The following is a 1,153,433-nucleotide window of genomic DNA, read 5'->3' on the forward strand; positions in this document are numbered from 1 at the left end:
GTAGAAAGTTACGTAAGCAATGCTACACTTATCTGACCAAAGTCCATATCCTTTTCACTAAACCACAACATTGCCCTCATAATAGTTTGAGGTAAATAACATTTCAAGTACTCCTACATGCTCCAAATCAACAATACATTTCTTGGCATTTTAACACTGTGGGGCTAAAGGTTAAGAAGTGACAGAAACAGCTGTATGATGCTGATGACGATGATGATGATAGCTAATAATTATTAAGTTTTTATATTGTGCTAGATGGATTTCTAAACATTTTATATATGTTAACCGATTTGATCCTTACAACAACCACCAGTGGAGGAGGGACTTTTATTATCCTTGTTTTCAATGTGGATATAATACAAAACAAATTGAAATAATTTGCCCATGTGCGCTTAGCTAGTAAGTAGCTTGAAACGCTGGCAGTCTGGACTCCTGTCAGTACACATAACTATGTGCTGCTGGCATCTCCAGAGGGAATAGAAATAAATCAAATTGGGTTGGTGCCTAATATATGTCTGATGCTCAGCTAGGTATATTCTCTATATATATTCTATGTACCTCATTTAATAGTCAGAAAAGCATGGTACTTAAAACAGTGCAGTGATTAGGTGGACAGGATCTGAAGTTAACAGGAAGTAGTATGTGCGTATGCTATTATAATTATCCTATTTTGTGCATTAAAGACAATATCTTAAAATTCAGAGAAGTATCTTGCACAAAGTCACATAGCTAATATATGCTATGGTCATGATTTGGGAAAAGACTCCATGCCATTTACCCATAAATTTTGAAGATGTGTTTATAGAGCCAAAGATAAAGTAAAACTTTGGCAGGCACACTTTCTTCTTATTGAGTATAGACAGAGTTTTGAAAAGCTAATATTAAAATAGGAAAAAAGGGACACCTGAAGAAAAGAATGTATTTCATTTTTAGAGATAGAAGAATAGTGTTCTTCTGATTAGAAAAAAAGTTCTTCAGTTCATATGTAAACTGTGATATGTGGAATCATTTTTATATCTCCATTTTCTAGCACAGTGCCTGCACTTGTAGGAACTCAAAATGCACATCAGATGGATAAATGATCAGCCAGGATGGACTAATGAATGGAAGAATGAACGGATAGCAGTGTCTCTTACAAGTTTAAGTGGAATGTGACTCAAGGAGTTACATAGCCCAATCTTGTTATCATAAAGATAAGAAAATAAGCAGGGATGTTCTTTCCTTTTATGCTTTCTAATATACTTTGAGTAAAATTCTTTTTCTATTCTCAGATCCCATGATTCCATTTTCCAGGAAATAAAGGAATCCATTAACTGATTTCTAGGAAAAGTATTTGGGCTTGGTTCAAGAATCATAGACCTTTGCTGTCCATACAGTGGCCATCAGCTTCTATTAAATAGTCACAGTAGCAATTAAATTAAGATTATTTTTTAGGGATGCCTGGGTGGATCAGTTGGTTAAGCCTCTGCCTTTGACTCAGGTCATGATCCCAGGGTCCTGCATAGGGTTCCTTGCTCAGCAGAAGCTTGCTTCTCCCACTGCCTGCCACCCCCTCTGCTTATGCTCTCTCTCTCTCTGATAAATAAATAAATAAATAAATAAATAAATAAATAAAATCTTAAAAAAATTATTAAAAATAAAATTATTTTTTAAATAAAAATCCAATTCCTTGATCACATTTCTAGGGCTCAATAGTCACATGTAACTATGGCCACCAAACTAGACAGGGTAGACAGAACATTTTCATCACTGAAAAACTTTCTATTGACAGCATTATGGTGCAGCAGGGCAGTGCAAATTCTTAAATAACAAGCAGGGGACATGGGCCTTGGGTCTAGGAAACTATTTCTTGGGGTGAGGTTGGACTGTGCCAAGTGGATACCTTGATAGGCAGTCTGAAAGGCTTAAGGAAGACAATAAAACTAGGTTAGAACACATAACTCAGAAAGACTGAATTTTAATTAATTAGCTACAGGGCTATGTTATAATGTGTTCATTGATTGACTCTAGGTTAGATACCTCCTTTGTCTGTGGGATATTAATGATTACTGTGCTATGGAGTCACAGAGGCACTACTCCACTGGGGTAATTAGGGAAGCTTCTTGGCGAAGTCAATGACTGGACTTTATTATGAAGGATGAGCAAGGAGATATTCAAATCAAGAACAAGAGCAAAAACCGCAGGAAAAGAAAATGACAATCTAAAGAGAGAGGGTAAATGTACAAAATCTTGGTAATTTCTTAAGAAAACTTCTCATATTGATAATGGCTGGATATGGGGTATTGGTGGAGGTTCATTAAGAGGCTGGTGTAAAGAGAGAAGTGTTCAGTTAATGAAGGACTCAAAAGAGAAATCAAGGAGGCAATGCAATGTCAATACTCTCTATAATCAACTTTAGATTTTAAAATCAGTGATTGATTACTCAATGTACACTGGTACACTGGTTGAGGTATAAGGTTTTTTTTTTTTTTTAAGATTTTATTTATTCATTTGACAGACAGAGACCACAAGTAGGCACAGAGGCAGGCAGATAGAGAGGAAGGGAAGCATGCTCCCTGCTGAGCGGAGAGTCAGAGGACTCCGGGCTCATTCCCAGGACGCTGAGATCATGACCTGAGCCAAAGACAGAGGCTTTAACAACTACTGAGTCATCCAGGTTCCGGGAGGTATAAGGGTTTTTTTTTTTTTTTTTTTTTTTATTTGACAGAGAGAAATCACAACTAGGCAGAGAGGCAGGCAGAGAGAGAGGAGGAAGCAGGCTCCCCGCGGAGCGCCCGATGTGGGGCTCGATCCCAGGACCCTGAGATCATGACCTGAGCCGAAGGCAGAGGCTGTAACCCACTGAGCCACCCAGGTGCCCCCCGGAGGTATAAGGTTTTGAGGAGGATCCTGAATGATACCTTTGACTTACGGTAATGGAAAATAAACTTAAGCTTACTGAATATAAACTAAAAAAAATAATTAAGCTCATACTATTCTCAAAAACAAATTGAAGAAAAAAAGATTAAAGAGAGTTGACAAAAAATGGATTCTATTCCATATATCATTCTCACTGAAATAAAATCTTATTGAAATCACACAATCGTAGATTTTTGTAGTTACTTCAAAGTTAGTTTTGTGATGCCATTACATATCATTGCATAATTACATCAATTGTTTAAACAATTTAGAGAAATTATATCTACACATATATTCATATATATAAGGCAAAAGTTGATGCCATTAAATGCCTTAAATAATAGCTTCAATCTTCAGTTTTCCTTTGCAATTTTTGATTTACGTACTCTTAACTTTTTTCTTCCTTTTTCTATCTTCCTATCCTTTTTGTCTGTGTCCTCCTCTCTATCAGAACTTTACTCTGTGCCCTTAGTATCATACAAAATCACCGTTTTGGCACTCATCAAGTGTCTGGATGATGTACAAGAATTATTTAAAAGAATTTAAATTATATTCGAGATTCTGGCTCTTTTCACATTGTGTGAAGTTGGCAATTTATGACTAGAGAAATAATGACAATATGCTCCTGATTCTTTTTAGATATAACTTCATTTTCCTCTTCATTTTTAATGGCTTAAACTAAAATTTTAAGGAGATGAAAAATTAAAAATAATTTTATTAACCTAAATGAATAAAGCATTTGCCTTATAATGAGCACAGTAATTTCTAATCTATTTTGTTAATGTAATACATATTATATCACATATAACATAATAACTATGTTTCTCTCCTTTTGGTAATAGAAGATTATGTTCTTAATATGTACCTTATTCTCGTCTCTGTTATAGCTAAATAATAAGTATGTTTTCTAAGAGCTGTACTTTATAGCAGTGGATAAGGTTAGTACTTGAATGCTTGGAAAAATTCCAGAAATTTTCTTTATAATAGAATAAGACTACACATATTGCGTTTTATTTTGGCAGGTGTATGAGGTTACCTGTAATAAATTAACACATTGAGGAATACTCACATATTTTTTTAGCAATTGGAAAGAACAATTTGTGACATCCTTTTCGAAACAAAGTGTAATCAACATGTGTCATTGAGGTAATTTTCTCTTAAAGATCTCTTACTAAGTTCCTTAAAGGAAAAAAAAAGCCCACAAAATATTAAAACTGCAATCCACATTATTGTGTCCAACCTCAATAGATCTCACAGAGGATGGTTAACGATGTTTACATTGCTATGTTAGATATCACAAACAATTTCTTTTTCAAGGAATGAGTCACTTTTTAATCATTTTTCAGGAATGAATCATCTTTCAGTTCCTACATATTTGTTCATCAGAAAATATCTTTAATGGGCATATGGGTGCAGTCAATTGTTTCTGTAACACTAAAAATTTAGCAACCCAAACAAATCATTTTCATATGTTGCAAGGGCTGTCTATTAGAAGGAAACACGTACTTTGATGTTCTTTTAATTAAAGTTTCAATTAAATTAGCATTCTGCAAAGAAATAATTCAGTTTCCTCTGGTTATCAACCTGTCAGTTTCAGGAAGTACCAATAGCCAGTTAGTTCTGTGCCTCCAGTATTTTTACTTGGCAAGCACAAAAGGAGCTAAGGAGTGCTGGTTTATTTTTTAATTCAAGCTTGCCTGCAATACTAAATTACACGTTATATGGCAGAGTTTAGAGAACTTATAAACACTGTAGATCTCACCATTGGTAGTTTCAGAATCCAGCTAAAGTATCTGTTCGGTATCCACTTACATTTTACAAGCAGTAAATAATCTCTTTATAATAAAAAAATCAAATATCATTACTTTATTGTATTATGATTTACCGAAATATGTTAACTTACGGTAGAAAATCATAATGAATTAATATTCCAAAACCTAGGAGCTGCTTCTGGCTTTTCTCCTCGCTGGTTACAAGGTCTCAGATAAGTAGCTTCTTTCTTTGGATCTCAATTTCCTCATTCACAAATTCAATAAAACTGCAATTTTTAGACCATCTGAGAGTCAGGCACTTAGCAGACATTGATCATAATGCAATGATGAATAAGATACAGCCTGTGTCCTGCAGCAGTTTAGATTGGTGAAATGGTGCCCATTGTCTCACTGAGCTCTGAAATTTTGTGGGCTTATGGAAGATTGTTCTTAATGAAAGCACACACACACACACACGAAGCAGAAGAAAATCCTTATATCTTTACAACAAAGTGAGAATTTCCCTTGATAAGACAGAATTATATCTTTTGATCTAAATTCAGTTGGCTCTATAATCAAATGAGAATGAAGATAAATCTGAAATAAGTTAATCTCCTGTCTTTTGTCCCTAGCAGTATTGAAGTGATTTTGCATATATGATGCGTTTTTGAACATAAATGGTTAATTACATTTGGAGAAAATAATCGTCTGAGGCACTGAATATGTTTTTGTCTCCCTCACCTTGTTTTTAAAATGGTACATTCTAGAATAGTGTCCGTCTTTAAAATTGTAATTATTGTTTTTGATAAAATTAGTCTGAAATCTGATAACCAAAAGGCCTAACTGAAATGATTATTTTCCTATAAGGGAATTTAAAGATATTCTTAAAAAAATCCATTTCCTGGCAATATTCAAAAAACACGGAAGAAATTCTAAGACATTTTGGGCTGCATCTGCCCATTATGCCAAACACTTTACACAGAGTCTATTAGAATGATCATTTAACACCTGTATCACTGCCTTCTCATAGTGTAACCTGTAATCAGAGTGTGAAGCAATCACCATAGCAGTTATAATTTAGATTATAGCTTAATAGCACTGGTTGTGAAGGACTAGATTTGAGTATTTGGAATTTCCCTAACCATTGATTGCAATAAGTGGGCACAATTGAGTCAGGAGCCAAAAGCTCTCCCTTCTCTTCTGAGACGGAAGTGATGGCTGAGCTTGACTGAGCTGACTTTTATGTGTGAGCTTTTTTGCACACTGGTGGTATCTGTTGTATGAAAAAATAAGCCCGCAGAGCTTTTGTTCTAGGGAAATTTTGACAAGCTCTCTTTTATTAGCTCTTTTTGTCTAGGGTCAGTTATACATTTTCAATCTCATTCATATTTTTGATAACAGTTTTAACAAAATGACTAGTATTTTTCAGCCTCTACTGAGTAAATCCCTGATGAATTTAGTATAGCTATTATGATTACATTTAGTTCGAACAATTACTGAGGATTTCAAATATATTACTCTTCGTTTTAAAAAAAATGTTTTTAATTGAGTACAGTTGACACACAATGTTACATTAATTTCAGATGTGTAAAACATAGTGATTAAACTTCTCTGTATGTTATCTATGCTCACCACAGGTGTACCTATCATCTGTCATCATACAATGCTATTACAATATCATTAACTATACAACCTATGCTGTACCTTCTGTTCCTGTGACTTATTCATTCCATAACTGAAAGCCTGTATTTCCCACACCCCTTCACCCATATTGGCCATCTTCCTACACCACTTCCCTCTGACAACCATCAGTTTGTTCTCTGTATTCTGTTTTTTTCTTTTTTATTTATTCATTTGTTTTGTTTTTAAGATTCCATATATGAGTGGAATCATATGGTATTTGTCTTTCTCCCTATGACTTTTTCTCTAAGTGTGATACCCTCTAGGCCCATCCATGTTGTCATAAATGGCATGATCTCATCTTTTTTATTGTTGTGGATTTTATGAATGAATCAAGATATGATCCAGTCACATCTAGGCTATTGTAAATAAAGCTGCAATAAATACAAGAATGCATATATCTTTTCAAATTAGTGTTTTGGGGTTTGGGGGGGATGGGGTAAATACCCAGTAGTGAAACATTTGTTCATATAGTATTTTTATTTTTAATGTTTTGAAGAACCTCCACAGTGGTGGCACAAATTTACATTCCCACCAACAGTGCAGAAGGGTACCTATTTCTCCATATCCTCGCCAATACTTGTTATGTCTTGTTTTCTTGATTTTAGTCACTCTGACAGTTGTATGGTGATCTCTTTATGGTTTTGATTTCATTTCCCTGGTGATTAGTGACACTGAGCAACTTGTCATGTGTCTGTTGGCAAGATGTTTTATTTGGAAATAAATATGTTTGTATGTATGTTTTATTTGGAAAAATGTATATTCAGGTCCCCTGTTCATTTTTTAATTAGATAGTTTGTTTTTTGATGTTGAGTTGTGAAACTGTATATATTTTAGATATTAATTCTTTATTGGCTATATCATTTGCAAATACCTTCTCCCATTTAGTAGGTTGATTTTTGTTTTGTTGATAGTTTCAAATAAATTACTCTTCTTGACTTCATGGAAGTTTTTATTATAATTTGAAAAATGGAGATTCCTAAGAAACCAAGACCCTAAAATTTATCCCTTTAACTTTCTACTAATCTTGAACTACCTGAGAGCCTAGGGAAAAGGAAATAAGGGATAAAAATTCACTAAGAAAATAAAATATATAAGAACACTCTTAATGCTTAATGTTTTGGGATATGTCAAAGTATACTCAATAACATATATTTAGGTAACTGAAGCAAGACGACTATTCCATTAACTAATATTTTGGGTGGGGAAATGTATATTTTCTCTTTATCTGAAAAATTACCTTTCTGAATTTGTGTCATTTATAGATCACACTTGTTGTGCTCTACTGTGTGTCATTTCAAAATGAAGTTTGGTGGAGGGATCAAATGGATATCATTACCAAATAGAATCAGATAAACCTTACTTAGAAGGTGTTCTTGTTAGAATTCTTGGGGCACCTGAGTGGCTCAGTGGGTTACAGCCTCTACCTTCGGCTTGGGTCATGATCCCAAGGTCCTGGGATCGAGCCCCGTGTTGGGCTCTCTACTCGGCGGGGAGCCTGCTTCTTCCTCTCTCTCTGCCTGCCTCTCTGCCTACTTGTGACCTCTGTATGTCAAATAAATAAATAAAATATTAAAAAAAAAGAATTTTTACACTACCACTTACATGGTCTTAAAAGACATTTTGCTTCTTTCATCCTCAGTTATCTTATCTGCAAAATAGGAATAATAGCATCCTCTGATTTTTATAAGGATTAAGGGGATAATGTAGGTACCATATTTAATGTAGTGACTGTAACAGAGTGTCAAATAAATGGTAGCTGTACCTATGATATGATTTTATTTATAGGTGTGCATCAAATTAGAAAACTTTGGTTTTGCTTATACTGCTACTTTCTCAATGTATTATTTATTTTCTTCAGCAAACTTTTTAGTTTTTAGGCTACTAATCATTCTGATATACTCAAACTCTTGCTGCTGCTCTACTGACATTTTACCTAGGAACAAGCATTCTGAACTGAAATACTATTGAGAAGACATCAAAATTCATGTCTTTTGGCTCATCTCTTCTAGAAAATTAAAAGTACTAGCATGTGCTGTGATATATAAATACATATAGACATAGATATATATATGATATATCTGATATGTATAATATATATGGAAATATTTTATTTTATTGTATTTGATTCTCCTTTGTATACCCATAAAGGTAGGAAGAGTTTCTAAAAAAAGTTCAGTGTACTTACTTTGACTTCAAACACTTAGAGAAACAAGGTTCAGTGTCTTTTCATATTCACCATAAAATACCCGCTCTAGTGAGTAAGCCTATAGAGCTTATTGAAAATATCTTTGGGAGACAGATCATTGCCCACAACAAAGAGAACTATTTAATTAATCCCCAATAGATTTTTCTATTCTGCCTAAAGTCTCTATTGCCACCATCAGTGGATCTTGCTCTAAGTCTGACCAGTCTTCTTTAGTATGCAAAACCACTTCCTATGAAATATAACACAGGCCCAGCCTCAGGCCAACTTCTACCCCCAGAGGCCTTTTCAAAGCTTTTTTGCAACAAAGTTGGTCTTCCACTTCAAGAAAATTCAAGTATGAACTGCTAAGAAGATAAACTTTTCTCCACATCTTATACTCCCTAAATTCTAGTAGTCATAATCTGTGATCCACATACAAACAGGGGACAGGGTCTATTTTTGAGGAGTTTTCAGTTTTGCAAGAATGATAGACTTGTGGAGAGATAATTATAACGTAACTTAATTCCATAAAATATAAATGTACAATTTACTGTGCTACCACAGCTTAAGAAGGTGGACCACTAACTTTAAATGATGAAGCAAGGAAATGCATTAGAATAGATGCTTCATGGAGGGTGAGTAGGATATATTTGAGTTAAACATGGGAATAGTCGGGGCGCCTGGGTGGCTCAGTGGATTAGGCTGCTGCCTTCGGCTCGGGTCATGATCTCAGGGTCCTGGGATCAAGCCCCGCATCAGGCTCTCTCCTCTGCAGGGAGCCTGCTTCCTCCTCTCTCTCTGCCTGCCTCTCTGCCTACTTGTGATCTCTCTCTGGCAAATAAATAAATAAAATCTTAAAAAAAAAAAAAAAAAGACTCGAGCACTCGTTCGCTCGCTCTTTCTTTAAAAAAAAAAAAAAAAAAAAAAAAAAAAAAAAAAAAAAAAAAAAACATGGGAATAGTCCAATAAAAATCAAACAAACATGGCTAGAATCTAGAATGACATTGAGGATCATGGTGTAAAATTAAATCAGGATAAGACATTGGGTCATTATCAAAGTGATGCCATGAAGCATAAGGTCAAATTAGAAAGAGATTAGAGGAAGGAGTGATAGTTAAAAAGGTTTTAAAATCAATACAATTGATAATATAAGGAAGTAAACATGTGTTTATGTCTCAGGTGCCACATGAGATATTATGATATTTAACTCTCCTACAGTAAATTCCCATTTTCCCCCAGAATAGCAGATTAATAGAAATATGAATTCCCTAAGTTAATATGAGCAACTTTAAGCAAGTAACAGTTTTAACAGCATTTCTGTTGCTCTCTAGTTATCCATCCTTTTAAAGTAAAATACAATAAAATGACCTAGAGCTAAAAAAAAAAAAAAATTTCTAAAATCATCTGGAAAATAGATTATAGTTATCTTGCCTGGGAATTTGACAAAAGGCATTTAAAAAGAGAGAAATTTGATTATAAATGTAAAATTGAGGGTTGTTTTGTTTTTTGTTTTTTTTTTTTTTGGATAAGAAAGTGCAGGGAAAAAAACAAAAACAGTGTGGGTCCTGAGGAGGATATGATAGTTAATTTTATGTGTTAATTTGACTTAACCAAGGGATAGCCAAATAGTAATTATTTCTAAGTGTATCTGTGAGGGTGTTTCTGAAAAAGCTTAGCATTTGAGTAAAAATCCCCTTACCAATGCAGGTGGGCATCATCTCATCTGTGGACATCCTCTCAGGAAACAAAAATGTAAAGGAAGGGCAAATTGTCCCTGGTTGACCTGAGACATCCATCTTCTGCTCTTGGACATCAATACTCCTGGGTCTTGGGTCTTTGAACTCTGACTGGGATTTACACCATCAGCTTTCCTGGTTCTCTAGTTCATAGACAGCAGATTATAGGACATTTCAATCTCCATTTTCATGTAAGGTAATTTTAAGAATACATATTTATATTTATACCTATATATATATAATATATATATTTATATATCTATATTATAGATATATATCTATATTATATATATATAAATATATATATAATCTATAATATAGATATATAAATATATATATTTTATATATATATATATAAATACCATCTCATATTTATATTTATACCTATATATAGATCCTATTAGCTCTGCTTCTCTGGAGAACCTTGATTAATACAGAAAGTAACTTAGGAGTGATCCTGCTGACAAGGGGATACAGATGGACAGTTTATGGAAGAAGCAGAGTTCAGTTTTGGGCATTTGAGGTGAATGTGTCTATTCAAGTGGAATTGTCAAGTAAACAGTCACACATGATGCTGAAGATGTTGATTTATATATAATATACAATGAGATTTGAAAGGTAAGTTTAGGTGCGCCTGGGTGGCTCAGTGGGTTAAAGCCTCTACCTTCGGCTCAGGTCATGATCCCAGAATCCTGGGATTGAGCCAGCATCAGGCTCTCTGCTCAGCAGGGAGCCTGCTTCCCCCTCTCTCTCTGCATGCCTCTCTGCCTGCTTGTGATCTCTGTCTGTCAAATAAATAAATAAAATCGTTAAAAAAAAAAAAAAGAAAGAAAGGTAAATTTATACCATTTGGAGGACTAGGGCTTACTCAAACATGATTATCAACTGAGAAGCAGTGCTTCCTCAGGGTAGCATAGCTAAAATAATGAAAGGATTATTTTTTTTTAAATACCTTTCCAAGAGTTTGGATACTTCTTCATGTCTATGTCACAGACCATCTAAGAACCATGATGTGTAACTCTGATGATGATACCTATTGGCCCCTTTAAGTACTAGGTTAGGAAAAGTTGGGAAAATTTTAGTGCAATTTAACAGAAATGGAATCCTGGGGCAAATTTTAATTACAAATGGAGTGTGTAATGGACATTTCCTAATTCTCTGCTTGCTTCATTTGTTACATTAGGATAAAATTATTACTTCCTCAAAGAGTTGCCATATGGATGAAGTAATTTATGTAAAAATTGGAACAGTGCCTATACTTAAAAATATTAAGTATTATTTTCATCACCTGGAGAAATTATCAAAGACTGGTATCAACATGGGTCAAACAAATTTACACGGAAAAGGTAAGAAGACCTATGAATGGATAAAGGGAGAAGTTGTATGTGAGAAGCAGCAATGAAGAATTTCTTAGTCTAAAGGAGAAGTCAAGAAGAGAAAATAGGGGGCAAGTTTATATAAAAGATAAGAACTGAAAATCCAGTATTGGATGGCCAAAACTAATTTCTTTGAATAATTTGTTTGAACATAGGGCAATTTTCATTACCTAACTCCTGGAGGTGTTGTTTACTTTTCCTTCACGGATGTTCTAAAGACAACAGAGGTGACTAATTAACCTGGAAGAATAAGCAAATGGTGGGTGAATCCTACTTGAATCCATAAATATAATGGATCTCAAATATTTAACTTAAAAACAAAGAACTTCCTAGAAATACCCCTACCCAATGGGTTGACTATGCTCATAGAGGTTTTGTAGGTGACACAGAATTTCCATAGAAGCTTCAGATTTCTTTTTGTCCAAGAGCACAAACAAGAAAAATTACTTCATTATTCAGAACCTTTCAGTTCTGTTCTTCCTACTGTGATTACAATGAACCAGTACCATAGATCAGCTGGGTGGGACATGTCAAAGCAAGGAAAATAGGATTTAAGTACAGATTTAAATCTACAGCAGAGCTGCCACTAGGATTCAAAATAAGTATGGACATCTAAAGCTTGAAAGCTCAAAAAAAATTAAAAAATCTAGAATCAAAAAGGAATCCGAGAGAATTACTGTCAACTCCAACTAAAAGTGAAATTAAAATTATCTGATGATTTCGGCTTTCAAATGCTGATGAGCAAATGTGATTTTCTCCCAGATAAATGTCATTTTTGCCTTTATAAAAGTTATATATCCCTGGCAGAAAAGTTTTTTATGAGTTTTCTCTTAGTTAAGGGAGAGTTTAAAGCTGTTTTCTTCCTGAATAGGAAAAACTATATAAATTACTCTAACAGAGTATTTTATCATTTCTCTTGCCCTTCCTGAAATAAGGCCTTAAATTACACTTTTCCAAAGTTAAACACTTTATTTTATTGAGTATAAATAAAAATACATTTCAGTAAGCTTATATCCCAAAATAATCAAGTTAATAGTGATTTTTAAAATTCCTAGATTTATAGAATTGGGAAGATTGAAATATGTCTATGCTGTTCTGATTACCAGATCATCCTTCAAGGAAACCACTACTTCATCTTCACATTGAAAGCTCTGGACTGAGATACAGATGGATTTGATTCCATGTCTTTGTCACTTGGAGCACCACACATGAAAGTCTTGGGCACCATTTTTTTCACCTTTAAAAGAAGTAAACTTGCTTTAAAATTAAATAGTGATAATTTTTTCTTCTTAGACTGTTGTGAATTCTATAGGTCCATAGTCAATGTTTCCTTCTATCATCCTTTCCTTTCCTCATCCCTGTTACACACACACACACACACACACACACACACACACACACACAAGTGCAATTGATTAGTACTCATTGAGGGGGTTCCCACATTCAAAGTATCTAACTTCAGAGAAAGGGTTTTCAATGAATCTGTTTTATCTTAAAGGTATTTTTATTAAGTATTGCAAGTATGCAGAAGTCTCTGGAAAAACTTAGCTGTTTTGAAGAGAACTCAGAAAAACGTTATCACTTCTTACACACAAAAGACGATGGTGAATGAAAGACATAAAATTTAATGCATTTGAAAGATTCAATATTTTCTCTTCTATGTAAAAAAATTCACACTTGTTTTTAAATACTGTACAATCTTTCAGCTGTCCTTGGATTTTGGCTAACTTTATCTACTGTGAAAACTGAATGCAAACCTTCTTCAAGTGGTTTGAACAACTGCTAATGCCATTGAAGTACCAGGCCTTAATGTTTAATAAATTGTGTTCTTCAGCATACATTTCTCCTCCTTTTTCTCCTGGCTCTTCCCTAATAAGATATAAAGTATGAGAGGATATGAGTAGGAAAACAAGTTGTGAAATATTCCTGTAGATTATATCCCAAAATGGTTTTTGATATTGACAGTCCCCAAAGAGTTATCATTATTTAAGAATAAATATCAAATTAGTCTTAAAGATAACACAGAAAATATTGATTTTGTATTGAATGAAAGAAGTCTAGACTGAGCCTTAGAAATATTTGACAATTTATTAATAAAAGCAAGTAGTAAACTGGATTTTTAGGAGTACTAGGTTCAATGAATCAATAATATTCAGTGCCAATTTGGGAGCTTGAGTCTGTATCTGAAAATAGAAGTGAAAAAAGATTAAATACATGAAGTAATTGGGAAAGTCATATGCTCAAAATCTCATATGTCAGACTTGCCTATCATTACAGAGTTTCATGTAAGACCCCATGATATTTAGAAAATAAAGCAACTGGAGTGGATTTATTTCAAAGCTAATTTGTTACAAGTCTCCTCAGTTGTAATGGTAAGAGACATTAGAGTCTTACGGAATTAAAATAAAGCTGCCCTTTGTTAAACACTGAAAAATCATTAAGTAGGGTTTAAGAACTGAAAGAAAGCTGGTATACTAGTTTAGTTCTAAATGCTGAGAAGATAAATGAAAGAGAGTTTATCTTAAATTTGGAACTTTATCAAACACCCTACTTTGAATTGAAGTAATATAAATACAACCTTAAACATAATGTGGTCATATTGGATCAAGCTCATCCTAAGCTAGGACTTCAGCTACATTATTTGCATTTAGCCTTACTAACAACTCTGCTTATATTCTTGTCAGAATATATAGGCAGTTATTATATTGCCTTTTGCAAAGAAAGACGATATCTGTATTCTCAACCTTCTAGAACATAATAAAGAGGCAAACACTTCTACACAAAGCTCCTTTGAGCTATTTAATTTACTTTTTGACAAAAGGAGAATGACACTGAGAACCCCACAAAGAACAAAAGCAATTTTTCATACCATGAAATGCAAATGATAATTTCATCATTACTAGAAATACCATTTCTGTATATTCAGGAAAATCTTATCTTTCTCTTATAGACCTAGTGTAGCTTAAACACACAATATCCTAAAAAAGTAACTTTCCATTTCTTAAAAAATCATTTTATAGTTTTTATTTTAGATGGAAATCAGTCAAAAAATCAATTAAAATTAAACCAGGAGTAAAGATTAATCCTTTATTTCCCTGATGAATTTCTTCATCATTAGATATTACCATTCATTCACCTAATTTTAGAAAGACATGAACATCTTTATTAAAGGAGATTTTTTTAATAATACTATATATATATTTAAATTTAGATATCTTATGAACTGCCTATATATATATGGATATATAGACAGTTCATAAAATCACTGGAGAGTTGGATGGGTGGTAATAATCACAAAAATAATACATGTACTTGTATTAATTGTTAAACTGATCATTGTTACTGGTGACAAAAATATAATGTATTTGAAATAAATAGTAGTGGGTAGAAAACCTGTATATTAGAAAAGATAAAATTATGACATTGTACTTACAATGGTTGGCATTTCATTTTCTCAGGATAATGCTTCAGCCAGAAACTCATAAAATATTACATGATGTCCTGGATCCTGGAAGAGCCAGAATTCCCCTACTTAAGAAAAGGCAACAGGAAGGAACCCTCTGACATTGATATCAGCTCCACATTTCAGGCCAGACTATCTTGCGCAATTCTAGAGTAAGAGGCCATGGGCTGTCAGGTTGATTCATGTAACAATGCAACCTTTGTCCTTCATAAACCCACAACTGGCACAGGCAATAGCCTTGACGTTTGCCACAATAAACACCTGGGATAGCCCATTCATACTGCCCTGTGTCTATTTTAATTTACCTCTGTGACCAATGAAACAATCTGGTTCTCAACTTAAAACATATCAGTGATGGATGGTTCACCTAAAGCCCTCTTCTCCCCTTAGTATTAGCCCATTCCACTTGCCTGTTGTGCTTATTCCTCATATTTAAAACACAGCTTATTGTCTTTCCAATTCAAAGTATTCCTTTTTGACTTCTCCATTTCTATAAAAGGCATTGACCAGGGTTGAAAATGAGAAATTTGCTTTCTTAGGATCTCAGAATAAGAGTCACCAAATCCTGCTTGTCCTTCCTGCACTGCATTTTAATTTTTTCCCCCCAGGGGATTTATTTATTTATTTTTTTCAGCGTAACAGTATTCATTGTTTTTGCACAACACCCAGTGCTCCATGCAATACGTGCCCTCCCTATTACCCACCGCCTGGATCCCCCAACCTCCCACCCCGCCCCTTCAAAACCCTCAGGTTGTTTTTCAGAGTCCATAGTCTCTTATGGTTCACCTCCCCTTCCAATTTCCCTCAACTTCCTTCTCCTCTCCATCTCCCAATGTCCTCCATGTCATTTGTAATGCTCCACAAATAACAAGTAACATAATAAATATGATACTTGACTCTCTCTGCTTGATTTATTTCACTCAGCATAATCACTTCCAGTCCCATCCATGTTGCTACAAAAGTTGGGTATTCATCCTTTCTTTCTTTTTTTTTTTTATAAACATATAATGTGTTTTTATCCCCAGGGGTACAGGTCTGTGAATCGCCAGGTTTACACACTTCACAGCACTCACGATAGCACATACCCTCCCCAATGTCCATAACCCCTCCCCCTCTCCAAACCCCACCTCCCGCCAGCAACCCCCAGTTTGTTTTGAGAGATTAAGAGTCATTTATGGTTTGTCTTCCTCCCAATCCCATCTTGTTTCATTTATTCTTTTCCTATACCCCTAACCCCCCATGTTGCATCTCCACGTCCTCATATCAGGGAGATCATATGATAGTTGTCTTTCTCTGATTGACTTATTTCACTAAGCATGATACCCTCTAGTTCCATACATGTTGTCGCAAATGGCAAGATTTCATTTCTTTTGATGGCTGTATAGTATTCCATTGTGTATATATACCACTTCTTCTTTATCCATTCATCTGTTGATGGACATCTAGGTTCTTTCCATAGTTTGGCTATTGTGGACATTGCTGCTATAAACATTCGGGTGCACGTGCCCCTTCGGATCACTATGTTTGTATCTTTAGGGTAAATACACAGTAGTGCAATCGCTGGGTCATAGGGTAGTTCTATTTTCAACATTTTGAGGAACCTCCATGCTCTTTTCCAGAGTGGTTGCAACAGCTTGCATTCCCACCAACAGTGGAGGAGGCTTCCCCTTTCTCTGCATCCTCGCCAGCATCTGTCATTTCCTGACTTGTTAATTTTAGCCATTCTGACTGGAGTGAGGTGATATCTCATGATATCTCATTGTGGTTTTGATTTGTATTTCCCTGATGCACTTTTTCATGTGTCTGTTGGCCATCTGGATGTCTTCTTTGCAGAAATGTCTGTTCATGTCCTCTGCCCATTTCTTGATTGGATTGTTTGTTCTTTGGATGTTGAGTTTGCTAAGTTCCTTATAGATTTTGGACACTAGCCCTTTATCTGATATGTCGTTGGAAAATAACTTCTCCCATTCTGTCAGTTGTCTTTTGGTTTTGTTAACTGTTTCCTTTGCTGTGCAAAAGCTTTTGATCTTGATGAAATCCCAATAGTTCATTTTTGCCCTTGCTTCCCTTGCCTTTGCCGATGTTCCTAGGAAGATGTTGCTGCGGCTGAGGTCGAAGAGGTTGCTGCCTGTGTTCTCCTCAAGGATTTGGATGGATTCCTTTCTCACATTGAGGTCCTTCATCCATTTGGAGTCTATTTTCGTGTGTGGTGTAAGGAAGAGATCCAATTTCATTTTTCTGCATGTGGCTGTCCAATTTTCCCAGCACCATTTATTGAAGAGGCTGCCTTTTTTCCATTGGACATTCTTTCCTGCTTTGTCGAAGATTAGTTGACCAAAGAGTTGAGGGTCTATTTCTGGGCTCTCTATTATGTTCCATTGATCTATGTGTCTGTTTTTGTGCCAGTACCATGCTGTCTTGATGATGACAGCTTTGTAATAGAGCTTGAAGTCTGGAATTGTGATGCCACCCACTTTGGCTTTCTTTTTCAATATTCCTTTGGCTATTTGAGGTCTTTTCTGGTTCCATATAAATTTTAGGATTATTTGTTCCATTTCTTTGAAAAACATGGATGGTATTTTGATAGGGATTGCATTAAATGTGTAGATTGCTTTAGGTAGCATAGCCATTTTCACAATATTTATTCTTCCAATCCAGGAGCATGGAATATTTTTCCATTTCTTTGTGTCTTCCTCAATTTCTTTCATGAGTACTTTATCGTTTTCTGCATATAGATTCTTAGCCACTTTGGTTAGGTTTATTCCTAGGTATCTTATAGTTTTGGGTGCAATTGTAAATGGGATTGAGTCCTTAATTTCTCTTTCTTCTGTCTTGTTGTTGGTGTACAGAAATGCAACTGATTTCTGTGCATTGATTTTATATCCTGACACTTTACTGAATTCCTGTACGAGTTCTAGCAGTTTTGGAGTGGAGTCTTTTGGGTTTTCCACATATAGTATCATATCATCTGTGACGAGTGATAGTTTGACTTCTTCTTTACCAATTTGGATGCCTTTAATTTCTTTTTGTTGTCTGATTGCTGAGGCTAGGACTTCTAGTACTATGTTGAATAGCAGTGGTGATAACGGATATCCCTGCCATGTTCCTGACCTTAACGGAAAAGCTTTCAGTTTTTCTCCATTGAGAATGATATTTGGGGTGGGTTTTTCATAGATGGCTTTGATAATATTGAGGTATGTGCCCTTTATCCCTACACTTTGAAGAGTTTTGATCAGGAAGGCATGCTGTACTTTGCCAAATGCTTTTTCAGCATCTATTGAGAGTATCATATGGTTCTTGTTCTTTCTTTTATTCATGTGTTGTATCACATTGATTGATTTGCGGATGTTGAACCAACCCTGCATCCCTGGAATAAATCCCACTTGGTCGTGGCGAATAATCCTTTTAATGTACTGTTGAATCCTATTGGCTAGTATTTTGGTGAGAATTTTTGCATCTGTGTTCATCAAGGATATTGATCTGTAGTCCTCTTTTTTGGTGGGATCCTTGTCTGGTTTTGGGATCAAGGTGATGCTGGCCTCATAAAATGAGTTTGGAAGATTTCCTTCCATTTCGATTTTTTGGAACAGTTTCAGGAGAATAGGAACTAGTTCTTCTTTAAATGTTTGGTAGAATTCCCCTGGGAAGCCGTCTGGCCCTGGGCTTTTGTTTGTTTGGAGATTTTTGATGACTGTTTCAATCTCCTTACTGGTTATGGGCCTGTTCAGGTTTTCTATTTCTTCCTGGTTCAGTTGTGGTAGTTTATATGTCTCTAGGAATGTATCCATTTCTTCCAGATTGTCAAATTTGTTGGCGTAGAGTTGCTCATAGTATGTTCTTATTATTATCTGTATTTCTTTGGTGTTAGTTGTGATCTCTCCTCTTTCATTCATGATTTTATTTATTTGAGTCCTTTCTCTTTTCTTTTTGATAAGTCTGGCCAGGGGTTTATCAATCTTATTGATTCTTTCAAAGAACCAGCTCCTAGTTTCATTGATTTGTTCTATTGTTTTTTTGGTTTCTATTTCATTGATTTCTGCTCTGATCTTTATGATTTCTCTTCTCCTGCTGGGTTTAGGGTTTCTTTCTTGTTCTTTCTCCAGCTCCTTTAGGTGTAGGGTTAGGTTGTATACTTGAGACCTTTCTTGTTTCTTGAGAAAGGCTTGTACCGCTATATATTTTCCTCTCGGGACTGCCTTTGCTGTGTCCCACAGATTTTGAATCATTGTGTTTTCATTATCATTTGTTTCCACGAATTTTTTCAATTCTTCTTAAATTTCCTGGTTGACCCATTCATTCTTTAGAAGGATGCTGTTTAGTCTCCATGTATTTGGGTTCTTTCCAGCTTTCCTCTTGTGATTGAGTTCTAGCTTCAGAGCATTGTGGTCTGAAAATATGCAGGGAATGATCCCAATCTTTTGATACTGGTTGAGACCTGATTTGTGACCCAGGATGTGATCCATTCTGGAGAATGTTCCATGTGCACTAGAGAAGAATGTGTATTCTGTTGCTTTGGGATGAAATGTTCTGAATATATCTGTGATGTCCATCTGGTCCAGTGTGTCATTTAAGGCCTTTATTTCCTTGTTAATCTTTTGCTTGGATGATCTGTCCATTTCAGTGAGGGGAGTGTTAGAGTCCCCTACTATTATTGTATTATTATCGATGTGTTTCTTTGATTTTGTTATTAATTGGTTTATATAGCTGGCTGCTCCCACGTTAGGGGCATAGATATTTAAAATGTTTAGATCTTCTTGTTGGACAGACCCTTGAGTAGGATATAGTGTCCTTCCTCACCTCTTATTATAGTCTTTGGCTTAAAATCTAATTGATCTGATATAAGGATTGCCACCCCAGCTTTCTTCTGATGCCCATTAGCATGGTAAATTGTTTTCCACCCCCTCACTTTAAATCTGGAGGTGTCTTTGCGTCTAAAATGAGTTTCTTGTAGACAACATATTGGTGGGTTTTGTTTTTTTATCCATTCTGATACCCCGTGTCTTTTGATTGGGGCATTTAGCCCATTAACATTCAGGGTAACTATTGAGAGATATGAATTTAGTGCCATTATTACCCTGTAAGGTGACTGTTACTGTATATTGTCTCTGTACCTTTCTGATCTACTACTTTTAGGCTCTTTCTTTGCTTAGAGGACCCCTTTCAATATTTCCTGTAGAGCTGGTTTGGTGTTTGCAAATTCTTTCAGTTTTTGTTTGTCCTGAAAGCTTTTTATCTCTCCTTCTATTTTCAAGGATAGCCTAGCTGGATAGAGTATTCTTGGCTGCATGTTTTTCTCATTGAGTGCTCTGAATATATCATGCCAGCTCTTTCTGGCCTGCCGGGTCTCTGTGGATAAGTCTGCTGCCAATCTAATATTTTTACCATTGATGTTACAGACTTCTTTTCCCGGGCTGCTTTCAGGATTTTCTCTTTGTCACTAAGGCTTGTAAATTTTACTGTTAGGTGACAGGGTGTGGACCTATTCTAGTTGACTTTGAGGGGGGTTCTCTGCACCTCCTGGATTTTGATGTGGTTCCCTTTGCCATATTAGGGAAATTCTCTCCAATAATTCTCTCTAATAGACCTTCTGCTCCCCTCTCTCTTTCATCTTCTTCTGGAATCCCAATTATTCTAATGTTGTTTCGTCTTATGGTGTCACTTATCTCTCGAATTCTCCCCTCTTGGTCCAGTAGCTGTTTTTCCCTCTTTTGCTCAGCTTCTTTATTCTCTGTCATTTGGTCTTCTATATCACTAATTCTTTCTTCTGCCTCATTCATCCTAGCAGTGAGAGCTTCCATTTTTTATTGCACCTCATTAATAGCTTTTTTGATTTCAACTTGGTTAGATTTTTTTCTTTAATTTCTCCAGAAAGGGCTTTTATCTCTTCAGAGAGGGTTTCTCTAATATCTTCCATGCCTTTTTCGAGCCAGGCTAGAACGTTCAGAATCGTCATTCTGAACTCTTGATCTGACATATTACCCATGTCTGTGTTGATTAGGTCCCTAGCCTTCGGTACTGTCTCTTGTTCTTTTGTTTGTGGTGATTTTTTCTGCCTTGTCATTTTGTCCAGATAAGAGGATATGAAGGATCAAATAAAATACTAAAAGGGTGGCAAAGACCCCAGAAAAATGCTCTGTAACCAAATCAGAATAGACCCCAAATTATGGGGGAGAGAAATGGGATAAAAAGAGGTTCAGAAAAAGAAAGAAAAAAATTTAAAAAATGAAACAAAGAAAAAATATAAAAAAGAAAGAAAAAATATATTTTAGATAAACTAGTCAAAACAACATTAAAAAAGAAAAGGGTAAAAGTTTTAAAAAATTTAGCAGAAGAAGAAAAAAGAAAGAAAAAAATTGAAAAAAAAATTGAATTAACCGCAAGACTAAAGAATCATGGGGAGAAAGCCATGAGTTCCGTGCTTTGCTTTCTACTCCTCTCAATTATGCTGCTGTCTTAGGTATTGAACCTGCTTTCCTTGATAGATGAACTTTGTCCTGGCTGGATATTTTGTTGATCTTCTGGGGGAGGGGCCTGTTGTAGTGACTCTCAAGTGTCTTTGCCCGAGGCGGGATTGCACCACCCTTACCGGGCCGGACTAAGTAATCCACTTGGGTTCGCTTTTGGGAGCTTCTGTTCCCTGAACGCTTTCCATAGAGTTCCGGAGGATGGGAATGAAAATGGCGGCCTCCTAGTCTCCGGTCCGGAGGAGCCGAGAGTTCAGGGCCTTACTCCTTAGTGCGCCCTCAGAGGACAGCACCCAATCACTCCCGTATCCCCAGCCTCCAGCCGCACTCCGAGCTCATCCAGCCCGTGACCAGTTCAAGGTAACCCCGAGCTGAGAGCTCAGTCCTCGGCTCTGTCTCTGTAGCCATCTTCTCCGTTCTAATACCTGCGCACTCTGCGACACTCCGACACCCCCGATCCTTCTGTGACCCTGCGGGACCTGGGGCCACGCTGACCCCTCGTGGGCTTCAGCCCAGTTTAGCCTCTGGAGCAATGTCCCTCAGTGGAACAGACTTTTAAAAGTCCTGATTTTGTGCTCTGTTGCTCTGCCGCTTGCCGGGAGCCGGCCCCGCCCCCCCGCGGTTTATCTTCCCGTTGTTTTAGATTCACTTCTCCGCCAGTCCTACCTTTCCGAAAGTGGTTGATTTTCTGTTTCTAGAATTGCTGTTCTTCTTCTCTTCGATCTCCCGTTGGATTTGTAGGTGTTTGCAATGTTTAGAGAAGCTATGGAGCTGATCTCCTGCTACCTGATGTAGTCTCAGCCTGTTACTTCTCCGCCTGCATTTTAATTTTTATTATTTATTGGTCTCTATGGCAGCAATCATTTTCAAGACCTCATAATTTTAGGGTTATTTGTGTCATTTTCCTTTTTTCTTGATTTGGTCATCTAGAAAAATGTATATTTTACTAGTATTTTCAAAAATGTCTATTTTATTAACATTTTGCTAGTATTTTATATTTGACTCTCGGCTACTTCTTTATTTTTATTTCTTATTGCATTTTTTTCATTTTTATCAATACATACTTCTAAATTTCATTTAATTTTTTTAAAAAATTTGAGTATAGTTGATCCACAATGTTACATTAGTTTCAGGTGTATAACATAGAGATGCAACAAGTTTATACATGATGCTAAATTATCAAGTTCAATATGCACTACTTACAAAATTTTCTTAAAATTTATCTTGAAAGGTGTTTAAAGTAACAGAACCTTCAGAGATTCTCAATTGATTACTGAATAAAATCTAAACACCCCAGGTAAATTCTTACCACATGTAAGAATTTTCAGTCTCACCTCAAACTATTTTCTAGCTTTAGTACCAAAGGGATTTCTTTGAAAACTTGACTCTCTCTTCTTTCAATGATGTCTTCTGCTCTGGTTAAAACCATCTTATTTTTCTTCTGTATTAGTGTACTCAAATCCCAACTAGCTTTCCTGCTTACACTCTTTTCTCTCCCTTTATTCCCAACATAGCCACCATTGATCCTGCTAAAACAAATCGGATTATTTCATTCTTCCAATCAAAATCCTCCAAAGGCTGTCATGTCGCTCAGAATAAAACCCAAGTCTTTGTAAGAGCCCACAAAGCTAGACATCTGCCCCTGTCTGCCATCTCTCTGGCTTCATCTCCTACCAGTCTCCCCAACTCACTCAGTCCTCAAACACTCTGTGGTCTCCTCTAGCAGAACATTTCCTTTCCCCTTTGTGCCCCATAGTAACTACCTTGCATTTCTCTGGTGATTGCTCATCCTTTTATACACTGTATTGTACTTGTGTCTCTCTGGCCTCTCCCTTGATAGTGTATAAGCTTTTAGAAGGTGGAGGCAATTCATTTTCCACCTTATTGCTGGAAAACTGTACCAATATCTAAAAACTCAGACATGGCAATAAAATGCATGTTGACTCATAATAAATGAAGTTAGGGTGTTTGCTTTATTGTGGGCACAACATGACGTTATATTAGAGTTCAATTTAAATTGGTATTTAAAAAAATTTAATTACACATAATTATGTTTTTCTTGTAAGATTTATATGAAATAAGTCATTTAAATATACACAGTCTACAAATGAGGGACTGCACACCCTAGACAAGGAAAATTCCACATATGTCTTCAGTCTTTAATAATTTCCTGAGTCTGTTGGTTTGAGGATGTATTTATATACTATATGCAGCATGCCAGAAACTACCAAGAATAACAGCCTATCTCGGATCATTCTGGTCAGATCTCAGAGTCTGGAAATGTAATGAACAGATACTTAGATCAGTCCTGCTTACACATTGTGTATAAGCCTGACATTGATCAGAGTGGCTAAAAAATAAATTTGGGCTGCTTTTATTACTGAACAGCAAAGCTCAAGTGTGTGAGTCTCTGCAAGTCATTAGTTTCCTACAGAATGTACTGAGCTATTCCTGCAAAGGAATATGCTTCCAACTGGAAGACAGACTCAGCTTTATCACACTGGGTAAGAGCTCCGTTACTTAACTGTGTGCTATTTTTGTATCTGTAGAAAATTAAATAAACTTTTTTTCCCCTAAATTGTGGGAATGTTTGGGGAAGTTGATACTTCTGAAAGAAACACACTGCAAAAACTCTTGTGTGTAGTTTTCTTTGATGAATCTTAACTATGTTATCATTTCCCTATTGGGTTCCAAAAGAATACAGATGGGAAGAAACGCATTTCTAGCTTTTGTTTGAGTTTTCAGAGCTTTACCTTTTAATAATGATAAGCACTTTCTGAAAAACTGAGAAGGCGTTTTCTTTGACATGTTTCTTAAAAAAAGGAGCAAACTTTTCTTTTAATGTGCTTCTCTCAAGGGAGAGAAAAGATTCCTCCCTTACATTTTGTGATTTTAGCCTTTCTGCAGAAATAAGTGATCAGGTGGGTACCAGATAGCCTTGGTGTCCTAATTCTGCAGCCAGAACTTAGCGAACTCTGTTAAAAAAATTCTGTCCTCAAATGCTTTTGTGCCAACGTCCAAAATGTCAGTGTGGTAAGGTTGAGAAACTCTGCCTTAATCTGTACCCTTCTCCCTATCTACCTACTTACCTGATTCTTATTCCTCTACTGCCATCTGCTTTTTCCTTGTATTTATTATTATATTTTCATCTCTATTCCTTCACAGCAATATTTAACATTCAAATTTGAATTTTATTTTTCTTTTATGTCTTTAGAATATTTCTATATGAGATGGCCCACGTTATTCTCATATTGGTATTGAGAGAGGCAGTCGCTATGGGTCTTGAGCATCAGTGAATTTCTGAGTTGAGAGTTGTGTATTTCAAGGCTTCTCCTCCCCAGACGCAGAGCAGTTTAATCAAAATGACCAGACCTGTTTACAGTGCAATTGCTTATTCCCTGAGGGAGGGGAACTGACTTGTTTGCTGCCTGCTACAGAAAATGGTGGACCCTTGGCCTTGGATTCCTCAGTTGTGGAATTGGGTGCAAAACCTCCCCATGAGCCATTATGTCACCCTGTGGACTTGAGGGCCCAAAGAGAACAGCATTACCATGGTAATACTCATACTGTTGGCTTAAGTGTGAGTAATCAGCTGTCCTGCTCTGATGTACCATCTTATTATTTTCTTTTGGCACTAGGGAGTTATGACATGTTACGTCTCTTCACCCTCTGTGAGGCTGAAATTTTCCCCTAATTGCACCACTGAATAATCCTGGCCATTCAGCCTGCCCCGTAGTGCTCAGTTTGTAACATTCCTTTTTTTCTCCTCAGTTATCATTTCTATTGCCATGCTATAGTAATTGATTATAATAGGTTTACTTCGTCATCACATCAGTCGTTCGTCATTATCCCTGGAAGGAACAAGACTGCAACACAGATCTCTATGGCTGCAAAATTCCCTGGGCTTCCCACCCCACTAGGTATGGTTACTTTGTTTTTATTCTAATCCCTTTTAATGCCCCTGCAGTAAACCTTTTCAAGTTTTAGATTTGCTAAAACCTCTGCCTTAACTTGTAGTGATTCTTTAAATATATAGTTGTATTTTTACTCTGCTAGACTGTGAAACCTTGAAAACTTAAGTCTTACTAATCTTTGGATTGTGTACCATAACTCAGAAAATACCACAAGCATAGTAGGCTCTCCATATTTAGTAAAACTGAGACAGCATTGTCTATTTTATTCTTAGGTATGATTTTTTTTAGTTCTAAATACAGTTTTGATATTGTGGGAATTTCTGAAAAATTAGTTTATGAATGCTCTTTTGAATATATCTCAGGATTACATGCTTCCATGAGGGCTCATCAGTATATAGCCTAAAAATCCCAGGCTGATCTCCTGTGTCAAGAGGGCTGGTGAAGGGTCTATCTGTTGACACATCATAGAAGAAAGGATATGATCCTTCAAAGATTGGTCCTGATGTTGAAATCATGGGAAGAATGTCACACTCAAATAATTAAGTGTTTCAACCATTTTGGGGAGACTATTTTTCTAGCTTTAGCCAGAATTTAGTTCATTGATTTCCTTTTCTTTATTTCACTATTTTCTTATTTCCCTCACTTTGATTTTAGTATATAGTTATGGGAAAATTTTTATCTATCTATCATCTATCTATCTACCTATCTAAAATCAGGGTTTTATAGCTCACTTGAACATTCAGCTACTTCATCAAGAGCTGAAAGAAAAAAAAAAGTTTCCACACAGACTGATAACAGATTTATTAACTTCTTGCTTGATGTTGAAATTCTTCATATTCTGGTGCTCAGTCTAACAAGGAAAAATGAAGCATGACTCTAGGCCTCATTTTGGTATTGATGCCATTCTCTAGGGTTGTTCATACATAAATTCTCTTCAAGAATAAATGTTTTACATTGTCGAGAGAAGGAACTTTTTTTAAAAAAGTCGGTGCTAGCTGACGTTTTCAACTTCATAGGGAAGACTCTGGGCAGGTCCCACAAATACCACTCTTCTATCACAACTGTCCACTCCGCACAGCTCCTCTGTCATAACAGATTACACACGGAAGTAAATGTGATTTTTAAAAGGCTTATAACGAATTCTGAATCAGTGAGCATAAAATAAATGATTTAAATAATGTTCTTATTGAAAATCAATATTTTCTAGTTTTTATGAACACCGCATGTAACATAATAAATGGAAAATAAAATTTGCATTGCACGTTCTTCAAGGAATCTTTCAGAAGCCACATATAGCATAGAACTGGTTGTCTTATACATTGTGTCCTTATGATAGATCAAAAAAAGAAAGAGTTTTCAAAGCTGGCTGTACATATTCTGCAAATACTGTGTTTGCCATTAATCATAAATACAGAGAATAGCATAATATTTAAGTTAAATAGGAAAATGAGTAAATAGAACAGGGAAGTAAATTTGTAAATGCTGCTTCTTAGTTTAATCTTCTATGGGATTATTTCTGAGTTTTGAAAGCTCTGTCAAACTCATAATCACCAAGAGCAAGCTGGTTCTTTTTTGTGTTTTGAGATCTGTGCCTTAGTTAAGCTTCTAGTTAAACTTCTCAACCATTGGGTCATGTTAGCTAGGTAACCCCATTAAAGGCAAACTAATAACACACTGGATTTCTCACAGGCATTTTTAAACCGTATTTTCCTTCCTCTCACTGGTATCTGGGTTCCAAATTCTATGTGTGTGCCATGCTTGTGTGACGGATTTTTAGACCATTGAATTGGCTCTGCCATGATTAGCACCTTATGGGATAAATCAGCTGGAGTTTTCCAGTGTGCAAATGACTTCCTGGAAATAAGTTAGCAAGTGGTGAACAGCACTCCCTTTTCCTGGTCACTAGAGTACCATTTAGCAAATTGCCATTGCAATGGGCTCGATGATACTCCAGTTTCTGAATAAGTTAATTGTAGATTCTAAGGTACCTAACTTACTCCATTAACCTAACTGAAAACAGGAATATGGGCAATTCAGTTTGCCTTGAGCATTGACTCAATGATGTATTAAGTACCCTGAACTTCTTAGAACTTCTACATAAATGAGCAAGGATTCTCAGTGTCACTTGCCCTTTTATTCTTTGGAATATCCCTCCCCTCCAGGTACATAGAAGATAAAACTGCTCCTCTGCGTGTTCCAACTTTTCGGGAATCTGCTGTTCAGCTGTTGGCAAAAAAAATTCCCCTTATCTTACCTTCATGACAGAAGCTGCGTCAGGTTTGGGAAAGCTATCAGAGTGCAACTGAATTTTGAGGGTGAAATGGGAGTACTATGCATTGCTTTGATTTTTCTAGGTTTTCTGAGACTGTTAAAAATACTCCAGTAAACAAACTAATGAAGCTTATATTTTAGTTAGAGGTGGAGGAAATCAGTGCACTCTGTAGCTTTTTCTAACATATTTCAATTAATAGAACATGTAATTGAAGACACATGAGGTCTGGGCACTTAAATCAACCATTATGAAGCATAAATTTTGGAAAGGAAGAAAGTCAAATGAGAAGGAGATAGACCAGGGCTAATGCCATCTTTCCTGAAAGGCATCTTGGCCTTTGAACAATGCTAATTAATATTTTATTTTTAACATAAAATTATTCAATTCATCATGAAACAACATTCTGACTATGGAACCACTTTGAATGATGACTTTGAGATGTTGAGGCCCATGGGAAAAAATGTGTAGACTTTTAGAACAACTCAATTAGGGAAAGGAGGTGCTCTTTGGAACCAGAGTGCTTGACTACTTCCCTAAAATTATAGAGGCTGGCTGGCATGGGGTGCTTCTGCTAGCCCTTTATGAAAAGTATTGTCTCCCATTCCATTTATGAGAATACTGCTGCTTTATGAGAAGTCCTAAGTAAAACAGTTAAATATGAATTTATCCTTAAATTTTAAAGGAAACATAATAATATGCATTATTTGGCAGGAATATTGGACTGTTTGCATTAATATTTGCCATGCCCCCAAGATATATAACTGGTTATCAAAATACAACTAAGAAAAAAATGATCTATCAAAGCATATGGAATTCTTAAATTGTCTAAATCAAAACAGCTTAAAAAACTATCTATATTCCTCCACACCTACCTATATTCAGAAATTATACTCAATACATACATATGTGTATATATATTCATATATATATTCCTATGAGTGCCTATGTGTGAATGTATGCACATATAATTATTGAAGCATGCAAATGGGGAAACAATTGCGCCACACAACAATAATATATACTTCTCAAAATTTTTTATTTCACCTAAAGATGGTGGTGGGATCTTATGATTTTTCAGAATTTATTCTTAGCTCTTCATTCCTTTAAAAACTAAGCTTTTTATATCCTGTTTAAAAAATATATATTTTGTATCCTGTTTTATATATATATATATATGTATAAATATATATGGCTACGTTTGGGAAAGAGTAGAATCTCTCACTGCATTTTCCTGGGACTGTCAAGGTCCTACATTTTCTCCTGTAAGATCAGTGTTTATAAATTACTTGCTTTCTAAGCAAGCACTTAACAGACATCATATCTCGAAACATCACAATATTCTGGTGAGGGTAAAAAGGAGCAAATAGCATTCTTCTCACCGATCAGAATCTGAGCCTTTTGATTGAGCTACAGAAACGCGGTGATGTCTGTCTGAAATCACACAGTGAACTTAGAACAATAATTATAACCCAGGGACAGTATCCTCATGGCTGTGATTGGCAACTGCTTTCTCAGTGCAGTTGAATGTCCTTTACCTTTTTCTGAGAGGGTATGAGAGATGGAACATTTATGATAAAAATAGGTACATATTTCTTCCAGCAATACCCTTACAGGTTAATGTGAATTTTATTTGCACGCTCGAATTCCTCAGTTAGATTTAAGCGGCCCACAGCTTAAACAAAAAAATAACATTCATCATATTTCTGCTTGCATTTTATTTTTCCAAAGCCCTTCTCCTTCTACCTGAGTCAAACTGTGTCAACCAAGATGACAAATTATTTTTTCTTTTGTTTGGCCACCCTCAATATATATCTGTAATCATGTACAGTTTTTTTCTGGGAACGTTATGACATTTCCATGTGATTGGTTTTCTGAGTAAAAGGACTCTTTTATTATGAAAAGGGTTACTACCAGGGTTAGCAATATTAATGCATAATGTCATACGTGGTTGTTTGGACATTACAGTGGAGGCTGCTTACAGCTGCCCTGAGTGTTGGCTGTGAATTAATCTGCTGTTCTAATATGACATATTCAGTAAAATGACACGGATCACCGGCTGGTTCAAGGTCCCAGCTATAACAATATGAGGTAAATAAAAAATAATTCTTCCCAGTCTAAAATGTTCCTAAACCTCATCCATATTTAAAAACACATGGAGTGGGGCGCCTGGGTGGCTCAGTGGGTTAAAGCCTCTGCCTTCGGCTCAGGTCATGATCCCAGGGTCCTGGGATTGAGCCCTGCATCGAGCTCTCTGCTCGGTAGGGAGCCTGCTTCCTCTTCTTTCTGTGCCTGCTTCTCTGCCTACTTCTACTCTCTGTCTGTCAAATAAATAAATAAAATCTTAAAAAAAATAAAATAAAAACATATAGAGCATGAAGTAAAATTCCTCTTACCAACATACTATAATGATATTTAATACTTGTTATAGCCAATTGCTAATAACCCCTCCCACACTGGGAAGAATACCACCTTCCTGAATTTCATAAAAATTCGATTTCCTGAGGAACACTCATCTGGCACTTTCTACTAAGGCTAATTTAAAATTTTATACCTTACCTAGAATTCCAGTGGTTTGATGAGAACGCATGTGGTTGTTCAAACTTGTTTCTATTTATCACCTTCACAAATTCAGTATATACGTGGGGTTCAACTTATATCTTAAACAAAGACATGGATTGTTAAATATTAAAATTATTTAAAGCATTGTTCTCAAAGTTTGAGGGGTTCCCTTAAAAACAGACAAAAGGGTCGAATGGGGGGCAAACAGAGTGAGCTTTACTGCAGGAGAAGCAACTCACCTCTTCTTTTTTATATGGAACTTTTGCTTAGGATTTCATTAGAACAGGTTTATGAAAGTGGGGAGCAAAACAGGTAAGTCCAGCTCCACTGGTCGACGACCTGGGCTGTTTTACCTTCTTGGAGGCACACTGAATAAATAGGATATGCATCAGAGATTTCTATTTTCATCTCCATATTTATAGTATGAGACTCATCATACCTTTCTCTCATGTTGCTAGGAGAGCTGAATGAAAAATTTTTGAAAGACCTCTGCAAAAGGTTATTCGTGATTACTTATGGTTTTATTAAATGTACATGATTGCTTACTAATAAACTCAGATTGTATGGAGACCATTCGTGGGAATTCTGAAATGCAGAAATTTGAATTTATGTTATTAGCAAAGTAAGATTAGTCCAATTGTTAAACTCATTTTCTTAGAGCATTTGACCATGTGGGTCCTTGAGCTAATTGCTTACCTTTCCTAAGGCCCTGTTTTCCCACGTGTCATGAAGGAAAAATCATAGTATTAATCTCAGGGGTGGTTTTGGTTGGAAATGAGATAATAGCTGTGGAGTAAGCACAGTGGCAGGCATAGCAAGTAAGCATAGTAATCAATATATGTTTATTGTTATCACTACTATTATTATTTACATTCCTTTTGTAAACCTGTCAGTAAATTCACCCCTGATTATTTATTATTTGTGTCAACTAAGGAAATGCTTTAAACAGAGGAGGGTAAAAATATGACTTTGGAAGAACCCGATCTTACTGCCTGTGTTGCTCTTTATTTTTTTTCACTTTTACTGAGATCATAACAAACTCATCTGAGTCATTATGATCTCATGAGAAGTATATGAGATGCTTCCATTGAAATTTCTCTGAAATCTTAATGCAACCATTATGGTTCTTCCATTGAAATCATAATCATACGTTCTGAAGCCATCATGGTGTATCGTGTCAATGCATACTAAGGGAGTCCTCGTGCACAGACCATTGACATGATAGACTATAATGGCTCTTTCAGAGCTGCTATGGTCCACTGTGTCAATGCATACTGAGGGAGCCTTTAAAGCACTGAGCGGAGCCTGCAGAGTACTTCTCCACTATGGGGAGGGAGAGTAGTCTTATGAATATGTTGATGAAAAGCTGGTCGCTGGATTTTCATTCATTTTTAATAAGCTTCACAGTGATACAGTGATTAGTGTTCATCATGCTAGTATAAGGTTCAGGTTTTATTTAAGAATATGTAATGGTTGTTATCTTCCCAAGAGGCAAGGCAACTTAGGTCAGAAAGCAGTTGCCTGTATCGAGGAGGAGAGCACCTTGTAGGGTTCACTGGTAACATGCCTCAGTGCAGTATCCCAACCTAATCACCCCGGAATCACTGCCAACCACTAATGAAAGCTGCAGAAAGTACTTCCTCATTATTTTTGAACAATATGTATCTGCTTGTGATTTATTTCTGAGAATTCTGGATCACACAAAATGAAGTGTTTTCTAAATGCATGTCTAAATGGAGAAGGGAAATTCAAACACATTCTCAGGAAACATTAAAAGTGTTAATTTAAGGAACAAAATGTAATCATTTTACGAAGTCTTAATTATCCATCCATGACCATATGAATCCTTTTTCTTCACTGTGGAGGAAACTAAGTGTTGGGTTGTACAGATGGGCACTCATATGGTCCTAATTTTTAAAATTTATTTGCTTGTATAAAAGCTATAGCCACCTTTAAGTATTTTGTAATTAACTAGAATTATTAAGCAATTAGGGAATACAATTTATAAGACAACTTCAAGACTAGAGGGCCAATAAAATTAGAAAACACTTTGCAGGTTTTAGGCCTTGTTTCTTCTCAAGGCTGGGCCTTGTCCAAGTTTGACATTGCCTTTTCCACTAATACATATTTCTTTTGCTTCTTTCTCTTTATATTACTTTTCCAAAAAATGTGGACTATTTGCTTCACCTATTTTTGCCCTCAGCTGATGTCAGATTGTTCTTTTTAAAGTGTTAACTTACAACTGCAATTACTTATATGTGATTTACGCTGTTATTACCCCTCAAGGAATATAGTACTAGCCTATGGAAATAAGGCTTCATAATCCGATTCCTGAAACATCCCAAAGAAATTAAAATAATCAAATGATAACTTTTTTGTCAAGAAAGCTCTTTGTTGTCACTCATGCCACAGAGTAAGTTTTGGTTTTGTTTGAAAAGCTATGACTAGATTCACCAGTGGCCCAGAAGGAGTAGAAATAAAGCTGAAGACAGGCTAATAATAATAATAAATAATCATAAAAAAATAAAGATAGAATAAAATAAAGTAACAAGCATAGGTAACACCTATATGCCACATATTCTCTATCCACCCAACCAGCTCCATTCTCCCCTTTCTATTCACTTCTCTGTGTCGTGATGAATTAAGCCTTAATGGTTTCATCGGTATGGCTTCCTTGGTCATTGGTATCCAGTTGGTTGCAATTGATGGGGGGCTGGAAGCAAGACCGTAAGAAGGAATAAGAAGGTAGTGTGCTGTTTCTCCCTCTGCTCCCTATGGCTTCAACTCAGCAGTCTGTCAGTGACTGAAAGTCACCTCTCCCACTCTGAGAACAGTATCACAACTATAGGTGGGAATTACTTTCTGCTATTGCTAGTTACCAGGTATCTTAACATGTATCGTTAGTGCCTTTCCACTGAAACACACGTATTTAGGGTTGTGTATTATAGATGTTTGTCTAGTAGTTGGCAGATCTCAGTGGTCTGTTACATGTGTAAACGGTATCATTAAATTTTCTCAGTTAAATCCTTTGAGTAGATATACAAGGAAAATCACTGAGGCACATCTTAATGATATACATCCAATAGTAATGATCAAAAGTAAACTGCAGCAATGGAGTGAGGACTAGATCATTAAGCTCTTGGACCTTACAGAAATGATAACTTGGGTCACTCCTTTGGATAAAGAACCCACACCAGTTGAAGTGCTGACAGAGGTTAAGGGAAACACAGAAGAGATGATGTAAGAAGGAATCAGCAGTTATCAATTTAGACTTTATAAGTTACTAGCATAGGTATTATCACAGCAGTATTTTGTTAAGTGTTCATTTCTTTGTCCTCTTCCCTGTCTTCATATATGAAAAGTCTTGGCTATGGTTCATGTTCTAATTTATGTTCTCAATGGCAATATGACTAAATTGACATCATCCCATGATGATCTTATGACTGATAAGAACTCTTGGGGATGAAATATATTTATCTAAGTAAAAAACAAAAATGGATGCTGAATGTCAAAAGAAGTAGAAGAACATTCTGGTTAAATTCATTCAATCTCTGCTCCTCTGTACTCTGAGCTCCAGGCAGCAGCCTGATAAGGGCTGAACACTTGACTCCTTGGTCTTCCTTGGGTTCAATTCTAGAATGCAAAGCCCAGGGAGGTGATGGTAGAAAGAAGTACAGAGCACTTCCTTTGTCTACACTACAGCTCCAGCTCTCATCGGGCACTGCTATTGTTGGTTCCTCTCTTTCCCCTTCAAGCTGAGATGTGGTAATGACTCCCTACTGCTGCAGTCCATGAATGTTTCAGATTCCTCATTTGCTCTCTAAACTTTCCACATATCTTTTAAAATAGATTCTCTATTAACTTCTCTTCACTTAAACATATTTGAGTGGCTTCTTGTTGTTGTTGTTGTCTATTTTTTTTTTTTTTGGCTTGTTTTGTTTTTTGCTTGTTGGGTCCATAATTAATATAATGTATTGGCCATTGATGAGTCAGGCAAAAAACTTTTCCAAATCCATTACATGCATTATCTTACTTAATCTCCACAACTTGATAGATTAAGAACTACTCCTCTCCTGTTTTACTTATGATGAAAATGAGCTACAGATGGCAAATATCTTGCCCAATATCACATAGAAAGTGAGTGGTTACAGTCAAGATTGAATCAGGATAATCTGACTGGAGCCCATAATTTGGGTGCTTATAAAAATATTTTAGGGGCACCTGGGTGGCTCAGTGGATTAAAGCCTCTGCCTTTGGCTCAGGTCATGATCTCAGGGTTCTGGGATCAAGCCCCGCATTGGGTGCTCTGCTCAGCAGGGAGCCTGCTTCCCCCACTCTCTCTGCCTGCCTCTCTGCCTACTTGTGATCTCTCTCTGTCAAATAAATAAATAAAAATCTTTAAAAATATTTTAGAAGAAGCTATATAGCTTTTATGTAGATTGAGTATCCATTAGCTATGGGAAAGTTTATTTATAAAACAAGTAGAAATAGGCAAAAAAAATATAGACTTTAGATTGGAATTTTTTCTACCAACAAATATGGACACTGAAAAAAACCTGTGTAGTATGTAAAATATAGGTACTTTAGCACATCAATTTTGTATCTTATAATACAATCCTTCTTGGTTAAATAAATTATATTCAAAATTTTAAAGTATTCAACATTGCAGTCAGAACTCCTCTTCTGAAAACTCATTTTTATTCTGAATTTGGTGACATTTTTCTTCACTCTTTCTTCCAGTTTCTCTGATTGTTCCTTATGTTCTGTCTCCTCCTTCCATATCATAATTCAAATTGCTGGAGTTCCTGACTTTATCTTGGAGTCTTTTCTGTTCTTTCTTCTGTTTTTCTCGCTTGTCCTCTCTTTCCTCCTCTGTCATTTTAATTATATATTTTGCATTAGTTTTTCTTGAAAGATATGTTTGGTTATAAGTCTATTCATCAAAGTAAATAGCTAGCGTGAGTTTATTTGACAGATTTGGCCTGAATGGGGTCTGCTTGGTTGATTTGTATATTCATAACCTGGAATTCTACAAATAAAACTTAATTAAAATGTCATCAATCACTAGAAAGAGTGATGATTTAAAAACAAAAATAGGAACTAGGGATTCAGACAACCCAGATCTGAAGTCTATTAGGCATGCACCTATAATGCACAATTTTCCTGTTGGCTTCCTCATCTATAAAATCCTATTTAGAGGTTAATCCTATATTTTTAAATGTCTTTCCATGAATCTGGATTTCTATTTTTCTACTGGTCAAGCTAAATAATAAATATCATCTTTTCATATTAGTCAGGATCCCAAGACAAAAGTATTACATGTCCAAATAATTTTCAACACTGCATAACATATTGTTATCCATATTGTTACTCTGAGCAAATTAATATCTGATGAAAACATTTCTAATCTGTGAAGTTTCTTAAACCAAAGAAGTGTGTTTACACTGAGGAGAAATGTGTTATAAGCAGTACATTTTCAATATGAAGAACCATATTTTTCTATGCTAAAATCTTATCATATCTAATACTGTGGGACTGTCTAAATACAATATGGACTTCAAAAATTTCAAGAGGAATTAGTCACCATCTGAATGTTTCTTTTCATATATAGATAATCCAACATAATATTATATTTATTCTTGAAGTAGATCCACAGGGGGGTAAAAAACTAGTCTCTGGATAATGATGAAAAGAAAATTTTTACTTTTCTTAAGAATGGAAAAAAAAATGATGCTATTCAAGAGGTCAGTCCTTTGGCAGGAACAAAAACTCTATTTTAAAATCATCTGAAAATGAATATCTATGTAGGGTTAGTGAGAGTCTGAAACTACTTCAGAGAAAATGAATGAGTGCACTAATGTGTCTTCCTTTATTGTGGAGGTGAAAATAGACCACTCAAGCTCATTCCTGGGTAGAGCTAAGGTCCTGCAGAAGAATTTTTGAAGCTGAATCCCGGCTAGGGAATAGTTCACATCCAACACTTCTGACACATCACACACAAACTAACCATTACCCATAGAGTTGCATGCATGGTTCTTATTAGAAGTAAAAATTTGATAAGTAAAGTTTGAGACGCAATGTGAAAATTCACAAAGCTAAAGGATGGCTCATTCAGGATGATCCCAGGATGGGCACCTGATTATAAGAACTGGACAGGAAGAGAAGGTAAAAATACGAGAATACCTTCAGTTCCAGAACATCTGTTCTCTTTTCTATACCACTCTCCTCCTTTCTTTGTTCTTTCTTTTTAATCTAGTTTTACATTTATCATCTTTTCTCTTTCCCTCTCTCTCTACTTTTTTCTCTTACTTCTTCCCTTAAACCTTGTTGGATCATTCTTATTCTATCTCCACTTTCTTTTCTAACCTTTTTTCTTTTGGTCTCTTTTGTCCCATTTCCCTTCCAAGTCCCAACTTTTATTTTGATTATACTTTGAAAAAGGAAAGAAAAAAGGGCTAAATTTAATGATGATATTATAACTGAGGAATGTATTTTTGAATGGCAAATTTAGGGCCATTATATTAACGTTATCATTTGGTTCAAATGTTATAAGTACTTAGTAAATTAAAGTAAAATCATTTTGAGATTTTTAACATGAGGCTTATCCTTGGAAATGATTGTCAGCCTGGCCAAAGAATAGGATTGAGTTTATGATGAGAGAGATGTGCCAAAGATCAAGCTGGCCTGCTTTTTAATGTTGCCCTGCCTGAGCAAATTGGCAACTCATAAATGCTCTGGTTGATGATGCACACAAAAATACATGCATGGGAGTCTGGTTGGCCTGCTGCTGTGTGTGGCCGAAGAGTTACTATTGCCAGCTGCTGAGTCCAGTCCCAGAGCTGTTCCTGGCCAACAGCAGCTTCCCTGAAGCAGGAGCTTCTGAAAGACTTTCCTATGCATATGGAAGGACATGTTGCTAGCTATCGCTCAGAGAAATAAAGAAGAGAATGTTTCTAATGAACTTCCTATTCAGAAACATCACTGTCTGGAGGGTGAAAAGCATTCAGATTCACATCAGGATTTCAAGCCTATCCCATTGAGCTCCATTCTATTAAAAAACTGACTTGCGGTGCTTAATAACAGATGCCTAAAAAAAGAAAGTGCATTTCAAAGATATGGGCTGGGAGAGGTGTATAATGTATACTAAGAAGTCTAAGAAACAATCCTACCCTGTTGGTACTGTTAGTGTGGATTAATGGCCTGAATTTATGTCTGTTAAGTAGAGATACTTTTTTGTCCTATGCAGCAATGAGCACTAGTCACTAACGTAACCCAAATTAAAGATAATCACTCAATTTTCTATATCCTGGGTGTATGTTTGTCTCTCTTCTCCACCCTCTGTCCTTCCCTTTACTGTCCCTTCTCTTCTCTGAAGGATTCAAAGCAATTAATTGTACTGAGCATACTGGAAAAGGATGAAGCAATTCACCTAAAAAATATGAACTAGAAAAAAAAATGTGAACTAGAGAAATAGCTTAAGAATTTTGAATTACTTGCCACATGTTACACACATTCTTTTACAATGACTTTGAAGTTTTCAAAAGAAGAAGAAATATATTGTTGTTTGGTAGATAATTAATTTACTCAAAAAAAGATTTAGGAGAAAATATAGAAATAATGCAAAAATATTTTAAGTTTTCAAAATAGTGTAACATAGAAGCAGAGAATAGAATGGTGGTTTCCGGGGATACGAGTGGGGAGGGAAGGGGTCTTTGCTATTAATAGGTGTGTATAAAGTTGAAGTTTGGTAAGATGATTAAGCTCTAGGGCTCTACTGCAAAACATTGTACCTGTAGTAAACACTACTATGTTGCACATGCAAAAATTTGTTAGGAGTGTAGATCTCATATTAAATGTTTTTACCATAATAATGACGCTGATAACTACAGTAGTAAATTCCCTAGGGCTTTTCACCTTTCTGATAAAGACCTTTAACCATTCAGACAACAATTATATTATTCCAAGAGAACTGGAATTACCTTCTCAATTAAATATAGTTCACTTACTCAGATAACTGAGGTTAAATATTGGCCAATATTTTAACTGATGCCTGATTTGATCCTGAGGGTACCCAAGGAAACTTTCCTCATGACCCACTTGCAATATTAAGCCATTTTATAGACTTAATGAATAAAGATGGCTATGTTCAAAACTTGAAAGCAACATCGTAAACTAAATGCTTAACTAATTAGTAATGTCCTTCAACTTTATTTAAATATCAGAGGGGACAAAATTTCTTAAACCCTGTGGAGGTTATTTTGCCAGGAGTTTGATTTCAACCAATCAATCTGTTTTCTTGTTTGTGATTAAATTCATCTCATAGTCTTTTCCCACTGGATGAAAATAACTTTGAGAGATACAGGAATGACATCTGGTTGGGTTTTGGTCATAATTTCATGATGTTATAAATGACCTCTTTTGCTTAAGTTCATTTGAATTGAGTTTCTATAACTTCAAACTGAAAGAGCCCTTCCCAGAAGAAGTTACTGAAGTAGCTTCATAAGGAGAGGGCTTAGTTATAAGATGAGAAACAGGAAATTATAGTATTTTTGGATCCATGGGAAGAATGACTCCTTTCTCAACATATGCTTTCCTTGCTTGTTCCCACACACAAATGTATCCTAAGAAGAATAAATTTGGGAGAAACTTAAAGATTTCACATTTTTATTTTTTTTAAAAATTTAGAGTTTATGATGAAATCTAGTCTTGTGATCCCAGAGTAATTTAGAAACCACAAATTATGTGTTAGATAAACTTTTATTACCAAGTATAAATTTCCATTGCCTGATTTGTATTTATATTTTTCAATAAAGAATCATTTTTAGTCCAGATTAATCATTTGCATCTTGGCTCAGAAGATTCAACTAATACTCATGATAAATTCTTAACGATTTATCAATATTTGGTATTACAAACATATAAATGTGTAATTAATTAAAGTTACAGATATAAACATGGAGACAGAATTTTCAGCCTCTTTCTTATAGTTCCACATTTTGACTTTGATTTATTTCATGGGAAGAAATAAAATTCTTATTGTGGATTTGAATAGCTTTCTATGAGAAGAATTTTAAAAAGTTTGTTTTCTTACCTTTAAAAATTTTTACTAGAAGAATATTGTGAGCTTATGAATATTTTAACAGAAAGAAGTGCCCCAGCTCCATCTTTTTCTTATAGCAAGTAACATCTTTGTCATTTTTCCTCACTCTGTAACTTCAAAATAGTTTTAAACAGTCCCCTGCCCATATTTCACAGAAAGATTTATACTCCACTTCTCACATCAATCCAGTGATCTCCTATTGATGAGGTATAAGAACTATTTTTTGTGCTTTTTGGAAAATTAGATGCTTTGTGATGATTTTATCTATTTTTAGCTTTTTCCATGACAATATAATTCATTACATATCATTTAACAAAAGGTTTACTTCAGACATTTTAATCATGGTAGAATCATATCACAACAACCATGATTATCAAAAGTGGTTTGCTGGCTAAATTATAAAATATGCTCTCACTGTTAAATAGTATGGAATAATTTTCTTGGTGATAACATTTGAAACCTCTATTCATATTCTCCTTTTTTTCTTCCAAGATTCCCATAAGAAAGATCTATTACTCTATGTAATACAATCTCCATATAGCACAAAAAAGACATTAAAATATTCACTCGGGGGCGCCTGGGTGGCTCAGTGGGTTAAAGCCTCTGCCTTCGACTCAGGTCATGATCTCAGGGTTCTGGGATCGAGCCCCACGTCCGGCTCTCTGCTCAGCAAGGAGCCTCCTTCCTCTCTCTCTCTGCCTGCCTCTCTGCCTACTTGTGATCTCTGTCTGTCAAATAAATTTAAAAAAAAAAATCTTAAAAAAAAAAGAAATTAAAAAAAATATTCACTCAGGATTGTTTAAAGTTTGTCAAAGGAATTTTTGAACTGGAATTATATCAAAGGGATATGGAAGAGTGTCAAAAAATTATGAACATTCACAGGCTTAGGGTAAAATCAGCAAAAATTGTGGAGTGAAGTTCAGAGGAACATTAATTGCAGTGGAATGGTTGGCCTCTCCATTTGACAAATTTAGTTAAAAAACCTTTATAATTAGGGACGCCTGGGTGGCTCAGTGGGTTAAGCCGCTGCCTTCGGCTCGGGTCATGATCCCAGGGTCCTGGGATCGAGTCCCGCATGGTCTCCTTGCTCAGCAGGGAGCCTGCTTCTCTCTCCACCTCTGCCTGCCTGTGTACTCTCTCTCTCCTTCTCTCTGACAAATAAATAAAAAAAAAAAATTAAAAAAAAAACCTTTATAATTAAATAATTAGATAAATAATATTTAAATAGCTCATTTTATTTTATTTTAAAGATTTTATTTATTTATTTGACAGAGAGAGATCACAAGTAGGCAGAGAGGCAGGCAGAAAGGGAGGGGGAAGCAGGCTCCCTGCTGAGCAGAGCGCCCGATGCGGGGCTGGATCCCAGAACCCTGAGATCATGACCCGAGCTGAAGGCAGAGCTTTTAATCCACTGAGCCACCCAGGCGCCCCTCATTTTATTTTTAATAACAAAATATATCATGACAAATATATATACATTTCTATTGTAATATCTGAAATTGCATTAATAAAATTATCTATAGCCACAGTAATAGTATCTTGGATCTCTAATTTAGAATTGAACACGTGAAGTATGATAACATGTGCACTGAAGTCTATATTTATTTATTGACATTTAGGTTAAATATATAGGGGTGTGTGTGTACATATAACAATAATGAAGTCAAATCAAATTACTATATTATAATTCATATTTGAAAGATGTTACTATAAACATTATTTTGAAAAAAACAGAAGGCCAAAATAGATCACTTTTATACAACTGTAGAAGAAGTTAATCTTTGTCTAGTTTGCCTGAAATTAGCATTAGGAGCATATTTACGTTATTAGTAAAATTCCTCTGTATGCAACCATTAAATCATTAATCATCTATTCTTGGTACTTTAGAAAAGTAATAAGTCACTTTAAATATAATATTATACCTCAAATATGTTTTAAAAAATCTGATTGTCCTAATTATTGATGATGTGAACTTGATATATTCTGACAATTTATTGGTTATTTTCACAAATATAAAAATCTGTGCAAGACTCCAGAAAATAAATGATTTTCTTTTCTTTTCTCAGAGAGAGATAGTGCCAGTGGGGGGTGGGGTTTGCAGAAAGAGAGGGAGAGAGAACAGTAAGAGATCACGACCTGAGCCAAAATGAAGAGTCGGTTGTTTAACCGACTGAGCCACCCAGGTGCCCTGAAATATATAATTTTCTATGTTCATAATAGCAGCATTTTTACCATAGATACAACTTTTTCTGAGATGATATATTTGGTGTTTCCTAGTCTTATTATCAACAATTACAATTAATCCCCTCGACAGATGTCCAGAATTTTTTTTGTCAAACACAATAACACAATTTTTGCTTTGCTCAATTTTTTAACAACTGATATTAACAAACAAATAACTAATTCTGGGGTGAAATATTAAAAGTGAAACTCAGACAATGCCACCTGATGCTCACATGTTAAGAACAAACTCTCTACATGAGTTGATGGGCAAAACATCTGGCACACATGAAGAATCATCAGTTGAGTGAAGATATGATTTTAATTTTTGATGTTAATAAAAATTTTGGACTTTGTTGTATTTCTGAATAGTTAGAGCTGTGACCCCATTTTTCAGCTTACATTGGTGATTTTATCAACTTTTCACATTTAGCATTTCTGTGTTACATTTTCCCCTTTATGGTCACCTGAGGAGAAAGGTATGAACTTGCAGGTACACCTGAGGGTCATTATTGAGGTAAGATACAACAGGTTTATTTTTAATTTGTTTCATCAACTCTTTCATATCACTGTTAAATTTGTAATTTTGAGTTTGCTCCTTCAAGAGTCAGAAACTACACCAGGTAAGTTGTCACACGAAGGAAACTTTATTTGCAGCAAATAAGAAGATCACAGGGAATAACTTCCAAAGCCATGATTCTCTGAGCAAGGGTGAGTGGGTTCCTTATTTAGAGTTAGGATGAATATTTAGATAGGGAACCCTTGACATCATATGTAGAGGCAGGCATAAACTCGCGCTAGTGCCTTATGGAAACATGCCTATACATATGTTGCATGTCATGTAAATGAGGTTTATGATCTTCCTTGTGTGGAGATTTTAGTATTCTAATGAGGTGAAGGTAATTGTTGGTCATTCTAGAGGTCACTCCATGGTCCATGCGTGCAGCTGTGAGTTGGGATTTATTTCAAACTGGCCTAGTGGTCTGGGCCTCCAGAGCTCTTCCTATGGGCAGTCATTATTACTTGAGGGGTAATTTCAGTTTCCATCATGGACGTAACTGATGTTATGCCCATACAGTATTTGCCCGAATTGAGAGATGAGCCAGAAAGAAAGGCTTAAGGGAAAATGTGGGCCAAATGTCAGAAGTACAAGCAAGTGAGCAGTAAATGTCAGGTCTTGGGGTCCAGCTGGTGATAAATGGGTGGATTGATTGATTGATTAACTGGTCAACGATCACTCTAGGTCAGCACTGTTTGCTTCTTAGGTGCCTTAATATGTTATAGGGCTAATTTTGAGAATTACCCTAGTTGTCGCTTAAACAATAACTGTTTTCCCCTGAATAGAAGTCTGACTTGGGAGGAGGGAAGGATGGCAACAATTTAAAGTTAAGAATTGCGGTTCATATCCTAGCCTCTTTTCTAAGCAAGTCTAGTTAAGACTGAGTGTGTTGCAGATGTCCTCTCAGATCAGAAAACCTGAGGGAGCAAGCGCTGGCTGGTGGAAGTGAGGGCAAGAATGGAGAGCAGCAAACAAGAAGAGGTCATGGGATCTGGGGCAACAAGAGCATTCCCTACCTTTTCTGTGTCTATATGCCAACTCTGACCTTCACCATCTTTCAGTAAGAATGATCACAAGTAGAAATTTGACTTTTCTGTAAGGTCAATTTTCTTCACATATGACATGGATGAAGGCTCATGACAAAGTGACCCACAAAAACAGATCCAGGAATATGTCCTATTTTTTTGTTTTAAGATTTTATTTATTTGAGATAGAGAGAACAAGTGGGGAGAAGGACAGAGGGAAAGAGAGAAACAGGCTTCCAACTGAGCAGGGAACCCGATGTGGGACTCAACGTGGGGCTTGATCCCAAGATGCTGGGATCATGACCTGAGCAGAAGGCAGACACTTAACTGACTGAGCCACCCAGGCACCCCAGCAATATGTCCTTTTTAAGGCTATAATTAGTAGAAAGTGACAACCATCAACCTCAATGATTGTTGTGTATACTCATTTCTCTCATTATGTAAAAGTCAATAAAAAATACATTATCCAGCAGAGTTTCTGCTAGTAGAGAATAAATAATGAACTATTAATTAAAAAAGAACAACCTTCAGAGACCTAAACAACCCACCCTTATAAAACTCAGACTTCAAGCTTCTTTTCTAAAATATGCTTTAGAAGATATTTTTCAATTTAAAAAATTGAGAAAATTGCCTGTGATGGAGAATCAACATTTCTCTTTCTGTTGTAATTTCACAAAGTCTAAGTAAGAAGCAATTCCTGGAAATACTCATGATGTGTTTGGAGAGTAAGGACAATTTCCTCCTACTATTTGGAACATTTAATGTGCAGCTTGAGTTGGGGGGGGGGGGTGGGATTCAGATATTTAATGAACAGGCTTAACATACAATATGCAATTTTTTTGTTTGTCTCATAACACCAATAAGGAGCTAACAGGGCTCACAAGCTCCTTTATAATGGGATGAATGACTGTTGTATTATAATTGCAAACAAAGCTGCAGATGTAATTCAAAATTCTTTTTATGCTTGCAAATACGCTGTTTATTGTTCCTAGTTTTAGAAGCAGCCTTAATTTGCACTGAAAATTCTGTTAGCATCTTATTTTCATAAGACCATGTATCTTTAACATGGATCTATTTTTTCCAACTGGTGAATACTTTCCTAGGAAAAATGTTTACAAAATGCATGAGACCAGCACTATCCCTGTTGCTATAATTAAAGTGCAGTCCTTATACCTTAGTCATAAAAATATTCACTCCAGAAACTCATTTTATGGGCCAATTTTTAGTGTATAGTTTTCCAAAAAAGCTTTTTATTTATATATCCATGTATACAGAAGTGTGTTCAACGTATTTCTTAAAACTTCTTGGGAGTCATAAGGCAGTTTTTTGACAAATATTTAAATGAACAGTATTAGAGACCTTATAAATGTATATTATTGATGGCTTATTTGAAATACTTTATATTATTTTTATTTCTAAAATGTCCTTGTATTTGTATGGATGGGATTTTTAGATAAAATTATAAATTATCATTAAAGATAATTTACAGGGGACTTTAGATATCTTTCTTTCCTTCTTATGTATACTTAAACTTTTTTCTGTTTTCCTAAATGTACTGGAGATAAGTGTGAATTAAACAAAATTATATTAGTTATAATAATCAAATATAAATGACCATTTACTATATTCCAGACATTATGGTTATCAGTTTAACAGGGTTAACAAGTATAGCTGTCACAAAAACTCTGTAATGCAGAAACAGTTCTTATTTCCATTTTACAGATGAGAAGAGTAAGGCACAGAGTTACTTACTTGTCAAAACAATAAAGCTAGTGAGTTGTAGAATTATTATTGGATTCTAGACTGTTCCAATCCATAAGCCATATTTCTATCAAAAAACCCAATCACTTTATTAATTCTGATCAGACAAATGAATTGTTTTTTTTTTTCCCACCATAAATTGCTTATTCTTGAAAAAAAAAAAAAAGGTATGATTTATGGCCACAGAATAGATAGACCATGGTCAATTTGTGTTTTCCAAATATATTTCTTGCTGTTGATTATAATATTGCTAACATTAACTTAAATTATTAAGTTAAGCCTCCTATCATTCTTATTTTAGATGCGGGTACAATATTAGAATAATATTATCTAATACAATATTAGAAAATGATTATGATGGATATCATAAGTGATGGATATCACTTGGGAGACTTGTATCTGTACAAGTATCATTTTAATTTGCCCCTGGGGAGATGATATTGGAGTCTACTATGAGATAAAAAAAATTAGAAATTATTTTATAAGCTTTGTTTCCAAATAAAATCAAGTTAGACACATTAAAGGGTTTGTTCGTAATGACCTTTGCTGTTCTGTTAGAGAGAAGAAAACAGCTTAAAATGACAATCAGCTCAGAAATAGTAAAAATTCCTTGGAAGAACACCCTAGGAGTTCCATTGTGTTTACAGCTTGAAATTTTTCAGTTTATTTCTATTGTGTGGGAATCCTTAATTAATGCTAAATCATGTACTTGTTGAAGTCAGAGACCATCTGTTGGATTGATGTTGCTCACCTATGATGCCCTAATTGGGACACTTTTAGGACAATCTTCATATCTAGTGCCCTCCTCCTTTCTTACAGCTTGCCTTCCTGATTCCCACAGCAAGAACTTGTTAAAGAGAGCAGGAGACCGCACTATTCTAGTCTTCTTGGAAATTTGCATGTAGGAATGCAAGTAAATGGATATTCACCATGTGCGTAGTTCATGGAGTGATGAGGACAATATGAGCCTCAGAGGGAATGATTGTTTCACAACAAGGAACTCATGCATTTCAAATTGCTCGACACCTGGGCTTGAAATAAGTCCATACTCCTGTTGGTAAATGCTACTGCTGTTGCACTGGCAAGAAGACTGGCAGCTTGAAGGGGCATTCACAAAGTCATACAGCACGTTAAATTTGGTAATGCGTCTTTTTTTTTTTTTCCTGATTGGCGAGATAACAAGAAAAATATTGGCCACTTTTTCCTAGGTCTGCATCTGGTTGCATAGCACAATAAGGACAGAGATTTTGCTTTGAGTTTATGGATTTTAATTCTCATTATTTCTGCTTGTACAAGTATATTTTACTGGGAGTGTATAAAGCACTGAATATTATCTGACATTCTATTTCTTTCATGTCCTTCATCAAATTATACTATTATTTATATCCTTTTACTCTTCTATTGTTTTCCTTCATCGTGTCTGGATTTTGCCTTGCATAAGATTATAAATTCTTGAATGAAAAGGATAAATATCTGATTACTCTTTGTTCTGTGCACAAACATGCTTTTCAATAGATTTGTTGGCTATACTAAGCACAAACTACTTAAAAATACATTGAGTATCTCTTCTTTGACATATATATATCAACATATATATGCATTTATATATGTATACATATGTGTGTGTGTGTGTGTGTGTGTGTGTGTGTATGTATATATATAAAATGTATGTGATGTGTGTATGTATAAACCTTGGTTCACACAGGTGCACCTGAAATGTGTAGGTCGGAGACTCTTAACTCCCATTTTCCATTTAATTCATTCATTTTTTTTATTTTTTATTTTATTTATCTGACAGAGAGAAATCACAACTAGGCAGACAGAGAGAGAGGAGGAAGCAGGCTCCCCGCGGCGCAGAGAGCCCAATGTGGGCTCGATCCCAGGACCCTGGGATCATGACCTGAGCCGAAGGCAGAGGCTTTAACCCACTGAGCCACCCAGGCGCCCCTAATTCATTCTTCTTAACTTATACTCCATATATTGTGTAGTTAAGTTTGTTTTGGACCTTTTCAATTGCAGCTACACACCTTATCTTCACACTTCTTGGAAAAAAATGGAATTGAACTGGCTAATCACAGATCAAAAGAAAAAAAAACCACATACACATAGTGATTGTTCTTCTGAAACCTTAGAGAAAATCTGACAGCATACTCTGTAGCTATTCATATTACTTTTTTTGAAAACAAGTCCTGTCTTTAATCTGTTATTTGGTTTCAAATCTGCTTTTGATCCATTATTCACTTTGAAATTCAAAGATTTGTTCAGACAATCATTTTAGCCATATATTCTAAAATTGCACCCACAATTCCCACAGTTTAAAAAGAGGAAGCCCTATAAAAACATTTTCTTAATTTCTCAGATCATAGAAACATAGAGGAGTTACCAAACCTTCAAACTTTTCTGAGCTGGCTTCAACTCGAAGAACCACAGTAACTGGGATTCAAGCAATTAGAAAATAATTTATTTTTGTATTGTTAGCTAAATACAGTAATAATGTAAATGAGTAACTAACCAAATATTGAAATGTTTCCCAGCATTTTTTTCAATAAGCGGGAAAATTCTGGATGATTATCATCTTATCTCTATGTGTCAGTTTGTTCTAGTCATTGTCCAATAAGTAGCATATTTCTTTACTGACTGAATAGTGATTAATTTGAAAAATAATATAAAACAATTGAAAGCCCAACAAAATAACATTTGTTATTTATGATGGCTAGAATAAAGCACAGCATGAGAGCCAAGTGGAGCTACTTGCTAACAACAGAATTACCCAGTGTTTGTGGGTGCTGGATGGGAATAGGCTTCCCTTTGCTGAGCTGTTGCCCCGAAGCAAGAGCAGCTGAGGTCATCCCGGGGATTGGCTTGCACTGATACATTCTTTTTCTCAAGTTTTATGATCAGTTTATTAGTTTGCCTCCTTAGAGATAATATGAGTAAAAAAGGACAAAAAGAAACCAAAAATACTGCTAAGAGAAAATTCCGCCTCATGGAAACTGGGGAGTAAGGAAAAGATACTTACTTCTCATAGCGTAAAAATGTTACATTATGATTTGAAAACACTGCTGCTTTCTGAAATGAAGTCCCTCCTAATAATCTTGCTTAAAGGATTAATTTGATTAGTGAGTTCTCTTTTCATAAAGCATTAAAAAGTTCAGTTAGTTTTTAAATCATAAGAATTATTTAAAAATTCCGAATGAATGTCTTCCAAATAATATGGTACTGATTTACAAAGTAGACAGCTGTGATAAATGCCCTCTTGTTCCCAAAAAGCCCTCAGTATTACTTTTGCTACAAAATGTTTTCAAAATGTGAATAGCAGTTTCCCACTGACAAGTGGTGGTTGATCCTGGGATGCCTACATTGTATCAGTGCATTTCAGTGAAAATTCCGTCGTCCTCACTCAGAAACTACAATATTAATCATTTTACTTTGAAACAAAAATTATAATTTTCATTGATTTGTGATCATTCTTTCTGATCAGCCCTCCAAGATTCTAAACCATTTGTAATGAAAGTTTCAAATTTCAATACAAATATTCAATTTAAATTAGGTTTATACGAGGGTGTTCATAAAGTTTTAAGCAAATGCCTGAGTCTAACAATTTTCGTAGTATATATTTTAAAAATATACCTTATCATTAGGTGGAATAGTTGGTAATACCCATACTCATTTAAAATATTTACTGTCTTGGGGTGCCTGGGTGGCTCAGTAGGTTAAGCATCTGACTCTTGACTTTGGTTCAGGTCATGATGTCAGGATTGAAAGATCAAGCCCTGCATTGGGCTAAGCACTCTGGCCGGAGTCTGCTAGAGATTCTTTCTCCCTCTCCCTTTGCTCCTCCCCCTGCTCACTCATACATGCCTTTATAAATACATAAATAAGTAAATAGGTAAATAAATACATAAATAAAATCTTAAAAATATAAAATATTTACTGTCTCTCTTTCTCTCTAATCTCTGTGTGGAGTATCCTGCTTTTTAAGTGTTTTCCTCATAGTTTTTTAAATGACTGCTTATAATGAATATAAAATTTAGTGTTTGGGGCATATTTCAGGAGCAGGATATGTGTCATCTGAAGACAATCCATGGGTGATAATTATCCTGTTAACCATCATTGTTGAGAAGCATGCCCTGGAATATAAACTCCCACCTGATTTCATACCCTTCTTTTCGCGTTCTACCAGAAGTCCAGTTTCCTCCTGCCAAAGATCTACTTCATTCATCCCGTCAACACAACTCTTGGATCAACTCCAGTATTGTTCTGGAGTTTCTAGATGCTGCTTAACCCTCAAGGCTGATTTGAAATATGTCTTCAACGAAGTCTTTTTCAACTACCAGGGTTAGACTTCGATGACAGATTGTCCACTTGCTGTACTCACTCTGCACCCAGATTGCTGCTTTCTTCCTTATGTTCTAACATTTCAACTTGGCTGCTTGCATAAAGGGACCACGCCTATTGGTAAATTGAATCCCATGCCATTGGAAGGCACTGATGTACAGGCCCTGCAATCTTGATTCTTGCAACCCAGTGGAATGAATTGGCTTCTGATCCCTCGCCTACTAGTAAAGTGTGGCTCTTTTTGGCTATTTCTCAGTTTCTACCCTGGGTGTTCATCTGTTTTCTCCATGTAATCTGCATGTTCTCCAAGATCAGCCCAAGATACGACTTCTGCTATCATGCATTATAACTTATAAATCTAAATTTGTAGCCCCAAATCATATGCTGCTTATGGTTGGCTCTTTATGAATTTTCTATCAGCACCTAAAATTAATATAAGAAATTCTGAATAAATTCCCTATCTCCTCCTCTCCCAACTTCCTTTCTTGCCTTATTTTGGTGAATGGCCCTAAAATCTAGGCAGAATTTCAAACTGTATCTTGGGAATTATCTATATATAATTGCTTCTCCCAAGACAATAGTGTTGTGTTAATACTTCCTTTTAATATCTCTCAGTTGTAGTCTTCCTTTTTAGCCCCTTTACTATTACTTTATTTCTGGTTTTTCATGTCTCCTGTTTATAATCTCTAGAGCACCCATCTCCTACTGGTCTCCCTAATTCCATTTTGCATTCTTCATTTCTACTGTATTTGTGGAATAATCTTTCTGAAACTAAAATCCGATCATGAATCTCTTTTGCCAGTCATTCTTTAGTAGTTTACCCATTTTCTAAGGAATAAATTTAATTTTCTTTTTATATAATATAAACTCTACAGACTTTGGCACATTCTTTCAACTTTATTGCATGTTCTGTCCTTTTTTCCTTTTTTCTCTCTTTTCCACCACACACACAACCTGTGATAAAAGCATATTATTTTTTTTTTCATTTTCTCAATAAGCAAACATGTGCTTACATTTCCCTAGGAACTTCTTTCTAACATTTCCTTGTTTATTTTTTTCCTCCAAAACACAGTCAAAGTTTTGTACCTCTTTGACGACTTCATTGTCATACCCAAACCTAAGTAATTTTCCTCTCTGTGTCTCCGTATTCTATGATATTTCCATAATTTCACTTATCATTCCATATAAAACATGTACACTTTTCCAGATAGACATAAATTATTGAGGAATGAAGCTGTATCTCATTTTCTTGTGTTTCCAGAACTTACTGTATTAATTTGATATATTGTAGGCATCCATAAATATGTGGAATATTTGAATGGTTCCATGTTTTGGGGTTCTCCTTCCTCTTATCATAAATGCCATCTCTACTTCACACTCACTCTCTGTCACCTAAATGTCCTCCATCTTATCTTAAACAGTGCAGCCTTGTCATCTCCTTGAGGACATATTTGCTGACCACTCCAGCTCTTCTTTTGTCATGTAGGTGAAGTATATCAATTATGATGACACTTACTTATCACTCTTGTGTTAGGATAGAAACAGATGATATTAATTTTCTCTCCACTCAATTTGTAGGTGTGTCCCTAAACCTTGGAAATAGATTCTAATGTAGGAAGTAGAAGCTATGCAAATAGACTCAACACTATTCTTATGCATTACACTTTTAATTTATGATTTCGTGTTTAATTCTTTCTTTCTCTCTTTTTTTTTTTAAGATTTATTTATTCATTCTAGAGTCCAGGAAGAGGCAGAGGGAGAGTATCTTTCGAACAGCTTCCCCACTGAGCACAGAGCCCTCCATGGGGCTCCCTCACAACCCTGAGATCATGACCTGAGCCAAAACCAAGCACAGACGCTTAACCGACAGAGCTACCCAGGTGCCCCTCACTCTTTCATCATCATACACAATCTCCAGTGTGCAAACAACTATGAGGATCATAGAATTTAATGCAATTCAAAAGTAATGATTTCTTTTCCCCGTTCAGTATTGTTTTCAGCAGAATTGGAATAATTCTGGGATGTCTCAGGCTTCCTTAGCATTTCTTCTCATAACATACTTTTCTACATTTCTTGTGATGTTTTCTATTAACTTATGTTATGTCATTGAAGTCACAGAAATATAGAATTCTGATGCCAACGGCTGTGTCTTTCTATTCTCTAATTACATTTCTGTGCTACGTAAGTGTTAATATACTGTACTATAGAAGATTGTACTATAGAAGACCAATAAGCTGGCACTTGAGTGGCAAAAAGGAAAATGCAGGAAATGTGGGATAATAAGAAAGTGCTCTCCAAGTGTACCAAAACTATACTTCATGAGCCTATCTATGGAGACAAGTGGCTTGAATGAATTACCTGAATGAACATAACTCCTTATAAAGAGCTAATGCAGATGTCACAAATAAAGAAATGATTTCAATAAATTAGAAAATAATGTCTCAAATCTTTATTCTTTATCCACATGGAAATAGTTTGGTAAAATGGTCATCGTCGTGAGTAGAGTCAGACAAACTGGATCCAAATACCAGTTTTCCTCCTTCCTGTAGGAGTGAACTTAGACAGTTTTACTGGTCTCTAAATCTCATTAGAAAGAATTGGAGGGGCACCTGAGTGGCTCAGTGGGTTAAACATCTGCCCTGGGATTGAGCCCTCCATCAGGCTCTCTGCTCAGCAGGGAGCCTGCTTCCCCCTCCCTGTCTGCCTGCTCCTCTGCCTACTTGTGATCTCTCTCTCTCTGTGTCTGCTAAATAAATAAAATCTTAAAAAAAAAAAGAAAGAATTGGAATAATAGAACAACTCATAGGGATATTGTAAGGACTGAATGTTGAGCATATATATTAAGTAAGCTAGAAGCATGTGAGATATGGACACAATACACAGAATATCTTTTAACTTATCTGTTAATACAGATAAGTAAGTAACCTGCATGTATGAGAGAGAACAGAATTATCGGGTGCATTAAGTAGAAGAAGTTAATAATCTATAAAATATACTAAAGTTAGAATAAATGGAAATGGGAGTGCTGCCTGTAGATAGAAAGTGCTAGAAAGACTGAATCATGATCCTACTTCTGCCAGGCAGCTCACATTTGGCACCCGCTTTGTGATACCCGACATCATGTTCTTCTGGCCGCACATATTCTCTGCCCCCAAAATACGCAAATAAAACTCATGGCTATTTAGTAGCTAAATTTGTAAGCCACAACTGTGGCTACATACTTGTCATGCTCTATGTTAGAGTACATGTGCATTAGACTCAGGCAACCTCTGTCTGATTAGGCTTCCTTGTGACTTGCTCCACTCCATTTTTCTAAATTACATTATCAGTAGGAAAAACTGATGTGGCAAAAAGAGAGACAGGACACACAGCTATTACGTACGTCAGGACCCAGTTGGTACACCCTTCAACCTTCTCTGCTTGCTATCTACCCTGAATATGTCAATTAATTTCATTGCTTTCTCCTTGCTTCTCACTGTGAGCTTTTCATTGATTTAATAAACTGTGCGACTTAAGCATTTTAATTTGATCAGTTCCATGACTCATAGCATAGCTTCTCTGGCTGTGACTTAGGGACTGTCATAATATCAGGGCAGTTTCTCATCCAACACACTCTAAAGAAATAAAGAGGGGAAAGGGAATCAGCAAGCACATCATAAGAAATATAAATGGATAAATATGTGAAACTAGTGTCCTAACCCATGAGAAATCAAAGAAATGCTAATAAAAACTAATAAAGTCATTTTTACATCTCCCATATGTAAATTTTAAAAAGAATAATAATGCTGAGTGTCAAAAAGTATGTGGCAAAATGAGCATTTGCTACAGATATATGTAAAGATATATAGATATACATATATACAGTTGGGACATAAATTAATAAAAACTTTTGGAGTGCAATTTGTTAATATTTATGGAAATACATAATATCGCATAATGCAAACACATGACAATTATACTAGTAATATATCATATGCTATATCCATTAAAATGTTGATATTGAATTACATGAATGTGCTAAATATTCATACTATACTCCTAATTCAGAGTACATACAATAGAATCTCTTTTTGAAATTCACATGCCTTTGTATTGTTTTTTTTTTTTTTTTTACTTTGTCTTTTTGAATTCTTAAACTTATTAGGTTCTACAGCAAATATGGATTACTTACATGAAATAAATATTAAAACTTACTTTATTTTTAACTTTCTTATTGCAAAACATAGTACACATATATAAAATAGAAATATTCAACCCAACAAAAAATTATAAAGCAAAAACACATGTAACCATCTTAACAAATAGAAAAGTGTCCATTACAGAAGCAATCATCCCTGATCTTGATTCCTCTCATTGCATCTGTTCCATTTAACAACTTTCTTTCTTTTATGGAAATTATTTTATTTCCTTTATTTTCTTCTTTAAAAGATTAAGGAAGTTCTCTCCTATTTCTAGTTTTCTGAGAGCTTTAATGATTTAATGATTTCATCAAATGCTTCTCTCAATTTATTAAACAACTAAATGATTTTTAAAGTCTGTCAATCTGTTAATACAATAAATTAAAATCATTTACTTTCTAATCTTAGACACATTTTGCATTCTTTCCATGGACCCATATTGTTCATATTATAATTATTTTACCAATATTTTGCTTATGGTATTTGCATGTTTTTATGGGTAAGATATTTCTGTAAAATTCATCTCTTTATAGTTCCTGTCAAATTCTCATATCAAGTTTAGGTTATCCTCATGAAAATAGTTGTAGAATAGTTGTAGAAAATAGTTGTAGAATAGTTGTAGAAAATAGTTGTAGAAAATAGTTGTATTTTTGCCTGGTCTTTGGAAAATTTTATCAAACATTAGGGAAATCCCTTAGGTAGTCAGAGCAATGAACTCCCAGAGATGCCAATTTACTAATCCTCTCCCAAACCCCAGTCCAAGAATACATTATTTTACAAGGCAGAAGGAATATTGCAGATATGATAAAAAATGAAGACTTTGAGATGGTGAGAATATCCCAGATTATCCAGATGAGCCCCTTCTGATCACATGAATTCAAATAGGGGAAAATTTCTCTTTGCTGTGGTCAGGGAAACACTTGTTTATGCCAAATCAGGCCAGAGAGATGCTATGTTGCTGGCACTGAAGATGCATTAAAGGAGTCAAAAGTTAAGGAATGAAAGCAGCCTCTAGAAACTAGAAATGAAAAGGAAACATTTCTCCCCTAAGAATGCAATCCTGCCATGATCTTGATGTTAGCCTAGTGAGATCAATGTTGCATTTTGAACATGTACTGTAAAATTACATATGTTGTTTTAAGTCACTGTGTTTGTGTCATTTTGTTACAGCAGCAATATGGAACTAATACAATTTATTTTATGAATTTTATTGGAATTGGTAGGGAAGCTATATTGCCTTGAGTCACACTGAGATAAGATATTTGAATACTGATTTAATTTGGTTTATGAGGTAATTTATGTTTTAATATTTAAATAATTTAAATGACATTTAATAATTTAATAATTCATTTGGAAGAATTCATTCATTTTTCCCAAATTTTAAACTCATTGCTCATAGTATTTTTATTATCTTTTTAAAATTATGTTTAAAACACATAAAATGATATCTACTGTCTTCAAATTTAGCTATATAATTCCGTGCTGTTAACTATAAGCACATCCTTGTACAGCAAATCTCTAGAACTTTTTATTCTTGCATGACTGAAACTCTATATCCGTTGACAAACCAACTCTTCATTTCCCCCTCCCCCAGTCCCCCGCAACCACCATTCTACTTTCTATTTCTTTGAGTTGGGTTACTTTGGATACCTCAAGGAATCAAGCAGTATTTGTTTTGTGACTAGCTTATCACACTTAGCATACTGTCCTTAACATTCACCCATGTTGTAGCACATAACAGGATTTCCTTTTTAAAGATGAAAAATATCCCATTGTATGTATACCACATGTTTTCTTTACACAGTCATTAGTTCATGGACATTTAGGTTGTTTCCACCTCTTGAATATTGTGAATAATGCCACAATTAACATGGGAGTGCAGATATATCTTTGTGATCCTAATTAAAAATCTTTTGAATTTGCATTTCCCTGGTGGTGTGACATGGAGCATCTTTTTATACACCCATCATTCACTTGTATGTCTTCCCTCAAGAAATGTCTATGAAAGTCCTTCATTTGTTTTTTAATTAGGTTATTTTGGTTTTGCTCAAGGTGAAGGAGCTCCTTATCTATTTTGAATATTAATCCATTGTAGTATATTAATAGTCGGCATTTGTCTACATATTTACCTTTATCAGTGAGCTTTATACTTTCATGTGCTTTTTTGTTGTTGCTGTTTAGCATCCCTTTGTTTTAACTTGAAGGACTCCTTTTAGCATTTCTGTAAGGCAGATCTAGGGTGGTAAACTCCCTGAATAGTCCTCCAAACAACCAGAACATTTGATGTGTCCTCCATTCTTTTTTCTTCCCTGAGAAAGAAGTCACAAGCCTGAGGTTCTCTTCTGGCACTGAGTTATGATGGCTTGGCAGAAGGAGCTGATGTCCCTAAAGTGAAATTACTCTTCCTACTCATTTCAGTGGGACTTTCCTCAGCTTTGTGCTTGGAAAGCACCTGAGGTATTGAAAGGCATTAACTGGATTTTAGAAACCTCGTAAAGGTACTTTGTTCCGTATATCATTGTTAAATCCTTATTTCTGTGGGAGAAGGAGTTCTAGGACTCCTTATTCTGCCATTTGGCTGAGGTAAGTCCTATTATCTTTAAATATCTATGTGGCTCTCATTCATGTTCCCGTTTAATCCACGTTATGGTTATTTTGCTTTTTCTCATTTCTTTTCCATGATTGACTTCACTAAAGACTTAGTAATTTTATTAATAATTTCAAAGAAACTACTTATTGATTCCTTGTATTTTGTATTTGTAGGGCTTTATTTTAGTTCATTAAATTCTTCCAGTTTCTAATTTTCTCTAAAAAGTGCCTCAGCAGATCCATATTTTGTGCTTATGAAATAATTTCATATGTCTATTTAATTTCTCTGTAATTTCCTTTTTATTTTTATTTCTTTTTTGGCACTTGATTTATGTAGAAGTATACTTGTAATTATCAAACATATAGTAACTGTTTTGTTATATTTTACCATTGTACTCTAGATTAATTCATTGTAGTCAGACACTACTATGCATGCTTTTGATTCTTTGAAACCTTTTTTTGAGAATTGCTGCATGTTTTAGTATGTGGTCATTAAAATAAAATATTGGTGTGCTTTATAATAATTTGTATTTTTCAGATGTTGGATATGCTATTTTACAATTCTTAGGCCAAATTTGCTCATCATATACTTACACATTAGATCTTTAATGATATTCTTTTATCTGCTTGTTCTGTCACTTACAAGGAGAGAAGTATTTAAAAATCTCCCAATATGAGGGCTTTCTATTTCATATGGTTTAGTCATTTTTTTTTTCTATATATTGTTAGGTGCATACATTATTCGGTATGTACAAAAATTAAATATTTCTATCTTCCTGAGGAAATGTAAACGATTATTGTTATGAGGTAATTCTGTTTAATTCCCTCCGATTTAAAGTTGATTTTTCTAAGTAATAATATAACTATACTATATATAAAGGTAATTTTCATGAAATTTTTCTCCATCATTTTATTTTTAACATTTTTATCTTCATAATCTATGTGGGTTTCCTATAAGACCCACAATATTGGGTTCTGACTATGGTTTCTTTTACTTGAGCTGTTCCAGAAAATCTGAAGCGACCAAGGAAACTCAAGCGGCACACAGAAATCTGGGAGAACACAGCTTTATTTTTGCCTGAGGGCTCAACGGGATCCTTTCCCAAAGGCTGAGCACCAGGCAGGGTTAGGGGTGAGTTTTTATGGTTACAGGTGATGGGGGATGGTAACAGGACGTTTTCACAGTCTCTCAGGGCCAATTGGCCCCCTTTATGCGGAAGTGTAATCTATATGGAAGCGTCTCAGGAGAGTGCTAAATCATCCCCTGGAACTTGTTTTCTTGTCTTAACCAAACCCGCCAACCATTTAGTCTTTTCTTCCGACTCAGCAGGAGCAATGGAGAGCCGAGCCTCAGTGCAGAGCCGCAGACAGGAAGGGGGTGAGGCCTGGGGGTCTCTATCTGCCTCAGAGCATTTTGTCTATTTGTAATGAGTGTAACAATTAAGATATTTGGTTTTAAATCTACCATCTTCTTTTGTGTTATCTATTTGTCTGGAGAAATAAAAATAAAAGAATCGGAAAACATAAATACTGACTTTAAATTCGTAACAATGTATGTGATGTTAAAGAAAAGGAAGACAATAAATGAAACAAAATGGGATTGGGAGGGAGACAAACCATAAATGACTCTTAAATCTCACAAAACAAACTGGGGGTTGCTGGGGGGAGGTGGGGTTGGGAGAGGGGGAGGGGGATTATGGACACTGGGGAGGGTATGTGCTATGGTGAGTGCTGTGAAGTGTGTTAACCTGGCGATTCACAGACCTGTACTCCTGGGGATAAAAATACATTATATGTTTATTAAAAAATAAGAAATAAATAAAAAAAATTTTAAAAAAAGAAAAGGAAGACAGATTATTGTCATGCATTTTGAATCTACCTTATTTTAACTTAACACCACACATTATTAATAGTATGGATTGATATAATCTTTATTTCTATTTTCCCACTTATCACTTTATTTGTGCTTTTTTGTTTGTTTTGTTTTGCCTCTCAGACCTTACATTTGAGATCAATTTTCTTTTGACTTCAATAGATTATTAAGAATTTTCTTTATTGTGACCACGCAGATGACAAATTTTCTTAGCTTTTGTTTGTGATGAAATGTCATTTTCTTGCCCTTATATTGAAGTTGCTTTCTAAAATATATTTTCATTTATTATGAAATTCTCGGCTGGCAGTTATTTTCTTTTAGCATAGTAAAGATATATTTCCATTGTTTCCTGGCTCTTATTTTTACTATTGAGAAGTTATCGATCCCTCTGTTCCTCTCTAAAATATACCATCTATTATTTTCTTGCAGCATTGAGGATGCTATCTTTTGCATATTTTTTAAATTGCAATGTTTCTATATGAAATATTTTTGTACATCATTGTTTTTTCATTACTCTAAAATAGTCATTTATTGTCTTTTAAAATAACACCACTACCATATTTTCACTTTCCTTTCATTTTGAAACTTATTAGCTATATGACAAATTTACTCTCTTACATATATATGGTCTATATGCAATTATATATATTATATGTGGTATCTCTTTTGTATTTTTTGTCAGTGCTCTAGACAATTTCTTCTCATCTATTATTCAGTTAACTAATTTTCTCTTTAGCTGAGTTTGTCTCCCAGTTATCAAATGTTTTCATTCCTATAACATCTACATTTCTTTTCCAAATTTGCTCTGATCCTCTGTAAAGTTTTATTTTCCTCGTAGATATCTTCAAGCTTGTTGTTTTAAACCAGAACTCATAAGCTCTAAATAATTTCTTTTTTTTTTAATATTTTATTTATTTGACAGAGAGAAATCACAACTAGGCAGAGAGGCAGCAGAGAGAGAGGAGGAAGCAGGCTCCCTGCAGAGCAGAAAGCCCAATGTGGGGCTCTATCCCAGGACCCTGGGATCATGACCTGAGCTGAAGGCAGAGGCTTTAACCCACTGAGCCACCCAGGCGCCCCTCAAGCTTGTTGTTTTAAATTTCTTTAACATAGTTGATTTACAGCCTATGTTTATTATTCCAATAGTGAATTTTCAATGATTTGTTTCTGTTTTCTTTTTACTTTCCTTGCAGTTCTCACTCATGGTGTCTTTATATTTCCCTCTGTGTCTGATTATCATTGACTATGTGATGGACATCAATCTTGAGATATTATTTATAACAATAATAGGAGAGCTGGGTTGACATTTGCTTTCCTCTAGAATGTATAGTGACTGGTTTTAGCCAAGAATTCACAAACAATATTGACCAACAACCAATTCAAACCAATTTCATGGCTTAAGATTTCCTAGACTGTCCAAACAAAATTCTGTGAGAAAGCAGTTTCTTCATTTCTCAGTTTCATCTTGAGGGTGTTGTTCTCTGAGATCCCAGTGCATCGTGGGAAAGGTAATTTTTGGCACTCACTGCTTTCAGTTTTTTATGCTTTGATTTAACCTAGTCTCACTTAACGGAAAGTTCAAATTTCTTAAAATCTACATATGTCCTTAGGCAAAGATAGATTTAGAATTCATTTATTTCTCTGAATTTCATTTTTTGTGGTATTTCTTCACTGTGCTGTTCTTTCTGATATTCTTATAAAATTTTTAATAATATATTTCATCCTGATGTTATTCCTCTCTTCAGAGAGAGATGTAGTCCAAATATTCTGGCTGTTATTGCTAGGAAGAGGAAAAAAAATCAGAAATGGTCCTTCAGCACATTTTACAGACTATAAAAGACAATTAATTTTAAAAAAGATTTTTATGTTCAGAAGGGTTACTATATTCCTTTTTTATATCTTGATCGAGGTATGACTGACAAAAATTATATACATTTAGATGGTAAAATGTGTTTTTTTAAAGATGTACAATGTGATGATTTGATATATGTATATTTCGTGAAATTCTTACTACAATCAACTTAACATATCCATCACCTTACATAGTTGGTTTGTGTGTGTGATGAGAACACTTAAGACTTACACTCTTGATGAATTTCAAATATACCATACAGTATTATTAACTATAATACTCTGTTGTACATTAGATCCCTGGGATTTATTCATCTTATAACTGAACATTTGTATCCTTCAACCAACATCTCCTCATTTCCCCCAACCCTCAGCCCTTGGGAATCATTGTTCTACTTTATGATTTACCAGTTTGACTATTTTAGATTATACAGATACATGAGATCATATAGTATTTGCCTTTTTGTATCTAGCTTATCTCACTTAAAATAATGCATTGTCTGATCCCATCAGTGGAGCACCTTAAAGAGTCAAGGAGCAGCAGCATATATTCTCCTACTGATATTAAAGGAGCAAACTGAAAGTGGTGGAAAGAGCCATATGATAGGAAGTGATGGTTGGTCTGTAAGAGCTGAAAATAGCCCTGGTTGACAACAGTAAGAAAGCAGGAGTCTCAGTCCTACAACCACAGGGAACTGAATTCTGTTTACAATCATAGAGCTTGGAAGAGGTTCTTGAGCCACAGGTGAGATCATAGCACTAATACCTTGATTTCAGATAGGTGACAAGCAAAAAAGTACCAGATTCCTTTCCTACAGAAACAGTGAGATAGTAAATCCATATTGTTTAAGCCACTAAAATTTTGGTAATTTGCTGCATAGCAATAGAAAATTAGTATAGCAAGTCAAAAGAAATATTGGAGATATAATTTCATAATTTCTCTGGTTCATTGTTCATCGGTGGCAAACATTTTACAATGGGTAAGTTAGTCTTGGGGAAAATTCACTATCAACTTAACAAATTTTAATTTGAAATTGTAAAAATATCAGTTATATTTTAGTTAAAAAATTTGGTTCACATCCCCCATGACTATTTCTCAAATATTAACATTGCCATTCAAGATGATTTTGGGATAAGAAAACAGATGAGCTCTTCCCTTTGGTGTCTTCCAGCACGATGATTCTGTGACCTTAGTGGTGAAGATTAAACAAAGTTACTTAAATTTTCCATGCCTCAGTTTCCTTATCTATAAAATTTAATTAGTTTATATTCCTTAAAGTCTATTTTATATCAAAGTTCTATAGAGGGGTGCCTAGGTAGCTCAGTTGGTTAAAGCCTCTGCCTTTGGCTCAGGTCATAATCCCAGGGTCCTGGGATCGAGTCCTGCATTGGGCTCTCTGCTCAGCAGGGAGCCTGCTTCCTCCTCTGTCTCTGCCTGTCTCTCTGCCTATTTGTGATCTCTGTCTGTCAAATAAATAAATAAAATCTTTTTTAAAAAATATTTTATTTATTTATTTGACAGAGAGAGGTCACAGTAGGCAGAGAGGCAGGCAGAGAGAGAGGGAGAAACAGGCTCCCCACTGAGCTGAGAGCCCAACGCGGGGCTCGATCCCAGGACCCTGAGATCCCAGGACCCTGAGATCATGACCTGAGCCGAAGGCAGAGGCTTAAACCGCTGAGCCACCCAGGCACCCCTAAATAAAATCTTTTAAAAAAAAGTTCTATAGTACTCTTCTCAGAGTACTGATAATATTGTACTCTTATCAGAGTACTGATAATATTTGTAAAATATTATTAATGTATTTTGAAGGAAAAATTCAGAGTTTACCAAACAAATAAATAAAAATGAGTAGCGGACAAACTTTCACTAGTGAGTAAATCAAATTTTCTAATGAGAACCAAGAGGTAGATTTTGTAATTCCCTTTTAGGGAAAAAGAAAGAAAGAAAGAAAAAAAGAAAACCTGTATGTAAACTTGTAGGAGTCGTGAAAACAAATTGGGCAAACACTGATCAAAGTTGAAAGAGTACTGAGATCTTTTCCTTTAATACTGGGTTTCTTTTTTTTCTCTGTTACAAGACCTATGAAAGCTCAAGAAACAAAGTGGAGATGAGGATAAATTCCATTCCAATTCAATTCTGTAAATATTCTATAATAAATAGACTAATGTGAACATGAAAGTAGAATGAAGTCAATACCATTAACTCATGGAAAGCATAATTATAATCAGGTCGATTCTCACACAGGAGTATCATTCATTTTACCATATAAAAGAAATGCAAGACAATTAACAGTTTCCAAATTAGCTTGATGGGAGAAAACCTACAATAGAGTAATCCATTACTTACTAATGAAGTTACATTCCATAAAGGAGTTCCTCCAAGGAATTTCCTTTTGAAATAATATTTATGTACAGTTTAGCAGAGGTGAGCATTGATTGCTTATCTCAATTGCAAATTTAGCAAGTTCCCCAGAGGAAAAAGCACACAGATTGTTAGACTGAATTGTTGTGGGTGGTTTAAAATTATGAGGAAAGGCAATGTAAAAATAGAAACCATGTGGGTTTCTTTATTATGTTTGAGGAGAATGTTACTAATTTATTTTTCCTATAAAAATTCAATGAAATTCGAATTTACGTTTTGCTTCCAAATTGGTAATAACAAAGGGGGTATTAAATTAACTAGTTTGTTATATTTATTAGATCTACATTGTTCATTTTAACCCAACCAGTGAAAATGGGTGCTGACTCTGTGGCAGAAAATCCTAGATAAAGAGAAATAAATGAGAAGACTTGGTATAAAATGTGTGAGTCGTTAACAATATGTATGAATGTGAATTTAAAACAGTCAATAATGATTTTGTTCTAATGTGTATAGCACAGCTAGATGCTTTGTAGAAGGGCAAAGAAATGTATGATATCATCTCTGACTTTAGACACTTACAAGGAAGTAAGTTGTTTGTAAACATGAGTTATTTCAAATCCATAATAGTGTATCATTCATTCATCTATACAATAAATAAATTCTAGAAGATACTTGGTGCTGAAGGGACAGAATTCTTGCCACCAGGAAATCTACTGTATAACGAGAACAAAAAATAAATATGTAAACACACAAATAACTTTGAAATTACAAATGTGTTCTCTGCAGAAATTGAAAGGAGTTCAGAGATAGAGAAAAACAGATAAGGGGGACAGCTGGTTACAAAGGAGGCAGGACAATATATGCCTTTTTCAAATCGGTGCCATTTAAGATGACACATGAAGTTTAAGAAAGGAACAACTATGTAATGAACCCAAACAATATTCCAGGCAATGCAAATGATCTCTGCTGGGATGGGAAACGACTTGGTGTATTTAAAAGACATACAGAGTCCAGTGTGATTGGAGCATAATAACCAGAATAAGGGCACCTGGGTGGCTCACTTGGTTAAGCCTCTGCCTTCGGCTCAGGTCATGATCCCGGAGTCCTGAGATTGAGTTCTGCATTGGGCTCCCAGCTCCACAGGAAGTCTGCTTCTCCCTCTGACCTTCTCCCCTCTCATGCTCTCTCTCACTCAAATAGATAAATAAAATCTTAAAAAAAAAAAAAAAAAAAGAACCAGAATAAGAGTTGCTTAAAATGTGGTTAAAGGGGAGTACATAATGCCTTTCTGCCTACTGGTGATCTCTCCGTCAAATAAATAATAAAAAAATAAAAATCTTTAGAAGGGGGGGTACATAAGGTTTCTAGGCCATATGCGTGATGTTAGATTGTATTCAAGTTTCCACAAGATGCTAATGGAAGAATTGTATGAGATATGACAAGGTCTGACTCATGGCTTTAAAAAAAAGATGAACCAGGTACAGATTATTCACAGTTTAGAGTGTGAAGGATAAGTGTAGAAATCTGCAGACCAGAAAGAGACTATGGCAAAAGTTCACCCAGATGTGTTCTGAATTCCAGTAGTGGGGCTGGATAGGAAGACAAGAATGCGAATATTAGATTTATTTTGATGGTGGCATTAACAACACTTCCCAATATTTTGGATAGGGGGGATACAGGAGAGGAACCAATAAAGAAAAAAAAACCCAGAGGTTTGTTTTTGTTTTGTTTTGTTTTGCTTGAGAAAGTGTATAAATGATTATGTTATTTACTGAGATAAGACACACATCCAGGTTTCATAAGGAGAGATTATCATGTCCACTGTGGACACGTTACTTTAAGATTCATAAATAAAACAAGAAAGTTGGCATTAAGAATAGGCAGCTGAGAGATCCAATGAGAAATTTAAGAGTCATCAGCAGCCATAGGAATAGAATGTCGACAAAAAAAGGGCAAAAGGACTGATGAATTAGCCCTGGATTCTCCAACATGAAGCTGTCAGGAAAGTTATTGGAAAGGTTATTAGAAAAACCAAAAGATCGATGTCCCTGAAGCTAAGAGAGGAGATGGTTTTCAGAAGAAGAGGACACTGAACTGTGATAAAGACAGTGGAGAAGTAAAATTAGGGCAAAAAAAACCAAAAATGATCACTGAATTTGGCAAAAGTTCTAGAGATCTTGACAAAAGATGTATAAGTGTAATAATGGATAAAGAAGCAAAATTGCAAGAGCACCGAGGAGTGAATGAAAAGTGAGAAAGTGGAGTCTGTACGTGTAGATAGTTCTTTCTGAAATTTCATCCATATAGATAAGCCTAGAAATGGAGCTGGAAAGAATTGTAGAAAAAGGATTTTTTTTTAAAGACTTCGAAGTTGTAAAACACATTTTTATGCTGATACGAATATTCTACTAGATAGGGAGAGAATGATGGTTTAGTAGACTAGAGGAATGAGTAACCAATGGGACACAGTCCTTAATTTCTTAAGATTGTCAAAGGAGATGGGATTAAGAGTTAATGTAATAGAACAAGAAGGAGAGATAAAATTTAAATGCAGCACAAGGGAAAATGAACAAAAAAAGATGAACATGCAAATAGGCTAGAAATTAAGTAGGAATACGGGGGAATTCTAAAGCAATGATTTCTGTATACCCAATATTAGAAGCAAGATCATTGCCTTAAAGTGAAAAGAAAACCATCCAACCCTGACCTAGCACTAATGCTGGTGTGTGGGTGCATTCGGATTGGTCTAACCAGCTGTAAAAGTGGACATATCATATAAATATTACTCCCGGTTATATCCTCTTCTAAGTTCCTTGACAGGTCCCTGTCTCAATATCAAAAGAACATATTTAAACTTCATTTCTTTATACCATCCATTATAAAAATATCTCCTGATTCTTCACTCCTAAGATTAGGCATGAGTGCCCTCCCTTTCCGTTCACTTGTTTTGCCTTGCCTTATGTCTTGTCATATATGGGCCTTACTTTATTAAGATTGATAATATCTACGTTATATTCTCCATACACAATTAAAGGATAGTAATAGAAAACCATTATCTGTAATTTCTGTGTGACACACTATCTCATATCACGGAATGATTGGAAAATTACCTGTAATTACTTTTTTTCACTTCTTTTGGGTAAACAAGAAAAGGGAATTTTGTTTGACTGACTAGTTCTCTGGAGAATGTTGTTCTCTAGCTGGCATTTGCAAATAGCTTGGTGAACTATTTATTACAGAGATAACTACTCACATTTTTGAAATTTCACACAGAGAGTAATTGAGTAAGTAAACAAAATTCAGCAAACAGTAGAAAGATAACCTAGTTTTCGTGAAGGCCTTTACTTCCTATTCAAGCATCATTTTTCCTTGATGGTAGTTGTATTCTGTTCTCAAGTAATGACATTCTGGTGCAGTTTCCCTCTTTACTCTGTTTTTTTCATCATTTCATCACATTTTTCTGCACTCTCAATAATACTACACAGCCTCTGGGGTCTCCTTCTTTCCCCAAGGACAACCCTCTGGAAGCATTATTTAAAATTATATGAACAATGATATAGAGAATAACAAGTTTCCACAAGCCAGTTTAAGAAATAAAATGTACAAAGAGAGTTGTATACTTCTGTGGATATCAATCCTCAAACTCCCCTTTGCCATCGGTCTGTACTAATTATGACTGTGAACTGGTGGTTTATTATTCCCTGAATTTCTGAAAGAAATAAATCACTACATATGCATATGTCCCTACAATCCAGAAAACTAGATAGCATACTTTTATGTACCTTAAATGTATTTAAATGCTAGTGTAAGTGCATACCATTCACTAGTTTGCCTTTCTGTTCATATTATGCTGTTGTTGTTGTTTTTGTTGTTGTTGTTGTTGTTGTTTTGAGAGAGAGAGAGAGAGACAGGGAAGAGAGACGGGGGTGGGAGGAGAATCTCCAGCAGACTTCCCACTGAGCATGGAGTCCGACACTGGGCTCCATCTCACAACCACAAGATCATGACTTGAACGGAAATCAAGAGTCAGAGGCTTAACCAACCAAACCACTAAGGTGCCCTCATTCATACTGTCTTGAGCATGCCCACAGTCATACCTCTGTTTATAGGTCATTTGTTAGCACAGTTGTATTACCGTACTTTACTTCATGAACTTCCCACAAGTTCATTATCTATTCTGAATTTGATAGATGTTGAAGATTTCTCTTTTTTTTCCTCTCATATTCTCCAATGAACACTTTTATACATGTATATTTGTGAGTTTCAAGAAGGATTCCCTCAGATGAGAATAATTGTTGGGTCATAGGCATCTGCATATATTTTCAATTTTACTAGATATTGCCAAGTTACCAAATTGTTTTTAACAATCTACAATCGTACCAACTGACTTATTGCTCCAAATTCATGCCATAAGCTGAAGCTTTTTTATATGAAGACATATAAAATCTTTTGAAACTATGGAGTTCTATTTTATTGTTGCTTAATAATTTGCATGTTGTTTATTGTCAGTGTTGACTGGGTTTCCTGTTCTACAAATGTCTTCTTTGTATATCTGGTCACTTTTCTAGTGAGGATAGATACCTTTTTTTTTTTTTTTACTGATTTGTTAAAAATATAACAAGGAATATATATGTATTTAATTTTTATACATTTTCAGTGTATGGCTTTTGTTTTCACTTATTTAAGACAGACTTTGACAGAATGTTTTAAATATAGGTTTCAAAATTTAATGCTATTTCTCTTAAGAGCTTTTACTCCTTTTTGTTTGTTTCTTGTTTAGGAAGTCTTCTCTATTTTGTGGATATAAAGCTATGTTTTTTCTATTTTCTTCTGAAAATTACATAATTTTTCATTTGACATTGAATCCACCCAAATAGACTTTTGTGTAGGAGTAAAGTTAAGACACTGCTTTATTTCGTTTCAAGAGAATAACAACTTAATTCAGCTGGCGTCATTTGTTGGTGCTTCTGCCGTGATTCACTGTCACCTCTCTGCTTCTGGTGCAAGCAGGACTTGTGGCTCTCTTGCTCTGTTACACAGTTGTGCTTATTCTCCTGAGTTACATACATATTGGCCAGATAGTCCAATAACTTCTAAGAAACCAAGTGCTGGCAGTAAAACATTGTATTCTTCATGTGGTCAAATCATATCATCAAGGCAGATCTTGAAACCTGTCCCTCAGGCAATAGAATATGGTGAAAAACTGGTCCTCAAGGCAGATTGCAAGGATTTGCGCCTTGACTTTTACACTTACTACCTGTGTGATTATCATGCCAATCTTCAAAATGGGTATAGGCACCCTTTGGGGGTATAGGAAGACCCCAGAAGAGGTAAAAGGATATAGATAGTTCAAAGGAATTGATTTCTATAACCTGAAACTACAAGTGTATATACTTTCCCCAAATTGAACCGATGGTGAAGGTACCTTGTTTGACTGAGGTTTGGTTTTCTTTTCCTATCTACATTTTCACAATCACCTTTCTATCATTTTACCAAAGAAATTCATATCTCCCACTTATCCTAAATCTTACTATACTCTACTATTTGAGAGTAAAATCCTGGGACAACTTAACAGAGAGACAATTCAAAATGTTTTTGTGAGTGATTCTAACTGTGTAGTAAGTACTTCTGAAAAACATGCAGTAAACATTTTGTATTTGTCAATTGAAAAATTTGCCTTAAACATAATTGAAAGATGACTTGATTCAGCAGTCAGCTGAAATACTAACCATAATCTTTGATGATAGATCAATCTGAAATATGTAACGTGTCATTTAGTGAAGAGTCTGCCTCCTGGTTAAAAAAGTATGTATGATCATTTCAGGCCTGACCATAAGCAGTTACAAAGGTTTTGCCTCACAGGCCTCATGCGGAACCCTCCTTCCCTCTGCACCACACCTGGTACATAGACACTGCATGGCAGGCAATGGAGAGAGTTGCAGTCAAGGACTCAGGCCCACTGATGGGTCATGCCCTTGGCATATTTTCATTCCCAGGCCCAGTACCTTCCTTCCTAGGTCACTTTTTCTGAGGCTTTGGGCTCAGGTCTTCTTCAAGCTTATCAAAATAATACAAAATCTTTGTCTGTCACACAGATAACAGGGGAAAAAATTAGACAGAAAACTCCTCAGGCATCTTTTAAGAACCTCTAAGAGCAAATGTCCAAACTCACACTTTAGAAGATTAATCCTCTTGGGGCTTCTCTCTAAATATGCTGAGTTCTTAGAAGAGTCCACTGTAGAAATAATGGATATAGCATAGATGGAATATTCTGCATCAGTCAAGACCCTGGTAGGAAATAGTTGGTGTATTCAAGCAAGTGACTAAAGAGAATTTAAGGCAGGGGCTCCATACAGAGATATACCCAAGGTTAAGAGATCAAAAAAAAAAAAAAAAAAAAATGAAGTACGAAAACAGAGGGGAAGCTTTCAACAGCCACAGACTTCACCAGATCCCACTGAGAGAACTGTACGTGTAATACAGGAGTTGTTTTTCAGTGCATGGTCTTAGACAGAGAAACACACCTGAGCTCAAATTGAGGTTGGCAGTGAGAGAAATAGGAAAATAAATGTCCAGAGTCTTTTCCTTTCTACTTTCTTGGTATTTTATTGGCCAAAGCATACTGGATCCAGGGGATAGGGGATTCTGGTGATGCAGTCTGGTAAAGATTAGAGTCTCATGGTTATTTTTTTTTATCATTACTACCTGTTTTTGGAAATTCAAATCTGCATATCAGTAGAGTAGTAATACTGCATTTATCTGTAGACCTCTGAAGAACTGGAATTTTTACTCTATGGCTGTCAATAATTAGAGATAGGTTATATTATTGACCTACAAATGAAACAGGTTCTCAAACCAAAGTGAAGAGATTTTACTTACATGTATTATTCTTCTCTAATTATATACAATTCTATGATTCCAGGTATCTCCTGGTTCTTATTTGGATAAAAATTACTCTGCAGTTGGTGTTGGCTCAAGATAATGCCACCTAGGAGGAGCAGTTAGGTTTAAACACTGCAAAGTCAAGTTAAGCCTAAAGTGTTAAGTTAATAAGAACCTGCAACTCAAAGATAAATTTAAAAGTTTTAATAAGTATAAGAAGGTTAAAAAAACATAACATTAATATTTCATGTTGAGAAAGGATCTCTACATTCTTGATATTTTATATTCTTACAATCTGAGGGAGAATTCAGCATATTGGAGTGACAGCATTATAACCATAAAAAAAAAAACTTTGAATGAATAATCAGATACTTGATCGATCTGTCTTTGTGATTTTAAATCTTACTAAGCACACACTTAGTATTGACATATCCCAGAGAAGTATTTATTGGATATATTTTCAAATTTTGCTATGGTTATAAGAATTATTTAGTACTGAGAGAAGTTTATGGTGTCTCTAAATAATGGCATGTATAAAAAAGACATTTATATCTGACATATAAAATCTTTTAAGGTAATATGTTGATTACTTTGTACACTGGTTGAAACTTCTTTTTTCAAAAGCTCCTTGAAAGTGATTGTAGGGGCACCGGGGTGGCTTAGTAGGTTAAGTGTCCGATTCTTGATCTCAGCTCAGGTTTTGATCTCAGGGTCATGAGTTCAAACCTCACACTGGGTTCTGCACTGGGCATGGACTCTACTTAAAAAAAAAAGAAGTGTAGAAAGTGGTAGAATTTTTAAAACATATTAAAGTTTTCTAGCTACACTTAAAAAAAGCAGAACTTGGGACCACTGGATTCTTACAGCTTGGTGGTAGCTTTAACGTACCACCTTTAACCCACAGTGGACTGTGGAAGAATCTTGAAAAACTCCATGGTGACTTAGAACAAATAACTTTAGGAATTGTAGCATGGACAAGAGAACCATTACTCTGATTTCCACCGTTGGAATATAATTTTATTTTATTTCTCAATAGGTTCCTTTCTCTTGCATATCTACTGAGTGATGATTAACAATTTCAACCTCTGGACCAGATAGTCAACAGCATACCTAAGTATAAACATTTGGATTGCATAGTGATTAGGAAGAAAATGATGGAAAATTAGCCCCTCTATAAGAAAATAACACTATTGTGAAAAAAAGAAAAAGAAAAAAAGTTGAGTAGAATGACAGATTCTTAATATCATACAGCAAACACCACGTGGCCCTCTTCAAATATGTTATCAGCATTCCTTACAAGCAGTCTTTTTGAAGTTTACTCTTTTGATCATGTTACTTCTAAGGAACATGAAGTTTCTTCTCCTATCTAAATGTCAAAAGGCCCCTCTCTTCTGATGACCACAAGACAATTTTTTGAGGAAGTCTGAAGTTTTACTAATGTATAAAATAAAACTTGTAGTTTTGGTGTGTTGAGGAATTGCATGGCACGGATCTTTCCTGTGTTGAGAAAGTCTGATTTTAAATTTGGGTCTTAAGTTTCTTCAGTTCTACATTTTAAGAGTAGGCAGGATGAAGTTCTATCTGAAGAAAACTGTTCATGCCAAAAAGAAGGGCTTAACTAAATTGCCAATACCCAAACTAACTGACCTCATTAAACCCCATTTACTCAATCTCTTTAAAGAAGAAATATCTACCCTTTTCTCCTGTAGGCAAGAACTGACTCCAAGCAATTCTGACAGCCAATGTTGTTAAAGAAGAATGGAGAGCTTTTACCTACCTGGATGCAGGAATTCCCATTTTCATCTCTACTTCTCTGCTGCCCTCAGTCTCACTTGCTGTCTTGGAAACCACCCTCTGCTGGCTTCTCCTGACCCAGCCAGTCCTGTCCTGGCTGTTAATGTCCCCTCATTGAGGCTGGACCTTCCTCACTGCTATTTCATCCATCAACGCTTCATCCAGTTCCAGTTTTTGAGAATTGTACCGCACCTTATGGGCCCCTGTTGCTTGCTTCCTGTTTACTTAATTGTTTGGGATTTATTCCCTCTTTTCTGTATGTATTATTGTTTGAAGGTCTTGGGAAAAGAAAATGGTAGCTCAGTCAACACTCTATTAAATTTTATTTAAATGCCACACTTTCTCAGGCATTGTGCTAAGCACATTGTTTATGCTTCCTCATATATTTTTTTTTCCCTCAGATCAGTCTTTCAAGGTGAGTAGTAGTTTTTTTTTACCTAGGAGTTTGAGCATCAGGGATGTAGAGCTACCTGTTTGAGGTCCCCCAAGAGTAACTATGGGAACTGGGTTTTTAGACCAAGTTTTCATAATTCAGAATCTTATTTATTTATTTATTTTAGGTAGAAGAGATAAAGAGAGAGGGAAGGAGGGAATCTTAAACAGGTTCCACACCCAGCACGGAGGGCTCGATCTCACAACCTAGAGATGATGACCTGAACTGAAATCAAGTCAGGTACTTACTTAATCGACTGAGCAAACCAAGTGCCCTTTATCTTTTTTTAGACTGACTTCCTTTTATTTTCAAATGGAGAAAAACTTCCTGCAATTTTGAAATTTTGATGCAACTTTGACGTAGCTCTTTTTCTATACTATCACCATGATTGAAAAGAACAAAGGTGTATTTGTTTATACAAAAGATTATTGAATAGCTATAAGGTATGACCATGATTAGTATTATTTAATACCTATTCTATTCTGCATAGTCAGTCTTTCCTGTCAGAGTGAATTTGATCTTGACCCTAGGAAACAAGCTGAAGAGAAGATAGCAGAATGGATAGGATAGTCCAAGTTTCTCCTAAAATAATACTAAAATGTTTTTTTTTAAATATTTTATTTATTCGACAGAGAGAAATCACAACTAGGCAGAGAGGCAGGCAGAGAGAGAGGAGGAAGCAGGCTCCCCGCGGAGCAGAGAGCCCAATGTGGGGCTCGATCGCAGGACCCTGGGATCATGACCTGAGCCGAAGGCAGAGGCTTTAACCCACTGAGCCACCCAGGTGCTCCCTAAAATGTTCTTTTAAAAAAAGGTTTCTAAGAGTTGTACAAATTAAACAAAAAGAGTTGCTGATAAAGTTTGCAGTGCTGATGTCAGAATTCACAAAGTACACCATAAAGATCTTTCTTTTTTTTTTTTTTTAAGATTTTATTTATTTATTTGACAGACAGAGATCAGATCACAAGTAGGCAGAGAGGCAGGCAGAGAGAGAGGAGGAAGCAGGCTCCCCACTGAGCAGAAAGCCTAATGCTGGGCTCCATCCCAGGACCCTGGGATCATGACCTAAGCCAAAGGCAGAGGCTTTAATCCACTGAGCCACCCAGGTGCCCCAAGATCTTTCTTTTTTTATAATCGAAATATAAGCTTAGTCATTATAGTAGTAGTAGTAATATTTTCTTCTGCTGCCTTTTTAAACTTCATTCAGTTGACAAAGCTTTTACTCTGTTGCTTACTGAAAATTCACAAAACTTTTCAAATTGCCCTCGTACTTTAACGCAATAAATTCCTATGGTCATTTTATTTCAAACAGCTCAGAGTTACCATCCAAAATTCTAAACAAAAATAGTAATTGATCTTTAAGAACCTTACAATTCTAAAATCAATGTGGAAGGGAAATTTAACGCAGTATTTCTAAACATTAGTCTTTGAAATTCTTTCTTTAAAATGTGGTAAACACAACAAAAAATGAAAAGATACTTCATCTTAATATATCCCTGAAGAAAGAATATATTTACTAATATCTCTATTAGAGAACTTTCAGAAACATTAGAATCCCCAGACTACTGAACTATCCCATATATTTTATTATAATAAAACTAAACAGTTCTTTTCCCAGCAGTTTCCAGGAGTTAGATTCTTGGATTTTCTTCTAATTCATAAGTATAAAGTATAGAATGAATATACTTTATTAGATGATCAGTTTGGATTATCATGTGCATGAAGACTGAAAGTGAATCCAGTTGAGTTGTTGTGAGATAGGTAGGTAGATGGTAGGTAGGTAGGTAGATAGGTAGATAGAGCGATGTGTGTGTGAGATTCCAAAATAAAATAAACAGACTTTGACTCAGTCATTCAGTTCTTAAATTTATGAGTAAAATTGGTGCTTATGAATGTAATATAACTTCAGAACAACTACTAAGTTTTTTAGGCCCTCTAACGTATCTTCATTAGTTTTTGTTGATACCTGGGATTCTGGCATTGGTGATTTATTCACTTGATTAGGATTCTATTTAGTTAAAAACAGCAGTAAGATAAATATTTTAAGCCATTTTAGTAGAGTGTTAAAATACTTTAGAGTACATTTTGCTTGTGATAGGACAGCAATAACGAGAAAATAAGTCAGTAGGTGGAACAGAAGAGGACCCTGACAATAGGTCAGAGAGAAGAGCGTGCAAAATGTGAGAATGTGAAATGAATGTTAATAGATGACAGATTTTTATCTATGAAACAGTTTTCTCCAGAATCAATTCTTGTTGGGGCAGTGAGTGAAATGGTGACACTTTGAAATCCATGAATTGACAAGTACTGTCAAGTGTATTATTACCACAAGTCTAATATCTGAGGATATTCACCCCTCGGCATCAACTAATCTTTGCTTAAATGTACCATAGTCAGTTCTGCCGGTATGCAAAAGAAGATGAAGAAACACAGGAAATGGTCTCACTAAATTAAACTGAATTGTCATCTACACGTAGCCTCTGCCATGGCGTCGTGATTCACATTGTCATGGCAACTAATATTTGAAAGAGAGCAAGGATCAAAACAGATACTCTTCTTTGGTTTGATTAACTGAGAGACAGTCTGGAGAAAGAAAAGGTGGATTTTGATAGAGCTTTTATAGTGAGCTTCGGTTCTAATAATTTATTTTCTAAGAGATTAGCATTTTAATGAGGTAAATACTGCTTGCATCTACCTACGAAAGACCTCAGAATTATTTTTCTTTTAATGAATATTTGCAATATGGTAACCATTTGCCCAGAATGTATGCAGGCTTCGGAGATACAAAGACTAGACAAAAATCAGATTTCCTGACCTCAAGAAACTCATTATTTAATGTGGACAACAGTTATACTCATGGTGTAGGCAATTATAATGAAATGCATATGCAATAGCATATAGACAAATATCTAAGAAACTGACGTATGAAGCAGGGAGAATAATTAATTTTGCTTGAGAAAGCAGACAAAATCTCAAAGAAGAGCTGAGATTTGAGCTGGAATTTTAAGAATAAACAGGGGAAATAATTTATCCATGCATTTGGTATGATCAGGAACTCTGTAGTGCTGATCATAGAATTGGGCAATATAATTATTTTTCGAAGGAAATAAACAGTACTTACTACCATTTCTACAACAGAGAATATGTTGCATAAGTTCTGGCTTAAGAAGAATGGCAAATTAGGCAGAAATAATAAAATACAAACTCTTAGATTTTCCTTTGTGGACCCACTCACCAGCATATTGAAATATGCTTTATAAAACATAATGTTGAAAAAAATTATCATTATCAGATACCACTTGGACCTAAATATAGTGTGGTAACCAAGTCTGATAACTTAGGTATGTACATTATAAAAGGTTTCTTGATATTTTATTGTAAAACATGAGAAAATGATTTTATCTTTGTTTTCAGATATTACATACTATAGAATAGTAAAAAGAGATCATTCAAATAAGGGATACAATGGCTTGGATCTTCTCTCTTGACAAGATATTGAAGACAGACAATATATGAATTTAATCAGTTTAATTAATACTGTTGAAAACATTCTGTTTGATCAAGTTGTGTATACTTCAGTAATTGTTTCAGATAAAAATGCTTCAGGTACAACTTGAAAAACTAATCAGCAGAGGAAAGCAAGAAAGAATGATCAGAAATGTGCCCTTAAGAATACCATATAACAAAAATCCTGAATGGCACATAAATTCTTTCCTATCAGAGCACACTAAAGAATCTGAAGACACGTACCAGTATATAAAAATAGCTCACATTTCTATATACTTTGCAAATTAATTTGACACCTCTTTTTACATTTACTTCTCTCAACAGCCTCATGTCATAAGAATGGATAGGAAATTTTGTATTTATTGTGTAAATGAGAAGACAAGAGTATTTGAGCATAGGTAGTTTGTGTTGTTAATGAGAAGCCCAGAAATACATAGTTTTGACAAGGCACATAGTCTTTACGCACCATAAGTAAATTATGTAGAGAAGTCTGTATCATCAGGTTCTCAAATTCAGAAATTAGCCACCGAATCTTCCTTTCCTCTATAACCAGACTTCAGAATTAATTACCTTGAACCAAAAGGGAAGATCCAATTTATACAATCATGGCTTCAATTTTTTTCCCCCTCATCTTAAAGAAATTAGAAGTATCTGAGCTCTGTAAAACCAAACAAAACTATTCTATCTGATCGACTATGTACAAAACACTGAACACATAATGGTAATAAATTCCATGAAAAAAATATACTTTTGGAGAAAAGATATAATAAGTAATGTAAGCTAACCAGTGATAAATTCTAATGAATGGCTGAGGCAGTCATTATAGGAGTTGCTTTTAGCAGCTGTAGTCAACCTAGGCTTCATAAATATTAGAGAATTCAAGTTGCACCTACACTATTAGATATGTGAGACAAATGTGAAACAAAGAGTAGGTACAAGCGAATTTATGATCAAAGAGTAAAGGTGTTTTGTCTACTGCACAATGTTTACAAGGTGAAAAAAATAGGTCGTACTGAGATTGTGTACAGATTTGAGGGGAACTACTTTAGATGATATTTGTAGATAGGGAATGTTAATCTAGTTTCTTCCATTGGCAGAATAGATTGGAAATAAGACAATGCTTGCAAGAATCCACATTGGAAAGCCTACATACTGGGCTGACAAGTGATGTGGAAAAGGATGACCAGATGCCAGAGATCTTGGTAAGCCAAAAAACAAGAATGCTGTCAAAGACAGTTTCTGAGACCTCAAGATTTTGTTGCAAAGAGAAGTACTTGAAGGGACTCTTCCTTCGAGCACATCTCTTCTAAAGGTCTTTTCTGGAAAATAGAAAGAACTCTGGGAAGCAAAGAGAGATGATTGCAAATCTGATGTTTCCCCACAGGTTTCTTCATGATCAATCGGTCTTTTGAAAAGGAGACTTTCCTACACGCAAACCTTTACAAATGGAAACAAACAAACAAACAAAAAGCCACTAAGACTTCAGGATATTATACAGGAGGTTAGTAAGAATTGATAGACTGCTTTCACTCCAGCATTTCAAAATGATTCTTTTTTCTATTCAGTGATCCGTCTCAAGGTCTTCCAGAACTTTTTTTCTCATTGCTGTTCTTTAAAAAAAAATTTTTTTTCCTGGCAGGATAAATAACCTTTTAGTTAGGAAACATTACACACTTCCTCTGTATAAAGCATATGTCTTACTTCTCCATGCCCATGGGGATTTCTGGAGTTGCTTTTCTCACTAAGTACCATAGAATATTACATGTGTTTCTCTCCCTTCTGCCTTCTTCAATAGAAAGTCATGCAGTGATTATTCATTTTTTTGAAAAATTTCCTTCCACAGATGTACCCTCCCATCCCTCACACCCACACAAATCACATTTTCATCTTGGCTATTAAAGTTCCTTGCCAGTTCCTTGATGAGTTCTGATGATAGTGTAAAAACTGTTGTTTGGCATATTGTTTCTTTTTGACACACATGAGCAAAGTTTATTGGGATGCTCAGAGTGCATAGAATTTGTTGTTAAGACAGATAAATTTCAGAAGTCAGTGTAGTGAGATGGTTGTACTTGATTTAATTCTAAAAGATACGTGAAGAGACGCTTTCTCAGTTTTATTGTGCTGAACCACCTCTTTCCATGCCACCAATTTTACAGTATATGCAGCCCTTGCTAAATTTTGCAGACACCACAAAAAACTGTGGAAAATTTCTGTAAATATAACATTCCAATAATTACTTCAAGTACAGTACACACGTCATCATATTCATCTGCCATTTTCATGGTGGCTTGTCCTTTCTACATTTTATTATTCATTTATGATAGCTATTATAGGCCTTTCAGATTCTATCTTGCTCTCCTGAGGAATATTTATGGCTATTATAGGGCTCTTATGAGAAGACCCAAAGATAGTTATTGCAGAAACCCTGTGAAATGCTGCATTAGTACAGGGATGGGCTGGCCGTAAAAGATTTCAAGTTGTTTCAGAGTCCCCCTTGATGAAGATAAAGAGGCCCGGTCACTCCTGGTGAGGTTTCCTTTTCACCCAAGAGAAACAAGTTATTTTTGACATAGAGGTTAGAATACATAAATTAACACAGTTCTGCAAATAAGAGCTGTTTTGAAAAGGTCATCAGGAGGAAAAGAAGAAAGGATTTAGGATGTATTTGCAAACAGATTTGTGAATGTAGTTCATAACTCTATTGCAGAAGTTTCTCACAGAATGTAGTAATGAGAAGATGTGAGTGGCATGAAAAAGAGATGGCACAGTCTTAGGCAGCGTAACGTATAGATTTATGTTACTAGCACTGTCGTAGGACTTAGAAGCTAAGCTCTTCAAGGGAAGGGCACCAGGATGCTTCATTCACCACCTATCCTAAGCAGCTAGAACAGTTCTGGCACATAATAGTTACTTAGTCAGCATTTGGTGAATGAATACATGAACTTCCACCATATTTGCTAAAGGTGTTCATTAATTTATCATTATTCCATGGAGAGTATTTTTATTTTATTTTATTTTTTGATTAAGAAAGTTGATTTGCCATAATAGAATGGCATTAAGTCCACAGTAAAATGCTGATGGGTTAAAATGCCTTCTGAGTTCTTAACTTGTCACGTGTTCTTTTATTCCAAAAAGCTGTTAATTTTTTTGAAAATGATGCATTCTTTCCATTGCTTTCTCAAAAGCCCTGTAACTGATCATCAGACCTAAACATTAAGAAATTAATTTAATTCTAGATTATTTGCCAAGTTATTGATCTTAAACATAATGTTTCACATTTTACCAAACAACTCCAATTTTACTCAAAGGAAAGCAGAAGGGACAAGAGGAAACAATTTTCACTTAAATGAAGATAGTTTTGCCAGAGGTTTTCTCATTTACCACTTTCTTTTGAGCAATTACAAAGGTGAGATAGAGTTAGATCTGGAGATCTGTTTAATTCTTACATATAATTTGATGTCAAATTGAAACAGGTGTCACATAACTGCCCAAATATATCAACAGTACTCCCTATTTAACTTTATTAAAAACAACTCATAAATTATTCATAAGGGGACTAAAAAGAAAAGCAAAAAAATGATTGCAGATTTTGAAAAAGATGCATTTTTGCTTGAAAGACAGCCCAGCTGGTAACTAGTTGTATAACCTTATGCTCTTAACTTTTCTAGTTTATTTTCCTCATGCATTAAAAGGAAATTTAAAACAATCCCTGTAACACATAAGGTTATTTTGAGAATTGAGTGAAATAAATACTATAGATACAAAGGAAGATCATAACATTTAGATTTTGTTCTAAGGCAGTTAGAAATACTGTGGATTCATAGATATTTATCACTTTTGACAGAAACATTTGGCAGACACCAACAGCAAAAACTGTGGTCTGTGAGCAAGTGAAGGGGAATAGGTCAGGAGATGAGGCTCGGGGACTCATTCTAGTCCTCTGCTTATTGATCATGGTATCCTAAACATGCCACTTCTTTTGGTTAAACTCCAACTTCTTTTTTTTTTTTCTTTTTAGATTTTATTCATTTATTTGAGAGAGAGAGAGAGAGTGTGTGCACCTATGGCAGGGAGGAACAGATGGAAAAGGAGACTCCCAGCTGAACATGGAGCCTGACAGAGGGCTTGATCCCAGGACTCTGGGATCATGACCTGAGCTGAAGGCAGCGCTTAACCCACTGAGCCACCCAGGCACCCCTCCTCTTAATTTACAAAATGTCGATACTAGTACACCTTACCAAATTCTTCATAAAGATACCATTAAATAGTTGATTTTAAAGACATTTTAACATTGTGTAATTTCTATACACATATAAAGCATTGTTGTAGCCAGTCAACCACTATGTCCTGATCCTTTTGTATAATAGAACATTTCCTTGTGACATTAAAAACTTAAAGTTTCATCTTGCATTATTCCTTATATCCTCATATATTTCTGTTTCTTGCTTTCCCAGTATTTTTAGCCATCTGATCACTGACACATTATAATGTCTTCTGTACCTATGAGGAAACACAGAGAACTGGCCCTTCAGGGATCTCATTATTGTGAATTTTAAAGAACAAAGCAAAAGTCCAAAATAGACCTAGAAATGTATTTTCTGGGTGATGGTGCTGGTACCTACCCAATGTATCACTTTGTCCTCTATCATGTTTCTATGTGTGTCTAGTCTCCTATTTGATTATTGTTGAACTATCAACAAAGTTGAATGTCATCTAGGTGCAAGAATATAGGGACTTCTTAATGTGCTTGGAATAGTTGAGTTTTCATTTTCTCCTATCTGTTCATGGATAGTACAAGACACAGTCCACTCTCTGGACTTCATTTTAGCTCAGCACAAAGCTCTTTAATGGACCATGCTTGTTCTGGTGATATGTTCATTGCCCAGGTATCCAACAGCTTGTGTCAGTCATCTTAGTTGTATTAGCTACCTGTAAATGCAGCTCCCTGCAAGAGGAAATGACCTGGGACCAATTAATTGAAAATGAGAAAACGAAATCTAGTAAATGCCGTTGGGAGCGATTAACAAAACTAGTTATGCATCAATTGCAGATGGCCAGAGACACTGCTTGCCAAATGGAGTTGGCTACATACAAAGGAGAACATATTGTTTAAGCAGCAGGACTTGTGAAGGATGTAGAAATTCCAGCAAAATGGGCACGAACAGATGCAACATTACCTAGATTCAACAAATGGGAAGTGTTCTCTTACTGCTTAGTTGTTGTTGGTTCAAGTAAGATGTATTTTATGAGGACAGATACATTAAACGTGAGAAGTGATTTCCTAAAGTCATTTAGCCGAGAGCCAGGCAGATCTCGTGGCTACTAATCACCCTAGAAAGTTACTCATCTGGGGCTTAGAGTTCAGTTTTCTCTGTATGTTTTAATTCAGTAAGAATTTTCCTACTTGGAGTCACATGACTAAAGTCTTCATTCTGTAGGTTGTGCCATTATAAACTACCATGCTCTGCAGTAATAAGCCTTGCTTAATCAAAGATAAACCAGAGTCCAGGCCTAAGAAAGCTGTTTTCCACCTTCTCTAATTTGAAGGTTCTAAATCAATCAATCAATCAATCAATCTCTAACCTTCCTCTTAAGTTCTGGATTTAAGAAGTAGAGAAATTCCTTCAATGGGAATACTTTCTAGTGCTTCTATAAAATACTTTCTAGTGCTTCTACTTTCCTATATACTGTAGGCCAAGATAATGTCCTTTCACCTGGCTCCATAATCATGTCTTCATCCAAGTAGTGCTCCAGTGATCACATTGAATCTGAACCTGAACGATCAATTTAGCAATAGCTTCTAAGAAGAGGAGTGGACTAGGCTGCAGGTAAATTTTTGAATAGCAAATAAAAACATTATACATTACTGTCCATTTGTTTTTACAACTTAGAACCTGACTATAATCTCCTAAGGCTAATTACTAATTAGATCTCAGCCACAAGTTCTACTGTTCATCACAGTTGCCAAATAGCTTCTATTACTCAGTGATCATATCATTTCAAGCCAGTGCTTCTTAATAAAATCAACTCCAATATTTTTTACAATAATTGTTACTGAGCTAGCTAGTATTATTACAGTGACAAATTGGAAAATGGCATTGGAGTTTGATTTCTCAGTTTGTTTGGGTCATACTTTTCTGAAACACATAAAGGATATCAACAGACAGTTTATGCCATTGCAAAATGATTTCTGGGGTAGTTCATTTAAAGTAGTGCTTAACCCTTTCAACCTGATGATGGGACATTCACCAGTTTGATTGAGGGTGGCAATCAGAAAGACTTTAGGGCCCACTGAAAATTGTCATTCATGACCCACTTTTCAGCATGGTACTGCAAACATCCCTTTAAAATCTTATTTAATGACACACACATACTAGACTATCAGCACAAAGGAATTCAGTTTTCTCTTTTGAGTTCCAAAACACAAGGAGAGTCAATACGATTCTCTCCAGACCCAGGAAGAATTCTTCCATTCTCCTTGAAAAGAATCTGCCTTTAATGGGCTTACATGAAAGAAAGGATGCACCTAAATCTTGTGCTAACTCAAAGAACATCACAACATATGCACGTAAAAAAAAAATTAAACTTTATTATCTGTAACTAGGTCTGATATCTCTTATAAGCTACTATTCTATTAAGTTGGTGGGAAAATTAATCTCAAATGCTTTCAGTGTTTTCCACCCCATCGAGCTTGTGTCATGTTTATAGGGCACTAAATTTTTTCAAAGGACTTGGGGAAAAACTCCTTGTCTTTGCTCATCTGTCCGGAGATATTTCTAGAGACATCTCTCACCCTCTTAATTCTAATATTTGCTATCCAGCAACTTTCTGTGTTTCTCTAGTACCCTTGGGGTTCAAGAATCTTCGCGAGAGTGAGAAGATGTGTCTAATAGCTATGCTGTCAAGGGTTCCTTTGCTCTGATTAGCTCACAGATTTCTGTGTGGTTTTATTGCCTCTAAGCACATTGAAGAAATGGAGACAGATCTCTCTCTTTTGGTCTTTTTTCTTTTCTACCAGGACTGGGAGATTGCCTTCTAATCTCTTTTGGGAGATTAAGAATTGGATTGATGCACAATTTTTCCTAATGCTTCTGGGCAGATATTTTTCCATCACATGCAAACTGTATTCCAGCTCTGGAATAGAATATTATTGTACCTTGACGTATTAATGGCAGTGGGATAACAGCAAGAACCTGGATCTTACAGCAAAGAATTAGAGATCCAAGCCTTCAGATTCAAAAACAATAAGCTTATTATAACATTGATGATAAAGTGTAGGGCACATGTGGCTACATAATCTTCCTTAAAAACAGTTTCTTCTCAGAGGAGTCAAGATGGCGGAGAAGTAGCAGGCTGAGACTACATCAGGTAGCAGGAGTTCAGCTCCATAGCTTATCTAAACATTGCAAACACCTACAAATCCAACGGGAGATCGAAGAGAAGAAGAACAGCAATTCTAGAAACAGAAAATCAACCACTTTCTGAAAGGTAGGACTGGCGGAGATGTGAATCTAAAACGACGGGAACATAGACCACGGGGGGAGGGGCCGGCTCCCGGCAAGCGGCGGAGCAACGGAGCACAAAATCAGGACTTTTAAAAGTCTGTTCCACTGAGGGACATTGCTCCAGAGGCTAAACCGGACTGATGCCCACACAGGGTCAGCGTGGCCCCAGGTTCCGCAGGGTCACAGAAGGATCAGGGGTTTTGGAGTGTCACAGAGCTCGCAGGTGTTTGAACGGAGAAGCGGGCTACAGAGACAGAGCCAAGGACTGAACTCTCAGCTCGGAGTTACCTTGAACTGGTCATGGGCTGGGTGAGCTTGGAGCGGGGCTGGAGGCTGGGGATATGGGAGTGATTGGGTGCTGTCCTCTGAGGGCGCACTGAGGAGTGGGGCCCTGGGCTCTTGGCTCCTCTGGGCCGGAGACTGGGAGGCCGCCATTTTCATTCCCGTCCTCCGGAACTCTACGGAAAGTGTTCAGGGAACAGACGCTCCCAAAAGCGAACCTGAGCCAATTACTTAGTCCGGCCGCCAGTAAGGGCGGTGCAATTCCGTCTCGGGCAAAGACACTTGAGAGTCACTACAACAGGCCCCTCCCCCAGAAGATCAACAAAATATCCAGCCAGGACGAAGTTCATCTATCAAGGAAAGCAGGTTCAATACCTAAGACAGCAGCGGAATTCCCAGAGGAGGAGAAAGCAAAGCACAGAACTCATGGCTTTCTCCCCATGATTCTTTAGTCTTGCAGTTAATTCAATTTTTTTTTTCAATTTATTTTCTTTCTTTTTTCTTCTTCTGCTAAATTTTTTAAAATTTTTACCCTTTTCTTTTTCAATGTTTTTTTGACTAGTTTATCTAAAATATATATTTTTCTTTCTTTTTTATATTTTTTCTTTATTTGTTTTATTTTTTAAATTTTTTTCTTTTTTTTTTCTGAACCTCTTTTTATCCCCTTTCTCCCCCCAACAATTTGGGGTCTCTTCTGATTTGATTACAGCGCATTTTTCTGGGATCTTTGCCACCCTTTTAGTATTTTATTTGATCCTTCATATCCTCTTATCTGGACAAAATGACACGGCAGAAAAAATCACCACAAACAAAAGAACAAGAGACAGTACCAAAGGCTAGGGACCTAATCAACACAGACATTGGTAATATGTCAGATCAAGAGTTCAGAATGACGATTCTGAACGTTCTAGCCCAGCTCGAAAAAGGCATGGAAGATATTAGAAAAACCATCTCTGGAGATATAAAAGCCCTTTCTGGAGAAATTAAAGAACTAAAATCTAACCAAGTTGAAATCAAAAAAGCTATTAATGAGGTGCAATAAAAAATGGAGGCTCTCACTGCTAGGATAAATGAGGCAGAAGAAAGAATTAGTGATATAGAAGACCAAAGACAATAAAGAGCCGAGCAAAAGAGGGACAAACAGCTACTGGACCACAAGGGGAGAATTCGAGAGATAAGTGACACCATAAGACAAAACAACATTAGAATAATTGGGATTCCAGAAGGAGAAGAAAGAGAGAGGGGAGCAGAAGGTCTATTGGAGAGAATTATTGGAGAGAATTTCCTTAATATGGCAAAGGGAACAAGCATCAAAATCCAGGAGATGCAGAGAACCCCCCTCAAAGTCAACAAGAATAGGTCCACACCCTGTCTTGTAAAATTTACTTGTAAAATTTACCAGTCTTAGTGACAAAGAGAAAATCCTGAAAAACAGTTTGTTCTCAGGTCCAAGTCAGAAGGCATAACAGGGAAAAACCTTCAAACATCTATGCATCAATTTCAATTTAAAGCTTTTGCAAATTCTCAGAGGCCACCTTGAAGACAACTAAGATCTAAAATTACCACAACTTTTTAGATGGGTTCAAACTATGGAAATATATTGGACACTATGTATCGAAGCTGTAAAGATATCTTGGGAAGTCAGAATCCCTCCAGCAAGTACATATTTAGAAATGTATACAGTGCTACCTGGTAACTCTTATGAGACTTCAGACAGTCTTTAAAGGACGAAAAGGAATGGAACTTTACAAAAGTATTTCTGAAACAGAAGGAAACAAGTTTTGGCCATAAAGAACTGAAAGTAATTTTTTGGCTCACCATTCTAAAATTAATCTGTACTTGACTGTGAAAAAGTCCACATCAATTTGTGGAAGGAATGGATGAAGTGGCAATGAGATTATTTCCTGGGAAACTGAAGAGAATAAAAATATCTACATATATCTACCAAAAAATGAACCCAACTTTTGCTATTATAGTTGCCAGTGATAGAAATATCTATTCAGATATTCTAGAAGTACACCCCTTATTTAAGGCATATGAATAATTTTCAATTGATTTTATATATAACCTGAGGTAGTTCAAGAACCAAAGGTACTGTTTTTCAGTTAGTGATGAATTTGCAGTCACTTTCTATTATGCCCCTTTTAAATAAAATATGCTGAAACCGTGTGTTTGAAAACACATGGAAAGATTTTGTGAACGTTTTTGATGTGTATTTTATGATAGACAAAATAGCACATGTCATGTAACAAACATATCATGTGCCCAGTATGTTGCCAGACAGAAAAATGCAGGCATGAATAAACCATGGACGGTGCTTTCAAGAAGCTTGCAACAGAGTGGGGAAAGAGAGAAGTCAAAAGAAAAGGACAAGCCAGTATTCCTGTTGAAATATAGGTGAAAACTCAGAGCAACAAACATCACTGGAAAATAAAATTAAAATTTCACCTGCAAATGGCATTGGAGATGTATCATAAAGGATGAATACCAGCTCTTTAGGTGAGCAAGTAATGAAATGGAAACCTAGGTTGAGGGAAAAGAATATGAAAAGGCAAATGTGTGAAAACAAAAGGCATGATGGAGTCTGGAGAAACTTCTTTGGATTGCATTATTGTCCATGCAGATTAAGAAGGAGCCCGGTATTAGGTAGAATAGGGAAATAGAAATCAAATCTTTCCACCGAACCAAATTATTTTCACTCCGTTTAAGATATAGTTGCAGTGCACTCATGAATATGGTAATAGCAATAGTATAGTAATAGTAATAATGATGATAATCTCGGCCATGCCTTCAGTAAATGGTTACTAAGAGTTCGCTATTTGAATCCTCATAACCATCCTTCATTTAGAGCTAAGGAAGTCTTGGCTCAAAGACGTTAAGTAACGTGCTCAATTGCTAGTAGTAAGTTGTAGAGAAAATATTTAAACCTGGGGCCTGTTTGCAGCTTCTTTGCTGAACTGAGTGTGAGCAAATGAATTATTTAGTCTTGCTGATTTTCTTTTAAGTTGACAATTACAGTAAAATCTAAAACCCAGGGTGATCAAATAAGAGAATGTGAAAGAAAGAGTTTTGTAAATAAGGATGTGTGGAATCACTATTAAATATACAAAGAAAGAATATTCTAGGGAGTCATGTTCTTCTAGATATTAAGGATGGTGTCATTGGGTAAATTCTCCACCAGACTAACTTTGTATTCTTAGAACAGTTTACTCACAACAGAGACAGTGTTTTTCAAGGATACATTTTCTAGAATACAATTTGTACACATTATGAATAGGTTTAATTGTGGGGAAAGTGTTACACATTTAGAAAATATTGAGCTAGGGGCGCCTGGGTGGCTCAGTGGGTTAAAGCCTCTGCCTTTGGCTTGGGTCATGATCTCAGGGTCATGGGATCAAGCCCCACATCAGGCTCTCTGCTAGGCAGGAAGCCTGCTTCCTCCTCTCTCTCTGCCTGCCTCTCTGCTTACTTGTGATCTCTGTCTGTCAAATAAATAAATAAAATCTTAAAAAAAAAAAAAAGAAAATACTGAGTTAAACTATTTAAACTATTTTTTTTTTAAATTTTAGGATTTCTCAGGACCTTCACTATATATTCAATGAATTTCTAAGGACTAATAGAGTCTGAAGGATTCACCAAATTTATTCGAGCTTAAAAAATTATTTTCTGGGGCGCCTGGGTGGCTCAGTGGGTTAAGCCTCTGCCTTCAGCTCGGGTCATGATCTCAGGGTCCTGGGATCGAGCCCTGTATCGGGCTCTCTGCTTGGCAGGGAGCCTGCTTCCTCCCCTCTCTGGCTGCTGCTCTGCCTACTTGTAATCTCTCTCTCTCTCTCTCTCTCATTCTGTTAAATAAATACATTAAATCTTAAAAAAAAAATTATTTTCTTGGAAATTCTTAAGGGACTAGGATTTTATGGAATACATTTTGGAAATCCTGATTATGAGACATGATATTAACCTTGGGGTCTATATTAACATTGGTGCAGAAATAAATTTTTAAAATAATTATTATAATGCTTTGGTAATACTTGAATTCACATTACTTCACAGTCACCTAGAAATATTAATTAAGAAAAGAGCCAAAGTCTCAGTAAAATGGGATTTTTAATATGTCACATTAAGCACTATGTCTGTCTTTGATTATCAAGTGTTACAAGTTCAGAGTACTGGCCTTTCAAACATTGTCTCCTGTGCCTGCCTCTCAGTATTTTTCTGTCTCACATACACCGCCCCCCCCCCCCCGAGCTTCCTTTGCAGCTGGAATTCAGTTCAGTTCTGGCTAATTAGATATTATGTGATGTTGGCTCAGGGATGTTTTGTTGAAGATTTTTGTCCTCGACGGAAGGAGAGAGGCAAGTGAGATGAATGCTCTTATCTCACAACCTTTGCTCTTTTTTCCTGTCTTTGAACACAGTGTGCTGGGACGTGATGATTTGGCCAAAGCAGTCAGTTTGCACCCATGAAAATGAAAGAAGACACACTGGGAATTCAGAGTAGAAGGTCAGGAAAAAGCCTGGGTCCTTGATGACATTGTTGTGCTATCAAAAACTCAGGACAGCTTACCTTTGACTTCTTGTTACTGACAATCACTTGCTATATGATTTAAACCACCGTTAATTTCAGTTTCCTCTTTATTTATAGTCTAATGCCTCCTGTTTGAATGAAGGACATTTTGTAGATAGGCTTCTCTATGTGTGCTCCAGAGAGTTTGGGATGATGGAGTATTTTTAATCACATATTTAATCATATATCCCAATCAACAAACATTTATGTCCCATATGTCATCTTCTCTTTCTTGTCTGTATTCTAACTTTATGCCACACATGATATAAGTGTGATGTTTGTGGAAAAGTTATTTTAGAACAGTGAGATAAAAAACAGGTTTTTGCTCTATCTACCCTCATGACAAAAAAGTGTTGTTGTTGTTGTTTTAAACAACATTTCTCTGCTACTGGGAAGTTGAAGTTGACATAGTGTTTCTTACTTCGGCTGCTAAGTAGCATTAAAAATCACAGATATTATTTATAATAAAAACAAAAGAGGTCTCTGGAAGTTGGAGAGAAGGAAGCGCATTGGCTTAATTTCATTGGATACAAAGTATGGCATGTTGATGAGTTTTTCCGGGTTTCTGTTTGCTTTATCCCCAGCATGGAGCTGAAGAAGCAGGGAGCATAGAATAAAAAAGAACCTAACTCTGGGCTGTCCACAAGAAGCTCACTTCAAATACAATGTTCTAGGCAGGTGGAAAGTAACCAGTATTTACTAAAATATTTTTCTAAGTAATTGTAATAGTGCTCATTATTAACTTTAAGAAATAACTTTAAGAAATAGCTTGTTGGCTCTGGCAGACATTTTCAAAAGTATAGTTGGCCACAACCTTACGTAGCAAGCATATTGGTTAGTAGTCTGGGGCTAACCATTGTGGTTATAATCCTGACAGGAGCACCAGGAAGACTCTCAAAGTAAAGCATTTTATAGGAGCTTTCCTAAGCCTTTTAATGACATGGTGGTAATACACAAGTGCAATATATTCCAAATTTTATTTCTCCCTTCAACTTTCATATTCAAATGTATATGTGCTCTTTCACAAAGCTTATAGTAGATCATAGATTGCTTGTAAGATTCATGCTGGTATCATAAATAAAGTTTCATAAAAAAAAGAAATCCTGATTCACCATAGTGTTCTCAAGGATTATATACACAACAGAAGAAAAGTGGGAATATTTGGAGCTTTAATAATACTTACTCCAATGCCTGACAGTTTGTAATTTATGACTGTAAATGCAAATTGAAGGGGACACTTAGATTCTATGTAGTGGGCCTTCTACTTATAAGCCTAAATCAAACCCGAAAATAGTGCATCAGTCCTTGAGAAGAGGGGAATGGCTGGATGCAATAGGGACCTTTTGTTCTGCTGTTATTCTAGACATAAGAATTGGAAAACTAGAATAAGGTGCCTCACCTGATCTCACAGGTTGTGATGTGCCTATGATTGATTCAGGGTGAGCAAAGGAGAGAGTTTCCTGGATTCCTTTTTTTTTTTTTAATATTTCAAGTTTTTATTTAAATTCTAGGTTAGTTAACACATAGTATAATATTAGTTTCAGGAGTAGAATTTAGTGATTCATCACTTACATATAACAGCAGTGCTCATCACAAATGCCCTCCTTAATTCCCATGACCCATTTAGCCCCTCCCCTTCAACCTCCCCTCCAGCAACCCTCAGTTTGTTCTCTGTAATTAAGAGTCTCTTTTTTGGTCTGCCTCAGTCCCCCCTCCCTTTTTTTCCCCTTATGTTCCTTTGGTTTGTTTCTCAAATTCCATATATGAATGAGATCATATGGTATTTGTCTTTCTCTGACAGATTTATTTCACTTAACATTATACTCTCTAGCTCTAGCACAAATGCCAAGATTTCATTCTTTTTGATGGCTGAGTAGTATTCCATAGTGCGTGTGTGTGTGTGTGTGTGTGTGTGTGTGTGTGTGTACTGCCTCTTCTTTAGCTATTCATCAGTCAGTGAACATTTGGGTTCTTTCCATAATTTGGCTATTGCTAATAATGTTGCTATAAATAGGGGTGCAAATAAATAAATAAATGAGCAAACACTGGAGTACATCTGCCCCTTCAAATCAGTGTTTTTATATCCTTTGGATTCCTGTCTTTCATGTATATCTTTCTCATTAATATACCATAACACTATAAATATATTTTACTTTGAAATACTAACATAGATGTTCCTCTTTCTTTTGGGATAAATTTGGAAGATTACAGAAATGACCCTTATAGTGAAAGAGGGGTAAAACAAAAACAAACTAACAAAACCCCCCGCCTTAATACTTTTTTTTGTGAGTTGCAGGTTTTGTTTGTTTTGTTTTATTAAGACTTAAATTTTTTAGAGCAGTTTTAAATTCACAACGGGGGTGGGGGGGCGCACCTGGGTGGCTCAGTGGGTTAAAGCCTCTGCCTTCAGCTCAGGTCATGTTCCCAGGGTCCTGGGATCGAGCCCCACATCCGGCTCTCTGCTCAGCAGGGAGCCTGTTCCTCCTCTCTCTCTTCACCTGCCTCTCCATCTACTTGTGATCTCTGTCAAATAAATAAATAAAATAAAATAAAAATTCACAACAAGGGGTGCCTATGTGGCTTAGCAGATTAAGTGTCTGCCTTTGGCTCAGGTGATGATCCTAGGGTCCTGGGATTGAGCCTCGAGTCTGAGTCCAGCTCCTTGCTCAGCAGGGGTCTGCTTTTCCCTCTGCCTGCCCCTCCCCCTGCTCATGTTCTCACTCTCTCTCAAATAAATAAATAAAATCTTTAAAAATAAATAAATTCACAATAACACTGAGGGAAAGGTACAGAAATTTCTCGTATACTCCCTCTCCCCCATGTATTACCCCCCCCAATTAAAAATACTCCTCCAGAATGGTACTTTTGTTTCAAGTGATGAACCTACATTGACACATTATTGTCACCTAAGGTCCATAGTCCACATTGCAATTCACTCTTGGTGTATATTCTGTTTGAATGAATGTTTAATGACATGCAACCATCAAAATGGTTAAGTATGGTGTTAAGTAGGTTTTTTGTGTATAGTCTTTAACAGGTAGAGGAAGTTCCCTTCCATTCCTAGTTTACTGAGAGTTATCATCAATGGACATTAGATTTTGTTAGATGTTAGATTAGATACTTTTTCTGTATCTCTTGATGACCATGTCCTTACTAATTTTCTGCCTGTTTTATCTGTCCATTTCTGGGAGAGAGGTGGCGACGTCTCCAATGAAGATTGTGGATTCAGCTATTTCTCTTCACAAGTCTATTAGTATTTGACTTACGAAGTTTGTTACTCTGTTGTTAGGAACATAACCATTAAGAATGTTTATGTCTTTTTGGATGATTGATCCCTTTATCACTATATAATGTTATTCTTTGTTCCAGATAACTTTTCTTACTTTGAAATCTGCTCTGTCTGAAATTAATATATCTGCTCCAACTTCCTTTTGATTAGTGCTAACATGGTATATTTTCTCTGTTCAGTTACTTTTAATTGGTATGTTTTATATTCAAGTGAGTTTCTTGTAGACAACATATACTTAGATTGTGTTTTCTGATTCCCTAGAATCCCTGCCTTTTAATTGATATATTTAGACCACAGAAGTTCAAAGTGATTACTGACTTAATTGGATTGTTGAATTAATATCTATCAAATGCATTATTGCTTTCTTTTTGTTGTTTTTGTTCATTGTTCCAATTTTTGCCTTTCACTTTTTTCTACCTTTTATAGCTTTAACTGAACATTTTATATGATCCATTTTTCTCTCCTTTCTTAGCATATCAATCATACATAATATATATTTTTTAATTTTTCTAGTGCTTGCCTTAGAGTTTGCAATTTACATTTAAAGCTAATCCTGGTCCTCTTTCAAACATTATATCACTTCACAGGTATTGTGATTACATACAATAACAAAATAATCCTATTTCCTCCATCCCCTCCCTTGTATCATTGCTGTCATTCATTTAATTTATGTATAAACACATTTAAGGACACATATATAATATATGATAAATACATTTACACACAAATACATTGTTGGTATTATTTTGAACAAACTGTTATCTGTTAGATCAACCAGCAGTAAGAAAAGATATGTTTTATTTCACTTTCACTTATTCCTTGTTCTACGCTCTTTCATATTTTAGGCAGATCGGAGTTTCTAACCTAATCATGTTCCTTTTCTCTAAAACTTCTCTTAACATTTCTTGTCAGGCAGGTCTACTGGCAACAGGTGCCCTCAATTTTTGTTTGAGAAGGTTATTATTTCTTCTTTACTTTTGAATGATAATTTCACAGGGGACAGGTTTAGTGGGTCTTTTCTTTATCTCTCAACCCTTGAGTTATTTTACTCCATTTTTCTTCTTGCTTGCAGAGTTTCTGAGGAGAAGTTGGATGTAATTCTTATCTTTCCTCTTCTATAGATAAGATGTTTCCTCTCTGGATTCTTTCAGGATTTTGTCTTTATTTTTGATAAAATTACATTTTCTGTAGTTGGAAAATGATATCTAGGATATAGTTTTTGACATGTATCCTGCTTGGTGATCTGTAAGCTTCCTGGATTTGTGTTTTGGTATTTGACATCAATTTAAGGGAAATTGTCAGTCTTTATTGTTTCAAGTATTTCTTCTGTTCCTTTTTTTTCTTTTTCTGGCATTTCTATTACACACACATTACACCTTTTATCATTGCCCCATAGTCCTTGGTTATTCTGGTCTGTATTTTTCAGTCTTTGTTATCTTTACTCTGATTTTCAAGGATTCTATGGATAAATCTCCTAGCTCAGCATTTCTTTCCTCAGCTCTGTCCAGTCTGCTAATGAGCACATCAAAGATATTCTTCATTTCCTTTAGTTTATTTTCTTATGTCTAGCATTTCTTTTGGTCCTTTGTAAGGATTTCTCTCTCTGCTTACACTGCTCATCTGTTCTTGCATGCTGTCTAGCCATAAGAGCCCTTAACATATTAATCAGATTTGTTTTAAATTCTTGTATGATAATTCCAATATTCTTGCCCTGTTTTGTTCTGTCTCTTCATACATGTTTCTTTTGCCTTTTGGTATGCCTTGTAATCTGGTCAAGCTCCTGGAGGCAAATCCCACAATACATGGGTGCTCCCCTATGTCTGGGTCCTCCTAGAATTTTTAACACTCAGAATTGTCCACAGCAAGTCTGTAGAAATCCCTCAACTACAGTTCAGGTTTTCCTACCCTAGCACCAGGTCTTATGGCAGTTTTGCTTGTGAATTTCTTCCCTGACAATCTGCAACTCCCTAGTCTGCTCAGCTTTGTATTTATTATGAATGGCAGAATGGCAAGTCTGAAGTTCTTAACATAAAAAGCTTGAAACTGGGGGTGCCTGTTGGCTCAGTTGGTAGGGCAAGTGACTCGAACTAGAGTTGTGAGTTTGAGGTCCTGTTGGATGTAGAGATTATTTAAAAATTATTTTTAAAAAAAACTTAAAAAAAAATCATGCAGACAAAAACCCAAACAACAAACAAACCAAAATTTAAAAAAAAAATCCCCAAGCCTAAAACTGGAAGTATTCTCAGTACTTATAACTGGGTAATCATATGATCTTTTTCTGAATAAATATAGGCTAAAAAAAAAGACATTTGAAAAGAAACGGATTTCAATCTTTTGATAACAAGTCAGAGGATATGTTTTGCCATATTATAAAAGAGATATTATAAAATTTTAAATTTATAAGTTTTGATATTGAAATTATTCAAGAAATTATTTCTTTGTAATTAGATCTGGCACGCATGGAGAGAAAACCAGTCCAGAAGATATTATAAGAAATTCTAGGTGATTGATTAGATACTTCAAAATTGCGCAAGAAAAAAACTGTGCTATGATAAAACAAATTATCACAGAAAAAGATAATTTTTTTGAGGAGGAAGACATATTTGAATATTTAAAACAGACTGGTTAATGGATTACCAAGAAAAAGTAATGGAAAATATAACACTTATATATTTGTTGATGATATTGAAGGATAAAGAAAAAGATTCCACAAATACAAAGAAAGAAAATTTATTTTCCTATAAATCAATTAAATTTTATATTGACTTACATATAGTCTTTTGTTTTTCGAAGGCTATAATTCCGTATCTAGCTGTTTATCTAATTTTGAGGGGGGAAATTACTACTTAAAAATTACTTATTTCACCAATTCATTCATAAACAAAAGCTCATGAGTTGTACCCCATAATACTTAAAAAAAGAAAACAAACAAAAAAGCTTTTCAGATGTATTTCAGTAGTCTGAAAGAGAAGTCTAAAAAATAATTACATGTTGGGAAGTGATACTTTCAAAGATGTTTAAGGAAACAATCTACAAAATTACATCCAGGTAAATTTTTTGTTAACATGGCTTAAGCAATGTATTTAACATACCAAAAGGAATTCTTGATATTTAAAAAGAACATCACGGAGCAAGATTTTTTTATTGCCTAAGAAAAATTTTTCAAAAGAAAAAAAGTCCCAAAAACTCGGAGTGCCTGGGTGGCTCAGTTGTTAAGTGTCTGCCTTCTGCTCAGACCATGATCCCAGGGTCCTGGAATCAAGCCCGCATGGGGCTCCCTGCTCAGCGGGAAGCCTTTCCTCCCTCTCCCACTTCCCCTGCTTGTGTTTCCTCTCTTGTGTCTCTCTCTGTCAAATAATTAATTAAAATCTTAAAAATGTATATATACAAAATTAAATAAAAAGCAAAAACACCCAAAGGCAGAATAAATCCTGCCATTGTGAGTTGGATTCTCTAGTATTAGTATGAACGCATATGTGTTTTCTTAAATGCATATGCAAATACATAAATGCATAAATACATATAGATATGTATGCATGGGTTAATATATACATATATATACATATTAACTTATTTAGTTTCATTAGACTCATTTAGTCAAGAAAGCCTAGAAATAGTGATACTCCTGTAGCAATAAGCACACTCAGCATCCAGATCTTGATTTATAAATATCATTCTCCAACAAATGAATTAGAGTTCCTTGAAGAAGTAAATGGTTGATTATAGAGCCAAAGCATGGAAAACAAATGATGAAACTCAAACACCTTCACAATCTGAGCAACAAAATTCATAGCAATAGTATTGGATTATAACTCAAAAAAATATCTATTTTTATATCTATAAATGTCTCTATAAAACATATATAGATATATATTGGAAACAGTAAGGTGAAGCAATTAACAACAAAATTTCTAGGCTTGTTTTCTTTCCTTTATTTTTCTCATAGTTTTCATGTTGTTTTAGACTTCTAAAAGACTGCCTTATAGAAGAGTACTTAAGGAGGTGCCTGGGTGGTTCAGTGGCTTATGCATCTGCCTTCAGCTCAGGTCATGATCCCAGGGTCCTGGGATGGAGCTCTGCATTAGGCTTCCTGCTCATGGGGGAACCTGCTTCTCTTTCTCCCTCTGCTTCTCCCCCAGCTGGCGTGCTCCCTCTCTCTCTCTCTCAGTCACTCTCTCTCTCTCAAATAAATAAAATAAAATCTTTTTTTTTTCTTAAAGAAGAGTTCTTAAAGTATATAAAGTAAAAATATAAAATTTCCAACAAGGATCTATGAGAAGTTTGAATTAAAAAATGCTCTCAATAGCCTTCATTTCACTGAATTTGACAACCCAAGTAAGTACAGAATAGCAGGAAAATATTACATTCATGCACAATTTAAATGAAGTGTCTCATATAATGATTTAATTTAAATTTAATAAGCCAGTTATTGCAGGTTAATTAAATGGCACTTGATGATTAAAAGCATATTTATTTAGATTAACAGCTATTAAATGATCTTATCACACCTTTTATGGTTAATTTTGTTTTAACTATATTTTAAATTATTTAAAATTTCATCTTGTGCCCACTTCTGTTTAAAATAGTACCTTTAGTTTAGATTAAAACCTTTACCGTTCTAAAAAAGTCTCTTCAATCATTTGCAAACTAATTTACTATTATTAAATAAATGGATAATTTGCAAACTAATTTATTATTATTAAATAAACAGAAAACACTATGAAACAAAAGAGCATGGGGACATTTAAAAAGATTAACAGACAATTAAAGTAAGGTGAAATGGAAGTAAGCAGTTGAGTTTTTCAAAGGAACATGTTCACAATTAATTAATACTTTTTAATTATAAAATTTCTCCCATAGGTCTTATATACTGACACATTTTGTTATTAATAATAATAGCAAACACTTATTAAACACATTTGTGTCAGGCAAATCATTTAGAGTACTGCTTTAGGCACATCTGAGTGGCTCAGTTAGTTAAACATTGGACTCGATTTGGACCGGGTTCATGATCTCAAGGTGATGATCTCAGGGTCCTGAGATCCAGACCCCACCTGGGCTCCACAGGTAATTCTTTCTTTCTCTCTCTCTGCTCCTCCCCCTAACTAATTTTTTCTCTCTCTCTCTCTCTCAAAAAAAAAAAAAAAGGATATTGCTTTAAACAAACACACACACAAACTCATTTGATCTTCAAAACAATTCAGTGTGGTAGGTGTTAGAATTATCTTCATTTTTCATATGGGACCTCAGGAATGGAGAGATTAAACTTTTCAGTGAGAAAGAACTAGGAATTGATGAACCCAAGCCAGTCTAGCTCCAACTTCTGCATTTTTAACCCCTACGGTATACTCCCACTCTGTGGTTAAAATGATCTTTCTGAGACCATTTGATTACACTAAGATACCAACTACCAGTGGGGAGCAATAGCCAAGAATGACAATGAGCAACAGCTTTCAGCTTCAGAGTTTGAGATCACACAGAAGAAAGATGTGCTTGACAGAGAAAATTCCAGAAGCAGTTGATAACTAATGAGAATAGGAAACGTGTTAAGGAACTTTAAGATGTTAAAAGAGAACATTGGGCTTTATATGTAAGAAAGATGTTATTAAGATCATGCTTGATTTTAACAAAGATTGGTTAAGAAAAATCAGTTTTATTCATTCTTTTATTTGTGATAGTTTAGAAAATGCTGAAAGTGTTATCAGAAAAGAAATTCTGAAAGATCTCAGGCTCTTTGATAACCACAAAATTGCTTTCCTCAAGTAAAAACATACAACCTAAGAGCTGGATGGAAACCTCACTGCTAAAGTGAAGGGAAGGGTGATTGTGAAATGGACGTATGAAAAGGGAGAAGGACATTCTGTGGAAGGTTTTTAGTAATGTTCTTCTCTGCTCTGTGTGCACAGGTAAATAGATATATGGCCATATAAACCTGTTTGTTCGCATTAAAATCTTGCTTTAGCTAGAAGACAGACGATACTGTCTCTTCAATTTCCTGACCTATCTAGATAATTGTGTTCAACCCAGATCACAGTTTGGTAGCTTAAAATCATGGATACCACCATTAGGTTGCCTAGATGCAATTGTAACTCTGCGATTTATCAGCTGCATAACTTTTTGCAATTTATACTCCCTGGTCTCAGTTTCCTTATTTGTAAATTGGGACGATTTTCTAAGGCTTAAAAAAGTTACAATTTTTTAAGCCTATTAAACCTTTTAAAAGTGGTTATTAAATAAATTTTCATATTTTTAAGTGATTTTAGCTTGATGGTTTTATGTATAACTGCTTGCTCCCTGTTTTTACATAAAAGCAAATTTATTGCACGTTTTATTAGCAGGACCATCACCTTCCACCACTTCACTCAAATCCTCATTAATGTCAAGAAATGTCATTGTAAATTCCTCACATTCAATAGTTACTTCTTTGATGTCCATTACTTACATCAAAGTAAGCCAGCCCCTAAATGTAGCCAATTATCCAGTCATCTTATAGGCCCACTTATAATCAACTTTTTTCACATGTACTATTATCGGGCCTAGACTTGCCTTTTGGATTATAGTGAATTATACTCTTTAGAGGGTGCCCTGGCCCTATCACATTCAAAGAATTCTCAATCATTTTTGTACGGGCTATCTACATCTTGGATTACTCTCACCAGGTTTTAATGCAACTGGCCTTTCCCGCCCTACTTTGTTTGCACCTACACAACTCAACATTTGTCCAAATAAGGTATAAATAATGTAGGCAAATAAGCCAACCAGTATATTTTAAAAACATTTTTCAAATGTAAACATTCAGTAATTGATGAAGGATAGTTAAAAGAAAGGCAGGCAGGACCAGGTGCCCTGCCCTAAGAGGAAACCACCCTTAAAAGGATTTTACACCATCCTGGAAGGAGCCCTCCACCCTTTCCCACCTAATAGATAGAAGAAAAAAACCTGATTGGATGACAGGTGCAGGGAGGGTTACTCAGATTAAAAAAGCTGCCAACAAGATCATAAAAACCCCTCACTCTTCAGGAGCTTTGTACTATCACTTTGCTCTTGCTCAATAAAACTTGCTTTGCTTCCCACCACTCTGGTCTACCTTTTCATTCTTCCAAGCAGCATGGCCAAGAACCACAGGCACTGAAGGAAAAGAAATCCTGCAGCATAATTCTGATAAAAATAAAACAAAAACATAGCATTTAAACTTGCATATTTTTTGGAAAGACCTGATAATAAGGGTTCAGTTATTAGTAACACTATAATGCAAGCTAATCATTTTTATTATGGCTTGGTCCAAAGTCAGGAACTTATTGCTAGTTCAGAGAACACCTAACATCCTGGTTCTTGCTTCTCCATCCTTGATCTACTTTCTGTCTTCTTCCCTCACCCCAACCTTTATTTGACTCTGGAGAACATCCTGCATGTAAAGAGTTTTCTCTCTATTTTAGAAATGCCAGTGAACTTGTTCATTGTAGTTTATACGTGTGTGTATGTTGTTTTCTGTGTTGTAAATAAAGTTCTGCCTGTAGGGGGAGGGAGGCTGGGAAGAAATAGAAGTAATTGGTTGTTGTTGTTGTATCTGGCTTATAAATAAATGCATGGAACAAAATTTGGTGAAATATTATTTGGTGTCTTTAGTATCTGAGTGAACAAATTCAATGGAATGTGCTCTTTATCTCCTGAGTTTAGTCTTATTTCCACACATCTCCTCCCTTCCCTTCTATTTTTTTCACCTAAATGACAGTATTGTTTAGCCCAAACATGTTTTTCTACTTTGGTATCATTGGTGCGCAGTTTTGATAGAAGGGTATTAAAGATAAGGTTGTGTGGGAATGTGATCTGTTGGCAGATTATCAGTAAACTTGGGCCTGTGAACCTGACTAGGAATGAATCACAGGAGCCATTTCAGCAAAACCATTCCAGATATTGTAGAAATCATTATTTTTAAGTATTACTGAAACAAAGAGAAATTTGTTCCCATGTTAAGCCAGTAATCACCTATACCCTCATTCCCTTGTAACATTTTATATTTGGTCAAAAATTTTGTTAGTAGAAATATTTTTTTAAGATTATTTATTTGAGAGAGAGGGAGAGAGAGAGAGAGAGAGAGAGAGAGACCATGCCAGCATGAGCGGTAGGGGGGCAGGGGAAGAGGAGATAGAAAATCCTTAAGCAGACTTACTGACTTCCTGCTGAGGGTGGGCCCAATATGGAACTCCACCCTGGGCTCAATCCCAGGACCCTGGGATCATGACCTGAGCCAAAGGGCCAACTAAACCACCCAGGCACCTCTAGTGGAAACAATCTCTCTTCATATAATAGTTTTTACGGTTTTAAAGAAACCAGAATTGATGCAATACTTCAATATTTATTTAATGGGACTTCAACAACTGTTTGAGCACACTTTAACAAACATGAATAACTTGATATTTAAATTATCCTTGCCCTAGCAATTATTTTCTCAACCTATATACAGATCACAGGACACAAGAATGTTCAAGGGCTTGTCACCAAGTAAACATGAGTTTGTAACTACATGTAGACATAACTAAAATGCTCTGGAAAGGTTAAACTAGCTTCTATAGGTATAATTGAATTCTTTTTTTTTTTTTTTTTTTTTTTTTAAAGATTTATTTATTTGACAGAGAGAAATCACAAGAGAGGCAGGAAGAGAGAGAGGAAGGAAAGCAGGCTCTCCGCTGAGCAGAGAACCCGATGTGGGACTTGATCCCAGGACCCCAAGACCATGACCTGAGCTGAAGGCAGCGGCTCAACCCACTGAGCCACCCAGGCGCCCCGGTATAATTGAATTCTTTTTCCTGAGCACTGAATCACAGTTTTATCTCTATTTTTAATTCTCTGTTTTAAAATAAGGACACAGGCGGGCTCTCTGCTCAGCAGGGAGCCTGCTTCCTCCTCTCTCTCTCTGCCTGCCTCTCTGCCTACTTGTGATCTCTGTCGGTCAAATAAATATAAAAAATCTTAAAAATAAATAAATAAATAAATAAATAATAAAATAAAATAAGGACACATGTACTCTGTTCTCTTCCATGTCATTAAAGAATAATTGATAGTGACTATTGGATTTAATGAGGAGAATTTGACCGAATAATGGAACTCCTAAAAAATATTAAGTCTTATTAGGTCATGTCCACTGTATCCTGGTGGCCCTTCCAAGTTTAGTTTTACATAATGTAATAATAAAACATTAAACTCAGATACAGAAGAGAACCAAGAGGAAATCTACTAAAAAATTATCTATTTATGATAACAAAATATGTAGAATATATAATAAAATATACACAAAATGGATAGAATGCTTAAGGATATTAAATGCAGGACTGTTTGTGGAGATGATGATTTGATTGTAATATTCTGTTTATGGTTGAGGAGGGTGGGGGAGAAAACCAAAAGTGGTTGAGAAGTCACTATGGAGTATAATTCAGTCATTTTAAGTAATGAAGGGGGTGTACATAAATCCAGATGGATGGCTCATTTGCATATGTAAATAAGTAAAAAAAATTAAAAAACAGAATGTAATATACAGCACAATACCACTATTTTCTACATATAAAACAAGATTATAAATTTTATAAGGATACATACAAAAAATAAATTATTAAATTCATAGGAATGGTTGCTATGGGTAGGGAGTGGGATAGGGATATGGAAATGAGAATAAATGGGACAAACAAATCAGTAGTTGTAACCTGAACTCCCCCTCCCCCAATGCAAAATAAAAACAATAAAAGTTGTAGAGAAATAAGAAAAGACTTAACTAAAAGGAAATATACAAAGAAAAGATTATTTATAAAGCTACTGATTCACCCACCTTACCTCACTGGAGTGAGGAATAAAGAAATAAAATGAGAGTAAAGTTCAAAAGAATAGGAGGAACTGGTAAAAATGTCAAAGAGTAATTTAAAATGAAGATTAATTGAAGTTCATTGGAAAACAAATTCATTCAGTAGTTATTTGCCAAGCTATTTTTTCTAGGCATGGGAAACAAAAATTAACCTAAAAAACAGAAACTTGCCTTCACAAGACTCATATTCAAGTAGAATTAAGTTCTGAATTATTCGTATGTATAGCACTAGTGAAGAAAAAATATCCTATAAAGCAAAATGTTAGGAAGATATACAAAATAATATTTTAGTGTTTATAATTCTGATAATTCCATTTTTCTCTTTAAGAGATTTTTATTGTCGGGGCACCTGGGTGGCTCAGTGGGTTAAGCCTCTGCCTTCAGCTCAGGTCATGATCTCAGGGTCCTGGGGTCCAACCCAGCATCAGGCTCTCTGCTCAGCTGGGAGCCTGCTTCCTCCTCTCTCTCTGCCTGCCTCTCTGCCTACTTGTGATCTCTCTGTCAAATAAATAAATAAAATCTTTTAAAAAAAAAGAGATTTTTATTGTCATATTTGAAAAATCAACATTTATTATTTGGAAAACAAAACAAAACAAAAAAACCATTAAATCCAAACAGAAAAAAAATTATAAGGATAAAGTGTAAACCTAAGAAAATAAATTTACTTGACTATAGTGCCCATTTTACAATGTTTATCAAGTATTTAAAAATAGCATTTTATATGTGTATAATGATTTACCATATGGTAAAACCAGTAGTTTAAAGCACATCTTATTTCATATTCATGGGAGAGATTAACATAGGCTCCCTGAGCTCAAAAAATTGGTTTTGTCACTGAGTAGCTTTGTAAATTTGGCAAACCACTTATCTATCCTTTCTGTACTTCCATTCAATCATTTGTGAAGCAGGAATTACAATGGTGCATATTTCATAGGGTGACTGAATAATCACTTTATTAAATCATCTTATTAATTATAAGATATATAAAATGCTTAAAATGACATTTCACACTAGTAAGTCCTCGGTAAGTGACAGTTAGCATTATCATGTCATAGAATCTTCTATAGGAAGTGATAGAATATATTTGAATAACTCATATAACAAAGTTGGGAATGTGACATATATCTACTCACAAATTTCTAAATCAAATATATTCTGAAACCTGGAGAAATATTTACCTTGTAATCTTAATTCAGTGTGAAAATTTTACTATATCGTCTTATTATGTGATTTATGTTAAATATAGTAACATTTGTTATTGTTTCTATCGAGGTGTTCAGCATCACAAAATGTAATTTTTTTGCTCCTTTCAAGGAATCTTTGCTTCTCCTTGCAAACATATGTTATGAAACCCTATTACTAGATTGTTATACAATTTATTTAGGTACATAAATTTCTTCCTCACTGCTAATTTGTGGATTGTTCCGGTTTTGTTTCATTTGTAGAAGATTTTTGTATTTTTATGAAGATGGTGGATGATATCTGCTCATGAAGTGATATTTCTGGGATAATGATGAAGTCAGCCTGGAGGATGGACACAGAATCAGGATTTCAGCTGCACCTGTGGTATGGGCTCTCTGGAGAGGCTTTGACTCCCCGGTGCAGATGTGGGTTTCAGAGATGAAGGGTATATCATGGAGTTTGGAGAAATGCTTCCTAACAGTAATTCCTACACCTTTGGTTGCATAACAGCTTTTATTTTGACACTTAGAAATTATTTCATAATTATTCAGGGATATATAAGTTGTGTGCTACTTTATCTTTTTATTTTTATTTATTTATTTATTTTAAAGATTTTATTTATTTGAGAGCGAGAGAGACAGCACACACAAGAGAGCACAAGCAGAGGGAGAGGCAGGCTCCCTGCTGGGCAGGGAACCCGATGAAGGACTGGATCCCAGGACCCCAGGTTTATCACCTGAGCAAAAGGCAGATATTTAACCAACTGAGCCACCCAGGTGCCCCTCTTATTATTTTTTTTAAGTGATGGGAGACTTTTTGAGGATTTTTTTCAAGATATCTGAAAGCTAGTGACAAAATTGGAGTCTGAATAAATATACAAATATGCAAGACTGAAAGGATTTCAATTTTCATAATCTGTTTGTTTACTGTGATTGCTAAAATAAATATTTGGAGGAAAGAACATGTGGCCCAAAGCCATTCATTTACTGTGGACAGTTCTTTTAGATCTGAGATAATCTAAATAATAGATCTGTTATCTTTGTTATAAATGTGGGTCATTCTACTTGCCTAAAAAGGAATCCATAGCTTCTTGAAGCCGTAGAAATTCTGATTTGTAAAATAGAGTAATGGCTGAGACTTTCAATATCTATTGTTGTTGTTGTTTGTTGTTAGCTGTTTCATCCATAACTGCCCAAACTCAGAAACAACTAAAATGTCTTCCAGTAGGTGAATGAATATATAAACTGTGGTACATCTAGACAACAAAACATTATTCATCCCCAAAATGAAATGAACTACCAAGCCTTGAAAAGACATGGAGTCGCCTGAAATTCCTATTACTAAGTGAAAAAAGCCAGTCAAAAAAGGTTATATACTATATGATTCCAGCTCTATGACATTCTTGACAAGGCAGAACCATGGAGACAGTAAAAAGATGAGCCGTTGTGGGGAGGAGGGTTGAAGAGCTGAAGCACAGAAGATTTTTAGGGCAGTGAAAATAATGATACTATATGGGAGGTATGATACTATGATACTATAAATCTATATGGTGATATATATGACACTATATATGGTGGATACATGTCATCATGTCTTTTTTCAAACCCACAAAGACTGGACGTTACTGTAAACTATGGACTTTGGGTGATAATGATGTGTCAGTGTAGGCCATCAATTGCAACAAATGTACTACTCTTATGGCAGGTGTTGATAATCGGGGAGGCTGTGCATGTTGGTGAGGGAGGAGGAGGGAGTACATAAGCTATCTCTATAACTTCCTTTCTTTTCTATAAAGAGGAAACAGCTTTAAGAAGTAGTCCTTTTGGGGGTTATGGACATTGGGGAGGGTATGTGCTATCGTGAGTGCTGTGAGGTGTGTAAACCTGGCGATTCACAGACCTGTACCCCTGGGGATAAAAATACATTATATGTTTATAAAAAAAAAAAAAATTGGAAGGGGAGGAGAACCATAAGAGACTACGGACTCTGAAAAACAACCTGAGGGTTTTGAAGGATCAGGGGTGGGAGGTTGGGGGAACAGGTGGTGGGTAATAGGGAGGGCACGTTTTGCATGGAGCACTGGGTGTTGTGAAAAAACAATGAATACTGTTACGCTGAAAAAATAAATAAATTAAAAATGTCAAAAAAAAAAAAAGAAGTAGTCCTTTTAAATTTTTCTTGGCAAATGTCTTTTACTTCTGTTTTTGTTCTTTGGATTTTGATTTTGTTGTTTCAAGAGTAGAATTTAGTGATTCATCACTTACATATAACACCCAGTGCTCACCATAACAGGTGCCCTTCTTAATACCAATAATCCATTTAGCCCATCCTCCATTCTCCTTCCATCTAGCATTCCTCAGGTTGTTCTCTATAGTTAAGAGTATCTTATGGTTTCTTCCCTCTCTTTTTTTCCCCCTCCTTCTCCTATATGGATCTGTTTTGTTTCTTAAATATCACATATGACTGAAATCATATGGTTATTTGTTTTTCTCTGACTGACTTATTTCACTTAGCATAATACACTCTAATTGCATCCACATTGTTACAAATGGCAAGATTTCATTCTTTTTGATGACTGAGTAATATTCCATTGTAGATACATACCCCCTCTTCTTTATCCATTTATCAGTCAACGGACACCTGGGCTTTTCCATACTTTGGCTGTTGTTGATAATGCTGCTATAAACATCACAGTGCATGTGCCCCTTTGAATAAATATTTTGTATCCTTTGGGTAAATATTTAGTCATACAATTGTTGGGTCTTAGGGTAGTTCTATTTTGTTATTTGTGTTTCCAGTGTTGTTAATTTTAACCATTTTGACAGGTGTAAGGTGGTATCTCATTATAGTTTTGATTTGTATTTCCTTATGATGAGTCATGTTGAGTATCTTTTCATGTGTCTGTTGGCCATCTGGATGTCTTCTTTGGAAAATATCTGATTATTTGTTTTATGTGTGTTGAGTTTGATAAGTTCTTTATAGATTTTGGTTACTAATTCTTTATCAGATATTACATTTCCAAATATCTGAATATCTATTATTATTAAATGAAATTGTAAGTGGATGAGATATATATATATATATATATATTTATTTATTTATTTTAGATTTTATTTATTTATTTGACAGACAGAGATCACAAGTAGGTGGAGAGGCAGTCAGAGAGAGAGGGGGAAGCAGGCTCCCTGCTGAGCAGCAGAGAGCCCGATGCAGGGTTCGATCACAGAACCCTGGGATCATGACCTGAGCAGAAGGCAGAGACTTTAACCCACTGAGCCACCCAGGCGCCCCTGTAAGTGGATGATATTGAAGAGGATTTGTACCTCTTACAAAATGAATTTGTAACTGGATGATAATGAAGAGAATTTGTCATTTAAAAGGAGTTAAATAACAAAAACAAACAAACAAAAACGAACCAGGCAAGATAAATGTGAAAAGACCTAAATATTGTGGGTCAGGAATTTTAACATTACTCTATTATAGTAACCATAAGATCAAAATTTTTAATATAGTCTTAAACTATTTAGGGATGAGAATTGTGAACAAACATCTTTGTTCCAAAACCTGGGACCTACAATTTCCTATCTGTCTGATCTTAATTGGACAAATTACTTTATCTATAATTCATTTTTCTCAAATGTAACATGTAATCCTCTAAGTTTTGGGGCATCAAATAAGCTAATATCTATAAAGAACTTAGAAAATGTCTGCCACAGGAATGCCTGGGTGGCTCAGTCAGTTAAGCATCTGCCTTTGGCTCAGGTCATGATCCCAGGGCCCTGGGATCAAGTTCTGCATTGGCCTCCTTGCTCAGTGGAGAGTCTGCTTCTACTGCTCTGCCATTCCCCCTGCTTGTGCTTTCTCTTTCACTCTGACAAATAAATAAATAAAATCTTTAAAAAAATAATGTCTGTTACATAGTAAATACTATGTCAATATTGGATATTTGCATTGTCATTCTTGTTCTACAGTTAGATACTGAGAATTCATTTGGAATCTGGGATCTTTTGGGCATTGGTACCCATGGGTCAACACCTGGACAGTCTTGTCTTTGTTGTTTGTTAGACTGCTGAATTACCTGTCTTCTTGACATTATCTATGAAGATCACATCTGCAGCCCTCTTTAGACAATTACAGAATAAGTTTTTCAGTTCCAGAAGTTATATGATGATTGCCATGTTTGGATATATAATCCATCTTATTTTTGTAGTGCTGTTTGTTTTATTTTCAGGTCATCCAAAAACTGCAGGGCTGCTGGTATGAGGAATGATATAGAATAAATTAATGGGTCTGTATGAAAAAATATCTATTAGAATTTATGAGAAAAGGAGTACAAAAATTTGTATTCAAAAACATTTGTATTTTTATTGGAAGTTAAGAAAAAGAGAGTGAAGTGACTGAATCCTAAGTTAAAATAAAAAAACCTGAATAAAAACCACAGAGCTTTAGGATTCCATTCCCAACCAACCAATGGAGGCTGGAGGTCTGGATGGGTAAGACACAGTTGATAGAGTTGAAGCCTTATGAAGGTCATGTTTTAAAAAAGAGTTAACCTTAGCCAAACTAATGCTCTGTGTCCTGTAAACAGAGAAATTCACTTGGAGGAGACCTGTACTAGGCTTTAGAAATTTTTCTTCAGTAAAGTCAAGACAGGATAACAAAAGATGACGTACACTTCTTAATCAAACCCCAGAACTCCTACAGAAAAATCCACATCCTTCTAATCTTGGTGAGACCACAGCTGTCCAGAGAGGTGATTTGAGTACCAACTAGAGGAAACTTAGAATTCCATTCATTCCCCTTTTCTTTCTCTGTTTCTGTCTCTCTCTGTCTCTTTTAAGTACATACATACACACACACACACACACACACACACACACACACACACATAAGCTCTAAGTCATTTTCTCCCTTTAAAGGTAGAAAACAATTAGTAAGAAAGCTGACATCCAGAGGTTTGCAGAACCAGAAACTCAGAGATCATTGTCTGGAATGCAACTCTGCAAATTTCCAGGTATCTTTGACTACACAAACTATGTGTTTTTTTTGCAATTCTTTTGTGTGACATTAAGCTAATATTTGTAAAGTATAATAGTAGCAAGTATAAATGCCATTTGCAAAGAATTAAATAATTTTAAATATAATTGCTCTGTTGATGAAGATAATAGTTTGGGGTGGAAATCATAATATGTCATTAAAAAAAAAACTCATTTCCATTGAACTGCGTATTTTAATTTAATTTGATTTTGTAGGATTTGTCCCCACAGCCCATAATGAAATCTTAATCAAAAGGGGAGTAAACATTATTAATTCAGTTTCTGCATTTATATGCCAAGGTAGTTAAAACCACTTTTTTCTTCCTCAACATGTGATGTTTTTCTGTCATGATTTGATTCCAATGGGCACAAAAATTTTGAGTATCATCTGTTGGGCAAATCCATCATCATTCATTTCTGAACAAAGCTGTCATTGATTCCATTAGATTTTCTATGACATAATGACGGTCTAATATGGTTATAGCATTGCTCTTGACATGATAAGTTGTCTGTTTTTGATTCTTACAACTTTATTTTAAGCCCAAAGTCCCACTTTAAAAAAGAGTCTAAAGCAAATTAAAAAATATTTATAATTTTGGAATCTAGATGGTGATTATATGGTTATTCACTCTATAATTCTTTCAACTTCATTGTATATTTGTAATATATGTAATAAAATGGAAAAAAAAAGTCTGATAGAGATCCATGATTAAAGTATATAGGATACTGAAGAATAGCCTTATGCAGACTGATTTTCATTGACTCCTGGAATGACTCTAACTGCATCCAAATCTATATCTTCACATCTTTGAAAATCATGGATGACATCAGAATCATTGATTAATGAGTAATATTGTCTTTTCTCTTAAACAATGCTAATTAACATTTAGAGTATAATAAGTGATGCATATAGTAAATTTAGATTCATGACTCTCAGTCTTTGTCACTGACTCTGAGTAAGCTTATTCAGCAGAATTTTCAACTCTTACTGCTTAGGTTTAGAGACCAAATTATATGAGGATAAGCTTACCAGTCTCCAAAGTTTAATGGAGACCCTGACATGACAGATTTGTATTCAGTATTTGTTGAATTTGAATTTGCAAATGTAAAACTGTCCTCTTACTGACCTAGTATCAAGATATTTAATACCTATTATATTACCTGGTACATAGTAGGTTTATCAATAAATGTTTTCTAAAGGAAGGAAAAAAGGAAGCAAGGGAAAAGGACGGAAGAAAGATGGAAGGAAAGTTAGAAAAAAGAAGAAATATTGTTCTTTGCTTTGATTGGTTCAGGGTCCAGTGGTGACACTAGTTACATCCCCTCTAAGTCCTCTCAATATAAACCAAATTTAAAGAAAAAAAGCTTTTTTCCTTAATTTCTCAATTTCATTCAACTGCCTCAACTTTCCTCATGCCCTGGATCTGAGAGAAAATGCAATGTCAGCATACGAATATTTATGCTCAGAGGTGGGAAGGTGAGAAGGACTTTAGTAGGACCCCTAGTTCTTTGTGGTGTGAATTGCCTCTTTAGTACACAAACAGTAAATTTCAGGGAAGTGTATTGTTTGAGAATTAAGTCCATTAAATGTTCTTTGTGATGTTTAAAAGTGTTTACAAAAGAAGGCCTCTACTTGTCTTTCTCTATAGGTGGTCTCTTAAACAATACAGCTTGTCTTAAACTGACCACATTTGAATTTAAACCACTGCAACTGATTGTACACATCAACTACTGTGGTCAAGGTGTTGCATTGGATGTTGCAAGAAAAATATAAAGTGAAGAAAAATCAAACTTCTGATCAGATTGCTGTTTCAGAGATCGTAGTAAATGGTTAAAGAATTAAAAAAAAAAAATTCAGCCTCAGTTGCCTGGGATCTTTTGTAGGAATTAAAGGAAGGAAAAGAAAGAGATGGGCATTGCATGCCTACCTTACTAATAGCCATCTGTGTCCTCAGGATTGACACTGACCTCTCCACTCCACTGCCCACACAGTTTCTTGTTTTACTTTTGTATAGTTTTAAAACAAATTAAAATCTTTAGCTCTGAATGCTGTGGTTGGCAGAGTTAGAGCAGTGATAGTTCAAAGACCCCCATTTGGCAAGCAAGTTCCAAAAACAAAAATAAAACCTTTTTCCAGCTCTCAAAAGTCCAGAGAGAAAGATTAATTAAAGTCAAAAGAGAACACACACACACCCCTTTTTACTACTGTCATGACAGTGATTTTTTTTCCTACTCTGCTTACAAAGTCTTTCTCCTTCAAGTACGTTCTGTGATAAAACAATAGTCTCTTCAAGTAAAATTCAAAACATTGCAGTATTTATGAATAAATCTCCTTCCTGTGCCCATATTTTAAGAATCTTAAAAGGTTTGCTAATATAAATTCTGTCACATTTACATATTATGTTCTTTCTCATCCAGGTTTAACTTGTGCACAACCATTAATCTTGGAAGTTAGGTTTATTTTTATGTAAGATTTACTATTTTTTCAGGTCTCTTGACACAGTGTACCATTTGCTTACCACGTTTTCCCCTTTGAGCTCCTCAAGTACGTATTTAAATGACAAGGATAAGGCTGGATTTCTTCCACACTCAGAGGTAATTTACATAAGCATCCTCAGGGGTCTCTGAAGTTCCTAGTGAACATAACATTGCCCAGGATAATAGGATGCCTAGACAATGGTTCGTCCTTTGAATCCTGACTTTCACTTATGGTTTCAGGATCCCTTTAGAAGAGCCTGAACTTCTTTAAGGTTTTTGTTTCTGTGAGGAGGAAAAATATGCTGAATCAAAGCTCTATAGTGTGCTTTCAATTTCTACATTTTAACCGACACTAAAAGCTAAAGAACCAAGCTGTCTCTGAAGTATTATTGGATATGATGGCTAGGGAGGAGGGAAAACCTGCTGCTCTGTGGTGGAGAAAGAAATCCAGGGCTTCTTTGTGCTGAGTGAGATAACACACCCTTTACATGTTCTCCTACCAGCTGGCAAAAATGACTTTCTTCCCTTATTTCTTTCCTCTTCCATCTCTTCTCTTACTTCACCTTATTGGCTCATTTGTTCACAGGTAAAAGAGTAGCTGTTATACAAACTGTATGATGAGCTGAGGAGGAAATCCTGAGGGTATATGCCTGTGTTTTGTAAGGTAATTTTATATCACCAAATGATGCACAACTGGGCAGTATACTTCCTGTCAGGGAAATGAGTTTCCCTTGCTAAGTTATAAGGTTTCAGAATGGAAATGCTACTTTAGCAGCATATGACTTAATATAATAATTTTATTTCTTGGCTTATGACATTTGCTTTGATTCAGGTTTTATTTTAATTTTAAAATATTAAGATATTGTCAAATGTGCTTTATGTTTTTATTCCTGGTATATTCAGTGTAAGTCTGCAATGACTATTACAAAGCTATGAAGATACTTCAAATCACAAAGGTATTTGGTATACCTCAAATTATTTACCAGTACCTCAGATCTTCCTGCCAGCACCACAATATGGATTAAAATCATGGATCAATTAAAGTTCAGTCTCCTGCCACAATATATCATATTAATACTACCAGATGCCTGTGGTTTTAGGAGAACTAGTAGTTCAGAGTATTGGGAAATGAAAATAAATCCCTTTGCTTTTTTCTTTCTTATTTTTCAGTTTGAAATTAAAGCAGATTGTTTTACAGAAGGGAACAAAGCTTAATATGTTTTGATAATTAGTGGAATATAACTGGATCTCTAATATCCAGTCTCTAATGAGATGCCAAGTTGGTGTAGCAGGAAGGACCTTGGATTGAAACCTAGAACAAGGTTTGGAAAGCTATAGAAGTCCTGCTGTTTAATTACTGTATGACTTTGATGAAGTCACTACCTCTTTAGTCATCAACTTCAATGTGTAGAATACATTATTATCACAGGTGCACTTCGGTGCCTCAGTCAGTTAAGCATCTGATTTGATTTCTGCTCAGCTCATGATCTCAAGGTTATGAGATGGAACCCCCCCCTTTTGGGCTCTGCACTGTGCAAGATGTCTCCTGGGGAGTCTCTCTCTCCTCTCTCTGCTCCTCCTCTGTTCTCTCTTGTATCTCAAATAAATAAATAAATAAATAAATAAATAAATAAATAAATCTTTTCTTTTTTTTTTTAAAGAAAACATTATTATCATAAATTTATATGGAAGAGCGAGAGAGCAATTAGAGTTCCACAAAATGAACTCTGGAAGGAGTTTCCATTCTACCCCCAACAGACACAAGCACACATGGACACACACACATCATGTAGATATTTTACCAGTTAGATCAATCTGCAGTGGTCTACAAAGGCTACTGAAGAGTCAGTTTTTCCCTTCTAGTCAATACATGTCAAGTATGAGTAGATTTATGTGAGTGAGAAATAAAGTTAAAAACAAAAATTCAGTCACCAAGAAACAATAGGCATACATGGAAATATAATTAACAATGTAAGGCCTTTTATAAATGTATCCCAACTAGTGGTGGTTTAGTTAGGGCTAAAGGACAGTATGTGTTTTGAACAATCTAACTTTAAAAGGGAAATATTTAAGGATGGAGGTGATCTCACTGTAAGGACCTATTTAACCAGAGACTTCATTAAGGTTAAACAACAACCTTTTTTAACCCTTAAACTGTCCCTGCTCCCCTTCCGCCTAGGGGATTTACTTGGAGACAAGTCCCAGAAACCAGCTCCAGGTAACAAATCTCAAATACAAGGGTGGGTCAGGCAAGGTGGAGACATCCCATCAGTGGGTGGTTGCATACTGTCTCCCTAGCTACCAAGGAGTATGGGCCCCTGCCCTTTGGGAGCCTTTTTGGCACCAGTTCTAACCAAGGTGTGATAGGCTAGTTCAAATGTCTACTAGGGTAAGTTGTAATTCAATTGGTCACCTAGCATCACTGTGCAGCTTTCTCTGTGTCTTACAATCTCATTGGCCACCTGTGTGTGGCCAGGCCCGACCGCATGGCCTTTGCCCTTAAAAGCTAGTCTGTGAAACAGAGAAGGGTCGCCCTCTCTTGTAAGAGGTGCGTCCCCGAACGTTTGGTTAGATTCTTGATGCTTGGCGCGAAATAAAGCTTTGCTTGACCTTTGCTTTATATCAGTCTCCCTCCTTTAATCATGGACCCATTTTGGCGGCGGGGGGCGGGGGGCATAACACTCACAACAGTGCAAAGAAAGCCTAGTTAACTAGGCTTGAAGAAGGGCCAACTCTAGGTGAAGTCTCATTCTTTCATTGTTTTATGACTTCACACTCTTAGACTGATCTTGCCATGTTTGGTTACTTCTTCACTGTCTATGCCTTCCTCAAGTTGCCAAGTATGGAGACTCAACCATCCATCCATCCATCCATCCATCCTCCCTTCCTCCATTCCTTCCTTCCTTCCTTTTGCCATTCATCGACTCATTCGGTTATTTCTTTTTATTGAGTTTCCACCACCTGTAAGACATAATCTAGGTTACCTATGCACATATAAAATTGAGTAAGACATACTTTTAGTTTATAAGGAAATTGAGGACTGCTGATAAGATAAAACAATACAATAGACACATTGAAGGGAAATGTGGCTCTTAAATAAAAGTAGTACATACATATTATTTTAAATGAATGCAGTTGCTAACAGGATAAAGAAAGTACTCAGAGAATACTCTCAGAGAGGAAGAATTATTTGAACTGGATTTAGAAGTATTAATAATATTTCATTTCACTGAGAAGGGAGATCATGTATTTCATGGAAAAAATCGGCACAATTAGTGCATAAAAGCAAGAAGATAAAGTATTTATTGGGAAGGCTATGTATTCTTATTTAAGGAGGACATAATGAGAAATAGAAGTAGGTCAAGTTCAAATGCAGGATGTGAAATATAAACATTAATCCATTTACAGTGAGATCCAGTGTAAGTTTTTATCAGTGCTGTGCTTGGTTAAAGGACCTATTTAGAAAAATGTATTATAATTTTGAGAAAGATGTAATAGAGAGTACAGAAATTAGAATATGGAACGACAGGACCACCATGAAGATCTGAACCAGAAGACTAGCATCAACATAAAAGGTGACTATGAAAGAAATTAATGAAGTATAATTACAAATTTTGGCTGTTGTTTGGATTTGAAGGCTAAGGAGGAAAAATGAATCTGAGATATTTAGCTTGAATGGATAAACAAATCATTTCACTAGTAACACATATACAAAAGCATAATTAAAATGAATATGGATGTAAGGAGAAGATTCAAGGGTGTTATATAAGGTAGGTTCAGTACTTAACATATTGAATATCAGAATAGCTATTCTCTTGGGTGAAATTATGCTTTAAGAAATGTTTCAAGTAGCAATCAAATATGTATCAATTAAACATATTGTTGTGCTGATAATGCAGAAGGAACACAGGATATAAATTAAAAGAATTGTGATCTAACTGGAGGAAAAGACATAGTAATAATTACTATAAAAACAAATTTGAAAACAGATGGAAACTGAATTGTGAAATGTTAACTTTAAAGATTAAAAGAGGCTTAGAAAACAGTAAGAAGAGGATTCATTGTCTTTTTCTATTATAACAGGCAGCTTCATCAAGTTAGGTGATGCGGCAGTGTTTTAAAGAGACAATAAAATAAAAAATGTAAATCTACCTCAGGGATAGGTTTCTAAGTTTTGAAAGAATCTGGTTATCAAGTTATAATTAGTTCAGTTATACGAATGTTTCAGGGCAAGATTTAAGGCCCCAATAACTGTTCGCATATTCTGTTTAATAATCTAAATGACCTGAGCAAGACCACGTGGAGAGCAAAAGAAGTTCTTCACATTAGGATATAATTTAAGATCACAAGACCACAATATGTAAGACTCTGAAGAAAGCCAATACATAAATATTGATGGCTGAAACATGAATTCTTTCCTCACTTGGAATAGTACTAAAACTAAAAGTTTCAGCTTATATTCTGGAAAAAGAGATACACTTATAATTTTCTTAGAAATTAAAGGTAGAGGGGCCCCTGGGTGGCTCAGGGGCTTAAGCCTCTGCCTTTGGCTCGGATCATGATCTCAGGGTTCTGGGATCGAGCCCCTCATCGGGCTTTCTGCTCAGTGGGGAGCCTATTTCTCCCTCTCTCTCTGCCTGCCTCTCTGCCTACTTGTGACCTCTCTCTCTGTCAAATAAATCAATAAAATATTTAAAAAAAAAGAAATTAAAGGTAGAATTGCCCCACTAACTTACATACACTGAGAATGTTAGCAATTGCTTCTGTTTTTCTGATGTAGGGAACTGCTGATTCTTTTGTAATTACTCTTCCCCTCAGGGACTATCTCAGTGCTCCCTGATCACATTAAGCTAGAGTTTAGCTAACTCCATTATTCACTTTCACATAAGGGCAAGTTTTCCTCTCACACCTACCTTGCAATGGTTTTCTAGAGCTGATTTTTTTCAGTGTTTTTTATCTTGTCACTTGAATTACATAGTGTAGTTATCAAGCACTACCAGACTATTAAAATTTAAAGCTTACACACACATATATGTAAACTTTTGATTGATTCATGAAACAATACCCAAGAACAGTTCTTTTTAACACTATTCTAAAAGTCTCAGATTATACACAAAAGTTACACATCATAAGAAAAAATTTTTGCACCCCAAATCTTAAAAACTGATGAAATATTAATGTTTTCTTATTGAAGTTTCAAAAACTATTTTTAAAGATTTATTTATTTATGTGTGTGTGTGTGAGAGAGAGAGAGAGAAAGAGAGAGAAGGTGAGTGAGAAAGAAAGCACAAGCCAGGAGGAAAGGCAGAGGGAGAAACAGAGTCCCCCTGAGCAGGGAGCCTGATGTGGGGCTGGATCCAGGACCCTGGGATCATGACCCGAGCCAAAGGCTGATGCTTAACTGACTGAGCCACCCAGGTGACCCTAAAGTTTCAAAAAAATTATTAACTGAATACTTGATTTGGATTGTATGTTTCTATTCTCCAATATGTAATGGGATGGTATTCACTCAGGAGGTAATTAGGTATTGAAGGTGGAGCACTCGTGATGGGATTAGTGTCCTTCTAAGAAGAGACACTAGACAACTTGGTCCACTTCTGACCTACCATGACCAGGAGACCAGGAAAAGTTGGTCTCACCAAAACCTGACCTTGCTGGCACTCTGAGCTGGGACTTTTCAGCCTCTAGAACTGTGAGAAATACATTTCTGTTTTTTAAAGAGGCTCGGCCTGTGTTATCTTGTAACAGGGGCCTACACTGATGAAGACAGTGCCTGTTTATTATGTTCAGGGCACTGTCCCCTACCCTGAGAATCTAACTTTGATAGAACAAAGTAGGTCTTCATGGAATTTATAATTTAGTATGAGAGATAGGCACCAAATGAACAATTAAGTACTATGTTTATACAACATAATTTCAAGTTGTCAAAGAGCTATTAAAGAGATAAAGGATCAGGGCACCTGGGTGGCTCAGTGGGTTAAGCCTTTGCCTTCGGCTCAAGTCATGATCCCAAGGTTCTGGGATCAAGTTCCGCATCGGGCTCTCTGCTCAGTGGAGAGCCTGCTTCCTCCTCTCTCTCTGCCTGCATCTCTGCTTCCTTGTGATCTCTGTCAAATAAATAAGTAAAATCTTAAAGAAAAAAAAAAGTGATAAAGGACCAAACTACAAAAAAATGGGTGTGTGGAGAATTTTATGCAGAATTATAAGGAAGTGCTACTTTGGGAGGTGGTGTCTGAGTAGAAACCCGAATAAAATGAGCAACTAACCCACAGCAAGCTCTTGTAGAGGAGTCTTCCAGATAATTAAGACAGAAGACACCAAGGCTTGGGGTATGGAGGGTGGGAAATAGGAGAGGGTGGTAGAATGAGCAAGGATGGGTGGAATGAACGAAGGGAGAGGTTTATGAAGCCAAATGTGGCCTGGTAGAGCAGTAAATGTTGATTATATAAATGAATGAATGGAAGTAAGGTTCTATGGAGCCCACATGATTGTGAATAAACAAAAGAAAATGAACAAATGATGGTGATAGAACTGAGGTCACTTCAAAGAAGAGATAAATTACACTGATAGGTTTAGCTAAAAGCATTGGCCACAGATATTTCCTTGCCAATTACATAACCCAGTGATTTCTAATGCTGGTTCTGAGACACTTGGTGTGGTTTTAATTATCCCAAGAGGTATCATTTTCCAAACAAGTGATTAAAACTTAGAAATGGAAGATATTTCAAAATCAAATTAGTCTGTCTATAATGCCAATAATCTAAGGTTATGGTCAGAAGAACAGGTAGTTTTTTGCAAATGAATTTTTCTTTACATTGACTTCTAAATGGTATTGCAGCACTGAAGACGCTGCGAAATGCCTTCTGACACTATTACCTTAGCCCCATATTTCATTTTAACTTACAACTTAAACCCTTTCTTGAAAATAAAGGTGTAATTATGTTCACCTATAGATTGACAGTAACCTAATAGGCATATCATTTGTGTCCTTCATTTACTTTACTTATTTGATTCCTATCCATTATAAGTATAGTGCCTGGGATGACATTGACAGAAGCATTTCCTGTGTAAATATCAAAAGAAAATGATGATAAAGAAGGATATATTCTTACTCCTGCTGAAAGATACCCTCCCATTTTGTAAGCAAAGCTTTTCCATTTCTTTTTTTTTTTCCTTACTCTATTACAGCCTATTGCAACTTTCCAGAAAGGCAAGTTTTTTTTTTTTTTAGTTTGTCCTCCAGCTAAGGAAACTATTTAGAAAATTGGTTTCTTTTAGTTTGGCCCCATGCAGGCTTGACCTATTTTACCTTGTTACAGTGATGGAGAGCTCCATTCCCGCGAAAATTTAGCTTCAAAGGGTTCTGTTAATGGAAGAGGTACAGACACCCCCTTACCAGCAGGTACAAACAAAAATTCTCTCTTTAAATCTTTTAAAATGGTTACCAAATTAATCTGTTAGATAAATATTTTTAATCAAATAAAGTGAAGATGATCTAACAATCTAGTATCCAGGTGTAAGTTATATATTATCTTACAAAGTACAATGAGCCATGAATTACATCCAGAAAAGTTTTTTTTTAATCCAAAAAAGTTTCACCATTTTCTTTATTAATAATGAAATGATGTGACTGACAAAAAAATGAATTCAGGTGATAATCTCGATAATTCTAACATATATCTTTAAGTAATGTCTTTCTCTCTTTCATGGCCTAAGGTAAAACAGATTTAGTCTCAATATCTAGTAACAATCTGCTATTCCCCTTACAGGATAGTGCAGGATAGCAAGACTGGTCAGCTCAGTAGGTTTTAACAAGATACTGTGAAGTATGAATACAGTTTGGTCCATAAGTGAGCTAACTGTTTATTCTTTTAATGGGAAAACAATTCTCTGCAATGACTAGAAGGCACATCACCAACCTGGGCGTTTCATTAATCCACCAGCCATTTTTTTATTTGCAAGTAAGGCAGTGAGTGAATCAGCATAACCCATCGCTACACCTGGGAACAAACACCAACTATGTATTCTATAGGAATATAATCTTATTATTTGAGGCAGGATCCCAATTATTTGAGCGTAATTACTAGATTTTGGCCAAAGTGTTTATTTCATTTTCTCAGTATATTAATGTTGCTTTGGTTGGCCTAACTCAAGGTAGCTGAGTTTGCAGTAAATGTGTTTCATAAAGTTGTCTTCCAGAAACAATACTGCATTATTAAACTCTTCTCTAAGTAAAAAGGGTTGGAATTTTTTCATGATGTTAACTAAGATTCGTTGCTCTCTATACTTTGGTCAGTCGAGGACACCAACTACTTCATCTGCTATTCCTACACCATTCAATCAATAATATTATAATGGTGGTATAGAAGTCTATAGGGACATATAATAACTGAATATCATGATTATATCTAAACAAATTACTTCTCTTAGGATATAGGAATTATTAGATTAAGAATGACTAAATTCTTAAAAAAAAAAAAAAGATTTATTTTAGAGAGAGAGAGAGAGCAGGGGGTGGAGCAGAGGGAGAGGGAGAGGGAAAGAATCTCATACAGGACTCCACACCAAGCAGGGAGCTCAATGCAGGGCTCCATCTCAGGACACTGAGGTCATGACCTGAGCCAAAATCAAGAGTCAGGTGCTTAACTGACTGAGCCATCCAGGAGCCTCAGTACTGACCAAATCATTGTTTTAAGTTTAGTAACTATAATAATAATTTGTAGTAATAAATTATTATTATTTATTATCATTTAATTCTTATTTTAGTTTATCCTGAAGAGCATGGGAAAATATATTCCTCAGACAGAGTCACAAATTTGTTTATATTGCCAGAGAAACACACTTTTCTAAGCACATGTTTGAAACATCTGTTTAATGTTTCTGATTGTTTTTCACTTACAGTAAGTTTGTCAATAAAAAGAATCATTCAGAGAAAATATAACAGAAATTCATGTTTGAGTACACTTGGAAAGAACTCAATATATCAGGTATAAAAAGCTTTCAAATAATGAAATGTTTGCATTTATCCTAGAAGTACATAAGAGCTAATAGGACAAACAACTGATATGGGGTGAAAGTTTCACATAAAGCGCTTCATTTTTATAGCTGGAATACTTTCTCAATGCACGTCTGTTATTACTAACTGTCCTGCAGTCCCCATCAGAATACCTACATACTGATAGTCTTGCTAGGGAAGCTCTCCCCTTTTCTGGTTTAATCTCCATCGATCCAAACCTCTAAATTTGTCTTGATAATCCTCCTTCACCCTCAGGTTTTGACCAGTCCTCCACATTTCAGTTTCTTGTCCTCTCATCTCTTATGTTGTAAGTCTTTTTAAAATATTAACAGTGATTAGAATAAATAACATAGGTATTTAAACCTCAACTATGAGATATACACCATTAACCTGGGTTCTTGAATTTGTATTTAATCTTCACAGAAATGCAGTTAGCATTTGTAAAACCAATAATTTTACAAATAAGGAAACAGAGGTCCAAAGAGAGTGACTTTTAAGTTAGAAGGGGCAGAACGAGATTTCAACATTGGTCCCTCTAAGTCCAAATATTCTATACTTTCTATTAAGCCACATGATTTCACTCACCATTGAGGGAATCAATCTTGCTCTCATGGAAAAAGTATCAGCTATATGACAGGATCAATTGTACCACAGATTGCCCTCTCTTTCAATCTCTCTCTTTCTGTTTCTTGGCAAAGTTTCTCAGTCATCTATGGTTGTTAGGTTAGAAGACAATATTCAAAATCCGAGAGGAGCAGGAAGAATGGATAAACCTGTCTGTAGTAAATTTCTTACGTGAAATTTCTCATTTTAATGAGACCAAATTGAATCTAAACACTCAAACTGCATTTCCAAACATTTTGACTTAATTGATAACATGATTACCCAAAACATTTATGGAAATTTAGAAATCAGTTTGTTCAAAATCTTCATTTGATAGTAATGAATGTAAGGCTTAAAAAAAATAAATGAGTTGCTGAAAGTCTATGTCAGCCATGTTTTATCATTAATGAGCTTTTAGATTTTTTATTAAATTCATATCCCTTGTGAACAAGGGATAATAAACAAAATTTATTCAGCTAAGGAGATAGTGAGAATGGACACTAAGAGGATTTCTGAGAAAAAAAATTTTTTTTGACAGAGTTATATGTATACTGGATTGTGCTCCCTACTATCTTATATTATGACCTAACATTTAATAAAACATATTTTTAAAGACTAATTTTAATATTGTTTTAGTCAATTTAATTTTCTCATTCATAACCTTAAATCGGATTGTAAAGTGGTGATAGTGTTTTATGGTGGAAGAATATGTTTCAGAGTCAGACAGTCCCTTCTTTTCTGATGTTATCTGTTGTATATTGTATCATATTTTTCACAAATTATTTCACCTCTCTGAACTTCATCTTATTAACACATAAAGAATAGTACCTCATGTAGAGTGAAGGTAAATCATTGTTTGAAAACCACTGAGGTGGTGAAAAACTTGTTGGTGTTGGTACTGCTGTAAAAGCAATACAATGTAGCGTTATTTTAGCCTATTTAGAAATAATGAACAAATATTGGTTCTTCCAGTAGACATTCGTGAGTTATTCCCAAGTATTCATTTCTCACTCCCTAATAGTGCTGGATTTCTTTCATGCCATTCAAGAGAATTGTATTCTACCCACTATAGAGAAAAAAAACTGAGGACTCTATCATCTATCTATCATCTATCCCATCTGTTTTGTTGGCCTTTTGATGATCTCCGTATCTTTAGATCTCCACAAATATAATTTTAGCAGGATGCTAAAACCAGAGTAGGCCACTGAAGCTTTGAATGTTCATCTCAGGTGTGTCAATGGAAAATAATGGACAGTGGGGATTCTCCCAGTGAACTGAAACATGGCAACTCTTAGAGAACTGGATTCTTAGAACCAAGACAGAATTTCGTCTTCCTTTGGGGTGGATGTAATTGCATTTTATATAAATGTGGCCATTTTTAATAGTTTGTTATATGTGCACAGTCATTGGTTAACAAGATGATAGAGTCTGTGAGACTTGTTATGTACTACCATAATCTTTTTTCTTTTATCGACCTTCAGTGATTTGGGGAGGGGAGGACAGGAGTGGAAGATTCACATCTTCCAAGAAAAGCTAAATTCAAAAACTATATACATGTCCTAGAGCCTTTCTTTTGGATACAGTAATTGACTAAGGAATGGACAAATGATAGAAACTGTATTATAGATTAAAGTCATTTCCTAGAAAATCTGGGTAAACAAAAAAAGCAGTTTCTTATTCCTCATGGTATTTTTTGCATGTGATGTCTTAAACAATTGCTGCCATTTTCCTGTCATTAGAGGGTATCATAGATATGAAAAACAAAAAGAAAGAAACAAAGTCTGATCAGATATGTCTGAACTCTTTCCTAGCTCTGAAATATTTATAATAGCCATGACTGGCCTTAACCCCCAAATTCCACTTTCATTAATGTTACTTGAAAACAAACAAAACATTTTTCAAGAAATTTTAAAGGACTTTATTTCTTAAAGCAGTTTCCTATTTATAGAAATTTGAGAGGAAGTTATAGAGATAACCTATATACTCCCTCTCCCTCCCCAAAATGCACAGCCTCCCCCATTATCAACAACTGCCATAAGAGTAGTACATTTGTTGCAACCGATGGTCCACACTGACACATCATTATCACCCAAAGTCCATAGTTTACAGTAACGTCCAGTCTTGGTGGGTTTGGAAAAAGACATGATGACATGTGTCCACCATATATAGCATCATATATATTACCATATAGAATTATAGTATCATATTTACCATATAGTATCATTATTTTCACTGTCCTAAAAATCTTCTGTGCTTCAGCTCTTCAACCCTCCTCCCCACAACAGCTCATCTTTTTACTGTCTCCATAGTTCTGCTTTGTCAAGAATGTCATATAGTTGGAATCATATAGTATATAACTTTTTCTGATTGGCTTTTTTCACTTAGTAATAGGAATTTCAGTCTTTTCATGGCGTAATAGTTCATTTCATTTCAGGGATGAATAATGTTTTGTTGCCTAGATGTACCACAGTTTATATATCCATTCACCTACTGCAAGACATTTTAGTTGTCTGAGTTTGGGCAATTACGAATAAAATAGGTATAAACATCTGTGGCAGATTTTGATGTAGATAAGTTTTTCTCTTTCCTATTTTTTAGTTGTTTCATCCCATCCTTTCCACATCCTCAAGGTAATCTATATAGTACATTGATAGCACCTTCCATGTTTACCCCATGAACATATCTTCATTGTTGTTTTGCAAAACAATGGAATCACATTTTAAACACATTTCTGCACCCTCAAAATTATCTCCTGGCAATCCATGTCAGTTAACTGGCAGAATTATGTAATTGCTTTAAAAGCTAGGTAATATTATTTGGTGTAGATATACTCATTCTGTACAGATGGGTATTTACTTAGGGTTTTTGTTTTTGTATGTACTTACATTTTTACTTCTGTCCATAAGAAATATTCTACTATTTATATCTTTGTACATGTTTTAATTTGCATTAGTACTCTTACTCATATGGAGCAATTTTTCTAGTAATATAATTACTGGGTCAACAGATAAATTTAAAAAGTTTTATTGGCTTTTATAGCATTTTTCCATAATGCTTAAAAATTCTCATTTTTCTCCAATAAGAACTGAAGATACTCTCTTCCTACAACCCTACAAAGAGTAGATATACCACTAATTTTTGCCAACCAAATAAATACAGATTGCTATTTGTCACTAATTTAATGACTACTATGCTTAGGTATCTTCTTTTGCAGTGTTGAGACAATTGGATGTACTCTTTTGTGAGTGTCCTAAGCACATTCTTTGTCAATTTTCACCAGGTTACATGCTATTTTACAGTTCATTTCTAAGAGGACTTGAAATTTGTTGTTATTACTATAAACATCTTTCCCTCAATTCCCAAGGTTTTATAGATTTTTTATGCTATTTTCTCAAATACAGTCTTTCAAAAAATTTTATACAACAAATGTCCCTTTATTTTTATTTTTATAGATTCTGACCTATAGTTTACCTCTAGATTTAAATGTTGCCTTCTTGATTTTGCTGTTATACTTTTTTTTTAAATCAATTTACCTAGTTTTGAGTCTGAAACCATTTGGATTTTCATTCACTGTGTAGTATGTGGTACAGAAATCCAACTTCAGTTTCATTAATCTCTTTGATTATTCCCAACTCAAGATGGACATATGTATGTTTTCCTAAACCAGTACTGATTTAATTGCAAAAACTGCATCATATTAGATATGTTAGAGCTATTATTAGAATTTCATCAGCCTTCCTCACTTCCATCTACCAAACAAACAAATCAAAACATTCTGTTGGAAATATAATTGGATTTGCGCTGATTATATATATATATTTTTTTAATTTTTTAATTTTAATTTTTTTTTCAGCAAAAACATAAAATTGTTTTTGCACGACACACAGTGCTCCATGTAATACGTGCCCTCCCTATTACCCACCACGTGGTTCCCCCAACCTCCCACCCCCGCCCCTTCAAAACCCTCAGGTTCTTTTTCAGAGTCCATAGTCTCTCATGGTTCACCTCCCCTTCCAATTTCCCTCAACTTCCTTCTTCTCTCCATCTCCCAATGTCCTCCATGTTATTTGTTATGCTCCACAAATAAGTGAAACCATATGATACTTGAATCTCTCTGCTTGACTTATTTCACTCAGCATAATCTCTTCCAGTCCCGTCCATGTTGCTACAAAAGTTGGGTATTCATCCTTTCTGATGGAGCGTAACACTCCATCGTGTATATGGACCACATCTTCCTTATCCATTCATCCATTGGAGGGCATCTTGGTTCTTTCCACAGTTTGGCGAGTGGCCATTGCTGCAATAAACATTGGGGTACAGATGGCCCTTCTTTTCACAACATCTGTATCTTTGGGGTAAATACTCAGCAGTGCAATTGCAGGGTCATAGGGAAACCCTATTTTTAATTTCTTGAGGAATCTCCACACTGTTCTCCAAAGTGGCTGCACCAACTTGCATTCCCACCAACAGTGTAAGAGGGTTCCCCTTTCTCCACAACCTCTCCAACACACGTTGTTTCCTGTCTTGATAATTTTGGCCATTCTAACTGGTGTAAGGTGATATCTCAATGAGGCTTTAATTTGAATCTCCCTGATGGCTAGTGATGATGAACATTTTTTCATGTGTCTGATAGCCATTTGTATGTCCTCATTGGGGAAGTGTCTGTTTATATCTTCTGCCCATTTTTTGATATGATTATCTGTTTTGTGTGTGTTGAGTTTGAGGAGTTCTTTATAGATCCTGGATATCAAACTTTTGTCTGTACTGTCATTTGCAAATATCTTCTCCCATTCCGTGGGTTGCGTTTTTGTTTTGTTGACTGTTTCCTTTGCTGTGAAGAAGCTTTTGATCTTGATGAAGTCCCAAAAGTTCATTTTTGCTTTTGTTTCCTTTGCCTTTGGAGACATATCTTGAAAGAAGTTGCTGTGGCTGATATCGAAGAGGTTACTGCCTATATTCTCCTCTATGATTCTGATGGGTTCCTGTCTCACATTGAGGTCTTTTATCCAGCAAAAGGCATTTTAATTGATACTGTTCCAGTTACCTTCCATCCATACAATGACAAAATTTATTAACACATTTAAATATAGTAGTATCAATTCCCAAAGCGTACACTGTATATATTTGATGTTTCAATTGTCTAGTTTTTAACTAGTAACTTTAAATAGATTCTTAACTGGAAATTCTCATTCATTCAGCTTTACCAGTGAATATAAAAGTTATAGCTTATTAGGAATCCTCTTTTTTTAACACTGTAATGCCATAGTGGCTTATTTTTATTTTTCAGATTTAATCTTTGGGAGCAGTTATGTATTGCCATTGGTAACAAAATGCAGGTGTCCTATTAATATAGCTGAATTTAATGAATTTGAAGATTTTTGGATTTTTTAAGAAATTCAAGATTATACCTTTAAAGACTAAAATTTGCAATGAATGAATTATAATCCATACCTTGCATAAATGCCATTATTTCATAAATGCAAGAAAACCTAACTCACCGTATATGGGATGTGGTTATTACTTTATTTCACAGTCAAAAAACACTAATATTTTACCCTTCTTTTGTTCCCAGTCAAATACATTTCTTTGATATCTTTACAATTAGTAATGCTTAATTTAAGTAACAGTACTAATTTTAATCAAAAATATTCATTTACTTTTTTCTTCCTCGAGATACATATACTTTTGACAACAATGTACAACTTAAAATAAAAAACCAATTGTGTAAAATAAGCTATAAGGATCAAACCCTTATTTCAGGTTCTAAATAATATCATATTTGCATATCTAAATAATATCATATTCACAAACCAACATTTTACTTTTATTCTGGATAAATTATATAAACATTCAATTTTGTAGTGTATGTGTGTGTGAGTGTGTATGTTTATGCTCTCTCTGTTTACATATTAGCCTGCAAGTTTAGTTTCTTCAATAAGTTTAAAACGTTAATGAACTTCTGGGGTGCCTGGGTGGCTCAGTTGGTTAAGCATCCAACTCTTAATTTTGGATCAGGTCATTATCTCAGAATTGTGAGTTGGAGGGCAAAGTCAGGCTCCTGGCTCAGTGGGGAAGCTGCTTCCTTCTTCTCCCTCTCCTTTTGCCCCATCCCCCCACCCCTCACACACAAACATTTTTTCTTCCTCTCTTTCTCTCTCTCTCTTTCTCACACACACATAAATAAATCAACCAACCAACCAACCTAAAAAAAGAGAAAACATTAATGAACTTCTATGGTAACTGACATCCTCTAAAATAATTTATGTAAGGGTAATAGGACTGATCATTTACCATGGATTTAAAGATTCTGTACATATAATTTTACATTGATACTTTCAGAGTTGATGAAGTAGGACCAGGCCCTTGACCATAAAGATGGGAGAAGCACTTAAATAGTGATAACATGATCTGATAAATCTTACTCGTAAATTAAGAGTGATAAATGTTAGAAGAGTACTGTGCTTGATTGATGTAATAAGCTTAATGGGCATGTGCCTCAGCTTTAATAGGAAAAGTTAAGTGTTAATATTTTACTCAACTTTCTTCTTGGCTTTATCATACTTAATTATATAAACAAAGATCCTATTCTTCTGAGAATGATGACTAAAATATTGATTCTCAAATGCGAGAAAAAATAGACAATTTCTTCCATGCATGTTAAACTTGTCAAAACCTTTAGTTAGCTATTTAAAAGAAGAACCTAACTCTAACCTACCTATTAAAGAATCATAGAAAATATAATATAAAATTTGTACTTGTAGTACAGGGTATATTTTTTGTGACTTTGTCATTTAAGTTTTCATAGAGATGCTGTGCATCAGGGAACAAATTGTGTCCATCATTAGTGCAGTAATTGCTACAGCCCAAGATAGCCAAATGCAGAAATGCTAAGTACTATATAATTAACCAACCATGAAATAATTTGGCTGGCATCATGCAAGTCTACTTTGCTGACAAGTGATAATGCCAATATTCAGCTTTGAAATGGAGAACCCTTGATTACATTTCCAACTCAAAAAAATTGTATTTCCTAAATCCCCATGGAAAGCAGCAGTCTAGAGTTGAAGGAACAATATTTGAGAATATCTGGAATTCCTAGGGTTTCCATATATAATGAACATTTATGACAAGGTTTTGAAGTGCCAATGAAAATACTTATGTGTGTATGATGTGTGTGTATACTAAATACTTCCTAGAGACACAGTACAAAAAAATACAAAACTTTGAGAAATAAAAAGCTATAATTATAGTAAATTGGCCAAATTTGACCCTAATTCCTTTAGGGGATTAAAATGATGTATCATTATTCCATGTTAGACAGATTTTTGAATATTATATTAATGTCTGAAGACCACACACCATCAATTATCCTAGAGTGGCACAGTTTTATATATATTTGTTATTTTCAATGTTGATTCATTATGTACATTACTTAATAAAGTTCCAATTATTTTATTTGAGGCTCTTCTTTTAAATATATTATAAAAATTAATAACTTTTTTGGATTTGTTTCTAAAAAAGGTTACTAATTATGGTGAATGCTCAATATGACTTACTGGATAAAAGATGGCTCTGGAAACCTTTCATTCAGACACACACAAAACACCCTCAATGAGACTTTATTAACTTAGCTACTTTCTATGAAGGAATTAATTCATTCGAAGGTTATTTCTACTTCAAATATCATTAAAATTTCAATTTAAGTATGGTTAACTTCACTGACTACTTTTAACTCCATGCTTTCCTTGACAACTGAAATATGTCATCATCGTATTTACCCTGCCATTTTATACTTCTAATTGCAATTTTAGAATATCTTAATGTGTTTTTTGCAATGGAACTTAAAAACTATAGAGATTATGTATATGTATAGACATATACAAAGATTATAGTTTAACTATATAACTCCTTTTATTATTTTGTTATATTAACTCCTTTTAATTTATTATGTTCACATATTTTTATAGCATGTATATGTTTTATAATTTTAAATAGACTTGAATAATGGGCCCTTAGATAATAAAGAATAAAAGTTACCTGAAAGTCCTACTAGCATTTAAAAAAATATCGTTCAAGATTTCTGTCTGTGCATGCAGTCACGTATGCTACGTGTACAGATACATACATAAACAAGTTTACAAGGGTCAAAGCCACACATTTTGTATATTTGTATTTGATATGTGCTTTTACTTATTATATCATAACACACTGTGGTATATAAATAAATGTACTTGTATCTTATACTTCTGATAGATAGGTTACATTCCATTGTATGATTCTGTGATGTTTTGGCCACTTATTGTAATAAGGCTTCAATAATAGACCTACAAGTACATCTTAGCATTGCTGTCTATTCCCTCCTCTTAGGTATATTCTGAAAGCGAAATTGTTATTTAAAAGAACTTATTTATGTTTACAAATAAGAAAACTGAATCCTGGAGGCAAAATCTTCCACAGCCCTACTTTCCTACCTTTAACTGAGAATGTATCTTATTCTAGTGAAGTCAAGGTTTATGTACCTGTCTCTCCAAATGAGCATTTAGGCTCCTTTTAGGTAGAGTCCTTGGGACCCCGACTTATTTCTTTTTTCTAGGAAGTCTTTCCTCATCTACATCACCCTTCCTACTATGGTTCCTTTACCCTCCAATTTACATTGCATATGTCTTTCTTTCTCACTAGACTGAAAAATCCTGAGAGCAGAGACGAACTTGTTTTTCTTGATTCCTTAGGATATCGCGCAATGCCATGCTTAGTAGATTGTTGATCGTCATTTCATAGGTGGATGAATGACTTCAGGTCAGGAATAACGTTATCACCTTTTTCTCTCAAACCTGATATGATAGGACAATTCTGTTAGAGTTTTTGATTTGTAGCATTTCTTTTTTGTTCTCTCTTAGAATTTTCATCTCTCTGTCTGTATTACCCTTCTGTTCTTCCATGTTATATACTTGTTCCATTATACTCTTTAGCATATTAATTATAGTTTTAAAAAATTTGTGGTCTGAAAATCCCAACACACCTGCCATAGCTAACTCTGGTTCTGATGTTTGCTCCGTCTCTTCAAACTGTGTTTTTTGTTGAGAGGTGGACTTGATGTATTGGATAAAAGGAACTGCAGTAAAGAGGCCTTATGTAATGTAGCAGGAAGGTGTTGGGAGAGAAGCATTCTATGGTTTTATGGTTGTTTCAGCCTTTGGGTGAGCCTGTGCCCCTGGACTGCAAACTTCAATAGTGCTTCCCAGTTTTTTCTCTCCCTTAGATGGACAGAATGGCTAGGGACTGGAGTTAGGTATTTCCCTTCTCCCACATGGAAGACTAGAGAAAGCTGGAGTTGTGTATTTCCCTGCCATCCCAGGCAGGTTAAGCCCTGATAAACCCCCATCAGGTTAGATTCTGGTAAAATAGTTAAGAATAAAATGTTGCGGTAGATTTCAAAACGGTTCCTAGTCCCCTGCCCTGCAGGCAGTGGGAGGGGATTTTCCTCTGGTATTTGCTGTGAGGACCTAGCAGAGCCCCTGGAGATAAACACAAAAATTCAAGGGCTTCTCCATAGCTGGGTTCTCCTGGATTTTTAAACACTTAGTGTTCTTCACATTGACCCTTTGGTGATTTGTGAATTAGAACTTCTTCCTACCTCAGCACTGGTCCTCAAGGGGCTTTCTAATCCTAGGTCTCTGCTTTGGTTAAGTTGTGCTTCTCTGAATCTGCCTTTCTAATTTTGGGAGCAATGATTTGCCCTGTGTCCTCACTTCCCTGACAGGTTTAAGAGTTGCTGATTTTTTCAGTTTGTTCAGCATTTTACTTATTGTTAGGACAGTGTGGTGACTTCCAAGGTCTTTACCTGCTGGACCGGAAAAACCCAGAGTGTTAGTATTTTTGTTTATTGGTTCGTTGGTTGATTGAAGATTTGCTTATTTATTTGAGGGGGGGAGGGGCAAGGGGAGAGGGAGAGAGAGAGTCTTAAGTAGACTCCACACCGAGTGTGGAGCCTGACAGGCGACTTGATCTCCTGACCCTGAAATCAGGGCCTGAGCTGAAACCAAGCCTACTTCACCACCAAGGCACCACCCACTCCCTCCTGCCACCCAGAATGTTAGTTTTTAACGAAGGACTACGTGAGTACTAGGAAAGCTCTGTGAGATGGAGGGGTAAGCAAACAAATGCTAGGACAACCTTGGGCTGCTCTACTCATTTGAAACAGTCCAGTCTTGCTGTGTACAACTATGTTACAACTATCTGACAGCTAAAGAGGTAGAATCTTGATAATATTTAGGAAAATTGGGGAGAAAAGGCGAAGAGACATCCTATATATATGAATTAATCATGTAAGAGGTCATCATGGGAGCCTCTCAGACAGCAATATTCTTATTAAATTCTGAAACATCTACAGGGATTTTTACCAGATTGATTGTTTGTCTCTTTTGCAGCCTTTGTAGAGAGCCATCCAGGAGGACAAGACCAGCTGTCGAGTCTGCATCACCCTGGTATTTCTCATATGCCAGAGGGTTTATATTGCCAGAGTCCGTATTGATCCACTTTATCTGGTTTACCTTTATAGAGCATTTCACATCTTAGTTGATAACACTAACTGAGTTGCTGCAGGAGTAAAGAATTGTTCACAATATATTGCAATGAAAGTTGTCAAGTGTCTTTAGAATGCAGTGAAATTGACAAGAAGAAGAGCTTATGATTCTGAATCCATTGACAATAGCCCCTTAAGATGATTATCTCAAATATACAGAGTATTTTTAGTCTGAATCTAATTTGTAAATTTCTCAACTACTGTCTCAGTCACACAGTACAGTGTGACATTTCAGAATGCATTCCTTTTAATAAAAGCATGCTGCTGTACCTTTTGTGTTGCTATGGTTAATAAAATTTAAAATTTCCCTTTGGGCAGTATTCTCCTGTTTTACTGTGTAGGTTGTATTCCCTTCCTCCCTGCCTCTGTCACTGGACTTCAAAATCTACATTTGTCAGCTTGGTTCAGTTCCTATTATCAAGTAGACACTTTTGCTTTGATTTTAACAACTCTTAATTATCAATCTGTTAACTTGCTTGTTGTTTTTTGTTTGTTTATTTGAGTTGCAGTCGATAGCACTGATCCTAGATATAAGCCAATCTCCAGTTATACTCTTTTATCACTGACATCTGGACGTGGGTATATCTAAAATTAACATGTGATTGCATTATTATCTGAATATCATGCATATAACTTAAGAGTCAAATGAATACACACAGTTCGTTCTTGCCTAGAGTACAGGAAACTTTAAATGCTTTCAGCTGGTCATGGTGAGACACCTAAGTATATTGCTAAGTAACATGCTTGTAATTAAATTATTTTCTATATTGGGCAAAGTCTCTGAAATTTTAGTCCAGGAAAATGAATAATTTTCTTTTATTTCACTTTCCTAAACCACTTGACAACTGGCACATAATTTTCATGTTTCCTTATCACCAAAACATAGCCATATTGGACACCTGGGTGGCTCAGTAGTTAAGTGTCTGCCTTCTACTCAGGTCATGATCCCAGAGTCCTGGGATGGAGCCCTGCATGGGGCTCCCTGCTCAGTGGGAAGCCTGCTTCTCCCTCTCCCAATCCCCCTGCTTGTGTTTCCTCTCTTGCTGTGTCTCTCTCTGTCAAATAAATAAATAAAATCTTAAAAAATAGCTATTAATTGATTTTGATTAAATTAAGAATTAGAACTATGACAACCCAAACACCATTTACATGTTTTGTATCAAAAGTATGTTTTTTCCCCTTCAGTTTGTTTTCCCTGAAAGTAACAGCCTGTCTGCTTGTTTAAGTCTGGGTACTTAAAGTACTTAAAGTCTGGGTACATAAATCTGGGTACTTAATGTTTATTCAGCCTCTCTTTCTCTACCCCTTAATCCCAACTCTTCCAGTTGCTTTCTTCTCACTTTCTCAGATACCTAAAAATCTTATAGCTTAGATATTATCCCTCTGAACTTGTCTTTAAACTGTTTCTTCATTCTCATTACTTATTCATTTCTCTGTTTTTCTATTTTCCTCAACATCTTTCATCACATCCATTGACTTTTCAATTTTATTTCCATTTTTAAACAGCTCCTTTTTGTTATTGTACAGTTCCATTTTTATAGCATTCTAGTCTTACTGATGCAAAAGGTCTTCATGCCCACTTTAGGGGAATATAATATTGCTACAGACTGAATGTATGTGTCCTCCTAGAATTCATATGTTGAAGCCTGATGCCCAGTGTAATGGTGTTAGAAGTTGTAGCCTTTGGGAAGTGAATAGGTCACTAAGACTTAATGAGGTCATGGAACCCTCATGAATGGGATTTGTGTCCTTGCAAAACAGGTCCCAAAGATCCAGCTTTCACCTTCTGGATGTGAGGCGGTAGCAGGATATCAGCCATTTCGGAAGGTGTAAGCTCTCACCAGCCACTGAATCTGCTGGCACCATGATCTCGGACCCACCTTCCTCTAAAACTTTGAAATCAAAATTTGTTGTTTATAAGCCACCCAGTCTGTGGTATTATGTTATAGAAACTGGAATTGCTGAAGACAATTTTTTTAAACTTTTTCTTTTCCAAAGCAATATATCAGTTTCCTCCAAATTATTGCTTCCTAGATGATTGCTTTGTCTTTGTTCTTTCATTTCAGATGTTTTCTTGTGTACATCTGGCAATCCTGACCTCTCTGTTAATATTTAAGAGTGGTCAGTAGAAAGTTGATTGGAATTTCCTCCAGGTGCATAAGCTTGTCAGTTGTGGCCTTTCTTTTAAGGCAACGTGGTTGGATTCTTTTCTTGGGAAACCCCCAGATTTACAGGCTTTTTATCTTTTCTGGTACTCTGCAGAAACCTCTTTCAGACTCCTAACTGCTGGGTATGAGGCCAGATGCCAGCTGTCTGAAGTTAGGTGAGGAAACAATGTTCATGCCATGTCAACCATCACGGGAGTGTTGTCTTAATCTCTGACTTCACATACACTCCCTCTTCAACAGTGCTTGCCATTTCCCCTCATTTACCCATTTTTCTTTTTACTTACCTTCTCTAAAGTTTAAATGTCTTTTCCCTGGAAGGAGAGTAGTCAGTGACATGCCTCATGGAGAAATGATTCAGGGATTCTTCAAAAGTCTTTAACTCAGTTCTCTCTTTTTTTTTTTTTTTTTTTTTTTTTTTTGACAGACAGAGATCACAAGTGGGCAGAGAGGCAGGCAGAGAGAGAGGAGTAAGCAGGCTCCCTGCCAAGCAGATAGCCCGATGCGGGGCTCGATCCCAGGACCCTGGGATCATGACCCGAGCCGAAGGCAGAGGCTTTAACCCACTGAGCCAACCAGCTGCCCCTAACTCAGTTCTCTTAACTTAGTCCCACACCTGTTTGCATAGGAATTAGTATTGTCCTTACTAAAATTTTTTTTTAATTGCTGGGGGCATTGTATGATATAATTTATATTATTTCATATCTTCTCTTACAGTAGGTTAAAGATTAAACACTCTTGGATCTCCTAAATCAGTTACACTTATTGTTGTTTCTTTTTCTATTATTTCTATTTCTATTATTATTTATTTATTTATTTATTTATTTATTTGACAGAGATTGAGAGAGAGCGAGAGAGCACAAGCAGGCAGAGTGGCAGGCAGAGGCAGAGACAGAAGCAGGCTCCCCGGTGATCAAAGAGCCAGATTCGGGACTCAATCCTAGGACTCTGGGATCATGACCTGAACAGAAGACAGCTGCTTAACCAGCTGAGCCACCCAGGCACCCCTTACTGTGGTTTCTATTTTCTCTTCCATTCTCAATCTCCTGATGGTATTACAGCTTTTAAAATATATTTACTATAATTTTAAGGAAGTTTTAGTAGGGGGAGAGATAAATATATTTGTTCAAAATTACATCACTGACAGCAAAACTTTTTCTAATTTTCTTTTATGTTTTGGGTATTTTTAAATATTTAATTTTTTCTTTTATTTGTAGAAAATTTGATAAAGGACATTTGATGTTTCAGAGATACCACAAGAGAAGAAATATAGTTTAGACACTGACTCTAACAATGTGTTTCTTTTAAGAGTATTGAAGTACTCAATGCTAATTATTTTAAAAGGTTAACCTCAAAAAATTTTTTGAGCAAAATAAATCAATAATTAATAAGTATGCATTATTCTGCAGTATTTATATACCACTAAACATAAGCATTTATCACGTATATAATGTTGGACATTTCAAAATGTTTCTAAAATTATACTGTGAAGCTCATTCTTGAATTCAAGAAATTTTATTGACCTCAGTTGACAATTGATACTAGAAATAAACTATTGCCAGAAAGGCTAATTTACAAAACCAATCAGATTATATCTGGCAATCAGTTTCCAAGTTGTATGTCTTTAGTCCTAATAACAACACATAACCATTAAATCAATGCAGTCATCTGTGAGTATGTTTTGTCATTAGTTTATGTCATTGTCTTGAGGAAGAAACTATTTTGCAGATAATCAGGGGCTCAAAGGGAGCATTATGTTTCTTTACAGCTCTGGTAGACAATTACTCCGAAAATTAAGGAGGCTTAAATCATTTTGATTTTCGATGTAACATTTTAAAGATATCATAGTAAATGTGTTGATGTGTTGCAGTAGATTCAGAACTGCTCTGTAAAGAAAATTTTGGATCTGCTTGTTCATACGGACTTCCTCTGAGTGTTTTAAGAGGTTGAATCTCCAAGTTAAAATTTGCAGTTTTCATTGGGAATGACTTCTGAATTTTTACCACCTGATCATCTTTTATCGTAAGCATACGAATCTATCCTCAAACAATAATACAATTATCATTAGAACCTCACTGACAGCATAACGTCAAATAGCCAAGCAAATCAGTCAAAAATCTGATTAATAGAAAGAGTATTTATGAAAGACTGACATATACGCAGTCTGTTTTTTGTAATCTAAGATATATTCCTTAAATATGATTAATTAAGCACATTAATTCACTAACATATTTGCCTTCTAGAGGATATGCATTATTATTCCTTTTTTGCACTAAAAGGCCACATGAGATCACATTTGGATTATAACATAAATGTTTTAATATGCCGGCCAATGTAGCATTTAGAATTTTCTCTATATAAACCACATATGAGAATTTTTTTAAAGAATTAAGTGTTATAAAGATCTATCATGAAAAGGTATCATGAATTCTATTTAATGCTCTATCTCCAATGCTTATCATTACATATATTTTATATATATTTAAGAACAATGAAAATCATTTTTATTTGATCATATGAATGTTTATTTGACAATAGCTTCATTCTTGATGTCAAATATACAGATATTGATAAATTGGGTTTAATGTTATTGAAGGAAAAGAGATTAGGAAAAGAGAAAGAGAGAGAGTAAAAAAAAAAGTTGCTTCCCTCTTGCAATGATGTTGGAAACAGATAATTACCTTCATTTGTTAATTCAAAAGTGTTTCTACCATTTAACTAATTAGTGATTCATTAAATGACCACCTGCATTATGGATGGATAGTTTATAACTGTTTTCATTCATTATTTTGTTTTGTGTCCCATTTTGAGATTCTCTAATTTTTAAGCATGTTAAGCTAGACAGGCTTTTTAAAATCATTTCTAAACCTGAATCTCTTTACAAAAATCAATTCAAAGAATAAAGAACAGTGAGGAAAGTAGTCACTAATGCACATTTTACTGTCAGTCCCCATTTGTAGATGGCATAAAAATTAGCTAAAGATATGCTAAATAATTGCACTGATGCTTCTTTAGTCAGTCAGCTATCTGTTTTTATTTAATATTACAGAAAAGTCAGATAGTCCTTCCAAGTATGTAAGTTAAACAAAATGAGAAATATTTTAGTTTATAAAGCCCATATCAGAGTAATTTCTGCTTCTTGCCATATATTTTTATTCAGGATGCATCATTGATTTGAATGGGCAATTCTGTATATGGATCGATGGTGAGATATGGTGAATAGCTATAAAAAGAACCTAACTACAATATAGCTTGTGGCTAAATGCCTTATCTAAAACATTAATCCATCTGTTCAAATTAAGCCAATATATGTCTGAGGCAAATAAACTACAAGTAAATAAAACTGAATGATGAAATGATGCCTATATTCTCTCTGGGACAAATGTATTCTGGATATAAAAAACATCATTGCTTTTTCTTTTTTTTTTTTCCCTGCCTATTCTGAAAGACTGTTTTAATGGTTTTCCACACTTAAAATGGTTATCTTGAGATAAACAAGTTAGTCTTCTGAAAAAACATGGCCTGAATTGTTTTAATTTTATATTATTCTATAAAGAGGTCCTAAATATATACAAATACATTCTTGCAACACATTCTGTGTGAATCTTATAGAAGTTATCAGCAGCACGCATTACTTGCTATTCTCCTCCCACATAAAGAGTGAGCAATTGGCACACACAAATAGAGCAGGTGGTAGTGAAAAGGAGTGCTATTCTTTTCTGCTAATCCAGGTCACAGATATGAAATAAATGAAATCATTCTCTAACTTTTGAAGACTTTTGTAAGTTGACATTTAAAAGCTGAAGATCATGTATATGGTACAACTCACAAACCTAAAATAATTTTGAGTGTTAATTATGCAATTATCCACTTCGGGATTTTTTTCTATATTTGGGAACAAATAATAAATGAATAAATGAAGTGGATAACTTGAAAAAGACATAACTGGAGAGAGGAAAGTTTGGAGGGTTTCACTGACATCTTGAAGGTATTCTCACAATGGGTTAACAGATAGAGGAAAAGTATAAGGTAACTTCTTAGAAAAACTTGTCTTCTTGTTATCTGGAACACGATCCCTTGGTTCTCAGATACCTAACACACTCCTCATTTGTAACAACTTATTTTCTTCAGCTAAACCCTAAAAGTTTCAGATTCTTCATAATTCCTTACTGCTCATTTTATTTTCTTGTTTCCCTGTTGAAAGGGGATTTCAGGTGCACCTGGGTAGCTCAGTAGGTTAAGAGTCTGCCTTTGACTCTGGTCATGATCTGGTGGTCCTGAGATCAAGTCCTGTCTGGGCTCCCTGCTCAGCGGGGTGTCTGCTTCTCCCTCCCCTTCTGCCCCTTCTCCTGCTCATGCTCTCTCTCTCTTTCAAATAAATAAATAAATACATTTTTTAAAGGGGGATTTCATCTTCTTTTGCACCAGTTCAATACTTTCCATGCTTATATAGGTACATCTAACTTCATTTCTGGTCTTGACCTTTCTCCCATCTTCAGTATATGGGATTAAGCAGAATGTAAATACCTGCGGTATTCACCAATTCAAAATGGCAAATTGTACTCAATTCCTTTCCCTGAATCCATCCCTAGCTTTGCCTTTCCTATCTTCAAAGCATTACTTAAGCTATTTACTGGTTTAAGAAAAAAATTTCCAAATAAATCAGTTCTCAAATTATGTTACTTGGGTATGTATTTTCTGCCCCAAATATCTTTTGCATAGATTATTTCTTCTTTCAGCTACTATCAACCTTTTAACAAATCCGTCTAATCTCACTCATTCTCACTAACAATCTCAACAGAACTGTCTTAAACCCTCTGATTTCACTGGCTCTTCTTTTTAATCCATCTGCCATATTGCTACTAGATATTTTGCCCCCAGATCGTCACTTTTCTGGTTCAAATCTATTTTTCTTAATTATTTTTGAATAAATTTAAAGGACTTCCCATAACATTGCCTATATCATTTTCCATTTCCTTGTCTATATTTTATTATCCTAATTATATTCACATTGAGTTAATGGCCATTTTCTCATAATGTGCCACGAAATATGTACCTTTTACATTTTGAGTTCTTTGTCTTTTCTTGATATCTCTTTAATTCTGGTAAATCAGTGGGAAAATGTGATAAACACCTACTTCAAACTCAAATTCAAGTTTCATATCTCCTCCACAGTTTTGTAAATAACATACCACCAATGTAGTCTGGTGTGTCTATTCTCTCATTAGGTTATGATAGTTTCTAATGTTCACTGCTGATTATGACTATACACTTATATAGCTGTCCAACTGATCAAATGGTGAGCATCTGTGGTGCAGTAACCATTTTTTATTCACGTTTGTGGATCCTGCATATAACTACCCCCTTGTAGACCCTTAAAACATCCTCATCATTTAAAAAACTGAGCCTGTGACTGAGTTTGTGACTTTTACAGTTGAAATGGAAAAAAAAATCAAGCATTTTTCTGGGAAATTATAAAGAATGTCCTTGGGGTGCTAGGCAACATTTTACCTATCAACAAAATGGGCTCTAATATCCCGAGACAAACGCTAATAGAACACTCACCTAACAGTTTCAGAATTACCCAGACTGATATTTACCTCCATCAGAGAGTACTTTAAGAGGGTGCCAGTGGGGGGCGCCTGGGTGGCTCAGTGGGTTAAGCCGCTGCCTTCGGCTCAGGTCATGATCTCAGGGTCCTGGGATCGGGTCCCACATCGGGCTCTCTGCTCAGCGGGGAGCCTGCTTCCCTCTCTCTCTCTCTGCCTGCCTCTCTGTCTACTTGTGATCTCTCTCTGTCAAATAAATAAATAAAAATCTAAAAAAAAAAAAAAAAAAAAAAAAGAGGGTGCCAGTGGCATGAAATATACACTAGAAAGTCATATTCTCATCTCTTCACTGTGTGCAACTCAGTGGTAACTGGACTGTTAAGAAGAAAACATTTTGTGTGGTTTCTGACTAACCCTTCTCAGTAGTTTCTGTGCTGTTTCAAAGTAATTTAACTCTGGGGAGGGAGCAGAAGCAACAATCATCAGGCTGGGATCAGAATTAATAGGGTCTGTATTGATCAGACATAGCTCTTCACTCGAGTTCTGCCCAGAGTTGAATGTAACATTTCTTCACTTCTACCTTTGATTGTCTTTGGGGACCAACACTGAAAGATGTACAAGTTGCAAAGTGGTAGTCGTCTCATTCAGACCATTAGAAAGGCAGAAGAGTGTTAGGTAATTGAAAACAGTGCGGACTCTCCATATTTAGATTCTGTTTTTAAAAATCGTAAGGAATAATAATAATAATAAATGAACTAAGTAGAAAAAAATAATGACAGACATAACAACTTAACCATCTATTATCCATGCTTACAATAGTTTTCACTATTTTATTTTTTATTTCTACATGCAGTAACAAAAGTAATAAATTGAGGCTCTTAGTTATATATCTGCAATACTAATAATTGTAGTTTTTTAAAAAAGTTTTTATTATTTTTTCCATGCTCTTCTCCTCACTCAACAGCAGATTTACACATACCATTTTATAACACTGTTTATACACATTTGTAAGATCAATTGTACTATGTATTTCACCTCATGGCTTATGGTTTAATTGAATGTTTATTTTCATGCCTGATAATACAGTTGTATAAGAAAAAAAGGTTTACTCATTGCTTTCATGTTTTCGCTCATGTGATTTTTTCCTCAATCTTTGAATAGGAATTCACTATTGGTAGTTAGATTTAAATCAATAATGTTAAGATAAAAATAAGAATTTGATAGTGTGGAGAAACAATCATGAGAAAAATGCAAGACAAGAAAGAATGTAAATATATGCAGAATAAAAAGCTCAGTGTGGGATTGAAAACAAAGATTTCATTCAAGACTTACTATACGTAGTAATGATTGTGATTTCCCCAGGTGTCAAATGCTAGAAACCCATCCCTACCTTCAATATCATACCATGATATTCTTTTGAACAAGTTTATAAATGCTTACATTTTCATTTCATTTATTTATTAATATGTTAATTTGTAATTTAAGATAGTTTAGTCTGTACCATGCCACGTTTGTTGGTTTAGAATAGTTATCTCTGTCATTAACATAAATATATAAATAAACCAATGAAAGTAAAAAGAATTTAGAATGCACTAAATCCATTGTTTAATCCATATAATACCAAGGACCTGACTTCACAAGTTTCTTTTATTTCTATTCCAATCAATTCACCTCAGTGAATTCATCTTTCTAAAATTTGATGATTTTACTAACCAGTGTGACATTTTTGTATGCAACCCTTGTCCCAGATTCTTAATGTATCTTGCTTTTTTTTTTACCTTCATATGTTTATGATTGACATTAGTAAGTGAATAAAATAATTGATTAAGAAATTCCAATATCAATTATATTGTGGGAGGATCAGGGAAGATCTCTCAGAGGAGGTGATCTGCAGAACACTAAGTCTTAGTGTGGCATTTCCCCCTTCTAGTAAGGTCCTTCTCTCCATGATAATTTCCACATTGTCCTCCTGGAAAGCTATTAGTATTTCCTGGAAGCAGCACTAAGCAAGAGATAGGCTATTTATTTATTTATTTAATTTTTTGGTATGTGTGTTCCAAAATCCATTGTTTATGTACCACACCCAATGCTCCATGCAATACGTGCCCTCCTTAATAGATAGATCTTTTAATTGCATTTTATTTTTTATTATTTATTTATTTATTTTAAAAGTGACTTTTGACAAGTAAAATGCACAAAACCTATGAAGGAACATGCCCCTTTCTGTGAAAACACACACACACATACACATATACACACACACGCACACACACACAAAGACAAATCTAACAATACTGGGTATGTATGACTCCCTGTGCACCTATAGAACTACATTGTATTTCAACTTGTTCGTAGACACACGCAGGAGTTATAAAATCATACAGGGACATATTTTGATTTGTAACTTACAACGTTGATATAATTATTGACATTATGTTAATAATGTTCATGTAATTCATAAAACAAAAAAAAGAGGATAGAACACACTGTATTTACTTAAAAGTATTGTTAAGTATCTCTATATGGTCACTTCTCTGGGAATTTAGTTTGTATTGTGAGAATTGCACAATTATCTCTATTTTTATTCATGTAAGGGCAAAACAGTTTCTCTCTGTTTTCATTTTTTAAGAAGTCAAAACAATGTTTTTATTTAAATCATATAGTCAGCACATGCTGAGGATAACTCTTCTGATATACTCTGTAATAAATCAATGAGTATACACTATAAATATTTATCACCATATGTAAACACACCGTATTTATAGATATAGTTTATTCTTCCTAGAGTTTTAAGAGATTTTTTCTTTTTCTTCAATAAAAAGATTGCTTATTACTCTTATTACTCTTAACTACTCTATATCTCTGATTGTTCCGTTCCCACTGGTGTTTACACTCGTGCTTCTTTTCTCACCAACTTAAATTCCCCTTCCAAGGATTACTTAGTTTCTGTTAGTTCAGTAACAATAAAACCCATAATCCAAAGAACTGGGGATGAAATAAGATTGGAGTGACAAATTGGAGCTAGGATATAAAGGCTGTTGGAAGACACATTTAGAAGTTTTTCTTTTTCTAAGCACAATGAGAAAAAAAAAAGACTTTTGGTGAGACATTTAACTTATAGTTTAAGGGGAATTATTTAAGCTATAATGTGGAGAATAAATATAAAGGCGCCAAAACTGATAAAAGGGACAAAGTTTGCTTTAGCAATTTAAGTCAAAATTGATTTTCACATGGTCTAATGATCTGGTAGTAGTTATAGAGCACAGGCATGGATTTATGAAATTTATGTGGGGAGAAGGGAGAGACGGAGAAGTAATTGATGACTAGGTAGGTTTCCATCTTGTTAACCGCATGGATGAAGATGGCGTACACAGGTTTGGAAGTGAAAGGAAAAAGGCTTATTTGGAGAACAATAATTTGAAGTGTTGCCTCTTAGTTTGGGTTCCTTGAGAAACAGATACTGAGGATATGATTCAAATTGAAGTAGTTTATTAGGAAGAAGATTTTAGAAAATAGTAGTAGGGGATGAGAAAGTAAAATAGGGAACAGAGTACAAAAATGCAGTAAGTTGACACTTGAATTACTAGATCCAGATGCCAGTGGAAAACTTGAGTTTGACTCACTGAGACATTTTGGTGTCCCTCACATGCAAAACATGCTCACTAGTGTTAACTTTAAGAAAAGGATATTTATAGACCATCTAGCTAGGATATTTATAGAAGAGGACTTTTCCTAAGGGATGTTAATTCCCTTTCACTCCTGGCCTATATGCCATGAAAAAATGGGCTCCAACCACCAGAGAAAGCTTTGTCCTCGTAGTTGGAACTGGAGCCAACATGTACTGAAGAGAACAGGGTAAAAAGATACATGTGGGGCAGCAAGGGCATCTGCACAGCACAACAAAGCAACTTCTATTTTGACTTTACCAAATGGAAAATACCAAGATTTCTTGAAGTTTTACATAATATACTTCACATTATTTCTTTGGCAAAATTGTAGTGGTTTTTGTATAAGTCATTGATCAAATTTTTTTCCAAATTAAATTATCAAGAAATAAGGGATTTCATAAGCTCCTGGGTTTAACAATGACCCTATGGCAACATTTTCTAATAAGGTTACATTAACTGTTAATACAAGCATGAGAAATCTTTTTTTTAGCAACTATTTGTTCAGGACTTACAATGTGCAAGTGGCCACTTTTTATCATGTCTATAATATTGCATGACACATAATAGGTACATAAGAAGCATTGGTGGGATGTATGATGAATGCATGTACTCAAATCGGTGATACAGAGAAAAATGTAAATAAAATAGCCAAAAAAAATGGCTTCTGCAGCAATTAATTCATTGATAAAGTCAATAAAAGTCAATAAAGTCAATGAACAAGTGTTTATTGAGCATCTACCATTTATCTTTTAAGAGCAGGGAAACCATGGTGAACGGATGAGTTTCTTTCTTTTTTTCTTTTTTTTAAAGATTTTATTTATGTATTTGACAGAGAGAGATCACAAGTAGGCAGAGAGGCAGACAGAGAGAGAGGAGGAAGCAGGCTCCCTGCTGAGCAGAGAGCCCAATGCGGAGCTTAATCCCAGGACTCTGGGATCATGACCTGAGCCAAAGGCAGAGGCTTTAACCCACTGAACCACCCAGGCCAGGCGCCCGAACAGGATGAATTTCTTATATTTATGAAGTTTATGTGTTAGTAAGGGGAGACAGAAAAGAACTAATGTAATTTTTTTAATGTTAGGTGCCATCGTTGTAAATAACAGTACTTTAATATTGAGAGACTGGTGTTATGGTCCACCGCCCCCCCCCCCCCACAAATTCCTATGTTGAGATCTTAGCCTACAGACTCCAGAGAGGTCCCTATCTCCTTCTGCCCTGTGAGAACATAGCAAGAAGCCTATAGCCCAGAAGAGAGTCCTCACCCTACCGTGCTAGCACCCTGATCTCAGACTTCCAGCCTCCACAGTTTGGGAGTCTGGGAGGCTGGAAGTCTGTTGTTCATAAGCCATCCCATGTGGTTTGTTGTAATAGCTTGAACAGACTAAAAGAATTAAGTTGGGTGATTAAATGGGCAGCGTCAGATTAGATCTAATTGAAAAGATGACATAAGGAAAACAGAAAAAGCCAGAAAACAAAACAAAGGGAATAAAAAGGAAACTGCCTTTTGGTAGCTAACAAAGTAGTTTTGGTTAAAGTATCACAGGCAATCCCAGGTATTCCAAGACCTAACAAACTGGTGGGACGTTAAAGGGAAAGGTTTAGTGGTGATAGAGTTGCCATAAAAGTGTATTAGGAGCAAATCTGAGAACTAATCACTTTTTTTTGAAGTCCAACTTTCTACCTCTTACCTTATACGATCTGGAGAAACACGATTTAAGTGTGCATATTCAAATCTTTATAAATCAATTTACATTATGTTTAATAAATAGTAGTGCTAACTCAACATTAGATATTAATTATTGTTACAATAAGGAAACTGAATGACTCCATAAAAACCTGATTTTTGCTCCTTTTCCTGTTTCTGTTATTGCTAGGAACTGCACCCCCACTTTACACATGCCTCAGAAGTGCAAATAATATTTGTCCTCCTTATAACAGAGGAGTTAATAATTTCTCTAGAACTGATAACATCTAAGGATGGACCAAGAACAATGACCCCACAAAACCTTCTACTTAGCATTCCAGACCACCAGAGCTAGACATCTTGACTCCATGACCCAGTGGCTCCAAGCAGTAACACCTGGGCCCTCCTCTTTGTTCTAGTTGGTTCCTGGATGCCTATGCCCGAGGGGATACGTACACCAGACCACCGTACTCTGTAAAAACCTCCAGACCCTGAGCAAAGACAAGTTTCCCTCCTTTCCTCTTGGAGTCTTCCTGGCACTGCATCTGTATCTTCTCTGTGTGTAGTGATTTAGTGAATTCTGCTTTCACCTCCCGCTGGCTCGTGTTTGATTTCTATCCTACACGCAGCCAGGGACTCTCCTGGCTGGTCCTGCTTGGGCCCCCCTCTGGGTCCCTGAACCAAGCCTGCTTGCATCATCATTATTAAATATTGTCCATACCTGCAATCTACTATTAAAAAAAACCCAAAACTTCCTGTTAAGATAGGAGGAAAATCAGGTATTATTTTATTCTTATTTTATGTCTCAAAGGATTCTTCAGGACAGAAAGAAGAAATGAGAAGGAAAATGCAAAGCCATGGGTACAGGTAAAATGCTGAGTCATTTAATAGGAACAGCTATTGGAGAGGAAATCTGGCTGCCCACCAGGAGCCACAGTGGAATGGGGAGCGCAGGGAGGAGGCAGTTAGGTGCTTCAGATGGAGAGTTGTGAAGAGAAGTGCATCCAGAACACTAAAATTAGAAAAGTAGTAAAATGAGTCATTGCAGCCAGAGGCTTCTGATTAATCTATACCGTGCAGCACTCGTGATCGTTTACTTGATTTGAGAGGTAAATTTGCACAGGCAGCTTTGCATGACCTTTCCGAAACAAGCATCCAGTGTCCTTTTGCAGGATCTCTGAAATGATTGTTCAGCAATAACTCTGGGGGCAGTATCCGATCCTAATTACTGGGACACATAACAAACAAATGTTACTGACTATATGGAATGTGAAAAATATCGCCCCTCCTTCCGTGAACTATGTGACAAGTTCCTGCCCACAGGCGATCAGAGCTCTTAACTGCCCAGGAAAACTCCGTGCCAAGCTATTTGAGGGAGTTTGTACAACAAAACATCTATCTGCCCTTTGACTGATTTAAGGTTGTGTGAGCATTCTGTTTACCTAATATATGAGAAAAAATATGTAAGGGAAACCTGTGTAAATTGAATTGGAGTTCAAACCAAGGTGTAGTTGTCAGTTATAATAAGAGTGAGTGCTATGTGACCTTAGCTTGCAGCAATGAGCGCGTTTAACAGTGATTCTAGGGGAGAGATGAAGAAACAAATCATTGTCTTTCACAAATATCAGCTTATAACATTAGTGCAGATCAAGATCTTTAAATAGCATAGGCAAAAGGTGCATTATAATAAATATCGTTCCACCGTGATCTTTGTAGGCATGGATGTTGACTGACAATTAAATAGCAAGCATATTATGTATCTCGCGCATTGCCTTATTTCACCGTATCTGGAAAAGATAGAAAGTGTGGCATTAAATTTGTTCGAAAACAGGAAAATAAAGGAGAAAAACATATCACTTAGAACTAAATTGCTGGTAATCCAAAGTTTATCATTTTTTCTGATTTCTTTTCTAAATTCCCAAAAGAAGACCTTGCTACTTTTTCATTCCCCACGATAATTTGTCATTATTTCCAATCCAAACATCAAATGAAGGACACCAAATTCTACCAGTCAGCAAAGCTACTGAGAAATTTAATGTAGTATTGGCAGAGCTGAGAGTAGAACTTCATTAGCTCCTATGGAAAACTGTGATTTCATTTTAAAAAACTCCTTGATTTGCATCGTGGTGACCAGGCACATCAAAAGCTCCCTTTCTACCAAAAAGAAGAGAGTTGATTAAGAATCTTAAAATAACAGTTTTTTGTGCCTTTTTTTTCTTTTTACTTAAGAGTTGAACATTTCGCCTGTAGATTAAAAAAAAAAAAAAAAAAAAAAAGCCCCTGAAAGCTACATTCATTCTTTGTTGAGTTTCAAAGAAATAACCAAAGGTTAAAATGTATACATTCAGCAATAAAATGCAACATGACTAAGCTTCTTCTATTTTAAACTACAATCTTCAAAATTAATTGATTTTTGTGGACAGCATAATGAATATGTAGAGGCTGAATTTTACAGAATGACTCAATGTTTCACAGGGGGTAGATTAAAAAAAAATAAGACAAGGCGTTGCATTTTATAGAGTCTTTGTTATTTTGGGTCAGTTTTTGCAAAACATTTCCCCAATAATGATGCTTTGCTTAGATGAAAATAGTTAATGTGATGTGGCCACATGTGTAGGAAGTTCACGGAATGGTTCAGATATCTTTACAATACCATATTTTAAAAATGATCAGCTTTTATTAAATTTATCACACTGCCAGTGCACTACCTGAATCTTTTCCAAGTAGATAAATCTACTTCACAAAATTCTTTCAAAGGAATTATTTTTGCTGTGGGGAATTAAGGAGTCTACATAAGAAACAGAGTTGATACCATCTATAAGCAATACAAGCAAGATAAAATCATACTTATTTCTATTTAGTATCTGATGAAGTGAAACATTCTTATTTCCTAAAGATGCTATATTCTGGAGTTCAGATATTTGAATGTATTCCATATTCTAGCAATTCCAACATTTATTATGAAACAGTTGTGGAAGTTAATTTTATGAATGCATAGTCTACACAGAATAGCATGCTGTTCTACGTAGTCTACACAGAATAATATTTTTTAAAAATATCAGTTCAATGAAATCTACACTGGGGAAAAAACTTTACTTCCTCAATGCTATTAAATTTATATTTAGTGTTGGAACCCTTGTCTGGGAAATTTTTCAGAGAATATGTGTTTGAATGTTTTAAATGGTTTTCATTGATGAATGCTGGGGATGAGTTTCCATGACAGGTGTTATACATCTGTTTCAGACAATAACCTTTCTCATCATTAGTGCAGCTTAGATTTCTGGAAAATTCTTAGATGTTGTATTGGTAGTTTCAGCTTTCTTCTGAGGCTTGATAGTATGTCTGTTCCTTGTCTTTCCATTCACAGATTTGTCATCATTTTTCTCGTCACCATTAACTGAACCTGGTCCAGTAACAATTTACTTGGCAATGATGTCACCACTGACTGCAACAGTCAGGAAATTGTAGATGTAAGACTGAGTCACTACTGTGGAACTTATCATTACAGGTAGGCTTCAAACCATTGGAGGTAGCATGTCAGTATGTTCGTAATAGATTTCCTCTATTATAGAGTGATTTGAATTCAGGAAAAATATTTCCTAAGAAATAATCACATTTCTCAGTACTTTTTGTTGTTGTTAAACGGGGCTTGGTTTACCTTTTTAATTTCCATTTTACTTTGTCATAAATGACTTCTTAAAACATTATTTATTTCTCTTAAAGAATGTTTACCTTTAAAAGCTGGCACACACCCATACACACACACAGCAGTCCCAGACTTGATTAGTAGGTTATTCTGCTAGAAAGAACAAGATAGGAAAAACCAAACTGAATGTTCTAATTTTCCCTCTTTACTTTCTTGATACTTATGGTTGCTCAGTGGTCCTATCAAGCAACTTTATAATTTAACAGTAGATAAATATGTATTTTCCAGTTTCTATGAAAGTGCTGTTTCGATTCATTGTTCATAATAGAGTTGACATTATTCTACAATTTTTAATTAAAATAAAAAATACTGTTCTCTATAATATCTCACTTGATTTTTACCACAATCACCCATCTCCCACCTTATTCCTACTTCAAGTAACATGTCAAGAGAAGAATTAGATTCACAATGATAAACCTGTATTAGGTCTAATGTCAATTGTGAGAAAAACTTGAGACAGAATTATAATTTTCTTCCTGGATTTCTCTCTCTCTTTTATTGTCTTTTAAGGCATCTTGTTTTGCATTTTGATTTTGCCTTATGAAAATTCTCTGTGTTGGAAAGTTACTTGGAACAAGAGTGAACATTAAGAAACATGATTCATGGTATTGTCTGAGAAGATCTATCCTTTGCCTTAACTTAGAAGGGAAGAGGAGGGAGTAAAGTAGTCAGTGTGAATTTATGTACAGGAGAGATATTGGGTGTTTGCTGTAGAAAGCAAGCCAGAATTCAGCACACATTTGACTGAAGTACTCTTGTGATAATCTCTCAGGAAGGAGAGCAAAGTGGTTGGCAGCTGGATGGGCAGCTGAAGGCAAGGAAACTATAACTTCTGGCAAAGCCCAGAGGATGTGAATACAGCATATAAAAAATCTATAATATCTTCATAGTTGGCAGGACAGACCCCCAAATCTGAATATTATCATCTTCAGTTTAGAGGAAAAAATGTCATATAGCTATAATAATATGAACTAGGGGCTATCTGGGACCCCAACTCAAATTTCTTTCCTATAAAATAAGCTTAAAAAGGAGGAATGAAGCACAGTTTTACACATACACACACCCAAACACACATACACACTGAGTAAAAAGAGGGGTATTCTATAACTCTGAGAAATAGTTTTTTTCTTTTAAAGGATCAAAGCAAGATAAGACAGTGTGATGGTGTTTTCAATAGGCATGAGTTTTGTTTTCTGTGCCTCATCAGAGATAGGTTGAATTATAATTAATATGTATAATTTGTATTTAAAAATACATTATTTTATATAATTTATTTATATTTTTATTATAAAATAATATTATTTAACTATTTAAATAATATTATTTTATAATTTATAAAATTATTTAATTATAGAATATTTATCAAGTCTTAGTTTGGTTATCATTATATAATATGCATCCAAATGGTAATTTTATAACAATCTTATTATTGAAGGTAATATTTATTATTGAAGGTAAAGTGATTCCTCACTCTTCATTCCCTTATGTCTTTCTCATAGATGTTAAAAATGATAAATTTTTCACCCTGTGCCTCATTATCTTCTAAACTGAACCCAACCTATGCTTTATATGTTTGAAATTTTTATATTTTACTGTAGGTTCAGAGAAATTTCAAGTGAGCCAACCATGGGAACAGTGAAGGATAGAATTTACTTATTTAGATTACTTTTAAAAGACTTAAAAGGATTACACTTTGAAATGGAATTTCACCTTTCTACATAATAATATTTCACTCACCCAGAACTAAAAAGATACAAATCACTAAATTTGTAAACAAAATTCTTTTATGTCTGGTGTACAGCTGGTCTTTAAGGGCAGAAACAAATAAAAATGTCATGCTCAACACTTGCAAAAGGCCTGTACAAATTTCATAAAGTGTATTTTTTTCTATATTGTCTTATATATATAGGATCATTGGACTATGTAGGATAAGCCATCAACAGTATGTCATTATATTTGCTATATGTAGACACACACACACACAGACACCCATGCATACAAATGTACTCATCCTTAGGAATAAACTGATCCAAAATAGTCATGTTATTTATTTTTCTGAAAACTTCCAGCCTAGACTTCTCCTTTTCTTTAAATATTAGTGACTGCCTGTGGTGTTCTCATTCTTATTCTCACCTCACACTACCCTATCTTCTTGACCCATCTTAATTATTGTCATTTAGAAGTACCGACTCTCTTTCCAGAACTACTGACTCAGAATTTCTGCATGAAGTGTTAAATTCTGCATTTTTAACAAGCACCATGGGTTGTTCTGATTCAGGACTTTCCAGGGCCATGTTTAGAAAATGTCTGTCATCAATGCTGGCGAGGATGAGGAGAAAGGGGAACCTTCCTACACTGTTGGTGGGAATGCAAGCTGGTGCAGCTACTCTGGAAAAGAGCATGGAGGTTCCTCAAAAAGTTGAAAGTAGAGCAACCCTAAGACCCAGCAATCGCAGTACTGGGTAGTTATCCTAAAGATACAAATGTAGTGATTTAAAGGGGCACGTGTACCCAAATGTTTATAGCAGCAATGCACAGAATAGCCAAAATATGGAAAGAACCCAGATGTCCATCAACAGATGAATGGATAAAGAAGATGTGATATATATATATATATATATATATATATATATATATATATATATAACACAGTCATCAAAAGAAATGCAATCTTGCCACTTGCAATGACCTGCATGGAACTAGAGGGTATTACGCTAAGCAAAATACGTCAATCAAAGAAAGAAAATTATCATATGATCTCCTTGATATGAGGAATTTGGGGGCAAATTGTGAGGTTTGGGGGGTAGGGAAGGAAAAAATGAAACAAGATGGGATAGGGAGGGAGACAAACCATAAGAGACTCTTAATCTCACAAAACAAACTGAGGGTTGCTGGGGGAGCGGGGTATGGATGGGGTGGTTGGATTATGGACATTGGGGAGGGTATGTGCTATGGTGAGGGCTGTGAAGTGTGTAAGCCTGACGATTCATAGACCTGTACCCCTGGGACAATTAATACATTATATGTTAATTAAAAAAAACATTAAAAAAAAAGAAAATATCTGTCATTGAAGCTGATGACACCACAGCCCAAAGTCCATACTTAACATACCTCACAAACTTTGGACTCGTGTAGGGAAGTGCTTTCTTGAATCCCTCTGGGTTTTCTAGAAGTATCAAACATCCTCTACCAGTACACATTCCATCATCCCTAAACATGGTCCTCCTTGATGATTATCTAAAGCAGTTGTCAATAATGCCATCTTCATGTTGCCATTCCCTGCTTTTTACTTCATTCCCCATCATACAAAATTGGCCTTGATTCTTTGCAAAAATCATACAGGTAAAATTTAAAATCACTCTCATCTCAATCTTTGTGCTTAGGCTACTTTGAAATGTTCATCTCTCCACATTGCTTCTCCTTGGTACATGATTCTTATTCTGTTTTCAGATTCAGTTTAAATGCATCCATCTCCAGGAAACCTTTCTTAAATTCAGCTCTTCCCCTAGGATTGTCAAGTACCTTTTTTCTCAGATATGCTGTTCTCTCTGTGGTCTAACAGATTTATTGCTCTACATGCTCATCTGCCTGTATGACTGTCTGTCCTGGTGTTTTAGTGATCTTGGACTTCAGTTAGCCTATTTCATATTCAACTTTCTGTTTCTGAAGACTCGCAGAACATCTCCATATAAGAGATCCTCAATAAATTAACTATTGAATGAATGGGTGTATGAATGAATGAACACATGAACCAACCGTGGGTTTAAATGCTATGAGAAAACATGTGACATTTTACCAACAAATCTGTGTTTAGAATTCATCAAGGAATTTGTAATTTATATAAAGGAAAAGAAAAATAATAATCAGAAAATAATAATCTAAAGGAAAATAATAATTAGAAATTGAGATGTGTGGATTCATTTCTGAAAAAAGCTAATTACATTCATTCCCCCTATAAATCATGTCTTTGCAGTTTAGGTACATTCAGAGTATTCTGGTAGATGAGGACCTGCATTTTCTTTTTCTTTCTCTCTCTCTCCATCTCTTTGCCTCTTTTTGGTGTATAAACTGTTTATTAGTTACAGATTTATTTCTTCTTAGACACACACACATTGTGGCCTCGGTGGCCTGTGGTCTTGGTGTGCTGGCCTCAGACATGAAGTCCCCAGCAGTGACTCAGCACCCAGTGGGCCCAAATCTTCTCCAGTCTGTTCAGGTCTTCATAGAATTAGTTGTCCAGACTATTGGCCAGGACCTAGCTGTATTTTCCATCCTTCACATCTTTATGTCTGTTCCAGAACCCCACTCTGGGATCTTACACTGGCATGGATTCTGCCTAATGGTGATCACACATTCCAGCTCATCTCCAGGGAGCTCTCCTGCCTTCTTGGTGATGTCAGTGTCTGCATTCCTCAACACCACCTAAGCATATCTTTGCCCCACACCCTTAACCTGCATTTTCGTTCTTATCTCTGTATTAAGGCTTTTAGATTCTTATATCTTTAAAAAAGGCAAATTCTTTAAGAGTATTTTATGCTACTTCCTCATAATCATTATGAATACATGTGTTTCAGCTTTTTATAAAACAAATCATTTTGTTTTAAATTCTTTAAATCATGTTATTTAAATGTATCCATTATCTCACAAAATAAAATTGAGTTATTGTGATATTGTGATCTCTTGCTCTCGCTCTCTTTCTCTTTCTCTCTCTCTTTTTTTTTAACTTCAGTGATCTACCCTACAGAAAATGGAATGTTTTTGGGAAATTATTATTAAAGAATTTATCACACAACTATTACTTTTTTTTGACTCATTTTGCTGTCTGTAAGATCTTATTGTAGCTACTTGTGTTGAGATCTTCTAGAACTACCAAATTTAAAGTTATTATCATATGGCTTAATCTTTAGAGTAATCTAAGTTTAGTATTTGTGATATTTAAAATGAATTATGATTTGGAGCACAGCTACCCAGAAATTAGGATTTCCATTTCATCTTTAAGTGCTGTCTCCGAAACATTTGATATAATTAAATGAATCCTATTATTTGGTGACAGGTGATTTGGGCTTCACATTTCACTGTCCCACATACTGGATTTGTGAACTTTAAAAAAATGAGGGCACCTCGTAGAATAATGAGCTCCAAATCCACACCCATTAAATGGTGTTAAAAGTTGCTGTCCTTGATAGTTTATAGGCTTATTTTTAAAATCAAGTGAAATGATGTATATGAAAGTACATATATCATTCAGTAAATGATAAAGTATTAAAAAATTCAGCACAATGGAATACTATGCAGCCATCAAAAGAAATGAAATCTTGCCATTTGCGACGACGTGGATGGAACTAGAGCGTATCATGCTTAGTGAAATAAGTCAATCGGAGAAAGACAACTATCATATGATCTCCCTGATATGAGGACATGGAGAAGCAACATGGGGGGGTAGGGGGATAGGAGAAGAATAAATGAAACAAGATGGGATTGGGAGGGAGACAAACCATAAATGACTCTTAATCTCACAAAACAAACTGGGGGTTGCTGGGGGGAGGTGGTATTGGGAGAGGGGGAGCGGGCTATGGACATTGGGGAGGGGAGGCGAACCATAAGAGACTATGGACTCTGAAAAACAACCTGAGGGTTTTGAAGGGTCAGGGGTGGGAGGTTGGGGGAACAGGTGGTGGGTGATGGGGAGGGCACGTTTTGCATGGAGCACTGGGTGTTGTGCAAAAAGAATGAATACTGTTACGCTGAAAAAAAAATAAATAAATAGAAAACATAAAAAAAAAAAAAAAAAAAAAAAAAAAAAAAAATAAATAAATACTACTCAACCAACAAAAAAAAAAAAAAATTCAGCACATAGTTTTTGTTACCACATTCTTTAATTTCAAGTGCATGGATTTTTTTTAATGTAAAAGAGATCCTTTTTAGCATGAATATATAAAAATTGCAGTTTTAAAAACCAAATCCAAGCAATTAAAATTTCAACAGGATCCTTAGAAAACACCGATGATGTGCTTCCAGCATGATAAACTCAGTGACAAGCAAAACTGCAAGTTGTTGTATAAAATTACAGACTATCTGCTTTTGCAGTAATCCTCTTTATGGCTTCAAAGAAAAACGATAACGTCAAGGTCTTGGGTGGCTCTAGGACATTGATTGCCAAACCAAACCATTCTTCCAAACATTAGAAAACTAATGACGGCAGACTGCTGCAAGCTATTTTTCAGCCAAAAGGATTAGATTTGTCTCATAGATGGGTCTGACATATGATATAGATTTCCAATGGGTTGAGGTTTTCCCAGTTACAGGGTGACTTTCTAAGAGTTGCTGCTTTCTGAGGGTGGAGAATGGCCCCTAGTGGGGAACGGAAATTCAATATTTTACATGTGGATGCTTTCCTCTGTAAGGAAGTCTCTGTTGAGCTCCCTCCATGTAACTGTATGCCTAGTGCGCTGCAATATTTCCATTTCTTCTGCAAAGAGCTGTTGCTTCAAGATTCTTGGTAACATTTTGGTAGCGGTTGCTATATGCCAAACCTCAGTCTGAGCACTTTTCAGATATTAATACTTCTCATTCTCACAGCGACCATGTGAGGTATGTATTATTATCATCTCATTACAAGTGAACAGACTGAGACATAGAAACACTATTAATTTGTCCAAGTTCTCACAGCGAGCAAATGATAAACTGAGAAAGAAACCCAGGCAGACTGTCTGAATCTGGAAACGGAGCCCAGTACTACCACCGGATACTGTTGTAAAAGGTTTAATACGATTTAAACAGCAGCAAAAAAAGTGGAGATTGCACAGCTTAAAAATTCCACTTTAATATGTGCATTTTCCCCACTTTTTTCCTTTTTTTTCCCCTGAACTGACAGGAAGAAGGACCACATTAAAGACTCCCTACCCACACATAACCCTCCGTTTTCAAGTACATATAATCTAGAAAAACCTGATGGGAAATATTTCTACATTTCAGTGCTCTTGAATATGAAGGGAACAGTCCCCAAATCTTCCTCATAGAGCCCAGTGACAGGCTGAGGCTCTAGAGAATCTAGCCTCCTTTATAATGATGGAGAAAGGATGTGAGGTATTTCCCCCCATAGGCTATCCTTCAAACTCAATACAAAGAAAATGAAATATTTATAATTAAGTAAAACCGGTGAAACCTACTTAGTTCAATTCCGTCTTGAAATCCAATTTTGACTTGTTTCTCTACAGATGCCAGCATTATTTATACAAATAGCATGAGAGTACATCTACAGTTTAGCTTTGTGTGGGGTTTCCCCTATCACTGAGATTTAGGGAACACCACTTCAGGGGAAAAGCAATTTTAAGGTTATCGTATTAGGGACAGAAACATTGATCTGAGAAAACATGCTCAAGAGACCCAAGATACAGCTGTAGGATTCCTTTTGGCTCTCTCACCCATAATTTCATGGAGCTTGGTATAATTAACACACTTCATGGGATTTAAGTAACATTTGTTGCTTCTCTATCAGAATGCAAATTTGAGAATGATATGGATCTGCTCAGGAGACGGGAACAACTGTTCTCGAGGTAATAACTTGTGCACAGAAAGAGGTGACAGATACAGCATCACTCAGGTTTTATTAGGGAGTTAACATATGTTTTATTGCAGCTACAAATGTTAAAACCAGATATGTCATAAAATTAACTAAAATTAAATGGTTGTTGTCATTTTGGAATTCTTAGTCTCCATTTTCTTAAAAGCTGTATTAAATAATAGGGCCTGCTGTTGTCAGACGAATACATATGTGTGGATAAATGGGAGTACGATCTTCTAAACAAACAAACAAAAAATTTACTGGGTCAGCAGTCACTGTTTAGGCAGGGAGAAATTATCTCAACAATAGGAAGTAATTATTGTCATGTGTGTATGTGTGTATGAAAGAGTGACGCTGCAGTCAAGCTTTCTAACCCTGGGACTCATTCTCTTCCGTACTAGGTTGGAGCATTTGATAAAAGAAGCAGCTAGAGAAAGGGTTTATTCCCCTGTCCTGTACTTATGTGAAATGAAAGAAACATAATGCAAACCACTCATTATATAAAGATGAGGGAGCCTGATTTATTTTTTTGCCTACGTCTGAAATCTGCCTGAAAGATAATCAGTCTAACAGAATACAGATAGGGAAAATCATGTCAATAATCCATTACAGTATAGGTCTTTTGAAATAACACTTTAATATAGGAATATAATGTAAAGTTGTGAATGTACTGCTTTTACTTAAGAAAAAATTGAATGCAAATATATTTTCTTATATGTGTATAATGCATCTGTGCACTTATGCACATATAATATGTATAATGAGAGAGGGAATTCTGCACATTTCATCTAGAGTTTCAAGTTTACATACGTATATATTACAAATTGCTTTAGGCACATTATCTGCACTAGTTCTACTGTTCAGGTTTGCTCACCTATGTTGCTCTCTCATCTAAGACAAGAAGAAATAAATACATAAATCTGGAAACATGCTACAAATCAAGCTTTCCTTAATGTGTTCAACTTTGGCAAGACCCTGATCCAAGAGAATGCTCCTATGCTTTTATACACATAAAACTGTATTGAAGACTCATTTATCCCATATGTCTCTTATTTTTATTTAACCACAGACAAATTATTTTAAGCTTTCAAGATCATTTTAGAGAGCTACAGCAGTATTTCTTTATATCAATAGTGGATTTCAAAAATAAATTATGAGAAATGTAGTGGCTAAGCTAGCATGAACGGCATACTGAATAAAATCAAAGTCTCATTATCACACCACATGAAAAGAAGCTATGAGCCCCTAAGTAGAAATGGTGCTTTTAAATTCTAAACTTTACTCTGTAGACCATATATCAAAGCTTATTGAAAAGGAGAAATCTACTAGAAAGAATAAGGAATGAAGTCTATGTAGAAGTTAAGTTTCTTGCAAGTTGTCAAAGGGAAGTATGCCACTACTGAAGTAAGTGGAGTAGAAAAAAAGTAAAGGGAACACATAGTTCTACTCAAAGTGTGGGTACATGGTGAGATAAGACACTTGAACTAGAATGTCAATCAATGCACTGTTTCCTTCATCGAGAATGTCTTCCTAAACAACATGATAGAAAGGTGGAGTAAACTAAACAGTGAGCTATGTGACTCAGTTGCTTTACATTTTGCCAAAACTTCCTAACAGCTAATATAGACCGGTTATAAAATCTGAGATGGATAGCCAATCCACAAACATACCTTGAGTAGCCCTGCAAAGATTTTCAAGATGCAACTTATTAAATTAGATCATTAAAACAAATATTTCTTGCAGTGATAGAACAGAGATAAGTTGCAGTATAGAATATTAGAATTGGGGGGTATAAATATTTGTTTTTACTGTATTTGATAAGTTTTATTTACTTTTTCTAAAGTTTTATTTATTTTTAAAGAGAGAGGTCATGTGTGCAAGAAGGGAGAGTAGCAGAGGAAGAGGGAAAGCGAGAATCCCAAGCAGATCCTCTGCTGAACATGGAGTCCGATGCAGGGTTCAGTCTCATGACAGTGAGATCATGACCTGAGCGGAAATCAAGGTCACTCAACTGATCAAGCCACCCAGACGCTCCATAAGTTTTATCTTTTAAATAAAAAAATTAGGTAATAATTGTTGATTTATAAGCAATTTAAAATTTTTTTTTTATTTTTTTTTTAAACGCAAGCAGACAGAGCAGCAGGCAGTAGGCTAATGTGGAACTCAATCTCAGGACCCTGGGACCTGAACTGAAGACAGACGCTCAGCCAACTGAGCCACCCAGGTGTCCCAAGCAATTCTTGTTTCTTGGGAGATAAATGGTGCATCTCATCTAATACTGAAATAGTATTGTTTCAAATGAATTTGTTATACATAAATAAGATTCGTGTAGCAAAAGCTGAATTCAGGAATTTTTAAAAGTGTGATATGAAATGTATTATTCCTATCATCTTTTAAGTCAACATTTGCTTCACATATATATTTTAGCTGTTAGTACTAGGTCATTTCCTATGAATTCACTCAATGCCAGGCATAAAGTGATGATAATTCTGAGGAAATGTATTTTAATTGTTCCACATTTTAAAAATTAGAAGTCAAATAAAATAAAATAAAATCACAGCTAAATTTTAAGTGTGTTCATAGTTTTATAACACTCTGAAAGTCATTCCTGAAACACTTAGCAGGTGTTACTATTCACATAATTATGTGGTTCCCAGACACTTCCCTCTGGATCACCAATATTATTCAGAAGTCTACAGTTTGCTGTGTGATACAAAGTCAAGCTTTTCTCTATCAACTTAATTTTAAAAATTGGAGAAAGGAAAAGATTTTTTTTTATTTGTATAAATTCACATATTACCTTCAGATTCATTTAATGATACATAAGCTAGATCATTTTTCAGACAATATGGTTTTAACACTGAGTAGGACTTACTCCATATTTATTCATCATTTACATATGAAATAAAAGAGATTTAATATTTTCACTATCAAAATATCTAATACTCAATATTTCACAAAGATATAATGTGTTTCTCATCTCCAGACTCATATGAGTTAGATCTTGGCTCAAGTCTTAAAAGTTTCCAGTTTACTTTGGGCCATAACCAAAAACACGGTCACATATGGGTATTTAAAAATTAAGCCAGATGGTCTGTTTAATCTAAGAAAGAAGGGTTAATTCATAATACATCATAATGTCAATGCCCAGATTTTCCTGTTGCAATCTCCTGAAGTCATGAATGAATATTAAATTGAGAAACCTGCAATACAAGAGTAAGAAAAAAAATTGTTTTTACACACCAGGACACACTGCAACTTTGAGAGAGAAAAGTGGGGTCAGAATTTTAAACAATTTCTCCAGCAGCAAGTGTTAGTGTTTTCAACAAAGCACCATGAGAAAACAGCTTCTTTGACATTGTTCAGCACTATTGACAACGAAATTAGTAGTCATCATCAGGACGAATGATAACTTGAACGGGCATCGGCTGCTGACCTGTTGCTTCTGCCACGGTCATTAGTAGGTCACAGAAAGAGTGAAGAATGTGATGATTTAGGGAGTTTCCAAAAGTACATAGGATGGAGTCAGAGGATACTGTTCTGATTTCTACTGTGTCTTAGACTTAATTGTTCTTCAACTCCCATCCTTTCACCTTCCAGAGTCCATGGCCAGGTAAATTAAGTAGTACATTATTACAACAGTGGTAGAAACGAACAGAAATGTTATTCTTTCTTGTTTCATTTTGATTCAACCTATATTTTATTGGCTTAAATCAAATCTAATTGCCTGAATAGTATTCTTCTAAAACATAAATAGTATAGATATTGTAATTTAGTTTATTATACCAATGAAAATAATTATAAATATGGTGAATATTTATAGACTAAAATTATGCACCCTTTTAATGGCAACATTACATAATCGGTCATTTCCTTCAAATATCTCTAAGATATACCTGGTACATCACAAGCAGTGTGGGAAATCTACTGACATGGATAAAATATAAAAATAAAACAAAACAAAACACAAAAAACACAGGCTTTCTCTATATGTCTAAACACTCAGTGAATGCAAGCTGCTGAAAAAAAATAAATTAAAAATGTTGCTTTAAAAAATGCAGATTCAATGGCAAATTCATTTAACACTTGGTTCATAGTATGCATTCAATAACCTATGCATTCAATAACCTTTTTTTTTAAGATTTTATTTATTTGACAGACAGAAATCACAAGTAGGCAGAGAGGCAGGCACAGAGAGAGGAGAGGCAGGCACAGAGAGAGGGGAGGCAGGCTCCCTGCCAAGCAGAGACCCCCCCCTCCACCATGCAGGGCTCTATCCCAGGACCCTGGGATCATGACCTGAGCCGAAGGCAGAGGCTTTAACCGACTGAGCCACCCAGGCGCCCCAATAACCTTTTTTAAATCATATCATGTTAATGGATAAACTATAGTCTTCCAGTCAGAAATAAGCATAATCCATAAATCTAGCTTTCACGTATTTTAATCAAGAGTTTTTCTGTCTTCTTTGTCAATCTGAATGGTAAATCTGACACACCATCATATAGTAACAGAAATGTCCAATGTGAGGACACATGACAATTTCTGTAGTTCTCCTCTCCAAACACTTCTGATTTCCAACATTCCTGAGTACTTCACATTAGAAGTACCCTCCCTCAAATATCGGTAATTATTGCCCAATTGCTTTATAATTTTAGGGAAAATTGTCTTTGAATTCTACTAAGCACACAATTTGGTAATTCTTAATCAGAATTTCAGGACTCAGGGCATTTAAATTAGTTTATTCTTTAGGAATGAAAACCAAGATTGCCCATCAGAGAAAAAAAAAATGTTTATGTGCACTTTTTACAAGAAGCTTAAAGTGTTGACAAAGCATTGGGATTAGGAAGGAAAAATAATCTTTTTTGATAAATTAAGTGTATATAACTCAAGTATAGCATTGTTTTTCTTTTGGTTACTTTTATATAACATCAAAAATTGTGAGTTTTTATTATACCCAGAATGATTGTGGTGGATTATCTCTGCTGATAATGCAGTCCTATAGTGATAAAAAAAGAAAGTACCCCTCCTTGCTTCGGTATCTTAATCTTTCATTTAAGCATCTGTGTTGCTCATTTAGAGGTATTTGAACTGCTTAGTCAAAAATCAAATTGTGGTGTCCTTTCATTTTTCTTTTTGGTATGTGTTTCCCTCCAGCACATGAAAATATTTTGATAATGAAGTTTCCTAACAAACAATTATAAGAAATGTGCTCACCAACAATATAATCATTAGATATACTTAACCTAACTAATTGGCAACTTGATAGTAATTTACATTTAATTTCAAAGCATATTAATAAGTGATGTCTTTCATTCTTTCTACTAATATCTAATAAGTTGTAAATATGATCCACTAGTTATTTTTATCCCTATTATTACTTATATCACATTTCCCCACTGAGAACCTTTGGTTCATCTCATATTCCGAGTTGGTTTAGTTGCCCAAATTGTAGCTCCTTTCTTTCTTTTTATTTTTTTTTAAGATTTTATTTATTTATTTGACAGACAGATCACAAGTGGGCAGAGAGGCAGGCAGAGAGAGAGGGCGGAAAGCAGGCTTCCTGCTGAGCAGAGAGTCCAATGTGGGGCTGGATCCAAGGACCCTGGAATCATAACCTGAGCTGAATGCAAAGGCTTAACCCACTGAGCCACCCAGGCACCCGTTGTAGCTCCTTTCAAAAATCCCCTGGCTAATATCTAGTTTCAATATGGAGGCAACATATATTTCTTGGCAAAGAGCTTTGATTATGTTAGGTATAATAAATGCGTATTTTTGAGATATACTAATATAATTTCAAGTAGCATGGTCCAATGATAAAAATCTGTGAATACTCTCAAGATGGTATAATAAAAATTGATCCTTGTAACAAAGGAGTAAAATAGAGATCTGATAGAAATATTATATTTATAAAGAATTTATAAATTTGTGAAGAATAAATAAGTGGAGACATGCAATTTCTTTAAATTACAAATGAAGACTTTCAAAAACATTGACTTGATTAGGTTTGCTTCAAGCAAGTGTGCTGTGGATTATTACTTATACTTCTTGACTATTCACCAGTGAAAGAAAGGAGGCTACACCGCTTACCTTGAGGAGTATTTTACAAGCTACCAACAATCCTGGAGACAACTTTTTGACTGTATCGATTATTTGTTTGAACTGCTTTTAAATAATTGTTATTATCAGAAAATTTGTTTGTATAACTTTTCACTCGAATTTGCATACAACTTGAATTTCTAAGCATAAAAGGGATAGCTACAAGACATTAAAAAGTCAACAGTGTGATATATTTTTCAAAAATGATCAATTTAATTTTATCAAAATTAAAAACTTCTGCTGTGCAAAAGACACTGTTGAAAGAATAAAAGACAAGCCATAGACTTAGGAAAATATTCCCATTATATTTATTTGACCAAACACTTGTATCTAGAATATATAAATAGCTTTTAAAAGTCAGTAATAAGAAAGTAAACAAACCAATTTAAAAAGTGAGCAAAGATTTGAAGTCACTTCACCAAAAAGGATATATGAGAGATGCAGGGATGGTTAGCGAACACATGAGAAGATGACATCATTAGTCTAAGAAAAAATTCGAATTAGAAGTATGATGAGATATCATATGTAGTAACTAAAATTTAAAAAGATTGTGCGTGAGTGCTGTGAAGTGTGTAAACCTGGCGATTCACAGACCTGTACCCCTGGGGATAAAAATACATTATATGTTTATTAAAAAAAAACATTTGGAAGGGGAGGCGAACCATAAGAGACTATGGACTCTGAAAAACAACCTGAGGGTTTTGAAGGGTCAGGGGTGGGAGGTTGGGGGAACAGGTGGTGGGTAATAAGGAGGGCACGTTTTGCATGGAGCACTGGGTGTTGTGCAAAAACAATGAATACTGTTATGCTGAAAAAATAAATAAAATGGAAAAAAAATGATTGATTGTATCAGGGTCTTTCAAGATCAGAGAAATGATAACTCTCATCCCATTGTTGGCAAGAATGCAATATATTAAAGTCATTTTAGAAAATATTTTGGCATTTGCTTACCAATTTAAACATATGCTTACTAAGTGAACTATCAATCCCAAACCAAGAGCAATGAAAAAAATGTTTATGCAAAAACTGTTCAGAAACATTTATAGTACCTTTATTTACAATCTCTCCAAACAGAAGGTAACCTAAATGTTCTTCAGTGGTGAACAGATGAACAAACTTCGTCCCATACAATGAAATACTACTCAGCACTGAAGATGAATAAACTGGTGATACACATAACAAGGATCGATTATGCTAAGTAGAAGAAGCCATACCGAAGAGGCAGAATCATGTGTTGCATGATTCCATTTATATAACATTCTGAACAAGATAAAATTATAGGGACAGAAAACAAATTAGTGGTTTCCAGTAGATGAGAATGGATTACAAAATGTCAAAAGGAATTTTTTATCATGATAGAACTCTCCTACATCATGATTGTGGTGGTGGTAACATAATTGTATATGTCAAAACTTTTAGAACACAGCATGGAAGGGGATGAGTCTTACTATATGTGGAGAAAGAATAGAAAAGGAATAATCATACTAAGGAGGTTAGCAGTGACCACATTTAGACTTCAGACCTGCATTCAGCAAAGGTGGGCTTCAATTTATGAAAACATTGCAAATTAAAGATACAGTTTAGGTCATTGCTTCTAAATTAGATCACATTATCAAATTGAAATAATGTTAGAATTGTAATTAGTTTCTCAGTCTGATTCACAATGTGTCTGAATTTTAGTAACCTTAGTCTTCAATGTATATATAATATCTAAGCATCATTCTTTCTACGGAGAAATGCATACAAAAATTTATCTTGGGATTCTTGAACTAATCATTGTACTGTTAACAGCAGTTCCCTACTGTGTGAAAGGGTCATAGACTCAGCTAGAAAAATAATTAAAAATGGCAAAAATGCATTAACATTTTTCATCTGTAGCTACATAAGAAAAGTTAATTTTCCAAGTCAGTCAAATTTCAAGTATTCACAATCATGGAACAAAGGGAACTAAAGCAGGTGATGGTAACAGATGAAGCCAGGATATAGAGGTGAAAGAGGGTGGAAGGTAGAAACAGTAGAATCTTGAAACTGAAACTCCCAAGAAGAGTCTACATGTATATGTGTGTGGATGAGAGAGAGAGAGAAAAGGCAGAGACATAGAACTGAATGCAGCTGTGAAAGTTTCCTGAAAAGCACTAGTGAGAAAAACCATCACTATATCCCCACATAGATGGTGGTCAATTTAGCAGAAGGTTTAAGAAGAAAAGGGAGCCTTTTAGGTATATTTTGTATTCATGAAGAAAAGGGAGCCTGGGGCGCCTGGGTGGCTCAGTGGGTTAAAGCCTCTGCCTTCAGCTCAGGTCATGAACCCAGGGTCCTAAGATCAAGCCCCGCATCAGGCTCTCTGCTCAGTAGGGAGCCTGCTTTCCCCCCTCTCTCTCTGCCTGCCTCTCTGCCTACTTGTGATCTCTCTCTGTCAAATAAATAAATAAAATCTTAAAAAAAAAAAGATAAGGGAGACTTTCAGGTATATTCTGTATTCGTGAAGAGATACTATTTCATAGTACACTTTTTTTTAGAAACTAAGAGAACAATCACAAAATTTAGAATTTTTTATGACATAACATTTTTATTTATTTTTAATTTTTTAAATTTAATTTAATTTTGTGTGTGTGTGTGTGTGTGAATTTTTGCAGAGTGGAAATGGAAATGGATTTTTTCTTTTCTTATTTTTTTTTTAGAAACAGATTTTCTGATCTTCCCTTGAATTAAAATAAGAAAAGTGAGCATCAAGGAGAAATAATGACTGTGATGTCTGCCAGATAGTAGGGTACCTGGTTCCCAATTCCATAGATTTATCAACTTATATTTCTTCACAGGGAAATTTTCTCATATGCCCAGGAGTTTGCTGCACAAGAAGCTGGGACCATTTCCTTACCTGGAAACACTACTATGTGGGGCCAAAATATGTGTGCGGAAGAAAAATGTGGCATCATATATCAGATAAGTTAAGCCAAAGATATTGCTTAGCTCCTTGTGAGATTGTAGGTGTCTGGATGGGATTCATGAGTGGGAGCTTACCTCATTGATTTGAGCAGTGCTGTGTTCTGTGACTAGAGTAATGGGTGACCAAAACACACTCCTCATGTAGTTCAAGTCCTATAAAATACACACACACACACACACACACACACACACACACATATATACCTCAGGGTAGTATACAATGTATCATATATATATGTCATATATATATACACATATATATCGTATATATATACATATACCATATATGTATATGTATATATGATATATATACATATTTATTGTGTACATATATACACAATATATATATCATATATATATATGAGACGTATCTATATATACGACACATTGTATACTACCCTGAGGATAATAATTTCAGTATGAGGTGATTTTATTTTGTTATTATATTTTCTTCCTTTTTGGTTTTCCTACCTGTGATACTTATTCAAATTAGATTTAAGTTGGAAAACTGGAAAATTAATTCTCTTTTTATAGACTTAATTTGACCTATTTGATTGCCTGCTTTCACTTTTAGTTTCCTAGGTAGACATGTGAAAGACACTGAGGATTGTTCAACCTTAAATTTACCACCTGATTTTCTGAAATAATCACAGCTACTGTTTTAGTATCATGGTGAAAATGGGGCAGGATTTCCCATTTCTAGACAGTTATTCATAGAATTATGGAATAGTAAAAGCCTTCAGAGGTCATCTGTTTTCTTAGTTTGCTAGAAAGTTTTTCTTTCCTCAGAGATTTCAAGACAAGAGAGTAACAAAAGCCAGACTTGCATCAATTCTGGACCACAAAATCATAAAAGTCAATTGTCCTTCTTTCATCATGATATATGGGGGGTATAGTACAACATATAGATGCTAAAAAGAAAATGCCAATACAAAAATAAATACAAAAACTAAAAAACTTGTGAGAACTTAATGGCATAGCATCTATAAGTAACACCATGTGAAAAATAATTTGGTAGTTAGTTAACTGAATACATTTTCTGGAAAAGTGATATTACTTGGTCAAGTAAGTTGAGCTAAAATAATTAAAAATAAGACTTACATTTATTTTCCTAACATTTAACAAACATATAGTCTATAACTTACTTTATTTCAGCCTTTCTTTTTCTTTTATCGAGTAGCCCTTGAGACAAAGTTCATAATTGACGAATAGAAATTAAATCACAGAAATCTAGAGCTGAAAGGAATGTTCATTTCTCTTTGGCTAACAGACAATAAAACTCAGAACTGAAATTGTTAGACAATTTAACCTATTTCTCTCAGATAACTAATGAGCCATACCATGACTCAGACATCACTAAGTAGCATGATATAGTTCAAAAAATGAACTAAAGTCAGAGAAGTAAGTAAGATGGTTCAGAGTTCTTGGCAAATGTACTCTTAAACTTGTTAACAAATAAAATAGTAATAGGAAATAAATAAAATAATAAAGGAAATAATTCATAAATGAATACTGGCTTGTTATTGACTGTGTTTTGTCGATCAGATTAATTTCTGACTCATTCACACGCTTTATAGTTGATCAGAAGGGATTATGGTTGCTCATCAAGTCAGCGTGTCATGGATAGATGAAAAGTAAAGATGGTCAGGTGGATATTTGGATTACTGCTAACAGGGATCTTTGAGTGTATCTTCATGGATTTGAATGCAGATTAGCCAAATGTTGAAACAAAACAAACAAACAGACCTGTACCCCTGGGGATAAAAATACATTATATGTTTATAAAAAAAAAAAAAAATGGAGGGGGAGGCGAACCATAAGAGACTATGGACTCTGAAAAACAACCTGAGGGTTTTGAAGGGTCAGGTGTGGGAGATTGGGGGAACAGGTGGTGGGTAATAGGGAGGGAACGTTTTGCATGGAGCACTGGGTGTTGTGCAAAAACAATGAATACTGTTACGCTGAAAAAATAAATTAAAAAAAAAGCAAAAAAAAGCACTCATTTACTAAATGCCAAGAAATATGTTCTTTATTAGTTTTTATTTGTCGTAATTTGATAAATATATCAACATATTTCTTGCCATACTTGATTTTTTTTAAAAGATTTTATTTATTTATTTGACAGACAGAGATCACAAGCAGGCAGAGAGGCAGGCAGAGAGAGGGGGAAGCAGGCTCCCCGCCGAGCAGAGAGCCCAATTCGGGGCCCGATCCCAGGACTCTGGAATCATGACCTGAGCCAAAGGCAGAGGCCTTAACCCACTGAGCTACCCAGGCACCCCCATGCTTGATATTTTTGATTCTTAATTAGATCATCTATTCTTTAGAGATCAGATTCAAAGGTCTTCTTGCCATTCCTTTTGCATATGGCTTATAATACTGTGTTCAAGAATTCAAAAATTTTAGAGTCAAGAGTTTAGATGTACTTTTCTTTTTTTAATATGTATATATATATATACATATAAGATGTGCTTTCTATATGTACATTATCTTAAAACATGGGTTTTAGCATTCAGGATGATAGAAATAATTTTGTTTGGTCAGCCTAATATTTTTCAGATATTTAACTTGTCTTTCATAGATTAATTTGTTATCTAAATCATATGAAAAAAGAATAAGATAGGAACAAATGCCTTATATATTCTATCTCTTACATTTATTTTAATTCATCCACTATTTGATTTGTTTTCCTCTTTATCAATTTATTCAGAAGACTGGATAAGACCTAAAAACATTGCTTCTCTGAAAAGTTTTTTTTTTTTTTTTTCCCCTTGTAGAAATGGCCATGGCTCATAGGATGTAATAAATCACACAGTCAAACTGTATTGAAAACATTTTGAGGCTGGTAGAAACTTAAGGATAATCTAAGATATGAATATAGAATATGAACAATAATACATAGTGGGTTTTTAGCTATCACTTTAGTTGGAAAGAAAAACTAGAAAAGTCACCAGTTCTTCACAGACTTGGAAAAACAAATCTATCAAGATAAGGAAATAGAAAATGATTAATGTTTCATAAGTAGATGATTCAAGTGAACCTTCTTACATTCACAAACATCAAATTTTTTTTTTATTTTTATTTTTTATTTTTTTTTTTGCACTGTTTCCCTTTTTATTTATTTTTTTTCCAGCGTAACAGTATTCATTCTTTTTGCACAACACCCAGTGCTCCATGCAAAACGTGCCCTCCCCATCACCCACCACCTGTTCCCCCAACCTCCCACCCCTGACCCTTCAAAACCCTCAGGTTGTTTTTCAGAGTCCATAGTCTCTTATGGTTCGCCTCCCCTCCCCAATGTCCATAGCCCAAACATCAAATTTTTAAAGAATGAAATGGAATATTTAATAAATATTTGTTGAGAAGTTACGATGCATGAGCTACTTTGCTATATGCTGTAAAACATAGAGAACAAAACAAGACACACTCCCATTTCAAATGTCATATTATAACCTGGGAGGCAGTGGGAGACTCATATAAATAAATATTGTTTCTAAAAAGGCAACATATGAAAAGTACCACATGAAAGATTGAGTAAAGTAGGATAGAGTTCAGGCTGTACACTTTTTTTTAACTCTTTGGAGAAGCATTAGTAAAATTAAAATATTTGTTTCTGCTGTGTGGCACCTGTTGCCTAGAGAACCTATTGTGTAGTGTGGAGAGTATAGTATGATGAGTTCGGGAATCGGAGAGGAGGTAGTCAAGAAGGAAGGAAGGAAGGCAGCTGAGAGCTAAATATTGGGAAAATTTAAGGGTAGTGATGAATGTAGTCAGAAAGACAAAAATAGGGGCTTGAAGAACCCAAGAAACAAAGAAGGAAGCATTGAGCTAGTAGCAGTGGGGAACATGAGAGGCACATGCAGCATGGTCACAAAAGACGATTAGAGGCATCTAGTTGAACAGTCTTGAACAAGTCTCTTTCTAAACTTTTGGGCTCGTCAAGGACAAAAGCCAAAATTCAGAAAGCATTTTTGAAATTCTACTATGTACCAGGCCTTCACAGAACCTTGAAGATCAAAATCTAATAATGCATAAAGTCCATCTTGAAGGAGGCCAAAAGGACAGGATAATATCAAAATGAAATTTTCTTTTCTGAAATTCAAAATAAAAAGCAAATAATTTTAATAAAAGGAATAAAAATTAGTTGAACTTCTACTGTATATGAAGTTTACGTAATGAGAAGTCATAAAGTGCGAGCTTTCAGGCCAAGATAGGCCTCAATTCAAACTCTACCTCACTCACTAATTCCTTGGTGGATGTCTAATCTCTGTTCGTTTATTTCTTCCTCTGAAGAATAAGACTAATAATGGCTCCTATGTAATAAATGAACTCTGGGAATTGTTTATTCTTTTTTCTTTGGTTGTTTATTCATCATTGTCTTAGGGTCCAAGACAGTACCTTGTCCAGTGAGCATTCAATGGATATTTGTTGAATAGTATTTTAAGAAAGATTAAATGATATGATGTATGTAAAGTGCTTAGGCAGAGGAAACAGCACATAGAAATGCTAATGAATGCTAACTATTATTTTAAAAATAAATATGCAGCTTAAAAGTGATGAAATATTGCAGGCTTTCAGCTGTGATATCTGTGGTTTGTGATGAGAGAAGTGTTTCAAGGAAATACAGATTTAGACACGTTCACATGAGAAAAATTTAAAAATCATTTTATTTTTTAAATGTTGAAATGTTGGGGCACCTGGGTGGCTCAGTGGGTTAAGCCTCTGCCTTCCGCTCAGGTCATGTTCCCAGGATCCTGGGATCGAGCTCCGCATGGGGCTCTCTGCTCAGCAGGGAGCCTGCTTCCTCCTCTCTCTCCGCCCAGTTGTGATCTCTCTCTCTCTGTCAAGTAAATAAATAAAAATCTTTTTAAAAAAATGTTGAATTGTTAATAACTTGCCCATTGATTGGGAGCGATTCTTCTTAGCAACTTAGCAAAGCTAATAATATAGAAGTTTGCTGGGAATAATAACAAAATTAATTTTAAAAGAGCATTTAATGAACTCTTAAGAAAACACTTGTCTTTTCCTTTACACCTTTCTTCTGAGAATAGATGTGGAGTCACATTTACTATTCTATGGGACAATGTCTTTATTAGTATCTTTCCATTTCCAGGGAAATTATATAAAGAATTCAAAGATTGGAGAACTTAGATGAAGCTCATAAACTTTGCATGTTGCCCTGCCAAGTTTAAATGTAAAACACTAAACATGAAATAGTAATTATTCACAAGGTCAGACTAAGCTTTATACAGAAAGAACAATAATAAGTGTACTTCTCATATAGCCGAAGGATAAGAATGAATTAAAAATAGTATCAGACATTAGTGATGGATTTACTAGCTTTAGACACTATATATTGAAAGTGTTTATCACCCACATTTTATAAGTGACTAGACTGAGATCTAGATTATTACTTTCTTTTTTTTAAAGATTTTATTCATTTATTTGACAGAGAGAGATCACAAGTAGACAGAGAGACAGGCAGAGGGAGAAGGGTAAGCAGGCTTCCTGCTGAGCAGAGAGCCCGATGTGAGGCTCAATCCCAGGACCCCAAGACCATGACCTGAGCTGAAGGCAGAGGCTTCACCCACTTAGCCACCCAGGCACCCCGAGATCTAGATTATTTAAGCGACTGAGCAAACATAGAGTTATTGAGGGTAGTAGTTGTATTAAAACAAATCTTCACATTTGTACTGCTTTGTGCTCCTTAAGATAATCATTGTATTTATCTTAGAGTGGACAATGTTGCTTATGTCCTCAAAGCTTTCCACCATGCCATGCCACCTCCCCCAAAACAAGATATTCTTATCTATTCTGAGACACTTAATTTTTGTTTTCAAAGATAATAATTCATAATAAATACCTTTGTTGATGGAAAGCATTTCTTCTTTGTTCATTTTGTGGAAAAAATAGATAGCATAGTATTATCTTTTCTTATATAATAAATTATTAATTCCTATTCTCAGTTTATCACCATCAGTCCAATTACTAGTTATTGATATAATTACCTGAGGCTTATCAAATGCTATTTTTTAATGATTAGCTACCAAAAGAAAACAAAGAGAATGAGGAAAAATTTTCTCAAAATCTTTTGTTGGTACCTGGTTCATTTATTTTGACAAGTGCAGTTTAATTTTAACAACTGGCTTAATCAGACTTAATGCTGACTCACTCCAGGGAACACTGAAGAGATCACATCAGCTTGAGGGCAGAAAAGGTCTTTGCTGTGTTGTGATGAAAGACAGAATGTTTATTGCTTCTGTGTCTTTGTTGATAGACTGTTTGAGATGAACAATCAAAACATTTACTGAGCACATTCTATGTCTGTAGTGCTATGAGAATTAACACTAGAAATATTTTTGTGGTATTTCTTTTCCATGACCCAAATAAAATGTGAGATAATGAAAATTTATTTTTTCCCCTTTCTTTCCAAGTCTGGACAATTCCCTAGTCTATTTCTGAAATTTACCTTACTATTCTGAGTTTGACAAAGGCTCCAAGTCCTTACTGATTTGAAGATATTTACTCACTGTCTTCTATGGATGACAAAATAGAGTGTAATGCAGTACTAAGGGGACCACCACTCAAGATACAGAAAAACAAGATGATCTGCATTATTTCAAATTACAGATGGTCAACTAATATTGAAAACTAAATTTATAGGAAACATTATTATAAAAGGACTCCAAGTGTCAAAAACTTTGTTACTGGGGGCGCCTGGGTGGCTCAATTGGTTAAGCGAGACTGGCTTCGGCTCAGGTCATGATCCTGAAGTACTGGGATCGAGTCCCACGTCAGGCTCCCTGCTCTGCACAGAGTCTGCTTCTCTCTCTCTGACCCTCCCTCTTCTCATGCTCTTTTTCTCTATCATTCTCTCTCTTTCAAATAAATAAATAAAATATTTAAAAATATATTAAAAATATATTTTAAAAAACTTTGTTACTGAATGCTGTCATGTCTCTAGAAATAAAGGGACAGAGAAGCAGGCTGAGGTTAATGTGTAAACAAATAGTAATATTATGAATGAAGTTAAAAAGACTTTTTTTTTTCCTCTCAAGTTGGAGACAGAACATGCCCAGAAGATTTACTAATATGGCATGAAATACCACAGAGCACAGAGCAATTCTTAAGCTTAAGGGAACCAATAAACCCTTATCTAAGGCCCTGGGGAAGGTGAGAGGGTGGATCTAGCAATACAGCCACATGATCACATGTTTACGGAACATCTGTGCTTTAATCAGTGAAGTCCTCTGTATTGTCCCACTTCAGCTTCACATCATCGTACTTTCCCCAGTATTAGTGTCCTTGGAGTGGCTGTAGACCTCACTAAAGTCTAAGGAAGTTGAGTTGGAAATACACTTAGTTCAGCTTTAAAAAGGTATTTGTGTGGGGGTTCCTGGGTGGCTCAGTGCGTTAAGCCTCTGCTTTCAGCTCAGGTCATGATCCCAGGGTCGTGGGATTGAGCCCCGCATGGAGCCCAGCATCAGGCTCTCTGCTCAGCAGGGAGCCTGCTCCCTGCACCTCCCATCTCTGCCAGCCTCTCTGCCTACTTATGATTTCTGTCAAATAAATAAATAAATTCTTCTAAAAAAAAAGGTATTTGTGTGGTTCACTGTTGTTTTTTTACAGCTAAGTTATGGTCAGCTACCCTAAGGTATGACAGTTTTTCCAGGAAAAGTTCTCCTCACTGTATCAATTTATGTGACATGCTTATCAACTCAGGACTTCTGGTACAAGCCAGAAATCATAGAATCACATATAGAGCTATGTGGGAATGAAGTAAAAACAAGGTTTGACATGTGTGAGGCAAGAAGCTAGTCTGTGGAAAATTCTTCCAATAATCAGACCAACAAAATTATAAGCAGACAGTTTTAATGCCCAGTGAAAACGGAAATTCTCTCTTGTCATAAATATGCTCAATAGTGTGCCATGTACAATTATAAATGTACTACACAATAAAATTACATTATTTTTTTCTGTATGAAATTATTCTGTAAGAATTATGCTGACACCAAGAAGTAAACTGTAGCAAAGTTTCAAAGCATAACAATATCATTAATTCAAATATTTTGAAATAGAAATAATGACTAAGCTCTTGAATTATTTGAAAACAAGTTAATAAAGACTACAGCATATAAACATTGAAAAATATTTTTTAAAATTTACATATTTCAATTCCTTTCTAAATTTTAAAGTTAATGAATATATCATAAAGCTCATAATATGTTACTAAATATAAATAACAACAAAAAATTAGTGAGTTGTATCAATTAAAAGTCTGTTGTTTGTCACTATACAAGACAATGTTAAAAGTCTCAAAATTTTATACAGAAAATTGATATGTACTTGATGCATACTGTTACATATCAGTAGTCCTAAAGGTAATAATAATAATTTAAAAACACTAGAGATTTAGAAAAAATAAAGTTAGCCTCTAACTCTTATATTTAGGAATGAAATTTGAACTAGGTTTTCATAAATGAGTAGAATTTGTGTTTGTAAAAAAAAAAAAATGTTACCAAGAAGTAAAATAAGTCAGACTGAGAAAGACAAATATCATGTGATTTCATTTATATGTGGAATCTGAAAAACAAATGGATAAACAAACAAAAAACAGTATTAGAACTATGAATACAGAGAACAAATTGTTGTCAGAAGGAAGGCTTAGGAAGATGGACAAAATGGGTGAAGGGGGTGGGAGGTACACGCTTTCAATTATGGAATGAATAAGTCATGGGAATAAGAGGCACAGCATAGGGAACATAATCAATGATACTGTAATAGCATTGTATGGTGACAGATGGTAGCTATACTTGTGAGCATAGCATAATGTATTGAGATGTTGAATCACTATGTTGTATGCCTGAAACTAATGTAACATGGTGTGTTAGTATACTCAAATTAAAAAAAAAATGCTAGCAAAGAAAATGTAGGCAAAGGTAAAATATTAATAAAGATCAAAGTTGCTTCTGAAGGGGAAGTAATTTGGCTAAAGGAGATGACTTGTTGATAAGGTATACTATATAAAGTAGTTAGATCTTAAATAGTATATATTATACTGTTTAGATGGTGGGGAGCCACTGAATGTCACTGACAAAGATAATCACATAACTGATGTTAATTTTATGTTCTTTTTATACTAATGGACAGTACACATGGCTGAATGACAATCTGATATGAATATGAAGGACAAGATTAATGTATTGGATGACTGAGTACAAAGGATTGATTTCAAGGCCACTTTCCTCATTTATAGTATATGATTAAAATTTACTTATGTAAATAACATTAAACTATATAAAATATGTTAATTTTTCTTATTATCATTTAAAGGGAAATTGTTGGTTCAATAATATATTTACAAAAACTGAAATTTCTCTTTTGTAGTTTAAGCACCATACACCCTACAAATATTATTTAAAATATGTTAAGAATTGAAACTAAACACATTTTTTATATGTATGTGTATACATATATACATATATATGTTGTAAAACAGCAAAACCACCATTTGTATGTTCATTGATAAATTTTTAGATTTGAAAAGAAACCCTGAACTATTTTTCTTATAATTATAAATTATTAAATAAACCACCATTGGAACATATCAGGTGTGTTTCAGTCATTATTGATTCTTCACGATGTTCCTTCTGCAAGGAATCATAAAAAGGAAGGAAAGGATGGGCCCTTTAGAAATAGGACTCTAACTGTTTCCTTTGCTGTGCAAAAGCTTTTGATCTTGATGAAATCCCAATAGTTCATTTTTGCCCTTGCTTCCCTTGCCTTTGCCGTTGTTCCTAGGAAGATGTTGCTACGGCTGAGGTCGAAGAGGTTGCTGCCTGCATTCTCCTCAAGGATTTGGATGGATTCCTTTCTCACATTGAGGTCCTTCATCCATTTGGAGTCTATTTTCGTGTGTGGTGTAAGGAAGTGGTCCAATTTCATTTTTCTGCATGTGGCTGTCCAATTTTCCCAGCACCATTTATTGAAGAGGCTGTCTTTTTTCCATTGGACATTCTTTCCTGCTTTGTCGAAGATTAGTTGACCATAGAGTTGAGGGTCGATTTCTGGGCTCTCTATTCTGTTCCACTGATCTATGTGTCTGTTTTTGTGCCAGTACCATGCTGTCTTGATGATGACAGCTTTGTAATAGAGCTTGAAGTCCGGAATTGTGATGCCACCAACTTTGGCTTTGTTCTTCAATATTCCTTTGGCTATTCGAGGTCTTTTCTGGTTCCATATAAATTTTAGGATTATTTGTTCCATTTCTTTGAAAAAAATGGATGGTATTTTGATAGGGATTGCATTAAATGTGTAGATTGCTTTAGGTAGCATAGACATTTTCACAATATTTATTCTTCCAATCCAGGAGCATGGAACATTTTTCCATTTCTTTGTGTCTTCCTCAATTTCTTTCATGAGTACTTTATAATTTTCTGTGTATAGATTCTTAGTCTCTTTGGTTAGGTTTATTCCTAGGTATCTTATAGTTTTGGGTACAATTGTAAATGGGATTGACTCCTTAATTTCTCTTTCTTCTGTCTTGTTGTTGGTGTACAGAAATGCAACTGATTTCTGTGCATTGATTTTATATCCTGACACTTTACTGAATTCCTGTACAAGTTCTAGCAGTTTTGGAGTGGAGTCTTTTGGGTTTTCCACATATAGTATCATATCATCTGCGAAGAGTGATAGTTTGACTTCTTCTTTACCAATTTGGATGCCTTTAATTTCTTTTTGTTGTCTGATTGCTGAGGCTAGGACTTCTAGTACTATGTTGAATAGCAGTGGTGATAATGGACATCCCTGCCGTGTTCCTGACCTTAACGGAAAAGCTTTCAGTTTTTCTCCATTGAGAATGATATTTGCGGTGGGTTTTTCATAGATGGCTTTGATAATATTGAGGTATGTGCCCTCTATCCCCACACTTTGAAGAGTTTTGATCAGGAAGGGATGCTGTACTTTGTCAAATGCTTTTTCAGCATCTATTGAGAGTATCATATGGTTCTTGTTCTTTCTTTTATTAATGTGTTCTATCACATTGATTGATTTGCGGATGTTGAACCAACCCTGCAGCCCTGGAATAAATCCCACTTGATCGTGGTGAATAATCCTTTTAATGTACTGTTGAATCCTATTGGCTAGTATTTTGGCGAGAATTTTTGCGTCTGTGTTCATCAAGGATATTGGTCTGTAGTTCTCTTTTTTGGTGGGATCCTTGTCTGGTTTTGGGATCAAGGTGATGCTGGCCTCATAAAATGAGTTTGGAAGTTTTCCTTCCGTTTCTATTTTTTGGAACAGTTTCAAGAGAATAGGAATTAGTTCTTCTTTAAATGTTTGGTAGAATTCCCCTGGGAAGCCGTCTGGCCCTGGGCTTTTGTTTGTTTGGAGATTTTTGATGACTGTTTCAATCTCCTTACTGGTTATGGGCCTGTTCAGGTTTTCTATTTCTTCCTGGTTCAGTTGTGGTAGTTTATATGTCTCTAGGAATGCATCCATTTCTTCCAGATTGTCCAATTTGTTGGCGTAGAGTTGCTCATAGTATGTTCTTATAATTGTCTGTATTTCTTTGGTGTTAGTTGTGATCTCTCCTCTTTCATTCATGATTTTATTGATTTGGGTCCTTTCTCTTTTCTTTTTGATGAGTCTGGCCAGGGGTTTATCAATCTTATTGATTCTTTCAAAGAACCAGCTCCTAGTTTCATTGATTTTTTCTATTGTTTTTTTGGTTTCTATTTCATTGATTTCTGCTCTGATCTTTATGATTTCTCTTCTCCTGCTGGGTTTAGGGTTTCTTTCTTGTTCTTTCTCCAGCTCCTTTACGTGTAGGGTTAGGTTGTGTACTCGAGACCTTTCTTGTTTCTTGAGAAAGGCTTGTACTGCTATATATTTTCCTTTCAGGACTGCCTTTGCTGTATCACCTCACACCAGTCAGAATGGCCTAAATGAACAAGTCAGGAAATGACAGATGCTGGCGAGGATGTGGAGAAAGGGGAACCCTCCTCCACTGTTGGTGGGAATGCAAGCTGGTGCAACCACTCTGGAAAACAGCATGGAGGTTCCTCAAAATGTTGAAAATAGAACTACCCTATGACCCAGCAATTGCACTACTGGGTATTTACCCTAAAGATACAAACATAGTGATCCGAAGGGGCACGTGTACCCGAATGTTTATAGCAGCAATGTCTACAATAGCCAGACTATGGAAAGAACCTAGATGTCCATCAACAGATGAATGGATCAAGAAGATGTGGTATATATACACAATGGAATACTATGCAGCCATCAAAAGAAATGAAATCATGCCATTTGCGACGACGTGGATGGAACTAGAGCGTATCATGCTTAGTGAAATAAGTCAATCGGAGAAAGACAACTATCATATGATCTCCCTGATATGAGGACATGGAGAAGCAACATGGGGGGGTAGGGGGATAGGAGAAGAGTAAATGAAACAAGATGGGATTGGGAGGGAGACAAACCATAAATGACTCTTAATCTCACAAAACAAACTGGGGGTTGCTGGGGGGAGGTGGGATTGGGAGAGGGGGAGCAGGCTATGGACATTGGGGAGGGGAGGCGAACCATAAGAGACTATGTACTCTGAAAAACAACCTGAGGGTTTTGAAGGGTCAGGGGTGGGAGGTTGGGGCAACCTGAGGGTTTTGAAGGGTCAGGGGTGGGAGGTTGGGGGAACAGGTGGTGGGTAATGGGGAGGGCACGTTTTGCATGGAGCACTGGGTGTTGTGCAAAAAGAATGAATACTGTTACACTGAAAAAATAAATAAAATGAAAAAAAAGAAAAAAAAAAGAAATAGGACTCTACATCGATCCATTTAAAGATATAATTTCCAATTAATTATTAAAACAGAACTTAAGCAAAAATGAACCAATAATTGAGTAATTGAATTTCTAGTCCTATAATGGCTCATGTGCCCAATAAAACGGAGTACCATTTTATGGGCTGTATTTATTCTTATCCCCTATAAAATTTGAAAAATTTCCATCAGTATTCCCCTTTCTAATTTTTCTAACTTTTGTTGCTAAGATTACCTAATGATTCTTATTAGAATTAAATATATACAATATCATTTTGCTTTCTTAATATATAGTTAAGATTGCATGACTAATGTATATTCAAAATATATATTTACAAATATTCACTAGATCTTGTAAAGTAGGTTAGTTTTCTCATAGCCTCCCATTATGTATACTTCTACATATTTGTTTTGTTTACTTTATTTCATTTCATTGCTCAAAGCCAGGAATCACCACCTCTACTTACATAAACCAAGAAGTTTTATTTAACCCTTAGTTCTTTGTTATAGCTACTTTTATTCTCTCCCTCATATAATACAGGGTTAATACTATACTCTCTTAATAAATGCCATTTTCTACAGTTATTTACATATAACATTAACTTAACAAGTATGTTTAAAAGTTGAAAAAGCAGTAATTTGTGTAAGATCACCATTTTAACCCTTTCTTTCTTTTTATTACAATAGTGTCTGAGTGACAAAACTCAAACGAAATGTCAAAATCACACACATTGGATGTGTGTTTATTTAGACTATGTATCAGAAGGAAAAAGTGACAGCCATAAATAAATTTGACAAAAAGCCACCTACTCAGTAAAAAGAAAAAGTTTGATTTCTTCTAGTGACCATGTAGCTTATTTTTAGACAACACACTAAAGGGAAGGAACCATGATAATATAAATGTAATTCTAAAAAAAAAATCTTGTGGCACCTGGGTGGCTCAGAGGGTTAAAGCCTCCGCCTTTGGTTCAGGTCATGATCCCAGGGTCCTGGGATCGAGCCCCGCATGGGGCTCTCTCCTTGGTGGGGAGCCTGCTTCCTCCTCTCTCTCTCTCTGCCTGCCTCTCTGCCTACTTGTGATCTCTCTCTGTCGAATAAATAGAGAAAATCTTAAAAAAAAATTTTTTTTTTTAAATCTTCACATATTCAATTGTGATCATCTATACAACTTAACTGGAAACAGTAAACACACAATGGAGATTTATTTATTTATTTACTTACTTATTTAAGAGTTTATGTACTATGTGATAGAAAGAGAGAGAGCGAGCACGGGGGGAGGATCAGAGAGAGAGGGAAAAGCAGACTCCACGCTGAGCACAGAACCTGACATGGAGCTTGATCCCATGACCCTGATATCATGACCTGAGCCAGTTCAAGACCTGGATGCTTAATCCACTGAGCCTTCCAAATGCCACTCACACAATGGCATTTATATAGTTTAATTACCTCATTTCTAAGTGGTAAATTGTTTTTTTTTTTAATTGATCAATATTTTGAGACAATTTGTAGCAAATTCTCTACTCTCTATTTTCTCTCTTTTTAGGAAATATTAATAAATATAATATTTGATCTGTGGTTCTGCTACATGTGAAGTTTAATATCAATTAAAATTTTTAATTCATACACAATAAGTAGTATTGATTTCCCTTCTGTGACTCTATCACACTCTGTCATATCTACAAGTCTTTCATCCCTGTTCAAATCTTCCTCATTCCTCTTAACCTCCAATCACATGCACTGAAGAAGTCAGGAATAAAACAACATATTGACATGAGAACTGTTTTCTGTGACACATCTTTACAAACTATGTCCACTGTGTACTCATACAGATTTTATTACTATGAAGAGTGCATATCATTAAATGAAATTTCTGACTTCAAGGAACATGCAGTCTTGACTTAACATGGAGATAGAAGAGCTATTGCTTCTGAAAGCTGTAGTGCAAATATCTAGACAAGAATACATTAAATCTGGTTGAGAAGGATTTCTAATCTACTATGGACACATTTCAAATGTGAGTGTTCATAGTATTTAATATAAAACTCACATGGATTATCAATAAACTTTTGTTTCTTATCCAAGACAGAATTTGCATGTTGATTTCCCTAAAAGGAGTACAGAAACATTCAGATAATGCAAAATATTGAAAGTGAGACATATTAAATTCATGCCAAAATGTTATTTGAGTAAATTTGTTCTACCTGATCCAATATATTGGGATTGTTTGAAGTAAACTCACAATAAATTAAACCATTTGAAAAAAAAATCAAATAAATTAGGTCATACATATGGAGAATATGATCTTGTAAACAATTCATATTTACAGCAGTGTGCATTGCCTGATTGCCAATCTGCTGGTGAGATTTATGTATCCTCTTCGCACTTATTTGTTGTTTGTGAGTGTATAGATTTTGTTTTTTTTTTAAATTATTTTATTTATTTATTTGACAGACAGAGCACAAGTAGGCAGAGAGGCAGGCAGAGAGAGAGGGGGAAGCAGGCTCCCCACTGAGCAGAAAGCCCGATGGGGGGCTTGATCCCAGGACTCTGGGATCATGACCTGAGCCAAAGGTAGAGGCTTTAACCCACTGAGCCATCCATATGCCCCATGTGAGTGTATAGATTTTGAAAGTAATCTTTCTTCCTTCTTTTCATCAAATAAAGAGAGTTTTGATGGTTCAGTATCACATCAATAAATACCACTTTCCTAATGGCAAATCAAGACTCTTATTTCTGAGTCTATGAAATAATGAAAAGTGAAAAATATGCTTTATAATCTATTTCATAAATGGGCAAGTTATGTTATTTTAAGATCTTTAATATAGAGTTAATTTAATATTTTAATTAGAATATAAATGTGTATAGAGCTGTGACTCATTTATTTAAAAATTGTGGTTTTATTGATTATTTTCTTGCAAAGTGTGTTGCTTAGGTCGAAATCAAATGGCAGATTTCTATAATTCTCTATTCATGTTGTATAAGTAAAGAACACTATTGCCCCATTGTGTAATAAGGAATTCGGCCTTGCCCAAAGAAAGATCTGGGCTTTCTCCCTGGCTAACCTAAAAATCCTTGATATTTCCCGAGATGAGAATGTCATCTCATCTTTTATTCATGATGGGCATCTAGAACTATACCTGATGGTTTATGCTAACAAGGCAATTCATGATTGGCTCCTGAGGCCACACGTTATCAGTCAGCCTCTGGAAGTGGTCGGGAGGGCACTGGAGAGAGTCAAGGGTGTAATCACTCAATCAATCATGTCTATGAAAGAGAGCCTCAATAAAACTGGTCACCGGGGCTCAGGTGAGCTTTCCTGGCTGGCAGCACTCTCTGTGTATAGTTTCATAATGTAGATGGGGAAAAAGTAACATAGTCTGTGTCTACACAGAGAGAAAGTGACCAGAAGCTCTATTGGTCTTCTCTGAGACTGTGTCTTTTCCTTTGTTTGCTTCTAATTTGTATCCTTTTCCTGTAACAAACATAACTATGAATATAATAGGTTTCTATGAGTTTTATGAGTCTTTCTAGTGAATTATCAAACCTGAGGGTCATTTGGGGAAAACCCAAAATTTGCAGTTATTAGAAGTCTTGAACAGACTTGGCGCCTTGTAGTTTAATTAACTCTGGGTACCCACCAAACTAAACTATTAGAGGGCAATTCATTTTTTTTTTTAATTTTAAATATAGTATAATCGAATGAGTATTCAGTGTATGAATACAACTCTGTATTTACATTTGTAAAGAACCAACTGTTAGCTCCTGTAAAAATTCAGCATCTTCAACTGATTGATTTCTAAAATAATGTACTTAATTTTTTAAAAATTATTTATTTATTTGACTGACAGCACAAGTAGGCAGATTGGCAGGCAGAGGGAGAGGGAGAAGCAGGCACTCTGCTGAGCAGGGAGCCTGATGTGGGGCTCATCCCTGGGATCATGACCTGTGCCCAAGGCAGACACTTAACTGAGTCACCCAGGCGCCCCTACTTGATTTTCTTTTATGAAAATACTTTCACACATTAACGATTCTGACTGTTGTATAATATGCATAAGGACATAATTTACAATAGAATTGTTTAAAAATCATATGTATATAATAATCTTAATGAAGGAAACATCTAAAATTTTAAAACCTTATTTGTGTAGCCAAGGCAAGTTTGTTTGTTTTATGTTTGGTCCACTAGTTTCTCATAACGATGTACTGGTATTTTTACTAATACTCCCATGAGATTGCCTAACTAATTCTTAGAAGTGTTCTGATGGTGACTAGGGACTAATAATTTCCAATAACATCAAAGTAATTATATTTACCTCAAACAGATGACATGTTAATAAGATAATATTTAAAACAATGAGTTGTTAGATGAAATGTGAATATTTCATAAGTGTAGAGTGATATCCTAACTTTGGTGAAATACCAGACCCTGGCATGAAGACGGTCTTTCTATAAGCTGCTAGGAAGAATAGCACCATAAATTTAGGTTCTAATGGCTACCATTTTAGGAAATTTAAGAGCATTAGAATTAGAAAATACTAGAAAGGAAGAAAATCCTTCATTCTTTTTTATTTTACTTTTGAACTCGAAGCTGGCATACTTTTTCAGTAGTCAAAGCAAAATATTTATATTTTTGAACAATCAAAATTTCCAGCCCCTAGTGGTTTTTTTCAGTCCAGATAGTGATCTTTGAATCTTTGTAGTGAGAGAAAGACAAATTGCTTAGATGGGAAGAGTTCCAGAAAATAAGCTGCAGTACTTGACCCAGTGTCAAGCTGGAGTCTGGCTGCTTTTTTCCTTACTTTAATGATGCTAACCTTCAGTCATGATAGGGAAATAGAATATACTTCTTTACAGAGATCCGTTCTCAGAATCACAAATCCCAAATGTTATGCAAAAGTAGTAATGCCTTAGCAGGGAAAAGATTTTAACCCTGCTGGCTTCTAGCCAAAAAATGATCTATTCCATTACCATAAACAATTTGTGAGTTTTGATTTCTAAAATAAGAAGACAAAAGGCTTGAAAGAAATATTTTGAGAACTAACTCCTTTTCTAAAGTGACAAGAAATTACTAGAAGGCAAAGTAAGTTGGCTTTTGAATATGTGAAATAAAATGTTTCCTTTTTAAGCTAGATTTTCCAAAATATCAATGGTATGGTGAAGGATCATGATTTTCTGTTAGTTAAAATTCGTATTTTAAAAATCTTGCCAAACATGGCAAGAACAAGAGCAGATGGAGATAAGATGATGCAGAAACTTCTGCCTAAGCTCTTGGATACATTAGCAAATAATCAAACATTTTAGAAAAATTGAAATATGTTCTGGTAAGAGGTGTGGAAGAACGCCAGTTTCTAGAGAACAACTAGGTTCTTTTCAGAGAAAGAAAACATATGAAAGAATTATTATGGTATTTTCCCTGGCACATTTAGTTTAAAAATGTACTTACATTTACTATGATAAAACAGAGCATATTAAAATAAAAAAAGAGCAGGCTAATAAAAATAGAAAATATATCATAATACTTGTGGAGACAAGTTTTAAAAATTATATTTAATTTATAATTTTGCTATTACCAATTCTGCTTTTCTTATTACATGTACCAGTTTTCTGCTCACTAATGAAGGTAGCATATTTTTAAGTAATGATTTCTGTGCATATTTTTATTGTTTCCTGGTTACTTTTAATTTGGTGTTTTGCTTTGCTGTTACTTTTTTAAGCTGGTGACATGTCATCAATTATTTCTTGTTTTGCTTCCCAGACAAATAATGCAGTTATTTCCCAGTCCACAAAAATTATTCTCATAACACAGAACAAAGTATCTTTACTCCATGAGTTTTTATGGAAGAATAACATGATAAATGAGTATTCCTGTAAACACTAATAACAGATAAACTTTCCATACAATGCAATATGTAATATATGAAGAAATTACTGTATTTAACATTGAAATATTTTAAAAGCATCTTGAAATTTTCTATAAGACCAGACTAAAAATGGTATGAATGAGATCCTTTCCTAATTAACACATTAATGTTTCATATTATAAATTATCTTCAGCAACCTAAGAATCTGCTGGCACCATTGGAAAAAAATAGCAACCTTACTTCATAAACACATTACTTGAAGAACCAAACACTCTTTTGGTTTAAAAGATTTGAAAAGCAGCCCTAAGAACAGATTTGAAAACAGGAAGCCAAAGAAGGGGGGACTTGTTTTTTCCAAATTCTCAGAATGTTTGCAAAATGGCACTAACAACTTCCAAATGAATTTTTGGATCTTATTTCTTATTGGGAAATGGCTTGCAGTTTGGAGAATACCAGTCATCTCATGAAATCAATAATTTTCATTATTGCTGAATTGGAAAATGTGTAATGTTTGGGCTTTGAAACACTTCTAAACCACACTGTGTCTTATCTGTCTGGACATGGATTGACACACAAAATTTTAGTTCTCAAAGACCCACTTTAACACCCCTGATATCTCAGGTTCCTGAGTCATTTCCCCCGGACACACTGTCACTGCTAGCATTTTACTTCATCAGAAATTTGGACAATACCTGTATTTTCTATAAAATAGACAGTTTCTATAAAAACCACTGTTAGTGTAATGAAAAACAACAGTTTTTCTTGTTATTCATTATCCTATTTATTTAATAAGTAAATCTTGAAAATAACAAGATTTTTTCAACCGTTATTGACCATTGTTGTCTCTCACTCCATCTCCACCCAACAGAAAAAGGAAATATGTTCAATATTTACTTTTAGAAATCTGATTACTTAAATGTATAAAGGAATAATAAAAGTTTAAAAAAAAAACCACACACCTGAATATACCAAGAAGCTAATAATGTTTTCATGAGAGAAAAATAAGGGGAAATAGTACAAATGATTTTGAAACCATTAGATAATATTTGCTGTAAGTAAGTAGAATACAGGTACTAACACACTATTTTTTAGAAATTTCTAAAGTTTCTTGCACATTTTCCAGAACCTGCTTTTAGCTGATAAACAGTAGACAAGCTATTCATCTTTTAGATGAGAAAATGTTTAGTTTATTCTTAATAATGAATTATTGTAGCTTAGAGGGGGGAAGAACCATACACAAAGAGTAAATGAAACTCCAAGTCATCATTATAGCTACAATAGTGACATAAATTTCTTATTAATGACTTTCAAGCTTACAACTTCCCTTAAATAGAAAGTTTATTCCCACATGCAGGCTGGAGAAAATAGTGATGGTCTAAAGGGGACTTTCATTAGCCTTGGGCTTCCTGGCTCTAATCTTCCTTTTTCTAATATTATCTGATTATCCTTAAAAGGAATTTCCTTCTTTTGCTGCCTATAATCTTGATGGAACGGTACTTTCTAGTCCCCTACTGTCACTGCCCACCTTTCACCTTAGAAGCCAGAGGTGCATGTCCTTATCCCACTAACCACTAGGGACAGCCCACAGCAGGCATGTGACCGGCTGACAATGGAGCCCCTCTCAGTGGGGACCACTGCATGGGAGGAGGTATGCCAGGAACTAACCAGGCAAGGCAAGCTGATTAGTCATTCCTCCCAGAGATGACTGTTTTCCCCTGTGTTCTCTGCTTCTTAGCTCTCAGGCACTTTCTTAATTTCAATAGTTCACAAGATTGGATTCCCAGACTTGAATTCTGCCAGCCTCTCAAATATTTCTCCCATTTCTTATCAAAATACCTGTTTTGCTTAAGTCATAGAGAGTTGATTCCAATCTCTAGGAACACTAATTACGGACACTAATATTAGTTTATCTTTAGGGATTTATTATTCTATTAAGATTTTTTTTTAAGGGGTGCCTGTGCCTGGGTGGCTCAGTCATTTAACCATCAGACTATTGATTTCAGCTTAGGTCATGATCTCAGGGTTGTGAGATCAAGTCCTGCTTCCATTTTCATGCTGAGTGTGGAGCCTGTTCAGAATTCAGTCTCTCCTCTACCCCTCCCACTCCTCTCTCTTAAAAAAAAAAAAAAAAAGATTTTTTTTTAAAGTGATTCATATCAGTTTATTTTATTTTATTTTATGATACCTATACTGTTTGGCCTGTAATTGTACACCTCTGTTATATTCAAATTCCTATTCCAAGATATTAGTGATTAAGCATAATATGAATAAGAGTTCCTTACATTTAGACACAACTTTTACATTTTAAATATAGTAGTACATATCAGCCATAAAAAGGGATAAGATCTTGCCATTTGTCACATGGGTGAACCTAAACGATATTATGCTAAGTAACATAAGATGAACAGAGAAAGACAAAGACCATATCATTTCACTTATATGTGGAATCTGAAAAACAAAATGGATAAACAAACAAAGGGCATAATCAGACCTACAAATACAGAGAACAAACTGACAATTGACAGAGGGAAGGGGGCAGGGAGGATGGGCAAGATGGGTGAAGAAGGGTGGGAGTTACAGGCTCGTAGTTATGGAATGAATAAGTCACAGGAATAAAAGAAATAGCATAAGCAATACAGTCAATGATATTACAATAGTGTTGTCTGGTGACAGACAGTAGCTATACCTGTCCTGAGCATAGCAAATATTTAGAGAAGTTGATCACTATGTTGTAGTCCTGAAACTAATGTAACATTGTGTGCCAACTATATGCAAATAAAAATAAATAACAAACTTACACACAAATTGTTTTATCTTATCTGATCATCATAAAAGCCAAGTTTTCAACAGAACAAATGTACTTCTACCTTATAGATGGCCCACCATTTATTGAGGATAAGCAGATTTCTAAATGTAAACAATGCCAGAACTTTAAGACAAGCTCTAAACTCCATTTTTGTTATTTATCATATAACACACTGCCTCCCATCATTGTAGGAGGGCTAACTAAAGAGCAAGAGGGTGGAACATGTCACTATTTATTAGTGGTGTGGTCACTAATTCCCGTGTGTGGGTGTGTGTGTGGTGGGGGGATCCCCCCACACCACCAAGCATGCTTAGGATATCAGCTGGATGTCCTACAGTTCAACTCAGTTCTGACACAATCTACCATGATATAGCATCAGATTCCACCAATCTCAGGTGCAGGTTATTGCCTGTGCTTCGTAAGCAGAAAGAGTTTGGAATCCCCAGAAAAATAAAGACAGACGCCGCTTTCTTGATATAAGGAAAGTCTTTTGGCCCCTGGCCATCTTGTGACAGAATATAAGACGAGTCAATATCAGGCCCGGAGTTAGCGTAATCATATTCATAAATGAAGAATGACCTCACTCACACTCTTGAGTTATCTTTGCAGAATCTAAACCCTTTTGAGCACTTGGTTACCAGATCAACTAGAGCCAGAGAATTGATGATGCTAACTCTTGTAAGTCCTCATGACTTTGACCTGGACTCAGTCATCTTAAGATGACTTTTCCTCCAATTCCATGCTGTATTCCCCATTGTTCAAGTCCCTTCATGACTAAGTATATACACACTCAGTCTAAAACTTCTCCAGTTTTGTTGTTGGGGAGACCCTACCTAGGGAAATATCCCTGGTTTTCTCCTTTACTTGTCACAAGTAAAATCCTTCCTTTTCCTATTCTTTGGCTTGGCTGTGTCTTTTGGCTCAAAACCCACCAAGAGGTGAGCCCAGTTTTGGGTAACACTTCCAACCTACTGGCTCCAAATTGGAGGTTCCAATAACCTTCTCCAACCCAGAATGCCAGCTGTATGTCCAGGTTGTTACCTGTACTTCTGACCAACTGGTTGTAAATCAAAAATTTCCACAAACCCCCCTTTGGGTTCAATTAATTTGCTAGAGCAGCTCACAGAACTCAGAAACCATGTACTCACTAGATTACTGATTTATTATAGATATTAAAGGATATGAATCAATAGCCAGATAAAAAGGACAATGTCTCGAATAAAAGAACTTCTGTTCTTGTGGAGTTTAGGAACTGGCACAGTGCCACATGGAAGTATTCTGGTTCTTCCTCCTGGAAGCTCTCAGAACCTTCTCTGTTTTTTGTGGAGACTTCATTACATAGTTATGAATGATGTAATTATTGGTCACTGGTGATTGATTCAATCTCTAGCCTCTTTCTCCTCTTGGGAAATCAGGGGGTGAGACTGAAAGTTCTACCCCTCTATGCTTGGTTGTTTTCCCTGGAAAACAGCCCCCATCCTTAGTTGCTTTCTGAAAGTTACACATAAACTTAAAACCTGTTGTGGAAAGGGGCTTGTTATGAAAAAAAAAAAAAAAATACCCATTTCAACTTTATGGTTTTGAGTGATTTTAGGAACAGCAGACAAGAGACCAAATATGACAAAAGATAATCCTGTTGTTCTTATCCATCAAGAAATTACAAGGGTTTTGGGAGCTGTAAGCCAGGAATCATACAAAAACCATCTGAATGACCAAATATTATGTCTTATAATATTTAATACTGTACTATGAAACAAAGAAATAGGAGAAAATAGGGGGGAAATCCATAGATATTGTTTTTGGGTAACTGGTTTAAAATTGTGTAGAACAATATCAAGGATTAATCAAGATTAAGTGTCAAGAAGAAATCTACAATGGTATTATTTCACATTTTAAGGGAACTAACAGAAACCTCACTAGAGTCTGGGAATCTCCTGCCACCAGTGTCTTCTGCTGGGACATCCCTCTGGATAAATATAGGAAGAGTTCTAAGGATTCTGGCCACCCAAGTCTGAAACCTCCTTTCCTTAGTTAACTTTCTCGCTAAACCCTACTCACTGTGTTAAGGGTGGGCTATCTGAGGGGATATTAATGGACGGTTACTAACACAAAGAAGTATTTTAACTGAATTTATTGATTTTAATAATTTCCTTTTATTTGTAAGTTCTCAGATACTATTCAAATAAAAAAAACATAACCTATATCTTCAAGGAGCCTCCTTTCTAAACAATTGCCAAAAGACACAAGGAGAAATGAAGGGTGTGATGTTATCTTTGTGAATCAGAATTATATTTGGATTTATGAGGTCACATTATTCACCTGCTATTTCTATTTGAATGAGCTTACACAGGAAAATGTAGGAATAAGTTGAACTTTATGGTGATGAGCAGAGGAGAAGATAGGGTCAGAAGGAGCACAGCGATCCATGTGGTGAAGTGTCTACAGGTCCCAAAAGCTAATGGCTCTAAAGCAGCTGGTAACATTATGTATCCGGCACCATGCTCTGAAGACCTTGCACACTGTGAAAGGTGACTGCATCGATGGACAAAATTCCAAGTGGAGCAGTGTACACTGACGCTCCTAAGGGTACATTTGAACTCTTGGTCAAAGGACAGACTGGTCAATTCTGGAGGAAAAGAGCACTAAAGCATAAGAATATTTTTGTTCTAAAGAGTATACAGTCTAGTCATATTGTATTGTGTCTAGTCATATTGTATTTCTCATAATATTTTTCTAGTATGATTTTCTATTTGAGTGCTGTTTTTCTCTCTGAAATATGGAAAATTTGGATCCTTCTTGACCGAATTACTGTAAACAATGACAGACTTATTGGACCTTACATAATGACATTCGAACACAACAAAATTCAGCTCTGAGTGAGGAAGATGAACACTTACAGCAGACAAAACCTACATTAATTTTCCTCCTGCCTGAATTGTACATGCCCACAATTCTCACACCACTTATTTTTTTTTTTTTCTCTCCAGAGTTGAACTTAGCCTCTCATTCTATGCTTGCTTACTGCTATCATGATGTTCAAACAGCAGGCCACTGGGAAGAAGCAGGAAAATGGTCAAAGAGTAACCACATCACATCGATTTATAGTAGTGCTGGAGTAACATAAAACAGTTCCACAGAGCTGTGTAATTTTTGACCTGGATTTATTCTTAAATGCTACATGATGCTGACCTCTTTGCTTTTACCTTCCAGTGAACTCTAGTGCCTAGAAAGGATTTTTCTGTTTCCCTTTGGTGTTAACTTTTGTTTATCTAAATAGCACAAGCATAAAATTACTAAAAAGCATTATATTGTTAGAGATGAGGTTTTGAGCCTTTGCTATTCATGATTTCATAGCTGTGTCTACAGGGAATTAAGGAACAACCTTTTAGGTGTTCAGTTTTGTTTGTTACTATAAGACCCAGTTTATAGGCCTAATCTTGATTAATAATTAGAATAGTTGAATATTATTTGTCACAAGAAAACTTACTAGGAAGGATAGCTATACTAGTTTAGGACACTTTTGCTTCTCACTCATTGTCCTTCTCTATTTTACTTCAATCCAAGAATCTGTGTCATATTTCACCATTGCGGTATGGATATATTGTGTCCTTTTGGTTTGTGACACTATTAGATGATATTTTTATTAGTGGATAAGAGATAATTGAATAATTCTTTGTTCAGCCACTCCTTGACATATTGAAATTATGAAGAAAACATGTACTCATGTGCCATAGCTTAAAAAAAAATGTACATCCCATTTGATTAGTAGCTATGATTGGGTTCCAAATCCTCACAGATTGATTTCTGTTCATAAGTTGTATGTGTCCTAATCCCAAGGTTCTGAATGACTGACTTTTTTCTTTACCCTGACCTCAAATCAAATATTAAGATCTCACCACCTTGCTACCAGCTCTAGAATAAAGGAGACCACAGTGCTGAGAAAACAAGTTGACATGAAAGATAATGAAAAATGAGTGAAATTACGTTTGAGTTTTTTGAGTGTTATTTTATAATTATTATATTTGAAGAGTATACCATAAGTAACTTATGGCACCTCACATGTTAATGTGAAAGAATGAGGAAGAAGAAGGACAGAGGAGAAACACCTTGAGAACACAATGACCATCCCTACAAAAGCATGTTCAGATCAAGGTCAAAGAATGAGATCAATATTATTAGTGATTCCTTCTCCAAAGACTTAGTCAATTAAGCAGATACTACATTAGAGTTTTTTTTATTGAGCTAGCATTGATTTTTTTAGGTCTAATAATTCTAGCCCTAAATTCTTTTTATGTTAGTTTTTTTTAAGTTGTTTATTTTTTTTTATTTTTTAAAAGATTTTATTTATTTAAGAGATCACAAGTAGGCAGAGAGGCAGGCAGAGAGAAAGGGGGAAGCAGGCTCCCTGCTGAGCAGAGAGCCCGATGTGGGTCTCGATCCCAGGACCCTGAGACCATGACCTGAGCCGAAGGCAGAGGCTTAACCCGCTGAGCCACCCAGGCGTCCCTTAAGTTGTTTATTTTAAGAGCAACAATAATGGAAAAAAGTGTAAAATCTATGTGTGCAGTCTGATAACTTTCTACAAAGTTACTACATTCACATTAACCACCACCAAGATTACAAAAATAGGATAATACATAGACTCAGGAATCCTTCCTTGTGTCTCTGTACCATCAAAACCCTTCCTACTGTTAAGTAACCACTATTCTGCTTTCTAATGTAATAAGTTAAGTTGGTCTGTTATTGACATTTATAAATCAAATTGAACATATACTATCTTTTGCCTGATATCTTTTCACTAAGCATGCATGTGATCTTCTTGCAAAGTATTTGTTGTTGTTGCAAAACAATAGTTCATTCATTTTCATTGCCATATAGCATTCCATTTTGTAAATGTACTACAATTGCTTTGTTTTTTCCACAGGTGATGGACATGGGTAGAATACAATTTAGAGCTATTATATATATTGCTGTTAGGAACACACTTGTCCATGTCTTTGGAGGCTCATATATAATCATTTCTATTATATGAATACACAGAAGCAGAATTCCTAGGGCAAATATTATATACATGTTTAGCTTTAATATTGGTGACCAGGAGCACAAGGGTGGCTCAGTTGGTTAAGTGTCTGACTCTTGATTTTGGCTCAGGGCATGACCTCATGGTCCTGAGACTGAGCCCTGAGTGAGGCCCCACATTCAGTGAGATCTTCTTGAAGATTATCTCTCTCCCTCTCTCTCTGCCCCTCCCCACCTCCTCTACAATAAGTAAAACCTTAAAAAAATTTCATAACCAGTTTTCCAAAGTGACTGTTGCAGTTTGCACACCCACCAGCAGAGTATGAGAGTTTCAGTTGCTCTACATTAACCCACTTGTTATTATCTTTTACTAATGTTAGTCTTTCTGGTGGGTGTGTATCGGTAACTTGCAGTTTTAATATTAAGAAAACCTTGCCAATCCCACCTCCCCCCAGCAACCCCCAGTTTGTTTTGTGAGATTAAGAGTCATTTATGGTTTGTCTCCCTCCCAATCCCATCTTGTTTCATTTACTCTTCTCCTATCCCCCTACCCCCCCATGTTGCTTCTCCATGTCCTCATATCAGGGAGATCATATGATAGTTGTCTTTCTCCGATTGACTTATTTCACTAAGCATGATACGCTCTAGTTCCATCCACGTCATCGCAAATGGCATGATTTCATTTCTTTTGATGGCTGCATAGTATTCCATTGTGGGAGAGGGGGAGCAGGCTATGGACATTGGGGAGGGGAGGCGAACCATAAGAGACTATGTACTCTGAAAAACAACCTGAGGGTTTTGAAGGGTCAGGGGTGGGAGGTTGGGGCAACCTGAGGGTTTTGAAGGGTCAGGGGTGGGAGGTTGGGGGAACAGGTGGTGGGTAATGGGGAGGGCACGTTTTGCATGGAGCACTGGGTGTTGTGCAAAAAGAATGAATACTGTTACACTGAAAAAATAAATAAAATGAAAAAAAAAAAAAAAAGAAAACCTTGCCAATGCCCAAGTCAAAAATATCTTTCTATGTCTTCTTTTTGAAGAGTTATTATTTTACATTTCAACTTTAGATCCTTAATCTATGTGAAATTGGTATTCATATAGTTGGAGAGTTAAAGGTCAACGTTATTTTTTCCCACATTGATATCAACTTTACCTAGCACCATTAATTTGAAAAACAATTATTTTGTCACTATATTTGAAGTATTAGATATATTATAAATCTAGTTACAAATATATAGAGGATTACTTATTGTAGGCTTATTTTGTTATATCACTCTATTTTCCTTAAATTGCTACTTTACTGTTTTTCTTACATTGCAATGTAAGAAGTCATGATAGTTGATACAAATTCTCTAAATTTGTTTCTCTCCTCTAAGACAAGAGTATTTTTTGGCATTTGCAATTCCATATAAATTTTAGAGTTATTTTGCTGATGAAAAACAATACTCACATTTTAATTGGTTTTGCATTGAAAATATATATGAATTTAAAAGGATTTAACAACTTAATGTTATTGTGGATATTGATTAATAGAGGTCTGGAAATCTGCTGTCATGTTAACTCTGAGGTTTCTGATATCTGTTAGATTAATCTCTAGATATTTGGTGCATATTATTTATTAAATATTCTGTTTGTTGCTCATATGTAGAAATAAAATTGGTATTTAGATGTTGCTCTTGTATATAATTAAATTATGAAGTACAGCTATTTTTTCTATCAGTATGTCTGAAGATTATTTTGAATTTTTTTCTTAAATCATATAGTGTCCAATAATAATTTTTAAAATTCCTTCTTATCCAATCATTATGCTATTTATTTTATGCTCTCCTTAATACATTAGCAAGGTCCCACTAGTATAGTGATAAATAAAACTGTTAATAATGGTCATTCTGTTTCATTTCTAAAGATGTGAGGAGAGGAGATGACAGTGAGTCATCACTTCACCATTAAAATATGTATTCCATATTTTTCTTGTAGATGACCTTTATCAAATAAAGAAATTGTCTTAGCTTTTTTTTTTTTTAAGATTTTATTTATTTATTTGACAGAGCGAGATCACAAATAGACAGAGAGGCAGGCAGAGAGAGAGAGAAGGAAGCAGGCTCCCGCTGAGCAAAGAGCCCGACGTGGGACTCGATCTCAGGACCCTGAGATCATGACCTGAGCCGAAGGCAGCGGCTTAACCCACTGAGCCACCCAGGTGCCCGTGTCTTAGCTTTTTTGCATTGTTGGTTAATTTTCATAGATCAAACCAATTTATTCTTCATGCTAATATAAGATATTGTGATATTTTATCTGAACATATTGCTATATTTTATTTGCTAATATTTTATTTTTTGCATCTTTATGTTTTTTTTGCATCTTTGTTTCATCATTCTTCATATTATTTTTGCTAAGACCTGAATTTTGTCTTTGTTTTAATGTCCTTATCAGGTTTGGAATGAAGATTAGTCTATTTTATAACTGTTGTGGATCAATCCCATTTTACATTTTCTGGAAGATAATATAAGTTTGATATTATCCCTTCCAAATATTTAGAAGAATCTTCTGGTGAAACTAGCTGGAGTTTTTTCTGTGGGACTTTTAAGTTATTGATTATATCTGTTTAAGGGACACAGCGCTATTCAAATTTTATATTTCTTCCTGAGTCAATTTTAGGAAGTAATATTTTATAAGGAATTTGTTCATTTCCTTTAACCTTTCAATTTTGCTAGGTAAAGAGGGATTGAACTCAATGTGAGTTCAATATCTGTAGTCTTCATGGTGGTGTTCCTTTTTCATTACCATATTGACATTGCGTTTTTTCTTTTTTTTTTTTTAACATTTTCTAAGTTGGTTATCCAACCAACTTTTGTCTCTGTGATTTAATCTGTTATGTTTGTTTTCTATTTCATTAACTTTTGTTCCTAATTTTTGTTCCTAATTAACAATCACATTTGGTAAGGCCAAGTGGAAGTCATCAATGTTAAATAAGCCCAAAACAATATCATATTCTGCAATGAGTGGTGGAGATAAATGCTATCCTTAAGGATTTAGGTAGGAATAGTGGACTCATGATGTCTTCATTTAATTCACCTTCTGACTCATATAGAACCAGATGGATACTGGCAACTGGCTATAGACTATCTCAAACTCATCTAATAGGGCCCCCAGTCACAGTCATTGTGACAGATGTGGTATGTTTTGTAGAGAAGGTTAGTAAGCTCTCAGATGCCTAATATGTAACCACTGATTTGATGAATGTGTTCTTTTCCATCCTAATCACAAGTGTCTTGGTAGTTGTCATTAACCAAAGAAGGACAACAGTACACACTGAAAATTTTGCTTCAGGTTTATGTAAATTCTCCCACCCTCTTTCATAATATAGTCTAAAGAAATCTGGACTACCTGACAGTCTCAGAATATCACATTGATTCATTATATAAATAAAGTTGATATGATTATCACGGTTAAGTTGGATGGAAAAGAGGTGATGAGTAGCCCAGAGAATTTGGTAAGACCCATGAATTCCTTTTTTTTTTTTTTTTTTTTAAGATTTACTTATTTGACACAGAAAGAGATCAGAAATAGGCAGAAAGGCAGAGGGAGAGGGGGAAGCAGGCTCCCTGCTGAGCAGAGACCCTTGATTTGGGGCTCGATCCCAGGACCCTGAGATCATGACCTGAGCTGAAGGCAGAGGCTTAACTCACTGAGCCACCCAGGCACCCAGACCCATTCATTCTTAAGGGCAAGAAATAAACTTAGTGAAGATTCAAGAGACTGTCACATTCATAAAAATTTATATGTCTGGTATTCTTGAGAATGCAAAGACATAGCCTTCACAGTAAAATGTAAATTATTGAATCATGCCGTTTCTAAACCAAAGAACAAAACACAACACCAGGTGTGCTTCATTACTTTTTTGGAACCAGTATGTTCTTTATATAGGGAAGCTTATCTGCCTGATATGCTGGGTGACACAAAAATCATTCAGGTCTGGGGGAAGTGTTACAGAAGGTCTAAAAGATGGTCTAAGCTGCTTTGCAACTTCAGCCATATAATTCTGCAGACCCTAAGATTTTTGAAGTATCAGTCATGAGAAAAGTTGCTGTGTAGAGCTTGTGCCAACCTCCAGTGGGAGAATCATAATGCCAGGCTTTTGTGGAAGACCATGCCATCTGTAGTGGAAAATCATATATCTTTTGAAAAAATACCTTTGTGCTACCAAGCCCTGAAAGAGAAAAAGCCTTTAATTATGGGATACCAGGTAACCACGCAAAGAATTGTCTATCATGAGTGGGGTCCTGTCAGACTGGCAGAGATACAAGCTTGAGCAGGTCCACATACAATCCATCTTATAATAGAAGTAGTGTACCTAGAATCAAGCAGTAGCTGGATCAGGGATCATGAGCAAGCTGTGTAAGCAGCTAGCCTAAACACACTGTTATATCAGCATCCTTCTATCCATTCAGGCCTGTGAACAGATGAAAAAGACCTATGACCAGAGGATAGAGGACAGAAATGTTCAATCTTGGTTTACATATCTGTCTACTCAATATACAGGTTTATATCAATAATGTATGCCCATTTCACAAATAAGTACCATTTTACATAGTTATGAGGGAAAATTCTCTGAATAATCAGAGCTTCAAGTAGTACACCAATTCACTTTTTTCTTTTTTTGAGAAAAAAGTCTAAAATTAAAATATATAGATACTTCTGAGCAGTGGCAAAGTGGTTTGGCTGGCTAGTCAGAGACCCAAGTGATTGGAAAGTAAGCACAAAGAGATCTAAAGTAGTGGCTTATGGCTCTACCCATGAAATTAAGCAAGAAATGTAAAGATATTTACCAACCTCCCAGAGAGCATCTACTAAAGGAGAAGAACTAAACAACAGCATATAGCCAATGACCCAGCCAGTTGGTGTCAGCCAGTTTTTATCTTTGTCCACCACTGGGGCATAATGCGCACATAAATGATGGGGTCATGGTGGCAGAAACAGAGATGGAACTCAGACCTAAACAGATCTAGCTGGTGTCATCACAGAATTTCAAACTTGCTAGCAATAGAGAATTATATTGAGCTCTCGATAATGCACTCTTTCTTAAGGGGACCACACAGCCATTTACCAGCAAGTTGGTTACTTTGGACCTCTAACATCCTGGAAGGACCAGTCGATCCTCTCCACAGGAATAGATACATTTTCCATACACAGGTTTGCTTTTCCTGATATCAAGGCCTCAATCAGCACCACTATCTAATGTTTTATTAAGGATTTGATCTATCAGCACAAGATCCCACAAAATTTCGTTAAGGACTAGGTGATCTACTCCTCAATAAAAGGAAATGCAAGCATAGGCCCATGACCTTAGGATCTGGTGGTTAGATCACCCATTGCACCACTTTTTTTTTTTTTTTTTTGAGACTTGATAAAATGTTGGGAAACTTTGTGAAGGCACAACTGTTAAGAGCCAAATTGGAAGTACTAGTTTATGAGGATATGGTATCACCCTATGGATATAGTTTAAGTATTGAATCAAAAGTCTAAGTGGCTCTGTGTCTCTAACAAGACTACATGATCTGGGAACAGTCTAAGGAGGAACAGTCACACTTCTTCTCACTCCCAATGATCCATTTTTAGTTCCACAATGTTGGAGGTCTTATTCCAGGAGATACAACAGGAATATCATTCAATCATAAATTCTTGCTGCCACCCAGGTACTTTGAACTCCTTGCTGTTCATGGATCATCAGTCAATAAGGGGAGTCACTTTCTTGGCAATGGTATTAACCCTGATCATCAGGAGGAGGAAGGTACCAAAGAGGAATATGTGTGCAACACAGATGATCCAGTTGGGTAACTCTTTGTACCTCCTTATTCGATTGTGCTATAAGTGGATGGGTACAGCCACTCCATCTTGAAAAGGACATTGTGATCAGGAGGAGGTCTGACGTCTCCAAGATGCCTGTCTGGGTCACACTACCAGTTAAACTACTAGGAAGAAACCTAGAATAGATAGTGGAGTAGGAATATAATGAGTTTTAATTGAGAATCCCAGACAGTGGTAGTAGGAACTTTGGTTCTTCTGATTAAACGCCTATTTCTAAATCTCCCTTGAAGAATACATGTCTATAGGAGGAATTGTTTGCTCTATGTTTACGACAAAGTAGACCTAAACTCCATACATTCTGGACTATGAAAGAAAAGGAGATGCACTTCCCAGCCTTCTTCAATGAAGGACTTAGTTGGTTTACCAACTAAGCTCATGGTACCGTCAGCAAATATCTCCTATTTGACAGCTGTCAGTGGCTACCTTACCTTCCTAGAATCAGCAAACCTAATGTTATACCCTTCCCAAAGCAGCTTGCTTCCAGTGACTAACAAACATGGGGTAGAGATCAGATAATTTTGGCTTCAGACTGAACACTAACGGTCATTTCTTATCCTCGAAATTCCTGCTGGTTTAGCTAATGCTTTGTCCAGGCGACATTGCAGTTTGACTATTTCTTCTGACATAACCCTGATTCTACCACTTTCTTCACAAGACAGGGAAAGATCAAAAGCTCTGTAGTGTCTCTTATAGGGGCAGTAATCTAATCATAAGTGTCCCACCCTCCTGACCTCATCTAAACCTAATTTCTTCCCAAAGGCCCTACCTCCAAATACTATCACATTAGGGGTTAAGGCTTCAACATGTGAAATTGGTGGAGATGGGGGGGTTACAGTTTAGTTCACAGCATGTGTCATAACCATAAGTCAATTACAAGTATTTCATTTATTTAACAAATATACACAAATATTTTTTAAAAGGTAATAATGTTTAAAAGTTCCCAAAGCTCTCCCACCCTAACTCATTTTTAAAAGAAAACAGTATTTTAGTTGTTTCACCTGTTATTTATTTCTACACTTTTATATTAAATGTCAGGCTATTTTTTTTTAAGATTTTATTTATTTATTTGACAGAGAGAGACCACAAGTAGATGGAGAGGCAGGCAGAGAGAGAGAGAGAGAGAGAGAGAGGGAAACAGGCTCCCTGCCGAGCAGAGAGCCCGATGCGGGACTCGATACCAGGACCCTGAGATCATGACCTGAGCCGAAGGCAGCGGCCCAACCCACTGAGCCACCCAGGCTCCCTTAAATGCCAGGCTATTATAACTTGTTATGAGCTCTTATATTTACATTTATCAATTTTGTCCTTGTCTATTGACTCTCTGATGGTAAATAAGAATACAAGTCTACTCATATGTAGACTCTTTCATCCTGCCAATGTAATTATCTCTCAAATTGTACTAAATTTGTATTTAATATTTTAATTACTATGTTTGTAAATATTGTTTATGGTTGAGCCAAGCACTAAACTATCAGTTTATCCCTTCTCAAATCACTTTTTTATTTTAATTTAATATCATCTTCCTTATGTTTGTTCATTATTATTTCACATCTGAATATTTTTCCAATACTCTCCAAAAATTCATCTCCCATTTCAACATGTGATGAAAGCAATTTTGATAATTTATCAGTTCTTTTTATTTTTTCTAGGAAACAGCCCTCCATGAGCCCTCTGACTTCCTACTCTTTTTTGCCTCTGTTCAACAGACCTTTCACTCTCATCCTGTGCTTGCATTCCTATCAACCTGTTGTTGGATCTCTTAAAATCTTTTTTTTTTTTAATATTTTATTTATCTGACAGACAGAAATCACAAGTAGGCAGAGAGGCAGGCAGAGAGAGAGGAGGAAGCAGGATCCCTGCAGAGCAGAGAGCCTGATGCGGGGCTCAATCCCAGGACCCTGGGATCACGACCTGCGCAGAAGGCAGAGGCTTTAACCCACTGAGCCATCCAGGCGCCCCTGTTGTTGGATCTCTTGTTTCACACCTTCACTCATACCTTCCCACGATTTTTCTAGCTTTTGGCAGCCATCCAGTCACAAAGTCAATGCTACATATTTTAGGTTTTTGTTATGGCATTATCCCATTTCTGGCTACGAATTCTTCTGTACGTTAGCTTTTTATATAACAAATTGCCTCAAAACTCAGCGGCCTAGCTCATATTCTTTGGAGAATTTTAAGAGTAGGGAGGTTCGGGTCTGGGCACACTCTATAATATCTTCTTGGCTGTCTCATACGTTTTGATTAGCTGGTTCACTGGCTAATGGCTGGTGCTCTCAGATAGCCTTAATCACTTGTCTGTTGGGTTGCAAATTGTCAGCCAGGTGGCGTTTGTTCTACTCTGTTTAGTTTCTCTTGTTTTAGAAGGAAAACTCAGGTTTCTTCACCTGGTGGTTCCAGAGTCGTAAGTGTAGCACAAGAGGAAGTACCAGTGAGCATAAACTTCTGAGACCTCTGCTTCTCATATTTGTCAAAATCAGATTACCCAAAACAAATTGTATGGTCATCCCAGAATCAAGGGGTCATAGAAAGAGAAGAATTTGGAGTCCTATTTGCAATCAATCACTCTATCTTCTATAACAACACAGTTTGGTAACTAATCAAAATTCCCAGCCTCAAAACTTATAAATCATCTCTAGTACTATCCACCTATTTATTGTTTCTTTGTTTATGTTTTATATGTAATTCTAAATAGCTTATAATGTGGCAAGCACTGTTCTAAGTCTTCTAGAATTATTTACCCTTTAATTTAACATATTTAAAATGTAGTTCTATCAATATTTCCAAACAACAGATGAGCCCGTGCCCAAAATTAAGCAGCATGCCCAATATCTAAAGTGTAATTTAAAGGCAGGCTATCTGGGTCTCAAGTCCATGTTGTTCATTATGACCCCAGAGTTTAAGCTTTTGACACCCCACCATGCTGCTTGTCAAAACTATATTTAGTCTCTCACTGATTATTTTGTTTGAGAATTCTTTTATCTTTGAAATATATTTATCACCCTTTCTTTTCTCTATCACTTCTCTCATTTTCCTATAAAAATACTTATTAAAAAACACTTATGAACTCATGGTGAGCTATAATAATGATCCCCTAATAATCTGGTATATTCCCTTCATCCAAAACTACATGACTTTTCTGTTTCTTCACACTGGGGGCTTAATCATAATTCAACCCTTTCTCCAGGGACTTAACAACTAAAATACTTTGCATGGTATTCTTTACCCCTCTATAAATCTTTTCCATATTTCAAGCCTCAAAATCCTTTTTTTAAAATATGTTCACCTCAGATATTTTCAGTCCTTATATATTTCCACCTCTCTTGAAGTAAGCTGAATCTATATTAATCAATACTCCTCTTGACAAATAATTTATAGTCCTGTAAATTACTTTCTTACTTTAAGGATAGATTATTTTTTCAAAATGAAATTTAAATTTATATCACCATCAGAATTGTTTTTTTTTTAGTTGAGTATTTTTTTGTTCACTGAATATTACAAAAGAGAAATTATATTGTGAGTACCAGGGTAAGCTAAAAGCATAAACTTTATGGAAAAAATTACCCTTAGTAACTTGACATGGAAAGAATTGATTTTCAAGTCTGGGTCTTGCTACTAAAATTACTAAAAATATATTTTTAATATGTCTAAAGATAAAGAAAAATGTGTGATTTATTTAAAGGAACAATATCATTCATAGTAAGAAAAGTTCCAAAGCTGTGGTTAGGTAAATTTTAAGCAGAATGGTGAACAGAGAAATAGATAGTAAGAGCGTAAGAAGGGGTCATATGTAGGCATTTACAGTACGTAGCCCCAGGTCTAAAGATAGTTCAAATGAAAAAGTGTAGTTACCACCATTTGTTAATGTGTAGTTACTTTTGGATCCCCAACTGAATCCTTTCTGTTACAAGTAGGAGAGACAGATACCGAGCTGATATATTTTATTTAAGGAGACTCCAAAAACTGATCTGATAAAACAAGCTTCATTTAAACTTCATAAGGAATGTATTGCCCCAATTTTCAGGTTTGTTTCTGTGAGAAATAAAGAAATTATTTATCCATTCAGGAAACTTTCCTTTTTTTGTGAATCTGTCTTAGAAAATTCTGCTTAACCTCTAATTTGCCAGTTTTAATACCCCATAGCTTTCTTTCTCAGTGTAGATTTATAGCTGAATAATCACAATATGCACCACAGTAGCAGTACAATCAACCAGTCCCAATTGCACAGCAACAAGACTTACCAACTAGGCACATGACTGAGTGAGATCTGATGTTGTAACATAGCCTTCCTAATTAAGAGGTCAGGGATCTGGGACACCTGGGTGCTCAGTCCATTAAGCCAGTGCCTTTGGCTCAGGTCATGATCCCAGTGTCTGAACTGAGTCATGCATCCAGCTCCTTGCTCAATGTGGAGCCTGCTTCTCCCTCTGCCACTCTGCCTGCTTGTGCTCTCTCTCTCTGACAAATAAATACATTAAATATTTTAAAAAGAGATCCAGAAATCCTACAGATATATCATAGCAGACATAGACTATATTAGACTTCATAATAAAGTAGAACAAATGTTGGGAAGGTAGTTATAGTCTTGGATTATCCAAATTTATAGTCTATTTCCTTTTACTTAGTTATGAAAGCTCAGATAAAGTACACTTTAATTCTCTAATCCTAAATGTTCTTCTGTGAAAAATTTGGAGGTGATGATATGGACATAGAGAGATACTACAATTGTTAAGAGCTATAAAATATGAAAATAGCTAAATGAATAAGGCATAATAGTCACTGCGTTATGTGCCCAAATTCTTCCTCAGGAATTAAAGATAAATGTTCCCAGCTACAATCCTCAGCTGTTATCCTTCGCCAGGAATTTCCCTAAGCTAAAGAGAGCCACATCAGCCTTGTCTGAAGTATCACACTTCTAGGGCAGCTGGCATCTAATGGCTGGCAATTATAGCGTATAAACTCCAGAAAAATGGCAATTGTTAGGTAGTGGCAAAATATTTGGTTAACACGTATCTCAGAGTATTTGGAAAATAGATGATTTAACACATAAATCTGCATCTCTAGAGGAAGAAAATATAAAAGAGAATGTTCATAACATCCATTGATTGCTGTGGGCAAGATATTAGAGAAAGCATTGTCACTGGAGTCCTGTGGATACAGAACTGTTTCAAGTCTACTTCTACCATAGTTCCAGCCATTCTTTCTAGGCCAGCATGAGAGACTTTAAGTCCATTTAACTTCAAATATTTGATTCCCTCCGCCTAATCCATTACCATATTCTGCTTTTCATCTTCTGAAATTTCTTATTGTTCCTTTTGCATTGAGAAATCAGTCATTAATTGAGAATAATGGTAAGAGTGTAGCTTTGAAGTCAAGGAAAAGTGGGTTAAAATCCCAGGTCTGCCTTATGGGGTCTTAGTAAAATCCTCAAATCTTTCTAACACTTGGTTTGTTTATTTTTTTAAATGGGGATACCTTTCTATTTTTCATCTCCACCTTTCTGAATTTTAGAAAATACTAAAAAATAATATATTTTGCATATACATGTGCTCAATCACTGCTTAATACTAAATCAATGATAGTTATAAATAACAACATAATGAATTTATTTATTCCTACTTCTCATTCAAATTTTTGTCAGACAGAAGCTCCTACCTGGCCATCCTGTTTCCATTCCCTTTCCATCCACTTCATTCACCCTGTTTCCATTCCCTTTCCATCCACTTCATTTCCATCCACTCTATTCCATTTCCATTTTATAGCAATCAGTATCACTTTATTCAAAATTTATATGTATGTATATAAATACTAGCTGAATTTCGTTTTATTTTTAATATTAGCTGATTTTTGTTGTTTTATTTTTCATCTTTTAAAACTGAACAGTTTGAAGGAAAAAGTTTATTATTTAAATAATTAGGATACAAAGCCACAATGATTTTCTTTCATATAAGTTATTCTGCTAATTACAGAACTTCCTCATTTTCTATGAGGAAAAATAAAGAATCTTATACTTTGCTTATGGAACTAATTTTGATTTTGGTTAGTATTTTTGCTTCCATTGACAGATCAAAGTGAATAAAATGTGTTTTATTTCATCTTCAGGGAAGCTCCTCCAAGTAAGAGAAATATTTGAAATTTCCACTTAGCTTCAGTTATATCAAAATATTCCATTTATTTTTGTCCTTCCTTAGCACACAATTTAAACTGAAATGAAATATTTATAATGATTTTTTTATACTAGTAAGTGCTTTGCAATTTATTGTGTCTTCACCTCTATTGCATTTTTCAAATCTTTACAATAACACTAGAAGTCATTCGAAAAAATGTGACCCCAAAGAAATTAAAATACTAGCAGAGATCATACAATTAGTGATAGAATCTTAAAATTAAAATGAAATAATCTGACTTCAGATTATTATAGCAATAGTGCTATATTTTGTAATGGTCCGTGGATTCAATGATGTTGTCTTAGATGGAAAATTTACCCATTTCTATTTGTATTTCAAAATCACTAACAAGAAATTGGGCCAATTGATTCACTCTACCTAAAAATGAGTAAGAATTGGCCTGCCTTTTTTCCTAAGCTGCTTTAAACTAATAGATGTTGAATATTGTAAATCTGGATAGACTTATTTAACAGACATAACATCACCTTAATTTTGATCATTTAGAATTCTTTTTTTTAAAGATTTTATTTCTTTATTTGACAGAGAGAGATCACAAGTAGGCAGAGAGGCAGGCAGAGAGGGGCGGGGGGGAAGCAGGTTCCCCGCTGAGCAGAAAGCCGGTTGCGAGACCCTGAAATCATGACCAGAGCCGAAGGCAGAGGCTTAACCCACTGAGCCACCCAGGTGCTCCAAGAATTCTATTTTAATATGCAAGAAGATAATTAAATATTCAACAAATAAAAAAAATAATGAATGAATATAATCATGGCAAAATATCTACTTTTCTGTTTTTCCTATGGTTCTTAAGTTTTATCCAGTTTATTTAGTTGGACACCCAGGTTAATAAGACTTCTCGACAGTTCTTTTGCATTCTACATCCTTGTTAATAAGCTATTCACTTTTCAGCTAAAGCTTTGAAAAGAAGTCTTGCCACACCAGGGTTGTTTTTTTTTTTTTTTGCTATACTTATACTTTTATACTTACCCCCTGTAAGCTGTGAAAAATTAATGGAATCACATCACTGTATTGTCTCAATATCCAGCAAATTGTTCTTTCTCAAGAAAAGAATATCTAGAAAACTAGACTTAATAAAGGAAACAATAAACTTATTTTACTAATAGGGTGAAAGAATAATCTGGGTAATTAGATGTTGATAAGTGCAAATTTACTTGGTGGTTCACCAAATCAATTCTTGTTTCATGTTTTATAGTGAATACTTCCCTAACTGTCCTGCCTTTATTGGTAATGTAACTGCAGCATAATAATTTACTACTAGTTTTAAATTTAGAAAAAAATAATTGGACAAAAAGCAATGCTAGGACAAAATTCTATTATGTGATATCTTTGGATGAACATGTTTGATTCAAGCTTATTACTTTCTGACACAGAGTCAGTAAATATACTACATTGGACTCCTTATTTTGCGCCAGTGACAAATATGACCAATAAATCATGATCCTTTTCCTCACTGAAGTCAAAAGTGGATTCTTAATCCTTTCCAATAAAGAACACCTGGCAGAAATACCAGTAGTTTGGTGCTTTTATGTAGGTTGAAAACTATTATTTGTGTATTTAGGGTTTTATTTTATTTTTATTTTATTTTTTTAATATTTTATTTATTTGACAGAGAGAAATCACAACTAGGCAGAGAGGCAGGCAGAGAGAGAGGAGGAAGCAGGCTCCCTGCGGAGCAGGGAGCCCTATATGGGGCTCGATTCCAGGACTCTGGGATCATGACCTGAGCCGAAAGCAGAGACTTTAAGCCACTGAGCCACCCAGGCACCCCTTAGGGTTTTATTTTATTTTATTTTTCAGTGAGTCCACATTAAATGACCTGACCAGATCGGTATATACAACTAGGAAACATTTAGAGTAACAGATGTATTTTCTGAATAAAATACATGTAACTTCTGAAAAAAAAAAAAGGAGGGAAAATTTGAAGTTGTCCTCTCTGTCTTCTTTATAAGAGCCTTTTGAGAACCAAATATCTGTAATTTGCTTATAATATTCACACACCTAGAAGTTACTGAGTGAAGAAAAAATAAGCTCCCTAGTTTTTGTGTCTTATGGTTATTTTAAAATCTACATATCTTGTACGCACATCATCACTTTATCCAGTTTGTTGATAATTTTTTGCCACTTTTTAAATGTTTTGTATGAACTGGGTTTCAGATTCTGCATATCAATGTAGTATTTGAAGGTAGTGAAAGGTATTTACAAAATTCCAAATGAGAAGAGTATGATCCACAGATTATATACTGTCTAGATATCATTATGGGTAAAGGCAGTGAATAGATATTCTCAAATTAAAGACAAAATTAAACAACAAGAAAAAATGAGCTGTTTTTTGAAAATAAAATGATCATGAATACAGCATCAATTATGAAAGTAAATTTTAAAGTAATAGAATCTGTAGTAGAATTATGGTGAGCAATTCATATCCATCCATCCATCCATGGATGAGCAACTAACAGTCTTATAAACACAAAGGCAATTATAGGTATTAGAGATTTTCACAGAAGATAAAAAGTTGTTGAGTGGAGGGAAACTAAAAATATAAGTATTTTTCCATTTCATATGCTTCCTGTTATTGAAAAATGTCTAATACAGAAAACATAATTTGTAAATCATAGTGACTCAAGCTGCTTTTTTTTCTTAGAGAGTTTTAGGAATTAATGTACCTAGTTGTGATGAGATGTTTATATTTTAACAAGTCATTCAATTTCCATTCAGTGTATTGCTGTTTATTTGTTTATATCCAAGCTGAATTAAATTAAAAAATTCTCACTAAATGAAAATAAAAATATAAACAAAAATATATTTTGTATCCTTTTCTCCCTCTTTTCTCTTTTTATCTTTTTCTATTTAAAAGTCTCATCTGGGGCACCTGGGTGGCTCAGTGGGTTAAAGCCTCTGCCTTCGGCTCGGATCATGATCCCAGGGTCCTGGGATCGAGCCCCACATCTGGCTCTCTGCTCCGCGGAGAGCCTGCTTCTTCCTCTCTCTCAGCCTGCCTCCCTGCCTACCTGTGATCTCTCTGTCAAATAAATAAATAAAATCTTTTAAAAAATAAATAAAAGTCTCATCTGTATGTCCACATAATCTAATGATTTTTATATGCTCATTTCTTAATGTGGGCTTTTCGGTGATAAATAAAAAAATGTTTTTTTCTTGATTTTTAACATAATTTATTTTTAATAAGCATACAGTCTATAGTACAAACAATTAAATATGCTAAATTATTATCTGAAATTATTTGGAGAAACAATTATAGTTCAAATAAATGTCGGCAGGAGAAAAGTGTCCTTAAGGGCTATAACATAAAAAGTTATTGCGGTTTATTTGGACTTCCAGTTTTCATCTTGTATGTTGGATTAAATTTTTCCATGTAGAAGATTTTGGGAGGGCATTCTTATAAAAAGAAATAAAATGGTAAAGAGAATTACTTAAAGAAAAACGATGTGTGATGTGAATGCTTTGAAGAGACTAGTTTTGGTACAGAATAAGTTGTGAAGTTGCAAGACAAAAGATAAGGAGATCATTCTATTTATAATTCATCCATACATTCTTCCATTCCTTTCACAGGTATGTATTTAGACTCTGTTGTGATCCAGGCATTACCCTCGTATCTTCATATTAGTGAACACATAGCTTGCTCTCTTAGATCTTGCATTCTGGGGAGGGTAGAGACTATAACTCGCATATGTGATGCTTAGTAGGTCTCAACTATGGTAGTGATATTAGCAATGGAGAGAAATAAAATATAAGAAAGTCTAATCAGATATATGAACAGCATTGCATATCAACTAATGAGCTTTTTAGAAAAAATGTTATTCCTAGTAAAAGTGTCTGACAGGCTCATACCATCATCTATATATGAATTACCATGGCTTGCATCTGAATGTAATAATGCCACATTCCTGATCTTGTCTTCACTTATTTACACAGAGTTAAAAAGGACTTAAAGCACCTTACAGAAATATATATATCGTAAAATGGGATAAATCTCTGTACTCTTTGTTTCCAAACTCTGTGGAGATTTAGTTTTTCTAACAAAAATAATCCCTTTATCAAGATCACATAACTATTCATAAAACAGAGGGGGCCTCTAGAAAACTGTCTTTCTTGGATCACTAAATAATTATTTTGAGGATTACGTGCTTCTATAATGCTTACTTCATTGGAATTTAAGGACTGATGAGCTCAGAATCTGCTAAGGATTTAAGAGCTTTTCAAGGAAATGATCTATATAAATACAGGGTTTTACATGACAATATTCTCCTTTTTCACTGCCATGTCAAGGTGGAGCTCACTCAGAGAGCAGCTTATGTGGCATTTACTCCATAAGCTGCCGATTATGTTCTTTAGTGTCCGCGAGCCACAGCTTCTCACAGATGGTACCTGCTATGCTCACAACTTCTTAGCATGGCATGTCAGTCATCACAGACTCTACATGTCCATAATTCTTTTTAGATTCTTGGGTGACATTTGAAGTACATCATATTTGACAGCTGTTACACTTACTTGATAGACAGTGTTGATGACAAAGTTTTTGCAATTTTTGTTTCACTGACTCCATTTACAACTTAAAGTAGAGTTAATTTGTGTTTACCCAAGAAAAATGAATTTGCAAATGAATTGGCAAATTACAATAATTTTCTAATTAACTAAAGAAAATTAAAAACAAAAATTACCCTCAATTACCAGCAAATTTCAAGGGGGAAAAAACCCTGCAAATTCCTTAATTTACTTGATTATAATTATTTTCCTACTTTCTTCTGTTGTTTCCCCCTCCCCCAATATGGCTTTGAGGTAGCCTATATTAAAAAATAATAAACTATATTATTCACACGTTTTTCTTTCTTCCTTATAATACTATGGTCCAAAGTTGCTGGAGTTCTCACCAATGTCCTTTAGTGGGAATAAAGAACATTACTGAGGTACCTGGATGGTGCAGTCAGTTAAGAATCTGACTCTCGGTTTCAGCTCAAGTTGAGATCTCAGGATTGTGAGATTAGGCCCTACATCTCCGTCCCTGCTCCTCTCACCCCTGGCTCTCTCTCTAAATAAATAAGTAAATAAATACTTTTTTAAAAAGACATTACTATGAAACTACAACATTAGCACTAATACATGTTTTAAATATTTAGCATATATTCATGCTATATGTGTTTTCTGACATCTAGAGTGCACACTCTTAAGTAGAGAGTTTACAGTGAAGAGTCTAATGAAGAAACAAATTTGCTGAAATTGTGTGTGCGTGTGTGTGCGTGTGTGAAGGGGGAGATAAGAACGAGGAGTCAAATCAGTTAAAAAATAAATTAAAAATTCATTTTGTGAGATAAGTTTGCAGTTTGCTCTTTGATACTCAATTTATTTTAGTCTTTCCAGATATTACCTATGCTATGGTTAGAACCACTACCTCTGCCAAAGCAGCAACACTACCTTTCAATATGTACTGGAAATCCTTTTGATTTTGATGTAGACTCTCAGCCAAGTGAACTTCATGAGATTGTTATCTTATGCACACATCAGTGACTAGGAAGACCTTAACTTCCCCTTGCTTGACTAAACTTTAGAAGTTTCTTCTTGACTGTCGGCTGTGGACATGCCTTTTGTTAGAGCATTTACTTTAGAACACTTTTAATTGTAAATTCTTAGCTCCTTTGAGATATAAATCTTCTCCCAGCTTCTTGCTTGTTTTAAACCCAGGAATGTCCTTCTCAAGGACCTGGGAGCCATCCCCTTGAAATGCACTAATCTGGAGACACAAGATACCTATCTCCTAGTCTCTGGGGGCAGGGGTGGGGGTAGGAGTCTAACTTTAATAAGCTCCAATTAGCAAACATAGATGACCTCATAACACTACCAACTTCCCTCCTAACTCCTTTCAATACTTTTCTATGAACACACCCCAGCCCTTAAAATCTGTTGCCATTTTTTTTTCACAGAAGTTATATTCAATCTCTCTTCCTTATCAATAGTCTTGAGTAAAGTCTGCCTTATCAGTGAATTTTTCTTCAACACCAATTTGAGAGAAATGGTGACTCCTATGTATTTTTTGAATCTCTAATTATGAGCTATATTTGAATTGAGTGTGAGCATTGTAGACAGTTACTAATGTGATTGTATTTAAAAGTGTAATAATAATGATCACATTAAGAAATGATGAAGAGGGCTCACCTTCCCTAATCACACATCTTCCTTTCTTAAGATTTATTTATTTATTTTAGAAAGTGGGGTGGGGGCAGATGGAAACTGCCATGGGGCTGGATCCCATGACCCTGAGATCCTCACCCAAGCTGAAATCAAGAATCAGATGCCCAACTAACTGGCCACCCGAGCACCCTAATGACACATTTTTTCACAAGGAACTCTGTTCTCCTTGTTTCTGGGAACAGGAAAAAAAAGCTGTCAAATTTATAGAGAGTCAGCCCATGATTTTATGTGGGATGGTAGAATTCCCCACTTTTTCGTTTTATATGGCTTTTGTGTTCAGTTATTGTACTTCGGCATAGGATTGGCTAGAAAGATCTTTAGAAAAAGAGGTGCACCTAAGTGGGCAGGAACCCTGAATAAGGGTGATCATTCCGGAGCCATCTTCAGAGTCTCCTGTTGTGTTATCTTGGAAACTCAATCCTACTCTAATGATCTCATTCCAATAGCACATGATAGTCCTTCTCCCCTCCAAAAAGTTTGTTCTGCTCAAAGAAATTGTTACTTGAGAAGCACAAAAAAGATATTTTCTTTCTTTTGGCTATTATTTATTTTTTCTTTATTTTTTTTTCTCCAAACTTGAAAGGACTTCTGTTACTTTTCATAAAAAACTTAAATGGAGAAAATGCATTCTCCATATTTACCCACATTAGTTCAAGTGAAGTGAAGAATTCCAAAAAATAGCCAAATCATGTTTATATTTCTATTTATATTTAATATATGTTTATATTAAACTTAGATTTTGTATATATGTGTGCACAGTTGTACATATATTCCCTAATGTTTGCACAGATGTTTTCTGAAAATAATATTTAACATTAATATTTGTCTGCAGCACTAACATTAATGTATGCTGTATTTAGATCTAGATTCAATGCTATGAGATATACTTGTATTTTGATCTCTGAAAGGTGAACTCTTTTTAAGTAGAGAGTTAAAAAGTTAAGAGGCTACAGATTATGACTCTTTATATATTATATACATATGTGTGTGTATCTACACACATTTAAAACACATGTATATGTATGTAACATATACATGTATGTATATGTGACATGTATGTATGTAACATATACATGTATTTTTAAATGCATTTTACATTTATGGTATACATACATGGTAGACAAAGTTTGTCAGAGGAATGCATTTTGTACATACTGCAGTATCACACTGACTTGAAAAAATGCTAGAACGCATACTGCAAGAAGTTTATTAGATAGAATTTTATGCATCTACTTAAATTTCCTTAAATATAAGACAAAGTTTTAAAAAAATATTTTGTTTTGCCTTTAATTGCATTTTGATCCACTTCTCTGATAGGATCAAAACATCCTACTGGGGACTCTGATGGTCTTTGAGCTTCCAAGCCCCTTCTAGAATCAATGGGAGCACTATAAAGATTTCCTTTATTTGACTCTCAGTTTGTCATTGATTTTTCAGGATGTTTGTTTGAGTGTAGTCTAAAGAAAGATTGTAGAACTGCTTAATCAATATGCCATTACTCTTCATGAATTTGGTTGATTATCCACTTACTTTATTGGATATTGGGTAATACTTCAACAGTGCTGTCCCTGACTAGTAACATTTTGTTAAAGTCAAAAATCTGGCTAATCTTGAGTAGTGACCTTCTTCCATATGACTCCTGTTCTCTCACTGTATCTAATGTTGCAATTTAAGTTCAATTAACATGAAACTACTTGGTTTTAGAGAAACTTAGCCTTCCTTCTTGAGTAAATATGATTCAAAGAACCATCAAATGAAGTGGCAACAGGATTTAATGAGGATTAAATTTTCTCTATGTAATGAAAGGTAACTAAAAAAATATTTTATTACTACAGAAATATTTAGTTTTGAATAGATTAAGAGCACAGTAATTTGAGCCTCACTGAAGTAATAAAGGGCACCTCAATATATGAATAGTTTTGGAATCATCTTATAAAGGATAGTATTAGCCTGTTTTCCTCCACATGTACAATAATTTGCAGCGATTGATTGTATTTACCCAATTAAAAATACTTCACCTTAATTTCACCTGATAGATTTCTATTAACTTAAAAACATAAAATAACGAAAGTAAATAGTTGCAAATATCTGAATTCACCTCATGGAATGAATTGTAAATATACATTAGCATACAGTTAGTTTACAATGTTAAAAACAAGACAATGGACCCAAAATGGAATCACTTAATGCTAAGTACTCACATCACCAAGCTGAGACATAATTACAGTTTTAGCCTCTCCCAGAAATTGAATCTTAAATCAGTCAATGAAAAATTACCTGGCCATCACCAGTGAGGTTTCTTCTTAACTTTCCCCTACCATAATGAATGTGATCTTGCCACAACCAATTGAGTTTTCACTAGTATAACTTCTTTGTCCTGCTGCCTTCTCCTACAAAACCTGTCATTTTGTATAGCTCCTTTGAGCTCCTTTTTATCCACTAAATGAGAAGCTCTCTGATTCGTGAATCACTGAATAGAGCCAATAAGACCTGTAAAATTTACTCAGTGGAATTTTGTTTTTTAACAACACTAAACAACTAGGAATTGTACTGGCACAATTTCTATAAGACAAAAAGAGACCTGGAATGTTGAGATATCTTAACAAATACAGAATTCAAAAGCAGGTAGAGCTAACCCTATGGGCTATGCTTTTTTTCCACTATCCTATACACTTAATGTACCTTTAGACAGCAAATTTTCCAAGAATTGTTTCAGTATTGATTCTGGTCAAGATCCTCTTTTATGGAGGTTACTTTCTTGTTCCTATATTAATTCCATGGTGACAGGTCATTTCCTTTCACTACACATGTTAATGACCCTGCGAAGTTCTTAGTTCCCATTTATCAATTATTGCAAATTTATCAATCATTGCAAAACTGCAGTAGAGAGCAATGACCCACTCTCCGCTTTGTTGCACAATGCAGAGTTGCATTCTTGCACATGCACAGTCATGCTTTTTTGTGACCTGGCGTACTGTTCCTTGTTCTAATACTCCTTGATTCTCAAGTCCTCCAGTGGCTTTGCATTTTGGATCCCAAAACTTGCTTCAAGTTTGTTGTCATCAGGGTCCCATTGGCATGCAGTTTGAAATAACCCTATAGTTCTTGCTCTCAGATAGTCCTCTGGTATTCACATTTCTTGACCTATAAAACTTTACTGAAAGGAAGAGATCCAACTGCCTTTCTTTCTGACACCTTGAAAAAAAAATGACCTTGGTCACCCCACTCAACAGCTTCTGACTGAGAAATAAATCAAATACTATCTGTATATATGCACTCAGTCCATTTAGAGTCTCTGAGGCATAGAGTCTCCATTACATGTAAGCGTCTTGTTCCTGTTGTCTTCTTTACAGATGTGCTGCAGACATGATGGAGTTGAGGCTCTTGTTCAGATTTTACGGTATGTCTGTCAACATTTCCGGTGGTTGCCCATAAATGTCATCCGTGGATTCAATGGAATAGGACTTAAAAGCTCGCTGGCTTTGGCAAAAGATAACTTAGCCCATCTGAATGACTTTTTCCTACCTATAATATTAAAGTCTAGCATACTTTGATTATTTTGTATTTTCAGAACAACCACCCCTCCTACTCCATAGCACTTATAGTATCCCAGCCATTTGAACAAACTGAAATTAGAAATTTATTGTGATTTGAAGCATCTTTTCAATTCTTTATTTCCTAATTCTAAGTAATACAATAAACTAAGATAGAATGATAATAAGAAACATAAATAATAGATAATATCATTTTAAACTTATCAATAAAGTTAGAAATTGTGTCTTTTAGGCCACAGACAGAGAATACTGAATACAGAATAATTATTATGTGCTGGGCAGGAGCTACTCAGAAATATTCAGAGACAACAAAGCTAATAAAGTGCAATCTTTTTTTCCTCAAGAAATTTGAAATTTTAATATAGGGAAAGAATTTTAAGTAAGCAATGACAGCACTAGATGGATAGATGCTATATGGGTGTGTACAAACAATCATGAGAACATCAAAGAACTAATGGTACTCTCTAGGAAGGCTTCACAAAAGAAATGTTTATTTTAAGAGTGAGAACATAATTTCCATATGGTAAAGAGAGATATTGTGGCAGTTAAAATGGTGTGTGTTAAAACTTGAGCCATGAAATAATATTGTATTGTTGGAAAAATCTAGTAGTTAAACCAGAGGGAGTAGGTGAAGACAGAATTCAATTTGGAGATGAAGAGATGAGGTTAGGGTAAGAAATATTATACATGTTAGGCATTTAAAGAGAGAGGATCTAATATAGGAAAGTAGAAGTCCACAAATTCATTGAAGTGGCTGGAGAAGTAAATGTATGGAGCTGCCTCAGGGGTTGCTGATGTCTAGAGCAAACGATGTTATTGAAGCTGTGTTTCAGAAATGAAGGAGCCACTGCTTTGGCCATGGCCTTTCAACACGCACAAAGCAGTTACCAGATAGGGGAATGCTGAACCCAACTGCTGATGTTCCCTCTCAACAGAAACCTCCCTGTGACTTAGATTGTAAGCTGAAAGAGTAGCAGGAAGATGGACTCTACTTTATCCACCAAATTTCACCAAAATTTACTTAATTTGTGGAATATGATTTATGGACAATGTCTTTTCAGAATGGGAAGACTCTCTAGGAAAAACAAAAAAACAGACTGCACACTCTACAGACCATTTCTTTGAATACTCGATATCCATTTATGTACTTCCATCTATACTTTACTTCTAAAATGTACCAGTAGTAACAACATATTTGCAGCATTATAAAACCACCTACTTTAGAAAGAAAGATTTACTCACCCTCCCCATAAAAGGAAAGACTCAAAGTTTTACAGTCACCACATAAACTCTATATGATATTTACTTATTCGCTCCGTCAGTCAAATTCCTATTTGTTATCCTATGATATAACAAAATTATAAAACCAATATTTGAAATACATCTTGTATTAAATAATAGGTAATAGTAAAAGTAAAATGACAAAGCTTTGCATATATCTCAAAATAATTACATATATACAAATATATATAGTATACTATACTTATGAGCTCTACAAATGCTTACTATTATTGATAACTTCCTGTTTTTCCTAAATAGAAGCCATTTTAAATGTTATTGTTCTGTAGCATAGAAGGACTGGCCTTCTCTTGCTTTGGTACCTTATGAGTCACTCAGTAAATGAGTCAGAGGGAAATATATCGTCTCCAGTATCCAGAATCTTAGAAATCACTTTATCTCTAAATGTCAAGAAGATCAAAGGGCTGAAACTTTTGTTTTTCTTTGGTGGGTTATTTGAACCTTCACCAGATTATAATATACCTAGAAAATTCACTGAAGTACAAGCTCCCTAAATATCTATTTATACCTTTTACTCTCCTGTGCCTGTATCTTGTCATGGCATTTAGCATACCCCATTCTTCTTACTCAAAGACTAAATGGGCATAAGATAAACTAGGTGATATAACCCTAAAGTAACATAGTTAATGTGTACTTTAGTTGCTGCTTGGTGAAACAAACCATTTCTAGTGTTTGTCTTCTTGATATAGTGGCATAGTAGGTAACCAATCATTAGGAAGATAAACATATATTTGGTACCACTGGCAATGTCAAATTGCTCCAGTTTAAGAATCGTATCTGGAACATCATCTGTGAGAAGAGTCATCATTTGAATAATTTCAACATATTCCATTGTCATTTTCCAAGTATTATCTCTCTTTGGCACAAACCAGGTAAGAGAGTTGTCTAGAGATCTGTTAGAAATTTCACTTTGAATCTTTCAAATCTTTGGCACTAATCTCTGTGATTTTCCATTTTGTGCTTCTATTTTGATGGGGAAATATAACCTAAGAGATTCCTACGTTACCCTTCGCATCACAATAGCATCACTCTCTGAGCCCAGAATTAATGTGAAGTATTCTAATTCGTTGCTTAGAGACTGGGACATAACTACGGAATGGACTTTTGTCTTATAGTAAGACAAAGTCTGTCTCAAACCACATTTTGACTTTATTCCCAGGAGTAGACCCCAATGATGTTTGGTTCCTCCTGGAATTTGCTTACAAAATGCCTTTAAAAATCCCTCTAAATTTTGTTCTCTTTCTTCAGTATACAGCTATCCTAGTGAATATGTGTACATCATTTTGGAAAAAGCTAACAGATATAGCAGTGTCACAGGGCTCTTCTTCAAAAGTCCTCAGTTTCTCTTCATTAGTGAGTTATTGATCTACGATCCAGATTGTATCTGAAAATTCAATGTAATTGACTGGAGGACCGTAACTCTACATAATGTTAAACTTGGGTAAGTTTCTTGCTCACCAGACAGAGATTTTCCAGATATATAAATCAATAAGGATCAATATTTTTCAGTGCTAGAATATCATGATCAATTAGACATCATCAAATTCCACAAGGATACAATTTCGGTTTTGGTCCTGCTGTCTGGTAATTCTGCCAATGGCTTAGGGACTAAATCTGGTACGAGAGATCTACTATTTTCAGATTCCTTCATCAACTTTACCTTAGGGAACTGATTTCAATGCCAGCACCTCTCACCTTCTTCACTCACCTTTAAGAAGAACCAGTACAGCCTATGTTCTCCTCCAGGATTTCGATATTTTCCTGTCTCACGTTGAGATCTTTCATCCATTTCAAGTTCATCTTTGTGTATTGTGTAAGAAAATGGTTGAGTTTCATTCTTCTGTATGTAGATGTCCAATTTTCCCAGCACCATTTATTGAAGAGACTGTCTTTTTTCCACTGAATGTTTTTTCTTGCTTTGTCAAAGATTATTTGACCATAGAATTGAGGGTTCATATCTGAACTCTCTACTCTATTCCATTGGTCTTTGTGTTTGTTTTTGTGCCAGTACTATGCTGTCTTGATGATCACAGCTTTGTAATAAAGCCTGAAATCAGGCAACGTGATGCCCACAGCTTTGTTTTTCTCTTTGACCAGTTCCTTGATGATTCGGGGTCTTTTCTGGTTCCATACAAATTTTAGGATTGTTTGTTCCAGTACTTTGAAGAGTAATGGTGGAATTTTGATTGGGATGGCTCAAAGAATTAAAATTGAGCTACCCTATGACCCTGCAATTGCGCTACTTGGGTATTTACCCAAAGATACAGATGTAGTGAAAAGAAGGGCCATCTGAAAGAAGAAGAACCAGTACAGTTCTTTAGAGAGATATTTATCCTCCTGCCACCCCTGTATTCCTCCATGTTTTTCTTGAGAAATTATCCTCTTAACCTTTTTGGAAAATGTGGCAGCAGAAGAGTAATAAATTCAGTTTGATAAGTATGCACAAACATTCTTATCTCCCTCAGATTTAGGATTCCTTTCTCTACATTATAATGACTTACTTCTGATATTTTTGCTTCATTCAATATAGGCCAAATTTTAATCTAGTTTTAGTCAACCAGTTGAGCTAAAGCTTAATGCCTCCTTCATTTACTTATGTTCAGATGTTAAGTCCTTAGTTTGGGATCAAATATTTTATATAAATTTGGAGTTATATTTCTTCCTCCTCTAGAATCTTTGGAGTTCATTACCTGGTTTATGTCAATGCAAATTGATAAAATCTTGTAACTTTTTTGATTGATTGATCGATTTAAAGACCCAGTATAGTTAATATACAGTGTTACATTAATTTCAGGTGTACAATATAGTAATTTGGTAACTCTATACAGTATACTATGCTCACCACAAGTATAGCTACCATCTCTCAGCATACAACACTATTATAATACCATTGACTATATTCCCTATGCTTTATCTTTCATCCTTGTGACTTACTCATTCTTTATGTGGAGGCCTGTACCTCCCACTCCCCAATTTATCAGACGTTATACTTGTCTCCCTGGGTAATGATTTTGCTTTTAACTCTAGCTATGTTTAGACATGTGGAAGGGTTTAGGGTGCAATGTGAGAAAAATATGTAGCTTTTTTAAAAGAAAGCTACTTCAAGCTGGTTCAGAATTTCTAAGTAAGGCAGATCTGGTCAAATCAGAAAGAAGTTTAGGGACTGTCTTTTCTGACAAGGAATGTTCAGTGGTGTTGGGAGTTCAGAGCCCTCACCACAAACAAAATTCTTAAAAAGATTATCTTTTCAACACATGACTAAATTTTACAGGAAGGAAGGGCTAAGAGAGAAAGAGAAAAATCCAGCAAGATTTCCATTAACATGGGAATTCAGCAATTTGTAAACTCAATACTTCACACCTGATTTTTAGACCTATAAGATGGGCGGAGTGAGAAGATTTTCTGGGGCAGTCACAGAAGCTACTTTGATCTTGTCTTCAGTCAAAATTGTAAAACCCTGAGCTTGCCATTTTTTTCTTGAAACGCTCCTGTGCAGTCAGAAGACAAGACTAAAAGTATTTGCATTCCTTATTCCTCCTAATGAACTGTTGAAGCAGTTATCAGGTATGCCAAATTTTATCTTTAACAGGCATTTTATGCCAAGTGGACACAGTTGATTAATTTCATAATGTTTTGCCACTGTGTGTCATAGACTACCAGTAGCTCATTTTCTAGTAGTATCAGGATTGTTCTTCACTGCCCACACATTCAATCAGGAGAGATAATCAGTGCCTGCCCCTACTTCTGATACAAAATAGCTGAAGTAAATAAAGGTTTTCTGAGGTGTTTTAAAGAAAATGAACTTATTATACAGAATTATTGCAAGCAAAATGTTGGAAAGATGAGGAAAGTGAGTTGAGTCTAGTTTTAAAGGGCTTGACAATAAAAACCACCACTTTTAGTTTGTAATGTAGAGATCAAGAAACTGTCACTATCCTTCATTGCACAAGCTCCCATTATCACCCCAACAATGCTTGATAGTCTACATGAAATGATCTCTGACTAAAACAATCAGTGCAGATGCCCTAGTCATAAAGCAAGTGGCTAGACCCTGCAAGATTATTGAGTTCAGGCATTATCACAACTGCCTCTTGACCAGCATTCCTCTAAGACTTGTAATGCCAACATAAAAAGCAGCAAGGGAATGGTATCCACCTCACTTTCATCTTTCAAGTATCAAATAGATGCATATACATGGAAAATCTGAAATATAACCTGCAATCCAGATTCTCAGGATTTTTTTTAACAGTCCAGACTTTTCAACAATGAAGGTTATTCTAAAAATAGGAATGCATGTGAAATATGTCAATCCACAATATCCCCTTTCAGAGAGAAATAAAACTTTTTAGAGGTTTTGTATTTAATACTTGAAGGTTCTATTTAAGATTTTAAGCAATCTGAGTGGAGGAGGGCAGTTTTTAGGTGGAAGGATTATACCAGATTTGCTTTAAGCAAGGTGTTTTTATTGAAGAGTTGGAGTTTGGTTTGGTAGTATGTGAGGTTTGCTTGATTAGAGTCATGATAGGGGCAAAAATGTTATCAGTTAAGAAGAGAATGGTATTAGAATGGCTAAGAGATTCTAGAGATATTAAGGAGGTTGAATCATAGGATTTGCTATAAAAATGGAAGCTTTTCCTATGAATGTGTTTACCTGTAAAATTAAATCCCACAGGAAAAAAAAGATGGAAAAATTTTAGAGATTTCATGATTAACTATGCTATAAATGGAGATATGACAACAAAAGCAAGAACTTTAAAAATAAGTGAATTAGTTGGGTTTCATCAAATTTAAGAGCTATTATTCTTTAAAAGATCTCATCAAAAGAATTAAAGGATAAACTACAGACTCAGAGAAATGATTTATAAATCACCTAAAACTCTCTGAAAAACAACCTGAGGGTTTTGAAGGGTCAGGGGTGGGAGGTTGGGGGAACAGGTGGTGGGTAATGGGGAGGGCACGTTTCGCATGGAGCACTGGGTGTTGTGCAAAAAGAATGAATACTGTTACGCTGAAAAAATTAATAAAAAGGGAAAAAAAAAGAATGAATACTGTTACGCTGAAAAAATAAATAAAATGGGAAAAAAAATAATAATAATTAAAAAAAAAAAAAGAAAAGGGCAAAGATTTGAATAGACATCTCACCAAAAAATATGTTGATGGCAAATAAGCACATGAAAAAAGGGAGAGAAGGGGACACTTCCCACATCATGTTATTAGTCATTAGGAAAATACAAAGTAAATCAAGCCTGATCCTGTTATACTTTAATTAGAATGTTTAAAATTCATAAGACTGATCATACTAAATGTTGGTGAAAATGTGGAGTGACCATAAATCTCATATCATGCTGGTGGGAATGAAAGATGGTAAGCCACTTTGGAAATTACTCAAAAAGTCAGAATTACTTAAAAATTACTTAAATTCCTGAAATTACTTAAAAGTCAACCATGCTTCTATGACCCCGTAATTTCTGTCCTAGTGCTTACCTAAGATAAAGAATGCTATATACCAATAAAACTTACATGAATGTTCATAGCAATTCATTGGTAATAGTTAAAAGCTGGCACAACCAACTGTCCATCAACAGGTGCATTAAAATTATGGTATATACATATATAAAATGGATCACTACTCAGCAAGAAATTGAAGGAACTAAAACACAACCCTATGAATGAACCTCTAAATAACTATATTGAGTGGAAGAAGTCAGACCAAACAAACAAACACAAAGGGGAACATATACTCTATTTGTCTGTCTGTGTAAAATTCTGGGCAAAGCAAACAAATCTGTAGTGTGTGGATGGTGGTTTCCTGGAGATGTGAAGATGTGAGAGCGGAATGGTGCAAGACTGAGGGATTACTGTAGGACACAAAACATTCTAGGAGTGATGGGGATGCTCGTTATTTTGATTGTGGTGAAGGTTTCACAGGTGTATACATATGTCAAATCTTATGTAATTCTATATGTTAATTATATGCTGTTTATATCAATTATCCCTCAATAAAGTTGTTTTTAAAATAATCAGCTTTTGATTTCATTAATTTTCTCCATTGTTCTTCTGTTTTAATTCACTGAGTTCTGCTTTTATCTTCATTATTTCCTTTCTTCTGCTTGCTTTGGGTATACTTTGCTCTCCTATTTCTAGCTTCTAGGGGTAGAAAATTAGGTCATTAAGACCTCTCTTTTTTATATATATTTAATGCCATAAATTTTGAGTATTGTTTCAGCTCTATTCCACAAAATTTGCTATATTGTATTTCTTTTTTTTTTCATTTCAAAAAGTACTTTCTCACTGTGTGACTTTTTTGGCCTTTGATTTTTACGACTATATTATTCAATATTTCCAAATATTTGGAGATATTCCAGATACCTGTTAGTATTCTACTCAGTAGAAGTTCTGTAACTCACATGCTTACCCACACATTACTTCCTCATTTAAAAAGCTGATTTAATTATTTTTTGCTTATTTGTATTATTTCCCAGGGCCTCTTCCTCTTATGCTCTGCCACTGGAAGCCAGTGTTCACATCATATCTATCTGAAGATGTCAATTTCTCCTTCTATTTCAGGCTATTTGGCTGTCCTGCAGATTCAGTTCTTTTGTAGTTCCAAGAAAAGTTATGATTTTTGCCCCATCATCTGGCTTTGTTTGTTTCCAGAGTAGGAGTGATACTCTTTGCAGCTTCCTACAGCCTAGCCAAAATCAAATAAATTATAATGAAAGAAAATGTGGGGTTAGAAAATAGGGCAAAAGGCAATGTAATTCAAAGAATTCTAATTGTCAATTAAAAAATGAATTTTGGGGCACCTGGATGGCTCAGTTGGTTAGGCGACGGCCTTCACCTCAGGTCATGATCCCAGAGTCCTGGGATTGAGGCCTGCATCAGGCTCCCAACTCTATGGGGAGTCTGCTTCCCCCTTGACTTCTCCCTCTCATACTCTTTTTTACTCTCTCTCTCAAATGAATAAATAAAATCTTTAAAAAATGAATTTTGTCTGTAACAACAAAAGAGTTGTCATTCTCCCTGTCAATATTAGAAGATACAAGTGACAGAAAACCTAAAATAAAGTGACTTAGGGGAAAAAAAAGCAATTTATTTCTATCTCCAGATAGGAGTTGGTCCATAGCTGATATGGGGTGTAACATCAGGGACCGAGGACATTATCTCCTGCTGATCCTCTACAGTCAGCATGCAGTACAGGACGGATGCTCCAGCTCCAGTCCTCCATTCTACACTACAAGAAAGAGAAAAGGAGGAGGAAAATCTACTATCCTTCTCATTATAAAAACACTGTACTGATACCCTTTCAACATATCTGCTCAAATCAAATCCCATAACTATTTGTCCATACCTCGCTACAAAGGAGACTGGGACATATTGTCTTCATGCAATAGGTGCATAAGCCCAGCTGAAAAAAAAAAGGGTTCAATCAGCAAAGAAGAAACAGATAATGGGAACCTGGAGATATTTGGTTTCTGTCAATCATAAATAGTTCACTTCTGCATTTGAAAAGGGATATTTAGAATATATATTTTAATAACAATCTCTGTGGAGTATCCATTCTAAAACTATAAAGATTCCGACTTTTATTTATTTATGTGAATACTTTAGCAAAGTGTATATGTTGTGTATTTTTTTTTATTTGTATGTGTGTTAATACAGTTTACCATGGTTATAGCTAGAGTTTGAGTCTGATAATACTAGCAAATATTATCCTAATTAGGTAATTTATTCTTCTCACAGAACTTTATCAGGCTGAAACCATTACACTTTTTTTAATAGAAAACTGTCATTATTTCTTTAAATATATAAATATGAAGTAATCAAAAATTTTAATAATTGCAGTAGAAGCTAACATTTTTATCATGGTAGCTGCAAAGATATTTTTGTTGCTGTTAGTACAGAGATCATACTATTGCATATATGTATTATTCTGCAGAATTTTGTTTTCAATATATAATTGTGTTGTTCACTTTCTACAATTAGAGGAGAAGAGACAGAAATAAAAAGTAAAAAATAGAAGGAGATGATTAAGAATTGACCAATGGCATGAAAGTGTCTAAGCAAATATAAAATGCAGGATCAGTAAAAGCAAATCCAGATATTATTTTTGGCAACTAAGGTTATTCTAAAGGAACCAGAGATCTATCTTGTTTTATTGCTAATTCAAAAAGTGCTATGTTTAGACATTTCATATATTACAAAAAAAGATTTTTATCCCTGATATGAGGACATGGAGAAGCAACATGGGGGGTTAGGGGGATAGGAGAAGAATAAATGAAACAAGATGGGATTGGGAGGGAGACAAACCATAAATGACTCTTAATCTCACAAAACAAACTGGGGGTTGCTGGGGGGAGGTGGGATTGGGAGAGGGGGAGGGGGCTATGGACATTGGGGAGGGGAGGCGAACCATAAGAGACTATGGACTCTGAAAAACAACCTGAAGGTTTTGAAGGGTCAGGGGTGGGAGGTTGGGGGAACAGGTGGTGGGTAATAGGGAGGGCACGTTTTGCATGGAGCACTGGGTGTTGTGCAAAAACAATGAATACTGTTACGCTGAAAAAAATAAATAAAATGGAAAAAAAAGATTTTTAAAACAAAAGTAATTTATTATAATGTAGGTAGGTCTTTCAGTCTATGCTGTTACAATGAGTTAAAAGCTATTTGATTTATAAAACTAGACAACTGCAATAAACACTTCACAAAATTATATATAGTGAGTTGTTCTTTTATTTAGATGCTGACTGATTTTCGAAAATGCATTTATCTAGAAAATATGCATGTGATCATCAAAATAAGATTGCGTCCCACAACTAAATCTTGAAAGTGTTTGACAAATATGATAGACGGCTAGAAGTAGAAATGACAAGCAAGAATTGAGAGTGTAAGCATGGATGATCTATTTAAACATGCACGCACGTTTCAACATAATGAATAAACTTGTACATCAAACTAAGCCAGACACTTTTGGATTGCAAACCTATTTAGAGAATGTTTTCATTTTAGTCATTTTTTACTTCCCTTTATTGTTAAGTCAAAAGCATACAGTTGAATTTTGAAACCAAATGAAATGAATCGAGAAGGACAAAAGAAATTAAATGATCAAAACCAAAAATGATTATACCAGTGCTTGCAGTACTCTGTTATAAAGACAGCTTTTGAAAATATATGATATAGAACAAGAAAAACAAACAAGCAAATAAAAAAAAACAAACACTTAAATGGGTCGTATGTATTTTGTTTCCTACTTATTTTAAAGATAGTATAGATTTCCAGATTTTTGTGTTGCTAATATAATTGAGCTCTGATATCTCAGGCTTCTGTTAAGCATTGTGAATTATCTCATTTAATTTTCACAATAGCCCATTCTATTTCATCAGTTATAACTCAGTTATTTTTCTCTTTTTTTTAAATTTTTTTTTATTTTAACCACTTTATTTTTTTTTTTTTGTGGTTTTAAATTTTTTTTTTCTTTTAAAGATTTATTTATTTGTTTATTTTTTTTTTTTCCATTTTATTTATTTACCACTTTAGCTGTGAATCAGGATTCATGTTATCATTGATAGAATGCCATAGGGTAACTATTGAGGGTTTTTTTTTTCTTTGTTAATGGTGTATAAAATAATGATATGTCTTAAACTGTATGGCACTTTAGAGTCCTTGAAACAGAGCAATGCCAATTTTCCATGTATCAAAAAATGATAGAGAAGCTTAAATAAGCCTGATCAAAGTGAAATAACAAGTTTTAGAACTAAGTTTCCAACTCAGGTTTTGATATCCATACACATACACTTCATAAATGTACTATAATACTTCCCCCCATATTGTTTGTACATGATATTTCCAACATTAATATTCATTTAATTATTACAAGCACTATTTTTTAATTTTTAATTATTTATTTTTTATTATTATGTTTAATTAGCCAACATATGTTACATCATTAGTTTTTGATGTAGTGTTCAATGATTCATTAGTGGCATATAACACCAGTGTTCATCTATTTTATCATTATTTCAGCTGTAGTTAAGTAATTAATTCTAATAATAGTTACTACTGAAATGAAAATAAATTAACATTTTTATTCTTTTGTTTTAAATAGGTAATACATATTATGTTACTTCTATTCTTTGAATTTGAAAGAGTCCCAACAATGACCTTTCATACAGATTAAAAAACAAAATTTTTTTTTTCCCTTTTTATTTATTTTTTTTTTCAGCGTAACAGTATTCATTCTTTTTGCACAACACCCAGTGCTCCATGCAAAACGTGCCCTCCCCATCACCCACCACCTGTTCCCCCAACCTCCCACCCCTGACCCTTCAAAACCCTCAGGTTGTTTTTCAGAGTCCATAGTCTCTTATGGTTCGCCTCCCCTCCCCAATGTCCATAGCCCGCTCCCCCTCTCCCAATCCCACCTCCCCCCAGCAACCCCCAGTTTGTTTTGTGAGATTAAGAGTCATTTATGGTTTGTCTCCCTCCCAATCCCATCTTGTTTCATTTATTCTTCTCCTATCCCCCTACCCCCCCATGTTGCTTCTCCATGTCCTCATATCAGGGAGATCATATGATAGTTGTCTTTCTCCGATTGACTTATTTCACTAAGCATGATACGCTCTAGTTCCATCCACGTCGTCGCAAATGGCAAGATTTCATTTCTTTTGATGGCTGCATAGTATTCCATTGTGTATATATACCACATCTTCTTGATCCATTCATCTGTTGATGGACATCTAGGTTCTTTCCATAGTCTGGCTATTGTAGACATTGCTGCTATAAACATTCGGGTACACGTGCCCCTTCGGATCACTATGTTTGTATCTTTAGGGTAAATACCCAGTAGTGCAATTGCTGGGTCATAGGGTAGTTCTATTTTCAACATTTTGAGGAACCTCCATGCTGTTTTCCAGAGTGGTTGGACCAGCTTGCATTCCCACCAACAGACCTCAGCCGCAGCAACATTTTCCTAGGAACAACGGCAAAGGCAAGGGAAGCAAGGGCGAAAATGAACTATTGGGATTTCATCAAGATCAAAAGCTTTTGCACAGCAAAGGAAACAGTTAACAAAACCAAAAGACAGCTGACAGAATGGGAGAAGATATTTGCAAACGACATATCAGATAAAGGGCTAGTATCCAAAATCTATAAGGAACTTAGCAAACTCAACACCCAAAGAACAAACAATCCAATCAAGAAATGGGCAGAGGACATGAACAGACATTTCTGCAAAGAAGACATCCAGATGGCCAACAGACACATGAAAAAGTGCTCCACGTCACTCGCCATCAGGGAAATACAAATCAAAACCACAATGAGATATCACCTCACACCAGTCAGAATGGCTAAAATTAACAAGTCAGGAAATGACAGATGCTGGAGAGGATGTGGAGAAAGGGGAACCCTCCTCCACTGTTGGTGGGAAAAAACAAAATTTTTTTTTGCTACCGTAATGTCCATACTGATAGTTTGGATACTTGTGTAGAAACTTCTTTTCATAATATAAGAAAAAGTGCTATGTATCAGAATTGACCTATAAACAATGAATCTGTTCAGCCATGCTTTAACTTTATGGCAAATCATCCTGAAACTGTACATGGAGTGAATATACCCAATTTATCTCACATAAACATGTTTTATACCTATCTTTTCTCCTCTTTATGAAGACTGATATAAAAATGAGGTCATTGTAAAAATAATTCACTTATTAATTTAACAAATATTCATTAAATGTATCTATTAAATTCTATACATAGTTTTTAGCATGGAGGATGTATTATTATTGAAGAAAATGATCTCTACAAGAATAATTAGAGAAAGAAATAAATATTAAGTATTTTTACAAATGCACATATTAATAAAAATTCTGTTATGTGCTCAATAGAGGAGAGGACATAATGGTCTGATAAGCAATTATAGCAGTTGGACCTCCCCAGAGAGGAAGAGGGTAGAGTCATAAAGGCTCTGTAAAAAGGCGACATTTAAGATGAATCCCAAAGCATGCATAGAAATTGGCAAAATTGAAGGGAAGTATTTATTATAAAATGGACAACTATGTAAGTCACCATGACAAGAGTGTCTCTTACATACCACTTCAACTTCTCTTAGCTTCATCTGTTTCTTGCACCATCCCCTCCTGTGTGGGTGTTTTGTTTTTTTTTTTTTTAATATTTTATTTATTTGACAGAGAGAAATCACAACTAAGCAGAGAGGCAGGCAGAGAGAGAGGAGGAAGCAGGCTCCCCGCGGAGCAGAGAGCCCGATGTGGGGCTCAATCCCAGGACCCTGAGTTCATGACCTGAGCCGAAGGCAGAGGCTTTAACCCACTGAGCCACCGAGGAGCCCCGTGTGGGTGATTTTGACTACCTCATGATCTAAGCGGTTTTGACTGACCTCATGCAGACATAACCTGATTGTGCCTCATCTCAGAGTTCTGCCATGTGTTTTGCTTCCAACCTGTGGCTTCTCGTTTGCTGCTACCCTACTCTACTCAAGGTTCACATATGTACAACTTTTAACTACAGCAAATTTAACACTTTTTGGGTCAAAGCTTTCACCATAGCTTTCACCATTGAAAAGAAGAAGCTCATGATTAAATTTCTCATTTTTTCCCTTGTCATGGATTGTAAAAAACTCAGTTTATATTCCTTCTTTTAAAATCCTTCTGTCATAGATTGTACTAAAACTTAGTTTAAATGCCTTCATATATATATACACCTCACTCTCTTGTATGTGTAATATATATAAATATATATTAGAAGTTTCAAAATATACTGAACAGTTTATGCTATCTAACATAACCCACTCTCTTTGCTAGTCAAAATTATATAGTAGCCTCTTTCAAAGAAAATTAAAAGCCAGTTTCTCTAGGCATTTACCCCAGTGAATGCCATGGTATCCTTTGGGGCAGGGTAGAAGGTAGAAGGAAGACTGTAGTTCTTTTGGTGTCTACATGGTCTTTTCTCAAAAGTTTATGCCTCTCCTTTCTTCAAGGAGCTCTAAGCTTATAAACTGACTCAAACTTGGGATTTGGGGGAAGGTTATGAATTATCATTTGACTCCCCTTACCATAGACTATTTCCTTCATTCCTTCCTTCTTTACTAACAGATCTAAGAGGACTTTATTAAGTTTTCCAATGTCGGTCTTACATAATCTTATGAGGAATTGGACCATGAAGATATTCTTCCTTATTAAAACTTTTTAAGCAATATAATGACCTGTTGTACAGAGAAATGGCCCTGTCTAACATCTCTTTTGTTAAGAAGTCAATTGTCCTCACTCAAACCATTCTTTCAAAAATAGCATCTCCCTTGCCTATAAAGACCGGCGACATTTCTACTTAGAGATAAGGGTGTTTTTTTATCCAATATTTTGCACAGTGTTGGTGGATGCAGTTTCTAAATCTTTTGAGGGATCAAAATGTGGAAGGTATGTGGAAGAATGAGTAGGCTGAACATGATAAATATATTTTATATTCCAGTCTATGAATTTTTTGGATTAATTTTTTATTTATAAGAAATGTCTAATGTCTTAAAATCATTTAGCAAAGTAATTATGTGATCTTGGCTTCAGTTAACTAACTTAACAAACAATTAAGCCCACTGAAGACAGCCTTTGTTAAGTGTAACTGTTATCTATGACTCAATCTGTATTATATTTTTTCCTTTTTAAAAAGGCTTTATTTATTTATTTGACAGAGAGAGAGAGCACAAGCAGGGGCAGCAGGAGGGGGAGAAACAGGTTCCCCACTGAGGAAGGAGCCTGATATGAGACTCAATTCCAGGACCATGGGATCATGACCTGAGCCAAAGGCAGTTGCTTAACTGACTGAGCCACCCAGGTATCCCTATTTTAGTGTCTTGAAAACCATTGTTTTTCATATATTTTGTATGAGGGTTTTTTTTTGTTTTTTTGTTTTTTTGTTTTTTTTTTTGTGGGGAGGGTGGAATTTTTTCAAACAGAAGGGGTAAATCCATTTCTTGTTTCACCATTTTAAATGGAAGTGGAATGACCTCATGAATCAAATTTTTAATTTCTAAAGAGTAACCTACATGTTTTATAACATGTGGATCGATGTGCTATAGGAAGAAAAACAGAAAGATCAGTTTGGAGCCTATTCTAGAAGAAAAGGGAATAGTAAATGCTGGTTGGACTAGAAAGGTGGCTGAGTTAATGGAGACAAATATGATATATATTTTAAAGGAGGTCATCATGATGATTATGCAAAGTAGTTTTCATCTATTAAATTTTCTCATATTACTAGAAAGTAGTATAAAGAGCATATTAAAAAATTATAGGCCAGGGGCACCTGGGTGGCTCAGTGGATTGGGCCGCTGCCTTCGGCTCGGGTCATGATCTCGGGGTTCTGGGATCGAGTCCCGCATCGGGCTCTCTGCTCTGCAGGGAACCTGCTTCCTCCTCTCTCTCTGCCTGCCTCTCTGCCTACTTGTGATCTCTCTCTCTGTCAAATAAATAAATAAAATCTTTAAAAAAAAAAAAAAAAAAAAAAAAAAAAAAAAATTATAGGCCAATCATTGTATACCATAACTAGTAATGAGAATGTATTAAGTACTAATGGACTAAAAGTTTTTTTTTCATTAGATAGTAAGATTCTGCATTACTAAACTTGAAAACTTGAGCATTTATTATAATGGAAGATGGGCCCTGTTTTCAAAAATATTAAATGGAAAAGTTAGAAATAATGGATTTCTAAAAAATTCTCTTAGTATCTGTAAACTGATTTATTAAATTTAGAGACATACCTAAATGAGTTAAATTTCTATCATTTCTATCAAATAATAATGTATATATATTTGAATTTATTGGTATCTCCATTTTATAAATACAATTTTTAGGATTTTTGTTTGTCTTACCATAAAACTGAACTTGGAGGTAGATGATGAGGACAATGATAGCAATTTATTTGACTGCAGAGCCTCCAAGCCACACTATTAAGCAATAGATGAGAATATCTAAAAAAAATTTATAATTCAACACTATATAAATTATATAAAATAATTGAAAAAAGGCAAATTCTACATAATTGGAAAAATGTTATATTTTGAAGAAACTTAATGGGTAGTTAGATCTATTTGTAGACATAAGAATGTATGTTTTCTAATAAATATAACTATGCAGTTGACTTTTGGTACTATTAGTTTATAATTTAATCATTGATTTTTTTTTAACCACACTTAAATAACCTTTCTCTCTAAAGCATTCATGACAGTTTTTGGTCAGAATTTCTGTTAGGCTGAGCAATAACAATTCTATCCTTCCTTCTAATTTTTGTTATATGTTGCTTATCAAAAGTTCTTTGTCCTTCTTTAGACACTTTCTTAAGCAAATATTGTTTCTGCCTTATAGCTATTTCAGCCCCTATGTTTGATCTAGAACAAGGAAGATATTCTCACACTGCTTTAAGTATCCTCTTAAGTTCTTGCTTTATTTTAAAACAAACTGTGTAACAGTAGGTGAGAAGTGAATTTCTATTGACTGGGAAGATGAGATATAAGATAAAAATGTAAAATACATATGATCCAGAATATGAATATTAAGCATTATTTCCAATGTGATGCACTCAATTATAAATGGCTTAAACATGGCACACAGAATTTCCAGTCTCTTTTCGCTTTTACTTCTGCTAATGTCTTAAGATATTAAGAAGTCAATTACTTAAATAACCCTTGATTATTCAAAATGATAAATTGAAAGTTTAACATATATTTTAAAATGTGCATGTTCTCATTTCTAATGATAACTTGTAATAATTATTTCTGAACATTAAATAAAGATATTAAGTAGTCTCCCTTTTAAGTTGAATTAAATTTAAAGTTGATTTGGATTTAAATTTAAGTTGAATTGGATTTAGATTCTGTAAGAAAAAAATGTCCCAAAAGAATCAACATAACATAAAATTTAAATGTCCTTAACAGCATACAATCTATCAAGTCTTTCAATGGGTCTCAGCTATTAACTTGGCTCATCCCAATTTGTTCTGCATGGATATGTACATCTCAATCTACGCAATAAGGAGAGCAACTAAATGTATTTCAATGTACATGACAAGTCCACTCAACCAAAATTATGTCCTTCATCCTCCACAATTTCTAAATGTCCTGTTACACATTGCTGAGAATGAGAATTTGTGTCTATGATCTGAATTTAGATTCTGACTTCATTTAATGTGTAAACATTAATAGGTTTGTACGTTTTACTGCTTACTGACATTTACCAGGGTTATCTACTATAATACATTGAGGAAACACTGTTTATTTGGAAACTTTGCTGAAGTTCTTGTCAAGATATGTTCCAATCATACATTTAACCTGAAATGTATTCCTGTTGCATTTTCCCTCATTTCACTGTCAAGTACATTCGGTGGGGAAAAAATAAAATTGTACCAAAATTGCACCATACATGAATGAGAGAATGACACAGAGATTTGATTACATTTTTAGAACACAGATAACAGATTGCTACTTGTGGATGAACTAGAGTGGTGGAAGCTGCAGATTGCTGAAGAGATGGAATAGGGCTTCCAACTTGACATAATGATGGTGAGAAGACTGCGTAGCAACGTTATAAGGAATCTCTGAAGACAACCATATTAGATTAAAGAAATGTGAGCATGACAAAAACAAATAAACAAAAAATAAAACCCAGCATGAACAGAATACATGGATAGACAATAAATTATAAAAAAAAATTTGTAATGCTTTGGATAGAGTTATTATCTCTAATTTTAATAGTACTTGACAAATGACAAGAAGACTGTTAAATATTAGGAAATCTACAAGTATGTGAAGAGGCAATTCATAGAAGAACAAATTCTAATGAAAAGATGCTTAAACTCATTAGTTTTCAGAGTAATGCAAAGTAACAATGAGCTATCACATAGGAATCAGACTAGCAAAAATGAAAAACTCTTTTAACGTATTTTTAGAGGAAGAGTACTAATGTACAAAGGTGCTGTTGTATATTGCTCATGTAAATGTAAATTTCTACAGCATTTTAGCAAATAATTTGGGAAATAAATATATGTATTTATGCTTGGTTGTGTATGTGTGTGTGTGTGTATATATATATATCTCAACGCCATTCTTGTTAACCTATCCCACATATAAAATGACACCAGTCTATTAGGACACAGGAGCAATTACATTATGGTGACATTGTTTGTAGTTACACAGAATTACGGAATGAAGTGGATTTCTGTTGATAAAAGAATAAATGTATAATTATAATTTTATGGTGTAATCACATATTAGAATATCACACATCAATCAAAACAGTGAATTGGACTTATACCAAGTGATTTGAAATAATAGCATAAGTTATACTTGAATTAAAAAATGAATGAAGACAAAGATGTTGACTATAATCTCATTTTTATACACTTATAATAAATCCTTAGTGTAATACATGTGTTTATAATTATATAATACAATATTATAATATGCATATCATATAATATATAATAACACTAGCATAGAGAATGGTATGGAATATTATATACCCCTATATGGATTGTGTTTCTGTATATGTGTTGAGTATGGGTGTGAATGATCTGTGAGGAGGGTAAGGAAAATGTAAGAAAAGAGGCATGGAAATTTAAAACCATAAAAATGACACAAAAAAATAAACAACAATATGTATGATATTATGACTTGCATGGTTTTATGTGAGGAAATAACTGTGCAAGAAAGGTTTTTTAAAAGGAAATAGGAGAGAATGAGCCCTTCAAGCTGAGGAGTTGAAGAAAGTGGACTAAACACAATTACCTTCTGATAATCCCTTAAATATCATCCATAATATCACAACTACATGAAGAATGGGAGAAAGATGTAAACAGACTAGAGATCTGGTCAGATCTCTAGAAGACAGGTAACTGAATGCTATTGGTGAATGAAGCAGAGTGGTGGAAGCTTCAGGCCTCTGTAGGAATGAATTAGGCTTCCAACCTGCCACAAATAGTGGTGAGAAGACATGAATATGTAACTCTAAGGAGGAATGATTGAAGGATCTGAAGGTGCTTAGGAAAATAGCTCCTGGAAACCACAATGAGTCTCTGTCTATTTGAACTACTGTCCAATAGACTAATTATTTGGCTTTTAATAACCACATACTGATTCAACAAAAATAAGATGTTAATCAAATAGAACAAGCCTAAACAAAAAATTATGTGTCAGAGCCAATGGTTCTATAGAAGCATAAAGTTAAGTAAGCATTTGTCCTTGGAACCAGGATGCATTTGATTTCCCATTACATTGCCTTCTGTATCCTATGACTATTGTAATTCCAACCTTTTCCTTCACTTAATTAAACTTAGAGATGAAATCAACTGCCTGTATATTCTTAAAATATTCACATAATTTTGTGAAGATGCTAAATAAAACTTTTTATTATGAAGATGTTTGGAAAGCAACTATTATATTGACATACTCAAAATTTGTATATACAGAAATTATGCATAATATTTTAAAATCATGGTCTGTCTTGCATAACTGATGCACTGAAAGTTAATGAAAGGGTTAATAGATGCCATTGCCACCAGGAAGAAAGTGAACATTAAGATAGTACTTCCACATATGTTTTAGGCTCTTCAGGATCTGATTGGGAACCTTATATGATTAAAAGGGAGAAATTTTTGTTTTCAGTAGGGAGAGGGAAGTGGATGAAAAACAGAATAAGAAATATGTAAATTAACATGCATGTCTTCATTCTTGTACCTTAATAATTATTAATCAATAATGTACTTAGCAATGTATACATCATAACACTTAAAATAGATGAGTTTAAATCACTACATTGTTGCAAATCTCATTTAAAGTCGTGATTTCTTACTCCAAAAAATGTCTAACTACACCCCAGGTTAATTCAGGAAAGAGTAGTGTTTTTTTTTTCCCCCTGGTATACTGAAAAAAGAATTTTAGAAAGACAGATCAGTCTTTCAAATTTAATAGAGATTATCCAGTAATTTATAAAGTGATTACTGAAAAATGAAGGTTTCATGAAGAACATTTTCTCAGGGTGTACGATGGGTATGAAAATGTACTAGAAAAAGAAGAATTTGTGGTCCTGCTTAGCAGATTCAGTTGAGACAATATTTACAAGTATGTATTTATTTGCTTTTGCTTTTAGATTAACTTTTATCTCCTCTAATAATCCGTGAGCTCAATGAAAATAAACCCTGTATATAATCTGCTCAGCATTATATTCCCCCTACCCAGCACATTGAATAACCTTTAGCAGAAACCCAGTTCTTAAATAGTAAAAGATTTAATAAAGAAACTGCAATATAACTGGTTGCCCAATGGGATGATGTGAATCATTATTGAAATAAATGACCAGCACTGTGTTGTGGTTACTCATTTGAAGTTATTTAAATAGCCCCACCAAGAGTAAAGGATCAAATACCCAAACTAAATTAAAGCTATGTTTAAATTGACTATACATATATACAGAAGGCTAAAGCAAGATATTAAGGAGGGAGGGAGCCACAAAAGCTAATGAAGTCAACTTTTGAAGTTTGCAAAAATGTAATAACATGATAGTGAGTAGAAAGCTCAGGTGACAGCTTTGTAATAGAGCTTGAAGTCCGGAATTGTGATGCCACCAACTTTGGCTTTGTTCTTCAATATTCCTTTGGCTATTCGAGGTCTTTTCTGGTTCCATATAAATTTTAGGATTATTTGTTCCATTTCTTTGAAAAAAATGGATGGTATTTTGATAGGGATTGCATTAAATGTGTAGATTGCTTTAGGTAGCATAGACATTTTCACAATATTTATTCTTCCAATCCAGGAGCATGGAACATTTTTCCATTTTTTTGTGTCTTCCTCAATTTCTTTCATGAGTACTTTATAATTTTCTGTGTATAGATTTTTAGTCTCTTTGGTTAGGTTTATTCCTAGGTATCTTATAGTTTTGGGTACAATTGTAAATGGGATTGACTCCTTAATTTCTCTTTCTTCAGTCTTGTTGTTGGTGTACAGAAATGCAACTGATTTCTGTGCATTGATTTTATATCCTGACACTTTACTGAATTCCTGTACAAGTTCTAGCAGTTTTGGAGTGGAGTCTTTGGGTTTTCCACATATAGTATCATATCATCTGCGAAGAGTGATAGTTTGACTTCTTCTTTACCAATTTGGATGCCTTTAATTTCTTTTTGTTGTCTGATTGCTGAGGCTAGGACTTCTAGTACTATGTTGAATAGCAGTGGTGATAATGGACATCCCTGCCGTGTTCCTGACCTTAACGGAAAAGCTTTCAGTTTTTCTCCATTGAGAATGATATTTGCGGTGGGTTTTTCATAGATGGCTTTGATAATATTGAGGTATGTGCCCTCTATCCCCACACTTTGAAGAGTTTTGATCAGGAAGGGATGCTGTACTTTGTCAAATGCTTTTTCAGCATCTATTGAGAGTATCATATGGTTCTTGTTCTTTCTTTTATTAATGTGTTCTATCACATTGATTGATTTGCGGATGTTGAACCAACGCTGCAGCCCTGGAATAAATCCCACTTGATCGTGGTGAATAATCCTTTTAATGTACCGTTGAATCCTATTGGCTAGTATTTTGGTGAGAATTTTTGCATCTGTGTTCATCAAGGATATTGGTCTGTAGTTCTCTTTTTTGGTGGGATCCTTGTCTGGTTTTGGGATCAAGGTGATGCTGGCCTCATAAAATGAGTTTGGAAGTTTTCCTTCCGTTTCTATTTTTTGGAACAGTTTCAAGAGAATAGGAATTAGTTCTTCTTTAAATGTTTGGTAGAATTCCCCTGGGAAGCACAGCATGGTACTGGCACAAAAACAGACACATAGATCAGTGGAACAGAATAGAGAGCCCAGAAATCGACCCTCAACTCTATGGTCAACTAATCTTCGACAAAGCAGGAAAGAATGTCCAATGGAAAAAAGACAGCCTCTTCAATAAATGGTGCTGGGAAAATTGGACAGCCACATGCAGAAAAATGAAATTGGACCACTTCCTTACACCACACACGAAAATAGACTCCAAATGGATGAAGGACCTCAATGTGAGAAAGGAATCCATCCAAATCCTTGAGGAGAATGCAGGCAGCAACCTCTTCGACCTCAGCCGTAGCAACATCTTCCTAGGAACAACGGCAAAGGCAAGGGAAGCAAGGGCAAAAATGAACTATTGGGATTTCATCAAGATCAAAAGCTTTTGCACAGCAAAGGAAACAGTTCACAAAACCAAAAGACAACTGACAGAATGGGAGAAGATATTTGCAAACGACATATCAGATAAAGGGCTAGTATCCAAAATCTATAAGGAACTTAGCAAACTCAACACCCAAAGAACAAACAATCCAATCAAGAAATGGGCAGAGGACATGAACAGACATTTCTGCAAAGAAGACATCCAGATGGCCAACAGACACATGAAAAAGTGCTCCACGTCACTCGGCATCAGGGAAATACAAATCAAAACCACAATGAGATATCACCTCACACCAGTCAGAATGGCTAAAATTAACAAGTCAGGAAATGACAGAAGCTGGCGAGGATGCGGAGAAAGGGGAACCCTCCTCCACTGTTGGTGGGAATGCAAACTGGTGCAACCACTCTGGAAAACAGCATGGAGGTTCCTCAAAATGTTGAAAATAGAACTACCCTATGACCCAGCAATTGCACTACTGGGTATTTACCCTAAAGATACAAACATAGTGATCCGAAGGGGCACATGTACCGGAATGTTTATAGCAGCAATGTCTACAATAGCCAGACTATGGAAAGAACCTAGATGTCCATCAACAGATGAATGGATAAAGAAGATGTGGTATATATACACAATGGAATACTATGCAGCCATCAAAAGAAATGAAATCATGCCATTTGCGACGACGTGGATGGAACTAGAGCGTATCATGCTTAGTGAAATAAGTCAATCAGAGAAAGACAACTATCATATGATCTCCCTGATATGAGGACATGGAGAAGCAACATGGGGGGGTAGGGGGATAGGAGAAGAGTAAATGAAACAAGATGGGATTGGGAGGGAGACAAACCACAAATGACTCTTAATCTCACAAAACAAACTGGGGGTTGCTGGGGGGAGGTGGGATTGGGAGAGGGGGAGCGGGCTATGGACATTGGGGAGGGGAGGCGAACCATAAGAGACTATGTACTCTGAAAAACAACCTGAGGGTTTTGAAGGGTCAGGGGTGGGAGGTTGGGGCAACCTGAGGGTTTTGAAGGGTCAGGGGTGGGAGGTTGGGGGAACAGGTGGTGGGTAATGGGGAGGGCACGTTTTGCATGGAGCACTGGGTGTTGTGCAAAAAGAATGAATACTGTTACACTGAAAAAATAAATAAAATACACTCAGGTCCTGATCTCAGGGTCAGGAAATGGAGCCCTGAGTCAGGGTCCATGCTCAAAAAAAAAAAAAAAAAAAAAAAAAAAAAATAGAAAGCTCAGGTGAAGGGTACAAAGTTTGAGAGAGATAGCTGGTAATATTTCCAGCTATAATAAAAGGATTTGGCTACATGATTATAAGTAGTTTATTAGAATTTAAGCTATGTAAATTCAGGGACAACATACATCCTGATTTTCATTTCTGCAGAAACTGGAAGGAAATCTGACAGGTATTAGATGCAGAATAAATATTTGTTGAGTCAATTAATTAAATTGCTCTGCCTTGCACACTCCTTTAGTTGGATATCCTCAATTTAGAAAAGAAGCTTAACTATATATGTATGTTTTATAGGTGTATATTAGATAATTAAGTGTATATGGCTTTGTATATAAATATATAGCTTAAATTATAGCATATGACTCATTTTAATGATAATATTAAATATTAATACACCGAAATTTTATTTATTTATTTCTTGTTACACTAATTTCATCATTTTAGTGTTGCTGATTTTGTTTATTACTCTATGGGTAAACCATATGAATCAATTAATACCTTTTCCCACATATATTTTTACTCTGTTGGGCAATGAAAGGGGTTAATGATTTGAAGAATATTTCAAGACATGAATTCCAATGCATTACACATTAAGAAACAAATATTAAAATGTGATTATTATGAAATACAATATTTTATTCTACAAATACTTCCATACATATGTATTTAAAGCAAACACTTCTCCAGGTAAGTCAATAATTATAAACTTCTTTACAGACACAGTGTTCCTATGGCCAACTCATCTCACAATTTTTAACAATATTCAATCTCTATTCTCCGTAGGTGAAGAATTCTATCATCTTACTAAATCTGGAAAGTAAACGAAGGATGTTTAAAATAAAGAATTTAAAGAACAGAGTACTATTCCTAATATTAAATTTAGATTTTATAAACATTTGAGAAATTAGATAAAAGTCTTCCTTATTTAAGCAAATTTACATCTTCTGAACCAAAATAGATGATGGAATTAAACTTATTCTAAAAGTGTGGGTTATTTTCTCTTGTTTTCCTTTTTTTTCTTTTAAATATTTCTTGCTACAGGTAATTTCTTTTGGAGGAGGACTGAGTGGTGAGATTACATTCTTAGGGGAATCCAGAAGCCCTCAATAGCTGCTGGATACTGGATAACTGCTGTTGAGATGCCTGCAGTGATGACTCAAGCTGTCAACAGGTGCTGTTAAGCACTAATGCCTAGATCTCCTACACTGAATCCAGGTTCCCAAATTCAAATCAGTGGCCGTTCCTTGCTTGCTTCATTTTGTTTTAGGAACCTCTCCAGCTTGAGGTATTTTTATTCATTAAATTAATCTTGCTGGCTACTCTAGATATACTAGATTCTGTGTTCACTGTTAACTCACCAAGATGAAATAAACAGTCCTTAAAGATAAGAAACTAATAGATTTGTAGGAAGCAGACAGGAAAATACACAACTATAAAATGATATATAGGTTAGTATAGAGTTAGTTACAGGGTTTTTAAGGAAGTTAATGCAAAGTGATGCATTTCAGGTTGGTTGGTAGTGGGAGAACCAAGGAAGACAAGGATGAGTAAGATATCCTACAACCTAAGCTGAGTCTGAAATTTAAGAAATGAATAATAATGAACATGCATAAGAGAAAGTAGGAAAGGTTTCTAGAAAGAGTAGAGAGCATGAAAGAAAAAAACAAAGAGAAAGAGAAAGAGAAAGAATAAACTTTATTTTTTGCAATTCTAAGAGAATATAGGTATTTCATTTCAATTGAAGATGAATGTCAAATAATTTGGTAGGTTTTATAAAAGCATCAACTGATTAAATGACTATTTACAGATTCTCACAGTGAATGCATTAATCTTAAACACATTTATGGAGTGCCCACTCTGTGAATTAGACATTATGCTAGTGACGTGATTAGAGTTCTAAATAAGACTGACAAGCCCCTGACATACTGGAGCTTGCATTTGAAAGAGTGACAGATAATACAATAAACAAACAATGCAATCATATTTAATGGGAGTGTATGGTTCTTTAGATACAGCAACACATGCTGGACCTTGAGAAACATGCCAAGCTAAGAGCCAGGGGAGGAATATTTCAGTCATGGAAAAGGACAAACAAAACCCCGGAGACATAACTATCATGTTGTATTAAAAGTAATGCTCAGATTTTAGCATGCATCAAATCACATGTATTGTATAATTGAAATGTTCTAAGAGAGTAGAATTAAATGCTTTAGCTTTATCTCACACACACAAACATATGAGGTTAAGGAGTGTTCATTAATTCAATGAGGGAAACCCTTTCACAATGTATATGCATATCAGATCATCATGTTGTACACTTTATTTTGTAATGTTATCAATTATAATTTTTCTAAATAAAGCTGAGAAAATAATCATATGGAAGACATATTAAGCCCCGCTGCTCGGCCCCCCACCTAGGGTTTCTGAGTCAATAGACTTGGGAAAGATTAAAGAATTTGCATTTCTGTAATAGTCCTGACTATACTGGGAGAACCACTGAAAGAGGTCTGTGTGGCTCATGTGTTGAGGATAATTTTATAAGCTGAAAAGGATGAGACTAATTCTATAAACTGAAAGTGGCACAGTAGTCAGATCGCATAGACTCACAATGACCACAATAATTTGAGTTTATTCTAAGTGCCATGAGAAGACATTGAAGGGTTTTCAGCAGGGTAGTATGATGATTCGATTTACATTTTAAAAGTATCACTCTGGTTTCTATTAATAAAATGTGTCATAGTGTTGAAAGAGATAAAATAGAGAGACTTATTGAAAATCACTGTAGTACTCTAGATGAGAGAGAATAGCTTTTTGTACAAGGAACATGTCAGTAGAAATGAATTTGCTAAAAGAACAAATGTGGGGATTGACCAAAAGGAAGAATTTAAGAATGACTCTTAAGTTTGGGGGTTGAACATCTAGTGGCTCTATTAATGGGGAGAGAATAATAATAGAAGATTTCAGTAAAAGTTTCTCTTACATTTTTAATGTGGTGGGACCATTACCTCATTTTAAGAAGCACTGATTTAGAAGTTGTGTAAAGAAATATAAAGATGATCAATTACCTGACAAGGGGAGATTTAGTTCAGAGATGTTGATAAAATACTGCTTTTTGTTGTCTAAAGAAAAAATGAGATAAGGAAGTAAGTGAAAATAGTACATGTTGGTAAAACTTTCAAGATGATTTCTAAGGCAAAAAAAAAAAAAGACTAGTAACTAGAGGAAATTGTGGGTTCATTACAGATTTTTAAGTTGAGAGATACCAGAATTAATTTATGTATTTGTGGAAATAGTCAGAAGAACAGGAAAGACTGGTTTATGATATAAAAGAAATACTGAAATCCCTGGAGAATGTTTTAGAGAATGAAATCCAAACATAAGTGGAGACTAGCCTTTGATAGAATGAAGGTCATTATTTTTCTTGAAACTGGGATCCAGATAGAGAATATGCCACAGGATGATACTAGGTTTGTTAGTAGAATTAAGATAAAAGATCATCCATTTGGTTTCCATTTTCTCAGTAGAATATGATGCAAAATTATCAGTTGAGAAAAGATGAAAGAGATGAAGTTTATGATGATTATTGAGGATGTTGAGTGAAATTATTTTGGAATTTTCATAGGATTTCATAACAGCATTGAGCATTTGATGTAGAGTCATGAATTTAAATTGAACACATGGAGCCAGTATTCAATTTACCCAACAATTTCAAATGTTGAAATGAGGACCCAGAGAGGAAGATAATTGGTTTAAATCAGAATAAGGATTTTGCTTATAGTAGAACAGTGGAAATGAAAGGAAAAGTAATTGAAATATATGGAAGGGGATAATTGTACTATTATACCATGGAATATAAGCTGGCAAGGTGAGAAATGATGACTAGAATAAATAGTTAATAGGAACTGACCAGTGAATGGATCAGGAGGTCTATGAACAACTGAAAAACAGTCATAGTGTAAGCATAGAGTCAGGGACCTGGAATATCAAATACACATTTGATAAAAATGTCCAAACAATAATATGGTTGTGGTTTGTTGTTTTTGTGTGTGTCTGTGTGTGTGTATGTGTGTGTGTGTGAAATACATTTTACTCTCTTCCAAAGTTCTACTAAGATATGCCTAACTGCATTTCAAGTGTAGCATATAAACCATGATGTGGGGACATAGATACTGAGGATTAGTACTGAAGAGAAAAACAGAGAAGGATAAAAAACAGAGAAATAGGAAAAGAAACATAATGATTCATTTCTTTTTTAACATTATTTAGTCATAGAAGTTTACTTTATAAATTTGTATTCATCATATTTACTATTTTAAATACCCTCAGATAAATATTTTACCATTTCCCTTAGTAGAGCAGGACAGGAAATAAACACAGATTATGAATATATATGTATATTATTTATCATTCAATATGTATGTAATTAAGCATAAAATTTAACTGTGCTCATTCATTAAAGAGTGCAAGTTACAATCACCTTGATTAACTCATTTCTTGCCTTTTTAACATTTCTAACTAGAAGGTCCTCTTGGGTTTTATTAACTATAGTTTCTGAAAAGGCTTAAATACTAATAATACAAGATTGATACGTAAATGCTGTTAAATGCTTATTGTTAAGTGCTTTGAGCCATGACAAATGATAATGTAGAAGTACAATTATTTACATGGAAATATTGTCATGATGTATTGTTACAAGACAAAAAATATCTGCTTGAAAAAGAGTATCTAAGGTATAATTTCAATTTTTAAAGTGTTTGACTATATTACTGTGTATGAATGTACATATATATGTGAGGAATAATTTGAATACACATTTATATAATTAACAGTTATCTCTAGGTAATGTAAAATTAATTTAGTACTTTTTCTTCTGTATTTTCTATTTTCTCCTATGTACATGTGTTACCTAAAAATTTTGCAGGTTTACTTTTAAATCTTAAAAATAAGGTATTCAAAAATCAACTCTTCTCAAAAGATACTATATTCTAGCAACTGCACTACTAAGTATTTACCCAGAGGACACAAAGATACTAATTCAAAGGGATATATGCAACCCAAGGTTTATAGCAGCATTATCAACAATAGCCAAATTGTGGAAAGAGCCCAAGTGTCTGTCAACTAATAAATGGATAAGGAAGAGGTGATATATATACACACAATGGAATATTACTCAGCCACAAAAAAGAATGAAATCTTGCCATTTGCAATGATGAGAATAGAGCTGGAGAGTATTTTGATAAGCAAGATAAGTCAGTCAGAGAAAGATAAATATCATATGATTTCACTCATATGTGGAATTTAAGAACAAAACTAGATCCTAGCCGGGGAAAGAGAGAGGCAAACCAAGAGAACAAACTGATGGTTACCAGAGGGGAGGTGGTAGGGGGAATGGCTAAAATAGGTGATGGGGATTAAGGAATGTACTTGTGAGGTGTACCGGATGTTGTACTTAAGTGTTGAATCACTAAATTTTATACTGAAACTAATGTTACATGGTATGTTAATTAAATGGGATTTAAATAAAAACTAAAAAAAAAAAAAAAAGACACCATATTCCTTACTTCACTTTGATCTCCATATGTCACATTGGATGCTTTGTACCCCAAGCCATGCTAATCAACAAATTTTATATCCACATTGAGAAATAGTATTCAATTAAAACGTACTAAATATATGTGAATATTTTTCTATTAGAACAGAAGTGGTTTCTCATGGAAACATTCCTGAGTTTGAATCCTTTCCATTCTGTATTTCTTGTTCAGTTTCTAGATTTATCTTTTCTGCTACCTTTTCTGGAAGATTTAAGGAAATTACAATCACTGAAAAAAAAAGAGTTGCTTGAAAGGATTCCCTCATATATAGAAAAAGAAAACAAAAAATTAACACAGAGCATCCTGTTAAATTCTACTGTATAAATGAAATGTTCTTTTATTTGTTATTTTTTCTCACCTAACTGAATATTTTCTGTTCTGTCTCTTTCCTTTTGTCTGATTGTATCCTGTTGTCATCTCAGTTTATCACTAGACTGGTACCCTAAAATTATTCCATAAAAATCTATGATCATCCTATATCTTAATTGCTTATTATCAAATTAATCTTATGTGATTTATTTTAGTCGTAACATTTCAATGTCTGCTTTTAATCATTTTCTCTTCTACCTTGGATCACAGGATAAGCTAAAAGTCTTTGATTTCCCAAAACTAAGCTTGTGGTAATATTTTTAATTAAAAATTACAGCACTTGATCATAAAGATTTTATTTTAAAAGTAATGTAATCCTTTTTGTTTTCTCAAATCAACTGTATGGGAATTGCAAATATACCAAAAAAGCACGATGTTATTCATAAAAGTTTATTTTATGCATTCATCTTCACTGTGCATTTATTATTTCAACTCAGATTTGCTTTGTCTAGCATGACTTTGACCCAAACAAAACATTGCTCTCCTTACCCACAATGTTCTTTATCACCCACAATTTCATCACTCCAAGAAGCTTAACAGTGTTTTAAAACACAAAATGATTTCAATGATAATAAAACATAATGTTACTTATCACTACTTATCAATCAATGATAGTAAGAGTAAATGAGCTGGCTGACTTTAATGTTTTAAAACTGGTATATCACACCATTCTCACACACACACACACACACACACACACACGCACGCACACAGAGAGATGTTACTACCAATAATAGGCAGCCTTGGAAAGTGGCTTCTGACCCTGAAAGAGGCATCAGGAGGGTTTGAGCAGGAGTCTCAGTAGCAACAGAAGAATGAAGCAGGACAGAATATTATTTCAAGAGTTCTGAAAACTAGTCAATGGAAATACAGTCCATGAAACTTTACCAGAATCCACTAACTTTGCATAGAACAGAATAAAATATTTCCTAACATAATAATCAAAATGTTCAGAATGAAATAAAAAGTCATTTATCATATTAAGAAACAGGAAAACCACAATTTCAATGAGGAGAGAAAATCAATTGATGACAATACTGAGATGAACCAGATGTTACAATCATCTGATCATAATTTAGAATGGCATCACAAAAATATACTTTTATAAATGTTTGAAACAAGTGAAAAAAAACAGAAAACTTCAGCAAAGATGTAGAAGTTTAGAAATGACTAAAAGAAAATTATAGAAATAAAAAAATATGATAACTGAAACAATTGCACCAGATGGATATTGAGATGACTACAAGCTACAGATTGGAAGAAAATATTTGAAAATTGTGTATCTAATAGAGATTTTGTATCCAGAATAATTTGTTTTAAAAACACTTTCAAACCTCAATAGGAAGAAAGAAAAAAATCCAGTTGTAAAACAGGCCAAAAATATTAGCAGACATTTCATCAAAGAGGATATACAGATGCCAAATAAGTACACGAAAATGTTTAACATAGTTAGTGACTAAAAGAATGTACATGAATACCACAATATACCTATAGGAATAACTAAAAATAAAAAGTAGGTACAACACTGAAAGTTGGTGAGAATGAAGAGAAAGTCATTCATTGCTGGTGGGAATATAAAATGGTACAACTGCACTTCAAAACAGTTTGGTAGTTTCTCAAAAAATTACACAAGTAATTCTAGTCAGTTAATATGCAGTGTAATATTAGTTTCAGTTGTACAATATAGTGATTCAGCCCTTCCATACAACACTGGTGTATAGCAGCTTTTTTTAAAAAAATAAAATTATTTGCAACGTTATCATATGTGATTTTGTCACTACTCAGAAGAAATAAGGAGCATGTTTCTATTACCATTTTAATGATGCGTAAGCCAAGGCTCAGGAGTCAAAGTCTCGTAGCTGAATAAGGTTAGTAATGGAGACTAGAAGACATGTCAATGCTCTTTGCAATTATATCTCACATGTACCCATCCCCCAAAGAGGCTACTATAATATAAACAAGAGAAATAGCAGCAAACTTTAGCTACTTCTTTCAGGATTTAATTTCAATAGTTAGTATGTTATTTTAAAAAACTGGCAAATTTTGGACGTTCAAAGGCATTTTTTTGCTTATTGTAGGAACATGGATATAAAAGGTCAAATCACCACATGACTGGAAACATTCAATAAAAATCTAGTTGCTCTGTTAAAGTAAGCAAATATGGTACAGCAAGAAAAAGCAGAAGGAATCGTTCAGAGCCATGCCAAAATATTATCCAGGTGATCTCATGTCATTCTATTTAAGGTAGCCCTGAAATGACTCATATGTAATTGGCCAGTTGGTGATGACTGTCTTGTGTTTATGTAGCTCTTTTTCAAAGGCGGTCAATCAGAGCTGTTAAGACTTCAATTAAATCAGTCATGAGGGTCAGCCTATATTTACATGTGCTCTAATAGAACCATGTGCCTTCTATAAAATAATGTTATTAAAACCATCATTCTTCTACTGTCTGATAAATCTGGTAGTCACTGTGATTCATGGAAAAAAGTAGATATGGTTTCCTTGCCAGGTATTGCTTTTCATTACAAGTTGGGGCAAAACCATTCTAAAAGGTCTGATCAAATTAACTGATGTGTTTTTAAAAAATGGAAAAAAATTAGGAAAGACATATTTATTAATCTTTACAAGGCACCTATCATTTAGCCTCAAAAAACTTTGCAGCTAATTAGTATAACTCAGCCAGAGAAACCAGTAAACAAGTCAGATGTTTCATTCTCTTGCAGAATCACAAAACCATTATAGATCTTTATAAACATACAGTGTTCCTCAGGTGATTTTTTTTTTAAAGCATGCATTCAGTGTGGTCACATAATATACTATGAGCTCTTAGGAAGAACTGTGGTAAAATTTAATAGCAACACATTCTTATTGTGATTATTATACTTATTCTGAAGTTCTTAAATAGGGGATTGGAGAAAGCACATCTGATGGAACATTTACTGTTCTAACAATTTTACTGGAACACTGAGGTCTTTTTTTTAAAGGCCCTTAAAAACAGAACTTATGAAAAGATGAGTTCAAGGAAATGTCATTCTTTCAAAATACATTTCCTCAAGTTACCATTTTATAAGTAAATTAGTTTTACTCACTTGCTCTTTCCCCTTTTATTGTACATGAAATACTGTAAACCTGTATGCTAATGATCACCAGTTACAGAAATGACAAAATGAGAAACCATTCTGAAACAAATAAATAGCAGGAGTAGTAGCTGGTAAATAATGTTAGCCATTATACTCTATTTGCTGTTCCCAAAGTGTGACCTCCTAAGACAACCTTTGGAAATACGTTATCGTTTGGAAGGTTAATCACATACTAATAGCAATCCTTGGCAGAAAACACGATTTTGACACTACAGCTTTTTATGTTGCAAAAATCTCAGAAGTATTACAAATTCAACTTGAAATCACACGGGGATATGACTTATCTTTATCATTGGATCTATTGAATTCTAAAAGCTGGTCTATTTTCAACATGGCAGAGGCAACAATTTTTACATTTCCTGCAACATTTTCTTGTCTATCACTTTGCCATTAATGGTTAATACTTAAATATAGCAATTGACCAAAGAAACATTGCTTTTTTCCTGACTATGCATTCATAAACTTCCTTTACAATGAGTATATTTACCTTCTCATATATACAACTCTTCTGTGCTATTACAAAGGAATTTTAAGCTTAGCAAGCTATATGTGAAACAAAAGAACACATTCATGATCTTTTAATACTAATAGATTCAGTGATCAGTGGGAAAGAAAGAGAAAGATGTTAAGTTTTGCTGCAGAAAAAAAGCAGATGAACTAAACAGATATTTATTTTTTATTACTATTAGGGAGGAGGAGTTAAACATTTTAAAAGACTGTAAACAAGAGATCAGGATGAGGACATGATGACTTAAAAATCATTGACTTCAATTTCTGCTCTGCTGTCAGGTCAAGACTAGTGGAGCTAAATAGCTCTATCAGTATTGGATACAAAATTGGATACAGTTATTCAAGATGCTTTGGGAAAAGAGTGCTGTTTATCTTTGAAAAAAGTTATCTGGGTCCTTACTTTGCTAATTGAGAATAAGATAAACCCAAGATCTTAGCAAGTCTCAAAATTTATCACTTCAAATGTGCATGCTTTAGGCATAGAAACTAAAACATCAAAGTTCAAAGGACAAATATTTCACAGATTTACTAACAGACAAAAGAGAATTAAGGAAACCAAAGCAGCAATCATTTCTTTATTTGTTATGGAGATATCGTTTTGTTATCATCTGGTGTAGAGAAACAACAGAATCAGAATCCCAGCCTTTCTAAATGTTCAGGTCTCAATCTACCAGGAACAACAGAAATTTTATTTATGTCATGATGCCCGGAGAGAATGCATATGGCTCATAAAGTCTGTAAATATTACATAGAATATTATGTGGGTATGCATTATATACAATAGTAAAATGAATTGCAAATCTCTCTTATATATATATAACAAAGGCAAGTATTGACTTAATCATATTTAGTAATCTCAAAACTGAAGTTCAACTTCTGGAAGAGGGAAAGGAAAGATCCACATGTAGAAATTAAATCCAAATATTGAATTTAACCATATTCTAAGACAAATCTAGCTAAAGAGCTAATGGGGTTATTTATACCCTAAAATATTAAAGTAAAATAAAAATACCAAGGTTAAATTGATCCAGAAAGCCTTAGCTGATAAACAGATCTCCACATCAGACATATTTGGTCAATCTTTAACATGGATTTCTTAAAATAAGCCATTAAGGATATTATTATCAGGTAAGCTGAGATTTCTGAGAAGCCAACTTGGATTTGAAATGAAAAAGCCCTGACAATGTGGCTTATTGGGTTATTTCATCCAAACTGTTAGTAATGTAAAAATGAATTTTCTCTTTTTCTTTTTTTTTTCTTTCTTACAATAAACTTATTTAGTGCCTTCCCCGTGCATAATGCTGCACTGGACACTGGTTACAAAATTTCTTCCCCATTTGAGTATACAGTATGATAAGTAATACAGAAAAGTTAGCAAGAGATTAAGCACAAAGTGATAGGTGTTATAACAAGGACAGTGCAGATTTTAGGGGTCATGGATAGATACACAAGATGACATCTAAGTTTCAATCTGAAAGATGAGTAGGTGTCACACAAGTGATAAGTGGTTTTAGTTTTTCAGTGAGAGGAAAGGTAATGTATAGTGGACTGTTGGAAACAGAAAGAGTACCTAAATAAACAAATTCTTAAAAAGAAGAGACATAGAGAAGTGGGCCAATCTAAGAAGATAAGGACACAAAACCATTTAATCCATAACAGGGAGTTTAGATATTTTACCAAAAGCAATGAGGAACCACTGAAATTTTTAAACAGTGGGGTAGCATGAAGAGATTTTGTTGTTGCTGTTGTTGTTGTTGTTGAAGATAATTCCTTATGCTCTGTAATAAATGGACAGGAGAGTGAAAAATCAAAGCATATATATGAGTAATTTTTTTTTTAAAGGGAGAGAGAGAAACTTTTTTTTTTAAGATTTTCTTTATTTATTTGACAGAAAGAGCGAGAGATCACAAGTAGGCAGAGGGGCAGGTAGAGAGAGAGAGAGAGGAAAGCAGACTACCTGCCAAGCAGAGAGCCGGATGTGGGGCTCAATCCCAGGACCCTGGGATCATGACCTGAGCTGAAGGCAGAGGCTTAACCCACTGAGTACCCAGGCGCCCCTATATGTTAGTAATATTAAAGTAGTATGGGAGAGAGGTAAATAATGTGTGTCTTTGGGAAAGGACAGTAAAGAATAGGGAAAAAGAGTGGATTTGAGCCGTACTTTTTTTTTTAAGATTTATTTATTTATATTATAGAGAGATAGCAAAGGCAAGGTGGGAGGAGGAGAGAGATATTTAAGCAGACTCTGAGCTAAACACAGAGCCCGATGTGGGGCTAGATCCCAGAACCCCTTGATCATGACCTGAGCTGAAAGCAGACACAAACAAACTGAACCACCCAGGCATCCCTAAGTCATTCTTAGAGAAAAACATGGAATGAGTCTGTGATCAACTGAATGCAGGTAGAGAGTGAGATAATTCAAGAGTAATCCCTAGGTTTATGGTCTAAGAGATATGATAGATATAAGCTAGCTACTGTCAATTATTCTTAGTAACTATAAATACATTGTAAAGAGGTAAAAGATCAGCTAAGCATTAAAATACAGAAGTTTATATCAATTAGATTCAAATATTCCTCAAAAATATCGTATTAGAGAAATAATAGATGTCTTTCTTTACCATCTAACACAAATTGCCTATAAAACAAGCACACACATACACTGGACACACACACACACACACACACAGAGTCATCTCTAAAAGGACAACAGGAAACTATCCTTCTCAATTTCTAGAAAAGAAAAAAAATATTTTCTCCAAGGAAATTTCAAAATCAAGTAAGTTGTCCAGATGAGATAGATCTGCATGTGTAAATACAGTCAAAGTTTGGTTTTAACTTTGAATTCATTCTTAGAATTTTTTTTTCTAAGATTTTTTCCAAGTATAAATAAGTAGAATATCTATTCTCAATAATAAATTCAATACCAACCTCCCTTCTTTTTTTCCATTTGACTTTATTTTTTAGAGCAGTTTTTGGATTTTCTACATTGATGGCTATGTTATCTGAGAATATAATCAATGCATCTTTTATTTCTTTTTCCTATCTTATTCCTATCTTAAGCTAGGATTTCAAGTGTGATGTTAAAAAGTAGTAGTGAGAGGTGGCACCTTTGCCTTGTACCTGTTGTTAGTGAGTAGAGGTGTCTCACTATGTTGTACGATATTAGCTATAGGGTTTTTATAGATATTATTTTATTCTTTATCAAATTAAGAATGTTAACCTCTATTCCCTAGTTTATACTGAGTGAATATTGGATTTTGTCAAATGTTTTTTCTGTTTCTATTTATATGATCATATAATTGTTCTTCATTAGCCTTTTGATGTGATGGGTTACATTAATTTATTTTTGAATTTTGAACCAGCCTTGTATCAACTGGGACTGATTCCACCTGGTCATAATGTTTAATTCTTTTTATGCATTGTTGGATTTAATTTGCTATTTTGTTGAGGACTTTTGCATCTGTATTTATGAGGCCTGCTGATATATAGTTTTCTTGTGATGTCTTTGTCTCATTTGGATATTGGACAATACTGGTCTCAGAGAATAAGTAAGGAAGTATTTCTTCTACTAACTTCTGAAGGAGATTATAGAAAATTAGTGTGATTCCTTCCCATAGGTGTTTGATAAAATTTACCGAAGAACCCATCTGAACCTGGTGCTGTTTTAGAAGTTTATTGATTATTGATTGAATTTATTTAATAGACATATATCTATTTATAACACCTCTCTCTTCTTGTGTGTTTTGGCAGATTATATATTTCAAAGAATTGGTTTGTTTCATCTAGGTTATCAAATTTGTGGGCAGAGTTGTTTATAGTATACCTTATTTATCCTTTAAACATACATGGGACCTACAGTAATGTCCACTTTTTAAATTTCTGACATTAGTAATTTATGGTTATCTCTTTTGTTCTTAGTTAGCCTGGTAGAGGCTTATTGATTTCATTGATCCTTTGGTTTTGTTGATTTTCTCTGTATACTTCTTATTTTTAATTTCATTGATTTCTGCCCTAATTTTATTTCTTTTCTTCTGCTTATTTTGATTATAATTTACTATTCTTCCTATAGTTTACTAAGGTAGAAGCCTAGAAAATTGATTATAGAATATTTTTTTCCTAGTATATGCATTCTTTGCTTTAAATTTCCCTCTAAGCACTGCTTTCATGGCATCCTCTTTTGTTTTTACATGATATCCCATTGCATTTACCACATCATATAAGCACATGTAGTGATCAGATCACGTGGTTGTGTTCTTCATTATATTATAAACTGCATGAGGGCAGAACTTGCCTCATTTACCTTTGCATTTTCAGTATCAAACATAGCTCCTGGTACTAATTGGTATTCAACATAGAAATGTTGTACTAAATGTAATTGGATAAAATATAGTATACTTTTATATTTATCAGAGTCATATGTGTACTTAGAAATTCCAGGTAATAGAGAAAAAACTTTTAGATCCTAGCAATAAATTAGTAGAAAATATAATAATAAAATCTTACAAAAGAAACAAAATTTAGAAATCATCTATCCCAAGCAGTACTCAATACACAAATCTCTCTTATCATCTTGACCTATGCTCTTTGAGCACTCAACCTTCTCTATTGTTCTACTAACAATGCATAGAACAATATGGACAGCTTTATACAATGCTGGAAAGTTCCATTACTTGAACTTCTTTTTTAATATTGTGCCCAAATCTTCCAAATTCTACTCAGCAGCATGATTTAATCTTCTACTCTCTTTCACACTAGAGCCCTTTCTACCATCAACTCTTCACATTTTAATGGCTTACTGACATTTAACCAACTAAAACTCCCATGTTCTTCTTTTATGTTTGCTATAGTCAAAACAAGTACATTATATTTTAAACTAAACAAGTGTGTATATCTGTGTGTGTGTGCTTTCAGTGAATTTGCATATTTGCTTATTAAACATTTTACTATCTTACAACATAAATTATGTCTCTCTTTTTTGTAGAATTTTAAAATTTGCTAGCCACTCTTGGTTTCCTTAATTCTACATTTCCTTCATTCAAGTTATAGATAATACTGATTAACAGAACAGGATAAACTCAGAGTTCTTCCAGGTTAAAGGTAACCTATTGTGTTTTGGCATAAGTTGCATACCCAACTGTTTTGTTCCACTTCATAATCCTTTCTTCTTTGTCTTAGAAAGAGTAACAGATATTGTCTTTCTTGTCCACTTTTTAAAAATTCTATTTTGTCCTGCCCTTTTTAAGTATTTTGAAATTCCCAATTTTAAGGCAAAATCTAAGTAGTCTGTTTTCCTAAATCAGCATTAGAGTTGTACCAGTTTCTTTAGTCACTCGGAACTTTTCTATACCCTTTCAGTGTAAGGCTGTAGGACAAACTTGCTAGGAAAACATGAATAAGCAAGCCAATATTATAAAAGTATAGTAAGACTTTAGTATCATCAGGTACATTCTTTCAGTATATCCATCATCTGTTTTTTTTGTAAGGGGAAAATTTAAAAAAAATGTTTTTTGTAGAAATGTCAGAGATTATTGGAAAAATTATTATATCTTCTGTGTATGGGCAAAAGCCTTCAAACAAAGGAACAAAAAATTAAGACATTTAAGGTATCATTCTCAAAGAATGTGAAAGAAAAGCACACACAACTTCATAGCATTATAAGTTCTAATAGGGCTAAGAGAACAAAATTTCAGTTTTCACATTACATAAGAAACCGATGATCATAGAGATAAAATTTCACAGTAATTATTAGTGTCAATCCTTCAAACTAGCCTTCTTATTATAACACGATTCTTTGTTATTTTTGTGTATAGTCAACATATATAAACGTGAAACAAGAGTATGTTGAAAATGATGTGAAAAAATAAGCACAAATGCCAAAGTAATGATTGATAAAACCCTATCACTTCTGCGTTTATACATAGATGATTTTCCTTTTATGTAACTGTTTAGTGGTAATATCACCTTGGAAAGGATTTATCACAGGCCATCAGCAATAAAACAGGCTTGATGTAGCATGAGTAAACATGGATTAATATTAAACATATTATTGTTAATACTGTTATGCTTCAGAGTGTAAGTGAAATCTTCCTTCTACATTTTAAGTGCCTTTATTTAATCTCTTTACTGTTTAATTTTGCATTTAGATTCTTTCAGACCTAATTTTATGACTTAAAGTGTTTTGTAACTTAATATTCTACTTGTCATTATGAAGAATAGTAAGGAGCCAATTGAAGTAATGCTAAAAATAAGAAGAAAATAAAAAGAAAAAAGACGAGTGCAAAAGTCCCACCTGCTGAAGAAAAATGTTATCTTTATGTGAGTTCAGATGCTTAGCAAGTTTATATGTGTAAAAAAAATCACATAATATATAATTTATGTTTCAAATTTTCATCCCATGTGATTTGCTACTAACTGCAGATGAGAAGAATCTAGATAGATAGAAAACATGTTATTTAAGAAATAAGAGGGACAGACAGTTCATGAATTATTATCATGTTTGTTCATTAGCAATTATAGATTCTGCATATTAGCTGCAGATAGCAAGAAAATGATGATTATAAACATTCTGAGAAAATCAAGGTGATGCATAAATGCTGAATAACAATAAGTACAAAGGTTATGATAATAACAAAATGATGGCTGGTGACTTCAGCATTTTTAGTTTGTTATTGTAATCTGTTTAAAAGCTTTTATTAGATAATTTGATGTGCTTCTGAGATGAAAAATTAAGGTAGGAGACAGGGAGGCCATTAAGAGAATATTCTCCAGAGAGAAAGGAACATTGACAACCTTTGAAGAACTAGAAAAATATAATCTTAAAAAAATAATGATGACACTAGAATTACTTAGCCTTGAATGAAAACACTAAAAATGACTATAACTTTCTTCAGATATAGGAGAGTTTTCCATAAAGAGGACTTCAATAAGCACTTCAAATAAATCTAAATCTCTTGCTTGAGTAAATTTTTGCTGGTCAGAGATGTGATAAAATGACAGTAGCAAAGGCCTTATCAGAACAGAAGAATAAAGGAGTATTTGTTCATGAGCAATTGAGAACAAAGAGTATTTGTTATCTTAATTATTCCATACATGAACTTGGGTAAAATATTAGTTTCCTTACCAAAAAATTTACCAATAAATTGACTAGATGTTGCTTATGGTAACTTCTGATTCTAAAATGACATTCTTCTGATCTGATGGATCTCATTTTTTGCATGTCATGAAGATGTTGAAAGTATCATAGTCAGTGTGATAAGTGCTAAATATGAGAAGATGACCTAAACTCTTTTTTCTTAAGATTTTACTGATTTCTTTATTTAAGAGAGAGAAAGAAAGCATATGAGCAGGGTGAGGAGCAGGAGAGGGAGAGAAAGAATCTCAAGCAGACTCCCCACTGAGTATGGAAACCGAGTTGGGGGTAGATCTCATGACCCTGAGACCATGACCTGAGCTGAAACCAAGAGTCAGATGCTTAATCAACGAACCACACAGAGGCCCAGAGAAGAGGACTTTAACTTTTAATATACATTATTCTGCATATGTTTAATAAATCTTCAGTATGTAATAACTCAATGAAAGACTAAAATTAAATTATAGATAAATTGATCAAGTATAGTTCTTAAACACCATAATGTAGGACTAAGAAATGGACTGATTCCTTACACAGCATGCATCCTTGATCAAGTATGTATAGTTCACTCTGCAGAATTATACATAGATCCAGAGACAAGTTACATCTTTTTTTAATGAGACTCCTTAAAAAGTATTTGATATATTTAATATGTAAAGACAAAATCTATCATGGTTATGGACAAACACACATTCAGGAATATTTTTTACATAGACTTTCTCCATAATTATCACCATCTAGAAGATAGGACAAAGCTGTTGGAAGTATCATATTTTGCAATCCACCACATAAAAAGTGAGATTTGCACTGGAATCACTTTTATTTAGTATTTTATACCTATTATACAAATTGGGAGTGGTTATATACTTTTAGTACTCCACATTTCTTTAGCTCCTCACAAAGAAAATAATCTGCAGTACCTTTGCCTTTAAATTAATTTCTGCTTTCTTCTCAGTTTATATGAAGCATTTATGTTATTGTAATATTCATCTATTCCCAAGATGTCATATGGATCTCAATCTGTTTGAATTCTTTCAGTACACTAGGCACAAGCCAGAAGTTCAAAGAAGTTATGATCTCTCAGACCTAATGGAGGTGACTGCTAGTATTTCTAGCCCTCGTAAACAGCAGTGCCTGTATTGCCATAGGATTGGGCTGTGATAAGGAATGAATTAGGTATTGTATTTCCAATTACTCACAAAAATCATTTACATGTACAAAATGTATAGTTTTGAGCAAAAATTCAGACGATACCCTAATATCAAACTAATCTGAGAAGATTCTGTGAACTAGGGGTGCCTGGATGGCTCAGTCATTAAGCATCCGCCTTCGGCTCAGGTCATGATCCTGGGTCCTGGAATCAAGCCCCATATAGGCTCCCTGCTCAGCAGGAAGTCTGCATCTCCTTCTCCCACTCCCCCTGCTTGTGTTCCCTCTTTCACTGTCTCTCTCTGTCAAATAAATAAATAAATAAATAAAGTCTTTAAAAAAATTCTGTGAACTAAGTCAGTCTCTCTTATCTTATACCAGAAACCAAAGAGGCCCCAAGTTTTTAAGGAACATTCTGGCACTAACTCAAATGGCTCCAACACTAGGCATAACAATAGCAATAACAATAAAAAGGGGAGGGAGGACTTGATCTTCAAGCAACCAGCAGCATAGGAATAATCATATGACTTCAGTAGAAAGTTGCAAGAACTCAATGCCAATCCAATGTTTGGTTCATTCAGTACAAGTTAATAGTGTATTTATTTGGCTGATGATGCCTATAATAAAATCAGTGTTTTGAATGTATTTTGTGTTGTTTGACAAGAGACAGGAGACACAAGAAAGTAGAAAGAAGAAAAGCTTGATGAACAAAACTAAGTAGACAGCAAGTGGCAGAAGCCTTGAAGAATCCATGAAAAGACAGAGCCAGAAGTATCTGTGAGATCAAATTAGAAGAGTATCTTTGAAACTGCACTGATATGGGTGAGTAAAGGAGATTATAAATCAACACAAACATTGTGAGCTATGGTAGATAACAAGATAGCCAGTGATGAAGAAACACAACAGAAGGACATTTATATTCTGCATTGGAGAAAAGTTCACATGAGCTCCTCAATATGGAATCAGTCTGTGTGCCTTGGAATGCATGACAAAAGAATATACCTCCACAACAACCATATGTAGAGGTAGATTCTGCTGTTCACATAAGAATGTTTGTGGGTTGCCATGTTTCTCAACCCTGGCTGAAATTTAGAATAACTTGAAAAGCTTTTAAAATATATGGATGCAAGTATCTCAACTCCAAAGATTCCAATTTAATTTGACTGTGGTTGTTCCCCTCATGATTCTAACAAATAGCCAGACTGAGAATCCTCAGGCTCAACCATATTGTGTTATGCACTACAGATATGAATATGTCTCCACAGCTGCAACCACAGCATGTGATAGAGAATTTAGATAGAAAATGTAGATATATGTCTTCCATTTTTAGAAAGACATCTATTAAAAACACTTCAATATATGTAGAGTGTTTCCTTCTAAATTTTGCTTTTAATGATGAATTTTTAGATAAATAGTTTTATTGTGATTTAAACAATATTTATGTAAAAGTACATATTTATTAATAGCAAAGTCTAAATTTGACAAATTTTCTATTCCACCTTCTTTTAATATACTTAGATATTCACATCCTACATGGTTATTCTCCTAATTATATAAATATAATTCCATTGTATATATACATTTTTAAGTGTTATTTTCTCTTTTAAATAATGTTGTTGATTGTTGATAGCTTTATATTTATAAAAAGTTGTGTGGACAAAATTATATGTCCCAAATCTAATTTCTCCTATTATTAACATCTTAACATTATATTGGTCATGATTAATGAGTCAGTATTGATTTTTTATTATTATTAACTAAGCTCAGACTTTAGTAAGTTTTCCTTAATTTTTATTTAATTTTCTTTTTGTATTTCAGTGTCCCTTCCAGGATACCACATTACCATTAGTTTCCATATGTTCATAAGCTCCTCTTTGCTATGATAGTTCCTTAGATTTCCCTTGTTTTTGATGATCTTGACAGTTTGAGGAGTACTTATCAGTTATTTTGCAAAATGCTTCTCAGTGGGATTTGTCTGATATTTTCTCATGATTAGATTTGGATTGTGGATTTTGTGGAGGAAAACCAGAGAGATGAAGTGCCACTCTCATCTCATACTTTCAAGACTACATAGTATCAACATGACAGCGGCATTGATACTGACCTTGATCACCTGACTTGAGGTAGTGTTTCTCAGGTTTCTTGATTGTAAAGTTACTCTTTTTTTCTCCCTTCTTTACTGTACCCTTGGAATGAATTTACAATGGGCAAGCAAAACTAAATTAATTCAAAAGAATAAATAAAAACATAATGATAGGGAATGCCAAAGGGACACAGGACCTAATTGTGAGAGCTCCTAATGGCCAAAGATGGAATGACTTCAATAAAAATGTTAATGAAGTGGTATTGAAGTATAATCTAACATGTAAAATAAGCATCACTGAGTCCATACTGATATAAATGAATGATTGAATAATAAATGAATGAGGAAAATAGGTAAATTTGCAGCACAAAAGGACTCCAAAAAATGTATGCAAATATACTCTTCTCAAAAAGGAGGAGCATAAATTCTCTGCCCTTTAGTGTAGTCTACACATATTTCTACTATTTTTAACACCCAAACTTAGGCAAAAATTTTCAGGAAATTTTCATAGTTTAAAAGTCAGTGCATATAATTCCATCACTGAAATCTAACTTTAAATGCATTGTTAGTTGAAGTGTTCATAAATACTTGCTTTTAAAAAGTAACTGAATATGTCTGAAGGCTCTGGTTAAATACTCATAAAACATATGTTGTTTCTAAAATGTTTTTACTTATCTGAAAACAGAACTCAGAAATCTTAGGAAGTTGAAATATTTAGCAAACATAATAAGAATATGCCAAGTTATCAATATTTTTAGACCATTTATGTAAAATATTGAACAAATATCATAAATAAGTCTTTGTTTACTTTGGGAGTTTTCCATTACAGAACTCTACTCATAATGTAACATTTAAAACAAATCATATACATGAATAAACTGGAGTTCTTATCTAAATAATTTGACTAGTTAATATTATTTAGTATAACTAAACTGTTTCAGACTAGGTATCAGCCTTATAAAATTGCATTATTTTTAGAACTGGAATTTGGGTCCAATTCTGTCTTCTCCTCATCCACTGCCTCTTTATCTTGCTTTTTACCATGTTTTATTTTAAGTTTCAGATTACATAATAAAGTACTGACCTCACTGTTACTTCCCTAGAAAACACAGGAAATATTTTTATCCTATTTTTATAAATTTATAAATTATATAAATTTATAAATATTTTATCCTATTTTCCTAAATTTTTAATTGCATGTAATAACTTTATTGAAGTTATTTTTTATATTTATTTTTTATATTTATTGAAGTTTATTGAAACTGCACTGAAAAATGGAGGCAGAAGGCATTTCATTATTTCTGACCCATTACTCATTAAATTTATTCTATGGACTCACTTTTACCATAGTGGAATAAAAACTTAGACAAATTTCATAGCTGTTTTAGTCACAGATAATAAAAGAATAGTTTATATTTGGCACCTACAAAAACTTAAGCCCATGTAATATCAAAGTTCTAAAGTCCCTCATAGTTTATTTTTGTCCCTTTCAGATTAGGCTGAGAAACCTGTCCTGGAAAAGTAGCATATGTTTGATTTCTTCTCTCATTCTCACTCCATTACCTTCTTGATGCTATTTTAAGCACCCATACATTTGAAACATGGAGAGTCTGGAGAGGTAAACGAAGGGAAGAGTTCACCTCATTAATATGGGTTTAATCTGGCCATATTACTCATCATGGGGAGATGCATCTACATAATGATTCTTTCTCTCATGGGTGTTTCTGCAGGTTCTTAGGAGGTACTTATTCCTTGAGATCTCTAAAGAACAAGTAGAAATTCCCGAGATTAAAGAAGTCTCTCTTAGCCCTAGTTTCCAATGTCTGAATCTCTGTTGAGATCATCTGAACTTTCCAAAAAGCCTCTCAGATATTGTACCTCTCAAAGCAGTTCTCTGCCATGAGGCCCAAAGCTGGTTTAGAGAACCTCACACATCCACTGGCCATCAAACCCTGGGTTTACAGGTCATTCCAATAGCAGCCACTTCCCATTGTGCTAACTGAATTGGCCAGTCATAATGTCTGTCATCACGTGGTGGGAGATGCAGAATACACAGTATGTCATCAATTCCTTTGTAAGGGAGGTGTAGGTGAAGGGATAATACTAACAGAATATGTTTTGGTTTCTCACTATGTAAATTCTGCAGAAGTGGGAAATTCTGCTTTGGGAAATATATCACCTAACATCCAGTCACATTAACGGTCTGTTCTTACACAAGAAACAAATTATGTATTTTTTTATTATATACACTTACCATGTATTTTCATATGTAAAATTAGACCACAAATAAAATCTCACTTGCCCACTCATCCCAGTAACATCTGCAAAGATTAGTATTAATTTCTAATTGAAAATAATCTTTCTAAATGATATATTATGTATTTATATGTTTATGTGTGTTCACTAAAAGTATATGCCTATTTATGTTGCTTAGAAAAGTTATTTTATTATAATGACCATATTGGAAAACTTATCATATATTATTATTGAAATTCTATAAGGTTTACACATATAGTGTTACACATATGTGTACACATAAGGTTACACATATAGTGAAATTCTATAAGGTTTACACATATAGTGTGTGTATGTATATATATATATATATAGTGTATATATATATATATATATAAGAGTAGAACTGGGGGACCTGGGTGGCTCAGTTGTTAAGCTTCTGCCTTCAGCTCAGGTCATGATCCCAGGGTCCTAGGATCAAGCCCCTCATCAGGCTCCCTTCTTGGCCTCCTTTTCCTTTTCCCTCTCCCTCTACTTGTGTTCCCTCTCTCACTGTATCTCTTTCTCTGTCAAATAAATAAATAAAATCTTCTTAAAAATAGTAATACTAAATTAGAAAATATTTCAGCAGCAAATAATATCACAATTTTTTTTAAATGAATCAACTTTACAAATGAATAACTAACTCTAGGGATCAAAGCAATAGACTTTAGTAAGGACAAGTCTAATTGTAGGTCACTAAGACAGTTGGCAATGATATTTCTGTGTTGGCCATCTTCAAGGTTAATGTGAACCAATACATCATACTGGATCACTTATCTTGCATTTGATATCTTAAGTACATGCACATATGTTTCCATGTTTGTGAGCTTGGATAGGAAAATATTAACATGGGATTTCACGAAATTTCTTCCTCTGCCTGTTACAGAAGACCTGAGAGTTGATAGTTAAATTCCTTGGTCTGTGTGATGTTATTTTAGAGATGTCAGATTTTTTTTTTAATGTGACCTCTGTGCCCACATTAGACACATGGAAACTAAATTTAATATATAAATTTATATCTACCTCCTTCCATCCTTTTTTCTGCATTTCTATAATTTTTCTATTGTGAAGAACATTGTATGCTTAGGTCTTTATGAATAGACAGAAAGATAGGTAGATGGACATATAGATCACTCTCTGTTTCCTTTACTATAAACATTTAGTATTCTATCAAATCATGATTTTCACCAGTATATGAGATGTTTTATAAAGTTAAAGACTAATTTACCCAAATTTATAAAGAACTTATAAAATTTAACACCCTAAGAAGGAATAATCCAATTTAAAAAGGGGGAGAATGGGCGCCTGGGTGGCTCAGCGGGTTAAAGCCTCTGCCTTCAGCTCAGGTCATGATCCCAGGGTCCTGGGATTGAGCCCCGCATCGGGCTCTCTGCTCCGCATGGAGCCTGCTTCCTCCTCTCTCTCTCTCTGCCTACTTTTAATCTCTATCTGTCAAATAAATAAATCTTTAAAAAAATAAAATAAAATAAAATAAAAATAAAAAGGGGGAGAAGATATGAATAGACATTTTCCCAAAGAAGACATACAGATAGCCAATAGACACATGAAAAGAAGCTCAACATCAATGATCATCAGGGAAATATAAACCAAAACTACAATGAGAAATCACTTCGCATGTATCAGAAGAGCTAAATTCAGTAACACAAGAAACAACAGGTGTTGGCAAGGATGTGGAGAAAGGGGAAACCTCTTGCACTATTGGTAGGATTACAGACTGGTGCAGACACTCTGGGAAGCAGTATGGAGATTCCTCAAAAAGTTAAAAGTAGAACTACCCTATTATTCACCAATTGCACTACTAAGCGTTTACACAAAGAATACAAAAATATTAATTCAAAGGGATACATGTACTATGATATTTATAGCAGCATTATCTATAATAGCCAAATTATGGGAAAACCCAAGTGTTCATTGACTGATGAATGGATAAGAATGATGTGCTATATATACACAATGGAATATTACTCAGCCATCAAAGAGAATGAAATCTTGCCATTTGCAACAACGTGGATGGAACTATACTATATTATGCTAAGCCAGTGATCATCACATCCCTTGCCCTCCTTAATGCCCATCACCTAATTACCCTATCTCCCTTCCAGGGGGATTTCAAGAAAAAGGTCCAGTTTCATTCTTCTACATGTGGCTATCCAATTTTCTGAACACCATTTATCAAAAAGACTGTCCTTTTTCCATTGAATATTCTTTTCTGTTTTTTTTGAAGATTACTTGACCATACAGTTGAGGATCCATTTCTGGGTTCTCTATTCTCTTCCATTGATCTATGTGTCTGTTTTTGTGCCAGTATCATATTGATACTGTAATCATTGATGATTACAGCTTTGGAATATAGCTTGAAGACGGCATTGTGATGCTTGCAGCTTTGGTTTTCTTTTTCAACATTCTTCTGGCTATTTGAGGTCTTTTCTTTTTCTGTAAAAATTTTAAGATTATTTGTTCCAGTTCTGTGAAAAATGACAATGGTATTTTGTTAGGGATTACATTGAACGTGCAGACTGCTCTGGGTAACATAGACATTTTAACAATATTTATTCTTCTATCCATGAGCATGGAACATTTTTCCATTTCCTTATGTCTTCTTCAATTCCTTTCATAAGTGTTCTTTAGTTTTTAGAGTACAGATACTTTACTTCTTTAGTTATGTTTATTCTTAGGTATCTTATGGATTTTGGTGCAATTGTAAATGGGATCAATTCCTTAATTTCTCTTTCTTCTGTTTCATGGTTAGTTTATAGAAATGCAACTAATTTCTGTCCATTGATTTCATATGCTGTCATGTTGTTGAATTACTTATGGATTCTAGCAATTTGGGGGTGGAATCTTTTGGGTTTTCCATATAAAAGTATCATGTCATCTGTGAAGAGTGAGAGTTTGACTTGTTCTTTGCCAATATGAATGCATTTTGTTTCTTTCTGTTGTCCAGTTGCTGAGGCTAGGACTTCTAGTACAATGTTGAACAGCAATGGTGAGACTGGTCATCCCTGCCGTGTTCCTGACCTTAGGGGAAAAGCTCCCAGTTTTTTCCCAATGAGAATGATATTCACTGTGGGTTTTTCTATAGATGGCTTTTATGATATTGAGGTATGTTCCCTCTATCCCTACACTGTGAAGAGTTTCAATCAAGAAAGGGTTCTGTAGGGCACCTGGGTGGCTCAGTCAGTTAAGCATCTGCCTTTGGCTCAGGTTATGATCCTGGAGTGCCAGGATCGAGCCCTGAAGGCAGCTTCTTCCCTTACAGACTCTCCTTTAGTATTTCTTGCAGGGCTGGTTTAGTGGTCACAAATTCTTTTAGTTTCTGTTTGTCCTGGAAGCTCTCTCTCTCCTTCCATTCTGAATGACAGCCTTGTTGGAGAAAGCATTCTTGGCTGAATGTTTTTCTCATTTAGTGCTTTGAATAGATCATGCCAGCCCTTTCTGACCCTCCAGGTCTCTGTGGATAGGTCTGTTGCCAGTCTAATATTTCTATCCCTGTTGGTTAAGAACCTCTTGTCTTGAACTCTTTTCAGGATTTTCTCTTTTATCTCCGAAATTTGCACCCTCACTATTATATGTCAGGGTGTTGATATATTTTTTATTGATTTTGAGAGTGATCCTCCTCTTGGACTTGCATGCCTGTTTCCTTCCCCAGTAAAGAAGTTCTCAGCTATGATTTGCTCAACTATACGTTCTGCCCCTCTCCTTCTTCTTCCCCAGGGGCCCCAATAATTCTAATTTTGTTTCACTTTATGGTATTGCTGACTTCTTGAATCCTCCCCTCATTATCCATTAGTTGTTTCTCCCTATTTTCCTCAGCTTCCTTCCTTTCCATCAACTTGTCTTCTATGTCACTTACTCCCTCTTCTCCTTCATTTACCCTAGCTGTTAGAGCATCCAATTTAGACCCCATTTCAGTTAAAGCATTTTTAATTTGGCCTGATTAGATTTTATTTGTGCACTGAGATTCTGTAGTGTCTATTATGATTTTTTCAAATCCAATTAGTAACTTTATAATCAGTATCCTGAATTCCAGCTCTGAGGGCTTACTTATATCCACATCGATTAGATCTGTGGCAGAGAGTATTACTTATGGTTCTTTCTTTTGTTGTAAATTCCTACTTCTAGTCATTTTTCCCAGAAAAGAATGAACGAACAAGAGAAAAAAATCAAAAATTTCACCATGACCCAAGTGAAATACACACTGGACAAATTGGAAGAGCTCTGAAACCCCCCAAAAAAGAAAAGAAAACAAAAGTGGGGTGGGGTGGGTAGTGGTGGGAAAGAACATAAAGGTAGACAAAACAGGGTGGACAAAACAGGGTGATCCACTTGCTTCTGGGTGTATTTTAGTCTGTTTGTTAGAAGACACTAAATCTCAAAGTTATAAAGAAAGCAAAAAATTGTATACATACAAAAATAAAATTGAATGCAATGTAAGGAAACCAAAAATAAAGACTATATCTATAAAATGGAAAAGTAAAAAAGGAAAGTTGAAAAAGACTTAATTAAAAATAGTTAAAATAAGAAACTAGTTGAAAAAGAAAAAAAGAAAGGAAAATTTTAAGCTGAAAAATAAATGAGTCATGAGAAAAAAAAACATCAAATTCTATGTACTATTTTCCCCTAGTGCTGGGTTTTTGCAATCCTGTGTGCTCTGTAAACTTGGTGCTCACCTGTTGTTCCAGGTGGTCTTCTCTGGGAGGTGCCTGCTGCACTGATTCTCAGGTGTTCTTTGCCTGGGCAGAGTTGCACCAACCCTTGCCAGGGGGGCCAGGCTCGGTATAAACTGCTTCTGGTTGCTCTACATGGCTTTTGTCCTCTGAAGGCTTTCCACACCTCTTTAGAGGATGAAAATAAAAATGGTCTGTCCTGATCTCCAGCCCTGGGGCTGAAAGATTATGGTCTCCTCTCTTCAGTAAAACCTCAATAAGCACTTTTCACTTCTGAGTGTGCCCAAATCTGCAAACTCCTACAGTGTGCACCTGCATTGGTCTTCCAGAAGAAGGTGAGGGTCACAGCACTTCTACCCTTTGCGGGACCTCCGCAAGGACAGCTATCACTCTAACATGCCACAGTTCATGATTTACGGAGAGGTGAGCTGAGAGTCCCCTCCCAGGCTCACTAACCATAACCAGTTTCACAGCTACGGTGTTTGGGAACTCTGCTGGCTCAGGCACCCTCATTCCTTCTGTGACCCCAGGGATCCTGAACCACACTGTCCCACCAGGAGTCTGTCTCACATTGCCTCTTAATCAATTTTCAGGCAGGAATGTCTCTCACTGGAGCAGACTTCTGAAAGTTCTGATTTTGTACTCTGGGACTATATCACTTTCCAATAGCCAGCTTATGGAAGTTCCCTCCCCTGCCAATTTTCTTCCAGTATATCTCCTCAGATTCACTTCTCCACACCTCCTACCTTGCAAAAAGTGGTCTCTTTTCTATTTGTAGAATTCCAGCAATTCTTTTCTTACATCTCAGTTTGTATTGATAGGTGGTCAGAATTATTTGGTAGTTATCTAGCTAAATTCAAGGGACCAGATGAAACAAGTTCCCCTGCTCTTCTGTTCTCTTGCCTCCCCTCTCAAAAGCCACTTTTTTTAACCATTAGTTTCTTTATAGTTAAAAGTCTGTTTCTTCGTTTGTCACTCTCTCTCACTCTATCTCTTTTTTCCTCCTTTTCTCATTTGTTTTATTTCTCAAAATCCAGACTCCATGAGAGTCTGTATATTTATGAATATACAGACTCTTAACTATAGAGCACTGAGGGTTACCAGAGGGGAAGTGAATGGGAGGATGGATTAAATAGGTAATGAGGATTAAGGAGGGCACTTGCTGTGATGAAAACCTTGTGTTGTATGGAAGTGCTGAATCTCTATATTGTACACCTGAAATTAATATTATGCAGTATCTTAACTGGAATTTAATAAAAACTTTTAAAAAAAAACAGAAAAAAATTAAAGACTAATTTTTTTCTCTTCCTTTGTCACTAGGTGGCAATTTTTAAAAGAAAACTTTGTGAAATCAACTGTCACTTAATGTTAGTTTTCTGAGCCCATGAAGAGCTTCTAAAACCAGATTTTAGATTGCTTTAACTATTTCCAAATGTAATCAATTGAAGAGGACTGATTCAGCCTGCTTTTTGAAGACAGGAAAAAATAGCTAAGGCTCTTACTCTCTGAATTTTGAAAAAGTAAATGGTGAAATAGAGTTATAAAAGTTTCCTTTTTTTTTTCCCTAAATGTGCAGAATCAGACCCCTCTTCAATTGATTGCACAGAAGACCTGGAAGAGGTGGGCCAATCATAAAGGTGTTTTTTTGTCCCTTAAAAGATGCTCTTTAAACCAGTCTGCTCCTTATCTTCAAATCACAATCAAGAGTTAAGTAAACTATTATCTCTCTCTGATTCTTGTTACATTATATCTTCATTTTTCACACTTAATTGCACCTTTTTGACTTAATTGTATCTTTTTACTTAGTGTTTGATCCAGAACACCAAGATGACCACACTCTTTGTAATATATAATAAACATAACAAATATGTTACAATAAATAACATAATTCCTCTTGTGTATCTATGTATAAATAAATGTATTTGAAGAATGTCATCCTAGGTAATTAAGTGTTATATTTAAATTCATACCATATTTAAATCATATGACATTATTAGGTTGCATATATCAGTAATAATTTTTACATTTTTCTGAATGTACACTGCTGTTAATCATTTGCATTCTATTGAAAGATATATGTTTTATAATAAAGGATTAAAGACAGGGTGTCTGGGTGGCAAAACTGGTTGGGCATGGAACTCTTGGTTTCAGTTCAGGTTGTGATCTCAGGGTCTTGAAATCAAGCCCTGCATTGGACTCTGCTTGAGATTCTCTCTCCCTCTCCCTCTGCCCCTCCTGCTCATGCTCTCTCTCTCTCTAAAATAAATAAATTAATTAAAATAAATAAATTAATTAAAAATAATAAATATAGAATTAAAGATATTTTCCTTTTCATCCTAAAAAAATGTAGAGAGAAACTCCTTTAGCATTCATTTAAGGACATGAGCAGTGAAGGATAAGTTCTTCACTACCTTCTTCATGTACTATAAAATGATCTTTATTTTCTCTCATGCATGTCAGCATTAATATTGACTTACCCTAAATGTATTCTCCAACCAACGACTTAGAAAACTACTTTTTCTAGAAAACTCTCAGATATCCAGGGACTTAGAAAATTGGCAGTAGGGATGCCTGGGTGGCTCTGTTGTTAAATGTCTGCCTTTGGCTCTGGTCATGATCCCAGAGTCCTCAACAGGAAACCTGCTTCTCCCTCTCCCACTCCCCCTGCTTGTGTTCCCTCTCTTGCTGTCTTTCTCTGTCAAATAAATACATAAAATCTTAAAAAAAAAAAAGGAAAAGAAAATTGCTAATAGAAGGTATTGCAATTTTGAATTTTCTTATTTATATTAGTTTTGTACTATCACTTCTATCTTTTATGTTTGTTCTACTTTCCCCCTCAGTTTGAGCAATAAAGGTCAATTTTAATCCTTTTTAATATATCTGACCACTGAAGTTTAGATATTTTTAAGGATACAGCTCAGAATTCTTTTTAGTCATCTCATTCCAAAAGATAAACTAAGCATTCATATATCAACATTTTTATCATTTAGCATTAAAAATAAACTGAAAGGGAGACAAACCATAAATGACTCTTAATCTCACAAAACAAACTGGGGGTTGCTGGGGGGAGGTGGGATTGGGAGAGGGGGAGCGGGCTATGGACATTGGGGAGGGGAGGCGAACCATAAGAGACTATGTACTCTGAAAAACAACCTGAGGGTTTTGAAGGGTCAGGGGTGGGAGGTTGGGGCAACCTGAGGGTTTTGAAGGGTCAGGGGTGGGAGGTTGGGGGAACAGGTGGTGGGTAATGGGGAGGGCACGTTTTGCATGGAGCACTGGGTGTTGTGCAAAAAGAATGAATACTGTTACACTGAAAAAATAAATAAAATGAAAAAAAAAATAAATAAACTGAAAGGGAATAAGAACATGAATCACTGATGATTATTATAGCACCTCACACAGAGTTTACAAAAGTTGATGTAACTTTAATGTTGATTATGAAATGACAGACATAATATTGTTATGTAACTGATTACTAAATACAACACTATTAGAAGATGATCAGATATTTAGCACTTGGTAATAACAAATGAACATCTACATCGAAAATCATGCAAACATTTTTGTTAATATAAAGACATAATTAATGATAGCAAACAAATCTGCAATCTTTGTTTGTTTTTAATCTGCTTTTTTGTAATAAAGCCCGACTTCAAAGTATGTAATACATGGGCCAATAATGAATGTATGAAACAAGGACATGTTCAAGCTATCCTTGTATTTTAGTAAAATACTTGCTATCATTAGTGAATACTATCCATTTATTCAAGTGCATGTGCTTGCATTTAATTAGTTCTAACTCTATTTGACTTTTATCTGATAACTATTACTATAAAATGAACTTTCTGTAGTATCCAGATGTAAAGAAATCATATCCAAAACTATTTGAAAAAAGTTGGTCTTAGAAGATCATAATAATGTTCTCAGGCCATATGAGAATCCAACATTGATGTTACTGGGGGAAAATAGTCAAAAGAAACAGTAATAGAATACAAATATAACTAGACATATATTAAAATTTAGGTGTCTTCTTTGGTTTCCTAAATTTGGTTAGTGTCAGATAATGTAAATAGTTTTACTAGAAGGGGCCATTAGCTAGTTAAGCTTTACAAAAGCATTTTTAAGTAAGAGTATTTTTTAAATGTTCTAAGACATCCATAAATGGAAGGTCTTATGGGAGAAGGCAAAACAAAATAAGGCACATAAATTTAAGTATTCAAGTGATATATCAAAACAGCTGTTTCAATAAATAGGTCTGATTCAATAGAAAGCTGCTTGTCAAATTTGTGAACCATTAAAAGATTAATTCAGTAAGTACTATTAGATTTCATTTGGTTAGTTATAATCAATGCTGGTAATAATGTTTTGTATGTTGGTGCCTTGTGGCTTCCCACTACATATGAATAAATTAGAGTGAATAAATTCATGTTATATATATTTGAACTCCACTTGCAAGGTAGAAAAAGTTTGCTGTATTTTATATACAGTAATAATTCCTGGTGGTGACAATGTCTTACTGATGTAATCTTTATATGCTCTTCTTACTTTAATTCAATTTTATATTCTGAGAGTTATTATAAATTAAATCAAATTCTCACCTTGTGAATCATGGCATATTGGAATGAATTTTCTGTAGTCCAATTTGTGTTCAGATAAATTATTACGAGAACTTTGGTTTTGTAGTTAGATGCTGAGATGCCAGACTTAAGACTACAACAATATCATTAGTTAAAATGTACTCTCTTGTCCAGATATGGAGTACTTCATATGGAGTATCAGGTTAATTTAATCAGTTGCTGGAGAAAGTTGATTTTTCTGGAAAACATTCAGAAATGGTATTGGGGAAAGAAAGGAAAGGAATTCTAATATAATTGGAAGCATCTCTCATATTCCACAGTCTTACTTTAAGGAAATTTGTGTTGAATTCCTAAGAAAAATATCTTTAATAAAAATGAATTAGTGAAGAAATTGTCCTGGATGCCAAAATAGACATTTCAAAGTTGGTAAAGATTGACCAGTTATCTCTTCACCTCAAGGTGAAGAATGTGAGGTAGACCATAGTGGAAGATGTTGCTGATGAAAGATAAACTTAGAATTCAGAAAGTTTGACCTGGTTTGAATAGTAATGATATTGTTAAATGAGAGGAAAAAAAAATGGAAGCCATTTTTCAAGGGAGGAAAAATGCAATTTCAGATATACTGAGGCATCAGCACCATGAGACCACCACGTGAAAATTCTAATCAAGGTTAGTATTGGTGATGATAGTTTCAGGAGACATGCACAAGTAGAACATTGTTGAAGACATTAGAGTAAATGAAAGTGAAAAAAGTTATGACAGAAATAAGAAGTCATAAATGGCCACCTACACTTGTCACACACTCAGGATTCTTTCTGATGAAGGGGGGACTGAGAGGCATTAGGACAGAAATGGACTTCTCTGGAGAAAGACTCAATAAAAAACGATATTTTTCAGTTAAGGGTTTCCCCCCCACTTCATTTTCCTTTGTTTATTTTGAAATTCTAGGTAATAAGGGTTGTATGTACTCAGCACCAGGAGACAGAGAGGTCTATAAGAATAAATATGTAGGGGTTCCTGGGTGGCTCAGTGGGTTAAGCCGCTGCCTTCGGCTCAGGTCATGATCTCAGGGTCCTGGGATGGAGTCCCTCATCGGGCTCTCTGCTCAGCAGGGAGACTGCTTCCCTCTCTCTCTCTCTGCCTGCCTCTCTGTCTACTTGTGATCTTTTTCTGTCAAATAAATAAATAAAATCTTAAAAAAAATAAATATGTAAAATAAATGTATTTTTAAAATAAAATGAAATATAGTTACAACATTCAGGGGGGCTGAAATATACATACCACATGCTTGGATAAGCACAATATTAGAGTTGAAATACTAGAGGAATACAGAAAAATTTATTCTAAGTGAAATTATCATAACAGACCATACATGGAGTGAAATTTAAGTTGGACTGTAGTGTACAGTACTGCATAACAAAAAAACTACTGATATCTATTAGTACTTTCTATGTGCCAGCTACTCTTCTGAAAATTTCACATATATTAACTCATGAAACTTTCATAACCATCTCATGAAAAGGTAAAAAGACTATATAAGGCTTTAATTCAGAAACATTTTAGAAACAGAGTTGTGGATTTGAAATAAAATTCTGTCTCTTATAAGCAGTATAACTTACTTAACAACAGTTGCTGTAAATACTAAATGAAATTTTATATGGAGGAGCTGACAACAAGTCCTGATATAAGGTAAAATATTAATAAATATTAGATATTTTATAATCATCACAATTATTTTTATGTTCTTGATTTTTTGTTGTTTGGTCTTGAATGATGAATAGTCCTTAGTTGGGGAGAACAATAACAAGTTTGTGAAAAAGCACAGAATGAGAAAGAGAAAGGATAATGGAGAATAGAAAGAATGTTAGAAATGCATGTTGATGAAAATTTGTAAAGGCATCTGAAAACCTTTGCAAATGTTCGTGATTATTTCAATAGGATATGGGGAGCCAGTTAAGAGATTTAAATGGAATTCTCATGATTATATCTCTGTTATTACATCTCTGTTATCTCATGTTATATCTGTTTTTTGTTTTTTTTTTAAAGATTTATTTATTTGACAGATAGAGATCACAAGTAGGCAGAGAGGCAGGCAGAGAGAGAGAGAGAGGAGGAAGCAGGCTCCCAGCCAAGCAGAGAGCCCAATGCGGGGCTCGATCCCAGGACCCTGGGATCATGACCTGAGCTGAAGGCAGAGGCTTTAACCCGCTGAGCCACCCAGGCGCCCCTGTTATATCTGTTTTAAAACATAACTCCAATGCCACTGTGAAGAGTGAATGTAGGGGAGATAAAGATCACAAGAAGTTAAATTATTTAAGAAATTATTGAAATATTTCATGTGACAACAGAATGCCGGAACTAGAAACATCTCATGAATAGAGAATAGTAGCAGCAAAAATATCAAAGGTAACTTTAAAGTTTCTAGCTTAAATGATTGGCTTGACTGGTTATGACACTGTTGAAGGAAAAAAGAAAAAATGAAACCATTTTTGAAGGAAGGAAAAGTTTGTTATGTTACATTGAGGTATCATCAGCAGCAAATAACCCCATGAAAATTCTAAGCAAGGTTAGCACTGGCGATAATAGTTTTGGAAAACATGTACAAATAAGACGCAGCTGAAGATGCTATAGTGAAAGAAAATGGGGAAAAAAGCAGAAAAGATTAGCGTACTAAAGAAGTTTGAGAATAGGGGAAGTAGAAAAACACAAACCATTTAAGATTACGGTAAAGGCATTTACATACACATAACACATATTTAAGTAAAACAGACAGCTCCTAATCATTTGGAAAATGTTTTCCAAACATAAGATTCTGTTATTGCAAATGGCCATTAAATTTTCTCTGAGTTTCTTGATGGCAAAAAGAAAGAGTCAGGTGATGAGGCAGTATTGATTTCATGATCTGATAAAAGAAACATCTTCCTTCTGAAAAGATAAATGACTTCCTGGCACTTAATTCGGGGAGCAATACTATCATGTGAGTGCTTATGCAAACATAATTTGATATTATACCAGATAATGTTTTCAATGGAATTTTTTAGAAGAATAAAGGATGACCATATCTTAAAAAGACACTTGATAAAAGCAAAATTGATATGTTTACAACAGAAATGGACATGTTCCAAGTCCAATATTATGCTTAAAGAGAGACAATGAAGAAAAAAAGAACAAAAAGATCAAGAAAAGCTACATACTAGAAAGAAATGTGAAATTGGTAAATATGTAAATAGTTGTTAGGCATTGACATTTTTGATAGGATTAAATATCAGAAAAATAATAATTTGATATAAATGTTCTATATGAATAAAATATCATAAATTGCATAATTTTTAGGCACATACTATTACTCTTTCTTAAGCAATATATTTTTGTTTTCCTTTTTTTTTTGTTTTGTTTTGTTTTCCCACAGCATCATTGTTTCTCTAATTTGGATTATTGAGATGTGTGTGTGTGTGTATTATTGAGATTTTTAAATGATTATTATTTTTGAATATTCTACAAAACAAAACACAGTATTTGTACTTTTAAAGAACTTTAATCTTAATAGCTTTAAACAAATCAGGAAAGGGTGCCACATATAATCACAAAATTGTATGTTTTAAATATTACTCTTTCAAATTATTAATTTAATTTTTAAAGATTTATTTATTTTGAGAGCAAGTGTGGGGGAAGGGACAGAGGAAAAGGGAGAGAGAGAGTCTTAAGAAGACTCCCCACTAAGTGAAGAACTGGACACAGGGCTTGATCTCAAGATGCTAAGATCATGACCTGAGCCAAAATCAAGAGTTGGACATTCAACTGACTGAGCCACTCAGGTGCCCTAAATTACTAATTTTTATTAAAAATAAAAGTTGAACACTTAAATATACTACTAGGCTTTTTTTTTTTTTTTTTTTTTGCTTCTTCAAAAGCCTGTAAATGTGTGTCAGGTAAACTGCTTTTCCTTTCAAAAAAGAAATCTGGGGGTAAAAAAAGTTTTCTGTAGTTAGAAGGCTTTTTTGGCTAAATAGTATACAAACGGAAAATCATGACTATTTGAGAAGTTTTAAGTAACACACTGACTAATAAAAGGATGAATTTTTACTTGCCAGAGTGTTTTTATAATAAAAATGCTTTGTCTCAAATATTATCTAAGAATGTGAAGCAAGATGATCATAGAGAGGTGGTTTGAAGTGGTATTTTTAGAAACTGGTATAGATACCATGAAGTTTCCCTGTTTTGAATTTGGTTTATTCAAGAAATACATAGTCCATTACATTTTCATTTTCCCTGTGCATTTTATTTTTTTTACTTACTATCCATAAAATAATATGTGATCACTATAACTAGTGAGAATGCAAATATGTTATTATGATAATCTCTAGGAAATTCTCAAATAGAGACTAAAAGTTCCGACACACCACCGTGTAGAAATGTTTTACTTTCATGTGTGACTAAATGATAATGACATTTCATCAAAAGATGGAGGACCAGGGTTCCTTCAACATTTTGTGAAAGAGGACCTTCAAGTACTGTTGGAAATAAGAAAAATTATCTATCAAATCCACTTAGTAAAAACTTTTTTAAGGTATAGATACCATTTTGGCTAGTACTGTTGACTTTTAAGTTTGTGTATAAAGATTATGGAGAAGTTTATTAATTTTTTTATTTCAATGAAAGCCAAAAGGAATTTAATATAAATTTTCAAAAGCTGTCATTTTTAGGCAAAAAAAAAAAAAAAAGACCTCTTTCCTTCTTCTTTCTTTTCTTTTCTTCCTTCCTCCCTCCCTCACTCCGTTCCTTCCTTCCTTCTTCCCTTCCTCTTTCTCTTTTTCCTTAAATGGAAAGTTGATACAACTTATAAGAATCTCAGGTCTAAGTCCCAATCACCGATGGAATATATAAAGTCTGGTATCTAAGACAACTTGCATGACTGAAGACATCTACTTTGAGGGAAAGGTTGAATGTTGTCTGGCAATTGTACTTGACAGGAATTGAAAAGCATATTAATCTGTATGTCTGGTATTCAAAGAATCACAGAAAAGTCTAGTTCCGAGAGGAAATATATCCAAATGGCTCAATAAACCCCAAATCACACATGTAAAAGAAAAACAACCAATTTTCTTTTAGCATCGCTCCATTTCATTCCCTGAGGTAGTCAAGGGTAATAACTGAGTCTTCCTTCTACATAGGCTTCCAACATAATAAAATGCATGCATGTATGTATATAACAAATATCATGCGTTCACAATATCTGGTTTGCCTTAACATAAAGGACAATGCTATAAAGATTATATTGCAACTTGCATTTTTAAAAACAACTTTATTCTAGTACATTTTTAGATTTGCAGAATTTATTGTGAAGCAAGTGGCAGAGTTCCCAAATATCTCACACCCCGTTTCCTCTATTATTAACATTTTACATCAGTATGGTACATTTGTCACAACTAATGAACCATAATTGATACATTGTTACTAACTAAAATCTACACTTCATTCAGATTTTTTCCAGTTTCCCTCATGTCTTTGTCTGTTCCATGCATCTCATCTAGGATACTTTATTACATTTGGTTCTCATGCCTACTTAATCTTCTCTTAGCTGTAAAAGCTTCTCAGACGTTCCTTGTTTTCAATGGCTTGGAAGTTTTGAGGAATCCTGGTCAGGCATATTGTAGAAATATCCCTCAATTAGAATCTTATGATTTTTTTTCTCATCATTTGAAATTCATGGTATGCTATGGTCTGTGTTACAGAACACAATGTCAAAGACAGGACCATCTGTGTTGGGAGTCCCAGGTCTGCCATTAACCAATTATTTAATCATGAGTAAGTTTCTCTTTTTTACTGCTAACATATAAGTATTTTTATAATGTGGAAAACATATGCACATTTGCATATAGGTCTCTATGTGTGCACAAGTGTGTCTATATGTAGGTATGTATATATACACACACATATAGTTATAATACAGCATTGGCATTTTATTTACTGTGAACTCTTCACTCTTGAGACAACTTTTTTATTTATTTCTGAATTCCTGATCATTTACTAACAGTTCCTGACCCAAATTCTTTTTTTTAAGATTTTATTTTTAAGTAATCTCTACAGCTAATGTGGGGCTCTAGTTTAAAAGTCCAAGATCAGGGGTGCCTTGGTGGCTCAGTGGGTTAAAGCCTCTGCCTTTGGCTCAGGTCATGATCTCAGGGCCCTGGGATTGAGCCCCGCATCGGGCTCTCTGCTCAGCGGGGAGCCTGCTTCCTCCTCTCTCTCTGCCTGCCTTTCTGCCTACTTGTGATCTCTGTCTGTCAAATAAATAAATAAAATCGTTAAAAAAAAAAAAGACTCTAAAAGTCCAAGATCAAGTGTCACATGCTCTATGACTTAAATCAGCCAGGCATCCCAGTGATATTATTTATAATTCCTACTGTTAAAAAATATCTACACTTCTACTATTCTTCAGCCTAAAGAAATAAACTTGGGAAAAACAATAGAAACTTCTGGTAAACAGATAAATATTACAAAGAATTTTTAACAACATTATCCTTAACTATTGTGGAGTCGATAAGCTAAAAATTTGTGTAAAGTCATGAACGCATGTGTCCGAATATAAGCTACATCAATGATTTGGTGAGGATTTTATGGTGGGCAAACTAAAAGGGAGGTTATCCTCAGTGAACTAAGATGGTTTCCAGCAGCATGCTTCTGATGAAACAAAGGGCTTTGTACTAAGACAAAACAAATTCTTCTCAAAGCTGTGTTTCCTATAAATTACAAAGTAGTAGAAACTCTTGTAAACTAGTCTCAATTGAATTTAGGGAATATATGTTCAATGTATATGATATGCACAGCAATTTTCTTTTTTTTAAAGATTTTGTTTATTTACTTGACAGGCAGAGATCACAAGTAGGCAGAGAGGCAGGCAGAGAGAGAGGGGAGCAGGCTCCCTGCTGGGCAGAGAGCCCGCTGTGGGACTTGATCCCAGAATCCTGGGATCACGACCTGAGCTGAAGGCAGAGGCTTTAACACACTGAGCCACCCAGGTGCCCAGCACAGCAATTTTCTAAGCACCATAGAGGGATAACATGAACAAAGATTAAAGATATTTCCTCAACTTATTGAAAAATAGAGACATGTTAAAGAGATAACAATATAAAATACTGTAAGATTTGATCTCTAATGAGTTGTATGGAAAAATAAAGCTACCCCTAGGAGGTGGGAACCATTTTCCCTTAGTTGAGTCATCGGAGGATCAGCAATTCCCTTTACTCATCAATGAGTACCCACTCACAGGCAACTTTAAGATGTCTAAAAGTTGACAACTGGAAATTATAGATAATTCAATAAATTATAGTAGTTACATATTTAATATTTTACTTACAAATTCCTTTTTGCTTATGTAATCTAAAACTGAGATAGATGTGTTTCAGTCTTGTAATAAATTTTTTCAAAAGAGACACACATGACTGTTTCCTTTTCTCAAACATAGAGTTGTAAAACTCTCACTTATATTCCCCCAAAAACTATAATATAATTAAGAAGCAAATATAATTTTATAGGGGCGCCTGGGTGGCTCAGTGGATTAGGCCGCTGCCTTCGGCTCAGGTCATGATCTCAGGGTCCTGGGATCGAGCCCCGCATCCGGCTCTCTGCTCTGCAGGGAGCCTGCTTCCTCCTCTCTCTCTGCCTGCCTCTCTGCCTACTTGTGATCTCTCTCTGTCAAATAAATAAATAAAATCTTTAAAAAAAAAAAAGAAGCAAATATAATTTTATAAAAAAAATTCAGTAGTAACCAGAAATTTTAATTTCTAATCTATGAAATGATAAAGTAATGATGGTTAGAGAACATTTCTGACCTCTCATCCAGTGAAACTGCCATTTATTAATAAGGTGCTCAAAGATTGTTGTTTAAATTCAAAAGTTTCTCTGTTTTATACTTATTTTTCTGGGTTCTGATAAAAAATTAGTATTAAGGCAGCATCAGTTTAAGGAAATGTCTAAGTAAAAAATTTAAAGTTCGTATGTGTACCTTTAGGCACCTCTTTCAAACACTTCATATAGCAAAGTTTGACTATGCAAAAGTTTGGAATGCATTTTCACACAAATAAATTGACACACTTCAGTTGCATTTGCAAAGTGTGATTTATTTTGTTTCTTTGTTCAGAATTTACACTAATCTCCCAACTACAGTATTTATAAGTAGTGTGTTGTTCTCTCACCAGCAGCAAGTGTCGCTAAGGCAGTGCTTTTTGTTGTCATGGCAGTGATGGATCATCAATGCTCAGTGGAAGACCTGTAATTTGCAAAGTGAATGACAGGCAGCATTGAAAATGCACTGCAGTGGCCTTTCCTAGGTGAGTTGGAAGCTGTGGTATGAGAGTTTTCTCTCTTTAAGTCATGTTTTATTTTAGTCTTCACACCAGGTTTGACATTTAGATTCAGAGGGTATAAATGAGATCTTCAGGTTTTGAACTTAAAATAAATTCTTCATGTAATAGAGCAGTAAATGTTTTAATTTTTCAAGGGCCACTAAGACTCATTTAGTCATAGAATAGAGTTTTGTCCTCATCCTTCTTCATGTAAGTCTTGGTATTTCCCAGTTGAAATCTATATTATCTTTTTCTACTTGATGGGTCTAAAGGATTGAACAGAAGAAGAGGAAGGAAAAAAAAAAAAAAAAAACAACCCTCAGCATCTTTTAGAAAGCAGCACTTATTTTTGTCATTATTTTTCTTCCATATGCAAAGTAGTTATTCTTTAGCCTGGAGTTGAGTTTCCCTCTATCCTGTGACTGTTCAATTTTCAAGATGCAGCACATATTCAAAGTTCTTATGAATCTTCTACTTATCAAACAAACCAACCAAATTTCTCCTTTTTAAACTTCTACAATGTATCTTCTATTAAGTTGTAAATTGGTAGAATGCAGAATTCATTAACTGTTTTCCTTACTGGGGTAATTTCTTGACTAGTACACAGTAGCCGTTTATTAAGTATGTGTTGCATCACTAATTAATTAGAAATCAAAATGCCATTATCATTATTACATTACAAAACTACTACTTAAACTTAATCATGTACCTGTTAGGCTATTTAATTTTCCCATGCTTGTGTCTCCACAAAATAGATGGTGAGCTCCCAGTAATGAAGAGATATGATCAATACATCTATGTATTATAAATAGTAAATTAAATATTTTATTTTTAATGCCTCTTATAGAACCCTCACAATGTTATGTATACATAGCAGACTATCTACTACATAGCTGATATATAATAAATATTTAACAATAAAAATAGTTGCATACACCATTATTAAAAATTCACAAACAAAAGCAAGCATGTAACACAAAACATTAATTCCAAACTGCTACGTTAATTTGCATTGGCAAAACATGATATACCCTCAAGCAGCTCCTCTGATTTGACAGATGTGTCCCTGATTTGAGTGGAACATTTCTATAAAGTAGGACGTGTGAGTACTATTTTAAATTGCTTTGTCATAGACCCTGGAGCAGTCATAATTTTTAGTTACTCTGGTTTCCCCAGCACCAAATGCAAGTAGCAATTCCTGTCATCTGTACAACTTACAGCCATGCGATGATCTTAATATACTGAATCCTATTAGCTGAGACCTTAAGTGTTGCCAAAGTCGTTCAATATGTACAGGACAACAATCTTGTGTCATTTTCTGTTAGGGTCCTTGACTGAGAATTAACACAAACTCATCTACTCATTGGACTAATAAATATTGAGCACCACTGCATGACCTGCTGTGCAAACAAATGATTCTAATATAATTCGAGTAGGTATTACATTGTGGGTACACAATAAGTGCACAGAGAATGGAGCTACACATTCTTCTGGGGGAAATTAGTGGGCATACTTTAACTATTGCATATTCCAGTGTCAGAAAAGCATTGCAAATGCATTCATGACTGCTTGATGGTAAACATGTGTAATATAAATTGGGTGATAGCAGAGAAAGGGAAATTTACACCTGGCTAACATTCTCATGCAAACAATTGGGCAATGCAATCTCCAACAGGGTGTCATAGGGATCTATGCTTATCTCAGGTTCATCGTTTTTGTTTTTGAACTAATTGGCAAGAGAAAAAGTCTGATGATTAAATTTGTAGGTGACAAAAAACTGGGGAATATGACAAATATTGTTGGCACAGAGTTAACAGTAAACATCACCTTAAAAGATTAAAACAATAGGCTGAAATTAAAAAGATGAAATTTAACAGAGATAAATACAAAGATATAAAGTTAAGTGCTAAAAACCTCATCTGAAGTTAATAAAGGATTGAAAATATCTGACTTTGCAACATTTTTAGCTAAACCACTGTGGGCAAGTTAGATGAAGAAAATCTTCATTTGGTCCTAAGCACTGATGTATCTTGGAAAAAAGTTGTGAGCACAATTTTTGGCTGTACAGATGGGTATATACTGTCCTGGGCAAAGGATACAGTATGTATTCTCTATTCCATGTGAGCATATTGTGTGTGTGTGTGTGTGTGTGTGTGTGTGTATACACCAAATTTGCTTTTGGTAGATTACATTTTGAAAAACATCTCAAATTATAGGAGGGCAGGAAAGGACGATGAAAAGAATTAAAGAATGATTAGGAAATAATTTAGAAATCACAGTACCTCTGAAGTAGATAGTTGCTGATGGGTTTTAAAACTATGACAAACAGGGGCACCTGGGTGGCTCAGTCGTTAAGCATCTGCCTCAGGTGCAGGTCCTGGGATTGAGCCCTGCATCCAGCTCCCTGCTCAATGGGGAACCTCTTCTCTCTCTTCCTCTGCCTCTCCCCAAGCTTGTGCTCTCTGTCTCACTCTCTCTCTCAAATAAATAAAGTCTTTAAAAAAAATTAAAAAAGAAGAACTACATCAAACAAAACACAACTAAAGAACCTGGGTATTTCTTACAGGAAGAAAAGATTAAAGGGAAATGTGAGAGTTATTTTCAAATATTTGAGATCTATTATGTCACAGAGGTGATTTGTTAAGTGTGACTACAACAGGCAGAGTGGACAGAAGATACAGAAAATTAGTTGAAGTGTTGATTGAATATATGAAATATATGAGAAGAGAGATTTTTTTATCCCTTTTATTCACTCTTCTACTCCAGCTTTTACAAATAAGTCTAGTTCATAGAAGGAACCCAACAAATATTTTTGAATACATTAATGAATGAATAGGTAATAAAGTATAAAATCCTGATCTTTTAAAAAAGAGAATGAGATCTCAGTAGGTAGCAGATGAGACTCCTGCTATCTCAGTATAACTAGTGTCAGAAGAATGCCATTGAATTCATTCCACTCTAAAAAAAGGAAACAAAATTTCATAGTGAAGAGTGAAAAAAATATTGTATTGGAATTTTGTCTTAAAATTACCATTACCAAAGTGGAAATTTTATCTGATAGTCACCAAATTTTAAGTTGTAGAAATTACAAGTTAACTTAGACTGAATCAAGTATTGGTATATTTTGGGTGTGTATGTGATTTTTGTAACACAATTCTATAATATGATATTTTCAACTCATGTTTGGCTTTGGCAATATGAAGAGGATCATTATGAGACTAGTTCATTCCATTAATTACTCCAGATTTTGTTCTTAATTCATTGATATTCAAGTTGCCCTCTTTGGAAATGTTGAGATGTTCAGGATGTTACAATTTTTTCCAATGTCACTGCTTCAAAAATTGATTAGTTTAAACTTTCTGATCCTCATTTGTAAAGGCTTTGCATGCAATTCAACCATTCTCCATCATCCCTTTTATCCTTTTTTTTTTTTTTTCTTTGCTGGAAGTCATTGTTTGGAGACAATTTTATAAGTGATGCTGTAAGCGATTACTCATTTATAAGCGATTAGTGCATTTTATGATGCTATGATCAATTTTACTTCCCTAAACAACATTAAGTTGAAATGACCTAAACTATATTTATAGAGGGAAGATCCTCTCTACTAAAATAAAAGTGAGTTAATCATTAATCAGAAGAAAATATCTATTTTAAGTGGGAGATTTAACTTAATGATATGTTACATTCTTTTAAACTTTAGGTTTGATCTTGCAACAGACACACACGTGTTATACTTAAGTGAATCTTATCACTAGATACTAGGATAGTTTAGTTCATGTTGCTACATGTTTTAACTTAGAGTTACCTAAATATTTCTATTATGTTACATTGAATCCATTGTGTTAGGCTATTTATTTTGAAACTCTGATTCTGACACAGAATTTATTAGTTAGAACTTTCAAATTCACATCTTTCAAAATTTTGAGTAATATTGAAAACATAAACTTACTAGCTCTACTTAAAAACTTCCCCACTAACTCATATCAATCTATATTTCAAAGTACCTTCTTCTACAATGAATCCTTCAACTCATCTCTCCATTCTTCGTTTTTTTTTTAATGGAGAGATATTTTCCCTTTGCTCCTTTTCTTTGTTTTTTATATTCCACATGTGAGAAATCATGGTATTTGTCTTTCTCTGATTGACTTATGTTGCTTAACATAATGCTCTCAAGCTCCATCCATGTTGTTACAAATGGCAAGATTTTATTTTTTTCTAACTGGAATTTAAATAAAAACTTACAAAGAAAGAGAGAGATTTTGTCATACCACTTTTCTAGAATATTGTTAAATTTAAGATTTTGAAAGAAAGAGTGAGTTGCCTTCTCTTCTGTGTAAATATATGTTGCCTGCTAATGGTCAATGATTTTATTTCTAGAGATTTACAAACCAGCTATTAAAACATGTATGCTATAAATTTCAGTTTCTTGCAAGTAGAAATACATGATAGTTTCAGTGGTCCAGTGACTCTCTTGTCCTCCCTGGTTCCACAAACATTGTCAATAGTAGCTTCATAAAAAGTTCTCCTAAATTCCTTGCTATGAACTATAACTGGGCTGATTGATTTGAATTTATATTGAACAGTTAAATAACTCTTACTGTCTCTTCACTTATATTATATTTCAATTCCTTTCAACAATCTCTTCTATCCTTTGCATACCATTTTTTTTCTCTTTGGATAGAGAAGATGGAAGTAGACTATGAGTTGGAAGCCTTGATTTAGCTCATGAATTGCAGGAGAGCCATCTATTTAAAGTGGAGGTCAGATGATGTGTTTAGTTCTTGTGCAAATATATCCAGGAAAAAAAAAGCAGTATTTTCCCCTTATACACTTTTTTACAGAAGCCTAAACCTGTTCTGGACAAACTGCTACTTGCCCATCCCACCTCCTTCTTTCATATCAACATTTTTGGTTTCTTAAGAACAAAGTCCAAATATATATACTGTAATACCTACACATAGAATATGTTATGTTAGCAGAAAGAAAAGTAATTAATATGTTTCAGAGTAATTTGTTGAAAATAAAAGATAATAAGTATAGGCAGGTAGTCCTCTTTATCCCAGATTAAAATTAGAACTGGGAAGACGGTTGACATTCTCTTCTGTTACAATAAGCAGTGTGGCTTCTTAGTGAGGAGGATACTAATAGGCAATTATCTCAGAGAATGGGAATTTAGAAGGAACTGGGAGAAAAGTTTTGGATTCCTCCCAAAGTGTTTATTTGCCTCCTATTGGTATGGTTTTCTGATTGTTCTTTTACCTCAATTTTTATATTGTAGGAATGATTCTGTTCCCCAGAGAATGAAAATCTGAGGACCAGAGTAGAGAAGATATTTTTCGACTTGGAGGGAATTTCCAGTGGGGTCCTACACTGTCTGGTCCTTTTCCACGGGATAGACTTCAGAAATACTTATATATTTTGCTATTATTCTTGCTAATACTTTCATATGACAGTAATATTCATAGAAGTAGCCATTATTTGTTAAACAACTTTATTTCAGACATCATGACTATCTCTAAGAGCTAGGGCATGTATACGGCACGTTTAGTATTATCTTCATTTTACAAATTAAAAAGCTGAAGATTAGAGAGTTAAATAACAAGACAATATCTCCCAATTATGAAATGTCAAAATCAAGAATCTAATCCAGTTCCATCAGATTTCAAACCTATGTTTCTTCTACTTCAGCACATCACCATGCTTAGCCTTTAGTACTAGGTTTTAAATTAGATTTGAACTAACCTTGGATAAATTTTGGAAACAAAAACAAGTTTTCCCCTTACACCATGTCCTTCCACATGTTTCTGTGGACTCATTATGCTGAAATCAATTAATCACATCTATCAAGAAACTTGCTGCTACTGTACACAGATTCACTGTATATTAAATTAATATGTCTTTTTTTGTGGACTATCAAGACATTCTCATTTGAAAAAGACATACCATTAAACATTTTATTTATTACTTTTGGCAGTCAGATTTTAGCCAACTGCCTGTGCTGTCCTTTTGTTTCATTTATACTATGACAGAAAGGACAATGGGGCACCTGGGCAAGCTCCCACATTCTGGGATTCTGTTCTGTGCACAGCTTTTCTGTTGCCATTTTGGAGAGAGAAAGGGACCTATGACAATAGTTATGACAGCAGATGTGATTTTTATGTGGTACCAGCTCTTTCGCTCTGCAGAGGTAAGTACCATTGAAAACTAACACTAAAAATGCGGAGCACCACATATAATGCACCATTCCTAAAACTCATCTGCTCTATTGCAAAGAAAGATTTATAGAAATACAATGAGAAGAATGAACATTTTATTTAGAAAGCTATACTTGCATTTATAAGTGAAAATTCCATATCAAAATGAGTAGAGAAGATAATAAACAAAATAACCTCATTCTCAGCGAATTTTTTTTTCTTGTTGGTAGCAATGGAAATTAGGTTTCCATTTCTATCAATTCAATAATCATTTATGGGACATTCTGTGTAAAAGCTGTGACAATTAAGAACCTGCCTGTGATCGAGCTCCTCCCAAGGGCAGACACAGTTTTTACTCTAGACTAGAACGTGGACACTCACTGTTAGATAAAAGCTTGTGTAGTGCGTGTAACAGAAGCACATGTGTCACAGGAGCACTTCGGAAAGAGAATGGAGAGGAATTTGTGGGTCTTTAAGTTTGTTTTTTGGAGGATGGATAGAATGTGATTGGTAGAAGAAAAAAAATAGAGCTGAGAAAAGTGAGAAATGACATTGAGATGTAGCAGATGGAAAGTTGGCTATTTGAGTAGTTCGGAAAAATGTCAATGGCTGAATAGCTGAGAAGAATGAATAGGAGATGAAATTGGAGGTATAAGTTTGTCCTACTGTAGATGACTTTGAATGTCAGGTTTTTGGATTTCTTATTTAATAATTAAGAAATATTAAAGGTTTTAGAGCAGATGAGCTAAATAGTGCTAAAAAATGTGGGGAAAAAATAACAGTAATAAGTAGCCAGGCAGTCTAGCATTCTGATTAGGAAGGTGGGCCCTGACGTCATTTTGCCTCGGTTCATATATTCACTCCTCCCCCTGGCAGCTATGTAGTCCAAGACACTTACTATTCCTTTTCCATTTTTCTTCCGTTTTTTGTAAAATCAGGAGAATACTAATTATATGCCCATCTAACTGTAGTGTTACGAGAACTAAATGTGATAATACAGAAAAAGGATATATGCAAAATGATCCACAGAGTAAGTACTCTAAAAAAGCTGGCTGCAATTGACATTTTTAAAAGTTTTTATTTAAATTCCAGTTAGTCAATATACAGTGTAATGTTATTTTCAGGTGTACAAAACAGTGATTCAGCACTTCCATACATCACCCGTACATCACTTCCACTCATCAGAGCAAGTGCCCTTGTGTGTACACACACATCCATATATATATATATATATATATATATCTGTATATGTGTGTGTATGGATACATATACACATGTATCCATACTGTACATATGTATGTATCCATACTGTACATCCATACTGTGGACACATACATGTATCCACACTGATGAATGAATAAAGAAGATGTGTATATGTATATATATACACATTTATATATATATCAGATAAAGATAAGATAAAGATATATATAAGATAAAGATATATATATATCTCTTATATATATATAAGATAAAGATCTTTATATATATATAAAGATAAAGATATATAATGTGTGTATGTGTATATATATATGTATATATATACATATCCATCCATCCATATATATATGCCCATATATGTGTGTATATGCACATATATACACACACATATGTGCACACACATACACACATCTTCTTTATCCATTCATCAGTTGATGGACGTTTGGGCATTTTCCATAATTTGGCTATTGTAGATAATGTTGCTATAAACATCAGAGTGCATGTATCTCTTTGAATTAGAATTTTTGTATTCTTTAGGTAAATACCTAGTAGTTCAATTGCTGGAACATAGGGTAGTTCTATTTTTAACTTTTTGAGGCATCTTCATACAGTTTTCCAGAGTGGCTGCACCAGTTTGCATTCCTGCTAACAGTGCAAGAGGGTTTTCCTTTCTCCTCATCCTCGTCAACACCTGTTGTTTCTTGTGTTGTAGATTTTAGTCATTCTGACACATGAGAGGCAAGCAAATCAATCAATGTGATACACCACATTAATAAAAGAAATGGTAAGAAATATATGATTATTTCAATAGATGCAGAAAAAGCACTTGACAAAGCACAGCACACATTCATGATAAAAACCCTCAACAAAGTAGGTTTAGAGGCAATATACCTGAACATACAAAGACTGTCTATGAAAAGCCCACAGCTACTATCATCCTCAATGGAGAGAAACTGAGAGCTGTTCCCCAGGAACAAGATATGAATGTCCACTCTCTCCACTGTTATTTAACAGAGTACTGGAAGTCCTAGCCACAGCAATCACACAACAAAAGGAAATCAGACTTATCCAAATGACAAGGAAGAGATAAAATTTTCACTATTTATAGATAGCACAATACTTTGTATACAAAACCCACAAAGACTCTACAAAAAACTGTGAGAACTGATAAGCAAATTCAGTAAAGTTGCAGGATACAAAATCAATATACAGAAATTTGTTGCTTTTTGAGACAGCAATAATGAAGCAGCAGGAGAAATTAAGGAATCAATCTCATTTAGAATTGCACCAAAAACTATAAGATACTTAGGAATAAACTTATTCAAAGTAGTGCAATTGATATTTTTTATGTAACATTTTATTAGCATTTCTAGATATATTTAAGTGATGTGAGTGGGAGATATTTAAGTGAGAGATGTGGCATGGGAGGTAATGAAAGTTCTAAGGTTTCTGAAAAGGAAGTCATGGACAATGAGAACAAGTAAGAGAGGTCATGTCAAGGTAGCTTAGACTGCCCAGAATGCCCACCTAGCTGAGAAAGTGTCCAGCAGTCAAGACTGACTCCAAGAGGTTAATACCTCTTAGAAAGAATAAGTGACCAATAGGTTTTATGTATTTTGCATGCAACACAGTGAGCTCATTTTGACTATCAGTAACAAATTTACATTTTGCACATTACATTATAGCCACTGGCTTCAAAATTTTTATGCAACAAAATATTATATATATATTGTTCTAGAAAATAATTCTTAATTTGAATTCACTTATTTTCCTACATGTAGTATTGCCATTATTTTCTTCTAAAAGTAATGATAAATGAAGAATAAAATTTAGGATAACAGGGACTAAGATGAAGGACAAATATAGGTGCCCTATAAGCTAGATAATGTGAATTAAAAGTTTCAGTTAATGAAAACAAAAGGAAATAAGTTCTGATGATGTAATGTACAGCATGATGACCACAGTTAAAAGACTCTACTCTATATTTGAAAGCTGCTAAGAGAGTAAATCTTAAAAGTTTTTATCACAAGAAAAAGATTTCATAACTATGTGTGGTGTGGATGTTAACTAGAGTTACTGTGATCCTCTTAAAATATATACTATACAAACTAATACAATGTATACAAACTAATAGCATATGTCAATTATTATCTTAATTAAAACAAAAATCAAAAGGAAAGGACAGAAACAGTACATTTAAAATAGCAATAAAGTTAAATAGTATTCATTTGGGATATTTGTGCAATGTCTTGAAATTTTTAATATCAAATTACATGCCTTAAAAAATGTGATCCTTATAGGAATACTAAGAAACAAGCTATGTACCTGGGAGAATTTGAAGGGATCCAGTAAATTACATCCTTTCTCTCTGCCAATATTTGGAAAAATGAGAGATGGACATAGAAATCAGAAAAATTATTCATTCATTCAACAAATATTTACTTAACTCTTACTTATATTTGGCACTCTTTTTTTTTTTTTTTTTTTTTTTTTTTTAATTTGACAGAAAGAAATCACAACTAGGCAGAGAGAGAGGAGGAAGCAGGCTCCCTGCAGAGCAGAGAGCCCGATGCAGGGCTCGATCCCAGGACTCTGGGATCATGACCTGAGCCGAAGGCAGAGGCTTTAACCCACTGAGTCACCCAGGCACCCCTATATTTGGCACTCTTTTAAAGAGACCGGTGATAAAGCTCACAATGAATGAAACAAAAAGATCTCTGGTTATAAAACTTACTGGTCTGCAGAAGGGACGAATGCCAGATGGTCTGGAGACAGAGATACACTGCTCAAAGCTTACTTCAAGACAGGACATGATGCGCACTGCCCAGCGATAACTGTGGCTGGTTGCCAGTCCCCGGCCTCGGCTGATCCAAGCCTAGCTATGCTTCAGCTTTGGAACCGAGTTTACACTCTGCAGAGCAGACACTAGCCCTGCCTCAGCAAGGCCTACCCTTTTCTGCCCAAAGTGTGACTCCCTTAATGGATTCACTGGGGATTTGCAGAGAAGGTTTCAGATTTCAGGTCTTCTTCACAGTAAGAGTGTTCCAAGTGCTCACTCCATGTGCCCAACCTTGCAATTCCATTTATTTCAGAAGTATTAACTCCTCCCCCCAACTCTGTGGTACTTCTAATTCAGAGACAATATCCTTTCCTGAAGAGCTATCTTCAGGTATTACCAACATCTGGTAAAAGATAGAAGATTTTACTGGTATAAGGAAGAAAGCTTGGGGTTGAATGCAGCTTTAGAGCTAGGGCCAGAAGGGCTTGCTTACTCCCTACCCATGAAGCACACAGTCTTGAACCTTCACAGTCTCAAGCAGTATGAACAACTGCAAGGGGGCGTCTTACTGAAGGGCGGAGAGTACAAACTTGGCAGCAGGAAGATTAGCAAAATAAATAGAAACCAGATTCGGCACCCAGATAAGTCATCCTTTCCCCGGAGCTGAGTGAGTGCGGGGTGGGGAGAGATGTGCTGCCCCACTGCAGCTGAGACTTATCCACAGGGAAGCATGACATCATGGGAAGGGAGGCTGCTTATTTATAGACCCAACAGGCATTATTTTTCCCATTTCAAAGATAACGAAAATAAAATTCAGAAATACTGAGTCACTTGCCAAAGATTATATAAGAAGTAAATTCTGGAGCCCAGACTCATAGCTTTTTTAATTCAAGTAAATACATTTGAATATCTTGTCTATATCTGAATGCCTCCATACACCGACCTAGCATATAGGTATAGAGAATTAAGCACCTTTGCACTTAAGATATTTCAATTCAAAGAGTCAGAAGTTTTGGATGATTTCGACATAGTATTCTCTATATGATGTTTGATTCAGGATACCAAGGGGACACTGAGACACCCTTGTTAACAATGTGTTGATGAAAGGCTTCCCAAAGGAGGTTGTAGCTGAGTTGAATTTTGAAGGATAGTAAGAATGACCCAGGTGAGTGGGCAGAAGATTAAAGATAAAAGGCAATTCTGGATAAAAGGAGCTGAGACCTAGAGATCCGAGAGAGCACAGAACCTTCAGGGAAGACAAGAGGTTACAAATGGTTAGGGAATGTAGCACAATAAAGGAGTGATAAAATACAGGACTATAAATGCATACAGCACCACCTAGTCAAAAACGTACTACGTGCTAAACACAGTATTGTGTGCTAAGACTATAACAGGAATGGGTAAAATAGATGGCGTCTAGATCCTGAGATCACACTGTCTGAATGTGCCCTCACTGAGGAAGGATAGGTTGCACTAAAGGAAAGGAGGCAGCACGTACTCTCTCCTGGGGTGGGCATGGAAACGGCTTCCTAGCAAAAGGAAATTCCCACCTGAGACGCGAAGTTTGAGTAGGGTTTTTTGTTTTGTTTTGTTTTTTGTTTTTGTTTTATTTTGTTTTCAATATTTTATTTATTTACTTGAGAGAGAGGGAGAATGAGAGAGAGAGAGAGCATGAGAGGGGAGAGGTCACAGAGAGAAGCAGACTCCTCAGCAAGCAGGAAGCCCGATGTGGGACTTGATCCTGGAACTCCAGGATCATGACCTGAGCCTAAGGCAGTCACCCAACCAACTGAGCCAACTGAGACACCCTGGGTATCCAGAGGCCCTATGAGTAGGGTTTTACTAGAAGAAAGGTAAAGGAAGAACATTCCAAAGAGAGGAAATAGGATGTCCAAAAAAACAAAGGGCAAAAAGAAAAGGGCATAACTTGTGAACTGAAGAACACTGGAGAGCAGAATGTGAAGCAAGAACATATATTCAATTGAAAAATGATGTTCTAAGAGAAAACATATGTGGTCTATCGTCACTTTAGTAAGTGTTAAATTCTATATCCATCACTTCTAAAATCTGTGAGAAATCTCCTTTATCAGGCCAAAGGAACACAAGAGGGGCCAATCACATGATTGTACATATAGTTGTTGGGAAGCTGCTAAATTACCCCAAATTTGACAGTGATCTTATAAACTCCTCAAATTTCACGACTCTGCTTTCATCCCACTGACTGTAGGCTTTTTTAAAATTGTCAAAATGCAAATGCCTCTAGGATTCTAACATTTTAACTTTACTGATATTTATAGCAGAGTAGGAATAAACTATCCATTTTTAATGGCGTTAGAGTAGAACATATAAAACTTGACATGGAACTCCCATTCTAATTTGTCAGAGCTGACTAAGTTTAATTTTGCTTCAGAAAATAGGACCAGTAATAGGGCTGTGTATCTGCGTATTGCAAATCACATTATAAGTGAGAGGACCTCCAAACAAACCTCTGAGATATGGACTTTTTCAGGTGTTTTCAACATGCTCTCTTACTCATCTGTGTGGAAAACCTGTTTCAACATTTAAGCTAAATCTTATATAATTTTCCAGATATCTCAGAATCTAATTCAAAGTTTTGTGCTTTTGATATATACCTAAGGACTTTTAATAACATATATAACTCCTAACAAATATTTTAAAAAGAAACAATGTGAGTTTTTGTGTTTTATAAGAGATTTTATGTTGTTGTGCTCTAATGTAAGGTAAAACAAAAACAACAAAAAAAATCTTAACCCTTGATAATATCTCAAACACAATTCTACACAGTAGAGGAAAGAATGGGATCGTCAGCATGAAGTATTTGCTCTAAATCAGCCATACTTAATTTTTAATGATGCTAACAATAGCAGCAAACCAGACTCTTGTTTTGCTTTGTTTATGGGATGTTGTTATTTCGCCATTACTTTGACAAGTGGAGTTCAGAGGGAGTTCACTCAGAGATACCACATCTTTCGGAAGACGCAAGGCTGGCTCTGGAGACCACTGGGGACTCTCTGTTTCACAGTCTATATATGAACACACTTAGAACAATTTGGAATCTTCTATTTCATGTCCTGCCCCTAGCTATCTTATTTGTTAGAACCTGTGATCAGATTACAGAAAGATTACACTTTAACCTGCATTTAATCTAAACTAAATAGATATCAGAAGCCATGTTAAGAAATTCAATTTTGTTGCTTTTAAGAGTCAGGTGAAGGGTGGGGTTTTATTTTGGTATATTAAATGTTGCTGAGCAACATAAAATTGTTTTCAATATAGTTTATACCAGTGAAGGGCAAAAGTAAGTTGTTCCTTCATTTCAAGGGGATACTTTCTATGAAATTTCCTCTGCAGATACCAGCATCTCGATGAGCAAAAGGTCAGGAAGAATTATAACAAAATGTATGTTGGAGAAAGTCTTGGGGGAAAAGATATTACTCCTAAAAGGCATTTCAAAACCTTAGACATTGCAAACCTGTCCTTTTTAATACAGTGGTTACATTTTTTTTTTTTTTTGTAAAGTGCAGCTTGTCATTCTATCCTTTTCAATTATTGTTCTTTCTATTGCTATTTGAGGCCAGTAATTTTACAATACATTCTAAACTCATCTTTAATAAGCATTTACAGTTGAACGGACCTAGGTTATACTCTTTATTATTTCTAGGCTTCATAAGGATCTAGGTAGTTTTATAGTACTTCCCTTATGCACCATAATGATGACGTAACACATAAGACTTTGTGATGTTTGGGATGTCTTCTTCTTTTTTTTTTTTTTTTAATTATGTGCATGACTCACTTTTGCTGTATAGATGACAGTGTCAGCATTAACTTGATTTACATATCATTTAAGAATTACTTAGAACAACAGAAACTTTATTAGAAATGTTAAAGAGTATTTTATGGAGTCCTAGAGATCCAACTTTTTCACTCATGATGCAGTTTCAGGTCTTATAGGAAAACACTGAGGTTGTGCGGGTTTTTTTTTTTACACACTGCTTTAAGGAAAATCAAATAACCCATGTTACAAATAAAGACAAAGATAGGGGAAAAAAACTAGAAAAAAAATATAATCGCACAAAGACTGCCATGACTCTAAGATGAAATATTTTATATTTTAACTATTAGCATTTTTTTTCTTTTGAGCAAATAATTGAAGTGACATGTTAATAAAAATGTAATTAACTATACAAGAAACTGTTTTTATTGTTTACTCTTGAATAATTTTTTTTTGAATAATTTCTTTTTTTTTTCCCTTTTTATTTATTTATTTTTTTTTTCAGCGTAACAGTATTCATTCTTTTTGCGCAACACCCAGTGCTCCATGCAAAACGTGCCCTCCCCATCACCCACCACCTGTTCCCCCAACCTCCCAATAATTTCTTTTTTTACATGCTATGTTATTTCCTTGTTTCAAACAAGGGAGAGTAATTAATCTTTCCTTTAAAAAGGGGGAGGGTATACAAAAGGTTTGAAATGCTGTATGGTATAGAATTGAAGAGATTGCTGGCTTCCCCCCACCCGCCCCCAAGGTTAAGTGGACCAACCCTCTTCTAAACTGATGCTTGCAAGATTCTTCCATTCGGGCCATTGGAAGCCAATCATGGCTGCATTTCTGGAGAGCATATAAAACTAACATTGTTATATAGCTTCACTGACTGAGGCGCACTCCTCATGCAAAGCAAGATGGATGGGATGTCGGTTTTCTCTATCATGGGATCTCCATTTAGTGACCCAGATGAGGACTGAGAGAACTTGTCACACAAGCATGACAGGGCCAGACATGGCTTTAAATGGAGCTCCAAATCTCATATAGATTTGAAGTTGCTGCTAGAGCACAAAATTTGTCATAAAAGACTTGTCAGTACTGAGTTCATTAAGGTAAAGGATGATAGTACTTTATCTGGACACAATTGAGCTCTCCTTTGATGGCTGGATCTTCATTCGCAGGAGAGTTCGTGTTTTGTTTTGTTTCTTTCCTTAATGACCTTTTAAAATGATTTCATTAAGATTTTCCTTGTGCTTTAATCTTAACTCAAAAGTTTCTTATAGCATTCCACGCCCCCCCCCCCGCCCTTTTACTCCTTTTTTTCCCTCCTTTGTTAAATTTGGAGGTGTGTTTGTGGTGTCAATTCACAGGCACTGGGGACCTGACTGAGCCTGGAGGTGAGGTGTTAAACCGCTCAGGGCAGAACTTTAACACTTAAGGTGAAAGACAAGGCTCTTAATCACTTGCACTGTGACTGCCACACTCAAAATTTCATGGCTGCCACGGAATTTTCTTTTAGTCAACATCCAGAGATCAATAAAGGTATTCAGCAACACAAGGCTGTCCTGGGTTTAACTGAAATCCCGAAGTTACAAAGTCACGAAGGATTTCATTCCTAATTGCAAATAGGTGTGTAAGAAGGTAAGTCTGCTATTTTAAAATACACTATTTTAATAGCAATTTGTAACTATTAGTTTCAACATAATTCATATTTATTATATCCTTTTCAAAGACTGTTTTCTGGTTTGTTAGCATTTTTAGTTTTGGGGGGGTTGTGTTTTTTTGTTTGTTTGTTTGTTTTTTCTTTTCTAAATATAAGAAACAAACCCATGTGGTCATCAAGGGCATCTCACTCCTATTATCTTCATTTTATAGGTGGGAAAAATAAAGGGAAAGATGAGTGGGAAAATAAAGTTATTTTGTTCCTGTTTTAGAAAGTAAGAAAATAATGACGAATTTACTTTGCAGTCCTGATTTCTAACTTATAGTTAGCCAAAACTATGATCAAATGTTAAATGGTACATCACAAATGTGGTTATGCTCCTTCCTGTACCCTTTAGGACTGAAGGTCCAGCCACTGTACATGCTGCCAGATGTCAGTCCTCAGCTGATGGCTTTTGCTAGGAATTGTCCCTTCCCCCTGTAGCCAGTATCCAATGAGTAGTCTCTGTAGGGGTGGGACTCTTGGCCCCAGCTCAGAATGTCTCTAAAGTGTCACCTCAGCCACAAGACCAGCTGAGATTTCTGTTGAGATTACATTGAACACAACTTCACATTCTGCCCTGACCATCTTGATTCCTTCCCTTCTTCCCCAGGTCCCAAGAACACTCTTTAAAATCTTCCTGCATTTATATTTTTCTCAGATTCTGCTTCCCAGGAAATCTGACCAGTGACATGATATTTTGAGTTTATAGGGTACGGGAAACACATTCATATTTAACCTTTCCATTTTTCCTCTCAATATTTCTGATATACATTAAAATACCTTTATTACATTGTATTTAGATAGCTTTTGACATAAAACAATACATAGTTTTTTATCACAGTTTCTGTGAGTCAGGAGCACAGTGTAGCTGAGTCCTCTGCTCAGGCTCTCAGCAAGTCTGCATTCGAGTTGTCAGGCAGGCTGTGTTCTCATCTGGAGGCACAGGGAGGAATCTCTCTAAGCTCCCTCATGTTGTTGGCAGAATTTATTTATTTGCAGAGGTAGATCTTATTACATATTATTTCCTCAAAGCCAGCAACAGAATACACTCACACATGCACACACACACACACACAAAAGTGAGATCCAGTACTTTGCTTTCAGACTCAGCTTTAGACCCTCTATAAAAAGAGTTTACCTGATTAGGACAGGCCCACCCAGAATAATCTCCTAATTTGATTAATTTAAACTGATTAGAGACTTTAAATACATCATCAAAATTCCTTCATATTTGCCATGTTCTATTGGTTAGATTCAAGTTATAGGTTCTGCCACACAGAGATTGTAAACAGACGTTGGTCATCTTTGAATTTTACCTACCACATGAAATAAAATTATATTCATTACAAAACAAGAAGCAGTGATTTTTCATGTCACCCATGTCCAGGTAAGTGAGTGTAATTTAATAGAAGGGATGCACATTTCAGTTTAGACAGAATCCTAAGATCTGGGATTTTGTTGACCTGACACTGAGCTCAACTAACAGTTAGTCCAGATTTTCTTTGCTTGTCTCTGACTTCTTGTTTCAGTCCTTCTAGTCCTTCTGTGCTTTTACTCCCAGAACAGCCAGTGCCCCAAGTGTGCATCCTAGAGTAACACATTCCACCTACTTCTCGGTCTCAGATTTCTGTGTACTTTCTATTTTGTCTTACCCAAATGACTACCTGTTTTGCTGATTGCTGGTTCAGAGTCAATCATTGTTTCCTAAGGAAGACTGACAAAGTTCCTTTCTTTTCCGTTCTTCAATATGGCAATGTAGGCAGACGTGTGGCTCCTTGCATGGCAGTGCATGCTTCTTGTGGTGCCTGGGAGTGGAGGACATTTTGAAGCACCATAGTACACGACTTATTTTGGCCAAAGGAATGATATTAGATAGAATAGAAGCAGAGGTGTGATTTTGTTGTTGTTGTTGTTTTGTTGCTGTTTGTTTTTTGTTTTTGTTTTTGAGACAGAGACTGAAAGCATGAACAGAGGGAGGGGCAGACAGAGAGAGAGGGAGAGGCGGCATTCCCACTGAGCAAGAAGCCAGATGTAGGGCTCAATCTCAGGTTGCTGAGATCATCACCTGCACTGAAGGCAGGCACTTAACTGATTGAGCCACCCAGGGGCCCAAAGTAGAGGCTTTGGATTGGCCTCTTGACTTCCTGCCATTTACTGTAAGAAGAATTTGCCTCACTGGGCTACGATGGATGACAGAAAATCGGAGGGGGTCTGAACCCAACCCATACCACAGACCCAAACCTGGATGATTTGCACCTTGAAGGAGAGCCACCCAACAGAACACAGATTAAGACTGGCTTAACCATAACTGACCTCTAGTCGGGTGAGTGTGAGAATAAAGGCGTTCGATTTAAGCTACTGATATTCCCAGTGGTTTGGTAGGCAGCATTATTGCAGCAATAACTGAGTAAAACTTTATCAGGTATATATGAATTTGTATATATCTACCTGAAATGTATGTAATATATTGCATAGATCATAATATAGGAAAAAAAGATAACAGTCATTCACTATACTATTCCTAACACTAGGAAGTAATGTTTTCATCTCTAATACATCTGGCTTAATGAATGGAGTATAGTGCCCCTCAGTAAATTCTATTAGCCTATCAAATCTTAAGTTCTATCTTCTCTATCACTCTTCCATTATTTTTTTCCTAGGAAGTTCTTTGGACCCCTGTAAGATTTATGAATTTACTAAGTGTTTTAGTTTTAAGTCCATTGTGTTTGTTCAGTTTGGGCTCCCTCTGTGCTTGTGGTTAACCATGGTATTAGAGATAACACTGTCATTTCCTATGTTTGTTCTCTAGTAGGGCACTCTTGGAATGAGTGCTGTTTATTCAGTAGTTCATCAAATATTTATTGAGAGCCTACTATGGACAAGGCACCATGCCAAATTCAGTGTTATCATTTACTTTTCTCTGAGGATAGAAATTCTCTACTCAAAACCTTATTGTTAATGACCACACATTCATCTATACTGTAAAACAGAGATTGTTAATGGCTAGTAGACACTTTCAAATATTGTGTATAGCTAGCATATATATATAAAATGCAGATATAAAATTTTAAAAAATTTAAAATTAAAAGATTTTAAAAGGTTGCTACTGACATATTCATTAATAAAGATGTATTGATATGGCAATAAAATAATTGACTAATCATGAAAATATAACAAAGATAACATGCATTATGTACTTTCTCTACCCCGACTGCTTTTCAAAGCATTACATGTATTTGGCCATTTTATCCTTACAGTAACACACGTAATTGTCATTATCCCAATGGAGGCCAAAAAAATTGCTTAAAGACATAAAATTAATAAATTGTGGAGCCAGGTTAAAACCATATTCTAGAACAAGAAACAAAGACACATAAAATACATACACAAAATGTATATATTACAAAGGTGCCAACATAACATGGTGGTGAAGAATTCAGATTTTAAAATTAGGTGACTTAGTTTCAAATTTCAGTTTTTACTTATTTGCTGTGTGACAAAAGTTAAATAAACTTAACTGTTGCCTCATTTGTAAAATGAGAATAGCAGTACTTAACTAATTTTTATGTACAAATTAATAAGACATAAAACTTTTAGAACAGTGCCTGCCCCCCCCCACAATGTGTGGTATCAATTCTAGTAATTACTATTTTTTTTATCATCTTCCCCAAATTGATTCAATGAATCAATAGTCTTTGTAGACACCACATGGATAAGGAATAAATAAATATGGCCATGTGAGAAATGAACCACTTATAAAGCAATGCTTGCCAATGACTGCTTTTGTGACTTTTAGTGTGGGACCTAGCTTTGAAACCAGGATTGTACCTTCTGACCATAGATTCTCGTATCTATGACTTGTTTCTCCTAATAGTCACAATACCCTCTTGCTCTACTTCAGTTTCAATTAATCTCATGGATGAAGACTGTACAGAAATAATGAATAGTGCCAGACTGTTGTAATCTTCAACAAGTTTATGTGGTGTATTATTATTAACTCATTTTGTGGGTAAAAAACTAAGGAAAAAATGATGAAATGACTTACCCAAGGGCAGAAGAAATGGGTCTAGACCGCAGAATCTGTTGTGTTCATTTTCTAACTCCAGTTCCTCAAAATGAATTTTTTTTTAATTTATTTATTTGACAGATGGAGATCACAAGTAGGCAGAGAAGCATGCAGAAAGGAGGAAGCAGGCTCCCTGCTGAGCAGAGACCCAATGCGGGGCTCGATCCCAGGACCCTGGGATCATGACCTGAGCCGAAGGCAGAGGCTTTAACCCACTGAGCCAACCAGGCGCCCCCTCAAAATGAATTTTAAAAATTAATTCATTTTTTAAAGTGATTTTAAAATAAAGAAAACAGAAAGTACACAGCTCCCAAATACTCCATCTTTCCACCCCTCTCCCTGGCATAGTTTCCCCTATTATTAGCATCTTGCATTAGTGTGGTACATTTGTAAAAATTGATGAACCAATATTGGTACATTATTATTAACTAAAATCCATAGTAGGCAATAGGTTTGCCTTTTGTATTGTACATTTTATGAATATTGACAACTGTACAATGGTATGTATTGAGCATTACATATCATAAAGATTATTTTCATCATCCTACAAATCCCCAGAGCTTTATCTATTTATCCCTCATTCATTCTTTTCTAACCCCAGGCAAAACCTGATCTTTTTACTATCTCTGAAGTTTTTCCTTTTCCAGAAGCCATATAGTTGGAATCATATATTTCTTTGAATTGTTGTTTTTGTATTCTTTGGGCAAATACCCAGTCATGCAATTGCTGGAATGTAGGTAGTTTATTTTTAAATTTTGAAGGAACCTCCATTCTGTTTTCCACAGTGGCTGCACCAATTTGCATTCCCACCAACAGTCCATAGTGTTCCCTTTCCTCCATATCCACGTTAAAACCTGTTGTTTCTTGTTACAGATTTTAGCCTCTATGTCTTTGTATGGCTTGATATTTTATTTCTTTTTATCACTAACTAATATCATTGTACAGTTACGCCACAAATTACTTACCCATTCACCTACTGAAAGACATAGGGTTGTTTCCAATTTGGGCAATTACAAATATTGCTGTTACAATATTCGTATGCAGGTTTTTGAGTGAACATAGGGTTTCAGCTCAATTGAGTAAATACTTAGAAATGTGACTGCTGGACTGTATGGTAACAGTATGCTTAGCCTTGTAAATAAGTGACAAACTGCCTTCTAATGGGGCCGTACAATTTTGCACACCCACCAACAATGAATGAGAGTTCCTGTTGTTTCGCAACCTCACCAGCATTTGGTGTTGTTAGTCTTCTGGATTTTAGCCTTTCTTTTTTTTTTTTTTTTCCATTTTATTTATTTTTTCAGCGTAACAGTGTTCATTCTTTTTGCACAACACCCAGTGCTCCATGCAAAACGTGCCCTCCCCATTACCCACCACCTGTTCCCCCAACCTCCCACCCCTGACCCTTCAAAACCCTCAGGTTGCCCCAACCTCCCACCCCTGACCCTTCAAAACCCTCAGGTTGTTTTTCAGAGTCCATAGTCTCTTATGGTTCACCTCCCCTCCCCAATGTTCATAGATTTTAGCCTTTCTAATAGGTGTGTAGTTGTTCCTCATTGCTTTAATTTGCAATCCCAGTGATATTTGATGTTAAGTACTCTTTTTCATATGCTTATTTGCCATCTGTATAACTTCTTTGGCAAACTGTATATTCAGAAATTTTGTCCATCTTTAGCTGGGTTATTTTGTTTTCTTATTTTGAGTTTTGAGGGTTTTTTTATATTCTGAATAACAGTCTTTTATCAGACGCGTCTTTTGCAAAAATTTTCTCTCAGTTTGTTGTCTCTTTTCATTCTCTTAGCAATGTCTTGTGCAGAGCAGGAGTTTTTAATTGTGATGAAGTCCAACTTACCAGTTTTCTTTCATGGATCCTTCTTTTGATAGTGTACTTAAAAAGTCATCACCCAATCCAAGGTCTTTAGGTTTTCTCTTGCACTATCTTCCAGAGTCACAGTTTCGCATTTCTCATTTAGGTCTGTGAACCAACTAAGTTAATATTTGCAAAAAAATCTAACATCTAATTCATTTTTTTTTGCCTGCTGATTTTCAGCTATTCTAGCACCTTTGTTGAAAGACTATTCTTTCTCCATCAAATTTCCTTTGATCCTTTCAAACTGAATTTTTAATCATAAATATGAACCCCAATTTAAGCTAAACCATATCAAAAATACTCTTTAAATTTTGTGAATATCCATCTAGTTGTTATGTATAATTCATAACAGATATAATTTGATTTCTATATATTTTTAAATGTGGATTTTTAATTTTTTAATAAAAATAGAAATTTTTATTTTTATTTTTAATTTTTTAATAAAAATAGAAATTTTTATTTTTATTTTTAATTTTTTAATAAAAATAAAAATTTTAATTTAAAATTTTTAATAAAAATTATTTAATTTTTTAAAAAATCGCATTTAAAATCACATTTTTAAAAAATGTGATTTTTGTAATGATCAGATGAAGCTCAAAAAACTTTAATTAAGAAAAATATATTACTTTTAAATAATTATTGCCCCATATTTATGGTTATTTGTTCAATATTTATTAAGATTCTATGGTGTGTAAGCTACTTTGCTAAAAAGAGTGGTGGGAGGTGATAAAATTTTTTTAAAAAGGAAGTAGAGTCTGTTTTCCCATAAAGTTTTACAAGCTAGTGAGGGAAACAAACACTGATTTAAAATACAAATATGGGCACCTGGGTGGCTCAGTGGGTTCAAACCTCTGCCTTCGGCTCAGGTCATGATCCCAGGGTCCTGGGATTGAGCCCCAGCATCGGGCTCTCTGCTCGGCAGGGAGTCTGCTTCCTCCTCTCTCTCTCTCTCTGCTTGCCTCTCTGCCTACTTGTGATCTCTGTCTGTCAAATAAATAAAATCTTAAAAAATAATAAAAAAATAAAATAAAATACAAATATATCTTTTGAGGTACAAAAAGTTTAAAAAGTATCAACAGGGAATGCAGAAATGCAGCTGTCTTCATATTTCTATGATCAAAGTTATTTTCTATCAAATCTCCATTCTTTCCTGTGCAGAAAAATGAACTACTTATATCTAGATAAATCCAATTATTTCGTTTTTTCCTTGAATTAATTTTAAGACTTTTAGTCCCAATTTCTCCTTTCCTTGAGGAGATTTTTAGATAGGGGCACAGGTAAGCTGTACTCAACCTATGGGAATCAATCATTACCTATAATCTTATATTTTCCCATCAGTTCTGGCACCCCCTGAGCTCTAGCCATGTCCCCACTTGATCCCTAGCTTGATGTGTTCTTTGCTACTCTCTGCTGACATCCTTGAAGTCCGTCAGCTAACTTATGAGCTCCAGAGGACAATGGGACAATTGAAGGAAGCTAGCAAAAAAGAATATATAAGTAATATATATAATATGTAATATATATTATATATTATATTATATATTATATATGGTATTATGTATTATTATATTATATATTATATATATAATATATCTCCAACTAGCTTACTCCTCATTATGTTGCTGTTAAGAGCCCAGGAAGTTAAAGAGAGAGAGAGTAGACACATGCAACAGAGGAACCTGTTCTTCAATAAGGAATCAAGAAATGCTTCCTTGGGAAATTTGTGCTTGAAGTGGCATCTAAAAAATATGTAAGTTATCTAATCCAAAATGAGAGAAAAGAGAAATACGCAAAATTTCTAAGAGAGAAGAAAGCATGACATATGCAAAGGAAAGGAGAAAAGTCTTTGGGTTTGGAACTGAAAATGTGCTGTGAGTGTCTGGGGTTATATGTAAGCAAGCTGAGACAAGAGAATTCTCCATACTTCCTTTAGAGAGCTTCTAAAGGACATAGACACTTTTAGATCAAATTTGTCTTTTCACCTCCTTACCTCTTCATCAATAACTAATCTGTTGTATATGATTAATCAGTGCTCGGTTCCAACTCTCACATGTTGACAAATATATTTTGGAAGTGCTCTCTTGTGGAGGGTTAATACAGGTCTTTTTCAAAGCACAACATTTAATCTTCAAGTTATAGATGGTCTTTCGGAAGACCATCAGCTTATGAGCTTCTTGATTGTGTATCCTGTAAACCAGAAAAGGCAATACTTGAGCATCACTCAATGATGCTTTTCTACATATTGGTGTGAAGTTGACCAAAAAAAGGACCCTTCCATATAACACAAGCAAGTTATCATACAATCAAGTTATCAACCTCAAAGCACAGTATCTGGGCTGGTAAATAAAATAGTGTCTTTGACTACACTTGTATAATAGCAACCAACATATAAATTCATCAATGATAGTTCATGTTTTTCCTAACACTAGTGAAATATTTTGACACTGAGAACTAAATTTACCTTAAAATCATGTTAACTATACTTTTGTTCAAGTCAACTGCTTAAAAAAAGAAAACTTCCTTTTTAAGCTCCCTACTGAATAGTTCTCAGGAAATTGATGATTTGTTATGCTGTATTAGTAATCATGACCAGAAAGAGTTGAGAAAACTTACAGAAAATACAAGTTTTTTCCAACGAGGAATCTGTACACTAAAAGACGGTAGCTTTTAGAAAGAAGTATAAAAATAAATAATCCTTTCTAACTCTTAATTACCTTAATTTGAATTTAACACTTTCCTTGGTGTTCTCATTCCTGCTAAAGTCTCTCAGAAGCTGAAGTATAATTAATGGTCTTATTCATGCATTTCATATGTTTTCATTGTGCAAATAAAACCCTAAAGTTCCTAATTAGATGAATACAGTCTTTCCAAGTGGCGAATTTGGAATGCGTCTTCTGTTTGCAATGGCATTATAACTCCTAATAATAATAGTAGCCATAATCACCATATTACTCAACACCACTATGTAACTCTTTTTAGTAACATCAAATAGTCTAACTTTTCCAATTTTCTTTCTACATAAAAACATTTATATTGTTACTGCCAACCATATTAGACTATGTATTTGAAACATTGCTTTTCTAGGACTGATGCCTGCATGTCATTATCATCTTGTGTCCTTGTCCCTAATAAATGTTTCCCTGTGGGGACCACATGGCACTCAAAGCTGCCTGCAGTCTTTCCAGGAGGCAAATAATTAGCCACAGAAACAATTCATTTCCAGAGGGAATTCAAATTAGCCATGTTCTCATGTTCTCATTTCTCTCTCTCTGAATTTCATATAAGCTAAGTCACACTGCTTCAGTTTGGACTTAATGCCGAGTTTCTCTTACTGGTGGACAGGAGAGCTTTAGGCAAAAAGGATGCTCTTAATCTGGGATCAGATAGCTCCATGAGTTTGTCTTTAAAACTATGTTAAAGTACAAACTGATGATTACCAAAGGAGAGGTGTTGGGGGAGAGGGATGAAATAGGTGATGGGGATTGAGGAATGCACTGTGGTGAACACTGAGTATAATCTTCTATGGAATTGTTGAATCACTATATTATACACCTGAAACTAATATCACACTGTATGTTACTAGCTGGAATTTAAATAAAAACCTTTAAAAATTAAGTAATCTACTTACTTTGGACTTTTAAAGACAAAGAGTCCTTTAGATTAATTTACGGACCAATTATGTATATAATTATACTTACAAGTAGTCAAATATATAAATATGACTTAGAGATATAAATAAACTCTCATGTGAGTTGATGTTTGCCTCTCTTATCCTGGACTAATTTGATATCAAAATCTGTTTCTTTTGCCCACATCATAAAGTTCTGTATTTTTCACGTCAATTCCACTGGCTAAATTGAGCTTATATTTTGGACAGCCACTGTTTATGGTAGGATATATTTTAGCCTTCACAGAGGCTCCCTCTGAAGGTGAGAGATTGATATCTATTTACGATTATTATGAGATTTGCAGTACTTGGTGCAGTCTTCAACAACCCATTGGTTTCCTTTTTTTTTCCTCTTTCTTCTCTTTAAGTTGTTCCTCTTTTTCTAATTCATAGACTAAATCTTTCTGTCTTTGCCATTTGAACACCACACACTCTTTACCACCTTGAGTTCTATTCCTGTCTTTGAGTACTTATATACCCCTCAGGTGCTTTGGATCTTATATCACGAATCTTTTTTTTCTTTGCATCACTGTCTTCTTTGCTGAGGAAATACACTCTTTATGATGTATCCTGATGCCTTGTGTCTTTCTGAAGCTTTCTCTCTCTCCCTCTGTGTTGTAAGAGAAATTATTTATCTAGCCCACAAGAAAATCTATTTTTTGGATAGGAAACCACTAACTTCTGTGTAGTTCCACAAAGAAGACAGTTCTCATCAAGAAACTAAGAAAATCCTTTATTTATATGTTCTCTGTCTCTTTAAATCAAAGTAGCCATATATCAAAGGCCAATGGCTGGCAGAGAACAGGAGAAACACTCTCAGCACTTTCATCTTTAACTCGTTACTGTCCATTAAATATAAGTTATATAATTATAATGTAATCTTATAACATAATGGATAATCACAGCTACATGAGAATAATGTCAATTAAACTGAACTTGATACAAGTAAGGTAGTGGACCTCAAATTCAAAGTTTTCTGTTTTACTTTCATTAACATTCTTTTGGTTCTATTTCAGTGAGTTTTATTTTTTTTCTCTCTCTCAGACAAACCTGCAGGCAAAATAATGCTGGGATCCTCAATAACCACCACAGGAAGTTTAACTAATTAAAAGAAAATTTCAGGGAGAGAAGTGAAATTACCATTCAAGGAATGAATTTCTGTCAGTAAACAAGTCTCTATGATCAAAATGTCTCATCGCCTGCCTTCCTTCTCCTCTCTCCCCACCGTCCCCCACCCCTCAATCTCTCATAAGTGTGGGAGTCATTAATGTTCTTCACAATATCTCCAGTGTTCATTCCTGTAGGCACATGCAGGATAGAATGGCTTGTCTCCATGTTCTTTGAAGTTTCCTGTGTCTCTGGGACCTGCTTTGGCCATGTGTAACTTCTGGATGTACCTCGAGCAGACAATGATAATTTGCCACATAATCTTTTTCTCTGGGAACAAGGAACTCAAAATGGTAGCTTTTCTATGAGCATTGGCTGTGGAGTGAGGATGATGACTTTGAGCAAAGGTTCCAATTGAACTTCAATGGGTAAAAAGCAAGATAAACCCTAAAAGAAGGAAATTAAAAGAACTCATAATGCAAACACCAGAGATAATCATTATCAATAATAGATTATGTTACTTTTATATTCACGCAATCTGTGTGTGTATAAATATAAAGTATATATATTATATATAGTGTATATAATACATATATATATAGCACACCTACATACCATATATATATAACCTATACAAAGAATAATAACAGAATATCATAATGACCTTCTCCTGTATGTATAAAGAACATCCTTTCAAGAAAGTAAATATTTTATTATATAACATTAATAAAGGGATTCCTGCATCATGTGAATATATTCTTATATATTTTAATCATTATGTATTGTTGGTTTTTGTTTAAACCTATTTGGTTATTTTCAAACGTCTGTGATAATAAACACCTTTTGATAAGTATCCTAGCTTCAAAACATTTGCACAAAACATAATTATTTTCTCTAAGTATAAATTTCTAACTGCAGAGTTTCTGAGTCAACGTATATACAAAATGGTATTTTCTTATATGTAAACACATTTTTCAAAATCTAAGAACTTGCTCTGTACTAACTATATGAGGTTTTAAGATTTCCTACAATCTTACTAAAAACAGAAACCTTTCATAACTGTTACTAATTTTATGAACAAAAATAATTTTAGAGCCTAGAATTTATTTTTATTTATTTAAATACCAGTTTAGTATATGCAATTTTACATTTTTATTTTTCATTTGTCTAATAGGTGTGATACAACTAAGACATCATTTTCCAGGGGTAAGCCTGTAAAAATAAAGCTTTCTTCTTCTGAAAAAGAAAATATTGAATGATTCTAGAAGTGAAGATGGTTATACAATCTGTATGCTGATACAATATATACAGTCAACTTCTCCCTTTACACTATAAAATTTAGATACAATATAAATTGTGTTTTCACTAAGATATCTTTTAACTGTCTCCAAGAGATAGTCTAAAGACAAAAGTGTTTTGCATTTTTATGATTGCTGTAAAGCACTATCACATTTTTATTTCAACAAAACTAGCACTGAATTAATTTACCAGAGAAAACTGAATTTGCTTGAACTCTTCACAATAAATTTGATCTGTTTTAATTTTTTATAATTGAATTTTAGTAATGCTGAACTATTTTCTCCCCAGAGAATAGAACCACGACTACAAAACTCCAACAGTGTCATTTAATAATCTGCAAAGCAGCTCATTTTCACTATACCAGTAGGTATAGGATCAAATCAGTTATCAGAATGATGAATTTCTGACAATGATTGTTAGAGTTCTAGGTGATAATTGTCTGACTCCTTTTCTACCTGGGGATACAATCAGAAATAGAAAACGTGAGTTTGAGAAAATAAAAAGAAAATTGAAGTAAATTTAGGTAATTGAAAATCTATTTGCAAATATGTTTTGAGCAAGATACATGAAACAAAGGCATAGGTCCTCAAAAACTTGGTGGGAACTATGAGTAAAAGAAAAAGAGTAGGAGACTCTCCTCCAATATATAGCCAGATCTCAGATCCGTATCTTGGTCATAAGATCACAGTCCGGAAATTATAAAAATTGATTTCAAGATTAATTATTTACTTGAATTAATCAAATTCCATAAATGGGATTTTCTTTATACAGCACAGCTATGCTAACATAACTGCCATACCTTACACCACTATCCTAGCCCTTGCCTAGCACATTTCTTTGGCATTTTCACCTCCTTTTCTGTTGTTTCTGTGCTACAACACAAGAAATAACGTCTCTTGGGAAAGGATCTGACTTAAAAATAAGTCAGGGGAAGAAATTGATTGGGCTAAGCCAAAATCCTCTCTTGCAGATGGATCACAGAGGCCATGTAATGACTGTTCCAGATCAAGATATGTGTCTCCAGTTGGGAAAGTGAAGTTACTACCTAATAGCCAAGGAAGTCTCCCAATATTGTCACACAGAAAAGTGAGATAAATATTTTGCATTCTATTTCAGAGACCAAAATTCTATACCAAAAGCATTGAATCAGATTGAGAACATGATAGCTAATAACTATCCTCCAATTCCTTGGAGTAATAACAAACTCTTAAGCAATCCAGAAACAAGCATTTTAGGACAGTAAGTTTCATCGCTTGTTTTCATTGCCTTATTAACATTTAGATTTTGAAGCATCTATGAGAGAAAGATATGTGAGAATTAAAATAATTATCTAAGAAAAATAACTAATGACTGGGGAAAATGTCATCATGGGTGTATTAGTCAGAATGGAATAAACTATGTTGAAATAAAAGACACTTGCAGCTCTTCATAAAGTAATGTAAGTTTCTCTCTCACTCATGCAGAAACTATCACAGTCCAGGCATCTGGTCCTTATGTGCTAACTCAGAGAGCCAGGACGCTTCAGTTGTGGCTGCATTTACTCCACAAAGCCCAGAGCAGGGAAATCTCAAGAGCATTTCCTTTTCTTCATCATGGACACTAGATACATTTTTTTTTTTCTGCTCATATTTCATTGGCCAAAGCTGATCACTTGGTCTCATTTAAACTCAAGAAGGTGAAATAATTTTCTATGTGTAAAAGATGGATAAATAAGAAATAATTTGTAATAAATATCCCGCACAATTATCTATCAAAATGTGAATATTTAATTATAATGAATGTTTACACATTTATGAAAATCTCAAGTTTATCTAAAATATCTATAAAATACATGTATAAAACAATATTGGAATTGTATACTAAAATATCAACAATGATTTCTGGGTGGAGTGAATGCTTTTTACTTCTTTTATTTTTTGAGCTATTTTGGCACAGGATTTTATATATTTTCAATCATAAACACATAAAAGTTATACACACAAAAGGTTAGAAGGTGTATACAATTATTTTATATAAATGTGTGTATGTATATACAAAGTGAAATCATCTTTTTATTTTCTTATGCTTAATTTATTAAATATGAATGTGAACAAATGCTTCTGAAAATACTTCTTGGATTTATTCTGGAAAAGTGCCTTTTAAATACATAGTGGTCTGCAAAAAATTATAATTTTTGTAGTCACTGTCCTATTTAATTCATTGATTTGTTTGGTTAATATTCATGAATATCTTCTTTGTGTCAGGCACTATTCCAATACTGAGTATTTAAAGTAGGGGTAAAAATTAGAAGTCCCTAAAGAATTTACATGCTAGTAAGAGAATGACATAAAATAGATGAGAAAAATCAGTAAAATATATAGGATGCTAAAAGTGCTCATGAAGGAAATAAAACAGATAACAGATTAGAAGTGCAGAGGTGGTAGAGGGAGAGAATTCAGTGTTAAGTAGTATGATGAAGGAAGATCTCTTCATTAGGTTGATTTCTGAATAAAGAATTTAAGATTATGAGAAATTCAGGCTATGTGGATATCTGTGGAAAGAGCATTCCAGACACAAAGACCAAGAAAAAAATGACCTGAGGCAGAACATAGGTAAATGTTCCAGGAATAGGAATGAGGACAATAAGGACAGAGAGAGAGAAGCCAGGGAAAGCCATAGAATTAGAGGTCAGAGAGGTCAGGCATGTGGCAGTATATTCTCTGGGATCTTGTAAGCCGTGACAATGAGTCCTGCTTTTTGAACTGGGAAGTCATGGGAGAATTGTAAGCAGAAGAAGAGATCACATACATTCTGGGTCACTCTGCTGTTGTGTGCAAACATATGTTAAAGAACGCCAAGGTCAGAAATAGGGAGATCAGTTGGGAACAAGCATCCAGGTAAGAGCTGATACTCTCTGCAACTAGAGTGATAGCAGTGGAAGTGGAGAGAAATGATCAGATTATTGATTCATTTTGAAGGCAAAGTCAAAAGGATTTTGGTGACATATCAGATTTGTTTACCTGAAAGAATAGAATTCCCCACTACATAAAAGGGGAACTACATAAAATAGAATAGAATTCCCCACTACATAAAAGGGGAAGACCCCCAAGGCAGGTTTGAGGCATAAATTCAAGAGATATCCTGTATATGTTAAGTTTAGAGTCCTTAACAAATAATCAAGTGAAGGTGTTCAAAAAGCAACTAAATAGACTAGTTTTAAGAAGAGAGAACTGCCCTGAAACTCTAATAATAGAGTGAATTAATGCTTGTAATACACTTATTATAAACTAGGAACTATTTTTTTCTATTATATGTATGAATTATTTATTTCATACAAAATTCTCATGAAGTAAGTACTGTTATTATCCTCATTTTATAGTGAGGAAACTGAGACACAAAGAAGTTAAGTATTTGTTTCAAGGGCAAAGAGTTAGTAATAGATAGTAAAAGTCCATGTGTCTATTAGCCTGCTTCCTGCCTCTCTTGGTAACTAATCATGTAGCTAGTATTTAAAACCATAAACCAAATGAAATCCCCAAGAGAGTCAGGAGAGAGCAGAAGAGATCCAAAGACTGAGCCTTAAAGCACTCCAGAATTAAGAGTTCTTAACTCTTGAGAAAAATATTAGCCCTGACAATGGAAAAAGAACATATCATAAAGAAGAAAACAAGAACGTTGTGCTGCCTTGGAAGCAAAGACAGTGTTTCAAGGAGAAGGGTGTGATGAATTATGCCCCCCAAAATGCTGATAGGACAAATAAGAAAAGCTCCAAACTGATTTTAGATTTAGCAACATGGAGGATATTGAGAAAATTGAAAAGACCAGTTCCAGCGAAGGGACAAGAGTGAAACTCAGAGGGAGAGGAAGTGAAGACAAGGAATCCAGACAATGTTTTGAAGAGTTATTTTGTAAAGCAGAATAATAAGGAGATAGGTAGGAGGGACAGTGGGATCAACAAAGGGATTTTTCTCTACTTGCTTGTTTGTTTGCTTTTAAGGTTAGAATAATAAACCATTGTCTGTACTTTCCTAAGGTAGAGTGTACAGACACAGATACAAGGAGATGTTAGGAATTATATTGTTATTATTATTAATTATTATTATCATCGTATTTTGTATATTATCTCCGTGAATGAGAAGGACTCATCTAAGAATAAGATGTGAAGATATAGGAAGATAAATGCACAGGAGACAGAACAGACTGGGAATATCTCCTGTGAGAGCAAGGCAGCATTTGGGGTCAATCTTACTTATAGTAGGAGCAATACAAATGAACACTACACAGAGATGCCACTCAACATCTAATAGATGGGCAAAAACCCAAGTGTTTGACTGTGTTGGGGGATGCCATGAGAGAGACAAGCTCTCCAATACATTGCAGTTGGAATAAAAAATGGTACAATCCTGATAGGGAGGAATTTGGAAGTAGTGGTAAAATCATATATGCATTTAGCTTTTGACCCAACAAGCCCGCTTCTGGGAAACATTGTCAAATTATGAAAAGGCTCATGTACGTGGTTATTTATTATGGTATAATTTGTAATTATGAAAGTTTGGAAATAATCCAAATGTCTGTGAGTGCAGGACTAGTTGAACAATCCATGATTCATCCACATACCAAAACATTCTGCAGGCTTAAAAATGGAGGAAGAACATTTTTCCACATCCAGGTTTTATGGTAATTAACTTATATTCCCTTCCAGTCTCTTTATGCTTTCCCTCTCTCCCCTGACCCTTTCATTCTACCCCCACTTTCATTCTTTTTCCTTCCAACTGCCAAAGAAAACTCGTAGCTGTCAAAATTAAACAGGCAAGGTAGACCTTATTCAAGGCTATAATAATAACAGAGAGATGTTCACATCTACTACAAGAAGCAGCTGCAGAGTGTTTAAGAGTTGGGGTAGGAGGTTCGTAAGCCATCTATGTTTGTTCAGTGACCTTACCAGGAGGAAAAGTCAATTTCCTCTCACCTTCATGACAGGAAGATAGTTTTACAACTTGAAGCAGACAAGTTGCTCCTACCCTCCTACCGAAATTGGGAAATAGTGCCTCTTTCTTCCTTGATGGTTACATTTCAAAGGGATGGCTGCCAGGTCCTTAGAAAGATAGTCCTGAACAGTAAAGCTGGCAAAGGGCTCTCTAAAAGATTTACATCTCAAAGGGGCAGCAGGAGAAATTACAATTAAAAGTTTTTTAGGTAAATAAGGAATGTCAGGAGCCTAGAGTCAAGAAAAGGGCTTTCGGGGCACCTGGGTGGCTCAGTGGGTTAAAGCCTCTGCCTTCAGCTCAGGTCATGATCCCGGGGTCCTGGGATCGAGCCCCGCATCGAGCTCTCTGCTTAGCTAGGAGCCTGCTTCCTCCTCTCTCTCTCTCTGCCTGCCTCTCTGCCTACTTGTAATCTCTATCTGTCAAATAAATAAAAAATCTTAAAAAAAAAAAAAAAAAGAAAAGAAAAGGGCTTTCTAGGGGTGCCTGGGTGGCTCAGTGGGTTAAGCCTCTGCCTTCGGCTTAGGTCATGGTCTCAGGGTCCTGGGATCAAGCCCACGTTGGGCTCTCTGCTCAGCAGGGAGCCTGCTTCCCCCTCTCTCTCTGCCTGCTGTTCTGCCTATTGTGATCTCTCTTTCTGTATCAAATAAATAAATAAAATCTTTTTAAAAAATAAGAAAAAGAAAAAGAAAAATGCTCTCTAAAGTTTAGACAAGGTGAAGGGAACATATTAAGGCCCTTTTGGTCCCTCCTGCCTTCCTTCTGGCCCTCTCTCCTTTCCTTCCTTCCTTCCTTCCTCCCTCCCTCCATTCTTTCTTTGAATATTTGGTATCTAATTTTTTAAAAAAAAAATTATCTTGATATACACATAGATGACTTTTGGCTGTTATACTTGGTGTTCACCAGCAATGTGAAGGTTGACAACTGGGGATCTATATTAATGGAAGCTTTTTTACAACTTCTATTAAAGAAGCAGTGTTGATTTAAGTAATAATAATAACAATAGAAGTAGACTTCCATAAGAATAACAAGAAAGGAGAACTAAATTCTACTTATTTTCATTTGAATTTTTATTTTTGTGAAAAAATGTTTATTGTATTCTGATAACTATATAATCTTGAGATACACCCTGGAGGTTCAAGGATCATTTCACCTCTTCACTTTTTTATAGATATCCAAAAAGGAAAAAAAAAAATAAAGATGGATGGTTGAATTTGAAAATTATATTGGTAATATATCAGCTATAAGTGATCAATATTGCCTTCTACTTCTTAGACCAAGTGTTCAAAATTAGTTGTGGGTATATTAGAATAAAATCCTCCCTGTAACACAGAGGAAGATGCATTATGTAAGCCTATCCCAATGTCAAACTTTTAAACACCAGAGTGATTGTATCAGCTTAATTTTCAAGTTTTTAAATTTTCTTTTGTTTCCTAAAAATCATTTCTGGCCCTGCCATTAATGAAAATTACTAACAGATATATCAAAATATCATCTTTGCCATATTGTGGGTTTCTTTTATAAAAACAGACAAATAATTAAAGTGCAAAATTTATTTTTAAGTTGCTGAGAAATAAAATTGCTAAGTCATGACACTATACTTTTCATCTGTCCAAACAATTTTTTAATTCTTTAAACATTATTTATAAACAATAAGGAAAGTGATAGTTTTTGTGTTTCTTTTTCTTTTTTCTTCTTCTTTTTTTTAATTGGAGAAAGATAATGAAAGAGAAAAAGCATGTGTGTGTGCAAGAGCAGGGCAGAGGAGCAGAAGGACAAAGAGAAGCCGACTCCTTGCTAAGTAGAGGGTACAATGGAGAACTCCATCCCAGCACCCTGGGATCATGACCTGGGCTGAAGGCAAGTGCTTAACTGACTGAGCCACCCAGGCATCCACGTTTAGTGCTTCATATTGAGATAAATTTACCTGAATTAAAAGGGCAAGCCCTTTCCTTTCTGCATGGGTGATTTGAAGAATGGATTCAGAGAACAATAGTAAGTTACATACTGGGTATTGGTCTCTGAGTATTGGTTGCCTTTAAGATGTAATGAATCTATAGAAATCAAATTACTGACCAGATATCAATTTATTTTACAGAATACAATTAATTTACAATTAAAGAAAACATAAATAGCAAAAAGAGATAAAAATAACCCTACATTTTAAAACTATGGTATGGATTTGTTTTTTCTTACATACAAATAAAACAAGCTAATATTGATATATGAAAATCTTGGGTGCATGCATGCAGACATATCAAATGCTTTAAAAAAGAAAAACATTGGGGGTGTGTGTGCAGAATATTTTTGTTTAGTATTTAGAAATTGCATGTATTTAATGAACATAGAAGGCACCGTTAAGGAGCATCTATTGGCCAATGTTGAGATCACTGAGCATCAAAAAGAATGAGTGTAACATTGAAACACATTGACTAAAATGAAACAAACATTGCTTTTCTGGATTAAAGTTGGATAAGGAGAAGTTGTAACTTAATGCAATGTGTGATCCTTGATGTAACAGAATTTAAATGGCTACAAAGTCTTTGCCTCTCCTTCCATCAAGAGTGAGGTCTATTTTTTTTCCCCCTTGAACTTACGTTGGCCTTGTGAATTGCTTTGAACAGACTGCAGCAGAAGTGAGCTTGTATCTGTTGTCATGCAAGGATTTTAGCTTGAATTTCAGTTTCTTCAGTTAAGAACCTTCTGCCTTTGCTTTTGGATCCCAACTGCCATATTATAAGAAAATGCATGTGAGACCCTCAAATGATTAATGACCACATAGAGTAAGATCTTATGAGGTGAGAGGCCATTTGGATATTCTAATCTCAGCAAAACTGTTAGCTGAATGCAGCCAATGAGGGAACTCACTTTGTGTCAAGTACAGCAAATGGACCAACCACCTGAGCTTGGCCTCAATCTTGAACCAATGGAATCATGTGAAATAATACATCACTGCTGTTTTAAGCAACCAAAGTGTTTTAATGTAGCAAGAGATAATGAAACACCTTATGATAGCCTATTCCAACAAAGCAAATATGATCCTAAACAATAACACCAGGTTAATTTAAATATTGACTGTATACATAGAAATAATATTTAAAATTTAAAATTTGGGGTATTATGGATATGTAGGAGAATATCCTAATCCTTAGGAGATATTTGCTTGAAGGTTTAGTATTTAACTGTGTTACTAAATGAACTTATTTCCAAATAGTTCAGCCAAGAAAGGAGAAAAATTATAGATGGATAGATAGATAGATAGATAGATAGATAGATAGATAGATATAGATAGATAGATAGATAAATAGATAGACAGACATAGAAAGAGAGTAGAAAGCAAATATGACAAAATGTTACAAATTGAGGATTCTAGGTGAAAATTGTGAGGATATTCATTCTACTTTTCTTTAAACTATTCTAAAGTTTTCAATTTTTTTCAAAATACAAAGGTAGAGAAACATTAATCAACAAATGAATACATGAATATATGTTAGAATATATGTATTGTTAGAGAACTTCTCTCTTAGTGAATCTTTTTTTTTACATCTCATATAGAATTCTGTGTACTATTCTCACCAAGCATTCCCTATGTCCTTCCCTGGTTTATTTTTTCTTGTAAAAGTTATGTTCATGTGAATATCTAGATATTTTTATGTATTGTTATTATGAAAACATTTACTTGCCATTCATTTACATATTTCTGTGTCCCTTAATGCTGCTTGGTCATAAGGTCTAAGAGATCAGATGTTTTTAATGCCATGTTGATTGGTTAACCTCCAGAATTTATTGCCTGGTATGTAGGAGCTATTCAGTGAATACTTATTGAATTAATGTTTCTCAATGTTAGAGAGTCTATATAATATAACAATAACATTCTATATTTAGAATAACAATTTATTCTAAAATTTTCTAAAATCACAGAATAAATAATATTTATTCTTGAATGTCTATCATGTCTCAAAGATCATCTAAGGTATTTTATGTATATAATTTCTAATTATTCACATCATTCGAAAGTGAGTATCAAACTCACTTTACAAATGAAGAAACCTAGACCCAGAGATTTTTAGCCCTATAGTCATACAGATAATAAAAAGTTATCTAAGCACTATTCTTCATTCTTCCAAGCAAGAAATCCCTCAGTTCTCATTTACAGCTTGTTTTTTTCTGGATGTCTCATCTTCTCTGCACTACTAGACTCTGAATAAGATTCATTAAGACAGGTGCTGGAAAGAATCAGGCTGATTATATAGAATTCAATTTGTTAAATTATGATGGCATGTAAGGGTTAGAAATATACATTGTGTTATGTCGTTATACATTTCTGCTTTTCACTTCTATTTTTTTTTTAAGATTTTATTTTTTAGAGAGAGACTCAGAGTACATGAGTGAGGGAAGGGCAGAGGAAGAGGGAGAGGGACAAGCAGACAGTGGGGCTTGATCCTAGGACCCCAAGATCATGACCTGAGATGAAGTCAGACACTTAACTGACTGAGCCACCCAAACACCCCTCACTTCTATTTTTTTTTAAATATTTTGAGTCAATAAAAGAATTAGAGTTTAGAACTAAAGGATATTACTTTTTTTTTTTTTTAAGAGAGAGATGGTGAGCGAGAGCAAGCAGTGGGGGGTGGGGCTCAGAGGGAGAAGGGGAGAGAAATCTTGAGCAAGGTCCATGCCCAACACAGTGCTCCACACCAAAGCTCCATCTCTCTCAACCCTGAGATCCTGACCTGAGCCAAAAATCAAGAGTTAGGCGCTTGACCAACTGAGCCACCCAGGTGCCCCTAAGGCATATTACTTTTGTCAAACATACACTGCCAATCTGATGTCTACTCAAGTTAGATATGTCATGTCACACATTCATTAGAGTCACTGGGATTCACATGAAAAAAAAAAAACAGTTACAAATAAAGAATCCAAGATGACAGTTAAGGAAAAAAAAAATAGAATTAATTGATATAAAGTGGGCTATCTTGAATTTTTTTTCAACTAGAGAGATTAATTCCTGAAAAAAAGCAAAATATTGTATTTTAAAAAGTCTTAATTATTGGAGTCAAGACAATCACCTAGACCGCATATGTGAAGAACTGCCAAAAAGTAAGGTAACTAATTGAAAATCTAATCTTTTATTTTAATCAATAAATGTTATTTGTCAAAAATTTTCTCTCATAAAATGTATTTTGAAATTTCAAAAATAATCTACCGATTTATACTCACAATAATAAATATTTTTCACTAGTGATTTCTACCTCAGGCCAACACCCAAGACAAACTTGTTCACATATATAATGTTTTACTTTCTGTGAAGAAAATGCTAGTATGTTACAATAGTGCTAGACATTATTTATTTAATGGTATTACAACAACAAGAAATGAAAACTAAACTGAGCTAAGATGAAAGTATATAGCTACTGAAAATGCAGGGGATCACCTTGCTAGATGTGATGCAGTTGTCTGGACAAATAAATGATATCCTGGGATTTATATACTTAGTATATATATACTTAGATATATATAATATACTTTATACTTTTATATATGATATACATATATGTGTACATATATATTCTGTATCTGATTGTACAGAGAAATGTACAGAGAAATGTATAGTTAGCATGTTAGAATAGAAGTCAAAATTATCAAACTAGTAACATAGAAACTAAACATGATGTGATATCCTAGATAGGCTACAAGAACAGAAAAATAGGACACCAGTTAAAAGCTAAGAAAACTATATTTTAGTTAATAATTTATCAATATAAGTTTATGAACTATAATAAATATACGAATGCAAGATATTAATAATAAGGAAATTGGGTATGAGGTGTTATGGGAATTTTCTGTAGTTCACAACTTCAGAGTATTTTAAAAATCCAAATATATTCTAAAATGAAATGTTTGTTAAAAGAAAACAGAAACAAAAAACATCCAATACATTCATTGTGTAGTTGGGTGTGTATGTGTTTAATTGTTGCTAACATTGATGTGTTTTTACTTAACAAGAATGGCAGTTGTGTCTCAGGGAAAATGTAATATATTGATGGCTGTTAAGGGGTAACTGGGTGGTACAGATGGTTAAGCATCTTACTCTTAGTTTCAGGTCAGATTGTGATCTTGGTGTCATGAGGTAGAGCACTGCATTGGGCTCTGCACTCAACTTGTAGTCTGCTTGAGATTCTCTCTCCTCTCCCTCTGCCCCTGCTACTCATGCTCTCTCTCTCTCTAAAAATTTAAAAAAAAAAAGTTTAAAACATAATTAATGGCTATTAACAGATTTTGATACTTAGGGAGAACACACAATATCTTGTTACACACAAGAAAGAAAACATGTTCTCCAGATCTAATTATACAATTGACCTAGCATTCACTGTTGAAAGAAATAGGAAAACACATTTTAACTCAGCCTTTAAAGTAGAGGTATTCTTTGCCAGCTCACAAATCTTTTGCTCCCAGATCTGTAAAGGAGAAAATGCTATGTAGTTAAAATCTCTAATTTGGGTTCTAAAAAGTAATTATGAAATATTACTGAAATTCAGTTATATTAACCTCAAAGTGGTCTTATTTTCCTTTTTTAAAAGTTTTTGTTGTTAAAAAGGAGTTAAGGCATGAAATATGATAATATTGTCATAAAAAACATAATAGCTAATATGTTTTGTAAATTCTTGAGAAAACCACACTTTTACATTTAAGTCAAAATATTTCATGTCATTATATTTTTGTGTTTGCAGTAATGACAGTATTTATAGCAGGGAAATAATTGAGGCCAACAATGGTTTTCACACAATTCTAATACATTCTTAGTATTTATGTGTCTTTTAACTATTAAGTTAAATTTTCTAAAATATTGTTTTCTCATTTACTAACGGCAATAATAGTGTCTACTTTCTGTATTATGAGGTTACATAAGACTATGTAAATATGTACAAATTATAAGCTGAAAAAAGCACTGCAGTGATAATTGTTTCTAAAATTTAAAAAAATGTAAACGATTAAAAAAACAAAAAAGGAAGCAATTACTATAATAGCAACAAATCTTTCTCACATTTATAGTACAGAATTTAAAATAATTTTTGATGTAGTCTTATTTCAACCTGTTACGTTTTCTTCAGTATTTGATTTAATTGAGTAACAGAGCTTTTTGTTCCAGTGCAACACCTCTATCCTTCCATAAACAAACAAAAATCACGTTTGGTTTATTGCAAATGATATGTAGATTCTTGATAAAAATAAACACATTTTAGTTCAAAAAACACACTTGTATTTACTATGCATTGTCATATTGTATCGGCAATATTGTATATAGAAAAGGTAGCTATAGGTAGACATCTGGAAGTAAGGGAAGGAGGAAGGAAGGGAGGAAAAGAGGGAAGCAGGAAAGGAAGGAAAGAAGGAAGGACGGAAGGAAGGAAGGAAGGAGAGAAAGAAATTCACATATCTGTATATTTTTATGCATGTGTACATTTCTGTATATATAATTATGTACTGGGATAAGTAAGCAAGTTACTCTCTGTATTTATGAGCTTGATCCCTAATTGTATTATTGATGAATGTTAAGCCTTTGGGGAAAAAAAGTCATTTTGGCATTTTAGATTCCTACTGAGAGAATGAGGATTAAAGAATATACTTACAGAAAAGAAGGGGAAGGAAACAACTAATTAGTAATTATAGCTTATGAATATTTACAAATTAAAGTTACTTTATAGACCTAAAGTCTTAGCATAAAAAAAAATGTACACTATGCAGAAGATGTTCCTTTGGAAAAAAATAGTATTAAATAAGAATCATTCTGTACCATGTTCAGAATCCAGTTATTGAAAATTAATTTAGGACCAATCAGTCATAAGATTTCCTTCTAGAGATTTTAGATAGGTAGCCAAATGATTTGGTATCCTTTATCTACTTTATAGAATGTTAGGTTAGTGTTGATAATCACTGAGATAGTTTCTCCTGGTACATAAATGATTCATCTAAAGGAGGTTAAGTGCTTTGGGGAAACTTTATTAACTTTTCCAGGAGCCAAGTGTATCATTTAACAAATGGTTACTGGCTCTTCCCATCAAAAATGGCCTATTGCAACCAAGTCATGTATCATATGTCAAGTAAATATAGTTCTTATTTTGTTGATTGAACTGGAAAGATTAAGAACATTTCCAAAAGAGGATAAAATGAAGCAGCAAGGACTGGGAACAAAATGTAAGTCTATGGCCACCCTACAGAGCTTAATAAGTCCTTAGCTCACAATCCGTTCACATTAGCGGACTTTAATTCCGCCGCCTGCCATATTTCACAGTATTTATCAATCCACAAAGCGAGTCAAAGCATTAAGAAATGTGGTCTTCATTGACGATCAGAAGAGCCAATTACAACTTCTAGTAAATCCCTGTCTAAGTCAGTGAATTGCAAAGCTAGCAAAAAAGTCACTTCTCCGGGGTATGCCTTTTCAGCAAGATTTGACAACTTACAGCGAATTATCTAAAATGGATGATCACGATCATTATGTGTCTATCATACAAGCGCTAAATGGATGTGTACTGCATACATCCCATAAGAATAGGAAAGTCATTTTAAGCATATTGGATTAAAATGATTTAAGTGACCTTGTAACCTCATAAGCAGATATTCGAGACAATCCTGTCTTTTAATCTAAACTATGCAAACTAAAGTACAGTTTAAGAATTGTTTATCATTTTTAACTTCTGTAGCATATTCATCAATATTCAACTGAAATTATTTTTATTTTAAACACATACATTTGAAGCAGTTCAGAAACTTTAGATTTCCACAATTTCTGATACAAAAGAAGACAAGAGGACAGATTTATTGATGACTTAATATCTAATAACTATATTTATCTTACAATTTATGCCACAAATTGAGTCATTGAAATTGAATATAACCAAATTAGTTTAATGTTGTGACTTTGTAAGAAAGGGGATGACACTGGTTACCAATTTTACTATTGTTCCAACAGGTTTACATAATGCCATAATGCATTTACTTCTGGGAAATAAAATTTGGAACATTTTAAATTGTATTTTCTATGGATACTAGAAGCATGATTTTGGTTATACATTCCTGAGTTCTAGCAGCTTTGGGCAGTGGGAGGGGTAAATGAGAGGGAGAGAAAAAATCTTAAGCAGGTTTCATGCCCACTGTGGAATCCTATGTGGGGCTCGATCTTGCAAACCTGAGATCATGACCTGTGCCTGAATCAGAGTCAGACACTTAACCAACTGAGCCATCTGGCAGCCCTAAAAACTTTTTTGTTGTTGTTTATAATCAATAGAAACTGATCAAGTAACAAGGAACTTAAATAGAAATAAAAGAAATCTTAGTCTTTAAATTGCATTTCAATTTCACTTCTTATGACTTAGGGTTTTAAATGTTTTATGAAATTCATTACTTTTTTTTTTTTTTTTTTTTTTTTTGGAGAAGACCTGTTATAGTCAAGTCAACTTTTACTGTTTTGGGCAAGATCCATGAACAATTATAGAATATGAGGTAGATAGTAGTGATTATTATAGTCGTTTGTAAAGCTAGAATGAGTATAACAATAACCTATGCAACTGCTCAGTAAGGAGTTCAGAAAGATAATATTAGATCAACTTACTGTTCTCTCATATCAAAGGAGAATCTCAAAAGTAAAGGTATGTTTGTACCCATTGCAACAAAAATACTCTTATAGATTTTGTTAATTTTCTGAGAAATTTTAATCAGGAATATTTCAATGCTTTTCTCACAGAAAGAGATTTCCAGGGGCACCTGGGTGGCTCAGTTGGTTAAGCAGCTGCCTTTGGCTCAGGTCATGATCTCAGGGTTCTGGGACTGAGCCCCACAATGAGCTCCCTGCTCAGTGGGAATTCTGCTTCTCCCTCTCCTTCTGCTCCTCCCTCTGCTCATGTTCTCTCTCTCTTTCTAATAATTTTTTTTAAACTTTAAAAAAGTAGAGTTCCACAATCAAATAAAAAATGATATGTGTCATATATTTATGTATTCTGTTAGCTCAGAAGTCTTAAAGAAAGTGACAACCAGACAACCAAATAGGACCAAACATACCTAGCAACCAGATCTTGGTTTTTAATATAGTTCTCCAATGAAGGAATAGGGACATTTGCAGCAATGGTTGATTCTAGGCTTGGATAAGAACTACACAAGAATGTGAAGCATTTTCTAATACCAGAAAGTAATAAAGTGCTCAACAAAACAAAACAAAAAACAAACAATAAAACAAACAAATTGATGAAGATATGACAAATGAGCATAGGAGCCAGCTGAAATAGCTATCAAAGACCAATGCTGTACATTTTGAGCCCACGAATAAAATAATATTGGATTATGATACAAAATACAAAAGATATGAACATGAGCCCCTACTGATATAAATTAAAGGTAAATAAATTAATAATGGGAGGGAAGGGGAAATTCTTTCATACATTTATATATTGGCATTTCATCCTCAGGTAACAAAAGCTAACTTTGCAATCTTAAGGTATGATCTGTACATAGAGACTTCTTAAGTATAGGAAAAAGAAAGGAAGGAAGGAAGGAAAGAAGGAAGAGAAGAGGGGGAGGGAGGGAGGGAGGGAGGGAGGAAGGGAGAAAAAAAAAAGCCATGACTCTACAGTGCATATAAATCTGACCCTGGATTGCTCAGATAATTATCACATTTATACACCCAGGGTAACCTCCTTACTAGAGAAAAATGGCTCACTAGTAATCTTCGACATATAGAATCACAATTACTGGGGCGCCTGGGTGGCTCAGTGGATTAAGCCGCTGCCTTCGGCTCAGGTCATGATCTCAGGGTCCTGGGATCGAGCCCCGCATCAGGCTCTCTGCTCCGTGGGGAGCCTGCTTCCTCCTCTCTCTCTGCCTGCCTCTCTGCCTACTTGTGATCTCTCTCTGTCAAATAAATAAATAAAATCTTAAAAAAAAAAAAAAAGAATCACAATTACTCAAGATATCACCAGTGATGGGGAGGAATAGGGTCAAACCTAGAGGCCAGGCTTTGGGTGGTCAAGTAACATTTATTTGCTCTAAGATAAAAAATGTAACAAAGACTATAGGGTTTGTTCATTCTTTCTGATTACTGGAAAGCGTATAAAAAGAAATGAGAACTTCAAAACCCTGAATGCCCAAACCAAGACAAGGATAGAGAAATGGAAAGCATCCACGACAGCATTAAAAAAGAAAAAAGAAAAAAGAAAGAAAAAAAAATCCCTTCTCTTCTAGAAACAGGTGGGAAGAAATGGCTGAGGATGACATCTCAAATCTAATTTTGAGTGCAGCAAAGTCACAATGCCAGTTAAAAGCACAGCCTCACTGAAGTTCATATGCTAAGATTAAGATAAGATTATGAAGGATTAGGACCCTGAGACTTATAACTGGAACATTTTGACAGACACAGACTTAATCTATAAATCATCTTGAAAATTCCATGCACATGGAAGCAATTTCTTCTTCCCTTTCTGTAGAAACCAGCCTCCTCTGACATAAAGAATTTTCAAGGACTTCATTAGGACCAGGTGACTCTGACTCACAGTGTTTGCCCATTCTATTCGGATCATGTCCCAACACCCCTCATTGCCGCAAGACCTCTGTGAAAGTTCATCTCAGCATGTCACAGAGGGAAAACTGCCATGTCAACTGCAGGAAGAGGTAGAGTATTCCAAGAATTGTAGGATCTCAATAATTCATTTCAGCAGGATTCTAGTGTGGCAATGGGTTTTATAGGCATCACAACTGAGAACATTAAATATAAGACTAGGTCATACATTCAACTGGGATTTGGAATTTAATGTGTAAGCAAAAGAAACTAACTCTGACATTGCTTGGTTATTTAACTGAAGCCCAGATTCAAAAGTGGCCCTCTAGAGCATGTGGAGCGAGAGGAACCCTTAACTCATTCTGGTGGGAATGCAAAATGGTACAGTCACTTTGGAAGACAGTTCAGCATTTCTTACACAATTAAATATACTCTTACCATACAATCCAGCAATTGCAGTCCCTTTGTATTGACCCAAAGGAGATGAAAACATGTCGGCATAAAAACCTGCATATGGATGTTTATAGAAGTTTTATTCAAAATTGCCAAAGCTTGGGGGGCACCTGGATAGCTCAGTGGATTAAAGCCTCTGCCTTCGGCTCAGGTCGTGGTCTCAGTGTCCTGGGATAGAGCCCAGCATCGGGCTCTCTGCTCAGCGGGGAGCCTGCTTCCTCCTCTCTCTCTGCCTGCCTCTCTGACTACTTGTGATCTCTGTCTATCAAATAAATAAATAAAATCTTTTTAAAAAATTGCCAAAGCTTGGAAGCAAACAAGATGCCCTTCAGGTGAATAGATAAATATACTGTGGTACATTCATATAATGGAATACTATTCATCACTTAAAAAAAAAAAAAGGAACTTTTTTTTAAAGAAGGAAGAAAAGAAAAAAAAAAAAAAAAAAAGGTTATCAAGTCATGAAAAGACCAGAGGAAACTTAAATGCATTTAACAAAGTGAAAGAAGCCAATCTTTTTTTATTTTTTCATTTTATTTATTTTTTTCAGCGTAACAGTATTCATTGTTTTTGCACAGAAAGAAGCCAATCTTAAAAGTTACATACTACATACTATATGATTCCAATTATCTGACACTCAAAAGTAATGGAGAGAATAAAAGTTGCCAGAGGTTTGGGAGAGGAAGGAATGGATAGGTGGAACATGGAGGATTTTTAGGGCAGTGAAAACATATGACACCATAATGGATACATGTCATTTGTCCAAGCACACAGCACATACAACACTAAGAGTGAACCCTAATGTAAACTATAGATTTTGAACCCGAATGATGTGTCAGTGCAGGTTCCTCGATTGTAACAAATATGTCACTCTGGTAAAGGTTGTTGATAATGGGGGAAGTCATGCACATGTGGGTGCAGGAAGTATATGGGAAGTCTGTATTTCCTCTTAAATTTCTTATATACTGCCCCCAAACTAACTAGACATTTTTTTGTTGTTGTTGTTAAACGTGATCCTCCAGTTAATGAATCTGCGATGCCAGAACTTCTCTGGAAAGAAATATTAATGCCTGGTTGAAGGAACAGGAGAATCCTTGAAAAACTTTGAGGTGGCTGTTTTCTTTAGACTGGGATGAAGGTGAGAAATGGTGCTATGGAAGTAAGCTCTCTGATTTCCATGGGCTTCTGGAACGTCAAATGGCAGGTGGAATTGCTTAATTGTTCAAAATTAATCTGTTGGGCCAGTTTTAGGTACACTAATATATATAGTAACAATAATAATGTCTTTCTTTAAAATCACCAGAAGTCAAGAATAAAAACAACATTTGGTTAATCTGGTTAGTGATAAAATGATGTCCTTTTCGCCTTATTTTTGCTTTTCTGTATCTAAGAAATTTTTAATTTTCTTTCTTATTGAAGAAAAAAAACCAACATGGGATCTACTCTCAACAACAACAACAAAAAGTGTAAAGCATTGTTAACTATAAGTACAATGTTGTACAATAAATCTCTAGAGCTTTTTCATTTGAATGACAGGAACTTATTAAATAGTGACTGCCTTTGTCCCCCATCCTTAACCCCTGCTAACCACCATTCTACTTCCTAGTGCTATCAGTTTGACTGGTTTAGATACCTCATATTAGTGGAATGTGTGCTTCCATGACTTGATTATTTCACATAGCATGTCCTTAAGGCTCACCCATGCAATAGCATATGCTAGGATTTCCTTCTTTTTTTATGGCTGAATAGCATTCCATTGTATGTGTATACCACATTTTCTTTAACCATTCATCCACTGATGGACATTTTGTCCATTATCTCAGAGGAAAATCTTTCAGGCTTCACCATTGACTATGATGTTAGCTATGGGATTTTCATATGTGACTTCTACCGCGTTGAGGTAATCTCCTTCTATTCATAGCTTCTTAAGTGTTTTTATCATAAAAGGGTTTTGAATTTTGTCAAATACTTTTTCTGTATTTATTGATGATGATCATGTGATTTTTTAAAATCTATCAACATTTTATTTTATTTTATTTTTAGTTGTTAAAACAATTTTTAAATATTTTATTCAAATTTCCGTTAGTTAACATACAGTGTAATATTAGTTTCAGGTGTAAAATATAATGATTCAACCCTTTCATACGATACCCAGTCATCACAAGTGCCCTCCTTAATATTCATTACTATTTCACCTTCCTCCCTTTGGTAACCATAAGTTTCTTCTCCATAGTTAAGAGTCTGCTTCTTGGTTTGCCTCTTTCTCTTTCTTTTTCCCCCTTTGTTGATTTGTTTTTTTTTTTCTTGAATTCCACATATGAGTGAAATCATATAACATTTGTCTTTCTTTGACTGACTTATTTCACTTAGCATAATCCACAAGCTCCATTCATATCATTGCAAATGGCAAGATTTCATTCTTTCTTTGGCTGAATAATATTCCGTTGTATATATATAGCACATCTTCCTTATCCATTTGTCAGTCGATGGACGATCAGGCTGTTTCCATAATTTGGCTATTGTAGATAATGCTGCTATAAGCATTACAGTTCATGTGTTCCTTTGGATTAGTGTTTTTGTATTCTTTGGGTAAATACCTATTAGTGCAATTGTTGAATTATAGGGCAGTTCTATTTTTAACTTTTCTTCCTTCCTTCCTTTCTTTCTTTTCCTTCCTTTCTTTCCCTTCCTTCCTTCTTTCTTCCCTTCCTTCCTCTCTCCCTTCCTCACTCTCACTCCCTCTTTCCTTCTTTTTTCTTTTCTTTTCTTTCACAAAGATACAATTTGTTTTGTCTTTCTGGCTTTAGTATGAAGGCAATGCTGGTTTCATAAAATGAGTCTGAAAGTGTTCACTTCTTTTCAGTTCTTTGGAGGAATTAAGCAATATTGATGTTAAATTTTTACATAATAGTAAAATTTGCCAATGAAGCCATCTGGTCCTGAACTTTTCTTTTTAGGAGATTGGTGATTCAATCTCCTTACTTGTTATAGATCTGTTCAGATTTTTCATTTCTTCATGATTAAGTATTAGGAGGTTGTAGATTTATATGAATTTATCCATTTATTCTAGGTTATCCAATTTGTTGGCATATAATTTTCCATAGTAGTCTCATGATCTTTTTGCTTTTCTGCAGTATCAGTTGAAATGTCTCCATTTCATTTCGATTTTGAGACTTCTTTCTTTTTTCCTTACATAGTCTAGCTAAAGGTTTGTCATTTTTGTTTATCTTTTCAAAAAACAACTCTTATTTTCATTTTTAAAATAATTTTTCTGTTCTCTATTTCATCATCTCTAATTTTTATTATTTACTTTCTCTGCTAACATTGGGTTTAATTTGTTCTACTTCTTCTAGATTCTTGATGTCTAGAATTACACTGTTTATTTAAAGTCCTTCTCATCTTTTGTGGGTATTTATCATGAAAAACTTCACTCTTGATATTGCTCTTGCCGAATCTCATAAATTTCTTTGAGTTGTGTCTTCATTTTCATTTGTCTTATGATATTTTCCAATATCCCTTTTGATTACTTTTATCCCTTGGTTGTTCAAGAATATGTTGTCTAATTTCCATATTTATGTCAATTTCCCAATTTTTCCAGTTTTATTTCATTTCACTTCACGCTTTTTTCTGAGAGAGAGTCCTCTGAGGCCTATCTAACTCTCTGTACCGTGACCATCTTGAACAACAGCATACCGTCCAGCTCTTCTTTGTTCTCAATGGTCCACAGGCATCTAGAATGTGCCAGACCTTGTCAGCACTCTGACACAAGTGAAACAGAAGCTAATGTCCTGGGCAGCCCCAAGAAAGTCAGAACATTGGACAGTATAATACGATCTTCTCTTTTTCTTACCAGGGAGATGCTGGGAACTGGGAGTTTCCTCCTAATCACAAGCTGGTCATGGGGAGGAACTAGTACCACAAATTTTCCTACTAACTTTTACGAGGTTGGTTTCCTTCTTATCTGGGTGCAAGAAATTCTTAACTGGTTTATGGATTTCTTGAAGAGGGAATTGGTCCCCGTATTGTTGAACAGGTGCCTCCATAGGATGAAGGAATATCTGGGGCTTCCTGTTCCTCCATCTTGCTGATGTCACTCTGTGAACCTTTTTATAATTAACATATGCTGACAGTAATGATTTAACTAATGGATGTTTCAGGATAGAAAGTCAATATGAGAAGTGAACAGTTTCTATTCCACTCATGTTAAATAGTGGGAAAAACACAACTGAATTCTTTTTAATCCCAACATAATTAAGTATATTTTTTTAAGTTATGGAAATAGCCAATAGATAAATTTAAATAAAGATATAACTAACATGTTGGAAGAGGGAAGAAATGGGGAAGTAGCAGTTTAAGTGAACAAAATTTCTTATTTTTCAGTGGGGATGGAATTTATTTTAACAAACTGATAAGAAAGATGACATAAACACATTATTTAAAAATGGAATGACAGAGGTGCCTGGGTGGCTCAGTGGGTTAAAGCCTCTGCCTTCAGCTCCGGTCATGATCCCAGGATCCTGGGATCAAGTCTGGAATGGAGCCCCACATCAGGCTCTCTGATTGACAGGGAGTCTGCTTCCCTCCCTCCCTCCCTGCCTGCCTCTCTGCCTACTTGTGATTTCTGCCAAATAAATAAATAAAATCTTTTAAAAAATAAAATTTAAAAAAAGGAATGGTAATTATTGGAGAAATAAAACTAGAAATAGTTAAACATAGTTTCAGGAAACAAGACTGTTAGTGGTGATGGGTCAAATAAAAAATTATCAATATATAATGAAAACATCAGTGGTGAAGTCCCAAAAGTTCATTTTCGCTTTTGTTTCCTTCACCTTTGGAGACATATCTTGAAAGAAGTTGCTGTGGCTGATATCGAAGAGGTTACTGCCTATGTTCTCCTCTAGGATTCTGATGGATTTCTGTCTCACGTTGAGGTCTTTTATCCATTTCGAGTTTATCTTTCTGTACTGTGTAAGAGAATGGTTGAGTTTCATTCTTCTACATATAGCTGTCCAGTTTTCCCAGCACCATTTATTGAAAAGACTGTCTTTTTTCCATTGTATATTTTTTCCTGTTTTGTCGAAGATTATTTGACCATAGAGTTGAGGGTCCATATCTGGGCTCTCCACTCTGTTCCACTGGTCTATGTGTCTGTTTTTATGCCAGTACCATGCTGTCTTGGTGATCACAGCTTTGTAGTAAAGCTTGAAATCAGGTAACATGATGCCGCCAGTTTTGTTTTTGTTTTTCAACATTTCCTTAGCAATTTGGGGTCTCTTCTGATTCCATACAAATTTTAGGATTATTTGCTCCAGCTCTTTGAAAAATACTGGTGGAATTTTGATCGGAATGGCATTAAAAGTATAGATTGCTCTAGGCAGTATAGACATTTTAACAATGTTTATTCTTCCGATCCAAGAGCATGGAACGGTCTTCCATCTTTTTGTGTCTTCTTCAATTTCTTTCATGAGTGTTCTGCAGTTCCTCGAGTACAGATCCTTTACCTCTTTGGTTAGGTTTATTCCCAGGTATCTTATGGTTCTTGGTGCTATAGTAAACGGAAGCGATTCTCTAATTTGCCTTTCTGTACTTTCATTGTTAGTGTATAAGAAAGCCACTGATTCTGTACATTGATTTTGTATCCTGCCACGTTACTGAATTGCTGTATGAGTTCTAGTAGTTTGGGGGTGGAGTCTTTGGGGTTTTCCATATAAAGAATCATGTCATCTGCGAAGAGAGAGAGTTTGACTTCTTCATTGCCAATTTGGATACATTTTATTTCTCTTTGTTGTCTGATTGCCATTGCTAGGACTTCTAATACTATGTTGAACAAGAGTGGTTAGAGTGGGCATCCTTGTGTTCCTGATGTCAACGAAAAGGCTGCAAGCTTTTTCCCATTGAGGATGATATTTGCTGTGGGTCTTTCATAGTTAGATTTTATGAAGTTCAGGAATGTTCCCTCTGTCCCAATACCAACTTGCATTCCCACCAACAGTGTAAGAGGGTTCCCCTTTCTCCACAACCTCTCCAACACATGTTGTTTCCTGTCTTGCTAATTTTGGCCATTCTAACTGGTGTAAGGTGATATCTCAATGAGGTTTTAATTTGAATCTCCCTGATGGCTAGTGATGATGAGCATTTTTTCATGTGTCTGATAGTCATTTGTATGTCCTCATTGGAGAAGTGTCTGTTCATATCTTCTGCCCATTTTTTGATGTGATTATCTGTTTTGTGTGTGTTGAGTTTGAAGAGTTCTTTATAGATCTTGGATATCAACCTTTTGTCTATACTGTCATTTGCAAATATCTTCTCCCATTCCGTGGGTTGCCTTTTTGTTTTGTTCACTGTTTCCTTTGCTGTGCAGCCACTTTGGAGAACAGTGTGGAGATTCCTCAAGAAATTAAAAATAGAGCTTCCCTATGACCCTGCAATTGCACTGGGTATTTACCCTAAAGATACAGATGCAGTGAAAAGAAGAGCCATCTGTACCCCAATGTTTATTGCAGCAATGGCCACGGTCACCAAACTGTGGAAAGAACCAAGATGCCCTTCAACGGACGAATGGATAAGGAAGATGTGGTACATATACACGATGGAGTATTATGCCTCCATCAGAAAGGATGAATACCCAACTTTTGTAGCAACATGGACGGGACTGGAAGAGATTATGCTGAGTGAAATAAGTCAAGCAGAGAGAGGCAAGTATCATATGGTTTCACTTATTTGTGGAGAGCATAACAAAGAACATGGAGGACATGGGGAGATGGAGAGGAGAAGGGAGTTGTGGGAAATTGGAAGGGGAGATGAACCATGAGAGACTATGGACTCTGAAAAACAGCCTGAGGGTTTTGAAGGGGTGGGAGGTGGGAGGTTGGGGAACCAGGTGGAGGGTAATAGAGAGAGCACGTATTGCATGGAGTACTGGGTGTGGTGCAAAAACAATGAGTATTGTTATGCTGAAAATAAATTAATTAATTTTAAAAATCAGTGGTATTATACCACTTTTTCCTATCTTCTATTTTTTAAGGTAATTGTGTATGTGTGTGTGAGTGTTTGTGTATGTACAATTCAATGAAATTTTATCACATGTGAAGATTGATATGACTACTACCACAATCATTTCCCCACAAGGATTCCTTGTGTGATTCTTTTAAAGCCATAGCTACTTCCCACCCTATTCTCCTCTTCAAAATCTTATTAGAGGATTAATTAGATCTCATGAAGTATGCAACTTTTTGACATAGGCTTTTTTCCCATTCAAAATAGTTCCCTTGAGATCCATCCACATTGTTGTACATATCAACTATTATCCCTTTTTATTGCAGATTAATATGCCATGGTATGAATATAGCATTTTTTGCATTGCCATTTACCCACTGAAAAACATTTTGGGTTGGGTTTATTTTTTTTCCCCCTAATTTTGGGTCACTGTGAATAAAACCACAATAAATACTGATATACAGATTTTTATATGAACATAAATTTTCACTTTCCTGGGTTAAATGTCCCAAAATATGATTATTGGATTGTATGGTAATTAGATATGTGGGTTTGTAAAAAGCTGCTAAACCATTTTCCAGAACAAGCATATCATTTTTTTGTTCCCACCAGCAGGATAGGTGTAATCCAGTTTCTCAACATCTTCACCAGCATTTGGTGCTAACACTGTTTTTAATTTGAGTTTAGCCTTTCTGATAGGTATGAAGTAGTATCTCATTGTGGTTTTAATTATATTTCTCTAACATATTCTGTTCCATTGGTCTATGTTCTACCCCTCCACTAATACAACACAGTCTTTGTTATTGTAGATATACAGTAAACCCTAACATTGGGAAGAATGATTCCTCTCAATCTGTTCTTCTTTTTCAAAATTGTGTTAGCTATGTTATATTTTTGCCTTATGGTATAAATTTTATCATACACTCGTCATTGCCTATGCTAAAATTTTGTTAGGAATTGCATAAAATCTTTAGATTAATTTGGGGGTAATGGAGATTTTTACTCATTTGAGTCTTCTGATCCACAAGTTTCGTTTTCTTAAAGGATTTTATTATTTATTTGAGAGAGTGAATGAGAGAGAGCATGAGCAGGGAAGAGTAGAGGGAGAGGAGACTCAGGTTTCCCGCTGAGCGAGTAGCCCAGTATAAGGCTCAGGATCATGACCTAAGCCAAAGGGAGATGTTAACCCTGAGCACCCAGGTGCCCCTCCATTTTTTAAAAAGAAAAATTATGGTTTCATAATTTGCACTAGCTTCATAGCTTCAATTATAATTTTTATGTAAAGTATTTCTAGAGGACTATTACCAGCTGAATTTCCAAATTTCTAGCAACATGCTGGATATTCCATTGATACTTTGCAAATATCACAAACTTTAAAATTGTAATATATACAATTTTAAATTGTCTCTTTTCCAAATAAACACCTCCTTTTTTTCTCTTCCATGGATAACATAATCTCTCCTAATTATTTGGGGCAACATTTCTCTCCTTTGTGTAAGCATCCTTTTTTTTTTTTTTCCCTCCTCCATATTCAGTTGATATAAAATATTAGTGCATGTATCTTAGATATAATTTTTTCATGTCCTGTCTTTTTCCTTTCAACTGAAGCAACCCAATTTAAAATGCTCTTTACATACCCCTTATACCATTAATATAGCCTTCAAACTGCTATGTGCTTCAACTATCACTGTATCTCAACCTATTGAGAAACATATTACCAAATTTTCATCCAGGAAAGGAAAAACTTTTCTCTGATATTTTAATACAAAAATTTGGGGGTAATATTATTGGTTTTAAAAAGGCAATCTGGTAAACTTAATTAGGGTCTTTATAGTTCTTTGTTTAACAAAGCATTTACCAAGAAAATCTGGACTAAATAGAATCCTAAAAATAGGCTTATTTTTCCCTCATAAATGGTCTTATTAAGGTTCTTTCCTATGTACTTCAAAATAAGAGTGGAAGGAAAAGTGCAAGAAGAGTATGAGGTAGTGTGTGGTGTGGTTGTGTTTGTGGTTGTATGTGTGTGTGTTCCTCAAAAGAAGGAAACAAGCCATTGGACAACTGAACTGGTTCATTAGAAAAACAGACAGCATGTGTTTTTGAGTGAAAAGTGGAAGTGTCTATGCAAATGCTCTCAATTCGGGTATCTTGGTCAAAGTATTTCTCTCCTTCTTTGCATGACATACTGAGAAGTCCAGCTCCTGACTGAAAACCTACATGTGTGTTGTATGGTGATAGATGGTATAACCAAACTTGCGGTGACCATAGCACAAACGACTGAAATGTTGAATCACTATGTTTTACACTTGAAACTAATGTAACATTGTGTGTTGACTATGCTAAAAAAATAATTAAAAACAAAACCAACTGTAATTCGTCAGGCCACATCACAGGCAGTTACAAAGCTGCCCTCTCCACACCACACCTGGTATACCGCTGCTGCGCTGCAGTCTCACAAGGACTGCAGTCAAGGGCTCAGGCCTTCTGACTGGTCGTGTCCTTCCCATATCTGCATTTTTAGCCCCAGCATCTTCATTCCTAAGTCAGTTTGTCTGAGGTTTTAGCAGAGATCCTCTTCAGGCTCCTCTGAGGAAGACTCTTTATGGGGAGGGGGAGAGGTAAATCCTGAAGACACTTTTCCTTCTGACTCAGTACTTAGCAATTTACCCCTCCTACCTGCTTCCACCTTAGGATTCATAAAACTTCCAGAGCCTTTTATTCTAGGTTTCCTCAACAGTGAGAAGACTATCACTCATGTGATGCTCTACCTGCATCTGTGAGCATTTCCATGGGGGAAAATGGTGTTTTCTTTGGGTTAGCATCTTGCTTATATTATCACAGTAAGTGATTAAAGACTTATCTTTTTCATTTTTGGCTTGTGGCTTTAACTGGCAACTTTGACACTGCAGTTTTGGCTTGTGTTCTCTCTCGCTGTCACCTTAATTACTAACACCTACGTTTTGGGGGTGGAAGGTGGTGAGGGCAAAATCTATTATCCCCACCTTCCATATTGGACTTCTCTCCCTACTTCTCTGTATGCAGTCCCTTTAAGACAACTTCGTGTTATTACTTATTAGTCCTATGTATTATTAACCTTTGGGTTCTTTCTTAAATCTCTAATTTGCACAATAACTTGAAGATATTTTGATAAAACTGCCTTTCTGCTACTGTTTTATATGGTTTAATAAACCTTTATATTTTATTTTCTCTATTTTCCAACTAATGTACATGACTTTCCACCTTTATTTTCAAATACTTATATCATCCCACATAATAATCCTTAAACATAATCAGAATGCCTTGATACTCCACAACCTGAAATTGAATCCTTATATGTTTTTCTGAGTATGACCATAGGTCCCTGTATAATGGGGATTTTCCTGAGAAAATATTCTTTAGTATATTTGCTGACATCCTATAAAATTAACTGCAAACTCCTCCACCTGGAATTTAAATGCTATAATGTGATTACAATCCAACCTTCCTAGTCTTATAATTGTTCATTAGATGTAACTGAGGGTCTGGTAAAACGGGATTATAATTAGTGCTCTCTCTTTATTTCCAATCTCTACTAATTGAAATGATGCCTGAACTCTAATACCTGGCTTAATTATATTTTCTTTTATTAGCATTTTCTGTTTTGATATGAAACCCCATGGAAAATTTTATATGCCTTATGACATTTATAATCAGAAATGCATCTTTGTCATTTTAGAACTAGTTAATAAGTTCCCTATCCTAGATTTTAAGATCTGTGAGGACAGAAACTGAATTTTACTCATCTCTCTATCCCCTTTAATGCCAAGCACAATGTCTAATGTATCGTAGGTGTTCAGTATATATTTTCTGAGGTTGAAAGAAAATCATAGAAAAATATCTCATCAAGGAGGAAACATTAACAGTGATATAACTCAGATGTCATGATTTTTTTTTCAAAACATAGCTGAAAATTGTAGGAAAATAGTGATTTTTACAACATATCAGTTTTTATCTTCTGCTTATGAAATATTAGGGAAAATCTAAATTATGGAATACAGAATTTCACAGTAACCGTTGATACACAAATTCAAGCTCATAGTTAAGTTGAGTGATTACTATTTGTATTTGTTCAAGCTGGAATAAAAAGTTCTCAATATCAGTTTTAGACATTAAGCATATCACATAATCACTGTCGTATACATTTTGATTTTTATACTTTTCCTTTGTTTAGTGAAATGAACCTTGATTCCCAAGTGGGTTATTTTTGAAAAGGCAAATTATAAATGCAGATATAGGTATCTAGTATCCTAGAACTCTGGCAGATGGCAGGTAATTCATGATTGTGTGGATGGGTGGCCATTTCTTTGTCAGAATAATGATACTCTGTAAGATCACAACATCAAAAAAACTGAAAGGAGGTTGTGGATGGATCAGAGAATAAAAGCTGTTATGACTGCTATTCTCTAACAGTGTATAGGAGAAAAAAAGATTGTGCATGGAGGTGCAAATTTTTTTTTTCCCTAGGTTAGACACAGAAAGGCCTTCTACAGAATATGAAGATTAGCCTAAAAATAGATATGGTCTGGTTCAAGGGTTTCCAATTCTGTTTTCAATGGCTTTGTCTTTTCCAGTTCTCTCTTATCTGGTCCAGCTGTTCTCTTCCTTCACTCTTTGTTCTTGGCTCCTCCCCCAATTAGGGAGAGGTCATTGGATAACAGACAACCTGGGCAAATCAGTAAGGAGCCTATTTAAGTTTCCAAGGAAACCTTTCATGTCCTCTGATTTCAGGGAAAACTTCTCTGTGGAGTATTTTAAAACACAATTTGAAGTCTATTTTCTCCATGTCTGAAGACTGAACCAACATTTACAACCATCTCTTAAAGTAAGATTTCATTAAGTGTTAGGTATTAAGATGTTAGTTTGTAATCTCATAGCATTCCATTAATAACATTCCACCAGAGATAAGTATGCAGATTTGGTTAAGAAGGAAGGCATTAATAGAAACATAGCCAGTTTACACCTTATCATTGTAGGATCAAGCTGAGTGTAGAGCAATCTTCCACATGGTAAGAAATGTTTATTAAAATGGAATACAAAATTTTTCTTACCAGTTAATAGAAATATGTTTATTCTCTGACATATTCTCAAAATTAGATCAAAATGTCTATCAGATCTATACCAATTTAACAGGAAATATGTAGTAATAATTGCTCATAAGTACTAGGCTTTTTCAAAGTCTGAGAAAGAAAACTGAATAGAAACTTCATAGATCAATTCAGTAAGTAGAATCTTAACCCTGCAGTTTTACTAGTGGATAAGTAATTATTCTTTATATCATTTTCTATTTGAAATATTCCATCTTATTTGAAAGAATACATTATGTATTCTTAAATTATGATATGTGTAGAGTGATCAATCTTTCCTAAAAAAATACACAATATGCAAATCATACCACTGAATTTAATTCAACTTGCCTGGCATATGTTTGTGGAGTGATTAAGATAAACATGATGAAGAACTCATTCCCAATGTTTATGGACCTTCAATCTAGTTAGGAAGACAACTCACACATTTGGGAAACACTTATATTCAACTTTTGTTTGACAAGTCAATACAGTATTGTATTCTACTAAACATACTAGTTGGTAAGTCCTCTTTATAAAATTGGTGACAAAAATCAAGGTTCATATAATCTTAATAGTTTTGAAATCTCACACACACACTTTAATTAAGAATAAAAATAGACTTGTATTTTGGTTAAAAATAAATTTCACAAATTCAGGATCTGAGATCATAATTAGCTACCAAACACTTGAAAACTATACTAAAAATGCCATGGACAAGATAAAAAAAATTAATTAATTATTGAATGATACTAGTAAAATAGGCTAACATATTCTCAGATGGCTTATTTATTCACACATTCCTCAAACAATATTTTCAAGTGCTTACTATATAACAAGTTCTTCAGAAATTAGTAAAATATAGTTTCTGTCAAAGAAGTTGATCTTGTTAAAGATATAAATATATAAAAATAACTGCATTGAGGGGCACCTGGGTGGCTCAGTGGGTTAAAGCCTCTGCCTTTGGTTTGGGTCATGACCCCAGGGTCCTGGGATTGAGCCCCGCATCGGGCCCTCTACTCAGCAAGGAGCCTGCATCTCCCCTCTCCCTGCCTGCCTCTCTGCCTACTGTGATCTCTGTCTGTCAAATAAATAATAAAATCTTTTTAAAAAATAACTGCATTGAGAAGTGAAAAGGATGTTATTTTATAAAATTATGTGAGTAGAACCAAGGTAGGTCCAGATAAGTTTACATTTATATGACTGTATCTATCAACTAAAGGGGTACTTATCTCCCATTTCAAACCAGATCTGGAATATTGAGGTTATTTTGGGTTACATTTTAAAAAAGAATCCTAACACACTAGAATTTATACAGAAAAAGGTAACTAAAATGACAAATGAGTCTAGAAATGATGTAATAGGAACCACTGAAAGCACAGGAGATGATTACTTTGAAAACTAATGAATTCAACTAAGGAAATGTATTTCTTAAAGCAGATATAACTACTTTAAAGGTTAAAAATGCTGCTACATAGAAAAGTAAGCATATATTTTCAAAGTTGTTTCAGAAAAAAGAACTAGAATAAACTATTTTGTTAGAGACAGGCAAGGTTCTGTACAGCATGGAGAATAATTTTCTATTAATTTGGACCTGTCCAACAATGGAAGAAGCTGACTTATGAAGTGTTTAAGGAAGGGTAAGATGTAAGAAATGGTGAAGAAGAAATTGCTGCATGGGACGCTATTATGATCTACTCATGTAGTGTACATGACACTAACAAGGTAAATACTTTGTATTTTAACTCTTGATTGTCATAATTAACATCAATCATTAATTTTGGTGTTAGGGTCTATAGAGTGATCCCCTCAGAGCTAGTAAGATATTAAAGAGTATTTGACTGTACCGACTGATTTCTAATTGTTGATCCACCTCTCTTATCTCCTACTTCTTTCTTACAGCTCAGTGTGTTAAAACTATCAGGGACTCTGCTTCTAATCTGCTGTCAGGTGCAACAAACCAGACAACCAATCTTGTTAAATCAATAAACTTAACTATGCATACAGTTCTGAGTCAGTAGTCTCTTGTTTGAGTGAGATCAATTAAAGTGAGTGAACTTTAGGATAAATACTTGATAAGCTAAGAGGCCGTGCTCTAGTTTCTTATGTATTTGTGATTGGGGTCCCAATTAGATGCCATTCAAAAGCTTCCATAGGGGGAAATAAAAGAAAGCTTCCAAAGAGACAGAATGATAATGAAGGAAGAAGAGAAATTTTCATAAATTGTATCTCTGTTGGACCTAGACATCATTACGATTTGTATTTTTATCTGTTTTGTTTTTGTGGAGAGAAATGGGGAAGGTTGTTTAGGTGAGTAGAAAATGTTGGTAAGAGGAATGGAAGAGCAGAGCAAAGGCATGTGAATAGTAACTAAACCAGTCTTAACTAAAACAAAATGATCACTTAAGCAGGAATGAAGGGCATAGAAAAGGTGAGAAGGACAAATTATTGGAAGACTAAGTTTAATGAAAGTTTAAGCAGTATTAATACACATAGATATTTGTAGTTCTACATGCACATGCACACTGTCTCAATTCTTCTTGTCATGTTCCCATTTTACAGGAAAATAAACGAGTGACACTAGCTCTAGCCATTTTTAATATTCAAAATTAAGGGGTGCCTGGGTGGCTCAGTGGGTTAAAGACTCTGCCTTTGGCTTGGTTCATGATCCCAGGGTCCTGGGATCGAGTCCCGCATCAGGCTCTGCTCAGCAGGGAGCCTGCTTCCTCCTCTCTGCCTGCTTCTCTGCCTGCTTGTGATCTCCGTCTGTCAAATAAATAAATAAAAATCTTTTAAAAAATATATTCAAAATTTAAATAAACATCTAATCACTATTAACTTCTAAAAAACACTCATGAGTAGTGAAATCTGGCTACACCAATATTTCTTAGTCTTGAATAATCTGAAGGCTCTGCTGTGGCATCATTTAACTTCTATATGGCAAGTGAGGGGAATTATACTTTAAGATTGCTTTCCTTCTTTTATCATCATGGTATGAAAATTAACCATGAACAATCAACACAAATGCAAATATAGGATAAAGTCACTCTGTGACTTTATCCTATATTTGCATTTGTGTTGATTGTTCATGGTTAATTTTCATATATATATATATGTATATATATATGACATATATATATATACATATATATATACACACACATATATATACACACACACATACATATATATTTATTTATTTTATTTTATTTATTTTTTACTTTTTGGAGAGAGAGAGAAAGAACAGGAGCTGGAGGGGCAGAGGGAGAGGGAGAGAGAATCTCAAGCTGACTCCTCATGGAGTGCAGAGCCAGATGCGGAACTCCATCTCACAACCTGAGCCGAAATCAAGAGTCCCTTGCTCAACCAACTGTGTCACCCAGGTGTCCCCACAATATCTGGTCATCAGATAATCAGATTATTCAGAATGTGCACATATTAAAGTTTTGGTCAAAATAAAAAAGTGTCATCCAAAACTTGGGTTTCATGGAACTAGTTTCAGAAATGATGCTTACTTAAGAAACAGGACCAACACCATTGAAATACTTTTGTCTCTCAGCTGCTAAATGTCTTTAATGCTGGAATCTGTCCTGAAATTTATTTTGCTGAAAAAGGTAATGAGCTAAAGAGCATACGAGAATTACTGGTATGAAATTTCCACTTTCACTGCAGAGAGCCATCCAGAACAGAAAAACATAGTATATGAGGGCAAGGAATAAGGAGCAAGAGAGAAAATCCAGAGGGCATGGAAATCCACAGGATGCCTTGGGGAGTCAAGAGAAAGTGAGAAGGATATTTTAGAGATCTCTGAGAGAGTGAGAGGGGGAGTTTTAGGAAATGTTGCAATAGTTTATAAATTAAATTCTTTTCTTTTATTTAAATTTTTTTTCAAGAGGTTTCTGTTTCTTTTTTTTCCCCCCTATAAGAGCCTGGTTTTAATGGGTTATACATGTTTTGTTTTATTTAAAATCGTTTTAAATTTGAGTATAGTTGATACACAATGTTACATCAGCTTCAGGTGTACAACATAGTGATTCAACTTCTCTATATGTTGTCTATGCTCACCACAAGTGTAACTACCACATGTCACCAGACAACATTATTACAGTATCATCAGCTGTATCCCCTATGCTTGTGCCTTTATTCTCTCGACTTACTGATTCCATAACTGGAAGCCTATGTCTCCCACTCCCCTTCACCCATTTTGCCCATTTTCCTACACCACTCCCCTCTGGCAACCATCACTTTGTTCTCTATATCTATGGGTCTGATTTTGCTTGTTTGTTTATTCATTTGTTTGTTTTTTAGATACCACATATGAATGAAATCATATGGTATTTTTTTTTATTGCATATACTGTGACACATGTCTTTTTCTTCCAGTCACCAAAAAGTGTGTTAATTTTACTTAGCTTGCCATGTAATTGTCCTGGGAATCCCACCAAATTTCTATACACCTGTCAATCATGTGTCAATCCCATATTTTTGTGTATGCACCTCACTATGGTTCTTTTTGTCTAATTTCATACATGACACCTTCCCAGCATGTACTGTTTCTTCATACACTGAGCACATTTCTAGTACATATAAATATCTTATTGTTATGCCTTTACTGTTTTTTGAAGTTACCATTCTGTCCTGACTTACTCTGTTTTCTATCTGTGTCACTAGCAACACATTTTGTGAATATAAATTTTCTCTTTTCCTTAAGCTAAAGCTGTAAGCAAAACCATTTATGATAAAAATTCTTTCCTTCTTCCTAGGCCAAAGCTATAGAATTTCTAGCTGTATACATATGCATACCAATAATTTCACTACAATGACATTTTAAACCCCTAGAGTTCAGGGCCTCTGCCTCATTCATTTTTGTGACTTACATAGTAGCTAATTTAGTATGTGGCCAATAGAAATGCTTAGTTAGTATTTACCTTATAAAAGAAGGAAATTATTGGCCAAAAGAATAATAAGAGCAATAAGCTTTTTGCATTATGCACTATTTATATTCCTGTTAAGTTTCTTCATAAAAAGGATTGTTTTAATATAGTGTGTGATTTCTATATGCTTGATTTTAAATGTCTGTATCATTCTGAATAAATTGCTGGGGAATCTTCTAGTACAGGCGTTTTTAATCCACTCTTGATCTTCAAGAAAGAAAGAAAGAGAGAGAAAAAAAGAGGGAAAATCCTTAATTTTAATAAAAATAGACACAGAAAATTATAAAACAGATCTGTTAAATCTGTGAAACTCGTATCGAATGAAGGAGACTTTCAAAGGTCTGCAAGTACTTCTCCAGATCTCAGGTACATTGCCTCATTCTATGATACAGCCTCTGTGCTCTGGGACAGTGCCAAAGGGGTAGAAGGAAGGAACACAGTGACTGCCAGATCCTGAATGGAAGTTTAATGACCAAAAGGAACAGAGGTTGTTTGGAAAACTAAGGTGACAGCTAGAATATACATATATCGAGGTAAATGTACACTCAGGTAGATGGAAAGACAACAGATAGGAATTAGAAAGCCTGGTCAAACCTCTATCCTAGATCTCAGATAAATAATTCTCTATACGACCAAGTAAATTGCAGGCAACACAGTCTTGCTTTCTAAAAAGCAAGAAAAAGAGATACATGTCTCAAGAATTAGGCATAATGTAGAATCAAAGTGAGGCTAACCTCAGGAAAGAAGTGTAAATACAAATAAAAGTATGAGTACATTACAGAAATGTTTATTTCGTTAAGTAGATAAATCAAGTCTGGAAACATATTAGAGAAGTGATTTACAGAATAGAATAAATATTCCTGAAAAGATTTTAAAGATTTGGTGGAGAGGTCAGAGGAAATCAAAAAAGAAAACTGAGAACAATAAAAACAAAAATGAACTTTTTGAATATAAAAGATGTAGGGGAAAAGAAGAAGCAAATACACACCCAATTGGTATTCTTAAAAAGTTTAAGAGTATAACATTTCAAATTTGTGTGTGTGTGTTTTTCTTAATAATACTTCTTAAATTTAGATGTATAATTTAAGAATGAGTATCATTTGGAAAATTAAAAATTAAGTCTCAATTTGTCTTGTTAAATTAAAGTAAAAATATTTATTAGGATAGCATTTTAAGTATGACCTCAAGTCTGCTTTGTGTGAATAAATACATAGAGCTGGTTAGGACCTAGTCTTTGCTTTCAGTGGTGCTACCTTCTAGAATGTGAGAGCTTGGATGATTTTAAACATTCTTTTTTCTAGTTTTCTTAATCATTTGAACAGTGTGGGAATTTAATTTTCTTTACACAAGTAATAACTCCTTTAAAATGAAATTACCATTGTAGTAAATAATCTTTTAAAAGATAGCCACTTACTTTCTCTCAAGATCCCGTAAGCATTTTAACTTTTTGTTTAAATGTCCTACATGATTTTGTAGGAGACTTTAACAAGACTTAAAGCCTCTTATAACTAGTTGTTTGATCTAGTCATACCTACACTCTGCATTGTAAAAAAAAAAAAAAGGATTTAAAATATTGTTAAGCAATTTAAAACCTACTGATGCCTCTAATTGTCACATTTTTTTTCCTACATGGTAATATAAAATGACCAAGAACTAGAAAATTTAACAGTGCTCTTCACAGAAATATATAAAATAAACAGAACTGCTCTCTATTTTCGTTCTTCACAGTAAAAAGGTAAAGAATCTCCATGTCTATAAGGTAAAGCAGGTGTTCAGGAAATAGATTATATTATTGGGTTTAAAAAAATCATCATTAGAAAATTGCTATAGTATACACTACAGTAAGAAAAAAAAAAGAGCCATCCCTATCTGGAAAAGATTTTTCTGTTTATGTTTTCTATTTTTTTTTTAAATTTTCATTTTGTTTCTCCAAGCAAGTTGTCCTGACCTTAGCAACGTTGGAATTCCAAAAAATGTATTTTAGTATACTCAGTGTACAGTATGTACTCAGTGTACTCTATGGCAGCACTTTTTATGCTCATTTTTTAAAAAATGTGTATCACTTCTAAGCTCACCATTACACTGTTACTTTTTTTTTTTTTTTGGTCTAATTTTAAAACATAATTTAACCTACTTTCCTCACTCTGAAAATTTTCTTTGGACCCAGTTGGGTGTTAAGAAATACCTTAATAATTAATAGAGAATGTAACATAAGCCAGCTCACCATAATCCTCCGTAAATTGGTTCCCAAAATCTTTTCCTCCCCCAGCAAGCTGTGTTCTGTGTTGTCTATTTCTCCTCTTCCATTCACCTCATTCTAGTAGGTTAATATCATTTTAAAGATTTACTGCCGTCGAATGGGATTTTGCAAAACAGAAGGAATAAATATGTATGTTAATATGTTTTTGCTTATCTAAGGACCATTTGAACATTTTAAAGCTACATTTCAGGGCCTGGGTGGCTCAGTTGGTTGGGTGACTGCCTTTAGCTCAGGTCATGAGCCTGGAGTCTCAGGATTTAGTCCTGCATCAGGCTCCCTGCTTGGCAGAGAGTCTGCTTCTCCCTCTGACCCTCCCCCCTTCTCGTGCTCCCTCTCTCTCATTCTCTTTCTCAAATAAATAAATAATTTTTTTCTTTTATTTTTTTTATTTTTTTTGTTTTGTTTAATAAATAAAATTTTTAAAAAATTAATCTATAATTCATATAATGCAACCTCAGAGTGGTGTTTTGTTGAGATATAATTTAACAATATGAGAAATAATAAAATTTCTTTTTGTTATTTCAAGTCTACAGTGTAGAGGGGGTATACAGTTCAGACCAATACCACTTTGTATGTATCACAGCCACACCTTTTTCTTTCCAACTCTTTTTTAAGAAATTGTTCCCCAATATATTTCACATAGTTCTAGCCCAAAAGGCTTTATTTCTTCTATATTTTACCATTTTCTCCCCCACTAATGTTAGGTGTCCCTCTCTGCTTGTGCTGACTTCCACAACGTAACAGCCGCATGAGGAGCTCTGTTAACAGTAAATGGTAGAGAGAGACAGTGAGACTGACTGAACAAGTGAAGGGAACGACCTCAGTAGTCAGTGACATAAAAAGTCCAGAAACTCTCAAAATAAATGTTTGCTCCATCACACTTAATTTTCCAGCATTATTCCACTTAATGGAATACTTAGTGTATTTTAATTTAAAGCTTTTAGACAGAAATGAACAGTAACATCCCTGACTTCTTTCTGAACAAAAATGGTGTTAATTACAGGCTCTTAAAGGTATTAAGAGAATATGAATGATCACGGAACTTCTTTTATTTTCTTCCTACATATGGAGCTAAATGAATGAAAAATAGGAGCATCATTTCATAATGTTTCCCATTTATAAAAGCTACTCTTGCATCAAAAACCTAGACAGGTCAACATGCAAATACAGTTTTTCTTCTTCCTATAACTGTTCCCTGTGCAGCAAATACACGTGATACTGTGTTATAATGGTCTTGTCTTCTCTTTCTGGAAAAATATAATCCATTCATTTCTGTGAGGTTCACAAAGATGCATTACTACCATTACAAAGACCACAAAGTTTATATAACTTGCATTCTAGAATGGAGTTAGTTGGGCTGCCTTCCTTGTGTTTTGGCTGACTAGCAGGCTTGACCAAGAACCAGTCAGAAGACAGGAAGCAAACTGAGTAAAAAAGCTCCAACTTAATACTTATGGGGCACCATGGAGTTAAATCCTTCCTCAAGCACCTCCTGCTAGAAGAAAATTTCATCCAGATTCCTGGTCTAATTCACTATTGAGGACTTTTACTCTGCTCCGAGGGCCTGGGTCAAGGATTGGGCCAAGGTATGACACTTTTGACAGATCTTTAGGAACAGGAAGACCAGAAAGCATTTGAGTAAGCACTGCTCTAGTGTTTCAGAGGGACTCTACTCTGTGAGCATGTGGGTGTACAGCACCACCTTTCTACTCCAAGCTTTATTGTAATGTATAAGATGGTTCTGCCCAGAAATAAAGGAAAACTCAAAAGCAATGATGAAATGATTCAATTGTAATTAAACCCAAAAAGAAAAAGAAAAAATCATTAAGATGATTTTGTCCATATTCTAGAACTACATTAAGCTTTTGTTTCATTAGTTTTTTTAAAAGCTTTAACTTCCATATTTGAAGTGAAAAATAATCTCTCAGCTATCCAAGTCATAGTCAGAAATAGTGGTACATGGCTTGGATAAGCTCATTTTAAAAAGGCCACCATTAATCAATTTGAATTCTAAGAAACTTCAATCTACTATCCATCGTTGATGTTATTCTGTTCACTAAGAATTGCGATATGTAATTTAATGAAATTTCCTTGTGGGTATCCCTGTCAAATAGTATGTATATGTACTATGTGTGTGTACCAAATTATATTTTGAAAATAATAGGAACATTACCATAAAGACTGAGAGCATTTCTTCTTAATGCTATTTTAAAGGTTTTTGCCTCTTAATAATAAAAAACTAGTAGCTGTCCATAGTGAAATTCAGTTTGGGATATGAAATGATTAAAGTATATTTTCCAAATAACTATAAGTCCATGACTCAAGTACATGCTAGTACATATTTTCCAGTAAAAATTTGTTGCTAGGAAAAATCATACTGAATCGAACTACAGCAATAGAGTATAGCTTCTGAAAGGAGAAAAATATTCTGAAGACACAGGAACACATAATTTTATCATTTTCAATAGTCATTTTTCTTACTCTTACTCAACTTTAATTATAATAGAGTCAGATATTCCTCAAGGCTCACCAATGTCATTTGGATGAAAAATTCATTAAAGACAGTTCTAAAATGTCACTTGCTTTCAAACTTTAATCCATATGCTGTGGAGTTAACAGAGATGAGCAATTTCAAAATACCTACTGCAGTACTTATTGCAAATATAATTTTATTGCAATTTTTGTTATAGTCTCAATTTTTTAGCACCTGTAATTCACGGTTCTGCTCAAATAATACATCACATTTTTACCTATTGTATTTTAATTAAAATAGCTTATAAGCATAGTGGATATTCAGGTAAACTATTACTAGCACATTCTCCAAATATGTTAGATTTCCTATAGCCCAGCAAAAAATCCCCCGCTACATTATAACATATTAAGTGACAGAGGGTATGTAAGGAAGAGTCAGAAGTAACTGTAGGTAGAGGTAAAGTGAAATCAAATTTTTGAAATGCAAATTATTCTGAAACATGATTTTTAAAAAGTTTTTATTTATTTGAGAGAGAGAGTGAAAGCACGAGCTGGAGGAGGGAGGGGGGAGAGGGACAAAGAGACTCCCCTTGAGAAGGGAGAGTGGGGCTTGGTCCCAGGACCCTGGGATCAGGACCGGGGACTAATGCAGATGCTTAACCTACTGAGCCACCCAGACATCTGAAACATGATTTTTAAAGCAAATTCTATTAATTCCCACATACTTAGGTTTATATTCCTACTCTGGAAAACACTAATGACATCCCAATGTACAAGAGGAAATGATCTCTTTAATTCTATAGGTATATTATTAGATATGCTATTCCCTGCCTCTTACATAGAAATTTTAGACTCTGGTGCTTATGTGAGGCCCTTTTTCTCACCTACTTCTTAACATAATCTTTCTCTTATATAACACCTTTCATTTGCAACCTGCATCATATATAAGTATCATTTCCAACTACTCCATTAACCTTGATCCCTTCTTATCTGTCACCAGGCAGACTTCCAGGGAGTTCTTTCACTGGCACACTTCTTAAATGTCTAGTGTGACACTTAATAACATTTTACAGAAGCTAAACAAAATCTTAACTTTGTATTTACTCAATTATTTTCATCGGGGTAGCCAAGGGAACTGGGTAATTTAGGTTTATAGATACATATTTAATGCAGATTAACTTGTTATCTATACATGTTAGCTACAGCTTTATCAAATTATAATATTCTGTGATGTTATATTTAGCCTTAAATTTTCAAATGACCATGTTAAAAAGAAAAACAAATATTCTTGAGATACAAACCTGGTTAAATGTTAATTTCCTTAAATAACAAAAATCTCTCTGCAAATCCGCCTTCTCCACAGAATGATTATATCAGTTTTATTTCTTTTTTTCTGTGTTAATCAGTGTAGTCATAGTATTTTTTTTCAGTAAGTGACATTAATTTCACCTCAAATTTAGAAACAGTTATTTAATTCACTTATTTATGAAATACTTTGGTCTAATAGCAGCTTTTGATTTTTATATGAAGATGTAACCACTTTTATGAATCATCTTTATGCCCATTATTGAATTCTGTGGTGCAATCTCTAACTAGTCCCTCATGGAGCTTCTCTTTCAGTTTTGTAACAGTATTTGTATATTATTTCAAATAAGTCAAAATCACAAGGAAAAGCCAAAGTTTGAAGAGAAGTTTCAGGTTGCTGTTATTGTGTGCTTCGTAAACCAAAATCCATCATGTATGATATATCTTGTCACCATGCCCTAATAAAATGAACTAAACCCCAAAACAAAGGCTCCAAATAAAACTATGCCAATTGCCCCAAATGTTCGAGTTTGGCTTTCGGATAAATCTGGGGATACAGGGCGCCTGGGTGGCTCAGTGGGTTAAGCCGCTGCCTTCGGCTCAGGTCATGATCTCAGGGTCCTGAGATCGAGTCCCACGTCGGGCTCTTTGCTCAGCGGGAGCCTGCTTCCTTCTCTCTCTTTCTGCCTGCCTCTCTGCCTATTTGTGATCTCTGTCTGTCAAATAAATAAATAAAATCTTTAAAAAAAAAAAATCTGGGGATACATCTGCCTAAAGGAAGAGAAAACGGATGTTCTTACATCATTTCTGTGTTCTGTGCTTTTCATGCATGAAGGTGATTTAGATTCCTTCCAAGCCATTTACACAGAACTACTTCTAACTGTGTATTTAATACCTCTGAAATGAGACACATTTTTCCTCTTTGGAAAAAGAGAAAAAAACAACAACAGCAACTGCATCTTTGAAGAAACTGTAGACAGTGTCCCTACCAGAATTTTGTAGTTCTTTGGCACACATGTGTAAAAGAATTGGCATTATTAAGATGTTTATTTAACCACAGTTATTTTTCTGAGGTAAATTTGAATTTGTACTTTTATTACATAGAAAAAAGTGAAATGAGACAGTTTAAGATAATTTATCTTTAAACACAGTTGAACCATAAGTATGAAAGCCTTGCTGCTGAATAAATATAACTGAAACACAGTTTGCCAAAAGGTTTCTTCCTTTATTTTTAAAATGTTATATAGAAAATTTGAATTTAGAATAGTTCAAGAGAACTATTAACATGACGGTATTTTGAATTTTAAAGGGAGAATAACTGTTTCTTAATTATAAACCTCACCGGTATTAGAATGACTCAGATTTCCTAGTTTGTTAACTACCCGTAAGATAGGACTGGAGGGTGATACTTAATTTGGTATACTTGAATTCACTAGAACAATTGCTTAGTAAAGAAGATTCAATGACCCAAAATAGGAGATACTGTTTCCTCAAAGTCCTTACCTAACACTGAAACGTAGTTTAGTTCTGGAAGAATATAATTTGATATGTTATTTTATTTTCATTTAGCATAGTTGATTTGTACAGGAAAGTTTTACTTCACCAAAACATTTTGTATCATGTCTTTCAATGCAAACGAAATTTTACTGGGTATAAATTATATTAGAATATCAATAAAACACGAGTTTGAAGTACATTATGGTATTGGAATTTCTAAAGGTTTTCCTTTTCAAAGTACTACCTCTCTCACCCTGAACAGAAAAGCATTTTTTTTTTTTTTTTGGTCGGTGAAATGATCAGATGGTCTATTTAAAACAACAAATTGTAATAATTCTTTGGAATAACAAAGTTTAACTATTATAATATTATGCATGAGCAATGCAATTTTCTTCATGTAGTCTCATAAAGAATTATACATTGTCATTATACTTAGTAATTATGTTGGAAAAATATAATTACACATTATAATACATTTTCAGTATTACAAGTAATTAAACCAAAAAAAAACCACAATTATTCTATGAATAATTCATTTTTTCCTTAAAAATCTTTTTTTTCTTTTTCTTTCTTTCTTTCTTTTTTTTTTTTTTAAAGCTGGTATTAAAGAATTGTTAGAGACTTTAAAATGAACAAAGAACCAAGTAGGGACTCTATTAAAATGCTATATCTTTGTAGTTTTGCAGAAGAATTTCAGAATATCATGTAAGTAAGTCATATAACTTAAGAATGTCTATGTTAGGGGTGCTTGGGTGGCTCAGTTGCTTGAGGCTGAGTGTTTGCCTCCTGTTCAGGTCCTAATCCCAGAGTCCTGGGATTGACACCCAGGTCAGGCTCCCTGCTCAATGGGGAGTCTGTCTGTCCCTCTCCCTCTGCCCCCCCCAAACTTGTGCTCTCTCTCAAATAAATAAATAAATAAATAAAATCTTAAAAAAAAAAAAAAGAATGGCTATGCTTTACTGATACAGAAGTTTCACTTCCACACCAATACATGGAAATCTGAGAATGTCCTTGGCAGAGAAGAGAACATACAGAAAAATGCACATAAATTACATTAGCCCTATGAGACCTACATATAATCAGGTTTTTAACTGCTACAGAAAAGATACTTTCATCTCCCATATTCTCTTACTTTCACAGACTACTCTTATTCAAGCTGAATGATTTAACTATAAAGAATATCTAGATATTCCACCACTCCACTTAATTTTTATATATGTACTTTTGTGGCTCAACTATATTTATTATGAGTGTTTCAGGTGATTTAGAACCATTGAGTAATTGGAATATATCTTAACTCTTTTTTGGTTAAATTGTTTGAAACTTTATAGAATATGACTAGAAATTTTAGAATTTAAAACTTGTTTTGATTATACTATCTACCATATATTGGCTGTATCCTATGTCTAAGAGAATGTTTTTTACATGCATTAGATCACTTTTGTTGTTACAAAAACTCAAAGAGGTAGTTACCATTAGAAAACCCATTTTTCATATAGGGAAACCTAGCCTTAGAGAGATGAAGTTACTTGCTCAAGTAACATGCAAATGATGAAAGAGTTTGAACCTTGAGGGTCCAATCCAAAAGGATGATATTTTAACCACTATGTTACAGTATGACTTCAGGTTTTCTCAAGCACTCCTAGAATTGTTGGGTATTGAGGGTATAAATCAGTATTGAGAAATACCCAAATTAGCTAATTATGGCTTTCAGGGAAGATCAGATTATGCTACATTGTTTTAACAATATCATTAATCTGAGGATATAAATCTACAAAATTTATGCCTACATGATTGATACATAGAGAGATAATATATTTATCAATAAACATTTCTTATGTACCACGCATATCTAATTGTAAATAGTTTCCTAAGAAGAGATACTACTTTAAGAAGTACTTCGTCTCCATGAACGGTTTATGATGCATACCCATGACTCACTCTCAATTCTAGTGAATCCATATTATACCTGATCAATTTTGAGGCTTCAATTGAATAGCCTTCCAACTATCTCATTGTGGACTAATGATATCTACTTCTTTTCTAATAGAGTAGGAAGGGCAGGACTTGAAGTCAGGCAGACCCAAGTTCTATTCTTTATTTTGCTACTGCTAACTCTGCAAAGTTAAACAGTTGCTTAAAGTTTTCCTGTATAGAACTGTAAGGCCACCTACCCAAGGTTTATTTTATTCATTTCTAAACTGTGGATAATACCAACATCATAATGAACCACATATGTATAATCTATACAGGGATAGACTGAGCACTCGGTAGGTAATCAGCTATTAAACAAAATATGCAAATTATCAGTTGATGCCAGAAAAAAAGGATCTGGTATATCTTCAGACGTGTGTTTATTTTTTAAATTTAATTTTTTTTAAATAAAGATTTTATTTATTCATTTGACACAGAGAGAGAGAGATCACAAGTAGGCAGAGCAGCAGGCCGAGAGAGAAAGGGAAGCAGGCTCCCTGCTGAGCAAGGAGCCTGATGTGGGGCTCGATCCCAGGACCCTGCAACCATGACCTGAGCTAAAGGCAGAGGCTTAACCCACTGAGCCACCCAGGTGCCCCATGTTTATTTTTTTAAGGTGTTATTTATTTATTTGAGAGAGCAAGAGAGCACAATCAGGGAAAGCCGCAGAGGGAGAGGGGGAGCCAGAGAGCACTGAGCAGGGAGCCCAATGCAGAACTTGATCCCAGGACCCTGAGATCACGACTGAGCCCAGGGCAGAAGCTTGACCAGATGAGCCACCAAGGCGCCCCAGACATGTGTTTAAATAGGCATAGTGGTGGTATAACAAAGTGCAGTATTCAGCTTCCTAAGTGACAAAAATATCTAGCAGAATCGTACATAAAAATTGTTTAGGATTGGGTCCTTGGAATGATTAAATAAATAATAATGTTAAATATGCAAAGATGATCAGGAAATTGCATGTAAACATCTCTGTCACCTTTCCCTCAGAGAAAAACATAAATAGGATATTTGGGCATAGATCCCTAGAAAAATCATCTTCAATTTAGAAATGTACTTAATTACTCTTCTGAAACTCTATTTAAAAGTAAATTGGTCTTGAAATAGAAGAAAAGAGATCTATGTCAGTGAAGAAAATTGAAAATCATGAAACAAAGAGAATGAGAAAAAGAGAAAAAAGTTACTTTAAAAGAATGTGTACACACAAAATAGAATTTAATTTCTGCTGCTAGAAAAAAAAGAGTCTTCCATTCATCTCAATTGGCTACCATTCCAGATATTTATACTTAGCCATCTATCTTCTTTAGCTTTAGTGAAGAATCTTCATGGTGTGATTAAATTACATTTAGTCTGTTTGTATTCATCCTGTAACAAGCCCCAGATTGATACTTGTGTACTGTCAACATCCCCGCATCTAATGGACAGTGGCAATAAAACTTTCCACATAAATTGTGCAATTAACATTTTTTAAGTCTGCAAATGGAAAAGGCTGGCTTTAAAATATAAATTAACAGCATCTGTTTTGGAGTACAGGCAATTGTATTCTGGTGAAGTTCCACAAGTTTACTACCAAATTTTAACATGACCAGCCCTGGGAAATACTGAATCTGAGTTTGGTCAGAATATTTGTTAATCTATCATTTTGGACAACTAATTAGTCATGAGAATCAGTGTTCCAACCATTGAAGCAAAATGACGTACTATCTGAAAAACATTTCCCATTTCTAGAGTAGGTAGCAATGATTTCTTGCCTTACTGAATGCAGCATCTTATGCCTTCACAAATGGAATTCCTCTAAGATTCAGTAAGGATGGGTTACATAATTTTGAGGCACCATACAAAATGAAAATGTGAAACTCCTTGTTCAAAAATTATTAAGAATTTCAAGATGGCAACAGGAGGTCATTAAGCCTGGTATGGCGCTCTAGGTGACTATATACAGGTCACAAGTCCATAAAACTGGCCCTGGATTTGGTTCACATCACCTTGGTTGCCTTTAGAACTGTGCTAGAAATATGATCTGCAGTTACTCTTAGTAGATTAAACAAATTACATATAAACAGGTGCCTGCTCCTGGATTAGGTTCTTAAGTAGCAGTCCAACAATTCAAATTTGACTGTCAATATGTCAGAGTGAGAGAGAGAGAGAGAGAGAAAGAGAAAGGAAAATTCACAATTATTTTATTTTAGCCTAAAAGTTATACTTTTATTTGGCATGTATGGGAAAAAATGAAAATTAACAGTGGAATTATTTAACTTGTTCCATGTATTTAGAGTCCAGATTTTCATGTACTACCTATTACATAAGTCAACTTAAACATGCTTTTACATTATACTTCAATTTTTTAAATTGTCTTGTTATTTTTGTTATTTGAACTTCTCCCTAGTTATCTGTGTAATGATAATATCATCTTAATTTCTAGAGCATTTACAATATGCTGTCACTTTGTAAGATGCTATATACATATATAAAGATGAAAAGATAGATGTTTGGGTAGACAGGTACATGGATTGATGGATGGATAGACAGGCAGAGAGACAGACAGATGGACAGACAGGTGATAGGTAGCTAGTTACTTAATCCAAGATGAATTTAATCCTGCCCTTGAGATCAGTTAGAAGTTCCTTAAATTCCTAATCCCATGAAAAGCCCTACACTTCCAAATGATTCTTGCTCTTCTTTTAGGATCCTCTGGCTCCAGTTTTTTTAATAACATACTGACCTATATTTGCAGCTTGGTACCAAATTGTGTACCTCCCCAAACGTAATTACACAGAAAAGCAACATTAATGTGATTTCCACTTCTGGCCATAATGAAAGTACTCGGATGTATTTACCCCTCACCATGAACAATAACAACAAATATAAGGAAAAATGTTTTCAAATATTCAACAGCAGGTAGTACAAGCAGAGATCCCTGAGAAAAGGGAACACATGAGTTCATTGAGTTTCTGTAGTCTCTAAAGCTCAGGAAGAGGGCAACTGATCACAGTTCAGCAGTCTCCCCAAGTTTAAGAAGTCTCTCCCCAGCTCCTGCCCTTTGTTTAGCATTGCTCTTCTTGTAACTTGGTGCTAGTCCAGAAAACTGGGGGCCTTTTTAACTCCCAATTATGGTCATCATTAAACCCAGTGAGTCTGGCTAACAAAGCTATGGTTTTACCAGCAACCTGTTCCCTTTACCCTGGGGACCAAACTCTGCCCAAACTCTCCTTTACCCACAGTTACAATTTTCTTCTTTCTCCCTTGGCAGCATCCTTGGACAAGAGGCTTTTCTATCCCTTCCCCGTGGTAGAGACTATTTGTTGCCTCTTCTTCCTCCTCCTTCTCTTCCTCCAGAAGCAGTAGATTTTTGCCTGGGCCCTGTCTTCAGGTGGGAAGAATTCCTCCACTACCCCAGAGACTTAAGGTTCTTGCTTCTTAGGAGGGAAAGGTCTGAGAAAATGCCTTTTATGCTCTGACCCAACAGCAGGGGACTACTTCCTAAAAGCCCTCACCACGGTGCAATTTTCTCTCCTGTCTAGCTCCTGATCTTTCTTGTGAACCCCTAGCCTGGGATAAAAGTTCCCAAGTGAGTGAAATACCCCTTGTATTTGAGGTTCCCCATTTATCTGTCACATTAGTCCCCAGTCATTAGAAAATTGTCAAAATTGTAGCTGACTTCTCCTTACCCTCTTTTAATGGAAATCACTACTTTCTCTCATAATCTGACAAAAGTGAAATATGTCCTATCTCTTTCTGAGGGGTTGATCACTCCTTGAAATTTATTGAAGTCTGTTGTCTTGCAACCAACCTCAGCTCTCAGATAGGCTTGAAAAAATATATAGTGTTGTGAATTACTTGAATTTTCTATTTGTTTATAGAGTAGGGGCAATGTTCTCCCACACTTTTCTATATTTTACTCAGAAATTAATCTTCTCTCAGTATCTTGATTACTTTTCTTTCTAAAGTTTGCTTCCCTTGACATTATCTTTTGTTTCCTTCATTTTACTTTATTTTTCTTTTTTCTTTTTGTTTACTTTGGCACATGTCTTTCTTATAGGGGCTATTTTTTCCAACTTCTAAACAATTTTTTCACATTTTTTCCCAGTTTCTTAGAATCAACTGGTTAATTAGCATTAGGGCACATTCACTAGTTGGCCCCAGAGTAGAATGTTTCATTGAGGGACAACCCTTATCCCCACGTCCCGAGCATTAATATCTAAGTCAGTTACCATATACAGAAATACCTCTTTTCCACACATTGTTATATCTTTCCATACATTATTACACATTTGTGACAGGAAGTGTTCTACAAGCTAAGGGGTTAAAAGAAGTAGAGGTGTCCTTATTTAATCTTCTTGCTCTTAATGTATTCCCTGGTCCAGAGCCTCTCCAGATCACTATCTGTAAATCTTCTAAAGATGATGAGCACTTCATTTTTTGCCTTTCCAGGATAAACACAGTATTTTGGCCATAAAGATAAGAAAGTGTGTGATCCAGGCTCCTTATAAGATAGTTAAAATAATTTTCTGTTTTCAGCTCCACTTTTCAATTCCACCTTCAGAAGGAAATGTTGCTTCAAAATCATAAGCTGATTTGGTGGTAGGGCAAAGGTTACAACATCTATAACTCTCTATAGCTTTCTCTAGTTTTTCATTTTTTCCCTTAAATATTACTTCTTTTATAACTACAGTTTACTCTTTCTAATTTTGTTGGTATCTCTTATTCACTGTTTTTTGCCTTCCTATTAGCTTAGAGACATTCTTCAACTGTTTATTAAGGAAATAGCTAAAATCAGCCAGTTAAAAATGTTTGTGAGCATCACCATCACTATCATTACAATCATTAACATTGGTATCAGTTTCCTGTATGTCAGACACTTTCCTACCCTCTTTCCTACCCCTTTATAGACATTTTTTATTTAAAACTAGAACAATCTCGGGCGCCTGAGTGCTCAGTGGGTTAAGCCGCTGCCTTCGGCTCAGGTCATGATCTCAGGGTCCTGGGATCGAGTCCCGCATCGGGCTCTCTGCTCAGCAGCGAGTCTGCTTCCCTCTCTCTCTCTCTTGTGATCTCTTGTGATCTCTCTTGTGATCTCTCTCTGTCAAATAAATAAATAAAATCTTTAAAAAAAATAAATAAAACTAGAAGAATCTCTATGAAGTCATTACCATTAGCACCCAAAATATTTGCAAAACAAATATGTGATAAGAGGTTAATACCCAAAATATATAAGGAACTCACAGAACCCAATAGCAAATAAATAAATAAATAAATATAAAAAAAAACAACTAAAAAGTAGGTGAAGGACCGGAATAGATATTTTTCCAAAGAAGACAGGTATATGAAAAGTATAGAACATCAATAATCATTCAGGAAATGCAAAACAAAACCACAATGAGATATCACCTCACTCCTATAGAAATGGCTGTTATTTTTAAAAGACAGGAGATAACATGTGCTAAAGAGGGTGTACAGAGAAGTGAATGCTTGTACATTGTTAGCAGGAATATAAGCTGGTACAACAATAATACGAAACAATACAGAGGTTCCTCAAAAATTAAAAACAGAACTACCATATGATCCAACAATCCTGTTTCTGGGTATGCATCCAATGGAAATCTAATCAATATCTCGAAGAGGTACCTGCACTCTTATGTGAATTGCCATATTACCAAGATTTGGAAATATGGAATATTATTCATCCAGGGAAAAAAGGGAAATTCTCCCATTTGTGGAAACATGGAAGAACCTGAAGGATATCATGCATTGTGAAAAGAGCCAGACACAGAAAGCCAGTACTGTATGATCTCATTTATGTATGGAATCTGAAAACTGAACTCTTAGAAGCAGAAAACAGAATGGTAGTTTTCAAGGGTTAGGGTTGGGGGAAATGGGGAGAAACTGGTCAAAATATACAAACTTTCAGTTATAAGATGAATATATTCTGGAGATCTACTGCAGAGCATGATGATTATAGATAATTATACTATATTGTATACTTGAAATTTTCTAAGAGTAAATGTTAAGTGTTTTCACCATACAAACACACAAATAAATAAATATGTGAGGTGATGGATATGTTCATTTGCTTGGTTATGGTAATTATTTCAAAATGTATACATATATCAAATCAGAATGATGTATATCTTAAATACATACAATTTTTATCTGTCAATTATACCTCACTAAAACTGGAAAAAAATCTTAAGAAGATGTAAACAGATTTTGAATGGTGGAGTCAATATTTAATACAAGCTCTCTAACAAGAGTGCCTGCTCTTTACCACTATGCTATCACTGATTATGTTGTATTAATTAATCACTGTTTCATTAATTAAACACTGATAATATTTTTGATATACCAAGAAGTGTCAATATTAGCTCTGTTTTACCTCATAATTGTATCTTACACATGATTGTAAGAAAAACTTTAATTAAGCCCCCCATGAGCCCCCAGAATTTACCCCAAGTTAAAGCATTAATCAAATAATCTAAACTTAAAAATTAAAAGGCTATATATTCATAATTTAGACCAATTGCAGTATGGAAGCAGTAATTGCCTTCTGTTCCATAAAGGTTCCATTTAGCAGAATACCTAATTATGTGTTTAGCAGATACTAAATATGTAGTGATTTTATATTACTCTCACATATTATTATATATTACATATTGCTATTTTATACATGATATCTTTGTATGGTGAATAACTTGTTCCAATTTGCTTCTGTCTTTCAGTTTTAACCTTGAGTATCCCATTCTGGAAAAGCCCTCAGCCCCAGGAAAACCAGCATGCTCAGTTGCCCTGTGCCTTTATTATGTATCCCAAGCATTTAGAAACATAGAAGCTATCACAGAAGTAATGAAATTCCATGTGGATGTTAAAAACATATAACACTTTAAAGCTGAAAACGCAGAAATGGACCCACAACCATTTGATCAACTAATTTTTGATAAAGCAAGAAAGACTATCCAATAGAAAAGGCAGTGTCCTCAAAAAACGGTGTTGGAAAAACTGGACAGTAACATACAGAAGAATGAAACTGGACCACTTATACCACACACAAAGATAAATTCAAAATGGATGAAAGACCTAACTGTGAGACAGGAAACCATCAATATCCTAGAGGAGAAGAGAGGCATCAACCTTTTTGACCTGAGCTGTAGCAACTCTTACTGGATACATCTCCAAGGGTAAGGGAAACGAAAACAAAAATGAACTATTGGGAATTCGCCAAGATAAAAAGCTTCCACACTGTGAAGAAAACAAGCAACAAAACTAAAGGGCAGCCTATGAAGTGGGAGAACGTAATTGCAAATGACATATCTGATAAGGGGTTAGTTTCTAAAATCTATACAGAATTTATCAAACTCAATACCCCCCCAAAAAATAATCCAGTTAAGAAATGGGCAGAAGACATGAATAGACATTTTTCCAAAGAAGACATCCAGATGGCCAACAGACACATGAAAAAATGCTCAATATCACTCATCATCAAGGAACTACAAATCAAAACCATGATGAGATAGCACCTCACATCAGTCAGAATGGCTAAAATTAACAACACGGGGAACAGTAGATATTGGCAAGGATGTGGAGAAAGGAGAAGCCTCTTGTACTGTTAGTGGAAATGCAACTGTTGTAGCTACTCTGCAAAGCAGTATGGGGTTTCCTCAAAAAGTTAAAAATAAAACTACCCTAGGACCTGGTAATTGCACTACTAGGTATTTACTCAAAGGGTACAGAAATATCGGTTCAAAGAGGTACGTTCATCCTGATGTTTATAGCAGCATTATCAACAATAGCCAAAATACGGGAAGAGCCCAAGTGTCCATCAACGGATGAATGGACAAAGAACACACACACACACACACATACACACACACAAAGCATATTACTCAGCCATTAAAAAGAATGAAATCTTGGGATGCCTGGGTGGCTCAGTGGGTTAAAGCCTCTGCCTCAGCTCCGGTCATGATCCCAGAGTCCTGCGATCGAGCCCCACATTGGGCTCTCTGCTCAGCAGGGAACCTGCTTCCCTCTTCTCTCTCTCTCTCTGCCTGCCTCTCTGCCTACTTGTGAACTCTGTCGAATAAATAAATAAAATCTTAAAAAAAAAAAAAAGAGCGAAACCTTGCCATTTGCAATGTGTGGATGAAGCTAAATCATATTATGCTAAGTGAAATAAATCAGTCAGATAAAGACAAATACCATATTTCACTCATATGTGGAATTTAAGAAACAAAACAGATGAACATAGGGAAGGTGCCGGGGGAAGAGGGATGGATGGGCTAAATGGGGAATGAGCATTAAGGAGGGTACTTATGTGTTGAGCACTGGGTATTATATGTAAATGATGAATCGCTAAATTCTGTTCCTGGAACTATGTGTTAACTAACCAGAATTTAAATCAAAATTGGAAAAAAATAAAGTAAAAATAATAAAGTTGAAAACACAAATTGGTCGTAGGTTTTATCTTCACAGTGCCTCGTTTTCCTTCATTCCTGTCATAGTACTGAGGTTTATCAAAAATGGTTAAATTTAAGGTCTCACAGCAAGAGTAGATATTCGATTTGGAAAATAAAACATTTTCCTTTGGGAGAGAAATCATTTCTGGGTGGAAATGTCCAATGTCGCACTGCAGGCTGGGGAAAACAAGGAGGACACAGAATAGATGCTGACAAAATGTGAAGAGGACAGTCGGAGGGAAACTCCGGAAATAAATCATATAGATTAAGTAAAATAGTAGTCTCTGCTGATATCATCCTTGAATGCTTAGTTGAGGGCTCAGATTTTCTCAAATATAAGAGAGTAGGTAGTTTATAAGATGATGAAAATGGTGTTTTACAAAGAGCAAACTACCCTAGTATGTATGGATGTCCTAAAGAGAGAAGGATCTTCTAGAAAACTATTACAGAGAAAGTTGGTTCTTGTAGACCTAGCTTGTTTTGAAAACTGAGAAGAGGAATCAGCCATCCCCAGAGACTGAAAAGGTTTGTCCGAGGAAGGGAAAATTCACATCTTTATGTCCTTCCCGCAAGAGATATTTTTCTTATGGTGACACTACTTGAGCAAAGGGCTGTGTTGGTAGTAGTCAGGAAATGCATTGCACATACAATGTTTCATAAATAATAGCAGGGAAATTAGTGTTGACTCTTATACTGTGCTTTAAAGAAAACTCTGAACCTGGTTAAGTATGATCCTGAGCTCTCGGTCTCACCTCACTGTTGATATAGTTCCATTCTACCTTGCTCTTGTAACTTTTCATTCTTTACTCTATGAACGATAACTGTTCTCAGTTTTAAACACTCATGCAAGGAGCTGGACTGAGTGATATGAAACATCCAAGTACAAGCATGAAGAGGCAAAGAGGATGGATAATGCTCAGAGTTCAAAGCTTTCTGTTCTCTTTCTTACGTTCTCACTGTGCATCCATTCATGAGGAGCTTTGGTTCAACACTGCAGATAAAATTATCATTAGGACAAACATTTTCCTCAATGAGTTCCAGGACTTTTTTCACTGGCTAAATAGTAAATAGGCATGATGAGTCTTAATTTTAGCTATATGTTTTTCTAGATTCGAAGAGTGGGTCTAGCTTATCTAACCATTAACTCAGTATTACCAAATCCCATTACAATAGGCAAGAAAATATATGGCTCTGTACATTTGTTTGCTTGTTTGTTTTTTTAAAGATTTTTTTTTTGCTTATTTATTTGACAGAGACATCACAAGTAGGCAGAGAGAGAGAGGAGGAAGCAGGCTCCCCGCTGAGCAGAGAGCCCAATGTGGGACTCGATCCCAGGACCCTGAGATCATGACCCGAGCCGAAGGCAGAGGCTTAACCCACTGAGCCACCCAGGCATCCCCATTTGTTTGTTTTGTCTGTTTTTTCCTAGACCACTTTGCTCGTTATTTTTTTTCCTTTTCCTTTCTTGTTGGAATTTAATGGTATAATTTGTTCACTATTCTGTGACTACATTTCTTCTTCCCACATTCTCCTTGCTTAGGCATCATTTTATGTTATTCTGCAGACTGCAACATTTAATTCATGACTTATCTTTGTCAAAGAAAAAAAGTTTAAGATGCCAAAAATTTAAAAAAAAAATAAACACACGCAACTAGCATTGTGTTTCCATGGAAAGTCTGGTGTTGTGTCTCATTCTATTCACAGTAGTTAACAGGTGTGAATTGCTTCTTCACTAGCATAAATTTCCTGCTGTGCAGCCTTTTGTTCACTTCATGCTGCTTTCCTGCTCTATTATGACTGCAAAAAATACCTGATTCTACTTTAATGTAATTTTAAATGTTTTACTGCTTTGAATAATGTTTATTTGGAAGACCCTTCCTGAAATGAAAGTGAATACTGTAAAGCAAGCAAGTACCACATATATATACAAGTTTAGAAAGACTTCAGAACTATTGCATATACACACAAACATCTATAAATCATATATAAATACATGCACACATATATTTAAATCTGTGTACATGCAACACTGCTTCAGTCTTTATAGAATCAGATACATAAATGTTTGTGGTGTGTGTGTGTGTGTGTGTGTGTATTCACTGGTAAGAAATTCTGGCTTAATACTGGAGGCATAATATAATTCTCATTATTTTCTCTATCTTCAAATTTTAGAGATTCATCTAAACTGGAAGGAAATTATTTCTGGAAATTTGTAGATGCTTAGTGCCAGTAACAGAAATATGTATTGATAAATACAACCTACTGATAAGGCTGTTTAGAAATTCATATTAGGAGAACTACCGTTGTTGCACAAATTATTATTCAGAGTATGCGCATGATCTGGTGATCTCTCTGGGTCACTTTCTAGTTCCTTTCTAGACCATGGAATTTAACTGGGATGCCCTGTTCGGGAAAGGTATGTGCTCAAAAAAGCTACCACCCAATCACCACAGTAAACCTACCACAGAGTGCTACTGTTAAAGAAAAAATTCTGACACATGTTAAAATGATAAGGAAGACTGTGTTCAAGACTACTGTGATAGGTGTCAAGTCTATCACAACAAGAGAGAAATTGAGCTCAACTTTGAATACAAAAAGGAAAAATGGGGATTTTAGCCAACACGTCAATGGATAGAAAATTATTGCGAGGAGACAAGGTTAGGGAGATTCTTGCTGAACTGACCTTATGGAAATTTTTCTGAAGGCAAACCAGTGACCAGATATCGACAGGATAATGAGGAGGAGGGTGAGGAATTTTTCAGGTATCTATCAGGGGTGGAAGTATTCTCTCTAAACTGATTTAGTAGGATTCTTGCTAAATCTAGACTCTGCAAGGACTGACATGGACACCCAAGGATGAAGTCTTGCTGAGTGCAGGGCTCAGGGCAGCCTGACTAAAGGGGAAAGAGAGTCTTTGTCTTAACTTCGTGGTAGAGTGAAAAAAAACAATTCCATTGCCCACTGCAGGGATTACAGAAGTGGGATGCAACAAACGATATCTTCATTGAACACCAGCGACAGAGGCAGCTTCAGCAGCCATCCTACCCCGGGCTTGAGTAACAGCGCTAGACATAGCTACGGTGACAGCCCATGTGAAATTTGGAGGTGAGCTCAGCAGGGTGGGCCCAGGGCAGCAGTGCAGTCCAGGTAGAGCAATCATCAAGAGGAAGCCTAGAATAACCAATAGGGATGGTAGCGTCAGTGACTGGAGGGATGAAATAAAGTGCATGAGCCATATGCTGGGATATACACAGACTTTTCAGGCAGAAAAGGAACCTTAAATGCGAATCTGAGCTACTATTTTTCCATAGGTGGGGGCATATGAGAAAGTGGTATCTTATTAAATTGACTTCATTTGTACCTATGGGCTGATGAAGCCTGGAGACTTTCAGCAACTGAAATAATAATTCAAAATAAATACAAGTCATAAATGCATGCATAATAAAAAATGTGAGTAAAATAAAAAATAAACTCATCTCTTATGTACCTTGTCAACTTCTATCAGAATGTGGACTGTGAACGATGAAGGTGATGAAGATGTCAGAGACAATGGCAAATCCAAATGAGGTGATTAAATATTACACAAAACACAAAGACAAATAATTGGAATGCAAGGCATTTCCTCCTCAAATAAGCTGCACAACATTTCTCCCTGCGGTTCACAGGCCAACTAACTGATCAGGAGAGGATATTACAGCACATATAACTGCATTCATTCACTCTTCTCTTGATGAGGTTTTCTTTGTGAAACCAGAAGAATGCCCAGTCCCATCCAGCTATTGGAAATCCCTGAGTCAATATCTGGGTGTACTTCGGAGGATGAATAGCTAAGAACAGATTTCAAATATTGGTAAAAGGAATCCCACTCTTAGAAGTAAGTATAGTTGTTGCTAAACAGCAGCATGAGAGAATGGTACACATGACAAGCCGTGACCCCAGTGAAACTGCCTCTGACAGGGAGTCAGACTCAGGCTGGTGGTGGGACTTCCGGCAAAAGCCCTGCTGCCATGGCGACTGCGGCTGTTTAAGTGAGCCCTGAAAGTTGTCGCTCAGACCCTCTTTGCTTGGCTTGTTCTGACATGCATCCAACAATCATTGTGCAAGTTCTTACTGAGTGCTTTCTCTGTGCCTGGGATTAACTCAATCCCGGAGGAACACAAAGGAAGGGAAAGACTCCATCCTTGCATCTGGGAACATTTGGTCAAGTTATGGCCAGGCAATTAATACACATGATTAATAAACAAATTACAAAAGATGTTTAACAGAAAAGCATTAGCTCTGAATGTAGAATTTACTGGTTCATGTCATCAGATTACTCATGTTATGCAATTACTTGCAAAGTTGGTTCTGCTATCACTGTGTGATTTGGGGCAATTCTTATGTACCTTGATACTCAGTGCCTCAGCAGTTAAATAGAGGACTTGACTGTGTTTCCTGAGGTGTCTTTGTTTCAAGGTTTAGAGTTTATGAAATCTTTTCCTGTGCACCACACGAAATTATCTGTTTTATTTAATTATATTGAATTTCCAGGTTTGATCAGGTTATGAACCACATGTAAAGATAAATCCTTGAAAAAAAACCTTTAAAACAAGTTGGAGATCTTAATTTTCTTAATTTCACAACTCAATTAGCATATTATAAGAAGAATTTCTTCAGTGAGGGACCTTAACTTTGATCAAGTATTTTCAAATCGTAATCATACATGTAAGTATGATTTTTCATCCCGTGTGCATATGTACATATATATACCATATATATTTAAATCTACATACATATATACATACATATGCCATACATATATACATTTGTTTATATAATGTAGTTAGTAGTTACACAAACAAATTAAAAATTTTTGTGATTTTTTTATGCCAACTTCATTGACATTATTTCTTAAGTTATTAGGTATTATTTTCATTTCTTTCCATCTTTAGGGCATTAGATAAGACCATATTGGTGAATATTAACATAGCATAACTGTGAAGCTGCTAATATAGCATTTTTAAGGAAGTTAAACAATATCTTTGAACAAATATTTAAGCAAGTTTGTCATGTGTTCACACTTAACTAAATAATTTATGAGATTTAGTACGGTCTGCATGCAGATGGGAATGCCATGGACGCTTTCTAAAACATGGTATTGTTATGTTCATGAAGTCTGGAAGGCTTGAATTCAGTAAGTGGGATATGTCATATTGTGGAAGAGAAAAGTTGCGTTGGCAGCATGGAGAACTTGCAGATACTAGTCAGTGCAACTTGATAATTGGATTTTGCTATTCCGAAGATCTTTGGAATGAAGCATTTTCTCTACTTGTGTTTTGAAATCCTATTTCATATTTTGCTTTCCTTAAAATCATATTGTATAAACATACTCAGAAGTTACAAGTCAATTGTACATAATTATTTACCTTAAATTTTCCCTAAACTTAACTCTCAAATAATTCATATTTATAGTCACAACCAACATTTTAACCATTTAATTGTAGTAGAGGAAACATATCTGTTTCTTTCTTTACCCAATTCATAATAGATAAATTTGGTGGTTGTGTATGTAGATAAATAAACGCTTCTCATTATCCAGGCTGTGAATTGAGCTTAAGTCAAAAATTGGAACTCCTTAAACGACTCTGAAGGACACTATAAAAAGTATACACATAAAAAGCTGACCTCATTAGACATATAATCTGTTCAATTATTCTAACTCTAATGTTTCTCTCCAACAAATTGGACTGATGCACCCAACCAGAATTTTAAAGTTATAACTTTAGTTATTAGTTGCTGCAAGAGCTTGGATGTTGTAATCAACTGGCCTAGGCTTCAGTTTCTTTGTCACGACTTATTTGATCTATAACCCTGAAAAATTCACTTAATTTCTTTTTGCCTCAATTATCTCACCTGCAGTATGGGAATATTAATAGCACCAAACTTCTAAGCCATGTATAAGAAATGGTTTAATATAATTAAAATACTTAATGCTTGACATATATGAAATAGTCATTATTTTTATTATTATTAGCAATATCTATGGGTATTATTGTCCACAATTCAGTATCAGAGGCCATCACAGATACTAGAAGTAGAAAATTTATCCACATATTGATATTCAGAACTTCTAATGATAGGACAACAAAAATGGGAATACTCTCTTTAACACTGGCATAGTTAAGGATTGATACCTGCTTTCAAGAATTATTATAAAGCTTCACTAATCAAAACAGTGTAAGTACTGGTATAAGGACAGACATAAATCAACAACAGCAACAAAATAGGATCAAGGCAAAGCCTTAAATAATAATAATAATATTTCATTAAAATTAGAAACTTCTGCTCTGCAAGACAATGCTAAAATAATGAGAAGACAAGCTACAGACAGGGGGAAAATATTTGCAAAAGACACATTTGATAAAGAGTTGCTGTACAAAATTGACAAAACTTTCAACAATGGGAAAACAATGTGATTTAAAAATAAGCCAAAATCCTTAACAGACACCTCACATATCCATTAGAATGGCCAATATTTTGAACACCTTCAACCGCAAATGCTCAGACAATGTGGAGCCACAGAAACTCTCATACATTGCTGGTGTGAATGCAGACCTGTGGTACAGGCACTTGGGAGTCAGTTCAGAAGACAACTCTGAACTAAACATACTCTGACCATATGATTTAGCAATCATGCTCCTTGGTATTTATGCAAAGAGTTGAAAACTTTTGTCCACTCAAAAATCTGCATGTGGACGTTTAGAATAGATTTCTTCATAATTGCCAAAACTAAGAAGCCACCAAAAATGTCCTTAATAAGTGAATGGATAAAAAACAAACAAACAAACAAGCAAAAAGTGCAACTATCTGGACAATAACATATTATTATTTTTTTTAAGATTTTATTTATTTATTTGACAGAGAGAGATCACAAGTAGAGAGGCAGGCAGAGAGAGAGGAGGAAGCAGGCTCCCTGCTGAGCAGAGAACCTGGTGAGAGGCTCAATCCCAGGACCCTGGGATCATGACCTGAGCCAAAGGCAGAGGCTTAACCCAGTGAGACACCCAGGTGCCCCCAGACAATAAAATATTATTATGAAAAATGTAATAATATTATGAGATAATATTATGAAATATTATTCAGCAGGAAAAGAAACGAGCCATCCAGTCAGATAAAGACATGTAGTATACTTAAATGCATATTACTAAGTAAAAGTAGCTAATCTGGAAAAGTTATATACTGTATGACTTCAACTATATGACATTCTAAAAGACAAAACTGCAGAGATAGGAAAAAGATCAGTGGTTGCCAGGAATTGAAGTGAGAGGTAGGAATAAATAGGCTGAACACAGAGGATTTTAGGGCAGTGAAAATACTCTGTGTGATATTATAATGGTGGATACACATCATTATACATCTGTCCAAACTCATAAAATGTACAGCACCAAGAGCAAACCACTGTGGATTTTGGGTCCACAAACTTTTGGGTCCATAATGATGAGTCCATGTAGGTTCATCAGTTGTAACAAATGTCATACTCTGGTAGGGGACGTTGATAGTGGGAAGGCTATGCATGTGTGGAGTCAGACTATATGGGAAATCTCTGAATCTTCACAATTTTAATGTGAGCCTAACACTGCACTAAAAATAATATTTATTTATTTATTTAAAGATTTTATTTATTTATGTGACAGAGAGAGAGAGAGAGAGATCACAAGTAGGCAGAGAGGCAAGAAGAGGGAGAGGGGGAAGCAGGCTCCCTGCTGAGCAGAAAGCCCAATGTGGGGCTTTCAATCCCAGGACCCTGAGATCATGACCTGAGCCAAAGGCAGCGGCTTAACCCACTGAGCCACCCAGGTGCCCCAAAATAATATTACAAATAAAAAAATAATTACGAGTCTTTAGAAAATATAATACGTTATAATGACAATTTTTCATCAGTGACATTTAAGACATTGTATATTAGTGAACTACAAATATGGAAAATAAGGTATTTAGGGTCTCTAGTATCTCTCAACCTATTTTCCCTAAGATCTTTCAGAAGCTAGTAATCTAAACAGTCCTTACACTGCATGCTGGTTCAGCTGGAAATGTTAATCATATTTCTACTCCTCAGGAGTGGAGAACATAAAGGAAGGCCACAAAATTTCAACTATAAGGATGATTTATTAAATGTGAATATTCTCCTTTTCATTACTATGCATTTATTTCGGAAAGCAATCTTTGTAGGGGAAGAGGAACCATATGACAACGAGTAATTTGCAAACAAACAAACAAGCAAAAGGATCTGCTTCACTGATCCATGGTATTAGAAGAGTCTTGGTGGCTCAGAACCAGCCTATCAGCTGAACAGTACAGACCTCTATCTCCAGGTTATGTACCACAGCCCACACTCTCATTTCTGATGTATATGCACACATCACAGAAGCAAGGCACATGCAACACACATATGCACAACACCCACACCCACATGCACACATGCATATAATACACCAGCATAATCCACACATTCATGGCAAGTAGCACGTAATCAAGAGTTATTACCTTAAGAAATGAATTGATTAATGGGGCGCCTGGGTGGCTCAGTGGGTTAAAGCCTCTGCCTTCGGCTCAGGTCATGATCCCAGGGTCCTGGGATCGAGCCCCACATCAGGCTCTCTGCTCCGCGGGGAGCCTGCTTCCTCCTCTCTCTCTGCCTGCCTAGTTGTGATTTCTCTCTGTCAGATAAATAAAATATTAAAAAAAAAAAAAAGAAATGAATTGATTAAAGGGGAAAATGAATTGATTAAAGGAGAAAATACTTGCAAAAAGTATACAGGAGTTATTACCTTAAGAAATGAACTGATTAAAGGGGAAAATAGAGAGGGGAAGAAAGCTGGAGTGTGCCTGCCCCCCACAAAGTTACTGCCTTTCTAGATTGAAACATATTGTGAGACTGAATAAGTGGCAAGCTCCTTTCCTAAAGAAAATAAACACACATATAATCATGTCTTTTATTGTATCCCCAGTCTCATCATAATATGTAGGACACAATAAATTCAAGAGATACTTGCTACATGAATAGATTAGTGAGTAAGTGTACTGGTTGGATGAAATAATGAACGATTATGGGTCATTTTGTGGACCTGAGAAGTGCTGCATACCTGCACCTCTCAGTGGTAGAGTATCTACGCACGAAGACTTTCATGCCAAATCTTCTTCCTTAATAGTTGGTTTTCATCCAAGTAATTAAAAATGTCTTGATTATTTTTATTCTTTTATAATAGCTCTCAAATTTGCCACTTATTTCCTCCACCTGTATCCTGGTTAAAAGCCTATTATTTCATACCTTTTTGTTTAGAAGTTTTCCCACCCTCAGGTTCTCTCAATTCTAAACCCATCACCCTGTATAAAAATGCCAGGCTTGTCTTTCTAAGGCAAGGATTTGGACAATTTACTTCTCTGCTTGAAAATCATCAATTTCCCAACCCCTGTATCAACAGAATGATGCTCAGATTCCTTATCTTTATATACAGATTTCCTCCAGATGTATTTGCACACATTCTTTCCAACTCATCGGCTTCTCTATGTCTCTTGATTCCCCTAATCAAGTCAATTTAGTGTCTCTGTAACACATATGCCCTTTTCCATGTTGATATTCCTGCTCACACTGATCTGCTTTTAAAAAAACCACTCCCTATGCTCCATCCTTGCTCCAGTCTTATCAGCCCTCAGCCCTGAAGTTTATGTGATAAAGACTCCTCTGATGGCACCAGGAAATAATCTTTCTTTCGTCTGAGTAACACAGCACGAGTTATTAAAAATTACTTATTATCCTATAGTATTCCTATATACCTAAAATGTAGTATTTCTGTATTCCTAAAATACAGTTTACGATACAACACTGCTTCTATGACAAAATAAGTATTAATGACAAATGTCTAATAACTTTTGGAAAACTTGGTAGAAATACGTTGAAAAATTTCTTATCAAAAATGCTTCAAGCAGCATGAAATAAAATGGAGCATTGATCATGAGAGACAAATATTGGACAAAGCATCTGACTGAACTGGCATTTCACCAAATACATTGTGGGAAAAACTTGTCTATGACAATTTAATAACATATATTTATGGCCTGAATTGTCCTTTTGTTTTTCCCCTATAGGCATTTAAATGTTGTAGCTGAACATATTCCCTTTTTTGCATTGATTTATAGAATTTTAAAGTTACCATTGCTGTGTTAACCTTATTCCTGGCACCATATTACTCTTTTACTTTTCTTTCCTTCTGTATCATATTTGCTCCATATTTCCAATATGTTTTTATCAAGGTACATTTCCTAAATTACTCTAAGCATCTGTGTCAATTTCCTATTGCTGCTGTAACTAATTAGCACAAACTTAGTGGCTTAAAACAACACAAATTTATTATCTTACCGTTCTAGAGGTCAGAAGTCTAAAATGGGTCTCGCTGGGCCAATAACAAGGTGTCAGCTGTTCAGCATTCTTTCTGAAGGCTCTGGCAGCTTCAAAAGTCTGCCCCTACCCTCACTCCCTGGCAAGTAGCTCCCTTCTGTTTTTGGAGCCAGCAATAGTCAGCAACAGCCCTTCTCACTCTGCCTCTGGCTCTCCTGCCTCCCCCATTCACTTTATAAGGACCCTTGTGATTGATAACATTAGAACTACTGGATACTCCAATTCTATAATACCCCATTTCAAGGTCACCTGATTATCAACCTTAATTTCATGTGCAGGCTAAGTGCCCTTTTCCTTGTAATACAACATATTCGTAGATTCTGGAGATAAGAATGTGGACATCTTGGGGTGGGGGTGGGACGTCCAGGGTAGAGCATTAACCTGCTTACATCAGATGCCTTAAACTGTTCTGGACGAAGTTTTTGACGTATAAATGTATAAAACAAGAGAAATAATTGCAATGTTTTGGGGACACATAATTTATCTTCTTTATAAGCTGTGAGTAGGCAGTATATCCTAACGTCTCCTTATCCCTCTGTGCCTGAAATAGATCTTTATCTACAGTTGACAATCAGTAAAAACTTGTTAAATAAATGTGAACCTACATTATGTTATCTCCACAATTCCATAGGCATATATTCACAAACTGCATTGCATATTATCAACTCCAGCATTTTTAAATGCTTCAATCGTATGCCATACAATATTCTTCTATGTTTGAAACTGCACTTTTTTTCCCTTTCCTGTTTAATATAATTTTCAGATCCACCTGAGATAAACACTTTAGGCCGTGTCAATCTATTCTAACGATCATGATTTAAAGATTGATACATATACAAAAACTGCAATCCTAGAATATCTGGAAAAACAAGAAAGCTAAGATAGTTGTTTAAGGAAAGAAAATTCTCAAGGATCTTAGTGTGACTTGGAAGAATGTGTAAAATACAAATGACATTAGCTTGTGGTATATGATGAAAGTGATAATTTTATTTAGTATTTGGAATGTATATCAATGATTTACAAATTTTGTTTTAATTAAAATAAGGTTAGAATACCTTAGATCTTTTCTGTTGCTTTCCAACTCTCAGTTCCAATTTGAGTAAAGCACAATAAACTTATCTCTTGACTCAGAATGTATACTTGCTGTTATTTGTAAAATGAATAATATAAACAATAAAAAAATTGAAGCCCTGTATTCTCTGTTTTTGTAACTCACTGTAAAACTCTATAACAGGAATTCAGATGGGAAGACTGTGAAATAATCACATTAGAGCAATTGCTCTCAAAGATGGCTGCCATTAGAATCTCTGGGGATATTTTAAAATCTCAATGCCAAAGCCACACCTCAGACTGGTGAAATCAGAGTCAGATTCTGATGCATGGGCACGGTTGAGAACTATCGATTTAGAAATAATGATCTTACCTCCGGGGTTGATGTACAGTAGCTTTCCAGCAGCAAAAAACCATCTGTGAAATTTGTAGACAGACCTTCATCTACTGATTTATTCCCTACATTCGCCTCAGCAGAATTGCTAGAAACTTAAAATGCTAAACTTGTAATCATCCCCATGGGTAATAGATATTTACTTCTTCAACATTCATCCTTTATTGTTTGGATCTCCTCATCTTTACTCTAGAATCATGCCTGAGGATTCACTCTCAAAAATTAATGATTGATTTCATATGATCTTACAATGTAGCAAGCTAGTCATATGTTCTTATCTGTGAGTGTAAAGCTACACTAAATGGTTAAATTTCAAAGTCTAAGGAAGAGAATGAGTATAAACTTTTAACCATAGATATTGACATTTATAATACCTAACATTTGTTGAGAACTCACTTTATACATTAAACCAATTTTATGGGGTAGGATCTATTATTTTTTCATTTTATTTATTCCAGTGAATGAGCAAACCAAAATAAAGAAAATGTAAGACATGGTCCAGGCCACAAAGTTTCTAGCTCTAAAAACTGGGATTACAAACCAAGTCAAACTGGATACAGGTCTTATGCTATTACCCACTAACGCTATAGAAAAACAGAATATGACAACATAAGCAAGATTTTTTGAGCAGCAGTGGAAATCCTTTAGGGGAGCAATTTGTCTAGATGCTGTTCTTTTTCTGCTAAAGACTAAAAAGGCAGCCTTTCACCAGACCAGCAGAGAAATGAAGTATTCCCCAAACATTAAGAGGCAGCTGCAGGAAGCATTTTGTAAACATATGGTATTTGTATAATTAATGTTTAAGTAGAGAATTAACTTGCAGTTACAGAATTACAGTTAGGAAACCTGAACTCTCCAGAGCTGAATTCATAATACCTCTTTCTCTCTCCAAACCCATCTATTCCCGTTTTCTCTGGCCCAGTGCATGCCAACTAGAAAATCTATTACTCAGTCCACCTTTTGGAAAATACCCTCCGCTTGTCCTTTGTTTTTATCCAGGGTTTCCACATCCCATACTTTAGATATCTCTCCCTGCTTCCATCGCCACCACTGAGGTCTAGAACCATGCCCACTGCCACCGACAACACAGAGGTAGCTGCCTATGTATCCTCTCAGTCTATTCCATCCTCCGTTATCCAAATGACACTGCCAAAAATAGAAATGGAAGCATGTTCTTTTTATATATTAAATACTTCAATAAATACTTGAATGAATTTCAATAAATACTTGAATAAATTACCTATTACTTACAATAAGTATACTTAATATGTACTTCAAAAATTTAAAATACTTCAATAAATGTTAATACTTCAATAAATTTCAGGTCAAAATACTACAATAAATTACTTCAATAAATTTCAGGTTAAAATACTGCAAGGTAGAGGTGCCTGAGGACTCAGTCGGTTAAGTATCTACCTCCAATTCAGGTCATGATCCCGAGGTTCTTGGATCCAGCCCCACATTAGACTCTCTGTTCAGTGGGGAGCCCGCTTGTCCCTCACCCACTCCCCCTGCTTGTGTTTGTGCTCCCTCAAATAAATAAATAAACAAATAAAATCTTTTAATAAAAATACTACAAGGGGGCACCCGGATGGCTCAGTCCGTAAGCATCTGCCTTCAGCTCAGGTCATGTTCCCAGCGTCCTGGGATGGAGCTCTGTATAGGGCTCCTTGCTCAGCAGGCAGCCTGCTTCTCCCTCTCCCACTCCCCCTGCTTGTGTACCCTCTCTCCCTGGGTCTCTCTCTGTCAAGTAATAAATAAAATCTTAAAAAATAATACTACAAGGTAATCTTTAAGATAAAGTCCAATCTCCTTGGCTAGCGTTTTAGATGGTTTTATCATCCAGTCCTGACTACCTACTTAGTCTCATTTCTCACTGTAACTTGAGTGCTTAGTGAAATACATGCATGTCTCTGCCTGTGAGCGTTTGTCAGGGAATATTAGAACCTTTTCTTCTACTGAATATATCTTTTTTTTTCCTTTTTGAAAATTCATCCAAGTATTACTTCTCTTAGGAATTTCCTACTCCAATCTCCAGCTTACAACATATCATATTTTTTTCTATGTGACAGCAAATTCTAAAAGTCAACTGCCTTAAAGGACAACATTCAGAGAATGAGTAGTTAGGATTAGCTAACAAAGAACTGAATGGTACCAGTACTTTTATCATAAGTTTAAGGAGGTTTTAAAATCTCAGGTAGGAATTTTTTTTTTCTTTAGATTTTATTTACTTATTTGACAGAGAGAGTGAGCGAGAGAGAGCACAAGCGGGGGTAGGAGCAGGGAAATGGGGAGAAAGTAGAGAAGCAGGGCTCTATCCCGGGACCCCAGAATCATGACCTGAGTTGAATACAGATGCTTAACCGACTGGGACACCCTGTCGCTCCTGGTAGGAATTGTTCTATTCTAAATTTTATCAAGCGTCCTTTCTCCATATTTGTTACTTTTCTCTTTAAATTTCTATGAATAAAGTAGATGCAAAGAAGCAAATACCTCTTCCCTTTAATAGTGTTTTGTTTAAGTTTACCATGTCACTTTAATACAATTTTTAGAATATGGCAATGGGGGCACCTGGGTGGCTCAGTGGGTTAAAGCCTCTGCCTTGGGCTCAGGGCATGATCCCAGAGTCCTGGGATCAAGCCCCACATCTGGCTCTCTGCTCAGCAAGGAGCCTGCTTCCCGCCCCCCCCCCCGCCCCCCGCCTGCCTCTCTGCCTATTTGTGATCTCTTTCTGTGAAATAAATAAATAAAATCTTAAAAAAATAAAAGAATATGGCAGTGCAATTATCCCTTTATCATAGTAGGAGAATTTATAAACCAGTTGTGTGCCCAGATATTGACTATATCTTTTATAATGTTACCAGTTAAGTTTTACAAATGAGAACAAAATAAGAAAAACGCTGGAAAGATGCTGTAGAGATGATATTATAATTATAATACACAGCCTGATAAATGATTCAGAAGCAATGATATTTCTACTAAATTTATATAAACATATATTCATGATATTGTATAAACTAGAAGCTTAAGCATACAGTTACGTTGTTTACCATTGTTATTCAATAACATTTACAATAAAATTAGTTTATACTATTTACTACATCATTTTACTCTATTGTAATGTCCCATACTAGTAAGCAGTTTGCAAAAAAAAAATTATTTATGACATCAATCAGCTTTTTGTTTTCTTTTTCTCTTCTGATTTTGTTGTACCTCCAACATGAAGAATATACATCACTATTGGAAAATGTTCTAACCATTACTTAGTACAGTAAATGACAAGAACCTCGAGTTAGTAAACTTTTTTTTTCTCTTGGCCAGGATGTAGTATATCATAATAAGGGCCTATCCTAACTGCATGCTATAAACTGACTCTACTGGCCCTCTCATTCCCCTCTCCCTGCATTTAATTCCTACAAAGCAAGAGATTTATTGTTCTTTTTCATTCCTGCTTTGATCAGGAATTTCTTCCAAGGCAGGTAAATTATTTTTATTGAAATAACATAAAACTTAAAATATATGCAATTACCATATGTTATTATCATGAGAGAGTGTCTCTGGCTTATGGTGACAGAAGTCTGCAGATCTTACAGGAAAGTGGAAGGAGCTGGAAATGGGCTTCTAATATACTTTCACAGATTGCTTCTAAGGAATGTCGCCAGTTTGCCCAAATCTCCAGATAAAGGAGTATGTTAAACCCAGATTGGTACTGATATTGATATCCATAACAATTGGCAGACAGGATGTTGTAGCAAGAATTTGAAGAGTCTGCCAACAATTGCTTGAATAGCAGCACTACTATGATTCTTCTGTATTGTAGCATGACTAACGCCAACAACTGGGATACAGTAAAGAGGTCCTAGTTCCTAGGCAAAAGTCCCAACAAAGACCCTGAAATCTATTCTGAAAGCAGAGTATTTTAGTTACTTAGGTTGAGCCAGCATGAGGGATGGTAGAACAGTCTGCTCTGTTGTTGGTACATAAACATCAGAGAGCTGAACTATATTCACATGGCTACATTTATCTGTATGAGCTCTACAAAATCTAAGAGTCTATAAAGGAGCAGTTGAGGTCAGCATGTTAATAGAGAAAGAGAAGAAGAAAGTGAAAGGAAAAGAGACAGAACAGAGAAAAGTGGAGAATTGGGTGGGGAAAAAAAGAGCAGGAATGGCAGGTGAAAACAGAGTCATATTAAAAGATTTTCAACATATGAAAAGGGTAGAAGGGTTGATAAATGTGATATATAACATTTCAAAGACAAACCTCATATTCTTCATAATTTTTATTTTTTATCAAAGAGTAGATTTTGCTTTCATTCATGCAAAATGAAAGGAAAGCATGGCCGAAGCCAACTTTTCTCTGACCAGGCTTTCATGACACTGATGGCTTTAGAAGAGCTACAGAAAAGAGGGAGTAATGGCATCACTCGGGAGAAGCAAAAGGAGTGGGGACCACAATGACAGCAAAAAGCAAAAAATCAGTCTGAAAGATGACCCCAAAACTTCATTCATTCATCCTATTGCACAGAGCAAACGGGAAGACATGGTCACTTCCTTCAAGGAGTCATTGTCAGAGAAAGACATGATGTAATTTCAAAAGTGATCAGTTGCATTTCACAAGTCTATAATGGCAAAGTACATATAAGAAGGACACAGAACTACTCAGGGGATCAGGTAAGTACATGCTTGTTCAGGTTTTAATCCAAAGGCTGAATCTTCAACATGGAAGTTTTTTAAGAACAGGCATACACAGTTGAAAACAAAAGTCTAAAAATACACTACTTGACAACCAAGATTAAGTGGCAGCAGCAGTGCTGGAGGCAAAGAGTAGGGAATTTTTCTAACTCTTAGGGTTCACCAGAGAATAAACAGCTTGATACCTTCCTCACGACATCTGAACCATATTCTTACAGTCTTGAAATAATTGAAATTCATAAAAGTACATAAATTACAATTATGGCACAATCAAACAGGTTTAACTTCAGAAATGAGGTGAATCACTGGGCAACCGCAATAAGCTAACAATTTGGAGAACAGCAATCTCTCATAAAGGTGCAACTCTAATTTGGATAATACAACAGAGGCAGAATGGAGACACTGTTCCTCTCCTTGAGTAATTGCTTTTGTTTCTAATGGAAGAGAACCGCATCCTGTTATCCTGAAGTAGCTTTGCAATATGTGGCAGCCTCTAACTAAATCAGAGAAGAATAGTTACAGGACATACGACTATTTGATATATTGACCTCTGGAACACTATTGTAGCTAAGGAAGCCAATAAATAATATTTTGAAAGGTAAGGATACATATAATTAACTTAACTGAAAAGATAAAATAACTAGTTCTCCTATTGCTACACCGAAACTTTCAAGCTCGCTTCTATAAATATGAAGCAGAGTCTAGTTGTTTATGCAGGTGTCAAAGTTTCCTGAAGGATAGGTTTTAGTTATTAATAAATCGTAACACAAGAGAAGAATATAATGTAATATCTAGCCTAAGAAATTGTATAGCCAAAGAAAGAACTACTCAACTGCCTTGGGGAGTAAATAGCTCTGGGGACCCATATATGGCCTAAGGAATTCACAAGTTTCCTTACTCCGCACATAATTTCGGCATTTAACCTTGTATTGCTTGATCTATTCTGGTTGTGTGTGTCTTTTATTTATATCATACTGTGAGCTTAGCACGAGGAAGAATGATATCTTCTCCACTTTGCCTTCTATAACTCATAGTACTTAGTGTCTAGCAGGTGCTCAAGCATTGTTGTTAATACTTATACCATACTGTGTGTATTTGATCTTGCGGGCTTCAGGTAAATCATAGCATGTTGCTTTTGCTTTGTTTTGTGTTTTCTTTGCTTCTCAGAATTTTTTCCAATACCTCCGAGATTTCTAGGTGATTTTCTGTATCACATGAAGTCTAAGGTTGACACTACATGCATGTTTTAAGTAGTTTATCTGCAAATACTTGTGTGCAAATCATGGCCTCCATGCTTTCATTGGTGAAAAGTGAATAGACTATGACCTCAAGAAATCTAAAATCCAAAAGTGACAGCTGGTATTGTTACCTGATGGCTATCAAAAACTGGTAGATTTTGAAAGATGCACATGTGAAATTCAAGAAAGTTATTCCAGGCAATAGCATATCGAGACACAAAAATGCACTAAAGAACCAGGCCTATTTTATGAGCAGAGGATTCCACTTGTATAGACAAGTCTGGGAAGACAGATGGTTCTCACATTTTCTTGAAAGATCATGGCTTAGCTGCTCCTTCACCTCCTTCAAGTCAAAACAAAAATTTCCCTGACCACCTATCTAAAATTTCAAATTTCCTCATACCCCTTATGTTTTATATTTCCTTCCTGCTTAATTTTTTTAATGTTAGTACAAGTAATCAATTATATTCTACTTACCATGTTCACTGTCTTCTACCCCACTCATAAGGACGTTAATTCCTTTATGTTTTGTTGAGCACACTGCAAAGGCTTTGAATAAATATTTATTGAATGAATGAGTGGATGGAGATGGGTATCAAAATGAACAGCTGAGTCACCTAGCAGTCTCCTTCCTCTGATAGATGGATTGATAGGCAATCTAAACAATCTTTGTCCTTTGGAAATTGTATCAGAAATCTCTCTTGAGTATGACACCAGTATTGTGTGGTCAGTCAGCTCATTTCAAGATGTTTCAATCTAGTTAGGGGTCCTTGCCTGTTCTTACAAAGCAAATGTTTCAATCATCTCTAATTCCCAAGTACACCTTTCTCACTCTCTACAGCTTTGCCACATCCAGCCTTATTCTCACATCCAGTCCTAGTTCTTAGAATTCTAAATGAAGTAGAGCCATGAAGAGTGAAGGGCTGTGCATTTTTAAAATAACTTTTATCTTTTATGAGTCCTTATGCACATTTCTACCATTTATTTTTATATTTCTATGGATCTGGCACGTTTCTATATGCATTCATGGCATCTAAATTTAAGACGTTCACACAGACTTCTCTTGAGTAAACAAAACAAAGCAACATATTTGGATGCAAAGAGAAATAAGTGAACTGTGCCTGTAATTTCAGAAAACAACAACTTACGTTAATCACAATCTTTTACTTTGGTAAAACTTTGATAAGTTAAGCCACCCTTTATTAAAACATACCCAAGGTCTTATGTAAAGTTCTTTAAAATTATGAAAGAAAATTAAATTATTGGTTGTGACACTAGAATGAGTGGGGTTTTTTGTTTGCTTCAGTAAGAGGATGGGTAAGTCTAATTATTAGAAATTCATTTTCTATTACAAGAGATGGAAAGCATAGTCAAGCTTAAGGTAAATGAATGTTAATATTATCAGTTGTGTCATTAAAAAATGATTGAAAAAGATACCACTTTTGTTGAAGATCATGAAGTTTGTTTATGTTTTGAGGGCATTTGCTTCATTTGCCTAGGTACTTAGCTAACACTTGTCTCCAGTCAGTTAGAATTGGAAATGGGGCTCTTTTGAGTCTTTCATCTTCCCTATCATCATTTTCTATTTTTTTTTCTTCTCTTTTCTTGTTCTATAAAAGCCAGCACATCTTTAGGGCCATAGTTTTTCCCAAACGAACCTATATTCAATTTTTAATTAATTAACGTACTTTTCAAATTTCAGCTATTATGTAGCAGATAACGTCCACAATTGTGGTGGATTCAATTTCACATCACTTCCTTTTTAAAAAAGCATTCCATATTCATTTATTGAATATATCATATACCCAAATTCCTTCAACTGTCATTCAAAACCAATTCAATATATTTTCTTTCTAATCTCGTTGCATTCAGAAAATATTTATCATTTACTGTTACAGAGGAATTGTTACAAATCCTACCCATTTTCTAAAACCAACTGAGATTGCACCTGCTTTATCAAAAATTTACTAAATACCCCAACCTGTGTTCTACACATGCAAAAAGATTATAACAATTCTATTGGTGCCATTTCACACTGTCCTATGACTTTTCTTTCTATCTGAGGTATTTATTTATGATATTTATGTAACTATCCACATGTGTTGTATAGCCAGACTTCCTTAAATTCCTGCCCTATATTAAAAACATTCCATGCCTCTATTTAGCACTCTTGATATGTAAGATTACTGGCACATTGTGTAACTACTCTTTAAGACATTTCTAGCTGAAAAATAACTGGTCCTGAATTGGAAGGGAGTCTGAACAATGCAGAAAGGAAGACTGGAAATTGTGATATTTAATTTTAGATAGCTGGACATATGATAATCATGGTCTTCAGTAGGAGGTGAATTCTGATGAGGAGGGAACATGGGTGGGAAGAGAAACTGGAAAACATAAAACCTGCTTCTCTACTTTTGAAATCTGTTGTCATGTTATAGGGGTTTATATTCCTTTTGCTTTCAAATTAAAAAGACAGACTCCAATAAATGGTTTTATCTTTTGTTTATCGGATTGTATACTACTTCAGATCTCTGAGCAGATCAGGGCGGCCAGAATTTAGGAGTTGCTGCCTCAGTAATACGTCAGTTAGATTTGTTTATATTCCCATATTTCTTAGCAAAGAGCTGTCACTTAAAATTCTATGTAAATTTACCTAATTAATCTAGTTAATTAAAAAGTGAGACTATATTGACAAAGCCAATGTGTTAAAGACTTATATGTCAGATCTCTTATTATATTTAATAAATATTTATTGAGAACCTACTACGTGTCAGACTCTACTCAAGACATTAGGGACACAAAAGAGAGAGGAAAAAAAAAAGGATTAGACCCTTGTGCTTGACAGGTTGGCATGCTAATACAAGAGAGACAGAAAATAAAACAGACAAACTGAAAAAAAGATCACTTAGTGATATACAGTGCGTCAATAATTAAAATAGGACGCAGTTATGTCAAGTAACAGGATGGCTCTTTTAGACTGGGTAGCCAGAAAAGGTTTTGCTAAAAAGGTGACATTCCTGCCAAAATCTAAATAACAAAGCCATGTTGGCAAAGATCAGTTGGAAAGGGATCCAGGCAGTTGGGCCAGCTAGAACAAATGTCCTCAGGCAAGAGCAAATTTGGCATATGTGAAAAGCTGAAAGAAAGTCAGCCTAGTTGGGGAGGAAAGCACAGAGTGAGAGGAAACACAGAGGAAGGTGAAAGTGATTCATGTATGACTGTGTAAGTCATGAGGGAAAATGGAGTTTCCATTTTGGCGACTGGAAAGGTAGAAAGCGACATGATACGATTGGCTGGCTATTGTTTGGAGAATGCAGACAGTCATATATTTCTCAACAAATAGTTCTTGATCATCTTTTATGTACCAGACACTGTTCCAGACACAAGGGATCCATCAGAGAAGATAATGTACAATGATAACTACCCTTTTTGAACTTCCTTCATAACAGAAGGAAGACAGACAGTAAACAATATGCAGATTAATGACTTATACAGTTTGTCAACAGATTACAAGTGCTAGGGAGAGGAAAAAGCCTAGCAGGGAGGAGGAAATGAAGAGTGCTATGGGGAAGGAAGTTCAAATTTTAAATAGGTAGTCAGGACAGGCAAGAGGAAAATTTATTTGAACAAAGACTTGAGAGGAAAGGAAAGAATTTGAGACTATCTCATTTTACCCCATTATTTTAATAGTTGAGAAAAATGCCAACTGGAATGTCAGTTTTTTCCTATTTTCACCTCTTATTACTATGTTTTCTCATGCTTATGGCTTGAAACATGCTCTTTAACCTCTGTAATTATTGTTTCTACAGAATATTCCCACTTTATTTTATTAAGGCTAAAAAAAAGAAATTCTGCTCTGAACTGGATTTCAAGCAATACTGTAGATAAATTTTGTGTGTATGTGTGTTTGCTTATTTAGTTTTGCCATCAGCTCTTGATATTATCCTTCAACTCACAGTTATTCAAATAGACATAATTATTAAAATAGTGAGAAACAAAATTGTGACAGTTAATTTTATGCGGCAACTTGGCTAGACCATGAAACCCAGATATTTAGTCAAAATACTATTTTAGCTCTCTCTCTGAAGGTTTTGGTTTTTTTTGTTGTTGTTGTTTTGGTTTTTTTTTGTTGTTGTTGTTGTTGTTTTTAAATTAGGATAGCGGCTAAAACAGGCTCAAGAGGATACTGTGACAGAGAGAAATTATAGGTTCAGAGGTTTCCTGGGAGGAGTCAGATGGGTAGGAGGAGAGGTGAGGTAACACTTACACAGAAACAGGGCCAGAAGAAAATTAAATTTAAAAAAAAAAATGGCATACATTTGAAACTAGCCCAACACTGTATGTTAACTGTACTGGAATTAAAATTAAAAACTTAATTTAAAAAAATGGCAGTGAGCCAAATAATTGTGCAGTCCTGCTAGATTAAACAACAACAACAAACAAAACTGGATGGGGGTACTATAATGAGATGAATTTTTCACATGTTATATTGGTTAAGTTCAGTTTAATAAAAAGCCATTATCACCAGTTTTAGTTAATCAGTATTTAAAAGTAAAACAGCGTTGCTAAAATTTTGTTTTTCTCTTAGAAAGGCTGTGTTACAATTAAATTAACAGTGTAGTCGTCCAACCAATCATGACTCATACCTAACTACTTCTTGCTAGATCCCAAGCAAAGAGGGGTCTGGGGCGCCTGGGTGGCTCAATCATTAATATCTGCCTTCAGCTCAGGTCATGATCCCAGGGTCCTGGGATGGAGCCCTGCATCGGGCTCCCTGCTCAGCGGAGAGCCTGCTTCTTCCTCTCCCTCTGCCTACCTCTCTGCCTATTTGTGCTCTGTATCTCTTTGTCAAATAAATAAATAAAATCTTAAAAAAAAAAAAAGTGGAGGGTCTGGAAAAAGAAAGACACAATTGACATGCTGGTCGGAAACTTAGAATTGCCGAGGGAAGCTTAACAGTAAGACAAACATTATCGATGTCTTCAAGTGATTTGTCAGATCTAGGTATATGTTTCTGATCTAGAAGATCACATTTTAAGAAATTCATAGAGGAAGTGGAGCATTAACAACTTGGCATCAACTGAACAGAGTCTGACCCTGTAGGGACACTGTGCCTGTTAACTAAAGTGTCCTAAAATCCTAGACTCAAAAAAAATTAATTATGGTGTCACATCTGCAAAATTATAAAATGTCCTAAGATCCTTGTACTCCAGTTTGTAAGTAATATCTTCTAAACACGATTTCTCATGCTCAGACGGAACATAAATATTCTTTGTAAGACCAAGGGACCTACATTTTAAAGCCAAACATATGGACATGGTTTCATGAACCTAAGACTTTCTGGAGAAAATGTGCCTCCGTTTGCATGCCTGCACACGTTCTAAATTCACATCCTATCTAATGTGTGTCTTGCAAAATGTGTATGTCTTAGCTGTTGTTTTAGTTTTAATGTATTTTTAATGAACTAACAAACATAATTTATTATGCACGTAGGTTGTGATCGCTAACATATTTATCTGGATAACCCAGAACTGGATAGATTCATATCTTAACTTACTGGCAATTTTAGGCATGTTTTCCACCCCTCTCTCACCCTCAGATTAAGGCTGCCCCCTCCATCATTATTCTTTCTTTTTTTCTTTTCTCTCCTCTTTCATGTCTCTTGTTGCTACTATTTTGTTTTGCCTAGAATTGTTTTCTTATTATTTTATGTCCCTTTCAATTGAGAATAACTCCTTGAAGTCTCTGCTTTTTATGCTTTGTGTCAGCCACTATGACCTCACATCGCTTTACATCCATATCTACACAACCTAAGTAGAATTGGAATTGACCATCAGATCCTGGGTATTCAGTTTGCTGGAGCCTGTCACCAATCCCTACAAGTAATGTGGCTTGTATTTCAGGAATTCTGCCAGTCACATAAGCTACAAATGAATCTTCCAGGCACAGCTATTTCTAAAGCTGTTTATAAAGAGCCATTGACTATATCCTGATGATTATACATGATTATAAGATCTGATTTTGAGATGGAAGAATGTGTAATGCTCTATGAATCATTACTATTCATGATAATAAGAATAGCTCTACCATCCAATGATACAATAGCAATAAATGCTTCTGTTTTATTCTTTGCAACTTAAAGTGACTCATTCAATTCTCAGGATGCCTAATAAATACTTGTAAAATATGTGCTAATTTAGTCTATGAATAAAAAGTGCTATATAAATGTATGATAATCAAATAACAATAACGATACTGTGTTCACAATTTAATGAATAATGAACTCCTGTGAAAGAACTGACTTCAATCCTAAACTTTAAAACTAGGGTTAGAGTTTTTGTTTTTTGTTTTTTTCTTTCATGTAAGAAAGGGCAAAACTAAAACTTAGTTTTTATACTGAAGTTCAATCCATTAAAAATTGAATTTTCACACTTTGAAATTGGGGACTTAACTGCTACTGAAAATGGCATTAATATGACAATGATATGCTAAATGAGACTCTTTCATTCTTGTTTCCTCTAACCTAAGGTTGTATGATTTTCTTTACTTTTTCTCTCCACCTTGTCTAGGCAATAACCCTAAAATCTTTAAAGATTCAGTGATCCAGTGATCACTATATTGTTCTAAACACGTTGGCAACCTGAGTCAAGGCCCCAGCTGATACACATTCTCTGAGTCTTTGGCAGAGTGAAAGATGAACAAGGCATTGTCAAGAAGTTTACTCCCAGGAGAGGGAGAGAGAAAGAGAAAGATGTAAAATCACCTGGGTACAGAGTATACTTGAATTCTCTCCATTAAAGAGGACTTCATTTATACTATCCTAGAACACTCTGTAACAGCTCTTCTCTTTCTTCCCAAGATCTTTACACCCCAAAGCTACTCAGGAGGCTCACCTTTCAGACATGGAGTCCTTGTCCTGTCTTTGCTGCGCATGCCCCTTTCCATTCCTTTGTTCCTTAAATTGACCCAGCTGCTCTCTTAGAAATAATTAGACCTTCCTCAGGAAGTAAATGTGCAGAGAAAATTACTGGACAAATGCAGACTTGTCTTTGGCAGATGGGATGAAGAAAAAGACAGGAAATTTTTACATGAAAGATATTGCCTTGTCACTCATGAATAATCAAATATAATGGCTAAGAGTGAGAGCTCTGAGGACTGGAAAGCCTGGATCCAAGAAGCTGCTCACCCAATCACTGTTTGAATGCCCTCGCACAAATGTCCTAATATGACTTCTTTGCAAATAGATGTATCTATTTTAATATGTATATATAAACACATGGTTTGTATATTATAAATGAATATTATATATACTATAAATGAATATTATGTGTGTATATTATATATGTATATATAATACATGCATATGTATTATATATATAATGCATATATGCATATGCATACATATATTATATGTATGCATATATGTATACATATATTATATGTATGCATATACATATATAATATATGTGTATGCATATTGTAATGCATATGTATATTATAAATGTATATTATAAATGAATTTACTACTTGAAGAAATAAATATAATATAAATGCAATAAATATAATAATGAATATAACAGTATATGAATATACATCATTATGTGACATATAATGAATAGAATAATGAGCCTGATTAGAATATCTAACTTACAGGACTATTATATAATTAGATAAGTAATTACATATTCAATTCCTGGTACATTGTTGATCACATGGTAACTGCTCAATAAAAATTTGCTATTATTTTTATTAGTATTGTTATCCTGGCTTAGCTCCTGAATTTATTTTTTAACTGGCTAACAAATAGACTACTAAAAACCATTCCTTTTCTTAGATGGCCATTAATTAATGAATTTGATGACTATCAAATATAGCACTTACATTAACAACTTTACTCAAATTAGGCAACTTTATCAGCTTCTATTAGCTAAATATTTAGGACTACATTTAATAGTGAAGGTTTGTCATTTCCATGATAAGATGTATCAAATAGTACATCTGTAAATTATAAAACCACAAAATGAATATATTAATTGTCTTTAATCCCAACTACACAGTAAAGTTAAAGGGGAATTTAAAAAAATATGGACTACCAGGCCATATCACCAGATATTTTGCCTCAATAAGTGTACGTTCAACCTGGGCACTTGAATATTTGTCCCTCCATAGATATTGCTAATGTACGCCAGAGTTAAGAAAACCCACAGGTACACAAGATTACATCATGGCATCTAAATTCTGAAAATGATTTTGTGAACTATCTAATCCAGATATGCAGTTCACACATTCTCATTCAGCATGTGTATGAGCATCTCTAACTGATGTAGCTATGGAAGTTGGGGAAAAAATATTGCTTTTTCACATGTTAATCTTTCAAATTTTTAAAACAATTAACAATCCTACTCTGCCTACTGACTTTTTCTTTCAAGGCTATGCATCCCAAACTTTCCAGTTACACTTACTTGGGTAGCCCTTTCCCTTTCTCAGTTTGACCCTCAGGACTGAACACTAGGTAAGGTATCACTATCATTCTGTATAGTCTTTGTCTAAATTAAATTAGTCTAAGGATATGTCAATTTCAAGGTGCCCATGGCTCTATTTCATAATCCATACATCCTGCAGCTAGGTAATATACCTATCTTTTTTTTTTTTTTTTTTCATTTTATTTATTTTTTCAGCGTAACAGTATTCATTCTTTTTGCACAACACCCAGTGCTCCATGCAAAACGTGCCCTCCCCATCACCCACCACCTGTTCCCCCAACCTCCCACCCCTGACCCTTCAAAACCCTCAGGTTGTTTTTCAGAGTCCATAGTCTCTTATGGTTCGCCTCCCCTCCCCAATGTCCATAGCCCGCTCCCCCTCTCCCAATCCCACCTCCCCCCAGCAACCCCCAGTTTGTTTTGTGAGATTAAGAGTCATTTATGGTTTGTCTCCCTCCCAATCCCATCTTGTTTCATTTATTCTTCTCCTATCCCCCTACCCCCCCATGTTGCTTCTCCATGTCCTCATATCAGGGAGATCATATGATAGTTGTCTTTCTCCGATTGACTTATTTCACTAAGCATGATACGCTCTAGTTCCATCCACGTCGTCGCAAATGGCAAGATTTCATTTCTTTTGATGGCTGCATAGTATTCCATTGTGTATATATACCACTTCTTCTTGATCCATTCATCTGTTGATGGACATCTAGGTTCTTTCCATAGTCTGGCTATTGTAGACATTGCTGCTATAAACATTCGGGTACACGTGCCCCTTTGGATCACTATGTTTGTATCTTTAGGGTAAATACCCAGTAGTGCAATTGCTGGGTCATAGGGTAGTTCTATTTTCAACATTTTGAGGAACCTCCATGCTGTTTTCCAGAGTGGTTGGACCAGCTTGCATTCCCACCAACAGTGGAGGAGGGTTCCCCTTTCTCCACATCCTCTCCAGCATCTGTCATTTCCTGACTTGTTAATTTTAGCCATTCTGACTGGTGTGAGGTGATATCTCATTGTGGTTTTGATTTGTATTTCCCTGATGCCGAGTGACGTGGAGCACTTTTTCATGTGTCTGTTGGCCATCTGGATGTCTTCTTTGCAGAAATGTCTGTTCATGTCCTCTGCCCATTTCTTGATTGGATTGTTTGTTCTTTGGGTGTTGAGTTTGCTAAGTTCCTTATAGATTTTGGATACTAGCCCTTTATCTGATATGTCGTTTGCAAATATCTTCTCCCATTCTGTCAGTTGTCTTTTGGTTTTGTGAACTGTTTCCTTTGCTGTGCAAAAGCTTTTGATCTTGATGAAATCCCAATAGTTCATTTTTGCCCTTGCTTCCCTTGCCTTTGCCGTTGTTCCTAGGAAGATGTTGCTACGGCTGAGGTCGAAGAGGTTGCTGCCTGCGTTCTCCTCAAGGATTTTGATGGATTCCTTTCTCACATTGAGGTCCTTCATCCATTTGGAGTCTATTTTCGTGTGTGGTGTAAGGAAGTGGTCCAATTTCATTTTTCTGCATGTGGCTGTCCAATTTTCCCAGCACCATTTATTGAAGAGGCTGTCTTTTTTCCATTGGACATTCTTTCCTGCTTTGTCGAAGATGAGTTGGCCATAGAGTTGAGGGTCGATTTCTGGGCTCTCTATTCTGTTCCACTGATCTATGTGTCTGTTTTTGTGCCAGTACCATGCTGTCTTGATGATGACAGCTTTGTAATAGAGCTTGAAGTCCGGAATTGTGATGCCACCAACTTTGGCTTTGTTCTTCAATATTCCTTTGGCTATTCGAGGTCTTTTCTGGTTCCATATAAATTTTAGGATTATTTGTTCCATTTCTTTGAAAAAAATGGATGGTATTTTGATAGGGATTGCATTAAATGTGTAGATTGCTTTAGGTAGCATAGACATTTTCACAATATTTATTCTTCCAATCCAGGAGCATGGAACATTTTTCCATTTTTTTGTGTCTTCCTCAATTTCTTTCATGAGTACTTTATAATTTTCTGTGTATAGATTCTTAGTCTCTTTGGTTAGGTTTATTCCTAGGTATCTTATAGTTTTGGGTACAATTGTGAATGGGATTGACTCCTTAATTTCTCTTTCTTCAGTCTTGTTGTTGGTGTACAGAAGTGCAACTGATTTCTGTGCATTGATTTTATATCCTGACACTTTACTGAATTCCTGTACAAGTTCTAGCAGTTTTGGAGTGGAGTCTTTTGGGTTTTCCACATATAGTATCATATCATCTGCGAAGAGTGATAGTTTGACTTCTTCTTTACCAATTTGGATGCCTTTAATTTCTTTTTGTTGTCTGATTGCTGAGGCTAGGACTTCTAATACTATGTTGAATAGCAGTGGTGATAATGGACATCCCTGCCGTGTTCCTGACCTTAATGGAAAAGCTTTCAGTTTTTCTCCATTGAGAATGATATTTGCGGTGGGTTTTTCATAGATGGCTTTGATAATATTGAGGTATGTGCCCTCTATCCCTACCCTTTGAAGAGTTTTGATCAGGAAGGGATGCTGTACTTTGTCAAATGCTTTTTCAGCATCTATTGAGAGTATCATATGGTTCTTGTTCTTTCTTTTATTAATGTGTTCTATCACATTGATTGATTTGCGGATGTTGAACCAACCCTGCAGCCCTGGAATAAATCCCACTTGATCGTGGTGAATAATCCTTTTAATGTACTGTTGAATCCTATTGGCTAGTATTTTGGCGAGAATTTTTGCGTCTGTGTTCATCAAGGATATTGGTCTGTAGTTCTCTTTTTTGGTGGGATCCTTGTCTGGTTTTGGGATCAAGGTGATGCTGGCCTCATTGAATGAGTTTGGAAGTTTTCCTTCCATTTCTATTTTTTGGAACAGTTTCAGGAGAATAGGAATGAGTTCTTCTTTAAATGTTTGGTAGAATTCCCCTGGGAAGCCATCTGGCCCTGGGCTTTTGTTTGTTTGGAGATTTTTGATGACTGTTTCAATCTCCTTACTGGTTATGGGCCTGTTCAGGTTTTCTATTTCTTCCTGGTTCAGTTGTGGTAGTTTATATGTCTCTAGGAATGCATCCATTTCTTCCAGATTGTCCAATTTGTTGGCGTAGAGTTGCTCATAGTATGTTCTTATAATTGTCTGTATTTCTTTGGTGTTAGTTGTGATCTCTCCTCTTTCATTCATGATTTTATTGATTTGGGTCCTTTCTCTTTTCTTTTTGATGAGTCTGGCCAGGGGTTTATCAATCCTATTGATTCTTTCAAAGAACCAGCTCCTAGTTTCATTGATTTTTTCTATTGTTTTTTTGGTTTCTATTTCATTGATTTCTGCTCTGATCTTTATGATTTCTCTTCTCCTGCTGGGTTTAGGGTTTCTTTCTTGTTCTTTCTCCAGCTCCTTTACGTGTAGGGTTAGGTTGTGTACTTGAGACCTTTCTTGTTTCTTGAGAAAGGCTTGTACTGCGATATATTTTCCTCTCAGGACTGCCTTTGCTGTGTCCCACAGATTTTGAACTGTTGTGTTTTCATTATCATTTGTTTCCATGAATTTTTTCAATTCTTCTTTAATTTCCTGGTTGACCCATTCATTCTTTAGAAGGATGCTGTTTAGTCTCCATGTATTTGGGTTCTTTCCAGCTTTCCTCTTGTGATTGAGTTCTAGATTCAGAGCATTGTGGTCTGAAAATATGCAGGGAATAATCCTAATCTTTTGATACCGGTTGAGACCTAATTTGTGACCCAGGATGTGATCTATTCTGGAGAAGGTTCCATGTGCACTAGAGAAGAATGTGTATTCTGTTGCTTTGGGATGAAATGTTCTGAATATATCTGTGATGTCCATCTGGTCCAGTGTGTCATTTAAGGCCTTTATTTCCTTGTTGATCTTTTGCTTGGATGATCTGTCCATTTCAGTGAGGGGAGTGTTAAAGTCCCCTACTATTATTGTATTATTATTGATGTGTTTCATTGATTTTGTTATTAATTGGTTGATATAGTTGGCTGCTCCCACGTTAGGGGCATAGATATTTAAAATTGTTAGATCTTCTTGTTGGACAGACCCTTTGAGTAGGATATAGTGTCCTTCCTCATCTCTTATTATAGTCTTTGGCTTAAAATCTAATTGATCTGATATAAGGATTGCCACCCCAGCTTTCTTCTGATGCCCATTAGCATGGTAAATTGTTTTCCACCCCCTCACTTTAAATCTGGAGGTGTCTTCGCGTCTAAAATGAGTTTCTTGTAGGCAACATACTGATGGGTTTTGTTTTTTTATCCATTCTGATACCCTGTGTCTTTTGATTGGGGCATTTAGCCCATTAACATTCAGGGTAACTATTGAGAGATATGAATTTAGTGCCATTAGTAGCCTGTAAGGTGACTGTTACTGTATATTGTCTCTGTACCTTTCTGATCTACTACTTTTAGGCTCTCTCTTTGCTTAGAGGACCCCTTTCAATATTTCCTGGAGACCTGGTTTGGTGTTTGCAAATTCTTTCAGTTTTTGTTTGTCCTGGAAGATTTTGATCTCTCCTTCTATTTTCAATGATAGCCTAGCTGGATAGAGTATTCTTGGCTGCATGTTTTTCTCGTTGAGTGCTCTGAATATATCATGCCAGCTCTTTCTGGCCTGCCAGGTCTCTGTGGATAAGTCTGCTGCCAATCTAATATTTTTACCATTGTATGTTACAGACTTCTTTTCTCGGGCTGCTTTCAGGATTTTCTCTTTGTCACTAAGACTTGTCAATTTTCCTATTAGGTGACGGGGTGTGGACCTATTCTTGTTGACTTTGAGGGGGGTTCTCTGCATCTCCTGGATTTTGATGCTTGTTCCCTTTGCCATATTAGGGAAATTCTCTCCAATGATTCTCTCCAATAGACCTTCTGCTCCCCTCTCTGTTTCTTCTTCTTCTGGAATCCCAATTATTCTAATGTTGTTTCATCTTATGGTGTCACTTATCTCTCGAATTCTCCCCTCATGGTCCAGTAGCTGTTTGTCCCTCTTTTGCTCGGCTTCCTTATTCTCTGTCATTTGGTCTTCTATATCACTAATTCTTTCTTCTGCCTCATTGATCCTAGCAGTGAGAGCCTCCATTTTTGATTGCACCTCATTAATAGCTTTTTTGATTTCAACTTGGTTAGATTTTAGTTCTTTAATTTCTCCAGAAAGGGCTTTAATATCTCCAGAGAGGGTTTCTCTAATATCTTCCATGCCTTTTTCGAGCCCGGCTAGAATGTTCAGAATCGTCATTCTGAACTCTTGATCTGACATAGTACCAATGTCTGTGTTGATTAGGTCCCTAGCCTTCGGTACTGTCTCTTGTTCTTTTGTTTGTGGTGATTTTTTCCGCCTTGTCATTTTGTCCAGATAAGAGGATATGAAGGAGCAAATAAACTACTAATAGGGTGGCAAAGACCCCAGAAAAATGCGCTGTAACCAAATCAGAAGAGACCCCAAATTGTGGGGGGGAGAAAGGGGATAAAAAACAGGTTCTGAAAAAAAAAAAGAAAAAAAAAAAAAGAAAAGAAAAAAATTTAAAAAATAAAACAAAAAAATACAAAAAAGAAAGAAAAAATATATATATTTAGATGAACTAGTCAAAAAACATTAAAAAACAAAAGGGTAAAAGTTTTAAAAAAATTTAGCAGAAGAAGAAAAAAGAAAAAAGAAAAAAAAATTGAAAAAAGAAAAAAAAATTGAAAAAAGAAAAAAAAATTGAAGTAGCCGCAAGACTAAAGAATCATGGGGAGAAAGCCATGAGTTCCGTGCTTTGCTTTCTCCTCCTCTGGAATTGCTCTGCTGTCTTAGGAATTGAATCTGCTTTCTCCTTGATAGATGAACTTCGTCCTGGCTGGATATTTTGTTGATCTTCTGGGGGAGGGGCCTGTTGTAGTGATTCTCAAGTGTCTTTGCCCGAGGCAGGATTGCACCGCCCTTACCGGCGGCCAGACTAAGTAATCGGCTCGGGTTCGCTTTTGGGAGCTTCTGTTCCCTGAACGCTTTCCGTAGAGTTCCGGAGGACGGGAATGAAAATGGTGGCTTCCCAGTCTCCAGCCTGGAGGAGCCGAGAGCCCGGGGCCCCACTCCTCAGTGCGCCCCCAGAGGACAGCACCCAATCACTCCCGTATCCCCAGCCTCTAGCCGTGCTCCGAGCTCACCCAGCCTGCGACCAGTTCAAGGTAACCCCGAGCTGAGAGTTCAGTCCTCGGCTCTGTTTTTGCAGCCGGTTTCTCCGTTCTAATACCTGCAAGCTCTCCGACACTCTGACACCCCCGATCCTTCTGTGACCTTGCGGGGCCTGGGGCCACGCTGGCCCCGCGTGGGCTTCACCCCGGTTTAGCCCCTGGAGCAATGTCCCTCAGTGGAACAGACTTTTAAAAGTCCTGATTTTGTGCTCCGTTCCTCCGCCGCTTGCCGGGAGCCGGCCCCTCCCCCCGCGGTCTATCTTCCCGTCGTTTTAGATTCAGTTCTCCGCCAGTCCTACCTTTCAGAAAGTGGTTGATTTTCTGTTTCTAGAGTTGCTGTTCTTCTTCTCTTCGCTCTCCCGTTGGATTTGTAGGTGTTTGCAATGTTTAGATAAGCTATCGAGCTGATCTCCTGTTACCTGATGTAGTCTCAGGCTGCTACTTCTCCGCCATCTTGACTCCCGTCGGTAATATACCTATCTTATTAGCAATCTATTACTGCATATTGAATTGCCCCCAAAACTAAGAAGGTAAAACCAATAATATACATTATAAATGAGGTTATAAAATTACAAAACATCTATTATGTCATATAACTTCTGAAGGTCAGGTGTCTAGTCGTGGTTTATCTGAGTGGTTTTGTGTCAGGGTCTCTCAGGAGGCTGCAGTATGGTTTTGGGCTGATGTCAGTGATTTTTGGCAAGTGTTAGCTTCCTCCTTACTGTGGGATGGTGGCTTTAATTCCTTATTCTGTGGGACTTTCTGTAGGGCTGCCTCATGACATAGCAGTTGGCTTTCTCCAGAGCACGTGATCCAAGATACAACAACCAAAACAAAAGCTACAATCCTTTTAAGAAACTAGTAACAGAGGGGCGCCTGGGTGGCTCAGTGGGTTAAGCCTCTGCCTTCGGCTCAGGTGATGATCTCAGGGTCCTGGGATCGAGCCCCACATCGGGCTCTCTGCTCAGCAGGGAGCCTGCTTCCCCCTCTCTCTCTGCCTGCCTCTCTGCCTACTTGTGATCTCTCTCTCTCTCTCTCTCTCTGTCTGTCAAATAAATAAATAAAATCTTTAAAAAAAAAAAAAAGAAACTAGTAACAGAAATGACATACCATCACTGCTGCATTATACTCATTAGAGGCAAGTCGTTAAGTCAAGCCGGCACTCAAGAGGAGAAGGATTAAGCCCTACTTTAATAAAAAGGTATAGAAGAATTTGTGCAGATAACTTTAAAACCACAACAGCAACGGTCCTGAATTGGTACAACTGCTCTTTTGTACACAGCTAAAGCACTTTTTACTCTTTCACATTTATTTTTACAAGGTTGAGACCTTTTTTGATTCACATCCTAATGTATTCCCTTTCCTTCACAATATCATATTACTTGCATATTTGATCATCACACATTATATGTATTCATCCAAGCTATAAATGAAATTCTTGAGACAAATCCAAGTATGGCACTATGACATGGTAATAAACCAGCCCTCCCACATGACACTAATTCATAGTGCAAAATGCACTCTCATTTACAAGCTTATCTCATGTAATCACATCTTCACCTTCAAAAGAATATCATGTAGCACCCTGTTGAAGTATTGGTCAGATCTACAAATAGTCTGTGCACCAGAGTTTCCCTCAGCTCTGGTTCAGCAATATGACAATAGGAGGAGGCTGGGCTCACTCTTTTTCCCTAATAAATGAATCATTGCTTTTTGTCATAAACACATTTATAGCAGTCAATTCTAAAATGCACCTTCCTATCTGATCAGTTTCAACTTTCTGGCATCCCTCCCGTTTTCCATGACTTCTCAGACACCCTCAAGCTGGTTATGGATTATTTTGCAATTCTCTTTAGAAGCTGAAAGAACATCTGAAGGAGAATTGGACTATTCAAAGCCAATAAATCTTTTTAAAGGTATTACGTGTTTGCATGTTTTTGGAAGTTCCTGCATGTTCTCCTTAAATTTCTTCTCCTACTTACAAGAATGTTTCCTGTTTTCTAATCATTATCAAGTGATGAATTATCAAGTGGAAGCCAAACGTGCACAGACTTGAAAAAAAGTAAAAATTGTAACTGTGTATCATCAGAACACCAAATCAAATACAATATCATATCAGACTTACAATAAGGAAATTTTTTAATTGGGAAAAAAACTATAAAATATGAGTTTCAACTTCCAGAAGTTAAGGCTTTCTTGGAGTTTTAGGGGTAAGATAGTCAACAAAAAATCTAGTCTGATTTGAAAAATCTGGAAGATTAAATTTCTCTTAAGACTCAGGCTCTAATTCCCCAAAGTAAAGCCTGAAGTCTTGCTTCTAAGAGAAAGCTTTCTACAAAGATTTCATAAATATCTTTTTACCAGAATAAATTCACATCCTCTCACTATCTAGACATATATATAAAATAAATGACATCATTCTATAGATTGTTTCAAGGCCCCTTTGATGTTTTCCTTTGAGGGTTCATCATATGATATTATTTTTATTTTTATAGATCTTTGGTATACTAATATATGTAGCATTTGACAATCCAAATTTGTTATCTCTCTCTGGGACTAGGCATTCTTACTATCTTGGTGCCAAAGTATAGTTCTAAATGATCCTCAGCAATATTCAACAACAATGCACAAAAGAATAACAAAACAAACAAAAAACAAGACCACATGAATCCAATAAAATAAAAACACCAATCATGAAAAATAGGAATTTAAATTTTAGCAGTGCTCTCATCCCCCAAAGTACCACAACATATTATAAGATAGAAAAGAGAGTTTGCATTGTATTATTGAGGTGGATTTGAGACACTTGGTACAGATACTCAATTTCTCTGACATATTTCAAGGTTTGTAATTTTTAGCTTTGTTAATTAAAAATGAGATGATATACAGTAGCAAAAAGTGAAAAACATTACTTCCTTGACCTAGAGAGGTTCTTATCACTATACATGTCTTTCCAAAATACCTTTCTCTCAGTCTGATTGTCTTATTCTAACAATTTTGTGTAGAGTTAGTGCTGTTCTTAGACCAGGCACCATGGTTTGGAAAAATCCCGGCAAGCAACCTGACTGAATAGGAAAATACTTATTAAAATTGCCCAGGAAATAGTTTTCACAAAAGAACCTTAATGGATGTCATAAAAGACTAATGATAATGCAACACTGACTATTCCAATAGAGAGGCAGTATTTCCTGAGAAGAAAATACATTTCCTTGCTAAAATATCTCTTGAAAATTATACATACATTAGCGACCACCCAAAAACAAAAGCAAAATAACAAAAACAAAAACAAGAAAAGTGAGATTTAACTCACTTACATGATAAAACTCTCCCGAGAAAGAGTGAGCTGTGAGTAGTCTTCTGTACTGTGTTTGAAGTCCAGAATGTGGGGAAGAAATTAATTTGTTGTTTCTATGTTTGAGGATTCAAATTTGAATACAGAGTTATAGAGAAAGGGAAAGTGTATTCATCTAAGAAATTTTCAGTACCATCTGAATTGTCCCTCTCAAGTGCTCACATATAACATCCTGTGGTTATTGATATCTATTATCACTATAAGCATTATTTTCTTCTTTATTTTCTGTCTTCTCATTGCAGGTTCTCAAGCACAGAAAAGTATTGTTTAGCACTTTGTACTTATGATAATGCTTAACAAATACTAGGCATCAATGAATATATTTATCAAGCAAATGAGTGATGAAAATCATCTTACCTATGCAAAACAACCAATGTATAAAGAGTAGTTATTTAGTCTAGTGGGATAGATTATTGGATAGAGTGTTACTATTTTTTTATTTCCAACAAATGTATTTTCACTTTATTTTTAGTAGTGGGCTTAGAGAGGATTTTCACGTCAAAAGCATGAAAAATGTGACATGCAGATAAAGTTGAAGGTGATATTTTGAGAAAATATAGACAAAAAAGTTAAATAAATATGGGAAAAAAACAGAAAGACATTGTTCATAAAGACGCTAATCAATCCATTGAATTGTATGTGGACAGTTAGTTAAATCCTATGTTATTAGTAATCTTGTTAATTTGAGATGATGTTATGTATCAACTCTGAGGATCCTACATATCCAGGCTTTGCCCAGAAACAAGGACTACTCCAAAGGTAACTACTGCTAAGGCAGAGAGGAAAGAGTCTGGCAAAGAAATACTTAGATGAGAGCTTGGAGTTTAGACAAAGCATCAACACTGAACCTTTGTCTTTGTGTCCTGGCAAAGATCTTTTGTGCTAGATAGGGATGTCTAAGGTCTAGTGCCATATTAACTTTCCAAAGACTATGGATAGGATATCTCTGTCTTAAATACAGAAAAGTCATTGATTCCTTCTTATTTGATAGTCCCATAGAAGGATAAAAATAGGATTTCATGATACATTCCAAGGCAGTGGTTCTTACCTGAGGGTGATTTTGCCCCCTGACGGGGACATTTGGCAGTATTTGGAGACATTTTTGTTAACACAACAAGGGCGATGCAGTTAGAGGCCAAAAATGCTGCTAAACATTTTAAAATGCACAGGACAGGCCCACACTCCCAACAGTAAAGTATCTGGTCCAAAATGCCAATAGCCCTAATGTTGAGAAAATGTGTTCAAAGGTACATGTCTAAATACAGCTGATTACGTAAATTACATAGCACCCAACAGCTATTTTATCAATATAACCCAACGAATAATCATTTTAATAATATTTCCTTATCTGAATATAGCTGCTTCCCTTATCTAAGTGGTTTGAATTAAACTAGTTAAGTCAATTGCTCCATGAAGACATGTCTTTAAAGGTGGTGTTACTACACCTCCGGCTGCATACTTGTTAAATTGTCATCCTGCCAATGTCTTCTTTTGAAAATAAAACAAAAATCTGTTTTTGGCTTTTGGTTCCCTGCCAACAATGTAATCTTGATTAAACTAGCAGCTTTTTTTATCTTCAAAATAAGACTGAATGTTTCTATGCAGTTGAGAGTGAATCACCTTAGGGATTAGTCATGAAAAAAAAATACATATTATAAGCTCTTTAAAGTTAAAGAGTAGTGTTAAATATATAGCAGCTTGCAGTTCCACCCACCTTGTTGTTAGTAAAGATAGAAAGACTTTTAAAAACAACAAGGTAATAAACACCACCTGCTTTTTAAAGTACAAGGATCCTGACATTTGCATTTCTATTTGTATTTAAAGTCTGATATTCATGTCGAGTTATGCTGGTATTTGAAAACAGAATCACTTTTAATATAGAGTATCAGCTGCAAAATGTGAATAAATTGGATATTACCTATATATTTTCATACACCTAGTAAATACATGCAAAATTAAGCCCCAAAATATTAAAACTGGTTATGTCACAATGACAGAATTATGGCTGATTTTTAAACATTAAATTGTCAATAGTTAATAAACATTTTAATGTAGTAAATTAGCAGGAACCATCTTTTGAAAAGCTTAGTGTAGCCAGTAAACTCAGATCATTATGATGATGATTTATAAAATGAAAATTAATTATAATATATACTTTTAATGTACTTTCTTCCCTTGAAAAATACCATGAATATTTGTCCCTGTCTTTCTCTCTCTCTATAACCTATACTGCCTTGCATATGCACAACATATACAAAAACACATATTAAATGCTGCATGGCTGCATTCCATTTATGGATATAATAATTTATTGAACTGGTCCCTATTATTGGACATTTTTATTGTTTCCAAAATTTTTGCTCAGATATAAAGCTTCAAATCTACGTAGCTACTTACCTACCTACCTACCTATAAAATCTTTCTACATTGTCTTGATAATTTTATTAGGATAAATTCCTAAAAGTACACTGCTGAATCGAAGGAAAACATTTTGAAAGCTTCTGGTACACGGTGCCAAATTGCCCTCCTGAAAAGTTTACTTTTCCTGAAATTCAAATTCCTATGTTCAACCTATAAAAGAACCCACTTTTCCTTATCATCACCAAGATACATATAATTTTCATATTTCAGCTAACTAATCATATGATGTTACTATTTTATATACAGAATCTCTGACTCTGTATACTCTTCAAGTTTTTTATTCAAATGAAGAATAAAATTAATATGTGTATCTCCCACTACATTATGTAAATTCAATGAGGGTGGTAACTATGGCTTTTAAGGGATGTAGCTTTGACAACTATATCATCCTCCAGGTTCCTCTGGTTTTCTCAATAATCTTTTCTTTTTATCTCATTCTCTTGTTTCTTATAGGATTTTTTAAAATAATTTAATTATTTGTTTGAGAGAGAGAGAGAGGATGAGCTGTGAGTGGTGGTGGGTAGCGGAGTAGCAGAGGGGGGAGAAGCAGAGGAAGAAGGAGAAGCAGACTTGTTGTTGAGCAGGGAATCTGACACAGGGCTCCATCCCAGAACCCTGGGATCATGACCTGAGCTGAAGGTAGATGCTTAACTAACTGAGCCACCCAGGCACACCACCCCCCATATAGGATCTTAAGTGACATTTAGTGTTCACAGATTCCAATGGATAGATGCCTTTGTATATGAAATAAAATATCTAAGGACATGATTCTACTTTGCAATGAAGATGATTAATAAATAATAAAAATAAAAGGATACTATGCTCTGATATCAAAAACATGCCTTTCATTGGGGAGAAGGTGAAATATAACTGGCATTTATCTGAATAGACAACAAATGAAAAGTAAAATTGGATTTATGAAAAAGAAAAGACTAGAAGAAACAAAAATAGGTACACATTTCTACTGATATATTCAAATATACTTCTACATTAAAGAAAAACGGATTTTTTTTTTTTACAAATGAAGCTTTTCATATCTTCATCACAAAATGTGAAACTACAATAAAGTCATGTTTATGAATGCTTAGACATTTTAGCGGTCTGAATTCTTAATTTCCATAAAATCCCACTAATTTCATTGTATCTGAATCCTTTATTGGGCTAATTTACCTAATAGATTATGGTACCTTTATTGTTAAGCAGTTTCTCCAACATTGTTTCAAATACACAACAACTTTCTACCATAGCTTTTCTCATTTCATCCACCGCTGCAGTTTTCTGCAGCTTTCACAAGTCACTATATTAAGCACTCACTCTTTTCAAGAAGACTGTAGAGCGATATCAGTATCAATTTAACCAGACATCATCATCATCACCTTAATACTCTGCTTTACAATTAAGTGATTTCATATACTTTAATTAATTGAATCATCAAAATAGCCATGGGAGGGAAGTTTCTTGCTCTATTACGTTTTTCCTTACACAGAGAAATTAAGGCTAAAGAGGTGAAATTAGTTATCCAAATTCACATGGACATGAAATTCAGCATCATATATGATTTCTTGCTTAATACCATTCCATCCAGTTTACTTCTGTGTATGTGCCAAAAAAAAATTCAGTATTACAACTTTCTGTTACTGTTTCTATTTTATGTGACTAATTATGTATGAGTAGTAAACTATTATAATCGTTTTCAGTGTTTTAATATGAGAATTAGCTCTGTCATCTTTTCCTACCATGATTTTTCCTTCTAACATTATCTATAAAACTGGAATAATCAGGGATAGTATAAGCCATCTAGTACATTCAGCAGTCTTGTCATATTCATTTGACATGAAATTGATCCAATGAGTTGATGATCACTCCATTCCCAGAGCCACTGTGAATAGAGAATCCATTGTTTCATGGTTGAATATGATTAATGGCATCGATGTGACTCATTGTTTCATCAATATGATGTAAACAATGAGTTGATTCAGTCAATTGAATGAACTAGCAAACAAACAGAAAATGTCAATCTACTTTCTTTTTATCAACTAAACCAAACAACAGGTTGGCTGTGCTATCAACTTCTCAAACAACTGCTTAAAATCATGTTGAACGTTCATTAATTTGAGCTTTTTTTTACTTGAAACACCTTCTGTACCCATCTAATATAAAGACATTTTTAGTATGTGCATCGTAGTATGAAATTTTATCTATACAAAGCTCTAAAACTAATCCGTAATAATTTTGAATCTTATATATGTCATATTTCTAGTGGCATTTCTTTATCTCAACAACTTAATATCCTTGTGCACAAAACTAATATGTATGCATATACATGTATGTGGGAGAGACAGAAATACATTAAATATTACCTATATTTGAGGCAGAATAGAGATCAGATGCCTATAACATGGACTTTAAAAGTAAGTATAGCTTATTAATCACAAAATATTTTTATAAAAAAATGAGTCAGGGGGCGCCTGGGTGGCTCAGTGGGTTAAGCCGCTGCCTTCGGCTCAGGTCATGATCTCAGGGTCCTGGGATCGAGTCCCGCATCGGGCTCTCTGCTCAGCAGGGAGCCTGCTTCCCTCTCTCTCTCTCTCTCTCTGCCTGCCTTTCTATCTACTTGTGATCTCTCTCTGTCAAATAAATAAATAAAATCTTTAAAAAAAAAATGAGTCAGGGTTTTAGTTGCTTCTGAGACTATGGGCAATGCCTGAGGGTAAGGAACTTGAAGAGAGAGCATACATATACAAATGTCAATCATTCAAGAGAAACTTAGATTTTAGAGTAAAACCAAATCATAGATTCTCACAAGTATTCCATCTGCAAACATACATTTGGGTTCTATTCTTTCCCCTCTTCACTTACTTCAGGAATGCCAGAGAGCTCATCTGAATCAAATTAAAAAAAAAAAAGATAAAGTGAATACTAGTGCAGACACATAGGAATTCTAATCTGGGAAAGGGTCAAGACGGTATCAAGGACAGGACTGTTTTTGTAGTATCAAAAGCACACCAATATACATTTAAGGTAACCAGCCATTGTACATGTATTGTCATCTATTCATCTGTGTTATCGATATATTGGACTTACACTCATCTTTAATGCATGCATTGCCAACTTTACCATTTTAAATTACCAGTATTATCTAATAATTCTGATGCTCTATGTGATAATCTTTCTTTTCTGCAGAAAGGTCAAATAATGGTTCACTCGAAGTTATCCGCCAGCCCACCTCCGTGGCTCTATATCACGTTTTCTTTTGAATTGTTAACAGGAAAGAGTTGCACTAATGTGAACTATACCTTACATATTCTTTTAATTGCTTTGCCATAGACTTCTCTGATACAGGCAGACTCTAAGATAATAGCTGCTCTGTCCCATAACACCCAGTGCAACATCTTCTGTTTGCTTTCCACTGTCAGCTGTCTGCATGAAGACCTAGAATTCTCTTGAAAGAGATTTTTCAAAAAGACAATAAAAATGAGGGAGAAATGTGAGAAACAATGCAACTTTCCCACTAATGTAAATATCTGTTATCTCCAATGCCTCATGCTAATACTAGACTATCCCTCTGAAGTCATCTCCATTTTACTGAAAAATAAGCAACTTAACCCTCAGACTATTTTGATATTGTTTTAAATATAACCAGTTCTGTCTAGAAAGTTCCTATGTTATTTTCAACATATACTTTAGGTACTAAAAGAACTGGTTTCAACATTTAAACCGACTATGCAACATAACCCATTTGTCATATTCTTAGTGCTCCTCTCTGACAGACTATGTTATTGGCAAATGCCACCTACTACATAATTCACTTTGCTTCACACTGAGTACATAGAGATACTAAAGAGTGAATAATTCATCTCGAACATTTTTGTATTGCCTTGTTTACTAGAAAACTTGTCTATAGTGAAGAACATTGTGTAATCTGTTGAAATTGTATCCAATCAATGGTAATTCCATTACACAGCTGACAATCACACATAGAATCAACAGTCTTGGTAACATCTATGATTGCATTTTTGTGAGTGCATGTTAATATTTCTACAAATAGTTCAGAATCATCCAAAATATTTGTCTTTCTAATTTTGCAAAAGCTAATTTTGTGTAGTGGAGAAATAGAAACCATTGAAGTTTATTTGAGAAATGATTATGTTGTGTCAAAATCTTAAAGCAAAGCTGTAGGGTTTTGTTTTGTTTTGTTTTGTTTTAATTTCTTAAGTAAAATAAATTATAAGAAGTACAAAGACAATGGAGAATGTAAAGGATACTTGCCCAGGCAGAAGATTCAAACAATAATACACATAAGATATTACAACTATAATGATAATTATATATAAGCTAAAAAAATGTGACTTGCACGAAGCTAAAAGTAGATACAGGCAGACTCTAAGATAGTAGCTGCTCTGTCCCATAACACCCAGTGCAACATCTTCTGTTTGCTTCCCACTGTCAGCTGTCTGCATGAAGACCTAGAATTCTCCAGTGAGATTCTAAAACTCCACACAGAACAAGCAAGGCTAACGTTGTATGTAATTTCTGCTTTCTTTGTAAGACCATGCATCACTCTGAATCTGAAATTGAAATTCTAATTCAAATTTTACTCTGATTCATATGACTAGAGTCATAGTACTAGTGTGAAAGGCAAACGAAGAATGCTAAAATTTAAAAAACAATTGCAGTAGGGGATTCAGAAAAGCATTTTCATAAAATTATTATTCAGGGCTAACTGATTTGTTCAAGAAGCCTCAGCAGAAAACTAAAATGAAAATGCCCATGAAATGCTACATTACCAGACTGTAATATTAACTTAACAGAAATTTCAGTGAGGCATGCCCAGTAAGTAACAAGGTACCTGTTTTATACCTAAAATTAGAATGTGTGTGATGACCTCATGCACCTAGCATAATGTGAAAACAAAATAAATATTTGGAATAACTCTTGATGTAGTTTGCTGATCCCAGAAATTAATTTCCTCAAAAAAGACAACATTAATTTTCCTTGGATGATTCTTTTTAATGTATGCTGAACACCACAGAATTAAATATTATATTTTAACATATTGCTATGGTATATCTTGAAGAAAATATACTGGTTATTTAAATATATTTGGAAATAGATGAGGTTATGCTGCACAATGATTTCTAATATTATCAGTACATTGATCTTTTTCCTGCCATACTTGTTAAAAAGAATGTACTTTTCTTTGAAAAAATTAACTTTCTTGACTTTGTTTGACTGATCAATAAAGTACAGGTCCTTAGACAAGTGTTTCAATGGAACACCATGAGAAATTTTTTTTTAAAGAGTGACTTTTTTTAATAATTGAAAGATCATTCTTTAAGAATTTGAACAGTATGATGGATAGTTTGGTTTTTTGGCATACATAGCAAGATAAACATTTCTCCAATAATTCAAAAAATTTCATCCCTAAGAGTACTACCTGATTTTACTTCTTTTCAGATTTCCTCCAGCGAGGAAATACATCAAAACTTTAATGGTAAAAATGCATTATTACACATCAAAACCTATAGAATGTACAACACAAGAGTGAAAGCTCACTTAAACCATGGACTTCAGTTAATAATAGTCAAACAATATTAATCAATTGTAAGATGTAAATTATACTAGAGCAAAACACTGAAAATAAGAGAAATTATAGGCAGTGGAAAAGGAGGTATATTAGGACTTTGTTCTTACTACTCAAACTTTTCTTTAAATCTAAAACTGCTCTAAAAACAACAAAATCTATTATTTAAAAGCATACAATATTAAATTTTGAGAAAATAATATACCTTAGCTATTATTTTTACTATACATTGCTACATATTTTTACCATGTTATGTGTTACCATTAATTTTTTACTTATTTTTGTTTTTTAATAAGAATGAAAAAATACTTTAGTTTTATTTGAGTTCCTAAATATTCTTTGTTTCAAATGGATTATAAAATTTTAATATAAAATAGTTATCATCTGATTAAATTTTAAAAGCGGTATTTTGGGAAAAAATTAGGAAGATATTCTCCAAAAAGTTGTTCATTTATTTTTTAAAAAGGCATTTCTTCAAATATATGCCCAGATGCTAATATATAGTTTCCATAGTTCCCACATTGCTGTACATAGACACATATAAGTATGAAAAGAATTGGTGTTTGTGTTTACAGAATTTTGAATCTATTTGATCAACCTAGTGAATAAAAGTGAGACGTGAATGCAATCATCAGAGACACTATCTGTGTACACTGGTAGTGATGGGTGTTGCTTCAGATCTTCTCACATGTGCTAAGGCTTCCCCAGTCTCGTCCTTGGGTGCCTGACCCTGTAGCCCAGGCTGACTTGCCTCAGTCTGATTACTTCCTGATATCTGAGGTGTTCTTAAACAGCATACATTTTGCCTTGGTAGAAATGCAGCAACTGCTTTTCTTGTGCTTTTGTTATTACTTTTTCCATTTTTCCTCCTAATTCTATCTGGTTTATCTAGGAAATGCAGGGATTATTGAATTCAGCAACCCTACCATGCAGCTATACTAAAACTAGTCCTCTAGATTAGGGAAATGCAACTTGGTTGACCATTAAAGTTCAACAGTTCTGAAGAAATATAGATTTTTATGTCCTACCCAACAACAAATGAGTTATTTCTGGTGGTGGGCCCTAGAAACCTCTACTTTAATATCTATCTATCTATATATGATTACAATTAGAAACCATTGCTTGAAAATGTAATCAGATGCAGTATAAGATGTATGTGTGTGTGAGTGTGTGTGTGAGATTACTACCCTAAAAATCTATCTAATTAAAGAAGTGTTCCAACTTCTATCATTGTTTCTTCTCTCCTAACATAAATATTTTCAGAGCAAATAACTGCTTTCTTAGTCAGCTGACCTAGGTTTCATTCATTTTGCTATTGTATACTACAGTTCACTATTAATTTTTGTTATTGCTGTATCTGGCCAAATACACATAACACTGAAAGTACAACGCATTCCTTTAGGTCATGTCTTCAATCCTGATAGATCCCACAAGACAAGCAGAAAGGGTCAGCCCGAATGGTCCTAGAGAGATCTTTCAACTCAAGCCAAGTCATCCTCTCAAACTCCCTATTAGCTATTAAATTATATAAGATGTTTTATGCATAAATATAGATATTTTCTCAGGCAACTTATTCTTCCTCTCTTCTCCAACAAACTCCCAATGCCCATAATTATTGTTCTCTCTAACTTAAATGGTAATGACTAATAACAAAGTAAAAAAAAAAAGTCAAAAGCAGTGTTTTTACAGGTTCAAGAACAGAGAAATGAAATAATGAATTATGAGTGCTGGACTCCCTATTTTGCCATCTGTAGCACCAATCTAACTCTTTCCCAATAAACCCAGATATAAGCTTACTTTGCACCAGAATCCTAGAAAGAATGACAAAAGTTGAAATCATCTTGTCATTATCATTCTGACAGAAAAATCAAAGCAGGTCCCATTGAGAAATATTTAGAAAAAAATTAAAAGATTATATTATTGTTGATCGATGTGCAAGGTATCAAGCTATTTGTTCATAAGCATTCTCAAATCTCTCACATATGTGTGAGACCCAGGAAAGTTCTTTAGCACAGAAAATGCTAGAAGCTGGTTTTACCTGGACATCTAATGTACATCATGCCACATTAAATGCATACTGATTTTTATATTTGAAATGAGTTTGGGTATTGATTGACAAACTTCTCATTTTTTGTTTAATTGACCAGCAAATGACACAAAGTTCAAAATATTTCTTGCAGGGACTAACTTATCAAATTCTTATTGAGTCTAAATGGACTGAATAGTCCTTGTGTTAAAACAACACAAAATGTTTGCTTACTTACTTTTTAAGAAAAGAGACATTCATTTCCATTAATGTTTATGAAATCAATCCTAGAAATCTATCAACCCACTCAATATTTTAATTTTTTTTCTTTCATTCCTTCTGTGCTTCCCAATTAACAATCATATATTCATGGTGGTTTCCACATTTAAGAATATTCAGTAATGAGCAGAAACCAAGCACTAAAGGGAAAAAAGAGAGAAAAAGAAAAAGCAAGTGCAGCAATCCAATATGTAATGGGCCACAAAACCCATAGGTGCAATGCATAATGGCCATGGTGTCAGCAGCTCCAAACCCTCTATTCTGATGAATAGAAAAAGCCAATCACATATGGTTTCCCAAAGCGATCCCAAGCAGCGTACACGAAGCAATAGCTGCAAAATGGAGTCCCAACAGACTTATTCAAACATGCAAATTAACAGCATTGAAAAGCAATGTACAGTAATCAGGTCCCATTTAGTATTGTAACATCAGCTGGGACACAATAGCTGTCTGTGTATCCTGTAGACAGTTTGTATTGGTAATAGCCACCACATGAGTAATTAAGCACTTTAAACAAGTCAACCATTTAAGCTGTCCTACAAGTTAGGAGTGAAAAGCAAAGCTGGAACAAAGAGCAATAACAAGGAGCCGTTAGCCTTGATAACACTGGTCCACCCTAAAGCATATGTTCCCCCAAATGAGAGCAGATTGTGGGTCTCACCTGCACTTCAGATGTTGCTTCATTAGCGTTCTACACATTTAAATAACTTAGATCCCAAGTATATTTTTATGTAACTAAAAATACTAATCATGGTAATCTTTTTAAAAATTCATTTTGTATTTTCAAAATATGTTAATGTATCTTTAATAACTAGTTAAAAATAGTCATCTGGGGGTGCCTGGCTGGCTCAGTGTGTTAAGCCTCTGCCTTCTGCTCAGGTCATGATCTCAGGGTCCTGGAGTCTAGCCCCATGTCGGGCTCTGTGCTCAGCGGGGAGCCTACTTCTCTCTCTCTCTCTGCCTGCCTCTCTACCTACTTGTGATCTCTCTCTGTCAAATAAATAAATAAAATCTTTAAAAAAATAGTCATCTGATTACTGCTTCCTGGCTTGGTCCATTTTTTCTAACTGCATAATTAATCTTAAGATTTGTAAATTCATGCACCCTGGCATTTCGCACCCACTTGTGATAAGGCCACTGTTTTGGAAATCTGTGCTTCCCAGTGTAATCATGCACATAAGTTTTGGAGATTCAGACTTCACCTGTTTCAACTTCTGGAGTATGTTACTGGGCTAGAACAATGGGGATGATATTTTCATTCAGTTTGGCAGATATTACAAAAGATCACATTTCAAGTGTTTGTAGTAGTCAGGTGCTTCTTTCCAAGGGAGGAAATCTTAGATTTTCCAATTTATCCCTGATGTTAAATTGTGTACTCTTGATTGCAATGGAGCTAAAGGAAGAACAGTTGCTTCACACTACTTGAAGATTATTATTCTGTTTACCCTCAGCCTTCACTCTTCAAGGCTAAATAATTTAAATCTCTTAAGTCTTTCTACACAAGTCTGTTTTTAAAGTGCTTCATCATTTTTGTGTCTGTCCTTTGAACCTTTTCTAATTTATTCATATCGTGCAGTTGCATTGGCATTTTAGTGTGGCCTTTGCCCCACAGCACTCCTGCCAGGGTCACTATAGTCAGTGTTCTCTCTAATTTTTTCCAGCCATGTGTAGGCCGGGTGACAAGGGAGCTGCTGAGAGGGTTGGGTCAGGTCAGGGTGTCAGTGGGGTGAGTGACTCACCTGAATCTGATCTCTGGGACAAGAATGTGGACCAGCAGAACCTCCTGAGGCTTCAGACCTGGTATAAATGATGTATGAGACTTTCTTACAGTCACTTCCGAGTTACCCCCAAGGGAGTGAAACTTCACCAATGGCTGTATGGATGTTCAATTTAAATAATATAGTGACCCATAGGACTTCACAGATGTCAACCATCACAAAAATTCTTTAACTTACCCTTAACCTCACTATTAAACATTCAGCCTCCCGCTAAGCAGCCAGAAACTTAGCTTTGAAGATTTTGCTTGTAATACATAACAGTTGGGGACTTTTCAGGTATCTTCGCAGGGAAACAAGAAAATGCTCATTAATTCTAATTCTTCTAATACCCTCTTCAGCTGTTTGATGAGTCAGGGTCAAAGCAATGAGTCATTTTTACATTATTTCACTCAATTGCTTTGAACTTCAAGATGTATAGTCTTCTCCTTGTCAATATGTAGCCCAAAGCACTTGAACACATGGTATTAAAGCAGAGAGTCTGGTCTTTATCTGGCTATAGATAGCCTAATGTTATCACATATTAAGGCAAGAAAAGCTATGGGATAGAGTAAGTTTATTAAAACAGATGAGTTAATGAAGAAACTGAGGGCAAGACTAAGAGTGCGTACAGAAGAAGAAGAAAAATTCTAATAATAATGAAGCCAAAACAATAGGCAAGAAGTAACCTGTGCCTAATTAAGATTTGGGCATTGAGGGAAAGTGCTCATACAGAATACAAGTTTTAGGAAAAAATGGCACAGTGAAGCAACAGTGTAGTTATGTGGATTGCAGTATATGAATGGATTGAAAATTGGGCTGTACATCATTGTATGAAACATAAGAGATACTGAGCCAGTAACCAAAAATATTCAGAATCAAAATATTCAAACTAATTATGAGTATTTTGCTACTGTGTCTTTAAGATTTCAGTGAGATCAACTGGAAATCTTCTGAAGAGTTCCCTTTCTTCTGAGATGGTGAAAATTCTATTTCAGTGCATTTGGTAAAAATTTTCATTTCAGTGCATACCTGGGACAAGGCCAACCAGGTCCCGGGCAATCAACTTAGAAATTTTTTGCAATAATCCAATGAAACTGCATGCTGTTGCTAACTTGTAAACATTAATATAACTGGAGAAAGGCTCAGAAATTCCCTTTTATAATATCAGATAAAATATGATATATATTTATTTCTTTCATCTAGACCCCATATGTTCAATATCATCATATTAGCTGAGAAGATGATGAATGTAATGGAAAAAGAAAGAAGTAGAATTATATTCAAAATGATCCAATAACAAGGATTGTATCAGGGTCAGAGACAGTTCCCATCTCAGGGAAATAAAAGTCAAAACAATTGTATAATAGCAACTCTAAAGGCCTTGCTCAGCATTAGATTAAAACTTGGTATCCCACTGGACTCATTTTATAAGATAATTAAATTAGGTTCTAAACAATTGATCTAAACATTTCTGTGTGAGGAGAACTGCAAGTTCTCTTTTTTTTGTTTCCAATTATTTTTAATGCATAATTTTATTTTTCTACATTATCTCTAATTTCATTATGAACATAAAAACCTAATCATACCTGTATTTTTCTACTAATGGGAAGGGGAAGGAAATTTTAGAACAAGTTGTTGTTTTGTTTTGTTTTAAACAAAGCAATTTCTATCTTCTTATCCGATATAGGACATCTTAATTAGAGTAGATGGCAACATTATTTTTACACTGAAAGCTGTGCTAAAATCTATCATCCTTATTAGTCCACAAGATTACTGGGCAGCATGCTAGCTACTAATAAAACCAAGATGATTTGAGAAAGTCAAAGCAAAATGTCAATGCAACACATGCTAATATTCATTCTATAATAAAAATATTAAAATTCTAATGACTAGTAAATTGAGATATTTTATATAGTTTCTTCAAGTTGGCTCCTATGCTTTTCATGAATATTTATCTTACTCATATATTTGAGTCCTTTAAACACACTGCAATGGAACTTCACTAGCTTTCATGAGAGAAGAAATAATTTGACTGTCACTATTTAATTAAAATATGCAGAATAGCAACTTTGTTGTTCAAAGTAAGTGTTAAGAGATCAAAGCAAACTAATAGTCTTCAAAATGAAAAAAAAATAGTGTTTCCCTCTAAAAATATTGAGAGAGGTTAGTCTGAAGTTCTGGTCCAGATGAGTTACTTTTTTTTTTTTTTAAGATTCATCTGTGAGAGATAAAGACAGAGAGAGCAACAAGCAGGAGAAGAGGCAGAGAGAGAGGGATAAGCAGACTCCCCGCTGAGCAGGAAGCCCAATGTGGGGCTGGATCCCAAGACCTGGAGATCATGAGCTGAGCCAAAGGACACAGGATGCCTCCAGATGAACTACTCTTTCATTAATCCTAGATTCAAGAAAACTACTCAAGGTGGGGGTGGGGGGACCAAACTGTGAGCAAAATAACTTTTAAATTTTAATATACTTTATCTGGTTAAAAAAGTAGTATGGTCATATGAATAAGTTTCACCTGATATTCATAATGTAAATACTCTACCTATTTGATAGTTGATTGTTTTAAAAACAGGTTTAGAGTTTTGAAGAAGGATTCAGCCAATAAAGTGTTCTCAAGTTCTAACTCCCTCACTTAAACATACAAGAGTCTTCACAGTCTCACTCCTGCCAGTTCTTCTCATTTATTCCATTTTCAACACCAGTCTAATTCTGACCATGCAAATTCTCTGTCTGTATTGGAATGTCTCAAAATATTTTTTTTAATTGATGCTCTTGTACATGCTGTTCCACCTGATTAAAACATTTCTTTCTCCTTCATTTACTTAGCAGATATCAATAACATTTGCCAACTGTCACCTTCTTTCATAATCCTTCTTGGAGTCCTTGCAAGGTTATCAAAGTATCTTCTTTAGACTGCTAACAGTGATTACAACTATCACTATTATTATTATTATTTCCTCATGTGAGTGTCATTCGTGAAGATCATAGTCTGTATCATATTTGTTCTTGAGTCTATAGGAAACAGTACATTGATTTGTTGAAGAAAATAATGAATAATTAAAGTTGTATTCCTTAACTTTCACAAAATGTCAAATGACAAAACAAGTTGAAAGCATATTGTGAAACACAGTAAAATATTTTCATAATAAATAATATATTCATTTGTTTGACATATTCTTATTAGTTTGCTAAGAAATAATTTTGAGAATCTGTTGTCCCAACAAATTATTGCCTGTTTCTACCACAAGCCTATGACGTGAATGGGATAATCAGATATCCCACTAGAATAAAGAAGCCTACACAACATTTCAAACTTCAAATAAAGCTGAAAAATCCCAAGAATATGAAATGCAAAATGGAGATGTTAAGAACTGTGTACTGGTAGATAGACAAAGAGCATATTCATTTTAAACTCTAAATACCACAGTAGGACACATAGAAATAAATATCTAAAGTACAATAGAAGTTACACAAAATAACTATGCTACTTATAAAATTTAATATACAGAGATATAGTCTTACTTAAATGAATCATGAATTATCTTATTCCATGTTGGAATAAAAAGCAATCATAGATGTTAAACTGTGACAGATGCTACATTTTTTAGTAAACAAATGCAATGCACACTCACACTCACACTGGACATCTAAAGTAGTGAAATGAAGAGAATAAATAAATATAAATGATAGGATTTAATGAACATAAGAAATATAGACAGTCATACGATTTTCCTAGTAAAAATCTTTAAGGCAACGACACCCTTCCCACTTTCCACATGCCGCCATAAATGTAGATCTATGTTTTCTCTGGAGTTTTGTATGCAAGCAGCATTTAATTTTTCTCTTTTCTTAATAATTATTTTCCTATATTTCTCCTGTTTTACCATCTACTCTCCTCTGAATTACCTATTATCTTCCAGGATTACCTGATTACAAATGTATAGTGACATTTTATACTTTTCTTTTCTACAGGCTTATGTAATCTTAACAAAAAAATGAATAAGCAGATATTCTTATAAATACATGAAATAATGAAAATTGGTTATTTGCTGATTACATGTTCATGGTGAATGCATCCATTAAAATACCAGCTAAGCATGGTTAGGTGTGTTTATGCGTTTTTGGATAGCAAACATCCTTTCATCAATATTTGTTGACATATTCTGCCTTCCCGGAATAGCTCTTGCAGATTTTTCCTCTTACAAAATCCCATCCACACTCATGTTACTTTTGACTCCTTTCCCTTAGTTTCTTAATCTTAATCCTTCCTCCCAGAAATGGAAGGAATTTCAAGAAAGAAAAAGTGGGTAACACTTTCTACCCCTACTAGTTCCCCTCATTTAATTGTGATATTTAAGGCATAAATGTACCTAGAGAAGTACATTTTGATTGAGTGATGAATGGATGAGGGTCAAAATTAATCTTTATATGAAACCCAAGCGGAGGACAAATATCATCATTATGCAAAGAACTCAGAGACTAAAGAATAAATTTGGTGTTATACAAAAGTAACTATTATTTTTATTTTGTTATTAACATTATAGTTGAGTAGTTTTTGAAATTTTTGATTAATAGAGATGCAATAGATTTTTAGATCAATTAACAATGGGATTGCCTCTGTCTTTCCTATACTGAATCTTTACAATACAAAATAGATGCATCCTTTCACGGAGGCCAGTTGTGAAACACATTATGTTTTTGGTTCTTTCAACCCAGACAGAGTACAGCTCATGGTAATATTATCACCAAAGTGGCAAAATGTTCTTTGTCTTTATAGTATATGATTTAAGGAAAGGCTATTTTCTTTAATGGTAGTAATACTCACACATTGGTAGTAATCACACAATGGTAGTAATATTCCCACACTGACAAAATTATATTATCCAATTAATATTCTAGCTTTGAAAAGAATCACATGTCCTTCCTAAAGTTACTGAGTTAATGTGCTCATTCTTAATATCTGTATAAATTGTCAGCCTATTTTTATATTTTCAATTTCTTTTAAGTTTATTACAAACATGTTTGGTACATAGATTTACCAGTGATTGAAGTTACAATTAATTACTGCAACATTTTACTGCTTTAATAATAAATATACATGTACACTTCAGTTGACTGATAGAATTTCAATATATAATGTAGACTGGGAGTTTTTTTACTATAATGAAATTTATACTTGAAATGAATATTCAAATATTACAGTGAGTTTGAACAACGGTAGTCTTTGTTTTAATCACTTGTATTGTAATGCTAGGTTAGATGATGAGGAGGAGTTTATCCTAGCATATCTCTTCTCTCTAGCTACTCCCACACAGGGTCAGTCAAGCAGGAGGTCAAAGGCTGAGCTCAAAGTTAAAGAAGCATAGTTGCTCATAAATATCTCTAATGTCCCTATGTCACCAGTATCTCCATTCCTGGACAATGAAAAAAAAACCAAAAAATCATTCCCATTCAGGCTTTGCTTTGAAGGAAGCAGCAGAAAATCCTGCAGTAGAATAGCAACTGCCCCTACCCTACTGTTTTCTATTCGCCCAGACATATTTCCTCATTTTCACTCTTTTTCTCTAGTTTTACTTTCATCTCTAGTAGAAAGGGATCTTTACCTTTTTACTTACTAAAAATGTTCCAAAAGCCTCTCTCTCTCTCTCTCTCTGTGCGTATAAATATTTCTTCTACATTCTGTAGCCTTACCTTTATCCTTTCTGCCAAATCATTTTATATCTTTCTAAATAAAAACATAAGCTCAAATCACCCCTATAGCATAAATGACTTCTGTTAAATTTAACACTCTCCTAATCGCCGCTGGTCACCACTCCCTATTTCTTGCCTTTGTCAAAATTTTTGCTAAAAATAGTTTTCATCCGCTTTCTCCGGTTCATGATCTATTTACTTCTTCTCTCTGAAAGATAATTCTTTTTCTAAAAAAAAAAAAAAAAAAACAGAAATACATATTTATAATTTTGCATAAATGCTTTATGTGATTATTATCATACTGACTCTTTCAGTTCAATATTCTGATATTTTTCTCCCGTCAACTTGTTACTCCCATAACCCAGGTTCCTAGTCACTCCATATATTCATCTGAATGATTTCTTTGTGGTCATGTAATTTTCTCTCTCCCCCTCTTTCTGTCTTCCTGTCCCTCACACATGTGCATTATTCACATGCACACACATACAACTAAACCGATCCACGCATATATTTAATGTTTTATTTAGTGACTACATCCTTTAAAAGCATCCATTATCATAACATCCATATATGTCAGGATCTTGCTTTTCTCAGGCAAAAAATCTATACGAAAATTTCCCTCCTTTTATGTCTATAATTCACTCCTGTTAATGTCAATGTAGTACACTACATTTTACATATACCCTGATTCATTAACTATTCTGCTGCAGATGGGGGTTCACGTGATTTCCCTTTTTATTTTCCTGCCATTATCAATCATGCTGCAATAAACATCTTTGTGCATATACCCTTAGGCTTTGGTGTTTTTATTCTGAGTGATATGAAAGTATTTAGCAAGTCTTGTGGTGTGAGCAACTCCCATAGCAATAGACACTAATGGTAAGGACCTCACTGGTGTGAAATTTTGTATCTACAGAATAGATTTGAATAAATGGGATTGCTGGGTCAAAGGGTAGGTGCATCTGTAACTCTGTTAAATGTTTCCAAATTGCTTTCCATAAAGGCTATAATTCGTATTTCTTTCAAGAATCAAAGATAGCACTGTTTTCTCAACATTCCCACTCTCAGTGAATGATATCTTTTTTTCATAAACATCTGAGTCTGGTATGTATTGTGTCATTACATTGTTACTTTAATTTGCATTCTCATTATCACTAATGTGTTTGAACTCTTTCTCTCTACCTCTCTCCCTTCTGCCCCACCTCCCTTTATTGTGGCTTCTTTTTCTCTCTTCTGTTTTTGATACCCTGAATTTTTTTTGTCTGAAAATGAGTTTTTCATGTTTTCTGGCATCACAGTATTAGGTTTGATTTATCCCCTTCTCATCAAACCATAAAAGTTTTGAGTAATACTAACATTATTCTGTGCCTTCGATCAGTTTTTCCAAACCAATTAAGCATCTGTTGTCTCTCTTTGATATACTTCACCATACAATTTATAAAAATTTTAGAATTCATTTTAAATTTTGTTTGGTAACTTTTCAGTTTCCTACTATATTTTTCTGCTTTGGCTGCTATAATGAAATGCTATAGACTGGGTGTTTCAGACAACAGCGTTTATTTTTCCCAGTTCTGCAAGGCTGGAAGTCCAATAGCAAAATGCTGGTAGATTCAAGTACTGCTGTGAGCCCTCTTTCTGGCTTGCAGACACCCATCTTCTCATTGTCTTCATGTGGTAGTCCAAAGTATTCTGCTCCTGGTCACCCAAAATTCATGTTCTTCTCACATGCAAAATACATTCATACCATGCCAGTAGTCCCCCAAATATTAACTCATTCCAGCATCAACTCTAAAGTCTAAATTCCAGGGACAGCTGGGTGGTTCAGTCCATGAAGTGTCTGCCTTTGGCTTGGGTCATGATCTCAGGGTCCTCAGATCCTGCATTAGGCTCTCGGGTTCATCAGGTTAGTCTGCTTCTCCCTCTCCCACTGTGATCTCTATTGCTTGTTATCAAATAATAAATAAAATCTTAAAAAAATAAAGTCTAAATTCCAAGGTCTCATCTAAACATTATTTAAATCATATATGAGTGAGGGGTGCCTGGGTGGCTCAGTCAGTAAAGCAGCTGCCTTTGGCCCAGGTCATGATCCCAGGGTCTTGGGATTGAACCCTGCATCAGTCTCCTTGCTTAGCGAGGAGCCTGCTGCTCCTTCTCGTCCCAACTCGTGTTCTCTCTCGCTATCTCTGTCTCTCTGTCTCTCTCAAATAAATAAATAAATAAATAAATAAAATCTTTTTTAAAAAATCATATATGGGTGAGACTGAAGATATGATTCATCCTAAGGCAAAACTCCTCTCTAGCTGTGAACTTATGAAACCAGAGAAGTTATGTACTTTCAAAATACAATGATGGGACAGAAATAAGATAAACATTCATAAGAGAGAAATTAGAAGGAAAAAGGAGTGATGGAGTCCCATGCAAGTCCCAAAAGGGGCAAAGTAAATATCTTTAGCTCTTGAAGCTTGAGAACAATCCTCTTTCATTTGATGCTTTGCCTTCCTGACTTACTGGGGTGGCAGTTCCACCTCCATTAGACTGTGGTCATGCCCTGTAACACTGTGGCACAGGGCTTGGTGCAAGGGAGGGGTAGGAGAATAAGAAAATGGAAGAGCAAGGAGTAGAGGGGAGTTATGCTCCCCTCTCAGGCTCTGGTGTGATGCTTCAAAACCTGAAGATCCCTGGGCAACCTTGCCCTAAGGCTTGGGGGCTGTGGCTTCCTGGTCTGTTCAAACCAATGTGATGTTTCCCATTTGAAACCACAGAGACAGTTCTGATGATCTCTGAATTGCCTTTCCAGTATTCTTCCTCTGCTTGGAGACTAGTGCACATTTACAGCCAGATGGCTCTATGGTCTGGTCTGGGGGATCTAGCAAGTCTGACAGCCTTCCTTCATTTTGTCTAATGTCCATCTCCTTCACTTAAAACCAGGAGTGTTTCTGTTGGCGTGGCTGATTAGGTCCATGTTTTGCACACATATGAATCCCTTTACCAAATGACTGTTCAGCCACATCCTTAGCGTTCTGTTTTTTGTTTTTGGTTTTTTGGTTTTTTTTTTGCAATGTGATAGACTGAGAATCCAAATCTTTAAGTTCCACTTCCTTTTTTACTTAATTTCTTAATTTCTCTCTTCCCATGTTTTGCTATAAGCAATTAAGAGAAACCTTCAACACTTTGCTTTTAGAACCCTCCTCAGTTACATATCCAGTTTCAACACTAGAATTTTCTACCTCCCACAAACACTTGAATAGGAACATGGTTCAGCCAAGTTTCTATGACAAAGATCTCCACTGTCTAACAAGTTTTCATTTCCATCCGAGACCAAAATACCTTTCTATCCATATTTCTACAAACAAAATTTTACAAAATTATCTTGTATCCATTCTACTTTAAAACATTCTATTATTAACTGTAACAATTTTTACTGGTGCTTTCTATGTTTTCTAGCGATATGATCATGATATCCACAATTAAAAACCAAAACAAAATATTTCATGTCTTGCTTTTCAATGTTTATACTGTCTTTCACTTACTTACCTTATTAAATTTGATTCTTTTTGAAATCAAACTGGATCCTAACATATTAAACAAAATTCTAATAATTTCATTATGACTCCATTAAAATTTCACTAAAGTATAATGCTATATGATTTTATTCATAGATGGAATTTAAGAAACAAAACAGATGAACATAGGGGAAGAAAAGGAAAAATAAAATAAAATGAAAACAGAAAGGTAAGCAAACCATAAGAGACTTTTGGCTATGGGAAGCAGACTGAAGGTTGCTGGAGGGGAGGTAGGTGGGAGAATGGGGTAACTGGGTGATGGGCATAAAGAAGGGCACTTGATGTAATGAGCGCTGGGTGTTGTATGCAACTGATTAATCACTAAATTCTACCCCTGAAACTAATAATACAGGATATGTTAACTAAATTGAATTTAAATTAAAATTTAAAAAAAAATTTAAAATGTATAATGACAAAAATGTTTATCTCTGCCCTGAGGCTTATATTTAACTTACTTGGTTTTAGTGATTTTTTTTCAATTAAAATAATGTTTATTATATTTTTATGTAAATAGGATTAATAATATTTAAGGAGTTCTCTTCTCACTTTCCCTTGCATCTAGAAACCCCCCAGAGAACATTCAGTCAACTAATCAGAAGTATCTTCATAAGAAAGGTTTGGAAGTAGTTAATATGATTAATGGTTTATGATAAAGTTCTAGCTTACTTTATTGTAAGAATACAGTATATAATACAGAAACAAATATGTTTTAATCAAGGATTTATGTTATCATTAAGGCTATTAATATTAGGCTATTAGTGAAATATCAGGGAAGTCAAAAGTTATACACAAATTTTTGACTGTGCAGGGAGTCAGTGCCCCTAACCCCCATGTTATTCACAGATCATGTATATGTGTATGTATATACATACACATATACATTGATATATATGTGTATGTATATACATACACATATATATCAAATCTTCTTTATCTATTCATCCATCAATAGACATTGTGGTTGTTTCCATATTGGTATTGTAACTAAAGCTGTCATGAACAACAACCAAAATGAGTAATGGCTTCTTATATGGGGACTGGCCTTAAAAGGGTTATGGTGTTCAGTTTTTTCGGCTGTGGCAGAAGTGATCTGCAATACAGTCCTATGATTTCATAGACGCTGAGAGGCAGTGACAGTGTAGCTTTTAATGTGAAAGACCTCTCAGTTGTTGACATGTTTCCTAGTTAGGTATCTTTGTACTCTGGCTCCTCATCTTTTCTGGAGTTATACCAACTACTTGTCATTCCTAAACAAATTTCTTTCCTTTTTAAACCAGCCAGAAGGTGTTTTGAGGCTTATACCTCACAATTTTGTGACATAACAAGAACAGGTGCAGACAAAGAGCCCTGCAGGAAATGGGAATTTGGACTGATTTTCTCAACTGGTTTGAACTAGTGGCAGTAAGGATACAATGTATACATACTATGATCTGAATGTGTCCTCCCAAAATGTATATGTCAAAATCTTAATGCATAATGTGATGGTATTAGGACGTGACACCTTTGGGAAGTGATTAGGTCATGAAGGTGGAGTCTTTCTGCCTAATCCTGAAAAGATAACTCCTGAATAGGATTATTGCCCTTATAAAGAGGCCCTGGAAGAGATACCTAGATTCTTCTGCTCTGTGAGGCTACAATGAAGGCCAAAAAGAGGGCCTTCACCTGAACGTGTTGGCACCCTGATCTCAGACTTTCAGCTTCCACTGTGAGAAACAAATTTCTATTGTTTATAAATTACCCAGTCTGGGGCAGTCCAAACTTATTGAGACAATACTGGAATATGGGAACTTAGTAGTTCTTGACTACAATGGCCATCCAGGAAATTTCTACTTTGCTTATTGAAACCAAGATTTTGGCTGACTTAATCGTTGCTAACAGAGACCATTGTGAAGAATACAAGAAATACATATGAACTGCTAGGTTGACCAGATGCTTCAAATAGTGCTAAGTCATTTAAAAGGCATGTTAATCCCAGATTCAGGTTTGTGGTTTCAGGAAAGTCAAAATTCCTTAAAATTATATATTCATATTATTTAATTATAAAGATGATATGGCTAAAAATCACATACATGGTAGGAACATTTGGATTACTGATTTGCAGTGCTCAAGCTCAGGATTTCATGAGGTCTCTATGTGAAAATGAAGATTTCATAGGAAAGTGAAGCATAATAAGATTGCAATGTGGAAAGTCAGAAGATGTACATGACTCACAAGATTTTGTACTCTTTTGGACCTCCCATCCTCTCCTATCTCTCAAAGTTGCTTCATCTTCTGAAAATCCCTGTAATGACTTTCTCTGAGGTGGTTGTCTTCCAAAGAAAACTAGATTCTCATAAACCATTTTCTCTAGTACTCATTTCCTTTAGCTTATGAGATCCAATTACACAATCAAACCCAGAACAAGACTTATATGTAAAATAGAATAGTAAGCATTTCCCTATTAAATATCTGCCTTGACTTTGTAAATATACGTGGGAACGAATACTACTAGAGCAGGACCAGGGAGAAAACCATGACAGTAAACTGGTCTAAATTTTCCACTATGTTTTCACTTAAGAGTCTGTGGATTCAATGAATTACCCGAGGTAAGTAAATGAATTTGGCACTAATGAAGGAAGATATAAATAAGAAGAAAAAGTAAGGGTTCAGAAAGAGGAACTCTTTCCAAATACATTTGGGTCCATCACATAAATCAAATTCTGCTTTGTAAAGTCTTTTAGCTTTGAATTAAGAGTATGTGGGTCCCTATCTTTCCTTTGTGGGAAGGATAGGTCATTCTCTTGTGCATTCTCCATATAGGACTCTTATTCCAAAATTCAATCAGAACAATTGTACTTATAAATAACATCCTCAAAGTTTTTTTGTGTGTGTGCTATGTACTTTACTTACATAATTTTAGCTAACTATCATCCATTTTTGAAGCCAAAAGCAGGGGTATGATGTTTGATTTTTGGTAATTTAGAGGAAATCATCCAGAAATTTAAAAAAAAAAAAAGGCATGCTTGCTGTATAAGGATATTCAGAGTTATGGGAATGAACGGACAAGAAAGACTAGAACATCATGTACAAAATGTGCAAGGCTATAATTCCTTTTAAGTAAAAAATGCCAAGGACATGGGCAAATTGACTGCAGCATGGTTAAGCTATGACCTGAATTATGCCTGATGGCCTTGCTTAAAATTTAAATTGAACATACAGTGGAAAAAAAACAGGAAATTGCGTGGGTGGGGTGACGGCTGAGGCCATCAGAGGAGACTAAATGAATGGAAGTTCAACAAATTACTTCACTGCATAGAAGATGCCACAGCTGGTAAATGCCTTCTTTGACAGGTCAGAAGAAATAGTTTCACTTATAATAAAAAAGATAAGATAGGGATACACTAATAGAGAACATAGAGGTTCTCAAATTAATAAACTTACATGGTTTTAAAGTATTTCTAAGTATTTTCAATGTTATCCAGAGTTCGAAGCATATCATATCTTCTTAAAAAGGAATTTTGGTAAATATGTCCTTACTAAGGAAAAAATTTCTATATCTGATAGAAATCCTATGAACATAGTCCTCAGCAAAATAATATACTGGGGAAAAAAACAAACTTAAAACATACTGACAGTTAAAGAGTTGTTTTCATTTATAAGGAGCCCCAAAAAATCAGTAAATAATAGACACAAATGAGAGATTCATGGAAGAAAATGTGCAAATGGCATGGAAACAGCAAAAATTCAATAAATCACTTATGGAATATATTTCAAATAAAATGACATTTTAATATATTTTTAAAGAAAATTGAAAGTATTCCTAATTCCACTGTTGTATGGGAGAGAACAAAATGCTTGGGTGTAATAATAAAACAATTTACAAATTTTTTTTTTTTTTAAAGAGATCACAAGTAGGCAGAGAGGCAGGCAGAGAGAGAGAGGGAAGCAGGCCCCCTGCTTAGCAGAGAGCCCGATGCAGGACTCGATCCCAGGACCTTGAGATCATGACCTGAGCCGAAGGCAGCGGCTTAACCCACTGAGCCACCCAGGTGCCCCAATTTACAAAAATTTTTAAATGTCAGTTTATATTTCTCAATTTAATTTGTTATTTTTATATGGCTAAAAATTTTCATTTGCATCTATTATTAGTTATCACTTTAATCACATCTTAGAATAATTCATATATAAGACTTGCTCATCTCACTGGCATTTATTCATCTATGTTTTTCTTATAGTATGTTTGTGCACATGTTTCACATCAGGATTAAGATATCTCCTGCCCTTCTCAAATAAATAAACTCTTTAACATCTGAATTCAGGAATGAATAATCATCTCATGTAGAAAATAACTATGTCAAAATAGCTGGAAAAAACAAATGAGCTCCTACCAAGAATAAAAGAATCCATTGATGGGTGTCAATGGATCTTGACAACAGCATTTAGCTAAGATAAACAGTTCACCCCTGAACCTCTACTCTAATATATATACACCATGTGCAAGTAGGTCTTGACATTCCAGAGTTGATGATGTGAGTGACAGATGTGAGAACTTAATCAGTCCTCATTCAAAATCATGAGCATAAGCTTGAAATACACACTTTAGAAGGTTCAGTTAATTTGCTAATGACTAGCTCACTTGATTGTTTGAACACAGTGAGGAAGAAAATTTGTGGTATGTAGACCAGAAAGGAAATCTAAGGTAAAGTGTTTTTAATCACACACCTTGAAAAGCTGTTAAATTCATGAAAAAAAGTTTAATCCCGATGTGTCCAACTTTAAGAAATGTGAAGCTTACCAAATTCTCATAGCTTCACTAGAGTCAATTTTGGTCAATATTAAAAGTGGGTTCTCTCCACTCTGTTGCCTTTTTCTTATTTCTCACAAACACTGTACACTCTTATTCCATAGGATAATAATTTGATAAATTCGTCTACACACTCTAAGATATTAAGGTCACCCCGTGGTATTTACCTTTCAGAAAGGATCATATTAGACGAAAAGAGACAGATTAATTTTAATATATATGAATGATTTTCCAACTGTGGGATTTAGATACCTTAGGATAGATATAAAGAACGTATTCTAAAAAAGTATTTTTTTTTTAGAATACATCTGGTACATCTCCATCCCTTGTAATTCTCCTGTTTTCCAACTCAGTAAATGGCTATCATCAACCTTCCTGTTATGTAACTGAACACCTCAAAGGTGCTCTTGACATCTTTTATGTTGAATTCAACTCCAGGCTGTACTGATTTTTATCTCCCAAATACATCTCACATAATTTCACTTCCACCCATCTCCATGCCCTCCACCTTTGTCCAGGCTACACATTTTCCCCAGGACTCACTGAATAAACAAGTTCAGATTATTTGCAAGGGCAAATGGGCATCTTCAGCACAACTGGAGATAATGTTTTGAAAGGAAAAAAAAAATGCAGATTGAAGTAAGAAGTGCTTGAAGACTCTGGTAGTATGAAGATTTGCCCAGTCTTCTTGGAGTTTTTAAACCTTCAACATAGGTTTCTTTTTAAGATGTCAAAGGGGAGAAATATTTCAGGCAATAATTTGATAAATCTAATAAAACTGGGTTTTTTTTATTTTGTGTCCACCTAATTAAAACATCAACTAATCTTAGCAGAGAAAAGTTTTTCAATCTAATTAAGTTTGCCTAAAGCCTTCTAAGAGAATTTATGATCCACAAAATATTAGTCTAGTAGCATGCAATTTGGTGGCATTTCTAATTGTTTTCCAAAGATCTTTTCACCCAAGTGATTAAGAAATATTTTATTTGATGCACTGCCCCCATCTTTGTGGCCAGGTGTAAAAATCTCTGGAAATTTTGTGGATTAATCATGTCTTCAGTTAGATCAAAACTCCTAAGAATTAGAATTTGAATTGACTTAGAGTAATACTACTGAGCACAATATTATATAAGAATATACTTTTGGAAGTGTGTGTGTTTGTGTGTACATGCACATGTGTGTTACTTTCTCTTTTGATTTCCATAGTAACTCTTTAGAACAAGTTGGTAGGTTGGTAGGAATTATTACAGCTTCCAGTTTATATATGAAAAATTAAGTCTTCAAGAAATGTTTTTGTGTTGTTTGTTTTGAGAGAGAGAGAGAAAGAAAGAGCAAGTGGGAGAGAGTGAGTAGAGGTAGAGGGAGAGGGAAAGAGAGAATCCCAAGGCTCTATACTCAGTGTGGAGCCAGATGCAGAGCTCCAAACCATGACCCTGAGATCAAGACCTGAGCCAAAATCAAGAGCTGGACACCCAACTGACTGTGCCACAGAGGGGCCTGGAGAAGTGTTTTGATTTGCCTTTGATCTTAGCACATGTGAGATATATAACACTCAGAGTAAAGGCCAAGGGAACACAGACTTGCTAACAAAACACAATATAGGCAATACTTGGAACTCAATAATGATGCAAGGTTTTAAATAAAGTCTCTTAAATCTAAACCAAAATAAATCTAAGTACTAACAGAACAAACCAGAGAAACTTCTACTTCGCTCTTGAGAATGTATTTTGAAATTTTTTTTCAACATATAGTAGTCCCTTATCTGTAGGGCTAAGATCTAAGACCCCCAGTGGATGCCTGAAACCACAGATAGTACTGAACCTCATATAAATTATTCTTTCTGATATAGACTTACCTATGATAAAGTTTAATTTATAAATTAGACAAAGGAAGATATTAATGATAATAACTAGTGATAAAATAGAATTATAATAAATATTATGTAATTGTGTCTTTTTCTGCCTCAAAATATCTTACTGAACTGTACTCACCCTTCTTCATCTTGTGATGATGTGAGATGATAGAATACCAGGGTGATGATCTCCAAGTGAGGTGAATGACACAGGCACTGTGACATAGCATTAAGTTACTACTGACATTCTGATGATATGTCAACAGGAGGATCATCTGCTTCCAGACCACAGTTGACTGTGGGTATAAGGAGGACTACTATACAGTTAAGTTTCCTCTGTGAGAGTGTGTGTGTGTGTGTGTGTGATGTTAGAACACAAACCCGGCTGAGCAAACTTAGTTTCTAATCCAGAAATATTGAATATCTCCACTAATTTCTTATAATTTAATTATGTCTATGCCTGGTGTACTTTGGGTCAGCTAATACCATTGTTAGTTTGTTGTATGAGGAAAAAACATAAAACATGCAGGACAGGAGTAGAGAAGCATATCTTGTGGCAGGGGAGATATTGTAGAGGTCCAAATGACAGCTAAAACCAATTAGCTTTTAAATCAATTTAATTTGATTTGATAAAATCTATAAATGTTATGCCAGGTGCCATGGGGATGAACAATGAATACAATATAACTGTTTCCTTCAGCAAATTATAATGCATAAGAAAGACAAACATGGCATGAAATGAGTTAAGTTTTATAATAGAATTTTAAAATTAATTTAAATTCAATGAAATAAAAAGAGAAATCAATTCTAAATGAGGATGTAGTAAGAGGTAGAGTGGCATTTGAACTCCACTGAAGGTTGTATATAGAACTTTTCAAAGAAAAAATGAATGGCAAATACATTTTAAATTAGGAGATTGTGAGTCAATAATTATTTGAGGACCTCTAAGCATGTTGTTATGGCTTAATTTTAATATGTGTGGGGGAGTTTGGTAGAACATAAGACTGGAAAGTTAGTTTGGAGACAGATGAGAAAAGCCTTAAATATTATGCTAAGGGATGAAGATTTTTTTCAAAAGGTTAAGGATTGAGAAAGGGTTGTGATTTGCCTGTCAACTCTGATTGATAGGGACTCCCAGACCCTGTTATTGAGAGACATTCAGAACACCATTGTGAGCCCGGTGATCTGTTTAATCAGCAATGTCTTGCATGGGTAAAGGAGAGGTTGGTAATGAAGTGGTGCCATGTCTCATATAAGTTGGTTTATTCAACAGTCTGAATTATGTAGAGGACAAGCATGGAATGATTTTGTTTGCCCACTATCACTGCCTAAAACTATGCTATATCAGATGTCCCTTCCTTACTCTTACTAACCTCTGGATAAATCTTAGATTTGTACAGTAATCATTATAAAAACTGAGAGACTGTGGTCTCACTCAGAATTTCCAAAGTCAAATCCAGTCTGATTCACTTTAATTTTCTATACATTTCAACATATTTACTCTTCTCCTACCTGATGGTCAGTCCCTTTGGGTTGAACCTTGCCAGGATTATTCAAACCAGCTAACTTTTGTGGACTACAGTTTTTGTTTGACAGGAAACTAACATATCTTTGCCACAATAAATACAGGGTCATAGATCCTGTTTCCTTGTTGCCTCTCTTCCACAATTCTGCTTTCTCTTGGGAATTTGTTTCCCTTTGTTTAAATAAGGTGAGGGTAAACCAATCAGTTTGTTGCCTCTTTTTCAGTTTGGATTATGCTATTAGCAGCTCTCAAACAGAGATTTTGAGACCAAATAGGCTGTGAAGAGGGTGAAAGTATGGCAGTGGGATGTGACAGAGTGAAGAGAAAACAACTAAAAAATGGGGCTTTACAGCCAGCTACCACTCTGGGCAATGGGCCTTCATCCCACTCAGTCAACTCAGGGAGTCAGTGTAAAACCCATACCTTAGACTTATTAGACCAAGAAGCGTAGAAGCTAGTGTATTTATAAAACAACTTCTACCAGTCATTGTTGAGTGCTCTTCATGGTAAGGGTATATTAATTCCCAGGCACTTTTGCCTGCTATGCAAGTGGCAAAGCAAAGTCCAGTGGCCAGAGAAAGCTCCTGGGCAAAACGGCTAAGGTTTGGATATCCAGTGAGCAAACCCTTGAAGTGGGAATATAGGGAAGATTCCGACAACATTTGCTACACTGCCTAAGAGAGACATCTCGGGGGGCCTGGGTGGCTCAGTCCGTTAAGCATCTGCCTTTGGCTCAGGTCATGATCCCAGGGTTCTGGGATTGAGCCTGGCATCTGGCTTCCTGCTCAGTGGGGATTCTGCTCCTCTCTCCCCCTCTGCCCTTCCCCTTGTTCGTGCTCTCTCTCTCAGATAAATAAATAAGACCTAAAATAATAATAATAAAGACAACTCAAAGTTTATGAGGGGTTCCATTGGAGGCCCTGTTCCCTCACTTGGGGAGCATTGCTCATGAGGAAAGAGAGGAAAGGCCAGGGTAATCTTTCCAAATTCTATGATTCCTAAAATGTCTCCAGTTTCAACAAATTTTTTCTTATGAATTTCTACTCCTCTGCTTATATCAGCTGGTAAAGTGATGGGCATGGGGCACTTTGGACAAAATCTTATAAAGCCCCAACACTAATTGAAGTTTTGATTTATATTATATCAGAATACTTAGCATCTATAAAACTGAATTTATGTCATGGCATTTTGTAATCATCAACCACTTTTGTATAATTTTTGTTCTGACTGTTTTAACAAAATATGCTTATCATTTATATTCATACTCAAGTACTATGGTTTTGAAAATAATCATTTCAGGGGCACCTGGGTGGCTCAGTCATTAAGCGTCTGCCTTCTGCTCAGGTCATGATCCCAGGGTCCTGGGTTCAAGCCCCGCATCGGGCTCCCTGCTCAGCAGGACGCCTGCTTCGCCTTCTCCCATTCCCTCTGCTTGTGTTCCCTCTCTCGCTGTGTTTCTCTCTGTCAAATAAATAAAATCTAAAAAAAAAAAAAAAAAAGAAAAGAATCATTTCATTTCGAATTTCTAATAATTTCTTTTCAGGCTTTAAAATGATAGACAAAATCTTAAAGAGAAGAAATACAGATCTAATGAGTGGTAAATCTTTAAAAATTAATTTTAAAAACTTTGATATTGCATTATATTTCACCAAAAGGGACACCAGGAAAAAAGTACAAATACTATAATAAATTCCAACTTGTGGGGTTTTTTTTTTTTGCAATAATTGTAATGCTTATAGTATCTTAAGTATGGAATATAAAAATTGCGCACCCAGAATTATTTTCGATTTAAAAATGGAATGCTATTCAGAAAAGCTTTAATAATTTCAGTGTTAGAGCTTACCTAGAGAAAATTTAGTTAAAGGTTTTATTTAAATTCCATCAGCTGGGTATTTTTATATATAACTCACACTTTTGTCCAACTCCTCTTCATTCACTCCCTAATGTTATATCTTACGTGATTATCTCCCACACTAAATTATAAGTTTCTTTAAGGACAGGGATTGTCTTTTTAATGTTAGATTATCAGCTTCCCTACCAACACCCCAAGTCCTAGTACTTGCTAATGTTTTGTATAAATGCTCATTCTATATTACTTTTAGCATAAAAATAAAATCTGAAAGTTTGATGTACCAGTTGTAGAGAATTTTGTTTTAGCATCTTCATTCCTTTTTGCCCTTGAAACATTTGTGAAATATATAATATAGCAAGCAGTTAATCCTTATTAAATTGATAGGTATTCATTATAATCTTTTTAATGTAGACATTATATGCTATTCTATATGCATGTCCTTGTGAGTTAACTTCATTTTTTGCTCTTAAAATGATTAACAGAGAAATACTCTGGTATATACAAGTTTCAGCCCTTTTTGCATCAATAATATCCTTAATTGTGAAGCTCCAAAAGGGGGATAATGTTGGCCAAAAATGAGGCACTTTCTGGTACCTGTAAATGGCACTTAGCCCAGTTGGGTCTATAATCTTGAGGGATTCCGCAAAGGAAAGAAAACCTTTCCGTTAACTTAATATATTTAATTGTGTAAATTTTTCTTGCCAAATATGCATAATTATACTGAGGTTATTTAATGCTATGGAGTATTTGAAATGATCTCCTTCTTTAAAACATTATTATTATTATTATTATTATTATCTAATCACTTTGTTTTTAAGAGAATAAGTTATAACTCCACAAAAGTATTTAGTATTTCAAATGACCACTACTCACAATCAAAAAAACATAGGATAATTGGCTAGAAACAGACACTAGTGTGCTTAAATTGAAAAAAAAAAAGCACTAAAACAGTTATTCATTTTAATGGGAACTCTCATTATTCAATACATATTTTGTGCTGGGAATTTTTTAAGTGCACAACATGTAGGCTCTCACTAAATCCTCCAAACAATCTTACAATGAAGATTGTATAATTCTTTTCATTTTACAGGTGAAATAAGTCTCCACAGTTCAGTAACTTGACAAATTTCACTCAGGTAGTGGGCAGTAGAGACAGGATGTCAGCATGGGTATTCTGACGGCAGAGCCTATGCTCTAAAATGGTGTCCTAAATTGCTTTAAATTATAATAGCCATGTTGCTGGAACACTCTATGACTAGATTCATGTTATCGTTGAAATAAGTTAATCTTACATTTGTTTAATTTTAACAAGTGTTAAGTTTGTTCTGTAACAAGTGCATTGTAATTACATGATGGAAAATAGCATTGCCCACAACATGTCCTCATGATTGACCTAGGGTGGCTCTTAGCATTAAATCAGACAATGGCCTTCCTTCCATCTATAGGCTACATTTGACTTTTGGATTAATTCTACTAACCCAGGGATGTCAAGCTCAATGGTATTCAGGTTGCTGTGGGTACCTGTTAAAGAGTTGGTCAGCTGACCATCCGGCCATTGCAGTTTCCCTAGTAGAGTACCTCCCAATTTCAAAGGGCAATAAAATCAGAGGGTTGGTATATTAAACTGATTCATATGCCTTCCTCTAGCATAACTATCTTGAAATCTACCGAGTCTCTGTGTTCTTTCCCTCTCCTCCATTATTTTCTTTTTGCTCTCCCATCCTCACCACCCAGAACTCTTTCTGTTCTATTTCTCCTCTCCCTAGCATCTAGGTATCTTTTCTATATCTTTTTCACTCACTTTCCCCCCAATTTATATTGAGAAACTGCTGTGTAAGTTTAAGATGTACAGTAAGATAGTTTGATGTACATATATTGTGAAATGGTTACAATAGGTTCAGTTAATATCTGCCACCTCATAGATACAATAAACAGAAAAAAGAAAAATTCTCCTTGTGCTGAGCTCTTAGAATCTACTTTTAACAACTTTCCTAGGTATCATACAGCAGTGTTAACTAAAGTCATATAATGTACATTATATCCCTAGTATTTATTTGCCTTACTGGGAGTTTATACTTCTTTATCAGCTTCCTCCACAATAGTACTTATTTTAGAACCAAAATAATGAAAGATAATTTATTCCATCCCTAGAAAAAGAGCAAAGTATAAATTTTAATGTATGTCTTCCCCTTAATTGCTAAAGTTATGAGAAAATAAGTATTTGAAGTAGAAAAGAATTTTATATTTGCTCTATATATTGTCAAAATCTTCATATTATTTAAAAAAATACTTGACCCAAAATATTTTATGCTTATGAATGTTTGTCCATTCAAAATATGGTCAAATTTTAAAAGGTTTCTAAAAGAATGCTCACAGTAAAAGATGCTAAAATTGGTACGATACCTGTATATGTATTAGTTCTCTAATGCTGCATAATAAATCACAATGGATTTTCAAAAATTGACAACCTTTAATACTCCTGGTTCTGTAAGTCAGCAATTCAGACAAAGCAAGCAAGGACCATTTATCGCTCCTCCATAATATGTAGGCCTCACCTGGCTGATATGAAGGTTGGGAGGCTGTAATCTTCTGAGGGGTTATTTGCTCAAATATCTGGTGGCTTTTACTGAAGATCTGTTTTTCTCCATGCAGGCCTCGCTAAGAGGTTACTCTTTGTGGTGCTTCTGAGCTTTCCCAGATGGTCTCCCCACGGTGCCTGAGTGGGAGGGTGACCATCCTAAGAGGGAGCCAGGAAGAACAATGTCACCATTTATGACCTGATTCCTGAAGGCACGGGGCAACCATCCTTGATTTGTGGAGGCAGCCCCAAGTCCTACCAAATTTTGACAAGAGGGGAGACAAGTTCTTTTTGGATTGGAAGTGGCAAGTTTCTGGAGGGGCATATGGGACTAGACATACTGTCATGCCATCTTGGGAAAGGATAATCTGTCACAGGAATGTTTTGTGTTCTCCATTTCCATATGAACTGTACACTGCGATATGCTAACAGTGGTTTCTTCTGTATGTGGGATTTGTTCTTGAATTAACTTTTCTTTGTATTTTACTATATCTTTCAAACATTCATTCAGAAATAATGAGCATACATTACCTTTGTATTAAAAAAGAAAAAAAGAGAGAGAGATGTTTCTATGTATTTTTTAAATGACAAGAAAAGAAAAGCAAGAAAACAAAGTTCGGGATCAAGAAAGTAATCTTTGTAACAGTTGCATTTTGCTCTCTCATTGCCTCCTCATCTTGCTTTTATCTGGTACAGTCACTAGAGTTGGCTTAGGTTCCTTTGTAACTTCTGGCCTGAATGTTTCTAAAGCATCCAAAGTTCTGTTTCAGACTTAACCACCTCTGCATCCATCCTCAGGGAGGAGACAGAAAGAATACTACTAGAGATCCTGGAATAAAGCACAGAGTACAAGTCATCCCTTGATACTTTCTACCAAGGCATCTCCGAAAAAAATCTGTAAACACTGCTGAGAATAAATACATGCAAAAAGATTTTTCAAAGATAAATGTGTAAGCTACATCCCTATTATTCTTAGTTATTTATTGTCACTTTCAAGTTGGGGTTTGGGGTTTGAAGGGAAATTTTTATGGCCCCTGAAAATGGTGATCACTCCCCTGACATATAATAAATTCCAGCAATGCAAAATATCTCCCAATTTCTTTCTAGCCTGAAAATTATAATCTGATAATAAGAATGTCTCCAGCTGTTAAAGGTCTATTTAGTACTTTCCTATTTAGAAAGAATTTCTGCATACATATATAACCATGTTTTCCAAAACTCTCCTGTAAGGTAAGCTGTGCGGGGTGATGTTCTCTATCTTCAGAAGGCAAAACATAACTTCAAATGATTTCCCCATATTTTTTTGTTGTTTTGTTTGTTTGTTTGTTTTGTTTTTTATTTGTTTATTTTCAGAGTAACAGTGTTCATTGATTTTCCCATATTAAAAGGAAGTAAAACTAAAAGAAAAACAAAGGGAATCTACCTTCTTTCACAGCTAAAGAAGAAAGGATTATTTTAGATCTTCTAAAATGGCTTTTTCCTCCTTCTCCAAGACACAAGGGCCAAGAGTGGAAGTGTAGAAGGTAACATATTTGCATGTTCTAGATGCAGAATCCCAGGAGTGCGCATTCTTGAGAGGGTACCATAATACCACTTTTCATATTGTATATGCCATCAAGATGAAAAGATCTTTGTTTCCAGTCTTGTGCCTGATTCAAAGAACTTGGAGTATAGATGCATATAACTATGCAACTGTCACCTTCTCTTAACTCTTTGCACTTTGGTACCCGGCAGAGCACCCTGTGCTAGGAAAGATTGGCTCAGGTGATTAATGCTGGTGGAAACTGAACTGGTGTTCTTGAACTACTTGCTGAGGGGGTGGGACCCTCGGATCACTAATTAACCATAATCATTATTAGGGCAGCTACTGCTTTAAAACTATTTCTAAGCTTCCCAGTTATTTTCAGGTTCTGTGTTCCCCTTCTCCTGCCCACTTGATTGGTTTTAAATTGCAACTGTCGACTACAGCTTTCTATAGCACTTACTCATGACTGCTCCAGCTTTCAACTTTCTCTTTCCATTCAAACAGCTAAATTGGAAGTGTATAGTGCTTGATTTATATTTAGATGCATTTTTTAAATGAAGAGTTAAAAGTTAAAAGTCTGCACAGCTGCAGGAAACATAATTGAAAGTCCTTTAAAACCATTATGTAGACTCACTCAAATGGCTGCACAAATGCACATTATAAAATCGGCCTTTTAGCTGTTCGTATTTCATTGGAGTTTGTACTATTTTCCTTCGCTATTGTCAGTATTTAATGGTAATCATTTAGTATCATAAAGCTAGACATGTTTCTCTACATAAGAATAATAACAGCAAGTATAGAAAAATAGGTGGGCAAGGAAAGAAATTTTAAAATGTTGTGGAGGACTGAGGTTAAGGCATGCATCAAAATTAGTTTGCAGGAATAGTGAAACAAAACTGCTTATATTATAAATACATTTATCATTTTAAGGAAGTAGAAGTCCACATGGAGTGTGGGATTCAGTTAGTCTATGCAGTGTCTCAGGGGTGACCTCACAGACCCACATTCTTTCCATCTCTCATCCCTGTCACCTTCAACATCAGCTTCAGGTCGGACTGCTTCCCTTTGTGGAGGTAAGAAGATAATTGGTATTTATAAAGCTTCTGGGTTGTTTGCTTTCTCTCACATAGTCAGCAGGAAAGGGGGGAATAAGTGATGGAAATAGGGAAATGAGGGAGAGGGAGAAAAAGGAGGCCGGAGGATGAGAGGGAAAAGAGAGAGTGGAAGAAGGGAGAAAAGGAGAGAGAAAGCAAAGGGAAGAAATGAAGAAAATGAAAGGAGGAAGGAAGAGAGAAGGAGAGAACACAGACAAGATGGGGACTAAAAGAAGACAGATACTCTCTCAAAAATCTCTCTGATGGCCAGTAACTCTCAGGGAGGACACTGGTAATCATGCACTGATTGACTCAATCAGATATTCTAACCAATCACAGGTGAGAAAGATGGCAACCCATGATGGAATAGGCCATCAGATCAGGACTGTTCTCTGGAGCCCTGTGTTAAGTCAGCTTCTAAGGAGTCTCTTGGGGGGCATGGGAGCAAGGTGAAAATTTTATTAAGGATTTATATATATATTTATTATTTATTTAGAGAGCACACACAAGTGGGAGGGGCGGGGGTGAGAGAATCATAGGCAGACTCGACTCTGCGTGCAGACCTGGTAAAGGAATTGATCTCATGACCCCTATATCACAATCTGAACTGAGATTTCTCTATAGAGAAACCAAGAGTTGAAGGTTTAACCAACTGAGCCACCCAAATGCCCCAAGCTGAATTCTTAAACAGGGTTAGGATTCTTTTAAAAAGAAAGATAAGAAAACAGATATGGCCTAGGTAGCCACCAGTGTCTGTTATGCAAAGTCAAATTTAGAAATCATGTAGTAAAATTTAACCACATACAAAGAACTTGATATTTTTTAAAGATAGATAAGTTCATATATCATTTATGAAAATCTCATTAGAAATAATTCAAGTAAATTACAGAGAACATAGGTATATTAAACTGAGGATTTTTTTTTAAAGATTTTATTTATTTATTTGGCAGAGAGAGATCACAAGTAGGCAGAGAGGCAGGCAGAGAGAGAGAGAGAGGGGAGCAGGCTCCCCGCTGAGCAGAGAGCCCGATGCGTGACTGGATCCCAGGACCCTGAGATCATGACCTGAGCCGAAGGCAGTGGCTTAACCCACTGAGCCACCCAGGCGTCCCAAACTGAGGATATTTTAAACCATTATCACAAACACTCATTTCTTTTATTTTGAGAAATTTGGTGAATTTTTATAATTTACCACATTTATTGAATAGAATATGAGAACATTTCTTTTAAGAATTACAGCTACTTACCTTATGACCCTGCAATCGCACTACTGGGTATTTACCTCAAAGATACAAATGTAGTGAAAAGAAGGGCCATCTGTACCCCAATGTTCATAGCAGCAATGGCCACAGTCTCCAAGTCAACAAACTTGGTTGTATAAAAAACCAAGATGTGCTTCAACAGACAAATGGATAAAGAAGATATGGTCCATATATACAATGGAGTATTATGCCTCCATCAGAAAGGATGAATACCCAACTTTTGTATCAACATGGATGGGACTGGAAGAGATCATGCTGAGTGAAATAAGACAAGCAGAGAGAGTCAATTATCACCTGGTTTCACTTACTTGTGGAGCATAAAGAATAACAGAGGACATTGGGAGATGGAGAGGAGAAGTGAGCTGGGGGAAATTAGAGGGGGAGACAAACCATGAGAGACTGTGGACTCTGAGCAACAAACTGAGGGTTTTGGAGGGGAATGGGGTGGGGGTTGGGTGAGCCTGGTGGTAGGTATTATGGAGGTCATTTATTGCATGGAACACTGGGTGTGGTGCATAAATAATGAATTTTGGAACACTGAAAAGAAATAAAGTAAAATGAAACAAAATTTAAAAAAAAGAATTACAGCTACTCTGTGATTATTCCTCCTTTCCATTATATGAAATACATAATTTCAAAACTGTCGTAACATAAATATATTAATTCATTTAACCCATACCTGGTAAGTGCCTACTTCAGAGTATAATAGGTTAGGTGCTTGGAAATTATAAAAATGTGGCAGAAAGGGGTTTGGTCCCAAGCTCTGAATGGTATAATCAAAGAGATAAGATGTATATAAATAACTCACAGTGCAAGGTAGAAAGCCAGTGCCATTAGAGAAAATATAGATAGACAGTAATGGGAACTGAGTTTCTTTCCACACAAGATCATCTATGTCAGTTTTCCAAAGCAAATCTCAATTTCCAGTTCTTACAGAAATTATTACTAGCTTTTCTTACTTTACTGTTACGTACGTCATCAGCAGCTCTGCTCACTCTTATCATATGCTAGTTTTACCTGCTTATGAGTCACAATAGAAGGACTTTCACAACAAAGCATTTAATTTTTTAAAATTTTATTTTATTTATTTATTTTATTTTATTTTTAAATTTATTTTAATAATTTTTTTTTTGCCTCTAGGGAAGTTATAAGCTAAGATATTAAACTAAAATGGCACCTATGTGCTCAACCTCAAAAGCAGTCTTCATCCCTGCTCTCCCTGTAGCACATGAAGTAAATAATTCAATCTATTATCAGGTAAAGTGATCTGATCACTATGCTAGGTCTCAGACATTAATGTTTTTAATCCACAATTATCTTAAATAGTCCAAAGTTTAGACTAACTTAATTCAAAATTTTGACTGAATTTTTCATGAATTATATCCCTATATGCTGCTTTGGACAAGTATAAGCAATTACAATGCAATGAATGAGATTTTTGTCAGAGAGAAAATAATAGCATGGTAGTTAGTGTAAGATGGGGATTTTTTTTCAGCTTCTTCATTTTGAACATAAGTTTGATCATTTTGTTTGAAGTATTATGAATTCATACAACAGGAAGAAAAAAAGGAGATTTGATCTTTGGTCCCAATTCTACGGTTAATTAGCTGGATTACATTTATAATTATATTTGTCCTCTCTGTCTGAATGTTTCATCTATAAAATGATAGAGCTAAATCACTCAATTCCTAATATCCTCCTTTCATGTCTAAATTCTAAAGTGAAATATTAGAAATAAAATATCAAAATAGATCACAAAACTATGTGTGAAAATTATGTTTACATTATTTTTTATTAATCTGCATAGAGATTTCTATATATTAATATAGGTAACTGAGAGCTGCTTTCAGTATGGAAACAATAATTTATTTTTATAGGAGGAAATGAATCATTTTTCAGTCTTTTGAATGTGTCAGACCATGGGAATGTTCCTTGCATTATCTATTTTAATTCTCAAGTAACCCTTCAGAGAAGACATTAGACTATCCTAGGAACTGATGAAAAACCATAAAGCACAGAGTTAAAATTACTTGTCCAAGATCATGCAACTAGTAAGTAGTAGAGTAGTAGAGGTGGAATATAAAGCCATATCTCTCCATGTTTTTTTATTATAGCAAAGTGATTGTGCGCAATTTATTACATGGCCCCGTTGAGCTTATAACACTTTTCAGTGGGCGATGGTGGTTCAAAAAAAGTATTTCTTTTCTTAGAATCATGTATTTATAAACCACAGTAAATACGCACTTCACTGAAGGTTGAGTAAAGGTTGAATAGTTTAGATTGCCAAAACAATTTAAGTAGGGTGGGTTTGGATAGTGTGGAACAATCAGTTTTTCCTTCCTTTGTACAAGTGATAGAAGGAATTTCTCCTCTCTAAGGCCCTAGAGAATGCTTTGAAATACTCTACAGGGTATAATGTGGGAGAATCTGGCCATAGTTTCCATTTATATAAAAAGAGTTTTTATTTTAAAAGCACTTTCACATGCATTATGTAAATATTCAGTAATGAATATTTAATCCAAAGGCATCTGAGCCTCATCTATATTTTTATGGAGCATAATTTAAGCAACTTTTAGTCTCCCGATATCTCTGCCCTCCGAAAAACCTCACTTATGACAGCCTGTTAAAAGCTAGATTTAATAAATGTCCAATATCAATTCACCTTGTATATAAATAAACCACTTCATTCCAAAATACAACTTATTACAGATATCTTTGTTCTTATAGAGTCAGTGGGCTGCACTATAGTACAATGGAAACAGTACACGGCAGGACACTTAGGCAACCTCCTCTGTAGGGCTGAAATTGCTCAAGATTAAAATTAAAACAATAAACTTCAGTCTAGATGTGTCTTCATTACTAAAGCTTTGGGTCATTTACTTTAACAATGTCAACTTACTTTCAGTCTCACATTCCGTTTAATTAGCAAAGGAAGTAATATGCAAGAGCACACCTCATGGTGTCCCATTACCTTGGAGAAATGTTTTATCTGTTCCTAAAAATAACAGGTCCAATTCTTATATCCTCTGTAGAATGAAAAGGTATCTCAATGGGAAGGCACTACACAAACACTAGAATAAAACGGACTCTCAGTTTCTAAAAAAGAATGCACTTGGAATGAGGATAAAACAGGTATTGTGTATCTTTTATACCAAACATTGTGTAAAAAAAAAAAAAAGATATATATCTCAAACAGTTATAGAAAAGTAATGTTTTCCAGAAATTCTAACCAGATAGTGAAAGGAAGCTGAAACTAATAGAAACAGTACATATCCATTCTGGTAAAATATCGGTTTAGTTACTACCAGTGGTTATAAAAATGCATCATGTGTTTTACTTCCAATTATTTTGAAATTGTAGTGGAAAGGAAATCTAGCTGTATTTATCCAACTCCTGGCATAACCATGCAGACTGGCAGTCCTAATATATAAGTTTTAAATAAGCCAAAGGGTGGTACATGATTTATTTTGGTAAACACAATAGAGAGTTTAAACAGGCATTGTATAAGCAGGACTTATTAGGTGTAATCATAAGGCAGGTTATTTTTTCCCCTTATGTTTATTTAGGGTTGAAGTTCTCCTCCTGTCTCCAGATAATAACACACAGGCCCCTAACTTTCTATTGCCACACTGGTAATAAAGAGTTCTATTATCATGTTAAGTCAATAAAGGAGCTGTCCTCTTTGGGAATTGCCATTTCTGTCCAATTTTTTTTTTTTTTAAGATTTTATTTATTTATTTGACAGAGAGATAGAGATCACAAGTAGATAGAGAGGCAGGCAGAGAGAGAGGAGGAAGCAGGCTCCCTGCCAAGCATAGAGCCCGATGCGGGGCTCGATCCCAGGACCCTGGGATCATGACCTGAGCGAAAGGCAGAGGCTTTAACCCACTGAGCCACCCAGGCGCCCCCATTTCTGTCCAATTTACTTTAATTTTTTCACCCTCCCTCCCTAGGGTCTGTTCTGTGTAGGAAGTCTCAGGCCAAGGATGTGAGTTGGTTGACATCTTTCTCTACTGTTTCTCCCTCATGTTGCTAACCGACATCTTGGTCCCTTCCATTTTAGAGGGAGAAACAAAGGGAGCAGCAGTAAGCACTGGACTTCTGCTATTCTAAGATGGCTCACATAATTACCACAGATCTTCCCTCCTCTACTTGCAAGGTCAGGTAAACAGTTTTCACCCCAGAATTGCAATCTCCACTCAGATCAGGCTGGCAGCAGCAGAAGAATCTATTAACTGAAGGCGTATTTTATGCTAGATATTATACAAATTGTTTAATGTACATTTTCTGATAAAGACCCACTTAGCACATTTATGAGTGGGCTTTATAATTTCATTAACATGTAGAGAAAGCCAAACTCAGAGAGGTTAAACGTAGTCTTTAAGTTATTACAGCTCATAAGCGAGGAGGCAACAGGTAAATGAAGGACGTATTGCCTCAAATGTGCTTACGTGATGTGTGAGCTACCTCCCCAAATGACCTTGTATAAACGACATGCTGTGTGGAAGGCGGTAAGTATGGTAACAACTATAGAGCCACAAACAGAAGCTCTGCTTCTGATTCTTGGAACTAGATATCTCTTTTTTGTGGTAGGGTCTGGCAGGTGAGAAGCAGACTCCATGGCTCACTATGTTGGATTCCCAAAATAGTTTTTGTCTTATTATTGCCTCCTATGTAAATAAATACACACACACACCTAGGCACATGCACAGAGACACATCTACAACTAGCCATCTGCTTGTAGCAGCACTAAAGTCAGCACTGAAAATATCAGTATGAAGGAAAGAAGACCCCCACCTGTAAGAGCCTTGTGGTTTCACTTTGAAGACAGGATGGATTACAACACAATCAGGTAAGTGCTATTAATAGATGTAAAAAAAAATTTGTGGAACACAGGGATGGCATGATTTCCTCCTTTGTCTGCAGGGATTGGACTATGAAGAGGCATTTCTGCACTGCAGGCCTCTTCTCCATTCTGTCACTTATGTCACATTCAGTCACATTCATTAGTCCATTTTTATTACTTATCTAAGTAACCCATTTATTCAAAAAGCATGCAACAGTAAGCATTCTTGCTTTCTTGCAGACATCTCAAAAATATGTCTGAAATGACTAAGCAGATGGATGGTACTGGGGCTTGGACTCCTCTCAGTAGACAAGCCTGGGGTGACCTGGTTACTACCCATAAGAAGTTTGCCTTTATTTATTTTTATTTTTATTTTTTTAAGTATTTTATTTATTTGAGAGAGAGAGCACATGTGCATAAACTGGGGGAGGGGCAGAGGGAGCAGCTGGCTCCCTGCTCTGCAGGGAGTGGTTTTAATCCTGGGGGGTTCAATCCTAGGACCCGGACCCAACATCAAGACCTGAGTCAAAGCAGACAGACACTCAACCAATTAAGCCATCCAGGTGCCCTGGAAGCGTACCTTTGAATAAAAGCAAAATGTAAGTCAACAAGTAAAAACAATTAAACGCAGAAAGTGATAAATGCTATTTAAGTTTTGTGGTTAAGTGCTGTAATGGTCCTGGGTGTCCTGTTCTAAGTCCTAATGGATTTTGTGGGGCTGGCACAGCTGTATTAAAATGAGCAGCCCCCCCCCCCCCGCCTTTTTCTGTCTTGATTCTTCTCCACTGCATAATCAATGATATAGCAAGCTTATTGTTATTCAGATAGGTACGAAAAATTAATGTTTGGAATCAGAGTCATTTCTCAAATGAGATTGAAAGAGGTTTCTAACAGCCATTACCTCATCAGCATTTAGCGTCTCTTTTGAAGGACGGGAGAGTATGGAAGAGAGGAATCAGAATTAGGAAGAGTGGAGATAAAAGAAAAGCCAAAGGAAAGGAATTTTTTTCATTATGCTGTAGACTTTAATGGATCTCTGTTGTCAGTCTAATTTGTAAAGATCAATGGCTTCTGTTAAACGGCAGTCTGGGCTTCCCTATCTCCTTTTAATTCATCTACTCAGTCAGCACATGCTTTCCTTTTGAAAGATAAGAGCATGAGGGAGTTTTCAGATATTTTTGCTAGTCCTTTTTTTTCTCTCAGCTATCAAATAACCTAAAATGTATATGATAATGAAAACTTATCAGGTACTAGGATGTGAAAGCCACCAGTTGAAATACTGTCAAAATACAAGCAAACTACAGTTTATCAGAGTGCTTTTAACTTGGTTACAAGTTGCCAAACATGAGAAGGAAAAATGAGAAATTGAGTCCAATTTTCAGAAATTTCTTAATGTCTAGCTATAAAAAAACTGCAATATAACTGGCCCAATTTTCACAGTTTATCCAGATAGTCCTTATGTCAAAAAGGACTTACAATTTTTTGTGCAAACATATTTTAGATCTTTGATAGAGGGTGTTACTCATAGTACATGGCATAGAAGATATGTCTTATTTCCTATTGATCATATCTATTTACCTAATATTTATAAGACTTTAGTCTGACACTTAACATTGATGGAACCAGCTTTTTGTTATTTCAGTGTCTTGTTTTATTATTTTAAAATACAAGAGAAAAAATAAATTACATTAAAACACTTATAAATGGTAACTTAAATAAAATTATAAATATGTCATAGTAAATGATATATGTAATTTTATATGTAATACATATTTTATACATTATATAATGTACATTTATAAATAATATATGTCCAAAAAGTAAGATATTACAAATGAATGGCATTTTATTGCAAACTTTTAGAATGCAGAATATATTCTAATATTTGGTCACAGTCACCCACATCCACTATATACAATATTGAAAGCCCCACCTTATAATATTAACACTAAGATCCTAAACAACCTTCAATCATCTAGAAAGGAATCAATTACCTTTCACATATTGTACTTTAAAGGTCAAGGAAGTTGACTAATACATTTTAGTAATAGTTTTCAGTAATACATTTTGAAATCAAAGTTTTCTTGTTTGTCTCCCTTAAAATGAAAGATAATTTACCACAATATTCCATTCCCCAAATATTTCAGTTAATTGAGATTTTCTATGTGATTTACTTTCAAAGAATTTTGGAATCTATGGTAAAAAGATGGTGTAGGACAATTAAAAACTTTGTGACATGAGTCCGGCAAACTTGAGTTTGAATCTCATCTCTAATGATTAAGCAGATTAACCAAATAATGCAGCCACCAAAAGATTATCTAAATAAAACAATTCAGGAATGGAGAAGCTATGTTTCAGTGACTCATAAAATGACCCACTGAAGCAAAGTAATTATAAAATACAGTTAAAAATGATTGGAATTATATATAATAGAATATAATGTAACTTTAAGAAGGAAAAAGAGTGAATGTGGTTGTGATTATTTCTTTATGTTTTTAAAGCAAGGAGTCAATAATGATAGTTTACTTTGAAAGAGACAGTTAAAAGACACATGTGATTTCACTCATATGTGGAATGTAAGAACCAAAACAAACAGGCAAAGGGGAAAAAAGAGAGAGACAAACCAGTAAGTAGACTCTTAACTGTAGAGAACAAACTGGTGGTTACCTGAGAGGAGGTGGATGGGGGTACAGGGGAAATCAATGGTGGGGATTAAGGAGTACACTTGTGACGAGGACCATGTGATCTATGGAAGTGTTGAATATCATACACCTGACACTGATATTACACAGTATGTTAATTAGCTGGAATTTAAATAAAAACTTAAGAACTTAAAAAAAAAAGACACATAATGATACTGGCCTATTTTCACTTACTTTTCTTAATTTAAAGGGACATTTTGTAAACACCATATTTTTTAGTGTATACGTATGTGTGTGAATTAAATTCAGCAATTTTCCCCTTATACTACTTTGGTGGCAGTTGTTAAATTTTATTGAAATTAAAACTTTTAATTAAATAACATGCAAAGTCTAGTTCATTCATAAAATATCATCAATCTCTCCTTCCATGCACATGTGTTTTTAAGAAATACCAGAAGTTATGGTTAGCAGATGCTGACAAGGCAAATTTCTGGGAGATCAGATATTTTATGAAACTTTTACTAGTCTTTGTATTTTCCTGTCCTGTATTTCCCTGTGTTCTTATAATGATCATATATTATTTAAAGAAAAATGCTTTTATTTTTGTCTTCAAAAATACCAGCATGTTTTTTTCCATCTCTAAATTTTATTGTACTGTCTTAGCTTAAAAGTGTTTAACCATTTTTTGGGGCGCCTGGGTGGCTCAGTGGGTTGGGCCGCTGCCTTCGGCTCGGGTCATGATCTCAGGGTCCTGGGATCGAGTCCCGCGTCTGGCTCTCTGCTCGGCGGAGAGCCTGCTTCCCTTCCTCTCTCTCTGCCTGCCTCTCTTGTGGTTTCTCTCTGTCGAGATAATAAAATCTTAAAAAAGATTTAAATAAAATCTTAAATAAAATTTAAATTTAAATTAAAATTTAAATAAAATTTAAATTTAAATTTAAAATTAAATTTAATTTTAATAATAATAATAATATAATATATATTAATATATATATTAATTATAATATATATATTATATATATATTTATATATATTATATATATATTTATATATAATTATATATATAATTATAATATAATAATAATTTAAATAAATTAAATTTAAATAATAAATTTAAATAAAATTTAAATTTAAAATTAAAATTAAATTTTAAATTAAATTTTAAATTAAAATTTAAAATTTAAATTTAAAATTAAAATTTAAATAAAATCTTAAAAAAAAAAAGTGTTTAACCATTTTCCAAAATGTTCTAATTATCAGTTGCACAAAATGGTTCATATTCAGATTACAAATTATTCATATTGGCACATTCATAAAAGTTTTTAAAGGTGTGTTTCCCAAAAGTCTGTTATGAAAAAAATAATGGCAGGCTACTTTTCTATTTTAACTCTAAGTTTTCTACAGATATTGGGTAGGCAAAACTAAATTTAAAATACATCACTACCTTATGAATATAAGTACCTAAAATCTCTTCCTAGGCACATTCTCCCATCCATTACCATCTCTCCCCATCACCCACCCACTACTGCCAAATAAAAACTATACACCATCCTACTACTTCCCTTCTTAAGATCTATATTCTTCAGATGACCAGAGTCACTCCATTCCAGCAAAAAACCACAGTTAGCGTGGGCTCCATGCATTCTATCTAGGAAAGCATGAGTTAGAACTTTCAGGGGTCATGAGTTTGAGTCACTCTGGTGATAGAAGGTCTTTTGGGTATTTTAAACCAGGAAGGGTTAATAGTGTTCTACTTTCCCATGCATATGATTATGTATAGACAAACTCTGGCTGAATTGTTGGGGTGGGAATCAGGGCTCTTCTTTTCTGCCTCTGTTCCCTTTCACATAGAGATGTGTCCATTAGTGTAACACTCTTGGTTCTTCATCCCTCTACTAATTTCTCCCTGAGAAAGTGGAATGATTTACTTGATTAGCAAGCTTGGAAGAAGAAACTGATCATGTACAGCTTAGTCCTTTATTTTCTCTTTCTTCTTGAGAGAGGCTGCCTGAAGTAAACTCTTTTTGCCGGTCCAGTAGCAGCACTGTTCCCGTCATTCCATCATTACCTGTTGAACAAGTTTGTCTAACTCAGGGGATGAATATGTGGAAGATCATTCAGCTCTTACATATAAGCTACTTTCTACAATAATTACTTCCTTAATAAAGGTGATACTTTGATTTTTCATTTCTCTTATACCACATAATATTTCTCAGTTAATTTATAGCCTCGGCAGAGATACAGCACTGAACTTGTTATTGGACCCCAGCAAAGTGTACTGTAAATAACAGGAAAAAAATCATGAAATGGCAAAATGTCCATCCCATGGACTATAGGAATCTGTAAAACCTATTCTCAAAACATAAATTCGTCTCTTAAACCTTTCGCAATGTAGTGTTTTACATGTTGTAAATACTAATTCTGTTACCTATTTAGTTGGTAACTCTCACATTAAGAGCACATAGAATTGCTACTATCGTATTATAATGGACTACAGGAAGAAAGCTTTCATTTTTTAAAAAGTCGTTTCTTAAAGATACACTTTTTTTTCCCTTCAATTCAAAGATCCATATGTTTTAGGTTAACATCTCTGATATGAAAATACCATATAGCCTGCCATAGTTGTCAGTATTGTTCTTTCTTTCTTAGTAATATTAAAATAATGACATGTCCTTGCACTCAATAGTGGTATTAGATTTGATGAAATGTAGTATGTAGACTTTCTTCATCTGGATTGAACCGGAATTTTGAAAAATGGCTTTTAAAGTCTTTTTTTTTTTTTTTTCTGAGTGAAATAAGTCAAGTAGAGAGAGTCAAGTATCACATGGTTTCACTTATTTGTGGAACATAACAAATGACATGGAGGACTTTGGGAGATGGAGAGGAGAAGGAAGTTGAGGGAAATTGGAAGGGGAGGAGAACCATAAGAGAATATGGACTCTGAAAAACAACCTGAGGGTTTTGAAGGGGTGGGGGGTGAGAGGTTGGGGGAACCAGGTGGTGGGTAATAGGGAGGGCACGTATTGCATGGAGCACTGGGTGTTGTGCAAAAACAATGAATACTGTTACGCTGAAAAAATAAATAAATAAAAATTTTTTAAAAAAAGTCTTTTTTTAAAAATACACATACCTCTGTTGAAATAAGCCCTATCAAATGTGAGTTGTTAAAATAAAATCAAAAGAAAATGCCAAGAATATTTTGCTTCTCTCTTCTGAGGTTTTAGTTTGAAGAGATAGCCAAATATCTAGGAGTCTGACATCTCTGAAAGTGGGAATGGATGTTGTGAAACTTAGTAGCAACCTGGGGTAGTCAGAGTTTAGGGATACCTAGAAATGCCAGGTGGTTCAAGATTATCCAGTTTGCTTGGGAATTTGCATTACTGACTTCCTCCCTGAGAAACTGGTAAGACATGGGTGTGCATAGTCTGAAAGAAATGCTCCTGTGCCTGGTACAGCTGACTCATGCTTCACTCCTGGCTGAAGGACACAAAAGGCCACCACAGAACTAAAAAGACTGCATCCTTCATGAGAGGGTTAACAAGAGCCACAGAAGAATAAAGGTCTCACTATCCATCTGCGAAGTATGATGATCCATTTATGATCCTCACCTTAGACAGGAAGTATCACTGGAGTTGGGACACCTCTGCTGGGACTTGAAACAATGAAAGGAGAATATTGCTATCTCCAGCTTTTTAAAATTGTCTTTATATAGATTTGATCTTGTATATTTTATATACATTTAAGATATTTATCTCTTTTGCCTTGCTCTGTTCTCCCATTTCCACCAATTACAACAACTTGTAGCAAGAAATTAAACTCTGTCCTTCATTATAATAAAAAAAAAAAAAAAGGCAATTTGTTTCTCAGGAACAATTTTTTTAAGAAGCATTTCAAGGGAAGTCTGGGTGGCTCAGTTGGTTAAGCGGCTGCCTCAGCTGGGGTCCTGATCTCGAGTTCCACATCAGGCTCCTGAATATTTTACTGTGGCCTCATCTTCCTTCTGCTCTGTATTAAATTAACAGTAAAGTAGAAAGTAACTGGGGAGACACTACCTTTAGCAAACTTGTAGTGACTTTACACTATTTGCATAAATTGAGAAGTAATTCTCTCCAGAAGCATGAAGAGATGAGATAAACCAATAAATCACTTACGGTGGATCATACTGCAGTTCTGTAGAAAGCCAAAGTTACAGTTTTCACATACCCACAATAATGATATTAACTGTAGCAACAGAAAGTCTGATATATCAGTTATGAAAGTGTGAATTTGTCTTCTGTTTCAAAACAATATATCTGAAAAGAATTTATAAAAACAGTTTTAATTGTTATTTTTTAAAAATTAGGTGGGGGCATGGATGCTTTTCAAGTTAAAATACCTAGTGGTTTAACCTAAGTAAAAAAAAATCAGTAACTTGAAGATCATAATATATTAGAAGTAGATGGTCCCTTACTTATTTCCAAGCATTAAATTACTTTTAAAATGTCAATATAGCTATAATATCTTTAATAACTTTAAAAATTTGTATAAGAAAAGTGTGCTTTCATACTGGGTTATTCAGCATAAACTTCTACGCAGCTTTTCATATGTAGATAAATTTAGTCTTCAGGTACAAAACTACACAAATAAAGAAAGGCCAATCAATTTCCTTTATGGGTGAAAACTAGCCCTGCTACTTGGTGATATTCAATTTTTAAAGGGTTAGATAACAATTCTCCTTGGCAATGACCATTACACAGAGTATTATTTACCTCTTCTGAAAGACATCACCATAAAAGATGATTAGGTTTTGTATAAGAAAACTTATTTGACCATAACATTAATAGTTGCAAAAAAAAAATAAAGAAATAAAAGTAAAATCCCTCCTCGTGAAATACAGCATTACATTTTTCTCCCCACTGTGTTTTCTCTTCCCTCTTTTATTCTTTAAGGCAAAATTTTATTTAATATGTCGTAATAAATATATGTATACATATATATAACAGATTGAGATACCTCCAACTTCTCTTCAAATGTGATGTTGTTACTTGTTATCACCAATGCATTCTTTTTATAAAGAAAAGAACATAATAATAACATTTGGTGATATTGTATCATATCTTTAAAACTTCCTGGCAAAAAACTGTAGCTTCCTCACCTTCAAAATTTGGGGGAATTTCTCTTCTTTTGCACTCTAATCCATCCTTTGGAAACTATATACACTTTGGAAAGTATATACAGTACTATGTAAAAATGTTAAGTCCTATGAAAGTACCCATGTGAAATTTTGCCCTTTCTCACTCATGATTTTGAAATCAGTGTTTGTATTCAAATATCTTTTCCTTCATAATTGCATAGTTATGGTAAAGTATTATTCATATTCAACCCTTCCAAATATACTTACCACTCCTAAAACTTATAATGTTGGAGTACACTAACTTCCATTCTGGAACTTCTGATATTCATGTTTTATATTGTTATTTTAGATGATCTCATGTAAGAAAAGCTATTTTTAAGAATGGAACAAGAAATGGGACGTTAGTTTAAGTAATATTCACCATCAACAGACTCTTGGAATTTTAATTTTTCAATTTTGTAATAAACTACATTCAAGTAACAGTTCGTGGCATGTACGGATTGATAATTTTGTTGAGTACACATTTGAATTGCTTGCTGTCAAGCACATATCCAAAGGTAAGTCATTTAGCAAGTGTGTCAGATACACTGTAGATTCAACATCAACCTTGCTACAAGGAATCCTTATTTCTCTTCTTGCTGTGATATCGTAGTGATGGATAATCACCACTATTTGTGATCTTGGTGACTCTGTAGTTCTTGGGTACTCAAGAAAAGACAGAAATCATCTAGCACACAGAATCTTAAAAACATTCATTGACCTCTTGGTATTACGGGGACTGGGGAAGCAAAGAACATTAATTTGTCATATTATAAAATTTTCTTCCCCATTATCAGGTCTTCAAAACTATAGATATTAAGCTAATTGTTATTCAATGCTATTAGACAAAAGACTGAAGTTATTATTGTTTTTTAGGGTTCCAAATAGCATTTTCTCTGTCTCCTCTTCTTGTGAGGCAATTAGCATACTATTAAATTCAGCAATGACCAAATAACAACATTAATGTGTTAGAATGCACCTGGGAATTCCTGGCATTTTTTCTATCGTACTAAGGAAATTCTACCTAAAAATGTATAAAAGGTAAAGTTTGCATCTCTATCATGTTACCTAATATCATAATCTACAGGGAAAAAAGGAAACCTTTGAACATATTTCAAAAATACTGCAACCACTGCAATAGTACATACCAAGTGAGAGAGAAAACCTTAGTGAAGCCTTTAAAACAGTAGTGAATTTATTTATATTTTAAAAAAATTTTTTAAAGATTTTATGTATTTATTTATTTGAGAGAAAGAGAGCACAGAGGGAGATAGAGAAGAAGAAGCCAACTCCCCACTGAACAGAGAGTCTGATGCAGGGCTCAATCCCAGGACCCTGAGATCATGACTTGATCCGAAGGCAGATGGTTAACCAACTGAGCCACCCAGGTGCCACTTTTTTTATAATTTATTTTTACTTCATTAAAGATTTTATTTAGGGTAGTGAATTTACAATAAATTTCCCTGTTGACTAATGACATTGAGTATACTTTCATTAGTGAGCTACTTCTATATCTTCTTTGGTGAACTGTCTGTTTAAATTTAATTTGTCCATATTTTATTGTGTTGTTTATCACCTTAATATTGAGATCTAGGATATATTTATATATTTGAACATAAACCTTTTGAGGAGTAAGCAGCATATTTCCATTAGTTTCATAATTGTTATGTTCTTTGTTATAGTTGTTACCTTATTTATATTACTATCCTTAGGTTAAATGCAAAACAACAAATTTGCCTCAAAAAAGTTTCCAATCTGGGGCACCTGGCTGGCTCAGTCGGAAGAGCATGCAACTCTTGATCTCAGAGTCCTGGGTTCGGGCTCCATGTTGGATGTAGAGATTACTTTAAAAAAAAATGTTTTAAGTTTCCAATTATCATCAATTATATAGAGTGATGTATTGGGTCAAAACTGACAAGAAAGAATGGATCCTGATGCTATGGTTCATTTCCAACAATAATATGGCACAATGGTTACTACAAGCCATTCTAGCAGAACACATTTAGTGCTGCTCAGAAATTCAGATCTCTTCTTTCAATCTAAAAAAATCAGGTAAAATACTGAGTTTTTAAAAACCTTAAAAATGAAATATAGACAGATGTGTATATATAGACACACACATATACATGTACATAAATGTGTATGTAAACATAAATGTGTGTATAATTTTTTCTAGTATTTTTCTTCCGCTTTTTTCTCAATAGAACCTTGTGATTTTTGTTACAGCTTTTTTTTTCTTGTATATGAAGTCTTTGTCAACCCTACATTCAAGAAAACAGTTTCTTATATTTATTTTCTAGGAATTTTATTCTTTGGCTTCTTTTTTTTATATCATCAATGATCAATATCAAGTTTAAATTTGTATAGAGAAGTAAGAGTGTAAGATTTTTTTTAACACAAATTCAGTTGTTATACTGTTATTTTGTATATAATTAACCTGGCAGCTCTGTTGAATATATATATATATATATATATATATATATATATAACCTATATTACTTTTATATATTTATAAATATATAAAAATCCTAATTTCCCCCCCCCCACTTATTTTAGAGACAGAGATAGAGAGAATGAATAAGTAGGGGGAAGAGCACAGGGACAGGAGAGGAAAGGAAAAACAGACTATATGCTGAGAGCAGAGCCCATAGTTAGTCTCAATCTCATAACCCTAAGATCATGATCTGAGCCAAAATCAAGAGTCTGATGCTCAACCAACTGAGCTACTCAGGTGCCCCAATATGTTTTTCCTATATACGGGCAAGTCTATTTCTGAACATTTTTTTTCTGTTCCATTAACTTATAATTTTGCCTGTATGGTAGCTGCTTATTATCTTCATTACTATAACTACAAAGTAACTCTTAAAAATGCATAACAGAATTTTCTGATTTTTTAAAAAATAATTTTGTACATTTTAAATAATTGGATTTTTCATGTAATTTTGATTAGTAGTTTGACAAACTGTATGAGGAAGCCTATTGGAATTTGATTGGGATTGCTTTGATTCTAATGGAGATCAAGTTGGGAGACTTGACATGATAATAATATTAGGTATTTTGACACACAAATATGGTTTTTCTATTTATTTAAGTTTTTAAAAATGTCCCTCAACAGTATTGAATACTTTTTCACTCTACAGATTTTATACACATTTTATTAATCTACCTCAAATATTTTTGATTTTTTGAAGCATTTAAGATTTTTATTTTTTAATTTTGTTGCTAGTAAGTATGAATGAATATAATATGAATGTAATGAAGGCAATAGATACTATATAAAGGTTGTATCCTGTGATATTTTTAAAATTTTTAATTCTGTGTTTTTCTGTTGACTTTTAAAGATTTTCTAATTATACAATTCTGTCATCCTAAAGTAGGGAAAATGTTAATTTTTAATTTTCAAGTAACTTGTTGTTTTTTTTCTTTTCTTACTAAAATCACCAGGAAAAATGTTCAAAGAAATAATGAAAAGAAACACTCTAGCTGTGTTCAATCGTTTTTCTGTATCTTTGAGATGGTCTTTTTTTTTTTTCTTCACTTTTCTTGTTTTTGTGGTGAATTACATTGATCTTCACATCCTTGAATACCTAGGGAAAACTCTACTAGATGCTGATATGCTATCATTTTTATAAAATACTGAGATGGATTTGATTTGCTAACATTTCATTAAAGACTTTTATATCCATGTTCATGATGGATATTTTTCCATAATTTCCATAGATATCAAGCAGGTCAGATCTATTGAGAGTATTGCTTTAGCATCTTATGTCATACACATTTTCTGACCATTTTTAGAATAGATTCCTCAAAGAGAGGTTTGAAATGTCTAATTACAGTTGTGGATGTGTCCGTGCCTTACCTTAGCTCTCAATTTTTAAACGATGCATTTTGTAGCTGTGTTATTATATACACATAGGGGACTGTGTGTCTATATAAGGACATGACTCTTATAATTATGTAATGTCTCTCATTCATAACTCTTGTCTATTAACTATATGTTGCCTAATATTAATGTAGCGACACCAGTTTTCTTACACTTATTATTGGCACTTTATACTTTTTCCCATCTAGTCACTTTGTATATTTCTCTGTATTTAAAGTTAATTTCTTTTTTTCTCCTTAAGTACTGAGGTCTAATTAACATAACATTATATTAGTTTCAGGTGTACAACATATTGATTTGATACTTGTATATATTGTAAAATGATCATCACAATAAGGCCACTTAACATCTGTTGCCATTATATAGTTACAAAATATTTCTTTTTTATTTTATTTTATTATTTTTTAATTTTAATTTTTTATTTTTAAGTAGGGGCTTGAACTCACAACTGTGAAATCTAAACCTGAGCTGGCTACTTAGCCAACTGAGCCACCCAGGTGACCCACAAATGGTTAATTTCTTAAAAAGAACATATAATTGCCTCTTCTAAAAAAAATCTAGTCTGACAACTTTGGTCCTTAGCGGATGTGTGTCTTCCACTTATTTTAAGTGGAAAGATAAATCAAAGGTCATTTTTTCATGAACCATCTATTTTGTTTTGTTTTTATTTACCATTTCTTTCTTTCTTTTTTAAGATTTTATTTATTTTTTGACAAAGAGAGCACAAGTAAGGGGAGTGGCAGGCAGAGGGTGAGGGAGAAGCGGGCTCCCCACTAAGCAGGGAGTCCAATGACAAACTTGATCCCAGGGCCCTGAGATCATGGCCTGAGACAAAGGCAGATGCTTTACCCACTTAGCCATCCAGGCACCCTTACCATTTGTTTCAACTCATCTGTTTCTTTTTTTTTTTTCCTTTCCTGAATTTTACCAGAGAATTTTAATATCCTATTTTATCTCATCTATTTGTTTAGTCACTACTTATTTTGCTTTATTTTTAGTTGGTTTCTCTAAGATTTCTAATTTATGCATTTTTTTAATTTATCATAGTGTACCTTTAAAATGCATTATGTATCTTTGAATAAGATTATCAAAACTATATATTCTTAAATTGCCCATCCATCTTTTGTGCTATTATTTTAGATTTTTAAATATAATTACACTGCGGGCTCCTCAATATTTTGCTATTATTTATACTTTAAAAACTCAGTCATTCTTAAAAAAAAAATCCATGTATATATATCTTCACACATTTTATTCATTGGGTAGATCAGTTTCCTTTTGGTATCACTTTGCTTGTTTGCTTGTTTGAAGAATTTCCTTTTATATTTCTTGTGAAATTTTTTTTTAATATTTTATTTATTTGACAGAGAGAAATCACAACTAGGCAGAGAGACAGGCAGAGAGAGAGGAGGAAGCAGGCTCCCCGCTAAGCAGAGAGCCTGATGCGGGGCTCGATCCCAGAACCCCGGGACCATGACCCGAGCCAAAGGCAGAGGCTTCAACCCACTGAGCCATCCAGGAGCCCCTCTTGTGAAAATTTTGTTGTGACTTTTTTCAACTTCTTTCTGGATGAGGATCTTTAATTTGCCTTCAATTTTCATGATTTTTATGTAAATGATTTTTTTCATTACATCAAGATATTTTATTCATATAAAATTCTGTTTTCTTTCAACATTTTAAGGTGTCATTTCATTTCTTCCAACACACATTATTTCTACTGATAAATCAGTGAATTCTGGATATTGTCTTTCTTCCTTCCTTCCTTCCTTCTTCCCTCCTTCCTTTCCTCCCTCCCTTTACATTGGCACTCTAAGTATATCATTTTGATGAAGTTCTAGAACATAGGTGAGGTTTAGTAGGGTGAGGTCCGGAGCTGATGACCAAGGAAGAATTCTTGAGACATCTTTAGTACAAAATGGTGGTTTATTAAAGCAGGGGACAGGACCAGTGGGCAGGAAGAGCTGCTGCCCCAGGGATGTGAGGAGTGGTCTATTATATGCTTGTAAATTGGGAGGGGGTTAGGGATGATGTAAGTCTCTAAGGAATTTTGGAAGCATGGTTTCTAGGACCTTGAGGGACTAGCTATTGTCTGGGGAAAAGGTTATTCATTACCAGTAATAAAACCTTTTCATGAGACCCTTTAGATGTATGTCAGTAGGCCATATGCTTGGGAATGATTCTGGACACTGTCTTGGAGATTTAGAGATAAAGTTTCCTAAAGGAATTGTTAAAGTAGACTTACAGGATCCTGGTTGGGGGTAGGGGGTTGGTCAGGCTAGGATTGTCCTTTGCCCTTCGCAAAGCCTTAAGGTGGAGGTCACTCTGCCTGTTTTAAGGGCTTGTCAGTAGGTAAGGAAATTTAATAATTATTCTTCTGCCTCTGTGTCCCACATCAGTTTGGCTTTCTTCTGTTTAATACTGTCAGCTCTCATCATGTTCTCTTTTAATATCAGTGCATATGCTGCACATTCTCTACTATTCTATCTTTCCATTCAATAACACTTCCCTCTAATATTTTTTATTCTCATATAATTCAAAATCAGTTTTAGTTCTTAATTGCAGTTGAAATATCTTTTCAACTTTAGAATTTGCATTTTATTATTTTTCATAGATTTCAAATCTTTAGTAAAATTCTTTGGTAAAATTCTCCTTTTTACATATTTTCTTGAACTTACTATATGTAGTTATTTTCAAATCTATATCTGTTAACTTCATTATCATGATCATTTGTTTCAATTTTCATTGTCACTTTTTCTCCCAATTGTCAATTATTTGTTCCTGTCTCCTGACATGCTTGTTAATACTTGTTTGAAATTCAAATATTATTTATTAAAATTCTTTTTTTGAGGCACTCAGTGATGTCATTTTTCTTCATAAAGAATTTGATCTCTGAGAGGCAGTTAGAGAAATCAGGTGATGAGATTATTTACAGCTAAGTTTGAGTTTTTGTGAATACTGTTCTGTTTCCTTACTTTTTTTCTAGGTTCACTTCTAGGACATAGCATTTCTGAGATTTCAACTGAAAGCCTGAGATATTTACTAGTATCTTTTCTCCTGGTAAATGCTGAATTCCAAAATTTAACACCCACCTCTCTGAGACTCAAGAGAGCTGGGCTCACCTCTTTCCTCCCTTAGCTATTGTTCTCTGCTTTCTTTTTATCCTCTCATACTATTTAGCATAATAATCAACAAATACCTTCAGGGAAAAAAAACAATGAATAATGTAAAACAGACTTCAATATGCCTCCTTTCTCTCTGGGATCTTTAATTCCTTGGCTCCTTAAATCCTGGCAATTTTGGCTGCCTTCCAGTGTTGTTCGAAGAATAACTTTATGAAAGATCTGGTGTTTACAGTTGTTTTTCTTAGGGTAATTATTCTGATAGAATGCTATCTCATATCCGGAAGTGGAAGTGAGCTGATTACCTTTTAACTGTATTAATAGGTTACATATGATCCAAATGCAAATCCATTATCATTGTTCTTAATGTATGCCTCATTTAAAGGATGAATTATTAAAAATGTTGGTCTCTAAAATGATGAATCTAAAACTTGATCTATACTGAATTGGAGACAAGAGAAGACTGACCCACAAATTAGGATGCTGGAGGTTGTTATAACAAAACACCAAAATTGTAGTGATGAAATTACCTTCTTCCTTTCAATGATTACTGCTTCAAAATCTTAAAAGAACCAGTTTTAAAGTTATATTTTCAGCAACAAATTTTATAAAGAATCCATTTCAATCTTTGAAGTTGTACATGTATTATAATGTATAAACTTTATTTGTAAAGGAGTATATTTATATTAGTTATGAATGAAAAAGAAGAAAAAACATATTTAGACTGTGTGTAGTCTTTTTTTTTTTTAATTGGTCGAGATTTGAACAGAAAAGCATTCATAAAATGCCTTGGAAAAAACACACACTTAAATTTTTTTCTAAACTCAACTTTATCTTCAAGAACTAATTTCTACTGATTTTGGTTTTGGTTTTTTGTTTTGTTTTTGTTTTTGTCTTTGTTTTTGTTTGTCTTTCTGGAAGAAAGTCCAAAACTCTAGCATTATTTAAGGAAATGTTAAATTAAAATAGTGATATGCTGTATAAATCACAGTCTTATTATTCTATGCTGACAACAAAAATGGACACGTATCTTTCACTCTTGATTAAACTTATTAACTAATCATTAGACCCATGTAAGTGGGAATTTGTATTCTTTCAGAAATCTTCATGTCCATAAAAAAATACTTTAATTAGGTAGTTTTATTGATCAGTTGGAGAAATATTTTAGGCACGAAGTAAGACACTAAATTTATTTTCTGAAATGGTACATCCTCTCATTTTTTATTTACTTGAATTGTCAGGACTATTGAGAAAATGAAGGTTTGTTAAAGGATTTCTATTAATTCAGTCTGATTACCATTGAATCTTATAATCAGCTTCATATTTTAGCATGAATAACATGTAATTTTGCAGCTTGGGAAACAACATTTGGTTTTTACATCTTTATCAACATCAATCCAAGACTGCAAGTTACTTATTAAACAGCACAATTTGGTTTAAATTCAGCTCATCAAATATGAGTTTTTCATCTCTGTTTAAGATAATTTAACTTTCTGGGGGGAAAAAAAACTACCATATTGATGTTGCACAGTTCATTAATAAAAACACAAGCAGCTATATTTCACTGTCAGTTTTGCAACCATAGATTGCCAAAAACTTCTGCAATTTCTACTTTGAAAAACTGAAGTCCACCTGTACTCATATTAGGAAGGCAATATTTATGTAGTTCCTCTATGGCAGATAACAGATTTAATATTTCTATACATCTTTAGGAAGGAGTTAGAGAGCCTGGTTTTCCATACATGGCAATCATCTTCTTTAACTGGCAGCATTTGTGACAGAATAAACTCCATTAACTTGTTCTATTAGTCTCTGTGCAGTCAGCAAGATCAATGCTGCATAAAATGATGAAATGACTAACAGACTTCCTCAGAGTCCTGCCGAGTGCTTTCTGCCACCCAGAATATATAATTACTGCTCACATAAACAGGTAGAATTTGGTATTCTATTGCTCAGGCAATCCCTGGAAATTCAAGGTTCTTAATGAGAGGAATAAAAATAAATTCTTTCCTGTCTGTGCATACAAAATCATTTATTATACTTTTATTATGGACCTGTTATATTAAAAAATAAAATTGTAAAGTAAAACCTAACCCCCCCCTTTTTTTATTGGCTAATATGATGACCAAACAACTTGGCACAACCTAAAGAGCTTCAGATAGAAGAGATTTTCTGACCAGATGTCTCCCCAAAGCCCATTAGTTACTTGTGGACAGCAGAACACAAGGTGAGCCAAAAACAGAGGAAATAGGAGCTAACGAAGCCAGCAGACCTGAGGATATTTTACAGACTATAAGTAAACGAGACATATCACACCATTAAAAATAATCTGAGCTGCGTGTTTTGAAACAGGTACCTTGTTCTGCAGGTGGCATAGCTACTTGTACTTATCCAAAGAGAGGGATTCCCTACTAGGAAAACCTGTGCAACAAGGAACATTAGCCACTTCAAAAATATAAATGGGTTTTTCTTTCTTTCTGCCTCCATTTTCTGCTGTCGGCTTTCCTCCCTACTACCCTCCCCTACCTTGAAAGCTAGCTTCAGAGCTGACTAGCCACATGGGCCTACCAATACAAACCTTGAGTATATTACATTTTAGTCTAACAAAATATAGGAAGCATGAAGCTAAGCAATCACAAAGAAAATGATTGAAAGGAAGCGTCAGAACAGATGTAGGATGAGGGGAAGCGTGAAAAAAAATCAATATTAAAATCAAATCCAAGCTATTTTTTGCAAGCAAGAATAAGTCTATGATTTGCAGATTGAATATAACTAAGAAGAAAGGTATTTTTCATAACAATGATTTATATATTCAACCTTTTGTTGGAAAAGGATTCTTTTTGTATTATAGTAGTATCTCTTCTTGCTCTTAAATTTAAAGGTCTTTTTGCATTTCCATTATAAACCCCTAGATTGAGTGTTTTGTAACTCGGTCACAAAAATTCACTGCAGATAGAAATTTTAAATTCAAGATATTATTCTTGTGGTGGATTTTCTAGGCTATTAACATTTTTCATTTGCCCATTTGTGAGTTAATAAGACTATATAACTTGTTTAAATGTTCTAGTTATAGAGAATGTTAATGCTTCCCTACAAAAGTCTTTTTCCTGAAATAAAATGAAAATTAAATGATGTAATACTCTCCTCTGAATCAGTAATTTCATGTTTATAACATCATTTTATCAGGAAGTAAAAATGAATGATCTGAGTTTATTAAATAGGCTATATAAATCATGCAATCAGAATAAAGTGACAGAAGTTATTTTTGGCTCCACAGGATCACTGAAATTAGAGTTGTAAAGAACTTAAAAGTCACTTAATTTGGTCAGCACATAATAATCACTCTAAGCAATAACTAAAATATATGGGCCTACTATGCAATATAGTCATAGAAATTTCTTTAAATTTTACTCAGAATGAACTTAAGGTTTCTGTCCATGCACAACTGAATGAAGAACATATTTCCCTCAGAGTAAGTTCAGATGTCATAGTGTGTCTTATCTGATTTCCATTTGACTTCAGAGGAATGTCAATAGAATATATTGTATTTATATACCACTATTCAGTATCAAGGCTGATAACATTTTTCATTTTTTTTTTCTAGATTCCACTTAGAAATTTGTTTAGGAGAAATGATAAGAACCCTGGCCTTAAATAAGATATATTCGATTTAGTATGTATACCTAGACCTCATTTATATTATAAGAGTATTAAGAAAAGTGTCAAAGATTGTTCATTTTTATAATTCAGGTAAAAAAAAAAAACCATTGGTCACATATACAAAGCACTATTCTAGATCCTGGAGAATCAATAAAACTTTATCTTATCCTTATCCCTTATCCATTATCTTATCCTTATCCTATTCACACTCCAACAGAGGAAAACTATAAATATTGATCAACCAGAAGAGATTGTGATATATCCTATGACAGGTTTATGTACATGGTGCTATGAAAACAGAATAGAATGGTCTTATCCAGTCTGGGGGGGTCTGAAAATCCTCTTCACACACACACACACACACACACACAAACACACACACACTTTTTCCAAGTATTCAAGATAAGAAAAATGTTAGCATGGGCAAAAAATAAAACAAAACAAAAACAGAACAAAACAAATCCAAAAAACCAGAACAACACAAAACAAAAAAATAGTGGAGGAAAAGACATTGCCAACACAAAAATTAAGAATACACATACACAGACGCACACACACACACACACACACACACACACACACAGAAGGTAAAGGATGGAGAACATTGAAAACTGTAATAAATAAAAAAACTAAAGAAGAATAAAAAGGAGGCAAGAAGTAGTGAGAGCTGAAATTATAAAGATATACATGGTTTAGGGGGTAGGCAGGGCAGGGCTTTTTTATTGTGCTAAAAGTTTGCTACTTAAAATATATGTCACGTGTAGCTACTGAAAACTTTTAATATTATTCTGATGTAATCAAATATGAGTTTTAGCTAAGACAGGCTGTTGACAAAGCCTGTTGTTGACAAAGACCAATGAGGAGACAACTCTAAATCTCTATTTGGGCTATTCATACTAGCCCAAATGCAGAGAAGATGCAACACACAAATCACAGTTTTTTTTTTTTAAATGATTTTATTTCCTTATTTGACAGAGACAGAGAGAGAGAGAGAGACTGAGCTCAAGCAGGGGGAGTGGCAGGCAGATGCAGAGGGAGAAGCATGCTCCCTGCCAAGCAAGGAACCTGTTTCGGGACTCAATCCTGGGATCATGAACTGAGCAGAAGGCAGTTACTTAACCAACTGAGCCATCCAGGCATCCCCACACAAATCATAATTAAAAATAAAAATAAACAAGGTTTGATAAATAGGAAAGAAGTAACACCAACTGACATCAAGAAGATGAGAAAATATCATCAGTTCGTTTGAAGGTATTCAGAATTTCAGGTGATCCAGAAATACTCATGGGTATCTTTACCTACCACATTTCCAATATAGGAGTCTTAGTTAAGAGCTGAAGCTTTATTGAGAAGAGAGGTAGGATGAGGATAGTACCAGAAACTTGAGGAATGCCATGTTAATAAGTTGTAAACTGAAAAAGAGGAGCCCATAAAAGACACTGAGAAGCAAGAATCAGGTAGAACAAGATAAGTTTTGGGTTATATAAATTTAAAGTGTAGGAAGATAAAAGGAGGAGTTAGTATTATAAAGTACAAAAGATACAGATAAGAAGACAAATACTGAAAGTCTACTTGCTTTGAATAAAGAGGTGAAGAACTGAGTCAATTAGGTGTAGTTGTTGGAGTAGAATCATGGTCATAGTAGGTGGAAGACTGAATGAGAAGTAAACAAATAAAACTTAAAGTGACATGAAAGCAGGACCAGTTCTGTCTCATTCCTCATAGAATCCTGAGGCATAGCATAGAGCTGATGTAAGAAAGGGTTTCAGTTATAGTGTGTTAGTATATAGACATAAATGAACTTATTCATCATTATTCTTTCCAGAAATGGAACTGAAAGAGAAGAAAATAAGTTGAGTGCATAGCTACCAGAGAATGTAGTATTTAGAAATTTTATTTTCTTGTATTTCTGTGTAGAAATTTAAAAGCAGTTCTTGGGATCAGAAAATCAAAATTTGGATATATATTGATATATATATTGATGAAGAGCTAAATTATGAAACAAGTTCTAAGAGATGAAATTGTGTAGGGTCAAGGGTAAAAGTGCACCAGTCTCATTTCTTCAGCTTGGAGGGAAAGAATTCTGGGTGGTAAGTATATGGGGAGGGGGAGTTTTCAGTGTTTGACAAGATTGCTACATAGATTTTACATTTAAAAATACAGAAGAAGGGGCACCTGGGTGGCTCAGTGGGTTAAAGCCTCTGCCTTCGGCTCAAGTCATGATCCCAAGGTCCTGGGATTGAGCCCCACATCAGGTTCTCTGCTCAGCAGGGAGCCTGCTTCCCTTCCTCTCTCTCTGCCTGCCTCTCTGCCAAATTGTGATCTCTGTCTGTCAAATAAATAAATAAAATCTTATAAAAAATACAGAAGAAGTCAAAGTAAATTTTTGAGGGTGAAAAGCAAGAGGTTGGCTAAACACCATAAGAAAAGTTGTGACATTTCAGAGAAGAGGATTATAGATAATAAGCTAGAAAACTAATCAATAAACAGCATTAAAGTTCAATCAGAGATTAGAAATATTAATTTATAATATCAGCCATTCACGAAGCTAAGCAATTTCAAGAACTAGATATACCAGAGAAGACTGACTGAAGAATAAGATAATTCTGATTTGGGTATTTTGGGCAAAAGAGAAACAAAAACATGTTTTAAAGTAATCCACCAGTTCTACAACCATCTTCTGTGACACTCAAAGTACAGAAATCAAGCCAGAGGGTGTTTAGCCTTATGAGAAGGAAAAGATCAAGAATTTGGAGATTTTTAGGTGGTTGAAGAGCAAGTGTTAATGAACTGAAGGTGTGAGATGGAAAGGATAACTGATTTGATCAGGATGTGAGATATTAGCATTTCATGTGACTAAGGTAGAGAAAGATGTTAGCCCATAGCATATGGCTATGGAAAGTCAGTGGCTCAATATACCAGGGTGAAAATTACTGGAATTGGATGGATCATTCTACTTTTTAAGCTAATTTGTAGGAAAGGTTCTTCATGAAGGTATTACAATGACAAAATTGTAAAACAGCGTGAGGTAGAAAAGAAATCAATGGGCCGGGTACAAAGTATTCAGGACAGGTCAGACCCGTCATCAAAAGTAAAAACAACATTTGAGAAGTATAGCTGGTAAGGTAATTGAGTGGCATGAGATTTAAAGTTATAGTAGTCTTTCCATCAGAATAGAATCCACGGATAGAATAAATAATATAAAATATACATGCAACTTTAATATTACAATGAAATCTTCAATTTACATTAGATTGCTTTTAACTCAGAAATTTTATTATGTGCATTTTGCCTCATTTCATGGATTATTTACTATAGATGTAAAGATGATTAAGAAAATGTGTCATTGAGTAGCTCACAAACTACTAGGCACTCACACTGTATCCGATCCCATAAATAGAAAAGGTTTTCCATGTAAATGAATTAATAAACATCAAATCTATCATTTTTTATCCATAATTTGCAGTTAATTGTTTACCTAGACTCTGCTAATGAGAGTCATTTGTATATGAAGTGGGATCAAACCTATTGCTTGCCTTAAGGAATAATGATTTATTTGTAAGTAAAATGAAAGAGTAATAGGACGTGCCACATAAGTGATAAAGACAATAGGTGTTTCAGGAGTTTGGAAAGGGAAACCAGACCATCTTATGCCATTTTCTCATAAGACTCAAAGAATGCTTCCTCAATAATCACCACTCTTATTATTTTGATAAAAGAAATGAATGGACTTATAGATATTATAAAGGGCATTTACAGAATGTCCTCAGACATTCTAGAGGGCATTTATAGAAAATGGATTATCCTTTGAATTGTCTCATGCCCTGCTAGATCTGCCTAGGGGAATAAAGATAATTATGGTGATGTGCTGTACCATTATTATTTTAATTTATTGAGTGCTAATGGTACACTCAGCAACGTAGTAAATAACAAATAGGAAATGATCACTGCAGCCTCAGGACAGAGGCAGAACATAATAACACAGAGTGTTATGGAAGGGGAGGGCAGCTCGGATAGGTGGTTTTTTAGAAAAACTAAACATGGGGCGCCTGGGTGGCTCAGTGGGTTAAAGCCTCTGCCTTAGGTTCAAGTCATGATCCCAGGGTCCCTGCTCAGCAGGAAGCCTGCTTCCCTTCCTCTCTCTCTCTGCCTGGTTCTCTGCCTGCTTGTGATCTCTGTCTGTCAAATAAATAAACAAAATATTAAAGAAAGAAAGAGAAAAGAAACAACTAAACATGGAATAGATCATTTAAGCTGACCTAACAAATAAATGGGAGACAAACAGGAGAAAACAGTGAGGGAGATAAAGTGCCATGAGTGGTGAAAGAAAGCAATGCTTAATAGGTGGCAAAATAATATGGGATAAATCAACCAGATGTTCAAAGATAGTTGTGATTTTAAATATTCAGCCACATCCTCAGATCAAATCTCTCCTCATGCATCCCAGGTTTTTATTTGAAATCTGTGGTTGCTGCTACTATAAAAGTGAACCATCTTATATTCTGAGCAACCTAGAAGCCCCCAGTGAAATCTCAGGAAGAGTTTGTTAACAAACTATGAATTATGGATGAGATGGGAAGTATGAGCGCTACAGGAACAAGAAGCCTTGACCCAGCATGAAGGGGTCACAGAGGTGTGTGTGGTGCTAGGATTCTGACTTGCAGATTGGAAGACAGTGGCAACTGGTCCAGAGGGAAAGAAAAAGGATGGAAAAGAGTAAGGAACAGGGTAGCAGAGGGGTGAGACTAGAGAGTGAAACCACCTGGGATGTAAAGGCTTTGTAATTTTTGTCTCCATTTTTTTCCTGAAGCCCGTATGCAATTCCACCTTCATCTCCATTGGACAGCCCAATATGCTTATACATCTCTCTGGGCTTTTTTAAAAGGGTTTTGTTAGTCATACAAAGAATCTTAATCCTTAGTAATACACTAATATCCGTGATACCAAAAAACAGTTAAAGTCTAACATATTCATAACATCTAAGAGATACAAATGACAGGGGTATCTGGATGGCTCAGTCGGTTGAGTTAACTTCTGCTCAGGTCATAATCCCAAGGTCCTGGGATGGAACCTCACACTGGACTCTCTACTCAGCAAGGAGTGTACTTCTCCTTCTTCCTCTGCTGTTCCCCACTTGTGCTCTTTCTTTCTTTCAAATAAATAAAATCCCAAATAAATAAATAAATAAGAGAGGCAAATGAGAGTAAAAATGGTTCAGTGGGTAAGGATATGGAATGAGTAACTGAAGCAGTCTGGAGAAGTGAAAACTGATATAGGATGTGATGCTTTAAAATGTGAGATTTCATCTAGAACATGAACAGAGTAAACATGGTCTCATTCATCTAATTCTAACATACAGCATTTGGGCCAAGTCCTTGAATTTTAACAGATGAGGGTATCACCTAGCAAAATGTTAGGAAGTTTTTAAATTTATTACTTTGGGAGCAATGGAAACTAAATGACAAAAGCTCTCAAAAGAGATCTGATTAAAAATAAAATTAAGGGCACCTGGATGGCTCAGTTGCTTAAACGTCTGCCTTTGGCTCAGGTTATGATCTCAGGGTCCAGAGATTGAGCCCCAGGGATCGAGCTCCGGGTCCTTCGGATCCCTGATCAGTGGGGAGTCTGTTTTTTCCCCTCCTTCTGCCCCTCTTCACCACTTGTTCTCTCTCACTCTCTCTCTCTCTCTCCCTCAAATAAATAAATAAAATCTTTAAAAAGTAATAGAATTAAATATACAAACTTGGGATAGTTTTTCATGCTTTTCTCTCAGAATTTACATTCTCTGCCTGATCTCTGGGTGTATAAAGCTGATTAATTTTAAGATGTAACTTAAAAATCTTACATCTTCATTTTAAAAATTATTTTAGTTGAAAATATTTATTCTCCTTTGATATTATAAAACCTTATATGTAGATTTGTTTTCCTTATGAATCCTGCTCTTGGTGTTTTATATAAAAAAAGAAAATCCATCACCATATTCGTATTTATGAAAATATTCTCCATGTCTTCTTCTTGGGATTTTATAGTTTGCATTTCACATTTAAGCCATATTGAATTATTTTTTTTTCCAGGTCAATGACTATGTTATGGTGTGCTACCACATGCTAAATGTATTGCATGAACCTTTAGCAAAATCAGAACTTTTTAAAGGATGTCAAAGCAAAAATTGCACCAGATTACTTTAATTAAACAGGCAAGGAAGATTATAGTCAATGCTATTCACAATAGAGTAGAGAGGCCACAACTCAGGCTGAATTCAACTTTGCTGAAACAAAGGAGTGGCAGAGTTTTTAAGAGCTGAGGTAGGGGCTTTGTAGGCCATATGTTTGCTAATTGGTTATACCTAGAATGAAAGCCAACTATCTCATACGTTTGTGATAAGAGGCAGTTTGTCAACTGGGTGAGAGGTATCCTATCCTCCCATAGAGTCTGAGAAATAAAAGAGGCTATCTTCCTTGCTAACTACATTTTGATAGATGATTGCCAGGTCTAGAAGAAAAATATTCACAGACTGCAAAACTAGCAAGAAATTTCTAAAAGATGCACATTCAAAAGAGCAGAGAAAAAATATTTGCAATTACAAGTTTTCTACGTAAATGCTCTAAGAAGGGAGTTAGAAGTACCTCTTAAACTGGAGTTAGGAAGAGGCCTATTTAAAGTTTAGTCCAGCTAAGGGGAATGGTAATGGTCTTCATTAAAGACAACTTCAATTGCTATCCTTTCAAGAGATCGGGTACATCCAGGTATTCCTGTTTATGTTCTGCCAAAACAACTGTGTGACCTGAAAAGGTTAACATTTCAGTGTATTTTCTTCTTTCTAGTCATACCTGAAAAGCAATAGAACCCTTTAAATATGTATGATATCATTTCAATTGATGAAATTCCACAATTTTAAGTTATATGAAAGCCTGCCTTATTTTTCTTAAAGAACCACTAATTTTTGAAAACACTCAGCTTTCAAGTCTAACACAGAGAATCACTGGCTCCATATTACAAAAAAAGCTAGAATTTAAGGTGAAGTATACAGATATATTCCATTAGTCCTATCCATAGTATAAATTCTACATTCTGCATATTTTAAGAGTTTTCTTCCATATGATGCCACCATGATGAAGGAATATATTAAGACTCTGAGGTTTGTGTATCATGACATTAATTACTAATGTACTATCCCAAAGACTTTTTTCAACTACTTTTAATGTCTCATACTCTAATGCTATCTGGATCTTTCCTGAAAAGACTTAAGATCATTCAGTTCTACTGTGAACATAGTAAACATAACATTTATGGGAGGAAAAACAAACTGTCCTTAAATTAGAGTATTTCTGTTTATGCTTTGGAAATTTTCCTTCATAATTAACTCTTGGATTTAATTTTAGCAATCCCTAGGAATATAAACTAATGTATGAAAGCAGAAAATGGTAAGTAGTCTTTTGGCCAAAAACAACTGGAAAAAAAATGTCTATCATTTTGGGAGAACATTTAAAGGAAACATATCCTGTGTTCTATTTAGTTAACAACTGTCAAGGAATGTGGTAGGGACTGCCTTTATCACTGATCAAAAAAAAAAAAAAAGGCAATGACTCTTATTCTTGAGGATAAAAATGGGAAGTGAAACCATAGAAGAGACCATAATATAACCTGGAATGGTGGATAGGATGTTTACCTTGGGTCTAGGAATCTTTTTTCTGAACCTTCTGAGGTAGAAAATATGCCTAAAGATAGCCAAAAATTTGAATGTCTCAAAGGATATAAGAGCTTTTATCACTACTACAACTCAAGAGAAATAGAATTACATATCCATAGTCATATTCAGGTGAAAGTCTTACTTATGTTTTTCATCTCAGAAGTTATAGGACACAAAACACTTAGATGGAATCAAAGATTTTTGGAAACTCAAAAATTCAGTAGTGAGAAAGGAGAAAGATCATTACTATAAGAGTGTTCTGTGTCTTTCGTTATTTGTCATACTTCTCTGTTTATAAGTCTTCTCTTAATAAACAGGAGAATCCACATTGAACCTAGAAAATTTGAGATTGTTATAATTTCAGGAGAAAGACAGGTAGTGCTCAGCTTTTGACCTTCACAAAGGTCTTTTGGGCATTAAAAGTAAATCACTGGGGCGCCTGGGTGGCTCAGTGGTTTAAGCTGCTGCCTTCGGCTCAGGTCATGATCTCAGGGTCCTGGGATCGAGTCCCACATCGGGCTCTCTGCTCGGCGGGGAGCCTGCTTCCCTCTCTCTCTCTCTCTGACTGCCTCTCTGCCTACTTGTGATCTCTCTCTGTCAAAATAAATAAATAAAATCTAAAAAAAAAAAAAAAAAGTAAATTACTGAAGGGAGCTGAAATGAAAAATGTCATAGGAAGACTTTGGAAAATAATTCAAGGAAAGCCAGATAACCCTGACTCAGACTGGAATGAGAAGATGCAAACAAATTGCCCTTAGAGGAGACTGAAGCCTGAAATGGGGGCACCAATCCTGGGGCAGTGGTGAGCTTGAGGAGAAAAAAAATCCACAGTGAGAGATCTCTAATATTTCTTTGCCCAAACCAGGAACATCTGAAGATCCCAGCCAGTATCGTCCGACTATCATCTGACATATTAGTAAGCATGTCACATATCCCATGCTGAGCAAGCATGTTATTTCTTCTTCTTATGACTGTTGGGAAAGAGCCTCCCATCTATATCTGTCTGAAATGCCTTTTTGGGGCTAAATAAGAAAATAGCATGTCCCTGCCTCAAAGATGTTAAGTCGTAAATACTGTCTCACGTTGACTGTCTTGACTTCTCAATGTCCCAGAACATTCACTAATTATTCATTAAATAACAGAAGTTGGAGATCTTGACAATGAGAAAGAATATCATATAGTGTTTAAGAATGAGAGATCGAAAGTCAGACAGACCTACATTCAAATCTTACCTTCTTAATCTTGGTCCTAATTCTACACCATCCAAAGCAATTTTCTGCACATTAACTATATGATAATTGAGCATATTAAGATTACTCTGGTCTTAAAAAATAGAAAACACTTTCTATTTATTTATTTATTTATTTATTTGACAGAGATCACAAGTAGGCAGAGAGGCAGGCAGAGAGAGAGAGAGAGAGAGAGGAGGAAGCAGGCTCTCTGCTGAGCAGAGAGCCCGATGTGGGGCTCGATCCCAGGACTCTGGGATCATGACCTGAGCTGAAGGCAGAGGCTTTAACCCACTGAGCCACCCAGGCACCCGTAGAAAACACTTTCTTTATTTCCACCAACAACATGACTGGACAATGATTAAATAGTCGCCATCCATAGTCTGGACTTTGCCACGAGAACACCATAGCAGTTTCACTTGCAGCAGCTCCACTTGGCCAGCTGTGGACTGTTTGAACATACTACAGACAGACCAAGAGATTGCCATAAGAAGAATTCTCATAACATTATCCTGCTATCATTTTTAAGTAAGAAAAAACTTCACTGATACACTGCTAAACAAGAATTCAGGTGTGAAGAAGGAATTCATATTATTCCACTCAAACGGGAAATTTTATTGTAAGATTATATGTTTGAGTTAAAGTCAGTAAGGGTATTAATATCCCCAAAAGACATGGGAATCAATGAAAAGAGGCCAGAAGTATAGCTGGGACTTAAGCATTAGAGGAATGATTCAGAAGTAAAGATTTGGTGATATATGTAGGCATAATCATTGATTGGAGATATGATCATGGGAAAGAAACTGTCATGCTTTGAACATCTCTACAGGTCTTACAGTCTTCAGGTGGCCTGCTTCCTGTAAACTATTTTTTATCATTATCTTGAAGACAATCATATAAAAATACTTCTTTAAAAAGTAGTATTTAGTACTTTATGATTGAAAATCTCCTTCTGTTAGAGAAACTCTTCAGGTAATTTTTCTTAACATCTTCTTCCTCTCTCCCTACTAGAGGTTGCATAAATAAACAGTGCTCTGATAAGGCCAGGCACCAAACAGGAAACAACTGTATTTCACTGCCTCTGAGACACATATTTTTACATCTTAATATTCATGGAATCTGACTATATACCTCAATTGATGGTGTACAAAAATTAAATGACAAAGCATTTTCTTCCTTGGGGTACGTTACAAACTTTGTATATTACAGTGGATGGTGTCTTAGCTTTGATAAAATACAGTATACCCTTTGGCTAGTAGAGGGATTAGAGCTCTAAATTCATTTGCAGAAGACCACAACACAGAATTTGAAGGGGGGAAAAAGTATGATTACCAACATAGAGGATTCTGAATTTTAAGATATAATACACATGGATGAATAATGAAAGAAACACAAATCCTGGGATATGAGAGGTACAAACTTAAAACCACAGGGCTTAGATAAAACATTTACTATCACTGTGACAGGGAAAACTTATTTTAACTTTTCTGAGTTTTAGTTCTTATTCTATAAATTGGAATAATATCTTTAGGGCTACCTGTAAGCTACAGATAAAGGACCAAACCTTCTAACACCTATTACATATTTTTAAAAAAGTAACAAATGGATTATTATGCCACTGTTAGAAAAGTAGTGCTGTTTGTGCTTCTATTTTTCTGTTTATGGGGTGAGAAAGGCTATTGTTCCATTTGCTACCTTACTCTTCAGTGTACGTCAGTTATGCCTCACAGAGATGCCTTCTTGCAACAATGTTTATCTGTTCGTGAAATCACCTGAATACACATAATTGCCCTTTTTGTTCCTTTAATTTCAGTATTACCACTCTAACTTCATGATTTTCTGACAAATAACTTCTGTTGAAAGAAATGTTACCCGAACTGAACTTGGCTTCATTGATTTATTCAATGGAGACACTTAGAATAGCGTTTGAAAAGTTCAAAGTAGTCTAAAACTGGTTACAGAAGCTGAGGGATGGAATAATGTCATAATCAAGGTCCTACCTGTCGAAGCATTTCCACTGAAGAATTCTTTTAAATAATTCCATTTTTAGTTCCTGGGACTACAAAGCTTCTAAATGACAATTGCTCATTGTATCACAGTGACAATGTATTTATGTCATATTCTGTAAGCATCAAAATATTAAGGAAAATAACCAATATCCATAAATGGCAAATAAAATAAATGATTTAGACAATTATAAAGAGAACACTGAGCTATTAAAATTAGTCTGATCTTTAAGAAATTTCAGCCCAGCAGCACTAATGTTATTAAAAATAGCAAGATCATAACAAGTAGTCATTAGTATTTGCATATGTGAGTGAGAATGTTCTTAATTACAAATTACATTCTCTAAATTATTTAGAAGCTATAAATCAGCTCAACAAAGAATAACAAGCTTAAAGAGTAAAGTGGTTTAGAGGATTTTGAAATGCAAATGATGGCAACACCACCAAAAAAAAAAGAAAGAGAGAGTGAGGGGGGAGGAATTTTTACTCCTTAAAAACAATTTATTTAAATAAAATATTATGACAGAAATTATAAAACTTTCAAAATTTTGGTAATTAATACCCCCACTAATCTGACATGCTGTTTTCTGAAACCTTAAATGTTTCTGAAACAGAAGTGAATTAGGCTGAGTCCAGGTTTCCAAAATAGCAGACGTAAAGTTCTACCGTTAAGTCATTCAGTTAATGACTATTTATCAAATATTTACTTTCTGGGAGTCACTATGCAAAATGTTAGGAAAATACTGATAGATCTTGAGACAACTTCCCCATTGTGAAATTTGGAGTAAACATACTTTCCTCTATTCTTGAACTAAAAAGCCATACTAGATATTATAAAGAAGGCAAAATTAAGGTGACCCTGGAAGATGGAGAGAGTAAGTTAGACCAGCTAAGGAGCTTGAGCCAAAGGCATGATGGTGGTATGTTTCTTAGGTTTTCTTTTCACTTTGTATATCCCAGACTGGATCCTAGAGAAACTGACAACTTGGAAATGTCAACAGAGCTCAATAAACGTTCACAAGAAAAGCTTGTTTTCTGTGACCAAAAGACCAGGAAAGAGGTAACCTCGCAAGACAGAAAAACTTTTGATGATAACTTTACTCTCGTCAAATACTGCAGACCAAGCTGCAGCCCCATCCCAGTTTACCAAGTCATGAGTTTAGACATCCCAACTTTTTCAGGCTTATCCAGGTGACCCAATTCACCCACCAAAGTGGTGTCAGAGAAGAGTGAGTAGGAAGCTAGAAACACTTTCACTTCCCCTCTCAGTAGAATATAGTGGGGAGTAGAAAGAACGTGTCCCTTTCCCCCTCAGTCAGGGTTGTATTGGCAGATGCTTAGTCTGGAGTCTCAATTCCCATTCGGCCCAATAGTCAGGAAGAACTCTTCATGCCTGGGTGTCAAAAGAGGCTGAGTGGAGTACTTACACTTCCACCCCACTTGGCAGTAATAAGGTAGCACGTCTTCCCCCTTTCAACCACCAGAGAAGTACCAGAGGAAACCAGCTAAAACACAAAACTTAAATGAGATCCAGTCTAACAATACTGAAAATGTCCAGGTTTAAGTTGAATATAACTCATTGTACCATGAACAGGAAGATCTCAAACTGAATGAAAAACAAAACAAACAAACAAACAAACAAACAAAGAGATACCAATACCAAGATGACATGGATGTGAGAATTATATCACTAAAATTTTAAAGCACTTATGAAAATGCTTCAGTGAATATTATGAACATGCCTAAAACAAGTGCGAAAGATAGAAAACCTCAGCAAAAAAACAGAATATGTAAAGATGAATCAAATGGCTATGTTAGAACTAAAATTTACAATATCTGAAATCAAAATAACTCAATGGATGGGCTCAACAGCAGGATGGAGAAGAAAGAGAAAGTCAGTGAACTTGAAGAGCACAATAGAATTATACAACTTAGGGGATCCTGGGTGGCTCGGTCGGTTAACCTGCTGACACTTGGTGTCAACCCAGGTCATGGTCTCAGGGTTGTGGGATCAAGTCTGCCCTCAGCATGGATTCTACTTGAGATTCTCTTCCGCTGACCCTCTCCCAACATGTGCACTCTCTCTAAAACAAATAAAATCTTAACAAAAAAAAAAAAAAGAGGAAGAAGGAAAGAAATTACTTAACTTAAACAAACAGAGAGAGTAGAGACTGAAAAAATAACAAACAAAGCCTTAGAGACATGTGGAATATAATGAAAGATTTAACATTTGTGTCATCAGAGTCCCAGAAGGAGAGAATAAGTGTGTGTGTGTATGAGGTGCAGAGAGGAATTATGTCAAAAACCAATGGCTGAAAATCTTCAATCTGATAAAGAACATCTACAGAAAGGGCATTTGGGTGGTTCAAGTTAATTCAGTTAACCTGAGTTCAACTCAGGTAATGATCATGATCATGATCATGAGTCCTGCCACAGGGTCCGGCATCTGGCTCCATGCTAAGTGGGGTGTCTGCTTCTCCTTCTGACCCTTCCTGCCTCAGGCTCTATTTCTCATTTTCTCTCTCTCAAATAAATAAATAAATCTTAAAAATAATAAAAAAAAGAATATCTACAGAAAGCCCAGAGCTAGCATTATGCTTAATGGAGAAATAATACATGCTTTCCTCTTCAAATTAGAAACAAGAATGCCTATTATAACCTCTTTTATTCAACAATGTGCTAGAGGTTCTAGACACAATAATTAGGCAATTGTCCAAATCCTTTCTTTTCCTTTTCTTTTCTCTTTTTGATATCTCTTCTAGTACCTTGATATAGAACACTCCTACCTTATAAAAGTATTTACATGTATAAGTTCTTTTCCTTATATTAATTCAAAGTAATGAAAACAGAATACTTACCTTAGATATATCTTCAATTATTTTATATTCTTATAATTACTACAGAGGATTCTGGAGTCATTTATATATTTTTATTCTAGATTTGTCAACTGAAGTGCTGTACTTGTGACTATGAGGTATCTGGGTGGAAAGTTTTTTGGCCTAGATATTTCCTTATTTCTAGGCCCAAAAGCAGCACTCACACTTAGTCCGTTGTGATTGATAACAGTGTTTCAAAATGGTATTCTTAAATTTGCAGGAGTCTTCTGCTCTTTTTATTTCTCAATATTTACTCTTCATCACTCATTTTATGATACAATTTGCTCCTCCTTCTTAGTTTTACTCATTTCCATCTTCAATGGTAATATAATAATATCTTATTTGTGACCCAAAATATCTCTCTTGCATTTCAAGTATTCCTTTTATTTTACCTCCATCGTATAGCTTTAATAAATTAATGCAACTTGGTTCCAAATAAAAGCCTTCAGTAAAAAAGATTCTTATTCTAAATCTGTCTTGAACATCTTAAATACATTTATCATTAGAAATCGAAATCAGGAAGGTTTTGGTTATTTTGATACTCATCCTTATTTTAGTTTGGAATTTATTATGTCTGAAGGTGAAGAACGCCCACCTAGCTGTTTCTATAAGTATAATGTTGTAACGTGTATTCCCTAGACACCTTGACAAGTGTGTTATATGAAAAAAGTACAGAGAAAAGAAGAGAGCAATTCTCTCCAAAGAACTAGTATGATATGATATTGAAAGTTATCTGTACACTTAAGAGCGATTGTTAGAATTTTCATTGAAAGGAAATGTCATAACCTATAGTCCATTTTTATCTGCTCTAATAAAAAAAGGCAATGAATGTCACAACGCTTTGATATCTCTTATAAATTTTAAACATGTCAAAATTGCATACTATTATTCCCATAAAATTTCCATGAGGCAAGAAAACCAGAAATATCACTGAAAAACCACATACTATATTTTGGGACTTTAAAATGTTATTTTATGTGATATTTTGCAAAATGTAATTTTTCTTTTCTTGTGGACTTCTCCTTTGGATTTACCTATCTTCTGTCTTTTTTTTTTCTTCCAGTTTCCTTCATTAATAGCTTGTTTGATAAGGTGCTATATAAATAATTGTGATATTATTATATTAGATTAATAGTTATACTTTTCAAGTTCAGAAAGCAGATATCTATCCATATCTATTCATATAATGTTTCCTACATGAGCCATCTAGACACTTGGACTAGAGGCTATTTAATAAAACATAATAAAAAGAAGGAAGAAAAATACTTTTCTAAATCTCAGCATGTTTTATTAAAGGTTATCTATGAACTTAAGAATGAGTTTTAGAGGTTTTCTTAAAAAGGAAGATTATAATCTATAGGTCAAATAGAAGAAAATGGGGCTAAGAAAAGATAAATAGGATGTAAATTAGTGAAGAAAATAACATTGTGTTATTTGAAGTTTGGGGCTAAGTTTCAGCATAAAATATTTTTTATTGCATTTTAAATTAAACTATTAAAATGAATGTTATTTATTTAAAAACATGCTTGCTGTAATCTGTACAGAATTACAATGCAAGCAATAAATCAAATGGTTATAACATCGATTAGCTCAGTACAGATTCCTTATTTTATATAATAGATATACTGACAGAAAACTATGTATACTGTACTTGGTAAGTAAAATTTTACTTCTGAATATATTAGATAAAATCTCTAAACCTTAAAGGATAGGTCCTGATAAATCTTTCAGTAAAATTTATTTCGCAAATAAAAATAGTCTTATATTTTTCTAAGTTGGCTTAAAGCAGGTTATCCTAAATAGCTCACACACATAAAAATATTATTATGACAGGTAATTCATTAATATTATAGAACGATGGGGTGCCTGGATGGCTCAGTCAGTTAAGCGTCTGCCTTTAGCTCAGGTCATGATCCCAGGATCCCAGGGTTGAGCCTCATAAAGGGTTCTCTGTTCAGCGGGAAGCCTGGTTCTCCCTCTCCCAATACCCTTGCTAGAGTTCCCTCTCTCTCTGTCTCTCTATGTTAAATAAATAAGTAAAATCTTAAAAAAATATATTGTAGATTGTGGCAAAAAATACATTCATTTATTTATCCATCAACAAGTATTTACTATTCATTAGCAACCTATGTGTCCATAAAGCAGGCAAGATTTCCAGACAAAATAATAAATAAGACAGAAGCTATTCTTGAGAAGTTTGGAGTTCAAAAATAAAATAAAGTAATAATAATAACATTATGTATAATTGAGAATCATACATTACTGTTAATTTCTTTTTATGATATTCATTGATTAGAAAGAGCATGAGATATTTTTAAACTTACTGTTCTATATTGACAGGGATTCTGAGTCTCACAGAAATTACTACAAGTTTAAAAAGCAAATGAACTTTTCCAATTTACATTATTAAATCTCCATTAAACCTGGTCCCAGTGATTTTCATTTTGACTTGACATCTAGAATGAATATGTCATATTTTGTGGTTGTTACTTGGGTGATAATCCAAGAGTAAAAGTTTAAGAAAATTGGGTTCAGGGTTCATCAGGGTAGGATGGGGGTTGAGACTCATTTAAGAATCTAATCAGTATGTACCAATCCTATCTTGTTCATGAAGTTCACATGGTTTACATAATCACAGATTTATCTTTTCTCTGTAACTATTCATTTAACCTCTTGTTTCTTTTTGTTTTATTGTAAGTGCCTGCAGGCAAAGTAATTTCCTTTGTCTCTTATATTCACTTTAACATCTAGCATGGTGTTGAGCAGACCTTGACCTTATGTGAAAACTCACCCATTTGTGGTACGTGTCTTAATGGAAATTACATTAAGTGAGAAAGGATTGGAAATTTGTATGGCTTTGTATAGTTTTGGAATTATGATAGAAGTTCTGACATGTTGATGAAGATAGACAGAGAAGAAATGCTGTGGTACTAATTTTCACACTTCCCACATGGCACACTCAATGCCTTGAAATGGTAATAAATGCTAAGTTGAATTGTTTCCTCCGATAAAAAAAACAACAGAAAGATATATTTTACCAGTCTTTATTAAAAAAAAAAACAAAAACCTACTTCTGCCATATAAGCCCAGGGCACAGGAACTCAACATTCTTAGAATTCTGCCTAATTTACAGGTGGAACATAAGGGAGAGGAAGTAGGTTGGTAGGAAGAAATCATGTTAAGCTTCCTTTGGTCCCCAGGCATCAAAGGTTTTCACATTCCCTCCAAGGTCATTTTACTTCAGTGAATTGTGGCTTGCACATTATGCTTCCTATCTTCTTCCCAGGATGTCGTGAGAATTAATGAGATACTCAGCCCAATTCACATATTTCTCCACACCTCTGTGGATCTCCTCCACACCCCAAGGAGTACTTTATAGGCATTCTTTAACTGGAATTTCAGTATGCTCAATTAAGGAAAATTTAATTAAAAATTTATTTCAAAAATAACATCAAACTCCCCAATGCTTTCAAACTTACAAGCGTTCCTCTCTGTAAAACACATATTAATTAGGGAACCCAACTATATTTGGTGTTCTTTGGATGTCTGGAACTATTTAACCACACACTTCCCCCTTTAATTTAAAAAAAAAAAAATGTAACTAGGGGAAATGCTTTACAAAATTAATATGCATCTTGCACCCTATTCATGCTTCTGTACATGGAGTTCTTATTGCAATTAGTTGGAACTCTGCACACTGATGAAATAAGGTGTTTGCAGAGGAGAATGCCAATCTGGCCCTCCACCTCTACTTTTCTGATTAATTTAAACTTAAATTATCAAGATGCAACTCATAAGGATCAGTTGATTTTTCAAGATGACTCTGGTGTTTTAATAGATATTCAAAGTTCCTCCCAGTCCAATAGTTTCTTGAACACTTAAGGTTAAAAAAAAAAAAAAAAAGGTAACTATGTAAAGAAAGGTGTGCCAGTGGGACAGGACATGAAAGTGAAGAAGCCACAGGTTAACTTAAACCCTAAAGGATGAAATTAATTTGCCAACTTCTGAGTCAAATGGTTGTGTGTTGTAGTAGAGTGCTGGTCCATGTCAAAAAATCTTTGTTCTACCATTAACAATTGGCTTTGTTACAAACACCCTGTATGGCTTTGGGCAAATCACTTAACTTCCATGCTCTTCGGATTCCTCATTTACAAAGAGGGAAGTAGATCATCTCTTGGGCCTCGTCTAGCCCTAATTTCTGTGTGTCCATGTTTTACTTCCATTGTGCACACCAGGGACTGGCCCTTTATCTCCGGAATCATATTATACTTGTCCACATTTCCTGCTAAATAAATGCTCAGTGGGAGAGCTTGCGACACGTCCCTTTTGTATATCCACAGTTCCTGGAACAAGGTAGACCCCCAATACAGTCTGCTGAACCATTACATTGAAAGGCCAAAAATAAATAAATAGCATCAAACTGAAAAACTGCATAATCTTATTTTTCCACAGGTAAACATCTATATAACTAATATTTTTATCTTTTCTTTTTAAATTTCACATTCTGAGGCAGGTGAAAATAAATGACAGTGAGAAACACAAAGCACATTAAGAAATAACAGGCAGGTTTTAGTGAAGAGTAAAATCAAGAAAAGTAGAATGACCTGTATCACAAAGCCTATGAGGGAAAAAAAAAAAAAGGCAATTTTATAAAAGAAAACTAGCCCACAATGGCCTCAGCTGCTGTCCTAAACTGCAGAATACATGTATAGGCTGTGTTTAATGGTCCACAAGTGGCAAATTATCATTTTTCATTTGTTTTTATTTCTTCTTGGTAATTGGAAAGATAATATAACAGCATCAAAAATAGCATTTATTACTTCTAACAATAAGGACCCAACAGAAAGCAACTATTTTGAGACTTAATGAAATATCCATGTGCAGTCCTAAGAAGAGTGAGTTAATCACTAAACAGAGCTGATGAAATACCCAATTTAGTTGTTTTGCAGAGATGTTCTCCTGCCATGTTAAGAGGAGATTTTCATACAAAATGATTAATCAGCATTAATCTTGGCTGCCACATTACTCTGCCCTTCCAGTTTCTTGCTGTTAATTTTATAAATGGCAATTAGTGCAAAGTAACATACCTAAAACAGGACTCTTTCACATTCTTGCCCCTGACTCTCTAACACCTGCGTTTTTGCCTGATCCTTTTCCTCTTATCTTGTTATTCTATTTCCTGTATTCAAAATAGCTTCATCTTTTTCCTGTTTTCCTCTTACTTCTGGCCACCTTCTCTCTCCTGCTAAACCAATTTACTTTTCCATCTTACTCTTCTTATCTGGCATCCAATGCTCATGGATTTGATCTTAACAAATAATAGAGAGTCAGCTTTTCTGGACTGGTTCAAGAATCATTCTCAACCTGCTACTGGCTCCTATTGAAGGCTATTTGGAAAGAAATTATATCTTAAAAATATCATTTAAATGGCAGACTCAATCCTATTATTATAAATATGAAGTCAAATGGCCACAATCTATATACATGATTATATCATATCAATGTAGCTTTTCATAGAATTACTTTCTCTAAGTTCACCTACAATGTTTTGTCTTTGAATTTTATCTTAGGATGTTATGAGAAAGACTGTTGTTCAAAATCTTCTTAATACATACCCTTCTGGGAAAGAGGAAGAAAAGGAAAATAATTGTTTTCCTTCGCAAATTGGTATTTTCTTCTTTTTTGTCTCTGTTCTTTTTTCTCTTTGATAGCTAGGAAATTCAACATCAAATTTTATATTCACTTGTAGCAACTGGTAACAAAACAATATAAACACCTTAAGCTTTAAAATAAAATGCAGTCTCAAGTATTTCTGTTTTCTCTTATTGACCTCTATTATCATGACTTCTAGATTCAGAAATGTATGCCATGTGTGCTGCATCCGAAGTCTGATGAAATTTCTAATATAATTGTTTTGCAGAGATGTTACCTCCTGCCCTGTCAGGAGGAGATTCTTATACAAAATGATTAATCAGCATTAGCTGGATATAAAACTTCTATGTATTAATATATACAAAGTAGGATGTCACTGAACTTTACAGAATTGATTCTGTGGGGCACCTGGCTGCCTCAGTTGGTGGAGAGTGCAACTGCTTATCTCGGGTAATGAGTTAGAGCCTCACATTGGGTACAGAGATTACTTTAGGGGAAAAAAAAAAAAGAACTGATTCTGTGTTTGGAGGTACATAAACTGTCATCTGACATGCTACTCATAAATTCAGAAATCTATTCCATCTAATAAAATATGAAATTGAGTTTTTAATGATTAGTAGTTTTTATCTGAAATAAAATAATAAGAAAAATCCAATATGTAGAATTTCCTAATTGAATTTCAAAATTATGCTGTCTTCATAAATAAGTTTAACCATATTAAATTGCACTGGAAATACAGTCCAACAGGAATTTTATAGGGAGGTTATATAGGATCTTGGGATTCTCTTTGGCAAATATCTCTATCAGCAATCTAGATGATGGTTACAATGAGATTAATGTAGACTTCATTTTTATACTTCTTTAGAGTCATTATGCTTACATTTGAGGCAACCTTCTTCCAAATGGCCCATGCAATGGCGATCTAGTACCTTCAAAGTTGGCAAAAAATAACCTTTGAAAGAGAAACCTGCAAATATTCTTTATTCCTCTTTTTAAGTTTCTATGAGTGATATAAGAAGAAATGACTGATGCTGGGAACTCTTACTCTATCACTGTTAAGTGTTATTAATATTGTTATGACCAGGAGCTCCATAGATTATACACAGCTTCTTTTTCTAACTGCAATAGATTGGATTGCCAGAAAATGAATGGTCAGGAGACTCTCATTTTCTCTGTTACAATGATTCATACATCAATCTCATCCTGATTTCTTTAAACCTATTTCAAAAATCTTGAAAGTACAGGCAGAGAGTCCACACTCAATTACCAGCCTGTTTGTTTCACAGATAAAGAATTGAGTTGTGGAGAAAGTAAATGAAGGTGAGAAGTTAATATGATAGTTTTGGTCATCCTATCAGTTTAGCAATCTGTATAGTGAGATCAATTTCTGCCTATGGCCAATATCAGAAGGTTATTTGGCTTAGTTCTAATTCATATGCAAGCCAAATCCCACAAGACTTTACATGTGTTTAAAAAAAAAAGTTAATTTCAAATATTCAAGAATGACATAAAATAGTATATACTGACTTTTTTTTAAAAGCTACAGAAATAAAGTTTCTCGTTCCCTCTGGAACTGGACTAAGAGCAAGTGAGTAAAATACTATGGAGACATTAATGAAATTCCTTTCATTTTAGTTAAATTAAGCATTCTCACACTTCAGTTGTTTATTATTTATAATATATTCCCTGTGATACATCTCACAAGCATTCATGATGCAGTAGTGAGTACCTCTGATTCCAGATGCAGTTTAGAGAAGATGACTAGCATTCTCTTGAGGGTCTTTCTCAACTTCCAAAGGTACAAATAGTTTATTAAACATCACTTACCCCATATCCTTCCCAACTAAATATGTGTTATTACCCAAAAGCCTCAGGACACGAAAGCAGTCTATTAAGTCATGGGTATTTAGCTGAGAGTTTCCCCACTGAATACTGCTTCTCTTTCAGGTTACTGTAATAGCATGAAAAGGAAAATAACATTTTTTTAAGTATTGTGAGGAATACAGTTACCTGGGTAAGAAAGAATTCCATTTAATATATCTTCATCTCCCATTTCTAATTTTTAGTAAATATTAAGTATATATTTTTCCACAATTCAGTAAATTATTTCTAGTTACCTCTGAATCAAATTCTGGCCTCAGAATTATATAGTATGACTACTGATTTTTCTTATGACCCATGGTAAGTGGCAAATCTATAGAGTTCAATTTAAGCAACGTAGATGAGTTCACATAGAATGCTAACTCATAAATTTGAAGGGGAAAAAAAAAAAGAAAGGAAGAATTTTGCTCTATGCTCCATAAAGTCAATCTGTTGAATTCACTATCATGGGAGGTCACTGAGCCCGATGCCATGGCTATATAGTTTTATGACTCTTAATAACATTTGTTGTATGCAAAGCATAGATAATGACAGAGGAAACCAAACCTTATGCTTCACTGCATGTACTACTTTTCTTTGTGGTTCATGAAGAATAAAACAATACACTGAAAGTCACAACTAACTACTGAAGTAAGAAATTAAGAAATAATACTCATGGACTGAATTTTTTAGTTGATTTTCTAACATGATATTTCACAATCTATTTTGCTATATCCTCATGTTCCTCTGTATTTTGAAAATGAAATGCTAAGAAATGCTAGTTGAGGAATGTGGTAATCTGTGCCAAAATTATCCAAGAAGAGAAGCTTATTTTTGATACCCTCAGTCTAATCCTCTTTTGCTTTTTCTTTCTTCACTTAGCAAGGTCCCCTCCAAGGTTAAAAACATCTACTCCAATGTATTAGTGAAAATAGTAATAGAAACTCACATTAGATATAAATGATTTGATACTTTCAAAAATTTTTATTCTAAGACAAACCCTGTTTATAAGAAAATCAGGACTAAAAGGCATTTGGGGAAAATGTGAGACTGTTTGTGGGTGATAGCTCTTTAGGGAATTTGTCAATGTTTTTTGTATGTCATGGGTACCACTCTCTATTCAGAATATATTGGCATATAGAATAATTATATATTCTTAAATGCTTTTGAGGCAGAATATTTAATTGAAAATTTTCATTTTATAAATGATTGAAAGACTCTTCCTTCATCTTAGAACTTTTAAGTGACAAAGCTGATCCCAGAAATCAGTTCCTATGAGGGTTAAGAAGAATGTCTGGAAACATTCCTTTTCAAAAGAATAAAATATTATTTTCTATGTGCATGTCATAAGTAAGATAAACTATAAATTTATTTTCCACATACTTGTGAGCTCAGACAATGCAGCTTAAAGAAAAAAGCTAACCTAGACTGGAAAACCCATTGACCTAAGGCACAATGTCCATCCTCTTGACATTTAAGGTTAAAAGTGAAAAGAAGTGAAAAAATAGTCTACAGAGACTGTTCATTTATGACATAAAGAAAGACGATTTGAATGCTGCAGAAACTGATGGGGATTTTTGATTTGTTGAATGGAGCTTATTAATTGCCTTCTTGAGATAATTAAAGCACTTGGTAGTCAAAATAATTGGAATCATTGAAAATAAAAGATTTAACCTTGACAGTAGTTTCAGTCTGACATTCTGTGAAATTCATCCCAATAAGGAAAAATATTCTCTTAAAGTTTATAATGATACTTATGGTACTTTCTAGATGTCTAATACATTTTTCTTTAAATAAATCAGCTGCATTATTCAGTATGACTCTTCTGGTTTGAGTTTAGTAACAGCAATACAAAGTAGCAATGTTCTCCCTTGTTTCAAAGTTTAGGCAATGAATCAACCACAAGAACTGAGGGAAATATATTGTTTTAAGGCGGAGTGTTGGTATGTTTTGCTTTGGCAGTGGGGTTGGGGTTAAATATGGATTTAATTATAAATACTTAATGTCTGTATTTCTTTTTCAGGATAAAATAATTTTTTTTCTTTTTAAAAATAAACAATGTTTAAAAATGTGAAAATTTGTAGAATTCTATTTGTAGTGATAATTTGAAGAATCCTGAAGTTACTGCAAATTTGAACATTTATTAAATACATATTTTTTTCTTGTAGGTTTTCAATACATAGAACATAAGGAATTTTTCTGATGCCTCAAAATCAGTCATTCAATGGTAGATTGCAATACATTTTATATTAGAAATAATTGAGTGCTTCTGTATAAAACAATAACTTCATTTTCTAAAATAATAGTAGTTATGTTTCTTTTTATAAAGAGACTTACTTATTTTAGACAGAGAGGGAGCACATGACCAGGGTAAGGAACAGAGTGGGAGAGAGAGAGAGAGACAGACTCTCAAGCAGACTCCACTCTGACAGTGGATTCCGCAGTGGGACTCCATCTCAGGACCCTGAGATCATGATCTGAGCCAAAATTAAGAGTTGGTGGCTTAAACAACTGAGCCACCCAGGTGCCCCATCAGTTATGTTTCACTGAAAGTCACAATGAATTTGTTCTCAGGCCATTTTGAGATCAATTGGCAGATTAATCATCATATTCTATTTTTGAAATCAAGATAAAGTGGTACTGTTTGTGAACATACTGTCCTAATAATGAAATAAAACAAAACAAAATTACTGGACTTTAAGTCCTGGGTTCTTAAGATCTGGTTTTAAGTTTTAACTTCACAAATTTGCCAGCTCTGTGACGTTACCACATGCATTATCTATCTTATTTGTGTGTGTGTGTGTGTGTGTGTGTAGAAAATAAGAATAATTATATCTGCTCACTTACCTCACATATAATTGTGAAGATCAGGTCAAATTAATGCCAATAAAAATACCTTAAGAACACACGCACACACAGAACTTCAATAAGAAAACAGAGGAACGTGGATATAAATAACTCTTTACATAGGAGAAAGTCCAAAAAGTAAAAGAAAATCTGAGAAAACAACAGAAAACTGTATAGCACAGATACTGAAATACTGAGTGCTTAGTACAGCTGCATTTATTTTTTATTGTTTTCAATTTACTCCTCTATCTTCTGTTTTTCAGCTTCCATGTACACAGTTGTTTTGAATTATTCTTCTGTGGTTTTTCAAAGACAATCCTTGGTTCAAAATAAATATATAAATAAAGAAAGCACTTTGATCCTCTGTCTCTGGTTTCTTTATCTTCTATTCCTTCCTTTGACTTGCTTGTTTTCCTCCTGGATCTCTCATGAAATGATCTGAAGCAAGACAGGTAAATGGTGCTTATATCCCCAAAGACACACGTTCTTAGAATTTCTGGCAATGCTTAAGACTTAGAATGTGTACTATAGAACTTTGCCATCTGAAAAGGAAGTTTCAAAGAAAGTTTAAATTTGGTATTTTATTTTACAGTCCATTGGGTAACCTTTATATAAAATAATCATGGCTTCTCATTTCTTTTCACACTGATGTAAAAAAAGAGCTATGGCTTCAGTTTTTAAAATGTTGCAGTTCATTTTAGTAAAGCTCTTTTTGTTTCAATATACAAATTTTACTAAAAATAGTTTAATGATTCATAATTTGTCTTAAAATACATGAAAAGCAAAGTTAAATATTTTGGCACATTATAATGATTTATGATTTCAATTTCATGTTCTCTGGGAATTAAATACCCAAAGGTTTAGCAAGATTGACTTGCTGGACTGTCCTGTTTTAGTGTTCCTGGTAAAATCAGCTAATCATTTGATAAGTCTATATTTCATAGGAAAAAATCAATCATATTTGTAGCTATCATCCCAAAAGGGATAATACTAACTAAATTTTTGGTCTATTTTTAATAGTTTTATTGAGATATAATTTCCATACCATAAAACTCACTCATTTTTAAGTGTACCACTCAATAATTTTTAGTAAATTGACAGAATTTTACAACCACAAGCACAATATAATTCTAAAACATTTCCATGATCGCAAAAAGAGGTCTATCATACCCATTTGCAGTTACAATTCTCATCTCCAGTCCCAGACAACCACTAATTCACTTTCTGCTTTTATAGGTTTGCTTTTTGTGGAGATTTCATTTAAATGTCATCATATAATATATGGTTTCTGGCATCTGACCTCTTTCACTTGACATGATGCTTTTAAGTTCATCTATGTTGTAGTATGTTTCAATACTTCATACTCTGTTATTTGTTGATTACTAGTTTTCTTTTGTGTGAATGTGTCCTGTATTGTTTGCTTCATTTACCTATCGAAGGAAATTTCGATTGTTTACACTATTTTGGCTATCGTGAATAATGTTGCTATGAAGATCATATCCAGGGGCGCCTGGGTGGCTCGTGGGTTAAGCCTCTGCCTTCGGCTCAGGTCATGATCCCAGAGTCCTGGGATCGAGCCCCGCATCGGGCTCTCTGCTCATTGGGGAGCCTGCTTCCTCCTCTCTCTCTGCCTGCCTCTCTGCCTACTTGTGATCTCTCTCTGTCAAATAAATAAATTAAAAATTAAAAAAAAAAAAAAAAAACTTGTGGTCCTGGGACACCTGGGTGGCACAGTCAGGTAAGCACCAACTCTTGGTTTAAGGTCAGATCATGAAAAAAAAAAAAAAAAAAAAGTCAGATCATGATCTCACAGGTCAGGAAATCGAGCTCCAATTCGGGCTCAGTGCAGTCTCCTTAAAATTCACTCTTCCTCTCCCTCTGCCCTTCTTCCCTATTCAGGCTCTCTGTCAAATACATAAATAAATCTTAAAAAAAAAAAAGAAAAAAAAAAACTTGTGGTACTAACATCATTGTTATTATATGCTATTAAGCTTAAAATATGTAATTATGTCTATATTAGAAGAATATAATTTTATAATGACAAATAATGACAATGTATGGTATGTGAATATGTTAACAGGGTTTACTTATGAGTGACTAGAATTCAGTTAATATTTCTTCATACTGTTAAATGCTGTCTGAAATTTTACAATGAACATGTATTACATGTAAAAGAAAAACATAGTGATATTTTAAAGTTTGGGTAGTAAACAATTATGTTAAAACTGGCTATTCAAGTAAATATTTTGAACAAATACATTTTTTTAAAGAAAATTGAATTTATTTTGATGACTACAGCAAAACACACCAGGTAAAGGACTCCTATCAATGTTCTTATTTGAAAAATTTTGAATATAAAGTTGAAAAATGTGAACACATTTAAATCTACTGAAGTTTTAATGAAATTGAGAATAGTATTATTTCTTTAAGCTTGTTGAAATGGTTTCAGTATAATCCTTTTCCTAAAACAGTTTACTGCATTTAATGGGAGCATCAGAGACACTTTCACTTCCTTTTCATACAAAACTATAAGAAGACAGAGCTTATTGTTGCTATTCTATTCTTCATTCTTTCCTTGGCTTTGATTCTAAGGACAGAGTACCCTTTTCTTTTTGCTATAGATATGACTCTGCATAAATCTCTTAGGAAAGCTCTCTATGCAGGAAATGATATGGTGAAAAAAAGTTCTTCCTCCTTTCTATATAATTTTTCCCTCTGTGAGCCTGTGGTCTGACCCTGAGATTTATTATGAATTCCAGTTGCCAACCAACTTTTCTTTTGTGAATTATAATCGCTGGGTTCTTGCTTTGTTAGAAGCACAGACATTTAAACTATAAGGGCTTCCTTGTGTAAGCATCCCTGCCATACTCCCTTGTTTTCTTTTAGCTCTTTTCCCCGTGAATAAAAGGGCTTTTAGAGTGAAGCTAAAAGTCAGATTTGTGAACAAATATTTTCTTTGAGTTAACTGAAGGTCAAACTATCTGATTTACATTGGTTAAATACCATAAAAACACAGCACATTCCTATTAAGAGAGAAGAAGGTGAGTATGGAATTAAACTTTATATGAACCTCGACATAAAATAAATGAACAGGATACCTGCCATAGCAATCCACAAACTACTGTACATTTTAATGACAGGAGTGTGGCTTAAGGTTTTGACCATAGATTCTGAAACCAGACTTCTAAGCATTAACATTCAGCTCTGCTGTGTATCCTGAGGCAAATTTCTAAGCCTCTCTTTGTCTCAGTTTTACATGTATAAAACAGACATAGTATTTATGGCTAACTCATGGGATAGCTATAAAGATTCAAGGAGTTAATTTATGTCAAGTTTTTTTAAAAAGTGCCTGCTGTTATAACTATATGCTATAATGATAGTTAATTTTAATATCTTTAAAATGGGAGTGTGAAAATCATTAAAGTGGGTCAGTATCTTGTCTCAAACCTAGAGGATTTAATGATCTGGTGCTCTGTATATATAGATTTCTTTTTAATTATAATATAAAATAATAAGTAGAAACAATTCTAAGGGCTTACTATGTGATAGGCTTTGTACTCTAACACTTTATGTGTATTACCTCATTTTTGCCTATACAAATTCTATGAGGCAGATAACATACCTATGAACAAACAAACTGAGGTTGAGAAAGTTTGTTCAAGGTCCCTTAATGACTGATGGAGCCAATCTGCCTATGCTTAAGTCTTTGCTGTTAAATGCTTGTTTGTGTTTTCAGGACTGAAGTTAAAGGTAGTAGACAAATCTATGCTTTTTAGCTTCTCTAAACCTTTGGTTATAAATTATTTTAGACCTTATTTAAAAATCTAACCATAAACATTACCTCCCTTAAGAAATAAAGCATTTATGTGCCATTTATAACCCACTGGTTTATGTTTTTAATATATTTCCTGAATTGTCTCAAGGTACCCTTACCTTTCACCCAATTAAAGTTAATCAAAGATTCTCAAGTTTCTATAAGGTGTATTTTGTATAGATTTTGATTGAAGTGAATAAAATCTAAAATACTTAGAGTTATCATGGAAAGGAGATGAGTGATACTTAATTCACCAATGTTGTTACAAAGTAACATATTAACACTTTCCCAATAAAGTTGTGTCCAGATACTATAGGCTGTTTTAGGGATTTGGAGTTTTAAACAAGCACATTTTTCTTTCTTTATTCTGTAGCTCAGACTTAATGATGTTGTCTTAAATCTTTTTTTTTTTTTTTCTCTTACAGGTCTTTGAATTAAAGCAATGTGCATTTCATTTATATTTTTTCTTTTGGACCCTGAGGATCTGTGGAAGATCACCTTAGACAAGTCTCGAATTTGTCTGAGTCAAGGAGAAAAGGTGAACAATGGCTGATGGAAGTGAATAGATTTTGTAAACAGATTTCAATGTTCTTTTTAGGCTCCCTTTTGTCTGTGTTTTCTTCCCAGGGCCACCTAAAGTCTAAATCAAACCCTAAAAAAAATATCTGCTCTGGTGAGCTATTATTATTATCTTTACATAAATTAGAAAGAGACATGTTTTTCTCAAGAAACTTCATTGCCCTTGGGCCACAACAGTGTCACAATACATACACAAATCTTAAAATTCCTCTGATATAAATGGACTTTGCCTCAGTTGTCCAGAGCCCAATTACATGAGCAATCTTGACCATCTTCCATATTCATTGTATCCAGTCACTCACAGATAAGGGTGGACAAGAACTCAAGAGGTACAAATAAGGAAGAACCTGTGCTACAAGTGAAGAAATAATGATATTTTAGAGTGAGTGGAGATGAATTTTAGTAATTTCATTTTCTAAATTTTCTTGAAACTGGCAGTAAGGTCTGTTCAACCCTGCTTGGTATCACTCATTAACTTCACTCATAAGTCACAAAATTATCAAAGGTTCTAAAACCATTTCTATATTCATGTTACAATTACATTCTGAAAGTCTGCAGTTAATAAGATTAAGTATTGTTGGACGATTTGCGAATTTCACATCATCCTTTAACTTAATGTGATGGATACTTAGAAGGTAGGTGTGTTTGTTTCTTAGGGCTGCTATAACCAAGTATCACAGTCGTGTGGCTTAAAACTACGTAAATGTCATCTCACACATCTTGAGCCAACAGTCCAGAATCATGGTGCCTATAGCATCATGCTCCCTCTGAATCCTGTAGGGGAGGATCCTTGTTTCCCTCTCCCTCGCTTCTGGTGGTTTGTTGGCAATCATTGTTGGTGCTCTTCAGCTTATAAACTCTGCTTATATAACACTGCAGTCTCTGCTTCTACTGTCACATGGCCTTCTTCCATGCGTGTCTGTATTTCAGTCTTCTCTTGCCATAAGGACACCGGTTATGTTGAATTAGAACACACACTATTCCAATACGACCTCATCTTAACTCAATTACGTCTGTAGAAACCCTATTTCCAATTAAGGTCATATACTCAGCTACTGGGGGTTAGAAACTCAAACTATCTTTTTAAGGAACACAAGTTAACCCACAAGAGAAGGAAAAGCCACTGTGATGTAAGGTCTGTCCTGACACATAGTTTGACAACGATTTTGTACATTCCTTACTTACTACTGTTTTCTGCATGGTTGTTTAGATGTCAAACAAAGGTATGCTAATTTAAAAGCACATAAATGGAAAAATTAGATATAATGACTTCAGAGCTGGACCACACTTCAACAGATTAACTGATCATTTTGGCCAGCCCCTGCTTTACATGGTATTATCTGTACTCCAATTTCAGACACTGTTACTATGCAATTAACTATTTTAGTCAGTGACATAGCTATGAATGCATTCAAATTTCTAGGGCAGTTCAGTAAAAAGAACCATTACTTATACTGCCTTTAATATGTACATCTAAAATCTTATGATTGACTTTCAAGGTTAAAATCTAGTGTAAGTATTCAAAATTAACAAAAAATCATAGGGACAATGAATTTTGTTTCAGATAAGTACTTAAGGATATATAGAGAAAAGTCAGTTTCTTTTGAGAATTGAAAATACCGCTAATCAGTCATTTTGCAATAAACCCCCTTGTTAGCAATACTTGGTTGTTCTATGTTAGATCTTCTTTCATATCTGAACTTTAAGCTAACTTTCCGGGGTTTAGTTTCAGTTATATTCACTACTTCAGGAAGCTCCTTGCTGGATATTTCTTACTTGTTTGATGAAGCTTGATCCTTCTGTTTGACCTTGTTTTAGAAGTAGTTGCTTAAAAGCTGTGAGTTCTTTCTCCATTTATCGCTAAAAAGTTTTTCCCCCGACAAAAGTGAGCTAAATTCTCTTCCTCTGGGGCTGCATTCTTTGTGTTAAGTAAGGCAAGCCCCCAAGCAAGGTTGTGTTCATTCTCCAAGATGGTCTACTGGGGAAATCCACTGGCCTTTCTGTGGTGTGGCAACGGGCCACCGTCAGCCCTTGGCCAGTTCCCTAGGCATACCTTTCAGCCTTGCCTCAGGCCACAGGGTTGCAGGGTCATCCTCTCCTCTGGAAAGCTGCTGCTGCCCACTGTGCCTGAGGGCTTCACCCTCAACATCTGGTTGAAGCCTAGGATGCTATCTTCCTATATTGACATCGCTTTCTGGTTCCCAATATACATATTCAGATACTTTTTAGTTGTAAGCATTTTGTTGTTAATACAGCACCTTCAAAGGTTTATATATATATGATACAACAAAGTTTAAAAAATTTTTGAAAACTGCCAACATACTACTACAACTGTCCTTCTATCTGACTCCTCTATTGTACAACATGCTGGCACGAAATGGTGTGACATTTTAATTAAGGTTAAGTCACAGTTAAACATTAACAGGCTGTAACACTGACAATATAGGAAAAAAAAAAACGAACTCAACATATTCAAGATGTGGGTATAAGCAAGCAGAGAGTGAAACTATTTTTCAGATAAAGGACCATTATTTCTGCATTTAAAAAGCTAATACATGTATTAGGTATTCTAGTAACTGCTGTTTGGAACAGGACCCCACACAGAACCGTGCCTTGCCCCTCCCTTTCTTCCCAGAATTCTACACTCAATTTTTTGTGGAGAAGATAAAATTACAACTGAGACATAATGTCCCTATTCAAATGACCACTAAGTTATACAGCATGTATCTTCAAGTTGATGAGTCAACTACCAGACACAGAGTAAAACAATGGTTTTCTTCCTTTCTTTTTCTTTCTTTGTGTTTTTTCATGTAGATTTCAAGTACTGTAATAGAAATTACATACAATTTATGTACTTGTACACAAATTATCTGGGACATCTTGGGACCATCATTTAAAATTTTTAGTCTTAGTTCCTTGTTGTTCCTTATTTGTAAAAGTAAAGTTAGTGAGAAATTAGATAGATAATAACAAGTGAATCTTACATTGTAAAATAGTATAGCATGGACTCTAAACTCACTGAGAATTAAACATTACAGTTAATACTCACAGAAAACTTCCTCTGTTATAAAATTGAGCCAGGGAGAAGCCAACTTATAGATTCTTGGTGAATGTAGAATAACTTTCCCAACACTTTTGCTTTTTCATCTAAAACTCATCCTCAATTACTCACTTGGAATTTTGTCAATTTCTAAGCGTTACCCACAGTGCCAGAATCTGCCTCTTAATTTTGAAAGCAGAAAACAGCAAGTCTTGTTCTATGGCTTACTAGCTCTGTGGCTTTGGACAAGCTGCTAAATCTTTTTGAAGCCCGGCTTCCGTGACAAGATGAAAATCGTAGCTAATATATAGAGGGGTACAAGAAAGGAAGAAAGATAATAAAGACAAAAAACAGTTTAAGAATATGTAAGTTAGAAAGTGTACAAAATGTAGTATTTGGTATATGACTAGTTCCCTCTTTAGTGGGAAAAAATAGAGAATGAATTAAGATTTGGATTACATAAATTACCTATTCAGTGAAATAGTCTGAAGTCCCTAAGGAACGATGACATAGCATACACCTTTAAACTTGCAGGAACATGAAGAATGGTTTTTGAAGTAAAAACAATCAAGTTAAAAACACAATGTATGTTATGATCCCACCATTATATCTATATTCTGAATTGCTATCTATAGCAATACAGATATACATTCAGCAAATATTCTAGCCGGATAGACTATAAAAATTTAGTGATAGTAATGTATAGGATATTTATTTATTTTGATTTTTCTTTAATTCTGTTTTTTCCTAAACTGCACTAATTTTGTAATAAAAAGCAATTCACAAGTAGAACATAAAACTATGTCTGGAAAACCAAGCATAACAAAATATATTATCTTGAAAATATATTGTCTTGAAAAAGCAGTCCAATGATGTTTCTGAAGAATTAATCCAACATAAAAAAAAAGTCAGATTAAACAATCAAAATATTTTAAAGAGAAAAACATTTTTTAATGATATACATAATTGAAAACAGCTCCCTTTTATTTTGACTTTATAGCTGAGGAAAGGGAAAATGAATTCAGTTACAGGTGATTCATAATTCATATAAATTCATTTTTTAAGGAACTGCACTCTAGCAGTTATTAATTATTAGAAGATTTACAGTATATTTAAGAATGATGCATAGCCATGTCTGCTAGAAAAGAATGGATCCTATCCAAATAGCATGGAAATAAGTGTTGCATTTATACATAAGGAAAGAGGATTTAATTCCACCATTATTATTGCCATTTTTAACAGCAATACAACTCTGCAGCAGCCATCATAATTATTGTCATAGGCTGGGAGGTTGTGGGAGGGCAAGAACATTTTTATAGATTAATAATCTATTGAGGTCGTGGAGTACCAAATGTGTTTCTTCTCTGTTGGGGAGAGGGAGAGGAGAGGGAGCTGCATCGGATTAAATCTGAGAAGCCTGGGTTTCAGTATGACGATCTTAACAAGGAAATGAGATTGAGCTGCTATAAAACTCATCCAGTTCAACTACAGTAAATATTGCTTGGTGGCAGTGAAATCTTAATTAGTATTTCCCTCCTGTTAAATAATTCCAGTGGTTAAAAGACACTGAAATAGAGGCATTTACTTCCCCTAAAATATTCCTTTTTAACTCTCTTTTTTTACCTCATATTTTCAGAGGAAGAACCGTCTATAACCTCCCCATGCCTTTTTATGATTATTTGCCATTGCCTTATATCCACCTGCTTATTTTTTAATTTCCTATTTAAAATTTCTTTTGCATAAAAACCTATTTTTCTCAGGTCAGGCCAATCATCTCACTTTTTATTACAACAAAGATGTTGCTACAAAAAAGAGTAAGCTGAAAAGTGAATCTTGTCAGTATTTAGTGTATTTTAGAGGCATAAATAATTAGCTGTGACTTCATGACGATATTTTTAGAATAATGTCACGACTCTTATATTTAATTATGATGCAATGTAATTTAAAACCATGGACAACTCTTCTGAAACTGAGACCGACTTTTCTCCAGATTTACTCATAAATTTCTAACAGAATTCAGACTCCCTTTTCTTTCATCTTCACTCATTCATTTAATATATATTTAGAAAATACAAGTATGTTGACAGAGCTACTAAAGAGTCTTAGACATGGATTTCTCTCTCAGGGGACTTGCAAACTATTTGAAAATACATTATGCACAGAAGAAACAAATACATATGTACCCTTCAAAAGATTAATTGATTTATATGACAAAGTTTTAAAAAGCACCAACAAAACAAAGTTTTGAAAAATCTCATTAAGCCAATTGTTTTTGTACATAAATTTTTGCCATTGCTTTAAATGTTTTGTTTTGTTTCTCTTCTTTCTATAAATTGATCAGGAAATATACTCCGAGCACCAAAATCAATTTATTTTTGTGAGTGAAAAAAGGCAGAATGTTGGAACAATACTGTAAACCAAGACTATCTCTAGTAAAATAGGACATATAGTTTTTCAGTTTATTTTTTAGTAGACTCAGGAATATTACTGACTCTGTTCTTTTCTGCCTATTGTTTCTACACATTGACAACAGTACTTAATTCATTATATATAACCTTAGCACAGTCAAAAGGAGTCTTTGCTTCCATTTTTACAAAATTTCTAGTTGGGTTCTTCGTTCCAGCTTACCTCTTGGCTCAGGCAAAAGACCCTGAGGGTGAAGCATCCTCCAAGGGAAGCTGAAACTACCCCTCCTTCGAGCACTAAGGAGTGCCCTGAGTCACCAAGACTGAGCCTGTGATTGACTCCAAGACAAGGATCCATTTGCCCTGCACTGCCTACTCACGCGTACCCACCCACAATTGCCTATTTTCCTTATATAAACCTGGAAGTATTTTCAGCCCTTGGGAGAGAGTCTGAGATACTAGCCAGCTGCCTTCTTCATATTGAACTCACTGAAATAAATTCCTTCTTGCTTCACCACCACTTATTTCTCTGCCTTTGGCTTTTGTCAGTGGTGAGTGGCTGAACTTGGTCTATTTGGGACACTCAGATCCAGGTACTCTTACACCCCTGTGTCTGGCTAGATCTTTAGGATGGGCTATTGGACTCCAACAGCCCCATAAGAGCTCATGCATCCTTGCCTTGGCAAATGGGAACATTTCTGTTACCTCCCTATAGCACTCCTTTCTTGGTTGCTCTGGCCAGACTCTTGCCTTCAGACTTCTAGTAAAGAAAAGCAGACGTTAGTCTCTATGTCCACATGTGTGCTAATCCCTATCATGATCACTGATCTGTTCTAAAGATTGTCTGGTGGAAATATTAGAGTTGCTGCAATGCCACGGGGTAGTCAAAATCCTGACAGGCAGTGAGATGGCAGTCTCACTCTCTTGAAGGAAATCTCTATCCCTACTCTAAACATCCTCTCGAAAGAATCTCTTTCACTTTCCTAGTCATCTATCTTCTAACTTGTTTGTAATGGATTTGGTTGACCAGTTTTGCTGCCTTTTAGTAAATGAATGTATGGATGTATTCAAAAGCCATACTTTGGAATGAGTAGGTATTTAATACCTATTGTCTTCAGCTTTAGACTTTAGCAAGCATTCCGGGGGAAAAATGCACTTAACATTTTGATGCATTAGCCTTATCTTTACAAGACATGGGGAAAGAATCAAAACTATTAATTTTAATCTATGTATAAATAGTGGGAAAAATAAACTTGTAGTAAGAGATGCTGAAACAGTCCTTGGTACCCCAGTGCCCCACTGTTATGCAAAATATTTAACAGCATGAAAACAACTTAATAGTCATAGAGTCACTGGTTCCATCATTTCAACCTCTGGGTGCATCCATCCTAAATATGTTTATATAATCCTTTTTCTATAGGATTCTCAGTAAGAAAAAGAAATCAAAATGCATGACTAACATAATGCTGTCAATATTTATGACACCATGTAAATCTGATCCATGTTGTTGGGGGAAAACACAGCTTCTTTATAGTCCAACAGTCCTTAAATAATAAAGTTTACTTTGGATGATTAATCTTAGAAATCTTGCTTACACATCTCTACCCTGATCTTTTAAATCATATCACATCTTTTTTTTTTCCATTTATTAAGAATCTAAATGATTTGTATACCCTTCTTGATTGATGGTTTTGGAGGAGAGCTCTCACTGGACTCAGTTAACACAGAAGTCAATGACACTGATGGGAAAAGGGCACTGTGTAACTGTTTCCTTCCTTCCCCACAACACTATCAAAGCACACTTTCCAAAGAGTTCCTCCAAATATATTATTTGAGACTTACTATGGGATCAAGGATCAAGAGTTGCTCATTTTAAATTCTAAATTGAACTTTAAGTCCTATGATTAGTATTGAGATCCAATTATTAACAAAAAGTTCTTTCCTATTAATTATCTTAAAACCTAACCTCAAGAAATAAAGAACTTTAGAATTGCAAATGGAAATATAAAATGCATGGATTCTATTGATTCATTGTAATACCACACCATTTCTAGGTGCCCTGTATGAGTTAGTACTCTCATATACTGCTTACTGTTCCATTGAAGAATTGAGATGTCTCACAAAAACATATATAATGTAGCAACGTAATGTTCATAGTTTTAGAAGTAAAACAGTAAGTATATTCAGCTAACTATAGCTAATTGAGGGTAGTTAATTAATTAAGAGAGAATTAAGATTAAAAACTATCATTTAGAAAGGATCTATAGTGATACAGTAGGTCTACTACCCTGTTTGGGGAAGAATTATATCCATACCTGGAGGAAGAAAACGTATATGAATCACGAGTATTTTTCAATAAGACATGTCATCACTTTTCAAATAAGGCACTTATCAATGTTTTAAAACCTTCACTGTGAGGAAATTACTTTAAAGACTTCATAAGTTAGTTCTAATACATATTATATCTATGACTTCCTTTTCTTTCCTTGATAGAAATAGACAATTATTTGTTACCATATCTGTAAGATAAACTTCACAAGTATTTGAAAGTTGTAATCACCTCTTGACACTTCTTTAAAAATAAACAAAAAAAGCCTTCTATTTTTACCTTGACTATTTTATACGTCCTATATTTTAATGTAATTGATATTTTGAATTTCTTCATAATTTTTTCTAAGTTTTCAATAAACATACTAAACTGTGGATTCCAAGATCTGACTTCTGGAATACCTCCGAAGAGCTGATATGCTTACTACTGAATTTCCTCCTGGGATATTGAATTATTCCTTTTCATTTATCTTTCCCTTGAGGATCTTTTTCGGGATGAATAAACAGCCAATCTGTGCTTAATTTTGCTATTTAGAGACTTTCATAGTCAAGATTTTTTTCTTAAATTGTCTATCCTTGCCATCATGTGGGAAGATGCCTTTGCTAATGCTGGAAAGCGGGATGGGAGTCCTGTAGATCCCTCTATTTTGCATAGACATTAATAGACTTTTCTGAAAGAAACTACTCATTTAAAGTCTAGCACTTCTTGAAATTCCATTTTCTTGCTCCATTTAATACTCAATACCTTGCATCTGGGTTACCTTGTTTTTAACATTACTGAGCAAAACTTCAATTTGATTTTAGGCAATGGGTGTAAACTTTACAATAATATATAACAGTAATTTTGAATATCTGTAAGCTCCATCCACTGTACTGGAAACATTTGGAGGAAATGACCTATACATGATCTACTGAATTTTATGCTAGCACTTGTCATTCATTCATTCACTTCAAACATAAGTATCAAATATCCACTGTGTGTCAGACCTTGTTCTAAGGTTATAAAACAAAAATCCTTGCCTTCAAGTTTACATCCCACTGCCTAAAATATGAAGATTTACAATAAAATTAGGTTGCTTTATTGAATGAGTGAATAAATAAGTGAATTAGTGCCTGCAGAAACAATTCCTATGCTTGCAAAATGGTTTTAAAATTGCTAGTTTTTAAGCTCTGAAGACAAATCAATAAGCAGTTTAAATTCTCCAAGACCATTTTATCCAGCATTTTTCCTTTCTGTGTGTGTTTCCTTACCTTTACTCATTTTCATCTTTGTGCAGACATTAAAAGTAGTAATCATTTATGATTTTTTTTCCAGAGGACAACTACATTCAATGTCAATCATTACCATCCCTATCTAAAAAGTGAAGCAATTACATAGACTTCATGAATATACCACTATAGAAAAGATACTGATAATATAAAAAAAAGTCTTGATTACATATATCTTAAATATATATAGACTAGAGGCTTATATAGAGAAATGTTACATAAATAAATTCAATGTAAGTGTATTCAATATTTTGTTCTGGTATGAAGATACAAATGGAACTGCTAATTATTGTACCCCTGCAAAATAACTACAGATCAAATTTTCCTTATTTGTTTCATAAATTTTAATCACATGCAAGTGCTCATGTATTTTACTAATGGGTCATTATTGCTGTTATAAATCCTTTAAAATCATCACTGTTGCTAATTGGGTCAGATGTAGGTTCCACTGTGATAAATGTGTTAAACTCAATATAAAGTACTCATTTTTAGTATTTATGTAGTATTTACACACATTTTAGTTTATAGAATCTATTCTAGCAATTATTGGAGTACTTTTATATTATTATAAATCATCTAGTATTACTATGAAATATTTATATTTAATACTATTAATAGTCAGGGTTATGAATTCAAAAATATTTTTGAGCTGGGAGAATTCCTAAAGGCATAGAGTCGAGCTCTTTTATTTTCAGATAAAATACTTACTAAATACTTATTTTATATTTACTTATTTTTTGCTTCAGATAGGATACTTGCTAAATATTTACTAAATACTTCTTTCAGATAAAATACTTAGTAAGTAACTGAGCATCCAGTTTCTTTTGAGTTGCACAAGATTTGGTAACCTAGTAGGTATATTATGGTGTCATGGTGTCATTTATGATATTATGGTATCATTTCTAATATTATGGTATCATATCTATATAACTATTCATCATATATATAATATATATGCATATAAATATATAACATTTCAATATAAGTATTCATTAAGGTACAAATAAGAATTGTTTAAATATTGTGAATATCACTAATTTCCTTATATGTTCTTCCTTCACTTAACAATTCAAATATTACCCATGTGTTGTATCAAGGCATAGTGATCATGTTATAGATCAAAAGATTTGAAATCTCTTTCTCCAGCTACAGTGACTTGGTCAGAATTATTTATAGTCTATGCTATGTAAAGCATGACAGGTGATTTAAGATAGAGTTGCAGACTTTTACCAAAGAACACACTTTTAGAATAAAAGTTAGCATCTCATCACCCAGTGGATACATTCTCATGAGTGCTCTCATATTCAACATATGAACTGTCAGGGTACTCATTTACCATAGATGCCTCTGATGGATGAGTTACTCATTTCTGCCTAATGGACCACTCAGCATTTCAATTCAACAGTAACTAAGCATACTCTTTATAGTTTTCAATGATCAAACACCTAGTATATTGCTAAGTCCTTAGGGGTACTCAGTAGTTCTTTGATGATGATTTTGCTTATGAGCCAAATAGATTAGGAAAGCAGAAAATAGAAGAATAATCAATGGTAAAATCTTACATGTTTTGGTACTTCAATGTTAACTTTATTTTTTTAATATTTTATTTATTTATTTGAGAGAGAGAAAGTAAAAGAGAGAGAGAATGAGCAGGGAGAGGGGCAGAAGGAGAAGGAGACTCTTCACCACACAGGGAGCCCAAAATGCGACTCAGTCCTGGAACTCCAGGATCATGACCTGAGCCAAAGGCAGATGCTTAACTGACTGAGCCATCCAGGTCCCCTTCCACTGCTACTTTAAAGTAGACTGGTGTATTTGTTTTCTAACCTGTAACTATAATAAAAAAACTGTTCAAAATAACTTAATATATTTATATGTGTGTACTGTATATGTCAGATATCTTTAATGAATGTAGATCTTTAAGATGATACATTTATCTTAGCTTTAATAATAACTATGATTACATTGACAAAAATGTGTTGTCTACAATATTTCCTATGCATTATATTTTAAAGGGTTTTATTGGTTCTTTTTTGTTGTTTTGATTTTTTTTTTTTTTTTTTTGTGAGAGAGAGAGAGATAGAGCACGAGAGTGCAAGTGGAAGGGAAGGGCAGAGGGAGAGAGAAGGAGAGAATATTACAGGCTCCATGTCCAGTCAGAGTCCATGTGGGACTCAATCACAGGAACCTGAGATCACGAGCTGAGCCAAAATCAAGAGTCAGATGCTTATCTGACTGAGCCACCCAGGCACCCCTATTTTAGAGTATTTTTAAAGATGCTCAATATGTTCAAATCAAAATTAGTATGTATATTTAAGGTTCACGTGATGTATCATATAAAATTGACCATTTTTAATGTAAATGGTTAGATCATGTTTTATTTGAAATTTGGAAAAATTTGTTGCAATCCGTGTGTTTATTTGGCACCCATTACCATAGTTTCTTAGAAATTGCACAATTTGTTTATATTAAATATAAATAAAAAATGGAGAAGGGCAGATATCTCCTTTCCTAATTTGCAACTGGTATTTAGTAACAGATTGTCACATGTACTCATAACCTATTTTTACATGATATAGACCTAGTCATGCCAAGGAATATATGAGTAATAAATCATTTCAAATTAGTAAATGACATACTTAAGTAGAAAAATGGGAAAATTTAAAGATAGGAAAATATCTTTAAATTCTCCATATTTTGTCCCATTTTCAATGTATATATGGAGCACCACAAAACACTGTTTTGTCCATTTAATTCTCTGGGTTAGTTTTATGCATTTTGTACATGTGAATTTGGACTTCACTCTTTCTGGAATCAGAATTAATTTATGGGGGCGCCTGGGTGGCTCAGTGTGTTAAAGCCTCTGCCTTCAGCTCGGGTCATGGTATCAGGGTCCTGGGATCGAGCCCCGCATCGGGCTCTCTGCTCGGCGGGATCCTGCTTACCCCTCTCTCTCTGCCTGTTGCTCTGCCTACTTGTGATCTCTGTTTGTCAAATGAATAAATGAAATCTTAAAAAAAAAAAGAATTAATTTATGGTAGAATATGGAGTATTGGAAAGCAAACAAAATTAGCACTGTCAAGAAATATTCCTACAGTCTACTATTTACAACAGTTAACCCATATTGTGGACTACAGGGTCTTGGCAACAGTCATATCATATTGAGTACACAATCCATGTAGGTATCATTTTTTTTAAGAATTTGTAAGTTTCTATTCTTAAAATACTGTAATATAGCTATATTGTTTTTTTTTGGGGGGGGGGAGAGGGGTAGACAGTGACTAAACCCATATATTGGAATGAGGATAATACACATTTCACCACACAAATAAATAAGGAATTTACACATTCAGCAAAAAAAAAAAGAAAAAAAAGTAAATTGATATAAAAAGTAAGAATTTGTTATTAATTTTTAGTTCTTACATACTAGTCTAAGGAATAGATGAAGGCCCTTAGCTGGTGGAGGAAAATTTCTCCATCCTGGGTGTTTTCGCTTAAGTTTTCACAGTTCTTTTGAGTCTACACCTGCTGAGCCAAGAACGTTAATTTGTTACAGAGACCTATTGCTACATGCATGTTTTCCCCAGTTTCAGTTGATGGCACTATTGGAAGTGTATTTCATGCACCACACCCATGATATGGGTTGCTCCCTGTGTCTATCTGTGCCAATGATTTGTGTTGTTTGCTATATTGGTTTCCTAGGGCTGTCCTAACAAGATACCATAAAGTGTATGGCTTAACACAACAGAAATGTATTGTCTCACAGTTTTGGAGGCTTAGAAGTCTGAAATTGAGTTGTCAGCATGGCTCTGAGACTTTGGCTAGAATCCTTCCCTCTGTCTTCCTAGCTTCTGGTGATGGCCATTAATCTTTGGTGTTCCTTGGCTACATCACTTCTATTTCTGCTTCTGTCATCACATTGGCCATCTTCCCTGTATGGGTCTGTGTCTTTTTTCTCCTTTTCTTATGAGGACACCATTTATACTGGATTAGGGCTCACTTCAGTAGAGTATAACTGCATCTTAACTTGATTACATTCACAAAGTCTCTATTTCTAGATAACTTGATTACATTTGTAAAGACCTTATTTCTAGATAAACTCATGTTTACAGGTATTGATAGTTATGATTTTAATATGTCTTTTGGGGTGGAGGGACACAGCTCTATCCATAACATGAAGTAATTGGAGGAATGACTCTTGTGTCAGGCCCTGTGCTCTGCTCCCATACTGAATGTTGTATATCTTTATTTTCCTTTCAATTTCACGGAGTCATTTTTTGATTTGAGAATGATTTGGAGATGTGGGCTATGATCTGAATGTTTGAGTTCCCCCAAAATTCATATGTTGAAATTCTAATCCCCCAGGTAATGGTATTAATGGATGGGGCCTCTGGGAGGTGATTAAATCCTAAAGGCATCTATGGTCAACTAATCTTCGACAAAGCAGGAAAGAATGTCCAATGGAAAAAAGACAGCCTCTTCAATAAGTGGTGCTGGGAAAATTGGACAGACACATGCAGAAAAATGAAATTGGACCACTTCCTTACACCACACATGAAAATAGACTCAAAATGGATGAAGGATCTCAATGTGAGAAAGGAATCCATCAAAATCCTTGAGGAGAATGCAGGCAGCAACCTCTTCAACCTCACCCGCAGCAACATCTTCCTAGGAACATCACCAAAGGCAAGGGAAGCAAGGGCAAAAATGAACTATTGGGATTTCATCAAGATCAAGAGCTTTTGCACAGCAAAGGAAACAGTTAACAAAACCAAAAGACAACTGACAGAATGGGAGAAGATATTTGCAAACGACATATCAGATAAGGGGCTAGTGTCCAAAATCTATAAGGAACTTAGCAAACTCAACACCCAAAGAACAAACAATCCAATCAAGAAATGGGCAGAGGACATGAACAGACATTTCTGCAAAGAAGACATCCAGATGGCCAACAGACACATGAAAAAGTGCTCCACATCACTCGGCATCAGGGAAATACAAATCAAAACCACAATGAACTATCACCTCACACCAGTCAGAATGGCTAAAATTAACAAGTCAGGAAATGAGAGATGCTGGCGAGGATGCAGAGAAAGGGGAACCCTCCTCCACTGTTGGTGGGAATGCAAGCTGGTGTAACCACTCTGGAAAAGAGCATGGAGGTTCCTCAAAATGTTGAAAATAGAACTACCCTATGACCCAGCAATTGCACTACTGGGTATTTACCCTAAAGATACAAACATAGTGATCCGAAGGGGCACGTACACCTGAATGCTTATAGCAGCAATGTCTACAATAGCCAAACTATGGAAAGAACCTAGATGTCCATCAACAGATGAATGGATAAAGAAGAAGTGGTATATATACACAATGGAATACTATGCAGTCATCAAAAGAAATGAAATCTTGCCATTTGCGACGATGTGCATGGAACTAGAGGGTATCATGCTTAGTGAAATAAGTCAATAGGAGAAAGACAACTATCATATGATCTCCCTGATATGAAGACATGGAGATGCAACATGGGGGGTTAGGGGGATAGGAGAAGAATAAATGAAACAAGATGGGATTGGGAGGGAGACAAACCATAAGTGGTTCTTAATCTCACAAAACAAACTGAGGGTTGCCAGGAGGAGGGGGGTTGGGAGAGGGGGAGTGGGGTTGTGGACATTGGGGAGGGTATGTGCTATGGTGAGTGCTGTGAAGAGTGTAAACCTGGTGATTCACAGACCTGTACCCCTGGGGATAAAAATATATGTTTATAAAAAAAAATAAGCAAGAAAAAATTAAAAAAAAAAATCCTAAGGGCAGAGCCCTCATCAAAGGGATTGATTAATACCTTTGTAAAAGAGGCTCCAGAAAGATCTTTTTACCATATGGGGTTATAGCAAAAAGATGACTGAATGCCTATGAACCAGGAAATTCTGACCAGACATGATTTTCACCATGATCTTAGACTCCCCAGCTTTCAGAAGCGTAAGATATAAATGTTTGTTGCTTATAAGCCACTTAGTCTATAATATCCTGTTACAGTAGTCCGTCTGGGTAAAGATTTTATCATGGTAAGCTAGAAGGCCCAAATATTTGGAAACAGAGTATGGTCAAAGGGACTTGCATGAATTTTTTCTCCCTTTAAAAGGACAAACCTAAATAATAGCCACTTCTTACCACTTGCCCTACTTTTTTTTTAATTAATTAATTTTTTTCAGCGTAACAGTATTCATTGTTTTTGCACAACACCCAGTGCTCCATGCAATACGTGCCCTCCCTATTACCCACCACCTGGTTCCCCCAACCTCCCACCCCCGCCCCTTCAAAACCCTCAGGTTGTTTTTCAGAGTTCACAGTCTCTTATGGTTCACCTCCCCTTCCAATTTTTTTTTTTTTTATAAACATATAATGTATTTTTATCCCCAGGGGTACAGGTCTGTGAATCGCCAGGTTTACACACTTCACAGCACTCACCATAGCACATATCCTCCCCAATGTCCATAACCCCCTCCCTCTCTCCCAACCCCACCTCCCCCCAGCAACCCCCAGTTTGTTTTGTGAGATTAAGAGTCATTTATGGTTTGTCTCCCTCCCAATCCCATCTTGTTTCATTTATTCTTCTCCCATCCCCCTAACCCCCCATGTTGCTTCTCCATGTCCTCATATCAGGGAGATCATATGATAGTTGTCTTTCTCCGATTGACTTATTTCACTAAGCATGATACCCTACTTTTAAATCTTTGCCATAGTGTCAGAAACTTCAATGACTCAAAGGATCCTGGGAACAGGCACTGATATTGCTGAGTAACTAGTGGTCTGCAAAAGAAAATGACCTCAGCCAAGCTCCATTAAGGAAACTTTGTTCACCATTCTAGCAAGAAGGAATTTGTGATTTGACACTCTTATAATATTCTTAGGGCAGGAATGTCAGCTCTTTATTTTTTCCTTAGGGTAAGATGGTGGGTCCCTGGTGAAATTTAATTACAAACCCTGCCTTATCTTCATGAAAACCAATCATAACCTTGCCCTTGTTGAAATGAGTTACTCTTTAATGGATTTAGGAAGAAATACATATCAAAAAGACCTAATAAAGTGCCTCAAGCAGGGAATATCTATGTTTTTCATTCTCCTTCATACTGATATGCATATATCTTAGAGTAAGAGATCCTAAGTGAGCATGCATATATTGCTTAAGAAAAGTGATGGGGTTAAACCCTTTCTGTTTTGCTGGCATTCACATATTGCTCGGGGGTGGTATGTAGGACATCTTCAATGATAGTTTCCCCAAATATTATGTAACACCTTTTAGAATATCACTTGTAGTATTAGGAGCTGTTCCTATTTATCCATTTTAACATAGACTAATAAGAGCTACAATATGCCCTTTTACAAAGACACATAATTGTAAAATCCTGTAGATGAGGATTTTTATATTTGGAATCCACAAGTTTCACAGTGAAAATTAAATAAGTTCAGAGGAACACAGTGATATCTGTACAGGCTTCAGAGCTGGACACACTGGGTTGGAACTCTGGTTCTATACTTATTAGATGAGAGATTTAGGGTAAGACAACAGAGTTAATGTAAGAAAAGTATCTCTCATATGCATGAACTCATCTTGGTATTCTGGTAACAGACTTTGAATTCCATCTTTTGACATTTGAATTTAACATCCCAAAAGAGATGTAATTTCTCTGTGAATGTGTATTCTCAAGAAGAGGATATGCATCAAAACCAAACCTCCAAGGCAGTAAAAGTCTAGGGATAAATGAAAATAGAGCATGGGATTATAATCCAACAAGGTGTTTGCCATACTGAATCTTTCTCTGCTTCCAAAAAGCAATGGACAAGCCCTTCATCTTCTCCAAATGCCATATATTGGAAGCATAGGAAGCATTTCATTTTTGGAATATAGTGGTTTTAATATTTTATATTTTGTATGCTAGAACCTATTAAAAGTCAGAAAGCCGGAAAATTTAACTTCTTTACAATAAAAATGAAGTAAAATAATAAAGCTAACATTTTATTAAACCATTTTTAATGTAAAATGTGATTTTGGTATTCTAAATTACACTTACTTTAAGCTTTTGAAAAGTGACATATAATGGACATATATTAAATACACAAATCCTAAGTGCTCAAATGTATACATTCTCACAAAAGAAACACATCAGTGTAATCAAGCTAATAAACAGAAGGTTATGAGCACCCTTTTACTGTTTCTCATTTACTAACTGTCCCCCTGCTCACTAAAGATCAGTACCATTCTGACTTGTTTCATCATGGGTTAGTTTTGCTGATTTCTGAAATTCATAGAAATAGGATGTTAAAAAAATATTTTTTTTTTCCTGGCTTCTTTTGATTAACATTACATTCAACATTACGATCAACATTATTACAACCACATAATTGTGTGAGATACTCATGTAGCAATCTACCATTTCTTTATTATATAGTTCTCCATTGGTTGATTACACCAGTATTTATTTAGTGTATATTTTTATGGATATTTGAGTTGTTTCCACTTGCGGAGGATTATAAGTGAATAATTCTTTAACAATCATTTTTGTTCATATCTTTTACCATGTATTTATTGGCATTTTGTTGGGTAGATAAAAGTACTGAAGTTTGTTGACTCTAGACATTAAGACTATTTTGGATATTGCCAGTAGTCCCAAAATGACCATTTGTGCATGTGTATTTAATTCATTTTTGTTGGGAATATACCAAGCATCATAAGATGCACGAACCTAGATGTCCATCAACAGATGAATGGATAAAGAAGATGTGGTATATATACACAATGGAATACTATGCAGCCATCAAAAGAAATGAAATCTTGCCATTTGTGACGACGTGGATGGAACTAGAGCGTATCAGGCTTAGTGAAATAAGTCAATCAGAGAAAGACAACTATCATATGATCTCCCTGATATGAGGATGTGGATATGAAACATGGGGGGCTAGGGGGATAGGAGAAGAATAAATGAAACAAGATGGGATTGGGAGGGAGACAAACCATAAATGACTCTTAATCTCGCAAAACAAACTGGGGTTGCTGGGGGGAGGTGGGATTGGGAGAGGGGGAGGGGGTTATGGACATTGGGGAGGGTATGTGCTATCGTTGAGTGCTGTGAAGTGTGTAAACCTGGCGATTCATAGACCTGTACCCCTGGGGATAAAAATACATTATATGTTTATTAAAAAAAAAAAATTTGGAAGGGGAGGCGAACCATAAGAGACTATGGGCTCTGGAAAACAACCTGAGGGTTTTGAAGGGTCAGGGGTGGGAGATTGGGGGAACAGGTGGTGGGTAATGGGGAGGGCACGTTTTGCATGGAGCACTGGGTGTTGTGCAAAAACAATGAATACTGTTACGCTGAAAAAATAAATAAAATGGAAAAAAAAAGATGCACGAATGTGCAACTTTATTAGGTATTGTTAAACAGCTTTTCAAATTTTTAATTTGTACATTTATCAGGAGTTTTTTAAATACTTCAATTATTCTACAATTTTACCTGCATATCCATCTTTTTCATTTTAATTTTGTTGGTGGTTGTGTAATGATCTCTTATTGAAGTTTCAAGTTGCATTTCTGTATGATTAATGAAATTGAGAAGATTTTCATGTACTTATTGACCATTTGAGCACCTTCTTTTAGAAATAGTTTTTCTGAAGCAAGATATTAGTAAGTTTTTAATATCCAAAATTATTTGTATTATTCTAAAAGTAAACATGAGATTTCTGAAGGGATAGGTTACTATTACTTAACAAGCAATGGCTATATTAGTACTCCATGCTGGGTTATTTCTTTCTAGCAATGAGCTAGGCAGGCCTACTTAAATATCAAACTGGCAGATGGGGTCTTTTTTTTTTTTTTCTTTGCAAATGAGTTTTTATTTACTTACCCTAATTTTATTACCTTATGCGATAAGGACATGTAACATGAGATCTATCATTTTAACAACTGTTATGTATACATTTGTTGACTATTGGTACAATGTTGTACAGTAGATCTCCAGTGCTTATTTATCTTACTTAATGGGAACTTTATTTCTATTGCTTAATAACTTCCATTCTCTCTTTCCTACCCAGCTCTTTGTAACCATGTTTTATATCTTAGTTGTATTAATCTGATTATTTTAGATATACCATAGAAGTGGAATCACACAGTATTTGTCTTTCTGTGTCTGGCTTATTTCACTCAGCAAATGTCCTCAAGGTCCATCCATGTTGTTGCATTTTGTGTAAGTTCCTTCTTCTCTAGGGCTGAATAGTTTTGATTGTATGTATATATCACCTTTTCATTACCCATTCACACCACAATTGGCATTTAGGTTGGTTCTACATCTTGGCTGTTGTGAATAGTGCTGCAGTGAACAAGGGAGTACTACTATCTCTTCAATATCCAAGTCATTTCTTAGGTCACGGGAAGGTCATTTTGAAGTTAGGGAATTCCTGCAATTTTTGTGTATGCTGTCTAGCTGCTTCATTCCTCTTCTGAGACATGAAAGAAATCTCATCTCCGCAAATAAAAAGTGGCAGTGCCTGGATTTTTATCTTTTGGAATGTAAATAAACATTTATTTATTTTAGGAGAGAAAGACAAAGCAAGTGATGTCTCCTAGGCTCCCGGTTTCATCCTACGTTGAAATGTAAATGTAAATGGCCTCTAGGCAGTTAAACCTCTGGAGCTCTCACCATCTTGTCAGTTTTTAACTTTCAAAACCTGACAATTAGCTCAATTTGCAGTTTTCTTTGCAGAAAGCGGTAACATTCTGAAACATGAAAATTTCATATTGCTTGTCAGTTGGGTTTTGTCCAATTTTCTATTGAATTTTTCTTATTCATATGAATTTGTAGAAGGTCTTCATATATTTATTTTGATACAAGTTTTTGTCACTTTCTTGTTCCACACCTCTTTTCTATATTATTGTTTATCTATTTGTATTTCCACGGTAAAATATAGGTATTTTATATTAACATCTTCCAGTTTATTAAACCTTCTGATAGCTGTATCTAATCTATTACCAAACCCATTTGCTGCAATCCTAATGACAATATTATATTGTTTAATTCTAGAATTTACATTTTATTATTTTTCTTCATTCCTGATATGTGGTGAATTTCTCTATCTTATAATCTCTTTTCTTAAGCATATCAATCATAGTTAAAGACAGTCCCTGATATCTCTGAATGCTGGATCGGATCACCTTTATTCCAATTTCAGTTGTCTCTTTCCTCTTGGCTTTGTTTCTTGATAATTGCTGAGTGCTATAAATTCTGTATAAAAAAGTTCACTAAAATATTAGAAAGGTAATTAAATAAAACTTGTTTTTTAAAAAAGATTTTATTTATATATTTGACAGAGATCACAAGTAGGAAGAGAGGCAGGCAGAGAGAGAGGGAGGGAAGCAGACTCCTTGCTGAGCAGAGAGCCCAATGCGGGGCTTGATTCCAGGACCCTGAGATCATGTCCTGAGCCGAAGGCAGAGGCTTGACCCTCTATGCCACCCAGGCATCCCTAAAATTTGTTTTTAAGAGGCATGTTCAATAGCAGCATATTGTATGGATAGCCTCTGAATAAATGGACATAATAGAAAGTTAAGTTACTATCCTGAATCCTTATTCAGTACCCAATATTAATTCTCTGATCAAATTTTCATCTTTGACATGTGGCCTAAATATTCTTTCATAAACTAATTTTTCTTTTTACTTATATCTAGTCTTTTCGAGCTTCAATATCTGATTGTTAGTGTCTGAATCTTGGAATAGCAAGGTTTAGCAAGGTCGTCTACTATTTCAAAATTATTCAGAGGAAAAAAAAATCTATGAACACATTGGCTTAATAAATTTTCTAGTCATAGAATTTTTTCCAAAAAAAATTTAAGACAGAACTAGATAGACCAGTGCTAGAATCACACAGTTCCTATCAGCAACAAGAGAACAGAAATAGTAGTTGTTAAAAATAACATTATGTGGTCAAGGAGAAATACAAGTTTGTCATCAATTAGATATCAGAAGTGAGATTAAACTAATTTTTATAAACCGATATCATCTTCAAATTTGTATATTGAGTGTCAGATGTATTATTATTCATACTTAAATTTTCTAAAAGGATAAGTAATACTGGTATAAAGAGCAATGAATTTAGAGTCAATTTGGGTTTGAATTCTATCTTTATAATTCATTAAATTCTTAACCTTACATTTTTGTTTCTATGTGTATAAAATATGTTGCAGACACTATTTATCATTTAGACTTAAATAACTGATATAAAACAGCCACAAAGTACTTATCAGAATTGTTGGTTCAAACTAAACATCCAAGACAGGCTATTTTTTTTTTTTCTTTTCCCCTTGTGTTAATAATGCTAAATTACCTTTTATTTATTGTATAATTTTTACTCATTTTAATGTTCCCCTTGTAACCACCATATTAAGGTCTATAAGTTGAGTTATTTTCTATAGAGTTTGATGTCAATTATTTTCATTTTCCAGAACAATTCCCTGTAAAATGTGAAATCTTGGGAAAAAAGGTGGAATATAGATAAAATATTTCATTGAGAAAAAAATCATAAATAGCCTTTTCTACAAGGACTAAAATGCAACAATGTGGTATGACCTATGTCTGGGATTCTTGAAGTCTCAAGGGAAAATGGTGACAATGGAGTTCAGCCTGACTTGAGAATTTAGGGATCTCTATAATCTAATAATATATACCTTTTTATGTAAATACAGGAAATATAGTTCATAAAATAGTGGTCCAAAAGAGAAACTTTCCCAAGTCTAAATACAAGTTGTATTCCTTTTCTTTATTATGACCAATTGTTACTACTGTTATCCTGTCCAGAACCATAGAGAAGCTACAAAGTACATCCAACTCATACTTCTAGTTCAAAGACATATTCTAAAATCCAGAAAACCCATCTTGGAGTCAGGATTCAGAATTGGCTTTTTTTTTTTTTCTTTTTCTTTTTTTTTTTTTAAATCAACCTACTTTCCCAAGGTCTCAGAGTGGTATAGAAGATTGGTCTTTCATTCTCAGGTTACCCAGGTGAAGATCCTGTTATTGATAGCAAAGAAAACTCCACTACTTGGATTAGCCACAGGCTTGAACAGGCTTGTCTGTTGAGGTTGGGGGTGAATATGGGCAGCAATAAGAGGACTGAAGTTAGAGAAGGACGAAGTGTTGCTCTGGTCTCAAAGATAATATTTTTAAAAAGCCATACCCAAGACCAAGTTTCTGTTTGCACTTTTTTCTGCATATACATTTTTTTCCCCCAAGAGTCCCTATTTCCTTTTTCTTCTTGAGGTTCATTAACAAAGAGCACTTTTAGTAATAACAACTTCAAGTTCAATCAGGATTTGATCAGAAGAAAGAGGAGAAAATAAAATAAGTTTTATATTATCCTGATACCAAACCAGACAAGAATGTCACAAGATAGAAAATTACAGGCCAGCATCCCTGATGAACACAGCTGTAAATGTCTTCAACGAGATATTAGCAAACCATATTCAACAGTACATTAAGAGGGTTATACATCATGATTAGCTGGGATTTATTCCAGGGATGCAAGGATGGTTCAACATCTGCAAATCAGTCAATGTGATACACCATGTTAACAAAATGAAGGGTGAATATCATGATTATCTCAACAGATGCTGAAAAAGCACTTGACAAAATTCAATATACACTTATAATAAAAACTCTCAACAAAGGATAAACATATCTCAACATAATAAAGTCTCTACATGAGAAGCCCACAGCTAACATCATACTCAACACTGAAAAGCTAAAAGCCTTTCCTCTAAGATCTGGAATAAGACAAGGATGTCTTATTACTCTTTCTATATTTATTCAACATAGCATTGGAAATTCTAGCTAGAGCAGTAAGGCAAGGAAAAGAAATAAAAAGACATTCATACTGGAAAGAAAGAAGTAAAACTATTACTATATGAAGATGACATTTTATCACAAAGACTAAAGACTCCATGAAAAAAAAAAAAAAGCTGTTAGAACAAATAAATGAAGTTGGGAAAGTTGCAGGATACAAAATCAATATATAAAAATCTGTTGTACTTCTATCCACTCATAACAGATGGGAGGCCCGTGTGGCTCAGTTTGTTAATCATCTGTCTTCAGCTCGGGTCATGATCCCAGAGTCCTGCATCAGGCTTTGAGCTCAGCAGGAAACATGCTTCTCCCCTGCCTGCCATTCCTCCTGCTTGTGTTCTCTCTCTCTCTGACAAATAAGTAAACAAACAAACAAACAAACAAAAAACTATTATAAAGAGGAATAAAGAAAACAATCCCATTTACAATTGCATCAAAAAGAGTAAAAATCTAGGAATAAATTTAATCGAGGAAGGGAAAGACCTATATATTAAACACTATAAGACATTAACAAAAGAAATTGAAGAAGACACAATAAAATGGAAAAATATTCCATGCTATGGGTTGAAAGAATCAATATTACCAAAATGGCCATACTACCCAAAGCAATCTAGAGACTAAATGCAATCTACATGAAAATTCCAAAAGCATTTCTCAAAGAAATAGGACAAATAATCCCAGAATTTGTAATGTACCACAAAAAACCCTGACTAGCCAAAGCAACTTGAAAGTTGAAATTGCTCCTTGATCCATGGTAGCAGAATGGATGTTGTGTTAGTGTGCAGGAAAATAACATTAATCTTGTTGTACATTTAAATCAGAACTCTTGGGTGAATGGGTGCATTGTCACTTGGAGATGGCTTCTTTCCTTAACCTCATGAAGCAACACCTGCTAACTTCAAACTTTTCTTCTGCTTCCTCACCTCTCTCAGTCTTCATAGAATTAAAGAGAGTTAAGGCCTTACTCTAGATGAGTCTTTGGCTTAAGTGAATATTGTGGCTGACTTGATCTATCCAAGGCTTTAAAACTTTCTCTGTATCCATAATAAGGCTGTTTTGCTATCTTATCATTTGTATGTTCACCAGGGTGAAATTTTAACTTCCTGCAAGAGTTTTTCATTTGCATTCATACCTTGGTTACCTGTTTGGTGCAAGACAGCTAGCATTCAGCCCATCTCAGCTTTTGACATGTCTTTCTCACTAAGCTTAATAATTTCTAGCTTTTGATTTCAAGTGAGAGATGTACAACTCTTCCCTTCACTTGAAGACTTAGAGGCCACTATAGGGGTACAATTGGCCCAATTTCAACAGTGTTGTGTCTCTGAGAACAGAGAAGCCCAAGGAGAGAGAGAGAGATGGGAACAGCTGGTGAGTGGAGCATTCAGAGCACACACAATATCAAAGTGACATCAAAGATCACTAATCAAAACAACAAATTAAAAAATAGTGATGATAATAATAATAATAATGAAAAAGTCTGAAATATTGTGAGAGTTACCCATGTGACACAGAGACACAAAGGGAGCAAATACTGTTGGAAAAATGGCACCTATAGATGCTCTACACAGAGTTGTCTCAAACCTTCAATTTGTTAAAAAAAAAAAAAAAAAAAAGCATATCTGTGAAGCCCGTAAAATGAGGTATAACTATATGCAAAAAACAAATGACCAAAAAATAACAGCAAAAAATACCCCCCAAACCCTCAAACCAAAAAACACAAACTCATGGATACAGAGAATAGACTGATTGTTGCCAGAGCTGGCAGGGGGGGGGCGGGGGGCGTTGGGGGGGGTGGGCAGTGCAGATGGGAGAAATGGGTATGGGTGAAGGGGTCAAAAGGTAAGGTTAAAAAAAAAAAGCTTAAAATTAAAAAAAAATATAAGTTTTACTCTCTTGCATTTATATGTAGAGAGAAACTGAGGTCTTTTTTGCATTGGATCAAATTTCTAAGTCTTCTTCCAGTTAGGTATAATAAGCACCCAAAAAGATAAGCCTGTGATTATCCTCATCTCAAATTTCAAATTGCTTGTTCTCAAGGGGGTTTTAATCCAGTGATCTTTACTTTTCATTGAGTACTACAGATTTGAATCCTGCCATCAGTACTTGAAAGCACTGCCCTCCCCACCACGCTCTTAATCAAGGCTTTCCATTTTCTTAGCAGCAGAACAACAGGTGCTGCTCCCTCAACAACCAGCATCTGGAGAAAACAAAACTTACTTAGTCAGTTCTTATTTTCTATAAGACCCTAGTAATAAAATGAGGTTTCTTAACCATTCTAGCAGGAAACAAAACAAAACATGATATTTTATAAATAGTTCATGGGCCACCAATAAAACACAATTCAAAGAGAAACAACAAAAGAAGAAAACGCAGGCAAGGTCCATTTGAGGTATACAGAGAATCCTGAGCTGAGCTCTGCAAGCTAGGTGTCCGGCAGGGCTCAACAGATTTTCAATTGAACATAAAATTTCCTTTTTATTTTATTTTATTTTTTTAAAAGATTTTATTTATTTATTTGACAGAGATCACAAGTAGGCAGAGAGGTAGGCAGAGAGAGAGTGGGAAGCAGGCTCCCTGCTGAGCAGAGAGCCCAATGAGGGACTCAATCCCAGGACTCTGGGATCATGACCTGATCCGAAGGCCGAGGCTTTAACCCACTGAGCCACCCACGTGCCTCTAAAATTTCTTTTTTAAAGATTTTACTTATTTATTTGACAGAGAGAGAGTGTGAGGGCATAGTCAGGGGGAGCAGCAGAGGGAAAGGGAGAAGCAGGCTCTCCTCTGAGTAGGGAGCTCGATGTGGGGCTCGATCCCAAGACCTGGGATCATGACCTGAGGTGAAGGCAGATGCTTAAGCAACCGAGCCACCCAGGGGCCCCTTGAACATAGAATTTTTTTAAATCTTCCTCAACAATATATTATTTTTCTCTAATGAGAATGATCTCCCTGATATGAGGACATGGAGAAGCAACATGGGGGGGTAGGGGGATAGGAGAAGAATAAATGAAACAAGATGGGATTGGGAGGGAGACAAACCATAAATGACTCTTAATCTCACAAAACAAACTGGGGGTTGCTGGGGGGAGGTGGGATTGGGAGAGGGGGAGCGGGCTATGGACATTGGGGAGGGGAGGCGAACCATAAGAGACTATGGACTCTGAAGTAAAAGTTTAATAAAATTGGGATTTTTAAAAATTTGCTGCTTGACATTTTTAAAATTTCACCATGGTTAATTCAGACCTTAATGGTAAAATTAACAATGATGAGACTAATATAATTAGAGAAGCAAAAATTACCATTTTTGAGGACTTTTACATCTCATTTTGCTAAAAGCTTTGAATGCATTATTACATAACTGCCAGCTCAACGAGATAAATGCTACTTCTCCCATTTATAGATAAAGAAACTGAGGTTCAGGGGCACCTGGGCAGCTCAGTCAGTGAAGGGCCTGACTCTTTGTTTCAACTCAGGTCAGGATCTCAGGGACCTGAGATGGATCTCTGCTTTGGGCTCCGTGCTCAGCAAGGAATCTGCTGTCCCTCTCTGCTCTTCCCCCTGCTCGCTCATGCTCTCTCTCTCACTTCTTCTCAAATAAATAAATAAATAAATAAATAAATAAACACCGTCTCAAAAAAAGGAAAGAAAAGACACTGAAGTTCAGAGTAATTTGTCGTATTTCTTAATACACAGAGTCTAGCACTCCAACTCAGGTTTGTCTGAGAACAAAGCTCATGGCTCTGGCAAAGAGTGACACTACCAAGGAGAAGGTCAAATCTTACATTAGTGTTTCATGATTTGCCATATGTTTCTTTTTTTTTAATTGAAGTATCTCATAATCTCATAAATCAACTAGTAAATGCATTATCAGCATTTTTATTTTTTAATTTGTTTAAATTTTATTTTATTGTGACAATAACACTTAAAATGAGATCGATCCTCTCAACACATTTGTAATAGTATATTATAATATTGTTAAACATAGGCACACTATTGTTCAGTAGATCTCTAGGATTTAATTTTCTTGAATAATCAACTCTATGCCCACTGATTAGCAGCTCCTCATTTCTCCCTTCCCCCAGCTCCTAAAAACCAACATACTGTCTCGGATTCTATGAATGTGACTATTTTAGATATAGCAAATAAGTGCAGTCATGCAATATTTGTCCTTCTATAATTATCAAGTTTCATCCATGCTGTCACATACTGCAAGAGCGCCTTCCTTTGTAAGGCTGAATAGTGTCCCATTACATATACACACTACATTTCTTTATTTGTTCATTGATAGACATTTAGGCTGTTCCCACATCTTTCTTTATTTGTTTGTTGATAGACATTTAGGCTGTTCCCACATCTTAACTATTGTGATACTGCTGCAATGAACACTGGAGTCCTGATATCTCTCTGAGATTCTATTTGAAACCCTTTTCATAAATATCCAGGAGTGAGACTGCTAGATCACATAGTAGATCTTTTTAATTTTTTTAAGAGTTCAGTTTATTTTTATGTTTAATATTGATTGATTGATTGATTTAGAGTGCACACAAGGGGGTGAGGAAGAGCCAAGGGAGAAGGAGAAAGAGAATCCTAAGCAGACTCCATGCCCACTGTGGAGCCTGACCCAAGTGCTCAGTCTCACAACCCTAATTATGACCTAAACCAAAATTTAAGAGTCAGATTCTTAACTGACTGAGCCACCCAGGTGCCCCTGTTTTTAAAGGAAAATCTCCATACTGTTTTCCATAGCAGCTGTACTATTTTGCACTCTCACCAACTGTGTATAAATGTTGCAATTTCTCTACATCCTCACTAATACTTGCTATTGTCCGGGTTTTTTGTTTTTGTTTTCTTTTGTTTTTTATAATTAGTCATTCTAACAGGTGTGAAGTGGTATCTCATTGTGGTTTTGATTTTTTATTTCTCTGATGTAATGTTGAGTATTCTTCATTGGCTATACATATGTATACCTTTGGAGAAATGTCTTTTCAAGTCTTTATTTCATTTTTTAATTGGGTGTTCATTTGTTTTCTTGTTTGTTTTGCTTGATATTGAGTTGTAGCAGTTTCTTATATATTTTGCAAAATAACACTTTCTCTGATATATGATTTGTAAATAGTTGCTTGTGTTCTTAGCTTTCTTTCTCACTCTAATGGTTTTTTTTTTTTTTTTTTTTTTGCTATTCAAAAACTTAAAAGGAAAGAAAACAGGGACTTTGAATGTGTCACTGATTTACCCAAGACTGTAGAATTAGAAAAAGTCAGAATCAGAATTTAATTACTCTGAATAATCCATACTTGTTTGTACAAAATAAATCCACAGACTTTATTAAAGCCTTTTTGGAAACACCATATCAAACATTAACTATTTTAGAGAACTCTGAGAAATATCAGGAAATACTGGTATGAAATTCTGGTAATGAAGCCAAGAAGGAAACAGCAATATGTGACAGGCCCTCTGGGCAACATCTGCTTTTGTTTTAAAAAGTACATTTTTTATGTGAAATTACTCTGGAAGAGGCTACTGGCATCTCTTATTCAAGTCAATTCCATACATAATATATAGTTTATGTCCACCATCTGAGGAAAAGGAACACCCAATTATACCTTAATGTTTCCACTGAATCTATCTGCTAAATGCCATGGCCTGTTTGTGGGTTGATTCAACAATTTCAATTCTCACTGTGAACTGCTAACTCATATATATTTGATACCATCTCTTATCTTTGTGGATTACATTAATAATATCTGGTGGTGTTGTTTTTTCATTCCTAACATATAAGATTTATCCCATTGCTTGGTAACTGAATGGAAATAGAAATTTTTTTAAACGATTTTATTCATTTGTCACAGAGAGAGAGAGAGAGAGAACGCGCGCCAGCATGAGCCAGGGGAGAGGCAGAGGGAGAGGCAGAAGCAGACTCCTCACTGAGCAGGGAGCCCAACATGGGACTTGATCCAGGAACCCTGTGATCATGACCTTAGCTGAAGGCAGATGCTCAACTGACTGAGCCACCCAAGAGCCCCTAATTTTTTTTATATATGATAGTTTAGATGACAGTATTTTATATTCAATAGAATGACGGGGAAATAAGGGAACTCTAGTCCCTTTTTTTATTCAAGGTCAATAAATACAAGACAATAAGGAAAAATGGAAAAGTTTGATTAACATGAATATTCATCAGATACACTGAAATTTTTACTTTATTTATGGGATAACCATGACCCTCATGTTTGAAGTGACCAATAATATATCTTTTAGTATAATTATGAGGATATATTCTGTTCCTCATTCTGATTTCATAGTATGAGGAAGTTCTTATTTGAATCAGTCCCAATGAAAATTTGGAATGACAACAATCCATTTAAAAACAACCTGTTATCCTTCTCAAAGATAACATGATTATGTAATTTCGTTGTGCAGAAATAGTTCTTTCCTGTCTTAGGAAACATGAATGTTCTAATTACCCACTCATCTTGGTTCAAAGATTATTATAATTTTTAAATTGGATTCTTCTACAGAATATAGAGGTTGGAAAATTATTTTCTGATTGAAAAATGTGAAAAGTCAATTTACTGACTTTGTACTCTTTCTTTGATGTCTAAATATTTATAGTAATGTTGAATGATTCTACAAAAAGCACTTAATATTAGAATTGTTCAATGATTATGTGGTATTTTAGTCACTATAACGTGTGTTTAGAAATTGCAGGTATTTTATACAGCATCACTGTTAGATCAGTCATATCCAGGCCACATCTTTATGCATCCCAGAAATATAAACCAAATGAGGGAAGCCTGTCAGTGTAGTTCACTATGGTCTATCTTCAGAATAGATCTGAATTACTGCTGCCATATTAGGGATGTGCAATCTAGCCAGATTTTAAAAACCACTGCAGTTAGCAACACCGACTGATTTTGAAGTACTATGATCGTTTTCCCCCCAGTATGTATATAAGATGTATAAGGTTTCTGAGAGGAGATTTTGGAGGCAGGGGACACCAAATATATATAACCATACTCTAGTGTCAAAGTGAGCCTCCAGCAAACAAAAGTTTAATGAATGAATAAATGTTATTAAGACAAATTTTACATGAAGTGGCCAAATAAAATCAGTTCTGGAAGCTCTAATTTAATCTGACAACCCCATCCTGTCTATACAAATTTGATCTAGGGAGAATCAGAACATTTGGGCTTCTCTGACATCATTGGCTCCATGTTCTGTAAGCCAGTAAATATTTATGCTGAAATGGTACCTTTACACTGGACAAACTGAGCAGATTATAGGAAAAATATATCAACATCTCTTCTAGTTTAGTATCACTTGCATTTAACATGGTGCATCAATAGCCAATACTGAGCGGCACTGAGTCAGGAACTTCCCCAAGTAGTATTTGCTTATGATTATAATTAAGTGATTGTAGTCCATAGTGATCAGTTCAAGAGTAGAAAAATGAAAGAGAAGGAAAGAAAGAAAATGGTATATAAGGAGATGAAGCAGAAGGAGGGAGAAGAGAGCAAAAGAGATAAAAGAAGACATAGGCAGAGTAAAACTATTCTATACAGATGCTTTCTGGTGCTGTACTGGTCACACGTGAGAGTATTCTACTTTTCGGATGTGCTGTTCAGAGCTCTAGTATTCAGAGAATAGACTGAAAGAAGATGATTAGCAGATGGGCAGATTTTATGCCTCCTTACCTTATTTCTTCTTTCAAATAGGGTAGTTTTACCTTTATACATAGTTTCAAGATATTTCTATAGATATTTTATGTGAAGAAGGGGTTCTGCTACTTTCAGTGGCCCCTCCATTATTATGTTTTTAAAATGATTTCTCTATCTAGGGAAGAAATAATAGGTAAGGAATAAGGAGGCAAAGAGTAAGGAGGTAAAGATTTAGGCAATTATCTTCATTCTGTATTTGACACATCCTATGTTTCGGTCTGCAATCCATTGCCCATTAGCTACAGAAAACAGACCTTCAGATATGGATCTTTTATAGTTCCCATTTCTAACTGCAAAATCATCTTTTATGTCCCCTGCTGAACTTAGACTTTTCCTAAAGTGGAAACCTCATTTGTCTCCTGACATGCTCTATAATTTCCTTCTTCCATAACCTCCTTGCTCACCTACTCTCTTCCCTACCTAAAATACTCAGTTACTGAGATTTCTAACCAGAATTCACATCTATCTTTCAAAGGCTTCCTCGGATGGAAGTATGTTTCAGTGCCTTTCCTGCAATTCCCATCTGGGTGGGAAATTTTCCTTCCCTGTATTATATACTACAAACATAGTATGCATTATACATTTGCTTTTAGTTTTTGTTTAGATCACATAAAATTAGCAGCACAGTACACTGGGGAAGGGCGAATGCTCTGGGATTAGAATGCCTCAGCTCCAATCTCACTTTTGCCACTTATTCAGTGCATGACTTGAGCCGTCATTTAAGCACTTGGTGCCTCAGATTCCTTAAATGAAAAAAAAAAAAAAAGTCCTATTTTATAGGCATTTTGTGAAGTTTAAATAAAAGAAAACAAGCAAAAGTAGCACAAAAATAGCATTTTGTACATGGTGAACTCTATGAAGCTACTGATTAATATGATTATTTTAATGAATATGTGTTATTTCCCCAAAAGACAGCAAGGGCTTTGTGAAGGATGTATGCTTTATTCTATTTTTTATACATTAGAGAATACATAAAGGTGCTTGATATGTAATAGGTAAAGATGATTTTTTAATTGAGTTGAAATGAATTAAATCAGTATCTTCTTTATGGTTCCCCTGTAATAGAACCTTGTAAATTTTTCCTCTTTTTCTCTTGGTTTCCTGATACAGTTCCAACATTGGTGATTACATTTGGTTTATAATGTTCCTGGTGTGCTTTAATTGGAAATGTTGTTTTCTTGTCTCCCAGAAGGGTAGATAGAAGAGGAAGCATGCAACAATTCCACTCATAAGTGGCTACATTCCAGTGTGATGTAAAGGGAACTAATTCTCTTCACCCCTGCCTAGCAGAGCTCTGTGGAGGCAATATATACATCTTATAAATGAAAACTCTCCATGAGGTGCCTTCATTTATCTCTTGGAGCAATAAGCACAATGGCTAATATGCAATGGGAGTTTACTACACTCACATCAGTATGATAGATTTCTCAGGTGTATTTTATATTTATCCCTGCAACAATTTTAAGAAGAGGGTGGTATGATTATTCCTTTTTTCCCAGATAAAACAATGAACTCAAAGAATTTATATGATGTGGTCAAAGTTGCACAGCTGATGAAATTAAAAAAAAATCAGGATTTGGAGACAATTCTATCTGGCTCCAGAGAATGTAGCTTTTGTCAGAATGATTCTTTATATACTAATATTGAGGGTCTTTCTTTAACTTGAATATCTGTCTTTATTAATAGAATGTTTTCAGTGACTTATAGCTCAGAACCTTCACAGAGAACAAATTTTAGTAAGAAGAACACTAAAGCATTTAAACCCTGTCACAAGTGGATAGAAAAGTACATAAAGTATTATGGCAGGATAATAACAAACTATTAATTAAGAGCTATGGTCCTTAGTATTTCTTTTTGTTCCTTGCTGTTCTTCTCATTCATCCAAAGATTTTGTATTAAAATAATCTGGGGTTCTGAGGTTCAAAAATAAAGCTGGGAAAGATAGCATGTAAAGTTTGTGCTATAAATTTAAAACTTTCAAAAGCATACAAAATATCAGGCTATCACAATCAAGACTAGATAAAATATTCTTGACAGGGTAAAGAAAAAGGAATGAAAAATCAAGAAAGGAAAGATAAGCTATTTGAGTGGTTTAGTCTCCATGAAGAGGTCTTATCCCTTGTCCACATTTGGTCCAGACAGAGGTACAATATGGTGACTACTAATCAGAAAGTTCAGATTGGTTTTGGAATACATAGCAGACAGAAACACCTTGGAAGCTAAAAATCCCTCTTAATTTTCACACAGTCAGGATGCAGGATGATGCAAATGCAAATACAAAAAGAAAAAAAAAAAACGTCTGCATAACGGTCAGGCCCAAAGACTTGGAACAGCCTCATAAACTCTTCATGTAGGGAGTATCACAGGGCACACAGAATATTTTGTCTTATTCTTGAGCAAAGTCATCTATGTTATAGACTAATACAAGCCAAGAGGAGGGCTTTCATTCTACTTAGCACCCACCTCCATGAAATGAAATCCAAAGTCCTGTGAAGAACAAGAAGGATGAGCAGATGTAGGACAGAATAACACACGGGCCAATTGCCTGCAACTTCGTGAAATGCCACTATATAATTTTCTAAGCAACCCTGACATAATTCAGCATGAGGGATAGGGTAGACCCTGAACTGAAAGTGGTCAAATTCTCCCATCCTGAAGAAAGGGGCCTCATAAGAGGAACTTAATTTCAAATGCAGAAAATAGTTATTTTGTGCATTATTGAGCTTATGATCTGAAATCCATAGCTATTCATAACTATTTTACCTTCACTAAATCAATCTAAGGCAATATTTTCAGAAATACAGTTTACTACATTTAAATAAATTAATTTATAAAATATCCTAAAATGTACACATAAACTGCATTAAATATTGATTCTATAACTCTGTCCCTATCTTTTTTTTTAAAATATTTTATTTATTTATTTGACAGAGAGAGAAGTCACAAGTAGGCAGAGAGGCAGGCAGAGAGAGAGGGAGAAACAGGCTCCCCACTGAGCAGAGAGCCCGATGCGGGGCTCGATCCCAGGACCCTGAGATCATGACCTGAGCCGAAGACAGAGGCATAAACCACTGAGCCACCCAGGCGCCCCCCTATCTTTTTTGTACATAGCTTTTTTAGAAATGCAACATCACTATTGATATTTCTATTGGGAAACTTATAGCTCTTTCTTCATTGTCTCCTCTTGGCTCGAAATAATTTTAATGAATGAAATTAAAATATTTTTAACCCTTTACTACATCTTCTTTAGAAAATTGCTCAGAAGGTTATATATTGTTAAACTTAGCACACTTGTTTTAAAATTTTTTAACAGAAGACATGATATAATTTTTTTTCTCTTAAAGGAAATACGTAGAAAGGATGAAAAAAATTTTTCCATTTATAAAATTGGGACAATAATATCACTTCATAATGCTGAAGTGCTCAACATACTGCCGGGCATATATTAAGCACTCAATAAATGTTGGCTATTATAACTATTATTATTATTATTACTACAGTTTGCACGTAAGTGATGGATCACTAAATTCTAATCCTGAAACCAATATTACACTATATGGTAACTACAATTCACATAAAAATTTGAAACAAAAGAAAAAGTAAAATAAAATAAAATAATATACACCCTCAGGTACTATAAGTGCTTGAAGAATGAATAAGGTGAAATGATACGATACTTCAGAGAACCTATCAAAACAAACCTTTGTGGTGAAGCTCTATTTAATGAGGATACCTATTTAAAGAGGATACAATGTGAAAACTCTGGCCAATGTGCGCTCTCACAGCCCAAATCCAACCATCCACCCACATAGCCTGGTCCCAGATGAACTTCAAGTATCTTCCTCGAGTTTTAAGGAGTTCTTCCTATAATGCCAACAGACCTGATATACCCTACTCTCCACCCCCCATATTCTGTTTTGAGAACTTCGTCTTTTCTTGCCATTTGCCTTAGTCAGAAGTCCGTGGTCTACCTTTCTGATCTTCCACAGTCACACTAAATGATAGTGAAGGAGGCAGATTTCTGTCAGGCACTCTATGCCTAGCATTTATTTATAAATTCATTGCAAATATACATGTCAAACATTTATCAAGACCCTATATTCGTGTTAGATACTTTTCCATATTCTAGTGATCCAGAAAACTGGCTCTTGGCGACTTAATGATTCTAATGATAAGAAACAGAGGTAATAGGGGAATAAATAAATGAGAGGAAAAAATAATTTCTTTTAATAATAACTGTTGTAATTCATAAAAATAATAGTTGATATAGTGGAAAAGGACTAGGGTGGTGGAGGTGGAAGATGTGCACTTTATATTGTATTATATAAAGAAGCCACATTTGACATTCTGAGGTCTAGGGTTTTAAGAAGAATGAACACTCAATTCAGAAGTTCTAAAGGCACAAACAATATTGGTGCATTGGAGGAATAGAAAAAAGGATAGTGTCATTGACTCACTGTCTATCAGCAGAGAGTGGGAGGGAATGAAGTTAGAGAGGAAGGCAAAGGTCATGTTATGTAGACTTTTGTGCTCATCATAAGGAAGATATGGAGTTTGACTTTTCTTTTATGAGCCATGGAAAGTTATGGAAAGGTTTGGGGGTGGGGAATACATGATCTGATTCATGTTTTGTAATGATATTGAACAGACACGAGGAACCTGAGGGAAATAATTTAGGATGTTGTTTCAAGAGAAAAGTGATGGTTGTTTAGATCACAGTGGTAAAGCTGAAGAGGGAGACAACTGGACATTGGATAAAAGACAACACTTCCGGTAGAATAAATAAGAAGTTTGAGTTTATGGATAATTCCATAATTATCAATGGGGGAGTGTCACAAAGGAGGAAGTCTGTGGTAGTGACATGTCATTGCACAGAGAGTAACTGGGGTGGGTGAGGGAGGAGGGATAAGAAAATACATTCACCCTGAGTTTGTGGAGAATCTCGTATGGTTAAAGATGTCTAATAAATAGCTGTCTAAGGCAGGATATTCAAGGATAAAGAAGAGTTTTTGGCATTTCTTCCATGTGATTTCAGTACTTGGTTGTATAATTCAAACCTCAGCCTCCTGTAAAAGAATTCCTTTTTGTCTTAAGTCTTTTTTGGTGTGAGAGAGGGAAGGACATAAAGGAAGCTTACATATTACATTTATGAGTTTATGAGACAAAAATACCTACATCCTTAGTTTACCTCTTGGAATATTTGACAGAAAAAGGGCCAGTCTTGAGCTAAGAAACAATTTGTGCTCTTGTACTTCTTATTTCTGTTAATGTAAATTGTTTAATGAAAAGAAATTCAGGTTGAAAGTCAAAAGACATATTTTGGTGGGGAGGTATGGCATGCAGGAAATGTCTCATTAACTAGATCTGTGATAAGTCACATAACACTGAGTGTGTCTCATTTCCCATTTTATAGTTACAATGTTACTTCTTCCTCCAGGATTCAAAGATAATCCCGCATGTCATGCATAAGGCATTCTAGGGAAAAGTACATTTGAAATACAATCCCTACTAGTCCAATCTTTAGATGTGAAATTGAACCACTAAGTGATTTAGAGTCTTGCCCTAAGAAGCACACATGCTGAGGAGCATAAACTGATTTTATATATTGAACTCTTGGCTTAAAATACCTCATTTGTACCAGAATTCAATCTGCTTTTCAAAACTCATGTTTTAATAATTAAAACCTAACACTCGATCTTTAAACATCAATGAGTGAAGTTGCAGGTGCTTTTCAACTCTAAGAGTGGATGTGCTCATCCTTACAGAATGGAACATGTGGGAAATACAAAGTAGTTAATATAAACTTAGACTAAAATGTGTATGTTTTTCAAAAAGATTCACCTTGTCAAATCCCTTATGTATAACGTTGACTATGAATAATTCTTTATTATTATATTTACAAACTTTTACTAAGATCTGAAGAGCTTGAAGATAAAATATCACAAAAGCACTTAAGAATTTCTTAAGTCCAGGAACTGATCTTTCTTATTGTCCTTTCTTAGTGGGTAGGTAAGTCATTAAAATAGCATGTAACCATCATACACATGCACACAGTTTCAAACATCTAGGACTGGTATATGAGATATATATATATCTATATATATATATCTATATATATATATCTATATATATATATATAGATATATATATATAGATATATATATAGATATATATAGATATATATATATGATTTTATTTATTTATTTGACAGAGATCACAAGTAGGCAGAGAGGCAAGCAGAGAGAGAGAGAGGGGGAAGCAGGCTCCCCGCGGAGCAGAGAGCCCAATGTGGGGCTCGATCCCAGGACCCTAGGATCACGACCTGAGCCGAAGGCCGAGGCTTTGACCCACTGAGCTACCCAGGCGCCCCTATATGGTATATTTTGATTCTTATGTTATTATGCAAAATATATTAATGCCCAGTTAATACACTGTGTGCCTGAGTTGGTTATCAGGCTTCCCCACTGCGATGTATTTGGTTAAACTGTGGCAGGTGTTTACATGGATATTATTGATGATTTAAGCAACTTGGCTCAGAGGTTTTTTTAGTAACTCTTGCTGAAGAAGAGGTAATAATAGTGGACAATACTGTCATCTGTCATACAATACTTCAGGATGTTCCCATTAAGAGGGAACCACTCAGCAGTTTTTCCAAGGTGCTACCTATCAGCTATACATATCTCCTTATTTTCAGTTTTATTCTGTGTCAACATAAATTAATAGTGGTTTTACAAGTTAATTTCTTTTACTATCCAATGCTTTCTCCGAGAGCATGTAATGAATTCATATGCAGCAACGAACACATCTCTCATATCTATAACAGCAATTTTATCTAACATATTTGGCCTGTAAGTTAACAAGACATAAAGTGATCTAACCAAAACAAAGAGCAAAATCACATAGGATACCTGCCGCAGGCATCAATACTGTATAGAAAATCGGTTACAAATATGTAATTTGATGTAGTGGTAGAGTGTACCGCTGAAAAGAGCATCCTTCGGAGTATGAAGGTGCTGGTAGAGATCATTTCTTACCCCTTACTAGCAGTAGAATCATGGCACTTTATGAAACCTCTCTAAATTTCAGACTTTATCTTTAAACTGGGGATAATGGGGTAGTTACCTCAGATGATATATTGCAGGTGGTATCCTTAATACACCTGGCATATATTAAGCACCAAAAATTATAAAGAATATCGTTGATACTATTAAATAACAGAAATGAATGATGTTTCTATTTGTGGTGATTTTAACACCACGTCCACTAATTCTTTGACATCCCTCCTACCAAAAGATTGAGTTTATCTCCCCATTAAATATGGACTGGCCTTAATAATTTACTTCTAACAAATGGAATGTGGCAGGAATTACTGTGTGCCTTCTAAGTCATACATTATGGTAAATTTCCCATCTGCGTACTCTCTCTCTCTCTGCCTCTTTTGAGACACATGTATTTGGCGCTCTATAGCTATGTGAGAAGTCCCTGAAGCCACATGCTGTAGAAAGCACATGGAGCTAGAGAGATAACCAAGGAGGGCCAGTTTTTCTATCCTCCAGCTCTTTGATGTGTCCAGTCCATAGTCACTACCATTTGCCAGACATATGATGATTCCAGCCCCAGCAAAGTTCTGATTGTCACTGCATAAGAAATCCTAAACTAGACTCAATTGTTCAAGCCACTTTTTTGCGTGGGGGGGGGGGGGCTTTTAAGCAGCAATAGAGTACCAAAATACTATTACTAGGTTATCCCATTCTACCTTTCTGCCTTCTTTTTTTTTTTTTTTAATATCTCCCTTTTGACATCTCAGTTATCTACTTTTCTTACTGACAGAATAGAAATATTTATTTTTAAATGGTGGAACTTTACCCCTCATAAGTCTATATGTATGAGGCTAAAGGATATGGAGAGCAAAATAGGCTGTCCAGGCTGTAGGCATAGATAAAAGTATGCAATGTTTTATGCAAGAGACGATTCAGTCTCTGTAAACGCTGATGGGGGCACTAGACATCTATGTTATGGCATGTTTCCTAGGCAGTAGAGCTAGTGACAGGGTATGGATTTAGAATCACTGGACACACAGTTGCAATCTGCACTGAGATTGCATTGCAATTACAAAGATCCATTCACAACGTACCACTCTCCTGAAAGTGATCTATAAATACACATGTGACTATCCCAGATGTTACAGGGTTTTGTACCTAATGGAAAACCACCTTCAAATGATTATCCATTCTTGGAGAAAGTGTTAAAACCTTTAGATCATAAAACCTTAGAGTATTTGATCTGACATGGACACTCCAGGCTTCATTACAAAATATCCCAAGAGATAAAATGGTACAAAAATGGCCTGAACAAGCCAAGCCACTCCCCAAAGCATTATTGCTTTTTTTTTTCCCTTTCTGATTTTCATCTCCAAACTTTAGTTAATTTATTAATTAAAAGGTGTGGTGCATTGATCAGTTTATCATGTTTGTTTTACAGAACAGTTATTAAACATAGCACTGAGATTCCATCAAAGGACAATACTTATTCTTTTGTTTCAGAAAATTTCGTAGGAGAGAACTTTCCGTAACTTTAAATCAAGCTCAGTTACAGAGTTATTATATGACCACAAAATTGTAAGTTTGTGGCAGAAATTTAAGCTTGCCAGGTACTGGTACTCAGGGTCCTGCCATCTTTTTCAATATGACTATTCAAGTTCATGTGCTCAGAAAAAGTGAGACACTCAAACTCAGGAGGAAGAGCCATTGCCCACAAATATATGTTGAAATTTGGAGTTAATCTGCATTTTAAAAAATGTTAGTTTGTAAAAGTTGGCAGTATAGGAAAAAAATATGCTTGCCTTCTTTTTTTTTCTTTACCTCTTTTCTCAATATTCCTACAATTTTCACCGGCGAGTCTTTAAACTTATAAATTTCAAGTGCTCCCCTCTGCCCTGCTTTGTCAATCTTTCCTTGGTATGCCTCTGATGCATGGAATTTTCAAGGTCCAACTGTTTGGGGATGGAAAGGGACAAAGCAGAATTTTGTTTGCTCCTAATGTTCTCTGAAATATGTGACAAGCCCTGCAGGAAATAACATTTTGGATGCCAAACTCTCATTACCACATTAATTGCCTCTGTCATGACAGTTTGGGCCTGAGCAAATGTCTGGAAACCTGCTGCGCTCCTCAAGAGACCCACACAGGCCAAGGAAAAGTGGGTTTGGAGTTCCCCAAGCAGTCAGCTAAAAGGTGCTGTTATCAGCACATGCTTGGGATTCATCTTTAACACTTGAGTCACTGTTCAATTGGTGGGGAAGTGACTGTCAGAAATCTTTGTCTCTAAAAACTTATGGAAAATATTCATGACAACAAAGTAGAAATACAGTTAAATTATATTTTATCTGCATGGCATTTTCACAAGTGATTGTTCAATTGACTCTATGTCCAAGTCACACAGGGTGGTGGGGGGAGGGGCTGGTGGAGGCCTGAACATAAAAGCTCCAAATGGGCTTTAAGCTTCCCTTCATCTGCAGTAGTGTGAATGCTGCGTAATCAGAGCAGCTCATGAAGGGGGTTTTGAACTGAGTGGACAGTAAATAATATTTGAAGTCGAGGCAAAATCCAAAACCCCCTTAATACTCTCCCCTGCCCATATCATTAATCTTAAAGTAGTCTTTTTAATTAATATCATTAGAGGCTTTATTTATTGAAAGTCAGGTTAAAGATGAAAAGTACCATGTAACGAAGATGATTATTTTCTTTTTTTAAGCCCCAAAGGAAAACCCCGTGCAGTTTTTCTTCCTCTTTCAAGTTCTGATATTTAAATAACTACAAGATGTAAGGGAAAGAAACTGGTGAACAGAGCATGTGAAAAGTATGACTGATCGCAGAGAGAATATATCTTTGATCTCCTTTACGTCATCATAAAGTCTGAAGGAATTAGGTTTCAGTGATATTGATACTATCATAAACAGAGGGTGTTCATATAAATTGGTACAAACTATTTCATAAAGCAACTTATAAACAAAGGCTCTTGATTATGAAAAAATGCAGAAAAAATGTTCTGACCAGATGCATCACAATTCTTGCAGTATGGAAATTTTGGTAAACCTATTATTGTTTATTAGTGGAATAAAGACTATGTGACTGTACTAAAGAGACCCCAGATAAAGTTTAGATGAGAGAGTTTACCTATATCTTACATAAGCATCTTGCTAACCCAGGATAATAGGATACCTCTGTAGCTGGGGTCATTCGGAGACCCATTTTTTTCCCTCTTCCAGCTTCATATGTCATTTCTTTGTCTAGATGGTCAAAGTTGGGTTACTACCACTTCTGACATCAAGCCTGAGGAAAAGTGCAAAGTATGAGCACTAAGTACTTGCACTTTTAAAGAAGCAGATTTGAAGGTGCACCCATCATTTCCATTTGTATCCAGTTGGCAAAACTGAAAATATCTAGCTACAAAGGATACTGGAAAATCTAGTTTTTAAAGTGAGCAGCCATGTACACTTTTAAAAACTTGATGGTGTAATGCCTTTAATATTAAAAGGAAGGAGGAGGAAAATAAATATACTGGAGACACTAGGAGTCAATGTCATAAGATCTTATAACAGAGAGGTATATCAATATATTTTGAGGTACTTATTTTTATGGAATGGTGTGACATCAGTAAATGATTTTACCAAAAATTTGTAGCACTGAAAAACACATATATTATGTGTGTGTTTGTGTGTGTAGATGTACATCACAGTTAAGTCACTTAGATGTTGAGATTTCCTCCATAATATGGGTGGACCTCATTCAGCCATATGAAGGACATCCCGTAAGGAAGAGGGAATTCTGGACTAGACTGCCTTTGGACTCCAGCTGCAACATCAGCTCATCCAGGCCTACAGCCTGCCTGCCTACCTGCAGTTTCTGTACTTGGCTGCCCCCATGACTGCATGAGACAATTCCTTAAAATAAGTTCTCCCTCCACACACACAGGCACACTTCCATACACATATATAAACTATTAAAATTATACTATTTATCCCATAGAATTCAAAAAAAAAGAAGTTGCATTCCTAAGGCATAGGACACTGAAGTTAATATAGATTAATCAGGTATCTTTATAAATTATATTAATAAGATTTTATATACTCTGGTTTGTTTTTTTCTCACTTCATTTTGAAATTAGAAATTAGAAAAATATAATATAGGGGCACCTGGCTGGCTCAGTGGGTTAAGCCTCTGCCTTTGGCTCAGGTCATGATCTCAGGGTCCTGGGATTGAGTTCTGCATGGGGCTCTCTGCTCAGCAGGGGGCCTGCTTCTCTCTCTCTCTCTCTCTCTCTTCCTGCCTCTCTGCCTACTTGTGATCTCTCTCTGTCAAATAAATAAATAAAATCTTTTAAAAATAATAATAATATATAATATATAAATATTATATTATATAACAATATAATATATGAATAGAATAAATAATATAAATATATAATTATTATATTTAGGTATAATATATAAATATATGCTATATCATATATATTTATATCATGATATATATTTATATATGATATATAAATATAATAAACCTTCATATTTTTTGTCAATTTTCCCTTTGTCACCTGTGTTTCTTATTGAGCCAAGTTGCTACATTGTTATTTGGTATATATAGACATTCATAATTACCTTCATATACATTATGAAGTATCTTTATTTGTCACCTTTACTGTGTTTTAGCTGAAAACGTATATTTCAAACAACTTTGCTCAACCTTTTCTTTTCAAGATTTAAAATAACATTTTTTAAAAATTTAATTTAAATAAATTTTTTGTGTGTGTGTTCCAAAAAAATAAAATACAATAACATTGTTTTGGGTGAATCACTTTTTTTTTTTTTTAAAGATTTTATTTATTTGACAGAGAGAGAGGTCACAAGTAGGCAGAGAAGGAGGCAGAGAGAGAGGAGGAAGCAGGCTCCCTGCGGAGCAGAGAGCCCAATGCGGGGCTCGATCCCAGGACCCTGAGACCATGACCTGAGCCTAAGGCAGTGGCCCAATCCACTGAGCCACCCAGGTGCCCCGGGTGAATCACTTTTATGTGTCATAGTTTTGGGATTTACTTTGTACTACAATCTAAAGTCTTTTATTTCCTTTATTAAATCAGTTATAATCATTTACATGTATTGGTAAGAAGAATGTTTGATCTTAATTTTAGCATATTATTTTATGTTTACCCATCTTTAGAAGGCTTTTTTTCCCTCCTTAAATGTGTCTTCTCTGTTGTCTATTTTCTCCCTTTCATTTCGCTGATTTTTTCTAATATTTATAAAACTTCAATGATTATTCCAGAGATTACCTTTATATTATGTTTTCCTAAAATACTTAGTTCTATATTTCTATATAGAGTAACTATTAGTTTCAAGCTATGAAAAATAATGCAATTTATTCTGTCCTTTCCCCCTCTTCTCTATCCTTCTCTTCTTTAAAGAAAAAAATTTTTTTTTTTTAATTTACTAGAGAGAGAGGGAACCCACAAGCAGGGGGAGTGGCAAAGAGAGAGGGAGAAGCAGACTCCCTGCTGAACAGGGAGCCTGATGCAGGACTCAATTCCAGGACCCAGGGAATCATGACCTGGGTCAAAGGCAGATGCTTAACTGACCGAGCCACCCAGGTGTCCTCTATCCTTCTCTTCTATTGACAGATTTGGCCTATGGTGTACTCTTCCTTAGTATTCAGTTTTTGTACAATTAAATACACTTCCACTTTTATTAATTGATTTGTCAGGTTTGTGTCATAATGTTTGACTCCTAGCTGTAACACATGATATAATTTGTAAGTTCTCCACTTTCTCCTCATCCCCTTCTGAATATTTTTAGTTATTTAATTATGTTTGTATTCCATTTTGACAATCTGATCTACATTTTCCTTTAAAACTTAGTTTTATCATTCAGTATATTTGACGCTTACGGCTTTGGCTAAATTTTCAACCACCAACTCTTGGCAGGCGGTTCTCTATTCGATTCATTCTCTATTCGATTCCTCAAGAGATTCTTGGGAAAAACTATTTGTCTGTAGCTTCTATAATTGAAAGATCTTGGTCGGATATAAAATCCTTGGCTCAACCTTTATCTTCTTAAGAATATTTTAAGCCCAGTGTCTTCTGGAGTTGAATAATAGGGTATAGTAGCCTGAGGAAAATTCTCTCTCTCTCTCAATCTCTCTCCTTTCTCTTTAACAAGTGACTTGATCTTTTGCCTTACTGATAAATATTTATTTTAACACTCCAATAACTTACTAAGTTATACTTAATATTAACCATTGTATTTCATTTCTCCTAGTACACAGTACAACTTTCAATCTATGGATTCAAGGCTTCCTGTCATTATTACATTTTGAAATATTTATTCTGTTCCATTGGTGTGAAACATGCTCCTTTGACTATCTTCTAAATCTATCATTTTCCAACCTTCCTTAACTTCTCAATTGTTTGTGGGTATTATTTTTGGGGAAGAGGTTGATTCTTTATTTCTATCTTCCATATTCCTTATTGTGTTTCACATCATCTCCTTTCCTGTGTGTCACTCAATTTCATCTTCAATTCTAAGACTGTTTCTTTCATTTTGCCACTCCATATATTCTTTTCTCATTTTTAGGCCATATTTTCCTGAGTTGTTCTACTTGAAGTTCTGTGTTCTTCTTCATATGTATATTCATGGTTGAATCCTTTGTTAAAATCTTTTAATCTATAAGGACGTATTTACTAAGTATTTTTTCTCCCTTTTAAGTCTTAGTGCTTATTTTTATATTTTTTCATTTGCATAATTTTTATTATCATATTGCTGTTCTGGATCCCTTTGAATTATTACTGGTTGAAAGAGCTGGGCTTTTCTGAAACAGTTGTGCTGTTTGTCTTATTTTTATTTTTTCATTCATAGGGGGTGACAGCATCCAAGACCATCGTCTAGGTTTACTAACTCAAAGGCTGCCTCTTCTGTTGCTTGGATGTCCAAAAGTTTTCTTAAAATGTGGTGCCTCTGTAGGCTTTCATTTTGTCTCTTTGAAGACAGCTAGGTTCAGGAAGGCTTCTGTCCTTACTGTGAACCCTAGCATCCCACTGACTATTGTAACCAATCTTTTTTCAAGAAAAATGATGCACACTTAAGTAACATAATTTTGCTAGAACTGCTGAGATTTGCTATCCCAGGATTCTCACCCAACCTCCTTCACTGGAACCTTACTTTACATGCCTCCACTCTCTACCTTTCCTGTGTGAGGGCTTTGCCTGATCTATTCCATCATATCTCAGCCCTCCAACACTTGCAATTCAGGTTGGGTAACTGATCTTTGAGAACATATCTATATGTGTGTGTGTGTGTGTGTGTGTGTGTGTATACTTTTTTTTTTTTTTGGTAAGTTCTCTCTGGAATCTGCTGCTACTTGACCCCTTGAGCTCCACTGTAAAACACTCTGCCATTTCATGCACAAGGTGTCTAGTACCACAGCTTCTTGCACGTCTTTTATTATTAATAAACTGTTTGCCTTACGTTGGCATTTATGCATTCTGTCTTATCACTCCACTGAGAGCTTGACTTTTCCCTCTCTTTATGCAGATTTTTTTCAATTAATGAATAAGATTCATACCTAAGATGCCCCTATATTTATATTTGCACCATTTCAATTTCGCTAAAGAAACCAAATCCACAGTAGGTAAATTGTATGCTGACATTCCCATGACAAGTAATGACAAAGAAGGTACTAGAACTCAGGTACTTAAATTCCAGTCTAATTCTAATTTGCCATACATATTACCTTTATCCTCTCTGGTACTCTACACACAACTAGGGATCACTAGTGCTTTGCTTTTTATATCCAATCTAATGTTAATCAATGTTTTAGTGATGTGTACATAAGTATCATTAATTACTTATATAAGATTATTTACAAAGTACTTAAATTTAATGGCTTCTTTGTTGTGTCCTAGGTTGGTGGTCAGCTATTATGTACCAGGAAAGCCATACTGCTTATTATTTGCTGATAACCATTATGATTGTTCTGCTATACCAGTTATCAAATACTTGAATATCATCTTTGTTTTTGTCTACACTAGTGAATAACTGATATAATTTGGTTTCAGCTGGGGGTTGGCAATACAATGTTTACATAGGTCTGGATTATATGTGTATATATTTTTTTGTGTGTGTTTGTATATATACATACACACAGTTGAGATGTATTTATGTTTAATTTCATGTAATTAATGGCATTAAGAATTTTTGCTCAACTGAAAAGAAAGAAAATTAAGAGCAGTGAGGTGGAACCATTGAGAGCACCACCGTATTGGGGGAGTCCTTGAATGGTATAATATCTTGTTTTCATTTCTTATTTATAAACACACTGAAAGTTATGGGAAACAAAAGGAAAAAAAAAACAGGGCATACAGGCAAATTGCCCCTCAGATGATATTATCTGGTACTACAAGGAGCTTTTAGAGATAAAGAAAATACCACAAAATCATTTTATAATCAGCATTCTAAACACAAATCTGCCCTAAATACGGCAGGAGACATTGCACAGCCATTTTTAATTTCAGAGGTTACAACATCTCCTCTGCAGAATTCAGCACTCTCACCAAAAGCTTACAGAAATTATTTTCAAGGCTCTGACACCATAAAGTGAAAAAGATACAAATGATCATGAGTATGTGGTTGAATCCACTAACTTCTGCTTTAGCCATAATAGTTTATGTCATTGGAGTTTTTAATTGTTTAAATCACTTCAGTCAGATACTGTGACGATTCTCATTCACCAACCAATATCTACTAGTGAGTAGCAATCTACGTGCTCGGCTTTAAAAAATCTGGTGCTCTAATGAATGTGTGGCAGAAGGTGCATGACAAGATTACTAAGTAGTTCACCCCGTGGTCTCTTTTTCTCTTGGGTTTTTCTTTCTCAATAATAAAGTCTGAGCAAACTACGTGCCACCTGAGATGGGCAATTTGTCTGTGGGCCAGGTTCTGCACCCTTCTTTAATTGGCTAGTATGTTGTTTCTAAGTCAGCAAAGAGAATTTAGAAAACACTCACATGGTTTTATCTAAAGATTTGTTAGATATTTTTTAGAGCCAGCCCTGTTTATGTAAATGCACTTCAAAACCAATAACCTACCAGTAAAAAGAATCACACTCTTTCTATAATAGAGGGAACCTTTGAGAAACATCCAATTAATAGGACATACTATTTCGAATGCAAACAGTTGCTCTGGCCAAGGAAATTTCTGAAGGAACAATGGAAGCTCTGTCCTCCAGAGGTTTGTTGAAGTGGTCGCTAAGGTCACAATAGTGAAGGCTTGAGTCAAACCATCCATTAATGTGAGCCAAAGAAGATCTACCTTGTCTTGTCTAGCAATTTGCTGAGCTATGGCTACTGTATCTCTAGCAATAGATATAAGTAAGCTAAATCATCATGTAGAAAATGTTCAAGAATTCAAAATTCATGCTTACCCAGAGAGAAGAAGAAAGAGACAGACTAGCCTTTACAAAGTAGAGTGACAAGATCTGAGGCTGTTGATTCTCACTCCTCTCAATAAAAGCCAGCCCTCCATTCACCCATTCACTCATTATCAGTGACAACAACAGCAGTGACAAAAATGTACGTTAGTCTAGAACACACAAGTTATGCCAATAAAAACCCCCAAATTCCCTCTTTCTCACTGGCAATTCTAACTGGCAATATTTAGAGACTGGAGAATAAACACTTCAGAAAGTTACAGATGCTCTCTTTCCTCACTAGATAAAACCTTGTCATACTGGGAGTACTACATTTCAAATTTTACAAATCCTAGAGATAGCTGATTTATTATTATATAAAGTATAAAAGAGACATCCCCTTTTCACACAAGTTCTCAGTGTTAACCCATTAGACAGACTATTTCTGATAACAAGGACATGGTGAAATGATACTTGATTAATCTTAATGAGGCTATACAAAGACAGGAATCTATGTTCCTAAACTGTTTAATCAAGGGGTTTTACAAAAATCTCATTTTTCTATTTTTCTAGACAAATCAGGGTGATTTGAAACCTCTCTGAAGGTTTAAAGTGAATTCTCGGGGCGCCTGTGTGGCTCAGTGTGTTGGGCCTTTGCCTTCAGCTCAGGTCATGATCTCAGGATCATAGGATCGAGCCCCATATCAGGCTCTCTCAGCATGCTCCCCCCCCCACCCCCGCCTGCCTGCAGAACTGCCTACTTGTGATCTCTCTCTCTGTCAAATAAACAAATAAAATCTTAAAAAAAAATAAAGTGAATTCTGATTCTACTCATTACTAGGTTCTAATCTTAGTCGTTATATAATTTATCATAATGCCATTTTCTTATCTTTAAAGTGAGAATAATCATGACCCTCCCATTGTCTTACTTTTTTTGATAAACCAAAATATTATATGCAAAAGCACCTCATAAACTATAAACTTTTATACACAGGTTTTTTGTTTTCACATTGATTGATGTTGCACTATGCTCTTTTGACTACTTTGACAGTCTAGAAGGAGGAAAAGAATAAGAACTTTATTTTCAGTTAGTTTATACATTTTGTCCCTGTCAGTTAAAATGCCGGAGAGTCGTTTTATCATTTTCTCTTTAGACAGTTCTAAAAGGTAGATATTGAATTAAATCAGCACATCTTCCTTTCAGCTTAAATGTAAAGACTGCCAGAATCGGATTCTCTGAAATATGTTATTTATAAAATATAAATGTAGATTCACTTTTCCACCTCATCTAAGTCAGTTTAATGACTACCATCCTCTTTAGGGGACATGGTCTCCATATTTTTCATTAGCTTTGAGAAGGGTTTTTGAAATATTCTACTATCGTTAGAAATGCCTGATACCTGAATGTGATTTTTGTGTAAAGATCCCCAATTTGATGTCTATCCTTCTCGTCATGCCTTGCAGCATGTATCATACTGACTTTTTGAATTTAGACGTTATTTCTCTGTTGGGAACAACCTTAAAAATGGTATCTCATTCTTAATCTAAACAGATCTACTTAAAATATAAATAAGTTACCCGTTGAGTCCTGGATTGTTTTCATATCCTAGTTAAGAGACAGATTCTCTCTAAAACAGGATAAGGTTTCACAGTCCTTTACCATGACAGTGAGGCAAATCTAATTGAGAATTTCAAACAACTTCATGCTCTTTTGTGGTGGGACACAGAGGACACAGATTGAGTAAGGAGTGAGTTGTAGAACTTCCTCAAAAGTCAGCTCTTCTATTCTCTTTACAATCTTCCTGTAAAGCAACTGTCTATATCATTTACTTATATTTTTTAAAGATTTTATTTATTTATTTGACAGAGATAGAGAGATTACAAGTAGGCAGAGAGGCAGGCAGAGAGAAGGGGGAAGCAGGCTCCCTGCTAAGCAGAGAGTCTGATGCGGGGCTCAATCCCAGGACCCTGAGATCATGACCTGAGCTGAAGGCAGAGGCTTAACCCACTGAGCCAAACACTCAGCCAAACCCACTGAGCAAAACCCCTGTCTATATACTTTAAATGATAATGTCAGAAGATGGGTTTCAATTTTAGGTTATTCAAGTTGACTCAAATTAAAGGAATAATACCAAATAAATAGGAAGGAAATAATATGTATCAATAATGACAGTCTATATTTCTAGGAGACAGGGCCAGTCCAATTCAATTTGTAGACTGTATCCTCCCTATATGTCCACTCAACCCACCCAATCAACAGAAACAGGTTATATTCTGCATATAGAAGATGTTAAAAAATGCTTGTTGCTTTGATGTTTCGGTAGTGAATGATTCTCCAAAAAAGAAAAAGAAAAAAAAAAAAAAAAGCCAAGTGGTAAAATGCTGTAGCATATCTATGAGTATAAATCAATATAATAATAAGCAAAGAAAAAGGTTTATAGTTTAAATTTTTAAAAAGCCTATAAAATCAAAGGGCTTAAAATTAGAGTCCAAGATTATGACAGCAGCAGAGTATCATCTAATATCTGGCTTAAGGCAAATGTCTAAAATCTAGAATATTTAAAGTATTATTGAGCAGGCATATGACATTATAGAAATAAAAAAAGATATACTTCAAAATGACCAGACCTCTGAAATGGAATTGATTTTCATTGTGTCTGTCAAAATGAAGAAAAAAGTCCACAAAATAAAATGGCATTTGATACAAATGGTGCCATTATTACACATAAATTGAATATTGAGACTCCATACAATCTACTTGCAAACAAGATATTCAGACATCTAAAAATGAAATCTGTAATAGCGAAATATAGTGAAGTAGTACAGAAAAGGGAATTTCAGCATTAAAAATGTGGGCACACAGTGGACTACGAGAGGAAATCATATAAAATCACTTACTCTCAAAGAAAAAAAGTTAGAATTAATACTGGAATTTTCTTGGAAGAATCTTGGAAACATTTTAGATAGGAAAAGAGCTTTTTCTCTAAAAGTGAGTTTCTCTATAACTTACTACTACTAATTCAACAGGTTATTTTAACTTAATTTCAAACCTACACATAATTTACAGAAAACATAATTTATGCTGTTTAGCTTGATTTTCCTACAGCTATTACTATTCAGCAAAACTTTGCATTTCTAATAGGAGCTTTAAATGATACTATATGAATAAATATAAATGAACCCATGAAGTTTCACACTTAGCTCAAAATTCAGAACCAACCCATTCAGAAAAGCTCTTGGTGTGGCCACCATAAAATGAATTTTCTTTTTCCTTCTTGAACCATGGAGAGCATCCGGAATGAAAAGACATGTGCAGGTCACTACAAAGGTGGAGATAACACTGAAACAACCCAAATGTTCTTGGTGATGTGTTTAAAAGGATTATGTTTCTTTACAACATAGCACATGCAATGAAAAGAAAATGTAAAGGCAGTGACTCTTGCAATGAACAGGTGCCCATGTCACCAAAGTCTCGGCTGAAAATATGAGTTGGGACTGAATGGTGAAGCCTAACATCATTTGTTAGTCGAATGAACTTTCTGAATAAGTTCACAGAAAAAGGAGTCAATAAGAAATGAGGATAACTGGGGAGGTGAGGCGAACCATAAGAGACTATGGACTCTGAAAAACAACCTGAGGGTTTTGAAGGGTCAGGGGTGGGAGGTTGGGGCAACCTGAGGGTTTTGAAGGGTCAGGGTGGGAGGTTGGGGGAACAGGTGGTGGGTAATGGGGAGGGCACGTTTTGCATGGAGCACTGGGTGTTGTGCAAAAAGAATGAATACTGTTACGCTGAAAAAATAAATAAAATGGAAAAAAAAAAGAAATGAGGATAACTATTAAATCCGCATAGATGCAGAAACAAAAATAATAGATTAAAACTATTCTATTCAAATGCTAATTTAAATATCAGTAGGAAATGTAAAATAATTTAAACAACACATTTTAAAAATAAATTTTTAGGGGCGCCTGGGTGGCTCAGTGGGTTAAAGCCTCTGCCTTCGGCTCAGGTCATGATCTCAGGGTCCTGGGATCGAGCCCTGCATCAGGCTCTCTGCTCAGCGGGGAGCCTGCTTCCTTTCCTCTCTCTCTCTGCCTGCCTCTCTGCCTACTTGTGATCTCTGTCAAATAAATAAAATCTTTAAAAATAAATAAATAAATTTTTTATATAGTTTTTTAACACACTACACTCAATAGATCCATAATCTGCCACATGACACCATGGTTATATTTTAAAATAGAGACATCTGGGTGTTATGGTCTATTAAGGTGTCTGACTCTTAGTTTCAGCTGAGGTCTGATCTCAGGGTCTTGAGAGCCCCAGTTTGGGTTTCACAGTATTTCTTCACCTCCCTCTTTTTCAAATGCTTCTCTTCTCTCTACAAATCACATTCATGATCCTGGCCCTGGTGTTTACAAACACATCAGACATGAATTGATACAACTGAAGTCCTTTAGAAATAGAAACGTACCCCAAAGTCAGTAATGAAACAATGACCTACAGAGACAGTAATCAACTTCAAGGCAGGGCCAGGGTTCAAAATGAGAAGTCCATCCCACACACACAGCAGTAGCAAGCAGTCATCCAGGCAGAGCTAGAGACAAACACAAAAACACAATAAATGGGTCTCTTTCGGCCTGTATGTTTTTGTTAATGCTATTCTTTCTGGAACGGCTTTGGCTCTCTACCTACACCTGGCATCATTTGAACCTTTCTTAAATACCAGTTCAAGTTTAGCCTCTTTTTACTGGAGAGCTTATCTTCAGTTGGTCTCCTCCCAAATACATCTCTTATCGGTCTTGTGCTTTACTTTGCTTACTCCTGTCTCCCTGTCTTGTACTTCTCGTGTAGTGTATATGATTAGCTCTTTACGTGGATAGAAACTCTCTCAGGACAGGGACTCCATTACTGCTTATAATTGTATACCCCAGCAAAATGTTTTGAATTACTGTTACTCAATGATTATCTGTTAAACACACACACACACACACACACACACACACACACACGGAAAGGAAAATGAATACTTAGAAATTGTGAAAGCACCCATTCGGAATAAAGCTTCTCAAAACATAGTCTGGTAATCTGTATCCTAATTAACAACAAGATAAATTAGCAAATTAGCCACTTCCTGAATGTACAACTCTGGGGATGGGGTTCAGAAATTTCATTTGTGTCAACTAGCTCAGTAATACTTGAGTCCATTAAGGTTAGTGAAATACTACGGGTGAGGATGAGAGATTTCTACAGACTTCAGTCATGTATACTTGAGTCATCCATCACCTGTCATTATTTTACTACCATCTACCCTATTCTCCACTTTATAAATAGCCAGCCAATGCCCTTATTTGCGATAGTGCTCAGGGATTAGAGACTCTGTCTCTACCGGTCTTGCTCAAGTATTTTTTAATGCCACCTCTAGAGAAAGCATCATTTCGTGCACTTATATTAAAATGTAGACTCACACTGGGTTTTTTCATGTTTAAAATCACTAAGTCCCATTTGCAGATGCAGCTGCTAAACCACCATCTCAATTCTGTTAGTAATGACATACCTATTGGTAGTTGGGGTTTTGTTCTAAAAGTTAGCTATGTCTCCTTTACATGATATAATTCTGCCTTGGTATGCATTTGTTACCTTTCCTTCCTGTTACATTTAGCTTTATTTGTCCAGAGGCCAGTTTCTAAAATAGTAAGTAGCAAAGAAGAGTCAGCAGGTAATGGGTTAACTCAGGCATATATATATATATATATATATATATATATATATATATATATAGCTACAGACTTCAGATATATATATCTATCTATATAGATAGATATATACATATCTTTTTTTTCTCAGCAAAGTAAAATAAAGCAAGCTACTGTTTAAAAGGATAAATGACTTTTAAGAAGAGAGACTTTTATGAAAAGAACAATCTTTCCAACATTTGGTATGAAAAAATGAAGAAATTATATTGATAAACATTGGCCTATTTAGATCTGTTTTGTTGTTGTTGTGTTTTTCTTTTCCCCTGTGTCCATGGAAGGAAACAATTAGGACTATAGTAGCAGACTGCAGTTTAGGGAAGTAGAATTAAGTTTTTTCTGGGTTGACTGAATCCAGTAAAAAGCCTATATTGTTTGTTCTATTAACACCATGTTAGAGAAAGAAGATGTGATCAGCAAAGCAAAAAAAGGGATTTTCATGTGATCCAAGGATTGTTGATATCCAAGAACCATGGAGAATTGTTCAAAATTTCACAGGGTACTAAGAACTTTACAGAATTTAATTCATTTCATTTCACATATACATTTTTAAAGAAATTAGGATCTTATTTTAGATAACCAAATAGAATGCAGTGAGAATGGGAGTTAAATACTATTTTCTGAGATCACACAATTTTTACAGAACTGTGATTTGTACACTGAGTATTGCACTTCAAAGCCCATGATCTCTTTGCTCTAAAACATCATTTCTATGAGAAAGCAAAAGATTTAAAACTTCTCTTATCAAAGCCACAGAGAAAGGTTTACTATTCACTACCAAAAAGGACAGTGATATTGGTTCATAAATTGTAGTGTTTTCCGTCCTCCAATTTCTGCTCAAAATTGCTCACTATACTTTACTTACATTTTTTTCATTGAAATAGCAATGAAATTCATGACAAAATAGTAAAACATGATAAAGCACTAAAAAACGCAAAATGGAATACTGTAAAATGTTAATATCTCTCCTACCCCTACCCATCAGCACCCTATGTCCCATTCTCAAAGGCAACTGCTAACACTGATTCATTTATTGTGCACCCTCTCAGAATATACAATGCTCATATAAACAATATGTTTATATGTGTGTTTGGATGTGTGTACTGTACACACACTTTTTGTGTAGTCATTGATGCATAGCATATACAAAGAGGTATGCCCCCTTTTTCTAGATGTATAACCCATTCTCATATATAAAAATAGATTTTAAAGATCATTTTTCAATGTATATGTATATCTATTGCTTCTGTTTTTATTAAATGCATATTCTTTCAATGTATGCCCCTAACTATTAAACCAATCTGTTACTGCTGAAATTTATCTTTTTCCAGTATTTTATTATCAAAGACAATGTCATACTTTACATATGCATATATGCATCTTTACATAACCTTTGCAAAAAACATTCTTAGAAATGTAATTCCCAGGTAAGCGTGTGTGTGTGCGCGCGCACACACATGCTTGAATTTTTGAATGTGCATTACTTTCCTAGAGTTTTCACCTATTTCTACTCTTAACAGTGTTTGAAATGGCTTGTTTCCTCATACCCTCACCTACCCAACATTATTATGTATTTTTGATCTGTGCCAATGTGGAAAGTGAAAAATGGCATCTCATTATTTGTTTAATTTGCATTTAATTACACACAAGATTATGTTTTCATATGTATAAAAGTCATTTATCTTTGAATTTATTTATTACAGTGAACTGCATTTTCATGCTGTGTCTGTTTTTCTCTTGCATTTTGATCACTTTTGTCACTCCTTTTATTGATTTATAAATACTCTTTTATAATAAGGAAATTAGGCCTTTGTCCATCATTTGTGCTTCATACATCTTTCCGTGCTTATCTTTTGATGTGGTTTACAAACTATTTGCTCTGTAGAAAATTTTAAATTATAAGACAAATTTATCATCAGCCTATTTCTTTATTGCTTTGGCTGCTTGTGTCTTATTTTCAAAGTTTGATTCTACTTCATGTTTAGCTAAAAAACTATGCTGATGTCTACTCCTATGACAGTCCAAAGCACTTCTTTTTTACTTTTTTTTTTCACACAGAATTTATTTTAGTGATACAAATAGAAATAGTTTCATTTTATTTTTTTCCAAATATCTAGACAATTGTCCTGAGACTTTGATTTGAAGCACTGTATTTTCATTTATCTCTCATAAATCCCGAACATTCTTATTAACTGTATTAATTAAAAGTTTGATTTTTTATTTCCTAATCTTTTAATGGGCATAATTTTAAGGTTGTACTCAGGATTAAATTTCATACATGTAAAAAATCTTTTAACAATGAAGAGCTTATGGTAAACACTCATTATATGTTAGCTATTATTCTTATTGTCAGGTTTCTTGGTAACTAAATGGAAATGAGACCTCCAAGACAAGCGAGGGTCCAAGAACAGATCTTTATTGTGGACACCCTCGGGCGAGTTTCCACGACTCAAAAGAGGGCAGTGAGTCGGGGAAGTCGCGCGCAAGACAAGGTGGCAAGGGTTTACATAAAGTTGAAAAGCAGAACTGTTTCCTATAGGTCGGCTCATATGCAAAGGGAGGATTGTAAAATGACCAGTCAGGGTTACTTCCTCTATGTAAAGGAAAGATTGTAATCCGGCCAGTCAGAGTTACTTCCTCTATGCAAAGGAAGGATTGTAATCCGACCAGAGTTACTTCCTTTTCTGGGGTTTGAGGGGTACTGGGTTCAGTTGGAGAAGTCCAAAAAGAGAGGTATAGGGGCCTGCGTCAAGCTGTCAGCAGGTCATTGATCCATTGGTGTCCGGAGAGGAGGTGATGATGGGAACCTCAGCCATTTTGGGGTATCCGCCATCTTGAAGAGTTTCCCTTCCTGCCCGGCCCCAACACTTATTACTTATTGACTAATTTATAATAAATTTATAACTTCACACCTTACTGGATTTAAAATACATTAGCTTCAATAACTTTAAACAATAACAAATATAGTAATATTTATATTATTTTGGCTTTCTCATGTATAGACTCTGATCACCCAAAAGTGATTACTTTGTATCTTTTTAAAAAAATTTAGGGGCACCTGGGTGGCTCAGTGGGTTAAGTCTCTGCCTTTGGCTCAGGTCATAATCTCAGGGTCCTGGGATAGAGTCCTGGGTTCTCTGCTCAGCAGGCAGCCTGCTTCCCCCTCTCTCTCACTCTCTCTCTCTCTCTCTCTCTCTGCCTGCCTCTCTGCCTCCTTGTGATCTCTCTCTGCCAAATAAATAAATAAAATCTTAAAAAATAATAAGAATATATATAATATAATATATAAACATGCAAACATATAATGTAGCATGCAATGAAGAAACCAAAACCAATTTAATCATACTTATGAAAAAGTTCTAAATAGCCTTTTAACAAATAGAATTCAGCAATAAATTAAAAGAATTAAAGAACAAGAAGATTTACCCTAGATACTCAAAAATACTTAAGTATCAGGAAGTCTGAATAATTAAAAGGAGACAAGTCACATAAGTAATCAATAGCTTATGCAATACTAATAATGCCAATGCCTAAAAAGATATATCACAAAATGTATAACTAGTTAAAAATAATAGAGGGCTATTTCTACTAGGTCAGGAACAGAAAAAGATGAATGGGTATTTCTTAAAATTTCTCTGCAAGTATAGGTCAATGCAATATCATGAAATATAAAGACTTAAAATTTTCAGAGTGTATATGTAGTGTTAAATTTCCTTTATAGGTGTTTCTTATTTTTTATACTCTGAAACTTTAAATATAATTGGATTTATCTGTTCCTTCAATGTATGATATAAATCCATTGTGAAGATTTCTATTTTTAGTAATTTTTAAAAATTTATTTATTTATTTTTATGGGATCGAGAGCCATAATTTCTTATGGTAGAGAAGTAGACAAAGGGGAGTTTTATTAAATTTCTTATCCACTGCTATAATAATTACTTTGTAAAAAAGTTCTATCCCCTCACAATTCAGGTTTTCAGATCATTTGGAATAGAATTAAATATAGAATTATCTTAGAATTCATTCAGGTTTTTTTTTTGTATTTGTAGTTATCTGTCAATTTCATTTACAAACTTGAAAAATTGTCTTTTTAAAAATAATTTTTTATTATTGATTAGATGGTTAGTAATGTGTTTTATTGTTATATTTTCTTCAGCGACTTCCCTTGAAATTATCTATGAATTTTAACGTCTGGCTTTTCTCAATTTTTAAAAAATACTGTCATTTGCCATATTAATTTGTTTGTCCTTAATGTTAATTTCCTTTTCCTAATTTCTTGAGTGAGTTCTTAATTAATTAATTTTTTGGTCACATTTCCTAATGGATAATTTCCTTTACTTAAACTCCACTAACTAATGGTAGATTTTAATGACATCTATAGAATGTCTTTACAGTAACACTTAGGTTGGGATTAGATTAAATAAATAGGTAGTATAATCTAGCCAAGCTAATGCATAAAATTAACCATTACAGTGATGAAAAAGTGGAAAGCCATTTTTATCACAAATGTTTCTTGTCCATTCCTATGAGTTTCCCTCAAGGTAAATTCCATTCCCTCCTCACTGCTCCCTGAATTCTAATCATCTCTCAGTCCATCAGCATATGGAAGTGGGGAGATAACTTGGGGTAGTAAACTCTATGTAAATAAATCATCAGTTCCTATCACAGCCAAGCTGAAACACCACATGAAAATTTGCTTGGCTCTCTGCTGGGTACACAGCTAATGGTCTTTCACCTTTTAGATAATAAAGGTAGCAACACCCTAGGCAAATTTTGATGGGGGAAAAACAATAGCAAAGTTGTCCATATTTCATTCCACTTATCAGTGTTGCTTAACTTTCTTTCTTTTTTTTTTTTTAAAGATTTTATTTATTTACTTGGCAGACAGAGATCAGAAGTCCACAGATGGGAGGCAGAGAGAGAGGAGGGAAGCAGGCTCCCTGCTGAGCAGAGAGCCTGATGCGGGGCTCGATCCCAGTACCCTGGGATCATGACCTGAGCTGAAGGCAGAGGCTTTAACCCACTGAGCCACCAGGTGCCCCTTAACTTTCTTTTAAATAGGTTGTAAGATCTCCAATTCAGGGCTCTTGTGTTTACTTAGGGCTTTTCAGTTTTTTTACTTTAATTCCTTAAAGGCTTCCATTTCCCACTTATCATCTTTGGCGTCTTTATAGTTGAGTTGTTTGAGTTAACCAGGAGACTGAACAATAGATTTAAACTTAGAAAAATGTTAAGTGATGTTTGCTTATGGACAATTATTATAATAAAGAGAATTTCTCCTTAAAATCAGAAAATAAAAAAAAGCTAAATCATAATATCTTGAAAATTTTTGGTCATGATTATGGAAATTAAGTTAGTCAGTCATTATTATTATTACATATTTTGTTGCTCTTGATCAACTTGTGTAAGGCATCCAATACACCACCAGTAGCAAGACTCACAAAACAATGATTTTCATTGATTAATATGTTAAATTGGACATATTAGGATGTACAGGGGCATAGATTACAACTGGGAAGATGATTCTGACATGCTCCCTGAGCTTAAAGGCCGTCTTTCCCATATGTGACAAAATCACTTCTCTAAAATCAGAGGGAGACCACAAAGATTGATTGAACATTTACATAATAAGGAGAAATAGCTTCCAGCTATCTTTTCCTTTCTTTTAAAAAAAATATTTTATTTGTTTATTTGACAGAGAGTCCACAAGCAGGGGGAGCAGCAGGCAGAGGGAGAAACAGGCACCCCACTGAGCAAGAAGCCCAATGTAGGACTTGATCTCAGGATCCTGCAATCATGACCTGAGTCAAAGGCAGACACTTAACCATCTAAGCCCATCCCTTTAGCTATCTTTACAAACCTGAAGTTTAACAACATAACATATCTTTGGTATATTATATTATATTATATTATATTGGCATGATATGAACAGTATATTATATATTTGGTATAACATACATCACAAATCCCCATATAATTTGGCTCTTTGTCTGCCTTTCTGGATATCTCTCAATAAACAGATTAATTCTAAAGGGTACCTAGGAAATCATATAAATGTTGTACAGTTGGCTGTGTTTCCTCCACTTTAACTCCGGAAGTAGGATGTTTGAATGGACCGTTAGAATTCCTCTAATCTACAGGCTATGTCTAACGCAGAAGGACATTTAAATTGTTCCCATTTTTGTAATTTTTCATGTCACTACTCTATTCATTTTACTCTAATAGGCACTCATATTTCACTTCTTACCATCTTTTCTACCCAGAATGATTTACCAGTTCTTAAGCATCATTTAAAACAGGTGAACCAGCAGAGTATTTTTATTTTCTTTACTGACATCTGTCTGGTACTCCAGTTTCTTCGTTCCAATTTTTGGACAAGTGAAAATACCTACGTGTAACTATCTATGCTGGTTCAAAGTCAGCCAAAAAAATAAAGATAATGCAATAACAATGAATAACATGCTTGACAGCACTGCATGATGACCAGATTTTTTTTAAGTCAACATATTTTCTTTCAAGAGAAAGGGTATTATAATTTCTATGATCTATAATAATATTTACTAACATTTTCCTGTTACCTTGATTTATTTTTTATTCTTAAATTTTTTTAAGATTTTATTTATTCATTTGAGAAAGGGAGAGAGAGCACAAGTTGGGGAGAGAGACAGAGGGAAAGGAAGAGGGAGAAGCAGACTCCCCAGTGAAAGGGAGCCCGACACAGGGCTTGATCCCAGGACACTGAGATCATGACCTCAGCCAAAGGGCAATGCTTAACCAACTGAACTACCCAGATGTCCTATCCTGTCACCTTGATTTAATCCTCCATCCCCAATTCTTCACTATCATAACTAGTTTTACTAGCAAAGGAGACTTGGCAAAATCATTTAATCATTTTTCAGAATTTTAAATGAAAAAATCTGGAGGTACAGATATGTAATTGGCAAAAAATCTTGGATTACTCAGGTAGTACTAAAGTGATTTTGAATAATTAATTTGTGGTTCTACTCCACCACTAATGAAAGTAGAGGCCATACTGATGAAGTGAACACCTCTATGACTACTGTTACCAACACCAACAATAGCAACACAAACTAACATTGTATGGTTGCTATCCTGGGCCCTTTGTTTTCAGTTAGGTATATGTTGCCTTATTTAATAAAGATATTAATATAATATAATAAGAGAAGATATCACTGTCTGCACTGTACAGACAGCTGCCTCCATGGTGTTGAACAACTGGTCCAAGTTTGTGCAGGGAACATAAGGCAAATCTGGGATTTGAACCTAGGTCTCTTGACTTAAAAAATAGAGGTCTCCCTGCACTTCTAAACTTCTTCCAGTTATCATGTTTTCTTTCAGTATTGTAGGTATTATTTACCTTTTGTGTATTTATAGTGTATTTATAGTACCATCCAAGAAAGTATTATAATGATGATGTTCTCCCCTTTTCTTTATAGTCCAGAAGAAGAGACAGAAAATGTCAGCATCTATAGATCCTGCTTTTGAATAAGAAATATTGGGGGAAAACCGCTGGACACTAGAAATTTGACTAAATACTGATTTGACTTCTTATCTGGGCTCTTCCACAGCCACCATTAACAGAGCAGTGGCCTTGTCCACTTCTGTAATATATGGCCATGAACAACTCCTTCTACTACTGACACCCTCATTGCATGAAATAATGTGAACAGACCTCTTAACCTCATAGGGAAAATGAGAGGGTTATAGCTCTGGCAGGAGAATTCTTGCTTCATTACTCATGACCTCCAAGTGAACTACCTACTTTTATGCTTTAATGTATATGCTACCCATTAGATTGCCTAAGTCAAGCAGAGAAAGTCAAGTATCATATGGTTTCACTTACTTGTGGAGCATAAGGAATAACATGGAGGACACTGGGAGATGGTGAGGAGAAGTGAGTTGGGGGAAATTGAAGGGGGAGATGAACTATGAGAGACAGTGGTCTCTGAGAAACAAACTGAGGGTTTTGGAGGGGAGATTGGGAGGTGGGGTGAGCCTGGTGGTGGGTATTATGGAGGGCACGTATTGCATGGAGCACTGGGTATGGTGCATAAACAATGAATTTTGGAACACTGAAAAAAAATAAAATTAAATTTTTTCAACACAGACAATTTGATAGTTAAGTATAGGTGTATATGTACTTTAGTTTCAATGTCTCAGGGGAGGTTGATTTATTTTGAAGTATTCCAAGGTAGCATCAACACTCAAGTTGGTTAACATTTGAGAAACGTTAATCAGGCATCCACACTCTAGAAACCACACTACAACTGCTTCAATTGACCCTACCTTTATCTTCATGAGGAGCTCATTAATTAGCATAAAAGTGCTAGAAATCGTTTTCTATTAATAAAATGAGCAGCATTCAAATTTGTAAATTAGCTAGACATGTTTTACAGACACTGCTACACCTGCATGATTGTCGCCTAACAATCTGGGGAGCACAGTCAACCACACTCTCTACAGGAGCACTTTGGGCCCCACTCTAAAACTTTGGTTCAGTCCCATGCTCTGCCAAATTACAGAGGACTAGTCCCCTGATTCTCACTGAGTAGACATCTGGTGTTACAGCTAGAATATCATTATTTGCGTCCAGTGAATTTTTGTACAAGGTGCATATGTTGGAGAAACTAAAAGACTTCTCTTGAACTTCACCAATATTACAAAACAGGGCTGTATGTATGCCTCTTTGTACGTGAGTGGCAGAAGTATTTTTGTAGGTGTGACCTAACATGAGACTTTCATTTGGTGGAAAAATTTTTTTGGCATTCCTAGATCTCTCATTTACTCATGATAACAATGAATTACTGGTAACTATTAAATAAAAGAAAGTCAAAATGTCATAAATTAGTTTACAATCCCCATCTACCATACCCTAATAGCATTCGGTTTGTTTTTCCTTAAATTATAATAAGACCTACTGCTTATTATTAGACCTCATTTAATACATGTCTTTCTTGTAAGATGAGGTTCACAGATGTTCTTAATATATTGCAGTATCCTTGCCATCATTTCTTGAAAATATCTTTTTTTTTCATTGACACCTCATTCTGTCACACTTCATAGCAAGTTCTCAGTTTCACAGCACATCACAGTTCTCACAGAGAAATCCTAAATAGCATAGAAATCATTGTCTTATCTATTCCACTCAGTTGGGGGCCAGTTTTAGTTTTGCTGATAGAAGGTATTCAGTTAGGTTAATATCTAGGCTTTCAAGCCTGAGTACTGGTGATCCTTAAAGCTCAAACACATTGCAAAATCATAGTGTGGAGTCTGAAAATATTTGCCAGAATATTTAGATTTCGAATTAAAAGACTTCCAAAAAACAAAACAAAACAAAACAGATTCTTTGGGTAATATCCTCATAATCTCAAAGAGCATGTCACAGTAATGTTCACCTCTTTTCTCTCCTACAAGTTCTTTTTATCAGTGTTCTCTCCAGCTAGGATTCATCAAAGGAAAATCATTCTCTCTTCTCCACCTATAATTCTTTTTTTTTTTTTAAGATTTTATTAATTCATTTGACAGACAGAGATCACAAGTAGGCAGAGAGGCAGGCAAAGAAGCAGGCAGAGAGGAGGAAGTAGACTCCCCACTGAGCAGAGAGCCCAATGTGGGGTTCCATCCCAGGACCCTGATATCATGACCTGAGCTGAAGGCAGAGGCTTTAACCCACTGAGCCACCCAGGCGTCCCTCCACCTGTAATTCTTGATCAAAAGTTAAAGTTCCACTAATTCCTTTGATATGTTTGGTCATAGATGGAAACATCTTCTTTTACATTAGTAAGGTGAAGGTCATTATCATGAACCAGGAAAAGGTATGTTTCCACAGCTTGTACAAAATCTGAGACTCAGCAAAAAGGGCCTAGTACAAATTAATATACTAGAATATTACACAATAAATGTATTTATACAACTTATTTTGTTCAATACTTTATTAACGTATTATATAGTTGATTAGCATATTCTCCTAATTAGATTATATATACTTTATGGGGATAATCAATGTGTTTACTTCTCTAATCAATACACTTTAACCATTACTTAAGGTTTCTATTTTCTAACACTTCCCAGAGGTATAATTATATACATATAAAATATTTTTTGCAGTCTGGGTCATGCAATCATTTATAATACTTGAGTAACATAAGCAACTACTCTAAAATCAATAAATGTATCATATGAAGTATGGCTAACAGCTAACAGGTCATAGAAAAAAACATAGCAGCTTTAGTGAAAAGGTTTCATTTCTATCTCTAACAATTACTAGCAAATTGTACTTGAGCACCTGCCCATTGAGAGCTATTGTGAGAATTAAAGAAAAATAACATGAAAAGACAACTAACTCCTTCTGTAGAATGCAGTGAATACTTATAAATGTACCTCACCCTCCTGTATTATTGGGGTTTATTCTCTGAAAGACATAACAATCCAAAAACATGTTTCGCTAGCAAACACTTTTCTAAATAAATGTAAAATCTAAAACAAAATCCTGGTTTGTTGATGGTTATGAATAATAAAACCAATTGGGTAATTGTATAGAAAAATAGGACCATCAAATATATAGTAACGACACTATGAAATCTCTTGGTATGAATAGAGTAAAAATTAGTGTCTTTATACAGAAAAACAAAAACAAAAACAAACAGAAACCCCCCACCCAGTTACCTACTGGAAAGAATTACCTAAAAATGGATAAAACCTGAAAACAAAACAATTTTAAAAAATGACCAAAGCTAAAATATTAACTATCTGAGAAGAGTGATTCATTTTAGGGAAAGTTCATCTCACACTTGAGTTAAAACTTTTCACTACTAGAGGAGTCAAGATGGCAGAGAAGTAGCAGGCTGAGACTACATCAGGTAGCAGGAGATCAGCTAGATAGCTTATCTAAACACTCCAAACACATACAAATCCAACGGGAGATCGAAGAGAAGAAGAACAGCAATTCTAGAAACAGAAAATCAACCACTTTCTGAAAGGTAGGACTGGTGGAGAAGTGAATCCAAAGCAACAGAAAAATTGACTGCGGGGGGAGGGGCCGGCTACTGGCAAGCAGCGGAGCAATGGAGCACAAAATCAGGACTTTTAAAAGTCTGTTCCACTGAGGGACATCGCTCCAGAAGCTAAACCGGGGTGAAGCCCATGCAAGGTCAGTGTGGCCCCAGGTCCCGCAGGGTCACAGAAGGATCGGGGGTGTCTGAGTGTCACAGAGCTCGCAGGTATTAGAAGGGAGTAGCTGGCCCCAGAGACAGAGCCAAGGAGTGAGCTCTCAGCTCGGGGTTACCTTGAACCAGTCTCAGGCTGGGTGAGCTCAGAGCGTGGCCGGAGGCCAGGGACACAAGAGTGATTGGGCACTATTCTCTGAGGGCGCACTGAGGAGTGGGGCCCTGAGCTCTTGGCTCCTGCGGGCCAGAGACTGGGAGGCCGCTATTTTCATTCCCGTCCTCTGGAACTCTAAGGAAAGTGTTCAGGGAACAAAAGCTACCAAAAGTGAACCCGAGTGGATTACTTAGTCCGGCCCCCAGTAAGGGCGTGCAATTCCGCCTTGGGCAAAGCCACTTGAGAATCACTACAACAGGCCCCTCCCTCAGAAGATCAACAAGAAATCCAGCCAGGGCCAAGTTCACCTACCAAGGAGAGCAGGTTCAATACCTAGGACAGCAGCGGAATTCCAGAGGAGGAGAAAGCAAAGCACAGAACTCATGGCTTTCTCCCCATGATTCTTTAGTCTTGTGGTTATTTTAACTTTCTTTCAATTTTATTTTCCTCTTCTGCTAAATTTTTTTTAACTTTTACCCTTTTCTTTTTTAACTTTTTAAACTAGTTTATCTAATATATATATTTTTTTTCTTTTTTATATTTTTTCTTTAGTTGTTTTCTTTTTTTAATTTTTTTTTTCCTGAACCTCATTTTATCCCCTTTCTCCCTCCAACAATTTAGGGTCTCTTCTGATTTTCGTTAAAGTACATTTTCCTGGGGTTTTTGCCATCCTTTTAGTACTTCATTTGCTCCTTCATATATTCTTATCTGGACAAAATGACAAGGTGGAAAAACTCACCACAAAAAAAAAAAAAAAAGAACAAGAGGCAGTACTGAATGCTAGGGACCTAATCAATACAGACATTGGTAATATCTCAGATCTAGAGTTCAGAATGATGATTCTCCAGGTTCTAGCTGGGCTCAAAAAAGGCATGGAAGATATTAGAGAAACTCTCTCCAGAGAGATAAAAGCCTTTTCTGGAGAAATAAAAGAGCTAAAATCTAATCAAGTTGAAATTAAAAAAAGCTATTAATAAGGTGCAATCAAAAGTGGAGGCTCTTACTGCTAGGATCAATGAGTCAGAAGAAAGAATTAATGATATAGAAGACCTAATGACAGAGAATAAAGAAGCTGAGCAAAAGAGAGACAAACAAATACCTGACCACGAGGGGAGAATTTGAGAGATAAGTGATACCATAAGACAAAACAATGTTAGAATAATTGGGATTCCAGAAGAAGAAGAAACAGAGAGGGGAGCAGAAGGTCTATTGGAGAGAATTATTGGAGAGAATTTCCCTAATATGGCAAAGGGAACAAGCATCAAAATCCAGGAGGTGCAGAGAACCCCCCTCAAAATCAACAAGAAAAGGCCCACACCCAGTCACCTAATAGTAAAATTTACAAGTCTTAGTGACAAAGAGAAAATCCTGAAAGCAGCCCAGGAAAAGAAGTCTGTAACATACAATGGTAAAACTATTAGATTGGCAGCAGACTTATCCACAGAGACCTGGCAGGCCAGAAAGAGCTGGCATGATATATTCAGAGCACTAAACGAGAAAAACATGCAGCCAAGAATACTCTATCCAGCTAGGCTATCATTGAAAATAGAAGGAGAGATAAAAAACTTCCAAGACAAACAAAAACTGAAAAAATTTGCAAACACCAAACGAGCTCTACAGGAAATATTGAAAGGGGTCCTCTAAGCAAAGAGAGAGCCTAAAAGTAGTACACCAGAAAGGAACAGAGACAATATACAGTAACAGTCACCTTACAAGCAATATAATGGCACTAAATTCATATCTCTCAATAGTTACCCTGAATGTTAATGGGCTAAATGCCCCAATAAAAAGACAAAGGATACCAGAATGGATAAAGAAACAAAACCCATCTATATGTTGCCTACAAGAAACTCGTTTTATTTATTTATTTTTTTTTTTAGATTTTATTTATTTATTCGACAGACAGAGATCACAAGTAGGCAGAGAGGCAGGCAGAGAGAGAGAGGAGGAAGCAGGCTCCCCACCAAGCAGAGAGCCCTATGTGGGGCTCAATCCCAGAACCCTGGGATCATGAGCCGAGTCGAAGGCAGAGGCTTTAACCCACTGAGCCACCCAGGCGCCCCAAGAAACTCATTTTAGACCTGAAGATGCCTCCAGATTTAAATTGAGGAGGTGGAAAACGATTTACCATGCTAATGGGCATCAGAAGAAAGCTGGGGTGGCAATCCTTATATCAGATCAATTAGATTTTAAGCCAAAGACTATAATAAGAGATGAGGAAAGACACTATATCATACTCAAAGGGTCTGTCCAACAAGAAGATCTAACAATTTTAAATATCTATGCCCCTAACGTGGGAGCAGCCAGCTATATAAACCAATTAATAACAAAATCAAAGAAACACATTGACAATAATACAATAACAGTAGGGGACATTAACACTCCCCTCACTGAAATGGACAGATCATCCAAGCAAAAGATCAACAAGGAAATAAAGGCCTTAAATGACACACTGGACCAGATGGACATCACAGATATATTCAGAACATTTCATCCCACAGCAACAGAATACACATTCTTCTCTAGCGCACATGGAACATTCTCCAGAATAGATCACATCCTGGGTCCTAAATCAGGTCTCAGCCCATATCAAAAGATTGAGATCATTCCCTGCATGTTTTCAGACCACAATGCTCTGAAGCTAGAACTCAATCACAAGAGGAAAGCTGGAAAGAACCCAAATACATGGAGACTAAACAGCATCCTTCTAAAGAATAAATGGGTCAACCGGGAAATCAAAGAAGAATTGAAAAAATTCATGGAAACAAATGATAATGAAAACACAATGGTTCAAAATCTGTGGGACACAGCAAAGGTAGTCCTGAGGGGAAAATATATAGTGGTACAAGCCTTTCTCAAGAAACAAGAAAGGTCTCAAATACACAATCTAACCCTACACCTAAAGGAGGTGGAGAAAGAACAAGAAAAAAAGCCTAAACCAAGCAGAAGAGAAATCATAAAGATCAGAGCAGAAATCAATGAAATAGAAACCAAAATAACAATAGAACAAATCAAAGCAACTAGGAGCTGGTTCTTTGAAAGAATCAATAAGATTGATAAACCCCTGGCCAGACTTATCAAAAAGAAAAGAGAAAGGACCCAAATAAATAAAATCATGAATGAAAGAAGAGAGATCACAACTAACACCAAAGAAATACAGACAATTATAAGAACATACTATGAGCAACTCTGCGCCAACAAATTTGACAATCTGGAAGAAATGGATGCATTCCTAGAGATGTATAAACTACCACAACTGAACCAGGAAGAAAGAGAAAACCTGAACAGGCCCATAACCAGTATGGAGATTGAAACAGTCATCAAAAATCTCAAACAAACAAATGCCCAGGGCCAGATGGCTTCCCGGGGAATTCTACCAAACACTTAAAGAAGAACTATTTCCTATTCTCCTGAAACTGTTCCAAAAAATAGAAATGGAAGGAAAGCTTCCAAACTCATTTTATGAGGCCAGCATCACCTTGATCCCAAAACCAGACAAGGATCCCATCAAAAAAGAGAACTACAGACCAATAACCTTGATGAACACAGATGTGAAAATTCTCACCAAAATACTAGCCAATAGGATTCAACAGTACATTAAAAGGATTATTCATCACGATCAAGTGGGATTTATTCCAGGGCTGCAAGGTTGGTTCAACATCCACAAATCAATCAATGTGATAGAACACATTAAGAAAAGAAAGAACAAGAACCATATGATACTCTCAATAGATGCTGAAAAAGCATTTGACAAAGTACAGCATCCCTTCCTGATCAAAATTCTTCAAAGTGTATGGATAGAAGGCACATACCTCAATACTATCAAAGCCATCTATGAAAAACCCACTGCAAATATCATTCTCAATGGAGAAAAACTGAAAGCTTTTCCGCTAAGGTCAGGAACAGAACAGGGATGTCCATTATCACCACTGCTATTCAACATAGTACTAGAAGTCCTAGCCTCAGCAATCAGACAACAAAAAGAAATTAAAGGCATCCAAATTGGCAAAGAAGAAGAAGTCAAACTATCACTCTTCGCAGATGATATGATACTATATGTGGAGAACTCAAAAGACTCCACTCCAAAACTGCTAGAACTTGTACAGGAATTCAGTAAAGTGTCAGGATATAAAATCAATGCACAGAAATCAGTTGCATTTCTCTACACCAACAACAAGACAGAAGAAAGAGAAATTAAGGAGTCAATCCCATTTACAATTGCACCCAAAACTATAAGATACCTAGGAATAAGCCTAACCAAAGAGGCTAAGAATCTATACACAGAAAACTACAAAGTACTCATGAAAGAAATTAATGAAGACAGAAAGAAATGGAAAAATGTCCCATGCTCCTGGAATGGAAGAACAATTATTGTGAAAATGTCTATGCTACCTAAAGCAATCTACATGTTTAATGAAATCCCTATCAAAATACCATCCATTTTTTTCAAAGAAATGGAACAAATAATCCTAAAGTTTATTTGGAACCAGAAAAGACCTCGAATAACCAAAGGAAGATTGAAAAAGCCAAAGTTGGTGGCATCACAATTCCGGACTTCAAGCTCTAGTACAAAGCTGTCATCATCAAGACAGCATGGTACTGGCACAAAACCAGACACATAGATCAATGGAACAGAATAGAGAGCCCAGAAATAGACCCTCAACTCTATGGTCAAATAATCTTCGACAAAGCAGGAAAGAATGTCCAATGGAAAAAAGACAGTCTGTTCAACAAATGGTGTTGGGAAAATTGGACAGCCACATGCAGAAAAATGAAATTGGACTATTTCCTTACACCACACACAATAATAGACTCAAAATGGATGAAGGACCTCAACGTGAGAAAGGAATCCATCAAAATCCTTGAGGAGAACACAGGCAGCAACCTCTTTAACCTCCGCCGCAGCAACATCTTCTTAGGAACATCGCCAAAGGCAAGGCAAGCAAGGGCATAAATGAATAATTGGGATTTCATTAAGATCAAAAGCTTTTGCACAGCAAAGGAAACGGTTAACAAAACCAAAAGACAACCAACAGACTGGGAGAAGATATTTGCAAACGACATATCAGATAAAGGGTTAGTGTCCAAAATCTATAAAGAACTTAGTAAACTCAACACCCAAAGAATAATCCAATCAAGAAATGGGCAGAGGACATGAACAGACATTTCTGCAAAGAAGACATCCAGATGGCCAACAGACACATGAAAAAGTGCTCCACGCCACTCGACATCAGGGAAATACAAATCAAAACCACGATGAGATATCACCTCACACCAGTCAGAATAGCTAAAATTAACAAGTCAGGAAATGACAGATGCTGGCGAGGATGCGGAGAAAGGGGAACACTCCTAAACTGTTGTTGGGAATGCAAGCTGGTGCAACCACTCTGGAAAACAGCATGGAGGTTCCTCAAAATGTTGAAAATAGAACTACCCTATGACCCAGCAATTGCACTACTGGGGTATCTACCCTAAAGATACAAACGTAGTGATCCAAAGGGGCACGTGCACCCGAATGTTTATAGCAGTAATGTCCACAATAGCCAAACTATGGAAAGAACCTAGATGTCCATCAACAGATGAATGGATAAAGAAGAAGTGGTATATATACACAATGGGATACTATGCAGCCATCAAAAGAAATGAAATCTTGCCATTTGCGACGACGTGGATGGAACTAGCGGTATCATGCTTAGTGAAATAAGTCAATCGGAGAAAGACAACTATCATATGATCTCCCTGATATGAGGAAGTAGAGATACAACATCGGGGGTTAGGGGGATAGGAGAAGAATAAATGAAACAAGATGAGATTGGGAGGGAGACAAACCATAAGTGACTCTTAATATCACAAAACAAACTGAGGGTTGCTGGGGGGGGGCGTTGGGAGAGGAGGGGGTTATGGACATTGGGGAGGGTATGTGCTATGGTGAGTGCTGTGAAGTGTGTAAACCTGGTGATTTACAGACCTGTACCCCTGGGGATAAAAATACATTATATGTTTATAAAAAAATAAAAAATTAAAAATTAAAAAAAAAATTTTTTTTCACTACTAGATAGGAACCAAGAATACTCCTTTTCACTGTATATCTGGCAATTTATTATAATTGCTGCATAACACAGAGATAAATTTTTCAAATATTGAGTCATTTCTGCCCTCAGTGTTAACAATAGTTTAATGCATATGACCTTTTGAGAATATCCAAAATTTGAATTTTTATGTAGAAGTGAGAACAATATTAAATACCAGCAGCTCTCTTGGCTCCAAAGTATGTTGCAAAGAGCTACAGTATTTTTGTAGTACATGCTTCCTGAAAATGTTAAATACAGAGAGAAGTCAGCAGATTCTTTCCTTGGACTTCTCAATGTGAGGACTGAACAAAAAGTTCACACAGCTTGATTACATTTTAGGCAGGTTTCTGCTTTAATTCTATCAGAATATGTATCGCCATCTCCCTTTGCTTAGAGCATTTACTTTAGAACATTTGTAAATTTTTTTTGGCCTCTTTGAGATGTAAATCTTCAAAAAAAAAAAAAGTCTCAGTTCAACTTTACAACTCAGAATCTCTTTCTCAGAAATTTGGGAGCTAGTTATGTTTAAAAATGTAAACACTGGGGTGCCTGGGTGGCTCAGTGTTTAAAGCCTCTACCTTCGGCTCAGGTCATGATCCCAGGATCCTGGGATTGAGCCCCACATTGGGCTCTCTGCTCGGCAGGGAGCCTGCTTCCTCCTCTCTCTCTGCCTACCTTTCTGCCTATTTGTGATCTCTGTCTGTCAAATAAATAAATAAAATCTTTAAAAAAAATGTAAACATCAAGAAAGGTAGAACTCCTTTCTCCCAATTTCTGTGGGAAGGCAGGAGCCTTACTTTGGAGGGCATCTTTCTCCAAGTTGTAAAACTACCTCATGTTGTGAAGATACGAGAGAAAGTTTACTTTTCCTCTGGGTAAGGCCAATTAACCAACACAGATGGCCAAGATTGCACCCTAACTCCAGGGCTTAATAACCCTCCTGCCTTTCATTTCAGAGACGCTGACTTCAGCCTGAGCTCTACCGTTTCCACTACAGCAATAGCATTGAAAACAAGTCTTTCTTGGGGCTCCTGGGTGGCTCAGTGGGTTAAGCCACTGCCTTCGGCTCAGGTCATGATCTCAGGGTCCTGGGATCGAGTCCTGCATCGGGCTCTCTGCTTGGCAGGGAGCCTGCTTCCTCCTCTCTCTCTGCCCTCCTCTCTGCCTACTTGTGATCTCTCTCTGTCGAATAAATAAATAAAATCTTTAAAAATAAATAAATAAATAAAATAAATGAAAAACCTTAAAAAAAAAAGAAAACAAGTCTTTCTTACCAGTTTAACAATGTTCAATGCAATTTTTGCTTTGACAAGTGTTATTGCTAAAAACAAAAATAAAGCAACAGAAGGAGACAGGGAAAATATGCACTATTTTTACAGAGTATTCAAATATGTCCTCTCTGATAGCAGAATGTCTGAATAGAAACTTGAAGGAGATAAGACAAATGAATATATGGATTATGTAGAATTCTGAGATATGAACATTGCAGACAAAAGAAATAGTAAGTGTGAAATTCTTGGGTGTGTCAATGTGTTTAGAAAGTCTGAGGAATATCAAGGAGATATTTTTTCCATGGATCATCATTATGTATGGGGTCTTCAAGGTCAATTTCCTTCTTGCTTTGATGAGAAAACTAAGGCCCAGGAGAGTTTGATGACTCCTGTAAATAAACGAAGTAGAATTTTCTATTATGAAAGCAATTCAATAGTCAATCAATGTGATTTGTTTTGCTGAGCTGTGTTTTTCTTTAATGAAAAATACTAAGGAATTATCAACTGCACACAATCTGATCAGTTCACATCAGAAAATGTAATCATTTATAGGAAATGGCACAACTTATGAAAATTCTTCAGTTGCGAACTATAATACAAAAAATCTTCAGTAATGAAAAGCTGAAAAGAAGCAAACTTGAGATGTGAACTCTATACATTTTGAAAATGAAGTCTTAATTATTGACAAAGGTGTGCTAACAGAAAACCAGTTCATAAAGTGTGTCTTTTAAAATATGTTACTATTCATAATAAAGTAGAAGTAAAAGAAAGGAGGGATCTATTTATGAAAGACTACACACCATAAATATAGAATTTATGGAAAGCAGAAGAGAACTCTGGCTCTGCCACTTGTCAGGTACGTAACTCTGGGAAACTTATTTAGATTATTTAAACTATAATCTCATCATTTGTAAAATGAGGATATTGATATATTATACCTCACAGGCTGTTTTAGGATTAAACAAAATAATGTATGCAAACTACTTAGTATAGCACACGTTTAATGTTCAACAATGTCAGCAATTATCATCATTAGTATTTTTATATTGTTACTAGCTAGACTGTAAAGCTACTGGATTTGTGTTTTCATAGCTTCTTATTGTTGAAAGTTTAAAGAACTTTCAAATATAGAGAAAATATAATAAACGACTTTGTGGTTTTCTGTCCAACCCCCTAAGTATTTTCTTTCCAGGAATAGATTATTAGAAAATAAATTACAGTCATTCTAGCACTTAATCCACAAATATTTCAGAAATATCTCTAAGAGAGTAGTACTCTTTAAAAAAATAGTATATTCTAAATATCATCTTAACAGCTGAAACACTGCAACAATAATTTCTTCATGTTGTCAAATATGTAGTCAATGTTCAAATTTCTCTGATTGCCTCAAAATTTTTACAATTTTTTCATCTGTTTTAGAATCAGGTGTAAATAATATTCGTATGTTGAAACTAGTTAATATTTCTCTAAAAATGTTTTAATCTTAATTTCTCCCTCCACACTCCTTCCTTTCTCTCTCCCTCATAGTCTTTAAGAATTCAGGTCATTTTATGTTAACTATGAATTAAAAAAAAAAAAAAGGAAAACAAAACAAAGCAAAAAAACTAAAAAACCTTCAAGACTAAATAATGTTAATATTCTACCCAATGCAACTTCAGGCAAAGATGTTTCCTGGTAAAGGAAATGAGTAACTAACTGGTCACTAGTCTTTTGATTGAGATGGGAGAGGGGAATGACTTGTAGCTCAAAAGATGGGAAGCACTCAAGAGATAGGGGGTGTGGTCCTGACAAGGCCTTTTGGAACCATGGTGAAATAGCCAGTTAGACTTAGCAGTAAAATCAATAAAGGCAAATTGTTTGCAGCTGCTCACAGAGTTCTTCTTGATAAACAAGATTTTGCCATTAAAGATTACAGAATAAGAGGGTGCTACAAAATAGTCCTGGTTCTCAACAGATAATCCCAAATGAGGTAATCATTTCACTTGCACCCTCTAATCCTATCGTGTTGAACCTTTAAAAAGAATTTCCTGGTATATAGCAATGATTGAAGTCATTTTCCAAAACCCAAACCATATTTCTCTCTCTCTTTCCCTCTGTCTCTCTCAGTAATAGAGCAATAGAAATAAAATGAATATGGAAAGAACAATAATGTTCATGTACAGATGTTAACTGAAAGAACTGTAAAAAGTAAATATTCCAGTCTGTGAGAAAGTAATTGTACAAACACATCCTTTCCAGAAAATCATATTGGGTGGCTGGGAGAACTCAGCCAATTAAAAAAAGATGTGATTAAATTTAGCCAGAATACTAATAATTCAAGGAAGAAGGCAGAACTGTACCAACTGTGTAAATTGAATGGGAATTTCTAACAAGTATTACGCATAGGTAAACTTGAGTTCCTGAAACCCATGTGAACTAATGATCCTAAGGTATAAAGTTGTAAAGAAATTAAAAGCACTGCAAAACTCTAAAGGTTCACCATTACAAAGAGTAATGACAAAAGCTAAAAAGACAAAACTCAACCATGGAGGGCACAACAGTGTGCCATGGCTAAACATACTCTAGAGAGCTCAGAGAACATCTGGCTTTGACAATGACTATTGTGTAGTCATTGTGGACATTGTGGACAAATAATTTTTTTTTTTAAGATTTTATTCATTTATTTGACAGAGAGACAGAAAGAGCACAAGGAGGCACAGCGACAGGCAGAGGGAGAGGAAGAATCAGGCTCCTCGTGGAGCAGAGAGTGCAACACAGGGTTGGTGCCAGGACTCTGGGATCATGACCTGAGCCAAAGGCAGACATTTAACTGACTGAGCCACCCAGGCGCTCCTAAATACTCTATTTATTCTTTAAGGAAATGGAAATAAAATATATCTACCTAGAAGGGCTGTTGTAAATATTAAACAGTAAAATATATGTAACTGATCTTTCCTAATGTTTGTCACTTGGTGATAGTTATAAAAGAATGACAAATAGGGGCGCCTGGGTGGCTCAGTGGGTTAAGCCTCTGCCTTCGGCTCAGGTCATGATCCCAGGGTTCTGGGATCGAGCCCCGCATCGGGCTCTCTGCTCGGCAGGGAGCCTTCCTCCTCTCTCTCTCTGCCTGCCTCTCTGCCTACTTGTGATCTCTGTCAAATAAATAAATAAATCTTTAAAAAAAAAATGACAAATATTCCGCACAATGTTAGACTTTCCAGATTGTAAGACACTTAAAACTCAGCTGCTATAATCACAATGCTTGAAATTTGAAAATGGAAGCCATCATTAATATTATTATCATTATTTTTAAACCTCTTCGACTTCTCTGCCAAGGATTCATTCAGTCGATAATTACACGCTTCTAATGATGGAGAGTCCATTTCCTCTTGAGTTTTACAAAAGTACTTTCAAATACATATAGTCACTTCTTGTGAAATGAGACTTTTGCTTCTGTTTCAGTCTCAGTTAGGAACTGCTCTTGCTTTCCTGCTAAGCATATTAAATTAGAATACAATTCACTGCTGTTTGTGAGGCTAGACCGTATTTTTTGGCTAAAGGGAGTGAGAGAAGTGCACTTTAAAACCAAACCAGCACAGTGGCCAGTGTCTTCTGTCACTGTTTGCTATTGGTGATGATGATGATAATGAGCTTATTTCTGATCTTTGTGCTTACAGCAATCATTTTGAAGCTATTTCAAAGTTTTGTATTAAATTCTTCTCCTGTTGTGCCTTCAAAATATACAGCTGGTCTTTGTAATCTCAGACATGCCTTTGTGGCATGTGTGTTTTGTATTATTGCTCATTTGCTTCTTTTTCTGCCTACTCATCTGTTTCCTGGCTGTGACTTTCAGCCTCCTCATTTGTCTAAGTAAGTGTTGTCCTTGGCTGTTTCCCTTTCGTCATTTCTATTGTTTCTTGCTTTCTGGTCACTTTGTCTAATGACATCAGTTGAACACTTTGCACTCATTAATATCCTCCATGAGTTGCTTAATAATAGAAAAACCCTGTTGAGTCTCTGTGCAGTTAAGAAAGAAACCTGTCCAACTTTTGATGAAAGTCTGTACACAGATTACTCTTAACTTGGGAAATTGTCAGAAGTTAATGACAAGGAAATAAGAGCAGCTGCAACTTGTCAAGAATGTCTTTGATATGGGGGATAGGGTAGAATTTAACTTGTTTACTGGTTCAGTAAAGAAAAAGTATGTACATTCCAAAATAAGAATAAGACATAAAGTAAAATAAAGTAATAAATCAAGTAATAAGAAATAAAATACAGTAATAAGAAATGAACCATCTGACTAAAACTAATGCTGAAAAGTGTTCTGTTAAAATATGCCCATGATGATTACTATTGAAGAAAACTTTTAAATAGGTTTAATTATGCAAACAAAGCCTAGTCTCTTTATTGTGTATTATGTGCATAATATATTCCAAATCAAATCTCTCATATTATTTTATAAGATATATAAATACTTTGACCACTGCAGAGATAAGAATATTCTAAAATAGACATTTATATCTTTTCTAATGCTTACTTCTCAGGAAAAAGGATAAAATTGGTAATTCAGTATGACATGGTTCAAGATGACCAACTTTGACTTTGAAGTTCATTTTACCCTCTGACCTGCAGGCCACATATTCCCTCTTTGTGTGCCTAAAGCAGCTGCTGGCTTTTTTATTCTAGACTTTTCTATGAAGGAGGCTATTGCAAATTAAGTGCTCACATTCAATGGAGTTTCTGCAGTAGTTATAACTTGTGGAGTAAAAAGCTATAAAGATCATTTACAGTTCAATCAAGGTTTCTGTTAATGCAGTAGCTGTTAGGTACCCGAAGAACATGTCAGCTAATATTAAGAATGACATAAAGAGTGTGTTCACCCAAAACTTGAAGTCAGAGCACAAAGGATCCTTTCATATGGAAATTAAACTGCACAATGGGAATCCTGGTAGGAGGCCAGGGATTTTTTTCTTCACCCACCACTTCCCTGGGGTGAACTGAAGTTTGAAAGGAGTTCTAGGTTCACTCTGGTTTTCCTCCTCCTAAAATAGTGGCTATTCTCTAAGTCTTGAAATGTTTTTCTTGTTCAGACTCTATTTTTTACATTTCCTATTTTGAAAGTATGTCTGGTTACTTTGAAAATCCTCATTACTTCTATTTCCTTTAAAAAAATAACTTTTTACTTTAATATTTAACTTTGTTTTTCCAGCTGTTTTAGGTAACAGTAAAGCATAGACTGTTTAGGCAACTCAAATGAAAGGAGTATTTACAAACTATTTTGTTGTTGCAAAAGTGAAAGTGGTTCCAACATACCTTCATTATTCTGAAACACACAAACGCACATAGACATACACCACAGACTTTGTGGGCAATGATACTCGGACGAGTGAACTTTATCCCAAGGATACTACTTACATTACAACTGGGACTGGTTGCCTAGGAACCAGTTCCCTGTCCTAACCCGAGGAGTGCTTGTCCTACTAACAGTGATTGAGGCTTATTAGCTCCATTAATTCTATTCTCTAGAGTTTGTACTGGGGGACAGAGAGGAAATCTTTCTTTCTAAACCTTGACCTGTCATCGGCAAAGATCACACACAACATGCACTGGATGCTTATTTTATAGAATTTCCTACAAATCAGCTAATCTGCTCAGTATGTTTACACAGAGGTGTTTTTGTCTTAATTGTCCATAGATTGTTTATTTATTGTTATTTTCATCCCAGTTGAGTGTGGAGGAAAAGAGACAACATTAAAAATAAAAGTCACTTATATGCCTTCCAGGGGTAATTAAATTATGCAAGCAAGTTTCATTCGTCAGATAAGGAAAAGACAATGGACCATGCAGAAGGCCTGGCCTGTTGGTATGTCCTCCACTCTCTTTCACATCTTTGTATTATGCCATTTTATCTAAAATAAGCCAGCTCTGGGAAGCTGGCTTTTGGGCAGAGAGAGGTTCTTTTCAGGTTTACTTTACGCTGAGGTCTGCATATAGAAAATAGTCTTCACTGAGAAACTAATGGAATCCCAGATTCACAGACAAAAATATCAAGACAAAGCTATATGGAGACTCTTAACAGCCCAGCAGTTGTGATGCCATCCATATAAATTATAGTGTTCCTCCAGGTTTTTTTTTTTTTTTAATTTTTTATTTCTTTGACAGAGAGAAATCACAAGTAGGCAGAGAGGCAGGCAGAGAGAGAGGAGGAAGCAGGCTCCCCGCCAAGCAGAGAGCCCGATGCGGGACTCGATCCCAGGACCCTGGGACCATGACCTGAGCTGAAGGCAGAGGCTTTAACCCACTGAGCCACCCAGGCGCCCCATCCTCCAGGTTTTCAAAAGGCTCTGGGAGCTAGTATGGAGACAGTCTTCTCTGGTTTCAATTTGTTGAGTATCATAGATAAATTCCCAATGCTTGATGGACTCACACATCTCGGAGAACATTGCTCATCAGAAAAGAGGTTGCATTGGTGCTGCTTACGTGAGTCTCCGAAGAAGAAAAGAACTGTCAATGAGTACACTTGTATCAGGGTTCTTCAACTGGGGGCAATGGATTAGGTTCAAGAATCCATGAGCCTATGCCTCCCAAACTATTTGCAGAATTGTATGACAGTGTACACTCTTCTTCCAAGGAATTTTTTTTTTGTATTTTTTTGTATGCTTTTGCTATTCCATAAAAATAATTATTATTTTCAAATGGCACAAACCAATATTTGCACTGTCACTTATGGAAACTAGTGCATTTTACTGAAAGATATATGTGTATATCTTTTTTTTTGGACATGGAATCATATAGTAGTTGTTTCAGGTAAATATTACATATCATGTGAGATAGATGTGTATGTTTTCATATGGTGGATTTAGTAGATTTTAAAAAGTTATAATAGCTAAAATCTATCTTGATCATTTCTAAAATATCTTGTCATTTCTATGGACATAAAGAAATACTTACATAAAGAAATACCTGTTTCTAGGAGGCAGACATCAGTATATCTACTCAGAGGTTTAGTAATATTGACAGAAAGGATTCTTGATATTTCATGAAATGTGAATTTAATAATGTAGTATAGTTACCCTACTCTTTTCATCAGAAATAAAAATTTAAATATTAGTGTGGGCATTAATTTCTAGAGTGTAAGTCTGTTCACTGAACTCTTCTAGCTAATCAGTATGAATCATCTACATGCATTATTTCAGACTTCCTGTTGCACAATATTGAAAAAAAAATGTAAGAGAAATAGTCTGAGTCATAATGAGCATTGCCATCCAATCAGAAGGCAGGATTTTCATCTCTGTCATAAAATATTGAAGCCACAGAACATGCATTAATCATAAAATGATTTTATATGCCTTTATTGGGTATTTGTACTAAAAGGTTATGGAAACAAAAATATTTACAGAAGTAATGTCTTCTCAATAAGCCACCTGAGAGAACTATGTTTAGAAAGTAAAATGTTGCATAATATTAGATTTGAAAAGAAACCTAGGTTTAGAACTGCAAAGGGAAACCTACGAACTGTACCCGTTCATAGGGGCCAAGAGAGACATAAAGGGGTGCAAATGATTAGAATAAATTCAGAAACATAGCTGAGGCAACCACTTTCAGATAATAGTTAAATAGTTAAACCACTTGTGATTCAATGCCAGATAAATACAAGGTAATATGTGTTAATTTAGATATATTTAGAAATATCTTTACACTTTGATAAGTTTGAGAATAAATTAATTATTACATATGTATTACATGGAGCACTGGGTGTGGTGCATAAACAATGAATGCTGGAACACTGAAAAGAATAAGATTAAATTAAATTTAAAAAAATATGTATTGACCAAAGAAACCAAGAGTACATGGCTGAGTCTAGGATTCAGACAGGAGAATATAAAATGGTTCTGGAGAAACTGTAGTGCTGGAATGTAAAGATATGTTCAGAGGAAAAGAAAAAAAGAATAAAGACATATCAAAGGGACTTAGGAACCAATAAGAGGGAATTCCTAATGGCCAAAGTGGAGACAATTTTATCAACAAAGACAATAATATAGTATTGGTTTATAAATCAAAGAATAAAATAAATATCCACAAATTCATATTGACATAAATAAATCACAAATAAATGAATACATAAATAAATGAGCAAAAACAGACAAATTTTCTCACAGAACAGTCCCAAATAATTTCTGTAGACGTTCCTTCCTCAAAGAAATGGAGCTTAGACATTCTCCACCCCAACCCAACTCAAGTATTGGTGGGCCTTAGCGACTCCCAAATAATAGAGTAGGAAAGGGGAAAATAGTGCCTTTGCAATGAAGAAATCAGGCAGACATGACCTTAGCCATGATCAAAGTTATATCATCAGTGATGTCATGTGGATGCCATGATATGGTGTGATGGGATGAAGAGGGCACTTCATCTCTGATGTATGATTTCTAAATTCTGAAAACATTAGTTGAATAACAAAACAAACATAAATCAAACCAAATGTGAGGGATAGTCTGCAAAATACTTGGCCTCTATTGTTCAAAAGTGTTAAGGTCATTAAAAAGAAAAAGAAAGGCTGAAAACTCTCACAGACCAGTGGAGGTAAAGACATGATAACTAAATGCAATGTGGTGTCTTGTGTTGGATTCTGGAACAGAAAGAGGACATTAGTGGAAAAACTGGTGAAACTGGAACAAATTCTGGAGGTTAGCTAAGAGGAATATACCAATATTATCTTTTTTTATTTTTGACAAATGAACCTTGGTAATGGAAGTTGATAACGTCAGAGAAAATTGAATGTGGGTGAGGAGTGTACAGAAAATCTCTCTAGGGGCACCTGGGTGGCTCAGTAGGTTAAGCCGCTGCCTTCGGCTCGGGTCACGATCTCGGGGTCCTGGGATCGAGTCCCGCATCGGTCTCTCTGCTCAGCAGCGAGCCTGCTTCCCTCTCTCTTTCTCTGCCTGCTTCTCTGTCTACTTGTGATCTCTCTCTGTCAAATAAATAAATAAAATTTAAAAAAAAAGAAAAAAAGAAAATCTCTCTAAAATCTTTGCAACTTTCCTATAATTCTAATTTTCCAAAATGAGGGACTTTTTAAAAGAAATACTTGTGGACCCCTGTTGAAAATATCAACATTATAAATGCGAACCAATGAAATTTTCTTTTTAATTATTATGTATGCTGATGAGAACGCCAGCATGTTTTCTTGTTTTCCTCCATAGTTTCTCCCCACTGCATCTGGAGTTTCCTCATAGTTAGATGTTATTCTCAATATTTTATAGCCCAGGAGAGTTAGTATATATCATTAACCTACCTTTATTTATTCAGTGGTTAAAAGAAATCATTAGGCTTAATGTTCAAATTGTATGGTGGTAAATATAGCACGTGTTGTCCAAAGCTTTATTGCAGATACATTTAGTTAATCAGCAAACAAGATGTTATGAATGATTTAGGATAGAATTTAGTTGTATATTATAATGTTATTAATCGGTAATATAGGTAAAATCAACATATGGCTAAAGAAGTATTATCCATCAGCCTCACCTTAAATTAATACATAAGATGGAAAGGGAAGGCTAGGGAGTAACATACAAATAAAAAAAAAATCAGCTCCTAAACTTATTTCCCATGCACACAGTACTGTATATTGTTTCCCCTTAAGGACTGAGAAAGTTATGTGTGCATTTGGATCAGCAACACAGGTATGTGGTGTAGTAAGTGACTTTTTCTTTTTTTCCAGTTGTTCTATGTATGAAAATTACTGTGAAGAAATGCTTGAAATGATGGGATTCTGAGATAGCTTGTTTTGAGCAGAACCTTTTGGTCTAGTTTCATTATATTCCAGGATTCATGGCATTTTTATGAACACACAACTACAATTCCACATAAGTAGATAGAGTAGACATATAAGAACTGCAGAATTGAATTCAATACCCAATTGTTAGACTCTCACTCTAAATAAAGAAGGATTTAAGAATGGGAACCATGTTCCCATGTAAAGGAAGGATTTTTTGTTTCTTTTCCCCAAATCATAGTAAAAATTACCCTACACTCTCACTGATTTCTTTCTAGAGGAAAACAAAAATCAAAGAAATACATCTCTACCACGATAAGCATATTTATTTTCCTTGCTGTTACATGTGATGCAAACTTTTCTCATTTGCCAGATGAATTTTTGTGAAGGATAGGAAACCAAGGTAGAACAGAGGACAACCCATTTCCTTTCTGATCCTATCTATACTCAGCGTATAGTTAAAACTACCCTTGCATATGAATAACATTTATTTTAATACATATTACATGTAATATTATATATATATATATATTTTACACATACTCATACATAATCAAGGAGGAACCAGAAGATATTTTAAAAAATTACAATAAATTCTGCTTGTTATCTATTCAAAATATTTTCTAGTCAGAGCTCTTTACAGTTCTCTATGGATTGCAATAAAAGAAAACTGTTAAAATGCCATGACATTATTCCCCCTCCCCTCCCCATTCCTTCTATTTTTATACTTGTAAGCACATGCCTATATGCTTCTCTCCTCCCATTAGCAAGTGAGTAGACAGCTCCATGATTCCATATTATTAACCTCATTTTCCCACTGAAGCTTACAAAATGCTTCATGTGATTATAAATGGTTTTTGAATGAATAACACTAACAACAGAAAATGAACACATACCTTCTTATTGGTCTCCACATGTAAAGAACAACTGGTCACTTCTGGCAATTATGGATGTCAAGTATTGTTGCTACTCTCTACCTGAAGTACTCAGAAAAGGATGCTTGTCTTCCAGAAAGTTTTCAGCTCTAGTGCTGATACCATGCCGTTTTGCTGAGTATGGTATCTAGAAAGAAAATATTTAGATGTTCTGGAGTGAAAGTATGAAAGAGTAAATATATTTTGACCTGGAGCATTTTTCTCCCCACAATAACATATAAATGCACTTTTGTCATTTCTAATTATAGATACTTAGTACATAGTTTTTATCAGGGTAACCCCACCTCTCCATTTTGTAGCCATATAGAATTTAAATTGGGTACCTTGAAATTGAAAACTGTAGCTGCTTAAGACAGGTGAAAAAGGAATAGTCACATTCATGCCTCTGAGTGCACCAGAAGGTGAAAAGTTTATTGTTCCACCACATGCGGCAGACTTTATTATTTCTGGAGTGAAATCTACAAACATAATGAAATTGAATTGAATATCTAAAGGTGGATATGTACCTTGAGGGCACTCCACAAATTCGCACACAGAGAGAACAAAGAGAAAGCATATAAAGAAAAGGCAGAAAAATATATATAACCTAAATTGGAAACTACTGAGAAGAATAAGAAATAATAAGATTGGAAAATTGATAGAATAATGAACTGGGAATTTCTTCTCCACACTGTACCCAGAGCAAAGGATTTGTTATGCATATTTCCTGGCTGAACAAAGTAGCTTGAGTTTTCTTATAACATCAAAAGTGTTATATAGTTATCAGTTTTATAAGTAATGCACATGTAGAAAATACATCTCAATCAATGTTGAAATAATTTGCATCAATCCTGAAAGTGCAATTTGATACTGAACTTCATTTTCTTAACCACCTCATATTTTTGCCTGAATGATGCAGATGGTTTTGAATATTCTTTTTTTTTCTGTGCTGACATTACTTTAGTCCATGTAGAAATTCTCTATTCTCTTTAAATACAAGAGAACTTTTTGATGAAGTAGAAAATAAGTTATGTACTTGAATCTATGTTTGTTCAAGGAGTGTGAGCAATCCATTTTAGAAGGTGAACAAGAAAAGATGTTTGACTCATTACTAACAAATGGTAAGTTAGCTCAGTTTGGGACACATTAGTTAATACTTAAGCAAAGGTTTACCTACCAGGTCAGTTTATAAAATCACTTTTAGTCCAGGGGCATTCAAGTGGTTCTGTTTGTTAAGCGTCTGACTCTTGATTTCAGCTCAGGTCAAGATCTGAGAGTCATGAGATCTAGCCCCACATCAGGCTCCATGTTGAATAGAGACCCTGCTTAAGATTCTCTCCCTCTCTCTCTCTCTCTCTCCCTCTCTCAATAAGTAAATAAGTAAATAAATAAATAAATCCCAATCAATTTTTAGTCTAGATATTTTCTAGGTATTCTTATCTTCTTTTTAATCTCTACACTCATTTATCACCTATGTGTTCCTATAAAATTTTTGAATCTCTTATGGTTCACACTGACTTTATATTAAGATCCAACAGATGGAAGCACAGCAGTGGCATGTATAATGAGACAATAGGACAATGTCATGATAGAGTTCTATTTTCAGAGAGAAAATGGTCTATTGATGTGATGTTCTCAAAAGCCTGAAGAAAATCTGTGATGATTCTTCTACTGACATTTGAAATATTGGTATTATATTAACCAGGAAAATGTTTCCAAGAAAGTCCATCATTTTACCTATTATTGTTCACATGAGATATATAATGATAACATTCTCAGAGTATTAGTGAATTGTCATTCACTATACTACACTTTCTATGCACATGAGGGTGACTGAAAAAATAATTCAGAAAGGCAGAGTTGGTGAATAACCAAGGATAAATATCTATTAACTTGGTGGGAGAATTATCCAAGAAGATGAATTATGTGCCAAAAGATAAGAAATGAGTAATTAAGAATATAAATAGGAAAAGAGATAATATAAGTTTCTAAGAGTAAGGAAGTGAACAATAGTGACAGAATTATGGTGCCAAGTCTTCGGCACATTCCATCTTCTTCCCAGAAAGTTAAAAATCAACAGTGACAGATTTAACTGAATATCATCAGAAAACAGTGGGAAAATTATGTAAAGTGTCTTCTTAATTAAACCCAAGTGCATAAAGTTGGCTCTATGCAAACTTGTAAACTAGAATCCTTTCTTCAGCTTTCTATAATTCTACACAATTTCCAATATTTTATACTCTTATGGTACCTATAATAAATACTAAAATATCTGAAAACCCAATTCCCATTATATGATTAGTCAAAAATAGGCTACCCCATTACTTAGGTTATATTTTATCAAAAGAATCTATCTGAAGAGGGTAACATCAATTCCATAGTAATGAATCTGTAATGATAGACTGGCAGGTATTATGGCAAATGAATAAGAAAGCTATTTTAAGAAATATCCTTTTTGAGAAACTTCAGGCTTTAAAATTTTATTTCATTTAAACATTCTTTGAATTCTCAGGTACTCTGTTAAGTAGCAAGCACAGAGACAAAAGTGAAAAAGAGTCTTTTCCACTGATTTGAAATACCAACGTACACACACATACACACAATTTATGAACAGATCAACAAATAATCCTAACCTCAAAATCTATGGTTTAATCGTGAACAACTATGGGAGTTACTTTTAATGCATAACCGTATTTAGAAGCAAAAACACCATGTAAGTGTAATTCAAGATTTTGATTAGTAGCCTGATTTCTATGTAATCACTAAATTCTTTTTACCTTTTCTGTTATATTTTTTCCATTTCTTGATTAATATATGGATGCTAATTTCATGCAAAGATTCCCGTTTCTTTGACAATTGAATTAGGATTCTGTTTTCTTGTACACTGATGGAATAGGAGAATTTGTTTGTTCAGTTATATTTAGAATATAAGCTGTAAAACGCCAACATTGATTTAGGCTCTCTTTTCTGAAATCATGCAATCTTAACTATCTTATTGAGTTTTTATTGAGCTTTCCTGAGCAGCTTATCAAGTACTTAAGAAAAGTGATTTTCTTAAGTTATTCTTCTTTTTAAAGGTAAAGGCTTAGGGTAGGGATAGGTCATATATTTTAATTTTAATCTAAAGAAACATGTAATTTAAGCAAATATTATCACATACACATCTCATTCTTTCTTTAAAATGTGTGTATATGCATGTATAGAAGAAAATACGTGTACATTTTAACACACTGGAGAACTGAAGTATATGTTTATACACAAATATATTACATGTAATATAAGATATATATATCATATCTATGTTTATATATAATTTTCCAATCTAGAGATAGCCACTAATAATATGTTGATGAATGACTATAAATATAGACAAACATACATACCCATACATATATTTATTCACCAACACACATGAAGATAGATAGATAGATAGATAGATATAATGTTTTGTCATAGAAATGCTATAATTCATTATGGTCTATGTACTGAGCTTTATGGAAAAAGAAAAACACATTTAATATGCTATTAAAATAGTTGATGTTTTTCTTTTGGACAATTTATAGCTGTATATGTTTCATTGACTTGGATTCTTATTTTGAAGAGTCCAGCCACCAGGGACAGACTGAGTCCCCATTTCCTAAGAGAAAATTGTTGTCATTACTGACCTACTCATGGAGAAAAAGCAGCCAGCGAAAAAGAATCATGACGCGTTACATCTCATGCTTTTACTTTGCCTTTAAGACTTTTTTTCTAGAGATCAATGTTTGTACCTTGTAGAATTATGACTTGCATGTTGCCTTTTCAATATGGGTCAGACAATCAATCTAACACTGCTATTCCTTCCACCACCCTTCAGTTGTCTAGTGTTGCCATGACCATGCACTCTTTAATTTTCAAATTGAATTTGGATTCGTTCCAGAGACCCCTTAAAGAAATTGATTTTCGACTGTAAGTGGCTTACATTGGCATGATGTTTGGAACTAATGCTGTGGCAACCAGAGACAGTAGGAGTAAAAACCTCATGTCATCTTTGCCAGATGCTAACTTTCAGGGTAGAAATATCTTTATTTACCCTGTAATCAGTTTTCAAAAATAATTTTTCCTTCTTTATCCTAATTTTCAGCTAACTGATTTTAGTAAATTAAGAGTTATTGATCATGAACTTTGGTTATGAGAGGTAATCTTTAATTTTCTCCCAATTTCATAATGGATATTCTTATATACTACTTTGCTTCCTTTTCTGTGTAATTGGGAGTTTGGCAATGTATTTACCAACAACATTTAGGATCTAAAGAAACTTTGAAATTATAATCAGTTTCTATTGCAAAAAGAAATTAGCACCTATCCAGAATGATAGATTCTTTCTGTTTAAGTAAATATTTTAGTTAATATATACTTTTTCCTTTGAGAATGTCTGATAATAAGGTAACAAATAAATGTATTTTTAGGCCTTAACAGAAAGTATAAGTAACATACCAGGATTTTGTGGTATCTTGGGTAATCAAAGAGTTATTAACCATCTTTAAGCAATTTCTAAATAGGCTGAAAGCAATAGATATTGTTTTGAATTTCCCTAATTTTATGATATTTTGGAAACATATAACTTTTTTCTTTTCAAAAGATACTTTTCTTGCTACCAAAAGCTATATAATTTAAATATCTTAATCAATATATGCCACAAAAATATATTTAAATTGAGCGTATTTAAAGCATATTCACATACATTTCTGTTAAAAATGTTATGATGCACATGAACTTACTGGCAATGTGAAAGAAATAACAATGTTCACAGTCTTGAACATTATTTTTGATTCTATAAATTACCTCAGTAAAATTTTGAAATCCAGAAATTAATAAAATCTTATATGATACAGGCATTTATAAAAGTGAGATGAATGAAAAGTTAAAAAAAAATGAAAGTAACAGTCCAAAAGAAAGGGACTAATTTAAGGAAACCTTGATAAAAACCTAAAACATGAGACAGGCCATGAGAATCATGGTCTTTTTAAATAATTATAATCTTTCTAAAAATAAAAACAGATGTATAAATACATTAATCTAAAAATACAATGAAGTGTATAAATGTATTAATTTAAAAATCAGGATATACATAAAATGTGTATGTATTTATAGGAATATATTATCTATTATATATTATTATGCTTACAGCTATGTAAAGAAAAACCAGGAGAAATTTCTAAAAACACAATGGAAAAATACCAGTATGACTTAATTATTGGGTTAAATTGGGTCATAATTATAGGTTTATTGATTAACACATTTTTAATTTTCTAATTTGGTAAATTTACTGCAATTATAGTATCTCATTACTTTCAGATACAATGTAAACTTTATATACGGTACATAATAAAAGTCAACCAGGCTTTAAACCAAACTAAAATATACTAAGTATAACATGGCTCCAATGTGTTGCTTTCTCATTTCAATTCATATTTATTTTGTTTCTCTATTCTTTGGTTGGCATTAACAATTACAATTAAGCAAAGTAGTAATTCCCTCATGCCTAAACTACTTACTGATAGTTAATTCTACATAAATAGGTGTGATATAAGTGAGATTGAAGTTTGGCTGAGAGAAGAAAAGGAAAAGGCTATCAAACACTGTGAGTCTTTTAGATCACTTGAACCCAAAGCTGCCAACACGATTAACCCAATTACTTGGAACTGACTGGGCCATTATGGGCAACAGACATGAATGTATTTCAATCCTATTCTTTTCATGGCATCTTTCTCCTTTTATTTTAAGATGTTACAACTCACACTTAAAGCACACAGTGTTCAAATTCTTATCCTTTGATCTTTCTTTTTTCCTAATTGGTAAGGAATATTTTTTCTTTAGCCTTTATTTATCAACACCTTCAAATTTAACTGGTTGCTTACCCTATCATCCAAATGACCAAGTCAATGACCTAAACTTTGGGGGAATTTTTTTTTCCAACCAAAATAGAAAAAGCAGAAATGGAAATACTAAATAGAAACTATTTTTATCATAGTTTGAAAAAGCTATTGTAATTGTAATAGTCTATATTGTAAAAAGAATAATCCCTATTATTTTTAAAGATTTTCTTTTTGTAAATAATCTCCATACTCAACATGGGGCTTGAGTTCACAACCCCAAAATCAAAAATAGCATCCTCTATTGACTGAGCCAGCCAGGCATCCCAGTTCCTAATTTTTAATAAGATAAATAAAAAGATTAAGTCTTAGTTATCTAAATATGGATTATCACTACTAAAAATAATTTGCAATTATTTACAGCTAAAAAATCATTCCAGGTAGATTTATTTGGACAATCTTACATTCTTCTAGGCCTCCATGCTTCCCATCTCTAGGTAAGTGTCAATATTTGTTAATAAAATAATGGTGTTTAAGCCCCACTGATGAGAGGGATTGGGGGGGGTGCCTGGGTTGCTCAGTGGGTTGAGCCTCTGCCTTCAGCTTGGGCCCTGATCTCTGGGTCCTGGGATTGAGCCCCTCATTGGGCTCTCTGCTTGGCAGGAACCCTGCTTCCCCCACCTCTCTCTCTCTCTCTCTCTCTCTCGTCTGCCTCTCTACCTACTTGTGATCTCTGTCAAATAAATAAATAAAATCTTAAAAAAAAAAAAGAGAGACAGAGGGTTTAGGAGAAATTATTAAGAATCTCAATAAGGTAAAAATTTACAAGCTTCGGGTTTTGATTCATAAACTGACCCTAATGATGTACAAAGTCATTTGGTCCTAGAATTAATAGTACTTTTTTTTTTAACAACCTTTTAATGATGCTCCCTTAAATAACATAACAAAGAATTTATCAGGGCTACTTGTTGAGGGTCCATCAACTGCCAGGAGACAGTGGGTCCATATTCCTTGTAGAGATTCTTAAGCCATTGGTATTCACTTTCTCTTTCTTTTCTTTCTAACTGGGCATGTTCTCTAGGAAGAGCCATGGAATTACAATCTGTTCTGTGACTGATGCTCTTTCTCTTTTTAACTGAGTTGCCAGTCATTGGTCATTTATGATGATCTTCCATAGGACTCAGGAGCTAAACTATATGCACACTTTAGCCCATTCATTATATTCTACTAGCATCGTTTTCCACACAGCAATCCAAGATTTTGTGTTTAGAACTTACTCAAATTGGTTTAGCATCACAGAGGCAACAATTCTCAACTTCAAAATTTTCCTAATTAGAAAATATGTCTTTTTCTCCAAAGTCACATTATTGCCATGATATCAACCAAGATACATTTTTCTTCTCCATTTGCTCCTCTCCTTTATTTTACAGGTATTTCTTTCAATAAACAAATAAAAGAAGTCAAGTTCTTATTTCCTTTATTATGTGAAAAAACATGTGAGGTAACTTCTGTGTTCCTTATAAAAATAAAATTTCAAACCTCATCAGGTTCTGGAGACTCTTTCAAATCTTATCAATATTTGATTACAATAAGAGTGGACTTCTCTTACAAAGAAATAGCAGGGGAGCAATGAAAAATATACATTATCCCATATTTTTACATATGTATGTCTTCATTCATTAAGTACTAACTGACTGCCTACTACATGCAAAGACTAGCTATGTTTTGAAGATGAAATAAAAGAAAATATTCATCCAAAAGGAGCCTATATGTAGAAAGGGAAAGTGACAAAGCAAACAAACACTTAATGATTCATTTGGTGAATAAAAACTTAATGATTAAACATAATAACATAGTCAAGATAGGTAAGGTAGAAATGTACACAAAGTCTGCCTAGTTTTACTTTTGTAGAAATTAACTGAGGCCAGTATCTTTATCAAATTATCTTGTTTCCTACAATCCTGTATGAGCTAGGTAATATTATCTACAGAGATAAGGTAACAAACTCAGGAAAAGTAAATTACTCGGGACCACATACCCAGTGTATATTATATCTCAGCATCAAACCAATGTCAATCTAATTGTAGTCTCTAGCTCTAATTTCCAATGATAATTAGAGTCTGGAAAGATGAGTAGGCATTTGATAGTTAAAGTAAGGGAGGAATGAATATAGGTTTTAATCCACTGAATTCTGTTCAATTTTTGCTTTGTAATCCCATAAAAAAGAAGCATTAATTTCTCTTACAAGATTTGCGGTGGTGACACTAAAATCAAGCCCTTACATAGCCCTGTTCTAAAAACTTTATATATGTGAAATTGTTTATTTCTCACTAACACCATGAGGTCACACTGTTCACTCCATTTTATACTGGAAGAAACAGAACAGTTAAGTACTTTTTTTTAAGGACACACAACTGATAAGCATTAAAGCGGGAATATGCAACAGAGGCACTAGGCCATCTTAGTTCATACTCATAACTGATGCGTAATCCTGCTTCTTTCAGAAAGTTACAGGCAGTGTCAACCTGAGATTTAAATAATGGGTTAAGTATTTGAGATTTCAATTTAAAGTAGAGTGGTTTTTTTGTTTGTTTGTTTTTTGTCCCTCCCCACTCTGGTGAATGCAAACAAGAATTACTGAGAATATACAGGTTTGGGTAATCCTCTCTTGAGCAGTGAATGCATCCTTTGCGTTCATCTAAATGACACTCATCTCTCCACTAGATGATGACACGTTTACATTATTGTGACCTCTCTCCTTCCTCCACCACAGCCACTACTTTTCAGGCTGTAGCTCCTTGATGGCAAAGACTCGGCTTTGCTATTGAATCCTCAGCAGCTGGTTTGTCCTCAAGAGAACCATCTTTATCAATAGGAAGACCAGACAGGCCTCCCAAAAAAAGGTTCAGGCAAGAGATGCGGAGGTCCTAACCCACAGTTTTAGCAAAGGGGATGGAAATTAAGGAATATGTTGATGAAATAATTAGACTATAATGATTGTCTATGTATGGATTGGAAGAGAGGGAAGAATCTAAAGTGACTGTCAAATGTTTGGTGGGAGATAGGGATTGTGTGGGTGGTGGAATCAATCACAAAGAGAAGAATTTTAGGAGTTAGGTTTTAGATCTGTTGAGTTTGATTTGCCTGTTGTTTTCAAATAGAGATGAGTCACTCAGGAGGCAGCTGGATAAAAACAAAACAAAACAAAAAAACAACTGAGGCTGCATAGTATTCCATTGTGTATATATACCACATCTTCTTTATCCATTCATCTGTTGATGGACATCTAGGTTCTTTCCATAGTCTGGCTATTGTAGACATTGCTGCTATAAACATTCGGGTACACGTGCCCCTTCGGATCACTATGTCTGTATCTTTAGGGTAAATACCCAATAGTGCAATTGCTGGGTCATAGGGTAGTTCTATTTTCAACATTTTGAGGAACCTCCATGCTGTTTTCCAGAGTGGTTGGACCAGCTTGCATTCCCACCAACAGTGGAGGAGGGTTCCCCTTTCTCCACATCCTCTCCAGCATCTGTCATTTCCTGACATCCATCAAAAGAAATGAAATCTTGCCATTTGCGACGACGTGGATGGAACTAGAGCGTATCATGCTTAGTGAAATAAGTCAATCGGAGAAAGACAACTATCATACGATCTCCCTGATATGAGGACATGGAGAAGCAACATGGGGGGGTAGGGGGATAGGAGAAGAATAAATGAAACAAGATGGGATTGGGAGGGAGACAAACCATAAATGACTCTTAATCTCACAAAACAAACTGGGGGTTGCTGGGGGGAGGTGGGATTGGGAGAGGGGGAGCGGGCTATGGACATTGGGGAGGGGAGGCGAACCATAAGAGACTATGGACTCTGAAAAACAACCTGAGGGTTTTGAAGGGTCAGGGGTGGGAGGTTGGGGGAACAGGTGGTGGGTAATGGGGAGGGCACGTTTTGCATGGAGCACTGGGTGTTGTGCAAAAAGAATGAATACTGTTACGCTGAAAAAATAAATAAAATGGAAAAAAAAATAAAAAAAAAACAACTGAGGGATTCAGATTCATTGTTCTTTCTTACTGATGCCTTTAAAAATACATGAATTCTAGGGAAAAGCTGGGATTTGTGCTTCCCTCTTATTATATTGTATGGTATTGTTCCAGGGTGAGGTTTATGGTGAGAGTCTGTCTCAGCCTTTTCTACTGGTTTCAGTGTGGATACTTCTTCGGTCTCCCCACGTGTAAGAGTCATTCAGCTAGTTTCCTCATTTCTTTCAGATCGAATCACTGTGTGCATTGTTTGGCGTGTAGCTATATGTGCTCAATATATAGCAGAGGGACTTATAAGACATTTTCCGAAAGAAGACATCCAAATGATCAACAGGCACATGAAGAAGTGCACCGTATCACTAACCGTCAGAAAAATGTGAATCACAGCCACAACAAGGTGCACCTCACACCTGTTAGAATAGCTACCATCAAAAAGAGAAGAGATTATAGATGCTGGCGAGCCTGTAGAGGAAAAAGAACCCTCGTATGCTCTTATTGTGAAGGTGAACTGATGTAAACACTATGGAAAACATTGTGGAGCTCCCTCAAAAACAACAACAAACAAAACAAAACAAAACAAAAACAAAAAGAACTACCATATGACCCAGCAATCCCATTTCTGGGTATGCATCCAAAAAGAACAAAATTGGGGTCTCAAAAAGATATCTGCAATGTCCATGCTATGGTGAGTGCTGTGAAATGTGTAAGCCTGATGATTCACAGACCTGTACCCCTGCGGCTAATAATACATTATATGTTAATAAAAATAATTTAAAAAAAAAGACATGTGATGGAAGTAAAATATACATTCCCAAAAAGATGTGAGGAAGGATATTCACAGTAAATTTATTCCTCCTAGCCCCAACCTGGTAGGAACTCAGGTGTTCATGAACAAGGCAATGGACCATGTGTCATCTGTTCATACAGTATGATAATACCTGACTTAATAAAAAGGAAGTTACTGATTATAACTTGGGTGTCAAAAACATTAGGCTGAGCAAAAAAGAAACCAGACACACACACAAAACATACTATATGATTCCACTCAAACTATCCACAAAAACTAATTTATAGTGGAAAAAAAAATCAGAACCAAGGTCACCCTGGGATTGGGATGGCAGAGACTGCCTGGGAAGGAGCAGGACAGAACTTTCTAGAATGATGGCAATGTTTCTCATCTTGATTGGGGTTTGGGTGACTGCTCTATCCTTGGCAAAAATGTAGCAAATGCACACTTAACATTTGTGTTTTATTGTGTAAAATTTTATCTCAAAAGAGAAAATTTATTAAAAAAAAACTCTAAAAAAAAAGATGTATCTGCACATCCATATTCACTGCAGCATTGTTCACAATAGCCACAACATAGAAGCAACTTAGTATTACACTGATGGAAGAATGGATAAAGAAAAGCGGTACACACACACGCACTGAATATTATTCAGCCCTGAAAAAGAAAGAAATCCTGCCATTTGAGACAACATGGATGAAACGGGAGGACACTATACTAAGCAAAATAAGCCAGCAGAGAAACACAGATATTTCATGGTATCAATTATATGTGGTATTTAACAATTTAAAAAAATCAGACTCATAGAAAGAGAGAATAGAATGGTTGTTGTCAGGAATTAGGGGATGGGGAAAATTGGGAGAGTTTGGAAAAAGTTTAGAAACATTCAGCCATTAGATGAATAAAGTCTGAAGATCTAATATGTAGTATGGTGATGATAGTTGATAACACTGCATTTTATTATTAAAATTTGCTAAGATAGTGGAACTTCAGTGTTCTCACACATATACACACACACACAGAAGGTAAATATGTGTAGTAATGGATGTGTTAATTCTATTGCAGGAATCTTTTTCAGAATATGTATGTGTATCAAATCACCCCAATGTACAATTTTAATAAATCTGAGAAACAAAAGATATCTATTGTAAAGAGGGCCAAGTCAATTCCGAATATCTCTTCTCTTTTTTCTTTTCTTTTCTTTTCTTTTTCCAGAGTTGATGGCCACCCGGGGTTTTTTTTTTTTTTGGAAAGCATGGAATAGCTAAACTTAAAGACTGGAAAATGCTTATGAAAAGCAAGTGCTACTTTCAGACAGCATCAAAAGGGAACAATTCAATCAAATCATTTGTGTGGAGTATTTTCACAGACTTGCAAAGTCCTGTATTTTTCTTTTTAATTGTAGATAGGTGGAACTGCTCCCTCTTGGGTGGTGGAGAAGAATGCACCCTACAGTTTTTAAAACTTCTTTTCTGATATTGGCATTTAGCAGTAGTACTAACAGCTTGATCCTTTAGAAAAATTCAAGAAAATCATGTCCTTGACAGGGTATAGCTATTGCATGCTGGAGTGAGAACAGCTATAGCATCTTCTGATCTCATCATTAGCAATGAAACTGGTAACCCACTTCTGCAAATTGGCAGATTGAGTAGAGAGTCTGTGGAGCAAAGTGGCAGCTTTTCCTTTATCTCTGCTCCAGAGGTAAGAACAGTTCCAGCTTCCCCCCTCTCCTCCCACCCCGCAGTATTGCTGTGGTACAGCAGTGAAGTCATAATAGAAAGGGAAAAAAAAAAAAAAGACAGCTAATGATGAAAAAGCCTCTCTGAAGTCAGAAGAGAGATGAGCCTATACTGTATCTGAGGACTTATCTGGGGACTGTTGGTGTGGCTCTCCCAAAACACAAAATAAAAATATCTTTAAAAAGGCATCGTTTACTATTATGTTCCAAGTATGATTTCTCTTAAGAAATATCAAAGAATTAAATTATTCCCTGACCTTAATATTTAAAAGGCCTTAGGAAAGCATCAATAGGTTTCCTCTTAAAAATATTTCTTTTCCTCCTTTTAGTGGTTGCTTAAACTGTCATGGCATTGTACAGGAGAAAAAAGTAAAAATGTAAGAAAGTGGTTAAAAAAAAAAAAAGCACAGAAATTCAATCCAGTCAACTTTGCACTTGTACCTTTTATAATGTCCAAATAAATGAATTTCTGCTACAACGTTTACTGTTATTCTGGGGGGCAACTAAAATGAAACGTACTTGTATATTCTTTTCAAACTTCAGAACACACGAGAAAGGACTTGTTGCTAGCCAAACACATAACTAAGACACATAATGAGACAGCAGGCCCCTGACTTCTCCCATCCGAACAGACCATCCTTCTGACGGCCTTATCATTCTCCTGCTATTACAGACATCAATTTCCAGCCCTCAGAGAGGTCTTATTTTATTTATTTATTTTCCTTCAGGTTTACCCCTAAGAATGAAGGAGAGGAATGTCTTTTTCATACATTCCATGAAACCTAACTGTTTGGATTGGTTCATAGACCTAAACAGAAACAAGTACAGTTGACTAATAGAATGTATGGTCTGGACTGACATCTCTTCAGGAATGATATTTGTTTCTACTTATTCTTCATTCTACGGACCCTTCTCTACCTCTGTCCCCTCATATCCACCCTCATCCCTCCATGTTCTTTACTCACTTGGTTTCGGTTACCTGTGTTCTCTATCAGTTCCTTGAATATGGCAAGTCCGTTCTTGTTACTTTTGCAAAAAGATCGCTGCATTGGCTTTCCCCCTTGATTTTAATGCTTCTCTCAGATCTCTGCCTGGTTGCTCCTACATTTCAGGTGAGAGCGTAGAATTTACCTCTCCTGAGCACATTAGTGGAACTAGTCTGTTATGCAGACACTCACATTCTTCTGTTGTATTTCCTTAGTGGCTCTGGTCACAATCTCACAATATGTACCTCTTTGTATTTATATTCTTAATTATTTCTCTTCATTAGAATGAGAAGAGAAATGTATTCCAATTGTAAATTAGAATATACTCAGTGCTTGGAATAGTTTAGGCATACCAATACATAATTTTGGATTAATTCATTAACTTAAATATAGTAGAGCCAAATAAAAAACGGACGTTGGATCTTACTACCAGTAATCACCAAATAACAGAGCATCCTCACTTGAATCAAATAATTTTAAGTATAAAATCATAAGTGGCTAAAAAGCATCATATAAAACATAATTTTACAAAAGCAATATAAAGATCTCTTCAGTAGGATAGCTTATCAAACTCCAGTGCTCATGGTCTTAATTTGCTTAATTAATTTACTTAATTTGTTTCTTAAGGCCTTCATCCTAATGTATATCACAGATATGGAGGTACCAAAAGCTCTTAATACAGTGCTCTGCCAATACGACATTATTATATGTCTCTCCTTGATCTCTTTACCTCAATCGGAAAAATTACTGAGAATATAGCTTGATTTTTCTTTACATTTTAGAGACGATCTGCATAATATTAGTTAGTTGCTATCACATTTTGGGATCTATAACTATAGGTTTTTCTTAATAGAAGGAGAAATTTTAGTATATTTTTTAAATATCATGAATGGTATATTCTATTGCTATTCTATTCTATTCCATTCTATTCTATTCTAATTGACATTTTAATAGAAAATTTTCATAGGTACATTTTATTCTATTAAAGAATAGAAGACATGAGTCCAGAGACAAAAACATGTCGAAATTTACAAAATGAGTCAGTTTAGCTAATGAGTATGCACAACCTAAGAATCCATTTGCCAAGTTGAGTGAACCCCCTAGCAGAAGCATTGCTATGTAATAATGATATTGGAAAAAGCACAAGTGAGAGCAGAAATGGTGGTGGCTTTTAATTCAGCTTTGGCTGATGAGCTAAATGAACTGGCAGCATTTATAGGACAGGGACTAAGAGGAGTACCGATAGCCAATTTTCTGTGCAGACTAATACAACATTTTCTTTAGCAGAGTAAATTGGTTGAAAGTTCTCTCCATTTTCAGATCCCTTTTGTTCAGTGCTTCCTAAGTGCAGTTTTCCATGGTATATTTCTCTTTGCTGGAAATTCTTAATAATTAGGAAGAGCCTTAGCAAATAGCCTCCTCTGCACTAAACTCAGGTGTGGTGAGCACTGGCAGGTTTTTGATCCCTTGCACAAGTGATTGAACGATTTCCAAAGGTTCCTGGTAAAAGAACTGGCAGGTCAAGCCATGTGCCTAGGCCAATCAATTCTGATTCTGCAAGGTCCCTGAAGCGCAGGGCTAGGAAATTGAAAATGAGAGTAGAGTAGAGGACTAAGTGTTTGATCCCATTTAACCTTCTGGTTAATCTACCAGACAAAGGTAGGGGCAAGATTCTTTTGAATTTTATCTCCATGGGCTAAAAGTAGACATATATTTGGGCCAGTATTTTTAATGACCAATTTTTTTTTTTTTTTTACTTTTTATGGAAGCAGCATCACCATGTTTTATTATTCTTTTAAAAAAGACTTACTACTCTGACATATTTCTAACTAATGATATAATTACTTCATTAGGTAGCATAATTAGAAATTACTTGAAGTATAAAGAGCGCCTGGTAAAGAAATGCTTAATTTACTAAATAATTTCGATTCAAATGATTATTAAGTTAAAATCAGAAGTTGCTGAAAACCTCAAGTAATGGTTTTTACCAGTGCCACATAATAAGTAATTGCTCAATTAGCAATTAGTTACAAATAGCAGTGCCCTTTATTTTTACTTAAAATAAGTAAGCTGATTTCTACTCGTCAAAAATGAATATTAATTAGGTGGGGAAATTAAAAAAAAATCAAACCTTGTTAGTAGAACCTACAGCCATACAGAAACCTTGTCTCTTTTCTGTTTTTTTTTTTTTTGAAGTAGGTATAGAAATAAACAAATTGTTTTCTTTTTTTCTTTTACTCCAGAAGCACGGGAAAGAGGGAGAAATTCTGATTTAAGCTTGATTTTTCTCACTATCCTTATTAAAGTGAAATAAATAAATTTTTACCATTTAGAAGACAAAAAGGGTACTGTCCACATCTTTCTCTTTTCCTTTCTTATGGAGGTGTAATCAACATGTAACATTATGTTAGTTTCAGGTGTACAATATAATGATTTGACATTTATACACACTACAAAATCATCACCAATCTAAATCTGGTTACCATTGGTCACCAAAGTTATAAAATTATTTTCTTATAGTAAGAAATTTAAAAATTCACTCCTTTAGCAACTTATAACAATGCCTACATTACTGACAGTGATCATAAGCAATTTATAACAATGCCTACAATATTACTGACAGTGAGCATTACATCCCAATGACTTGTTTATTTTGTGACTGGAAGTTTGTATCTGTTGACTCCCTTCACCCATTTTACCCACCTTCTAGTCCCCTCCCCTCTGGCAGTCACCAATAAATTTTCTGTATCTATGAGTTTTATATTGTACTTTGTTTTGTTTGTTTATTATACGGTATTTGTCTTTATCTAACTGATTTTACTTAGCATGAAAGTAAAAACTTTCCTTGCAAGTGAAAAGATTTCCTTCTTTTTTTATGGCTACTGTAAATAATGATGAAACAAATATAGGGATGCATATATCTTTTTGAATTAGTGTTTTTGTTTTCTTCAGATAAATACCTAGAAGTGGAATTGTTGGATCATTTGGCATTTCTATTTTAGTTTTTTGAGGAAACTTTATACTGTTTTCCAAAGTGACTGTACCAATTTACATTCCTACCAACAGTGTACAAGGGTTCCCTTTTCTCCATATTCTTGGCAACACTGCTAATTCTTGTCTTTTTGATAGGAACCATTTTAACAGGTGTGAAGTGACATCTCACTGTGGGTTTGATTTGCATTTCCCTGATAGTAAGTGAGGTTGATCAACTCTTTACATTCCTTTTGGACTTCTTTACAAAAATGTCTATTTAAATCATCTGCCCATTGTTTAATTGAGCTGTTTTTTTTGTTTGTTTTTGTTTTAGAGAGAGAGAGCATGCAAGTTGGGGAAGAGGGGCAGAGGAAGAGGGAGAGAGACAATCATAAGCAGGCTCTATGCCCAGAGCGGAGCAGGGATGAGGGCTGAGATGGCAGGGCTTGATGACCCCACCGTGAGATCACTGCCAGAGCCGAAATCAAGAGTTGCACGTTTAAACAACTGAGGAGCCACTGGGGTGCCTGGGTGGCTCAGTGGGTTAAAGCCTCTGCTTTTGGCTCAGGTCATGATCCCAGGGTGCTGTGATCCAGCCCCGCATCTGGCTCTCTGCTCGGCGGGGAGCCTGCTTCCCTTCCTCTCTCTCTGGCTGCCTCTCTGCCTTCCTGTGATCTCTGTCTGTCAAATAAATAAATAAAATCTTAAACAACTGAGGAGCCAGGAGCCCTGAGTTGCAGGAATTTTTGTTTTATATATTTTGGAAACCAACCCTTATTGGGTACATGATTTGCAAATATTTTCTCCCATTTATTAGGTTGAGATGTGTCCTACTTTTAGTTATGTTATCATTTTCGGAATGATATTTCTGATATTATTATATTATATTCTGATATTTATGATATTATCATTTCAGAATATGTTTGAAATGAAAACCCAAGTTTTTAAAATTAATTAAGTAGTTAAATTTAAATTCAATTAATTTACATTATCATGTCCTGTGTATGAGCTTTTTGTTTTTTTTAAGATTTTATTTATTTATTTGACAGACTGAAATCACAAGCGGGCAGAGAGGCAGGCAGAGAGAGAGGGGGAAGCAGGCTCCCTGCCGAGCAGAAAGCCTGATGCAGGGCTCGATCCCAGGACCCTGAGATCATGACCTGAGCTGAAGGCAGAGGCTTAATCCACTGAGCCCCAGGCGCCCCATGTATGAGCTTTTTAAAGCCAAGAACTATGTGATAATTATATATCTTTGGGCTCTTGAACAATGTTTGTATATAGTAGGTGTTTAGTGGGGAAAGAAAAAAGGAAGAACTGAAGAAGGGAATAAAGAAAAGGGGAAAAGAGAAGGAGGGAGAGAGGAGAGAGGAAGGAGAGGAAAAAAGGAGAAAAAGGAAGGAAGGAGGGAGGGAAGAAATAACTAGGGAAAGAAAAAGTGGAGAGAATGGACAGGAGAACATAAACTGCTTTTAGTCTTCTATGTGTAATTTAGATTGCATTCATCAAAATTGGAGAGTAAATTTTAAGCACTGGAAAGAATAATGTATCATTCCCTAAAGAAGCCCACTCAATAAAATATCACCCAAACACCTCGAAGTATCTCCTAAACTTTGATTTACTATTACAAAAGATATGGTATCAGTGTTTATATTTTATTAATTTATAAAGCTGTTTAAAAGATTTTATTTATTTATTTGACAGAGACACAGCGAGAGAAGGAACACAAGCAGGGGGAGTGGGAGAGGGAGAAGCAGGCTTCTCCCACAGAGCAGGGAGTCTGATATGGGGCTAGATCCCAGGACCCTGGGATCAAGACCTGAACCAAAGGCAGATGCTTAATGACTGAGCCACCCAGGTGCTCCTAAAATTTTTCATTAAAATTACATATCTTCTTTATAAGAACTAACTCTAAAAGTGGGACCGAGATTATTACAGATTATGTATATGCCAGAAGTATTTGTATGTTGGAATTGTTATGGGGATACTTAAGTCAATTTGCATTACCTTCTATCACTAATCAACTAGTTTGCTGACTGCTGAGAACCTTGAGAATTCAAATTTATTGAAACCTGTTACTTAAACATGCATATAAGTTGCTTGAGCCTTGAAAACTACGTTTGTTTCTCTAAAAGGAAACAGTAAGATGTTTTTCCTGACATTGTGTTTGAAGATAAACTGCATCTACCTGTTTTTATAGACTCACGTGAGTGAAAGGTAAAAATCATAAAATTTCATTATTTATAATACTTTCTACATATATTATTCACTGTATGATAAAATACAAAGGGATATCAAATACTTTTTATAAATATTTAACTTGATTTCTATCATAAAAATTATCTCACTTTTTAATTTTTCCCAACTTATCTTTAATTACTCTTAATTTAGTGACTTAAGGTAATTTTCATATTTATTTCAGAGTCTGTTTCAGGCCAATGGGGTGAGTGAGTATACTAGTCAGACACCCATAGTGTGGAGGTAAAGCCTGTACATTTCTCACTGAGCTCATTTCCACAAATGAAGTATGCAGTTAAGTTTCATTTGATATTACAAGGTATGTTTGGTCCTCAGGGCAGCAACAAAGACTGGGACTCTCTGATAGTGAGGAAAAGACCTCAGTGAAGAATCCGAAGGGAAAAATAGAGCCAATGAAAACATACTTAACACTCCAGATCTCATATGTCTCTTAGAGCAGTTTGTGAGTTTCTTTGAACCTCGTTCCATCAGCATCTAAACAATCTCAAGATTATCTCCCCATATTTTCCTATTTTCAAAGATGAATACCACATGCAGATCACAAAACTGGTGGCATCATTTGAGAGTTTTGAGTTTCTCTTTTATTCACTTCATTAGAATTAATCTACCATCCACTAGCCTTACTCCATCCTGCAGAATGTCTAGTACAACAGCAGCAACTGAAGATAGTGCCAGGTCTTTCAGAGACATTACGCAAATCCTCATTCAAACCCTGAAAGGAGGTTAGATTGCTTTCTGTTTATATAAGAAGAAACTAGGATTTTATAGGTGTTTGAAGTCAGTGAGATTATTAATTGCCAGTTCACATGCTCCCCTTTGTTGGTGACTCAAACATTCGGAATTCAGCTCAAGAAAGTATGCAAGGAACATCTACTATTCTGCAAAGATCAGGCTGGCCATGGGGAGAAAAGAAATGGATCCAGAACTACATATTATTTTTCATATGCACATTATAGTAGGATCATTAGTTGCTAAAAATAGACTTGAGAATGCTAAATTACTATAGTAGGATGCATCTTAATGATAATTATAACTCTAAATATCAACATTTTTTTAAAAATGTTACTTTTTAAAGCAAGTGCTTATGCAACACATACATATGCTATGTGTGTTCTAAATGCCTAGAATATTTGGTTTTTTAATCTGCATAAATAAATCTACAAAGAAGGAACTATGACCTCTCACCAAAGAGGAAACTGAGACACCAGGAGATTAATAAGCTTCCTTAAGATCATACAGCAAGAACACTACATCAGAGATCTGCAACCAGGCAGCCTGACTCCAGACACTGTCTGTGACCTCCACACTGCCCTGCCCCTACTGGGCTGAGGCACCTCCCACTCAAAGGTTACCCTCTTGAGATACTCTGTACAATTACCCAAAACTGACTGTGCTGAGAACACTAGCTATCTAAAACACCACACCTCTTTCAGTCACTCTTCATCCTCTCACCTTCATCTCCCTTATTTTAAATGCATTTTTCCGGGGATACTGTCATAGATGCTGTGTTTTTCTTGTGTTGTGTTTTTCATGTGTTTGTGTAAATGGAGTTTCCTTAAAAACATGAAAGAGCAAGACAGTAACTATAAAGGGCATACTTAAATAGGTTGTTAATCACCAGTGTGATTTTTAAAAACAGGCAACCCCTACAGATAAACATATATACTCCTCAGTATATAGATTATTTATGATTTTAAATATATTTTTAGGAAAGGGAAAGAGATTTGTATCAAAAACAGAGAGATTTATGAACAGATTGGTCTTTCAAGGAAACTCTTCCATCCTTTTTATCCAGCATGTATGCTTTCTTACTATATACAAACTCTGACTTGCTCTGGTTTACACCGAAGAAAGGGAAAATATATCCAATGTTATTGAATCCCTGCTAGGTAGCAGGCAGTTTCACATATGGCTCTAATTCTAACAATGCTTCATAGTATTATTATTCTCATTTTATATATTAAGAAATTGAGACATTGATCAATTCAGTGACTTGTCCAAAGTCACACAGCTGGTTAACTGTCGAGAGAGAATTCTAACCCAGGTTGTCCTACCCTAGTGTGCCAGGTTTGGCTTCAAAAAAGAAAAGGACAGACGGACTGTAATTGAAATAACTTTTCTGGATACATAGATCCAGTGATGAATAACTGAAGCTCACATATTTCTTTTCTTTTTATTTCCTTTATATTTATATTTATTTATAAATTTGTTGATTTCTTAGGCAGTGTTTTGTGACTAACATTCAGTGTTTTCTTATTTATCTACCAGGTCATAATTTGTATTCCTTTTGCACTTGAGCTAATTCTGGGATTTTTCCTGCCTTTCCTTGTAACCCGTTCTTCAGGAAAGAAACAAATGTATTTAACAATACCCATGATATTACAAGCTCCATGATCAGTCAGCTCTCAGGGTCACTGTAGGGCTCGCATGGATCCCCCTTCTCTGGAAATAGTCTGCACGCAAAAGAGAAAACCTCCAGCCACCATATTGTTTCTCTATGGTTTTTTTTTTTTTTTTCTCAGCCATGTCTGATAGGTCCAGACGGGGCATATCTGACCCAACTTAGGTAAATCAGGAGTTTAAACATTTTGATACGAAAGACATAGAAACTGAGAGTTATTAGAGCCCAGTTCATGCTCACTTGAATACTCTTGCTTGCAACCATAAATCCATGTTGGAAAATCTCCCGGAGCAGCCCTGGTTTTGCCTTAACCCTAGATTTATTTATTTTTTTTCCCTAGTTCATTTTCACTTTGAATCTAATGAGTTAGAGTTTTCTATTTCTTGCCATGAAAAGCATATTACTCATATATAGTCATGATCTTATAGGCGTCAAAAACCCACATGAAAGAGATAAACTCCCAAATGAGAAGGATCCATAATGAGAAGGATGGCCCATGGGTGGATTCAGGATTCACATATTTTGTAATAATATCTTCATTACATGTTAGGTGTATTCATTTACTATTGTTGCTGTGGCAAATTACCACAAACTTAGTGACTTCAGCAAAGCAAATTATTTTTAATTCCAATTCTGGTGTCAGAACGTCAAGGAATCAGGAAGACTATGTTACTTTTGGAGGCTTTGGGAGAGAAATCTTTTTCTTGCCTTTTCCAGTATTTAGAGTTGGCCTGCATTACTAGGATCATGCTCATTTCCTCCATCTCCAAAATGTCTCATTAGAATCAATGATTTGACATTTATATCTATTTTGTTTTCTAACCTAGATCCTCCTACTTCCCTCTTACAAGAGCCCTTGTGATTATATTGGACCTCGAGGGGTAATTCAGGATAATCTCCCCACCTCATTTTCTTAATCCCATGTGCAATGTCCCTTGTAAAATAGCATGCTGACAGGTTCTGGACATTAGAATATGGATATCATTTAGAGCCATGTTGATTATTCAAGGGTCATATATAGCCTACCACAGTACAAAATGTAGAATATTATGGTATCAGAGAAGGACTGCAGAGTGTGATGTTTTACATGGCATGTTTTCAAGATATTAGCAAACCTTATTATATCAGTAGGGCTTCCTAAGATTCCACAAACCAGAGCAGATTCTGACTTCTATGCATTACCATGAACTCAAAGAGAGGACCAACTACAAACAACACAAAATACATGATCTTCCCAACATTCCATGTGACAAAATAGCTTCTCTTTCTGATCTTTTTACAAAAAATTTTGGAAAGATCAAGGAGAGTGAGAACTCTGGCAATTGGTATATTTAAGTTAATGAACCTATCCAAGATGATTTATAAGTTAGTCTTTATTTTTAATTGACAATTAGTATTTTTAAATAAAGCTGGATTTGGAGAAAATGAAGTAAATGAAGTGTTCTCAAGTTTTAAATCAATCAACACCACTGGATTGTGTATGCTATAGTGAATACACAACTTGAATCACATTTTAGTAATATTCTTATTGTCCCTCAAGGATCAGATCCAACCAAGACAAATCCCACATTTGTCATTTTATAAAAAGCTTCTGTACTGTGGAAGGAACAATATTAACCTCATGAGTTGGTACAACAGAGGAAATACAATGTGTCTTTGTTTTAGTAAACACCGCTTGCCATGAAAATTTGGTTTTGTGTAGTTTTTTTATGTTGTTTTTTTGTTTTTTTTAAGAAAAACATATTTTGGATCTTTGATTGAATAAAATGAGTATCAAATGTCATTTGAAGTTTGGTGAACACAAGTAATTAAGGCCCAGATGCTCTGCTTGACCCTCTGCCTGCACACTGTCAAACGGCCCAGATTGTCAAGACTTGTTTACAGCAACCTTGATCAGAGAGGTCCATAACCCCAGGTTCTTAATACCTACAATTGTCAATCACTACAAACACAGAGTCTACATCAGTGACCTTTGTGAAGCAGAATGAGCTCTGACAGATTTGATAATAGTGAAATATCCCAGGGCATGCCACACTCACTATTAGAAGCTTTCACTTTTTTAAGCCCCCAAATACTGTTAAACACAGAATTAGCACTTCCCTCTTATTTTTCCTTCACTGGTAGAGCAAAAGGGAGTTTGGAGGCTATGATCTGAACAAAGACAAGCTCACTTGTAACCATCCAAATACTATGTACACTAATCAAGTAATATATTTCTTCCAGTGTGCTCCTCTGTATGCGGTAGTGAGAAAGAGCATGGAATTTATAGTAAGATACAAGAAATTCAAGTTCTTTTCCATCAGTTCTTTTTAATTTTTATTTTTTTTAAATCTATGTTTCATAGAGGTCGTTTAACTTTTTGAGTTTCAGATACCACAAAACAGTTTTAAGAACAGTACCTAGTTGTTAGTATGTATCGAGCACTTCAACATAGAAATGGTTCCAATAGCATTAACCAATAATCCTCTTATACAGTAGATAATATTATCAACATTTACCTATGAGGAAACTGAAGCTTATGGGGGTGAGTAAATCATCAATGGTCGTATCAGTAGGCGGCTAATGATACTTCAAGAAAGTTTAGATTCAAGTGAGATTCAAGATAATGACTTTCATGAACTTATAAACTTAGAATAGATTATAAGATTTAAAGAAAGGCAGTACACGGGGCACCTCGGTGGTCCAGTCAGTTAAGTATCCATTCTTGGTTTCAGCTCAGGTCCTGATCTCAGGGTTGTGAGACAGAGGCCTGAGGTGCGCTGTGCACTCATTGTGGAGTCTGCTTGAGATCCTTTCTCTCCCTTTCCCGCTGCCCTTCCCGCTCTGCTCTCCCTCTCTGAGTGAATAAATAAATCTTCAATTAAAAAAAAGAAAAAAGGGGGCACATTACACAGAACACTTGATGGGCATATGATGTGTTTCAGTCCTCACTCTGGCAAGTACTATGACTGTGGGGTTGGGCAAATTATTTAATCCCAATTATCATCAGTAAACTCATTTTCAACTTAAAATAAACATTGTAAGGTTTTCTGTGTGCATTAAATGAGTCAGTGCATGTGAACACTGAGTAAGTTGCATGACACAGAGCTGGAGCTAACAAATGATCATTTCCATTTACTCCTTCTCTTCCTTTTTGTTTCCAGGTAGACTGCGAAAGCAAACAGACATTATCCAAATTTTGTCTCCACTGTTTAGTAATTCAGTTGGTGAAATTAACCCTCTTTTGTTATCACAGTGTGGGGATCATGATATGAATCATGGGAGACATTAAATGAGACACAATTTATAAGCACTAGCCCAGTGGTTGGGATGGATTATAAACTTAATAAATTCTGTTCTCTGTCAAAGTGACTCCTACATCCTGTCACATAAAGTGTTGTTTCACTGAACGAGCAATAAGGGATCTGTAGATGCAAAAAAGGATGAAAAATGTTTACTCTTTAATTGGACAAATATGCACTGAGCAACTACTTTGCGCAGCTCTGGTGCTCTGAAATGACACTGCATGGTGAACGAGACAGGCTAGGCTCACCGAACTCACATTTGTGGTGGAGACAGTGATGAAACAAAGAAATTGTCAGTGATTAGTGTGTTAAATGCTAAGAAGAAGGAAAAACAAAAAGAAAATCAGGATGGTGTGACACTTAGAAAAAGGGTATTTGGAAGGAAAGGAGCTAGCCATGCAAAACAAAATGGAGTGTTCTGAGATACAGAGTGCCAGGAAAACAAGTTTCATGTGGCAAAAACTACCTAAGGGACAAATTTTGCTTGTTTCCTTGTTATATTAGTATTGTATTTATTTGTTTGAGAGAAAGAGAGTGAGAGAGCATGAGCAGGGGGAATGGCAGTCAGAGGGAGAGGGATAAACAGGCACTCTGCTTGGGGCTCCATCCCAGGACCCTGGGATCTTGACCCTTAACCAAGAAAGCCACCAACATATCCCAAATTTTGTTTCTTTTAAAATCAACTTTCTCAAGAAAAAAAATTTACATAAAAATGCACCTATTTTACATGTATGATTAGATAATAGTGACAATATATTTTTAAAATAGACTTTTACAAATTATTTTATTTATTTATTTATTTATTTATTTGAAAGAGAGAAGAAGAGAGAGAGTGAGAGAGGGAGAGCGATGGTAAAGGAGAGGGAAAAGCAGACTCCGAGCTGAGCATGGAGCCCAACAAGGGGCTTAAGCTCATGATCCCTGAGATTATGACCTAAGCTGGAACCAAGAATCAGAGGCTTAAATTACTGAGCCCCCCAGGCACCCCTAAAATAAACTTTTTATAACTACTTCCAGGATTTTTTTCTTTTGATTCTGAATAAATTTAGTTTATCAAAATAACCTCTTGCCCTTTCACATAAATGTGAAATTTTTTTAAATATTTTATTTATTTGACAGAGAGAAATCACAACTAGGCAGAGAGGCAGGCAGAGAGAGAGGAGAAAGCAGGCTCCCTGCAGAGAAGAGAGCCTGATGCGGGGCTCGATCCCAGGACCCTGGGATCATGACCTGAGCCGAAGGCAGAGTCTTTAACCCACTGAGCCACCCAGGCGCCCCTAAATGTGAATTATTTTAAAATCAGTCTTCTTTGTTCCAATTTTTTTTTCATTTTTATCTTTTCTCTTTCTGTTATCTCTTGCCTTCACCATAACTTGTCTTGTTGGTTCTGTTTTTGTTTGTTTGTTTGTTTTGTTTTTTAAAGATTTTATTAATTTGAGAGAGAGAGAGGGATGCAAGAGAGGGAACACAAGCAGGGGGAGTGGAGAGGGAGAAGTAGGCTTCCCGCTGAGCAGGGAGCCTGATTCTGGACTCAATCCCAGGACCCTGGGATCATGACCAGAGCCAAAGGCAGATGCTTAACAACTGAGCCACACAGTGCCCCATAACTTGTCTTGTTAATATACGTTTTCTTCCATATTTTCTTTCTGTTCCTTCCATCTTCTATAAATACAGTTATATATTCCTTTTCTAGGTTTTTGTCACTATAAACAATTCTGAAATCACACAGATGTGCACACATTTTAAAGCTGATTTAAAACTCCTTTAGGGGAAAATATTTTTATCTGATTGTTTAGTCAAATGTGTTTTATTCTTTATTAATAGTTACCATGTAGTTTTCTAAGATGGCTGCAACAGATTGTGTTTCTAGCAGCAATGAATGGGAGCACCCTCTCACTGAGTCCCTGACAGGGACAGGGATGGGCCCTTTATACTTGGATAAGTAAATGTGATACTTTAAGACTGCTTTGATTTTACTTCCTTGTTTACCACTAAGTTTGAGCATCTCTTCATGGTTGCTGGCTATTTGGATTTGTACTTCTATGACATGCCTATTAATATCCTTTTCTTCATTCTTTTTCTTTCATGTTGTTTATTCCTTTCTTAACAATCTTTAAATACTTCTTATATTTTCTATGTTCCATAGGCAATATGTTCCCTATATCTGTTGTTTCTCTAATGACTTAATTTATGGGAATTTCTCCATGCAAATTTAATTCTTACATTATGAATATGAGTTTCGGGACTTTCCTAATTATACATTTAATCAACTACATTTTCCTTTATAATTATAACTATTATTTTTATACTGATAGTTTTTTTAACATTTGTAGTATTATGTGTTTTACATTTAAATATTTAATTTACCTGGAATTTACATTGTGTATAATATAGAATAGAGCCTAAACCTTGCTTTTCTCCAGATGCCTATCCATTTGTGTCAGGATCATTTATTGAATAATGAATCCTATTGCCACTGACTGGAGACATCATTATATATTAAATCCTCATATATACAAAGATTCATTTCTAGGTTCTTTTTGAGGAATAGTTTCAGGAGAGTAGTGAGCCAATTTGTCAGTACCATAGTGAGAAGGGAGACAGTGGCATTAATTGCACTTGAATAAGAAGATAAAATCACATCACACCATGTCTTGTAGAAGCTTCTAAAATAAATTGGAAGGAAGTTAATTCAGTTTAAAAAAAAATTATGTCTGTGGTGCAGGTGGCTGATATGGGGGAAAGGCAATAGAAGAAAGAAGATCCATGTTAAAAGGCCAACCAAAGAGTTCAAACAGAAGACAATGTGGCAGAGGAGTTGGAATAGGAATAATTCAAAATATCTGGAAACTTTGGGTAGTCATTTATTATTTAGGGTAATCTAGACAACCCAGATATTATTGGTGTTGCACCACAGCGAGCTGAGCCACAATGAAGAGTATACAGTAAATTTCAGTTTTCTGAGATGCTTAGAAAATAGAATTTCTAATAAATCAGAAATACTAGTTACCTGATACTTAATCAAAAAAACTTCTGTGTTTCAGCATTGCTTGTTGATGATATTTCTAATTTGTATTCATCACCTATCCTGAGATAGTTAAGTTCAGTTTATTGAAGGTAATTGAATCTTTCATGATTCAGAATCTGCAATGCCTCAGGGACATCATTCTAAACATCAATCCTCATTTTATGGGCATAGATCAGACTGAAACTCTAGTGAATATAAGTAAAACTCTGAAAATTGCATTTTTAACCAAAGCCCTGATATCAGCCTAGTTTTTTTTTTTTTTTTTGGGTCATTTGAGTTTTTGCCCTAAAAAAGCTGAGGGTGTAACAATTTTGGTTAACTGAAGTTTCAGATTTATTGTAATATTTATAATGCATCAGAAATACAAATCCTTTTTCTTAAAGGAAATTTCTGTTTTGTTTTTGTTTGTTTGTTTGTTTGTTTTCCAGTTAGTTCAAATACAACAGAAGTTACAGTGTCGAGACGTTAGTGAGGGTGTGAGGAAGAAAATGAAGGAGAACCTAGATTTTGTCCAAGATGCTAACAGGATGGTGCCAAGGTGGATTTTGGCCAGCAGACACAGAAAAGCCCAAATACTCTCTTGTCCCCATCAGTCAACCCTCTCTTACAGCTCATGAGGAGGTATGTTACTATTAGATGGGGCCTCTGAAACCAAGTGTGTAAATTTAACGAGGTACACTGGGAGAAATTGTTATCTCTTTTTACTGAAACACAAGGTAGCCTCAAGTCCAAAAGCACAGTTCTAGAATGGCCCACCCTTTCATGTTTCACACACAGGCTCTGACAGTCAGCTCCCAGCAGCAAGGATAGGCAACCCGAGATCATATTAGTCTTCACCAAGCAGAGAAAGGTCAGCAAAGAGCTTGCCTTGATATATAGGGAAAAAGTGTCTCGTCCAAAAACTTAGAGGTTTTTAGAAGTGGGACAATGCACATGGTAGGAACTTTCTTCAAAGAATTTACCCTGACCACTTACATAGAGGACCAGCTAGGTAACATTTCTCCAGACTCATGGCAGTGAAAGAGATAAAGAGAAACAAAGAGACCGATGTGGAGAGTAAGATGAAAGAGAGTTTTTGAAAATGAGAAGAAGGAGCCCAAGCTACTTTATCACTTTGCATTTATTAGAAAGTTCCAGAGAGAAAAAGCCACCTACTCTCCAATATAGACTACCCCTCCAGCTAATGATACACCACAACAAAAGCCGTCTAATTAGTGTCCTTTGATCGATCCAATTAACACTTTTCTTTCGTGGTGTGGTGGTGATGGGTGCTGTGATAATTGGAGGAGAAGTAGAAAAAGCTAGAAACTTTAAACCCTCTTCTCTTTAAAACCAACAGTACACATCTTACTAAAGAAGGGTCCTTCTTTATCTCAGAAGGCAATGCCCGTGGAACAAATGCACAGATTTAGGACAGGTGTTCAAGGAGCAATGAGAATAAAAGACACAGTATTTAGCTAATCTGGTGAACAATAGCAACCTTGGAGATCAGTGGAAGATCAGATGCCCTAGAAAGATTAACACATGTTCTATAACCATTATTAAAATGAGCAAAAGAGTAACTTGTTAGAGATCAGAGACTGCATATTTAAAGCTATTTTGTTATGCATTAGTGTTTTCCAGAATGCCATTTAAAAAAAGGAGACGAGAGAATTAGATATGGAGAAGGAGCAAAAGGGACACTTGGAGAAGAGTAGGAGTAAGACAATAAAGACAATAGGAAACATATTGGAATAAAAGTGGTGACCCCCTCCCCCCCCCAAAGAAAACAAAGAAAAAGCCAAAAAAAAAAAAAGAGATGAAAATGGAAATGTTCCGAAGCATTATTTTTAACTGATAAGATAGGAAGCTGCTAAGTGACTTGAGCACATGGGGTGTTGGTTTTCCATCCAGCAGCATAGAGACTGCACACAGCTACTCCTTCCACTAAGGTCAGCCACTGACTAGATAGTCTTTAGTAGGGACCAAAATGCACTTACTAATGTCAGCCGGCCAAATGCTACTTCAACATTTTCTTCTAAGTTGAGGCTATAGGATGGACCCAAGCATTGGTGAGAGCTCAACATGGTCCCTCACATTAACAAATTGTTTTGTTTTCAGAAGAGTCATTGTTCACTGCTTCATTATCACGTATGAGTTACTTAGAGATGGACAAAATGCTTGGTTTTCACCAATGGAAGAAACTGCACTATAAATTTAATCTCATTTTTGTATTTTTTTCAAAATATTTTCACATCTTTACTTAGAATATAAAGTAATATATCCACATGTAGGAAATGAGAAAACTATTTTAGAAGTATGAAGAAGAAAAAGACACACAGATATCCTCATGCTGCAAGGTCATCTGTTTTCATTTTCAAGTTACTGTTACCCAACTACCGAATTGTCTCAAGGAGTTTACATTGACTTTTTTTTTTTTAATATTTTATTTGACAGAGAGAAATCACAAGCAGGCAGAGGGGCAGGCAGAGAGAGAGGAGGAAGCTCTCTGCTCTGCAGGGAGCCCGATGCGGGGCTCGATCCCAGGACCCTGGGATCATGACCCGAGCCGAAGGCAGAGGCTTTAACCCACTGAGCCACCCAGGCGCCCCTTTACATTGACTTTTATTCCCATTTTCTATATAAGAGAAAAAAGAATTAGCTTAACAGATATATTTTAATTTCTGTCCCTTCCTTTACTATTCATTGTTATGTGGTTTAATTATCTCTTATTAACTAATCCCACAGCTGCCTCCATAACTTTTCCAGTGTAAAGGCTCAGAGGAATTCCCTTGTCAAATCTAGTCACCAGGATCTCTACATTGTCAACACTGTTTTCAAACACACCCACACCAAGTTATGCCTCCTATTCCCTGACAGGTAGCCACTTCCACTTTGTTCAACTCAGTTGTAGTATACTTAATTTTTTTATTTGCTCAAATTATACATGTTATGCATGAGTTTTATATGTATTTCACTGTAGGTGCAAGAAAGATATTTATTATTATATTTGAAAGAAGATTTAGAAGTTGTTTTGTTAACATCTTTTAAAGGTAAGAAACTATATGTCACAACCTTCAGAAATGGCTTGACAACTTAATAGACCAAGTTGACTTCAATAGGCGTAAAATATGAACTCCACTAGTTCTACTTTTAAATTCTTGTCCAATGTTTAAAATTTTAAAAAAACTTTCTTATTATAACCCAAACTATATTTGTCTATTTGGGCTAATTATGCTAAGTAAAGACAGCTTTGTTCTTTCTGTTAAAAAAAATAATTCTGTCAAAAAATTTTTAATGTTTAAGTATTATCTTTAAATAAAAGTTAACAAATTGAATCCATTCAGTTGCTTCTCATATGACTGTCTTATCATGTTCTCCACTATCCACATTAGCATTGTTTAGATTTGCCCTCCTTTTAGTATCTAAAATGAATAAATATAAATATTCTAGAAGAAAAGATAAGAGAAAATGTGGATGGCCTCAGATTTGATGATGATTTTTGGGATACAACACATTAAGAACAATCAGTGAAAGAGAAAATTAATGTTAGATTTTTTTTAAATTAAAAACTTTTGCTCTGAGAAAAAATTGTTAGAAAAATGAAGACAAGTCATAGACTGGGAAAAAGTATTTGCAAAATATGTATCTGGCTAAAAAAAAACTTGTAAGGAAAATATTTAAAAAAATAAAACAGAAAACTTACAACTCAGCAATAAAAAAACTAAAATCTCAAAAAAAAAACCCCAAAACCAAGAGACTTAAAGGACATTCAGCAAAGAAAATATATAGACAACAATTAAGAGTTCTGATTTCTCTCATCAGTTTTGTAGTTTTTCTCATGGAAATCCTGAACATGCTATATTTATACCTAAGTATTTCATTTTATGGCATTATTATAAAATAGTATTTTTGAAATTTCAAATTCCAATCATTCATTGCTTTTATACAGGAAAACAATTGAGTCATGTTTTTAACTTCTGCCCTGTAAGTTTAATGAGTATATTAAACTCATTTACTAGTCCCAAGAAGTTTTTGGTGATTCTCTGGGATTTTTGTAGCCAATCTTGTCATCTGCAAACAATGACAGTTTTATTTCTTCCTTTTGAATAAGTATACATTTTGTTTCTTTTTCTAGTCTTATTGTACTGGTGAGGACTTCCAACACTATGTGGATCAAATAGTTTTGAGAAAGGAAATCCTGGCCTTGTTCCCCATAGTAGGAAAAAACATCCAGTTTCTCATCATTAGGCATCATGTCAGCTGTAGATTTTTTTGTAGATGGTCTTTATCAAATTGAAGAAGATTCCCTCTATCCCTAGTTTTCTGAAACTTTATTATAATGAGTGTTAATTTGGTCCAAAGCTTTTTCTCCACCATTTGATCTTGTATATTTTTTCATCTTTTACCTGTTCATATGGTAGATTAGATTGATTTTCATGTCTTATAAATCTGGAATGAATCTCATTTTATCATAGAATATGAAACTTCCATTCATTGTTGGATTTGATAGGCTAATATTTTTTGAGAATTTTTGCATCTATAAGTTTAGGAGATACATTGGTCTGTAGTTTTCCTTTCTTACAATGTTTTTATCTGGTGGTGTAATTAGAATAATGCTAATCCCATAGAAAGGGTTAAGAAGTGTGTATGTGCTTCTATTTCTTGGGAAAGGTTGTTAGAGAATTGTCATTTCTACCACAAATATTGGTAGAATTCACCAGTGAAACCGCTGGACCTGGTGATTTTTTTCTTGGAACATTATTAAATATTGACTCAATTAAGATATCTTCAACAGATGTAGTTCTATTTAGATTATTTATTTCCTCTTGCGTTAGTTTTGGTTCTTTATGTCTTTCAGTGAATTGATCTACGTCATCTAAGTTACTATAGGGACACAGAATTGACATAATATACTTTTATTATCCTTTTAACAACCATGGGATCAGTAGTGATGACTCCTCTTTCATTTTGATATTAATAATATATTATCTTTTTACTCATCATCTCTTGGTTAGGTTGGCTAGAGGTTTACCAATGTTATTAACCTTTTCAAAGAACTAGTTTTTGCTTTTGTTATTTTACTTATTGTTTTGTTGTTTCCAGTACATTTTTTTTTCTATTTTTTTATTTACTTTCTTCTGCTTGCTTTAAACTTAAATTGCTCTCTTATTCTGGTTTCCTAGTTGATATTAGATCTATATTCTTGTTTTAAGATTCTAATTTATTCATTTGACACATAGAGAAAGAGAGAGCATACAAGTTGGGGGAGAAGCAGAGGAGCAGAGGTAGAGGGACAAACAGACTCCCTGGGGGAGTGGGACATGTGGCTTTATCTCAGAACTCCGAGATCATGACCTGAGATGAAGTCAGACACTTAACTGACTGAAAACCTAGGTGGCCCTAGATCTTTACTCTTTTCTAATATTTTCTCTTAATACTAGAAATTTCCTACTAAGCGCCAGTTTTGTTTATCCCAGAAATTTTGATAATTGTATTTTTATTTGTATTCAATTCAAAATATTTACATTTTCTCTTGAGATTTCTTCATAGATAGCTGTGCTTTAAAATTGTGTTGTTTGATGTGTTCAAATGCTCGGAGACTTTCCAACTATCATTCTGCTGTTAATTTTTATTTAATTCCTTGTGATCTTAGAATATACTTTATATGAATTTTATTCTTTTAAATTTGTTAATTTGTTTTTTATGGCCCAGAATATGGTTTATTTTGGTGAACATTCCATGTGAACTTAAGAAGAATGTATATGCTGATGTTACTGGAGTACTCCATATATGTCAATTAGATCAGGATGACTGATAGTGTTATTGAGGTCATTGATACCTTTATTGATTTTTTCCTGCCTGCTTCATCTATCAATTACTGAAAAAGGAATATTAAAGTGGAGTGTCTGTTTTTCCTTTCACTTCTATGTTTTGTTTCATATCCTTTGATGCCCTGTTTCTAGGTCCATACATTGTAGGACTGTTATGTCTTCCTTGAGAATTGACCCTTTTCATTATATAAGGCCTTACTTTATCCTTGATAGTTTTCCTTGTTCTGAAGATTGTTTTGTCTAAAATTAATATAATTATTACAAATTTTTTATTAGTTATAGCATGGTTTATCTTTTGCTGCCTTTTTATGGTTAGCCTATCTATGTCTTTATATTTTTTAAATTTATTTACTTATTTTCAGCCTAATAGTACTCATTATTTTTGCACCACACCCAGTGCTCCATGCAATATGTGCCCTCTCTATTACCCTCCACCTGGTTCCCCAACCTCCCACCCCCCGCCCCTTCAAAACCCTCAGGTTGTTTTTCAGAGTACATAGTCTTTCATGGTTCATCTCCCCTTCCAATTTCCCACAACTCCCTTCTCCTCTCCATCTCCCCATGTCCTCCATGTTCTTTGTTATGCTCCACAAATAAGTGAAGCCATATGATACTTTACTCTCTCTACTTGACTTATTTCGCTCAGCATAATCTCTTCCAGTCCCGTCTATGTTGCTACAAAAGTTGGGTATTCATCCTTTCTGATGGAGGCATAATACTCCATCGTGTATATGTACCACATCTTCCTTATCCATTCGTCTGTTGAAGGGCATCTCGGTTCTTTCTACAGTTTGGCGACCGTGGCCATTGCTGCTATAAACATTGGGGTACAGATGGTTCTTCTTTTCACTACATCTGTATCTTTGGGGTAAATACCCAGCAGTGCAATTGCAGGGTCATAGGGAAGCTCTATTTTTAATTTCTTGAGGAATCTCCACACTGTTCTCCAGAGTGGCTGCACCAACTTGCATTCCCACCAACAGTGTAAGAGGGTTCCCCTTTCTCCACAACCTCTCCAACACACGTTGTTTCCTATCTTGCTAATTTTGGCCATTCTAACTGGTGTAAGGTGATATCTCAATGAAGTTTTAATTTGAATCTCCCTGATGGCTAGTGATGATGAGCATTTTTTCATGTGTCTGAATTTGTATGTCCTCATTGGAGAAGTGTCTGTTTATATCTTCTGCCCATTTTTTGATATGATTATCTATTTTGTGTGTGTTGAGTTTGAGGAGCTCTTTATAAATCCTGGACATCAACCTTTTGTCTGTACTGTCATTTACAAATATCTTCTCCCATTCCTTGGGTTGCCTTTTGTTTTGTTGACTGTTTCCTTTGCTGTGCAGAAGCTTTTGATCTTGATGAAGTCCCAAAAGTTCATTTTCGCTTTTGTTTCCTTTGCCTTTGGAGACATATCTTGAAAGAAATTGCTGTGGCTGATATCAAAGAGGTTACTGCCTATGTTCTCCTTTAGGATTCTGATGGATTCCTGTCTCACGTTGTGGTCTTTTATCCATTTTGAGTTTATATTTGTTTATGGTGTAAGAGAATGGTCGAGTTTCATTCTTCTACATATGGATGTATTCCTGGAAAACTATAAACTCCCAAAATTGAACCAGGAAGAAATTCACAACCTGAATAGACCGATATCTAGTAACAAGATTGAAGCAGTGATCAAAAACCTCCCCAAAAACAAGAGCCCAGGACCTGACGGATTCCCTGGGGAATTCTACCAAATTATTGTTCAAAGTTATTTGTTCAAAGAAGAAATAACACCAATTCTCCTGAAGCTGTTCCAAAAAATTAAAGCAGAAGGAAAAGTTCCAGGCTCTTTTTATGAAGCCAGCATTACTCTGATCCCCAAACGAGGCAAAGACCCTATCAAAAAGGAGAATTTCAGACCAATATCACTGATGAATATGGATGCTAAGATTCTCAATAAGATCCTAGCAAACAGGATCCAGCAGCACATTAAAAAGATTATCCACCATGACCAGGTGGGATTCATCCCTGGGTTGCAAGGATGGTTCAACATTTGCAAATCAATCAATGTGATAGAACAAATCAATAAGGGAAGAGAGAAGAACCACATGGTCCTCTCAATTGATGCAGAAAAAGCATTTGACAAAATCCAGCATCCGTTTCTGATTAGAACGCTTCAAAGTATAGGGATAGAGGGAACATTCCTGAATTTCATAAAATCTATCTATGAAAGACCCACAGCAAATATCATCCTCAATGGGAAAAAGCTCACAGCCTTCCCCTTGAGATCAGGAACACGACAAGGATGCCCACTCTCACCACTCTTGTTCAACATAGTATTAGAAGTCCTAGCAACGGCAATCAGACAACAAAGAGAAATAAAAGGTATCCAAATTGGCAAAGAAGAAGCCAAACTCTCTCTCTTCGCAGATGACATGATTCTTTATGTGGAAAACCCAAAAGACTCCACCCCCAAACTACTAGAACTCATACAGCAATTCAGTAACGTGGCAGGATACAAAGTCAATGTACAGAAATCAGTGGCTTTCTTATACACTAACAATGAAAATACAGAAAGGCAAATTAGAGAATCGATTCCATTTATGCTAGCACCAAGAACCATAAGATACCTGGGAATAAACCTAACCAAAGAGGTAAAGGATCTGTACTCGAGGAACTGCAGCACACTCATGAAAAAAAACTGAAGAAGACACAAAAAGATGGAAGACTGTTCCATGCTCTTGGATTGGAAGAATAAACATTGTTAAAATGTCTATACTGCCTAGAGCAATCTAAACTTTTAATGCCATTCCGATCAAAATTCCACCGGTATTTTTCAAAGAGCTGGAGCAAATAATCCTAAAATTTGTATGGAATCAGAAGAGACCCCGAATTGCTAAGGAAATGTTGAAAAACAAAAACAAAACTGGCAGCATCACGTTACCTGATTTCAAGCTTTACTACAAAGCTGTGATCACCAAGACAGCGTGGTACTGGCATAAAAACAGACACATAGACCAGTGGAACAGAGTGGAGAGCCCTGATATGGACGCTCAACTCTATGGTCAAATAATCTTCAACAAAACAGGAAAAAATATACAATGGAAAAAAAGACAGTCTCTTCAATAAATGGTGCTGGGAAAACTGGACAGCTATATGTAGAAGAATGAAAACTCGACCATTCTATGTCTTTATATTTAATGTGGAATTATTGTAGACAAGATAGAGTTGTCTTTTTTTAATCCACTCTGGCATTCTCTGTATTTTAATTTGTGCTTTTGCACCATGAACATTTAAAGTGATTATTAGATAAATAAATTAATATCTACCATTTCTGTAACTCTTTAATATCCACTTTATTTGCTCTGTATTTTTCATATTTTTCTTCTCTTTTCCTTCCTTTTTGGGTTTCAAACTGAACATTATTTATGGTTTTATTTTATTTCCTCACTTAATGTATCAATTCTACTTCTTATTTTAAAAATTTAGTGGTTGACCTAGAGTTCTAATAAACATTTTGACCAATCTAAGTCCATCTTCAAATAAAACTATACAACTTCATATGTAGTGAAGTTACCTAAAGCAGTATTTCTATTTTCTTCCTTTCTTTCCTTATGATATAGCTGTCATTAATTTTACTTAGCATATATGCTGTAATCACCCAATGTATTGTCACTATTATTAGTTTACACAGTTATCTTTTAGTCAAGAGTAGGAAAAATAAAATACCTTATTTTTCTTTTACTTATTCCTAAAGACTACTAAAGACTCTTCTTTATGTAGATCTAAGTTTCTCATCTATCATGTTTCTTCTTCTTGAAGAACTTATTTAAACATTTCTTGCAAAGAAGGTGTTATGGGCTGAATGTGTCCTCCCTAAATTCAAATGTTAGCCCTATTTCTCACTATGATATATTTGGAGGTAGAGCTTTTGAGAGATAATAAGTTTTAGGCGAAGCCTTGAGAATGACTGAATGGGACTAGTGCCCATATAGCAAGAGGAAGAGAAACCAAGGCTCTCTTTCTTTCTGCCACATAGCCAGAAGGTGGCTATCCACAATCCAAGGAGAGAGCTCTCACCTGACACCAGCCTTGTTGGCATCTTGATCTTTGATTCCCATCTCCAGATTTGTGATTAATAAATTTCTGTTGCTTAAGCACTAAGTATATATTTTGTTACAGCAGCCAGAGTTATGACATAAATTTTGGTGATGATGAATTATCTCAGTTTTATTTGTCCAGAATGTATTTCTCCTTCACTTTTTGATTTCAATGGACGTAAAATCCGAGGTTAGTGGTTTTTTTTTGTCAAACTTTTAATATTTTATTATTCTACTTTTTTCTTTTTTGCATGGTTTTTGAGAGAAATTCCCTGTACTTCTTATCCTTTTTACTCATAGATAATATGGTTTTCCCTTTTTGTCTTCTTTCAAGATTTCTTTTCAAGAAGACATAGGGAGATGGAGAGGAGAAGGGAGTTGAGGGAAATTGGAAGGGGAGGTGAACCATGAGAGACTATGGACTCTGAAAAACAATCTGAGGGTTTTGAATGGGCAGGGGGTGGGAGGTTGGGGGAGCCAGTTAGTGGGTATTAAGGAGAGCACATATTGCATGGAACACTGGGTGTGGTACAAAAACAATGAATTCTGTTACGCTGAAAAGAAATTAAAAAAAAATTATTTTAAGTAAAGAAAAAAAAGATTTCTTTTCAAGATTTTATTTTTGGCTTTGGTTTCCTGCAGTTAGAATATTATATAACCAGGTGATGTTATTTGTTTGTTTATTGTTTCTTTTTTGGAATTTATCTTGGTGTGTGTTCCCTGAGCTTCCTAGTTCTGTGTTTTGTTGTCTGTCATTAGTTTTGAAAAGTTTTCAACCATTATTACTTCAAATATTTTTTCTGTTCTTTCTATCTTTCTTCTTCCTTCTGGTATTCCAAATACAAATATGTTACAACTCTGAAATTATCCCTCCATTCTTGCGTGTTCATTTCTTTATCTCCTCTTTAAGTCCCTTTGCATTTCAGTTTAGAAAATTTCTACTGACCTATCTTTAAGCTCGTGGATTATTTGCTTAACTAGATTCCATCCAAAGCATTTTTTAGTACTGTTAGTGGTTTTGATTTCTAGTATATCCTTGTGATTCTTAGAAATTCTATTCTGCTTACATTGCTCATCTTTTCTCACATGTTTTTTACATTTTTCACTAAAACCCTTTACATATTAATCATCCTTACTAAAAAAAAAATCTATAATATCAGTGTCATATATGAGTCTGATTCTCTTGCCTGATTTGTCTCTTGGGACTGGTTTTTCTCTTTGCCTTTCTGCCATGGCTTGTGATCCTTTGCTGAAAACTGGACATACAGTGTAGGGTAATAGAGACTGAAGTAATTAGGGTGTAAGGATTTATGTTAATCTGTCTAAGAACTGGACTGTGGTTAATGTTTGTTATAGCTCTGTGTTCCAAAAGTGTCAAATTCCTCTAACTTTTTTTTTTTTTCTTATTTCCTTTCTTGACTTTGGGGGCTTCTCTAAATACACCTCCTCAGAGAATGTCTAATTCTTGCAGCTTTATCATCTATAATCCTTTGTTATATAATGGAGTCCAGTGGTATGGTAGTAAGTTTGGGAGCCATGTGTTCCAATCTTTAATATCATGATTCTCAGTCTTTTGGTGTTGTGTTTCTCCATTGATAGCTTTTTTCCCACTCTTAGATGGGAAAGTTGAGAGAGACTGGTTTGGGAGGAGCTCCACCAGATGGGATAAGACTCTGTTAAAATATTTTCCTCTGGAGAATAGGCCTTCTCTGTGGAAAACATTCTGGGCATATTTCGCAATTTTTATTTTTTCTTTCCTCTGCCAGAGCCAGAAAGAGATCTTTCTTGATCTTTACTGTGGGAACCCTTTGGGGTTCCTGGACAGAAACCCCACAAGAATGTAGGACTCCTATAAAATTACAGTCTCCAGGAATTTGGTTCCCATGCTAATTCACTCAGCCTTCAGCAATATGCTAAAAACCATTTTGGTGTTCCTACCATTTTAAGGCTCTACTGGTTTCTTCTATAAGAAAAGATTTCTCTGTAACTCTGGATTCACCTTTTTCTTCAAATTTCCAGATGGAGATGTGCCTTTCAATTTCATTTCTCTGGTGAGGACAAGAAAAGCTGTTTTTCACTTCATTCTTTTTTTTGTTTGTTTGTTCTTGTAAGGATGGAATGACAATTTCTTAGCTCTTTGCACATAATAGCTCAATCTAGAACAGTTGTCCTGCCCAACTTTTCAAATGATTTCTGACTCATTTGCATATATAACGAACTTAATGAAATTATTATTATCAGCTTTATCATGAGTTTTCAAATGTCGTATACATGTGCTTATTGGCAACCAGGAATAACTTCAGTTAATATTTAGAGACAAACCCCTTAAAACTCATGTAATCATTGGAGAAAAAAAACTAAATTCCAGATCTCACTTCCTTTTTTTTTTTTTAAGTTTTAAAGTCTTATTTTAGATGTGATAAATCTGCATATTCTTATTTGAAATTGTTTATCTTGCACCAATACTATATTAGCTTTGGTGTTGCAGGCTACTTAGCATGGTCTTTGGGGCAAGTGCCAATGAAGCCAAGGTCATAGGTTTAATCCTCACCTGGGTCTATTATCTAAGTTCCACTGCCCCAGTTTGCCTTTTTTCCACAATCTCCAATCAGAAATTTTGCAAATGGGTATTATTTCTCATTGAGGGTATGGAATTAAAGAGCATGGATTGAATTACTTTTAGGACAAAATAAGTCAATGTGCACATTGTCTAGTAAGGAGACCAGTTGGTCTATAATCTTATAATAACAGGGAATTAAATATTTATGCTTTTTAAGACTGTAATTGGTTTTAGACTATTCCTTCAAATAATAAATGACCAGAACGTGAAATGGCATGACACATCAAGTGTGAAATATATGCATATACATTTGATAGATAAATGCACATGCTATGGGGAGATAAAGTGAAATCATACATACAGAGCAATATGTTTTAGAAATCTACCAAAAAAAAAAAAAAGTTCTATTCATGACACGGGTATTTTCATTTATACAATTACAGTCCAGATATTTTAGAGCAATTGCTGTGTTTTATCCAGAATATTTTCTCTATATTATTTCATTTGGGGGGGGTGGTGGAGAAAAAGATCTATAATCTCAAATTTACTTCTCAGCTGGATGTTTTTCATTAGAAATGGAATCAACAAAGACAAAAAAAAATACCAACATAATACTACTTATTAAGTACTCTATAATCTCTAATAAATAGTATTTGCTTAGCCTCTTCCTCTCAACTTACTCTTTGTCTTACTCAGTAAATATTTTTAAGTGTCATTGTTTTACATCAGCTCCATATACTGCCTCTTTTTCCACATCCTTTCCTAATTATATTAGTCAGTTCCCAATAAATCACTCCACTAAAATATGCTACAAATTTTGTGTTCCTTATGTCCCTCCACTGCTATTAGATCATCATACACTTACTTCTTTGACTCTTTATTCATAAAAAGTGACAGCAACCTACAATTACCTAATTAAAAGGACCCTTGTGTTCTTCCTCTTGACCAATATTACTTGACCACTATAATGCATTTGTTAGCTACTTTGTGAAACCCTTCCTTCTATTGGCATTTATGGCAACACTTCTTTCCAAGATCTCATCTATTTTTATTAACCATTCTTTCTCAGTCTTCTTTGCTGGCTCCAATTTCTCTGCTTGTCCTTCGTGTATTTGTTTTTCCTCTTGGAATTTTCATCTGTGAGTTTCTTCTTTCTCTACTCAAAAAGACCCCCAGGCAATCTCAACCACTTTCATGTCTCCAACTCTTTATACTAGATATTTGGTTTGCAAATTTCCATCATAAGTCCAACCCTGTCTTCAAGTCCATAAACTCAACTGATACAACATATTTAACTCCACAGTTTTGTCTACCATTCTTAACACCATTTCACAAACAAATCATTTGTCAGATTCTCTCAACTGTACCTCCTTAACATTTCTTGTATCTGATCTTTCTTCTCTAATTCCTACTGCTATTACCCTGGTGTAGACCCTAGCCACAGCTTGATTTATGGTAATAAGCTCTTAAACAGTTTTTGCTTCCAGTCCTGCACAACACATCTGGCTTTTACTGCCAGATTTATTTTTCTAAAATGCAAATCTAATCACATTTACTCCTGATTAAAACCTTTTAATGGCTCCCTGTTTACCACAGGATAAATAAAAACTTGGTATGATACGTGAGGCTCTCTCCTTGATCTAGCTCCTACCCTGTAACTCCAGATTCCTCTTTCATCACATCCTTGTTTTTGCCCATGCCAGATCCCTTACAGTTCCCCTGTTATGAAAGACTGTTTCAGGGGCGCCTGGGTGGCTCAGTGGGTTAAGCCGCTGCCTTCGGCTCAGGTCATGATCTCAGGGTCCTGGGATCGAGTCCCGCATCGGGCTCTCTGCTCAGCGGGGAGCCTGCTTCCCTCTCTCTCTCTGTCTCTGCCTGCCTCTCTATCTACTTGTGATCTCTCTCTGTCAAATAAATAAATAAAATCTTAAAAAAAAAAAAAGAAAGAAAGACTGTTTCAGGTACTTGTGCCTGAGTTTGTTTCACTCTTCAGTTACTCTCTGCATACCTCACATTTAATCCCAACACACATAAGCACACACATACACTCACAGTCTATCCAAATTACCTAGTGAACAGTTACTCACTTAGGTTGAACTTCACCTTTTCTCTACAAACTTTTCTGACATCTCCTAGATTATAAATAAATTTTTGTGTCTCAATAAACCTCATGTTTTCAATTCATATTTCTATGTCTAGCTTCCTTATTGGATTTTAGGTTCCTCATCAGCACAAGATTTCCCATTCATCTTAGTATTTCCAGAATATAGTATATTTCCTGAAAAATAACTTGGTCTGTAAAATAGTTAATTGAACTGAAGTTTTTTTTTTAAAACATAAGTTCTTTTTTTTTTTAAGATTTTATTTATTTATTTGACAGAGAGAGATCACAAGTAGGCAGAGAGGCAGGCAGAGAGAGCGAGAGAGGGAAGCAGGCTCCCTGCTGAGCAGAGAGCCCGATGCAGGACTTGATCCCAGGACCCTGAGATCATGACCTGAGCCAAAGGCAGCGGCTTTAACCCACTGAGCCACCCAGGCACCCTGAACTGAAGTTTTTATTTACTTCATAAAATTAAGCACATAGAAAGCAAATATTTTTCTATACCTGCAGGTTAGAAAGGATACCTCTATTCAAATAACTATATAAAACTGAGAAGAACCTAGCACTATTATTAAGAAAGATAAGATACTCTTGTTGACCTCCTGCAATCCAAAGAACTGGGCAGAAAGAGGAAGAGGCTTTTAAAATACCAGGAGACGTCTTATTCTCAGAACATGCTATAATTGAATTCTCTTGGATCCAAATATATTCATAAATCAGAATATATGAAAGTAAAATAAAGAGCTGTTACACAGTTGCAACTGATAACTAGCTGCTTCCCTGCCTTTTTTTATTCCACATCAGCTAAATATTTTAGAATTATGGCATTGAGGGAACACAATAGGAAGAGTGGCTGAGTAAACTTATTTTAAGACTTTTCTTGAGATGGTTCTAAGCTTGAGGTTGTGCTCAAACTACAGAAAAGCAAGACTAGGCAAAGAAAATCCTTGTATATGCTCAACCATCTGTGTCTCTTCTAAATTCTCATTCCTATCCTTGCTCCCTGCAGGTGAAGTTATATAAACTGCAGTCTGGATTTTAATTATGAAATAAATAAATAAATGAATAAATAAAATGAACATAGTAAAATAATATATTTTCTATAAATAATATGTGAAATATGTGTATAGGTACAGATATTGATACAAGTCTGTAATCATCACTTATAAACTCTATCTGTTTGCCTTTACACGGTTTCCTAACTTTGATCTGGATGTGCATCTTCAGGCACAGACATATAATCAGACTGACCCTAGAATGGAAAATGAACTACCATTTACTCTGATAAATTAAACACTTTGCCATGTATTTGTCAATAGGTTGGAATGCCTTCACAAAGCAGTATGCTTTGTCAGCATGTAGTGGTTTATTGCTATTTCCTTCTAATTTCCCAATGGGCTAGTACAAACTTGAGATTACAGGAAGACAAAACCATCAGGTGTCAGATTGTCCATCTTCCTCTTCAGCTACTGCCTTAGTCCTCATTAACTTGCTCACCTGTCTTAGGGAAAAACTTTGCCTTTCCTCTTAGAAGTGCAAGAAGTGAATGATTTTTCAAAGAAATATTGCCCACAGAGATGCCTAGAGAAAGTCCCCTTTATTGCTTTATATTGTACTTTATCAACATTACCCATTGGATGAAAATTGCTGGAAAGATGTCTGCCTCATGGGAGCTAGTATAGTTGAAAAGGGGCATTTCACTTTAACTTCCTATTTTTCACCTGAATGTGGGTGAAAGTAAACACACACAGAAAAAGGATGCTGACTTGTATGAGGTCAGAGACAAAAAGAAAGGAACGGGCTTTGTGTGCCATTTACACAGATGGTCCAGGAACTATTGGCAGAGAAGTGCAGAGGTCATAATTAGAGAATGGAGTGCTTAAGCAATGACTCAGAAAGGGCTTTGGTCTACAGCTCATAACCAACCAAAGCCTATGATGCAAGACTTAGTTTTTGTTTTCTATGTTCAGGTGATACAGGGGTTCCATTGTGATTTGAATTCAGTTTTCTGAATCATATAGTTTTCTAAGTTTATAATGGTCAGTCAGTTAACTGAATGTATTGAAGACTAAAATTCTATGGGACCAATGACAGAAGGAACACACACAATTTTCCAGGGCAGAATTCTCAAAGTGGGGTAAGGCACACCCAAGGCAATATTTAAGATGTATGTAAAGACCCAATACCAATGCACAAATAACTATCATAAGTTCTATTCACAATTAATTTTAACTAATAATAGCCTAAAATATTAAGCTTATTTAAATTTAACTTTTAACAACTACCCTAGAAGTCTGTGTGAAGGAAGTTTTATTAAGATTTTTAAAATAACAATAGTTATTTTAATAACTATTAAATAGTTATTAAAACAGTTTCCATGTTTAAATTCACATATGGATTTTCAATGTATTTATTTATATATACATGTAATTTTACATAAAATACTATTATTTAAGTATGATATATATGTATATATAACTGCATACATATGCACAATTATATAATACAATTATAATAGAATGTTTTAACTAAGATAGGAAGATAATATATTATTTAAGAGGATGGGCACCTCTTATACAGGAAGCTCTCTGCTTAAGCAGGAAAAGCTAGATTTTAATCCTAGCTGTGCACAAATAGCTGTGCTATTTGTCACCTTGGGCAAGTAATTTTCATCTCCTTCTGCTTAAGTTTATTTCTTCCTTTATTATTTTTTTAACTGTACTTGTAATATCCATATCACAGGACTGTTTTGAGAATTAAGTGAGATAACATATATAGACATATTTAGCATAATTCCTGGCCCACAGAAAGTAGCTAAGAAATAATAGATGTGTTGAGTCTGTCATGAAAAAAATGTTTTAAACTGAGAAAATTAATCATTAGATATAGTACAGGTGAATTATTCAGCTGCTTCTAGGATTATGTTAATATTGAATGGAAGGGCTGTGAGGTTCTATGCACATCTAACACAGAAGACACATGATTGCCTTTCAACTTCTTGGTAGCCACAATTACCCAAGGAGAAGTAGACTGATCATTCCTTGACCTCGAATACAGAACCCTGGTTTGAAAAAAGAAGTTATATCACAACATCAAAGGATATGCATGAACACCATCATACTAGATTTTGATGGCAAGATAGTATATGCCACACAGGTGTTGCTCTAGAAAAGCCAGTGAGTACAGTTACTTTCTTAGCCAAAGGATGTTGCCAACTGACTAGTAAGTGACTAAAAATCGTGGCTGAATATTAGCAAGATTGATGCTCTTTCTTTCTTCACAATTTGTGTTTATCTTGTATGAAAGACATAAAATACTTATAAAGTACACCACATACTTATTCTATTTTAGGAAAAAACCTCCTGCTGCCCCCCCTTCTATCTTTCTATTTCTTTCTTTTTATATAGAAAAAGTCAGGTGACATTGTTTGCATGGTGCTAATTTTTATCTTTGTTTAGACTAATGAAGTAGATGCCTAAATAGTTTCCCTGAATTATTACCACACAGAGTTATTTTCTTTAAGAAGTAGACAACATAATCTTTTGGAAATACACACTCAGTTTTCACTCCCTCCTTACTATTGCACTAGAATAAAATTCCAAATCTTCACCATGGCCTCAAAGTTCTGCATAACTGGACTCTACCCATCTATGATATGATTTGGCACCTCTTTCTTCATTCTTACTAATATCCCATAATATGCAGGCCATCTAAATCTCAAAAGTTATCCCTACCTTAGGGCTTTTGCCCTCACTATGTCCTCTTCTTAGAATTTTTCTCTAAGGCTTCTACCCTCTTATACATGTCAGCTCAAATTCAGTTCCCCAGAGAAGTTTCCCCACCAAGACATACATTCTGAAGGAGCTCTCCATTTACATATTATCTGGTATATTTCCTTCATAGCATTTACCATAATCTCAAATTATCTTTTTAATTTATTCATAAGTTAGTTATTGTCTAATACTGATTATCTAAATAACTAAATGAGAATGAAAACTCCAACATTATGAGGAACATATATGTTCTTACCACGGTATCCCAAACAGTGTGGTAATGTATGGCACGATGGAGGAACGTGATGTAGGGTTGTTGAATGAGTGAACGGATGCCTTATGCAGGTAGTATGTGGGAGACAGGAAAATAGCCTTAGATATGCTAGCCTAGAGAATCCAAAGATGAACTACGACTGCTTAGATTAAAAGAAAAAATGTTTTCCTTCTCCCATTCCCTCTTCCTCCCGCTCCTTTTCTCTGTCTCTCTCTATATCTCTCTATCTGTATCTGTATATATATATATATATATACACACACACACACATACATACATGGGGAGCAAGTAGGCATCATCAACCTGCATTCGAGGCATGAAAAACACACAAAAAACACGTCATATATAATTTATGGATTAGGAAGTAGGCGGGCTATTTGACAAAAAGCATGAGAGGTGAAAAAAAGAATCCATGCATACGGGGAAAGCTGGGAAAACATTTAAAAAGAAGATGCAGGATTGTGATGGTTAATTTTATACATCATCTTAAGTGGGCCCCAGATGCCTAGAATAAACATCGTTTTTGGATATTGTCCTTGAAGATATTTCTGAATGAGATTAACATTTGAATCAGTGGGTTTAGTGAAGTAGACTGAGTTTCCCATTGTGGTTAAGCAACATCCCATCCACTGAGGGTCTGAACAGAACAATATGTGGAAGAAGGAAGAATGGATTGTGCTTTTCCTACCTTACTGACTGAGCTGGGATACCTTCTTTATCTTCTCAGGCCTCAAACAAATTTAAACTTTGACTCCCCAGTTCTCAAACATTCACACTTGGACTGACTTATACCACTGGCTCTCCTGGGTCTCCACTTTGAAGACAGCAGATTGTGGGAATTCTCAGCCTCCATCAGGTTCTGTTTCTCTGGAGAACTCTACCTAATACAGAGTAAAAATTAAAAAGGCCTCTGCATAATTGTTCCAAAAGGTTAGGGAAAAATATAATACAACTGTTGTAGTTGGTTAGAATTTAACCACTTATTTTGATAATAAAAGTGATAGGAAAGGGGAAAAAATGTTCCAAATATTAGTAAGATTTCCTGACAGAAAACAATGTAGATATGAATAAAAAAGGTAAATCAGGACTAATTTTTATTTGTGAATGTGCAAAATCAGGAGGATAATTTAATTATTGATGATACTGAAATACAGCAATTAAAATAGAAAAATCAAATAAAAAACAAAAAATGAATATATGCAATATGCTTTGTACTTTCATATATAATTTAACATAAAATAATTTTAAGTTATAGAATATAAAAACTTCAGAAAATAAATTACTTTTTTTCTGAAATAGGTAAGAGGAAGGAAAATGTGTTTTCCTATAGAGTATTTCAAGAACACAAAAGTCTTTAAACTCAACATACATCAACAGCTAGTTACCTGAACCTTATGTACTTAACAGAATTCCTGTGTACCAGAATTCAACAATTCAATAATTTGTTGATATTTATATGTAATAAATGCACAGGTACAAATTCATGAACTGATGAGAAGAGTTGTGAAATTAATCATTTGTGCCATCAATTTGCTAAGCCAGCCCATGAAGTCGAGAGTGGAGAAAGTCACAGGGCTGGACCTATTATTTCAATATAGTTAATTCAGAACTCAAAGTCTTCAGGCTTGTGTATTGGCTGTTCTGACAGAAGGTAATTTAATTTGATTGCTTGGTCTGATCCTAAATATTCTGAAATTATACATGTGCAAACACTTGGGATTGTTAACTGCTATTAACCTCAGAAGATATGAATACAAATACATGAACACAAATACAAACTCTCCCGCAATCTCTCTCTCCTCTTCTTTCACTGCCACACACACACCCCAGGCATAACCAAACTATAAAATCTTTCCTGAGACTCTGTCTCTTCCTAAGAGTCATTTAAATTTAACAATTTAGGGGCGCCTGTGTGGCTCAGTGGGTTAAAGCCTCTGCCTTCAGCTCAGGTCATGGTCTCAGGGACCTGGGATCAAGCCCCGCATCAGGCTCTCTGCTTGGCAGGGAGCCTGCTTTCCCCTCTCTCTCTCTGCCTATTTGTGATCTTTGTCTGTCAAATAAATAAATAAAATTTAAAAAAAAATTGACAATTTAACTAACATATTTTCTAAAGAAATAAATCAATTTCAGTGTAGACTATATTCCTGATCATGTATGCAACATTAAATGCATCACAGTAATTACCAAGAGTGTAACATGACAACAAAAGCACAACTATAAACTCTGGCACTACATAAATCACTACATACAGATATTCCTGGCTCTGAAGTACACATACACAAAAACATTAAAAAAAGTCATTAGATTTTACATGGCATCCATAGCCTAGTTTTATTAGATCTATGCTTTTTACTTTTTATTTTATTTTTAAAGATTTTATTTATTGGGGTGCCTGGGTGGCTCGGTGGGTTAAGCCTCTGCCTGTGGCTCAGGTCATGGTCTCAGGGTCCTGGGATGGAGCCCCACAACGGGCTCTCTGCTCAGCGGGGAGCCTGCTTCTCCTCTTTCTCTGCCTGCCTCTTTGCCTACACGTGATCTCTCTCTGTCAAATAAAAAATAAAATCTTTGGGGGGAAAAGGATTTTATTTATTTTACAGAGAGAGACACAGTGAGAGAGGGAACACAAAGCGGGAGTGGGAGAGGGAGAAGGAGACTCCCCACTGAGCAGGAAGTCCAATACAGAACTTGATCCTAGAACCCTGGGATCATGACCTGGGCCAAAGGCAGGCACTTAAGGACTGAGCCACTCAGGCACCCTAGATCTATGCCTTTTAAATGCCTGGTATTCAACTAACAGTGTGTCACAATAGAGTTTGCTCTAGTCCTGGATACATATTTCATACTAGCCCATTTCTTTGTGTCCTTTGCCTATCACTACTCTGATTTTGCATCAGTTGTGTCAGAGATGAAACTTTCTATAATCATCGTTCTTTTCTTATCTTTTTAGGCCAACATCTGGGTTATGTTTATCTCCTTTTGACCATCACCTCAACACTTTGGTCTCATGCTAAATGAAGAAGCTCTGGTTCCTGTAATGAAATCAATTTAGTTGCAATATGAAGAAAGGTGACATGTTTAATTACATTCTAGGGGTTATACACAGCGCTATGGCAGCTAGTTAAAATATACAACCAGACTCTCAAGTTGTTTTGGCTGTATTACCAATCTCAGAGTCAACCATTTATTTTTCTATGGGGACTTCTGAACTGACTAACTAGTGTTTTGAAGACAAGAAAACGTAACCTTTCTCATTTCTTAAAATTTCAAATAGTAGTTACATCATAGCCTAGTGCTAGGCACTAATAATTGTTTGACCAATGATTTGTAATTAATATGTAATCAGACATAGTCTAATGTGTATTTTCATATGTAACGGTGCTATTGGTACATTTACGATAAATCTGGACAGTTCTTTATAACACAGAAACAAACAGAATGTCTGTGCTAACCCATTCGATATGTGCAGTGTAGGTTATATGAAAATGAAATGAGTTTTTATCACTTCCCAACTGAACTCTTTACTCCATTAAGATAGATCCCAAATTGTTTATCTTGACAGAGATTGATTAACAATTAACTGTAGAATAAGTCAACAAAAACGAAGGGTTGGGAAATGCCTTGAAGTTTACAGAGACGTCTTTATTAAATACAGAAGTCTGTGACATAAATACTGCAAAAAATTGCTTTTGGAAAAATGTTTTGAATGCCACCTGAGGTGGTAACAGTATTCTGGCAAAACAGAAAATCTTAGTAGTTCTGTAGTGAAACTTAAGGTGATCTTGTAAAGAGCCTACATAAACCATTCGATAAAAATCAGGTTTTCTGAAGTTCTTTCCTCTTGCCACAATGTGACATTGAGTTGCATCAAGTCAAATGAAACTATGTGAACAACCATCTTCCAAACACTAAATTCCACCTCTTCTCCTACTGTCATGGACATCAAATAGCTGCCTTCTCCCTACTGTTTGAAGGTTTTTGTTTTTTGTTTTTTTTTTTTTTTCAGGTTTCATCATTTTCATCATTTCATCAAAATGGGGATTGATCCCCTCTGGCTTTCACAGTACTCCCAATTGCATTATATCTATGGTATTCCTCAGATAACAAAATTTCCTATTCAAGTCTAATGAAGTTAGTGATGAGCATTAGGGTTAAATGTTTCCAAGACTTAATTTGTTTGACTTTTTCCCACATGTGGCTTAGTAGACAGCTTCTGAAATGGCAGCTCCAGAGCTGATTCTCCAAATCCCAGGAGGAAGTTAGTGCAGCATCTGCAGCCTGAATTACGTTGGCTCCACCAAATTCCATGCCCTTTACAAAATGATTGTCTGATGTGTGGTTACTTCGTTTTATCAAATAAGTACTTCTGCTTTCTGGAACCTTTCAAAATGGCAATGGGTCTCTGGGACCTAAAACCACCTAATAAAATGAAATTCCACATTCATTCCAGGTTCTACAAAGCTCCTGATTTTATGTTTTAAGACCTAAAAATAGTAGCATAAAAGCACAAAATATCTATATTCGAGGTAACTAGGAAAGATTGAGTGTGTATGAAGAAAATGTTGGGAAGGATTCACCTAAAATAAGCTGGTGCTAATGCTTCAGAAAGCCTTTCCTCTTTTTACTTGCCTGATGGATGCAAATCAAATTCCTTGACCTTAGGAGAGTGATCATAAAATGTAATCAAAGTTTCTAGATCGAAAGGTGCTTTAAATGGTTCAGTAGGCAGCTGCATCAATGCTATAAAGCATCATGACTGCTAACATAGGTCATGTTTCAGGAAAACAAGATGAAAACCTTTTGCTTTTAAAAGAAATTTGGTCAAGTCCTAAGAAAAGAATGACAGCTATATTTATACGGCCTCCAACCCCAAGAAACACCAAGCAATTTGTGCATTTTTTTAATGTAATTAACCTCCAGATTATTCCTGTTAGGTATATTTAAAAGCTGGTTAGAAGTACTATCATAACACTTTTCAAAATCAGAAGTCTGAAGGGTTAGAATATCCACTGACTTAACTCAATGTTACAAACCAAATATTAGTATAGGTTTTTAAGTACTTTCATTTCTCCCTTGTAAGAAATTAAAAATATTTCGAGCACTGGGGGAAAAGGGTCTCTAAATGTACTGCTGAACAAAAAAAGCAATCCACAATGTGAAAAGCAATTAGTAGCATACTTGATGAGTGCATAAATTTCAAATTATCAATTGCTTCAAAGATTATGAGAATGTGTTTACTACTTTGATGCTTCATAGCTACATTTATTTAAAGCTGATGTCTTTAATTTGGAATTCCTGTTTGAATAATTCTAGCCAGGTTGAAGCCTGTGTGTGTGTGTGTGTGTGTGTGTGTGTGTGTGTGTGTGTGTGAGAGATATCCTTGAAATGAGAAATTTTATTAAATACACTTATTGTGTACATTTATTTACAACCTCCTCTCTATCTCTCACAAAATATGAAAAATTATGCCAGAAAAAAGACTAAATTACAGGTCATATTTTTAAATATCTTTCAAACTTTAATAGTAGAAAGTTTGTGATTTCCCAGGGGAAATATTATAATCCATCAAGTTTATTGAATAAGATATTGAAGGAACCTTATAACAAAGCAGAGTGGTCAGATGTGGCAGTGAAGCCAATATTGATTCCTTCCCAAGAAGGCAAAAATAAAAGAATTCTTGTTGCTAGCCTATTATCAATTTAAATCAAGAAACTAACTTTTTTTTTAATCGAGCACCATAATAAACCAGGAAATGTAAGTTAAACACACACACACAGACACACAAAATTAGACAAGATCAGTGCTCACAATGAAAATAAACAGAAGAACACGTAATCAATTACAACATACTTTTAAGTATTATAATGAGAAAAGAGATAATAGTAACATGTACTGAATTGGGCCCACCCACCTCTGTGCAAAATTTGTATGTTGAAGCCTACACCCAACAATGTGACTTCATTTGGAGAAAGGGTATTTCAGGATGTAATTCAGATTAAATGAGGTCATAAGTGTGAGCTCTAATCTGATAGGGCTGGTGTCCTTACAAAAAAGGAAAAGACACCACATATCTCTTTCCTCATACGGAGTAAAGAAAGGCTTTCCAGGACACAGCAATTAGGTGGCTACTTGCAAACCAGGAAGAGAGACTTAACCAGAAACCAACACCAAAAGCACCTGATCTTGGACTTCCAAGCCTTCAGTATTTAGAGAAAATAGATTTCTGTTGTTTAAGCCACCCTAAATGTGGTATTCTATTATGGCAGCCAAAATTGACTAATGATACATAGATGATAGATACACAGGTAAATTATGGAAGGATAGACAGCTAGATATGAAAAAAATAGAGCATAGAGAAAGTTCTTTCTACAGATATGGCAGAAAGCTGTGGAGAGGAGCAAACACTAGAATTAAGTCTTAAAGGATAAATTAGGAAGTCTGCTTAGTACAATACTTTCTCTTATAATTTTATGTTCTTCTGAAAATAATTTTATGTTCTTCTGAAAAATAAGTTGTTACAACTTTCCAAAAGTTGTAACAAACAATCCTGCCTTGTTCTTTCTTATCAGTTTTATTCCGATTTTAGCTCATACCTTTCTCCACAACTGTCAATGTCTTTCAAACTAAAACTATTTCTTTAGACCTAAACTTCCCACCAGTTTAAATATTGAATTTCCAAGTACTGCTCTGCCTCTTACCTATACTTCCAGTGAAACCGTGCTACTTGGGTATTCTCTCGATTTATGGAAATAAATTATTCCAATCATTTTGGCACAAATAGTACCAACTACTAATGACAAATTTATATGTATAGTACATACATTTTTCATATATGTTGTTGTATTTATTACCTAAAACAATGTTATCACACAAATGTCCTTAATCAGATTTCAAATAGGGGGGAAAAAGGTTGAGAGAGGTTAGGTGATTGGCTAAAATTACTTGGTTATTATGTTTGGTGACTATGACATGAAATAACTAACTATTAAATTTAATGTTAATTTTTTTGGATGGATGGATCAATGGGTATGTACTGTTTGGGAGCTAATAGTCAACATCCATTCATGCACCCTATTTCCAATCAGAACCCACAATCTTCATTTGGCAACACCTATCTCCAGTTCTCTGCTTGTGTGTTCCAGAGGGAAGCCAGACTAGGCTTAGGTCAGTCAGTGCATTCCTTTACTTCAGCAATAGAGATCAGTTAAAAATGGCCACATGATGTCCATATATTGCTAAACCCAAGGTTTCTGTTAGAGTGTCTTGAGGAAGTGATTGTTTTTTTCCTCTACACTTGAACCAAGAGGGAATAAAATGGGACCCGTGGAATCCACTCATCACTATGAGCAACATGAAAATAAAATCAAAGTTGGGAGGCCAGGCAAGTCAGGTAGAGGGACAGAAAAGTCATCCTGAAGACATCATTTGACCAATGAAGGCATCTGTACCTGAAGTTCATTGCTCTAGAATGTGTCACTATAACACCTGGACCATTTTTATTCATGTGAATCAACAAGTTTTGTCTTACTTGGTCAAGCCAGTTTGAGTTGATATTCATATTCATCACAATCGGAAATCCTAACTGAGCAAGTTTTCCTCTAAAACAACTGTCTGAAAGGCAACTTCTAGACTAATAGCTGTATTAATCTATGAATATGTATTCAAGTAATGGGTCTCCAAATGAAGTTGATATAGCAGTTCATAACCATGAATACAGGGTTAGCATCTCAAATCTGGGTTAAAAAAAAACAAAAATCTGCTTGCTTAAGCAGGACACATTAAATAAAATGTGGCCACCATAAAAGAGAAATAGCTAAATGCAAGATAGTATAGTATAAAATTAGACTTAAAAATTACAATTGGAATTATTTTTAAATGACAAAAAGACAAAAGAAGAAACAAGCAGCTAAGTTTCTCAAGATGAATACATTGAGAAGGAAGTTTGATAAAGGAGAAAATTAATAGTCAAATATTATAGGGTCAAAGTTTGAAAGAAACTGGCTTACTTGCTGTTGGAAGTGGCTACTAGAAGGACGGTTTCATCCTTACACAAAAGATAGTTAAACTACAGTCTCATTTCCATGGTATGCATTGAGCAAATTGGAGACAACTAAGGAAAAGGCTAGTAAGAGGACTATTCCAAGCTTCAAGTTAAAGTGGCCATAGAGAGGTCCCCAAGGCTTACAGTGACAAAGCTATGTCCCCAAGGAAAAATCCCACTGAGAATAAAATGGTATAGTCATCCTTGTATTCTCAGGATTTTGCCAAATTTATTGTGGCAAAAGAGTGACTCAGCAAAATTTTACTGATTAAATGAATAAATGTTGAATGAATGGAAGCCTCCTTTTATTTGCAACTTTTAAAGGAAAGACTCTAGCATCTAATCTGGGTCATAAGAAGGTGACATTTTACCTAGAACAATCATGCTAACAATGAACACCCATAGAAAGGGATTACAAAGTAGGAAGAGCAGTGGCAAGAGCAGCTGTATGTAAGGGTTTATGTAATACTTTAAACATATGCTCAGCTAAATCCCTAACATAAAATTCTATGTGCATGTGTTATTTTTATTATGAACACTCACACTAAAGAATGAATTAGTTCTTTATTCAAAATTCAGTCTATTCTGAATTATGTGAGGGAATTCCAGATGCCAGTGAGAAGGTCAGAGAAATTTGGGATTTCAAGGACACAGTCTAATCATTAGTTTAACTCAAAGTTAGATGTACAGATGTAGAGAAAAAAATCCTATTGAGGAAGCACAAAGACAAACAACTGTCTGGTTTTTTTTGGTTGTTTTTGTTTTTTGTTTTTCCCATATAACAAATTAAGGAAAATATCTAACCTACCTGGGGAGAAAAAAAAAAAAAAAACAACTTTTCAAGAACTTTATTTGGGCCATTTTCATATACACACATCATTTTAAATGAGTTTCAGTTTTTTACTAAAACATGCCAGCAGGAATTCTACTTGGCGATACTTTCTTGGATGTTTTGCCAATTGCTGTACGTACTTGAAAACAACAAAACTGCTTTCTACAAAAAGCATTATGTAATTCAAACTTTTCAATGATCCAGAGGGGATTCCACATCAATTACTCTGAATGAGTCAAATTTTACTGTATTCTTTCTGCATAAGTGGAAAAGAAGAGTCCCACTCTTGTCTCGGGAAAGAATTCTAAAAAAATTAAATTGGGGCTGCTGAATTTTGCAAAGACTTCTTCTCTTGTCTCCCAGAATCATCCTTGACAAATCCAAATGGTTCTCTCTGCATGTATCCTTCTGAGCCATTCCTCCTTTTCTGGAACCTGAGGTAGATGGCCACTGCTATCTTCCAGCATCAATAATATGCATTCATTAAGCACTAACAGCACATCACAGACCTTAAGGTACCGTCTCATTTAACAATATGCACTGGGTGTTATTCTTTTCTTTCTTTCTTTCTTTCTTTTTTTTTTTTTTAAAGATTTTACTTATTTATTTAAGAGAGAGAGTGCATAAGCACAAGGAGCGGGGGAGAAAGAATCTCAAGCAGACTCCAAGCTGAGTGTGGAGTCCAACTTAGTTTGATTCCAAGACTCTGACTGAGATCATGACCATGAGCCAAAATCAAGAGTCAGTGGCTTAACTGACTGAGCCACCTAGGTGCCCCCACTGGGTGTTATTCTTATCCTCACATTACAGAGGAAGAAGCTGGCATGCAGAAGAGTAAAGTAACTCCCCCTGAGTCATGGAATTAGTAAATGGGAAAGTTAGGATTCAAATCCAATTCTATGTGACTCTGAAACTGGACTCTAGAGTGTCAGGGGTAGCAAATCCATGATCTTAGTCTGTTTCAGCTGTTGCCATAAAATACTGCCATAGAATATTTCAGGCTAGCTGATTTATGAACAACAGAAATTTATTTCTCACAGTTCTGGAGACTGGAAGTCCAAGATCATCGCACCAGCATGGTCATGCTCTGGTGAAGACCTCTTCCAGACTGCAAACTGCTTGCTTCATGTTGTGTCCTCACAGGGCCAGGGAGAAAGGTGGGGTTTCTTTATTTTTTTCTTAAGACTTTATTTATTTATTTGACACAGTAGTGGGTGGGGGAGAGCAAGCACAAGCAGGGAAAGCAGCAGGCAGAGGGAGAAGTAGGCTCCTCTGTGAGCAACAAGCCTGATGTGGGCCTCAATCCCAGGGCCCTAGCATCAGGACCCAAGCCAAAGGCAGCTGCTTAACTGACTAAGCCACCCAGTTGCCCCCTATGTGGGGTTTCTTTTATAATAATATTAATCCCAATATGAAGGCTCCATCCTCATGATCAAAGCATCTCCCAAAGGCCCAACCCTCTTATACCATCACATTGGGTATTTGAATTTCAGCATATAAATTTAAAGGGAACATAAACATTCAGACCATAGCATCCGTTCCTCTACTTGTTTTTATAAAGTTTTATTGGAAAGGCACCATGCCCACTTGTTTATTTTTTGTTTATGACTGCTTTTGCACCATGAACTATAGCACTGAGTAGCTACAGCAGAGATCATATAATGCACAAAACTGAAAATGTTTACTATTTGGCCTTTTACAAAAAATTTAAAAAGTGCCAATTGTTGTTCTAGCACCTGTATCAAGTCATTCCCTCTCTATCCTCAGTATTATCCTCAAACAATGTTTCTCCCTATAGACACATTTCACTGGAATTCCAATAGTGCTGAGTAACCAGCATCATTCATTCTTTAAATAAAGAAACAACTGTGGAACAATCTCCATATAATTCTGGAAAATACATAATTTTGAAGATTTGAATGCATCTTTGCATGAGAGAAATGATTTAGTTTGTTTTTCTTTGGTATGTTTTTCCAAGTCTGATTATACTTTATATTAGGGACCAAGGAAATCAGTTTAAACATAATCTATTTAGCACTTGTTAAATGGTAAGTCATAACTATAGTGTAGAAGACATTGTCTAGGATATTGCTGATGAATGGATAATATACATCAAAATATTTTCAGATTCTCATTTGATGTTTTTCAAATAGTGGTTTCACAGTAGATTAAATATACACTATTCCAAATGTTCTTTTCCGAATGCTAGATGAAACCCAAGCAATCTAAGGACAGTGACAGCGGGAACAGGCCTCAACACCACAGAGGACTGAGCTGGGTTGAGATGGGTGATTTGGAAGGCTGTTAAATGCATGTGGTATAAATGGAAGTTTGGACCTTCAATGAAAAATGTCATTTTCCAAAATTTAAATAAGAACTTTAGTAAAGAGATGTCGTTCCCAAAGCACACTTTGGGTGAGAAATGAAACTTTCCATCCTATAGAGTAAGAGAGTTTTATGTTTTGCCAACAGTCATTCCATTTGATCTTTTAGTGGTAACCTTTGTTCCATTTTCAATAAACTCTTAATCTTAAAGAAAGTTTCCACTTCGAAATTTATTTTTTCCACATGTATTTAATTAATGAATGTATTTAAAATCTACTGGGAATTTCAAGCTTCACTATTGATCTGTTAAAGAAAAAAAAGCCACTGATGCAATACAAGCAACTGTTTTCTCAAGCCAAAATTGATTGAGAGCGTCCCCTGTATAAAAATGAAATGCATTTCTGTGGATGCACTGACGCTTCACCATCTGTCCAACATCTCAGATTTACTCTCCCAGATAACTTCATATTTCACCCTGCAGTCCCTAAAGAAACATCACTTTAAACAGGGCCACATGGAAAAATACACTTCAATAACATTTGAAGGTCTTGCATTTAGCTGCAAGGGCCTCTAACCTAAATGACTGATGTGCCTAGAGAGAAGCTCCATTTGAAGTTATGGAAATGGAGACGAGCAAATGCAAGGGATGGAATGTATAAAAAAACCAAATGATGGCAGTAAAAGACATAGGGATTTACAGATAAAGCCAAAAGATGCTGGCAGCCATCTATCAGTCTGCCTTGATGAAATAGGTATTGGAAATTAACTCAGGAACCCTATGAATTACATTCAATCCATGCTCTGGGCTAAGCACTTGTCAATTTCAGCTGCTATTGCAACCTATTACTTACAGACTACATGGCTGGCAAGCTAATAGCACTGGATAGTGTTAAAGAAAATAGGAGAATAAACTGAATGTAGCAAGGCTTGTCACTGACACAGCATGCCGTTCTAAAGTCCTGGGTGAACATTCAAAGCCTCGACTGGTTTACTTGCTCCTAGTGAGCACTTAACCATACGAATTGTCGTGTCTATGAAGAAGAGCCTTCTTGAAGGATTAGTCACCAATCAGCCAGGTATCTGGGAGCTCTTGCTAGTGTTTACAAAGTCTGCGAAAATGCTTAGAATTGAAATGCTTTTGAAGTTGTCAACTTCTTCTTTAGTTGCATTCTGAAGTGAGGCCGATGTTATCGTTGACAATTTAATGTCCGTTTCACATAAGGCCAGTCCTACTGCTTTATGTTCTATTCCTTCTATTCATCAGACAACTCCCTGCTTACCTAGGCAACATCTAATTCTTATACTAAGGGAAAATAGGTGAGAGGTCTGAGTTTCTTCTACAAAACATGTATGTCTGTGCTTCGCATACACTCCCTATGTCTCTGAGTATCTTCAATCTTATCTCATAAAAATAAGAAAGATACATCTGTATGACAAAATCTTCCTTTAAGATGAGTTCCATGAGTGCTCTGAAACTATATTGTATTCTTCAACTGATAAGCTTGTCTAACATTGAAATATTTTAATAAGCAAGCATATTCAGAGTAAATGTCAGCCAGAGCGATCTTCTGACTAACAGATGCTAGTGGGTATAGAGAGGGGGAGAGGGACGTAAAAGCGTTGAAAATCAAGCAAGGCCAAATTAGAACAAATGTTTGTCAAGTAAAAAGGGCAGCTCTTCATCTGATGGAAGGAGTTTAATTAGAAAAGTCACAGAGAGAAGCTGTCTCAAAAGTACTGGTCCCATTCTCTTCAGATAAGCTAATGAACCTCATTGAACTTTGCAGAGAAATGCTGAACCAATAATAGAAGAAAGGAAGAATTCACAAAATGTGCTGCGGTGCCTCTTACTTTCAAGAGGGTCAATTGCTTATGCCACTCCAGGTCATAATAGAGAAGTACTGTGGCAATTTACCTTCTGATTCTCCTTCTGAGTGGTCAAATGGGTGAATGGATCAAAAGAAAAATATGATTTAAATATGCCCCTCTTTTATAACAATAAAAGATGTTTATTGTTCGGCAGTGAATTATAAAATATGAATCACATATTTCATGTACCAAGTCACCTACACATTTATAATCCACAGTTATTATGGTCTAATTCTGTCTCTGGTGATTCTCTCCTCCTCATCTTTCTCCTCCTCTTGTTATGGTTGTAACCATAACAAAAATCTATTAAAGGAGATTTCTTTTTTTGTATTAGCCAAGGTCATCTTGGATATATAAAAGAATACTTTAAACAAGAATTTTGTGACAATGACTGTATAAGAAAGACACAAACCCACGAGGATGCTGGATATGGAAAAATCTGAAGTCGTTTACAAATAACACTAAAAGAAAAGAAGACTCTAAACTCTTCTGATTGTTTAATGCTTCAATGCCTTTGTTTGTCAGTTTTATTTTCCTTACTGGTTAGCCTTTTGCAGAGAATTCATGTCTGGTGCTGAACTCCTTGAGAGAGTAATAAAGCACATATGGAATAGTGTAGCATGTGGAATTAAATTGCAAAATGCTTATGGTGGAGCTTTTCTGATACGGGACATTTACCAACTACCTTTAGGAAAGTTCCTTTTGTTATTGGACATCAGCAAATACAGGTGCTATACGTTAAATGTATTAGTCACATGCTTCCTCCAATCCACTTACCACCTCATGAGAGAAACCCAGAAGCAAATCCCTAGTTGTAATACACTGTAGATAAAAATCTTGAAGTTAGCAGGCATCATTCTCATTTTCAAAAGTATGTGACATACACACAGGCATAGATACACACACACACACACACACACACCACTTCAGAGAATCCTAGTAAGAAAGAAACTGGGTTATTGTATTCTGTTATCTTCCACATTTTCCTGTTGGTATGGAGAAAAAAATTATTTTATTAAGATGTTTATAAATTTTCTGACTTTAAAATTAGAAAGCATAAAATATTTAAATACAAACATGCTTATTTTGCCTTTGGTGGGGAGGATGGTATCAGAAGAGAGAATCATGATCGAGTATCATCAAGTTTGGCTAGAATTTAATTTTTGGGTATGAATCCATAGATCTTATACCTTCCAGATATTAAATGGAATTATCCTCAACTACTTGGTCCCAGGGTAGGAAACTAAACTTGGGACACTTTTCCTGCCTATCCCTGAGACTCTGCTTAATGCTTTTATGGCTTTAACATTAGAAAATTACCTTAATCCCGGGAAATTTCTTCCATCACTCTAAATAAGTGGTTCTCAACTGGGACTGACATTCTCCCTAGAGAGCATTTGATAACAACTAGAGATACTTTCGGTTCTCGTAACTGGGGAAATGGTGCTACTGGTATCTAGTGGGTAGAGGCCAGGAACACTGCTGAATTTCCTACAGTGCCAGGGCATGCACACACAAAATTAAATTATCCAGGCCTAATGTCAAAAGTGTCAAGTTTGAGAAACTGTACATAATCTAACTTTTGAATGTGAGGTGTTTTTCTGATATTGGATTTCCCAGGATATCTCTGCAATCATACATGCACTGGTCCTATGGCAGCCAAATTGTCTCCTTACAACTAATTTGCATGCACTGCCTCTTTCTTTCCTTACTAGCAACACAGATTTGAGCCTAGAGGTACAGGTACAGTACACTAGAGTTATGGATTAGCATACGTGATCCTTCTTAATAACATGAAGTTATTTATTTAGAAATACCAGTGTCCTGAGGCATGGGAATAGAGGTCTGGGGTTAGTGACTGAAGACACTGGGAACAAATGTGATCTATTTATGGGATTATTATAGAACTGTAGTGTGGCTCAAGGAGTTTGAATCAACAGCTATCCTAAGCTTGTCCTGCAATATTACCCACTCTCTAGATAAGACAGAAAACAGATGAAGTAATTATGATTGGAAAAGCAAAGAGATTTGGTTACTTCTCATTTCTGATATAATAAGAAATTTTTAGTAGATTTAACTTATTATTTGTGAAATGGTAACTTACTTAGGTGATTTACTTACTTAGAAACCATGCTGCATAAAGCAAAGGCTGTTTCAATAATTATTGTGTGTATGAACTGAAAATAGTCAAGTCACTTATTTTGGAACCTAATTTAAACCAGTGAATATGTGTACTCTTTGATAGTAGCTATTCTTACATTTTGGATACAGCCTTTTTTAATTCATTGCTAAATGTAATCATGAAATAATTCACTGGATCTTGGCATTGGAAGGGAGCTTGAAGAGCACTTAATCCAACCTTTTAAGTAATGAAGGATTTTTTCTAAATGATTTCTGATGTATGATATAGAACAACTCTTATTGGAAATTTCTAAGGAAAGAATTCACTCAAGATTAAATGAATCTTGATGTTAGAAAGAATTGAGTAAGTAATTTGTCTAACTACTCTCAAATTTTAAATCCTCTCCTCAATAGCTTTGACACTGACCTTCATTAATTAATTCAAAACATATTATTTGAATATGACTACATTAATTTCTTCATATATCCTTTGCTCGTGACTTCGAGAAATAGTGAGTAAAAATTAATCTGCTTTAAGCATTCAAGTGTTAGATTCTGGGAATACAATAGTAAAATAAAGTAGGAATGATCCTTTCTCTCATGGAATATTATACCTAAACAACAGAGACATGCTTTGTAAATATAAAACTGTAACTGAGTTAATATACTGTAAAGGATAAGTCCAAGTAACTAATATTTTAAAGAAGGCTTCCTTGAAGATGTGATTTTTGAGATTCAAAATGAAGAAACTCAGACCCTCCATCCTTTCTACCAACCAGAAAATACTACCCATGTCAAATTGGTATTTCTCTTTTAATTATGACTTTATAGTTAAATGAAAGAAAGCTTAAACTTCTTGTTAAAAATAATTTCTATCTTTTATTAATCATTTAAATGTCAGTCACCAAGCTGGTAACTTTAAATAAATGAACTAATTTCATCTCCCCAACAACTCTAGAGAGAGTATTTGCCTCTTTACAAATGAGAAAACAGATATTCAAAGATGTTGGTATCTCTTCAGGTTCACATTGCTTTGAAATCAATAAGCCAGAAGTGAAACTCAATCCTCTAAGGCTACATAACACATCATAGAGTTTGAAAATGGGTAAAATATGCACCTGTAGTCTACCCCTGTCTGTACTGAGCTTTCTAGTTCCCCTTTACCTTCATTTCATTGGTTTTTGTAATTGTCACCATGCTTGTGTGTTTCTTCCTCTTCTCTTTTAAATAATGAGAACTGATTGCAAACTCTAGGTATAGATTAACAAGGATGGTGTAAATTGAACCACTATTGTTCTTTTTAGATACATATTCCCTTTAAGTCACACTTCAGATTAATTTTCTAGTAGTCATATCACTTTTTGAACCACAGTAAATTTTCTGCCAGCTGAAATCTTTGTCTAATATTTAATAGACTGTGATACCAAGTTGTGTCTCTTCCTTCCTGTACATTCATATTGGTTGCCTAAGACAGTTACTCGATTGTAGGGCATTTGACATTTTTACCAAGTTTTTACTTATATCAGGAAAAATATGTCTCCTTATACATGCCAACTATTAATCTACTTCTCTGTGGTGAAACATATCCATCCATGTAACCCTCTGACAGTAAGGACAATATGAGCTAGCATTTCTTATAGCAGTGAAAGATGTGTTTTCTCTGAATTACTTCATTTTTTTCTTCCATTATGTAGTAGGAAATATGGGTTATCCCTATGAAATAACTGGAGCTTCAGGAGATTAAGTAACTATGGTCCCAGAACTAGTAACTGTCAGAGCTAGGATTTAAAATGCCTCCTATAGCTCTCTGACAGATATGTAAATAGAGCCACCATGCCTATCTTTAGTCTTCCATTCTTTCATTTCTTCATTAAACATTCATTGAATATAAGAGAAATATAAGCCACAATGTATATCTTCTATAACATATTCAAGTAAGGAAAGCATACCACAAAGACGTTATGATTTAATGCTATTATTAATGGCATTATATAGTGAAAGGTCAGAGAGGGAGTATTCTAAAGTGGACTAGAATCAAGAGATCCTGTATTTCTGGATGAGAGATCCCCTGAATTGGGTTCTAAAAGATGAGTGAAAGTTACCTCAGAAATGGAAGGGAGGGAAAATATCAAGTCATATATACCCAAAGGCTAGAGTAGGCAGGACCCTTTTGGTGAATGGCTTTTTGCTCAGTATCAGAAATTCAGAACATAGAAAGAAGTATAAGTAGAGAAGTAAGCAGATGCCAGGTCATAAAATACCTAATATGCCATGCTAAGGACTTTGGACTTTATCATGAAAGCTATGGGAGTCATTATAAGATTCCAAAGCAAGAAAAAGATATGATTAGATTTGCATTTTAGAAAGCTACTCTGGCAGCAATGTAAATAATGGATTAGAGGAAAGTAAAACTAGAAGGACGCAATCCAGCCAGAAAGCTGTTACAGGAATCCAAACAAGACAGGGTGAGGCCCTAAATAAAGGTGGCAATAGTGAGGATATTAAAAAAGATTCATAACTCAAGAGGTAGTTTGTAGGTAGAACCAAGATGAAGATTTGTTGGCTGGACAAAGGAAATTTAAAAAATGGAAGATTATCCCTGGTTTTTGATTTTGCACTGGTACCAACTGAAAATAGCCAGAGACAAAGAGAAACAGATTTAGAATGGGAAGATGAGTTTGTTTTTTAAACATTTTGGAATAAGGTGCTTGTGAGACCCCTTCATGAATCTTTTTTGGGGGAAAAGATGTTTGCCGGTAGCTGCAGATGACCAATGTATAAGTAGAGGAAGACATGGATGGATAAGAATGCTTACATTAGGTATATCAAGTGATAAGGGAAAGCCAAGTACAAATGTATGGAAAGCAATACATATAAAGGATTAATGTGTAACATCAAGAGACTAGGAAGACAAGTAGTGATGTATTTAGTCACCAAATTCACGATGAAATTGTCTCAAGACAAAAATCTCTATCAATGGTGGCAAAGACAACAGAGAGGTCAATAAAGTTCAAGATAAAGTTTAAAAATTCTCCTTGACTGGAATTTCATTGGAAGGCTAGGAAGAGAACTTTCAAAGACCAGGAAGTAAATGAAGAAAAATAATTTAGCATGGGATTGGGAGGGAGACAAACCATAAATGACTCTTAATCTCACAGAACAAACTGGGGGTTGCTGGGGGGAGGTGGGGTTGGGAGAGGGGGAGGGGGTTATGGACATTGGGGAGGGTATGTGCTATCGTGAGTGCTGTGAAGTGTGTAAACCTGGCGATTCACAGATCTGTACCCCCGGGGATAAAAATACATTATATGTTTATAAAAAAAAAAACAAAACTGGAAGGGGAGGCGAACCATAAGACTGTGGACTCTGAAAAACAACCTGAGGGTTTTGAAGGGTCGGGGGTGGGAGGTTGGGGGAACAGGTGGTGGGTAATAGGGAGGGCACGTATTGCATGGAGCACTGGGTGTTGTGCAAAAACAATGAATACTGTTATGCTGAAAAAAATAAATTAATTAAATAAAAAAATAATTTAGCAATTATTTTGAGAAGCTTATCTGTGACAAAATAGTAGGGCAGGGAAAAAAATGGTATATGGTAAAATTGCCCAGGTGATGTTTCTTTGTTTTTTATTTTGTTTTGTTTTGCTTCAGAATCATAACATGAGAGAATGGATTTAGATGGTATGCAACCAAATAAGCGTTTATGGTGATTGTCGAGATGTTGAGTAGTTCTCATATGTCTATGTCTATTTTGTCCCCTGAAGAAGATGGATGGAGAAGTTATCTCTTGAGAGTGAGGGCTGTTGGGAATCTAAAAGGCTAGGGGAAAGAAAATAGTGAAACTTGTAATAACCTCTGTGGGATCAAAGTACACTGAGGATGCTGTAAAGTCTTTCCAGTGGAGGTTAAAGACCAAGAATTGGTGACCTCAAATGATACTTTTTTGGAATGATTTCCAGCAATCTCTAGCAAGTCAGAGAAAAGGTACTGAGGAGGCAGAGTATTGGACAATTTTTAAAAATGGGCTCCTGGCAGTTAGGTAAAACAAAAACAAAAATGATTAAAAAGAGAGAGAGAGTAAGGAGAGAAAGTAGGTAAAGGAATATGTTAATAATCCATTGGACAAACATTGGTGAGAACTAGCTGTATGTCAAGGGGCAAGACTGGCCTTTGAGTATATAGTTCACAACAAGGTACATACAACATCAAATTATTGAACTTTGAAGTCTAACACAAATAAGGAAGATCATATATTTAATCCTCTATTTCTGTAGGCAGCACTTACTAGCTAACTATATGAGCAATATCATGTGTTTATAACTTTAATGTAGCTTTATTATTTGACTTCTCAACTTTGAATTACATTTTTTTTCCAAAGGTTTATTTATTTTATTTTAGAGAGACAGAGAGAGTGCACATGAAGGAGGAGGGGGCAAAGAGAGAGAAGCAGACTCCCCATTAAGCACAGACACCTACATAGGGCTGGATCCCAGGACCCAAAGATCACAACCTCAGCCTAAAACAAGAGTTGGTTGCTTAAAGAATGAGCCATCTAGGTGCCCCGTGAACAATAAATATTTTTTCCTCCTATGAAAATTAAGGTTATCGTATTATTACTGTATTAAAAACACAATATTTTTTCCTTATCTCAAGCCATTCTTCAAAGTTAATAAACAGTTTCTGTGTTATCCATGGTTCTCATACTGACATCTTCAGAAATCACAATTCTTATGGGTCTGGGAGGCTTTCTCAGGAATCTAACATATACAGAAGAAACTATGTTTGTTTCTCCTCAGGGTAGTTCACCTCTTTGGGTTGCTCCATGACTTGAGGGCCCTGCTTAAGATCTGTAGCCATGAGCCAGGTCATGATCTCAGGGTGGTGAGTTCAAACCCCACATTGGGCTCATGCTTAGTGAAGAGTCTGCTTGAAGATTCTCTCTCTCTCTCTCTCTCTCTGTCCCTCCCCCTGCTCACACACTCTTTCTCTCTCAAATAAATAAGTAAATCTAAAAATGAAAATTAAAAAAAAAAAAAAGGAGCTGTAGCCATGAGAGGTAGGGCAAAAAATAGAACTATTGCATTGCAGGAGTGTCCCTTTCATTTTCTCTTTTATTCCAGATATTCTAAGAAAGAATATTTATTTTTTAAGAAAGAAAACATTTCTTTAATTTTTGGTCTATAAAATTGGGAGTCTTGAGGCCAAATGCTTTTAAAATCCTTTGAAAGAAGCTAAAATATTAGTAAATGAGATAGTCATTATAAAAAATAACATAAGGAGGTTCAACTGAAAGTTTAAAATATTAAATCAGGAGCAAACTTTTGTTTGATTGTAATAATGTTACTAAGTTGCCTTGTCTTTCTTAGGATTTTCCCATTAAAAGTTTAGAGGGAAATGTTCACTTTGCAAATACCCTATAACATCATGAGGCAAGTGAGAATTGTGTTTTATCTGACCAGGGTAGCAATTGCTGCCTGAAAATGAAAACCGAGAAACAACAAAACAAAACAAAACAAAACAAAAAAACACAAAACACCCAGAGATGTAGTTTTTCTCAAAGAGAGTATTTAGAATATTCAAATAGTTTTTTGAAACCTATTTCACTCAGTATTTCTAAGTAATTCTCAGTAATTCTAAGTCTAGGACACCAGTTTACTCAGGTATAAAGGGGAAAAATTCACTGAAAATTTTTACAATGAAATTCTTCATTTTTTAATTTAATAAGACATTTACACTAAAAACAAAACAATATGTGTGTGAAAAAAAGTGTTTTGGCACAGAGTAGGGAACCAGAAATTCCGACTAAAGCAATATCAACATCTTAGACAATTCCCTGTCAGAGCTCAGCAAGGAAGGATGGTTAGGGGCCCTCCAGCCCTTCGGGGGTTAGGATGCTTAGGGGAAGAATTTGAACGTGCTGATGAAATTTGTGTTTTAGTTCAGAAAATCCTGTCACATAACATAGTACCAAAACTGATGTGATTTGCTGGTGTCTGTGCTTTCCTGTATAAAGTAGTTAATCTCCTTGCATTTTCACTCATTCTCTTTTCCAGTTCCTTAATCACACAGCTCTGGCCAAAACACGTGTATGAAAAACTTTATTTCCCTATCTTTATTTTCATACTCTTTTCATGTAATCATGTATTTGCACCATTTTTTGTTAAACCCTCATGCATGTGCAAGGACATTTTAGAGAGTGAGAAGAGGTTACCACTCTGCACATTTCTGTCATTATAGTTATTTCTCAATGTATCCAAATGATATTTTCTAATTATTCTTAGAGTGTTTAAATGTACACATGCTCTTAGATTTTACAACACATAAGCTACAGGCCCAAACATATCAGCAAAGCTGAGTAAGTTGTTTACATAGGTAACATTTGTTGTTGCTACCATAGGTTCTAATATTCACTCTTGCTATTTACTGGCACTCTCAAAAAAATTCATATTTAAGACATTAATAACAACATTTTAAAAGCCTGAGAAGTTTTACTAACAAAGATGTCCAGCCAAGTCAATCACAAATGAGAGAGAAAAAACTGTAAATTCCATCTGCCAGAGTACAGTCACTTATCTTCTTGAAAATCACATTGCTAATTGCTCATTGGAAATCTTTCATTAAAGGGACTGCAGAAGGACACCCATTTATTACCAAGGTTTAGGTGAAGAATCAATTTGTAATTCAGTTATTGATAAAAACCAAGTGTTTTAGGGAACTAAAATGGTTACAAAGCAGAAAGAGTGCCATTTTGTAGCAGAGACATCAGAAGACATGCCAGTCCAAGGAGTATTCATAAATATGGACAAGAATTTGAAAGTTACAGGAACTAGCAAAGAAATATTTGACCCCGTCTGCTAGGAACACCTGGTTGTGCCATATCTTCAGGGAAAGGGTTAGTATATATGATAGTATCTTTAATTCTCAACACTATATAAATCTGAACAGATTTTTAGCAGATTACTCAGGGCTGTTTTTTGAAAGTTGTGATTTGATCAACCATATAGCAATAGGCAGGATAACTATGTCAACCACTAATATGGTGACAAATGTTGTTTATTATTTATAAAAACTAAGTAAATGACACGTAGGTAATTTGAAACTTCGCATCAAAATTCTCAGAAATTTTCTATAATATCCACTTTTAAACTGGGATCAGGAGACAGACAACGTGGTTTAAAGGTCTTTATGTATGCAAGTTAAAGCCATTTAAGGGTAAAAATAAAAATAAAAAGGAGGGGCATATAGAGAAAAATTATTGTTACCTTTTTTTTTTTTAAGATTTTATTTGTCTGTTTGACAGAGAGAGAAAGTGCACACATAAGCACAAGAAGCTGCAGAGGGAGAAGCAGGCTCCCCACTAAGCAGAGAGCCTGATGCGGGACTTGATTCCAGCACCCTGGAATCATGACCTGAGCCAAAGGCAGATGCTTAACTGACTGAGCTACTCCGGGGCCCCTGGTACTGTTAGTTTCACTTGGCACATTAAGTTATACTTAATCTGTTGTAGAATTATACTAACGGTATGTATTACTTTGTCAGTGCTTATTAAATATCAAATATTGTGCTGTGCACTTTACACACCTACATTTTATAGCATTTTTATAGAAACCTCATGGCTATCATTTTTGTTGTTGCTGCTTTTTTTTCCAAATTTTTATTTAAATTCTACTTAGTCAAGATATAGTGTAATATTGGTTTCAGGAGTAGAATTTAGTGATTCATCCCTTACATACAACCCCCAGTGCTCATCACAAGTGGCCTCCTTAAAGCGCATCCCCCAGCTAGCTCATCCCCCACCTGAACATTATTGCATCGAGGGTCTGAGAAGTGGACTAACTCTCTCATAATCACAGAGCTACCATATGTACCAACAAAGCAATATTTTATCTAAATGATATCTTAAACCTTTGAACATCTGAGCAGAATTCTAAATAAAAAAGAGATTTGGAGTCAGGCTCTGGTTTCAGATGTGAGCATATTTGAATATAAGGTGAACCTTAGGCAACTAAAGTCTCAAAATCTCAGTTTCTTCATCTGAAAAATGAGCACCATTGTAAATAACTAAATACAATTCTGTAATTATTAAATAAGTGATACGCATGTTAGCATGGTGGCTAGCTCAGTCCCTGTTAATGTATGTTTCACCATCACTGACTTCATCATTTCACAACCTCAGTGTAGGTGTCAAACTCTGTTATGTTGTTGCTTGTTGTTATTCCCTTAATTATACTTTATCATACCTGAACAAAGTCTTTGTTTCATCATTTATTATATGTGATTTTGGTAAAGTATTATGAGCTATCTTTTCCTTCTCTGGAAAATGAAGGGCCAGGGACACTATGTCTGTTTTATCAGTGCATTGTTTGACATAGGAAATTTTACTTACATCTATAAAAGTAATTGGTAAGTCAAGCTATAAAACATAGGGATTTAAACCAAATATTTATTTTTTTAAAGAATTTTATTGTTTCATTTGACAAAGAGAGAGAGATCACAAGTAGGCAGAGCAGCAGGCAGAGAAATAGGGGGAAGCAGGCTCCCCACCGAGCAGAGAGCCCGATGTGGGATTCAATCCCAGGACCCTGAGATCGTAACCTGAGCCTAAGGTAGAGGCTTAATGCACTGAGCCACCTAGGCACCCCTAAACCAAATTTTTAAACAAAACAAAACAAAACCACCATCTTTCCCTAGCTATAAGAGACATTACTAACCAATCAGTGAACTCCAGCTTGGAGATCTTTTTTTTTTTAAATTTTATTTATTTATTTGACAGACAAAAATCACAAGCAGGCAGAGAGGCAGGCAGAGAGAGAGAGAGAGGAGGCAGGCTCCCTGCAGAGCAGACAGCCTGATGTGGGGCTCGATCCCAGGACCCTGGAATCATGACCTGAGTGAAGGCAGAGGCTTTAACCCACTGAGCCACCCAGGCACCCTCCCCCCTTTTTTTTAAATAGAGAAGAGAGTGTGAGTTGGGGAGGGGTTAAGATGGGGAGGGAGAAAGAGAATCCTGGGCAGGCTTCATGCCCAGCAACTCTGAGATCAGGACTGAGCCAAATCACCAGTCAGAGGCTTAAGTGACTGAGCCACCAGGTGGCTCTGTCTAAAGATTTTGAAGAAGGATTCATTTTCAATTTTAATTTTATTCTGCTTAATAAATTGAATTTTATAGTTTTTCCTGAACTGTTGGTTGTTGACCTTATTTTTAACGTAGGAACACCTGACTGATGTTCATGATTACATATATAAAACATTTAGAATACTTTGAACAATATTTTTTTATGTTACATATCTTAGAAACACTCTATTCTCTGCCATCTCCTGGCCACCGACTCAGGACCAATCCAAATCAGTCCTCTGATCTCCCAGATTGCCACCCAGTATTTCTATTTATTATTACTTATATTGGTTTACTTGTCTTGCAGAAATAATGAGGCATCAGAAAGAGAAGAAAGTACCTTTAAATACATTTTTATATCATTCTTCTACTTCTGTAGATGAAAAAATAAAACATTTTGGGTAGAACACTATCATATGAATTTTTGTTGGGTTTCTTAGATTTTTTATTATTATTCTTATTATGTTATGTTAGTCACCATACAGTACGTCATTAGTTTTTGATGTAGTGTCCCGTGATTCATTGTTTACGTATAACACCCAGTGCTCCGTGTAATCTGTGATCTCCTTAGTACCCATTTTAAAAACCTCCTATGATGACTCTGCCATGTGCCCCTAGGAAAAACTATCTTAGAAGAAAACCATGAGCTTTGGAGTCACGGGTTATAATCTCAGCCTCTATACTTTGCAGACATGTGATTTCACAAGCCATTGAATGTATTTGAAATGCAGTCATTAAATATATGAATGATTATTATAAAGAGAGTAGCTAGTGCTTTGCTTCTTGTCTGGTAGGAATTTAACAAATGCCATTTCCTTCTTCTCTTTTGCTGATTCATCTTACAAATTGCCAACTCACTGATTAGGGGTAGGTTTAGTTCAGTGTAAACCCCAGAACTGTGGCCAAAAATGCAGAGTACTTACCCAGTCTTACACTTCTACTTAACACGTTTCTCTTATTAGGTGTGTCTACAGCTTGTTCATTTGCCTCTGTCCCCACTCTAGCGTTCAATTCATCTGATGAAAAACTGGTTTTCTTCCTGCTCTTTGGAGGAAGTAGGGAGGAAAAATAATACCTCTTCCAAACTTCTTCTGTATTAAGTGTTTCACATGAATTATAGTACCAAATTCACATATGGGTCATATGAAGTAGCTATGACCATCCAAGTTTTGCAAGCAAGAACACTACAGTCCAAATAATTTATGTACTATGCCTCCCTGGCAGACAGTATGAAAAGAATTCAAATTCTGTTTACCATTACAAAATGTATGTACTTTTGACCAATCTTACCCCAGACTCTAATTTTCTTCTTTGTAATGGCTTAGAAAGCCCCATTTCCAGGTAAAACCCACCAGGGAGCAGTGAGAAACAGTTGGTGCAGGCTGTAGGGGAACACGAGCCTTATGAGGAGTTCTCCTTGCGTCTGCAAGAATTCTGGCCTAAGGCTATGTTTTCCAATGGTACTGTCTTTAATTCTAAACCATTGACTGGCTTCTTCCATAACCATGAGCTTACTGGATTACAAACCACTTTTGCAAGCCTCCAGATAAGTGCAGTAAGCTCTTATTACCCACTGAGAATTTTTCACTAGTCAATTTGATTTTTTCCCTTTGATACCGAGCGATTGATGAAAAGCAAAGAACATGATTCTGGCTCTGAAGAAAATTCCAACTGATAGTTGTGTAAATAGTAGAAAATAAAAGTGGTATCACTGAAATAAATATTTTATCTCTAATAGTCAATAATTTGAAAGAGCTAGAACAATTTATTTTTGACAATGCGGACACATTTGAGTACAAAAAGCCAGTCCAACTATATACACACACACGCAACGAATATATTTAATCACTACTTTTTGGTGAACTTTTTATGTTTGCTGTGTAAAAATGTAAATTTTTAAACCTGCGCTTAATCAGTGAGTTGGCAATTTATAAAGATGAATGAACAGAAGAGAAGGAAGAAATGACATTTGTTAAATTCCTACCAGATAAGAAAAAATTTGTTATGTTGTTACACATTTTCTTTACCTTTAACCTAACAACAACAAAAAAAGGAACTAATGGTGCTTTATTACTTACCTCAAGAAATATTGAGGATTAATTAGATGTGCATGATGTAATCTGAGCTCTTTGGAAAAACAGCAATAATAAATGATATTTCAATGAAAAAAATGAATATATACATTATATATATATTAAATATATTAATAGATATTTTATTTCTATTTATATGTGCATGGATATTAAATTTATATTTATACATATATATTTAATTTTTTCCTTACCAACACATACACAGATTTGTTTTTTCATCTATTTGTTTAGTTATAAAAGTGAAAATATTTCAAGAAAGTAATTCCTTTGCAGATTTTGCAACTCTTCCAGGAAATATTCACTTAAAATGCCTGGAATGTGTGTTAAGAACAAGAAATGACTTTATAGTTCCTTGAGAAGAAAAAGCAATTTCACAGTGCACAAAATGGCTTCGAGTAATATGGATGTTTTTTTCACTGTATTCTTAATTAAGAAAGATTGACACCTGTGAAGGTTTCAAGCCAAATAAAAATCTCTGATTTTAATTAGCTTTTCTAATGGTTATGTTTTCTTGCTAGAAGACATTTGCAAATCTACCAATTTCTCAGGGAGAGTAGCAGAACATAAATAATATTAATAATTGTTTATTACTTCCATAAGTGTCAGGGTCTGCAGTGGTGTAAAGATAGCACCACATTAAATAATTAAATATGTTACAGTGGCTTTTGGCCTCTTCTTCTCCACCCTTATAACCTGCCTTTCTAGCTGTCAGTATTGAACACCTGACTGCCACCCACCATCCCTGACCCTTTGTACCCATAAACGGGCCTCTGGGTACTTTCATCTTCTTTCCGCCATGCCCCATCCATTTCAATTTTCCACAGACAGCGACCCAATTGTGAGTTTCTAGCCTCTCTCTTACAAAAACTACAAATTTTGCCTCCCATTACAACTTGCTAGGTGCTCAGAATACTGATAAAGTGACCTCAGCTAAATTGAGATTATTATACAGAAATATATTTTTTTACTCATTTTATTAATAGTGGGATACTGCATAACATGTTTCTCTTCCCCACAAAGGGTGTTCCTATTTTAACAGGGGAAAAGTGTTAAGTAATAAATCACTGATAGTGGGAGTTTAAGTAGTATTTTTCAGAGAGGAATATGTGGGGTGATATTCAAACCTCATTTGATAGGTGACAATCCACTTTATATTAGTGCATAACATATCTGAAAAATAACTGAGAGAATAAATATCAATCATTCATTTTATCATGAATCACTGAGAAAATACATGACTAATCGTAGGGTAGAATATTGAGATAAATCAACACAAGTACATGTATCTTTTCATAGAAGCCTTTGCATAGCTATGTCTATGCAGACCACAAATATGCATGCAGACACGTGCACACATACACTTATACAACCCTACATTAATTTTAGCCCTAATCTGTTCATTATTTTCAACCATTTATGTTCTACAGTAAGTCAATCAATTACATTGACTACAGGGTGATTTAATTAAGTCATTGTATTGGCTAAAAATAGCCAACCAAGGCCAGTTTTCGTACATTATCTAAACTCAGTTATTATGTTTGTAGGATTATTAAACTTCTATGGATATATAAAAGGATTATCTGTACATAAATTTTACAAATTCCTTGAGATTATTTGACAAATACAGTATCATTTAAAAGCTTTCTTTAAATTCGATTTCAGACATTCATTTGAAAGCATAGGAGATTAATAAACCAAAATTAATTAAAGAGATTATTAAATAACATATGTGTTACAAATCAGAACTCTTGACCTTTTTCAATGAATGAGTGTCATTTGAGACACTCTAACACATAGCAGTTAAGTGTTTGGTTAAAAAGCATAAATAGGGGCACCTCTGTGGCTCAGTCGGTTAAGCATCTGCCTTTGGCTCAGGACATGATCTTGGACCCCCCAACAGGCTCCCTGCAACACAGAGAGCCAGCTTCTCCCTCCCTATTGGCTCTCCCTCTGTCTGTTGCTGTCTCTGCTTGTGTTCTCTCTGTCAAATGAATAAATAAAATCTTTTAAAAAAAAGCACAAATAATTTTAAAAATCAAATATGTAAATATAATTTAAAATAAAATAAATGAAACAGCTTTTAGATTATATTGCATGTTTGAAGTGGCATAATTTTTATGTATTGGACTCTTTTGTTCCTTTTCTTTACGAGACTCAGTGGACTTTCCAAGGCATACTTTCAGAGCATCTGTGGGCATCAGCATATTCAAAAGAGATGCATAAAAGCCATTAATTGAGGGAATAGATGTTAGGTAGTTATAACTAAATTTACCAAGATTCAGTCTTACCCCTTGAGGAGCTAAGTGTCAAATTTATAAGACTGTAATTATTTTCTTTAAATGTGAGAGCTTACATCTTCTGGAACACAAGGATTAAGATGCCTCATCTAGGGGCGCCTGGGTGGCTCAGTGGGTTAAAGCCTCTGCCTTTCGCTCAGGTCATGATCCCAGGGTCCTGGGATCCAGCCCCGCATCGGGCTCTCGGCTTGGCAGGGAGCCTGCTTCCTCCTCTCTCTCTCTCTCTCTGCCTGCCTCTCTCCCTACTTGTGATCTCTATCTGTCAAATAAATAAATAAAATCTTAAAAAAAAAAGCCTCATCTAACCTCCATGCCTAAAACTATAGCTCAGTTTATAACTTAATATAGAATTTGGTGTAACCTTACCTTGTGCAACTCCCCCCAAATTTGTCTCATATTGCTTAAATGTCCACAATTAAAGATTTGCTTCTTTTATCTAGTAAGCAACAAAAAATAATATACACATAGACATGACATTAAAAAAAATTTTTTTTTGACGTGGCATCCACCTCACCAACAAAGGATACAGAGATTAAAAAATTATTCCACTTTCATATATTTTACTATATACTATGGGAAGTGGCACAGACACTTCAAAAATTAGACGGTGTATTATATATAGATATGGTGATTTGAAGAAAGAAACAACAGGGGCCTGAAGTAAGAGCTGTCAAGAGGGTGATGTTTTGAAATTTTAGATAGATTTGTCAGGGGAGGCATCACTTAAAGAAGGTGATTCTCAGCAAAAGTTAAAAGGAGATGATCAATGAACCATGTGAATACCCAGGGAAATAAATTTCCAGATAGAAAAGACAACATGGAAAAGTCTGCAAAAAAGTAAACTGAAAAACAAAAACAAAAACAAAAAAAGAACAAAAAGTAAACTGAGTGCACAGCAGAAGTGTGGTAGAAGGGATTACAGTCAGAGTGATTAGGAGGAGGACCCAATGAACCAGGCAATCTAAAGGATGATGTGAAAACCATATGAATAAAAAGTTTCAGAAGGAAGGAATGATCAACTTTGCCAAATGCTCTTGAGAAGTCAAGATTAAAACTGGGATTTAGTACATGGAGATAATTGATAACCTTGATAAGTAAATTTTTATGGAGATGTGCTGAGGAACTTTTTTCAGTTGGGTTTATGAAAGAATGTGAAAATGTGGTGAGAGGAATTATGGAAAGCCAACTTTTAAAGAAAGTTTTACCATATGGAAACTAAAGCAGTGAATGGGGATAGGGATAATGGCATCAAAGCAGGGTCTTTTGCATTGTTTTTTCTTGTCTAAATGAGAAGAAAAACATCCTCTTGGGGTTTAATGGGGTTATCTTGAAAAAAAGGGAGAAAACATTGATATAATAAAGAAAAAGATTGAAGGAACTAAGTTCTTCATTGTGTAGAAAGAGCTAAAATTTATTACTAGGCTCTTCATTGTCTAGAATGTTTCTATAGAAACTGGAGGGCAGGCAGAGGACAGACAGTGACAGATGATTAGATGGTGGAGAGAGATGTCTGTGGAAGTTCTCTTTTGATTTCTTTATTTCTCAATAAATAAGCAGACTTATCAGCTGAGCATTAGAAGGGTGGTAGGAAGGTAGAGCTTGGAGAACAGAATAGAAGCTATGAAGCAATCCTTAGGATAGTGAGAGCCTACATGGAGAAGAGGATGTACTGGTTTTTTCTTTCAAGGTTAAGGGCCCACTTGAGATTAATGATCATACATTTAATGTGAGTATAGTAAGCAATACAGTGTGTATTGTCTCCAGCCACATTTGGCTGTGTGAGTACAGACTCTGGTTAATAAAAATAATGGATTTAACTTGGATTTAGCTCATGATGTAGTTTGACTATGAAAAAAAAAGGACAGAAATTTTAGAGGTTGAAGATGAGAGAAAGTGAGAGGGAAAAAAAGCCTGGGATTCTAAGGATGAATAAATTGAGATTAAGAAAGTGTTATGTTTATTTATAATGATACAGTCTAGGTACAACCATGGAAATAAGCAGCCTAACCATGTGGAGGACAGAGTCATTGGAGAATAGTTGTCCAACAACCTGAGAACCTCTTACAGAGTTAAGATGGAATTGTTTGTATGAATAATGAAATTATAAAGAACTAAGTTAGGAGTAGGAATTGGGAAGAATAAGCCAAAACTTGAAATACTTGAAAAATATTGGTATCAAAACTCAAGGTCAGTTACAAGGATAGGTTATTGGCTTGCCTAATGATATGAAATTCAAAGTTTGGACACTTTAGGGAAGAAAGAGAGAGGATCTGGATGGAGCTATAAGTAATGGAGACATCTACCCTACTACTACATCCAGTAATATTAATTATATAGAGAGAAATTCCAACCAGTTGGGAAGTGCATAGAAGAAATAAGGGTCTCACAGAATAAGCAGGTTTCAATTAAAGAAAGATGGCAAACTTTGGGGAGAAAGGTTAAAAATATAGGGCACAAAGAGGATATACAATGAACTACCCATCCTAGAGGGAAAAGGTAAAGGTTTAAGATGAAGAGGGAAGGAAAAGGGGGATGGAATAGGAGAATTGATGTGAGGTACTGAATTGAGAGTTTAAGGCTTGTGATGATCAATTTAAAACTCCTGGAATGTGGGAGTGGTAAAATGAGATATATATTTTGTCTTTGCCTCTCGTTCCTGGTACAGAGCTCCTCAAATTCTTAGAATTTCCTGAGGGATAAGAATGTCTTTTCATCATTCATAAGGAGACTCTTTGAGCTTATGCTACAAGAGGTGTTAGGGTGCTGCACCTGGATGGACTCAGAATGGGGCTGGTTATGAGAAAGACCAAGTGATAAGAGGGTTAGAACTTTCAGCCCACCCAATGACCTTCCTCCTCAGGAAGAAGGGGGTAAAGAGTAAGATATACAAAAACTCTTGAAAAACAAGATTTAGGGAACTTCCAAGTTCGCTGAACACTACATGCCAGAGGGTGGTACACCCCAGCAGCATAGAGTCAGAAAAAAACTCCTGCATTCAGGATCTGTCTAGACTCATCCTACATGCCTCTTCATCTGTATCCTTTATAATATCCTTTGTAATAAACTGATAACTATAAACAAGTGTTTCTCTGAGTTCTGCAATCTGCTGTAGCAAATTAATCAAACCTAAGGAAGGTGTCATGGGAAGGTCTCCTCTGTGGCCCATGGTCAGAAGCACAGCTGACAATTTGGATTTGTGATTGGCATCTGAAGGGCAGTGGCAGTTTTGTGTAACAGCCATTAACCTGCTGGAGCTGATGTTATCTCGAGGTAGATAGTGTCAGAATTGAGTTCTATTGTAAGATACTTAATCAGTGTCCACAGCAAATTGAAGAACTGTATGATGCTGTTGGAAGAACATATTAATGAGCCTAAGAGTTTTATGGCAGATGATGATGGTGATGAGTTTATTCAGTTAAATAAATAAACATGTAAAAGAGGATGGCCAACAACCTCACTTCACACCTGCCAGTGAACAATTGTGTTGGGAAAAGAGACTCTTACATTGAGAATCCTTGGCTTTCTTTTGACTCCTTCTTTAAGAAGGGATGTAATTACAATGAGGTTAAGATTAAGCACCTATTTGTATGCAGGGAAATGACCTGGATGCTTGAAGACATATGAAGAGGTCATCAGTGATAATCTTGATAGGTAAACATTTTTGAAAGACTAAGGAAAATTGATGCTATTTTGTTTCTAGATATCACATGTTCAAAAATCAAAATTCATTTTTTCATGGTGTATAAGATTTGGGTTTCCTCTGAGGTTGGTATATATTTTTAAGGAATACACTGAACTAACAAAAAAAGATTTTTCAGTACATATAAAATAAAGGCAGGGAGAATATTAGTATAATTACGATTATATAGAGAGTCGAAAAAATTACATGCAAAAGGAAAATATCATGAGGGAAATCTGAAACTGGAATAAATTTTCTTGTTTTATTAATTGGTGTTAAAATTTTAGAATAACAATCTACATGTTTAGAATAAGAATTTCAGATCAGAGGAGCAAGATGGCAGATGAACAGGAGACCTAAATATCATCAGGTCCCAGGAGTTCAGATGGATAGTTATCAAACCATTCTGAGCAGCTACAAACTCAACGGGAGACATAAGAGAAGAGCGGCAATTCTAGGAACAGAAAATTGACCACTTTCCGGAAGGTAGGATGTGAAGAGAAGTGAATCTGAGGCAACATTAGGGAAGATAGACGTGGTGGGAAGGGCTGGCTCCTAGCAAGTGAGAGAGCAGTGGAGCACAAAATTGGAACTTTTAGAAGTCTGTTCCACTGAGGGATGTTGTTCCAGAGGCTTAGCTGGGGGTGGAGCCCTCATGGGTACAGTGTGATCTCAGGACCCATGGGGTCAAAATAGACCAGGAGTGTCTGAGTGTGGCACAGCTCCCAGGTATCAGAGTGGGGAAGCTGGCTGCAGAAATGGAGCTGAGGAGTGAGCTCTCAGCTTGGGTTTACCTTAAAGCATTATCCACTGCAGTTAGGCTACCACTTTTCAGGCAGGGATCCAACAAGCAACAGATCTGGGGAGACTCACCTTCCTCCCCTGGGAGGAGTGGTGTGGGAGAATGCTGGAGGAATCAGCTGGACTTGGAGACTCCAAATGGGGCAGAACACCAGAGACAGAAAACTTCAGTCATAGGCTGGGTGAGCTCGGATTGCAGTGGAAGATCAGGGAGACAGGAGTGATTGAGTGCTTTTCTCTGAGAATGTACTGAAGAGTGGGGTCCTGAGCTCTTGGCTCCTCTGGGGCTGGAGATGGGAGGCTGCCATTTTCATTCCCATCCTCCAAAGCTGTACGGAATGTATTTGGGAAACAAAAGCTTCCAAGAGCAAAACCAAGCAGATTACTTAGCCTGGCCCCTAGTAATGGTGGTGCAATTCCACCTTGGGCAAAGACATTTGAGAATCACTCCAACATATCCCTGCCCCAGAAGAGCAACAAGAACAGTAGGCTAAGACCAAATTCACTGCTCAATGAGAACTGCAGAACTCCAGAGTTGGGGGTAAGGAACAAATAGAATTCATGGTTTTTTACCCATGATCCTTTAGTCTTTCAAAGTTAATTTTTTTTTAATTTTATTTTTTTCTTATTCTATTTTTTTATTTTTCCTTTCCTATTTCAATGTTTTTTAACTATTTTATCTTATCAACACCTTTTTAAAAATCTTTTTAAATTTTTTTTCTTATAGTCATATTTTATTTCTTCATTGTATTTAATCTTATTTTTTGTATACATATAGGTTTTTTTTTTCTTTAAAACTTTGGGATACGATTTTGTCTAATAGATTAAAATATACCCTAAATCTAGGGTATGGCTTTGTTCTAGTCTCCAGCCTGATAACATTCTTTCTTTTTTCCCTCTTTCTTTTTTCAACCAACTTCTTACTTTACCAATTCCTTTTTTAGAATCTTTAATTTTCATCTTTATAGTCATATTCCATCCCTTCATCGTGTTTACCCCTATTTTTGTATATATATGTTCTTCTTTCTTTAAAATTTTGGGAGGTAATTCCTTTTAAGAGACCATAATAGAGCCAAAATCAAGTGTGTGGCTCTGTTCTATTCACCAGTCTAATATATATGTGTGTGTGTGTGTATATATGTGTATATATATATATATATATATATATATATATATATATTTCTTTTCCCCCTTCATCTCGCCCCTACCCCAATTCCAGGCTTTTCTCATTTGGTTAGTGTATTTTTTTCTGGAGTCATTGCTAACCTTTAGTATTTTGTTCTCTCATTCATCTATTCTTATCTGGATAAAACGACAAGGCGGAAAAACTCACCACAGAAAAAAGAATAAGAGGAAGTACCAATGTCTAGAGAAGTAATCAATGCACACATTAGTAATATGTCAGAGTTAGAGTTCAGAATGACGATTATCAAGATGATAGCTGGGCTCGAAAAAAGCATGGAAGATATTAGAGAGTCATTTCTGGAGAAATAAAATCCCTTTCTGGTGGAATAAAAGAACTAAAATCTAACCAAGTTGAAATTTTAAAAAAGCTATTAATGAACTGCAATAAAAAATGGAGGCTCTTACTACTAGGATAAAAGAGGCAGAAATGAGAGAATTGGTGATATAGAAGACCAAATGATGGCATATGAAGAAGCTGAGCAAAGAGAGACAAACAACCACTGTATTACGAAGGGAGAATTCGAGAAATAAGTGAAACCATAAGACGAAACAATATTAGAATTGGAATCCAACAAGAAGAAGAAAGAGAAAGGGGCAAAGTGTATTGGGGCATATTATAGCAAAGAATTTCCCTCATTTGGTGAAGGAGAAAAGCATCAAAATCCAGGAGGCACAGAGAACCTCCTGTCAAAGTCAATACAAATAGGTCCACACCCCATCATCTAATTGTCAGACTTACAAGTCTTAGTTACAAAAAGAAAATCCTAAAACAGAGAAATCCTGAAAATCTTGTCCAGCTTGGGTCAAGAGGTCTGTAACATACAACAGTAGAAGTATTATATTGGTAGCAGACCTATCCACAGAGACCTGGCAGGCCAGAAAGGACTGGCATGATATATTCAGAGCACTAAATGAGAAAAATGTGCAGCCAAGAATACTATATCGAGCTAGGCTATCATTGAAAATAGAAGGAGAGATAAAAAGCTTCTAGGACAAACAAAAACTAAAAGAATTTGCAAATGCCAAATCAGCCCTACAGGAAATATTAAAAGGGATCCTTTAAGCAAAGAGAGAGCCTAAAAGTAGTAGACCAGAAAGGAACAGAGACAATACACAGCAATAGTCACCTTAAAGGCAATACAATGGCACTAAATTCATATCTTTCAATAGTTACCATGAATGTAAATGGGTTAAATGTGCCAATCAAAAGACACAGGGTATCAGAATGAATAAAATAATCAAGACCCATCGATATGCTGTCTACCAGAAACTCATTTTAGACCCAAAGACATGGCCACATTTATACTGAGGGGGTGGAAAACAATTTACCATGTTAATGGACATCAGAAGAAAGCTGGGGTGGCAATCCTTATATCAGATAAATTATATTTTAAGCCAAAGACCATAATAAGAGATGAAGAAGGACACTATATCATACTTAAAGGGTCTGTCCAAGAAGAAGATCTAACAATTTTAAATATCTATGCTCCTAACATGGGAGCAGCCAATTATATAAGCCAATTAATAACAACATTGAAGAAACACATCAACAATAATACAATAATAGTAGGGGACTTTAACACTCTCCTCACTGAAATGGACAGACCATCTAAGCAAAAGATCAAGAAGGAAATAAAAGCTTTAAAAGAAACACTGGACCAGATGGACATCACACATATATTCAGAATATTACAACCCAAAGCAACAGAATACACATTCTTCTCTAGTGCACATGGAACATTCTCCTGAATAGATAACATCCTGGGTCACATATCAGCTCTCAACTAGTACCAAAAGACTGGGATCATTCCCTGCATATTTTCAGACCACAATGCTTTGAAACTAGAACTCAATCACAAGAGGAATGTTGGAAAGAATTCCAATACATGGAGGCTAAAAAGCATCCTACTACAGGGCGCCTGGGTGGCTCAGTGGGTTAAAGCCTCTGCCTTCAGCTCAGGTCATGATCCCAGAGTCCTGGGATCGAGCCCCGCATCGGGCTCTCTGCTCTGTAGGGAGCCTGCTTCCTCCTCTCTCTCTGCCTGCCTCTCTGCCTACTTGTGATCTCTGTCTGTCAAATAAATAAATAAAAATCTTTAAAAAAAAAAAAGCATCCTACTACAGAATGAATGGGTCAACCAGGAAATTAAATAAGAATTAAAATAATTAATGGAAACAAATGAAAATGAAAACACAACTCTTCAAAATCTGTGGGACACAGCAAAGGCAGTCCTGAGAGGAAAGTATATAGCAATACAAGCCTTTTTCCGGAAACAAGAAAGGTCTCAGGTACAACCTAAACTAACCATACCCTACACCTAACCCTACACCTAAAGGAACTGGAGAAAGAACAGCAAAGAAAGCCTAAACCCAGCAGGAAGAGAGAAATAATAAAGATAAGAGCAAATGTCAATGAAATGGAAACCAAAAGAACAGTAGAATAAATCAATGAAACTAGGAGATCGTTCTTGGAAAGAATTAATAAAATTGATAAGGCCCTGGCCAGACTTATCAAAAAGAAAAGAGCAAGGATCCAAGGATTCTTCTTATGAGAAGTCATAAAATCATGAATAGAAGAGGAGAGATCACAACCAACACCAAAGAAATACAAACAATTATAAGAATATACTATGAGCAACTATACACCAGCAAATTTGACAATCTGGAAGAAATGGATACATGCCTAGAGACATATAAACTACCAAAACTAAACCAGGAAGAAATAGAAACCTGAACAGACCCATAACCTGTAAGAAGATTGAAGCGGTCAGCAAAAATCTCCCAACAAACCAGAGTCCAGGGCCAGATGGCTTCCCAGGGGAATTCTACCAAACATTTAAGGAAGAAATAGTACCTATTCTCCTGAAACTGCTCAAAAAAATTGAAATGGAAGGAAAATGTCCAAACTCATTTTATGAGGCCAACATTGCCCTGATTCCAAAACCAGACAAAGAACCCCCAAAAAGGAGAATTACAGACCAATATCCTTGATGAACACAGATGCAAAAATTCTCACCAAAATACTAGCCAATAGGATCCAACAGTACATTAAAAGGATTATTCACCGCCACCAAGTGGGATTTATTTCTGGGCTGCAAGATTGGTTCAACATCTGCAAATCAATCAATGTGATAAAATACATTAATAAAAGAAAGAAAAAGAACCATATAATACTCTCAATGGATGCTAAAAAAAGCATTTGACAAAGTACAGCATCCTCTCTTGATCAAAACTCTTCTAAGTGTACAGATAGAGGGTACATACCTCAATACCATCAAAGCCATATATGAAAAACCCAGAACAAATATCATTCTCCATGGGGAAAAACTGAGATCTTTTCCCCTAAGGTCAGATATACAGCAAGGACGTCCACTGTCACCACTGCTATTCAACATAGTACTAGTCCTAGCCTCAGCAATCAGACAACAAAAGAAATAAAAGGCATCTGAATCGGCAAAGTAGTCAAACTCTTACTCTTTGCAGATGATAGGATACTTCATGTGGAAAACCCAAAAGACTCCACTCCAAAACTACTAGAACTCATACAGGAATTCAGTAAAGTGTCAGGATATAAAAATTAATGCACAGAAATCAGTTGCATTTCTATACACCAACAGCAAGAGAGAAGAAAGAGAAATGAAGGAGTTGATCCCATTTACAATTGCACCCAAAACTATAAGACGCCTAGGAGTAAACCTAACCAAAGAGGCAAGAACCTGTACTCAGAAAACGATAAAGTACTCATATAAGAAATTGAGGAAGACACAAAGAAATAGAAAAATGTTCTATGCTCATGGATTGGAAGAACAAATATTGTGAAAATGTCTTTGCTATCTAAAGAAATCTACACATATAATACACTCCCTATCAAAATACCATCAATTTTTTTTTCAAAGAAATGGAACAAATAATCCTAAAATTTGTATGGGAACAGAAGAGACCTTGAATAGCAGAGGAATGTTGAAAAGGAAAACCAAAGTTGGTAGCATCTCAACTGCAGACTTCAAACTCTATTACAAAGCTGTAATCATCAAAACAGTATGGTACTAGTACAAAAAGAGACACATAGATCAATGGAACAGAATAGAGAGCCCAGAAAGAGACCCTGAACTCTATGGTCAACTAATCTTCGACAAAGCAGGAAAGAATGTCCAATTGGAAAAAAGACAATCTGTTGAATAAATGGTGTTGTGAAAATTGGACAGCCACATGCAGAAGAATGAAACTGGACCATTTCCTTATACCGCACAAAAAAATAGACTCAAAATGGATATAAGACCTCAATGTGAGACAGGAATACATCAAAATTCTTGAGGAGAACACAGGCAGGAACCTCTTCGACCTTAGCTGCAGCAACTTCTTCCTAGAAATACCGCCAAAAGCAAGGGAAGTGAGGGCAAAAATGAACTATTGGGCAACAAGGTCAAGATCATCAAGATAAAAGATCATCAAGATCATCAAGATCAAAAGATCATCAAGATCAAAAGCTTTTGCACAGCAAAGGAAACAGTAAACAAAACCAAAAAACAACAGACAGAATGAGAGAAGATAATCACAAATGACATATCAGATAAAGGGTTCATATCTAAAATCTATAAAGAACTTATCAAACTCAACACTCAAAGAATAAATAATCCAAACAAGAAATGGGCAGACTACATGAACAGACATTTCTGCAAAGACTTTCAAATGGCCAATAGGCACATGAAAAAGTGTTCTACATCACTCAGCATTAGGGAAATACAAATCAAAGCCACAGTGAGATACCACCTCACACCAGTCAGAATGGCTAAAATTAACAAGTCAGGAAATGACAGATGCTGGCGAGGATGCGGAGAAAGAGGAACCCTCCTACACTGTTGGTGGGAATGCAAGCTGGTGCAGCCACTCTGGAAAACAGTATGGTTGTTCCTCAAAAAGCTGAAAATAGAGGGACCCTAAAACCCAGTATTCACACTACTGGGTATTTATTCTAAAGATACAAATATAGTCATCAAAAGGGGTACGTGCTCCAAATGCTTATAGAAGTAATGTCCTTAATAGCTAAACTATGGAAAAAACCTAGATGTTTATCAACAGATGAATGGATAAAGAAGATGTGGCATATATTTATACAATGAAATACTATGCAGCCATCAAAAAGACATGAAATCTTGTCACTTGCAACCATATGGATGGGACTAGAGCGAAATCCTAAGTGAAATATCCTAAGCGAAATATCCTAAGTGAAATAAATCAATCAGAGAAAGACAATTATATGATTTCTCTAATGTGAGGAATTTGAGAGGCAGAGGGTGGGAGCCGCAGGGGGTAGGGAGGGAAAAAATGTAACAAGAATGGATTGGGAGGGAAACAAACCAGAAGAGACTCTTAATTTCACGAAACAAATTGAGGGTTGTTGGAGGGTGGGGGGAGAGATAGGATAGCTGGGTTATTGACATTAGGGAGGCTATGTGCTATGGTGAGTGCTGTGAAATGTTGGCCTGATAATTCACAGACCTGTACTCCTGGGGAAAAACCATACATTATATGTTTTTAAAAAAAAAAAAGAATAAGAATTTCAATGATTTCAAATCAACACACCGGGAAAAAGCAAGTCATTTCTGAAACCTATTTTTTTTTCCCATTGTTGGTTTGTTTTTGTTTTTGCCAACAGTCTTGTTGATCATATCAACATCTGAGGTCTTTCTGGAAACATCCAGTGTGTGTCCAAACACATACATATATTATTGTAATGAAAGCACCCTCTTACATACATTCTGCATCTTGCTTTTTTCCCCACTTAATAATAAATAATACGTATTATATATCTTTCATGTTTCCTTTATGAATTTTATGGGTTATTTTTTGCCTTTATTTTACTTCTTTATCACTGAATCACATGTAGTTTTATAAACCCATGCAAAACGAGATGAGGAAACTGACTTGTTTTTCTAAATGGTTAACCAACTGCCCCTACATAATTTGTTGAGTTGCCACTATTGTCTCATTTGTTTAAACACCTGAACTGGCTTGTATTAATTTTATATTTTCATGTGTCACAATACCACACTCTTTCAATTTTTCTAGTTTTATAATATTTCTAAAATACTTGGTAATATTATCTCATCTTCATTTAAGATAATTTTTGCATCAGAGGAGAATGCTATTTGGAGAGAATGAGAAAATAAAATGAAGGTGCTAGAGTTCATATTCCCCAAATTAATGGAAGCATATCATAGTCAAGCAAGAAGAAATGAGCAAAGGAGAATTACAAGAGGTTCTGCTGAGAACTTTTAAAGAGACATTTCAGAATCTTTTCAATATTCTAGAATTGATTGAACTTTCTAGTATAGATTTTAACTGTTGGGACAAGAAAGAAGATAACTTTTTTAGGTTTTCATCCTCTAAATAAAGGACTCACAAAAGTGGATAATGAGGAAAGGATTAATTAAAAAGAAAAAAGAAATTAGTAAGAAACAAAAGACTTAACAATAATTCATAATGAGGTTATGACATTCCTAAGGTTTTAATATAAAAGTGATACTATTTCTGGTTACTACTATTTAAATATGATTCCCTTATTTCTCTTCTATTCTATGCGCAGAACCTGTTCCTGAGAGGAGTTTCAAAGTTTCTCAGGTTGCCTTGAAAGATATCTACAATTTCTTTCACCTTTTGTAAAAAAATGAAAGTCAAACTAGAAGAATAAACTGATATGTTTCTCATTACTTGGAAACGTGGATGATTTTCTCTCCTATGTATTTAGCTGTTTTGACTTTGAACCTTTGCACTTCAAAGTGTAATTCTGGAGGAAGACTGTGTCTTTAAGTTTTATAAAGGACTCAGCTATGTTTTCTTTTGCACTGACTTCACCAGAACTAAATATCCTGGCAGAGAAAACTCACTGCTTTTGACTATTTTAGGTACCTACTGTCTGTAAGTATAATTGTTTCTCAACTAAAGTGATCTTTAATCCGTAAATGTATGGGGAGGGCCTACAGACAAGGTGGATTCAATAACAAAATATCATTTTGATTAAGTAGATATCTAAATAAATAGGTAAGAAGGTGGAGAAAACACTGGAAACAGATATACTTCTATTATCAGTATCTACTGTAGCTAGCTCCAAGATAGAAAACAAAGGAAAGAGGGAGGAGTCAAGATGGCGGAGAGTAGCAAGCTGAGACTACATCAGGTAGCAGGAGATCAGCTCGATAGCTTATCTAAACATTGCAAACACCTACAAATCAACAAAGGAGATCGAAGAGAAGAAGAACAGCAACTCTAGAAACAGAAAATCAACCACTTTCTCAAAGGTAGGACTGGCGGAGAAGTGAATCTAAAACAACGGGAAGATAGACCGCGGGGGGAGGGGCCGGCTCCCGGCAAGCGGCGGAGCAACGGAGCACAAAATCAGGACTTTTAAAAGTCTGTTCCACTGAGGGACATTGCTCCAGAGGCTAAACCAGGGTGAAGCCCAAGCGGGGTCAGCGTGGCCCCAGGTCCCGCAGGGTCACAGAAGGATCAGGGGGGTCGGAGTGTCACAGAGCTCGCAGGTATTAGAACGGAGAAGCCAGCTACAGAGACAGAGCCGAGGACTGAACTCTCAGCTCGGGTTTACCTTGAACTGGTCGCGGGCTGGGTGAGCTCGGAGCGCGGCTAGAGGCTGGGGATACGGGAGTGATTGGGTGCTGTCCTCTGGGGCGCACTGAGGAGTGGGGCCCCAGGCTCTCGGCTCCTCCGGGCCGGAGACTAGGAGGCCGCCATTTTCATTCCCATCCTCCGGAACTCTACAGAAAGCTTTCAGAGAACAGAAGCTCCCAAAAGCGAACCCGAGCCGATTACTTAGTCTGGCCGCCGGTAAGGGCGGTGCAATCCCGCCTCGGGCAAAGACACTTGAGAGTCACTACAACAGGCCCCTCCCCCAGAAGATCAACAAAATATCCAGCCAGGACGAAGTTCATCTATCAAGGAAAGTAGGTTCAATTCCTAAGACAGAAGCGCAATTCCAGAGGAGGAGAAAGCAAAGCACGGAACTCATGGCTTTCTCCCCATGAGTCTTTAGTCTTGCGGCTAATTCAATTTTTTTTTCTTTTTTCAATTTTTTTTTCTTTTTTCTTCTTCTGCTAAATTTTTTAAAACTTTTACCCTTTTCTTTTTTAACGTTTTTTAACTAGTTTATCTAAATATATATATTTTTCCTTTCTTTTTTATATATTTTCTTTACTTGTTTTATTTTTTTAATTTTTTTCTTTTTTTTTCTGAACCTCTTTTTATCCCCTTTCTCCCCCCCACAATTTCGGGTCTCTTCTCATTTGGTTACAGCGCATTTTTCTGGGGTCTTTGCCACCCTTTTAGTATTTTCTTTGCTCCTTCATATCCTCTTATCTGGACAAAATGACAAGGCGGAAAAAATCACCACAAACAAAAGAACAAGAGACAGTACCGAAGGCTAGGGACCTAATCAACACAGACATTGGTAATATGTCAGATCAAGAGTTCAGAATGACGATTCTGAACATTCTAGCCGGGCTCGAAAAAGGCATGGAAGATATTAGAGAAACACTCTCTGGAGATATTAAAGCCCTTTCTGGAGAAATTAAAGAACTAAAATCTAACCAAGTTGAAATAAAAAAGCTATTAATGAGGTGCAAACAAAAATGGAGGCTCTCACTGCTAGGATCAATGAGGCAGAAGAAAGAATTAGTGATATAGAAGACCAAATGACAGAGAATAAAGAAGCCGAACAAAAGAGGGACAAACAGCTACTGGACCACGAGGGGAGAATTCGAGAGATAAGTGACACCATAAGATGAAACAACATTAGAATAATTGGGATTCCAGAAGAAGAAGAAACAGAGAGGGGAGCAGAAGGTCTACTGGAGAGAATTACTGGAGAGAATTTCCCTAATATGGCAAAGGGAACAAGCATCAAAATCCAGGAGATGCAGAGAACTCCCCTCAAAGTCAACAAGAATAGGTCCACACCCCATCACCTAATAGTAAAATTTACAAGTCTTAGTGACAAAGAGAAAATCCTGAAAGCAGCCCGAGAAAAGAAGTCTGTAACATACAATGGTAAAAATATTAGATTGGCAGCAGACTTATCCACAGAGACCTGGCAGGCCAGGAAGAGCTGGCATGATATATTCAGAGCACTAAACGAGAAAAACATGCAGCCAAGAATACTCTATCCAGCTAGGCTATCATTGAAAATAGAAGGAGAGATAAAAAGCTTCCAGGACAAACAAAAACTGAAAGAATTTGCAAACACCAAACGAGCTCTACAGGAAATATTGAAAGGGGTCCTCTAAGCAAAGAGAGAGCCTAAAAGTAGTAGATCAGAAAGGTACAGAGACAATATACAGTAACAGTCACCTTACAGACTAATAATGGCACTAAATTCATATCTCTCAATAGTTACCCTGAATGTTAATGGGCGAAATGCCCCAATCAAAAGACATAGGGTATCAGAATGGATAAAAAAACAAAACCCATCAGTATGTTGCCTAAAAGAAACTCATTTTAGACGCGAAGACACCTCCAGATTTAAAGTGAGGGGGTGGAAAACAATTTACCATGCTAATGGGCATCAGAAGAAAGCTGGGGTGGCAAGCCTTATATCAGAGCAATTAGATTTTAAGCCAAAGACTATAATAAGAGATGAGGAAGGACACTATATCCTACTCAAAGGGTCTGTCCAACAAGAAGATCTAACAATTTTAAATATCTATGCCCCTAACGTGGGAGCAGCCAACTATATCAACCAATTAATAACAAAATCAAAGAAACACATCAATAATAATACAATAATAGTAGGGGACTTTAACACTCCCCTCACTGAAATGGACAGATCATCCGAGCAAAAGATCAACAAGGAAATAGAGGCCTTAAATGACACACTGGACCAGATGGACATCACAGATATATTCAGAACATTTCATCCCAAAGCAACAGAATACACATTCTTCTCTAGTGCACATGGAACCTTCTCCAGAATAGATCACATCCTGGGTCACAAATCAGGTCTCAACTGGTATCAAAAGATTGGGATCATTCCCTGCATATTTTCAGACCACAATGCTCTGAAGCTAGAACTCAATCACAAGAGGAAAGCTGGAAAGAACCCAAATACATGGAGACTAAACAGCATCCTTCTAAAGAATGAATGGGTCAACCAGGAAATTAAAGAAGAATTGAAAAAATTCATGGAAACAAATGATAATGAAAACACAACAGTTCAAAATCTGTGGGACACAGCAAAGGCAGTCCTGAGAGGAAAATATATAGCGGTACAAGCCTTTCTCAAGAAACAAGAAAGGTCTCAAGTACACAACCTAACCCTACACGTAAAGGAGCTGGAGAAAGAACAAGAAAGAAACCCTAAACCCAGCAGGAGAAGAGAAATCATAAAGATCAGAGCAGAAATCAATGAAATAGAAACCAAAATAACAATAGAAAAAATCAATGAAACTAGGAGCTGGTTCTTTGAAAGAATCAATAAGATTGATAAACTCCTGGCCAGACTCATCAAAAAGAAAAGAGAAAGGACCCAAATCAATAAAATCATGAATGAAAGAGGAAAGATCACAACTAACACCAAAGAAATACAGATAATTATAAGAACATACTATGAGCAACTCTACGCCAACAAATTGGACAATCTGGAAGAAATGGATGCATTCCTAGAGACATATAAACTACCACAACTGAACCAGGAAGAAATAGAAAACCTGAACAGGCCCATAACCAGTAAGGAGATTGAAACAGTCATCAAAAATCTCCAAACAAACAAAAGCCCAGGGCCAGACGGCTTCCCAGGGGAATTCTACCAAACATTTAAAGAAGAACTCATTCCTATTCTCCTGAAACTGTTCCAAAAAATAGAAATGGAAGGAAAACTTCCAAACTCATTTTATGAGGCCAGTATCACCTTGATCACAAAACCAGACAAGGATCCCACCAAAAAAGAGAACTACAGACCAATATCCTTGATGAACACAGTTGCAAAAATTCTCGCCAAAATACTAGCCAATAGGATTCAACACTACATTAAAAGGATTATTCACCACGATCAAGTGGGATTTATTCCAGGGCTGCAGGGTTGGTTCAACATCCGCAAATCAATCAATGAGATACAACACATTAATAAAAGAAAGAACAAGAACCATATGATACTCTCAATAGATGCTGAAAAAGCATTTGACAAAGTACAGCATCCCTTCCTGATCAAAACTCTTCAAAATGTGGGGATAGAGGGCACATACCTCAATATTATCAAAGCCATCTATGAAAAACCCACCACAAATATCATTCTCAATGGAGAAAAACTGAAAGCTTTTCCGTTAAGGTCAGGAACACGGCAGGGATGTCCATTATCACCACTGCTATTCAACATAGTATTAGAAGTCCTAGCCTCAGCAATCAGACAACAAAAAGAAATTAAAGGTATCCAAATTGGTAAAGAAGAAGTCAAACTATCACTCTTCGCAGATGATATGATACTACATGTGGAAAACCCAAAAGACTCCACCCCAAAACTGCTAGAACTTGTACAGGAATTCAGTAAAGTGTCAGGATATAAAATCAATGCACAGAAATCAGTTGCATTTCTGTACACCAACAACAAGACAGAAGAAAGAGAAATTAAGGAGTCAATCCTATTTACAATTGCACCCAAAACTATAAGATACCTAGGAATAAACCTAACCAAAGAGGCTAAGAATCTATATGCAGAAAATTATAAAGTACTCATGAAAGAAATTGAGGAAGACACAAAGAAATGGAAAAATGTTCCATGCTCCTGGATTGGAAGAATAAATATTGTGAAAATGTCTATGCTACCTAAAGCAATCTACACATTTAATGCAATCCCTATCAAAATACCATCCATTTTTTTCAAAGAAATGGAACAAATAATCCTCAAATTTATATGGAACCAGAAAAGAACTCGAATAGCCAAAGGAATATTGAAAAAGAAAGCCAAAGTTGGTGGCATCACAATTCCGGACTTCAAGCTCTATTACAAAGCTGTCATCATCAAGACATGTGCCAGCATGGTACTGGCACAAAAACAGACACATAGATCAGTGGAACAGAATAGAGAGCCCAGAAATCGACCCTCAACTCTATGGTCAACTAATCTTCGACAAAGCAGGAAAGAATGTCCAATGGAAAAAAGACAGCCTCTTCAATAAATGGTGCTGGGAAAATTGGACAGCCACATGCAGAAAAATGAAATTGGACCACTTCCTTACACCACACATGAAAATAGACTCCAAATGGATGAAGGACCTCAATGTGAGAAAGGAATCCATCAAAATCCTTGAGGAGAACGCAGGCAGCAACCTCTTCGACCTCAGCCGTAGCAACATCTTCCTAGGAACAACGGCAAAGGCAAGGGAAGCAAGGGCAAAAATGAACTATTGGGATTTCATCAAGATCAAAAGCTTTTGCACAGCAAAGGAAACAGTTCACAAAACCAAAAGACAACTGACAGAATGGGAGAAGATATTTGCAAACGACATATCAGATAAAGGGCTAGTATCCAAAATCTATAAGGAACTTAGCAAACTCAACACCCAAAGAACAAAGAGTCCAATCAAGAAATGGGCAGAGGACATGAACAGACATTTCTGCAAAGAAGACATCCAGATGGCCAACAGACACATGAAAAAGTGCTCCATGTCACTCGACATCAGGGAAATACAAATCAAAACCACAATGAGATATCACCTCACACCAGTCAGAATGACTAAAATTAACAAGTCAGGAAATGACAGATGCTGGCGAGGATGCGGAGAAAGGGGAACCCTCCTCCACTGTTGGTGGCAATGCAAGCTGGTGCAACCACTCTGGAAAACAGCATGGAGGTTCCTCAAAATGTTGAAAATAGAACTACCCTATGACCCAGCAACTGCACTACTGGGTATTTACCCTAAAGATACAAACATAGTGATCCGAAGGGGCACGTGCACCCGAATGTTTATAGCAGCAATGTCTACAATAGCCAAACTATGGAAAGAACCTAGATGTCCATCAACAGATGAATGGATAAAGAAGATGTGGTATATATACACAATGGAATACTATGCAGCCATCAAAAGAAATGAAATCTTGCCATTTGTGACGACGTGGATGGAACTAGAGCGTATCATGCTTAGTGAAATAAGTCAATCGGAGAAAGACAACTATCATATGATCTCCCTGATATGAGGACATGGAGAAGCAACATGGGGGGTTAGGGGGATAGGAGAAGAATAAATGAAACAAGATGGGATTGAGGGACACAAACCATAAATGACTCTTAATCCCACAAAACAAACTGGGGGTTGCTGGGGGGAAGTGGGATTGGGAGAGGGGGAGGGGGCTATGGACATTTTGGAGGGGAGGCGAACCATAAGAGACTATGGACTCTGAAAAACAACCTGAGGGTTTTGAAGGGTCAGGGGTGGGAGGTTGGGGGAACAGGTGGTGCGTAATAGGGAGGGCACGTTTTGCATGGAGCACTGGGTGTTGTGCAAAAACAATGAATACTGTTATGTTGAAAAAAAATAAATAAAATCGGAAAAAAAATAAAAATAATATAAATAAATAAATAAATAAAAGAAAACAAAGGAAACTATTTTATGACAAGAGGCAACATTTCAGACTGAAAGTTGTTAGACATTTTAGCTATGCCCTTGGAGGGAATAGATGTGACGACATATGTGTAATTACTCAATTATCAGTGTGTGTGTGTGTGTGTATGTGTGAATACTGAATAGTTCATATCCTAATATATTATGTCTTAAAGTTTTAAATGACGCAGCCAGCCTCTATGTGGTGCACACCTACAGAGCCAGCAAAATCATGTCACAAATATTACTATGATCTCTAATAATCAGCTACATGTTGGATAAATGCGTTTAGGTTTAGAAATATCAAATTATGGGGCCATTTGCTATATTTCTAATGTGAAAGGCTCAAGGGAATCTATAAATACTCTAAATTCATACTTGCCATGGAAAAATTTTACTTGTCGCTGAATTATTACTTGGCCTCTGAAAATCATTATCATAATTTGGCTCCCTTGGAGAGATAATTTACCTCATATGGACAAGCACTTTCCTCCCAAGAGGGAGTAGTTTTACTAGCCTGTGCCTCATAGGATCAGAAATACTTTTAATTGTTTCTCTAGTGCTGATAGCTTCTTTCAGCTGGTAAGAGGACTAATCATCTTATGCAAATACCAAGCCAATGAAATAATACGATGTCTGTATTCAAAGCAATTAGGTTGCCATTTTAATTTCTGTTCTGTACTCATAAATTCCAAAAGAAACCCTGAAACATCACTTGTGATCTTTTTTATTGGACTTCTAATTAGTAGAATACATTTAGAGTATTTTTGAAGATTTTGCAAGAATATATATGACATACAACATACATAGGGCTATATATTATATAGTCTATTTTAGAAAAGTTATATAGCTTAATATCTTAGTTTCTTGATACTTTAACTTCTGAGAATGGACTCAATACATAGAATTTTATATTACTATTTTTTAAAATGTCATTTTAAGAACATAAGAGATAACAAAAATAAAATGACCAGCCATATTTATCTCTTGACTGTATATCCCATTTTCTTTTTCTTTTTCTGGACTAGTAGCTAAATAGGTCTGTGCAAGGCTGCTAGATTATCGATTACGCAAATCTCATCAATGGGTCCCCATACACAGACATAGACACACACTCGCATGTACATGCACACACAGTCACAGATTCTGATGTATTTCATTTTATTTTAGTTTTAGTCTTCCCAGTGGTCTGGTACTCATTTCTATATGAAATGTACTCTCTAAATCATTCTGGACCTCTACCTTGGGCAGTTTTATGCATCCTAAATAAAGACAGCAGGGCTGCGGCCATCCCCTAAGAACAATGTTCTCATTTCAGAACACAGACGCCAAGCAACAGGAGTCCTGAAGCTGCATCCGACTCAGGCTTGTCAAGCTTTACAAGCTGTTATTTTCCTTGCCTCTTCACTGTCCTAGGGACTGCCTGATTGTCCTCTTGAAGCTTTCGCCATTGATTCCTGTTTCCTTACTGTGATGCTCTTCCTGGGAGATGGAGAGGCTTGTACAGAGTGTTCTAATGAGGGTAATGCACAGAGCTCTTACCAAGATGTGTGGTGACCAGGGAGGAAGCATCAGGGATGCCCAAGTGATTTGTTTAATCTGCTTTTTCTATTCAACTACATGCTGTACGCCCCATTCCCTTGAGAGGTTTACAGCGACATGTTGTCAGTGTTTGGGACTGGCAGATTTGTATTTATAGAGTCCTGGTTTCAGGGGTGAAGGGAAGACTATACCCTTTCATTACCTTTTCCCTGGAACATCAAGACAGAAGGGAGAAAACGGTGTTGTATACATATGACGCTTCCCAGAAAAGTGAACATCGTCCACAGGGGCTGGAGTCACAATAACCCATTTGGGGGAGCTCACATAACATTCTGTTAATCATCAGTTAAAATCATTTTATTGTTTTTCTCCAGCTTTGGTGAAAAGAATACTGAATTAGAGAGAAAGAGAGAAAAACCGAGGGAGATACTAAGAGTGAGAAAAGGAGGGACCGTTTCTTAAGTGGAAAAGAAGATTCCTTTAAGACAAGTTACAGTACTATTGAAAATATGCTGCAGCACTTGAGACGCAGATTCAAGTCCTGTTTTATTTATTTTAAAGCATTACAGAAGCACTTGAAGACAAGCCATCAGTCAGCAATGACACAGAACATGAAAATGTATAAGAATAAATTGGGCTTTAATTTTTCTTGACTAACTAGAGACATCTATCATAACTAATGCACTTATAATGGCATAGTACTCTTCCCCCCAAACCCCTTCTATTTGGCAATCTCATCTATTTTGTTATGTGTCTTAAACCTAATTAGAAAGCAACAGTCCTGGCTGTGATAAAATGGCAATATTTCTTTTGACCAATATTGTTGAAACCCACTGCAATTAAAGTTATGGCAAAAGTTTATGCAAAAAGAGTGCAATATTTTTGCTAAATAGTGTGTGAAGTCCTCCTACTTGTGATATCTAATTACTGGTGTCATGCTTGTAACAGCGACATCTGTGCACACTCAACACTCTAATGGGCAGCTCCTACAGGACTAATGCATTTTAATTGATGGTGTTTAGCGTGGCTTTTGGTTTTTCTCGCATATGAGAAGCTATGCCCTTCTGCTCTCTAGTCCCCAGATGAGCTGGCTCTCTGCTGGGGAACTCACAGTACAGATGGTCAACAAAAGGTGAAGATTGCCAGGACTGGGCTATCAGTCCCTTTCAGCCAAGATAAAATCTGAATTACTAATCAGCTTCCTTCTGCCCCCACACTCACTCTTACTCCTAGCCAAGCTGTTTACATTTGGACTTAATGCTAATCTCTCTTTGTCAAATGGCTTTATCAAGTCCTGTTTGCTTAGAAACACACCTTCCTAAATAGCAAATCAGGACTGGACTACTCCAATCCCTTAGCACCTGCAGTTCATTTCAAATACAAATTGTTCTTTCCTTGGGGAGAGACCTAAAACCTGGTTAAATTTCATCTCTGGTATCATCTGAAATGGGAAGAAAAAGTACTCACACACAATAGAACTAAATGGCAGATCACATATGCTTCACACGACTCTGGATAGTACATCCTCTATAGAATTGTTATCAATGTTATTATGTTTAGCTCTTCACAAATATTACATTTGGACTCAGGGTCTTCTGAGCAATGCAGTCTTAGTTCTACTTTGATAAGAAGCCAGTTATACAGCAAAGAATAAATGAAATGATATACACCTTTCACTGCATTGACCTCACATGCTTATAACATTCTTCTTTGTTACTAAAGAAAACATTTTAAAAATCATTTGCAACAGTTCAACACATAGGTTGCAGTTGTAAAAAAAAAGACTCTACAAAACTGTAGAACTTCCAGGTCTACTGTGCTCAAAACTTCTGATGCTGGAGGCCTGAAAGGTCAGTCCCAGTTTGGAAGTGGGCAGGAAAATTGCCCCCCCCCCCCCCCCCCCCCCCCCGCTGGTCAATTAACAAAGACTCTTTCCTTAGTTTTAAAGACAGTCAGTAGTGTGTCTGCCTGTGTGGCCACCCAGAGGAAAGTGTCACAAAGTTCTAATGAGATGCTGTTAATTTTGAGTGATATTCAGTGCATTCTTCTTTCTGCATTAGGGCGAAAAAGAAACATTAAATTCCATTCCCTTAAATCATGATCTTAGTACTGGTTTCTAAGCAACCACAGCAACAGAATGAAAGAAAAAAAAAATGGAGACTTTGGAAGATTTTTTTCCCCCTGAATAAAATACATGTTTTTGACTATCAGTCAGGGTTTTTGTTTTTTTGTTTGTTTGTTTGTTTCCATTGCACATTTTGTTATAGGTTATTTCTAAATCTGAGTTTTAAATTAAGAAAAAAAATCACTCAAGGTAAATACTATGTGCTACTATTAACTTTATGTTCTAAGAAAGATACCTCTTTTAAAGCAAGTTTAATGGGATTAAGATGGTAAATTCTGTACATATTAAAAAGTTTAAGTATTCTAACAGATATATGTAAGACTGTCCTTCCCTGGTAGCAGAGATTAAAAACCAGAATGATAAAAGTGGTGTTGCAAGAGTAAGCAAAGGAATAAAGTAAAGCAATTAAACAGATACTTCAATATAAACACTTTGTAATGCTGAAAGGTACTGCAGAGATGCACAATAATATGCCAAATAACAGCACCCATCTTTGGCTGCCATAACAAAGTAGCATACACTGCTGGCTTAAACAACAGACATTTATTTCTCACAGTTCTGGAGGATGGAAGTACTAGATCTGAGTGCTGGCTGAGTGGACCTTTGGAGAGGGCATTCTTCTTGGCTTCCAGCAGGACATCCTCTCTCTGAGTTCTCACGGTGTGGAGAGGAAGATCTAGCTCTCTGGTCTCTTTTAAAGGCAGTAAGCCCCTCATGAGGATCCCATACGCATGAATTCATCTAAACCTGATTACCTCCAAAAATCCTCACCTCCAAACATCATCACATTCCTGAGTTAGGGCTTCAACGTGAGCACTTGGGAGATACAAAAATTCAGTCCATAAAGTCCCTACTACTTCTATTATTATTGCTGTTTTGCATTTTAATTTTATGTTAACTGGTTTAGTTATCAGGATAACATTTTCTTTTCTTTTTTTTTTTTAAAGATTTTATTTATTTATTTGACAGACAGAGATCACAAGTATGCAGAGAGGCAGACAGAGGCAGGTGGGGGTAGAGGGAGCAGGCTTCCTGCTGAGCAGAAAGCCCGATATGGGGATCGATCCCAGGACCCTGAGATCATGACCTGAGCCAAAGGCAGAGGCTTAACCCGCTGAGCCACCCAGGCGCCCCCAGGATAACATTTTCACATAGGAATTATTACCTCATATTACAGGCAGGGAAATTCAAGCTCAGCCTGATACTTAATTAACTTGCCTGAATTTCTACTATTATTAAGGGCAAGAGTTTTTAAGTTTTTTATGTTGTGTCTTCTGATTTCTGAGTTAGATATTAGTAATGTAAAAACCTTAAAATTCAAAGGCCAACTATACTATTCTCTTAGCTAGTACTCTAGTGCTAGTCACAAAATAAAGGTTTTTTGATTGGATGAATGAATAAGTTACATTACCTCATGAGAAAGGATAATTCATGCCAGACACAATTCAACCCTTTAGGTCAACCCTAGGGATAGAGATATAAGTAAGCACTCCTTGGCAGAGTTTACACAGGGGACAGTGGGCAGAGACAGATATTATAATTTATACATAATATTCTGATTTATGGTAGTGTATATTATATTATGGAAACAAAAGAAGAATTGCATGGGCCAACTTGGGGAAGATATAACTTGGGGGAGGTGATTTGGTCAAGCAAAGCTTTTGGTGAGATGTGAAAACTCAGCTTTGATTCCAGCACCTTATTCAATCACAAAACAATGGTGTTTAAAGGCATTCATAAGCCATGTGAAACATATTACTCATCAAACTCTGAATGTAATTGTGTTCCAACAATTCCAAGAATTTTTTCTCAGGTCTTTTGTAGGAGTAATCTGAACCAAGCATGGTAATATCTCCAATTTTCTTTTCCACAGAATAGAGAAAAATATATTCACATTGTAGAAGATGAGAACTTGTGAATATTCCAGTAAATGAATGGATTTCCCATCTTTTCATTTTTTTAATGCTTGTTTTTGTTTTTAAACATTTATTTATTTATTTAAGAGAGAGAGCAAATAGGGAGAGGAACAGAGAGAGAATCTTTAAAGCAGACTCCCTGCTGAGCACGAAGTCCTATGTTGGGCTCGATCTCATGATGCTGAGATCATGACCTGAGCTGAAATCAATAGTCGGAGGCTTAGCCAACTGAGCCACCCAAGTGCCTCTGTTTTGTTTTAAGTTAGCCTTAAGGCCAAGGTGAAGCTTGAACTCATGACTTGGACATCAACAGTCAGATGCTCTATTGACTGCCAGTCAGGAACCTCTTAAACATATCCTTAAATTGAACTCAAAGTTCTGAATAGTTGTTTGCTATTTCTGCTTCTTGAAATGTCTTCTATTTCCTTCATGTCGAGTATACTTCCATTTTAATTATAATCCTAATTAGAATATGACATTTTCCTGATGATTACCGGTTGGCTGTGATCTGATCTTCAATTCCATAATGTTTATGAATATCTGTAGAAAATTCAATGAATGTACGTTTTGATTGTTACTATAACATATTATTGCTCATATTGGTTTTGATTAAATAAGAATCCCTTTACAAAACATGTATTTTACAAACATATATGAAAGTTAAGCTTAGTTAATGTTTTCATATAATAACACCTATAATTATAGAAGGAAGCATACCAAGTGAGTAACCAGTAAATATATTAGCAATGACAGAGTTCGTATTTTATTTTATTTTTTTATAACATTTATTTCTTTTAGATAGAGAACATGCACGCAAGACCGGGGGGCAGGTCAAAGCGAGAAGGAGAAAATCTCAAGCTGATTCCTTTGAGCACAGAACCTGACAGGGGACTCGATCTAACCACTGAGATCAGGACCTGAGTTGAAAACTGATGTTTAACCAACTGAGCCACCCCAATGCCCCAAAAGAGCTGTCGTTTTAGACAAGATATCTTGTTGCAAAGACTCACTCGAAAAGTCTAAGTTTGGCTCAAAATCCCTGATACCAAAATCTTACATAGAACAACTTAAGATCAGAGGTATCTCTGTTAAAAATAGCAAATTATTATTTTTTTAGATCCTGACTATAGTTAGTAAAATAATAAATAATCATTGTATTTGCTTATTAAGCCAAGGCATTTTTTAATTGGCCAACTTAGTGTAAATGTGTTTTCAATATAGAAAATAATAATAATTAAATCTTAATAATAATAATTAAAATGTTAGCAAGTGTACATTAGAAGAGGTATTTTATCAGCAGCAAGAAAGAGAATATGATTATATGGTAGTTCTATTTTAATGTTTTGAGGAATTTCCATATTGCTTTTATAGTAGTTGTACCAATTTACATTTCTACCAACAGTATATAAGATTCCCTTTCCTCTACATTATTGTTAACACTTACTGACTTATCTTTTTATAATAGCCACCAAGACAGGTGTGAAAGTGGTATCTCATTGTAGTTTTGGTTTGCATTTCCTGGTGATTAGTGGCATTGAGCACCTTCTTAATATACTTGCCATTTGTATCTCTTCTTTGGAGAAACATCTGTTCAGATCCTTAGTCCATTTTTTTGCCAACTTTATTGAGATATAATTAACATATAACATGTATAAGATTAAAGTGTACAATGTCACTATTTGATACACATATATAGTGAACTAATTACTGCAATCATGAGTAAACATATCCATCACTTCATATAACTACTTTTTTGTAAGAACATTTAAGATCTGTTCTGTTAGTAGTTTTCCAACTATAAAAGATAGTATTATTGACTACAGTCACAATAGTATACATTAGATCCCCAACACTTATTCAGATAAGTGGGAATTTATCTACCCCGCGCCATATCTGTGGGTATAGAATTTTTGGAATCCACATATAAGTGAGATCATACAATAATTTTAGACTCTGATTTATTTCACTTAGCATAATGCCCTCAAGGCTTCATTCATGTTATCACAAGTTGCAGGATTTAGTTATTTTTTATGGCTGAATGATATTCCACTGCATATAATATTTTATATTATATGCATTATTATATATTACATATATAATATATTATTTCCATATCTTGAATATTGTGAATAACACTTCAATGAGCATTCCAGATATCTTTTGGAATGGTGATTTCATGTCTTCTATATACCTAGAAGTGGAAATGCTAGATCGATCATATATGGTAGTTCTACTTTTATTTTATTAAAGGAACTCCATATTGTTTCCTTAATGTCTGTAACCAGTTTGCATTCCCAGCAACAGTGTATAAACATATCAGTTTATCCATTTTAACTAGCACTTGTTATCTCTATTTTTTTAATAATAACTGTTCTAACAGGCCTAAACTTTAGAGATGTCTATTCTGGTCCCTTGCCCATTTTTAAATTAGATAATTTGCTTCCCCTCCCCTTTGAGTTTTATGAATTCCTTACCTATTTTGAATAGTAACCCCTTATCAGAATATGGTTTGCAAATAATCTTCTCCATTTTTTTTGTCTTCATTTCTTATTGTTTTTTTTCCTGTATAGAAGCTTTTTAGTTTTTGTGAAATCCCACTGAACAAATTTTGCCTTTGTTAAGTGTGTTTTTGGTGTTACATTCAAAAAACCTTTGCCAATACCAATGTCAAGGAAGTTTTCTCCTCTATTATTATGTAGGATTTTTATGGTTTCAGTTCTTAAAATTATTATTTTATACATTTCAAGTTATTTTTTAGTGGAATAAGATGAGGATCAAATTTCATTTTTTGCATGTAATTATCCAGTTTTCCCAATACACATTTATTGAAGAGATCATCCTTTTGCCATTGAGTATTCTTGGAACTCTTGTATGTAGGTCAGCTGACAGTATATGTGTAGGTTTATTTCTGGGCTCTCTAATCTACCAAATTATTTTATGTGTCTGTTTTTATGCCAGTACCATCCTGATTTGATTATTTTAGTTTTTTAATACATTTTGAAATTAGAGAGTATGATGCATTCAGTTTTATTCTTCTTTCTCAAGATTGTTTTGGTTATCTGGGGTCCCTTGTTGTTCCATGTAATTTTATAATTGTTTTGATCCAGCAATCCTAACTCTGGATATTTTGCAAAAGATTGAAATAAGGATCTCAAAGAGATATTAGCCCTCCCATGTCCATTGCAGCACTACTCACAATAGCCAAGATGTAGAAACAACCTATGCATTCATGGATCAATGAATAGATAAAGAAAATATAGTATTACATGCAATGGGATACTATGCAACCTTTAAAAAGGAAGAAATGTTTAAATGTGCAACAACATGGATGAAATTTGATGACCTTATGCTGAGAGATATAAAGCAGTCACTGAATAAATACTACATGATTCCATTTAAATGAGCCTTTTAAAATAGCCAAATTCTTAGAAGCAGAGAGTAGAATAGTGTTTGGCAGTGGTTAAGAGAAGGGGTAAAAATGGAATTGTTAATCAATAGCTATAAATATACAGTTATGCAAGATGAATAAGTCCTTGAGATTTGCTGTACAACATTGTGGCTAAAATGAACAATACTGTATGTTATACTTAAAAATGTTAAGACAGTAGATTTCATACTAAGTATGCTTACTACAGTAAAATAAAAATAAAATTATCTTGAAAGAAATTTTCACGCAGTGGTGAGGTTGAAATGAATGTAGTCTGATCCAAACAACTCTATATGATACTGAAAAAAAGTATACTTTAAGTAGTATAAAAAAAAGAGAAGCAAATAAAAAGTGACAGGTTAGGTGTATATTTTGGCTTCTGAAAAAGAAAGAAAATAAATTAGCAGTAGCATTTGAAAGGCTACATTTTTACTGTATATGTAACCTCTAGCATGTAATCTATGAGAAAGTAGGGTTTGCTTTTTCCCCACATTAACTAACACACTGCAAAATATCTCAGTAATGATTTGAATCATTATTAGTAGTTTGTAATTATAGTAAACTGTTATTACCAAGGTTATCTATGAAAAGTAGAAACTCATCATTATTATTCACTCAATAATTAATTATTCTGTAGTCCTTCTCCCAGTTGGATAATGTTAAAATATAAGTAAGTTAAAAACTATTTTTTCAAAATTTTTGTATAAAAAGTTATATTTGTAGAAAAGCTGAAAAAAAAACCAATTTAATAATCCCCAGTAAACCCATAATCTATATTTAACCTTTGTTAATATTTTGTCATATTTGGAGGACACAAATAACTAAAATCATAAATGAAAAGAGGAAACATAACAACCAACTCCACAGAAATACAAAGAAATAAAAGAGAATATTATGAAAAATTATATGCCAACAAGTTTGATAACATAGAAGAAATGGATAAATTTTTAGAAGCATGTAAACTCCCAAAACTAAATCAGGAAAAGACAGAAAATTTGAGCAGACCAATTACTAGCAATCAAATTGAATCAGTAATCAAAAAGTCCCAACAAACAAAAGTCCAGGGCAGATGGCTTCACAGGGGAATTCTAGCAAACATTTAAAGAGGAGTTAATTCCTATTCTTCTCAAACTATTCCACAAAATGGAAATGGAATGAAAACTTACAAACTCATTTTATAAGGCCAGCATGACCCTGATTCCAAAACCAGACAGACTCTACTAAAAAAGAGAATGACAGGCCAATATCCCTGATAAACATGGATGCAAAAATTCTCAATAAAATACTAGAAAATCATATCCAACAGTAGACTGAAAGAATCATTCACCAAGATCAACTGGGATTTATTCTTGGGTTGCAAGGGTGGTTTCAGGATTTGCAAATCAATTGATGTGATATACCACATCAATACAAGAAAAGACAAGAGCCACAATATCCTCTCAATAGATGCAGAAAAAGCATTCGACAAAATGCAGCATCCGTTCTTGATAAAAACCTTCAATAAAGTAGGTTTAGATGGAACATACTTCAACATCATAAAGACCATATATGAAAGACTCACAGCAAATATCATGCTCAATGGTGAAAAACTGTGAGATTTTCCTATATGGTCAGGAACAAGACAGGGATGCCCCCTTGTCACCAATATTATTTAACACAGTACTCGAAGACTTAGCCTCAGCAATCAGACAACATAACTATAGGACATCTAAATCAGCAAGAAAGAAGTCAAACTTTCACTATTTGCAGATGACATTATACTCTAGGTGGAACACCTGGAAGGCTCCATCAAAAAATTGCTAGAACTGATACAAGAATGCAGTAAAGTTGCAGGATACAAGATGTAGAGAAATTTGTTGCATTTCTATACACCAATAATGAAGCAGCAGAAAAAAAAATCAAGGAATCAATTCCATTTACTATTGCACCAAAAACTATAAAATACCTAGTAATAAACCTAATCAAGGAAGTAAAATATCTGTTCTCTGACACTTATAACACACTTATGAAAGCAATTGAAGATGACACAAAGAAATTTGCGGATTAGAAGAACAAATATTGTTTAAAATGTCCATATTATCCAAAGCAATCTACACAGATTTAATGCAATCACTATCAAAATACAACCAGCACTTTTCACAGAGCTAGAACAAACAATCCTAAAATTTGTATGGAGCCACAAAAGACTCTGAATAGCCCAAGCAACCCTGAAAAAGAAAAGAAAAGTTAGAGACATCACAATTCCAGACTTCAAGTTTTATTACAAAGCTGTAGTGATCAAGACAGGATGGTACAGGCACAAAAACAGACATATAGAACAACAGAACATACATCAATCAAACAGAATAGAAAACCTGGAAACTAAAACCCGCAAGTATATGGGCAGCTAATCTTCAACCAAACAGGAAAGAATATCGATGGAAAAAAGGCAGTCTCTTCAAACGGTATTGGGAAAACTGGACAGCAACATGCAGAAGAATGAAATTAAATATCTTTCTTATTCCATACAAAAACATAAATTAAAAATGGATTAAAAACCTAGATTTGAGACAGGAAACCATCAAAATCCTAGAGCACACAGGCAGTAACCTCTCTGACACTGGGTGTAGCATTTCTTAGTAGGTACATCTCCTGAGGCAAGGGAAACAAAGATAAAAATGAAGTATTGGGACTTATTCAAAAGATAAAAATCTTCACAGTGAAGGAAACAATAAAACCAAAAGGCAACCTTCAGAATTAGAAAAGATATTTGCAAATGACATGTCTGACAAAGGGTTAGCATCCAAAATAAATAAATAATTTATGAAACTCAACACTCAAAATACAAATAATCCAGTTTAAAAATGCATAGAACACATGAAGAGACAATTTTCCAAAGAAGACATACAGATGGCTAACAGACACATGAAAAGATGCTTAACATCACTCATCATCAGCAAAATACAAATCAAAATTACAATGAAGAGTGCTGGGTGCCTCATCTGATTAAGCATCTGACTCTTGATTTTTGGCTCAGGTCATGTTCTCAGGATTATGAGACTGAAACCCATGTGGGGCTCTGTACTTCTGTACTGGGTGTGGAGCCTGCTTGGGATTCTCTCTACCCCATTCCCTCTCCCCACCACCTCTCTCTCCCTCTCTAAAAACAAAACAAAACTATAAGAGACTACCTCACACATGTTGAAATGGCTAAAATTAATAACACAGGAATCAACAGATTCTGGCAAGGCTGCAGAGAAAGTGAACCCTCTTACACTGTTGGCAGAAATACAGACTCATACACTCACTCATGCAGTATGAAAGTTCTTCAAAATATTAAAACAGAACTACCCCTTGATTCAGCAATTGCTACTAGGTATTTGGTCTAGATGGCAAGTTTAGTACTCTAAAAAGCAAGATAAGTGTATACCCAAAGGATACAAAAATAATGATTTGAAAGAAGACTTGCACCCTCATGTTTATAACAGCATTATCACATTATCAACAATAGCCAAATTATAGAATGATCCCATATGCCCACTGACTGATGAATAGATAAAGAAGATGTGAGATATTTCTACATCTGTATGTAAATATAGATACATAGATCATAGATATATAGATAGATGTATCCCACACATACATAATGGAATATTACTCAGCCATCAAAAAGAATGAAATCGTGCCATTTGCAATGATGTGATTGGAGCTACGGTGTACTATGCTAAGCAAAATAAGTCATTCAGAGAAAGACAAATACCGTTTGATCTTACTCACATGTGGAATTTAAGAAACAAAACAAAGGTTGCTGGAGGGGAGGTGGGAAGGGAGATGGGGTAAATGGGGGATTGGTATTAAAGAAGACACTTGTGATGAGCACTGGTGTTATATGTAAGTGATGAATCACTAAATTATACACCTGAATCTAATGTTATACTGTATGGTAACTACCTGGAATTTGAACAAAAACTTGAAAAAGGGGGGAAAAGCAGTAACTAAAAAAAAGAACACCACCACCACCACCACAGTGGGCTTCCAGTCTTCTGAAGAAATTAAGAAAAACTAAAATCACTTCTGTCTTTGTCAGTAGAAAATGAGAGGGATATCAAGGAGGATTTCAAAAAGGAGATCCCATCAGTGGTAAATCTTAAGAAAATAGATTCTGGTCAGTGGAAATGGCAGAAATAACAGTAAGAGAACATCGTGCCAGATGGAATAGGATAAGTAAAGATGAAGAAATGTTTTTCTATTTAATGATGGTGAATGGTCCGGTTTACCTAGTTTTAGAATATCTCTGTCAACGTTGAAAAATATAAAGCTAGAAAAGTAGTTAAATATGAGAGTGGAGACAATTGAATGGCTGTCTCTGGAATTTTGACTTCATTCAATAAACTTTGAAGAGGAAATATCATTTGTTTGTTTGTGTGTTTTTTCTTAAGTGTTAGCATCATCAGCCAAACAATAAGTTGGGGGTGAGAAAAATAAAATACAGGAAACAAAGGAGATAGGTTATGGAGCAAGAGCTATGGAAATCAACTGGATCAGTTGTTTTGGGGTTTGATCAGGTCTGTAGAGTATAAAGTCATTTGTTTCTCTGAATAAGTAATAGGAAGAAGAAGGAGAGTTCTAGCTTTCAGCTAGAAAGAAAGGAAGTTAAAACTTCTTTTGTGTCATTAATCCCAAGTCTCTAGTTTGTTTTTTTTTTTTTGTGCTTTTTTTCCCCATCAGGATTGATATGTTTCCTTCTCTCCCCTATGAAACGTAAACTAATAATATGTCCTACATGCCTTTCTACCAATAGCTCTCTTCTCTTTTCATAGTCAAGTTTTATGATGTATTGATAATGTTTTATGTCCCTTCTTACACACTCCTATACCTGTCCCCCTCCACAACAGTTAGGTTCTACAATAATTTTAATATATTGTTTCAGTCTTTCACAGATTGATGGACAACTGTGCAATATTGATATTAATCAATATTGAAAATAGAAAACTATTTTCTCTCGGTTACTTGGGAAATGCCCACTTCTGATTTTTCTCTAATGATCTGACTACTTGCATACAGTTGCTCTTACAGACTTCTCTTTATTAATTCACCGATAAATATTAATGTTTCTTATGATTTTTACTTAGTTAAGCCCACTCATCTTACTTTTTAGAGTAGAGTAACTTGACATCTAGACCAACCCTGAACACCAGACTTCAGTATCTATTTCAATAGATTTGAATGCTGAGTTAAAACAGTCTCTCAAAGTCATTCTAAAAACCTTATTCATCAATTTCAGGAATGATGAAGTGTGAAGCTCAACAAATTTTCTTATAAAAAGCAACACGAAAATTGGACAGATTGTCAAAAACAACTATTTCAGGACACTGAAAAGCGACTAAAGGCATGCAAATGCAAAAACTAAAGCTCAACAAATTGAGATGTGTTTATTTAAAAATTCCTAGGCAAGAACACTAGAAATCTATGGTATTATACCCTGAAGCCAATTTCTCTAAGGGGCAGGGGTGGGGGGTGGGAAGCAAAAAACTTCTAAACAGCCAAATTGTTCAGAATAGTCCATGACTTACACAGAATGTGAATTTCAATAAAAATAAACAAATATTATTTTTTAAAAAACTTTTACTCATCATGCCTCTCTCTATTCTTCTGTTGTCTTCCAGTATCCCCACACCCAAGTCAGAAAGCTGGGCACGTCTTAATTTTCCCTTATTTTGTTTTCTCAAACCAGAAAGTGACCTTCTATTCCTATTTTACAAATAACTACTTCTCAAATCCATATTATTTTCTTTGTTTTGTCTAGTATCACCCTAGCCTAAGCCTCACCATCATCATCTTACAACTATAAGATGGTTTCAATACTTTGTCTTGTTGCAGTCCAAACAATTTTATGCATAACAGTTAAAGGGATATTTCCAAATAAATATAAGCATATCACCCCATTGGTTGAGCATCTGTAATCACTTTCAGTTTTATTCAAGAATTTCAAACTGCTTTAACACTTCTGGCAAAAGTGTTCTAAAATGGACCTCAAGTCTCCCACTGCACAGTGTACAGACTTGTAAAATACAATCCCCTTGAGTGTGGATAGATCTTGTGACTATAATAGGATGGTAGCTTCCTGATGAAGCTACATTATATGGGAAAAGTAATAGATTAGTAACTGCAGTGATTGCATTATGTTATGTAAGATTCCAGGTGTTGAGTAGAGAGAGATTTTCCTGCTGGTTTTGAAGAAGTAAGCTCCCATGTTGTGAGAGTGCCACATGGCTAGGAACTGAGGGTGGCTTCTAAGGCTGAGAGAAATCGCTAGCATGCAGTCAGGAAAATGAATGAATGAAGGAATGAATGAAGGAATAAATAAATAAATAAATAAATAAATAAATAAAAAATAAAATGAATTTGGGACCTCACTCTTACAATCTCAAGAAAGTGAATTCTGCCAACAAAGAGAATGAGCTTGGAAGAACCTCTAATGAGAGCATATCCCTGATTGTGCTTTAATTTCAGCCTGGGAAGATCTGAGCAGATGGCCTAGTTAAGCTGTTCCTGGATTTACTGATCCATGAAAACTGTGAGATAATAAATGGGGGTGGTTTCAGGCCACTAAATTTGTATATGTTATGCAGCAAAAGGAAATTAATACATACTGTAACTCTTTGTCTTAACTTCTTTTCATAAAATACTGCTTTCTCATATCTCAATCTATATTTTAGCCAAACTTCATTTCCCTCCATATCTCTAATATATTATGCTCTTGCTGTAGGGTCCTTATGGAGTATTCTATTTGATTTAAAGAAAGAAAGAAAGAAAGAACTCTCACAACTTCTTTTTAGCTAGCTAAGCCTACCCATTCATCAGGTCTTCATTTAAAGTTTCTTAGTACCTTTGAAGTGAATCTGCTTTCGAATTGTCTTGTATTAGGTATTTTGTGAGCATTCAGCAAATGATAGATAATAGTGGTTAGGTGCTAATAGTTAATTCATTCATGAAGATGATCAATATGCGTGGTCTGTTTTTCATCATCTTTGGAGTGATCAAGTTAAATTGACTACTTTGGGCATAATCACTTATTTGGCTTTTCAACCACTGAAAAGTCATTACATAGAATTGGCCTCTTCATATCCTACTGAGAGTAAACAATTTTATATCTATTATTGCATGAGTATCTCCAAGAATTTTCCTAACCTTATGGGAAAAATTTCCCACAAATATTGCCAAATCACTGACAATTTATTTTTTCTAACTCTTTCAAAGTGACAAGCTCCAAGAGTGACCAAACTCCTTGGTAGCTTTCTTAGTTTTGGAAGCCTGGAAAATAAATCAACCACTGACTTTTGAATACATTTTTCATAAAAACAAATATACATCATAGTATTTAAGTAACTTTTAAAGGAACTTTCACGATATTTTAATTAAGCAGAGTAAATTTAAATGCCGTAAAACACTAATTGACATAGCTTTTTCTTAAAGGTTGAAAATGAAGATTTTCAATAAAAATCCAACAGTCTTATACATACACTGAAATCACATTCTAACTAGTTCATACAAAAATTCTTATTATTCAGAAAATTGTTGGGGAAGTGATTGCATTCATGAAGTTTTAATTCCATAAGCAACAGATTAACACATATATCCAGGTAAAACTCTTAATGTCTCTAAAATCATGGATGTTTAATGTTTAATTCTAGAGAAATCAAATTAGGAAGCAAAAGACATTCCTACCAGTCCAAATTGCAAAACAAAAACACAGCTATCCTGATTTGGATTTGGATGTCACATTTAAATCTTGATTTCTCCTACCCTAATCATCTATTGTTCTCTTTGGTTGGTTCTCCATAAAATATTATCTTGGAACAAAAATAAACATATTCTATTGTATCATCTAGCAATTGCGTCCCTTGGTATTTAGCCAAAGGAATTAAAAAGCCATGTCTACACAAAATCCTACTAATAGATATTTACACTAACTCTATTCATAATTGCCAAAACATGGAAGAAGCCAAAATGTCCTTCAGTAGGTGAATGGATAATCTGTGGCACATCCAGATCATAGAACATTATTATTCAGCTCCAAAAAGAAATGAGATTTCAAGTCAGGAAAAGACATGGAGGAAACTTAGATGCATATTACTAAATAAAAGGAGGCAATATGAAAAGACTACATACTATATAATTCTAACTATGTAGCATTTTGGAAAAGGCAAAACTATGGAGACAATAAAAAGTCCGTGGTTGCCAGTGGCTGGAGGCTGGGGATGAATATGTGGAGCACAGAGAATTTTAAGGAAGTGAAAATATTCTGTAGAGTACTATAACGATAGACAAATGCCCTCATACATTATCCAAACCCACAGAATGTATAACACCAAGAGTGAATCCTAATGTAAACTATGAACTTTGAGCAAATATAATGTGTCATGTAGGTAGATCATTTTTAAAATTCTGGTGGTAGACATTAATAATGGGGAGGTGATTAAAAGGGGAGGTAATTAAATGTGTAGGGTATGGGGTAATATGATAAATCTTAATATCTTCCTCTCAACTTCTCTATGAACTGAAACTGCTCTTAAAAAAGTCTTTAAAATGTTATCTTAGACATTCTTCTAGTGATACTCACTGCCAAACTATATACCATGTTTAAAATATCCACTTGAACTACACTCATCCCTCCTTTTCTTAAACTATCCCCCAGCTAGCTTAAATACCAATTGCTTTTTAGTTAGTTCTATACTCTCATATTTCACATCTGTTCTACCTTAGCTTATGTCTACATTTTACTTACGTATTTCTTCCTGCTCCCAGAGTTTTGAGTATTCTGGGTATGATTCTTCTTTAATATCAAAACTACAACTTTCCATTTCTTAAGCCGCAAACTAAGAAAATATACCCATCTGACAAGTCCCTAATCAATTCTATTTTCTCAAAATGCCTTCATATCTTTCATTAATCTGCATAATCTCTTATAATTAAGCATTTACTTCATGTGTCCTGTTATTTCTTTTCTATGCTCAACATTTTGCTCTACTCCAAACTGTAATTACAGTTTTTCTTAAGGTTTCTTAATTCCTCCTTGTGTCTGGATATCTCTTACATGCTGAAGTCTTTTTAGATTTTCAATTTAAATTACATAGAGTAGAAAAAAAGATAATCACTCTCTTCTTTCAGATTTTGAATTTCCTGAAGATGGTGACCCCATGTAAAATCTGTTCACTTTTGTATATTTAAACTTTCATCATCTACATTCAAGTTACCATCTAATAGGACTATTATAATAATCATAATAATCTCTTAACTAGTCTCCATACTTTATTTCCTGACTGGTCTACTTCTGTCCTTGTAGGATATCATTCATTCTTTATCAATAGCAGAAACTGATTGACTGGTTGACTTATTGTTTATTCATTCATTCATTTATAAAACTCATCTTAATTTCCCCTCAGTATCATTTCTTTTCTTTCAGCAAACAAACTTTATTTGAACCTTAAAACCTTTGGTGTCTTTTCATTAAGTATATGGGCAACCCTCAAATACTTTCCTAGATCTAGAATTCTGTACTTAATATGATTTCTTACTTATCTATAGATTTACCTTGTGTCAATCTCTCCCTTACTTGCTATACCCCAACCCCACTGGGTTTATTTATGTTCCTCACACATGTGAACCTCTTTCATGCTCAGAACTGCTGTTATTTCCTTCACCTTTCCCTCTGTCTTCATGTGACTGGGTCTTCTCAATCTTCAAAGCTCAAATTAAGTATCATCTTCTAGACATGCATAGATGTGGCAACCTTGAATAATCATCATACATTATTTTCTATCAAACCACTTTTTAAATTTAATCTCCTTCAGATCTTTTTCACTCTTGTTTCTTTCTCTAGATCTTTATGATGTGTATTTATTGATAACTTCATTTAATTAAAAGTTTAATATTTTCCCCCTTTATTCTAAGTTCTTTTAGAACAGGGATTTATCTGTATCAAAAAGCCTATGATAATATATTTAACATGGTAGACATACTTAGCACATATTAAGTATATTACGTGAATAAATCAACAAATAAATGAATTAATAGGTAAATGGCTTACAATGTCTCATCAAGTACTTCAGATACAACTTTCCCATAAACTCTATTTTTTTTTAAACTATTCTCCTCTAGACATAAGAAAAGTAAATGAACTGGCTCTGTTTCATTTGATTTTATATGCATACAAGAAGTAAAAAAAAATGTTATATATTTATGTGTAATATACTTTCCCCATAATATATCAGGACATCTTATTTTAATAAAGTTCTTATAAACATACAGCTATATTTGAAATCCTAAGTCCCTACTAAGTATACCACAATGTGAAACAAATCCCATTTGCTATCAATATTCAATACTTAACTGTGTAGATACATAATCTATTTCAGTTTTAAACTAGAAAAACATGTAATACATATTTGCTTTAACTTCATTTATGCTTTAAGCTGTTCCTCCCCTGTCCAACTAAGACATGGAATAGTGCAGTTTTAATAGGTATAATATTTGTTGAAAAAAATCATTCACTTGTTGCAAAAAATTACACAATTTTAATTTCAAAGTAATCCATATACACAGCATGATTTAAAAGGATATGTGAGGGGCACCTAGGTGGCTCAGTGGGTTAAGCCTCTGCCTTTGGCTCAGATAATGATCTCAGGGTCCTGGGATTGAGCCCCACATCGGGCTTTGTGCTCAGCAGGGAGCCTGCTTCCCCCTCTCTCTCTGCCTGCCTCTCTGCCTACTTGTGATCTCTCTATCAAATAAATAAATAAAATCTTTAAAAAAAAAAGATATGCGAGTTTGATACCAATACTAATTATTTCTAACTTCTATATATTCAGATAGCTTTATTCAATTTTTAGAATCATTTTTTGTTACATTGATTAATAATAAGTTATTGGAAATGTAAAAATAACTTATGCAAAAGACATTTTTAAAAATGTTCATCTTAAATAAATGTTAGCTTAAAATAGTATATCATAGTTTATGTATTAATAGATGACATAAAAAAGGACTACTAATATCATTAAATACTCGTCCCAGGAATTTGTTTCTCACTTCAGTACTTTCTATATGATTGCAAAGATCCATGGAAATTATAAATGAGTCCTCCATTTTTTTTAATGTTTCTAACAAACTGGAAACATCAAATTAGAATTCAGTCTTTTTTCTCCCCATGACTCTTAGTATCAAGTTTCCATTTCAACAACCAATGCATTTGTCTAAACCTCCAGGGTGCCTACCTCTAAGAGAAGGTGGAAGCATACACACACTAACTTTTATGTCATCTCAAGGTGCTCTGCAACAACATTAAACTTAAAAAAGTTATCTCTACTGCTGAGTTAATTAGTTAAAATCAGATAAGTGGCAATGGCAACAAAAACATCTTACGTTCAGGCTTAAACTGGAGTCAATATCAATAGATGTAGAGGAGTTTCTTGAAGCAGGTGCCTTGTAGCTCAAAAAAAGACCACCCACAGAGATATATTTCAACAGGGAAGATGTAAGGAGACCTGCTTTAGTTGAGTTCAACTTCTGAGCATTGAAAAGAACCCCTAGCCCAAGAAGATGTCTTTAATTTTGATGAGCACTGTGAGTTAAAGTTACTTTAGTGGTGTAACATGAAGTCTGACAAGTGCCACTGTGGGGAGGGGTGAGTCTTACATCCACTGATGTAAATTTTGGATACTTGACAGCAGCTATGTTTTAATTCAGTCATAGTCCATTAAATAACTGTGAGGCAATCCATGAAGGATATGTCAGGTGTTTAATACCTTGTAAAAAATGTCCAAGATACCCCTCTGAAACCATACCAAGAAAAAAGGATGCTCTTTCATTCCAGCTACAAGCAGATATAATCAACAGATTGAGATCAATAAAGCATTAATCTAAATTATATTCTACTATTAAACACTCTAGGAAGCTATAGGGCAAATTCAAGGAAGAAAACCTCAGAAAGAGCATTTAACACTTGTACAATCCCACTAATATTCTGCAAATTCTAGAGTGATATCAAGATGATGACATAGATCAATCCCAACTTCAGTCTCCCTCACAAGAACACCAGCTAGAAAGTGTACATAGACAAGACAATACTGTAAAAATCCTAGAACACAGAGGTGAGGCAAAAGCACCCCCTGGACCAGAGACCAAGAAGGACCACATTAGAAGGGTAAGAGGAGCAACTATACGAGGATACCCCTCCCCCAGGTCAGCACAGCACCACACAAAAAGGGACCACTGAGCCTGTGGTCTCTCCAGTGGGCAAAGTACTCAAAAGTAAATATCCAGTTCCCCCAGCATTATGGGTTACCTCCTAAGAGGCCCACTTGAGTATTTCCTCACAGGGATTGTAAGGGGAATCACTGGAACTTGACCACTGAAAATCATATTGTGATATAGAAGATGGGTAACCAGTTCTTGGACCTTGGCATACAAAATTTCCACATGCTGGAACACCTAAGTAGAAATGCCAATAATTGGCTTTGTGCATCTGTACAGACAAGACAGCGGTGCCATCTTGCTAATGAACTCAACACATAGTTCTGCCTGACTTGGGACACTAACTGTGAGTCTTGCTGGCCTTGGAACCTGTTCTGTCACTCACCCTGGGTAGTGGGATTAATTTATAGCCATGCCTACTGCTGAGTGTTGTTCCCAGACCCACCTAACAAGGAAATCTGACTAGAAAACCCAAAGATCTGTGTAGCTCAGCAGCACTGAGCAGAAAGCCCAGCTAACAGGTATGCCCCTTTGTAAGCCATGCCAACAAGGAATCTGATACATAGTTCTGTCTAATTTTTGGACCTCAAAAAAAGAGCCTTGCTAGCCTGGAAGCCTATTCCACCACCCTACAAAGGCATGGTAGATAATTCATGGTCCTGCCTAGCATTCAGTGTAGTTCCCAACCCTGCCGAAAAATGAAACCTGAGCAGGGAACCTGAGAAGTTAGATAACCCAACAATACTCAAAGTATAGAGCTGGGCCAGCAACTCTGCCTGTCTCTGGTTAGGCTGACAGCTCCATCTGGTCAGGGAGTTTGATGTGCTGTTCTACTTGATTTCTTCCCCCAAACAGTGACTTTGCTGGCCTTGGGGTCTATTCTGTAGCTCCACCAAGGCTAGAAATTTGTAGCCCTGTCCACTCTTGAATTAGGCCTTCAGTCCTGACCAGGAAATCTAATCAGATGTCTAGAAAACTGTCTAGCCCATCCTATAGGACCCACACAGTGGCATTTGATTTGAGACTGCAGCCACAGGCAGCTATCTGCAGAGCAAACTTGGTAGCTCCACAGGACCACAGAACTCAATGCACAGTTATGCCTGATAAAGGTCTCCAAACAATGAGCTGTTCTGGCCTTGGAATCTGTTCTGCTGCCCCTCAGAGGCAGGAAAGCTAATTTATATCCCTGTCTATTATTGAGTATGGTACCCAGTCTCACTCAACTAGGATATCTGACCAGGAAATCCAGACAACCACAGATCATATCCTAGAGTCACACCTGGAAAAGAAATGAAGATAGTAGTCCTATCCAATTATTCCCAACTGGCTGCATTTCTCCATGACATCAGAGCTCAGAGAAAGGCCTCACCCAAAAACAGATCCCAAAGCAGGTCTTACCAGCCCAAAGAATCTATCAGCTGACCTTTCCAGAACACCAAGATGATCTGACTGGTGAAGGACTTTCTCTGGCAATGCAAACATGTAAAATATGGAAGAGGAGACCCCTTACTCAAATGCACAGATACCAATATAAGGAATCAAGGATCACAAAAAATCAAGTAAACATGAAACCACCAAAGGAAACTAATAAAGCATAACTGATCCTAAAGAAATAAAGATCTATGAATTGTCTGGTAAAGAATTCAAAATAGTTCTCTTAACGTAGTTTAGTGAACTATGAGAACACAGATAGATAACTAAATGAAATTAGAAAACAATGAAAGAACAAAATGTGAAGTTTAATGAAGAAATAGAAACCATCAATAAGGAAAAAAAAAACAGAAATCTTAGAGCTGAAGAATTCAATACTGGAAAAAAAAAAGAATTCAATAGAAGACATCCAGATGGCCAACAGACACATGAAAAAGTGCTCCACATCACTCAGCATCAGGGAAATACAAATCAAAACCACAATGAGATATCACCTCACACCAGTCAGAATGACTAAAATTAACAAGTCAGGAAATGACAGATGCTGGCGAGGATGCGGAGAAAGGGGAACCCTCCTCCACTGTTGGTGGCAATGCAAGCTGGTCCAACCACTCTGGAAAACAGCATGGAGGTTCCTCAAAATGTTGAAAATAGAACTACCCTATGACCCAGCAATTGCACTACTGGGTATTTACCCTAAAGATACAAACGCAGTGATCCGAAGGGGCACGTGCACCCGAATGTTTATAGCAGCAATGTCTACAATAGCCAAACTATGGAAAGAACCTAGATGTCCATCAACAGATGAATGGATAAAGAAGAAGTGGTATATATACACAATGGAATACTATGCAGCCATCAAAAGAAATGAAATCTTGCCATTTGTGACGACGTGGATGGAACTAGAGGGTATCACGCTTAGTGAAATAAGTCAGTCGGAGAAAGAAAACTATCATATGATCTCCCTGATATGAGGACGTGGAGATGCAACATGGGGGGTTAGGGGGATAGGAGAAGAATAAATGAAACAAGATGGGATTGGGAGGGAGACAAACCATAAGTGACTCTTAATCTCACAAAACAAACTGGGGGTTGCTGGGGGGAGGTGGGGTTGGGAGAGGGGGAGGGGGTTATGGACACTGGGGAGGGTATGTGCTATCGTGAGTGCTGTGAAGTGTGTAAACCTGGCGATTCACAGACCTGTACCCCTGGGGATAAAAATACATTATATGCTTATTAAAAAAAAAAAAAAAGAAAGGATGAATACCCAACTTTTGTAGCAACATGGACGGGACTGGAAGTGATTATGCTGACTGAAATAAGTCAAGCAGAGAGAGCCAAGTATCATATGGTTTCACTTATTTGTGGAGCATAACAAATGACGTGGAGGACATTGGGAGATGGAGAGGAGAAGGAAGTTGAGGGAAATTGGAAGGGGAAGCGAACCATAAGAGACTATGGCCTCTGAAAAACAACCCGAGGGTTTTGAAGGGGCGGGGGTGGGAGGTTGGGGGAACCAGGTGGTGGGTAATAGGGAGGGCACGTATTGCATGGAGCACTGGGTGTTGTGCAAAAACAATGAATACTGTTATGCTGAAAAAATAAAAAAAAAAAAACAACACAGTTAAAACATTGAAAAAAAAAAAAGAAAGCTTCAATAGCAGATCAACTAAGAAAAAGTAAGAATCAATGAAACAGAGATAGGGCATTTGAAATCAATAAAACAGAGGAGCAAAAAAAAAAAAGTGTGAAGAAAACCTACAGAACTTATGGGACACGATCAAGAGAAACAATATTTAAAGTACAGGAATCCCAGAAGAAGAGTAAAAGATATGGCCAGAAAGTATACTTCAGGCAATAATGGTTGAAAACTTCCCAATTCTGGGTGATAGATTGATATCAGATTCATGAGGCCCAAAAGATCCCAAACAGGTTGAACCAACAAAGGGATACACTGAGACATAATATAATTAAACTCAAAAGTCAAAGAGAGAGAGAGAATTTTAGAAGCAACAAGAGAAAAGTGACATGTCACAAACAAGTGGACTACAGGTGGATTTCTCAAGAGGTATTTTTCAGTCCAGGAGAGAATGGAATAATGTATTTAAAATACTGAAGGAAAAAAACCTGTCCATTAAGAACACTATACCTGACAAAGTGGTCCTTCAGAGATGAAGAAGAAATAAAGATTTTCTTGAATAAGCAAAATTTGAGAGAATACATCATTGCTAGATGACCACTAGACCTACTTTATAAAAAACACTAACGGGAGTTCTTCAAGTGGAAATAAAAGAATGCTAATTAACATATTGAAAACAGATAAGTGTAGGTGTAAAACTCACTGGTAATTATAAATATATTTTATCATATTATAAAAGGAGTGGGGCATAATTCACTTGCAACTACAGTTTAAAAGTTTAAAAAAAATTAAAAATAACCATAACTACAATAATTTATTTTTGGATACACAATGTAAAAATGTAAGTTGTAATATTAATAACCTGAAATGTGAAGGGAGTAAAAGTGTAAATTTTACAAATCCTATTAAAGTTAAGGTATTATGTGTTTAAAAGTATGGTGTTGACTATATAAGATATCTTTTGTAAACCTTAGGGGGAATCAAGGGTAACCACAGGAAAAATCTGTAGTAGATACACAAAAGATTATAAAAAATAAGTCAAAATATACCACCACCAGAAAAAAATTCGAATCACAAAAGATAGCAAAATAAGCAAGAAACAATTGATCTGCAAAATAGTCATAAAGCAATGAACAGTGTCAGAAAACAGTGGTATTAGTAAGTCCTTACCTAACATTTTAACAATAATTACTTTAAATGCAAATGCATTAAGTTCACCAACTAAAAGATATAAAGTAGCTGAATGTATATAAAAAATGATCTAACAACATCCTACCTATAAAAGACCTCAATTTTAAGGATATCCAGCTGAAAAGTGATGGGATAGAAAAAAAAACACTTCAAGCAAATGGTAAACAAAAGAGAGAAGGAGTAGCTATACTTACATCAGACAAAATATACTTTAAGCTAAAAATGATCAAAAGGGACAAAGAAGATTATTATAAAATATTAAAATAGCCAATTCATCAAGAAGACATAACAATTATAAATATTTATGTACCCAATATCATACCACCTTAATATATAATGCAAATATATACTAACAACTAAATGGAGAAATAAACAGCAATAAAATAATTGTTAGGGACTTTAATATCTCATTCTCAACAATGGACAGATATCTAGACAAAGAATCAACAAGGAAAGAATGGATTTGAACAACACTAGAGAACAAGCAGACCTAAGAGGTATATACAGAATATTCCATCTAAGAACAGCAGAATACACATTCCTTTCAAGGGCACATGGAACATTTCCTGGGATATAGCATGCATTAGGTCGCAAAATAAGTATATTTATGAAGACTGAAATCATTGCAAGTAACTTTTATGACTATAATGGTTAAAAAAAACTAGAGATCAACAATAGGAGAAAAACTGGGAAATTTACAAATACACAGAAATTAATTAACAATGCACTTTTTAAAAAAAGATTTTGTTTATTTATTTGACAGACAGAGATCACAAGTAGGCAGAGAGGCAGGCAGAGAGAGAGGGGCAAACAAGTTCCCTGCAGAGCAGAGAGCCCGATGTGGGGCTCGATCTCAGGACTCTGGGATCACAACCTGAGCTGAAGGCAGAGGCTTTAACCCACTAAGCCACCCGGGTGCCCCAACAATGCACTCTTGAACAGCCAATGGAACAAAGAAAAAAATTAAGAGAAAAATAATGTAACTTGACGCAATGAAAATGGAAACACAACTAATCAACATATATGGGATGCAACAAAAGTAATTCTAAGAGATAAATGTATGGCTATAAATACATATATCAAAAAATAGATTTCAAATTAAAAAGACTAACTTTATGTCAAAAGGAACCAAAAAAGGAAGAATACACTAAGCCAAAGTTAGTAGAAGGAAGAAAAGAATAAAGAATAGAGCAGAAATACATGATCTAGAGTTCAGGGAAACAACAGAAACAATCAACAAACCTAAGAATTGGTTCTTTGAAAAGAGAAACAAAATTGACAAAACCTTTATGAGACTAATCAAAAAAACAAGGAAGAGGACCAAAATTTTTAAAATTATAAATGAAAGAGAAGACATTACAACTGATAACACCCAGACACAAAGGATTATGAGAGACTATCATGAATAACTATATGCCAACAAACAGGACAACCTAGAAGAAATGCATTCATGACTAGTAACATATAATCTACCAAGACTAAATCAAGAAGAAATAAGAAGTATAAACAAGCCAATAACAAATAATTAGATTGAATTACAATCAAAACCCTCCCAACAATCATAACAAAAAAAGGGCTCAGGACTAGATGTCTTCACTGGTGAATTTTACCAAATGTGTAAAAGAAGAATTAATGTCAATTCTTCTCAAATTCTTGAAAAGAAATCAAAGAGACTGTAAAACTCACAATCACATTTTACAAAGCTGGCATTACCCTCATATAAAGGAGGATAAGGACATGATAAAAAAATAAAATTACAGGCCAATATGCTGATGAATATAAATGCAAAAATTCTCAACAAAATAGTGGTAAACCAAATTTATCTTCACATTAAAATGATCATACACCACGATCAAATGGAATTTATCCCTCAGATGCAAGGACAGTTTAACACATGCAAATAATTCAATGAGCTATATCACATTAATGGGATGAAAAATAAAAAATCAAATGAACATCTCAACAGATGAAGAAAAAGTATTTGGCAAAATTCAACATTCATGATAAAAAACTTTCAACAAACAGGGTATACTAGGAATGTACTGCAACATAATAAAGGCCATATATGATAAGTGTTATGGGTGTACTAGGAATGTACTGCAAAATAATAAAGGCCATATATGATAAGGCCACAGTTAACACCATACTCTATGGTAAAAGATTGAAAGCTTTTCTCATATGACCAGGAACAAGGGCACCGACTCCCAGTACTCCTATTCAATGCAGTGCTAGAAGACCTAGCCAAAGTAGTCAGGCAAGAAATAACATAACATAACATAACATAATATAACATAACATAACATAACATAACATAGCATAGCACAGCATAGCATAACATATAAATAAAATAAAATGCATCAGAATCAGAAAGGAAGAAGTACAATACTCTCTATTTGTAGATGTTATAATTTTATGTATAGGAAATCTTAAAGACTCCACAAGACACACACACACACACACACACACACACACACACACACAAACACACAGAGACCCTTGTTAGAACTAATCAACAAATTCAGTAAATTTGTAGGATACAAAATCAACATAAAAAAATTAGTAGTGTTTCTATAAGCTAAGAACAAATTATCTGAAAAAGAATTAAAGGAAACAATTCCATTTACAAAAGTACCAAAAACGAAACAAGATGGGATTGGGAGGGAGACAAACCATAAATGACTCTTAATCTCACAAAACAAACTGGGGGTTGCTGGGAGGAGGTGGGGTTGGGAGAGGGGGAGGGGGTTATGGACATTGGGGAGGGTATGTGCTATCGTGAGTGCTGTGGAGTGTGTAAACCTGGCGATTCACAGACCTGTACCCCTGGGGATAAAAATACATTATATGTTTATAAAAAAAAAAAAAATTGGAAGGGGAGGTGAACCATAAGAGACTATGGACTCAAAACAACCTGAGGGTTTTGAAGGGTCAGGGGTGGGAGGTTGGGGGAACAGGTGGTGGGTAATGGGGAGGGCACGTTTTGCATGGAGCACTGGGTGTTGTGCAAAAACAATGAATACTGTTATGCTGAAAAAATAAAAAAAATAAAAAATAAAAAAAGTACCAAAAACAGTAAAACATAATAGGAATAAATTTAAATAAGGAAGTGCAAGTTCTCTACATTAAAAACTATAATACATTGATGCAAGAAACTGAAGACACAAATAAATGGAAAAAATATTCTTTGTTCATGGATTTGAAAAATTAACATGGTTAAAATGTCCATACAACTCAAAGCCAGATATATATTTTGTGTAATCCTTATCACGTTTCCAACGTATTTTTTAAAGAAGCAGAAAAATGAATCCTCAAATCTGTATGGAACCTTGTATGGAACAAAAGATCCTTAATAACCAAAATAATATTGGGGAAGAAGAACAAAGCTGAAGGCACTCGACTTCCTGATTTCAAACTGTATTACAAAGTTATACTAATCAGAACAATATGGTACTGTAATAAAAACAGGCACATAGACTTAAAATAGAATTGAGAACTCAGAAATAAACTCATGGATAAACAGTCAACTGATATTTAAAAAGAGAGCAGAGACTATTCAAAAGAAAAAAAGACAATCTCTTTTGTACATGGTGTTGTGAAAATCAGACATTCATATGCAAAAGAATGAAACTTTAGACCATTCTCTACTTTAGACCATTCACAAAAATTAACTCAAATTGAATTAAAACGTTAGATGTAAGGAATGAAGCCATAACACTTCTAAAGTAAAAGGCAGTGAAAAACTTTTTTTTTTAAGTTTCTTTATTTCTTTATTTATTTTATTTTTTTTTTATTTATTTGATAGACAGAGATCACAAGTAGGCAGAGAGACAGAAGGGGGAAGCAGACTCCCTACTGAGCAAGGAGCCAGATGCGGGCCTCGAACCCAGGACCCTGGGATCATGACCTGAGCCAAAGTCAGAAGCTTTACGCACTGAGCCACACAGGCACCCCAGTGAAAAACTTCTTGACATGAGTTTTGGCAATGAATTTTTTTTGTATGTGGCACTAAAATAAAATAAAATAAAATAAAAGTGGAATTAAATCAAACTAAAAAACTTCCTCAAAGTAAAAGAAACAATCAGAAAAAAGAAAAGGCAACTTATAGAATAAGAGAAGATATTTGCAAACTATATTCTGATGAAGCATTAATATCCAAAATATGTAAGGAACTCATACAACTCAATAGCACAATAAATAAATAAACCAGTTAAAAAATGGGCAAAGGACCCAAAGAGACATTTTTGCAAAGAGGATATTCAAATGGCCATAAGCACATGATAAATCATTGAACATCACTAATTAGAGAAATGAAAATCAAAACTGCAGTGAAACATTGTCTCACATCTGTTAGAATGGCCATCATCAAAAAGGCAAGAGATGACAAATGCTGGCAAGAATGTGGAGAAAAGGGAATCTTTGTACACTGTTGGGGGGGATGTACATTGATACAGACAGTCTGGAAAGCAGTATGGAGGGTTCTCAAAAATTAAAAATAAAATTACCACATGATCCAGAAATTTCGCTTCTGGAAATATACCCAAAGGAAATGAAAGCACTAATTTGAAAAGACATCTGTACCCCATACTAATATAGATTTTTTTGTGTGATAGCTAAGACATGGAAATAACCTAAGTGTCCAACAATTGATGAATGAATAAAGGAACTGTGATGTGTAGATATATGATAGTATAAAATTTAGCCATAAAAATAAGGAAACCCTGTCATTTGTGACAATTGTATATACTTTCAGGGCATTACGTTAATTGAAATAAGTCAGACAGAAAGAAATATACTGGATGATTTTATTTCTATATGTACTGACAAAATCAAACTCAGAAACAGATTAGTTCTGTGGTTGCCAAAGACAGGAATGGGGATGGGGGATTTGGGTGAAGGTGATCAAAACACAAAAACTTCTGGTTTTATGAGAAATAATTTTTTGGGATATTGCAATGTACATTATAACTAAAGCTAACAATACTATTCTGTATACTTGAAAGAGAGTAGACCATAAAATATTTCATCATAAGGAAGAACTTTTATAACTCTGTAAGGTGATATATGTTAACTAAACTTGTGATGATGTGATATATATATATATATATATATCAAATCAAAGTGTTGCACACCTTGGGGCACCTGGGTGGTTCAGTGGGTTAAGCCTCTGCCTTCAGCTCAGGTCATGATCTCAGAGTCCTGGGATCGAGCCCCGCATCAGGCTCTCTGCTCAGCAGGGAGCCTGCTTCCCTCTCTCTCTGCTTGCCTCTCTGACTACTTGTGATCTATCTCTCTCTGTCAAATAAATAAATAAAATCTTAAAAAAATGTTGCACACCTTAAACTTATGCAATGTCAAAACATGCATCAATAAAACTGCGGGAAAAATCCACAAGTTCTTACTCTCATATAGGCCTTGGAAAATTATAATTTTGATATTTTTTTTCTTTCAAATTCTTCAGTGGTAAATTGTATTATTGTTCGAATTATTTACTTCTTTTCTCTTTGTAAATATTAGATTACGCATCAACACCAGACCTTGACAATTTCTTGCCAGTAATTGTGAGCTGAAGTTATGAGAGCTACTTTCAACTAAAGTTTTAGGAATTATCACAGGGTGTCATCATGCTCTTGTTCCCTTTTCTCTGAGGTTTAAAAATGATCCAGCTAGGGAGTGTACCTTTAGTTTGTGTTAAAAAATAAAGATAATGTGTAACAGAAAGGCACCCACTCCAAGAAAGACATAAAACATGATGAAATTGTGATCATAGGTTGGGGTTTGGTGGCTACTGCAGCATAACATAAACAAAATTGATACAAATCTTTCATGCTAAAGCAATGAAATAAACAAGCCAGCAAAACAAACAAGTAGGTAAATAGTTAAGAAGCAGAGGTATACAGTATTTAAAAAAAGGAAAGCATTGTTAATGTTTGCAGAAGACTACATAAAACAAGAATTTTAAAGCGTAAAGGATTGAAGCTATTCCACTGATTGATACTATTTCCCAGATTACAAATCTCACTCAAAATGCCAGAGTTTAGGTTAAAGTTTCCTAAATACTAAAACATACTCTCTTTGAGAAAGGATATAGTTCTAAAGATGAACGTAGTACAGGTGAAAACTATTAAAGAACTTCAGGAAACAATTGTCTACAACTAAGGTAAAAAACATAGAATAATAACTGCACATTGCTATTTAGGTCCATAATTGCCTTGTCATAGTATTCAATAATTCTACAATGGTAAATGTAATTTTCGATTTTCCAGATTTCATATTTCTTAGCTGCTAAAGGAAGAGAGACAAAGCCAGGGAAGGCCACTGTGCCCATTTTACTGTCATTCTTTAACTAGCTGTGTCCTTTATCCTTATAGCTCTATGGAGTACTATTTTCTTAAAGTCATTGTATTCAAATTAGAGCACCAACATTTATTCTTAACAGTAGAAATTTACAAGAAATGACTACATATGTATTATTGTGGTATATACAGAATAAAGAAATTATTAAGTAAAGCAATACAGGGAAAGATGAAAGATATTTTTTGGAGAACTACATAGTCAAAATGAAATAATGAAAATGTATGGATAATGTTGATCATGGAAGGACCCACCACCAAGTTGTCTGTTCACTTTGACATCGACAAGGTGTAATTTTTTTTTTATTTTTTTAACTTTTTAAAAAATATTTTATTTATTTGACAGAGAGAAATCACAACTAGGCAGAGAGGCAGGCAGAGAGAGAGGAGGAAGCAGGCTCCCCGCGGAGCAGAGAGCCCAATGCGGGGCTCGATCCCAGGACCCTGGGATCATGACCTGATCCCATGGCTTCTTCGGCCATGACCGAAGGCAGAGGCTTTAACCCACTGAGCCACCCAGGCGCCCCGACAAGGTGTAATTTTATAAAATCAAGTTGGAATACAGTATAAAACATGTAAGTTGCTAGCTAAGTCATCATCAAATAATCTTCCAATAGACAAAAATATTTTCAAAGAATTTAAAGACAGAAATTCTTTGAAGAAAAATACACTAAAATTTGGAAGATATTAATACTAGTGAGTGAACTTTAAGTTTCCTATATATACACACCTTTCCAAGTAAATATATTAGTCAAAAAGATGTAAAAGATTCAAGTGTGCATTAATTCTTCTACTTTGTGCCTGTGCATCTACAGACTGGCTGAAGAGGCCGATGACAATTTTGCATATAAAAAAAATACTTGAGGTTAAGTGGAAAAAATAAGCATTGCCAATCATTTCCAAAGCATTGCCCTTTTTCCTTTGAGACTGCAAGCTTAGTGGCTGTGTTAATGCACAAATGTACTGTCATTAGTATCAAAATTAGTATCAATTGTTCTATATATCAAGCTAAAAATGATCAAGCATGAATAATAATAAATTTATGTCTCACAATTCAAAATAATGAATGAGGTTAGTGATAAAGTTGTCAATATACTTCTCCAAAAATTAAGATTATTTCTCCCCTACCAAGTGTAATTGCCCACTATTCAATCGAATGCGATTCAATGTCTCCAAATTTGGACTACCAGAATTGCTAACTTTAATTTTATTATATCCACTTTTTGTATTTTTGAACACTTTACGTGGAGATAAACATTGCCTCAAATAAAAGCAAACACTAGAAAAGAGTGTTTTATACAAAACACGTACGTGTCAATTCTTGATTTCCTAGAATTTTTCAGAAGTGGCACTGGAGGGGAGATTTGAAAATCACTGAGTGGAGCATTGACAGAAGTTAATTTAGAAAAATTTCTTTAAGTAACAATAATAATTAAAGGGCTACAATCATAAAGCCTGAGGCAAATTTAAAAATATGGACCAAAAAAAGTGGAATGGGACTCTCACATAATCTTCATAATGGAATGTACAATTGACACATGAAAAGAAAATGGTAAAGTGCTGCCCTGTAATCCACTGTGAAAAGGAAGTTTATCAAGGCAAAAAAAAAATAGTTAAGACAGACGTACATTATAAATTGACCTCATTTTTTATATATAATCATCTATTCTTTAATACATTCACTGACACCTCGTATTTGCTGGATTCTCAGTTTCCCAGTGGGTTTCCATCATTGGTCAAAGACAGGTAAGTATCACTTATTAAAATATTTGTCAGCCATTTATTTATATGTTTTCTACTGCCACATCTCTAGTACTGTGCATATTAGGTACTCAAATATTTGGAGAAACAATCATTATTTTATTATGTTATGTTAATATTTGGTTTGTCTGCCTAATTCATTTATTCATAGATTATCAGAAGTATTAAATTTAGCCATCTTCAATGTTGGTTCCATTTCCCAGAAATCCAGTTCCCATAAAAGGAGCTGTTTCCCTTTATATAAACTATTATATATAAAACAGGAAAAGTTATTAGAAAAAAATCATGCCATTTCCATCACAGGAAATAATTATTACTACATACAACAAATTATGTACTTACATATTTTAATTAAGGTTATATTTTTAGATGTAACATAAAAAGTGATAGAATAAATTAATCAGCTTCTAAAAGTCCCATATTAAATTACAGACTGAATATGAAAGACACTGAAATCCACAGAAGACAAATAAATAAATAAATAAATAAGCCAGAATGGGAGGAAAAGTTCAAGTAGGAACCCAAAATAGAAATAAATGACCAGGGGATGCTTCCTTTATTTAAACACCTCTTAGCACATTTTTTTAAAAGTGTGAATATATTAATCCATTTTGTCAAAGCAACTTTATTTAGCTGGCTGTTTACCTTTCTGCAAAGCCTCATTACCCATAAAAACAAAGAATGAAGTTGATTAATGTGCTCTAAGTGTGATGTTCAAATTGTAATTTTCATATACGTAAATGGATGCTTCTGCAGTATTTTGTTTGATAATTTACAGAGTTAGCACCGTCCAAACCACTAATCAGTTTCCTTTTATGATGACAGCTGCAGAAGATTCTTTTGGAATGCTAATTTTCATTAGTGTTTTCCCTTCCTGCAGACTAGATGCTTGGCTCAGGAGTGATTTCATCCCTGCAAACTAAAGTTTGAGAGCAAAGGCATTTGGGCTATTCATTACTTTTCCAAGGGTGCACAGAGATAGAAAGAATTGCAAATAAAAAATCTAATATTTGGATTTCAAATATGTGGAATGAATTTAAATAATACATATGATACTGAAGGTGAATAATTTTCACAAAAGAAACTTCTGTTCAGCTTGTTGCTGACTAAATTTGCTGAAGTTGGTATATAAAAAAGAGAAAAAAGTGCTTAAATACAGCAAAATGATACTGTGTATCAATTTGAGAAAAATAGAAATACTCATTTTCCTTATTTGTTTTCTATTAATTAAATGGTAATATTTTAATTAATTAGTGTTACAGGTACTTTTCTACCTACAGAAGTGCTTTTCATGTATTTCTGTAGATCACTATTAATCATTTTTGGTTTTTCAATGAAATCCTTGATTTAAAAAACAATAAAAATTACTCACACTCATTGGATGCTTCTCAAGTGCTAGTTACATCATCTCTAGGAAGGCAGCACATTTCTCTCACTTAGAGAGAGGAAAGGAGGCAGTCCATGTAGGAAGATCCTTAACACCTTCCATGGACACAATCAGTCTATAGCTACACATGAAAAAATTTCTTTGGGAGAGCTGGGTGGATCAGTTGGTTAAGCATGGGACTCTTGGTTTGGGCTACTGTCATGACCTCAGAGTTCTGAGACAGGAGTCCCACATTGGGCTCTGAGCTCAATGAGGAACCTCCCTTGCTCTCCCCATCTGCCTCACCCTCATGTGTGAGCGCTTGTGCACTCTCTCCCTCTCCTTCTCTCTTGAGCACACACTCTGAAATTAAATAAGTAGATAGATAATAGATAGATAGATAGATAGACAAAATATTTTTTAAAAAGAAAGAAAAAAAATTCTTTTGAAAACTACCTAAACAAACTTCTACCCAGCAAAGCATACAATGACCACGTTGAGACAAGTAGTAGAGGCAGAGAAGCAGTCTTGCCAAAAAGTCATCCACAGTTCAGAGACCAAGAGTGATCTCATAAATACAGAACTTCTCCCTGAGGAAGCAGGGGTCTGTGCCCTGGATCAGGAACCTAAACCCTTGGGACCTGCACTGGATAGAGGAGCCCCCCAAGGAAGTGGTTTTAAAAAGCAACAGAGTTTACATCCAGGAGATGCAGGGGACTAGAGAGAATTGAAAGTCTAACTTAAAATCAGCCTATTTCTTGATTGGATTGTTTGTTCTTTGGATGTTGAGTTTGCTAAGTTCCTTATAGATTTTGGATACTAGCCCTTTATCTGATATGTCGTTTGCAAATATCTTCTCCCATTCTGTCAGCTGTCTTTTGGTTTTGTTAACTGTTTCCTTTGCTGTGCAAAAGCTTTTGATCTTGATGAAATCCCAATAGTTCATTTTTGCCCTTGCTTCCCTTGCCTTTGCCGTTGTTCCTAGGAAGATGTTGCTGCGGCTGAGGTCGAAGAGGTTGCTGCCTGCGTTCTCCTCAAGGATTTTGATGGATTCCTTTCTCACATTGGGGTCCTTCATCCATTTGGAGTCTATTTTCGTGTGTGGTGTAAGGAAGTGGTCCAATTTCATTTTTCTGCATGTGGCTGTCCAATTTTCCCAGCACCATTTATTGAAGAGGCTGTCTTTTTTCCATTGGACATTCTCAAGAAATGGGCAGAGGACATGAACAGACATTTCTGCAAAGAAGACATCCAGATGGCCAACAGACACATGAAAAAGTGCTCCACGTCACTCGGCATCAGGGAAATACAAATCAAAACCACAATGAGATATCACCTCACACCAGTCAGAATGGCTAAAATTAACAAGTCAGGAAATGACAGATGCTGGAGAGGATGTGGAGAAAGGGGAACCCTCCTCCACTGTTGGTGGGAATGCAAGCTGGTCCAACCACTCTGGAAAACAGCATGGAGGTTCCTCAAAATGTTGAAAATAGAACTACCCTATGACCCAGCAATTGCACTACTGGGTATTTACCCTAAAGATACAAACATAGTGATCCGAAGGGGCACGTGTACCCGAATGTTTATAGCAGCAATGTCTACAATAGCCAGACTATGGAAAGAACCTAGATGTCCATCAACAGATGAATGGATCAAGAAGATGTGGTATATATACACAATGGAATACTATGCAGCCATCAAAAGAAATGAAATCTTGCCATTTGCGACGACGTGGATGGAACTAGAGCGTATCATGCTTAGTGAAATAAGTCAATCAGAGAAAGACAACTATCATATGATCTCCCTGATATGAGGACATGGAGAAGCAACATGGGGGGGGAGGGGGATAGGAGAAGAATAAATGAAACAAGATGGGATTGGGAGGGAGACAAACCATAAATGACTCTTAATCTCACAAAACAAACTGGGGGTTGCTGGGGGGAGGTGGGATTGGGAGAGGGGGAGCGGGCTATGGACATTGGGGAGGGGAGGCGAACCATAAGAGACTATGGACTCTGAAAAACAACCTGAGGGTTTTGAAGGGTCAGGGGTGGGAGGTTGGGGGAACAGGTGGTGGGTGATGGGGAGGGCACGTTTTGCATGGAGCACTGGGTGTTGTGCAAAAAGAATGAATACTGTTATGCTGAAAAAATTAATAAAAGGGGGAAAAAAAAAAAAAAAAAAAAAATCAGCCTAAAACTAGCTACTACATGGACCAGTGACAGATTTTTTTTTTTTTTTAAATCTGGCTCCAGAAACAAAGGCAACAAAACCGAAAAGAAACAAATGGGACAACATAAAACCAAAAAGATTCTCCACACACAGTGAAGAAAACCATCAAAAAAATAAAAAAATAAAAAGGTAACCTATTGAGTGGGATAAAATATTTGCAAATCATGTATCAAAATATATTTTAAAAAACTCATACAACTCAATAAAAAACAAGCAATCATATTTAAAAATGGGCAGAGGATCTGAATAGACATTTTTCCAAAGAATACACAGATGGCCAACAAGCATATGAAATGATGCTCAGTGTCACTAATCATCAAGGATATGCAAATCAAAACTACAATGAGATATCACCTCACATCTAATAGTCAGAATGGCTATTATCAAAAAGACCACAGAATAACAAGTGTTGATGAGAAGAGAGTGGAGAAATGGGAACCTTCTTACACTGTTGTTAGGCATGTAAATTTATGCAGGCACTGAGGAAAACAGTGTGGAGATTCCCCAAAAATTAAAATTGAAAATAGAAATACCATGCAATCTAGGAATTCCATTTCTGGGTTTTAGCTTAAAGAAAATGAAAACACTTATCTGAAGACATATACATCCCAATGATTATTGCAGCATTGTTCACTATAGCCAAACTATGGAAACAAACTAAGTATCCACTGATAGACGAAAGGTTAAAGAAGATGTGTTATATATTTACAATGGAATATTACTCAGCCATAAAAATAATGAAATTTTGCCATTTGAGACAACATGAATTGACCTTGAAAGTATCATACTAAGTGAAAATAGTGAGACCGAGAAAAGCAAATGCTATATGATTTCACTTATATCTGGAATCTAAAAAACAAAACAAGTGAACAAACAAAACATAAAAAAATAAAACCCATAGATACAGAGAACAGACTGATGGTTGCCAGAGGTGAGGGGTTGAGGGGTGGCTGAAATGGATGAAGGAGATCACAAGGTACAAACTTCAACTTATAAAATAAATAATTCATAGGGATGTGGTGTACAGATAAAAAATCTGTACAAAGAATGGGGACTACCGTCAATAATATATCACAAATTCAAAAGTTGCCAAGAGTGTAAATCTTAAAGTTCTAATGACAAGAAAAAAATGTTATAAATTTGTATGGTGACAAATAGTAAATAGACTTAATTTGGTGATCATTTCACAATGTACACAAATGTTGAGTCTTTAGGTAGTACACTTGAAACTAAAGTAATAGTATTTACCAGTTATATTTCAATAAAAAATGAAAATAAAGATGAGAAAACTGAAGTACAGAATTTTGAAGGAAGTTGCCCAGCATTACTTAACAAAGCCAGATTTGAGGCCAAACAATTTGGATTCAGAGTTTGGAATCATCACCAGGTATTAATATTAAATTCATAGAAAGAAAGCATATTCATTCAAAACAGAGACAGTAGGTAGATTAATGCCTTGTCCTACCATGTATGAAGAATAAAGCTTAAGTCTAGGTTCTTAATATCCTGCTAACCCATGTTTTATAGAATTGCTTCCATTTCTCACAGTAACTCCCACTTTGCCTGAATAGCAATATTGGTTTCTGTTAATTTGGAATTTTCATGCTTGGATGATAGTATTAATATTTTATGCCAGTGTAAATGCTAAGTCTCCAATCAAAAGGTCTAAATATATTAATGTTCTGCCTCTGTGCATAGGTATGAGGAGATAAGATGAATTATACTGTCTGGGAAATTATTTTTGTACAAATGAGATATATTTTTATTTTAAAAAAACCTGTTTGCATAAAGACTTTTGATCTTTTCTTTCCTCTTTTGAAGACTGAGTAAAATATTTTTTCATAACATTAAAATAATAGTCAACCTAGGATTTTCAATCTTGATCTTTCCAGAGATATAAAATATTAATATATGTAAAAGAGAACTAGAATTCGCAATATTGTTAAATGTAGATTTCATTTCCTATTTTTGCCTTACATCTAATACTACAATTTTTAACATTTCCAGAGAATGCTAACCTATAAAAATAAATAGTTTTCTGAAAAGAAAGAAAGGAAATCAAAACTGTTTGGCAAGCCATCATCTGCTTTCTTACAATCCTGTTACTTTCAGCTTTTCTTCTAACAATTTGTAAGTTCTAAAGATATTACACCATCTCCACATCTTCACCATCCATGTTCTCTTTAACCATCTGCATCACGATTGCCTCTTTTGTCAGTCTGTTAAAATGGCTCTAAGGAATACTGTTCTCTCCCCCTGATGGTTATGCTACTACTTTATCATCTTTCCATGAGAATTCATAAATCCCGTCTTGGCTGAAGCACAAATTCTTTTGAAAACATATACTTTGAATAATAATGCAATATGGAACAAATTCTATTTCCTGTCTCGTGATGATGAATATGAAGATATCTTTAAACATGCATCCCAGGAAAAGAGTATATTATGAAAGACATTACCCGTAAAAATGAGAAAGACATACAGAAAAGTAGTGTTTCTAGGATTGAAGAAGCTATAATTAAAAAAAAAGTAGACATTCAAAATTTAACTAACATCTTTCATTTTATAAAAACAAAAAAAGAAATAGTGGTTTTTCAAAAATCCTTAAGCAAACTTCATAAAAAGGTATCATTGTTATTGTTTCATTTCATTTATGCAAAATAGATGCTATCACCTAAGTAGAATATGGTAACTTAATTTATGAAAATGTGGGGAGAAAAAGATTAATGGAATTGTAGTGTTATGGTAGCATTCTATAGACACCCATGGAAAGTATAAATGTTTTCTAATAGACCCATTAGAACATTTTAACATGAATGGTTTTTAGCATAAGTTATTCCTTGAGAATTACTTTCTGATGTGTTATGGTGCTTGTGTAGACTTTTTTGTTGTCACAATGATTGTGGGACACACTGGCACTGAGGAGGGAATGATGGTATGGGTGAGACAGTCCTACACAATAAAGAATTTTCCAATATCCCACACAATATTCTAATATCACACAATATTTACTTAGGTTAAAACCCTGTTTACAATTATCTGAAGCTAGATTCTAACCATTTTACATATAAGCACAAAATATTTGTCTTATAAATTTTATATGCATTGAATTTTCCAGGAATGCAAGAATTGTGCAAATTTAGAAAGGACTACATATTTGGTTTTAAATTTTTCCAAGTGTTCATGATTTCAGAAAATCATATCCCCAGTGGCAATGCTACTTGTTGTATTTGAGTCATTATTAATTTGCTTGTATCAGTTTGCATTTGTAGCTGTCAGAAATATGATGCATAAACTGGCTCTTTAATCATATCTTGTAGTGAGGTAATATTTGTATATTTGCATATTGAAATATGTACTATTATATTATACATCTATTTCCTTTCATTTCTCCTTCATACATTTAGGGCATTGCACTGATTTTATAAAATTACATGTATGGGTACATTTTATTATCCATTATTTTTATTGCAGGGATTTTTTTTTTTTAGCTCACTTTACATTTGTTATTAAAAAGATTGTTGGCTCTGATAAGGCTGACAATCAAAGAGAAGAACATTCTGAAATAATGAAATACCAACATATTTCTTATTCACAATTTTTTAAATGGCAAGCTAACAAAGTAAGGTAATTTGAGACATGTTTGATATTGTTTTCAGATGTCAGAAGAAAAAGAACAATATGGCAGACGGTCTTATTATTTTCACTTTCATTTTATATTCAGCTACAAGATACTGCAGCGATTTTATTACAGAAATGGATCTTTAAAAAGACCATGGAGTGAGATCGGTTAGAAAGAATCAAAGGATTGCAAGATGATGCCATAAACAGAATTGGAACAGAGGATATTCCTACTGATCACAGGATTCAGGAAAAAAATAATAGTAAGTAAACAAAAAACACGGCCCAGGTACAAAATTGATTTAAAAGCTAATGATTTAACATTTTAAAGAAAATAAAGAAACAAAGATATAAATTTCTCAAAGAAGGGGAAAAGGATATAGTACAATAAAAATAGAAAAAATAATGAAGGGAAAACCCAATTTATGATATATTCCTCAGAACTCACACATTTATTTAAAGCACTATTTTTTTTCTGTAAAAGATACTTGTAGCCTCCTTAAATTAGCTTCCGTAACACATGGGACAAGATACACACATCCTCTAACAATATTAAAACCAGAGTGCAGCAACTCTGCAAGAAATCTAGTCATCTCATTTATTATGATGATTTATTATTCACCAAGCACCAACTCAATGCTTCTTACAACAGAGAAGGAAGCTTTTTTTTCTATTTCAGATATTTTTTTTTCAGTATTTAAATTTATTTATTTTTTTCAGCGTAACAGTATTCAGTGTTTTTGCACAACACCCAGTGCTCCATGCAATACTTGCCCTCCCTAATACCCACCACCTGTTCCCCCAACCTCTCACCCCCGCCCCTTCAAAACCCTCAGGTTGTTTTTCAGAGTCCATAGTCTCTTATGGTTCGCCTCCCCTTCCAATTTTTTTTTTATAAACATATAATGTATTAAAAATAAATGGAAGAAAAGAATTGTCTTGAGTGTACTACTATACCACTTATCTCTTTTCTCTAGAAATTTATAATAGAAAAAAGCAAACTTAAGCCTCTAAAGAATAAGTGATTAAAACCAAAGAGCAAGGAAATAACATAACAAAGGAAACAGAAAGAATTTAGAGGGAAAAAATGCATGTAAATTCCAAAGTTTCCAATCTGATTTGAATAGTTATTCTTTAGAGTACATGATCACAAATATCAAATATTGAGTTTTTTCTCCATCCTTCTCCATTTTTTGTACATAAATTACTTTCTGCTCTGTGTGAACACACATGTGTAGCTTATTCTTAAATTTTTGAAGATCCAAATTAGTCCTTTTTCTTACGAAGAATTTTTTATTTTTATATAATATTCACATCTTCAGCCTTAAATTATCCATAAGTTAACATTACATACTCATGCAAACACAAATACCTACATGTCAGAATTTAAGATCACTGAATTTAAGATCACTGAATTTAAGATCAATAGCACCTGAGAATTATTAGGCACTTATCTTCATGGAAAGATACATTGTAATAAGATTATTGACTCAGGATGTGGATAATTTCTAATTATTTTAAAAAAATAGTACCTCCGCTTTATAACAACATCACTAATAATTTAATGAGAGATTGTTAAATGATAGGTATAGTAAAAAATGCTTTCTAGACTTTTTTTTATTAAATCCTTGCAGCAATGCTGAGTGATATTTATTTCCATTACTTAATGGACCAGAAAAACTGAGGTGCAATGAAGTAAGAAGTTTCTCATCATCACAGGAACAAAAAGCATTAACCAGGATTCAAAGTCATAATTTAAGCCATATTCTTAATTTTTATTCTCTACTTCCTTCTAAGATATTATTCCTAAAATTTACTTTTCTTTTTTTTTTAAAGACTTTATTTATCTATTTGACAGAGATCACAAGTAGGCAGAGAGGCAGGCAGAGAGAGAGAGAGACTGGAGGAAGCAGGCTCCCCACTGAGCAGAGAGCCCGATGTAGGCTCCATCCCAGGACCTGAGCCAAAGACAGAGGCTTTAACCCACTGAGCCACCCAGGAGCCCTAAAATTTACTTTTCAAATAACTTTTTAAAACACAGAAAAGCACAAAATATTAATATTACAACAACTCATCACACTCAAGAATTAACCACTATTAAGTATTTATATTGGCTTTTAGTTTTATTTTAAGGAAATATTATATTAGCAAATAAGTTAATGATCTCAATTATTGCTGCTTATCTTCTCCATCTCTTCTCAGTTGTAATCACTTTTATGTGTGATTTCACACCAAATTGATTATACTCTGTATATATAGAGGCCTATATCTATTTTGTTCTTTCTACGTGTGACACTGAATCCAGTGTTCATTCTTCTCATGGTTACTGTTTATTTTCTTAACATTTGAAGAGAATATCTTGTACAGAAACTAATGAGTTCTCTCTAGGAATGTGATCAAAAGCAAGAATGTGTCATGCCAGGTAATAGTATACTCGCAACATCTTTCAGAATAATGGTGGTTTCAGTAGAAATAATGGGAAGAAAGGGGCGCCTGGGTGGCTAAGTGAGTTGGGCCTCTGCCTTGGGCTTGAGTCATGATCTCAGGGTCCTGGGATCAAGCCCTGCATCAGGCTCTCTGCTCTCCCTTCTCTCTCTGCCTGCCTCTCTCTCTACTTGTGGTCTTTGTCTGTCAAATAAATAAAATCTTTAAAAGAAAAATAATGGGAAGAAACAAATTACCCATCTGGACAAGGTAAATTAAGTGTGCTTCTGTGATACTCTCCATTCAATATTTTCAATATATTGCTCATCTCTTCTTAGAAATGTATGAATGTATAGACTTATCAAACTTACCAAATTCCATTGTATAAAACACCATAGTTAATAAAGACAAATGCACAAATCAAGCTTATATAATATTGTTTATCCCACTGATTTTCTCAAAAATGGCAAAGATGAAACTTTATCATTAGAATCTGGTAAGACCTAATATTTTATATGACTTCTCCATGACCTAAGAGAGGCTTCACCAGAACACAAGAGAAAGGAGAATAAAAAGATCATAGGGTCCATATCATCTGAAAGCAAGTGGCATGTCAGTTCAAAATGAACTATTTCTGTTCAACACTTTTCCCATTTAATCACAGCAATATTTTCTCTACTTTTCAGTGTTCTTCTAAGTAGAACTACATGAGCAAACTTTCAATAGATAAGACTCTGTCTTCCTTGTTTCTGGATAGCTCAAGAAATGTCTTCTGACAATAATCTATAAATGATCGTACTACTACTACCTATGGAACTATTTAAACAATGGTTTCGTTATCCCTTGGCAATATTGATGCTTTAAAGAAGGGCTTGGTAGTGCTCAGGACTGAGATATTTGATCTTGTATAAGGATTGGACTCCCTCCTGGGAGATTTTAACATAGCTACTCCTACAAATGTGAAAGCCTGTGTACTCAGAGAAATGAAAAATATGTCTTGGAAAAGGCTTTGGGGACATGGTGCTTATTGATATATAAAAAGTCATAAAACACAAAGCAAAAGGATATAATTTCAATTTGAAGAGGCCACAAATGTAATTCTACATGTACAAAGTAATTATAACACATGTGCAATGATATAATACTGTAGACCATACTGTGGTAGAAACACATTTTTTAATCCATGTATTGAAATTGTGTAACAACTTTAGGCCTCATTTTTCTTGTAATACAAATGGAGTTAATACAACTTGTCATCTACCTCATAAGGAATATTATGAGGATTCATGAGATCATTAAATGAAGAGTCTCCAAGTGCTTAATTTACTCCCTGGCAGGGTCTCAGAATTCCATTCACCCTTGCAAAGGAGTAGGGCATATTTGGCCCAGAAAGAGTTAATACACCTATTAATATACCTGTTAATATCCTTCTATCCATCTAGAAAATCCTATATTTCCATGTGATATGTAAATAGGACTATTTATATAATGTATTATGAGATCCTTATGGTAGGAGGCAAAATTGCTTTTTAAGTAAATTAAAACATTACAACCTTTTTTTTCTAGAAATCTCTTTAAATAGCTGTTGTAAAATCATCAGAATGGTCTCATATTACTCTGCCTCATCCTATAGATAAGGAAGTGTATTTTTAAAGATTCACAGGTATACAAATTAATATATAAATTAATATATAAATATGTAGACCATCAGGATTAGCATTAAAAAAAAAGTTATACCTGAACAGTTCCTCTGTCTTTTCTTGCTATCAAAATCATTTGATTATTCTCTTTTTAAGTAAATAAGATTTTTAACAAATATCAGTTATAAAGTTGTTTTTTATTTATTTATTTTTTTTTATTCTGTCTCTTTTTTTTTTCCATTTTATTTATTTTTTCAGCGTAACAGTATTCATTCTTTTTGCACAACACCCAGTGCTCCATGCAAAATGTGCCCTCCCCATTACCCACCACCTGTTCCCCCAACCTCCCACCCCTGACCCTTCAAAACCCTCAGGTTGCTTTTCAGAGTCCATAGTCTCTTATGGTTCGCCTCCCCTTCCAAATTTTTTTTTTTTAATAAACATATAATGTATTTTTATCCCCAGGGGTACAGGTCTGTGAATCGCCAGGTTTACACACTTCACAGCACTCACGATAGCACTTACCCTCCCCAATGTCCATAGCCCCCTCCCCCTCTCCCAATCCCACCTCTCCCCAGCAACCCCCAGTTTGTTTTGTGAGATTAAGAGTCATTTATGGGGGATAGGAGAAGAATAAATGAAACAAGATGGGATTGGGAGGGAGATAAACCATAAAGTTATTTTTTAAAATGCAACATTTAAAACCTATTGTCGAATTCCAAGGTAAGGAACAACACAGGCTTTTTTTTAATAATGTCTAAAATAAATTGTCACTTTTTTATACAATAAGCATCTTGACAACATATAAGCACACAGAGATGTTCAAAGATGTTCAAAAGTGATAATTATGAATGTTTAATAAATCTTGCTTTATTGAGCACATATTTGCCACCATGCTAGGAACTTTCATACAAAAGCAATTGGCTCCATGACAATCGGGAAAGGTGTGGTTCTCAGGAATGTTCTATGCCAGGACACAAGGTCAGTGAGACACCACAGATACTTATGATGGGAACAAAAGCTGTAAGACCCCAACATCCATGCCCTTATCATAGTGCCATTCTGCTTCTCCCACAAGCATCTAAAAAAAAAAAAAAAAATCCCCAAAAGTTTAAATCTGTTTCAAAAAAACACACTTTGTTCACAGACCTGAGAAAGAGTGGCAACTAATTTTCTCAGGAAAAAGAAAAATTCTTTGTATTTGGTTTTGATAATAGAACTCAATTTAAGAAAAAAATAAATTAACTCCTGGTGAGAGACTTAAAGGACAGAGCCAAAATGAAGAATAGAAGGAAAACACAGTATTGATATTCAAACAAGTAAAAATATTTTATAGGCACATGTCAAAAACTTAACCCTAATTGTGAAATTCAGAATAAGACAGTCATCTTCTTTAAGCAAGTATTTCATAAAGTCAATTCACCTATATTGTTGAGGGCTCTATTGAATATCTGGAATAAATACAATAGGTGAAACTGTAGCTGCAAATAGAATTTTCTCTTTTATCCCAAGGTTCACTATTTTTTAAATTGACTCAATTTCTACTTTCTAAGGCCAGATATAAGACCGTATTTTGTATATGAGCATAAACCTAACCAAAGTGGTCTGTAATAAGTTTGGAAGTGCCAATAATTACCAAATTACTAATAATAGTTAAACTCCTTTAAAAACACATCAGTTTTCTGATCATTACCCCCAAATGTAAACACTTGCTTACGGTTTTTATCTCTAGCCATGTACATTCAAAGAAATCAAATGGATTTCTAATTTTGTATAACTCTAATTTATGAGATAGTATGAACTAATAGAAAAGATACTAAATTTTCAATCTCTAGATTCTAACAAAATTTTGCCATTCCTCTAAGGCCTAGTGAATTCATGATTGTTCTCTTGGAAAAAATCCCCCTCCAAACAAGGGAAATGAATGAAATAATGGTCAACCAACTAACCAACCACACAAACAAACAAAAATTCCGTTTGCTATATATTTGCAAAAATGTTCAATTATTCTTTAACTTGTAAGTTTCTTCGAATTTCATTTTAGATATGTATTTTTTTAAAAAACCACTTGATTTATAGTGCATACTTCATTTACCGTTTTCAATACTTTTGCCTACCCCATTCAATGTTTTACATAGCTGTTCAGTAAATAAATTTTATGCTATTATTAAAACAAAATATAAATGTCTGGTGTTTACACCTCTACAATGATAAAAAGGTATTGTGAATAGAAGTGTGCTAATAATACCCAGCTCCTAAGCCATAATAAACAGAAAAAACAGAGTCCTTATTCTTTACTTATAACTTTATGCAGCTGTTGCCAGTAGTTCACAGATGCAAATAATGAGGCACCATAACATAAGCAAAGTTAAAGAGAGAAAAAGGAAAACTGGGATTCATACTCAAAACGAAACCCGTAAAAACCATATCATAAATCTTTCCCTACCCTTTTTTTCAACCCCCAGATAAAATCCAGACTCTTAATATCTACCCCATGACTACAGTGAAGTTTATAACATACTGTAAATACAGTATGTAATTACTTGATTAATGCTTGTCTTCCCTATTAGATTAAGGTAAGGGTCTATTTTGTCTTTTTCTTGTACTTTCAGAATCTACCAGATGAGCAAGTGCACTGTAGGTACTGAATATTCATTAAATAATTTTAAAGTGTAAGAGATACACAAAGAAACATAACTTAATATCATATACCCTTTTAATAGAGTCTATTCTATGGAAAACAGTAATGAAAATTCCTCAAAATATTAAAAATAGAATTACTATATGATCCAGCAATTCCACTAGTGGGTATTTACTCAAAAAATATGAAAACACTAATTTGAAAAGGTATATGAGCTCCTATGTTTATTGCAGCATTATTCAAATAGCCAAGATATAGAAGTAAATCAAATGTCCATCTGCAGATGAATGGCAAATGCAGATGTGGTATATGTATACAATGGAATATTATCCAGCCACAAAAAGATGAAATCTTGCCATTTGCAACATGGATGATCTAGAGGGTATAATGCTAAGTGAATTAAGTCAGTCACAGAAAGTCAATTTCATGCATATGTAGAATTTAAGAAACAAAACAAATGAACAAAGAAAAAAGAGACAAGCAAACAGAAAAGATGCTTAAATACAGAGAACAAATCAGTGGTTCCCAGAGGTGAGGTAGGTGGAAGAATGGGTAAAAAAGACAAGAAGGATTAAGAGTAAATAAATAAATAAATAAATAAAATCTTTAAAAATAAAAATAAAAAAAGAAATGTTGAATCATTATATTGCATACCTGAAACTAATGTAACACTATACATCAATCATACTTAAATTTTTTTTTTAATTTATTTATTTGACAGACAGAGATGACGAGCAGGCAGAGAGAGAGAGGGAAGCAGGCTCCCCGCCGAGCATGGAGCCCGATGTGGGGCTCGATCCCAGGACCCTGGGATCATGACCTGAGCTGAAGGCCGAGGCTTTAACCCACTGAGCCACCCAGGCACCCCTCAATTATACTTAAATTTTAAAAAGACTAAAAAACCTCTGTTCTATCTAAACAATGAGTAGAGAGAAAGCAGTATATAGATATAAACAGTTCCATCTTCTCTTTCATTTTCATACTAACTTGTAAAGAGAAAATTACATTTATTAACTAGAACAGTTTGCTCAGTTATGTTTCTCGCCATGATTTTGAGGTGTTTCCTCTAAACACCCTCCTGATTAAATCAAATTCATTTTTGAACATAAACAAGTAGTCTGTATGCCTAGGTATTTTTGTAGTCTAAGAAATGAAATTATACAGAATGCTCAAGGTATATTTCAGTATATATAGTTATTATCCCAAACATATTACTAACATCAACTTTATATCTACTAAGATATATCTAGTTACACAGATTTACCTGAATACAAAAATGATAAAATCATGTTGACTGAAAAAAATGTTCATAACATCCATGAAATTATGTTTGTAGATTATACATTAGTCAAGATATATTTTCTATCCACCACTCCTCTCTAGTTCCTCTGAACTACTTTAATTTCTAGAAATGGCAACGATGGTCAGTGGCAGCCCGTTCAACAGAGGGCCTTGATGGGCAAATTCTCAAATGAAGAGTGTACTTGACTCAGAGAGCTCTAGCTAACATCTTGCAGATAACTGCTTGTGGCTTTCTGAGCTGCTATACTGTGGTCAAGGGGATTAGATTTCTAGCTCTGTGGGAGGAAATGAAAACCCATGGGAATGGGGAACATCTAGCTGCTCTCAAAAGACAAAACAAAGGTCCCCAAGAGATTAAAAAACAAAAGAGATACTGTGTCTACCAAGGGCTTTATTTTTCTTGAGACATTACACAGTTAATAAAGTGTCATTTTCTGTACACTTTCACCAGATCCCTGAGCCATTATGAGCCTATGTAAGAGCAGAATCTCTTTCTTATATGATCTTATTTTTTATATTTAAAAATAATTATGTTGTAACTGGTCTTAAGATATTCTGGGAAGCAGCTTGGAAGAAACAACTATATGAAAATGCCATGCCAGGGGTGCCTGATTGGCTCAGTGAGTTAAAGCCTCTGCCTTCTGCTCAGGTCATGATCCCAGGGTCTTAGGATCAAGCCCCACATCTGCTCAGCAGGGAGCCTGTTTTCCCCTCTGTCTCTGCCTACTTGTGATCTCTGTCTGTCAAATAAATAAATAAAATCTTGAAGGAAGGAAGGAAAGAAAGAAGAAAGAAAGAAAGAAAGAAAGAAAGAAAGAAAGAGAGAGAGAAAGAGAAAATGCCATGCCATCCCCAGGTTCATCTCAAGTTAATTTTTAAAGAGATGAGACTATTTCTTTGATGCAATATGCTGGCCTTAAAAACGAGTTACATTTTTGCATGATAATCTCCATTCAGTCAACGGGGTCTTTTTTGATATGGCCATTGTTGAAAAAAAAAAAAACAGAAGGAGTCAGAATACTTCAAATAATTTCTCCACTCAGAGTATATAAAGCTGATATTGGCTACCATTGCTCTCACAGAGTAAGATGCACATTAGAAGTCAAAGTCAATGGAATATATTATGGAGGCTCTAAAATGGGCTCTACAATGTAATATTGATTGACAAATAGGAATTCCATGGGGTTCTTCTTAACAAGCAGAAATCTTTCTCCTTAAATTTCAACCTCCTGTCTCCCAGAAGTAGATAAGTTTGCCTTTCAAGATAGAAAGTTAGGTATTTCTACCTATCTCTATCTCTCTCTATATATATTTTTATCTTTATATATCCCAACTTCATAGAAGAGTTTGTTTAAAAGGAGTTACTAAACCTCTAGTGTTACTTTCTCAGTCGCAGGATAGAGCATGTTCTCTATGCTTTATAGGCAATATATTCTGTCTCTTCATTATCCCCAGTGAAAATGATAAAAAATTAATTGAAATTTTATATCATAAAAATATATATTTCACTGTATTTCTTTCACATTGCATCATGAAATATGTTAGTATTAAAAATGTTCCTTGTAAGCCAGAGAATACTTACATAAAATTTGTCACATACAATATTTAACAGATGTCTGAATTTGGTGCTCTAAAACTGCAGAGAGGCAGCAATTCTAGTGTATAGGGCATCACACCAAAAGCTAAAAAACCTAGAATCTGAAGTCCTTGGCTCTGCCGCTGACTATTCAATAACACCAAATGATTTCTGAATCATCAAATGAATGCTTCATTTGACTCACCTTTGAAAGAGAAGGGGAACAATTCTCCTCCCATAAAGTGTTTGAAAGGGAACAGTGAAATGGTTAAACATCTCAAGTTTAAAGTTCAAGGTCTTGAGAATCAGGATGGTGGTCAGAAATTTGAATTGTCACTTATAGAAATATTAAAAATTAAGGGGCAAGCTATTTCTGGGAGCCTACAAGGACCAAGTTTATAGGAATTGATGAGCTGGCATGAGAAACCGTGGTCTAGCAGTCCTCTCTGAGTGAGGAAATCTCTGCTTGTCTGCACAGAAGTACTCACAGATGTGCAAGTAATCATGTGATGGTAGAACAGTGCCCTCATGTACTTGGGCTCCTGACATAGAATATGATCCCCAGAAACCATATTGCTAAAATAGGGACTTTCAGATCACTAGTTCAGCAATGATTCATGTGTCCCTTACAATCCCAAGCCTCAGATTCTCCTCTGAAAATTCAAATTATTTGTCACATGGTACTGCTCTAAGAAAACAGTAATAGGGAAATGAAACAATAAACCATATTCAATAAGTTCAAGAAACTTGAGAATACAGATAACATAGCAATGCTATGAATACGTAACCTGCAAGTAAAACTGATATTGGTATAAATGCAACAGAGTTTTGAGATCTTCCCATTTCCTGCATGGGACCCTTCAAGAAGGACCAGGCTGTAGTGAATTTTTGTTCTTTTCTTATTTCTTAGATCTTATTTATTTATTTGCCGGGGGGAGAGGTAAGCACACACAGGCAGAGGGAATAGCAGGCAGAGGGAGAGGGAGAAGCAGGTTCCCACTGGGCAGGGAGCCCAGCACTGGGTTGGATCCCACGACCCCAGGAGCATGACCTGAGCTGAAGGAAGACACTTAACTGACTGAGCCAGCAATCTGCTGCAGTAATTTTCAATCTTTGACTCACAAGAGAACTGGGTAGGAAGGAGTTAGAAGTACTGATGAACACACCACACCCCAGGCCAACGAAATAACAAATTCTGAGAATGGCCTTTAGATTCTGGTATTTTAAAGGGTATACAGTTGATTCTAAAATACATCCAAGTTTGGAAGCCATCAATCTCGGGTAATGCATAGCCACAAACAGTAAAAATTTATTGCTAGCTACTGTTAAGAAAAAAAATGCAAAATATCTTTTCTTTTCCTTAAAAGAGCTGAATATGAAAAATAGCTACTCCTAAAACTTAAAAAGATTAAGTTAAGTCAATGTTTATTGACCTATTGTAGAATAGAATACAAACCAAAGGTTCAGCTTTCCACTCATCTGAATCTATAATAGCCTTTGAAATGCATTCATATAAACTCTAGTACTTCCACTCCTAGGGCTGTCTCACAAGTCTAAATACTACTTTTAAAGCCACAGCCTTAAAGGCCTCAAAGGAAGCTTTCTTCTCGAATTATTGATTTTTTTTTTTTTTTTTGCCATCAAAGTTATTCATTCTGATTAGGGACTTAAGTGGTAACATGAATACTCTGCCCTGCATTCATAGACCATATCCATCATTTATTCAACACAATATAACAGCATCTTATAAATGTCACCATATTTGCTTATACCTGTAAAATGCTGATATCAAGTGTCACATGCAGGCTTTCTTTCTCAGTAGATATATTATACTCATTTTCCAATTATCTACTTCAAACACCATTTTGATTCCTTAAAGGGTTCTAAAGAGTAATTTATTAACTTACCTAAGATTTCTGTTTGTTTGGGTTTTTCTAGCTAAAGCAGATTCTGAAAAAGAGTTAATGTCACTTACCTCGCAATAGAAACTCATCACTGATTAGGGAGTACAAGCTTGAATGGAAGGTTACTTGATGCCTACCTGAAACTGCTAAAGAACCTTTAAAATGAAGCCATTTATTCCTCCATATCTAGGGGTTCTTTAAAAGGGGCCTTGAATGAATTTCAAAGGATGAATCAGCCCATTCAAAACAAATGCAATTCTGAACAGGAGTATATGTACGTCAGTTTTTCTGGGAAAAGAGTTCGTATTTATCAATCAAATTATAAAGGACAACAGAGATGCAAAACGGTTAATAACATTTGCTATGAATATTCTAAGGTCTCTCTGGATTTAAATAGCTACATTATCTCCACTTCCTATAGAAAGGGTTCGCCTGACCTGTGCTTTCAGTCAAATGCCACCATTCTAAATCACACAATGTCGTAAGAAAACATAAAATGCAAAGGAGTATTTACTATACAGATGTCATTAAGTATGTCATGCATCACATTATAGAGGACACACAAGAGACGTTATTTTCTTGGCTTTCCTCTTAAGCAACTCGTTTTTATTTTCTCTTACTTTATTTGCTTCTTGTCTTTCAATTTTAAGTTTAACCTTGCGTTCTTTGCTTTGTGACACTGAGACTGATAAGCTACAAACTTCATTTCCCAGACTCTTCAGAGCCCCGGCAGCAGTTGGAAAGGTAGGACAAGGTGGGAAGTAAATTCTTTCTTGCCTCTAGTTCCTGCATCTCCCTTCCAGTAGCAAAAGACAGGTTTAGTTTCAGCTGCCATCTTATTGCTGTATTCCCATTATCTCCTCACGAGTTCTCACATTGGCCTTGGCTGCTCAGAGCACCCACTGCGAGGCTCTCCCATCAGCCGCAGCAGCAGCAGAGGCACAGCACTCTTCCTGCATTCTAATGTCAACTACCTTGCCTTTGGTTTCCCAAGTCCTGGAGGCAGCAGCTGGTTCTTACTGTTCATAATGTCTGTGTTCCCTTAGCGTAGTCTTTTTGCTGTCTCAACCTTCCAAAACTGTGTGACCAATTTTATGTGTTAAATCCACTCTGTTAGAAAAATAACTAACTGGCTTCAATTTTCCCCACCCAACCATGACTGATACATTATGAATCATGTAACTTATATTTTAATCTTTAAAGAGATTAGCTGATTTTAAAAAAAAAGACTTAATTAGTATCAATTTAGGGACAAATGCATTTCCTAAGGTCAGAAGCTTAGAGTAGGTGAAAGGCATCTAAAGCTACATGGTGCATGGGAAGGATGAAGTTTCATCTAACATGATGATCTGGTTTTCCAGGGAAGAGTTTCATAGGAACAGTAATGGTTGAAACTATGCAACAAAGGGTAAAAAGTATACATGAAGTGACACTTGTCAGGAACAACAACATAATGTGTGGGGTTCAGCACAAGATGAAAATGTTCGGATCCCTGTACAAATATTAAAAATGTCAAGGTAACAGCATCAGAGCATGAAACCAAATGTGGAATGCTTATCAGTGTGGACTCCTGTGTGACTACAAGGATAACACACTCATTAGGAACCTGCTCTACCTATGAATATTTTTTTAGGAATTTTGCATGAAAAAGAAGGAAAAGTACCAGAGATGGATAGCTAACCTAAGGGACAGAAGAAAGTTCAATACTCCTTATACTAACTGTTTCACTTGTTTAGCACTGGACGGTGCAAACTTGCCTGTGTAGCCAAATCCAGACCACCATCTATTTTAGTAAATAAAGTTTTATTAGAACACAGACAGGCTTATTTGTTCCCAAATTGTCTATGGCTGTTTTTGTACTTGACAGCCAAGGTGAGTACTTGTGACAGAGACTACAAGACCTGCAAAGCCTAAAGTACTCACTTTCTGGTCTTTTTTTTTTTTTTCTTTCAAAGATTTTATTTATGTATCTGACAGACAGGGCCCACAAGTAGGCAGAGAGGCAGGCAGAGAAGAGGAAGCAAGCTCCCCGCGGAGCAGAGAGCCCAAGGCGGGGCTCAATCCCAGGACCCTGGGATCATGACCCAAGCTGAAAGCAGAGGCCCAACCCACTGAGCCACCCAGGCGCCCCTCGCTTTCTGGTTCTTCAGAGAGAAGTTTGTCAACCCGTAGAGTAGCATCGTTCACTAGATACAAAGACAAGTGGAAATTTTCCTAAATGTGTTCTTCAACTGTTTTACCCTTTATGTTATCAGGTAACTGGAATGATTACCTTCCACATCTTTTTTTAAACCAAAATACATCAAGATGTATTCCAGGTCAGACTCCAAATTTTATATTATGAAGTCATAATTATTAATTGGCCTCATCTAGAAATCCCTGGAAAGCCATCACAAATTCTGATAGGCAGTCAGCACTGTGTGCCCAGAAGTAACCATTTTAACATGAATAAAATTTAACTAAGACAATCTTCAATAGCCCACAGTACCCCTGAATGATTTGTGGGTGAAAAGTCACTAATTCCCTTATTTATGGCATTTTTAGATGCCATGCTACTGAGGATGCCCATATACCTTTTCTGAAATGCCACATTAGCCTGGCTGTCAAAGGCCAACATTTATATTCAGTTTTTGGAAAATTCATCAAAAATAACTGGGCAATTATATAAAAACTTATCCATAAAACAAAGTAAATCTTATTACCAGAACCATACTCAGAAATTACCAACTTTCATTTTAATGACCTCCAGATGCATTATAAAATAGCAGCTCCTCATTTCAGGAAAATAGAAGTAGAATAACTATGCACTGGGGAGTTAGCTAGAGAAACATTCCATTCTTCAATAATACAATTTCACTTCAAGCCCAAGCAGTCAGGGATGAGTTGTGAGTTTAGAGTGAAACAAATAAAGATCACCTAATGTTATTTTATTTGAATGGAAGGAAAGTTCAAGGCAATTGGACTTAGTCTTTCCTCTGCCAAGAGTTAGGATTTTAACACACGTATTATATTGGTCATTTAGAAAACTTACACAGTGGCATTCAGTTTAGTTTTAAACTGTGAATCAGAAATAAAAAGTAACAACAGATGGAGAGAATAAAATTGAATTCCTAGTGTATTGCAAACAAGCTTAAATACTGTGTTCAGCTCCCATGTGGCATGCTGTTTGGTCTGAAGGCCTGAATGTGACAAATGTTATCAATAACCATGACTCACTATCCATGTCTACACGTAGCCATGAAATCCAGAGTTTGTGATAAACTCTTTCTTTCTCTCTTTCTTTTTTTTTTTTTGTTGTTGTCTTTGCTTTCAATTTCTATCTACACAATTCCAACAAACTCTGCAGTTACTTCAAGTCATAAAAAGGCAGTTGACCAATGTATTTTCATCACCTGGATTCTGTTATTTTGTGATTTTTTTCAAAGAAAGTCCATTGTATTAATTACAAAATATGGTGGAGAGTGCATCTTATTAAGGCCCGACAAATCCACCAGATTATGACCTCCCAAAACTTGTCCTATACCAGAAAACAAAAAGAACAAAAAACACTAAGAGGATTTCCCAGTTCCATAGATTTCACCATCACAGTAACTTTTATGTCCTGAATTAAAATTTTCAATATTCTTTTTTTTTTTAGGATTTTATTTATTTATTTGACAGACAGAGATCACAAGTAGGCAGAGAGGCAGACAGAGAAAGAAGAGGAAGCAGGCTCCCCACTGAGCAGACTGCCTGAGGCAGGGCTCAATTCCAGGACCCTGAGATCATGACCTGAGCTGAAGGCAGCAGCTTGAACCCACTGAGCCACCCAGGCACTCCAGGGTTTTCAAGATTCTTTTCAGAACCATGTCTAGCACTTTCATCTCTGATTTCATGGGTACTTTCCCACTCAAACCTTGGAACCATACCATACTTTGGAACCATACCATTCTCAAACCATACTTTGATGCAGGATTTTTTAATGAAAGTATAACACACAGAGGAGCACACAAATCAAAGTCTATGGCTCAATGAACTTCATAGAACATTTTTGTTTAGTCAGCATCAACTAGAGGTGCAGAATGTTTTAGCATGCCCAAAGCTCCTACTGTTTTCTCTTAGTCACACCTCCCAAGAGTTGCCAATATCATGCGTTCTAACCTCAGAGATTACTTGTGCATAATTTACATTTCATATAAATGGGATCATACAGTATGTGCTCCTGTTGTGTCTGCATTCTTCTGCTCACTATTATGCTTGCAAGATTCATTTACATTGTTGCATTAATTTTAATTTTCTAGAGAGTTACCATTATATTATGAATCAAAATCCTTATTCTCATTTACAAAATCCTTCACTATACTATCCTGTATTAGTTCTCTTTTATTGTCTTCTATTTCAATGAACTCTTTGATATTGACTTAATGTTATTCAGTGTCCTTGGCATTATGGGAATAAACAATTCTGTTAAAATCTGTCTTTGGCTTAAGGAGTTTAACATTTAATAGAAGAAAACAAACAGAACTAACTCAAATGTCATATAGAATTACAGAAGCCCTAAGTAGAAGAGTAGAAACATATTGCAAGAATGCCAAAGTAAGATGTATTTATTTGGCCTCAGTAGACCAGAGAAAAATTTTCTATGAAATTGCCTTGATGGTTGAGAAGGATTCAGATAGCTAATGAAAGAATACAAGGCACTGTTGGCTGAGGATGTAGCATGAACAATGTCCTACAAAACAAACTTGAAAAGAATCATCAAAAATGATTGTGATGAGATGCACTAGCTGATTCACTGGAAAAGTACTTTGAGGGTCTTGTCCCTGCTAGGAGATACTCAGTTCCTCTTCCAGTTTCTTTTGGTCCTTTCTGAAAGTCCTACCTGCCCTTTTCATTCCATTGATTCCTACTGCTAAACTTATTCTTGGTTCTTCTTGGATTTTTCCCTTTCTTTCTGATTGCCATTATTTAAACAAGATGATTATATCAATAAAACAAAACAAAGAAAATCTAATTGTTAAATGATCATTGATATTTTTCTAGACTATTTGACTTCGTACTCTTCACATTCTCTTAGCTCAATATTGAATGTACTACATAAGATGCACTATTTTACTTTTATATGTATACACGCACACATAAATACTATACTGTATACAATTACACACACATATATAGAATATATGTATTCTACATATACGTATGCATACATGAATACATATATATTATAAGTATACATGTATCTCAGCTTTTTAACTGTCTAATTGATATACAAAGAATTGCACATATTTAATGTGCACAATTTGATGGGTTTGGACATATGCAAAGGCCTGTGATACTATCACCAGGGGCAAATGAGAAGTTGTTCAATGTGTACAAAATTTCAGTTGTACTAGATGAATAAGTTCAAGAGATCTGCTGTGCAACATAGTGTCTATAGTCAAGAATATGGTATTGTGCACTTCAGAATTTGTTCAGGTAGATCTCATGTTAAGTATTCTTTCTTTTTTGAAGATTTTACTTATTGTCAGAAAGAAAGAGAGAGCCCAAGTAGGGGGAGTGGCAGGTGGAAGGAGAAGCAGACTCTGCTGAGCAGGAAGCCCGACATGGGGCTCCATTCCAGGACCCCAGGATCATGACCTGAGCTGAAGGCAGATGTTTAACTGACTGAGCCACGCAGGTGCCCCTCATGTTCAGTGTTCTTAACATACATACACGAACACACACATACATGGCACTATTACAAATTTTGTAAAATAGAATTTTGTATCTCTAGTATATATTCATTTTTGCATGTTTTAAGTAATGTGTCATTTGATGCCTATAGATGTTTGGAAAATATTCATATTAAGATTATGAAAAGGTTGGGGCGCCTGGGTGGCTCAGCGGGTTAAAGCCTCTGCCTTCAGCTCAGGTCATGATCCCAGGGTCCTGGGGTCGAGCCCCACATCGGGCTCTCTGCTTGGCAGGGAGCCTGCTTCCTCCTCTCTCTCTGCCTGCCTCTCTGCCTGCTTGTGATCTCTCTCTGTCAAATAAATAAATAAAATCTTGAAAAAAAAAAAAAGATTATGAAAAGGCTGGTTGTTAGCTAAAATCTTCTTTTACATGTATTACAAGAGTTCACATCTAACTCTATTACCTCAATTTTTACTTCTATGGCTTAAAAGTCCATCATTACTAGCAGTTATTTTTTTAAAAATCGTATTTTTAATTATGATAGCAGTTGTTTCCTGCCAAGGATGTAATTATTAGCAGCCTATGCCTTGGGTTCCACAGTCTGAATGATGACATAGCTGCTCAAAATAAGTAAAAGTATTATGTGGTTGCAGTAGCTTCCTCCATACTGACATTAGTACTGATTCTCTTGAAATTGCTCTTTTTGGTGTGTCTTGGTAATGTTTTCTCTGTGTGTCTAGTGCATGATTTGTTTTCAGAAAGTTATTCTGTATCTAAAGTTAATTAAAATAACAATTATAATGCTATTAGTAAAGTATTTTAAAATGTGATATGGTTTTCAATATTTTGTATGCATGAATTACTTGGACAAATATTTGATCAAATGAAAATACAAATCTAGTCTAACTTGACTGACTCTTTTTCCCTAAATTGATTGACAAAAGATGCATTGCTGACTTATTCAACGATACAAATTTATTAAGATCTGTTAAATACTGAAAACAAAACTATTAGCAAATGTTACAGTATGAAATAAAATACTGTCCCTTCATCAGATTATATTCTACCAAACTAAACAAAAGCAGGATGAGCTTCCTCTCAGATCTCTTTTCTTACCAATTTATGGACTAATACATAACAGAAACAGAGTGAGAACATACAAAATATGAAAATTTGTTAAAACGAAAATCATAACACACACTTCATTTGTTTTCTAACAATTTTCCTGGAATGCTCTGTGGGGCCACTTACATTTCCTAGGAAAAACAATTTTATCACTGAAAACATATGGATGCAAAGAAAAAACAAATATATAACCAATATGAATGAGTCATTCTCATAATCATACAAGTATATCACTTGATATTGAACCCTACAAACTTTGCCCAGAAAATTTTTGGAGCATTAAAACAATCAATCCTATCCAATCAATTTTATCCATGATAACTATTTTTGTGTTACATTATTGCCTTAGTATTTTTATTGAATGGGAGATATTCTAGAATCACAAAATTCAAAAGATTGATATAAATCTAATTTTGCTTTTACTTATGATTTTTTCTCATGTGGTAAGACTGTATTTTTATCCTGAGTCTCATTCACAAGGTTTTATATCTGTTTCTCTTTAGTAAAAAAAATAGCACTCCATAGCACTAATCCACTTATAAATTACTGAATAGTAAAGAAATTATGATTTCTACCTCAGTTTTTTCCTATTCCTATTTCAGATGAGAAACCTTAAATTTTCTTAGGTGAAAACAAATCCTGGATCTGAGATGCCTTTTAAATGTTTTTAAAGGAACCTTGAAATATTTGCATTTTTGAAATATCAAGGATAGTCTAAGCTATTTACTATTTCTATAGAAATTTTAAAATTTCAGGTTTATAGAGTAAAACATAATTTAAAGCTTAGATTATTTTAGAGGATAAATTTTATACTGTATTGACCAAAAGAATTGCATTTATTGTGATTTTTTTAACATTTGTATTTGAAACATCTCTGACTAAATGAATGATACTGTCAAAGTCTGTAGAGGGATTCTGTTTATGATCTGGTCTTAATTGATAACAGAAGTAATGAATGAAAAGCTGTGGGAAAGTTCTAAGCAACAGGAGCTTTTGAACTTATTGCAACAATTTCTCTTCTTTGAAGAGTAGGTGATTTGGCCAAGAAAAAGAAAAAAAATGAGGGATACAAGTCCAAATTTAATAATGGCTTTTAAAAATGGGTTTAGTTCCCCTTAATATAAAAAAAAATTCAAGAGAGATAGAGACATTTCTCAAAAGAACATGCATAAATAATAAATACAAGTGTAATGAGATAACCAGAAAATATATTTATTGTGATTCTCTTTTATGCATTCTCTTCTTTGATACTGTTTTTTCTAGTTATAGACAGATTATATCCAGTATTATTAGAGCAGAAACAGAAAAAGTCAAAATGTCGATGTTGTTCATAATTCTCTTTTGTTTTACAACTAAAATGAATCAGAAGGTAGCAGGGTATCAAGCTACCACTGTATGTTAAACTACAAAGAGAGTAATGAAAAACACAATTAGCCAATCCTAATAGAGAAGGGTCATCTGTTCATCTGTGTCGGGGGAGAGGAATGTAGCATAACCCTGGACAAGATCTGATGGTGGAGTACAGGAGAAGCTGACTGGGGAGGGCTGTGTGGAGAGAAGTGGGATCAACCAGAGGACTGCTGAGCAGCACTCATAGCCAGTGTCTGGAGAGCAGGAAAGCTCAGCCCAGAAGCATAGACCACGACTGCCAGTCACAGAAGAATTGAAGACATCTTAGTGGTAAAGTCAAAATTGTTGCTTATTTCATGCCTTCCATTAATATTAGCTTGCAATCAACCCATAGATAACCTATCAGGGAGATTTGTCCCTTATTTAGAAACCGTTTTGTGTTTAGATTCTCTGCTTGTGAAGAATTCCTATGATATTTCTAAGCTCCAAAAATTACTGCCAAGTGTCCTTGACATCTCAGTGGGCAATGCTGTTGAGGAAGGGCACACTTACTTTAGTTTTGGAGGAGGGTATAGAGAATATTGTCACTTAAAAAAAGTAGAAATGTTCGACCCAACTACTAATCAAATTAATACAGATGAAAAAAGATATATATTTTTATTCATCAAGTTGGCAAATAGTTGTTACCTAAAACTCAGTTTTTCCAAAGACACAATAAATAGACACTTTACTATATGTCTGTGAAGGACATAATTTAGTTCAAACTCTTTGCAAGTCATTTGACATTTTATATTCAGAATCATAAAAATGATCATACCTTTAATCAAGACATCACTGCCAGGAACTTATCCAAATGAACTAAGTGGGAATGTACAGAAAAGTCTATGTGCATTAAAGTATTATCAAGATATCATTAAAGCAGTATTTATATCATAAAATTCAGAACTACTTAAATACCAACAATGGGATATTCTTTAAGTAAATAATGTATCTATAGGACAGAAAAAATTGAAAGTAAATTGCATTATATCCATAGAATATTTTAACTAAACTTTGTTAGATATAAATGAACACAAAGATGAGTTCTATGTAAATATGGGTGGAATAAAGTAAGGTACATAGCTCTATATGCAATAAGCAAATACATATACAAATTCATGAATACAAACACACACACACACACATACTCACACTCTCTCCTGGGTACCCAGAATTTTATAATTTTATAATAGATGAGAAATGTGTCCTTTCTATGGTGGGAGAAGTTCTAGGATCCTGTGAGCATAAATAATGTCACTTCACTTGTTGTTGACTGAGGTTCCAGATAACTCTGCAACACTGACACAGGTCAGCTGAGTTGCAACTCCACAAAGAATGCTTAAAATTCTCCAGAATATCTTCATATCATCTCTCAATTCCTATACATATTCTTAGTTTTCCAGTGGTTGATCCAACGACTCAACACTTATCACCCCTAATATTTCAATTTAATGCCTTTATAGGACAGAACATAAAAGAGAGAGACTGTCTTCTAGGATACACCTAGAGTAAAGATAATGGAAGATAATGGAACCTTTCTTTAGAGAAATATTATAACATTTAAGAACACAATTTAAAAAAAAATGATTGGTTGACTACTTTTAAATTGCCAATGGAGTTGTCGTCCAAGTTTCTGTTCCCATATATAGGTTTTCAGATACCAAAAACAGTACACTTTTATTATGCTGCATATATCTGAATACTCAATCATACTCTCAAATAGCATTTTTTTATCTTCATGCTTACTCTACTGAGGAAACTGTCCTTAGCTTTAGAAACTGATTTCTGTCGCACCTATGAGAAAGAAGTTTTCTGAGAAGTTAATCTAGAAATGACAGATTCACTATAAAATTTTTAGTACTAATTGTTAGAGTTTATGATACAGAACTTCCACGTCAGACAAATACAACAATTTTACCTCCACTTCCAGCAAAAATGTCAATCTTATTTGCACAATACACAATTAAAAGGAAAAAGAAAGCAATGTTGTAGAAGTGCATTGCATAATAGTGAGAGCACATTGATAAAATAGTACTATTGAAAAGAGATAGAGTGCAATCCAAAAAAAAAAAATCTATGAATGCTCCTTCTTTGAGAAATATCACTTAATCAGTAATCAATTTCTTAAGAGAAAAGATAAGAACTTAAATACAGTAGCTTCTCACTTTTTTATTTTAAGCAAGATGAAAGCAAATAATATGAACAATAAGAACATTGATTCATTATGATATAATCAAGGCTTAGTAAGAAAAAGTAGAAGTTGTTATTCTGCCTAAATTTGGGGGCTGCATTGACTTTGAAAAGCCAACCAATTGTTTTTACTACAGGCTGCTGCATTAATTGGGGTGCTTTTGGTTGCAAGGTAAAACAAGAACAAAAATAAGAACAAAACACTATACTTTAAACAATAAAGAAAATTGTTGGATCACATAAGTGAGATGTTCTTTCATGGAAACATGTATCTAAATTCAAATCTTACAGAAAAGATAGAAGTTTCGACCTCAGTAAGAGGTCCCTCAAAATTAGGAATTGAGTTGCATTAGTCCTGGTATGTCTGATGTAAGCCCAAGGGTAATAGATTATGGAATAAATTTATTGGCTTATGTCATTTGGGGTTTACTCTAGTAGCTGAGGTAGAGTCTTTTTACTGAATCCAGGAAATACAGGATAAAACTAAAGGACTCAACCAGTCTAGTGTCTACCCTGTTTGTCCCTGAAAGCCAATTTCAGTTTTTAGTACTGACCAGGATTTCTCATTGTCCGCTGCTCAAGATTGTCTCCAAACCAAAAAGAAAAATTTTATTTCTAACGTAAGCGTCATAAATATTTCCCCGTTCAATGAGACAGGACTGTGTGTGTTTTAAGAGAACCTTGTCAGTCGGAGAGTGGACATATTCTAGGAGTATCAGCTAAGCTCATGAGAGGGACTGAAGTGAGGTCTCAGTGTCAGCTTAGCTGTACAGAGAATTTGACTTCTATTCTACTGGGCAATATATTGAAAAACACAATATTCAAAGCCAACCCACCTGATTTCCAATCTTAACTGTAAAACCTTCTAGGTTTCATGACAATCGTTCTCTGATGTGGAAATTTTATCTACAAAATAATTAATTCTAAGAGGTTTTTTTTTTTTTTTTTTTATGTGTGTGTGTGTCAATGGGGAATATGTCTCTGAGTATCAGACATTTGCCCAAAACACCAATAGTTCCATTTTTCTATCTGACAAATGAAAACAGTGATGCCTAGAAAAAGAAAGTGTTAAGTCATCTATTTAGAGACATCCAGAATAGAAATGTATTCCAGCATCCAACCTCCGGTTTAGTTCTTTTTCCATTTTGAAGACCTTGCCAGGTCTTTAAGAGGTTTTTTTTAAAGATTTTATTTACTTATTTGACAGAGAGAGATCACAAGTAGGCAGAGAGGCAGGCAGAGAGAGGAAGAAGCAGGCTCCCTGCTGAGCAGAGAGCCCGATGTGGGACTCGATCCCAGGACCCTGGGATCATGACCTGAGCCGAAGGCAGAGGCTTTAACCCACTGAGCCACTCAGGTGCCCCAAATTCTAAGATATTTCTGTACACACAAAATATAACAGTTATTCCAATGTGCTTTCTAAACTGTAAAGTTCTGTAAAGAAAATATTATGCACAGAGGTTAAATACTATTGACATTATTATGTTATCAACCAGAAGGATCAGACAGGAATTACAAAAGTCATTTAATCATCAGTTTGATATTTTAAGATATATTTAACTAAAATTTTAGGTTCTATGTTTCTGAATAGCTTTTGATAAATACATCAATAAAAGGAGAAGCAATGAGTGAAGGTGGCACTGATTCCAATCATGCACTTAAAAAACTCTTTTCTTAACTTTATTATTTTTTCCTGCTTCCTTTCTCATGCCCCATCTGCAAGTTGCTAATCCAAGAACCATCTCCCTTGAGTATATTTTTTTTCCCCACAGAGATAATTTCTCAAACTGAAAAGATGTTAAAAGAAAGATTAGTGCCTAGTAGAGGATCTCCTCCTGAAGCAAAAAGTGGACCCAATGGGACAATCAGAAGAAAGAAAGAATAACTTGGATATTTGAAACAAAGCAGGTTTTGGAGAGTATAGTCAGGAATGCAGGACCCAGAAACCTCAAACTACCCCAGGAGAATTTTCATTAGCAAGCACAAGTTTATTTCTAAAAGCCTCTATCCTCTCCATGACTTTCCAAATTGGTTTCTAATTGTATTAAATTTCCTAGAATAACAATTCTTTTGTACAAAGAACATCCTGACCAACACAGAAATTTACCCATTTTTAGATATAATTGGTATTGTGAAATACATAATTTATTATATGACAAATAGTAGAAGCTGGATTAATCAATCAACAATTATGAATTTGATGGCATGGAACAGTTTCCCCAGGAATGAATAAGCTATGAATAAGGAATGAATAATTTTTGTGATAAATCTATATAGTTATAAGCAAGTCTGATATACAGAACGACTAGTAACAGTATCAATTTTATCTTTTTTTTAAAGATTTATTTATTTAAGAAAGAGAGAACATGCACAAGCAGGGGGAAGGGCAGGGAGAGAGGAAGGAGAGAATCTCACTAAAATCAGGACCTGAGCCGAAAAAATCAAGAGTCAGTTGCTTAACCAACTGAGCTACCTAAGTGCCCCAATTTTATCTTTTTGACACCACATTTTTGCTAGTGTTGCCTAAGTACTGACTTACTGAAATTTTGCATGATTCTCTTCTAATGATGATTCATCTTTTTAAAAGCCATACAATCTTTTAAAATGTGTTGTACTACTTAGCATTTTTATTCGTTATTGTCAAATAGTGTCTCAATTTGCCAACCAGATTTTAAGCTTCTAGAATCTAGTTTCCAGGACAAAGCCATCACTCAGCAAATGTTCTTCTTTATTACACATCTTCCAAGTGTGAGGCTCAGTATTAAGTGCTGACATGTTTTTGAGTAATAATATTCTAATTCTGTGTAACTGATGTATTTACAGACAGAGATATACCAGGTTGTCTGATTTCTGAAATTCAGTAGGCAAAATGGGGGAGTTATCAGAGGTTGTTCTATGCTAAATAAAAACTTCAAATTAATAAACATCTTTTGCCTAGCACGTACTTTTAATTTTTTTAGATCTGACATTATGACTCAAACTTTGGGTTTGTCTTGTGGAGATATTGTTTCATTTTCTCTTCTAGATGACACCTGTAATTTTGGTTCACAATAAATATTATTATAGTAATACAATACATAAGAATTGTAAAAATCACCTATATCTGAAGCTTTTCTTCATTTCTAAAATTCAGCAGCATTTCTGATAAGGTATTATTTTTCATTATTAAAGTTTCACCATTTTCCTTACACTCTAAGAGGGTAGACTCTATTATGCCAGATCACATTAAAAATCTAGTGTCCATTTAAATCTGGCTTGAAGCAGAAGGAAGTATAGCACAAGAAAAATGTGTAGAACAAAGACACCATTATTTTTTGCCTTCAGTTACACACTACAGATTTCTTATTCTCTCAAGTTGCCTATTAATCTGGATTCCAAGAAAAAGAATTGCTTGGAGTATGATTCCCTTTTTGCTGACTTTTAAAAAACACTTTTTAGGGGCACCTGCGTGACTCAGTTGGTTAAGCAACTGCCTTCAGCTCAGGTCATGATCCCAGGGTACTGGGATCGAACCCAGCATCAGGCTCCCTGCTCAGCGGAGAGCCTGAATCTCCCTTGCTCTCTGTCTGCTGCTCTGCCTACTTGTACTATTTCTGTGTCAAATAAATCAAATCTTTAAAAAAAAATACACTAACGGGGCGCCTGGGTGGCTCAGTGGGTTAAAGCCTCTGCCTTCAGATCAGGTCATGATCTCAGGGTCCTGGGATCAAGCCCTGCACGGGTTCTCTGCTCCGCAGGGAGCCTGCTTCCTCCTCTCTCTCTGCCTGTCTCTCTGCCTAGTTGTGATTTCTCTCTGTCAAATAAAAAAAAAAAAAATACACTATTTAGAGAAAATTTAGGTTCACGCAAAATTTAATGGAAAATGGAGAGATTTCCTGTTTACCCTGTCCCCACACATGCCCTGCCTCTCTGAGCATCAACATCCTCCACCAGAGTGTTGCATTTGTTACAAATTATGAACCTACATTAACATATCATCATCACCTACAGTCCAAAGTTTTCAAAGGGTTCATGCTTGGTATTATATATTCTATGGGCTTGGGTAAACATATAATGACATGTATCCATGACTATACTATCATCCAGAATAGTTTCACTGCCCTAAAAATCTGGTGTGCTTTGCCTATTCTTCTATTCCTCCCCCCTAACTCTTGGCAACGACTGATCATTTTAATTCTCCATAGTTTTGCCTTTTCTAGAATGTCATTTAGTTGGAATCATATTATGTAGCTTTTTCAGATTGATTTCTTTCACTTAATAGGCATTTAAAATTCCTTAATGTTTTGTCATGGTTTTATTGTATCCATTCACCCACCAAAGGACATCTTGGTTGCTTACAAGTATTGGCAATTTTGAATAAAACTGCTATAAAGTGGTGCCTGGTGACTCAGTCAGTTAAACATCGATATTCAGCTCAGCTCACCATCTCAGCGTCCTGGGATGGAGCACTGCAACGGCTCCCTGTTCAGTGGGCAATCTGTTTGTCCCTCTCCCTCTGCCCTTTCCCCTGTGTACGCTTGCTCTCTCTCGAATGAATAATTTTTTTTAATTGTTATAAATATCCATGTGCAGGTTTTTGGGTGGACATAGTTTTTTTTCATTATTTCCTCTTAGAGGGAGAGTGGGAGCAGGGTAGGGAAGGGACAGAATGGGGCCCAATGTGGGGCTCAATCCCATGACCCTGAGATCATGACCTGAGCCAAATCAAGACTCAGATGCTCAACCAATTGAGCAACCCAGGTGCCCCTGTGGATATAAGTTTTCAACTACTTTGAGTGACTACCAGGGAATATGATTACTAGATCACATGGCAAAAATTTTGTAATGACCTTTTTACATTTTTTAAATTTTATTTATTTATTTATTTATATTTATTTTCAGCCTAACAGTATTCATTGTTTTTGCACCACACCGAGTGCTCCATGCAATACGTGCCCTCTCTATTACCCACCACCTGGTTCCCCAATCTCCCACTCCCCGCCCCTTCAAAACCCTCGGGTTGTTTTCCAGAATCTATAGTCTCTCATGGTTCATCTCCCCTTCCAATTTCCCTCAACTCCCTTCTCCTCGCCATCTCCCAATGTCCTCCATGTTATTTGTTATGCTCCACAAATAAGTGAAACCATATGATACTTGACTCTCTCTGCTTGACTTATTTCGCTCAACATAATCTCTTCCAGTCCCATCCATGTTGATACAAAAATTTGGTATTCATCCTTTCTGATGGAGGCATAATACTCCATCGTGTATATGTACCACATCTTCCTTATTCATTTGTCCATTGAAGGGCATCTCCGTTCTTTCCACAGTTTGGCGACCGTGGCCATTGCTGCTATAAACATTGGGGTACAGATGGCCTTTCTTTTCACTTCATCTGTATCTTTGGGGTAAATACCCAGCAGTGCAATTGCAGGGTCGTAGGGAAGCTCTATTTTTAATTTCTTGAGGAATCTCCACACTATTCTCCAAAGTGGTTGCACCAACTTGCATTCCCACCAACAGTGTAAGAGGGTTCCCCTTTCTCCACATCCTCTCCAACACACGTTGTTTCCTGTCTTGCTAATTTTGGTCATTCTAACTGGTGTAAGGTGATATCTCAATGTGGTTTTAATTTGAATCTCCCTGATGGCTAGTGATGATGAGCATTTTTTCATATGTCTGATAGCCATTTGTATGTCTTCATTGGAGAAGTGTCCGTTCATATCTTCTGCCCATTTTTTGATATGATTATCTGTTTTGTGTGTGTTGAGTTTGAGGAGTTCTTTATAAAGCCTGGATATCAACCTTTTGTCTGTACTGTCATTTGCGAATATCTTCTCCCATTCCATGGGTTGCCTTTTTGTTTTGTTGACTGTTTCCTTTGCTGTGCAGAAGCTTTTGATCTTGATGAAGTCCCAAAAGTTCATTTTCACTTTTGTTTCCTTGGCCTTTGGAGACCTATCTTGAAATAAGTTGCTGTGGCTGATATCGAATAGGTTACTGCCTATGTTCTCCTCTAGGATTCTGATGGATTCCTGTCTCACGTTGAGGTCTTTTATCCATTTCGAGTTTATCTTTGTGTATGGTGTAAGAGAATGGTCGAGTTTCATTCTTCTACATATAGCTGTCCAGTTTTCCCAGCACCATTTATTGTCTTTTTTCCATTGTATATTTTTTCCTGTTTTGTCGAAGATTATTTGACCATAGAGTTGAGGGTCCATATCTGGGCTCTCTACTCTATTCCACTGGTCTATGTGTCTGTTTTTATGCCAGTCCCACGCTGTCTTGGTGATCACAGCTTTGTAGTAAAGCTTGAAATCAAGTAACGTGATGCCGCCAGTTTTGTTTTTGTTTTTCAACATTTCCTTAGCAATTCGGGGTCTCTTCTGATTCTATACAAATTTTAGGATTATTTGCTCCAGCTCTTTGAAAAATACCAGTGGCAAACACACCCCATAATGATTTTTTTTTAATTATGGAATCACTGATCCTAAATTCTAAAGCTCTATGTTTTATAAGAGGTAAGTGTAGATAGCATGGCGTTGAACAAAAATCAAAGTCTCAGTTTTATGGAGACAATGAAAAATTATGTAAAACTGTTGGTGGCAATTCATTAGCAACATCCCAGACTGGTCATCCAGTTTTAGCCCTAAAAGTATAAATTTCATAAATTTTTGGGTTACTGATAATTATATGGCTGTCAATAGACTCTTTGAATTCAAAAGAAATGTTTTCTTTTTCTTACAATAAATTATTCTTATTTAAGTACTCAGTTTAATTGGGTTCCTAGTGTCAATATAGTCTTAGTATAGTCTTAGTATAATATTGGATTCCAGCACCCCTTGTCACCCACTCTTAAAATCACTACCACTTAAACATATAATGTATTTTTATCCCCAGGGAAGGGGAGGTGAACCGTAAGAGACTATGGACTCTGAAAAACAACCTGAGGGTTTTGAAGGGTCAGGGGTGGGAGGTTGGGGGAACAGGTGGTGGGTAATAGGGAGGGCACGTTTTGCATGGAGCACTGGGTGTTGTGCAAAAACAATGAATACTGTTACGCTGAAAAAAATAAATAAATTTTTAAAAAATGAAAAAAAAATCACTACCACTTCAAAACACTGCTCTAAATGTAAGGCGCTATTCATTATGCATGCAGTTCAGGAAAGAAATTGTTAAAAAAATATTTTCCTTGTGAATAGACTGCTTTTGCTAAACCCAGAATTTCCAAACTCATGTCCTAGAGAGTAAGAGTTCTAGGCTAAGATAAAAAAGGCTGTAGATTAATTTATATTACATTATTCCATCATTCCCAATGTATATTAGCATGTTAAAAGTTCTGAGAATGTTGCAGCAATAATAAATTTTAAAATTTCTCAAACTTACTTGTGCACAAAACCTGTTGTCATAATTAACACCAAATAACCCACTGACTACGCTTTTAGAGACAGTGATCTAAACATGTCAATTTATATTTTGCAGCCTGTAACTTAAATATGCTACATACTTTTATAAGGATAATTCATTTATTAGGCATTGTTATAAAGTATAGGCTGATCCATATATATTACATGTCTCGAGTTCATCTACTTATTCTTAAAATCCTTATTGAGTAACTGTGCGCAGAGTTCTCTTTGCTATCCAGAGAATAAATATCTGAAAAGATGTTACTTGAAAGCTCAAAATGTAGGAAGGAAAAATTACACAAAATTTTGTTACAGTATGTAATAATTGCTAAAATAGTTGTTCACTTTGATGAATTTTTTTCTGAAATACTGTCATTTCTTAAAATAGCTTGATAAAATTATACCCAGAATAAACTGAGCTTTGTTTCATTGCATAGGATTACAATGTTGAAATTAACTTAGTATAGTAATATCGTATGTTCAAAAATTTAAAAAACATTTTAAATTGCTTACACATATATTTGATATACTAGGTATGTTCTTTGTTATTTGTATTCATATGCTTCCTTCTGTCAACTTTCTCTGCTTTTTTGCTTCATTGGATCATTGTACAGTCTCTGACCAATGCTTCCAGTTTGTCACCCACAGCAAAATTAGTGATTGGAAGAGAAAATTAAATAGCCAAATTTACCATTGAACTAATCTATAACCATTTTTTTACTGAACTATAATTGACATATATCACTCTATTAATTTCAGGTGTACACAATGGTGATTTAATATCCTTATACATTACTAAATCCCCAAAATAAGTCTGGTTACTATCTGTCACCATACAAAGCTACTACAATATTATTGATTATATTCCCTATGCTGTATGTTACATTGCTATGACTTATTAATTAGTGAAGGTTGTGCCTCTTATTTGCCTATTTTTCCCAGCACCCTAACCTCCCTCTCACTGGTAACCACTAATTTGTTTTTTTTTGTTTTGTTTGACTTTGTTTTTTAGATTCTACATATTAGTAATATCATGCAGTATTTATCTTTCTGTGTCTAACTTATTTCACTTATCACAATACCCTCCAGGCCCATTCATTTTATCACAATGGTAAGATTTCATTCTTTTTTATGGATGAGGTATGTATATATATCACATCTATCTACTCTCTCCATTTATCTATCACACTAAGGTTGCTTCTATATCTTGGCTTTTATAAACAATATTGTAAATTAACATAGGGATGCATATATCTCTTTGGATTGGTGTTTTCATTTTCTTTGAATAAATACTTAGAAGTGGAATTGCTTGATTCTATTTTTAATTTTTGGAAGATGCTTCATACTGTTTTCCAAAGTGACTATACCAAATTACATCCAAACCAACAGTTTACAAAGCTTACAAAGACTTTTTCCAAGTCTTCACCAACATTTGCAATTTTTTGTTTTTGTTTTTGTTTTTGGGTAATAACCAATTCCCCAATTACCAAATTGGTAGGTGTGAAGCGATTATCACATTGTGGTTTGATTTGCATTTCCCTGATAATTGGTGATGTTGAGCATCTTTTCATGTGTCTATTGGCCATCTGTATGTCTTCTCTGGAAAATGTCTATTCAAGTCCTCTGCCTGTTCATTAATCATTTTTCATATTAAGTTGTGTAAGTTCTTTATATACTTCGGGTATTTACCCCTTATCGAATGTATGGTTTGCAAATATCTTCTTCCATTCAGTAGGTTACCTTTTTGTTTTGTTGGTAGTTTCCTTTGCTGTGCAAAAGCCCATTACTTTGTTACAATTCCATGTCAAAGAGCTTAATGCCTATGGTTTCTTTGAGGAGTTTTGTGATTTCTGGTCTCACCTTCAAGTCTTTAATCCATTTTCAATATATTTTTGCATATAGTGTAAGATAGTGAATGGTCCAATTTCATTCTTTTGCATGTAGCTGCCCAGTTTTTCCAATACCATTTACTGAAAAGACTTTTCCCCAGTGTGTGTTTTTGCTTCCTTTGTCATAGATTAATCAACCATATGTTTTTCTGGGCTCTCTAGTCTATTCCATTGATCTATGTATATATTTTCATGTCTGATGACAAGGATGCCCATTCTCGCCACTCTTATTCAACATACTACTAAAAGTCTTAGCAACAGAAATCAGACAAGAAGAAATAAAAGGTATTCAAATTGGCAATGAAGAAGTCAAACTCTCTCTCTTTGTAAAGGACATAATACTTTACGTAGAATACCCAAAAGAGTCCATCCCTAAATTACTAGAACTCATGCAACAATTCAGTAATGTGGCAGGATACAAAATCAAGGCACAGAAATCAGTTGCTTTATTATATGCTAACAATAAAACTGTAGAAAGGGAAATTAGAGAATCAGTTCCATTTACAATAGTACCAAAACCACAAGATAGCTTGGAATAAACCTAACCAAAGAGCTGAAGGATGTATACTCTAGAAACTACAGAACACTCATGAAAGAAATTGAAAAAGACATAAAAAGATGGAAAACATTCCCTGCTCATGGATCAGAAGAATAAACATTGTTAAAATGTGTATGTTGCCCAGAGCAATCTATACTTTCAATACTATCCCAACCAAAATACCAATGGCATTTCTCAAAGTGCTGGAACAAACAATCCTGAAATTCGTATGGAACCAGAAAAGACCCTGAATCACCAATGAAATGGTGAAAAAGAAAAACAAAGCTGGGGGCTTTGGTTTCATGTTGCCTGGTTTCAAGCTATATTACAAAGCTGTGATCACTAAGACAGCATGGTACTGGCACAAAAGCAGACACATAGACCAATGGAACAGAATAGAGAGCCCAGATATGGACTCTCAACTCTATAGTCAACTAATCTTCAACAAAGCAGGAAAAAAAGTGAATGGAAGAAAGACAGTCTCTTCAATAAATGGTGCTGGGAAAATTGGACAGCTATGTACAGAAGAATGAAACTCAATACATACAAAAAAATAAACCCTAAATGGATGAGAAACCTCAATGTAAGACAGGAATCCATCAAAATCCTAGAGGAGAACATAGGCAGTAACCTTTTTGACATCGACCACAGCAACTTCTTTCAAAACTCGTCTCCAAAGGCAAGGGAAACAAAAGTGAAAATGAACTTTTACGACTTCATCAAGATAAAAACTTCTACACAGCAAAGAAATAGTCAAAAAAACAAAGAGGCAATCCACCCACAGAACAGGAGACGATACTTGCAAATGACACCACAGATAAAGGGCAGATACACTAGATCCATAAAGAACTTCTCAAACTCAACACCCACAAAAAGAATCAAGTCAAAAAGTGGACAGAAGACATGAGCAGACACTCCTCCAAAGAAGACATACACTCAAGCAGAGAGAGTCAAGTATCATATGGTTTAACTTATTTGTAGAGCATAACAAATGACATGGAGGACACTGGGAGATGAAGAGGAGAAGGAAGTTGAGGGAAATTGGAAGGGGAGGCGAACCATAAGAGACTATGGACTCTGAAAAACAACCTGAGGGATTTGAAGGGGTGGGGGTGGGAGGTTGGGGGAACCAGGTGGTAGGTAATAGGGAAGGCACGTATTGAATGGAGCACTGCGTGTTGTGCAAAAACAATGAATACTGTTATGCTGAAAAAATAAATAAATAAATTTAAAATAAAAAAAATTAAAAATCTAAAAAAAAAGAAGACATACAAATGGCTAATAGACACATGGAAAAATATTCATCATCATTAGTCATCATGGAAATTCAAATCAAAACCACATTGAGATACCACCTTATACCAGTTAGAATGGCAAAAATTGACAAGAAACAACAAATGTTGGAGAGGTTGGGGAGAAAGGGGAACTCTCTGACACTGTTGGTGAGAATGCAAGGTGGTACAGCCACTTTGGAAAACAATATGGAGTTTCCTCAGAAAGTTAAAAATAGAGCTACCCTATGATCCAGGTAATTGTACTACTGGGTATTTATCCCAAAGATACAGATGTAGTGAAAAGAAGGACCATATTCACCCCAATGTTCATAGCAGCAATGTCCACAATAGCCAAACTGTGGAAAGAGCCAAGATGCCCTTCAACAGATGAATGGATCAACATGCATCAACATGGACTGAACTGGAGGAGATTGTGCTGAGTGAAATAAGTCAAGCAGAGAAAGTCAATTATTATGTGGGTTCACTTATTTGTGAAATATAAGGAATAGCATGAGGACATTGGGAGAAGGAAGAGGAACTGAAGCAGGGGGTGGGGAGGCAGGGATCAGAGGATGAGATGAACCATGAGAGACCATGGACTCCAGGAAACAAACTAGGGGTTTTAGAGGGGAGAGATTGAGGAGGTGGTTTATCCCGGTGATGGGTATTAAGAAGGGCACCAGTTTTTCTTCAGATGAATTGAACACTAGAGTGGGGACAGAGGTAAATGAACAAGCTGTAGAAAGACATTATAAGAAAAACATGATAAGTAAAAGTACGAGACTGGGTAAGTTACTCTGCCTTCTGGGCCACAATTCTGGGGTCTGCACTGAACTGAACCTACCCTTAATCAGTGCAAGTTGTAAAGATGAATAGGCAGAAGACAAGAAGGAAATAACATTTGTTAAATTCCTACTAGACAAGAAGCAAAGTGCTAGCTACTCTCTTTACAGTAGTTATTCATACATTTAATGACTTCATTTCAAATATATTCAATGGCTTGTGAAATTATGTCTGCAAAGTATGGAAGCTGAGATTCTAACCCGCAACTCCAAAGCTCATGGTTTTTTTCTAAGATAGTTTTTCCTAGGGGCACATGGCAGAGTCATCAGAGGAGTGTTTTGAAGTGGGTATTGAGCACAGATTACATGGAGCACTGGGTATTATATGCAAACAATGAATCAGAAAAAACTAATGATGTACTGTATGGTGTTTAACATAACAATAAAAATTGATTTTAAAAAGTTAAAAAAATTTTCATGTCTGTACCATACTGTTTTGATTACTACAGTTTTGTAATATAGTTTGAAATTAGGGAGTGTGATACCTCTTGATTTGTTCTCTTTTTCAAGGTTGTTTCAGCTATTCAGGGTCTTTTGTGGTTTCATATACATTTTAGGAATCTCTCTTCTAGTTCTGTGAAAGATGCCATTGGTATTTTGATAGGGATTGCACTGAATCTATACAATGCTTTGGGTAGTATGGGGATTTTAAAAATATTAAATTTCCAATCCATCAGCATGGAATATTTTTCCATTTATTTGTGCCTTCTTCAATTTTTCTCCTTTATCCTTATTATAAAGGAGAGTATCTGTTTTAATGAATATTATCCACTTTCCTTCTTCTCGGACTTAAGGACAGAGGTTTGGTAAGCTATCTAACTCATAATTTTTTTTAACCACCATGTGCCCATGCAGATTCATGTCATTTAATTCATTTTTGAAATAGACTTGCATAGATAGCCTTATCTACCTTCTTAAAATTCAATCAATTATATATCTGATATATGAGCACCTACTCTCTTTTTACCTAGAGATACCAACATAGATGGTGAAATATAATCTATATACTCATTGCCAGGAAGACAATATAAAATAGTCAATAAGTTAGAACAGAATCAATAAAATAAAGAGTAGAATATGAATACAAAAAATAAATTTTGTTTGGATTGTTAGGAAGAATCGCTTCTTGGCCTTTTGGCTAAGATCAAGTGTGGATTGTTAGGAAGAGGTGAGAAAGAATGCTGGCTGGTAAAATAATAAAAAGGACCACATTGTCAAATCACCCTCAACATAAAAGATAAATCTTACATGAATCAAGTTTATTAATTATTCAAGGCAAAAACAATAGTAAGAATTAGGCCAAGTGGGCACTTGGATGGCTCAGTGGGTTAAGCCTCTGCCTTCAGCTCAGGTCATGATCTCAGGGTCCTGGGATCAAGTCCCACATCGGGCTCTCTGCTCAGCAGAGAGCCTGCTTCCCTTCCTCTCTCTCTGCCTGCCTCTCTTGTGATTTCTCTCTGTCAAATAAATAAATAAAATCTTAAAAAAAAAATTAGGCCAAGCATTCTTCCACTAGAAAGATTTAGTGTCAATAAAATTCTTAAATGTAATTTCTCTTCCACATTTGGAAAAGTTCTTGTACAGATTTCAGATGTTACACATGAGCAATGCATGTGGATCACTGTTGGAAGAGAAGGATTCATTCAGTTAGGGAATATCTCTTTTTTTATATTCTTATAACTACAGAATTTATGTGACATTTTCCAGGTGTCATGCCTCAGAAATCTATTAAATGAATGTTTCTTTACATCAAAGACCAGGTATATACTAATAAAAACATTTTAAAGATAAGAATTTTCCATTCTTTCTAAAGCAAATATTACACATGTATTTACCAGGAGATTTTCCTACAGAGATTTAACTGGGGCATCTATTTCTTTCCCAAGTGTCCCTGAAAAGGGAGAAAATAGGTTACAGACATACAGTAAATCTGATATTTCCAACTGATATTACTGGTTAGGTACTCACAGAAGAAAAGAGTGGAACTTGGTTCGTCTCTTAAGTATGGCAAGTGTGACAAAACTCAAGGTGCATTTTCACTTCAAAACAATGGTGTTCTCATTGCTTTCCCCATCAATTAAAAAGTCCCCCACACTGCAAGATTCATTCTTCTCAATTTTATCATCATACAATATCACTTTAGCTGCTACTAAATAGAATAATATAAAGAAACATCACATACAAAATAAGCAACATCATAACTCAGAACAAAACATGCAACTCTGGTTTTGTAGTTTAGAGAGCTCATTCTTCATCCTAATAGAATGCATTTACAAACACAATCATATAAGAAATATATTTAAGTGTTTTCTCTTGTATTTTTCCCAGATGTCATTCCTGAAATTTGAAAGGGTTTTCTGATAAATGTGAGGCAATTTTTGGTATGCTATAAATATACTACATCAGCAGCCTATAGAAGTAAAGCTCCCAAGACTTGAATGATATTAAGTATTTTGTCAGCTATCTATAATCAAATCACTATTACTGTTTTAGGAAGCACATCTTTGTCAATCAAATTTCTTGAGGTGGCTGCCCTAATATTCATCAGTTCCTTATTGCTGACTTCTGAAATATATATGAATTATGAGTTAAAGGCCAAGCCATTTTGAAAGTGTGCTAGTTCTGTGAAAGATGCCATTGGTATTACCAGTAAATCACAGATTATTTACTAGTAGTAAAAATTCATCTAATTTGTTCATTTCTATTTAATGCTTCTGTATTACAGTGATATGGTAATTATTGAACAGTTTGCATTTGTCTACTGCTTTTTGTTTTCTCTTTAGAACTCACTAATAAATGTATAATTAATGAAAAAATTGGTTAAAATTCATTGACAGATGGTGTCATGTCAGTTCATAACCTGCAACTATAATTTCATGAGATAGGTAAGTATACATGAGACTCTTAATCTCACAAAACAAACTGAGGGTTGCTGGGGGATGGGGGGTAAGGAAGGGAAAAATGAAACAAGATGGGGCCAAGAGGGAGACAAACCATAAGAGACTCTTAATCTCACAAAACAAACTGAAAGTTCCTGGGGGTTGGGGGAAGGGAGAGGGTAGTTGGGTTAAGGACATTGGGAAGGGTATGTGCTATGGTGAGTGCTGTGAAATGTATAAACCTGATGAATCACAGACCTGTACCCCTGGGGCAAATAATACATTATATGTTAATAAAAATAATAAAATAATTAAAAAATCATTTAGGGAAATGTATGTATAAAAACTGTATTTTGAGATCAGTTCTAAAACATTAATTAGATTGCAGCACATTTAAATCCACCAAAACCTTTTTAAAGTTTTTGAAAGGTCTTTAAAACAACTTACCTAATGATAATTGTGCTATCTTGTCTGGGTATATTTCTTGAAAAATCACTTATATATTCATGCAGAGGCATGAATAATAATTCTAAATTATTTTTATTTTATACAGAATAGAAATTTTTGGAATTTAGGAAAATTATAGATGGCAAAAAAAAAAAAAAGTACAAAACTTCCTTACAAATGATTAGCATCTAGTTTGGGATATGCACGAACATGGGATACATTCACTGGGTTAGTTGAGAAAATTATTGAAATTTCTATAAGTATTTGACTTCTTATATATTTTAGTTATTATATTTTTATAATTTATAATTCATATAATGCATTGGTATAGTAACAGTGCAAGCATGTAATTTATAAATAAATAAATGGAAATCTTTTGGGAATGTTATTTAATGAAAAATAGTGATCAAAAGTGATCAAAAATTGTGTAGACACACGGGTCAAGAACATGGTTCCACAGTTTTGAAATAAATTAATCATATCAAGCATGATTCACTTATATGTATTCTAGAGTACTGAAGAAAATTTCCATATAAAACCTGCCTCATTGTTTGCCGGTGGGACACTAGTTATCAGTCCCTAGTTCTTTCTGTAACATTTTCTCTTGACTTGTTTATTAAAAACAATATAAACTTGTCAGATGTGGTTGATTAACAGGTTGGTCAAAGAATATAATATTTGTTGAAAATTTTGCCATATATATATTTTTAAATGATATCAAGTGAAATGATTAAAATGTAAAGTTTAATCATTTCACTTGAATTTTCCAAACTTGATCTTAGCCAAAAGGATGAGAAATGACTGGATTTTTCTAATTTAAGTCTAATATCACCTATGGGAAAAATCATGTACTCTTAAATAAAAAGGTACATAGCATTACCATAGTTTAAGCTCAATAAGTAATATATATGAAGATAGAGAGAGAATTAGAGAGAGGATCAAGGTTTAGTGTTTATAATATTTATGAGGCAGATGGTAAAGAAACCTTAACTCTCAATTGTATTTATGTTCTGTGTTACACCCAAGTGGAGATATTCTAGTAAAAAAATGACATTCAGTGTATGAATCTAATAGTACTTTATAAGATTAAAAGTTATGATGATTCTAATTTAAAAATTTTAAATTATGACATAGAGGTGAACAAATTACACATTCCTAAAGTTTTGTTATTATAATACTCCATTTCCTATGAAAACTGGGGAATGAAGTTGTTATGTTAAACTTCAATCATCAGGTTGAAAGCCATCACAATTATGTATGGTGAGCTAGAGGGTACAGATGGAAAAGAATGATCTGCCAGATACATTCCACCTTTTTTAAAAACAACTAATAACACTGGCTGCAATATATTAATCACTTCTGATGTGACAAGCATCATTCTCTGCATATTTCATTGTTCCTTCTTAGCAAATGATAATAAAGCATTATCTCCATTATACAGATGAGGAAAGTAAGGCTTTGGAGGAGTTAACTTGCTTGTCCCAGTTCAGGTTTAAGTGGCTAGAGCAGAATTCAAAAGCATGTGTAGATCTAAGTTTCCAGCTACCAAGCTCTGGGGCTTTGTTTTGCATTCCTATCATGTTTCTTACTCCCATGAGAAAGTCAAACAAAATATAAAGCTTTAAAGTCAACTCTAAAGCCAACCCTTGAAACCCTAGGTTTCCATTTCCTTTCACACTCACCTTGATCATTATCTCTCCCTACTTCATGAGGCACCTTCTAAAAACATGGTATTTTAACGTACTCTTAAAATGAAAAAAAGCTGATCACTAGAAATAAAGAAACACTTCAGTTGTGCCACCAAAACTCTGCTTTCCACTGTTGGCAAAATTGTACGATTCCTGTGTCCTCAATTTAAACTTGAAGTTCTCCAATGTGTCTTACAGATAGAAAGGAATGTGAGAGAAATTCTTTGACCATCTCCAATAGTCCGGTCTTAGAATATAATCTCCTAGAGAGTAAAATCCAAGTCTGTGGAGGTCAGTTATCTGTGTGGTTCTTCTCAAAACTTCCCACAACATTGAGAGTTTGGGCCAATTTCTCCTATGCACTTCAGAATTTGTGTCTAGAACAAGGGCCATGCTGTTAGCATATTTTGATTAAGTGAACAACAATGGTACTTAATTGTATGCCAGAAAGGATTTCATTCTTCATATAATGTTCATGATGATGACGTTGTGTGAAATTTACGTGGACATTGTTAGTTCTGTTACACAGAGAAGCCCACAATTGATAGATTTATTTTTAGAATATAATACCTATGAGTAATTTTAAATTGACAGTCTAGAAGTTCTGGATTCTTCCTCTTTGCAACCTAGTAGAAGAAAATGCAATGGTGACATAGAATCCCTACTCAATGTGCTTTAACTTAACCAGCACATAATACCTTGTTCAGTTTCTGTGTCCAACGGTCATTTGTCTCCTAGCTGTGACTGCCAAAAGACTTGCCAATTAGTGTCAATCGTAGAGGTAGATTGGGAATGTGGGCACCTAGCCAGGAAGAAAAGAACTAACATCATTAACACATTTTGTATAGAAATAGGAGCAACATAAAGTTGTTATTAATAAATTTACCCTAAAGTATAATCTCATAATATTTCCTAGTCTTCAAAAAAGTTCAAACTCCATTAATTAATTTCATCAAAACAAAAGTAAGATATGATCACATGTTATCCTATAAATTATCTAATCTATAAAATAGATATTACTATTATTATTTGCTATTTACCAAATTATCTCATGCATCTTGATGACAACTGTCTAGAGAAAATCAGCAACCAGAAGGTTGTCTTCTGACTGTATTTTTTTCATAGTGTCTTCTTCACATGCTATCAGAATTGCAGTGTGGGGATTCAAAATAAGTATACAAGAAGAAAACACTTTCACACTTAATCTAGAGGGAGGTAACTCTTACCCAGGGGATCCGCAGGTAATTTATAGTTAAACATTTTCCTTTGATCTCTATATCTCTATATCACTTTTTCTACTTGGAATTAATTTGATTAAGTGCACACCAATAGGGAATCAAAAAAAAAAAAAGTTTTATTTGGGCAGACAGCCAGGAACACAGCAGCAGAACCTTTCTTTTTTTTAATTGATTGAGCCACTAGTGATACACACGATTGACTTAAAAATTAGAGATGGGCTCTGAAGGCACTGAGAATCTCAAATACAGAATATGGCCCATGGATGGGCTTGCGCATTTTTACCATTATGTATTCAGAAAATCCTCATTTTAAAAATGTCTTAACAAAAATTCTGCTTTTCTGTACATCAGAGAGGACACACAAAACAATGAATCTGATTTTTTTCTTTCACTTTTAAATATCTGATATCTTTCAATGTCAACATACTGATATCATCTCATTAGCTCAAAGCAGAGGCTTCTTAAAATAAAGATAATCATAAATGTGAAAGTAATTTTAACCCTACTTCTTTTTGCTGCTTGGATTTCTCAAGCTCACACACCTATTTATCATAGGTACTTTTCAAGCTTCAGGTATATTCTATTTTCTGAGCCATCTTTTTATATTATTCTCTATGTGTCTTCCTACCAATCTGTATAAAACTTCATTGAATACCTGATAAATAATCACATAAAAAAATATAGGAGGCAAATAGAAAGTTCTAAATAACACCAAATACATAAAATTTAGGATAAATAAAAGCTGATGTTGTATTTTAGGTTCATACCTCTAAATGTGATTGAAAAAGATGAGAGCTAAGTCACTTGAACAAATGTGCTACCATGTGCTGCTATGTATTGAAGCCTTAATGTCAGTTAAATATAATTTTGATATTTAATTTCTTTAGTCTTGGGAGATTGGGAATAAGGCTAAAAATGCATGGTATTTACTTAAAAGATAAGATAAGGTTTTGTAAAGCCTTCTCAGTACTTCTAGGAAAATCAAGATTCTTTCTTAAAATAAACCTCAGTCAGTATACTCCTGGGTCTGAGCATACCAGAGATTTATTTACAATGTGTGAAAACAGTTAAGAAAACCTGAGAAGGGTAAACACGGAGAAAACCTTTGGGAGACTTGGATTAGGCTGCATTACCAAAGAAGAGATGCCTATTCCATAACAACCTTCTTGAAGATGAATAAATCCAATCAGTTGTATAATTGTTAATTTTTACCTGATGATATTAATATGGTCAAGAATGAAGTTTTTGGTACCCCAGGATAGGCTAACCCTGCTTACCCACCATTTGAAGAGCCATGGCAAATTTACTTGGTCTGGAGGTTGCTGGTTTAAAATATTTATTCTAATTGTTCAACTTGGAACCTCAGAAAACTACAGGATGAAATTTTATCCCTAGCGTAGTTATGAATAGTCTATAATACAGGTATTAGTACCTGCATCTTAGAGATGAGCATTTGAGACCCAGGGAATTTAGTGTTTTCCTCAGAGACACCTAGAAAATCACAGACCCAGGATTAGAACCAAAATCACTATCTTTTTTTTTTTTTAAAGATTTTATTTATTTATTTGACAGACAGAGATCACAAATAGGCAGAGAGGCAGACAGAGAGAGAGAGGAGGAAGCAGGCTCCCTGCGGAGCAGAGAGCCCGATGCGGGGCTCGATCCCAGGACCCTGAGATCATGACCTGAGCCGAAGGCAGCGGCTTAATCCACTGAGCCACTCAGGCGCCCCCAAAATCACTATCTTTAAAAAACTCTTTTTTTTTTTTTTTCTACCATACTATAACATTATTGTTAAGTCATTCCTTTAATAAGGATTTGTATTTAATAATACAATTATGCGGCAACTACCATGTGGAAGGCACATTTCTAATCAATGAAGATGATTTAGTGAAGAAGGTCCTATTTTCATGAAACTCACATTTTTCCCCCTCTTATACTGACTAATGTCCACAGTGTTAGTAACCTCATTAACTCATTTCTGTCAGGTTCTCCAATATATTATTACTCATACTGACCACTTAGTCTCCCCGGCTTAGGTAGGTAAATGGTGATTCTTTACAAAAAATTTCATTGCACAGATAGTGATAGTCACATGTGACTAGTCATATTTTTACACAAAATAAGGAAGTGTGTGTGAATTCTCGGTGGAAGAAGTTCTACTCACATGTTATACCACTACTTTGACCAAGATTTTGATGCAACCCCTGGAGGAATGCTTTGTCTTCCTACATTTAAAGATAATTGCTATAGTAAACCACTGTTACTGATGGGAGAATGTCATGTCACAAGATACATTAGGCAACAGAAAAATAAGATCATTACCACATGAAACAATTGCTTCAGAGTACTGAATTTTGGATTTCTACAAGTCTACCTGGATTTGCTTATTCTGCATGGTTAAAGTTATAAACCCTCAGTGAAGCATGATAGTTCCAGAAAAACAAACCAAATTTTGAGAGTTAGACCCAGATAATGCTAAATCAAGAAATTCAAATATATATATATATACACAAACATATATATGCATATTTATATAGTAGGTATTTATATTATATATAGTAGATATTTGTATTATATATATAAATAATATATATAAGATCATTATATATATTATTTTATTTTGTAAAATTTTTATTTTTTTTATTTTATTTTAATAAAACCATATTTTATATCCATCAAAATCTCTCTGATTAGGAAGATCTATAATTTTGGTAATACACTTAGTGAAAGACACAGTAGGGCAACAAGAACTCTCATACTCTTTTAAGTGGGAATGTATATCAATACCAACTCTGAGGCAATGTTGGTAATACATACCAAAATTTCAAGAATATATACATTTCTAACTAGAAATTTCATTTCTAGGGCTTATGCTACAGATAACCCCACACACAAGTGAAATCATATCTGTATCATTTTACTGATGGTAGTAGTGTCTAAAGCCAAAGAATTGAAACAACCCAGAAATCCACAAGAGAACACTGATTTTATAAATACACACATCTATCAATATAACAGAATATTACATAGTCATAAAAATTGAAAAAGTTCTTTCTGTGTGGAAAATGCCCAAGTAGGGACACCTGGGTGGCTCAGTTGGTTAAGCATCTGCCTTGGGCTCAGGTCATGACCCCGGGTCCTGGGATTGGGTCCCCCATCAGGCTCCCTGCACAGAGGGGAGCCTGCTTCTTCCATTGCCTGCCACTCCCCTGCTTGTGCTCTCTCTCTGACAAAATCATTAAAAGAAAGAAAATGCCCAAGATATATTGTTCAGTGAACAAAGAAAGGGGTAGAAGGTATTAGAAGGATGTTTGCAGTGGTTTTATTATAGAGAAAAACAGGTGAAAATATTTTAATACATATTTGCTCATATATGAACCTTCAAAGAATCTCCAGTAAACCAACGATGGTTAAATTGAGAAAAAGCAGATAACAAGATATACAGAGATAAGACTGGAAGAGAGAACTTCACTTATATACTTATTTATCATTTCAGATATTTGAAACATATGCTTGTGTAATATAAAAATATTAATGTAAAAATATATCAACTGATACAACAAACAAAACCAGCTGTTGTTCTCAAGCATTATTATGTGTGTATATTTTTTTAATTTGGCCAATGGGAGATGCTGAAATCAATATCTTAAATATTTTGTCTTCTGTATGTGGGTGTCATAAACACTAATTTGCATCTACAATTATGTTATAGAAATCAGTGTGATGGTAAGTTTCGCAATTCATTATAGCTTCTAAAGACTAATATTGCAACTGACATTGAGTGGTATTTTGGAATAAAACTGAGTACTCATTATAATCATTGTACTGACATTATATCAAATTTATATCATGGATTCATCCCAAGATAAAATTTAAAAGTCTAGTGTTGAAAATGCAATTCTATTGTGTTTTCTTAAACAATTCTAAATTACACTCAGTTTCACTGAAATAGTTTATCTTAAATTCTATAGTTTTATTTGCCAAGGAAGAAATTATTTTGTTTAGAAAATCCAGCCTAAGATATAAACCATAGAGGCATAAACTCTATAAAGTTATGGGTACAGAGTATTTTATTTAGAATGCAAATGGGGGGGAAGGCTACATATGCTTTACAGATTTAAATTGATAGCACAAGAGCTTAGTTTCATGGAACAATAATACAATGAATTTCAGGTTCTAATTTTGTGGGCATAAAAAGTACCACTTCTGATAAGAACATCTGACTCAAGTGTCTCTGAAAACTAGTTCCACAGATTTCCAGTGCTCTTCAGAACATGGGAACTGATTGTGATTAATCAGGGAAAAGCCCTTCTCTAATAAGGGTCTGTCCAGTCCAATTGCTGAACATGACAGTCTTGAGAATTACATTGCCAAATGGTCTACGAGAGATGGAAGGTTGAAAGATTGGCTGAATTAAATAGCTCACCTCAGATGACCTTAGAAATGGACATTTTGCCAGAAGGTGAAGAAAAATTCATGCATTACTGATTTTGTAATATTATATGTATATTTTGAAAAAAAAACATTATCGGACATTTCTTTTATCCTGAATACTTCCAGGTATTATTATCCTGTCTAAATGCTGCAATCACTCAGGTGACAGCCTGTGGTGTGCATCCATTCCTTCACTCCTGATTACAGATAACATTTATAGCATGAAGATGAGGGAGGGAAGTGAGAGTCTGAACACGGAGAAAAGTCATCAGGAATCACAAGAGAATAGAAGCTCATTTTTATGATTTTGCCATCTCCCAGTCAAGTGCCTGCTGCAGACATTTATTATTATTACAATGTGGGCTCCTAAGACAAGTGAGTCATTTCTCAGAGTGGGTTATTCTCCAACATAATTAATAGCCAAGATTTTGTACATGGATTTTTTTCAACTCAATAGCAAAAGGTCCTTAAATTGGTGCATAGAGTTATGTATGACTCAGTCATCACAAAAAAGAGTTCTAATTACACACATGTATGTCACTAGTCTTACCAAAAGAGAGAGTCCTCCATTAAAAATATTTATATGTACATATATATGTATGTGTGTGTGTGTTTGTGTGCATGCTTACATTTACATGGAAAGAAATTTTCACCAATCATATGAAAGCAAATTTTGTGGAAATCTCAATTTGGTGGCTTAGATAAACATTTTGTTACATAGATAAAGCAATACAGGTTAAAGGGATTGTTTAATCTATCAAAAAAGAGTTTATGAGCCATTGTACTTTTTGCCTCATTAAAGGTTTAAAGCATACATAAATAGCACACATGATTAGCAGAAAGAAGAAAATTAAAATCACTCATAATTTCAGTACTCAATAACCACTACAGATGCTGATGTAAATCCTTCATTTGTATCTTCTTGTGTTGCTACATCGTGACATGTTTACTCAATCTTGTCTGGTTGAATATCTGACTATTGTCCAATATTTGGTAAATAAACAGCCCTGGGGTGAAAATCATTTTAGCTAAACTTTTACATAATCTCATTGATTATTTCCTAAGAAAATATTCCTAGAAATATAATAGTATAATTTAAGACTTTTAATACATATTACCTTACTTACAAAAATTTGTTCCAATTTATACTCCCACCGTGATTATGAGCTAGCATTTGCTTTCATAAATCTGAAAATACAGATTACTGGCTTGCTGAAAATCTTTTCCAAAATAAATATTTTAAAATATTACAAATATGTAAAAATTATATTACATGTCTGAAAATGCATTTCCTTTATTATAAAAATGACAGTTTATAATAACCTGCTAATTTGGGGGTACTTGTTACTTTTGGATGCTTTGCACATTTTATTGGTTCCATTATTTTATTTGTATGAACACATACATGTTAAAGTTATTAAATTGTTTTTATCTTTACTGAATAACATTTACAACTTATTCATTAGTCTTAGAGTTTTTGTTTAATATTTTCCTAATATATTCAAAGTTTCTATGTTCATCTATAAAATCCATCATTCTAACAGCAATCAACCTGAAGAAAATACCAATAGACAAAATTAGGCCAATATGAGTATCAAAATAATTAAGAAATGGATTATAACCCCTAATATAAAATAAGTCTCCATGAGTCTAAACTGATATAAATCAATAACTGAATAAATAGCTAAATGGAGAAAATACACAGCTCTTCCTTACAACAGAATTTCCAATTAATAAATATAGGAGGAATAATAGAAATAGAAAAATCACTGCTTGGAAGGGCCAGCGAAGCAATGGGCACCACCCTCAACAGGGAGTCTGAGATTCTGTCTCTCCCTCTGCCCCTCCTGCTCTTTCTCTCTCTCAAATAAATTTATAAATATTTAAAAAAATAAAATCACTATTTGGAGTATTAATAAAACAGTAAAACTTTCTAGGTAAGACTCATCTATGGATACTAAAACTAGTAGACAATAGTATAAAGAGAAACAAGGTATTTTTCACTGTTTCAAAGTACCTCCCCACAAGTTGCCCATAATTAAAAAGGGAAATATAGTAAACCTATAGTTGATGAGTCTGGTGTACATCACTTTAACCAGATACCAAAGTAATAACCACCATTGATGAAGCTCTTTGGTATCATGCACTCCCTGGTAGGATGTGCTGAGAGCACATCATTTTTGAAATATTCTTGCCCAAAATACCTTATCATGAGAAAACATGATAAACCAAATTGAGGGAGATTCTACAAAATATCTGGGCAGTACTCTCCATAAGTGCCAAGATCATGAAAACCAAAAACTGGGGATCTATTCCAGATTGGGGAGGCTGAAAGAACATATTAAACAGAAACTGAAGTACCTAGATTGAATCCTGAATTAGAAAAGGCGCATTTGTGGAATAACTGGAAAGATTTGAATCAAGTAAGTCAATGTGTCACAAGTAGTATGTCAATGTTAATTTACTAGTTTTGATTTTGTACTATGTTTACCTAAGATGTTATTATTTTAGGAAGCTAATTGATGGGAATGTACAAATACAATGTACTACTTTTGCAACTTGTCCATAGCCTAAAAATTACCTAAAAATAAAAAAAAAGTTAAAAAAAAAGATCTAACAATTAGTTCCTAGGAGTTCTTTGTGTTAAGTATCATTCCTATGATATCATCATCTCTATAAGGTTTCATAAAACATTATTCACATTATGTAAAATAAATTTTGGTTTTAGTATTTCACAATACAAAATTTAATTGACTGAGGGTTTATTTTGGTATGAACATAGAATAAGGATATTTATTACTCAAAATGTTAATCAATTGCCTTAATACCATTTATTGATTAATCAACTCTCTTTTTACTTATTTGAACTGCCATCCTATTCTAATAATTATTAAATATCATTGCTCACTCACTTTCACCTTTATCCCATTGATCTCACTTCTCTTGGGCCAGTTCTATAATGCCTTTATTGTTATGAATTTGTAAGTTATATTATGTGGCAAATCAACTATCTCTTCATTAAATTTTAAGAATTATTTCAAAATTGGTTATTTCTATAGGTATTTTCTTTTATTATAGTAAATGAAAAATGATTAGATTCTCAAAAAGATGTAGTGGATTATAATTAGAATTGTATTACACTATTACATAATCTCATGTTTCTAAATGTTCATTCATTCATGCTTTCTTTAAGAAATACTGATTGAGGGGAGCCTGGGTGGCTCAGTGGGTTATGCCGCTGCCTTTGGCTCAGGTCATGATCTCGGGGTCCTGGGATCGAGTCCCGCATCGGGCTCTCTGCTCAGCAGGGAGCCTGCTTCCCTCTCTCTCTCTCTCTGCCTGCCTCTCTATCTACTTGTGATCTCTCTGTCAAATAAATAAAATAAAATCTTTAAAAAAAAAAGAAATACTGATTGAGTGAAATATTCCATTTGCACAAAGAAGTGACTAGAAAACTTATTAGAGCTCTGGTTGGGGAAAAGTAAACTGTACTATGTCTCATGAGAGTTTAGAAAGAAACTAAATTTGAAAGAAAATAATTTTTTTAATGTTCTATGATTCTTTAGGGGTTTCTGAGTATAACTTATGGAAACTTCTGTAGAGACATACTGTCCAACTGGATTCACAGAATTTCTACAAAAAAGAAACTCCTCTAAAGATGGCTTTAGGATCTATAATTAGAGACCACACAAAGGCAAAGTCAGCAAGAGCACCTTCTTTCTCCTCTTTTTTTTTTTTTTAAAGAATTTTATTTATTTATTTGACAGAGAGAGTGAGAGAGCACAAGCATGGGGGCAGAGAGGGAGAGGGAGAAGCAGGCTCCCCACTGAGCAAGGAGCCTGATGTGGGGCTAAATCCCAGGACCCTGGGATTGTGACCTGAACTGAAGGCAGACACTTAACCAACTGAGCTAGCCAAGCACCCCTCGCCTCTCTTTCCTAATCAGTAGTGGCATGAATCTTAAATCTTTGGTTATTGTACCACAGATCCCTGAATCTCTAACCTATTTTTATTCAGTCTTTTTCCTCTATATTGTTCAAATATGCAATTTTCATTTTTCTGTCTACCAGTTCAGAGGATCCTTTTCTCTCCCTCCTTCATTATGTTGCTGAGCCCATTCTTTGAGTTTTTCATTTCAGTTATAGTATTTGTCATTTCTAAGTCACCAGGTGGCTCCTTATCATATCTTCTATGTCTTTGCTGAGATACCCACTTCTTTGCTGACCCTTTTAAATTTTTTCATTTGTTTTAAGTGTGGTTGTAATTGCTCATTCAATTTTTTTTTTCTTTTTGGTCGGTTTAAAATCTTTGTCAGATAATGTTAACTTCTCAATATCTCAGTGTTGGCATCTTATTGATTTTATTTATTTATTTATTTATTTTTGGTTTGAGATCTTCCCTGTTCTTAGTATGACAAAAGAGATCTTCAGTTGAAATATAAACATTTTGGGTACCATATCATTAAACTCTGGGTCGTACTTAAACCATCTATTCTATTCTTTTGATATTGTTTAAGCAGTGAAAAAGAAAGGATATTGCCTTATTTTACTCTTAGGTGGTGCTAAAAGTCTGGGTATCTCAATTGGTCTTTACTGACACCCGAGGTGTGAGAGCTCCTTGTAAATGCTGGTCATGAGAGGCAGTTCTAGCTTCTCATTAAAGCTCTAATGATCCTTTCCTGGCTGGATGAGAGGAGTAAAACACCTCAGTACCCTCCCCACATGGCTTCTACTGACACTGTTTGGGGGTGAGGGTGGGGGGAGCATTGTGGCAAGTAGTAAAAGTCCTGACTCTCTACTAGGTATTCTGTGGCATCACTTTAGTTGCGGGGATGATGGCAACTCATAACTTCCAAGTGGGAATAGAAGTCCAGCTTCCACACACAGTATCCATTCATACAATGGGGAACATGCAGGATAGAGATAGAAGTGGGACTTACTCCCTTGATGGAGATGAAAGTCCCACCTCCCTACTTCCCTACTTTGTCTTCTCTAACATGATCCCAGTGAGAGACTTTTTAGTGCCTTGTTACAACCTAGATAGAGAGTAGAAGACCATACTCTCCACCTGGCATTTGTTGGCATGGGGGTAGAGGAAGGACAAGAGTTTTGTTTTTTGTTTTTTGTTTTTTTTATATTTTATTTATTTGACAGAGAGAAATCACAACTAGGCAGAGAAGCAGGCAGAGAGGCAGGCAGAGAGTGAGGAGGAAGCAGGCTCCATGCGGAGCAGAGAGCCCGATGCGGGGCTTGATCCCCGGACCCTGGGATCATCACCTGAGCTGAAGGCAGAGGCTTTAACCCACTGAGCCACCCAGGTGCCCCGACAAGAGTTTATCTATGATGTTTACATGGAGAAGTTACTGTCCAAAAGTTTTCTATCGTGATAGGCAACTTCTTCCTGGTCCTTTAGCTAGCGATAGCAGAATTTGTTATTGTAGTTTTATTATTGTAGTTTGTTATTTTGTTGTTGTTATTTTGTTATTGTAGATTTTGTCTGCACTTATTCGTGTTTCCAGATTGCTGCCTCCTTCATCTCTAAGTCTGACATGTTGCTCCTTGGATCCCAAATTTCCTAGCTAGTTTTTCTTCTCTCTACTTTTCAGAGTCTTCTTTTGTTTGTTTCATATATAATGCTAAGATTTTTGGTTGTACTTAGCAGGAAGAATACTGAAAAGTACATCTATTCCATTTCCTCAGATCTGGAAGCTTACAAATCACTTCAAAAATATTGAAAAAATATTTTAAAAAGGAGGGTTGTGACTTAAATTTACAAAAAATTATAAAAACTTTGAGTACTATGATACATTCAAAATAATTGGAACAAGAGCACTACAACCTCTGGAACTTCAAGTTCTCTATTCCCCAGTAATACATGGGGAGAAATGTAAATTAAAATTAGTTTCAATGTGTTGCATTAATTATTCCACTTATTATTTATTATCTTACTTTATCTGTTTATGTGTATCTGAACCAAAGAAGAGAATAACCTAATTAAACTTGCCTTTAAACATTGAAAAAAACCAAACAAATTAAAAAAAAACAAAAGTCTAGACAAAAATATGAGGTGAAATTAAATTCTTAGTTATAAAAAAGGTATCTGAGTAAATCAGTATTATATATATATATATAATATATATCTTTATGATTGACTCAGGGGGAAAAAACGTTGTACATATTGATAGTAAGCCTCAGATTCCCAAGAACTTAAACAACTATAAACTAACTTTAATTTCATGAGTATTTTCTAACCATCTTTCCCAAATTACCACATCAAATTATTCTCTCTCCCTTCACTTCTGTTCCCTTCCCTTTCTTTTCTTCTTTTCTTTCTTTTTTTGGTAAGACTTTCTGTTCTTTATCACAACCTACCAGTTAGGATTATCTTCTGGATACTGGTATATCATACCAAAAACATCAGTGACAATTAGTTTGTGTCCAGAAAACAAATTTACAGAAGAGAAAACTCAAAAGAAAATCTGTGAACTAAATATGACATTCAAGGAAAAAAAGATAATACTCTTAACAATACAGTTCTGAAGTATCTGCTATCAACTCTTTTCTTTATGAATACTTTCGCTTTCCATGTGGGAAAAATATTATGGTAGAAAGTTTTCTTTACTGGGTTTTTACACCTGATCCTCTACCCTGTTTTGCTCTTGGTGAGATATAGTGAAAAACCGACACAAACATTTTTTTTCTAGCTAATTGTTGCTACCTACAGACAATAGGGAATATGTAACAAATCAATACATTGCATACTTTAATTTATGCAGTGTCACATCAATTATATTCCAACTAAAACAGAATTAGGGAATAATAAATAATAATAAAATCTAGTTTCTTTGTTCTATATTTTCCTAAATGTTTAATTTGTAATGTTTAAAAACACCCTAACTAACCACAGTTCCTCATACTGTGGATTAAACAAGCATTATAAATGCTTGTTTATTTTATGCTCTGGTTATACTGAATCTTTCTATTGAACAGGAATGATCTTCAAAAATACTCCAAAAGATTGAAGTCTTCCTCTAGCTACATAATGCATAAATTCAATTTTAAGTGCAGAATATAGTACTTGCACACAAATATCTGAAATCTTGCCACTGTTTGTGGTATCCAACCAATTTGTTTCAAACAGTGCTGGGAATATTAAGCAACACAACCCCTTCTGACAACAAAGGTACTATTAAGGGCTGTTGCATCAATAATGGGTGGATGTAAACTCCCTAAATAATCATAGATTGGATATTGTGTAGCAGTTTCAAAAGCACAATTATAGCCCATTGTGTCAGTAATGTGTGCATTTAGGCCTCTTAATAGTACATATTGGCATAATGACTGTGAGATAGTGGAACTAGTTACCAAAGGGTAGATTCTCATTTCCTGCATATATTTTAGGAGAGGAAATAACTATCTCTTTGAAATTATTTAGGTTCATTCTTACTGGAGTCAGGGGGTTGGAAAATATTTCCTCTAGTGGGCTCTTCTGGCCCTGTGTCTTCAGGAAAAAAATTACTAACCTGTTATTCAAGTTTTTCTCAACCTTCCTTCAGAGATGCACAGCTCAATTCAGGATACACATGCATCACATTTGTCTCAATTCAGCTCCCATTCTGAAGTGTGCAAAAGCTATGTAGGTTAGGTCACCCTAACTTGCTACTGCCATCCCCTCATTTGCAAGCCTACTGTTTCTGACAACAGAAGAAATTATTGTAATAAAAAATGGAGATTAAGCATCTCCTGCTTAACATCAGTAATTTATTCCTAATCTCATCCTGAAAAGTCAAACAATCTGCATTAAACTGGTTAGCTGGAGTCTATTTCCCCACCTTTTTTTTTTTTAATGTGAAAAATAATAACATAACACATCAAACCAAAGACCAATTTCCTAAAATGTTACTAAAATACAGCAATATTCTTACATGTAAGCAACAGAACTATCATGCTAAAATGCTAAATGTTTAAGGAACTACTTTCTGATCACAATCTATTTTCTAACAAGCAGTTTCCCTCCATGCAGTTAAGTAGCATGTGCAGTTCACATGCCATTACATCTACATTGCATTTAGGATAAAGCATCATATAGCAATAAATACACTGATTAGAGAAATACAAATAAAAATTGATAGTAAACAGAAGTCAATTTTCAAAAAGGAAGTCTTTCTTCTATTCCAAACGGAGCAGAAAATAAAGAAAGCTGAAAAGAAAGAGCAAAGAGGATTGTACACTCTGTTCCTGGTTGCAAAAGGGATGCGGTGGGGTAGGTTGGGGGAACTTGGTGGTGTAGGGGCAATTTCAGACACAGCATGAGATTCAGAGGAGCTGGCAGAAATTCCCTGTCATTTTTGTGCTGTTCTAGGCAATCTTGAACAGGAAATAAGAAATATTTGTGGTTAGGTGGTTCATGCTTTAGGGTAAAAGAATTACAAAATTGATCTTTGCTCATAATTTGCTTAATTTCAACTTTTTAAAAATAAGTATGTTGGAAGAATCCAGCTGGTCTCAGGTTTCAGTGAAAGGAAATATTCATAATTGCAGCTACACATCTTTGTTGATGGCATTCACTCTACTTTTCTAAGCATCTAAGCATATTCTGATAATGAGAACTTTCAGTATTCTCTGATAATAACTTTTCTCACACACCATGTGTTGTTTTAGATTCTTAAATAAAAGCCATCCCTACATTAATATTCGCAAAACCAAACCAAAATAAAATCATATATTCTATGACATTAAAGCTTCTAAAACCAAAAGGAGGCTTATTGAGAAATGTTAATGGGAGACAATCCGGGGGTGGGGGGGTATGTCTATAAAAAGAGCCAAACTCATCTAACACACTACTTTCTATAAAATTCCAAATGTGGCCCCAGAGTCAAAATTCTTGGATAAAATATGTTTACATTTGTCCATGGACCTTCTGCATGGGCCAGTATCCTTTAACTGATATCCCATAATGTCTTCATTCAGCTTACAAGACCAACTGCTCCATCCTGCTGTGACTTCTCCACACTTCTCCTAGACAGCATATTCTCTCCCCAGTCCTAGGCAGATTACCCTCTCCCTGAGTACCATAAATTTTAGCAATCCATTATTAGAATTCATAGTAAAGGCAAAATCATGATCCTAATTCATGAATTTTCCTTTCCTATTTTCAGTTATAAATTTATAACTTCTAATTTTATTTATTTAATGCCTAAACTAGTTATGCATATAACTCTGTGTTGTAATACTTCTGAAATTTTTAGTTCTATCAGTATTTTCTACAGGGATAGAAACTGATAAAACTCTAAAAGTAAAGATAAGCTTTAGCAAGCTTACTACAAAATGAAGATCATTTTTGTAAGTACTTTTTCTCTCTTTCTTCATATAAATAACAAAAAAAAAAAAATCACCTAAAAACCCTGCTAACCAAAGCACTACTAGGATATTTAGGATTTTTGAACTGCATCCCTGGAACACTTCTCCATTTCTACCAGCATACATCTATTCCTATATTCATACTTAGAAAATATTTAGTGCATGTGCATATTTAGTGCTAGACATATGAGTTTGAGTTAAGTACATATTTCCATAATTAATCTAATATATATACTAATATATGTTTAACATTGTATTGCTTGAGAAACACTGTTATTTCCAAGATGTGAAGCTACACCCAATTTTTCTGAATCAATTATTTTAGAAGAGACCCATGCCTTCTCACATAAAAGATAATATATTTTTGAATATTAAAGTCTTAGCAATCATGATTAATATTTTTTAAAATTAAAAATGATAATGTGCTTTAAGAAATAAAACTATCAATATAAATTCTTTGTTATCTTCAATTTTGCTAACACTTGGATAGATTAGATTAGGAGCAGGTCACCCAAGGCTCTATGTGCAGGCTTTTAGTTATCTCCCTCTTGAAAGGGGAGAGATTACAGCCCTAAACTGAACTAATGTCATAGAGTTCTGTTACCAAAATAATCTTCTAATAAGTAACTCATCATCTTTCCATAATCAATGATTGATTAGAGATGGTAGCATACTTAGTGTGGGTCTTCAAACAAATGGAAAAACTAGTCTCTACTCATAATGAATGACACATAAAAATGCACAACACATGTCAAGAAGCCAATGTACATTTAGTCTGATGCATAAAACAAGGCTGCATCAACTAAATATCATTCATTCAGGAGCGCTTGGGTGGCTCAGTGGGTTAAAGCCTCTGCCTTTGGCTCAGGTCATGATCCCAGGGTCCTGGGATTGAGCCCCCCCATCGGGCTTTCTGCTCTGCGGGGAGCCTGCTTCCTACTCTCTCTCTGCCTGCCTCTGCCTACTTGTGCTCTCTGTCAAATAAATAAATAGAATCTTAAATAAATAAATAAATAAATACCATTCAGTCATTCAGCCAGTGTATATTAACTGCTTATCCGATTTAGTTCATAATGTTTGATTTTAGAAATATCAAAATGAGACATTATGGCTACCCTAAAAGACCTCAGAATCTGTTACAGAAATAAATGTGGAAACAAGCAATTATAAAATAACATAATAACTATTATACCAATCATTATATGCAAGGTACAAAGAAAGAGCTTATGGAAAGAAATACTACTCAATTTGACTGAGGAATTCTGTGGAAATTTCATAGAGGAGGAAGCATCAGAATTAAGTATTACATACTATGGTAATATATATATATATATATTTATATATATATATATATATATATATATATATATATATATATATAACATGCTATTATATGTAATACTGGGCATACTATTATGCCCAGTAGTAAGTGGTAGGAAAGGCATTCTAAAAAAAAGGAAGCATTTTGTGTAAAGACATGAAGGAATGCAAGAGTAGGGAATTTTCAGGGACCTAACGTAGTTTGGTGTTGTTGAACCATAATGTAGAAAGAAAAAAAAATGACAGGATATGAGGCTGGACAGGTCATATCAGATACAGCACTACTAATGCCTGAGTGAGACAAGCAAGCAAACAACAACAAAAATAAAACAAACAAATAAAACAAAACGAAACAATAGTCATATACTCTATTTCTATATAGGAACTCAAGGGGTTCTGTGCTGGAATTCTAGATTTCAGCATTTTCCACATATCAAATGAAATCATGAGCAAGATATCTAAATTAGAGGAGGAAAGTACAGAACACAGATCCCCTTTGAACACCAATATGGAGTGTGCAGACTGAAAGGAAAGTTATAATAAGTGGTCTGTGGAGACAGGAGAAAAATCAAGAGTGAACATTTTCACAGATATCCTGGGAGGAGTAAATTTAAGTACAGAGTCATTAATGGTGCCAAAGGCCAGGGAGGTCAAATAAAATAAGGACTAAACATATGCATAGGATTTGGCAACTGGCAGATCATTGCTTGTCTTAATGAGAGAAATTTCCTGGAGTGCCAATATTTCAGTAGACATCTATAAATCTGTAGCAAAGAGCAATTTGAAAGCCAATTTTAAGAACCAGGGTTTGTGAAGGAAAAAAATTTTTGCAAATGCTAAAAGCTTAGTTCCACATATCAAAGTTTAAAGTCTAAAGGACTCATGAGTCATACTGTGGACAAGAGTGTGTAATAAAATTAGTAGTTTCCCCAGACCAACCAGAACAAAAGAGATATTACCACAATCAAGAGACAGGGGTGAGTACTTTGGAAAAAGAGAGCCTGATGGGACAGAACCAATATTTAAAAGCTATTGAGTCACAAAAGTTTGGATAAAAACCTTGGACAAATTTGGAGATTCAAGAAATGAAATAGGCTATTGCCAGGCTTCTCAGTTTAGTTTTAGAGACATAATTTCTTTTTGGCATGCAGAATTCTTTGCATGTGACAATCATATTCACCAAATTTTGTTGCAGCAAAATGAGAAAATGCATACCTAAGTTTATACAAAAAATTTTAAACTTTGAACTCTAGCAAATTGGCTAATAGATAAAATGTTTAAAAATAACTAGAGCTACAATATTTTGTTAATGTATACATAATATAAAAAGTTGCAAATTGTGACAACAAAAACATAAAATTTGGGGGATAGACAAGTAAAAGAACATACTTATGCAATTGAAGTTAAACTATTGTTGGTATAAAATACACCAATATAACTGTAAGATATATTACAAAATCCTCATGGTAATCACAAAGCAAAAACATATTAGACATAAATGATAAAGGGAAAAAATCAAAACATATCATTACAGAAATAATCACATTATGAAGAAAAGACAAGAGAGGAAGAAAAGACAATGGAGCTATAAATCAGAAAGTAACTGACAAAATGATAATAGTAAGTTATTACATTTAATAATGGCTCTAAATATAAATGGTTTAAAGTCTCAAACTGAAAGACATGGAGTTGCTACAATGACAAAAGGATATGCAACTTGTTTAGCAGGAGTAGCTATACTTATATCAGAAAAACTACACATTAAGCAAAAGCTGTAAGAAGAAAATGTGGGTTAATATATAATGATAAAGGTGTCAATTCATTAAGAAGATATGACAATTTTAAATATGTGTGTACCCAATATTGGAGCACCTAATACATTAAAAAATATTTAACCTATCTGAAGGCAGACGTAGACTACAATGTAAGAATAGGGGAGGACTTCAATACCTCATTTTCAACAATGGCTAGATCATCAAGACAGAAAATCAATAAGGAAATAAAAGACTTGAACTATACTTTAGACAAAATGACTCTAAGAAACACATACAGAACATTCTAACAGCAGACTATACTTCCTTCAGTATACATGAAACATTCTCCAGTATATATTATGTTAGGCCACAAAACAAGCCTTAACAAATTTAAGAAGATTGATATCACATCAAGTATCTTTCAATGAACCATAGCCAAATACTGAAATATCCTTTGGTGGTGAATTAGATAAAGAAGATGGTTCCTATACCCAATGGGATATTATTTGACCATAAAAAAAAAAAACAAGACATCCTGCCATTTGTGACAACATAGAAGAACTTGGAGGGCATTTTATTAAGTGAAATAAACCATACAGAGAAAAACAAATACTGTATGATATCTTTTATAGGTGGAAACTTAAAAAAAAAAAAAACCAAATTCATAGAAACAGTAGATGCCAGGGGACGAAATAGAAACAGAGGAGGAAGAAATGGGACATTTAGGATAAGGGTAACAATGTTCACTTTTAAGAATAAATTCTGAGGTTTAATACACAGCATCTGACTGTAGTTATTAGTATGGTATTGTATAGTCAAAAGTTACTGAATATAGATCTGTAGATGATAAGGTTTCTTGTCACGAGAAAACAAGAAGAATTAACTATATGAAGTGATAGATGTTTTATCTTGATTCTTATAATTATTCCATGATATATATGTTTACTAAATTATCAAGTACACTTTAAATATAAACAATTATATTTGTTAATTATTCATCAATAAAGTTAAGAAAGAAGTAGGACATTGGTTGTGATCCTTTAGAAAACAATGGATTATAAAATGGTCGATGGATAGGAATACAGGTAGACAACTATTTCAAGACTATAAGTAAGAAATTACAAATACTTAAAAGTAAAGCAGTCCAGAGATTGAATCAAGTGATATTTAGGAAGGCATTGATTAGATCATGGGTTACAGAGAGTAAAAAGTCAAGTTTTTGTTTTTGTTTTTTAGTATGTCTTACAAATAAGATTATATGAATGGTAATCTTGGCTAAAACAGATACAGTCTAACAGAAGAGGAAATCATAACTTAAATTTAATTTTGTACACATAGAAAATTACACTAAAATCTACACTTAAAATATCACTTTAAGATAATTTAAACATGTCAAATGGTCTGTAAATACATTAAAAAGATATGTATGCACTCTGAAGCTTTTGCCTGCTTTTTAAAAAATTAAGGACAACACCAAAAAAACCTACAAAGGAATAAACTTCATACAAACATTAGCACATAGTTTTGTAAACTCACCAATAATAAGGCTCAACTCAACTAAACTAACATTAAATATACCTCTTTTTTAGATAACTTGGCCACTTTTCATATTCTATTTTACTTCATCTTTAATTTATCCTACCAAACATGTCAGTAATGTCATTTCCATAGCCACTTCATTTTGAAAGAGGCAAAGAGTCAGATGGGTACATTCATTTTATTGCTAACATTTTCTCTCTGATTTTCTGTCTTCAAATAAGTTCCATAGGGGTTAATTCAATTGAATTTGAGACAAAAAAGAAAGACTTCCCAGAAAGGATACCATCCCTCTCCCTCCCTGCTCAAGTGCTGCTTAGAGAATTGCTAAATTGCTTAGATAGAATGCAGAGTATGGTATCATTATTTCTCAGCAATTTAAAAATAAATACGACAGTTAAAGTCTTTGTGCCATTTTGTTGACCTTTATAATATAAACATTGGGAAACAGAATGTGTGACTATGTTTTAATTAGTCTATTGACAATTGACCATTACAGAGGAAGCCAGAAATGCTTTTAAGGGGAGATAAAGCAAAATAGAGGGATTACTTTTTTGTATTTAAAATCTTGTACTATTGTGATAATCTAAAGAAATTAATATTTTACTTCTCTAGGTTACCAGGAGAACCACAATTACATAATTTAATTTTAATGTGTTCACAATTAATTCAGAATACTCAATCTAATGAGGAGTTCAAATAACATTCATCAGTCATAACTGTATCTCTTGTTATTTTAGCAAGATTTATTTTAAATATTAAGGGAATTCAAGTTGGACTCAGATTTCTTGCATAACTATAAGACCTGGTGGGAAAAACCTGCCTTTTAAGCCTTCTACAGGTGATATACAGCTATCAAAGGACCCCAAATATATTTTACTCACAAAATCAAAAAGTCAAATAATATTGAGATTGTTGTTCTTTTGTTTTTAATGTTCTGAAGATTATTTCCTGGCAACTATATTTTTCCTTTATGAGCACTGTAATAGGACAGAAATGTTAACTCATATTACTAGCTTGTCATTTCATAGAAGTTGTATATAAGCTGCTACTAATACAGACTCTCAGGAGTCTGCTTCTAAGTCCCAAGTGACCAATAAAAACAGCAGCTTCAGATATGTCACAATATATACAAAGACAAATTCTAAAGGAATAAGAGGCATAAATGGAAAGAGGCATAAATGGAAAGATAATAATAGTAATAATAGTAATAGTAATAATAATACAGAGATATATGAAGAAAATAAGGATTAATTTCTTTTTAACCTAGATCTAAGGAAAAAAAAATCCTACTAAATATTATTCAGAATATAAAGCCAATGAAAAAGGGGAAAAAATAAAATCAATTGCATGGCAAAAGATACCATAAGCAAAGTAAAATATTAATAATAACAAACTGGAACACATCTTTGTAACATATATCACAGGCCAAAAAAATAAACATGCATTAACCTTATTAATGCTGGAAATGTAATACCTAAAAAAATTCTACTCACAACAGCTGAGTCATCAGTCTCACTTGAGAGCATCTATTCCAAAGGTACCCTGGAAGAAATATAAAATAATTATGAAAATGTTATTCATGATTGCATTGTTAGTAATGGCAATAATTAAAAACACTCCATAAATCTATCAGTAGGAAATTGACTTAGGAGTACAACCACATCATGGACAACACACAGCTGTAAAAAGGAGTGAGATGTTTTTCAGTCATGCGGATATAGGTTTAGGTGAAAAAACAAAGGTACAGAATAGTATGCAAAGAATTATATCTGTACATGTACACACTCAAGTGTACATGTTTGCAAAAGATTATTACTACATCAATATTTGCAAAAGATTATTACTACATCAATATTTGCAGAAAAGTCATTTGACAGTATGCAGTATCCATCCTGGTAAAACTCTCAGCAAATTAGGAATATACAGTAACTTCCTAAACCTGATAAAATGTATCTATAAAAAACTGAGTAATAATAGCATACTTAATGGTGAGAGAATAATACTTTCTTCAAAGATCAGAAATACAAAAGTAAAACCTTACCACTCTGTTCAATATTGTACTAAAGACTCTAGTCAGTGCAATAAGGCAAGAAAAGGGGGGGAAAGGCATCGAAAATAGAAAGGAAGAAGTGAAACTATGTAGAGAGCTGGTGGAATCTATAAAAGCTGCTAAAGGGTAATAAATGAGTTCAGCAATTTTATAGAGTAGTAACTCAATATAGTGAAATAAATTTTAGTTTTATATACTAGCAACAAACAACCAAAAATTGAAACAAAAATACTGTTTACAACTGCATCAAAAATATGAAGTATTTCAGTGGTGATCAGAAAAAGGTGTAAAAGTCCTATGTCTACAAAACATGCTGAGAAAATTTAAAGAAGCCCCAAATAAATGAAAAAATACACCATGTTCATGGGTAAGAAGACTCAATATTATTAAGATATCAATTAACAGAGATTGATCTATAGTTTTGATTAAATCTCAATGAAAAAAATCAACAGGCTCTTTTAAAGAGTGGCAAACTGATGCTATGTATGTATATATATCTATATGTGTGCAGATACATGGTGTGTGCATATGTATACATACACAGATAAATGTCTGCATACATGGGGAGAAGCAAAGGACCTAGAACAGCCAATACAATATTGAAAAAGAAGAATAAAGTTGGAAAACTAACACCAAATGATTTCAAGACCTATAATAAAGCTGCTCTAATCAAGCCAGAGTAGTCTTAGTGTAAAGATAGACAATCAGAAAAATGGGATAAAATAGCTCAAAACTCCATACATATACTGATTTTCAAAAAGATACAATGCCAAGTTGGTAAAGAAAGGGAATTTTTTTTTACAAATGGTACTGGAAAGTAAATATTCATACAGAAAAAAGTTCAATCCATAATTTGTACCATACAAAACATTAATTCAAATAGAGAACAGACATAATATAAAACCTAAGATTATAAAACTTTCAGAATAAAATATAAAAGAAAATTCTGTCATCTTGATATGGAAATATTTCTTAGCTATAATACCAAAAGCATGAACTATAAGAGAACATATTAACAAATTGGAATTCATCAAAGTGATAAGAAAATTTCCTGTTCTTAGAAAGATATTTTTCAGAGAATGAAAAGGCTGGTAATATATTGGGAGAAAATATCTGCAATGTGTGCATCCGACAAAGGTCTTGTATTCAGAATTTAAAGAATTTACAAAATACAGTAAGAATAACAACAAGGCAATAAAAAAATGAGCTAAATATTTGAATGGACACCTCACCAAAGAAGATATACAGAAGGCTAATAAGCACATGAAAAACGCTCAGAAGCATTAGTCACCAGGGAAATGCAAATTAAAACCGCAACAACATATGTGTTAGAATGCCTAAAAGTCAAATAACTTACTATAGCAATTGTTTGCAAGGATGTTACAACTGTAGGAGGAACTGTATGTAACTCTACTACACTATGGTGGTAATGCAAAATTGTTCAATCACTTTGGAAAACAGTTTGGCATTTCTGAAAACTAAAACATACACGTACAATAAAATCTAGCAATTCCACCTCTAGGTATTTATACAAGGGAAATGAAAGCATGTGCTCAAAATATTACACACAGATGTTCTTAGCAGCTTTATTTGTAGTAGCCATAAACTGAAAATAACCTAAATGTTAATTGGCTACAGAATGGATAGGGTAACATGCTATACTTGCCCTATGGAACAGGCTTCAGCAATAAGAAATATCAACAGATTGGGTGAGCCTGGTAGTGGGTATTATGGAGGGCACATATTGCAAGGAGCACTGGGTGTGGGGCATAAACAATGAATTTTGGAACACTGAAAAAGAAATTTAATTTAATTTAATTTTTAAAAAAAAGAAGAAAAGAATTGTATCAACAGACACAACAACATGGTTCTGTCTCAAAGCCAATGAGTTAAATAGAAGTCAAACACAAAAAGAACTGTATATGATATGATTTCACTTACATTAAATTCTCTAAAGGGCAACACTCTAGAGACCAAAAAAAAAAAAGATCAGTAGTTGCCTGGCAAAGCCCACCCAGAGGGGGCTGGTGGCAAGACTCTGAAAGGAGTCTTTGAAAAGGAGTCTCTGAAAAGGAAACTTTTGGGAATAACGGTTATGCTCATTTCTTGATTATGATAATGATTTTGTGGGTGCATACATGAGTGGAAACTTATCTGATTTACACTCTAAATCCACACAGTTTGCTAAATGTCATCTATACCTCCATAAACCTAAGAAATAATAAATAAGGTAAAAATGACAAGGACACAGTAGTCTACCAAAATAAGCTTCCAATGGCCAGATATAGAACAATTTGATCATTGGGAAAAAAATAACTACAATGGCCTGGCATATATTGAAATTAAAAACAAAAACAGAAAAACCTTAACTTCAACTTGGTACTTATAAAAGAGACTGGGGAAAAACGTCAAAGGAAGTCAGCATTTACCCTACATTTTCTATGTAAACTGTATTGAAGGATAACAAAATAGATCAACCTGAGTATGAAAATTAATCTTTATAGAAGGAAAAAATTCAGGTAATAAGTGTGAAGTAACTGTTTCAGGCAATATTCATTAGAGAATAAAACCATTAGGTAAAAGATTGATGGGGAACTTTACAAGGAATGGTCAGGATGTGATGGCATGACCTACTGTTTAGTCTTAGTATCCCTAAATGTGGTGCAATGAGCTAGTCCATGCTGCCTGCTGTAACGTAACATGTGACATAAAATAATCAGCATTACTAATCAATATTATTAGGTGAAGAAAGTTGAAACCAAATGTACTCAAATCTTTATAGCTACCTTCCTCTATAGGAAATGCAGGAGGAAAAGTTAAACGACACCATGAAAACACTAAGAGTTAAAACCAGAAACTAGGGCATCCTACAAATAACTGAAGCAAATTATTTGATGAGTTAAAGATATTAAAAAAAAAAAAAAAGAGGCTGGAGATTTTTTTTTTAAAGATTTTTATTTATTTATTTGACAGAGAGAGATCACAAGTAGGCAGAGAGGCAGGCAGAGAGAGAGAGGAGGAAGCAGGCTCCCTGCCGAGCAGAGAGCCTGATGCAGGACTCGATCCCAGGACCCTGAGATCATGACCTGAGCTGAAGGCAGAGGCTTAACCCACTGAGCCACCCAGGCGCCCCAGGCTGGAGATTTTTTAAAAATGTAATTTAAGGACTTGTTTTACATCTTGATTTTTATAAACAATTAAAAATATGGATAGATATTAGATGATAGCAAGAAAGTATTGTTAAATTTACTAGATTTTCTTCTGACTACGTAAGAAACTGTCCACATTTTGGGGAGACAGAAACATCCTAGGATGTATGGATAAGATAATGTATGGTCTGCAGTTGTTTAAAATGCTTGACAGCATATCAAAAAAGCAAAGGATGAGGCAAAATCTGGATAGTTGCTTCATATTCTTGCATGTGCTTGGTATTTTTCACAATAAACACTTTAAAATTATAAAATCAAAGTCTTTTGAAAATAAAATATTTATTCTTCTTGTCTCTTCTCAATTAAACTGCTTTCCTATTATTCTATTCTTAACTGGTATTTGGTCTTTCTGTCATTTTCGCTGCTCCCTATAACATAGGAAAACACCAACTCTGGTATTTATCAAAAAGTTGCTTAAACCATCTATATTTTAAGAAAGCTGCAAAGTGAGTATTGATGTGGCTCCATAGGAATTTGATTAGCCCATTTTATGGAGATTTTCCCATTCTTCTCACAAAATGGAAATATAGAAACCTATTCAAATATATTAAATCCCTGTTTATTCATTCAGAGTGGTTTGTGAAATAGGATATAGATGTGAATTAGATATCCTAGGATTTTTTTCCATGTAAGTCATCAGCAATTTTCAAAAGTTTGAACAAGAAGAAAAACAACCTTAAGCATGAGAGACATTGCCTCAGAGTTCCTAAATCGTCACATTAGTATGGACGTAAGAAGATATTGGGACTGAATGTACTTTATTTGTCATATAAAAACTATGTCCATTCAAATACAGTCTCTATAATCAACTTTGTATGCTTACAATTCTATCCTTCCAAATAAAGTAGAGAGTAGGAAATTCTATAAGAGAATTTATAAAATAAATTTATTTAGAATTTATAAAATAAATTCTACAGGTAAACATCAAACTCAGGTTTGAACTGCCTGGGTCCACTTATATACAAAATTTTTACAGTACAGTACTGTCAATGTATTTCCCTTTCTTATGAATTTCTTAATGACATTTTCTCTTCTCCAGACTTCTTTATTGCAAGAATACAGCATGCGTACATACGACATACAGAATATATGCCAATTGACTATTTATGTTATTGTTAAAGCTTCTGGTCAGCAGTAGGCTGTTAATAATTAAGTTTTGAGGGAATCAAAAGTATACACAGATTTTTGTCTTGCAACAGTCAGTTCCCCTAACCTCCATGTTGTTCAAGTGTCAATTGTGCTGTTCAAAATATTTTTTTTCATATTCTGTGTTAAATAGAGTGAATTCTAGTATTTTTACTGTTATCATTGATTGCATGTGTTGGCCATTATTAAATTGCTATAAACATTTCTATCTTATATGCTCTACTTAGATTTCATTACAATTCATATATCTTTCTAATATTCAAAGAACTAATAAGCAGAATTTATAATTCTGTTACAATAAATTTTTGGAGTATATGTAATTCCCTAAAAGGTGATTCATTTACTTTTCAGTAAAGAGAAAACTGTAAGATTCAGGTACACAAAGGACACTAAAACTGTTATTTGTTCTCAGGGAATCAATGAAGCACAGAGCAAATATAATTAATTATTAAATTCAGTAGTTGATTAAATATGATTCCTAGCCTATAAAATAAAAATCTACTAGTTAACTATTAAATCTAGAAGCATACCAGAAATGGTCACTTATAAAATCATCTTTACTTGTACATGAAGATAATCCCATTTTTGTCAGATTTACCCTCATTTCTGATAAATTATTCGTATTACTCAACCACACTAATTTAGGTATTTCTATTAAAAGATATTAGGAAATTTCTTATTCATCATATACAATTATGAAGGGCAAAAATATGTTCCTCTGCTTTTTAAAAATCCTATCTGTACCTTATTTGAGTTCATACTCAAGGTAGAAATGAACATTCCTAAACTGACAAAACTAGGCCATCTTTGAGGATTTCCTCCCAGTTTCACAAAAATCTACAGTAATTAACTCTGGCACAAGCCTTTACTAACCTAGAAATTAGGAAATTATTCTTTACTAGGAATTTTAAAAAATGTATTCCCATCAGAAGTGTTTTCATATCTTCCTCAGTAGATCTCAATAAATAAATGTGAAATGTCATAAGAACAATCTATACGGTTTGTGGGAATGTTAAGTTGATGACAGATATATACACAACATGCTGGCCTTATGACAATCCTCAGTGGACTTACTATTCCTGTTTTATATCTGTTGAGAGTGGCTGCCAGACCAGACAAAATCTACACAACTGGGAAGCACCCCTCAGCCACAAGCATATAGAAACCCGAGTTTTTAGCCACCACCAAGTCCTGATTTCCAGGTGGCAGAACTCGTCTTTGTTCCTGGCAAGAAGATAACATACAGGCTCCGTTCCCTACTCACCTGGCATAAAGGAGCAAGCAGGCCTTAAAATATTTTCAAGATCCCTTGTCTCACTTAGACTCAATCTCCTCATTTATGAAATGGAGGAGGCTTACATGGATAATGCAAATTTTAGTTCTCTTCTAATCTAGGAGTCTGCAAAAAGGAAGATATTCGCAACCAAGGAAAGAATTCTGAAAGCAATTTAATTTAAGAAAAAAATCAGTGACTTTGATTTATAACCACGCAAGTTTCAGTATGAAGAATAAAATACTTCACATTCTTAATAAAAAGTCTAAAAAAATCACTAGTACACAAAAAATCACTCCTAACAAAATTACTTTAATGACTTGTGGTAAATGCACTTTTGAATGCTGGACAATTTGGAGAGTAGCAGAGTGCTTTATTCTTACAAGGATCATTTGTTCTCTATTTGACAAAAACGATGAACATTTCATTCTGTTTTACTTTTAAATGGGTATTATTGTCTTTGTTATTTGACAATGTCAAGTAAAATGTCACACCAATCAGAAAAGCCCATTCATACTTAATAGGTAGACTGCAGAACAGAATGTACCTTTGACTGATTTATGGCTTGAAAAACCTACATAAAGAATGTTGATATTTCCATTTTTACCAAGTATCAGCACAAGACATTTCACAAATGTTGTTTAACCAAAACACAACTGCTCGTTGCTATAAAAAACAGTAGCAAGTAACAGAATGTTGTTTTTTTTTTAAACTGCCTATTTACTGAAAATGGGTAGTTATAGCAGTAGTATGTTTTAACCTTTAACTTGGTAAACTTTATGTTCATTAACAATCAAAACATACTGTTTGAATTTGAAGTTCTTGGAACTGAAGGTTAAGATTTAGCACATTTTTTTGGCAATGTTTACTAACTATATTTTTATGCAAGGAACTGATAATTAGCATATGAACTTTATAAGTATAGATCCTAAATGCTCTTTCTTTGTCAGAGCCTTGCTAGAATATTCTCTTAAACTTCTTATTCTAAATATCTTGATGTTGCTTGTTCTCATTTAAATGTTAATATGGTCCACAAGTTTAATTGCATAGCACCTTTCTTATCAAACTCTCTTCTAATTAAGTACTTCAAAAGAGAGGGCAGACTTTCTAAACACTTTACAGCTATAATGTTGCTTTACAATCAGGTGAACAGATTTCAAATACCTAGAGACAATTTTAGGAGAAGAAATCGCTCTGATTTTCTCTTACTTCTTTGGGTTGATGTATTGGAATTGCATCTCTTTCTCCATGTTGGGGCTGCATTTTTAAGAACGGGGTGTGTGTTTGTGTGTGTGTGTGTGTGTGTGTGTGTGTGTGTGTGTTGCTGATCACTACAAGAATTCAGGAGGAAATGCATTACCCTTGAGTTCCGGGGAACTTAGACAGATTTATGGGATGTATTTGTGTGCTCAAGCATATCAAGACCTGCATAAAAATCAGTGCATTCCCTAAACTCAAAATCATTTAGTAATCTCTCTTACATCCCATCTCCTTATCAAGGAGAAACACCCCACAACCATCACTAAAGCTTCCAAAAGCCTATCATTTAAAACAAATCTCCAGGAAATCCATTGCTTTTAATATCAGAGGCTTATTACTTGTGCTTTACATATAGACACAAATGTGGAGATTTGTATTTTAAAAACCTTAAGCTTATATGCACATATACAATAGAAGCAAAAGCTATGAAGCGTTTTTGACTTGTTAATTGCAATCTCTCTGTTTTATGTCTTTTTAAAAAATCTGATAAACTCAACCAACAGGAGTGTCAAACTAAAGGTCAGACTAATACCTAGAAAGGTGTAGCAATGGATTTTGTGGGGGCAAACTGATTAAACTAAGTCAGCTTAATTCAAAGCAGCAGGAGCAACAGATGCTGCTGCCTTTGTTTATTTTCCCTTGTTGACAGATGGAAAAAGAGAAATAAATACTAGGACAGAGAAGAAAGCTGCTGAATTGTGTTTCTACTCCATCTTAGCTTGCTGCAACATTTCAACATGCAAAGTGGTCTAGGCAAAGTAGTTTATTTTGGAGTGAACTTCCCATCCCCAGCAACCAGCTGGAGGCATCAGGAGGATGACAATCACCTACATAAACAACATTGGGTTTTTTTTCTTTCTCCTGAAAAATGAAATAATTACAATGCATTCTTTTTTTTTTTCTGGGAAATCTTACCACAACTATGAAGTTATGCATTCCCACATTGGAATATAGTCCATTGTTTTTGAAGGCAAAAATTCTGCCTTGCTATCACTACACTTTCAACCATTTGCATTACCTGTCATAGAGCAGACGCTCGGTAAATGGCTAAGATTCAACAGAGAATTGGTCTTATTTTTCCAAAACTACTGAAGAATTATTGATCACCATGTCAGGCCTGTCATTATTATACTGCACCTTGAGAAAAGTCTTCTTTTGCACTTCTTTTGTAATAGCCCTCCTGAAGTTCATATAACCTCACTGGAGTCCATTAATTCTGAATTTAATAATTTTTGGTGAGGACCTGGTATGTGTCAGGAAGATTTAGCACTGGAGATAATGAAGAAAACGTTAAAAAAAAAAAAAAGGCTCTCATAGAGCTTACATTAAAAACAATAAAGATAAATAAGTAAATAATTTAGTGTGTATTGTTCTTAGTCTGGGAGCCCTAAAAACAGAATCTGAATCAAAGCATCCAAATATTAATTCTTCATTGAGTAGTGTTGAAAAGGGCCAGTGAGAGTGAAGGCAAAGTTCAGCGTGTCAGAGGAGGGTGGGAGCAAATACAGAAGTAATGAGTTACCACGTTGACCACTGCTTCACAGTCACAGTTCTTTGGCTATGAGGAAAAGCTCCTGGACAGCCTTTCAAGAAAAGTGGTAATAGTAATTCAAAGACAGGACGGAAGGGAAAATTATCTGCTCATCTGCAGGCTCTTTCATTACTGTGAAAACAATAAACAATTCTCCTTAAGTGAAGTTTTTCACCACTTCCCCCAACTTCCAACCCCCTGTGGGTGGTAGTTGTCATACTATAAATTCTACTCACAATACTTCTGGGTTATCTGGATCCTGGAGCAGCTGCTGGGGAAATCAGCATGTCTCATGGTGTGGAAGTCCTCTGGGGCTTGGTAGTGGCACTAAGAGCCAGAGCCTCTGTGAATCATGAGTGGATCTAGGTGCCATTATTAACTTCATAAATATAGCACTTGGCTCATCAGTGGCATGTAACCCAAATCAGGCTAATTCATTCCCTGAGTATATTATTCTCACCCCAAAAAGAAATATGTTATTAAGTTACTAATGGTTGATAATGTAACCCTTGGGTTGCCTGTGGTCTTCTCTTTGGAAGAAACCATATCCAGCAAAAAATAGAGAAGGAACAATGAGACAAATAAGTGGAGAAAATTTAAATGATCTAGTGTCTTTGGTGTCATTCCTTTGAGGTGGTAGATAACCCCAGGTTCCAATGGTTTTTCATTTGATTTAGTCAGCTACCTCCAAATCTTTACTAGACCACTTTGTTTAAGCTGCTTTCTGTTGGGATTCTGTCATTTACAATTGAAATAAATCCTGCCTAATGAAGCATGTATTATTTTCTTCATTTTTCAGAAAAGAAAATGGAGACATTAAGTCATTTGCTGAGCATCATTGATTTAGTTATTTTGACTAAATCATAGCAGCCACGCTGGTATGTGTGCCATTGATAGCAATCAATTGTTACATATTTACTGAAAATTACTACATAGAAAAGTGCATGAGGACACTAAGTTATATCAAAAATAAAATAATCTGACAGTTGATTTAAAAAGTACTTTATTATATTCCAGAGTTTCAGGCTAATCATTAGGAACGCAAATATAAATTGTATGCAACTCCAGACATTTTTAGGAATTTATAGTAAGGATTTTGTAATAAGTATTTCTGTCATTTCTATCTTTTTTTTTTTTTTTTACATGTCATTTCTATCTTATAGTAAGAATGGGAGCTAATGTGTACTCTATCCTACTATCACCAGGCACTGTGTTTCACATATAGCATCTCTCTAATCACACTGTTTTCCTCCCAACAACCCTGTTATCCCTCTTCTCCAATGTAAAAACTGGCTCTCAAAATGATTAAGTAATTTTCTGTCAAGTTGCTAGTATTTGGAGGAGATGGGGCTGAGTCTAGGTATCCCTGACCCTGGAAACTTTAATACATTATAATATTTATATTTACGTTATTGTGGGTTTGGATATATGGTAAATTTAAGGAAATTCTGTGTATTTTGGCAGGAATAAATAGTTATAGATAAAATACAAATATGTCATATACCAAATATCTCTCTTATAGATAACTGAAATTTAAATTGGGATAAACTGCCTACTAACTTATTCTAGTTTTGTATAAATGTATTCTAAAAACTCTAAGTATTTTGAATTCTGTTTTAAAATTGTTTTCTCAAATGTATGAAAGCCACATACAATATATTAGTGATAAAAAAAAAGTAAACTGGAATTTTAATCATATATCAATGCGAAGCTAGTGAATTAATATATACCAGGTCTCCTTTCTTTTCTCCAGAATCTAATTACTCTAAATATATTAGCGCATATATTAGCATCACTGTTTCACATATTGCAGAGTACTCTTAAATACTCATAGAAAAGATGTACATATTATTCTATATCATTCAATCCATTGAATATTTCAATTAGTTAAACACATTTAAAGTATATGTTAGTGTATATGTCCACACATATATTCAGGTGTTAGAAATGCATTGCCCCAAGTAATCTGAATATGTAGATTAGCCTTGATAAACATTAAGTTTTCAATGGATTGCTTGTTTTTTTTTGTTCAGCTATTTTAACTCATTCATCTCCCTAAAAATCCTACAGAATGTTTTATTCAAATTTTCTTCAAATAGATTCCAAAGTTTATACTATGGCTCAAGTGATATAATGAAACAGGAAGGGAGGGTAATTGTATCTAGAAATTATACAACCAAAAAAAAAAAAATTTAAACATGACACCAGTCACCTCTAGATATATAGGCAAGAAAAGAAAGAAAGAAAGAAAGTCTGAGTCACATGTATTAATGAGATACCAACATCCAATCACAACCTATTCTTTCATACTAGTTCAAGCAATAAATTGGTACAAAAAAATAATGTCACACACTTGGGAACGCTTAATGTTTATAAACAAATTAAGTTACATATCTTTGAATGTTACCTACCTTTAAAACCACCAGAAAGGACTAATGGCTTTTTTTTTTAAAGATTTTATTTATTTATTTGACAGACAGAGATCACAGGTAGGCAGAGAGGCAGGCAGAGAGAGGAGGAAGCAAGATCCCTGCGGAGCAGAGCCTATGCAGGGCTCCATTCCAGGACCCAGGGATCATGACCAGAGCCGAAGGCAGAGGCTTTAACCCACTGAGCCACCCAGGTGCCCCCAAAGTTAAATATCTTTAATAGCTTAATATTTTACCAGAGCAAATATGAGCGATTTGCAGAAGTTGACAATAAAAACAGAATTAAATTGGAAAATATTAAGAAACACTATAGAGCAAATGTGTCAAATTACTTGATGCCCCCAAATAGAAGAAAAGGGTAATGAGGGATATTTAAGATAAGCATAAATACATATTAATATGTATATATTTATGAGTTGGAACATGAAATCTTTCCAAATAGTTGAGTTTGTATTTTAATGATAGTAAATGCTAAATAGTAAATATTTAAAAAATACTAAAAAAAAAAAATAGTAGTGTTTACATTGTTAAAACACCTGTTAAATTCACCTTTAGTGTTGTTTACCAACAATTTTCACCTCTGCATTCTCCAGACACAAGGTAAGATGTCACGTCCTATTATCCCTTCAGGCTGGATTGTGAGGAAGTTGTAAGAAGTGAAGGAAGTTCATGTGATTATTACAGCAAATGAGTTATGAGGAGGACAGAGTATATAATAACTAATGAGACACTCTCCAGAGCTTTCTTTCCTTCTGCCTAGAACATTAACAATTTTCAAGATGGAGCCACATTTTTTAGGATGCAGCATGCTGGGTCAAGCCTAGGTCAAAAGGATTAAAGAGATCTGGATCAGAACCCTGAGTAGGACTGCAGAGGACATGTCAATTGAGTAAGAAACATTTTCTTTATAATCTGTCATTAAAATGTGAGGCTTTCCTGTTAATGCAGCATAAATTATCCTATCCTGATTGATACATAATGTTTGTTCTTTTCAAATATAGTAAAAATTTATTTGGTGACATCTTGATAATAAAAAAGTCAGAAGATGTGTAATCGTTATTAATGTATTTCCAAGTACATAAGATCATCTTTCAAATTCTACCTCAGCATTTTAAAAGTAAACTCTAGAAATAAATAACAACATGAAGATCCCTGAGGAAACTAAGCCAAGAATTCACGCTGCACTTAGACATAAATGGCTGTACCCCCAATGATTTTGGCATACTTCAAAATACACACATAATAGTAAAGGACCTAAAAGTTAGAAAACACTAAAATGTGGCAATACTGAAGTTATTACTAAATATTTAGTCTCTATAAAATCAGAATTTGAAAATGCTTTTCTTAATAAAGGCACTTATCAGATTAACTGTTTTATAGCTCATGGCAAGATAGCCCAGGGGGTTTCACAACAAAAATGGTGCCAGAAGAGGTGAGTAAAAGTTGAGATGTCACTTAAAGCTCTTCCAAGTGGGGATTACATAGGGTGAAAGGGATGGAACTGAAGATATCCAACTTGGCTTTCCATCTCTAACTCTGAATGGGAAACTCATACAGCTATCAAAGCACTGATATGGTCTGAATCCCATTCTTTCTGATCATCTCAGAACATAACTTTCTCTAGGACATATTCACTCTCCTTTGTGCCCTGCACTTTCTCCTCCACTGGCTTCTTAAGAATTTCATTAGTTGCTCTACTGTCCTCTAAAATATAATCCTTCCTAAATGTTCTTATCAATGTTCCTATCTACCTCTCTTTCTTATGGAGTTCCTGTATGGCCTCCCTTCCAATTTCTGACCATTTACTTTTTTGATCTCCAATTTTTCAAACCTCAGTCATCTCTCTTCCTCCCCAAACATAATATAAACTGTTCTCATCTCCATAATGTTAAATAGAAAAGATGATTTCAAGAATTTCCACTTACTGATCTTTCAAAAGTATTTGACAGTATATTTGACCTGCTTTCTTTTTTTTTCCCTTTTTATTAATTTTTTCAGCGTAACAGTATTCATTCTTTTTGCACAACACCCAGTGCTCCATGCAAAACGTGCCCTCCCCATCACCCACCACCTGTTCCCCCAACCTCCCACCCCTGACCCTTCAAAACCCTCAGGTTGTTTTTCAGAGTCCATAGTCTCTTATGGTTCGCCTCCCCTCCCCAATGTCCATAGCCCGCTCCCCCTCTCCCAATCCCACCTCCCCCCAGCAACCCCCAGTTTGTTTTGTGAGATTAAGAGTCATTTATGGTTTGTCTCCCTCCCAATCCCATCTTGTTTCATTTATTCTTCTCCTATCCCCCTACCCCCCCATGTTGCTTCTCCATGTCCTCATATCAGGGAGATCATATGATAGTTGTCTTTCTCCGATTGACTTATTTCACTAAGCATGATACGCTCTAGTTCCATCCACGTCGTCGCAAATGGCAAGATTTCATTTCTTTTGATGGCTGCATAGTATTCCATTGTGTATATATACCACATCTTCTTGATCCATTCATCTGTTGATGGACATCTAGGTTCTTTCCATAGTCTGGCTATTGTAGACATTGCTGCTATAAACATTCGGGTACACGTGCCCCTTCGGATCACTATGTTTGTATCTTTAGGGTAAATACCCAGTAGTGCAATTGCTGGGTCATAGGGTAGTTCTATTTTCAACATTTTGAGGAACCTCCATGCTGTTTTCCAGAGTGGTTGGACCAGCTTGCATTCCCACCAACAGTGGAGGAGGGTTCCCCTTTCTCCACATCCTCTCCAGCATCTGTCATTTCCTGACTTGTTAATTTTAGCCATTCTGACTGGTGTGAGATGATATCTCATTGTGGTTTTGATTTGTATTTCCCTGATGCCGAGTGACGTGGAGCACTTTTTCATGTGTCTGTTGGCCATCTGGATGTCTTCTTTGCAGAAATGTCTGTTCATGTCCTCTGCCCATTTCTTGATTGGATTGTTTGTTCTTTGGGTGTTGAGTTTGCTAAGTTCCTTATAGATTTTGGATACTAGCCCTTTATCTGATATGTCGTTTGCAAATATCTTCTCCCATTCTGTCAGCTGTCTTTTGGTTTTGTTAACTGTTTCCTTTGCTGTGCAAAAGCTTTTGATTTTGATGAAATCCCAATAGTTCATTTTCGCCCTTGCTTCCCTTGCCTTTGCCGTTGTTCCTAGGAAGATGTTGCTACGGCTGAGGTCGAAGAGGTTGCTGCCTGCGTTCTCCTCAAGGATTTTGATGGATTCCTTTCTCACATTGAGGTCCTTCATCCATTTGGAGTCTATTTTCGTGTGTGGTGTAAGGAAGTGGTCCAATTTCATTTTTCTGCATGTGGCTGTCCAATTTTCCCAGCACCATTTATTGAAGAGGCTGTCTTTTTTCCATTGGACATTCTTTCCTGCTTTGTCGAAGATTAGTTGACCATAGAGTTGAGGGTCGATTTCTGGGCTCTCTATTCTGTTCCACTGGTCTATGTGTCTGTTTTTGTGCCTCAGCAATCAGACAACAAAAAGAAATTAAAGGCATCCAAATTGGTAAAGAAGAAGTCAAACTATCACTCTTCGCAGATGATATGATACTATATGTGGAAAACCCAAAAGACTCCACTCCAAAACTGCTAGAACTTGTCCAGGAATTCAGTAAAGTGTCAGGATATAAAATCAATGCACAGAAATCAGTTGCATTTCTGTACACCAACAACAAGACTGAAGAAAGAGAAATTAAGGAGTCAATCCCATTTACAATTGTACCCAAAACTATAAGATACCTAGGAATAAACCTAACCAAAGAGACTAAGAATCTATACACAGAAAATTATAAAGTACTCATGAAAGAAATTGAGGAAGACACAAAAAAATGGAAAAATGTTCCATGCTCCTGGATTGGAAGAATAAATATTGTGAAAATGTCTATGCTACCTAAAGCAATCTACACATTTAATGCAATCCCTATCAAAATACCATCCATTTTTTTCAAAGAAATGGAACAAATAATCCTAAAATTTATATGGAACCAGAAAAGACCTCGAATAGCCAAAGGAATATTGAAAAAGAAAGCCAAAGTTGGTGGCATCACAATTCCGGACTTCAAGCTCTATTACAAAGCTGTCATCATCAAGACAGCATGGTACTGGCACAAAAACAGACCTGCTTTCTTTTAAAGTGAAGCACTCTCTTCCTCCACTTCTCCATAGTGATAGCACAAATGTTTCTATATAAGGGGGCTTAGGAACAAAATTTTGATTGTAAACATCTGCTAGGAAATATGCATTGTAGCTGGATTTGCCTAATAATTTTTCATGTGTTTAAAAGTATATTTCTGTATCAAAAGCAAGGTGAGGACCATGGAACAATTCAGCTAGGGATGGTGCCCTGCCAGAGCTTCCCTGACTCCTACTTCCTCTGACTTTCCTTCTGTATCACTGATTACGTATTACAGTGTTCCTTTCAACACTTCTTTATTTTATTTGTACCTTAAAGGTAGTGTTCATCAAGACTTACTCTAGGCCTTTTCACCATTATGTCATTTGCCCTCTGATCCTGTTCCATAAAAATTTTAACTGAGATAAAAGTAAATGAAACTCATTTAAGTTGCTTTAGGATTCTCTAGAAGGGGAGTGATGGCTTATTGTAATTATGCAAAGAACGCCAGTTCTGATGAACAGTAGGACAGGAATCATTCCTGTTCTCCTAAAGGCTGGTGCCAGTCACGGTAAAGCAGCTTCTGCCTAAATTCCTTCTACCTCTCCCTGTGCTTAACCTCATTCTCCTTGTACTCTTTGGGTAGGCCTGCTCTATTTTCTATTCCCACATTACAAATATAGGTACCGTGGAATAGCTGCTTGATTTCCAGAATTTATGTACAATATTTCTAGTTACCAATACAGATTTGCTGGTCCCTGCAAGTCCCAACTCCATGCCCCAGGAGGGATTCTTATTACATACATAGCTTCTTTTACCTATTAAAATCAGTCTGCTCTGATATTAAAACTCTCTTTCTTTCCTTAATTTTAATATACTTGAGTTGCTTCCCAATAAAATTTTTCATAATTTAGCAGTTATAATGTATTTCAACTTTTAAACACCTCAGATATTTGTTCCTGCATAATACCCTCTTACCATCCTTGTACTTGCCCAAAGAAAAAGAAAAATATAGTATCACTGTTGAAAGGTAAGCTCAGCTAGGCCAGTTCCTGTTTTTGTAAGGAATTTCAGTCAAGAAAAATCACTATTTTTTGTGTGTCAGGCCGCTGGAACAAGTCTAAGGCAGAGAAACACTACGACCCAGTTTCACCTAGTGCAGTCCACTGCTACGGTTGCTCACTACACTAGAAGTGGTCCCTCTGCTCCTGCAATTTAATAAGGGTAGAAAAGATTGAATTTCCTAACTTCACCCAAACCAATTAATCAGCCAGCAAATTAAAGTCAACTGTGGACTGAAACCCTCAGTCACAGTTTGGACACTCTACCATTAGTTATATTATTGACAAAGAGAATCAGATTTATAGATAGCAGCAGGGCATTCAGACACTTTTGGAAATGAATATGATCCTTCATATTATTTTTCTCAGGTTGCCAGCTGTAGACTTATCCTCACACATCATTACTGAAAAAAAAAATAGCATAAGTGTTGCCATTTTAAGTCCACTTGCCAATACAGAGATTTAACTATTAAATTTTGTAGTTATAATACAGCAAACTTGGCTTTGTCAAAGGACGTTTCCTTGTTTAAAATGTCATGTTAGTACTAAGCAGATAGTTTTCTTCTAAAACAAATGTATCAGTCTTAAATTAATTGGAAAAACAAAACAAATATGAAAAAATTGTAACATTACATTTTATCCTTAAAATACCAGGTTTAAGCTCTTGCTACCACTGTAATTTTGCAGAGCCCAGGAATTATGTGCTTGAAGGCTATTTGTATTTTTTTTTTTTTTTTTCTAAATTGGTGTCTACTAACTCCCCAGTAGCTATCATACCTGGTTTGGTAACACTTCAAACTTAATGACACTAATTACACCTAAAATGCTCTTGTAACAAGTATGTCAGTATTTTATATATTTCGTTTATAACTAAATGAATTTGAAGAGAAATACAGCACTCTAAGGCTTATAAATTGCATGATTACGCATTTGGTAGTCTTAAATCTCAATAATCTGAATATACGTCAATGGTACACCAGAAACCTCTGGAATTAGGTAGCAATAATGGTGCTTTTGAACACCTAATCTTCTTATCTGAAGGTTTACTGGGCATGTTGATAACCTTTTCACACTCGCACATATACATTGTGCTATTTCTAGATATGCATATTCTAACTAATGAGATCATAGAGCAAAAGGAGAGAAGAAGAAATTAGAATCTTGGTATAGGAGCTTCTATTTCACTACCCTCAAATTCTAAGATAAATTATGTTCTCTGCTCTAATCATTTACCACTTCCTTATTTATGAACCCATTCAAAGACCTTTTATACAATAGCATGCACACCTATTTCCCCACCCAAAAAGTAATTCTGTCACTTTTTTCCAAAGAAGCTCAAATATATAATTCAACATTTAAAAATACTTTAAATATGCCAGTGAGCAGATGCAATTTGTTGAACACTTGTTATTGAAATGTTGTGAAGGCATGAAAATTCTGAGGTATGAACAACAATGACAAAATAAAATCAGCAACAGTATTCTTGAACTTGTCTACATCAATCTGTATAAAGTATATATATAAAGTATCACTGTTAAAAGCTTAAAAATAAATACAGTTGTTTAAGTGTAAGGTGCACTCACAGACTAAACTAACTGAATAAAATGACAGAAAGAGTCCAATTCTGGAAAATTAATATAAAATATCAAGAGTCATCTCATCACATTATTTCCATATGCATTTGAGTATTTCATAGAACCTATTTACAAAACATAAATTCAATTCATGTAATTAAAATAATATAAACTGCTAATGTGATCTTGAATACATAACAGCGCAAAACAGATCTAGACACAGACTTTACAATTTTTTCAAAATTTTATATCAAAATGGATCATAGATCTAAATGTAAAACACAAAACTATACAATTAGAAGATAACATAGGAAAAAACCAAGAAGGCCTTGGTTAACAATGACTTTTTAAATACAACACCATAGCCATGATCCATGAAAGCAATAATTGAAAAGTTGGACTTCAATAAAATTAAAATGTCTGCCCTATGAAAGACAGTGTCACCAGAATGAGAAGACAACTCACAGACTGGGAAAAAGTATTTGCAAAAGATACATCTGTTAAAGGACTGTTACCCAAACTATAGAAGGAACTCTTAAAATGCAAAAATAAGAAATGAACAGTCTAACTAAAACAGGGCCCAGACAGTATTGCATGGAGCATTGAGTGTGGTGCAGAAACAATGAATCTTAGAACACTGAAAAAATAAAAAAAAAAAAGGCCTAGAGATCTTATCAAACTCCTCACCAAAAAAGACATACAGAAGGCAAATGAGCATATGCGAAGATAAACCAATATCATATGTCACAAGGAAAATTCACATTAAAACAATGAGATACCACTACACACCTATTAGAAGAGCGAAATTCCTAAACGTGTAACACCAAATGCTGGCAAGGATGTGGAACAACAGGAACTCTCATGCATTGAACATGGGAACACAAAATAATACAGTCACGTTGGAAGACAGTTTGGTGGTTTCTTATAAAACTAAACATACTCTTGCCATGCAATCCAGCATCTGCATTCCTTGGTATTTATCCAAAGGAATGGAAAACTTATGTCAACACAAAAACTTGTACATATATTTATGTACATATTTATGGCAGTTTTATTATTTTTTAAAAGATTTTTATTTATTTATTTGAAAGAGAGAGAGACAGTGAGAGAGCATCAGCAGGGGGAGGAGCAGAGGCAGAGGTAGAAGGAGACTGTCCACTGAGCAGGGAGCCGGACAGGAGCTCTATCCCAGGACCCTGAGATCAAGACCTTCAGCTCAAGGCTGATGCTTAACTGACTGAATTACCGAGGGGCCCTGCAGCTTTGTTATTAATAGCCAAAACTTGGAAGCAACCAAAATGTCTTTCAGTAGGTGAATGGATAATTAAACTGTGATATGTCTAGAACAATGAAGTATTAGTCAGTGCTCAAAAGAAATGAGCTGTCAAGACATGAAGAGATATGGAGGAAACTTAAATGCATATTACTAAATGAAAGAAGACAATCTGAGAAGGCTACATACTATACGGTTCCAACTATACAAATTGTTGGAAAAAGCAAAACTATGGAAACCATAAAAAGATCAGTGATTGCCAGGGGCTGGGGAGGGGGGAGAGGGGAATAACAGTTGGAGCACAGAGGATTTTAGGGCAGTGAAAACTGTCTATGACACTATAATATTAGGTGGATACATGTTATCAAACATTTGTCTAAAACTACAGAATGGACAACACCAGGGTAAACCCACATATAAATTATGTACTTTGGGTGATTATGATTTGTTGGTGTAGGTTTCTTAACTATAAGAAATGGACCATTCTGAAGGGGTGTACTGGTAATAAGGGAGACTACACACCTGTGAGGGCAGAACAAAGGGCATAGAACATCTCTGTGCCTTCTCAATTTATCTGTGAACCTAAAACTGCTCTAAAAAATAAAATCTTAATGAACAATCAAACAACCCAGATTGCAGACTTTAGGAACTTAAGTGGCATAAAAACACAACACCTATTTTTGAAATTTATTGTACATTGAATATTTCTGATACTGCCGTAGCTTCTTACAAGAAAGAACAACCATATGTGAGTATATCCTTCCCTATGTGAAAAAGACAAATGTTATATATCTTATTATAACTTTAAAATTTTGATTTTAGTAGTCTGAGAAATCTCAATGATCTGTGCTGACCTCTCTAAAAGTAGAAGTTAAAAAGAGCATAAGGAATTAATTTTTTAAATTGTATTATTCAGACTGAGGTCTATAGGGACCAATCCTTTATATATCCCAGCAGATGGCTTTCCACTATTTCACTGTGAATGTCTGACTTTTCTAGCCACATCAATCCCCAGCTTTTGAAGTCTACTGTGTCTTATATTATTTTCTTGGCATATTTTTAACCCAGTCATTCTTCTACAATATCAACCAATGTGTTTTAGTTGCATACATCTTCTATCTTTGGAATTTTCTGGAATAGGTCTTCTCCTATCCTGCCACCCCAAACACACATACATCTTTTCAATATTTTAAACCAATTGTTTTGGATACTGTAGTATTCCACTCAGAACCCCTCTTCAAATTTCATGCACTCATACTTCAACTTCTGGCAATACTAACGGCTGAGACTCACAGATCTGCTCTTGGTGGAGAACTGCCCTTGAACTTCATGGCCCAGAAGCTGCTCATAGCCAACAACAGACTGATATAGAAAAATAAAGGCCTTACCAGGCCTATCACCACCTGCCTCAAATTAGCACAACTATAAAAACTATCCCAGATACAAAGCTTTATAATATTCAGTAAAGCTTGAATTTGCAAATGCAGTAAAGGTTAACTGCTTCTGATGTTCAGCCCAGCAGTTCTCACTTCCTTACAACTGTATCTCATGAGACCACTGTCCAGTGAATATTCTGAATGCAACTTCCTATCTCAGAATCAGTTTCCAGAAAGCCCAATCTATGATATTAACTCTTGAATTCTCTAAAACATGGACAACAGAAAAAAGATGAAGGAAAGAACACTTTGTTATGAGTAGGAGTTCATTAGAACCCTAATGAATCAAGCTGCATTGCTTTTACTTATATCAGTGGTAGGCGTACTAGAACTGAGTCCAAAGCCAGAAGCCTCTATTGCTCCATTCCTTTTGAGACCAAACCCGAATTTTATGGAATTTATTATTATTATTATTATTACCGAATTTATTTTATGGAATGGAAAAACTTGTCCTAGGTAGAAGAGAACATCCATTAAAGAGAAGGTGGCCAAAGCTGACTAATCTAAATCTTACTAGAGGACGTTTAGCACCTGCTTAGCAGCTCTGGGATGCTCTTACAACTCCAAGTATACACAACACAACATTCTTAAGAAATAAGCAAACAAAAAAGAAGGTGCACTTGATCAGATAAGACCTACTACTTTGCTATTAATGTTTGGTCTTCTAGAAATAGACCATCCAATGGATATCTTTAGACTTCACCATAAAAATCAACCCTACTTCTTGGAATGGTAAACATGGAGAAAAATTATGGACTCCTTCTAGCAAAATAAAAAAATCATTTTTGTATGTGGTACCCATCTCAGTGTTTGATCCTGGGAAATCCAATCTAAGACAAATCCCTATTTTATTTCAAATTATTGGTGTGTGAAAAAGATTATTAGGAGAGAACTGGAAAGACTAGTCTTCTTACAGAAGAAGTCAGACATATTCAGGAATTGAGCATTTAGCCTTCATTACAAAGACATTACAAAGTCTATTGCATAGGACTTTATAAAAAGGAGCTGATGTATTTTAGTATTATTTTATTTAGCATTTAGTATTTAGTATTGTTTTAATTATTTAGTATTATTTTAATTATTAAGACAGATACCCAGCCAAATTGTAAGCACCCTAAACACAAAGACCAAGCCCCTTTACCTATGGTTCTTTGCTTCAGTAATAGCTTGTGACATATTGTAAGTATACAAATTTTCAACGATAAATAATCCAATAAATAAGAAAATTTTATAAAATATGTGTTTATCCAAGAAGTTGATAATAGTTTGGAAAAACTGAGTACTGATCCATTTATGTGCTCTTGGGTATCTTCTTCTAGTTTTGCACTGCTCTATTAATCAATATAGAGTTCATTCACTTATGAATCCATCTATGTTATCTTCATAAGAATATTAATTAGAAGGTTTATCAAATGTTCTCTTAAAGTTAAGCTAAATTATTACATACATCTGCATATATAGGGTCAGTACCGGTGACCATATAAGTTGTTCACTACATTGTTGTAGGACCATCACTTGAACGGCACCATTGAAGCTGTTCAATCAGGCAGTCCTCTAAAATCTCTCTGAAATACAATCTACAGATTTATGGGAAAAATTATTTCTTCATGTTGCCCATGATGAATGTATGTGGACTAATTGTGAGCACTGATTTCATTTCTAACTACTCTGAAGTTATATGTCAAATTTAGCAGGATACATATTTTCCCTTTTTAAAAACAGAACATGTGCTCATTATCGATACTGGAAAATCTTTAGTGTTCCTCATACATCTCATGGATTACTTATAGTGGTTTTGTGGTTAAAACTACAACTTATTTAAACATACTGTACTGTAATTCTTCCAGTTCTGGAGACTTAATATTATTTAAATGATGAATTGTTTTTTGTGTGAATGTGCCACTTTACAATAGACATTGTCAATGGTTTGTCCATGGCCTCTCAAATCCCTTTTTCATTTTTACACATACTGGCTCCCACTGTGTTTTCATCCCTTAAAGCCAACTTCTGCACTCCTTTATTAGATTCTTGTTATTAGACTCTAGGTCTAGATTTGGGAGTGCCTGGGAAGTTATGTCCATCTGGGGCAGCCACTAATCAAAGAATGATAATACAATAGCATAAATAATCTCATTTTCTTATTCCTGAATAAGAGAACTCTGACGGTAGGAGGCAGTGTGTGCAGAGCTTCCTGTGGAATTGAGCCCAAGTTAGATTACAAGGAACCGTGTGTGACATGATAATTTGTTTGGCCTCCTACTGCCTTATGGGTTGTATTACGTCCTTCAAAAAAACATAAGTGGAAGTCTAAATCCCTATTACCTCAGAATATGACCTTATTTTGAAATAGGTTTGTTACAGAGGGAAGCAAATTAAAATGAGGCCATTGGTGTGGGGCCTTAATCCAATATGACCAGTGTCTTTATAAGTGTCTTTGTAAGAAGAGAGAATTTGGACACAGACAGACACAGAGGAAGAAGAGCATGTGGAGACAGATATGGGGTGACGTATCCACAAGCCAAGGAAAATCACAGATCTTCAACAAACCACCAGAAGCTTGGAGAAACATAGAACAGTTTCTCCTTCACAGCTCTCAGAAGGAAACAACCCAGCTGACACCTAGCTTTCCCATGTCTTCTCTTCAAAACTGAAAGAATGCATTCTTACTGTTTATGCCAGCCAGTTTGTGGTACTTTGTTACAATATCTCTGGGAAACTAAATTCTTTTCTGTAATACTTTTCTACTCCCTCCCCACTGGGCTGGGAATATATTCTAAAAAACCATTTTTATATGTGGTACCCATCTCAGTGTTTGCTCCTGGGAAATCCAATCTAAGACAAATCCCTAATTTTATCTCAAATTATTGGTGTGTGAAAAAGATTATTAGGAGAGAATTGGAAAGACTAGTCTTCTTAGAGAAGAAGTCGGACATATTCAGGAATTGAGCATTTAGCCTTCATTATGCCATCGATGAATATCAGACCTTTCTCTCTAAGAGATGACAATTACCTCATTAACTTCTCCTCTTATTCTAACAACAGATACCAGCACTTTTCTCATTAATTGAACTTACTTCTGGATTTAAGCACTTTAATTCTATTCTTAGAATTTCTTGGTTTCCATTTGCCTTTTGCCTTGGAAGGTTGTGGCCTTCCTTTCATCTTTGGAAAATGCTTATAGATTTAAGCCTATTGCAGATTTCCCCAAACTGTCATTTAGGATCCATTAACTGTCTCCTACTTTACTTCTGCATTGCAGTTATGCAGAAATGTATCATCGGAATTTATTTGAGAGCCTTTGAACACTGTCAACACACAAACACTTCAAAGTTACAGATTAGATCATGGGTTCACATTTACCTTTTTGAGCTTTCCTAAAGTCAGGAGTATATCTTTGAATCTACTGAGCAATTCTGTCCCTCAATATTCTAAATTCTAAATAGGCACAGCCACTTTAATTGAAAGGTTTCCATCACACTCATATCCCCAGCCAATTTTCTTCCCTCATCTGAATGGAATCCAGCAATTGCCCATTTGCTTCCTCATGTAAGATGAAATTGTCAACAAGGTAAATAACAAATTTATTAGATGCCATCCTTTTAGCAGAATTAGATGTCTAACAGATGTTCACAGAGTTTAAGTCCTTTATTATTTCCATACAGATGGTTTTGTGTTAATTTGGAAATCTCCTATGAATTTTTATCCATAATCTTCATTTGACTTGAATATATATCAGTCTTTCAAAACATATTTATTTTGTATTTATGTTGTACTTCCTAGCAGTCAGATTTTGGCAGAGTATTAACCCATAATGATATTAATTCTGTTTATGCTCTTTATTTTCACCTATTTTACTCATAGACTCTATTTTGATTCATAAAGCATGTATATGAAAACAAGGCATAAAATTATAAATGTTCTCAATATGTGTGTCTTCTGTTTTCCTTTCTTTTGAATAATATAGTAGGCATCTTGGGCTGCCATAAGAAAATACCATAGACTAGGTGACTTAACAGAACTTCAGCTGTTTAAACTTTATTCTGTCACAGTTCTGGAGGCTAGAAGTCTTGAGATTAGTGTACCTGAGTTGTTGGATTTTAGTGAGAGCTCTTTCTCTGTTATGCAGGTAGCTCCTTCTAACTCTGTCCTCACATGTGAGAGAGGGAGTAAGCTGTCTCATACCTTTTCTTATAAGGGCAATGATTCCATATGGGAGCCTTGCCCTCATGACTTTATCTAAACCTAATTACCCCTCAGAGGCTGCATCTCCAAATACCATCATATGAGGGGTCAAGTCTTTAACATATGAATTTTAGGGGGACATAAACATTAAGTCTTTAACAAGGTCCATTGTTCTTCCCATTGCTCTGCTCTGCCAAGTCTTGTTAGTACCTACATAAGCATATTGTGTTAAAATCTCAAGCTTACTTAAGATGCAATATGAACTTCAAAATGCTATATAGATATCTTAAGGCATACTATAATTTAAAGCCCTCTTCTACTTACTTCTAAGAAGTACTGGTTACTCCATCAATATGGTCTTTCTCTATGTGTACATATGCATAACTATGTGTATATCTGCATATGTGACATACTAGAACATCATATTTCAAGTGGATATTATTTTTCTTTCCACATGCATATCAATTTAAACAATTTTGATTACACTGGCAAGTCTGACAATGAATCTGTTTCCCCAGTCTTCATGAGCTTCAACCATCTCCTGCTAGGAGAGCATTACTTCATCACCAGAAACCAGAGTACTGAAAAATTGGTATTCTTTTTAAAATGGACTTTATTTACTTATTTATTTATTTTAGAGAGAGAGCAACCAGTGGGTGGGGGAGTAGGAGAGCAGAGAGGGAGGGAGAGAGAGAGCTCTAAGTTGATTCCATGACACTGAGATAAAGGCCTGAGCTGAAATCAAGAGTTGGGTGCTAAAATGACTGAGACACCCAGGTGCCCCCCCATAACTGGTATTCATGAATATCAGCTTTCATGTCCTTGTTCTTTTCCAAAGTTTTGACTATCATTATGAAGACAAGACTACTCTGCAGGTGTTTCTAAGTCTTTCAGGTTTCTTTCACTCAAGTCTTCAAACACAATTAGAGACACATCAAGTTTCTCCCAACCATATTACTTGTTTTAGGCATGAACCAGCATAAGTGAATGCCACCACATACTGTCAGTCTAGCAGCCACGTCTCAGATCTATATCTCAAGTTCTTAGACATATAACTACTTCTTTTCCATTTAATAAGCAACTTCAGCTACATTTTAACACAGGTACTAGTTTTTAATTATTTCATTAGCTTGTCTTATCTTACCCGTTAGATTATAAACTCATTTATAAATAGTAAAAAACTATTTATATTTCTATAAATTTATATTTATAATTTTTATATATAATCTATATAAATTATAAATTATATATATAATTTATGTAAATATAAACTGTAAGTGGCACTTTATGAATGTATGTGTTTGAAAAAGTTACATTAATTTAATATGCTGCAAAGCAAAGTTTCTAGATGGGTTGTAATAGTATAAATTTGACATGGGATCCCTCATATAATGAGCAAAAGATTTTAAGTCACTCAACCACATGCTTTGGACAAAGTAATCATTCAATAAGAATTAGCTATTGATGTTTATAATAACCCGCACCTACCAAAATTAATAATTATTTTGGGGTATGTTTTTAGGAGTAACTATTGATTCTTAATATTACTATTTTGTGATCAGATGTTAAAAATTCAGTAAGACAGGGCGCCTGGGTGGCTCAGTGCCTTAAGCCTCTGCCTTCGGCTCAGGTTATGATCTCGGGGTCCTGGGATCGAGCCTCACATCGGGCTCTCTGCATGGTGGGGAGCCTGCTTCTCCCTCTCTCTCTGTCTGCCTCTCTGCCTACTTGTGATCCCTCTCTCTCTGTCAAATAAATAAATTTTTTTTTTTTAATTCAGTAAGACAATTTCGTGAAGAGTAACTGCAGCCTTGACTCTGTATTGGGATCCTTAAAGTGGCAGAGGCAGGGCAGTGATATGCTCACAGTGGCAGATGGGACAGACTGGAAGACAGAGACTGAAAGCAGGCAGTTTGTAAAGGACTTCACTTTTAAATGTGGATTTCTCTCTAATACAAATGTCAACAATGCTGTGTAAAAGTGGCAATGCTTGAGGAATTCTGAATCTATAATGAAACATCACCTTTCAACTAATCCACTGTGACCAGACACATGAAACACCTGCCTGCTTTGTAGATTCTAGGAACGGCCTGGACTTGTTGAATGCCTAGATTCTATAGTGCTTAAAGCAGAAAATGTCATCATGATTTCAAAGGGAGTTCTTCATGGTTAGGAACTGCTCTAAATGATTGATTTCCATGTCAGCTTAAAATTTGCTAGCTTTGTCAGTTCAAGCCATGCCCTTAATGTAGTTTTAATGTTGGTGGGGTTTTTTAAATTATTATTTAATATAGTCAGTGTACATACTTAACAAAACCTACCTGCAAGAGAGGCATTTTCCAATCAATATTTTAGATTTACTTGATTAAGAAAAGAGTATGCAACTCAATTATAAGAATTTTCTCAGTGTTTCTTGATGACTTTGATGTGGTACACTTCATTTTATGTAAACGTAGACTCTTATTTTGCCAGAAATAATTGTTGTAAATCAATGGAGGAATTGACATTAGTTTTTCAAGGTAAACTGAGTCATGCTAATACAATATAGATAAAAGCTTCCAAAACAACTAAGCAACATTATAGGAAGTGAAATATAGGATTTAAGTGTCATGATTGCTATGAACCAGCATTAGATTTTCAGTTCTTTTTATAAGAAATTTTATACTATATTTCTTATTTGTAAAATTCTCAGTTATATTAACATATAAAAATATTCACATTTGAGTATTTTATAACGTTCTTAAATATCTCAAAAAGATAAAACAGAATTGAGGGATGCAGTTAGGTTATATCTCCCAGGCAAAATTTCCAATACTTGTTTGATAAATATGCATAAACATGTACATAACTAATAATATATGTAGTTTCTTATATGATTGAGACATGTCCTATTACTGAGAAGATAATCTTTCTTTTTAGAATTATTGTAATTCATTAAAATCAAGAAATTTTCTTATTTTTGTCAAAATCAGGAAAAATATAAAACTAACACAAAATCTTGGGTCTAATAATCACTTCTAAAAATACATAATTCAATCATATAGTCAATAAACTAGTCACCACCAAAAAGTAAAAACTTGAAGCTTGCAAGTATTTAAGCAATGTCACAGGGCTAGTTCATGGTGGATCCAAGAGTAGCACACAGTCTTCCGTGTATTTGTTTTTCCTGCAAAGACCACATTCATCCTGCCATGCAGTGCTGCTTCTCCAAAGTCCTATGCATTGGCCAATTATGTGTTGTCTTTACTTTTAAACATGCATTCTCTAATATCATGCAAATATTTGTTCAGAAATTTTGAAGAGAGATCCTTAATTTCACAAATACTCAAATGGTATCTACAATGTACTAGACATCGTGTGCCACTAAAAAAAAAAAAAAAAATCACGTGGTCTTTGTGTTCATGTAGCTAGTCATCTGAAGAAATAATAGTCCTGCACTAAGTCCTTTAATACATAAGACCTTATTTTATCATTAAATTGAAATACTTATGGGTTTTGTTTTATTTTTGTTTTTGTTTACATTAAAGGATGAGCAACTGAAAATAGTTCCAACTTGCCTGAAGTCACGTAGTTCATAAAGTGGTAGATCTGGGGCACCTAGGGTGGCTCAGCTGGTTAAGCATCTAACTCTTGATTTTGGGCTTACATCATGATCCCAGAGTCCTGAGATCACTCACTCCTGAGAGTGAGTCCCACAAAAAAAAAAAAAAAAAAAAAGGTAGATCTGGAATCCATCTTTTCTACATCTACCTAAGCCTTCCTAGGTTCGTTGCAATTACAACTATTGATGCTCTTCACCTGTAGCTTCAGGCCCTCCCTTCAGGCCCATATCTGAAACAAATATAATAGATACAATAGAAACAACATGTATAACCATGTTCTTTCCCAGTTCCTTCTTCCCCACTTGAATATAAAAATCAAGTGAACTTACAAGCCCAGGGAACATAACTCAATTCCTTACCTACTTGGTCCAAATTACCTTTCTATGTCTCTTCCTAGCTTTAGAGCTAACATATAAGAATGATAACTGGATCCCTAGATGGCACCAAATTAATAAACTCTATTGGATTTTGTCTTCATGTTGGTCCAAAGAACTAAGTTTCTGAACTAGAGTCATTTCTTTAGTAGTTACTTTAATTAATATTCCTACTACTCTTCACTGAGTACGAAGTCCCGACTAGAAACCCAGATTACTGTTAGCAATAATACTATTAAGCTGTTGCTACCAATACTTTTTTTTTTAAAGATTTTATTTATTTATTTGACAGACAGAGATCACAAGTAGGCAGAGAGGCAGGAAGAGAGAGAGAGGGAAGCAGTCTCCCTGCTGAGCAGAGAGCCCAATGTGGAACTAGATCCCAGGACCCTGAGATCATGACCTGAGCCGAAGGCAGAGGCTTAACCCACTGAGCCACCCAGGCACCCCAATACTTTTTTTTTTAAATCATCATTATTTATTTGGTCATAGTAAAGTCCTCTTGGTTCTTCCCAGTATCTCTCTCCATAACAAATAACCATGTTTCCAACCTAATAATTACATTCCTTTGCAAATTAAATGAAATTTTACTATTCCTAATTCTCAAATACCTACCATTATTTGTAATTCTCAAAACTGATTCTGGAAGTCTGACTTACCAAGAGAGCATTGACAGTTTTTTTTATATTATGACTGGTTGTAATAGTCTTTAGACACATGACTTATTACCTGGATTTTCTTTGAAGTTCTGTGTCCTTAGAAGCTCAGACTTTTAAGACATCCCTGTACCTCATCAAACACACACACACACACACACACACACACACACACACACGACACCAGATCTGGAATCTGGCAAGTTTTTATACTTTTAGTGCAAGTATAAAACCAACTTTATTCTCTATTCACGCTATGCTTATCCTCTCTATACTAGTTCTGTGTCTGAGTACTCACTCTGCCCTGATGGCAACATTGGATCTAACATGGGTACCTTGTTCTTTCTGCTTCTCTAGATTCTGTCCCACTGCTTTCCATTCACGATTGTGGCTTGTCCTCTTCCTCCCAGCTTTACCTGTTCAAAATGGTATAAGACTAACCGTAGCCTGGTTTGGTTAGTTGTAGTATGTCTGAATCTCTATTTCTTATCTGTTAACTAGGTTTACTCACTACTCTCATCATGCCACAATTCATGTTTCATTCTTTATTCCAGAACATCATGCAAATTCATGAAAGATGCTTCCCTGAAACTGAGGTACATTTATGTAAATAGATTTATGGTATTAGGTAAATAAATCTATTAGGTAAATAGATTTATGCTGATCTTTAGCCTTGCTAGACTTCCAAAAGGAGAAATTAAAGAAGAAAAAAACCTTATTTTTGCCAGGTACACCCAATCAAGAAGCATTCATTGCCCTGAAAGATCACCAGACATTTTGCCATATTTCATTTCCAGTGACTCCATGCTTGTTTTGAACAGCTGTTACTATTCCATAAGCTATTCTTTATTTTTTATTTTTTTTTTTCTCATTTTATTTATTTTTTCAGCGTAACAGTATTCATTCTTTTTGCACAACACCCAGTGCTCCATGCAAAACGTGCCCTCTCCATTACCCACCACCTGTTCCCCCAACCTCCCACCCCTGACCCTTCAAAACCCTCAGGTTGCCCCAACCTCCCACCCCTGACCCTTCAAAACCCTCAGGTTGTTTTTCAGAGTCCATAGTCTCTTATGGTTCGCTTCCCCTCCCCAATGTCCATAGCCCGCTCCCCCTCCCCCAATCCCACCTCCCCGCAGCAACCCCCAGTTTGTTTTGTGAGATTAAGAGTCATTTATGGTTTGTCTCCCTCCCAATCCCATCTTGTTTCATTGATTCTTCTCCTATCTCCTACCCCCCCATGTTGCTTCTCCATGTCCTCATATCAGGGAGATCATATGATAGTTGTCTTTCTCCGATTGACTTATTTCACTAAGCATGATACGCTCTAGTTCCATCCACATCGTCGCAAATGGCAAGATTTCATTTCTTTTGATGGCTGCATAGTATTCCATTGTGTATATATACCACATCTTCTTGATCCATTCATCTGTTGATGGACATCTAGGTTCTTTCCATAGTCTGGCTATTGTAGACATTGCTGCTATAAACATTCGGGTACACGTGCCCCTTCGGATCACTATGTTTGTATCTTTAGGGTAAATACCCAGTAGTGCAATTGCTGGGTCATAGGGTAGTTCTATTTTCAACATTTTGAGGAACCTCCATGCTGTTTTCCAGAGTGGTTGCACCAGCTTGCATTCCCACCAACAGTGGAGGAGGGTTCCCCTTTCTCCACATCCTCTCCAGCATCTGTCATTTCCTGACTTGTTCATTTTAGCCATTCTGACTGGTGTGAGGTGATATCTCATTGTGGTTTTGATTTGTATTTCCCTGATGGCGAGTGACGTGGAGCACTTTTTCATGTGTCTGTTGGCCATCTGGATGTCTTCTTTGCAGAAATGTCTGTTCATGTCCTCTGCCCATTTCTTGATTGGATTGTTTGTTCTTTGGGTGTTGAGTTTGCTAAGTTCCTTATAGATTTTGGATACTAGCCCTTTATCTGATATGTCGTTTGCAAATATCTTCTCCCATTCTGTCAGTTGTCTTTTGGTTTTGTTAACTGTTTCCTTTGCTGTGCAAAAGCTTTTGATCTTGATGAAATCCCAACAGTTCATTTTTGCCCTTGCTTCCCTTGCCTTTGCCGTTGTTCCTAGGAAGATGTTGCTACGGCTGAGGTCGAAGAGGTTGCTGCCTGCATTCTCCTCAAGGATTTTGATGGATTCCTTTCTCACATTGAGGTCCTTCAACCATTTGGAGTCTATTTTTGTGTGTGGTGTAAGGAAGTGGTCCAATTTCATTTTTCTGCATGTGGCTGTCCAATTTTCCCAGCACCATTTATTGAAGAGGCTGTCTTTTTTCCATTGGACATTCTTTCCTGCTTTGTCGAAGATTAGTTGACCATAGAGTTGAGGGTCGATTTCTGGGCTCTCTATTCTGTTCCACTGATCTATGTGTCTGTTTTTGTGCCAGTACCATGCTGTCTTGATGATGACAGCTTTGTAATAGAGCTTGAAGTCCGGAATTGTAATGCCACCAACTTTGGCTTTGTTCTTCAATATTCCTTTGGCTATTCGAGGTCTTTTCTGGTTCCATATAAATTTGAGGATTATTTGTTCCATTTCTTTGAAAAAAATGGATGGTATTTTGATAGGGATTGCATTAAATGTGTAGATTGCTTTAGGTAGCATAGACATTTTCACAATATTTATTCTTCCAATCCAGGAGCATGGAACATTTTTCCATTTTTTTGTGTCTTCCTCAATTTCTTTCATGAGTACTTTATAATTTTCTGTGTATAGATTCTTAGTCTCTTTGGTTAGGTTTATTCCTAGGTATCTTATAGTTTTGGGTACAATTGTAAATGGGATTGACTCCTTAATTTCTCTTTCTTCAGTCTTGTTGTTGGTGTACAGAAAGGCAACTGATTTCTGTGCATTGATTTTATATCCTGACACTTTACTGAATTCCTGAACAAGTTCTAGCAGTTTTGGAGTGGAAATCAATAAAATCATGAATGAAAGAGGAGAGATCACAACTAACACCAAAGAAATACAGACAATTATAAGAACATACTATGAGCAACTTTACGCCAACAAATTGGACAATCTGGAAGAAATGGATGCATTCCTAGAGACATATAAACTACCACAACTGAACCAGGAAGAAATAGAAAACCTGAACAGGCCCATAACCAGTAAGGAGATTGAAACAGTCATCAAAAATCTCCAAACAAACAAAAGCCCAGGGCCAGACGGCTTCCCAGGGGAATTCTACCAAACATTTAAAGAAGAACTCATTCCTATTCTCCTGAAACTGTTCCAAAAAATAGAAATGGAAGGAAAACTTCCAAACTCATTTTATGAGGCCAGCATCACCTTGATCCCAAAACCAGACAAGGATCCCACCAAAAAAGAGAACTACAGACCAATATCCTTGATGAACACAGACGCAAAAATTCTCGCCAAAATACTAGCCAATAGGATTCAACAGTACATTAAAAGGATTATTCACCATGATCAAGTGGGATTTATTCCAGGGCTGCAGGGTTGGTTCAACATCCGCAAATCAATCAATGTGATAGAACACATTAATAAAAGAAAGAACAAGAACCATATGATACTCTCCATAGATGCTGAAAAAGCATTTGACAAAGTACAGCATCCCTTCCTGATCAAAACTCTTCAAAGTGTAGGGATAGAGGGCACATACCTCAATATTATCAAAGCCATCTATGAAAAACCCACCGCAAATATCATTCTCAATGGAGAAAAACTGAAAGCTTTTCCGTTAAGGTCAGGAACACGGCAGGGATGTCCATTATCACCACTGCTATTCAACATAGTACTAGAAGTCCTAGCCTCAGCAATCAGACAACAAAAAGAAATTAAAGGCATCCAAATTGGTAAAGAAGAAGTCAAACTATCACTCTTCGCAGATGATATGATACTATATGTGGAAAACATAAGCTATTCTTTAAAAAGTGGTCCTGGATTTGGTCTGAGATCAACATTTAGGCCACTAATCAATCACTAGGCAAACTTTGTCTTTTCCTCTCTTCATCCTACTTTCTACATTGTTATTACTATTAGTAGTTTGAGAAACATTCACTAATATTTTACCACTTTTTCTTCACTTCAAAATGCCAGAGATCGGTTACAGCGGTCTGTCTCATGGACAAATTCCTTCCTTGTTTGGGATATATTTCATCTGAGCCAGATGAGCTGAACTATTTAGAGTGACTATTAGAAGCTTTTACCCACTTTGAACTTAAATCCCTCTAAATAATATTCATTCCATCCTTTTTAGTTCATACATCACTCACAATGACAGAGAAGACAAGTAAAAGAGAGCTGAGTGGTTTTGCCTTCTCATTGTCACGTATCAACATTCAATCATTAGCTCCAAGAAGCATACATATCCCTCCTTTTTTTGGATACAATTTAAAAACCTTTGAATTTATTATATTTTTCATTGGAATGCCTTGTAAAACTCAACTGCCTTGAAACTTCACCATCTTAGTGTCTTTTCTCCTGCCTGGTTCTATCAAATATTATGCTGATTATACCTTCCTCCTTACAACTTTCCTGCAGAACCTTTTATCATTTGCTATTTTTTGAATAGTGAATCTCAGTACTTGATTTCCACAAGCATAATAAATGTCATATTTTAAAGCTAAACTATGAATGAGGAGTTATATTTGGAGAGGGTTGTCAGATTCTGTACGATAGCCCAGAGTAGTTCTGACCCCTAAAGAGGCTAAGATGTTGGGAGGGTGGGGAGGAGGACTTAAAGAAGTAGGAAAGAGAATGGAGGGTAAGGAGAAATGGAACAGAAGCTTTAAGGAATATAGGTGTTAGAACAGTATAGCAGGAGAGAGGAATATGATGGGATTTTTTTTTAAAAGATTTTATTTATTTATTTGACAGACAGAGATCACAAGTAGGCAGAGAGGCAGGCAGAGAGAGAAAGGAGGAAGCACGCTGTCTGCAGAGCAGATAGCCCGATGCAGGGCTCTATCCCAGAACCTGGGATCATGACCTGAGCCGAAGGCAGAGGCTTTAACCCACTGAGCGACCCAGGCGCCTGATGGAAATTTTTTAAAAGTTGTGAGATATAAATATGGGAGTGTATATTTTCTAAGCATCTATCTAGTGGATATCCTTATAAATTTACCATGTATCTATCTATGTGACTATCTTGACACATTGATCTTTATTAACTAAAAAGAAGAATTATCTTCCCTTTCAAATTGTCCCATTTTCCACAGTCACTTTTAAACAGGGACAGTTTTATTTCCTTGGCATACTAACCGCTAATAAGTAAAATATGTTTCCATCACTTTCCAGTTACTACTAAATTGCTCATTTTCAATGAAAGTAAACATGGGGGTAAAAAGTTTTATCCTTTATGTTATAAGTTTTCACACTAGATTTTCCAGTGTAATGTGTTCTAAAATTATTAGAGAAGATATTTTGGTAGACATTGGAAACTTACTTTCATTTTATCCCATAAATTTATAACTACATATATAACTAAATATTTTATTCATGTTATATTTTAACTATGAATATAAATCAATGGATTATAAATAAAATATCTATGCATATGAGACCATATGAATAATTTTGCTTGTATATTTTAGGTTTTCTTATTTTACTATTAGTCATAACTGCTGAATACATATTAAGCTAAGTATTTCTCAGTTTGTTCACAGGTTATTTGTTTTATTTGTGGAAAGAAAGTTTAGTATTTAATTGTCAGTTAAAATAGTGATGTCTAATACTGAACCACATCTTAGTAAAAAAATTCTCAGTAAAATCAGAAACAAAATTTTTTTTCTGAATTCTTAAATCTTTGTAATCCTAGTTTTTGGCTAGAGATTTAACATTACTTAAGCATAATTAAAAGAAGCACTCTGTTGTCATGGCTATTGGTTCCTGTCACAGGGAGGAACTCTGACTTTTTTGCCTTAGACGGATATTTTCATTCACTTACCTGTTATTAAATTTGATTTCAAAAGGTGCAAACTAAAGTGTTGCCTAATTTAGTAAAATTAAAACTGTACTTTGGGATCATATTAATGATTGGGATATTGTAAATCCACCAATACTGAACTCGAAAGTTACTTGAGCAGTAAATTTACCAGGTGACTAGAATTCTAGGCTCCTTTAGTGATCATAACTCCCAGGTGGAAACTTGGTCCCTAGATGTATTGTGTTCTACTTGTTTTTGTTTCTAAAATAATTTTGAAGAAGTTAAATATTCTTTCCTGTCTTATAGGTGTTTCTTAGAAATGGTGTGAGTCTTTTGCCATGGTATTTCTGAGGACATTCAGGAAAACGAGGAACTGTGATTGACCATTGTCCAGTTTGGCCTTTCATTGCAGGAATATTATGGATGTAAATCTCATTTTGGGTGAGAAGTTGAATCACAGAATCTCCAACACCTAGGAGTCATAAGACCTTAACATTCTTTAATATATGTGAAGAAATAGTGGAGTTCAACATATGTGGGGAAGGTAAGAAAAAATATAAGAGGTTAGAAGCAGGTATTGTATAGTTTAATAACGATCATCATTATGCACACCATGCCAATTTACCATCATTTTAGTTTTAGGAAGCTATTGTTGACACTTGCTTCTTCAGGAGTCCAATTCTCTTCTCAATCAGATTCCGCCAGGGGGCAGAGAGAAAGTACCACTTCTAAGGTCCCTCTGTGTACAAGAAGCCATCCCTTCTCTGTTGCTTGATTTTACATCAGAAACAGACTAAAGCTATTTTTCCCCCAGAAACAGACTAAATCTGTTTTTCCCCCAAGATCTTTCACTACACCCCAAAATTCTGAGAAATATGGCTAAACAAGATGATCATGAAGGTATCTAACGAATTATGAGTATTTTTTAAAAGATTTTATTTATTTATTTAACAGACAAAGATCACAAGTACACAGAGAGGCAGCCAGAGAGAGAGAGGAGGAAGCAGGCTTCCCGCTGAGCAGAGCCAGGTATGGGACTCAATCCCAGGACCCTGGGATCATGACCTGAGCCAAAGGCAGAGGCTTTAAACCACTGAGCCACCCAGACGCCCCGCCAATTATGATTCTTAAAATCCTTTCTTCTCCCCATTTAACGTCATTTAAATCAATGCATCCTGGAGTGGAGAGACTCAAGTCACTATGTTGTTTATCCCAAGTAACTGTAAAAAGTGGGAACTTCTAAGTTTCACACCCAAAAATTTGCTATTTTTCTATCTTTACTACTGTGAGTGTAATTGGATTTTAATGAACAGGATATATATATAAGCACTCTATATGGGGTGGCTGAAAAATTCAATAACTTGAATCCTATGTGAGCATTATAAATATATAGTATGTTAAAAATAATAAAAAATATTATGGAAAATATAACAAACTCATATTAATGTCAGCATTCTATAGTTCAATTCCTATATCACTGTTTAATATTTATATCTCATAACTGTAGCTCTATTATTTTATTTGAAGTATTTTCTGTGCTATTTCTTCTGGTCCTCTTAGAAAAACTTAGCTCATAACTAACATGTAAGCACTTAATACATGACTACTGACTGAAGTTATTGACAAAAAGAATGAATGAAATAGATAAATGGCATGACTATAAAATCTAATTCTAACTAATTTTTAAATAAAATTCAAACTATTTAAGTCATCCCAAATTTAAAAACCCTACAATGTATATCTCAGAGTACTAAGAGAGAGAGGTTTCTATCTATCCTAACTAGTTGAAGATAGAGAAGAACATTTTCCTGTACAAGAATAATCCTTCTTCTTAAAAGTCTATGCAACCACCAAGCCGACACTGCAGGAAATATTAAGGGGGGTCCTATAAAAGAGAAAAAATCCTAAGAATATCATTGAACAGAAATATAGAAACAATCTACAGACAGAAAGATTTCAAAGGCAACACGATGTCAATAAAAACCTATCTCTCAATAATCACTCTCAATGTGAATGGCCTAAATGCGCCCATAAAATGACACAGGGTTGCAGATTGGATAAAACGACAGGACCCATCCATATGTTGTCTACAAGAGACCCATTTTGAACCTAAGGATACACCCACACTGAAAGTGAAGGGATGGAGAAGCATCTTTCATGCCAATGGGCCTCAAAAGAAGGCCGGGGTAGCAATTCTCATATCAGATAAATTAGATTTTAAATTAAAGACTGTAGTCAGAGATACAGAAGGACACTACCTCATTCTTAAAGGGACTATCTGCCAAGATGATCTAACAATTGTGAATATCTATGCCCCCAATATGGGAGCACCCAATTACATAAGAAAACTATTAATCAAGATAAAGAGCCATATTGATATGAATACAATAATAGTAGGAGATCTTAATACGCCTCTCTCAGAAATAGATCATTGAAGCAGAAAATTAATAAAGAAATAAGAGCATTGAATGAAACATTGGACCAGATGGACCTCATAGACATATACAGAACATTCCACCCTAAAACAACAGAATACTCATTCTTCTCAAGTGCACATGGAACCTTCTCCAGAATAGACCACATACTGGGTCACAAAGCAGGACTCAACCGATACCAAAAGACTGACATTATTCCCTGCATATTCTCCAATCACAATGCTTTGAAACTGGAGCTCAATCACAAGGAAAAGTTCAGAAGGAACTCAAACACCTGGAAGCTAAAGACCACCTTGCTTAAGAATGCTTGGATCAACCAGGAGATCAAAGATGAACTTAAACAATTCATGGAAACCAATGAGAATGAAGACACTTCGGTCCAAAACCTAGGGGATACAGCAAAGGCGGTTCTAAGGGGGAAATACATAGCCATCCAAGCCTCCCTCAAAAACATTGAAAAATCCAGAATACACCAGCTGTCTCTACACCTTAAAGAACTGGAGAATCAACAACAAATCAAACCAACTCCACATGCAAGAAGGGAAATAATCAAGATTAGAGCAGAGATCAATGAGGTAGAAACGAGAGATACAGTAGAACGTATCAATGAAACTAGAAGCTGGTTTTTTGAAAGAATCAATAAGATCGATAAACCATTGGCCACGCTAATCCAAAAGAAAAGAGAGAAAGCCCAAATTAATAAAATTATGAATGAAAAGGGAGAGATCACAACTAACACCAAGGAAATAGAAACAATCATCAGAAATTATTACCAATAGTTATATGCCAATAAGCTAAGCAACCTAGATGAAATGGATGCATTCCTGGAAAACTACAAACTCCCAAAATTGAACCAGGAAGAAATTGACAACCTGAATAGACTGATATCTAGTAATGAGATTGAAGCAGTGATCAAAACCTCCCAAAAAACAAGAGCCCAGGACCTGACGGATTCCCCGGGGAATTCTACCAAACGTTCAAAGAAGAAATAACACCAATTTTCCTGAAGCTTTTCCAAAAAATTGAAGCAGAAGGAAAACATCCAGACTCTTTTTATGAAGTCAGCATTACCCTGATCCCCAAACCAGGCAAAGACCCTACCAAAAAGGAGAATTTCAGACCAATATCACTGATGAATATGGATGCAAAGATTCTCAACAAGATCCTAGCAAACAGGATCCAGCAGCACATTAAAAAGATTATCCACCATGACCAGGTGGGATTCATCCCTGGGTTGCAAGGTTGGTTCAACATTCGCAAATCAATCAGTGTGATAGAACACATCAATAAGAGAAGAGAGAAGAACCACATGGTCCTCTCAATTGATGCAGAAAAAGCATTTGACAAAATCCAGCATCCATTCCTGATGAAAACGCTTCAAAGTATAGGGATAGAGGGAACATTCCTGAACTTCATAAAATCTATCTATGAAAGACCCACAGCAAATATCATCCTCAATGGGAAAAAGCTTGCAGCCTTCCCGTTGAGATCAGGAACATGACAAGGATGCCCACTCTCACCTCTCTAGTTCAACATAGTGTTAGAAGTTCTAGCAACAGCAATCAGACAACAAAGAGAAATAAAAGGTATCCAAATTGTAAAGGAAGAAGTCAAACTCTCTCTCTTCGCAGATGACATGATTCTTTATATGGAAAACCCCAAAGACTCCACCCCCAAACTACTAGAACTCATACAGCAATTCAGTAACGTGGCAGGATACAAAGTCAATGTACAGAAATCAGTGGCTTTCTTATACACTAACAATGAAAATACAGAAAGGGAAATTAGAGAATTGATTCCATTTACTATAGCACCAAGAACCATAAGATACCTGGGAATAAACCTCACCAAAGAGGTAAAGGACCTGTACTCAAGGAACTACAGAACACTCATGAGAGAAATTGAAGAAGACACAAAAAGATGGAAGACTGTTCCATGCTCTTGGATTGGAGGAATAAACATTGTTAAAATGTCTATACCGCCTAGAGCAATCTGTACTTTTAATGCCATTCTGATCAAAATTCCACCGGTATTTTTCAAAGAGCTGGAGCAATGAATCCTAAAATTTGTATGGAATCAGAAGAGACCCCAAATTGCTAAGGAAATGTTGAAAAACAAAAACAAAACTGGCGGCATCACGTTACCCGATTTCAAGCTTTACTACAAAGCTGTGATCACCAAGACAGCATGGTACTGGCATAAAAACAGACACATAGACCAGTGGAACAGAGTGGAGAGCCCAGATATGGATCCTCAACTCTATGGTCAAATAATCTTCGACAAAACAGGAAAAAATATTCAATGGAAAAAAGACAGTCTCTTCAATAAATGGTGCTGGGAAAACTGGACAGCGATATGTAGAAGAATGAAACTCGACCATTCTCTTACACCGTACACAAAGATAAACTCGAAATGGATAAAAGACCTCAACGTGAGACAGGAATCTATCAGAATCCTAGAGGAGAACATAGGCAGTAACCTCTTCGCTATCAGCCACAGCAACTTCTTTCAAGATATGTCTCCAAAGGCCAAGGAAACAAAAGCAAAAATGAACTTTTGGGACTTCATCAAGATCAAAAGCTTCTGCACAGCAAAGGAAACAGTCAACAAAACAAAAAGGTAACCCACGGAATGGGAGAAGATATTTGCAAATGACAGTACAGACAAAAGGTTGATATCCAGGATCTATAAAGAACTTCTCAAACTCAACACACACAAAACAGATAATCATATCAAAAAATGGGCAGAAGATATGAACAGACACTTCTCCAATGAAGACATACAAATGGCTATCAGACACATGAAAAAATGTTCATCATCACTAGCCATCAGGGAGATTCAAATTAAAACCACATTGAGACACCACCTGACACCAGTTAGAATGGCCAAAATTAGCAAGACAGAAACAACGTGTGTTGGAGAGGATGTGGAGAAAGGGGAACCCTCTTACACTGTTGGTGGGAATGCAAGTTAGTGCAGCCACTTTGGAGAACAGTGTGGAGATTCCTGAAGAAATTAAGAATAGAGCTTCCCTATGACCCTGCAATTGCACTACTGGGTATTTACCCCAAAGATACAGATGTAGTGAAAAGAAGGGCCATCTGTACCCCAATGTTTATTGCAGCAATGGCTACGGTCGCCAAACTGTGGAAAGAACCAAGATGCCCTTCAACGGATGAATGGATAAGGAAGATGTGGTCCATATACACAATGGAGTATTATGCCTCCATCAGAAAGGATGAATACCCAAGTTTTGTAGCACATGGATGGGACTGGAAGAGATTATGCTGAGCGAAATAAGTCAAGCAGATAGAGTCAAGTATCATATGGTCTCACTTATTTGTGGAGCATAACAAATAACATGGAGGACATGGGGAGATGGAGAGGAGAGGGAGTTGAGGGAAACTGGAAGGGGAGATGAACCATGAGAGACTATGGACTCTGAAAAACAACCAGAGCGTTTTGAAGGGGCAGGGGGGGGTGGTGGGAGGTTGAGGAACCAGGTGGTGGGTAATAGAGAGGGCACGTACTGCATGGAGCACTGGGTGTGATGCCAAAACAATGAACACTGTTATGCTGTAAATAAACAAATAAAAAAAAAAAAAGAACAATCCTTCTTCTTGTACTTGGGATTTCATACCCTGGTACTTATATCTAAATCATTTTCATACCTAATAATTTCTCTTTTTTTCAATGTGTAAAATTTCTTAGGATGCTTCATTTTTAACTATAAAATCAAGAACAAAAGTGTTTGCCCTTTTCTCAACCCTCTCACTATAATTTGTCTTCTCTGTCTAATAATTGAACTTTTAATCTGCCCTTTCCCTCATAACACCATTGACAATGATTTTTTTTAAATGCATAAATGTCTCACTATTGCCAAAAGCAGGGAATACACTTCAATCCCAATCTGACCTAATATGTGCATGGTATTTGAGATTGAAGCCCACTCTCTTGTCTCTTGAATAATCTTTTTCTTGGATTTTCCTTTCCATTTGAGAGTTCTGTGACTATACAAATTTTTTCACTTTTAATTATTGGCTTTTTCTACTATCTTTTGTTTTTCTCTCTTTTTTTTTTCATTTTATTTATTTTTTCAGTGTAACAGTATTCATTCTTTTTGCACAACACCCAGTGCTCCATGCAAAACGTGCCCTCCCCATTACCCACCACCTGTTCCCCCAACCTCCCACCCCTGACCCTTCAAAACCCTCAGGTTGCCCCAACCTATTAATCTAATTTAGTTTACACTCTTATTAAAAAATACCTTTAATTCATGACTTCCATCACCCATTAAACCAATGATTTCCAAATCTGCAACTCCATGCAAACTTCCCACTTGAACTCAGGTATTGTATTTTTGTCCCTTTAATGGATATCTCTGTATATGTATGTATAAAGTGATACCTCAGGCTTATGCTCCAAAATAAACTCATGTATCCTTAACACCTTCTTTAGTGCATCTCCTTTCCATTTTAATGGTCATATTAATGAAATGTACTCAACTAAATTCATTTTCCTCTCCTTATTATTGAAATGCAATCAAAATATATGTTCAACCTTCGTTGCTCTTAGATGTAGTGATAGGACTGAGTTCCAGTGGATGTAATAGGAGAGTATTTTCAAAGAGGAGTAAAGTATAGGATGGTATAGGAGAGTATAGGAGGCTCTATTCTCCAGAGCCCAAAACAATCCCCATGCTCCTTTGTTCTACTTTTCTTTAAGCAAGAAGGAAAGAGACAAAACTGATTGTTATAAATTGGAAATCAGAAAAATCTCTGTCAGTTTAGAGGCCTGAATGACTGTATTGAAGAAAGCTGCCCCACACATTCCCATTTCATGAGGAAGGAATAACCTTTTATTGTACTTACACCATTAGCCATTTAGGGGACTTTACTAATTTAAATGCCCTAAAAAATGGACATAGGTAAGCCCAAAACATGGATATCACTGCATTTTTCTAATCGACTCTGTCATGTAGATATAGGCATATACATACATGTGTACACACACATTACCGATCTACCTATCCAGCTAGCTATTCATTCCATTTTTCCGTTTAGGTCCCCACTATCATTTAATTCAGGTATCCATTTCTTTTTACCTAAAAATTTTCAATGAACTCTTAATACGTTTCCCTAAATATAGCTTCACACTTACTTATCCCCATCTCCACTCAATCTTGTATACAAAGTAATGTTTCATAATTAAAGGCTTATTTAACTCACCTATTTGAAATATTTTAATTACTGTCATTTTAAAATTATGTAATATTTAATGAGCGCTATGATTCATGAATCTCTAGACTGGCATATAAATAAGCATAATTCTTAATTTTAAGATAAGATTAGACACATAAACATAACTGTAAGAACACAGGCCTTCTCCCCTAATGCAGAGATAAAAGTGAACCCCTTGACATGGCATGAAAGGACTTAGTGAATTTCTAGAAGATATTAAACAGATGTTTTGAGAGCATTTGAGAGAAAAAAGCAATGATCATTAGAAGCCAGCATGGGCTCACAAAGAATAACTTCTTTTTGATAGAGTTGTTAGACTGGCAAATTAGGTGAATTCTATAGACAAACTTTGTTGATTTCAGCAAAGCCTTGTGTGTCCTTAGTAAAGTTCTTTCACTAAGAATTTGGGAAAATAGTAGTTAGAAGGCAAATTATTAGAATATCATTTGATGGATATATAACTAAAGTCTTTCATGTATTTGTTAGTAGTTCTTCCCACATGATCCTCTTTGAAAATTTAATGACATGTTTGAAATTATAGAAGATAAACTAATACTTTTTAATTTTTTCAAATGCTTTTTAAAAATTTTTATGTATTTATTTTTAATTTCTTTCAGTGTTCCAAGATTCATTGTTTATGCACCACACCCAGTGCTCCATGCAATACATGCCCTCCATAATACCCACCACCAGGCTCACCTATCTGCCCACCTTCATCCCTTCCAAAACCCTCAGTTTGTTTCTCAGAGTCCACAGTGTCTCATGGTTCATCTTCCCCTCCAATTTCCCCCAACTCACTTCTCCTCTCCATCTCCCCATGTCCTCCGTGTTATTCCTTATGCTCCACAAATAAACGAAACCAAATGATAATTAAATCTCTCTGCTTGACTTATTTCACTCAGCATAATCTCTTCCAGTACTGTCCATGTTGATACAAATGTTGGGTATTCATACTTTCTGATGGAGGCATAATATTCCATAGTATACATGGACCATATCTTCTTTATCCATTCATCCGTTGAAGGGCATCTTGGTTCTTTCCACAGTCTGGCGACTGTGGCCATTGCTGCTATGAACACTGGGGTACAGATTGCCCTTCTTTTCACTACATCTGTATCTATGAGGTAAATACCCAACAGTGCAGTTGCAGGGTCATAGGGAAGCTCTATTTTTAATTTCTTAAGGAATCTCCACACTGTTTTCCAAAGTGGCTGCACCAACTTGCATTCCCACCAACAGTGTAAGAGGGTTCCCCTTTCTCCACATCTTCTCCAACACACGTTGTTTACTGTCTTGTTAATTTTGGCAATTCTAACTGGTGTAAAGTGGTATCTCAATGTGGTTTTGATTTGAATATCCCTTATGGCTGGTGATGAACATTTTTTCATGTGCCTGCAAGCTAATTTAATTTTAAATTTAAAAACCTGATTAAAATGATTAAATGCATTACATGAAAGAACCTCAATTCAGGAAAGTATTTCATCACACTAGGCTTAAATCAGCAAAGATTATAAGGTATCTAAAATATATTTATTGTAAAACTTCATGCCAGGCATTGTGCTAGACTACAAAATATAAATATTAATGGTTTTATGAATTAGGAATTCATATTGTGCATCTATCTTATAGATGAAGAATTCCAAGTTCCCACAAAATAGAAGTCACAATTAAAGTCATTCACCCCTTAAAGTTGTAAAACTAGATTTGGGGCATAGTCTTATTATGAAGAACATGATCTTACCATCAGCTAGCACTGCTTTTCTGTTGATATTTAATTAGAATATGTTTTAAATTATGTGCTTTATGTGTTTGTATTCAAATAATTCATGTCACCAGCACAGCACTGCAGAAATGTGACTTAGCAATAGCCATATGAAAAATAAAATGACAGCAGTTTAGGTAACTATAACTGCTTCCCTCTCACTCTCTCTGCCTACTTGTGATCTCTCTCTGTCAAATAAATAAATAAAATCTTAAAAAAAAAATAACTTCAAATAGTAGAGATCAAAACCACTAGGAAATCTTCAGTTGCATGTAATTGAAAACCCAGCTCAAATTGGCATAAACCAAAAGAAAATCTATTACCTCAACTAGAATGAAATCCATAAGTAGGTGGCTCCAGGCTGGGTGTGATAAATGACTCAGTGATGTTCCTTCCCATGGTCTGAGCTCCTATCTAGGTCTTCTTGTTTTTTTCTTATACTCCAACCTCAGTGTTTAAGTTTTGCCTGACCAGTTTTAGGTAAAGTTGATGGAGTGATTGCAAGTAATCTTTTAGGCAATTCCAGACATTCTTTATTTATGAAAACAAACAATCTTATATTTTAGTGTCTCTTCCTCGGGGAAGAGGAATCCTTTCCCAGAAAACCAGAATAGGCCAGAATCAGCTCAAATGGTCATTTTTTTTTTTAAGATTTTATTTACCTATTTGACACAGAGAGAGAGATCACAAGTAGGCAGAGAGGCAGGCAGAGAGAGAGGAGGAAGCAGGCTCCCTGCCAAGCAAAGAGCTCAATGCAGGGCTTGATCCCAGGACCCCAGGATCATGACCTAAGCTGAAGGCAGAGGATTAACCCACTGAGCCACCCAGGCACCCCTCAAATGGTCATTCTTAAACCACAAACAAAGAGAACCAGCTCAAAAATATTATCTTACACCAAATATGATTTGCCCCCAGAGCTGAAGAAGGTGTCACCTTGCCTTAAATTTTTCTGGGGAAGTGGAAGACATCCAAACAAAATCAGTCTGTACTAAAAAGAAGAAGGAAAACTGAATGCTTAACAACCAAAATGTCTACTACAACATCAATGCAATATCAATTAGTTTCCCCCAAAATTCAGTCCTATGTCTTATTCACAAAGGTGGTCTTCAACTGTAAACCAAATACTATGAAGTGACTATAACTATATGAACTTTTTCTTTTCACTTCATATCCAGTCAATATATTTTTGAGATTCAGCTCCCAAATTCCTCTTAATCAAATGCATAAATGAGCATTACAGAAGTGGCTGATGATTGTGTAAAGAAATGATGTTTGGGGGAAAGGGGAATAGGCAGTGATAATCAATATAAATAAATTTCCCTATAATTAAAAATTCATTTTGAAAGGCATAATTAATTAACAGAATTTATTTTATTACTATTGTTATTTCTATTATTATTTCACAATTGCCTTTCTCAGCCATAAAACTCTCAAGTCTTCTCCCCTATCTAAGCATTCTTCCTCCACGAGCAGTTAAATTTCCTGTAGTACTGTCCCCAACTCCTACCAATTAAACAATGATGTCAAAACTCAGTATGGCTTGCCAAAACCCTAGCTCTTTAATTAGAACAACCTTCCTTTAAAAGCTGTTTAGCACCTCTCTTTTTTGCTTGAATATGCAACACACAGCAACACCATTTGATATTGCTTATGAGAATATATCTTTCAAATACATAACATATTCTCTCAAAAAGGAAGTCTGAGGAAAATAAATTTCCATGAGATTCGGTATTTTCCAGTTCACCTCAGTGGGTCCATGCTTATTATTGAGCATCATAATTTCAAAAGACACCATCTATGTCAGTGAGGCTTGTGGAAACTACCTCAACTACTAAGAAAAGCAAATAATCTGAAGATGAAATGACCAACAGAAAAAAAAAAGGTATTTTCAAAAGAACTTGAAAGGCAGAAAATGAAAAGAGTGAAATTTAAATCATTTTTAATTAAATATAAAAACTTTTCACTTTAGGAGGATTTGTATAAAGCTATACAAACACATAAGGAAAATATAGGTAACAACTTTTCAAAACTTAGACTATTATCATTTCATAAATTGGTATTTTCTATGTCTAATGTGAATTTTTTCATGCAATTATATATTTTTAGGAGTATGCTTTTAATCAAAGGGTTTTTGAGCATGGGAATAATATAATCAAAATTACTCATTATTAATATTAAACTAGGACTAGTCTGTGTGATGGATTTGATTATACAAAAATTGGAGACAACAGAATTAGCTGTCACTGCACCTTCCAAAATGGCTGTAGACAAATAGTTGAACGTGACTTTAGAGAACTTAAAATGTGACCAGCATCACTAAGAAACTAAATTTTTAATTGTATTAAATTTTATTTACTCAAATTTGAATACCCTCATGTGTTTAGAAGCTAGCATATTGACAAAAGAGATCGAGCACCTTTCCATCATTGCAGAAAGTTCTACTGGATAGTCCTGATTTGCTAGACATGAGAAAACACAGACAACAGTGATGGGTTTGTAATAGAAAAGGGGCAAATTCACACAGAAATCATTTAAAAGAAAAGGTCAATCATCTTTTAAAGTTGATGGGCAATTGAAATTTGAATAAATGAAGAACGTCCCCAGTTCACAGGTTGGACTGATGCCTTAAAAGAAAATCTTAAAATGTACACTTTTAAGCTACTTAGAAAAAGGTAAACATAAAAATTTTTTAAATAATTTTGTATATGCAGTAACAAGAGGTAATTTAGATCTGTAATCTGTAATAGTATAATTATTTAATATTTAGCCAATGCTTACTGCATTTGAGCTACTAAAGTAGCACTTATACTGTTTTATTTAATCCTCAGTGTAATACTATAATACAGTGTTAATTCAATGTGCAAAATTACTACTACCCCATTGTGAATATTCAGAAACAAAGGTTTGGAAAAAGTTAAATGCCGTATAGAATACTACACAACTAGATAATGAGCAGGAATTTTAACTCTCTTCTATTCAACACTATTCAACACATTTTAAAAAAATATTTTTATTTGAAATATTTTTTATTTGAAAGAGAAAGAGGGAGAATATGCACAAGTAGGGGGAGGGGCAGAGGGAGAGGGAGAAGTAGAATCCCCTGCTGAGCCAGGACTGGACTCAATCCTGGGACATTAGGATCATGACCTGAACTGAAGGCAGATGCTTAACTGACTAGCCACCCAGACACCTAGGCATCCATATTTTTAATTGTTAGCCTCCACTGCCTTGTCTTTTATAGGGTGCTACTTAAAGAGTTTTATCTAACATATTCTATATTTAGCCTTTACTAGTGGGAGAGGCAGCTACCATCGAAAGATACGCAGTGCTATGATTGGTTAATACAAATATTTCAAAATCTATAATAAATCTGATATTTTTAAATTTTCTGAACACATGACCAAAGCACTTGCATTCTGCATAGTAAATGTTCATTACAAATTTACTGAGGCAAAACTAAGTCTTATAATTAACATGAATTATAAATTAAAATATATAGTATTATTATAGTAATTATTATAAAACAAATTGTATTTTAAGTCATATTGTAACAATTTTATTTCTTTTTTTTTTAAGATTTTATTTGTTTATTTCAGAGAGAGAGTGAAAGAACACAAGCAGGGGGAGCAGCAGAGGGAAAGGGAGAAGCAGGCTCCCCACTGAGCAGGGAGCTTCATGTGAACTCGATCCCAAGACCCTGGGATTATGACCTGAGCTGAAGGCAGACACTTAACCATCTGAACCACCCAGGCGCCCCAACAATTTTATTTCTTGTGAGTAAAATCTGAGAACTACAAACCTTGTGCATCAATAAATATATCATTGTGGCTATATAGTTTAGATTTTTATTTTTAATTTCCAATCTCTTCATGTTTTTAGCCCAACTCAAGAAATTATTCAAACTTATCACTATTTCTATTCCAACCCCAGAATGTCCTGCACATGTTAATATGTAATTTGAATTAATAATTTATTACACACTTGCCTTGTGAAAAAGAATAAAACATTTTGCAATTACAACAAAATGAAATGATTAAGGCTAAAATGTGTTTCTATTTCCCTTGGCTCTTAGTAATAAAAGAGAGGACACCTTGAAAGAAATCCACTGACTTCTTTGTCTTTTCTTCTCTGCTAGCAAGCACCTTGCTTAGAACATAATCTACAAGATTTTCACCTCTCAGAAAGTCTGTTTCAAAAAAATAAATCTGTTTCACATGATTGTTAAATGATGTGTTTGACTGGCAGAAACTTCTATTATTTGCAAATGAACCCCAGTGTATAAAGAGCAATTCCTGTTCAAAGAAAAGAGGCAAATGAGATGTTTATTGATAAGAGACATTATTGATACTTTTCTCTCTGATACTATCCTTGGAAATGGAGGTCACCTTTCTACATCATAACCAGAGCTACAAAAACTATACAGAGAAGGAAGTATTGTAAAATTAGCAATATTTGCTAGCAAAAAGAAAGAACCAAGGACTTTAAGACTCTTTAGAGAAATGATACTCAGAACTGGTAGCAAGAGTAATATAGACAGACAGGTCCTTAAAAGGAGGGAAATATTTAAAGAGAAAGAATAAGGAGGAATTAAGAGTGAGGAACCATGCACATAGGTCTTATACTGAAGACTTAAGGCCTTTGTCTCTTATGGGTATAAACAAGGTAGACCTGGGCCTGACTTGTCTACCATTCTTTGCCCAAGACCATACAACTTTGGTACAATTCCAAGATGCTTGGGGTAATAAATATTTCAACTTGTATTACTGTTCACTATGAATATTAAAATTCTTTTCTCTAGCAAAATGGTGGTATAAATCTAATATTTATTTCAAATTCCCAGGAGTGATTCTGTTTTTCTGCTTATTTAGACTCAAATTCCTAATCACCCATTAGGAAATTTATTGACTGGCCACTGAATGCTAAGTATATAGCTCAAAAAATTTAATTCTTGTCAAATTTTGTCATTAAAAAAATGGTAAATAAAATCTTTATACACACTGAAAAAAAATTCTTTTCTCTTTCCTTTTAAAGATTTTATTTATTTATTTGCCAGAGAGAGATAGCACTCACAAGCAGGGATAATGGCAGGCAGTGGACAAGTAGATGAGGGACTCGATCTCAGGACCCTGGGATCATGACCTGAGTAGAAGGCAGACGCTTACCGGACAGAGCCACCCAGGCATCCCTAAAATTCTTTTTTCAAACCTGAGAAACAGCAAGAACATGTGACTTGGTAAATTTTATTAGGTTTGAGAATTTTCTGATAGTTTCTTGAAGGGAAAAAAAAAAAGGAAGAAAGAAATGTGTAACTGGTACGGAAGTAAAAAAAGAAGAAAGAAATTTGTAACTGTTGTCTTTACTAGTTAGCCCCTATTGATACTGTTAAAAAAAATAAAATTTTCTTGCTCAGTATCTCTGTTCAACAGCCAGAGGTCTGTTCTGTATTATTTGATGCTTATTACAATTTATTAAGAGCCACAGGTTCATAAGCTTATTATTTCTGATTAATGATCCACAGGTTGCCTGAGGTGGCAAGCACAGGTGATGCCTCCAACATGTCATGATAGCTCATACCATGATAAAGGTAGGATAGTTTTCTATCCTGCCATATAAATTAACAGCTTGGGTCTATCCTCATGATCTTATGCAAACAATTACTTCATGGGTATTTAAGTTCTTTCCCTATATAGTTTTGTTAATTATCTCACTGTTTAGTCTTCTTGCTGGTTCTGTTGTTAGTAAAATTTTCACACATGCTTATGATCAATTTGTCTAAGACATTTTGTTGAAGAGGAGGCATTCTATATGGATTCATGAAGAACAACTCCAGGATAATTCCCCAGGGATCATCTGAAGGGAAAATGGCTGAACATTCAGTAAAGATGTGGTGGCAAGAAGAAACCTGCTACAAGCTGACCACCCAGTAATCATTCCATCTGACAACCTGACCACTAGGCTTGTCTACTTCTGTATGTACACTTCACAGGACTAGGATTCTTACAAAATACAGTATACCCAGTGAAATTTAAATTTCAGATACAACATTGTTTAACCATAATGTATGGGATATAATTATATTTAAAAAGTATTTGTTGTTTATCTGAAATTCAAATTTAACTGGCATGTTCTAGTCACAGATCAGAGAAGGAAGTAGCCTGGAAATAGGTTAGATAACTAGCCTAACCATCTTTCAAGAACAGAAATGACGTCCTTCAAAATATATCATTTATATCATTTAGAGAAATAACTAGGAAGAGGTAGAGCTAGAACCCCTAGCAAAAAGAGAGGAACTATAAAAGTAGGAAGAAGACTACAGGCATTAGAATTGGTTAACTTCTTTTTGGGAGCTGGGGATTCAATTCTTATAGGAATTTGAATAGAGTTCTCAAACATGGACCTTGCTACATTGGGTCACATTGCTTCACATCTCATCAGAAAAACAACAAACAAATAACAATTCTCTTTATTAATCCATATACTAACTTTGAAAATGAAGGCATTTATATAGTTTCATGTGAAAATAACTTGGGATTGAAATTAAAAGATTTTCCTCTTTTTAACTGGGTAAAATATATCCTGTTATCTAATCTCTCCAAAACTCACTTTTCTTATCTTAAATTAGTAAAACAATCCTGCTCACTTAAGAGCTGTGAGGAGTTTTCATATAAATAAGATACTCAGTTCAGTGCCTGAATTGTATTAATCACACCATATAGTTTAACTAGTGTAATTAAGACAAGATAGCTATAATGCATAAATAAAATTATATGTTGGAAATTATTTTTTATCTAAATAGATGTTTTAAACAAAACTAGATTTCACTTTACCACAGTATCCTTTACTCCTAGAGCAGTGTTCTGGGACACAGTAAATATTTAAAAAATATATTTGTTAAAAAAATAAATATATTCAATTTTAGCCCACAACTTACTGTCCTATGATAACAATTTAAAACTAGTTTCTACTATCTTGCCTCAGATTTTCAGAACTTTGACTTTGGACTTAGAAAAGTTATTTCTGTGAAGCTGTATTTTAAATTGCATATCATCATTACAGATTTTGATGTTCTTGTGGTCTGACTGAATTTTAATTGATTAATCTATGATAGAAGATGTAAAACTCACATCTTAATTATCGATATGTTATTAAAAATAAAACTTTTTGAAGCATATGATATATAAAATGTATAAAAATTATATAAAGTTATTTCATTTTTAACTTTTCTTCTCTTGTAGTTTATAGCTACCTTGTTTATAAGCTATTGTGAACATGAAATTGTTACTTTTGATTTCCAGATTAAAAAGAAAATAATTATGAAAATGATTACATACTATACTATAAATTATTGCTGAAACCATTGTTCTAATAGCATAACATTCAATTTCATTATTCACAATTAAAGAAGGAAAATATTAGTGAAATAAAACAATTTATTGCCTCCAAATTTCCACATTTAACATTGTTCTTGCCAGCATTTGTGTACATGTCAACCATAACCCCAGAACTAAAAAAGATAAAGGAACTTTCTCTCTCCCACTAACAGAAACCAACTTGTAAATTAAAACTACTTCATGTATACAGTTTCTTCACAATAGGAATTGATGATCTATTATTTCACTGGATTTGGGACTTTTGACAAAAAGATCTGGTGATTCAGAAAATTAAACTGTGTGTGGATGATCAAGATTAAATTCTGTACAAAAACAAAAAGAAAGAGCTAGAGAGAAATTCATATTGATATTGGACAAATGTTTTGATGAAGCCTTAGGAAAAAAGAATAGACACTAATCAAACTAAGTATCATTCATGCACTATATTCAATGCAACCAAGAACAGATGTGAAAAGCTGATGTTAGAGAAATAATGAATAATGAAGTTGTTCAATGCCAACTCTCATTTTACCTGATTATTACTGGTTTTTTTATTGAATTATAGATGAGAAAAGTGCACTTGTAAAGCACTAAATATATTTGAATTATTGAATTCACTATGAATCTATCACCAAAAATGATCCACCACTAATATTCTGGGTTACCTACAAAGGGGCTAAATCAGAATGCCTCATTGTTTAAAAAAACAAAACAAAAGAGGAGGAGTCAAGATGGCGGAGAAGTAGCAGGCTGAGACTACATCAGGTAGCAGGAGATCAGCTCGATAGCTTATCTAAACATTGCAAACACCTACAAATCCAACGGGAGATCGAAGAGAAGAAGAACAGCAATTCTAGAAACAGAAAATCAACCACTTTCGGAAAGGTAGGACTGGCGAAGAAGTGAATCTAAAATGATGGGAAGATAGACCGCGGGGGGAGGGGCCAGCTCCCGGCAAGCGGCGGAGCAACAGAGCACAAAATCAGGACTTTTAAAAGTCTGTTCCACTGAGGGACATTGCTCCAGAGGCTAAACCGGGGTGAAGCCCAAGCGGGGTCAGCGTGGCCCCAGGTCCCACAGGGTCACAGAAGGATCCGGGGTGTCGGAGTGTCGCCGAGCTCGCAGGTATTAGAACAGAGAAGCCAGCTACAGAGACAGAGCCAAGGACTGAACTCTCAGCTTGGGGTTACCTTGAACTGGTCATGGGCTTGGTGAGCTCGGAGCGCGGCTAGAGGCTGGGGATACGGGAGTGATTGGGTGCTGTCCTCTGGGGGTGCACTGAGGAGTGGGGCCCCGGGCTCACGGCTACTCCGGGCAGGAGACTAGGAGGCCGCCATTTTCATTCCCATCCTCCAGAACTCTACGGAAAGCATTCAGGGAACAGAAGCTCCCAAAAGCAAACCCGAGCCGATTACTTAGTCCGGCCCCCGGTAAGGGCGGTGCAATCCCGCCTCGGGCAAAGACACTTGAGAGTCACTACAACAGGCCCCTCCCCCAGAAGATCAACAAAATATCCAGCCAGGACGAAGTTCATCTATCAAGGAAAGCAGGTTCAATTCCTAAGACAGCAGCGCAATTCCAGAGGAGGAGAAAGCAAAGCACGGAACTCATGGCTTTCTCCCCATGATTCTTTAGTCTTGCGGCTAATTCAATTTTTTTTCTTTTTTCAATTTTTTTTTCTTTTTTCTTCTTCTGCTAAATTTTTTAAAACTTTTACCCTTTTCTTTTTTAACGTTTTTTGACTAGTTTATCTAAATATATATATATTTTCTTTCTTTTTTATATTTTTTCTTTATTTGTTTTATTTTTTTAATTTTTTTCTTTTTTTTCTGAACCTCTTTTTATCCCCTTTCTCCCCCCGCCCCCACAATTTGGGGTCTCTTCTGATTTGGTTACAGCACATTTTTCTGGGGTCTTTGCCACCCTTTTAGTATTTTCTTTGATCCTTCATATCCTCTTATCTGGACAAAATGACAAGGCGGAAAAATCACCACAAACAAAAGAACAAGAGGCAGTACCGAAGGCTAGGGACCTAATCAACACAGACATTGATAATATGTCAGATCAAGAGTTCAGAATGACGATTCTGAACGTTCTAGCCAGGCTTCAAAAGGCATGGAAGATATTAGAGAAACCCTCTCTGGAGACATAAAAGCCCTTTCTGGAGAAATTAAAAAACTAAAATCTAACCAAGTAGAAATCAAAAAAGCTATTAATGAGGTGCAAACAAAAATGGAGGCTCTCACTGCTAGGATAAATGAGGCAGAAGAAAGAATTAGTGATATAGAAGACCAAATGACAGAGAATAAAGAAGCTGAGCAAAAGAGGGACAAACAACTACTGGACCACGAGGGGAGAATTCGAGAGATAAGTGACACCATATGACAAAACAACATTAGAATAATTGGGATTCCAGAAGAAGAAGAAAGAGAGAGGGGAGCAGAAGGTCTATTGGAGAGAATTATTGGAGAGAATTTCCCTAATATGGCAAAGGGAACAAGCATCAAAATCCAGAGGATGCAGAGAACCCCCCTCAAAGTCAACAAGAATAGGTCCACACCACATCACCTAATAGTAAAATTTACAAGTCTTAGTGACAAAGAGAAAATCCTGAAAGCAGCCGGGAAAAGAAGTCTATAACATACAATGGTAAAAATATTAGATTGGCAGCAGACTTATCCACAGAGACCTGGCAGGCCAGAAAGAGCTGGCATGATATATTCAGAGCACTAAATGAGAAAAACATGCAGCCAAGAATACTCTATCCACCTAGGCTATCATTGAAAATAGAAGGAGAGATCAAAAGCTTCCAGGACAAACAAAAACTGAAAGAATTTGCAAACACCAAACCAGCTCTACAGAAAATATTGAAAGGGGTCCTCTAAGCAAAGAGAGAGCCTAAAAGTAGTAGATCAGAAAGGAACAGAGACAATATACAGTAACAGTCACCTTACAGGCAACATAATGGCACTAAATTCATATCTCTCAATAGTTACCCTGAATGTTAATGGGCGAAATGCCCCAATCAAAAGACACAGGGTATCAGAATGGATAAAAAAACAAAACCCATCAGTATGTTGCCTACAAGAAACTCATTTTAGACGCGAAGACACCTCCAGATTTAAAGTGAGGGGGTGGAAAACAATTTACCATGCTAATGGGCATCAGAAGAAAGCTGGGGTGGCAATCCTTATATCAGATCAATTAGATTTTAAGCCAAAGACTATAATAAGAGATGAGGAAGGACACTATATCCTACTCAAAGGGTCTGTCCAACAAGAAGATCTAACAGTTTTAAATATCTATGCCCCTAACGTGGGAGCAGCCAACTATATCAACCAATTAATAACAAAATCAATGAAACACATCAATAATAATACAATAATAGTAGGGGACTCTAACACCCCCCTCACTGAAATGGACAGATCATCCAAGCAAAAGATCAACAAGGAAATAAAGGCCTTAAATGACACACTGGACCAGATGGACATCACAGATATATTCAGAACATTTCATCCCAAAGCAACAGAATACACATTCTTCTCTAGTGCACATGGAACCTTCTCCATAATACATCACATTCTGGGTCACAAATCAGGTCTCAACCGGTATCAAAAGATTAGGATCATTCCCTGCATATTTTCAGACCACAATGCTCTGAAGCTAGAACTCAATCACAAGAGGAAATTTGGAAAGAATCCAAATACATGAAGACTAAACAGCATCCTTCTAAAGAATGAATGGGTCAACCAGGAAATTAAAGAAGAATTGAAAAAATTCATGGAAACAAATGATAATGAAAACACAACAGTTCAAAATCTGTGGGACACAGCAAAGGCAGTCCTGAGAGGAAAATATATAGCGGTACAAGCCTTTCTCAAGAAACAAGAAAGGTCTCAAGTACACAACCTAACCCTACACGTAAAGGAGCTGGAGAAAGAACAAGAGAAGAGAAATCATAAAGATCAGAGCAGAAATCAATGAAATAGAAACCAAAAAAACAATGGAAAAAATCAATGAAACTAGGAGCTGGTTCTTTGAAAGAATCAATAAGATTGATAAACCCCTGGCCAGACTCATCAAAAAGAAAAGAGAAAGGACCCAAATAAATAAAATCATGAATGAAAGAGGAGAGATCACAACCAACACCAAAGAAATACAGACAATTATAAGAACATACTATGAGCAACTCTATGCCAACAAATTTGACAACCTGGAAGAAATGGATGCATTCCTAGAGACATATAAACTACCACAACTGAACCAGGAAGAAATAAAAAACCTGAACAGGCCCATAACCAGTAAGGAGATAGAAACAGTCATCAAAAATCTCCAAACAAACAAAAGCCCAGGGCCAGACGGCTTCCCAGGGGAATTCTACCAAACATTTAAAGAAGAACTAATTCCTATTCTCCTGAAACTGTTCCAAAAAATAGAAATGGAAGGAAAACTTCCAAACTCATTTTATGAGGCCAGCATCACCTTGATCCCCAAACCAGACAAGGATCCCGCCAAAAAGGAGAACTACAGACCAATATCCTTGATGAACACAGTTGCAAAAATTCTCGCCAAAATACTAGCCAATAGGATTCAACAGCACATTATAAGGATTATTCACCACGATCAAGTGGGATTTATTCCAGGCCTGCAGGGTTGGTTCAACATCTGCAAATCAATCAATGTGATAGAACACATTAATAAAAGAAAGAACAAGAACCATATGATACTCTCAATAGATGCTGAAAAAGCTTTTGACAAGTACAGCATCCCATCCTGATCAAAACTCTTCAAAGTGTAGGGATAGAGGGCACATACCTCAATATTATCAAAGCCATCTATGAAAAACCCATCGCAAATATCATTCTCAATGGAGAAAAACTGAAAGCTTTTCCGCTAAGGTCAGGAACACAGCAGGGATGTCCATTACCACCACTGCTATTCAACATAGTACTAGAAGTCCTAGCCTCAGCAATCAGACAACAAAAAGAAATTAAAGGCATCCAAATTGGCAAAGAAGAAGTCAAACTATCACTCTTCACAGATGATATGATACTATATGTGGAGAACCCAAAAGACTCCACTCCAAAACTGCTAGAACTTGTACAGGAATTCAGTAAAGTGTCAGGATATAAAATCAATGCACAGAAATCAGTTGCATTTCTGTACACCAACAACAAGACAGAAGAAAGAGAAATGAAGGAGTCAATCCCATTTACAACTACACCCAAAACTATAAGATACCTAGGAATAAACCTAACCAAAGAGGCTAAGAATCAATATGCAGAAAACTATAAAGTACTCATGAAAGAAATTGAGGAAGACACAAAGAAATGGAAAAATGTTCCATGCTCCTGGATTGGAAGAATAAATATTGTGAAAATGTCTATGCTACCTAAAGCAATCTACACATTTAATGCAATCCCTATCAAAATACCATCCATTTCTTTCAAAGAAATGGAACAAATAATCCTAAAATTTATATGGAACCAGAAAAGAACTCGAATAGCCAAAGGAATATCGAAAAAGAAAGCCAAAGTGGGTGGCATCACAATTCCAGACTTCAAGTTCTATTACAAAGCTGTCATCATCAAGACAGCATTCTACTGGCACAAAAACAGACACATAGATCAATGGAACAGAATAGAGAGCCCAGAAATATACCCTCAACTCTATGGTCAAATAATCTTTGACAAAGCAGGAAAAAATGTCCAATGGAAAAACGACAGCCTCTTCAATAAATGGTGCTGGGAAAATTGGACAGCCACATGCAGAAAAATGAAATTGGACCACTTCCTTACACCACACACGAAAATAGACTCAAAATGGATGAAGGACCTCAATGTGAGAAAGGAATCCATCAAAATCCTTGAGGAGAATGCAGGCAGCAACCTCTTCGACCTCAGCCGCAGCAACATCTTCCTAGGAACATCGCCAAAGGCAAGGCAAGCAAGGGCAAAAATGAACTATTGGGATTTCATCAAAATCAAAAGCTTTTGCATAGCAAAGGAAACAGTTAAAAAAACGAAAAGACAACTGACTGAATGGGAGAAGATATTTGCAAACGACATATCAGATAAAGGGCTAGTGTCCAAAATCTATAAGGAACTTAACAAACGCAATACCCAAAGAACAAACAATCCAATCAAGAAATGGGCAGAGGACATGGACAGACATTTCTGCAAAGAAGATATCCAGATGGCCAACAGATACATGAAAAAGTGCTCCACGTCACTCGGCATCAGGGAAATACAAATCAAAACCACAATGAGATATCACCTCACACCAGTCAGAATGGCTAAAATTAACAAGTCAGGAAATGACAAATGCTGGTGAAGATGCAGAGAAAGGGGAACCCTCCTACACTGTTGGTGGGAATTCAAGCTGGTGCAACCACTCTGGAAAACAGCATGGAGGTTCCTCAAAATGTTGAAAATAGAACTACCCTATGACCCAGCAATTGCACTACTGGGTATTTACCCTAAAGATACAAATGCAGTGATCCGAAGGGGCACATGTACCTGAATGTTTATAGCAGCAATGTCTACAATAGCCAAACTATGGAAAGAACCTAGATGTCCATCAACAGATGAATGGATAAAGAAGAAGTGGTATATATACACAATGGAATAGTATGCAGCCATCAAAAGAAATGAAATCATGCCACTGAGACGAAGTGGATGGAACTAGAGGGTATCATGCTTAGTGAAATAAGTCAATCAGAGAAAGACAACTATCATATGATCTCCCTGATATGAGGACATGGAGATGCAACATGGGGGGTTAGGGGGACAGGAGAAGAATAAATGAAACAAGATGGGATTGGGAGGGAGACAAACCATAAATGACTCTTAATCTCACAAAACAAACTGGGGGTTGCTGGGGGGAGGTGGGGTTGGGAGAGGGGGAGGGGGTTATGGACATTGGGGAGGGTATGTGCTATGGTGAGTGCTGTGAAGTGTGTAAACCTGGCGATTCACAGGCCTGTATCCCTGAGGATAAAAATACATTATATGTTTATAAAAAAAAAAAAATGGAAGGGGAGGCGAAGCATAAGAGACTATGGACTCTGAAAATCAACGAGAGGATTTTAAGGGTCGGGGGTGGGAGGTTGGGGGAACAGGTGGTGGGTAATTGGGAGGGCACGTATTGCATGGAGCACTGGGTGTTGTGCAAAAACAATGAATACTGTTATGCTGAAAAAATAAATAAATTTAAATACTGAGAAAAGAAAACAAAACAAAACAAAAAATTACAGTTAATAAAAGCCGTGTTACTGTAAAATAATAATTGTCACTGTAGCTAAGCACTATTTGTGCAGTTGGTCAATGTGCCAAATGCTTTATTTTTATTTTGTTTTCTTTTTTTCAGAAACACTGAGCTAGATATTACTGTCATTTCCATTTTAGAGATAAGCTTAAAGAACTTAACTAGATTACTAAATCTCATATGACCAATAAGTGGAAGAGCCAGGATTGATCTATCTTTATTTATTTATCTCTCTCTCTGTGTCTCTCTTGTCTGTCTATCCTTGGGTCCTCTAACCACAAAACTCCTATGATGCAGGCTCTCACTGGTCAATATGTAATCATAACCTGATTCAATTTTTCATCAGTAGAATAAAGTAAATAGTGATACTCAGCCCTGAGGGTTACTGTGGTACCAAATGAGAAAATGTTTGAAATCTGTGAAAACTGTAAACTGACACCATTATAGATATTTTTTACTATTAACAATAAATTCTATTTTTACTATTAATAGAATGTTCAGGCACAGATTCAGTAAGAAAATAAGATATGGTTCAAACTTCATGATGATTAAGCATAGGGTGACAATCTTATATATAATTATGAGACTGATTATGAGTATATATAATTAAATATAGATGACAGCATGAAAGTTTCATAAGGAGTTCAGAGGAAGAAGAGATTTCATGTAAGAGGGAGTGTGTTTAGGAAGGAAGGGAGAAATCCAAATAGATAGGAAAACTAGCATAGGGTATTTTAGAACAGGGTACATGAACAAAGCTGAAGAAGTCAGGAGAATTTACATAACCCAATTGGCTAAGTTTTGTGCAATGTATGACAGTTTCTAATTTTTCATATCCTGATCAGTATGTTCTACTCTTTAATAATAACATAGGTAAAAGTAGTATTAATTTAATGAGCATGGATTTTTTTTTAAAAGTGATTTTGAACATCTTTTATGGATTAAACATTTATAATTAATTGTCTATGGAGATGTCTACCCATATTGGGTCACTATTTGCTATTGATGCCGAATATTTCTTCACTAGTGAGAGCAGCTTTTCATGTGTTAGGATATTAGTCTTATGTTTTATGAGTTGAAAATATTTTTCAAATTAATGTGTTTTGACTATGCTTATATTGGTTTTCCTAAGGAATTTAAAACATATATTGGTTTTAATTTTTTTTTAATTTTATGGATTCTGAGTTTTGTGCCATGCTGAGGAAAGCCCTGCCCATTTTCAGATATATTTTTAAAAATTATTCTTTCATTTTTTTTTTAAGATTTTTATTTATTTATTTGACAGAGAGAGAGGTCACAAGTAGGCAGAGAGGCAGGCAGAGAGAGAGGAGGAAGCAGGCTCCCTGCAGAGCAGAGAGCCCGATGCGGGTCTCGATCCCAAGACCCTGAGATCATGACCTGAGCCGAAGGCAGCGGCTTAATCCACTGGAAAAAAAAAAAATTATTCTTTCATTTTTTCTAGGATTTTTGCATTTATTATTATATTTAAATATTTGATTCATACGGAATTCTCGCTGGAGTAAAAGTGTGAGATAGCATTCAAATTTATTTGTTTTTCATTGTTTTACATAGTTACTGAAATAGCATTTATTACAAAAATGAAACTCCAACTCAGTAAATTTCTGTTTTGGGTATATTTATAAATTTTCTCTTATTTTCCAATAATCTGTTCACGCACCAACATTACAATGCTTTATTTTTGAAGATTTATTTATTTATTTATTTATTTGAGAGAGAGAGAGTAGGAAGAGGAGCAGAAGAGAGAAACTCAAACAGACCCATGCTGAGCATGGAGCTCAATGCAGGGCTCTACTGGGGCTAGATATCACAGCACTGAGATCATGACCTGAGCCAAAATCAAGAGTCAACCACTGAGCCACCCAGGTGCCCCAACATTACTGTACTTTAAAAATCATTATAATTTTATAAAATGTGTTATAATGTAGTAGAGCTAGTCTTTCAACATTAGTCTTCATTTTCAGAAATCCTGTAGATACTTCTGACTTGGTTATTTTTCCACATAAACTTTAAATTCAGATTTTGTAGTTTAAATATCTCTTATTTTTATTTGAGACCCCCTTAAATTTACTGATTATCTGAGGAGAAATTTCAGAGTTATTATGTTGAACCTCCTGGTTTTCAAGTAGCAAAAAGCATAATTAAGGTCTCCTGACATTTTCTCTCTCAATATACATAGCCACTCAAGACATAACAAAATAAACTTGACAGTATAGCTTGATCAGGGAGGCCAGTAGGTTCAGCCTGTATCAAAAAGTCCCCTTATTTTAGACTCAACATAGAAAGACAAAATCAGCCTAAAGCAGAGGCTAGGGTACACCTGCAGGCTCCTGCACAAAATGGAGAAAGGAGAGGGGGTTTGGGGTCCACAGCCAATGATGATGAGGGAGATTAAGACAACCCAGAGAAAATGGCCTCATTACCCAGAAGCCTTGCCTAAAGCAAAAGGAATAAACCAAACCAAACATCCAGCAGCATCACTGAGTCCAGCAGGGATATCAAGTGTCCCTGCAGTGGCAGGACTGCATTTTCCATACACATTCTTCTCACAGTGTGAGTCAAATCTGCAGCAGCCCACTCCAGCCCAATTGTGTTAGTTATTTATTGTCTATCTGCCTTCTTTTAGAATATGAGTTTATGAGTGTGGAAACTTGTCTAGCTTAATTATCTATTATATCTCCAGCAATTGCAACACTACGCTTCAATTTTTATAAGAAAATTCAATAAATGTATATCAAATAAATGAATAACAAACCTATGAATAAATGGAGTGATATTCTGCTAAAGATATTACCTCTGACTATTGCACTCCATTAGTTTATTAGTGAGATGTGCCATGAGAAAACAGAAAATAGAAAAGCTGAAAAGCCCAGAGGTATGAGAAGAGATGTACGTGTGAGTTAAAGACAAATATGCATTTATTATTTTGCTTGTATTGCTTGTATTGTATCATGCTTATCTGTGTGTTCCCAAATTATTACTTAAATCATTTTTTAAATTTCAGTTTGTCTGTAGGTCCTTGACCATGATACTCGTCTGACAGAAAATTTTATTGGGATTTTTATGATCATTTGAGACCTTGACCTTTCACTTTTCCTTCATAAGCACTGACTTTGCTTGTTATCATTGAAAAAAATATGGTCCAGATAAAACTTTGCTTTCAGTGGCTAATGCACAGTTTCTTATTCATGTGTTCATTATGAGTGAACTTGACCATTGCAATAGTTTCCATAATCGCTTCCCTACTGTTAGAACAATTTTTGATGATATCACCCTCATGCTTCACTTGCTTAATTAGACCCCAGTGCATCAATGAGTCATTTTAACTTTCTCCTGTGAAGGCTCTTCATGCCCAGGGCTCAACCCTGTCTCTAAGTTTTATGCTGTTCTTCTTAGCCAAGGCTGTAAGATACTTGAGTACAGTTGTTTTCTAGACAATTTATGTTTTTATTGATAACAAAATGAATCTTTACCCATTTCTTTGATGCTGTCTGAGTGGGGAAGGGATTTGATGTTCTTTGAACACCTACGATGTGTGAAATGTGCTACGCATATCACAATTATGGATTCATTTAAAATTAAGATATTATTTTCCTTACAGTAAACTAGTAAATGCTCACTGCAAATGTTTTGGGAATATAAAATTTTTAAAAATAGAAAACAAAATTAGCCAACTCTCTCAGCCGAGAAGTAAACATTTTTAATATTTTGAAGTACAATATATAGAGTATTTCTATAAATACATTTAACAAATATATGTGACTGTGTTGTTCATATAGTTCTCAACTTACTAAACATGGTCTTTTACCTATTTTATTAAAATATCTTTAATATATCCTGTTCAGTGACTGTAAGTTCTATTACAAAGCTTTTATGCTGTTTCTAATGGGTAATTGGAATACCAATTGATAGAATTAAAAGCATGAGTTGAAACAAAGAACAAGTAACTCTGGAGATACAATCTAACATAGATAATCTCATGATATATTACTCTTATGTTACATTTGGTTTAATTTAAAATTGATTTTTTTAAAAGTATGATTTCTTATGCTTTAAAAGAATTATGTAATAGTATTCTATAATAAAGAGAATTCTGATCCAAGTTTTATATTTAAGTGATTTATCATTAGTTCTCATTAACATATTCCATATTCTAATACTGCATATATTATCAACATGTTATAACTTTTATGTTTATATAGCTATATATCTCACATACATATAACATTATAGATATTGAACTCATACATACTATAATTAAGATGTTCACAACCTAAACATCACTTGTGTTTTCAGTCACTCATAATATGTGAGACTTGTTGGAGGCAATATCCTTTCTCCCTTTCACCCTAAATGTAATAAAGTTGCATTAAATTGAATAAACCAATTTTAGATCAGGTTCACACTGACTGCAAAGCTAATTACTTCCACTAGTTAAAGTGAAAGGAAATGGGATTAGAGTGAATATGGGAGATGAGTTGGGTTGTATGGGAGTGAAGAAAATAAATTTTTTGATATGTTGGTTCAAGTATGGTCTTGTCCAGTACCAATGAAATTATATGCATGCAACTCAGTTTTGTAGGATTATTGGAGGGGAGAAGAATGGAACCAGAAACCTTTGTTTTATATCCAGGGTTCTCCAAATTCTTGCTTAAATTCCTGCTCTATTTGTTTACTAAATGGCACTGGATACTGTTGGAAAATAGCATTCGTTAAAAGTTAAAATAATAAGTCACCAAACACAGATCTCTTTTCTTGGTAGGGTTGAGTCTACTGGAGCCCAGAATTGGGGAGTAGGCAAGAGGAAGTCCCCTCCTGTCCTGTCCACACATGTCCTCAATATACACCAAATCCTTTCAGTGGAAGGAAAGGATTAGGAAGAAGAATTAAGAAAACATATTGATAGAGATATTTCCTATGGCTTCAACCTCCATAAGAATTTTAATTTCAGTTTATTTAAGTTTTTTAATTGAGAACTAGATTCCTTAGAAAAATAAATAAAAGCTTAATTTGAAATCAGTGAGGAGAGTTGAGTACCTAAAATCATGATGGATGAAAAATACCCAAAGCATATGAAGTTAGCAAAGCTTATGTGGAAAACCACTCCATTGGAGAAGCCCATCACAGAATTTATTGGTAAAGCCTTAGAGCCCTCAAAGGAAAGGGAACACATGGTTTATGAGTTTATTTTCTTGGACACTGTTTTGATAATGGTGGTAGTAAAACTTTCTTTGAGATAAATTAGTAAAGCAGAAGGTTAACATCAAGGTAGTGCTGAATAAGATTTTGTAGACATGTTCTCAGCAGCCCTAGAATGTGACTGTCATTTGTAAAGTTGTATGTGTGACTGTCTCTTGAATAGGCTGATGTTTCCTATAGTTTATTCTGTGATAATTATTTGGAAATTCTAAATCACTCAAGACTAAATTATGAGCACAAAACCTTAAACTAGATAAATATTCAGAAGAACCCATTTCATTTCTATAACAGTTTTTAAAAGAAACATATCTCCTCCTTACTATTTTCTTTAATGTTTATAAGTATATGGGGTACTTGAACAACCAGAAAATTTTCAGGAATAATCTGGTTGATAAGATGAGGTGAGAATGAAGACATTACATTTAAATTATTCTCCCTGATGGCTTATTAATTAGTACAAAATAACAACAAATACCAAATAGTAAAATAAATGACTCACTTTAACACATACAGTGATATATATAGAGGGTTACATAATGGCATTTTGGTGTTGACCTTGACAGCTGAAAGTATTTATTATTGTTTGTTTGTTTGCTGTATTTACTGAGTAGAAACACAGGGAGATAAGAAAAAGTGTCAGGCAAAATAGAAGATGTTTGATAGGACAGATTTAATTAGCTGATACAAATATAATATATCTGCACTTTTAACAACATGACCTTCAATTGTTCCTCAAGGGACAGAGCACAACAAAAACAAAGATCTTTTTTCTAAAATGACAGCTGCTGATAATTCTCTGTATTTACACATTTTATTCCCGCTAAAATGCACAACATGTCCTTAATTTTGTGATGTTCCTCAAAGGTTAATGGGTCTGAACTCACATTCCTGATAATTCAAGTTTTGTACAGTAGGCCAAGTTCACTGCAAAGTCGGGGAATAAGGGTTATTCCAAATCTAGGAACAGAAAAGGCCACAGAACAAAAACAGAGTGAAAAGTATTGAGTTCAAAGATTAGCATTGATCCTAGATTATCACAAAAGTTGCCTAAATATTCTCCTGGTGTCTGTGCTATCTCCAGATGGTCAATCTATCTTACCCTGCCTACAGATTTATTCCTTCTTAAACATATCTTTAATCACACTGCAGCCACAAGTAAAATGTTCAATAGCTCCTTATAACTGAAGTATAAATGCTATCTTTTTAATCATTTGGTCACTGCTTATCTCGTCACACTTCTGCATGCCTCAGTTATGTGAAGTCTCCACTTCAGCTAGGAGGCTCTATTTTGTCTTAGTTTGACTTAAAACAATACTGCCTCATACACTTGCTCACAAAACCAATCTCAAATACATATGGGGTATGCCTAGCTGTTTCACCATACACCTTCTTTTCATTGACATCTTCTCCAAATATTTTAGGGGGAAAAAAAAAAAGGTTTAAACTCTCAACATCTTATAACACTCTGCTCTTGTTAATAATGTATTTGACATACTCATGACCTGTTTTCTTGAGGTCAAAGTGAGATCTTGCAGCTAGCATCTGTTCCTACTGCTTAGTCTTACAAGCACTCCCTTACTCAATAAATATCCAATGGTTAAATAAACAAATACTGGTATGTTGTCTACCAACTCTGAAGAAAGTTACAGGAATTTTGAGACATGGATAATATAAATGAAACATAGAATATATTCCAATTATTTCCAAATTTGTACTTAACAAAGGTCACAAGAGAGTTACACAGGAAGAATTAAGAGGTAGGCCCTCTTCACTAGTCCGTTGTGTCTTTGCCTTCCCCTAAGTCTATACTGTCTTGCTTCCATGAAGAACAGTGTTCTTCAGGATGAACATCTGACCTAATCCTGCAGAAGGTTTACTATTATCCATGCTTAAATCTGCCAGGCTGATATTTTTCCTTTTAGTTTTTCTTAGGGGTTTAAACTTTAGATAACTGAATAAAAGAATTTAGAAAGAATGAATACACACTATGGGTTGAATGTTTTAAGACAATAAACAATTAACATATGGAGGAAATTAACTAGTATTTACTGAGTGTTGGTATATTTGGGGTGCTATGCAAGATTCTTTGTAAGCACATCTTATTTATTCTCAATATGAGAATATGAGAATGAGGAATATGAGAGTGAGGAAACTAAAACTCAGAATGGTTAATCAATCAACTTGCCCAAGATCACACAATTGGAATAACAGGCTCAGATTTCCACTCAATATGCTGTTCTTAAATTAAGGCTCTATATTTTTTGCATAAATACCCAGGTGAGATATAGCTGAATTGTATGATAGATGTATTTTCAATTATTTTAGAAACTCTTAAATGATTTTCCAAGTGGTTATAGAATTTTACATTTTCACTAGCAGTTTATTAGTGTTCTAACACTAACATATGTTGTCAGAACTTGGCATTTTCAATCATTTAGAATTTTAGTCACTCTAACTGGTATATATTAGTATCAGACTGAGGTTTTTACTTCGGTTCTACTACTGATAAATACATTGAGCATCATTCCTGTGCTTACTGGTCATTCATAAATCTCCTTCTGTGAAGTGTCTGCTCAAACCTCTTACCTGTGTTTATTGGGTTGTTTATCATATGTCCACACAAGGATTTCTACATTAATGTTCATACCTGTTTTATTCACAATAGCCAAAATATGGTACACAATCCAAATACCCAACAATAGGTGAATGGATACATAATATAGAAGATACGTCAGTACAATGAATACTAGACAACAACCAGAAACTACTGACATACATAGCAAAGTGAATGAACCTCAGAATCATTGTGCAGAAAGAAGACATACCCCAAGAGAACATACTGTATGATTCCATTTACAAATAAATAGATGACTGATAGGTAGACATACAGATGTAGATGTATAAATTCATAATTCCAGAAGATGCAAATTAATCTATAGTGACAAAAATAAATCAGCATTTGCCTGGGGCCATGATTAGAGTACACCTTGAGAAGGATGAATGTGTTTTATAGTTTCATTAAAGCAATGATGTGGCCAGGGTATACATGTGTCAAAACTCTTCAAATTGTATACCTTACATGGGAATAGAAAGTATACCCAGGTTGATAATTAACAAAAAGACATACATAGAAACATACATACATACATACATACATATATACACACCAAGGAATGCATCAAATAAAATATGATTTGGGGATGATTCTTCTCACTATTCCTAATAAGATGAAAGCATCTCCATCCAGAAATATCTCTGTTTTGGTTTTGATTTTATCTGTTGTACCTTTTGTTGCATCCCCTTATTTCCATGTCATCACTGATTTTTCCCACAACCCCATTAATAAAATTTTGAAAACTCTCAATTTGTTTATAGTGGCTCATCATTAAGATTTCAATTCAGAGTCAATATTGCTTCTAAAGTCATAAGGTATTCTTTCTTTGTGTGTATATATATATCAAAAATTCTCTATTTAAAGAATGGTATTTTCTGCTAATGTGTAACTTTCCAAACATTCATTACTCCTAAGAATTATCAGGAAATGGATTCTCTCTTTACCAATTACAGTCCCAGTATAAGCAATTAATTATACACAATGGTTTCAAAAGGAAGAGGACAATTTTTAGGTTTAACATTATCTTTTTTTTAAAGTATCTCTCTCAAACATCCATTCATGATAAAAATGCAACAAATACAAATTAGGCATAGAAGAAACACATCTCAACATAATAAAGGCCATATATGATAAGCCCACAGTTAATATTACACTAAATGAGGAAAGGTTGAAAGCTTTTCCTTTAAGAACAGGAACAACCCAAGGGTGTTCACTCTGACAAATCCTATTCAACATACTGTTCAAAGTCCTAGTCGGAGTAGTCAGGCAAGAAAAAGAAATGAATGACATCAGAATTGGAAAGGAAGAAGTACAGTGGTTTCTATTTGTAGGTGATTTGATTTTATATAGAGAAAATTACCTAGAGACTCAACCAAAAAACTGGTTAGATCTAATCAATGAGTTCAATAAATTTGCATGATATAAAATTAACATACAAAAATCAGTAGTGTTTCTGGGGCACCTGGGGGGCTCTGTGGGTTAAGTTTCTGCCTTCAGCTTAGGTCATGATCTCAGGGTCCTGGGATTGAGCCCTACATCAGGCTCCCTGCTCAACAGGGTGTCTGCTTCTCTCTCTGTTCATGCTCTCTCTATCTCTCAAATAACTTAAAAAAAAAATCAGTATTTTTTTTTACATTTTAATTTTTTATTTCTTATATTTTTATAAACATATTATGTATTTTTATCCCCAGGGGTACAGGTCTGTGAATCGCCAGGTTTACACACTTCACAGCACTCACTATAGCACATACCCTCCCCAATGTCCATAACCCCCGTCCCCCTCTCCCAACCCCACCTCCCCCCAGCAACCCCCAGTTCGTTTTGTGAGATTAAGAGTCACTTATGGTTTGTCTCCCTCCCAATCCCATCTTGTTTCATTTATTATTCTCCTATCCCCCTAACCCCCCATGTTGCATCTCCACGTCCTCATATCAGGGAGATCATATGATAGTTGTCTTTCTCTGATTGACTTATTTCACTAAGCATGATACCCTCTAGTTCCATCCACATTGTCGCAAATGGCAAGATTTCATTTCTTTTGATGGCTGCATAGTATTCTATTGTGTATATATATCACCTCTTCTTTATCCATTCATCTGTTGATAGACATCTAGGTTCTTTCCATAGCTTGGCTATTGTAGACATTGCTGCTATAAACATTCAGGTGCACGTGCCCCTTTGGATCACTACGTTTGTATCTTTAGGGTAAATACCCAGTAGTGCAATTGCTGGGTCATAGGGTAGTTCTATTTTCAACATTTTGAGGAACCTCCATGCTGTTTTCCAGAGTGGTTGCACCAGCTTGCATTCCCACCAACAGTGGAGGAGGGTTCCCCTTTCTCCACATCCTCGCCAGCATCTCTCATTTCCTGCCTTGTTAATTTTAGCCATTCTGACTGGTGTGAGGTGATATCTCATTGTGGTTTTGATTTGTATTTCACTGATGCTGAGTGATGTGGAGCACTTTTTCATGTGTCTGTTGGCCATCTGGATGTCTTCTTTGCAGAAATGTCTGTTCATGTCCTCTGTCCGTTTCTTGATTGGATTGTTTGTTCTTTGGGTGTTGAGTTTGCTAAGTTCCTTATAGATTTTGGACACTAGCCCTTTATCTGATATGTCGTTTGCAAATATCTTCTCCCATTCTGTCAGTTGTCTTTTGGTTTTGTGAACTGTTTCCTTTGCTGTGCAAAAGCTTTTGATCTTGATGAAATCCCTTTGCCCTGGCTTCCCTTGCCTTTGGTGATGTTCCTAGGAAGATGTTGCTGTGGGTGAGGTCGAAGAGGTTGCTGCCTGTGTTCTCCTCAAGGATTTTGATGGATTCCTTTCTCACATTGAAGTCCTTCATCCATTTTGAGTCTATTTTCATGTGTGGTGTAAGGAAGTGGTCCAATTTCATTTTTCTGCATGTGGCTGTCCAATTTTCCCAGCACCATTTATTGAAGAGGCTGTCTTTTTTCCATTGGACATTCTTTCTTGCTTTGTCAAAGATTAGTTGACCTCAGTAGTGTTTCTATACCTTAACAATAAATTTTCTGAAAAGTAAATTGATCCAACTAACATTAGTGTTATTTTTTTTTAATTAGGAATAAATTACCTAAGGGAGTAAAATATTTCTACCCTGAAACCTATAAGACATTGATAAAAGAAATCAATAAAAACACAAATAAATAGAAAGGTATCCTATGTTTATGGATTTGAAGAATTCCTATTGTTAAAATGTTAATACTAATGAAATCCATTTATAGATTCAATGAAATCCCTATGAAGATTCTAATGGTATTTTTAACAGAGGTAAAATTTATATGGAACCGTAAGAAACCCCAATAGCCAAAGAAATTTTGAGAAAGAACAAAAAAGAAGGCATCACACTTTCTGATTTCAACCAATATTATAAAGCTATAGTCATCAAAATGATATGGTACTGACATAAAAACAGGTAAGCAGACCAACAGAACAGAATCGAAAGCCCAGAAACAAATTCAAGCATATATAGTCAACTAATATTTGACAAGAGAGCCAAGAATACTCCATGGAAGAGAAAGTCCCTTTAATAAATGGTGCTGGCTTAACTGGATATTCACATATTAAAAAATATGAAAATGGGACCCATAACTTACACCTTTCCTAAAAATCAACTTGAAATAGATTAAAGGTTTAATCACAAAACTCCTAGAAGAAAACATAAAAAAGTTCCTTGGCATGGGTCTTGGTAATGATTTTTGGTTATGACCACTAAAGCACCAGTAACAAAAAATAAACAAGTGAGACTACATCAAACTAAAAACCTTCTGCACCCCCCCCCAAAATTAACAAAGTGAAAAGACAATCTATGGAATGGGAAAAAAATATTTTCCTACCATATATCTGATAAAAGATCAGTACCAAAATATGTAAAAACTCGCAAATTTAATACCAAAAATCCATAAATAATCCAGTTTTAAAAATGGCTAAAGGACCTGAATAGACACTTTTCCAAAGAAAATTTCATTAGGGAATGCAAATGAAAACCACAATGAGATACTATCTCATGCTTTCTAGAATGGCCATTATCAAAAGACAAGGTAACAAATGCAGACATGGATGTGGAGAAAAGGGAACACTTGTGCATTGGTGTTGGGATTCTGTATTAGTCTAGCCATTGTGGAAAATGGTATAGAGGATCCTCAAAAAAAATTAAAAATAGAACTACTATATGATCCAGCAATTCCACTTCTGGGAATACATCCAAAGGGGGGGAAAAAAACACTAACTCAAAAAGATATCTACATCCTTAGGTTCACAGAAGCATTATTTGCAATAGCCAAAATATAGAAACAACTAAAGTGTCCATCAATGAATAGATGGATAGAGAAATATAAATACAATATAATATTATTCACCCATCAATAAAAAAAAACAAGGAAAATCTACCATTTGAGATAATAATAATGGAACTTAAGGTATTATGCTAAATGAAATAAATCCGACTAAGAAAGACAAATACCATATGATCCCACTTATAAGTGGAATCTGTGGTTACCAGACGTGGAGGGTGGGGGGAGGGAGGACTGGAGGAACACTGTCAAAGGTACAAACATTTAGTTACAATATAAATAAATACTAGGGATGTAATGTACAACATGATGACTATAGCTAATACTGTTGTTGTATGTTATGTAGAAAAGTTTTTAAGAGATTACATCCTAAGAGTTCTTGTCATAAGGAGAAAGTTGGTTTTTTTTCTTTTTTCTTTTCTCCTTTCTTTCCTTTTTATTGTCTCTATATAAGAAGACAGATATTAGCTGAACCTATTGTGGTACCCATTTCACCATATACGTAAATGAAATTGTATAACAGTATATTGTATATTGGTATAATATATACCAATAATTTCTCAATACAATGGAAAAATTAAATTGAATTAAATTAAAAGGCAAAACAAGACAAAAAAAAAGTCTCTCCCAATACAGTCATCACAGCTAAGCTGACAAAGGCATCAAAAGAGTAAAACTCCAGCCCACCTGCATCTTCTGGATCTTTACAGTCACATGACCTTTTACAGATATACTGGCGTAATAAAAAGAATGACTTCAAGGCTAAAAATGTCTTTAGAATCCAAAATTTTCTAATAGTGGAATGAAGTTCCTCACAGTGGGATCCTTGCAACACTTCAATCACTTCAGCTATGGTCAACCTTCTACTCAATGGACAAGGTTGGCTTACAAACTATATCTTCAGTACACAAATCACTTTGCCAAAATTTTCTAAAGAAACTGTGTAAAATCAACAACTCAAAATTAAATACTGTCTCTATCACCTCGATGAGATTCTTTTTTTAATTATTATGGACAGAAAAATAAGTACTTACACCTATAGATATCACATATGTCCCCATACTCTAGAGCTATAAAGGCTTCTTAACATAAAAAAGAAATAGTCAATATTTATTGAATGAATGAATTTCAGGATAAGTCTAAAAATAATTCCTTTAAAAATTGTTTAACTTTCCTCAGAGTAAGAAATACTCTATTAATACGCTATTAATACTCTATTATTATTAATGCTCTAAGATCACCACAACACCTTCCTGTTTAAACATCTCTCTCATGCCTTTAAAATCTGATACTTGAAGAGGAAATACATACAAGAAGAAATTTAACTGAGACTGAGTGGGAAATCTAGCTCAACCATGACATTTTGAAAATGTGTTCTCGACCTGATTCCTAGCTTTAAAAATTAGGCTGGGTGATTTCCACATTTTCCCATGTAGCTATGGGTCAATAAATCACTTGGAGGATTACCCCTAATAAATTAGATGGGATGCAAATATAGAGATTTGCTTAGGTTAAACTCAGGGTTTTTTTTTGTTCTCTGATCTTGATATTTCAAATACTCTCATACCCATCTTTCAATGAAAAAAAAAAAGAATTCCACCTATCTGGTCTCACTTAAATAGAGTTGGAGTGTTTCCTTCAGAAATCTATCCTTACTTCCCTCAACAATTTTTCAAGATGCTCACCTCTCCCTAACTCAATTATTCCCCTTTTAATTGTCAGCATAAGATAATTTTGTTTAAGATAATTTGCCAGGGAGTGCAATATATATAAATACTTACTGAGGTAAGAGGCATTGGGACAACTGTCTGATATAGATGCATCTATATGAGCGTGTGTGTCTGTGTGTGTGTGTGTGTGTGTGTGTGTGTGTGTGTATGTATATGTATGTATATATAGTTAAAGTCATCTACCAATCTTTAAGAAAACTGATAGATCTATAAAATTTTATTTTCAAAGCAAAAATTGTTTCTTTTTAAAAATATTTATTTGACAGAGAGAGTGAAAGCACACTGGATTAAAGGGGGAAGAGAGAGAGAGAATCCCAAGCAGATTCCCTGCTGAGCATGGAGCCTGGTTCAGGGCTTAATCTCACCACCCTGAGATCATGACCTGAGCTGAAATCAAGAGTTGTATGCTCAGCCAACTGAGCCACTCAGGCACCCCATCAAAGCAAAAAATACCTTTTAAAAATAAAATATATATATATTCATTTTAAGTAAAAAAAATTACCTGTGGTTATATTTTCTGAAATTAAAAAATAAATAAACAGAAAGATTTCTATACATGTTTAGGTTTTGTTCAAATTTAGATTACAGTGGTTTAACTATATCTGTTTCTATTACAATAAGTGTATTTTGTGATGAATTTTTAATATGATTCTTTAGACCTTTTTATAAGCCATCTTCAAAGCTGCATTCTGTGTTAACAAATCTTAAATTGACCCAACCTTCAAATAATTCTTCTATTTTTATTATTTTTAATGGAGAAAATATTGCCTCTATAGGTGTTGAGGTACCTGATAAGATCAAATAATATTCTAGAAAAAGGAGGATATTCTTTAAGTTTTTCATATGGAGATGCAAAAATATTGGACTGAAATATTTTTCAAAAGATTAATTCTTTCACTCCATTCAACATGTCCTTCTGTAATAAATATTTTTACATGAATATACACACAAAATAAGTTGTCTCTAGCTCATAACTTGCTTTCCTAAATTTAAATAATGCAAATCATAGACTTTATCAATTGTGTTCCACTTTACCAAGATATAAATTTATCCAACTGAAAAATATAAGCTCCATGAAAGATTTCTCCCATAGGTCAAAATGCTGCAAATAATGTTATAGACTTTCAGAATTAAGTTTTATACTCCACTTGCATTAGCATAATTCAACACCTTTGGTTTTCCTTCCTTTCATTTTCATAAGAATAAATTTCATAGTCTCCCAGTTTACTTTTTCAATCACTACAATTTACTAAAATTTCTAAACTGAAGATTTTAGTATTCCATTTGTCAAACATTTTATGTAAAATTTATGTTTAACAAAAATACTACTAAATTTTTAAAAATTACATATTTTGAGAACTACAGATTTTGATTGATAAAATATCACTTTTTCAGATGCTTGCAGCAAAGGTTATTCCAACTATGTTTCATAGTTTTTTTCCAAGTTAGGAGGATAGATTTATAGTCCTATGATATATTCTACATTCTACCAAGCTTGTTTTGTCTTTTCATCACATAAAGCACATACGTTTATTTTCGGTGGTTAACTTTTTAAACTAATTTTTAAAAACACTAATAGTCATGTCAGAGGTTCCACCTTAAACAGAAGGAACATCAAAAGTTTTACTCTGATTTCTGCTGGAAGGAAGCAAGATGGCGGAGGAGTAGGAGACTGAAATAACATTAGGTCCCAGGAGTTCACCTAGATAGTTATCAAACCATTCCAAACACCTACAAACTCAAAAGGAGATAGAAGAGAAGAGTGGCAATTCTAGGAACAGAAAACCAACCATGTTCTGGAAGGTAGGACATGCAGACAAATGAATTCAAAGCCAAAGGAAGACAGACCGTGGGGGGAGGTGATCATTCCTGGCAAGTGGTAGAGCAGTGGAGCACAAAATCAGAAGTTTTAGAAATCTCCACTAAGGGACATCACTCCAGAAACTAAGCTGGGGGTGGAGCCCTTGTAGGCACAGTGTGGCTTCAGGACCCATGACATCACAGAAAGATAGTGAGTGTCTAAGTGGGGCAGAGTTCCCAGGTATCAGAGCGGGGAAGCCCAACTGCAGAGACAGAGCCCAGGTGGCGGCTCTCAGTTTGTTGTTACCTTAAACTGTGATCCAAGGCACAGTCATTCATTGCTCTTCGAGCAGGGACCCCACAAGTGGCAGTTCCAGAGAAACCTCATCCTTACTCCTCTGGGAGGAGGAGCTCACCACAGGAATCTGCTGGGTTTGGAGACTCAAAATGGGGCCATGCACAGAGATAGAAATGTTCAGTCACAGACCGGGTGAGCTCCGAGTGCAGTGGAAACCAGGGAGACGGGAGGGATTCACTGCTTTTCTCTGAAGGCACACTGAGGAGTGGGGCCCTGAGCGCTCAGCACCTCCGGGCCAGAGATTGGGAGGCTGCCATTTTCATTCCCATCCTCCAAAGCTGTACAGAAAGTGTTCAGGGAACAAAAGCTACTGAGAGCGAACCCAAGAATATAACTTAGCTGGCCCCTGAAAAGGGTGGTGCAATTCCGCCTCAGGCAAAGACATTTGAAAATCACTGCAACAGAGCCCTCCCCCAGAAGATCACCAAGAACATCTAGCCAAGACCAAGTTCATCGATCAATGAGAACCATAGAACTCCAGAGCTAGGGGAAAGCAACACATAGAATTCATGGTTTCTTCCCAATGATCCTTTAGTCTTTCAATGTTAAATATTTTTAATTTTATTTTTTTCTTATTCTGTTTTTTTAAACTTTCCTCTTTCCTCCTTTAATTTTTTAACTATTTTATCTTATCAATACCTTTTGAAAAAAATCTTTTAATTTTCATTGTTTTAGTCATATATTAACACTTCATTGTATTTAACCTTATTTTTTGTATACATATAGGGTTTTTTCTTTCTTTAAAATTTAGGGATATAATTTCTTCTAAAAGATCAAAATATACTCTAAATCTAGTTCTAGCCTGATCACATTCTCTCCTCTTTTTTCAAAAAACTTATCAATTCCCTTTTTAGCATTTTTAAAATTTTCATCTTTACAGTCTTATACCATCCCTTATTGTGCTTACCTTTATTTTTGGATATATATATGGTTTTCTTTCTTTAAAATTTTGGGAGGTAGTTTCTTCTAAGAGACCAGAATACACCCAAAATCAAGTGGGTATCTGTGTTCTATTCACCAGTCAAAGATATATATATATATAGATATATATAGATATATATAGCTATATAGATATATAGATATATATCTATATATATAGATATATATAGATATATATCTATATATATAGATATATATAGATATATAGATATATATATATTCACCAGTCTATACACACACACACATGTGTGTATATATATATTCACCAGTCTAATATATGTATTTTATATATAAAATATATGCATATATAAATTTTATTTTTTATTTATATATTTATTTATTTATATAAATTTTATTATATATATAATATATGCATATATAAATTTTATTTTTTCACCCTTTCATCTCCTCCCAGTTTCGGTACTCTTGGATTTGGATAGTATATATTTTTCTGGGGTCTTTGCAACCCTCTTAGTCTTATACTTTCTCATTCATATATTCTTATCTGGATAAAATGACAAGATGGAAAAACTACAAAAAAAGAACAAGAAGCAGTACTGATGGCTAGGGACCTAATCAATATGAACATTGGTAATATGTCAGCATTAGAGTTCAGAATGACGATTATCAACATGCTTGCTGGGCTCAAAAAAGGCATGGAAGTTATAAGAGAATCCCTTTCTGGAGACATAAAATCCCTTTCTGGAGAAATAAAAGAACTAAAATATAACCAAGTTGAAATCAAAAAAAGCTTTTAATGAGGTGCGATAAGAAATGGAGGCTCTTACTGCTAGGATAAATGAGGCAGAAAAGAGAGAATTAATGGTATAGAAGACCGAATGATGGAGAATAAAGAAGCTGAGCAAAAGAGAGACAACTACTGAACCATAAAGGGAGAATTCAAGAGATAAGTGATACTATAAGATGAAACAATATTAGAATAATTGGAATCCCGGAAGAAGAAGAAAGAAAAAGGGGGGCAGAAGATATATTGAAGCAAATTATAATAGAGAATTTCCCTAATATGGCAAAGGGAACAAGCATCAAAATCCAGGAGGCACAAAGAACCACCCTCAAAATCAATAAAAATAGGTCCACACCCCACCATCTAATAGGAAACTTACAAGTCTTAGTGACAAAGGGAACATCCTGAAAGCAGCTTGGGACAAGAGGTCTGTAACATACAATGGCAGAAATATTAAATTGGAAGCATACATATCCACAGAGACCCAGCAGGCCAGAAAGGACTGGCATGATATATTCAGAGCACTAAATGAGAAAAATATGCACCCAGGAATACTATATCCAACTAGGCCATTATTAAAAATAGAAGGAGAGATAAAAACTTCCAGAACAGGGCTGCCTGGGTGGCTCAGTGGGTTAAAGCCTCTGCCTTCAGCTCAGGTCATGATCTTGGGGTCCTGGGATCGAGCCCTACATCAGGCTCTCTGCTCAGCAGGGATCCTGCTTCCTCTTCTTTCTCTCTGCCTGCCTCTCTGCCTACTTGTGATCTCTTTCTGTCAAATAAATAAAATCTTTAAAAAAAAAAAAAACTTCCAGAACAAATAAATATTAAAAGAATTTGCAAATGCCAAATCAGCCCTAAAAGAAACATTGAAAGGGGTCCTCTAAGCAAAGAGAGAGCCTAAAAAAAATAGACCAGAAAGGAACAGAGACAATATGCAGTAACAGTCACCTTACAGGAATACAATGGCACTAAATTCCTATCTTTCAAGTTACCCTGAATATAAATGGGCTAAATGTCCCAATCAAAAGACACAGGGAATCAGAATGGATAAAGAAACAAGACCCATCAATATGCTGTCTACCAGAAACTCATTTTAGAACCAAAGACATGTCCAGATTTAAAGTGAGGGTGTGGAAAACAATTTACCATGCTAATGGACATCAAAAGAAAGCTGAGGTAGAAATCCTTATAATAGGTAAATTAGATTTTAAGCCAAAGATTATAATAAGAGATGAGGAAGAAGACTATATCATACTCAAAGAGTGTGTCCAACAAGAAGTTCTAACAATTTTAAATATCTATGCCCCTTATATGAGAACAGCCAATTATATAAGCAGGTTAATAACAAAATCAAAGAAACACATCAGTAATAATACAATAATAGTAGGGGAATTTAACACCCCTTCATTGAAATGGACAGATCATCTAAGCAAAAGATTAACAAGGAAATAAAGGCTTTAAATGACACACTAGACCAGATGGACATCACAGATATATTCAGAACATTCCATCCCAAAGCAACAGAATACACATTCTTCTCTAGTGCACATGGAACATTCTCCAGAGTGGATCACATCCTGGGTCATAAATCAGGTCTCAACCAGTATCAAAAGATGGAATCATTCCCTGCATATTTTCAGACCACAATGTTGTGAAACTTAAACTCAATCACAAGAGGAAAGTTGGAAAGAACTCCAATACATGGAGGCTAAAGAGCATCCTACTACAGAATGAATGGGTCAACCAGGAAATTAAAGAAGAATCGAAAAATTAATGGAAACAAATGAAAATGAAAACACAACTGTTCCAAATCTTTGGGACACAGCAATGGAGGTGCTGAGAGGAAAGTATATAGTGATACAAGCCTTTCTCAAGAAACAAGAAAGGTCTTAGGTATACAACCTAACCCTACACCTAAAAGAGCTTCAGAAAGAACAGCAAAGAAAGCCTAAACCCAGAAGGAGAAGAGAAATTCTAAAGATCAAAGCAGAAAACAATGAAATAGAAACCAAAAGGATAGTAGAACAAGTCAACAAAACTAGGAGCTAGTTCTTGGAAAGAATTAATAAGATTTATAACCCCCTGGCCAGACTTACCAAAAGGAAAAGAGAAAGGACCCAAATAAATAAAATCATGAATGAAAGAGGAGAGATCACAACCAACACCAAAGAAATACAATTATAAGAACATACTATGAGTAACTCTACGCCAACAAATTTGACAATCTGAAAGAAATGGATGCATTCCTAGAGACATATAAACTACCAAAACTGAACCAGGAAGAAATAGAAAACCTGAACACACCCATAACCAGTAAGAGTGAAGCAGTCATCAAAAATCTCCCAACAAACAAGAGCCCAGAGCCAGATGGCTTCCCAGGGGAATTCTACCAACCATTTAAAGAAGAATTAATACCTATTCTCCTGAAACTGTTCCAAAAAATAGAAATGGAAGGAAAACATCCAACCTCATTTTATGAGGACAACATTACCTTGATCCCAAACCAGACAAAGACCCCATCAAAAAGAGGAATTAAAGACCAATATCTTTAATCAACAAGACACAAAAATTCTTACCAAAATACTAGCCAGTAGGATCCAATAGTACATTAAAAGGATTATTTACCATGACCAAGTGGAATTTATTTCTGGGCTTCAAGGTTGGTTCAACATCTGCAGATCAATCAATGGGATATAACACTTTAATAAAAGAAAGAAGAACCATATGATACTTTCAATATATGCTGAAAAAGCATTTGACAAAGTACAGCATCCTTTCTTGATCAACACTCTTCAAAATATAAGGATAGAGGGTACATACCTCAATACCATCAAAGCCATCTATGAAATACAACAAATATCATTCTGAATGGGGAAAACCTGAAAGTTTTTTCCCTAAGGTCAGGAACACAGCAGAGATGTCCACTATCACCACTGCTATTCAACAGAGTACTAGAAGTCCTATCCTCAGCAATCAGACAACAAAAAGAAATAAAAGGCATCTGAATCAGCAAAGAAGAAGTCAAACTCTCACTCTTTGCACATGATAGGATATTTTATATGGAAAACCCAAAAGCCTCCACTCCAAAACTGCTAGAACTCATACAGGAATTCAGTAAAGTGTCAGGATATAAAATCAATGCAAAAAATCAGTTGCATTTCTATACACCAAGAAATGAAGGAATCGATCCCATTTATAATTGCACCTTAAGATAAGAATAAACCATAAGATAGGAATAAACCTAACCAAAGAGGCAAAGAACCTGTACTCAGGATACTATAAAGTACTCATAAGAAATTGAGGAAGTCACAAAGAAATAGAAAAACATTCTATGCTCATGGATTGGAAGAACAAATATTGTGAAAATGTCTATGCTATCTAAAGCAATCTACACATTTAATGCAATCTCTATCAAAATACCATCAATTTTTTTCAAAGAAATGGAACAAATAATCCTAAAATTTATATGGAACCAGATAAGACCACAAATAGCCAGAGGAATGTTGAAAAAGAAAGCCAAAGTTGGTGGCATCACAATTTCAGACTTCAAGCTCTATTACAAACCTGTCATCATCAAGACAGTATGGTACTGGCACAAAAACAGACACTCAAATGGAGTGTAGCTCAATGGAACAGAACAGAGAGCCCAGATATAGACCCTCTACTCTATGGTCAACTAATATTAGACAAAGCAGCAAAGAATGTCCAATGGAAAAAAGCTAGTTTTGTCAACAAACAGTGTTAGGAAAATTGGACAGCCATATGCAGAAGAATGAAAGTGGACCATTTCCTTACACCTCACAGAAAAATATACTCAAAGTGTATGAAAGACCCTAAATTCTCAACATGAATCCATCAAAATCCTTGAGGAGAACACAGGAAGCAACCTCTTCAACCTCAGTAATAGCAAGTTCTTCCTAGAAACATCACCAAAGCCAAGGGAAGCAAAAGCAAAAATGAACTAGTCCCACTAGTTCATCTTTGTCAAGATCAAAAGGTTTTGCACAGCAAAGGAAACAATCAACAAAACCAAAAGACAACTGACAGAATGGGAGAAGATATTCCCAAATGACATATCATATAAAGGGTTAGTATCCAAAATCTATAAATAACTTATCAAACTCAATACCCAATGAAAAAAATAATCCAATCAAGAAATCAGTAGAAGACATGAACAGACATTTCTGCAAAGAAGACATCCAGATAGCCAGTAGACACATGAAAAAGTGCTCCACATCTCTCGGCATCAGGGAAATACAAATCAAAATCACAATGAGATATGACTTCACACCAATCAGAATGGCTAATATTAATAAGTCCCTCCTCCTGTGTTGGTGAGAATGCAAGCTGGCGCAGCCACTCTGGAAAACAGCAGAGGTTCAACTTTTTGAGTTTTGAGGTTCCTCAAAGAGTTGAAAATAGAATTACCCTATGACCCAGCAATTGTACTACTGGGTATTTACCCTAAGGATAGAAATGTAGTGATCTGACAGGGCACATGCACCCAAATGTTTATAATAGCAATGTCCACCATAGCCAAACTATGGAAAGAACCTAGATGCCCATCAACAGATGAATGGATAAAGAATACGTGATACACACACACACACACACACACACACACACACAATGGAATACTATGCAGCCATCAAAAGAAATGAAATCTTGCCATTTGCAATGATGTGGATGGAACTAGAGGGTATTAGGCTGAGGGAAATAAGTCAGTCAGAGAAAGACAATTATCATATAATCTCTCTGATCTGAGGAATTTGAGAGGCAGGGTGGGGCATTGTGGAGGGTAAGCAAGGGAAAAATGAAACAAGATGGAATTGGGAGGGAGACAAATCATAAGAGACTCTTGATCTCAGAAACTGAGGGTTCCTAGGGGTTGGGGGGGGTAGGGATAGGGTGGTTGGGTTATGGACATTGGGGAGGGTATGCGCTATGATGAGTGCTGTGAAATGTGTAAGCCTGATGATTCACAGACCTGTACCCCTGGGGCAAATAATACATTATATGTTAATAAAAATAATTTAAAAAAAGTTTTACACTAATTTGAAGAATTGGAGGAGAAAATAAAAGTCCATTACTAGAATTAATTAATCTTGCTCTTTGAAGTTTCTGGTGACACATGTAAAACTGGCCTCCTCTAACTGTTCATTAAGATTTTTCTGTGCTAATGTAGCCAACACACTAATAGCTATCCCTTATGTCACTTTTTGTGTGTGCATAAGAAAATCTGGGATAAAAAAATGAGTGAAGTTGGAAGTTCAGCTTCTGGATGAATTTTGTTGTATGAAAACAATACTTTAAAATAAAATAAGTGAAATTAAATTTAGAAGGCATTGGATCCAAATGAAAGGGCATCCTTCAGAATATGTCAGTATTATCTTTTACAGCTTCAAATATTAGAGCATCATTAATGAGCATGGTCTATTGAAAGTAAATGCAGAGTTTTAAAGTATATGTTGACTCTGCTGAAGCAGATTTGTGCTTTCTGATTTGTATGTGGTCAGGGTCCCCACAGTGGATAGAAATTCTTGACAAATATTTTGTACGAATTATATATTCATCTTTAAATTTCTTTTGAGAATGAGATACTGGGACAGGAATTAATTTTTTACTAAATATATACTTTGTTCCCTTACATGAAGATGGCACCCAAGGTGAAGAAGGAAGCCCCTGCTTCTCCCAATGCTGAAGCCAAAGTGAAGGCTTTGAAGGCCAGGAAAGCAGTCCTGAAAGGCATCAACATTCACACAATAAAAGATCCATAAGTCACCTAGGACCCAGACACTGTCTCCAAAGGCAACCTAAATATCCTCCAAAAAGCACCCCCAGGAGAACCAAGCTTGATCAGCAGGCCATCATCAAGCTCCCCCTGACTACCCAGCCAGCAGTGAAGAAAATGGAAGACAACAGCACACCATCAAACTGGCTGTAGAGAAGCTCTATGGCATCAACGTGGTCAAGGTCAACACACTGATCAGGCCTGATGGAATGAAGAAGGCATACATTCCATTGGCTCCTCATTATGATACTGTGGATGTTGTCAACAAAATTGGGATTAACTAAACTGAGTCCTGCTGGCTAAATCTAATTTTTTTTCACCAAAAAAATATATATACGTTATTTCTGTGAGCCCCTTTTTTTTTTTTTTGCCAAAAAAGGTATATTGAAAAATTAAAACAACAAAATAAACAGGTGCACATTATTCATTTTAAATTTTTTTTTCCTTCATTTTATTTATTTTTTTCAGTGTAACAGTATTCATTCTTTTTGCACAACACCCAGTGCTCCATGCAAAACGTGCCTTCCCCATTACCCACCACCTGTTCCCCCAACCTCCCACCCCTGACCCTTCAAAACCCTCAGGTTGCCCCAACCTCCCACCCCTGACCCTTCAAAACCCTCAGGTTGTTTTTCAGAGTCCATAAAATTCACTCTAGCGAGAGCATTCATACTACTCTTTATATTTACTATGGCAAGACTTCTCAGACTCTATTTTCAACACATATTTCCATGGATTAACAGGTTTCCTATTAAATGGGGACCAGGAGGCTTCATGCAACTAGCGGGCCACTACACAGGGCCACCGTATAACTAGCTATTGCACCAAATGGCCACCAGGAATGGCAAAGTGGATAAATGGAAGAAGTACGTTATTCCTACCCTCCCATGTGGAGGGATACTTTTTTCTTTTTTAAAGATTTTATTTATTTATTTCACAGAGAGAGACACAGCGAGAAAGGGAACACAAGCAGGGAGGTGGAAGAGGGAGAAGCAGGCTTCCTGCTGAGCAGAGAGCCTGATGTGGAGCTGGAACCCAGAACCCTGGGATCATGACCTGAGCTGAAGGCAGATGTTTAACGACTGAGCCACCCAGGTGCCCCAGGATACTTCCTTTTAATAGAGAACCTGAAAGCTTATTTTGAATGGGAGGTGTTAATTAATTATGTTTTATCTGATCACGATTTGAGAAGGAAATACCAATTATCTATGACTGTGTTTAGATTTTATATTAAAGAATATTGTTAATTGCACAAGAACCACCTACAGTAAGCATTAATAGAAAGTATGGCAGAAATGGTAAGTAAAAATTGGGAGTCAAACAAACCAATCTTATGCTTAGTTTAATGCAGCTATTAATAAAACTTTATTATATAAGCAAACCAACAAATTCTAGGTCAATTTACGACAGGATAGAATGTGGTACCAGGACAATGGGTATAAGCTGGATTCATCTTAGACAAACTGGAATACGGTTACCCTTATTAAACCCAAAACCCAAAATCTTTGATAACTCAATTTCAAGTTTTTCTTGATAAGCTCCTCTCTTTAAATAAAAAAAACCATTGTAACGAACTTCTCTCAACTTCTACACATTAAATCTGAATCTACGTGGTTTTTCTTTTGTGTTTTGCCTTGAAAATGTGAGCACTTACATTAAATAAAAGTCCATAAATCTCCACACATTTCATGTTTCAATTGATTTTGACCATTAACATAATAAAAAAAGAAAATTCCTGAAGACACGTCTCAAATTTTACATTAATGTTTAACAAATTTGCATGCATTTATTTTGAAGTCTTGGCTGATTATTCAGACATTTTCCATAAATTTCCTTTAGTATTATTAATAATATACTGTACATGCTTCATCTCTAGGGATTATAGAAAATATTTGTTTTACAATAACTTATCTAAAAGGTTAAATTTTAATTAGAGTCAAGTACAGCAATTCTCTAGATACTTGAAGATCCTTTTAGAATGAAGTTCTCTTCTGAGATTAGGGACAATAAAAATAAATACATGTTAACCCATGAACACAGATCTGTGTTGTTCCTAGTAGCTAGTTGCTATTACATTATGCTTCATCATATGGTGCTGCAGACTAGTAAGAGTACTTCAGTTTTCCAAATTTTCCAAATTTCATCAATGCAGTGGACACTTGTTTATATTCCCAGCATCTATAACCCCATCTTCTGGCAATAGCTTCAATGCCACTCTCGGTAAATATGGTTTGGGCAAGGATAGAACCCCAGAAGTTATACTACCCAATTTTCTCAAGATAGATGATAAATAGTTGATACATTACACAGGTAGGTAAATTATGTAGGTAGGTAGGTAGACAGATATATTTTCTTTAGCCAGTTTATAATAAATTTTGTATCACTTGCAACTGACAAAATTCTAATAAAAAGATGCCCATAGCTTATGGAATAATGAATATTTTTACCACATGATCCTTATTTTTAATGTAATATGACTCTGCCTTAGGGAGAAGAGCTGAATGACAAATGTAAAAAACATTAAACTATGCTTTAAGTTATGCTCATGATGCTTTAATAACTCAAAATGTAAGCATGTGAGTGCCTGGTGGCTCAGTGGGTTAAGCCTCTACCTTCAGCTCAGGTCATGATCTCAGGGTCCTGCGATCAAGTGCTGTATCAGGCTCTCTGCTCAGCGGGGAGCCTGCTTCCCCCTCTCTCTGCCTGCCTCTCTGCCCGTTTGTGATCTCTGTCTCTGCCAAAATATAAATAAATTTATTAAAAAATGTAAGCATGCTTTATTTGCATTTGTCTTCATGTCCATTAATTTCCCCATGAGATACAAAGTTAGTATTTTCCTAGTATTGTTTCCAAACACTGGCATTCGGACACCTAAAGAATGGTTATAACTAGTCAGTATTTCTTTATAAATTAAGTGCTGACTACCAAACAGGTGATTCCATCCATATTATGGACATCAGCTAAAATGGAAAAATCATCTGTTTATTTGTTGGTTTATTTTTAATTTCACATGTCAGAGACACTATATGTGTTCTTTCCCCACACCCACAACTCCTATCTTGATAAATACTTCAGAATTTGGTAATCACATTTTTCCAAATGAACAAACAACATTATAAAATTGCAGATGAATCAGAGTGCATGCAAAGGACAGCTCAGCAGCTGCAGCTCATGTAGTTTGTGTACAGGAATCTATTTTACAGCCTGAGCTACAGCACATCCAGTATTTCTGTTATGAAATTGCCTTGATTTCTCAGATCCCCAAGGACTTTTAAATAAGATTTCCTACCTTGACATAAGTAGAATAAACCATCTGGTTCAGATGATGGGGTGGTGCCTGGGGGAGTGGCAGCAGCTTTTGTTTATACTAGAGATCTAACTAAGGGGTTATAAATGTATAAATATCCTATAAAAATAAGTTAGTTTGTAAGATGAACTGATTGAACTCATTTAAAAACCTCTAGGAGAGATCTCACTCAAAGCGCAGATTACGGGGAAGATTAGGCAACACTGACAGGGAAAGGGGAACATCAGAAATGTTAAAGGAAGAAAAGTTGTGGGTTTCGGAGAGAATAGTCCTAAAGAAAGGACCGCTTGCCTGGACTTTAAAAAAAGCATTGTGGTGTTTAACATTTTCCTTCTGTAGTTGGTATGCCTTATATGTGTCTATTGACATCGACATTGTCTGTCTCACAATGCAAGCTCTAAAAGGCACAGACTTTTCTATTGAGCTTGGCAAGGAGCCACATAGACATGGACATTTAATAAATGCCCTTTGATCCAAAGATCTGGAGGAAAATGGGGATGAAGAAGACTACGTAAGTAAGAGAAAGAAAGGAAAAGGAAACATTTATTTGTAAGATCAAGGGAATTAAGTCATTTTTTTCTATTTCACAAACAAATGTTCAAATCATCCTGAAGTGTTATCTTCTTTATCTAGTATAAACAAATGACATAGGTAATGACAACGTTGTTAAAACTCATAATCTACCTAAGTACCACGCAGACCCAAAATTAACAACTGAGAAGAATCTTGACACTGCCGGCAGTGGTGCTCCTTCCATTTGGCCCTGGGAATACTGTGGTGGCTTTATGTACTGGCATATATCTTTGATGACTTTCTCAGTTTTGATAATACAAATATTAATTTTGGCACACTGACAAGCTTACCACATAATATTTAGCTGCCAATAAAGATGACCCACACTCTAGATTTTTGTCAGGGCACATAATTTTACAATTCCCAGTATCAAAACTGATTTAAGAGAAAACAATATTTAGGAAGGATTGCCTAAAGAATCTATAACCTATTTCTCAAGATACCATGATATTTGTGCCTTTATTCGGCTCTTCAGATAGCTGTACATCTGAAGACTACTGTATCGGTGCCCCATAGGACAGTTTGATTAAATTGTGATTTGGTGTGATTCCATTAGCTTGATATTCAGTGGCATTATAAGAAACAGTCCAGTGCAATTCAAAGGTATGTTTACCAGAAGATGGGCCTGAGAATTTTTTTTTTTCATGAGATTGTAATATACTCTTTGGGGGAACTTAGAAAAAAATTGTTTTTTATTTTTTTTAACCTTACAAACATTATGAATCATCCTCTTATCCTATTTTCTCTTCTAATTTTCTACTGTAGAGGTTAGAATGAAATTATGACCAAACTTTTTATGTTCCAGCCTCATTTCATGGTCTATTTATACGTCTACCCTGGTGACCTCTTCGTAACCTATTTCTACTTTATTTTTTTGCTGGGGTTTTGGTATTTTATAAATCATCTTAATCTTCTCTGGACTAATAAAGGACATAAATAAATAATTTTAATATAAATAAATTTCTTAAAGTATTTTATTTATTTATTTGACAGAGAGAGACAGAAAGAGAGGGAACACAAGCAAGGGGAGTATGAGAGGGAAAAGTTAGCTTCCCACTGAGGAGGGAGCCTGATGTGGGGCTTGATGTGGGACTCAATGCAGGGCTCCACTCCAGGACCCTGGGATCATGACCTGAGCTAAAGGCAGATGCTTAATAGCTGGGCCACCTAGGTGCCCAATTATAAATAGATTCCACAACAAATATACGCATATTTTAAAGTTTAAAAAGAGTACTGAAAAACTGAATTTATAAAATATGTATTTAAAGGATGAAGTCTTGTGTGTGCTCACGCACGCGCATGCGCATGTTGGAAGGGACTGTAGTATAGTTGAAAAAATTTAGTTGGGAATGATACCAAAATTACTGAAGGTTATGAGATGAATCTAATTATACTTATATTTACCATATATTGCATACTTATACTTTGTCTGATACTGGACTAGCCATACTTAAATCATTTTGTAGTTGAGAAAAATGAAGTTCAAAAAATAACTTAATTTGACCAAGCTTATACTCAGTGTGTTAGAACTGAAACCTTTGCCCAGTTCTTTCTGATTCCAAATACAGTATAAAAGCTCATAGGAAGCCTTTCAACATAATATTTAAGTTATGTGTTTTTTAGTTAAAACAGGAGCTGAAGTATAAAAGCTCATAGGAAGCCTTTCAACATAGTATTTAAGTTATGTGTTTTTTAGTTAAAACAGGAGCTGAAGAACAGTAGCTCATACTTCAGAGACACAGGCCGGCTTATCCTTTCCCTATGGAAATCTTGACAGTACCAAATTGCTGCCAAATGGGCAATTAAATCTTGAAAGCATCAATAATGCTGTAACATAGAAAGAGATGATTCTATTATATTCTGAACTGGTTGTGCCACATCTTATACACATTTGAAAAAACACAGTTTAAGAAGGAATATGGCACACAGAAGTGTTCACAGAAAACAGTAAGCACGTATTTCAATATGAAATACATTGCAAAAATAGGCTGTATTTAACCTATTTAAGAAAAATACAATGTCATTTGTTACAATTATATTATGTCATAAGCACTCACAAAACCAGTGGAATACTGCAATGAACATAATTTTGTTCCTGAATCTATGATTAGGCTGAATGGTTCTGCTATCTGAAGCTGATCTTAATAAGGTCTACCCATATGCCTGTGTTCAGCTGTGGATTGACTAGGCACCTCTGCTCATCTTGGCTGGCATTTCTTATATATCTTTTGCCTCTGCTAGATTAACTAGATAGCCCACTGTCTATCCAATCCATTCTTCTGAGAGGACAGTCAAAGCATGCTATCATGGTAAAGACACAGGGGAAAAAAATGCAAATGAAACAGGAGTGTATTTAAAATACACCTATACTCATTGTTAAATCTATTTATATTAATATTATTTATTGATGTGTTTTATTATTGCAGAGAAGATTAGGAAGATTTATAAAATACCAATACTACTTGGAACCTAGGCTTAGGACTGGCACAATGTAATTTTTGCTATATTCTCTTGGCTAACAGAAATCACAAAGATACTCAAATACAAAGAGTAGGGAAAGAGTTACAACTTGATAGGAGATACAGGAAAGTCGCTTTGGGATGGGCATGGATACAGGAAGACTGGTGGAGAATTGGGGCCATTTTGAGAACATTTTACCACAATGCTAAGTGAGGACACAATATAGTTCTTCCAATATTTGTTAATTCTCTGTTTTTCTCAAAACTACTAAAACTCTAATTTTGTCTTTTTCAGTTCTCCACTTCTTTGCAGTCCCCTTCCTTAAATCTCTAGGCACTTAGCATTCATATGCTCCTTTAGCTTGTCTGAATCCCCACCCCCCACCCCGTTCAATCATTTCAACACAGCCAACTATAATGCCTCAAGAAAACTGATCATTTTATTTGAAACGCCACTATTCTCCTCATCCCAATATTAACTATCAGGCAATATTCAACATTTGGTCTCCTACTCCCACTCAAGAAATAATTTTTACAGGGTGGTGGGGAGGGATAGGCTGCCTGGGTTATGGACCTTGGGGAGGGTCTATGCTATGGTGAGGGCTGTGAACTGTGTTAAGACTGATGATTCACAGACCTGTACCCCTGAAGCAAATAATACATTATATGTTAATAAAATATAAAAATAAAAAAATAAAAGAAATAATTTCTACAGCAAATTTTTGAACATGACTAAATAGATCCAGTGTCATTTATAATACTATTTCAATTGGGCTTTCACTGCTATATCCTTTTATTCATCTCTTGATAACACCATTGTTTTATTCCCAAAGCTGCTCCTCCAAGACTTTTCCATATTCTTTAAATGCATCACATCCTGTATGCTTAAAAATAGGCCAGTGTTCTAATTTACTGACAAGACTAGCATTGTGAAATATGCACGCCATGGACTCAGCTTATAACTGTCGCCAAACTCTCTGATCTCTTTAAAATGGATATTGGGGTGGGTATGTGCTATCGTGAGTGCTGTGAAGTATGTAAACCTGGCGATTCACAGACCTGTACCCATGGGGATAAAAATACATTATATGTTTATAAAAAAAAAATTGGAAGGGGAAGCGAACCATAAGAGACTATGGACTCTGAAAAACAACCTGAGGGTTTTGAAGGGGTGGGGGTGGGAGGTTGGGGGAACCACGTGGTGGGTAACAGGGAGGGCACGTATTGCATGGAGCACTGGGTGTTGTGCAAAAACAATGAATACTGTTACGCTGAAAAATAAATAAATAAATAAATTTATATTAAAAAAAAAATGTTTCCTCTCTCCCATTATTTCTATGTTGGAGGAAGAGGTATTTTCCTCATCCCTAATAAGGATTAACCTCTTTATTTCTTTCTCTGCTTTTGCACATCCTGGGACTTACAACCTCATTTCTTTTCTTGTCCCAGAAACTCTACTGAGATCTCCTCTATCTATATGAGTATATGCTCATGACTTGCTTGGACTAAGATACAAAACCAAAAACTTTTCTTTTCAGACTTATCTGATACTTTCCCCTCAGGCTTTTATTGCTAATTTCAAAGAATCATTTACATTCTGTGGACATAAGTTTACTATTTCCACATTTCTTAATTACTGTGTGGCTTCTTCCTCATAAAACTGAACCTTCAATGGAAATGTTCTGAAACTTTCTGATGACTTATGATGCATTAGTACTTGCTCTCTGTATTGTTTATCCTTGACATTTTCTGCAACCATCAATTCTCTGTTAGTATGTAAAATCTATACATTCTTTCATTTTGTAATTTTGTTATCTTGATTTTCCTTTAAGTATGCCCCCTTTGTTTTATCTCATTCTTCTCTATGGGTCCTTTTTTCTTTTTTTAACTCCTCACTATATAAACAGTAATAAATTTAGTAGCATTAACTGAACAACTACTTTCTACCAGACAATATACTACATTTTTTATGTGCATCTCTTTTGACCTCATACAATCCCTATGAGGGAATTGTAATAAATGTTTCTATTTTGCAGATAAAAAAAAATCTGAAACTCAGGTTAATTAATTTGGCTAAATTTGCACAGGTATTACATGGTAAATGTTGGGTTTAAACTGTCCACATTCAAAGACACTGATCTTAATTACTGCTATATTTGGCCAAGAAATAGTGTTCTCCATTTGTCTCTCAATATTTTCCTTTTATTTGGTTGTTAACTTCATGCTTTCTTTCATTTTCCTATTCTTTGTATTCAAACACTCTTACTAGTTACTCCAGTTCTCACCCCTCACCTGTCCTTTAGTATCCTAAGGCTGCATTTAACTGTAGCTCATCTGTAACTAACCATTCCCTAGTCCTACATATACCTGTCCTCTTGTCATATATCCCCTGTCAAACTGAGAATAAAAGAGATGAACTGAAATTTATTGAATGCCACACACCTTGCCATCATTCTCATAAATAATGACAGTTACCATTTACTGTTTCATGTCTGTGAAGCACTGTGAGACGCATCCTCCACATAATTATCTTATTTAACCTTCTAAAACTTTTTAAAGTGGAAAGATCTAATAGTACTGGGCTTACATTAATACATGTCAACAGTGAAATTAAAAATAAAAATATTTATAATACTGTCCACAATATTTCATCTTATGCCTGATTTGCTTCAGTAATATAGATTTTCCTACTTAGGCCTGAAGCATTTGAATTTGCAACCCTGACTTAACAAATAAGAACTCTCATTGATCTCTTTTTCCACTGCATTTCTTCTGCCTGAATTCATCTCTCTCAAGCATCTTTGTCTTTTAATGTTTTAGTGCAACTTGAAAAAAAATAACTAAGAATTTATTGATTTGTCTCTGAAAATTCATTGTAAAGTTAGGCTTATACATTTTTTTTCATGTTTTGGCTCTAGTTCCTTATGATTTGGGAGGCTCTGCATCCAATGAATGTCAGCTTTGTTGCTGAACTGGGTTCACAAATAGCCACAAGCATTAACCAACCACAAGTCCATTCTTCATCACGCACATCAAGGGAGAAGGATGTTTTCTCCCCTTACCATCAAATTGTATCTTGAATTACCATCAAATTGTATCTTGAATTACACCGGTGTTGAATCACCCTGATGCCCTCAGGCATGCCATTTATTGATTAACTTGGGTTTGGGTTCCTTGAACCCAAACATGACAAGAGATTTAAATGATTCCTAGACAAATGAGGTCAACCCATGGATACCATAGCACAGGCAACCTAAAACCTTTTAATCTTTGTACAATGTATGAGGGTGCAATATTTGATGTGATGCATAATGCTATTTTCTTTACCTTCCTGTATGGGTGAAACTCCAGCTTTTATACATATGCATCCTGAGGTTACCTAACACATCACCTTAAATATAATAAGTTTCAACATATATTTGTGAGCAAATATATATATATATTACACACACACATATATATATGTATCTGAAGCTTATAAGTTAATCATAAATTTATTCCTTTTAAAAATACACATATCTCTATAGCGTATAAAGGTATACATTAGATTGTGAAAGGAGGTTACTTTTTCTCTATCCTTTCAAAATTTTATAAATAAAAGCCATATTTTTTTCTAAATGAATTTTCCCAAGGAGGTATCTCATATTCTATTAATAAAGTGTTAAATTTTGCATAATTTTAGAAAATAACTTATATAACTTTAAATCACAGAATTTACATTTTTGAGCTGTTTTATTTTTCAGATATATGTAACATGGCACAAAAAAATCCATTCCAACTATAGAATCTATTCTCTTGACAATAGACTCCAGGCAATATAGAGTTACTGAATTGAGTTAATTCCATTTAGAAGTGGACTTTTCCAGTATTTTGGAATACAAACTAAAACTTTAAAAGTTATCTACACTACCCATATCAGAAATTTGTGAAGATATTCACAGAACCAAAAAATTATATTGCCTGGAGATGATGCATTAGTTTTTATCCATCATAGTACAATAAATTCTTTTAAGAAATATTTTCTAAAAGATTGGATATTTGTCCACTACATAAGAGTAAATAATTTCTCAGGATATACATGGATGTTTCATTCTAAAGTATTATGTTGCTGTGTAATTCTTCAGTTAAAATGGATATTTAAACTTCACCATCCAACTGCACCCTTGACAAAGTATGCAGTGACATGAAACTTTCTTCTTTAAAGTGGTAGTCTGTGTAATTTAATGCCAGGCTCAAAGGAGAAAACATCATGCAGCTCTTACTTGAATTTCTGAAGTGATATCTATCACAACATCATGAACTACTTGTAAACACGCTCAACATATTGGTAATGGCAGATCTCAAAAGAGCTACCACTGAATTTTCTCTGTGCTCTGAATTAAAAACAACAACAACTAATCATTTGTTTAACAAAGTTGTAAAGTTCCTTTCCCATTCACAAAATTTAAATCCTGAAAGTTAACTCTACTCACAGAAAAAGAAAAAATTAACAGAATGCAAAATCCACTTGTACTAGGTCTTCTAAGAGTTGAACAAAGAGAAAGTTTGCAGAAAGCAGTAAGAGAAAGACATTAAAGCTATAGAAAGATTATTAAAATAATACCTAATTCAGAGTATTTACCTTACTTGGGTCAGATACTTTTTAATTTAAAAAGAATATGTTCACTTAGTGTGGTCCATAATCTTCTTGGAAGCTTCAACATCCTTTTGGGAGTGGGGAATTTGGCATGTGTTAAAACAATTTTTATAATAGCAACAAGACATTTGTCATTTTCACTGTGTAGGCATTTGCACTGATGGTGTAAAACCAATCATGGGTAAAACTGCTTGTCCCTTAGCATGAATCAAGGCACTGACACCAAACTATACCAGCAGCCACAGCATTCTTCACGGCCAACACTTGTAGTAAAAATAATGAAGCAATTTGAAGTTATTTAATGTTATTAAATATTGACTTAAATGTGCAACTCCTTAATGTCCACTGCTAAAATGAGACATATCCTTAAAGTATTCTTATTGCATGTTCAGATGCTATGATTATCTTCAGGAAAAGCGCTTGTGAGAGTGTTTCAAACAAGAGCTGAAACAAGAGCTAAACTAGCCATTATTTATTTATTCTGATGACTTTTAAATGAAACATCAATTTTACGTAAAAGAACAACAGTGGATATCTGGGTTGCTCAGTCAGTTAAGCAGTTGCCTTCGTCTCAGGTCATGATCCTAGGGTCCTGGGATTGAGTCCTGCACTGGACTCCTTGCTCAGTGGAGAGCCTGTTTCTCCCCTGCCTGTGCTTGCTCTCTCCCTCTCTTTGTCAAATAAATAAATAAAATCTTAAAAAAAAAAAAAAAAAGAAAACTAAAGGAACAATAGACCAATGGCACCTGGGTGGCCAAGTCAGTTAAGCTTCTGACTTCTGATTTTGGCTCAGGTCATGATCTCTGTGTCCTGAGATCAAGCCCCATCTGGGGCTCCATACTGAGCATGAAGCCTGCTTAAAATTCTCTCTCACCTCTCTTTCTACTCCTTTCCCACCTCACACTCTCTGAATAAATAAATAAATAAATAAATAAATAAATAAATAAATAAATAAAACAACTGACCAACACAGTATATGGTTCCTCATACTGTTGGCAAACATTTTATCAAAAACAAATGATGCAAGCCTGTCATTTTAACACAGTTTTCGTTTCAATAATAAAATCTGAGTTTACAAGCAAAAGTTAAGATTTTGGAAAATTTGTATCTAGCATGCTATAGGATTTTTTTTATATTAAAATAAATTTATCAATTAACATTTACTGTGATTTCATTTATATGAAATGTCCAGAATATGCAAGTCTATGGAGAAAGATTTAGTGGTTGCCAGTGGCTGGGAGAAGAAAGAATGGTGACTGCTAATGGCTTCAGAATTGCTTTATGAAATGATGAAAATGTTCTGGAATTGAAGAGTGTTAATACTTGCACAAACTTGGGAATATGCTAAAAACCACTGAACTATACTATTTTAAAAGGTGAATTTTGTAGTATATTAATTGTATCTCATTTTTAAAAATTAACATTTAAACATTGCTCACTGTGATTTTCTATTGTTGTGAATATTGGTGTATTCCATATGACTAATGTTCCTTGTGGGTCCTCAGTAGTATGAAGAGTGTCGAGACATCCTAAGGCGAAAAAGTTTGAGAACCATGGGTGTAGGCTACATAAATAATCATGCTTTTAAATAATGATATTTATAACAACAATAATAATGATTATGAGGAGCTAATAGAATTATCTGGAGGTTGACAATTATCTCTTATTTCTCTCACGACTGAAGAATTTATAGATATTCACACTAACACTGGCAATCTACTATATTTTCTTTGCAAATGAGTGGCCAACTGTCATTGCACCCTCTAAATCTGACTGCAGAAGGAACCAAGTTCATTGGTTCACACATTACAATTGTTCCTAAGGTTGATCTTTTCACACCAAGCTACCTCATGTTCTGTTCTTGTATCAGGTATCCAACTCTGGATCTTTACACAGTAGTAATATGGTATCAAGAACAGCTCAGTGTTCCTTCCCTATATAGTGGTCCTACATGCACCAGGTTAAGTAAAAGAAATCAGCTGGGACATGTCCATTAACTGACACATCTTTTACCTCCAGCCACAAAGTAGAGGCACATTTAAAGGACTGTGTCTAGGTTCCATAAATTTGGAGTATAAGGGACAGGGACAAGCATAAAGTAATATGAATGAGGTAGTATGACTGAGAGATTTTCTCTGCTTTCCATACTAAATAGTTTAGAATTTATTCTTTAGGTATGAGACACCAGTTATTAAAATATATTAATATGTTTTATAAGTGTGTCTTTTAATAAAAATCTAGTAATTATAATGAACATTTCTTACCTTCTTATCTGCCTTTATAGACTTCGATAAGTGTCTATACCTGGCTTGTTGTTAATTGATAACTATATTAATTGGAGGTAGATTTATAAATATTAAAAAAAAAAGAACTTTGCACATATGATTAAGAAACTTTAGATGAAGAGTGCCTGAATGACTTAGTTGGTTAAGCATCCACCTCTTGGTTTCTGCCCAGGTCATGATCCCACTGTGGTGAAATCTCGCTCCCTTCTCAGTGTGAATCTATTTCAGATTATATCTCCCTCTACTCCTCCCCCTCATGTGCTTGCTTTCTCTCTCTCTCTCAAATAAATAAATAAAATCTTTAAAAAAAATAAACTTAAATCGGACAATTATTCTGGATTATCCAAGTTGGTCGAAACAAATCACCTTTCCTGGCACACTCAGAGTAAGATATAATACTGAAGAGTCAGAGAGATATAGCGGGATGGCTTTGAAAACAGAGGAAGGGGGCCCCACACCTGGGAATACAGACGGCGTCTACAAGCTAGAAAAGGCAAAGAAACAGATTCTCTTCTAGAGCCTCCAGAAAGGAATACAGCCCTGACTACAACTTGATTTTATTCCAGTAAAACCTATACCCTATTTCTAGCCTACGGAAATATAAGATAATAAATTTATGTTGCTTTTTTTTTTTCTTTAAACCTTTATAAATTTTATTTCTTTCATCTCTGCCTATGCACGAGATAATTTTGTTATTTTCTTTTTTTTTGTTTGTTTTATAATTTATGTTGCTTTAAGACACCAACTGTGTGTATTATCAAATTTGTGGTAATTTGTCACAGCGACAATAGAAAACTAATACTAGCAATCACATTTATGTAAATGAAGAGATGGATGAAGGATATGGGAAACAGAACCAGAGGGAAGGAGTTTGAACAAAAAACAAGTGTGAGAATTTCTTCCTTATCATTACAGAATTACAGCAATGTGGAAGAATAATATTTTGGTGTTGTGTTCTAAAGTTTATTTTTGCCACGAGTAATGATTTCAGATATATATATTTCTACAATAATCTGTTCTCTGTTTTCAGAACTAAATCAATGTATCCACACCCAGCAGGTTAATGACAAGGATAGTTTACACATTTAAATGAAGGAATGAGGGGTGCCTGGGTGGCTCAGTGGGTTAAAGCCTCTGCCTTTGGCTCAGGTCATGGTCCCAGGGTCCTGGGATCGAGCCCCACATTGGGCTCTCTGCTCAGCAGGGAGCCTGCTTCTTCCTCTCTCTCTGCCTGCCTCTCTGCCTACTTGTGATCTCTGTCAAATAAATAAATAAAATATTTAAAATAAATAAATAAATGATTTACTTAAGCATTCTAACATATAATTTCTTCTTACAAACATTCATATTCTCAAGATTATAAGCCCTTGGTCCTTGGAGTTATTAAAACTAAACTTCCAGAATTACAGAAAAATTCTTTGTATCAAAGACAAAATATAGCGTAAGTTAGATTTAGCATCCATTTTATGGCAATACTTATGTAAATATCTGTTAACTTTTCTTCTTATCTTTTTTCTTTTTATTGTGTGTGTGTGCGTATGTGTGGTATGTGTATACTTACACACACACACACACATATACATATAAAGGATTAACAGTGTTTCACATACCCCATTGTAAAATTCTTTTTTTTTTAAGATTTTATTTATTTATTTGATAGACAGAGATCACAAGTAGGCAGAGAACATTTTTCCATTTTTTTGTGTCTTCCTCAATTTCTTTCATGAGTACTTTATAATTTTCTGTGTATAGATTCTTAGTCTCTTTGGTTAGGTTTATTCCTAGGTATCTTATAGTTTTGGGTACAATTGTAAATGGGATTGACTCCTTAATTTCTCTTTCTTCAGTCTTGTTGTTGGTGTACAGAAATGCAACTGATTTCTGTGCATTGATTTTATATCCTGACACTTTACTGAATTCCTGTACAAGTTCTAGCAGTTTTGGAGTGGAGTCTTTTGGGTTTTCCACATATAGTATCATATCATCTGCGAAGAGTGATAGTTTGACTTCTTCTTTACCAATTTGGATGCCTTTAATTTCTTTTTGTTTTCTGATTGCTGAGGCTAGGACTTCTAGTACTATGTTGAATAGCAGTGGTGATAATGGACAAATGTTCCATGCTCCTGGATTGGAAGAATAAATATTGTGAAAATGTCTATGCTACCTAAAGCAATCTACACATTTAATGCAATCCCTATCAAAATACCATCCATTTTTTTCAAAGAAATGGAACAAATAATCCTAAAATTTATATGGAACCAGAAAAGACCTCGAATAGCCAAAGGAATATTGAAGAACAAAGCCAAAGTTGGTGGCATCACAATTCCGGACTTCAAGCTCTATTACAAAGCTGTCATCATCAAGACAGCATGGTACTGGCACAAAAACAGACACATAGATCAGTGGAACAGAATAGAGAGCCCAGAAATCGACCCTCAACTCTATGGTCAACTAATCTTCGACAAAGCAGGAAAGAATGTCCAATGGAAAAAAGACAGCCTCTTCAATAAATGGTGCTGGGAAAATTGGACAGCCACATGCAGAAAAATGAAATTGGACCACTTCCTTACACCACACACAAAAATAGACTCCAAATGGATGAAGGACCTCAATGTGAGAAAGGAATCCATCAAAATCCTTGAGGAGAATGCAGGCAGCAACCTCTTCGACTTCAGCCGTAGCAACATCTTCCTAGGAACAACGGCAAAGGCAAGGGAAGCAAGGGCAAAAATGAACTGTTGGGATTTCATCAAGATCAAAAGCTTTTGCACAGCAAAGGAAACAGTTAACAAAACCAAAAGACACAAGTAGGCAGAGAGGCAGGCAGAGAGAGAAGAGGAAGCAGGCTTCCTGCTGAGCAGAGAGCCCAATGTGGGGCTCGATTCCAGGACGCTGGGATCATGACCTGAGCCGAAGGCAGAGGCTTTAACCCACTGAGCCACCCAGGTGCCCCCTCATTGTAAAATTCTACATGAAATTTCTTTTATAGTGTTCTGCTGTTATTTTTTAACTTGTATCCTTTGGTTTCAGTAATAATTTAATAAGTGTATACAAATGCATACATGTATATTTGTGTGTGTATGCTATATACTCCTATATTAAAAGTTGTAATTAAAACTGGAGAAATACAGTTTGAAGCATATCTCTTGACAGTGTAAGTAGCACTACTAATAACACTAATAGAAAAAAATAAATTGCATGTCATGTTTACATATATCCCTATGGAGTAGAAAAACTAACAAACCATATTTAAAATAAGAACAAAGAAAATAATAAAACAGAATAGAAAGTACATTATAAATATATGTAACAAAGGAAATATCAAGGAATTATTATAATCAAAATTCATAAAAACGGATGAAAAATTTAAACACATTTGTTTCAACAGTAAGCATGCATATGAAAACATTTATTCATAAATACATACTTCCAAATTACCTCCAAATCAACACCAAAACATGTATCTATAAGAGAGATATCTTTGAATTAATATATATATATTAAAATAAAAACGCCTTAAACATCTTCAGGTTTTATCACAAGGTAAGAAATTGTAATTGTTTTTCAATATATCAAATATTTGGAAGGATGTGAGTACAATGCTACAGAAAATCCCATTTTGTGTTTGGGAAATAGCAAATAATCTGAACTCTTATTTTGAATTCAGAAGTTTCTGATAATACAGAAGGGGTGATGATTAGTTCTTGCTCCTAATGTAGAGTCATTTGGAGGCATCATAGACTCAGATCACACAACCGCATTGTTTCAAGTTTCCTTACTTAGTGTCGTTAGTAGCCACAAGTAGAATTAAATTTGGGCCCTGTTGCAAACTCAGTGGAATTTATAAAAGAATATATTATGATATTTTAAATTATCAACAAAATGGTTGTGACTTAAGAGGGTAGTAAGGCAGTTTATTACTTGTTACCACCTTCTCACCATTTAAATCCTCTAAACTGCTAAAATGAAAGCCAGCTTTGCATAAGTGTAATAGCAGATAAAACTTGAATTTGAAAAAATAATTTTTGGGATAGTTTCTCTTGTCTTCTATCCAATAGGGAGAGAAATTACATAGCTGATTATGTTCAGACGTTTTTCCAAAACCTTTGTCCACAGAATGACCAATGGCACCCCAAAGTTTCACTCCTAATCCCTGCAACTTAATCCCTGTCTGTGTCACTTTACATGGCAAAAATGACTTCGTAGATGTGACTGAATTAGTGATTTCGAGACATGGAAATTATTCTGCCTTAGTCTACTAGTCCTACATTATAGCAGGAGTTCTTATAAGAGGGGTTAGGGAGGAGTCAGAGAAAGTAGTAGACATGTGGACAGAACCAAAAGGTTGAAATGATGAGAGAAAGGTTCCAAGGAATGCAGATGACCTGGAGAAGGTAGAAAAGGCAAAGAAACATTCTTCCTCCAAAGCCTCCAAAAAGAACCAGCCCTTTTGAAGCCTTGACTAGCCCAGTGAGACTGCTTTTGGAATTCCAATGTATGTAATTGTAAGAAAATAAATTTGGTTAAGTCACTAAGTTTGTGGTAATTTATTACTACAGCAGTGACAAACTAATACAACTACTTAAACAGGGCAATGAGAGCCAGTATGACACACCACAGAAATTAGAGGAGTTTTCTCTCAGGAACAATCTCAAATTCAAATGTTTTATCAATGCTCGAGAATTCCTTCCCTAAAAAGACAGCAAATGGAAGAGTACTTGTAGCAGGTAGGGTTAGATAGATAGGTAAGAAAGTAAGAACACTTGGCCTTGTTCTTTTGTTTTTTGTTTTACTTCTTAGAACATGTTGCTCTTCTTTAAGAAGCAAATAGTAAAAAATACTTAAAATAAAAGCATTATTAGAATAATAGTCAAATTAAATTTATTAACTCTTTGTTATATTTTCCTTTCTTCCATAATCTCCTTTCCTTTTGATTAATGTTCAAAATAGTAACCGACACTCCAATTCCTATGTGGAATCCTAAGACAAATCAGCCCTGAAAACTAAAAGGAAAAAAATCAAGCACTGACTATGAATTTTGGTAAATGAAAATGTTTGTTAGAAGCATTTTAAATTATATTTTTCAAATGTTTTTAAATTGTATTTTCTTGATTTAACAACATTGCACGTAGAAGTGAATGGCCAGTTATAGTTTGTTCAAGTAAAAATATTATAAATACCAAAATTATAGAGTTTTTTGGGGGGAAAAAAAGTTCTGTTATAATTTGTTCTCATAATTTTTTAAAAGATTTTATTTATTTATTTGACAGACAAAGATCACAAGTAGGCAGAGAGGCAGGCAGAGAGAGGAGGAAGCAGGCTCCCTGCTGAGCAGAGAGCCCTATGGGAGGCTCCATCCCAGGACCCTGGGATCATGACCTGAGCCGAAGGCAGAGGCTTTAACCCACTGAGCCACCCAGTCGCCCCTGTTCTTATAACGTTTTTAACTGATTTATCAGGAAATACTTGAAAACTTCTATAAACCTTAATAGTGCACAAAACAAAGACATACTAGATGAGCTTTTATAGGAATCACACACACTGAGAATCTGCATGTTATTTTTTAAATGTAATAATGCACATGGTTAAAAAAAAATTCAAACAGTGTAAAGGCTGTATAAAGCAACAATAACAACAAAAACAACAACAACAAAAAAGTCTCTTGAGACCCTGGCCCCAGCCTTGTCCCAAAGGTTGACACTATAATCACTCTTCTAAGTATAATGGTAGAAACACTCAGCATTCACACATAGAGTTCGCACACATACCCCCGCCCTTCCATTTTAACACCTGTGGTACACTCTCACAATCATCTGCATTCCTTGTTTGTTTTAAATAGTATGTCCTGCAGTTCATTCTATTACCCATTTTATAAATATACTTACTCATTTTAATGGACACAGTTCATTTTTACCTTATAATGTGCCATCATCTACTTAGTCTTCTGTGTCTGTGTTTGTGTAAAATACCATTAGTCACAAAGAAAAACTGAAAAGAGAATTTAGATAATGCATAAAGAATAATTATCACTAAAACTAATTACTTCAATGAGGACAGCTTACTAAGAAAAGGATGAAATGTTATATTTATTCAATATTTCTGTGTTTATCATAGACTACAACTACAGATTTGAATCATTTCTCCCCTTTAACCTATGTCCTATATTCCTTGGGATGGAGCTCAGCAATAAATGTATGGATGATTAATATGTTATTTCTCACATTTATATTGAACATTGATATCTAAAACTCAGTTCCAATTGATATTTTCATTTAAAATTATTCATCTTTCACAAAATGTGACTTCAATAAATAAGTTATAAAGTAGATCTCATTGTCTCCTTCATTTCCATTACTCCTCCTGGGTGTTATCTTTATAACCGTTTTTATGCCTTTCTATGTTGATAATGCTAAGAAGAATGGAAAAACTGAGTCCAGTTCCAAACAATATCATATAATAAATTCTGTATTAAAATACATGTATTTCCATCCCAGATTAACTTCCACGTATTGAAGCTACTATAACATTTGAAGTTCAAAGTATGAAACCCATTTTGAACATCATTTATTTCACGTTATGACAAACACAAATAAGATATTATCAAATTCTGATCAAATATTAAATGCATGTGATGATATAGAAGAAAATCAAATATTCAGAGCCAAAATCAAAATTCCCCCTTCAGCAGCTGAGTAATCTGGTGATCCATTTACATACTGAGTTTCAGTTCCCCAATATTTAAATTCAATTAATAATAACTAAACCACAAAATTCTTTAACAAGATAGTATGATATGTGGGAAGATTTTTGTTATTTCGATTCAAAATAAATTAACTAATGACTATGTAAATCACTCTGTAAGCAAATAGTGGTGACTATTACTGCTAATGAAATATGCCAAACAAAAATATAACTATATTAGTTGATTTATTTGTAATGAAAGAGCACAGAATTGAAAGAATGGAAATGTGAGTTCTAGTTTAGGTCTGTAAAGTCTCCAATTTTGTGAATGTTCAACAGCTGAGACTCAGATTTTTCACTAATTATTAAATTAAGGGATTATACCAGTTGATTTCTGAAATTCATTATGAGCTTTATTAAATATTACGTACATTATTAATTTTCATCATTACAGTTAAGAATAGAATATGAAGTTTATAAAGGCCAGGATACAGTAGTTTGTGATTGTGCTAATTGTCACTAAGAAATATAGTAAATCTTTACTCAGAATTGTTATCAACTACCCTTGGAGGGGTAAACTTCCTTTTTTTTTTTTTTTGAAGATTTTCTCTTTTTTAGTGTATTCATTTTAGAGAGAGAGAGGGAGGATGAATTGGTGGGTGCTAGGACAAGGAGAGAGAACCTGAAGCAGACTCCCTGCTAAGCTCTGAGCCCCACGTAGGGCACAGTTTCCAGAGCCTGAGATCATGACCTGAGCTGAAACCGAGAGCCAGACACTTAACCAACTGATCCACCAAGGTACCCCTCAGTGTCAACATTCCAATGTTAATACCTGGAGCAAGTATAATAAACTAGTAGCAGTAGCAGGATAACGTATATTATAACAACTCTGTATCCAAAAAGAAAGAGAAAGAAAGAAAGTTGAGAGATGGAAGACGAGGGGGAGAAGGTAAGGGATTAGAAAAGGAAGGAAAATTAAGGATGTATTATCAAAATATCAAAATGGAAAACAAGGGTACCTGGGTGGCTCAGTGGTTAAAGCCTCTGCCTTTGGCTTAGGTCATGATCTCAGGGTCATGGGATTGAGCCCCACATCAGGCTCTCTGCTCAGCAGGGAGCCTGCTTCCTCCTCTCTCTCTGCCTGTCTCTCTGTCTACTTGTGATCTCTGCCTGTCAAATGAATAAATAAATAAAGTCTTCAAAATGGAAAACAAAAGTATAAAATTTCTATGCACATAGTGTAGACAGCAATCTTAAGTAATAAAATTACTCAAAAAATAAGTCAAGGAGTTCTCAGAATGCACACTGAGAAATTACCTCACAAAACGGAATAAGCCAGTCAAACATAATTGAGTCTGATAAAAGAAAGGAGGTTAAAAAACAGCAGATTAGCCACAAGACAGAGAAAGGAAAGAGATTTAGCCCAAGTTTGCTGTTGTTTTTCATTTTGCGAAGAATACTATGAAAACGCATTCATTTTCTAAATCATTTATATTCTAAATTACATCAATCTGCCCACATAATGATATGTGTGATGACTGGGCTAGACCTTATATTAACTCACAGAGATTGCAAATGTTCCTCAGCTAGACATTAAAAAAATATTTTTTATTATTTTCTGAACCACCACCTCTCAAACTCAGTCCCCACATTTTTATGAGGATTTTTCTACTTGTGTTTCATTTGTGTTTTCTGAGGCATGGAATCACAATTTCCTTTTTCTCTTTTGGACTAAATTGATGCATACTAATATCGTATTGGTTAACCAAGCTATCATTTATACCTGTATAAACATGGATTTTATTCTAATATGTGTACATAAGTATCAGCAATGATAGGGTCTTTGATTCTTTTTAAACTGTTTGCAAAAGGGCTATCTGGGTGACTCAGGCAGTTAAGCATCTGCCTTTGGCTCAGGTCATGATCCCAAGGTCTTGGAATCCAACCCCGCGTTGGGCTACCTGCTTGTGTGTGTCTGTCTCTCCCTCTGCCCCTCTCTAACAAATTTTTAAAATCTTTAAAATAAAGAAACAAACAAATAAATAAATATTTTGGAAAAAATTAATATAGCAGTTCTAAAGCTAATTTTAACAGAAGATAGAACTAAGTGATATATTGAAGCTTGTTTTAAATTAAATTTCATTGAATCCAATAAAAAATAGAACCAGCAGAAACATTTTTGTCTCTTTAATTAATGTCACTGTACCCTGAATTATTTATTCAATCTTTAAGATTTTAAGAAATAAAGACCGGAGGAATCTAGAGGAAAATTTTGAAAATGACTAGGCATATCACTTATATGATAGATGATGATTATAGCGCTCTGATAATAACTCAGTTATCATTAAAATAACTTTGTGAGTTTATAACTTTTCTTTTTCTACCCACAGGTAGATAGTAATAATTATCTCCAATTTCACTTATTTGAATTTTTTTTGGGGGGGGCCATTCTCTTCTGATTGACTATAGCATACCTGGACTACTCATTTTCACAGGAGTAACAAATACACTTATATTATACACACACACATATATAATTCTAGATAATTAACATACAGTACAGTATTATTTTCAAGAGAAGAATTCAGTGGCTCATCACTTACACACAACACTCAGTGCTTATCACAAGTGCCATCCTTAATGCCCATCATTGTTCTGTAACCCTCTTTGTTCTCTGTCATTTAAGAACCTCTTATGGTTTGTTTCTCTCTCAAAAAAGGAGAGAAGAAATATTTTTTTCATGTCACTTTTCTTTGTCACTATTTTTCTTACTATTTGTGGATGCCAAAGAATCACATCTATATAACTTGTATTGTATAGTGACCATCACAGGTTTTCAATTGGATCAAAGCATGGGCAGCACTAAATACAGAGGGGAGAAGAAGCTGATAGCAATATAAAGCTCAATGAAGGACTTTAATAATAAATGTCATTTATTGTGGCAGTCTTAACAGTACCCAACAAGTGCCTGCATGCAGAAAGTGCTCAAAAAAGATTGCTGAATAAGTGAATAAATGGTAATACACTTAATAGCTAATGAGACTGATTTTGTGTGGCAAAACATAGATTGCACTATAGGCATATTGTATTCAATTACTCATTTGCCATGTGCTTTTGGTACGTATTCCAAGGTAAAACTGGAATACATTATCTTATCATGGAATTCAGGGTATGACAGATAGAATAACTGGTACTATTAATTTAAGAAAGAGGAGAAACTAAATTGCATTGGTTAAAAAGCCATGTAAGCCTGCTTTGTCAGGGTGCAGATTTCACCACTGGACAATTTTAGTCAAATATATATGTATATATGTAAAATACATTTTTCATCTAATTCATAATAGGCATTGTGAAATACACACATACACACATAATGGATGCCGTAAAGGAGAATTGAAGCAATAGATTTGGTGTGTTTTATTTAGCAACTGCTTCTCTAGTAAAATATATAAACTTGTTAAGAACCTAGTAAGTCAAATAAATAAACAAATAGAATCTAACAAGTTTATTTTTTCTAAAGATTTTATTTATTTATTTAAGAGAGAGCAATAGCAAAAGACAGCAAAGCAGGAAGAAAAGGGAGAAACAGTTACACTGCGAGCAGGCAGCCTGACATTGGGCTCGATTCCGGGACCCCAGGATCATGACCAGAGCAGAAGGTGGTTGCTTAACTAAGTGAGTCACCCAGGTGTCCCTAGCAAGTTTAAACAGGGGTTAGGGAGATAGGATCTGGAAGTAATCATTAAAAAAAAAAAATCTTAGAATTCTGTCTTGACAAACACATCAGAAAGGCTGAAATTTTTTTAAAAGGAGCTGTTGTTGGAAACTGAATTGAAAATTTAGACAGATAGAACTTTGTAAATCATCTGTCATAGGGGCGCCTGAGTGGCTCAGTTGTTAAGCTTCTGCCTTCAGCTTAGGTCACGATCCTTGGATCCTGGGATCCCTACACCTGGCTTTCTGCTCAGCGGGAAGCCTGCTTCTCCCTCTCCATCTCCCCTTGCTTATGTTCCCTCTCTCACTGTGTCTCCCTCTGTCAAATAAATAAATAAAATCTTTTTTAATAAAAATAATTTTAAAAAATCATCTGTAACAGACTAGCAAGGGAAAACTAGAGAAAAAAATATGTAGGGTCTTCTTCCAAATGGTTGGTTACTGCTCAGATAATAAACTGGAAAATGCAGTGCCATTGATTATTGAAAAGAACACAACAAAACTATAAGCATTTGATTGGGCAAAGAAACATGGACATTATTTAAAGAGCCTAACTGTAAGAAGTATATTTTTAAAATAACCTCTGATCTATTTTCCCTGAAGAATAATGTCCAAGTTAAAAGACTTTCAATTTATAAAAGGAATAGCAATGTGGATGTTTTCTTTTTTAAAAAAAACTAACTTTTTAGGCACATACTTTTTCCCTGTTTTACTTATTCGTTTACTGTTTGTTCCTTTTTTTTTTTAAGATTTTATTTATTTATTTGACAGAGAGAGATCACAAGTAGGCAGAGAGAGGAGGAAGCAGGCTCCCTGCTGAGCAGAGAGCCCGATGCGGAGCTCGATCCCAGGACCCTGAGATCATGACCTGAGCCGAAGGCAGAGACTTAACCCAATGAGCCACCCAGGCACCCCTGTTTGTTCCTTTTTAAATATAGTAATAGTGTTTATTTTAATAGTACTTATCTGATATAAATATCTATAAGAGATGTCACATTTCCAGTAAATGACACAAAATCATGACATAAACTGCCATATGATGAGAGCACTGTTCCTTGTGTGACTGAAGTGGAGAATGGAGCCCTCAGAATTCTAGGTGGAGGCTATGTGAACCACGATGGTGATGACAAATTTGCTGCTGCAGAACCACCTGTCTATCATTCTAGGTAGGACCTAGATGAAGTTGTCTTAGAAGATATCCGCTCCTCAACTGAAGGGAAAGAAACTAATATTAAAGTCATAGGAAAGAATCTAGACCACATGATCCCCAAAGATGTCCATCAATATATAAATTACCCTTTAGGACCAAACAAATCTCTTATGGAAACTTTAGCGTTAAGTATTTCAATGTTGATGAAGACATGATTCAAAAAAATTCTGAGTTTTCCAAAGTCACTAATACTATTTTCTGTGATCTTGTAACAGCAACATTGATATGAATGTTTAAAATATTTTTATTGATCCAAATAATTAATGTCCTCAGAAGGTAAAGTTAATGACACTATAGACAAATTCATCTTCATTTTCTATAATTCAGTTGCATTTATTTAGTGATCATTAGCTACAACAACCCATGCAAGATAATGTAGAGGAAAGAGAGGAAAACCATGGATCCTTAGCTTAAAGGAGATTAAATTGTTTACACACACACAATAACAACAACAACAACAGTAGTACAGTTCTAATTATGTCTTTATTTACTCTTTTTGTTTTTGTTTGTTTGTTTGTTTAAAGAGAAGAAGAGAGGTGGGAAGGGGCAGAAGCAGGGGGAGAATCTTTTTTTTTTTTTTTCTCATTTTATTTATTTTTTCAGCGTAACAGTATTCATTCTTTTTGCACAACACCCAGTGCTCCATGCAAAACGTGCCCTCTCCATTACCCACCACCTGTTCCCCCAACCTCCCACCCCTGACCCTTCAAAACCCTCAGGTTGCCCCAACCTCCCACCCCTGACCCTTCAAAACCCTCAGGTTGTTTTTCAGAGTCCATAGTCTCTTATGGTTCGCTTCCCCTCCCCAATGTCCATAGCCCGCTCCCCCTCCCCCAATCCCACCTCCCCGCAGCAACGTTTGTTTTGTGAGATTAAGAGTCATTTATGGTTTGTCTCCCTCCCAATCCCATCTTGTTTCAGGAGAATCTTAAGCAGGCTCAACACCCAATGTGGAGCCTAACTTGGCTTAATCTCAAAACTGTGACATCATGACCCCAGCCAAAATCAAGAGTCATACAACTGACTGAGCCACCCAGGCCCTATTTACTCATCTTTAATTGAAAGACAAAGACTAGGAAGTCTCCAGGATTCTATATGAGTAAATACTAGAGTAAAAATTAAGTAAACTTGAAAAACCTAAGGGTATTAACTTTTTCATATTTTTCCAGCCATTTAAGTAGTGAAATTTTGAATACAGTTGGCAGATGAGGAGCACCTGGATGGGTCAGTTGGTTAAGTGTGTACCTTCAGCTCAGGTCATGATCTCAGGGTCCCCATGTCAGTCTCCCTGTTTGGCAAGGGAGTCTGCTTCTCCCTCTCCTTCTACCCTCCCCCTGCTCATGCTTGCTCTCTGTGCCTCTGTCTCTGTCTCTCAAATAAATAAAATCTTAAAAAAAATTGTCAGATGATCTCATAATTTTGAAAAATGGGTAATTCACACAATAGATTTTAAAAGCTTTTGAGATTTTTTATATGTTCATAACAAATCACACTTTAATTCTAATGTATACATTCTAGAACAATGAACCATATCATTGATTTATCTGTTGTCAATGAGACCTGTTTTAATTGCTGCATAATTTATGATATCAGGTATAACAAAATACTGCTAGGTTATGTTTCTGCTACCTTGCACTTAAAAAATAACTTACAAATTTCAGCTTTTTTTTTTTCCAAATACATGTTTTCACAAAATTTCCTTTTGATTTATATTGGTTTCCAAAGGCTGCAAGGATTATTTCTTTTGTCTTTTTTTCTACTGATTTTTTTCCACTTATTCTCCTTTCCCATCATTACTTGCTTCATTTTCTTATGATCCAGACAGAATTTTTCAATGCTATTTTGTTAAATTTAATTTTCACCTCTTAAAAGATTTTTTTCTCTTAATACAACCAGAGCCCCTTGACATTTATCCTTTTCATCAGAATCTTTCCATTATTTGCTACAGGTTGGCTTTGCCATTCCTGTTTCCTCTCCCTCTCAACTGCTAATGGGAGAATAGTACTACATGTATTTATATGCCACCTTCTTGCTCCTTATCACATTCTGAAGAGATCTAACATTCACTCATAGTGAGAGAAAAGTGCTTGAACAGAGAAAGGGGAAAAGCCTACAGCTTATGGCCTTCCAGCAGGATTGTAAAATCACTGCTAGAATGAGAAGCCAGCTGTTGCCATGGCATTTTGCCTAGCATAGTTGAATCAGGTTGCTTCCTTCCTGAATGGTGAATATTGGCATCTTATTACCATAGGTACAAGAGATCACATATGTCACATGCACTTATAATGTCTGTGAACAACTTGAGTGAAATCATGGTCACTCACCAAGAATCAGACACCTAATTTCAACGCTTCCTCTCTCAGTGAAAAGCTACATAAATCAGTGCAGATAATTAGTTTGACTCTGTTTTGATTTAGCCAGTGGTAATCAAAGTTAATGATACCTATTTCAAATGGTTGTTAAGGCACTTTATCTACTATTTAAACCTGAACCCTATGTTAACATCAGTGTGCACTGAAAATTATGATATTTGGAGTTTCTTAGATAAGAAAAAAAAAATCCAAGCCCAACATTTAAAATTCTTGAGAACTTTCTAAATAATCATATTGTTATCAAGCTTCATAAAAGACAGATAATCACTGAGTTAAGCAGAGCTTATATTACTTGTGTAACTTATTTTGGTGATAAAAATAAACAAGGAAGTTCTCAAGGTTATTAAGTGACATATTGTCTGCCAAAGAAATATTTAGGAATTTATGAAGGTGTTGATAATAATAAAGAGTATTAAGTCAGAAAGATTATGTCACTATCTGGGCAATAGATGCCATGGGGAAAATGAGACCTGCTTATTCACCATTACTTCTTTTTTTTTTTTTTTAAAGATTTTATTTTTTATTTATTTGACAGAGAGAGATCACAAGTAGATAGAGAGGCAGGCAGAGAGAGAGAGGGAGGGAAGCAGGCTCCCTGCTGAGCAGAGAGCCCGATGTGGGACTCGATCCCAGGACCCCGAGATCATGACCCGAGCCGAAGGCAGCGGCTTAACCCACTGAGCCACCCAGGCGCCCCTTCACCATTACTTCTAAGCACTCAAAGGCATTAGAAATTTGATGGAAATAAAAGGGCAAACATATTCTACTAAAGATACTGGGTTATGTGCACATTCCCTGGAGAGCTAGAATCACTGCTCTTACCCGACTTAAATTTTAACTCATTATGTTAAGGATAAAGAGAAATGACAGTTAATTGTGTTAGTTGCTAGTGTGCTTGGTAAAGGGCAGAAAAGTTTAACCAATTGTAACATTGTTTTATCTTCAGAAAAATGATATCTGTTAAGCTCTAAAATAAATTTTAGTATAAAGATACTTACTAGAAAAATAGTGCTTAGCATTAGTATTCAGAAACCACATTCTATGTTTTATTTTTCCATTTAAGGTATATTTCAGATGGCTGAGTACACTTATTTCATGGTTTCACATTGAAGCCATAAATTTGTATAATATGTTCTGTTAATTAAATTGACTAATACTGTAGATTTCTGGAATAAATCCTTGATTTTCTTTATGTCAGTCTAGTTTTAAAGATTTACTCTGCTTCATCAAGGGATCTCTTAATCTATTCATAAACTAGTTTATTTTCTTTGTCATTGGATAACTCATTTTGAAAATTCCCTACGTTTTTTCAAAGTAGTTGCAGTTAGGTTAAGTTCAGGATGAATTAGTTTTTTATTACACATCTAAGAGTAGGGAAATGAAAATTCACCAAGAAAGACCTTGAGAGATCACTTAGTTTTGACTAAAGGAAGCTAAGACCAGAGGATCTTGCTTTCACCAGCAGAGATACACATAAACAGGGCAAAATTTCATGCCTACAGAGCACTTAAAAGAGCAGATTAACAAGCTTCATTTCAGACAAGTCTAAATATACAAAGAGTATACATAGTTACAAAGTATAAGAAATGAGTTTTGCTGTAAAGTATAGAACGGGGAAACATAATTAGACATAACTACCCAGGTCAGGTTTAACTTGAGATGGTGAGTTTATACTCTTTCAGAGAACTGCTTGTCCAAAATTCCTTTTTACAGTAACCAGTATATTTCCAATATCAGAACAGGTACCCAGCAGCCTTGCTCATTCCCTATTAAGAAGATGAGACTCTCCAAGATTCTTTACAAAAAGTGAGATCTAAGAAGGAGGATTTCCATATTGAAACACAGGCCCACATTAAGATTCCAACATAGCCTCAGGCTACCACCTCTCATGCAATGATGGGCATTCAAGTGGACCATCTCTTCTCTTTTCTTGCCTTTTTTTTTTCTCTACATAACTTTTTATTTTATCCAATAAAGTCTGTCCTATAATCCATTCTATAAGAAACTATGGGAATTTGTCTGAAGCCATTTTTCATGACCAGGGATAGTAGACTCAGAAGGACTCCCATGAATGTTATGTGGTAATTATGAAAAGATCCACCCTACTCGATAGCAAGCAAATCAAAGAGAAATCTACTTTTATGATAATCCTTTCATTTCATTCACTTAAACCCCTCTATTCTGTAGATAAAATGGAAGTTTCTGAAGTTCTCTATTATCCCTCCTATCAGTTTTGCCATAAATTCATCTAAGCAGTAGTAAATTTTATTACGTTTTTCTTTGGATTTTTTTTCTTGAACAGAGAAATGCATTTTACAAAGGCTATGTAATCCTAAATATTAAGAAACAATATTGAAATATTCACATTCTGGAGAAAAATGTTCCTAGGGAAAAGTAAAACCTTTTACAGTGCTATAAATGTAATGAGTAGGTGAAATATCACATTTAAATCTGAGCTCATTATAATATAACTGAGTAATCACTGAATGAAAAACAGATTTCCTTTTCAATGAACATTGAGGATATGACCTGGAGATGATAAGCACAAGACAACAGAAGATTTACTACCAGATTTTAAAGATGTCTGCTAGTGTCAAGCTTTTTGTCTTCCCTTTGTTTTTTTGTTAATCAACAATGCAATTCTAAGGAAATTTCAAGTAGCACCCAGAGTATTTGTTTTTAATACATAGCACAAATACAATTTATTAATTTTGTGTAATTATTTAATGTCTGTCTTTTCTCCTTGTCTTTCTTTGTTCACTGCTAAAATTCTCAATATCCAGTATAGCACCTGGCAAATGGTGAGGTCTCGATAAAAAATTGTCAAAAGAATTTGCTCCTTAGAGGGCGCCTGGGTGGCTCAGTGGGTTAAAGCCTCTGCCTTAGGCTCAGGTCATGATCCCAGAGTCCTGGGATCGAGCCCCACATCAGGCTTTCTGCTCCACGGGGAGCCTGCTTCCTCCTCTTTCTCTGCCTGCCTTTCTGCCTAGTTGTGATTTCTTTCTGTCAAACAAACAAACAAAAAATTTGCTCCTTAGAAAATTCAGTATGATCAATAAAATGAAGAAATGAGCTAGAACAAAAAGTTTTTTGGCTTACAGTAATTTTTATGTTTAAATTTCTCATTTTTCCAAGTGGAAAACATGGACAATATGTTTTAAAATATAAAAAGTAAGTTTCTCTATTCTTGGAATATTAAAATGATATTCCATTTTTATTTACCTTGTATCGTTTTAAATAAAAAGTGTATCATTATTATAATTGTTCTTTTTTACATAACAAGTGTGGATTTTACCCCCCTTTTGCCTTCTGGCTGTTTTTTATAATGTTTTTCTTAATTATTTTTCAGATAATTTATTATAATGCATCTTTATATTATTTTCTTTGTGTTTATTTTGGTTGAGTTCCTGAAATATGTCCACTTAAGATTTTCAACAAATCTTAGAAATTTTTGTACATTATAATTTCAAATATTTTTTCTGCCTTTTTCTCTTTATCATCTCCTTCTGTGATTCTCACCAAATCAATGGTGTATTATTTGGTGTCATCTCACAGCCCACTGAGATTCTGGTTTTTATTCTTTTTCTTTTCTTTTTTTTTCTTTTAGCATTTTCTGCTTTTATATTTCAATTTGGATAATTTCTGTTGCTCTTTATTCAAATTCACTGGTTTGGTCATTTTTTTCTGTAGTTTCTAGGGTACTATTCAGCCATAAGTGAAGTCTTACTTCATGTTTTCTATTTATCAGCTCCAGAATTTCCATTAGCCCTTTCTTATAGTCTTCATTTCTGTATTCATTATGTTCATATTTTCTACAAATCTTTGCATATATATATTTCATCAATGATATGACTCATCAATGATGATTTGATTCATATACATGAATCATAGATGATCCATATGTAATTCATTTGAATAAGAACTAATCATATAGGTATGTATTGTAATTATTTTATTTTTTATTTGAGAATAGTTGACACACAATGTTACATTAGTTTCAAGTGTACAATACAGTAATACAACTTCTCTATATATTATATTACACTCACCACAAGTGTAGCTATAATCTGTCACTATACAATGCTATGACAATATTGTTTACTATATTCTCTATGTTGTATCTTTCATCCCAGTGACTTATTAATTCCATAACTGAAAGCCTGTGTATCTCCCACTTCTCTCCACCCATTTTGACCATATCCCATCCCTCTTCCCTCTAGCAACCATCACTTTGTTCTCTGTATTTATAGCTTTGATTCTATTTTTTGTTTGTTTATTCACTTTGGTTTTAGAGCCCACATATGAGTGAAATCACATGGTATTTCTCTTTCTTAGTCTGATTATTTTACTTAGTATAATATCCCCCAATCCTATCTATGTTGTCACAATTGGCAAGATTTCATCTTTTTTATGGTTGCATAATATTCCATAGTGTGTGTATACACACAATATATACATTATAAATATAAATATAAATATCCCCCCCCACATCCTCCTTATCCATTCATATATCAGTGGGCTCCTAGGTTACTTCCATAGCTTGGCTATTGTAAGTTATGTTGTAATAAACATAAGGGTGTATACATCTTTCCAAATTAGTGTTTTTGCCTTCTTCAGTTAAATACTGAAGGGGAATTATTGGATCATATAGTATTTCCATTTTTAATGTGTTGAGGAACCTTCAAAATGTTTTCCACAGTGACTGCACCAATTTATATTCCTACCAACAATACACAAGGATTTCTTTTTCTCCACATCCTTGCCAACATTTGTTATTTACTGCCTTTTTGATCATAGCCATTCCGACAGGCATGAGGTGAATCTCATTATGGTTTTGATTTGTAGTTCACTGATGATTAGTGATGTTAAACATTTTTTCATGTGCCTGTTGACCACCTGTATGTACTCCTTGGGAAAATGTCTATTCAGGTTTTCTGCCCATTTTTCATTTGGATTGTTTGCTTTTTTTTGGCATTGAGTTGTATAAGTTCTTTATATATGTTGGATATTAACCCCTTTTAGATGTATCATTTGCAAATTTCCTCCTCCATTCAGTAGGTTGCTTTTTTATATTATTGATGGTTTCCTTCACTGTGTAAACGCTTTTTATTTCTATGTAGTCTCAATAATTTGTTTTGACTTTTTTGTCTCTCTTGCCTTAGTAGACATATCTAGAAAAAAAAAATATTACTATGGCCAATGTCTGAGAAATTACTGCCTGTGTTCTCTTCTAAACTTTTTATGACTAAGGTCTCACACTTAGGTCTTTAAACTATTTTGCATTTATTTTTGTGTAGGATATTGGAAAATGGCCCTGTTTCATTCTTTTGCACATAACTGTCCAGTTTTCCCAAAACCATTTACTAAAAAAGACTATTTTTTTATTCACACTGTATATTCTTGCCTCCTTTGTCACAGATTAATTGGTCATATAAAGTTTATTTATGGACTCTGTGTTTTGTTCCATTGATTTGTCTATTTTTGTGCCAGTAGCACCATACTACTTTTATTATAATATATTGTAACTATTTTAAAGACAGTGTCTTCTTATCCCATAATTGCTGTCATTTATGGGTTTTGATTCTCTGAAATAATTTTTCCTTCTGGTTACAGTATAAAAGTTCCTGCCTGTTACGTGTCTAGAAAAATGTTTTGCATACTGGATATTAAAATTATTGTTGAGTACATGAGTTTTGTTTTCTTTAAAAAGTGTTGAGTTTTATTTTGGCAAGCACTTAATATATTTGATCAGCTCAATTGTTCTGAGGCTTATTTTTAGATTTGTGAGGAAAAGCAATAAAAAAAATCCTTTGTGCTAGGACTGCTTTTGCCTCACATCTAATTTGTGGTCTTTCTGAAATGTCTATTGGATGCTACATATATTCAATAATGTCCCTACACACTGTTTATTCATGTTCATGCATTCTCCCAATCCTGTGAGATCTAAGAATTCTTGAGGTTATATCTCTTTGGTGGTCAATCCTTTCCCGGTAGTTCTTCTTTGCCTGACCTCATTGTGTGTCATTCTACATATACATAGGTTAAAGATAAAACTAGGATAAGGGAAACTTAATGCAGGTAATTACAATGCCCTTCAAATTCTAGGCATCGAACATTCCTGAACTCTATCCTGTCTCCTCAGCTTAGCAAGACTGCAAGGCTCTGACTGGGTTCCCTCTTTCTGTGTTATGGATGCAGTAAATGTTTTCAGCTTAACAACAACAAATAACAAAAATCAAAAGACAGCAACAAACAAGTTTATTAGATTGTTTACCTTCTTTCCCTTTTTATTTTTTGGGACACAGGCTTATACTGCCTTTTACTCAATATATGAAAATGGCTATTTCATATATTTTCTCCAGTTTTCTTGTTATTCTAGCAGGATACCTGGTTTAATATCAGCTAGTCAGTCATGGACAGAGCAGACATCCTAGTTGACATATTTTAAGTACCTCTCTTTTCCACTGTTTGAGAGTGGGACACGGCCTTTAACTCTTTTCTTTATTTTAGTATCTATCCAAGAAATTTTCATATTACCCGAGGCTCTATAAATTAAAATATTAGTATTTAGCTCTGAAAATAGACTGAGCTAAAGGTACAGATTTATGGATTCCCTGTATATAGGTGTGTTTGAAGATGTATGCAATTTCATTACTTAAAAAAGTATTATTTCTCAACCATATATTCAAAACATCTGCCATATTACTAGGCAATGTGCTCTTTACTTATTGTTGCTGATACTTTTTTGTCCTTTTCTAATTGTTCTCTTGTATTCTTTGTTCTCTGGCTATTTGCCTCTGTCTTCTGCTTGATCAGCACTTTGCTCAATTACCACTGTGGTAATAAGAGGGCTGACATATATAGTTTGCTTTGAGGCAGTAATAATATATTCCAGACTGAGTCCTAAGTGAAATTGGATTCCCCTGTTGGGCAGAATAAATGCCATGATGCATCTCATGTGATTTTAACAAGTATTATCCATGATACAAGTGCCCAAATTGTATTATTAAAAATGTTAACACCTGCTCCTGTGTGGGTTACATCTTCTTTGTAGCTTTGTGTTTTGCTTTCATTCCAGGTCCTCTGTTCTTCCATAAGGAGTCTCCAGAGTCATGAACCTACAATAAATTAAATTCCTTCTTTCCTTTACTACTTTGTGAATTCTGAAGTTGATAACTTCTGGGCATTTACCAGTAATTTTGTTTTCCATACTTATCATTTAGATATATCTATTTTAAAAATCATTCCCACTTTTTTCAATTACCTCTGGAAAACAATCTTTTTTTTTTTAATTTATTTATTTTTTCAGCATAACAGTATTCATTGTTTTTGCACAACACCCAGTGCTCCATGCAAAACGTGCCCTCCCTATTACCCACCACCTGTTCCCCAAACCTCCCACCCCTGACCCTTCAAAACCCTCAGGTTGTTTTTCAGAGTCCATAGAACCCTCCTACACTGTTGGTGGGAATGCAAGCTGGTGCAACCACTCTGGAAAACAGCATGGAGGTTCCTCAAAATGTTGAAAATAGAACTACCCTATGACCCAGCAATTGCACTACTGGGTATTTACCCTAAAGATACAAACATAGTGATCTGAAGGGGCACGTGTACCCGAATGTTTATAGCAGCAATGTCTACAATAGCCAAACTATGGAAAGAACCTAGATGTCCATCAACAGATGAATGGATAAAGAAGAAGTGGTATATATACACAATGGAATACTATGCAGCCATCAAAAGAAATGAAATCTTGCCATTTGCGACAACGTGGATGGAACTAGAGGGTATCATGCTTAGTGAAATAAGTCAATCGGAGAAAGACAACTATCATATGATCTCCCTGATATGAGGACATGGAGAAGCAACATGGGGGGTTATGGGGATAGGAGAAGAATAAGTGGAAAATAATCTTAAACATTAAATCATATTTTCCCAGACCATTTATTTTGCTTCATTATTTAACTCAGTCAGTATTATACTTTCTTCCTTCACTTACATTTATTCAACAGATTCTTAATTGTAGCAAGAAACAAAAAACTAAACATGCTGCTTACAATATCTGGATCCATATAGACCTATTCTTACTTAATACTAGTGCATTTTTAGATAAATTACAGAATCTACCTATCCCTCTGAATTCTCACCTATAAAACAATTCATAAGGCTGCTAATGAGAATTAAAAGGAGTATATATGCTTTAGATTACTTCTGTGCTTAGAGTTGTCCCCAGCATATAAAAGTTCTCAATAAATGTCATATAATACATATTGACACTGCTGTTATACTTTCTCAACAATTAATTTAAAAAAAAAACAAAAATTTAGAGGTGACTGGGTCTTCAAGAGAAACAAGTTATCTTTTCATGAACAAAACCTTGTTGGCCATATTTGTAGATATTTAACATTAGGCTATCAGGAGCCCATTCAAAGTACAAATGTAATTTACAACCCACAGGTTAACATTTGCCAACCTTTAGGCATAGATTATTAAATGAATTATTCATTTGTTCTGTATCTATAAGACTACGTATTTGTTTCTTGTCCATCTCTTCAATTAAAATGTAAGCTTTATTAGGAATACCTGCTTTGTTTACTTCTGTATCCTCTATGCCTTGCAGAGACAGTAGCACTTAATGAGTATCCAATAATTAGAAGTTAGAAAATATAATATACATCCAAATGTTTTCCTGTTAATATATTTAAATATATAACTGTAAAACTGGTAACAGTAGTGATTTGTGAGATATTTATGTTATATAATACTTACTTTGCAATGATTAACTGAAAGAAGTTATTAGGCACTATATTATCTCTAAACTTGATCTAAATTATTTATAATTACAAAGGTTGAGAAAAGTATAATAACCATAGTCTCATTTTATTGTTATTATTCCAATTTGAAAAGTGTGTCTATGATTCATTAATTTAAAAAGAATAAACAAGCAGAGAGGAAATAAATCATCATGGTGGGTGTTGCCAAGTAATCTAATTCTTGTGAATCATAGGGAAAGTGAAGATCAGTCATAAATCCAAAATCTTTCTATGAAGGTGTGGGTTGATTAGTCAATTCAGTTCAGACCATCAAAGATCTATATGCATAAAGAGAGCTGCAGTTGGGGCGCCTGGGTGGCTCAGTGGGTTAAAGCCTCTGCCTTCGGCTCAGGTCATGGTCCCGGGGTCCTGGGATCGAGCCCCGCATCGGGCTCTCTGCTTGGCAGGGAGCCTGCTTACTCCTCTCTCTCTCTATGCCTGTCTCTCTCTCTACTTGTGATTTCTATCTGTCAAATAAATAAATAAAATCTTTAAAAAAAAAAAGATGGTATTTGAAGATCAAATCTGTAAACGATAACATAAAAGTCAAGCCAGTTTGAGAATATTACACTACCTCAAGTTGACACACACTTTGAGAATTTCCGAAGAGGCATTTTTTTTTTGTTTGCTTATTTTCAGCGTAACAGTATTTATTGTTTTTGCACCACACCCAGTGCTCCATGCAGTACGTGCCCTCCCTATTACCCATCACCTTGTTCCTCAACCTCCGACCCCCCCACCCCGCCCCTTCAAAACCCTCTGGTTGTTTTTCAGAGTCCATAGTCTCTCATGGTTCATCTCCCCTTCCAGTTTCCCTCAACTCCCTCTCCTCTCCATCTCCCCATGTCCACGTGTTCTTTTTATGCTCCACAAATAAGTGAGACCATATGATACTTGACTCTCTCTGCTTGACTTATTTCGCTCAGCATAATCTCTTCCAGTCCCATCCATGTTGCTACAAAAGTTGGGTATTCATCCTTTCTGATGGAGGCATAATACTCCATTGTGTATATGTACCACATCTTCCTTATCCATTCAACCGCTGAAGGGCATCTTGTTTCTTTCCACAGTTTGGCGACCATGGCCATTGCTGCAATAAATATTGGGGTACAGATGGCTCTTCTTTTCACTACATCTGTATCTTTGGGGTAAATACCCAGCAGTGCAATTGCAGGGTCATAGGGAAGCCGGAAGAGGCATTTTTAAGAATGTCTCAGAACAGAATAGTTTTATGGATGTTCCATGTACTTTTACTCCATAGAGCACAATCGGGGAATAGAGGCAAAATAGGGGGAAAATGCAATCTAATTTTGCAAAATAATTGGACGATATTTTTGTTTTGTTGCCACAGCCTTAGAGACCATCTTCTGATTTTCTCCATGGGAGGAAGTCTTGAGTTAATGGCTTGAAAATTGTAAAGCCCCTCAGGTGAATTTCAAGCTAGCCAATCCCCTTCAAAACCACTTAGAATACATGCCAATTTCAGTTGTTGGCAGTCATTTGTATGACCTGCCTCACTTAATATCGCAGTAGGTTGGGAAAATATCCAATAAAACACCACTTTGAGATAGAATTGAATACCTGCAACACAATCAAATTTGAAAGAAGGAAGAAACTGGCCATGATTTGGAATGATTTGAACATAGACCAAAACATTGATTAAACATCTTGAAGAATTGATGCATACTGTATCACTTGCCAATAACTTTAAAAATCTTCAATAAAATATATGCAAGTTAAATTTCTTCCTCAGAAAATAAAAAATTATTTTGATGCTAAAATTGGAAAATCTTACTCAAATGAAAAATATGACTTTAGATATTCCAAGATGGCGGGGAAGTAGGAGGAGGCACCATTTCAACCTGTACCCCAAAGTGAGCTGATTACCTACCAAAGAACTCCGACCACCCATGAAATCAGCCTGAGATCAGAATTATACACGTCTGGATCTCTACTGGAGCAGAAGATGCCAGTGGCAGGTAAAGCAGACTGGGAGCATCGGACTGATATCGGAAGATAAACAAAAGGGGGAGGGAGCCACCAGAGGTGACCGATTGGAAAGTAACACCCCAACACGAGAGTGCTCTGCGTCTGGGGACCAGCATTAACTTGGAGTCTGTTTGAAAGCACTCAAAAAACAAACAGCAAAGGATCGCGGTGGTGGGGGGGGTAATAGTGGGAACCTGGGCGGTTAGGGTCAGGGACCTAAGTCCCCGGACTCAGGACAGCCTCTCCTGGCGCGGAGCCAGAGAGAGTGCGGCGGAGAAATCAGGTCTCCGTCCCTGAGCCGCGAGTGCACCTGAACGCCAGCGCACCCGAGAACGAGTGGGGTCTGGCTCCAGTGAGGGGCTGGGAGCCTGGCCTGACGGCAATCCTGAAACGCGCGCGTCCCACACCCTCCCTTGGGATAGGTGCTCATAGGCGCTAGCCTGGAGCTCTGGCAGCCGGAAAAAACAGACACTCCCAGCCCGGGACAGCGGGAAAATCTCAGTGCGCGATCTCTGCTCCGAACCTCTCTGGCGGTCTGGAGCTGCCTAGACAGCCACCGCTGCCCTGGTTTTGGGCACAACGAGGAGCTCCTGCATCCCTAGGGACAGTGACTCAGAACCAACTCTGCCAGCAGCTTTTGCAAAACAGTCTGAGGCATCTCTTTGAGAGGGAGGTTGGGGTGCTGTTTGCTCTCCTCTAAACCTCCAAAAACCATCAAAAGCTGTCAAGGCGAGAGAAAGCAGATGAAAGAACATAAAAACCCCCAGAGAACAAAAGGCTGAAAAAAAAAAAACAAACAGTTTCCTGAAAAAAAAAGAGCTCACCCCCTTGAGGGGAGTGGGAGGACCTAACTCAGGGAACACCATTGTCTGAAAACCCACGTGGCAGGCCCCTCCCCCAGAAAACCAACCAGGAAGGAAGAAAAACAACAACAAAAAAAAAAGACTACAAGAGAACAACCACCACTACTTCATAAATACAACTTTTATTTTTAACTCTTTGCCAATATTCCGGTTCTTTTTTTTATATATATACACATAATTTTTTAACCTATTTACCATCACACTGAGATGTCCAGTACATCAAATTCTTTAATAACCTTCTAACCTGAACTTTTTGATACATACACCCGTGTTTTTCTTTTGTTTTTCTATTTTTTTTAATTCTTTTTTAATTTTAACTTAGTTTAGTCTAGTTTATTCTTTTTTTAATTTTTATTTTCTACTATACATATAGAGTTAAACTTCGAGGTAATCCCCTTTCCCCAATCAATGCTACCCCTATAGGCAAACCAGTTTCTAATCCCCCTGTAACTTAGGAAAGTTGAGTCCCTTAACAAAAACATCAAGATACCTTCAGGAAGAATCAAAATAACCTTCCTCACCCACACGGAGAATCTATAACCATTCTCCCAATTTTTCCTTCTGTCAGTATTTCTGTGAATTTGTGTCTGTCCTGAAAATATATAAATCTTATACTTGGGGTTCTTTCTGAGGAGGTTTTTCCCTTTTTTTTGCTTATATATACATATTTTTTTCTCTTGTCATATACTTTTATCACTCTTTTTGTCTGTCTGTTTTTGTTTGTATACTCCACAAATCTTACCTTGTGGCCCATTTGGGCTGAGCCTTCTCTTGTATCTTCCCTTTTTTTCCTATCTCTCTCTCTTTTTTTTTTTCCTTTTTTCTTTCCCCTTTTTTTTTCTTTCTTCTTCTCTATTTCTTTTTCTTTTCTTTTTTCTCTCATTTGGGTGGGGAATCCTGATTGCACAGAAGCGTTCCAGGGTGCACATTGACTGCACCACAATCAATAAGTCCAGCTGCATCTGTTTAGTCATCTCTTACCAAAATGACTAGGAGGAGGAATACCCAACAGAAGAAAAATACAGAGGATGGGCCTTCTGCAACAGAACTAATGGCTATCGACATAGACAATATATCAGAAAACGAATTCAGACTAACAATTATCCAGGCAATAGCTAGGTTGGAGAAAGCCATGGATGACCAAACAGAATTGATTAGGGCAGAACTGAAAGCCACCAGGGATGATGTTCACAATGTTAGGGCAGAACTGAAAGCCACCAGGGATGATGTTCAAAATGCTCTCAATGAGTTCCAATCCAATCTAAACTCTCTAAAAGCTAGGGTAACTGAGACAGAAGATAGAATTAGTGATCTGGAGGACAAACAGATAGAGTGAAAGGATCAGGAGGAAGCCTGGAACAAACAGCTCAGAAGCCACGAAAACAGAATCAGGGAAATAAACGATGCCATGAAACGTTCCAACGTCAGAATTATTGGAATCCCTGAAGGGGAAGAAAAAGAAAGAAGTCTAGAAGATATAGTGGAAGAAGTTGTCTATGAAAATTTTCCCAATCTCACGAATGGAAACAACATTCATGTACTAGAGGCAGAAAGATTTCCTCCCAAGATTTTAGATTCTCGAAAGTCCTCACGGCACCTTATCGTTAAAATGGGGAATTATGTTTCAAGAGAGACCCTCTTAAAAGCAGCTAGGACAAAGAAGCTTCTTACATACAGAGGAAAGCCCATTAGAATAACGTCAGACCTTTCCACAGAGACCTGGAAAGCCAGGAAGGGCTGGCAAAATATATTCAGAGTACTAAATGAGAAGAACATGCAACCAAGAATACTCTATCCAGCAAGACTGACATTTAAAATGGAAGGAGAGATAAAGAGTTTCCAAGACCGGCAAGGCTTAAAAGACTATGCAACCACCAAACCGACACTGCAGGAAATATTAAGGGGGGTCCTATAAAAGAGAAAAAATCCTAAGAATATCATTGAACAGAAATATAGAAACAATCTATAGACAGAAAGACTTCAAAGGCAACACGATGTCAATAAAAACCTATCTCTCAATAATCACTCTCAATGTGAATGGCCTAAATGCGCCCATAAAACAACACAGGGTTGCAGACTGGATAAAACGACAGGACCCATCCATATGTTGTCTACAAGAGACCCATTTTGAACCTAAGGATGCACCCAGACTGAAAGTGAAGGGATGGAGAAGCATCTTTCATGCCAATGGGCCTCAAAAGAAGGCCGGAGTAGCAATTCTCATATCAGATAAATTAGATTTTAAACTAAGGACTGTAGTCAGAGATACAGAAGGACACTACATAATTCTTAAAGGTACTATCCGCCAAGACGATCTAACAATTGTGAATATCTATGCCCCCAATATGGGAGCACCCAATTACATAAGAAAACTATTAATCAAGATAAAGAGCCATATTGATATGAATACAATAATAGTAGGAGATCTTAATACGCCTCTCTCAGAAATAGACAGATCATCGAAGCAGAAAATTAATAAAGAAATAAGAGCCTTGAATGAAACATTGGACCAGATGGACCTCATAGACATATACAGAACATTCCACCCTAAAACAACAGAATACTCATTCTTCTCAAGTGCACATGGAACCTTCTCCAGAATAGACCACATACTGGGTCACAAAGCAGGACTCAACCGATACCAAAAGACTGACATTATTCCCTGCATATTCTCCAATCACAATGCTTTGAAACTGGAGCTCAATCACAAGGAAAAGTTCAGAAGGAACTCAAACACCTGGAAGCTAAAGACCACCTTGCTTAAGAATGCTTGGATCAACCAGGAGATCAAAGATGAACTTAAACAATTCATGAAAACCAATGAGAATGAAGACACCTCGGTCCAAAATCTATGGGATATAGCAAAGGCGGTTCTAAGGGGGAAATACATAGCCATCCAAGCCTCCCTCAAAAACATTGAAAAATCCAGAATACGCCAGCTGTCTCTACACCTTAAAGAACTGGAGAATCAACAACAAATCAAACCAACTCCACATGCAAGAAGGGAAATAATCAAGATTAGAGCAGAGATCAATGAGGTAGAAACGAGAGATACAGTAGAATGTATCAATGAAACTAGAAGCTGGTTTTTTGAAAGAATCAATAAGATCGATAAACCATTGGCCACACTAATCCAAAAGAAAAGAGAGAAAGCCCAAATTAATAAAATTATGAATGAAAAGGGAGAGATCACAACTAACACCAAGGAAATAGAAACAATCATCAGAAACTATTACCAACAGTTATATGCCAATAAGCTAAGCAACCTAGATGAAATGGATGCATTCCTGGAAAGCTACAAACTCCCAAAATTGAACCAGGAAGAAATTGACAACCTGAATAGACCGATATCTAGTAATGAGATTGAAGCAGTGATCAAAAACCTCCCAAAAAACAAGAGCCCAGGACCTGACAGATTCCCTGGGGAATTCTACCAAACTTTCAAAGAAGAAATAACACCAATTCTCCTGAAGCTGTTCCAAAAAATTGAAGCAGAAGGAAAACTTCCAGACTCTTTTTATGAAGCCAGCATTACCCTGATCCCCAAACCAGGCAAAGACCCTACCAAAAAGGAGAATTTCAGACCATTATCACTGATGAATATGGATGCAAAGATTCTCAACAAGATCCTAGCAAACAGGATCCAGCAGCACATTAAAAAGATTATCCACCATGACCAGGTGGGATTCATCCCTGGGTTGCAAGGTTGGTTCAACATTCGCAAATCAATCAGTGTGATAGAACACATCAATAAGAGAAGAGAGAAGAACCACATGGTCCTCTCAATTGATGCAGAAAAAGCATTTGACAAAATCCAGCATCCGTTCCTGATGAAAACGCTTCAAAGTATAGGGATAGAGGGAACATTCCTGAACTTCATAAAATCTATCTATGAAAGACCCACAGCAAATATCATCCTCAATGGGAAAAAGCTTGCAGCCTTCCCGTTGAGATCAGGAACACGACAAGGATGCCCACTCTCACCACTCTTGTTCAACATAGTATTAGAAGTTCTAGCAATGGCAATCAGACAACAAAGAGAAATAAAAGGTATCCAAATTGGAAAGGAAGAAGTCAAACTCTCTCTCTTCGCAGATGACATGATTCTTTATATGGAAAACCCCAAAGACTCCACCCCCAAACTACTAGCACTCATACAGCAATTCAGTAACGTGACAGGATACAAAGTCAATGTACAGAAATCAGTGGCTTTCTTATACACCAACAATGAAAATACAGAAAGGGAAATTAGAGAATCGATTCCATTTACTATAGCACCAAGAACCATAAGATACCTGGGCATAAACCTAACCAAAGAAGTAAAGGACCTGTACTCGAGGAACTACAGAACACTCATGAAAGAAATTGAAGAAGACACAAAAAGATGGAAGACTGTTCCATGCTCTTGGATTGGAAGAATAAACATTGTTAAAATGTCTATACTGCCTAGAGCAATCTATACTTTTAATGCCATTCCGATCAAAATTCCACCGATATTTTTCAAAGAGCTGGAGCAAATAATCCTAAAATTTGTATGGAGCCAGAAGAGACCCCGAATTGCTAAGGAAATGTTGAAAAACAAAAACAAAACTGGCAGCATCACGTTACCCGATTTCAAGCTTTACTACAAAGCTGTGATCACCAAGACAGCGTGGGACTGGCATAAAAACAGACACGTAGACCAGTGGAACAGAGTAGAGAGCCCAGATATGGACCCTCAACTCTATGGTCAAATAATCTTCGACAAAACAGGAAAAAATATTCAATGGAAAAAAGACAGTCTCTTCAATAAATGGTGCTGGGAAAACTGGACAGCGATATGTAGAAGAATGAAACTCGACCATTCTCTTACACCGTACACAAAGATAAACTCGAAATGGATAAAAGACCTCAATGTGAGACAGGAATCTATCAGAATCCTAGAGGAGAACATAGGCAGTAACCTCTTCAATATCAGCCACAGCAACTTTTTTCAAGATATGTCTCCAAAGGCCAAGGAAACAAAAGCAAAAATGAACTTTTGGGACTTCATCAAGATCAAAAGTTTCTGCACAGCAAAGGAAACAGTCAACAAAACAAAAAGGCAACCCACGGAATGGGAGAAGATATTTGCAAATGACAGTACAGACAAAAGGTTGATATCCAGGATCTATAAAGAACTTCTCAAACTCAACACACACAAAACAGATAATCATATCAAAAAATGGGCAGAAGATATGAACAGACACTTCTCCAACGAAGACATACAAATGGCTATCAGACACATGAAAAAATGTTCATCATCACTAGCCATCAGGGAGATTCAAATTAAAACCACATTGAGACACCACCTGACACCAGTTAGAATGGCCAAAATTAGCAAGACAGAAACAACGTGTGTTGGAGAGGATGTGGAGAAAGGGGAACCCTCTTACACTGTTGGTGGGAATGCAAGTTAGTGCAGCCACTTTGGAGAACAGTGTGGAGATTCCTGAAGAAATTAAGAATAGAGCTTCCCTATGACCCTGCAATTGCACTACTGGGTATTTACCCCAAAGATACAGATGTAGTGAAAAGAAGGGCCATCTGTACCCCAATGTTTATTGCAGCAATGGCTACGGTCGCCAAACTGTGGAAAGAACCAAGATGCCCTTCAACGGATGAATGGATAAGGAAGATGTGGTCCATATACACAATGGAGTATTATGCCTCCATCAGAAAGGATGAATACCCAAGTTTTGTAGCACATGGATGGGACTGGAAGAGATTATGCTGAGTGAAATAAGTCAAGCAGAGAGAGTCAAGTATCATATGGTCTCACTTATTTGTGGAGCATAACAAATAACATGGAGGACATGGGGAGATGGAGAGGAGAGGGAGTTGAGGGAAACTGGAAGGGGAGATGAACCATAAGAGACTATGGACTCTGAAAAACAACCAGAGGGTTATGAAGGGGCGGCAGGAGGGGGGGTGGGTGGGAGGTTGAGGAACCAGGTGGTGGGTAATAGGGAGGGCACGTACTGCATGGAGCACTGGGTGTGATGCCAAAACAATTAACACTGTTATGCTGTAAATAAGCAAATAAAAATAAATAAATTAATTAAAAAAAACAAAACAACAACAACAACAAAAGAATATTAAAAGTTCAAAGGTAAAAAAAAAATATGACTTTAGTGTAGGAATAGTCATAAGTATACATGTATTAAAATACTTGGTCCACCTCCATTTTCCTTAATTCATTTTACCTACTTCTATAGTCAGTGATCCTGATTATGACCAAAATTAAAAATATACATATTGAGGACTTCATTTACTTTTAAAGTGGAATCATCATTCTATTTTTCTCTCACTGGCACCAAAATCTTAAGCAGATAACATACAATGAACCATCATTTGGTTCAGACCTATCAGTCTCTAACAGAATTTGTAATTTCCTTTTGACCTCCTCTTTGGCCACAAATTATACTACCATTTTTTTCCAGTCTAAAAGAACTTCCATCTCTTCTGATAGCCTTTATTTTATTTGATTGAGATGATTTTGATTGCATGCATGTTTTCCTTTCAATTTCAGCTAACATTGCTGCTTTTCCAATAAGGAATAGTGTTTCTTGTCTGTGAGGAAATTAGTATCAAACTAAAATGTAGATAACTTTTATCTTCTATTGAATAAATATTTTCTTAAACTTCATAATAGTTTTAATAAGCTTCAATTCCTCCTTTTTCTCAAACTTCTAGGATTTAAACTTTGTTGAATAGGAAATGCATGCAATTATTGGCATATACTATTACTTTTAAGGCTCAACATTTTTCTCCTCAGTTCATTTTCTTTTTTGTAACAAAAGAAATGCCATTCATATTGACAAGTAGTTTTCTTCGATCTATCTTTATCAAAATTCTTATTACTTAGAGGTGTTTGATCCTAAATATCTTAGTTCTTAGCCTCTCTGCTACTCTGTTTCAGAAGTTTTAGAGTTAGGAAGTTACTTTCTGAGGTTTTCAAGTACGTGTGTGAACTGCATATATACAATTTTGTAATTGTAATAATTGTAACTGTTACATCAATAGTCTCTTATTTTATTTAAAAATATAGGACTTAGGGGTGCCTGGGTGGCTCAGTGGGTTAAGCCTCTGCCTTCGGCTCAAGTCATGATCTCAGGGTCCTGGGATCGAGCCCCACATCGGGCTCTCTGCTCAGTGGGGAGCCTGTCTCCTCCCTCTCTTTCTGCCTGCCTCTCTACCTATTTGTGATCTCTGTCTGTCAAATAAATAAAATCTTAAATATATATGTATTATTTAATCAATAGTTTTAAATCTTTCATTAATTCTCAGAGACCACTTCTAACATTCAAAATGAAACTTTCATCAGTATTTTAAAATAATTTCTATTTACTGCAATTTCTATTTAATCTTGAAATTGGCAATAAATTTAGTTAATATGTCTAACATTTCAAAGCAAAATGTTGTAACATAAGAGAGACATCTTAAATTTTATCTTAGAGATTTTCATTTCATTTATTTCTTACCCATTTTTTAAACTTCACTCTGCCATTTTTATTCACAACTGCTTATTAAGCAGGAAAATGAGATTATGCAAACACATGGATTGATTGATTGTGTTATTAAGTGACAACTATCAAGCCAGTATTTCTAAAATATGTTCCATGAAATACTGGTTCCTCAAGTAAAAGCAGATACCACTTGCAATCACATTAGCAAAATTTTCCTAAGTGTAGAAATTCAATTAAGTCTAATATTCATAATCTTAAAGCTAGGGATACTCTGTGCTATATGTCCTCAAATTTTTTATAACAGATTAAATTTTCTAGAAGCATCTTTAAAATAAAGTACTCCAGGAAATGTTCTTCAGGAAAAGATAATCTAAGTAAACAGGTTTTCTTTCATATTCTCTGCTACAGAAAAAGTAAAACCAGTTGTGGTAATTAGCTATCTCCATTGGTACTTACCCCCATGGTTGGGTTAAGATGCTTTGTTTAGATTCTATTCCCAAATATTCTATTTTGAATATGTCCAACTTGTAAACTATCTTAAATAATTTTGAGTGCAAATATTGTGTTAATTCATTTTCTACTACAAATGAGCACATTTTATTCATTTTTATGTTGGGCCACAATAGAGCTGGTAAACATTTATTTTATTATCACACTAAATAGAATTCATTAATCTTCTCTGTTCCCTATATCAGGGAACATTTCAATATCAGGGTATGGATCTTACTGTCCTTGTATATGTCACACAACCCAGTGTTTGTAATACTCAATGAACTCTGAAGGAAAGTAGAAATTTATTAAAATAAAAGTAAAATTTCTAGGGGTGCCTAGGTGGCTCAGTGGGCTAAAGCCTCTGTCTTCAGCTCAGGTCATGATCCTGTGGTCCGGGGATCAAGCCCCACATCAGGCTCTCTCCTCAGCAGGGACCCTGCTTCCTCATCTCTCTCTGCCTGCCTCTCTGCCTACTTGTGATCTCTGTCTGTCAAATAAATAAATAAATAAATATGTTGGGGAAAAAAAGTAAAACTTCTAACATGTTTCTCTGGATATTATCTAACTGACATGTTTAATTGACTCTCCTTCCTTTTAAAGAATTAATGGTATAAACTATCCAAAACATGTAGAAATCCATTCTAATGCTAAATTCTGTATTTGATTATATATATATAGATAGATAGACATAGATATAGATTTTTTTTCCCCCAAGCAAACTTTGACTCTACATCTCAAACTTTGTATCTCCAGATGTTTCTAATTGACTACTGGTTACTTCCTTCTAAACAGTTTTCTTCTTTCAACTTTACATTGCATTGAAAAAGAAAGAAAAATATGGTGATTACAGTACAGCAAATTAAGTTCTACAATGACCTAATTAAAATGGCAAATTATTCTATTCTTTCCCTAGAATAGCCCCATCACATCCAGTGAAAAATGTACAAAACAAATGAGGTATTGAAAAGTCTTACTTAATTTTATACCTCATTTTAGGAGGAACTATAGTTGGAAAACAAAGAGAAAATACTAAAAAATAGGAAAATGTAAAATGAACATAGAGTGAAAGGATATGAAGTTAAATGTTTAAAAATTTAGCAATTTTTTCCAACTATCTGAGCAAGATATCTATTTCATAACATGCCTAAAATTTGGGCACTCATTAAAATTTCAGCCACTGCTCATTCTTCTCAGAGGACTCTTTCATCTGTGCGGTGATTCTTAACTCTCTTTATAATTAAATGAATAAAATAAACATATTTTGGTTATGATAGAAACAAATACTATGGAAATATTTTTATAAGATTTTTAAAAATAAATTTGTAACAGCATATACATGAAATATGTATTTCATGTTTAAATGAAATAAACTGTTAACACATGAAATAAAGAGACTTAGAGTGTGAATTAAATGCTACTGTAATTTTATTCTATTTTTTAGTTTTATTATTATTTATTTATGATTTTATTTATTTTATCTATTTTATATTTATTTATATAATTATTAAATTTATAACTTATTCAAATTATATTTAAGAAGTACAACAAATTGATTTGATATACATATATAGTGAAATGATCATCACAATAAGTTTACTTAATGCTTATCACTTTTTTAGCTCTATATTTTTTCTTGCAATGAGAATTTTTAATATTTACTCTCTTAGCAAATTTCAAATATACAATACAATTTTGTTACCAAAATTGCTATGCTATACATTCTGTAATGTTAAAGTATTAAGTAAAGTACTAAGGATTTTAGGAGAAATTTATATAAATGTACACAGTATGATTTTTTTTTTTTTTTGGTGACAATGTCATAAATACTACTAATACTAGAAGTAGTCATTTTATAAATTTCCCCATTCAGGTTTATGAGACTCCTTTGATTCTATGCATGGATTCCTTCTTCATTAGAATACGGAAACAAAATGGAAGTCTAACCAGCTATGGTCATACCAAATGCCATGAATAATGTGTATTTTACTCAGAATTACTAAATGTCTCAGGTCCTCCATTACCCTCATTCTTTCATTGGTTTATGGAGCACTTGTTATCTGCATCTCCACAGTGAAGAGTTTAGATTAGATGTTTTCTACAGTTTTTCTATTTTTAAAATATGCCATTTCTAAGTCTATGAAGTTGGCAATATTAAGAAAATGTATAATCTTCAGCAAGGATACTGTGAAATAAATAATAACAGCTCTCATACAACACTAATAAGAATATAAATTAGGCTTCTGAAAAGCAAATTGGCAGAAAGTATCCATACTTCAGACTTTGGACTTACTGGTAGAGATAGAGGACATGGACACTTTTTTGTTGAGGAGAAAACAAATAGAAACATTTTTTAAAAAAGTAAAACTGACTCAAAAATAAGGAAAGTAGTAAAGTAGAAAAGAGCAATGCCTTGGAAAGTCAGATGAAAGATTTAGGACATTGGAAAAAATCAAAGCTAACTATGGAGAAAGTGGAGATCTGACATGATTTTTGCTACCAAACTGCCAAAGTCCTCAATAATGAATAAATACAGATACCTAGAAAGGAGGGAGTTTAAAATAGGGAGTATTGTTTTAAAATTTAAGAAACTGTTAGATTCATTTCCTCATGAATACCTCTCAGCTCTAAATAGTCTAATTGTGTTTTATCGCCTAACCATCCACTTTCCAAGAAAGATTGGTACCTTTTCCCCTAAAAATCACAAAACAAATTTTTCTGGGTTGTATTTTTCAGGTAGAGTTAAGAAAAAAGAAAAGATATATTTAATGAATGCTAAAACCACCAGCATGGTTCCCCTAACTGCTTCAGCTCCCACAACATTGGGATAAATATATCACACTTTTATTCTTACTGGGAAAGATACAAAGAAATCAAATCAGCCTCAAGGAAGCCCTGGAAAAGCAAGGACAAGCCACAGGCTGCAGAATCCTCTACATGAAAGGCAGTGGCCCAAATAAGTAACAATAGAAGACAATGAAAGGAGGAGATTAATAACAGGTATACTATCTTGAAACAAATACTATTTTAAAAGGAGAACAGAAACAGATCTCTTGGAAATTAAAAATATGATAGCTGAAGTGAAAAAGTTAGTAAAAGTTCTGGAAAATAGAGTTGAGGAAATCTTCCCGAAAACAGAAAGAAAAGAAAAGAAAGGAAAGGAAAGGAAAGGAAAGGAAAGGAAAGGAAAAAGAAAAGGAAAGAAAGAAAAAAGAAAAGGAAAGGAAAGAAAGAGGGAAGGAGGGAGGAAGGAAGGAATTAATATGAGAAAATATAGATTACCAGCCAACAAAGAGTTCTAGAAAGAGAGAGAACAGAATTTTAAAAAGAGAGAGAACGTTATCACCAGTTAAATCCAAAGCTGATGTGTGTGATTTTTACTAAGGGCACATACCATTCTACATACTAGAGAAAAATATACCCTACAATGGCACATTATTTTAAGATTTCAGAAAATTGAAAATGCATGAAAATCAATCTTACATGCTTCTAGAGACAAAAATTGGTTATATACAAATGTAGCAATATTCATGTATAAGTCCTTCATCACAAAATTTCTAATATTATGTTATACATGTATCAGAAGTATGAGTCAGGCATCATGAGTTCATGTGTGTGGAAGAGACTAAGGGAGAAATGGAAACTAAATCATCCTCTTTCAGGATGCAAAATTATTAGTCTGTGCCTCAAACTGAAAAATTAAGAAGTAGAAAAGCAATCATATTAATTTGAGATGTGGTGGTTAAACAACAACAACAACAATGAATTAGCTAAGAGAGTTTGCAATGTTTCTCTTAAGGGAGACAGGCGAGAAAAAAAAAAACTTCTAGAACTGTGTGATTTTTTTGTATGAATGCTTAATTTTTATTTTAGAAAAAGAATAAACAATATATATTCAGAGCATTGATCCACAAATTAAAGCCAGAACTGTATCTCTAAACATCTAGCTGTTTATTATATATAGCTCTTATGTTTATAATATTGTAGCTAGTAAATAACCAAAATGTACATATATAAGGGAAAATTTTTTTTTTTTTTTTTTGAAACTAAGCTACAGAGAAGGTAGAGACCTGCTTAAGCTCACAAAGCTATTATGAACATTTTGGCCCCAGAGTCTGGGCTCTTTTTTTTTTTTTTTTTTTTTTTTTTTTAATTTATTTGACAGAGAGAGATCACAAGGAGATAGAGAGGCAGGCAGAGACAGAGAGAGAGAGGGAAGCAGGCTCCCTGCTGAGCAGAGAGCCCGATGCGGGACTCGATCCCAGGACCCTGAGATCATGACCTGAGCCGAAGGCAGCGGCTTAACCCACTGAGCCACCCAGGCGCCCCTATAAGGGAAAATTTTAATGAAACATGCCGTATCCATGTAATGGAACATATTTACTCATTAAATATTTTGGAAGAGTTTTAGGATTATGAAAAAGCTTATAAGTAAACATTAAGTGAAGACTGAAATTCAATTAAGTTTTGTATTTAACTGGTAAGACATTTATTAAAATAGATTATCTGGAGACTAGAATCATGTTTCTTTCCATTTTTCTCTATAAATTTTCTGGATTTTCAAAATGTTTTATGATAATCATATTTTCTTTATAAAGTCTTAAAAAGTTAAAAACCTTTGAAACTGTGACTACACATTTTCCTTGAAGTTGTGTAATGTTCACCAAATTTTCAAATTCAATCAGAAACAGCAAAGGAAATTTGAACTTAGGAACCTAACATAAATGGCGATGTGCTTATTATTCCTAATTAACTTAAATGAGGAAGTTTCTCAAGTTCATATAGAGTTTATAGCTTTCCCCAAGAATAGAATTTGGGGTGAGGGATTATATCTTGTCAATAGGAACTTTCCTTTATTAGTTAATCATTGTCACAGATTGTTACATAATCAGAAAGAAATATCTTTTTCTCTTTTTTTGCTACTTTAGAGGACAATATATTCTTTCTTTCACTTTTTTTTTCAATGCCCAAAAAGGTGAAGGTGTAATTTTCTGCAAATGCAATTCCCAGTTATAAATCTTATCTGAATACAAGAATGCATATACTCATATACTTGCCAAGCCAAAGGTATAATAGGGATGCACAAAAGAAACATATAATTTATGTCTACATGATGCCACCATTTCAAGAAGAAAATTGAAAAGCAACCAGTCAGTAGTCTCTGGTATGTCTGAGTTTTGTCACTGAGCTCCTTGCCTGATACTTTAACCAAACTGACTAGATGAAGTCATATATTGCTCTAAAATTGGGAGACTGAATTGGCTATGACATTGGTTAGTAAAGATATGTTTCTAGGTACTAAAAATTCTGAACTTTTTTGCAGTTCTCTACATATGAAGAGCAAATATATTATCAGTAAGTCCTTCCTGAGGACAGACAATAAGACCAGTTCTGTGTTAAGTATATTACAGACTCAGAAAAAGGACTTTGTATAGTTCTGTAAGCACAGCCCTAACATTTTTATAATATGTAACACAGGGAAATCTGTAATATTTAAGTGTAGAAATCTGTAGGAAAGACCACATAATTGCTGGAGGAGGAAGCATCCAAGTTTTCAAGGAAGGGTTTATATTCCAGAATTTAGCATTTCAACACAAATTCTAAATTTCCATCAAAATTTTAAAGAGGTAATTATGTTTCCACTGCATAATGTGCTATCTTTCATAGCTACATATATATATGAGAAGAATGCAGATTCATGCATAGATTTGTTATTTTTAAAAGAACAGAGATGGAATATAGAGCTTAAATGTCTAAATCTACAATGATGAAATTGCTGACTAAAATCATAAAATACCAATATATGCAAGTGACACAAATTTTCCACTTAATGAATTGCCCACAAAAAATTCACAATAAAAAGTCTGTGGGTCTTATGGTATAGTATAGTGAGTGTTCAAATGTACATTCCTATTTACCATGCTATTTCATTGCTGATTTATTCCAAAAGAGTTTATCTGTTGTATCTGTTCTTAACAAGGTAATTGAAGGCAAAGTTATTAAAAGTGATAATCAATTATCATATTTGTTTCACTTAACTGAATCTGTCATCACATTGAATATTTTTGGTAGAACATTTGATTGTAATTTTTCTCCCTGCTTCACCTATTCAGTTTAATTCAGTGAATGTGGTAAAAGGATCTAACCTCTCTTCTCTGTGAGTGTCACACTGTCATCAAAAATGACACTGAGCCCAGAGGGAAAAAAAAATAATTTGATCTAGTAATTGACCTATTCACTGGAAATAAAGGTTTATCCTTGCCATCCAAGGTTCATCTTTATATGCACTGTGATTTTTTTGCAGTATTTTTTTGCAGTATTGTTATTAGTTATAGATAAAAAAGACAATTCAGAAACACAGGAAAAAAATATTCTGCTATTTTGCCTTTCCTCAGAGGTCACTGATGGAAATAGTAGAGTTGGTGAATAGGTCACTTTGCCTCTGTTTATATATCTGTGGGGTCATAATCAATTCTTCAGAATCTGTAATTCTTTCACACATCATCAACTTTTGATCTAGACAGAATACAGTAACTGCAAAATTTGTTTCTACAACTAACAAACATGAGAAGAAATACTTTATTTTCAAAGCTATGAGATGATATCAGTGCTATAATTAGAATTTATGAAAGTGGTTATTTTTTTTCTTTTAAATTATTTAAAATATATAATGCTTAGGCATAAGTTCAGAGATCTTCCCATTAGAGATTATTTCTTGATATGTCAACATTCTTTCAAATATTTATGGAACACCTATTGTATGTGAGAGACACTAAGATGTAATTTTGAGGAATACTTTTTTTTAAAGATTTTATTTATTTATTTGACAAAGAGATCACAAGTAGGCAGAGAGAGAGAGGCGGAAGCAGGCTCTCCACCGAGCAGAGAGCCCGACTTGGGGCTTGATCACAGGACTCTGGGATCATGACCTGAGCCGAAGGCAGAGGCTTTAACCCACTAAGCTACCTGGGTGCCCCTTGAGCGATACTTTTAAGCAGTTCTTACACAAATTTCCTGTGGTGTGGTTAATACCTTATGTCTTTAGGGTATACCACTTTTGAGAATATTGGCATATCATTAGCTAAGCACAAGGACTATAAGAGTGATTCAGTTCTCAGGTACCAGTTAAGAGAATGAGTTAGAAGGGGACAATAAAAGGGTAATGAGTACATTACTAGTTACAAAGGTGAATCTCCTTTAACATTTTGCAGAAATAGTACATGGATGCTCTCTGAATGAACAAATTATCATAGGAGGATAGGTTTGTAAGAGTATAGAAGGGACAGAGAGTGATCTGAGATGTAAATTTTAGAGTCAAGGCTTAAGTGGCTCAGTTTAGTTGATAATATCCATGCAGTTTTAATAAAGTTGAGAAGGCAGTGTCAGATACTGGTTGAATCATCTACACAATTTATCCAAGGATGAGGGTATCAATAAGAGAGAGTTAAACATTATGAACTAGGTGTCAGTGTCCTAAAGTTATAAGAGTAACTTGAAAACAAACAGATAATAACTAAAATAGAAAAAGAGAAGAAAGATGTTTCATTAAGTTTCAAGGCATTTAGTAGCCCTAAAAGGTATAAGAAAGTATTGTCTCTGAAATTAAGGCAAAAACACTAACATACATAAATATATATGACATATGATATATATGACATACATATATATGTCATATTCTCATATGTGCTTTATTATTCCATCATCAGAACAAACTAAAGGAATAGGAAATATAGAGCGTTTTGAGTGGACAGCATCTTTGAAAATGTATAATCAGTTATTTTAACAATGTTGCATAAGTGACCATGCTAAATCCCAGTGGGTTGCAACAAAAAAGTCTATATGTGCATGGTCTATGGGTAACTGTGGTTTGCCTGATCTAGACTGGATCAGCTGTGTCTCTGTCTTCAGGTTGTGGTTTGGCTGTGCTTTAGCTTTAGGTTGCAGGTGGAATTCAAGATTTCTCCACATGTGTTTTGTTGAGTGGAGTTCAAGCAAAGAGAAACAATTACATGTTCTCATGTACAGCTGATGTAAACTAAGCACATATAAGGCCCCTGCAGGTGTCACATTCTCATTCCTTCAACCTAAAGCAAGTTGTATGAACAAGCCCAATATTAAAGACTGAGGAACTATATATTGTATGTACAAGAGGAGTGGGAGGGAAAGGACATTTGACAAAAAAAATAACCCAAACTATTGCAAGAACAATACAGGTCACACTTCAGAGAATAAACTGAGGGAGTCTCAGGAAAGATGACAAAGATTTTTTTAAAAATCAACTGTCCTTCACCTTTTCCAGTAAATTATGAAATATTATATATGTAGGTCTGCTCTCTTACTCTTTGCTTCTCCCCCTTTGATGCCTCATTCCTGTACACTTCCTATATCACCCAGAGTTACCAGTGTTTGCAGTTTTGCTCATTTCTTTTTGCCTAAGTTCATGTTTTCTGTCTTAACCAATATAATCAGGGTTCCCAATAACACAATGGATAGTGTCCTTGAAGGGATGTCAGAATCAACACAAAGAAGATAGCTATTTTACTTATAATTACAGATGGCTATATTATGGGACACTGAAAAATTCAAGGGACCCAGGCAGAATAACAACTGGTTTTCATAGAAAGTCTCTCAAAGTTGCGTTCTCACATAAACTGCAAGTGTCCCCACTCAGGTAGTGTGACCAACCACAAAATGTTGTAATCTAACTGCAGCAGGAAAGGGAACAGAAAGAATTAATAGAGAATATGTATATAAAAACATCATTTAAAAACTCTTTGTATTTTGATATAATTTAGGTTAAAAAATGAATAAAATGAGTAAGCCAGCCTAATTTGTGAGGAATAGGTTTCAGTAACTATTACAAAGAACTGTCCAACAGAGTTTTAGGAACATGTATGAATAGGGAAATTACTCCCTCAGGGTAGACCAGAATAATGAATACATAATATTCCATATTTGGGATATATCACTAGTTGGTCATATAGATGGTTTTCAGTTATGGATACTATGATTTAAAAAGTTTTAAGCAATATTTTATAAGTCGTTGTGTGGACATATATTTTCACTTCCCTTGGAATGAAATTAGTAGATAGTGGGGTTGATGTACTCTTTAAGTTAACGAGAAGTGCCAAATAATTCTCAAAGAGGTTTTACTATTTTACTCCAACACCAGTAATGTATGAAACTTCTAGTTGTTTCACATCTTTCCTGCATTTGGTTTTATCAGTCTTCTTTATTTTAGCTATTCTAATATGTGTATAGTGCATACTGGTATTAATTTGCATGTCCCAGATGAGTAATGATAAAACCTGTTCCTGAATGTTTACTGGTCACTGAAGTGTCTATTTAAGTCTTTGACAATTTTCATTGGATTCCTCAAGTAATGTCATGGTTTTTGTTTTTTTTTTTAAAGATTTTATTTATTTATTTGAGAGAGAGAGAGAGACAGCATATAAAGGGAGAGGCAGAAGCAGGCTTCCCGCTGAACAAGAAGCCTGATATGAGGCTAGATCCCAGGACCCTGGGATCATGACCTGAGCCAAAGGCAGACCCAATGACTGAGCCACCCAAGCATTCCTTGTTCTATACTTTATATATCCTGGAAACACGACTGCTGACAGATATATTTGCTACAAATAATTTTCCCAATTTATGGCTTGCATTTTCCTAATGATATCCTTTAATGAAAGGAAAATTTTAATTTTGATAGAACTTCATTTACCAATTATTTTTTTCTTCATGGTTAGTGATTTTTCTGCCCAATTACATGTGTCATTTTCCTGCCCCTAAAACACAAAAGCTATTGTCTTCTGTTTTCTTCTAAGAGTTTTACGGTTTGGAGTATTACATGTAGTCTATGATCCAGATTTTTGCATAGAGAGTGAAAAAGGTACTGAGTTTTTTATAACTTCTTTTTTTTTTTCTAGCTGATAGAATTACTTAGTTGTCTTAGCAATAGTATCTGTTAAAAACATTCAATTCTCATTGAATTAACCTAGTATCTTTATAAAGAATCATATTGATTCATATGTGAATGAGTTCAATGGGAACAGCACCATTCAAAAGAACTATATAATAATGAAAATTACTACATTTTCATAACAATAGCTACATTGCCCATTAGTGTAGTTTTATTAGCAACATGTGACTACAGAGTACTCAAAATGTTACTGAGATAACCAATTTTTAATTTTATTTTATTTTTAGGAATTTAAATTTAAATAACCACATGTGACTAGTGGCTTCCTAGAACAGATCTGGAAAATATATTCTGTTTCATTGATCTCTTTGTCTATTCTAGGTAAATCACAGTCTTTGGAAAACAGCTTATAAGTGTTGAATGCAAGTGGTGCAATTTTTACAAATTTGTCTTTTTTTTTTTTTAATAAGACTGCTTAAACTATTCTATAGCCTTGGTGTTTCCATACAAGTATTAGAATCACTTATTTCATCAAAAGAGACTGATGGAATTTATAAAGGGACTGTAGAGAATTACTGATCATTTAAGAGAAAAACTGACATCTTAGTAGCATGGAATCTCCCAACATATGAGAACGGTATTTTTAAAATACATTACCCAGTTGTTTTTTGGTGGTTTAGAGCAATACAACTGATTTTTGCACATTCACCTTGAATTCTGTAATCATGCTAACTTTACTTCTTGGTTCTAATAACTGCTTATAAAGTCCATAGTATTTTCTATATCCATGATGAAGTTCTTTGCAGAGTTATATTACTTTCCTTCTAATATTTATAACCCTGTGGGTTTTTAATGTACGCAATCATGCTCCCAAACTTGAACACTTATTTATCTGATTATGTTGCAATGAGTAAGATCTCCAGTATGACAATGAATTGCATTTTTAGAATGAATATTCTTGTTTTATTTCTGATCTTAGGGGGAAAACATTCATTATTTCACCCTTGAGTATTCTGTTAGCTAGAGGTATTTTATACACTGAGGAAGTTCCACTCTATTCCCAGCTTGAGAACAGTGTTTAGTTTTGTCAAAGGGATGTTTCTGCATGTGCTGATATGGCAAATTCCACTGATTGATTTTGAAATAGTAAAACAATCTTGGATTTCCGGAATAAACTCTACTTGATCATGCTGGATCACAGTAAAGGTAATACACGTTTTCATTTCTAAAAGGACACTTTGTCTTAAGCCCTATTTTATCATATATTAATATAGCTAAACCAAGTTCCTGATAACTATTAGTCTGATACTTCTGTTTTCTAAACTTTTTTCCTTACCTTTAGATGTGTTTCTTGTTATATTTTACATTTCTTTTTAAAATAAATCAGTCTTTATCTTTTAACTGGTGAATTTAGTCCATTTACATTTATTTTAAAGATTAACCTACGTGTTAACGGTTTTATCATAGAAGTTTCTTATTTCAGGATGTCCCACTTTCCGTATATTAAGATATTTCTTTCTTCTATTCTTCTAAAATGATACCTTTACTTCCCTCAACTCTAATACTATTTTTCTATCTCATAATACTGACCCATCTTATTAATACTCTGTATACTTTGAGTTTTTTATGAATATATTTACTCTTTTTTGTGTTTGTGTATATATGCACTTATATTTAATGGTAAAATATAAATATATTTTATGTTTAAGGATTGCAATAAATATACTTATCAGTTTCCAAAGTAAATCTGATAGCTCCTCTTGCATGTGCATTAGTCTATTTTCTAGCATTTTGTTAAAATTTTTTTATTAGAACTATTTGTGTGGTGATCCTTCTGAGGCATTAGCTGTTTAAAAATATTCCCCAAGGCTATTTTTTGTCATGCCGTAACATTTCAATAAAACATCACCTGGATATTGAATCCTATGTTCTGAGATTTTTTTTTTCCAACATTTTGAAAATACTGTCTTAAAGGTTTACTGAATTCACACTGATGTGGAAAAATTTTATATAAATCTAATTTTTCTTCTTCTGTATGATCTACACTTTCTCCTTTAGCTGTCAGATATTTTCCCCTCTCCTCTAATAATATATTGTACAATTAGCGTGGGTTTTTTCCTAAACTCTCTTCTTTGACCCTTCATGAGATTTCTTCATTAGGTCTTCTTTGGTTTTATCAAACCAATTAAAGATGTTTACTGGACACTTTAACTAAGACTTTTGTCTCAAATGTTCTATATCCAATTAAAATTTTAAAATGAGCTCCAAGTTATAGACATCAAACTATTTACTGAAATAGGTGAAGGGGATTAAGAAGCATAAACTTCCATTTATAAAATAAGTAAGTCATGGAGATAAAAAGTAAGGCAAAAGGAATATATTCAATAATATTTTAATAACATTGTATGATAAGAAATGGTAACTACACTTTTTGGGGTTGGCATAGAATAATGTAATAGAATTGTCAAATGACTATGCTGTACACCTGAAACTAATATAAAATTTTATACCAACTATATTTAAATAGAATTTTACCACTATTCTTGGGGGTATTAATATAAAATGGTTTTTATTTACATTAAATACAAATTTTTAAAATATGATATATGGTAATTATTTCTGATAATTATCATGCAGACCCACTCAATGAAATCTGTACTACCCACCTTAGAGTAATTATCAAAGAATATTCCTCACATGTATTTCTTAGATGTTCCAATAAACAGACTAGATACTGAAAGTCTGCCTAAATACAGTGTTAAGCTACTCATACACATCATTTTCAAGGGATTTACAAAGCTAGTAGTAAATGGATATGCATGTATTTACTGATAGTGGTTATTTTATGTGTGAATTATTTCTTAGATGTGAACTGTTCTTATCTCATGTCATCATAAAAATGTAGAGGTGCACGTGTGTAGTTCAGTCAGTTAAGCATCCAACTCTTGATTTTTTGGTTCAGGTCATGATCTCAAGGTCCTGAGATCCAGCCCTGCATCAGACTCTGTGCTCGGTGCACATCTACTTGAGATTCCCACTTCTTCCTCTGCCCAAACCCCCTTAAAATAAACAAATAAAATCTTTGAAAAAATGTAGAAATTGATAGGTGCTCATATTGAGTCCAACCCTTTGTGAACAAAAATAATTTAATATCCAAGAAACTAAGGAATAAACTCAGGAACTGTCACAAGAGTAGCCTAAGGAGTCATGATGATTAAATATAATATGGTGGTATACTGATTGGGATCCTAGAACTGAAAAATGACATTAGGTAAAACTTAACAAAATATGAATAAAGTATGTATTTAGGAAAAATAATGTACCCATATCTGTCTATACATTATGACAAATGCACCATAATAAATCAAGAGGTTAAAAATAGGGGAAAATGGGAAAGAGAGGAAGATGGTGTTGGAGTAGGAGGTCCCTAGGTTCACCTAGTCCCCTGAGCTCAACTAGATAACTATTAAATCACCCTAAACACCCCAGAAATTGACCTGAAAACTGGCAGAACAAACTCCACAAGTAAAGGGAGAGAAGAGGCCACACTGAAGAAAGTAAGAAGAAGTAAGGAGATGTGGTTTAGGGTAGAAACAGATCAAGGATGCCATTTCCCTCCCTGGTCTTCAATATAAACACTGAACCACCTGTGGGAAGCAGTGCCGTGCCTACACTAGCTGCCTGACTTGAACACAGTCAGTTCCACCCCTCAAGCTCTGGTGGGACTGCCTTCTCAGTCAAGTGTTCCTCAGTCCCAGTGTGGGCCTCTTCCACAGAGGACCAGCACAAACCCCTGTCCATACCATGTCTGCCAGAGAGTTCTGTAGAGACTCATAACTGCTGGAGGTGGTGGCAGGCCTCTTTCACAAGCAGACCAGAGAACCCTTAGTTAAAACTTGCCACTTTCAGGCCAGGAACCAGCACTACATAACAGACTGCATAAACTGGAAGAAATGAATAAATTCCTAGAAGCATGTAAACTATCAAAACTGAAATAGGGGGCACCTAGGTGTCCTAGTGGGTTAAAGCCTCTGCCTTCGGCTCAGGTCATGATCTCAGGGTCCTGGGATCGAGCCCAGAATCGGGCTCTCTGCTCAGCAGGGAGTCTTCTTCCTCCCCCTCCCCCTGCCTGCCTCTCTGCCTGCTTGTGATCTCTGTCTGTCAAATAAATAAAATCTTTAAAAAAAAAAAACTGAAATAGGGAGAAATGGGAAACTTGAAGAGACTGATAATCAGAAAGGAAATTGAATTAGTAATCAAAAAACTCCCCAGAAATAAAAGTCCAGGGTCATATGGCTTCACAGGCAATTCTACCAAAGGTTAAAAAAAGAGTTAATACCAATTCTTCTCAAAACAAAAAAAATAGAAAAGGAAGGAAAACTTCCAAATTCATTCTATGAGGCCAGCATTACCATGATGCCAAAACCAGGTAATGATACCACTTAAAAAGAGAACCACAGACGAATATCCCTGATGAACACAGATGCAAAAATTTTTAATAACAGCAAACAGAATCCAACAATACATTAAAAAAATTCATTCATCATGATCAAGTGGGATTTATTCCTGAGTTGTAAGGGTCAATATCAACAAATCAATCAGCATGATACATCACAATAAGAAAAGGGATACAAACCATATCATCATTTCAATAGATGCAGAAAAGGATTTGACAAACAACAACATCTATTCATGATAAAAACTCTCAACAAGGCATATGCTTAGAAGGAGTATACCTTAACATAATAAAGTCATATATGAAAAACTCATATATGAATATGAAGAGAATTTCATATTCAATGGGGAAAAACTGAGAGCTTTTCCTCTGCAGTCAGAAACAAGACAGGGATGTCCATCCTCACTACGTTATTAACATAGTACTGGACTTCCTAGCTCCAAGCAACTGGAAAACAGAAAGAAATAAAAGGCATATAAATTGGCAGAGAAGAAGTAAAATTTTCACTATTTGCAGATGACATGATACTATATATATAGAAAGCCAAAGGACTCCACTGAAAAACTGTTAGAACTGATATATGAATTCAGTAAAGTCACAGGATACATAATCCAAGTACAGAAGTTGGTTGCATTTCTATACACCAATAACTAAGCAGCAGAAAGAGAAATTAGGGAATCAATTCCATTCACAATTGCACCAAAAATGATAAGATATCTAGAAATAAACTAAATCAAAGAGGTGAAATACCTGTATTCTGAAAACTATATAACACCAGTGAAATAAATTAAAGGTGACACAAAGAAATGGGAAGTGATTCCATACTCATGAATTAGAAGAAAAATATTGTTAAAATATCTATTCTACCCAAAGCAATCTACATATTTAATGTAATCCCCTTATTAAAATAACAACAACATTTTTCACAGAGCTAGAACAAACAATTCTGATATTTGTATAGAACGACAAAAGACCCCAAATACCCAAAGCAACCTTGAAAAAGAAAAGCAAGTCTGGAGGCATCAAGTTATATGATAAAGTTGTAATGAAAACTGTATGGTACTGCCACAAAAATAGACACACAGATCAATAAAACAGAATAGAAAACCCAGAAATGAACTCACAGCTATATGGTTAATTAATGTTCGACAAAGCAGGAAAGATACCTGGTGGCAAAAAAGACAGCCTCTTCAACAAATGGTGTTGGGAAAACCGGACAGCAACATACAAATTTCTTACCACATTCTTACCCCAGACTAAAAATAAATTCAAAATGGATTAAAGACCTAAATGTGAGACCTGAAACCATAAAAATCCTAGGTGAGAACACTGACAGTAACCTATTTGACACTAGCCATAGAAACTTCTTTCTAGATATGTCTTCTGTGGCAAGGTAAATAAAAGCAAAAATAAGCTATTGGAAGTGCATCTAAATAAAAAGTTTCTGCATAGCGACAGAAACAATCAACAAAACTAAAGACAACCTACAGAATGGGAGAAGATATTTGCAAATGACATATCTGATAAAGGATTTTTATCCAAAATATATAAAGAGCTTATAAAACTTAATACCCCAAAATTGAATAATCCAATTAAAAAATGGGCAGAAGACATGAACAGACATTTTCCAAGGAAGACATACTGAGAGTCAACAGATACATGAAAAGATGAAATCATCAGGGAGATGGAAATCAAAACTACAATGAGATATTACTTCACACTGTCGGAGATAGGGCTTGGAGAGTGCATTTGTTGTGATGAGCACTAGGTGTTGTATGGAGGTGTTGAACTGTTATATTATGTAACTGAAATTGACATTACAGCAAATGTTAACTGGAATTCTGTATCGACTGTAAAATGGATTTAACTAATTAAAATAAAGGTACAATAAAAATACAAACCAAACCAAACTATAGCAAATTTCCCAATGCCTTGTTTACTAAAGTTTTCACTGCTTGTGGCAAACTGCAAAGCAATTAAGGACCATAGCTCCTCATATGTAACATGGTTGTGAATACCAATGGAGCCACACTCCCATAAAGTTAGAAGCAACACTGACAAAATATGAAAATCCACACTTCTGGTGACAAAGCTTTTTCCCAATTTTCTTTCTTGATTTTCTTTTTTTTTTTTAAAGTATAATTGACAAATAATCTTGTATGTATTTAAAGCATACATCACGATAATTTGATATGTGCCTACGTTGTGAAAAGATTACCACAAATTAATTAATATATCCCATTACATCACATAGTTAATTTTTTGTATGTGAGAATGCTTAATATCTACTTTCTTAACAAATTTCAAGTACATAATACAATATCATTAACTATGGTCATCATGTTATATATATTATTAGATCCTCAGAACTTATTCATCTTATATGTGAAAATTTGTACCCTTTGACCAACATGTCCCTATCAGCCCCACCCCCAAAACCCCTGGCAAAATCTCTCTCCAGTTAATTTCCTTGATTTCTGACTTTCCACTGGTCCATTCTGTTCCATGGTCACTAATCCCTTAGGTTCCATAATGTACACTGGCCTCTAATCCCAAGTGCACCCTAGTATGTTTTCTTAAACATGCTTTATAGATACAACAGAAAATTCAGCTGTTTTTCAAACTCCTTCAGGGAAAGTGTCAAAACTTCCAATTTTGAGGAAAGTCACTTTGTAACTGAGGTATTAAGGTCATCGGCTTGGCTATAACTGTGAACTAGAGTAGACCTGAGGAGCCTTTTGAGGGTCACACACAGACACACAAATAAGAAAGTAAAGTATATGAATATGTATATGAAGAACCACGTTATGAATTTATGAATACATTATAGGAACTTAGACAAATGTCTTTAAAATGACCTTATTGACACTTCTAGCCTAAAAATAGTCATATCAACTTTCCTCATCTGACTTGCAGAAAATGTCCAAAAACAGCCTCAAGCTAGGAACAGTTTCGATGGTCATGACTTTCTTTAACATATTGGTGTGTATGCCTCTAGCCAGCTCTGAACATAAATACTTTAGTTTACATTTGAGAACAGTTTTATCGGGTGGCTATTAGCAATTTCTATGTATATGCATACATACACTTTTTAAGCCACGGAATCCCTAATCCCAAAGAATTTACATCCTCTGGTAAATGTTTTATTCATATTAAAATATTTAAGAATGGTGTGATGGGGCACCTGGGTGGCTCAGTGGGTTAAAGCCTCTGCCTTCGGCTCGGGTCATGATCCCAGGGTCCTGGGATCAAGCCCCGCATCGGGCTCTCTGCTCAGCAGGAAGCCTGCTTCCTCCTCTCTCTCTCTCTCTCTCTGCCTACTTGCAATCTCTCTCCATCAAATAAATAAATAAAAAATATTAAAAAAAAAGAATGATGTGATGTTATTCTTTCTATTCTTCCCTCATTCCATGCACTAACATTCACTTGAACTTGGTATTTCTTCTTAACAATAGTCTCAATGATGATGTCAGAGTGCACATATAGAACTGCCATCATGTTTTTTCTAATTATATTATCATTGTTAGCATAAAATCTGCCTGACTCTTCAGAATTTTCCATCTTAGGGATAATTGCTATTATATGTCATGTCATCTCCTTTAAAGTTATACCTCTATAGTGACTTACCTAGCATATTTCACTGATAGTTTGCATTTGTTTTCTGAGACTAATTTTAGCTATCTCATCTTGGTAAAATCTGCCGGTGTTTGCAATATAGCCTTCCTGTACATATAAATGAATTCATGTTTGTCAAAACTACCTATCAACAGCACAGCTTAAATACTTAAATTAAACTCCATGTATTGGCCAATTCCTACTCTGATTTCCTCAACAGATTCCCATTAATACTTTTTTTTCTAATGGGGCCAGGTAATCCTTATTAGTTATGAACTGAATCGAAACTTTAAGTACAGGGAGGAGTCAAGATGGCAGAGAAGTAGCAGGCTGAGATGACATCAGGTAGCAGGAGATCAGCTAGATAGCTTATCAAACCATTGTGAACACCTACAAATCCAACAGATCGAAGAGAAGAAGAGCAACAATACTAGAAACTGAAAATCGAGCAACAATTCTAGAAACTGAAAATTGACCACTTTCTGAAAGGTAGGACTGGCAGAGAAATGAATCCAAAGCGATGAGAAGATAGACCGCAGGGGGAGGGGCTGACTCCTGGCAAATGGCGGAACAATGCAGCACAAACTCAGGACTTTTTAAAGTCTGTTCCACTGAGGAACATCGCTCCAGAGGCTAAACCGGGGTGCAGCCCACATGGGGTCAGCGTGGCCCCAGGTCCTGTGGGGTCACAGAAGGATCGAGGGTGTCTGAGTGTCTAAGAGCTCGCAGGTATTAGAGTAGGGAAGCCAGCTATAGAGACAGAGCCGAGGAGTGAGCTCTCAGCTCTGGGTTACCTTGAAGCATAATCTGTGGCAACGGCCACTGCTCTGTGAGTGAGGTCCCCCCAAGATCTGCGGAGACACGCCCTAGGGGAGCTCAGGGATCTGCAGGGTTCGGAGACTCCAGGCACAGCTGTGTGCCAGAGAGAGAGATGCTTAGTCACAGACTCAGTGAGCTCAGAGTACGCCGGAGGCCAGGGAGATGGGAGTGATTGAGTGCTTTTCTCAGAGGGCACAGAGGAGTGGGACCCCAAGCTCCTGGCTCCTCCGGGACCGGAGATTGGGAGGCCACCATTTTCATTCCTGTCCTCAGGAACTCTACGGAAAGCGCCTTCAGGGAACAAAGGCTCCTGAAATCGAACCCTAGCAGATTACTTAGTCTGGTCCCTGGTAAGGGCGGTGCAATTCTGCCTTGGGCAAAGACACTTGAGAATCACTACAACAGGCCCCTCCCCCAGAAGATTAACAAGAAATCCAGCCAAGACCAAGTTCACTTACCAAGGAGAACAGTGGAATTCCAGAGGAGGAGAAAACAAAGCATGGAATTAAAGGCTTTCTCCCCATGATTCTTTAGACTTGCAGTTAATTATTTTTTTTAATTTTATTTTTTCTTCTGCTAATTTTTTTTTTAATTTTTACCCTTTCCTTTTTTAATGGTTTTTAACTAGTTTATCTTAACAATACCTTTCATAAAAATAATAATAATTTTTTGAACCTTCATTATTATAGTCATTTTATCCTTCATTGTATCTAACTTATTTTTTAAATTTTTATTTATTTTTTTAATTTTTTAAAGATTTTATTTATTTATTTGACACACAGAGATCACAAGTAGGCAGAGAGGCAGGCAGAGGCAGCAAGAGGAGGAAGCAGGCTCCCCGCTGAGCAGAAAGCCCAAAGCTGGACTAGATCCCAGGACCCTGTAATCATGACCTGAGCCGAAGGCAGAGGCTTTAACCCACTGAGCCACCCAGACACCCCTAACTTTATTTTTTGTATACACCTAGGGTTTTCTCTTCTAAAAAATTTGGGGCACAACTTCTTTTAATAGATCAAAATATACCCTAAATCTAGCTGTGGGCTTGTTCTAGTCTACAGCCTGGGCAAATTCTCTCCACTTTCTTTTTTTTATTCTCCTAACCAACTTACTTTATCAACTCCTTTTTTAGAAATTAAAAAAAAATTTTTTTTCATCTTTATAGGCATATTCTAACCCATCACTGTGTTTGCCCTTATATATGTTTTTCATTCTTTAAAATCTTGGGAAGTAGTTTCTTCTAAGAGACCAAAACAACCCAAAATTAAGTGGGTGACCCTGTTCTAGTCACCAGTCTAATATATATATATATTTTTTTTTTCCTTTTTATATTTTTTCTTTAGTTGTTTTCTTTTTCTATTTTTTTTTTCTGAACTTCTTTTTATCCCCTTTCTCCCTCCAACAATTTAGGGTCTCTTCTGATTTTCGTTAAAGCACATTTTCCTGGGGTTTTGCCATCCTTTTAGTACTTCATTTGCTCCTTCATATATTCTTATCTGGACAAAATGACAAGGTGGAAAAACTCACCACAAAAAAAAGAACAAGAGGCAGTACTGAAGGCTAGGGACCTAATCAATATGGACATTGGTAATATCTCAGATCTAGAGTTCAGAATGATGATTCTCAAGGTTCTAGCTGGGCTCAAAGAAGGCATGGAAGATATTAGAGAAACTCTCTCCAGAGAGATAAAAGCCTTTTCTGGAGAAATAAAAGAACTAAAATCTAATCAAGTTGAAATAAAAAAAGCTATTAATAAGGTGCAATCAAAAGTGGAGGCTCTTACTGCTAGGATCAATGAGGCAGAAGAAAGAATTAGTGATATAGAAGACCAAATGACAGAGAATAAAGAAACTGAGCAAAAGAGAGACAAACAAATACCTGACCACAAGGGGAGAATTTGAGAGATAAGTGACACCATACAACAAAACAACATTAGAATAATTGGGATTCCAGAAGAAGAAGAAACAGAGAGGGGAGCAGAAGGTCTATTGGAGAGAATTATTGGAGAGAATTTCCCTAATATGGCAAAGGGAACAAGCATCAAAATCCAGGAGGTGCAGAGAACCCCCCTCAAAATCAACAAGAATAGGTCCACACCCCGTCACCTAATAGTAAAATTTACAAGTCTTAGTGACAAAGAGAACATCCTGAAAGCAGCCTGGGAAAAGAAGTCTGTAACATATAATGCTAAAAATATTAGATTGGCAGCAGACTTATCCACAGAGACCTGGAAGGCCAGAAAGAGATGGCATGATATATTCAGAGCACTAAACGAGAAAAATATGCAGCCAAGAATACTCTATCCAGCTAGGCTATCATTGAAAATAGAAGGAGAGATAAAAAGCTTCCAGGAAAAACAAAAACTGAAAGAATTTGAAAACACCAAACCAGCTCTATAGGAAATATTGAAAGGGGTCCTCTAAGCAAAGAGAGAGCCTAAAAGTAGTAGATCAGAAAGGAACAGAGACAATAGACAATAAAGTCACCTTACAGAAAATACAATGGCACTAAATTCATATCTCTCAATAGTTACCCTGAATGTTAATGGGCTAAATGCCCCAATCAAAAGGCACAAGGTATCAGAATGGATAAAGAAACAAAACCCATCTATATGTTGCCTACAAGAAACTCATTTTAGAACCAAAGACACCTCTAGATTTAAAGTGAGGGGGTGGAAAACAATTTACCATGCTAATGGACATCAGAAGAAAGCTGGGGTGACAATCGTTATATCAGATCAATTAGATTTTAATCCAAAGACTATATAATAAGAGATGAGGAAGGACACTCTATAATATTCAAAGGGTCTGTCCAACAAGAAGATCTAACAATTTTAAATATCTATGCCCCTAAAATGGGAGCAGCCAACTATATAAACCAATTAATAACAAAATCAAAGAAACACATCAATAATAATACAACAACAGTAGAGGACTTTAACACTCCCCTCACTGAAATGGACAGATGATTCAAGCAAAAGTTCAACAAGGAAATAAAGGCTTTAATGACACACTGGATCAGATGGACATCACAGATATATTCAGAACAGAATACACGTTCTTCCCTAGGGCACATAGAACATTCCACATAATAGAACACATTCTGGGTCACCATTCAAGTTTCAACTAGCACCAAAAGACTGGGATCATTCCCTGCATATTTTCAGACCACAATGCTCTGAAGCTAGAACTCAATCACAAGAGGAAATTTAGAAAGAACCCAAATACATGGAGACTAAACAGCATCCTTCTAAAAAATGAATGGGTCAACCAGGAAATTGAAGAAGAATTGAAAAAATTCATGAAAACAAATGATAATGAAAACACAACAGTTCAAAAATCTGTGGGACACAGCAAAGACAGTCCTGAGAGGAAAATATATAGCAGTACAAGCCTTTCTCAAGAAACAAGAAAGGTCTCAAGTACACAACCTAACCCTACACCTAAAGGAGCTGGAGAAAGAACAAGAAAGAAACCCTAAACCCAGCAGGAGAAGAGAAATAATAAAGATCAGAGCAGAAATCAATGAATAGAAATAGAAACCAAATAGAAATAGAAACAAACAAACAAACAAAAAAAACAAACAATAGAACAAATCAGGAAAACTAGGAGCTGGTTCTTTGAAAGAATTAATAAGATTGATAAACCCCTGGGAAGACTTACCAAAAAGAAAAGAGAAAGGACCCAAATAAATAAAATCATGAATGAAAGAGGAGAGATCACAACCAACACCTAAGAAATACAATTACAAGAACATTCTATGAGCAACTCTATGCCAACAAATTTGATAATCTGGAAGAAATGGATGCATTTCTAGAGACATATAAACTACCAAAACTGAACCAGGAAGAAATAGAAAACCTAAATGGACCCATAACAGTAAGGAGATTGAAGCATTCATCAAAAATCTCCCAACAAACAAGAGCCCAGGGTCAGATGGCTTCCCAGGGGAATTCTACCAAACATTTAAAGAAGAATTAATTCCTATTCTCCTGAAACTGTTAAAAAAAATACAAATGGAAGGAAAACTTCCAAACTCATTTTATGAGGCCAGCATCACCTTAATCCCAAAACCAATGATCCCATCAAAAAAGAGAATTACAGACCAATATCCTTGATGAACACAGATGTGAAAATTCTAGCCAATGGGATCCAACAGTACATTAAAAGGATTATTTACCACACCCAAGCTGGATTTATTCCAGGGTTGCAAGGTTGGTTCAACATCCACAAATCAATCAATGTGATACAATATATTAATAAAAGAAAAAACAAGAACCATATGATACTCTCAATAGATGCAGAAAAAGCATTTGACAAAGTACAGCATCCCTTCCTGATCAAAACTCTTCAAAGTGTAGGGATAGAGGGCACATACCTCAATATTATCAAAGCCATCTATGAAAAACCCACCACAAATATCATTCTCAATGGAGAAAAACTGAAAACTTTTCTGCTAAGGTCAGGAAAACAGCAGGGATGTCCATTATCACCAATGCTATTCAACAAATACTAGAAGTCTTAGCCTCAGCAATCAGACAACAAAAAGAAATTAAAGGCATCCGAATTGGTAAAGAGTAAGTGAAACTATCACTCTTTGCAGATGATATGATACTATTATGTGGAAAAACCAAAAGGCTCCACTCCAAAACTGCTAGAACTTGCACAGGAATTCAGTAAAGTGTCAGGATACAAAATCAATGCACAGAAATCAGTTGCATTTCTCTACATCAACAACAAGACAGAAGAAAGAGAAATTAAGGAGTCAACCCCATTTCCAATTGCACCAAAACCATAAGATACCTAGGAATAAACCTAACCAAAGTGGCAAAGAATCTTTACTCAGAAAATTATAAAGTACTCATGAAAGAAATTGAGGAAGACACAAAGAAATGGAAACATGTTCCATGCTCCCGGATTGGAAGAACAAATGTTGTGAAAATGTCTATGCCACCTAAAGCAACCTGCACATTTAATGCAATCCCTATCAAAATCCCATCCATTTTTTTCAAAGAAATGGAAAAAATAATCCTAAAATTTATATGGAATCAGAAAAGACCTCGAATAGCCAAAGGAATAGTGAAAAAGAAAGCCAAAGTTGGTGGCATCGCAATTCCTGACTTCAAGCTCTATTACAAAGCTGTTATCAAGACAGTATGGTACTGGCACAAAAACAGACACATAGATCAATGGAACAGAAGAGAGAGCCCAGAAATAGACCCTCAAATCTATGGTCAACTAATCTTCAACAAAGCAGGAAAGAATGTCCAATGGAAAAAAGCCTCTTCAACAAATGGTCTTGGGAAAATTGGACAGCCACAGGCAGAAAAATGAAACTGGGCCATTTCTTTACATCACACATGAAAATAGACTCAAAATGGATGAAGGACCTCAATGTGAGAAAGGAATCCATCAAAATCCTTGAGGAGAACACAGGCAGCAACTTCTTCGACCTCAGCCGCAGCAACATCTTCCTAGGAACATCACTAAAGGCAAGGGAAGCCAGGGCAAAAATGAACTATTGGGACTTCATCAAGATCAAAAGCTTTTGCACAGCAAAGGAAACAGTTAACAAAACCAAAGGACAACTGACAGAATGGGAGAATATATTTGCAAACAACATATCAGATAAAGGGCTAGTATCCAAAATCTAAAAAGAGTTTCTCAAACTCAATACCCAAAGAACAAACAATCCAATCAAGAAATGGGCAGAGGACATGAACAGACATTTCTGCCAAGAAGACATCCAGATGGCCACAGACACATGAAAAAGTGTTCCCCATCACTCGACATCAGGGAAATACAAATCAAAACCACAATGAGATACCACCTCACACCAGTCAGAATGGCTAAAATTAACAAGTCAGGAAATGACAGATGCTGGCGAGGATGCGGAGAATGGGGAACCCTCCTACAATGTTGGTGGGAATGCAAGCTGGTGCAACCACTCTGGAAAACAGCATGGAGGTTCCTCAAAAAGTTGAAAATAGAGCTACCCTATGGCCCAGCAACTGCACTACTGGGTATTTACCCTAAAGATACAAACGTAGTGATCCAAAGGGGCACGTGCACTCAAATGTTTATAGCAGCAATGTCCACAATAGCCAAACTATGGAAAGAGCCAAGATGTCCATCAACACAGGAATGGATAAAGAAGATGTGGTATTTACATAATGGAATGCTATGCAGCCATCAAAAGAAATGAAATCTTGCCATTTGCAATGACATGGATGGAACTAGAGGGTACAATGCTCAGCAAAATAAGTCAATTGGAGAAAGACAACTATCATATGATCTTCTTGATATGAGGAAGTGGAGAGGCAATGTGGGAGGTTTGGCGGGTAGGAAAAGAATAAATGAAACAAGATGGGATCGGGAGGGAGACAAACCATAAGAGACTCTTAATCTCACAAAACAAACTGGGGGTTGCCTGGGGGAGGGGGGCAGGGAGAGGGTGGTGGGGTTATGGACATTGGGAAGGGTATGTGCTATGGTGAGTGCTGTGAAGTGTGTAAACCTGGCTATTCATAGACCTGTACCCCTGGGGCTAATAATATATTATATGTTAATTTAAAAAAATAAATTAAAAAAACTTTAAATACAATCATTTTTGGAAAAAGTTATAAAGCCTAATTCAAACTGTCAGATAATCTAAATATAATTTATATTTGGTTGTCTGTGTGTATGTGAGCAAAGATATACATATATTTGTTAATATTTCATAGAATCAACATGTCAGGTTTAGAGAACACCACATATATAAGTTGATACAACCACTTACAGCATGTTTGCATTTCTATAACCTCTTGGCAAATAATATCTAAAGCAATAATGAACTTGGGCCCTAGGCATTCTCACTCAAAATGGAAAAATATTCTAGTTTTTTGTATGACACGCTCTTAGCAAACTACAAGAGCATTTCAGGTAGAGGTCTCAGGAACAAAGGCGAAGAAACTTAGGAAATAAACATCTACTCTTCTCCCATGCTAACACTCCTGTTGCCATCCTCACCGCAAGCCTCTTGAGAAAGGATAGCTCTGAAGATGAAGAAGATGGTGGTGGTTGTGCTCAGTTTGAAAATACTAAATGAGAGGAGAAAATGTTTGGAATCACGGAAACTTAGAATGAGAAGAGATCTTGAAATAATAAAACTTCACAGATAATGAACTCTATACTACAGGGGAGGAAATAAGACTCAAAGAGATTAAGTGCCTACATCAATGTCACACAGCTGGTGCATTTTAGAACACTCAATTAAATTCATATAAATTGGAGTTTTTTCACTATATGAATACTCCATTCAGTTTCTGAGAAGTGAAAATGGTATGAAAATCCATACGGATGTCATGAAACATGATACAGTTTCTGTATATGGCTACTATTTATGCCTTTATCACCACTCATGCCACTTCTCATGAGTCAGTCTAGCACTACAAAATTTCCATATGTTTGGAAAAAATAGGATGGTTGTCTCAGGTGTTCATCTGTCCTACTTTATCTCCTTTATTCTCCCTCTTATTTGGCTACTTATCCATGATCAAATACATTATTTTCCTACTGCCATCACTTTATTTCTTCAAAATTTCTTGTTAGACTAATCGGTAATTCTCCCTCTTTTCACTTTTTATGTTTAACTTTATTTTTATGTATTTTTAAAATAATTTTCTTTACAGGTTTTATTCTTCTTAAAAAGCAGGTTAGTTGGTACCAAGGAACTATGAAGTCTTCTTGGATGGCCTGGAAAAATAATACTTGGTGTCTAGGTTTTCGGTTCCAGTGATACCTGAGCAGAGGTAACTACACTTGGCTGTCCATATTTCTTGCATGTATTTGTCCTCAACAGGCTTTTGTCTGCCTATAGATTTACTTATAATGGGATTTCTTGGCTCTCTTAAGCCCCTAACAGCTAGTGATCATGGTGAAAAAAAGCCCCAGAGGAGAATAACACAAATCTAAGAATAATCCCTTATAAATTCCTAATATTGTAGATTTATTGGCATCTTTGTGACTATAGTTTATCTCAAGGGAGAACAAAGTCTGTACATGAAGCAAGCAAATTCAAGTCATAAAAGTATCCAAAAATCCACTTTCCAGATGGTTTGTATGAAATAGTGCTTAGTGCTTTCCTCTCCTGTACCATACACTTTCTAGAATCTATTCTTGTCCATGGAGTGAATATTTCATTTTCTGCAAGCTTCTAGCAAGGTTTTCTGTGTCCATTTGTCAACACCCATCAATAAGAATATCAGAATTTAAATGGAGTTTTAGCCTTTGTTCATTGTCCATGTTGTTGTGTTTTGTTTTGTTTTTTTCTCCCTTATGGCATTTCCTTCCTTTTTGGATAAATATGATGAAAATTCAAAGATGTGAAACCAATGAAAAAAGGCTACATCTGAGTCTGTGCTTCATTACATGGAGACTCTATTATTAGTATGTATATTAAATAAAGTAACAAAAATTAGTTGTAGATACTATTAAAGATGTTTTAAAGCCCCTTTTAACAAGACAAATATGCAAGAGTCCCCAGTGACAGGCAATGCTACAAATAGTAGAGGTTTTGCTAGCTTTTGTGTATTTCTTAAATTGTAGACAATTGAAAATGCTTACACCCTCTCACTTTATTCATGTCTCTGGGGACGAAGCTCATTCTACTCTTAGTCTGTTGCAATTTCATATGATATATTCTCTTTTATGAATTAGGCCTCAAATTCTCATACCTTGGACATCAGTTAAAATCAATTTCTCATTGATCAGTTAAGTTCTCCCTCTTTCTGTTTTCATGTAAAAGCAAAGGTGTCTTTCACATATTTCACTGTACTTGGGAGCACAGTACACTTCAAACTTCCCCATGTATACCTTTGTCATTGTTTCTCTATCATACTCAGAATCACTCCCAACATTCTGACCCCTCCCTTTTGTTTTATGGAGAAATAACAGGTTCTCTCAAATGTATCAGTTCTCTATATAATGCTAGGTGGCTAAAATACTTGTTTCTATTTTCTTCAATTTTCTGCTACATTTCTTTTAAGGCTTAGCTTTCTTGGAAGCTTTAATTGGTCCATTTTTAATCCCTTCTGACATCATGTAATTATTTATTCCCCTTGTAGGAAAAAACACCACACTCTTGTTGTTAAATATAAATTATGTTACTGCAGAACCTCTGTGAGCACTTCAAATTGACCTTTTGTGTTATATGTATGGCGTCAGCACTGCACAGTATGACCCCATGTAGTATTCTAATATTTTAAACACATTTTCTCCACTAACTGCACCAGATAATCTTTCGGTTAACTTACGTACCTCTCTAAAGTCCTGCTATCTTTATTGCAATGACCTTAAGACTATATTCACTTCTGGCCAATTAAGCTGTAAATTAGAATTTATCACAAATAGTGGTACAATTATAGGCTGCAATGAAATTGCTCAGCAAAAAGAGATATCTGTATACATTTAGGTTTTGTTTATTTGCCAAAGAACAGGCAAAATTAGAACAACTGTAGCTGGCTCTACTCCTTCACCGTATCAAAAAAAAAAAAAAAATTCAATCTGGCATATTTACATTTCATTTGCTTTCTAAAAACATGTTTCATCCTATATTATTTCATATACCTTCTGGAAGATTGACTCAAAGAATAAATTTTATTTGGCATAAAAAGTAAACTCACAGGTATATTATGCAACTATATTTAGCCTTATAAAACATAAAACTTTGCTTGCCAATGGTACTTAAAATTCTTGCACCTTCATTGATTGTACTGGCACCACCAAAACTACCATTTTGAATGGCTAACTGCTTTCACATTTGAAGAATGAAACAGGCAATCTGTGCTGCGTTTGGTCATGAGATGTTCTCATTTACATTTTTAATCTGTGTGAGCTCTAGTCAACACAGGCAACAAAATGTCAACTCTCCACGAGAAGGCCAGAAACCTAAATGAATACAGGACAAATATGAAGAGGTTGAGCACATTTACATTTCTCTATATTCAGAAAATAAAGAAAAACAAAACAAAACCCACAGCTGGGAGTGTGAACAAGTTGCAGCAGAAACAGAAGTATCAAACGCACTGTGACAGATGTCTTCTAATGTTTGTTTTTTTTTTTTTAAGGAGCTCCTGAAAGTATATGATTCCATGAAATGTTGCTTAATAGCAGTGAACTTTAGTATATGCTGTCATTTCAGCATATGATTCAAGAACATCTAAAAGCAATATATTTTTACTCTATATATTTATGGATTATTTTATCACATGGAAGGACAGCCATTTTTTTAGTATGGGGAATATCTGTGTATATATTTAATCTTTTGGATTGTTACAAATGTACTAAATTTGACTGATATACAGAGTTGAAGATTATCAGTTTAGAGTTAGAAACTCATTAAAGAGTGCATTCAAGGCTAAAGTATTTTAAAATTAAATTGACATTTAAAAGTTTCAGTTATTTAAATTAATTATGAAACTTTTGTAAGTTAGGTATCAAATAACTCATTATATAAGACACAATTCATTCACTTATAAGGATAACACTAAACTTAACAACTATACTATGCAAATGATATTACAATTGGCATATTATAAAATTGTACAATAGCCTAATAATAGCAAGTCCTTTAATTAGAAAAAAATGTGTTCTGCCATTTCTTTAAGAATTACTTTAAAGGGGGCGCCTGGGTGGCTCAGTGGGTTAAAGCCTCTGCCTTCGGCTCAGGTCATGATCCCAGGGTCCTGGGATCAAGCCCCGCATCGGGCTCTCTGCTCTGCGGGGAGCCTGTTTCCTCCTCTCTCTCTGCCTGCCTCTCTGCCTACTTGTGATCTCTGTCTGTCAAATAAATAAATAAAATCTTTAAAAAAAAAAAAAAAGAATTACTTTAAAGATAGGATTTGGTTTTAGTAAATACTAATGTGTATTTGGTGGTCACTCAAAAATATAATTTATTATCTTCTCTTTTATATTCCTCCTGATCACATTTAAAACATGACATATACTTGAACTGGATATTATCCATTTAAAATAAATTTATATTTATATATTGCATTCTAAGCCAATTTTTAATTTTTTAGATCTTCTATACTTTATAGAAATATATAAAATTTCTGCTTAATCTGAAACATGAAATGCAAGCTCCTTTAGTTAATTCATAATTGCTCAAAAATAGGCATTTACTGGGTGCTCTAGGGCATATAAAGAGTCAATCTAAAAATTTACCCTTTAGAAAACGAAGAGACCAATGCACCTATAACTGGAATGAAATGTAAAATGTAAAAAGTAACATTATAAACTATGTAAATTCACAAAGGAGGGCACTGACAAGAGATGGTTTGCACTGTGGTGTCGGGGAAGGACAGGAGAGTAAAGAAGGAATCTAGGAAATGGTTTCTGAGCTGAGTTTTAATAAAGAAGACTTTGATATACAGAAGTAAGATGGTTCAGACAGATTTCTGCAATGTTTTTATTATTCAAGATGGTAGGGGCATGGCTTAGTGAATGGTCCAGTGTCAAAAGAAAGGACTGTGTATGTACAGAAGCCATGGGAGAAAAGGAGGACAGAAATTAGACCAAAGAATGAGGATTAGCAAGAATCATGAGATTTACCTGTTGATCTTGGGAGACCTGAGGATTTTGAATGGATAAATATAATTAAAATTTTAGAACTTTAGAAACTTTAACTTTAGAAACTTGAAATTGGCCTAAATTTTTAGTATTGACTAAAACAGGCTAAAGGGTCATTTGGTAACACATGGCCTAGTAGTTAAGAAGCCATGAAATTCGACTTTGGGGCATATTAGTGAAATTTTAAAGAGGGGATATATCTAAAAGTTATGACAGCATTAACATCAGAAGAATGCAAAATTTTTTTTTGAGAATATACAAAATACCACAGATAAGAAGAGGAGTCCCAAGACAATAATCTTGAGGAAACTTTAGGGAAAACAGAAAAGAGTCAATGAAGAAGAGAAGTTGTGAATTTTTTATAAGCCAGTTCATAGCCTCCCTCACCTTCATGAAGCATTCTTAACCACTATCATTAATAGAGAATTAATTTTGTGGTAAGTAAAATGTAAAAATGCTAAGTTAGGAAACAGACTGTCTAATTTCAAATCCACAATCAGCCATGGAAGTCACTGAAACTCTCTGAGCCTCTGTTTCCTCATCAGTAAAATAAGGACAACAATTATACCTTTGTCACAAAGTGGTTTATGTTCCCTTTTACCTTCCGAGTTCCAAAGGTATCTACTAACTTTAATGCTTTTGTGTGATTAAATTTTGTGTAACCTCTATATTTAGCTTGGTATCTGCAAAGAGGAATCTTCCACCCCTGTCAAGAATATGCTCCAGTTATTTCCTATTCATAGGGCTATAGACTAAAGATTAAATCAACCTAATAACTCCTTGCAAAATAGAGCACTAATTTGTTCAGTCATCCATCTGTTCAATTACACTATATTTACTGAGAACAATAATGTGTTGAAGAAGAACCAGAAGAGCTAAGATCTCTACTCATAAACTTTAGATCTTAGTTAAAGGAAAAAAAGCAATAAGCAAACAGACTGCCCTGAAAATAAAGAATGAAAAAGTCAGATGAGTGGTGATAGTGATGATCAAAGCAGTAGCCATCACAGTGGCCAGGAAAATCTGAGATGTGAAGGAAGAGCAAGAGCCAGCCATCCATGGGAAGAATGTCCCAGGAAGATCTTGATGATTAGCTCCTTCATTCATACCTCTGTCATCTTAATTACATGGTGTGTCCCAAGTAACGTGTTTCTAAAACACTAATCATAATCAAGCTATTTACCCTCTTTTCGTCTGTTTTCTCATCTTAAAATTGGTCTAACTCAGTACATGTCTTTTAAGATGGCTATAGGATTAAGAGTTAACATACATAAACTACATGGCATGGCATGAATTTGGTGTATTTATTAATGCCTTTGAAGTTTGTACATGATTTCTTTACACACATATTATGTGCTTATAAATTCACATATATTTACATATATGAACATTTGAATATCTACATATGTGCATATTTTCATATCTACACATAAGCATATAAGGATAACCATAGGAAGTTTTGAGCTGATGGGATAATACAGATTTAGAGATTTCCAATGTGACCACAAAGAAGAAATATAGGAACTCATAAGACTACCTCTGCCACAGTACCTGCATATTTGCATATATGTAGATATATGTATCTATATACAAACAAAAATAGGTGTGTGCGTGTGTGTGTATACATACATATATATATAGTTAAAAGACACAATATTGAGAATTTAAAAAGTGGCGATGTTCCAGGTAGTGTTACAACTTGCATACAAAACAGAGTATGTTCACATTAGGATGCTGCACTAACAAATAATATCCTAAAAAATTTCAGTAACTAATGAGATACAGTTGATTTCTTAAACACAAAAAGTCTGCAGTAGATCAGGCAGTCCTCCTCCACATTGGTAGCTAAACACTAGAAACAAGGGTTTCCAAAGACACCCCAACAAATGAAAAGACGTCTTGGGAATAATGGCAAGTAAAAAGGACAGACTGAAAAAGGTCTGGTCTCATACCCTGGACAGAACACAGTCACATGGCCCAACTTACCTGCAAGGGGAATGGGATGATAACAGATTTAGATATTTCCAATGTGTCCAGGAAGAGGAATGTAGGAACTCATAAGATTGCCTCTAGCACAGTATTTAGCAGAGTACGATGGATATTTTAATCCATACAGTAAAAATTTATAGTTGTCACAATGGAACATAATACTTCCATAACATTTGCTTTAACAGACAAAATAACGACACATAAATCTGACATATTTGGATTCAGCACTCTCTCTCTAGATTATAGAGCAAAAATATATTATTTATCTGGCACAAAGCTTCTTCTCAACACCAATTTCTCCCTATTTCTATTATTGTTCAGATGGATTAAAAGAAAGTATACTTACATATGCATTATAAACTGTAATAACTGCAACAGTATAAAAACATGTTATTACTGCCATTCAATATGTAATATTTGTAAAATATATTTATATACAAGCACACACACATGTACATACACACACTTACATACATTGTTTTATAGTAACTCCTAAATTAGAAGCTGCTATTTAACTTATTTTTTAATAAGTTTTAAGAAATATCCAACCAGGTAGTAAAATCTTTCAGGGTATATGGAGACGTAAGAGATTGGGAATGCTAAATACATGGTCAGCTCTCAATAAATATTTGTTGAATGAGTAAACAGGGTCAGCTGGTAGAGGTTTCATGCCAGGCTGAGGAATTTGGCTTTTATCCTATAAGGATAACCACAGGATATTTTTGAGCTGAGAAACGGCATGATGAAAACAGTAATTTAGAAATGTTACTATGTCACTGGATACAGAAATGATGAGAGAGGAAAGGCTCGAGAGGAAACTAATCAAGAAACTATTGCAGTAATTCAATATATGAGTCTGGACTTACCTAGTGGCAATAGAAAGAGAAATAAGGAACAAATGCTAGAAACATTTTAAATAAAATTTGGTGAATTATTGAATGGCGAAGTATTGACCATACAGGAGGGAGAGAAAAACATTATTTCAGGATACTGAACTTAGGAGCAAGGAAGAAAGTGACTCTGTTGATGGAGAAAAGGCCACTTAAATGGGATGATTTGAAGGGATCACACACACTTGTTTGTCGATTTCAGAGGTGCCTCATAACTGCCAGTAATTCTTCTATATGATAGTTGTGTGAAAGAGTGCATGCACATTAGTCATGTTGAATTAGAATTATTTTATTGTAAGATGCTCTTATTTAAGGAATATTTAATTTCATTTTGGGGGTTGGAATAACATTTTAAATATTAATTTAGGTGATGGGGGTATACAAAATGCTATCAATACAATGCTACAAAACAGCCTCATTGAAGTAAATAAGAATCATTTCCACTTCTAAATAACAAGTGATTAAGTTGGAAGGGAAATCTTTTCAAAGGATATATCGTAAAATACGCCACATAGATTTTGTTGTAATTAACCGTAAGCAAAACCACTGTGTGGTTAAAATTGTCCATAAGTCCTTGATTTTATTTATAGGAATAGCATTTAGCCTATGCTAACTCATAAATTAAGTAATGGAATTCTTTTTATCAAATTGCTTTGTTTTGAACTAAATTCAATATAGAAAATCTGTCATCCAATAAAATATCTCAATTCAATTTTCAGTCAAATAAGTGAGTTTCCACCACATATAGAGAAATTCACTGCCTAAACAGTTCTTTGTGGCTTTAAGAACTAGTAAATGTGTCTATAAGAACTATTACAGAGCCTATCCTTCCTTCCTCATAAAATATGAAGAGAGATGAAAGATGTGTATAAAGAAAACAGCATTTCTAGGATTCAGGCTTGCCCTGCACTAATCTTCTTTCTGGAGGAAATTCCTTTAGTTCAGGCCAAAATACTTTTATTTCCAGTGATATAACCTGGAAATTCCTATAGTTCTATTTGAAGGCTTACTATTTTCTCAGTATTTTCTATTTATACAGAGTACCTATTATCTAATAAAAGAGGTGATTATAAGGGAAAGCAAATGTCAGTTTATGTGCTTTTTCCACTAAAGACTAGGGGTACAAGGAGGAGAAAGATACACAAATTTGTCAAACACCTATTTCACAAGTACTTTGCATGGAATATCAGACTGAATCCTCACTAACTTTATGAAGTTAGTCCTTATTTTATTTTCTCCATTTTACAGAAGAAGGAACTGAGGTTTTAAAATTAAAGTCATATAACTTCTTTAGGGGCACCGGGCTGGCTTAGTCAGTTAAGTGACAGACTCTTAATTTTGGCTCAGGTCATGATCTTGGCATCATGAGATCAAGCCCAGTGTCAGGCTCCATGCTTAGTGCAAGTCAGCTTGTCCTTCACCCTCAGCTCCTCTCCCTATTCATTCTCTCTCTCTCTCTCAAATAAATAAAATCTTTAAAAATGAAGCCAGATAACTTCTTACCAAGTCAAAATTACTCTTGTTTTAAGATACACTATTATTTTATACATCAAAATAATAAAGGAGAGAGAAAAAGTCATTAATTAGAAGACACCATTTTTTACCCAAAGGATACCAAAATACTGAATCAAAGGTGCACATGCACCCTTATGTTTATAGCAGCATTATCAACAATAGCCAAACTATGGAAAGAGCCCAAATGTCTATCGACTGATGAATGGATAAAGAAGATGTGGTATATAAATATGATGGAATGTTACTCAGCCATCAAAAAGAATGAAATCTTGCCATTTGCAATGACATGGATGGAGCTAGAATATATTATGCTAAATGAAATAAATCTGTCAGAGAAAGACAAATACCATATGATTTCACTCATATGTGGAATTTAAGAAACAAATAGATAAACACAGGAGAAGGAGGCATAAAAAGGAGAAGGAGGCAAACTGTAAGAGACCCTTAACTATAGAGAACAAACTGAGGGTTGAGGGAAGGGATGTGGGAGGGGAATGGATATTAAGGAGGGCACTTGTTGTGATCAGTTCTGGATGTTATATGTAAATAATGAATAGCTAAATTCTACACCTGAAAACCAAATTTACCATATTCATTAATAATGGAATTTGAATAAAAACTTTAAATGTATACTATGCAGCCATCAAAAGAAATGAAATCTTGCCATTTGCGACGACGTGGATGGAACTAGAGCGTATCATGCTTAGTGAAATAAGTCAATCAGAGAAAGACAACTATCATATGATCTCCCTGATATGAGGACATGGAGAAGCAACATGGGGGGTTAGGGGGATAGGAGAAGAATAAATGAAACAAGATGGGATTGGGAGGGAGACAAACCATAAATGACTCTTAATCTCACAAAACAAACTGGGGTTTGCTGGGGGGAGGTGGGACTGGGAGAGGGGGAGGGGGCTATGGACATTGGGGAGGGGAGGCGAACCATAAGAGACTATGGACTCTGAAAAACAACCTGAGGATTTTGAAGGGGCGGGGGTGGGAGGTTGGGGGAATAGGTGGTGGGTAATAGGGAGGGCACGTTTTGCATGGAGCACTGGGTGTTGTGCAAAAACAATGAATACTGTTACGCTGAAAAAAATAAATAAAATGAAAAAAAAAAAAGCTCATCTAAAATAAAAAAAAAAACCAAAAAACTTTAAATGGGGGGAAAAAAAGACACCAGTTAAAGAAGCATAATTACCTCAGAAAAAATAAAAGGTGATCACATGTGAGAGTGATATCAGCAAGACAGCAGACTAAGAAGCAGTTTCCCTTCCTCAAAAAAGACACTAAATTTACAATAATTATAGATTAGAATACCTCATAAGAATTTTAGAGGCCAGCTGAGAAAATACAGCACCCATGCTATTATAAAACCAACTTGGGATTCCAGCAAAAGGATAAGAAAATTCGGGGAACCTGGGTGGCTCAGTGGATTAGGCCGCTGCCTTCGGCTCAGGTCATGGTCTCAGGGTCCTGGGATCGAGCCCCGCGTCAGGCTCTCTGCTCTGCAGGGAGCCTGCTTCCTCCTCTCTCTCTGCCTACCTCTCTGCCTACTTGTGATCTCTCTCTCGGTCAAATAAATAAAATAAAAATTTAAAAAAAAAAAAGAATAAGAAAATTCAAAGCATTTGGCATGCCTCCTGGGCTCCTTTCTCCATGTGGCATAGTGTAAAGCAATTCGGAAGAAATCTCTCACACCCAGATTCCTCCCTCAAATGGTAACAAAAGAATGACCAATGCTCTGTCTTGTTTGGGGGCTGCCCAAGAGAAAGGTGTCTGTCTTGCTTGACTCAAAATGTTTACAGAATTATTGCCAGAGCCCCACAGTCCACTGCGCTTTGTATTATACATAGATATTATAAGCTTTTGTTATTTTATTTATTGTTACAATGTTCTTTTTAAATGATTACAACACTAAGTTTCTTTTTTATGTTTATAAAATATATATAAACATATATAAATATGTTTATAATAAATATATAAATATAAATATAATATATAAACATATATATACATTTATAAACATATAAAAATATGTTTATAAAAAAAATTGGAAGGGGAGGCTAACCATAAGAGACTATGGACTCTGAAAAACAACCTGAGGGTTTTGAAGGGTCAGGGGTGGGAGGCTGGGGGAACAGGTGGTGAGTAATAGGGAGGGCACGTTTTGCATGGAGCACAGGGTGTTGTGCAAAAACAATGAATACTGTTACGCTGAAAAAAATAAATAAATTTAAAATCAAAAAAAAAAAAAGATTTGTATGTTGCAATGTTTACCAAAGAAAATATTTATTGAACATACACAGAAGGGAATGAGAAGGAAATCAAAACATCAGTACCCCACACACACAAAAAAAAAGTCAATGAAACACAAAGGAAAGCAGTGAGGAGGGACAAAAAGCTACAAGATGTACAGGAACAATGAACAAAATGGCAATAAGAAGTTGTTCTCTACCAATAATTACTTTACATGTAAATGGATTAAAATTCATAATTAAAAGAAATGGACTGACTGAATTGGTAAAACAAAACAATAAAACAAAATTGTATGCTGGCACAAGAGACAAATTTTAGATCCAAAAACACACACAGGCTAAAAGTGAAGGGGTAGAAAAAGATATCCCATACAAATGATAACCAAAAGGGAGGAGGGAGTTGCTATACTAATATCAGACAACACAGACTTTAATACAAAAAATGTTATAAAAGACAAAGAACAGCATTATATAATGATAAAAGGAGCAAGTCTCCAAAAAGATATAACAATTATAGATATTTGTATGTCAAACCTCAGAGCTCCAAATTATAGGAATCAAACTCTGACAGAATTGAATGGAGAAAGACACCAATATAAAAATAGTAGGAGCCAGTAATACCCCTATTTTAATAATGCATAGAACAAGTTGATAGTTCAGTAAGGAAATAGATAACTTAAAAAGCACTATATATCAGTTGGTCCTAAGGGACATATACAGAACATACTATTCAACAAAAGCATAATATAAAATCTTCTAAGTAAACATGGAACTTCTTGAGCATAGACCACATATTAGGCCTTAAGACTTAACCAATTCTGGGAAAAAAAAAATCAAAGTATCTCCTCTGATCACAGTGAAAAGAAAAACAAATTCAATAGCACATGAAAAACTGGGTGAAGGAAAAATTCATAAATTACAAAAATACAGAAATTACAAAATGCCTTGAGACAACAATAAAAGCACAAAATACCAAAACTATGAGATGCAGCAAAAGCAGTGCTAAGAAGGAAGTTTATAGCTATAATTGTATACATCAAAAAAGAAAATAATATATAATAAATCAACAACTTAACATTACATACCAAGAAATTACAGAAAGAAAAAAAGTTCCTTATAGATTTTGGATACTAGCCCTTTATCTGTTATGTCGTGTGCAAATATCTTCTCCCATTCTGTCAGTTGTCTTTTGGTTTTGTTATCTGTTTCCTTTGCTGTGCAAAAGCTTTTGGTCTTGATGAAATCCCAATAGTTCATTTTTGCCCTTGCTTCCCTTGCCTTTGCCGTTGTTCCTAGGAAGATGTTGCTGCGGCTGAGGTCGAAGAGGTTGCTGCCTGCGTTCTCCTCAAGGATTTTTTTTTTCCCTTTTTATTAATTTTTTCAGCGTAACAGTATTCATTCTTTTTGCACAACACCCAGTGCTCCATGCAAAACGTGCCCTCCCCATCACCCACCACCTGTTCCCCCAACCTCCCACCCCTGACCCTTCAAAACCCTCAGGTTGTTTTTCAGGATTCCTTTCTCACGTTGAGGTCCTTCATCCATTTTGAGTCTATTTTTGTGTGTGGTGTAAGGAAGTGGTCCAATTTCATTTTTCTGCATGTGGCTGTCCAATTTTCCCAGCACCATTTATTGAAGAGGCTGTCTTTTTTCCATTGGACATTCTTTCCTGCTTTGTCGAAGATGAGTTGACCATAGAGTTGAGAGTCTATTTCGGGGCTCTCTATTCTGTTCCACTGATCTATGTGTCTGTTTTTGTGCCAGTACCATGCTGTCTTGATGATGACAGCTTTGTAATACAGCTTGAAGTCCAGAATTGTGATGCCACCCACTTTGGCTTTCTTTTTCAATATTCCTTTGGCTATTCGAGGTCTTTTCTGGTTCCATATAAATTTGAGGATTATTTGTTCCATTTCTTTGAAAAAAATGGATGGTATTTTGATAGGGATTGCATTAAATGTGTAGATTGCTTTAGGTAGCATAGACATTTTCACAATATTTATTCTTCCAATCCAGGAGCATGGAACATGTTTCCAATTCTTTGTGTCTTCCTCAATTTCTTTCATGAGTACTTTATAGTTTTCTGCATATTGATTCTTAGCCTCTTTGGTTAGGTTTATTCCTAGGTATCTTATAGTTTTGGGTGCAGTTGTAAATGGGATTGACTCCTTAATTTCTCTTTCTTCTGTCTTGTTGTTGGTGTACAGAAATGCAACTGATTTCTGTGCATTGATTTTATATCCTGACACTTTACTGAATTCCTGGACAAGTTCTAGCAGTTTTGGAGTGGAGTCTTTTGAGTTCTCCACATATAGTATCATATCATCTGCGAAGAGTGATAGTTTGACTTCTTCTTTGCCAATTTGGATGCCTTTAATTTCTTTTTGTTGTCTGATTGCTGAGGCTAGGACTTCTAGTACTATGTTGAATAGCAGTGGTGATAATGGACATCCCTGCTGTGTTCCTGACCTTAGCGGAAAAGCTTTCAGTTTTTCTCCATTGAGAATGATATTTGCGGTGGGTTTTTCATAGGCTAAAATTAATAAGTCAGGAAATGACAGATGCTGGTGAGGATGCGGAGAAAGGGGAACCCTCCTACACTGTTGGTGGGAATGCAAGCTGGTGCAACCACTCTGGAAAACAGCATGGAGGTTCCTCAAAATGTTGAAAATAGAACTACCCTATGACCCAGCAATTGTACTACTGGGTATTTAACCTAAAGATACAAACATAGTGATCCGAAGGGGCACGTGTAACCGAATGTTTATAGCAGCAATGTCTACAATAGCCAAACTATGGAAAGAACCTCGATGTCCATCAACAGATGAATGGATAAAGAAGAAGTGGTATATATACACAATGGAATACTATGCAGCCATCAAAAGAAATGAAATCTTGCCATTTGCGACGACGTGGATGGAACTAGAGAGTATCATGCTTAGTGAAATAAGTCAATCGGAGAAAGACAACTATCATATGATCTCCCTGATTTGAGGACAGGGAGAAGCAACATGGGGGGTTAGGGGGATAGGAGAAGAATAAATGAAACAAGATGGGATTGGGAGGGAGACAAACCATAAATGACTCTTAATCTCACAAAACAAACTGGGGGTTGCTGGGGGGAGGTGGGGTTGGGAAAGGGGGAGGGGGTTATGGACATTGGGGAGGGTATGTGCTATAATGAGTGCTGTGAAGTGTGTAAACCTGGCGATTTGCAGACCTGTAACCCTGGGGATAAAAATACATTATATGTTTATAAAAAAAAAAATTGGAAGGGGAGGTGAATCATAAGAGACTATGGACTCTGAAAAACAACCTGAGGGTTTTGAAGGGTCAGGGGTGGGAGGTTGGGGGAACAGGTGGTGGGTAATAGGGAGGGCACGTATTGCATGGAGCACTGGGTGTTGTGCAAAAACAATGAATACTGTTACGTTGAAAAAATAAATAAATTTAAAAAAACAAAAGTTAAACCCAAAGCTAGTAGAAAGAAGGAAATAATAAAGATTAGCGATAAGCAAAGAGGAAAATAGAAAAAAATAAAAAAACTTGTTTTCATTTTTAAAAATCAATTAACTGAGGCTCCTGGGTGGCTTCAGCTCAGGTCATGATCCCAGGGTCCTGGGATCAAGCCCCTGATCAGACTCTCTGCTCGGCGGGGAGCCTGCTTCCTCCTCTCTCTCTCTGCCTGCCTCTCTGCCTGCTTGTGATCTCTGTCTGTGAAATAAATGAATAAAAATCTTTTTAAAAAATAAATAAATAAAAAATAAAAATCAATTAACTGACACAGTCTTAGCTAGATTAACAACTACAAAAGACAAAAAACTAAAATAAAAAATAAAAGAGGGACATTACATATAATGTAACAGAAATAAAAATGATTATGATTGTTCATTCATAAACCAACAAGTTGGATAACCTAAAAGAAATGAACAGATTCCTTGAAGCACATACAAGACTGATTCATGAACAAATAGAACATCTGAACAAAATAATAATAAGTGAGGAGACTGAATCAATAATCAAAAACCACACAACAAAGAAAAGCCCAGGATGAGATAGCTTCAATTGAGGATTTTACATCTGAACATTTAAAAACATTAAAGATTTAACAATAATTCTATTAGTCCTCCAAAAAGGCAAAGAGGAGAAAAAACTCAAAGCTTACCCTGTGAGAACAGCATTACCTTGATACAAGATCCAGACAAAAACACAAGAATACTACAAACTAGTGTCTCTGATCAACATGGATGAAAAAATACTCAAGTACTAGCAAATCAAATTCAATAATACATAAAAAAATTAAATGTATATAAATGCATACAAACACACAAATGCAGTGAACAAATGGGATTTATTCATAGAATGTACAGAGGGTTCAACATACAAAAATCAATAGATGTAATATGCCACATAAACAAAATGGACCAAATCCATATGATCATTTTTATTAATTCAGTAAAAGCATCTAATAAAACTCAATACATTTTCATGATAAAAACAAAACAGAAAAAAAACACAAAAACAAAAACAAAAACAAAACTAGAAGAAAGTTACCTTAACATAATAAAAGTACATTTGTGAAAAGTCCACAACTAGCATCATACTAAATGGTGAAAGATTGAAAGTATTTCCTTTAAGATCAGAAAGAAGACAAAGATACCCTTCTCACCATTTCCATTTGACATATTACCGGAATTTTAGCCAGAGAATTTGGTCAAGAAATGTAAACAAAAGTTATACAATATTGGAAGAAAGAAGTAAAATGATCTCTGTTCACAGATAATAAAATCATATATACAGAAACTTGTAAAGATTATACACACATACACACACACACACAATTATTAGAACAAATAAATGAATTCAGTAAAGTTGCCAGATACAAAATCAGTATGCAAAAATCAGTTGAATTTCTATCCACCAACAGCAAACTATCAGAAAGAAATTAAGAAAACAATCCCATGTACAATTGCATCAAAAAGAATAAAATGTCTAAGAACAAATTTAACCAGGAAGGTAAAAATCTGTATACTGAAAACCAGAACATTGAAAGAAACTGAAAAAGGCACAATAAATGGAAAAATATTCTGTGCTCGTGGTTTGGAAAACTAATGCTATTAAAAGTCAATATAACCCAGGGCGCCTGGGTGGCTCAGTGGGTTTAACCTCTCCCTTTGGCTCGGGTCATGATCTCAGGGTCCTGGGATCGAGCCCCGCATCTCTTCGGCAGGGAGCCTGCTTCCTCCTCTCTCTCTTTGCCTGCCTCTCTGCCTACTGGTGATCTCTCTCTCTGTCAAATAAATGAATAAAATTTTTAAAAATGCTGTAGGAAGATGCTTTCTTTAAAAAATAAATAAATAAAGTCTATATAACCCAAAGCCATCTATGATTTTAATCCAATCCTTTTCAAAATTTCAATGGCATTTTTCACAAAAATAGGTAAAAGCAATCCTATAATTTGTATGGAACCACAAAAGACCCCAGATAGCCAAAGCAATCTTAAGAACAAAGTTGAAGACATCTCACTGCTTTATTTCAAACTATACTACAAAGATATAGTGATAAAACAGTATTGTATTGGCATAAAGACACATAAATCAGTGGAATAGAGAGTCTAGAAATAAACTCACACATTATGATGAATTAATTTAAAACAAAGGAACAAAAGATACACAATGGGGAAAGGATAGTCTCTTCAATAAATTATACTGGGCAAACCAAATAGTCACATGCAAAAGAAGGGAACTGGACCCCTCATTTACTCCATACACAAAAATCAGTGTACATGAACTTGAAAAGTTACTGAACACTAATCATCAGAAAAATGTGAATTAGAACCACAATGGATGATATCACCTCAGACCAGTCAAAATGACTGTCATTAAAAAAGACAAGAGATAAGTGTTAGTGAGGATGTGGAGAAAAGTAATTCCTTGTTCATTGTTGATGGGAGTGTAAACTGGTGCAGCCACTATGGAAATCAGTATGTGGTTACTCCAAACATTAAAAATAAAACTACTACATGATCCAGTAATCCCACTTCTAAATATATTCTCAAGGGAAATGAAAACAGAATATCAAATAGCTATCTGGACTTCGTTGTTCATTGCAACATTATTCACAGTAGCCAAGATATGGAAACTACCAAAGTGTCCATCAACAGATAAAGATGATGTGGTACAGTATGGTGATGGGTGATAGCTGTACTTGTGGTAAGCATCGCATAACATATAGAAAAGTTGAATCATTACATTGTATACCTAAAACTAATCTATGTCAATGATACTCAAATTTTTAAAAATTATAAATAAAATAGGGGCATTGTGAGTGGGGCAGTGGGTTAAGTTTCCAACTCTTGGTTTCATCTCAGGTTGTGATCTCAGGGTCATGAGATCAAGCCCCATGTCCATCTCCATGCTCAGCATAGAGTCTTCTTGAGATTCTCTCTCTCTTTCTCTCTACCCTCCTGCTCTTTCCCTCTCAAATAAATAATTCTTTATACACACACACAAGAATATCATTCAGTCATGAGAAAGAAGGAAATCCTCCCATTCACAACAACATGGACAGACCTTGAGGGCATTATGGTAGGTGAAATAAGCTGCACAGAGCAAGAAATAACAAATGGTATCACTTACATATGGAAACTAAACAAACTCCCCAAAACAGAGTAGAAGAGAGGTTTCCAAGGGCTGAGGGGAGGGGAAATAGGGAGGTGTTGGTTAAAGTGTATCAGCTTTCAGCTATAAGATAAAAAATGTCTGAAGATCTAACATAAAACATGGTAACTATAGTTAATAACAACATATTATATAATGGAAAATTGCTAAGAGTTAAAATTGCTAAGAGGAAAATTGCTAAGAGTGTAAAACCTAAATGTTCCTACCAAAAAAAGAAAAAAAAAAGATAAATATGTGATGTGAGGAATATGTTAATTACCTAGATGGTGTTAATTCTTTCATAATGTACATGTTTATCAAATCACCACAATGTATACTTCAACTTTTGTCAATCATACCTCAAAAAAAACTGAAAAATATATTTATGTTGTATTAGTTTCCTATGACTGCTAAAACAAATAACCACAAATTAAGTGGTTAAAAACAATGTAAATTTATTCTTTTGCAGTTTCAGAAGTCTGAAAGTGGGCCAAAACTTAGGTGTCAGCATTTTTTTTTTTTTGAGTGGGGGGTGGGGAGTTTTTAGCCAAGTTCTTCGCCTCATGGCCCCTTCCTCCACTGTCAAAGCCCACAGTTTAGCATTTCAAATCTTTTTTCTGCTGAGGTCGTCACATTGCCTTCTGTCTTCTGTAATAGAATCTCCTTCTGCTTTCCTCTTATGAGGACAACTGTGATTGAATTGAGGGACCACAAGGAAAATAATGAAGGACAATTTATTTCAAGATTCTTAATCAAGTAAGCAAAGTCTTTTTTGTTGTTTAAGGTAAGATTGTATAATGTAAGTTGTATAATGTAAGATTCATAGGATACAGGGATAGGACCTGGGTATGGGACCTGGAAAACACAGGTATGTTTCTATATATTTTGAGATTAGTCTTAACAAATTCTAACGTATTTATAGTGCTTTGAAAACCATGTACTTTGCTTTGGGATAGAAGGTCCTTTTTTTTTTTAAAAAATCCAGTTTACTACAAGAGTAAAAATATTTGGGAAGACAAAACTTTCCTTGTCTGAAGATCATTCGAGGTTTCCTTTTCTCTCCAGAATCTCTGCATGCTAAGTTCTCTGAAAAGACTAACAAAAATAAACTCAACGTCTATCATCAGTTGTTGTCAGAGTATATAGACAGTTAATGAGGGTGTTCAAGATCAATATTTATCTGATCATCTAACATGATCCTCCATAATATCACCATGCTTAACATTAAATTAAAATCCGAAAAATGGACCATGGGGCGCCTGGGTGGCTCAGTGGGTTAAAGCCTCTGCCTTCAGCTCAGGTCATGATCCTGGGGTCCTGGGATCGAGCCCCGCATCAGGCTCTCTGCTCAGCGGGGAGCCTGCTTCCTTCTCTCTCTCTGCCTGCCTCTCTGCCTACTTGTGATCTCTGTCAAATAAATAAATAAAATCTTAAAAAAAAAAAGAAAGAAAAATGGACCATACTTGTTGTCTACCAACAGCCCTTGGTTACACATTGATTACTAGCTGAAAATCACAGGTTTATTTATTTTTTTAAAAGATTTTATTTATTTGAGAACTAGAGAGAGCATGCATGACCAAGGGGAGGGCCAGAGAGAGAGGGAGAAGCAGGTTCCCAGCTGAGCCCTTGGCTCAATATGAGGCTCAATCCTAGGACCCCAAGATCATGACCTGAGCTGAAGTCAGACGCTTAACTGACTGAGCCACCCAGATGCCCTACAGGCTTATTTTTAAAAAGTGTCTAAGATTTGTAGCTACCTGCAGGAGGCAATTAGCTTTTTTTTTCCCCTGAGTCCAGGATGCATGATTATAAAAACACATCACAACTTCATTCCTATGAAGCATTAAGACACATCTGATTCCTTTACAGTGTTTCCAATTTTCATTGTTTAATTAAAACAATTACAGAGAAGGCCACTTGGAGGGCACAGCAAAAGGACCATAGATGACTTCGAAGTCATTCATTTGGCCCAATGGTGCTATTCTTACAATGATTTGTAAGAATTGGGATAGCATAACAGTGGGATTTCTGTTGTCAGCAAATGTCCAGCCCATTGTTTTTGCATTCCTGTCTTCAGGGGGCAGCTGTTTCTCCATGATCTCTCATGAAGCTTTGCTGCAACACAGCACTTTATCCCAGGGCTCAACTGTCTCCACTAACAGCATTTTCTTCCACAATGTGGCTCCCTGATGGGTCTCCTTGTGTTTCATTTTTACTTTGTATGAAATGTACTGCAAATAGCTCTTTATGATCTGTCTATTTTACGGTGTCATGCCTTCTCTTTGGTGTATTAAAGGCCTGAAAGTCTTCTATTAGCTGTTTTCTACTTATATTAGTTGCTTGCCACTCTTGTGTCTTTGAGCTATGTAATCTCCAAAGAGGTAGCAAGCTAAATTATCTGACACTTTTCTTTCTGTCAATTTGCTTTAAAATGTGCCTTAGCAGTTTTTAGTAGGCATATATTAAGATAACATACCACTAATTACTAAATATTCTTTCATGTCCACATAAACTATAAATAGATATACAAATGAGCCTTTAAAAAAAGTGAGGGAGAAGAACAAGTTCAATGCCTAAAAGAAAATGGGTCAGAACTAAACAAGGTACTGTAGGTAAAGAATACTTTTAATAAACATGGAAAATAATGATCCTAGAATTTATTTGTAGGATAGGAATAATAACACCTATCTCTGATAAAATATTTGTCAAGTATCAGCAATTTGTTTGGCAAATATCAAGTGTCAATAAGTTAATTATATTATATATTAAATCATACCATATCTTATAAATATGTAGCTATTCATTTAACATAAATCTTTTGACGACTACCATGTGTTAGACCTATGTGTTGAGTGCCTACTAAGTGTTTATACTGTGCTTATGGGGCGTACTAATTTCAACTCACTGCCTAAGAAATTAACCACAGACTTTTATTAAGCATGTAGAACCTCTTTTAGAGCAAGCTATTAAAAGGATTATTATATGCATCTTGAATGCAGAGATCATGTCTCCTGCACTAAATAAATTCTGTCCCTCAATTACCACTGTTTATGGCATTTTAAGAGAGTCTGTCTCTCCTGGCCTTTCTGGAACAGCCAAATATTGTTACTCAACAAATTTCATTACATTTTTTAAGATTTTTAGGAGGCACTGTAATACCTATAAGCATATGCTTCATATACAAGTTACTAGATCACTCAAACATTTAGAAATGCTATGCAAATTTATGTTTATCACAGAGAACCATTAAAATGTCTATAGAGACAGTCCAGTCTTCTATTCTGCCATTCTCTTCTGCCATTCTCTTCAAATGATTCTAAATAACTTTTACATGATGCCACTTTGATTGTTTTCAGTGACTCCCAAATACCCACATATATGTGATTTTGAATTATGCCCATCAATGATCTCCCTTCTTTTTCTGCCTGCAAAAAGCACAGTAAGTGACTTCTATTGATCATTGCCAAAGAATAAAATAGTGATCTAAAGAGGTTCTTGACAGCACAATTGTAATATATTGTCCCCTTCATCATGTGTCTTGTAAATTTTGGAGCCTAAGGAAATAGAGATAATTTTTTTGTGTGTCCATAAAACTAAGAGTTTGATGTAGGATTGAAAGGGTCATTATATAATTAAGGATTTACAAAGAGCCACGTAAGGGGCGCCTGGGTGGCTCAGCGGGTTAAAGCCTCTGCCTTCAGCTCAGGTCATGATCCCAGGGTCCTGGGATCGAGCCCCACATCGGGCTCTCTGCTTGGCTGGGAGCCTGCTTCCTCCTCTCTCTCTTTCTGCCTGCCTCTCTGCCTACTTGTAATCTCTGTCAAATAAATAAATCTTAAAAAAAAAAAAAAAAAAAAAACAAAACAAAGAGCCACGTAATATACCCATTGCATTCAAAACATTTTATAAAAGTTCCTTAATATTTTATTCTCACCATAACCAGTGTTTTATAACTTTAAATGATTTAAATGGTGTAATGTAGGTGCTAAAATGGGTAGAATTCCATTGATATAATTTTCTTTGTTGATAGATATAACATGGTTTATCAAATTTGGTTAAGGTCATTTCAAAAATCAAGTCAAATGACTCAGCCAAGTGTTTTAGCTCATGGAAGTTAAGCAAATCTTAAATAAGGCTAATGTAATAGAGGGAAAAAAGGAAGGTTGTTAGGAGCTCAGATTTGGCTCCATTTGGCCTGGGTTCAGTGTCCAGGCCTACCATTGTTAACTCTGCGTCCCTGGGAAAGTCACAGAATCATTCCATACCTCCAGGTTTAATCTGCAAAATTGAGATAATCGGCTCTTACAACATGTTCATGGGAATTATTAATTTGAGGCTTATGAAAGGCTTATAAAAGAACATGATACACAGTATTCAAAAAACTACAACTCCTAGTATTAGAACTACAGATAAAACACGTCTGCATCCCAAATCCATGTCATGTAAAAGAAATTCCTACAGCACAATCGTGTAATAACTAATGCGAAAATATCATAGATGTCATCAGAAGAAATCATTACCCCTACTTACAGTGTTTATTCTAGTAAATCCATATTTTCCTATGACTTATCAGAATAAAGTCACAATTCAGTCATTACACTTCCTACTGTCTTTTTGCCATAGCTAAAGTATGAATTTTTGTGAAGAGAACATCGTATTAGTCTTTTAATATTTTACCCTACTGACTTTTGAATTTGATTTTTCTCTTCCTCTGGAATTAGAGGTTAGAAAGTCCTGAAGGCAAGAGTAGCATACAAGTACTCTTGCTCTTCTCATTGAGGAAGATTAGAGATTTTCTTTTCTAATTCACGGACCCACACAATTTGATTTACACAATTGCATTGGGAGGGATTTGATATGGGTGGATTTTAATACAGATATGAGTACCAACAAATTATTATACGCTGAATCATCATTTGAAAAGAAGTAAAAGAGAAGCTAAAATGTTGGAATATGTGAAAATTTTCCTTTTGTCATTTTCCCTGACAGAACACTGTAGTTCATCCACGGAAATACTTTTTCAACAGGGTAGCAACATTGATATTTGAGGAAAGAAATGAAAGTTAACTTCCAAGCCCTCTGGAAACTGCACTCTTCACTTCTCAGGAATAAAAGAGAAAAAATCTAATCTAAAAACAGTTTTTTGCAAGAGAAAAATTCTGTCAGGCTGTACTAAAATCTATTTGCCACTGAATTTTGAACATATTCTTAAATTTCATTAGGACATAATGTATTTTCATTTTTCAATGTTAAATTAAATATTATATTGAATAATGCCTTTACCAATTCAGTTATGGATTCCACAGGCTATAATCCTCCTTCGTTTGTTTTAGTAACTCTAAATCTGCTCTATTTCTTCTAGGAATTATTTTCTAATATGCTTCCTTTTCCACTAAAGCAGACTACTCTTTTCACTGAAATTCCGTTATGAAATGTTCATTAGATGTTGAATATCTATCAGTATCCACAGTCTATGTGCCCCTAATTCTTCTGTGTGCCTTTCAACTTTCATTTTCCTCAATCCAAACACTTTCATATTTTTATTTTCATCTATTCTTTAAAGACTTGAAGGATGACAAAACCACTTTCAGAAAGAGCTCGGTCAGTAATATAAGACATTTTTTATAAGATTCTCTACCATGCATAACAGAGCAAAACAGAAAACAAGAGGAAGCAGACTAGAGTAGTGTGAAATTGTTCATTTATTCTTCTCAAATAGTTTTCAGTTTTTCATGAAACTGTGCTGGAAAATTCACAAATTGTATTCCAATGAGATGAATATTTGGTTTCCAAGTTTTCATCAAAACTTTCGTCTTTAGGTAAACACTGTATATGCATAAGACATCCTGTTCCCGTGTGTGCTTGTAGTATCTGCCTGTTCATAGGCAGGAAAATGGACGTGGGATATTAAATATGCACAAACTGACTAACTGGATAAGGAGAGATGCAGACAGTGTTGTGACTAGTGAATCACACCAATATTTGGGTAGGCATGATCCTTTCTCCATTTTTCACTATTCCAAAATGAAGAGTTTAAGCTGAAGATTTTTCTAATAGGGAATATTTGTTTTGATTTATTCTTTCTACCTTTTTGGCTAGTTTTATTATGAAAAACCATCTTATACATCAATTTTTTTCTTTTATTCATAATAAGGGAAAAATAATAAATGGCCCATGTGTTTTGGCTTTTTCCCAGAATTCATGGTTTGGTTTCCAAGCAGAACATTTTTTTTTATTATGATGTAATCGGTCATTTATTTCCTGCTTTGAATGATAATTTTCTAACAACTTTAAATGCCATAGTCCCTTAATGGATCAGTAATATTATGTCAAATTTTGGTATCTGCTAGCTTGAAATACCACGGAAAGGGTACTTTGAAATTGGTTTTCCTCTATGTGTATTTAAAGAACATTAGAGCATTCCTTAATCTGGACAAGGTAAATTATCCCATCATGTAACTCTAACACAAACATTAGTAAGACAGAAGCCCAGCATAGAATGCCATTTTGAGTCCCTATAAGTGGTTGAAGTAAGAGGCAAATGTCCGTCTCTCCCTTCCTTCCTTCTTTCCCTCCCTCGTTTTCCTAAAATCTCAAAACTTCTCATATTGATCTCTATCCTTCCCAAAAAGTGAGGCAAGAAACATCCATGTATAAACTGGACAGACACAGGACAGCAGAAAATGGTGAGGCCTATGTGCCCAGCACAGTCTTTCAGCTTCCAAATCATGTATGATACTCTGCACACTGGATGCCATCTGCCTTAGCCAGTTTTTGGTGCCATCCAAAGATTTGAAATTCTTTAAAATTTTTTGTCTGGATTATCCTATACGTCCTAGCTAGCAACAGATTCACTTATATTATTGCTTGTGTCTCATGATTTGGTTGGTTAGCATAGCATAACAAAAGATTACCATATGTTCACCCATATGCATTGTCCTCCCAGCATTTACAATGCATCTGCATAAGCATGGATAAAAGGTAGCCATTTAGTCTGGGGTTTTTTAGGGTTGTTTTTTGTTTTTGCAGTGTGAGAGGTTTATTTGTTTTGTTTTATTTTTCATTTCTCGTATTTTTCTGGTTCTTTAGAGACTCATATGTCCTTTTGTTTTATTATCAGATTTTAGAATAATTTTTGAATATTAAAGTAATATAATTAATGCTTTTAAATTAAATGTTCCTTTTGATATCCCTGTCTATTTCTCAAGTTAAATGCCCTATTTATTACACCTGTTTTGTTTGGAGACTGAGTGGCTACGGTCTATAAACACTGAGGTGAACCTTAAGTACCCTGTTGTGGTCTGGTTTTATACCCTAGGATTCTGATTTCTCCTAAATTAAACGTGTAGCCAGAATTATTATAGAGGGGAGCTTAACTTCTATGATCTGCTATATTTCCTAAGAAGGACCATAGTCAGGAAGATTTCCCAGGAGATAAAATTGAATTATAAGATTCCCTAAGAATCTAAAGGCTTTTTGTTGGTTTCATTAGTAGTTTGCTCATTTGGAATCTTCCACATTTACCTTCACAGTTAACTCAACATATGTACTGGGTATCTGTTATGTACCATTGCATTGTAACATCTGCTATGGTCACACTGGTGGATAGGACACAAATTCTCCCCATGGAGTTTAAAATCTAACAGATGAAGTGATAATTCTGATACATGGAAAATACAAGGTATTGTGAGAGGCACCTGACTCAACTACAGAAGATCACTGTAGTCACTTAGGATAGTATAAATCCTACAACTAGGTTTTTGTATGATTAGGAGTTAACTAGTCAAAACGGAGAACAGTAAAATGAGAGTGCTTTAGACTGAGGAAACATATAAAAAGACTCAGAAGAAAAACAGAGTATGGATAAGAGGAACAGCAAATAATTTACTCTGGCAGGAGGTTATGGTGTGAGGATGGTGATATCGAGAGATGAATGCAAAAAGAACCAGTTCATGAAAACATGAAAAGCCCAGAGACCATAATCACAACTATTTACTTAATCCTGATGGTATTGAGGGGCAGCTGGTCATTAAGGAATTTTTAAGTACTGAATGGTTTTACTAGGATAAATATATATACATGGCTAATATATATACCACACACACATATTTATGCTTAATTATGCAGATTCCCAGAGTCCTGAAGACTGATCAAAGATGGAAACAGTTATAAACTTGAGTGAGTGCCCTGAGTCATTTTAGTCCAAATCTCCACCTCATCTCCATTCCATGTATGACAGATACATTATGAGTATTCTGCTATCAAGGTATTCATTCCCCCTTTACTCTGAACAGGTCTGACTCAGTGTTGTGGAGGTAGCATGAAGCAGAACAACAAAAAATAGTGCTCCCACTTCTTACAGCAAGGAGTTTGGCAAGTAACTTCAGTCCTCCTAATTTTATTGTTGTTGTTTTCATTTGTTAATAATAATAATAATAATAATAAAAAGCTTGGTAATATCTCACTAGCCCAATATACAGTGCTATAGAAAATAAAACAGTCTGGATATTTAGGGTTCAGAGTGTATTATTATTGTGTTATACCAAAGGAATTTTTCAGAAAAGGCTATATCATAGCACAAATCTTGACACAAACAACTTAGTTCATGTGAAGAATGACTGCTGGAGCTGCCAGTAGAAAAAGCCTTCACTTGTTTCTGATTTGTTCAGTAGTCACAGCAAATAGCAAGAACGTAAGAAGTTATAAGATCTACAGATGACTCTGGTGGGAGTGTAAGAATGACACTTAGAAAGTTGGAGGAATGGGGCGTCTGGGTGGCTCAGTGGGTTAAGCCGCTGCCTTCGGCTCAGGTCATGATCTCAGGGTCCTGGGATCGGGTCCCGCATCGGCTCTCTGGTCAGCAGGGAGCCTGCTTCCCTCTCTCTCTCTCTCTGCCTGCCTCTCTATCTACTTGTGATCTCTCTCTATCAAATAAATAAATAAAATTAAAAAAAAAAAGTTGGGGGAAGAAGGAGGAAAGGGATAAAGTTTTTTTAAAAAACACCCTGAAATTTATTATTTCTTTTTTTAATTTGAAATTCTTTTATTATAAGTGAGTCTGAGCATTTTTCCTAAATTTAAACATATTTACACTATGTTTTCATAAAAAGGTATTTTTATGTTGTCCTTTTTAATTTTTTATTTTTTTAATTTTTTTCAGTGTTCCAGAATTCATTGTTTAAATGCATCACACCCAGTGCTCCATGCAATACATGCCTTCCATAATACCCACCACCAGGCTCACCCAACCTCCCACCTCCCTCCCCTCCAAAATCCTCAAATTGTTTCTCAGAGTCCACAGTCTCTCATGGTTCGTCTCCCCCTCCAATTTCACCCAACTCCCTTCTCCTCACGGCTCCCCATGTCCTCCGTGTTATTCCTTATGCTCCACAAATAAGCGAAACCATATAATTGACTCTATTTCTTACTAAAAAAATGCCAGAGAGTCATACATAGTATATGAAATATTGGGAAATAATGCAGGTACATAAATTTTGGTACATTTTAAACAAAGGATAAATAACTGCTCCTACATTGCCTTCTTTGAGCACTGGAGATACAAGGACTAGCCTGATCATGCTTATCACTGCTCCCAGACGGGAACAAAGTTCATGTATCTCAGTTTATCTCAAAAGAAAATAAGTAACACATCTACGGTGCTACTTTGCTGAGGTCTAATCATCTTTGCACCACTGACAGAAAAATATAATTTTATTTGCCTTGCTGACAACAAGTTTTACATTCTTACTATGTGGGTGGGTCTGTTAGCCAAACTACAATGGCAGCATTCCAAGTCACTTGCTCTTCTTGGGAGATCACACATGTGTTCAGACTTCTTTGGCGAGTCACTAACTCCAATAGGTAGACTTGGAAATGCATGCACTTGAGCGCTTTCAAACCATCTGTGGTCTTGCTTCCTACCAATTCTGGTAATCATCTCTAACCAATACATGTATTTAAATGCTTCATTCTTAAAAAGAAAGCTTGATCAACTTCAGAAATTTCGTAACTATGTCTGGCAAGGCAAGTATCGCTTTCAAATATTTCTAGGTTATGGTCTATCATTTAAATGCATTTTTGTATTTAATGCAGACTCAACTAATTTAACTTTTGCAGGCTATTGAACAGGAATGTAAAGCCCCATTTCTCTAAAGGGCTGGAAGAAAGAACTGGTTATCATCCTGAGTACCCTTTTAGTTAAAGTGATACCTAAACTTTACCAGACGAATGAAAAGAGACCATTTCATAGAAATTTTATTCTACCCCATTTACTTCATGCAATCCAAAATGTACACTCTTTGGCTGCCTAGTGGGAAGATATGTTAGATAGGCCTTTATTCACAACTCAGAATCACCATGGACTCGTTAACAGCCCTTCTCATTGTAAAATAGTACTTTCTGCAAACACTTCACATGGCTTATCAATCAACTCAATTTACATTTATGAGTGTCCTTCATGTGTCCATCTCATGGTGCTACGGGAACTCAATATTAAAAAAAGATACAATAAATATTTAAAAGGCTAAATCAAACAAATAAGTTTTTTAGTTGAACCTTACAAATCACCAGTAATTTTAAAGCTCTCATGCATAAAAGAATAGATTTCCTGGCTGAAGAGCAGGGTGTGGAAGGATGTGATCTATTACAATCAGTCTGCAAGGTGGCAGGTGGAGGTCAGTGATTATAAGCTGTGGCAGAAACTCTTCCAGAATCAGGAAGTCTTTATGTGACAAGCTTGCACTGAGTAGGTGCAGAAAGGAAATTAGTAAAACACACACACAACCATACAAACACACATACACACACATATAACTTTATAGTAACCCTAAGGTCAAAAGTTTGATTTTAGAACAAAGAAATTTGTTTTAGAACAAAGAAAATCACGTCTTTAAGGCTAGCAGCATTACATTTTAAACATTTATAATAGAGAACCAATCAGTAGCAACCCAATTTTATCTGTACTAAATTCAGGGAAATTTGAAGACATCCATGCTTGAATATCACACAGACAATTATGCAAAACATCAAGCCGCTTCATAGGTCTGCAGGGACTGGAAAGAATATCTGAGTATCGTCTGCATACATATGACACTGCAGGCCACGGCATTGAATAATGTTATTCACTAAAAATATCTAAATATAAAGCTAAATAGGATTTCAACAAGCCCCAGGGGAATCAGAAAGTAACTTGGCAAAGCACAAACCATTCCCTAAAGGAACAAACTGAAAGGAGAATATAAGGATAAAGAAACTATCCAAAGCAACCCATGTTAATTCCAGAAAATTCAAAAACATAGAGTTCTATCAGAGAATGACACAGTCAGCAGTATTCAAACTAGACAAACAGCCTTAAAAGGGTACAAGAAAATGCATTCAACCAACAAAATGCTCATGGACATTATATTCTAATTTAAGTGTCAGGGCCAATAGTATGTACATTCAACATGAGGTGCTAAAATGATATCCTAGCAAAAACTCAAGACACGTTGCTTTTATCTAATTATTGGTAACACTTTTAAAGTGTTGCTGATGAAGAACTTAAAAAAAAAAAAATGCAAGTATCCAGGACTGTAGATTCTACTCAACTTGTATTTGCCTCTATCATTATGGACCCTCTTTCCAATGCCCCATTTTAGAAAAGTATATATATACTTTTACACACACACACACACACACACACACACAATTCTTAAGGGATGAAAAGGTGGCATTGCTATTGTATTGCCTTTATTATTATCCAATTGTCCAATACTGTAAAAATTATCTGGTAAGTTTTCTTCTACATGCAGACCACCCATCACTTTTTTTTTTTTTTTTTACATTTTATTCTTGATCTGTTTCTCTTATTACCCCAATTGTCAAAATAGGCTACCTTAAAGAAAAATTGCACTAAAAAAAGTTAAACAGGCAAGGAAGAATTTACTCAAGACTATGCAGTAGGGGTGGGGTGCCTGGGTGGTTCAGTCAGGTAAACCTCTGCCCTTGGCTCAGATCATGATCCCAGGGTCCCAGGATCAAAGCCCCACACTGGGCTTCCTGCTCAGTGGTGAGTCTGCTTCTTCCCCACCTCTGCCCCTCCCCTGATTTGTGCTCTCTCACAAATAAATAAATAAAATCTTTAAATAAAATAAAAATAAAAATCCACTTGACTTCAGAGGAGTTATGCTCAATCTCTCCCTTCTACTGCAATAGTCTTCACTTTTTTTAAAGATTTTATTTATTTATTTGAGACAGAGCAAGAGAAAGAGCATGAGCAGGGGGTAGGGGCAGAGGGAAAGGGAGAAGCAGACTCCCAGCTGAGCAGGGAGCTAAACACTGGGCTCAATGATAGGACCCCAAGATCATGACATGAGCTGAAGGGAGACACTTAATCGCTTAAGTGACTGAGCCTCTCAGGTACCCCACACGTGGATTTTTAAATGCTGGGATGAAATAATGGGGAAATATTATTTTTTCTGGAGGACTGTGGCAGGGGGTGGGGGGGATGGTCCATGATTAGACTATCTGTGTTTGCTAATTGTAAATTATCTCCCATTGAAGTCAGGATCCCCCGGTATACTCTCCCCCCAGAGATAGGGGCTCTTATCTTCCAAGATGATTGCATGATTACATTTCAAAGGCATAGCTCTAAGGTCCTTGAGAAAGACTTTCCTGAGCTGCAAAACTGGCAAGAAGCTGGGAAAAGTTTACATCTCAAGGGGGTAGAGAAAGATTTTAGAATTTCAAGGTTTCTAAGGTCATGACACCAAGAAAAAGAAGTGTCAGAAAGATATCTGTCGAAAGTGTAGTCAAGCTATGAGGAATATTGAGGCCATCTTTGTTAGCCATATGCATCTCTTAGAAAGTACTGTTCAAATGCCCTAGACTTTGATCTCCCAGACTGATGGCAGTTGGAAGTATTCCAGATTTTGATTAAGAGAATAAAGTTAACAATTTCCACAGCACAATAAAACAATGATCCTTACATCATAGAAAAATTATATAAATATGTAATTATGCTCATGAATGTGCTCAGAATAAAATATTTAATATCATGATAAAAAATGGATACACCTCGTATACATACCGTATGTATACTCGTATACATACTGTATACTCGTATACATACTGTATGAAAGAAAAAGGTGACAATTAACATTTTTATATTTTTACTAAGGTTATGAATCTTCTGTAGTCAATAGTCATAGATGTAATAGTTTATGATTTTAAACTTTTCAACCTTTGATGCTTAGGAAAGCAATTAGAGCATTGCATAGATGTGATAGAAACATGTGTCAAAGAGAATAAAGAAGCCGAGCAAAAGAGGGACAAACAGCTACTGGACCACAAGGGGAGAATTCGAGAGATAAGTGACACCATACGACAAAACAACATTAGAATAATTGGGATTCCAGAAGAAGAAGAAACAGAGAGGGGAGCAGAAGGTCTATTGGAGAGAATTATTGAAGAGAATTTCCCTAATATGGCAAAGGGAACAAGCATCAAAATCCAGGAGATGCAGAGAACTCCCCTCAAAGTCAACAAGAATAGGTCCACACCCGGTCACCTAACAGTAAAATTTACAAGTCTTAGTGACAAAGAGAACATCCTGAAAGCAGCCCGGGAAAAGAAGTCTGTAACATACAATGCTAAAAATATTAGATTGGCAGCAGACTTATCCAAAGAAACCTGGGAGGCCAGAAAGAGCTGGCATGATATATTCAGAGCACTAAACAAGAAAAACATGCAGCCAAGAATACTCTATCCAGCTAGGCTATCATTGAAAATAGAAGGAGAGATAAAAAGCTTCCAGGACAAACAAAAACTGAAAGAATTTGCAAACACCAAACCAGCTCTACAGGAAATATTGAAAGGGGTCCTCTAAGCAAAGAGAGAGCCTAAAAGTAGTAGATCAGAAAGGTACAGAGACAATATACAGTAACAGTCACCTTACAGGCAACATAATGGCACTAAATTCATATCTCTCAATAGTTACCCTGAATGTTAATGGGCTAAATGCCCCAATCAAAAGACACAGGGCATCAGAATGGATAAAAAAACAAAACCCATCAGTATGTTGCCTACAAGAAACTCATTTTAGACCTGAAGACACCTCCAGATTTAAAGTGAGGGGGTAGAAAACAATTTACCATGCTAATGGGCATCAGAAGAAAGCTAGGGTGGCAATCCTTATATCAGATCAATTAGACTTTAAGCCAAAGACTATAATAAGAGATGAGGAAGAATACTATATCACACTCAAAGGGTCTGGCCAACAAGAAGATCTAACAATTTTAAATATCTATGCCCCTAACGTGGGAGCAGCCAACTATATCAACCAATTAATAACAAAATCAAAGAAACACATCAATAATGATACAATAATAGTAGGGGACTTTAACACTCCCCTCACTGAAATGGACAGATCATCCAAGCAAAAGATCAACAGGGAAATAAAGGCCTTAAATGACACACTGGACCAGATGGACATCACAGATATATTCAGAACATTTCATCCCAAAGCAACAGAATACACATTCTTCTCTAGTGCACATGGAACATTATCCAGAATAGATCACATCCTGGGTCACAAATCAGGTCTCAACCAGTATCAAAAGATTAGGATCATTCCCTGCATATTTTCAGACCACAATGCTCTGAAGCTAGAACTCAATCACAAGAGGAAAGCTGGAAAGAACCCAAATACATGGAGACTAAATAGCATCCTTCTAAAGAATAAATGGGTCAACCGGGAAATCAAAGAAGAATTGAAAAAATTCATGGAAACAAATGATAATGAAAACACAATGGTTCAAAATCTGTGGGACACAGCAAAGGCAGTCCTGAGAGGAAAATATATAGTGGTACAAGCCTTTCTCAAGAAACAAGAAAGGTCTCAAGTACACAACCTAACCCTACACATAAAGGAGCTGGAGAAAGAACAAGAAAGAAACCCTAAACCCAGCAAGGGAAGAGAAATCATAAAGATCAGAGAAGAAATCAATGAAATAGAAACCAAAATAACAATAGAAAAAATCAATGAAACTAGGAGCTGGTTCTTTGAAAGTATCAATAAGATTGATAAACCCCTGGCCAGACTCATCAAAAAGAAAAGAGAAAGGACCCAAATAAATAAAATCATGAATGAAAGAGGAGAGATCACAACCAACACCAAAGAAATACAGACAATTATAAGAACATACTATGAGCAACTCTACGCCAACAAATTTGACAATCTGGAAGAAATGAATGCATTCCTAGAGACATATAAACTACCACAACTGAACCAGGAAGAAATAGAAAACCTGAACAGGCCCATAACCAGTAAGGAGATTGAAACAGTCATCAAAAATCTCCAAACAAACAAAAGTCCAGGGCCAGACGGCTTCCCAGGGGAATTCTACCAAACATTTAAAGAAGAACTCATTCCTATTCTCCTGAAACTGTTCCAAAAAATAGAAATGGAAGGAAAACTTCCAAACTCATTCTATGAGGCCAGCATCACCTTGATCCCTAAACCAGACAAGGATCCCACCAAAAAAGAGAACTACAGACCAATATCCTTGATGAACACAGATGCAAAAATTCTCGCCAAAATACTAGCCAATAGGATTCAACAGTACATTATAAGGATTATTCACCACGATCAAGTGGGATTTATTCCAGGGCTGCAGGGTTGGTTCAACATCTGCAAATCAATCAATGTGATAGAACACATTAATAAAAGAAAGAACACGAACCATATGATACTCTCAATAGATGCTGAAAAAGCATTTGACAAAGTACAGCATCCCTTCCTGATCAAAACTCTTCAAAGTACAGGGATAGAGGGCACATACCTCAATATTATCAAAGCCATCTATGAAAAACCCACCGCAAATATCATTCTCAATGGAGAAAAACTGAAAGCTTTTCCGCTAAGGTCAGGCACACTGCAGGGATGTCCATTATCACCACTGCTATTCAACATATTACTAGAAGTCCTAGTCTCAGTGATTAGACAACAAAAAGAAATTAAAGGCATACAAATCAGCAAAGAAGCAGTCAAACTATCACTCTTCACAGATGATATGATACTATATGTGGAGAACCCAAAAGACTCCACTCCAAAACTGCTAGAACTTGTACAGGAATTCAGTAAAGTGTCAGGATATAAAATCAATGCACAGAAATCAGTTGCATTTCTGTACACCAACAACAAGACAGAAGAAAGAGAAATGAAGGAGTAAATCCCATTTACAACTGCACCCAAAACTATAAGATACCTAGGAATAAACCTAACCAAAGAGGCTAAGAATCTATACGCAGAAAACTATAAAGTACTCATGAAAGAAATTGAGGAAGACACAAAGAAATGGAAACATGTTCCATGCTCCTGGATTGGAAGAATAAATATTGTGAAAATGTCTATGCTACCTAAAGCAATCTACACATTTAATGCAATCCCTATCAAAATACCATCCATTTTTTTTTCAAAGAAATGGAACAAATAATCCTCAAATTTATATGGAACCAGAAAAGGCCTCGAATAGCCAAAGGAATATTGAAAAAGAAAGCCAAAGTGGGTGGCATCACAATTCCGGACTTCAAGCTCTATTACAAAGTTGTCATCATCAAGACAGCATGGTACTGGCACAAAAACAGACACACAGATCAATGGAACAGAATAGAGAGCCCAGAAATAGACTCTCAACTCTATGGTCAACTAATCTTTGACAAAGCAGGAAAGAATGTCCAATGGAAAAAGACAGCCTCTTCAATAAATGGAGCTGGGAAAATTGGACAGCCACATGCAGAAAAATGAAATTGGACCACTTCCTTATACCACACACGAAAATAGACTCAAAATGGATGAAGGACCTCAACGTGAGAAAGGAATCCATCAAAATCCTTGAGGAGAATGCAGGCAGCAACCTCTTCAACCTCACCCGCAGCAACATCTTCCTAGGAACATCACCAAAGGCAAGGGAAGCAAGGGCAAAAATGAACTCTTGGGATTTCATCAAGATCAAAAGCTTTTGCACAGCAAAGGAAACAGTTAACAAAACCAAAAGACAACTGACAGAATGGGAGAAGATATTTGCAAACGACATAATCAGATAAAGGGCTAGTATCCAAAATTTATAAGGAACTTAGCAAACTCAACACCCAAAGAACAAACAATCCAATCAAGAAATGGGCAGAGGACATGAACAGACATTTCTGCAAAGAAGACATCCAGATGGCCAACAGACACATGAAAAAGTGCTCCACGTCACTTGGCATCAGGGAAATACAAATCAAAACCACAATGAGATATCACCTCACACCAGTCAGAATGGCTAAAATTAACAAGTCAGGAAATGACAGATGCTGGCGAGGATGCGGAGAAAGGGGAACCCTCCTCCACTGTTGGTGGGAATGCAAGCTGGTGCAACCACTCTGGAAAACAGCATGGAGGTTCCTCAAAATGTTGAAAATAGAACTACCCTATGACCCAGCAATTGCACTACTGGGTATTTACCCTAAAGATACAAACACAGTGATCCGAAGGGGCACGTGTACCTGAATGTTTATAGCAGCAATGTCTACAATAGCCAAACTATGGAAAGAACCTAGATGTCCATCAACAGATGAATGGATAAAGAAGAAGTGGTATATATACACAATGCAGCCATCAAAAGAAATGAAATCTTGCCATTTGCGACATCGTGGATGGAACTAGAGGGTATCACGCTTAGTGAAATAAGTCAATCAGAGAAAGACAACTATCATATGATCTCCCTGATATGAGGACATGGAGATGCAACATGGGGGTTAGGGGATAGGAGAAGAATAAATGAAACAAGATGGGATTGGGAGGGAGACAAACCATAAATGACTCTTAATCTCACAAAACAAACTGGGGGTTGCTGGGGGGAGGTGGGGTTGGGAGAGGGGGAGGGGGTTATGGACATTGGGGAGAGTATGTGCTATCGTGAGTGCTGTGAAGTGTGTAAACCTGGCGATTCACAGACCTGCACCCCTGGGGATAAAAATACATTATATGTTTATAAAAAAAAAAAATTGGAAAGGGAGGCAAATCATAAGAGACTATGGACTCTGAAAAACAACCTGAGGGTTTTGAAGGGTCAGGGGTGGGAGGTTGGGGGAACAGGTGGTGGGTAATAGGGAGGGCACGTATTGCATGGATCACTGGGTGTTGTGCAAAAACAATGAATACTGTTACGCTGAAAAAAATAAATTAAAAAAAAAAGAAACGTGTCAATATTGAATAAAATAAACTAATTCTTGACCACAATTAGTTTTATTTTATTTATTTATTTATTTATTTTTTAAAGATTTTATTTATTTATTTGACAGAGAGAGATCACAAGTAGGCAGAGAGGCAAGCAGAGAGAGTGAGAGGGAAGCAGGCTCCCTGCCGAGCAGAGAGCCCGATGCGGGACTCGATCCCAGGACCCCGAGATCATGACCTGAGCCGAAGGCAGTGGCCCAAACCACTGAGCCACCCAGGTGCCCCCACAATTAGTTTTAAATGAATTCTGCCACACTAGTGGGCAAATGAACCCACCGGATTGATTTTCTTTGCCCTGAGTCCTTGTAATAAAATATTCATATCTATATGCTCTGAGGAGTTTGGCGGAACACACCTCTATTAACATAAATCAGAGCTTCTATTTGGTGGCTACCAAATTAGAAAATTTAAACAACATAACCGAAAGAAGTCTTCAGGGATAAAATAAACCTTGTTGCTGCGGGCAAGCTAGATCTTTTTTACTTCTGTTGTTGTTGTTGTTTTTCCTTGAAACTGTGCTTGCCTGTAAGCTACTCACCTGGCTACTACTCAGGTACTCCTTGGGAGAGGTATCCATGCACCTCCTCTGTTGTTAACAGCTTTGTTTAATTTCCTCTTGAAAGAAAAACTAAAACTTGTTGGGAGATTTTTCTAAAGTCACTGCAGGTAGTTAACAGTTTAGTTAAAAATAATTAAGCCAATTTGTTAATATGAAACTTAAATTCCTTCAGATAGAACACTAAGCTCACAGGATAAAAGAGATTGCCTAAATGGAAGGTTCTCTGAGGAGGCTTGGAGCCAGACCCAGCAGGAGGTGCTTTATTTTCTACTGTAAATCTTCACACTTCTGCAAAATTGTTGGAAGCCAGTACCTCTGTGGTAGTTTTGCTTATTCTTTTCTGCATGTAACTGGTCCCTACTGGGAGTACCTCTAGTTGCTCCTGAGCAGATACCCTACAGCTAGTTCAAAGCATTAACAAAATGCAGAGTGAACTGAATACAGTGTGACAGATGCTTTCAGAAGGGACAGCCAAGGTAGAAACAAAAGACAAATAATAACTGAGATATATGGTACTTGCCTCTAATAAAGATGGAATTAAAACTCCTTCTTCCAGAATAGGGGAAAAGCCCATTTAATTATGTTAGTCCTATTTATACTTCTGAATCCTTTGAAGTAAATTGTGTGTGCAAATATATTTATATATACTGTATTTATTCATTCCTTTTTCCATTCAGTATATATTTGCTGACTGCCTCCTCTTATATGTGGTACACTGCCCTAGGCACTACCAATACTACAGTAAGTAAAGAAGAAATCCACATATTCTTGTTCACACAGCCACTGGAGAAAAATAATAAAATAATTCTATCAAGGTGATTGTTTTAAAACTCTTTTGTTTTGTTTTAAAACTCTCGATCCAGGTTTAAGAAATCGGCTTTGTAGTCCCAAGTCTTCAAATAAATTTTCCCCTGTATATAGTTGGGTTTCTTTGCCAATATGCATATAGAAGATTCATACACAAGCAAGTACTGATTCTTACGTGAGCATCGCACCAAGATGGAGAGGTATTCATGATTCTCAGTAGGACTGTATGCTCATGTCTATCTGTCTGTCCACATCCATACACGTATGGCATACAACCATATAAAAGATTTTTATAGGATAAAAACAAATGATTCTCATGTAAGGCTTTTAAAATCAAATGTAAATTATAAGCATAAAGTCTGTAAAATGCATGCTATATTTATAGGCAGATACTGTCATATCCAACAATAAAAAATGGATTTTGTATTTCCAGAGGTATTTCTGATATAAGCTATATTTATCACTTGCCTGATTTCAGAATACAATATTGTACTGTTAATAGTTTCTTAATTTCTAATTGAGACTTTATATTTTTCTATTCTAACTACTTATGAACCAATTTAAAAGCTTATGTTTGTCTTAAAATCCACCTATAATTTTTCATATTTAACAAAATAGTGGGGCTCCTGGTGGCTCAAATGGTTAAGCTTTTGGTTAAGCCTTTGGTTCAGGTCATAATCTTGGGGTCCTGGGATCGAGTCCTTGCTCAGCCGGGAGTCTGCTTATCCCTCTACCTCCCACTCCCCAACTCATGTTCTCTCTTTCTCTCTCAAATAAATAAGTAAAATATCTAAAAAACAAAACAAAACAGCTACCTCACTGAATCTGGTTTAAAGAATGTTTGTATGTGAAGGAAAACAGAACACACTGGAAAATATTTTCCTCTCTCTGTCTATATTTTATATGTCCCAACTTAGTACACATTAATTTTAAAAGCTAGAAAAAATATGGTAGGAATCTTAGATGAACAAATTTGGCCTACACATTACACAGTGGAGCATAATGTATTTGGGGAAAATAGCTACAGCCATTCCATAAATAAATAGGTAAAGCAAAGTTTCAATACGAAACAGTATTAAGATTTCTAAATAAATATTTTGTTCAAGACCTCCAAATTGGGGGCGCCTGGGTGGCTCAATGGGCTAAAGCCTCTGCCTTCGGCTCAGGTCATGATCTCAAGGTCCTGGGATCGAGCCCTGCGTCGGGCTCTCTGCTCGGCAGGGAGCCTGCTTCCTCCTCTCTCCCTCTCTGCCTGCCTCTCTGCCTGCTTGTGATCTCTGTCAAATAAATAAAATCTTTAAAAAAAAAAAAAAAGACCTCCAAATTGGGTAAGAGTATCTCCTATTGTTTTAGTAATTGCAAAAAAATTTATAAGATGCACAAAGGATGCTTTGTTTGTTTTTATTTTCGACCAAGATAAACAAGGGGAAAAAAAACCGATTTGAACTATCATACAGTCCTGTTACCCTTAACCTCTGCCTCACATTTCGATGAATTTTTACTTCTTTGCCATTTATTGTTAGCACTCTAACAAGGTAAAATTCCTGGTTATTTTTCCAATAACTGAAAAACATTTATTGAACACCTACTGAGTACAAAATGTTGGGAGGTTCTGAAAAAGAAATAGCACAACTTCTGACCAAACTTGGAATCTTTCTGGAGATTAAAGAAGCATACGTGTATATATATATACACGTATATATACCAGAACCGATCATAACATGTATAAAATCATAACACTAAGTAGCAATAACTATGTAGTTAATAAGTAGCTATACCACTATTTTGTTTAATGCCAGATGATAAAGAAATGAAAGAGCTAGTCCCTGGTCTTTAAAAAATCAGATCATAAAACACCTTGAAGGTGGAGTAATTAAGACATCACTTTAGCTAACTCTTCACTCTCCTAATGAAGAAGATGATGAGTTTACAACGCAGAAAACAGACTGCATGTGAGAAGAAAATGATCTTAAAAAACTAGCTAAATTATTCAAAGATGTAACTTGATTGTGAAGTAATTAATAAAGTGAAAAGATTCTGAAAATGGAAATAAAAAAGCTAGGGGTATGACTAATTAGGAAAATCTTTAAAAAATATTTATGATGTCCAAATGTTGTATATTTACTGAAAGGCTACCACATGTAACTGTAATGTTCCAGTGACTCTGAGGTGGAGTCGAGCTAACTATATAAAAGGGTCCAAAAAATATTTATTTTCACATAAAGTAGGTGAAAATGCCTAAGAAGACAAAAGCTATGCCTGAATCTGCACAAGAAAATGAATATAAATGCAAGAGATTTCACCAAAAATATAAAGCCAGTCACATACTGACAATGAAAACATCAATATCCAGCAGGCAAAGGAGAAGAATTCTACAACAGGAGAAATACAGATGACTAATATATATGTTATAAAATGTCTGATCTCATTATTGATCAGTGTTAATGTCAACTGAAAAATTAAGAATCATTTATTTACATACTACAATAACAATTAAATTCCATGATATTCAGTCTTTGTATAAGTTTATGACACTAGCAATCATTCAATGATGGAGCACAAATTTGAATAATTTTAATGGAAACTAATGTAATTTTTTTTCAAAAAATTTAAAAATATTTCTAACTCACACCTTGGCAAATCTTTTAGGAAGTTGTTTTGAAATCATTCAAGACTTTGGTCATAAAGACAATATTGTGATTTTACTTATGTTAGTATAAATTTGGAAACAACATAATAAATAGGAAAGCTAATTAAAATATTATGACTCTGACCACCTGAGTGGCTCAGTGGGTTAAGCCTCTGCCTTTGGCTCAGATCATGATCTCAGGGTCCTGCGATTGCACCCTGCATCGGGCTCTCTGTTCAGCAGGGAGCCTGCTTCCTCCTCTCTCTCTGCTTCCTGCTCTGGCTCCTTGTGATCTCTCTCTGTCAAATAAATAAATAAAATCTTTAAAAAAATAAATTAAAAAAAATATGATGACTCAACAATCCAGTAAAATATTATGCACCCATTAAATACTGTGTTTACACATTTTAAAATCTATATAGTTATTGTCTCTATCTAGAATGGATATTTTTCCTCCTTCTTAATCTTGACACATTACAAAATTCCTTCAATGAATGTGTTCCTTACAGGACAAAAATATTTTGCTAACTTTGGTCAGCAAAATAGATATTAGGTTAAAGCAAATGAATTATTAACAGGATAGGGGATGAAGAAGAACTGAAGATAAAACATGGTAAGGTATATCCAAGTCAAACTCAAATGCTCCTTGTACCAGCTAATCTCAAAGACTCTCAACATGTGGGTTACAGTCTGAAAGAGTTACTGGTCTCTGTTATCATGTTACATGATGACCCAAAGTCCTAAAAGGGGGTCACTGAATCAATGTACAAATACCATGACATCACTCTCAGTGCTCCCTCTAACATCTCAGAAACATTTACCTATACTTACTTCTGGAAGTGTAAGCTCATTATAACACTTGAGAAGAGCTCACACACTTTTTCTGAGAGTCTATGCTTGAAAAATGGCAATGTGTGGTGTGGGCAATGGAATATTCTCCACTTATTCAGATCTTCCAACATTTTAAGCTCTTGCTCCTTTGGGGCCTAAGGCTATTGGGTATATAGTAATAGTTTCTGGTATCAGTTTGGAAGAAATATTACATTACACCACACCAGGTATTTTCCATGTTAGTATTTTATATTGTAAACCTAAATATAGTTTGGCTGTTAGCTAGAACTGCAGTCATAGTTATCTGAAAATTTAACTTAAACTTTTTTCACAGAATCCATCTTTGCTTAAAAGCATAAAGTGACTTTAAACAAATTTCTTATCTGTTTAAATGAGTTTTTGTCTCTCAAAGCAATCAACGGATCATTAACACAGGAGCAACTAAACTATCTTCTGGAAACAAGGGAAAATATATATATGTATGTGTGTCTTTACATACATGTATCTATATCTATATCTATATGCTTGTGTCACTAGCATTAACAGTATCTGCCATATCTCTAAACATGTGGATGCTGCTCGTTCTATTATAGAATACCTTTTTTATCTCTTCATATTAAGTTGACATTAGCAGTTGATAGTAGTGTTATCACCATAATATCAAAGACTGACCAAACATCCTGACGTCCATTCCACAACAATGAGACAGAAGTCAACCTGGAAAAATACTGAAATTCCTGCCAGTAGGTGACTTAGAATCTACTTTTTACAATGTTTGCTTTCAGGTTTGCTTCAAGAAAAAAATGCCAAGTAAGTTAAAAGTGGTCAGTGTACTTTTCTTTATTTTTCTCTTCCTCTCAAAGGAATATGAGCTGTAACTGATATAAACCAGCCCAAATCCCTACTTAGTGACCAATTAAATGAGCAGCTAAGTCACTATAACCTTTCTGCATTCATCCATAAACCTGATAAAAATATAACTAATATGCCTTTATTGTAACTCCACTAGAATGAATTTTTTTTAAATCATACATTTCCTCTGTACTACTTTGCAGCTCCATTTGCCAGTTTATCTTAATCTCAAATAAAATTAAACAGTTAACATCTCTAAAATGCATTTTCTGTACAACTACCTTGCTCATTAGTTTATTCCTTATATATTTGACCAATAATTACTGTATAAAATTATTCAATTCTGCAGGGTGGTTGTAGTTGGGAGGAAAAGAAAACAAAATGAATGAAGCAAGCCCCTTCATTAACAAAATTATAACTGGAGATGAAGAGTGGGGAACAGATTACAATGTACTAAGTTCCATAAAAATAGAGCACAAAGTGCTCCAGGAGCTCATAGCCTAAGTTTGTCAAGAGTATTTCCTCAGAGAAGAGGGTACATTATTAGCTTGCTTGGAAGATGAGTAGAGCTTCTTTTTTTAGGGAAAGAAGAGGAAGGTGGAAGATACGGATAGCAAAGTTAAGACCTTGAAAGAATATGCTGTATTAGAGAAAAGTGAAATCTGAGTATGGTTGGAACTTAGAAGTTTTCTTGATATTACGTGACATGACTGCCTTTATATACAAATTATTATTGCTTCTCTTTTCTGAGAGTGGTGCTATCTAGTCTTACTAGGGCCTCCTCAAACTGTTTCAGGAGAAGCTCCTCCCTTCACTCACTAGGTTGCACAGTCACATATTTCTTTGGAAATATTAAAGTTCTCCACGCTTCTTTTCTCCCAGGATTTTGAACTTCCTCTTCCTTTACATTGGAACCCTGTTCTTCTAGCTCTTCAAGACTGGGTTCTGCTCCTCACATAGTCTTAATTTACACAATACAGAAGTAATAACCACGTTACTCTTTCTCACATAACAGTGTTTTATTTTCAGCACAGCAACCATCACTTTTTGAAATTATTCGGTCTATGTCCTATTTACCTGCTTATTATTTGTCAACTGCTATAAAAATATACAATTTCTAAAGTAAAGCTCCGTGCTGGGCTCCCTGCTCAATGGGGAGCCCGCTTCTCCCTCTACCTCCACAGCTTCCCCTGCTTGTGCTCTCTAATAAATAAATAAAATCTTTAAAATATATTTGTAAAAGGACATGGGGAGATGGAGAGGAGAAGAGAGTTGAGGGAAATTGGAAGGGGAGACAAACCATGAGAGACTATGGACTCTGAAAAACAACCTGAAGGTTTTGAAGGGGCAGGGGGTGGGAGGTTGGGGGAGCCAGGTGGTGGTTATTAAGGAGGGCACGTATTGCATGGAGCACTGGGTGTGGTACAAAAAAAATGAATACTGTTATGCTGAAAATAAATAAATAAATAAATATATATATATATATATATATATATATATTTGTAAAGTCAAAAATCCAGTTTATTTTTCAACACTAAAACCATCACATATGAAGTAGAGGTAGGTACATACCAGGCATTATATAAATATGTTTAAATGAAGAAATAAATGATGCAAAGTTAAGAGCAGATGGAATGTATAAACTCTAGGAATAATCAATCAAATAACAAGTGTATTTAAAATGTCAACATCAAAACTGTATTCTCCCCCCATGGCTTATTAAGAATGGCCTTCATCAATAAGCACGCAGTAAAAAAGACTGGAAGAACTTTGTGAGGAAAGAAATGGAAGTCCTACATTTTGCAAATGTAGTTAAATGAGCCAGTAAATATGTGTATTAATATTTGTTTGCTTACATTTATATTCAAAGGTGGATGAACCCTGATGATGTTGAGCTTATGTTCACCTTACTTATATCACAGAATATTTGTGAGATTCAAATGAAAAATGGATGTAAAAGTATCATAAAATGTAAGAGATTACATTTTCTTGCTTTCTAGCAGTAAAAGAAATAAAATATGGATTCTTCTGAATAGAAAGAAAAACAATTTAAAATACCAATTAAATAGACTACCACTGGTATATTTTCTATTACCATCTGGTTCCTCTCAGTCTATGATTTTAGTCAGGAAAACAATAAGTAACAGAATTATAAGAAATAGATCTTTTGTTGATCTTCAGAAAAATGACTGTATCATTATGAAAACAGTGTTCTTTTTTAAATGTCACACAAAATTGTGCATAGCCAGAGTAAATGAGCTGGTAAATGGGCTGGCATTAATAATTATACTGACATGCATGCAATTTCAAGTATTGACTAATAAAATGATTGATAATTTTCAGATAATTAAATTTAAAATTATGAAACGACTTTAAACAAACATGACTTGTAGCTTTTATAATATTTAATTAAGTACATGCTAAATGTAGCAATAATTTACTTCATCAGTAAAACTTTGTGAATAGATGTGCAAAATAAAACAATTTCAACAAGAATATTAGTATCACAGGGCATTAAATGTCATTCTTTTTTAAAATAATGGGTTCTTTTTTATGGATATTTTTACCCTTGCTTTTCATTTTGCATATGATTTCATACTTCCATTAAGCTACAGAATTAATTAAGCTTTTAATCTTACTACAGACTTACAAAACACTGTCTGAAGCTCTATCAATAAGAATTTTAGGGGGAGGGGCGCCTGGGTGGCTCAGTGGTTTAAGCCGCTGCCTTCGGCTAAGGTCATGATCTCAGGGTCCTGGGATCGAGTCCCGCATCGGGCTCTGCTCGGCAGGGAGCCTGCTTCCCTCTCACTCTCTCTGCCTGCCTCTCTGCCTACTTGTGATCTCTCTGTCAAATAAATAAATAAAATCTTAAAAAAAAAAAGAATTTTGGGGGGAAAAAGTGGGATTTTTTTTTTTTCAAGTTAAAGAAGAGGCAAAAGAAAAAGCAACTGCAATCAAGAGGAGCCTAAGGAGACATGATTGTTAAGTGTAATGTGGTATTTCTGTTGGGATCATGGAACTAAAGAAATGATAGTATGGAAAAACTAAAGAAATCTGAATAAATTGTGGCTGTTAGTATTAATGCATCAATATTGCCTCATTAATTGTGAAAAATATATCATACTAATTTAAAATGTTACTAGTGGAAGAAAGAGTATGTGGGCATGCATAACTCTATTCTACCTTTACAATCATTTTGTAATTCTTCTAATTTTTTAATCTGCCTTTTTTATTTTTTTAAAGATTTTATTTACTTATTTGAGAAAGAGAGAGAGCACAAGTGGAAGGGACAGAGGGAGAAGAAGAGAGAGAACCCAAGCAGACTCCATGCTAAGCACAGAGCTGATGTGGGACTCAATCCCACAACCATGAGATCACGACCTGAGCAGAAACCAAGAGAAAAAGGCTTAATTAACCGACTATACCGTCCAGACATCCCTCATTTTGTAATTCTAAAACCATTTAATATGAAACATTTATTAAGAACACACAAAAGGAAATATTCACATAAATTTAACAGTCATCATTATGCTGTCCATTTGGTGAGTGATAGACTATAGAAACAACCTCCATATTAAGCAGCAACTTTCAATCTTAATCCTATTAATCTTAATGGGAAGTTTTTGACAAGTAAAGACCACCTGAATTGTTTTGTCAATGAATCTAATATCAAACTCTCAATGTCAAAGAGCTAACAATAATGAAACATATATGTGCACACCCAATACATTAAATGTATTTCTAGGAAGGCTCTCATATACCATACGATTTCCCTAAACACTAGCTTCAATTGATTAGATGAGGTGTGGAAAACTGAACAAGGAAAACCCATTCATTATCTGGTTAGTGAATAGAGTTGTGATCTGGTTCAACAATATAAGCAGAGCAAACAGATCACCTCTCCCAGAAATAAATGATTATGAAACATAGATATAGAAATAACTGATTATGAAACTGATTATGAAATATGTGCCACTTTCCAGCAGTGCCAAAAATAATGTACCCTGAGTTGTCATTACCATAGGAAGAACTTATGGTAATCTTTATGGGATATAAATAAGAGTAGCAAAGAGAACTTAAATGAAAGAATGAGATAAACAAAGCAGATACAAGAAACAAGCCGAGCAGCTGCTGGGCGACTCAGTTGGTTAACGGTCTGACTTAGGCTCAGGTCATGATTTCAGGGTCGTCGGATGGAGCCTGGCATGGAGCCCCACATGAGGCTCCACACTCAATGGGGAGTCTGCTTGTCCCTCTCCTTTTGTCTCCCTTGCTCATGCACATTCTCTCTCAAAAATATAAGTAAAATCTTTAGGAAAAAAAAAAAGGAAAAAAGAAAGAAACGAGCCAGATATCCACAAGAGATGACAAATAGAGAAAGAGAGAAAAAAGAATAACAAGCAGAATCTGCCTTAGAGAATGTCATCCTTTGCTAACAGCTCTCTAATTTCCTTCTCTGAACACAGTAGGCCTGGCTGTATTTTTATTTCCCTCTTTGTCTCATTTCCTTAACAATAAATCCCTCTTTTCTGGAGCAATAGAGGTCTGATCATGGACCTACCTTTAGTCAAAAGAATCCATCTAAGGCAGATACCAGGATTGCACTAGGCACCACACGTATTCATTGGATCTCCTTCCTCTCTGCCATCATACTTCTTTATTTCCACTGGCTCTCACTGCTTTTTGATTCTTCCAGAACCAAACTGTCATTATTTTCAATATTTAATCAGAGTCTTTAAGCTAAGTTTTAAGTTTAGATTTATAACATTATAGGTATTTCAAACATTACATTAACTTCTTAATTATTTTTAAATAATTCTGCCAGAAAACAACTTCCCTGTTACTATATATCTTGGTGTCAGAGATAAAATTACAAAGCCATAGGCTATATAGTCATCTCTCATCAACAGTCCAGTCCTTTACCATTTTTCTCATTCAGCTTACATATAGACAAATTACATCTAAGATGCTAAGGGCCAGAAAAATCCTGGATCACCAGAGGATAAATATTCCCAGGTGCTACCAAAGAATTCACATCACTGTACATTATATATATCATTAATTCTCCTGCTGTAATTAAACTGTCTCTCAATTTTCTTTTCTTTTGACAATTTCCTAAATTCCATGAGGCCATGATATTTTATCTAATCTTGTATCTTCAGAACTTGGAACAGTATCTCTGGCACAGTAGTTACTTAACAAAACATACTGAATGAAGAAAAAAAAAAGTAGAACGACCATTGTTCCCATAACTAACCACATCAAGAAAAATAAAAACAATATGAAAGCAATAATAATAGCCAGAAAACAGTAGAATGATGATTTCAAAATAATGAACAAAAAAAGTCTCCTGAAATCATATTTCAAAAATGAATACATTTTTAGTCAAAACAGTCTATAAAACATGGAAAGAATATGAAGAAATGCCAAAAGGATGTATTTCAAGGATAAGGAAAATCATCCCTAAAATAAAATCTGAAGGGTGAGAAAGGACACCAATGAAAGAAAGTAAGAGACATGTAGATCAATCTAAGTCAATATTAGGGTTTCCTAATTTGTGAGGTTTTAAAATAAGAGAAATAAATACAAACAAAAATAGCATATAGCTATAAGGGAATTAAATTATTTTACAGTCCTTGCACTTTTCCAGAGAAAAGTAAAGATATTGATTATTTTTAGTCCCTGATAAGTCTGTACTCTTGTTAAAGTTTTAAAGATTCACAATAAAAAATGAGAAAAAATAAATTTTTAGATATGAGTCTAATCACAATAAATATGAATGTATTAATAAAATATAAAAATGGTCCCATTGCAAAAAATCTAGCAATGTACCATTTATAAGAGACATACTAAAACAATAAAGATATAGCTAGAGTAAGACAAAAGATATACCACTTGCAGCAAAAAATGCTAGTAGAAAGTACTTCAAATATATTCTCTCAGTTTTCCTTAGTAACCGAACACTGATTTTCTTCAGAATGGCAATTTGTCAAACTTAAAACTGCATTTTCCCAGCTCCCTTGCAGTAGGTGTAGCCAATGAGGCATAAACTGTGGCTTCAAGGAAATCTCTTTAATAGAGATTCACTCAGTTGGAAGGAAGACCCATTTTGCACTTCCTCACATTTTCCCTCCCTGCTGCCTGGCATGTGGATACGAGCTGAAGAGGAAAATTAAACATCGTGCTAAAAATGACATAAGAGAAAGAGATAAGGAGCATTGTTCCATGGTAACTGAGGAGCTGCCATTTCAGCTTGGGACTGCCTTTTTCCAAACTTCTTTTATGTAAGAGATAAAAAGCAACCCTGAAGCTCACTTTGAGTCTTCAGTTATATGCAACTGTACTATATCTTAAGTAACATATCACAGAAATAATAAATTTAAAAATGCTGATGTGACTAATTGTGATCAGACTACTCTACTGAACAAAAATAAATCATGCCCAAAAGAGTGGCTTAAAACATTATTTTTCAGATTCTGTGGGTCAATAATCCGAAAAGAACACAGGGACAGCCGGTCCCTCAGTCCCAACATCTGAAGACCTAGTTAGAAAGTTTCAAAGTCTGGGCATGATCCATTGGCAAAGAGTAAGAATCATCTGGAAGAATGTTTACTCCCATGACTTGCTGTGGATGCCAGTATCAGCTTAGACCTTACCTCCATCTGGCCTCTCCATGTGGTTTCCGCATGTCCTTCAGCTGGGGTTTCCTCACAGCATGGCAGATAAAAAGGAATGCTATTGCCTTTACAATCTAGTTTTAGAAGGCACATAATATTATTTCCTCCCTAATTATGAGTTTTCAAGATTCAAGAGGAGGGAACAAAGACATGTATTTCAACAGCAGGAATGTCAAAGTCACATTGAAGAAAAACTGACAAAACCACATGTAAAAGTTGACAAATCCACCTTCAGAATAGGTGAGTTTAATAAACATCTCCCAAAAAACTATAGATTAGATAGAAAAATAAGTCCATAAGAGTAACAGATTTGAGTAACACAATTAACAAGCTTGGAAAAAATGATATAAATAGAACATTTCATAATATTGGGGAATGAACATTATTTTTGAAGATTTTAAAAGCCTGAACACACACTACTGCTGAAAGCAATCAAATTTAAATGAATCTGTTTAATATAGATCACATTCTTGCATTACAAACTAAGCCTGAAATAATGAGGAATAAATTAAAAATAAAAAGTTACCAAGTTATATATTAAGAATGAATAGTTCTAAAGAATTCATGGGTCAAGAAAAACACATAAAAAAACTTTAAAAAAATAAGACTGAAAAAATTATAATCGAAAAAATGACATCAAAATGTTAAGATTCACTAAGAAAAGGTATATACTTACAATCTTTTGATAAATAAAGACTACAGATTAAGGAGTTATCACCTAACCTAAATTAGATAAAGAACAACAAAATAAAAACAGAGAAAGAAAGTAAGTAGTCATTATAGAAGTAATTAGTAATTTAGGATATAATAATACAGTGGAACAGATTTAACAAACCACTTGGGTTGTGAAATGTATAATAAAATTGTCAAATCCATGCCTAGATTTATACAAAAGCAGAATTACAAAAGATGTGTGTGTGTTTGTATATGTGTGTATGCATGCTTATGAGAGAGACAGAGAAAAGAAAGGAGGGAGGAAGAAAGAGAAAAAAGATGAAAAAAAAACATATTTATAGATGTAGCAGTGATCAAACAGCAAATAAAAAATTGTTTCCTTTATACCAAAAATTTAGAAAAAGTTAAACAAATGAACCTGTTCTTATAAAAATATATATATTCAAGAATAACAAATTTTAATAATTCTATAACCATTCAAAAAATTAAAGTAGTTGTTAAACATTATTCCACAAAGATCACCATACTCAAAATGTTACTGAAAAAAAATTAAGTAATACCAAAATGGTGATATATCATTTCTTTTTTTTTTAATATTTTATTTATTTATTTGACAGACAGAGATCACAAATAGGCAGAGAGAGAAGGAGAAGCATGCTCCCCGCCCCGCAGAGAGCCCAATGTAGGGCTCGATCCCAGGACCCTGAGATCATGACCTGAGCCAAAGGCAGAGGCTTTAACCACTGAGCCACCCAGGCACCCCATATCATTTCTTCTTAAATATGTCTGTAGATTCAATGAATTTCTTATCAAATGCCAACAATATTCATTTGTTTGGGTTTTTTTTTTCCTTGCCTTGTTTTGAAGTAACTTGTCATGTTGATTTAAAATGTTAATGGGGGTAAAAAAAAAAAAAAAAAAACAAACAAAACAAGTATTGCCAAGTGTCTCATGAAAAAGAAAATAACTGGACAAACTTGCATTAATAGCTAGCAAGATTTATATTACCTAAATAATAAAATCAGAGTGGTACTAGACAAAACTAAGATAGACAATGGGGCAGACAAAAAGAAATATTATAGATCACTGTAAAAGGATGGGCTATCTAGCTAGTGTTGGAAAAACTGTTTATCCACCTGAGAAAAAATCACATGCTTACCTCATGCCATTCACAAAATTTAATTTCCAAATATAATACAGGGTAATTTTGTATCATTACAGAATTAAACAAACAAAAATTTCCAAGATATAAAAGTACAAACCACAAAAAAATACTGATAAAGGGTAATAAATTAAATTGAGAATTCCATTAATCAAAAGATGCTAAAAAGAGAGACTCAAAATTTCAGCCACAAACTGTGTTACTTTTGCAAGATATATAAAGACTAGTAACAAGAATAAAGAATTCCTACAATACATAAGATAAAGATAAATAACAATACAAAAAATAGAAGTGAAAGTAGCTCTCAGAAAAAAATAAATGGCCTTCAAATGTTAGAAAATATAATCAACTTCATTTGTAAAGAGGAGAGTGCAAATTAAACCACTATGAGATATAGAAATATCCACACTTCAGCAAAAAGTAAGAAATGTGTACTGTTGTAGTAAGGATATAGAAAACAGGAAAATTCATCCAGAAATTCTCATGCCCTGCTGGTAGATATGTAAATACATGAAACCTCTTTTTTTTTTTTTTAAGATTTTATTTATTTATTAGAGAAAGAGAGAGAGAGCATAGAGGGGAGAAGGTCAGAGGAAGAAGCAGACTCCCCATGGAGCTGGGAGCTCGATGTGGGACTTGATTCTAGGACTCCAGGATCATAACCTGAGCGGAAGGCAGTCGCTTAACCAACTGAGCCACCCAGGTGCCCGAAACCTCTTTCGAAAACGAATGAATATTTAAATTAACTAAGTGGAACATCTGTATACCCCTTGAATTAGCAACTCCACTCAAACATGTGTACCAGGAAATATGTACAGGAATTTTTATAATCTCATTGTTTAACACAGAAAAAAGAGAATGAAAGAGAGAAGACAAAATAATCTCAAAGTTCATCAACAGCAAAATATGTAAATAAAAAATATAGCACACTACACACAGTGAATGTTCTGGAATCACAATCACACACATTAATAGGACTAAATTCAACAAGCCAAATATGATTCTAAAAAGCAGGTTTTAAGAATATATATGGCATTATTTAATTTATATCAAGTTCAAAAACATGTACAACTAAACAATGCTTTTTAGGAATAAATACATATGTGATAAAATTATAAAGAAAATTTAAGAAATAATACAACATTCATGTCCCAGGATACCTGTGTGCAAACATGGCAGAGAATACAGGGGGGAGAGAGTTTATGGATGCCTCAAAGTATAGGATACATAATATTCAATTTTTTATTACTTTTTATTCCTGTTAATTTGGTATCAATCAAGGATTTTACTGCAAAAATTGTATTTACCTCAAGGTCTCAATAATTGCATTAAGTAATCGCCTATGTTCTCACTCCAGGAACATGACTCTTAACAAATGATATAAGTACAAATCTACCTGCTCCCTAATTTAACACTATGTTATTCAACTTTTTGGTGGGTTTTCAAACAGTATAGAAATAATAATGTTGAAGTTAAATAAACCATATGGTTTTTTATCTGTTTTTGATAATTCTGTATTCTCCTAAATTGGAAAAAATATATACACAAATTATTAAAAATACACAAATTACTATATGTACATATAAAAATATTTAAGATTTTATTCATTCATTTTTTTTTAAGATTTTTATTTATTTGACAGAGAACACAAGTAGGCAGAGAGGTAGGCAGAGAGAGAGAGAGAGGGAGGAAGGGAAGCAGGCTCCCTGCTGAGCAGAGAGCCCGATGCAATGCGGGGGTTGATCCCAGCACCCTGGGTTCATGACCTGAGCCAAAGGCAGAGGCTTTAACCCACTGAGCCACTCGGGTGCCCCATATTCATTTATTTTTTGAGAGAAAGAGTGCATGCACATGGGAGGAGGAGCAGAGGGAGAAAGAGAATCTTAGCAGACTCTGTGCTAAGCATGGAGCCTGATTTGAGGCTCAACATCACAACACTGAGATCATATAATGAGCCAAAATCCAGAGTTGAACACTTACTGACTACGCCACCCAGGTGTCCCCACATATAAAAATATTAAAGATGATGACCAGATATACAATGTTCTTAAGAAGGTATATAAATATAAAATTTTTGAAAGGTATAATAGTATAAGATATACAAATAAGGCAAATATATACCATCAATAAATGCTCACTCAAATCAAATTGGTATAAAATCTATGCAATACTATTTTGGTTAGAATGATATGTCTATGAGATTATTAGAATCTTGTATCCTGGGAATAAGCAGTACAATATACCTTACTCAGAGGCAATAAATGTATTTTTGTCTTCAGAAAATATGGTTTCTATTCATACAATAAGAAAAAAAATTACCTTTTCCTTAATTTTTTTTTTAATCCAGAGGATGGAGAGTAGAGTTTGTATGAATAATCTTAGAAATTATTGGAAAGATAAAAATGAAGTAGACAATAAAGTAGGACTAGCTATTTTTGCATTCTAGACATAGAGGACATGAAGACCAACAACTTTGGATAGTCTATAAGCTAAGCAATTTGGAGCTGATGAGTGACTGATGGGCTGACATAACCAGGTCAGAGTGCTCTGCTAGGCTCTTCTAAGCTATAACAAGGAATTAACATAGACAGAACTATGTGCCCCTCTAAAGTGGGGATAGGGGTTAGGAAAATAGCTTATAGCAAGTAGGGTGTGGAATCCCTTTTTCCTATTGCAACTAGGTAAGCTAAAAATGGTAGCCAAAATCTTTTTCTATTGAAAATATTGAAAACCAGAATTAAACTGGAAAAGGATTAATTCCTATCCTCCATTAAAATTTCAAAGAATTGAAACCTATGGACTACTAGCAATGATATCAATTTATTAACATGAGTACTAAAAAAAGAGTTCAGGGTAGACTTTACCACACTAATGTATTTTATATATTAGTACCATGAAACACCATTCTAAAAAATCTATGAGGGTTTCAAGGCCACATAAGCATACCCAGTTGGAATTTTGCAAGACATCTCCACATATCAATTTGAGAAATTTTGTGGTAAAGAAACCTATTTACCTTTTTAAAACTAGTATTTGCCAAATTAAGTTGGCCAGCTTTTTTTCTCTATAGTGATAACTATATACAAACATGTTATAGAAATAGCGTTTTACTCAATCTACTTAAATAACAGTTGGCTTATAGCCAGAGGTATATAAAAGACTTGAGACACAGAATAGTCTGTGCAAGTCTAATTTTTGGAATTCTAATTCTGAACCCATAACTCTAAGAAGCAAAAAGATGATGAATATGAAAAAAATATGTTTTACATATATATGTGCACACATATACACATATTTTTTTGTATTCACACAATATATAGGACTAGGTACTGAGTACATAAATGCTGAATAAGAATGATGTAGTCCCTGTCTTTATTAATTCCTTGCTATTATAGTGGAACAGATAAACAAATTTAGTAAGCACAAAATTTAAAAACTCTGAAGTTCAATACATATATGAAAACTCTGCCATGATGTGGTAAGTACCATCAAAATATAGATAAATAAATATCCCCCTCCAACAGGAGATAAGAACTTGGCAGCTCCCTCCCCAAGCACATTTATAAAGACAGGAACAAGAGATGGGCCCTCAGAAAACGGAAACGGGTTGTAGTTTCATTACATCGGAATTAGGGTTGTTCGGCCTTTTTTTTCACTACTGTATAAGAAACAACAAGGAGCTGATATAGGGAATAAAATTGTCAAGGACTACTTTGGGTAAGGTAAAGAAATCCTGACTGAAAAGGAGACATTATTCTGAGACATAAAGGAAGAGAAAAATCTAGTCATATCTTGGGACTGGCAGAACACCGGCAAGGAGCATCGAGGCAAAGGAAAACACCTAAGGCTGGACAAAGCTTGCATATTTAAGAAAATGAAAACAGCACCATGATATCTAGAATCATGAATCTGAAGAAACAGGAAGGTCCAGATATGTAGCTCTTAGAAAGGTATAAATACAAGTTCAGATTTTATTCTACTATAGGGGGAAGCTCTTGAAAGATTTTCAACAGTCAAGTAACATAATTCAAAGAACACTTTTGCAATAAATAGAAGTGTGTGCTGACAATGGTGAGTATGGAATCAAAGAGAGTACTCCACAGACTGTTGCAGTAATCCTGGCAAAAATATGATGGTGGCCTTGATTGGGGTGAGGTCATCAGCTGACAGTTAAAAGAGGTGTCTAAGGGAGAGTGGATCTGTAGGAGTGAGAAGTTATGGAATCATCTGTAAAAACAGGAAAGGAACCTTACTAGAGAAATGAAGTAAGGGAACATCAAGAATAGTAACTGTTAAAGCAGCTGAAAGTTGTGTTCTCCATCAGCATTTGGCTATGAGGCGAAGTCATACAGGCAAAAATATCAAAAGTTCATCCAGGTTTGGAGTTTGCTAGTCCTATAAGAAGAAAAAAAAAATAAGAGGAAAGAAATTTGAGAATATATATAAGGGAAAGGCTGAAATAATTTATCTCAGAATCGAGGTGGGCAAGAAAAGATAAGATACTAGAGAGCCAAGAGAGAAAGAAAGGACAACGATGAATGAGGAATAAATTTCCCAAGTCCTTACACCTAAAAGTTCATGAAGACAAAACAAGAAAAGAGTCCCTATTTGAGAGAGCTAAAAGAGAATATCTTTAAGTTTTAATTAAGGCAAAAAATGTGGAGGCACTTATCTAAGAAAAGGATGAATATATAGGCAAGAATATAATAGTCACTGAGCTAGTATTCCAGAGATGGGAGATAAATAGGGATGGGGATGTACAGAGATGCAGTGAGAGTAGTGTGAGAATGATTATTACTGTACAAAGGGATGGCCAAGAAGGGAAGATAAGAATAATTCTTATAATCAATAAGATAAGTGTGGACATGCAGAGCTACTGCTGTGTTTGCAAATGCTTTTGCCTGTTTATGAGATGGCATCTCTCTGATGTTTATTCATGCTCATGGGATGTTGCCAGCTCTCTGAGAGAGTTCCATGTGTGATAATAGCCATTCTAAGCAGCAGTTCCCTGTGGCTAGGCATAAGGTCCTAGTGAGTTTAGTAGAAGCTCCATAGTAGCTGTTATGGAGATTTGGAATAGTAAGTTTTTGAGGTTTTTCATAGTTTGGACTCTCAAGGTTAAAAACTTTCTTGCATCTAGTTTTCATATTCCACTCTTCTAATAGATGGATCTACCTACAATCTAATTTGAACATGTGATTTATCAGCTTAAAGTAATTCAAAGATTACCCAGGCTTTGCCTTTTAAATTTGATTTACATCAGAATCACCTTTTGGAAAATATTTAGAAAATACAAATCTTGCATTCCATCTAAGAATTTTTCATCATGATTTCTGTATATTTATATATTTAATCAATATATTTAATACAATTTCCCAGCAAGAAATCAATCCGCTTAATATGATTTCCCTGCAATTGTTGTGCAGCCTGGTCTACACTGGTCAACAATGGGAATTTCCAGCTAGATGGGATAAAACAAAACAAAACAAAAAACCGTTCCATGATCTGGCTATTTCTACTGCCAATTAATACATCTAGATCGGCTTTCAAGGAAGAGTGTATTTTGGTTTCACAAAACTGATGCAGGATTCTCTGGCTATAGAAAGTAAACAGTTTGCTATTCCTGTTGAGAAACCAAATAGTGCCTGACCCTTCCACAGAGTACACTACAGATTCAGTGCCAGTCAGCAACCTTCCACATTGCATGGGATGGTCTGTGTGTGTGTGTGTGTGCGCGTGCACGCATGTGTATGCCTGTTTTCCCCTTATGATGTCTTAAATTCATCAAAGATGAATTTAAAGATAAAGATGAGTAAGGAGGTCCCTGCTCTCAGCTCTGAGTCTTCAGCATTAAGCACAGTCCCTGGTATGCATCATGTTCCTCTAATGTGTAAATAAACTAAACTGTAAGACTGCAGTTAAGTCAGAAGGAGATGCAAACAATTAGAGTATAACTGGTAAGTATACTCTGGAAAATGACATGAGATTATCTGTGAGCAATGGGAAGGAATCCCAATTTAGGTTTGAATGTGGGGTTGAAGAGAAGACTTCACAAAAGATATGAAAGAAAGAAATCAGTGTTTGAAAATTCTTAAGTTCAATTTTTAAAATGTTCATATAAGAGTAGAGAAATGTGTCAATCAAGGATAAGCGTCTATTTAAGGTAGGGAAATGATAAGAGTGAAGTAGTGAGGGAGCACAAACTACTGCCAGTGATCACTCAGAAACCGATTAAGCAGTGTGACACTATGTTTAGGGTAAATTTTAACCTTTTTGTCCCCCTCTTCCTGTATTCTGAAAAATGAGCACTTACATTGGCTAGCAGGTCCTCTACAGAATATCTACTCCTGAAACATAAGATCTCTTGGTAGAAAATGATGGCATGTGAAAACAGTAGAAAAGAGCTTGAGCTCTGCTTCCTGCACTCATTAGCTTATTTTGCCATCAATTGAGTCCATAAGTTTGAGACTCAATTTCTATAAAATGAGGATAATGGGTCTTGCTTTGCCACAGAGTTTTTGTGAAGATAGCATGAGAAAATGGGTGGGAGGCTGATTAATAAACTGAAAAATGCTTCATAAATATAAAATTCTCTTATTTCTATTCTACTCTCATTTCATTCCTATTTCTTATGATATTTTGTTCTTTCCTAGAAAAATATTCTAATTATAATGTATGATAATTAGCTAAACTAATATCAAATTATTTCACTCAAGTGCTCAATTAATTTAATTTAAATTTAACACACATGATCTCAAAGACACCTAATATATAAAATACATTTTCTTTGGGTATGGATTTCAAAAACAAATGAATTTATATTTGTAAAGCACACTTAACAATACTTTGCATATCACTTTTTTAAGAAATTTCTACTTTTTCCCTTAAAGGGAAAGTGCTTTTAATCTATTCTCTTGCAGACTTAACATTTCAGGAAGAAAAAAATATATGTTGATGTGAGAGCAATAATATTTGACATAATAATCCTCATTCTCCATGAGAAAATAATTATAGTTTTTAACTACTAATTTGTTCTTTCCATACATAATTTTTAGGGCTTACTATGTGGTAGGCACTGTGCTAAGTACACAGGATATAGCAGTAGCATAAAAAAGATACTGCCTTCAGGAAACATACATCATCTTAGGAAAGACATATAACTTAAAAAATTACAACAAAATAAAATGAATGTACATGGTGATATAAAAAATAAAACCACATAGATGCAAATCCTGACATTTGAATCAAAGCAAACCATACTAAAAAAGGTAAGAAGTAAAACCCTTAAGATCATAACTATGTTTCAAAGTCAATCATCTGGTGTCCCATGACATGTCACTTGCTTTTTGAATGCCAATTCCTAGTCTACTCATAATTAGGTTATTTAATTTTGCTTTATTTTTCTCAAATCATGTCCATCCTTATCCTCTATGAAGGAATCTCACAGTACTTACTTAGAATGAGTGTAACAGACAAGCAGATGATACTGCAGGCATGTATAAATCTAAAAATAATAATAAAATAAAATGGGAACACCTATTAAAAGGAATTTGAGAATATTAATCTGATATAAATTTTGTGAGAGGTAGGAGGATAAAATAAGTCACTTCTTTGTTAACTTTTCAAATAATGGATGAGGAATTTACAGATTTAAACTCCAGCAATAAAATGCTTACAATTTAATTCCTCACATACCCTCCCAATAATAATGGATTATTGCAGAACCTTAAGAGTAGTCTGCTTGAGAGCTGTGTGGCTCTGACAGATTGACAGTCATGCCTTGCTGAGCAGGTTAAATCTTAGAGTGCAGGTATCCATAACTGAACCAAAGTCAAACTCAGAAAGACAATTTTGACAACTCAATAAAAAACTGGAGAAATTATTTGTAGAGCTTGTTAGGATCATTTTTACAATGCAACAGGTTATTAGGATCATTTGCTAAATTCTGTCAGTTTTGCCTCCTATAATTTTAAATATAATTTACCAGAAACAAATTAAATTTCCTAATGGCTCTCTTATGTACTGAAATGAAAGTGTTTCTCAGGAAGTGGCTTTCCTTTGTTCCACTCCTAACTACAAGCAAAAAAGGACTTTTTTTTTAAACCAAGATTAATGAGACCACCTAACGAATTTTTTTCTGATATTTGTATTTAACTTAGTATGAAGAAAAGTGCCTGATACAAAGTAGGTTATTACTGAGTACCAACTGAACAAACAAGTATTCACAGAGCTACCTTAAGTCACAAACTAGTATGGAAAAGTGATGGCAAAAGCATATTCAGCATGTGAAAAGAATAATGTGGCAAGATCAGCTAAGGAAAAAATTAAATAAAATTTGATTTACTCTTACAAATAAGTTTTTTAAGGCAGTGCCATAATACTGCTATCCTTCCTCCAGTAATAAGAAATGGAAAGGCTTTGCTTTGTCTCAGTGCTGAGCAGAAATGACAACGAGCTCTTGCTACAAACCACAAACAAAAGGATTCAAAGATCTATTACTGAGGCAACACCAAGTCAACCACTGTCTCTATTCACAAAAGGTATATGACTAAATATGAAATGGATTTTTGAAATAAGGGCCATACTTGCCCAAATAATTATTATATTAAAACCACTGTTATTTTGGTGGAGGGCTGACAGATGAAATATCTAGCTGATGACAGTCTTATCATATTACAGCTCTTCTGTTGTTACAGTTTTCCCTTTGTTCCTTGCCTTGATAAAGCTAAATAGTAAAATGTTAACAGGCGCCTGAAAAGTTCAATTTCCACCTTATATAATGTGTTTGACTAAAAAAAGACATATTTAGCAATGGCCTTCTTCATCAGTATTGATCATTATATTTTCTTTGAATTCACCCTCAAAAATATCATCTACCATCTCTAGCTCCTTTCAAAGACTGTACATATTTTTTATTTTCTTGTCTTTACTTTTTAAATTTCTTACTGTGATTTTTTTTCTTTTTTTAAAATATTTTATTTATTTATTTGACAGACAAAGATCACAAATAGGCAGAGAGGGAGAGAAGGAAGCAGGCTCCCCGCAGAGAAGATAGCCCAATGCGGGGCTCTATCCCAGGACCCCGGGATCATGACCTGAGCCTAAGGCAGAGGCTTTAACCCACTGAGACACTCAGGCGACCCTGATTTTTTTTTTTTTTTCTTAATAAGAATCTCAAAAGCATCTATCTGAGGAAAGGCAATCCACACAATATGAGTACACTTTCTAGCAAATTAGAGTACCCATATTTTTGTTACAAAACAAAAGAATGTAAGGGCAAATGGCTGAATTGGATTACAATCAGAATTGCTGCTAGAAAATCACAAAGTCCATCATCATTACCAGTGGTAGAGTTAGAAAGGCAATTGGAACTTAGAAATGTATTTTTTAATGGTGCACAGGAAAAATGCACAATGTACTAGATATTGAATTTTCCCTGACTTGGGAAAAGTTATAATCTTTTCTAATTTTCTTTTATGTAATATATGACCATCTGAGATCAAGTAAATAGAAATTTCTAAATGTCAGTGCATAAAGTATTTTATAAACAAGAGACACAGCCAGCAAGTCTGCTATATTTCTGGAAAAGTTCCCTACACTCTAAAGTTGACAAGGCAGAGAGCCATTGCAGCATTAATTGCAGCCTTTAGAATGGAAGAATATTTCTCTGTAATTAAGACTTTCTGAATTAAAAAAATATGATCTACCCAAGTTTCCCTGCTTTTATGGTAAATTGTTAAATAATAATGAAATCAAGTGATTTAAATGGCGGCTACTGGATAGTCTCACATTTTCACAAATAGCTTGCCAATAGCACTCCACTACTTGTCCCCAAATAGTTACACCTTCTCAGACCTACTTTTCCTTGTGGGAAAGGTTAGACCTGGTGTCCCTGCCAGAACAGAGAAGTCAGTAATAGGGACAGGACTTCCTAAAGGGCATGAAGCAAAAGGCAACTGAAGTCTAGCCATGAATGCTGATGGCGCTGGACACTGTGACAGTTTCAGAGAGCAATAACCACACCTGGGACAAGAAGCTTCCAGGTGGGGGTGGATTTGAAGGCACAAGCAGTTTCACTCACAGAACTAAAAAAGACTCTGAAGCAATGGTGGACTGAAAGGAGAATGCCTTTGTATAGCTACTGCTGCAGTGATCTTCAGAACTATACAGAAGCTAATGTAATCACAGGCTGAAAATACAAATGTTCTCCAATTAATAAACACCCTAGGAAGAAGGGATTATTCTGGATAACCATGATTTGTGTTTGCATGAATGCCAGAAGGGTGGGGAACTTGGAAGAACAAGCACTGAAAAGGACGGTAGGGGTTTCATCCTTGGCTTTCCTGCAAACTCTCAGCCAGGACTTCTCATAGCTGAGATAAGCTTTCCCCAGTGCAAGATGACAAGACTGGAGGCAACTGCCAATAAATAGAATAATATTTTCCTGGTCTCCCTTGTACAAGACAACCAACAATATCTTCCATTTCTTTCCCTAGTCTCTGAAGGTAACTCTGAAGAGAGTAGAAAATTCAGTCAAATGTGGCTTTAGCACCCCACCACACTTGTATGGCTACTCACATTCATTCTAAATGGGTTTCTTCCACATTCCAATATCCAAAGCAACCCAGTCCAATATCCACATTACCAAAGTCTTTAATCTTAAAATTAGCGCACACTGCTTTCTGTTATCTGCCTGAACAGTGGTTCTCAGGTGATCAGTACGCTCTCAAATCTGTTGTAATGTATTTGACTACTGGACTAGTATCACTAAAATATGACTCCTGACCCTGGCAGAGCAAACAGCCCCAGGGGCCACAGCTCTTGGACACTCAGTAAGTCTCTGGTTCTACATCAACGAGCAGGGTTTTGTAACCAACACTGAAACGTTCCTATCATATGAAGGGCTAATTTCTTGCCTTTTTTTCTTTTCAAGATTTTATTTATTTATTTGACAGAGAGAAACAAAGCTAGCCAGAGAACACAAGCAGGAGGAGTGGAGAGGGAGAAGCAGGCTTTCTTGATGCAGGGCTCAATCCCAGGTCCCCAGCATCATGACCTGAGCCGAAATCAGACACTTAACTACTGAGCCACGCAGGCGACCCAATGAAGGGCTCATTTCTATTACATGGACATTATCATTTCTATCACAGGCACCAGCTGTGTGTGCTGCCTTCCCCTGTATGTGAGCTGTACTTGGGGTGGTACCCAGGATTCTATCTTATGCTTCTGTTCATTCTGAATCATCTTTCAAATCGAGACACCCACACACACACCACTAGTAAAACTCCAATCAGCAATGACTTGAGTATCCACATTCACTTCTTCTTAGTAGCACTCCAAATCAGTTGCCTCCAATTCCAGTGGCTGAAATCAAGCTATGACACAGATTCTACTATTTTAACAGTTTGGGTTGAATTGCTTTATATGGCAGATATAAATGTTCAAAACTCAGATGTGGATGGAATGTCATTATTTTACATTTCCTTTTTCCTTTCTCTCTTCTTCTTTTTATTTTAAATCAATGTAAATCTGACCCCAGAGTATTACTACAGCTCCTCCTACCTTTTCTCTGAGGTTACATGAGAAACCAGAAGGCCTGGCTGGTGCCCAGGAGAGAAGGAGAGGGCCTTGAATCTTTCAGTCTGTTGTAAATGTCAGGTCTACCCAGTCAGTGCAAACTCAGTGATACTGCTGTGTCTGTGCTAGACTTAGGGGAGATATTTTTTTTTTTTTTCTTGAGACTGGAAAACCTATTATTAGAAACCTCCTTGAGGGGTTCTGGGCCACATGACCTTCAGAGGCCCCACAATCTCCCTGATGGACCATCATACACCATCTAGTCTTTGCCTCATTTTTTTCTACCTCTATTCCTTCTTTCTATAAAATGACTTCACAAAACTCAGTCTTCCAAAGAACAAAATCTAGACAGGATTTTGTTCTTCTATAAATAAATTCTAGAGAATTTATTTAAGTATGCTGTACAGTTCAGCCAGAAAACACAAATCTTCTCTCAGATAAGGCAGAACAAAGCTAGGCAGACAACTTGGAATAAATGGGTGGGGGGCAGGAAAAGGGAGCCACCAGGAGTGTGAAGGACAGCAACTCATAAAAAAACAAACAAAAAACCTGCTGGAGGACAATAGAGCAGGAATAAATTTATGTCTCCATAAATTACCATTGGTCCTTGCTTCCCGATGTCTTTTTATTCCTTCCTGTTACAATGGATGGTGTGTTGGAGAATTCTGAATCAAAAAGAAATTTTAGTCATCCACTTTGAGTAACTTTCCCACTCTTTAGATGAGAAATTCAAAATCTTGTATAAGGCCATGTACCTTTTTACGTTTTTATGTCACAGTTTTATCATTCATGGAAGAGTTATATAATTACCACAGTACTAATGTGATTTATATATTTTATTTTTAATATGCCCATATTGTATATCTGTCTCACTATAAGTGTCTTTGTCTAAATTATTTCATTCGGTGAGCCTACTGCACCTAATATTTCTTTCCATAAATCATGACATTTATAGAACGAAATCCATATAAATAAAATGGTATTACTGATACCTTCAAGTACATTTTGTAGTTAACTGTCCTTCAAACTTCTCTGAAATAAGAAACTGTACTCATATAAAGAGAATATGTATTCCCTATGTGCCCCACTGCTCTGAAGTTTCTAGTACCAAATCGTAGATAATTATGTGCTGAATATTATTTTCAATGAAAAATTAAAATTGAACTAGTCATTTCTAATATTCAATGTTGGATATTTTCAATTTGGTTGATTCCTGGCTGAACTCATAATCTGGTATGTTACAACCTGGCAAAGCCATGCTTAGCCTTTCTCTTTCCAACAGAAGTGAAATTTCATGTCCTAGAACTGTTAACTGTCTTCATTCATTGGAAAACTGACTTAAATCATCGGGTAAATTTGTGTGCATGAGTGTGTACAATCACCTGCTCAGGAATTGCTATGCTACACAGAGTGAAAAGTATTATGTACCTTAGAAGCTGTAGTCTAACTGTGGATTTGAAAACTGCCTCTACCATTTAGTAGCTCTGTAACCTCGATCATCTTAACTTCACTAAGCTTTAGTTTCCAAATCCTAAAAAAAAAAAAAAAACAAATCCTATTTCATGGGGTTCTAATTAGGAGCGAGAAAAATGCATACAAAGCTCTTAGGAGAGTATATGACACATACTAAGCACTTAATGAACATCAGCTAGACATATCTAGCATTGGTCTTCTGGAAAAATGATTTTCAATTTTTCTGAAAGCACAGTAAATAATATAGCAAATCACAACTCCGCATATTTAAAAACTAGATAAATTTTTGCGAAATTATAGTTCCCTTACTATGTGTGATGAATTCTAGTCCGTGTATGTGTGTGTATTTTTTTTTCTCTTCCATACTATTCCTCACTTGTCTACATTATTTCATTTTTTAAATGCTGAGCAGGACCCATTAAATTGATTTCACAATCCACTAAAATCAATCCTCTCTGATAGAGAAAATACAGAAATAACACTTAAAAATGAATAATCATGATCATAAATGATATTTCTGTATTCAAATACATAACATAGTCAAGTCTAGATTGTGATCTGTTTGGTTCTAAGGAATTTCAGGTTTTGTCTGCACTCATAAATAAAATGTGCTGTTTTAGGAGAGAATTTTAGTGTCTGGGAGCAGATATTGCAGGAATGTAATTTTTTTTTTTTTTTTTGAATAGCACTCAAAGATTTTGTGGAGTGAGGGATATTTCAAAAACTAAAAGGAAAGAAAAAGAGAATATTTCTCTGTGCTAAAATACATAGCACATGGCCTGAACAGCACTGGTCAAAGTATTTGTAATAAGAATTACTTCAGAAAATCCAGAATAACTATTTACCAAAATGATACAAAAATGTTTTCATACTTAAAATGAGTTCTATTTTAAAATATTTCTATTTTAAAACACTGCTGATTTCCAGTACATGAATATTCTGGACACTGCAAATGTGCTAATACAAAGTCACGTAAATGTACAGGTCAAGGAGTTCATTTGGTATTTCTCTGGGCATTAGTACAAAGATACTTGTTCCTTTCAATACAGTCTGTAATTCATTTAAGTATTACATTTTCAGCTCTCAATTAGGTTTTCAAATCTTAGTAATGTGATGAATTTTCTTACCATCATGTCCTATTTTTAATAATTTAGTCTCTGATGCCACTTCTTGATTTTATGGTATGTTATCATGACCTACTCACTGATTGTTAATATGATTCTCATATTTATGTCTCTATGAATCTCTCAAACATTCAGCATTTAACTATAGATTTCACATGAATTAGAAGTATTTCTAATCCTTTACTACAAAAACTAAGTATTCATGGGATTAGATCCAAGGTATGAATTATAATTAATTTGTGAATAAAATAGTCTCAGTTTCTTCACACCCTTATCCTAAAAAGGTATGTTCAGAAGTTTGTTGTCTTTGGTGATCATTTATTTTAATTTCAAAATAAAATGCAGATGTAGAATTACATCATTAAATTTCAATTCTCTCAATGGAAGGGGGGAAAAAAAACTTCAGAGAAAAAAAAAATTCCTGATTTAAAAATTCTTATTATCCTTTATTTTCCACATATCTCTTTCCCTAAAGAGTAAACCCACTTAAAAAGACTAGTGATAGAAGTTTGCTTTTGTGAAAACTGACAAAAGATATAATACATATAAAATATGTGTTGAACATTTGGATATATTAAGTAAGACCTTAAAATAAGCCCTTTCCAAAGGTTTATAATAGATATAAATAAAAATTATTTCACTTTCTTAGACGTCTAAGGAAGGAAGATCTTGGGAGTTGAGAGGCCTGATGTAAGGAGAAATGAAGATTTCTTCAGAGTTGGAAAATTTATGACAATAAATTTCTTAATAAAATGATATTAATAAAGCATGTAAATACCTTCAAAATCACTTGATTGTTAAAAACATTTCCCAAAGTAAAATAGTATGAAGAAAATAAATATTTTATATTTAATTGGCATTCTACCTATACAGAACACAACAAACAGGCATAGAACGCTGAAAGGTAGAAAGAAGATTCTCTCTAGGAATCTTCAAACAGAAAAATGACATGAAAGTAGATTCCTTGATGCCCTTATTGTCTCCCATATACTCTGGACAGAGTGCTACAAAAGCTGCCAATCCAGAACCACCAAAAGACACAGACAAACATAAGCTTAAAAAAAAAAAAAAAAAAAAAAGCCTTCTCTCCCTGGACAAAGGGCTAGAGAAAGGGTAGCCCTAATACACCAAAGACACCTTCCTCATCCTACCTCCCACAGTTTCTGTAGGGCCAAATGGGGGCTGATATTTGAATCCTCAACCCTATGGAGGCAAGTAGTGTGGTTCAAATGGCATACCAAGTGTGGCAAGCAGAGAGATGAGCATTTCCTTACATTGTTGAGTTATATATGCTTGTAATGATTGATTAGTTATGATATATTGTTTAGAGACATTGATAGGTTATAACTTCTAACAACTGAATTGATCAATGAGTCTACTATTTCTGAATATAAACTTAATATAAAGTCTGTTTCATTCAAATCCCAGTTTTTACCTGAAGAATCCAGAGTAACAAAGTGTCTAAACTTCTACTATATTTAAATTGAAATCACATGACACTGAGCATAAAATAAATCAACAGTAATTCCCCTGACTTTCTCTATCCTTAGGGATACTTAATGATGTTGATTAGAAGTATCACAGCGATATGAGATGGGGAATTAGATTTCATTTTGGATTGCAAGTAACAAGGGCATTAAAATAACCCTCTCTTTTCCCCACAACCATCCAACAAATATTTTTATATTCAATGTATGCTATGTGAAATCAATGTTTCATTTGCCGAGGATACATCAGTGAACAAAATGAGAAGAGCCTGCCTCCTGGAACTTATTTCTAAAATGGAAAACAGAAAATAGTAGGATAAATAAAATACCTAGCTTATAAGCGTAAGTATCAAAGAGAAAAAATATATATAGATAGCATAGAATAGAAATACGAAGTGTTGGCAAAGGAGACATTTTTAGAGAAGGAAGTTTTCACTCGAAGGGTATCATTTGAGTAAAGACTTATGGAAATGGGAACATCATCTTTAGAGCTATGTAGGGGAAGGCCCTGAAAGGGAAAATGTCTGATATAATCAAAGAACTGAGACAAGAGTGGAGTATTGAGGGAGTAAGTAGTGAGATGTAAGAACAAGATGCTATTGCATATATATTATATGAATCATTGTAAGAACTTTAGCTTTAATTCTGATTGGCAATAGAAGAATTAAAATACTTTGAACACCAGGGTGAGATGATCACCTCACATGTTAATACAATTGCTATGGCCACTTTGTTGAGAAGAGGATATAGAGTAAGGACAGAGAGAGCTCTTCCAATAGTTAGGTTGAGAGGACAACTGACTGGATTAGAATGTTGATCTCATAGTTTGGCAGGAATTGATCTAAAGCAAAATCAATTAGATGTGCTGACAGACTGAGTACAGAATTTGAAAGAAAAAAGTCTAGGCTGAAGCAAGATAATATTACCTAGACATCTTACTGAAAGAAGAAGTATGACAGGAGCACAGTACTTTGTTTTGTTTTGTTTGTCTTGTGTTGTTTTGGTGAGGGAGGAGGTTTTAGGAGTAATAAAGAGGAATAAACAGATTAAGTAGCTGGAGAGGTAAAAGAAAAATAGAATGAGTGTAATAACCTGGAAGCCAGATGAAGAAAAGCATCTTTAGAAAGAGAGGTGATTGGCTGCTTAATACTGCTGATATGTCAAATAGTTAACAATATGAAGGTCATTGATGACCTTGACATTGAGTAGTGGGAATGAAAGACTAACTGATACAGATTCAAGAGGCAATCAGTGAAAAGGAATACAGCAAGAATAGAAAATTATCTTAAGGAAGAGTGTAGATGACATAAAGAATAAAGATGACACCCACTCAGCTCATGTTTGCTCAGCCCTTCATGTGTGCCAGTTTAAGTGCTTCGTGTATTTTGTTTGACTAAATCCTTACAACAAATCTATGAGATAAATATTACTATCTTCACCTCATTATCCTCATTTAATGGATGAGAAAATTGAGGTATATCAAGGCTAGGAAACGTGATCAAGATCACAGATACTCCATTTTTAAGCATTAGCTATATTAACAATCAGAACTGTATGATTTAGAAAATTTTTGACTATTTGGTAGATTTAATGCAAAGAGATGCAACAACAACGTTCACATAGCAGGAGGTCTGTAGTTGTATGGCTATAGGTCTCATTGATTATCAATAAAATGTCAGAGATCCTGTTTGAGTTCTTTAAAAAAAGGTTACAAAACTCCAAAAATTGTATCATCATATGACATTTTGAAGTTGGAAGGAAGGGCAAGGAGATTCACTTCATGGGTATTCTATAGAAGAAGAAAACTTTCCTAGAATTGCTACCTTTTATATTTTTCTGGCCAAGACAGAAAAACTTACCAGGGTTCTTGTTGCAAGAGATACCAGAGGAATGAGCACCTAGCCTTTTCAGCCTTTATAATGGGAGTTCAGCTACACCAGCAAGGAGAAGAGAGTTGAGAATATCTGTCTGGTTAGCAAGCACAGATCTGGTAGAAAGAATACTCAGGAGAGAGACAGGCAGAGACAAGAGAGAGACACAGAAATGTTATATCATGGAGCTTAAATCTGCTGAGAAAAGGGACAACAACTTTTTTTTTTTTTTTTTTTCAGATTTTATTTATTTATCTGAGAGAGAGAGAGCATGAGCAGGGTAGGGGTGGGGCGGTGGATGGGCAGACTCCATGCTGAGGCTGATCAGAGCCTGATATTGATCTCATGATCCTGAGATCATGACCTGAGCAAAAGTCAGACTCTTAAATGATTAAGCCACCCAGATACCCTAAGGGACAACAACATTTTAAGATGATATTTAAAAGGTAAGGAAAGTCTTTAAGCTTAATATGAAATTTGAGCTTTTTTGGCAGTTTGGGGGGGACACCAAGTAAATGTTCTGAAATCTCTTGGGACTGATTAGTGTTTCTTATAATGTAGGCCTTATACTAAAAATAAGTGATCAGAATGGCATTAAAAGTATAGATTGCTCAGGCAGTATAGACATTTTAACAATGTTTATTCTTCCAATCCAAGAGCATGGAACAGTCTTCCATCTTTTTGTGTCTTCTTCAATTTATTTCATGAGTGTTCTGTAGTTCCTCGAGTACAGGTCCTTTACCTCTTTGGTTAGGTTTATTCCCAGGTATCTTATGGTTCTTGGTGCTATAGTAAATGGAATCGATTCTCTAATTTCCCTTTCTGTATTTTCATTGTTAGTGTATAAGAAAGCCACTGATTTCTGTACATTGACTTTGTATCCTGCCACGTTACTGAATTGCTGTATGAGTTCTAGTAGTTTGGGGGTGGAGTCTTTGGGGTTTTGCATATAAAGAATCATGTCATCTGTGAAGAGAGAGAGCAATCTATACTTTTAATGCCATTCCGATCAAAATTCCACCAGTATGTTTCAAAGAGCTGGAGCAAATAATCCTAAAATTTGTATGGAATTAGAAGAGACCTCGAATTGCTAAGGAAATGTTGAAAAACAAAAACAAAACTGGCGGCATCACGTTACCCGATTTCAAGCTTTACTACAAAGCTGTGATCACCAAGACAGCGTGGTACTGGCATAAAAACAGACACATAGACCAGTGGAATAGGGTGGAGAGCCCAGATATGGACCCTCAACTCTATGGTGAAATAATCTTCGACAAAACAGGAAAAAATATTCAATGGAAAAAAGACAGTCTCTTCAATAAATGGTGCTGGGAAAACTGGACAGCGATATGTAGAAGAATGAAACTTGACCATTCTCTTACACCGTACACAAAGATAAACTCGAAATGGATAAAAGACCTCAACGTGAGACAGGAATCTATCAGAATCCTAGAGGAGAACATAGGCAGTAACCTCTTTGATATCAGCCACAGCAACTTCTTTCAAGATATGTCTCCAAAGGCCAAGGAAACAAAAGCAAAAATGAACTTTTGGGACTTCATCAAGATCAAAAGTTTCTGCACAGCAAAGGAAACAGTCAACAAAACAAAAAGGTAACCCACGGAATGGGAGAAGATATTTGCAAATGACAGTACAGACAAAAGGTTGATATCCAGGATCTATAAAGAACTTCTCAAACTCAACACACACAAAACAGATAATCATATCGAAAAATGGGCAGAAGATATGAACAGACACTTCTCCAACGAAGACATACAAATGGCTATCAGACACATGAAAAAATGTTCATCATCACTAGCCATCAGGGAGATTCAAATTAAAACAACATTGAGATAGCACCTGACACCAGTTAGAATGGCCAAAATTAGCAAGACAGGAAACAATGTGTGTTGGAGAGGATGTGGAGAAAGGGGAACCCTCTTACACTTGGTGGGAATGCAAGTTAGTGCAGCCACTTTGGAGAACAGTGTGGAGACTCCTCAAGAAATTAAGAATAGAGCTTCCCTATGACCCTGCAATTGCACTGCTCGGTATTTACCCCAAAGATACAGATGTAGTGAAAAGAAGGGCCGTCTGTACCCCAATGTTTATTGCAGCAATGGCTACGGTCGCCAAACTGTGGAAAGAACCAAGATGCCCTTCAACGGATGAATGGATAAGGAAGATGTGGTCCATATACACAATGGAGTATTATGCCTCCATCAGAAAGGATGAATACCCAACTTTTGTAGCAACATGGACGGGACTGGAAGAGATTATGCTGAGCGAAATAAGTCAAGCAGAGAGAGTCAAGTATCATATGGTCTCACTTATTTGTGGAGCATAACAAATAACATGGAGGACATGGGGAGATGGAGAGGAGAGGGAGTTGAGGGAAACTGGAAGGGGAGATGAACCATGAGAGACTATGGACTCTGAAAAACAACCAGAGGGTTTTGAAGGGGCGGAGGGGGTGGGGTGGGAGGTTGAGGAACCAGGTGGTAGGTAATAGGGAGGGCATGTACTGCATGGAGCACTGGGTGTGATGCCAAAACAATGAACACTGTTATGCTGTAAATAAACAAATAAACGAATAAAAAAATAAATAAAAAAAAATAAGTGAAATTTTAGTGCTCAAGAATTAGAAGACTTATATTATTAAGATGCCTATACTACTAAAGTGATCAACAGATTCGATGTAATTACTATCAAAATCCCCAGTGTCTTTCTTTTTACAGAAATAGAAAAAAAATTCTAAAATTCATATAGCATCTCAAAGGACCTGAGTAACCAAAATAATCTGGAAAGAAAACAAAAATAAATGAAACGAACAAAAATCAAAGCTGGAGGCCTCATATGTCCTGATATTAGAACATATTAAAAAGCTACAATAATCAAAACAATATGGTATTGGCCTAAAGATAAATAGACCAACAGAACAGAATAGAAAGAGCAGAAATAAATCCTTACATATGTGGTTAAATGATCTTGAATAATGGCATGAAGAACACTCAATGGGGAAAGGACAATCTTTTCAAAAAATGATGCTGGTAAAACTATCCACCTGTGAAAGAAAGAAATTAGTCTTTTACCTTCTACCATATATACAATTTAACTCAAAATAGATTAAAGAGGGGCGCCTGGGTGGCTCAGTGGGTTAAAGCCTCTGCCTTTCGCTCAGGTCATGATCCCAGGGTCCTGGGATCGGGCCCCGCATCAGGCTCTCTGCTTGGCAGGGAGCCTGCTTCTTCCTCCTCTCTCTCTCTCTGCCTGCCTCTCTCCCTACTTGTGATCTCTATCTGTCAAATAAATAAATAAAATCTTTAAAAAAAAATAGATTAAAGATCTAAACATAAGACCTGAAGGTATAAAACTTCTAGATGAAAACATAAAGAAAAGGTCACAACATTGGATTTGGTGATGATTTCTCAGATATGATACCAAAAGCCCAGGCAACAAAAACAAAAACAGATAAGTGGTACTACATCAAACTTAAAAACTTTTGCACAGTAAATCAAAAATTCACACAGTAAGGAAGTGGTCCAATTTCATTTTTCTGCTGTGAAGTGTGTAAACCTGGTGATTCACAGACCTGTACCCCTGGGGATAAAAATACATTATATGTTTATAAAAAAAAAAAAAAATTGGAAGGGGAGGTGAACCATAAGAGACTATGGACTCTGGAAAACAACCTGAGGGTTTTGAAGGGTCAGGGGTGGGAGGTTGGGGGAACAGGTGGTGGGTAATAGGGAGGGCACGTTTTGCATGGAGCACTGGGTGTTGTGCAAAAACAATGAATACTGTTACGCTGAAAAAATAAATAAATTAAAAAAAACTTCACACAGTAAAAAGACAAATGCTGGAATGGGAGAAAATATTTACAAACCATTAATATGTCTGATGAGGGCCTGCTGAGAATTTAACTGAGGTACTCCATGGTATTACTGCCTTGTCATCCACTTTGGTTGGTCAAGCAGCCTGCAGGGACCTTAAAATGACCTTTCATGCAAGTGCATGCCCTAGAGAGCAGCCTGTAGAGTCAAAAGCAAATGTATGTTCCTGATTATGACAGCCCTTGTGATTAACAGTATCCCCTGCCTCCCAGCACCTTTCCTTTCTGTGCCTCAAAGTTAAGACCTTTTTGAGATGTACCCAAACCTGGCTCTTTTTGTTTAAATTTACCAATCTGGTCTTATTCCAAAAACCACAAAGCACTCTGGACCCTAATAAAAGCATATGCTCTGGGTCCTACCTCTCTCTCTCTGTCTGTACTTTGCCTTGACTCCCCATGTGTCCCACTGAGGCTTGCCAGGTATTTCCTCCAGAACCAGTAAGTAATAACCTTCTCTATTTCAATCTCTCTTATAGTCTATTATTCAACTGTGGTTTAACATCTGGCAATCCGTACTCTACTTAACAGTATTAACTTGACAGATTCATAACAGGAGTCAATATTCAGAGTACATAAAGGACTCCTAAAACTTAAGTGCAAAAACAATAAAATAACCTAATTTTTAAAATAAGGAAAATACTGAGATTTTTCAAAAGAAGATACACAAATGGCCAACAAACATATGAAATGATGTTCATCATCACTAATCATCAGGAAAATGTGAGCCACAAGTTACTGACCACTATTAAAACAAACAAACACACACAAAATAGAAAATAACAAATGCTGGGAAGGATGCAGAGAAATTGGAACCCTTTTTCACCATTGATGGAAATGTAAAATGGCACAGCTGCTATGGAAAATAGCATGGAGATTCCTTAAAAAATTCAAAGTAGAACAACCATATGATCCAGCAGTTCCATTTCTGGGTATATATCCAGTGGAACTGAAATCACTGTGTCAAAGAGGTATTTGCGCACCAATGTTTGTTGAAGCATTACTCACAATAGCCAAGAGATGAAAATAATCTAAATATTCACTGATGGGACAAATGGGTAAAGAAAACATGGTATATACATATATTGAAATATTATTCAGCTTTTAAAAAGAAGGAATGTTATATAATAAAATATGGATGAACCTTGAGGACATTCTGCTAAGTAAAATAACCTAGTCACAAAAGATAAATACTATATGATTCCACTTACATGAGATATCCAAAGTAGTCAAACTCTTAGAAACAGAAGCAAAATAGTGGTTGCCAGGAGCTTGGGGAATGAGGAAAATGGGAGTTGTTCAAAGGGTACAGAATTTCAGTTTTGCAAGATGAAAATGTTCTATAGATCTGTTGCACAGCAATATACATATAGTTAAGAGTACTGCATTACACACTTATTAAGGAGAGTAAGATGCTAAAGTTTATGTGTTTTTTACTTCAATTAATAGAAAAGAATAAATGAAATTTTAGCCAGGAGTAAATATGGCTTTCCACTGCATACCTTTATTGTGATCTAAAATTGCTCAACTATAATAAAAGTTTGCATTTACTGAATGTTTACCATACATTGGGTGCAAAGAAGCTTGACAGAAATTGTTTATAATTCTGTTCTACCAATGAGGATATCAAGGTTTAGAGAATTATTTTGCCTAAAATCACATGTCTTGGGGGCACCTGGGTGGCTCAGTCAGTTAAGCATCTGCCTTCAGCTCATGGGACCATGATCCCAGAGTCCCAGCCCCACATCAGGCTAGTTGCTCAGCGGGGAGTCTGCCTTTCCCTCTCCAGCTCCCCATCTGTACTTTCTCTCTGTCTGTCAAATAAATAAAATCTTTTTTTAAAAAAAAGTCACATGTCTTATAAATGGTTTCATTATTATTCAAATTAAGCACATCTGAAAACAAACACTGAAATATATGCTCTGGTTTTCTGTTGTTTTTGCTTTGTGTTTTTTAGCTGACATGTTAAAATCTATATGATAAACACTTTGCAGTACAAACTTCCTTGGTCTATAAAGTTTTAGTAATTTTGCCAAGCTCACTATTAAGATTATAACTATATAATTTGTTTTATTTACAATATATAATATGTATATACCTATAGAATAAATATAGATCTACATAGCAGCAGTATGAGTTGAAATTCTGCCTCTAATAATATTCATCTCATTGGAGCCCCTTACAACTTTTTCACACATAGTAGCCCCTTACAACTTTTTCACACATAGTAGCCCCTTACAACTTTTTCACACATAGTATAGTTGGTGGGAGAAGTGACAGAGTATTACCTCATTTTGTTGATGAAGACACTGAAGTGAAGAGAAACTGAAGTATCTGCTTTTATCAAGGTAAAGCTTTTGTGAATAGTAGAATCAAAAATAAAACCCACATCTTGGTCTTTGTTCAATCCCTTCCCAAAAAGTATGCTACCTGCTACTATTTAGCAACTTTACCAATTGTCAAAAAGAGTCTAAAATCTTCCTCAATGCTTCATATAAACTGAAAGGATGAAGTACAAGCTTTCATGAAATTTTCCAGCAGTGGGTTCCTTATGACTCTATGCCTTTTCTCCTAGGAGGTTCTTTCTCATCTGCATTAACAGCACTTGGACGAAAGATATGTAGAAGCCTTGCTTTAAAATTTTCAAAAAAACAAAATTCTAGGCAGTGCCACATATACACTTACAGAAATAGAAATTACCACTTAAATCTGTATGAAATCCAAGTGTATTCTTTCATCACTCAATTCATGATACACTAAGTTTTCCTTAGGATGTCCTAGATTTAAGTTTATTTATCTGTTGTTTTAAATGCTCTCCTCACCCCAGTATTAGTGTTTCTGTGTAAATGACACCTTCCATCCTTCTGTTCACTTTTTGCAGCCTTAGCTCTGCTTAGTGATTTATTGTTCCCAGATAGTTCCGATTCTTCTGGCCTTCCGACATAGTAGATGTGCTTCCTAAGCTGTTTACGTGGTTCTCCGACAATACTGTGTGTACTGCAAGCCAGCTAAGAAGGGGCTTTAGCTTCTTAGTTTCTTCTAATTACTCTGATTTGTACTGGTTTAAAGTCAATTGAACAGAAGTAGACAGAGGATCAGTCTGAGCTTATTCCTTTTTTTTTTTTTTAAGATTGATCTCCTCTTCCTATCTGTGTCTTACAAGAAGAGTATTCATTTTATTCTTTTAATATATGAGTAATTCAATATTTAACTATCCTTGCACTGTATATAATCTTTTTCCTTTTAGCTTCTTTTCTATTAGTCCTTTTAAAATGACATTTTTAAAAATATCTGTGGGGTTAATTGAGGTATAGATCTTACTGGAGACATAAGTGTCACTTTTCTATCTATCTCAGTTACATTCTTTAAAAATTATTTATGGAATCATAATATGTGGAGAAGGTAAAATGTAGATTATGAATATTAGCTACTACAAAAAAATGAAGGATCCAAATCCAGCCAGAAATCAACTTAGGTCAATTACATGTTAGTTGGTAAAATTAAGACCTAAAAGTTTGCAAAGAGACTGGGGGTGGAGGAAATGGATAATGATGAAAATAATATGTTTGGGGGAATGAATTTTTAGTTATTTTTCATCCAAAATTTAGGAGATGAGTGCCTATGGGACATAGGTAAACCCTAGTTTGTTTTCTTTCCAATTCGTTCTTAATTAATGATTTGCTATTGTTCTCTAATTCTTTGTTCTCCAAAACTTAGATTATAAAAAAATTGGAAGAACTTCATATATGGATATCATTATATGCATAGTAATGGCTAAATGGTTGATGAGATATTGTATGCATTTTCTAATGTCTCAAAATATTATAGTGTGATTTAATTTCAAAATGTTCTAGATATACTAAATGAGTCTTTGAAGCCTCTTTTCTAAAAAAAAAAAAAAAAAAAACCTCTTGAAAAAGTCATCTTTTATTCAACTCAGAACACAAGTACTAACCATAATCTGTCTTACACTGAGTTAAGTTTTTGCCTTCTTTTTAATAGTATCTTATTAACACGTTATCCTCTAAAGATAGTGTTCAAATTTATTGCAGATTAAATTCCTAGAAAAGGGACTGTAATTTGAAATAATGATACTTATACCTTATTTTCCCATTGGAACAAAATTACAATGCGAAGTTACATTTCTAACCCTGAGGAGGGCAGATGTCCATTTTTATAGAAGTCACCACGAATAACGCATCTAGTCAACTACAGATGTTATACCTATATAATCTGGAGCTTCTAAAGGATATATACATTGGGAAAGGAGAACAGCACAGTAAGCCATCATATAAAATTGGATTTAATATAATAGAGTACAGCAGAATACATTACTATTGTAATGTATTCAAGAGATTTAAAATAATGGACCCTATGGTAGGACAAGTGGCAAGCATTTCAGAGGCACAAGCTTTTAAACTTGAGATTCAGGCCTACAGTATGTCAGAGGTCAGAAAGAGGCTGTTAACCCAAAACTCCTCTGCCCAGAGAGTTCTACTTTCCTAGAATGCCCAAATCAGTGGGAACAGAGACTAATTCCACTGAAAACCTTTGTAAGTAAATCGGACTTCACATCCAGGTTATTCTGATCCTCAGGCAGAATGCAAATACCTCCAAGTATGTACTGTCTCATATTCTTGTCCTATCATAGTCTGTATGTCTTCTCTCTTAAGCTTGACTCACAGTGCTTCTTCTTTCCTGAGCTTTCCACTCCAACCTCTGGTTTCAGTGAAAGTTTTATTTAATGCCTTTCCTTAAGTAAAAACATTCTCTCCCTAAAGATACTACTAGCCCTGAAACACAACTGGAAGCTGTCTGTAGCAGAGACTGGCTACCTGTTCATCAAAACCTTTTTTTTTACTTTCCTCTTGGCCACACGTCCTCATGGCCCTTCTGGTTGGATGTGACGATGTGGCTGCATTTTAGTGAATGCATGCAGGAAAAGTGTTGAGTGTTGTTCCCAGTCCTCAACCATTAAAAACTTCCTATGTTCAATCTTCCAAAAACCATTCCTTCTTTCTGGCTACAATGGAGACTTCAGAAAAGCCTTGGAAACCACCTGATAAGATGGTAACAGTATCATCAGTGGAAGGAACACAGGTACCTAACTTACTTCTTGGAAGAAAGACAGTCAGAAGAGCTGACGATTGGGATTGCTACATGAGTATACAATATATCGCCTTTATTTTAAGCCACCACATTACAGATGCTTTTCTGTTACAGCAGCTAGTGGTGCCCTAATGAATACATTGTCCATTCACCAACATCTAAGTGCCCTAGGACAAAGAGGCACTTTTTACAACCTTTTTTTTTTTTTTAATTTCCTAATGGCTCTAGGGTTTTTTTGCCTTTTCATCTCCAGTAATTTTCCCTCCCTTTCTCTTTTGTTTCTTTTTCCATCATCCCAACTGGAATTTGTCATTACCCAGATCATCTACACCTGTGAGATATTAAATTCATCTATCCTATTCTCATATAACATATGTAGCTCACTCACTCAGTTGTTTGTTCTTATTTTGCTTGCTTTTCATCTTTGTATCATATTCACTCCTTTAACCCCTCTACCTCCTCTCTCCACTCCTTTGACTGCCCTCACTATCTTGCTTAGACTACATGCTCCAGCACTTCCATCACCCTCTTCTCAGTATTGGCAACTCCATTTGCCAATTGACCCTCCTCGGCAGATTAGTGGCACTCACCTGCATGGATTGGTACCTCTATCAATTCAAGGTCTCTGGTGTCAATTAAGCTTTCAATGTGCCTGGGAACAAGTCTGTGTTTTCCTAATTAATTTCATCTCCTATTATTCACAGCAGTTATTTCAAACCTACATTTCCTCAAGTCTGTGATACTGCCACCATGCCACTTTCCTAGCCAGTGGCCTGTTTGTCACTATGCAGAAGACACCGAAGTTACTAGAAGAAATTCTGTAATAATTTCCTGCTGTGAAACTTAAACTTAATCCACATCTTGTCACAATGGAAAATAGTCTTAATATAGTTAATCTTTCATCTGTAATTAGCATAGCTAAGGGTTTCCAAATAAAATGCAGGATTCCCAGTTGAACTTGAATTTTAGGTAATATATTTTTTTTTTAGCAAAGTCCCTGGCAATATTTGGAACATACATAAACTAAACAATTGCTTACCATTTATCTGAAATTCAAATTTTTCCAAACTCCTAGCTTTTGGTTTTATTTTTTTACTAAATATGACCTCCTGATTTATCCCACTTCTACCCCTTATCCAACTTCTCACCAAATACTCCATTCTCTTTTGTGTCTTCAGTACACAAATTCTACAGGAATTCCTCATGAACATTTGTCATATTCACTTATCTCCTAAACTAAATGATTCTCCCTTGACCCCATGTTCCTCTCCATTGACTCCCTATCTCTGTCCTGCCCTTCACACTCTATTGGAAGTCATGTCTGTACACTGTCTCCCCTTCTTCACTTCACATTTATGAACCTGGTGAGTTTTCTCTCATCAAAGTTAATAATAATTTTGCCAAATCATACAGACACTTAGTCTTTACCTTACTTGACCTTTAAGTATCATCATACACTAGTAAGCTACTCTTTGTCTCTCAAACTTCTATCTTTCTTGGATATTCATGGCACTGAAGTCTCCTCTTCTTGTTTTTAACTACCTGACCTTCTTAGGTTTGCTTTCAGGCTCCTCTCCTCTGCCCAAGCTTAAAAGGCCAGTGTTACCAGGCCTCTGCTTTGTTTTAGGACCATTCTCCTTAGTGCATCCGGAAAAGTATCCATCCCCAGGGTTTCAATAATCATTTGCATCATACAAAGGTCTCATTCTAACATCAGCAAATGGGCTAATGAGACTCCATTCAGGGCCTCAGGATACCATTTTAAGGGCTTTTGTTCTGGATGGAATGTTTGCATTCAATTTGATGAAATTCTGATACATATCTTCAGTCTCTTGGAGAAGATATGGACTATCCAATGCCTTTATTATTCTAGGTAACTGAAATACCCACTGTGGCCATATTGCAAAACCTCTCCACTGTTAGGAATGAATTTAAGCAGCCAACATTAATCCACAAAAATTTTCACCACAATAACCAAATACAAAACAACAGGGGCTTTTTTATTCTAGGTCAGTGGTCTAGGAAATCCTTGGCTAAAATCTTTGAAGGATAATGGCTCCTTAACCCATACCATGTATTTAATGATTTTTTCCCAATATATAGGGAAAAGGATGGAAACATCAGATTATAAGATTAAACTCTGGTTCTCAGGTAAGCTCCCAGAAAATCTGTGTATGTCTTTCTCAGAAAGATGAATGTCATATAATTAAATTAAGTGGAACTTGTGAGGCTTACAAAGTTTACAGGAGAATTTTTTGACCAAATGTGTGACAGATTTGGTTTACTGCTGCCATTAAAAAACAAGAGACCTGCCTTTGAAACTGCCTCAAATGATCCAATAGAGTAATGACTAGCTGCCTTCACTGTCAATCCTTGGATCTAGGAGAGAATATTAACAATGTCCAGACTACAGGAGACCCACTGGTTCCTAGTTTTCTGTTGTCCTAAGTAACCATTCCATGGCTTATTTAAAATAACAAAATTAGGCCAACCTTAGAGAAAAGTTATTCATTATTTTGTCAAGTACTTTACAAAGAGATACACATAGAATAATGAGTTAAACAATCCATAGCCTCTAGGATGTTGCACAGATATTTGCTGTACAGTTCTAAAACAAAATTTCTAGACATTATATAGTCTTCATTGCCTCTAAAGATGCCTTTTTGTAATACTTCTTGCTGCCTGCCTTGGTATACAGACATGCTCTTTACATTGCAGTGAAAGAAAGATATCCTAAGATCTCGAGAATGTGTTTCCTCTCATTGTCCCATTGAAACTTTCATCTCAGGAATATATATTTTGAAGTGGAAGCAAGTACCTTCATAGCAAAATTATGTAACATTATAATATTTATAATCAGTTCCTTAATTTGGCACTACTGGACATATTCCCAGGGGTGGAGAAACACTGTTTTGTGCATTGCAGGATGATTAACAACATCCTTGTCCCCTGCCTACTAGATGTCAGTGGCATCTACATCCAACTTTGTGACCAAAAAAATATCTTCAGGCATTGCCAAATGGAAAAGTGCCCCAGTTTGAGAATCACTGTTATATACAATAACCCATTAATATGTGGTAATATATGCAGTTCCTCCACACAGAACATCTCAGAAGGTTCATATCTTTACCTGAAGGGACTGCTTCTCATCCATTACTATGTGCAGCGCCAAAATGACTCAGTGGGTTCTTCCAATCTAACACAGGCAGAGAGGAATTCCACTGAAGGGCTTCAGTTACACAAGCCAGGGCTCTTATCACTTTTTAGACTATCATGTTCTTGGTATTTCTAGATAACATTCAGTGCTTCACTAGAAAGGTGTCCACTGACTGAAAGCAGGGCCAGTAGCATATATCTTCTCTTTGTTTATTCCTGAAAAAACAAAAGATTCTGATTATAGTCACCAAGATTTACCACCAAGTATTATGTCCAAAGTCAGATCTATAAGGGAACATCATAAGTAGGGCAATCATCTTAGTTGAAACTTTACATCACATTCTCTCCACAGAGTCCTTAAATATGTCTGGCATGACATACTTCAGCACTAGTTAGGTGAGTAGTATAGCCCAGCTCACTGTCAACTTGTCTGTGACTATAGCAAATTGTTTCTTTTTCCCCCGCCATCTTCTTGACATCATTTTGCCCCAGTCCTTCCAAACTGGTATCCATGTTTTTGGAATCAGCAAATTAAATTCAGAAAGACTTGTTAGTTGTTTCAGAATTCAGGAGTCTGCTCAATGAAACTCCTACTCATCTCCTGTTCAATAGATCACTCTAGTGGCCTATGTATCTAAGAATACATTATAATCAACAGTTAGCAATGAGTCTTAGCACCGTTTCCTCACTGTCATCTAAAACTTCAAAGAATCATTTCTCATGTTCTTGTAAATTGCTTCCCAAGATGATTATATCAACCACACACACCTCCCAACAGTTCTTATTTCTAACTACTTTTTCATCGACATCTCTGAAAGATAGCAAGGTTTCTGGAAATGCTGAAGAAAATACTTTAAAACTGAAGAAAAATCATAATAAAATAAAAACCTTTAACCCAGGGTAAATAAAGCCTGTCTTCTTTTCCCTAGGAATAGGTGTCTGGTAATACTCTTTAAAGCCAACATTGAAAACACTTATCTTCCTACAAAGCCACAGGATATCTAGACTTTAGCTGTGTGGTTAGTGACTGAAAATCCAAATATATAATATGTTTTCCAGCTTTCTTGGAAATCATCTTAACCAGACATAAACTTGATAATCCATATAATGCCATTCATTAGCATTTCATTTATATGGCCTTTACCTTTGACAAAGTGATCCTCCTTGAATATTCCCTAAATTGCATGGCATCCTGCATTCTGTTCACTTATATCCCATTAATGGAGAAAGAGCCCATGATTCCTAGTTTATATTCTTCCCTGTAATAATTCCTTCCAGTTCTGCAATGCTAGGAAACCAGGTAAGTCAAAGCTATATAAATTTAATTCCAAAGAACCTTTTCCCCCTCAGGAGCCTAGTAATTGGGACTAATCAGAGACTAACTACCTATGCCATCTGAATTCTATTAACCCAGAGACCAAGTATGAAGAATTTAACTAAACACTGCTTTATTCCTGTTCAAGTTGGAAGAAGACTTGATCAGTTTGTTTACTTCAAACAGGTTTCCAGAGGCCTGACAGAACCCATAAAGGAACATGTATCATTCATATCATGACTAAAATATGACAGTGACCAGAGTTTTACTGTGTTTAACATTTCAACAATTCAGACAAATGCTCTACAAAAGTAACCCACTGATTGTTGATATCAGGCTATATAATCTGTATCAGAAAATACTTCCCCACATGGAACTGAAGGATGCTTAAGAAATATTTATTTGGGGCTCACATTATTATAATTGATACGAAATCTACTCTGAGGATATACTCAGGAGGGCCCGCCATATTCTATCACACAGACATCTGCTCCTGCCTTTGATTCTTAAAATGCAAATGGGGACCTTTTTCTCCTATAGGCTTCAATGAGGCAACTCATATCTGAGATCTCAGGGAGCATATACACCTCCCCAAACTCCATGCACTCCCAGTCTCATTTCCTCTCCCCCTTCAAACTTGTCAATCCATAAAAGCTTTTTGTTCTTTCATCAGAACAAAACCACCATCTTCTTCCACTGAACAATGGTGAAATAAGACAACAGTCTTTTCATTTGTCTTCCTATAATAATTAGTGTTTCTTCATAGTTTATTCTCCACATAGAGGTTAGATGATTTTTTTTTTAAGATTTTATTTATTTATTTGTCAGAGAGAGAGGGAGAGAGAGCGAGCAAGCACTGGCAGACAGAGTGGCAGGCAGAGGCAGAGGGAGAAGCAGGCTCCCTGCTGAGCAAGGAGCCCGACGCGGGACTCAATCCCAAGATGCTGGGATCATGACCTGAGCCAAAGGCAGCCGCTTAACCAACTGAGCCACCCAGGCGTCCCGGTTAGATGATTTTTTAACACATAAAGCAGATTCTTCTCCTCTAATAACTGTCTAGTACTTCCCATCACTTAGAATTAAATCCAAACAATCTGCCAAAGCCTAAAATGGCCATCATAATCCATGGTCCAGCCTCTCTCCTATCATTCTCTCCAATGGACTCAACAAAATGACTTTCATGCTCATCTTAACACATGCCTTGGTTGGTCCTTGTACCAAGTGATATGTCTCCTCTGAGGTTAGCTCTTTATCATTCAGGTCTCTTCCCATTCACCTCAAAAAGGCATCCTAAAATCTCTATCAAAAAAGTATCCACTCCTTGCCAGATATTCTAATTTCCTCAGAGAAATGATCACTTTTTGAATTTTTTTAATACTTCTTATCTACTCAAAGCATAAACACTCTGTAGTTCACCACTGCCTGGCTCTGTTGTATACAAGGTATACAGTTATATACCAAAGCTACCATTAAAAAACAACAAACATACCCATGGAGGAAGAAGTTGCTTTAGGAGAAAGCTAGATTTGAACTCTAGAAGGAGATAAATGGGCTGAGTTGTCTCCCCCAATAATTCATATAGTGAGTCTTACCACCCAGTACCTCAGAATCTGATTGTATTTAGAGAAAAGGTCACTAAAGAGGTTATTAAGTAAAAAGAAAGGCATTATTGTGAGTCTTTTTTTTTTTTCTTTTCTTTCTTTTTTTTTTTCCCTTTTTATTAATTTTTTCAGCGTAACAGTATTCATTCTTTTTGCACAACACCCAGTGCTCCATGCAAAACGTGCCCTCCCCATCACCCACCACCTGTTCCCCCAACCTCCCACCCCTGACCCTTCAAAACCCTCAGGTTGTTTTTCAGAGTCCATAGTCTCTTATGGTTCGCCTCCCCTCCCCAATGTCCATAGCCCGCTCCCCCTCTCCCAATCCCACCTCCCCCCAGCAACCCCCAGTTTGTTTTGTGAGATTAAGAGTCATTTATGGTTTGTCTCCCTCCCAATCCCATCTTGTTTCATTTATTCTTCTCCTATCCCCCTACCCCCCCATGTTGCTTCTCCATGTCCTCATATCAGGGAGATCATATGATAGTTGTCTTTCTCCGATTGACTTATTTCACTAAGCATGATACGCTCTAGTTCCATCCACGTCGTCGCAAATGGCAAGATTTCATTTCTTTTGATGGCTGCATAGTATTCCATTGTGTATATATACCACATCTTCTTGATCCATTCATCTGTTGATGGACATCTAGGTTCTTTCCATAGTCTGGCTATTGTAGACATTGCTGCTATAAACATTCGGGTACACGTGCCCCTTCGGATCACTATGTTTGTATCTTTAGGGTAAATACCCAGTAGTGCAATTGCTGGGTCATAGGGTAGTTCTATTTTCAACATTTTGAGGAACCTCCATGCTGTTTTCCAGAGTGGTTGCACCAGCTTGCATTCCCACCAACAGTGGAGGAGGGTTCCCCTTTCTTCACATCCTCTCCAGCATCTGTCATTTCCTGACTTGTTAATTTTAGCCATTCTGACTGGTGTGAGGTGATATCTCATTGTGGTTTTGATTTGTATTTCCCTGATGCCGAGTGACGTGGAGCACTTTTTCATGTGTCTGTTGGCCATAATATAGCGGTACAAGCCTTTCTCAAGAAACAAGAAAGGTCTCAAGTACACAACCTAACCCTACGCGTAAAGGAGCTGGAGAAAGAACAAGAAAGAAACCCTAAACCCAGCAGGAGAAGAGAAATCATAAAGATCAGAGCAGAAATCAATGAAATAGAAACCAAAAAAAACAATAGAAAAAATCAATGAAACTAGGAGCTGGTTCTTTGAAAGAATCAATAGGATTGATAAACCCCTGGCCAGACTCATCAAAAAGAAAAGAGAAAGGACCCAAATCAATAAAATCATGAATGAAAGAGGAGAGATCACAACTAACACCAAAGAAATACAGACAATTATAAGAACATACTATGAGCAACTCTACGCCAACAAATTGGCCAATCTGGAAGAAATGGATGCATTCCTAGAGACATATAAACTACCACAACTGAACCAGGAAGAAATAGAAAACCTGAACAGGCCCATAACCAGTAAGGAGATTGAAACAGTCATCAAAAATCTCCAAACAAACAAAAGCCCAGGGCCAGACGGCTTCCCAGGGGAATTCTACCAAACATTTAAAGAAGAACTCATTCCTATTCTCCTGAAACTGTTCCAAAAAATAGAAATGGAAGGAAAACTTCCAAACTCATTATTGTGAGTCTTAATCCAGTATGACTGGTGTCCTTATAAGAAAAGGAAAATTTGAACACAGATAGTTATAGATAGAAGGCCATGTGAAGACATAAAAGATGGTCATCAACAGCCAAAAAGAGAGGCTTCAGAAGAAACCAACCCAGCTGATATCATGACCTCAGATTTCCAGCGTCTAGAATTGGGAGGTGGGGGGAGAAGAAAACAAAACAACAACCAACAAAACACATAAAGTTCTGTTGTTTAAGCCACCCAACTTGTGGTATTTTGTTATGGCAAACACCACAAACTACACAATAGGGGATTTTGCTTTCCAGAGAGCATGGTAAGGTTGTTGAGTTGAGATTGGGAGTGGTAAGATCCTGAATCAAATTAGAGGATGCTTAGAAAAAAATGTGGATAGAAATTTAGTGATACTAAATGACCTGGAAGATTTGGACTTCTTGTATTCACTGAAGAAAATAGAAATGTACAATGTACCAGGATTGATACTGATAATTTTTTTATGGGAAGGAACATATTTAAATCAAATTATAGTTTGCATTTTGGAACTATTCTTTGAGTTGGTTAATAATGAAGTGGGAAAAAGTATTAAAAGTATGCACAGTCTTATCACTTATATGATTATTAATTCAGAATACATTGCAAAAAGAAGGATTTCTGGTACAAAGAAAACTATTTTATTTAATTTGATGAGATGGCTAAAGAAATAAGTGGTATTTGACAATCTGACAACTGTTAAAGAATTTAGAATGAGCCAATGCCTAGGGCTATAAGTCTGATTAAAACAACAACAACAACAAAAATTAAAGCAATAGACAGTCTGACACAGTGCCACATAAACAATGGATCCTCAATAAATGCTTACTGAAGGGAATGGCATTGAGTGAGAGCCCACCAGGAAATAGCCAAATTAAACAATGAAGAAAAACTAAGAGTGAGAAATAACAAAAAGGTTATGTTAGTTATTGAATTCACATACAGTTGCAAGGCACTTCATGTAAAAACCCTAATAAAAACAACACAACACAGGAGAGTAAAGTCATTAGAAATCACAAACCCACTTTTTAGATAATGAGACCCAGCTTCATAATTGTGAGCAACATTTTCTGCAATTTCCTGAGGGAATTCTTTTTAACTTTCAACAACAGAGTGTATTGGCAAATACTTGGCAACTCATATCTTAATAACCAACAAAGAACAAGCAATCAATAAACTGAAATGACAAATATTAGCAATTAATATGGAGTATAAATTGTAACCATATGAAGGTAAATACACTCCCAAGTGTTGCTGCTTGACTTAAAGGGCTGGTAAAATGTCCAAGTTTTTATGTGGTACTCTAAATACAGTGAGCCTCAGTTAAGACCCCAAGTATTAATTATTGTGTACTAACCTGACCAGTATATAACTAATGACTTTTATCCACTAGAAAAACTGACAACACTTTCTATTGTGTTGAATGCTGTTGGCTCTTACTTGAAAGCACTATGTCTGTTTTGTTTACCACATCATGCATAACTCATGTTTGTGTTGCTTTGTTGTTTAGGACAGATGTCCATCTTTTTTTTTCTTTCTTGCATGAAGGAGTAATACAAAGTTTTCTCCTTAACTTTATCAATCAGACTCATTAAAGAGAACCTGAAGCTGTCCTTAAAATTTCTGACTAAGTGATCACAAAGAGGAAAAATTATACTAATTAATGTGGTAAAATTAAAATAATAAAACCTACCCAGATATAAATTAAAACTATAAAGATTAAGTGAAGTTAAAATTCTTTTTTTCTGTTTTGTTTTCTAAACTTTTATTTAAATTCCAGTTAGTTAACATACAGTGTACTATTAGTTTAGGTGTACATTATAGTGATTCAACAATTCCATATACCACCTGGTGCTCATCACAATAAGCAACCTCGAAATTCTTGAAATAAAGCTGTTGAAAGAAAACAGAAAGTGCTCAATTGTTCAAATCTCAAAGTCAGGAACTTTCAACTTTAGGAACTGCATTCAGAATAGTGAATATATAAAATAAATAAACAAAATTATTTTAAATTTCAATATTGGACCTCAGAGAACAACGCCTAAGAGGATGAGCTATAGAACTATACAGACCTGCATCACTTAATAGTTTTGTATCTTAGTATTTCTAAGTTCTTCACTTCTAAGATATGAACAGTAATAAATTTTGTATAGCTTTGTGAAGATTACATGGGTTATCATATAGAATATTAATTTTTTCATACAGAAATATTTAGAATAAGGCTTCAGCTATCATAATATTCAATAAATATTAGTGGTATTAGTATCACTGTAGGAAACCAGAATATGCTACCACAAAATATGCCTCTTTGACGTAAGAACTATTTTGATCTGATTATTCTGAAAAACAGGCACAGGAAAAGCTCTGGAAACAGTATGCTACCCATATGCAAGGGAAATTTACATTTATAAAGGAACTCTCCAATTGTAGGCATGTCACCCTCTCTGTACCAGAAAAAGAAGGATGACTCTAAAACACAAGCTACTCATCAATATGGAAGATACCAACTTTAATCTGCATAATAAAACGTACCTTTGTTTACTGTACTATTTCTGGTCACTTTCCCATAACTTGCCTCTCCATAATTTTCTTTCTTTGTTTTAGCTGAAGACAGTATTTAAGCTCAAGTTCTACCCATCTTTTTGGGTTTACTCATCCCTCAGTTTCTCCCTGTGTATATGAGATGTATATTTTGATGAACTTTTGTTTATTTAATCTATCTGTTGTAACAAGCTCCCCAGCTAAGAACCTAAAAGGGTAAAAGGATAAGATTTTTTCCCCTCTCTCTAGGTTATTATTGTAAAGAGTTTCACTAATATTTATTGAGCTTCCACTAGGTGAAAAGTGATTATAATAAAAAGCAACTTATGTATCTTCTGAGTGACAATCAATTTTAAAAGTGCAGGTCAAAATTTTATCACCTACTTCTTCCCCCTCCACCATCTTCACAACTCCAGTCTAACCACCTGAATACAAAATTATACTCCTCAGCAATTTAAATTATGCCATTATTCCTTTGCTCATTTTTTATCACAAATTTAAGCTCTATGGTGCTATGAAACCTGCAGACACAGAAGTTCATGATTTATGTATATATTTGATAGCCTCACCCCTGACATCCTAGCCTCAAATCTACACTCTCAAACTGCCCACTTAGCTTTGTTAACTGATTTTAATCTTGCATATTAAATGAGCCATTCTAATGTTCTTAGGCATTATCATCTTGGCACTTAAACTGAAATATATCTTTACATTTAAAAAAAATGGAATGTAACAGTGAATAAAAGCAGCCCTTTATTCACACAATGTATGCTAATGTTGACCCAACTGCTCTTAGCTTTTCAAAAGACTCTTGTGATTTCCTGGAATTTCCTGAACTCAGCACTTTGATGACCATGGCTATTTTAACTTCAGTGCTCTCCCAATTGCAAAGGAGCTTTTGACATTTGGATTTTGTGTTCACCTAATGGCAACTGCAATTAAAGCTTTCCCACATCAATGAGCTAACTTTCTAAGGCCATTTCAAAGGGTGAATTCAATATTCAAATTGCATGATGCTTATTGATCTGTGTGCTACTATTTGTGTGACTGGAAAAGTACTCATTAGAAATTTTCCTGACAATATTGATAAAAAAAAAAAAGTGAACAAAACTAATTTTACTCAAGGATTCTGAACTCATATAATGAGAACACGGCTGAAGCCCAAATAATTAATTGGTTAGCATTAGGCATAGGTGGAAAAAGAAGCCAGACTCTCAGGCCTGACCAAACAGTGCTTATTTTGAGAATATGAGTATCGAAACTGCACTTCTAGATTCTTGAAAGTGCAATTTAATCACCTCAGAATCATTTTTAAAACGTCTCCCAAGAAACTGCAGGTTCAGACAACTTAGAAATAAAAGGTTCCACTTTAGCCCTATGACCTCTAGTTGATTTAGGAATATCTGATGCCTACTGAGGGTTCATAGGATATATGATTGCTTCCTTTCTAAGTTCTATGAACATTTAAAAAGGGATCTTTATGTTGCTGCTCTAAATGTTTTCAATTTCAATTTTATTTTTATCAGATAAAAAAATAGGGAAAAAAATAAAGTAAAACAAAGCACCCCTGAGGAACTCTGGAATATTTGTTTCATGAACATTTGCCCAAGACAATATCTATCCATAAAAAGTAGATTGGAGAATTATTACAATTATCTGGATAAGTGTGCCATTAAACATTTCATCTTTGCCAAAACACATATTCACATAATTTCCAATCCTTTTTTCTAATGTACTCACTATATATAAAAAAATAAAAAACAAAAGTCATATTGAATTCATCTAGTAATCAGATGAAGAATGAATTGGAAGTTTTCACTTAGCTAACATTCTTTCCTCGTTCGGTACTTTTAATTGGCCAAAGTAAAAAAACTGCTTTAATTAATTTTTATATTTCTATCTATGTGAGAAAAAATAATAGAGGATTTAGAATAATCATAATCATTTGGGAAATAAAGTCTGCTGGCTTTTCTGGTATTTTTTTCTTGAACACTTTTATTCAAATGAAAAAAGCAAAGCAGGTAGATAGCCTCAGAACCCATGTTTTAAACTGGATACAGATGTTCTGGGAAAAATCAATAAAATTTTCCCTATATTTAAGAGAAATAAGAAGAAAGCAATATAAAAAAGGTGGGAAGGACTCAGAATATATTCTTGCCATCTCATTTTTGCCCCAAACTAGCCAGTAGCAAGAAAGATGCTGATTCTTTATGACACTCTCTTTTAGCGAATAAATCACAGTTGTTGAAGACACAACAATGAGCAGTGATAAATGCTGTTTTAATGTTGTTAAAAATGTACCTTTATGTAACAAAACAATAGCATAATTTATATAATTAGGTATCATACAACAGACATTGGATTTATTATTATCCCAGTTTTATAGAGAGAAACATTATTCAGACAGTTCAATGACAAACCTAAGGTAACCTCACTAGTTTGTGACAAATAAGGTACTAGCAACAGATATTTTTACACCTAGTATAAGACAACTATATTACATACATATGGCAAATAGGCTAGGCGTGCATATGAAGAGAAGAATATAGAGAGAAGGAGGCAAACAAATGTAAACAGAATATACAATTTTTACTGAAATTCTTGGTGTGTGTGTATATATGTGTGTATAGAAGAGAGAGTGGTGGGGTGCCTGGGTGGCTCAGTGGGTTAAAGTCTCTGCCTTTGGCTCAGGTCATGATCCCAGGGTCTTGGGATCGAGTCCCACACTGGGTTCTCTGCTCAGCAGGGAGCCTGTTTCCTCCTCTCTGCCTGCTTCTCTGCCTACTTGTGATCTCTGTCTGCCAAATAAATAAATAAAATCTTAAAAAAAAAAAAAAGAAGAAGAAGAGAGAGTGGCAATTAGAGTAATAATTATGGGTCTAGTTCTGAAAGCCTGGAGAGGATAAACAGACCATCAGGATAATAAAATCAATAGCAAAAGGAGTTGCTTCATAAGTTGAATGATAATTGGCATAAAATAATGAATACAATTCTGTTTGATAATTGCATCTGTTCTATGAAAAGACTATTTTATCTATGAAAAGACTATTTTATCTAGGTGATAACAGTGACCATTTTTCAATATATATTTTGAATTTTTTTGATACGATTAAAAAAACGAATAATATGAAGGGAAAGTCATATCCAAGTAAACAATAAAGTAATAAGTTTGTATACTCACCATCTGTCTAAATGGTATCAAAATATAAACATTTCTATAAATATCTGAAATCATATATCTGAAATTTACATATATTTTATTATATTGAATATAGATATTATGTCTTAAGTCTTCATTCTAATTCCTTTTATTACAACCAAATATCATATATCATCTTTCTATGTGGAATGGGTTAGAAAAAAATAATTTTTAAGATAACTTTTTATAAACAGCATGGTTTGTTTATGTATTCATTCATGTCTACCATGTGACCAACACTGTGTCAGTTGCCAAGAATATCAGAATCTAGAAAAAATGGTCCCTACCCGAAGCAGATGAGCAAAAAAACAGATATGCAAATTCAAGGTAGTTCTATCATATGATGATTAGGATAACTTAAGGAAAAGCAGTGTACACAAACATATACTGAAGAGCTCTTAACCCGGACTGGATTGATCAAGAGAGATGGCATCTCAACTTCATGAAATAAGATGGAGGCAAATAAAATGAAATGTGTAAGTGGTGAGGGGGACAAGGATGGTATCTTAAACCTTTACTTGGTATTCTTATGAGACATTTAAAAAATATTGTATACAGAGTGGCTGGACAGGGAAGATCTCTGTATATATACTTTGGAACACAAGGTATTTAAGGAAAAGTGAATTGAGATCAAAATGTAACAGGCAGATCATAAAGAGACACATACATTTTATTAAGAAAATTATTCGTATGAGGATGTTTCTGTTATGTAAGACTCTGTTCAATACCTTTTTGCCCTGAAAAGATTTATTTCAGTTGATCTGCACTTTGTATTTTATTTTGGAGCATTTTTTAAGATTCTCAAAAATGAGAATCACAAATGTCACTGGTCAGAAAAATATTTCCTATTGCTCACATTTTCGCCCTCCTTCCCAATTCCAAACAAATGTTCTATAGAATTATCTTTATCACTTTTATTGTGCAGGGTAGTTTTATCTTCATAAAAGATAATAACAAACATATGTCATAAAGAATAGGGATTGATAATCCTTATAATTTCATCTATGCTAATGAACTTCAAACGCTATTCATTTTTCTTATATATTGAGGATTTGTCACAACAAAAATACATAATACAGGTAGAATATTAAAAGTATAGTTACAAGTCGTCCTTCTCAACAAAACAGTTTATATCCCATTGTCGATGGAATATCTGTAAGCTGTTTGCTTGAATAATGTGTGAGGTAAAGCATTTGACAGGTTAATTATACATTGCTTTAAAATGTGTTTCCTAGCATTTTATTTGGAATTGGTTGTGTTTTAATTCCTTTCAGTTTCTCCTCTTTTATTATGGAACCAGAAAAACACCTTTTTAAAAGATTCTTCCTGAAAGAGAAGAGGTCTCATCAGGCTCATTTCTTCTCCGTTCCAAACCTCCTATCTTTTTTTTTTTTTTTCATTTTATTTATTTTTTCAGTGTAACAGTATTCATTCTTTTTGCACAACGCCCAGTGCTCCATGCAAAACGTGCCCTCCCCATTACCCACCACCTGTTCCCCCAACCTCCCACCCCTAACCCTTCAAAACCCTCAGGTTGCCCCAACCTCCCACCCCTGACCCTTCAAAACCCTCAGGTTGTTTTTCAGAGTCCATAGTCTCTTATGGTTCGCCTCCCCTCCCCAATGTCCATAGCCCGCTCCCCCTCTCCCAATCCCACCTCCCCCCAGCAGCCCCCAGTTTGTTTTGTGAGATTAAGAGTCATTTATGGTTTGTCTCCCTCCCAATCCCATCTTGTTTCATTTATTCTTCTCCTATCCCCCTACCCCCCCATGTTGCTTCTCCATGTCCTCATATCAGGGAGATCACATGATAGTTGTCTTTCTCCGATTGACTTATTTCACTAAGCATGATACGCTCTAGTTCCATATCAGATAAGGGGCTAGTATCCAAAATCTATAAGGAACTTAGCAAACCTCCTATCTTTTACTGGTTGTTCCCCAAGGCAGCAGTCATTGCTAACTTGAGTGGCCAATGCCAAAATATTCTTTGGAGGCATGGTTTACTACTAAAGCCTTAGAAATCATTAGCCACAGTTTTCAGATTACAGTTCTCAGATTCTATCTAGGCAGATTTTTACCCAGGCAAGTGTTATATTTCAACTGTTTTCCTACCTGCATCTTTCTTATGAATAACTGTAGGACATTTGGACACACTTCCACCCATATCATACTCAAGAAAAGAGGACTGAAACAAGTTTTGCTTAGTTCTCATGGCTTAAGTGGTGTTCTGTAATTAGCTTTTATCACAGCTCTAACTCAGAAGTTGTTAAGGATTTGCCCATCTCTTGATATAGTAGCACTTCATTTCCCATTTGACCCTGGCTTCTAGTAAGTATAATTCTCAGACAGAATCTTAAGAGTAGAGGAGTCTTGAATGTCAAAATCTTTGAAAGACCAGTTATCATATAACAGATCAAGTAACAACAATGTACTTCCAGTTGTTTTCCCAGTAGTTATATGGTATTTTCCCTGATCTGTGGTCATCGTAAAGAAAGGTATCCACAAATCCATTCATTCATCAACATGCATTAAATATCTACTGTGACTTTATATATTTCTAATCCATAACTCTCTACTGTAATCCAGAGAATCACAACCAAAATTTTCAAACTCGTATTTTCAAAATCTACCTGACTCGTATTTTTAAAATCTACCTGACATATCAACTTCTCTGCTAGGTAACATAAACATATCAAAAACAAAAGGGACTGTCCTTCCAAAAACCTTCCCCAACTCAGTCTTACCTGATTTCTCCTTTCCAACTTCGTACCTCTCATCTAATCCATCAGCAATTACACTTGGTTCTATCTCGGAAATGTATCTTGAGTCTATCTCCTTCTTTTCTTCTTTTTATTTATTTATTTTTAGAGATAGAGAGCAGTGAGAGGGGCAGTTGGGGAGAGAATCTCAAGCAGACTCCAGATTGAGCCTGATGGAGAGCTCAACCTCATGACCCTGATATCATGACCTGAGCTGAAATCAAGAGTCAGCCCCGTAACCAACTGAGCCACCCAGGCGCCCAAACCCCTTCTTTTCTCTTCTTCTGTGGGCTCATTTCTCCAAGCTCCCAGTAGTTCTCTTAACTACTGCAATTGCCTCTTAAATGTTTTACTTGCCTCAAATTATCTAATCATCATACAAAAGTAAATTAAATTATAGTATTTTCTACTTAAAACCTAGTAGGTTTCCAATGGCTGAAAATAAGTCCAAACTTGAGATCTTAGCCTATAACATCCTGTATGACTGGTCTTCAACCTCATGTTCTAGCACTTTGTTTCCTCCTTGATTTCTGTGCCACACATATGCTGTTTGTTTGTTTGTTTCTACGTTTAGAACTTAACAAGCACATTTTTAAACACCAGCCTTCAGTATCTGCAAAAGCTATTTCCTCTGCCAGGAAACTTCTTACTATCAAGTTGTTGGGTTTTGTTTGTTTGGTTGGTTGGTTTTTGTTTTTTGTTTACTTGCCAGCATATTTTTGTCTTCACCAACTTGAAACTTAATTTCTTTGCATTTTTTCTATTATACACATAATATATTTTGCTCTCAATATCTCCCATAGATTTTGAAATTTATACACTATAATTCATTTTAAATAATCTCTAATATCTGCTTTGATTTTCTGTTTCACTTAATTATTTCTTAGAAGGGCATTATTTAAACTCCCATGTGCATGTCGGTGGGAATGAAATCTGGTACAGTCACTCTGGAAAACAGTATGGAGGTTCCTCAAAAATTGAAAATAGAGCTACCTTATGACCCAGCATTTACACTATTATACACTTACCCCAAAGATACAGATGTAGTGAAAAGAAGGGGCACATACACCAATGCTCATAGAAGTAATGTCCATAATAGCCAAACTGTGGAAAGAGCCAGAGGTCCATCAACAGATGAATGGATAAAAATGTGGTATATATACATACAATGTAATACTACTTAGCCATCAAAAAAAAAAGAGAAAGAAATAAAGAAAGAAAAGAAAACTTGCCATTTGCAACAACATGGATGGGACTAGAGGGTATTATGCTAAGTGACATAAGTCAATCAGAGAAAGACAGTGATCTCACTCATATGTGGAATTTAAGAAACGAAACAGAGGAACATGGGGAAGGGATGGAAAAATAAACAAGACAAAATCAGAGAGGGAGACAAACCATAAGAGACTCTTAATCATAGGAAACTGAGGGTTGCTGGAGGGGAAGAGGGTGGGGGAATGAGGTAACTGGGTAATGGATGTTAAGGAGGGCACATGATGTAATGAGCACTGGGTGTTATATAAGACTGATGAATCATTGAACTCTTCCTCTGAAACTGATAATACATTAGATGTTAATTAATTGAATTTAAATAAATAAATAAACATGAATAAACTCCCATGTGCATGCTTTTGGAGGAATCAAGGTCATATTTTCCCTTTTATTAAATTGTTTTATTTTATTATTAAAAATTTTATAAAATTATTAATCAATTTGATATTCTCTATTTGCCTCATGATCAGAAAGTGCAACTAAAGTGATTTATGGTATCGGCAGTTAACCAGTTTTCCTTTACAACCATTATTTTTTCATGATCAGTGTTTGTTTTTGTTTTAATATTGTAGGGTACTGGAGAAGAAAGTGTGTTCTACTGTGGGCTCAGAAGTCCACATAAACACATATAGTAATAAGATATCTTACACAGGGTTTAGAATCTGTAGTCAGTATGTAACAGGAAAGCTATCATGAGTCAGTATTGTCTGAAAATCCTTTAAGAATGTTCCAGTCTGGGCACCTGGGTGGCTCAGTGGTTTAAGCCGCTGCCTTCGGCTCAGGTCATGATCTCAGGGTCCTGGGATCGAGTCCCGCATCGGGCTCTCTGCTCGGCAGGGAGCCTGCTTCCCTCTCACTCTCTCTGCCTGCTTCTCTGCCTGCTTCTCTGCCTACTTGTGATCTCTCTCTGTCAAATAAATAAATAAAATCTTTAAAAAAAAAAAAAAAAAAAAAAAGAATGTTCCAGTCTAACAACATACAAAATGATGTTGGAATAGATCAATGCATCTGATCGGCACAGAATGAAGTCATTCATTTGCATTTAGAGGCTACCTTCTATTTTCTATTTTTAAAAGTATATATTTAAATAATAGAAAATATTTACTGTGATCACATGCAGTATGAGAAGCAATGGAGAGCTGAAACTAAGTAAGTCTCCCATTTGGGGCTCATTTAAAAAATATGTTCATTGGGGCACCTCGGTGGCTCAGTGGGTTAAAGCCTTTGCCTTCGGCTCAGGTCATGATCCCAGGGTCTTGGGATCGAGCCCCACATCGGGCTCTCCCTTCAGCAGGGAACCTGCTTCCTCCTCTCTCTCTCTCTCTGCCTGCCTCTCTGCCTACTTGTGATCTCTGTCTGTCAAATAGATAAGTAAAATCTTTTAAAAAAAAGATATGTTCATTGATGAAAAATTTGGCAGAATCACCTATGCTTTGTTTCCATGTAAGACTTCTTACCATATGTTTTGTTTTGTCTGATACTAAATCTCACACCTTTTTCAGTTTGTTTCAACTTAATACATGTATCTTTGGAAATCTCTTATTCTCAACCATTTTTGTATCTTTTATTTCAGATATAGACCGAGCAAAGAGATTATAAGTTTATTCATCTATATATTTACTCAACTTGAAAGGGTCTCTCTTTTGATGATGTTATGCCAGCTGGTGGGCACCGTCTTCACGCTTCCCTATGTTCCAGAGTGTAAGCCTCTTGTAGGGGTTGGGGGGAGATTTCACATGTATCTGGTGCCCTAGTTTTCACCTCTGGTGACACCTCTGTGGCTGCTGCCCAGAGTATACCCTTGATTTCCTGGATCTGGTAACCAGGTGGCTTGTGTTGCTGGGTCCCACAGGATTATAATTGGAAAGACAGTTCTTGGCAGTCTACCACCCCCAGGGCACTGCACAAAGAGCTGAATAAAACATGGCTTCAGTATTTCAGCAAAAGAGGCTTATTTGTTTGTCCTGGAGCTTTGGCCTGAGGGGGCAGTCTTCAGGTTTCTCCCACATCTTGAGGCTATGAAATGCTCTCAGGGATCATATGCCAAGAGATGTCATCATTGTAATTTTTCTCTGCCTCACCACAGCCCACCAGTATCTCTGAGTCAGTCATTTTATAAACTCATCTGGAGTCCCAATTTTTGCCACTATAGCCCAAGACACAACTCTAGATCACCTGGCACTGGTGGGCAATGGGGCTTATGCTTGTGATTCCATAAGACTGTATATATTTGCAAACTTTCAAGTCTGTTGTATGAGGGTCTGTTTTCAATCAGCCTAAATCCAGGTGCTGACAGATTTTTGCCATAGGAACACTGGCAGGTCTTGACACATGCTGCCATTAAAAAAACTTGGACAACCACAAAGGTTTGAAAGACAGGTAAGATCTAGGGCAGGGAAGAAGTACAAGGTTCCTATCCTATGTGAGACCACTTCTTCAAGACAAGGAGAGGAGAGGTGGCTGTTTTAGCTAAAACATAAAAACCAATACAAATAGTCAGGCAAAATGAAGAAACAGAGGAATATATTCTAAGTGAAAGAGTAAGATAAAATCTCAAGAGGAGAAAAAAAACCCTTAATAAAATATAGATAAAGAGTTACAAAGTAATGGTCATAAAGATGTTCACTGAACTCAGGAGAAGAATGGATGAATACACTGAGAATTTCCACAAAGAGATGGAAAACAGAACAAACTACCAAAGAAGTCACAGTTGAAGAGAAGAATGGCTATGACCTGTGCCATCACACTTCCCCACATATGTTTTGATTGCTTTTCTCTCTGATCAAATTTCTCAAATCATATCTCAACTGTTTTCTATTTTCCAAAGAAACCTTAAAATTACTTTATCCTGATAGTCTTTCTCCTTATTTTTCAGATTTAGAAGTTTAATCTTGTTTATTACCTTTGTATGCTCCCGTAAAGTTTGGAGTGGAGTAAAACATGTATTTAGTGTACCATCTTGAACCAAAATTTTAAATCATATAATTTCCAGAATATTCTTTTTGTCCTCCCTTTCTTTCTTCTTTGTCTAACAAAAATTTACCTCCTTTTTATTTTTTTTAATTTTTTTTTAAAGATTTATTTATTTGACAGACAGAGATCACAAGTAGGCAGAGAGGCAGGCAGAGAGAGAGGAGGAAGCAGGCTCCCTGCTGAGTGGAGAGCCCGATGTGGGGCTCGATCCCAGGACTCCAGGATCATGACCTGAGCCGAAGGCAGAGGCTTCAACCCACTGAGCCACCCAGGCACCCTACGCCCCTTTTAAAGATAATTCTTTGTGCCATCTCTAGCTGCTTCCTTATCCAGAACTTCCCATTCATTATATCAGTTTTGGTGTTTTCAGCACAGACTTTCTCATGACTCATACATGTTCTTACCTTCTTCCCTAAGTCAATTGTTCTTAAGGGTAGAATCTGTATTCACAGCATTTAGGACCTATTAGGTGCTATTAGGATTTAGCACATTATTAATACTTTGTAAAGAATAGATATTTAACAGATACTTGATATAAAAGAAAAATTCAAATTTTAGAACATTAAAGACTCTTGAGGATTATATGATCCAATATCCTCTTTGTGGGTGGCATAACGGGGCCCATTACAAGGCCACATTAGAATTCAGGCCTCAAAGAAGCATCCAATATTCCTTGTATTAGTTGACGGACTCAGACCCTTAAACCTAGAAGAAAATATGGAGTTACTTCACACTATACAATGTGAATACATTTGATTTTTTTAAAAAGCTCACTTTTAATGGCTATCAGACACATGAAAAAATGTTCATCATCACTAGCCATCAGGGAGATTCAAATTAAAACCACATTGAGATACCACCTGACACCAGTTAGAATGGCCAAAATTAGCAAGACAGGAAACAACATGTGCTGGGGAGGATGTGGAGAAAGGGGAACCCTCTTACACTGTTGGTGGGAATGCAAGTTAGTGCAGCCACTTTGGAGGACAGTGTGGAGATTCCTCAAGAAATTAAGAATAGAGCTTCCCTATGACCCTGCAATTGCACTGCTGGGTATTTACCCCAAAGATACAGATGTAGTGAAAAGAAGGGCCATCTGTACCCCAATGGTTATAGCAGCAATGGCCACAGTTGCCAAACTGTGGAAAGAACCAAGATGCCCTTCAACGGATGAATGGATAAGGAAGATATGGTCCATATACACAATGGAGTATTATGCCTCTATCAGAAAGGATGAATACCCAACTTTTGTATCAACATGGATGGGACTGGAAGAGATTATGCTGAGTGAAATAAGTCAAGCAGAGAGAGTCAATTATCATATGGTCTCACTTATTTCTGGAGCATAACAAAGAACATGGAGGACATGGGGAGATGGAGAGGAGAAGGGAGTTGAGGGAAACTGGAAGGGGAGATGAACCATGAGAGACTGTAGACTCTGAAAAACAACCAGAGGGTTTTGAAGGGGCGGGGGGTGGGAGGTTGAGGAACCAGGTGGTGGGTAATAGGGAGGGCACGTACTGCTGGAGCACTGGGTGTGGTGTGTGGTGCAAAACAATGAACACTGTTATGCTGAAAATAAACAAATTAAAAAAAAACTCACTTTTTTTTTTAACAAAGCAGAGTATATCATTTTTCATTTTTCAAAAAACATAAATTATAGAAAGCTTTTACCTAATAAACTATGCTCATAGTTCTCTTAAAGAGAAAATACTTCTCTCTTTAAGAACTCAATTCTGCTGTTACCTTAGTTCAGCCCTTCATCCACATGACAGTCCTTCAATTATTTATAGTAGCATTACATATATGTCAGAGCCTGCCAATACGGAGCATGTTTGCTGCCACTCTCCAATATTGTGGTCATATAACACAAGCCATCTTTCTGGCCAAATCTAGATCTAACTTTAGAATCTTTAACTCAGTTTTATGGGCAAACACTACCAATGAACCATCAGTGGCACATATAATATATTTTTATTTAAAATATTCACAAACTATCCCCAGGATGCTGATCTTATTTTCCCCCATCCCTGCATGATGATCACATAGTATCAACTTGAACTGTGAAGTAGCTATTTGACTTATTTTGACCAATGAAATGTGTTTGACCGTGAGTCATGAGTCGTAGCTTGCAAGCAGCAACTTCAAGGGACCGTTGTAATTCATGCTTGCCATGTCTTGCTTCCCTCTGCTGTGGGAGCTTCTCTGTCAGTGAGATTGCTGTAATGAAAACCATGTTGAGAGGAATTACACCAACATGAGCAAGAAATAAACCTTTGTGTTGGTTGCTAGTCACTGATATGTGGCTATTGTTTATAACTACAGCATAGCCTATTCTCTCCTGACTTGTAAAGCATGTAAATGCATTCCTTCATTTGTTCATTCATCAAACATGTTTTAGTTTCAATCACATTATTAATTTCTTGGAGTACAGGAGTGAACAAGATAACATGGTCTCTGCTCACAGAACTTACACCAAAATGAGGAAACTTTGTTTTAAGAAATGCTTTTAACACAGATAAAGAGTTAGAGATTGAGCTTAAGGCTATGAATGGAATTAATTGTTATAATAAGGAAAGGGAGAGTTGAAAAGTTAGGATCTGATTTAGATACTGTGTTTAGAAAACTCCTCTGTACAGGGGCGCCTGGGTGGCTCAGTGGGTTAAAGCCTCTGCCTTTTGCTCAGGTCATGATCCCAGGGTCCTGGGATCGAGCCCCGCATCGGGCTCTCTGCTTGGCAGGGAGCCTGCTTCCTCCTCTCTCTCTCTCTGCCTGCCTCTCTCCCTACTTGTGATCTCTATCTGTCAAATAAATAAAATCTTTAAAAAAAAAAAAGAAAACTCCTCTGTACAATTAAATTTACCCTGAAGGTAGAAAAATATGAAAATTAACGAGCTATAAGGAATGCTGGATAAGTCGGAATGGATCAAGGATCGGGACAACATGGTCAAAAAACTAAAGGAAAAAGAATTTGACACATGTAAGATATTGAAAGGAAGCCTGTATGAGTCAAAGTATACTGAACAATTAATTTGTTCTAAGAGCAATGGAAGTCAATTATGGGATTTTAGGCTGAAATGTGAAGTGCATACATGAAAGATGACTCTGACTACAGGTTAGAAGGGATGAGGGTGGAAGAAAAAGAAACAGTAAGATTCGAGGTAGTCTTCGTAAACAGGGTGACTTATACAAGGAAAGTGGCCATGAAGACTGTGGCCGTATTAGAGATTTAATTTGAGAATGGAATTAGTTGAAATTGTTAATGGGATAGAGTAGGATATGAGATAAAGAGAAGAACAGAAAGTGACCCTTGGGGCACTTGGGTGGCTCAGTTGGTTAAACATCTGACTCTTGATTTTGGCTCAGGTCATGATCTCAGGGACATGGGATCAAGCCCTGTGTCAGGCCCCATGCTGTGCATAGAGATTCTTAAGATTCTCTCTCTTAGATCGGACAAAGGGGAACCCTCCTACACTGTTGGTGGGAATGCAAGCTGGTGCAGCCACTCTGAAAAACAGCATGGATGTTCCTCAAAAAGTTGAAAATAGAGCTACCCTATGGCCCAGCAACCATACCACTAGGTATTTACCCTAAAGATACAAATGTTGTGACCTGAAGGAGCACGTGCACCCAAATATTTATAGCAGCAATGTCCATAATAGCCACTTATGGAAAGAACCTAGATGCCCATCAACAGATGAATGGATAAAGAAGATGTGGTATATATACACAATGGAATACTACGCAGCAATTAAAAGAAATGAAATCTTGCCATTTGCAACGACGTGGATGGAACTAGAAGGTATTATGCTGAGCAAAATAAGTCAATCAGAGAAAGATAATTATCATATGATCTCTTTGATATGAGGAATTTGAGAGACAGAGTGGGCAGTTTGGGGGGTAGGAAAGGAAAAATGAAACAAGATGGAATTGGGAGGAAGACAAAGCATAAGAGACTCTTAATCTCACAAAACAAACTGAGGGTTGCTCAGGGCAGGGGATATGGAAATGGTGGTTGGGTTATAGACATTGGGGAGGGTATGTGATATGGTGAGTACTGTGAAGTGTGTAAGCCTTGGCGCAAATATTAACATAATATGTTAATAAAAGTAATTAAAAAATAATATAAAAAAAAGATTATCTCTCTCCCTCTGTCCCTTCCCCTGAACTCTACTCACACTCTCTCTCAGAAGAAAAGAAAAGGAAAGGAAAAATGAGAGCCATTTCTAGAGACTGGCATAAGAGCAGTTTTAAAACTGTTATAGTAAATGGAAAATCTGAGTTTGGCCAATTAATTTTATCTTGCTATGAGACATTCAAATAGAAATATCAGGTAGGGAACTGGGTAAATATAACTGAAGTTCAAGGGTAGTATATGTACTGGAGACATAGATGTGTGAATTATCACAATATAAATGTCATTTAAAGGCACAAATACATACAAAATGTCTCAGTAAAATTATACAGAGAGAAGCAGGTAAAAATCCAACATTGAGCCTTGGACATCAAAACATAAGAGTTAAGTAAGGAGCAAGTTCAGAGAAGAGACTGATAAAGATCAGTTTTAAGTAAGGGGAGAATGCATGAAAATGACATAACACAGGGGTTATTAAGTCTTTCCAAAACAGAGTAGTCAAATCTGCTGAGTGTTGTTGAGACACCAAGTGACATTACAGGGAAAAGAAAGTGTTTTATTGAATTTGATAACATGAGAGGCTCTCAGTGATTTTGAAAATAATGGGGAGGAAAGAATCAGGACTGCAAGGGCTAACGCATGAGTTCCAGCCAAATAAGCATATGTTGTCTCTCTTTAGAGAACTGAGACTATTGAAAAGGATTCCAGAAATAGAAAAATACCTGAAAAGTGTTGTGCATCCACGGGGGATTTTTTAAAGAATCTGAGGTACTAAAGCTTGTTTCACATTGATGGAAATATCCCATAGGAAGAGATTTATGATGTACTAGAAAGAAATCATAGCTATAGGCATGAATTCCTTGAGATGATTGAAAAGAGTGTAACCCAAGCACACATGAAAAAAAAATGGACTTAAACAGGCCAATCTACTTCCTCATCTTTACATGAAGAAAGGAGACAATGGTATTTCAGGAGCTGATAGCTTTACAACTGGGGGGAAGGTTGATAAAGAATTTGGGATCCTCTAAGTGAAGTATGAACAAACAGAGTAGGGAAAGAGTGAGAGAGTTTTAATAATAGGTGGGTAGGTATGAAATAGTTAAGCAGAAATATCAAGCTAATAAAGAAAGTATGGCAAACTGAATGATCACTGATTTCAAGTATGACTGGTCAATGTGGTTGTAATTTTCCCTTCCAGGGTAAGGAAAAGACAAATACTGTGGTTTATCCAGGATTTTGGTTTGGCTTTTGAGTATGACTAACAGAGAAGAGGATAAGCAGTTATAATAAAAAACCATAGAATAGGGAAATAAAGGGAGAAGTCTGATAGTTTTTAAGACATGGGGTAAAAGGATGGGATGTCTCAAAAGGTGAAAGAATTACAGCTGTGGGGCCATTATGGTAAGTGAGTTGGAAAGTTAGGAGGTAAATATAAGAGCAAAGAAAGTAACTTCTTCTGGTGCTATGTGCTGTCCCAGTCTTAAATCTTTCCTGCCTCATCTTTTCATGCAACTAAGATTTATTTATTAATGCCAGTTTCATTTTACTTTTTCTCTTTACTTCGACTGATTTTTATCTTATTGTGCTGTATGCATTTTGTCAATAATTTAAAACAACTTTTTGGAATAAAGCAAGGCATTAATTAATTTATTTGCATATTTCAAAATACTTCTTTTATGACCTCATTACTCCTGGTATATCTATATCTATATCTATATCGATATCGATATCGAATATATATATAGTATATATATATAGATATATCTATCTATCTATCTATCTATATATCTTGATTTGTAGAGGTATGAATAATTGCAGATATTTACTTAGTGATAAACTTCTTCTACTCATGGTGCTTAAAACCTTACATGGTCCATTTCATTTATTACTCACAAATAAATGTGAAGTAAACATTAGTCCATTTTAGACAGAAGAAAACTAAGGCTTAGGAAAATTAACTTGTACACAGCCATACAGCTAAGAAATAGTAGAGCCATATAAAACCTCAGTCTAATCCCACAGTCTACCTCTATTACTCCTATGTTCTACCTGTCTTCTATTCAGGTAGGTTTGTTTTGCATTTTCTTGTTTTGACCACCTTTCATATACTCATACTGAGTTTATAATGACTCAAAATTCCTTGGTAGCCTTCATGTGCAGTCACTCTATTAGCTTTGTTTTTCCTTGCACAAAGCCATAAACATCATAGGTACCTAATAAATATTTAATTCATTAAATTAGAATTCTGTTCAATCAGAAGACTGGATAAACCTTTCTTCTCATATCTTCATTCCAATAATTAACTTAAAAATGATTAAAATAGAACTAAAGACAGGATGTTGTAGAAACTTCTCCATCATTCTTCTAGCACGAATATTTAGTTGACTATATCAATCTTAAATCCATATAATATACTATCTCTAACATACAGTCTTCATCTTGTCCACAAAATAATCTGAGAGGCTGTCAAAATTAATAATACAGTTTTATTTTTTCTATATTTTTTTCTGCTTGTCTAGGAAACATGATTAAATAGGAAATACAAATGATCTGACATTACTTATTCTTAGTGATACCTGTTGGTATCTATTCATCATTTCTATCTATTCTAAGAATACACACATCTCAGTAATTATTAATTCTGTATTACTATGTCTACCATGTCCCTAAGTCATGTTTTACCCTTTTTTTGCTTTCGTTAGTATCTGTAGGCAATATCTGTTTGTAAATATACTTAGTCTTTCTGACTTCCTGGGAAGATGGCAGAGTAGGAGGACCCTAAGCTCACCTCATCCCACAGATACAATTAGATAACACACACATCATTAAATAACCCAGAAAATGACCCAAAGACTGACAGAACCCAAAGACTGGCCAAAAGACTCTTGGCCACTAAATATAAAGGAGACCAATCAAAGACCATAGGAAGGGTGGAGTTGTGGTCTGGAGCTAAATGGACCTCTGGCACTGTCCACAGACAGAAGAGAGGGACAAGCAGGTGTGGAGAGACGAGAAGAGCTCTCCATACCAGGCAACCCAGACACAAGGGACTGCACAGGAAGATGAATCCCCATAACATTTGGCTTTGAAAAGCAGTGGGGCATAATTTTACATGTTCCTATAATCAGCAGGGCATAACATCTGTAACTTTAAAAACCAGTGGGTTTAGGGGCACCTGGGTAGTTGGGCCAGTTAAGCATCTGCCTTTGGCTCAGGTCATGATCCCAGGGTACTAGAATCAAGCCCTGAGTCAGAACCCTGCTCAGCAGAGAGCCTCTCTGCTTCTCCCTCTCCCTCCGCTTATGCTCTTTCTCTGTCTCTCTCCCAAATAAATAAAGTCTTTAAAAAAAAATGAAGAATCCATACAATGGAATATTAATCAGCAATAAAAAGAAATCAGGTATTGATACAAGGTAGGACATGGAGAAATCTTGAAAGCATTTAGGAAAAGAAGCCAGTCACGAAAGACCATACATAGGTTGTATGATTCCATTCAGATGAGAGTCCCCAGTAAAGAAATGTATAGAGCCAGAAAGCAGATTACTGGTTGCTTAGGGCTGGACTGGGGAGCTAGGGTGGTGATAGCTAGAGCATATGGGGTTTCTTGTTGAGGTGCTGAAAATGTTCTAAAATTAACCTAGTGATGGTTACACACCTTGGTGATATATACTAAATATATATATATATATATGTATATATATATATATGTATATATATATATATTTAAACAACCAGTGGGCTTCATCCTGAGAGAGCTTGGAAAGGGAGAAAACTTGAGTCTTCTGCACTTAGAGATAGAGCACTACAGAACCCTGAAGATAAAGCATAAAAACAGGAGTTTGAAAAATGCTTGGGTTATATGTGAAGGAGATTTGTTTACTAATCTAAGACCATGTGCTGGAGGGGTAGGGGTCCTTGGGCGATTTCACCAAGAATGAAAGAGTTGGATAGCACTGTTTCTGCCCCCCTGCCCTCCTAGCCTAGATAACATGGAGACCTACAGGAACCAGGAAGGCACGAACACTCATTACCAAACTTGCCAGCAGTATGCCCCATCCCCAAACTCCTGCATTCTCCTGCAGATATGCCTTATCTATCCAGGCCTCAGTTCCAGGTACCCTCCCACAGCAGACCTGCACAAACTTGCTAATCGCATGCCCCAACCCACGTTTTTCTGCAGACCTGGCCTCTCCAATATACTTTTGGCTAGAACCCATCCAAAGTGGTACCACAAGCCTGGCAGAGTGCAAGCAGTTACAACTGAGACCAGGATCATACTAAGATGAGTCCTGACCCAGGCAGAGAGGATGATAACCCCACACAACAGTTCAACAACAGCCCCTGCAGTGTGCTAAGGACAGACATCTAGTCTGACAGTAAGCCCACCTACCAATGAAAGCTTCTCAGGGCAAAACACAGGCAAGCACCCAGCAGTTTGGTTCTACTCTATCTCTATCAAATGCATGGTCTGACTCAACTCAAGCCCAAGGCAGCCCCAGACTTGTCCACAAACAAAGGAACCAAATTTTACCCACAATAGGCAAAGAAAGTCATTGCAGATGAATGGACTCAAAGCAAAAGCAGCTCAGCTACAATATACAGCATACACACAGACACATACACACACACACTCTCACACATAAGAGGCATTCCTGAAGTGGAAGGTTCTGGTGAATAAGGGACATTGCACTGCAGGGCACTATAGGACCTGTTCATCGTAAGGCCACTACTTTCAAGAGCAGAAGACACAGCTGACTTTACTAATACACAGAAATGGACACAGAGTTACACAAAATGAGGAGAAAGAGGAGTATATCTCAAATGAAAGACTAGGACAAAATCACAGAGAGCTAAACAAAACAAAGATAAGTAATATGTCTCTTAGAGAATGTCAAGTAATGACCATAAGAACTTAGTGGACTTAAGAAAAAGGACCACTTTGAGACCTTTAAGAAAGAGACAGAAAACATAAAAAAGAACCAATCGGAGATGGAGAACTCAATAACTAAAATTAAATATACACTAGATGGAATAAACAGAGGAAGCGGAAGAACTGATCAGTAAAATGGAGGACACAGTAATAGAAAGCAATCAATCAAGCTGATTAAGAGTCAGAAAGATATATATGGAAATGTAATGAAATACATATTGAAATATAATGAAAACAGACTTAGAGAACTCAGTGGCACCATCAAACATAATATCACATAAGGAGAAGAGAGAAAAGGAGCAGAAAATTTAGGATTTTATTTGGAGCACGTTACTGGAAGAAATAATAGCTGAAAAAGTCCCCATGACTTTTTCATCCCCAAATCTGGGATAGGAAACAGAAATCCAGATCCAGAAGGTATATAGAGCCACCAACAATATCAAGCCAAGGAGGTTCACACCAAGATATACAGAAATTAAAATGGCAAAAAGTACTGATAGGAGAATTGTAAAAGTAAAAGAGAAAAGGAAACAGTTAAATACAAAAGAAATCCCACAAGGTTATGAGCTGTTGTTTTTTTTTTTTCTCCAGCAGAAACTCTGCAAGCCAGAATAGAACAACATAATACATTCGAAGTGTTGAAAGAAAAAACCTGCAACCAAGAATGCTCTATCCAGCAAAGCTATCATTCAGAATAGAAGGAGAGGTAAAAAGTTGCCCAGAAAACAAAAGTTAAAGGAATTCATGACACTAAACCAGTCCTACAATTAAAAGGTTCTCGTTGAGTGGACAAGAAAGACTACATGCAGAAGTAAGAAAAGAAGCAAACACAAAAGCAGTAAACAAGTATATCTATAAACACCAGACAAGGAATTCACAAAATAAAAGAAGGTAAAGTATGACACCATATACCTAAAACATGGGGACAGAGGAGTGAAGAATGAGCTCAAACTTAAGTGGCTATCAAGTTAATATAGAATGCTATATGCATAAGATGTTAATTATAAACCTAATGGTAACCACAAATCAAACACCAGATACAGACATGCAAAGAATAAAAAGAAAGGAATTCAAGTACATCACTAAAGAGAGCCAGCAATCCATGAGAGGAGAGAGCAAGGAAAGAAAGGAACAGAGAAATACAAAAACAGCCATAAAACAAGTTTTAAAAAATGGCAATTAGTACATATCCACTAATAATTACTTCGAACATAAGTGGACTAAACACTCCACTCAAAGACATGCAGTGATGGAATGGATAAGAAAGCAAGACTCATATATATGCTACCTATAAGAGACTCATTTGAGACCTACAGACACATGCAGAATGAAAGTGCAGGGATGGAAAAGCTTTTATCATGCAAATAGAGTGAAAAGAAAGATGGGGTAGCAAAACTTACTTTGGGCAAAATAGACTTTAAAACAAGGACTGTAACAAGAGACAAAGAAGAATACTATGTGATCATAAAGAGAATAACTTAAAAAGAATATATAATTGTAAATACTTATGCACCCAACATGGGAGCACTGAAATACATAAAACAGCTATTAGAAAACATAAATGAAGCAATTGATAGTAATCCAATTACAGTAGGGGAATTTAACACCCCACTTACATCAATGGACAGATCACCCAAACAGAAAATCAACAAGGAAATGGTGGCTTTGAATGATATACTGGACCAGGTGGATCTAAACAGACATTTTCAGAACATTCCATTCTAAAACAACAGAATACATCATTTTAAAAAAGACTTTATTTATTTATTTGACAGACAGAGATGACAAGTAAGCAGAGAGACAGGCGGGGGGGCGGGGGGGAAGCAGGATCCCTGCTGAGTAGAGAGTCCCATGTGGGGCTTGATCCCAGGATCCTGAGATCATGACCTGAGCCAAAGGCAGAGGTTTAACCCACTGAGCCACCCAGGTGCCCCAGAATACATAATTTTTAAAAATGCATATGGAACATTCTCCAGAATAGATCACATATTAGGCCATAAAAGAAGTCTCAACAAGTTCAAGAAGATCCAGGTCTACCACCCATTCTTTCTAACCACACACTATGAAACTAGAGCTCAACCACAAGAAAAAAATTAGAAAGAACACAAATAACATGAAGGTTAAATAACATGGTTCTAAACAATATATGGGTCATCCAAGAAATTAAAGAGGAAATAAGAAATTACATGGAGACAAATGAAAATGAAAATTCAATAGTCCAAAGTCTTTAGTATGTAGCAAAAGCTATTCTAAGTTTACAGCAATACAGACTTAACTCAGTAAGCAAGAAAAATCTCAAATAAACAGCCTAACCTTATACCTAAAGGAGCTGGAAAAAATAGCAAACAAAACACCGAATCAGTAAAAGGAAGAAAATAAAAAAGATTAGAGCAGAAATAAAATAAAAACTAAATGAAAATCAAAGAACAAAACAATAGAACAATATCAATGAAACCAGGAAATGGTTCTTCAAAAAATCAACAAAATTGATAAACCAGACTCGAGAACTCAAACAAAGTCAGAAATAAAAGAGTAGAAATTTATTTTAAAAACACCAGAGAAATAGGAAGGATTATGAGAGAATATGATGAAAAATTACATGCCAACAAATTGGACCACCTAGAAGAAAGTGGATGAATTCCTAGAAATATACAACCTCCCAAAACTGGATCTGGAAGAAATAGAACGTTTTAATAGCCTAATTACCAGCAATGAAATGAATTCAATAATCAAGTAAACAAAGTCCAGGACCAAATGATTTCACAGGAGAATTCTACCAAACTTTTAAAGAAGACTGAATTACTATTCTTCTCAAACTATTTCAAAAAATAGAAGAGGAAAGAAAACTTCCAAATTCATTCCATAAGACCAGCATTACCTTAATACCAAAACCAGATAAAGACATGAGAGAGAGAGAGAGAGAGAGAGAGCACTAGAGAGCGAGAGAAAGAACCAGGAGCCAGTATCTCTTAGGAACACAGATGAAAAAATCCTCAACAAAATATCAAACCAAATTCAAAACTACATTTAAAAAATCAATCACCACAATCAAGTGGGATTTATTCCTGGGATCCAGGGGTGGTTCAGTACTTGCAAAGCAATAATGGTGACACATCACATCAACAAGAGAAAAGATAAAACCATATGCTCATTTTCAATAGATGCAGAAAAAGCAAATGACAAATTCCAACAGCCATTCAAGATTTAAAAAAAAATAAGCCTTCAACAAAGTTTAGAGGGAACATATCTCAACATAATAAAGGCCATATGTGAAAAACCCACAGCTAACATCATATTCAATAGTGGAAAACTGAGAGCTTTCCTCCTAAGGTCAGGAATAAGACAAGGATGTCTCCTTTCACCACTTTTATTCAACATAGTACTGGAAATCCTTGACACAACAATCAGATAACAAAAAAGAAAGAAAAGGCATCCAAACTGTTAAAGAAGTAACAATTTCACTGTTCGCAGATGATATGACATTATATATAGAAAAGCCTCAAAACTCCCCCCAAAAGCTATTAGAACTGGTAAATGAATTCAGTAAGATTGCAGGATACAAAATAATATACAAAAATCTGTTGCAATTTCTATACACTAATAATGAAGTAGCAGAAAGAGAAATTAAGAAAATAATAATCCCATTTATAATTTCACAAAATTTAAAATACCTAACAATAGGTAAAAGACCTGTACTTTGAAAACTATAAACCACTGATGAAAGAAACTGAAGTGACACCAACAAATGGAAAGATATCCATGCTCATGAATTGGAAGAACAAATATTATCAAAATGCCCAAACTTCCCAAAGCAATCTACATTTAATGTACTCCCTATCAAAATACCAACAGCATTCTTCAGAGAACTAGAACAAACAATCCTAAAATTTGTATGGAACTATAAAATACCTCAAATAGCCAAAACAATCTTGAAAAAGATGAACAAAACTAGAGGCATCACAATCCCTGATCTCAAGACATGCTACAAGACTGTGACTACCAAAACAGTATGATACTGACACAAAAGCAGACACATAAAGCTTCTGCACAGCAAAGGAAACAGTCAACAAAACAAAAAGGCAATCCATGGAATGGGAGAAGATATTTGCAAATGACACTACAGACAAAAGGTTGATATCAAGGATCTATAAAGAACTCCTCAAACTCAACACACACAAAACAGATAATCATGTCCAAAAATTGGAGAAGAGATGAACAGACACTTCTCCAATGAAGACATACAAATGACTATCAGACACATGAAAAATTGTTCATCATCACTAGCCATCAGGGAGATTCAAATTAAAACCACATTGAGATACCACCTGACACCAGTTAGAATGGCCAAAATTAGCAAAACAGGAAACAACGTGTGTTGGAGAGGATGTGGAGAAAGGGGAACCCTCTTACACTGTTGGTGGGAATGCAAGTTGGTGCAGCCACTTCGAAGAACAGTGTGGAGATTCCTTAAGAAATTAAAAATAGAGCTTCCCTATGACCCTGCAATTGCACTACTGGGTATTTACCCCAAAGATACAGATGTAGTGAAAAGAAGGGCCATCTGTACCCCAATGATTATAGCAGCAATGGCCACAGTCGCCAAACTGTGGAAAGAACCAAGATGCCCTTCAACGGATGAATGGATAAGGAAGATGTGGTCCATATACACGATGGAGTATTATGCCTCTATCAGAAAGGATGAATACCCAACTTTTGTATCAACATGGATGGGACTGGAAGAGATTATGCTGAGTGAAATAAGTCAAGCAGAGAGAGTCAATTATCATATGGTCTCACTTATTTCTGGAGCATAATAAATAACATGGAGGACATGGGGAGATGGAGAGGAGAAGGGAGTTGAGGGAAATTGGAAGGGGAGATGAACCATGAGAGACTATGGACTCTGAAAAACAACCTGAGAGTTTTGAAGAGGCGGGGGTTGGGAAGTTGGGGGAGCCAGGTGGTGGGTATTATGGAGGGCATGTATTGCATGGAGTACTGGGTGTGGTGCATAAACAATGAATTTTGTTACGCTGAAAAGAAATTTTTAAAAAAATGGACAAAAGACTTGAGCAAACGCTTCCCAGAAAGAAATAAATGCAAATGGCCAAATGCAAATGGCCAATTAACAAAAACAAACAAAAAAACAGACACATAGATCAATAGAACAGAATAGAAAACCCAGAAATAAATCCACAATCATGTAGTCAATTAATATATGAGAAAGCAGGAAATCATATCCAATGGGAAAAAGTTTCTTCAATAAGTGGTGTTTGGAAAACTGGACAGCTACAGACAAAAGAATAAAACTGGACCACTTTCTTATACCATACACAAAAATAAACTCAAAATGGATTAAAGCCCTAAGTGTGAGACCTGAAACCATAAAACCCCTGAAAGAAAACATAGGCAGTAATCTCATGAACATCAACCTTAGCAATATTTTCCTAGATATGTCTACTCAGGCATGAGAAATAAAAGCAAAAATAAACTATTGGGATTATACTAAAATAAAAAAAAAACTTTTGCACAGCAAAGAAAACCATCAACAGAACAGTAAGGCAACCTACTGAATGAGAGAAGATATTTGCAAATTATATATCCAATAAAGAGTTAATATCCAAAATATATAAAGAACTCATGCAACTTAACACCAAATAAATAGTGTGACTAAAAATACTCAGGACTTGATTGGACATTTTTCCAAAGAAGTCATACAGATGGCCAACAAACAAATGAAAAGATGTACAACATCACTCATCATCACGGAAATACAAATCAAAACCACAATGAGATATTACCTCCTACCAGTCAGTATGGCTAAAATTAAAAAAAAAAAAAAAAAGACAAGAAACAACAAGAGATGGCAAGGATGTGTAGAAGAAGGAACTCTTGGGCACTGTCGGTGGGAATGCAAACTAGTGCAGTCACTTGGAAAACAGTATGGTGGTTTCTCAAAAATTAAAAAACAGAATTACCATACAATCTAGTAATTCTGCTAAGTATTTACCCAAAGAATACAAAAACACTAATTTGAAAAGATATATGCACTCCTATGTTTATAGCAGCATTATTTACAATAGCCGTATTATGGAAACAGTCCAAATGTCAACCAATAAATGAATGGATAAAGAAGAGGTATTATATATAGTGGAATATTACTCAGCCATTAAAAACGAATGAAATCCTGCCATGTGCAACAACATGGGTGGGTCTACAGAGTAATATGCTAAGTGAAATAAGTCAGTCAGAGAAACATACTATATGTTCTCAATCATATGTGGCATTGAAGAAACAAACAAATGAGCAAAATTAAAAAAAGGAGAGAGACAAACCAAGAAACAAACTTTTAACTATAGAGAACAAACTGATAGTTACCAGAAGGGAGGTGAGTGGAGGGATGATTGATACAGGTGATTGGTATTAAGAAGTGCACTTGTGATGAGCACAGGGTGACACATGGAATAGCTAAATAACTACACTGTACACCTAAAACTAATATGCCGCTATATGTCAATTATATTGGAATTTAAATTAAAAAAAATTAAAAAGAGATAAATTGAAAACCAGACTCTTCATTATAGAGAAAAAACTAATGATTACCAAACAGGAGGTGGGTGGGTGGGGGGTGGATGAAAGAGATGAAGGGCATTAAGGGTACACTTACCATGATGAGCACTGAGTAATGTATAGAATTGCTGAATCACTATACGGTACACCTAAAATTAATATAACACAGTAAGTATATAACTATAATGGAATCATATATTTTTACATACATACATTCTTTCTTTTGTTTTCTTTTTCATTCATTCATGTATGTGTGGCATAAAACTCTTCCACCACTAATTGAATTGAGTTCTACTTTTTGTTTCCTGTTTCCATAGATGACAAAAATTCTGCACACACATCTGGATTAGACCAATACAGATAGAATGATTTGAGGGTATCAGTAAGCCCTTAATACTCCATAAATTCTTTAAACAGATTTGCATAGCATGACTGCTGACCCTTATTCTGCCACTAAGACATCTTTTTTTTTTTCCCTTAGCTTTTCAGTATATGTGATCCATATAGCAGAATCTTTAAAGCCTTGTGAATGAGAAATGGAAATATTTGGAAACTTGACCCTTAAAAAGAACATGTAATCATGTACGTATCTTTAAGAGTTGATCCTAGGTCCACAAAATTTTACTGTAACATGATTAAGTGTATTAATATAATTCAAAAAAATTTATACCCTACCACTGGGGATGAGGGTAGGGTAGAGTGGTCTAAAAAAGCAGCAAAGATAAAGGAAATTCAAGAAGGGAAATATAGTCTGTGATACCATGAGATTCTTTTTCAGCAGACTTTAAATATCTCTGGTCCTACTGGTAAAATCATCCCCATTTGAGTTACCAAGTTATTTCAGTCCTACTAGTAAACATTTCATTAATCCAGCTTCCCTTTCTTCAATTTGTCAATCACAATGGAATTTTCTAAATAATTTTTAGTATTATATCACATATTGCTTACTTACAGGGACAAAATATAATCATGCAAACATATATGTTACTATTCCTGGAAAGTAATTTCTCATTGTAAACTAAAAATTTTTTATTGTCCTCACCAAATCATTTCATTTTACTGGGAAAATTGTTACACTAGGAAGTGTAGTGTAGCTGTGGGGCTAAATAAAATGAAACCTTTTGTTGATCACAGTAATGCATCTATAAATGGTTTTGTAATTTGTTTTCTATCTATGGAATATGGGGGCAAGTGATATGTCACAAATGGCCCTGGGTCAATAAAATAGTTGTTCATTCTCCACATTCTCTTTTCTCCTCCAGCAACCTAGAAACCATGTGTTCTAGGTGGTAAAATTAAATATTTGAAGAAGTAGGCAAAACTCAAGTTATGGAGGGCCTGAAATTCCTCACTAAGGAAACTAGATAAAGAACTCTGCTTTGCTCTGACCCTTTGAAAAGGTATGTTTTGTTCTGACCCTCTGAAAAGGTGTGAAAAGCTGCCAGAGAACAAAAACCTCCAGAGTACAAAAGTTTGAAAAACTGGTTTCCACGGAGCCCAGCCCCTTGATAGGGGGCAGGGCAACTCCGCCCAATCAGGACTGACTGAAAAGCAATGCCTCAGACCCCTCTCCCAGAAGACAAGCTGAAAGAGGACAACAACCACAGCATCCCCATAACTGTAAAACCCCAACATGAGGGGAAAACAATATATTAAGCTCCCGGTACTGCCTCACACCCTGTATATTTCTTAGATACAATTTTTCTCTTTTTTCTTTAATGTGTTCTCATGATCTTGTTCTTTTATTTATGTCTTTTCTTACCTATTTACCATTTCAACTAGATGTTTAATACAACTTATTTCATAGTAACTTTTTACTTGAACTTTCTTCATATATGTACTTTTTTTTTAAGATTTTATTTATTTATTTGACAGAGAGAGATCGCAAGTAGGCAGAGAGGCAGGCAGAGAGAGAGGAGGAAGCAGGCTCCCTGCTGAGCAGAAAGACTGACGTGGGGCTCAATCCCAGAACCCTGGGATCATGACCAGAGCCGAAGGCAGAGGCTTTAACCCAGGTGCCCCTTTTCTTTTCATGTGTATAGACGTAAGCTTCAATGTCATCCTTTTTCCCTATTCGATACTACCATTCTATATATACCAGTTTTAATTCCCCTGTATCTCTGGAAAGTTGAGTCTTCTAACAAAGATAACAAGATATACCCAGAAAGAACTGAAATACCCTTCCTTGCCCACATCGAGGGATTATAACCACCTTTCCATTACCCCCTCTTTTTATTTTGTATTTTTATTATTATTATTTTTCTTTTCTTGGTCTATTTGTTTGTTTTTGTTTTTGTACTGTATAAATCTTATTCTTGGGGTTCATTTTGGCTGTTTTTTCTTTTTCTTTTGTCAGTATTTTTGTTTGACCATCTTGTTTTTGTACTTTATAAATCTTACTCTTGGGGCTCATTTTGGCTTTTGGGGGGTTTTTTTTATTGTTCGTTTCTTTTTTCTTTCTTTTCAGTGGTGACTTCTGATTGTTCCAAAACTTTCCACGATGTACCTTGCCCGGATCATGGTTGATATTTGCAGCTATACATCCCCTCAAAAACTTCTCACTAGAATGACTAGAAGGAGGAACCCCTCAAGAGAGGAAAAATTCAGAGATTGTGACCTCTGCCACAGAATTACTGGATATGGACATAAGCAAGATGTCAGAAATAGAATTCGGGGTAACAGTTATCCAGACAATGGCTAGGTTGGAGAAAACCATTAGTGGCTACATAGAATCTCTAAGGGCAGAAGTGAGAGCTGATCTGGCAGAACTTAAAAATGTTATCAATGAGATCCAATCTAATCTAAATACTCTAAGAGCTAGGGTAAATGAGGCAGAAGATTGAATTAGTGATCTAGAAGTCAAACAAATAGAAAAGAAGGATCAGGAGGAGGCCTGGAACAAACAGCTTAGAAGCCATGAAAACAGATTAGATAAATAAATGACACCATGAAATGTTTCAATGTAAGAATTATTGGGATCTCTGAGTGGGTGGAGAGAGAGAGAGAGGACTAGAAAATATAGTTGAGCAAATCCTAGATAAGACTTTCCCTAATCTGTGCAGTGGAACAAATGTTCATGTCCTAAAGACAGAGAGGACACCCCTGAAGATCAACAAGGGTAGAGAGACCTCCAGGAATGTGATCGTGAAATTCACAAGAAGTAAATTCAGAGAAAATGCCTTAAAGGGCAGCTAGGGGGAAGAGATTAGTTATGTACAGAGGGAGGAACATCAGAATAACATCAGACTTGTCCACAGAAACATGGAAAGCCAGAAAGGATTGACAAGACATTCTTTTTTTAATTTATTTATTTGACAGAGAGAGATAAAGCAAGAGAGGGAACACAAGCAGAGGGAGTGGGAGAGGGAGAAGTAGGCTTCCCACTGAGCAAGGAGTCCAATGCAGGGCTTGATCCCAGGATGTTGGGATCATGACCTGAGCCGAAGGCAGGTGCTTAACCAAATGAGCCACCCAGGTGCCCCTGGCAAGACATATTCAGGGCACTAAATGAGAATAGCATGCAGCCAAGAATACTTTATCCAGCAGGGCTGAAATTCAGAATGGATGGAGAAATAAAGAGCTTCCAAAATCAGAAAAGATTAAAAGAATATGCGACCACCAAGCCAGCACTACAACAAATATTAGGCAGGGTGGGGGGGAGTTCTGTAAAAGAAGAAAGACCCTAAGTATGATATAGAACAGAAATGTACAGAGACCATTGCCTCATAGGCAACATGATGACAATAAAGACATATCTTTCAATAATCACTCTTAACATGAACAGCCTAAATACTCCCATAAAATGGCACAGAGTTGCATATTGGATAAAAAGACAGGACCCATCCATATGCTGTCTACAAGAGACACATTTTGAACCTAAAGATACATCCAGACTGAAAGTGAAGGGATGAAGAACTATCTTTCATGACAATGGGCTTCAAAAGAAGCTGGGGCAGCAATTCTCGTACCAGACAAATTATATTTTAAACTAAAAACTATAGTCAGAGATACAGAAGGACACTACATCATCCTTAAAGGGTCTATCCAACAAGAAGATCTAACAATTATAAATATTTATGCCCCCAACATGGGAGCAGCAAACTACATAAACTAAATGTTAATCAAAATAAAGACATATATTGATAAGAATATGTTAACTGTAAAGTATCTTAACACACCACTCTCAGAAATAGACAGATCATCCAAGCAGAAAGATAACAAAGAAACAAGAGCTTTGAATGACACATGGGATCGTATGAACCTCAGAGATATATACAGAACATTCCACCCTAAAACATCAGAATTCCCATTCTTCTCGAGCGCACCTGGAACTTTCTCCAGAATAGACCACATACTGGGTCACCAATCAAGGCTCAACTGATACAAAAAGACTGAGATTATTCCATGCATATTCTCAGACCACAATGCTTTTGAAACTGGAACTAAATCACAAGAAAAAGTTTGGAAGAATTTCAAACACTCGGAATCTAAAGACCATTCTGCTCAAAAATATTTGGATCAACCAGGAAATCAAGGAAGAACTTAACAATTCATGGAAACCAATGAGAATGAAGACACATAGGTCTAAAACCTATGTACCATATGGGATATGGCAAAGGCAGTCCTAAGGGGGAAATACATAGCCATCCAAACCTCATTCAATACAACAAGAAAATCCTAAACTCACAAACTCTCTTTACACCAGTTCTTTAACTGGAGAATAAACAACAAATTAAGTGTACCCCATGAACAAGAAGGGAACTAATTAAGATTAGAGCAGTAATCAATGAATTAGAAACCAGAGATATAGTAGAGCACATCAACAAAACTAGAAGCTAGTTCTCTGAAAGAATTAATAAGATCGATAAACCACTGGCCAGACTAATTCAAAAGAAAACAGAAAGGACCCAAATTAATAAAATTATGAATGAAAGGGGAGAGATTATGTCTAACACTAAGGAAATAGAAACAATCATCAAAATTATTATCAACAGTTACGTGCCAATAAGTTAAGCAACCTAGAAGAAATGAATGCATTCCTGGAAACCTATAAATTTCCAAGACTGACACGGGAAGAAACTGACAACATGAATAGACCAATAACTAGTAACAAGATTGAAGCAGTGAACAAAAACCTCCCAAAAAAACAAGAGTCCAGGACCTGATAGATTCTCTGGGGAATTCTACCAAATACCCAAAGAAGAAATACCTATTCTCCTGAAGCTGTTTCAAAAAATAGAAACAGAAGGAAAATTTCCAGACTCTTTCTGTGAAACCAGCATTACCCTGATCCCCAAAACAGGTAAAGACCCATCTAAAAGGAGAATTTCAGACCAATATCCCTGATGAATATGGATGCCAAGATTCTCAACAAGATCCTAGCTAATAGGATCAAACAGTACATTAAAAATATTATCCACCATGACCAGGTGGGATTTCTTACTGGGATGCAAGGGTAGTTCAACATTTGCAAATCAATCAATTTGACAGAACAAATCAATAAGAAGAGAGAAGAACCACGTGGTCGTTTCAATTGATGTAGAAAATGCATTTGACAAAATATAGCATCCATTCCAGATTAAAACTCTCCAGAGTATAGAGATAGAGGGAACATTCCTCAACTTCATACAATCCATCTATGAAAAAACCCACAGTGAATATCATTCTCAATGGGGACAAGCTGAGAGCCTTCCCACTGAGATCAGGAACACAAGGATGCCCACTCTCCCCACTGTTGTTCAACATAGCATTAGAAGTCATAGCAACAGCAATCAGACAAAAAGAAATAAACAAAAAGAAATAAAAGGTATTCAAATTGGCAAAGAAGTCAAACTCTCTCTCCTTGCAGAGGACATGTGGAAAGCCCAAAAGACTCCACCCCCAAACAACTAAAACTCATACAGCAATTCAGGATTGTGACAGGATATAAAATCAGTGCACAGAAATCAGTTGCTTTCACTAACAATGAAACCGTAGACAGGGAAATTAGAGAATAGATTCCATTTATAATAGCACCAAAAACCACAGATACTTTGGAATAAATCTAACCAAAGAGGTAAAGGATCTATACTCAAGGAACTACAGAACACTCATGAAAGAATTTGAAGAATACACAAAAAGATGGAAAAACATTCCATGCTCATGGATCAGAAGAATAAACATTGTTAAAATGCCTATGCTGCCCAAAGCAATCTACACTTTCAATGCCCTCCTGATCAAAATACCCTCAGCATTTTTCAAAGTGCTGGAACAAACAATCCTAAAATCTGTACGGAACTAGAAAAGACCCCGAATCACCAAGGAAATGTTGAAAAAGAAAAACAAAACTGGGGGCATCATGTTGCCTGATTTCAAGCTATATTACAAAGCTTTGATCAACAAGACAGCATGGTACTGGCACAAAAACAGACACATAGACCAGTGGAACAGAGTAGAGAGCCCAGATATGGACAATCAACTCTATGGTCAACTAATCTTCAATAAAGCAGGAAAAAATATCCAGTGGGGAAAAAAAACCAGTCCCTTCAATAAATGGTGCTGGGAATTTTGGACAGCTATATACAGAAGAATAAAACTCGACCATTCTCTTGTACCAAACACAAAGATAAACTCAAAATGGATGAAAGACCTCAATGTGAGATAGGAATCCATCAAAATCCTAGAGAAGAACCTATCAGCCACAGCAACTTGTTTCAAGACATGTCTCCAAAGGCAAGGGAAACAAAACTGAAAATGAACTTTTTGGACTTCATCAAGATCAAAAGCTTCTGCACAGCAAAGGAAACAGTCAACAAAACAAAGAGGCAACCCACAGAATGGGAGAAGTTATTTGCAAATGACACTGCAGACAAGGGGCTGATATCCAAGATCTATCAAGAACTCCTCAAACTCACAAACACAAAACAGATAATCATGTCAAAAAATGGGCAGAAGACATGAACAGACACTTCTCCAAAGAAGACATACAAATGGCTAGGAGACATATGAAAAATATTCATCATCATTAGCCATCAGGGAAATTCAAATCAAAACCACATTGAGATACCACCTTATACCAGTTAGAATGACAAAAATTAACAAGGCAGCAAACAATAAATGTTGGAGAGGATGTGGAGAAAGGGGAACCCTCTAATACTGTTGGTGGGAATGCAAGTTGGTGCAACCACTTTGGAAAACAGTGTGGAGAGTCCTCAAAAAATTAAAAATAGTGTTACCCTGTGGCCTGGCAATTGCACTACTGGGTATTTACCCCCAAAATACAGATGTAGTGAAAAGAAGGGCCATCTGTACCCCAAAGTCCATAGCAGCAAGGGCAACAGTCACGAAACTGTGGAAAGAGCCGAGACGCCCTTCAACAGATGAATGGATAAAGAAGATGTGGTGCATATATACAATGGAATATTACTCAGCCTTCAGAAAGGATGAATACCCAACTTTGGCATCAACATGAATGGGACTGGAGGAGATTATGCTGAATGAAATAAGCCAAGCAAAGAAAGTCAATTATATGGTTTCACGTACTTGTGGAACATAAGGAATAACATGGAGGAATTAGAAGAAGGAAAGGTAAAGTGAAGGTTGGGGGGAAATCAGAGGGAGAGATGAACCATGAGAGACTGTGGACTCTGAGAAAGAAACTGACAGTTTTAGAGGGGAGTGAAGTGAGGGGATGGGTGAGGCTGGTGATGGGTATTAAGGAGGGCACATATTGCATGGAGCACTGGGTGTTATATGTATACAATGAATCTTGGAACACTAGATCAAAAACTAATGATGTATTGTGGGGCGCCTGGGTGGCTCAGTGGGTTGGGGCCTCTGCCTTCAGCTCAGGTCATGATCCCAGCGACCTGGGATGGAGCCGCACATCGGACTCTCTGCTCGGCAGGGAGCCTGCTTCCTCCTCCCTCTCTCTGCCTGCCTCTCTGCCTACTTGTGATCTCTGTCTGTCAAATTAAAAAAAAAAAAAAAAAAATCTTAAAAAAACTAATGATGTATTGTATGGTGACTAACACAACACAATTAAAAAAAAAAAGAACTACAAATTATATAGGCAGAGCATTAAAGTCCCAGTATATAATTTCAGAAGCAAGTTACACTAGTCACAGTGTGAAAAGTGAATGTAAAAAAGAACAAGTGAAGTGGGAGAGTGGGCATTATAGGAACACATTATAAGAAATGATGAGAACCTAAGGAAAAAGAGTGGAACTAGTAATTTTTTTTTAAAGATTTTATTTATTTATTTGGCAGAGAGAGATCACAAGTTGGCAGAGAGGCAGGCAGAGAGAGAGAGAGAGAGAGAGGGAAGCAGGCTCCCTGCTGAGCAGAGAGCCCGATGCGGGACTCGATCCCAGGACCCTAAGATCATGACCTGAGCCGAAGGCAGCGGCTTAACCCACTGAGCCACCCAGGCGCCCCGGAACTAGTAATTTTGATAGCTGGATTAAATTCATAGCTACCAAGAAAGTACAACTGACCAACAGAGTCAAGGATCATACTATCTTTTGGATTTATGTAACTAGTTGGATGCAATATTAACTAAAATGTAATACAGAAAGAAGGATCCATCTCAGTTTCCTTCAGAAACTTCACTTGATCTCTTTAATTTCATCCATGCATTTGTATAGTTCATTAGAATTTTCCAACTATTTTTAAAGGGTATCAAAGTCAGCAATTGAACTAAGAGCTTGTTTTTATTATAGCCTTAGCTTTTTATAAAACTCATAACTCTATATGCTATTTGAGGAGATCTCATACACATTTTATGTAAATTGCATTTAATAGTCTATATTAAAATTTTAGAGGTCAAGAACTATATCTACCTGTTAGTTTACCCTCCTTTTTCTCAATTACATCCATCAGTTCATGCAAAACCCAGATCAGGGTTGCATGAAGTGAGCCTTTTCTAAACATTACCTTCAATTTTTATATGAACTCTGCCAGCTCCAGTATTATTAAAATTATGTAAGACAGTAAAACTGTTTAGTGCACAAAAAATTTTGGCTCTCAATTGAGTTTCTTAGTTGACATAACCTTAGGTTCAAAAACTTCATTTGTAGTGGTAACTGTGTCTTGTATTATCTTCAGTTATTCTCCCTCTTTTTGTAATCTGGTCTACCATAACTTTGAAATTAGATCTTATCCTCCACTCTCAGTCCTCATACATATTTCTCTTGACCTTCTAAACCAGGTCAACCTTCCTTCCTACATGATGGTCAAGATCTAGTTACTCTACCTTTGTGGCCATTATTAGACTTGGGAATTTCCATTTTCTTTTATGACCCTTTAGTCTTTGTTTCTCCTGACTATACATGCTCTTATTTCTTCTAACTCTAGTATCTCTTGGTGTTTATTAGAATTATCTAACACTTTATTTAAAAGTGCATTAAATAGGGGCACCTGGGTGGCTCAGTGAGTTAAGCCTCTGCCTTCAGCTCAGGTCATGATCTCAGGGTCCTGGGATCGAGCCCCACATCAGGCTCTCGGCTCAACAGGGAGCCTGCTTCCCCCTCTCTCTCTGCCTGCCTCTGATCTCTGTCTGTCAAATAAACAAATAAAACCTTTTTTTTAAAAAGTGCATTAAATAAATGAATGCATGAAACATTTTTTTTTGTTTTCTATATCATGATTCTATATTATCTGAAGCTTATCTTCTTATTCCTTCTTTTGATTTTCATTGATATATATGTATTTTTGCCATTCTGCTTTCAGCTGTTTTTACCAGACGAAAACACACAAAAATGCTGAGTATGAACACTATTTAAAGAGTATATGGAAAATCTATTTCCACAACATTTTAAGGCTTTTTACTCCTATTAACCTCAAGGGATCATTTAATTTCACAAAACAAATGACACAATGGCCTCTAGGACTCCATATTCAGCAAGATAGAGGAAAATGACTTAGCCATTTTTTTAATCTCTTCTTCTCTTCAAGAACTTCGAAGACAAGAGGTCAATTTAGCCCCATTTTATTCTTAAAAAAAGAATTTAGTGTTCTTGACAGGTGTCAGATTACAAGTCCTTAGAGACAAACGTTTCCTGTTTGCCATCAGAGCATTTATAACACAGATAGCTGTATGTTATTTTGCTTCCTCTTCCCTTGTTCCCTGCCTTATCCACAGACCACAATCCTGACCCTTAGAGAGCAACTCCAAATGCAGTAGAGTAATTCAGTCTCCTAGCTATTAAATCACTGGCTCTTTAGCACGTGCTTCCTATAGGAATGGCAGCAAAACACACTTGTGATGATGTTTCTTTTATGATGCTACGTTTTATTCCCTATAAAGTGATGGAAATGCTTAACACACTAAAGTTACTGAATAAGCATGCAATCAGAACACCTTCAACCTTCTTTTGTTGTCATCAGTGTCATAATAGGTGTTTTTATTTTTTTTTCAGATTTTATTTATTTATTTGACAGATCACAAGTTGGCAGAGAGGTAGGCAGAGAGAGAGAAGGGAGGAAGCAGGCTCCCCGCTGAGCAGAGAGCCCTATGCGGGGCTTGATCCCAGGACCCTGGGATCATGACCTGAGCTGAAGGCAGAGGCTTTAACCCACTGAGCCACCCAGGCACCCCATAATAGGTGCTTTTAAAATTATATTAAATTTATTTTAATGGCTTTAAGATTCAGTGTCAGAAGTTTGGTAATTTTGCCCCACTGGAAATGTTCCAATTTTAAGGATGAATAACTTAAAGCTTCAACAAACATCAAATACAGTGATTTACAAAATACTTCTCTCTTTCTGAAACATTTTCCATGCATTGATATTACTAACCATTCTTCAGATTTTCCTGGGGAAGCTCCAATAGTTTTTTTGTCAAATGTCTCTAAAAACTCGCAAGTGTGTTAAAGTTGGTCTCATTATCATGTACAGCAAGCAACCTAGGATGACTACTTGGACATAATCTCCACACAAAGGAGATTGCCTATCACCTTAAAATAATGACAAGATCATCAGATTTAAAGACTTTGAAGTGTTCTTCTTATCAAAAGGAGCATTATTCTACTTTTGACCCAGAAAACTTTCCAGAAATGGGGGAGAGGTGACAATAAAGGATGGGCACATACCCAGTAAGAGTCAAACCTGGGTGGGTTAGGATGGTGACCAGTAAAGCCATAACCTTCCCTATGAGTTGTTATTCCAACCCCAGCACATACCTATAGAACATAGCTTCGAGTGATAGTTCATCATATGACCTTCCTCCTTATTATCATAAAGAGATTCATTTTGAGAATCAAATCCATGTTGACAGAACTTTCTTCAGTTTTAACACTGAACAGAACAAAAATATTTCACTATACCTAGTCCTAAGAGGTCTTTATCTGACTCCCATTACAGTACCAATACTACTGCTTCATATTCATCCTGCGAGAGGAGGTCAAGAGCTTTTAAAGTGGATGAGTTGGTGGCAGCAAAGAATCCAATGCTTAAAGAAATACAGTTCTAAATACATTGTGGATATTTTTATATTCCTGTTGCAGGCATTTCAGAACTTAGATCACAGCATCCTGACACCATTCCAACCAAAAACTGGTACAAATGCCTCTCACTTTCAGTTGTAGACCATTTCCTCAATGTAGTTACTGACATCTTTATTCATTTCCTCATATCTCCTCCGGGTATATGGAGAAAGTCAGTGCAAGATTTTAAAAAACAACAAAAACAAAACAAAAAACAAGCATAAAGGAAGGTCATTTTTACAGACACAGTTCTGTATACATTTTTAGACATTAAGTTTCACACTCACCATCAACCTCAGCAATAATTAGAATAGATTACTGAGCTATGCTTGCAAGCATGTTTCCAACAAAGACCTTAGGTCCTACAACCTTAGTGATGGCTTCACAAAAGGTACTCATCTTTCTCCAGTAGGATACTGATGATATGTTTAGCTTTACCAAAACTTAAGTATATTCAAAGGATTTCTTCCTCATCTCAGAGGCCTCTCTCAAGCTTCATTGATCCTATTATTAATTCCATTAATCTTGTATATCAAGTGGTCACTAGTTGAACATGTTGAAACCCATGTGTTTAATAACCACAGTGTGTATGTGTATCTTTTTCCCATTTTGGTTTGGATTTAGGGATGATTATCATGGTGCCTGGACTGTGGTTGAAGAGCTATCATGAAAGTTTCATTTATAATGGATGTTAGAGAACATAATCTATAAACTGTTGTTTTATTGAAAAATTTCCCTTATTATTTATTAAAAAATTACTCTCATAATCAGCCTCTCTATAATATCTAAAATTTTTATCAGGAAATTAAAAGACTAAAAATAATCTCCATATCATGTTTTAATTGTTGATTGATTAACAAAATGTTCTTCCCAGACCCCTAAGTATGATCCTCTGTACCAACCTAGAATAATCTCAAATCATGTGAAAACAGAATGAAATTAGTATTTTTTGACTATTAATCTATATGCTACAGTCATGACATCAGGTGCTGGAGATGCAGAGATGAGGGAGACATTGTCCCAAAACTCACAGTCCAGTGAGACACATTCATTTTCTCCCTTTACTCACTAAGTGGTCTTTCTTTCCCTTACAGTGGATGCTGATACAACTTGTACAGGGGAATTGATAAACACAAGCAAAAGAGATACATGGAAAAACCATCTGAAGTATTCTTTCTTGGGCTGGCTCTTCTCCAAATGACAACTGATAATTAGGTAAGTAAATGAGACCTTACTGAAACAACTGACTTTCTCTGATTAAAATACCATGCAGCATAATGACATACTGCAAAGGGAACAACCTTTTCTCTTCATGCTCACTACTCTCTGTTGACTTACCATTCAGTATTGGGTAAAGAAGCTGCTAATGCACAAAGTTTAGGGTCAAGTGAAAATTACCCAAAGCTTTATGGGTAATTAGGTTGGGTTATATTAGGCAAGGGAGTATTCATTAGTTACAATGCAAACACTATGTGGTTACTAGACATTCACATCCCGGCATGGTTCCTAGTTCAGCCCATAATTACCTATTCACCAGATGATCAGTTTTGCAGCCGGGTGAAGAAGGAATCCTCAGAAAACACTATTGTGTCACCCTAGAAATGTGGTGACTAATAAAGCACATGAGCTAAGCAAAACTTCATTACTTTTGAAGGGGAAAAAGCCTTTCTTAGGAATTTCTTTACCCCCAGAGAGAGCCTTATGAATCATTTAAGTAAGTGGCCTCCTAAATATGATTTGAGAGGTTGGTAAGAAGTCTTTCACTCTAAGATATCAACCCATTACCATTATAGATTCACTTCACAAATATTTGGTGACTTACAAATGAAGAATCAAAAGGTAAAACCCCAATTCGGCCAGGAGGCTAGTATTTTAAATTGGAGTTAGCTATCAGTTTAGGTAACCATTTAAAAGAATGGTGACCACATGATTCAGTTTATCCAGTTTATCCAAGAGAATTCTGTTGTGTGGTTTTTTTTTTAAGATTTTATTTATTTATTTGACAGAGAGAGATCACAAGTAGGCAGAGAGGCAGGCAGGGGGGTGGGGAGCAGGCTCCCCACTGAGCAGAGAGCCCAATGCAGGGCTCAATCCCAGGATCCTGGAATCATGACCCGAACCGAAGACAGAGGTTTAACCCACTGAGCCACCCAGGCACCCCGCAATCCTGGTTTATACCCTTTGTCAAGGCATTATCATTCACTATCAATCTGGATTAGGTGATATTAAATTTTATAATCTATAATTATGTCACAATTCATGCTTTCACATAACAGAAACCACACTAGCTAATTTAAGTTTTTGGAAAAAAGATCTGATTGGCTAAACTAAGACTGCATATGCAAACTGCAATTGCCATTGACAGAGAAACAGAAGATAGCTTTTAGTCAAAGTGCCGCCTCCAAACAAGAGGTTGTGGGCAAACTAACAAAACCAGGGAGAGTTCAGAAGTTGAAAAAAATTTTAATCACAATTTATTTTACTTCTGGCTAATCTATAATGTGTTGAATTATAATTTGATGCGACAATATGTATCTCCTAAGGACATAGAGAGACATTAGTTAAATGGCAGAAAGAACCCCAGACCAATAAATTTCTGCTTTTTCCTAATGTGATCCAGAAACAATCCTCTGCAGTCTGATCAGGACACTAAATTCTATAAATGATTAGATGCCCTAAATTTGTTAATAGATGATTCAGATCTATAAAGCCCTGGAGTAATATAATAGTAAAGTTGTAAACATTTCTGGACATTTTATATTAATTTCTCCATTAAAAACTCACTTCCTTAAAATATAAGAATCCCTAATGTTATTACTAGTACACTGGTTTATTAGGCATACATGGTAACCCACGTGTAAAATGAGAAGAAAACTAGAGTTTGAGATTTTTAGCAATACTTAGCTAAAAAATATTTATGCATGAGTGTGAAGTTGCAGTTTTATTTTTAAACACAAAATGTTGTTTTCATAAATTAATGGCCTCTTTATAGAAGATGATGGAAATATTCCATTTCCTATAAAAGTCTGAAAAAGGGAATCAGAGACCACCAATAATACTTTGAGAAACAAGGAAAACAAGCTCAGTTCATTCAAAAATAACAAAAGTAACCAAAAAATTCCTGTCCAATTCCAAATGTGTTCTTAGAAAGAAAATCATTAACTTCTTCCTGAACTCATAATAATTTTCCTTATAACAAAATGTTTAAAATGCTGATATATAATATTAAAATATATATCATGTGACATTCAAGAAAGGAGCTTTGATTTTAGTTTGATAAGAAAACACATCTCTCAGAGTAATAATGCAATGGGGTTTCAAAAAATGCACATTCATGTGAAGAGAACAAAAAGAAAGTAAGTCAGTATTCATCCCTAGTAGTTAGGATTGTTAGAATTGAACATCATTTGGGAATTGAACATCTTTCATTCTGCTCACTAATTCTTTATGTAGCCATATCATAGAACCCCAAATTCTGTTCACCTTTACACCTAGATCAGCAGTATGACTGTAACATGTCTTTTATTAATATTAAATCATGTCCTACTGTTAAATATGGCTTAACTTTAATTTTAATGTCCTAAAACAAAAGTAAAAGTGCCATATGTGAAGTTATACCTGGCCCTACATACTGTTTAAGACAAAACACATCTTTGATAAAAGCATTTTTCTCTGGCAGGCCCATTATAACTATGCTTAAACATTCCACATCTTCTCTAAATGTTCTTCCTTTACCTCTATATTTCTTGATTGATGATGAAAACGAACTTCAGAGACATGTTAAGAATGATCCCCATATAGATTTTGCACTGTACAATAACTGCCTAATCACAGTGGGACTATTTGTAAGTCATCCATCCTAATAGAAGGAAAACATAACAGAGTCTATCTATTCTGCCATTAAAAGTCCTTCAGAACATGAGTGATTGCTAAATTGTATGCTCTAAAAAAAAAAAGTTCTGATAGTAGAATAGACTCCATTCAAACTAGGAATTGATGAGCTCTGTGCCAATAAAATATACATTCTCCATGCTTTATTAAACCCTCACGTGATCAAAATAAATCAAAGCAATGCAATATTAAATAAATATATCAAATCAAATAAAACCTACTTAAACATGGGATTAGTATATTGTGTTCCATATGTTATGTTATTATATTAGAAAAGATATAATTTTACCCAATATTTAAATTAAATGATCTAACTTTTGTCAGCTAAGAGTCCAGAGATGTACTTAAATATGAAATTAAATCTTAACCAAAGGCACACCATTTATTACTTTGAGTTACCACCAAATCACTAATTAACTTGAAGCAGTTAATACAAGTTAGGCTAAGAACAAATTTTCCCTAAATGCTTGAAGAAAATAACTTGTGATAAATTCTTTATATACTGAAAGTGTGTATAACTTCAAAGCATACAAACCTAAATAAGTATTCTGATGAATATGGAGAGAAATAGCATAATGCATATGTGTTCTATAAGCATTAAATGCCCAATATTCTTGTTAAAATAGAAGTACTTCAAATTTTCACAGAATTTTACCACCATTTTTAATGAAAAAGCTAAGACAAAATTACATATTTTGTAAGATGATAAAACAGAAATATTAAGCAATATTTACTATTTACTGCATATATCACCAGTAACGTTCTTAAAAATCAAAGTCAGAATTTAGGAGTTCTATATTTCACATTCTGCCACAGATCAGTAGAACATTCTATTCAGTGGATAATACGATGAACATATTATCTAATTATGCCCCGTAAGGCTGATTATTTAGTGAGTTATCATGAACTCAAACAGAAAAGATCCAATAGTGAATCCAAACAAAATCTTCCAACCACTATCTTTCAATTAAAATATTCCATTCTAGATCCCAACATCTATTTCAGGGCTTTCTTCACTGCGAATTTCAAAATAGCTTAATAGCTGGTCTTATTAAGAAATGCTTTATCCTTTTCATTTATTTCTTGCCCAATGTATATCTGAGATCCTAAATCTCATAATTACACAAATGTGATTCTGAAGGAGGATAAAATACAGTCAGAATTCATTCCAAAGAAGCCACTAATAAGTAACAGAGAGAATTAATGGATACCACACTGAGTATAGCTCAGGGACTTAGGTAATAAATACGTCTATGAATTGTATTGTGTGAATAAAAATTGATGTAATGTATGGATAAAAATTTATCTAAATATATATTTTAATAGTAGATTTTTATTGAATTTCACAGATAACAAACGATTTTAAGTTTTAAGGAAAACATACTATGTGACAAAAGTACTATTCTAAGTCTAATAATGTACTAGACTTACAAATAATTTTCTCTAGTAGATATAGCATCAGGATATTAAAAAAAAAGATAAAATCCTATTTTCTTTCTTTCTTTCTTTCTTTTAATTTCTGTATTCTACAAAAATGGACCCCTCCCTACATGTACTCTATTTCTAATATAGCCAAGACTTCCCTCTTGTGGCTGGTTGATGTCAATATATACTCTTTTATCTTTTAAGTGACCAATTTTCCTAGTATTTCAGCAAGGAAACTGAAGACAACAAAACTGCATAGTTTAAGATACATGAAATCAAAGATGAATAAAATATAATTTAAGCAAGCTTATCAGATTCTCCAAATATTTTAGAATTTAAAATAAGCCAATTTAATTCCCAATATTCCTTCTAATGCTTGGTTTAAAACCTGTGCATTTCTGAGTACTGATATCCTTCTTCTGCTTCTGGCTTACATTTCCAGGGCTACTGCTTTATCAAAAAGCACTGTGATGTCTTCTAAAATAAAAGCTATATTAGTTTTGCTAAACAACTTACTCATTTTTCTGCCGATGTTTTTTTTTCTGTCTAACAATCTCAACTAAAAAGGAGAAATATTGAGATAAAGAGGTTAAGTAATTTGATCAAAATTTCAGACCAAAAGCATGGTCCAATTATGAAACAAACCACAGATTCTTTATCTCAAAGGAGAAATTTTCAAAACATATCCTCTTTCTGGCACTAGGCTTTACCCCATTCTTGCTGAGATGACTATTGTTTAGACGCCGTGCAAAAACACCTATCCAGAGTGAAGTAAAAATAACAGATTCTTCAACAGACTAGCTGGATATGAGTCTCAAAAGTAGTCTGTTTTATAGTGAGAAGGAACACAAATTACTAAAAAAAAAATTGCAAAGAACTGAAGGTAATATATTTTAACATTTCTACAAAACTAAAACTTAGGAATGGATACAATTCACTAAAAAGACTTCTGAATTATTAACAAGCTTGTCAGCATTGCTATTTCAGTACTGGCTAGAAGGCTGGTTGCTGTGCCTCCTCTTTGATAAGGTTTAAGAAAAATCACTTTCATGGTGATTTTCAAAGAATATCTCTGAGGCAACATTTGTATCATTACCCATCATGTGTGATAAATTCCAAAACACAATCACCACAATTTAGACGACTTTTCCTTTTGAGAACTGTGAAAACAAAAAAAGGAGGGCAGATTTGAAGATATTTTAATATAAAAATGATTTTTTTCTTTTGAGAATGAACAGTATCCTACAAGAACTAGTATAGTTAAAAAAAAACAAAACTGCGTTAATAGTCACCTAGAAAGCTGTAATAGATTGATTGTTCTCAAGTTTATTTTCTTTAGAGCAATCTATTTCCAGTGATCCATAATGAAAGCCACTCTAGGCATGAGTAAATATGTAAGAGGGGTTGAAACCTGCCCTTATTTAAAATGTTATTTTCCCCTGTACTTTAATGAACAAAAAGCAATCTGAGAAAGATTTGCTCACTAATGTTAACAGAGATTTTAAGTTAACACTTAACATGAAAACTTCCTCTAGAAGTGAATATGCTTTTTGAGTTTCAAATTGAGTTATCTTTAATTTGATTAGAAATAAAGCATGAGTGCTCGCTTCGGCAGCACATATACTAAAATTAGAAATAAAGCATGAAACAGTAAACTTTGCTGTATCTGAGAAATACCATTTGTCTTAATTCAGTGTCATGGAGAATCTTTCAGAAAAATAATCAAGGATTGTCAAATGTTGCTAAACCTATGGAATATATTAGATTTATACCAAGATGCATACTTCTGTTGAAAGTAGTATTTATTTGTAGAGCACACAATAGACTTAAACACAGAAGACAAATCTGGCCATATATTTGTCATAAGGTATGCACTCATAAGTTCTCTATTTATTCCAATTGTCATACAGTACTAAATGCATCCTAACTAAACCCTCTACAATTAAAAGAGAGAGAGAGATTCAAAGCATACTATAATAATAAAGACATTTTCATAAAATAGGTCTTCTTTACAAAAGATTAACCAGAAATTTGATCAGAACATATTTGAGCTCTTACTACAACAGTACTAAAATAAATTTGTGCTTTCAAATTTCAGTTACAAGAACTCTATTGTGGGGGACACAATATTGATCTGTTTGTTGTCATACTGACAACCATATTCCAAGCCTTCAACATACTTCTTTCTTTTAAATAACTTGGCCACTTAGGTTATCCTCTAAGTTACATTTTTCATAATTAAGCCACCCAGGTATGTAAAAGAAATATTGAATGTTTCCTGAACCCAATAGCTTAATCCACTCCCTTTGAAAGAAACAACAGAGTCTTTCAAAAAAATATTCTATCAAAAACTGGAAAACTGTAATAGACAAATTGAGAAAACAAAAAGCATGAAGAACAAATCAAAGAAGCTTTCATAAATTAAATTTATGAGATTGTCATAAATGAAATTTGAAGAAATATTAATAATGCAGTAATTTAATATTGTGTTATATTTTCAAAATTTATCCAAGTAAATTGTGTCATTTGTTCTTCACAACACCTATTCAAGCTAAGATTTATTATATTCATTTAAAATAAATTAAATTTGTAGATTGTTACAAGCTTAGGCATACTAGGGGGCAATGGAACTAAAATTCTAGATTGATAGATTCACATTTGACAAAAATTGTAAGACCAACTATGTGTTCATGAGCTAAGTGTATGACACCATTAAAAAAATTATAGCGTCACTATATCCTTAAAGACCATGAGGTATAAAATGGTACTAAAGAAACCAGAAATGTTTATTATGAAGAAAATTTGCAAGGGATAGATTGTGATATAGCATATAGCTATCCCCCCCTTTTTTTCTGACTGATGATCATGAGGAATTAGTTAGTCACATGGAAGTCTATTCTTCCCAAATGTCTAATAATGTTTCTTAGAATGGAGAGCTTCCTATTTCTGCAAGTATTCAGAGTCTAGTCAAAGGGGATAACAAAAGTAGCATGGTAAAATGTTGCTGAAGATTAAATGAAGACATGAAAAGATTTAGCACAGTAGGCTTTGCATGTATAGCATGGTAAGACATCAGTAATTTTAAGTATTATTATATCACACATATATACTCCTCCTTGACTGAAGGCATTTATAGAGTAACTATATATTAAGTAGGGAAGTCCCACCTAAAGTATGAAAACAAATAAGACAGTCTCAGCTTTTGAGGAGTTTATTCTCAAATCAAAAGAAATGGCAAATTATTTCAATATGGTCTGATCTGTGCTAACCAATAACTCTGAAAGCACAGAAGAGGCAAGCATTGAGTTCACCTGAATTTCTAAGCAGATGCCAGGAAGCCATTCTAAGGATTCCAGAGCTCAGTTTCTTTCCGTTTTGAGTGTTTTCAAAATTATCTAAGTTGACAATTTCAACAGGTGGCTAATCTTGTCATTATTTTTTACTTCATATGAACTTCATTGTTAGAAAGTAGCCTGTGCTCAGTAATAACTTCAACATTTCTGCATAGTAAGAGCTGAAAATGAGGTTGAAAAGTAAGACTGGAGCATTTAACTGAAAGCTACATTTGCACAGCAAGCACATCAATTTTTAATTATGATATCTTTTTATTGTGATAGATTTGGGAGAAGTGATAGAGATCATGAGGATCATAAACCCTGCAAGACATCCTTTGGTGTCACCATTGTTGGTTATAATATAAAACACAACTTTGTCATTTTCTGGTATTTAGTAAAATATCATTGTATTAAAACCTAAATCAACTTTTACACAGTGAATAAAACCATCAAAAAAGCAAAAAGGCAACCTACTGAACCAAAGGACATATTTGTATACCATACATCTGATCATGGATTAACATCCAAATTATATAAAGAAGTTACAGAATTTAATATAAAAAATATTAAAATTGGGCAGAGGACTTGAATAGACATTTTTCCAAAAAAGACAAAGAACGTCAACAGAGACATGAAAAGATAATCAACACGACTTATCATCAGGGAAATGCAAATCAAAACTACAAGGAGATATAACCTCACACCTGTCAGAATGGCTAAAATCAGAAACACAAAAATAAGTATTGGCAAGAACAAAGAGAAAATGGAACCCTCTTGCACTGTTGGTGGGAACACAAACTAGTTCAGCCACTGTGGAAAACAGTATGACGTTTCCTTTAAAAATTAAAAATAGAAAAAAAAATTTAAAAAAAATTAAAAATAGAACTACTCTACAATCTAGAAATTGCACTACTGGTATTTACCCAATAAATATGAAAACATTAATCCAAAGGGATACATGCACCCCAAGGTTTACAGCAACATTATTTACAATATCCAAACTATGGAAGCAGCCCAAGTGTCCACTGATAGACGAATAGGTAAAGAAGATGTAGTGAGTGTGTGTGTGTGTGTGTGTGTATATATATATGTGAAATATATATATATTGTATGAAATATATATATATACACACACACACATAAATGCACACATACATACATACAATGGAATTTTAGCCATAAAAAAAAAGAATGAAATCTTGCCATTTACAACAACATAGATTGAGCTAGAGAATATAATGTTATGCAAAATAAGTCATCCAGAGAAAGACATATGTGGAATTTAAGAAACAAATGAGCAAAGGGAAAGAAAAGAGAAAGACAAAGAGAGAGAGTGAGAAATAAACCAGGAAACAGACTCTTAACTATAGAAAACATACTGATGGTTACCAGAGGGGAAGTGGATGGGGGGATGGGGAAAAAGACGATAGGGGTTAAAGAGTATACTTATTGTGATGAAATAAAATAAAATAAATGTTTAAATGTTTTAAAAGAGTTTATTTTTCTGCATCCTTTTTTTTTTTTAAACTTACAGATAGGTCAATTTAGTAAAATCAGTAGAACCAATCAATCATGTTGAAGGAAGTTCTAAACCCTTCAAGGTTACCTATGCAAAACTACTTAATTTCAGGAATTATTATTAAAATGGCTACTATGTGGACAGTACCATGCTAGCACCATACTAGGCCTTTTGAACAGAAATATGGCATGGTTCTTTACCAAAACATTTGTAGCTTGGTTTGGAAGCAACAACAACAAAAATGTAATTTTGACAAGACATCCTTTCTCTCACTGTGTGGCATAAAATTTGTCTTTAACGTAACAAGATTTTTCTCTCTCCTTTAGAGAACCATCTCTACTGTGTACATCTTTCAGGATATTCTGTATCCTTTAAATACCCATTGAATACTATGTCCTCTGATTTTTCTGAATAAATGGTTCTTTTATGAAATACCATACAAAGACCATCCCTACCTTATACCACTATTTTTTAATATAGTTGTTTTGTGGTTCTATTATTTTTCTGAGTCTTACTGATCTGTGCATCACCTGCAACTCCTAAAATAGTACTTTGCCTACTTGGCCCTCAGTGGGTGCTCCATAAACATTTGCTAAATAGTGAAACTGAACAGTTCTTGCTTATCTTCATTTAATAGTAAAGAGGCAAAGAAGTAGTTAAAGCAAATATTAATAATTTTTATGTAATTCTAGTTTTAAGAACTCTCACAATATAATTTGAACTCAAATAATGTGGTCCATAAAAATAACTAGTTTTCTATTCCCATCAAATTCCTTTGTTATACAATTGCTAAATTACAACTCAGTAGCCAATATCATGTTTTTAGTCTTGCCCTTTGATAAAGCTTTATAAAATGCATAAATCATAGAACAAAAAAGGGTAAGTTGTGCATTATCAAAATGATAGAGCTAACCAATGAAAGTAGCTCACTGACATGTTTTTGAGATAATATTTTATTATGGAAACATAGTTCCCATGTCATTCTAATATAGATTAGGGACAATCATTCCTCTTCTTGGGCCATTAGTACATCCTAAAAAAGTTAATAAGTTATAAGCAAATGTTAAAATTATAAAACTAATAGAAAGAGATAAGTAAAATAAAGATGTCTTTAAAAATGTAAGAATTGCATTACAACGAAGTGTTTAAAAACTATTACCCCCAAAAGATTTTTTTCCCATTTTGACATTTGGACAACTAAATATCTATTTATAAGTCCTGCAGAGAATACTTGTAAGTGTGATGGTAATTTTGTGATGAGCCATAGAAACTTCAATACTTTAGCTGGCCTTGGGATAAAGACAGCCAGCATATACATATAGAAGTTTATTAATAAATCTATTTGTTCTAAGCTAGTAACTATACCATTGTTTTTTGCTTTCACTGTCTTCCCTGTGCTTTTTTCCTTTATCTATTATTCTCATTCTATTTTAGTTTACTAATACTCACCTAAAACAGTATTACTTAAGTGAGTTGCATGAAACAGTAGTTTCATGTTATGTTCTACAATAAAACAGCCATTGTTGCACAAGCAAGGAAAATATTACATAACCCATTCCCCTCCATAGAAATTCAATGTGTACATTAGCATATTAAAAGTTCTGAGAAATCATACAGTAAAGAAACCTCCTTAACTCGGTTAGCCAACGATTTTCAAATTTCTCTGACTTTTACCAGGTAACTTACTAGAAATAAGAGGAATTTATAATGTACCATGAACCACATAAAGCACATCACTTATATCACTTAATCATCATAACAACTGTAGGAGATAGGTACTATTATTACCCAAGTCTACAGATGAGGAAATTGAAACTTAGCTAAATTAAGAATTTGCTAGAATTAATAGAACCAGTAAGACTCAGGACTAGTCTGTCTCAAAAAATCCATGCTTATACCCACTATCGTTTTCAGTATCAGTATAATTACTCACTTTTAGAAAAGCTGCTGTAGATTTGAGGAATAGGGGACTATAACAAGGGAGATAGAGATGTTATTTGTTCAAATTATGTTCTTTCTTGGAAAAATATTATTAAAGGAAGAACATGATAGCAGTTTAACAAATTTCTGCATTGTCTTAGATCCGAACTAATAAGAGACCCAAAAGTACTTACAAGTTCTCATTTGCCAGATGCATGGTTCTTTGGGCCATACCAACTCCCTTTAATAAAATTATCACCTTCATGCTGCTCTTACCTGTTTGATATCCATTTCATTCATTCCTTTCTTTTATTCATTTTCACCTTACAATTTTGGTACTTTTTTTATAATTCAGATTTACAAAGTGCTGGGGGATGTTTCAGTTGAAGATCAAACCTGGTCATCTCTCACACTTCTGCTTAATAATTATCATGTCATAAGATCCATTTAAAGTTAATCAAGCCCAGCAATTATAAAGAAAATGTAAATAATTGATACATACACAAATGCTTCACATGATAAAATATTGAGTTTTAAAGAGACTTAGAATTTCAGTTAACTACAATGAAGTCATACATTGTGTTAGATATTGCAGTAGACGCTGGAGGTAAAAATTAAAGTAGGATATGGATCCTGTCATCGAGGAACAAGAAATCTAGAGGAGAAAACAGTAGTGTAACAAATAAATTCTAATACTGTCTTACACAGAGTGATCAGTCAAATGAGTGGGGGATACATAGTGAAACAGGTGAAAACAGAGAAATATATCTATTTGACTTTTGCAAGACTAGGGAGTTAGTCAAATGAAGAGCATTATGAAAGAATGAAGTTCCAGCAGAAGAGCATTCACTAATCACAGATATGAGAAACAACAGGGTGTGTGTATGTGTTTGAATAATAAGTATCTCAGGACTGTCAGGGTGTGAAAAGTAACCTATGAAATGGTATCACATGAGATGAATAGGTAGATACAGATCAAGCCATGCATATATACTGTATTTTGCCAAGGGATTTGTGAAATCCACTGAATAATTTTAAGCAAAGGACTAATATGCTTAGAATTGCATTCTGGATATACTAAAATGGCTTTAATCTGGGAAATATATATTAGTCAAACATGACAGGTGATGAGACCAAATTGGACTTTATAATTATTGAGCTAAGAGATGACAAGGGCCAGAGTGAGAACAGTGGTAATAAAGATGGAGATGAGCAGATCAATGGTCATTAGATTTAGATGAGATCATGAAGGTGATGTCCCATGATGACATTTGTATCTGTACAAGAAGAGGAAGAGAGACCAAATCTCTCTCCCTCTCGACTTCATGTAAGGACACAGCAAGAAGGTGGCCATGTGCAAGTCAGAGAGCTCTCACTAGGAACTGAATTTGCATGCACCTTGATCTTAGACTTCCCAGCCCCCAGAACTCTGAAAAATAAATGTCAATTGTTTAAGTCACCCAGTTCTTGGTATTCTGTGTTAGCAGCCAAGTTGATTAAGACAGTAACACCAAAGACTTTCAAGCTCAACTCCTCCATTTCTAGTTTGTCTAAAGGGCTGCATGATGGAGGCACAATTAAAACAGAAAACAGGAGGAGCATTATGTTTGAAAGAAAAAAAATGGGATCCCACATGGACATACTGAATTTGAGGTAAGGATGACATAATTAAGAGCAATTTCATATATGTAAGAGGTGATGGATACATGACAAAGTTCGAAAAGCAAAGCAACTGTAAAATATAAGAATGTATAGATGCACCTTAAATGCACTTCACAAATGCTTTTCCTCTCTATGCATCATACAAGGTAAGAAAAAAAGGTAATTTTGCTTTAAACGAGTTGAAAAATAAACCCTTGTGAAATTTGTTTTGCCTTAGTGGGACTTTATCTTCTGAGGGATCAAAGTCATTTTGGAGAAGGACTTATAGGATGCAAGTAGGAATCTAGTTAAAGAATTCTGCACTGGTTTCTCAATAGCAAGTGGGGAAAAAATTGGGGAAACCATCTGAGGAGAAAAATCCCAAAAAGCTTTCACTGTGTTTAAGTCTGAAATTTTCCCTATTGCAAGAGAGTGAAACCTGACTTACTCTAACTTAAGAGGAAAAAAAAAAAAAGTAATTGGTTCATATGAACAAAAGATCCAAGAAACGGCTTCGGGAACTGCTTGATCCAGTGTCTCCAGTAACATCACCAAGATTCAAATATAATATCATATGCCAATTATACTTCCATAAAAAATTCAAATGTTATCCTTTTTCTCTGACCTACTTCTCTTTAGGGGACCTTATTCTCATGTTACTTTTGTCTATACTTGAGGCCCTTAGTAGCTCTCTGTTTATATCATCTTAAACATTTTATTAGGAAAACAACATTTTTTATTTTGAGCTCAAAAGAAAGTATAAGAATTGAACCTCACTGGCCAGGTTTGGGGCATGTGTTTACCCCTGAACTATTTAATCCAGTGGAGAGAGAATATGCAGACTGGCTCTGCATGGATCATTTGCCCACAGCAAGTACTGACAGAAAGAGAGGGGATACTGGTCAGGACCATTGAGTAGGAGGGGTTGCCATACAGGAAGTCAGATCCTAATTTAAGGGGGAGGAATGAGCACTGAGATGGCAGAATCAACAGGTATCCACCACAGAGCCTTACCACAGAAATAACCAGATCAGAAGGAAGGTCTGTCTGCCTATATGTTGTGTTTGTGTATGCAGCTTTGTGTACACATGTACGGTGAGAAGAGTCCACAGCCTCCTCTTCCCCTTAGAACTGTTCCATTTGGGAGATTCCTCCCTCACACCCACCAGATTTAAAAAGCTAGGGAAGATCCTCACATGGATCCCTCCCTGACTCCTAATAATCATATTAACTTTTGAGAAAAAAAGTCCCTGGGTAGCTTCAATTCTATCACTTCCTCTTACTCAGAGCTGCATGTTCAAAACAAATAATGTCCTATCCAATTTAGCATCAGAGAAACTGAAATTACTTTTCTCTGTACTCACTCCCCAAATGTTTGGCACACTGTAAGGAAATGTGCAAATGACGGCTCATCTACAGTGTGAGGAAAAGGGTCAGGAACCATAATATGATCAAGACAATATGAAATTTAAAACCTTTTTACTGTTGCCTTCTTTTCTTCACAAATACATTTATTTTTCCACTCCCTCATTTCCTTGCTGTCTGCTTCCTTCTCGCATTAAATTAACACAAAGATAGTTATCAATCATGCATAATTCATTGTGAATTGTTCTCAGATTGAAAGTCTTACTCTCTGTCCTCTAAAATTGCTAGGGGCCAGAGGGGATGTGGAGCTAGAACTCTATCTGAAACTAGGAAGACAGTACTGTATTTTACTATATTTTAGTGCAAATATTTATCAGTTAAATTACATGTCAGTTATATCCTGAGTATTTAACTATTATTTATAAAATTATTTAATTCATTAAATATCAAAATTCCAAACAACTTACTTTCAACAGTACCTTTATAAGAAAGAGTTGTAGGTTTCACCAAGTGAGTTGGGCACTTTCACATAACGCATAAATTAGGAACCACCTGGCATAGTGGTCACCACACACTGAGCATTCAAAGAAGATGTGTTTTTGAATAGTTTACACAGCATAATTAGAGTAAACATAGAAAATCAGTGCTGTTCTAGAAAGGCATTTATTTTCATATCTACACCTAGCACCCAGTAGAGTGTCTGACACATAGTAGGCATTACGTGAATATTTATTGAGTAATCAAGTGAAAGAGAATTCTAACTTATAAGATACGGAGACAGAAACTGTAAATAGAATACCACTGCAAAAGTTCTTTGAAGAAAACAAAACAAAAAACGAAAAAAATCAACATGCTGAGCTTCAGCTATACCAATCTCAATTAATAATCAAGGTTCTATATTACTAGAGTGAAAATTTTTGAGAGAAAAAGTAGATTGCTTCCTGAGAGCTTCTGTAATGCTAATAGAATCTTTAGACTCCATTGTTACACTGATGATTCACTGGTAAAAAAGCAAGCACACTTTTTTTTTGCCCTTCATTATCAGCCCATTTCTGGCCTGATTTGCTTTAGATGATTTAGACTGCTGCACCTGAACTGTGACTTTCCATATCAGAAGAGGGAATGAAAAATGAACAAAAGGCAAATGGGGAAGGGGAAGGTAAGAAACAAACGAAACTTTAAGTTTTTAAAAAACAAAAATCAAAAAAACTCAACATCCACCCACTCTTTCTTTATGTTTCACATCGAAATTTTAAGTACCTATAGAACTTCTCCTCATCCCTGATTCCCAAAAAGCCATTACCTTGTGTCCAAAAGACATTGTTTTATTGTGTGGGAAGCAAACCTTTTTTCTTTCTCTTTTTCTTTCTTTCTTTCTATTTCCAAACTCTCTGCAGTCCATAGCATGGGAGTCGGGGAATCCAACTACACTACAGTGCTCTTTTTGGCATTCTTAACTATAACCACTTCATGTGGCAACAGCTACCATTTGTCAGTTAAAACTCTAAGCACATCTCTTGCCAATTACTGGACAACTTTGATAATTTTTGAGTAATATAAAATCATTCCAGTGCCCAAGAAGTCCAGAAGGGAAGCAAAGGCAAGCTCCTTTTATACTGTACAGCTACCATCTCTATAACCACCGTTAGGCATAAATGAAATTCTGAGTGCCCTGTGGTCAATATGGGAATTCAGAACCAGCTACAAGCATCTTTCCAAAAACAAAAAAGTACTCATAGTTACTTTATCCAAAGATAAGATCAGATGCAGGATTTATTTTTACAAGCCTCAGTATCTGGAGTATTTATGTGTGAGTTTACGCTAAAACACATGTAATCATCTTTTTTTTTTTTTAAGTAAGATTTATTTATTTATTTATGAGAGAGAGAGAGAGAGAGAGAGAATGAGAGAGAGAGAGAGCATGAGCAGAAGGGACAGAGGCAGAGGAAAACAGAATCTTAAGCAGACTCTGTGCTGAGTGCAGATCCCACAACCCTAAGATCATGACATGAACCAAAACCAAGAGTTGGATGCTTAATTGACTGAACCACCCAGGCATCCCATTATCATCATTTTTAAGACTAGTATTAAGAAATACAGAGGCCTAAATAAATATTATTACATGAGGTGAAAATGAGAACCCTATTCTGATTTGCGTCAAGGCCATATTTTTATGGTTTCCCTCTTCAGAAAACTAAGTCTGTGTTACCATGCACAAAATGATGAGAATGTAGCCTGTTTGATGCAGCCACATTGGTTTGTATGCAGATAGCTATTAAATTAACTACTATGTTAATACAATAATAATATTAAAATTTTTAATACAATATTTATAGATCAGACTCAACAAAGGATCACACCAAATCCCCACTTTGAAACCATTAATACCATTCCCCCATTTCTAAGTAAGTCTTATTTTCTTCTCCTTTTCCTTGATGATTTTAGCCTTGCTATATAGACCCATATTGCACATAGTGCACTTTATTGTATGGAAGCTTTCTGGCAGTATTGGAATAAAAAAAAATAATTTAAAGGTTTGTTATATTTGTCCAGTCTCTCTCCCATGGGAAAAGAACCTGAAAAATCTCTCTGTGGAAATATAAATTTTCAGAGAAATCAAGCTTACTCTTATATAATCAAAACCTTCTGAGAGTAGGCTACATGTCAAAAATCCATCACGAAGTCATCACGTCCTTTAACACACTAGGTTTTATGAATTAAAGCTGCTTTCCCTGGTCCTCTGCACATTAGCATTTTTGATTGCTGGTTAGTAAACATAAGCATCCTAATGTGTTCTTCTAAAATAATTTTTAAGAATCTTTATAGAGCTTCATTGGTTTGTCTATAAAGATGAAATCATCACACCTGCAAAACTTGCACTATCTGTAAGGTAGTTAAAAGTCAACTTTGTCACTATTTTGTCCAGTAATAAGAGGAAGAGAAGAGAAAATTAAAATTCAGGTGCTGATTTAAGATACTCTTAGTAAATCCAAGTATGCAATATAGTTTTGCTAACTGAACTTATTCATTTTCCTTAACTGAAACTCTGTACCATTTGACCAATACCTGCTCATTTTAACCCCACCCCTCAGATCCCTGGCAACCACCATAATACTCCCTGCTTCTATGAATTTGACTGTATTATTTTGTTGAGTTTTTTTTAAGATTTTATTCATTTGAGAGAGAGAGAAAGAGCATTCACATGAGTGTGGGGGGAAGGGGAAGAGGGAGGGGCAGAGGCAGATGGAGAGGCAGCTCCCCACTGAGCAGGATCCCTGATTCAGGACTTGATCACAGTACCCTGGGATCATGACCTGAGCCAAAAGTGGCTGTTTAATGGACTGAGCCACCCAGGTGCCCAATTTTGTTGAGATTTAATTGACACATAACATCACATTATTTTTAGGTGTACAACATAATGATTCAATATACATATATACTGTGAAATGACTGACACAAGAAGTCTGGCTCGTCATCATACAGAGTTACAATTTTTTTTTATGATGAGAACTTTTAAGATCTACTTTCTAGCAACACCCAAATATATAATATAGGATTGTTAATTAGTCACCACATTGTATATAACATACCCAGAACTTACTTATCTTATAACTGGAAGTTTGTACCTTTTGACCAACTTTGCGCATTTTTTTTTTATCCCACACATAGGTAGAATACTGCCTTCACACATTTTTTTTAGTTTCCACATATAAGAGTAATATATGCAGTATTTGTCTTTCTCTGACTTATTTCACTTAGCATAATGCCCTCAAAGTCCATCCATGTTGTCACAAATGGGAGTTCCTGATACAGTTTCTCAAAGCCTGGCACTATGTAAGTATGAACCCCATAATGGCCGGCACTGAAGGATATAACAATTCAAAAAATAAAAAAAATAAAAAAAATCAAGAGAGGCAAGATGGTGGAGGAGTGGCAGACTGAAATGACATCAGATCCCAGGAGTTGAGCTAGATAGGTATCAAACTATTCTGAACACCTACAAACTCAACAGGAGATAGAAGAGAAGAAGAGCAGCAATTCTAGGAACAGAAAATCTACCACTTTCTGAAAGGTAGGACACATGGGGAAGTGAATCCAAAGCAACAGGAAGATAAACCGCAGGGGAGTGGCCTGCTCCCAGAAAGCGGCAGAGCAGCAGAGCAAAAAAATCAGAACTTTTAGAAGTTTGCTCCACTGAGGGACATCGCTCCAGAGGCTAAGCGGGGGTGTAGCAAGACAGTGTGGTCTCAAGTCCTGTGGGGTCACAGAAAGATTGGGGGTGCCTGAGTGTGGCAGAGCTCCCAGGTATCGGAGCGGGGAAGCCGACTACAGAGACAGAGCCAAAGAGTGAGCTTTCAGATCAGGGTTACCTTAAACCATAATCCAAGGTACAGTAGGACCACTGCTCTTTGAGCAGGGACCCCACAAATGGCAGATCCGGGGACACTCATCTTCCTGCTCCGGGAGGAGCAGTGCAGCAGGAATCTGCTGGGTTTGGACACTCCAAATGGGGCAATGCACCAGAGATAAGGCCAGGTGAGCACAGAGTGCGGCTAGAGACCAGGGAGACAGGAGGGATTGACTGCTTATCTCTGAGGACGCACTGGGGTGTGGGGCCTTGAGCTCTCAGCTCCTCCCAGCCCGAGATTGGGAGGACTCCATTTTCATTCCCGTCTTCCAAAGCTCTACGGAAAGTGTTCAGGGAACAAAAGCTCCGAGAGCAAACCAGAGCAGATTGCTTACCCCAGTGCCTGGCAAGGGTGGTGCAATTCTGCCTAGGCAAAGACATTTCAGAATCACTGCAACAGGCCCCTCCCCCAGAAGATCAGCAAAAACATCCAGCCAAGACTAAGCTCCACGATCAAGGAGAACAGCGGAACTCCAGAGCTACCAAACCAAAGCAACCAAAAACTTCATGGCTTTTTCCCCATGATCCTTTAATCTTTCAAGGTTAATTTTTTTTTAACTTTATTTTTTCTTATTCTTTTTTTTTTAATATTTCCTCTTTCCTTTTTTTAGCATTTTTAAACTAGTTTATCTTAACAATATCTTTCTAAAAAAATTTTTTTAACCTTCATTATTAGAGTTGTATTTTACCCTTCATTGTATTTAACCTTAGTTTTTGTATACATATAGTTATTTTTTTTTTCTAAAAAAATTTGGGATACAATTTCTCCTAATTGATCAGAATATCCCCTAATCTAGCACATGGCTTTGTTCTAGTTTCCTAAACACATTCCCTCCTCTTTTTTTCTTTCCTTTTCCAACCAACTTATTAATTCCCTTTTTAGAATCTTTTTTAACCTTCATCTTTACAGTCATATTCTATCTCTTCATCATGTTTACCCTTATTTTTGTATATATATATAAGTATTTCTTTCTTTAAAATTTTAGGAGGTAGCTTCTTCTGAGACCAAAACATCCAAAATCAAGTGGGGGCTCTGTTCTATTCACCAATCTAATATATACATACATATACATATATATATATATAAAATTATGCATACATATGTATAATTTTTAATTTTTTTAAATTCTTATCTCTTTTTTCTCCTTTCTTCTTCCCCCAATTTTGGATCTCTTCTAATTAGGTTAGCGTATATTTTTCTGGTATCTTTGCCACTCTTTTAATATTTTATTCTCTCATTCATATATTTTTATCTGGATAAAATGACAAGGCAGAAAAACTCACCACACAGACAAGAAGATGACGCAGAAACGCAGTACCGATGGCTAGGGACCTAATCAATATGGACATAGGTAATATGTCAGAACTAGAGTTCAGAAAGACAATTCTCAAGATGCAAGCTGGGCGCAAAAAAGGCATGGAAGATATTAGAGAAACCTTTTCTGGAGAAATAAAGAACTAAAATCTAGCCAAGTTGAAATCAAAAAAAGATTTTAATGAGGTGCAATAAAAAATGGAGGCTCTTATAGCTACGGTAAATGAGGCAGAAAAGAGAGAATTAGGAGTAAAGAAGACCAAATGATGGCGAATAAAGAAGCTGAGCAAAAGAGAGACAAACCAGTGGATCATGAGGGAAGAATTCAAGAGATAAGTGATACCAAAAGATAACACAATATTAGAATAATTAAGAGTTAATTAATAACTAATAATTAATAATTAATAATAGAATAATTGGGATCCCGGTAAAAGAAGAAAGAGAGGGTGGGCAGAAGGTATATTGGAGCAAATTACAATAGAGAATGTCCCCTAATATGGCAAAGGGAACAAGCATCAAAACCCAGTAGGCATAGAGCACTGCCCTGAAAATCAATAAAAATAGGTGAACACCCTGTCATCGAACAGTAAAACTTACAAGTCTTAGTGTCAGAGAGAACATCCTGGAAGCAGGTCAGAATAAGAGTTCTGTAACATACAATGGCAGAAATATTAGATTGGCAGCAGACTTATCCACTGACCTGGGAACCAGAAAAAACTGGCAAGATACACTCAGAGCACTAAATGAGAAAAATATTCAGCCAAGAATACTATACCCACCTAGGCTGTCCCTGAAAATAGAGGAGAGAGAAAAAGCTTCTGGGACAAATAAAAATTAAAAGAATTTGCAAACACCAAATCAGCCCTATAAAGGAATATTCTAAGCAAAGAGAGTCTAAAGTAACAGACTAGAAAGGAACAGAGACAATATGCACTAATAGTCACCTTACAGGCAATACAATGTCACTAAATTCATATCTTTCAATAGTTACCCTGAATGTAAATGGGCTAAATGCCCCAATTAAAAGACAAAAGCTATCAGAATGGATAAAGAAACAAGACCCATTGATATTCTTTCTACAAGAAACTTATTTTAGACAGAAAGATGCCCCCAGATTTAAAGTGAGGGCATGGAAAACAATTTAATGCTAATAGACATCAAAAGAAAGCTGGAGTGGCAACCCTTATATCAGATAAATTAGATTTTAAGTCAAAGATGATAAGAGATGAGGAAGGACATCATATCATATTTAAAGGGTCTGTCCAACAAGAAGATCTAATAATTTTAAATATCTATGCCCCTAACATGGGAACAGCCAATTATATAAACAAATTAATAAACAAACAAACAACAACAACAAAAAACCCCCACAACAACAATAATACAATAATAGCAGGGGATGTTAACGCCCCCCTCACTGAAATGGACATATCATCTAAGCAAAAATCAACAAGGAAATAAAGACTTTAAAGGAAACACTGGACCAGATGGACATCACAGATATATTCAGAACATTCCATCCCAAAGCAACAGAATACACATCCTTCTCTAGTGCACATGGGACATTCTCCAGAATAGATCACATCCTGAGTCCCAAATCAGGTCTCAACTGGCACCAAAAGACTGGGATAATTCCCTCCATATTTTCAGTCCACAATGCTCTGAAACTTAAACTCAATCACAAGAGGAAAGTTGGAAAGAATTCCAGTATATGGAGGCTCAAGAGCATCCTACTAAAGAATGAATGGGTCAACCAGGAAATTTAAACAGAATTTTAAAAAATTCATGGAAACAAGTGAAAATGAAAACACAACTGTTCAAAATCTTGGGACACAGCATGTATATAGCAACGTATATAGCAATACTAGCCTTTCTCAAGAAATGAGAAATGTCTCAAGTACATGACCTAACCCTACACCTAAAGGAGCTGGAGAAAGAACAGCAAAGAAAGCCTAAACCCAGCAGGAGAAGAGAAATGCTAAAGATCAAAGCAGAAATCAATGAAATGGAAACAAAAAGAACATTAGAACAAATCAATGAAACTAGAAGCTGGTTCTTAGAAAGATAATAAGATTGATAAACCCCTGGCCAGACTTACCAAAAAGAAAAAGAAAGGACCCAAATAAATAAAATCATGAATGAAAGAGGAGAGATCACAACCAACACCAAAGAAATGCAAACAATTATAAGAACATATTATGAGCAACTATACGCCAGCAAATTTGACAATCTGGAAGAAATGGATACATTCCTAGAGACATATAAATTACCAAAATTGAGCCAGGAAGAAATAGAAAACCTGAATAGACCCATAACCAGTAAGGAGATTGAAGAAGTCATCAAAAATCGCCCAGCAAACAAGAGCCTAGGGCCAGATGGCTTCCCAGGGGAATTCTACCAAACATTTAAAGAAGAATTAATTCCTATTCTCCTGAAACTGTTCCAAAAAACAGAAATAGAAGGAAAATTTCCAAACTCACCTAATGAGGCCAGTATTGCCTTGATCCCAAAACCAGACAAAGACCCCACCAAAAAGGAGAATTACAGATCAATATCCTTGAGGAACACAGACATGAAAATTCTCACCAAAATATTAGCCAATAGGATTCAATGGTACATTAAAAGGATTATTCACTACAACCAAGTGGGATTTATTCCTGGGCTGCAACTATCATTCCACATCTGCAAATCAATCAATGTGATACAGTACATTAATAAAAGAAAGAACAAGAACCATATGATACTCTCAATAGATGCTGAAAAAGCATTTGACAAAATACAGCATTTTTTATTGATCATAACTCTTCAGAGTGTAGGGATAGGGGGTACATACCTCAATATCATCAAAGCCATATATGAAAATCCCACAGTGAATATCATTCTCAATGGAGAAAAACTGAGAGCTTTTCCCCTAAGGTCAGGAACATGGCAAGGATGTCCACTGTCACCACTGCTATCCAAAATAGTACTAAGAGTCCTAGCCTCAGCAATCAAACAACAAAAAGAAATAAAATGTATCCGAATCAGCAAAGAAAAAGTCAAACTCTCACTCTTTGCAGATGATAGGATACTTTATGTAGAAAACCCAAAAGACTCCACTCCAAAACCGCTAGTACTCTTACTGGAATTCAGTGAAGTGTCAGAGTATAAAATCAATGCACAGAAATCAGTTGCATTTCTATACAGCCACAGCAAGACAGAAGAAAGAGAAATTAAGGAGTTGACCTAATTTACAACTGCACCCAAAACCATAAGATACCTAGGAATAAACGTAACCGAAGAGGCAAAGAATCCGTACTCAGAAAACTATAAAGTACTCATGAAAGAAATTGAGGAAGACACAAAGAAATGGGAAAACGTTCCATGCTCATGGATTGGAAGAACAAATATTGTGAAAATGTCTATGCTACCAAAACAATCTACACATTTAATACAATCCCTATCAAAATACAATCAATTTTTTTTCAAAAAATGGAACAAATAATCCGAAAATTTATATGGAACTAGAAAAGACCCTGAATAGCAAGAGGAATGTTGAAAAAGAAAGCCAAAGTTGGTGGCATCACAATTCCAGACTTCAAGCTCTATTACAAAGCAATAATCATCAAGACAATATGGTACTGGCACAAAAACAGACACAACTATCAATGGAACAGAATGTAGAGCCCAGAAATGGACCCTCAACTCTATGGTCAAATAATCTTCAACAAAGGAGGAAAGAATGTCCAATGGAAAAAAGACAGTCTCTTCAACAAATGGTGTTGGGAAAATTGGACAGTCACATGCAGAAGAATGAAACTGTACCATTTCCTTACACCACACACAAAAATAGACTCAAAATGGATGAAAGACTTCAATGTGAGACAAGAATCCATCTAAATCCTTGAGGAAAAAACAGGCAGGAACCTCTTCAACCTCAGCTGCAGCAGCTTCTTCCTGGAAACATTGCCAAAGTCAAGGGTAACTAGGGCAAAAATGAACTACTGGGCTTCATCAAGGTCAAAACGTTTTGCACAGCAAAGGAAACAGTAACAAAACCAAAAGACAACTGGCAGAATGGGAGAAGATATTCTCAAATAACATATCAGATAAAGGGCTAATATCCAAAATCTAAAAAGAACTTCTCAAACTCAATACCCAAAGAACAAATAATCCAATCAAGAAATGGGCAGGGGACATGAACAGACATTTCTGCCAAGAAGACATCCAGACAGCCAACAGACACATGAAAAAGTGCTCAACATCACTTGGCATGAGGGAAATACAAATCAAAACCACAATGAGATATCACCTCACACCAGTCAGAATGGCTAAAATTAACAAGTCAGGAAATGACAGATGCTAGCGAGGATGCAGAGAAAGGGGAACCCTCCTACACTGTTGGTGGGAATGCAAGCTGGTGAAACCACTCTGGAAAACAGCATGGAGGCTCCTCAAAAAGTTGATAATAGAGCTACCCACAACCCAGCAGTCTCAGTACTGGGCATTTACCCTAAAGATACAGATGCAGTGATCCAAAGGGGCACGTGTACCCAAATGTTCATAGCAGCAATGTCCACAAGAGCCAAACTATGGAAAGAACCTAGATGTCCAGATGAATGGATAAAGAAGATGTGGTATATATACACGATGGCATACTCTGCAGCCATCAAAAGATGAAATCTTGCCATTTGCAATGATGTGGATGGAGCCAAGGAGTAGTACGCTGAGCGAAATAAGTCTATCAGAGAAAGATAATTATCAGATGATCTCCCAGATATGAGGAATTTGAGAGGCAGAGTGGGCAGTTTGGGGGTTAGGGAAGGAAAAAAATGAAACAAGATGGGATCAGGAGAAAGACAAAGCATAAGAGACTCTTAATCCTACAAAACAGGCTGAGGGTTGCTAGGAGGAGGGGGGTGGAGAGGGTGGTTGGGTTATATACATTGGGGAGGGTATCTGATATGGTGAGTGCTGTGAAGTGTATAGCCTGACAATTCACAGACCTGTACCCCGGGTACAATTAATACATTATTTATTAATAAAAATAATTTAAAAAATCAACTTTGTTGATTACTATTTTCTTCCCTACATTTTTATTATGTTCAGTTAGCCAACATATAGTACATCATAAGATTTTTATGTAGTGTTCAACAATTCATTAGTTGCATATAACACCCAGTGCTTCACAACACGTGCCCACCTTAATACCCATCACCCAGTTACCCCATCTCACCATCCCCCTCTCTTCTAGAATCCTGTTTTTTTTTTTTCCCAGAGTCCAGAGTCTCTGATGGTTTGTCTCCCTCTCTGATTTCTTCCCATTCCATTTCCCTCCCTTCCTCTGTGGTCCTCCACTCTATTCCTTATGTTTCACATATGAGTGAAACCATATGATAATCATCTTTCTCTGCTTGACTTATTTCACTTAGCATAATCCCCTCCAATTCTATCCATGTCGGTCCAAATGATGGGTATCCATTTTTTCTGATGGCTGAGTAATATTCCATTATGTATATGTACCACACCTTCTTTATTCATTCATATGTTGAAGGGCATCTAGACTCCTTCCACAGTTTGGCTATTGTGGACATTGCTGTTATGAACATTGGTTTGCCTGTGCTCCTTCTTTTTACTACATCTGTATATTTGTGGTAAATACCTAGTAGTGCAATCACTGGTTTGTAGGGTAGCTCTAGTGTTAATAGAATTGGAGAAGATATTTGCAAATGACATTCAGATATAGGGCTAGAACCAAGACCTACAAAGAACTTATATAAAAAAGTTATTCTTACGGTAATTTTTGAGATTGAAATCAGAATTTAAAAGATAGGCAGTGGTGCACCTGAGTGGCTCACTCAGTTAAGCATCTGCCTTGGGCTCAGGTCATGATACCAGGGTGCTCGGATGGAGCCCCGTATCAGGCTCCCTGCTCAGTGGAGTACCTGCTTCTCTCTCTGCTACAGCCACTCCCTCCTGCTTCTGCACATGTGCATACTTTCTCTCTCTCTCTCTCAAAAACAAATAAATAAAAACTTAAAAAAAATAAAAAGAAAGAAAAGATAGGTGGTAAGTTTAGAAATGGAGACAAGGGGTGCCTGGGTGGCTCAGCCAGTTAGGTGCCTGACTCTTGATTTCAGCTCAGATCATGATCTCATGGTCATGAGATTGAGCCCTGTGTTGGGCTCTGCACTGAACATGCAACCTACTCAAGATTCTCTTCCTCTGCCGCGCCTTGCTGCTCTCTCGAAGGGGGAAAAAAAAGGAAAGAAAGGAAAATTGGACAAACCCAGAATGAATGCAGTCAGTCAGTGCCAGCTCAGGGTGTCATATCCAAATTCTATTAACTATATGTTGTCAAGAACTAGTCAAGCACAATTAAGAACTAGTCAAGTACAATTAAGGTAAAAAAAAAAAAATTAGTCATGCAGACTAATTTTCTCATGTGTCCTAAATAACACAGGAGTCATAGGTTAGCAGTGTAGTGATGAGGCTGAGATGTAAATTTCATTCTGAATTATATAAATTTAAAAAAAAAAAGTGTAGGAACAGGAGGTCACCTCTGTATTCATACTAAAGCAAAAGAAGTGGAAATTGTGCTAATTGGTTAAAAAAAAAAAAATCCCAGGATCATAAAAAGACAAGGCTAAGTTTTACTAATCATCCATATCACTTATCCTCTCAACCCCAACCCTAAGTAAAGCTACTATTTAGATTCACAGAAAGGATGACCCTTATTATCTCCAAAAGTGAATTTTTTTTTAATTTTTTTAAAGATTTTTTATTTATTTATTTGACAGAGAGAGATCACAAGTAGATAGAGAGGCAGGCAGAGAGAGAGAGGGAAGCAGGCCCCCTGTTGAGCAGGAGCCCGATGCGGGACTCGATCCCAGGACCCTGAGATCATGACCTGAGCCGAAGGCAGCGGCTTAACCCACTGAGCCACCCAGGTGCCCCCAAAAGTGAATTTTTAAGTTCCACAAAGCATAGTAAGAGAGAAGGAGTACACTATTCATTCTGACTCCTGTCTCAAGGGAGCAGGATGGATTAACGAAACCATCTTTGGCAAATGTGTGTTTATGCTACCCTAAACCTAAATGATCTTTTGCTGTTGAAAATGTGTACCTGGGCTCTCAATTATTCCTTTGAAGGAGTGAGCAATGATGAGCACATCGTTACATATTTCTGAGCCTCAATGACCTCATCAACTCACTGAGGGTATAACATAGGTATACTCACCTAAGAGAAATACACTAAGAATCAAAGGCAAAGTGCTTTATTAACCATTGGCAGACTGGTTAGGAGCAAAATTATGCACACAAGCTATAGAGCTATGGACTAGTAACTTAATCTCTCTGTGCCTCAGTTTCCTCATCAGTAAAATGAGGATAACGGTACTACTGATACCACTTTCCTCATATGGTTGTTGTCAGGATTAAATGAATTTATTTGGGGAAAGAATTAGTGTCTGGAATATAGTAAGTGGCATCTAAGCGTTTGCTATTACTACAGATAATGTTGAGAAATCTGACAGAATTTTTAATATACAACATAAATCCTTTATACTATAGTTTAAGCACATATTCTGGTTGGTGGAAAAAGAGCTAGAAGAAAATGGTTCAGCACAGCAAGAGTGAAAATGATCTCCCAAAAGCTAAGGAGATCATCAAAAAGTTTCCCAGCCTTTCATTACCCAAAGCTGTCAATATATTATATTACAGTGTCCCATAATGACAGCGGTGATTATGTTTTGCTAAAAAAGTAACTGTATTACATCAAACACCTTTCAAAGTATATGTAAAATACAGTTATTAACAAGAACCTATATTATGCACATATGTAGTTCTAGAGTAAATAGTTAGCTTCAAAAATATTTCTACATCTTTCTCAATAAAAATCAAGAAAAATACTAGCTAGAAATATGATAAATAAATAGATAAGTAGCCAAGATAATACATAATAAATGCTTGAAAATTCTGAATTGATGCCCATTTTTACCTTAATGATTACTTGGAAGTTTGGACAGAAGACCAAGGAAAAAATAAAGATTTATCCACAAATTAAGTTTTGATGGTTCAATCAGTAATAGCCTTGCAAGAAAAAAAAATAAAATTCATAAAAGAAACAGGGCAAGTTATTTTAAGGAGGCCTGCAATCATTTTCTTTTACAAATCAGGAAAATTGAAAAGCAACAGGCTGTTTAGATTTACAAAAGAAAAAATTGCATATGGCTATTTTCATACATATTTACAACATTGCATGTATTTGCAACAACATACAACATAAATTCATTTCATACATTAAAAGTATGAAATATGAAATGTCAGGGTGTCATTTAATTCATACGTATATGCATATATGATAAGGTGGCTCACTTTATTACTCTGCTAATAAATATGGCAGAAAATACGGTATTTCTAACAGCGTAGTCATACATCTGATCATAGACTATCTTATGAGGAAGACAAGCTTTTCCTGCTTCTGATGTCATCATAAAACTCAGTGACCTGTAAAGCTAGAAATGACTGGATTCTGTTGCTCTTAGAGTCATGAATCTGGCTAAATCTCTGTGATATCATAAAGCATAAAACATACATTTTTTTTGAGGTGTGCACTCTAGATGTCTTCATGATCACATTTTCATTGTGTTAACCAATATAATTGTTTTGATCACAATAATCAAGTCATTGAAAGGATGAATTTTATGTTTTAAAGACTTAACTATAGAATTTGAATGAATTATGCCAGTTGACTCAAAATAATCCACTCCACCCTCAAGTGGTAAATTATAGAATGAACTATCAAAATAAATAATTTGTCTTTAATTTGTCTTTGATACCAGGGAATAGCCACATATAAAGGGCAGGCACATCATTTAGTGGGCCACAAATATGCTTTGAAAGGTATCTTTTCTATTATCATAAGCACTGTATTTCAATTGGTAACAATCTTGCAAGTTTAAATTCCATTAAAATTGTTATGTGATGTTTGAGTTCATTATTTTGCAAGATAGAGTAGCAACAACTGGGGCCTGAAGATTTAGTTTACTCAAGACAGTGCCCATAATTCTGTCAGTATGATTTTGAACAGATCGTTTCACTTCCCAAGGCCCCTGGCTGCTTAAGCACCACCCCCCCAATACAGCCTAGACCAGATAATAATTTCTAAGTTTCTGACTCTCAGATTTGCCATCACATTCCAATTCCAATTCCAATATACACATTGCTCACATGTGTATATATTACCAGTGACAATAGATTGGAAAATCCAAAAATAGGAAAAAAAAAAAAAGAAACAAAAAAAAAAAACGCACAAGACTGAATTATTCCATCCATATATACAAACACGTTTCCCCACCACCATCAGCATAGGAAACTAGCATAAAATAGGTATGACCATATGACATAATGTAATCCTCTTAAAAAAGAGGATCACCATCAAGCTTTTTTTCAAGCTGAAATTCATTAATGATGGTCCAAATTCATTCACATCCTAAAGGAGATTTGAGTCATAAGAAAACAACCCCCACTACTACCTCTACACACATGTACCCCCAAGCCTCAGATAAGTCCCCACTGTCCTTTTGATATTAGATTGTCCCCAACTCATCCTTACTATAGCAACCAGATTCAGACTTAGATGTAAAACAGAAAGTAGGCAGTCCTTAAGAAAGTTGACTCTATTTCTGGATAATTCTTGGTATAATGTAAACTGTCCTCACTGTTGCTGGTTTGAAAGAAATTGGGTTGGGCTTTAGAAGGCTAGGGTCTGTTGTTCTCAGGAGCCTATGCCCAACCATTTTCAAATGTGTATTCTGTGAACCAAGACATCTTCACAAAATCTGATCATCACTCTCCAGGTCTCTGAGGCAATCAGAAAGGGAACAAAAGGCAGAACACAGAAGTCATGGATGTTTTTGTCTTTCAGTACATATAAAATGCATGACAGTTCTCTTTATTTTTGAAGCTAATCTCAACTACCTTTTACAGAAATAGATTTGATTTCTTCATGTGTCTGTGAATATCTTGTGCATAGAATAAATGGGCGGTAGGACCCTAATATCCTGTTTACTATAAATGAGTCTTTCCAGATATACTGTAATAATTAGCACCATATTCTCTCCCTAAAACATATTCTTTACATTGCATGACTGCATTAAATTCCAACGATATTTTTGAAAGCCAAATTATTTGTAGAATTAATAATCTGAAAAATCACCCTCATCCAGCTTTAAACTAACCTTTTGTCTCATTTGGTAACATTACTCATTACTCACCAACTTTACAGAATTCACAGAAAGAGGCAACATTAATAGTTTCTGAAATACCAGTGTGACTTAATTTCTCCAGTTATAGGCTAAAATAGGTGGTTTTAAGAAATGGAAATTTCTTAGATGGAAATTTTTGCTAAGCTGGTATGAAGCTCTTATTAAGACTCTAACACTTGCTCTGAAATGCTTATTGCTCTCCAAACATATGTTTGCTTTTCTCATTTTCTCATTGCTTTTTTTTCTTTCTTTCTTTTTTTTTTTTTTTTTTTTTTTTTTTTGGTAGATACAGGCTTAGAGTCAAGCACTCCGTAATTGACTGCTTATGGATGTTTTCTATTGAATCGTTGACCTTGGTGGTATGTCACAGCTTGAGAGAATGATCCACAAAACTCCTGTGCCACCACTGAAAGATCATAGGAATATTTGCCATTCATGTCTATGCTCAGAATGGTATTTGATGAATACAAAGTCTTTAAAGATTGTTGGATACATTTACTATTCAGAGTCAAACTGGAGGGTTTTTTTTTTTTTTTTTTTTGCATTTTATCCAATGCTCTGAGGGAAAGTTATTTTTATATTCACAGACATTTAACAGAGTTGAATATACTGTATGTTATTTTCCAGATACTGTAAATGTTGAGGTCTGCTTTTTTCTTTCCTTTTCTTTTTTTTTTCTTCTCTTTCTTCCTTTCTTTTTTTCTTTAAGAAAACAGCTTTCGTCTCAGGAATTTGGTTACATTACATTCTTAACACAAACCAAAGCATTCTGAAGGATGTATTCATATTTGTTTTTAATACCAGTAGAAAACAGGTTTTTCAAAGGTGATAATGTATACCTATTCTCATGTGCTATTTTTTCTCTATTTTTCCTTTGAGCAATACACACAATTTTAAAGACCAGTTGTAGAATCCTAAGGTGTTAGAGCAAGAAAACTTCTTGAAGTTTCTCTACTCGAACCACATCTTATGACAGAATTGTTGAGAGTGGTATGGCCATGAAATGAATTTTTCTCTGTATTAGTAACTGAGCTGCATGGGGAGAAAACTAACAAATGTTATCAAGAGTGATTACATTTTCACCATAATGTTTAGCAACCTTAGTTCTATCATATTATCATCTTTTTTTCTTTTTTAAAGATTTTTATTTATTTGACAGAGATCACAAGTAGGTAGAGAGGCAGACAGAGAGAAGGGGAAGCAGGCTCCTTGCTGAGCAGAGAGCCCGATGCGGGGCTCAATCACAGGATCATGACCTGAGCCGAAGGCAGATGCTTTAACCCACTGAGCCACCCAGGCACCCCCATACCATCATCATCTTAATGGTACTTTTCTCTGTTAGACCCCTGTGAACTGAGCTGCTACAGATAATCATTTCTCCCATATTCAATAATTCCTGCTCTAGAACAGAAAGAAAGAGGTCAGTACCAGTCAAGGAAGAGATATGCAAAATTATGGTGAAAAGCTTGTCAAGAAGTTATTTTAGTTGAAATTTGGAAGTAATAAATATCAAGAACTCCTACACATGGAAAGAAGTAACCACTGCTCAACCAAAACCTAAATGAGAATTATCTTTAGATATTTTGAACTTAATAAACTGGGATTAGTGAATTGGGAACTTTGGTGCAAATATGGAAAGATGGTCATGGCACGAAGGGGAAAAGAAGCTCTGCTAGCTTGCATTGCCAAAAGCTTGAAGCTCATCACCCTGGTGTCAGCACAGTAAACACAGTGGAAGCTTCTTCCTCTCACCTTCACCTTGTGCACCTTATTCAGGTTAAAGTTCACCTTGGGTGACTGCCTCTTCCCTTTAAGATTGCCTTCATCTTTCCATTTAGGGGGAAAAAAAAGAATGGGGTGGAAGGCACTAAAGGGAGAGAAAAGTTGATGTGGGAATGGAAAGAGAATATCATATTTTTAGCACCAATTCATTTAGAGTCAGCAGGAAATCCTCACCTAAAATCTTTGTGCATTTTTTTTTGTTTGTGTTTTACTTCTTAATTTAATTCCATTGACTTCACTACCACTACCACTCAGACATTACTACATATCAGTCTGATGACTCCTGACCAGATTCTTGACAGAAATGATTAGTGGAGCCATTAAAAATACCTTAAAGTAAATGGGGAAAATATCTATCTCATTGTGTGGTAAGAATTTTCTTACTGGTATTCATTAAGCTATCCTTAGAAAATTTTGGTGACTGACTTGCCTAGAGAGGTGTCTTAAAATTTGTCATTAATTGTCTCATCTACTGGGTCTCTACAATTGATAATACACACTGATGACTTGAGTCTGGCAGTAGTTATATTGATGGATGTCTTGTTGTTCATCTTGGTTTGTATTTCATATTCCCAGGGCCAGCAGCTCTAGTTCTCTCTCTTCCTTCCAGCCTTTCAGCTAAGCATCTTATTCTAAGCATTAAATGGCAAATTCTTCTTTCAATTTCTTTAGTTAAATAGCTTGATTCTTATTTTTACTTTGTACCTGGGAAGACATTAGGAATGTGTCTACCTTGGCAGAATGAATAGAAAACCATCTCTGATTCTTACCTCCCACCAAGGACAGATTACACTAGAAGACAATTTCCAACTTTGGCCATTTATCAACCAATTAACAGAGCTCTAATGTGTCAGTTTAAAGAATTTACCAGGAGAAAGACCAGGAAAACACTGTAAAAATAATTACTAGTGTTACCCAAGTACATCCTCGCACACCATTTCTAAGTTCCTTTTGTAGAAACAGAATCCACAAATAATGACAATATTTTATTGCACTCCTGTTTTCTTAGAGGTGTGTGTGTGTGTGTTTGTGCATATGTGTGTACACACACACACACTGAGAGGCATTGGGAAACAACACAAAGAATGAATTTACTCACTGTAATAACGGAAAATGTCCTGAGTCTGATCAGTATTCACAGTATTAAAATCAAAGATTAGCTATTGAGATGCTCTGGAGAACAAGAACATATACACAGCCCTTTCGGAGAACGATGCAAATCTAATCACCGGCTGACCTCAGAGCAAGAGCTAAACTTTGAGACAGGTGTAGAGCTGATGTCCTCTCACCACATGCCTCAGCATGGGTGCAGACTGTCGGTATTAAAGCTGATGCCCCACCCCCAAACACTTTGACTTTCATCACCTAAAGCTCTCAGCCAGAAAGTGGTGACAGAGGCGGCCTGCGTTGTATGTCAACAGATTATCAGGATGGTTAGTAATATTCCCTTGCTAGGAGCCTTTTTAAATCCCTGCATTGGCAATCCTAAAGCTCTGTTGATTTTTGCTACTTGCTGATAAGACTTTTAATGGCCAAAGCCTGATATATTTTTAGATCTTTTGTCACCATGGGTCTCCTGTCACTCACTGAGGCTGAAATCAGCAGGCTATTAGTTTGCCCAATGTATAATCTCAAGTCCCATGGAACAGGGTTTTCAGCAAGTAGGCCTCCTGATTCTGAAATTTACTTTTGATTTTTATTCATAGAGCACTGTCATTTCTGCCTTTAAAACTAAAGTGAAAACATATCTGTCTGGAGCTGTGTTAGAACCCTCTTAAGGAAAACATTTTAAAGCATCCTGTTACTTTTCATTACAATGATGTACTGTCTACTTGCTTAACACATCAAATATAGTTCAAATATTTTTTAAATTACTGGATAATTATTTTTTCCTCGTAAAAGAAGTAATTAGAATCTTATTTTATTCAGATTGCAGTACGTCCTTAAGAACAAGACAAACTTACAGGAAGAAAACATATCTTCAGCACACCAAGAAATATTGGGCCAAAATCCTTTAAATGGTACAATATGGAAATATCCCTTGGTCACTACGAAAATGTTCTTTAACTGAAGCTGCATGTTAATGGAAATAAATTCCTATCTGTAGTTTCTCATTTTTAACAGTGGCTCTCCCTGATTAAGCAGAAGTTTACAAGAGTAGAAAGGAGCCTAAAAGAGGAATCTGAAAAGATTTCACTGGGTAGCTGACTGGGAAGGAGCAACTACAAACCTCCAGAAGTAAAAACGAAATATGCAGGAGGTACTCACTCACCAAAGTGAACAGACTGTGAATTTGACACAGGAGATGAACAAGTGGCAAAGTTCAGCTTCCATGAAAGTGAAAAAGAGATTTGCTACTAAGTTTGCAACTTTTTCTTAAAAAGTATTTTCTAAGCTTTTAAATTAGAAATTATCAAACTGAAAAAAAAAAAAAAGGCAGGTGGAATAACACTACCCTTAATGGTCTGCATTTAGAAGAAATTTTAAAGATAGGCTTGCCCCAGGATGGCAGGTGGCAGAGTGAGCAGGACACAGTAGAGACAAAAAGGGTCATTGTGTTGAGATGTAGTGAACAAACTCATGTAGAAAATAACACATTAATGTGAGACACAATGAGGTTTTAGAATAAATAGCTCAGTTGGATGAAAGAGCCCTTTAAACAGAAAGTGCAAACATGACTGGAAGACATTGTGAAATGTGATGAGGATTATACACTCAAATTTCCTGGAAAAATAAGCCAGATAATAGCCTAAAACCCATGATCTTATCCTACTGTACATTGTCTTCCTGTTGTAAAAATATATACTGTCTTTCACCAAATCTTAGCTACTTCTTCCTACAAAACTTGCTTCTTTCCCAGTGGACAGATACTGCACTTTGAAGAACTAAGACATCCATTTGAGCAAAAGCTGAAGAGACACAAAGGGAAAAATGCACTGTAGTAACCCTGATGCCTAGGAAGGTGCCATCGCAGTAAGTTCTCAGCAAAGGTGCAGACTGCCAATTGAAAGGAAGCAGAGCAGTTATAGCGGGCGGCCATGGGAGACTCCATCCAATATTCTTTTTTCTTTTAATTTTTTTTTTATATTTTATTTATTTGACAGAGAGAAATCACAACTAGGCAGAGAGGCAGGCAGAGAGAGAGGAGGAAGCAGGCTCCCCGCGGAGCAGAGAGCCCAATGTGGGGCTCCATCCCAGGACCCTGGGATCATGACCCGAGCCGAAGGCAGAGGCTTTAACCCACTGAGCCACCCAGGTGCCCCTCCATCCAATATTCTTGTCGGGGATCCCATTCTCTCCACTTAGTTCATGCCACTTTTCAAAGGAATACAATAATTTGTATGTTGGGAATGCTGCACGAACAAACATCTTCCACCTTCAGCATTTGTCTCTGAACGCAACAGCATGAATCTCCTACCGACTATTTCTTTTCCTGAGCAACTGTACTGTGGTTTCTGTCATTTCCATAGTAGTAAGACTGCACTTACTAATGATGACTTTTCTATTAAAGCTAAAATTAATCTTTGGGGACATTTATTATCTCTAACCCTCCCTCAGTGTTTGACAAAGTAGATTATAGTTATAAAGAAAACGTCCCTTTTTGCAGCCACATACTATTTTGTGTCCCATCTTCTTTTATACTTCACTGGTATTTCCTTTGTAACTATTATTAGAAAGACAAGAGTTACAGAGGAATACTGAGGAGGTGAGACAAAATATATTATGTGAAGGACAACAGTTACAAAGGAATACTGAGGAAGTGAGATAAAATACATTATGTTAGGGAGGTAGGAGGTAGGATATTATGTTAAACTTGTGTTATTTTAACATTTCTTAAAATATATCTGCCCTTGCAAATAACCCAGTATATATACAATGGCCACTTTATATGCTTTATGAAATATATAACAAATAAAACATAAACATGCCATTGAAATACTTGAAATCTAATTATAAAACAAAACATGTAACATGGAATAACTTAAGAACCATTTTAAAGAGGATATATGAGGTCCAAATGTATAACACATAAATTATGTGCTTCATTATTTAAATTTTATAATAGTAAAAGATCATGAAGACAGGTTTATCTCTAAGATACCCTGGATGAGATAAAATTTGAACTATATTTTTCAGCAAATGATATAATAAACTAAGATGTCCAAGAACTTTCTGTTGATAAGAATGGCTTGAGTAAACAAAGTCACTAGTATAGACATTTAGAGATAGATTGATCTAACAATTCTCTAAGCCCATTAAATGTTTCTGAATAAGATTTTCTGGTGTGTTAAATTATAATAGATTGAATATTTGAGTCCCATTCCACTGAACAACTTTAAATAAAGGATTTGCTTTTTAATGAGACATTTGCATTTAATCATAAATTTGGAATGCAACATCTTAAATTGGTTATTTCTATTGGAGTCAGTGCTTTCAGGGCTTTATGCTTATCCTTTAGTAAAGACACAGATTCCTCAAAATGTACTTAAAATGGAAAAGATGAGAGGAATACTTATTTATAGAGAAACCTGGGAAATATGGTACTTACATTAGCAAACCCAGAGTTATGTAATAAAAATTTCAAAAATGTTATCACTAAACCATTTACAACAGCTCCAGGAGCCCATTTTTAAAAGAAACGCAAAAACAGAAAATTTAGAAAAGTGATTCATAAGCCTGAAGCTATTGATAGAAAAAAGCTGAAGTATGGAGAAACAGATGAGTCAGAAGCAAATTTAGGAGTAATGCATCAAAGAATGTCTTAAAAATTCATTATTTGTGGGGGACTCTCATCAATGCTGCTATAATAAGCAAAAAGAATAAAAAGTATATTCACATGATCTCAGGATCGTGGGATCAAGCCTTTCATGGGGCTCTGTGCTGGGCATGGAACCTGCTTAAGATTCTCTCTCCTCCTCCCTCAGCCCCTCCCCCACCTCACACACATACATACATGTATGCCCACTCTCTCTCTATAAAAAAGAGGCAGGTGTTTTTTTTTTTAAGAACGTTTTTCTATTGAGATGTAATTTGCATATACTAAAATTCCCCCTTTTAAATTGTGCAGCTCAGTACTTTTCTGTATATTCTGTCATACCACCAACACTACTATTTTCTACTGAAACACTTTTGTCATCCCCAAAAAGAAACCTCATACCTATTAGCAGGCACTCTCTATTTTCTCCCAATTCCATAACCTCCCAGCCCTGGGCAACCACTAATCTACTTTCAGTCTCTATAACTTTGATATTGTGAACATTTCATATAAATTGAATCATACAATAAATGTTCTTTTCTGAATGGCTGGCTTTTTTTCCCCACTTAGTATGTTTTCAAGGTTCATGCATGTTATAGCATGTATTACTCTTTTTTTAATTACCATAGTATTCAATAATGTCAACTAAAAATTGTCTATCCCTTCATCAACTGAGAGACATTTGAGTTGTTTTCAATTTTTGGTTACTAGAATGTTGCCATAAACATGTGTACAAGTTTTTGTGTGGATATGCATTCATGTCTCTTGGGTATATACCCAGGAGTGTAATTTTCTTGCCTCTTTTTGAATGATAAGAAAACAAACAAATATCATGATATATATTTTAAAACTAAAAGCAAAAAACAAGACAGAAAGAGACTTTATACCAATACAAAGTCCCCTCAATGTTCTAGATTTATAATACTGTACAATTAAAACTGATATTATGAATTATAGTTTTCAGTCACCATAGAGTCAACAGACTGTCAGAAAGATATTGGATTATTTGCTTACATTATATTTACTCAAGCAAAAAATTAGAACAATTGTTTTATTTTTTTTTTCCTTTTTATTTATTTTTTTTTTTTCAGCGTAACAGTATTCATTCTTTTTGCACAACACCCAGTGCTCCATGCAAAACGTGCCCTCCCCATCACCCACCACCTGTTCCCCCAACAGAACAATTGTTTTAAAGTTTGTAACAATATGATTTAAGGCAAAAAGTAATTGAAAGTAAGCCATTTGAAAAAGTAAAAATATAATCGAAGTTTAACGGATTTCTTTTGTTTAAAATAGTGCCCAGGTTGATAATCTTGTTCAGTGAAAATTGTACTTAATGATGAAACTATTCAACAGACACTTAAGCAAATTTAGATTTGACATAATAGTATTCATGTGATAGCCATAACTGGTATGTGTGCTGTAAGACCAGTATTTAATCCTGAGTACATAAAATCTGATGACTCCAGTGCATTCAAAGCAAGATACATGAGGAGAAATGTATTGCACATTATTGTGGATGTTCTCAGATCAAATCTGGCAAAATACAATATTTTTAAAGGTGTGCAGGATCAAACTTGAAATTATTGTCCATTCAGTTTGTATGATACTGAAAAAAGGAATCATTCAGTCCAATTTAAATTCAATATTTTCAGGGTATTTTTAATCTTTTAAAATAAAAATTGTATGTATTTAAGGTTACCCACCTTAAAAAAAAAAATAATAAGGTTACCCACCTATTCTTATAGTTACTTTTTTGTTGTTTTGTTTTGTTTTGTGGTGAGAACACCTTAGCTCTATTCTCTTAGCATCCAATATACAATAGAGTATTTTAATCTATAGACACCATGCTATTAGTTACATCTCTAGAACTTATTCAGCCTACATAACTAAAACTTTGTACTCTTTGACCAACATTTCCCCATTCACCTCTGTATCCCTGGTGGTGACTATGGTACCAGAATGGTTCATGACTTCAAACTATAAATTATGTTGGGACATTTTTGAAAAACACTGATTTATTTTGGAGGGATTTGTTTATTTTATATCTGACAAAGTTTACTGGATTCCTTGTTTTTATCAATGTAGATTCCTTTTTTTTTTTTTAAGCTTTTATTTATTTATTTGAGAGAGAGAGCATGAGAGGGGAGAAAGTCAGAGGGAGAAGCAGACTCTCCAAGGAGCAGGGAGCCCAATGTGGGACTCGATCCCATGACTCTGGGATCATGACCTGAGCTGAAGGCAGTCGCTTAACCAACTGAGCCACCCAGGCGCCCCAGATTCCTTTTTTTAAATTAAATTAAATTTTATTTTATCTTATCTTATTTTATTGACAGAGCGAGAGAGCACAAGCAGGGGGAGCAGCAGAGGGAAGGAGAGAAGCATTCCTCCCGCTGACCAGAAAGCCTGATGTGGGTTAAATCCCAGGATTCTGGGATCAAGACCTGAGCCAAAGGCAGTCAGTCACCCAGTTAACTGAGCCACCTACGTGCCCCTATCAAAGTGTCTTCCCAGCAAGCTTCCTAGTAGTTGACTGCTCCTGTCTGCAGAAGGCAGGTGAAGGGCTCACTTGGACCTCCACCCAGAGGAGCTAGAGCTTCAAATATGACTTACATGTTAACATTGTAAGTGCCTTATGCCTTAAGCTCTTTTACCTCTTTTGCTCTTTTCATCAATGGTTCTCTACTTTGGTTTCCCATTGGAATCATGTACGAAGCTATAAAAAGTATGATGCCTGAGTCTCATCTGTGAAGACTCCTATTTAATTGGTTTGAGAGTGGCCTAAGCATCAAGATTTTCAAAAAATTACCAAGATAATGCTAATATACAACCCATGGTTGAAAACTACTGCCTTAGCTAACCCAGCTCTACATTAAGTTCTTCTACCTTCACAGCCAAATGCCACTGAACAATGTCATCCACGAAATTTTATTACAAATCCATGACTTTGCATGGGGCCTTCAACACTATCAAACCATACTACTCTCATTCTCTGATTGACTCACTCATGTTCTAATAAAGCATGTTTTTAAAATTTCTTCACTTGATTCAAACCTTAAGGCCCACTACATGTCTATGCATGATTTGCCTCCTTATTCCTAGAGTAAATGGAGCCATCAAAACTTAATCTTCCAGTTAACAAGCGTTAAATCCTATAATATCACATTCATCTTTCTTTCCTATAATAATGAACTAGTGCTTTCTCCTTCTATGTAAGGGCATTTCCTTAACCTGTGCTTTCAATGCATTCAGCCAAACCTGAATTCCCATCCCATGGCATCCTATCCTAATTCCAGAGAAGCTTACACTCTGTATTATCAATTGCCTTGTGTATTCAACCACAATTTATCAACTAGATCCTTCACCAACATTTTAATAAGCCTTTATTCAACTCACTTTTCCTCTAGTAACTCTATCTCTCTTCCTCATCTTATTAAATCCAGTGGCCATTTTTACTCTCACACTACTTACTCTCTTAACAGAGTTATATATTTTTGTTTTCCTTAAAGGATTCCCTCCTCAGGACACCTGGGTGGCTCAGTCCATTAAGCGTCTGCCTTAGGCTCAGGTCATGATTCCAGAGTCCTGGGATCAAGTTCTGTATTGGTCTCCCTGCTCAGCAGGAAGCCTGCTTCTCCCTCTAACTGCTGCTCCCCCTGTTTGTGCTCCCCCCCCCTCTCTCTGTGACAGATACAAAATCTTAAAAAAAAAAAAAAAAAGATTCCCTTCTCTTGACTTCTTTGAAACAATATTCTTTTGTTTTACCTCCTACCTTTCTGGTCTCCTTTCCCTAAATTTGTCCAGGCTCATGTTCCTCTACCAAACCTTTATTTACTGGAGTTATTCAAAGCCCAAGCTTCAGCAGACTCCTCTTGGAACTCTACCCTCTCCTTAGGCAATCACATCTATGCCAGCAACTTCAATTCCCACCTACATACAAGTGATTCCAAAGTTTATATATCTTGACCAGACATTTACTCTACTAATAAATTTTCTATTTTCACCTTTTAATCTTTAATATTTCAAAAGCTGGAAAAAATTTTACTTCAGTTGTAAGCTGACAACTTAACTTGCCAGTTTCATGGATGCTCACATAAGACATGGGATTCCCAGATTAGAGACTAAAGGCTTTATAACTCATATGAAAAGCAATAGTCAATGGGTCAGTAAATTTGAGCCAGTCTCTCTAATCTCAGCTCCTACAGAGGGACAAACAGGGCCAGATGACACCTACATAGGCAGTGAATTGTTTTAAGGAGAGAAACCCAAGACCAAGAACCCAGTATACTCTGGGCAAAGAGCAAACAAATCTACACAACCTGTGAGTTGAGCAGTTACCTGGTGGTCACACTTTGATCACCCTGACCTATTCAGTAGCCTATGTGACTAGCATAATTTGGAACACCCAGCAAGAATGGGCAGAGATGCTCAGGGCTCATGTCAGATGGTCTTTCAATCATAAGGACTCTTAAATTCTCTAAAACACTGGAACACTGGGCTCATCCCAGTTTCTCAAATCCAAGCTTTTCTCTTCCATTGTAGAAGCTTTGAAAGATGGAATTCTTTCTATGCCAGAAATTCATTCCTCACTGTGGCAAAATCAAATGAATTCAAGGTGATTTCTATTTGTCTGAAGAAGATGGTATTAAAGTAGAAAAAGTGCTTATACTCTCTTTTGTGAAAATGCCAATGTACAGAAATTTCAGTCACCAGATTAAATGCTCATCTTGACAATGTACTGTGATGTCTTGTGTCGTGCTGAAATCCTACAAATAATGTCCATGAGTTTTTATGCCTTTATTTGTTTTTTGGTTTCAGTAAAAAGAGAAGGAAGGAAGGGAGGGAGGGAGGGAGGAAGGGAAGGGGAGGGGAAGGGAGGGGAGGGGAGGGGAAGGGAGAAATGTCAAAAAGTGAACTGCGAACTATAGTAGATGAAAGCATAATGCAATGGGGGGAAAGTAAACCATTTCTGTATTGACAAGCAGTCAGATGAAAATAGGCTATTGATTTAAACTGAAACCCATAATCTTTACCATTAATGTTTATATTTTGTGTCCCTGCATTATAAAAATAACATACTAAACTGTTCCAGAGAGGTATCCCTCTATTTCTTTCTCTGTTTCCCAAATTGTTCATGCATGTTCCTCACATCATTTCATAAACACATTCCCAATGAACGGCCTAAAAGCTGTGTGGGGAACATCCTGCCATTTTCTCCTTGCTAAAGAAAATAATTCTGCTTCTGAATTTCCTCTGTGGTGTCTCACAGGATAGCTATGCTTAACTCCAGGCTAAGCTGTGGAAATGGATCGTGAGCTTTTCCAACCTACTGTGACTCTTTTTACCCCCTGCCTTAAGTACGGACCCCTGTGTGGCACTGTAAAACTGCACTGAGGCAAGGAATGTTAAGCTAATATACTTAGAAAGACACAACTCAAGGCAGCTTAAAGGAATCCCCTCTAATTATTCTTTTGAATCCATACAAACTGAATCAACACTTTCCATTTAAAACTTGACTACCCACTATCTTGCCAATGTCTTAACATCTTGTTTGCTGACAATTTGCATAGCAGTATTCTAGTAAGTTTATTTAATGGTTTAGTTTGTGATTTTTTTTTCCACTTACAGATGTGTGATTTTTCACTGAGCTCTAAGAATTTTAGTATATGATGTCTTAGGTGTAAAATGTCCCTTTAATTTAATATTTGCTGTCATTTGCACATTTAAAAATAGATCCCCTACTTTTATACTTGAACTTCAACTGTTTTTGCTATCTCCCATTTTACCTTTTCCTCTAGACTAAAATTGATATTTCCACCCCCCCCAGAGCATAACATGACTTAACTAGCATTAAGACATAATTAAGAGACTGAATTCAGTGTTTCTTAGCTTTCTAATATTGGTTCTCTAAAATACAAATTTAGTTATGAGGCTCTGCCCCTGAGGGGAAATACCAGTGACAACGCAATTAGTCTCTGGCAATTAAGTTTCAAGTAGCAATGGGGTTCTATTGGTTCTGGGCAATTTCTCTGCTGCCAATCAAGGATCTTCCCTTAGATCCATCTTTTATCAAATCCATGTAAGGGTAGACTGTTGATTGACAATACAAGATCTGACTCACTGATAGGATGCCAGATCTATGTAGCAACAGTGAGATATTTGATTAGTGACTTCATAATGGTAGAATTCTCATATTTGAATATTGTGATATATACTTAACTAATCAAATATACACACTTCTTATCCAATGCTGAGCATATCTTGTTATTTAAAATAGAATGTGTGTTAATGATGAGGTTCCAAGTTCTAGAAAAAAGAGTTAATAAAAAGAATTTACTAATGAAAGTTGCCACAACTGTGATGATGTTAAGGATGACACAGTAATGAGACTTCATAATAATAAGGTCCTGACAACTCTGTTCACAAAGCTCATATTCAGTGGTAATACCACCACACCCACTTTACAAAAGAAGAGATATGGAAGACAATCTGAGGTACACAGCATCCACTACAGTAATATCTATTACTCCACAGTATGGGGGCCAGAATGGCCCGCAGCACAGAGAATTTTTTTGTAGTGAACACATTTCATATCTCTACAATCCAACATTTGAAGCCACATCTACTACATGCATATGGTGAAGATCCATTAATGAAATGCCAGCAGTACTCTAATCAAAATAAAACATCTATTCCTGGGAGCCCCCAAATGGTTGCATATACCTCCCATTAAAATCATTTAGGATATTGGCAAAAACCATGAGTAATTTATTATAGTTTGTTCTTCCCTTCCCGCTTGCCTCACTTAACTCATGAGGGAAACAGTGTTCAATATTATCTACAAATAATCCCTTTAGCCCATCTTTTCATAAGAGAAAAAATATTTAGAAAGTTTCCACACATACACAATTTGAGACAGATTTCTTTCTATATCAAAAGGCAATGATCTGGTGACAGCACTCAAAAAGTGATATAATTTAGAGGTAACAACAGATGAACTTTACATTAGATGGGTCTTCTCATCTTATTTTTAATTTGATATCTTCTAAACCTGGTTTTTGGTGTCACCAAATATTTACTCACTTTTAAAATCATTTTTACGCCTATATGTTAGTTGGAAGAAACACAATTTTAATTTAATCCTTGCTTGCCAATAAACACTGGCAAAATACCATTATGTAACTTTGACTATTTCCTGGAATTCTATTTTTATTAAATGCTAAATAAAAATCCCACACTTTAACCAAGTTAATTGTATTGTGAAATCAAATAACAGCTTCAGAAATGACCCAGACAAGTATGAATTAAGTGTATGCATTGAGATTCAATATTTGCCACAAAATATCTCTGTGCACATACATATTTTTAATATATTTATGATGCAATTTATCTTTAACTATCTAAATTTAGTCTTTAGAAATCCACCAGATCTGTAGGAGCATTGTGCCTTTTATTACAGTAAGTCAATGAATATAATTTAACCATATATTTTATCAGGCTCTTAATCTGTATTTTCAACTATTAGAAATTAGTTATGAATTATACTGTACTATATATATATGTTCTGTAGTATTTAGCAATTTAAGTAGTTAAATTTCCCCATAGCTATGATAGCAATGATCTTAATAAAATAATTGTGTAATACTCTGTTATATAGTGCACAATTAACAGTAACCCAAAGTCATTCTGCTATGCCCCAAAGGTTTATGCAGATCTTAGTGAATTAGCTCATTAGTGTTTTCTTTGTGGCCCTCTCCATGAGTCTATGAGGCCAGTTTGGGACAGAATTAAAGCCATTATGCTGGACTCAAAATAGCTCACCCCTCCAGTTTTAGGACATTCCTAGGATACACACAACATGCCTGGGGTCCTCTTTCCTTAGATGTATTCTTCCCAAAGAGGTTTCAGTCTTTTTAGAAGAAAGATTTCTGATACGTCTTTTCCATCAATAACAGCTACTTTTGGGTACCAGATAAGCTTACATTAAACTTTGCCATGTGACCTTGAGATAATCATCTTAAATTTTGGAGCATTTCATTTTAACATGAAATCATAGTACTACATGATTCTGAATCCTTTTTTATTAAATTCAAGTAACTATGGGGGCGCCTGGGTGGCTCAGTGGGTTAAAGCCTCTGCCTTCGGCTCAGGTCATGATCCCAGGGTCCTGGGATCGAGCCCCGCATTGGGCTCTCTGCTCCGCAGGGAGCCTGCTTCCTCCTCTCTCTCTGCCTGCCTCTCTGCCTAGTTGTGATTTCTCTCTGTCAAATAAATAAAATATTTAAAAAAAAATTCAAGTAACTATGTCTTTTATACTCCATAGAAGATTATATCAAATAGGAGTATTATATTGATTTAACATTTTTTTATTTTTTTTAATATTTTATTTATTTGACAGAGAGAAATCACAACTAGGCAGAGAGGCAGGCAGAGAGGAGGAAGCAGGCTCCCTGTGGAGCAGAAAGCCCGATGCGGGGCTCGATCCCAGGACCCTGAGATCATGACCTGAGCTGAAGGCAGAGGCTTTAACCCACTGAGCCACCCAGGCACCCCTGATTTAACATTTTTTTGACCATCATCATATGGCTAGCTATGTTCCCACCTCTAGAAACCTAGAAATAAAACACCCTTTCTTTTATAAAACTTTATGTTCCATACTATATATAGGAGCACATTCCTGTACCCCAAAACAATCTTTCACCAGACTTTCCCTAATTAGGTACTTAGTCACTATCGCCTATACAAAAATCTCTGTATACTATAACCAGTATTTCTTAATAGTCTTTCTTGAGTAGAAAAGATAACTTCAGACTTCACTTTGAACAACCTAAGCAAAATAAGAATAAATAAAAATAAATAAACAAAATGTTTATGAAACAATCACCATTGGTATAAAAAGAAGCCAGGCCAAATCTATTTGAATAGGTTTAGGTTTCTAGAGTAATAGGTTTAGGTTTTCATTCAGCAACAACCAAAACTTCACATGTCAAAACATCAGTAAATAAAATCCCTAGATACATATCAACTTGAATTTGCAGAACTACATTATAGTAGAATGACACTCAGATCCATTTTATACATATTTTTAATATTTCAAAGACGAATATAAGAACGTTATTAGCCTACTGAATTGTAAATGATGGACCAGCCATCTTATTTCCACTTACCACACCTTACACATCTTCTGCTTGCTGACAGCTTATACTTTGGAATGGTTGGTTATGAATTACTCTCAAGCAACTGAGCAGTCTAATCCTAAGATGCTCTTCTACCCTTTTTTCCCTGGTGATGTAGTGTTCTATTCCTCTTGGGCCTCTTTAGAAAATTTTTATTTTTCCTATGTTTCCCCCTATTATTTCTCTCACTCGTGTAGTGTGGAAAAATAAGTTATCAAAGAAAGCTCAGTGTTTCTTGAGGGGCAAAGGATATTTCATTGATCATGATTTAACATTTATAGTCTAAGGACACTAAATATGTGTTGCCAGGAAACCTCCCCAAAGTTATTAGTCCCTTCTTATGGCTTAATAGGTAGTTATAAGGTGTCAAAGGAAAACTAAGACAGAAAACATGTTTAAAAAAGAATAAGGATTGTTTTACTGTTCAAAAGCAAAATTTGACGAATTTATACCCAAAAAAGTGATTTAGCTCTAAAACACTTTTTTTTTTTTTTAGAAATATGCAATGAAGATAAATCAACTGTTCTGTAGGGGGAAAAAGAAGGAAGACAGAGTGGTTTATGTAATAGTACTTAGTACAATAGTAATACGTAATAATACTTATTATTATTTAATAATACTTATTATTTCCAGATACTTCACATATAGTATTTATTTCATTCATACATATATATTTATTTATATTTGTTTTATTTATATCAACATATAATAGTTATAGACTAAGAAATGAAAATGCAAAGAGGTAATCTCATTGAATAGCCTACATTAGAATGTAGTAAAAGCTGCCTCACATTGACAACCCTGCAATACATGGTATACCCTATCTGTAAAATAGAATGGATCCCAGCTGAAAAAATTGGAAGAGAAAGATGCACAACAGGCCAAATCTTGCACATAACCTTCAAGAGAAAAACAAATCCTTCATATGGAATCCGAGAGGGAGAAAAATTGTATTTCCCTTCAGAAAAAGTGCTATTGACCTCAGACTGCAGAAGAGGACCTGAAGAACATGCAGAAAGGTGCTAGCTCAGCCATCAGGTTGGTGGAGCAGATATGGGGGCGTCTCGCTGATAATACACTAAGCAAAGCCATGTGCCACATTTGGGAGTTTTCCAAAAGACAGGCAATGTTGACTCTTTAATCATATCTATAACTTAGAATTTTTTGAACTCTCACAAATTTTAAAGTGTTAACTAGTAGAGATAGCTTCAGAAACTACAGCTTCTACTTACCAAAAAGAGTGCCAAATCTCAGAATGTAGTTAAGTGTAAAGTCCTCACTGACAACAAATGAAGAAAATGCATTCCTTTTAAGTCCCGAGTTGAAGATCTCAAGGAGGATCATTCCAGGGTTTTCAGAAAATGAGCTCCAGGACCCCTCAGAACTGAATTCTTCCAGTTTGTAAAATCTTAAGAACTAAAATATGTTTAAATATGTAAATATAAATATGTAGAAATATATATGCAGCTAAACTCATATGTAGGCTTATAAAAGGAAATGCTTATAAATTCATGGCATAACAGCTTTATTCTCACCTACGAGGCTCTCAAAAAGAGAGGAAAATGAGACACTTAAAAAGTTAGGTACTGGCTCCCAAGAAGCTGTTACAGTAGATTTACTTATCAAATAACTTCATTAGGCAAGACAGCTGCTAACTATTCTGAAAACTCTACAAATGTGCCTATGTGCACATTCTCCTTTGAAATCTTAGCAGAATTTTGCTAAATGGTTTTAAAAAAATGTAATTCTAAAGGAGAGTTTTCAAATATTTTGAGCATTTAATTAATTCCAAAGGCTGCTCAAGCTTTATCCAAAATAATATTTAAATTATATTTTGCATTGAATGCATCAAGTGGTATCCATTAGTTTGTTTTTCCTGTAAACTTTCATAGGAGCTATTTTTAATGACCCTGCTCATAAAAAAAAAAAAAAAAAGGTTCCTTCATGTCTGATAGAGTATTATCACTATGAATAAAGAGATTCCTTAAGTATTTAAACCTATCCCTAAATTTGCCAAGTGCTTATTACAAACTGCTTTAGTCATTGCTTTTCTTAGGAATCTACCTTTTGTTGTTGCTACTGTTGCTACTGTTACAGAGGTGGTAGTAATTATTGTTCCAGTTCTTATAAACAAAAAGGCATGGAGAAGGAAAACACAGGAGGGGGATGGACTTCTGTTTTTCTGTGAATTTTGCTCCTCTTCCCCCACTACTTTCTTTTTATTTATTGACTCTGTAGCTCAGCAAGGGGAAAACAAAAGGAATGAAAATTCATTTAAGCACTCTCTTTTATTTATGTTAACATTTCATCATATGCTGTTTAACAATTTACTAAATGTTTATTATGCACGGTGTTGCATTCTTAAGAGAATAAATAAGTTTCTGTCAGCACTTCTTTTATGAAGTCCTATTTTGGTTGTGGATTTTAAAAATTCATAATAAACATTTCCTTCAGGAAGAAATCACAAAAGGAAAAGCTTTGACACTGTAGATAAGTGAGCTTGTAACTAAAGAAATGGAAAACAAACACGTGCATAAATAGTCACTGGGTTTGTGTGTGTGTGTATGTAAAGAGGGGTGGGATGCAGAGAGAGAGAAAGAGACAGAATGAGAAAATGACTAATCCCAGGATCTAAGAATCTTATGAATGAATAAAAAGCAGACCATTCTGATGTTTTCAGTATTAACATTCCCATAGTTATATCACCAATCATACTTACAAAACAGAAATGGAAAACCAGAGAACGGACAAGGTCCTCTGATTTTCAAATTTTTATTGTTCTATTACATTAAGAAAAAAGAATGAAAAACAAATGCCAAAAGATGAAGAATAATCAATCTCCAGTACTTTTATAATATATATTCTCTATCATTTGATTTATATGTGGAGATATAATTGGAATTCATTAGTTCTAAGCTATCTGCTGAAAAGTGAGAGATTTGGAAGGGGCTTGATATCCTTGCCTTCACTTCTAAAAGTTCTGTTGGTTTTTTTTGCTTGTTTATTGTTGTTGTTGTTGTTAAAGGGAATAAAAACATTTGGTTTTGATTATTTGTCAAATACTCTTAAGTCCTTTATCTATTAACTTATTTAGTTTTTAAAGAGTCTCAAAAGGTAAGTCTACCTTGATAGTATTCAGATTTTTCAGATGGAAAAATTAGAAACAGAGCCGTTCAACTTTCCAAGGACAGTTACAGCACTTCTAATTGATGGAATTGGTCTTCTCAACCAGATTCCAAGTTTATTCAACACATCTAACTCACTCACTCCACGAAGGGAATTGTGAAATGGATCTGTCACTCACCAAATACAGAAGGACTTAATATGTGGCCAAAAATGAAATAAAGAACAAGATATTTTCTGTGTATTTAAAATACTTTCTGAATGTGAAAATTTTAGAAAAAGATAAGGCAGAATATAACCCTGTGGTCCAGATACAATAGTTAATATAACTACTGAATATTGTTATAGCTATTTTTGGATTTAGAGAGCTTTAAGTTACCAATATAGCGAGCATTTCCTAATGTCATTAAATCCTCACCAAGTGTATTTTTTTGAATATTCATTTAATTGTATCACAATTTATTTCACAATTAACAGGTTTTGGGCATAAAGGCATAACTGGTTTATTCAATCTTACTCAGGAGACTCAATGAACATCTTTAAATTATTAAATTCATTAATCTGTACAAATTAGTTTTCTATGCCAAATTACCAGAAACTTAGTGGCTAAAAATAGCAACACATTTACTATATACAGTGTCTATTGGTCAGAGACCAGACACAGCTTAACCTCTCCCCTGTATCTCACAGTCTGTAATCAAGGTATCAGCCAGGCTGCCTTCTCATCTGGAGGTTCAACTGGGACAGAGTCTGCTTTGAAGCTCCCTCAGGCTGTTGGCAGAATTCATGTCCTTGTTGCTGTAGAACGGAGGGCTTTGATTTCTTCCTGGCAGTAGGTCAGAAGCCACAAAAAGTCATCTGTAGTTCCCTGCTACATGGCTCTCTCCGTAGGTACTTTACAAGTCACATTTCAAGCCAGTGAAAACTGTCCCATATAATGCTACATAATCATGGGATGACTGACATCCATTCCTTCTGCCATATTCTATTGTTTAAGAGAAATCACAGGTTCCATCCACATTCAAGGGAGAAAGCAGATGACTCAAGGGCATAAACATCAACAAGTCAGGTACCTTGTCCCTCACCCCGTTGTTTTCACTCTTCCCCAGAGCTTCCTTGGTATATAGAGCTGCCCAAGGAAAAAACACTTCAGTGACAAATTACTGCTGCAGGTGCCCGAGGGCCTCTGTGTTCGTGACTTTTAATGTGAGACTCAAACAACTATTAATTTCCTTGCTGCAGAAGCCCTAATGTGTGTGGGAAGTCTCTCAGGACAGGCTGCTCAGTGGTATCATCACTCCTTAGTTTCAGCTGATCTTGAGGAATGCAGGGTTTCACAGTGCATTCAAGAATCCTTCAAGTGAGTCTCACGTAGAACACGTAGTTTGTAATTTCAGTCAGGTTACACCACATATATTTGCAAAATCTGGTGACAATCTATCCACTTCCTTTGTGTATTTTAGTAACAAGTTACTCAGATTACAAATCTATGTTGTTGAGAAAGATAATGTGACTAACATTAGGGTTTTTTCTTTGTTTTTCCCAGACAGCTGAATTTGTATATACTATCTGTTAAATAGTCCAACTTTTTAATTGTTTGTTTATTCACTTAATTCATTCATTTATTTAATACATGCTTTTATCTACTCTGGTTCAGCCACCTTGCCAAAAGCTAAGAATACAATGGTAAACAAGGTATGACTCTTGCATCAGGAAAGTTAGAATCTGTTGGGAGAAAACAGACAAACCCAACCAAACATGTGAATTAAGAATTAACCATGTGGTGATAAGAGATATGAAGTAAACTAATAGGATGCTGTGATGGAGAATAAGGTGAGATTTATTTCATTAGAGCATCCCAAGGAAAAATGCCTTGTTGTAACTGTCCACCTGTCCCCCACAAAGGCTTTTCAGTCCAGACATTCAGAGAGCTAAACTTGCTGGCAGAGCTATACTCCTTCCTCATCTTCTCGGACCAACACACGTGCATGTCTTCTTTTAAAACACAAGGCTACTCAAGATACAGGCTTCAAGTAGGAAAAATTCAATTACATGACTGCTCCTTTTTAGCACTCCTCTCTGCCTTAGAGATAGGGTTCTCTTGTATACAGAGACCTTCAGGAAATGGTTGACATTTAGATAAACTCTTCAGATCAGATCGCTGCCTACCTGTCTGAGCTTTGCGTGGGCTGCAATGCTGTCCACTTTGGGGAAGACCTAGAAGTGCAGAGTGAGGTCACAATTGCTGCTCCCAAGGCAATGAAGATCACACTGTACCAACCATTTAATTCACCTGCTTTGGTAAAGGAACTGCAGGCCTTCTTCAATAGGCCCTTTAAAATCGGAAGTTCTTCATTTTTGGCAATATTTTAAGCAATATATGACAGCAATAAAGGGAATTATTATCTGGGCAAATCATCCATTAGCAGAAATCCCATAATATTCTTCATTTTTATGCAATAGAGAGCTTCATGGGTTTTGATCCCCACTCCGCTCCCAGCACATATATCTTAAAGTAGCATATGATATTCCAAGGCGTAACTGAACAATTATTACTTAATGATTCAGTAATATTGCTCAGGGTACAATCACAGAAAAATCTTTAATAATTACATTTGACAGCAGAAGCATAAGTAGAACCAAAATGACATAGAGAGAGGTTGACTGTTCTAAGAGCATTATGCCCCATTATAACCTGCACATTAATTTGAAAAGTTATCTTTACAATATTCAGGCTTTGCATTCAGAAACATATAGTATAGTTCTCTATTTATCTAAATACTTTATCTCTTTCCATAAAATTTTATAAAGTTCTCTATAGGCCTTACCCATTTCCTTGTTAGGGTTATTTCTAAATAATATATGAGTATTGAGTATAAACACTGCTCTTTAGTTTAAACAATGCTTCACATTATATCTTCTAATAGTCACCACTTTTTGGAAAACGATTGATTTTTACACATTTATCTTCTATTTATCACATACTATTTATCATAGCTTACAAATATATTTATCACCAACTCCATGAAAATTTGACAGTCTCTTGAATGGAAACAACATTCACAAAATATGTATTAAGAGTCCTTGACATTACTTTAGATGTCCATTTTTATGAACAAGTACTTTCAGAGTATTTTAAGTTTTTAAGTGGCTTCTCCTTTAAGTTCTTAGTATTACTTTTGGATTACAAAGCATGTAATCTCAATTTCAACTTTGAGAAGAGTACAGGGATTTTATTTTTGAATACCACGAAAAATTTGGTGTGTGTTCCCTTAAGACTTGGAACATCTTCCTTTGTATTTATTCTATTTTGTCTTTTGCGGCATGGTGCATTTCTTTATTAATTTAAAGTTTCAGGGATAAAGAAGACCAATGGTTTAAAATTTTTAAAAAGTATACTTCCACCTCCATAGACTTGATTGTCAACACCAAAGCTGAGGTGTCTCTTTTGATTCTACCTCTTTATGTTTCCTCTTGCCCATTTCTCTACTTCCTATCTACATCACTACAACTCAGTGACAAAATATTTTTAAATATTTATATGAAATTATATCTAAAACAATCATTTAGACTTAACAAAAAGTTTAATTGGTATTAATATATAAGTCCTTTTATAGTATGATTCTCTATTTTCAACTTTTGATTTTGTTTCCTCCTTTGAAATCCAGAGGCATTGTACTGTATAATTTTCTGAGTTTTTGCAAAGTTGAGAATTTTCTTTGCACAAGAAATAAGTGTGCAGCATACAAACATTTACCCACAATAAATGAAGGACTCTAGTAATAAACTGTTGATAAAAATATTCAAGTATTTACAAACCTGCATTCAGGATTTTATAGTGTGTAGTGTATTTTAAATGATTAGGCTTGAGTTAAGTATAAACATCTAAGAACAGACAGAAGGAATGGAAAATTTTCTTTCAAATACTGAATGTTGTATAAAATTTATAAAGGTCTTGGAATGTCCTTGACTAGAGACTTTTATGAGGAACAAATGAAACATTTAACCGACTCCGATCTTTCCCTCATGTTCTTTTGAGTAAAACACTTGTGGTTTCATCTGCTAAATCTTTGCTCAGGGTGATAGGTGAATACAGACTTTCTTCTTTTTGTGCTTGAACATCTTCACAAACTTAAAGGCCATTTGTACCCCAAAGTCAGGTCACATGTAAGTAAAGACTCTCCTGCCACACAGCCCCACCCAGGGCCCAGGTACATAATGCTATACTTTGATTCCTGTCTGACTTTGTTCTTTTGTTCTTTGGTATATGGTCCCACCTCTATGATTTAGGCCACCCTGGAACTTGTCACTGGCAAAGACTCTTTATAACTGTGAATCCCACTTCTCTCAACAATTACACTCTGTAAGAGGTCAAAATGAATATTCTAGGACCTTACGCATGTTGCCTGCCTGCCTGTATCCTAAGTCATGTGAGTCCCAAATATTACACTTTAGCAAAGCAGCACTACTTGAGGGAATACTGAAAGCTATTATTTCTCACTTTTTTATCAACAAACCAATCTAGGGAAGAGGTATCTTTCATTTCACCTCTATGTCTGTTTTGGCTTACTTTGCAGTTGTAATAAGAGATAGAATCTTAGAAAATGTATCTTTGATAATATGACTAAGCTCTAGTTTATGTCACTTCTTTTTTTTTTTTTTTTTTTTTTTTTACAGAGAGAGAGAGAGAGAGAGAGAGATTACAAGTAGGCAGAGCAGCAGCCAGAGAGGGGAGGAAGCAGGCTCCCTGCCAAGCAGAGAGCCCGATACGGGGCTCGATCCCAGGACCCTGAGATCATGACCTGAGCTGAAGGCAGAGGCTTAACCCACTGAGCCACCCAGGTGCCCCTATGTCACTTCTATTATAAAGCACAGTTTATAGAAAGGTGGGTCTCTGGGTGGAATGAAGTGAGGAAGTTCTTTCTCAAGGGATAATTTCTTTGTATTTTATTTTCTTATTACTATCTTTCCTCTCCATGCTATGACTTTAGATGAATCCAGTGACCATTCCCACTTGGATGGAGCTCTCCTCTATAGAAAATTTAGCTCTTGGAAGGTAGAGTCAAGAGTAGACAGTCGTGGGGTGCCTGGGTGGCTCAGTGGTTTAAGCCTCTGCCTTTGGCTCAGGTCATGATCTCAGGGTCCTAGGATCGAGCCCCGCATCAGGCTCTCTGCTCAGTGAGGAACCTGTTTCTCCCTCTCTCTCTGCCTGCCTCTCTGCCTACTTGTGACCTCTCTCTCTGTCAAATAAATAAATAAAATACTTAAAAAAAAAAAGAGTAGACAGTCGTGGTATGGGTAGTTTGAGTAAATTCAGCTCTGAGGACAGGCTCAGAATTGCCAGATTAAATAGAGGATGTCTAGTTAAATTTTAACTTCAGATAAATCAATGAATGAATAAAGCAATAACTTCTCAGTGTATGTCCCTAATACAGCAAGATGCATACTTATGCTAAAAAATTATTCATTTTTAATCTGAAATTCAATTTTTTTCTGCATTTTTATTTGCTAAAACTGCCAACTTTAGATGGGACTAGAGGGCAAGAGTGACATGTTGCTCATCCTAGATTATAATCGCAGGAAATGATATAGAGACTTAGAACGAATTTCCAAACCTGGGATAAAGATCATGTACTTGCATTTATGTAATGTATTCCTTTTAAAGGCACATGGGGTCTGGGGAAGTGGAAAAAGGCGAGGCTATTCACACCAGGCTTATTGAGGGCTGGGAGATTAGACTTCAGATGAAATCTCAATACCAGAGGATACTGGCAATAGTCCCCTGCTTGCTCTGACTTCACTTGAGGACATCAATCTTGTCAATGAGAAGAGCTAAGACTTAGAGTACTTGTTATCACATGTCCCCACAAGCTGCAGAGTATAATGTGTAAGGAGTGCTAACATAATTTCTGCAGTTATGAAATGGTTTTTGGTTTTAAATAGAATATATTAGAATAGAAGCAATTTTTCCTTGCAAGACATGAAGTTGTGACATGTTATCTCCTCTTTATTGAATGTCTCCCATCTCACCCTCTTTAACTAGGCAATGTCTTCTCTCCTTGGCCTCGGCTCACCTGCTGTGTCAGACAGCCTTCTACTGACCACCTCCCTCTGTCACTTGTCTCTCTACCACACTAGATTGAGAGTTCTTTGGGGACAAGGACAGTTTCTTATTCACCTCTGTACTCTAAGAACCTAGCAGTGATGCTCAAGAAATATTTGTTGAGTGAATGAAGAAGAGAAATCAGAAATAAAACTGCACGAAAATGGGAACCACTAAACAGATCGCAAAGTAGGAAAGTCAGGAAATAATTCCAGAAATACACAATTATAAATCTTTAAAACAATATCAGAACACAATTAAACTAAGACAAGATTTAAGAAGAATTAGAGGTGCCTGCATGGCTCAGTAGGTTAAGCCTCTGCCTTTGGCTCAGGTCATGATCTCAGCCCTGCATCGGGCTCTCTGCTTAGTGGGGAGCCTGCTTCTCCCTCTCTCTCTCTCTACCTGCCTCTCTGCCTACTTGTGATCTCTCTCTGTCAAATAAATAAATACAATCTTTAAAAAAAAAGATTTAAGAAGAATTAGATCGTAAGAAATTTTAAGTTTTTGCCCCCTCTTGCTAAAAAAATAATGCTTAATATGTAAACTGATTAACTTGCATTAGTTTCAATTTAAACATTTCCCTATCATCTTGCTCAATCCTTTTTTGGAACATATTATATTCAAACGGGCAGATATTTTTCAAATAAGTTTCCTCTATTTACTAACATAAAGCAATTAAACTATATCCCACTGCATTATTTAAGTGTCATTTAAATTTGAATGATCATATATAGTAGTGGAAATTTAAAATACTGCTACATTTTAGAAAATCAAACATTTAAAAATTCTCTAAAATAGTCATACCATTTAACCCAGAAATTCCATTTCTACAAATTCAATTATGAAAACTACTTTATCTAAAAAGAGATATATTGGGGCCCCTGGGTGGCTCAGTGGATTAAGCCGCTGCCTTCGGCTCAGGTCATGATCTCAGGGTCCTGGGATCGAGCCCCGCATCGGGTTCTCTGCTCCGCAGGGAGCCTGCTTCCTCCTCACTCTCTGCCTGCCTCTCTGCCTACTTGTGATCTCTCTGTCAAATAAATTAAAAAAAAAAATTTGTTTTAAAAAGAGATATATTAATTCATGATACACTACAGCAAGGTAAATAACTTCACTAAGCAGAAAAGGGTTATATTACACCACCTATGTTCAACTGGAAATTATTTAGTTCTTTAAAATAATTGTTTAGAAAAACATGTCACACATGGAGTTATCATTTTACAAAATTAAAACAAAGTGTAGTCAAAATATAATTTATACAAAAGAATACCAGGAAAAGTAGAACGAAATAACATTCTTCTTTTTTCAAAGGGTTATTTAACATTCTTTATGTGCCAGTCATTTTAAATGTCTTACCTCATTTAAGCCTACAAAAACCCCATGGGACATGTACCATCCTTATTGTCACTTTATACATGAGGATGTATATCACAAAGATGTTAAGTTACTTGCCTAAGTCACACAGCTAATCAGTAGAAGAGAGAATATTCAAACCCAGGCAGTCTAGAGCCAGAGACAGCACTCGTAGGCACAGCTATAATTATGTGTCCAGGTTGGCATTTATCACTTTTTTTTCCCATTTTCTCTATGTTGTGTCATATTTCATGTGAAATAATTACACATAGAAGCATATTATCCATTACTTAATAAAAATATCTAATTTTCAAATAATGAAATAACTTTGCAACATTAAAATTAATAGTGCTATTTCATCTGAACTTGAATTTTGTTGAGTTTCCCTCACAGTGAAATCTTTTGGTACCCTAACATCTAAATGCTGAGCAATCAGGTCCAAAATTGAAGCTGAATCCTTTGCTGTAACAGAAAGCATACCAGGGTATCATTTAATTACAATATCAGGAGGGTAACTGAAAAAGATGGGATCACACTGAAGCCATTAGTTTCGAGGCATAGGTGGAGATCAGCCAAGTGAAAAGGAAGCAGGTGTCTAAGTTAGATGGGAAAAGACACAATTAGTGGCTCCCTAGATTTGCACAGGAGACTCCTGAGGCTCATGTAACCACTTCCCAGCAGGTGTACAGTCTGATACCTGAGATAGCAAGCTGTGCTGAGGGACCTCAGGATAGCAGCTACATAGCTGGAGACAGGGTTGCTACTCCAGGGAGTAGAAGGATATGTGGCAATGCTCCCATACCTGCCCCAAGAGCATTGTTCCATTTCCCTTAGCCACAGTCTCAGCAAGGTGTGCTGTAAACACGCCCTGGAAATGCATCCATTCTAGTGTTGTTTCCATCCTAGCATGGCACTTCAGCAGCCTTGTTTCAAGCCATATCAAGTTAAAAATCCTCACACTGAAGCACAATCTAAGGACATTTTACTTGAGAATCTGCATGTTTAAATGACTGAAATCACTAATGTGAACACTCCCTTAATCTACCTTTCTTTTTTCCTATTGTTGTTTAATGTACTTTGGTATCATCCAGTCAAAATTAAAAACAGATGCCAAAGATTTATCTTCCTTTTCAAGATGAGCAACCTCATAATCTCATCCTAGGCAAGAATGACTTACTTTTTTATTTTAAAGTATCCAATCAGGTGAGGTATCAAGACACCTGGCTTTCTAGTCCCATTGACATGTTTCAAAAATACTTCTAATTCCATCCCCCTCTTACTTTACATATGAATATTATTAAGGAGGGAGGATATCTGAACCTGTTAGAAACAAAATAGTAAAATTCAGTTTATAAATGTGCCACATATATATAGCATTTAGGCTAAGTGTTCTCACAGTATCAACCTGCTAGAAGGAAACTTCCCTCTTGGAAATAACTGCCACATTGTGCTCTCTAACCACCAAGTTTTCTTCCTTCCCTTGATATTTTCTAAACACAGTGATGTGCATATAATGCCAAACACTTTAACCTTATTTTATTTTGGTAATAGATTGAAACAATGAAATATGACTATGCTTTATTTTCCTAAGTAAGTGACTTATCAAAGTGCTATGGGACCAGTGTAGAGATTCATCTCACACACCATTACAATTTCAAACAGTATGTTTCCCCACCCACACCCATTAAATAAGGTTATCACAATATATAAAATATATATGTGTCACTAAGGGCAAAAGTTTTCTGATTCATATGTTCAAACAGATTTTAGAGTATCATGGTTCATATGCTTAAACAGATTTTAGGGGTTGTAAACAGTCTTTTTCAAGTGCCTTAACGCTACAGAAATTACCCTAACCTGACAATATTTCCTCACAGTAACACTCTATACAAACATAGTCAGGTTGGATATTCTAAGTGGCATCAATACTAAATCTTTATGAAGACAACTGCTGCAATATAATCCCTCTGTCATCTGGATAAACTGTATGTCAACACTGGGTACACACTTGGCTAAATTTTCAATGTGTGTCAATTATGAATGTGAACAAACTAAGGTCCTTTCAAAAGTTTCAGTATTTATAAGCTTAACATCTTTTTTCTACTTCACAAATTGACTGCAGCATTCATGAAAAGGAGCAATGTTATTTATGATATTAATGCCATGTCTTTCTTAGTGACAATTCCTGATAAATGTTTAACACAATGTGCTAACATATCCTGTACTTGGAGAGGTCATCAGAATGTTTAAGCTCCAGCTCCACAGCTGCTACTAATAGTGACGAGATCTGGATGAGTTATCTTACTGTTCTGGAATCACTTTCTTAGTCTCTGAGGTATCTTCCAGCTCTCAAATCCCTGAGTCTAAATATCTCTTCTAAAACAAACTCTGGGTTTCTGTTTTTCATAAAATAAATTTTTCTAACTTTCATTACTATGTGAGCAACATAGGACCTAGAGCATTACATATACTTCTCTCACAGAGATTCCCATGTAGATGGCAAGACAATATCATACACAAAATGCAAGATATTAAAGTGCACTGTGAATAGGACCAGAGGAAAGAGACATAATTTTTATATAAATACTCTGGAATTTCAAAGAAAGAAGAGCAGACTACCTCATACAGTCAACAAATATTAATAAAGATGTGCCATGTGACAGACAACTGTGCTCAAACCTTGAGTTTTATGGGTAAAAAGCAAACCTGCTTCTCCTATTTTTAAGGCCCAGAGAAAGACTATAAATGGAAGCATACATATCATATGTGTGAATGTTTAGACATTAGACTATTAAATATGTTTTATCAACCTATCTTTATAAGCATAACTTCACAATGAACTGGAATATCAAATTCAAATTCAGAATTCTCTGCCTTTCCAGACTTCCTTACTTCTGGCTTCCAGCCCCTACTACTCCATTTTCTCCTCTTATCTTTCTACCTCTGTCTTCACTCCAAGCCTTAAGGGCCTTCATGTGTGTTTATGAGGATATTCTAGCCTGCGTATCCAAGATTCTTCAGTGAAAGACAAAACTCCCCTGAAGAGCTGATGAGGATTTTAGTGATAGCATTGAAAACATTCCAGGCACAAAAAAGTATTAAAACCTTTGGTGGAAAGATGTTTCCATGCCTGATGAAGAAAGTTCATTTGTTCAGTTTTTTCAGAGTTTCAACAAGAGAAAAATATTAATGCTAAACCCTTAAAAATAAGCCTAGATTGTAATGTCAAAGGCTAAAAAGTTTGAACTTTATTTGGTAGGCAAAGAAGAGAGATTTGAAGGTTATTGAGCAGGAGTGACATAATCAAAGCTGTACTTTAGGAAGATTAATTTGGCAGCCAAATGCAGAATGAGTAGATTAGAAGTGAGACTGGAGCCAGGGAGAAGAGTTATAGCAATAGTTTAGGTAAGCAGTAATAAGACTGTTAACTAGGGCTGGGGTAATGCAAAGAAGAAAAGGCAGTGTGAGACAGTAGGGAAAAGGAACTGACAGCCCCTGATGAATCATTGGTAATGGGGAAAAGGAGAGAGATAAATCAAAGAGCACTCAGAGGTCTTGAGCTTCTGTGACTAAAAATGAATATCGGAAACCATCAGCAAGAAATCAAAAGGAAGAGCTAAACTGTGGGGTGAAAATGATGAGTGGAATTGGTATACTTTGTGTTAGCAACATTAGCAAATCTCCACCCACATGAAAAATGCCATGAGGACTTGAAAATGCAGGTCTGGGACTTGAAAGATTCATCAGGAAATCACATAGAGAGGTAAAACTCTTAAGTCTGACATTGTAAAAATAACCCATTCTTTATGCAAATTTCATTATCCAAAGACTTTGAAAATTTTCTCCATTCATAGGTTATGTCCTTGGTTTCTCAAGTTGCTTAAAATGTGTATGTCTTCTGAAAACATGGTTATTTACAGATTCGGGGCCAGTTAATTCACTTTGGCAAGATCTACCTTATAATCTATAGCAGAGTGTTCTGCTTTGTCAGGATTTATTGATAACAGTCCAAGTTTCTTCCCAGCATAAATCATTTCCCAGTATCACAGTGTTTAGTTCCAGGAATTTTGACTTTGTCCAGATTTACATATTCTGTCTTTGTCTAACAACAATTAGAAACAATGAATTTGCCTCTGGGGTGACACATTCCTTAAATGTACTATGATGTGCCAGAGTTCTTTTTGGTCTTCAGGTGACACATCTATTGATGAATTACAAAAGCTTTTGCCCTTTGTTCTCACTCATATTATACATACAAACACAAAAACATACATACATACAGCTCATCATCTTCAGTGTTAGTAAAAACGAGTTAATTGAACTCATGCTTTTCTTCTTGGGTCTGCTAAAATAACATTCCCTGGTACCTAACTTGGGTTGTTATACCTCAGTATTTCAGGTAAAAATCTTAGGATGTCTACAACTAGTATCAGGATGAGGAAAGCAGCCTTGCTATAGTGAGAAAATCTCAGGGTTTGGGCAAAAGGAAGCAGGAACCAACAACTATGATAGATGTCTTTTCTGGTAAAGACAAAGGCTGTACAAGATCGTATTAGGTTACTTTGTTGAATCCCTCCGCTTACCTCTACTCTAGGTAAAATGTAGGTGCCAGACTCCTTTGTCTCTATTAATGCCTCAACTTTCAGAGTTCGTAACTAGTCCAATATCTAAAAATATTTTTATAAATCTCTTCTTTAACATACATCTTCAACTTTCGCAACATCGAGAAATTTACAGTTAATATAGAAGGTATTCCCCTAAGTATTACAGAGTAATGCAAACTTGCAGGTGCTTATAAAGGAAAAATATAAAGTTAAATTTCAGTGACGGCTTTCAAATAGCCCCTAAAGGGAACCATATGACACTAACAGAAAAAGAAAAAAAATTCACAAAACAAAATATGCAAGAGAGACAAACAGAACCAAAAATATAAATAATATCAAAAACTATCATTATAATATTGATATAATATCAATATAATACATAATATCAAAAATATCACTAACTAATGATTTTTAGCTTGGCTTATTACCTCCAGCTTCCCAAAGCCAACCATGGTCTGAAAAGGAGCCACAGTGAACACACATCTTCCTCATTGTTGCTGGAAGAAATGCTGTGGGGTTTGTGCCAGTCTGACTGTTCATTAAAACACTGATCTACATCTTTCATATCTTTTTGTTTTTAATTGATTACCAGACAATCTTTGTTTTTCTTATCTGATCTTCACCTATTAAAGTCCTTCACAGATTTTCTTTACTCCTCTAACTTTCCCAACTTTTCAGGATCCCCTTGGCCTGAGTCTTAAATACACATGCATGCAACTGTAAGAATAATATTATTTAATAGGGAAGCAATTATCAAAGGGAAAAACTTGGGGCTTCCCAAAGGATATGTAACTTCTTTTGAAAAGTAAAGAGGCCTTAAAATTCAATTTCTTTAAAAAAAAAAAAAAAGGTACACTTTAGACAATATATAAGAATCCATTTGACTGAAGTACGAATTTTAGAATTAAAGTGATAAGTGACCCTACTGATTCTAGAGAGGAGTGAATACATTTTCAAAACATAATAAGGACTCCTTTTATTATTTGTCTTCACTCATAATATAATATTTATTTTTTGAACTTTTTCTATAGTAAATTACAGTAATACTTTCTGTCACATATTTTTCTAAAAAAAGATAAAATAATTAGAACTTTGGGTCGATGGGTACTGAATTGAAATTTATGAAGTTGAAATTTCTATCAAACTGTTAAACATTTTTGAAAATGCCTTAAGGACTCATTACTTACCCTTGAAGAATTTAATAGTCTGATGTTTGCAGATTTGGAACCATTGATTAAACAATTAGGCAGGCAAAATGACCTAAAATGCTGAGTTGAGACAAGCCACTATAACCATGGTTAAGTCACAGGGGACAAGATTTATGACAAGAATTTCTTGGAAAAAGAAAAAGTATGCTCAAGCAAAAGACAGGGCTGGGTGAAAGAAAGAAACCCAGTTGGTGAGAGAAATTCCAGTCACATTTCAGACTCACAAGGATGGACAAGATAAGCCATGTAAACAAGCCATTGAATAACTGACTTGAATAATTAACACATAAGCCAAAAGTGGGTTTAGACAATGGTGGAGTTGGTTAAGTGGACTGGTAGAGGAATCTAGCTGCAGGGGGGTGAAAAGAGGTCAGGTTACAACAAATTCAAATGTGGACAATTACATCTAAGCTAATCATCTAATGAGACAACTCATGACCTCCAGAAGTCCTGCATTTGGGGAAAACAAGTCATCATCTTTTTGAAAGGATGATTCTTCAGGGAGATTCTCACAAAGGCCTTAAAAATCTTGAAAAGAGTAATACACAGGAATGCCCTCAAGCACTATAAATTAAAAATAAAATAAAATAAAAGAATCACAGGTTTAGCTCCACTGAACACAGATATACAAGAGGCTTCAGACATAGAACAAGGTTTCCTAGTAATTTAAATAGGGTAAAATGAGAAATAAGATTCATATTAGAAGACTCATAAAATAAAATGTAGGCTCTGCACAAAGTCAACACAAGTTTACAGCCAAGGAGGCTCAAAGCCTCCTGTACCTAGTCTCAATGGGGTGCCACCTTAATGCTATCTGCTCAGTGTTCTATTGTGTTTGAGTTTTTCAAGTTTGATCCTTAACTGTGAATTTCTTTCTCCTCACTGCACTAAGTCAGAAAGTAATGTCTTTTTGAAGTCGCTTTTGCTGGGTGAATATTTTAAAGCTAGGTCTATGTTATATAGAATGCACAGGATATTTTTACCAGTTTCTAGGTAAGCAATCACATCAGATCTATAAGCACTGTTAATGTCAGGAAGAAAGCAGTGAGCCTGGTGATCCACATGTATCTGCTAAAACTGGTGAAGCAGAATAGACAATAAAGAAGGAAGTAAATTGCAGTGAGGAAAACCAGCATGGGGCCAAGAAGGCTGAAACACTACTAGAATGCTTTACTTTTGAATTTATGTCAATGACCTGTAGAATAAATGCGTTTAAAAAGTCAGTATCAAAATATGGATGCTGAAATAGTATTTTAGGGAAAAAAACTTTTATTACTTGGTGAAAACTTTATTTGCTTTTGAGTTTTTATTTGTTCATGTTTTTGTTTGTAATCTAGTGAAACGACAAAATACAACTACAATTGATAGGATATATAATATATAACAATTAAAGTGAAAGAATTTTCTGTTTTCAGGCTACTACGAACACAACTCATAATAGTTAGTATGTTAAATAAATACTACTGATGTATAAAGATTGATAATGTTAAATCAGATGAGTTAAAGACATAAGTAGTTTTTAAGAACACCATAAATTCACTGGGGAAAAAAAACATACATAAAAGCCCATTTAATTTTCATCAATGATGCTTAATCTCAGCATAAAATAAATACAAAAATACTAAAGAAAAAGATGAACAGACATCTAAGTTTTAAAATAGTAAATAATGAATAAATATAAACAAAATTCAGATGTAAATGATAAACCTTGTGAGAAAATGTTTACAATATAGATGGCAAAGTATTAGTATTCTTATTAAATGTTATATATTAAAAAAAGAAAAATGATGACAAAGGATTTAAAATGTTAATTCCCCAAAGAAAAATATAAAAAATCCACTAAAAGACAAAAAATGTCTTTATCTTTTTTGTAATTAAGGGAATATGAATCAAAACCCAAGGGAGCATTTTTATTTCAAATTAAGAAATATACTATTAAGAGAAATCCAGCAATTTGTTATTTACACAATAAGACCAAACTGGTGGCAGGAATCTTCCTGGACTTTGACTGGCAACAAGTTAATACCAAGGAGGTCAACCTGACAGAGGAATTGCAGTGGCAAGACGTATTTACAGAAAGCAGACCATCAGCAAGGCAGAGCAAAAGGGAGATATTCTGCATTGTCAGCAGCCCTATAGCTTCTAATCTCTGTGGGCCAACCAAAAACAAGAACCAAAGGAATTTACTCACACCTAAACCTGCTACAAAATAAACCTCATTATAAACCAGAAAACAATACCTGGTACTATGAAACATGGCTCTACCCTGATCCCCATGTGATCCTCCTGCAAATATGAGTTCAAGAATTTACTTCAATAAAATGTGTAAAATTTAAAAAGAAAAGCACAGGGTCAATATAGTTATAGCATACGAGAAAACTACAAGTGGTATAAGAAAGCAAATTTCAGATGAGTAACACAAGAAAAATTTATTGCCATGGAAAAGATAATTGTGATTGAATGCAGCATGACAAATTAATATTTGAAATAACAAAACACCTTTTTTAAAAATTTCTATTTTTTTTTTTCACTTGTCTGCCTCCTGGGGATCTTTTTTTTTTTTTTTTCCCATTTTATTTATTTTTTCAGCGTAACAGTATTCATTCTTTTTGCACAACACCCAGTGCTCCATGCAAAACGTGCCCTCCCTATTACCCACCACCTGTTCCCCCAACTTCCCACCCCTGACCCTTCAAAACCCTCAGGTTGCCCCAACCTCCCACCCCTGACCCTTCAAAACCCTCAGGTTGTTTTTCAGAGTCCATAGTCTCTTATGGTTCGCCTCCCCTCCCCAATTTCCATAGCCCGCTCCCCCTCTCCCAATCCCACCTCCCCCCAGCAACCCCCAGTTTGTTTTGTGAGATTAAGAGTCATTTATGGTTTGTCTCCCTCCCAATCCCATCTTGTTTCATTTATTTTCAGTGTTCCAGAATTCATTGTTTATGGACCACACCCAGTGCTCCATGCAATACGTGCCCTCCATAATACCCACCATCAAGGTCACCCAATCTCCCACCTCCTAAAACCCTCTAAAACCCTCAGATTGTTTTTCAGAGTCTACAGTCTTTCAATGTTCGTCTTCCCCTCCAGTTTTCCCCAATTGCCTTTTCTCCATCTCTCTATGTCCTCCGTGTTATTCCTTATAACATGCTCCACAAATAAGTGAACTTATAAGATAATTCACTCTCTGCTTGACTTATTTCACTCAGCATAATCTATTCCAGTCCTGTCCATGTTGATACAAAAGTTGGATATTCATCCTTTCTGATGGAGGCATAATACTCCATAGGATATATGGACCACATCTTCCTTATTCATTCATCTGTTGAAGGGCATAACAAGACATCTTTAAAAAAAAAAAAAAGAAAAAGAATTTCTCTCTGGAAGAAATGGATGCATTCCTAGAGACATATAACCTACCAAAACTAAAACAGGAAGAAACAGAAAACCTGAACAGACCTATAAATCAGCAAGGAAACTGAAGCAGTTATCAAAAATCTCCCAACAAACAAGAGCCCAAAGCCAGATGACTTTCCAGGGGAATTCTACCAAACACTTAAAGAAAAATTAATACCTATTCTTCTGAAGCTGCTTCAGAAAATCAAAATGGAAGGAAAGCTTCCAAACTCTTTCTATGATGCCAGCATTACCTTGATCCCAAAACCAAAGACCCCACCAAAAAGGAGAATTACAGATCAATATCCCTGATAAATCAGGGATATTCTTACCAAAATACTAGTCAATAGGATCCAACCATACATTAAAAGGATTATTCACCACAACCCAATGGATTTATTCCTGAGCTGCAAAGGTAGCTCAACATCCACAAATAAATCAATGTGACACATTACATATATAAAAGAAAGGACAAGAACCATATAATCCTATCAGTAGATATGGAAAAAACATTTGACAAAGGCCAGTAACCTTTCTTGATTAAAACTCTTCACAGCATAGGGATAGAGGATACATACCTCAACATCATAAAAGCCATATACAAAAAGACCATTGCAATTATTGTTCTTGATGGGGAAAAAACTGAAAGCATGGCCCCTAAGGTCAAGAACACGGCAGGGATGTCCACTATCACCACTGCTAGTTCAACATATTACTAGAAGTCCTAGCCTCAGCAATTAGAAAACAAAAAGAAATAAAAGGCATCTGAAACAGCAAAGAAGTCAAACTCTCATTCTACAGAAGACATGATATTCTATGTGGAAAGCCTAAAGAACTTCACCCCAAACTTGCTAGAACTCATACAAGAATTCAACAATGTGGCAGGATATAAAATCAATGCAAAGAAATCAGTTGCATTCCTACACACTAACAATGACACAAATAAAAGAGAAATTAAGGAGTCGATCCCATTTACAATTGCACCCAAAACCATAAGCTACCTAGGGAAAAAACCTAACCAAAGAGGAAAAGGATCTGTACTCTGAAAAATACAGAACCCTCATGAAAGAAATTGAGGAAGACAAAAAGAAATGGAAAAATGTTCCATGTCTACAGATTGGAAGAACAAATACTGTTAAAATGTCTATGCTACCTAGAGCAATCTATACATTCAATGCAATCCCTATCAAAATACCCTCAGCTTTTTTCATAGAGCTAGAACAAATAATTCTAACATTTGTGTGGAACCAGAAAAGACCCCAAATAGACAAAAGAATGTTGAAAAAGAAAACCAGAACTGGTGGCATCACAATATCAGACTCCAAGCTCTATTACAAATCTGTAACCATCAAGTCACTATGGTACCAACACAAAAACAGACAAATAGATCAATGGAACATAATAGAGAATCCAGAAATAGACCCTCAACTCTATGGTCAACAAAACTTTGACAAAGCAGGAAAGAATGCCCAATGGAAAAAAGACAGTCTATTCAACAAATGGTGTTGGGAATATAGGACAACCACATGCAGAAGAATGAAACTGGACCATTTTCTTTACACCGTACACAAAAATAGACTCCATGTGGATGAAAGACCTAAATGTGAGACAGGAATCCATCAAAATCCTAGAGGAGAATACAGGCAACAACATCTTCCACCTTAGCCACAGCAACTTCTTGCGAGACATGTCTCCAAAAGCAAGGGAAACACAAAGGCAAAAATGAACTATTGGGAATTCATCAAGATAAAAAGCTTTTGCACAACCAAGGAAACAGTTGACAAAACCAAAGACAACTAACAGAATGGGAGAAGATAGTTGCAAATGACATATCAGATAAAGGGTTAATGTCCAAGATCTATAAAGAACTTATCAAACTCAACACCCAAAAAAACAAATAATCTAGTCAAGAAATGGGTAGAAGACATGAACAGATATTTCTCCAAAGAAGACATACAAATGGCCAACAGATATATAAAAAGATAATCAACATCACTCCACATCAGGGAAATACAAATCAAAACTACAAGATACCACCTCACACCTGTTAGAATGGCTAAAAGTAACCATTTGGGAAATGACAGATGTTGGTGAGGATGCGGAGAAAAGGGAACCCTTTTACACTGCTGGTAAGAATGCAAGCTGGGGCAGCCACTCTGGAAAACAGTATGGAGGTTCCTCAAAAAGCTGAAAATAGAACTACCCTAAGACCCAGCAACTGCACTACTGGGTATTTACTCCAAAGATACAAATGTAGTGATCTGAAGGGGCACGTGAACCACAATGTTTATAGCAGCCCCGGAAAGAATCCAGATGTCTATGGATAGATGAATGGATAAAGATGTGGTACACACAATGTAATATTACACAACGAACAAAAAATGAAATCTTGCCATTTGCAATAACATTGATGGAACTAGAGGGTGCTATGCTAAGTGAAGTAAGTCAATCAGAGAAAGACAATTATCATATGATCTCACTGATGTGTGGATTTAAGAAACAAAAGAGAGGATCATAGGGGAAAAGAGGAAAAAAGGAAGAAGACAAAACCAGATAGGGAGATAAACCATAAGAGACTTTAAATCATAGGAAACAAACTGAGGGTTGCTGGAGGAGAGGGAGTTGGGGGATGGGGAAAGTGGGTGACGGACACTAAGGAGGGTATGTGGCATATGAGCATGGGGTATTATATCAGAGATGAGGAAAGAAATGATTACAAGTAAACTGTCATAGAAATGAAGAGTCTACCAGAAGCAGCAAAGAAGAGAAAGACATAGCTGAAGCAAGAAGGTAGAGCAGGAAAACCTGTATTCACTTTCTTTACAGAAACATGCTGATCTAGCAAAAATCTATGGTTTTTTGGGGGAGAAATCCAGACACTGAAAAGTTCCTGTACCTTAGATGAATGTCAGACCAGATTTACCAAAGCTATTAGGAAGATTTAAGACACACTCTCACCAGAATTCATATCCCTAACATAGCATCATAAATCAGGAAGAGAACCCCAGCATCCAGATTTTCTCAGGAGAGAGGAGGGGTTGGTTTGCAAATCCAATGACCAACTTTTCTGAAGGTATTCTCCAGAGTATTGGCTTTTGTTTTGCCTGTTTGGGATCTCTGATGGGAAAGGCACAGTCTAGCCACTTGACAAGGAATGAAGTCAATGGCACGGACCAATAGATGCCATAGATCCTGCCCCCCATTCCTGGCTCACCACAGAGCAAGCAGGGGAAAAAAAAAAAAAAAAAAAAAAAGCCCAGTTCCAACCTTCCCTTTCAAGTAGGAAAGACTTGATCCAGTCATCTGACAGTCCAAATTCTGTGGGGTTTCCCAAAGAACCGGCATCTATCTTGCTAGTCTTAGAACTGTTATAGGTCCAGCTGCATGGAAGAGAACAGAAATGGCAGTTTGGTCTGAGATGTCATAGCTTCCCTCCCCCACCCCCAGCTTAGCACAAATTGAAAAGGCAAAAGCCACACCTGTGTTCTTCTCCCTGGAGAGGAAAAGAATTGGCAGAAGCCCCAGAATCTCTGGTTGGGCTGATTAAAGGGAGACTTCTCCTGTAAACGTCAAGTCTATAATGATTGTGAGAGATGCCTCCCTTGTCCAATGTACAAACACCCACACAAAGAGTCAAGAAAAAATGAAGAATCAGGCACAGATGTCCCAAAGAAAGCAACAAAAATAAGTCTCAATAAACTGATCCTAGCAAAATGGAGTTATATGATTCACATGACAGAAAATTTAAAATAACTGTCATAAAGATATAATATATATATATAAAGTCAAGAGAATAATGCACGAACATAGTAAGAATTTTAAGAATAGAATATATAAAAAAAGATCTAACAAATCATAGAGCAAAGAACACAATGAGTAAACTGAAGAAGTCACCAAAGAGGTCCAACAACAGACTCTACTAGGCAGAAGAAAGAATTGGTAAACTTAAAGACAGACCATCGTGAACAGTTCAGTCAGAAGAGAAAAAATTTTAAACAAAAAAGTAAAGAGATCTTAAGGAACTCATAGGATACCATTAAAAGACAAGAGTAGTCATTATGGAAGTCTCAGAAGGAAAAGAGAAACAAAAAGGACCAGAAAGTTCCTTAGTCCTTATTCAAAGAAATAATGGCTTAAAATTTCCCAAATACAGGTAAGGAAAATGAACATCTAGATCCAGGAAGCTCAAAGGATTCGAAATATAATGAACTGGAAGAAATGCACACCAAGATGCATCATAATTATCAAAAGATTAAAAAAGTATTTTGAAGGCAGGGGAAAAAAAAAAAGAGCAATTTGTCATATACAAGGGAAGCTCTCCATATGACAATAAATGGTTTTTTCAAAATCCTGTAAGCCAGAAGAGAGTGGAATGGTATACACAAAGTGCTGAAATAAAAAAAATATATATAATAAATTTTCTAAAAAGCACCAACAAAGAATACTACACCTGGCAAAACTGTCCTTTGAAAATGAAGGGAAAATGTCCCCAAAAAACAAAAGCTGAGGGAATTCATCAACACTAGATCAATCTTATAGGAAATGCTAAAGGGAGTTCTTCAAGTTGAAATGAAAAGACACTAAACAGCAACAGGACAGCATAAGAAAGTATGAAATTCAGAGGTAAAGTTAAAATATACAGACAAAGAATACTGTATTACTGTAATGATGGTGGATAAATAAATTTTAGTACAAAAGTTAACAATGTTAAAACTGTGCAAAGTTAAAAATAACTATGATTTAAAAATATGTTAAAAGACACACACTATGAATTGATGTAAGTTGTGGCAATAACAGGAGAAAACAGAAAACGGAAGAGGTATAGTATTCCTGGGGCACCTGGGTGGCTCAGTGGTTAAGCCGCTGCCTTTGGCTCAGGTCATGATCTCAGGGTCCTGGGATCTAGCCCCGCATCGGGCTCTCTGCTCAGCAGGGAGCCTGCTTCCTTCCCCTCTCTCTGCCTGCCTCTCTGCCTACTTGTGATCTCTCTCTCTGTCAAATAAATAAATAAATAAATCTTTATAGTATTCCTAAGTGATGGAACTAAAGTTGTTATCAATTTTAAATAGGCTATTTTAACTATAAGATATTTATTTTAAGACCAAAGTAACAACATACACACAAAATACCTAAAGAAGTTGCTCAAAATTAAAAAGAAAACAATCAAAAGGTGTCAATTTTTAAATGTCAACAAAACACAGAAGCAAGACAGGGAAAGATAAAAAACAATAAGACTAACAAAAACACCACAATGGAGATAGTAAATCCTTCTTTAACAATATCACTTTAAATCTAAATGGATTTCATTCCCCAATTCTAAGACAGAATGGCTAAACAGATTTTAAAAGTAATAATATCCAACTATATGCTATCTATAAGAAACTTACTTTGGATTTAAGGACACAAATATGCTGAAAAGTAAAAGAAAAAGATATTATACAGAATAGTAACCAAAAGAAAGAAGGGATACATCAGACAAAAAGACTTTAAGTCAAAAACTGTCTCAAGAATGAAAAATGACACCATGTAATAATGAAAGGGAAAATTCATGAGGAAGACATAACAATTATCATGAAGACATAACAAAGTTACTGTAATCTGCTTTTAAAAGCTCATGTGACCAGTAGGATCATGTGTATACTCTCCCTTTCTCCAAGGTCAACTCTGGCATGTGGTATGGGTTGAACTGTGTTCCCAAAAAAGACACGTTGAAGTCCTAACTGCCAGTACTTTGCAATGTGCCCTTATTTGGAAACAAAGCTTTAAAAGGTAATCAAGTTAAAAATGAAGTCAAGGTGGGCCCTAATGTAATTAATATGAGTGATATCTTTACAGAAAGGGGAAATTTGGACACGGACACACATAGGGAAAATGATGTGAAGACATTCAGGAAGAACTCCATGCGAAGATGGAAGCAGAAATTAAACTGATGCAGCTCCAAGTCAAGGAATTCTGATGATTATTCACTACTGAAAGCAGCTAAGAAGAAGCAGGGAAGAATTCTACCCAGAGTCTGAGAAAGAGAGAGTGAGAGATCATGGTCCTGCAGAAACCTTGTTCTCAGAACAGTGAGGCAATAAATGTCTATTACAAAAAAAAAAAAAAAAAAAAAGACACAGGATTACATGGAGGAAGGAGAGCTTATTAATAAAAGTGAAAATAAAGACTCAAAGTGATAGCTGAGGAAGAACATTAAACAAATGGAATTTTAAAATACTTTTAATTTTTTAATATATATTTTTTTAATTTCCAGAAATAAAAGCTGACCTGAATATATGCATTGGAACATTACATCATGTCTCAGAAAACCTGATCTGGGCTCATCAATACTAAGCCACATACTGGTAAAATTTCTGAACTTCAAAAAGAAAAAGAAAAAAAATCACTAACATCTAACCTGAATAGTTGCATAACCATTTAAGAAAGCAGAAAGTCTTTTCCTTTATAAAGAAACTGGCCCAGGGGCGCCTGGGTGGCTCAGTGGTTTAAGCCTCAGCCTTCGGCTCAGGTCATGATCTCAGGGTCCTGGGATCGAGCCCCGCATTAGGCTCTCTGCTCAGTGAGGAGCCTGTTTCTCCCTCTCTCTCTACCTGCCTCTCTGCCTTCTTGTGACCTCTCTCTCTGTCAAATAAATAAATAAAATATTAAAAAAAAAAAAAAAGAAACTGGCCCAAGTAAAGTTACAAATGGATTTCACTGACCTCAAAATGAACAGATAATCCCTATATCTATGATTACATACAGAACAGAAAAAAAAAAGATGGAAATATTCCAAAGCTGTTAAATATACCATCATAAAACAAAATATTTGACTAGTCACACATTTACAAATAAAAATAAAATATTAATAAATTAAATATAGGTATACTTAAAGAATAATATGCCATAATCACTATAGTAAACTCAGAATACATGAAAGGTTATACTATTAGTACTTGTAATACTAAGAAATGCATTAGTAAAACTTTTGACATTACTATTAGAAAAATAAATAGGTAAATAAAAAAATGGCAACACCAATTTCTGATTTTAAAACAAAGTGAAAGTAAGTAGGATCAAATAAAGGTTATCTATAGAAATCTAGAAGGGAAACATTATTACTCCCCCAAATAAGAACAACGCTACTAAAACTAGGATTATCAATACCATCCACTCATTCTTTAACAGCAGTTTTAGAAAGCACAAAAGAACTTGAAAAGTAAATTATCAATATACTTATTAAAAAGAAAAGAACTTAACTTTCACTATTTACAATCAGTTCGGATAGATTAAATAACTGGCTAAGCCACTTAAAAAACACAGATTGACAAATCTGCTAACTGAAAATTAGAACAGAAAAGTTGGAACAGATAAAATTTTCAAAGTAGAAGAGAAAAAAATAGGGGCGCTTGAGTGGCTCAGTGGGTGAAAGCCTCTGCCTTCAGCTCAGGTCATGATCCCAGGGTCCTGGGATCGGGCTCTCTGCTCGACAGGGAGCCTGCTTTTTCCTTTCTCTGCCTGCCTCTCTGCCTACTTATGACCTCTGTCTGTCAAATAAATAAATAAATAAATAAATAAAATCTTTAAAAAAAAAAGAGAGAGAGAGAAAAATATGTTCTGAAATAAAGAAAAAAATTAATGTGCATGTCAAAGGGAACACAATCTCCTGGAAATATTTATACCTTAACAATCAGCATTATGACATTGCCAGGCAATGCTACTGAGTTTAAGAAGTAAGCCACCTATAAGAGGAAATAAACAAACTAAAAATGAAACACAATAATCAAGTAGACAAAAAGAACAGAAGAATTAGTAACATAATAAAGCAAATCACATATATGGGTAAGTGTGCATGAATGTGTACATACCTATATATTACAGTCTACAAAAAGACATTAGATGACCATTTCATGTATATTCAACAATTAAACATCTAAAAACAATAAGCCTATCCCTTTATTTTTAAATAACCTACCAATGCTCACAGGTACATCCTCCCTAGCTGCAGCAATCTCAATAAAAATCTTTTTTTTCTTTTTTTTTTTTTAAACTACAAGTATATTTGTAATGGTCTTTGATTATATTTTAACACCTGCCTCAGAGAAGTTGTTAAAATGATTCATGCACATCCTTAATATGGAACACTCTGCAACTTGAATAATATGGACATATCTCCAAAACATTTTTATATGAAAAAGTTGTATAACTGTATGAAAAGTATGTTCTAATTCATATTTTAAAAATATGTAAAAGATTTCATGCAAGTAAATACATTGGGAATGTACTCAAATTTGAATATCAAATTATCCATGGATGAGAGAAAAGTAGGGAGATTTTAATAAAACTTAGATGTTTTATTTCATATATTTCTGAAATACTTGGATCTTTCAATAAAAGTATATTCACATATCATGTGTACAAGAATCAGAATATATCTTTGAAAGGATTATCTGACAAAGAGACCTAAATTGGACATCTGCAAGTGCCAGCTACTTTAATGAATTGTTAATCAGCTTGATTATGCAATTTTTCCTAGTATTGTTTTTTCAAAAGCAGAGTAAACAATAGTCTGTAAGTTCAGAAGGAAAGGGAAAATACTTGATATCAAAAGTATTCATCCCATCTACTAACTTATGGCTGAGAGACACACTTTTACTTGAAACTTTTGATCTCATTAAAATGAGTAATACCATAAATATAGCATTTTAGGTATTTGTTAATTATATTTAAAGGTGTGGGGCACCTGGGTGGTTCAGTGGGTTAAAGCCTCTGCCTTCGGCTTAGGTCATGATCCCAGGGTCCTGAGATCGAGCCCGCATCCGCGGGGAGCCTGCTTCCTCCTCTCTCTCTGCCTGCCTCTCTGCCTAGTTGTGATTTCTCTCTGTCAAATAAATAAAATATTAAAAAAAAATAAAGGTGAATGATTTCAGGTAACTTTTGTAAGATTTCCTTTTATAAGGACAAACAAAAGACACTAGGAAAATTTGAAATAGAGAGAGAGAACATTAAAAAAAAAAAAAAGAGGGAAAATCACAAGTCCAGAAATGCCAAGATAAGCTCATGTATTTGCTCAAAATACCTATGTTCTGAATTATAAGTTAGCACAATGGGCTTTTTCATTAAAATATCAGAGAAGGAATATGAATGTGGTTAAAGGAGAAAAAGGGTCTTTAACTCATTAGCTACTTCTACTATTTCAAAATATAAAACAGAATTTGGATTTGGCTTGCAAAGTCAAAAGAGGAAGAAATATAGAATAGTGATACAAATACTGACGTTTTAATAGATGTCAATAGTCCCTGACACAGTCCTTCACTATTAACTTCATATTTTTTTTACTTTCTAATGAATATTCCTCAAACAATTCAGACCCTAAATTTGACAAACAAATAAATACTGAAGAGTTAAAATATCTCAGAAGCAAATGTACCAAGCACTCTAGTCTCCGTAACAAAATAATGTTATGAAGGTATGATGTTAAATTTAAATCCAACACAATTGTCTTTGGATTAAAATCTAGACCAAAAATAATTATGTGCAAGCTTACTTTTAATATAAAACAAAGAGAAAGCCTATCCAGGCTAGACTATCCAGACAAAAATTCATGACAGTCATAACGCAGTGTGACTGGGGGGAAAGGGGGTTTTATAAATGGTTCACCTAAGTATTGCCCTACTGATACATTTTCATTTTCTTAGGAAAGGAGAATGCAGTTTTCTAAGGGAAAATATTTTTATTAACTTCTTCAGAGGGCAGGGGCATCCATTAAAAAACAGAACACTCTTCTCACTAATCTAAGCACAATGTTTTGTTTTTTTTTCCAAAATAATATATTTGGAGAATTATTAACATTTTATGTGGCAAGGAAGGTGAACAGGAAATTTAAGCACTGAATGGGGAGGGTAGTAAGATAATCTTTAAGGTTCTTTCAAACCCTTAGAGTTTGTGATTCCAAACCAGATGAGGCTGCAGTTAAAATGCAGACATTGAATCAAATCATCTGCTGGTATCAGACACCCTTATAAGCTGGATCTTAGGTTTATATTCCCCTTTATTCAATTTAATCAAGAATGAGATTGCATTTTGAGAATAAAAAAATTAATAAAAACATATTGAAAAACAAATGGTTTTATTCAGAATACATAATTCACAACTGGGAAATAAAAGGGCTCTTTAATATAGCATCATCACTGCATTTCACAGCCATCCAGAGAAGCACTTTCATCTCTCTCATTGCTCATTTGCTTTCAGTTGCCACTATGTATCATGCTCAACTTTATTAGCAGGTAATTATTATTTGAAACTCACTGGCTTTTGGTGACAGGTCACAATGGCTTTATAAAAGATGTTAATACATTTATTTTTATGTCTATTGTCCCCGGTTTTATTTCTATAACTTTTTATTTTGACATAATCTTAAACTTACAGAAATTATATTGACTAGTATTAGGAAATTTCAAACAGTTTTACTCGGATTCAACAACTCTATAATTTATCTGATTTCTTGCTTTACTATTTTCACTAAATACAGAAATACACACATACCCACACATTTTCTTTTTCTGTACCATATGGAAGTTCACTGGAAATGTCCTGCTCCTTTATTCCTAAATACTTCAGTGTGTATTTTCCAAAAAAGGAGCTTTTGTGTAACCACAGTACAATTATCAAAATTAGGAAATACTATCATCTAAACCAATTTGTATGCAAATTTGCAATGTCTCATACATACTTTTTTTTTTTCCTGGTTCAGGATCCAATTTAGATCACGAATTCTGTTTCATTGACATATTTCCCTAGTCTTTAAATTAGAAGAATTCCTTAGCTTTTGTCTTTCTTGATTTGGGGTATTTTAAAAGCATACAAGCCAGCAATTTTATAGAATATCTCTCTATTTTTGTCTAAGGTCTCCTCAAGACTAAATTTGGACTGGGCATTGCTAAAGGAAATATCACAGTGCATTATATTAGGAGACATCTGATATAAGTTTTACCCAATATTAGAGATTGTAATTTTGACTGTCTGGTTAAGGTGGTGTACACAAGATTTTTGTAATATAACATTACTGTTTTTCCATTTGTAATTAGTAAGTAATTTGAGTGTGGCATATGCTTTAGGACAATGGAAATATCCTTCTCAAATTTTCACCTACTAATAACATTCACTGATTTTCTGTCCTTTCATAATTATTAATTCACTTCACAAGGTAAAGAATACCTTTCCCTTCATATTTATTTATTTTTTATTCATTTATTTACTACATCTATATGGGATCATACATTATTTATTACTATCATTGCTGATCCTATCACTTTACTCATTTGTCATTAAGTCATTACCATTAGGTATTATTCCACTGAAACTCCCATGGCTATCATTACTGATTTTGATTACCAATTTCCTATATTTGATTAGGAGGGCTTTGGGGGTTGACTCCAATAACCCTTTTATGTTATCATCTTTTTTATGCAAAATGATGTTCAATGATTATCTGGTACTTTCTTCATTCCAGGCCTGAAATGAGCCAGTTCATCAAGAAGCCACAATACTTTTCATTGGTGAATGACATTTAAAAAGATTTCATCATTAGGTGAGCTCATAGTTGCCCATATGTCCTTGCTTCTAGAATAGCTCAGCAGACAATGCTAGAATATATATGCTAATTTGTACATGTATGTCTATAGTTATTTCTCTGTATCTTTATCATTTCTCAATCTATATCTAATAGATCTAGACATATATACAGATATAAATAAGTGTATATAATGTGTGTGTATATACAATATGTGTAGCTCTTACTGATAAATCCAAATCCAACCCAAAAGGACAGATTCCATGCTTGTCTTTTTTTTTTTTTTTTTTTTCATTTTTTAACTTACTTCTGATTGAGAAACTTAACTCCCTTTTCAGTTAGGTTTATTTCAAAGTATCTTATGGTTTTTGGTGCTATTATAAATGGAATCAATTCTCTAATTTCCCTTTCTATAATTTCATTGTTAGTGTATAAGAAAGAAACTGATTTCTGTGCATTGATTTTGTATCCTGTCACATTACTGGATTGTTGTATGAGCACCAAAAACCATAAGACACCTTGGAATAAACCTAACCAAAAAGGTAAAGAATCTAAACTCAAGGAACTACAGAACGCTCATGAAAGAATTTGAAGAAGAAACAAAAAGATGGAAAAACAGTCCATGCTCACGGATCAGAAGAATAAATTGTTTAAATGTCTATGATACCTAGACCAATCTACACTTTTAATACCATCCCAACCAAAATACCATCGGCATTTTTCAAAGTGCTGGAACAAACAATCTTAAAATTTGTGTGGAACTAGAAAAGACCCTGAATCGCCAAGGAAATGCTGAAAAAGAAAAACAAACCTGGGGGCATCATACTACCTGATTTTAAGCTATATTACAAAGCTGTGATCAACAAGACAGCATGATACTGACACAAAAACAGACACACAGACAAGTGGAACAGAGTAGAGAGCCCAGAGTAGAGAAGCCAGTAGAGAGCCTCAACTCTATGGTCAAATAATCTTCAACAAAGCAAGAAAAATTATACAATGGAAAAAAGACAGTATCTTCAATAAATGGTGCTGGAAAAATTGGGACAGCTATACAACGAAGAATGAACCTCGACCATTCTCTTACACTACATGCAAAGATAAGCTCAAAATGGATGAAAGACCTCAATGTGAGGCAGGAATCCATCAAAATCCTAGGAGAACATAGGCAGTACCTCTTCAACATCGGCCACAGAAATGTCTTTCAAGACAAGTCTCCAAAGGCAAAGGAAACAAAAGTGAAAATGAACTTTTGGGATTTCATCAAGATTAAAAGCTTCTGCACAGCAAAGGAAACAGTCAACAAAACAAAGAGGCAACCCACGGAATGGGAGAAGATATTCATAAATGACACTACAAAGGACTGATATCCAAGATCTATAAAGAACTCCTCAAACTCAATACACACAAAACAGATAATCACGTCAGAAAATTGGCAGAAGACATGAACAGACACTTCCCCAAAGAAGACATACAGGCACATGAAAAATGTTCATCATCATTAGCCATCAAAGAGATTCAAATCAAAACCACATTGAGATACCACCTAGCACCAGTTAGAATGGCCATAATCAACAAGACAGTAAACAACATGTGTTGGAGAGGATGTGGGGAAAGGAGAACCCTCTTACACTGTTGGTGGGAATGCAAGTTGGTGCAGCCACTTTGGAAAACAATGTGGAGATTCCTTAAGAAATTAAAAATAGAGCTACCCTATGGCCTGGCAATTGCACTACTGGGTATTTACTCTAAAGATACAGATGTAGTGAAGAGAAGGGCCATCTGTACCCCAATGTTCATAGCAGCAATGGCCACAAAAGCCAAACTGTGAGAAGAGCTGAAATGTCCTTCAACAGATGAATGGATAAAGACAATATAGTCCATATATACAATGGAATATTACTCAGCCATCAGAAAGGATGAATCTTTGGCATCAACATGGATGGGACTGGAGGAGATTATGTTGAATAAAATAAGCCAAGCAGAGAAAGTCAATTATCATATGGTTTCACTTACTTGTGGAACATAAGGAATAACATGGAGGATATTAGGAGAAGGAAAGGAAAAGTGAAGGGGAGGGGATCAGAGGGGGGGATGAACCATGAGAGACTGCAGACTCTGAGAAACAAACTGGGGGTTTTAGAGGGGAGTGGGGTGGGGGGGATGGGTGAACCTTGTGGTAGGTATTAGGGAGGGAATGTATTACATGGAGTACTGGGTATTGTATATAAACAGTCAATCTTGGAACATGGCATCAAAAATGAATGATGTATTTTATGGTGACTAACATAACACAATAAGAATTTTTAAAAAAACTTAACTTCCATTATTCTCAAAATAATTACTCATTTTCCCAAACCTAGGATACACAGGTATCAGTTTTAGTATTATTATTCTATACTCTGCAAAAAATAAACCTGCTAACTGGGATCCAAAATTTATTGTAGTCCTTTTGTGGGTGTGACTAGTGATTCGTAAAACATGCATTCAGAAAAATGCACATTTTTAAATGTAGAGCTTAGTGAGTTTTAACAAATACAGATGCCCATGTAACCGCGATACCCTCATAAGACATACATGACCATTACCCCAAAAAGTTCTTTGGCACCTTTGCCATATAATCCCCCTCTCTCTCACTGTGCAACATAATTAGTTTGCCTGATATGGAAATTCATGTAAACAGATTCATACATTATGACTACTTTGTGTCTAACATGTTTTGTTCACCATAATATCTACAAGAGCCATACATGCTATTGTACTTAATCACTAGTTTTATTTTTATTACTGTGTAGTATTTTTCTCTATATAAATAAGCTACAATTTCTTTTATCCATTATCCTGTGGACAAATGCCTTCAATATTTCAAATTTTTGACTATTATAAAGTTTCTATGACATTCTTGAATAGTCTCTATGTGATTATTTATTATAATTTTTATTAAATAAATATAGTCAGCTCTGCTATAATGTCACATATGTGTTCCTAAATGCTATGAAAAGTTGGGCAATAAAGAACCCAGGTCTTATGGGGACAATGAGGTTGGGCTATAACACCCAAAACCTTTGTTAGTAAAACATAAACAAAAGAAACATATAAATTATCATGTCATGGATATGGATAAAGATGGATAAAGAAGATATGGTCCGTATATACAATGGAGTGTTATGCCTCCATCAGAAAGGATGAATACCCAACTTTTGTATCAACATGGATGGGACTGGAAGAGATTATGCTGAGTGAAATAAGGCAAGCAGAGAGTCAAGTATTATATGGTTTCACTTACTTTTTGAGCATAAACAATAACACAGAGGACATTGGGAGATGGAGAGGAGAAGTGAGTTGGGGGAAATTGGAGGGGGAGACAAACCATGAGAAACTGTGGACTCTGAGAAAGAAACTGAGTGTTTGGGTGGAGGGTGCTTTGGGTGAGCCTGGTGGGGGGTATTACGGAAGGTAAGTATTGCATGGAACACTGGGTGTGGTGCACAAACAGTGAATTTTGGAACACTGAAAAAAAATAATTTTTTGGGGGGCGCCTGGGTGGCTCAGTGGGTTAAAGCCTCTGTCTTCGGCTCAGGTCATGATCCCAGGGTCCTGGGATCGAGCCCCGCATCGGGCTCTCTGCTCCGCAGGGAGCCTGCTTCCTCCTCTCTCTCTGCCTGCCTCTCTGCCTAGTTGTAATTTCTCTCTGTCAAATAAATAAAATATTTTAAAAATAATAATAATAATTTTTTAAACTGCACATAAACAAGTAAAATAAATGTATTATGCAGTGAATGAAAATTGCATTTTTAAAACAAGAAGGAGAGCAGAACTAACTGTACCTAAAAATGCATTTGCTGAGTGGTAAGGTATGTATGCAATCAACTTTATAAGAAACTGCCGAATTGTTTCTGATGCCATTTTTGCTGTTTTAAACTCCCACCAGCATTGATGTCGTTAATTTTTGCCCTTACTATTTTATTCTTTCTATTTGAGTTTAATTTTCTCTTCTCTTTCTAGCTTTCTAAGTTGGAAATTTTGGTGATAGATTTTAAATTTAATTAAATGTCATAAATTTCCTTGTAAGTAATGCTTCAGTAATTCCCTACATGTTATGATATATTGCATTTTCGTTACCATTTAGTTAGAAATCTCTAATTTCATTTTTTTAATTTTTAAGATTCATATGTTATTTATAAGTATGGTGTTTAATCTCCAACATTAAAACAGTTCCAAGTATCTTATTACTGATATATATTTTGGTTTTGGTCATAGATCATGTGTATAAGATTTTAACCTTTTCAAAGATAATGGAACTTATTTTAGACCCAAAAATATGGGCTATCTTGGTGAATGTGCTTTTCATACTAAGTACGTGTATTATAAATATGTAGGATGTCAAGTTCTATAAATATAATTAAGATCAAAATGGCTAAAGATTTGCTCACATCTATAGAATTACTGCCTTTTTGTCTGGCTTTACTAACAAGTACTCTCTGTCAGGTGGGATGATGTATTTTGACCCATCTTCAAGTTCACTGATCTTCTCTTCTGATGTCTCCAATTTATAAGTAGTGTCAATCAGTAAATTTTCCAAGATCAGTTTTGTACGTCACAGTTCTATGTTTTCCATTTGGTTCTCTTTTATAATTTTTTAGTTCTCTGCCAAAAACCCCCAACTGTTTTTTCATTATGAGTACATTTGCCTTTAAGTCCTTTTACACTTTTGTAAAAGCTGCTTTAAATCATTTATTCCTAATTCTAACATCTTTGTCATTCATGATAGGTTTTTATTCACTGCTTTTTTCTTGGCTATGAGTGACATTCTCATTTTTTCCCATGTCTAGTGTGTTTGATTGTATATTAGACATTGTTATAATATATTGAAAAGACTCTGGATTCTATTATCATACTATAAAAGTATTTCTTTCCTATCAGTCAGTGAAACTGAATGTTCTCAAATTTCAAACTTTTTTCCTCTTGCCAGAGGCAGCAGCTGAAATGTTTGCCCATTTCTTTCAGCATTCCCACTGTTGCTTTTTGCCAGTAAGTTAGAGTGTTCCTTGAATGTATGAGAGGATGTAGGTGGAGGCTACATACAGATTCTGGAAGGGTTCTATGGGCCCATCAGTTCCAGCATTTTCCTCCTTACTTTTCAGCTGATCTAGGAGCCTTAAACTCCTTCGAAAAGCCATTAAGATTTAAGATTTTGTTTCGGTTCTAGTGCCCATAAGATGCTTCAGTTCTAGTCCCCCCATATGATTTAAAACTTACCCATGTAATTAATTTCCTCATCTCAAGTCTCAGCTACCCTTCAGTTGCTGCCTGTTTCAGACACTCTCCAATGCCTTCAAATATGTGTTGTTCCTAATTTGTTCACAGTTCATAACTGTTGACTTTAGGATTCTTAGATAAAAATTAGTATATTCTTATTGGTATCAAATCTTGTCACTGATTAAGTTTTTTTTTTTTTTTTTAAGATTTTATTTATGTATTTGACCGACAGAGATCCCAAGTAGGCAGAGAGGCAGGCAGAGAGAGAGGAGGAAGCAGGCTCCCCACGGAGCAGAGAGCCCAATGCGGGGCTCGATCCCAGGACCCTGGGATCATGACCTGAGCCAAAGGCAGAGGCTTTAACCCACTGAGCTACCCAAGTGCCCACTGATTAAGTTTTAATTTATCAATTCAGCCAATAAATATCTACTATGCTCCCAGTACGCTTCAGATAGTGTTCTGGTCACTATGGATACAAAGAATGTAAGCTTTAATATATAATTTAATATAATTTATATTTATATTACATATTAATATAGTATTATATAATATATTATATATTAAATTATACATTATATTTATTTATTATTATTTTATTCTTATTTATTTATTATTTTATTATTTAATATAAATTATATTAAATTATATATTATTTAATATAATTTATATTATATTATAAATATGATATATTTATAATATAATATAAATTATATTAAATAATATATAATTTAATATAACTTAGCACTTTATAGGAGAGAATTCATAGTATAAAGGAATAATTCTGAAACATAATATAAAAGAATATTATAATATAATATAATAATATAATTATATATATATAATATAAAAGAATTATTCTATGATATGATAAATTCAAGTAGCACTATGGAAGCACAGAAAAAGAGAACTTGTAATTATATCTATATTACTTCTTTCTCCAAACCAATAACACATTTCTACTTGAGATAATTCTGTCATGAAATTTCATGACTATTTTATTTATGTAATAATGACTGTAGAGTCTGCTAGCATTGACTTGATCAATATAGGCTCTCAAAAATGTTTAAATAGATAAATTTAAGAAGTTGCTGTGATGAAGAGTAGGTTTTGCTTTGGAGGGGTTATTAATTAGCCATTTAATGGTGTACTGTGGAGGTGATCATCATGGATGTTCATTGTAACTTATTTTAAAACACACTGCTGTTTATAAAAGCAAAAAAAGGGGGGGGGGAATTACTTAAATGTCCAACAAATGTATACCTAATAAAAAATATTAAAATGAAATTTAAGAGATTCTATTTATAATCTAGAGATTGAAAAGATTTTTCCATACCAAGAAATAAAACATATATGTTATAAAAATATTTTTTTGCAAAAATATACTAAGGTTGGAAGACATATACCAGTTTAAAAAAGAATGTAACACAGAAGAGTGATAAATGACTATCTGTAATGCATTAAGAAATATTGCAAAAATGGTTACAAAAACTTAACAACCTGAAAGACACAAATGAAAAGGATATGAGTAGACAATCCACAGAAAAGCAAAGCCAAATGACTGGTAAATGCATGAAAATATTCCCAGTCTTGGGAGGCCTGGGTGGCTCCATCAGTCAAGCATCCAACTTTTGATTATGGCTCAGGTCATGATCTCAGGGTCTTGAAATGGAGCTTTGTGTTGGGCTCCATGCTTAGCAGGGAGTCTGCTTGAGATACTCTCTCTCCTTTTCCCTCTGCCCCCCTATCTGTCAAATAAATAATTAAGTCTTTTCCAAAAAAAGAAAAGAGAGAGAAAAGGAAAGGAAAGGAAAAGAAAGGAAAGGAGAAAGGAAATGAGGGGAAAGGAAAAGAAAGGAAAGGAAAGGGAAAATGGGACAGGAAAGGAAAGGAAAAAGGAAAGGAAAGGAAAAAAAAAGAAAATATTCCCAGTCTGTATAAATGTCAGGAAAATATGAATTAAGTGAAAAAGACAAAGCCTAATGCTGAAAAGAATCAGAATGAAAGAAGTGCTCTCATATACTGTTATAGCAATTCTGTAAAGTAATCCTGTGAACTCTGAGAAACAAACAGGGTTTTGGAGGGGAGGGGGTAGGGGTTGGGGGAGACTGGTGGTGGGTATTAAGGAGGGCACCTATTGCATGGAGCAGTGGGTGTGGTGCATAAACAATGAATCTTGGAACACTGAAAAAAATTAAATTAAAAAAAAAAAGAAAGAAAGAAAAGTAATCCTACAACATCTGCTAAAAATAAAAAGGTACATGCCCTTCATTCTAAAAATCCAATTTCTAAGATTTGTCTTAGAGAAATAAAGAACCAGTAGGTAAGGATACTACACAAAGGGGTTCATTACAGTACAGGTTTATTTTTTAAAAATTAAGAAGAATTTGAGATTTTCTTCTGTAACTCAGAGCACTCCTTATTGCCATCAGAGTCAGTGGTTTAGTAATGTTAGCCATTAAGCTCTAGAGTCAAAGTCTTACTCAGTTGACCCAATACATAAAGAAAACTCAATACATAAAGCACATGACATCAATGACTTATTGCATAGATTAAAGTCGAGTATGAGGAAAAGAGCAAGAAAGGCAGCAAAGCCTCCACCTATTCTGCAATAACTTGGAGAAAGCTGTGAGGCACTCTATTTGAAATCCAATCCTCTAGTGTCCTTAGAATATCTTAAATTCCTGTTGAGTAAGGGCTAAGTTCCTCTCCCCCGCTAGGATCTATCCTAGTGCTTGATGCAATATATGATATTTAAAAGTGTAGGTTGTTTTCTGAGCTGAGTAACTTTGTAGCACATGTTACTGTCCGAGATACTCAGCTTAAAAATATGTTTAACATTTCTTAAAAGTATGTAAGTAACAACTGTCTATCAGTTTTAGCATGAGCTCCTAAATACACTTAGGCACGTGAATACAGACCACTGTCTACAACTTTAAATCAACAGGAAAAAAACATCATAAATCTTTGTGAAACTATGAAAGAATATTACTCAGTGAAATTCTGTGATACTTTTTTATAAATCGCAAAAGTATTTTTTTTTACTATTGTCCAAATAGTCTAATTTCTTGGTGTTTTGCCCCATCATTAGGTCAATGAAGAGTAACAATATTTAAAAGACACAGTCCTCTGAAAAGTCTTCACCAAAAAAGGCATGAAATAAAAAGGCTCTACCCAAACATACTGACAAGATTATAATAGCTCTCATAATCTAACTTGCATTTACTCTGTAATTACCCAGGAAAAGGTGCAGAAGTATAATTCACTGATGTTGCAGAACAGCAAACAAAAAGATACACGATAAAAACTGAACTACACAAGAAGGGAAATAATCAAGATTAGAGCATATCAATGAGATAGAAATTAGGGATACAGTAGAACATATCACAGAAACTAGAAGCTGGTTTTCTCAAAGAATCAATAAGATCAATAAACCATTGGCCAAACTAATCCAAAAGAAAAGAGTGAGGACCCAAATTAATAAAATTATACATGAAAAGGGAGAGATCATGACTAACACCAAAGAAATAGAAACAATCATCAGAAATTATTATCAACAATTAAATGCCAATAAGTTGAGCAACGTAGGTGAAATGGATGCATTCCTGGAAACCTATAAACTTCCAAAACTGAATCAGGAAGAAAGTGACAACCTGAATAATCCAATATCTAGTAAAGAGATTAAAGCAGTGATCAAAAACCTCCCAAAAAACAAGACCTGGGGACCTGAAAGATTCTCTGGAGAATTCTACCAAGCATCCAAAGAAGAAATAGTATCTATTCTCCTGAAGCCGCTTCAAAAGATAGAAACAGAAGGAAAACTTCCAGACTCTTTTTATGAAGCCAGGGTTACCCTGATTCCCAAGCCAGGGAAAGATCCCACCAAAAAGGAGAATTTCAGACCAATACCCCTTATGAATATGGATGCCAAGATTCTCTACAAGATCCTAGCTAATACGAACCAAGAGTACATTGAAAAGATTATCCACCATGACTATGTGGGATTTATCCACCCGATGCAAGGGTGGTTCAGCATTCACAAACCAATCAATGTGATAGAACAAATAAATAAGAGAAGAACCACATGGTCCTCTCAATTGATGCAGAAAAAGCATTTGACAAGATACAGCATCCGTTTCTGATTAAAACGACTCGTAGTATAGGGATAGAGGGAAAATTCCTCAACTTCATAATATATATCTTTGAAAAACCCACAGTGAATATCCTCCTCAATGGGGAAAAGCTGACAGCCTTCCCTTTGAGATCAGGAGCACGACAAGGATGTCTACTCCCGCTACTGTTATTCAACATAGTACTAGAAGTCCTAGCAACAGCAATCAGAAAACAAAAAGAAATAAAAGGTATTCAAATTGGCAAAGAAGAAGTCAAACTCTCTCTCTTCACATATGACATGATGTTTTATATGGAAAAGCCAAAAGATTCTGCCCCCAAACAACTAAAACTCATACAGCAATTCAGTAATGTGGCAGGATACAAAATCAATGTACAGAAATCAGTTGCTTTCTTATACACTAACAATGAAAAAGTAGAAAGGGAAATTAGAGAATGGATTCCATTTACTATAGCACCAAGAACAATAAGATACCTGGGAATAAACCTAACCAAAGAGGTAAAGGATCTGTACTCAAAGAACTACAGAACACTCATGAAAGAAACTGAAGAAGACACAAAAACATGGAAGAGCATTCCATGCTCATGGATCGGAGGAATAAACATTGTCAAAATGTCTATACTGCCTAGAGCCATCTATACTTTCAATTCCATCCCAATCAAAATTCCACCAACATTCTTCAAAGAGCTGGAACAAACAATCCTAAAATTTGTACGGAACCAGAATAGACCCCAAATTTCTAAAGAAATGCTGAAAAAGAAAAACAAAACTGGGGTATCACGCTGCCTGATTTCAAGCTTTACTACAAAGCTGTGAACACCAAGACAGCATGGTACTGGCACAAAAACAGACACATAGACCAACCAGATATGGACCCTCAACTCTATGGGCATACAATCTTCAACAAAGCAGGAAAAAATATACAGTGGAAAAAAGACAGTCTCTTTAATAAATGGTGCTGGGAAAATTGGACAGCTACGTGTAGAAGAATGAAACTTGACCATTCTCTTACACTGTAGGCAAAGATAAACTCAAAATGGATGAAAGACCTCAATGTGAGGCACGAATCCATCAAAATCCTAGAGGAGAACATAGGCAGTACCTCTTCAACATTGGCCACAGCAACTTCTTTCAAGACACATCTCCCAAGGCAAAGGAAACGAAAGTGAAAATGAACTTTTGGGACTTCTTCAAGATTAAAAGCTTCTGCACAGCAAAGGAAACAGTTAACAACACAAAGAGGCAACCCATGGAATGGGAGAAGATATTTGCAAATGACACTACAGACAAAGGACTCATATCCAAGATCTATAAAGAACTCCTCAAACTCAATACACACAAAACAGATAATCACGTCAAAAAATGGGCAGAAGACATGAACTTCTCCAAAGAAGACATACAAATGGCTAACAGGCACACGAAAAAATGTTCATCACCATTAGCCATCAGGGAGATTCAAATCAAAACCACATTGAGGTACCACCTTACACCAGTTAGAATGGCCAAAATCAGCAAGACAGTAAACAACATGTGTTGGAGAGGATGTGGAGAAAGAAGAACCTCTTACACTGTTGGTGGGAATGCCAGTTGGTACAGCCAATTTGAAAAACAGTGTGGAGATTCCTTAAGAAAAAAAAAATAGAGCTACTCTATGACCCTGCAATTGCACTACTGGGTATTTACCCCAAAGATAAGATGTAGTGAAAAGAGGGGCCATCTGTACCCCAATGTTCATAGCATCAATGGCCACAGTCGCCAAACTGTGCAAAGAATAAGATACCCTTGAACTTACAAATGGATAAAGAAGATATGGTCTGTATATACAACAGAGTATAATGCCTCCATCAGAAAGGATGAATATCCAACTTTTGTAACAACATGGATGGGACTGGAAGAGATTATGCTGAGTGAAATAAGTCAAGCACAGAGTCAAGTATCATATGGTTTCACTTACTTGTGGAGCATAAGCAATAACATGGATAACAGGGGATGATGGAGAGGAGAAGTAAGTTGGGGGAAATCAGAGGCAGGGACAAACCATGAGAGACTGTGGACTCTGAGAGACAAACTGGGGTTTTGGAGGGGAAGGGGTTAGGGAATAGGGTAAGCCTGGTGGTGGGTATTGTGGAGGGCACGTATTGCATGGAGCACTGGGTGTGGTGCACAAACAATGAATTTTGGAACACTGAAAAAAAATTTAATATGATTTAATTTAAAAAAAACCAAACTGTGCACTAAGAGATAAAGTTAGTCACTGCTATTCTTGCTCTTTCTGATGCCACAAACACTACTGAAAGCAAAGACAAAATGCCATTCACACCTTCATTCTTCAAATGCCCTTTCTAGTAATACCTTTCCTTTCCTGTTCTGTGAAACAATTGTCCTTCTCTCCCTAATAGGATAAAAAATACGTGAATTCTTTGCAAACCATAGACAGCCTTAGATCACACAGACAGAAAAAGTATGAAATTTCAGTAGCGCCACTGCAATACTTTGCAAGACAAAACTTTGAGAAAAAAAGAGAAAACTTCGAAATAATTAGCTGCTGATCTTATACCTTAGAATAATTGATGACTGCAAATTAAACCATGACTCATAAAAGTTCTTATTCTTTCCCAATTGTATTATCACATATATTAAGTTTCAGTTTATTACTAATTGTGGAAAATATAAAGTAGGTTCAGTGAATATCTTTTTGCCGGCTTTCATATTTAAATAAACTACATTCAAATATTTCAATAAAAATTTCAATTTAGTTTTCAAATATTCCAAACTTTCAGAAATGTCATATGACAATTATTTTGACTCTGAATATGTTGCTTCATTTCTAAAATGAGAGAAATAATCCACTATAGGATTTTTAGAAATAATGAATGAGATTGTGTATATAAAGTAACTAACTCAGTGTTTGAACCATAGTAAGTAATCACCCAATTTTGATTCTCTTTATATAATAAAGGTAGTCTGTTTAAAATACCATATTCAATATGGTAATCAAAATAGTCAATTATAAAAACAGTATTTCAAATACAAAACCTACATAGGTTGGATATAAAAATACTTTCCTGAACCCCTGAAACCTGGAATTACATACTATAGGTTTACAAAGAGGAAGTATGAAATCCATAATGCTTCCCATGGTCATCTATTTTAAAAAATTTGTATCATTGCTCCAAATAAGAATTAGTAACTTCTAAATAATTTCTTGTTGATTGAATAAATGAATAAATTAATATACACTAATTCTTTTTTTTAAAGTTTATTTGGTTTTTTAGTAATCTCTATGACCAAATATGGGGCCTGAACTCACAACCCCAAGATCGAGAGTCACATGCTCCACTGAGCTAGCCAGAGTCCCCACATAATTCTATTGTTATTATCTCAAAGTTCAGGTAATTGTCTTATTCTATGGATTATAACAAAAACTTCAAATTACTATCCATATCAGCACTTTAAAAAGAATAGCAATGGAATATTGTGACTTTTATCAAATACATTTTTGTGACATTTGAGTGAATATGTGAGACAACCAAATATTTCCTGCAGATAGTGATATAAGGAAGTGACATTTCTTACAGACAGTGGTAGTGTGAGCATAATGACATAAACAGAGGAAGAGCATTTGGCTTTCACAGTACATGAAGAATGAGTCCAGGCTAACACAAATTAAAACCATTTCCTAGCTTTGCTTGGTATAATACTCAACAATTCTTTAGTGAAAAGGAATTAGAAGTCTGTCAGAACTCCACTCTATAGACAGACATATAAATACAGATACAGGTATAGACACAGACTTATACATATACTTGGTCACACACATACATTCATACACATGATTATGCCAGGGCCCATTAAAAGTCATCTTTTTATTTCTCCTTGGAATTATTTTTAAAAAAGAAAACTACCTGGAAGATGTAAGAACTACAAGATCAATACCTCATGGAGGAAAAGAAGAGGTCACTGACAGAAAACATTGAAAGAGAAAAAAAAACAGATGAATGGATAAAGAAGATGTCATATATACATGTATATATATGTTATAGTCCATTGTATATACATATGTACCATGAAATATTACAAAGCCATCAAAAATGAAATCTTGCCATTTGAAATTACATGGATGGAACTGGAGGGTATTATGCCAAGTGAAATAAATCAGTCAGAGAAAGACAATTATCATATGATCTCACTGATACATGGAATTTAAGAAAAAAAAAAAAAGAGGATCAAAGGAGAAGAGAGGAAAAAAATAAAACAAGACAAACCAGAAAGGGAGACAAACCATAAGAGACTCTTAATCACAGGAAACAAACTGAGGGTGGCACTTGAGAGGAGGGGAGTGATGGAATAACTGGGTGAGGGACATTAAGGAGGACATGTGATGTAATGAGCACTGGGTATTATATAAGACTGATGAATCACAGGCCTGAACCTCTAAAACCAACAGTATATTATATGTTAATTAATTGAATTTAAATTAAAAATGTTTTTAAAAATTAATTTATTTAATTAGCTAATTAATTAAATGAAAGGAAAAACTGGGCCTAGATGCACACTTCTTTGCTTGTTAAAAAAAGAGCCATGTCCATAGGGAATGATAGGATCTGGATAGGGAGGCTACATAAGCAATGCTAAAATAGGATAACACCATACACTGAGGAAGGGCTTGTAAAAAACCTATCTGGAATATGCAAGTATTTAAAAAAGCACTATTCAAAGTTCTTTGTATCTCAAGCATCCTAACTATACTTTGTTTTTGAAAACAAGAGCTCCTAAAGGATAGTCCTAATAGACAAGTCCTATGACAGAAGTTAATACTTACAGAAAAAAAAAAAATTATTAGGGGGCACCTGGGTGGTGCAGTGTGGCTCCACCCTCAGCATGGAGTCTGCCTGAAACTCTCTCTCCCTCTCTCTCTGCCCCTCCCATTCATGCTTTCTCTCCCTCTCTCTCTAAAATAAATAAAATAAATCTTAAAAAAAAAAAGGTACTAGAAGCCTTAAGACATTTTGATGTGGAACTAGAAACAAAACAAAACAACACAGGCTTTTGGTATGCACAAGAAAGAAAGAAATTATAACCTATCATTATGGAAGAGGAAGATCTTGAAAAGTTTCTTAACAAATGAGGAATAGTAAACACAAAATTTATACAAAATTATTAATATTTATGTTTGTAATTAAGTAAAATATTTTTATGAAATAAAAATAATTTTACATATATTATTCCTTGGCCCTAAATTTCACATATAGTTCTAAATCCTTGGATTCCCAATTCTACCACCACCAGTTTTTGGAGTAGAGGTTGGAGAAAGCATTGCTGACTATTAACAATTAATTAACTAGCCTGAGTTAATATCACATGGCTATGTATTTCAAGATTCTGGAGCTTAAGGTGGGGAAAATTATGTACACGTTGGTTGGCACTCTACTTCAAGCTGAAAAGGAATGAAAGGCCATGGAGGAGGGGGTATACAAGATCCCAAAACGTCAAAAATTGGAAGCTATAGGGAAGCCACAAAACAAAACTTCTGCAGGTATGTTTCCAGGCCCTTTGGCAAAAGGATCCCATCTTGTTTCACAGCCACTGAAACCAGATCATGACCCCTATACAACCATCAGCCTGCAGTAGCTAAAACTTGACATGTCCTCAACTTTGCCTGTTTAAAGACAGCAGCAGTGCAGATTCCATACAGCATTCCTTGATGCTCAGATGTGTCTGAACTCAGCTGTGTATAATTGATTGACTCTAGATGATAAGCCCTGTTCCCAGCTGTGAGTCTGGGTAAGATAAGGACGATCTTCTGATGTAGGGAATTAATAAAACACAGAGAGTGATTAAAAGATGCTAAGTGACAAAACATGACAAATACCCACTCTTGAGCTCAGTTAACAGAACACTACCCATCAGCCTTAGTTCTGCTCAGGTTCTCTACAAGGTATTATGCAGAACCAAATATAAGCCACACTAGAAAGAAGAAATCCTTGCTGGTGTGAATTAACTCTTTTCTCAGCAGCATCTTCATTGCCCCTGTGACAATGGATCTTTCCTTCTGTAGGGAAACAGGTTGCTTTCTCCCTCTCCAATCAATCAACAAATAAATTAGTAAATAATCCTTCACTTGACTGATCTACTACTCCAAGCTACCTGTTATTTTCTATATCTTTAACAAATTGCATTTTTTTTTCATTCTACTGTGTTGTTTTCATGTTCCCTTTCCAAAATGTTCCTTGACTTTTGTTCCCGCTATTCCATAGTAGCTGCATTCCTAAAAATCACAAATGCCCAGTCCCTCATTGAGTCTTGTGGTATTTTGGGCCCACAATTTCCTTGATTTCTCTGAAGTACATAATAATCTTCTGGAGGCTCTTCCTGTACTCCTTTTCCTGAACGCTTCCTATTTTCCCCACTTGATCTATGCCATTTATCTTTGTATCCTTTATTACATCATCTCTGGTGGCCGCTGCTAAAACTCAGCGCTCAGCCTCTCTTTTCTCTTTATTATCTTCCTGAATGATATCACCCCACTCACTATTTCACATTCATTTGTTCGTCTACTCCCTCATTTATTCAACACATATCAATTGGTTGCTTACTTAGATGGCAGGCACTCTGCCATGACCTGATGATAAAAAGGTGAATAAGACGCAAGCTCTGCCCTTAAAGAATTCAGGGTCTCACGAAAATCACTTCACAGAGATGTGTGTTATAAAACAGAGTGGATGGGATCAGGAAGGAGACAAATCATAAGAGACTCTTAATCTCAGAAAACAAACTGAGGACTGTTGGGGGGTGAGGGGAAGTGGGCTAGGGTGGCTGGGTTATGGACACTGGGGAGGGTAAGTGCTATGGTGAGTGCTGTGAATTGCGTAAAACTGATAATTTATAGACATGTATCCCTAAAGCAAATAACACATTATATATTAATTAAAAAATAAAGTTAAAATGAACAAACAAACAAAGTGGAAAGTGCATGGGTATAGCTGTGCACAGTTTGGTAATCATCTAAGAGATGGGTGAAAGGGAACATAGTCCAAAGCAAGAGTGGACACGCTGGAAGAAATGACAATCACTTTCATAAGGATATTTTGCACCAAGGCATCTCCATCTCTGCCATTATGCAACTTAGTTCCACATTTCTTCCTCCCACTGAACACCTATCCCTCAATGCCTCTGAAGAAATTATGTTTAAAACCAAACTTTTGGGGGCACCCGGGTGGCTCAGTTGATTAGGTGTCAGATTCTTGTTTTCGGCTCACAAGGCAGTTTGGAAAGAGCTCCTTGACAACAACTACAAACAAGTCTTGTAGGCACTCGGTACCCATTATTCTCAATCTTACGACCTTATACCAAAAGTGAGACAGAAAAAACTCTATTTTAATACCCCATTACATCTGCATTATTATATTCTTCGTGAAACTCATCTCTTTGTAATTTTTTTCCCATCAACCTGCTAGGTCTTCCTCAAGCAGTGCTTCATAAAGCTCCCAGCTTAAAAACTCCCAGTGAGTTCCCCTACCAGTGAGGAATTCTGCTACTTCTGTTTGGTCTACAAACATCTAACGCTTGGCTCATCTTTAGCACTTAAAAATAGGATCCTTTCCCAAATGGCTCTTGAATCATTACCATTACTTTTTAATAATTAGGAGAAAACAATCTATTAACAATTAATTAGAGTAAATGAAAGGGGACTCTCCCTGAATAGATGAAAACAAACTGTTCGTGTTCAGGGAAGACTTGCTGAAGCACCTCAAACTATAAGATAGGCAATCAAAAAAAGGAGGAAATATTTTCATCAAACTGTGACCAGAAATGATTACGAATTTTTCTCCAGATTAGAAGCACAAATAAGGGGCAGCAATCAGCCCTGAATAAATTAATACATATGTATATGTGTGTGTATATGTGTGTAGAGAGGGAGATATATATACCCTTACTCATAAAAAGAAAAGACCTACTGTATCATATCTATAGATTAGAAAACTAGTATAATAAATAATTTAGCCTACTTTCTTATTTTAAAAGACCAGTCATTTTTTTCCGATGCCTTTAGTTGTATTTTTTTCTAGACACCAATTATTTAGATGTTACACTTTTAAAAAGCACAACACAAATAATGTATTTTGAATAGTCTGTAGAGACTGTTAGAGAATGCTTTACTAATAAAGAATAATATGATAAAGTGTTTGGGAACTGAAGAATTGAGAACAATTTTAATCAATTAATAGATTTCAAATTAGGTAAGACCAAGTTTCTCAAGATTTTTAATTTGATTTGCAGCCTTTTAAATTACCTAATGGGAGGAGATTGACAGTAGGGAAAATATGAGAGAGAAAGAGTGAAAAAAAAAAAAAGGCATCCTATATGCTCGGTTCCAATAAAACCTAAACATGCAAAAGTCTGAAGTTAGCTAGAAATAGATGAATTGTGATTCTTATTTTTGATGAGTCATAATATTCAAGAGAAGGGGTATCTGAATATACAATGAGGTTGTTCTAATTTCTTGATATTATCCTAGAGGCCTTTTAATATATTACTTATATCTTTTTTTTCCACTTGAAGAAAGAAATGATCTGACCTCTAAGAGGCACATTTTCAATAAATTCCATAAAACAGCAGGAGAGAATGCAGATTGAAAATGCAGTTCCAGCATCTTGCACTTTAAAAAGCTTTTAAAGCCTGTCTCATGCATTTATCTTTTAACAAAGATGAATGCACAAGACACCTTGTATTCTACCCTGCTTGGTAAGCCAGTGATAATGTTAAATCAATGGCACAATGATCAAAAATGAGAATAGGATCAATATTCTGATCAATTCAATTGCTTTAGATATTAAAAAGTAATTATTCCAGAACAAGTCAGCATTGGCAAAAGTAAGAGTACATCTGCGTTGTCTAATAACTTTCACTTTAAATTGGCAAACTCAGTTCACAAATAAAATAACAAATTGGGGAGAATTGTATTGAGCAGAAAGTTAGCAGAAAATGTGTCTGGTACAGATAAAAATACAATTATATCCTTTCACACATACCTCTGTAAGGGGAGATTTCCCCCCAAAATAGAGGCAATTCTAATTTATTATTATATTTTGTAATAAAAAGCAGGCATGTGGGTAGGGAAAAAAAAAAAAAGAAAGAAAGACAGAAAGAAAAAAAGTAGCCAGAAGTCCAGCGCTCAGCGCCAGACATAAATCAGAACTGCTAGGTGGCCATAACAATGCATCGATTTATAGCTGTAGGTGAGTGGCACAATAGGTAGAATTAGAATTGGTCCCTGACCTTAAGGAACTTACCTTCTAGTTAGAAAGCCAAACCTAAACATATGAAACAATGTGAGAAGACTTACAAGCAAAATAATGTAATGAAAGCTAACTTCTATTGGCAGAATACAATGAGCCAGATACAGTTGTAAGCACTTTGTCTACTGCAGCGAATTCTGTTGCTGTGTTGCCCAGAACAGTGTTAGTGGCTCTGTGCACCCAAAACCTAGCTGCTATATGCATTGGCTGCAAACTGCTCAAAGCTGACCTACTCTTCTAAACATTACCCTCTATAGAAAGGAGTCTGGGAGTTTATGTACCTCTACCTCCCTGGAGCAAGCTGCAGCCAATGACTGACTAACACAGGGATATACAAAAGGACAACTCTCTCCTAAGGTAGAAGCCTAAGGTAGAACCAGACCTGTGGTATAATATGTAGTACTCTACTCCCAGTGGGATCAGACTACTGCAGAGAGCACCTCCTTGCTAAGCTTCCTCCCCAACATTCCACCCCAATGCATTCCTCCTTCCTTTTCTTTCCTTTCTTTGAGATCCCCCTCTCAATAAATCATTTGTACAATAAGCTCTGCCTCAAGCTCTTCTTCTAGGGTATGGACTCATTAAATATTTGCAACTACCTTATGGGGAAATTACTACTATTATACCCATTTCACAAATGAGAAAAATGATGCTGAGATAGATTAAAAGCATGAACAAGGTCCCTCAACTCATACATGGTAAATCTTGGCTTTGACCCCAGGCACTGCTAAGCTTGAGACAGCATGCTCTGAACCTCTATACTCCACTACTGTGAATGTCTGCCAAATGAAGGTACCACTAGAGGTGGTGGAAAGAATGCAAGATTTAAAATAAGGAGATTGATATAATGAGAGTTCTTTAACTTCTTAGCCTTGTGATTTTTTTGATTCTGAGTTAGTCCCTTAATTTTACAGTACATATTTGTAAAATAAGAATAGTAATATGAAACTATTGGATGGATAAGATGATATCAAACATGTGAAATACCTGGCCTAGATTTGGCCTTCAAGAATGTTAATAAAATTTTGTATTTGAGAATACCAGTGTTCCTTTGAGAGTATATACCATTTTATAACTTGTAAAATGTTTCATTTAATCATCTCTTTAGCCTTCACAATAGCCTTGTGATACAAAATATTACTGGATATATTTTATTGATTGTAAAAAGATAAAGTCAGAGAAACTCAAAAATTAGTGGCAGAACCAGAACTCATATTTCGGATATCTACTGCAATTGCAGTATTTTTATCTTTACATCATAGCTACTTAAAATAATAAAGTGTAATTTGAGGATACTCTAGCAATTACTAGCAAATCTCTTGCTTGTCTTACCTTCTGAAAAAAAAAAAAAAACATTTTGAAAATGGTGAGGACCATTAGTTCCACAGGAATTCACAAAGGGGAGAAAATACACCTGTAATTTCATAGAGACAGTCTCAGGAGACACTTCATGAAGGAGGGGGCATTTCCACTCAATTTTTACTTCTTTGTCAAGAAAATATTCATTGAGTTCCTTTTGTATTTCAAGCACTGTATACAATTTGAGAAGACATGGATATATGTGGTAAATAACAAGTGGAAGCAAAGTCAGAAAAGAAAGCGCAACTTCAAGAAATAGGAGTAACACATTTCAGAAATCTGAAAAAGTATGGTGGGTGAGGCAGGGAAGTTTATTTGGGGCAGATCTTTGGGGACAGGACAAGTCTGGGTTAGGATTTTTAAGGTTGGAGAGAAGATGTTGAGCACTGTGGGTAATCATGACAAGATTCAAACTACACTTTAGAATCCACAGCAGGTAACAGGTAAATTGTGAGAAAACAGATGATATAAGGAAGGAGACACATTGAAACTCTAGTAATAAATAAATAGTTCTGGTGAGAAACATGAAAACTGAGAATGGAGTAACAGAATGAGGGATTAAAGGAGGGAGATGTGAAACTTTTCAGAGGTCAAATTAATATCATTTGTTGACTGGCCAACTGCAGGGGGATGAGAAAGAGGAAAAAGTCAAAGGTAACCTGTGAAACATCTCGTTTTCATAATATACTGGTTAAAAAAAGGTCTAACTCCAAACTTTGTTCTGTTTCAAATGCCAACTCTACCAGTTAATTGCCAGCTAAATAAACTTGAGCAAGCTCCGTTTCCTGCTTCTGTTAGCTCATCTGTATTATGGGATGAACAACTGTACCTATCCCTTAGAATTGTTGTAAGCCCTAAATGAATCCTAACAAATGCACCAGCTATATAGTATATGTGCTGCCGAAGCGAGCACTGCACCAGCTATATAAAGGTGCTCAGAAAACATCCCACTTTTACAACACTGACTTGAAGAAAAAAGCAGGAAGCTTTACATGATTTACATGATTTACAAGAGAAAGCAAGAGTTTTTACATGCAAGGCTGATACTTTTAGAAGATTTGGGTTTGTCTCCCAGTGTTCACATTTTAGTTTTGGATTTTTTTTTCTTATCATTCCTTTGCTCCATTTTTATGATTGCTCAAAAAGGAAAGATACTAGTCTTTTTAAATCTCTTAATGAAATGCCATACAAATGACTTACCATCAATATGATCAACTAAATCACCCATTCATGTATTAGTCCATCAGGCACATAATACCCACAACCTCAGGAACTCACACATTCAAGCTTTTCCCTATGAACAGCTCCATTTCTTATGGCCAAAAGCACTGTGAATTAACTGAAGTGGCTAAACAATAGAAAAACAAGAATGGGAAGTATGATATTTAATGTAATTAATGAAAAAATTTTAGAGTCATTGAAAAAATCCAAGTCAGTCATAAATATCTCAGTAACGTACAATTTAAATTAAAAACAATGAACAAAAAACACATCTTTTTTAAGACTAGTGATGTTTCTTTCTAATGATATAATGAGAACAGTAGGTCACAGGCCCTCTGCATCTGTACCAGTCTTCATTATCTATAGCTGATTCTCAGTAACACCTTAAGACAAAAGGTCATCTTTTCTGAAACTCATGATTAAATAACAAGCAGTATGTCTACACACACCCACCCTTATTTCCAATATTTTATTGGATGAACTATTATTGATCCTTAATTTTTAATGCACTTTGATTTTTAGAACAGTTTCAGATTCATGGTGAAGTTGAGTAGCAGAAGGTACTGCCCTCTGCACTCACACATGTATAAGCTTCCCCACTGTCAACATTCCCCACCAGAGTGGCACATTCATAAAACTGATGAACCCACATTGACACATTTTTATCACTCACAGTTCTTAGCATCTTAGTTCACTCTTGAAGCTGTACGTTTTATGGGTGTGAGCAGATTTATAATAACATGTATCTACCATTATAGTATCATGCAGAGTAGTTGTACTGCCCTAAAAATTCTGTTCTCTGGATCCTTCATTTTTCTATTTTCATTTTAGTCAGGGTTACTACAACTGTCCCATGGAAACTACTTCTCCCTGAACACATCAAACAGAAGTTTTAAAAATAATATACTTAGGGTAAAGCATGAGCATGTAAAACCTGTATTCTGATTTGGGCGTGCGGAGGGTTGTACATGGTAAAAAACACATATTCTGCATATCTTCTCTAATTTAATACAAATTAATTAAATTTAGCAAAAATATAGTGAACTTCATGTATCACTTTGATAACAAAATTTTTTCACTATGCTTTAGGTAGAAAAATTTGGCTTAGGCAACAACTCCAAGTCTTAATTGAGGCTTTATGTTTCTAATAAGATGCCAAATACATTTTCAATCAGATATTCAGCACTAAATAAAAACAAACTGTTAGAAGAAAGACCGATTACTTGAGTGAGACAATGGAAAAGAAAATACAATGCTACAACACATGATGTTGTATCAGGAATTCTTAATTGGTACTTGCCAAAAGCATTTCCACCTCCAAATCTGTGACAAACAAAAATGTCTCCAGATATTGCCAAATATTCCCTGAGAGACAGAATTGCCCTGGTTTAGGACTACTGAAGATAAATAATAGAAATATTAAATTTTTAAATTTCTCTCCTAGTTTGGGAATGGACAGGTAACCCAACTATAATCAGAAAAAGCAAAAATATAATGAAAAAGTTCTAGAACTGATTGTCTTCCTTAAGGAGATTTTTTTTTTTTTTCCTGGCTTGGAAAGCTGTCTTGCTTAGAGCTAAGGCAGCCATCTTTGGAGAATAAGAGGGAAGTCAAAGCTTAGTTGGCCTGCTGATCCAGAGCCCCAGTGCTATGCAACTCTTGCTCAAAACCAGCATTTACCTATGCACAGGCTGTCACCATTAGAAAAAAAACAGTTTTAAGCAGTCTTACATATTATAAAAAACATTGCTATTACTCTGCACACTTTAGCTAGGTATTCTCTTCCTTGCAACTGAAGATAACTGCATGACTGTACACAAGCTTCTTACTATCTTTGAAACTGTTTTCATAACTTTTAAATGTGGGTACTACTGGCAACCTACAGGACTTGAAAGAATTTTTAAAAAACAAATTTGCTCATTATTACTACTCCTATTCAACATTATGCTGAATCTTCTAATTAGCACAATAAAAATACTGAGGCTGAAAAAAAAAGAAAAGAAAAAAAAAGAAAAAGAAAAAAAAGAAAAAAAAGAAGAAAAGAAAAAGAAGAAGAAAAAAAAAAAGAAAAAAAAAAAGATAATGTACATGAAGCAGGTGTGCATGGCACATAGTATGTGGTCAGTAAATGTTCTTGTTGTCACTTGACATGGCATCGAATGACAAATAATCAACACCCTTTTAATTCATCCTCATTCTCTCTAGAATGATATTCCAAAACTGAGTTTCCAAGACACTCGAGACTGAACAAACTCCTGAACTGACAGTTCTTATTTGGGATACAAAGATAGCCTCCAAAGGATTTATGGGCTTTCTAAAATCGTAGTCTGAAAATGTAAAGTGCCTATATACATGAACATGAAAGAGTCCACTGATTTCATCACTTTTTCCAGAGGCTCAAAAAGATTTGACTCGCGGGGCATCTGGGTGGCTCAGTGGGTTAAGCCGCTGCCTTCTGCTCAGGTCATGATCTCAGGGTCCTGGGATCGAGTTCCCGCATCCGGCTCTCTGCTCAGCAGGGAGCCTGCTTCCCTCTCTCTCTCTCTCTCTGCCTGCCTCTCTGCCTACTTGTGGTCTCTCTCTGTCAAATAAATAAAATAAAAAATCTTTAAAAAAAAAAAAAGATTTGACTCAAAAATGTATTGATAACCAGCACTTGAAAGCTTCTTGTCTTATACAAATATTGTAGGTATTTAAATAATCTGCTTTTGAGGAAAAATATTTTTTAAAAGTTCAGTGTGAAAAGAGAATATGATCTTACAACCTGGGTGGTCTTATGGAAAGAAGGCAGCCTGTACAAACATGGGAATGATGTTAGCCTTCAAATTAACATAGAAAATTATTTATTTTTAAATATTTTTTATTATTTATAATATAATTATTATATTATTATATTATATATAATAAAATATAATATTAATATAATATATTATATATATAATATATTATATATATATTATATATATATATTCCACAAGAACTTCTCAAATACTGAGTGCCAATGAAGAGTATCTTTCTTTAATGAATCTTGATTCCCAATTAAAAGGAAAAACTGAAAGGTGAATATATGACTTTCTTCCTCCCAAAAGAGAATATTTGAACCTCCCTGGAAAATACAAGGTACACAATTATGTTGAGAATATTTGATTCCATAGAATAAGACCAATCTAATTTGGGTAGAATTTGCCAGAGAAGAGTCATGCTTTTCTGCCTAATGCACCCATCTTTCTGCCTTGATTGGTATAGACCTAACAATTTAAAATAACTGATCACAAGCTTTAGATATTATTAAAAAATGTTATGAATAATTAATTTTAAAATATAATTTTCCTTTGAAGAACAAATCATTCTTCCTCTTATAAATATGTCTTTGGAAAAAATATACTTTTTTACAAGAAACTATGAAAAGAAATGATCACAATTAGAGAAAGAGAGAGAAAGTTCTCTCTAGGGGACAGGACAATGAAGAGAAAAGCAAGTGATCAGTCATGGGAAATGAATCCAATTCTGTGGAGTTCCTGTGAATTAGCTGTCCCACTGCAGCATATGATACCTTGATAGGGTTAAATTACCTTACAGGGATAAGAAAGTTACTTCCAGAAAATACTTTACTCTTCAATGTTAAAGTAAATGAATGTGATTTATGCATTAAACTAAATACATTCAGTGATATATTATTACAAAGTACCAATCTGAAAACCTAAGTAGAATATCAGAAACTTTCATGCAATTTTCAAAATCTCATACAGTTATCTGGCATTTACCTTTGCTACACATTGCATTGCCTTAAACAATGAAACAGCCTATTCCCTGGATCATTTCCCTGAATGAGACTTGTAAAAATCCCCATAATATCACTGAAGGTCATTGTCGAGTATCAAATATTCTAACTTTTTTTTAGATCTGCAAACAGAGATACCGCAGGAATATTAACACACCTCAGCCCTTCAACAACAATTATCCTTATTAAATAAAATCTGTATCAGCTGAATCTTAGCACAAAAGAAATTAGAACTCCTATGGCAAATCTGCAGTGTAAATCCATGGCAGTAACTGATTTCCGCAAGAGAATATTAATCAAGAAAAGTTTTAACTTTATCAACCGCACTAATGAAAAGACATTTTCTGTTACATATCACACAAAGCCTGATGGGGTGAAGGAGTGCAAGCCTTAAGCCTCTAGATTTTAGCTGATGTATTACTTCTCCAAGTTCACAATGCTTTTGAAGTGCCTCAGATCTTAAATCAAGGAACTTGCACTACAAAGAGAGCCGCAGTGAAATTAACTTTTTCTTATCCTTATATATGGTATTATTTTTCTCGTCTTAACACCTTAACATGAAAGATGTAGCATACTAAGGCAGACATTTATATAAAGACCTGAATGGCTAATTTAGTGAGCAAATAAATCATGACACAAATCTTCCTGCCCCCTTAACCTATCATCAACAATTCCAATCAAGCTATTCTTAAGTTGGAATCTCATTGCAGTTACAACTTTTTTTTTGCAGTTACATGATTTTCTTTTTTTTTTTAAGATTTTATTTATTTATTTGACATACAGAGATCACAAGTAGGCAGAGAGGCAGGCGAAGCAGGCTCCCTGCTGAGCAGAGAGCCTGATGCGGGGCTCGATCCCAGGACCCTGGGACCATGACCAGAGCCGAAGGCAGAGGCTTTAATCCACTGAGCAACACAGGCGCCCCAAAAGATTTTATTTATTTATTTGACAGACAGAGATCACAAGTAGGCAGAGAGGCAGGCAGAGAGAGAGGAGGAAGCAGGCTCCCTGCCAAGCAGAGAGCCCGATGTGGGGCTCGATTCCAGGACCCCGGAATCATGACCTGAGCTGAAGGCAGAGGCCTTAACCCACTAAGCCACCCAGGCGGCCCCATGATTTTCTTTAATGCAGATTAAACAACAAAACAAGCATATATGGCCAAAATTCAGTTTTAAAACAAATCAAAAAGTGGGATGTTCTGAATCTCAGTAGGTACCCTTCATCTGTGAAGTGGAAATCCAACAACTACCCACCTGGTAGGCCCTTACTGTGTTTATAAAATGAGACAATGTATATATAAATCAGTCAGCATACAGTGCCTGACATAAAGCATGTGCACAATACACATTAGTTTGTTATTTTCTTGCACAGAATTTTTGAGGGGAAACTGATTATCTTAGCAGTTTCCCACTATGACAACAGTAATTTTTTACATGCTATGAAAGATAAACTAATCAATGGGAAGAGGAAATAAGTTTTAGTTACATGTATTTACTGAAATACATTTGTTCTCAGAAAGTTCTCAAAGTTCTCAGAAAGATAAATTCAAAAAGCGTTAAGGAATTTCTAACTGCTTCTAATACCCTAGATGACAAAACAGTATGATATTAAGGACTGCTTCTGTATGCTAAATTTTCTTACAGCACCTGGATCTCTGTCACTCCCAACTACCAGATAAGGCAGGGTGGTTGGGGGAGGGATTTCGCAGGTGATTGGCAAACACAAGTTCTGACATTTTGGGGAGCTTTCTGGGAAGCCTCCAGAAGCCATACGTGTTCGATACAGTAAAATAATTAGGTAATGGAGGACAATGCCAGGGCAGTGAAGGGAATCAAAAAAAAAGAGAGAGAGAGAGAGAGAGAGAGAGAGAGAAAGTGAGTGAGAGATAATGAGAGAGAGAAATAGGACAAAGAGTACATGGAGGAACCCAGGCCACAAGTATTCAATACATATTTAATAAACATTTATTACGTGCTCAAGGAGTTTTTGTTCCTCCTTAAGAACTTAAGGGGAGGTTCAGAGGTTATTAAGTGGACCGAAGGGGATCCATGATTATAACATAACTATTTGCGTTTGAAAAAGTCCTGAGGTCCAATGGGACTTGGATCAAGCAGGGAAAGTGGGGAAGAGGAAGAGTCCTTATGAGGCACTGCTGTAGTTCAAGCAACAGATGTCACAGCCCTTCACCAGAGCTCCTCAATGTATGCCCAGATTCTGTTTGGTTATGCTTTTTATTTGTTTTCTTTCTTTTTCCAGCAGAAATCGGTATTTTTGGAAAATAGAATTAAAAAATGAAAGACTAGAAGAAAAATGATCATATGCTTGAATATCTCCCTGTGACAAAATTCCTTTAAAAATTCTAAATGTCAAAGCAAGATGGCAGAGGACTAGGAGACTGAAATATCATCAGGTCCCAGAAATTCAGCTAGATAGTTATCAAACCATTCTGAACACCTACAAACTCAACAAAAGATAGAAGAGAAGAAGAGCAGCAATTTTAGGAACAGAAAATTGACCACTTTCTGGAAGGTAGGACGTGTGGAGAAGTGAATCTGAAGCAACGGGAAGAGAGACCACAGAGGGAGTGGCCAGCTCCCAACAACTGAGAGAGCAGCAGAGTACAAAATTGGAACTTTTAGAAGTCTGCTCCACTGAGGGATGTTGCTCCAGAGGCTAAGTGGGGAGTGGAGCCCTCATGGGGATAGTGTGCTCTCAGGACCCATGGGGTCACGGAAAGACTGGGGGTGTCTGAGTGTGAAAGAGCCCCCAGGTATCAGAGTGGGGAAGCTGGCTATAGCGATGGAGCCTACCAGTGGGCTTTCAGCTCAGTGTTACTGTAAACCAAGATCTAAGGCACAGTCGGACTACTACTCTTTGACCAGGGACCCCACAAGTGTTAGATGCAGAGAGACCCCCTCCTTCATCCTTCGGGAGGAGCAGTGCAGGAGCAGACTTCAGGAAACTGCTGGGTTTAGAGACTCCAAACGGGGCCATGCACCAGAGATAGAAATGCTCTGTCACAAGCCGGGTGAGCAAGGAGTGCCACCAGAGACGAGGAGACAGGAGGGATTGACTGCTTTTCTCTGAGAGGGGAAGGAAGGAAGGAAGAGGGGCACTGAGGAGTCGGGTCATAAATGCTGGGCACTGATGGGCCAGAGATTTGGAGGTGGTCTTCTTCATTCTCATCCTCCAAAGCTGTACAGAAAACATTCAGGGGAAAAAAGCTACCAAGAGCGAACCCTAGCAGATTACTCAGCCTGGCGCCTGGCAAGGGTGGAGCAATTCCACCTCAGGCAAAGACATTAGAGAATCACTGCTACAGGCCCCTCCCCAAGAAGTTCAGTAAGAACATCCAGCCAAGGGGCACCTGGGTGGCTCAGTGGGTTAAGCCGCTGCCTTCGGCTCAGGTCATGATCTCAGGGTCCTGGGATCGAGTCCCACATCAGGCTCTCTGCTCAGCAGCGAGCCTGCTTCCCTCTCTCTCTCTCTCTGCCTGCCTCTCTGTCTACTTGTGATCTCATATATAAAATCTTTAAAAAAAAAAAAAAAAAAGAACATCCAGCCAAGTCCAAGTTCATCAATCAGTGACAACTGTGAAACTCCAGAGTTAGGGGAAAGCAACACATAGGATTCATGGATTTCTTCCCATGATCCTTTAGTCTTTCAAAGTTAACTTCTGTAATTTTATTTTTTGCTTATTCTATTTTTTTAAAATTTTCTCCTTCCTATTTTAACATTTTTTAATTATTTTATCAAAACATTTAAAAAATATTTTTAGTTTTCATTGTTATAGTCATATTTTATCTCTGCATGCATTTAACCTTATTTTTTTGTATACATATAGGTTTTTTTTTTTAATCTTGAGATACAACTTCTTCTAATAGATCAATATACATCCTAAATCTAGTTCAAGGCTTTGTTCTAGTCTCCAGCCTGATCACATTCTCTCTTACTTTTTTATTTTCCAACCAACTTCTTATCTTTCCAGTTCCTTTTTTAGACTCTTTTTTTAATTTTCATCTTTACAGTCATATTCCATCCCTTCACAGTGTTTACCCTTATTTTTGATTTTATATATATGTTTTCTCTCTTTAAAATTTTGGGAGGTAGTATCTTCTAAGACCAGAATACACACAAAATCAAGTGGGTGACTCTGTCTATTCAACAATCTAATTTTTTATATATATATACATATATATGTATATATGTATATGTATATGTATATATGTACACATGTATATGTATGTATATACGTATATATGTATATACATATATATACATTTTTTTTTTTTACTTTTTATTTTCTTTATTATTTTACCTCTCCTTCTCCCCTTAGATTCAGTTTGCTCTGATTTGGTTAGGTATATTTTTCTGGAGTCTTTACCCATCTTTTATAATTTTCTTGTCTCATTCATCTATTCTTATCTGGATAAAAAGATAAGGCAGAAAAACACACCACAAAAAAAATAACAAGAGCTGTACCACTGCCTAAGGACATAATATGGACATTAGTAATATGTCAGAAGTAGAGTTCAGAATGATGATTATCAAGATGTGAGCTGGACTCGAAAAAAGCATGGAACATAGTAGAGAATCCCTTACTGGAGAAATAAAATCCCTTTCTGGAGAAATAAAAGAACTAAAATCTAACTAAGTTGAAATCAAAAAAGCTATTAATGAGGTGTAATCAAAAATGGAGGTTCTTACTGCTAAGATAAATGAGACAGAAGAGAGAATTAGTGATATATAAGATCTAATGACAGAGAATAAAGAAGCTGAGCAAAAGAGAGACAAACTACCGGATCATGAGGGGAGAATTCGAGAGTTAAGTCATACCATAAGATAAAACAATATTAGAAAAATTGGGATCACGGAAGAAGAAGAAAGAGAAAGAGGTGGAGAAAGTATATTGGAGCAAATTATAGCAGAGAATTTCCCTAATATGGCAAAAGGAACAAGCATCAAAATCCAGGAGGCAGAAAAAAAAACCCTCAAAATCAATAAAAATAGTGAACACCCTGTCATCTAACAGTAGCACTTACAAGTCTTAGCAACAGAGAGAACATCCTGGAAGCAGGTCAGGACAAGAGGTCCGTAACATAAAATGGTAGAAATATTATATTGGCAGCAGACCTATCCACAGAGACCTGATAGGCCAGAAAACACTGGCATGGTATATTCAAAGCACCAACTGAGAAAAGTATGTAGCCAAGAATACTATATCTAGCTAGGCCATCATTGAAAATAGAAGGAGAGATAAAAATCTTCCAGGAAAAACAAAAATTGAAAGAATTTGCAAACACCAAACCAACCCTACAGAAAATACAGAAAGGAGTATTCTAAGCAAAGAGAGAGTCTAAAAGTAAGAAACCAGAAAGGAACAGAGACAATATACACTAATAGTCACTTTACAGGCAATACAATGTCACTAAATTCATAACTTTCAATAGTTACCCTTACTGTAAATGGGCTAAATGCCCAAATTAAAAAAGACAAGCTATCAGAATGGATAAAGAAACAAGACCCATTGTTATGCTGTCTACAAGAAACTTATTTTAGACACAAAGATGCCTCCAGATTTAAAGTGAGGGCATGGAAAACAATTTACCATGCTAATGGACATCAAAAGAAAGCTGGAGTGGCAACCCTTATATCAGATCAATTAGATTTTAAGTCAGGGGCGCCTGGGTGGCTCAGTGGTTTAAAGCCTCTGCCTTTCGCTCAGGTCATGATCCCAGGGTCCTGGGATCGAGCCCTGCATCGGGCTCTCTGCTTGTCAGGGGGCCTGCTTCCTCCTCTCTCTCTCTCTCTCTGCCTGCCTCTCTCCCTACTTGTGATCTCTGTCTGTCAAATAAATAAATAAAATCTTTAAAAAAAAATTAGATTTTAAGTCAAAGATGATAATAAGAGATGAGGAAGGACACCATATCATACTTAAAGGGTCTGTCCAACAAGAAGATCTAACTTTTTAAATATCTATGCCCCTAACATGGGAACAGCCAATTATATAAACCATTAATAACAAAATCAAAGAAACACATTGACAATAATACAATAACAGCAGGGGACATTAACACCCCCCTCATTGAAATGGACAGATCATCTAAGTAAAAGATCAACAAGGACATAAAGGCTTTAAAAGACACACTGGACCAGATGGACATCACAGATATATTCAGAACATTCCATCCTAAAGCAACAGAATACACGTTCTTCCCTAGCGCACATAGAACATTCTGCATAACAGAACACATTCTGGGTCACAATTCAAGTCTCAACTAGCACCAAAAGACTGGGATCATTCCCTGCATATTTCAGACCACAATGCTCTGAAACTTGAACTCAATCACAAGACGAAAGTTGGAAAGAATTCCAATACATGGAGGATAAAGAGCATCCTGCTAAAGAATGAATGGGCCAACCAGGAAATTTAAAAAGAATTTTAAAAAATTCATGGAAACAAATGAAAATGAAAACACAACTGTTCAAAATCTTGGGACACAGCAAAGGTGGTCCTGAGAGGAAAGTATATAGTGATACAAGTCTTTCTCAAGAAACAAGAAAGGTCTCAAATACACAACCTAACTCTACACCTAAAGGGACTTCAGAAAGAATAGCAAAGAAAGCCTGAACCCAGCAGGAGAAGAGAAATCCTAAGGATCAGAGCAGAAATCAATGAAACAGAAACCAAAAGAACAGCAGAACAAATCAACGAAACTAGGATCTGGTTCTTGGAAAGAATTAATAAGATTGATAAACCACTGACCAGACCTACCAAAAAGAAAAACAAAGGACTCAAGTAAAATCATGAATGGAAGAGGAGAGATAACAACCAACACCAAAGAAATACAAACAATTATAAGAACATAATATGAGTAACTATATGCCAGGAAATTTAACAATCTGGAAGAAATGGATGCATTCCTAGAGACATATAAGCTACCATAACTGAACCAGGAAGAAATAGAAAACCTGAACAGACCCATAATCGATAAAGAGATTGAAGCAATCATCAAAAATTTCCCAGCTAACAAGAGCTCAGGGCCAGATGGCTAATCAGGGGAATTCTAACAAACATTTGAAGAAGAATTAATACCTATTCTCCTGAAAATGTTCCAAAAAAAATAGAAATGGAAGGAAAACTTGTAAACTCATTTTTATGAGGCCAACATTACCTTGATCCGAGAACCAGACAATGACCCCACCAAAAAGGAGAATTACAGACCAATATCCTTGATGAACACAGATGCAAAAATTCTCACCAAAATTCTAGCCAATAGGATCCAACAGTACATTAAAGGATTATTCACCACGACCAAGTGGGATTTATTCCTGGGCTGCAACTATGATTCAACGTCTGCTAATCAATCAATGTGATACAATACATTAATAAAAGAAAGAACAAGAACCATATGATACTCTCAATAGATGCTGAAAAAGCATTTGACAAAATACAGCATCCTTTCTTGATCAAAACTCTTCAAAGTATAGGGATAGAAGGTATAACCTCAATATCATCAAAGTTATCTATGAAAAACACACAGCGAATATCATTCTCTATGGGGAAAAACTGAGAGCTTTTCCCCTGATGTCAGGAACATGGCAAGGATGTCCACTGTCACCACTGCTATTCAACATAGTACTAGGAGTCCTAGTCTCAGCAATCAGACAACAGAAAGAAATAAAAGGCATCTGAATCAGCAAAGAAAAAGTCAAACTCTCACTCTTTGCAGATGATAGGATACTTTATGTAGAAAACCCAAAAGACTCCACTCCAAAACTGCCAGTACTCTTATAGGAATTCAGTAAAGTGTCAGGATATAAAATCAATGCACAGAAATCAGTTGCATTTCTATACAGCCACAGCAAGACAGAAGAAAGAGAAATTAAGGAGTTGACCCAATTTATAATTGCACCCAAAACTATAAGATACCTAGGAATAAACCTAACCAAAGAGGCTAAGAATCTATATGCAGAAAACTATAAAGAACTCATGAAAAAAATTGAGGAAGACACAAAGAAATGGAAAAATGTTCCATGCTCCTGGATTGGAAGAATAAATATTGTGAAAATGTCTATGCTACCTAAAGTAATCTACACATTTAATGCAATCCCTATCAAAATACCATCCATTTTTTTCAAAGAAATGGAAAAAATAATCCTTAAAATTTATATGGAACCAGAAAAGACCTCGAATAGCCAAAGGAATAGTGAAAAAGAAAGCCAAAGTTGGTGGCATCACAATTCCGGACTTCAAGCTCTATTACAAAGCTGTCATCATCAAGACTGTATGGTACTGGCACAAAAACAGACACATAGATCAATGGAACAGAATAGAGAGCCCAGAAATGGATCCTCAACTCTATGGTCAAATAACCTTCAACAAAGCAGGAAAGAATGTCCAATGGAAAAAAGACAGCCTCTTCAACAAATGGTCTTGGGAAAATTGGACAGCCACATGCAGAAAAATGAAATTGGACCACTTCCTTACACCACACATGAAAACAGACTCCAAATGGATGAAGGACCTCAATGTGAGAAAGGATTCCATCAAAATCCTTGAGGAGAACACAGGCAGCAACCTCTTTGACCTCAGCTGCAGCAACCTCTTCTAGGAACATCAGCAAAGGCAAGGGAAGCAAGGGCAAAAATGAACTATTGGGACTTCATCAAGATCAAAAGCTTTTGCACAGCAAAGGAAACAGTTAACAAAACCAAAAGACAACTGACAGAATGGGAGAATGGGAGAAGATATTTGCAAATGACATATCAGATAAAGGGCTAGTATCCAAAATCTAAAAAGAACTTCTCAAACTCAACACCCAAAGAACAAATAATCCAATCAAGAAATGGGCAGGGGACATAAACCAACATTTCTGCCAAGAAGACATCCAGATGGCCAACAGACACATGAAAAAGTGCTCCACATCACTTGGCATCAGGGAAATACAAATAAAAACCACAATAAGATACCACCTCACACCAGTCAGAATGGCTAAAATTAACAAGTCAGGAAATGAAAGATGTTGAAGAGGATGCAGAGAAAGGGGAACCGTCCTACACTGTTGGTAGGAATGCAAGCTGGTGCAACCACTCTGGAAAACAGCGTGGAGGTTCCTCAAAAAGTTGAAAATAGAGCTACCCTATGGCCCAACAATTGCACTACTGAGTATTTACCCTAAAGATACAAATGTAGTGATCCAAAGGGGCACATGCCCCCGAACGTTTATAGCAACAATGTCTACAACAGCCAAACTATGGAAAGAACCTAGATGTCCATCAGAAGATGCATGGATAAAGAAGATGTGGTATAAATACACAGTGGAATACTATGCAGCCATCAAGAGAAATGAAATCTTTCCATTTGCAACAACATGGATCGAACTAGAAGGTATTATGCTGAATGAAATAAGTCAATCAGAGAAAGACAATTATAATATGATCTCTCTGATATGAGGAATTTGAGAGGCAGGGCAGGGCATGTGGGGAGTAGTGAAGGAAAAATGAAACAAGATGGGATCGGGAGGGAGATAAACATAAAAGACTCTTAATCTCAGGAAAAATAACTGAGGTTTGCTGGAGGGTGGGTGGTGGGGATAGGGTGGCTGGGTTATGGACTCTGAGGAGGGTATGCGGTTTCATGAGGGCTGTGAAATGTGTAAGGCTGATGATTCAAAAAAGATCTGTACCCCTGGGGTAAATAATACATTATATATTATTTAAAAAGCCATTAAAAAAAATTCTGAATGTTTACTCCACACTTTTTTTACAAGTTTTTTTTACTTAATTCAATTAGTCAATTTATCATAGTTAATGAAATAACAAAATCTTCGTGTTCTTGATAGTTGTCTAAGAAATAGATACTTAATTCTCACCATGACAACTGTCATGAACACAAAGATATTGTTATTTTATTAATGTGTTGTATAAATGTTTATACATATATGCAGGGTTCATATCATCTCTCTTTATATTCCAGGACATCTACTTTTCAGTTATAAGACTCTAAATAAATTACTCATCTTGTTGGTGTCTCAGTTTTTCATCTGTGAAGTGGTACTTAACCACTTCACAGATGAAAAAACTGAGATCTGAGTCCTTCATATTATTTTACATCTAGAATAAACATCCAGATTAAAAAAAAATATGTTCCACGTATAAGACTGAGTCCTAAAAGCTCTGTCTTAGGTTCTGGGCAAACTGCATGAATTAAGCCAATGTATAAGCTAATTGCAGTTTGTTTCTCAGTTTGGGGGTTTCTGGTCTTTAAGAATAAAGGCCTGTCAGGACCAGTAAGCCAGAGACACAACATTCATTACTCCTTTTCATGGAGTAGATATTTATGAACTTCAAACATTAAATGTTGAGGAAAGGAAATAATAGATAAAAGCATTTCCTTTAATTACTTGGCATCAGTTTCCTTCTCACATTCTGTCTTAGGAACGTGTAAGTAACAATGCCGGTGTTGTTGGTGAAAAGTATTTTTAGACCTAGATTCAACTTAACTTTGTCACTTTAATTACAACACTGATAGCTTACTCTTATTTAATAAATAATAATGAGAATTTGGAGCAATTATCCAAGGACACTGGGGGTGGGAGCAGGTTAAGATGCAAGCTGCCAGAATGTTTAGGCAACAGCAGATGGGCCAGGTTAACCAGAGGACAGATGTGCTGGGTCCTACATAGGGTAGGGATCCAAACTAAAGGGTAAAAGGTAGAGAAATTCAACTTTGGGTCTAGACCAGCATGGGCATAAGTCTAGAAGATCATCCTAAAATCTGTCCAAGGTGACAGGAGGCCATATGGGTGCAACATAACCAAAAACAGAAAAGAATTCAAAATGAGATATATCAATCCAGCTAAAAATAGCATCTGGAAGCCCCAAACAGCAGACAGTCATCTTAAAAACAAAAACGAAAAGTGAGGATAGGGCATGTCAGGGAGTGATTTCTACCACTACCACAAAGGCAGTGGTTACCAACACAGGCTTTGTATTCAAACAGCCTGAGTTAAATACCTATTTAACTTTGGATATTTCATTCAATTTTCCAAAATTCACGTTTTCATACAGTTGGTAGACAACTAATTAAACAGTGTTTATATAGTATTCAGCACAATATCTAGAATGCTCTCAATAATAAAATTAAAATTAACTTTAGCCTAATGAACATGATCATGATGATGATATTCAGACAGGCTAGGGTAAGTGCCCTTTTTGTGAGTAACACTGCACTATTAATAGAAAATATATAGATATAAATATATCCTGTCTTTCTTCAGTCTTTTTTTTTTAATTTATTTATTTTTCCAGCGTAACAGTATTCATTGTTTTTGCACAACACCCAGTGCTCCATGCAAAACGTGCCCTCCCTATTACCCACCACCTGTTCCCCCAACCTCCCACCCCTGACCCTTCAAAACCCTCAGGTTGTTTTTCAGAGTCCATAGTCTCTTAAGGTTCGCCTCCCCTTCCATTTTTTTTTTTTATAAACATATAATGTATTTTTATCCCCAGGGGTACAGGTCTGTGAATCGCCAGGTTTACACACTTCACAGCACTCATGATAGCTTCCTTTGGATAATAAAAATGTAAATAAACTTTGGCAATAAGAGACTGCCTTTTTCAGATCTGTCCAGCTGTTTCTACAAACTTACAGAGCCAAAACTGACCAGGACAGAGTGTGCCAGAAGTTTCCACCCTACTACTGGTTAGGATGCAGCATAACTGATACTAAAGTATCTCGGGTTTGGCATCCTATGTACATTGAGTAAGCCCTTAGTCTCCAGGTTCTTACCCCTATCCTAACGTTGTAGCCTTGTCCCTAGACCCTCTTTGTTAGGTCAGCAAATCACCTGAGCTTCTTATTTTCTCTTTGGTATTCCAGTGTCTAAAGCTAACCCCAAGCTTTAGCTCTAATTTGTTGTGGATTGCAGTTAATCATCTACCACTTTCATTCAAGGTAAGCTGGGGATATGAGAAGAATTAACTTTTACGAAATAAGGTTCAGGACCTGACAAAAATGTGAGAAAACAAGGCAAGTTGCAGGCCAGAGAAACTGAATTTTACAACTGACACTGTAAGTCGTTGTTGCAGTAGAACTCTAGGGAATGTGATATGGGGAAAATTCTTTCAGCATACTGAGGAGAGATAATAGTACTGCAACGTCACGGGGAAGGCTCACCCAAGGTGTCTAAGAATTAAAAGTGTACCCTGAAAAGTTTAGGAAAAGCTGAAATGCCCATTGCTTCCAAAACTAACCTGTGGAAATTTTAGCCAATTTGTAGAAATAGTCTTGACACTTCTAAACTAATTTAGGGTATAGGAAAGATGAAATATTCCAAATCTTTCCTGGCTTCTAGGTAGAGCGTAAGATTTACTAGTTTGTTAATTTCCATTTGGAGAAAATATAAGGGCAGCAAAACCTGGAAATTTCTGGATATACATCTGAGGTACTGAAATTGGAAAAAAAATAAGGTCAAGGGTGATTCTCACTAGCTTGAAACTTCTTGAACAAACACACATATATACACACTCAAATATACTCACTCATACACATACTCACAGTCTCGTGCTCTGTCTCTCACATACACACACACACACACACACACACACACACACACACCCTTTCTAAATTTTATGATGATTGAGATCAATCACTAGGTCCTATCCCTGGCTTTTTCTTCAACTGTCAGCCTCAGAGATAAATCAAATACCTTACTATGAATTATATCAGATTAACCTTTTTTGCCAAGTTATTAGAGTTGTGATTGGAAAAAAAAATGTGATAGACATAGTACATCACTGTTTGGCAAGGTAACTGACAAAGATCCTCTTGTAGAATGGGAATTAAAGAGGAATAGAGTGATAAAAGTTCTGTGAAAGAAAAAAAAGTAAATGAATTAAATGAATTAGTAAGTGTTTTAACACCACGCTCAGAGAATAATTACAGAGAACATCACTCAGCTTAGAAATCTGACAGAGCTAACTTTAAGTATGAGCTCTAATATTTATTAGCTTTATAACAATGGACAACTTGCTTAACTCTTCTTAGCCTCTGTTTCCTCAACTCTTTACAGCAACAATAGCAATAACCTTCATATGGTGGTTCTGAAGAATCAGTGAAAGTTTGTTAAATCTTCTTAGCATAGTGATTACCTTGGCTAATTAAAAAAAAAAAAAAAACTTTTTGAGGTGCTTGGCTGGCTCAGTCAGTAGAGCATATGACTCTTGGTCTAATAAGGATCATGAGTCAACCCCCCACATAGAGCACAGAGTTTACTTAAAATATATATTTTTTTAATTTCAATTAAAAAAAAACTTTTCAAGCTTTGCAATTCAAAGATAAAATGTACCATTTTGAGAAGATATGTAAGCCTCATACAAGTATAGTTTCGAGATCCTGTCTGTGGGAATGATATAGAAAAGCATCAAATATCAGATGAGTGATGGGATGAACAATACTAAGATCCC

Source organism: Meles meles, chromosome 14 (genome assembly GCF_922984935.1).
Source record: "Meles meles chromosome 14, mMelMel3.1 paternal haplotype, whole genome shotgun sequence".
NCBI lineage: Eukaryota > Metazoa > Chordata > Mammalia > Carnivora > Mustelidae > Meles > Meles meles.